Here is a 1,080,234-nt window from a genome sequence, read left to right as displayed (position 1 = left end):
GTGGATTTTTAAAATGGACATTGGTACTCTTCACGTCACGTCATGGGTGTGTCCTAAGCAATTCATATTCTACCTGAATATATAAGTGATTGCTTGATAGTAGACCATTCACACTCACAGAGGAGAATCTACATTTGCCTCTAGTCTCATGCCAAGGGACTACAGGTATTTTCTTTAATGCTGTTGTTCAGTTTTATTAATTACTAGTTAAAATAATCTGCTACATTATGACCATGGCAGGCCATTTTCCTCTGATAATATTTAAGTTACTGAGATTATACCTGTAAGGTCCATGTTAGGCCAGTTAAGAAAGAAAGCACCGAGAATAGAAGTTTAATTTTTTCAGATACTACATATAGGTTAATTCACTATTTCCTTAATGAGAAGCAATGTTTGAATTCTCTGAAGCCTCATAGTCTCTCCCAGGCAGAAGAGACTCATGGATCCCAAAGACAGTCAAAATGGTTCTCTTCCGGTTGGAATCTTCTTTCTAAAAATTATGAGAAAGATCTCATGGTGCTTATAACCCTCCATATTTGGTACTACGCATGTGCTTAGAACCCATGGCACATGATGTATGTGCCAAAATCAGTACACACATCATGATCATCTGATTGAGGGTACTCTATATTACTCAGAGCTGAGCTTGCCACTGGTGTTTGATAACTGTATTACAACTCACTTATCATTGCCATAGTCATCAACGTAATCATTTATCAGTTCAACATTCAGCTGAGAAGTTTTATTATCCCTCTTACAAAGAGTACCTTAAGTATTATCTTTGATTTGTCAGCCTCTATGAGATTTTCTGTGCATTTCTTTCCTTCACAATACCTAATACAAGGCCCTGTATAGAAATAAGGATTTGATCAATATTAGTAAAATAAGTAAAATTATTTTCATGCTCCTTCCACTGTGTACCTGAAACAATCATACCTTTACTATAACTCAAAATCCTATAATTTTTTCTTCATCTGTGCTTTACTGAAAACAGCAATAGACTCCGAATTAAAATAACTGAGCTGAAATAAGGAGTGAAGCAATGTCTCTTTCCAAGAGAATAGTTTCACTTAATAAATGTAGAGAAAATGAGGAAAATAGAAAATGACCATCACAACATCATAATAATAACGGCAGCAAGCAAGATCCACCACAAGAAGCTAAAATTAGTTAATGAGGGAAAGTTTAAGTATAAACAGCATCTTTTTATAGTCTCAAGTGTCACTTCTCAAAATATTTGGTAATAAGAAAGGGGAAAACAGCAAATTTACAGTGGGAAAATTCCAGCAGATGCCATCTTAACCAAGAGATCAGGGTTAATGTCACCAATAATATATATCAGCATAATATACTTGATACCACAGCCTGAGAAGGACACATCCCTGCTATGGTATCTTTCCCAATACCTTCAGTATAGTCCTGAGGAAAAAAAAAATAGAAAAACCAAAATAGAAGGACATTCTACAAAATAACTCATCAGTACTGTTCAAAAGTAAAAGAACAGGAAAAACTGTGAGGACCTGTTACATATGGCAGGAGACCTGACAACTAATAGCAATGTGGGACTCTGAATTGGATTCCAGGAATAAGGACATGTGCGAAAAAGAAAAATCAATGAAGTATGTGTAAAGTCCATACTTTAGTGAATAGTACTAAAGTTAGTTTCTTAGTTTTTGTCATTGTTCCATGGGCATATAAGATGTTAACATTAGGAAAAGGTTTTTTTTTTAGGATAAAATTATCTCAAAGTAAGAAGTTTAAAAGATAACTGGTCTGGGCTGGGCACAGTGGCTCACGGCTGTAATCCCAGCACTTTGTGAGGCCGAGGCAGGTGGATCACCTAAGTTCAGGAGTTTGAGACCAGCCTGACCAACGTGGTGAAATCCCATCTCTACTAAAAATACAAAAAATTAGCCGGGCATGGTGGCACATGCCTGTAATACCCGCTGTTCTGGAAGCTGAGGCAAGAGAATCCCTTGAATGGGAGGTGGAGATTGCAGGAAGCTGAGATCACTCCATTGCACTCCAGCCTGGACAACAAGAGTGAAACTCCATCTCAAAATAATAATAATAATGAAATAACTGAGTTGAAGTGCCAACACAGCCACCTACCAGTGGTATGTCCTTAGGTAAGTCACCTAAGCTCTCTGAACCTCATCTTTCATTATCTCTAAAATTAGAGGGATAGTACCAACATTTTGTTGATATGATATGAGGCCAAAATGAGATAAGGAACATGAGGGCACTTTGAAAACTACAAACTATTATAAAAATATCTTTATTACTTCTTATATCTTTGACCTGATTGTTTCATTCGACTAGGGTTACTAGATAAAATAAAGGACTCCAGTTAAATTTGAATTTCAGATAAACAAGTTTTTAGTATAAATACGTTCCATGTTATGGTTGAGATATACTTAAAATAATTTTTTTTTTGTTTAGATGTCCTATACTTTTATTTTGTAATGACTTCCAATACTCTGTCCCTTTCTTTAAGATGTCTTCTTCCCTCCTCCAGGCCCTCTTTGCATAATGCTGGCAGCTCTGGCACAATGATTTCATGAAAGTGCCATGGTGGTCCATGCTCCAGGAAAGCCGCACAAAGATCCATCTATCACAAGACTCTAGCAAAGTGAATTCATGGAGAGTACACAACAAACAGGAATTTTCCCTTTCTGACCCCTCTTACCATTGTGCAAAATTTATTTTAAATTTTTTAGGTTATTTTTATGTCTCACTCCCCACAAAAGCCCAATGATGAAAATACTGTGCAGACTTTTTAAGCTATGAGGAAAGAACAAAATCAGCAACAATCTGCAGGATGGTCCTGGTAGACTAAAGTATAAGCCCAGCTCTTGGGTCCTGTAGTGTGGTGTTGGGGAAAGAACAAAAGAGAAGAAGAAGAAGGATTTGAGCACAACATTTTTACATACACTAGCTAAGCCTATAGGGAATTATGCTTAACTTCACTTTCCTAGTAAGAAACTGAGTCTGAGAGAAGCCAACTTAGACTCTACCTTATGAAGACCATTGATTTCATACTTCTTTCTCTTCTATAACATATGGATCTCAAGGTTCCACCCAAAGGTCACCTCTTTTATGAGTTTTCCTCCTTTATTTTCCAAATCAAGTATGGTTTGTTTTTCTCTGAATCTCCACATTGCTTTAAAAAAACCTAAGACCTAATGTGCAAAAATCACAAGTATTCCTGTACACCAATAACAGACTTAAAGAGAGCTAAATCAAGAACGAACTGTCATTCACAATTGCTACAAAGAGAATAAAATCCCTAGGGATACACTAACAAAGGATGTAAAGGACCTCTTCAAGAACTACAAACCACTGCTCAATAAAATAAGAGAGAACACAAACAGATGGAGAAACATTCCATGCTCATGGTCAGGAAGAATCAATATCGTGAAAATGACCATACTGCCCAAAGTAATTTATAGATTCAACGCTATCCCCATCAAGCTAGCAATGACCTTCTTCACAGAACTGAAAAAAAAAAAAACACCTTAAACTTTATATGGGACCAAAAGAGAGCCCGCATAGCCAAGTCAATTCTAAGCAAAAAGAACAAAGCTGGAGGCATCACACTACCTGACTTCAAACTATACTACAAGACTACAGTAATCAAAACAGCATGGTACAGGTACCAAAACAGAGATATAGACCAATGGAACAGAACAGAGGCCTCAGAGGCAATGCCACATATCTACAACCATCTGTTCTTTGACAAACCTGGCAAAAACAAGCAATGCGGAAAGGATTCCCTGTTCAATAAATGGTGTTGAGAAAACTGGCTAGCAATGTGCAGAAAGCAGAAACTGGACCCCTTCCTGACATCTTACACTAAAATTAACTCCAGATGGATTAAAGACTTAAACATAAGACCTAACACCATAAAAACCTTAGAGGAAAACCTAGGCAATACCATTCAGGACATAGGCATAGGCAAGGACTTCATGACTAAAACACCAAAAGCAATGGAAACAAAAGCCAAAATAGACAAATGGGACTAATCAAACTCCACAGCTTCTGTGCAGCAAAAGAAACAGTCGTTAGAGTGAATCGGCAACCAACAGAATGGGAAAAAAATTCTGCAATCTACCCATCTGACAAAGGACTTATATCCAAAATCTACAAAGAACTAAAACAGATTTACAAGAAAAAAACAAACAAACCCATTCAAAAGTGGGCAAAGGATATGAACAGATACTTTACAAAAGAAGACATATATGAGGCCAACAAACATATGAAAAAATGCTCATCATCACTGGTCATCAGAGAAATGCAAATCAAAACTACATTGAGATACCATCTCATGCCAGTTGGAATGGTGATCATTAAAAAAAAATGGAGACAACAGATGCTGGAGAGGATATGGAGAAATATGAACAATTTTACACAGTTGGTGGGAGTGTAAATTAGTTCAACTATTGTGGAAGACAGTGTGGTGATTCCTCAAGGCCCTAGAAATAGAAATTCCATTTGACCCAACAATCCTATTACTGGGTATATATCCAAAGGATTTGGATATATACATTCCATTATAAGGACACATGCACACGTATGTTCATTGGAGCACCGTTTACAATAGCAAAGACTTGGAACCAACCCAAATGCCCACTGATGATAGACTGGACAGGGAAAATATGGCACATATACACCATGGAATACTACATAGCCATAAAAAACAATGAGTTCATATCCTTTGTAGGGCCATGGATGAACCTGGAAACCATCATTATCAACAAACTAACACAGGAACAGAGAATCAAGCACCTCATGTTCTCACTCAGAGGTGGATGTTGAACAATGAGAACATATGGACACAGAAAGGGGAGCATCACACACTGGGGTCTGTGGCAGCTGGAGGGACTAAGGGAGGGACAGTGGAGGGCAGGGAGTTGGGGAGGGATAACATGGGGAGAAATGCAAGATATAGGTGATGGGGATGGAGGCAGCAAACCACATTGCCATGTATGTACCTATGCAACAATCCTGCATGTCCTTTACATGTAACCCAGAACCTAAAATGCAATAAAATTTATATATATATATATATATATATATATATATATATATATATATATACCTAAGACCTTTATGTCAGAGTATAGCCACATGTATTCACATTGTATTACTGTCTCCCTTTTTTGGTTTTTGGTCTTAAGAACAAAGATCATGTCATGTTCATGTCAAGATACCCTATGATACTTTCAAAGCAAAGGTGACTTTCAAAACTGAAAGTTGAGAGACCCAAGTCCTTGCTCAGGTTGAGCACTAACTTGGCATGTAGGCTACGATATACACTGTGGCAGGTACCATTTTAATTTGTGTGTCAATAGTTTCCATTTGTTAACGTATGTCAGCACCTATATGATCTCTAAAATCCTTCCAGTCTGACATTCTGTCTCTTACGATCCCAGTTTTTGATGGAGCAGACACCTGCTTAGGTGGTTTTGTGGTACCAATGCTCTTCTGGCTACTGAAATCAAATTCCCATAGGTGTCATAATTTTCCTCTTTGGTTGTCACTCCTACAGTTCTTTGTACTCACATTGGAGGTGTATCCGAAATATCAGGGATTTTCTGTAGGGGATGATCCAGACTCTGAGGACTCCACAGAGTGACCAGTAATAGGCTTTCTGTGAGTCAATGGCATGAAATCGCTGGCTATCTTTTTACCCAGGACATCTTCAGAAACAATCCTGCCTCAAAGGGAAGATGCAGATTTGTAATTACTAACAGCTTAGAGCTTAGAGCTTAGAGGTCAGAAGCTCTAAGTTAATGTGTTGGTTTTACAGGATATTCTGCTGGATTTAAGTCTAGAAAGTGGATCCAAACCCTAGATCTGCCCTTTTATAGCAGAATAAACAGCTTTCTGCAATTCTGGTTGGCAATTATTTCACAATGAAATCATGTAAATAAGAGCTGTCTTTCTTTCCCTACAGGGTTTGGTAGGAATCAAATAAGATATGACAATAATTTATAGAATGCACAGCGAACACCAGGTACCAAGCTAAGCATTCCAAGTGTATCATTTAATCCTTCTGATGACCCCAGAAATTTGGAGGTCTGTTTTCCATTTGAACGATGAGTAGATTTAAGCTCAGCAAGCTTAAGCAAATTATACAAGGTCATAGAGCTAGGAAATAATGGAAATGGAATTCAGACACATTTTGCTACCCCCCAAAACCACACTCTAATCACATGAACCCATTTCCCATATAAAAATGCTTTAGAATCAGAAAGCATCATACACATGAAGGAATTCTCACTTAACCCTCACAACATGCCAGGGGATAATAAGGCAGGCATTTTTTCCTGATTTACAAATAACCAGTGGCCAGTCTTAGTGACATCCGGCTGATAAGTGGCAAAACTAGGAGTTAAGCCTATTTATTATCTTGTTCTCTGACCAGATTTATTCAACTAAGGAAAGAAGGATAACCTTGAAGTTCTTTCTGAAAGCAGAGTGGTATTTTTTTTTTTAATACTAGAAGAAGGTCATGCTACCTTATGAGAATATAGCTCTACCCTCCATGTATCTTCTGAGTCAAGTTGACTTATTTTATGTGGAACAAAGAGTTTTCCTGGTGTCAGCACATCATTGCCCAAAATGGACTTTTCTCTGTCTCATGCATCATCCCCCAAAACAAAATTGTCAGTAAAAGTCCCGCTTCCAGAATTTTTATTGTCAATAATGATGCTGTGAGCTCAGGAAAAGAGCCTAGCTCTCTTCCAGCATCAGCAGTGCTTATAGTGCTGGCAGGGAGAAAACCACTTTGTACTTTGTCAGGAAAGTTAACCTGATATGAGACAATAAAGATGGAGTGCCATCACTGTGATGCTCTTACAGAAGCATTTTTTCTGTTCATTAAAGACATTTTTTAAAATAAAACATTCTCTCTCCCTCTTTCCTTCTCTTCCTCTTTCTTTCTCTCTTTAATTCTTTTTTCTTTCTCTTTCATTTTTTCTGTTTCTTTCTTTCTTTTTTCAAAAAATAAAAATAAAAAATAAAAATAAAACAAAACATACAAAAAAAAAAAAGAAAAGAAAAGAAAACCCCACCCTGCAGCTCCATTTTCTGAATAGTCAATGGAATCTCTCAATGAGAAAAATAAGTCTGATACAAAAAGTTCTGCCAAGGAGGAAGATAATCTTTTCTGAGATCTGGGGCCCTTGAGCTGGCAGAATCTTAACATGGGACTTGAAGGTGATGCTTCATTTGTGCCTTATGATTAAAAAGACATATGAATAGAGAGACCAAAGAAGGATTAATCGGGGGAGGAGTTGTTTACATGAAAGCCATGGCTTTTTATTTCTTTGCCAATCTCCTACCTTTTTGGACCCCAAAAGGGGTGGGGTGGAGAGAAAGAAACATTAATCAACTATAAACAAACAACCCTGGAAGATCATAAGGTCTGACAGGCCCAGGGCTCAGTGAATAATAAGCACCTTCATTTATAAAGCACTTTTATAGTTCACCGTGTAATTTCTAGTAGATCATTTCTTTTGATCCTCAAAAACAATAAGGGATGTGATCTGGGATTAGTGTCCCCGTTTTACACCTGAGAATACTGAAACCAAGAGAAGAAAAGAAACTTGCCCAAGGTTATATATCTAGTTTGTAGAACAGCAAGGATTTGATTTGCTCTGACTCTATAATACAGGGTTTCCTTCCTATGCTACAGTATTATCTCAAAGTAAATGTTAAACACAGTAAGAAAACTTTTTGTCTGAGTAGGAACAGGCTTCTTTATGTAGTTGCCTAGCAATTAATTACATAAATCATCTAAAATTGGAAAACAAGATGTAAAAGCAAACACTCAGAGTGGACGGAGACCTAAAAGATTACCTACTAAACGGAAGGTAGATGAGATGAAAATAAATCACTTAGAATCTCATTGCAAGACCTAATATTACTTTGGTCAAAAGTTGATTAACTTTCAAGCTGATAAATTAAAAGTTAGCATTTATTTAACATAGGTTATTCTATACCAAGATAGGCCTAGACTCTACCATCATTTACCCGTTCAACAACTTCTTATCTTGCTCCATGCCAGTAGCAGACCTTCCCAAGCTGAATGTGAAAATATTTCAGTCTTTTGACTTTATGAAGGAAAAATAAAGATTACTATTTTTAGCACCAACTATGAAATAACAAATGTGCATTAAGATAGTTTCCTCATACATAAAATGGAGAGAATATTGCCTCCTGCTGCCAAGATTATTAGAGTATTAAATGACTTAATGAAGAAAATTCATATAAATATACATACACATGTGTATACACACACACACATACACACACACAAGTCCTTTGTTCTAAAAAAAAAAATCTCATAATATATATACATGAAACAAAAGAGAAAACCCTTCTCCTGAGGGGATGTGGCAGAAGAATAATCTAAACCCTCCTGTTAATCTGTGTCTTTCACCTTCCCCATTGCTCAGGGTTGTCACAGTGCAGCTAGAAAGCCATTGCTTTAAATCACCATACAGGAGAGACCTTTTGTCACCCCTTCTGAACTCTCATTGCACTTTACATATGCTTCTTTTCTAAGACACTGTGTTTTATTGTCACAAGGAATTTCTCTGCCTACCCCCTCCACTGGACTGAGCCTCCTTAAAGACAAGCACCATGTCTTATTCTGTGTACCTGCTCCAAGAGCCTTCCCAAAGCCATCTCTGGCACACTGGAACTCATTAATTAAAGTGCTCTGAATAAACATATGCATTAGTGAGTCAATCAATCATAAGTAACGTTACAAGGTAATATTCTTAAAATATTACCTGAGAAAGCTGAATAATCAGAACAAATGCAACAAGGTAAAGACAATACTCTGTGGCATGACTCTAGTGCATTTCAAATCCCGAACAATCATAGAGCAGAACCACCTCTCATTGGCAAATAGGTGAGATGCCAGCCTTGATGGGCCTGCCACTGCTGACTGCTCAGGGTCTGAGTGAGAGAGACTCAAGAGCACACTTCCCGGGCACATTTCCAGTCCCAGGGAGAATCGCTCCTGTCAAGTTTATCAGCCAAATCCTCCTGATTACCAGAGGTCAAGAGCACATGCAGCAAAGCATTTCTCTCCTCGCTTAGGCCAAGGAGAAACTTGATAGAGTGCCAGCAAGTACAATGAATGTTTTACCTTTTAAATGCTGAGGAGACAACATGTTCCTTTTAGCATTAATTGCTTCATTCAGAAGGAGCCATTTAAAATCCAAGTCTGGTCTTTTTCCTTGATGAGCAATTTCAGGCTGCCTACCAAAGCTTTTGTTTGTTGGGAGGAGAGAGGAAGAGAAAGCATTTTGTTAAGGCATTTTAATTTTCATATTTAATGAAACAGATTGGGTAGCAGGTTCCTTTGATTTTATTTTTCTGTTCCCTGAATACCTTCTTGTATATTACATATTCTGCCGGAGCTTCCTGCAAGAACTTTTCTACATTTCACAAGTTAAGGCTGTCAAATGTTACCCACTGAATCAAATATATTTCTTATGCCAATATTCAGTTATTATTATTGTAACAGACCAATCATAAATCTCAAAGCTGGAGAGAAAGGGAACATGTAGTGATGTTTCTCCATATTCTCTTGAGCACATAAAATTATATAACTCTCTAAAGCCCTCTTTTTATTGCTGCATCTAAAATGCTTTGTATTCTTTACAGGATAAATTCTTTAAAGGGGCTATTTCTCTTCAGTAAAGAAGAATTAATCAATCCACCAGAAATGTTATTTGTTTTAATTAATCAGCAGTGACGTAGAGAAAAACACCACTGGACTGAAGTCAGAAGGCAAACTCACTCATTTCAGGTATTATTTATTAGAATGTTTTCTCTTTCATTCTCCCTAATACAAGGAGGACAATGCTTTTGCCTGTTTTTAGAACAAAACTAGAATAGTGTCTGGCACATAATAAGAGCTCAATCAACACTTGTGTAATAAATGAGTAAGATAATCTAACTATTTGACTTACTTTCTCTGGGCCTCATTCATTTGTTAAAAAACCAAAAGGATTGATCATCTCTGCATTTCTTATCTCACAGAGTTCTTGTAGGAACAAGTGACATAAATGATGGCTTTGTGAAATGGACAACTTATGCACATAAATAAAGGAGCAGCATCATTAGTAGTAGCAGCAGGTCTAAGCCTAACCTTATGACCTTGGCCAAGACTTTTCAATTCTCTGGGCTTTTGTTTCTCAACAATAAAAGGACAGAGTTGGACTAGATGATCTCTAAGTTTCCTTCCAGCTCAAATTAACTAAGACCTTTAAACCAGTCAACAAAGACTCCTTTAATACCCAAGCTATGCAAAACACTCTTCTAGGAAAAGACGCCCAGGAAAAATTCGAGATTTCAAAGATAAATTAAAACCAATAACTTTTCTAAAATACTTTGTCCCGGTTATATTTTGAAATATAAAAGCAGGCCATTGGGGAAAAGCCCGGGGAGATGCAAAAACCAGATTTCACAAGAAAACTCATTTGGGGAAATCAAAAATTGAGTTAGCTTCTGGTATGCATCTTGTGGAGATCATTCTGACCTTCCAAACTGCTTGTGTAACAAACTTGGATTTCACATTTGGTGTTGGCTTTTACAATCTACCTAATGAGAAATATCTTTAAAAAGAATAAGAACATGCTGCCTAAAAACATTCAGAAAAGATGTCAGAGAGAAAGTGAAGGAAAGAAGGAATATAAATATACTATTGTGATTTAAACAAGCTACTTATATTTCATGTGAGTATACAGACAACTCAAAGCAATTCTAGGCAGCATGTGCACAATACATACACACACAAACACACACACAGCTAAGGGAACCAACCCATTAAGAAATATAAATGGTATATAAATACTAGATACTAAAGAAAATTAGACATATAGAAACACTGCTTGCCCTCAAAGGCATTTATAAAATACTCCTGCATAATATAAGGCTGAATATCTTTTCAACGTAACATGTCCAATTTAAAATCATACCTTTACTCCTCAAATCTGCTCTTCTTCATGAGACCTATTTGAAATAATTTCATCTCAATCCATCATATTTTCTACAGAAACCGAAAAGCACAAAAGCTTTTCTTGACTCCTGCTCTCCTGCTTCCTAAGTCCAGGGAGTTATCAAGCCTTATTGTCTCAAAGACCCCCTTCAAGTCCAAAAGAGAGCATGGGAAAACTTGCAGAAGCAAGAGTGCATTTATCAGGACAGATCAAGCTCTGCTTCAAGAACAAATAAATCCAGAAATATCAGCGGCTTAGCACAACTGACATTTACTTCTTGTTCAATTATAGCCTGATATAGATGGATTCTACTCAGTGGTTCTTCTAAGCTATGAGTCCAAGATTCAGGTTGCTTCTGCTTTTTAGCTACAAAATAGACAATCTTGTCTTCCCAATTCATTATAAAAAGAGAAGGAGGAGTACAGAATATGTGAGATGTTTTTAAGAGCCCAAGCTTCAAAGTAGTTTATACATCTTTTTGCTCACATTCCATTGGCCAAAATTCAGTCACATGAAATTCAGTCTTAACCTAACCTCGATGAGGCTGAGAAAAATTGTCTTCTGGAGTATCCAGGAAGAAGAAATGATGTGGGGAAAGAGGGCATTGTCTCTGCCGCAAGGGCTGTTACCTAAATTAGATTATTTGCCCTATTAAAGAGATTTTTCAGGCACTAAAATCTACAAACTCTCAGGTTTATCTACCTAACTGACAAAAGCCTTTCATAATTAAATTCTTTCTATAATTGTTTTGGTTTTATTCTCCAAGCAAATAAAAAATTATAGATCTGTATCTTTATGTTGCCTACCACATTCTGGGACAAAAGATGTTTGCTCAGTGTAGTACTGTGCAATCTAATAATTTACCTTTAGCTTTCCCACACATGTCCTTAATTTTAACTGAATAAAATGCTTTGTTATTTATCTAAGGTTTCCTATTTTCTGCATATTCCTCTGAAACTGCAGAGAAACTAACAAGACCTGGGCTCAGATGGGGTGTGTGACCATGAGGAGAGCTTAGAAGATTTTCAAAACACCAAAATTTCTTGACCCAGATCGAGGTTTACCAGGTTTGCCTTTCAGCTATAATTTAGACAAAATTTCCTGAGCCCTCTTAACAGTTTGGCTCTTCAGCCTTATTTAGCCAACCAACCCTTACTCATCTTTTAGGATTAATCCTAGTTATTACTTTTCTCTAGACAACCTTCCAGGCCTTTAAAGTCTGGTTGGATGTTCCTTTTATGTGAATTCAAAGTACACTGTACCACATGACTTTCTCATAGCACTCACCACACAGTATTATAAGCATTTTTTTTAATGTCAGTATTCTTCAATGAACGACTGACCCAAAGATTCACATCTTTTGGACTTTCTAGTATGAGAGCCTCTTTTTCCAGATTATACATCTTAGAACTGGGTGAGAATAAAATATATTATCATTAGATTAATTGAAACAAAGACATTTACCATAAATGCAGGTGGGGGTGATTGACTTGGGCATATTCTCAACTACTGTTCTTCAAAGAGCAATTTTCTTGCCTTTTTTTAACATCTAGAAATTTCTGTGGTGCCAACCCCAGACATCATGTAACTGTTTTCTTTCAACCAGCATATTAAAGCTCTAAAAACTCCCAACCCCATTTTGAGTCAGTTGAGCACTGGATTGCAAACAACACAGCCTCCGTACCCTAATTTTAAAATGCATTCTTAGCATAGTGGTCATTGTCACTGCCTCTGACAGATATTGATATTTGGGGTTTGTTTGTTATAACAGAATTACTTATTCTTGCTAATATAGACATTTTCTCAAAGTGAATCTTATAAAGTCATGAATTCTGTGTTTTGCAACTGTATTTATTTTCAATCAAATCTGGTTTGTCCACATATCTCAGCACTAGATTTTCACATTTTGAACACATTGTTACATTAGATTGATATTTTCATCAAGCCATGACTCTGTGTGTGTGTGTGTGTGTGTGTGTGTGTGTGTGTGTGTGTATTAGTATGTTTTAGAGCATAGTTAATAATGCCCTCTCGGGTATAACAGGTTACCACTTGTCTCTCAGACACTTGTCAACTTGCTCATGGAGTACTTTAGATGCCACTGCCATCCCCAGAACTTCCTTATCTGCTAATATGGCCTCCATTGTGTCTGCCATGGCTGGAGCCAGAGCAGCTCCAGTGGACAGACTCCATTACTGGAAGCTACTTGTATTAGTCCATTCTCACACCACTAATAAAGACATACCCAAGACTGGGTAATTTATAAAGGAAAGAGGTTTAATTGACTCACAGTTCAGCACGGCCATGGAGGCCTCAGGGAACATACAATCACGGCAGAAGGGGAAGCAAACATGTCCTTCTGTACATGGCGGCAGGAGAGAGAAGTGCTGAGCAAAGGGGGAAAAGCTCCCTATAAAACCATCGGATCTCATGAGAACTCATTTACTATCACAACAACAGCATAGGGGTAACTGCCCTCATGATTTAATTACCTCCCACTGAGTTCCTCCCATACATGTCGAGATTATTACACTTCGAGGTGAGGTTTGGGTGGTGACACAGGGCCAAACAATATCAATCTGCCCCAGCACTCCCAAATCTCACGTCCTCACATTTCAAAATACAATCATGCCCTTCCAACAGTCCTCCAAAGTCTTAGCTCCAAAGTCTAGCATTAATCCAAAAGTTCAAGTCCAAAGTCTCTTCTGAGACAAGGTAAGTCCCTTCCACCTATGAGCCTGTAAGATCAAAAGCAAGTTAGTTACTTCCTAGACACAATGAGGGTATAGGCATTGGGAAACTACACCCATTCTACATGGAAGAAATTGGCCAAAACAACGGGGCTAGAGGCTCCATGCATGTCTAAAAGCCCATAAGGGAGTCATTAAACTTTAAAGTTCCAAAATTATCTCCTTTTACTCCAGGTCTCGCATCTAGGTCATGGTGATGCGAGAGGTGGTCTTCCACAACATGGCCTTGGGCAACTCTGCCCCTGTGGCTTTGTGAAGTACAGCCCCCTCTACCAGCTGCTTTCATGGGCTGGCATTGAGTGCCTATGGCTTTTCCAGGCACACGGTGAAAGCTGTATGTGGATCTCCTATTCTCGGGTCTGCAGGATGATGGTCCTCTTCTCACAGCTCCACTAGGCAGTACCCCAGTGAGGACTCTGTGTGGGGGCTCTGACCCCACATTTTCCTTTCATACTACTGCATCAGAGGTTCTCCATGAGGACTCTGCTTCTGCACATCTAGGCATTTCCATATATCCTTTGAAATCTAGACAGAGATTTCCAAACCTCAATTCTTGACTTCTGTATACCCACAGGACCAACACCACATGGAAGCTGCCAAGGCTTGGGACTTGGGACTTGCACTCTCTGAAGCAATGGCCTGAGCTGTACATTGGCCCCTTTTAGCCACAGCTGGAGCTGAAGCAGCTGGGATACCAGGCACCATGTTTCAAGATTGCAGGGGGGCCCTGGGCCCAGCCTACACAATGATTTTTCCTTCTTAGGCCTCCAGGCCTGTGATGCGTGGGGCTGCTGTGAAGGTCTCTGACAAGCCCTGCATTTTCTTCATTGTCTTTGTGATTAACATTTGACTCCATGATACCTATGTAACTTTCTGCAGCCAACTTGAAATTCTCCCCAGAAAATGGGATTTTCTTTTTTATCACATTGTCAGACTGCAAATTTTCCAAACTTTTATACTCTGGGCTTCCTTTTGAATGGTCTGCCACTTAGAAATTTCTTCTGCCAGATGCCCTAAATCATCTCTCTCAAGTTCAAAGTTCCACAGATCTCTAGGGCAGAGGCAGAATGCAGCCAGTCTCTCTGCATAGCAAAAGTGACCTGTGCTCCAGTTCCCAACAAATTCCTTATCTCCATCTGAGACCATCTCGGCTTAAACTTCATATCATTATTAGCATGTTGGTCAGTGCCAATCAACAAGTCTCTAGAAAGTTCCAAACCATACCTCCCTGTCTTCTGAGCTCTCCAAGTCTCTAGGAAGTTACAAACCTTTGCACATCTTCCTGTCTTCTTCTGAGCCCTCCGAACTGTTCTAATCTCTGCCTGTTACCCAGTTCCAATGTCACTTTCACATTTTTGGGTATCTTTAAAGCATCACCCCACTAGCCAGTACCAATTTACTGTATAGTCTGTTCTCACACTGCTATGAAGACATACCTGAGACTGAGTAATTTATAAAGGAAAGAGGTTTAATTGACTCACAGTTCACATGGCTGGGAGGTCTCAGGAAACTTAGAAACATGGCAGAAGGCAGAAGCAAGCACCTTCTTCACATGGTGGCAGGATGGAGTTAGTACAAGCAGGGGAAATGCCAGATGCTTAAGAAACCACAGATCTCATAAGACTCTATCACTATCACAAGAACAGTATGTGAGAAACTGCTCCCATGATCTAATTACCTCCCACTGGATCCCTCCCATGACACAGGACTATGAAGATTATAATTAAAGATGAGATTTGGGTGAGGACACAGCCAAACCATATCACTGCTTGAACCCACAAAAGTGCGGTTTATTCTATCACTTTTATATTTGGTTGAAGTCCTAAACCACAGGGCATGAAACCCTGCTTCCCCAGGGACTGTCCCTTTTGAGGGGCCAGGTGATATAACTGGAAGTGTGAGAGAATAAACTCCCTATAATGAGAATTTTAACTACTGAGCAACAGGTGGTGGAAAGGCACTGGCAAAGAAATCTGTCTTCCCATGTCCTTCCAGTTATGTCCCACATCATTGAGCAACCACTCATGATTTGTTATGAACACTTGGCCAACTCAGTAATGTGCCACCTTATAGACGCTTACCTTCTTTTCTTCTTTACCCTGTTTTCCTCATTGCCCTCTTTTTCCTCATTCTCCTTGCCCTGAGATTACCTCCCAATAAAGTAATTGCAAGACACTTTGCTTCAGGTAGAGGAAGTGAGATCATTTAAACGAGAGAAAGAGACTTTCTTAAAGCAAAGATCTTGGAGGACAGGCAAGCTGGTATGACAAGTAAAGGGGATACAGCCAAGTCTAACTTCTCTTTGAGAAAGATTGTTTTAGTATTTTTTATTACTTGTATTTTTAATTGGGGTAAAATATATGTAATATAAAATGTACCATCTTTATCACTTTTAATTAAGTACATTCACATTGTTCTACAACCAATCTCCAAAACTCTTTTTATCTTGAAAACTAAAACTCTACACCCATTAAACAACTCCTCACTCATCGCCTTTCTGAGACCCCATCCACCACCATTCCCCTTTCTATTTCTATGAATATAACTACTTCAGGTACTTCATATAAGTAGAATCATATAGTATATGTCTTTTTGTGACTGGCTTATTTCACTTAGCATGTCACTAACGTTCATGCATGTCATAGCAAATGTCAGAATTCCTTTCCTTTTTAAGGCTGAATACTATTCTGTTGTACATGTGTGCTACATATTGTTGATGTGTCAGTGAACACTGAGTTGCTTCTACCTTTTGGCTATTTGTGAATAATGCTGCAATGAACATGGGTGTAAAATATTAGTAGATTAAAAGAAGTAACCTGCCCAAGAAGTCTCACGGAGAAAAAGAGAGATGATAAGATTTAGACCTTCTTATTTCTCTCTTTGGCCTTCATACTGAATGCAATTCCAAACAAGATAAAGAGTAACAGAATTTTGGCAGGTGGACCTTATGCTAACTGCTAATAATACCTAATAAAATTTAGAGACCATGTCTCCTTCCCTGTAACACTGTGGAACACAGTCTTGTTTTTTTGTAGTTTAAAGCCCAGGTCTACAATCCTGGCAGAAGACATTGTGTAAGGGCCATTAGACAACCACTAATTTTTAAAGGTCTGCATAATAAAGCACAACTCTACAAGACAAATCTGCACCTTTTTTGGACCAGTGAAAATCCAGCTACAAAAGCAAAACATAATAAGCCCTTGCCAATCAGTAAGGTCAAATACCCAAAAGAGCTTGGCCTATAAAATTATCAAAGTCTATACCTACTGCCCTAGCTACTGTGGAAGGCTCAACTTCTCCTAGATTTCAGCCTGCAAACATCAGCACTTGGGACTATTCCTTAAGGTTTTCAGTCCATGCACCAATATGTTGAAGTTTATGGTGGGAGATGATAAATAACACTCCTCTCTTCTCTCAAATTCTGATCCATTTGAGAAATCATTCCAGAATTGACAAAAATTTTAAAAACTGTTTTGCTACATAGAAAATGGCTTCTTCTTCCTTCTCAGTTTTTGTGCCCCACTCCCTGAATTGAACACGTTCACTCTGCCTTAAGGAAAGCTGCACAACACAACCACAAGCTGCTACCTGGCAGAGTACATGTGTGCCCTGGCATCAAGTCTCTTCAATAGGGGGTGAAATAAAACAAGGGTATGTGCCCTCTTCCCTTTACTTCTGTAAAAACAGAAAATCCTACTTTATATTCTAAAAGAGATACAATAGGAGCAGAGCTCTCTTTCTGTCTTCTTACAGACACAGCTATAGTTCACAGTCCTGTTGTAGTTGAGATTTTCTATGAGTCTTGCCATCCCTCAGGGCTTTAACTGACTAAGCCAGTTAACAATCTATTTAACCTTTAAATACTACTCATATATATAGCATTTCTATTATCCACCTTTCTGGACCAAGTGACAGGATTAAAATATTAGACAATGTCGAAATGGGATACTGGGCTCCATCTCAAAGACACAGGCCAAGCCTGCATCTAGTATTCGCATTGCTAGTCCTCATCATCCCTGTGGCTGGGAAAATTCTTATTTGGAAGGAATTTGGGGGTGTGGGGGGTGAACTCTTACCCTATATGTCATTCGTGAAATAAAACCAATGATCTCCTTTAATTCCAGCACTTTGGGAGGCCAAGGAGGGCAGATCACCTGAGGTCAGGAGTTCGAGACTAGCCTGGCCAACATGGTGAAACCCTTTCTCTACTAAACATAAAAAAATTAGCCAGGCATGGTGGCACATGCCTGTAATTCAGCCACTTAGGAAGCTAAGGCAGGAGAATTGCTTCAATCGAGGAGGCGAAGGTTACTGTGAGCCAAGATCGTATCACTGCACTCCAGTCTGGGTGACAAGAGAGAGACTCCCAACTCAAAATCAAAGAAAGCAACAACAATGACAACAACAAAACAAACCAATGATCTGAATGATCTAGACTTTGGTTATGGTTATTTAAAGAAGAGAGTTGAAATTAAAACACACATGCACTTAACTTTTTCTAACTATTGTCTTTGCCTTTGGCTTTCAAGAGCTAGAATTTATTTGGAACTTAACATTTGGAAATAGCACTATTTTTTCCCTCTGTATCATTCTTAACCAAGGGCAACAACTATGAAAACTTTTTTCTTTAACTGGGCACAGTGGCCCATGTCTGTAATCCTAACACTTTGGGAGCTGAGAAAAGAGGATTGCTTGAGGCCAGGAGTTCAAGACCAGCCAGGGCAACAAAGTGAAAGCCAGTCTCCACAAAAAGTAAAAATAAACTAAGTGACTCTGGTAGCACATGCCTATGGTCCTAGCTACTTGTAAGACCTAGGTGGGAGGATCTCAAGCCCAGGAGTTCAAAGCTGCAGTGGGCCAAGATAATGCCACTGCACTCCAGTCTGGGTAACAAACAATAAAATAAAATTTTAAAAGTCTGGGTCTCTAAAAATAAAAAAAATAAAAAAGAAAGAAAAAGTTATCTCTAGTGCCTGAATGATTGAGAAAGGGTGATGGAAAGCATAATAAAAATTCTTTTTAAATCTTCCAATTTAATACCTCTGAAAACTATGTTGTTGCATGTGGAAATAAGATCAGAAGCCTCTAGATAGTAAGATACTTAAACTTTTATAACAATTCTACATTATTTTTCAAATCAGAAAATAATACTCAAGTGTTTGTTAAAATATAGTGCTATCACTTGGCCAGTTCATGTAAAAAGAAAATTACCTAGATTTTTATAAAGCACTATTTTCTTGCCTATGAAATTGTTATAATATTAACAAATTATTTTGAAGATTTTAAGCATAAAAAGTACCCCAAACACACAGCATCTAGGTGCCTGGCACAACATCTGTGCCCAACATGTTGGTTTCCTTCCATTTAACATCAACAGAGACTGCTCTAGAGCAGGAGACACTGAAGCTGCATTCACTAGTTACCCTCAAAACACCCCACGGTAAAATTATCTTCATAGAAGTTTCCTCGTGTAATAAGGGGTTCTGGTACTTTAGTTGCCTGAATAGTAAAGTAAAATTTTTAATATAATTAAATATCTGGCTTTTCTTTTTATCATAAAAAAAAAATTGACTAAGAAACAATACCAATCAAATTCTCCAATAATATAGAAGAGAACACTTTTCAATGAATTTTACAAGGCTAGCATCACCTTGATGCCAACCATACCAAAAGATAAAATTATAGACCAATGTATCCCACAAACATCGATGCAAAAATTTTTACAAAGTACTAGCAAATAAAATCCAATAGCGTATAAAAAGCATAGCATATCATGCTAGGTAGATTTTGTCCCAAAAGTGTGAAGCCAGTTCAACATTCAAATATCACTTAGTGTAATTCATATCAACAGAATACAAAAGAAAAAAAAAACAAATGATCATTGCCACAGATACAGAGAAACCCTTTGACATAATCTAACATTCATTTATGATTTAAAAACTTCCAGAAAACTAGGAATAAAAGGGAATTTCCACAGCCATATGAAGGGCACCATCAAAAGAGTTAAGATAATATTAAATGATGAAAGACTGAATGCTTTCCCCCAAGACCAGAATCAAGGCAAAGATGTTCACACTATTTCTATTCAACATATACTAAAAGTCCAAGCCAGTGCAAAAAGGCAAGAAAAAGAAAAGAATACAGGTAGGAAAAGGAGAAATAAAATAGTCTTAATTCACAGGTAACATGATTGCCAAAAGAGAAAATCTCAAAAACATACTTTAGGAAGCTACTAGGACTAATAAGTGTATTTAGCAAAGGTGGAGGATACATGGGCAATCATATTTCTGTATACAAATGCTTTTCAACTTATGATGAAGTTACATCCTGAAATATCTATTATTTTTTTTAAAGCATCATAAGTTGAAAATTCATTTAATGCTGGCAACACAGCAGATGGTCCCTGAATAACAATGATTAGACAAGATTTTTTTACATTATGATGGTGTGAAAGCAATACACATTAAGTAGAAATTATAACCCTATCATGAATAAGAAGCTTCCCAACTTATGATGAAGCTAAATCTTGATAAACTCATCATAAAGTTGAAAATTTGTAAGTTGGACCATTATAAGTAGGGAATGAACACTTGAAAATTAAAATTTTAAAGCATTATTTACAATAGCGACAAAAAGCCTGAAGTATTTATGTGCAAATCTTACAAAATATCTCTAAGACCTTTATACTGAGAACTACAAAATACTGATAAAAGAAATCAAAGAAGACCTAAATAAAAGAAGATATATACTATGTTCATGGATCAGATGAACTCAAATTAATGACTCAACATCATTAATTTGTTAATGAGTCAAATTAATGACTCAAATTAATGACTCATTAATGACATCATTAATGAGTCAAATTAATGACTCAACATCATTAATTTGTTAATTTCCCCTAAATTAACCTACAGATGCAATGCAATTCCAGTAGGATTTTTTCTTAGAAATTGACAGGATGATACTAAAATTTACAAAGAAAGGCAAAGCAAAAAGAATAGCTGAAACATTTTTGAAAGCAAAACCAAAGTTGGAAGACTAACACTACTTAACTTCCAGACTTACTTAGAAGCTATAATAGTCAAATCAGTTGACATTAGAGAAAGGTTTTATATATCTATTATATAAATATTATATATATTATTTTATATATCTAACATATATATGTGTGTGTGTATATATATATGTGTGTGTATATATATATATATATATATATATATATATATATGTATATATATTAGAACACAATATAGTAGAACACAATGAAGACTCCGAAAGCAAATCTACACGTGGAAAACTGAGTTTCAATAAAGATGCAAAGGAAATTCAATAAAGGAAAGGTGGTCTTTTCAATAAATGTTTCTGGAACAATGAAAGCCCATTTACACAAAGCAAAACAAAACACCTAGTTACAGACTTTATACCTTATAAAAACTGAGATTGGATCACAAACCTAGAATTATAAAACTTCTGTGTAAAAATTAGAAAACTTCCAGAAGAAAAAGCAGAATTAAAAAAAAAAATTACCAAAAAAAATTTGTAACTGTGGAATAAGGAGAGAGTTCTTAGATAGGACATCAAAAGTCTAAGCCAAAAAAAATTTTTTTACATATTTTACCTAATCAAATATAAAAGCTTTTCCTCTTGAAATGATACAGATTGGAAGATAATACAAAGTACAGACTGGGAGAAAGCATTTCCAAATGATGTGTCTAATATGGACTTTTAACCAGAATAGAAAAGGAAGTCTAAAAATTAAACAATTAAAAACGAATTTAAAAGTGGGCAAGCACTTGAACAGAAAATATAAAAATGGCAAATCAGCCATGAACATTAAAGCCATGATGAGATACTGTCACACGCTTAGCATGACACATTTATTTAAACTGGCACTACAAAGTGGAGCAACTAGAACTCCTCATTCATTGGTGATGAGAATGTAAACTGTTAAGCCTCCATGGCAATTGATTTGGCAATACCTTTTAAGTCAAACATATACTACACAATGCAGCAATCCCACGTGTAGGTTTCTACCCAAGGGAAATGAAAACCTATATCCACACAAAATCCTGTATGCAAATGTTCACAGCAGCTTTATTTGCAACCACCAAAAGCTGGAAACAGCTGTGGTACATGCATACAATCAAATACTACTCAGGAATAAAAAGGAGCAAACTGCGGATACATACTACATAAATGAATTACAAATGCATTATTCAAAGGAGACTAGGACATAAAAGGCTTAATACTGTATCAGATTCAGTTTCTGACATTTTCACAAAAGGGGCAAAAACAGATCAATGGTTGCCAGGAGACGGGAATTAACTACAAAGGAGCACTGGAGAATTTGGGGAGTGAGAGTAATGTTCTGTATGTTGATTATGGTGGCTGTTAACAAGACTGGGTGTTTGCAAAAACCCATAGAATTGTGTACTAAAATGGAATGTATGTATATTTTACCTGAATTCAAGTGGGGTGGGGGGAAGAAAAATAGTTCTTGATTGTAAGCAAGTGTGCCTTTCAGTAAACACACTTAGATGTATTATACACATTCATTTTCTATAATTCATTGTAATATTTTTTCCTGAGTTTCTATTCTGTTGGATTGGCGGACAAACTTATCTTCGATTCTTCCTGTATCCCTGGGCCTCCAAAATTGATGCCATTAACTATGAAGTAGAAAGGTGGGAGCACAGGTTGCAAGAGATCAATAGTCATAGGTTCACACATGTTGCTGCATCTATCGTCCCCGGACATATGACCCATTATATCTGGTAACTCCAGGTAATTCCCAATGTTTCCATGTCACTCTTTCGAGGCTACTGTGCATCAATTTTGTCATTGCACTACATGCACTAGACAGTCATTTCTTCTTTAGGATCTTGCTGATGTTCCATCAGCACTGCTGTAAAGCAGAGGCAGAATCCTTCTTCCTCTGGATCACAGAGATCTTCATCCATTTCATTCATCCCTTCCTCCTCTCTTCCTTCCCTCTCTCTGCTCTGTCTCCCACACAGCCCAAAGGAAAAACTCTGCTCTCTCCACCACTTGTTTCTGACCAAAATACTTTGTCTTTACCCTTAAATGCCAACTTTTACCTTCTCCGCAAAACTCTCTAAGTTCCCCTAAGGGCTTAGGCTTCTTCATGACAAATGTCAGAAAGACAATGAGGCTATTTCTGAGTTCAGCCCTTTTCCTGCCTCCCCTGAGGCAATCAAGCACAGAGTTAACTACGGGAGTTCAGGGAGAGCAAAGCAGGATGGAAACACTGGTAGAAAAAACAGACTGGTGTCTTAAAATGCAGTTCCACCTCACCTGATTAAATAAAATTTAAAGGCGCTACCTTCATGGCACTCTCTTTTACAGGAAGATTGAAATACTTGAGCAAACTATCCTGTTTCATAAGGTACCTAAATGTTGGTTATTGATTTGATATTGTTGAAATTTTGTTATAAAATTATGCTATTATTCAGAAAACAGAAACAGAAGAATTTTTAGTGCATGGAATAATGTGTGAACTAAGTGAGAAAGAATGCGCATAAAAATCTTACTAAGAAAAGTTGTGGGTCTATCAGCATTCAGTACAGTTGTTCTGATGCAAAAAAAAAAAAAAAAAAAAAACACAGATTCGAAAAAATAAAATTTATGGAAGTGGTGCTGCCAAATGTTAAGTAAAAATTAATCAGGGAAAAAGAGTAATTAATTCACATACTACACATTCTCCTTTTTTCATTCTCCATCATGACAATTATGTACTTTTCAGAGGGACATCTGGAAACCTAAGTTCACTTAAAACATTTTCTTTCTATCAAGCAGCTAGCCAGGAATCTCCATGTTCTATAAGTTGCTGTCAGCTTGCCTCTGCTTCCAGCTCCAAATGAAGTCAGCCGGCCTCGCTTCCAGACAGTCTAAACAATCGCAGATTGGCTCCAATTGCAGAGCACACTCTCCAGATGTCCAGGATTCAAGGAAGCTTGGGCATACTGTTCAGATATAAATAAAGTCTCATATTTGCTGGTGGGTTAAAAGAACCATACCTAATTGGATAGGCAGCCAACCTGGTTTATCCCTGTGGGCATATAGTTAAAGTGAAGCAGTGGCCTCCCCATTTTACAAAGTACCCAAGTAGCAAATAGATGACTTTGGATGGCATATCCACAGGGGATTCAAAGATAGTTGGTTTAAATGGCCTATAAAATCTTTTGTTACCATATGACCTTATAATTCTATGAAATTTTTATTTTCAAGGAAGTGAGAAAAAATACTTCATTATAAGAAATTTCTCTTCTGTAGTGAGGCGAAGCCTGAATGATTCCATAGAGAGACAGAAATAAATGATACCATATTTAAGAACTCTATACCCTGAGAGATAAATCAGAGAGGCAGGGTACAATGTAAATAATGCTTTTAAAATTATATATCAATTTAGTAAAAAACTTAGTGATATACACATTTTTTTCATTTAAAGCAGGTTTGTGCTACTGTGACTGTAATAGGATCTTACAATTTTCTGGATGCAAGTGAATGAACAACAGATCCTATCAATTTGAAATAATATAAAAAAATTGATATGATTCAATATAAAAACAAAAAGGCTAAGGGGTGAAATTTCTGTGAGGGAATGATGCTGCACTGCTTTTTTTCCATATGTTATTGTAAAGGTGACAACTAGTACAATGAGGTAAATCAATAGGAAAAAAGACAATTTGTGTTAGACATGTATGAAGCCAAAGGTATTTTTGAAAGAATTTTTACTTTTTTAAGCCACTCTTTTGACAAAAACTAGTATTTTAATTTCTACTAATTTCTCTCACAAGAAAATACATAAACGTGTTCAGATGCAAAAACATTTTCTGTCTTTAAGCAAGATGTATTACATATAGGCTGTCTGAGGTCCCGAAGGCACCCCAAAAATGGGATTAAATGAGATCCCTTCTTCACATTCCCCTACATAATAGGTCACCTAAAGAAAACAAGCCATAAAAGTCAGGAGATTACAGGAGGCAAATGGGAAATCTCTCTACCTTCAGCTCAATTTTGCTGTGAACCTAAAACGGCTTTAAAAAGTAAAATTCTGTTTAAAAAGTCAGGGTACTGTATTTTAACTAGAACCTTCCAAAAGAACAAATACTATTTCTTCCAAGATTAAAAAAAATCACGTTACATGCACTTAAATTATCTTTTAAGAAACTCTAATTTTGTTTACTAAATTACTAACAGAGCACTAGTCTAAGAGTAAACATGTAGTCTCAGCTCTGACCGCAGCTTCACACGTCGCCTGGTATGTGAGTTTATGTTAGTTTTTTCATTTCTCTGGGCCGTAGGTTCATCAGATGGAAATTGGGACAATAGTAATTAGTCTTATCTACCTAAGACTACAGAAACATGAAAATTCTTTGAAAAACCCAAGGTCATATATAAATGTAAGCAAAGAAGAAGAAAAACAGTATGTCATAAGCATTTATTACATTTATTCCAAATGTAATAGTCAGTTATTCATTCATCCAATCATTCAGGAAATATTATGTGAACAACCAACACAATCCGGGTTCTCCACCAGGCACTGGGGATTCCACAGTAAACAAAGCAGATAGAATTACTTCCCGAAATTTACAGTGTAATGGAAAAGACAGGCACTAAATAATCATATCACTAAATATACCATTAAAATTTTTGTATTTGATGTAAGAAAAATTTAAAGGCGGGTTACAAAATTATAATGGTGATCCAGTTTAGATTAGGACTGGAGTGGGGGGCAGCCAGAAAACTTTTAAAAAAGATTTTCAGAGATTCGAAGCATGAAAAGCTGGCAGAGCAAAATTTGGAGGGATGGGGCTGCAGGCAGTATTCCTAGGATGGGGAAAGAGGAAAGCACAGTCAAAGGCCTTGAAGTGAGAACATTTGACATCCTCAAGGTAGTGGAAGGCCAGGGTAGCTGTTGCTGTTTTTTGTTCATATGGTCATCATGATGATCTCATACTGCTTTTGAGAATAGACCAAAACAATTGTGAATATTGACACACTAGTTTTTTGTTCTGTTTTGTTTTCTTATTGCATGATCTCTTTGTTTTTCAGTTTTTTTCTTTTTTTGTTAATTTTCAGTTCCCAGGTACACGTGCGGGATGTGCGGGTTTGTTACCTAGGTAAATGTGTGCCATGGTGGTTTGCTGCCTCTGTCAACCCATTACCTAGGTATTAAGCCCAGCATGCATTAGCTACTTTTCCTGATACTCTCCCTTCCCAACCCCAACATGCCCCAGCGGACACAGTTTTTACTTAGGCTGAATTTCCTATCTCCAAAACATGTTTCCAATTTAGAAAGTCTCCATATCCAAAGTAAGCTTCTAATCCCTATATACCTGGCAATTATTATGTCAGAAGGACATCTTTGACATCCTCTATTCTGTAGGCTTCAAAGGGAAATCAGCTTGCTAAAATTAAGAATTAGAAAAAGTAAACTGGTAGATCAGAATATATCCTAAGGAAAAGCAAAGACCCCAAGCCAGCAGTTGAAATTCCTAAGGTTGTTGGGGATAGGAAAGGGGAAATAAGGGAGATGTTATCTCGACCCCACATACCTACCACGGACGTACTCAAACTGTCGTAAGTAGGAGAGGAACTTAGACTCTCTCTAAGAGAGAGGCTGAGGCTGGTATCAGAGAGGCTCACTGCGGCGCGTTAGCAGGGGGAACAAAACGTGCCTCAATACATGAACAAGAACTAATAGTGGGAGAGGTTTAATATGGCAGGGTGAAGAAATAGGTATTCTTCTGGAAGTCAATAGTAAGCCATAAATTTCAGTACAGATTACACTCCCTCTGAGGGCCACACAGAGAAGATTCAGATGCTTTTTAGGACCAACATAATGAATAACCTTTAAAGTTTCTTCTAACACTGAGACATACCATTGAGAAAATTCTCCTTAACAGAAAGGTTTAGGATACTATTCTCAGAAAAAGTTAAGTTTCATCTCTCCAAGGTATTGATCAATTAGAAATTCTGATCAGAAGTGGGATGTCCTTAATAACACTAACATCAGAGAGTTATAGACAGCTTTATAAACTATAAATGGCTTCTACAAACTGTTGAGCCATGAAGACAAATTTTATTGGAAATCTTTAGCATTTTTCAGTATGCGTTTAGAAGAAACAGTTTGGTTAGAGAATTAGGGTAGAAGAATCCAAGTACCCCGCTCGTGCCAAAGTGTTTTGTATGAGGTCTTGAAAAAACTTGAATCATGATTCCTCAAAGCTGATTGGAATGGATCAGTAAAGTTACGGGGGCAGAGTAGACACTGAAGGTTGAGGAGTCATGCAGGTGAAGGTAACGGGGCAGAGGAAGGCATTTTAATATGAGACAAAGAGCAAGAGTGTCCAAAGAAAGGAGGAACATCCAAGAAAATGCACGAATTAATAGTTCGTGTGGGTATACGTTGCGTGAGCTAGTTTGGTTAAGAGGGAAGCTGGAGTTTAATTCATGAAGCAGTAGATATTGATCTAGCAGGGTTTCTTAACCTCTGGTTTCTGTTCATCTTCTGAACAAATAAATATAGTCTCTTACAGGTGCAAATCGGAGCTTTGTTCTGTTACACTACAGTTTCCTTTAAGGAATGTGCCAACTCAGACTGAGCCAAGTGAGAGTCCTGGGCTAATATTTATGTTGACTTAAGTATGATTAGAAGACAAGATGGGACACATAGTTTGATTAAAATTTATTGGGGTTGGGCATGGTGGCTCATGCTTGTAATCCTAACACTTTGGGAGGCTGAGGCAGGTGGATCATGAGGTCAGGACTTTGAGACCAGCCTGGCCAAGATGATGAAACCCCATCTCTACTAAAAATACAAAAATTGGCCAGTTGTGGTGGCGCACACCTGTAATCCCAGCTACTCGGGAGGCTGAGCCAGGAGAATCACTTGAATCTAGGAGGCAGAGGTTGCAGTGAGCCAAGATTGTGCCACTGCACTCTAGCCTGGGTGACAGAGCGAGACTCCATCTAATATATATATATATATATATATATATATATATATATATATATATAATTGGATAATCTTGCTGATCAAATTTTAAAAGAGAACCTGTTATAATAAATTCTCCCTTAATTTCCTTTTGCAATTCCATTCCTGATGACTGCTAGGCTATTTGGGTGGCATTTACTGAATATCTACTACCTGCCAAGCCCTGTAGTTAGTGCTTTATCATCAGTACAAGCCTGTGAGGTAGATGCTATTCTCATCTCACAGAAGGAGAGACTCAAAGAGGTTAACTTCTTTATTCATTTATTGAGTCAACAGACATCAACTAAGCACCTCCTAAGTGCTACTGTGGGTGGCACCTATTTCTTTGTCTGTGTAGCTCTCTTTTATTCTGGGAACAGTTCCTCTTTCCTTCTTGGGTCATCCTCTATCTTTAGTCTATCCATAAGTATCACTAACATCTCTATTTTCTCACCTAACCCCTCTCCCTTGACCACATCAGTGGTAAATGGACTTAGTATTTTGGAATATGGGACTAAGAGAAAGTCAGGATAAAGGCTCATCAATAACCAAAAACTATAAAATGAAAAACTCAGGAACTGTGGAGGGCCATGCTTTTTGCCAGCTAGAAGAAGTCCATGGTGAAAGGGAAAAATGAAGGTGACATGATGAGAAACAGCAGGGACATGAGACAGAGGCTGGATCCTGATGACAGCCATTACTCTGCATCATTGCTGTGTCTTTTCAAGAACTGGCTGTTCATCTCTGCCTTAGACCTCTGATTATATCCAAGTATCCTTCAAGCAATTGTTTCCATGTGAGCTTGGCTTTCGGGCTTGTTTTATGACTTACTTGTTTTTACTTCTAATAGTCTGTCACCATGTTAGACACATAAGCCAGAAGATTAAAACACACACACGGTCTCTATCTCATGTTATGTAAGAAATGTTTCATAAGGACACATGGAATGACTGTCAGTGGTGTAGGGTAGAACAAGATCCCCTAGGTTGTGCATCTGAATCATCCAACTATCCTTTTCCCTGGAAACTCCTCCTCTGTAAGAGCTTGATTCACTTTCTCCCTCAGGGCCTGGGCATCTCTGGCTAAGAATTTTGATACAGTGAGCACAGTAATGGATGAAAGGGGACTGCAAACATTTTCTGCAAAAGGTCAAATAGTAAATATTTTAGCTTTGGGGAATATATAGACTCTGTCACAACAGTTAAACTCTGCTCTTTTTATCCAAAATCACCCATAGAGCACACCAAATGAGCATGCTTGTGTTCCAATAAAACTTTATTTACAGAAACAGGTGGCAGGATGACTTTGGTCCCTGGGCTGCTGTTTGCTGCCCTGGCTCTGCGTATTTGGAGGCAAAGTAAAGATGAGAACCAGGATGTGGAATGTTAACTGATTGGCAGAAATGTGTACCAGGTGCTCTGGAATTACAGACAGACCACCAAAATAAACTACGGGCATCAGGAAAAATGTATTTCTGCAAAAGATGATGCCTGAGTTGAGACTTCAAGCTAAAGAGGAAGTTAGCCAGAGCAAGGAGGGATGAAGAGAAAAATCAGCATTTACAAGTGCAGTGAGCTTTGGGAGCCACTGGCATTTGAAGACCCACTAGGAGTTCCCCATGATTGGGCAAAATGCGTCAGAAAAAATGGCAAGAAATGTTAATACGATGAAGCAGAAAAGCAAGATAAAGTTTTTTTTAAAAAAAAAAAAAAAACTTAATAAATTAAGAGATTTGAACTATATCCTAAAACCTTTGGGGAGCCATGGAAGACTTTAAAGTAAACAGAATAAATATCACCTGATTCCTTTAAAAAACATTCTCTCTCTAAGCTATAAAAAGTAGGAGCAGGGATTCCAGGTAGGAAAACATGGTAATTACTCAGATGTAAAGGGATGAGGGCCTGAATTTAGGCGATAGAGTCAATTTACATACTAGAGCTTTCAAACAGAACTTAAAGACAGGTTACATGTAGGGCCAAGAAAAAAGAAAAAAAAACTATTCATAGGAAAACTGGATGGATAAGAGGAAAAGCCAGCAATTTTAAACACGTGAGGCACGACAAATGCAGCTTGGTACATGTGTGTGAGATGCCTTCGGGCCATTCAAGTAGAAATGTACATGGAGAATAAGAAGCTGGCTCTGAGCCAGGGGCGGTGGCTTACACCTGTAATTCCAGCAATTTGAAAGGCCAAGACAGGCGCATCATGAGGTCAAAAGATCAAGACCATCTGGGCCAGCAAGGTGAAACCCAGTCTCTACTAAAAATACAAAACTTAGCTGGGTGTGCTGGCATGTGCCTGTAGTCCCAGCTACTTGAGAGGCTGAAGCAGGAGAATGGCTTGAACCCAGGAGGCAGAGGTTGTGGTGAGCCAATACTCCAGCCTGGCAACAGAGCAAGACTCTGTCTCAGAAAAACAGAAAAGAAGAAGAAGGTGGGTCTGGAGGTAAGTCAGCTTTTTCTATACATTTGCTTACTACAGACAGCTCTAGAAGATAGATGCTGTCATTACTCTTATTACACAGATGAAACTTAGGCCAAAGAGAGGCTAGGGGGACTGTTTTCTGCAATAACACTAAAATTACAGAATTGGGTATTAGCTGAGTATAGGAGCACATGACCAGGACATTTGGAAAGAGTGTGTGGGATGAGAAGGATGACTGCAGTTGAAATCCCAAAACAAAGACTTTTAAGGGATAGAGAGATGAGGAACAGGGTGGTAATATCCCCTCTAGAGCTAGAATATTTGAGCCCAAAGCCCAACTCCGATGCTTATTAGTAGCTGTACAATTTAAACAAAAATTTTAAATACCTCTATTTCTTAGTTGTCTCATCTGCAAAAACAGACAAAAATAACACCGAACTCGTAGGGTTGTATACAGCAATTAAGAAGATTCATGTAAAAATCTGATCATGCAGCACAGTGAATACTGAGTACTCAGTAAATATTTGCTATTATTTTCATTATTAATTTAAAAAGAAAACAACAAAAAAAGTTAGACTGAAGAAGGTTGGGCAGACAGCTCAAGGACTCTAAAAGGTATCAGAGAACAGATGAAGGGGATGAGACATGCAGTGAGCAAGGCTTGTCGTTAGCAAATGAGATCCTGGAGTTTGTGAAAGTCAAGGAATTGAATGGTCCTGAATATTGACCATCCAGAACAATGGTAGGGCTTAAAGAAAGATGGAGAATTGCAAATTGTGTGTTTAAATATTCAACGAATGTGGTGAGAAATTAAGAGGTCCATGGTTGACAGAGTCCATGGTGGACAATGCGGAGTGAGTGTGAAATGTGGAGAACTTGGATGGTTTAACCAAATACCTTATTTTTTTTTTTAAGAGAAATGTTAAACTGCAGGAAGAATAACGTTTTGGAACAGTAATGTGTGACATAAGAAAAAGTTACATCGCTCCAAATTTAGGGTAAGACTTCCTATGTGTTAGAAGTCCATTAAGAGGACTTCTAACAAACGGTATCCCTAGGGAGACCAGGTTTCAATTAGGGCACAAGAGAGGGAAGGAAATATATTAAGAGACTGAAAGGATGAGGGTTCGCTGGCATAACAGGCGAACTTCAGGGGTATTATGCAAAGAGTTGGAAGGGGGAGGATGCGGGAGGGAAAGAGAAGAGAAATCAAAGCAGGACACAGATGCAGGTATGAGACAGAGGAGCTGTAATGACCGAAGGGCATAGCTGCCAAGGAGAGCTGGAATGTGAGGCCTGGCAGAGTGCATGGCCTTCAAATTTCCTAAAGAAACTTTGGAATAAAGTTGTTTTGATGCTAGAAAACCGTGGCATTTGCTCAGAGTTCCAAATAGTATGTTGTGAAAATATGATGCCTCCAAGCTAATATTTTTCTGGATATGCAAGGCAGGACTTTCTTTTACCAGAAACTCAGCTTGTGGTGGAAGCCACAGTGGTCCCACTGGCAGAGGAGAGGGCACAGATTTCTCTTGGTGGGGCCAACTGCTGTCTAAACTGGTCAAGGAGACTATCCAAGCTCTCATCACAAGGTTTATATTTCAAGCCTTAATCTAACAAAGCCAAGGTCTGTGCTTTCTGTACCGCCATACCTCTAAATAAAGCCGACTATCAATCACTACTCGCTACTTTTCAGGGTCATTACTGAGAGCAAATGAGTTACTATTTGCAAAAGTAATACATTTTGGGAGGGAAGACACACTGTACAAATATTACGTCACTACTGTTACCAAATAATTCATTATGTGACAGTTACAGACGTATACTAGAACTAAGACATGAAGTGTTAATGGAGGAAGGTGGAGAGAGAGCCAAGATCCACGAGAGATTTCGCAAGGATTCTTGGAGGAGGTGAGATTGGAGATGACCCTTGAATGACGTTTCATTTTCCCCAAGGATACCTTCCCTCCAGATCTCAGACATACCCTTTCTATCTCCATTTCAATGCAGCTGAGGCAACTGGGCCTTCGAGGGAGAATGAGGGACAACTGGAAAGGCCTCCTTGTGGCAACTGAAGCTGGGTGTGGGGCAGCAGGTGAGAGCCCACCTACCTCTCAGGCAGTCAGCTTCCCTTGGAAAAATCACTCCTCGCTGCTGCAGCCCAGCTCCTGGGGCCTGACCTCTTTTTCAAGCCTGCTTATCGAGCTTGAACTCCTCCAGCTGGATCTTGTTTTTTTTTATTTGGCTCCTTCTTTTCAGCTGTTTCTCTCTCAGGCCTCTCTTCCTGATTCTTGAAAGTGAATGTAGCCAAGCCTCATCCTCCCGCCCAGGACAAGGCATAGAGATTGTATTGAGACACGTTGGACCTACATGGGACAAAAGACAGGTAGGTGTCCATCACTGGACCTCTGATAGACGTCTCCTTTGGGAACCACTGAGCCTCCTCTAGGTACTTGGAATTCAGAAAAACAGGACTAGGTAACCCAACATGTATAAACAAGATGAAGAGAGATTTCAGCAGGCTGGAAAGGGACATTATCATTTTCCCCGGTAGTAACTGAAAAGCCATCTGGGTGTGGAGGTGGCAGCCCCAACCCCGAGCATCCATTGTTGACTTGCTTTCCATTTGAAGCAATTGAGCTATGGGGGCTCTAGGTCAGGCCCCACGTATTACATAGCTTTTATCCAGCTCTGAGGCCCAGCGTGTATAGAGCTAGAAATCCACCCCTACCACCACATAAACAACTCAAACACCGCAGAAAGTTTTCCCCAAATTCCCACGCCACAGATCTGGGGGTATGCCTCCACCTCCAGGAGGAAGTGGCTTCCTGGAAGGCTGAAGGAGATGAAAAATGCAAGACGAATTCTCCCTTGCCCGCTCTCACACCACTGCTTGGCCTGCCCGCCCCGCTTCCCACCCGCAACCCCTCCTATTCCCCAAGGGGTGCCATTTGGGAACCAAAATCCACTTTGTCAGCGCAAGAGCAACCCTGCCTTTTCTTGCTCCACACACCATGTGACACTGGAGAACCTCCAGGGCATATTTCATCTGGCATCAACAAGTAGAGGTCACCGTGACCCAAAACTTCCTGCGTTCTCAGTCAGGCCTGGCAACGCCTGCCAAAGCTAGCCATGGCGGGGGAGGGGGAGCGCCGCTTGTGGGGAGCTGACCAAGTGTGGTGTCGGCCGCGCTGCCTGCCAACAGACAGCAACGCTGGTTTTCCACTGCCGGCCATTCATGGGACTTGGACAGCTTTGCTCCTTGGGACCAAGTCAACAAGCTGGGACCAGAGGAGCTGTAGCTGCAGCCTGCAGGGTAAGGCCGCCTCTGTTTGCGTGCACACTAGGGGCAGCTGGGCTGGATGACCCCCAGGGATTCTGATTTTCCACCTGTTCTACCTGCCAGGCAGTGCCGTGTGACGAGGGTTCAGGACACTCAGGGATCGTCGTCGCATGGTTTTTCTTTTCTACACAGGAAAAAACAAATTGTTATAAGGCCAGAGACTTCATGTTGAGTTTTGCTCAGGGTCAAAGGCAATGATGGTGAAACCGCAAGGCTGGGAAATCATTTTAGAGTCAGTTTGCAGGGTCTACTTCCGTGCAAGAGTGGTAAAGTTTTAGGGCCGCAAAAGATCATAAACCATCCAAAGCGGCGGGGCTTCATCCAGTTTGGTAAAGAGACCTTTGAGTAATTTATGAGAATGACCCACTCCCTGTCCTGCGAAAAAAATACCTGTGAACACCCAGGATATTACTCACAATTCGGGGAGTTCAGGGACTTTCCCGGAAGCCCATCCCCTGACGTTCTTGTCTGCCCCCAGTACCCTCTGTTCCCCCCTCAGCCATCTCATTTTGCCGAAGGAAAAATGTGAGGCGCAGGGGGGGATGTTGACTCTCACAAGGATGGAAGCTGCATGTGGCCCTGCTGAACCCAGACCTCCTGATTCACAGCCTTCCTAGCAGATGACATCACGCTCTCCTACCACAGGACCCCCTTCCTTTCATCTTACTTTCTTTACTCTCAGCGTCCCTGTTTTCCTTCAGTGTTTTCCCTTCCTGTTCACTCCTCCTTGGTCCTCTTTCTTTAATCCTCATATTTTTTATCTTCAACCCTTGTTTCCTCTAGCACTTTCCTGCCCCAGCTCTCTTTTCTTCTTTCGTTATACCTCGTGCTTCCAGCACTTGATCAATTGGTCAATCTTAGCTCTGCGTCCCTCTGACTAGGTCACCGGCCCCTGCTGACTCAAAGGAGATAATGTCTAAACGGAAGGCAGAATGAGATTGCAGAAAGAACTGAAGTCAAACTAAAAAATCCTGCCTCTCCTCTTAAATCTTCAGTATAGATCTAGTACAGGTAGACCCTTTTTACTCTTAGTAAAGAAAGATGACTACATAAAGCGGGTGAAGCACAGAAACCAATTATTTCGGTCAGTAGTTCTCAAATTGTGATCCAGCAATCCCTAGGGATTTCTGAGATCCTTTCAGAGAAGAAACAAGGTCCGATTATTTTCAAAATAATACTAAGCTATTGTTTGCCACTTTTCCTGTGTTGCCATTTGCACTGATGTGCAAAATAACAACAGAAGGTAAAATTGCTGAGGCTTAGCATGTTTAAGGCAGTGACCCCACCTCAGACCATATTTTTCACAGCCATGAATCACAGTCAAAAGAAAAAGTAAGTTTCTCTTTAACTTGCCTTAAAGATGCAGCTTAAATTATTATTTATTTTATTAAATTTATAACCATGAGTACACATCCTTTTTCTATTCCATGACAAAATGAGAAATATGCATGAAGTGCTTCTTCTGTTTGCTGAAGTAAATAGTTGTCTCGAGAAAAAGTAGTTGCACAATTGAGATATAAACTAAGTCAACGGCTTTTTTCCTGGAACACATACTTCCTTGGAAGAATGATGGACAGACAAACTATAGGTATTTAAACCTCAGTATTTCACAGACATTTTTTCAGTAATGAACAAAGTGAAGCTGCCACTTCAAGAGCACAACCAATAATACCTTTTGCCAATCATAAAATTTAAGCTTTCAGTAAAAAAAAACTAGAAAGTTGGAAAAGGTGTATTCACCACCGTGAACTTAACAGCTCCCCAATACTTAAAACTTTTCTGATTTGATTAGTCTTGATGTTGAAATATGTGATAATTTGAGTTTTGGAATGAAATGTGCCAACATTTCGACCGGCAGAAGTCAGTGAACCAATATTTGCCAGACGACCAAATGCATGTTACAAAGCCATGCATGGAGAAAATACACATTTAAAATGCAAGATGCACTAGTAAATTTTAATGTAAGTGAATACAAAATGTTTATTCATATAGTTACAGATCCCAAAATGTAGTTAATATTAAAGAAACTCCCAATTCTTAAGTTTTAATGTAATAGCAAATGGAGAGAGAGAGAGAGAGAGAGAGAGAGAGAGAGAGAGAGAGAACTGTCTGTAATTATCTGAAGACACTGTTAAAATATTTCACTCTTTTTCCATGATATATCTGTATAAGGCAGAATTTTCTTCATCTGCTTCAACTAAACAACATATTATTGCAGACTGAATATAAAAGGAAATAAGAAAATCTCTGTCTTCAATTAAGCCAAACTTTAAAGAGATTTGCAAGAATGTAAAACAACACCACTTTTTCCTTTGGAAAATATGTGAATGAATGAATTTTTTACATTTTACACTTTTAATTTCAAATACAGTAAATATGAATAATTTAACTAACGTCAGCAAACGCTCTTTGGGGTCCTTCATCATTTTAAAGCACACAAAGGAGTCTTGGGGCCAAAATGCTTGAGCGCCACTACTGTAGCAGAACAGGTAAGAAGCAGGAAAAGATCCATCCATTGGTATCGGGCACTATGAGGAATCCAGCTGTCAGAGAGCTCACAACGTAACCGGAAGGTAAACATGCAGCTCTGTAATGGCTCTATGAGCACAGGCATGCCTCAGTGGAGGAGAGATGAAGTGCTCCGCTCAAGTGGAGAGAAGAGGGCTGAGAGAATTCTTCACAGAGAAGGTAACTCTCCAGAAGCCAGAATAGAAACTGGGGATTCAGGACACAGAATGAAAGAAGAGGCAGTGGTGCTGCTGCCTTCAAGCAGGGAAGGAGCCCCAGAACAGGAGGAGGCAGGTATACGAGTGGAGAGCAAGCATTCCATTGGATGCAACTGAGGTGTGGTATGCAGAGCCTGCTGGGAGAAGCCTCCTGTACCATTGATGTTTAAAAACTGTTTGCCAGATGAATGTGTACATGAAAACAACGATAGACTATGAATGGGGTTAGCAGTGTCTTATTGTTTCTACTCTCCACAGTATACATGAGAAAATGTTATGGATACGGCTGATATGGGTCAAGAGAAGTGAGATGATTCATACCAAGTGCAAGTCAGAGACAGAGCTGGGCCCTGACCAAACTCCCCTCTCCTGGCTCCAAAGTCTTATTTACCAGACATTTTTTTTTTTATAAAGTTAGGCCCTGGCTGAGATTCTTCTATCCCAACCTGAGAAGGGTACTAAAGAATGAATAAGGAAAGACAGACAAGCTGTGAGATTCATCTCTCAATGTATGTCTGAATGCCCACTCTCTGATAAGAGCAGTGGAGATTCTGAGATTAAAAGATGCTTTGCCCTCGGAGGCTGATGAACCATTCAGGGGAGAGAAACTCATCTGACCATGACTTAGAGAGTTCAGTGCTACCCTAACTACAGAGCACAGAGAGGAGCTTTGCCTGAAGCTGCTGAAGCTTTCCAGAGAGGATGGAGAAGACAGGAGTAATTCAAGAGATTTTTAAAGAATGGAGACTAACAAAACAACACTAATACATCAGCCCTGAGGCTCCTGAAGGGCAGGGACTCCGACTTGTTTTCCTATGGGTCCTGCACACCTAGCATCATGCATGTCACAGCAAAGACATCCCATAAATATCAGATAAGCTACTCGGGATGCAAGGGCAAAGAAGAGACATGCCACTGAGACACAATTTTGAATACGCCATGAATTATCTATGCTTTGGTCTATGACTCCCCACTCTCCCTTTGTTCATCCTTAGAAATCTTGCCAGTCTTCATTACCAGATCTGCCCCTAGCAGGCAGCCTCTCCTAGACTGGCAATCAGAAGGTTAAAAGATGTCCTGTTCCATTGCAGAGCCTTGCAGACACTCAGAACAAATAAAACAGCCACTGAACATCAAGTTTTTGTTTCACCTTCACACCACCTCTCTGACATCTCCCTCTCTCAGCAAGCAGGGGCCAGAAGAATTGCATTGGTAAGAGAGCCAGACTCTCTGTGAGGAAGTCTACAATCAATACACGTGACACAAGTCGTGTATTGTCACAATACACAAGACACAAGAGGCCCCGGAACTGAGAGCGCCTCTGCAAAACTGAAGCCAATCATTTCCGAAGGTGGTGCATCCTGCTCCTCCAGGATGGATGAGCCTGCTCCCTGCCTCGACCAGAGCAAGGAGAAAGGCTTCAGTGATGGATGACAGCAAGGGAATTGTCACCCTAAAGAAGGGGTGTTATGTAGTTCTCTCACCTCTGCCATCAACACTGACACACACAGATATTCAGCACTACCTATCATGTCTCAAATCGCCCCAATTTAAGAGACTTCCTCGTTCTGAGATTGGCTGCCAGTACACGTGGCAAGCAAGAGAAAATCAATTACACCTGGGTGAAGCTGAGTGCTATAATTCAAAGAACTGCGTTAGTCAGAACAAATGATGCAACTTTAAGATGCAAGCCGGAGTCTGGGAGGAGGCGGAGGGATTTCAGCAGGATAAATAGCAAGCTGAACTCCAAGCTCAAGGACGTGAAGCAGTTCTGACAACCAGGGACCTCTGATAGAGCCATTTAACAGGTATTCTCAGCATTTTGAATAGATACTTTTCGTTCAGAAACAAAGCTTTGAAAGTAGGCATGCAGGGGGCTGGCGGAATGAGGAAGAGAGGGAGAACACAGTGACGAGTGTTCGAGGAGAAAGAAAAATTGCACTGGAGATCATTTTGTGAGATCCAGAAGCAATGTTGGCGTCCCTCACAAAGTCTGCTCAGTACTCCACTGACTCAGGCTGAGTGAGGCCCCCTTTCCTCTCACTTCATACGCTGCCCTGTTACAGTACATATAATGTGTTGTAGTAAAACACATTATATGTACTCTGTTTCCAAAAACGTCTCTGTATAGGGCTCATCTGATTGTGCCTGAACCCAAGAATGTCATGGAAATATCTTTGTTCCCCAGGGTTCTAGCTTAAAGCAAGGCCCCACAGTAAGAACTCCATGTGTTCAAAGGCTGTATTTTCAGTGAGATTCAAGTTATAAACTGAAAAATGAACAATTCATTAAAAATATAGATAGATTCAAACCAGGCTGATGTCCCGAGGGCTGCTTTGACCATCCCTTTTCCATAAGGCTGTTTTCTTTATCAAGAAAAGCACTGCCTAATCCTAATTAAAGACAAGTAGAAAGGCCTGTAGAGGCGCGGTCAACTCTAAAGAAAGAGATTTTATAAGTACAAACCGTCAGGATCGTGTTTCCTTTGCAAAACAAATGCCTTTAAAACCGGTGGAAAACATTTTTAAGAGTGTGAGCTTCAAATTTCCCAGAACCTGAAATATTGAAAATTAGTGGCATAAACCCAAAATACCAATGGCTTCACCTGTCTTTCCATTGTCCATCCACATCCTCTGAGCAAAAACAAACAGCACTCAGATGAAAGATCACATTTAGCTGCAAATTCAAACCAGGTTCCAAGATTCAAATGGCTTCTTCTTTGGCTTCTAAATAAATATTGCTAATAAAATCCCTGTGAGCCCACAAAATAAGGGACCATTTTATTCAGCTCACAGAAACAATCCATACAACACAGAACAAGATGTCTCTCCAGTAAATTTATGAAAATCTGCCTCTTCAGAAGCCAAAATGAATATTCCTCCTGTTCTCCTGGGTCAGCTTTGTAAGGTCACCACAGTCAGGGCTGTGTCTGAATGTTGAAGGCTACTCAATTAATCTTTCCATGTGCAGAGATGTGAAAGCGTTTACGGAAGGTCTAAACAGAAACCTCAGCAAAATGCAGCTGAGTTCTGGATGCAAGGGCAAAGCAGAGACATGCCACTGACATGCCACTTCTCCTCTATCATGCAAGTTTTATCTCCATTAATTTTCTCCGTCTTCTTTTATATTGTCCCTTTATTCACCCTGCCTCCTTAAGTTTACTTTTATTTCTTCTCTCTTTTCTTCTTCTCTCTTGCTCTTTGTCTTCATTCTCTGTCCACTATACAGGGTTTGGGTTGGGGCTATCATATAATTGTGCTGGAATATTTGGGCTATTTCATCTAGACAAATATCTATATTTTAGCATTTTCCATTTAATAACAGAAGTGAAGAAGGAAAAGGAAAAATAATTAGAATAAATTGTGCTCATCAACTTTAGCAAATTAGACGATACTAAAAGCACAGAGAGGAGCCGTTGATATGGTTTAGATTTTTAAACATGTCTTTGACAAGATGCATTTGTTAAACAAGTTAATACGTGTATAGCACTTAGAACAGGACTTGCATGCAATAGGCACTCAAAAATGTTAATTTGGTTGTTATTTTGATCATCATTATTATCAGCTGTGCTGGTCAGCACTCTTCCTTACTTGTGATAAGCAGTTGGTGGCAGTGGTATTGCCCATAGACAAAAGCAGAGCCAGTTCTGAAGTTAGGCAGATGTAGAATCCTCACACTGCTCCCAGTGCGCTCTGAGCAGCATGCCGTCCTTCACCCACAGTCACAGGACTAGATGAGCAACAGGTAACTGACGACCAAGCGTTTTTAAAGGGAGGGGGGAAAATGAGGAAAATCAATATCAGAATCGAGAAACCATAGACCTAGGAAATACAAAACCGCAATCTCAAGGAGACAGAGTTAGTAGAAGATACAGAAAAAGAAAGAAAGAAAGAAATTTAGGATAAATAATGTGTATCTTCAGAGTGGTTTAAAAGGATATTAAATCCATGAAGACAGAGTAGGCAGGGCCTTGATGCTTAAAGGGTGGTCCACAGACCATCACCATCACCTGGGAGCTTGTTGAAAGCACAGAATCTCGGGCCTCATCCTGGAATGATTAAAACAATCTGCAGTTTAACAAGACCCACAGGTGATTTGTATGCACACTGCTATTAGAGAAACACTGAACTAGCAGCCTTGACATTTGAATTTTGATTATTGGGAAAAGAATCACTGATAAACTGCAAAACAGAAATAGATATTGCTGAAATGAAAAACAATGAGTCAAAACACCCAGTTGTATTAATCTTCTTTACTGCTAAATCTGAGCTCCTCTTGGCAAAACTCCATATCAGGAGAAAGTAAAGGAGGAAAATGTTTCTTAGAATCCTACATTTAGCATCTAAACTGCCATTCAAATAGGAGAGCAGAATAAGAATATATTGAGTGTTACAAAGATTCAGAAAAGTTACCACTCTTCATGCCCTCTAGGAAAAACTATATATCTATATACTCGAAAATATCTGAAAAAAATTGTGGGAAGCAAAAATAAATAAATAACACAGAAGATACAAGAGGCAGTGATGAGTACATGAATCAGAAAACAGATTAATAAATAATTCAGTTCGTAATCTCCAAATATTTATAACTAGGATCTTAGGTCATCTCAAAATGGAAGGTAACGGAGAGAAGGGGAAAAAAAAAAACTACTGAAGTTCTTACCTCATTTAGGGGAGGACAGAGCTATTAAATAACTCCGGATAATAATGGCAAAATGACTATCTGCCAGCTACGTGATTCTATTTATATGAAGCTCCAGAAAAGATAAATCTAATCCATAGTAGCAGAAAGCATATCAATGACTAACAGGGTGTCGGAAAGAGGTGGAGGCTGGGGAGGGTGTTGTATAGGAAATGACACAGGCTATTACTAAATGTCCTATATCTCAACTGTGGTGGTCATTAAGTGGTTGTATATATTTGTCATGATTCATCAACATATATACTTAAAATGGCTACATGATATTACATGTAAATGATACTTCAATAAAGTTGATTTCAAAAATCCATCTGTCACATATACAAAGGAACTACTAGAGCAACATGACTTAAATGCACCATTTACAAACCACTGGAAGAAGAAAGGAGCTGGGGAGAATCTTAACAAATACAGGTGTTTCCACACACAATGACAATTGTAACTAACATTTATTTCATACACACTTTTTCTCCGGCAAAGTTTTAAACATTTTGCATATAAATTTCCTCAATCCCTACAAAAAGTCAATGAATTGAGCATGATTATCATCATTCTTATTTAATTTATGAAGAAACTGAGGCACAGAAAGTGTATGTAATTTAAGCAAGGTCACACATCTACTATGGTAGAACTGGGTTTCCCAGCCAGAGCAAGTAACGTTTTTCTACACTGCTTCTTGTCATAAGTTAAAAACATAAAATAAAATGGATGAAACAATTGCAAAATGTCCTTAAAGCAGAAGACTTTGGAATAAATTTCCCTATTATAAGTCAGAGACAAAGATTTGTTAAAGAAAAGAATAAAGCTTAGCAATAAGTTATGTATAAAAGATATACCTAAACAGAAAGATCCAGAAAAGATAAAAATAAAAAGATTAAATTGATACATAGGGTAAATGTGAAAATAGCAGATATATTAATTTTAATATAAAAAGCAGAACTCAAGGGGAAAATTATTTTAAAATATCAGAGAATTATTTAAATTGATAAAAGATATAATTAAGAGAATAAAGCTGTCATTAACCTTCTATATACCTAAATAAAACAGATGCAAAATAACTAAATACAAACTGTAATAAAGCAAAAATAGTGAAATATTTTAACATATCTTTTCAATAACTGTCATCTTAAGTAAATCAAAAGCAAATACAGATGTGAATAATTTGACTATATATATTTTCCAAACACTTTTCCTATGAACATTGACCTATTAGCCTACTATGAAGCAAAAATTATATATAGATCAGAGATTCCAATCTTAAAGCTGTACAGTTAGAAATTAACAAGAAAGGTTATCCATCCTCTCCAAAAAAATGACAATCCGCCTGAAAATATTGAAACATTTTAAATAATAATTGTGGTCAAAATCCATTTAGAAATAAATGGCAATAATACTACATGTCAAAATTTGTGGGATGTAGTTATTGTAGCAAAGTAATATTGAGAAGAAGCCATATGTTCTTAAATGCATTTACTATCAAACAGGAAAAATATTGAATATAAACTCTGAACCCAATTTAAAATACAATGTAAAATAACAATGAAATAAATCAAATGGTTGTTGAAAAGTAATACATAGAAAATAAGTATTAATAAAATAATAAATTTTAGGAGTAATCAATAACCCCAATAGCTGCTTCATTGAAAAGACTAATTATATAGGTAAAATCCTGGAAACTTTTCATAAAGAAAAGAAAGACAAAATAAAAAATGTTATCATCAATTGCTATGGTTTGAAGCAGCTATAGGGTTTGGAGTGACTTCATTGGTAATTTAATCTAATAAGGTTTTTTTTTTAAAGTTTGATGTCCAAAAAAGAGAAATTACTCAGTTGTCACGGCAACTGACATTAATTTGACCTCCTAATTCAAGTGCAAGCCTTCTTTCACTACTTGAGACAATTCTCAGTCTTTTATTTCCCTCTTTCCCTCCTCTCATACATGGATCAGAAATACTCTCTGAATATAAATTGGATATAGAAAATGAGGTGAAAATACATAGAAGTAGATGATTTATTAATAGTTTAAGTACATTGGTAAGTAATTGAAATAAACTTAGTATATTTGGAAGTAACCCTGACATTTGAGGTCAAGGACAAGAATGATTATCATCTTTCTCTGTTAGTGCCAAAATAAGTACTGAGGTCCTTAAACCATGGCTCTAATTTATTGTAAGCACTAAAATGTTCCTATGAATGTCTAAAGAAGTCCACCATTTTTTTCAGTATATATTACCTGTCTTGATTTTTTTTTTTTTTACTTATTTTCTTAACCATTAGAGAAGTAAATTTTCTATAGCAGGAGAACTTCAGACATGATATACTAAAAAACCATAAAATGCATAGCTTAATTCTGATCTCTTTGGGCAGCTTAAATTTTGACCTTCCAGTGTCTGAAACGCAGAGCGAGGTGGAAAATAAAGAAGTTAGGACACAAATTTTATACAAGTAGATAGTAATCCTTCCTGAGTATTAAGACAGAAGATGTATGATTTAACATCATTGCTGTTTCATTCATTAATTCATTCCGCAAATATTTAGTTTGTACTATGTGCTAGAAGCAATGGTAAATATTATATAATGTAATATTTACAAGTGGTTACATGCTTTAAAATCTACTCTCTACTAGGTAAAATACAAGGAACAGAACACAAAATTTTTAGTAAGCAGGGGTTTCTATAAACCAAAGGAAGATGTAGTCAGCCCTAGTTTTCCTGCAGCAGAATTTGGTTTTACTACAGCAATCGCTGAAGTGAGTGCAAATCAGATATAGCCCCTCTCCAGAGTCTACTATTTAATGAGCAGAAAAGATACAAATACTATCAGAAGAAAGAAAGAGATTTCTGTAAGTAATAGGCATGAGAGTCATGTTCAGAAGAGGAGGGAAGACTGCTTTCAGCTGGAGAGATTTAAAAAATTCACTTTAAGTGATTAGAGCTGATCTCAGAGAAACAGGATTTGTGTAAGTCAAGATGAAGAAAGGTGTTTCAAGCGGATGAAACTATAGTTTGTTTCTGTTTATTTAAGATAGAGAAGGAAAGCCCAAGGCATAGCTGTGAAAGACTCTTTTCTCCATTTGAAAGTTACGTAAAATGATAAGATAACAAATATAATTTGGAATCAGATCATAGTGGACCTTGAATGCCAAGATGAAAGTGAAAATGCTAACATCTAAAAGCCCCTTTACTTCAACGAAAGGCAAGAGACAAATCACTTATTAAGTGATTGTGATGGTTAATATTGAGTGTGAACTTGATTGGATTCAAAGATGCAAAGTATTGTTGTTCGGTGTGTCTGTGAGGGTGTTACCAAAGGAGGCTAACATTCAAGTCAGTGGACTAGGAGAGGCAGCCCCACCCTCGATCTGAATGGGCACAATCTAATTAGGCACCAGAATGGCTAGGATAAAAGCAGGCAGAGGAAAACGGAAGGAATAGACTCTCTGAGGCTTCTGGCTTCCATCTTTCTTCATGGTGTGTGCTTGCTGCATGAAGACTCTTTTTTCTTTAACTTTTGGACTCTTGGACTTACAAGAGTGTACCAGTGGTTTGCCAGGGACTCTCAGGCCTTCGGCCACAGACTTAAGACTACACTGTCCACTTCCCTACTTTTGAGGATTTGGGACTCAGACAGGCTTCCTTGCTCCACAGCTTGCAGACAACCTGTTGTGGGACTTCACCTTTTGATCGTGTGAGTCAATACTCCTTAATAACTCCCTTTCATATATGCATATAGTAAGCAGGGGGTTACTCTAGAGAACCCTAATACGGTGATTGAATGCTTAATTTCATAATTTTATGACTCCTATTTTATTGAAAGCAAAATGAATAAAATACATCCGTATCATCAAGTATAGATGGATTTTAATCTTCAATTAATTTCCTAACGGTAACAATATTTGTACCTTTGAACTTTTCATTATGGATCAGGTCACTAATTCCTGAGAAGTGAAAGTGTTTCCACTATAAAGCTGCTGATGTCATCCTTAAACTGGAAGGAAGGTTGTAATCTCAGTATGCTTGCTTTTATTGATCTGCTGTATGTCAACCTTTCAAATGCTTCTTGATTAGGCTGATGAGTTAGTTATTAGCCCTTGTTGAAAGAGGACCATATATTAGGACTTTCCCAGGAGAAAATGAACCAGACCAACAACAACCATATCCTATTAGGGAAGAAAATATTAGACTAGCTGCAACATTCACCTACTGGAACTCCGTAGTAGACAAACACACACACACACACACACACACACACACACACACACACACACAGAATCCAAACATTAATGAAAACTTGTACTCACCACCAGCCATCTTTCCCTTTTGTTTTCAAATACTATGAGATATGAATTGCATGTCTACGAATTGTGGGGATAGCTTATAGCAGAATACTTCACTGACGGACTCTTACACACCTTCAGGCATTGAGTATCCTTTACCTCACCCCACCTATAGGACTGTAATGTATGCCCTACTTGATAACAGAGCCTGGTACTTGCTTTATTCTTTTGTTTCATTTATAGCGTCAAGTCTGTACTACTTTATGATTTATGTGAACTTGGATAAAATCACCCAATCTGTGTGTCCTCATTTGTTAAACAGCACAATCATAGTTTTCTTAGAGGACTGCTGTAAGGATTATATAAGAAAGTGTTTGCAACTGTTCTTGGTAAAGTATGTGCACATATTGTCTGTTACTGTAATTTAACATATTTTATCAAGCGTCTACTATTTCTGGGGCAAGAGAAATGACAATGATTGACTTCCTCTGGGTGTGCAAAGTCTCTCCTAAAACATTTAGGTAAGGTCAAGTGTCGTAACTGTTTGTAGCAACTGTGTAGACTTTGGAAGTGCCATCTTCTGCATAATCTCAGATAATGTCCTGTATTTAGATAACACAGAGAAGGAATAGGTTTACAAGACCAGCATCAGTTTAGGCCACGTCACAGTGGTCAGAGTGGCAGGTGGAGGAGAGATGGAGGTTCTGAGAGAAATGCATAGTGAGAGACAGAAAGCTGAGTGAATGAATAGCCGCCTCTAGAGGTTGATTCAGAATAAAAGAAGCTATATTTAGCCTAATTAAGCAAAGTTACTTTACTTAGTCTGAAATGTTTAAGTTTCACAGGTAGAAAAGATCCTTGGACTTTTTTGGTTTCTTGTCAGAGGAAAGGAAACATACAGAATGACAAGCTGAATGGAATTCTGAGTCAAGCCTTGAGTAATGAAACCGCTAAAGAACAGGGCATCTCGAAGGAGGTCTCCTTCTTTTTATGATAGAATATATGTTGAGAAGAAATCTTCTTAATTCAGTAAGACCTCTTGACAAGCTCATATGTGTTAGTATTTCTATTGGCCTGCTTTATAAAGTCACATTTTTATTTATAGGTAAATAGTGTCCATATTTAGAATATCTAATTTATAATAAAATGATAGTTGGCAACATTCACTGAGCACCTACTATGTCTTCAATGCATTGTGCATTTTGGTTTTTTTAACTTTTAAATTTTTATTTATTGACTGAGATGGAGTCTTGCTCTGTCTCCCAGGCTGCAGTGCAATGACATGATTTGGGTTCACTGCAACCTCTACCTCCCAGGTTCAAGCAATTCTCCTGCCTCAGCCTCCCAAGTAGCTGGGACTACAGGCACCCACCACCACCCTGGGCTAATTTTTTTTTGCATTTTTAGTAGAGATGGGGTTTCACCATGTTGGTCAGGCTGGTCTTGAACTCCTGACCCCAGATGATCTGCCCACCTTGGCTCATGCTGCGATTACAGGCATGAGCCACCATGCCCATCCTGTACATTTTGTTTTTAATAACCCTAACAGGAGGTGTTGCTATCCTCAGTGTTCCCATGAAGAAACCGAAGATCACAGAGGTAAAGAAAATTAACAGCCTGTGAATGACAAAAATAGGTTTTGAACCTGGACCTGACAAGCATCACAGGCAACATATAATATACTTATAATTCCATCTCTAGAATTTGGCAGTAGAAACTTGATACAGTCACTAGGAAAATATTTTGTTTGATTAACTGAGAACAGATTAATAAACTTCAGAGGTTAGTTCTGTTAGACCTAGGAGGAATCTTTGAGACCAAATCCGAAATCCTTATATCCCAGATGGGAAAACAGATCTAGAGAGGAAAGGATGACTGGCCCAGGCAACAAAGTAAGTCCATGACAAAGCTGGTATTAAAATTAAAGTCACCTAACCCTTGTTCCAGTTGTTCCTGGGGTCCCTTGGGCAGACCGCATGACAGGCCCACGGACTAGTCGATCAGACAGAATACACATGGGGCATCTTCCCTGACCCTCCATTTCCATCTCTGGGTTCTGCTCTGTCTTCTCTATTGCCCGCAAATCACCCAGGAGAAGCCTCACCACAGCTGCTCCACCCATTAGCAGACCAATGCCTAGGCCAGAGTCGTCAATGTTTCCAGGCCTCTGGCCCCACGGCCGTGCTGGCTTCCATGCAGCATCAAGGAGAAGCCCCTCCTCCCCAGCTCAGTGTCACCCTTGGTCACCTGGGCCCCAGTGGTTATGCTTGTGCCAAGAATCTCACAAAATATTTTTTAAACTGGTCTGCCAGCTTCCACACCCAGCCCCCGCCCACAGCCCCCACTAAATATAGCACTCAAACCCAGTCAATGGAAAAATAGGAGAAATGAGCCATGCCATCTTCTCCCTCTTTCTTGTCCTAATTTTTCCTAGACTCTGACCCCACCCAAACACCAGTTCTCTTCCGTCAGGTACAAAACAAAATCTCCTGTGCATGTGACTTAGCGCAGACACAGGTAAATATCTGCTGTGTATGCGTGTGCCTGTACGTTCATGAATGTGCTTGCGTAAATGTAGCAGGGATATTATTGGCAGTCAAATATTCTGCTATGCTTGGAATCAATTGCTGGCCTTTTAAAGTGTCAGTCACAGGTTAAGGCTGCATTTATAAATGTTCTAACCACTGGAATTTACCTCTCTGAGCTCAAGAAATTCAAGGTAAATTGTAAAGTTTGAAACAGAATCAGTCAAACCAAATTACAGTGAGCAGCAGGACACCTGAGAGCACCGGCTTCCATTGCTCAAGTATAAGATGTCACAGATCTTGACTGGGACTTGGCATCAGTTGCAAGGGACTCCATTAATAGGCATATATACAGATAAAGCCCAGAAGACTGCCCATAGCCTTCAGGAGTTAGGAGATAGGAATTACTAACTGTTGTCTTGCTTCAGACAAGATACATAACCCTTCATTTAAGTTTTTGACTTCCTAGATAAAGCATAGTAAAGAAAAACAGTCAAGAACACCTACATAGAGCCGAGCCCCATGCTCCACACTTCCATCTTTTCCTCTTGGTTAATTTTCCTAGGACCCATGTAAAGCCCAGAGAGGTTAATTGAATGATCTGTTCAAAATCGTGCAGCCAAGGGATGGCAAAGCCAGGCGAGGACCCAGATCTCCTCATTTCAAACAGCTGCCTTACTTCCAGGTCAGCTTTATACATGGAAGACACACACACACCCCCTTTATGTTTTCACCTTGTGTGTTCTTCTCTTATTACTAGCCACTGATAGTTTCCACCACAGCAAGATATACCTCAAATATACCTTGTCCCACCTCAGACAAGTCCGATGTCCACTATGCCAAAACCAGGTCGACGGCTTATTATCAAATAATCTCCAACTTTTTCTTAGTTTAACCTTGTCTAGAATCTCTTTTGATGACAAAACAGAGCTGAGCTAAATCTGGAGGAATCCCAGGCAAATTCCAACCTCCAAAGACAATTAAATAATACTGCAAAAAAAAAATTTTTTCATCAATAACGAAAGGAACCTAAAAAATATGCGACACCATAGATATACGACGACATGCTATAAATTGGGACACATAGTTTTAACAAGGAAAGAAATCATAGAAGAGGAGATATAGTAGGTGTATGTGTATATGTTTGGGTTATTTACTTATTTATTTAAGACGGGGTGTCTCTCTTTCATCAGGGTGGAGTGCAATGGTACGACCTCGGCTCACTGCAACTTCCGTCTCCCAGGTTCCAACAATTCTTCCTCAGGCTGCTAAACAGCTAGGACTATGAGCACATGCCACCACGCCCAGCTAATTGTATTTTTAGTAGAGATGGGGTTTGACCATGTTGGACAGGATGATCTTGATCTCCTGACTTCGTGATCCACCAGCCTTGACCCCCCAAAGGGATGGGATTGCAGACACGAGCCACCACGCCCAGCCGGTTTATTTTTTTAATAGAAAGAAGTATATCATTACATTTTAAGGAAAGTTAAGAATAGAGAGGTAATCTTTGTAACTTAATGATGCAAAGTGAACCTTGTAAGATGTTTTCTTGGTCTGTATTTTTATTAACTTTTCTGTATGATTTAATACTTGTAACCATACTTTTGTTCTTCTATTCTTTCATTCAAGTATACATTTTTAGATTGTTCATCTAACATACCTTGTCAATTGAACCGTATTTTCTTTACCTGCATGATATTGACTCCTTATCTTGCCCTGGCTTGCCTTTTCACTGTCTGTCTTGAAACTCTGCCCATCTCTTCTGCCTCTTTGACTGCTCCTTGGTTCCTTTCACTGGTGCCTCTTTCTCCTTCTGCCTCTTGCCTCTTCTAAGACATTATTACCCAGGTTTAGTCCTTAGCTCTCTCAACAATCCCCCTCCCCAGGCATTTCTTTCCTCACTCATTCTCATGACCTGCTGATGATCTTCAGAACTGCATCACCACGTCTATCTTTTCAAACGAGCTTCGGTGGTATATCTTCATTTTCCTTGATCTGTCCATCCATAGGTTGCTCTCATCGTCAGTCACCAACCCATTTCAGTAACAGTTGTTCTTCTAATTTTCCAGACTGAAAATAAATGGCATCATTTTTAACCAATTCTTTATCTTCGTCTTCTGGAATGTAAAATTTTGCTAAATATTTAAATCCTTTTATTCATCTCTATACCTTGATAGGACTCTGGCTTGTCACTTATCTCAGTAGCTTCCTTTGTGGCTTTCCTGCCTCTGGTCTCTTCTCACTCAAATCTACCCTGCATGCCCCTGCCAAAAATTCTTCCTTCAGCATCATGCATCATGCCTCTCCTCCACTAGCATACCAAATCATGGTCTAACCCAGTTTGCCTAGTTAATCCCAATGCTACTCAACAAGCACTTCCTAATCCACCTAGAACAGCCTTCCACACTACATCAGTATAACTTTTTGCTCTTTTAGATCCCATTTTCCCAAATGCCTCATTTTTGCCCCTACAAGCTTCAAAATTCAACCTATCCTTCCAGACTTGGCCATACTCCTCTTTCTTTAGAAACCTATGCTGGTCAACTGCCAGTTTGCCCTCAGATCCATCCTCTCCCTTCCCTTTGCCTCTCTGTATCGCTACTAGGGAACGAGGCTCCCTTGCCCCCTAGATTTTAGGTAGGTTTGGCTCCAGGAGAGCACGAACAAAGATTCAAGAAGAGAAAGACAAGCCAGTAAATGTAGCCCTCTATTATATATATGACTGGAATTGTGCGATAAAGTTCTCACTTATTCATTCATTCCGCAGATAACTAGCTACAGGATGTGCATGCAACCACATCAGGTGTTGGAATTTGGAGGGAGGGCACAAAAAACGATCAGGTACAAAGCATTCATTATCTTGATAAAAAGGCATTCCCACACAAATGAAGCATTAACATAAGGTAGTAATGCCAGATGAATGCCACAAAAAAAAAATATGCTTACTGTTCCATATTTAAACCTTTTGGCCTCATAGATGAAATCTTAAATATGTGGTTAGAGGACTGAGTTTATTTCCAGAAAGCCAATAAAGATGGAATGGTTTAGTTTTTCACTGTAGTAATTGCATGTTGTACTACTGGGATATATGGGGAGTGTAGCATGTCAATCAAAGCCAAGAGCAACAAAAATGTTTTCAAGACCAGGAATCCTCTTTAAATAATTAGGAGTGTGCATGTTTGTGTGTGAATGTTTAAAATACTTCTCATTTTAATTAGTAGTAGTATATGTTGATATTGCATGAACAATGAGATAATACCACAAAAATGAAAGAGTAAAATCATCAGGCTGGAGTGCAGTGGAAAATTAAAAAAAAAAAGAAAATCATTTATTCAGCATTTATTGTGAAACTATGCTGGGTGCTGATTAAAATAGGTATATATAAGTCATGGTCTCTATCCTTGAAGGGCTTCCAGTTTAGTGGGTGACCCAATCAAGTAAGCAAGTAATAACGGTGAAGCTTAATGATGGGACATAGTTTGGATATTTGTTCCTTCTAAGTTTCATGTTGAAATTTATTCCCCGATGTTGGAAGTGGGGCCTGGTGGGAGGTGTGGGGGTCATTCTTTATGGCGAGTATGTCAGCAAGCCATTCATGAGGGATGAATGGCTTGCTGACATACTCGCCATAAAGAATGAGTTCTCATTGCATTGGTTCCAGTGAGATCTAGCTATTAAAAAGAGCCTGGCACCTTCCTCCTCCCTCTCCCTTGCTCCCTTCCTTGCCATATGACATTGCTGCTCCCTTTCCTTTTTTGTCATAATTGGAAGCTTCCTGAGGCCCTCACCAGAAGCAGATGCCAGCACTATGCTTCCTATACCATCTGCAGAAACATGAGCCAAATAAACCTCTTTTCTATTTTTTTTTTTTTTTTTTTGACGGAGTTTCACTCTTGTTACCCAGGCTGGAGTGCAATGTCACGATCTCTGCTCACCGCAACCTCTGCCTCCTGGGTTCAAGCAATTCTCCTGCCTCAGCCTCCTGAGTAGCTGGGACTACAGGCATGCACCACCATGCCCAGCTAATTTTTGTGTTTTTAGTAGAGACAGGGTTTCACCATGTTGACCAGGATGGTCTCGATCTCTTGACCTCGTGATCCACCTGCCTTGTCCTCCCAAAGTGCTGGGATTATAGGTGTGAGCCACCACACTCAGCAAACCTCTTTTCTTTATAAATTATCCAGCCTAAGGTATTCCCTCAATAGCAGTGTAAACAGACTAAGACATGATGATAATTATGGTTACTTACCCACACCAAACACCACATTATTGCTTTACTTAAGTCATAACACAAAACCTTTTAGATAGACATTATTATTACATTATTATTGTACGAATCTAAATAAAGACATACTCAAAAACACTGGAAACTTGTTTAAGGTAGCACAGTTTAGTGTGTGGTGGAGCCAAGGTGTTTGAACCTAAAGTCTGTCTGAGTTCGGAGCCATGGGTTCCTAACTACATAATAAAGCATAATATATCTATTATTAAAAGATCATTTTTGTTCATAACCCTGAATTCATAACAACAGAAAAGAGCTTGTAGTACTTAATAGATAAAGGAGTTTAGACTGCAATCTAGCTATGGGTAAGAAATTTCAGCGGCAATTCCAGGTCTGCTTTCCTTCACTCATTCAGTAGGATATGTATAAGAAATACAGAATGCATCTTCAGAACACTTTAACTACAGAATCACATTTTTAATAAAAGAGTTTTGGCCAGCCACAGTGGCTTATGCCTGTAATCCCACCGCTTCGGGAGGCCAAGGTGGGTGAATCACCCGAGGTCAGGGGTTCAAGACCACCCTGGCCAACATGGTGAAACCCCATCTCTACTAAAAAGACAAAAGTTAGCCAGGCATGGTGGCATGTGCCTGTATTCACAGCTACTCAGGAGGCGGAGGCAGGAGAATTGCTTGAACCCAAGAGGCAGAGGTTACAGTGAGCCAAGATAGCACCATTACACTCCAGCTTGGATGACAAGAACAAAACTCCATCTCAGAAAAGGAAAGAAAAGGTTTTTCGGGAGAAACGTTAATGAGACCAAGAGAGCTCTTCAAAGCACAATAATTGGTAAATGGCTACATTACCATCTTTGTTTAGAAAAAGCATGGGCTTTATACTTCAGGTAAACTATATTAAATTTAAGCCACCATACATTGGGTTCTGTACAAATGCAAAGCTAACAGTGCGATTTCTCAATTTTCCAATTAAAATAAAATTTCTGTTAAGAAAGAAACTTATGGCATTTCAAAGCAGATTGATAAAAGTCTAACCTATGCTGAGTGCTTAAAAAGTGTGAAGTGTGGCCAGGCGCGGTGGCTCAAGCCTGTCATCCCAGCACTTTGGGAGGCCGAGGCGGGTGGATCACAAGGTCGAGAGATCGAGACCAACCTGGTCAACATGGTGAAACCCCGTCTCTACTAAAAATACAAAAAATTAGCTGGGCATGGTGGTGCGTGCCTATAATCCCAGCTACTCAGGAGGCTGAGGCAGGAGAATTGCCTGAACCCAGGAGGCGGAGGTTGCGGAGAGCCGAGATCGCGCCATTGCACTCCAGCCTGGGTAACAAGAGCGAAACTCCATCTCAAAAAAAAAAAAAAAAAAAAAAAGTGTGAAGTGTGAATATTTCCTATCAATCAATACAATCTATGACTGGGTTAAGAGACTGGAATATATCAATTTATCTGTAGTCACTTTTTAGCTGAGGGATAATTAACATACAGTAAAACACACAAATTGTTAAGTGTTGACTTCAGTGAGTTTTGACAATTTTGTACACCTGTATAATCATTCCCTCAACAAAATATTGAATATCTTTATCACCTCAGAAAGTTCCTTGAATCTTTTTCCAGTCAATCTTTTCTAAAAATGTAACAAACTTCCGATTTCTATCTCCATAGTTAGTTTTGCCTATTCTTGGATTTGAATGAATAGGACCAGAGAGTGTGTATGTTGTTGAATTTGGCTTCATTCAGTTAATCTGATGTTTTTGAGATCCATGTTGTTATATGTAAAAGTAGTTCATTATTTTTAATGGCTAAGTAATATTCCATTGAATTAATAATATACCATAAGCATTGCTGTTTAAGTCTTTTGTGGACTTATAGTTTCATATGTCTTGAGTAAATTCTTAGAAGTAGTACAACCGTGGAGTATATCTTAGATGAATTTTATAAAAACTGCAGATTGCAGAGCACTTTGCCATAGCCGTGCACCATTTTGCACTCAGTAGAGCAATGCCTGAAAGTTCCAGTTGCTCCATATCATCACTGGCATTTAATATTGTCAGTCTTGTTGATTTTAGCCATTTATAATTTACCTTATTGTGGTTTTGTTCTCAATAAGCACTTTCTCATGTGCTTATTGACTATTCATATACATATATACATGTATATATATTATTTTGTGAAGTGTTTGCCTACTTTTATGCATATAATGCTATAACTTCTTTTCAAATCTGACTCAATAAATGAAAATATTTAGCTATTCATTTGAGAGTTTGGGTATTCATCTGTCATTTCCAGTATAAACAGTGGTACATTTACTTAGGTGGTCCATTAGTATCTTCCTGGAAATTACTGGGCATGTTTTTTTAGTTACATTATCTTATCATTCCCAGTAATGATCTATGAATTTAAAAAGGGGGAAGGAGAGACCATTAAGCCCAGGGCTTAACAACAATGTTCCATATGGAACCGTTAAACTACTTACTAACCATCTGCTCATGGCGATGAGCCCATTCTGTTTTTATACAGAGTATTTTTTGTAAAAAAAAAAAAAGTCTCAGTGACGGATAATACACATATTTTTAAAATACGATATTCAATCAGCAACATACAGCTTGCTAAAAATGGCGAATATGAAAGGTGCTCTCACAGATCATTAGAACTGCAAGGGAACTTAGAGCTCATCTAAGGCAAACCACTTAATGTTTTAGAAGATAAAACTCAAGGCCAGAGACAACTAATTTCCAAGCCAGGAACAGAACTCTGGTAATTTTACTTACAGCCCAGTGTTCCTTTCCCCGTACCAATATGCATTTGAGAGAAAAAGGCTCTTTTTTACAGTCTAAATTAGAAAAGAAAGTCCAAACCTATTAGAGGTTTAGACAAAAAAAAAAAAAAATGCTTAATGGACAAACAAAAACCACCAGGAAGGCTGCTTGAAGCTACTAAAAATTATGAACTCTGAGGCCAAGAATACCTCACTATGAGTCCCTGCCCTTCCACACATTAGCTATGTGGCTTGAGACAAGTTATTTCTTCTGAATATGTTAATATGCTCACCTGAAATTTGGGGTTGAAGAAAATAAATATGCTGTTATATTCATAAACAGAAAAAGAGCATACATTGGGAAGGGGAGTTGTTGAAACAAGGTTTTTGTGTGGCACACAGGTTTGTGTGCCTTCAGAGAGAGAAACCGGAAGTGGCAGGCATAGAATAATTGAAGAAGTGTTTCATGCCAGACAGGTGAACATAACTAGGCTCACTGCTTGAAGGTAGAGATTTACTATGTATGGGATTCCCCTGTGCATAAAAGGGAGCAGAAAGTTAAAAGGCTTCAATTTTATCCCTGTAGATATGGTTTATAGGAAACTGTGGAATAAGGAAGTAAGACTATAAACATACAGCCTGCTGTGGAACTGACCGAGGCAACTCACTTTCTCTAAAATCACCATAAAGCTAAAGCCCCAGAATGCCATTACAAAATCAGACTCAGAACTGGGGATGGGGAGAGATAGTTTCAAGTACCTACAGAAATGCGAAATATTGACCAGGGAGAAAAAAGACAAAAATTATTTGGCTGACTGAAAATGGGCCCATCTAGCCAAATTCTAAAACTCATAATGAACTCTAGAGTGAAGAAAGACAACCAATGAGATAAAAAATCAGAGCATGAATTTGCTCCCTGTAAAACTGATATTAAGAGGTAGGCTGACAGACTTTAAAATAAGACTGTTAGGGGACTCAAGGTGAGAAATGAAGAAATAACATAAAATATTCAAAGATATTTTAAAAAGCATAATTAATGCAAGAATAGATGGATATAACAATAAGATCAATAACTAAACATAGCTGATCAATAAAAGAACATAGCTAAAGAAAGAACAGCACAGGGATAAAGAAATAAAAACATGTGATTAAGAACCATAGAGAATAAACTAAGATGCTCTAACCTACATCTAATACGAGTTCCAGAAAAAGTTTACAGACTTAAAAAAGAAAATAATTCATCAGAGTTAAAAACTCTCCAAGTGCCAATGTGAATTCATAAAGAAAACTCTACACCAAATCTATACAACAGCCCATCTTAACACATCTAAAAAACTTCAAGGACAAAGAGAAAGGACAAATTCTACAAATAACAACAGCTATTTGATGGCAGACTTCTTATCAGCACCAATAGTTTCCCAAAACTAACAAAGTAGTTCACAACGTGAATCAATAGTTTAATTAAACTATCATTCAAAAGTGAGGGTAAGGACACAGGAAATATAGAGTAATTTCCAAAATATGTTGATCACTATTAAAAGTAAAAATGTAAGGGAGACTATTGATGGCACACATGCTACTGTTTGAGTATAAACAGAAGCACACATATTACTTCTATGTGTATTTTGCATGAGAAGAAAAAAAATGTTATTTTTCCCAAAAGAAATATTGAAAGGATAAACCAAAAAATAACAAAATTGCTCAACTACTGGGGTGTGTAAAGAGTAAGGGAGGATGTGACACTTTTATGAGCACATTGTTTTTGTAATGTTTTGATGTATAGAACTATAGCAATGATCTGCATATTCAAAACAAAATTAAATCAACAAGCATGGGAAAGGAAACACCAAAACCAAGCATAAACAGAAAAAAATAATGAACAAAAGAGTGTTTTAAATAAATTTAACCACACTAAATGGAAAAAAAAGATAACTATTCAAGTTTTCTAAATTAGTTTTCTATTTTATATACCTTTCATCCAAAGGGGTGAAAAAAAAGGAACTACAAATAAATTTTGCACGCTTCTTAGTTGATTTGTGTTTATAGTGTCATAAGAATAATATTACTGAAAGAACTTTGTGTGTGTGTGTCAACAAGACCAAACAAAAGAGCAAATATACAGATATCCTTGGAAGCCAGAGTCCTTGGAAGGAAGAAATACACATACAGAATGGAAGGAGGCAAGGAAAAACCCTGTAAAGCTGAGATGCATTCAAAGAAACAAAATAAACTCATGATTCCATATAGGTTTCTATTTCCTAGGTCTGCCTATGAAAGATCTCAAAACAGTGCACTCCTATAGAAATGAACAGTTTCGAAATCACATTCCCACTAAACCAAACAGTACCCCTTGTGGAAATAGCTAATTCAGTAACTGGGGCAGGAAAAGCACAAGATCAGATCATCATCTTGTGGTGCCAAAGAGTAAAAGTGTCTTAAAAATTGGGAAGCATATGACAATACACAGAAGCATGTTTGAAGGGGCTTCCACTTTAATATCTGGGACAATCTGAGTATGAAAATTAATGAGAACTGATGTAGATCATAAACAGTTGAAAATAATAAAAACCCGTGAGTCTCTACCAATAAAAATTACATAGATAAATAAAGGAAGGATGGATGGATGGATGGATGGGTGGGTGGGAGGGTGGGTGGATGGATGGATGGACGGATAGATGGATGGATTGATATAGAAAGATAGACAAGAAATAACCAATGGATCTTGGGTAGAGGAAGGTAGTTTTATAAAAAAAAATACTTGTAAAATCTAAAAGCATAGCACTACAAATTACTTATAAATAAAAAAGAAAAAGTAGAGAAACTGAACACTTGCAACCAAGTGATCTAAATTAACATTACCAATGAAGGGCACACGGACATGTTGTGCCTCTTGGATGTGATGCCCTGTGAAAGATAATATATCACCTGTGGAGTACACTAACCATACAGGAACAACATACATTTTATCATGAGAAAACATGAACAAAATCCACCTTGAGGAACAATATTCAAAATAGCTGACCTTTATTTTTCAAAATTATTAATAATATAAAAAACAAAGAACAGCTGAATATGGTTCCTAATTAAAGGAAAGTAAAGAAACATGACACCTAAATGCAAGTCATGACCCCAGCTTGGATTATTAAACTGGGGCAGGAGATAACAGTTTTAAAGAATACTCTAGAAAAACTGACAGTTCTGGAATATGATTTGTAGATGAAATATTGTATGAATGCTAAATTTCTTCAAGACATTGATGAAAGAAGGGAAATCCTTAAGTGATGGGCCCATTTATTATGCCTCCTCCTCCATATATTTTAGAATCAAGTTCAGGGAGAATATAAAATGTTCCTTTTTTTTCCTCTTTCATCACTGTCCAGTCTGCCTTACAAAGCCCCAGTATGGCCAACATTTCACATTCCCTGATCGCTACTGCTCGAGTAACTGAGGCTTCGCTTTATTGTCCATGCGTATACCAAGAAGGGGAGAGATGATATTACACTGTCAGTCTACAGTCTTTGCAAACCCAGCTCTGCAGAGACTACTTTAAAGATATCTAGGCACTGATTTTATTTGTGGGAACCAAAGCTGCATTGAAGTGAACACACAAGCTAATTAGCAGATTTTGAACCTTAGAAACCTTCATTATATTATAATCTTACATCATCTTCGAAGCTCAAACCAAAATGTAACTCTGCTCATTAATTGTTTGCAATAACTGCATCATCTCTTCCTTTGAATACCCTTAGGCTAATGATATGCCCAAAGGTGTCAGGCAGAGGATGACTCATAATAGCAGTTTTTGCTGGAGCTATTACTCTGTATGCACACACATATGCCACTGTGAATGATTTTTCCAATACTTGTGTGCTTGCCTCTTTCAGTTGCATGTGTGAGTGTCTGTGTATGTAGAGATGCATACTGATGATTATAGGTATAAGTTCATGCCTCTGTGCAAGTGTGTGGACACCTCTGTGTGTGGATGAATACCTCTGCATTGCTATGCTACTCTGTGTGTGTGTGTGTGTGTGTGTGTGTGTGTGTGTGTAAAACTCATACACTGCTAAGTATAAAATGGATGAACAATGTATTTATAAGGATCTCTTTAATTGTGACATTAAACCAAACTAAAAGTTGTTTAAGCAAAAAGGAAATATATTGACTTTTTAATAGAAATATCTAGGATTCGCTTTAGATTCACGCATGGAAAAGGAAAAATTGGAACCACACATAGTGGTGATTGGTCCCAAACATATGTCAGTCCTGCTAAGCAGGAATAACAGGATTCCCTGCCCCAGTGCCCAGAGTCTGCTTTGAGCATATGGGCTGGGGATCTTCTTTGAGCCCTTTCCAAGGCATTCCTTTTTTAAAAAAATATTATTATTATTATTTTTGGCTTTTAGTCTCTTTGCTTCCAGGCAATTTCTGGGGCAAAAAGTAAAGCCAGACATTTTGTCAAGTCATTATATTTAAACCCAGAAACAAATCTGAGAATTTCTGTTTTCAATCAACAGGCCTTTCTTAATCCCCTTATCCCTCAGCTTTGTGGCCTCTGTCTTGGACAGTCAGGGGCCAATTTAAACAATGGCCACGCAGAGATTCACACTGCTTGCAAGCCCTAACTCAATCTCCTGCCATATTTAGGTAACTGCCTTTGTTCCTATTAACTTTAGATTGGTTGAAATATCTGTTTCAATAATATAAGACTCTGGAATACTTAGAGGCTCAGCTATCTTAGATTTCAAGCTGTAACCACAAAGGATTTTCTTAATAAAACTGTCTTATTATTCTCTTTCTCTCTCTTTTATACTATATGTTATTTTGATTTAAATTTTTATTGGAATCAATTAGATTCAAATGCAATTTGAGAAATAATACAAAATATCCTTAAGAAACTTTACATGGTTCCTCCAATGGTAACATTTTGTAGAACTATAGTGTAACACAATCAGGATATTGACATTGATACAAACTTGGAATTTAATCAAATATCCCCGGAAAAGGGTACTTATACTTATTTTTATGTGAGTTCATGTGTGTGTATTTAGTTCCATTCAATTTTACTACATGTATAGGTTCATATACTCATCACCACAGACAAGGTACTGAACAGTTCCATCATCCAAGGATTCCTTGTGTTGACCTTTTGTAATGATACTCATTCTCTTCTGCCTATACCTCTTTCATCACTACTCCCTAGCAACCACTTATTTCTCCTCCATTTCCAACATTTGGTCATTCATAAGTGTTATATAAATTAAATAACACAGTATATAACTTGAAATTATTTCTGTCAATTGAATTCACTGGAAATTCTTCCAAGTTGTGTGTATTTCTTATTATTTTCCCTTTTTTATTGTGGAGAAGTATTCCATGATATGTATATATGTGCCTCCATTGGTTTAACTACTTGCCTATTGAACCACATCTAAGCTATTTCTAGATTGGGGCTATTATGAAGAAAGCTGCTATGAACATGTGTATAGGTTTTGTGGGAATGTAAGTTTTTGTTTGTCTGTACTAAAAGCCCAAGACTGAAATTTCAGAGTCACACGGTATTTGCAAGGTTCTTTTTAAACACTTTTGTTTTGGATCATTATACCTTTAAATGCAATTGTAAAAAATAATATCGATAAATACCATGTACTTTTTATCCAGTTTCCCCCAAGAGTAAGATCTTAAACTATCTATAGTGCAATATTACAACCAGGATTGACACTGGTACGGTCAAGATACAGAACAGTTCCATCACCAAAACAATCTCTCATGTTTTCCTTTTTGCTATACTCACTGTCCTCTGGTCCACTCCTACTTTTACCCCGGTAACCATTAATCTGTTCTCTATTTCTGTAAGTATGTATTTTCAAGAAAGTTATTTCAATGGGATTATAAAATATAACTTCTGGGATTGGCTTTTTTCTTTCAGTCACCATAATTCTCCTGAGAGTTATCCAGGCTGTTGTACCCATGGAAAGTTAGACTTTTTCATTGCTGAGCAGTAATTCACGATATAGATGTAACAATTTGTTTAGCCATTCACCCACTGAGTGACATCTAATTGGTTCCAGTGTTTGCTATTATCAATAAAGTATATATAAATATTTATATACATGTTTTTGTGAAAAATATAGGTCTCCATTTCTCTGAATAAATGCCCATCTGGTAACCATCATTCTACTCTGTATCTTCATTAGTCCGGTTGTTTTTATGTCTCACTTTCACAAATGAGTGGAAACTGCAAAGTTTGTCTTTCTGTGCTTTACTTATTTCACTTAACATAATGTTCTCCAACAATCCATATTGTTGCCTTGTGTTTTTTTTTTTTAATGACTGAATAGTACTCTGTTGTGTATATGTACCATCTTTTTTTATCCATTTATCTGTTGATGGACACTTAGGTTGATTCCAAATCCTAGCTATTGCAAATAGTGCGTGTTGTAATTTTATATCTCACAATAGTGTTTTAATTTTATGTCTCACATAGTTGATAAATTCATTTATTAGCTATAGAATTGTTTTTCTTTAGATTCTTTGGGAATTTTTATTAAGTAATCATGTTATCTTCATAAAATTCTAGTTTTATTCCTTCCTTTTCAATCTGTGTGCCTTTTTTTCCCCTTACCTTATTGCACTGGCTACAGTATCAGTACTCTATTGAATAAGAGTAGTATCAGAGACATTCTTGCCTTGTTCTCAGTGTTGGGAGGAAAGCATTTAATCTTGGACCACTAAGTATGATATTAGCTATAGTTTTTTGTAGATGCTCATAGCAAGTCATAGTAATTTCTATTTATAACTTGCTAAATGTTTTTATCATGATAAATGTTTGATATTGTTAGTTTTCTGCATAAATTGATATCATCATTGCATTTTTCTTAGCTTTTTGACATGGTATATTACATTGATTAATTTTAGAATGTTAAATAACCTTTCTGTACCTGAAATAAATATGTTGGTCATGATTTATAATTGTTTAAAATATTGTTAGATAGGGATTGTTAAATTTTTGTTTAAAATGTTTATGTCAGCCGGGCGTGGTGGCTCAAGCCTGTAATCCCAGCACTTTGGGAGGCCGAGGCGGGTGGATCACGAGGTCGAGAGATCGAGACCATCCTGGTCAACATGGTGAAACCCCGTCTCTACTAAAAATACAAAAAATTAGCTGGGCATGGTGGCGCATGCCTGTAGTCCCAGCTACTCAGGAGGCTGAGGCAGGAGAATTGCTTGAACCCAGGAGGCGGAGGTTGCGGTGAGCCGAGATCGTGCCATTGCACTCCAGCCTGGGTAACAAGAGTGACACTCTGTCTCAAAAAAAATAAAAATAAAAAATAAAAATAAAATAAAATAAAATAAAATGTTTATGTCTAAAATCATGAGATATACAGATCTGTGGCTTCCTTTTCTATGTACTGTCTTTGTTTAGTGTTGGTATCAGAGTACTACGGGTCTCATAAAATAAGGCAAGAAGTGTTCCTCTCTATTCTCTGGATGAGATTGTGTAAAATTCATGTTAATGCTTCTTTAACTGTTTGGTATTATGCTTTAATAAAATCATTTTGGTCTCGAAATGTTTCTCTTTTACTTTTTTTTTTTTTTTTTTAAAGAGACAATCTAGCTCTGTTACCCAGAATCAAGTGTAGTGGCATAATTATAACTCACTGCAGCCTTGAGTTCCTGGACTTCAGTGAGCCTCCTGTCTCAGCCCCCTGACTAGCTGGAACTACACCTGTTCCACACACGGCTGTTCCACGCACAGCCACACACGGCTAATTTTTAAGCTCTTTATAGAGATGGAGTCTCACCTTTTCCAAGCTGGTCTCAAACTCCTGGTCTCAAGTAATTCTCCCACCTCAGCCTCTCTAAGCACTGGGATTACAGGTGTGAGCCGCAGTGCCCAACCTTGAGATTTCTTAATTATTAGTTTTTACATTATTAATCCAATTTTTTTGAGACGGAGTTTTGCTCTTGTTGCCCAGGCTGGAGTGCAATCGCGTGATCTCGGCTCACCGCAACCTCCTCCTCCTGGGTTCAGGCAATTCTCCTGCCTCAGCCTCCTGAGTAGCTGGGATTATAGGCACGCACCACTGTGCCCAGCTAATTTTTTGTATTTTTAGTAGAGACGGAGTTTCACCATGTTGACCAGGATGGTCTCGATCTCTTAACTTCGTGATCCAACTGCCTCGGCCTCCCAAAGTGCTGGGATGACAGGCTTGAGCCACCGCGCCCGGCCTATTAATCCAATTTTGTAATAATTTTAAGACAACTTAGATTACCTATTCCAACTTGGTTGAGTTTTTGTAGTATCTAAAATATCTTAGGAATTTTTTGTATTTTTTAGTGTTGAATTGATAACATAAAATTTTTCACAGTATTCTCTAATTAGCAATGCATGGCTGCAGTATCTGTCATAATATCCTCTATCTCATTCCTGATATTAGGGATGTCTTCTCACTTTTTATTTTTACTAACATTGTTAGAGATTGTTGATTTTATTGACTTTTTTAAGAATCAGGTTTTGCTTTCATTAACTTTGTCTATCATTACTCCTTCTAAATTTTATTGATTTCTGCTGTAATCTTTATTATTTTTTCTTCTGCTTGCTTTGGATGTATTTTGCTTTTTTTTTCTAATCATTTGGTATAGAAATTTAGATTATTGATTTGAATTTTTTTTTCTTCTGTACAGAAAAGAGTTATCCCAGTCAGCCTGAATTGCTCCGAGTTTGTAATTCTCAAGAAAGTCCAGTTTTGTGGTGAGTCCTTAAACAGTTATTGGGAGTAGAGATCTTGGAATGTTCTAACTGCTAGGAATGCTTTAAACCTTGGGACCTTGAACCATTTTGTGCCAGGCTTTCTAGATAGTTTGTACAAAGAATGAGATTATTGAACAACTCATTTCCTTATGATAATATATCCTTATGTAACCAACTCACAGTAAAAACTGTGAACTGACAGGCTTTGACAAGTCTCTGTAATTGGTAAAAGTTTACATGCACTTTCACAATTTATTATTGGAGGAATTAAGTGTATCCTATATGTATTAAGTGTATCTTCTAGTGACTCCACTAGAAGAATGTTCTTAGAAGCTTGTGCCTGATTTTCTCCAAACTTTACTCATACAAATTTTCCCTTCACTGATTTTCCTTGGGACCCTTCGCCGTAATAAACCACAATCATAAGTATAATAACTTCTAAGTCCAAAAAGTTCTCTAATGAAATCACCAAAACAGGAGTGGTCTTGGGGACCACCAAAACACTTTGTTTCTAGAGTAAGTTTTTACTGCTATAAATTTCCCTCTCAGGACTGCTTTAGATTCATCCCATATATTTTGACACATTATTGTTTTCATTTAATTTGATTTTGTGTATTTATTAATACACAAAATTGGAGATTTCCTTTTTGACTAATAAAGCATTTAGAAGTATGTTGCTTAATTCTCACATATTTTGAGAATTTCCTGTAGACTTTCTTTTATTGATTTCTAGTTTGATTCCACTGTAATCAGAGAAAACACACTGTATGATTTCAGTTCTCATAAATTTGTTGAGGTCTATGTTATGACCCAAAATACCACATATATAACTGAATGTTAGATGGACACTTGGAAAAAAAAGTTTATTCTGCTATTGGCAAAAAAGTTTATTCTGCTATTGTGTAGAGTTTTTACATATGTCATTTAGATACAATTGGTGGATAATTGTCTGGTTCATATGTTTTAAGTATTTTCTGATTTGCTGTCTAGGAGTTCTATCAGTTGCTAAAAGGAAATTTTAATTCAGAAATTTGAATTATAACTGTAGATTTATCTATTTCTTCTTGCAATTCTATAAGTTTTTGTTTTATGTATTTTAAGGATCTGTTGTTTGGTGTGTACATTTAAAATTACTACATCTTCCTAGTGAGTTGATCATTTTATTATTATGTAATATAACTTTTTCTCTAGTAATTTTCTTTGCTCTGAGGTCTACTTTATTAGATATTAATACACCACATCAGCATTTTTGCCTAACATTTGCGTAGTAAATTTTTCTATTCTTTTATTTTCAATCCACCCATAACGTTGAATTTAAAGTGAATTCCTTGTTCTCAGTATATCACTGGGTCTTTTTTTGTTCACTCAATCAATCTCTTTCTTCGATTAATGTATTCAGATCATTTGTATTTAAGATAATTTTTGATATGTTGGTACTGAAGCCTACCATTTTATTATTTGTTTTCCATGTCCTCTGTTCTCATTACTCTTATTCTTTTCTTGCATTCCTATGGGTTGTATTAATATTTCTTATGATTCCATTTTGATTTATTTATAGTGTTTTGGGGAGCATTTCTTTGCACAGCCTTTGTAGTTTTTTGTGGGGTGGGGTTATTACAACATATATATGTGGCTTATCATGTGGCTTATCTTATGGCTTATCACATTCTACTGGTATCAACATTTCAGATGTGAAAAACTCCCTTCAATTTAGGTTCATTTTCCTTCTCCACTTTTAAATATCATTATTTTTATTTCAATCATCAATTATGATTTATAAAACTGATGAAGGGAAAAATAGTCCATTGTATGTACTCTTATTTCTGCTTTTTTGTTCCTCCTTTCTTCCTAATAGTAAAAAAAAAAAATCATTTTCTTTTTTTTAAACTTTTATTTTAGGTCGAGGGATATATATTCAGGTTTGACATATAGGTAAACTCATGTCACCAGGATTTGTGGCACAGATTATTTCATCACCCAGGTATTAAGCCTACTACCCAATAGTTATTTTCTTTGCTCCTCCTCATCCTCAGTCCTCTATCCTCACGTAGTCCCCAGTATCTGTTGGTCCCTTCTTTATGGTCACAATTTCTCATCATTTAGCTCCTACTTATAAGTGAGAACACATAGTATTTGGCTTTCTGTTCCTGTATTAGTTTGCTAAGGATAATAGCCTCCAGCTCCATCCATGTTCTCGCAAAAGACGTGATCTTGCTCTCATATATGGCTGCACAGTATAACATGGTATATACTTACCACATTTTCTTTATCTAATCTATCATTGATGGGCATTTAAGTTGATTGCATGTGTTTGCTATTGTGAACAGTGCTGCAATGAGCATTATATGCATGTGTCTTTGTGACAGAATGATTTATATTTTGTAGGTGGATACCCAGTAATGGGATTACTGGGTCAAGTGGCAGTTCTGTTTTTAGTTCTTTGTGGAATTGCCACACTGCTTTCTATAATGACTGAACTAATTTACACTCCTACGACCAGTGTATAAGTGTTCCTGTTTCTCTACAACCTCACCAGCATCTGTTACTTTTTGACTTTTTATAAATAGCTATTCTGACTAGTATGAGATGGCATTTCACTGTGGTTTTGATTTGTACTTCTCTGATGATCAGTGATATTGAGCATTTTAAACATACTTGTTGGCCACATGTATGTCTTCTGTATGTCTTCTCTTGAAAAGTGTCATCTGTTTGTGTATTTGGCCCACTTTTTAATGAGATTGTTTGTTTTTTCCTTGTAAATTTGTTTAAGTTTCTTATAGCTGCTGGATATTAGACCTTTGTCAGATGCAATGCCTGCTAATATTTTCTCCCATTCTGCACATTGTCTGTTTACTCTGTTGATAGTTCCTTTTGCTGTACAGAACTTTTAGCTTACTTAGATCTCATTTGTTAATTTTTGGTTTTGTTGAAATTGCTTTTGGCATTTTTGTCATGAAATATTTTCTGTTTCTATGAGCAGAATGATTTTTGCATAAGTTGTCTGTGGGTGTTTTATAGTTCAGGGTTTTACATTTAAATATTTAATCTATCTTGAGTTGATTTTTGTATATGGTGTTAAGGAAAGGGTCCAGCTTTGGTCTTCTGCATATGGCTTAGCTAGTTCTCCAAGCACCATTTATTAAATAGGCATTCTTTTCCTCATTGCTTGTATTTTGTCAAAGATTAAATGGTGGTAAGTGTGTGGCCTTCTTTTGGGGCTTTCTATTCTCTTCCATTGGTCTGTGTGCAATTTTTTTGTACCAGTATAATGCTGTTTTGGTTACTACAGCCCTATAGTATAATTTGAAGTTGGGTAATATGATGCTTTCAGCCTTGTTCTTTTTGCTTAGGATTGCCTTGGCTACAGAGGCTCTTTTTATGTTCCACATGAATTTTAAAAAATAGTTGTTTCTAGTTCTGCGAAGAATGCCATGGGTTGTTTGAGAGTAGTGTTGAATCTGTAAATTGCTTTCGGAAGTATGGCCATTTTCCTGATACTGATTCTTCCTATCCATGAGCATAGGATATTTTTCCATCATTTGTGTCATCTCTAATTTCTTTAAGAAGAGTTTTATAATTCTCATTGTAGATATATTTTACCTGCCTGGTTAGCTGTATTCCTAGATGTCTTATTCGTTTTGTGGCAATTGTGAATGAGATTGCCATCCTGATTTGGCTCTCAGCTTGGCTGTAGTTGGTGTATAGGAATGTTAGTACATTTTGTACATTGATTTTATATCCTGAAGCCTTACTGAAATTGTTTATGAGCTTAAAGAGCTTTCGAACCAACACTATGGGGTTTTCTAGACACAGAATTATGTCTTCCACAAACAGGGATAGTTTTACTTCTCTTCCAATTTGAATGCCCTTTCCTTTTCTCTCTTGCCTGATTGCTCTGGCCAAGACTTCCAATACTATGTTGAAACTGGTGAGAGAGGGCATCCTTGTATAAGTTTTCAAAGAAAATGCTTCCAACTTTTCCCCATTTAGTATGATGTTGGCTGTGGCTTTGTCATAGATGGCTCTTATTATTTTGAGGTATGTTCTTTCAATACTAGTTTATTGAGAGTTTTTAACATGAAGGAATACTGACTTTAATTGAAAGCCTTTTCTGCATCTATGGAGACAATCATGCAGTTTTTGTCTTTATTATGTGATGAATCACATTTATTGAGTTGTATATGTTGAACCAACCTTACATTCTGGGGATGAAGCCTATTTGATCATGTTGGGTTAGCTTTTTGATGTGCTGCTGGATTCAATTGCAAGTATTTTGTTCAGGATTTTTGCATGAGTGTTTATCAAGAATTGGCCTGGAGTTTTCTTTTTGTGTTGTGTTTCTGCTGGGTTTTGGTATCAGGATGATGCTAGTCTAATAGAATGAGTTGGGGAAGAGTCTCTCCTCAAAATTTTGGAATAGTTTCAGGTGGAATCGTACCACTTCTTCTTTGTATATCTGACAGAATTCAGCTATGGATCCATCTTGTCCATGGCTTTTTTTTTTTTTTTTTTTTTTTTTTTTTTTTTTTTTTTTTTTGGTTGCTAGGCTATTTATTATGGATTAAATTTGAGAGCTCATGATTGGTCAGTTCAGAGAATCAATTTCTTCCTGGTTCAGTCTTGCAAGGCTGTATGTGTTCAGAAATTTATTTATCTCTTCTAACTTTTCTCTGTCTGTGGAGATGTTCATTGTAGTTTCTGATGCTTATTTCTACTTCTGTGGAGTCAGTGTTAATGTCCCATTTGTTTTTTCTCATTATGTTTTCATGGATCCTTTCTCTTTCCTTCTTTATTAGTCTAGCTAATGGCCTACTTGTTAACATCTTATTAATTTCTTCTCAAAACCAGTTCCTAAACATCTTGATCTTTTGAGTGATTTTTCATGTCTGAATTTCCTTCAGTTCAACTCTGATTGTGGTTATTTCTTGTCTCTGATAGCTTTGGGTTTGATTTGTTCTTGCTTCTCTAATCATTTCAGTTGTGGTGTTAGGTTACTAAGTTGAGATCTTTCTAATTTTTAATGTGAGCATTTAGTGGGGTTTCCCTCTTAACATTGCCTTAGTTGTGTCCCAGAGAATATGGTATATTTTACCTTTTTTCTCATTAGTTTCAAAAAAACTTCTTGATTTCTGCCTTAATTTCATTATTTACACAAAAGTCGTTCGGAATTGCGTTATGTCCATGTAGTTACATGGTTTTGAGCAACTTTTTTCAGTCTCATCTTTTATTGCTATTGTATTGTGATTCAAAAGTGTGTTTGGCATAATTTCAGTTCTTTTGAATTTACTGAGGATTGTTTCATGTCCAATTATCTCGTTGATTTTAGAGTATGTACCATACGGCAGTGAGGAGAATATATATTCTGTTGTTTTGGGGTGGGGTTTGTTAATTTTCTGCTTTGATGATCTAATATTGTCAGTGGAGTATTAAAGTTTTCCACCATTATTGTGTGGAATTCTAGGTCTTTTTGTAAGTGTCTAAGAACTTGCCTTATGAATCTGGATGCTCCTGTGGTCGGTGCATATATATTTAAAATTGTTAAGTATTCTTGCTGAATTGAAGCCTTTTATCTTTGCTGATTTAAAGTCTATTCTGTCTGAAATTAGGATTGCAATCCTTGCTTTTTATGGTTTTAATTTGCTTGGTATATTGTCCTTCATCCATTAATTTTAAGCCTATGGGTGTTATTACATGTGAGCTGAGTCTCCTGAAGACTGCTTACCATCGGATCTTGCTTTTTTATCTAGCTTCCCACTCTGTGCCTTTTAAGTGGAGCATTTAATCAATTATATTCAAGTTTAGTATTGACATGTGTAGATTTGATCCTGTAATTGCAGTCACTGGTTATTATGCTGGCTTGTTTGTGTGGTTGCTTTATAGTGTCACTGGTCTGTGTATTCAGATGTGTTTTTGTATTAGCTGGTAGCAGCCTTTCCTTTCTATATTTAATGCTCCTTTCATGATCTCTTGTAAGGTTGGTCTTATGGTAATGAATTCCCTCAACATATCCCTATCTGAAAAGGATCTTATTTATTCTTCTCTTAGGAAGCTTAGTTTGGCTGGATATTGAATTTCTGGTTGAAGATTTTTTTTTTCTTTAAGGATGTTGGATGTAGCCTCCAATCTCTTCTGGCTTGTAGGATTTCAGTGGAGAGATCCACTGTTAGCCTGATGGAATTCCCTTTGTAAGTGACCTGGCCTTTCTCTCTAGTTGCCTTTAATATTCTGTCTTTTATTTTGACCTTGACAATCTGATGATTATTTGTCTTGAGGATGATTTTCTTGTGTAGAATCTTGCAGGGGTGCTCTGTATTTCCAGAATTTGACTGTTGTCCTATCTAGCAAGGTTGGGGAAGTTTTCATGGATGATATTCTGTAATATGTTTTCCAAGTTGTTTACTTTCTCTTCATCCCTTTCAGAGATGGCAACAATTCGTAGATTTGACCTCTTTACATAGTCCCATATTTCACAGAGGTTTTATTCATTTCTTTTCATTCTTTTTTCTTTATTTTTGTCTGACTGTCTTATTTCCCTCTTCAAGTTCTGACATTTTTTCCTCAGCTTGGGATATTATTCTGTCAATACATGTGATAGCATTGTGAAATTCTCATAGTGTGTTTTTCAGCTTTGTCAGATCCACTAGATCCTTTTTATACCTGCTATTTTATTCGTCAGCTCTTGTATCATTTTATTTTGACTCTTAGTTTTCTTGAATTGTATTTTGCCATCTCCTGAATCTCGATAATCTGCGTTCCTGTTCTTATTCTGAATCGCGTTTCTGTCATTTCAGCCAGCTCATCCTGGTTAAGAACCCTTGTTGGAGATCTTATGCAATCATTTGGAATTTTATCATTTTCTTTCTGTTTGAAGAATATTCTTTAGCCAATATTTAAGTGTAAGTCTGTGAACAACAAATTATTCTAGTATTTTTTTCATCAGAGAATAACCTTATTTTCTACTTATTTCTGCAGACTAATTTCACTAGATAAAATATGTAGTTCACAGTTATTTCTCTTAGAACTTAAAAAAAGGCTGTGCCTCCTCCTTCTGACTTATATGGCTTCAGATGAGAGATCTATCGTCATTCAAGTTGGTGTTCCCCTAAAAGTAATATGTCATTTTTCTCTGTCGACTTTCAAGATTCTTCTTTGTTTTTTAGTTTTCAGAAGTTTAGTTATAATTTGTCTTGATGTGGATTTTGAGATAATCGTCCTGTTTGGTTTCACTCAGCTTTTTGAGTCTGGTAGGTTCATATTTTTTGCAAAATTTAGGAAGTTTTCAGTGATTACTTCCTCAAATAATATTTCAACCTCATTCTCTTTTTCATTTCTTCTGGAACTCTGATGATAGTAATATTTTCTCTCTTATTGTTCTATAGATTTCTCAAGCTTTGCTCCATTTTTTTTTTCACTAAGTCTACTGTTCCCTGTTGTTTACTGGGTGAATTCTATCAGTTTGTTCTCAAGTTCACTGAGTGTTCTCTGTAACTTCCATGCTATTATTGAGGTCATTCTGTAAATTATTGATTTCTGATATTCTATTTTTCAATTCTATAATTTCCATTTTGTTCTTTCTTTGGATTCTTATCACAACTCCTTGTCACAAGATTCTTCATGACCTGGTACTTCTCTTGCCTCATGTACAGATTCTGTGACTCTGATTTCAGATCCTAGCAATTTAAATTCCTTATATTTACCAAAGATGCTGAACCTGAAATACTGTGCTCACCCAACCCTCTTCGCCTACTAACTCCTCTGAATTTCTCCTCTTTCTAAAGCTGAAATCATCCTTTTCCTCAATGAAGTTGTGTTAAACTACTAGCTACTCTGCATACAACTTACTAAAATGTCCTAATTTGCCCTTATGTATTATTCTAAGACCACCACAACAATAATAGCTAACATATAAGAATATTACCTTTGGTTCCAGACTATCAAGGTTTGAATCCCAGCAATATAACTATTATTTATGTGATGTTAGGAAAATTACTTAACATCATTATGCCTCAATATTTTCATGTGTAAAACTGAAACAAAAATATTGGCTATCTCACAGGCTTTTTCTAGTATTTAATTGAGTTAATATATGTGAAGTATGTAGAACTGTGCCTGGCACACAGAAAGTGCTTGGAAAACACTAGTTATTCTGTCTGTCTTACTTAGAAACTTGGGACTACTTCATGTAACACTCAAAACAATCCTATGAATTGGATGTTATTATTTAAATTTTAGACATCAGGAAACTGAGGCTTGCAGAGGGTAAATAGCTTGCCCAAGACCACAGAGCTAGCAAGCAATAGAGCTAGAACTGCTACATCTCTGCTCTGGGACACCCAACTGACTTTTGGAGCCTCAGCGCTAGTGTTAATAGGGGCAGAATTAGATATGCTTACAGAAAGAACCCCATCTAAATGAGAATTCCTCAGAGTTTGCACTATCTTGCTTGCTGGTGTCTGTGCATGTGGGACTTTTTCAGTACTTCTAAATGTGCCTTATAGTTAATATATTTTGAGGTCCATTCCATCAATTCAGCCTGAGCAGCAAAAGCATAAATCAGTAAACTCTCCTTCAGCTCCAGGGATAAAGGTTGAGTGTGTATTCTAAATACAGCTGTTGAAAGTTAACCACATACTGGGCAAATCACCTCCACAGACAACCTACTGCTTTCCTGAGGAAGCATCAACTTTAAGAAACCAGCATTCAGGATTATTTTTCTTAAAACTATTTCATGATGCATAGTTTTTTGATTGCTAGATTCTTTGTTAGCAATCTTCTTTCTGGAGACTATATTAATCCTAACAGTGCCTTGACTTTCTGAATCCACTGATCCAATGGCTTGTAGATACACAGTTATAAATATAAAGAGGTAGGTACACAGTTATAAAGAATAATTGATCAGGTTTGGTGCCATATTATAGAAACCAACTAATGTTTTTACTTTCTGTCGATTACTCAACAGTGTGTCAATTGAGGCCAGACTCCAATGGTGGAGACTTTCTGTGTCCCAATGTTACACTCCTGAATGCAAAGGAAACAATCTATTGATAAACATGTCGGAGATGGCTTTAAGGAGAGCAAAACTTTGGGTGATGAAAAGATCCCAGGGTGCTAGGTTGACACTTCAGTTCTAACACACATACTTAAACTACTTGTCATCACTGGGACCTCACTGTTCCTAAGTGGGATGTGTGGTGGGGGATATAATTGATGATCTCCAAGGCCCCTTTCTTACTGACAGTCTGTGAGTACAAAACTCACTCTACAGGTAGTGGATGTCCCAGTCCAAATTGGCTTCAATTAACTCACTATGCAGAGGAAGATGGTGGAAGTACAGAAAAAATCCTGACATACACATACTGTCATGTTAATATTCAACATAATATATACACAACATAAAAATAATATATATACACACAATATAATATACATATATATATATATGTATATATATATACACACACACACACATACATACACACACAATATGTCTACTATTAGTGAGTCATTTTCTTCTGGTGTTTTATTCAATGTTTTTGTTTCAACATTAAGTTTGTTACATCTATTAACACTTTTCTCCTGGGACAGCAGTCAAAAACAGAAGAGTGTCTGAAGAATTTTTAGAAACTGATGGGGTTGTAGAAAAGAGGCCACAGAATGTGTAAAAGAAAAAAAAGAAAGAAAGAAAGAAATCAGGGCTCTGTAAGAAGCAAATCCTCTTGCACGTGCCTTCTTATTACCATCTCTGATGATTTTTCTTCCTTTTATTGCTTTGTGTCTAGACAAAATAAAATTGCAGAAGGTTTACAAAATGATTTTCAATCTAAAAATCTTCTCTTTCAAGTTACAGCCCGAAGGGAATATTTTCTACTTTGGTGATTTAGACCTGAAGAGATAGTCCACCAATGCAAACACGAGCAAGCACCTTATGGCTGAAGTATACATCAAGTGCTGGCAACACACAGTAATAAGCCCAGGGCCTCAAATGCCACTATGTATGAAACAATTTTGGATTCACTCACTGATTCCCAAGGAAGATTTTCTCACTCAGGCTGTGCTGTGTTCCCAGCAACTCCCCAATCCTAATGGGCCCTAGAGAGCTTAGAGAAAGCATGATAGATGTGGTGTCAAGCCATTAATTTAGCAATGCTTCAAGAGGGAAGCAAGAGTGATTAATTTTTACACTTCAAAAATTATCCCCAGGGGGAAGCGGGTTCAAGATGCAGCTGGAAGAGTACTGGATGTGCAGTGGGAGAAAAAAATCTTATAAACTTGGGGATGTATATTATCTTCAGTAGTCCCATAGTATTGAGGCTTTTCAAATCTCCAGCCATCATTTTGATTAGTAGCCTAAGATATTGTAGTCCCAAAGGAGTAGGTGTGAACGAGAGTAGAAACTGAAAACTCCACCCTGCTGCAGTATCATGGATTCAATCTGTTCATCTGTCTGCACTGAGATTTTTTTTTAACCACTCCAGTTAGCATTTTCTGAACTCCTACCATGTTCAAGTTCTAGGCACTTTCATGGGGAATCTAACATGATTCTTGACCTCAAGGAACCTGTAAACCAGCAGAGGAATTAGTACATGCATATAAATAATTATGATTCAGAGGAAAATAGTGTAATCATGGAAAGAGAGATTACTTCAACTGGTAGGGAAACTTGAAGTTATTTTCATTCATTTACTCAACACTTATTGAGGCCAATTTATTGGGTCTTGTACTCTGCCTGGAAGGAATCACACACAAATAAGGGACAGAGAAAGCGAACAGCAAAAATATCTCTGATAGGCTGGGCATAGTGGCTCACCCCTATAATCCTAATACTTTGGGAGTCAGAGGCAGGTGGATCACTTGAGGTCAGGAGTTCTAGACAAGCCTGGCCAACATGGCGAAACCCCATATCTATTAAAAATACAAAGATTAGCTGGGTGTGGTGGCATGTGCCTGTAATACCAGCTAATTGGGAGGCTGAGGCATGAGACTTGCTTGAATCTAGTAGGCGGAAGTTGCAGTGAGCCAAGATCATGCCATATACTCCACCCTGGGCAATGGAGCAAAACTCTGTCTCGGAAAAAAAATAAATAAAGAATACCTCTGACAATCCAGTAATGGAAGTAGGCATTAATTGCTCTTGGAGGAACCCTAGGGAGAAACAGTGGCAGTGGGGGAAGTCCTCATATAAGAAGTGACATTGAAGCAGAGTAAGAAAGAGCAAATGGAAAGGGAAGAAGGCCATTGTAGGCAGAAGAAACAGCATATGCAAAAGTATGAGGCTGGAAGGTAAGGGAAAAGCAGAGCAGTGAAAGGTTTTAGAGCCAGATCATAATGGGGTGGTACTCTACCCTCTATGCCTGTAAAGGAACTGTATGGGGCAATATCAAGACTCCACACATATTCCCTTGGATCTCATTGCCAATTTCATGAACAGTCACTTTGGGTGGAAGTTTACTCCTGACAACTAGCACCTGCCATCTCTTTGTTGGGAGGACTGTTCTCAAATGGCCACAACCCGTTTGCTGACACAGCCAGAGAATAAGAAGTACCTGATACTTTACATATTCCCATCCACACTCCTACCCTCTGTTCAGGAGATGGAGAGTTTCCTTTAGCAAATGACTCATGAATGAGGAATATAAATGTTCTAGCTCCCATGCACCTTGGTTGGGACAATTTCTGGGACTACCTACACTCTTCTTAAAACTTCCCAGTGAATCAGAGCCTGAGTGGCCCTTGGGGACATCTGACTGATAGCATACTCTGACTTGCCTCCTTTTCTGATGGTTCCACTTCCCTATTGCTCTACCAGTTATTCTTGGGAACACTTCCCTAAAATTCAATTCCACATGGATTCTTGCCTCAGAGTCTTCTTCTGAGGACCAAAACCTAAGCAAGAAACAGTAGAAGGTCTTTGGAAAGAAAAAGAAATAAGTGATAACACTAGAAGAAAGACAGCGATACTTTTAGACTGGGCATTAAGAGATCTCTTCTAACTACCCGGAGACCTTAGGAAAGGATATCTTATTTCTGGCCTAAGTGTTCATACACAAAACTTTTAATTTAGCCAAGAGAAACTCTGTCACTAAATACTAGGTAGCAGTTTATTCAAACAGATAGTTTAGTTAGAGAAAATTGTACACACATACCTGATTCTATTGCACTTCATTGCACTTTGCGGATGGTGCATTTTCTTTTACAATCTAAAGGTCTGTGGTAACTCTGCATCAAGCAAGTCTATTGACACCATCTTTCCACCAGCACATGCTTACTTCATGTCTCTGTGTAACATTTTTGTAATTCTCAAAATATTTTTAACTTTTTCATTATTATGTCATTAGTCTCCTCTATGTTATGGTTATATATAATCAGTGATTTTTGTTGTTTGTTTTAGAGACAGGGTTTCACTCTGTCACCCAGGCTGGAGTGCAGTCATGCAATCATAGCTCACCATAACCTCTACCCTGGGCTCAAGTGATCCTATCACCTCAGCCACCCCAGTATAGGAGTACAGATGGGTACCACCACACCTGTGGGTTTTTTTGTTGTTTTTTTTTCAAATGTGCAGACACTATTGTCTTGCTTTGCTACCCAGCCTGGTCTCAAACTCCTGGCCCTGAGGAGTTTGCCATTTAAATTTGCCATTTTGTATGGGCGTGGCTTGTGGTACCTCAAAACAATCACAATATTAACATCAAAGATCATTGATTACAGGCTAGATGCAGTCGCTTACGTTTGTAATCCCACCTCAGCCTTCCACAGTTGCTGGGATTACAAACATAAGCCACTGGGCCTGTCCTATAATCAGTGATCTTTGATGTTAATATTGTAATTATTTTGGGGTGCCACAAACCATACTCTTATGAAACGGCAAATTTAATTGACAAATGTGTATACTATGACTGTTCTACCAACTGGTCATCCTCCTCTCTCTCTGTCTCCTTAGGACTCTCTCCTCCTTGAAACATGACAATTTAGAAATTAGTCCAATAAATAATCCTACAATGACTTATAAGAGTTAACGTAAAAGGAAGTTTCACATGTCTCTCATTTTAAATCAAAAGCTACAAATGATTAAGCTTAGTGAGAAAGGCATGTTGAAAACCAAAAAAGGCTGAAAGCTGGGCGTCTTGCCCCAAACAGTTAGCCAATTTGTGAATGTAAAGGAAAAATTCTTGAAGGGAATTGAAAGTGCTACTTCAGTGAATACACAAATGTTAAGAAAGTTGGTGGGAGTGTAAATTAGTTCAAACACTGTGGAAGACACTGTGGCGATTCCTCAAGGATCTAGAAATAGAAATACCATTTGACCTAGCAATACCATTATTGGGTATATATCCAGAGAATTATAAATCATTCTATTATAAAGACACATGTACATGTATGGTTATTGCAGCACTGTTTACAATAGCAAAGACTTGGAACCAACACAAATGTCCATAAAAGATAGACTGGATAAGGAAAATGTGGCACCGTGAAATACTATGCAGCCATAAAAAAGATGAGCTCATTTCCTTGGCAGGAACATAGATGAAGCTGGAAACCATCATTCTCAGCAAACTGACACATGAACAGAAAAACCAAACGCCGCATGTTCTCACTCATAAGTGGGTGTTGAACAATAAGAACACATGGACACAAGGAGGGGAACATCACACACTGGGGCTTGTTGAGGGGTGGGGAAACTAGGGGAGGGATAGCAGGGGGTAGGGGGATTGGAGAGGGATAACATTAGGAGAAATACCTAATGTAAATGACGTGAGATGGATGCAGCAAACTGCCAAGGCGTGTCTATACCTAAGTAACAAACCTGCACGTTCTGCACATGTACCCCAAAACTTAAAGTATAATAAAAAATAATAATAATAAAAGAAAGCAAAACAGCCTATTGCAGATACAAAGTTTTAGTGATCTGTATAGAAGATCAAACTACAGCATTCCCTTAAACCAAAGCCTAATCCAGGGCAAGGCCCTAACTCTCTCTGTTACCAAAACGCCAGAGTTCAGTCTAGGTCCTGCTGCTCACCACACAGAAAGCCAATCACTGAAACAATGAGTATTGGCTTTAATTGGATACTGCAGCCAAGATGGGAGATCAGTCTCAAATCCATCCCCCTGGCAGACTAAAATTAGGGGTTTATATAGCAGAGAAGAAATGTAACCACATATGAGAAAACAGAAATCAGGGAGGAGCAAGGAGCAGGAGTTGGCCAACAGGAAGTGGATGGTCACTTAGGCAATCATGATGGGTGTGGGATCTGGCATCTCATTGTCCGAATGCAGTGATCTGGTAAGTTTCAATTTCTTGATACTATTTGGGAGGCCTAATGCTTGGTTTCCTGAGAAAGAAACTCAGAAAAGACAAATATAATTTTCTCAAGTTTCAAGACTGGGAGAGTCTTGTTGCCTTTGTACTTTAGTTGCCTTTGTACTTTAGTTTTGATTTTTGTCTTTGCTTTTTATCTTGAATTTTTGTTTGATAGGTTCTGTGTGATTTCTGTTTTAAAGAGGGTCTGTTTTGATGTATTTCCAGGATTTATTTGAAGATTTAGAGCTCCTGTTAGCAGTTCTTATAATTCTGGTTTGGTAATGGCAAATTCTCTCAGCATTTGTTTGTCTGAAAAAGACTGTATCTTTCCTTCATAAATGATGCTTAGTTTCACTGGATACAAAATTCTTGGTGGATAATTGTTTTGTTTGAGGAAGCTGAAGATAGGTCCCCAATCCTTGCTAGTTTGCAGGGTTTCTGCTGAGAAATCTGATGTTAATCTGATAAGTTTTCCTTTACAGGTTACCTGATGCTCTGTCTCAGAGCTCTTAAGATTATTTCTTTTGTCTTAACTTTGGATAATCTGATGACATTGTACCTAGGTAAAGAATTTTTGTGATGAATTTCCCAGGTGTTCTTTGTGCTTCTTGTATTTGGAGGTCTAGGTCTCTCGCAAGGCCAGGGAAGTTTTCTTAAATTATTCCCCCAAATATGTTTTCCAGGCTTTTAGAATTCTCTTCTTCTTCAGGTACACTGATTATTCTTGGGTTTGGTCATTTAACATAATCCCAGACTTCTTGGAGGCTTTGTTCATTTTTCTTATTCTTTTATTGTTGTGGTGGTCTTTGTTGGATTGGGTTAATTTGAAGACCTTGTCTTTGAGCTCTGAATTTCTTTCTTTTACTTGTACAATTCTATTGCTGAGACTTTCCAGAGCATTTTTGCATTTCTAAAAGTGTGTCCAAAGTTTCCTGAATCTTTCATTGTGTTTTCTCTAGCTGCTTATCTCCATTAATACTTCTCCCTTCACTTCTTGTATCATTCTTTGGATTTCCTTGCACTGGGTTTCACCTTTCTCTGGTCCCTCCCTGATTAGAGTAATAACTAACCTGAATTCTTTTTCATGTAAATCAGGGATTTCTTCTTGCTTTGGATCCATTGCTGATGAACTAGTGTAATTTTGGGGGTGTGTTGAAGAGCCTTGTTTTGTCACATTACCAAAGTTGGTTTTCTGGTTCCTTCTCATTTGGGTAGACTCTGTAAGAGGGAAGGTCTAAGGCCGAAGCCTGGTTGTTCAGATTCTTTTGTTCCACAGGGTGTTCTCTTGATGCAGTACTCTCCCTCTTTTTCTATGGATGTGGCTTCCTGTGAGATGAACTGCAGTGAATGTTGTCTCTCTTCTGGGTCGAGTCTACCAGGCTCCAGGCTGGTACGGGAGGTTGTCTGCACAGTCCTGTGATGTGAACCATCTATGGGTCTCTCAGTTGTGGATACCAGCACCTTTTCCAGTGGAGGTGGTAGAAGGTGCAATGGACCCCATAAGGGTCCTTAGCTTTGGTTGTTTAACATTCTGTTTTGTTACTGGTTGGCCCCAGGCCAGGAGGTGACACTTTCCAGAAAGCATCAACTGTAGTAGTATGGAGGGGGACTAGTGGTGGGCAGGACTCTAGAACTCCCAAGATTATATGCCATTTGTCTTCACCTACCAGGGTGGATAGGGAAGGACCATCAGGTGGGGGCAGGGCTAGGCATGTCCAAGCTCAGACTCTCCTTGGACATGTCTTCCTGTTGCTGTTGTGGGGGATGGAGGTGAGATGCCCAAGTCACTGGAGTTGCATATCTAGGAGGACTATGGCTGCCTCTGCTGAGTCATGAAGGTTGTTAGGAAGGTTGGGGAAGGCCAGGAGTCACAGATCTCACCCAATTCCCATGCAAACTGAAGAACCCATCTCATTCCCACCGTGCCCCCGCCCCGCCCCCCCCACACCCCAACCCCACAACCAACAGCCTTGAGTCTGTTTCCAGGCAGAAGGCAAGAAAGGCTTGAAAACTTGCCTGAGGCTATCCACCTCCCAGCTGAGAGAGAAAAGGGCTTTAGCTCTTCCCCTGCCTGTGAAGTCTGCACACCTGATTCACACCCTCCCCCTAGTTCTGTCCAGAAGCTTCTCGCCCTGTTCAAGTTGTTCAAGTTGTTACAAAGTTCAGCTAGAGAATTACTTCTCCCTGTGGAATTTTACTCTCTGCTCCTCTCAACATCCTCCCTGTGGATCCCTATGGCACCAGGCAGGAATGGGCTGCTCGGGGACCCAGCAAGCTCTCAGGGCCTTTCTACTGGTTCCTCTACCCCTCTATTTCACTTGGATCTCTAACTTGAGTCAGCTCCAGGTAAAGTTGGAAACTTCTCCTGCAAACAGATCTTCAGCTTCTCCAGTGGGGGTGTGTGTTTGGGAGAGGAAGGTCTCCATTTCCCTCTTCTGCAGTTGGGGCACTCACAGTATTTGGGGTGTCACCCAGGTCCTGCAAGAGCAGTCTGCTTCCTTCAGTGGGTCTGTGGGTCCTCTCTGGATTGCTGGTTTGTTCTTGCAGTAGAGCTGGAGCTAAAATTAACAACGCAAGCTTCTGCATGCTACTCTGTCTGGAGCTGCAATCCAGTCTTGCCTCCCGTCCACCATGATCCCCCTCATGTTGCCCAGATTTTCAAGGTGGGAAAAAACAGCCTTATATTGGAAAAAGATGCCAGCTAGGGCTTTCTAAGAGGAGGAGTCAATGACTGGTTTTAAAGCATCAAAGGACGGGCTGTTCTTTTAAGGGTTAATGCAGCTGGTGACTTTAGGTTTCAGTCCATATCCATTTACTTTTCTGAGAATTTTAGGATCCTTAAGAATTACACTAAATCTACTCAAACTGTGCTCTTTAAACAGAACAACAAAGCCTGAATGATAACACATATTTTTATAGCATGATTTAGCAAATATTTTAAACCTACTCTTAAGACCTACTGCTCAGAAAAATATATATATATATATATCTTTCGAAATATTACCGCTCATTGACAGTACACTTAGGCATCCAAGAGCCCTGATGGAGCTGCACAAGAAGTTCATATTGTCTTCATGCCTGTTAACATACATTCATTTTGCAGCCCATGGATCAAAGAATAATGTTGTCTTTCTAGTCTTACTATTTGAGAAATACATTTTGTAAGGCCATAGCTGCCATAAATAGTGGTTCTTCTGCTGGATCTGGGTAAAGTAAACTGAAAACCTCCTGGAAAGGATTCATTATTCTAGATGTCATTAAGAACATTCATGATTCATGGAAGGAAGTCAAAATACTAACATTAACAGGAGTTTGGAAGAAGTTAATTTCAGCACTCGTGGATAACTGAGGGGTTCCAGACTTCACTGGAGAAAGTGCCTGAAAATATGCTGCAATTGGCAAGATAACTGGAATGAGAAGTGGAGCCTGAAGATGTAACTGAATTGCATAATCTCATGATAAAATTTTAACAGATGAGGAGTTACTTCTTACAGATGAGCAAAGAAAGTTGTTGTTTTTTTTTTTAATGGAATCTACTCTTGGTAAAATGATGTGAACATTGTTGATATGACAACAAAAGATTAAAATATTACACAAACTTGGAAGATAAAGCAGCAGCAGAGTTTCAAATAATTGACTCCAATTTTAAGAATTCTGCTGTGGGTAAAGTGCTGTCAAGCAGCATCACATGCTAAAGAGAAATCTTTCATGAAAAGAAGAGTCAATTGATGTGGCAAACTTTATTGCCATCTTATTATAAGAAATTGCCACAGCCTTCCCAGCCTTCAGGAATCATCACCCTATTCAGTCATCAGCCATCAACACAGAGACAAGACCCTCCACCAGTGAAAAGATTACAACTCACTTAAGGCTCGGAAGATTGTTAACATTTTTTTTTTTAGCAATAAAGTATTTTAAATTAAGGTATGTACATTGGGTTTTTTTTAATATAATGCTATTGTACACTTAAGAGACTATAGTAAGAGTGTAAAAATAACTTTTACATGCACCAAGAAACCAAAAAATTATGTGATTCACTTTATTGTGATGCTGCTTTAGATAATAGGATGGAAGCAAACCAACAGTAGCTCCGAGCTGTGCCTGTTCGTATTTAAGATTATAACAAAATTGTTGTATATTTTTTCCTGATATATATGACACATCTTTTACTTGGGCAGCAGTTTTATACCATCCTTCTCCCCATCTACTTGGCCTTGACAGAAAGAGCTATACCTGCATTTTCAGGAAAAAGTAAAGCTGCATCAATTCCAGGATATTTCATTGCCTTAAACAAAGCTTTTCTGGTTCCAAAGCTCTTGCTCTTCCCCCTCTCCATTCAGCGAGGACTCATGTTTCTTGTGGTTCTTTAAATCAGTTTTTAGTGGTGGTCATCTGAATTGGTGCTAGGGGAAGGCAGTTGAAAGAGTTGACTAATAGTCGTAAAATAAAAATTGTCTTTCCTGGACAACTTCCACTACAGGAAAAGTATGATGCAAATATCTTTAATCTTAAAACTTTTTTAGAAAGAATCCAGTAAATCTTTTAGAGAAGCCTTAAAAACCCTGTTGTGATGTTTCTGTTATACAATCTTTTAATTTTTTCTAGTTTGTCAGATGAATCATCCTCCTTTCACTGTATTTCCCTGCTGGGTTTTGACTTAAAGAATTCTTTGCATGATTATTCCCTATATCTCAAGCCAGAAAAATTTTCCTAGGTGCTGCCCAAAGAAATAGCCATTAGCTCTGTCCCACATATTTAATCGCTGGATCTTTGCAACTGTCCTGAGAAGTAGATCTGATTAGCTGCCTTACTGAACTGTCTTTGTGATCTAAGTTCACACAGGCTGTGCTTACTTCAGTAACCAAGAGGAGCAGAGGGTTTACCAACAATCTCTGTCCACCAACAGAGATGTCCAGATTTCTGGACCCTGAAATTAAATCCTGCTGTCATTGACCTAAAAATTTGGTGTGCATACCAAGATTCAATTGGGTTTTTCCTTGATTTTTTTCCAACTTCCTGGTCCCAATGTCCGGTCTCATACTTAAAACCTTAGTAGTATGCTGAGCAGTTGCAGTTAAATCTCCAGGAGCTGTAGCCCTTAACTGAGGCCCTGCACTCAGGATCCTGCCCCTTCCCTTTGAATAACATCTGCTAAGTGGTTTTCCCTTATCTTTTGCACCCTCTTACTTATCCTTCCCTTTCTGGTGCCAGCCCCTACCTGACCTTGGTGTGTATATTGAACCCTTAGCTCCCCAAATGCCAAGCCTCTGCAGCAGGCAGACTTCCTCGGCCTCCAACCCAGTCAGTCCCTGGCTTGTCATCTCCACTGCAGGCATTGTTGCTATGATCTAAATATATCCGAGCCCAACACTGTTCCAGTTATAACATAAATAATTTCTTACTGTGTAAATCCACAATCTAAGAAAAATATATAATATTAGCAACAATGATAATGATGCCGGGCGCAGTGACTTACTCCTGTAATCAGGACTTTGGGAGCACTTTGGGAGGCTAAGGTGGGCAGATCACCTGAGGTCAGGAGTTCGAGACCAGCCTGACCAACATGGAGAAACCCCATCTCTACTAAAAACACAAAATTAGCCAGGAGTCGTGGCACATGCCTGTAATCCCAGCTACTCAGGAGGCTGAGGCAGGAGAATTGCTTGAACCCTTGAGGGAGAGGTTGCAATGAGCTGAGATCATGCCATTGCACTCCAGACTGGGCAACAAGAGTGAAACTCCATAAAAAAAAAATGATTAAAATAGCTACCATTTAGCAGATAGTTATTCTGTACCAGCTTCTATTCCATGCACTGTACAGATATTTTGCATGGTACAGATTAGGAAGCTAAAGTTTAGAGAGATCAAACAACCTGTTCTGATAACTGCTAATAATTGATAGCATCAAAATGAAGTCTGAACATCTAATTCCAAGTGCTGCCATCTTTTCCACTTACATTTATCCACAAAATGTGTTAAATTCTGATCTTATTATTTAGAAATATAGAAGTTGAGACTTGACCTTTACCATAATTGTTGAATAACAAAGAAGTCATTCACTTGTACAGATGAAGTAGAAAATTGGACCTGGACATTGATGAATATAGTGGATTTTTGCAATAGAGTGTTATGCAGTTAGCAATTAGATTGTACTAATGCTCCAAATAAGGTCATCATTTTGGGGCAGTCTTTTGGTGTTCTTCAGACTGAAATATCATGTTTGCCATTCCAGATGTTTATCTTAGTGTAATATTTTTTAAAATATATAAGCATTGATTAAAAATAGACCTTACCCCATGAAGCCCACAGTTAAATAAACTCTGTAAGGGTATATCTCAGTTTATGCTGGATACATTAGATCTTCTAAGGTAGCAGTTTGATTTGATGATTTTCCAAGAATATTAGTGAATACTCTGATGGCTGAAAAAGTTCATTTTCTTCACCCAGGATGAGCATTACACTGTCAAAAAACAAATCACACATTGAAATAAAATCTAATGTTATGGCACTTTCATATTATACTGTTATTGGTATAAATGAATTAATTCTACCCCTTTGTTCTGATCATATCATTCCCTTTCTCAAAAACAATCAGTGGCTATTCATTTTATATAAATGTCCAAAAATTCTGTCATTCAAGTTTCTCTTCAAGAAGACCACCGGCTACCTCTTTCAAATGTCTTCCCTTCCTCATGCATCCTCAGCCATTGCTCTTTGCTGTATAACATAATTCCCCTTCACCTTTGCTTATGCTCTTCTTAAGCTTAGTAACCTCTTTCAATTCTTTGCCATTCTAACATTTTAAAAACAGAACTGTCCTTCAAAGCTCAGTTCACATTTTTTTTTTTTTTTTGACAGTGTTTCGCTCTTGTCACCCAGGCTAGAGTGGTGCAATGGCACAATGTCAGCTCACTGCATCCTCTGCCTCCCTAGTAGCTGGGATTGCAGACGCTCACCATTACGCCTGGCTAATTTTTGTATGTCAGCAGAGTCGGGGTTTCGCCATGTTGGCCAGGCTGGTCTCAAACTCCTGACCTCAGGTGATCCAGCCACCCCGGCCTCCCAAAGTGCTGGGATTACAGGTGTGAGCCACCACACCCGACCATATTTTCTTCTTTTTCATGATGCTCCATCTAACCTCTCCAGCTCTGGAGTCCCTGTGATACTTATCTTGTCTCTTTCTGAGAATTTGCCTTGTATTTATTTACCTGCAGGCCTTCTCTCTCTCACTCTACTACTCTTTGAGGAGATGAACTAATTTCAGAGAGTAATACTTATATATCCATTTATTGATCAAGCATTTGCTGAATATCTACCTTGCACCTACTATTGTAAGAGACACAGACACCCAGCAAAACATTGATACTGGATCATTAGATGGAAAAATAAGACATGAAGAAAATGAAGCTATTTGTCTTAGTCCCACTACTAGGTGTTGCTCAAATGCTGTAGATGGCTCCCGTTATTCACAGACCTCATCATCTGGAGAAACCCAGCTTTCTTCTCTGGGAATAAAAGTCACTTCTCTTAATGACATCCTTGTGGAAATTTTTGGCTCCAACAAGCTTTGGATCACAACCCGACTACTAGTTTTAAAGAGTGATTCAACCACTAGCCCCAAGCAGAAATGCCAATGTCACCATGCCCTCCTTCAATTCAAAAGAGTGGGTGTCATAGAATTCCAGTGCCATTGCAGCACCTAAATTGAAGCGGTCAATGGCATGCTGTCAATATCTACAAGCCAGTCTCCGAAGGCAGCTGTCGCCCAAAAAATTGTAATGGAGTTAAGCAGACGATTGGCTTTTATGACAGTCTGCCTCTTAGCAAGTCAACAAATTGTTCTTCCATTGGGGTGAAAATATGAAAAATAAAGAGAACACTTAATGTCACAAAAGGTCAAATCCCATAAAGAGCCTGTATGATATGCCGTCCAACCTTGTCATTCTTGTGAATGGAAAAACTGAGGCTAAGAAAGAAAATTTCTTTCACAGGGTCACAGAGAAAGTCAGTGGAAGTGTTGAAAGCATCTCTGCGATCTGACACTCCTAATCCCAAGTCTCAGGGTCTTTGCAATGACCTTTAAACTGTACTCTTTAATCTGTATCTCGCTATGTTGTTTCCCCAAAGAAAAGATTTTATTTTTACTAAAACTCGGGCACCGTGAGGCCCTATGTTCAAGCCAGTAATGTGTGGTTTCGATTTACCTTTTGGTTTGGATTCAATCTATATAGTTTTCCCTCTATTTTTTGAAAGGTCCCATTTAATTGCGACCTTGTGAAACAAGGTGAGATTAGAAAGGCCTTATAGTTAGTAGATGTCATAGTGTTCTCCGTGGATTTACAAAATATTTGGAGAATAAACAATGGGTGAACAGTGTGGTCATTGTCTCTGGTTACAAACTGTGACAGGCACCAGGCCTACTCTAGCTCGTTTCAGCTGTCTCCTTATGCAGGCCTTTGAGATGAGACCAGGGTTTCCAGCTCTTCTGGTGAGCTACCATGCAGCCTCATACTTGAAGCTCTTTCTCCTTTTGGACTTCAGTTTCCTCATCCATAAAATAAGGTTCCTCCTAGCCTTAGCAGATTATGTGTTGTGATATGATGATTTATCTCAATGCCTAAAGATACTATTGTTTCTTTGTGTGGCATACTTTTCTTCAAGCATGATTAGTTCATTTTCACGGTGCATCATCAAGTAAGCCTCAGGCAGCTGAGATACAATATACAGAGGCAGTCAGAAGACCTGAGTCGGTGGGCCAACTCTGATCCCTGCTAGCCCAGTGATCCACACAACTTCTCCAAGACTCTCTTTGTCCATCTGAAGATACGTCTTCCTCCTTGCTCTTCATTCAGAAAGTACTTCTTGAAAATCCATAATGAACCGGGATTTTTGGCATGAGATTTTTGAGACATAACAGATACCCAAGTAATCTATAAATTATTAAACACCTTATAGGTAGAAAATGTTGTCAATATCTTATTCACCGCTGATACAAAGCTTATTATACACCTAGCAGATCTGGATGACTCAAAGAGGGATAAAACACAAGGTAAAACACTAGAAAAATAAAATTAACCAAAAGAAGTGAAATTGGAAAAGAAATTTATTCTTGATAGTTCAAAAAAGGACATTAAAGTTGTCATTATGGGTAAAAGTTTATCTTTCTTTGACTTTTTCACACTTATTTTATAATTTCATAATTTTTTTTAAATTTCTAAAGATGACATTATATCATTGTTTAATGCTTAGGGCTTCTTAAGCACTTAACCTTAAGAAGATAGGTCAATTCCCATCAATATGTGTTTACAGAGCTCCCCGCTGGTTCAGAAATAAGCCTCTAAAGTTAGCATTAACCATACAGAAGCATCCAAGGCTGGAGGTAGGGAAGTTGATTTTCATATCAGAATCCAAATTGTTAGGTGAGACTTGGGATTTGTGTCTAGTTGTATATTTTACATTCAGCATACTAAGGAAATAAACCGTTTTGCAGCAACAGAGACAGCTCAGTATGTGAATCCAAGGTCTTTTTGCATGGCAGTTTCAGAATCTGCTGGAGCTTTCCCCAACCCTTCACCTCCACTTGAAAGCAGATCTAAAAAGCAAGCTGGTCTCTCAAAAAGAAGTTACATTCTCTCCCGCCACCAGAGGGCCCCATCGCCAGGTAACATGGCAGAAAATTGCTGGCATCTGAGTAAAGGTCTAAGACTAGGAAACTTGCTTCTACCTCCCCACCTAGGGGATGAGAAGTGAAGCCACGAGTGCCCCGCCCAGGCCCCGTGTGACGTTTTGCTTTGCTGCCTAATTAGAAACAATAATATCTCCCACACATTGAGTACTTATTTAATCACAACAGTCCTGTGAAGTATGCAAGTAGGCGCTATTGTTATTCTCATTTTACAAATAAGAAAACTGAGGCTTGGAGTTGTTAAATAATCTGCCCAAAGCATACAATCAGAAAGGGAAAGACTCAAGATTTGAACTTGAGACTCTCTGATTTCAAAGTTCAAATTCTTAGTTGCAATAGCACATTTTTCCTGTTACTTGAATAATTCAAGCAGCTTTTAGTTTCTCATCTGGGGCCTAGAAGTGAGTTTAAGGTATGCAATGACCATGCTAAGTGAGAATCCAGCTTGTGAAATGATCCTGTTTCTAGGGGGAGGTGGGCTCCTTCCAACTTACCAAGAAGGAAGCAAAGAATTGGGAAGAATAAGGAAAGAAGAAGTAGAGGAGCCTAGTGACGTCCTCAATGGCTGTGGCTGGCCTGTGCTTCAAGAGTTCCCTGATTCTGTTTTCCTCCACCAGATCGATAGGTGTGATGTTATCCAGATAAAGCGCATAGGCACCCTGGTTCAAGTTGCAGCCACTCTCAGACTAAAATGGAAACAAGTCAAGGAAAGACCAGAAGACTGTAGAGAGGCAACCAGAGCTGAACAAACTCAAGGAGCCTCCTGGGAAATAAATCATTCTAAGGAATAGCTGCCAAACCCAGGCAGCGATGCCTGAAAAGTGCCTCTGAGCAAGAAAGGAAGAATAACACTGAGGACCACCATTTGACTCATCACGTGGCTCAGTCCCCAGGGACTTGTGCCCAAATCACAGGGAAAGAAAACCGGGATAGAATGTTTTACCCATTGTTTCTTTAAGACTTTGAGAGTAAGGGATCATACCACTGTGGGACCAGTGTAACAGACAATGGTACAAGGCTGGGAGAAAGGGATTCCTCCCATTGCAGAAGATATGAGCAGAAGTAGCACCAGTATCAGGGGTGATACCAGCTTAGCAGGGAAACACAGCAATGCTCTTAATGGTGGACAGAATGGCATTGTGCTCCCACTGAAAGATGCCAAGAGCCTTAGCCACAGCAGGATTCCAAGCAATGGCGTGAGGTGGTATTTTGAGAGCAAGAAAAGACAGAACCCTTGGTATAACTCTTTTGGCACCATCCGTGGGAAACACCACCAGCAGCAACAGTGATGAAAGTACCAGGGAAACAAACACTTTGGCAACCCAAACTGAAGAGGTTTATTTGTCCATCAGGTATACCTCTGGGAATACCTGAAAATAACTAGGGGGATGGTTAGAGAGGGGATAGAAATTCAATATTTTGCTGTTTTCTTAAATGTCTAAGGGGAAATAAAAGTGTATTTAATTTTCATTAAAATTAATTCACTTTCATTAAAATTCATTTCTTTCATCTACCACAAGGAGGCCATTCAAGAGAAGACAAGACTTATAAAAAATGTAATCCCCAACTTTGGAGTTTAGTGGAGGCGGGCTAGATCCAAGAATTATAACCTGGCCTTAGGGTGTCAGGGAGGTAGCTTTCCAGGGATAGCTCTATAGAAAGAGCTTACGTGACTCTCTTGAGGATGGAGTAATGTGTCTGAAAGTAATTGACCAATGGCCTGGCTCCAGTAGATTCTTGAGGTTAATACATTAGGAAATGCATGTTTGCAGGAAGAATTCCATAGCAGACTGGAGCTTAGTTAACTTTAGAGGCTACTTCTAGCTCTAACATTCTGTTGTTCTTTGAAAAGTCAAAAAAATTAGGATTGAGAAGAAGATATCAAAATGATCTCCGTTCCAAGGCGCCATCTGAATCAGGACAAGCTTCACCTGTTTTTCTGGCTTTCAGGAAATGATAGGAAAACAAGTTGACACTCTCTCCTAATTTGATCTTCAAAACTAGACTTCTGCTAAAATTGTTTTCAATAGCAATTTTCACTGTCATGTTCCTTTATGGAATTGCTTTCTTTTCACTACCCAGAAGGAAAGAGCTAAAGAAGTCTCTAAATTTCTGTTGGAGCCTCTAAGTGTCTGCACTCAGTGATGCCATGGATTTCTGTATTTTAGCTGTCACTGAAACCTAAATTGTATCATTTTCTTCTTTCAGCTAAACATTGCTCTCATCTCACAGTAACCTTATTTTTTTAAATGCTCCATTGAATTTCTAACACCTTTCATGTATTTAACTTCCCAGGGAATTTCACAACAGGGCCCTGAAAGTTTGGACAGTGCCAGATCAAGGGTGTATCTGAGCCTTGACAATACCCTAGGATTGGGGTGAAATGGAAATAACTTTTGCTTTCTTCTTACTGAAGATTCAGCAAAGAATATAATCCTACAGAGAGCCAGCTCTGGCTTCCCTGTGCTCCATTTCTTTCTGAATATTTCCAAAGAGCAACACCTCACTACCCAAACTGTAATGCTATTACACCTAGATAGCTATTCCTTGTATATGTCACACATGACCCTGCAGAAGTTCCCCTAGTGGAATTTCTGGGTCAAGGGGAATGAATACACACACACACACACACACACACACACACACACACACACACACACAGTCAACAGATTGCCCTCTGAATGGCTTGCCAGTTTCCACTTCCACAGCAGTGCATGAGAATTCATTCTCTCACATCTGTGCCAACAGAAATACCATCTGACTTTCTCATTTTTACCAATCTGATGGGTGTAAAATGACTGTCATTGTGGTTTTAATTTATAGCTCTCTGATTACTTAGGATGTTGGGGATCTTTTCATGAGCATGTAAGTAGTTTGGGTTTACCCTTCTATTCTTTTTTTTTCTTTTCTTTTTTTTTTGCCAATTTCTCTCTTTTCCTTGTTGATTTGCTGGAATTGCTTAATTATTCTGGATATTAATCCCTTGTCAGTTTTAAGTGTGGTAATTATCTTCCCCCAGTCTGTCTCCCATCTGTTGTCTTTATCTACAGTGTCCTTCAATGAACAGAAATTCCTAATTATGATGTATCAGATCCATTCATTTTTTTTTCCCATTACACTTTTAACTTTGGGAGGAGTATTCCAGAAATAATTCCCCACCCCAAAGTCACCGAGATGCTTTCCAATACTTTCTTACCAGTTTATCTTTACATTATCTTTATATTTTATATACTAATGTTTAATTCAAAATTTTATCAAATTTTACTTTTCTCTACTTATCAAGCCAGTTTTGCAAATACTATATGCTTTTTAAAAGTCTATCTTTCCTCCATTGATTTATTATATCTATTGATTGTATATGAGGACATCATACAATATATTCCAAACTGAAAAGTAAAAGAGGACATTATTTTTAATTTTACTAGGTCAGTAGGCATAAATACAGTAAAATTTTCACAGACAAATTATAATAGTCACCTTAATGTTATACCATATTACATATGGAACTGTTAATGGCCCTTTAAACTGTCCCATTGTTTTACTTGTCTGTTCATATGGCAGGCCATTTTTTTTCTTTTATAGTTACATAATAATGTAGAGTAGGGAACATGTTTCCTTTTGCTCTTCCAAAATTATCACTTACTTACAGATGTTTGTTTTTCAAAATATATTTTAGAGCTAATATTTCAAGTTTCTCTGCATAAATTTTGATTGGAATTCTATGTATTTTTATTTAATTTGGGACAATTTGACATATTTAAAATGTTAAGTTGCCCCATCCATGAACATAGTTTATCTCTGTATTCAGTCAGATCTTATATGCCTTTTGATAGACATGGTAATTTCTCCAAAACAATTTTTAGACTTCTTATTAGGTTAATATATTTATATCTTAAAGTTTTGCTGGTATATGACAAATGATGGATATATTTTACTGATTTTCTACTGTTAGAGAATACTGTTGATTGTTTTAATATGTCTTATCCAGAACTACTCTTACTATTTCTATACCAAATAGTGTAGAAGACTGTTAGTTTCCACAAATGATTAAATTATCTGAAACTCTTTCCTCTTCCAGTAGTGATATCTTATTGTAGTTCTTGTTTTGTTATATTGGTTATGTCCTCTAGTGCTAGGTTAACTAGCAGTGGTGACATGATGCTTTCTTGTCTAATATTAAATATACCTTAAGTTTCTTCTTTAAAAAATACTTGCTGAAAGTTTTCCACATATAGCCTTTAACTAATTAATGGGTTCTCATTTATGCCTGATTTTGTGAAAAGTTGTATTATAAACAGAAATTAAATTTTATTTAATAATTTTTCTACTTATATTGAACTAAGCATATGATTTGTTTCCTTAGTAAATTAATACAGTTACATTGATAGAGTTTCTAATATAAAATCCTCCTTGTGTTACTAAGGTAAATCATACATGATCATCATGATGTTTTGGCTTTTCTCAAAATTTTAGTGTGTGATTTAATGATTTTCTTAAAATTTTTACATATAAATTTATAAATATTTTTTTCTATAATTTTTATAGACAATATTTTTATCAAGTAAAAAAATTAGTGTTTCACAAGTATCAAAGAATGATTAAGGCACTTTGGCCTTTTCTATTATTCTATTGTCTAGGAAAGCTTGTATGAGGAAAGGATTGTTTTTAAAATGTTATTTTGTTTTGCATTTTTAGAAGTAATTTATAAACCGTTTGGGTTCGGGATTTTGATGGGGCAGGAGTAGGAGTAAGAATGTGAACTTTTTTGATATCAATTTCAGTTTCTCTTATAATTTGTAGAACTTGCAAATTTTTTATTTCCTCTTCTGCTGATTCTGGAATTTTTAAAAAATGATTCAGTTTCATCTAGGTTTATCAGTTTATAGGTCTCATTAATAGTATTTGCTGTCTTTATAATCTTCATTACACAAATAATTATATATCTTTGTATTACATCTAAATTGACATCACTCTTTTTATTCTATATTTTGCTAATTTTCAACTTTTTAAAATCAGTATTACCTGATACCTGTATATGTTACTCATCTTTCCAAAGATTTCAAACCTATTTGTCTGTTCTCATGCATAGAGTGTTATTTCTTAGTTCATAAATTTTATATTCTCATTATATTTTATTCTTCCTCTTTTGCCTGAGGTAGAATTATGCTGTTTCTCTTTTTATATTTTTACATATACAATTACAGCTTCTTTATCTCCCACAACTTAACTTCATGGGTATCCATTCTAACTTTTTCCACACATTTGGTAGGGGGTTTTAATTTTTATTTTAAGTTCATTGGGTACATGTGCAGGTTTCTTACATGTGTAAATAGCATGCCACTGATATTTAGTGTACAAATAATCCTATCACCCAAGTAGCGAGCATAGTACCCAGCATAGTGCTCAGCATGCCACTGAGATTTGGTGTACAAATGATCCTGTCACCCAACTAGTGAGCACAGTACTAGTTTTGTATTAGTAGTTTCTCAACCCTCACCCCATTCTACCCTCCCATCTCTAGTGGTCCCCAGTGTTTATTGTTCTCATCTTTGTGTCTGCGCGTACTCAGTATTTAGCTTCCGCTTATAAGTAAGAACATGCAGTATTTGTTTTTCTGTTCCTTCATTAATTCACTTATGATAATGACCATCCATGTTGCTGCAAAGGACAAGATTTTGTTCTTTTTCATGGATGCATAGTATTCCATGATGTTTATGTACCATGTTTTCTTTATCCAGTCCACTAGTGATGGACATCTAGATTGATTCTGTATCTTTGCTATTGTGAATAGTGCTTTGATGAACATACAAGTGCATTTATCTTTTCAGTAGAACAATTTATTTTCATCTGGGCATAGACACAGTAAGGGGATTGCTGGGTAAAATGGTAGTTCCATTTTAAGTTCTTTGAGAAATCGCAAAACTACTTTCCACACTAGATGTACTAATTTTACATTTCCACTAACAGTGTATAAGTGTTTCCTTTTCTCTGCAACTTCTCCAACATCTGTTATTTTTTGACTTTTTAATAATTAGCCATTCTGACTGGTTTGAATTGGCATCTCATTGTAGTTTTTTATTCACTCTAATGAATAGTGATGTTGAACTTTTTTATAGATTTATGTATGTCTGCTTTCGAGAAGTGTCTATTAATGTCTTTTGCCCATTTTTAATGGGATTATTTGGTTTTGACTTGTGAGATTGAGTTCCTTATAAATTCTAGATAGTAGACATATGTCAGGTACATACTTTGCCAGTATTTTATCCCATTCTGTATGTTGTCTGTTTACTCTATTGACAGTTTCTCTTGCTGTGCAGAAGCTCTTTAGTTTAATTCGGTCACATTTGTCAATTTTTGTTTTTGTTATCATTGCTTTTGGGGATTTAGTCGCAAATTATTTACCAAGGTGATGTGCAGAATGATATTTTCTAGGTTTGTGTCTAGGTTTCTATAGTTTGAGGTCTTACATTTAAGTCTTTAATCTATCTTGAGTTAATTTTTGTATATGGTGAAAGATAGGGGTTCAGTTTCAATCTTCTGCATATGACTAATCAGTTATCCTAGTACAATTTATTAAAGAGTCTTTTCCTCATTGCTTGTTAATGTTGACTTTGTCAAATATCATAAGGTTGTGGGTGTGTGGCTTTATTTCCGGGTTCTCAACCCTGTTCCATTGGTCTATGTGTCTGTTTTTATACCAGTATCATGCTGTTTGGTTACCAAAGCCTTCTAATATAGTTTGAGGTTGGGTAGTGTGATACTTCCAGCTTTGTTCTTTTTTCTTAGGATTGCTTTGTCTATTCAGGCTCTTTTTTGGTTCCACACAAATTTTAGAATGGTTTTTTTTTCTGATTCTGTACAAAATGACATTGGTAGTTTGATAGAAATAGCATTGAATCTATAAATGGCTTTGGGAAGTATAACCATTTTAACAAAATTGATTCTTATCATACATGGAATGTTTTTCCATTTGTGTCATCTCTGATTTCTTTCATCAGTGTTGTGTAATTGTTGTAGAGAGCTTTCACCTTAGCTTCTTCAGTGGAAACTGTATTTTATTGTTATTCTTATAGATGCATTTAAAACACCAGATTTCCTTCTAAATGCTCTTGTTTACATCTTTTATGTCCTTGCTTTTTCTTTTTGATGTTTAAACTAACAATTTTTAAGGATTCTCTAACTCAGCTATTGATTTGCCTTTATTTCACCACAGTTCTGTCATTATTGCTTTACGTATTTAAAACATAGCATGCATTGATACAGTGCTTATGTTGCCAATATATTGAATCTATGATTTTTGACAGTGATAACTTATCTCCATTTCTAGTGGAGCCAATTTTGTAATTGTTATTTTAATCTACTATCTGATCATATTTGTCTAACATCATTTTATGTCTCTATTCTTAATCTTTCTGCAAGCTTTTTTAAAATGCAGTTTGTGAAGATAACATAGGTGTGGATCTTGTTTTTAATACAATGTGAAAGGATCTGCTTTTGATTGGTGAGATAATTTATTTATATTTATTGTAATTCCTCCTTTGTTAGAAATTACTTCTACCACATTTTGTGTCTTCATTTACAAAACTTCTATTTGTCCCCTTTTTTCTTCTCAACTTTCATTAGATGGATCAAATTTCCTTCTAGTTGCTTAGAAGTTATGCATTGTATTTGTAATATCTTGAAGTTATTCTTAAGATATTAAGACACATAACTACACTTAAACCATCATTATTTAAAAAGTTAATATCTATTTCTTTTCCTCTAGCAGACAATGCTTCCATGTACTTTTTAGCTTTCTTAGTCCTCTGCAAGCCTTGTTGGTATCACTAATAATCTATGGCATAAATTGCTAAATGCATTTTTTCTTTTATTAAGAGGAGTAGGTCATGTGTAGTGGCTCATATCTATAATCCCAGCACTTTGGGAGGCTGAGGAGGGCAGATTGCTTGAGCTCAGGTGTTCAAGACCTACCCAGAAAACATGACAAAACCCTATCTTTACAAAAAATACAAAAATTAGCTGAGCATGGTGGCATGCACCTGTTGTCCCAGCTACTTAGGAGGCTGAAGTAGGAGGAGCCTTTGAGCCTGAAAGGCAGAAGTTGCAGTGAGCCAAGATCACACCAATGTACTCTGGCCTTGGAGGGGGACTGATGACTCTTTGCTTAGTTGGTCTCAATAGTCAGTCTCCCTTTTTTCTGTAGTAATAGAGAACCATTTCCCAGCCTCACTTACAGCATGGTATGTGATAAAAGTTCTGGTCAAAAATACGTGAGAAGTACTGTGTGTGATTTTTGAAACATTTCCTAAAGAGACATTATGTTTCTTTTCTTTTTCTTCCATCCAGCTGTATGAATCTTGGGTGTGGTTGTGGGACATTTGGACCACAGATGAAAGTTACACCTTTTAAGAGGGGAGATCAATAAGACACAAACAGCCAAAATTCTTGGCAACTGGTGGAGAATAACTCTCACACCATCCGAGGACCACCTACCAATTGATTCATATGTGAGAGAGAAATAATTTATCTAGTATATTACATATTAGTATATTCTTTTCTGTTGCTCCTGTAACAAACTGCCACAATATTAGTAGCTTAAAATAACTTGAATTTATTTTCATACAGTTTTGGAGGTCAGAAGTTCAAAATTCAAGGTGCAGGCAGGACTGCATTCTTTCCGGAGGCCCTAGGGAAGAATCTGTTTCCTTGCTTTTTCCACTGTGTAGAAGCCATCTGCATTCCTTAGGTCACAGGCTTGTCCTTGCATCACAGCAACCTCTCCTTCAGTCGTCACCTTTACTTTTCTGACCCTACGTCTCCTCCCTCTCTTATATAAAGACTCTTGTGATTACATTAGGCCCATTCAAATAGTTGATGGTAATTTCCTTGTCTTAAAATCTTTAACTCGATCACATCCGCAAAGCCTCTTTGGCTATGTAAAGTAACCTAGTTATGGGTTCCAGATATTAGGATGTGGACATACTTGGGGTAAGGGGGATTTTGTCTACCTACCACATTTTTTCTAAACAACTATTACTTTGGTTCAGTTTTATACCTGACTGGACCTAAATTCTAACTACTACACCTTATTTCCCAAACTCTATTAGTTTCTTCTTCTTATTGTTTATTTTTCTTCTTCTAATTGCTACTTTCCTTGTTGACACACCTTTTCCAAGAGTGCTTTAAAACAAGATCTTTGTTTAAAAGACACTTTTTAATATGTTACATGCACTCTTTGCTTTCCCACTTCCCAAATAAAGGTTGCCTGATATTTCCTCTCTTCATCTCAACCACTCCTCCACACAGTCAATCACCAACAGTATTATTAAATAACCTGTCCTATACATATTTGTATTTTGTGGACCTAAAACAGTGCTTGGAACACAATAGTCACTGAACAAAAAAGTTTGCTAAATGATGTATTGGCCTTTCTGTGACAGCCACAATAAAGAAAAAGCACACAATGTTAAGGAATACAAAGAGGAAGACACTAAAGAAAATATTAACCTACCACACAATCTTGCTTGTCTTGACTTCCAGAGATATTCATATCTCTATAAAATAGGCTTAATATAAATGTACGTATAAATATATGTAACAGTGCGCATACATATAGCATGTGTATTGGTACCGTAGATCTTATAAGGTAAATAGAATTGTCTTGTTCACTTTTCAACTCTACACAGTTTTTAGTGTCCCTTTTATTTTATTTATTTATTTATTTATTTATTTTAATACGGAGTCTTGCTTTGTCACCCAGGCTAAAATGCAGTGGTGCTGTCTTGGCTGACTGCAACCTCCACTCCCCAGGTTCAAGTGATTCTCCTGCTTCAGCCTCCCAAGCACCTGGATTATAGGCACCTGGATAATTATAGGCACCTGGATAATTATCCAGATTATAGACAACTGGATATATATATATATATATATATATATATATATATATATATATATATATATTGGATTTTTAGTGGAGACGGGGTTTCTCCATGTTGGCCAGACTGGTCTCAAACAGTTTGAGATCTCCTTACCTCAAGCAATCCACCCGCTTCAGCCTTCCAAAGTGCTGGGATTACAGGTATCAGCCACCATGCTTGGCCCCTTTTAATTTTTTATTGAATATTTTTCCAGGTAATAAGTAACAGGGCACAGACACTGAAGACAGATAGTCTGGGTTAAGGTGCTGGCTTTGTCTTTTACTGGCTATGTGATCTTGGAAAAATGACCCCTCATTTATATGTCTCAGTTTCCTCATCTGTAAAATGGGTTAGTAACTATAATGAAGGATAATTCATAGGATTGAAGGGTGAGTTAAATGAGTTAAGAAGCTTGATGTATGGTGATCTGCCATGACCCCTTCCTCATACTTACAGGACAGGTTGTATACTCTACTCCTCAGGGTAGGTGACTGGAGTAACACTTCAGCAACTCTTCTCATACTTCTAGGACATGTGGTACGCTCCATTCCCCAAGGTAGGAGATTAGAATAACACTTTTAGCAACTCTATTCACTTCTTCCCCTGTAGTATGATTGCCTGGATTTTATTTTTAGTAAACGTAATTGGTTGGAAGAATTGGAAAGCCAATTATCTAATGCGATTAATTAGAAAAAAGAAAGAAACTGATATTTTAATTCTTGATTTTAGAAGCTATTTAAAACTTATTGGAGAAAGGAGTATAGTATTGCTAGAAAAAATACAAGATGCCCATGTAAGCTTGAATTTAAATTTATCTGTGTGTTGTTTTTTACTTTCATTTATGTCTTTTGCTAATTCCAGCAAATCTACTCTGAAACCCCAATATTCATTTCACACAATTTCCTTATTCTGTGATGGAAAAATTGAAATAGATCATGAAATAAAATTGCCCACAACTAGAGAATGAAATTCAAGACTCAGACCCAGTTCTCGGACTCCCTTTCAAGTCACAAGAAGCACAAAAACCATCAGAAATGTTCAGGCAAAAGAGCACAGGAAAAGAGAAGAAACACCTGTTTTCTGCTCCCTGATTGCAGTTTATCTGTGTGTTGCTATAAAGAAATATCTGAGGCTGAGTAATTTATAAAGAAAAGAGGTTTAACTGGCTCACGGTTCTGCAGGCTGTACAGGAAGCATGATGCTGATGCTGATATCCACTTATAGTGAGGCCTCAGGAAGCTTCCAATCATGGCCAGAGGCAATGGGAGCCATCATATCACTTGATCAGAGCAAGAGCAAGAGAGAGACCTGTGGGAGGCGTCACACTAATAAACAACCAGATCTCATGGGAACCACTAGAGTGAGAACTCTCTCATCATCCAGCAGATGACACCAAGCCATTCACAGGGGGTCTGCCCCCATGTCTGAACACCTCCCACCAGGCTCCACCTCCTACACAGCAGGACAGTACATTTCAGCATGAGCTTTGGGTGGACAAACATCCAAACCATATCAGCCAATTACATAAAAATATCTTTCTTAAATTTAGAATCCAGCTTCTAAGCCATTTATAAAGCTTTATACTTCACTCCTTTTTGTTGTTGTTGCTGAAATCATTAACCCATTAATTAAGATTATGTGGGTCTGCTTGGGAAAAGCCTATTGAATTGCTTTTGTCTGTTCTATAATAAAAGACAGCACAGAGACAGGTTGACATTAATTACATTAAAGCCCTATTCATTGCTATTGATGTTAGTTCACATAGAATGTTTTATAACATCGACGTTCTATATTGTTTATTCCCTGCTCTTTTTATCAGAGGTAGCAACATCATAAAATGTTGCACCTCTGAATGAACCACATTTCCAGGTGCCTGCTTTTAGCTGTGGAAGTCACATCTCACACACTGATTTCTTTGTGCCCCTTCAACCACTTTAAATTTCAATAAAAAGGTATTATTTTCTCTGGCTCCCTTAGCTCAGGATAGCAGACATTATCATATTAACAATTTTAGAGTAGAAAAAAAAGGCTCAATTTTTATTGAACCTCTTTCCATACTGTTCACTTTGCCTAAAATAAATTCTCACATTCAACTCACTAAATGACTTTGTTTTTTCATTGAGAATACTTACTCAATTCCATCTTCAATAGGAAATAGAGCATGATTGGGGAATAGCAGTAAGTTAAATTAGCCTCCGTTGCTCCTTTATTCCAAGACGCTTGGTACTTTTATTAAAATGCTTATTATAATCCACTCTGTAGGCAAGCTATTTATACATTTGTCAGCCTTACCTGCTGGACAGCAGGGGCTAGGATGTACTCTAATGTGTACAGCAGTAATACATGACTACCATTTCACTGCTTACAGAGACAAATGACCATGCTAACTACCATTTATTGGCCTTACCATACAGAGTATGCAGTGCGCTCGACATCTTACCCCTAGTACATCACAGCAATGATACTGCAGTAATAAATATTAGCACATGCAATTAAAAACCTGATACTTGCAAGGGAAAGGGCAGGTAATGACAAACAGCTAGAAACTACTGAAAGAGGGATTAGAATCTAGATCTCTTTGCACACAAAGTTCTTTGTTTCCTTATCTGTTAGCTATAATGGGTGACAATCTCAGAAGTGACAGAACCACGATCCTAATTCTTTGTCTCCCACTTACTACCAAGAAACACAGGAGTAACACATGCTATATGAAGGGCAGCAAAAGTGATCCTGTCCCCCAGAGAAGACATAGATGTGACACATTTGTCATCTTCAATGGCTTATCTGGCCTTTCATTTGTTCTCTCTACCTTTGCAGAATGAGCAATGTAAGGAATGCCCAAGAGTCTCCCTCAAGTGCTCATGTTGGGTGGCAAATAGGGTACTGGAATGCAGTCAGGGAACTTGAAGCCTATTCCTGACAATATGGTTTACTGGAGTTAGGTCTTAATTTCCCCATCCGTGAAGTCATGGAGTACAATTATATAACCAAAGGCTCCTTCTAACTGCATCTTCCTGTAATTCACCAGAATATGAGTTTTCTGAGAAATCCCAGCACATGGCACACAGTCAGTTCTCAATAATAAAAACTTGATGAAATAATAAATAAATGAGGGAACAAAAAAATGGCCACTACATCACGGCCCAGGAATCAGTAATAAGGCTTTCCTTCACTTCAAGGCATAAGAGGGTGCATGCTCACTGTTCACAATGCTATTGCTTTTAAGCCTTCCAACACACTTCCATCTGGCCCTGATTTTCCATTTTTCCAATTTGGAACAACTTTTCCTATCCACTGGAATCACTTCCTTTCTTATGTTTACAAAACATATGATTTAGGGATTTTGCATAATTCATCTAAAACACAGACTAACCCAAACTGAGTCCAAATACCATCCACCAAGCCTCATTGACTACAGCATTGGCTACATAAAAACATAATTCTGTATGCCTTTGAAAACTTAGTGAAGACATTCAACCTAGCCATATTTTAATCACAATAATATTGCCCCTGTGGGCTTGTCTTGCATGCACTATGTGTGTATTTATATTTCCACAGACTTTGTGGTGTTTTGGTTCATTACAGTCTGGTTGTTCAAGTTGAATGCAGAAAAATGAGATTTTCAGCATCGTTCTGACTTTCTATTTACATACCTTACTTAGTCCAGATGTAAACTTTTAGAACAGCTGCATCTTTTAGAAGCAAAGGATTTATTGATTGCTTGTTGGCATTCTGAATACTGGTGGGGTATTTTGGTTTCTTTTGGCAGGGTCAGAAAGGGCAGAGTAAGGCATCTGAGTGAAAATCTAATTGTTTACAAAAGTAAGCCTGAGGTATAAATGTAGTAGAAACCACAGAAGTTATTGAATGAAAAACTCTAATTTCAAGCTGGGTCAAGGAAAGAAGAAAGTGTCGATTTGGACTATTTCTCTAGTGTTTTCCCACCTTCACTGCACAAGCAAACAGTTGCATAGCATTGCATGCAAGGTATTTTTCTAAGCACACTGCAGATAATACCTTGTCTAATACTCTTAACACATTCATCAGTACATATTACTTACAAAGTATCAAAAGCTCAGAAAAACAAAGACATTTTCTAAAGTTATGCATCTATATAAGTGGCACAAGTCCAGGTTTAAGCCCAGACAGCCCGGATGTGGAGCCAATGCTCTCAACAACCACACCGTGCTGCCTCCTACCTGGGCTCCTTGCTTCCTATCTTACTCCTTCATCTTTCAATCCATCCTTCACCAATATGACCTGTCTATAGCACAGCTTTGTTCCATGTTAATTCCTCAGCTCAAAACTCATTAGTGTCTCTTAGCTGTCCTCCCAAATCAAGTGATACATCCCCATCCTGCTTTTCCAAGACTCTACAATTTCACCTCAACATGTCTTTTCTACCTAATATTCTAAATCTCTTCCTCTACAAACCTTGTGCTCCAGCTAAGCTTAAACCCTACTTGCCATTCCCAGAACATGGTTTTGATTTTTCCATCTCAATGTTCAGCAGAGTGCCCCCTTTCCTCCAAATGACTGCAACACCTCTCCAGCAAGGATTCAGAACTAGGCTGAGGCTGACAGAATTGGGCTTCAGAACATGGATAAAAACAAACTTTGCTGAATTAAAGAAGTGTGTTGTAACTCAGTGCAAAGAAGCTAAGAATCATGGTAAAACAATACAGAATCTGACAGCAAAAACAGTCAGTATAGACAGGAACATAACTGACCCGATAGAGCTGAAAAACACACTACAAGAACATCACAATGGAATCACAAGTATTAAAGCAAGACAAACCAAGTAAAGAATCTTAGAGCTTAAAGACTGTCTTTCTGAAATAAAACAGGCAGACAAGAATAGGAAAAAAAATAAAAGAATGAAAAGGCATGAGCAAAATCTCCAAGAAATATGGGATTCTGAAAAGATATCAAAGGTACCTGAAAGAGATGGGGAGAATGAAACCAATTTGTAAAATATATTTCAGGGTATCATCCAGGAGAACTTCCCCAACCTAGTTAGACAGGCCAACGTTCAAATTCAGGAAATTCAGAGAGCCCTAGGGTATTAATTCATTTTCACACTACTATGGAGAACTACCTGAGACTGGGTAATCATGAAGAAAAGATATTTAATTGACTCACAGTTCTGCAGACTTAATAGGAAGCATGACTGGGAGGCCTCAAGAAACTTATAGTTATGGCAGAAGGGGTAGGGGAAGCAAGGAACATCTTCCCATGGCAGAGCAGGAGAATGAGTGAAAGGGGAAGTGCCACACACTTTCAAACAACCAGATCGCGTGAGAACTCACTCACTGTCACAAGAATAGCAAGAAGGAAATTCACCCCCATGGTTCAATTACCTCCCACCTGGTTTTTCCCCAAACACATGGGGATTACAATTTGAGATGAGATTTAGGTGGGGACACAGAGCAAAGTCATATCTTTCCATACTGGCCCCTCCCAAATCTCACATCCTTCTCACATTTCAAAACCAATCATGCCTTTCCAACAGTCCCCCAAAGTCTTAATTTGTTCCGGTATTAACTCGAAAGTCTACAATCCAAAGTCTCTCCTGAGACAAAATATATGCCTTCTGTCTAAGAGCCTGTAAAAGGAAAAACAGGCTCATAGACAAAAGGGACATATTTAGATACTTCCAAAATACAATGGAAGTACAGGCATTGGGTAAATACTCCCATTCAAAATGGAAGGAAATCGCCAAAATAAAGGGGCTACAGGCCCTATGCAAGTCTGAAACCCAGCAGGGCAGTCTTGAAATCTTAAAGTTCCAAAATAATCTCCTTTGACTCCATGTCTTACATCAAGAACACATTGGTGCCAGGGATGGGCTCCCAAGGACTTGAGCATCTTGACCCCTGTGGTTCTACAGTGTATAGACCCCTTGACTGCTTTTACAGGCTGTCATTGAGTGCTTGCAGCTTTACTAGGTGCATGGTACAAGCTGTTGTTGAATCTATCATTCTGGGGTCTGTAGGATGGTGGCCTTCTTCTCACAGCTCAACTAGGCAGTGCCCTAGTGAAGACTCTGTGTGGGAGCTCCAACCTCACATATTCCCTCTCTACTGCCCCTTTACAGGCTCTCCATGAGGACTCTGCAGTAGACTTCTACCTGGACATCCATTTGTTTCCATAAATCCTCTGAAATCTAAGTGGAGGTTCCTAAACCTCAACATTTACCCACAGGCCCAATACCACATGGAAACCACCAAGGCTTGTGGGGCTTGCACCCTCTGAAGCAATGGCCTGAGCTGTACCCTGGCCCCTTTTAGCCATGACTTGAGCTGGAGCAGCTGAAAAACAGGGCACTGTGTCCCAAGCCTGCAAAAGGCAGCAGGGCCCTGGGCCTAGCCTATAAAACCATGTTTTCCTCTTAGGCCTCCAGGACTGGGATGGGAGGGGCTGTCATGCAGGTCTGTAACATGCACTGGGGGTATTTTCCTCATTGTCTTGGCTATTAACATTTGGCTCCTTTTTACTTATGCAAATTTCTGCAGCCAGCTTTAATTTCTCCCCGTAAAATGTTGTTTTCTTCTCTACCATATGATCGGGCTGCAAATTTTCTAACATTTCATGCTCTACTTACCTTTTAAATAAAAGTTCCAATTTCAGACCATCTCTTTGTGAATGCATATAACTGTACAGAGTTACAAGCAGCCAGGCCACTTCTTGAATGCTTTGCTGCTTAAAAATTTCTTCTGCCAGTTATACTAAAGCACCTCTCTGAAGTTCAAAGTTTCACATATCCCTAGAGCTGGGACACAATGTCACCAGTCTTTTCCTAAAGCATAGCAAGAGTAGCATTTACTCCAGTTCCTAATAAGTTCTTCATCTCCACCTAAGAACGCCTCAGCCTGAACTTTCTTGTCCATATCACTATTAGCATTTTGTTCAAAACCATTCAAAAAAATCTCTAGGAAGTTCCAAACATTCCTACATCTTCCTGTCTTCTTCTGAGCCCTCTAAACTGTTCCAACCTCTGCTTGATAACCAGTTCTAAAGTTGCTTTCACATTTTCAGTTATCTTTGTAACAGTTCCCCACTCTCCTGGTACCAAATTTCTGTATTATTCCATTTTCTCACTGCTATACAGAACTACCTGAGACTGGGTAATTTAAAAAAAAAAAAATTAGTTGACTCAGTTGTGCAGGCTTAACAGGAAGCATGACTGAGAGTCCTCAGATAACCTACAGTCATGGTGGAAGGCAAATAGGAAACAAGGCATATCTTCCCATGGTGGAGCAAGAGAGAGAGAAAGCAAAGGGGGAAGTGCCACACACTTTCAAACAACCATATGTTGTGAGAACTCCCTCACTATCATGAGAACAGCAAGGGAGAAGTTTTCCCCCATGATTCAATCACCTCACATCAGGCCCCTCCCCTGAAATGTGGGAATTGCAATTCAAAATGACATTTAGGTCACTAGGACATAGGGATGCAGAGCCAAACCATGTCACATATTATGATACTCCATGAGAAGATTACCCCAAGACACATAATCATCAGATTCTCCAAGGTTGAAATGAAAGGAAAAACGTTAAGGGCAGTGAGAGAGAAAGGCCAACTCACCTACAATGGGAAGCCCAGCAGACTAACAGTAGACCTTTCAGTGGAAAGCCCACAAGCCAGAGGAGATAGGAGGCCAGTATTCAACTTTCTTAAAGGAAAGAAATTCCAACCCAGAATTTTATGTCTGGCCAAACTAAGCTTCGTAAGTGATGGAGAAGTAAGATCCTGTCCAGACAAGCAAATGCTGAGGGAATTTGTAACCACTAGACCTGCCTTACAAGAGCTCCTGAAGGAAGCACTAAATATGGAAAGGAAACACGGTTAGCAGCCATTACAAAAACACACTGAAGTACACAGATCAGGGACACTATGAAACACCCACATAAACAATTCTGCAAAATAACAAGCTAGCATCATGATGACATGATTAAATCCACACATAACAATACTAATCTTAAATGTCCAAAGTTTACATGTGCTCCCAATTGAAAGACAGAGTGGCAAGCTGGATAAAGAACCAACACTCATTGTGATGCTATCTTCTAGAGACCCACTTCACAGGTAATAACACCCCCAGGCTCAAAATTAAGGGATGGAGAAAAATCTACCACAAAACTGGAAAAATGTAAAAAGCAGAGGTTGCAATCTTAGTTTCTGACAAAACAGACTTTAAACCAACAAAAATCAAAAAAAGACAAAGAAGGGCAATGCACAAGGGTAAAGCATTCATATATATTTAGCATAGAGCTCACTATACTAAATATATATCCACCAAATACAGGAGTACCCAGATTCATAAAGCAAGTTCTTAGAAAACTTCAAAGAGATTTAGGATCCCACACAATAATAGTGGAATACTTTAACATCCTACTGACAATATTCGATCATCAAGACAGAAAATTAACAAGAATTTTCAGGACCTGAACTCAGCTCTGGATCAAGTGAGCCTGATAGATAGCAACAGAATTTTCACGCCAAAACAAGAAAGCCACATAGCACTTACTCTAAAATTGATCACATAATTGAAAGTAAAACACTCCTCAGCAAATACAAAAGAACTGAAATCATAACTAGCAGTTTCTTCGACCACAGCACAATCAAATTAGAACTCAAAATTTGAAATTTACTTAAAACCATACAACTACATGGAAAGTGAACAACGTGCTCCTGCACGAATTTTGGGTAAATAATGAGATTAAGGCAGAAATCAAGAAGGTTCTTTGAAACCAATGAGAACAAAGATGCAATGTACCAGAATCTCTGAGACTCAGCTAAAGCAGTGTTAAGAGGGAAATTTATATCACCAAATGCTCATATCCAAAAGCTAGAAAGATCTCAAGTTAACAACCTAATATCACTACTAAAAGAACTAAGAACCAAGAGCAAACAAATCCCAAAGCTAGCTAGCAGAAGACAAGAAATAACCAAGATTACAGTTTAACTAAAGGACCAAGAGATTTGGGGGGGAAAAAAAAAACCTTGAAAATATCAACAAATATAGGAGCTGGTTTTATCAAAAATTAATAAAATAGACCACTAGCTAGACTAACAAAGAAGAGAGAAGATTCAAATAAACACAATCAGAAATGATAAGGGGAATAGTACCACTGACCCTGCAGAAATACAAACAACTATCAGAGACTAGAGTAAACACCTCTATGCACATAAACTAGAAAATTCAGAAGAAATGGATAAATTCCTGGACACATACACCCTCCCAAGAATGAACCAGAGAGAAATTGAATACTGAATAGACCAATAATTAGTTCTGAAATTGAGGCAGTAATAAATAGACTACCAACCAAAAAAAGCCCAGGACCAGGAGGATTCACAGCTGAATTATACTAGATGTACAAAGAAGATCTGGTATCATTCCTACTGAAACTATTCTGAAAAATTGAAAACAAAATACTAGCAAAATCAAATCCAGCAGCACATCAAAAACTTATCCACCACGATCAAGTAGGCTTCATCCCCAGGATGCAAGATTGGTTCAGCATACACAAATCAATAAACATAGTTCATCACATAAACAGAGGATACCTCCTCCTCTTAAGTATTATTTACATTCACTAGGCCAATGTCCTGACCCTCAGACCAGTCAAATAAATTATCAATATTAATGGGAGCTAATGAGTTAATAGGGTTAAGTGTTCCACAATTCTTCCACAATATTAATAAACATTCTTGGATTTTGATCATGCCTTCAGATGCCCAGTGGCCTCTCTGGCTACCTACATACATGAAAACATATACTTAGCATGACAATTATTTTATTTAACTGATGGCTACTATCTCCATTTAAAGTAGAACCACTTAATCATTTTCTTATAGGAGCAGATTATAAATATTTCAAATTTTGCAGGCCATACAGTCTCTGTAACAACTATTCAATTCTGCCACAGAAAATATGTTCCAAAATGTGCCTGGCTGTATTCCAATAACACTTTATTTACAAAAACAAACAGCCGAGAAGCTAGTTTATTCACCCCTGACTTAGAACCTCTAAGGCGTGTAAAGAAATTACTACTTTTTTTTTTTTTTTTAACTGGGACTGTAATGATTGTGATGCCAGTGCTCTTTAGAATACAGTTCTTTCTCAAACCATATCAAGCTTTTCCCCACCACTCCACACACTGTTCCTTGCAGTCACAGGGTCTAAGTTCAAGTCTAGATTTTGCCTCGTAATTAGAACTCCATTATAGTTGCCAGAGTGTATTTGCCTCTCGGAGGAGAGCCACCCTTTCAGAGCAGAAACCATGGCTACTCCCCAAAAGCCCATATCCACAAATGTTTATAACTCTTCTGATATCCCAACCGGGGGGGTCTCTCCCTCTGGACACTTCTAGCTTCTCCTCTGTGCCTGTATTCCATCATTTATCATTTTTCACACTATTGTGTTATGTGTTCTATACAAACCCTTTCTCATCCTCTGGCCCTTTGATTAGAACATCCACCTGGGAGATGGGTAGAGCCAAGATGATCATTGTCCAGATATTAAGGTAAGGAAACTAAAGCTCAACCAATATTAAGAGACAAAATCTAGACTTGAACCCAGCCCCTAAGACTGCAAGAAGTGCATTTAGTGACGGGGAAGCTGCATGTGGATTGAGAAACAGCTACATTCAAATACGCTTGGTAGTTTTACCATCTTGATTTGTCCTTCAACCTCTTAGTAGTGTTATTGTCTGAACGATAAAAATATGTATGTCAGTAAACACTTTGAAGGGTGATTTTGAGAGTTGGGAATTATATAGTTAGTGGTCCTGGCATTAATATATGCTCACTAATAGCAGCTACCATTACTACCGCTATTGATACTGCTGTTGTTTCTGCTTATCCAGTATTCTTTTCATTTTGCATATACTTCCATTCTCTGTTACATGCTTCATCATGTTTGGCATAGTGCCTTTAATTTACAAGGGGTTCAATTACTGTTGAATAAATTTAATTAATTATTTTATTATATAGGCCTGTATTAAAAATCTTCTTCCACCATTAACCTTTTAAAAGTAATGAAAATATCCCCAAAGGTAGTAGAAAATTAGATGACTTCTTTCAAGAAAGACAGTATATAATGGGAATTTCCTTCTCAACTCAAAATGAATCTCCTTAACCACATGTACATGCCCAGAAACACTTTTGTTTATTTCCTTAAATAAAGGAACATAATCCCCAGCTAATTTCTCTTTTTTATGGAATTATCGACACTTAAAAGTCAACAAAATCAAAGCTGTGAGAAAAATTTTCTAAATTAGTATTCAATTTTGGCTATATCATCAATAATAATGAAACTTTGTCCTGATTTGAAAATTTTCTTGGAAGATACCTCAAAACTCTCCTGGGAAGCTCTAGATTGGGCCAGAAATTGAGACTCAGAACTTGATTTGGAGCTCATTCAATCTCCCCAATCATCTCTCATCTGTTCCACTAGAAAATCAGTAAATTGATTAATTCAGATTTACTAAGTCTCCACTTTGTATCACACTTTACTTGGCACTGAGGTGACACAAGAAGCAAAAAAACATTTTCTATAAGTTCAAGTAGTTTATGATCTGATGAGTAAGAACAGGACTGAACTTCTAAAACAGACCTTAAAATATGTTATGAGGCATTGGCTTAAAAGTGAGCAATATTCCCACCTTCTCACCCCTCCCAGCCTACTGCTACCCTTCCCAGCCTCTGTTAACCATCCTTCAACTCTCTATGTCCCTGAGTTCAATCATTTTGATTTTTAGATCCCATAAATGAGAACACGCCATGTTTGTCTTTCTGTGACTGGCGTTTTTCACTTAACACATAATGATTTCCAGTTCCATCCATGTTGTTGTTTATTTCACATTGCATGCCTGTATCAAAGCATCTCTTATACCCCATAAACAATACACCTGCTATGAACCCACAAAAACTTAAAAATAAAACTAAATTTTTAAAAAATGGGCAGTATGGGTGAGGATAGGCAGAGAAACCTTCTGAGTTTAATCAGATCTAGACTTATAGTGTTACATGTACTTACACTGAATACTAGAGGCTGAGTAGGCATTTGGGTCGGAGGGAGGGAGTAATTGCTAGAAAAAAAGAAAGAAGCTTTTCTAGCTTTCTCAAAAAGGAGGCCTGAGAGCAGGTTTGCAAAGGGTTCTGCTCCATGCAGCCATTCAGGGTTCTATGGTGTCTTTAACTCCCCTCTCACCTAAGTCTTCAGAGTCCTCTACATCCAGCCAGAGTGAGAGCTAAGAGAGAAAAGATCACATAAGGAAGATTTTATCCACATACAAAGTCATACTAGATAGAAAAGAGTGTGACTATTGGTGTGCCCTATGGGCTTTTGCCATAACTATCTATCATACAAAAAGGAGGAAATAAGAATATGCATTAATATTTCTAGTCATTTCAAAACTACACGCTAGAAACATAATCACAGTAGCAAGGGAACACCTAGTGACTAGGAACAGGGGCGTGAAACAGATTTTCAGTATATGTCTGTTAACACAGAATTTTTTTAACTTTCATTTTAGGTTCTGAGGTACATGTACAGGATTACTATATAGACAAATTGTGTGTCATGGGGATTTGGTGCACAGATAAACATTAAATTTTTGAACCACATAAATGTATTACCATTTTCAAAAAATAGCAACTATTAAAATAAAATTAATGAAAACCTGGTGCTCATATGCATCCAAACATTGTCTTTTTTTTTTTTTTTTTTTGGCTCTTCAGCAGCATCATTTTTCCTGTGGGCTTCACTTATAATGTTTATTTTCACCAAGTTTTACTCAGACAAAAATGCAAGCATATTTAATCAGGGGCAAGGTCCATATAGTAAGATTCATTCCTGGATTCTCAGCCTATAATATAATCCCCCACTACCCCCAAGAGAAGGAATGGCAAGAACTAACTATACAGCTGTGAGTATCAGAAGAAAATATTACAGCAAGGAAAACTTTGAGGAAGAACAGAATATAAATATTTGAAATGTGGTGCCCTCTGGCATAGATAAAGAGTTTTTAAAAGGGTAGCATTTGGGAAAGTAGAAGGATCAGGAATGACTTCTCCTACCAGTCTACAAAAGAGAACTGTAATGCCAACCAATCCAGGGATAAAACTAAATCTCTATTCATACCCAGTCACCAAAGATGAATCAGGAGAGAACATCATGCAAACTGACCTTTGAAGTCAATCAATATACGAGTCAGAGCTCTGCAAGTAGATTCTAGAGTGATTAGCTACCGCAGGTCTCCAAGAATTTTGAAGAACAGTCTCAAAGAAGAGAGATTAAACTTTTCCTGTGTGGTATCAGAGAACAGAACTGGAATTCTAGGTGAAAGTCCTAAAGTCACATTTTTGTCCCATATTAAGGGGATTTAATGGGACTGGAGATAGGATAGACTACTTTGCCGTTTTAAGGAGACAGTGACACAGAGCCATGGAGCTTACTGGGTGGAAGTGCTGTGGGAGCCTTTGGGGCTAGGTGGTCTCCAGTTCCATGTTAACCTCAAAGCCTTGTGGCTCAGTGTCTGGTACATGACACTGGCGCTGGCATTTTTTCTCATTCTCTCCCTCTCTGTGCGACTATTTGAACACTAGTGCATGGAGCATGGCTTACACCGAACAGTAAACAGCACACAAACACAATCATTGTCTCTGAAACGACAGCTTCAGGTGACTATGGGAAGTGAAAAATAATATTGTTACACCTTTAACACACCTAACAGGATAAGCCGGGTTCCTATTTTGGTCTTTGTTTAGAAGACTCCGAAGCCATTTTAAAACATTAAAAGCTAATATTTATTGAGTTCTTACTATAGATAATCTAGGTGTGGTTAAATGTTTTTCATGTATTAAATCATTCAAACCTCTTGAAGGAGGTGGCCATTGAGCATGTGCTTAAAAAATAAATAAGAAGGCTGGGTGCAGTGGCTCAGGCCTGTAATCCCAGTACTTTGGGAGGCCCAGGCAGGGGGATTGCCAGATTAGGAGATCAAGACCATCCTTGCCAACATTGTGAAATCCCGTCTCTACTAAAAATTAAAAAAAAGAAAAAAAGAAAAAGGCCAGGCATGCTGGCAGGCACCTGTAATCCCAGCTACTTGGGAGGCTGAAGCAGGAGAATCACTTGAACCTGGGAGGTGGAGAATGCGGTGAGCTGGAGATCACACCACTGCACTGCAGCCTGGAGACAGAGTGAGACTCTATCCCAAATAAATAAATAAATAAATACAATACAATACTGACAGATAGATATAGTGGGCAGATAGAAAATAATGCCCAAGTTCAAGTCCTGAATGAGGCCAGTGTTTGTTCAGAGCAAGCTCCTACTAATGTCTCAAGTCCTCTATTGTACTGGAGAATTCTGGTTCAATATTCATCAGATGAAGGGTCATGTCTGCACACACAAAAGACGTAAATTCATGAAATTCCTTGGGGCCATTTATCAACATGAAGCTCCAGAAAGAATGGAGTGAGCAGTTTTCCATTAAAGTTAAGGACTTTTGAGAGGCATTTGGGATGCTGCATATAAGGGTTCTTCCAACTTTGTGAAGTCATATGCCGTATGGAAACTGTCCAATGGCCAGAACAGGCAAGCCCTTCCTACCCAGTGTAACTCCAGAAACCGAAAAATTCACCCTGATTAAAACATCACCTTTCTATCTCTGCTCTCTGATGCCCATGGCATCATATTTTTGCCTCACAATTTAGACTCTAGATCTGTCAACAGCTAAAGTATAAGAAAATCCCTATGAAATTTACAGATACATCAGCTGTTTTCACAAGAATGGGCTGTAAAGGAAGAAATTAACAAGGAAAAAAACATAATGCTGGCCTCTGTGGAGGAGACAAAGGAGGAGGTTGGAAATGTAGAAAATAATTATCCCTGAATCAAGTATCTGTATCAGGGTGGCCTGGGTTCATGAGGCAGGGTGCTGCATATTTAAGGCTCTTCAATTTATACCCACTCATTTCATCATAATCAGAACCCTCTAGGCTGAGGAATGTTATGGAGCCAGCTCTAGAATTCAAAAGACCTAATTTTAAGCCAAGGGCTGTATTACCTAGTTGTGCTGTCCTGGACAACTTGGGCTCTTCCAGCTAAATTCCTCTTCCATAAAATGGACCTTTAAGCAGTTTGCCTGCCTTTCTCCAACAGTTACTGGGCAAGTTAAGTAATATATAGATTTCAAAACACTTTGATACGTAAAACAGCAACACATACATACAATGCATTGTTGTTGTTTCTGTATTTCCAATCCTCACACTCAGAGGGAGTCACAGAGCTCCTCTTGAGTCACGGAAGTCAAAGAAGTAAAACAGAACAAGCCAGCTCTTACATTCCTCTGAACAACCACACAGCATCTCCCTAATTGGTCTCACTACCTTTAACCTTACCTCCTATGATCCCTTCCACACAGTAGCCAAAACGATTTATATTTATTGATACATAATCATTGTAATGACCAAATGTGGATGATTAGGATACTCATCACCTCAAACACTTATCATTTCTGTGTGTTGGGGACATTCCAAATATTCTCTTGTAACTACTTTGAAATATACAATAAATTACTGTTAACTGTAGTCACCCTACTGTGCTGCTGAACAATAAACTAATTCCTTCAATCTAATTACATTTCAGTGCCCATTAACAAACCTCTCTTCATTTCCTCCCACACCCTCTCAGCCTCTGGTAACCGTCATTCCACCCGCTACTTCTGTAAGATCAACTTTTTTTTAGCTCCCACATGAGTGAGAATGTGTGATATTAGTCTTTATGTGCCTGGCTTATCACTTAACAAAATGAACTCCAGCTTCATCCATGTTGCTCCAAATGACAGGGTTTCATTCCTTTTAATGACTGAATAGTATTCCACTGTGTATGTGTACCAGGTTTTCAATCCATGTATCCACTGATAGGAAAAGATTAATATTTTTAATGTGATTCAGACTATTTCACTCTCTTCTTCAAAACCATCTACTGTCTTTACACAAATTCTTTACCATGACCCCCAAAACTCTAACATGCTCTTGTTCCTTTTCACCTTTCTAACATCAAATAATACCATGCTTTTTTCCTGTGTTCTAGCCATACTGGCCTTCTACATGTGTCTTAAACAAGTCCAGCTGTCTGCCATTTGAGGAACTTTGTAATTTTTACTCTTCCTTTTCCTAAACTTTCTCAGAACTGGCTTCTTCTCATATTTCTAGCTACAGCTCATATTTTGTTTTCTTACAAAGATCTTTCCTTAATACCCAATTTAAAATACATCCCATTATTTTTTATCCCATCACACCACTTGATTTTATAGACATGTAAATTATGTTACTTTCATATTTATGTTTGTTTGTTAATGGTCTGCTCCCATAAGAACGTAAGTTTTATGGCAGCCAGAACACTTTATTATTTTTTTAACCATCAAATTCCTAGCACCTAAAATCATGCCTGACCCTTAGCAAGAACTTCATACATTTTTTAATTGAACAAATGAATGAGTTAGTGAATGAACGAATAGATGTTAACTTTTTTATTTGCTGCCAAGGGTAAAGTTAAATTCGGACATGTAGAAAAAGGATCTATCTAAAGTAAAGCCAATTGGGGAAAAATCATGTCTCAAACTACAAACAGAAATCAGGGTCTTGGGGAGGAGCAAAGGGGAAGAAATACAGATTAGCAGCTGGGCACAGTGGCTCACACCTATAATCCCAGCACTTTGAGAGGCCAAGACCGGTGGATCACAAGGTCAAGAGATCGAGATCATCCTGGTCAACATGGCGAAACCCCGTCTCTACTAAAAATACAAAAATTAGCTGGGCATGGTGGTGCGTGCCTGTAGTCCCAGCTACTCAGGAGGCTGAGGCAGGAGAATTGCCTGAACCCAGGAGGCGGAGGTTGCGATGAGCTGAGATCGGCCATTGCACTCCAGCCTGGGTAACAAGAGTGAAACTCTGTCTCAAAAAAAAAAAAAAAAGAAAGAAAGAAAGAAATACAGATGAGCTACAAAGGAGAAAATTCCCCTTTTTACACTTGGTGATATAGACATAAAGATACATAGGAGACAGCTTCTGGATTGTAGTTGTTCAGATGTCCCTTCATGAAGATATTTCCAGGAACTGTAGAGATGATAAACTTTTTTCAGGAAACAGAGAGGTTGTTGCTATTCTTCGAGGCTGAAGCGTAGCTGTCTTAGACAGTGAGCTACTTGAGTCAGATCGAGGGTGACCAACTCATCTCAGTTTACCTGGAACTACCCTGGTTTTAAAGCTGAAATTCTCATGTTCCAGTAACCCCCTCAGCCTCTGAAAAACTGAAACAGTTGATCACTCTAGAAAAGCAAAACATTATACTGTACTTCATAAGAACATTTTCCCATAGCTTTCCTCAGAGTTCGATGTATTTAAAAATCCAAGGGAAGATTTTCTGAACTGTACAGAAAGTAAGAGAGTATTTAAAGGGGACCACCTGATACAGCCAGTGATTACAGTGAGAGTCCCAGGGGAAAAATGACACAGAAGGCAATAGAATGGGTGATTCTCAGCTTAGAAATGCTTCTACCTGTACCAAATCTTGAAAATGTTTGCCAAAGAAAGAAAATGCATAGAAGGAGGGAGAGAGAGAAAGGAAAACATAAATGATATTAATTTTAAAAGCATTTGGAACTGACACTGATGAACCTCAACTGCTTTGAGGTGTTTTTCCAGCAATGAAAATGGTTTATGCCAGTTTACCTACCTTTTAGCACCAGGTCCCTCCTGTGGTCAAGTTGCTCATAGCTAAGAGATACCTCATAGTTTAAGATTCCGTTTCAGTAGAAAACGTATTTGATTAATTTCAACATCTTTTCCAGATTAAATGTTAAAGTAAATAGAAATAGATGGAAATGCCATTTTGATTTCCGATTTTTTTTTGTATATGACATCTTCTCTCCTAGTAACTTGTAGAAAATGTCTCTTCGTCCACAGTATTCTTTGTCTTTGTTTTTTTACTTTTTATGATAGCCATAACATGCACAACTTCAACCTGTCAAGTCAAGTACTTTGGATATGGGATTTTTTTAAATCGTCGATTGGGTAATTTCTTCTTCACTGTTTACTCGGGTCTTTATTTCAGGAGCTCCTAATAGTTGACTCTTAAGAGTTTACGGTTTAGTCTTTCAATTTTTTCTTTATTCTATTAATTATCTATTTGTCCTGTTTATTTTAATTTCCTGGTTATTTCCTTAACTCTATATTCCAACTATTCTTCAGACCTTTTTGTGTAAATATGTAAATATTTTTTAAATATGTAAATATTTTTAATCTCCTGAAGCTCTTTTTTTATTCTCCACTTGTTTCTTGCTTGTTTGGGTTTTAAATATATGAAATATCATATTCTTATTTCCAGAATATTCTATATTTTTATATCTCTCTGAGGATATTGTTTATAATTTTAATTGGCTTCTTTCATTATGTCTACTTTAATTTTATTTGTTATTTTATTGTATTTATTTAGTTTGTTTCGTGAGAGGCTTTCCACAGATGCTTTTCTTTTTTCTTGGAATTATCTGTTTCCTTTGCCTTTTCTTTAACTTTGATAAGTTTTTCTTGTTGCTGTTGAACAGCTCTTTATATATTAAGGAAATTAGCTCTCTACTTTAGTGTGGTCATCATTTTCTTACCAATTAATCACTTGCCTTATTAAGATGTCTGCATAGAAATAATAACTGTTTGGTTATATGTAGTGATCATTTTATCTTGATGGTGTCAGCAATACTTAGACAAATCTTCCACAAAGGAAGATTGTATTTTATAAAATGCTGTAGGTTTTTCTAAAACTTCAATGGTTTCTCTCATTTTTCACATTGATATTATTAGCCCGTATAGAATTAATTTTGGTGTAAAAAGAAAAGATTCCCCTTCCTTTTTTTTCCCAAATAGCCACATGTATCAACATAATTTATTGGGAAATACACTGATTTAAAATGTCATTGGTGTCAGTTAGGGTTGTATTTGACCAGATATCTTACCAACCTTACCAAAATCATTAAACTAAAAAGATATTTTCCCACATTTAAGTGGAGATCCATACATTAAAAGTGCTGGACTATTTTTGCAGTGTCATTACTCTCTATAAACTTCTGTTTCTTATGTATCTTTACTCTTACAATTGCCTCATGTAATATAAAGGCTGCTCAACCCCTCACCTAAAATCAGTATATTCAGACAAGAAGGAAGGAGACAGTGGAAAAGGAGGAGAAAGACAAGGAGAAGCAGGTTGAAGGGGAGGATGTGGTGGTGGTGATAATAAGGAGGAATAGTCAATGCCTTTAACAGAAGAGGAGCTGTCCCTAAATCCCCAGTAGACAGCTATTTATGTCTTCTTTGGAAGACTGTATCTTATGGACATATTTGCTGCAAGAAAGGCTAGGAAATGAATTTCTAAAGCTAGACATATTGTATGTATGTATTTCTTTTACTAATGGGAACCTCATACAAGCTAGACAAGCTTTTCTGACAAGCTCGTATGAGGCTCCCGTTAGTAAAAGAAAAAGGGACAATGGATGCTGGATATATAACTAACAGTTGGGTACCAGTTGCTACATGCACTTGGTGGATGACCTACCGTATTTGGCCTTGTATTCAATAATAATGCAGAGTATTTTATAGACCTGTTAGAACATCTGGAAACCAGCTATATTTACTTAAAAATAAGAAAAATTAATAAAAAAGGCAACTATTGACTTCAGGAGAAACGAAGAACTGTATAAAAACTTAAGCAATCATAATTTATTATTTGTCTTAACAATAAACCTTGCTTTTAGAGTCATAATAATGTAAACAATGAAATCTTTCTGACTTCACACGATAAGAAAAAATATTTCAAACATGACCTTTAAAGTTACAATTTTTTTCACCCTTTACTCATCTCCTGAGCCCCAGGTTACAATGCTTCAAGAACCTCCCTGAGGAGACTAATAATGAGTAATATCACAGACACGCTGGGTTCAAGTGGATATCACATCAGTTAAGACAACTCTCCATCTTAACGCTTCTTTAAAATATCCCTAGCAAGTCGTTACTTGGCTTCTGCTTGAACACATCCACTGACAAGGAGCTCACTGTTCAGGAAAGTTCATTCAATTTCTAGACAGCTCATTTAATTTCTGCACAGCTCTAAACACTGCAAAATAATTCCCTATGATCAAGTTAAGGGACCTACTCCAACTTTAGTCATTCTTTTTGACTGCCTTAGGTCCTACAGAACATGAAATTCAGTTCTTCTTTTACAGGAGGAATAGATATCAGCTGTTTGAATACTATTGTCAAGCTGTGCACTCTGTCCTCTTCATGTTAAATTCTCAGGCCCTCAAAACATTTTTAAATGATATGGTTTTATATTCCGGTGACATTTTAGGTATGTGATCTGGAATACACGTCACATAGTTAATGTCCCTCTTAAAATGTGGCATCATAGCAGAACATGACTGCCAAAGAAAGAAAAATGAAAAACCACATTTCCAAATGTCATGTTATATTAGGAGATACCTTGTAATATGATTCAATTTCTTTTTAAATCCTTTTGGGACCTTTTTGGGAAAAGATAAGATTGTTGATCTTTAAAAAAAAAAAGTATGGAAAACTGAATTCCATCTTTGAAACCTTTACCAAACATGTTTCTATTCACTATCCACCATGGTAAAAAATAAAAATAAAAAGTGCCGAAGTCTAGGTATGAAGTAAGAGAAAATGGGGTCTGAGTAAGTCATGCCCTCTTTTAGGAATCAAAGAAAAATTGTAAACTAAGACTTTTTCAACAATCCTAAATATCTAATTACTTTAGGATAAAATTATTTTCCAATACTCTGTCCTAGTCACATGGAGATGTCCCAGTTTGCTGAATTCAAACAGCCAGAAGCTGTTTCTGATCTGCAGTCTTTTTCAGTATTTCCTTTTCTTCATATCTGCTCATTCCTCTTTATACTCATTTAGAGCACACTAATGGAAGTAGCCTGACACGTGGCTTTCCTTTTTGCCACTCTTTCTCAAGAAATGTGATTAAAGAACTTGGAGTGGGCTGTTTTATGCACAAATATTCAGACAGTCTCTTAGCAATAAATGGCTGTCGCTTCTATTATCTGTCTGGCTCTGAGTTCTATTATCTGTTGTGAATTGGTGCAGGGCTCTGTAAAACAGTTTTTAGGCAGCCTCATTACTCCCTTCCACACCTTCTGCTCCATCTGAGTGATACTGCTGTGATTGCTGCATAATGTTTGCCATTAGATGAGGCACATAAAAGAATCAAGCTATGACTAATTCACTCTATGGCTGTGTGCCCTGTGTCATGCTCATTAACACCCCTCAACTCTGTTATTAAAGAGAATCACACAACAGACCTCACCGGACTAACATTTATATATACACACTATATATTTGTATACTATATATATATACACACACACACATATATAGTGTGTATATATTTATATTATATATATACACACTATATATAGTGTGTATGCATTTACACACTATAGGCTGCCTTGGTTTTCCATTGAAACCCCATTCTTATCACAGACTTGTCCAGAGCACCCTTAGCTTCTACCCTAGGCCTATTCCATACTCTCACACACATAAATGCTTATGAGAATCTATTGATAAGAAAGGCCTTTAGCTTTTCTGGAAATGAGGGATTTGCCCTCTGAAGAAGCAGCCAATCTGATTTCAGCTGAGAAGTCATTCTGAGATGCTCCTAATGGAAGTTTAATGAAAAATAACAATAACAACTCCTTAAACTATTTGTTGAATATGTTTAAGTATACCCAGCCCTTTTGTAACCATTATTTCCCTTGAGGTTCACAGCAACCCAATGTGGTAAGCTGCATAAACAGTACTCTACTATTAGCTTCAATAGTAGATTTCTAACTCACAGGAGACATTATAGAAGACTAATAGCTCATCTACAATGCCGAGCAAAATGTAAAGGAATAGCATGATTTTTGTTAGGCTTTCTCAGGCATAGTAATCAAAGTAATAGCAAAAGCAGAAACAGAGAAAGAATGTTTTTCTAAGAACTAAGAACTAACTATTTGAATCATAAAATAATAAAAACTTCAGAATTTCAGGCTTTTTTTTTTCCTAACATTTTGAATATACTCTTCCTGATTTCTTTCTCAGGTAATCCTTAATTTCTATATTAAACTTTATTATTTCCGCATTGCTTAACATGACTGTTTTCCTGTTCCAGTTAGAACAGGAAATCTAGTTAGATACGGGTAGAAAGATTCTAGGCTGGTTGACTATTAAGTACTTTCAATGGTCAAAAATCAGGGTGAGGTTGATAGAGAATAAGAAAATGAGAGAAAGAGGAAGAGAATGAGAATGAAATCAATGAACTGATTGAATTCCCTTTAAATCATACAGCAAACCCCAGGGTTCTACATTACAGGACATAGTTCCCTATAAAATGTTTGAGTTATTTTATTTTTAATATAAAGATATAAGTGATACGACTGATGAAATGTGAATAATATCTGTAAGATTAAATAATATTGCATACAAGTTAATTTCTTGAGTATGATTGTACCCTGTGCAGAGGTGGCCTCTCCCAGCATGGGCCAGGCTGCACCCAGTTGCTGGCTCCAGGACTGTATGAGCTGCATTCCTCACTGCCCTAAGCCCTCCCTACCAGCAGGCAGATTTCCCTAGTAGCATCCCATAGGGAAATGTTCGTGCTTCCGATGCCCACCGAAATCAACCTGATCTGGCTAGACACGGAAGGACACTGTATTTCCTTACAGTGAAGAAAATGTTAGAGTACCTGCAGACACATTGGGAAGAAGAGGAGTGGCCGCAGGGTATCAATCTCTTGAGGAAACAGGCTGAAGACGACATTTCCCTGGATAGGGCTGTTCCTATCCCTGAAGCAGGAAGATATGCGGCATGGAAATGGAGCCGATGCTCTGCAACAGATGACCCAGGCTGTGGTAGGTAATGTGTGCTGGCAGATGTCCCTGGATGGAAAGACCACCATGTTCAAACAGCTGCAGGGCCACATGTGAAGGGCAGCATTCACAGCATGGCTCATGAACGCAGAGTTATTTGCGAATGTGTTTCCAGCAGTCAGGAAGTGGAGAGAGGCTGGAATGAAGGTGTGCATCTATTCCTCAGGGAGTGTAGAGGCACAGAAATTGTGATTCGGACAGTCTGCAAAGGGATCCTTGAGCTCATTGATGGTCACTCTGATACCAAGATTGGACACGAAGTCGAGAGTGAAAGTTACCAAAGGATTGCAGACAGCATCAGGTGCCCCACCAACAACATTTTGTTTCTGATAGATGTTACTTGAGAGGCCAGTACTGCTGAGGAAGCCAATATGCACATAGTAGCGGTGGTGAGACCTGGAAACACAGGATTAATGGATGATTAGAAGACTTACTACAGCTTTATCACATCCTTCAGCAAACTGTGCCTGCCCTCCTCAACCTAAAGAAGGGTTTCCCAGGAAGATCACACTATCTCACAGAGTTGTCCCTGTTGTGTCTAGTTGTATTCTAGTGGTAAAAGTAACTTACTTAGAAAACACACAGGTATACTCATATGTATGCCAGTACATATATGTGTGTGTATGCTCAAATTAACTTCCATAGGCACATAAATGAAAAAAAGAGACTCAGTTCAGTGAAAACAAAACTTACTTGAAGATGCTTATGGCTGGGCGTGGTGGCTCATGCCTGTAATCCCAGTTCTTTGGGAGGCAAAGGAAGGCAGATCACGAGGTCAGAAGATCGAGGCCATCCTGCCAACATGGCAAAAACCCGTCTGTACTAAAATACAAAAAAATTAGCCATATAATCCCAGCACTGTGGGAGGCCGAGGCGGGTGGATCACGAGGTCAAGAGATCGAGACCATCTTGGTCGGCAAGGTGAAACCCCGCTTCTACTAAAAATACAAAAATTAGCCGGGCATGAGTGGTGCACGCCTGTAGTCCCAGCTACTCGGGAGGCTGAGGCAGGAGAATTGCTTGAACCCAGGAGGCAGAGATTGCGGTGAGCCAAGATTGTGCCATTGCACTCCAGCCTGGGTAACAACAGCGAAACACCGTCTCAAAAAAAAAAAAAAAAAAAATTAGCCAGGTGTTGTGGCGCACACCTGTAATCCCAGCTACTCAGGAGGCTGAGGCAGGGGAATGGCTTAAACCCGGGAGGTGGAGGTTGCAGTTAGCTGAGATCGTGCCACGGCACTCCAGCCTGGCAACAAAGCAAGACTCTATCTCAAAAACTAAATAAATAAAATAAAGATGCTTATATGTAGAAATCATTTGAAATCATACTCTAAACCTATTGAGGGCAAAGTGTAGTTGATACAGGAAATTGCTAAAATACTTACCGTGTGTGATGTTTATAAAGTCGTATACCAAAAAGGAAAGCTACTTTGAGGAATTATTTGGAAGTTTTGTTATTTTCATAACAAAATACTTCAAAGACTTACTTCTACGAATACTTCTTTTACCCATTTAACTGTGATTTAGAAGATTATAGCAGCTGTATTTTATATATGCCTCCTTATATATCAAAGACAAGCGTTTTTGTTTCTGCTTTAAAAGAGAGCAAAATCGAAAGAAAATACACTTGAGTCTTGATCAATCAAGTGTCTTTTACTTAAGAAGAAACTTGCTAATCAGCATAGCACCCATAGCAAGCAGCTGCCTTTCCAGTGAAAAAGGAGTACTAATGTAACAGTTAAAAAAGAGATGTGGGCCGGGCGCGGTGGCTCAAGCCTGTAATCCCAGCACTTTGGGAGGCCGAGGCAGGTGGATCACGAGGTCGAGAGATCGAGACCATCCTGGTCAACATGGTGAAACCCCGTCTCTGCTAAAAATACAAAAAACTAGCTGGGCGTGGTGGCGTGTGCCTGTAATCCCAGCTACTCAGGAGGCTGAGGCAGGAGAATTGCCTGAACCCAGGAGGCGGAGGTTGTGGTGAGCCGAGATCGCGCCATCGCACTCCAGCCTGGGTAACAAGAGCGAAACTCCGTCTCAAAAAAAAAAAAAAAAAGAGAGAGAGAGAGAGATGTGGTTCCTAATGTTTAACAGAACGGTCCTAATCCTGCTGGTTGTTATCGTTACAGATTTTTTAGTTGCCTTTTTAACTACTTCTGAGCACAGTTTGAGAATATATGTTAATTGCTATTTACTTTTAAAATAGTTTTTACTGAAATCAGTCCATAAGATTATGACAAGTCCTAATTTGTAATATTTTCCTTCAGAATGGAGGTGAGAAATATAAATTTCATAACACCAGTATTTATCCTGATTTAATTCTAATAGGATGTCACATCAATTGCATGTTGTGATTAATAGAAGCATTTTCTTCTTCACAAAAAGAGAATCTTCTTGTTTCTCATTTTTGTTTTTGTTTTTGAGACAGAGTCTCGCTCTGTTACCCATGCTGGAATGCAGTGGTGCAATCTTGGCTCACTGCAACCTGTCTCCTGAGTTCAAGCGATTCTCTTGCCTCCGCTTCCCGAGTGGTTTTCATTATAGGCATATGCCACTATGCCCAGCTAATTTTTGTACTTTTAGTAAATGCAAGGTTTCAGCATGTTACACAGGCTGGTCTCAAACTCCTGACCTCAGGTAATCTGCCCACCTCAGCCTCCCAAAGTGCTGGGATAACCTCCATGAGCTGCTGCACCCAGCCTAATTTTGTTTTTAGAAGGTACACACTGAAGGTGTTAGAGTTTGCAACTTACTCTGAGAGGGTTCAATAAGATTAGCTAGAAATAAATAAATAAATAAATGAAAGAATGAATAAATATAAAGCAAAGATGCTAAAATGTTAACTATTTGGGGGCCAAAATGTTAACTATTTAACTATAAGGATAAAGTATATTCAGAAATTTCTTGTACTATTTTGTAACTCTTTAACATATTTTAAAATGAAATGTTAGAAGCATTTACTTCGAAGAATATGGAATCAATATTGTTCTTTTTTCTTATCCCTCCTGCTAAGCACAACTAAAACCCCTGAACACATACATGAAATAAACACCTTTTCTGAAAGGCAGAGAGAAGAAGGTAGATAATCTATGGACCTTAGGATACAAGAGACAACACAGTGGTGAGTTCTGTTTTCATCTCACGTAACTCAAACTTTGCAGTGCAGAAGATGGAAACACAGAAACACCAAATCAATAAATAAAGTCCCACCAAAGTCAGCTCTCTAGCCAAAGGGCCAGGAAAGGGGGAGACTAGCAAAACAGAAATACTTTTGACAATAAGCACCCCACTCTATCAAAACTTCCCAGAAAAAACTCATGCCTCTTTTCACCTACACCAGCAAAGGCCAAAGAGGAACCTCAGTTTCCACCCTCACCTGGCTGTAATGAGCCCCTTGCAGGAGGAGTGTCTGAGACAGCCAAGTTAGGAGCTGAATCTTTCATCACTATAGAGTCAGGACAAGTTCTCCCACCCACTCAATGTCAGTCAAAACCACAGGGAGAGCCTGGACTTCCACACCTACTAAGCAGAAATGAAACACTCTCTTACTGCCTTCTAGAGAATTATCAAAACGGGTCTACTACAGAGTTAGGACTTTCACCACTTCCCATGGTACTAAGACTGCCATCACCATCAGCACCATCCCATGTGGAAAGTAAAGGCCACATAGACATCAGTAACCTAGCACTCGCCTCTTCCAGCTAAGCAGGTATCAGCAGAGGCTCCCAGTAGGAAGCTGGAACTCCTGACTCTACTCAGCAGTGAGGAGGATCCTGCTCTACTATGTGTCAGTGGAGACCAAGTTGGTGACAAGATAGTGGCTTCCTCTTTCCCTACCAAAGGGATGTCAGAAAGAACAAGATAAAACAGAAGGTTATTAGTAAGATCCAGTTTTTCGTAACATAATGCCAAAAATGTCCAGATTTCAATTTAAAACATTCATGCCAAGTACCAGGAAGATCTTGAGCTGAAAGGAAAAAAAAAAAAAAAAAAGACAGTCAGTAGAGGCCAACACTAAGTTGAGAGCGACACAGAATTATCTAACAAATACTGTAAGGTAGCTACCATAAAAATGCTTCAATGAACAATTATTAGCACAATTGAAGCAAATGAAAAAAAAATACGGAAAATCCTAGCAAGGAAATATTTCTCAGCAAGAAATATAAAATATTATAAAGGCAAAATGGAAATATTAGAACTTAAAACTGTAATAGCTGAAATTTTAAAACTCAATGATGGGTTCAAGAGCAAGATGGAGGAGACATAATAATTAGTGAACTTCAAGAACAGTAGAAATTGCCTGATCTGAACAACAGAGAAAAAAAATAGACTAAGTAAAATATGAACAAAGTCTCGCTTCCTGTGGAAGTATAACAAGTTTTGTGTTATTGAAATGCCAGAATAAAAGGAGAAAAACTGTGGAGCTGAAAATGTACTTAATGAAATGATGAACTCAAATTCCCCAAATCTGGCCAAAAAAAATTCATAAATCTTCAGATCCGAAGGCTGAATGAATCACAAAGAGAAAATAATAAAGAAATTCATACCAAGACACATTATAGTCGAAGTTCTCAAAACTACAAAGAAAAAAATTTGAAAGTGACAAAGAAACAGCAAAACCATACCTATATAAGAAAAAAAAAATCAAGCAATAGTGGATTTCTCATCAGAAATCATTGAAGCCAGAAGAAAGTGACATAACATTTTTCCATGTGCTTTACAAAAAAAAAAAAAAAAAATTGTCAAGTCGTAATCCATTAGCCAGTGAAAGTATTATTCGGGAATGAAGGGAAATCAAGACATTTTCAGATGCAAAAAAATTAAGGTAATTTGTCAGCAGAAAACTTATCATAGCAGAATGACTAAGAAATTTCTCTAGACAGAAAAATGATTTTTTTAAAAGACTCTTGGAACATCAGAAAAAGGAAAGTAAATAGTAAGCAAAAATATAAACAAATAAAATAGATTTTCCTCTTCATCTTCAGTTTTCCTATGTTTGATGATTGAAGAAAAAATACAACACTGTCTAATGTGGAGTTAAGTGTATAGAGAGGAAATATTTAAGAATATTATGTCACAAATAAATGTAAAAGGAAGCAAAGTTTATACACTTCATTTGAACTGGTAAAATGATTATACAAGTTAAGAGTGATAAGCTATGTATATATAATGTAAAACCGAGAGCACCACCAAAGATGTTGTATAAAGAGATAACACCCCAAAGGGTAGGAAAAGGTTAAAATGAAATGCTAAACAATGTTCACATAACACAGAGAATGACAGAAAAAAAGAAAAAGAAAACAAAGAAACACAAAAAAATAGAATAAACCCAAACCATAAAATTAAAGGGAAAACTTAAGAGATCAATAGTTACATTAAACATACATAAACTAAATACATCAGTTCTTCTTTAAAAACAAAAACAGGTCAGGTAAGTTGGCTCACGCCTATAATCCCAGCACTTTGGGAGGCCAAGCGGGCAGATCACTTGTGGTCAAGAGTTCAAGACCAGCCTGGCTAACATGGAGAAACCATGTCTCTACTAAAAAATACAAGAAATTCGCCGGGCATGTTGGCGTGCACCTGTAATCCCAGCTACTCGGGAGGCTGAGGCAGGAGAATCGCTTGAAACCAGGAGGCGGAGTTTGCAGTGAGTCGAGATCACACCATTGCACTCCAGTCTGGGGGACAAGAGCGAGACCTTCATCTCAAAAACAAACGAAAACAAAACAGAGATTGACAGAATAAAGAAGAAAATGGAAGGAATCACTCTACCTGATATTAAGGCTCAATCAATACGGTGTGGTATTTGGTGAAGGAACACACACACAGATCAGTGGGACAGGTTAGGGAACCCAAAAACAGACGCATACACATATGCCTAATTGATTGTTGACAAAGGCTCAAAAACAATTCCATGGAAAAAAAGGTAGCCTTTTCAATAAATGGTGCTAGAATAATTGGACGTCTATAGACAAAAAGTGAACCGTGACACCATCCTCACACTTTACATAAAAATTAACTCAAAGTGAATCATGGATTCAAACGTAAACTACAAAGCTAAAAACATTTTATAATAAATATAGAAATTACACTGGCATATCTTGAGCTAAGCAAAGAATTCTTAAAATTGACACTAAAGGCATGATACATAAAAAGATACAAGTGATAAAGCAGATTTCATCACAATTACAAACTTTTGATCCACAAAAGGCCCCTTTTAAAGAGAGGATAAGATAAGCTTCAAACTGGGAAAACATAAGCAAAGTACATACATAACAAAGAACTGCTATTTGGGATATATAAAAATGCTCACAACTCAACAGCAGAAACAAACAAGCTCATGAAAAGAAGTCCATCATCATTTGCCATTAGAGAAATGCAAACTAACATAAATATGAGATACCAATATGCACTCAGTGGAATGGCTCAAATAAAAAAACAGTGACAACATCAAACGTTAGTGAGAATGCAAAGGATTTGAGTCATCCTTTACATTCGTCTGGGAATGTAAAGAAGTATAGCCATTCTGGAAAACAGGGTTTTTGTTTGTTTGTTTGTTTGTTAACTTAATTTGCAGCTACCCTATGACCCAGAAGCAATTGCACTCCTGGCCATTTATTCCGAAGAAATAAGGATTTGTGTCTGTACAAAAACATATACACGAAAGTTTATGGCACTCTATTGGTTTACTAGTGCTGCCATTAACAAAGTACTGCAGAGTAGCTTAAACAGCAGGTATTTAGTGTCTCACAGGTTTGGAGACTGGAATCCCAAAATCAAGTTATCAGCAGGGTTGATTTCTTCTGAGGGTTGTGAGACAGAATCTGCTCCATGCTGCTCGCCTCACTTTCGGAGGTTTCCTGGAAATTGGTGTCACTCTAATCTCTAACTTCATTTTCATACGGCAGTCTCTCTGTGTACATGGCCATCTCTAAATTTAATCTTTCCTAAGGACACCACTCAAATCGAATAACAGCCCAAACTAATGATTGTATTTTACTTTGATTACCTCTGCAAAGACCCCCACCTCAAAATAGGGTCACTTTCTGAGGTATTGGGTGCTAAGAATTCAACATTTTTGGAGAACAAGATTCATTTTATACCAAGCATCTTTGTAATATCTCGTAACTGGAAACAACCCAGACTTAAAATAGGTGAATGTTTAAACAAAAACTGGCATGTCCATATCATAGAATGTTACTCAGCAATAAAAAGAAAAATATATTGATAAATGGCTACTACCTGGATGACTTTCCAAAAAATTACACTGAGTGGAAAAAGCCAATCTCAAAAGGTTATATACTGCATGATTCCATTTATAGAGCTATTTTGAAATGACAAAATTATAAAAATAGAGAACAGATTGGTAGTTGCGAGCGGTTAAGGAGGGGATGAGATGAGAGGGATGAGAGTGTAGCTAAAAGGGCAATACAAGGGCTCTTTGTGGTAGTGAAATGTTCTGTATCTTCACGGCATCAAAGTTAATACTCTGGATGTAATACTGTACTGGAGTTTTGCAAGATGCTACCATGGGTAGATACTGAGTAAAGGGTATATGAGATCTCTCTGTATTGTTCCTTATACCTGTGTGTTTATTTAAAATTATCTCAAAATTAGGCGGGGCATGGTGGCTCATGCCTGTAATCCCAGCACTTTGGGAGGCTGAGGCAGGTGAATTAACTGTGGTCAGGAGATCAAGACCAGCCTGGCCAACATGGTAAAACCCCGTCTCTACTAAAAATGCAAAAAAATTAGCTGGCCATGGTGGCAGGTACCTGTAATCCTAGCTACTTGGGAGGTTGAGGCAGGAGAATTGCTTGAACACAGGAGGCGGAGGTTGCAGTGAGCCGAGATTGCACCACTGCACTTCAGCCTGGGTGACGGAGTAAGACTCCGTCTCAAAAAAATAAAAATTGAAAATAAAAATTTTTAACAAATAAAATGTTTTTTAAAGTTTTCACTATTTTTTCAAGATTCTAGTAGTCATATGTAACAAAAGTGAAAGTCTTGTAAAATATAGACTAATACATAGACAAACATTTAAAATATCATTCATAATCTAATGTAAAATATCATTCATAATCTACTGTCTCTTATAATTCAAAATGTCACTATATATGTAACCTAAATAAATCTGGGATGACCCTGCCCCATAAAGGTTAGATAACATTGAGTCAAACACATCCTCATTCTTACATCCTTTTCCATGTCCTGTTAAAATTGAAAAAAAGCCGGGCGCGGTGGCTCAAGCCTGTAATCCCAGCACTTTGGGAGGCCGAGGCGGGTGGATCACGAGGTCGAGAGATCGAGACCATCCTGGTCAACATGGTGAAACCCCGTCTCTACTAAAAGTGCAAAAAATTAGCTGGGCATGGTGGCGTGTGCCTGTAATCCCAGCTACTCAGGAGGCTGAGGCAGGAGAATTGCCTGACCCCAGGAGGCGGAGGTTGTGGTGAGCTGAGATCACGCCATTGCACTCCAGCCTGGGTAACAAGAGCGAAACTCCGTCTCAAAAAAAAAAAAAAAAAAAAAAAATTGAAAAAAAAAAAAAATCCTTCTCCAGATTTTTGTTTGTACTTGGAGGTAGGAGTAGAAAGTGATTATAGCTCATAGACATCTGCGTTTCTGGAAATGATGTTTGTTTAATCAGTTCCACTTATAGGTCATCTCCCAGGTCTGCTCATGTCATATCCAATACCACTGCATACTTGGTTTCCCCAAACTCACTCTCTTGAGATAGGGTCGTGCACAGTATGTTTTACTGATGATCAAAGGAAGGTGGCTGAGGAGAGTACTACATTACACCAGCAAAAATATGTTCAAATCAGAAATGAGACTTCTTCATTCTAGGAAGACTTGATTCTCTCACAACCAGATATTATCCCTGTACCCTTTTCCGTCAAGGTTGTCAGCCTTGTGCTATCTTCTAACTTCTCATGTTTTCCCATACTACCAAATCTCAGCTCACGGTTTATTCAAATAAGTTTAAGGCTGGATGGCTTAATAAATACAGTGGCTCATGCCTGTATTCCCTGCACTTTGGGAGGCCGAGGCAGCTGTATCACCTGTGGTCAGAAGTTTAAGACCAACCTGACCAGCACAGTGAATCCTCATTTCTGCTAGAAATACCAAAACTTAGCCAGACCTGGGTGGTGGACCCAGCTACTTAGGAGGCTGAGGCAGGAGAATCACTTCAGGCCAGGAGGCAGAGGTTGCAGTGAGCTGAGATCATGCCACTGCACTCCAGCCTGGGTAACAGAGTGAGACTCTGTCTCAAAAAAATAAAATAAAATAAAAAATTTAATCTTTTAATCTTTTAATCTTTTATTGCTGCTGGTAGCCCATGGTCTCTGAGAATCACTTTCCCACTATTCAGGTGTCAAGAATTTTTCTAAACCAAGATTGATTCTTCGTTAAGAGAAGTTATTGTGTCATTTATTAAGAAAATCCATTTAATTTTCTCTGACACACACTTGCTACAACAGAATATGCTCTCACTGGATACTGCTGGCCATGTGTCCAGGGACGTATCTAACGACAGAGATTATCATTATTTTAACCTTCAGTTTTCTAAATTATTTCTTATATTGGCATCTTTAATCACATTTGGGGAAACGAAGGCATCTCAACAATTATTACGTGCAAATAATAATAATAATATGTAAAGACATAGGTGAGAGTCTCTCCTCTTTCTTTCTTGTTAAGCCCCTGTGTTACCAGAGCAGTAATATGTTAAATCTCAAAAATTCCATCATGATGGGTGCTTGGGGGTGAATTGTATGTCCCTCCCTCCCCATTCCCTGACAATTTTTATGCTGAAGTCCTGAGTCCTATTACCTCAGAATGTGACTATCATTGGAGAGAAGGTATTTTTAAAAAGTAAACAAGTTAAGGTGACGTTGTTAGGGTGAGTCACCATCCATATGACTGGTGTCCTTGTAAGAAGAAATTAAGACACAGAAATACATAGAGGAAAGACCATGTGAAGACCCAGGAAGAAGGCGGCCATCTAAAAGCAAAGAAGAAAACAGGTCTCAGAAGAAGCCAGTCCTACTGACATCTTGCTCTTGTACTTTGAGCATCCACAATCATGAGTAAAGGAATTTCTGTTGTTGAAGCCACCCAGTCTGTGATACTTTGTTATGACTATCCTACCAAACTAATGCAATGAGTCTAGTCACTCATGACAATTTGTTTTACTTTGCATGTAACCCAGTTATCAGAAATACGATGTTAAGAGGAAATCTTTTAGGTCTTTAAAATGAAAGTATCTTCTGTTTTGTTTTAGTCATTATTCTATGAAGACATGTTGTTTAGAACTGCAGCGTCCAACTTGAAACCATGAAGAAAAGAGAAAGAAAATTCCAGGGGCATTGATCTTAACCATTGACACCGATGAGTTACTGATCTACCCCCAGAACTGCTAATCTCTGAACATCTCATCTGTAAGTTTTATTAATAAATCTCCATTTTCTGAGTTAGTTTTGACAGGTAGTCTTATTTGTAGTCGAAACATCAAAACCGTTAAACCTCCAAATACTGCATTAACTGTTTTCATATGAAATCAGTCCACTCTTTGTCTGAAATCTGGAAGATTCCTTGTCAGAGGTAATACTAGTATATCAATCACAAGATTGAATTTCATCACATCAGAAAAGTGGAGGGAAATGGACGGAGGTACACTGTGAAAATACTTCCTCTCTAGGTCTTGGCATATTAATTCTTCCACTCGAGAAATGTTTACTGAGCATCATTTATGTACCTGTGCTTGGCGTCATTTCCATTGAAAGGGAAATTGAATCTTGAGTCTGAATCCAGTTCAAAATTGTTTATTGTGTATATGGAGACTAAATATTTTAGCAAGACTCATTTGGCTGATGAGTAAATCCAAACGAGTGAGGTAAATCCTGGCCTGTTGCCTCTGGCTCCAAAAGCAGCCAGACACTGTCCTTTCCACTTTCTACTTCATGCCATGATAGAGAGGACTCTTATAATAAGAAAACCACTGGTCAGACGAGACCGTACCTGAAGAAACAGCATCAAATGGCAGGTCGGTTGGTAGCCACAGGGGGACTGCACACTGTGGGTCTCTGCTCCAGAAAGCAGCCCACCAGCATGGGCTGCCTGCCAGAGGGTAATCACGGCTTGTAAAAGCATGCTGGCGCCACCAGGGCACAAGGAACTGCCCCTCTCCCTTGAGCCTCATTGCACCAGAGGTGGGAGAACAGGGAGAACAGCTGCCACAATTGGTGGCAAGTTAAATTGTCTGTCTGAACCAAGCAATTCATAATTGGAGTGAGGAGGGACAAGTAAAATAAGCGTCGACTTTTGTGGGTTTTTTTAGGGGGTTGTTGTTTTTTTAAAAAAAAAAAAATTGTTTTTGCGATGAGAGCCAAGAAATCATTACTTTCCCTCCAGGTACCCAATAACTGAAAAGCCACTTTTGCGGCGCCAACGCTGCCATCTCGGTATTGTTGTTACCCCACTGAAGAGTGGGTAGGGACTGGCAGTTAGACAGACTGTGTTTTAATTGGCCTCTTCCTGGAAGGGAAAGAGCCAAATGTTTTCAGGATGCTTATTCGAGCCAGTTTCAGAGTAATAAAAGTGCATCTTTGATACGCAGAGAGTTTATGTTCTTCATAAAAATGCTAATTTCAATCTTTGCTGAGAGGAGTGGCAAGAATGCTTTCCCCCTTAGGCTTTTTAACACAAATACGGTTGTACTGTGTGGATGACCTTGTGCTTGTTAAAGAGGGCGAAGCTTACGACCTGTCTACAGCCTTTCAAATCCCACTCTAAGGATTTTACCATGGTGAATATGAGAGTATTCAAACTCTTTTCATGGAAAACTGGAAAGCAATGTATTTGTTTCTTTAAAAAAAAAAAAAAAATCTCTAATACAAATACACAGGGAGAGCTTACCATATTTTTTTCCTTCATTGAGTATGTTTTTCCAAGGTCAATTTGGAGGTTCTTCCTACTTGGCTGAGAAAAACTAAAGCCCCAGTAACTGCGTTTACAGCCCTCTCAGTGGCTTGGAAATCATCCCCACCTACAGATGCTACGAGAAGTTGCTGATGTTTTTCCAGGGCCCCAATGTTTGCTTCTCTCGCTACAGAGAGGGAAGACAGGGTGATGAGTGAGGTTTTATTTGTCCTATGGGATGACTCATTCAGCGAGAGTTTCTGACCCAGAATTCTAGTCTTTCTCTTCTCTGTTCATCCTTCCTCCCATCCCCTTGGATTTTTCAGTTTTGGGGCAGGTTTCCAGTCATCCTCTCCCATAATCCTCTCCCTCAATCTCAAAATACAACAAGACTTCCTTTAAAAAGTTAAACTTCCCACAATGGCATTCAATTTACTCTGGGAACTTGTTTAAAGGGCAGGGGTTTTGAAACATGATCAACAAAATAATCAGTTCTGGATTACATTTAATAGTATCCTTACAAACTGCGCCAAACCTTAAGAGGGAAAACAGCTACCTTCGATCTCTCTCACCGTGAATGGGACTCTGTGTCTCGATCTCTCTCACCGTGAATGGGACTCTGTGTCTCAAAACTTTTTATTGAATATTTCCCGAAAGGAAGTCTGTTTTTCCAATAGGGAGAGTGTGCAGTCTTTCTCAGAACTCAGACCCATCTTCAATCCAGCTGTGGCCAGGTGTGGCTCAGCAGCCTTCAGCAGCTCTCTGCTGCTGCACAGCTGACACTCTGCATTCTCAGGAATGCCAGTCTGGTTTTTTTTTAAAAGCGTCAGGTTAGAGGGCATTAAATATAAAGAAATCAAAACACAGTAGACTAACTGAATGGAACACCACCGATCAATTTTCATTAAAGCCATGGAAATGCAGGTGATCAAATACCAAAATTTACTTGCGTAATACCTGATTTTTAATAACCCTGTTATCTCTTCTAATTCACTATGACACATCCAAATTGCAGTTCTTTAAACCTTCTCTTCCCATCTGTAAATTGGATGAAGAAAAAAAGAAACAGAACAATACTACTTCTTTTATTCTTTTTTTTTTTAATTGCATTTTAGGTTTTGGGGTACATGTGATGAACATGCAAGATTGTTGCATAGGTACACACATGGCAGTGTGCTTTGCTTCCTTCTGTCCCCTCACCTGTATCTGTCATTTCTCCCCATACTATCTCTTCCCACCTCCCCACCCCCCGCCCCTCCCCCATTTCCCCCCAACGGATCCCAGTGTGTAGTGCTCCCCTCCCTGTGTCCATGTGTTCTCATTGTTCAACACCCGCCTATGAGCGAGAATATACGGTGTTTGATTTTCTGCTCTTGTGTCAGTTTGCTGAGAATAATGGTTTCCAGGTTCATCCATGTCCCTACAAGTTCCTAGCAAAAACTTCGTATTTCTTATGAAAATGCTGCTGCCAAACTTTATCATGCCCTGCACTTGTATTCCAGGTCACATAAAAAATGGTCGTAGGGAAACTATCTCTTCTGCATGTTTTAAATCTAGTACAATCCACTAATAACCAAGAAACCCAGTTAATAGATGCTTCTGTGGACTGTATCTTAAAGAAGATAGTTTCTACCCCCACGCAGGAGTGGCAACGGCCAGATGGGTCAGTCAAATCAAACTGTGTGTTAGGAAAAACAGGGGCCTTAAGGGCTTTCTACAAACACCAAGTTTAGGTCAAGGCTAGTGTCACAGAACAGATAAATTGGTATCAAATGCCAATTTGATACCATGAGGCTCTCCTGGAAGTATGAAGAGTGAACGGTTACCTAATGGATGCGGATGAAAGGATGGAGAAAAGGCTTGTGAGCATGTTATGAAAGGCTTCAGTGAAGAGTGGAGATGTCTTCCTTGAAGTGTTGGCATCTGCATTAATCAGGTTATCTCTTCAATTAACCCAGTGAAGAATGGCTGGGTGTAGTGAGGTAAAAAGAGTGCTGTGGGAAGAAGAAACCACATTAGCAAGAGCATGGAGACAATGAAGAGCATGGTGTGAAGGAGAACAAAAGATATGTGAGTGATGGATGAATAAATACGTGGTCTGAAATGAGTAGGTAACACTGAGGGGCATTGATGTCATTTGAGAAGAAAAATGACATAATCAGACAAATGAATAATATCGGAAGCCAGGTAAGCCTGTGACTTCTCTTGTTTTTCCTATGTGGTCAAATTTAACATGTTTCATTATTAATTTTTTGATGTGCATTTTACAGGTGCAAATTCTCTTTTTGTCTTATTCATGTCTGTATTTCCGGCACCTGTTAGATGTCTAGTATACAGGAAGCATCCACTCAACATGTATATTGAATAAATGAGCACGTGGATAAATAAATGGATAAAGCTTAAGGAAACCTAGGACAGTGACAGTGAGGACAGAAACAGATGTACCTGTGGAAGTCATCATGCAGCATCAAAATCAACATCATTTGGCAACTAATTAGATTTGGGGGTGGGGTGGGGCAAAGGTGACAGATTTAGGAATTACGCTGGTTCAAGTGAGCCTGGAAGGTTGCATTCACAAGAGCAAGCATGGGACTAGGTTCAGAAGGAGTTGAGGTTGGCTTTGGTTCTGTCGGGTTTAGGCTGTGATGGCAATCTTGTTTAAAAGGTTCAGGAAACGCAGGAATGCAGAACTGGGGCTCAAAAGTGAGGGTAAGGCTAAACAGAGAGGTTTGACTGCTCCCTCTAAAGAAGTGTCAGTTAAAGTGGTGGGCAAGGATGGACTTGTCCAGGAAGGGAGGGTAACGAAGGGAAGGCAAACGAAGATAGTGCCTCAGGGAGGAAGGCAAGATGAGCTAGAGTCTGAAGTTTGGGAACCAAGTCTTAATCTCCTGATCCAGTTATCTGATCTCTTATGCATTCAGCTGTCCCAGAAAACACCACAGATCCTTGTTCTGCCAAGGGAGATGACGCCTTTAAATGCATACTGCATTCCAGCCATTAACTGCAATCACCAAATCTTGCATCAACCACCAACAGTGGCTCAGAGATTGCCACTTGAGGCTGCACATTGCTAACTTATTTTCCCCTCTGATGCTATTTAGTTTCTGATGATGTTAATAAAATGAAAGGCTATTTTTTAACGAGCTGGGAGAGAATCCACTTACCTGAATTGTTCGTAAAAGGAATAAAACACGTCAAGACTATGCTTTGCGCCAATCCACCAATATAGGAACCTGCAGTTGCAAGAACCTTCTTATGTAAATATTTACAAGGAGAGTAAAAAAAGAAAGCGGTTTGGGTTTGCCACCAGATGGAATAATACAAGAACAAACTTGAACACAGTCAAAATGGGCTTCACCAACAACAGGAGTCCTCTCAGGAATCTACCATTGCCTGGAGGGTGAGACAGGAAGAATAGAAAGTTAAAAGGAAAAGCAGCTTCTGGCAAAGTTTCTCTTGGGACTTATTTCAGCTAATCTCTGAAAACTAGGTTTTCTTGTTTATTAAAATCTTCAAAAACAATTTATAATAAACTCCTTCATAGTATTTATGAATTAATTCATAATCCATTGCTTCGCTCTCTCTCTCTCGCTCTCTCTAACCAAGCTCTACTGTCATCTCCCAAAGATTTTCAAAGATGCTGCTTTGGTGCTCGTGGGTGGTTAGCAGGAGTGAAGCTTTCTCCAGGGTTATCTTCCCCAAGTCCCAGGCTGGCCCCTTCGCTTTTGACTTCTGAGGCAGAGGAGTCTGATCACGCTGCTGCACATGAACCTATTATGCATTCTCAGTTTTCATTTCTCCATCTGCCTTGAGTAGCCTAATTACAAAGAAAGGAGCAATAACAGATATATCAATTATATAATGTTTTTGCAACTGCTCTTTGCCCTCCCCTCCCCTCTCTCTGGGTCCCCTGTACAACCCTTTTCTGACTCAGAGCACATTGGAAGCAAACTTGGCTCACAATGCATTTTGCAAATAAACCGCAAAATAACATGATTGTAAAAATGTTAGCTGCAAAAGTAATAAATAAGGAACTAAATAAGTATGTAACCACAGAGCCTTGTCTGGCTCCTCGGCTCGCTGACCACAGCAGCTCTCTGTTGTCTGTCCTCACTAGGGGACAGAGTGAGGACACTAAGAAAATGGGAAGACACCCCATCCTTGCCCAGGGGGTCTCATAGGTGGAAGTGACACATAGATAGAGCATTCCATCATTGTGAGACAGAAAGTTCTATGTCAGAGCTCCCCAATCTAGAAAAGCAGTGTCAGAGAAGAGGAGACGCAGGCTGTTTGTCACCATGGTTTCAGGGTCACCTATTGTTTTCATGAGCGCCTGTTAGGGGTCTGGCTCTATGCCTGGATGCATATACATAGCATCTCAGATCGCTCTTAGCAACCCTTGGATGTGGGTATGATTAGTCCCAGTACACAGATGAAGAAACTGAAGCCCTTCAGAAACAAATAGCAGTTAGACCACAAGATTTCAGATGCTACAAAGTCTTCATACTGATTAGAGTGGGAAGAGGGAAGTGCAGCAGAAATATGCTGTGATTTCCCCCTTCCCCACCACCCTTTTCAACGCTGGCTGTTGAGATGTGCCCATTTTTCAAAGATTTGGGGATTAAAACTCCAAAGCCTAAATATCAGAGTTGCCAATTATTTTACATATATTTACTTTGAAATCATGCCAGACTAAAGACCCTCTTCACCAGAAGACTTCTGTGGCTGGGAAAATTCTCTCAAGGTGATGACCAGTGTAGTCCAGTCAAAACTGAAATGGGAAATTGAAAGCTCGGCTTGAAGCTGAATAATCCAGTGCAAAATTTTCAATTCAGGGGCAGTATACAGTAATTTTATGCCTCAGGACAGGGCTTAAATGTTAAGGATTAAAAAAGCATCGCTAATGTTGGATACATGCAGACACAGCAGCAAATGAGGCTCTGTGGTCAGGGCCCCTGCATCACACAACCATGGAGGACGCTAGTCACATTATCAGCTACGTGTAGTGTCGCTCCTCCAGGGTTATGCAACACGCGTGACCTGCAAAGCTCAGGACAGCCTTTCCTCAGGGAAGTACTGAAAACACAACCAAAACCAGGGAAAACACAGCCTCAAGTAAATTAACAAGCAATGGAGGGAGACAGGTCCACGTCACATGATAACTAGGGGGTAGAGGGGAGTTATCATTGTTCTGCAGGAACTGGGAATGGAACCGTTCCCCAGTTTATTCAGCATGCTTACATGCATTAATGCCTTTTGTTTTCACAACATCTCCATGAAAAAGGGTTATTATTCTTATTTACCACATGGGAAAACAAAGGCTCAGAGAAGGGAAGTAACTTTTCTAAAATGTCCAGCTCTTAGATTGGAAGCCAAGACTTTTGTCCAAGTAACCCCCGCTTCTGAGCTTCTCCCACTGCCACCTCATTGGCTTATTGGAAATGCGGAAGAAGGGGCACCAGCAGGACCTCCATGCACCAGACTCCGGAGGGGAGCTGCTGAAAGCCTCAATCAAGGAAGAAGCAAAAGAAATCTTAGGAGTGGAGGAGGCATAGACGTGATAAGAAGGAGTTTCAATGAGAGTGTATGACGTAAAGTGATCCACAGAACTTTGGAAGTTATTGAAAGTCAAACCAAATTATTCCTTCTCTGATGTGCAGCATTCCAAATGCTGAAGGTTTGTGGTTTTAATACAAACATTGTAACTTCATTGGGATGGAACTCTTTCTAAAATCGATTATGCATTTGTCTATCTTCTAAGATAAAGCATAAAGAAAATAATTTAGCCTTTCACAAGGGGTCCACACTGTCGCCTGTCACTTTCTTCACCGAAATATAAGATGACATTCTAGAGGACTCTCTAAATTTAAAGCACCACTGGACTCCACCACACTCAATCTGGATTGCTGCGATTTTTAAGTTGCTGAGAATTTGTGGCGGGGGTTCTGTTTATTTTGTTTTCTATCTCCTCTCTTCTTATCAAACCATCGACCTGTACTTGCCTTCCTTTTTAGTAGGCCTGCCCATTGTAACCCCTTGTTCCACATCGAATGTGTTGTTTTTGGTCTTGTGTACATCTATAGGCAGCCAAGTTTATTAGCAGTTTGTGTAAACTGAAACTATTCAAGCTCTGAGTGAGGAACTATAGTAATCAGCAGACGACGTAGACATTAGCACATGAAGCTTGAGTCCTACCTAGAGCTGTGCCTCCATCCCTTGCTCATTTTGCCAGATTAATTTGTGTTTTCTCAAGATCTAACTTAAATAAAAAGATCTAATTTAAATAAAACCTACTTCAGGAACCATTCAATGAATGCCCAGCCGAAGTTACCTCTCCTGCTTCTGAACTATCAAAACTACAAGATATGCCTGTCTCTGGGATCACCACTGCCTTCCCTGGGTTTATTGCCTGTGAGAATGCTCCTTCAATTACAATGAAAGTTTAAAGACAGAGTTTGCATTTTTTGTCTTGATACATGCCCCCTAACTGGGACTTTGTTTATTATAAAGATAGTAATGCTATCCCAAAGAGAATTTCATCCTATCAGAAGGGGCAAACAGGAAAATGAGAAAGAAGGAAAGTTGGTGGGAAAAAAAGTTAGGGAGGAAGGCAGGGTCAGAGAGGAGGAGAAAGGAAAGCTGGAAGACCTTTTCATTCCTTAACTTAGTCCATTTCCCCAAAGTAGCAGCAGCACAAAGTCAAGAACCATTCCCGGCATTTCCCAAGTCTCTCACTAGATTCTATCCAGTGACTGCCAACTAATGTATCCAACAGCCAGCAGAGTTAGGATAGAACATGGACACTGAGATGAGCCCACTCCTCTGGTGAGCTCATCTCGCTCTCCATGCTCAGTCCTAGCTCTGGTGGCAACCATGCCCACCAGAAAAGGCACCAAAGGGTGGAGGATCGGCTGCCTGGAGACTGGTGGGAGGAGGAAGCAACCTCAGCTGGCAAAAAACAATACACTCCTGTGGCTGCAGGCTCTGCCCTTTCCTGCCTCCTGGCAGCCTGGCTCCATAGCGCTGAGGTTGTCCTGGGCTGAACTCATCAGAGGCCCTCCCGCTTTCAGACAGGTATTCAAATGAATGAATGTTTTATTCTCAAAGACTTTGTTTAATAATATGGTCTCAGAACTTTCTCTGTTAGTCTCACTCTCATGCTCACCAATGCCAGTATAAGAAAACTTTAGGCCAGTTTGAAATGAACATCATCAATGCAATTAAACGTTGGTTGGACTCCCAATATATGCCCTGTGAATACCCCTGTTTTGGAACTTTCCACAATTTGCCTTCTTTTAGATTTCTTGTTGAATGCATTGATTCGTCTCACAAGACATGGACTGTGATTCACCACAGCATTGTTCCAGTGTGTGCATCATGGCATAGCCACAAAGAATATCTCCCCTTTTAGCTCTTAGGGCCTTGATTTATAAGGCTGCTATAGTGATACTGTAGTTACAGCCTTTTAAGCACCTACTTTCTCATATTCTGGCAACAGCATCACACTTTTCCTTTAGGGAACCCTCCACTCTCAATCCATGTAGTGAGGAACTGACCTTTCTCATGTAAGTTCCAGCAGTAGAATAGACCTAGACTTAACCAATCCGCGTATCTAACTTCAATAGCCACTGCGACTGAATTATAGATAGGCGCATGCCCATTTCAGTACATGGACAACTGATTCTTGGATTTTTGCCAGAATTACTTCGGGAAAAGCACTTTTGATTAAGATTATTAAATGGATATGAATCAAACCTGCAGCTGCTGAGAGGCACCCAGAGAAAGATATGCCCAAAAACTTAAAGGGATGTGAAAGACCTCTTCAAGGATAACCACAAACCACTGCTCAAGGAAATAAGAGAGGACACAAACAAATGGAAAAATATTCCATGCTCATGGATAGGAAGAATCAATATAATGAAAATGGCCATACTGCCCAAAGTAATCTATAGATTTAATGCTATTCCCATCAAGCTACCATTGATTTTCTTCACGAAATTAGAAAAAGCTATTTTAAATTTCATATGGAACCAAAAATGAGCCCATATAGTGACAATTCTAAGCAAAAAGAGCAAAGCTGGAGGCATCATGCTACTTGACTTCAAGCTATACTACAAGGCTGCAGTAACCAAATAACCAAAACAGCATGGTACTGATACCAAAACAGATATATAGACCAATGGAACAGAACAGAGGCCTCAAAAATAATACCACACCTCTACAAACGTCTGATCTTTGATGAACATGATAAAAACAAGCAATGGGGAAAAGATTCCCTATTTAATAAATGATGTTGGGAAAACTGGCTAGCCATAAGCAGAAAACTGAAACTGGGCCCTTTCCTTACAGCTTATACAAAAATCAACTTAAGATGGATTGAAGATTTAAATGTAAGACCTAAAACTATAAAAACCCTAGAAGAAAACCTAGGCAATACCATTCAGGACAGAGGCATAAGCAAAGACTTCATGACTAAAACACAAGAAGCAATTGCAGCAAAAGCCAAAATTGACAAATGGGATCTAACTAAAATAAAGAGCTTCTGCACAGCAAAAGAAACTATCATCAGAGTGAACAGGCAACCTACGGAATGGGAGAAAATTTTTGCAATCTATCCATCTGACAAAGGGCTAATATCCAGAATCTACAAGGAACTTAAAAAAATTTATAAGAAAAAAACAAACAGCCCCATCAAAAAGTGGGCAAGGGATATGAACAGACACTTTTCAAAAGAAGACATTTATGTGGCCAACAAACATATGAAGAAAAGCTCATCATCACTGGTCATTAGAGAAATGCAAATCAAAACCACAATGAGAAACCATCTCAGGCCAGTTAGAATGACAATCATTAAGAAGTCAGGAAACAACAGATGCTGGAGAGGATGTGGAGAAATAGGAATGCTTTTACACTGTTTGGTGGGAGTGTAAATTAGTTCAACCATTGTGGAAGACAGTGTGGCAGTGATTCCTCAAGGATCTAGAACCAAAAATATCATTTGACTTAGCAATTCCATTACTGTGTGTATACTGAAAGGATTATAAATCTAGCTATAAAAATGCATGCACATGTGTGTTTTTTACAACACTATTCACAATAGCAAAGACTTGGAACCAAGCCAAATGCCTATCAATGTTAGACTGGATAAAGAAATGTGGCATATATACACCATAGAATACCATGCAGCCCTAGAAAATAATGAGTTCATGTCCTTTGCAGGGACATGGATGAAGCTGGAAACTATCGTTCTCAACAAACTAACACAGGAACAGAAAACCAAACACCGCATGTTCACACTCAAAAGTGGGTGTTGAACAATGAGAACACACAAATACAGGGAGGGGAACATCACACACTGGGGCCTGTCAGGAGTAGGGGACAAAGGGAGAGATAGCATTAGGAGAAACACCTAATGTAGATGATGGATTGATGGGTATAGCAAACCACCATGGCACATGTTTACCTATGTAACAAACCTGCATATTCTGCATCTGTATCTCAGAACTTAAAGTATAAATAAATACATAATTTTAAAAATATCCAACGATGTGCTACATGCATACAAGATACCCAGATAACTAATAAAGACATTTACAGCGTCAAAGTAAAGGGATGGAAAAAAAGAAAAAAGAAGAAATCTACAGAGAAGAAGCATAGCTGAGAGAAGCATATCTGTTGAAATTATTCAGTTACGATCTCCAAATATGCTTTTCTGGTTAGCCTTCTTTATGTTGGATTTCTGTTAGTTGCAACCAAAAGAGTCCTTTTTAATATACAGAAATAAATGCAATATAAAATTACTATATTTATAATTTTTATAGTTTACAAAGTACCATCATATGAATTATTTCATTTAAACATCATAATTTTTAAAAGTGGCCATTAGCATGCTCCCTATTTAATACATGAGAAAATGGACGTTAATCAATTTACCTAAGCTATGGTAGCCAGTAGGTACCTGAGTCAGAGATCAAATATCTTACTCCTTTTCTGAATCTGGTGGCAGCCATTCTTATTTCAGGAATTTTACAGTCAAGTACAGGAGACGTGTTTAGCCCATGTATAAGGTTCAACAATGAAACAGTGAAATACACGTAATGAGGTAGCATTTGTTGGTCAGTAAAATTGATGGTCCCTTAGTGTGTTTGGAGGGGAGAGAATGCTGAGGCATGGTCAGCATTAGGAGAACATACAGGGGAGCAGGGATTGTACTGTTGGTGAATTTTCCCAGAGGATTTTAAGACATGTTGGGATATGAGATTTAGAAAGGCCTTTAAAATTTTCTACTCCAATCTCATCTTTTTACAAAAAAAAAAAAAAAAAAGAAAGAAAACAAGATTGGTAAGAAAAGGGGGGTTATTATTATTATTGATCATTCATTGATTATCTACTAAGTGTCAGGCTCTGTTTATGCACGTCATTGCCAATGCTTTCAACAACATTGCAATATAAGTATTTTTACCTCCACTTCAAAGCTTTCGAAAATGAAACTCAAAGTTTCTTGTACTCTGATTTCAACTCTCCTTTCTTTCCTTGTCTTTTAAGACATCTCTGAAGATCTCTTCGATAGAGACTTCTCTGTCCTCAGTTTACCATACTTCTCCCTCAACTCGAGTCCAAACTGCTATCAAAGCACAAAAGTGTATTCAATGTAGAGGTCTTTGTTCACACATCTATTGGCCCTCTACATGACTGTGAGTTCCTTGAAGTTAGATATGGTGTTTTATATGTCTTTGTTTACCTGGTGCCTAGCACAACACTGGAAGAGCAGGTGAGAAGAAAGAAAAAAAAAGAGAGAACTAAAAACAGAGGACCACAGGCTTAGACTTAGGGAAATGGCCAAAAATAAAAGATAGAGTAGGGAAAGGCTACGAAGTTCCTAGAGAAGGTCAGGATCAGGTGTAGGAGAATGTTAAATTTCAAGAGGTACTAGAGGTAAAGTTGTCAAAAATATGCAGTGCTACAAAGAGGTACAAGACAATGGGACAGAAGAAAAGGTCAGGTAGTGGATAACTATGCCGATTTTGCAATCTGCTGGTAATTTCTCAGAGGAAATTATCAGGGGCTTGAATTATTGGAAGAAACATTTTTCTCTGAAGGCAATCTGAAGGATCTATGAAGTTGAGCAATGGTGTAATTAAACTTCTATGTCTAGTTTGCCTAAATAACCTAGGTTGAAAGACCTTCAGGGCTCTGGTTTCCATGCTCCGAGCAAGAACTCATTGTATCAGCTTAGCTTTCACTGGGGAAAACCCAGCACAATGAAGGTAATGCACAGCTCAAATGCCAAAGAAAATAGGATTCAAAACCAAGGTACAGGCTGAGCTGAAAATGAGCTCCACGAAGCCTTAGCTAAACTCATAGGTGAGAGATTCTTAATGAATGACTGTAAGAAATCTAGCTATCTAGGAAGTACACTCCTAATCTGGCTGTTGCAGTCAGGGAAACAAACTAAGCTCTTCTGCAAAATGCCCTCCAATGCCTCTGTCAGAGACCCAGTGCCAGGGTGAATTAGCTTTTGGTTTGTTCCCAGGAAAAGGAAAGAACAGTGAGCCAAAAGACCAAGTTCTAACTTCAGCATCTCTGTTTACCAGATATGTGGTGGTTGGACAAGATACTTCCTCTCTCTGAACATCAATTACCTTATCTACAAAGTGGATAGTATAATAACACTTTCCCCCACAATGTTGGAGTGGAAATCTAGTAAGATAGTGGCCTAAAAATTTTTTTCTAATTCTTTGTTATGCCACTATTGTTCATTATCAATATAGCAGATGTGTTCTTGTTATTGGTAAAGACAGAATGTCAAAATAGGTCTTAAAGTCTGCAAACCCATCCGACGTAATTTTGTCCTCTTTCATTTTTTTCTGACCCTTAGAGTCCATTGATTCCAGTATAAGCATCTGCTGGGATAGAGACTTTATTTTGCATTCTTTCAGTATCTGTTGAATAACTGTTGTGTGCTAAGCAATGTTCTAAGCACTAGAAATATGAAGCGAGCAACAACAGTCACAAATGAAAATAATAAATGCCCAGCATTCCTTAAGCACTTTCTTTTTTATTATTATTATACTTTAAGTTCTGGGGTACATGTGCAGAATGTGCAGGTTTGTTACGTAGGTATACACCTACCATGGTGATTTCCTGCATCCATCATCCCATCATCTACATTGGATATTTCTCCTAATGCTATCCCTCCACTATCCCACCCACCCTCTGCTATCTCTCCCCAAGCTCCCCAGCCCCTGACAGGCCCCAATGTGTGATGTTCCCCTCCCTGTGTTCTCATTGTTCAATACCCACTTATGAGTGAGAACAAGCAGTGTTTGGTTTTCTGTTCTTGTGTCAGTTTGCTGAGAATGATGGTTTCCAGCTTTATCCACGTCCCGCAAAGGATGTGAAATCATCTTTTTATGGCTGCATAGTATTCCATGGTATATGTTGCCACATTTGCTTTATCCAGTGTATCATTGGTGGGCATTTGGGTTGGTTCCAGGTCTTTGCTATTGTGAACAGTGCCACAATAAAATACGCCTATAATAGAATGATTTATATTATGCATGTGTCTATAATAGAATGATTTATAATCCTTTGGGTATATACCCAGGAATGGGATTGCTGGATCAAATGATATTTCTGGTTCTAGATCCTAGAGGCATCACTGCCACACTATCTTCCACAATGGTTGAACTAATTTACAGTCTCACCAGCAGTGTAAAAGTGTTCCTATTTCTCCACGTTCTCTCTAGCATCTGTTGTTTCCTGATTCTTTAATGATTGCCATTCTAACTGGCATGAGATGGTATCTCACTGTGATTTTGATCTGCATTTCTCTAATGACCAGTGATGATGAGATTTTTTTATATGTTTGTTGGCTGCATAAATGTCTTCTTTTAAGAAGAGTCTGTTCATATCCTTCGCCCACTTTTTGATGGGATTGTTTCCGGATTTGACATGTACTATCTCATTTAATCTTTTTAACACAACTATAAGATAGGTATATTTATTATCTTCATATCACAGATGAGAAAACCAAGACTTGAAGAAGTTCAGTAATTTGCCCAAAGCCACAGTAGATAAGTGGAAAAGTCAGGAACTAGGACTGGCCCAGGTTGCCTGGCCCTAAATCCTGCACATTTCACCACTGTGCTATACTTCCCCAATAGTCATGGTCCCTACTCTCACGGAGCTCACAGAATAACTGAGGATGCATACAGGTCAGCAGCCAACTTCAGTAACCACCTCAAAGGGGAAGTTCTCGGAGGAGCAACGCTTCTCAGAGAAAAGAATTCTCTAAGTCTGTTGATCAGTACTTGGAAGCCAGGATCTGATGGACAAGGCAGCACTTCCCTCTAACCATATGCCTTGAATCTGAATATTTGCCTCTGAAATATCTACAGCCTTTTAGTTCTAACCATAATACAACCTCTTACATGTATGCATATGGGAGCAAGGCCAGGTAGGCAGTGACTTTTATGGTGATTGACACTTGGTAGGGGAAAAAAAGTACTATTACTGACTCTTGTGTGTCTCAGTAGTCAGGAAGGATAAGAAGGTTATGAATGGCTGGATTCTATGTAGGAGATTGAAAACTCACAAAGTCATTAATTCAAGACCTATTCTCTACTAAACTGTATCTAGAGTTGTTCATATAACCAAACATCCTTGAGCTTGATTTCTGTTCCTCCTGGGTACATCACATTTCCGACAATAACTGAGCTAAGTATTAGTATGTTTAGGTGACCCAGGTTGAAATATGAAATATTTGTTTATCAAACTCAAAATCTGAATATGTCATCTGACAACTATGAATAACTCTACAGTGACAAAAGAGCAGAGATCTGCTGCAGCCTGTAAAACCAAAACCCTGAGCACACGATGATCACCAGAAGGAGGGTGGGTGGGAAACGGCAGGGCCAGGCAAACTACAACTCGTATACGTATCTTGAGAACTCAAGGATATCAGGGCAAGCCATGGAACATCATAACTGTATAAATGGGAGCTACTGAAGTCTCTAGTCTATCAGACATTCAACAGCTTAAAATTCGTTCCTTTCCATGTCACTGGTGAATGCTTCATGTCCTCCCTCTCTAGGCTGCGGCACACACTCCTCCCTCTACTTGGAATGCCCCACTCTAACATTTTTCCCCTGGCAAACTCCTACCTCCTATTCTCTGTCAAGGACAAATGTTAACCTCTCTAAGAAATCTTCCCTGTCTCCAAGTACAGATAGTTGTTCCTCTGTGTTTCTTTAGCACTTTGTACAGACCTCTAGGGTTGCATTAAGTATGTTGCATTGCCATTTTACGGGTCTTTCTCCTTTCTACATTAGACCAAAATCATGCCTTCTACAGCCTCAGTATCTTACACAATGGCTAGCACATAGCAGACACTTAAATGTTTGATGAAAGAAAGGAAAGAGCTTTGCATTTCTTTTTCTCAAAAAAAGGAAAAGAAGGGAGGGAGAAAAAGAAATGGAAGGTGGAAGGGAGAGAAAGAAAGAGGGAAAGATAGGGGGCCGGGCGCGGTGGCTCACGTCTATAATCCCAGCACTTTGGGAGGACGAGGCGGGTGGATCACGAGGTCAAGAGATCGAGACCATCCTGGTCAACATGGTGAAACCCCGTCTCTACTAAAAATACAAAAATTAGCTGGGCATGGTGGCGCGTGCCTGTAATCCCGGCTGCTTGGGAGGCTGAGGCAGGAGAATTGCCTGAACCCAGGAGGCGGAGGTTGTGGTGAGCCGAGATCGCACCATTGCACTCCAGCCTGGGTAACAAGAGCAAAACTCTGTCTCAGAAAAAAAAAAAAGAAAAGAAAAAAGAAAAGAAAAAAAGATAGGAAAAGGGAAGAAAGAAAGGAAGGAAGCATGGAAGGAAGAGAGAAAGAAGGAGTACAAAAGGAGATGGAACAAGGAAGGAAAGGAGCTTTGTTTTCTCAAATATAATCCTATATGAAATAGTAATGATTTCTCCTACCTCTCCATATATATGGAGACTCCGTATTTATTTTGGTATCTCGATTAAGTGGTTTATTTGGATCTAATACAACATTTATTGACTCTTGGTTTTCTACTGATTCTGAAAAGACCTCTAGGAAGATTTAACAAAGTGTAGAAAAAATAAATAAGTGTACAGGTAATAAACTCGAGATTACACAAGCAAACATTATTTAATTACATTCCCATTAATATACTAACTCTGTAATGAATTTTTGAGCCATTTAATTATCAATTTGACAAGATAATCTAGGAGTAGTTAATGATTATACCAGTAAATTGTTAAAAAAAAAAAAGTCACTGACAATTATGAAGTCTCATAACAGACATCAAATTAACTTGCTGAAGTTGTCTGGTTAAATAGACAGCAGTTAATTATGAGGTATTTACACATGCCTCAAATTTTAATACAGCAGCCGTTTTAATAGTGTAACGTCAAAGGTGTTGTGTAAGGGAGCAATTTACCCATGGGGAATGCTCAAATTCCATACACTTGAACCACTAGACAAGCAAGAACATGGCCTTAGATGCTTTGCCTGGGTTTTCCCAATTTTCATCTTGGAACAGGAATATAGAGCTCCCTAAAAGAGGAAAATGACTGTCATACACAGTCAGCCTTGTGAGCCATTTGACTTGGGGATGTGGTCAGATTATAAAGGTTTGGGGTCACCTTTGCCCCCTTCAACGCACTAACTACAGGCTGGATCTGTGCAAGGTGTTGCATACAAACTGTCTCCTTTAATAATCAAAAAACATAAAATCCCACATCAATATTCAAGTTTTCCTTGAAAAGCTTAATAGGAGAGGGAGGAAGAATAATCATGTATATTAGGCCACAGAAATGTTATCTTAGCTTAGAATGGCAGCCAAAGGGTGTCGGCCACTCCAGTTGGAGCTAGACGGACGGCAGTGGTCTCATTGTTGAAGACATAAGCCCAGTCTAAGACCGTCTGCTTTTCAGGGATCCAGAGAAGCTATGTTTCAACTTTTCCACTACCCACACTCTGTGGCTCCAGGAGACCCCTGTCTGCCCTCGTGAATGGGCTAGGTTTCATTCAATGAGCAGTAGAGAAGAGAGATGACAAAACACCCTTATTCTGATCCTCACAGTTCCAGATTTGAAGTTCTTTCTTGAAACTGCCTTCTCCACTCCACACTTTACCATCATTTTTATATGTGACTTACCCTTTCCCATCAAATTGCAAATTTCTGGGGTCCTACTCCCCTCTCACAATGCTGAATGCAGTGGCTACTGACACAAATAAACATTCAAGAAAGTATTTCTGGAGTTGAGATAAATAAAACTGAATTGAATTGGAATGAATCAGATGGCAGTGGATTAAACTGAACTTAACTGAATGGAACCTTGTAAGAACGAAGAACAGATTGTAGAATTTATATTTTACTTTGGTTTCTTTTAGGCCAAAGTTGTTCCAGTGATAATAAGGCAGCATGGGGATGTGCATGGATTCTGTGGCCAGAATGGCTAGATTCAAACCTCAGCTCCACCACGTACCGCTTCTGTGATGTTGGGTAAGTTACTCAACATTCCTGTGCCTCCCTCAGTAAAGCAATGGCAATGATAGTACCTACCTCATAGAATTGCTATAAGAAGTCCATTCGATGAATTCATTGTTGTAAATCCCTTGGAATAATGTCTACTGTAGAAAACATACAATATAACTTTTTAAATAAAATAATTTTTTAAAAAAACCACTACTTTGAACTGCATTGCATTTTACATGTGGCAACTCACATTACATCTATATAAGAAGAATTATTTTAATTTATCCAATAAGAAAACTGAGGCTCATAAACACAAATGCAGAATAAGAACCCAAGCAGGACATACATTGTTGCAGAATGTAAGCCCAATTCTGTCTTACTGCTTTCAGTTCAGTAGGTATCTTTTCCTTACAATATCTCTGACCATTTTAATAGGGGGTGCTGGCTACAGTGTATGCTGTTGGTTACCTGACAGGCAAAAGTTATGTAAAGTCACGTTCTCCTCAGTATTTTTGGAATAGGCCTTCTCTTATCCACTGTTCACCAAAGCAAACGATTTTAGTCTGGATAAAGATGAAAGATCTGTGATATTGCATGATAGAAAAAGCCCCAGTAAGGAAGTTGAACAAAGTGAATTCCGGCCCTGGCCCAACCACTGGTTTCTGTGATACCACTAACTAACATGAATTGAGAGCTTACTCTGTGCCATCTATTGTATTTATATCATTTAAACTTCACTACAAAACTTAGGCATAGATGCTTTTATAATGCCATTTTTTCAGGTAAGAAAACTAAGGTATAGCAAAGACAAGTAACTTATTCAAGATCAAATTGCTTTTAAGTGGTATAATTCACCTTAATGATCTCAAAGGCAGTCCACCTATAATTGAGTGAGCTCTTGCCTAATCCTCACTCCTCTAGAGGGGGGATTCTGTGTGTTCAAGGCAACTTGAAGTCAAACCCCAGGTACCTCAAGGCCCCCCAGAATGCCAGTGTTGAAAAACTGGTGGATTATTGCATAATGTGGGGTTTTACAATCATTGAAAGAATAAAACAGAAAAGAAAAATTAGCAAAAAGTAAAAACCATAAATCTTTCCCAGCTCATCAATTTCATACCTTTATTTACTCTGTTGGTAATTATGAAGTTCATTCCATTTTTTATTTTTTTTGTTCACCTAATGTGCTATCATGAACAATTCTTCTTATTGATAACAATTATACTTTAGAAATAGGGAATTTGACTATGAAATTTCCAAGGTTCACTTCTAATTCCAAAAACAAAATCTGGGCTGTTCTAATATTTTTTTTTTGGCCTTTTTTTCTTCGTTTCAACACAGAGTCATTTTCATGACTACATAAGTAACCAGTAATAACTACCAAATGATATTTGGCCAATATATCACAATAAAATGATTACCTTGTTGCTAAATATTTAAGTTGCTTCTAGTGTATTTGCTATTACATGTAATGCTGCAATGAACATCTTTGTATGGTCATATTATTTCTATAACATGCATTCCCCAGAAGACGAGGCTACTTACATGGGTGTGTTCATGTTTATGGCCTTTACATTTTGAAAAAGCAAAGAGCAATATTGACAGTGTCCACATATGGCCCTACACTACTGAAATCTTAAGATCGCAAACATTGGCTCTAGTTCCAAATTTTGGGGGAATATTACTGATTTGCTAAAGTGAACAAACATTAATTTAATAGGGGGTTTGGAAGCTGCATTCTTGGTACCTAGTTCTGAGACAAAGCTTACTTACTGTCAAGGGGAAAAGGATCTGTGCAAAGTGCCTGCAAAAGGAGACTTATGGAAATAAAAAGAGACCTTACAGGAATTTTTAAAAGACCAAACCCTCAAGAGATTAGCACTCAGGAGATATTATGTAAACCAGTTTTCCTGGATCTCACTTTGATATCTGACTCTTAATACTAAACAAACACTTTCATCTATTACAGTTCAATGTCAGCTAATCAGAAATTTTGGCTAAAGCTGGGAATCATATAAATTCATATATTTTAACTTAAGACATTCATTTGCCAGTAGGTAGAGCCAAGGCCTTTCTTTAATCATGCGTTTTCCATTTCTGAAGCTCCATCTCATTTCTCTTGAATAAACCACTCACATCATGCACCCTCTATCAGTTCAAGTTTCAGGTATTTTTGTTTTTGTTTTCTATTCTTTCATTCTTTGTAGTGGACAAAAACCTTAGAAACTTGCAGAATTATTCTAGATTTTAATCTTTGTGTTATTCTTCCACAGTTGTCTCATCCACAAACTAATTTTAGATCATGTTTTCAGCAATTCTTCCCCCTTGAGCCTTCCAAAGCAATCAATTTAATTTTTATTGACACAGCCTCTTTATTTTCATACTTACATTTCAACTGTTTGCATAATGTTTCAATTATATAATTGCATTTACTAATACAAGTAGCATAAACGGGTTTGGGGGAAAAAATCAGCTGGTTCTTTGCTTGCATGCAATTCGATAATGGGAGAAGACAGGCATCAGGAACTAGAAAGCAGCCCACCATCCATGAGCACTTAGCATGCTATGAGCGTCTGTCAGAATGTCCAGAGGGAATGGAGAACTTATGTTCATTACGTGAGCATTACATCTACTGAACAATTAAGTGCTCCTCGTCATGAAAGAAAAGGAGAGAATAAGGACTAAATTCTGTGCCCTGAAAGTTGAATCAGCGTGTATCTGCTGTCTCTGTGTCACCAAGGGGCTGATTCCAGGTGGGAGACTCTGGAAGATGAAAGTACTGGATCTTGAACCCAGAGCACCAGCAAAAGGTCCTCAGTTCCATACCAAGCTTTACTCTAAAGTCGCTGGTGTCAGGGAAATAGTTATATTCACTTAGTCTAAGTTCCCTTGTTTAGAATTAAACAATTTGACTACAAAATTTCTAAGGTTCATTTTTAATTCCATAAATAAAATCTGGTTGTCATTGTTTTTGGCCTTTTCCCTTAGGTCCTGCACGGAGACAATGACCACTAGGGGTCAGACTTTTTACATGACTCCCCTTGAAAGAAGGAACCCAAGTCTTGAACTGGGAAAACACTAGAGAGGTCATCTATCCTAGTAAGTAATGCCTCATTTAAACTCATTCAACATGTGTGGCTATTATATTTTTAAAGATTTCTAAGAAATAGAGGTTTCACAATGCTCCCTTCCAAGGAAGTTTTTGATATCTAACCTATCCTTCACATGTAATTTCAAACTATCGCTTATTTGTGATGTCTTGGTGGAAACTATTAATCATTGACTGCTATCCTCTAAGTAAGAAATTTGTTTATTTGAGCAAGTATTAGTTCATGCCTCAGTTTCTCTAGCTGTAAAATAGGGGTCTAGGACTAGAATACCTTTTTCAATTAATAGTTCAACAAATAAGCCAGAATAATAAAGCTCCAACTTAAATAACTCAAAATCAAACTGCCAGTCAATGGCTGAGCCAGGATTAAAATTGAGTTTTACGTAACTCTAAAGTCCACATCCTTCTCACTAAGAACATTTCTTTCAGTCTTACCTAGTGCCCCTCCTGGCCTTTGGCTGCTTGAGAGAACCACTGGCCTTTCATTTAAAAAAAAAAAGAAAAAGAAAAAGGAAAAAGAAAGCAGGGCATGAAGAAAGAGGGACCTCTTAACTTGTAATGAGCAGTCACTGCTTTGGTTATCCAGACCACTGTGGTGATGGGCTGAAGTTAGTTCAAGATGTCACTGGCATCTCTCTGTGCAGGCTTTGACATGAAGTGGCAAAGTTCAGGCTTTGTAGAAGAAGCTGAAGGCAGTAAACTTTAAGCCAGGAGTAAAAAATCAAGTGTGTTCTGATGTGTTGGATCAAAACTTGGGAACCTCGTGTGCTTCATCCCACCCCTGATAACAGCTGCAAATGTTTGTTTTGTTTTTTTTTTTTTCCTCTAACATCTGGCCAGCCCATGTGTAAACAGAATGAAGAGTCAGCATGGGGAAAGAATCTGAATGCCCCATTTCTCAGCCTCTTAAGGATACAGTGAAATGAGACGGGCTCTGAGTTAGGAAACTTTTTGAAATTACATGGGGATTTAGGCAGCAACTTCCAATGGCACTATGGGATCTCTCTCCTATGCAAGAAAGGCAGTTAAACAAAGCTGGTGTTAGGTAGTGGTAAGAACAGTGGATGACTAAAATTGCAACTCCGACTCCCACAATAACTGACCAAGACTCTGGGAAAACTGTTCTTTCTGGGTCTTGTTTCACCATCTGAGTTATAAGATGGTGGAATATTCTCTAAGGTTTCATCCAGCTTTACTTTTCAAATTTTGGCATAATTCTAGTGTCTACCATATTGCTATGGTTATTCAATAGGTATATTCCTAATCACTGCCTCTTCGTCTAAATGACACCTCAAAGGTTATACCAACTCCCCCAAATTTCGTATGTAGTTTCACTTTGTCGCAATCCTAAACAAGTTAGGACTGACATGCTAAAGATAGAATTCAACCTATCAATTCAAAAGCTAATTATTTACTTGGGGTCTTCTTTTCATTCAAAATTATAAGCGGATTAAGTGCTGAGCATGATTTTTAATGTGAAATGTATCACTTTGATATTCAAATATACTTTTAAAAATTTCAATATCTTTTCATTTTCTAAAAAGTGGATCAGAGTAAAATTCTTGTGTGAAAATACTATTAGCTGTGATAAATGAAATACAAACTAAATATTGTATTATGAATTTACAAATAGACCTTGAAAGCTAAGTAAAGAATGTTAATTTAGCAGGCAATGAATGGAATATGAAGGTTTTTAACTGAAGGAGTAATTACAATCTGAGATTAGAAAGTGAGTTATTCCAAGAAATTATTCCTTGTAACCCAGCAATTAAGCAGAAAGAAAAATTCAAGAAATATTCAAAGAAAGCAGAACTCTTAGTTTTATGTCCATTTCACTGGACTACCTTTCCCCTCTTTAAATTCTATTTTTTTAACCACATGATGATCTTTTAAGAAAAGTTATCAAGGAAATGAAATAGAGGGAATGAAAAATAAAAACCAAGAGGATGCTGTGGGCTGGATCTGTCTTATTTGGAGCTTGTATTAAACAGACGTAGCTTTTCATCCTTTCGGATTTCCAGTTGGCCCCACTTCCAAGATGGCTGAGGATGTTGGCTCCTGTTCTATTCCAGCAGAGGGTGCTCTTGGAGCAGGATTGGGGATGGCGCTGGGAAATTCTGGGAGGACAATCTGAGCCTTAAGCACCAACCACTTGTTTTGGTGTGAATCCGAGTCCTTCTGGACTGACCTAAAAGAAAACTCATTGGTCCTTGCCTTGCAGAATTCTATTCATAGTCTAGTTAAACTCTGATGACAACCTCGCTTTCCAGCTCTACCTTCTCTGCTCACTATAGAGAAAAAAAGACTAAATGATCCCCAAGAAATAGAAAATAAGTTAAGACATGTGACATCTGGGCAGTTGCACAGAGGAGTTACTGCGGACTGAGAAATCAGGAAAAGATTACCCCAAACAGGTGTGTGAGAGAGACGTCAAATCTACTGAGCAAGAGCGTCTCTCCACTTCCTTCCACCTCGTTTTCCACAGGGGAATTCATCATTTAAATAAAAAAAAAAAAAAAAAAAAAAAAAAAAAGAGGTAGCAATATCATGGGCAGAGCCCAAATAATGACAAAAAATGAACTTTATACAATTGGCCCTTTGTATTCATGGGTTCCACATCCATGGATTCAACCAACTGTGGATGAAAAATATTTGGAAAAATTAATGGAAGATTGTATTTGTACTGAACATATAGAGCTTTTCTTGTCATTCTTCCCTAAATAGTACAATATAACAACTATTGACATAGCATTTACACTGCATTAGGTATTATGAGAACCTAGCAATGATTTAAAGTATACAGGAGGATGTGCGTAGATTATATGCAAATACTACACCATTTTATATGAGAGACTTGAGCATCCCTGGATTTTGGTATCCTCAGAAGATTCTGGAGCCAGTCCCTCAAGGATATCAAAGGATGACTATACTAGGAATGAATAGCTGAAATCCATAAAGGTTTTTGAGCTCAAGAATGATGTGAGCAAAGCTTAGCAACTCGGTTGCCTAGCAAAAGATTTATCCATTGCAACCCAGGGACTGAGCTCCAACTTGTAGAGAAAAAAAAAGCACCAAGGAGCAGTAGAGATCTGGGCTGTAGTCCTGGCTCCAAGACTTCTTGGCTCTGTGTCTTGGCCAGGTTCCTTGGGTGAGTCTCTTTAAGCCTCAGTTTCCCTGTCCATCAAGTATGGGAGCTGAACCACATAACCTGACAGATTCATTTCTTATTTTGTGTTTTGAGGCTGTGAGTTTCTAGCATACTAGAACAGTAATGTAATTTTTCCTTAGAGAATAAACGGAAGGTAGGTTGAAGGTAGCTGACCATTTATTATGTCATTCTTCAGTGAATAGACACGTCCTTGAGGAAAGAGAAGGGCTTGTCTCAGAGACTTCCAGTCACATCCTTCCCTCCCATCTACATATGCCCTCCAGCCATGAGCAGTGGGGGTGTGATGTAGGACTAATGGTGAGGGACAGGGTATCAATTTCTTAGCTGGTTCACGGAATCCAAGCTGGAACGTGGAGTTGGCTCAGACACTCAATGTAGACTAACTTTGGGACAAATAGAACGTGAGGACTAGAGGAAACTTAAGAGCTCAACTGCTCTTCCCTACCATTTAGTAGATGCTAAGATGTAGATCTCAAGGCCACACAGTAATTGGTAGAATAAACCTGGATTATGGTGTTCTTATAGGCTAACTGTAACTTCCACCATGTAACCTCCCCACTTACTCATCCCGATACCTCTACCAGAACTATTTAGATTTTCTTCTCCTGCTTATCACTCGATTTTTGCACGGCTTAGAGATAATCAGAATCTCTTTGATCCTTCTCACACAAAACTACACTTTATATATAGGAGCAGTAAGTCAGTAGTTTCATTGGAATCTGCTGTCTCCCATGATATTCTGAAATTTGGATCTTTTGCTTCAACTAACGTCTTAGGAGAGCTTCAGTCAGTTCACCGTTCCTAAGTAGATTTATTTCTTCATTTCATGCACTAACTTCAGACCAAGCGAACCTTTATTTATTTACTTACTTATTTACATAAACCTACCTGAAAAGATATTTGAGGAAGCTCATAATAAAAAGCACAAGTATTTCTTTTTTATTTTACTTTAAGTTCTGGGGTACATGTACAGGTCTTGCAGGATTGTTACATAGGTATACACATGTCAAGGTGGTTTGCTGCCTCCATCCCCCTGTCACCTACATTAGATATTTCTCCTAATGTTATCCCTCCCCAATCTCCCCACCCCCTGCTATCCCTCCACTAGCCCCCAACCCCCCAACAGACCGCAGTGTGTAGTGTTCCCCTCCCTGTGTCCACGTGTTCTCATTGTTCAACACCCACTTATGGGTGAGAACATGCAGTGTTTGGCTTTCTGTTCTTGTGTCAGTTTGCTGAGAATGGTGGTTTCCAGCTTCATTCATGTCCCTGCAAAGGACATGAACTTATCCTTTTCATGGCTGCGTAGTATTCCATGGTGTATATGTGCCACATTTTCTTTATCCAGTCTATCCTTGATGGGCATTTGGGTTGGTTCCATGTCTTTCCTATTGTAAACAGAAAAAGCACAAGTATTTTTAAGCCCAACTATAAAACAGGAGCACAAATGCAATTATACTAGAACCTAAGTAGACTATTTCAAACACACCCAAATTTTTAATGATATTTTATTTTTTACTATGTAAGTTCACTGATGAATTTTCCATCTGAAACTTTATGTAAAGCAACTTAACTGATGCTGTTTTTATAGCACCATTATAATAAAGGCTGTTCTATGTACCGATCCTACAGCAAACCTTGGTAAGCGTAAAAGGTGTACTATCAAGTTGTACTTCTAAGATATGGTTGTAGGGCCTCCAAGTCATGTAGTCCTCATGAGTATAAAGCTTCCTGGAAATCTCATATGAAGATACACAGAGATTTGAAGCATCTTAACAGCTGGTTAGCACAAACCCTTATAGAGTCTTTTTTTTTTTTAATTTTTCTTAGACAGAGTTTTGCTCTTGTCACTCAGGCTGGAGTGCAGTGGCACCACCTCAGCTCACTGCAACCTCCACCTCCTGGATTTAAGTGATTCTCCTGTCTCAAACTCCTACGTAGCTGGGATTACAGGTGCCTACCACCATGCCTGGCTAATTTTTGTATTTTTAGTAGAGAAAGGGTTTCACCATGCTGGCCAGGCTGGTCTCCAAATATTGACTTCAGGTGATCTGCCTGCCTCGGCCTCCCAAAGTGCTGGGATTACAGGCGTGAGCCACCGTGCCCAGCCAGTCTTTTTAAATATTAGCTCTCTTAGCTGAACTAGGAAGCAGACAGCAGACAGGTCTAGACAGAGGCTGCTGGCCTGGCCCTGAAGTGCAGATGTGCTGTGCTGTGGCTTAAAGAAAGATACCCAGGCAGTTCTTCAGACCTGCTAGAGATTGTGAGACTGGTCAGGCTTCCTCCCTGAAGAACAAGGGCTCTGGACTTGGCTTTATGTTTAATGAAGCAATTACCTCATTCCCACCTCTTCCCCCAGCCCAAACACACACACACACACACACACACACACACACACACACACACACACACACAGTTTCCTCATGGTCTTTACTATAAAATCACAGCCTATTAGAGCAATTTGCTGTTTAACCCATTTATTTTACAAGTGAGACACTGAAGCTCAGACAGAGGGGAGCTGCCCTTTGTTTACAAGGTGACAGACCCCAGCTCCAGTTTCTGCCCCTTGATCAAACAGGGTCGCACTGAAACACAGTGCAGATTGTGTCATGCTCCTGCTCAGGCACCTCCACTGGAGTCCAAACACCCTAGCAGAGCATCACATCCCTCCCCAGAATAGCCCTATCTGGGTTTCCATTCCAATCTCCATGTTCTTCTTCTTGATTGCTGGCAGGTGATCTCTTCATGTGTCCCTTGCTCCCACGTAAACAGACCCGACTCGTTCCCATCTCTGTCTAAAGGTGGATTCTCCTGCCAATTCCCAGTTTCTGAGAGGCTATTCTCAGTGAACTGGGGTGTCCGGAAATTAACCCAGCATCAGAAAATGCCCTTCACATACCCTCCATGTGTGTGCCTCTTCAGAGAGTCAAAAACACACTATGGCTTATTTTTATTTTTAATAATATTTTTGTGTGTAATTAGCAAGGAGTCTGAAAGCGTCAGCCCCCTCCTGTGCGGTAGGAATGGCAAAGACGCCCATTTCATAGGGGCGATGAGGGAAGCGAGGCCGAGTGCCGAGAAAGGGCACATGATTCATGTTTCAGCAAGCAATGAGTCAGAGGAGGAGATGGTGACCCAGGCTGCCTCATGCTGGAGCCTGAGTTCCATTCGCAGGGCTGGGCTTCTTGCCTCTGTTATTTCCAAATGCTTGATAATGTCTTTTAAAAGTCAACAAACGCTCACCCCAACAGGCTGACTTTTGGGTAGGTTTTTTTTTTTTCATTGTGATGAAAAAGGGCAAGAGACCTTGTCTTTTCTGACCTCTGAACAGAACCTAGAATGTTAACTACATTGTTAAAATAAAGAAGCTTCAAGCTTTCCAAGTAGTGACCTTCTCCTAAGGCAACTGTATAAACAGAGGCAATTCTGAAAAGTACGACCGTCAAAGAAGTTGGGCAAGGCCAAAAGCCCAGTTGAGGCTGGAAATGATACATCGTGCAGCTGTGTTCTTACCTTTCTCTAGGGTCTGATACCTATTTCCAATATCCAGTGGCTGTTTTCCTGTTTAGGGCTGAGAAGAAGGGGTAGGATGGGGTAAGTGACTTCTGTTTGGGTCAGAACATTTTGAAATCTTGGAAAGGTTTGTCAGAAAGAAAGAGGTCAGGTCATTCTGCAGTCCTTCCCCCAAGGAAGAGAAAAGGAACACACGGGAGCCTGCCTCCAGAAAGACAGTGAAGAGGGTAGGGCTGAGAGCCCCAGGGAACTGGGTATGAAAGATCCCTTAAATGCCCTTCAAGGTACTTTGCCACATTTACTGAGCCTCTACTAATGTACCGTGTACTTGGAAAGAGACCCTCAGTAAACGGATCTTATAATTTATCATCCAAACCAAAAAACTTCAAGATGAAAGAGGAATCTATTAATAATTGTACCCAGACGAAGTCATAAACTGGGGTGGCAAATCAGGATGTATTGAGGATTGAGGATTGAGATCAACAATGGAGTTCATGTCCACAGTCTCTATGGCACAAGAGGGATCTAAGACGCACAGAGATGGCATAACCCAAGGCTGACTGGACGTACTGAGACCCAAGGAAGAGTTGAAGGAGAAAGAAATGTCATCTAGATAGAGGAGCTGGCATCGAAGCTGGGTTTTGAGGGATGTGAAATATTTGAATGAGTGGCAAAGATAAGCCAAAGAGAGGCCACCAAATTCCGATGAGTTTTTAAAAAATTTTAAGAAGCCTCAGCCAAGGCTCAGGTGGCAAGAAAACAGGAGGCATCCATGGGGCACCGTGACCAGGCAGAGTCCATCTGATGTGGCTGCCTTGGAAAAAGTGGTAAGACCAAGGAGAAATGAGGCAGGAAGGCTGCTGATGCCAGGCTGCGCTTGGTTCTAATTTCCTAGACAGCACCAGGGGCGAGCTTTCCTCCTCTCATCAACGTGGCTACACAAATCTCCATTCTCCTCATCCTGCACTTTTGTTGAGACGGCTCAGACGCAGATCTCGTCGGCTGCGGCTAGTCTTACCAGGCTGACTGTCTTCCGTCCAACAAGGAAGGGAGTCTCATTTGAGGAACTGCACAGCCTCTTCTGGTTTCTGTACTGGGCACTTTCTCTCTCTAGCCACCAGAGAAGTGGGTTGGAACAGGGGGGAAGTGTCTGTTTGGCAACCTCACAGGGCTCGAAAACTTGAAGACGGTGGATTTTAGGGGTTATCCCCTTGAGAACATTCACACGTTTGCATCTTTCTGGTGAGACCATTTATCCTCCTATTTTCCAGGAGTACACACAAGGCCAGAGGCACTTTGGACCTCAGGACTTTCAGAGGAGTGAAAGACAAGGAGGTCAGGGAAAGACTTTCTCCTTTGGCCTCACTGTTTTGTGATGTGTGTCAGGAAGGTGTTATTACGGTGAACAATTAAGAAGTAGGGAATTTAAAAGCAGAGAAATGAGTGACTCACCCAAGGTCACATAGCAAGTGACAGAGCTGCAAGCGACTGGAATGCAAATCCCCTGGAGCCAAGCCATGTATTCATACACCTACCTCAAAGCCTGCTCTCAGAAAGAGGTGGAAGAGGGAAAGGAAGAAGAAAGAAAGAAGAAAGAGGAGGGGGAGGAATAAGAGGGAGAGAAGCAGAGGAGGAGAGAGATGGCAGAGCCCTTCCCTGTAGGTGAAGGATCTGGAACCTTCTCCTTTCACCTTCACTCACCCCCACTTCCTTAACTCGTCCTGGACCCAAGAAAATGGGTCCAAAGCCGTGCAGTGGGGAAGGGCTGCCGGGTAACTTCTTTACTGAGGCGCAAGCGTGGCCCTGCGGGGTTGCTGGGCCTTTCAAAGGCCACTTGTCCACTCGGATGCTGCGCAGGGACCGGCCCGGAGGGGCTGGGGCCCCGGCCAGGAGGAGAGGACGGGCCTGCCTTTGGTGCCTAGAAATCAAAGCGGCCAACCCCGGGCTTTTTCTTCGCCCTCACACTGAGGCACTTTTATTGGCGAGATGAAGGGAGGCAGAGCGGGCCTTACAGTCCTCGCTCCGCTTTTGGAGGTTAATGACCCAGTTAGCAGCTCTTGGCTGCGTTTCCGACATTTTGCAGACATCAAGCCCCGCGTCTCTGCCAAGTACATTCTGTTCCCTGGAGCTCATCCAGTGCATCTCAGATTACTATGTAATGCGACAAAGAGGGAGAGGTGGCTGGGAGGGGCGTCGGGGAGCGGGGCGGGGAGGGGAGAGGGCGGGGCGCGGAGGGGAGGGTGCCACCCTAAATATAGCTGCCCTCCTGGAATGCATCTTCCAAGGTGCTTATTTACTGCACAGGAGTGATCCCAAAGTGAGGGTACGACTGGGCCCGGTCCTGCAGGAATCCTGGGGCGCTGAGCGCGAAGCCCAGGACCAGGGCGAGGACAGAGAGTGGGGGCGGGGAGGAGACTGCGGGAGGCTCCTGGCCGGGAAGGGCGATGGAGGTGGAACGCGCGACGGGGCGTGGCTAGGAGGAGCCCCGCCCCCAGGGCACCACCCCGCCCCCCAGAGCCGCCGCTCCGCCCCCCAGGCCGCCGCCCCGCCCCCCAGGGCCGCCGCCCCGCCCCCAGGGCGCCGCCACCGCCCCCCCCAGGGCGCCGCCCCGCCCCCCAGGGCGCCGCCCCGCTCTGCGGCTCCAGCCGGAGCTGCATCCTGCGCACTAATTACAGATGTGAATGGAGAGCGGCGGCTTTTGAATGATCGCGTTGCTCGAGAGGCCGTTGGAAGCTCAGAAGCAGGTGCTACCGTGCTAGATACAAAGCCATCTATTTTAAAGCCCTCTGTCACTCACGCACGCACGGCCGCTGACAAATCCTCTGGCTCCCTCCTACCACCGCCCGGTGGCGGATTCCGGAACTGGCTCAAAAGGCCTTGAGCCGGAAGCCCCTTTCCTACCTCTTTGGCCTGCATCCTTAGGAAACTCCCGTGCGTGAGAAGATCCCCAGGCCTTTACAAGCTGTTGTTTCACAAACGGAGAAACTGAGGCAGGGAGAGGCGCTGGGTGTGCCCCAGAGCACGTGGTGCCTCAGTGCATAAATGTGGTAACGTTCCGGGCTCCTGACAGCCTCTGCACCTGCCTTACCAGGTTGGAACCTGAAGCAAGTCTCACTTTAACGCTGTTAATTCCCAGGCATGGATCTTTAGGAAATGAGCATCCTCCTCCTTTGCTGGTTCAGCACCTACTCCCTCCAATCCCCACTCCTCCCCTACCCCCCCACCCCCCACAGAAAACTTGCTAATGCTGGCTGATTCTCATTGTTAGGTTTACTAGTTCAGGCCTGGAAATAGGGTAACCTCAACAACTATGGCCATTTCAGTATGTGTGAGTCAACCTGATGTGCCTTCCGTCAGCAGAATCCTGTCACGAGGAACTACAGCGGGGGCAAAACCTAGACGTTTCTTCCCCATCAGAATCTTGCCTGCATCTAATGCTCATGGCCAAGAGTTTTAATGCACTTGATGACCTAATCCAGTCCATACAAGCACAGTAAAAAGTCTTATGCCCATTTTATGGAATCCCTGTAGAAATAGAGTCTTGGAGGGAGGAAGTGACTTGCTCACAGTCATCTGCTGATGAGTGGTCTACTTGGGAGCCAAAACCAAGTTCACCACCCTCGATGTGGGGCTATGTCCAGTATTCATGCTTTGGTCCCCAAGGGGGAGTAGAAATCCACTTAGTAATAGAGAGGGATAACTCTGCGGTCCCTCAGACATCTGGAGTGTCCTGAGTATCTCCACTCTGGCCATTGGCCTCTTCTCCCTGTGGGTCTTGGGCCACTGCCACGCTAATCCACAGTATTAAACTGGGCATGGAGAACTGTTGTCTTCTCTAGAAACCGAAATCTCCATGTCCAGTATCTACATCCAGCTTCCAATAACAAGGCCAATCCTACTCACCAAGTGGACCTAACTATGTCTCCTCACCTTTGCTAACTGATTTGGACTTAACTCTGCCTGTGTCTCTCTTGGCTATTCCTGTTAATTCAAGATCTCTACCAGGGCAGATGGATTAATAAGCAGCATCCAATAACATGCTGAAAAAAAGAAGGGAGAGGGAATAGGTGTGGAAGATAGGATATTTTAGTTGGTTATTATTTACCTCTTGGAAGCAAAGACTGTATCTTAGTGTTTTTAAGTTCTCCTTTTTCCCAACATACACGAGGTCCAGCCCAATGCACCGAGCATAGCAGACACCCAGAAGTGTTAAAGAATCATAAGACTTTTACATGGCTGTGGAAAATTGTATATACCTTAGTTGGTGATACTCGTGTTTCTCTGATAGCATAGATAGGTTGTTTAGAGCATGGACTTTGCACCTGCAACCCCATGTTTTACATGAACTAGGTATACAATACTGACAAATTACTTAAGCTTTCTAGGTTTCAGTTTTCTCATCTGTAAAATGGGCATAATTGTACCACAAAGAAGCAGTACTGAGCAGAAATGGCAGTGCTGAACCAGGAAAAAAGAAAAATGTTCATATGTGAATGATTGTTTCTACAATCGGGCCACTTAATTTGGAATCTAAATTCAGCTATGCGTCTGGCACTATGACTAGATTCAGTGCTCAGTAGTTCTCACACTGGGCTGTTCTTGGAATTAAGTTGGATAATATATATATGAACAGTCCTTGTAGAGTGATATAAGATTGTTCACATACTTTATTATCACTTTATTATTAACAAATAAAGTTGCCCAGGGTTACACAGCTAACGTACAGTAGAACTGGGATTTAAATCCAGATATGCTGCTGTCTCTATCCTACGTCTCTGGGCTCACATACATAACAGTAGTCATCATTACTGAGCACTAATTCAATAGTATCGTTGTGTGTTAACTGTGCCTGCTTCTATTTGAGATGCAGAATTAAATAATAGACATGGCTTTAGGTTGGAGATAAGTAGGTAAGGGCCTAGGACAGATACACAAGTAACTATGTAACACCAGTCAGAGGATGATGAGTGCTCTGATTAGCATAATAAACCAATGCCATGAGCATCAGGGAGGAACCAGCAGAGACCCTGAGGTGGTGAGAAGAGTTCAGGGTGGCTACAGTGATGGGAAAGGAGCATGAACAGACCCTGGAAGAAATTAGCAGCATTTGGACAAGTGAAGGTAGGGGTGAGGGAAGTTGCTGATGAAGGGATAAGCGAGAGCAAAGACCCAAAAGCAGGAAGAAAAAGGAAGGATTTAGAGAACAGCAAGCCTGCCAGCATTCAGAGAACATAGGGCCGGCAGAGAATGAGCAGGGACACACCAGGAGATGAGCAAGGAGGCCAGATATACCAGGGAGCCCGGGCGAGCTCAAGAGGGCCAGGTGACTCTGATGACATGGATGGCCGATGTGCCACAGTCTCAGGATGATGATGAGTGGAGAAATATTGCTCTGGGGCCAGATTTGAGATAGCAGAAGCTAGGGCAGATTCATAGCTCCTTTGTAGCACCTCCTAGATTTTGTAATTGTATATTTACTTGTGTTTCATCTTTTATGTTGGCCTATAAAGTCCATGAGAGATGGGAACAGGAGTCTTTCCTTTCTTATTTGCCCCAGGGCTTACCACAGTGAGATCCATAGTAGGAGCTCACTAAAGACTTGATGAGCAAGTGAATGCTTCTTCGATCCCAAGGCCAAGAGGACCACTAAAGTGATCCACACATGGTCAAAGGATTCTCCAAGATGGTTGTTCCTACCTCTAATTTCAGTAGACAGGTAGCCCGGGGTGGTGTCGGAGAGTTTAAAATTCACTGAGCAGGAGTGCAGGACCTTCCTTCATGATCCCTCAAATATATGTACTGTAGTTTTAGAAAATGAAACCATAAAGATCTGGGGAGAAAAGAAAGAAAAATGAAACCTTGAGTTGAAATAAAATCCATCCCGTAACTCTCTCTTAGTTATTTTAATTACCCGTCTTCTGGTTTTAGTCTTCCCTCTCTGAAAAAAAAGAAAAGAAGGACGAAAGGGAAGAAACAAAGAGAAGAAAAGAAACTTGCCCAAGAGAGCTATGAGTTTAGGCAACTGATTTTGTTGTCTTCTAGAGCCTTCTAGGGCCTGGATCCCTTCCCAGCTCAAGTTGGGAAACAGAAAAGAAATTCAATTGGTTTCAGTTGTTAAGGGTTTGGGACAAACCGCGGATGGAAGTCGTGCCAACTGTCCGTTCTTGGCCTTCTTTAAAATATCAGTGCCATTGCCTTTCTTCAATCCACTTGGAAAGGCAATTTGGTGCTATGTTTCGTGAACAGGGGCACAGAATTCCAGGGGTGGAACAAACAGAACCTAGAGGTTACCTAATTCAACCCCTTCCTGTGATAAAAGAGAAAACTGAGGAAAAAGAGAGAGGAAGTAACTTGTTGATGGCTGCCCATCATATAAGTGGTAGAGAATGAAAGAAAGGGATGAAGGCTTCTAATTTTAATGTTAGTGCTCTTTCCATACATGATGACATGATAACTTTTTTTTTTTTTTTTTTTTTTGAGACGAAGTTTTGCTCTTGTTGCCCAGGCTGGAGTGCAATGGCACTATCTCAGCTCACCACAACCTCCACCTCCTGGGTCAGGCAATTCTCCTGCCTTACCCTCCCGAGTAGCTGGGATTACAGGCTTGTGCCACTAAACCCAGCTAATTTTGTATTTTCAGTAGAGACAAGGTTTCACATGTTGGTCTCAAACTCCCGACCTCAGGTGATCCGCCTGCCTTGTCCTTTCAAAATGCTAGGATTACAAGCATGAGCCACTGTGCCCAGCCAGACAACTTCTTTAAGAGAGAACTCATATTTCTCTGAAGAGAGGGTTTTAGGGGAGCAGATCTGGATTTAAATCCCAGTTCTACTATACATTAGCTGTATCAACTTAGGCAAGAACCCAGATCTTCTGCAATAACAATAGTCATCATTACTGAGCGCTTATTTTGTGCCAGGCTTGAGACAGTTAGGAAACTGGCCTCAGGCTGTCTAAGTTGCAATTAGTAGAGCCAGTTTGAACCTAAGTCTGCCTTATTCTCAATCCCATAATAACTTTATAGTGGCATATTGCTTCTGTATGCCTCAGCATTCTCACCTGTGAAGTAGTTATTTTTAAGAAGAAACGAGATATGAAGTGCCTAGCACAGCACCTGACATACTGTAGTGCTTCATGAACATCAGCTACTATTATGCTGAAGAAAACCTTTTGAATGTATTCAGTGTTACACCTTAGATCTCACCATTTTGATTATATTACTCAAGAGTTTTGCCGATTATCAATCATCATCCTCACGCTCATCAGTCTCCACCATCCCTGTCTCAGCTTTCCGCTGATACGTCTTCTCACTGGGTTACATTCCAAACATGGAAGATGTAAGCAGGCAGGTAAGGCAGGATGGGCACTAGACCTGCTTGTTGGTGCTGGAATGCTGAGGCAGGCAGGTCAGGACTGACAAAAGCAGCTACAGTCGCTCACAGATCCAGCTGTAGGAGACTGGTGGGTTGAGCTAATTTGGGCCCAGATTAGGGATTTGGGGTGAGTAACGCCTAAGGTGGGCAGACCACAGCTTCTGGAAGGCCGATTCATAGAAGGAGGGTTCAAGTGACCATTTCTGGCAAAATAAAGACAGGACTTTAGCTAGGAGGAAATAAAACTGGGTAAGTAGCTCACCAGAAAAAGAACATAAAAATCCGGATTAAAGCAAAATCCACTTGGAAGGAATAGAGATTATAAAGGATGTAGGACCTCTAAACATGACAGATGAGTCTTCCCTCCTCTGACTATACAAAATAAAAAATACCATGAAATAGTCTCAGTCATAAATTGCTGTGGATACATTTGCTTAGAGTGAAAGTACAAAAACGTTCATGAGAATGATATTCACTAAAATCAGGAGAGTGGTTTCCTCTGTAGAGGGTGGGAGGGAAGGAAGGAGGAAGGAAAAGGAAATGAAAGGCGAAATCTTTAACTTTGTTACATTTAATTTCTTTTAAGAAAAAAGAGATTGAAGCAAATATGGCAAAATGTTAGCATCTGTGAATTCTGATGGTTAGTACAGGGCATCTGTTATATCTTTTCCGTATGGTTACATATTTAATAATTTAAAATAAAACTGTAAAGTCATAAATAGATTTAAAATCTAATGAATTTTATTAATACTAATATGTAGTAGTCATAGAAAATCTAGGGACTTTATGAATAATAACACAGAAAGATAATGAGTTTTAAATGTTCTCATGTTGGCTAACTGACCTGACACTTTTCAGGTACAACAATAGGCCTTACTCCAAGGAGAATTTATGTAGGATCTTTGTGGTAGGTTAGCATACTGACAGCCCATATATGTGTATTAAGAGAGGAATTTCTGAATTCTTCAAATCACACCATCTGACCGGTCATTCCAGAAATCCCCAACTGCTGCCCTCTAACCTGGTTACCCAGAAAGTCCCATTTAAAAATAAGAATTAGAATCTTGTACTCTTATATTAAAAAAAAAAAAAACCCTAAAAATGCTTTTGAACAATCAAAGCTAATATTACAACATCTACAAATTAAAATGTGTTGATGGAAAAGCAGGGATATAGAACTAAACAACACTATCAACCACTGAATCTAATTGACCTTTGTAGAACACTCTGCCCAAAAACAACAGAATACTCATTCCTTTACAGGGCACAGGAAACATTCACCAAGATAAACCATATGCTGGAACAGAAATTTACAGATATCTCCCATGAAGCAGAATCCTTCAGACCCTCACTCAAAAACAAGTCTCATTTTACATTAAATTGGAGGACTATTTGGAGTCTCTGTCCACCATGTGACAGAAAAGAGAGCAGAATGTTGCATGATAAGCAACATTCATCAATAATTGCTGGTTGCCAAGCCATCTGGGAGGAGGCCAAAGACCTACAAAATAAGATGGCTCATGCCTATAATCCCAGCACTTTGGGAGCCTGAGGTGGGTGGGTCACCTGAGGTCAGGAGTTCAAGAGCAGCCTAGCCAACATGATGAAACCCTGTCTCTAGTAAAAATACAAAAAATTAGTTGGGTGTGGTGGTTGCTGCCTGTAATCCCAGCTTCTTAGGAGGTTGAGGCAAGAGAATCCCTTGAATTCAGGAGGCAGAGGTTGCAGTGAGCCCAGATCGTGAGCCCCCAGATTGTAGGCTCACTGCACTTCCACCTGGGTGATAGAGTGAGACTACATCTAAAAATAAAAAAAAATTTTAAAAATGAGCTAATAAAATATAGGTCCAGGGGCTGAGAACATAGCAGTCTGGGACTATGTCGTTCAGGAGCAAACAATAACAAACCCAGAAAGTGCCTGGGAGAAGTCTTGTACCAGTTCACTTCGTGGTTTAGTAGAAAGACCATCAAGTCAGCTGACAATGATTTGGGCATGGCCCTGCTGCTAACCCACGAGAGGCTGTGGACCAGTCCCTTTCATTTCCCCTTTCTGGGGACTAGCTTCCTCTTAGGCCAAATGGAGTCACTAGAATCTAGTGACTTGATCTCCAAGATGATTTCCACTTTTACCTTTCTGTGTCTATTTTTGTGTTCCTTCTAATTCCTCTGGGTCTTCAAGGAAGGGATGAATAATTCTTGGCGGTCTTTGGGTTAGAAGGTAGGGTGTGGTCCGAGACCTGTGCAGGGTATATTTGCTTATATGGATTGGCTTATTACCCCCCACCCAAATCCTGGATATGCTCAGACATATCCCAAAAGGTTTTACAAGGACATATTTACAAACAGCTTCCAAACAGCAGCAAAATGGCAAAACAAGCCTTGCAAGAGAAATTCTGTATACCAGACAATTTAATTCTGAACAATGGACCACATGAGGGTGTATAAATAACTAATTATGCTGGACAACGTGAACAGCTTTTTTGGATGATTGCAAAATTGGGGAGGAAGGAAATGTGATGGGTATTTATATATTTGGGCTTCAGTCAAAGATTTCATATTCATTCTTAAGCAATTTGACTTACAAAATTAGCTCAGACTAGAACATGGTCAAACGACTTGAAACTGGAAGAAAGTCTCCTATCCCTGGGGGATGGTTTGTGCCAAGCATCCAAGGGAATGGAATGGAGTACTGGGTATGTGCTCCTGCAGTTTCTGCAGGATGCTCAGTGAGAGCTACCTTAGTCTTCACAACCACCTGCAGAAAAGGAGTAGAGTCTGTTTTGGAGTATTTGTAATAACTGTTCCAATATGAATCCAGTTTATCTTGTTATCACACAAGCACACACTCCTGAACGCACAGGACCACATCTTTCCTAGGTTCCTACTATTTCATCAGTACTATGCCATGCCTTGAAGATACAGAGACTGGATTTCTAGAAGATGCATGGGGACACTTGTTTCACCTCTACATCCGGTGCCTGCTACTATTTCTGGTGCTTACATACTAGATAGACAGAAATACTTGTTGAACCAATACGTTGTTGAATGAAGTAAGTAATAGACTATCCTTGTGAAAACAGAATCCTTGACCTAGTGGATGACATAAAACAACACAGTTCCCTTTAGTACAGAGGAGGTACCAATGTATGCCATCACCAAGGTACCAAGGGCTCTGTGATCACAGAGGTGCAAAAAAACAGTTAATTCTGACTTGGGGATTGCAAAGCCCTTTCCTTCTTGCTGCAGGGCCTTTACACAGCTATTTCCCCATCCTGCCTTCTGCCTAAGTCCTATTCATCTTTATATTGCTTCCAGAGAAGCCTTCCCCTACTCCACAGATGTAAATTAGTATTCCCTAACTCCTTGTTCTTGCATCATTTTATCTCATGACATTACGTTCCTTCTCTTCAAAATACATAGCACAACTTACTATTCATATCTATTTATGCGTTTATTTGTTTGGAACTACTCCTGCGATAGACCATGAGCAACAATGTCTGTCTTATTCATGGCTATCTCACCAGTACCTACGACGGTGCCTGATGCCTAGGAGTGCATAGTAAATATTTTTACGCTGTTTATTGAGTAAATGCATATTATTTACAAAGGAAGTAGAATTTGAGCAGGACCTTGAAAAAGACTTTGACAGAGATATGCAAGGAGAGAATTCAAGGAGGATGGAATGACCTAACCAGAAACAAAGAAGAGGAAAAGTACACAGAGGAGTAACTAAAATGGCCATGCATATATCAGTGTTTGCCAGAAGTGACAGGCTAAGAAGCAGCAGTGCGAATCACCCTGATTTTTGCAGAAGATAAATAAAACTACCAGAGCTGAGCCTTAGGCAAGTGGCTCAAGAAGTTCCATGAATAATCGATGATTGGGAAGAGAGACTGGAGAGAAGGATATTACTAGGAGGCTGCTAAAGTGATCCATCCAAAAGCCGATGGATCAGACAGGGCAGCTGCGGTAGGAATAAGAAGATCAAAGACTGCCGAATGGTTGAAGAGAATGTGTGCAGGAGAAAAGAGAAGGAGAATTCTGCAACAATCCTCAAGTTTCTACCCAGGAGGGTGGGTAAAGCAGGTAGAGCTAAGGGCAGAGATTGCAAACACAGCAAAAGTCAGAAGACTTTGGGATGGAAGTAAGAGAGATTTACACAGACATCTGTTGTTTGAGGTGTTGAAGAGCCACCAGCTGGTATTATCTGGTGGAAAAAAAGAGAGACCAGAACTTAGATGTGGGTTTAAGTGACCCCCGTCCAGAGTGGGCAGCTGGAGATGGTGAGGCAACTCAGAGTCCCAAGAATGCCCTGGGACCCATCTCCTTTACTTCTGTACAGTAACTCAGCTTGCGTCTCAAATAGTGGTCCCTGAAGAAGGCTCCTGGAATCCTCCAGGCTGCTAGGATCTATACTGGCTTTCTTTGCTGGACATTTGGTAGCAGAAGCATGTTCCACATATCATTGAATGGTCACAGATATAGGTGTTGCTCCTGCATACTGGAAAATCACCTCCTACTTTGAAGATCTTGATTCCGTCTTCTGCTGTGCCCTTCTAACTGGCACATGAAGCCTAGCTTCCCTTTCTCTTGACTCTCTCCTACTCCACATTAAAAATAACTCAAATCGGACTTCTCCCTGGCTGTGTTGAAGTTTGTGTCCCCATTAAGGAAATAATAAACCTGGGGAAACTATCCCACATAAAGCTAGAAAAAAGTTCTGCTGAAAGTAGAAACTTTAGCCTTGACTGATAGAAAAGTTATACCCCTGAATGTTTCTGCACTTAAGTAATGAGGAAGCCCAGCCAAGTACCAGACTGTGTGAAAGAATTTCCCCAGGTGAAGAGTACCACGGGATCAGTAGACCGTGCAACTGATGAAGAGATCATTGTTTTTCGCCAGTCATTCAGGATCTGGAATGGGAAGGCACGAGGCCAGTGTGATGTAGAAATACTCAACTCTCAAAGAGTTTTTCCTTGAAAGAGAAAAACAAAGGCAGGATGAGAACTCAACCAGCTGCTTCCTTCAGGAGACCTGCTGCAGCAGCACTGGCCCCTCACAAATATGCCAAGAAGGACGCTTTTAAATTACTACCAACAAGAACACAGGGTCAGAAGTTCCTAGAATTACTTCCCACTTGGATCAAAGGAGCGTAGAGGTACAGCAAGGCCTGATATCAGATGTGAAGTGACGTTTGAACGCTGACCCACACTCCGATCCCCTTGGAGAACATTACTCATGGAGGTGGAAGCAGATCCTGCCTTAATGGATAAAAATTGAGACAAGTCTTTTGTTCTTTTTAATTAATACCCCAAAGGGTTGATGGAGCTTAAGCCTTTCCATAGGAGCAAGGATATCACTGTAAGGCACACAGCCTAGTACAGGACCACGGCACTCTTCTCAGCATCTGAAGGATACCCATTATGTCCATCTAAATTTCAGAGTTATTTACTTTGCCTTTTATGTCGACATTCTTTTCTCTACCATGATAGTTAGTAAAATTGGATGCGAAAAGGCCCAAGTTCAAAATCCGATCTGCCACTTGCAGGCTTTCTGGGTTTCAATAGTCAGACCCAGGGATGATCCTTGCCTGAGCCATCTCAGGTTGTTATGAGGAGTAGAGAATACGTATATGTGGGAAAGGGCTTTGTGACTAACTATTCGGCCCTCCACATGTAAGCAGTTATATAATCATTCACTGACTAAACCTATCAGATGGATTTTCTTCAACTTCAATTGTTGCTTCATTTTCCCTTACGGTCATGAAGTACCGGCAAGAGGCTGTTACTAGTTTTCTTGTGCTGCTTTCTGTCTGTCTCAGTCTCGATCTTCAATGGAACTGACAATGAATCAAATCTGTGGGGCACCAGGCAACTCAGTACTCCAGTCTGTTAAAGCATTTTACGATGATTATATCAGTGCAGATAAAACAGGAAATGAAAGTCTATTTATTCCCATCATTAATATTCCATAAGGCATAGCCAAACTGATCAGAGTAAAATGGATCATCCAGCCTTGCCTACAACAGTCTCAATATAAGGGGGTTCGTAATGCCAGCTGGGAACTTGGGACCAGATCATCCTGGGTCTCAGTGGGCCACTTTCTGGCTGAGTGACCCCAACAAGGACAATTAATTTCTCATAATTTCCTTACAGATATATTTTGGTTAACAATAATAACCTATACAAATAGCATATTAAATTAAATGAGGAAATAATGATAAAAGTGTTATATAGCAAGTCCCCAAGCGCATTTGGGTTCCCTTCTTCCTTGCAGGTGCAGGGAAAAGAAATAATAATGATAGCTGGCCGGGCAAAGTAGCTCCCGCTTGTAATCCCAGCGCTTCGGGAGACCAAGGAGGGAGGATTGCTTAAGCACAGGAATTCGAGACCAGCCTGGGTTATATGGCAAAACACTCTCTCTACAAAAATACAAAAATTATCTGAGTATGGCAGCATGCGCCTGTAGTGAGGTGCAGGGGGAGAATAGCTTGAGTCTGGGAGGTCGAGGTAACAGTGAGCTATAACGGTGCACTGCACTCCAGCCTGGGCGACAGAGCAAGACTGTCTCAAAAAAATAAGAAGTAAATAATGACAGATAATACTTATATAGCATCTATGGTATAGCAGGCACTGTTCTGAGAGATCTACTTATTAATATATTGGCTCACCTAGTCTTTGCAGCTCTGAGATAGAATGCTGTTTTCATCTAACCATTATAGGTGGGTGAGCTACAGCTCAGTGAGATTATATACTTATCTGGGGTCACATAGCTCACAGGAACAGAACCAGGATTTAACTCAGGTGGTCTGACACAACAGTGTTGTGCTAACCTACCATGCTACAGTGCTGCCCATGATTGTGGATGTTAATCTACAGGGTCTTTTCAACTTTATATTCTGAGAGTGGAAATATAGGCTTTCCCCCTAATTAATATAGTATGTCTTCCTAGAAAATATTTATTCAAGTTAGATTTTTAATGTCACAAAATGCTTTTCTGTCATTTGTAGTGATTCAGCTTCTGATAAACTTGTGAACTAAATGTCATTTTTCTCCCTCCACCTAAACCACCTTTGGAAAGTTCACATACATCATACAGTTATTTATGATTTGAGGAAGAGCATCATATATGTAAACTAAAAAATGTTTATGAAAGTTAGAATTAATAATGATTGATTTGATTTCACTGATTAGTTAATTGAGGAAATGAACATGTAATTGGGTATTTACAACAGAAGGTCAAGAGTGGTTTCTGGGAGGACTCAGATCCATTGCATAAGCTTTTGCTCAGGTTTTTCTTCCTGAAAACCACCCAGCTGTGGAGCAGGAAAGGAAAGCACCATTTGTACATTTGCTTACGACTGACTCACTTTTCTTGAAAAAGCTGCACTCTGATCTCATCTACTCTGACATCTCCAAAGGCACTTTTGTCCACAGAATAAAACCAAACCTCAGCTGTGTCTCACGGGTCCTCCACCCTTGTCTGGCTCCAGACCACTTCTCCATTACTGTCTTCCACTAAGCTTCAGACTTTTGCTGCTCCTCTCAAAATCTCTAAGCTCTCCATTGCCCAAACAGGTCCTTCCCACTCTAATTCTGCCAAAGTTTTAGTAAGTTTTCAAGACTGTTTCAGGGGTGTCCAATCTTTTGGCTTCCCTGGGCCACATTAGAAGAAGAATAATTGCCTTGGGCCACATATAAAGTACACTAACACCAGCTGGGCACTCATGCCTATAATCCCAGCACTTTGGGAAGCCGAGGAGGGTGGGTCACGAGGTCAGGAGATCGAGACCATCCTGGTTAATATGGGGAAAACCCATCTCTACTAAAAATACAAAAACTTAGCTGGGCATGGTGGCACATGCCTATAGTCCCAGCTATTCGGGAGGCTGAGGCAGGAAAGTTGTTTGAACCCAGGAGGTGGAGGTTGCAGTGAGCTGAGATCGCGCCACTGTACTCCAGCCTGGGAGACAGAGCAAGACTCCATCAAATAAAAAATACACGAACACTAACAGTAGCTGATGAGCTTTAAAAAAATCACCAAAAAAATCTCATAATGTTTTAAGAAAGTTTATAAATTTGTCTTGAGCCACATTCAAAGCCATCCTGGGCTGCATGAGGACCATAGGCCATGGATTATCTTGGACTGTACCTTCTCTGCTTATATGTCCCAGATACCCTCAATTCAGAATTAACTTTATTTCTTGCATTTACCATGGAACAAAATAATACTTCTATTTTAGGACTAATCCCTCATCATCTTGCATTGAATTTTGTATGTGTATCTACTTGTTCCAACAGAGTGAGCCCCTAAATGGTAGGGTCAAGGTCACATTCATCTCTGAATGGTCCTTCATTAACATAGTTCCTGGCACGAGGAAGCTTTCAATAAATTTGGTTTACTTGAATTGAGCTTCTTATACAGCAGAGTCAAATTATTTTGCGACTACAGCTTGAGAGCAGACCCCCAAAGGCTAAAACGGACAATGAACTATTTTCAACTGACTGTAGGATAGTACGAGCCATCAATCTCTTAAAGCCGGAGGGAAATTCAGCTTTAAGCACTTGGAGATTTATTTAACTAAAGGAGTCATTCCACAAGAAAGCATGATTGTGATTTCTCTCATTATCCAAAATGAATACGATTATTATAATGATAAATTAGTGGCAGGAGGCACTGATTTTTAGAAAGGAAAATTAATAATGCACAGTGAATAAAATCTCATTTAGATGTTCTTTGCACATGCTGTCCAATAGTAATCATTCAATTTAAAGCACTTTATAGTTGGTACATCCATATATGATTTCATCTTCACATCAACACAGAGAAGCTAGTCTCATTGCCAACTTACAAATAAGAAAACGGATTCTGGACAGACAAGGAAACAAATAACTAGTAAGTCCTAGAGTTGGGTCTCAAATCCAGGACTCCTGACTCTATGCTGGGTTGTCTTCTCCCAGGCATTTCCAGTCCAGGAATCTCCCAAGGGTGAGTCCTGCAGACAGGCAGCTTCCTCTCTAGGGCCCGGGGCATCCTTGTCAGAGGCCTGTGTATGCATCTCTGCCACCCCAGCTACCCTTGGTTGACCCCACGTGAGGTTTCTCAGTGCTATCGAACCACTCACTTCATGGTCTTTCAGTGTACAGAGTCCTCTAGGCCTCCAATGACATTTCAGAAAATCACTTTCACTTTCTTAATCAAAGTCTGCTACCTTTAAGAAACAACCAGTGTCTGACTCTCTAGATCTTTTTCCTGTCATAATCGCCACACCCAACAGACTGCCTTACTTTTTCAAATATCTTCTTTCAAAATGAAATTAAGGCTATAGGCTGGGCGTGGTGGCTCATGCCCGTAATCCCAGCACTTCGGGAGGCCAAGGCGGGTGAACCACCTGAGGTCAGGAGTTTGACAGCAGCCCAATCAACATGAAGAAAGCCTGTCTCTACTAAAAATACAAACATTAGCTAGGCATGATAACACACACCTGCAATCCCAGCTACTTGAGAGGCTGAGGCAGGAGAATTGCTTGAACAGGGGAGGTGGAGGTTGCAGTGAGCAGAGATTGCACCATCGCACTCCAGCCTGGGTGACAGGATGAGACTCCATTTCAATAAATAACTAAATTAGTTAATTAAGGATATAACTGTACTTGGAGGAGAAAGTATTTTAACTGAGTTAAATCCTTTTCTATTTTAGTAAGGGATTAATTGACAATATAAGTTCCTCAGTGCCTAGAACAGGACTTAGGACATAGAAGATGCTCAATATGTATTTGCTGTTGAGTAAAGTAAATAGAACAAGAAATAATCATAATAATCATAATAATCATATTTATTATTAGTAACCATTAGTAAGAATATTAACAACCTCCACCGTGGACATAAAAAAACCTCTAGCAAGAATGGCTGACAGTCATTGCCTCTGAAGTGATGGGAAGGTCACGAACCCAAAAACCGTTGTTTTTTGTTATGTTCCTTCTGGAATATTTGATTGTGGGGGTGGAGTCAATCTAATCCAAGCTAAAGCCTTTGCTCAGTCATCCTACCTGAAAACAGTACCTTCCCCATCTAAAAACAGAAAACCACCCCTGGAGAGCACAAATGTGCTGTGTCTGTGCCTGTTTTAACTACATGTATGCATTACTTTCATAAAAATTCGAACATTAAATATGTTTTACATATTTGCATATTTATTTTATGTATTTTCATATTTATTTTACATACGGTTATGTTCCTTGCCTCTTATGGTCTCTCGGTTGCGTAAACAAAGGCACGAAAGCCTCTAGTCAGAGCCCTTTTCTTCTTTTCTCCTCCCTATATCCTAGAGCAACAAAGGCAAAAATGGAAGAAACAAACCAAGAATCACTTCCCTCCCACACACTCAACACTGTTTCTTTCAAAGTGGCTTCTAGTCCCTCTCTACCATGAACCTCTTCCTAAAGTATGCCATAGTTCCACACCACTGCTCATGTTCCCCTGCCCAAGCTGAGGCTGGGGCCTCCTGAACCCTGGACAGCACTGCCCAGGGCAGAGGGTGCAGGGACACTCCCTCCAGGCTGGCCTCCCGGGATATGCACACGTGACTTCTGAGTAGCTTCATCATGGATGCTGAATGCAGGTGATGAACCACACTGCAAAAGACAGGGCCGTAGCAAAAGTTCGATATCAATGTCTCAGTAGGAAATGAAAGAAGAGTGACAAAGAACAGTTGATACGAATAGGAAGTGTGTATTCTGGGCCTGTCTCTCTGCCACCAAGGGGTTGCAGGTTCCTGAACCAGCTGCAACCTGCTCCCCGGTGAAATGAAGACAACATCCTGGCTTACCAACCTTGCAGAATTGTTGTGAGGATCGGAAGAGATCCTCGGTGTGTAAAGGGTTTAGAAACTATAAGTTTTCCTACAATTTTGAAAGAATTTTGTTATCAGATGTTGAGGTGTAAAGAGGAGAAGGAACTGGTATTTTTCTCTCGACTGATACTTTGAGTCACAAAGCAGCTAACTCAGCAGCTTTGGGGCAGACCTAGGGGAAAACTTCTGGCCTCCTGCCTCTTGTCCCAGTTGTTAAAAACCAGCACATTTCTCAAGAATAGAATGCATCATATAGATGTGATCTTTAAAAGTAACCCGGGGGACTCCAGGCCTTCCCTGCAAAACCCAGAGGATGGTTGTGCTGACTCTGTGAAGCCTGTGCTCTCTTCTCAGGCTTAACCTTCAGAATGAAATTCAGAAAATCGGCACTGAGGTCTCCTGTTTCTGAGAAAGTTTCCTGGTGTTTAGCTACATCCTAACAGCCCTGTGAGGCAGGTGCTGCCATCTACCCGTTTTCAAAATGAGGCTCGAGGTTGAGAGAGATGGCGTGGGTTGCTCAAGCCTATACAGTTTCAAGGCCCAGAGCTCCTCTGTCTGAGCTCCTGGGACTTATGGTCACTGGTGTGGGGTCAGAAAATCAGTCTGTGAGTGTCAGAAGCAGAGCTCCAAGCTAGGCTGGGACAGAGGTGGGTAAATGTCTTCCCCTCCTGCCAAATACTTACACTCCAGGAAGGTTCTAGGGGCTTCCAGGAGAAACATCTCCAACCTGGTAACAATAGTGCTGTCAGTCTGGAGAGTGAGGTTGACAGGCTTAACCTTCTCAGTTCTGTGTCTGGCTTTTGCACTGCAGGGGCTCCTGCAGGGAACGGTCACAGCCAGAACAAATCTCCAGGATCTTTCCGTGTCAAAGGACCCTCTCTTGGGCAGCACTCCCACCTCAGTCTCACTCAGGCTCTGTGTGCACGCCCAAGCAGCTTCCCAGGCAGCCTGAGCCTCATCTGAGGGCAGTGTGGATCCCAGTGGGTGTTTGGGAACACGTATAATAGGCTCTGGTCAGGAAAGACTCAGGAGAACGGGCTGTCTTCCTGGAGGTGGAGCAGCTGCTACGAACTCTAAGGGTCTCAGGGGCCCTGGGATCTTTGTGTCAGATTTTTTTCTATCTGCCTCAGCCCTTGATATAAGTCCCAGTTCAACATTAAGAGATATGGGCTCTAGGGTACCCTTAAACCAGAAATGCTGCTGAATCTCTGAACCTGGAGCAAAGACTAGAATCCCACACGGAGCATATTCCTCCTTTTCCAGAGATAGGGGTAGATAGTCCCCCACCTAACCAGCAGCTCTGCCCCTACTCATCCCAGGAAATGCCACCATTCACAGCTACGCTTCAGGGACGCCCCTGGGCCCTCAAGCTCCCACTGTGGGTTTTGCTGGTCCTCATAGCTCACAGCCTCTCATGGCCTCTGACTGTGCTCTGGGGCTTCCTGGACTGGGGTCTAGAGGTTTAGGCTTTTTGGCTGCAGAAGCCTTAGGCCCATCGATCAGGTTGATTCTGGGCCAGGGCTGCAGGTTAAGTGCCCAAGCCTGGCCCCATCTTTTGGGAGAGCACTGTGGGTGGGTGGATGGGTGGAGGAGCTCCAAGAGGCCTAGGAGTCGGAGGGGTAGTCGGGGTTGTGGAGGAGGAGGGCACTGTGCAGCCTCCTTTCGTTCTATCCTCTTCCCGGGAGGAAGCAGATCTGCTTCCCTGGCCTCTCACAGCATGCTGGAGGGTTTAATTCTAGTACTCATAGGGCCTATATGTGCAGCCCATGGAAGGGCTTTCTGGGCTCAATATGGACTGGATCTGCCCTCTCCACACGGTGAAGGCTGCAGGGTTGGGGCAGAAAAAGGAAGAGCCGTGGAATGTCAAGCAACAGAATTAGACATTCCTTGGAAGGTTCTGGGCATCAGGCCTCAGAATGAGATATTCCTTAGAAGGTTCTGAGCACAAAGTTGGACTGGAGTTGATTTAGACAGAATTCGTGAATTTGTGGATCTTGAAGTATCCAAGGAGAGAGAAGAGATTGGAAATCCCTGTGACATGATTGGGCTTGGTTGGATGGCTGCAGTCTCTGCAAATAGGTCCACAAGTCTCTTGCTGTGAGCTCTCCTGGGTCAGGCAGAACAGGACATTGCTGAGCAGGACCCTGTCTAATTTTGTCAGGAAATCCAGGCGATGACAGGTGAAAGGAGTAGGTTGTGGGAGTGTGATTTAGAGTGGCTACACTGGCTAGATGACAGTCGGGTGGGAGAGGGGGCTTTGTTTTGAGACAGGGGTCTCACTCTGTCCCCCATGCTGGAATGCAGTGGTGCAATCATAGCTCACTGCAGCCTTGACCTCCCTCCCAGCCTCAAGCCATTCTCCCATCTCAGCCTCCTAAGTGGCTGAGACCACAGGCATGTGCCATCACACCAAGCTAATTTAAAAAAAAATGTTTTGTAGACACAGACTCTCCCTATGTTGCCCAGCCTGGTCTGGAACTCCTACACTCAAGCAATCCACCTGCCTCGGCCTCCCTAAGTGCTAGATGACAGCTGTGAGCCACCACACCTGGCCTGGCCCAGAACATTTTTAAGTCAGTCAACCCTTTCTACCTCCATATAGCCTCCCCAAAAGGCTACAGGAAGCCCAGGCTTGTGGACACATGCAGCTTGTCAGGAGAACCTAAGTCCAGGCAAAGGGAGAAGGCAACCCGGAGATGGTCTGTGTGAGGAAAGTCCTGGTAGGTCCTGGGTGGCCAGCAGAGCATGGTCAACATTGGTTGGAGGCAGGTGAGTAGAGATTCAAGCAGTGATTTAGAATGAGGTACACATCCTCATACCTAGACCAGGCTCAGGATAGGCCAGACCCTGGTAGGATGGGAAACAGGAGAAGAAATCAAGTATACGGGAGCAAGAAGGTAGGTGCCCTTCCAAGAGATGTTACAAAGGCAGGGCTCAGGAAAAGGAAGAATAGAATTGGGCTCAGGTTCCAAGTACAGGGAGAGGAGCCACAGCACCAGGGCCAAGGGGACGAGTGGCCAGGCTGGCTTGCTGCTCATTTCCTGGAGCTACTGACCCAGGGCTTCCTAAATCCCCACTGACCTTTTCCTTAATAAAAACAGCATTTACTGGCTACAGAACCCAGGGCAAGACTGTGCCTTCATGGGGTTGACATGGGATTTAATACAGGTTCTAGAAGGAAGCCTAGAAAGCCAAGAACATCCGTGATGAACCCCAACTCCTCCCTGATTTCCCCGCTTGACTTCTAATAAATCCCATCACCTTCCTGGATCTCAGTTACCCAGGTACAAGATAAGGATGCTGGACACTCCCCACCCCCAGAGATATCCAACCTGCTGTCTAAGAAGTCTGGAGAACTGAAGAGAGATCTCACAGTCCTCTACAGGGGTCCTATAGGAGGCAAGTTCAGAAAGCAAGACCAGAACCCCATACCCACAAAAATTGCCTGGAGTAGTTTTATTTTTAAGTTTAATATACTGGGTTTCAATATAAGATTTTATTTGGAAGCCACAACAAGTAAAGGAACAAAAGGCAAATGAAGCGGCAGAGGGGGGCGGGAGGGGAGAAAAGATTAGAAAAGAAAGGAAAGAAAGAAGAAAAGATGAATAGGAGTATCAGCTAGTTGATCTCCAAGCTCTGTTTCAGCCTTGGTGTTTTCTGAGTCACCATGATGCTCTCTTGCCCACATTTTCAAGAACCACTTCTGCCATCCTCTCAGGGAAAATCCATACATAAGCCCAGAAAAAGCCGCTGCCTTAGATCTCATTTCCCAGCTCTGAGGAGTGCTGGCTCGCAGAGAAGGAAACTAGGGGGGTTCTTGTGGGCTGAGTGGGAGGAGACCTCAGGACCCAAGCTGTAAATCAGGCTCAGAAGTTTGGATTTCCTGGAGTTTGACCTTCAGATGCCCCTCTTGACTCCAGAAGCCTTCACACTCACACCCAGGCTCAGGGAAGCATGCCCGACTCCCAGGCTACCCCTGGAAGCTGGGCCCACTCAGAGGAGGAGTTGTTTTGATTTTTCAGGAAAAACTGCTCCTAGCCAAACCTTCTCTCCCAAGAGCAACACAGGCTGGGATTTTCTACATGCTTGGAAGATGAAAGCTTTGTGAGGCCTTTTGCCATAGCCTGGTGAGTGAGACCTAGCGATAACATCCATACCTGCACCAGTATATATGGTTCCTAATCGCTGTATGTTTTTACTCTAAACACCTCCCAGCCTTGCCAAGCCTCTGAGCTTCCCAGCATAGTTTAAACGGTTTTGTGCTACCCTTCCCCACCCTGACTGTGCTGTGTCTCTCTCCATACCCAGCCCACAAGCCAGGAATTCTGAAAAAGCTTGGAGATGTGGCAAATCCAGAATGAACTGAGAATTTTCTTTGGGTGAACACGTGTGTGTAGACACACACACACACACACACACACACACACACACACACACACACCCCTTCTAGTGAGGGCAATACTACTTTCTCACACAACAGGAGAATTTGTTGAACCCCTTAAGACTGTAAGGTAGCTGAATGAGCACTGGCCTAGCAGTCAAGAGATGAATTCCTTTGACTCTCCCTCCATGTGGGCTCAGATAAGTCGATTACTCTTTCCAGATCTGTTTTTAATTCTGTAAAATGAGGGGTTCCTTCACGCAATCAAGTTCCATTTGCCATCTGCCTCCTTCACTGGTGACTTGGCGATCAAAGTCACAGATCAAGGAATGGCACAAAAGCCACATTGGACAAACTAACTCTAGGGATCAGTAGGGTATCAGATTTCAAGTCAATTTTGCCTCTGATGCAAATACCTAAAGAAAGAAATTAGACACATTCTCATCCCTCAAAAGCTCAGAGTGTAGTGTGGTAAATGCTCCAATAGCGATTACTCAGCTATTATGGGAACACAGAGAGGGTGGTCCTGGAGTGTTTCCCAGAAGAGGCGACATGGCTGAGTTTTAAAAGCTGAGCACCTCTTTGCCAGACGAATAAGGGAAGGAAGGCAGAAGGAAGAATATGGAGAGAGTTTGGTGGATTGGAGGAATTTCAAGTAATTCTCCAATGGCTAGACATTGTGGAATGGGAAAGGAAAAGAAGAGATTAGGTAAATCAGGTCTCCAGGGGTCTGTATATGTCAGGCTATGGGGTTTCAATTTTTTTTTTTTTCCTGAAGGCAATAGGAACACATTGCAATGCAAAGGAATAACATAATCACATTTGTATTTTAGAAATCTCAGTCTGGCTGTCTTGCAGGGCATGGTTTAGAGAGAGAAAAAAAAAAAAAGGCAGAGAGATTGCTCCAGAAACAAGAAGGAAGAGGTGATGGTGTCCCGAACCATGTCAGATACAGTGGGAATGAAAAGGAGGGAAGGGAAATCAAAGTGGATAGTAAAGACCATTCCTGAATGAGCATTTTCCATGTCTAACTTTCTAGGGCTCTATGGCTAAGGAAATGTCCCTGCACACATCTCACCTCCCATTTTCACCCACTCCTCCCACCTCCCACACGCCATGTAGCTGGGCTGGCCCCTTCCACTCCTCCGCTGCTCGAGTGAGGTTTAGATAATAGGCGTGGCAGCAGGCCCAGGCATCCCCGCCATCTTCCCCACCAGCCCGCTCTGCTGCTTGAGCAGTTGGCTGCAGCCATGAGTGTTAATTGGAGAGACATCTGAAGTGACCAGACTGGTTACGCCGCCGCCATGATAGACACACTCCATCTGCTCTAACCAGGCGTGTCTCAGCTCACACAGGAGGCCAGCCTGATTCCCTGTGCCCAAGACTTGTTAGAAGTTAGACTCAGAGAAGTTAGATTCATAGGCTTTTAAATGGAAAACTGCCTCAGAGAACACTAAGACCATGCCCTTGGGTTTGATGAAGGGAAGAATAAGACCCAGTCTTGCCCAGGGTTTGATGCAGAGCTCATGATCTGGTCTCTTGATCTGGTCCTCTGCCCTTTGTAGATGGATAAGATGTGAAGCTGGTGCAGCACTTCTAGTCATTTCTGTCCTACACAGATTCACTCAAACTGTCCATTAACCAGTGAATGACTTTGACTTGACTTGAGAATGGCATTTTGTGTTGATCTTATCAATTTCTTAGTAATTTTAAATTTAACTTGTTCTGTTATCTACCAGAAGGGACTTTAGAAATGGTCTAATGATTTTCTTGCTGGCATTTGTTTATTTTTTTTTTTTATTTTTAGTAGTAGTAATAGTAGCAGAGCCTTTTTCATATGCTAAAACTGAGGCTTAGAATGGTGAGCACTTGAGCATTCATGGCACAATGCGTAAGTGGGAAATCATGACTAGAAGAAAGCTCTCATGACTAATATGTATTCCACATTATCTCATTTGGTCTTCCTATAATCCCTACTGCTACTGGCTCCCCAGCTCCACCATTGGCAGAGACAAGAGAGAAGGAGGAGTTTGCTCAGAGTTCCATAATGAATAAGTAGCAGGTACATACCATTCTTGTTGCAACCAACAAAATGTTCCAGTAGACTCTTTTCATGTGACCTGATTTGGTATGGCATTTTCCAATTAGTAATGCACATTCAAATATATAGTTCCACATTCACTGTGAAAAAGATCGTGTATGCCCACTTTTCAGAAGAGATAGCAAAAAGAGTAGAGAATTGCCACACAGTCATTAAGTGGCAGGGCCAACACCCACCTTTCTCAGTGTTCAGCTGCCCACCAAGAATGCTGGATTCCTGGACGCTTTAGTAATTGCTCTTCCTGGGAGTGCCCAGGCTACTATTTTTTTGTAGAATGTGAAAAATCTGGAAGAGCCAAAGATAGAAATGCAGTAACTTGAATTGATACTCTTGCATTAATTGCTATTTACATGAACAGTTAGCCAAAATGTGTATAAGAAAAGAGGCAGGTTTGGGGAAGATAAGGGGTAAGTTCAGTTTAGGACGTCTGTTGAGTCTAATGTGCCTGTGGGACAAGCAGGTAGGGATGCAACCAATTAGAAGGAATTTCAGAATCATGGGGACCAATCTTCAGACGGACCTTAATTGAGAGAAATTTCTCTACTACTGCTTATGTTTACTTTATGATTCTCTGCCTACAGTATCTATTACTTTCTATTATCATTATTTTTATACTTAAGGCTCTCCTTCTCACCAAACTAGTAATTTCTTGAGAGCACAGATCCTGTTTGATTTATTTCTGTGAGCCCAGTAGGACCTTACATAATGCCTTATACACCATCAGTGTTCCATAAATTCAGGACTAATGGATAAAATTCCTTTGTGGACTTACTATTCCCATTCTCCCTCTTCTACCCTTTATTTATTTTTTAAGAGACAGGGTCTTGCTCTGTCACCCAGGCTGAAGTGCAGTGATGTGATCATAGATCATAGCTCACTGAACCCTCAAACTCCTGGGCTGAAGCAATCCTCCCATGTCAGCTTCCCAAGTAGCTGAGACTACAGGTGTGCACCACTACACCCAGTTAAGTTTTTAAAAAATGTTTGTAAGGACAAGGTCTCACCTAGGCTAGTCTCAAACTCCTGGCCCCAAGGGATCCTCCCACCTTGGTCTCCCAAAGCGTAGGGATCACAACCATGAGCCACCACACCCACACATTCAGGATCTTCCACCCTTTAAAAAATAGACTTTGTGTGACCTTCTAATGGGCAGGGGTTAGCTCTTAATTCCCAGAGTATCTACTTTGGATACCTTTCGAATTACCAAAACTCAATCATTGTTGAACTCAGTTGCATGACATGCAGCAGAGACTTACACTAATAAGGTCTGGGACAGAGGTATGTTAAATGACTATGCCATGAGAGCTTAGGGAGAGCTGAGCCCTGGCCCCAGGGTGGGAGAGGAGAATACACTCTAAATCGTGGAGAGAAGAGCATCTGGGCCCAAAGCAGGCAAATCATGGTTAACTGGATAGATAATGTGGGCTCAGGATTCAGGGAGAAAACCATTATAATAAATCAGTGGAGAGCCAGGCACATCCCAGCAATTTGGGAGGCCAAGGCGGGCAGACCACCAGAGGTCAGGAGATCGAGACCAACCTGGCAACATGGTGAAACCCTATCTCCACTAAAAATACAAAAATATAGCCAGGCATGGTGACGTGCACCTATAGTCCCAGCTACTGAGGAGGCTGAGGCACGAGAATCACTTGAACCCTGGAGGCAGAGATTGCAGTGAGCTGAGATCAGGCCATTGCACTGCAGCCTTGGTGACAGAGTGAGACTCTGTCTCAAATAAATAAAGAATAAAATTAAAATTAAAATTAAAAAAAAAAACAGTGGAAACACAAGAGGAAGTCTTGAGTCCTGGATGCTAGGCCTGGGTTGATTTCCAATTAGCTCTATGACCAGCTTTTTCCATGGCACCTTTTTCTCATCATTCAAATTTCAACTCAAATGTCACCTGCTCAGAGAGGCCTTCACTGACCACCCCAGGCATAAAAACAACCCCCACCACCCTATTTTGGATTTATTATAACACCAACAGAGTACATAAAGTTATTTGTGTGTTTGTTTATGTGCTTACTTTCTGCTTCCCCTCCTAGAATACAGACTTGTGGGTAGAAACTCTGGCTGTCTGGTTCTCATATCAGTAGCCCTGTAATTGGTGTTTGTCATCTTCTAGGCACTCGATATTTGTTGAGGCTAAGGAATAAGAAGAATTATAGCTAAGAAAGTTATGTATTTCCTAAGTACACAACATTTTATTCTGTATATCTCTTGCCTTGGAAAGTCTAAAATGAAATGTAAATTTAAGGCCCCATCACTATCATAACGGCTCTTCAATATGGAGCTAGCCGAATGGTTTCTCAAGTCTTTTTTAAAATTATTATCAATAACATCTCTTGTTTTTGTTGAAGACTATAATTTACAGTACATTTTCTAACTTGATTCTACAACCACCTATGGGGCTTGGTATTATTATCCTCATTTTACAGGTAAGAAAACTTGAAGCATAGAAGAGTAAAGTGTAGTGAAAGGGTCAGGCAGCTTAGACCTGGCCAAGGCAATACTCTACTCCAGGTCTTGTAATTCCAAGCCCTATACTTTTCCACTAGATTTCACTGTGTCTAAGCCATGAGTAGAGTAAATCTCTATCCTGTATGAGAAAGTGTTTGTAAAGAAAATTCTCTGGTGTGCACTTGCTAAGTCTTCCACGCTGGTATAAGCAGGTAGGTTCACTGGGTCATTTAATTCTTCTCCCTGCCAATACAAGATTAGTTCAACTATGTCGAAACACTGGGCTCTGAGACCTCTGGTCACAGAAGGATAGAATGTTATGTTAGAAAATAGGAGAGTACTTACATATCACCTACTGTAAGGCTCAGGAGAAGAACTAATTTCCCAGTTCTCCTGCCTCCATGTCATACCTTAGTGTCTCATGAAGAAACAGGAAAAATCAAAACTTGACTTTTTGCCTTAAAAAGGGTCAAGCCAGGTTTGTATTACCCACCTGCCACCTAACAGAGGAATCCTGAATTTGTCAGGTAAAAGGAATAAGAAGGGCCCCTTCTCCCAGAGAGAGGAAAAGAGTACAACCCTAGGTCTCTCAGAGCAAATTCAAAGCAAAGATGCTCTCAGTAGCCTAGGAAATTGGAGCCACCATCCCTTGAGGAGTGAATGTGACAGCCAGAGGGTGTCTGCCCTTGCCATGAGATGCGTCTACCTGAGTAACTGGGCTGGGAGACAGGCCAGGTCCTTGTCACCCTATACACTCAGCCGGAGTCTGAAGGGCACCCCTGGGCAAACCTGAGAGGCGCTCCAAGGGGTGGATCTGCTTAGAGCTCTAGATAGAGATAGCTTCCAGGGGATATAAGGTGCAAGACTTGATTTTCCTTAACTCTGAAAAATATAAGCTCATGTCCATCATTTTCTCGTCTGTAGAATGCAGCAGAACAGCCAAGAGAATTAAAAGTGATTTGATGGCCGGGTGTGGTGGCACAAGCCTGTAATCCTAGCCCTTTGGGAGACCGAGGTGGGTGAATCACCTGATGTCAGGAGTTCAAGACCAGCCTGACTAACATGGAGAAACCCGGTCTCTACTAAAAATACAAAATTCGCCAGGCGTCGTGGCGCATGCCTGTAATCCCAGCTACTCGGGAGGCTAAGGTGGGGGAATCGCTTGAACCTGGGAGGCAGAGGCTGCAGTGAGCTAAGATCATACCATTACACTCCAGCCTGGGCAACTCTGACTCAAAAAAAAAAAAAAAAAAAAAAGTGATTTCATGTGTGACAGACACTAGCAACAAACAAGATAAAAGTACAGTTTTTCAAGTGGAGAAACTGAAATTCAAACCCAGCTTTGCTACATGATCTGGGCTCTTCCCTTGTCTACACATGCCTTATTGCCCATTGCATTATTCCATTCTTGCAATGCTATAAAGAAATGCCCAAGGCTGGGTAATTTAAGGAAAAGGGGTTTCATTCGCCCATTGTCCTGCAGGCTGTACAGGAAGCATGGCGTCGGCATCTGCTCAGCTTCTGGGGAGGCCTCATGGAGTTCTACTCATTGCAGAAGGCGAAGAGGGAGCAGATGTCTCACATGGCAGGATGGGAGCAAGACAGAGAGGGTGGGTGGTGCCACACACTTTTGAACAACCAGATCGTGTGTGAACTCACTCATCACCAAGGGGATGGCACAAAGCCATTCATGAGGGATCCACCCCCATGTTCCAAACACCTCCCACCAGGCCTTACTGGGGATTTCATTTCAACATGAGCTTCACGGGGACATATATCCAAACTATATCATCCATCTCTTCACATAGAAATTTAAGGAGATGATCATTCCTCTCTTGCTTCTCTCTCCATCTTCCTTTCTTCTCCTGATTTACATATTGCTAAATGATGAAATTATACGGTACATAATTCCACAGCAACTCTGCAGCTCAAAAAAATGGGAATGGAGTAATTAGGCAGAAAGGATTCTCAATTAGGCAGTGGATTCCGTTTCTAAAGCAGTAAATGGAGACGAGATATTTTTTTAACTGTCTCTTGAATATATTGCCAGGAAGAGGTTGCTGCCTGGTAGAGCAGCAGCATAGCTCAGAACCGGAACCCTCTGCACGACCTTGAAGCAATGTTTGGCAACTAAGTTTTCTGCTCAGTTCTAGATGTCAGGGCTCAGAACACAATACCCCAAAGTATGTCATTGTGGTGTGCTGAATATTTTGAACTGAAGGAGACTGGAAGCAAGGTCTTTCTGACCTTCTTCCATATTCTTGTATGCAACCTTTTTTCTCCACATAAAGTGATTCATAGAAATCAGAATCCTTCTCATCCAGGATGGGTTACAGAAACTAAAACTCCTCTTCCCCAATACACACGTAAACCTAAAATGATCACACTCTGAGCTTCTCCGTTCTCTCTTAAAGACTGTCATGCATAAGGTACCCTGTGATGTACCAGAGAAAAGGACTGCCACACAGGTCAAGAAGAATCTGAATAGGTGCTGGGTTTCTCCCCCAAGTCTATTACCATCAGATCATGCCCTTTTGTTCAATCACATTTCTACACAGCTGTCTATTCTTCATTGAATCTTAGCATAAAAATAGTTTTCCCAGCCTGGCACAACGGCTCACGCCTGTAATCCCTACACTTCGGGAGGCTGAGGTGGGCAGATCATGCAGTCAGGTATTTGAGACCAGCAACATGGTGAAACTCCGTCTCTAATAAAAATACAAAAATTAGCTGGGCATGGTGGCACATGCCAGTAATCCCAGCTACTCGGGAGGCTGAAGCAGGAGAATTGCTTGACCCAGGAGGCAGCAGTTGCAGTGAGCTGAGATCATGCCATTGCACTCCAGCCTGCGTGAAAGAGCAAAACTCCATCTAAAATATGTGTGTGTGTGTGTGTGTGTGTGTGTGTGTGTGTGTGTGTGTGTCTGTCTGTCTGTCTTTAGGTCTTCATTTCTGAAGGTTCCCATGTCTCGTAAAAAAACTTTGATTAAATAAATTTGTTTTGTTTTTTCTCAACCTGTCTTTTATGATAGGAGTGACAGCTGTGACTCTCATGGAAGGGGAGGAAAAAGATAACACCTTTCTGACACTACATAGACCTTCAGATTTTGAACGTAACCTTACATTGTAGGACTGGCAAGGTGAATGGTCAAGACTACTTGCTTTAATCCTAGATGTCCTCTCTAGTTTTCTGTTTTAAGGTTAGCCCAGGTTGAACCTCCCTAATCCAAAAATCCAAAACAGAAATGCTCTGAAATCCAAAACTTTTGAGAGCTGATGTAATGCTACAAGTGAGAAATTCCACACCTGACCTCACGTGACAGGTCTCAGTCAAAATACAATCAAAACTTTGATTAATATATAATAATATATATTTATAATATATATCTGTAATATGTTATATATATTGTATATGCCTGAAGGTAATTTTTATATATAATATATATTTATAGCATATACAATATATATCATATATAATATATATGTTTTATATATATATATATTTTTGCTCTTCAAGCTCCTTGTTCAGCTTCTCATCAGTCACTGTTGGCTTCCTTGTTACCTGACAAATGTCAGAACAAATATTTATAGCATATGTTTGTATATATATTTATATATATATTATATATATTATAATTATATCTATATTTATATATAGATATATATTATAATTATATATATTTTTATATAGATTATATATATTATAATTATATATATTTATATATAGATTATATATATATTATAATTATATATATGCATATTACCTTCTTGCTATGTGTATAAGTTGTGTATAAAACATCACTGAATTTTGTGTTTAGACGTAAATCCTATACCCATGATGTCTCATTGCCTATATGCAAATATTTCAATATCCCAAGAAGCTTAAAATCTGAGATACTTTTGGTCCCAAGCATTTCAGATAAGAAATACTCAAGCTGTATTGATTTTTGACTGAACTCATTAAGAGTCCTGTGTTTTAGAAAGCCCTGTTTTAGAAAGGGCTTTTGATTGCTATATTAGACTTTCTATTCTGAAGATAGATAATCTTATAATCTTCTGAATAAGTTACCTTTCATCCATTTACTTTATTTTTTATTTATTTATGTTTTTATGCTATCTGCAAATATTTTCTCTCCCAGGAGAAATAGGTAGAAATTTTCCAGAGAAAGCTGCTCCTTTGTTTGAAAAACACATTTATCAGCATTTTTGTTATTATGCAAGGGTTGGGTCCAGGATCATTCTGAAAGGGTGAGCTAAATCAATGAAGACATACATTACTTTGCATAATAACACAGTGCTGTCTTCCTTAGGCAGAGAGTTCTAGAACATATGCATATGAAGAGACTCCTGCTTTCTCTTGAAGGTTGAAAGGATAAGGGCTTTGATGTAAGATTAGAGAAGGAATTCTGTTTAGAAAGAGTAGACTGAAAAAGAGGCCAAAAGACAGGGGAATCTCTTGAATCACTGATGTCTGATTTGCAGTTTTAAGGTGTTTCCTGTTCTGTGTCCCTTCCATCAACCAAATCTTAAATAATAACTGTTACACAACCGCTTTGTGTCACTGAAGCAAGATTGAACGGATCAGAGGTGGAGTTAGGATTCCATGATCCTCATAAAGAGGTGTGGAAAGGTGACATTTGTCACAACAGGTGTGAAGGAAGCTAAGGGTGACTGGTGAGAATGTGAAGGAGGAGCTTGGACAGTGAAATGTCAAAATTGGCAAGAAGAAGAGAGAATCTTTCCCTAAAATCCTCCAAAGTACTGAGTTTCTTGCAGTATGAAGGGATAGAGGCTTGATATTTAGTTTGCATGTAAAGGTGAAAGTGGCAATTTAGAAGACTGAGGACACAGGGCCAGGTGGCCAAGTAAAAAATCATCTGGCTCAGTTTCGATCCTGGTTAAAGTTCACAGAACCTGAAAGGTAATAAGTGCAGGGAACTTTCCAGACTTCTTTGTTCTGGGAAGCAGCAGAAAATGATGGAAGGTGCCTGGGCGTTCCAGGGCTGGTCCTGAATTCCTGACCTGTCACCTCTAAGCTGGGTGGCTTTGCAGAATTCCACCTTTCTGAGCCGTAGTTGGCTAGTGAACATTGAGGAATTCCAACCGCATAGGATAATAATAGGATGATGGGAGGTAATGGTTTAAACTGCCTAGCATACGAGGGAGTAGGGAGTAAATAAAAGATTCAGTTTCTTCTCTAAGAGGAGATATTCACGTTGTTCAAATCAAAGAAGAGTTGTCATGGGGGAAGTGGGCAGATTTGTTGAGCTGACTTCTGTGTGGTGTCAGAGGATGTAACTAGAATCAGTGGGTGGAAATCACAAGTCAATTATAGCTCGGCCAAAAAAAAAAAAATACAGAGCTGTTCAATTGTAGAGCTCAACAGGATGTAAGTTTCCTGTCACTGGAGATAATCAAGCTATGGCTCAGCACCTATTTGGAGGAGATGCTTTAGAGGGAATTTCAACTATCAGTAAAAGTTGAACAGTTTCAACTCTTAGGTCATTTCTAAAGCTAAAATTCCACAGTTCTGAGTGTGGTTACTTCCCTTTTGTAGAATGAGTGAAAAACAAACAGCTACTAGTCCTTTTGCAAAGGCTTGTCTTTGCCCAAAGAGAGTGAGCCCAGATGTACTAATTTTTAAGATCCTGACCTGCCTCTTTCAGCATTACTGCTATGTATTGCATTAACAGAAATAGCATTGCAATCTCTCCCTAGGCCATGTGTTCTAGGAGACTGTTAGAAAAATTTCTGGTGAAGTTTAGATTGAAGGCAAAGATTGGGCCTCATGGACCCCTGCATTTTTTCATGCAAAATAAAGTCTGAAAGGTCCCTGTAACTATTTACAATGGGGTACTGGCTTTGCCAATGTTGTTTGTTTGTTTTTGTTTTGTTTTGAGACAAGGTCTTGCTCTGTTGCCCAGGCTGGAGTGCAGAGGCACGATGACAGCTCACTGCAGCCTCGATCTCCCCGCTGCCTGATCCCCAGGCTCAAGTGATCTTCCTGCCTCAGCTTCCCTAGTAGCTGGGACTACAGGTGTACACCACTACATCTGGCTAATTTTTAAAAACTTGTTTTGTAGAGATGAGGTCTCACTGTGTTGGCCAGGCTGGTCTCAAACTCCTGGGCTCAAGTGATCCTTCCATCTCAGCCTTTCAACATGTTAAAATTAAATGGCTGCATAAGAAAGTTGACAATACACAGACACTTTTCAAAAGAAGACATACATGTGGCCAACAGTCATATAAAGAAAAGCTCGATATCACTGATCATCAGAGAAATGCAAATCAAAACCACAATGAGATACCATTTCACACCAGTTAGGATGGCTATTATTAAAAAGTCAGAAAACAGATGGCCGCAAGGTTGTGGGGGAAAAGGAACAAGCAGACACTGTTGGTGGGAGGGTAAATTATTTCAGCCATTGTGGAAGATAGTGTGGTGATTCCTTGAAGAACTGAACACAGAAATACCATCTGACCCAGCAATTCTATTACTGGGTATACACCAAAGGAATATAAATTATTCTATTATAAAGACACATGCACACATATGTTCATTGCAGCACTGTGCACAAAAGCAAGGACATGAAATCAACCTAAAAGCCTGTTAATGATAGACTGGATAAAGACAATGTGGTACCAATACACCACGGAACATTAGGCAGCCATAAAAAGAACAAAATTATGTCATTTGCAGGGACACAGAAGGAGCTGGAGGCCATATCTTTAGCCAACTAACACAGAAACAGCCACATACCACATGTTCTCACTTATAAGTGGGAGCTAAATTATGAGAACGCATGGACACATAGAGAGAAACAGCAACACACACTGGGGCCTTTTGGAGGGTGGAGGGTGGGAGGAGGGAGAGGACCAGAAAAAATAACGAATGGATACTAGGCTTAATACCTGGTTAATGAAATAATCTCTACAACAAACCCCCATGACACAAGTTTACCTATGTGACAAACCTGTACTTGTACCTCGGAACTTAAAATAAAAGTTAAAAACAAACAAACAAATGAAAAACACACAACGAAGTGTCAGAATTTCAAGGGTGAGCCACTGTGCCTGGCCACCGATGTTTGAATTTTGATTTTTCCCTGGAATATAAGACATTTCTTGGGATGTGAGCATCAATAAGGGGTCCACTACTCATTATTCCAAATTCTGCATGCTCTGAACTGGACTATGGCTTTGTCACAGGGCCGGTAAAATCTGCCAAATGTCTTTAATGGGTAAGCACCACAAAGCTAAATGAATTTGATGCCAGACTTATATTAGTGAAATAGAAAGTTTAACCAACACTTTGAGGTTGACACATCTTAATATTTGCAGGGAAAGAAGAGCTATGAGTTTCTTGGCAAAATTCGGTCAGATTGAAATCATTCTAAGCACATGACATGAGAAATATTGACAAGAATTCACGTGGATACTTACACAGCCATTATTCCATAATTCTGTCACCTAAAATGTTTTTAAATTGCATTTTAGGTTTTGGGGTACATGTGAAGAACATGCAAGATTGTTGCATAGGTACACACGTGGCAGCGTGATTTGCTGCCTTCCTCACCTAAAAATGTTTAATGATCCTATGTTATATAGTTGATTACATGACTCTCCCAGGAAGGGATCGTAGGATTCACATGTAAAAACCAAGAGTATCAGAGATCATCTAGGGTTTACACGAAAGAATCTAGTCCAACTGGTTTAGAGAAATTAACAATGGAACTTATTTTATAAAGCCTTATGTGAAGCAACCCTCTGTGTCACACAAGTAAATGTGGAGCTGCTTTGCTGCATGTGAGTGGAAGGCTAGACATTTGCCGTTGAGGAACCTGAGACAACCCAATATAGAAGTGACTCATTTAGGGTCATACAACGACAGGCTGAAACCGGGGGCTTTTCTTACTTAGCCAGGAAAACATGAAGAAGCTGACAAAAATGAAAAATAAGAGGAAATGCCTAATCCTCAGACTCTCTGGAAACACTGTGCTCTCCAACTCTGAGAATGAATGCATCATACAGCTCACAATTATGGCCCCAGCTCTGACAAAGGGCAAAAAAATGGAGCTTCAATTGTTAGCTTTGAAATGTTGACCTACTCAGACGGATAAAAACAGGACAAGGGAAGAACACTTTCCACAGGAAAGAAAGCAGCAAATTTCCATACTACAAATGACAATCAGCAAATATCCTAGCACCTTTTCTAACACTGGTAACAATGCCTTTCGTTTGCATCGGTCTATAGTTTTCAAAGAACTTCTACATACACTGTTTAGCGTAATCTTTACAGCTAGCCTCAATTTGCAGGAGAAGAAACTGAGGCTTGGCGGTGCTAGGTAATGTGGCCGTGCCCAGTTAGTTCTTGTTTGATAATTGTTTTGAGTGATATGTAGTAAACAGAAAGAAAGATGTTATAAATCTTTGTTTGTTTGTTTGTTTGTTTGTTTGTTTTGAGAAAAGGTCTCACTCTGTCACCCAGGCTATAGTGCAGTGGAGGGACCATGGCTTACTGCTGCCTCAAACTCCTGTGCTCAAGCCATCTTCCCGCCTCAGCGTCCCAAGTAGCTGGGACTGCAGGTACATGCCATCACACCCAGCTAATTTTCTTATTTTTTGTAGAGATGGGGTCATGCTGTGTTGCCCAGACTCGTCTTGAACTCTTGACCTCAAGTGACCCTCCTGCCCCAGACACTCAAAGTGTTAGGATTATAAGCATGAGCCACCATGTCTAACCTAGAAATCTTTCTACTCATATCTAGGGATATATCTGGACACATGGGATGAATAAACTTGAGTATAAACCATCCTAGTATATGAGAAATACTACCTTGACATGTTTAGTAAGATTTCTATCTTCCCTTCCATTTTTCACGTATTACTCAAAAACAGTTATCATGCCAAAACCACCACACAAATATATATAATAATGATATAATATATCTATATGGAGATGTATGTAAATATAAATTAATGTGAAAATATATATATATAAAAAAGTATGAAAATTTTGTGGTTCAGATAAGGTAAAAAGTTCTTTTTGTTCCAATTTTATTTTGGATTCAGAGAGTATTATGTGCAAGTTTGTTACACGGATATATTTTGTGATGCTGGGGCTTGGCTTACAGATGATTCCATCGCCCGGGTCATCAGCATAACACCCAATAGGTAGCCCATGGCCCCTCTCTCCCTACCCCTTCAGTAGCCCACAGTGCCGATTGTGCTCATCTTTATGTCCATGTGTACTCAATATTTAGCTCCTACTTATAAATGAGAATGTGTCGTATTTGGTTTTCTGTTTATGCATTAATTTGCTTAGATAATGGTTTACAACTGCCTTCACATTGCTACAGAGAACACGATTTCATTCTTTTTTATGGCTGTGTAGTATTCCATGGTATCTAGGAGTCACATTTTCTTGATCCAATCCACTGTTGATGGGCACCTAATGCAAATCAAGACCACAGTGAGCTACCATCTCACACCAGTCAGGACGGTAAATAGTTCTTAAATGAAAATAATGTCTTTTAGTTTCAAAGTAATAAACATGTTTATGGTATTTATGTGTCAGTATTAGAAATTTTTATAATATTCTATAACATTTGGTGACTATTACATGCTAAGTACTATACTAAAGGTTTTGTGAGTATTAATAATAATTACAACAACAAATCCCATGTTTTCTGTATACTAGTCGGTGTGGTCTGGATTGGTATCCCCATGCAAATCTCACGTTCAGTTGTCATCCCCAATTTTGGAGGTGGGGCCTGGTGGGAGGTGATTGGATTACGGGGGTGAATTTTTCATGAATGGTTAGTATCATCCCTTTGGTGCTGTTCTAATGATAGAGTTCTCATGAGATCTGGTTGTTTAAAAGTGTGTAGCACCTCCCCGCTCTTTCTCTTCCTCCTGTCCTGGCCATGTAAGACATAACTGCTTCCCCTTCACCTTCCTACTGTGATTGTAAGTTTCCAGAGGCTTCCTCAGAAGCAGAAGCCACTATGCTTCCTGCATAGCATGCAGAAGTTTCAGCCGGTTGAACCTCTTGTCTTTACAAATTACCCAGTCTCAGGAATGTCTTTACAGCAGTACAAGAACAGACTAATACACCAGTTTAGCCTGGTGGTAAATGTGGACGTATGATTTTAGTCCCTAAATAATCTTGTACGCCTACAATCCCCATAAAGTCCTTTAAAACTAGTTCTGAGAAGCCTGAGGAGGTGACTTACGTGTGTATCATTTGGAATATTTCATTTTGCTCTTACCAGTTCCTTCTGTTGACTCTGGCAGTGGACTGAGGCAAACTCTTCCATGCTACCATCACAAATTCTACTGCATATGAGCTGTTAATCAGGCAGACACCATTCATAGTAATACCCTCCAGGCATCAGAGCTAGTTTGTGCTGCCCCTCTCTGCATTTGGATAGTATGAGGTACTATGGATCCCACACTGGAGCTGCCTAGTGCTCCTAAATCTTTAATGAAACCTTGGTTACAGACTTTTTATATACATCCATTTTCCTGGCTTTGGCACGAGTTAAAGGCAGCAGGCAGTTCAGAAATCAATGAGTACAACACTCAGAATGAATGGACACGTTCTTTTTTCAACATGCCCCATTTTTGGTGGACCTTTATTTGAGGCCTTCACTCTTTCTTTTTCCTTATAAACCTTCCTTCCCTGCAGGTTTCTTGGTTACCACTGCAATAATCACCTGCTGACCTATCACCATAGATCTTCCAGTCCTCTTCAGACAGATTCCCCATCCTAGGATAAACTAAATCTAGCTTTGAATCAAGACTCCCACATGATAGATATCTACTTCTGTCTTTGGGGTGGCGGGGGAGGGAGAGAGGGAGGGAAGGAGGAAGGAGGAGGGGAGAGAGAGAGAGAGAGAAAGAGAGAGAGGGAGAGAGAGAGAGAAGAGAAGATAGAAGAGAGAATTCACAGGTAATAAAATACTAAACTCTTCCATAAAGGCAAGTGAAGAATACAGCAGGTCAAGGTTACTTTCTCTCTGATCTTGGAAAGTACAAGAAGTATGGGCTGCTCCATGTGCCTGGAACAGGTATTAGGCTGTATTTCATTCTCCCAAGTATGAATGCCACTGATATAGAATCTATTTCCATAATTCAAATGTTCAGGCCAAAGGCTAACGAGGCAGCCTTAGTCCTCACTGCACTCAGGTCTCTCAGAGGTGAGTCCTGAGGCTCCTCTTGCTTTCATTTGCAGAAGGACTCAGAGGTCCCTCACCAGACCTGCTGCCATCAGCCCAGAAGTGCTTGACAAATGTCTGCAGCATCCAGCTCAGAGATTTTGCTCTTAGAAAGTAATGCAGAAACTCCTTAAATGAAGAGAGCCAAGGAACTATAGATCACTTTGTATGTCCGTTTTGCAGAAGAAGACAATATTTCAGGGAAGCAGATGTTTCAAGTCTATACGGCTCCCACTTAGCCTGTGACCTACCGCTGCTGTGAATCTGGCTACTGCCCAGCTGTCAGCCTCCCAGACAGCATTGCTCTCCAATGTCCCTTTAGGAAGAGAAAACGTACACCACAGGAGACAGAAGCTGTTTCAGGCAAGGTTTTTGCTCTTCTCTGTCTCTGTGAACAAGGCAGTGCTGATAATGTGAACATGTTGAAGAGATACGAGAGAGAAGGGGCAGTATCTATGCATGCACAGGTGTGATGTGCAGACCTCTTGAAGCACTATCTTCCTAGTGACGCTTTCTTCTTGGTGCCTCTACAGGGAGTAGAAATGGTTGCTTAGGAATTCGTTACGTGGTTGCAGTAAAAAAAAAAAAAAAAAAAAAAAATCACTTTGTTTTAATGTGTTGTATGATGTTAAAGTTGAATTTCAATCTTGTCTCTAGCCACCCACAGGCCAAGTGACCTTGAACAATTCATTTAACCCCTCTAAGTTTCCTTTTTGTGTGTGTGGTTGAGAAAAATATATTTATTCTACAAATATACATGGAGGACCCACTGGGTACCAGTTTCTATTCTAGTTACCCAGGGTACAGAAAAGGATAAAAGAAGAAGAAAAACAAAACACAGTCCTCTCCATCAGCTATTTACTAGACTACTTAATTCTTAAAATTCTCTTCTCTCTTGGCTTATGTGACACCATTTTTTTTCTTTGTGATTAGATCCTGCCTTTCCCCTGCCGCAATTTTAATACACACAAGTACATGTTTATATTCACACACCCTCTCTCCCTTTCATGCCGCCTTCTATATTCTTGCTACACTGAACTATAAGAAATATATGTGTCTGGGCATGGTGGCTTACACCTGTAATCCCAGCATTTTGGGAGGCCGAGGTGGGTGGATGACCTGAGGTTGGGAGTTCGAGACCAGCCTGACCAACATGGAGAAACCCCATCTCTACTAAAAATACAAAATTAGCCTGGTGTGGTGGCACATGCCTGTAACCCAGCTACTTGGGAGGCTGAGGCAGGAGTATCGCTTAAACCAGGCATCCCCAAACTATGGCCTGTGGGCCGCATGCAGCCCCTGAGGCCATTTATCCGGCCCCCCCGCCGCACTTCAGGAAGGGGCACCTCTTTCATTGGTGGTCAGTGAGAGGAGCACAGTATGTGGTGGCCCTCCAACGGTCTGAGGGACAGTGAACTGGCCCCCTGTGTAAAAAGTTTGGGGACACCTGGCTTAAACCTTCAACAATGTATATGTTTAGGGTTCTTGAAATCTTTCTATTTATAATTACAAAAAAGCCATTTATTTCACCTTCATAGCACTATCACAAAGACAATTTTACCTTTATTTTTATTCTTAATTAGTGACTGTCTCACCTGCTTGACTAAAAACTCCATATGTGCAAATTTCATGTCTGCTTTTTCTCACCATTCCATCTGCAGAGCCTAGCACACTGCCCGATGTGGAGCAGGCACTTAATAGTTGCTAAATAAGTATATTAATACAAATGTGGTTTCAACTCCCCACTTCTCAAATATATTTGCCTAAGGGCTTACACAGTTCAAGTGTCTCATTTTACAGATGGGAAAGCTGAGTTCTAAAGGGGAAAAACATCCTCAAGTTCACACTATATATTAGATGCTGAGACAGAAGGAAGCACCAGGTTTTGTGACTTCAGGGAAAGAACGTGGGGATCTTTCCATTGTTCTTTTTTTTTTTTTTTCTGTTGAAAATGGGTAATAATTCAAATAAAACTAGAATACCTTAGGCATTACCAGTTTGTGACTTACCAGGAACAAATTTGAAGGCTTCTTTTTTATAAACTGAAATTTCGATCATGCAACCCCCAACTAGCTCAGTTTCCAGGAATTAGCTCCTGCAAAATGTCTCCCATCTATAGTTGGGAGATTCCCAAAAGGGGATTCACATGGCTACCCAAAGGTAAATGTCAGCTACAACCACAACTCATCTGCCCTGCTCTTTTGCTGCTACCTCTACTCCTCTTGTTCATAGCTGACTTCTACAGAATCAGTTGCAAAAATCTCACTGCCTCCACCCACCATTGTGGAAATGCCAGTTTGGGGTCAAGGTATTCCAATATTTCCAGTCTGCAAGACGCAAGACGGTCACTAATTTCCTGAAGAAGAAAGGAAATGTCTCCTTCCTCCCCCGTGCCTTGTGTCGTCTGTTCTTTGTGCTCAGTCTCATAAAGTTTTGTGCAATTCTGGCGGATTCTATCAGTCTCAAACACTTCTCTGCATAGGAGCCCCAAACAAGCCAGGACCAGTCAGGGACAGCTGTTGCCATTGGTACTCTGAGTCATCTTCCCTAGCACAAGCCACCAACCAAAGTCCAGGAAGATACACGGGCGGGGATGGGGCTAAGAGAATGAGAAGTTGTGCCTACACTATTTTAGTCTAAACCCAACCATCAAAACTGTTATTTTCATTAGTCACTGGGCTGAGGCAGTCAGACAGCAGAGCTGATGACAGTGCTCTGCCTTACAACAAAGCCAGTTTTACTGCACTCAAAGTATCCTAAGAAGAGCTACTTCTGTTACTCAAGGGACTCCTTTATATCATCTTGCGTCTCTTATTGAATCCAGCCCTTTATGTTTCTTGTGGAAGGCCCCTGAAATACATGTTTAACGTTTATAACACATCCTCCTACAGGCTAACTGAATTATTTTTATGCTGTGAACTTTATCGAGAGAAACACGTGGTATAATGGTTAATTTTATAATATGTGCCAACTTGACTGAGCCAAGGAGTACCCAGATAGCTGGTAAAACATTACTTCTGGGTGTGTCTGTAAGGGTGTGATGTTTTTTGAATGTGTTTTGAATGACAAATTCAGGTGTTGCCAATGTGATAATATTAAGAGGCATGGCCTCTAAGGAGGTGATTAGGTCATAAGGGCTCTAAGTACATGAATGGGACTGGGTGCTCTTATAAAACCGTTTGATGGAAGGAGTTCATTCCTTTTTCACCCTCTGCTTTCTGCCTTGTGAGGGCACAATAGTCTCCCCTCCAGAGGATGCTGGGTTCAAGGAAACACCTTAGAAGCAGAGAGCAGCCCTCGACAGATTGCAGCACCTTGATCCTGAACTTCACGGGCTCAAGAAATGTGAGAAATAGGTTTATTTATAAATTGCCTTGTCTGTGGAATTCTGCTGTAGCATCACACAAGGAACTAAGACGGGGTGTTTCTGGAAGAGACTAGTATTTGAATTAGCAGACTGAGTAAAGATCCGCCCTCCCCGATATGGTGGGTATCATCCATTCTGTTGAGGGTCTGAATAGGAAAATAAAATGGTGGCAGAAAGGAGTTCTCTCTCTCTTCTTGGACTGGGACGTCAGTCTTCTTCTGTCCTTGGACATCAAAATTCCTGATTGTAGGGCCTTTGGACTCAGGCTGAGTTATGTTGCTAGCTCTCCTGGTTCTCTAGCTTGCAGACAGCAGATGGTGGAACTTCTTAGCCTCCATAATCATGTAAGCCAATTCCCATCATATTTATGTATTATGTACATATAATACATAAATTGATTTATGTATTGGTTTTGTTTTTCTGAAGAAGCCTGTCTAATACACTTAGATAGAAGTTGTATAGCCAGTCTGAAGGATAGAAATGGAATGATGCCCTTCTCAGCCTCTTGTAGCAAGATCTTGATGGGAAACTAGAGATTCTCTGTCTTTTCTCTATTTCTTCATTTCTTCATTCATTAGGGTTTGGGCTAAGATCTGGAGCTACCAACAATGATTAAGACCTGGCCTGGGCCTTAAGATGCACACATAGTTCCGCTGAGTTAGACACATAAAAACAGAAACAGTGTAGCATCTATTATGATTTGTGCTGTAAATATGCCAGCAGAGTATCGAAGAGAGAAGTGGCTAGAATCCATATATCAGAAGAGCACCAAGTCCATTCCGTAAAGATCCAAAATAAAGAGAGAATTGCGGAAACAAGAAATTGGATAAAATATGAACAATAGGGGCCCAGTAACTGAGTACAAAAACAGCTAAACAGGACCAGACATTAGGCAAGATCAACAAATGATGTGTGTTTGGGTGGAAATAGAACTGATCTAGGAGAAAAGAAAGAGTATGTACAAGGGTCAGGGCATGTACAGCACAGGTGGGCTCCTGGGGAAAGTTGGACTGACACAGCCAGCAAACCAAGAGAGGTGGCTCGGACCCTCCATTTGAAGGCCCCTCTGTTGACTAGGATTTGGTGTGATACTGAAGTCAGGGGTTCAAGACCAGCCTGGCCAACATGGGGAAACCCCATGTCTACTAAAAATAAAAAATAAAAAAAAAATTAGCGGGGCGTGATGGTGTGTGTGCCTGTAATCCTAGCTATTTGGGAGGCTGACGCAGGATAATTGCTTGAACCCAGAAGGCGGAGGTTCTAATGAGCCAAGATGGTGCCATTGCACTCCAGCCTGGGTGACAAGAGCAAGACTCCCCCCAAAAAATAAAAAGATGGATGGGGAGAGAGGGGAAAGCAAGGTAGAGAACCAGGAGAGACAGTAACATAACTAGGTCTGAGCCCAAGGGCCCTAGAATCAGGAGTTCTAATGTCCAAGGACAGAAGACAGATGTCCCAGCCCCAGAAACGAGAGAGAACTCCCTTTTCCTCCACTTTTTTTTTTTTTTTTTCTGTATTCAGGCCCTCAACAGAACAGACGATGCCCAACCATACTGGGGAGAGCAGACCTTTACTCAGTCTGCTAATTCAAATACTAGTCTCTTACAGTTTTATGATGCCCTAATTATTATTATTCTTTTTACACCTTGAAGTTACTTTCTGAAGGTCATATTGAAGCTGCAAATAGGCTACAACCAGGTCCCCAAACTCCACAGATTCTCTCTGTTGTCTGAGGACTCCCAACACTGCAGATCGAGAAGACAAGGCAAAGGGAGTTGCAGTGCGAACTACGGATGTGGTGGGGAAGTGGAAACCAAGCCGACATTTGGTGTGTTGTAGCATTCCCAGCTCTGGTTTAACACAAGCGATGTGTTTTGCTCACAAACTGGCACTGAGAGCTCATTTACATTTAAATAAGAGGCTTGTTAATGCCAGCAGGAGGACGCTGTCAATGCCAAGCCTGGCTCAGGATTCCTGCCAAGGAGTTTCTAAGAGCATCGCTCTAGGAAACTCCCCCAGAAGAGAAGCAAGCATGCCTTCTCATTAAGACAACTCCACCACAGTGACATTTGCCTCAGAGCGGCAAGCCTTTGGCTGGGCTGAAAGCAAGTTGTTGAGTCTTGGAAAGTTGTATGTTGCCAAGACAGTCGTTTAGTTCAATTTGGCTCCACACACACTCAGAGACCACCTGGCACGTGTGAGATGCCCTGGTCGGGAGGATGGCTCATTCCTGCTGTCCAGCACCTCCCAGTCACATGAGGAGGACTGGGTGTTATGAAGAAGATCCTGCTACAACATAAATAGAGGGCCTACTCCATTGTCAGACCATTCAGTATTGGAAGATTCCTCCTAACATTAACGGGAAACATGTTTGTCTACAGCAGATATCATGTACTCAGATGCCTACAGATGCCAAGCAAGAAACATGGACGAGGGAAGTGGGCTGTTCATAAAAACCCTCAGAAGTGGCTGGGATTCTAGCAACCAGGAGTGAACCTCTCTAGTCTAAAGGGGCAAGCACTGCTCAGAAAGATCTGATCTTGGGTTTTATAAACATGGATCTTGTCCCACGTGGCTTAAAAATTAATGGGGAAGTCAGATCATTAGACATGAATTTCCACACAGTTTATAAGTTCTCTAACAGGGAAGTAAAAAGTGCTGTAGAAGCACTTGATAGTAGCACATAACCCAGAATTTAAGAGTCACGAAGGAATTAACATTTAAGTTCAACCTGAATGATAAGCAGAAGTTGCCTAAACAAAGATGGATGGGGTGGCCAGGCACAGTGGCTCATGCCTGTAATCCCAGCACTTGGGAGGCTGAGGAGAAAGTTTGAGGCCAGTCTGGCCAACATGGTGAAACCCCATCTCTACTAAAAATACGAAACAATTGGCCAGGCATGATGGTGTGTGCCTATAATCCCAGCTACTTGGGAGGCTGAGGCAGGATAATTACTTGAACACAGGAGCTGGAGGTTTCAGTGAGCCAAGATTGTGCCATTGTACTCCAGCCTGGGTGACAAGAGCAAGACTCTTAAGGAAAAAAAAAGATGGGTGGGAGAGAGGAAAAAGCAAGTGGAAAGGCTCTGAGGCAAGAGAGAGCAAAATATACTCAAGAACTTAGAGAAATGTCGGTGTCAGGAGTTTTAAATGCAAAATAGGGTAAGGGTGAAAACAGAAGCAAGAACTAGAGAGTGAAGCACTTCTCCAGCTACTGAAAGGGTTTGGACTTTAATGTAGCAGTCCTGAGATTAAGCAGAGGAGTGAAAGGATGAGGACTGGTGCTGGCCGAGTCTTCTTTTAAAGGTTCATATCCCAGTTCTGATAAAGGAAGTACCAAGATAGATAAAGAAGAGATCAGACTTGGAGTCAGAAGCCCTTGGGCTCTGGTTCTATCTATACCTCTCTGTGATCATGGGTGAATCTCAGTCACCTCTCCTGTAAAAAGGGAAGAATATGACCAGGTACCATGGCTCATCCCAGCACTTAGGGAGGCCAAGGTGGGCGAATCTCCTGAAGTCAGGAGGTCAAGACCAGCCTGGCCATCATGGTGAAACCCCATCTCTACTAAAAACACAAAATTAGCCAGACGTGGTGGTGCATGCCTGCAATCCCAGCTACTTGGGAGGCCAATGCAAGAGAATCGCTTGACTCTGGGAGGTGGAGGTTGCGGTGAGCTGAGATTGTGCCATTGCACTCCAGCCTGGGCAACAAGAGCGAAACTCTATCTCAAAAAAAGAAGAAAAAGAAGAAGAATATATACAAATATACCAATGTGGGTGAAATAATGGGGAAAAAGAGACCTGTCAACTGTCATACCGTGTTGATTATATGGTAAAATAGTAAACGGTTATTGAAACTTTCTTGTTAGTGTTTTTGACCATATGCATCTGAAGCCTTAAGAGCATGAATTTTCTTGTACCCAGCAATTCATTTATAATTAGCCTAAACAAAGTTAAGGATGTATGCACATATTCAACTACAATGGTGTTCAATGTAGTTTTGCTTATAAAAGCCCCCCAAAAGCGTAATTTCAGCATTTGCTGACTAGATATTTCTAAAGTCCTTTATTCTACTGAGGTCATTTTGGCCTTCAGTATTTAAGCAAGTTTGGATCAGCCAGTTTTCTCATGGAGGGAAAGAAAGCCTTCTGACCCGAGTGCCAATATCTCCAGCAGTTCTTGTTTTCCTGCTTGCCTCTGCCTCCAACTTCTGTTTAATTTTCTATTTCTGCTCCACCTTTTGCAGCTGTCCCTGCTGTCCCTTTTCGACAATGCATCACCCTGCATAATACAACCCACTTCAAATAGCCTCTACTCTTCCAGGTACCCGGGCTACAGCAAGGAGTAAAATCCACTTTTTCTGAAGGTTTATGCAGTGGAAGGGTCAGCATCCCAGCAGACAACTACCTTGCCTCCTCTCCCCACTTCTATGTGTCTTTCCAGTGCTTTCTTTTTAAAGGATTTCTTATTCCTGGCCTCTTCTTTGGCTATGCATCTCTAAGCTATTTGTCTTACTTTGTATTTTTCTTTTTCTTTGTCTTTTTTTTTAATTAAGACAGGGTTTCACCGTGTTGGTCAGGCTGGTTTTGAACTCCCAACTCAGGTGATCCACCCGCCTTGGATTCCAAAGTGCTTGGATTATAGGCGTGAGCCACCACGCCCGGCCTTTGTATTTTTCAAATTTATCTGGCACTCCTTTTTAATTCTACCCCATCCTAACTGAGATTCACAACCAGGATCTACTCAGTCCCTCACCCTGGCACAGAGGAGTCAACAGGTCTTGACTTAAGATTCTTCCCTCCCTTTCTTGTTACCACAATGATCTCTGTAAGTGGAAGGACATAGTGTAAGTATTTGTTTTCCTATTCATATGCAGTATGCTAACCTTCTCTCATTTTTGAAGGCAAAAGTGAGGCAATTTTTTTTTTCAATGGATGAGAGGTTTATACATTGTCCAGGCTGGCCTTGAACACCTGACCTTGACTCCTCATGTGCCAGGACAACCGGCCAGAGCCACCGCGGCTCCCAACACTATTTTTTTTAATGCTGTCACTACTCTTGGAAATAATCTCAATGTCCAAAAACTGAGAATTAAAGAAACCATGATACAACCATGCTATGGAGCACAGCAGAGCCACTAAGATGATATTATAGAATAGGTATCAACATATTCAGGATATGATTAAGGGAAAATCTTCAGGAGATACAGTTAAGTGAAAAATGAAAATATAAAATTATATATGTATATATATATAATAACGCCATTTTAAGATATATGTGTGTATACACATATATACACATACTATATGCATATATATATATGCAGGAAAAAAGGCCAGGAAAATGTTGTCACTGATTGTCTCTAAGACAATGGTTTTCCGTGAGAGTGATTTTGCTCCTAGGTGGCATTTGGCAATTTCTGTGACACTTTTGGTTGTTACAAATGTGAGGAGGTTGTGCTGATGGCATCTAGTGAGTAGGGGCTAGGGATACTGCTAAAGGTCCTATAATGCAAAGGATAGTCCTCACAGCGAAGGATGATCTAGCCCAAAATGTCCATAGTGTCAAGTTTGAAAAACCCCACTTTAGACAATAGGTTTATGAAAGACTTTCTTTTTGTTTCTATTTTCTATTTTTCTTCAATTAACATGTAGACCTTGTATAATTTTGTAAAAATTTATTTGTAATTGACAAACAAGAATTGTGTATATTTATGAGAAACGATGTGATGTTTTGGTCTATACATACAACATAAAAAGAATCAATCAAGTAATTAAAGGCACATTAAGTGAGCACTTCTGAGAAAGCTCTGGAGCAAATGCCCTTGCTTTTGCTGTGAAATAACTCATGCAAAAAGTATTTCGCACAGTGCCTGAGGTTTCCTTGCCACTACAGCTGCTTGCTCTAAACGCACTCCCTTACACTGGGGCCAAGGGACAGGGGACCCTGCACCCCAGGAGTAGCAGACGATTTTCTCACTGGATGGCCCAAGTCTTCAGGTAGTGTCGTCCTATGGAATACCCAGTGAGTTTGCTTGAACTAAAATTCACCTTGTCACATATGTGGTCCTTGGAGGCATCTTGCCAGAACCAAAAATGTAGAACAGGGGACTGGCTAATTGAGACAGGGTGTCCGTGCACGTCCAGAGTTCCAGTCTACTGCTACTCCATTTATGGAGCCATGTCTTGGAAATTCTATTCATTGGCTCAAAAAACCTGGGCAAGGGAATGTTTCCTGTGGTAATCAAAGTGTGTTTGCTTGGAAGTTTAATCACTTGAAGAAGTGGTTTATTGCTCGCACAGACTCCTCCGCTGTGAACATTAGACCTAATTAGTAGCTGAAATAGTGATGATTTAGCAAAGCTTCTGCATTTGATGGCTGTGGTTTCTGGGCCACCAGTTGCAGTTGAAAAGAAGGCAATCATCTCTGCCATGGAATGAATCCTTTTTCTTAAAATTCCCAGGGAGCCCAAAGGCCCTGTGGGGGCTGGCTTTTGCTTTGACCCTAAAACTGGTGGAAACTCAGCGTTATAGAAATGACTCACACCCTGGGAAAAGCGAATCCCACAGTTGAAAGGGGCTTTAATGGGTTTTCAGAGGGGTACTGTGTCTCCTTGTAAATGTTCTAGCTTCTAACAATGATGGGAGAAAAATCTTCCTGAGAGGGATAGCAGGCTTTCTCTGAATGTGGCACGGGACAGTCGATCTGTGGTGCCACCAGACTGCTTAGGAGAGAGGGGAAGCTGAGGGTGCTGACTGTTTAAAATAAAGCCTAATGTGGTAGCTAATAAGGACTGAGGCTAGGAGCTGGATGGGGCAGGGGTTGATAGGTTGTAGAAGGCCTGGAGAACATACTGGAACTCCATTCAGTCTGAAATGCCTGGATCAGACAATTCTGGTTATCCATCATTTGCCAAGGACGTGAGAGAAGGGACTTATCTGATCTTCCAAGGGCACCTTTAAACAATATCCTTTGTTTCCACTCTCAGAAGACATTCCCAGAGCTTAGGCTCTGTGCACTTCTCCATTTTCTCTCTGAGAAAAGTCATCACCAATCATGTCTCTAGTCATCTATTCCACACGGAACAAGGCTCTGAATCACTTTACTCGCTGCAAACACTGCTTGCTTCCCTAAAGGCGGGGCTAAAAAGAAGCGTCTACAGGGAGGCAGAAGAAACTGCTCATAGGCCAAAGGTGTGAGAGCTTGTTTTTGAAGTAACAGAACTCCAGAAGAAAGAGAATTTACAAAGTCTGAAGCGTTTGGCAGGGGATGTCATGGAGACGCTGCCGGTCTCAGGATGACAGGGAAAATGTTGTCTCCTCAATGAGCAATGCAGGCAAGGTCCCTTCCAGCTTGGATTTCAGTATCCTTTATTGCTTTTGCGAGCAAAACATAACAACAAAAACAACAGAAATCCAAAACCAAAAAAAGCCAGTGCAAAACTTAAGTGTACTCTTGGGAGTTTGGGGATTCTCACCCCTTCCATTTTTTTTTTTTTTTCTCCATCATAAGTGATTATGATGTGCAGGAAGTCATTCTGTCCAGACAGCAAAATACAATAACAGCCTGGAACGTTTCCCTTGCACTGAGTCAAAAAAAAAAAAAAAAAAAAAAAGTGCCAGAGGAAGTAATATTAGTCAGTATTTAGTCACACTTGAAAACAATGGGATAGTTTAGGTTGGCTTGACATCACACATTTTCATCTGGTTATGGTTAAGATGAAGCCCTCTCAGTTGACAAATTTTGTCTGGTGTTTGAAAAGATTTGAGTCCCCCGGACTCCTCCCTGCCCCATTACAATAAATAACAGAAAATAGTTCTTCACAGCCCTGGAGGAAAAAGATCTTGCGTACAAACTAACAGAGATTTAGGGAGGATAAACATGGAGTGGAAAATACCTCAGAGAAAATAAAGAGCAAGTCTGCGCTGGTCTGTCTTCATCTCCTCCTGGAGAAGTATAATTGCCTTGCTCCTGTTCTGCAGCGTAATTGCCTTGCTCCTGTTCTGCAGCCACACCTCTCAGGCTCCATTTTCTAGGAAGAGGGCTCTTAACCCTTACTGTCCCACCCAGAGGTACTCATTCCCTCATTCATGCAAGTCACTACTTGATATGCCTTTATTCAAGGCCTGTTTATACCTGGCACAATGCATGCAGGAGTAAGTAAAACACAATTTGCAGTTAGGACTTGTCTAGCTGGAATTTTGACCAGAAGAAAAGTGAATTTTAGTTTCGCCTAACGATCCTAGTATATGTGTGTTCCACGTTGTGTGGGCACACATATGAGAGGCAGACACCCTCCTGGAGGCCAGAGAAAGGAGATTTCATGGAGGGGGTAACACGAGGGCTGAGTGTTGGAGTGCGAGCATTGTCAGAGAAACAAAGGCAGACGCGTTAAAGTGGTGAGAACAGATCTTACTCAGTACGTGCTGGCAGTAGGGAGAAAGTTCAGCTCTGTTTCCAATTGTGTGGCGGTAACTGGGCGTTTTAGAAGGAGATGGGATGCTCCCCTCCCTGTGTCCAGGTGTTCTCATTGTTCAGCACTCATCTATGAGTGAGAACATGTGGTATTTGGTTTTCTGTTCTTGTGTCAGTTTGCTGTGAATGATGGTTTCCAGATTCATCCAAGTCCCTACAAAGGACATGAACTCATCACTTTTTATGGCTGCATAGTATTCCATGGTGTACATGTGCCACATTTTCCCTGTCCAGTCTATCATTGATGGGCATTTGGGTTGGTTCCAGGTCTTTGCTATTATAAACAGTGCTGCAGTGAACATATGTCGGGATCTGTTGAGGGGTGGGGGCCTAGTGGAGGGATGGTGGGGGGTGGAGAGGTTGGGGAGGCATAACATTAGGAGAAATGTCTGATGTAGGTGATGGGGGATAGAGGCAGCAAACCACCATGGCAAGTGTGTACCGATGCAACAATCCTGCAAGATCTGCACATGTACTCTAGAACTTAAAGTATATTTAAAAAGAGAGAGAGAGAGAGAGAGAAATGAGGACGAACAGAAACAGAAAAAAAATTTAAAAAGGAGTGAGCTCAAGCAGTCAGGGAAGCGAGCAATTACAAAAAGTAGGTTGGAGGGCAGGTCAGTGTAAATGTGATTAGACCAGCTGTGTCTGCTAGTTACAAGTCTATCCTCCCATGGAGATTTAGAGACCAAGGCCCTATCCTTCCTGATGACAACATTTCAAAGGAATGGCTTTGCTTTCAGGTCCTTGAGAAAGACACTCCTGGGTTGTAGGAGACACATATACATATATCTCAAAGTAACAGAGGATCAATTTACAACTGCAAGTTCTTAAAGCAAATTCTCTAAGAAAGAGGGAGACAGGGGCCTCTCCTCAGGTCTTGGCTAAAAGACACAGTAAACTTTTTTTTTACAACTATTAGCTTTTTCAGACAGCAACTCAAAGGTGGCCTAGGTCTTCACAGAGATGCAGCCTTGGGTTGCCAGAAGCCATGTTGGTGTTGGTCAAGTCTTTTACAGAAGAGGTTCAGGGTGGAGTCATTATATGCCAAGAGTTCTTTAATAGTTCTCAGACAGGGGCCGGGCGCGGTGGCTCACGCCTGTAATCCCAGCACTTTGGGAGGCCGAGGCGGGTGGATCACGAGGTCGAGAGATCGAGACCATCCTGGTCAACATGGTGAAACCCCGTCTCTACTAAAAATACAAAAAATTAGCTGAGCATGGTGGCGCGTGCCTGTAGTCCCAGCTTCTAGGGAGGCTGAGGCAGGAGAATTGCTTGAACCCAGGAGGCGGAGGTTGCGGTGAGCTGAGATCGCGCCATGGCACTCCAGCCTGGGTAACAAGAGCGAAACTCCTTCTCAAAAAAAAAAAAAAAAAAAAATAGTTCTCAGACAGGAAGGGGAAGAAGCAGTCTACCCAGGGATGTGAGTACAAAGGCAGAATCTGTTGGAGAAGGATACATACTTTAATGGCAGGTATGTTGGGGAGAAGTGGGAATAGATAAGATAACCTGAAGACTTCAAGATTGTGCTGAGGAATTTAGATCGTGTCCTGAGAGTGACGGAGAGACAATAAATGTTAGGATCGGGTGACAGAGGAGTCCAATTTGTGGCTCGGAAATGCCAGGCTGGTTGCAGTGGTAGATGGCTTATAGATGGTGGTGAGGGGGTAAGCACAGAAAGACTGAGACTGGGATATAAGTGAAGACTCTGGAAGGATTTCCTAGAGGAATAAAAGCCTGGACTAGGGCATTATGGACCAAGCCCAAGTGAGGGAGAGCCATATTAAGTGGAAGGAAAAGAGAAGATGTGGGAATGAGAAAGAGGGATCTAGGATAAAGCTGAGATTTGGGCCCTGGGTGACCCAATAGACATGCAGACTTTGTTGACTATCTCCTGTTTGCTTTTTTCTTCCTCCTGTTTACTGTGCTCATCCCCTTTACCAGAGAATTAAGAGGAAAGGAAGCTGTCCACCTAAATTTAGGAATCTTGCTTGTGGCACCTCATGAAGAATTCTCTATCATGATGTATGTTAGTTTTACATCATCCTGGGGAGATCATGAGAAGTTACTGACTTCCTAAGCAGACCTTCCAAGGCAGAAAGAGGCAAATGCTTTGCTTTAGACATGGATCTGCAGTAAAGTTGAAGAATAATCAATTTAATGATTCTTTGGATATATTGGATAATATATCTATTGGATAATAACTTATTTGGCATCCGTGATATATTAGGATATGCTAGATGCTTTTGGAGCATCTAAGTTAATAAGATAATTTCCTGCCCAGAGGAATCACGACAATCGTTTAGGTATGCAGACATGTGTGCAACTAAGGAATGATATTTTGCACAGTAATGGAAACCCAAATGAGGGAGTTATTATTTACAATAAAAAAAGCAGTAAAGATTTCATGACAGAAAGTCTGTATAAAAGATGCCAAAGGCAGAGAAGTGTGGAAAGAGATAGGAACAGTATCCTGTAATTATGTGGCCCACACAGAGCTCCACTCTCTAGTCCTTGTTTTCCATTTATCCATTTGTCCTCATCTACCTTTATCAAAGGAGTGGCTTCTAGGATGTTGTATTTAAAATGTTGAGAAGTATTCGGGCTTCTCTGTAGCCCTCTCTTGAGGCAGTCTTTTCTCCAGATATACTGGTCATTAAGAATATGTTGAGCACCTGGCCAGGCATGGTGGCTCATACCTGTAATCCCAGAACTTTGGGAGGCCTAAGCGGGTGGATCACTTGAGATCAGGAGTTCAAGACCAGCCTTGCCAATATGGTGAAACCCTCTCTCTACTAAAAACAGAAAAATCAGCTGGATGTGGTGGCACGTGCCTGTAATCCCAGCTACTTGGGATGCTGAGGCGGGAGAATTGCTTGAACCTGGGAGGCAGAGATTGCAGTGAGCTGAGACAGTGCCACTGCACTCCAGCCTGGGTGAGTGAGACTCTTGTCTCAAAAAAAAAAAAAAAAAAGAGAGACGAAAGAAAAAGAAAAAAAAAAAAAGAATATATTGAGCACTTGACTCTGTACTGGAGAGGAAAATGGAGGTGCAAGGGAACATTTCTTCCCCTTCTTTCTCTATAAACTATTATAAAATATATGATACACATATAACACATAATGTAAAATAATAAAATGAATGCCTATGAACCCATAATAACTAACAACTAACAAAATAGAATATTAATGAATATTTTATTCATTAACACAATGGAATACTAATAAAGACTACCGAAGGTCCCCAAATGTCTTTTACCAATCATGTCTCCTTCATTTTATACTACATTTCCAAAATATGTGTGTGCATATATCCTTAAACAACATAATTAGTTTACCTTGTTTTATAATTTCCTGCAAATGATATGATATCTTGTGTTTATTATTCTATGACTTTTTTCCACTCAATATCATGCTTCTGAAAATTGACCATATTGATTTATTCAATGATAGTGCATTAATTTTTACTGTTATACATTATTCTTTGGCAGGAATATACTACTATTTATTGATTGATTCTTCTTGGGTAGATATTTATTTTCATATTTTTGCCATTATGAACAGTGTAGCTCTGTACATCATCGTATATGCCTCTGAGGCAAATGGCCAAGAGCAGAATTGCCAGTCATAGGGATGGCACATTTTCATCTTTATTGATGAATAAAAAAATATTGATGAATGCTTTGCTTTGGACATGAATCTTAAGTGAGAAAGAACCAATTTAATTTCATTGGATAATAAATTATTTAGGTTCTGTGATATACCAGGATATCCTAGATACCTTGGGAACATCTATGTTAATAAGATAAAATCCTGGGAAGATTATTTTGTGATTTAGATCCCACCAATATTTGTATAAATACCCGTTGCTCCCATATCTCTCTAACATTTGGCATTATCAGACTTTTGGATTTTTGCTGATCTGGTTGGTATAAAAAATAGTAACTTACATTAGTTTTAATTTGTAATTCCCTAATAACTAACTTATTTATTCTTGCATATGTCAATTGCCCATATGGGATTCCTCTTCCATCAAATGCCTGCTCTTGTGCCGATTTTTCTACTGAAACTTCTTAGGAAGTTTAAAATATAACTTGGATAGTAATACTTTATCAATTTTATGTCTGGCAAATAGCTTTTCCTAGTTTAGAGCTACTATGAATCTTTTGATTTGCCAAATTTCTTATTTTTTATGGAAATTTAATTGTCCATTCTTTTAGTTATAGTTGTCATGGTTTGTATTTTGTTCAAGAAATTGTTCGCCAGCCAGGCATGGTGGCTCAAGCCTGTCATTCCAGCACTTTGGGAGGCTGAGGCAGGTGGATCACTTGAGGTCAGGAGGTCAAGACCAGCCTGACCAACATAGAAACCCCAAGACTAATAAAATTACAAAAATTAGCTGGGCATGATGGCATGCATCTGTAATCCCAGCTACTTGGGATGCTGAGGCAGGAGAATCGCTTGAACCCAGGAGGCAGAGTTCGCAGTGAGCCGAGATAATGCCACTGCACTCTAGCTGGGGTAGCAAGAGCAAAACTCCATCTCAAAAACAAACAAACAAACAAGAAAAGAAAATAAATCATTCATAAAAGTCATAAAGATATTTTAAAACATGAGTTAGATATTGGGTGTCATTTTTTACATGCGAAGTTATAATACCATGAATAGGCGATATTTTACTGGGATTATCCACTGTAATCTATTTCTACTTTTCTCCTTTTTTTTTTTTTTTGGTACAAATAATACACTCTTAAACTAACACAGCTTTATAGAAAGTCTTACCTGATTAAAAGATAATCCTTCATTTTTCTTAAAAAATATGTTGATTATTTTGCATTTGCTTTTTCTTGTAAATTTTAAAATTAGTTTGTCAGAGTCCATGAAAAGATCTGGTGAAGTTTAGAGTTTCACTAAATCTATGGATCAATTTAAGGGAAATTTACATTTTTTATGTTATAATTTTCCCATTTTGGAACATGTTTATCTTTCCAATTATTTCCATCTACTTTAATGACTTTCAGTGAAGTTTTAAGATTTTATGCATTAATACCATGCCCATTTAAAAAGATATTCTGAGGTACACTGTATTTTTTGCTATTAATGAATTTTTTCGTACATTAATCTTGTGTCTAGCAAACTTGATACACTTTTCATTTGTTTTGTTTGTTTGTTTGTTTGTTTGTTTTGAGATGGAGTCTCACTCTTGTTGCCCAGACTGGAGTGCAATGGCGTGACCTCGGCTCACTGCAACCTCTGTGTCCCAGGTTCAAGTGATTCTCCTGCCTCAGCCTCCAGAGTAGCTGGGATTACAGGTGTCTGCCACCATGCTCAGTAAATTTTTTATTTTTAGTAGAGACAAGGTTTTGCCATGTTGGCCAGGCTGCTCTCAAACACTTGACTTCAAGTATCTGCCCACCTCAGCCTCCCAATGTGCTGGGATTACAGGCATGAGTCACCACAGCCAGTGACATTTTTTAATGTGAATTCCTTACGTATTATTTTGAGTTGCTATATAGTTTGCTATATAGTTATATCATAGGTGGCGGTTTTGCTTCTTATAGTCTTTATATATATTTTATTCATGTTTTCGATATAGCTGAACTGACTAGAGACTTTAATACAAAATTGAATAGAAGTTGTCTATTAATAAAAGAAAGATAGTGGACATCTTTCTCTTATTTCAGACTTAAAATAATTACTTATTAACGTTTCACCATTTGGAGTGATTTTTGCATAGATGGCCTTTATCCAGTTAAGGAAGTCCTTTCCACTCTTGCTGTTTTTGTTTTTTTAGTCATAAATGCTTTATTTTATTACATTGTTTTTTAAAAAAAATCTATTAAATAATCATAAGACCTTTCATTTAAAAAAAAAATGTCTCACTCTCTCACCCAGGCTTTAGTGCAGTGGCACAATCTTGGCTCACTGCAAACTCCACCTCCAGGGTTCAATCAATTCCCCTTCTCTGGCCTCTTGAGTGGTTGGGATTACAGGCTACTGATACCACACCTGGCTAATTTTTGAATTTTTAGTAGAGATGAAATTTTATCATGGTGCCTAGGCTGGTCTTGAACTCCTGACTTCAAACAATCTACCTGCCTAGGTCTCCCAAAGTGCTGGGATTACAAGCATGGGTCACCATGGTCAGTCAATCATAAGGCCTGTTTTGTTCTGTGAATGTGCTTTGACTCACTGCAACCTCTGCTTTCAGGGTTCAGGAGATTCTCCTGCCCCAGCATGCTGAGTAGCTGGGATTACAGGCACCCGCCATCTTGCCCAGCTAATTTTTGTATTTTTAGTAGAGATGGGGGTTTCACCATGTTGGCCAGGCTGGTTTCAAACTCCTGACCTCAGGTGATTGCCTGTCTCAACCTCCCAAAGTGCTAGGATTACAGGTGTGAGCCACTTTGCCCGACCACATCAATAGACTACTCTTCTATTTTAGGATTACACCCAACTTACTTGAGGTTTGTTGTTTTCTTCATTACTGTGCTTGGTTTTCCAGTAGTTTATAAGTTTTTAATCAATATGTTCATTAATAAGATTGGTCACTTGCCTTATAGATTATGTTGGAGATTGTTCACTTTTTTTAACATTGTAATTCTAATTTGAATGACCAGTAGAATTCACATTTAGAATCAAGATACCAGGTAGTTTTTGATTAAGAAAATATTTTATCCACTGAAGTAGTGTATAAATAAAATGCACAAATCATAAATGTATTGCTCAATATGTTTTCAAACACTAACCACAATCATATAACCAGCATTCAGACCATGAAGTAGAATGTTACCAACCTAACCTAAAATGTTAACCCAAAAGCCATTCTCATACTCCCTTCAAGTAATTATTGGAAATAGTTTAAATGACTAATATGATTTAATTTTATCAGATTATTCACATTGTCTTTTTTTTTTTTTTTTTTTTTTTACTAATTTTTAAGGAGGAATATTTCTGTTTTATCTTACATTTTCAAATTAAGCATATGAAATTGCTCATGCTATTCTGTTATATTTCAAATATCTGCTGTATCTGTAGTTAAATATTATTTATGTCTTTTTCCTTGCTAAGCCTCACCAGAAATTTGTAATTTCCAATTTTTTCTAAGTGCCAAATTCTGACTGTATTTTGATATTCTATTACATTCTTGTTTTCTATACCATGTTTCCATTTTTTCATATTTTATTACACACTCCTTATATTTTGAATCTTATTCTGTTCTTTTACTAACATGAGTTGGATCAGCAGCTCATTAATTTTCACTTTATTTTTAATACGACCATTTAAGGACTTACATTTCCCTCTTTGAACCATTTGAGCTGACTCCTACAAGTTTTACTATGTAGAATTTTCATTACTGTTCAGTTCTTATGATTTCTATTTTGAAGTAAGCCATTTTAGGGATGTCTTAAAATTCTAAAATGTAAATTTTAAAAATTACCTATGGTTGTTAATTTGAGTTAAATGTTAACATGATGAAAATATTCAATCTGTATGAAAGATGCTTTGAATTTTGCAGACAATTGGCCTAGAAGGCCAGTTTTAGTAGATTGCTTATATATACACTTTACATACATATATTTACACACATATATACATACACGTGTGTATACATGTATATATATATATGTATATAAAGTTCCTGTTGCATCATTGATATTCCTTCTCAGTGTTCTTTCTTCTTGCAATATAGTTTTTAGAATTTCTTTTGATTAGGGTATGTGGGCATTAAGCATTCAGGTTTTTTGTTTTTTTTTTTTCATTTTAAATGTCTTTTTCCTAGAAATGTGAATTATAAATAGAACTCTTCATCCACTCTCTTCTGCATTATTCAAATCATTTATGTATAGCAATGCACAGAGAGTTAGGAGGCCAGGACTCAAGATCCAACTCTGTCATTAAAATATTTTATGATCTTGGGTAAATCCTTCCATATCTCTAAGAATTAGTATTTCTTCACAAAGTCAGAGTAAAATAATCTCTAAAGGCCCCTCTAGCTCTTACATTCTGAATAGGAATAAATGAATGTATAGTGTTAGAAAACAGAGCAGGGCCAGGCTCAGTGGCTCATGCCTGCCTGTAATCTCAGCACTTTGGGAGGCCGAGGTGGGCGGATCACAAGGTCAGATGATCAGACCATCCTGGTCAACATGGTGAAATCCTGTCTCTACTAAAAATACAAAAATTAGCTGGGCGTGGTGGCACGTGCCTGTAATCCCAGCTACTCAGGAGGCTGAGGCAGGAGAATAGCTTGAACCAGGGAGTTGGAGGTTGCAGTGAGCAGAGAATGTGCCACAGCCCTCCACTCCAGCCTGGTGATAGAGGAAGACTCCCTCTCAAAGAAAAACATAACAAAACAAAACAGAGAGCAGAAGCAGGGGGCTAGGGGGAGGGGGGGTGTAAAAACAGCGTCATTTGAGAAATACAGGAAGAAGGAAGGTAAGATTACCTCTTATGTGTCCTTCCTTGTAGAATAATAAAGGGAAGACAAGGTTACATCTTATATATTCTTTTTTTTACAACTTTCTGGTAAGAAATTACAAGTACCACAAGTCCCAGTGATATACCTACCATTTGTTCAAAGATTTACCTTGTGTATGGCAGTTTAAATTAGTGGTCATTAGTACAGAGTCTTCCCACCTGTAGTTCTCAGATGCCCCAGCAGTAGTAGGCTGAAATGTGATGTTGGAGAGAGAAGTGGAAGAGAAGAGACACTCTTTTCTGACTTTCATGGTATGAGTTTCATGTATGCTGTAGAAGTAATCACTCTTATTAAGGTTCAGTAGACTGGGTATCAGGAGTCTTGGTTCTCCTGCAGACCTGTTCCTTTTAAAAATGGGAAAAAAACTAGTCTTTGTGAATGAATACTGATCTTGGGTTATTAGCTTTATTTCTCACTCTTGGAATTTCCCTCTATAGAATGGGGGTAAAGTAATCACAAGGATATTGAAAATGGACTAACACTGAAAAGTCTTGAAAATGCTGTTACTTTTTCCTGTGTGTAGTTCGTCCTTTCCTTTCTCCATAGTTATTTGTATCCAAATCTATCAGCTCAACCGGACTATAAACTCATTGAAAGGAACTGTATGTCATTTTTATCTGTATGCTCAAGATGCCTAGTACAGACCAAATTCTCAATGTTTGAAAAGTATGGGTAATACAGATGGAATAAAAGCATGAAAAATTCAGCCACTTGTTTGTGATGAAAATGGAGAACCCCAACCCCACCCTAAGGGATTTATTTACTTGCTTCCAGATTTAAAAATCAAAAATTCCTTGCAAGACCAAGACACAGAGTGGTCAAATAATTTTAGAACACCTCTGACCTTAAGTTCTTCTGTGCTAACAGTGGAAGAGAGTGGGTGCTTTCATACTCTTGTGGCATCATATTTGCTATGAGAGATATTCTCTTTCTCAGAAGACCATATGGAAAGCAAATGATGTAAAAAATGAGTCACTCAGTAAAGGGGGTTAGAAGAAAAGGAAACAGAGATTATCCAACTCAAAAAGAATTCCACACATAGGCAAGTAAATGTAATAAGAAGTTTATTGGATTTCTAAATATAATAAAGTAGTTGCAATTCTTTTACAGAAAAAAGAAATATAATTTCCATATTTATTTTTATAGAGCATTGAAAAAACATAATTGATAGAGAAAACTGATAGAAGGTAAATAGAACACAGGTCCTAATATAGTTGGATAATGCACAAACACAAAAGAAAATACATAAATCCCTTGCTTATAACAGATTTTATTTTCTTATTTTCATAATGAACTACGTGTGCTATTTTGGATACATCAGTGATGGTTTGTAATGTAGTGGATAAATGCAATTTACTAAGAATATAAGAAAAAAGAGAAACCTGTATTTTAGGAAAACCATGGCTCTGTCAGTATCACACATATGAAAATAGACATATTCCCTATATGTTTTTGTGTGCCTTTCCCTAAGTCAGGGAATGTTATTCAGACTAGCAGCTGATCATGGTGGGGCTATGATTGTGCTTAGCAAGTAGGAAGTGCTGCCCTTAGTAGACACATTCAGCATAGAGAAAACCCCGCTTCTCACCCTCTCCCCCTTATCTATCCACTTGTAAACACCATTTAACCTTCACATAAGATTATCTTTCATGGTCATAATCATCAGATGGAAACTCAGAGCAAAGCCATGCTGTGTCTTTCCCAGTCCATTTGTTTCTAAGGAAAAAAAAAAAAATCTCTGTATCCCAACACAATTATGACACCACCCTGAAATTTTTGAACTCTTTTCTTGCACTAAAATCTGATTCTCTAAAAAAATTTAAAAATGACTAGTGTTGAAATTGGATAAGGTAAAAACAGAAAAGGAACATCAACAGGAAAAGTAGACATTTTTAGTGAAAAGTATCACTCTTTTGCCAAAGAGTCAACTAGATTCATACAATGATGATGACTGAGGCAGGGTGGTCACACTCTTGAAATTATGAAACACGGCTGTTTCAACCTCACCCATAGCTTATGTAAAGGGGCTCCTTATATGGAAAACAGAATGGCGGTTGACTGCAATGATGTGGAGTTCATCTTCCATAGTTTGTCCCCTTTTACTTCCATTTGGTAAAACTGGGTAAGGTAGGTGACCACTTTTTGACCAAGAGGACACCAAAAGCTTCCTTGGATAAAGGTTAAGTGGAGGTATCTTGCTTTCCCCAAACAGAGGCATATTCAAGTGAATATGGAGCCAACTGACTTAGAAGGAAAGGGAACGACTTGGCAAGTGTAATCTGCCAGCTGGTTGAGTCAGACGACACATTGAGAACGATCTTTTTTGGAATCATGTCCTCCCTTCAACCCTTCTCCTACAATCCTGCCCTGTCTACCTCGTCCTATTTACATGGACCCTCTCCTGTTGCCACCCTTAGGTAAGAATGCATCACTCTAGGCTAGGCTGCTGCTCCATCAACAGTATTGACAGTCCTGTCAGTGATCAAACTATGGAAACAAGAGCCATCAAATAACATACACTACTATTTTTAGGAGTCGAAGTAATGCTCTAAGGATCTGGCAAGGACATTTGGCCCCCCGAGCTTCCAATCCCCACTGCCAAGACTTTTCTTTACTTTTCTCTCATGGTAGCCTGAGAGACAAAAGGAGGAGAAACATGTCGACACTCTAACACTCTAAACCCACCAATGCTTAGTTTATAAAACACACATATACACACATCCTAATACAGACTATGGCACTATTAATTCTCTTAAACATTTTTTTTTTCCTGACTAAATGTTTCAGTGCCATAAAGCTTACATTCCCTTGAAGCAGAGTACAGGAAACCTCAGCAATATGCTACCATCCAGTAGGATATAAATATAAAGAAGCTGTATCAGCAAGGGATGCTCAGGGAATGTGTTTGCAGCCCATTTCACGGTAGCCGCTCAAGAGGGGATATTGGAAGTGAGTGACTTTCTTCCATTTGGCAAAGTTTCCTTATCTCAGCACCTACTCTTTCCGATGGTATGTTTTTGAAGGCTGCGCAGTACGACTCTGGGTACCGTGTGTACATACATATGTAAGGAATAACGTTTATGTTGCTCAGAATAGGCACTTTTTGAAGGCAGTAAATCTAAAAGTAAAGTTAATAGAGCCTATATTTAGTGCTCATCTTCTCACTTTGCTGATGTGTATGCTGAACAGAAGATCACAGATTTGAGTCAGTCTCGCAAAGAGGCCGGAGTCGGCAAATGGCTATATTCAGAACTGGGGAAGTCTTGCCAACTCAACTGTAGCTGTTAAAAAGGCAGACTTGGAGAAGGTGCAATCGTTTTTCTCAAAGGTGACGGCACAGAAGGAGAAAAGGCATGAAATAAAAGACTGTGTGCGTGGCTCAGGGAAAATTCCTATTCTCAGGCTCTGTATCTTCACGTCACATGTACTTCATGGCACGGATTTGCTACTTAGAAAGTCCATTCCCTTTCCTTTTTTGTATGTCTCATAATTGCACATATACCCTTACTTAGCTGTAGAGAAAGAGAAGCCCCAAATCTGTTAGAGTAATGATAAAGGTGTAGGTTAAAAGACAAAACCAAACCAAAGTGGTTTATCATGCAGAAAACATGCAAAAGCTCAATGCTACATCCGACTGTAAAGGTTTCGCATCTAAGTTTAAATTTTCACTTAAGGCACATTAAACCACATGATAATTTTATGCATGCCAAATAATCAGACAATCAAGTGTTATCTTTAATTCTATTTGCTCTTTGAGATGTTGCTTGAAAAAGAATGAGGGCATAATTCAGATTTTCAGAGGGGAAATATTCTGACTTTGCTTAAGAAAAAAATGGGTCTTGGATAATTTGCTCATCAGCTTTCCCAAAAGAGGAAAAGGGTAGTAAAAGGAAGAAAGTCTTTTAAAAATAATTTTGCTACTACTTTACTACAAAGTGTTGGTGACAAGATTTTGTTTCCAGGATCCCAAATGTTTTTCATCAAAGATACTTCTCAGTTCAGACTTCTCCATTATGCTAGAAGGATGGCGTGGTCTTATGCTAGTTTCAATTTGCTGCCTAGAGAGGGAGGTCTAAGGCACTTTAACTATTTTGGGCACTATAATCCTGATATGTTGATATATTTGACACACTTCTAAAAATTAAGCTGAAAGTATATAGGATTAGTAAAATGCAAACACTGCCCAAATATACCAACTCCCCTTTTGTATTTGAAAGTCAAAATATGATGCCATACCTATGGTTGGCATTTAAATTCTAAAAATCTCTTTCCCTCTCAAAGTTTATGTTTGAAAGAATGAAACGCATTGGGCAGATACATCATAACCTGCCCAAGCTACCCTCCAATTTCTGGTTTTTAATTGCCAAGTGAGCATTGCTGTCACCCAAAGAGAAAGAGAGATAAGAAGGAACTGACTTTTTTCCTTTATACTTAACATCTCCCAAGAAAGAATAAAAAAAGTAGAAATGTATCTAAGAAAAGCTAGCTCTTCCCATTTTGCATTTCTTAAACTAGTTTGGAAGCAGAGTTAAATAATTTGCGTGTGGGGAACGACATTCAGACTTCATATTTACTCTCTTGGAATGAAGGAAATAGTCAAGAAAGAGACGATTACTGTTATGCCTCAGGATGAAGCACAGCAGACACCATTCAAAGTGGTAACACAATACATCAATAATAATGACCAAGAATAGTTCTTTACCCTTTCCCCAACAGACAGAAATACAAAGAGGGAATCATGCATGAGAGATAAATACCTGTTTCCACCCCTACCTCAAATTGCTTTGGCATATTTTAAAAGATAAATGGATCCGCACAAAATTTAAATAGCTTTTTCTTCTCCTTTTCAGCTGCTACGAAAATGGGTCAGGTATGGGATTTATTAATTTCCTGGCCTGAAAACCCAAGTGCTTAAAAATAAGATTTATTTTTTGAAGGATCAGCTTTCTTGGAAGGTGTGTGTGTGTGTGTGTGTGTGTGTGTGTGTGTGTGTGTGTTCTGAAGACAATATAACTGTATTATCCCTAAATATGGGAGAATAGATTATGTAGAGTGAAATATGAATTTTTTATTAGTTTTTTCTTTATGTGAAGATAAATTAGATGATTTATAAAGGCATTTGAAAAGAATGTTTTTCTAAAAGGCTGCTTTTTCACATTTACCACCCCATTGTCTTTTATTCCCTCTAATCAGACAACACCGATTCCACCCAAGTGAGTCTCTACTTAGGCATACTAGATAATTTTGGGACGTGCTCAAATTGTGTTTCCTATTAATCCATTTCAGGGGTGGGAATACTCCATCTATTCGACAAGAATCATTTTCCACTCTATTGGCTATAATATTCATGAAGCCTCACAGGGAGGTGAGGCACCTTTCTAGTCTTTGAATGTGCCATCTCAACCAAGGCCACCATTCTCCCGGTCCCATTAATGGCTCCTTTATTCCTCAGGTGTGAGGACTAGGAAGGGTTGAGAAGCCATTTGCTGTTTAACTTGGCTCTCATTAGTCCCAGGGAATAATAAGCAGGTGGATGATGATACTGTCTTGATGGATGATAAACTCCAGGGAGGGAAATGCATAACACATTTACCAGGTATGATTAAAGGATTCTTAGATTTAATGCAGGAGATTTAATGAAGAAATTATAATTTTTCTCTTACTTCACACATTTTTGGGCATGGCAAACAACTAAAGGAGCAAAATGAGAGGAGGTTAAAAAGTGAAAAGCATACCTTAAAGGTATAGCTTCCTGAGGGATGCAGCTCAAGAGAAGGAACACTTGGTTGCTGAAATGCTACATTGAGCAACTTCTAGAGTATACACGGAGACTTTCTAGCAGATTTTCCGAAAACATGGTACCGAATTCCGTGTAATTATAATACATCACAAAATGGTAGCATCCTGGGAAGCAAAGTCTGTCAAATGGCAAAGGCCAAATCTCAGATGCCAACAGTTCTGTAACATTTGTTCACAGACATTTCCGGTCATGGATTGGTTGGATTGGAAATGCCTGTAGCGGCAACATGCACTTGGTGCGTTCTCAATAAATGTGAACTGAGAGAGAGACTAAAATGCATTGTTAACCTACAGCAGTTTCTGCCTCTGTGGAACATACATCATGGTCCATGGGAGAGAGGCTTCTTTTAGGAATCAGGTCAGCTCTGCATGCCAAGGAATTCTAAATTATATGGTCTCGGTTGATATTCTGAACCTGACAGTTAAGGCGAGGTTTTCAGTTAATGTAATGTAAACCAACTCTCTCTGGGGCAGTTTTCTGCCCATTGTTTGTTCTTATCAGTGGTCTTTTCCCACCAACTTCCTCACGGTGCTGATCAGACAGAATACCTAGCGGTTTCCCACAAGACGACACAAACGTGTGCAAGCTCTAAATGATCGCTAAGACCACAGCACACGTGTGGATTTGCCAGTTGGTCTCTGAATTTCCCTGGACAACTAGGGGCCTGCTAGTCTGTGAGAAGTCTATATTGCCTTCTAAGGTGGTCTCGGCCCTGAGTGTGGCTCCCTGCAGACAGCACTGGACTTGCAAAACCTGGGCATATCTCCAAATCTGCCACTTCCCAGCTATGTCATAGCTTTTGGCAAGTCACTTAATGATTTGAGCCTCAGCTTTCTCTTCTAGAATAGGGCTATTAATAACTGTCCTCCCTGGGCTATTTTCTGTGTGGAAGCAGTTTTTAAGCTCTCTTAGGAATTATTATTTTAGAGCTCAGAAAGCTACCTCCAGGTCCTGCCCAGGAGACCGATGGCAGTTTCTGCCTATAGGCCCCTCTCATTCAAAGCTGGGGTAGAAGAAGCCACAATCATGGTCTTCCCAAAGACAAAGGAATACTATTGAAACTAAATAGTCACCCAGAGCAATGAGGAAAGCGTTTGTACATTTCCACATAAAACTGTGGCATAATATAACCCCTTTCCTCAAGAATAATATCCTTTTCCACAGATGAACTAACGGAAAACAGTGAGTTTTCAACGGTACCACTATCTTTTGCTTTTGACTTTTTCCTTGTTAGAGCGGGGGATTATACACCAACATTTCCAGGCACTTTTAAGATCATTATCAACAAGTCAAATAAATGGGGTGTACTGTTCACGGGTTAGCTGCTGGGGAAGGCATGAAGCTACGTAACAACTGTCAGAACGATATGTCTTCTAAGTAGGAAAGTACAACCAGCAACAAAAACTCATAAACTCTAACGTCTGGCTCTCAGAACATCATTCAGACTAATTTCAGAGATGCTTGAAAATTTGTATGATCAGAGCTTTTTCTTTTTTTTTTTTTTTTTTTTGAGACGGAGTTTCACTCTTGTTACCCAGGCTGGAGTGCAATGGCGCAATCTCGGCTCACCGCAACCTCCACCTCCTGGGTTCAGGCAATTCTCCTGCCTCAGCCTCCTGAGTAGCTGGGATTACAGGCACGCGCCACCATGCTCAGCTAATTTTTTGTAGTTTTAGTAGAGACGGGGTTTCACCATGTTGACCAGGATGGTCTCGATCTCTTGACCTCATGATCCACCCGCCTCGGCATCCCAAAGTGCTGGGATTACAGGCTTGAGCCACCGCGCCCGGCCTGATCAGAGCTTTTTCAAAAAAGTAATGCATTGCTCAAAACAAAACAAATAGATATGGAAGGAAAAGGAGGGAAGAAGCAACATTGTATTGTGTACTACTGGTTAGTTTTGTGTGGCACCAAAGAGAACACAGGCCCCAAAGGCTGGCTCTGCTTTAAAGTCAGGGGTAGCTTGTAACAAACTGTGATGCAAGAAATGTAAGACCTCAAGGGGTAATGAGCTCCTCCACACAGGTGATGTTTAAGTAGAGTCGAGTCAGAATTAGCACTTAGCGATGAATCTGTACGGGAATTTTAACACCAAGTGGAACAGATGACTGGGAAGTCCTTTCTAATAATGAACTTAGACTCAATAGGAAAATAAAGATGTCCTGCTTGTTCTCTTGTGGAGGGTCAAAAGACAGGTACACTTGCTGCGAGAATAGAGGATGTCGCTGTGGCTCAGTAAGAATGCTCATTCTTTGTTACAGTAAAGTTCATGGAGGGCTGTTTCATACTGTGCATGTTGGATCATATTTTGGCAGATCATCTTCTCTTCCACTTATAAAAAGATGGAAAAGCAAGTAAGTACTTATTTAGGCGTCCTCTATGCCGTTTTATTCCCACTGAGCCTGCTTATCTGGAAGCCTTTTTTTTTTTTTTTTTTTTTTTTTTTTTCTAGTAAGAAATTTCCAGAAGCCATGATATTTTGGCCAATGCAGCAGGTCTTCTCTGAGTATAGCCCGTGTTTCTCCATTGCGTCTTAAATACTCTTTTCTCAACTTCCAAATTAAGTCAATGAATCAGCTCAAGATTTCTCGTCAAATTGTATTCCCTCCATAAAAGTCTTAGTAATGTTACTGGAATTACTCTTCCTGATGCCACATTCCTTCCCACTGAGTAAGTAGAGATTGAAGCTGTTTGATCTTATTACAGTTCGCCTGAATCAAAGTTACTTAGGTGCTGATTCTCTTACAGTGATTAGTAGGTAATTACTAAATTGAAGGGCTAAGGTTTAAGGATGTTGGAACGACAAAAAGAAAAGAAAAATGTGGACTCCTAAATGATTAGTGAAAGAATCTGCTCACTTGGTCTAATGTGCAACATCTCCAGGTACAAATATTTGAGTACAGAATGCATGAAGTGAATCTCAAAACCAGTAAATATTTATGTAGAAGCTGTATTCATATACTTATGTAGAAGCTGTAAAGTGTTCATATTTAGTATGAAAATATGGACCAAAAATGTCTTATTCTTAAGAAGACATGGATAAAAGGAAAGGGTTGAATGGATTATGAACTGACCCAGAAGTGGGAATCTCATGGATGGCATATGCATTAGCTTGCTTCCCATTTTCAGAATGAATTTGATTTTGGCAACATCCAAAATAGTACAGAACAAAAAGTAACAGAACTGTCTGTACACATGGGAGTTCTGTCCTTATGTAGCTTTTACACTTCTGGGTCTGAGGTTTCTTTGGAGAAATTCCCTTTGGGTGATTCCAATTTCATTTACTTTCAACCCTAAAGAAAGCCTTTCAGCTGAGCCTGACCCAAGTTGAACTGCCAAGTTTCACTGGGTACATTAAAAATTAGAAACTATGTTTTTGTCCAGTTTTTAAAGAAGCAGCAGACAGTGATGGGGCTTGACACTATGTCAGTACATGAAGAAAAGCTGAATGAGTTGGTGATACTGGACATGAGGCAAGGATTTGGACGTTAACACTTGTTTTGTGCAGCTATAGAGTTAGAACAGACTGATGTGAGCAATAATACATACTGGCCAGGAATAAGAAGATAAGGGATGGTAATTCGTCAGGAAACTATCAGAGAAGATTCGGATCTTTAAAAGGGCCACGATTCTAATTTATTTGGAAATAGCATTAGTGTTTGATGTCAACTGTAACTCTCTAAAGTGGTGCAGAACACAAATTGACATGGTGACACTTCTCATTCTTGGTAGGACATTCCATTTGGAGGGCTAAGAACTGAATTTAGATGCTACCTTCAGTGCCAAGTTGACTGAATTGTGGCTGTTTAATAAGGTTTTTATTTAAGGGCATTAGGTAAATACCCACCAGAGTTAAATGAATAAGTATTTCTCTGGCCCTTAAGTGCATGGATAGCTAGGAAAATTAACAATGCCACGTAACATGAAAGGCTTAATGCCATCATCTGAAAGTATTATAAAGGAATTAGCTGCAGTGTTTCCCCCTCTCTCTAGCATACATAGGTGTTTATAGAATATTAATTTTTATTTTGAACAGAGGCTAGAAGTAGAGATATTTATCAGTTAAATAACAACCAGAAGTTAATAGCAAAAATTTAGCACTTTTTTGTAACTTTGCGGGGAACCTGTCATCAGTTAAAAGAAAAAAATGCATCTTTTACCCAGCTCTCCACAAAATAGGAGAAATGCATGTTGTAAGTAAGAAAGAGTCCACAACTTTCTGCATGAGGGCCAGGAAAATAAAATAGAAAAGGGAATTAGTGTCCTTTTTTCTGGATTGAAGGGAAATTATGCCAGTAATCTGTGATCTAAGAAAAACTCTGGTGCTGTCCAACCTGCTAAAAAATATTTTAGTATCAACTATTACAATATAATATTAGTCTCATGGGCTAAGTGCTAATCTGTGCTAAAATTCTGAAAATGTAATAGTTATTCCTTTGCCATAAGGAAAATTATCAAGTTGCAATGGAGTAAAATAAAATGCCATCATTACAAATATAATTTTTTTGTCGTTAAATGGCTTTAGACTTAAAAAAAAAATCTTAACCTCATCTTTGAAAGATTTCTTTGCATACAGTTGAGAAAACCAGATCGGTCATAAATGAATTTGCCAAAAACCTATGACCTGAGTCCCTGATGAAAAGTCATTAAAATGAAATGGAAAGACTCTTATTATCTCATTTCACTTTACTAATAAATACAACCTAAAAACATGGCCTTATAAAGAAGATTTTTATGGATGCCACATACAATTTCTGTTAGCCTTCCCCTTATTAATATAATCATAATTACATAGGATCATAATGCATTAATTTAATTGATAAAAAATCCAAGTACAGCAACACTAATAGGTAGGAGGGAAAGACGGGAAGAAAGGGCGAGAGGAAAGTAGGAAAGAAAATCAGCAGGGGAGGAAGGAAGAGGGAGAGAGGGAGGGAGGCGGAAAGGAAGAGAGGCAGAATTCTCACCAAGTCAAGTAGGTCCCGTCAGGTAACTTTTTAAAGGTTTACAATAAAGCTATGCTATCCAAACAACAGCCTCACGAGAAAAGTTTCATTCTAGTTATCTGGCAACTAAATAACTTGACCTAAAATAGTCACGGTTGCACCATGTTAATGTCTCACTGAGAACCAGTGTTTGGACCACTATTAAACCAATAAAATGAAGACAGTTAAAAAAGACTTGAATGGGTGGTAAAAGTTCAAGCTGAAGTAAGTCTCTGTCTTCATTATGTGACTAGAGCTACTGTAAAATCAAATAAAAACCACTAACATCCAATATGTCACCTTCTGAAGTAAGAATGTTTTACTTATTTAAAGACCTATGAGATACTTCCAAGACAAGGAAAAAATAAATACTACTTAGAATATATTAAGATGAAAAGTTGGCGCTCTCTCTCTCTCTCTCTCTCTTTTTATTTTTAAGTTTCTTTGATAAGTAATATTTTTGAGATTTGGTGGTTACCATTTACATCATTGACACTTCAGTGGAACATTCATAGTAGTGTACATAGATTGTCTGAAAATAAGGCACAAGTGTATGTTGCTCTCTGTCTCCCATGAGAGTGCACCAAATGAGCGATCCCAAGAAATGGACTTCAGGCACATTTTGCAGAGGTATCTTTTTCAGTTTGCTGGTTTCCCACAGATGGCTAAAGCAGGGGTATGGAACATGCTGTCATATTTCATTCATAACACACATGTACTATAGCTCTAGGCAACAGATGGACAATCGCTTGTTTAAACTACAAATGTGAAATACTAAGGTAGAATAGCAATATTTCTAGAAATGTATATGAAAAAATAAAGCCTTTCCAAGCCAAGAAGAATGGTGAGAGGCTCTGAGGTTACATCAGTGTTTCCCTGATCTCCCTAGCAGCTGCCATAATTTCCCCAACACCCTTCAAAACTTGATAATGGAAGGATCAGGGGGCAGCCGACACAGATTTGACAAGAGAAACCCAAACCATATCAAATAGAAATAACACTGTTATTCCTGGCTGGTTCACATTAATAGGATTTTTACTAATTAAAGAAATGGCTGGAAGTTGTGTTTTCAGAGTCCTGTCTATGTTCCTTTAAATCTCTACGATAGCCCCATGGAAAACGCCCTCTCTTTCTTCCTCTGTACCCAAATATAAAATACTTGTTTAAATGTAGTTATTGTTTTATATCCTTGAAACCTCACCAGAAAGATCTCTGCAGGACCTTTCATAGAGAACGATTACAGTGTTGGTAAGTTCACCTTCTCAATGAGCACATAACCAATAAAGTAATTTTGATCAGAGAAGTTGCTCCCACAAAAATAACAATGTGTTAATGACAAGAAAAAGAACCCACATCTTTGAGCTGCAGAGATGCCAGCATCTAATGACCTGATGCCTTATGCTGGGACACATGACTTATTTTTGAGTCAATTTTTTTTTTTAAGCACATGCCACCACGTCTGGCTAATTTGTTTTTTATTTTATTTTATTTTTTGTAGAGACAGGGTCTCATTATGTTGCCCAGGTTGGCGTCGAACTCCTGGCCTCAGGCGATCCTTCTGTCTTGGCCTCCCAAAGTGCTGGGATTATAGGTGTGAGCCACTGCACACCTGGCCTTACTTTAAGCTTTAAAGGCAATTTTCTTTGCCACTGAGACTCCATGTTGAGTCAGTATGGTCTGAAGATCGAGAAATTTAAGAAATCTTATTTTGATATGTTTTGCAGAACCCATGATATAGTGGATTTTTTTCCTTTTCCATATTTCTCTTGTTATACAGAATTACCAAATATTTATATTCTTGAAACTTTTCTAAGCCAGTATATTTTTACAAACTCTCTATTATAGACTCTGTTTTTTTCTACTGTTTATGTATTTAAATCACAACAATTTTGACATTACATCAGCAGACAGTATGATTATAATCATTTAAGTAATACAATCTTTTTCTCTGTTGCAGGCAAAATTTCATGCAACTAAAATATTAAAGAGTGACTTGGCATTGTTTAAATGAAATGATTAATAGGAAAGACAAGAAAGTAATATAAATCATACATTTAAGAAATCCTAGAATAAAATGTGATAGGATACTCTCCTTATTATACCTAGTGAAAGGAAAAAAAAACCCCTAAATCTAAATATTTCTACATATGTATGAGTGCACATTCATTATTATGAAAGTATAAGTCTATATTAAAAAGAGATTTACTTAAAAAACCTTTGGTAAAGATACTCTGAGGTTATGTGATAAGAATGCCTAATAAAGATTGCAAGCAAGCAGTATTCTGCTGACAAAGCCACAGGGTCTGTGACGGCATTTTCTTACAGCTTGTTCTTTTGACATGTAAACATTCAGTTACACAAGCATTCAAATGTAATAAGCAACTAGAATGTTATTGCATTTTATAGTATAAATATTCAATACATTCTTCTTCTTTTGGCAAAATTAATAATAATATGACCACCTTAAGAGATAAAATCTATCCCTCAATAAATCAGACTCTTTGCTTTGTCCTAAAGAGAATTTCTCCTAAAGTATCACATAAAAATGTACTAAATCAATTTAAGCTGATTACATTATCAGCCCTATTGTCAGTCAGTGCTCCTTGAGGTTATCAGCATGGTCTGGCCTTCAATTTAGAAGACAGGAATTCAGAGACATGTTGACATTGCCTCTCAAAACGCACATGCTGCTCCTAAGTGAATCTCATCATATTTCACACTGTGAGAAATATATGATCAAAGATAAGAGAAGCAGGGTAAGAAAAGGACAGTGGTCAAAGGAAGCTCTTAAAAGCTGTAATTTTGGTGGTTCTAACACAAAACGGTTTCGTGACAAAAGCAAATGAGCCATACATTAAGGATGAGCTGTAGTGATCACTGGCTTAAGAATTTCTAGTCACAAAAAAAGAGTCACTTTTATGATCATTCCTATTCAAGTAAAATAAATTTAATTGGAATTCCTGAGGAATAGTTTGCAATTCAAAACATGTCTCCATAATTTTTTATTTCAGTTCTGATGTTAAAATTAAATTTTTTAAAAAAAATCACTAGAAATCTGAACATCACAATTATGAAAAAGATAACTGTGGAATAAGGGAAGGGTACATTGGAGGATGTAATTATATTTGCTATATTTGGTGTCTTAAACTAAGTGTTAGGTATATAGGAATTCATTATATTATTCTTTATACCTTTTTGTAGACTTAAAATACTCCATAATTTAAAAGTACATACTTGTGGGAGATTTAAAGAAAGGTTTAAGAAATTTCAATCCAAAATACTTAGTTTACAAAATGGCAATTTGCCATGACTAAGCTAGGTGTCTCTCCTTAAACGAAACATGTTCTAACTTACTAAGCATGGCTTGGCAGTTGGCAAGCAAGTGTTTCACCGGCTAATAAAAGTTTGAATAAAGATTCTAGGCGGAGATTCTGCATATTTTTAGCTCTTAAAGACCATTTTTTTTCAGTGATTGTCTTTGAAAGTGTGGTGTAAATGTCATATTGATATGAAAATGTCTCCTGCGATCTGTAATTTCAGTTGCAGAAGGATTATGAGAATAATGAAACTGTGGTTTCGCAATCTTTTCAAGCTTTCTACTCTTTTGAAAGTGAACTCAACAAAGCTGCCCAATTTGATTTTGTCTGCTCTGATTCGCAATCGTCAGGCAAAACAGACCTGGGCCTAAAAAAGAAAGAGAATTTGAACCGTGTTTTTGCACAGCTCTCATCCTCTAAAGTCAATTTAGATTGTTGTGTTGGATATTAGAACAAACATGACAACATTTCTAAGATGAAAAGTGGGACAGTATTGAAAATGTTATATTCTGGAAGAAATCAAGTTTGTATTACAATGTCCAGGTGGTGTGGAAAAGAAAAATCTTAAGGTAATACTGTGGGACAATAATGGTTTTTAAAACATAACCCCAAAATGCCTTTCCAGCATATCCCACCTGCAATTTCTTTAGAAAACTATTGAAGTTTAGTTGTCTGTCACCACATATTAGCTATGGGCCAATAAGTGTTTTCAAATGAGCCCTGATCACTGGTCACCGTAGATTCTGAATCCTGATGGTTGCAAATGAAATTTGGGCTTGTTCTAACTTATGTAATTTACAACTTAAATTCTTTACAGCCTCAAAAAAGAAAATTGTGCATTTCCCTCCCTAAAAACATGAGCAGTATAAAGCAACAGAAAACATACTCTTCAATACATGGGAAAAGAATGGCTGCTCTTCGTAGTCACAGGCAATATGGAAATGGTAGGATGGGGATTTCAAGGCTAAAAGCACCTGTGCATTGGCAGACTCACCCAGGAAAAACTATGTGACAGCAAATACCACACGAAAAAAGCCATTCAACCAGATGAAAAGTGAGACAAACATAGGGATTAAAAGTTACAGGAATGCAGAAGTGAATGGGATGGAGCATAATCTGTGCAAAAATGTGGAAGTCCTCGGGAACAAAGGCCCATCAAGATCCTACATGATTCAAAGTGAAATGTGTATTTGGTAACAACTTTAAAAAAAAAAAAATCTCATAATTTATGTGTTTCTAAGGAAAGGTTAATAGCAGATGAAAACCAGAAACTATCCTGTAGTTTGATGGCCTTTCCTCTGTTTTCGTATTTCTTATCTTTTTCTTGTGTTCATTCTTCTCAGTGCCAGCTGAACAGGTGACTGAATCTAAAGGTCAGTGCTCGCCTTGGCGGTCAACACCCTGATGCGGGCAGAGTTGCAGGTCTTGCAGAGGATGTGCCCATCCAAGGGGTAGCAGCCTTGGTTATCTCCTTCAGACAGGAGACCACCGCAATCCTGGAACAATAAAAACAGATGGAAACGATGTAAGTAAAAACGTTACGCGCACACGTGGAGAACAAAGGATTGAGCTTTCTATTCGAGGCTGCCGTCATGTGGCCACTAGCCTTCCTGCTTTACATTCCGCTAATCCCCTGTATCCTTTCTCCCACTATGTAACATAGTATATTTCGAATGTAATTGAATTAGAGATTGGCGATGTAAATATAAATGGCGTAAAATACTCCTCCTAAGGTCACTTCGTATGAAATACAGGTGTAAGAAGAGAAGAAGCCACGGATCTCAGCTCCCGTGTGGAAGTTTGCTGCCCCCACGCAAACAACAACAAGAGAGAATAAGAATGTCCCTAACCACCCATTCATTTTTACCCTTTACTGTTTGTTGAAGGATCGCTCAAAATGCCTGCACAGGTGCAAGCATGGAACGTTTTGACCATTTCTGGGCGAGAGCAAGGGTAGACTGATTTCTGTCAAGTGGGCAGGCTACCAGTGGCTTCTGTGTATTTACTTCAATTGTTGTAAGAAAACAAAATCCTGAAGTTAGTGGGGAGAAGTAGTTGGCTCTACTTTCTAAAGGAGATAGCATTGTGTAGAGCAATGACAGCTAGTGTGGAGGACAGGCCTCCTGAGCACCTCCCGTAGTTTTGCCACAGCCTGCCTCAATGCACACAGGCTGATTGCCATTCTGAGAATAACTTCTGCCTTTTCTACCTTACCAAGCTGTTGAGAGTATCAAAGAAGATAATGGATACGGATGTACTTAAAAAAAAGAAAAAGCAAAGAACTGTGTAACTGTGCAGGAATATGCTACTGTTGACAGCTCCACGTAGGGTCCATTCTGAAAAGTGTTATATAACAGTTAAATGCTGGCCTCTGTCTTCGGAGAAAGGAGAAGTTTCTTTGGAAAATAAGTACATGGTACTTCATCAAGAAGTGTGTGTTTGCTAACTTTAGTATGCACTCTCAAAGGCCACAACAGCTATGAAGCTCACCTCTGCTGTCTACCACGGTGGCAAGGAGGTCAATGGAGTTCATGTCTTCATTTGACATATAATGAAATTTAAGTTAACAGGGCATCCAGAACACAACAGCAGCAATGGTTATACTCTGCAGGAAGTCTGGCTTTACCAAAATGAATATGCAGATATACTGCAGCTTTCCAGGCATCTAGGAAACTGAGCAACTAGTAGTGCATACTAACCAGTAACTAAATCTCCATGACTCTGAACAAGAAGTTTTAACCAAAGCCTCCAAGCGAAAGTTAAAGATGCGATATAATAATAACACCATTTCTCACTAATTTAGCATTTTTGCAATTTACAATGCTCTTTCATATACAATTTCGTATTGCATTCTCACAGTCATATTTGGAGGAGTTAAGGATCTGAGTCTTTTTTTTTTTTTTTTTCCTGTGAGGAAACAGACGGAGGGAGGCAAATCGACTTATTCAATAGCACTTGCTTTCAATACTAGTGTCAGATCTAAAACCCAGGTCCGATGAGTTCAGGCAATAAGGGCTTTCTGAGATTAAGCAATGGCTACATCGATGTAAACCCAGCTTGAATGCGCCTTTCACTGCCTGCCACAGACTGGCAGGACGGGGGTGTCAACCGGACCTCACATCGGTAGCAGTGAACATGGAAGTCTCGATCCAGAGCCACAATACGGACGGTCTCCTCCTGCCCGGGAGCTGGCATGATAGGCTCCTTGCACACAGAACATCGTGGGGCAAATTTCCTGAAAACGGAGAGAGAGTTCTGGTTGGATACTGAGCACAGACACTGAGGAGGGACACAGAGGTAAAAGGAAAAGGTGGAAACTGAGTCAGGGTATCTGCTTCCTCATCTGTAAGGTGAGAGAGTTAGTCTCGGGGATGGCTGAGGTTCTTCCGTTAACAGACGGTAATTACTGTGATATCTGGTAAGGTGAGAGAGTGAGCATGTGAAGTGCTTAGGCGTGAAGAGCATCTAGCATCTCTTTGCTGCACGGTGTGGGGGTATGAAATTCACCTTTAGATAGATTCTGAAAGCAAACCCCGTGCTTGGGCTAGGCTGATTTGAGGAGAGAACAAAGTCCTGTCCAGCCCCTATTTGTTTCTGACTTTTGCTTCTAGACTTTTCTATGTGCTCCTCAGCGCCTCGAAAAATATCCTGAGGTTGCTATCTTTGCCGTGTTCCCACTTTTTAGAGCTTATTTCTTGTAAATTTGTCTTGACTTTTAGGAATTGACACAAGAAGACTCAGACACATAGCTTTTCAAAAGGGCAGAGGTTAGTGAGTTTGAATATACATTACACAAAACTGAAAATGGCCAAGTCCACATTTCCTACATTTTTTATTGTGTTAAACTTTTGCTTAAAAATAAAAAGTTAAGAGGTTATGGTAAATAAGTTTAATACTTATTACTTTCTTGTTATTTCTTAATATGATCAATGGTACCTAACTTTTTTTTTTTTTTTCTATGACAGATTAATTGGCTGAAAATATAGGCCATGTGTCTATCTGTATCTTCTGGAAACTGGAGGTGGTATTTGTGAAGGTATGAAATGATACTTGATTTGAAATAGACATGGATAAGAACTGAAGAGATTTAAAAAAGGAAAAGCAGACTATGCGACTCAGTTTTTTCATGGTAATGGTTTCAAGATAAATGCTGTTAAAAATTTATCTATTTGTAGTGAGACTTAAAAAGAAAGAATGATAGTAATCCAATACTTCGCAGAGCACCTTATGGTTGTCAAAGCAGTTTTACACACATTATACTCTATATGTACATATTAATTTTCCTGGTAGCACCCAAAAAGCATCTATATGGCTGCAATCTAAATAAATATAAATTAAGCAGCAGATCAATTGATTGCTATGAAAGAAAAATTAAAAGGATCCTGGTACCACTGCAGCAGCAATCAGAGTTGTTATAATTGGTATTTTATGAAAGAAGTTTATATTCAGTGGCAAAAAAATTTGCTCTGGACTACCAGATTATTTTGAAATCTGCGTCATCAGTGGTGAGGTAAGCCGGCTTCTGGGATCAACTGCAAAATCTCCCCTCCCCAAACTCTTTGAGGGCAGAAGTAGGTTTTCTTTATGAATGTATCCATAAGCCTTCGCCAATTTCCCCAAATAGAATTATTTACTCTTCTAAGATAAAAATTGTCACGAAATTTATTTATTTTGGTAGTGATTATTTGCATAGATTTATGCACTACTAAACTCTAAGCTTCCACAAGATAGGACTTTGCTCCATCTCTGAGTCTCCAGAAACGACGACCGTGGCTGGTGCAGAAATAGGAAAGTTGGGCTCACTCTACTGAAATGAATCTGCCATCTATCTTTATAAAAAAGATATTAGCCGGGCTTTATGTTCAATCTCAAGGTTCTTCCTCTTTAGGAAGACAAACTGTATTCTTGCCGAGTACTGATTCTTTCCTACCAATTGGCCTCATTTCCATGATGAGAAAAAGCAAAGCGAAGAAGCGGGAGGTGGTTCTCCTCATCCCCACACTGTTCCTCGGATAGCAGTTCGAGGACGGTTTGCAATCCCAGGTGTTCCATTTCAAGGCTTAGCTCACTGAGTGGACGATAATCATAAAAATAAATTTGATGACAACACTGTCGATGATTAAAGCTACCATTTATTGACTGCTTATTATATGCCAAGCCCTGTTAAGCGCTTTACACACTTGACATTATTTTCTCCTGACGGCAACATTATGAGGGAGTATTTTTATCATTTCTGCTCTACAGTCAACGGAGCCAAGGCTCAGAGACGGATGATCTTAGTCCTCTTGTATTCTGGCATGTTTCTGGCAATCAACAAATGGATGCTGATTAAATACATAAATGAATGAGGGTAATATTCCTGATAAGAAAGCACAGACAGGGGAATAAAGCCTCAACACACAGAAAGAGTCGGTTAAATAAATCTGCTTTCTGGGTTTCCTCACTGGGAATACAAGAATAAGAAAAGACTTCCAGTACAGACCTGAGAGGGAGTTCTATATATTTCTGCATTATTTCTATGAATTTATATATTATATATATATATATATATATTTATATATATATATATATATCTCCTATTATAAAAATGCAAAAATGATATGATGGTTATTGTAAGGTTTTACACACACACACACACACACGTACACACACATACATACATGTATATTTCTACACCAGACTGTGGTAAGTGCCATCTACAGCAGATGTAAAAATCTCTATAAAACACAGAGATTAAGATATAAATCCAAACATGAGGGGTACAGATCAGGGAAGTTTCCTTTGAGGAAATGGTAATGGAGTTGGGATTTTAAAGATAACGATTTAGGTGAAATGAGAAAATGTGTATGTGTGTGTTACGGTCAGGGAGAGAGACTTCTAGAAAACAGAGTAAGTAGTGGTTGCAGCAGTCATCTGAAATGACATCTGTGTAAGTTTGCATGTCCAGTAGGCTGAAGCACGTGAACCAACCGTGACTAAAGGTGGTTATGCAGAGGATGGTCCATTAACAAGTCCTCACAAACAGTATTCCAGAACCTTGTTACTCAAAGTGCAGGACATGACCACCTGGGAGCTTGACAGGAATGCAGAATCTTAGGCCCCACTCCAGATCTGAATTAGAACCGAAAATTTTACAAGATCCCTCTATGGATTATAGGCACATTAAAATTTGGGAAGCACTGTTTTAAAAGGCAGACTAAGGCTGGATGCAGTGGCTCATGTGTGTAATCCCAGCACTATGGGAGGCTGAGGTGGGTGGATCACCTGAGGTCAGGAGTTCAAGACCACCCTGGCCAACATGGTGAAACCCTGCCTCTACTAAAAATCCAAAAATTAGCCAGATGTGGTGGCAGGTGCCTGTAATCTCAGCTACTTAAGAGGCTGAGGGAAGAGAATCACTTGAATATGGAAGGAGGAGATTGCAGTGAGCTGAGATTGTGCCATTGCATTCCAGCCTGGGCCACAAGAGTGAGATTTCATCTCAGTCAATCAATCAATCAATCAATCAATCAATCAATCAAAGGCAGACTAAGCAAGTGAGATAAATCCCTTCTTATGGGTCTCCTGTATCTCAAGGTAATCCCCACTCCCAGGCTGCTCTAGTTACAGCAAAGCAAATCTCCCTGAACCTAGAGAACTCTTTCCTAACTCCATGCCCTGGCTTTTTGTCTGAGTTGTTCCCTCTGCCAGGAATCTCCTTGTTTCCCACTTAAAACACTCTTGAAATTCTCCTTCCACAAAGCCTATTCTGACCATAGAGCCAGGTGATCTGACTTTGACAGGGCAAGCACTTACCTGTGCCTGTCTCATGGAGTTCAACTTTTTCTCCCTGTCTGCACACTTTCTCTGCCCTCCTCCTGGCAAGCTGCTTGCTGACAGCGACTTCTCTCTATATATATCTGTGCAATTTCTCTCCTGTATCTCTCTCCTTCAGCATTTAATGCAGGAATTGGCACACAGAGGGTTCTTTATAAATGTGAGGTGAACCGAATTAAAATACATTTTCTAAAGGTTCACAGAAAGGGATCCATTCAAAAGGACCACAAACAAGGCCCCAGAAAACTGTCTGGAGCAGGAATATCCCTTTATCTGCCCTCTCCTTGGTCTTCCAGTGACCAATGCTGGACTTTTAGCTGCTTTGTATTCTAGTGATTTTAAGGCTCATAAATAAGAGTTCTGTAAAACAGTTTCTGACTTCCCTTTAGGAAATGGGGAAAGGATCAAATAACTTCTCTCACTACATACCTACCAATCATGAAGACAATATTACTATTACTTTTAATTTATGTTTGAACATGCATTGAACTAGTGGGTAAGGTTAGCAGGGTGTTTTAATTTTTTCCCCCTTTTAGATGCTCCAGTTGGCTTTATGGGAGCTTTCAGACTCACACACTTATGTCACCAGTCACCAGTCTTTAATTATGCTCCCTACCCCTCGACATGAAAGATAAATGGCATAGATATAAACTTACATTTGTCAAAATTGATTTCCTGTTTTAATTGAGGGGTGTAATATATCAGTCTTTTCCAGCAACAGAAACATGTGTGCTCTGATTATATCTATCAGTCTTTCTTGGATTAGGGTAAGTCTAAGAAAGGAGAGAAACAGTGATAACATACTCCCATTGATATCTTTTTCACTTCCCTTAAATAGATGCAGGGTTTTTGTTTTTTTTTAAATGTGTAATTACAAGCTAAAAGTATCAATAGGTAAAGTACAATTTATGCTGTGAGTGCCCTTTAAAAGTGAGTCTTTCCTTGTCTAATTCAGGTTGCAAATTTCTGCCTCTGGGATTTTTTAATTCATTCAACCTCATGTCTTTTGGTGAGGTTTTCATTTTCTTTGCTACTTGGAAAGTGGTCAGGAAAATCATTTTTAAAATGTGAGTCTCAGGTCTCCAAACTGCTTGTGGTAAGTGTTTCCTAGTTGTTGACAATCAACACAGTGGTGAAAATTAACCCACTTGGAGGCCATAGAATGGATACCCAACTTGGTAAGCAATACAAGCTCCATCTCTTTGATAGCCACAAAGGCTGTTTTCAAAGCCACTGCCCAGCAAACAAATACAGAAACCTGAGTCCACCATTTAAAGATCACATCTATAGGTTGAATACAGTCCTTAAAAATATAAAACAAATGTTGGCTGGGCACAGTGGCTCATATTTGTAATCCCAGCTCTTTGTGAGGCCGAGGCAGGTAGATCACTTGAGGTCAGGAGTTCGACACCAGCCTGGCCAACATGGCAAAACTTCATCTCTGCTAAAAATACAAAGATGAGCTGGGCGTGGTGGTACATGCCTGTAGTTCCCAGCTACTCGGGAGGCTGAGGTAGGAGAACTGCTTGAGCCCAGGAGGCAGAGGTTGCAGTGAGCTGAGATCATGCCACTACACTGCAGCCTGGGCAACAGAGTGAGACCTTGTCTAAAAGAGTGTGTGTGTGTGTGTGTGTGTGTGTGTAACAAATGTTATCAACCAATTAACTAACAAACTGGCCAAATAAAAATAAGCAAAATACAAAGCTGTATAATTTTCACAAAGAACCCAGCTGTCATACAGAAAAGAAGGACCTAGAAAGGTGAGAAATGAAGCAGCAGGGACATATCTTTTTGGGCCCATGAGTAACTGGCCTTGATCTTGAGGCATCATTTTTTAATCCTCCTGAAAAGAACATTTACATTCATTAACTTTATTAGAAATAACTTGAGAGAGAGAAGACTTGGTTGGAAGAAAAGGTTAGGGAAGGGCGTGAATATATTGACAATGGCATGAAACTGCCTCAGAATATGTGAGAAGCTTGTATTCATAACAGAAACTGAATGGTTCTCTGGGTTTTTCCCCCATAGCGTCTTATCACTAGAGTGGTAGGGATGTAGAGATTAGCTCTGAGAAAACTCTGGGTCCTCACAGCCGAGAGAGCTTCAGGAGAAGGTTTCATCTAATGACCAAATTGAAGAGCTCAAATAATTTGAGCAACGGCCAAATATTACACATTTTGTTCATATTTAGGCCAGGACCCTGTTTCTTTCTAATACATACACACTATGGCTGAGCCAACTTTTTCATGGAGTTACCCAGAGACACAATGGACAAGCTCTGAGGCAGCCTTGATCCAGAGGCCAGTCTGGATGACTGCATGAATTGTCTGATATTAATTCTGGCATTAGATGAGGAAATCAATAAGCTCTTTCAAAGGCCTCACTAAATCCTGAAATTCTATAGTTCTGAGAGAGAAGAGTGTATGCTCAGATGCCAGGCAGTAAGAACAGACTCTAAAAGGACAGGCAGGGTGGCAATGAGAGAGTAGGTTGCCTACTTGTGGAAGTCCTCAATGCAGTGAATGAGCCCGCCAGCATCCACAGTGAATGGGATCCCGTCCAAGCTGCGGTGGCACATCACGCAGGTAAAACAGTGAGGATGATAGGCCTTCCCGGTGGCTCGGAGGATCCGCTCCATGATGGGCTTGGAACACACATTGCACTGCTCCAGAGTATTCTGAGGAAGGAAACAAAAACAGCCTTAGACGGGGACAGAAGGGAGTCCATACTGCATGACAAGCAGCTTCACCAAACAGCTTGTCTCAGGTCCTTGTCACACTGCTCTACGGAAGGCATTTATCGCCATTTACGAATCACATCTACAGCTTTAAACCAGTCCTTAAAAGTACAATACAGATGTTAGCAACCAATTAACTAACAAACTGGCCAAAGAAGTGTAGTATAGAGAGAAAGAAACACAATTGGATGGGTCAAGGGGCTTTTCTAGTATCATTCAGGTAGTAGGTGGCAAGTCCAGAACTGAGAACATGTGTTTTCTGACTTCTATTCTTGTTCCTTTTCTCGTTTCCTACAGCAAGGGTGATGGCAAACTTCTCTGTGAAGTCCCATATAGTAAATGTTTCTGGCTTTGGTGTAACAACTAAATTCTGCTGTTATAGCTGAAAAGCTGCCATAGACAGCCTGCAAACACACGGGCATGACTGTGTTCCTGTAACATTTTCTTTACCAAAAACAGACAGTGGGCTGGATTTGACCCATCGGTATGGTTTGTTGACCTTTGAACTACACCACTCAGCTTCTCTATTTGAAGAATGCTTCACTATTACATCTAAAATTCATTTTCAAAGACACAGAGTGATCACTAAGGCCCCTATCTTTTTACAGAGTCGTCTGTCAGATGACTGGGACAGAGCAAGCTAGATGCAGAACCCAAATCAGAGCTCAGTGTAATAAATTAGGCTTCTGAGCACTTAAAGCCTTGATTCACACTCAGTCTCCAAGTTTAGAGTTCATAAACTCTTGAAAGAAAAGTTGAATGTACAAGGGAGCTGGCTTGCAAAAGTGAATTAAGAAACTCACTTATCTGGCCTTAAAAATTTGCTAAGCTTTAAAAATACATAGTGCCCCTTAAAAGAGGTATCACTTGGCTAGGCACGGTGGCTCATGCCTGTAATCCCAGCACTTTTGGGAGGCTGAGGCTGGTGGATCACAAGGTCAAGAGATCAAGATCAACCTGGTCAGCATGGTGAAACCCTGTGTGTACTAAAAACACAAAAATAAGCTGGGTGTGGTGGTGTGCGCCTGTAATCCCAGTTACTCAGAAAGCTGAGGCAGGGGAATCACTTGAATCCGGGAGGCAGAGGTTGCAGAGAGCTGAGCTCATGCCACTGCACTCCAGCATAATGACAGAGCAAGACTACATCTCAAAAAAAAAAAAAAAAAAAGACACACCACTTAGTGAGTTAGGTCTCAGAACGATCGGCTGTTATCTTTCCACCCTCCCCTTTAATCCCATGCTCTTACCAAACCACCACGTTTCAGTTGTAAAACGCTATATTCCAACTGAGATATCTGTACTAACTCATTGAGTTTACAATTTGGAATAAACCTGGGATACGGATCTTATTAGAAAGATGCAGAACTGAATGGGATGTGGAAATTCAGGAGTAACTGCTCTCTTACCATGAGGATATATAAATGGCTATGTAGCAAGAGCTTCTCTATGTAGGTAACTAGTGTCCTCATGTCTAACCTATAGCAATGACCTCTCATTTGGCTTCTTCGTTTGCATCTCTCTTCTCATAATACTCTCCTTGCCCCTGTCTCCAATGACTTCCAGTTTTCCTTTCAAACACAGATGCGACCAAGTACAAATACCTTTCTGGGTAACAAAATCTCAAAGGCTCCACAATCTGAAAAAAAGCTAATTCTTTACGTGGTATTCAACCCCCACCTTGCCTCTTCTAGGCTCAGCTTCTCATAACATCCCAGACTACTCACTCTTATACAAACCTATGTGAAACTCCCATACTTCTGTGCCTTGGATAATGCCTAGATGTATCGCAAATTGCCATTCTGACCTTTCAAGGTACAGGCCAGAAGACCATTCCACAGTGACGCCTTCCTCAGTGGTCCCACCTGGAATGAACAGCTTCTTCCTCTCCCATTCCTGAGCACTTTATTTACTTTGCTGACAATACTTCAAGTGTGCAGTTTATTTAAATTATTTGTGCACATGTCTATTTCCTCTACCAGATTTTCATTTTATTCAGGGAAGAGACTATGCCTTAAGAATGTACTTCTGTGTCCCATATTGCACCCAGTATACTGTCTGAAATAGAAATAAGCCTGAGACGAATGTGTGCAAAAACAATGAATGGAGGAATATTGTTTATATCCCACTCTGGCAGCACAGTGCTGGCCTGACTCCCTTAACTCTGGAATCCATCCCAAGATGAATTGGTAAATCCATCATCATCCTTCCCTCAGAGCTGCGGTTGCCTGAGGTTCTGAAATTGCGTAGTATGCCTCTGGTCACAGTCTAAACGCATGGAAACTATTAACCTATTTGTTTTTCCCATTTTGAAGTGGTGAAATTAAAATAGCAGAAGAGGACGGGATAAGAGTCTGGAGATGATGATGGTTTGAAGAATGAGGGCCTGTTTCTTTTCTACCCTGACAATCTGAGCTAATGTGGCTGGAAACTGTCTTCCCAGGACTTATGTTTTGCTCCTCTGTGGGTTTTTATCCTTTTTTTTTTTTTTTTTTCAAGTCATAATGGAGTTGAATAGAAACTGACCAGAAAATGTTTTTGTTTGCATTGAGGCTTGGCTGCAAGATTCAGCTCATTTACTCAAAACTAGCAGCAATATAGAAGGCTTGGTTTCTATGGAAAGACTCTGTGGTCTATAGAAGCTGTATTCAATGGACAGGTAATACAAACATTTCTGAAACAGACGGGAAACAAGTATAAAATGTGCTTAAAATCAGCCTGTTGCAAAATGTCCCCAGATTGGAAAATAATGTTTCCAAGAATGCAGTCGACGGTACCCCAGGCTAGCGAGTGATGCAGAAGGACACGATACGTTTCTCTAACCCACACCTTTTACTGCAGTCTTCCCCTTTTCAGTCTCCTGTGGGGCCCACTAGCAGCCTTTGAGAAAGGAAAGAAATTCACGATGTCAGGGAGGAGGGCGCTGGGAGTTTCCCTAGTCCAAGCTCTCATTCCACAGGTGAGCAGAGAGACTTTGAAAACAGATCTGTTGGACCTGAGTTGTGGGGAGCATGGGAGGCAGAGGTGGGACTGGTACCCCAGTTACCTGACTCCTATGAATTCAGAGAGTGAGCTAAGGAATTCATTATGCAGCCATGAAAAAGGAAAGTGGCTAGGTGAAGAATGTGAATTATCCTTCTGGCTTCGTCAAAATCTGCTGTATGACCTTGGGTAAATAATTTCTTCCTTCCATCTCAGTTTTCTCATTTGAAAAATGATGATTAATTCAAACTCTGTAATTTTATTAATCTGCGATAAATCAATATTAACAACAATAGGAAAAGGTACATGTTTACATTACTAAATCTATACAAAAACCACTGATAACCCCTTACCAGAGAAAGGGGCGCTCATTTGCTGGAAACCTGGACTAAATCATTACCTTTACTATGCACCTCCACTGATAATTCCAGAAACTGCTAATGGTAGAATTCTAAGGATCACAGAAGGATATTTTTGTGTTATAGATGATTATTTTAAAGCCAGACAAAAAGATGCACTCTTCATATAAATATTGGGTTCATCTGAACTAAGTTAACATGAAATAGCTGACAAATAAAATGGTTTTGTAGAAAAAGACAGTCTTCAAGCAAATAAATGAAAGAGGGATGTCTCTAAATATGTCTATTCAAATCATTTTTTTTTTTTTTTTTTTTGGTCTAGTAGGGTTGCCAGGTTTGTTAGCTGGGGATTTAAGAGGAAAGAGCACCTTCCAGCTTACGAACCTTCAACATCAGCACTGTGCTTTGTCACTGGACTCCTGATCCAGCTTTATAGCTGTCTCATGGACTCCTCCTCCCAGCAGCCACACTGAGCTTTCTGCCACATCTTTAATAAGCAACATTCTTTTACAAGCCCAGACTATCTTACACCCTACTTTGCCTAGAGAATGCCTACTCATTCTTCAAAGTGAAACTCGAATGTCACCTCTTGTGAAAAATCTTGCCTAAATCTTTTTCTGTTGTATTCCAAGCAAAATAAGGAACTTCTTCCACTCCCATAGGATTGTATTATGCGTCCCCTATGACATTGAACACAATGTACTTGATTTAGTGGCTTATGTCAACCTCTATGACTGAACTGCAATCGCTCTTCCCTCCTCCCATGAAGCCATGGTCTGAGGTTATGTTTCCTAGGAAACAGGTTCTGAAACAGATTTGCACACAGTGAGTTATGAAGAGGTGTCCTTGCAATCAACACCTGTGGGTAAGTATAGGAAGTCCTTAAACTTCTTAAACTTCCTATTGCTATTGTGGATACTCTATCTACAGTATCCACAATACTAAGCATCCTTGCCCAGAGACTACAAAGTCCAAGACACAAAGTAAATAATTGGTAACCAGCTGTGGAAGGCCTTTGGCCAAAGCTGAATGAAGAATCCAAATGTTAATCATTTTGCAGCAGGCACTGTTTGAGGATTCTTTTTTTTTTTTTTTTTTTACATAAAAAATGTTTTAGGCTACTCCAATGCAAGTATGCTTAAAGTGAGAAGCTGTAAGAGTAGCAGAAAAAAGCAATTTCTCTTGCTAAAAGTCGCAGCTTATCAACTTTTCTGAAATGTTGGCAACACAATTGTGATTAAAAACAACACACTCAGTGAAACTAAAAATTAAATCACAAATAAACTTTGTAAAGAAAACTCCCAAATGTAACTGTTTTAAAGTCAGGGAAACAATGGGGTAGTATTTTTTTCTATCCTTGGATATTTTATAAATAACTTGTAACTCACAGGCAGAAGAGCTAAAGAATCACCTGAATATAAATGAAGCATACAGGTAAAATAAACATGAACTACTAATGAGAAGATAGAGAAATAAGAATATTACTATTATTTACATATTACATAGATGTATGTAAGTGTTCAATTTTGAGTATTTAAAATCAAGATGTAGTCTTCATTTACATAAGTAATTGATGATTCAGAAGACTATAAAGTGATTACAGCCATTTAAAAATGTTAACATTTTTATTTTATGAAATTAAAATGTGATCTTACATGCATCTTTATCTTTTTAAGGTACCAAAACAATATTGTAAAACAGGAAAGACTCTTGGAAAGATAAGGAGTGACAGCTCGTGATCTAGATACAGTTTTGGTCTTGTTGAGATAAGGACAAAAAGAAAAAAGAGAGTTAGAAGACATTCAGTCTTCAAAAGTCTTTACAGATTACACTAGCCCAGGAATTTTCAACTCCTCACTTGGCCATTCACCCACAATCCTTTCTTCAGGGAAACAATTTATCAAAAAAAAAAAAAAAAAAAAAAGCACATACAAAGGAGCCCCAAATCACCTCAGGCTGAAGGGCATGAAGGATGGAACCCGCCGGGGATGCACACTGTACTATCTGAAAACCTTCATTCTAGTCCAACTGCTGGATTCAAAAATCTAAGGTATAGATAGGGAACACAGCTAGTGACAGATTGGGAGTTAGAATACAGGTCTCCTAATTCTCTGTCCAATGGAGACTCTCTCTGCTATATCACTGCTATTATACCAGTTCTATACATCAGCAGACACACTCTGTATTTCAAATAGAAAGAAGACATTCAGGCTTACTAAATGCAAGTCACATGCAAATAAATAGAGAAAACATATTAAGATCTTAAGACAGTTTTTCTGCTAAACTCCTACATGATAAGAGAGAAAACTCATTGCTAAATCCCAGGCATCTACAACAGTATGCTTGTATAAAATTAATGCTCCACAAATATCAGTTAGTTAATGAATTAATATATTCCAGGTAAGTACTTTATATAAGTTTTTGTTTTTCTATTTAACCATGCAAAACCATTCTCTAGTCTAGAGCTTCTCAAGTAGCAGGTTAACAAAAAATGTACTTCAGGTGGGTTCCAGGTGCTTCATAGTTGGGAGGGTTCAGGGGGACCAGAGGGGTCCAGAGTTCCTGAGTGGTTGCCTTGGGACAGGAGAGATCTCATCCAGTTAACTCCAGCATGCTGGATGAATGCCATCATTTTCTACACGAACTGTGATGTGAAAAAGGTTGGGAGGTACAGCTCAAGTGTGGGTAGGTATTCCCAACAGAATGGCAATGTGGCACAGTAAAAAAGGAGCCGGGCTATGACTCAGCCAATTTCTCTTGAAATGCCAGTGCCATGACTTGAACTTAAAATACACAACTTATTCTATACCTTGATTCTGGTAATCAAGAATGTTTTCCAAATGATGGCAGTACTTTTGGGTTTCCTTTGCAGGTGAAGATATCATTTTACCCTGGTAGTTCTAATGACCCTATACTACATAACCTTTCAACAGCTTCTGCCTTCCCGAGAGACATGCACTTTTCATTAACATTTCTCTTGCTCTTTCTAATGTCCTTTGCCTATATCTTAATCTAAGTCGATATTTGTATCTGCATGTAATGTGCGTTTTGAAACAGACTGAAAATAATAATTGCAAGCTTAATAGCATCCCACCCCTAGACTGTGATTTTTCAATTAGAATCAAAATTCTTCTTTTACAGATGAAACTTTTCCTGATAGATAGGAAAGGTTTAGAAACAATGTATTAGATAGCATCAAATCTCTAAACTGTATTTTCTTTTGATGTCATGACATACCCCTCAACCCCCGAAAATGACAGCTATGAAACACATACCTGAGAATTCAGTAAAAGAATTTCAACTTTTTTTTTTTTGTTAATCTTTTGGAGTATAACTTTTTGCCTCCAGTGCCTATATTGCCTCAGCTTTCTTACAAACCGCCTTGAAACAAACTTTTCATATGCATTTCTAAAGAGTAGAGCTGCCTTCTCACTTATTCTAATATTGCAGAAAGCCTAAAGAGTGGAAAAAATTGTTGAACACCCTGGCAGGTACAGGGGAAGAGATAGAAGACAGAGATGCCATCCCTGCCCTCAAAGGTTCCCATTGCAGTGAGACAGATGGACACAACTATTAGTATCTGCTTCTAGGCAAAGGGCATGACAAATTGCTATCAATGAGGCACGAGTAATGAAGGGAACACAGAGAAGAGAGCAATTACTTATGAATGGTGAGAGCAGGCAGTATGGTATCGTGGTGGTTCATGACTCTAAGACTCTTGCAGTTGGGATTTGATTTGGGACTTAAAAAAAAACTTACTTTAACCCACTTTGGAATTAATGTTGTGTTGCAACAAGAGTCTTCACTATCTAAGATTCTTTGAGAGGAGTCACAGATAAGCCTGCACGGAAACAAGTTCATTTCACAGGAAGAATATTGGAATAAAATCTGTGAATTGAGCAGTGAGAGTTGATGACTGTGTGTCAGACCTTCATTCCATGGGCATAATGAACAGATCACAGAAGACTAAGACTATCATGAGAGGGAAATAAAAGAATTGAGTTCCTTTCCTTCCAAGACAAGTGAAGGGGAGCTCAATATTGCCAGACATGAATATCCGTGTTTTAACTAGCCCAGAGAAAGCCTATGTGTTACTATTAATATAGAATTTAGAAAAACAATTTTTTTCTTATAAAATTTTCTGTTTGTATTTGAACGACACAAACTGGCTTTAAAATTAAGAAATATGCCCTAAAACCATAAGGAAAAAGCCAGAAGAAAGAACAAAAGGATCAGGGAAATTAGGCCATTCTGTTCAATTTTGCCATGAGCTATAAATCACATTCTTCGCAAAGTAAATTATGTCCTGTTTTTTATTCTTAAGCATTAGGGTTGGGACTGTGATCTGAGCTTGCAAGTAACTCAGAAAAGAAAATCTCAATTATAGAACATTTAGTTTATCTGTACCTTCGTGCCCGGGGAGGTAATATTTTACCTTAAAATGTGTAACCCATGTGGCATGCTAGGTCTTCCAAAACACTTCTCTTAAATGTCTTCTAATCCTTAAAAAATGTGGGGCAGGGGAAAGGGGAATGAGAGTTGATGATTGTGCGTCAGACCTTCACGCCATGGGCATAATGAACACATCAGACAAGACTAAGACCATCGTGAGAGGGAAAGAAAAGAATTGAGTTCCTTTCCTTCCAAGACAAGTAAATGACAGATTTTGCCTTTATAATATAAAGTTATGTGAAGACTTATTAACTCAGGAATCAAAGAAGGTCTGCCATATTACAGTAAGAGAATTAGTGAAACATTAGTAAAATGGTGACCCGGGTTCAAAAACCTAGGCAATTTTCTTGACCTTTCTGGCCTTTGGTTTCCTCATCTACTAAACATGACTGAAACGTCTACATTGCAGTGTTGTGAAGTTTAAATGAGTTCACATATTATGAAAGTGAGAACACAGTCCTGACTATAAAACAAATGTTAGTTTTATAAATTGTCTATACAAGGGAATTGAAGGGGCTAGGACATTTATTCAATTAACTTGTCATCCTTTAATCATTTAATGTAACCACCACATTGAGGCACCATTTTTCTACAATTCTTTTCCTTTCACCATTAATTCTTCTATATTTTATATCTGTCTTTTTTTTTTTTTTTGAGACAGCGTCTTACTCTCGTTGCCCGGGCTGGAGTGCAGTGGCACAATCTCGGCTTACTGCAACCTCCACCTCCCAGGTTCAAGTGATTCTCCTGCGTCAGCCTCCTGAGTAGCTGGAACCACAGGTACACATCACCATGCCAAGCTAATTTTTGTATTTTTAGTAGAGATGGGGTTTCACCATGTTGGTCAGACTGGTCTCAAACTCATGACCTCAGGCAATTCACCCATCTCCCCCTCCCAAAGTGCTGGGATTACAGGCGTGAGATACCACACCCGGCCATATTTGTCCTTTTAAAGAATGGATTATCTAAGGAAGTGTGTAATAATACTCTGGGATAATTGGATAATGTCATAATATAAAATGGGCTTCTAGATTGCTAAGCGACTTTCCCCTTGCTTTCCGGGAATTTTGTGAAAAAGCTCTTCTTCTATGTAAACCTTATTATACTGCAAATCCATACATTTCTTAATTTTTCATAAAAGTAATTTGTATTCCTTTACACGCCAAAAATAAAAGCTGATACTTTGACTTGGCACAGTCCTTAAAGTTTACTAAATGTACACAAAGAGGAGCCCATCTAATCTCCAGAGCAATCTGGAATAGGAGGTAGAATGGTAGAATTCTTTTCCCCATTACATGCCGCATAACTATATATGCAGCCAGGATTTGAACCTGTGTTTCCTAAAGTATAAAGAGAAAGGCTCATTATTCTACTTCACACTGTCCTCCAGTTAGCAAGTTTCTCAGATATCTTTCTACCTTATTCCATATAAAGGCACTTATACAGAATGCAGGTATTAATCTTTAGCATGCAGACTTCTATAGCTTTTCATTAATACATAGTTTGGTTGAGCTTGAAATATTCCTCAAATCATCTTGTCCAACTGTCTCACTTCATACACTAGGACACTGCATTCTGGGAAGTTGATTTGCCTATTGTGGTATATTTGACCAATGTGGTATACTATTTTGTGAAAAATCCCGGGATGCAGATGACATAGTTTCTACGCAGGGCTCTTCTCTCAACTCCAAACTAGGTCCTCTTTTGGAAGACCAACATTTCACTCTGGTTTTCTGGAACTTTTAACAATAAGAATACGAAAAAAAAAAAAAAAATAACATAATCACTCACACAGCCAATGAAAAATTGTTAAGCAGAGTAAATTACATTACTTGGGTTTTGTCACTGTCAAAACAAGATTGTTGCACACTGATATATACGGGGGCCCTCTGGCTAACAGCGCAGAGGAGATAATCCCATCCAAAGCCTCACATTATGAAACCTTAGGTCCACTTTCTTAATTTCTACTATCAGCAACCTATAAATAGAGTTTATTAACAGACACTCAGAACAGTTTCACTGAGGCAGTGAATTTCCAGAGTAGCTGGAATTTAACAGCACCTTGAACAAAATTCCATAAGGTACATAGGTGTCAATTTTCTCATCTATAGAATGAGATATTAAGTATTCTGCCTTACAAACCTTCCAGAATTGTGAGAATTAAACATGACAAGAAATGGGAGAAGCAGTCTTTAAGAATGTAAGTAGATATAAAGATATTGTTATAAAGCTCTTTTTTTTTTCTGGGGAGAATTACTGTTCCACAGAAGGCTCAACCCTCTAGGTTCAATAGCCTCTGACTAATCAACTAAGTCGATTTCTATCTTTCTTATTACTGGAGAGAAGCAGACAAGTATAAGATATACACACAAGTATCCATACTCCCTTGAATATCGAGTTTGGAAAAATACAGATTATATTGTTTTTGCTTTTGTGGTTTTGTTTTCAACAGATAATTTTTCTTGCCATGTATTTTATTTAATTTACATACCTGGAGCACCTATTAAGTGATGGAGAAGTTATATATCATGCATTTAGAGTGTGTACAGGGAAGTCTATGAGCCGACTAGAGGTCTCATAGAGTTCTCTGTCTACTTCATGGCAGTTATACCTGGCAGGGTCCATTTTCTTGACTTAATCTTAATCAAGACCCAACAAAGCCACTGGTACATGCGCCTGTGAAACACCATCTTGACAACCCTCAATGTTGATACCTTTTATTAAGAGTAGACATGAGGCCTTGATGATAGACCAAAAGATTTATTTGGGTCACAGAGCTAACTAACCCCAGCACTGCACTGGAGTTGCTGAAATAGATATTTACAGAGACTCTGTATGGGACTCTGTATGGGACAGAGACACTGGCAAGGACAAATAAACCAGAAGTCGAGGGCTGTATTCTAGTTTTCCCAGCGCCAGCCACCAGCAGTGAGTTTGTGCAAAGCATTTCTTTTCTTGACCAAATTTCTGTCAACCACAAAATAAGGGAATTAAGTTAATAGGCCCTTTGATCCCTTGAAATGGATTGATTCGAGGACTGAACAAAAGCTTCAACAGGGCATGGTTTTTTTGTCTTGTTCACGGCATCACCCTCAGTTTCCAGAACAATGCCTGAGCATAGAGAAGGAGCTCAGTAAATATTTTAGTAAGTAAATGAATGAACAATCATTTGGGGATATTCCAAAAATTCATCCAACAGCATCTACTTCAATAGACATACTCAAAATTTCCTCAGCATCCTTGGATGGCCCCTATCACTACACTATTTCAGCAGCCTCCTCTCCAAGGGCCAGACTCTGTCTATTTACGCTGTTATTTTCTTCATAGTCCTTATCACTATCTGATACCATATCATATATTTAATTGCTACCATGCTTCTACCATGCTTATTATTCATCTCCACACTAGTTTGTTCAAGATGCAACTGCATTTGCAGCCTCTGGAGCAGTGTTTAAAACGTAACAGACAATCAATAAGTATTGGCTGAACACAAAATTAAATAACATTAACTAACCTAGATTCATTAAATAATCCTGCAACTTTTGTGTTCTTTATTTCAGCAAGAGTATATTTCTTAAAAAAAAAAAAGTGCTACATATTTCGCTAGGAATATAAATAAATGATCTGAAGTTAATCACACAGCATAGAAATTAGGACAATGCTCTTTTTACTTACAGCATTTGTCTACCATGGGTAACTAACCCATCCAGGAGAATATCTAAAACCCGTGCTTAAGCAATGATATTTTCAGCTATGTGTATACACAGTAATGACTGCCTGCCTGCACATTTCTGATCAGAATTAAACCAATTTGAGTCATCTATTAGAATCAAGATCTGCAAGCAGAGACTAGAAATACTCCCAATACCATTCCATTCACATGTTGGTTCCCTTCAGAGTTGCCTGAAACTCAGCCCTGCCAAGATGTTTATTATCTACCTGGCTTTATGAATTACAATTACTTCCTAAATTATAGTAAGCCACACATCGTCTGAGCCAAACAACTAGGGTCACAGAAAGTCTTTCTTTGTACTCCTGGGGATGACAGAAAAGCTTCTTTGAACCAAACTTGATCCTCTTTCAAAATAAAGGGATAACTTTAAGCCTGTAACTCCTGGGAGTGGCAAAGAGAACAGCCAGAGGGCCATGAACTAACTTCAATTCTCTAGAGATCAGTTGAACAGATTTGGCAACCATTTGGCTTCTGTTGAGAACAAGGCCTTCTAATTATATTTCTGCCAATAGAAAAAAGGCAGCACCATGACTTAGGAAGGCTGTAAAGACATGCCAACATCATGGCTGTGACTGTGGGGTTTCCCTCCGAACAGAACACTGCTGATGTGTATGTCAAATACTCAGCTCTGGGACCCATTCATGTGAATGAAATCTCATGAGGAGCTCAAAAGGAAGCTGGTGATTTGCTTCCCTTAAACTGTATCTTGGCTGTAATATTTTCTGACACGAGAAATAAAATAATTCCATGTTTTGATTCCTCCCCCACCCGGCCAAAACTGATTTGTATTAACTAGGTATGAAAGGCACAGCCAGGGAGTACGGGGTTTTTCATTCTATAACTGCTTAAAGACAAAGGAGGCAGGAAATACAGATGTTTTCTCCTTGCTGTTGCAAAGGAGTGGTGGACTCACTCTTTCAGCGTCTCTGAAATGCAAATTTTCTTTCACAGTTTAGCAGTCTTTTTTGGATTTCAGCACAGTGAACTAACACTTTCCTGGATTCCAAGACCTCCAGAGAACCAGATGGATGACAGAAATCGGGAAGAAAGAACCCACACTGCTCGAAAAAGGTATGAATTTCTCACTCTGCATTTAGCCAAAAAGCACTGAAAATTAAAAGAGTGAAATCACTTTTGGTTTGTTCAAATGCATGCCATTCTAGAGTTGTTTGTGGTGAGTAAAAACAAAAAGGAAAAGGAAAAGAAAAAAATCTGAAGTGCTTCAATGGTTTGGAGTCTCTGTTCAGTGTAAGCTAGGAAGCAAACTTTAACAGAGATGATATGTTTACTATCAAAGGAAAGAAAGATTGTAGATGGAAGAGATTACTGAAGAGGATCATCTTATATGCCTGTGCTCTGAAGCCAGTGACTGCTCCCCAAAGCCAAACGTTTTAACTAGATGTTCGAGGCCCTTCCGGATACTGTCCTACGTCCCCTGCCCAGGCACTTATCCTATCGCGTCTCCCACAACTCAGACTTTTTCCTGTCAAGCCATGCTTTGAAACACTTTCTGCTCATTTTCTTTCATGCCTTTCCATCTACTGTTGCCCCTGCCTTGAACATTTCTTCTTAACAAGTTAAATACATCAAATTGTAAGGCCCAGGATGTGTGAAGGTTACCTCTCTTATTAATCACTCTCCTCTTCCATTCTTTCACAGCACCAGAACAGAGACCCCCAAGTATAGTGTTATCTGTTCATATGCTATAGCAGATTGCAATTTTCAAAGATGACTACACCAAAATGTATCCCATCTCACAACATGATACTAACAGTCCACCAGTAAGAGATAAGGTCTTGGGAGAACCTGTGTAACTGCCTGGCCAAGAGAATGTCATAGCAGTGATGCTGCATGATTCCTGATGCTCGTCATAAAATGCAATGTAGTTTCCTCCTGACGTACATACCTTTGGAGTCCTCAGTTGCTATCTTAGTTTGCTTTGTGTTGCTATAATACAATACCACTGACTGTGTCACTTACAAACAATATAAATTTATGTGGCTCTTGGTAACGGAGGGTGAGAAGTCCAAGATCATGGTGTCGGCATCTGGTGAGGGCCCTCATACTGTGTCATTCCATGGCAGAAGGCAGAAGGACAAGAGAGGGTGACAGCAAGAAAGCGAGAGGGAGTCAAACTGAGTTTATAACATCCTACTCTCTCAATAACTAACCCACTTCCAAAATGATGGCATTAATTCATTCATAAGGGCCGAGCCCTAATAACCTCATCGTCTCTTAGGAGACCCCACTTCTCAACATTGTTGCATTGGGAATTAAGTTTCCAACACATAAACTTTAAAAGACACATTCAAACTATAGCAGTTACCATGTAAGAAGCTAGGTTATCCTGGCTGGGCGTGATGGCTCATGTCTGTAATCCCAGTACTTTGAGAAGCAGAGGTGGGCAGATCACAAGTTCAAGAGATCAAGACCATCCCGGCAAACATGGTGAAACCCCGTCTCTACTAAACATACAAAAATTAGCTGGGCATGGTGGTGTGTGCCTGTAGTCCCAGCTACTTGGGAGGCTGAGGCAGAAGAGCTTGAGCCTGGGAAGTAGAGATTGCAGTGAGCTGAAAGGGCGCCACTGCACTCCTGCCTGGGTGACAGAGCAAGACTCTGTCTAAAAAAAAAAAAAAAAAAAAAAAAAAAAAAAAAAAAAAAAAAAAAAAGCGAAGTTAGGTTATCCCAAAGCTGGAGAGACCACATGCAGATAGAGTAGAGGGAGATACCTGAAGAGCCCAAGTTGCTTCAGACTAGCTATTCAAAGACTCTTGTTGCAGGCGTAGAAGAAGCAGCCTTTGAGAGACCACACCAGAAACCTTGTGAAAGACCCCAAGCCAAACTTGCCCACTTGAGATGCTATCGAACTTCCTTGTTTCTTTTCTTTTCTTTTTTTTCTTTTTCTTTTTCTTTTTTCTTTTTTTTTTTTTTTTTGAGACGCAGTCTCACTCTGTCACCCAGACTGGAGTGTAGTGGCGTGATTTCAGCTCACTACAACCTCTGCCTTCTGGGCTCAAGTGATTCTTGTGCTTCAGCCTCCTGAGCAGCTTGGACTATAAGCACGTGCCACCATGCCTGGCTAATTTTTGTATTTTTAATAGAGACAGGGTTTTGCCATGTTAGTTAGGCTGGTCTGGAACTCCAGCCTCAAATGATCTGCTCACCTCGGCCTCCCAGTGTGCTGGAATTACAGGCATAAGCCACCATGTCTGGCTTGAGATGCTATCAAATTACTGGCCCACCAAACTGTAAGAGAAAATAAATGATTGTTCTTTTCAGACATTAAGTTTTGTAGTACACAGGCATGGAGCTATAGTAATTGAAACACAGACACAGTTTATATATTTGATTATAAACTCTTCAAAGATTAGGATTTAAAACATTTTAAATTGATGTTCCTAACACTGACAATAGCACATGAAATACAGCAGGGATTGTTTGTTGAATAAATACTTGAATAAATGAATGAATATTAAATTTTGGACATGGCCATGTGAAATTAATGCAGTATAATTTCATGAAGCTAGTTAAGTTTATTAAAAATCCTTGGGCATATAAGCAATAATAATGCCCAAGCCACAGAGTACGGATGCAATATAGACTTTCCTCCTCCATACAGGGCAAAAATGTGGTTTCAAATTATGTAAGCTCTTGGTTATTCCTGCAAAAGCATAATACATTGGTGTAGGATTATTTGTATAAAATTCCTTTTCTTCAAAAGCATGTGGTATTATTCTTATCATCTCTAGATGTGACAAAAGCAGTAGCATTTTAATGACTGATTCTCAATCAATAAGGACAGACTATTTAATTGTACCAAGAAATTGTTAAAAAGCCAGAACTTTGCACAGAATCATCAAGTGATGTCAGAGGGAGGAGAACCTCAGGGGCTATTTTTCCCAATCAATCTGATCCATACGTTCCCTCTATAACATTCTCAGCCAGTCAGTGTTTTCCCAGCCCCTGAGGCTGCTTATATGATGTCCAGGGATAGCTCACTCTCTTGGAAGGTGTTCGTTCCACTGGTAGGTATTATTGTTAGAGCTTTCTTATTTTGACATAAATATCTTCTCTCCCGGTGGCCTACTTCTGTCCTCTCCAGACAAATCTATTGCCTTTTCTATTTAGCAGCCCTAAAGGGCATTAAAAACATTGCCTTGCCTAATTTACACTCCCACCAACAGTGTAAAAGCGTTCCTATTTCTCCACATCCTCTCGAGCATCTGTTGTCTCCAGATTTTTTAATGACTGCCATTCTAACTGGCATGACAGGGTATCTCAATGTGGTTTTGATTTGCATTTTTCTTTTCTTTTTTTTTCTTGAGGCGGAGTTTCGCTCGTTACCCAGGCTGGAGTGCAATGGCGCGATCTCGGCTCACCGCAACCTCCGCCTCCCGGGTTCAGGCAATTCTCCTGCCTCAGCCTCCTGAGTAGCTGGGATCACAGGCACGCACCACCATGCCCAGCTAATGTTTTGTATTTTTAGTAGAGACGGGGTTTCACCTTGTTGACCAGGGTGGTCTCGATCTCTTGACCTCGTGATCCACCCGCCTCGGCCTCCCAAAGTGCTGGGATTACAGGTTTGAGCCACCGCGCCCGGCCTTGATTTGCATTTTTCTAATGACCAGTGATGATGAGCATTTTTTCATGTTTATTGGTTGCATAAATGTCTTCTTTTGAAAGGTGTCTGTTCATATCCTTTGTCCACTTTTTGATGGGGTTGTTTTTTTTTTTTTTTTTTCTTTTTTTTTTTTTTTTTTCCTTCTTGTAAATCTGAAGTTCTTTAGCAAATGGGAATCACTGCATCCAGTATGGACATATAAAATGAATTTGTACATAATCAAAGTTTTCTTATAGGTTTCTTAATTAAAGATCACATCTTTAGGAGAATTAAAAATCTGTGGTATAGAAGAAAAACCATTATCCTAGGAGTTAGGAAATAGGATACTAGTCCTAGAAATGGCACCAATTTGCCGTGGTAGGCCTTGAAAATTGTTTCCATTCTCTTCCTTTCTTTCTTTAGAACCTCCAAATTGTAGCTAAGTACATGGCTGCCCAGAATAAATCTATTTCCCAGCCTTCCTTGCAGCTATGCAACTTTGTTCAGGCCAAAGGGATTAAGGTGGAATGATGTGTCCTCGGAGGGAAAGGGTCCCTCTGTCCTCAGTGCACTGGAATGGCACAGCCATCTGCCATCATTCCATGGAGGCCACATGCTGAGCATGGCAGAGGAACACAGCAGACAACTGGGCCCTGCTCACCATGCTGCTGCATTTTCCACCTCCTTCAGTGGGAGAGAAGTAAGCAGTCTTGTTCAATCATTATTACTTGCGGCCACACCCTGAACCTAATCTTACTAATACACTTTTTGATTTGAGTGAACTTATTCCCCTTCTCTGTGCCTCAGTTTTGACATCTGTGTATCAAAGGTGATGTAAATAGACTTTAGATGATGCCTAAAGTCTCTTTCAGGTCTCACATTTTCTAAGGCTGAAGGGCATGCCATAAGGAAAAGACGCCAATAAGAAAAATGTTTCAAACGACTTCCTTGCTCCAGCATCTTGACATGCTGCCCTGCTATTGCCTGGCCCATCGAAATCAGCAAGAGTCGACATCGATATCATTGGGATCTTCATCAAAGAGGGACCCATTCCATGCAGTTTGCCTGTTGAAACAGCTCTCAAGCAATTGCCTCTCATTGGAGCCGCAGCCAGTCCAGCCCCACATGGAGACTCATAAGATGAGGCTTGAGGCTTTTATAGTTTCCAAAAGTCTCAAGTTCAGAGCTTATTCTGACTGTATCACCCTACAATGTGTACATACATAACAATTAGCTAAGATAAAAAAAATTCAAATGACTCTTGTGACCGTATCCAGGGAATTTCATGAAATGGAGAATAATAGTTTATGATACATAATCATAAACATTTGTAACATATATGTTTTACACAGGGCCAGGAGTCTTACTTAAATTCAAGAACCAGGATGAGGAATGGGAGCAATATTTAAGGAGGTGCTTATTGTCAGGGCCCCGCAAGTGCCTGAGATGGGGAGTCTCCTTAATTTGGTTCCCACAGGAGCCTGGCTTCCTTTTTCTTAGTCCCAGTTCTGCTTCATGTGTTATATGTTACAGTCACTTTATTTTTTCCTAACAAAATTCTCCATAATGACTATCACTCATTTCAAATCTGCATTCTATTAAATAACATTACCCACTTACTTCACACTGGCTGAACTAAGAACTGTTTCTACTTTTCCATTGTGAAATATCATTTGCAGTTATAAGCCCACTCTAGGGATTTGAAATATCCTTATTTCTTGACTTACTTTACTGGTTTCAAGAACAGATATTTTTGCCTCGCAACCTGTTAAGAGTTCAAGATGAAGTATGAGAGTTAGGCAATAAAAGTTATTTTTACAACTGCTTGGATCATAACAACAATCTTACTTTAGCACAATACTTTCAGACCAGATTTCTGACCTATAAGTATTTTTCAACAGTCTAATCAGTATTTTCCAAAGTCTTAAACCACAAAAAAATGACACTGAATATACTGTCATCTTTCCAAAGCCTTTTCTTCTTTCTGGGTTTCTGACTACATGGGAATCCTACCCAGTTACCTAAAATTACAACCCGAGAATCTTCTTTGACTTCTCCATCTCTTTCATCCACGACACATCTAAATAATCAGCAAATCCATTCTTGCCCTCCTCGTCATTCCTCAAGGCTTCCACCTTAGTTTAGGCTTTCATCAGTCCCAACAGTACAAATGCAACATCATCACCAGTGATCTTTCTGACCCTGGGTTTGCTTTACTCCAGGAGTCTCACACTCAAATTCAAGAAGCAGAAAAGCAAATGTCAGACTGTATGCTCTAGCTGAAGGTGGAAGACACTTCTCAGCAACAGCTGTTTCTTGCCAGGCAGAAATTGTGAATGCTACTTCTTAATCGAAGCTGGAAATCCAGATTTTTATGGAAAATTTCCCAAATTTTAAATATTTGCAACTAGTTTACATTCAAATCATTTGACTATCAAACAAAATACATGTGCAGTTATCTGGCCTGAGGGTAGCCGTGTGTGACATCTGTCCTACTCCCCTTGATCACCTTTTCTATTCTGCCAGAGCATATTTCTAAAACAAAGGCAAGTTCATAACTCTTTCTAGAAACTATAAACAGATCCCTCTATGCTTGCAGGAGAAGTCCAACTCCTTGTCATGGTAAGGATGTTTACGACTCTGACTCATGCTCAGCCATTCCCCTATGGTACCCTACATTCTAGCCAGATCACTTCTCTACAGGTTTTTTGTTTGTTTGTTTGTTTGTTTGTTTGTTTGTTTTTGAGACATTGTCTTGCTCTGTCACCCAGGCTGGAGTGCAGTGGTATAATCTCGGCTCACTGCAACCTCTGCCTTCCGGGTTGAAGCAATTCTCCTGCCTCTGGCTCCCAAGTAGTTGGGCCTACAGGCGCATGCTACTACACCTGGCTAATTTTTGTATTTTTAGTAGAGACAAGGTTTTACTACATTGGCCAAGCTGGTCTTTAATTCCTGACCTCAGGAATTCCCACCTCTGCCTCCCAAAGTGCTGGGATTACTGGTGTAAGCCACTGTGCCTGGCTTCTATACATATCTTATACTTTCTCCTCCTTGCTCCCCCTTGGCACCTCTCTTCATAATATCCTTTTCACTTTTTCTTTTTTGAGACAGAATCTTGCTCCATCATCCAGGCTGGAGTGCAGTGATGGAACTCAGCTCACTGCAACCTCCACCTCCCGGGTTGAAGCAATTCTCCTGCCTCAGCCTCTTGAGTAGCTGGGACTATAGGCATCTGCCAGCATGTCCAGCTAATTTTTATACTTTTAGTAGAGACAGGGTGTCACTATGTTGGCCAGGCTGGTCTCGAACTCCTGACCTCAGGTAACCCGTCCGCCTCAGCTTCCCAAAGTGCTGGGATTACAGGTGTGAGTCACTGCACCTGGCCCCTACACATATCTTACACTTTCTCCCAACTGGCACCTCTCTTCATATTATCCTCACTTATATAGCAGACTGACCCACTCAAGTCTCCAGTCATTTGTGCTCTGTTCTCCAAAGCCTTCTCTAAATTAGTCCTTCTCAGGCAGAATTAATCAATTCTTTCTTTACCCATAAAACTTCTGCAGGTATACTCCTGTGGTATTCATCATACTTTGTTCTGGTTTTGTATACCCACTTGTCTCCACCATATTTTGAGTTCTAGATGGGACCAAGACTTCCTCATGTTTTGCATCCCCTACCTAGTACAGTGTCTGCACAAACAGTAGGTGTGCAATAAGTGTTCCTTGACTAATGACTGACCAAATAAAAGCACAAATGCAAAGAACTGATTTTGTTGAGATTAATAGTGTGAATCATTATCTGGTTTACGAGAGACTGAACATCATAGGAGAAAGCAAGCTTAGAAGGCAAAGAGAAAGTCTAGAAGTTTGGAGTAATGATTAGGGGTTTCCTTATCTGAACTAAGAAACTATAATAATCCCTTTGTAGTCATGTAGCATCTTTCTCAGCAAGCTTTTGGTCTAGGACAGATATGATCTCCTTCAGCTTGTTTGTGAATTAATTTGTCCCAAGGTCACAGAGTCATTCTCTGGCAGAAACAACAGACCTAAGAGCTCCCAATTCCCATGTCAGTGCTCTGAGTTCCAGTGCATACTTTCTCTATTAATAGTGTTCTCCTTGTCAAGGGTACATAGCATATATATCAGAGGAGATTTATGAAAGAAACTTGCCATGAGACCTGTTTAGATATGCTTCACACTCACTCACATTCAATCAAGGAGAACAAATCTCAGACAATCCAAACAGTGACCTGAAAAGAGACCTGTTCTACAGTTCTAGATAAATAATATGTCGCTTACAAGTAAAAATTCGCTTTACAGAGTGGATATTATTGTAACTCAGTAATCTTCCCTCCAGCCCACTGAACTTTTAATTTCTTCAAAGCTTTCTATTTAGCCCCCATTCCCCCTCCACCCATCTTTTAGTGGCAGGGGCATAAATGCTCTATAGATTCCAGCTCTGGGGCTGTCTGAACCTTGATCGCAGAATCTAAAGACACATCTCCCCACACATGGTAATTTATCTGCAATGCAGAACAGAGCATGGTCACTTAATAAGCATTCTGATTACGGCCTTCTAGATGCTTCTTTGGAAAATGGCATTCACCAGGGCTTTACAATATGATTTTCTGAATGCAATCACAATTTGGCAACAAATTTTGGAACTTACAGAATGAAGTGTGAACTGCATTTTCACACTCACAAGGCCTGAGACCTTTCACACTTCATTTTTTTAAGTTTTAAAGTTAGAGTTTAAAGCTCTGTGCCTCAGTAAAGATTAAAGGAACGAATTTTGATGTTCGAATGAGACGTAGCAGAAATGATAACTCCTCACGAAGGTGTAACGGCTTGGCACCTTCACTGGTTTATCCTTTATGTGCCACGAATGTCATACGTATTATCTAAAATCCTCAATACAACCTTGAAAAACTGACATTATTATTCCCAGATTACAGATAAAAAGACTAAGACTAAGAGATCTCAAGTGATTTGCCCAAGGTAGAGGCAATGTAGCCAGGCCAATATGAAAAATTTAGCGTTTCTAATTCCGTAAGTCCAAGCTCCTTCCACTTCACTATGTTGCAAAGAATAGATCCAAAGAGATGGACAATGAAAATGGTAGACACTTCTCACATTCATTTGTACTTAGAGATCGAATTTTGAATATTTTACTAATATAAGAATAAATACATGAACCTCTCAATTTGCTTGGAAGAACTACATTATTGACTTAACACAAGCTAAAAAAGTATGCTCCTTTACTGTTCATATCCCCCCAGTATTTTTTTCCTTACTAGAGACAGATACTGTTTTGTAAAGTGACGCGAAGTTTGTATTGAAAATGAAAAATTTATAGAAAGCATTTCCCAGAGGGAGAGAAATTATGTTTCAAAGGCCTTTTCTCTATGCATTGTGAAGAGGAGGGGAGGAAATATTTAAAAAATTGAGTTCTAAAGTAAAACAGACATTGCCACATGAATAATATTAACTCAGTACCGGCTGAAATACAGGCAGGCCAGCACTTTCACTGCTTCTGCCTAAATTCAGATCATACGACGTCTACTACAAATCAGAAAGAAAGAAAATAAGTCAACAGTTTAGAAGGTACTACCACAAATAATGCTTAAGCATGGGAGGGAGACAGAAAGAACAAATCTATAATGTAGTTTCGAAGTATGATAAAAAGCATAATAAAGCATACTATCCATAATCAAGCTTTGTAAATTAACACTATTCTAAGAACTTGAAAAATAGATGAAATCTTAAGACCCAACACTTTTTAGGGAAATCTTCTTGTAGTAAGCTCCTTAGACAATATTTCTTCTCCAGGCTCCGACTCTAGAAAAGCAAAGTGTAGAGTGTGAGAGAGAAAGAGGGACCAGAAATATTATCTCAGTAATCCAAAGCTTTGGATACTTCCTCACAGGAATGCAAAAGAGAGGGACTGCAGGAGCAACTGAAAAAGAGGAGGTACCCAGAGGTGGGATTTGTAAGGGACCACAGGAAGTCACAGACGAAAAAGGGATAATTCAGTCCAAACCAAATAGTTTTTTTGTTTGTTTGTTTTTGAGACAGAGTTTCACTCTTCTTGCCCAGGTTGCCCAGGCTGGGGTGCAATGGCATAATCTTGGCTCACCGCAAGCTCCGCTCCCAGGTTGAAGTGATTCTTCTACCTCAGCCAAGTAGCCGGGATTACAGGCATGTGCCACCACACCCAGCTAATGTTTTTTTTTTTTTTCTATTTTTAGTAGAGATGGAGTTTCACCACGTTGACCAGGCTGGTCTCGAACTCCCAACCTCGGATGATTCATCTGCCTCAGCCTCCCAAAGTGCTTGGATTACAGGCATGAGCCACTGTGCCCGGCCAAACCAAACATTTTACTGATGAAGAAACTAAGTCCTTGTGATGAAACGGCCAGTTACACTGCCAAGCTAGGGCAGAGCTGCGTTTGAACTCGAGTCTCCTAATTCTCAGGCTGGTGCTCTTTCCACCTCACTTGACATGAGTAGAAACGGTGGAGGAATACATGACTACTGTGAGAAGCAAATGTTCATTCCTAGTAGTCCAGGCTGGTGTCAGGGCCCCTCATGGCAAATGCCTTGAGGCCCCTGGAACTGAAAGAAGATGGATTTGAGCCAAAGATTCAGTTCATGTATTCCCATGCATTTCCCTTGTCTAAGATTAGGCTAAAAGAGAAAAAACGGGTAAACTAATTAAAGTATATTCATGGCAGACTAAACGACAAAAAGATAAAGACTGCCAATACAAGAACATGGATAAATCTCAAGAAACTGCACGTTAAATGAAAGAATCTAGATCCAAAAAATAAATATAATGTGATCCTTATCTGATTTAAAAGAATATATAGAAATAATTTGTGGTGATAGAGGTCAGAAAGTCACTGCCTCTGAGGGTGGCAGATGAAATCTGAATAGAAAGAGAAATAAGGGAACTTTCTTGGATAATACGTACAATTGCCAAATCTCCTAAAACTGACAACTCATGATCTGAGGATTTCATTGCATATAAATTCGGCCTCAATTAAAAATGAGAAAAATGCAAAAAAGGAAACAAATGATACTCAAAGCGATATTATGAATATATTGTTATATGAATATATAAAATAGAAATAAATATAAAATAAATAAAAATGGGAAAAACATTAATTCTATAGCTCATTTGACAAAGATGAATTTCCTTTGAATTGGGCAAAGATTTCTTGAGTAACACCCCATAAACACAGGCAACCAAAGAAAAAGTGGACAAATGGGATCACATCAAGTATTTCTCACAGGAAACAAAGTGAAGAGAGAAAGGGAGAAAATATTTACAAACTATTTGACAAGGGATTAATAACCAGCATCTATAAGAAGTTCAAAAAACTCTTTAGGAAAACATTTAAGAATCTGATGTCAAATTGGGCAAAAGATATGAATAGACATTTCTCAAAAGAAGATATATAAATGGCAAATAGGGATATGGAAAGGTGCTCAACATCATTGCTCATCAGAGATATGCAAAGTAAAACTACAATCAGATATCATCTTAACTCAGTTAAAATGGCTTTTATCCAAAAGACAGGTAATAACAAATGCTGTCTTCTGGATAAAACCAATGAGGATGTGGAGAAAAGGGAGCCTTTGTACACTGGTGGTGGGAATGTAAATTAGCATAACTACCGTGGAGAACAGTTTGGAGGTGACTCAAAAAACTAAAAATAGAGTTCCCATGTAATCCAGCAAACTCACTGCTAGGTATAAACACAAAAGAAAGGAAATGAGTAGATCCAAAGATATCTGCAACCCCATGTTGCAGCACCATCCACAACAGCCAGGATTTAGAAGCAACCTAAATGCCTAGCAACAGATGAATGGATAAAGAAAATGTGGCGCATATACACAATGGAGTAGTATTCAGCCAGGAAAAATAATGAGATCTTGTCACTTGCAGGATGGAACTGGATGTTAGTATGTTAAGTGAAATAAGCCTGGCACAGAAAGACAAACTTCGTATGTTCTCACTTATTTGTGGGAGCTAAAAGTGAAAACAATCAAATTCATGGAGATAGACAGTAGAATCATGATTACCAGAGGCTCGCAGTGGCAGTGGGAGGGCCAGGGGAGGGAAGTGGGGATAGTAGATGAACAAAAAATTAGAAAGAATAAATAAGATCTAGTATTTGGCAGCACAACACGGTGACTATAGTCATTAATAATTTAATTGTACATTTTAAAATAACTAAAACAGTATTGGATTACTTATGAAACAAAGGATAAATGCTTGAGGGGGTGGATATCCCACTTAACCTCATGTGATTATTATGCATTGCATGCCTGTATCAAAATATCTCATGTATACCACAAATATATCCACCTACTATGTACTCAAAAATTTTTTTAAATAATAAAAAAGGATGAATGTCCTAGCTAGGAAAAGGTTTAACTTTCTAAGAGTAAACAAATAATATTTTTGCTTTCTTTTTTTTTTTTTTTTTTTAATTTTAGAGATGAAGGCCTGCTGTGGGGGCTCACACCTCCCAACACTTTGGGAGGCTGAGACAGGAGTATGACCTGAGACTAGGAGTTTGAGACCAGCCTGGGCAACAAAGCAAGACTCTATCTCTACTAAAAATTTAAAAAGTTAGCCAGGCATGGTGGCATGTGCTTATAGTCTCACCTACTCACCCAGGAGCTTGAAGCTGTAGTGAGCTCTAATCATGCCACTGCACTCTAGCCTGGACAACAGGGCCAGACCCTGTCTGAAAACAATACAAAACAAAACAGCAAAAAAAAAAAAAAAAAAAAAAAAAAAAAAAAAAAAAGAAAAGAAAGAAAACAAACACAGAAAACAAACCAAACAAAACATTAGACATTATTAGAAAAGGTATGTCCATTTTTATGCCACTTGAAATAACTCCTATTCACAACTTAATCTTTTTTTTTAAATTTTTTTGTATTTTTTAATTTTTACAACTTAATCTTTTAAAATAATTAAAACTGCAGCTCTTTCAATCAGTTTCTTTCTTATTTTAATTATATTTTAAGTTCTGGGATATATGTGCAGAACATGCAGGTTTATTACATAGGTATACATGTACCATGGTGGTTTGCTGCACCCATCAACCCATCATCTATATTAATTATTTCTCCTAATGCTATCCCTCCCCTAGCACCCCACTCCCCAACAGGCCCTGGTGTGTGATATTCTCCTCCCTGTGTCCACGTATTCTCTTTGTTCAACTCCCACTTATGAGTGAAAACATGCAGGGTTTGGTTTTCTCTTTCTGTATTAATTTGCTGAGAATAATGGTTTCCAGCTTCATCCATGTCCCTGCAAAGACATGAACTCATCCTTTTCTAGTATTTCGTGGTGTATATGTGCCACATTTTCTTTATCCAGTCTATCACTGATGGGCATTTGGGTTGGTTCCAAGTCTTTGCTATTGTGAACAGTGCTGCAATAAATATACATGTGCATGTGAATTTTTAGTAGAATGATGTATAATCCTTTGGGTATATACCCAGTAATGAAATTGCTAGGTCAAATGGTATTTCTGACTCTAGATCTTTGAGGAATCACCACACTGTCTTTCACAACGGCTGAACTAATTTACCCTCCCATTAATAGTGTAAAAGCCTATCTATTTCTCCACATCCTCTCCAGCATCTGGTGTTTCCTGACTTTTTAATGATCACCATTCTAACTGGTGTGAGACGGTATCTCATTGTGGTTTTGATTTGCATTTCTCTAATGACCAGTGATGATAAGCTTTTTTTCATGTTTGGTAGCCACATAAATGTCTTCTTTTGAGAAGTGTCCTTTCATATTCTTCATCCACTTTTTGATGGGTTTGTTGTTTTTTTCTCTTGTAAATTTAAATTCCTTGTAAATTCTGGACGGAAGCCTTTTGTCAGGTAGATTGCAAAAATTTTCTCCCATTCTGTAGGTTACCTGATAGTTTCTTTTGCTGTGCAAAAGCTCTTTAGTTTAATTAGGTCCCATTTGTCAATTTTGGCTTTTGTTGCTGTTGCTTTTAGTGTTTTAGTCATGAAGTCTTTGCCCATGCCTATGTCCTGAATGGTATTGTGTAGGTTTTCTTCCAGGGTTTTTACGGTTTTAGGTCTTATATTTATGACAAACTCACAGCCAATATTACACTGAATGGGCCAAAGCTAGGAGGATTCCCTTTGAAAATTGGCATAAGACAAGGGTGCCCTCTCTCACCACTCCTATTCAACACAGTATTGGAAGTTCTGGCTAGGGCAATCAGGCAAGAAAAAGAAATAAAGAATATTCAAATAGGAAGATAGGAAGTCAAATTGTCTCTGTTTGCAGATGACATAATTGTATATTTAGAATACTCCATCATCTCAGCCCAAAATTTCCCTAAGTTGATAAGCAACTTCAGCCAAGTCCTAGGATACAAAATCAATGTGCAAAAATCACAAGCATTCCTATATACCAATAATAGACAAACAGCCACATCATGAGTGAACTTCCATTCACGATTGCTACAAAGAGAATAAAATATCTAGGAATACAACTTACTCGATTTCTCACATAGAAAAGTTTAAAGAACAATTTCAGAGGAGAAAGGAATATTTGAAGTCATCTGTTTTAAGCAAATAACTGGGTAGTTAAGAAAACAAATTCAGAAAGGGCAGGTGACCTTACTGGAAAAGGCAGGAGTAGAATTGTTAAGTTGACGGGATGTGCTCTTTTCACTGTACCACGCATATCCTTATGACATCCAGAGATGTCTTAAACCCAGTTCACCTTCAGACATCCACCTTCCTAAAGCACTATGTCCAAAAACACAAATCATAGAGATTGTTTTTCTAAGGGGTCTTCCATGTCGCTGATGAAAAGACTTCACAAGAACTCATGAACACATGCTATCAATAGGCTGGTCTTAATGACTGGCCTACAGTTAATGACAGCTGGTGGTCTCCTAATTCTCCTGCCATGGCTAGGGACAGTCTGATGACCCACATAGCACACAGCACCTCCTGCATTGGGACCCAGGAGGAAGGAAAGCGAGTTCCAAACAGAGCATCATTTTCCCAAGTGTTTTGGATGCCCGCCACATCAGATGCCTCTACCTTTAATGTACAACGAGCCCCAGCTTGCTCTGGAGGCCAAAGGGTGCCAGAAACAAGGCTGGAGGTGGAAAAGAATGTTGCTGGATTTCAGAACAGGCTGGAATACTAGTACTGTCACATGTAATTTCACATGGTGGGCAAGCCACTTCACTGGTAATTTCCTTATGTGTAAGATGAGAATAATAATGACCCTTTGATAGCTTGGGGCCAGGAGTTCAAAACCAGCGTGGGCAACATAGTGAGATCCCATCTATATAAAAGTAAAAAACAAAAATAGTCAGGTAAGGTCATGCCCACCTGTGGTCCCAGTTACTTGCGAGGCCAAGGTGGAAGGATCACTTGAGTCCAGGATGTTGGGGCTGCAGTGATCGATGATGTACCACTGCACTCCAGCCTGGGCAACAGGGCAAGATTCTGTCTAAATAAATAAGTAAAGTCCTTTTGTGGGGTTGAGAGAGCTAAACGATATGGTAGAAGCCAAAGTCCGGTCCTCTAGAGATGCACAAGATTCACCATTACAAAAGATGGTGCAAAGCCTTCCCTTATCCTTGGGAGTGTCAATATGGCTTCCTTTTGCCTTTTCAGTGTTTATTCTCCAAGTCTAAGAGGAAGATGTGCTTTTACATAGGTAAAACTAGCTTCCAGTCACCCCCAATTCTCTCTTGAATTCTCAGATACTGGTTTCAAAATTGAACAGGTATATAACAAAGATCTGAACATATTACTCCCTGACCTCATCAATAGCTGGAAAAAGAAAGAAATCCTGGGTTTCTTAGAATACGAAGGAAGAGGAAAAAGAAGACTGAAAACAACAACAACAAAACTATGTCTATCCCTGCACCTTAAAACTTTTCTGTTTACTCAAATTAAGCAACCCTTTTAGCAGATGTGTTAGTGCAGTCTTACAATGATTACATTTACGGCTAGTAATATGAGTGATGAGCTAAACGTTTGCTGAAGCCTTGGGGGCTCCAACTATAGAATAAACACCAGTTATCCTTGTTGACATCATAATGGAGCTGTGGGGTTTGAAACTAACTTGGAGTAACAACCGATCCTCACAGTAAGATTCCAGATATTTAGATAAGACTCTATTAAAACAGCAATAAAAATGTTTCCCTGTTTATATACCACATTGCAGGCATGTAGGACAGTTTTAGAGTTAAAAGCAGCTTTGTGTAACTCAAATGCCTTTCCCTACTTGTAGGCGCAGTCAGTGTTCTCTCTTTCCTAGAGAGTGTTAGGTAAAAGAAGAAATACTCTTTGGTGATTTCATCAGGTGGTAAGAAGCGTGGAAGATACCACTGCAAATACAACTTCTTTTTTTTAAATTAAAAAAAAAATTTTTAAAAATTTTCCTTTTGGGATACATGTGCAGAACATGCAGGTTTGTTACACAGGTGTACATGTGCCATGGTGGTTTACTGTACCCATCAACCCGTCATCCAGGTTTTAAGCCCCACATGCATTGGGTATTTGTCCTAATGTTCTCCCTCCCCTTGCCCCACACCCGGCGACATGCCGAGGTGTGTGATGGTGTGATGTTCCCCTCCCTGTGTCCTTGTGTTCTCATTGTTCAACTCCCACTTAGGAGTGAGAAGATGCAGTGTTTCGTTTTCTGTTCCTGTATTAGTTTGCTGAGGATAATGGCTTCCAGCTTCATCCACATCCCTGCAAAGGACATGAACTAATTCTTTTTTATGGCTGCATAGTATTCTATGGTGTATATGTGCCACAATTTCTTTATCCAGCCCTGACTTCAACTTCTATAGTCTTATAAGAAATTATGCTTCAACTTTTCAAATGAGGAATGAAAATCAGAGTATGAAATGGAGCTGTACCTATCATAAAGCTGTACATTCTCAGGGAGCAAAGTTCTTTCTAGAATATTTTGAGATAAAGGAGACAGTGTAGAACCAGAAGCGGGATAAGCCATGCCTTTTTATAAGATTCTGATTATGTCAAATGCTTAAGACCACTAAAGCCTTTGGGGAAACAACATGGGTTTAGGAGTTTCAAAAGGTGCATATGAATCCTCCCATCATTTAGAAGCTAACTTTTGTGACAAAGTCCCTTATCCTCCTAGAATCTTTTTTCATCTGTAAAATGTAGATCACAATATATCTGAAAAACAGTGACAGAGTAATAGAATGATAAAGTTAAAAAGAAACATTTATTGTAATAATAGAATGTTTAATAATACTAGCAATACTACAATGTTAAAATAATGAAGTACTTTTTAAGTCATGAAGTGCTAAACATACATTAGCCCGCATTTGAGGCTGTTATGAATTGGAAGCTACTGAGCAAACAAGACTAGGGATAGGAGCCCCTAGAGATAGACTTTTTAATAATACAAGCTTGCATATGTTGAGTTTTCATAGAGCAATCTATGGCCCAAAGTTGTTCCATGTTTTCTCACACTAGATAGAGAGATGAGGTTCTTAGGGCTCCTGAATTGCCTAAACTTAAAAAGAACATACTTTTAGGATTCAGACCCAGATCTTATAAAACCAAAGCAAGGGCTCTCTCATTTCATTAGCATTCTGCCTTCCTTTCTTGACTCCTGGGCAATGACTTCTTTATATTTCTTTTCTTTTCTGTTTTCCCTTTTTTTTTTTTTTTTTTTTTTTTTTTGAGACTGAGTCTCATTCTGTCACCCAGGTTGGAGTGCGGTGGTACAATCTTGGCTCACTGCAAACCTCCACCTTCTAGGTTCAAGCAGTTCTTGTGCCTCAGCCTCCCAAGTAGCTGGGATTATAGGAGCCCGCCACCACTCCCAGCTAATTTTTGTATTTTTAGTAGAGACGGGGTTTCACCATGTTGGCCAGGCTGGTCTTGAACGCCTGACATCAGGTGATCCACCCTCCTTGGCCTCCCAAAGTGCTGGGATAATAGGCGTGAGCCAGCCCGCCCAGCCCCTTTATATTTCTTAATGCATCCTTATTAAAGTAATGAGGATATTTAAAATAATCTCAAAGGTGGGAAAGATTCTGCAAAGCAGGGTTCTGGCTTAAAAAAAAACAAAGAATGGCTTTAATATTTAGTCACTGATCATTGAACTTGAAATAAGGGCAATTTCAAGATTTAAATGAAAAGATATAAGCATGGTTGGCAGAACAGACTGAATTTCTCAGTTACTGATGGGGATGGTGACTACTGTTCTCCCATCCTTTGACCAAACAAATACAATCCCAATTTAGTTGTGAACACAAAGGACAGACGTTGATCCTGATAGCAGGAATACCAAAACTAGAGATTAAGCAGGAAGCCAGATTTTTTTTTTCTTCCTCCTCCTCCTCCTCCTTCTCCTTCTCCTCCTTCTCCATCTCCTCCTCCTCCTCCTCCTCCTCCTCCTCCTCCTTCCTCCCTCCTTCCTCCTCCTCTTCTTCTTCTTCTTCTTATTAATTTTTTGTTTTATTTTGAGATGAAATCTCACTCTGTTGTCCAGGCTGGAGTGCGGTGGTGCGATCTTGGCTCACTGCAGTCTCTGCCTCCTGGGTTCAAGCGATTCTCCTGCCTCAGCCTCCCAAGTAGTTGGGACTACAGGTGCCCACTGGCTAATTTTTGTCTTTTTAGTAGAGACAGGGTTTCAACATATTGGCCAGGCCAGTCTTGAACTCCTGACCTTGTGATCTGCCCACCTCGGCCTCCCAAATGCTGGGAAACCCAGATTCCTTCTCAGGCTCTTCTTTATCCCTAGAACCAGCCAGTCTAGGAGCAGTCACAAAACGGAGTAATGCTACACTTTTATGAAAAAAAATTGTGAATATATACACAATATCTTGATGAAGCCACAATATTTTATAATTCATTCACAAACAATAAATGAGGCAAACATGTCAGCTTCCTCATGTGTAAATGATAAGGATTTAGGTAGGAGCTCTAAAAGCCCACGTAGTTCTGACAGTTTAGAATTTTATGCCACATGAACACAAAGTTAGTCAACCAAGCATGCCCCTAAAACCCAGGAACCAAGTCATAAACCCAATGTGATTTCTGGGAAGATATTGAAAATATTTACTCTGTAATTGGAAATATTTTAATTTCTATTTATTTGGACGCTACTGAAAATAACACAAATCATTTATAGAGTATTAAAAAGTGATAAGAAATACGTACCAATAAAATGTCTTATAAAGACCTGGGTGATGCATCTAATAGAATTAAGCAGCTCATGGAATCAAACTGAAAAATTCATCCATGCATTCATTCATGCATTGAAACTCTATTGTGTGCAAAGCATAATTAAAAGCCCTGCAGGGACAGAGTGAAGAATCTGACCATGGATGCCACTCTTGTCAGAAACAATAAGAGGGAACTCCATACAGGATTGGAAAGTTGACAAAGCCAAAAAGTCATGGAATGCCAAATGTTTATTATATAACGCTGGGCAAATATGACAGCCCTAAAACTGGTGTCAATTATTGTTATAGAAATATGAATACACAGGAATGTTTCATGTTTGTTCACCTCCAAGCCTACAGACTAAAGAGAATGATCTTTTATTTTACGCATAAAAGACAACATCAAAGAATTGAAGGCTCAAGATGTGGAAAAGAAATAACTCACACAAAGAGAAATAAAAAATGTGGGCTGGCAGCAGATACATTCTTCATTACTGTCTTCTTCTTTAAAGAAAATTAAAATAAACATTTCCTGCAGTTTTGAAAAACCAAACATGATCTTACAGTTCTGGTCAGAAACAACATATAAAATTTATCTGAAATAAAAGGCAAAATTGCCCGAAAGCATTTGTTCTAAATCCTAGCTGACAAGTGTTCACAAGATATATAATAAAGCCCTTGCTTCCTCATCAAAAATACAAAGAACTACCCAGGAACGAAATGCACATCTGAGACAATTAAAATGGTTTCCCTTCAAGTGAAACTATTGTGTTGTTACATATGAAGACTGGGTGGAAGGCTTGTCCTTGATTTAGGAATTGCTACTTTATTTATGGACAGCTTCCCTGTTAGGTAAGAACGGGCACAGCCCCCCTGCCCATTCATACTTCCATTGATAGCAAGGTAGAAGCTTGTCTCATCCCAGGGAGAGTCCTTTATTGTTGCCACTACTGATGACCACCGGGTGCTGCTCTGTGGCAGTCCTAACATGAGTCTTGCCCTATTTCCCACTTGCCTCGTAGCTTATTTTTATTTATTTATTTATTTATTTATTTATTTTGAGTCTCACTCTGTCGTCCAGGCTTGAATGCAGTGGCCTGATCTCGGCTTACTCTAACTCCGCCTCCTGGGTTCAAGCGATTCTCCTGCATCTGCCTCCCAAATAGCTAGGATTATAAGCACCTGCTACCATGCCCAGGTAATTATTATTATTATTTAATTAATTTTTTTTTTTGAGATGGAGTTTTGCTCTTGTTACCCAGACTGGAGTGCAATGGCACGGTCTCGGCTCACTGTAACCTCCACCTACTGGGTTCAGGCAATTCTCCTGCCTCAGCCTCCTGAGTAGCAGGGATTACAGGCATGCACCACCATGCCCAGCTAATTTTTTGTATTTTTAGTAAAGACGGGGTTTCACCATGTTGGCCAGGGTAGTCTAGAACTCCTAACCTCAAGTGATCCACCTGCCTGGGCTTCCCAAAATTCTGGGATTACAGGCATGAGCCACTGCACCTGGCCATAGCTTATTCCTTAGTAGTGTTAGGACCCTGTGAATAATTATTTTATCTAACACTGGATTAAATTTGTCTCCTTGTGGATTAATTGAAAGATGCAAATAATTGGCATACGGGTCTGTTATCGAATGAGAACAGGCAGTAAGGAAAATACACTGCTAAGTAGAAGTGAGTTCTGCCACAAGCTCTTCCCAGGACATTCGGAGGCAGTTCCTCTCTGAGGTCAGTTAGCTCATCTATAAAATGGGAAGGCTAAGATGAATTTTGTCATGCTTTATGAACTGTAAAATTAATTCATCTCCAAACCATGAGGACATAATTCATCTGTAAATTGACAGCTGCTGGCATGGATTTTTGCTGATTACCGAAATTCTCAAACATGGAGTCCCAGATGCTGTGGCAAGATCTAGGATTACAATATTTGGTCCATGAGAAATGGAATCTAAGAACATTAATTCATTTAGGAAATAAAGAGTTAAGGAATGTCAGCTTTCTGCAAGGCCTTGTGCTAGCATTGGGGTTGTATTGAACAAGACAAAAATGTTCTCTGTATTGCAGGAACTCACCCCCTGGTGGCGAAAACTGAGGATTGGAATGGATAAAGTTTCTGGTGGTGTGTTGCGGTTAGCTGGTGAAAAAGATCAAAGATGAGAAAGCAGATAACTTCCTTGGTTGGGGAGGCTGATGGCCCCACATCGGAATCACTGCAATAGTCACCTAATGCAACCTCAAAGAACCAGGCTTGGCCGGGCACGGTGGCTCATGCCTGTAATCCCAGCACTTTGGGGGGCGCCGAGGCAGGCGGATCATGAAGTCAGGAGTTCAAGATCAGTCTGGCCAAGATAGTGAAACCCCGCCTCTATAAAAAGAAAAAAAAGAACCAAGCTCAGGTCGTTCATACAAGCATTCAAATGAGCACTGGACCTCAGTCCCAGATTGAAAAATCAAAACCAAGATCAAACAAAACACACGAAAAAGTCCCAAAAAGAAACAAACAAAAAATCCTAAAAAGGTAAATAAGAAGTTTGATGAACACAAAGATACAAGCTGCAGCACCAATAAACAGCACATTTCTATATGTTCCCGCCACTTGATATCAAAGCAGCGTGCATTATCCTGCTGGCAAGAGAAAAGGGTGTGCACAGAGAAAGGTAAACATTCAGAGTAAAGATGAAAAAAACTTCATAGGACCAAGCATAAGAGGCTATAGAGGCAGCTGGCTGACTGAAAATTTCCTAATCCAAGTTTTTAAAAGAAAAGGTGTGCGGAGGATTTTGGTTTTAATAATGGGATCCTGGGCTTGTTCCCCCGGAAGGAGGCAAAATAAATGTAAAATAGGGATACTTTTAATAGTAATATGAACAGCATAATATAAACAGATATTTAAAACACTCCCTGAAAAATACATGTATGAAAACATATTTCTTTCTTCCAAATGAGGAGAATCAAAAAATATAAATAGTTTATGTGAAAAGAATTAACAGTCCTTGCTGGGACATCCTTAAATGGATAGAGAGTAAACATCCTCATAATTTCTCAGGCTCTTGGGGATTACTTTAATTCTCGGTGGTTCGTGGTTGTAGGAAAACTCTAAAGAAAATAAATGAATTTGGGGCTGACTGAGAGAGCGAAGTGGCTGGATTTGTAAGTGAAGACATTTTGCTGAGTGAAATCTTTCATCAGATATACTGCCAAGGCTCTAACAGCCCTTCAAGAAGAGAGAAGCATGTCCAAACCAGTTTTGCCTGCAGACAGAGGGATGCTAATTGCTTTACTCAGATTCTCCTAAACCTTCTTGCATGCAGAAGCATAAAAACAGCCAAGCTGTACACACCGTCTCTAGGATCCAGCACTCCACCTGCAGAAAGGAATTCAAGTTTCAACTCTGTCTCACTGCCACAGGTTTGCTTTGGTGCCTAATTAGCAACTAAGTTTGACGACAACATAACTGGCTCCAGGGGCTTCTCGTTTCTACCAAACAAAACAAAAAACAAATTCCTGAAGCAAGACCTGAAATGTACCACTGGGAATTCAGAATCAGTGACGCAATTCCAAACGGGGGCTGATCTCTTTTTTATCTCTGCATCAGCAGTTTCCCTGGAGATGCTGTCTCCCTCAGTGTGGACCAGCTTTGACAAATATTTACTGACAAATGACTATTATTTTAATAATAATCATCATTTGCAATCATTTGCTGACTTACAGCCAACAAACACTGTCATAGATGCTGCCTTACTTGATTGTCACAACTCTGTGAGGCAAGCCTGCAGAGCAGGGCTCATTAAGTTATTTAAGTGGGTGAAAGTTTGCACTGATACCAAGTGGTAAAGCTGGGAGCAAACAATCCAGTGTTATCGACTTGTCACATGCATTTCTCTCCATGAAGGAGGCAGACTTGCAACTGTTAGAATGGCACTGGGATGGTTCAGGACCAAGTGAACCAGGAAACCCCCTCCCCAGCCTACCTGGGAATCCCAAGCATGCCCTAGGCTCCCACGGAAGATTGCAGCTGAACTTGACAACATGCAAGCCTGTGTAATACAAAAATGTAATACATAGGCTGTGTAATACATAGGCTGCCCTATGAAATGGTAGCTCCTTGCCACTGAAGATGGTTAAGCAGAGCCCTGAAAACCACCTACTTGGAAAACCATAAAGGGGGCTCTTTTATTGGGTGGGAGGCTTTTCTAAATAGCACCTGTGTAGAAAACAGTAAAGGATATTATTGCATTAGGTTCCGATTGCTGGCTAACAGTCTCAGCAGCATAAAACAGCACATGTTTACTATCTCACAGTTTCTGAGGGCCCAGGAATGACTTAGCTGGGTCCTCACTCAGAGTCTCACAGGATGCAATCAAAGTGTCAGCAGAGAAGCCTTCTCATCTGGAGGGTTGACTGTGGAAGGGTCTGCTTCAAAGCTCATTCAGATTATTGGTGGAATTGATTTCTTTGTGTGTATGAGTCAGGGCCCTGGCTTTTTGTTGGCTGTCAGCAGGAAGCTGCCCTTAGCTCCTAAAGGTTGCTCACACTTCCTTGCCTCATGAGCTCTTTCCATATGGTCACTCATTTCCTCAAGCTGTCAAGGAGAATCTCTGTATCTGCTGGGATGCACTCGTGTATCGCAAAATACAATTATGGTACGTTATACCCCAACACCTTTGTCTTCTTCTATTGATTAGAAGCAAGTTACAGGTTTATGTGGACTCAAGGAGGGGTATTACACAAAGATGTAAACACCAGGAGGCGGGAATCATTGGAGGTCATCCTAGAGCCTGTCCTTCACAAGTATCTATGTAGAAAATTTAAGGTCCTATCCAACTTGCCCTTCCATTACCTTCCCACCTACTGGAGCCTCATTAAAATCTATAAGATACATATATAGCACATCTTTACGAGAGCCTCTGCTAATTGTTCTGAGGGAAGGAGGTGGTAATGCACACTCAGAAAATGGAGGGTTTAGCTCATATTTAGCCCGCAACAGTCATCTTTATGATACACATTAAGGTGCATGTAGCTCAACACATTATCATAATTAAAGAAGTTGCTGTGAATTTATCAGGGGGAAGAAAGCTTACTGAAAGTCAGATAACTTGGGTTCTCCTCCAGTTCTCCCATGGACTCACTGTCTGATCCTGGGCAAGTTATGTCTAAAATACTATAATTTTGAAATTAAGGTAAAGAAAAACCCAAGGATACTGAGAGATCTCCTTAACCTGGGTGTCCAGTCAATCTATGCAGGGTATAGGGAACACCGAAAAGAAAAAGGCTGGGTGGCCAGGCCCACAGGGTTATCTCCTTGCCCTCCAACCTCCCTGCTTTGAAAGCATGTCCTCTGTTATATGCTACAGAGGGGGAAGCACCCAGCTAGAGACCAAAAATGTCGCCTTAAATCGAGGCAAGTGGGACTGGGCTGAGACTTGGTTGGCTCAGACCTAAAAGGATCAGGGATCTCTAGCAGCTGTTGGGGCAGCTACTCCTAGGAGACTCCTCTCTCCGCTAACTGCTGAGACTGAACCCTTTGAGCTGCCCAGTGCTTCATTTTGCTCTCCAGATAAATGTCTGGAAATGACCATGTTGCACTCAGTCTTTGCACCCCTGCTGGCTTCACTCTTACAGTGGTGTCATCATATCTTTGGGGATGAACTGCCCAGCTCCTCCTCCTTCATCTTTGCCACTACCAATGATTTGGACCAGAATACATTAAAATATGGAACTCTTGCCTGGCACTATCTCCTGGTAGACCCTTGGACATTCTGGCAAACAAAGCAGAATGATAAGAGAAATCTTGGCATCCACCCACAGATTACCTTTATAATTCAGCCTACAGATCTTTGCTACAAATATTACCCAATTTAATAATCCAGAAGTCTATGGAGCATCTGTTATAAAATATAAACACTACAGGATTGAGATTTCACAAAAACGCTATGCAATTGCGATATTTCCAAGTCTCAAAGGACAGTTAATTTGTGAAGCAACAGTCAGCTCGACTCACCAACAATCCAGGGTAAGCACAGATGTGAATTTCTGCAGTGTCCAATAAACTCACCTCCTAATCCCGAGCTTCTTACTATATAACAGTAAAAACGGACATATCAGTTCTGAGCATCACTGAATTTTATAGGTAGATGTGGAGACCTCTTAGATTTTCTCAGTGTATAGAAAGTTGTCCCAAAACATAACCTTCTTCCCTATTTCCCTAGTGTGTGTGTTTGTTGGTGAGGTGTGGGAGAGTCTTTTTTTTTTTTTTTAAATAGTGCTTACTCTATTTTTCAACCTGTAATTTCCAATAATTAAAAATGAGTTTCTACATTCTATATTCTTTAAAATCAATATAAAACTTTGTTCATGCTTGAAAATTCTAAAGATCTTTTGTTTCTGTTTTGTTTGTATGGAAATTACATAAAATGTCCATTTCTATCTTTCACACAGGGAAGCCATTATCTATTATATTTTCATATACTTTATTCCATACCTGTTACATTTTTACATGATGATTTTGATTATTTATACTTTCTTTCTAAAGTTTCTTTATATCTTTTGTTTTTTAATTTTTTTATGAGACAGGATTTTGCCATGTTGTCCAGGCTGGACTCAAACTCCTGGACTCAAGCAATCCACCCACCTCAGTGTCTCAAAGTGCTAGGATTATAGGTGTTAGCCACCATGCCTAGCCAATATATCTTTTAATCTCCAACCACCCCAAATGTCCGGGAGGGCAAGAGTTACTTCGTTTTGCAGAAGTGAAAAAACTAAGGCTTCAAAGTACTATACAGGGTCACATGGTGAGTAAGTAGCCAAGCTGGGGTGAGGATTCAGGTCATCTAACTGCTAAGTGTGAACTTTTTCAAACCCAATACATATATTGCCCCAGATAATAGGATTTCGGGTATCAATACTGCCATTTTTAGCCACGTATACTTGGATTCTTTCATCTTCCCTCCTTGAGCTTCTGAATTCTTATTAGTAACATACAGCTGATAATACCTGAAGTTTGTACCTCACACAGTGGCTCTAAGTATCAAACAAACAAAAAAAAATGTATCAGATTCTACCCACAGAATCAGGTTTCTAAATCACCATATGATAGAAATAGTCATGTTTCCCTCTAAAGTTGCTGTTATTTTGTCTATACTATTTAAATAGGTAGGGAAATAAATGTATGAGGTCGTGTGCTGTGGGGTGAAAAACTGTCTTTTCAAAATCATGTGTCTAATATGTGTGTCTCATTATTATTCAGTATGTTCATCCTCTGTCATTGGGTCTTCAACTGGAAAGTGTTAAACATCTGTTTAAGAGTATTTTGACTAGGGGTATGGGGCATGCATAGAGGTTTTGGGTTTTGGGAGGTGACTGGGTGACTCCCACTGGATAGAAATGGTTAAGATAGTGTGTAAGTGGAATGAGACTATGGGAACTGGCCTTGTTGACTGTAGTAAATTGATCTACGAAAAGATTCCATGAATGGACCATGAAGGGACAAAGGGGTAGGCAGGTCATTGAGACAAGGATCATTAATTTGGTATTCCCATAAGAGGTTGGAAGGAACGGTGATCAAATGGCAAGGAGAGAAGGTGGAGGGCATGTAGCTCTTCTTTAGATGTGATACAAAAATGATGGGAATTAGAGAAGGGTTCTAAAAACTAATGTTAATATAAGATTATCGTGCTTAGAAAAAGAGTATCCCCTTTGTTTCTCGCTCAGTAACCAAGCATAAAATCTCCTACATGCTGGGCACAATGGAGGGTATAGAGATAAAGGAGAGGTGGTCCTGCCGACAAAAGATCGCAATCTTGTAGAAGAAAGAAATACCAACAAAAATACAGATACTTGGAGACGCATGGAATACTAGAGGCACCAAGTTAGATAATATTATATACATAACATATATATTCATGCTATATTACATACATAATACGTAAAACACAATATATTGTTTGAGTAACAAACCTGACAATCTCTTTATTTACAGGGGACAGACCCTGTGTAATGATGGCGTTATATGTGTCATCTCATTGAATCCCTGCAAAAACCCAAGGGATACCAGTTTCCCTAATGCCTCTTGAGAAGCAGAGGAGAAAACTGAAGCTCAGGGAGTTCTCTTAACCTGCCCAGGTCACGTGACTGTGAAGGACGCAGCTGGAGTTCTAATTCCAGCTCAGGCTACCTGACTCTGGAACTGAGACTCTTAGCTCTTTCTACCCCAGCACTCCCTCTTCCCTCCCAGCTTATTTCCCTCCCAGCACATACTTCCTTCCAATATTCTATATAACTTACCAATTATTTCGCTTATTGTATCCCCACTGGAATATAAACTCCACCAGGGTAAAAATTTCTGTTTTCTTTACTGCTGTATACTCAACAAATAAAATGGTGCCTTGGATCTAGTACGTGCTCAATAATACTTGTTGAGCAGACAAATGAATAAATGTTATACTTTATCCTACTGAGTTTGTCTCATTAGGGAAAAATGTGGTCAGATAGAAGTACTTAGAAGAGGGATGAGATGTATCATAAAAAAGGTAGAGGAAGGCAGGAGAATGGAAAAAGTTTTGTATATAAAGACGGAAAGGCAGGTGGTTGGGAAGCAGATGGGAGGAGCAGGGGTTGTTTGCCGGTCAGTGAAGAGGACGATGAGAGATTTACAGTCCACATTCCAACAGGCACTTGGCTCAGAACACACAGAAAGCTCTGAATTCACTCCTGTAACACTGTGACATAGCTGGAGAAAGGAATCTTGCCCCCACCCCTGCCCCCACTATTTGGCTCTGGCCCTCATCTCCTTCTACTGATGGGGCACAAGACTCCCAGTATTTTCTGCCTCTCTGTTCCTCTCCCTCTTGTGGAAATGTTGCCCCTTCAACCCCCACTTCTTTTTGTGCTGCCAATGACTTCGCCAGTTCGAACTCCACTCATTCAGTCTTTTAACAAGAATGAAATGAGTAAGATTTTTCTCCTTATCCAAGTTTATGATTCTGCTGTGTAGAATCACCATATGATGGATATAGTCATGTTTCCTCTAAAGTTGCTGTTATTTTGTCTGTACTATTTATATAGGCAGGGAAATAAATGTATGGGGTCATGTGCTGTGCGGTGGAAAACTGCCTTCTGAAAATCATGTGTCTAATATGTGTGTCTCGCTATTATTCTAGCCTTATTTCAAAAGAACATGCTGGGTTGGAGGCCAGATGAGATACAAATCCTAGGTCTATTAACTACGCACTATGTGATCTGGAATGGTCCTATCTAAATCTTAGATTCCGCATTTGAAAATCAAGATGATCTAAGCAAGGTGGCTGTGGCCGGATTTTTTTCATGTTCATGCCAGCTCTAATATTCCATTCCATTAATATGAAAATTGCTCAGATATCTTATATAATCAGTCTCTTTTTAAAAAGCACCCAGTCAAAGGAACTGCTTGCACCAGCATTCCACGTAAGTTTTCTGCCATTTATTCATTTACTTTTTCATTACGTATTCTCTTAACAACAAAGTGTGTGAGGAACTACCCTAAGCCTGATCAGGGAAGAGACAGAAGAAGATAAGATAGGACCTTATCATTATCATGAAGTTTAATATCAAGTAGTAGAGATACGGCATATTGAACTACGTAGCAACACAAGCTAGAAAGTGATTAAAGATGACATAGAGAGGAACAGAGATGGACTATTAGGGCAATTCGTTTTGAGGCAGAGGTTGAGTTGAGTCTTAAAGAACAGAGCACATGCTGCTGGTGCTGGGGCACGGGACTTGACGGAGGGATTTCCAAGCCAAGCAAACAAGGTAAACAGACAGTGATGAGAAATCCTATGACTAATGATAAAGGAGGATGAAAGGGGCTAGAGGAACCAATAGAGCAAGACCATGGAGGGCCTGGAGTACCAATCTAAGGTATCAAGATATCATCTGCTTGTTATTCTGCATTGCACATTCCTCTTGTATACAGTTTTCTGCCTATTAAAATATCTGTCTTCAAATGCACTGACCATGTAGTACTAATAATAGAATTTTCCAGATGAGACCTTCAGCTATTTACTGCTGAAAGCGAATGGGGCAGGAATCAGCACTGAGGATAACAGGATGTCTCCTATTAGTAAACCTGCAGAAACCACAGAGCATTCTCTTAGTCTCTCACTCCAAACAAACATACGTTGTATCCACCTGCAAATGGTAAAAAACTTCAGTGAGTAAGAAAGCATAGGCTTCTCTTTTAGGGGTAACCTGTCCACTGGAGAGTCCACAAGTGTTTGCAAGTATACCGTCTTCTCCAGTTCATCCTCTGCAGCTGCTCCTGAACCAAAATAAGTAACAGGCTGTCCCGTACGAGCTGTACTCTACATAGAGCGGCATATAAAGACCCATGGGAGGGCAGGGTGAAAGGCTGAGGGGGTGGAGGGAGAAAAGAAAGGCTAGGTGTGATTATGGCACCAGGTATCCTTGGTAACCAGAAAATCTCTTGTGCATTCTGCTTGAGTGTGGTGGCACATGGAGAAAGAAATGTGCCCCACTTCTGTCAACATCAACAGCATGGGGACAGGCCATCTCTGTGCCTCAGTCAAGGTGGGAGCAGAGATTGCCCTTAAGATTGCCATTAAATCTGAAGCACTGGTCAAAACAAACAAACAAACAAAAACCGTAAGCTGAAATGTGTGTGTGTGTGTGTGTGTGTGTGTGTGTGTGTGTGTGTGTGCGCGCGCGCGCGCATATGTGTCTTTCTCCTTGGCAAAGGCTTGCAAAAGAAGTAGTCAGTTAAGGCTGTGTGGAGCCTAGGCTGGGCAGGGAAGTTTTTGAGGTGCCCCTGGTATCTTCAAGAGCAGAGACAGACAAATTCCATCACTCTCTCACTCTCAGAACCCTGTGGCCCGCCAAATTGAGGGTAATAGCAATGTATTTTTCTTAGATTCACAGTTCAGATACATGTTTCCCGTCTCTGGACAGTATGAGTATGAGCCCCTTGAAGGGTTGAACCTTTTCTTAGCAGCATATACACCCAACTCTCGAGTGGACTAGTTAACCTCAGTGCTTTCAGATCCAGTTAACCTCAATGCTTTGGGGCCTTCACAGTACCTCCTTCTGAACTTCTGTGCTGTGAGAGCTTTCTTCATCACCATACACACACACACACACACACACACACATGCACACACACACATGCACACACACACACACACACACAGAGAGAGAGAGAGAGAGAGAGAGAGAGAGAGAGAGAGAGAAAGGCTAGGACTACTAACCCTATACAAAGACAAAGGCAGCATAGATGATCACTACTCTATCACTTTATCATAATGTCATTTAAAAATAATCGTCGATGATATTCACAATCAGTCCTAACTTTGACAAACAATTCTATATCTCAAAAAGAACCTTCAAAATCAGACATGCACATAGAATGTGTTGAAACCGAAACATAAGCAGAAAGGGCAAATGGTTTCTAGCCATTATGCAGCTGCTCTTGGTCACGTAAGATGAATTTCTGCTAATCCATTAAAGCAGCATGATTCTCAGATGTCCCTTCATTCATCATTCCCAGCACCAATATCCCACCCTACTTAAGGATTCTAAAGCTTGGTATGTCATCATCACCTTGGCCTTTGATGGCTAAATTTATGAAGGCGGCTGTGAGATTTCACTTCGGAACTCAGATGAAGCCAGATAAATGTGCCAAAGATGACGCTGGACATATGGTACTTAAAAACGATTCTGACGGCACTCAGAATAAGCAAGTCTGCTAATCCCACATCTGTGATGATGTAGCTAACATAGCATTCAGCACAAAATAACCACTCCCTCGCTCATCCCAGGTTCACAACTTTGTATACTGTTCAAGGAGAGTCAGATTTCTTTAAGAACTGCATTACTCCCAGCAGGTTACAGACCAACTCAAGAAGATACCATCTGCAAACAGCAATTCCCAGTGCCTCACAAGGAGCTGTCACTCTAAGTCAGTGCTAGTCAACAGAATTTTCTGCAATAATAGAATACTTTTTCGGCACTGTCTAATATGGTAGCCACTAGCCATAAGTGATTCTTGAGCATTTGAAATGTGGCTTGTATGACTAAGGAGGTAAATTTCGACCTTAATTCAAACCTAACTAGCTTAAATTTGAAGAAGGCACATGTGGCTAGTAGCTATCATATAGAACAGTCCAGAGCCAGATAATCGATGCTCACATCTTCATCCTATTACTACTGCATTCTACATTCAACTTCATTCTACTCTACCAGGAGTCATTTCCTTTAAATATCATGTCACCCAAATGAGTGAATGCGCTTTTCAGAAGACAATGCTAGGGCTACAGAGGATAAATTACCAGCTTAGAATCACACCCCAGTATACAGTAGAGCCAGAATTAAAATGTAACTCTCTTGGTTATTTTTCTAGCTCTCCTTCTACTTAAATACACATTTTTTAGATGAAAGTATGAGACAAATAGATTATTATAAGTAAAAGAATGGCTTCTAACTTTCTGTTTTCTCCTTAAAATTAATGACTTTGGTAGTGGAATATACTTAAGATCTAATGGTTCTGAGACTCAGTAACATTAACAACCAAAGTGAGCCACAGAGATGGGTAAGATAAACATAGGATGGAATATAAAAGTTTAAGACTAACAACAGAATTGGCAAGTTGAAGACATTAAGAACTCTATATGCGTTAAAACTTATTATTAATTTTATAGTATTTTTGGACTAATACAAATTATGCAACCCCCCAAACCTCCAATAGAATCTTTACCAACTGACCACTGTAATTCTAAATATTTCTTCTGTTATCTTCTTAATTTATTTAACTTTATTTATTCTTTGTCTTTCTATATCAAAGCAGTTATAGATTGTCATAAAATCCAAAAGTATTTTGAGTCACAGGAATGCAAAAAAGCCTTAGTAAAACAAAACATTTCCATTCGTTTTACTCTTTTTTTTTAAACTATCATTTACAAGATAGAAATTGTGTTTATTTCTGCTCCCCCCAAGTCTCTACCCAGTAAAAAGTGTTTCCAATCTGGGATGCCAACTTTCCATCGAAGTTCCATTTTATTTAATATCCCTGGGTGAACTCTCTTTAAAAGAAAGGTCTACACTGGAGTCTGAATGGACATAATGTTAAAACAGCAAGAGAGACCAAGCTGCAGCCATATGGATCCCTCAAGCTACATGGCATTAGGAAGAGAGCCTTCAAATGACAAAGGTCCAGCTGCAGCGAAGTAAGATGCTTCTTTCTGGTTACTAGGGGAAAGTTGTTTCCTGACCCTGAAAACATTTATTTTCACCTACCTCTTCCAGAAAGGCTGAGAAATTTTACGCTTTCTTGCCACATTACCTTGATTATTATACTGTCTCACTCCTTTCTAGCTCACAGATTGGCTGGAGTTCTAAATATGGCTCTTGGAAGGAAGTAATTGAATCATAAAATGTCCAAGTATCTCTACAGAAAAAGAAATGTCATCTAGCCCATGACGAGGCTTTTGCATACAAAAACCTGCCCTAATATCAGGTTTACAGTTTTCTGTATTAAAAAAGAACAAATAAACAACAGTAAAAAACTATAAAGGGGGGATTTACTTTGGAGGGATTTCACACTGACATAAGAAAGAATTTCCTGTACATATGGTCCCCAATTTTAGACACAATGCATTCCTGGAAATTGTATCATAAAGCAGATCACCAGAAGGGAAAGCTGTGATTGTGCCTGCTTCTTTCATTCAACAAACACCCACTGAATGCCCACTATGTCCCAGGCACAATGGCAAGCTCTGCCCTGTTCACATGGCCTAAAAAATGATCAGTGTATCTGAATGGGTGAGGCACCAAGAACAGAAATAAGTGTTTATGAGGATGTCACATGAGCATGGCATCACTGGGATAAAGACTGGGGGCCTCCAGGACACGCTTTCGACCACAGAGTGTGGAATGTAATCATATGCTCCCCCAAAGTGTGACAGAGATGTCTTATTTCTGCCTTATTTTCCAGGTATCTCATACATGTATGCCATGCCACACCGGTGACCCAAATCACAGTGGAATTTCAGTGCTTTCATCAATCTTCTGTCCTTTCCAACACTCTTGATCCATTTCTTCCTGAGTTTATCTCAGACCTTCCTGACACCTTAAGCCACTAAATCCAGGCTCACTTCTCCTAGCCCAAGTAGCTCAATTTTTTTTATATTTGACAAGAGATTTTTTTATATGCTACACCCTCCAAAATTGCTTCACTAAACTTCAAAGAGCCCTTGTCATCATTTAATGACCTGCCTGTTCTTCCTGTCTCAGAAGAGGAAGTGGAGCCGATCATTTCCAAGACAACTTAGTCTGCTAGTAGACACCCTTTCAATGCCAAAGTCCCATTGCTTCTAAAACCTGTAACAGTTTATTATTTCATTCTGACTCTTTAGGAAGAGCAGAAAATAGCCGTTCCTTCCTATTCTAGAGAAAAATAGGGAGCAAAGCCATCTTAGGGAGCAAAACCATCTGAGGGGGCTACCACATTCATTCTTATGGGCAAAATTCAGCCCACATAGAAATAAATCAAGAGATCATAATTTATTCCCAAGGAAAAAGTTGGATTAGTCATACAAAATTGGTTTAAGGATGTTGTATGCAACATTAATATGTAAGAATAGAAGAATGAGTAAATAATGGTTTAACTACAAGTGTTAATGTCATACAAATACTAAAAACCAGGTTCTCTGGGAGGCGGAGGTTGTAGTGACCCAAGATCATGCCACTGTATTCCAGCCTAGGAGCAGAGTGAGATTCTATTTCAAAAAGAAAGAAAAGAGAAAAGAAGAAAAGAAAAGGAAAGGTTTAGCCTGAAATTCCATTACTGAAAGTTCCTGGGGTTGGGTGAGGTGGGAGGCAGTATATTTCTTATACTGCAGTGTCAGTGAAATTATATCATCTTCTGCAAAATCGATAAAATCCTGGTAATTTATCTGGCCAAAACAAAACAGGTTCTCAGAAAACGTATCTGAGAATAAAATAGATTTGGAATAAAACACACAAATATGCACATTATAATATGTACCTGTATGCCATATATATAAGCATAACTATGTAAATTGTGTATAACACATAAATGAATGCACTTAGCACATAAGAATATGTTATTGTAATTTTATTTTAAAAGAAGAAGGAAAAAGCAAAAGAAAGATTAGCGGGTTAGCTACTTTTAAGTGTTAGTAGTTACTTATAGTAAATGACATGTTTACAGGTGATTTTGAAATTTATCCTTTCAGAAATGTGTTTCTGTAAAAATGAGGAACATCATAATAAAGAATATCTAAAACAACGAATCTTAGCATTGGAATGACCTGGGGAGCTTTAAAAAATACTGATGTCTGTGACCAAATCCAGATATTCTGATTTAAGTGACCTAGGGTGCTGCCTGGGTATCAGAGTTCCTAAAACTATCCAAATAATTCTAAATATTTAGCTACAATTGAAAACCACTGTTTTAAAAATGTGTTTCTTTTCAACTATGCCCATTATTTATTTTAAATTTACACATCCAAAATAATTGAACTTGTAATTAAAGGTTACATTCATTAGGATTGTTCTAACTGAAATCTGGAAAAAATAAAATCAAATCAGAGGCTACAGAGAGGAATGGAAGATAGAGCTGTACCAGAACCCTAAACGTGATGGTCACCTGTGCTATCTGGCAACCAGGACAAAAAAGAAAATATGAATTTTAGAAAAAGATAATTATTGTTAAAGAAGTTTAGAATTACTTCTAAAAGGAAGTCATCTCATACATGTAAAAGATTACATTGACATGATGGAAAACATTTATTAACAGTGTAATAGATAATACATAGACATTTTCTTGTACAAGTTTCTTATACCAACTTCTTATAAAAGCCAAGGTATAACGTCAAATGTTAATTTTGTGAAAACATTTCAGTGATGAACTCAGTGAAGTAGTCCGGATTTACCAGAGTAACACTATATTTATTTTCAATCAAAAGGATTATTTAAGAACAGTAAAAATGAAAATGTATTATCATTTTAATCTAACTTCCACTTATCTGAAACACAGAAGTGAATTTCTCAGTTAAGCACGTTGTGGTATGTAGATAGGACAGATTTAGGAAATTAAGTTGGGATATGTTAGAAACAGGCTATAGTGAGGAGAAGCAAACACACAGAATGTAGTAATTCACAACTGCAAATATGAAAGCAGGTTTCTGAAGACGAATATTGATATGTACTTTTCAGAAGAGTATTCCTCCTTTTATACCAATGATTGCACACAGATTCACACAGACACAAAAAGAGACACACATACTTAGTTTTTAGTGATAACTTCCAAAGTAAATGTGTAAATACTTGACTCAAACTAACTTGACATTTTCAGCCTGAGTCTCCTCACCTCTGTTCTTTACTCAATTGAACACACACACACACACACACACACACACACACACACACACACAGAGAGTTTGTGGCAAGGCAAAACGTATCAGGGAGTAGACTAAAGAAGTTCCAAAGGGGGGAAAGCTATTTTTTGACTTTTAGCACATAAGCAATAATTTATTGCTAACAGCAGTTAATGTAATGGTTTGAGAAATGTGATTACCACACTTCCTTGGGAGAATCTGCTAAAAACAAAACTAACCCTATTACACAACAGTGAAAATAAGTCCAGAATCTTGTGGACTATCCCCGTGTAGTTGAAGTCACCGACACTATGTAACTTTCTGAAATCTCTAGTCTGCTTCAAGTTAGAGTGCAAAGCTTCCCTTTCAGATAAGATGGAAAGAGATGTTAATATCTTTCTTTAGTTTTTAAAATGATGGCTGGCAGAGTTAGTGGCTTGACAAATAGGCTTGGGGATTCTCCTCCAGTACTAACAAGCCTTCCCGTGGACCACCAAAGGTGAGTTTGCCATTCAAAGACCCCTCATAATCTAGTCCTAAACTACCTTTCTACTTTCACGTCTTAGTTCCTTCACATTCCTGCCCCACTGCCTGAATCATCGCCACCCATGTGTTCATTTTTTTCTACCTCCAATCCTTGGATGAAGCTTACCATTCTTTTCCCTCATTCCCACTGAACACCATCTGTCAAAGATCATACTCAGTCTTCAAAGTCCAGGACCTACCTTCTCCACAAAGTATTCCCTAATTATGTAGTTAGAATAAAGTTCTTCCTCATTCAATTTTATGTTTCTATTACAATACCCTTCAACAAAGTCAATTTTCTTTTTTTTTTTTTGCAAGATACCTTTTTTCCTTCCTTTTATCAATGCCCACAGCGTGGGACCTTGTCATGTGAAACTTACAGCCTCTACAGTGAGGCATACAACAGGTATTCATGTTATTTTTTTGGAGGCTAAACCTTGCGTACACATGGACATAAAGATGGGAATAATAGACACTTGGGAATCCAAAAGGAAGAAGGGAAGGAGTGGGAGAAAGAGCTGAAAAACTTCCTAGTGGGTACTATGTCCACTATGTGGATGATGGAATTGATAGAAGCCCAAACTTCAGCATCACACAACTTATCCTTTTAACAAGCATGTACATGTACCTCCAAAATCGAAAATAGAAATTAAAACAAAAAGATAAAGCATTTAGAATTTTGAGACCTGACTAATCAAATAGTGTCATATAAGAGACAGCAAAAACCTCGTAAGTCACACACACACACACACACACACACACACACACACACACCGTGAGTTGCAACTCTTTAGAGAGAAAGGTAAACAAATCATTAAATTATCATCAACTGAATTCTCATGACAATTACCGGACAATTATCTTCACGATAAATTGCCTTCTCTTCCAACAGCCAAAGCTAAGTGGAAAACAGATCTGACCAGAAAAAGCCTGGGAAGGAAGCTGGTATATATTAACGTATTTGCAAGGAGTTGGGCACTTCATACATATAATCCAATATTAACAACTCTGCAAGGAGAAGACGCATTCCACTTTTTTATTTGAAGAAATTGAGCCTCGGAGAGGTTAAGCAATTTGCCCAAGGCTACACTGTTACGAAATAAAGCTGGGATTTAAATCTGGGGCAGTAGAACTACGAAGTCTAAACTCTTTCCATCCTACCAAGCTGCCTCTTGAATATAAATAGCTCAGAATTTAACTTAAGATTAATAGAAGAGCGATTCTCGAACTACTTTATAGTTTTGCAGGCCCTTAGAGTAACACCTGTCCGACTGACATGGCATCATGAGAGTCCAGAGTCTTGTGGACTATCCACGTGTAGTTGAAGTCACAGACACTGTAATCTTCTAAAATCTCTATTCTGAGAGATTCAACGTAGGGAATAGCTCAAGACAGGAAATCCAGTAGAAACTACTGTAATACTCAGAAGAGCTTGAACATCAATAAAATGAAGATACATACTACTATCAACTATTAAAGAGTTCTGACAGATTACACATACATGTTATTATTCACCAAAAGCATTATTAGCTGTACTGGAGGAAAAAAGGGGGGTTAATTAGAAGTTATGAAACGCGATTCAGCTCAGAAAACCATGAACTTGCTATGGTGTCTTGAGCAAGTCATTTTTCTTGCTGGGTTATCAATTGTGCCTGTTTGCTCAATACCGGGATTGATTATGTGACATGTACCCGTTACTTCTAACATTCTGTAAGCCTGAAGTTACTAACTTGTAGACCTACAGGATCTCACTAGCGGAGAGGAGAGATTCTGCTCATGCCTGCACTCTGAATGTATTTGATATGCCTTACATTATGATCCCTACAACTTTCCTAAAAGTATTTATAGCAGGTTGAGAAATTAAGAAAATAATCATGCAGAAGAAGAAAAACGTAAACTTTTTAACAGGTGTCTGGAGGTGGTTCCCTTGCTGCATTCCTTTGCAGTGAGCCCTGACATTTCCTCGCACTGTAGTATCTGTTTCTCCACCTCAGGTTAGGTTTTGAAATTTTAGTTTTGAGACAAACACAGGATCTGGTTTTCCATTTTTGTTCTGTATACAAAGTGAAGTTAAAACCACTTCAAATTCCAACAGGACTCCTCTCCATCCCACAGCCCACAAGAATTCTAACAGGGCTGAGTTTTGTCTGGTGGTAGGGAGTGGCAGTGGCAGAAAAAATACTCGTCAAATGGAAGAAGGTGTGATATGCTTCAGGAAAGAAAACTGCCAGGAGCAAGAAGGATAGAAAACATGGCATACTGATTGAAACAGATGCAGAAGAGACATCCAGTTTGTTATATCCATTTGTGTATCTCTATAATACAGAACGAAGTGTTTTAAGTCCTTTTGAAATTTGAAAACGGATCTTCCATCAATTCAGAGCTATACACTGGCTCAAACTAGTTCTTATTTAAAGAGGTCATCTGATAGGTCACTGCCCACTATACACTGGAGCCTATATCAAACTTTGATAAGGCTCTGCGAAAACAGGGCAAGTGCTATTAGGAGGCCTATAGAGGAAGAAATGTACCAGATTCTACTCCAACCTCACTGCTGTGATCACCAGTGCTCATAACACAGGGCATTTTTTATAAGTTATCATGAAGAAATGACAGGAAATAGACCCAACTGCCCTGATAATAACCGTGTTGGCTTCTGTACCTGTTCATTTTAAATTTATTTGAAGGTAGCCTTGTCTTTTCAAGGAGCAAAATTTTCCCGTCTTAATTATTTACAAATATTTGTTTCTATGCAACAATCAACAAGGCAAAGAAACTCTAGGGTCCTTCGTGCTTCACACTGTTACTCTTGAGGAATAAGAAAGATCAAAAATAGCTTTTCTTTACCAATGGAGAAGTTGTTGTCAACAATTTGGAAGGAATTCAGATTAACGCATTTTTTTTTGTATTCCTATTCAATGCTTAGCATTATGCTAAGTATTAAAGATTATATAAGTTTTTTTTTTAGGTAGACAACATTAGTTATTTCATACAACTTGGGTCTTGGTCTTGGGCTCCCAAATCCCTTCAAGTTCTGTTTATTCCTCAGCAAGTAAATAAAAATTTCAGTTTCTTTGGCACTGAATCTAAATAGCAGAGAATTTCAGAAAAGGAAGAAAGTAAATAAGAGAGATCTCAGGAAGGGTTTCATTAGGAGGATGCACTGACATAATTGTACTATATACAAAGGGAGGTATAAGCTCTGCCTAATTAAGAGGATAGAATTGGGAAAGCAAGTTAGAAAACTTTCCAGAAGATGAGAAGGAAGCATTTGACTTCAGGCTTAGATAGAGAAGAAAAGCAATGACCATGGTGAAGAAAAGTATCTCTAGAGCAGTTTGTAGCTTATCGGTTACAGTTTCTGATTTCATATCAATAATGTCATTTGAAAAAAAAAAGATCAAAAGTGGCCAGAAACTTTACTCAAGTAAAGGAAAAATTTTTACATTTCCCAAGCCTCATGTATAATCATTTTTTTTTGTCTTATGAAATTTACTTTCGGATTCTGTCTGAACAGAATCAAAGTGAAATAAGTGATTTGTTGATACAAAGACCCTCAGTAATGAAATCTGCTTCCCTGTGGCTTGCAGGAGAGCCTGCCTGCAGCCCACCATTGGCTTGAGGCAGAGAAAACAGCTAGTCTTCCCTCAACAGTTGCCAAGGGAACAGCCAGTGTTTTATGACATCATGGATGGATTAGAGGAAAATAGACTGACCCTATAACAACGCCACTGGAAGACCAGCTGCTTGGAAAATTATCCAATGTCTTCTTTTAAAACACACATACAACAGAAAATCTAAACCAACACATACAACCAGGAAAACATGTTTTTTCTCCCCCAACAAATCCATTGCGGAGTTCTTGCCTAAGCGTCAGAGTCAATTACTGCTGCTTCTTTTTCTTTTTTTCTAAAGGGAGTTAGAATCTACTATAATTTTGTCTCATTCAGAGATTCAATCTTAAGCCCAGGCTTACATTATTTTAACTAACATCAGCCAGAAAGGAAATGAGTCTAAGATGAATTGCTTTAAAACCAAACCTATACCTGGCTCTACAATTCCTGAACATCTTGGTTTTCTATACAGTATGTTCTTGGGAGTAGATATAAAATCCAGAAATTCTAATTATGCTTGTACTGTATTCGTGTGTTCATTGAAATGCCAGAAAAGTTATCCAGGTGGCCTAGACGCTGGCTTCAACATAAGAAGCTGGGGTTGGCTTTGGAATTAAATCCAAATAGCATAATAAAGATAGATTGCTTATCCACATGGCAAATACTGCAGTGAACGGTTAGGTGCACTAAATTCTGGTCATTTCCATTGGACAAGTATTTATTTAGTGCCTGGATCTTAACAGATGCCAATACATGTTGGCTAAACATAATAGTCACTAGTATTTATTAAGCTTTTATTGTGTGTAAGGCACTGAATTGACTGCTTGATGTGTTTTCTCATTTAATCATAAAATACCTGAAGGGAGGAGAACATATTATCATTGTCCCCATTTTACAGGTAAGAACATTCACTGAGTCTTGGAGTTGGGTAAAGTAACTTGTCCTGATCTCCGCAGCTCATGGGCAGAGATCTTTTGGGCTCTGCCTCTAATGACTTTGCTATATCGACTCTTAAGATTGAGAGACTATTGCAATGTCCAGCTTCCCGCAGTGGGTCACACATGAATCACATGCTGCCTTTGTTTTCTGACAGCTAACAGAATAGTCTGAATTAAAGTGCATGCATGTGTATGCAAGGGCAAGATGGAATGGAAAATACACACATCTACAAAGAATCTATTTAAGTCACTATGAGCCTGATACTACAAGAAAGAAGAGTTCGAGGAACAACAGGAATTTTTATCCCATTTGACTTAGAGAAAGTCATTTAATTTATGTGGACAAAATATATGGAATTCAAGAGAGGAGGCAGCTGGGTGGAATTTCAATTATCAGAAGTGAATAGAAAAGCTTAGTGCTGTAACCTATGGCTATTTCCATACGAAAGTGGACTATAATACTGTGAGAAAAGGGGGAAGGGAGATTTAACATTTATTCCTGGTATACTAATTATCTTCATCTCTACTTCTGAATTGAACCAGTGTCATATAAGGAGACTGGTGAAGAGAGGCTGTAAAATTTCTCCTAAGCTATGTCCTTATTGAGTTTTTTTGGTAATACATACTATCTTGGTGTATATTTTAGTGCAACCGTCTTGTCTACTAAGTGACAGAGGTAGACCAGTTAACCTCCTAACTAAAGGTCCTTTAGCATCTATTAAAATGCTATTGAGATGTGTGGGACAGAGGCTAAATAGATGTGTGTGTGTGTGTGTGTGTGTGTGTGTGTGTGTGTGTGTGTGTGTTTTATTTTGTTTTGTTTTTGTTTGTTTGTTTGTTTTTGAGATAGAGTCTCACTCTGTTGCCCAGGCTGGAGTGCAGTACATGGTATCTCATCACTGCAACCTTTGCCTCCCCAGTTCAAGTGATTCTCCTGCCTCAGCCTCCAGAGTAACTGGGATTACAGGCATGTGCCACCACACTTGACTAATTTTTTTTTTTTTGTATGTTTACTAGAGACAGGGTTTCATCATGCTGGCCAGACTAGTCTCAAACTTCTGACCTCAGGTGATTTGCCTCCTTTGGCCTCCCAAAGTGCTGAGGTTATAGGCATGAGACACTGCACACAGCTAATAGATGCGTTGTTAACAAAACTTCTCCAGAAGAAAAAGTTCCTTTAACTATGCTAGATTTGCTTAAGTGGATCCCCAAACTCACAATGGTAATAATCTTGTGAAGCCTGGCAGACCCAAGAGGGAGAGTACAGCTCTCTGTAGCGTTTAGGGTTATCTAGCCAATAAATGAGTAATGCAACTATAAGACAATCTAGAACTCCGTTTGACATAGTAGGCATTCAGTGATATGTAGAATGAATAAACACGAATACTGATTAAGAATTCATATTCTGGAGATAATACCTGGAATAAAATTTTATCACTACCCATAGCCTTTTAATTTATGATAACTTACTTTTATATTTCAATATCAATGAAACAAGAATAATGATACTGATTTAATAGATTACTAGTGATTAAATAAGATCATTTATGCAAAATACTCAGTACAAAAAAATGGCACAGAATAAAGCATATATCAAATGATATCACTAAAGAACCCAAAGGGACATGAATGATTGAAAAGTGGTTGTTATTGCAGTGAAATAGCTAAGGTATTTGCTAATCTCACTGGAGTATAATAGGTTCATGCATATATAAAAATACACATGGAATCTAATTTATATTATTCAAAGACATTTTTTCTAATTTAATTAAGAAATTCTATATGTGTCTGTGTAGCATGAGTCTATAAGTTGCAAATGCTATATTTGCTGGAATAACTGGCTCAAGGAATTAAGAAAACAATAGCAAACTTCACAGTGAGCGAGTGGTAGACTCAGAAGCTATATTTTGTTCATAATTACTGATCGATCCTTTCAATAGTTTGGGTCCATTCTCCTCCTCTTTCCCTGCCTTCATTGATGCTTTTTAAATAGAAAAGCTAAAGGATTAAAAAAGTGTATTTTTTTCCCCTAAATCAAACTGTACCAAGAATGTTGGATGTCTGGAGTAAAGTTACTTAGATATAATACACACACATATGCAGAAAGTGAGAGAGAGATAATGAATAGTTAGCTCCTTGTCATGGGGGGAAATCTCAAAAATCACCCAGGAATAAGGGGAAAATGTCATTCTGGGGTTAGTCCTTTGAATTATTTAATAATTATATCTACAAAGAGAACACTAGTTTACCCCATCAGTGAACATTTTGTAAGCTATTTATTTGGTTTTAAAAATATAATCTTTAAAACATCCTCAATATGCACAAGAAAAGGGGAAGATAAACACAGATGCTAAAGAAACAAACTGAATTGTGCTTTTTTCAGTTCTCCTAGTCATTTTTGCAAATTCCTTCAAACTATGCATTTAGATCTTTTTATGTTCTGATTACATTCATCATTAAAACATTGGGTAAAATCCATCACTGGTACCATTGTAGAATTGGAGGTTTATGCTAGCTGCAAGAAATACATTTTCAGAATTCTTTGGTTGCATGAAGAATTCAGTTTGCCCACTGGCTCTGCAAGCACCAAGAAAAGGAATTGGGAAGCATTGTAATGAAGAATTTTGTAGCCGAAACACACAGAGGAAAAACACAGTAACCAAAATTCTCCAGATTTTACTTTATTTTTTATTGCCTAGATTATCAAGTATATGAATTACATTTAATAATGAAGATAAAACATATTTACAGAATATCTATAAACGTACTCAACCTTGACCTAGGAACAGACCAGAAGGAATGCAAGGGAATGAGAATTCTTTCCACAAAGATTCTCTTAGTACCTTACAAAAACTTTGGAGAAATAAAAGAATGACTAAGACAATGTTCTAATTGTCTGTAATGCAAAGGACAAATGCTTGAAGGGAGATGGAAACCCATTCTCCATGATGTGATTATTATACACTGCATACCTGTATCAGAATATCTTATATACCCCATAAATACATACACCTACTATGTATGCACAATTTTTTTAAGGATTTAAAGAAAAACAAACAAAACAAAACAAAACAAAACAAAAAACCAATATTCCACTACTCAAACCTTTCAGTGTAGCTGAGAGATTTCATTAAGTACATTTACTAACAAAATTTTACCCCAGGCAAGTCCCTTCCCTTCCCTAAACCTCAGTTTCCTCATCTATGTGATGAGAAAGTTTTGGTCCCCAAGAGAGTTCTGGATCCCATGATCCATAAGGGTCTGTCCTTAATGAATGGTTCTAAGATTATTTCTTCCAGGGCAAAAGACCTGGAAATCTCCAGTAATTGCTATAAAAAAAAAAGCCACAGATTTCTTTCCTAATGTAATAACTAAGTACTATTACCCAGTTCTTAGGCACTATCTACACTGTTATGCTTAAAGCTTAATATCAAATGATGTCTTCTCCAATATGCTTTTATTGATTTCCCCAATCATACTTTTTCTCTTCCTACTCTTTGAGAGAGAGAGAGTGTGTGTGTGTGTGTGTGTGTGTGTGTGTTTGTATGTGTGTGTACAGCTTTCAAGACCCTTAAGGTTAGTAACTTTTCCTTCACCTTTCATTTCCTAAGTGCCCACTATATAACAGGTTCTCAGTTAATGCTTGGGATTTGAATATCCATAGCTCTATTATGCTACAGTCTAAATGACATCCTATGGTCACTTAAGATGGGTACACTTTTCTATGTGTTATACTTCACTGCAAATTTTTATATCAACAATTTACTAAAATCATTATATGCACATATATACACTATCCTATAACTCATATGTGTGTTATTGTATTCTCCTACAATTGATTCCATTCCTATATCTATACCCTAGAGAAATATTTTATATATGTACACCAAAAGACATGTGCTCAGAGAAGTATTCTTTGTTGTCATGAAGCCAAACAAAAATAATTCAAATGTCTACCAATAGAACAAAAAAGTTATGGTATTTTTCATTCAATCAAAATTATATAGAATTGAAAATAATAATGGCTTCTGTATAAGATGGAGAAAATTAAAAGAGCACTACTCCCACTCATACAGTAATTTAAAACAAGCCAGATAGCATGAAAATCTATAACTGGTTTTGAATCCATGGAGAGCTGAGGCTGCAGACCAACCAAGTACAGTAGTGTCCCTTCCTCCATGGAAGACACTTTCCAAGACTGCCAGTAAATACTGGAACTGTGGATACAACCTAACCCCTATACACATTATGTTTTTTCCCTATACATACACACTTATGATAAAGTTTAGTTTATAAATTAGACACACTAAAAGATTAATAGCGATAACTAATAATAAAATAGAACAATTACGGCAATGTCCTGTAATAAAAGTCACATGTATGTGGTCTCTCTCTCTCTCACTCGCTCTCTCCCTCAATATTTTATCGTACTGTAGTCACCTATTTTTGGACCGTGGTTGACCATGGTAACTGAGACTGCAGGAAGGAAAACCACTGATAAGTGGAAGTTGGAGAAACGACTGTAACCAGAAATCTAATGAAAGATAGATGCCTCTGAGGAGAGACAGGATGCGAACACTTGCTTACCTGAGGCAGATGCCTCTGAATGCCATATTATTGGTAAGAGAAAAAAAAATCACTACAGGTATTAACTAATTGCAAGAGAGTAGTTGTAGGTTAGCATAAAAACACAGAATCTTTGGACAGTAGAGATAGAAGGGGAATTAAATTTATCCTCAGATCTCAGCAGATGCTCACAAGAAAGACTTGAGGCAGAATAAGAGTACTGAGAGACCAATAGAACAGAACAGAGAACTCAGAAACTATACCACACGTCTACAACCATCTGATCTTCAACAAACCTGACAAAAACAAGCAATAGGGAAAGGATTCCCTGTTTAATAAATGATGCCGGAGAAACTGGTTAGCCATATGCAGAAAACGGAAACTGGACCCCTTCTTTACATATTATACAAAAATTAACTCAAGATGGATTAAATACTTAAATGTAAAACCCAAAACCATAAAAGCCCTAGATGAAAACCTGGGCAATACAACTCAGGACATAGACATGGGCAAAGACTTCATGATGAAAATGCCTAAAGCAATTGCAACAAAAGCTAAAATTGACAAATGGGGTCTAACTGAACTAAAGACCTTCTGCACAGAAACAAACGAACAAAAACTATAATCAGAGTGAACAGGCAACCTAAAGAATGGGTGAAAAATTTTTGCAATCTACCCATCTGACAGAGGTCAAATATCTGCTATCTACAAGAAACTTAAGCATATTTACAAGAAAAAACAAACAAACAAAAAACCTCATCAAAAAGTGGGCAAAGGATATGAACAGACATTTCTCAAAAGAAGACATTTATGTTGTCAACAAACATATGAAAAAAAGCTTAACATCACTGATCATTAGATAAATGCAAATCAAAACCATAATGAGATACCATCTCATGACAGTCCGAATGGTGATTATTAAAAGCTGAAGAAACAATACATGCTGGTGAAGCTGTGAAGAAACAGGAATGCTTTTACACTGTTGGTGGGAATGTAAATTAGTTCAACCATTGTGGAAGACAGTGTGGCAATTCCTCAAGGATCTAGAACCAGAAATACCATTTGATCCAATAATCTCATTACTAGATATATACCCAAAGGAACATAAATCATTCTACTATGAAAACACATGCACCCATATGTTTACTGCAGCACTATTTACAATATCAAAGACAAGAAACCAACCCAAATGTCCATAAATAATAGACTGGATTAAAAAAATGTGGTACATATACCCCATGGAATACTATGCAGCCATAAAAAGGAATCAGATTATGTCCTTTGCAGGGACATGGATGAAGCTGGAAGCCATTATCCTCAGTAAACTAACACAGGAACAGAAAACCAAATACCACATGTTCTCACTCATAAGTGGGAGTTGAACAATGAGAAACCATGGACACAGGGAGGGGAATATCACACACCTGAGCCTGTTGGGGCATGGAGTGGCATCAGGACAAACAGCTAATGCATGCATGGCTTAAAACCTAGACAACAGGTTGATAGGTACAGCAAACCACTATGGCACCCATATTCCTATTAACAAACCTCCACGTTCTGCACATGTACCCTGTAACTTAAAGTGAAATAGAATAAAATAAAAAACAAAAAAGAGCACTTATAAAGTATCTGCTGTGGTGCAGGCTTCCTGATGGGGACAGCAGCAGCTCTGGGAAAGGCTGAATGACCTGCCTATATACTTCTCCAAGATCATCTCTTCAGAATAAAGGTCTTCAGCCCTGGGAAAATAACAGTGAGTCCTGTGGCCCTTAGGGCACCATTGATGACTAATCATAGGTAATGAACAGTTACTTTAGTCCTGGAAAGAGGCAGGATCACTGAAAAACAGCCTGCTTCTGAGACCCACAGCCGCACTGCCTCTCTAAAACTGAGGCTAACAGGAGAAAATGTCTGCTTCATAAGCATCAAGTAAAAAGTAACAGCAGTCAAGTTCAACCACCATGGCTGAACTAATATACATTCCCACCAACAGTGTAAAATTTGAGAGACAGACAAAAAAGAGGTTGTCTCTGAGGTACAGACACAAAAAGATCTAAGCCTGAAGGTGGGGCAAATACTGAGAAAATCTCTTTGGAAAACCACTCCCTATCACGAAGAAAATGTATCATTAGTAATATTTGAAATTTGTGGTATACTTAGGGGAATCATAGCAACAACAACAACTGATTCAAATCAAGGCCAACTTCTGACAAGATGGACACAAACACCTCACCCTAAAGGCCTAACAAAAGAAAAAGCATGTTCATTTACAGGTGTAAAATATATTAGCCTGCCTTTATTATCCTATATGATATGTCTGGCTTTTAACAAAAACTTACAAGGTATGCAAAGAAGCAAATATAACAACACACTGTCAAGAGACAAAGCAATAAACAGAAATAGACTCAGAAGACAGATGCTGAGTTGATCAGAGAAGGAATTTAAAATAACTATTATTAATGTTGAAGGCTCTAGTGAAAAAAGAAGAAAATCTGCATAATCTTAAAGACCTAGAAACTCTCATATGAGACTATTCTCATTCTGACCTCTGAAAATAAAATGAAAATGTGAAAAATGAAAATCATAGTAACAGAGAAGAAAAATATTTTGAATAGGCTCATAAGTAGACTAAACTGGGGAAAGAATTAGTAAACTTAAAGACTGGTCAATAGCAATGATAGAAACAAAAAGAGTACAAAGTAACAGAACAGAGCCTCAAAGAACTATAGAGAAACATTAAGGCTGCATGTAGTTAGAACTCAAAAGGGAAAAGATAAAAGAATAAAGGCAACAAACCACCACCACCACACACAGACACACACACACACACACACACACACACACACACACACACACAGATATTGGTTATCCTCTAAAGAACAAACAACAAACTGAAGTTAGAAGAGCCAAGAAATGAAGGGACTGCCATACAGAATATATAGAAACACTAAAACTAAAACCAGAAAACTAAAACTAAAACCCCCAACAAACATAATTTCAAGCTGTTAGAAAATAGATAAAGGCTTGAGACTGTCAGAAAACAAAAATTTACACTATATTGAAAGCAAGAAAGAAATTGACAGCAGACTTCTTGTCAGAAACTATGCAAGTGAGAAAACAATGAAGTGACACCTTAAAGGTGATAAAAGGAAAAAGGCCAATACAATTCTCTACTTATTAAAACATTTTTCAAATGAAGGAGAATTAAAAACTGTTGTAGGAAAGAATTGAAGAAATATTGAAGGGAGCTCTTTGACCAGAAGGAATATGGTACCAGACATAAAGGTGGATTTATTTAAAAAAAAAAAAAAAAAAGTGCTGAAAAAGCAGAAATGAGTTAGCTTTTATGTAATTTTTAATTGCTTTAAAAGATAACAGTCTAAAGTGAAATTAGTGTCAATGTACTTATATTTATGGACTATAAATAAGTAAAATGAATGACAACAAGAACACAAAAAGATGGTAAGTAAATTGAGAGTAACAATTGTAAGGTCTTAAAACTACTCAGACAGTGATATAATACTACTTGAAGGTAGACTCCAGTTAATTAAAGATGCATATTCCAAATCAATGGGCAACACTATCATTAAAATCAAGAGTATAAACAATAACCAAGTAGTGTAAATAAGATGTAACTGTGAAAAACACTCAATTCAAAGAAAGGCAGGAAGAGAAAAATGTAACAGATGGAAAAGTAAAAAAAACTGATGGTGAATTTTAATCCAACTATATCAATAATCACATCAAATGTAAATAGTGTAAACACACAAACTAAAATACAGATGGTCAAACTGGATAAAAAATAAAGACTATATCTAAAAGGAAGCCACTTCAAATATAAAGATATTGATAGACTGAAAGCAAAAGGCTGAACAAATACTTCATTAACTAATAAAAGAAAGTTAAATTAATATCATCTAAACTTCAGAACAAAAATATTTTCAGAGTTAAAGAAGCCTATTATGTAATGAGAAAGGAATTGAATCTGGGGTTAAGATGATATAACAATCCTAATGTATGTGAACTTAACAGCAGATCTTCAAAATACATTAAAATAAAAACCATGCAACTGAAAGAAGAAACAGACAAATCTACAATTATGCTCAGGGTTTCAGTACCTCGCTAAGTAATTTACAAGAAAGGTAGACAGAAAATCAGTAAGAATAGAGAGAACTCATACAATGTTATTAGCCAACCTAACCTAATTGACAGCTATAGATCACTTCACCTAACAATAGCATAATACACATATTTTTGAAATGCATGGAGCATTATCCAAGATATACCATAATATACCATATTCTAGCACATGAAAATAACCTCAAAAAATTTAGATGAATTTGAGTTACACAAAACATGTTCACAGACCATAAGAAAATAAACTAAAAGTCAATAACAGAAAGGCATAAAAAATCAAAGTATTTAAAAATTAAATAATATATTTCTAAATAAACCACGAGTCAAAAGGAAATTAATGGAGAAATTAGAAAATATCTTGAATGAAAATGAACACACAATATATCAAAATCTGTAGAATGAAACTTAAGCAGTGCTTTTAAATTGAATGTTTATATTAGAAAAAATGAAAGATCTCAACTCAAAAACTGAATTTTTAACTTTGAAGAAATAGAAAGAGAAGAGCAAACTTAACCCAACCCAAGCAAAAGTAGTAAAATAATAAAGAGCAGAAGTCAATAAAATTGAGAGCAGAAAACCAACAGAGAAAATATCAGTGGAACCAAAAGTTAATTCTTTTGAGAAAAAAATCAGTAACATTGATAAACTCTATTCAGACTTAACCAAGAAGAAAACAAAAAGAAATAAGACACTAATTATAAACATCATGAATGAGAGAGGGAAACAATACCACAGTACTTACAGATATTAAAATGAGATTAAATGGACCAATTTTCTAAGAGATGCAAACTGTCAATTAACAAGAAAAAAATTTGTAGATTAAAGCCTTCTAACAAAGAAAATTCCAGGTCCACTGGCAAATTGTAGCATACATTTAAATAATAATACCAATTCCATACAAATTCTTCCAGAATATAAGAGAGGAAGGAACTCACCAATTCCTTTCATGAGGCCAGAACTTCACTGACACCAAATCTAGTCAAATGTATTACCAAAAAAGAAAATCAATCACAGTTCAGTATTCCTCATGACACAGATGCAAAAATCCTCAACAAACTACTGGCAAATTAAATCGAATAACACATAAAATGAGTAGTACAATATAACGAGTGAGGTTTACCTTGGGAATGCAAGGCTGATATAAAATTTAAAAATTAACCAGTGTTAGCTACCATATTATCCAGCTGTGGAAAAGAGTCTTATCACCATACCAACTTAGGTCTAAAGGCAACTGGCAAAATTCAACACACTTTCATGATTAAACCTCCCAGAAAATTAGGAATATAAGGAAACTTCCTCAGCTTAATAAAGAGCATCTACAATAACCTTACTTCTAACATTACACTTAATGGCAAAAGATTCAATGCTTTCTCTTCATATTGAGAATGACACAAAAATGTTCCTGTTCACCACTTCCATTTGACAACTAACTTGAAAGTCCTAGCCAGGGCAATTGGGCTAGAAACAGAAAAGGCATGACTTGAAAATAATGAAAGGAAACTGTCTCTACTCACAGAAAATGTAATTTAAATCTTTTAGAATTTTTACGTATTTGGAAGTACAAGTACAGATGTCTTACACGCATATATTGCGTAGTCGTAAAATCTGGGCTTTTAGTGCACCCATAATCTGAAGAGTGAATGCTGGACTGTATCCAATAAGTACTTTTTCAGCCCTCACCACCACCCCACGTTTATTCTACTCTATGTCCATATGTACCCATTGTTTAGCTCCCATTTATAAGTGACCACATGCAATATTTGGCTTTCTATTTCCAATTTACTTCATTTAGGATATTGACTCTTAGTTCTATCCATGTTGCTGCTGAAGATGTGATTCCATTCTTTTTTATGGCTGAATTGCATTCATACACACACGCACACACACACACACACACACACACACACACACACACACATTTGCACTACATAGAAAAGATAATTGTTTTTCATTAAACCTTCCAAATTTAAAAAAAAGCTACTAGAATAAATGATTTTAGCAAAGTCACAGCATACATGGGCAGTATACAAAAATCAATCTATCACTATACGGTAGCTTAATTTTTGCATCTGTGTCATAAGGGATACTAGACTGTGATTTTATTTTTTGGTAATACATTTGACTAGATTGGGTATCAGTGCAGTATTGACCTCATAAAAGGAATTGGTGAGTTCCTTCCTCTCTTATATTCTGGAAAAAATTGTATGGAATTGGTATTATTATTTAAATGTTTGGTACAATTTGATTATGGTACAAATTGCCACAAATACTTGAAATTACGTATTTTTAAATCATCGTCCCTATAAAGCACCCCAAAACATGGAATACTTCATTATAAACCTTAAAAAATAGGTACAAAATTTCTATGCTGAAAAATATAAAACAACAATTAAAGAAATTAACAATCTAAATAGATATATTATATTCATGAACTAGAAAACATAATTATTAAGATGTAATTTCTCCCTAGATTTATCTACATTCAACACAATTCTAATCAAAACCCTAGAAGGATTTTATAAAAACTGACAAATGAATTTTAAAATTTATATGCAAAAGTGAACTAACTAGGACAGCCAAACAATTCTGAAAAAGCAGAACGAACCATACTACCTGATTTCTAGATTTACTGCAAAATGATAATTGCTCACACAGCGTGTGAGCTGGAGATGGAAAGACATATATTAGTAGATTGATGGAACAGAATAGAGAATCCAGAAACGGACCCACCTATGCTTTATACGATCTACAACATGCATCTGATTTACAACTCATATAAGATTAATTAAATTACAACAAATGGTGCTGGAACAACTGGACATCCCCTATGGGGGAAAATACCTTTATTCACAATTTGATCACCTTATATAAAAATTAACTCAAAATGATCAAACACTTAAAAGTAAAATCTAAAATTTTTGAAGTTTCTAGAAGAAGATAAACGACGGCCATATCTAAAATGTTAGAAGAACCTCATATACATAACAGAACAAAAGAAAACTGCATAAATAGCATATGCCACAAGCCGGGCATGGTGGCTGATGCCTGTAATCTCAGCCAAGGTGGGCAGATTACATGAGGCCAGGAGTTCCAGACCAGCTTGGCCAACGTGGCGAAACCCTGTCTCTACTAAAAATTTCAAAAATAGCTGGCTATAGTGGTGCGTGCCTCCGGTGGCTGAGGCATAAGACTTGCTCAATCCCTGGAGGCAGAGGTTGCAATAAGCTGAGATTGTGCCGCTGCACTCTAGCCTGTCTCAGAGACAGAGATCCTGTCTCAAAAAAAAAAAAAAAAAGGCATATACAACAAAAGTAGTTAAAATTAATATGTGGTATATAAGTCAAGATAGTGATCACCTTTAGGAAAAAAGAAACGCATACAGTCAGGTTAGCATGAAGGAATCTTCTGAAGCAATTAACTGCTAATGTTCCTTCTCTTCTTAGGGTGGTGGCTACAAGAGTTTGTTTATTTTGGATAACTTACCCAAGTATACATTAATGACATATAAACTTATCCGTATGCAATATATATTTCAAAGCTATTATTTCTGTTTGAACGACATTCATTGGGTGTCATTTGAAAGTCTTTTGCCTTTTTCAGAGACTCAGTCTTTTATATACAAAGAAAGCTCAACCTGACTATCCTAATTCCTCACTTTGAGCTAAGTGGTAGCTTATTAAAAGTTTCTTAAACTGAATTTAGTTGGTTTAATATTATATACTCGGGACTGACAGAATAAATAATCTGCATTTCCATCGATTCCGTGAGTTATAATGAAGAGTTAAACCTCACATAATATAAATAATATGCTCTGTAAATGGATCTTAACTAACACAAATAAACATTCAAGAGAATGCCTTCAGATCGCTACTATGATCATTTAGAGTTATTTCTTTGTTATATTTCAGAGAGAATGAAAACATAAGAGTCAAAGTTACATTTTTGTTTTTTCAAATCTAAAACATAAAACTGGGAAAAAGGAAGATTTTCAGGGAAAAAAAACTAGAGATAAAATACTAACAAATATTAACACTGGTTTACATGACATGGAAATATGCTAAAATCAAAACTCATTTAATGACTGCAGTTACTGTTCAAACTAGCAATCCTACTTTTAACACCATGATGAAGGACAATAGATCCTTGGATAATTCCTCACAATTCTGTAAGATATGCCCTTCAAAAAAGATAAGAAAAGTCATTATCTACCCAACTCCATCCTAGTCAGGATATCAATGCATGCATTATTACTCTCATTAAAAGAGAGAAGAAAGAACTGAAGCTCTGAGCAGTTAAGATCTACCCAAGGTCATCAGCAAAAAATGGCAAAGAGGGTGAAAAGTATACTGTACTAAGAGTCAAGACAGCACTGATCTGGGTTCCACTCTGGTATTAACTAGCTGAGTGTCTGCAGAGATTCACTGTTTATAGAATTAAAAGCTTGGCCCAGTTCAGCTACTCTTAACTGTGGGCAGCAGATTCTTGCAGGGCCTTGAGTCAGGAGTCCTCAGATAAATGCATCATCTATGGACTAAAAAAAGTAACAAATGCTTAATAAATAAATAAGCTCAAGGCATATTGTTAATATGCCATCAGCACTATTTATAGACATATGTACCTCCAGTTTTCAATACATGTTGAAGCTATTATAAATAATACATACTACTGTTATAGAAGATAGAATTCATTACGGATTTCTGTCAGTATTGCATGTCTATCAACATATGTTAACTGTATAATTTATATTACATGGGTGTTGGTAATGAAATAATCTCTAAAGGCTCTTCCAATTTGAAAATGCCACATTATAGAGCCTAGGATAGATGACTTTATGACAGTATCCAGGGCTCTTCATTCCATAGCAATGTTTTTAGACGTTTAGCCCCAGGAGCGTTTGTTTAATCTCAAGCCAAAGCCCAACATGAAATGCAGGTAAAAATATGCCCACTCTATTCGAACAGTGTGTGTGTGTTCAGAGAAGAGGAAAGGGAGGTAAGGCCATGGAGAGTTCTGCCAGTCAGTCACCTTCTCTAAGAAACCCCCAGGGATCTGTGGAAGAGTTCCATCTTAGCCACTGACAAAGGGTTAAAACCCATATAATTTCCAATACACTAATAAGGAAAACATAAATAGCCAAGCCAAAGAGAAACAAAAACAAAACAAAACTGGATAAAGGACGTGACTGGGCAAGCAGTTACAAGCATAGGAAATGATGCTAAATCCGCCAAAAATCATAAAAATGCAAATAAAAACAATGAGATTCCATTTTTAGACAATCTTCTTGGCCAACATTTAAAAGATGAAACATGTTCAAGGTTAATGAGGATGGGGAATCAGACATTCCTACATACCATTAAAAAGAATAAACGGGTTCACTTTTTGGATAGCTATATCAGTAGGTATCAGAATGGACATATACATACACTTTTGACTTAACAAACCCATTTTTAAAATATATCCTGCAGAAAGTCTCAAAATTTCATGAACAATTGTACAAATATATTTTATTTTGATGGTGAAAGGAAAGAAACAATGTTCAATCCTTACAAGTAGAGAAATGACTAAGGGGGTTATGGTTCATGTATTTACAGAATTCTATGACATCGTTAAAAAATACTCAGACCCATATACATTATAATTTTTAGAACGATATCAAGCATACATTCTTAGGGAAAGCAAAGCAGCAAGATGCAGAACAATGCGTATACTACTGTGTGTGTATACATGTTCACATATATACGTTTATAATACACACGTTTTGGGAGGAGATACACAGACTGAGTGATTTCCTCTAGAGAGAGAAGCTGAAAACAGTTTCACTCTTTACTTCAGATATTTCTGCATAACTTAATTTTTTACTGGAGGAGGAATTACTTTTATAATTAAAAACCAAGAACACTGGACTGTATAGCAGGTTGCCTTTCTACACATAAGTTGCTGAAATGAAGACATTTAAACCTACATTAAACTTTACGTGCAAGACACTATTCTGAACCTCACTTAAGTACCTTTTTGTTTATAAAGGCTATAAAGTTAGGTAAGAGGCAAACTTTATGAGAAGGTAAGCACATGCACATTCTAAAGACAGAAAACATGACATGCTTCTGTGTTGGAAAGAAAAAGAAGTTTAACAATAAAAAAAAAGATTTAGTAACAATAAAAAGCTTCCTTAAAATAGCAAGTCCCTGTTAAAATAATAGGGTAAACAGGAGATAGAAATGGGAAGCTGTGAATGGCAAAGCCTAGACATTTGCAGTGATCCCTCTGTCGAGCTTCAACAATTTTTGCAAAAAAATACCTCTGAGGAAAAGTGGATCAGCACACCAGTGCATAAAAAGAGAGCTTTAAATTTTAAGTGGTTTTGTATCCATCGCGAATGTAAAGGTTAAACAGGTATTAAAAGAGCAATAATTCTTTCTGATTAAATTTTTATCCAAAGATAGAGTAAAATGTTCAAGATGAAGTGAAGACTTTATTATCAGTTACAGGAGAGGCTGTGAGAGCTAAACTCTGCCTGAGAGCTTTTATTTATTTTTTTAAGCTAAAGGTGACGCAAAATTGGAATCTTCTTGTGGAGGCAGACTGAATGAAAACCCGTTAAAAGGCAGTTGACTAATTCTGGATTATTTTTATTATTGAGAAGATTTGGCTCACACTAAAGAGGAAAGAAGCAAAAACAACAACACGCATGGAGCTGAACTGGCAATTAAATAATTATTCATCACAAATAGTTAATCACCCTTTTAAGTGAAGGGGGCGGAACCCAAACTGCAGCTGTATTTTAAGATACCGAGCAAGAAAATTCACCAGCAAGTGACAGAGTTCATCAAGTCTAAACATAAAATCTGAACAGAGGCTTCATAGACGGTGAAATGTCCCTTCTCGTAGGCATCGTTCTCTTACTCCTATTCAGCATCTTCCCAGCATGGGCTTCCCACATTTTTATAAGTGCTCCACAAAGTAACATATGGTTAAATTCATTCGGGACTCTCTAAAGTGTTCCTTGACACCAGAAACTACATTATCTACTTCTCTCTCCTCACTGAGCAGTACTGAAAGCCACTGGACCCCATAGGATAAGAGGGACATGAAAGAACTGGAGTCTGTCCAGGGCACAGCCACCAAGATGAACACAGTGAGAACTGAAAACCTGACCTGTGACGAAAGATAAAACGAACTTAGGATGTTGAGCCTGGAGAGACAGCAGCTTAGGCAAAAAACAAAAATTTATCTTTGAAGGTCAAGGAGGCATCTTTGAATGTCTCGGTAGGCCTTATTATGTTTCTAGAGTGCACTAGATTTGAGTTGCATTGTCTATCAAGTGGTAATTTGATACTGAGAAAGTATCAAGAAAGCAGTATCCAGAGTATAGGCCCTGCCTGACGGCCTGAGTTTAAGTTTGAGATCCCCCTATGTCTGTGCCAGCTTAAGCTGGTAAGTAAATCTAAGTTTCCATTTTCTCCCCTATTATACAGAATGGGTCAGAGTGCCCATTTCATAGGATGAAATAAGTATTCACTGACTCTTAAATTTGTCATTCCTACTTCTATTATATTTAACGGGTCATGCAAACCTTCAATACCAACCACTGACATATACATGTATGAAGGGTAGAAGATGCTCGTCCTGAGAACCTAACACGAGTCAGGCCCTACACCAGGAGCTGTCCTGTAAGTTTTCCTACTTATTCATTACCAAGAAGATATTTGCATTCTCCTGGTGAAAAATTTGGGAGGTTCAGTGTTGTAAAGAACCTTGTCCAAGTTATGTAAGTAAATATTTTCATCGTAGAGTTTGATCGGAGCTTAATGCAACCTCAAAGCATTTTTCCCCACTAGAAGGAGCTCTGAGAAACACAAATACAAAGATAAGTTGTAGCTCCCTCTCTCAAAAGCTGCTCTTATAAGGAATACAATACATACACATATAAATGCACAGGTATATAAATTACTTTGGGCAAAAAAGTGAGCAGAGCCGGGAGTGATTACTTCCATCTGGGGACACAAAGGGAATCTTCAGGAATTAGATGAAGTTGGAATTGGCCATGTAAGATTTAGACATGGAGATATGAGAAGGGCATTTCAATGCAGGGAACAGATACAGGAAAAGCGGAATCAGAAAAGGATGGGAGCTTTGGGGCAATGCACGGCAGGTCAGGATGGCTGGAGTATTTAATCTCATGCCAAATGAGATTAAATACTCTGGGTCAGACGCAAGGCTTTGATGTCTCCAACTATTCCGTATCTAGGAGTCTAGATTTTGATCTATGGGAACAAGCATTCGTCAGGCAGCATGGGCGGGATGGACTGGATTAAAGGCAAATGCCTTCCTACGACTTTAGTCATATCCCAATCCTCTTGTGTGGGATGTATTACTCCCGTCAACCTATGAAGGAACAGACTTAGGAAGAACACTTTTAACAGCTTCTAGGAAATCCATGACAAAAACAGACTTCACGCCCTGTTGACTTCTGTCCTCCTCGCTGTGTTGTTACCAAAGCCTACATTCACCAGCTGCGTACTGACTGTTGTGTTTGTATTTGGAAGGAGGATGGAGGAGGGAGAAGGAAGGACATGGAGGGAGGGAAGGAGGCAGGGAGGGCGGGAAGGAGGCAGGGAGGGCGGGAAGGAGGCAGGGAGGGCGGGAAGGAGGCAGGGAGGGCGGGAAGGAGGCAGGGAGGGAGGGAAGGAGGCAGGGAGGGCGGGAAGGAGGCAGGGAGGGAGGGAAGGAGGCAGGGAGGGAGGGAAGGAGGCAGGGAGGGCGGGAAGGAGGCAGGGAGGGCGGGAAGGAGGCAGGGAGGGAGGGAAGGAGGCAGGGAGGGAGGGAAGGAGGCAGGGAGGGCGGGAAGGAGGCAGGGAGGGCGGGAAGGAGGTAGGGAGGGAGGGAAGGAGGCAGGGAGGGCGGGAAGGAGGCAGGGAGGGAGGGAAGGAGGCAGGGAGGGCGGGAAGGAGGCAGGGAGGGAGGGAAGGAGGCAGGGAGGGAGAGAAGGAGGCAGGGAGGGCGGGAAGGAGGCAGGGAGGGAGGGAAGGAGGCAGGGAGGGCGGGAAGGAGGCAGGGAGGGCGGGAAGGAGGCAGGGAGGGAGGGAAGGAGGCAGGGAGGGAGGGAAGGAGGCAGGGAGGGAGGAGGAGGAGGCAGGGAGGGAGGGAAGGAGGCAGGGAGGGAGGAAGAGGAGGCAGGGAGGGAGGGAAGGAGGTAGGGAGGGAGGGAAGGAGGCAGGGAGGGAGGGAAGGAGGCAGGGAGGGAGGGAAGGAGGCAGGGAGGGAGGGAAGGAGGCAGGGAGGGAGGGAAGGAGGCAGGGAGGGAGGAGGAGGAGGCAGGGAGGGAGGGAAGGAGGCAGGGAGGGAGGGAAGGAGGCAGGGAGGGAGGGAAGGAGGCAGGGAGGGAGGAAGAGGAGGCAGGGAGGGAGGGAAGGAGGCAGGGAGGGAGGGAAGGAGGCAGGGAGGGAGGAGGAGGAGGCAGGGAGGGAGGGAAGGAGGCAGGGAGGGAGGGAAGGAGGCAGGGAGGGAGGAGGAGGAGGCAGGGAGGGAGGAGGAGGAGGAGGAGGAAAAGGAGGAGAGGAGGAGGAGGAGAAACAATGGAAGAGGAAGAGGAAGAAGAAGAGAGCCGAAGACAAGTCCCTCAAACAGCTATTGCATTCATTAGTAAGAAAATAAAAACAAATTTCTTGTCAGGGCAGAGTCTGTGGAGATGGAAGCCTTAAGCTCCAATTTTAAAGTTAGTGAAGTTTTAGAAGAGAAAGATAGGTCATTTCAAAGAGGAGAAAAGGGGATGAGGAGTAAGATACATGGTTCAATCAAAGGGATATTTTGAAGATTATGAAGAAGAGAGAGCTGCAATGGGGTCTGTGCAGAAAAGTGGAAAGTATCCTGGCCTAGGAATCGGAAGGCTATGATCTAGATCTGTTTCTCAAACTGATTATCAGAAAGTTATAGATAAGATGGAATTGGCTAGCAGAGGAATATGGTTCAAATCCAGTATGTCTTTCTACTAAATCATGTAGTAGAAAATGCAGACTGGGCTTCTGTTTGGAAGAGGAAATACCATTCACACTTCAGATCGTGTTGCTAACTAAACAAGGGTTCCTCGTGCTCATCTTACTTTCAGCTCTGGGAAACCAGGAGGAGAGCTGGAGAACTGTGGAATACACGGTGTGTGGCTAAAAACCGCAACACTTACGGAAACGTTTCCCCCAGTTACTTACTCACGATGTTGCTTCCATAGCTCCCCTATTGCCAAAGACCTTTCAGGAAAAGCCTGTAATGGATGAGTGGTGTAAAATAATAAAATGGCTAGGCTTTCCTGTACTTTTAGGAAAAAGGCCAAAATTCTTAGCAAGGCCTAAGTCCTTCACGGTTTATCTCTCGAAACTCATCCGGCATCGTGAGTCTCCCTCCGTCTCTGAGCTCTAACCACACTGGCCTTCTTTCAGTTCCTCAAATCAGCATGCTGCACTGTCTGGAGATGTCTAAACTCCTACTCACGCCTCATAGCTCAGTGAAGTATCACTTCCTCAGGAATGCCTGTCTTAATCTCTGTCTAGGTCCGGTTCCTGTGTTTTAATACTCTTAGGACAATACTCCTTTCTTTTAAAACACTCCATCCATCTCCCTTAACAGAATAGAAACTTCCTGAAAGCAGGTCACTTGTCTGCTTTTGCTCACCACGGAATCGCCAGTGCTTGTCATGTGACAGGCTGTCAACTGAGATTTGCCGAGTAACTGAATAAACATTTTCTTCTTTAAAGATAAGGTGCACCAGCAGTAAGAATCTGTGCTAGTCAATTATGCAAATCAGACCAATGGAGAAAGCACATACAGGAAGAAAATATATGTTATGGAAAATGACTTTTATATAGTCTGCTAATATATAAACACAAAATTTGATTTGGAAAATTACAGAAAGGATGCTGATCCACATTAACTGTTGATGATAATGATGATGATGAAAGTATGACAGAGACCAGCTAAATTTGAACCAAACCAATTCCTCTCCTTTTGGAAGTATACAGTGTGGCCACATTTCCAAGCATTCTTTGCTACTGTATGAAAGTGAGTAAGTCCCAGCCAATAGAATATTTGTAGAAGGAACACTAGTTTACATTTAGAATCTGGAAACCGTAACCCATCCCCACCACCATCCCAGAAGATCCTTAATGCTCTCCTTTAATTTTAATTCACAGAATCTGGCATAGGACCTCTAGGCTTTCAAGATTGGTGGAACCACTGGATGGAATAAGACAGAGTCTCTGAATCCTCAAGTGGAATGCACTGGCTAAACCCTCACGGGAGATTTTATCAGACAAAAATAAACTTGCATTGTGTTAAATCACTGAGATTTAAAAATTTGTTCGCTATAGTAGTTAGCATTACTTGTTCAAACCAATACATAGGTAAGATATTAAGAAAGTTACATTTTTTTTTTTTGGCCGGGCGTGGTGGCCACGCCTGTAATCCCAGCACTTTGGGACACCAAGGCGGGTGAATCACGAGGTCAGGAGTTTGAGACCAGCCTGGTCAACATGGTGAAACTCCATCTCTACTAAAAATACAAAAAAATTAGCTGGGCGTGGTGGCAGGCACCTGTAATTCCAGCTTTTTGGGAGGCTGAGACAAGAGAATCACTTGAACCTGTAAGATGGAGGTTGCAGCGAGCCGAGATTGCACCAGTGCACTCCAGCCTGGATGACAGTGTGAGACTCCATCGAAAGAAAGAAAGGAAAGAAAGAGAGAAAGAAGAAAGAAAGAAAGAAAGAAAAGAAAGAAAGAAAGAAAGAGAAAGAAAGAAAGAAAGAGAAAGAAAGAAAGAAAAGAAAGGAAAGAAAGAGGAGAAAGAAAATCACACGCATTTAAAAAAATTATCTTTCCTGATAACACTTTGGGTGAAAACATAAAGGTAGATTTAATTAATCAAATTTACTTCTAACATGGCTTGCTACCCAGTTCTACTCCTCCATGGTTTCTGTAGGCTTCCAGGGCTAAGCATAACCTTCAGGCCATTTTTTTTTTTGCTCCTATCCAATAAAGGAAAAAAACCTTTGCCATGGTGAGGTCATTGGCAGCCTCTGCCAAAGAACTTCCTTAGTGAAGTACACCAGGACCCCTGAGGTCACCCTTCTCAGCCTGTATTATTTGATATTGAATAACTTTTTTTTTTTTTTTTATGCTGAATCTCAAATCTCCTTGACGGCTTTTTTCAACTAATCATTTTTCTAACACAAGGAAATGGGTTTGAAAAAGATCACTTTTTTTCTATTTGCCCTTCTTAGCTCTCTAATATGAATCTAGCTAAATATAAATTGGGAGCAGACAGAGGTAGGAGAGTCACTTAAATTGCAGTTTCAGAATATGCCAGAAAATTTGAGAACGAAATACAAATTCCCTTTTTATGATGGGGATGCTTTGGGGACTGGCGAGTTCTCCTCCCTACAAATGAGCCATTAAAAGTCTGGCTTTTATGTAATATTTATTATTAGATGACTAGAACTAATAATAAACTGCCAGTGTCTGGGCCTCACTTTTAGAGATTCTGATTTTATTGTTCTGGGGCACAGATTTGGGCAACAGCATTGAAAAAGAAAATTCTCCTGGTGATTCTAATATGCAGCTAGATTTGAGAACCAGTGAGATGTACCTCTTTGTAACTATCAACTGTCAATACAAGTTATCCATGTATAAATATTGTACTGCAGGGAATAAAATGTAATATGCTTACAAAGAGACCTCTGCGAAACAGCTCCTAAAATCAGGCTAAACTCATTGCCAGAAGAAAAGCATCCTTTCTTGTCATGATTTCTGCCTTTTATTAGAGCATCCTAAGTTAGAGACATGAAGAGTCTCGGTGAGGCAGGCCTGGCTGGAGGTAAACTAAGTCAAGGATTCATGTCCTGCAAAGGAAACTACATATGCAATCACTTTATTTAAGGCATATCAGAAGCCCGGACTCCCTTACAAATATGGGACTACGAGCTCCACAAGGACAGAGACCAATGTAGTACCTGGTTCCCACCAACAATACTGACCCTAGCACCTAAGGCAGGCGTCCCCAAACTACGGCCTGTGGGCCACATGCGGCCCCCTGAGGCCATTTATCCGGCCCCCCACTGCACTTCAGGAAGGGGCACCTCTTTCATTGGTGGTCAGTGAGAGGAGCACAGTATGCGGCGGCCCTCCAACGGTCTGAGGGACAGTGAACTGGCCCCCTGTGTAAAAAGTTTGGGGACGCCTGACCTAAGGGCATGCCTTCTTGAACAATTCTTTCACTGACATTGAACCCAATTAGAGGGGAGGCTAGGAAAGCTGTCATGCACCCATACAGGGAGAGGACAGCTTCCAAGAAGGCCTGGATCCCCTTCTGCTAATTAATAAAGCACATATACTCCCATATGAATAGGCGTTACTTAAAAGGCAGGCTTCTGGCTTACTCTTGTGTCAGAACATCATTGAAATGATGGGTTAGATCCCTGATGAGGGTCTCAATTTCACTATCAGTATAATGAGAAAGTGGCCAGGCATGGTGGCTCACATTTGTAATCCCAGCACTTTGGGAGGCTGAAGTGGGCAGATCACCTGAGGTCAGGAGTTCAAGACCAGCCTGAGCAAGATGACAAAATTCCATCTCTACTAAAAATATAAAAATTAGCCGGGTGTGGCGGCAGGTGCCGGTAATCCCAGCTATTCATGAGGCTGAGGAGGAGACTCGCTTGAACTCAGGAGGCACAGGTTGCAGGAGCAGAGATTGTGCCACTGCACTGCAGGCTGGGTGACAAAGCAAGACTTTATCTCAAAAAAAAAAAAAAAAAAAAAAAAAAGGTAAATGAGAAAGGGAGGCTTAACTAATCTTTACAATCTCTTCCTTCTAGATTGATACATACAAAGTAACTTCCCTGGGTTCCTACTACTTAGGGTCTGCCAGCCCCTCTGACACCGACAGTCACCACAGCTGGGCTTCCTGTGATGTGAACCGGCGCCCCCCAGAGGGACTAGAGGCATACTCACTCGCAGTCCACAGCCCTGACTTCTTCTGCAGTCCTGAAGCGTCAAGATTCTCTTTTACTCTTCTTTATAAAAATCTTCCTTCATGCTAAAAAGTGAAGAGACTTTAAATCTAGCATCATCTCAACCTCATACTAACCATACAGCCAATACTTACTTAGATGCAGTGTCTCCTAGTATTCCAAAAGCCTTGTGATCAGGGTGGGTGATTGAACGGGGTAGCTCACTTTGATTTTACTTTCTTTTCTTCTGATTTCAATCACATTATAAGTGAGTAGGAAAAAAGAAAGAGTAAATTAATCTAATGTATTCTCACTTGTTTTTGTTATTTTTCCTTTGCCTCACAATCAACCAGGTTTGTTTACACCTAGAGAAAAAAACAATCTGTGGGCTTTTAGTTGGTTTCCACTGAACTACACTGTGTCAGAGAAGCTGGTCCTGCCAGCTGAACAGCAGCCCTTTGAGAGAAGAGGGAAGGGGCAGTTCTAAAATGCTGCCAGTGAAGATTTTACAGGAACCCTAAACAGAAAGGTAGGATTTGGGTTGTTGCTTCTCACCGGCAGCAAAGCTGGTATGGCCAGCACAGTCTGAGGAGGAGGCAGTGAACTTACATTAGGCAAGTCGGAGGAGCTAAGTATGGTGCTGCTCCCAAGAGCTGTAAATGTTGACTGTCACGGTCTGAATCCATCAGGAGCTGAAACTAGGAAGGATGAAAATGTTTCTCCAAGCGGGAACCATTCCAGGTGTCCTCTCCTTTCCCTGCTACACACAATCTTGAAGGTCATTAACTTGTTAATTCATATCCTGTCCTACAAACTCTGAGAAGAGGATATACATGGTGTTGGGGCTGAGAGAACAGAATCGGGAGGATGGCAGTGGGAAGGACGCCCTGCTTTAGCAGCAAAAACAGGGCACTTGGTTGGGTTCAGAAGACCTCAGGTTCTGTTTCGTGTTAGGCACTCACTCCCTAGAGCCCATCCATTCTGACACCAATAGAGGATCTACTATGTGTTAGGCACCAGGTAATGGCAGGGGATTTTATAGTGTCCTCAACACAACAGGGGGACAGAAACTTTCCCTATCCTCAAGGAATGGGATGCAGGCAAACAAAATCAAAAGCTATACTAAAAAAATTAACAGGTGCTATGAAGGAAACCATGCAGCAGGCTATGAGCAGTACATATGAGCAGGACAAGACAATCTTGTGAAGTCAGAGAGGGCTCCATGGAAGAAGTGAAACATCAGTGGAGATCTGAAGGATGGCAATGTACTAGCCAGGCAAAAGCCCAAGAAGAGTGTTCTAGGTACAGAAAGATCACACACAAAGGACTAAGGATAGACTAATCACAGTACAATGGAGAACCAATGGTATTTCCCTGTGTTTGGAGCATAGGGATTTAAAAAATGAGGCTAGAGAGATACAAGAGCATTTCATCTCAGTCAATTGCTACAATCTATTCATTCAGAACACACATCAGCAACACAAGGCCAGTGACACACGATCACATACACAAGAGATATAGAAAGCTAAACATGCAAAGCAGTTTAGCTTTCATATAAAGAACAAGTCTCTACAGCATTAGGAAGAGGGACCCACTGAAGGGTTTTAAATAGGGAAGCAATGGAATGAGGTTTGAATTCACAAACACCATTCACTCCTCCTTTAGGAAGCTATTTAGGAGTAAGAAATAACGGTAGAAATGCAGGCGGCAGAAGGGCTGGGCAGAACGCAGACTGAGTGTGCAGGGCTATGATGTGCAGACTGACCATGCTCCCCAGAGGCAATGGTTGTTCTCTAGAAGTCTTTCCACTCTGAGGCCTACATTTCGTGATTGTGGACGGACTGCAAGGTACAAGAAAAGTCAAAGGTAAGTCACCTGCTTGTCCATTATGTTTTGGGGCTGAGGGCAAGGCTTCCACCTAAGCAGGATTATTAATATTTTTTACTTTTGAAGTCACACAAATCTAAAGCATCTTAAGGGTTTTTTAAAAGACTTTTCTACTAGGGTCAATTAAGTTGGGCAAAGCAATGAAAAACACCATTGTTAACTGGAATAAAAAAAAGCTGAATTCTAAGCTGTATGCTAACATTTTCTTTTTTTTTTTTTTTTTTTGAAATGGAGTCTCACTCTGTTGCCCAGGCTGGAATGCAGTGGCATTATCTCGGCTCAATGCAACCTCTGCCTCCTGGGTTCAAGCGATACTCCTGCCTCAGCCTCCTGAGTAGCTGAGATTACAGGCGCACACCACCATGCTGAGCTAATTTTGTATTTTTAGTAGAGACAGAGTTTTTCCATGTTGGTCAGGCTGGTCTTGAACTCCCAACCTTGGGTGATTCACCTGCCTTGGCCTCTCAAAGTGCTGTGATTACAGGCATGAGCCACCGTGCCCAGCCTGTTTGCTAACTTTTAAAATAAACAACACATACACATTTATTTATTTATTTAGAAATTCAACTGGTGCAGAATGGTACAGAATGAAAAGTAAAACTCTTTTCCAGAGATAATCACTAGAAGATTGAGTGATATTTATTCAGGCCTGTATCAGATTGCTTATACATGCCTGTAAAAGCATGTACACACACACACATTCACATGTAAACACCCATGTTCAAAATTTTCCTTCAAACACAAATAAGATCCTCTATGTACAATTTTGCACTTTGGTTTTTCTTAAAAATGCTTTTTTGGGGGTGTATTTTATTAGGAAATACAGATTTGTTTTTCCAGTAGCCTCCATGTTATCATTGTATGTAGTTGCCGTATTTTATTTTACTAGTCCTTTTACTCTATCATAAAAATGTTGCAATGTGTATCCTGGAACAGAATATCTCTGTGACTTTATGCAAATATATCTACTGTCTGAAATTGAGTTGCAGGATAAAAAATACGTGCACACATAAAATTTTGCAAGATAGTGCTAAATTTTGTTTCTAAAAGGTTGTATTAATTTGTACTCAAATCATAAGCTCATCAGAGTACATTCTTTCCCATTTCTTTGCCAATATCAAGAACTTGTAAATGCTGGCTGGTCTGAGAGGGAAAAAAATGATATTTTAATATCTATTTCTTTAAATAAGTTGAATGTCATTTCATTGGTTCATTCATTATTTTTATTTCCTCTTCTATGAACTGCCTGTTGATAGTTTCACTCTTTTTATCTAATGAATAATTCATTCAAAACCAATTTTTATGAGATTTTAAAAAGATATAATCAATATTATTGGCATCAATGTTTATTATTCCTGTAAATATGAATAAGTCACTGAGGCTGTTTCCAACTTTGTGAGGATTAAATGAGCAAATGGGTGTAAAAGCACACGGAAAGCTATAGACACGTAATTCTTGTACTTGAATGTTTTGAATCATTGTACATGTATAATCTGGCCACACCGTGTGACTGAATGAGGTGAGTGCTTGCTGTCATAAAGTATAAGACCCTTTCCGGGAATCTGAGTAGCTCTTTTTGAATTAAATGTACAGGCTTAGTCAATTGTTCGAAGCCAGCCCCCTAGGCCCAGATTTCCTGATTTTCAATTCAGTGTACTTTCCACTAAATCAGACATTTTTAATAACTGTTTAACAATAACAACAAGGGTTCCAGAACATTACAATAAAGTGACTATCACACTTGTTTTAGTGAGTCACACTTGTTTTAGTGAGTCACACTTGTTTTTTTTTGGTTTCCCAGTGCATATAAACGTTATGTGCACACTATACAGTAGTGAGTGTATGTGTACACTATACAGTAGTCTATTAAGAGTGCAATAGCATTATGTTTAAAATAACATATATCTTGTTAATTAAAAAATACTCTACTGCTAGATAAAACCCAACAACAACAAAAGACTCACTATGGATGAGGCAACATATTCAGTAAAATAACAACTGAGGCTAGCACTCACAGACTGGGGAGGAAGAGCAAGAGCTACAGGGATGCAGGGATGGAGTCAGCAGGCACAAGAGCAGCCATAAAAACTAAGAAGGGGCCCCAAAGACTGATGGCGCAACACCTGTAGTCAGCATAAGTGAGACCTTGATTCATTCTGGTCTACGCTATGTGGGAAAGATGGAGAAAACCGAAAAAATCAAAAAAATGAAATGAGTGCTGACAAGATTCACAGGAAATGACTAAAAGGTTTAGAGCTGAGAGGCTGCACTGCAGGGTTGTAGGAACTGGAACCAGTTAGCCAGGACGTGATCATTTACCCCACTGTTACCCCTCTGATGCTTATACAAGGAGTTCTGTAGTCAGTGACGTCATCCTTGTTCAACTCAGTACGACCCCACCGTCAATAAACACTTCCTCGGTGCTTACTGTAGGATGTGATGAGAAACACGGTATCAACCCTCCACTGAGGGAAAATGTAGAGCTACTGAGGTATGTGACCATTAAATAAGTCATTTAAATCCAGTCTTCTAAATGCTATGATGGGAAAAGCAGAGGATGCTATTACCAGATGATGGGGAGGATAAGGTACAAGAATCACACATACTCTTGCAGGAAAAGTGATGTCTAAACGGAGGCGGGAAGGAGGAGAGTTTTGGGCTAGGTGATGGGGATGGAAAGCTATACATTTCACCAAGAGCAAGTGTTTACCCAGCCCCAGGCATAAGAGCCCATCTGTTTTGGGTGTGTGTTTAGGTATGTGCACACAAGTGGATGTGCATGTGTTTGCATACGGCTCTGGGCTCTTTACATGGTAGTGTGAGGAGTATGAACTTTCTCTTCAAAGTAATGAAAAGTCACTAAAAAACTGTGAAGGACTTGCTGCATAAATGAAAGAACGTACAAATGAAGCCAAAGTATTATGTCAGAAATTGGTTAAATGGAGAAGAGGGAAGACTGAAGGAAAAGTAAGGATCCAGGCCAGCTCCTGTGCCTTTGGTTGGACCAACGAGGTAATGCCGTTCATGGAAAAGGAACACATAGAGGAGCAGGTTTAAAAGGGAACACCCTGGGTTCTGTCTGAAAGTGTTGCATTTGTGGCCTATAAGCCTATCTATGAAGACTGCAGGCTAAAGTGATAGAAACATATCTGGAGCTTACGGAGAGATTACAGCTGCAGATTTTGGCCAGAGCATTCTCAGCACACAGATGATATTGGTACTCACGGAAGCAGGTGAAATAACTCAGGAGTACAGTTTGAGATGAGAAGAGAGATTAGAGCAGAACTCAAGAAAAATGGTGAATTGAAGAAATGAGGAGAGAAAGAACTCTACTAAAAAGAGTAGAAAGTTGTATACAGTCCTAAGAAGGAAACCCAAAGTGCATGGTGCTACAGAAGTCAAATGAAGCAAAGATAGTGTCAACATCTGTAAGTGCTGCAGGGGCTCAAGAATGGTAAGGACTGAAAAGCCTTCAGAGTATTAAACATCAAAGAGGTCAGTGGTGATGTTCAGAAGTGTGGTGTAAAGTACAGAGACGGGGACAGAGACTGAATTACAGGGAGCTGAACTGTGAGTAGAGCAGAGACAATAAAGCTTAGGGTGTGTGTGTGTGTGTGTGTGTGTGTGTGTGATCTAAAGTTATAAAAGGGTTTTTAATTTTTATTTTTAATTTAATTACTTTTTCAGTTAATATAGAAATTTTGTTTCAAATCTAAATATGCCTTCTTTATAAATCACATTTTCTAATAATTGTAAATACAAATGAAATTCAAAGAACTAATGTAGAGATCTATGTACCCTTTATTTAGCTTCCCCCAACAATAACACCTTGTAAAACTATGGAACAATGTGAAAGCCAGGATATGACACTGATACAGTCTATCAATTTTACTCGGATTTCACCACTTGTCTGTATACTATGTGTAAGTGAATCCAGGCATCTGTGTATTTGATTTATGTATAGATTCATGTATCTGCCATCATGGCAAAGATACAGAGCTGTTCCATCACCACAATAATTCCTTCGATTGTCCTTGTATAACCACAGCTACTCCACACCCCCAATTCCTAATCTCTGACTTTTTGCCTTCCATCCGTAATTCCTGACAAACACTAATCTGTTCTCCAATTATACAGTACTATTACAAGAATGTTATATATAGAATCATATAGTATGTAACCTTTGGGGGTTGGCCTTTCCCACTCAGTATAATTCTCTTGAGATTGACCCAAGTTGTTGCATGTATCAACAACATCTTCCTTTTTATTGCCAAGCAGTATTCCAGGGTAACAATGTATCTCAGTTTAACCATTCACCTGTTGAGAGATGTCTGGGTTGTTTCCAGATTGGGAATCTTACAAATATAGCTGCTATGAACAAATATTTGAGTAAACACAAGTCTCCATTTCCCTGCGATAAATGCCCAGGAGTATAACCTCTGGGTCACATGGTAGTTGCAGGATGTTTTAAGAGAAATTCCCAAAATTCTTCTAGAATGGTTGTTCCATCTTATATTCTCATCAGCAAAATATGATTGATGCAGTCTCTCCACATCCTTTTCTGCACTCTGCACTGATTAATTAATTAATTTTAAGTTTTTCAGATGGTGTCTCGCTCTGTTGCCGGGGCTGGAGTGCAGTGGCATGATCTTGGCTCACTGCAACTTCTGCCTCCCGGGTTCAAGCAGTTCTCAGCTTCCCAAGTGGCTGGCTCAGTCTGCCAAGTAGCTGGGGTTATAGGCACCTGCCACCATGCCCAGCTAATATTTTTGTATCTTAAGTAGAGACAGAGTTTCACCATGTTGGCCAAGATGGTTTTGAGCACCTGATCTCAGGTGATCCACCCACCTCAGCCTCCCAAAGTGCTAGGATTACAGGCATGAGCCACTGGGTCCAAGCTGCACTGATGTTTAATATCATTAGGCCTAAAAGAAATGCAAGCTGAACTATGATGAGATAACACTACACACCTATCAGAATGGCTAAGATAAAAAGTAGTAACAAACCATCATGTTACCTATTTGAGACATGTCAGTGCACTGATGGTTTCTAAAAGCTTGGGAGGATATGAGAGTGACTGAAGAGAAAACTGAGAAAGAAAACGAGCTCAGAGAAACTAGACAACTTAGGAGTCAGGGAGAGTACAAGACAGCAAAGGTAACTGAGAAGTAAGTAATAGAAAATCAGGAGGCTGGTCCTATGGAAACAGTGTGGAGATTCCTTAAATAATTAAAAGTAGAACTACCATTTGATCCAGCAATCCCACTACTGGGTATCTACCCAGAGGAAAAGAAGCCATTATAAGAAAAAGATACTGCACACGCATGTTTATAGCAGCACAATTTGCAATTGCAAAATTGCGGAACCAACCCAAATGTCCATCAATCAATGAGTGGATAAAGAAACTGGTATGTTTGTGCTTATATATATGAATTCATATATATATACGTATATGTATTTATATTAATATATGTATATATATTAATATGTGTATATATATGAATTTTTATATATGTATATATATGAATTTATATATGTATATATATGAATTTATGTAATACATAATATATGTATATATAAATTCATAAATATGTATATATATAAATTTATATATATGTATATATATACACACAAACATATACACACAAACATATATATTTATATATATTTATAATTATATATAAATGTTTGTGTGTATATATATGTTTGTGTATATATATAAAAATATATAAAAATATATATGTTTGTGTGTATATATGTTTGTGTGTAAATATACATATATTTATATATATTTAATATATAGTAAATATTAATAATATATTATTAATATATATATTTATATATAAACATATATAAATATGTTTATATATAAGTATATATATCAGTATATATATAAATATATAAAAATATATATAAATATATAAGTATATATAAATATATAAAAATATATATAAATATTATATATACACAAATATATATATAAATATTTATCCATATTTATATATATATTTGTGTATATATGTGGCTATATATATTTATATATGATGGAATACTATTCAGCCATAAAAAGGAATACATTAACAGCATTTGCATGAAACTGGAGACTACTATTCTAAGTGAGGTAACTCAGGAACGGAAAACCAAACATCGTATGTTCTCACTGATATGTGGGAGCTAAGCTATGAGGATGCAAAGGCATAAGAATGATATAATGGACTTTAGGGACTTGGAGGAAAACGTGGAGGGGAGTGAGGGTTCAAAGACCACAAATATAGTGCAGTGCACACTGCTTGGGTGATAGGTGCACCAAAACCGCACAAATCACCACTAAAGAACTTACTCATGTAACCAAACACCACCTGTACCCCCAATAACCTATGGACAAATTTAAAAAAATCAGGAGGGTGAGGTGCCAAGGAAGTTGGGAGGGACAGTTTTGTAAGAATGACTGATCACCCTTCCCTGAGATATCACGTTAGATGAACACTGATTAGACCCATGTTTTGGCAATATGAAAGTCCCTCATGTCCCCAGCTTGTGTAGTCTATGAAGGGATAGCGGTCCAGCAGTAGGCAGAATGCTTGGCAGGAAAATTGAGGCAGGATCTTTCTTTTTTTTTTTAAAAAAAAAAAAAAAAAACCTTTTATTTTAGATTTAGGAGTACATACGCAGGTTTGTTACACAGACTCACGCCATGGGGATTTGTTGCAGATTATTTTACCACCCAGATATTAAGCCCAGTACCCAATAGTTATCTTCATTCCTCTCCCCCTTCTCCCCCTCCATCCTCAAGTGCACTCTAGTGTTTGTTGTTTGTTTCATTATTTGTGCCCCTGCTTTCTCATCATTTAGCTCCCGCTTATAAATAAGAACAAGCAGCATTTGATTTCCTATTCCTGCATTAGTTTGCTAAGGATAATGGCCTCTAGCTCCATCCAATGTTCCTGCAAAATACATGATCTCATTCTTTTTTATCTCTGCTTAGTATTCCATCGTGTATATGTACCACATTTTCTTGATCGAATCTGTCACTGATGGGCATTTAGGTTGATTCCATGTCTTTGCTATTGTGAATAGGGCAGAGGTAACATTTCTAACATCCAACTTTCCAGAGTTTGGCTGTGAAGAAAGGGATAAAGCAACAGCTACAGGGAGCTGTGGAGCCAATGGAGGGAAAATGTGGGCCAAGATAGGGCACAAATGGATGCTGATGAGAAGAATCCTATTGGGTAGGATAAAGAATGGATGATCCATGGAGCCAAGGCATTCAGAAGACAGGGGGAAAAGGGATCGGAGGTATATGAAGACCACTTGGCATTTGATCATCTGATGGGCACTAAAGGACAGAAAAGAGGGGCACACATTTGATATGAGAAGCAGAAGGAGTTTATCCTGGCAGCTTTCATTTTCACTACGAAGAATGTGACCAGGGCATCCCTTGAGAAGGAAGGAGTAGGGATGGGAGATAGAAGTCACAGGACAGAATGTATGAAACACTTGAGAGCAGGTGTAAGAATGTAGGCTGTGGGTGGGCCCAAGGCCCAGGTCAAAGCTAGTCACAACTTATAATGATATGATCATGCCTGGCTATATGTTTTTTTCCAGCAACATTCAGCTGTTTCGGCAAGCAAAAGACAAGTGGCTGGGTTCGTATGGATCAGAATATTGCTAGGAGAGTTTAAGAGGAGACAGAAACAAGGAATTACATTCATGATCTATCTGACAGAGAAGGCATGGCATGATAGGTATCTTCAGGGTAAATCTCTGTAATCACAGTTAGCATTTATTAAACAATATTAGGAGGCAGATACAGTGTTAGGCACTTAAATCACATGAACTAATTTAATCTTCCTGTTAACTCAGCACGGTAAGTACTCCCTTTTCCTAATCTCCTTTTGTAGATGAAAACTTTTGCTTTAGAGAACTAAAGAACCTTGATCCCTATCACAATGTAGAAAGTAGCAGCGTCTGGGTTCAAATTGATATCTCTTTAATTCAAAGGTTTGAGTTCTGTACACAGCTTTTCAGCTTCTAGGTACATGATGACTGAGACAAGTGGCAAGGATGGTCCTGAAAGTGACGAGATACTGAGTTTTGATTTTTGGATTTGCTATTTCCTGATGTGAATTTGTGACTGCAGATGAAGCCAAATTCCCTTTAACTGAAAAAAGTATTAACTGGTATTACCACATTATTTCCATCCAAGGCAAATGAATAACTACAGGACTCTTTCAAGAAGACAGGATATACTCTGTGGGCCTTGGTACAAGCCCATCAGAAGATGTACAAAGATGTCCTTTTTCTGTGTTTCACCTGTGGTATGGCTTGGCTGTGCCCCCACCTAAATCACATCTTGAATTGTAGTTCCCGTAATCCCCACATGAAGTGGAAGGGACCCAGTGGGAGGTAACTGAATCATGGGGGTGATGGTTTTTTTTTTTTTTTTTTTTATAAGGGGCTTTTCCCTTTTAGCTCGTCTTTCATTCTCTCTCCTGTCGCCCTGTGAAGAGATGCCTTCTACTATGATTGTAAGTTTCCTGAATCCTTCCCAGCTATGTGGAACTGTGAGTCAATTAAACCTCCCTTCTTTATAAATTACCCAGTATCAGGTATTTCCTCACAGCAGTGTGAAAACGGACTAATAAACCTTCATGTCGGAAAGTCCAGTATAAGTCATTTTCTCCACTCCCAGTCTTTGACAGAAGTACTGCCCACAACATCTCTGAAGAGTGGGCAGTCTCTTTCCTTCTAGTGGCAAAATGCTAGAGATCTCTCATGTGTCCACCTTCCTTTTAACATAGTACATATTGCTAAAGGTTATGTCCCACATATGGCACTAGCCACTGTTCCAAACATAATTTTATTTGACATTCACAAAACCCCTCTAAGTACTACTGTAGCTATCTTACATAATGAATAAACTGGAAAGCCTCTTTATTACTCCCGGTGAGTTCTGCCCAGTGAATACACATAACACCAGTCTAACTGCCCTTTCACCCTTAGCTCCCAGGGCTGTCAGACTGAATCCAGTAGGCCGTTTTGGCACCAGATTTGTGCTCTAAGTATAACTTGAGAGGAGATTGCTCAATCTCCTTTGAAAGTGTGATCCATTGCCTAACAGCTGAAAGTGTCTCCTCTATTACCGGAATCAGCTACCCAGCACTGGGATTACTGGAAAGAGCTGCTGTGATGGGAACACTTGATCGCGTATGTAAATTTTCTGGAGCTTTCTGAAAGGAACAGTGGGTTGCATCTGATAAAGACATGGATCCAGAAACAGGGTAGTAAGAATGAGACTGGCAAGGTGGGATCCTGAGGTGAGCTATGTGGAGCGATGATTGTGAGGTTAGGCAGGTAGAAAGGAAAAGCTTTGTCACTAGAGGGGAGAAAAAAAGGAAAGGAAGTGGACTTTTACTAGCATTCCAGACTGAGTATAAACCCGGGAGCATTCCAGCAGGCTGGAGAACCTGGAGCCCTGAGCTCGAGTTCTTTCCCCGACTCCACAAATGGCTCTCCTTTGGGAATGTCACCCTTTTAACCAAAGCCTCATTTCTTCCAATTGTGGTTATGAATTTGGATGCAAAGTGTGCCTCCTCCATTACTGGAATCAGCTGCCCAGTGATGGGAAGCCTTCAAGGAATTCCATTTGCTGCTTCAATTCTGACCTCCCAGACATCATTACAGAATCATTTTGGATACTCAAGAGATTGCAATGTTCCAAAAAAATGCTGTTTTCAGAGCTCCTGGAAATACAAAGGTTTGATTTCAGTGTTACTGAGAGTCCTTCAATCTGATTAAACGATTATTTGCACATAGTTTGAAAGAAGGGAAAGTTTTGATTTCTGTACCTCATCAGAGGTCTCCCTTCTTTCAAATTATTTACAAATAAGTCCTATCCAGGCAGAAAACAAGAAATGGCAGGAAGCTGGCTGATGTATAGATGCTGTAGTGTAATGACCAAGTTTAGAGCCACGCAGCCTTACAATCCAGTCCTCCCACCAGCTCTGTATTCCTGGGCAACTCCCTTAAGCCTTCTGTGCCTTCATTTCCTCATTCTTTTTTTTTTTTTTTTTTTTTTTTTTTAATAATAAAGAAGGTATCTGTTCTTTAGGCTCAAATTTAGGTTGGAAATGGATGAAGGAATTAGAAGTTAGCCAAAACAGGAGAAGATTCAGATGGACTGGAGATTTTTCTTCAAATACTTAAAAGTGGAAGATGTATTAGCGGTCTTCTCTATGGATCAATGAATAGATGTTTTTAGGAAACAGCCTTCTGTCCAAAAAGTATCTTTTTAAACTTTAGATATTTTAATACAAGGAAAAGCTGTCTTGAGAGCTAGTACATTTCCCATTATTAGAATTACACTTATTTAAAAACATATATAACAGCTAATCCATTGCAAAATCATTTTGCAAACTCCACTGCAAAAAAAAAAAGTGTTTTTGAAAAATGAATAAGCACCCTTCCGTTTGTATCTTTTGTAAATTTTTCACACAGTTAGTTGGCACAAAATGAAAGCAGGCCCCCATATTCCAAGACCAACCCATAGAAAGGGAACCAAATGGCACATGTGACAAGTTTGAAGGGGCTCTGCATGTGCTATTCAGTAAGCCTCTGCCATCCTCGGATCTGTGTGTCAGCCCCACATTGATCCAGATCCCTTCCTGATTTTCTACTGTCAAATGTACTAAATGAAATAATCCATTGTCCATAACGTTCACGTTACAATCCAGTTTTACTCACCAAAGGAGTATGTCTGCGACACCCCTATCTCTCGAGCACATAATCATCAGGTAGTTTTCGGAAGGAGGGGTGGCAGATTACTCCAAACTGCATGAATTTCAATAAGTGCGCTAACATTGCTTAGTTTTTAAAGGGCATCTTTTTTTTTTTTCTTCTTTTTAAGTTGTCATTTGAATTCAAACTCTTTGGAAAACATGCATAATAATCTTAATGATCCCATTGACTAGTTTAGATTCAAATTGTGAAGCATCTGAAATACCATGCTGGCAGCACTTTCCATAAATTACTCTCAAATTCAATACATCTCTACACACACAAACACACACACACTTTTATAAGTGGCACACTCAAAAATCTTTAAATTACAGTTTCTCTTTGCTTGTCCCATTTATATTGTTATTTGGTGGATAAATTAGAGCTGTTGTGTCTGCTTACAAATTTCTCTATTATTTTTCTAAAAAATAATTTAGTGCCAGTCATAAATTTTTATATCTCCTCAGGGTGAATAGAACTTTGTTGAAGGGTTCCTGGCTTTGGTGTATGTGTTTGCTGTATGTGCACGTGGTTGGTTGGTAAATTAAGCCTGATTTTCTCATGTACCTTCCAATTCACTCTGTATGCTTGCATTTTTAGGACATTTCCTCATTGACCTCCTGATTTATTGTATACCTTGGCAATTTTAGAAAATGCTGCAAGACTGAACCAAAAAGATCCCTTATGCTAAAAAGACTGTTTACCTAGAATGAGATCCTATCTATAGCAGGATTGGATTAATTATACCTCCAGAATGTAATGATTAAAGGAAGGAAATATCTTGTAGACCTATGAGAGGAAAGATCCTATTTTCACTTTATTCCTAGTATTTTTGAGAATTAAAATTTGTTCACAAAGCTTGCCAGTAAAATTTCAGCAACCAGAAACTATATATAACTGAGTAGAGAAATATTCCATTTGTAATACAAAACCAAAATAAAACAACACAGAAAGCAGGCATCCTGCATCAGAATTCCAAGCTTGTGCAATTCACCAATTCAATCATAACTTCACTATGAGAAAAAATTTCTCCATCATTTTGAAAACATGGGTGTTCTTTGCTACTGAATCTTACCTGAATTTCATCTACTTCCAGTGGAAAACAGTTGGAATATTTGACTCCACTTGAAACATCAATGAAACAGTAAAAATAAGATACTTGGAAATAAGGGGAATTTCTGAGGCTGATTCAAAACTATTTTGATGCACTAACAGCTCTTATTTCAAGTTACAATTCACTGACTTCAGAAGAGGACAATCTACACAAGCACAACTCTATAAATTGCAAATCCTAGTTGAGTATTAGCTGGCTAAAATAGAATATAATTACTCTTTTGAGAAAATTAGTATTTAGAAACTATCTCACTAAAATAATATTTATTTTACTTAAGAATGATTTCTAAAAGGCTAACTCAAATGTATAAATAAAAACCTGTTATACCCAAGGCCAACAGAAAATCTCTCCAGTGTTCTGGATGTCAGAGAGAAAAAACCACCAGCATCGTCGTCAACAAATATTAACAGAATGCCATTGGAATGTGAGGTCTGTGCAAGCAGCCTCAGGGGATGCAGGGAGAGACAAAAGACATGACAAGATACTCATAATCTATGTGGGTAGACAGGACCCTGACATGCTTAGATAAACAGCAGCAAAATCAGCCCCTCGGTCTTCTGCTACCCTGTCCATCCAATCTCCAAAGACAGTTCATCGATCCATTACAGCACTTAGAATAATTCCCATTTATCTGTTTGGCTTTCTATCTCATTCAAGCAGTGAGTTTCCCAAATACTGATGATTCTCCCTTTTGCAATTTCATACCCCCAATGCCCACTACAATATTTGAAATACAGATGATGCTCAGTAAATATTTATTGGATGGATTTCAGTGGACTGAAGGCCATTTAGGCAGGCAACTTAGATGCAGAGGTTAAAAAAAAAAAAGTCCTAGATGCATAGTTAGAACATGGGTGTCATAGCCCTGTTTTAGTTTCTTGGCTATATAGGCTACCTTCTCTGGGCCTCAGTTTTCTCATATCTACTCTAGAAATAACACTTGCCTTGTAGGATTGTTGTGAACATCAAATGAAAAAACTATAAAAGCATTCTGGGTTCATGCATTTAAGTATAAGGTATTATTATGCTCAATGATTGGTACAGGTGGTAAATGCTAAAGGATGTATAATTAATATAGCTGGAAAACAGGTAGATAATTAAGTGAAGTTGCTTAATATCATCCAATGGTAACTCAGGGAATTGGGTCATTATTCCTTCCTGAAAATGTCTAATCATTGTCTTCCATGCGAATGTATCTCAAATATCAAATAACAAACTGATTGTTATATGATTTAGGAAATTCACATGGCTCTTTTTTAACCTAGAAAAACTACAGCCTTACTGGGCTTCAGTTGATTCATCTGCAAAAAGAAGAGCTTGGGTTGGAAAATCGTCAAAGTTATTTCCAGTTTAAAGGGCATGAGGATTAAAAGGGCATGAGGATTGACTTCCACTCAATTCCACCAGCCAAATGAACTCAAACTGCCCAGCAATACTTAGTACTTCTTTCATAGCTTCAAAACAAAGGAAATCTGGCCTTCGCATTGAATTCCATTAAGCTGCCATCAGAGGAAGACGATGAGTCTAAGACTATTTGATACTTTTGCCAAAAACAAACAAACAAACAAACAAACAAAAAAAAAACGCCTGTTATCCTGAAGATACATTTTACCTCTCCCTGCCTCGAATTTTCTGCAGAACAATACACATAGAATAAATGCTCAACAAATCCTTCCTGAACAAGAGGCTGATTTATTTTCCTTTGATCCTAGAAGTTATAATGGAATTCAACATAAAAATGTTTAGAGATCGGAACTGTTTTCATTCATTCTTTCCTCCTTATCCATTCCTACTCTACTTTCAAGGCTTTTCTCAAACGCTGCACCCTCTGGGAGGTCTTCCTAGATGCCGGTTCCTTCCTCTCCCCACCACAGGATGGAGCATGGCCTTTCCTCTGAGCCCTCACAACTGCCTGAATCTCTTACAGATAAGTTGGATTACTTTGCCTTGTGTTATATTTGTTCACGTATCTGACACTTCTCATTCACCTCAGGGCTCCATGAGAGCATGAACAAGTCTCACACCGTGCTGTATCCCCCACAGCACCGAGCACAGTCTTTTGCACACAGAAGGTGCTCATTCAGTGTCTCTTACAACTGACAAATAGTTCACTTTTCACTTAGAAATATTCAAGAGACATGCGTTTAAACACTCACTTTTCCCAAGGAAGTGGAGACTGTCGTCTCCTCCCTTTCCCAAATTCTCCTTTATAAGAGCTCAGAAACACCCTTGAGAATAATCTGACAGCACAATTTCACAAAAACAATCTTCTCTATTTTCTTTTACTTTGAACTTAATTAATGGTAATGCGTAACCTGCCACTTCTTAGTTACATCAGCAAGTTGGTGGAGTTTATCAATCTGTGCATGAGGAGTTAATTCCAGAAGAGATTTTGACAAAAAGCGCTTGATGGGAGAACACATCACTATTCCAGCAGCTTTGCAGGGGTAACCTGCAGACACTGCCCAGCCAGACTCAGGCCAGTTTGGCTTCCTGCCACTTCTGCCGATTTCCTAATGATCTAATAGGAATGTGTAATAACCCTCTAAAAAAACAAGCCTTCCTCTCTTTTTCTCTGGTCTTAAAAATGAGATGACATCCAGCAGGTTAAACGTATCCTTAAAGGAAAATGCACATGAACTGTACAATGTCTTAAACACGAATCGGGCCCTACTGAGTGTCTAGCAAAATTCTTTAAAGACAACACAGTGCTCAATAAACCTCTGTTAAATAACTAAGCATGTAGTTTCTATGTACCTAGAAATACAGAATATTCTGATTTGCATTCCATTAATCAGTGCCAATTATGCACTTACAGATCTATAGTCAAAAGGCCGAATTTATTGCTATGGACTAAATTGAGCCCCCTTCTAAATTTATATGTTGAAGCCTTAACTTCCAAAGTGATAGTATGCATAGATGGGGCCTTTGAGAAGTAATTAAGCTTAGATAAAGTCATAAGGATGGGGCCCTAATGACGATATTAGTGACCTTATAAGAAAAGACACTTAGAGGGCTTGCTCCCTCCCTACACATGCCATGTAAGGACACAGTGAGAAGGTGAACATCCACAAGGCAAGAAGACAGTCCTCACCAGAGCCTCACCATACTAGCACCCTGATCTCAGACTTCCAGTCTCAAAACTACGAGAAAAGAAACCTCTGTTATTTAAGCCACTCGGTCCATGTATTTTTGTTATGGTGGTCCAGGTGTCTAATACATTCACTTTTAAAAAAATGTACTAAATACTCCCCAAGATGAGAAGTATGGCTTGGATGCTATTTTTAGAAATGTGGGGTAAAATTTGGAGTTGGACAGGTGAAAAGAGAAAGCAAAGAACAGAAAAAAAAAACGAGCTTGCTCCTAGGGAGCTCATAGTCTATGTATTTGGGGGTAAGATTATCTACCAATATAAAGCAGAAATGGTACAAGGTTAAAACAAAGGCAAAAGATTAAACCAAGACATAGATGAACGTTCTGGAAATACAGTAGGTAGTGCTTGTCTTCAGTTGGAAGGGTATAGGTAACAGATGTAACTAAACTGGGCAGACCGGAGAGCTGTAACAATGAGACTTGCTGAATTCAAAAAGAAAAAAAAAAGTCCTATCTGATAATAGGACACCTGTTAGCGTAAATTTATTTAACAGCAAGGTAGGAGCTAAGATTCAGAGTCCGGGAGCTCAAGGCTCTGTTTTAATCCTACACCAACTCCTTGTTTTCCAAAGCTCTTGGTTTTCTAAGCCTTGATTTTGTTACCTTGTAAAAAGGAATAATGTTAGTCTCCACTTGTCTGTTGAGGGTGAAAAATGAATAAATAGGTGGCGTTGGGAGAAAATAAGATGCACCGTATGACACAGCGGGACAGGTCTCTTCCTCCGTGAAGACTTTCTTGTTGAATTCCCCCTTTCCCACAAAATGCTCCTATACCTCACTAGTTCATTCTTGAAGCCCCAACACATTTAGCGCTTTCCAATTTGTGGAGAAACTATGTGTACATGTGTTGTGCTAAATAAACAGGATTTATTTAGATTATTTGCTTAAACTAGTATAAAATTAGAGACATTCATTTTTAAAGGAACATATTTTAGAAGGTTCACTTTTATTTTACTAACACGTCTCATGAGCTTCATTAAGATAAATGGCGTCAAATATCTTTTAACATTATTAAAGAGTGCATACAGTAAAAATAACTTCTGTGCAAGATGTTTAATATCTTTTCCAAAACGATGGATATAATTAAAAAGTCATCACAGATGTGTGTTTGTGTTTTTTTTTTTTTTTTTTTTTTGAGATGGAGTTTCGCTCGTTTCCCAGGCTGGAGTGCAATGGCGCGATCTCGGCTCACCACAACCTCTGCCTCCCGGGCTCAGGCAATTCTCCTGACTCAGCCCCCTAAGTAGCTGGGATTACAGGCACGCGCCACCACGCCCAGCTAGTTTTTTGTATTTTTAGTAGAGACGGGGTTTCACCATGTTGACCAGGATGGTCTCGATCTCTCGACCTCGTGATCCACCCGCCTTGGCCTCCCAAAGTGCTGGGATTACAGGCTTGAGCCACCGCGCCCGGCTGTGTTTGTGATTTTTAAGGTTGCTTAAATAGTCCTCAGTGCAGCTATCCAATTGTGACATTCCAAGTAAGGCATTCCTCTCTCTTATCATCATATTTCCCTATACTATAAATGTAAGAGACTGAATTATATATATATATATATATTCTTTGAAGATCTACATAACCAGGCCCTTGTCATTGTGAAGTATTCAGAAAGAGCTCCTGTCTTGCCATGATGATGTGAGCCTTGGCTGGCATCCCCTTACTCTGCAGGGATGAGAACAAAAAAAGACCCATGGAGTAGACTTGATTTATTCATTTACTTATTTTAAGTAAGCCCTGGCGGTGGGAAGGAATTATTGTGCCCCATTCAAAGTCACTGGAATATCAGAGAACTTCCACTCAAACTCCTTGGCAATTTTCATGGGCGAGTCTATGTGTTTGACCTTGAGTGCGGTAGCTCTTATGATAATTCTACGGCTGGAAGCTGGACAGCTGGCTTCACTCTCACATCTTTCCCTTCAATCTTTGATATTTACATTTCAGCAATGACTCTGCTCATAGTCTCTCGGAGCCAAGCTCTCCTCCTTCCTTCTTATACATACACAGTCTCAGGTCCTAGGTACACCAAGAGGCAAGCAAAGTGTATGTGAGTCAAAGATTGTGAGGAGATACGGAGCTAGAGTGACACAGGTTCCCCTCCAAGTCCCGGTAACGATCAGTGCAGCAATAGGTTCACCTGTTATGACAAGCACTACAGAAAAGACAAAGATGAATTAAAGGTGACTTCCCCCCACTCACCGTCTTCAAGGGGTTCCTATCAGTAGAGGAGTATGTCAAGGATGCCAGTGACTTTATAATACTAATTGTGGTGAGGATAAATCCTAGGAGAGATACAGAAACGAATGCACGTTCAGGAAAAGTTACATCGGGTTGGTTACGTTCCAGGAAAGCAATTTAAGGCAGGTTGATAAAGCTTTTTAAAAGATGGAAATGGGAAAAATGCAGAAGGTAGTCAACCAAAGACATGGGCATAGACAGAGAAATCTCAGATATCCCTGTCCAGGAGAAGAGTCCTCCCCTTGGCCAGTGTTGTAAAAAGAATGTGTAGGAGAGCTGATGGGAGATAAGAATGGAAACGTACTTTGGGGCCAATTATTGCATGAGCTTGATGGGAAGCACAGACCCAGTGGATTTCAAATTTGACTGTGCATAAAAATTTAACCCCCAACCCCCTGCTGTCCCATAAGCCTTGCAAAAGATGCAAAATTCCTGTCTCCTTGTGCAGACATTCGAGGGAGGAGTCCAAAACTTGACTTTTTAAATGAGGAATTCACAGTGATTCCAAAGCAGGTGACCTCTGACACATTTTGAGAAAACCAAGCTTCTAGAGTCTCATGACTTGCCGTCTCTCAGTCTCCGTAAGTTCTCAAACCAAGCGGTGTGCGGGTAATATTCCAGAGCCTGAAATGCTGACTTACAGCTGTTCTTTGGTGATTCAAGTTAGGAAAAATTCTCCCTTGCAGATTTTTTATGTGTCTCTTTTGGGGCTAGGCCCTGGTACAGTTATTTACTACTCAAAGCCCCGATGCTGATTTTGGTTCAGCCCTGTCCTGTCCAAATCCTCATTTCACCCTATAACCAGGTGAGGTAAGAAACACCGCTCACATTCAAGTCCCTCTGCTTCCCATCCTTCCCTCCTTCCCTTCTTCCTTCCTTCCTTCTTTCCTCCCTCCCTTTCTCTCTCTGTCTCTCTCTCTCTCTGTCTCTCTCTCTCTCTTTCTCTCTTTCTTCCTTTCTTGAAACAGAGTCTTACTCTGTCGCTCAGGCTGTGGTGCAGTGGTGCAATCCAGCTCCTGGGTTCAAGCGATTCTCCTGTCTCAGCCACCTGAGTAGCTGGGACTACAGGTGTGCACCACCACACCCGGCTAATTTTTGTATGTTTAGTAGAGACAGGGTTTCACTGTGTTACCCAGGCTGGTCTCGAACTCCTGACCTCAAGTGATCTGCCCGCCCCAACCTCCCCAAGTGTTGGGATTACAGTCGTGAGTCTCGGCTCCCGGCCTCTTTTCCTTTTTAAATTTTTAAAAAATAAACTGACAAAAAATATTCCTTTATTAGTGAATGCTACAATATTATATAGTACAGATGAATGCAGATCCATCTGGGCAAAAATAAACTACAAAGAAGGGAAAGATGTAACACTCAACGCCTGCATGGGATGATCCTGGAGCTGACCACGCTAACGTTTTCAAACTGTTTTTCAAAGTCAGATGTGAGAACATATAACAAACTGGTTTGCTCTTATTGTTTATGTTTTCATTCTAATCGTGAGGAAACTGAAGCTAAAAGAACAGGGATGAAGGCAGAAAAGCAGCTGGTTGAGTGTGAACCAGATCTGACTTTAAATTCTATATTCTTTCTTCAAAATCAATTACTGCCTCATACCAATCCCAGTATGTGAAAGACTATCATACACCCAGAATCGTTGAACTTATTTTCAGGTTTATTTTTAAAATTAATTTAATGGCTTAATCACATAGACACACACTCTCTTCTCTGCCACAGCCCACTTTCTTCTGATTAGAATATAAGGTCACAAACATGTCTTTCTTCTGAGAATGCAGAGTAGTTTAGAAGACCCAACTAACATGGAGTCCATGCTAAAGCTGGGTGCTTATCGTTTCTTTATCCATTATGAATTATAAAGTAAATATGAAAGAAAATGAGGAATAGACTCCTTTCCTGTTTTCTCTCCATCCTTTTATCTCTCAAGTGGGAAGTTTACTGAATCACTGCCAAAAATTCACTCAGCCTAATGAAGTGTATAAGTAATGGGATTAAATAATCTTAAACCATTATTACAGTAGCCTGATGCTGACATTCATCCAAACTCTGGCAAACATTGAGTGGTGAGTTCATGCTTGATTTAAACAAACTAGGGCAGTGGGAAGGTTCTAGAATAAAGTTTCAGAAGGATTTAACCTGGAAATCTGAGACCCTTCATTCTGGTCAGGGTGGAAGCAAAAACTGTCCTATTTCTACACTCTCCAACCAAAATCTTACGAATTCCAACATTTTCTAGGGATGTCTCTCTGGACCTGTAGCCACAAATGTTTAAACCCTTCATGTCAGTCCCAAAGAAAGTAGTTCTTTGAAGGCATCAGGAGGACTCACCGTTTCTAGTCTTACCTCTGCTGTTAATAAATCGTATAACCTCAGGCAAAACAGTCAGCTTTCTTGGGATTCAGCTTTCTCAGCTACAAAATGGCATGATTGAATTCCTAAGGTTCCTGTTAGCCTTTAAAAAGCATTCTAATTCCATGACAACAGCAGTTAATATGGTTTGGAACAGGAACTGGGAAGAAAGCGTTATGCTCAGGGAGGCCTCCTGCTTTTCTGGGCAATTCACTTACAGGTCTGTGCCTCTCACTCCTTACCAAGTAAGGGCTGCCTTAGAACCTGCAAGGATGTGGTGAGGAGCAGCCAAGATTCGCAGAGGGCTGGGGGATATTTGGTTGAAAGGGCTGAATAAATACCATTAGCAAAGGAGAGTGTAGTAGCTATTCATCCCCCCACTAAAAACACTGTCGTATAATGAAGGGTGATAATGTGAATGTCTGTTAAAATGAGAGGAACTTTCTAAAGCATATTCAATCCAAAAAATAAAACAAAACAAAACACATTTTGTTCGTGAATTAATTATTCCTGCAAAACATTTTTAGCATTCCTCACTTAGATCATGTATGTTTTACAATTTTACCTAGACATTTTATATTTTTTAATTGCCTCTGTATGAGGACATGTTTCCATTATATTTTCTAAACCTAAAATTGCAACTTTTATTTTGTCAGCTTACTAAACTTACATTATTCCAATATTTAAAATTGTTCAGCTTTCCTAAAAGAATAATCACATCATTTGTAAATGACTCTGTATGTATATACAGTCTTAAAATGTTGAGTGGAAAAGTCTCCCACTAATACAAATACTCTAATGCCGTTTATTTAAAATTAAGAAACACTATGTGCTAACAACACTGTATGTTGTTTCAAGAAATGCATGGACATGATAAAAAAAATTTAGAATAGTAGCTACCTCTTTACAGGACTTTGTAGGAATATGATCATGGAATAGAACTCAAGGGATTTCTACTGAATTTTTAATGTTTTCTTTCTTAAACTGGGTAATAGGTACATGGACTTTTATCATTATGCTTTATGTCTTTATATATGTTAGAAATGTTGCATAATAAACTGAAATATGTAAATACTACTTAGAGCTTATTTTACATTATTGCCATTAGAAATATGTGATACAGTTTTTAAAATGCCCTTTTAATGAAAAGCATCTATGGAGATTACTAGTTTTTTTAAATTTTCATATATCAATATAACAAATTATGCTAAAAGATCCTAATTGTCCTAGCATTGAATATGTAATAACTGAAATGTTTTATTATGTGGTATACATTGGCTAATATTTCACCTAGGACTTCTGCATTTATGAAAGTTAGATGATCACAGAATTGTCTCGTAGGGGGTAACCTAAGTTAGGTATTATTACTGGGATCATGCTAGCTTTATAAAATGATTTGGTAAGCTTCTCGTCTTTTGCTAGGCTCTTAAAGTTGAAATAGCACAGAAATCATTTGTTCTTTGGAGATCTGGAAACTTTCGTTAGTGAAATTTTCTAGGTCTTTTGCAAGTATTAGCTTCACATTTCATCTGTGTTGATGAGTTTATTCAAGTTTCTTTCACCTGTATTTTAGACTTGAGTAGAACGTAGTCTCTCATATAAAATGTTAAATGCAGTAATTTATAAATGTCATCCATATCTATGCTGAGTATCTTTTCCATTCCTAACTTTCTGTAATTTTTGTTTCTTTCTTGGTTATCTTAACCAAATGTTTATTTTACTGCTCTTTTCAAAAAGCACACCCAGACCTAAACATTCCAATATCTTTCAATTTATCAATGTTTTATTTTAACGAATTTCTTTAAGGCTGCTTTTCTTGTCCTGTTCTAGTTTTTTAAGTTAATACATATGCACTGTTTCCTGTTGCAATTAACGAGACTAGTGTTACTTGGCATTCTACGTTGGCTGCATCCCATTCTCATTGCTCTGCAGTGTTAGCATCATCATTACTTTCTAAGATTCTTTAACCCAAAAGTGTGCTTATGTATTTATTCATTTCTTGTTTTCCTAGATGGCTACGTGTAACTCTGCCAGCCACAGTAGGAACTGTCTACAATTTCCTATTAGACTTTGATATGATAAATGTTTTTCTAAATCTTCCATGTAGTTTTAGACAGAAGATAAAAACCCTTTGTTTGCATAGATCAATGTACATTGATTAAATCAATGTTATCCATCATATTAACTCCTTTTTATGATTTGTCAAAGACTAAAAGCAATGTGTTAAAGTTTTATAAATAATATGGTTTCACCATTCTTATCTCTTACTTCATCAGTATATTTAAATTATACATTTCAATATAATGATATTTAATGAAGGAAAGCTCAGGGCAATTCTTCATTAGGAACTGTGACATTTATCAAAAAGTAATGTTCTTCAGACTACTTGATAGTTTTGTACTGAATTGTACTTTGCCTTCTATGATATTGTAGTTAGTAGATAATTAATATTATCTTATTTTGGTCTGAATTTACTATTACATCTTTGTCCCTTTATTTTTCAACCAGCAGTTTTATCACTTCATTGCTTTTCACCATTTTATTTTCTCTGCATTTCCTGCACATATTAGTTTGATTATTTGTCTGTTGGAATATTTCCTTGAGTCAATTTTCAGAATGTATATGTAGGTGACATACTTTTTTTTCAATGGTTCAAGAATAAGTAAAAGAGAACGTGTGGAAGGCAAAGTCTGATATAGTGTTACGCAACAAAAGCAAGGTATTAATTAGTACTTAAGGTATGATCTCATTGTGTCATTGTGTGTGTGTGTGTGTGTGTGTGTGTGTGTGTGTAACCACATATATAAAGATGTGTGGTTACATTTACATACACATTTGTATACCCACACGTAAATATAATAGAAGTTCATGATAAAATGTAAACTATTATATTTAGATGAGAGAATTACACACCTTTCTTCTCTATTGGCTAATTTTTCTCTAATAAGCATATACTAATGAAAAACTTAGGATTTTAGAAAAGAATTACCACCATAAGAAAGTTTATTCTGAGCTCAATATTTCGTTAACATATCTAGAAATAAAGCAAAAGACACATCCATAAAATTTAGGTTGGGTTAACTTTTTTTTTTTTTTTTTTGGAAACCTCGACATTATGAATAAATGCAAATGGAAAAAAATAATTAGGAAAAAGGTAACCTAGCAACAGCAAATATGATTTTGAGTTTTCTGTTAGATGTAGAGATAGCTCAAATTGGGAATCGGCGGGGGTGCAGGGTCAAATTCTAGCTCTGGCACTTACACTCTATGGAACTGAGCAGACTGACACTTTTGAAGATTCAGTTTCTTGCTGTAAATGAAGGCAAAAATAATTGTAACTATTTCCTAGGATCATTAGAGGGTAATATGATAAAAGAAAAGTACGTCATAAAGTTAAAGCACTGAACAAATGTCAATGTCAGTATCGGTCGTCATTATGAATATTTTTAACCATAATTTCTTTTTTAGCCTTTTAAGGCCTCAAATGCTCAAGAAAATACAAGGGCTTATAGCTTTTCATCAGTAGAAGTTCAGCATTTCAGATTCTGTAATACTGGAAAGCATGAGTCAGGTGGTTATCAATTAAAATTTGAGGGGAAATGGCTACAATTATAGCTGATCTTAAATCCACATAGTTGGGGCCTGTCAGGATCTTCATGTAGAAAGTTGAACATGGGCTGGGACTGGTGGCTCACTCCTGTAATCCCAGCGCTTTGGAAGGCTGACGTGAGTGGATTACTTGGGATCAGGAGTTTGAGACCAGCCTGGCCCACATGGTTAAACCCTATCTCTATGAAAAAATACAAAAATTAGCTGGACGTGGTGGTGAGCACCTGTAATCCCAGCTATTCAGGAGGCTAAGGCCGGAGAATCACTTTAACCTGGCAGGCGGAGGTTGCGGTGAGCTGAGATCACGCCATTGCAGTCCAGCCTGGGTAACGAGAGTGAAACTCCATCTCAAAAAAAGAAAAAGAAAGAAAGAAAGAAAGAAAAGATAAGAAAAAGAAGTTGAACATGAAGTCGCATGCTGCACATGGTGGTGCAAGCCCATAGTCCCAGGTACCTCAGAGGCTGAGGCAGGAAGATCATTTGAGCCCAGGAGTTTGAGTTCAGCCTGGGAAGCAACAGCAAAACCACATCTCAAAAAATCCAAACAAACAAACAAACAAACAAACAAACAAACAAACAAAATTAATTGCAGAATGTTAGCATGGGCCAAGCAACAAAGTACAAATTAGAAAAGCTGTTCATAGTCTTTGTCATTTACTTTGAAAACATGAGCGCTACATTTGTAAAATGAGACTAATAATCTCCCCATTATCTATTTCACAAGGCTCTACTAGGTATGACAGCATGCAATAACAGATGCTTGGTAGCATTATGAAATGTAAGGGGCTGTATGAATGGAAGAAATAAGTATTATTCCCAGCAGGTAACATGCTTAACCTTTCAAGAGAGTGCTTAACAAATTTTTCCCTTTCTCGAGCCACTTTTCTCCTTCCTGGGAGAGTTCTGGTGAAATGATGATGTAACATCAAGAATAAATTGTGTGTGTGTGTGTGTGTGTGTGTGTGTGTGTGTGTGTGTGTGTGTGTGTGTTGTGTGTGTGTGTTGTGTGAAAGAGAAAGACAGGAGGCACACACAAACACTCCTTGGAGATGAGAGAGCAGAGGTAGGCACTTAGGAAAAAAAAAGGTGGAAAGTTCATGTGGATTTTTCAGGTTTAGTCCAAACTCTTGCTTTCTTTTCCAAGGTTCATGTAAAGCACTGGCCATAAGTGCTTTTAAAACATTTTATTAAGAGAAATTCAGTATATAAAATAATAGCTTTTCCACAGTGGTACAAAAACTACCTCTTAATGTAGGCTGAAAACAATGTTTTAACTGTAGCCACGTGGTGACATAAGGGAGCAAAAGGCTGTTGGTGTGTTGGTCACTAATGTGCCAAGTTCAGGTACCTTAAAGTGTTTAGTCTTCTGTGGAGTTGGCCTCCTATTTTCAGAGGACCTTTAATCATTTGGATTTCAACTCTAGTAAAAACATCTGTACCACCTTCTGCTGTCTGAGAGTTAGGACCTGGATTCCATCCACTCTGAGTAAGAGCACTGGTTTAGCGGAGGATCCGTGGCTGCCACTTTGTAAACAGACTTTTGCTGAGAATTTCTGATGCACTTTGTCCTAGGCCCAGACTCCTTGGTAATGCTAGGGATAAAACAGCAATTCTTTTGCTAAAACTATACTTATGAATAAGGCTGTCTCATTATAGGCAGGAGGGTACTTAAGCAGGAGGTAGTGCTGCTGTCCTTCGTATTCCTACCAACTAAGAATCTTCTTAAGCAAAGCATGAACCTCTTCTTCTAATATGTGTCCTTATATTCCTTCCATGACATCTATTTATTTCAGTATTTCCATAGCAACCACAGCCAAGAAATTGCCCCAGATTTAGAGGATTTCTATATTGTATCACATTATACTAAAGAAAAAAAAATGATAAAAGTGCTATTAATCAGATTAAGCACTTATATTAGCAAACAATTTCATGTCTATAAAATATCACAACTGCTTATTCTTTATCTTTGAAGACAAGGAATAAATTAATATTTCCTTTTAGTAAATGAGAACACCAATACTCAGAAGCTAAATGACTTACCCAAGGTCATACCAGGAGAGTTAGAATTAGGATAAATACATTCTATTTATATCAGTTCCCAACGAAGTTTTAGTAATCTTTATTTTAATCTGTTTACATATTCAAATCTATAAGAATAAACAAAACTGGGCTTTCAAGAGACATATCATCAGAGAAGAAAAGCAACTCATTGATTTTGGTAATAATTACACAAACTTAAAATAATGAGGACAAGATGTGCTTATTATATGAATTCGGAAAATGTAAATAAACTTCTCCCATAGGGGACAGGTTGCAATTTAACATATGGTTTCATTATTGTTGATGGGTCTGTAAATTAGGAAAATATTTCTAAAGAAATCTAGCAAGGTAATGCAAAAGTCCTCCAGATTAAATTTGATTTGATAATATAAATCAAATAATTTATGCTAAGGATATGATTCAAAATAAAAAATAAAAATTTTATTCAACTATCTACAGGCATGTTATATATAATTCTAAAAGTCTGGAAAACACACAATACCTTTTGACTGGCAAATGGTTTTAAAATGAAGTGTGTTATGAACATTGGTATTAGGTTAATAAAAAATAGAAAATAAAATATGTAAAATGATTAAAGAGAATTACAATGCTTGACTGAATCAAACTAGTTTATTCATACCTACTTAAGCACAAAGGATTAAGAACAAACTCAATAAACCACAGGAAAATATTAAAAATCACTGAACCAAAGCTGAAGACATTATTGGTGAATTTTCTCTCAATATCATGTAAATATGTAATTTAAATAGGATTGTAAGTTGATCAACAACCTATTTAGGCAGAAGTAAATTTAATTTATACTAGACTGGTTTCGTTTCTGAACTCAGAGTATCAAATATGGTGGTCCTTATACAGTAAGCCACTGTCTTGAATATTCTCATTCCATTAATAATGAAAAAAAGAAAGACAGCCACACTGAGTGATGGCCAACAGCTAGGTTTGCTCTGGTTTATATAAAATACCTTTTAGACAACAGTTTTCTACAGTGTAACCAAAGGCAATTTTGCTGGATCACACAGAAAATGCTTCCTGTTCTAAGCCCTTTGGTTTCAAGAGAGACACACAGTTCGAGGATTCTCCTTACTGCAAACTCCATCTTCAAAGCAAATTTGTTTTATTTTATTTGCTCAGTTTCCTCAACCTCTTTACACTTCTAGCATGCAGCTTATTGGACTTACAAAGTTCAGAAGAAATTAAAGTTCTGATACATCCATCCGAGGGCTTGAGGGCTGTGCTGAACTCAAATCAATACTGAACAAGGGTCTTTGAGTAAAGCTTGACTGAAAATTCTCATAAGAATTAAATTACATTTTAGAGTCACCACAAATAGATTTCATTAAAGGAAAACTGTGATTAAATGTTCTTATGAGGAAAAGAAGTAAAAAAAAAAAAAAAAAAAAAAAAGGTTAGAATTTCCATTATTTGAATTTACTCAGCTCTTCCAAGTATGTGATTAAATATCTCCTAGATAGTTTTCCTTGTCATAAGCATAGTATAGTAACAGCAAACCAAAGAATAAAGGGCTGGCATCCTACAGAATCACAGAGATCCATCCTATGCCTGGAATGGAGATAGAAACTTGAGCCCACACACTATAGAAACCTATTATTTAGTCAGATTAGACATTCTCCAGTCTTATTACACACTCAGAAAGGCAAGCAAACATTTAAAAATGGGAGAGGAGTATGTCTGAAAGGTTATAATTTCTTTAAGGCCAGTGAATTTCATTGCACAGGTAAGGTTCCCACAGGCCCAGAAACTTTATATTAAAGTTAATCCCAGAATACCATTTATTCCACTACTTTTCCTGAAGAGGCCAAGTGTGCTTTACAATGATCATCTCATTTCTTCTTCATGAGCCTTTGGGGAAATTAACTGGCATCATCCCCATTATATAGATGAGGAAACTGATACTTAAGAGTAAATAACTTTCCCAAGGAGATGAAGCATTAAGTGATGGAACTAAATTCAAACTCATGTTCTTCCCACCCTATTACATTATTTCCCAATACTGTATGATTTCTAGCTAACAAAAGCTAAAGAAGGCTGCCACAGGAGCATCATTAAAATAGCAAAAATCAACAGCGGAGTCAAAAAGGGACAAAAAATAGACACAAGAGCTATAAAAAGAAACCACAACAGTTTGTTTTACTTCATGTAAAGATGCCACTGGGTGCCTCTACACACTCTGCCAACATCACTACCTTAGGGGTCATGGCAATAAATAACTTCAGACGCGGTCCCGACTCACTGTGAATGACACTCTATTTAGTCTGTTTAAAAGGCAAGAAATTATGTAATGCCTTTCTTTTTTCAACAAAGACTTTAAGCTTTTGTTTACTAGACTTACTCTTATGCATAATCTCTCCTTCCAGATCAACAGCATAATATTTTATTTTTATGTTTAGGAAAACTAAAACCCTGTAGCATCTGCAAAGAATATAAGACTGTGGAGTGTGAATAAATGAATGCAGCCTTGGTTCTGACACTAATGATAGGTCACATGAAGTCACTTTCCTCCTCTCGATGGCTTTGCATTCTCATTGCTAAAGAGAGTAATTACGCACATTATTTTAAGATTTTTTTTTCCCAGTTCTATCATTGTATGGCTTTATATGTGTTTAAGTCACCTTTTGAAAGAAAATGAAATAAAACTGAACCTAAGAGAGATAAAAACCCGTATTTAATCCTACAAAGCCTTAATCTTGATGAATTTTCAGATCTGTGCTACAGATCCCAAGGTTACAATGAGCTACAGCTGCCAAGTTATAGGAAAATACTAACCAGGCCAAAAAAATTCTTCAATAAATGTGAACTTTGCAAAGGAAAATATGACTCCCGATACCTTGCACTCAAGGTTTATTTTATGTTGAAATCCCGGGGCACTGAGGGCCAAACCATGACTGTTTTGTGGGTTTGCAAAACAAACAAACAAACAAACAATCACACTACTTTTCCCATCAATAAGTGTTAAACAAAGATTAAAATCATGCTGAAGAATAGCAAAGAGATTTACATTCAATGATAAAAGTTTCTATTCATCAAATTGCCCTATCAGAGGATAGTTTAATGGTAGATTCAGTAAGCAGCATTGCAAAACACTAAGGTAACATGACTGAGAATTTTTTAGTTACCCAGGTATATTATTAAGATAAAGTTTTGTGTTCTGTAATAAAAGAAAACAATGATAAGCTGATTCAGCATTACTGTTCATTTCTCTTTAAGGTGCTTTATAATAAACAGTTCCTCTGTTTGCATCACTAAAAACCTGCCCGGTAAGACGGGTAAGAAACATTTTGGTAGATAAAGGTGACTCAAAGAGGCCAGTATTCTGGAAGAGGAATGACAAGTCCAGAGATTCTGTAAAGATTCCCTGAAAATACTGGGACTTGAAATGCAGGGTAAGACCTTATAAGAGGTGTGACTCAGCTACTTGGGAAGTTTTCTGATGCTTCAAGGAAGAAAATTTTAGCTTGTATATACATGCTTAAAAGCCACAGGCTGATGATCTTCCAAATAGCAGTCCCACCCTAATACACCTTTCTGACCTTGTATGAATGGGGGATATGCAGAAAAAATTACAATGTGCCAGTTTTTACACACACACACACACACACACACACACACACACACACACACACACATTTTGAAGTCTAGGAAGAAGTAAAGATTTGATGGCTATATTCTATACGGAGTGACTGGCATTCAGCCACAGAAGACATCTTTGCAAAGTACTTGAGAAACAAAACTGGGACTTACAATGTAGCAGGGCTCGCAGTATGCTTTCTTCTCCACGGCATAGAACGGCTGCCCTCGGAGCTTGTTGTTGCAGACGATGCAGGTAAAACAATCCACGTGGAAGACCTGGTCCATGGCGGTGCATCCTGTACCTTCCCCAACGACGTTTTCTCCACAGCGAGCACAGCGGCCTGGAAAAAAAAAAAAAAAAAAAAAAAAAAAGGTTTGATAAGAACACGCTTAAGAACACTTTAGTCCTGCTAAAGCCGAAGTGGAGGAGAGAGCAGATTCATCACGTCAGCAGCAACAGAACCCCCAGTCCTGCCGTCATTAACACTAGCAAGATCACCGGCACAGGCACCCCAATCCTTTGCAAGATTGTCATGGTGGGGATTTTACATTCATAAGTTGAGGAGACTGTGTCTCCTAGCCTAAGTTCTTACAGAAAAGAACAGTAGAACCCGGTCTCTGGCTTTGAGGCCTGCGCTCTCACTCTAATCACACATGCAAGTATAAAAGGAACATGACTCAGGATGCTTGGAGTGGAAGGCACAGTCCAGAAAACAGTACAGAAAAGCCTTTCTTCTTGGAGATTCTACCCATCCAGTTAGAATATAAGATAATTGGGTCCAAACTCAAATCTTAGTTCCTTTCATAAAAGCCCTGTTTGTAAAACCTCTGCAGCCCGTCCTATGCGACAGCCAGATCACAAGGCAGTCCTTTAATTTCTAGATCGCTTTGATGGCTAAAAGGTTCTTTCTCCTACTGAGCCATAATGCTTCCTCATTCTAACTGCTTACCCCATTGATCTAGTTCTGTCTTCTGAGACCTCGTGAAACAAATCTCTCTCTTGGACTTGACACCCTTTAAGATATCAAAATTCAGTAAGCATTGCTTGCACGTCTGTTATTCCCTTGAACATCCCCACATCCTGCAACAGTTTCATATACTGTAGGGTTTCCAGTCTCTCAGGGCCACGGTTCTCATTGTTCATGCAATATTCTGCATAGCTCCAGCATTCTTAAATTGATTAATGTGGCATCTGGCCTACATATGGACATCAGGTTTCAGTTTTTAAAATTTGCAGTAAGCTTTAAATGATAACAATCAAATATTATTTCAAACAAATATTTATGTCAGTGAGAGGCATTATGCTGGTTGCCATCCATATCTCTATTTGGCTTCATCATGGGAATCTTGAGCCGGACACCATGTCTACATCTAGTTTCCCTTTTTAGACTTTGTTTTTGCTAAGTTCAAAAACGTCCTATCTAATAATTACAGAACACTGGGAATGTCAGCCAGAAGCTGTAGGCTTTGATAGGTAAGGCATAGCAAACACAGTGCTTCTCACATGTCAGACGTTTTTCTAGTGGCTTTAGATATATTAAATCATTTCATATTCACAACAATCTATATGCAGGTACTGTTATTATGCCTATTTACAGATGAGGAAACAGAGTCACAGAAATGGCTAACTAACCCCAGCCTGAGCAGTCTAGCTTCAGCATCCATGCTCTTAACTACAATGCTATATTGCCTATTCCCAGTTCTGTGTATCTGGATTGATACAGATCTGACGTTATGGAGCATTATGGAGACACTTCTCGCTGAAGACTGCTTTCAGCACTCCGTCGTATTGGATTGGCAGCCATTTCACACTCAAACATGAGAGGGTTAGATGTTTCAACCTGAGAGAAAAAAGGTAAATTTATGTCTAATTCTCTCCAGTTGTGGCCCTGAAAAGTATTTCTTTATATCATGTTGTGGGATTTGAATGTGTCTTTAAACATAACCCAAAGTATGCATCTTAGTTTTTTTTTTTTTTTTTTTTCCCCCTAAGGAATAAGAAATATAAAGGGCAGGTGCAGTGGCTCATGCCTGCAATCTCAGTACTTTGGGAGGCCGAGGTGGCAGATCACCTGAGATCAGGAGTTCAAGATCAGCCTGGTTAACATGGTGAAACCCTGTCTCTATGAAAAATACAAAAACTAGCTGAGCATGGTGGTGCCTGCCTGTAACTGACCCAGCTACTCGGGAGGATGAGGCAGGAGAATCGCTCGAAGCTGGGAGGCAGAGGTTGCGGCGAGCTGAGGTCGTGCCACTGCACTCCAGCCTGGGCAACAGAGCAATACTCGTCTCAAAAACAACAACAATAACGACAACATACCCCAAAAGTGCTGGAAAAAGAAGTATTAAAGTATTGGGAACTGAGCTGTCACTACTACAGTTGATATTATTATAAAGGCTTGATACTCCACTTGATACACCACTACAGTTGATATGATTAAAAGTCTTGATATTTGATGAAAAAATTGTGTATAGCATTTGTTTGTGGCAGGCTTTAAATGTGAACTTGTACCTGTTTTTATTATAAGATAAAAGATGGCTTTAACATTTTGGACCATCCTGCCAACAGTAACAAAGCTGTTTCATATGGCACTATTTTTGTAATTATTCTGAAGAAAAAAAATTAAAGAAAACCACACACACGAAACTGTGCTATGTTTGAAAATATGCTTAAATTCTATCAGCTTCATGCCACCCTTTGATAACATTTCATTACAAAAAACGAATTGGGGATTAGGAGTAAATGGATTGCCAATCCATACGATTATTAAAAGCATATTAGATTCCTGTGAAAGCTGTAATTTTATATTTCACATTTGTTAAATGTAGGCAGGCCAACAAAATTATTTTTCTATATTACTCTTTGCCTTTCTAGGTGTCAAGCAGATTCATGACATAGTGCACGAGGAGCCGTGAGGGATCTGTGGACCACACTTTATCCCTTCCAAAAGCAGTTCACATTAAATATTAAATGCTTGGTCATGGCAGTCTAGTAAGCAGCTAAAAGTAGCAATTTTGATTGAGACTATGATGCCCAAAGTGTAATATCTGGAATCCAAGAACCTGAGCCTACATGGCTTAGGAGAGTTTGATAGGTACCCATGCGGATCTGGGAGCAAACGTCAATCACTGATTTAGAGGGAACAGCCAGAGCAAAGCCTTAAAGGTCAGGCTGAAAAGATAAGCTTTGATATTGTCAATCTATTCAACCTCAAGTATCTACTCTGGCCCACAGCCATGTTCTGCGTCTGGGTGATAAACAAAAATGAATTAGACAATGTCAGTGCCTCTCACAGTCAAGACTACCTACATGCAATAGTCACATGGCAAAGCATGTAACACGCCTTAGAAGAAAGTGCTGTGGAATGTGGGAGGAAAAGCACATTCAGAGGGGCTCAGGAAAGGTTTTGTGGAGAAAGAAGTATTTGAGCCCAAACTTCAAGGATGGAATTTTGACAGGTAAAGGTGGAAGAGGGAAAAACATTCTAGTTTTCCCTCACAGAGAGAATGAATGACTATGGCTTGTACATCAAAACACTGCAGTGGCTGTTTGATGGCATCTCATGGTTTTGTCTTCCTAGCTATGAAAACAGATGGACGGTATTCCTAAGGAACAATCTTTTTTTTTTTTTTTCTGAGACGGAGTTTCACTCGTTACCCAGGCTGGAGTGCAATGGCGCGATCTCAGCTCACCGCAACCTCCGCCTCCTGGGTTCAGGCAATTCTCCTGCCTCAGCCTCCCTAGTAGCTGGGACTACAAGTGTGCGCCACCATGCCCAGCTAATTTTTGTATTTTTAGTAGAGACGGGGTTTCACCATATTGACTAGGATGGTCTCGATCTCTTGACCTTGTGATCCACCCGCCTCGGCCTCCCAAAGTGCTGGGATTACAGGCGTGAGCCGGAACAATCTTCTATTTGATGCTTTGGAGAATATTCCTCCAGAGTGGGATAGCCTAATATGCTGGATGCAAACACGGCCAGCTCTGCTGCCTCTCATTACTTTTTCTATTCCTGGGATACACTGGGGACACCAGCCTTGAGGGAAATCAGTCTGGCACCTTTGAATCACAAGTACAGAAAAAGAGCAAGGAATGAAAAATAAAAATAGTCCCTCACATCAGCAGAACAGAAAAGGTACCCGAATATTCCCTTTTCACATGAACAAACATTTACAAACTATGTCCTTTAGGGAAAGATTCAGAATGAAGAGAAAGTTAGTCAAGCATAGTATATCCTTGCCTCTAGAGGGACTTACACCACACATTATTAAAGGCACACCACGATCTTAACGCCCATCTTTTAGACAGGTGTCTCGGCACTTTTGAACAAGATAAGCCAGGAGAATAGTACCAAACATCGAGGCATCAGAGCGTGAAGGAAACACAGTTGAATATCTCAGACCCAGGGATGGTGTGAAGAGCTTGCTGACAATGCTGAGCACAGTCAATCAAAAGATGCAATGACAGAGGGCCGGCGGCCTACAGAGAACTTTGTCAGTGAATTAAGATTTCCAGAGGCCAGGCGCGGTGGCTCAAGCCTGTAATCCCAGCACTTTGGGAGGCTGAGGCAGATGGATCACGAGGTCAAGAGATCGAGACCATCCTGGTCAACATGGTGAAACCCCGTCTCTACTAAAAATACAAAAAATTAGCTGGGCGTGGTGGCGTGTGCCTGTAATCCCAGCTACTCAGGAGGCTGAGGCAGGAGAATTGCTTGAACCCAGGAGGAGGAGGTTGCGGTGAGCCGAGATCATGCCATTGCACCCCAGCCTGGGTTAACAAGAGCGAAACTCCGTCTCAAAAAAAAAAAAAGATTTCCAAACAAAACAAAAAAAGGGTGTTTATATGTTATTACTTATTTTCTACATCGCTTTGTACTGACTCTAGATTCAGCCATCAATTATTCTTATCCTCTACCTCCACTCTCCCATCTATAGCAACCTCAGCAATATCTCAGAAACGCCTGCTTTCCACCACACGCCTACCACCTAATCATGCTTCCTTTCAAGGGCTATTGCAATGGCTTCCTGATGGTTCTGATATCTCTGATTTACTTCCTCTTAACCACAGAAAGGCTTTACACAAGTCTTAATGATGGAGCTCATCTGAAAAGCGAGAAATTAAACAAGTCATTCTTAGGGATGGCATGGGTGAAGTGCGGCACTCCAGGCAAATCTACAGGTTGAACAAGGGAAGTAGAATGGTGTGATATGGGTTTTCAAGTTTTTTAAAATTAATTAGTTAACTTTTTGAGGGACAGGATCTCGCTCTGTTGCCCAGGCTGCAACGCAGTAGTACCATCATGGCTCACTACACCCTTGAACTCCTTGGCTCAAATGAGCCTCTTCCCTTAGCCCCCATCACCAGTAGCTGGAACTACAGGCACCTGCCACCATGTCCAGCAAATCTTTATTTATTTTTATTTATTTGGGGACAGAGTCTAGCTCTGTTGCCAGGCTGGAGTGCAGTAGCATGATCTCGGCTCACTGTAACCCCCCACGTTCCAGGTTCAAGCAATTATCCTGCCTCAGCCTCCCAAGTAGCTGGGATTACAGGCATGTGCCACCACGTCCTGCTAACTTTTGTATTTTTAGTAGAGATATGGTTTCACCATGTTGGCCAGGCTGGTCTTGAACTCCTGACCTCAGGTGATCTGCCCGCCTCAGCCTCCCAAATTGCTGGGATTACAAGCGTAAGCCACCACATCCAGCTATTAAAAATTTTTTTTCTGTAGAGACAGGGACTTGTTTTGCTTCCCAGGCTGGTCTCGAACTCCTGGGATCATGCAATTCTCCTACCTTGGCCTCCCAAGGTGCCAGGATCACAGGCATGAACCACTGCACCAGTGTCATATTTATTTTCTCTTTTAGTAATATGAATTTGTTTGTTTCATAATGGCAAAATAAACTTTTTATTTAAAAATGTTTTTCCTAGGCCAGGCGCAGTGGCTCAAGCCTGTAATCCCAGCACTTTGGGAGGCTGAGGCGGGTGGATCACGAGGTCAAGAGATCGAGACCATCCTGGTCAACATGGTGAAACTCCATCTCTACTAAAAATAGAAAAAATTAGCTGGGCATGGTGGCGCGTGCCTGTAATCCCAGCTACTCAGGAGGCTGAGGCAGGAGAATTGCCTGAACCCAGGAGGCGGAGGTTGCGGTGAGCTGAGATTGCAATGGCGCTCCAGCCTGGGTAACAAGAGCGAAACTCCGTCTCAAAAAAAAAAAAAGAAAAAAAATGTTTTTCCTGTGATCACTACACAATTGACAAAATAGGCCCCAGACCCTCTTTTGCAAGCACTGCTTATTTTGGGGGCAGAACCAAAGCTGTCCATAGCCATTTTGAAAGCTGACGTCATGGTGACTGTGTATGACATACTCCCAAACTTGCCCATCATTCAACATCAAATGTAAAGTAATAAAGATGTGGAGACATCAAGCTAGGTCACATTTGTCTTCATCTCTTTCTTGCTACTTGAATTATAATAGACATTTCAGGCACAAGCAAAATGAATATTGTACCTTTAAATATGATAATGAACTGAAGATTTATATGCCAATTGTATGATATATCAGCATTCCCATTAAGCACATTCCTCAATATATTCTGAATAAAGTCTTGTTCTAAAAGTTGAATCAATAAAATTATATAACGGTAGTGAAATCATGGCGACGTATTCCTAGAAACAAAACCTGCTCCAATTTATCCTACATATGGCCACTGAAGTTATTTTCCTGAAGCACAGTTTCCATTAAGCTGATTCAAAAATTATCTTCCACTGAAGGCACAAAAAGATAACAGAATGAGTTTGCATTCTTTATGTGATGGGCACATATGACGTTAACTGAAGGTTCTAGGTTGGTGGCATTTTCTTATCACCAGAGCTTTTATTTCATGGACTCTGGCATATCGAGGCATGTAATAATGGACAACTTGTTTCTTAAACTGCTTATATTCTAGGACAGTGACTCTTAGTCTTAACCCGTATATTGCAATCATCTGGGAATTCTAAAAAAAATACTATCCCTGGGTCCCAACTCCAAAGATTCTGAGTACATTGGTCTGGGAGTGGGATATTGCAAGAGAGAAACTGTTAAAACTCTCAGGTGATTCTATATTGAGTCAAGTCAGGCTCAGTGTTCCAGGGGATGCCTATTTCTGTCCTGCTTGTCAGAATAAAAGCTGACAAGTATCGTCCAAACATGTTTCATCCGCATGCAAAACAGTTTGGGGACAGACTGCTCAACCATGAGTTGGCTGAAAAAAAGAAATTCCTAAGGCATCACAATACATGTTGTTTTTCACCAACGAGAGTATTCTCCCTAATGCTGTCTTTATATTTTAGTTTGAAAAGTTTGTAGTGGCTTTCCATCCGTTGAAAATATACATGAGCAGAATCAGCTAAATTTTCTCATAAAATATTTTGGTAGCATTGAGCCAGAGAAAGCGGTTTACTTATATTAATTGGAAGCAGTCCGATAGAACAGGCTTCTTTTAGGTTGCTGATGAATTTATCATATGGCACTGCTGTAGCCTTAGACAATAAAGAATGCACAAAGAATGTCAGCTGCTAGCCACGTAAAGTAAGGTATCATTTATCACATTATATATCAAACTGAGTCCTCACTATTTTCTTGAGACTCTGTCTTTAAATAATGTAGCAATATCCAGTCTCCTATGATTACTGCCACTTAACTTTGTGAATACAAGAGTTTTTTTTTTTTTTTTTTTTTAAATCATATCTCAAAGCAGGACTGTAGGACACATGTAGTTCTGTTACTGTGCTTATGTATATCTGATTCTGTAGAGAGGTTTGCAGGTTCAACAAGTATGTGGATAGTGGGGAAAAAGTAGCTGTGATGTCTGCTCCCCTCTCTCTTGTTTTTCCCTCTATGCACACATACACACGCACACACACACACTCTCTCTCTCTCTCTCTCTCTCTCAAATACTCTCAACAAGAAAAGGATCAAAGACTGCCACTAGGATGAGTGGTAGACATAAAACACTTTCAGAGACAATCAAATTAAGAAACATTTTAACATCTTAGTCCAAAAAGAGAAATTAAGCTAAAGTAAAAAACCAAAACAAACAAACAAAACAACAACAACAAAAACACATGCGAAAAGCCAAAACCCCAAGGTTGTCAGGGAGAGGAGTTCAGGAATGAGTGGATAAAGGTCTGGACAGCAAACCAGATGAGATGAAGTCAAGGCTGTGATCTCCCTGTAAGGGGAAGTTGGTATAAAGTCTAACCACGATGTGATTCATTTATAGATAGTTATTTGCTTAGCTTAGACCTTCAGGTGAGATGGTAAGTTAGGAGGGGGAGTCCCACATAAGGTTGCAAAAGCGAGCATGTTTTACTGTTGTAAATATATGTATTGTGAAGGAGCCTAACAAAAAATAGAAAATTATTATGCATTTTTGTCTGTGCCAAGTACTGCCCCAAACACTTCACAATACATTCTTTCGTTTAGTTTTATCAATCAATTACTCTCCTTTTAAATAAGAAACCTGAGGTTTCATCACCTAACCAAAGTCTCAAAGATAGAAGGTAGTGGGGTTGAGATTGGTCTGACTTGTAAAGCCCATTTTCTCAATCAGCACATATTTCTCTGTCTATTATTCAATCACAGCTCTGACCTTATGGGTATTGTTTACGAGCAGAACCCATTAACACCTGCAGCTAAAGAGGAAGGGCCAGTCCAGTATCACTTCTCCACCCCCACAAGCCTCAGGGGATCTTAGTGAAAGTCATGATCTACCACAGGTGGGGAATCAGGACAGGTGATGATGTGTATCCTTCAACTTTAGTTTCCCACCAGGAATGAGGAATGTGAGTGTGAGAACCATTTCTGTAACAAGACCTGTGTGCTTCTGTGTTCCACAAAGAGCAGTTTGTCCTGGGGGTATTAGAATGCAGTGGTGGCTAGTGGTAAATGGCCCAGGAGCTACATTCTAGGAAACTGCAACTTCAATATTAGGTTGAGAGGGGCTGTGAGTTGGGCACCATATACCCGGTTTCCAACCTTCACGAAACTAATAACATCTACACACATAGTCATGACAGTAACTTTTGGTTAATAACTCCCCATCTCAGGAAAAGCAGCAAAAACAAAACAAAAATACCACCACCACCACCAACAAACAAAACAAAAATAACATTGCTTTGCAGTTTAGAGTATAATACATGGTATCTTTTGAACAAAGTTAGATATAACATCGTGTAAAGAAAATCAGATGTGCAATTCTTGCCTTTGTTGCTAGCTAGTGGCAGCCTAGTCACGTTTCCTAAATTTCCTTGTCTTCAAAACAAGCAGGTGAGTAGGTACACTCACTAGGTAAGTGGTCTTAGTTGAGTCACTTATCCAGCCATTCTGTGAATCCCTCAAAAAGGCATTTATTTAGTTTCTCTTCTATGCCAAGTACGGCGGTAACCTTTCCTAGGCTTCTCTAAAAAGGAGATGATCATAACTGCCTTAAATACTTGGCTATACAACTTGGAGAAGGTAACATCTAGAAGGTGTCCAGCATGAGACCAACTTCTTTCTCCTTCAAACTATAGGAGGTATAGTTCAACGTCAAAATAAAGAGCTCACAACAACTAGAACAGTAAGATGCATGCTTTGGACTGTTCTCTAAAGATGACAGTCAATGAGTGGAAAATAGAGGTTGCTATGTCTCCAAGGCAGTTAGTTAAGATTTACATTTGTTAATATTTTACTGATGGAATTCTGTGGTAAAAATTTCAATCCTAATCCTATAAAAATGTGTAGACCCTGGGGTGATGATAACAGTCAATATCTATTCAGCACTTTTTATGTGCCAGGTGTTTAATTGTATTATCTCATGTAATCATACCAACAACTCTATGATGTAGCTTCTATCTTTAGCTCCATAATAGTTGACGAAAAGGCAGCATTAAAGACATTATGTGCTTTGCCCACAACCACAGAGTTAAATATTGAAGCTGGAATTGGGGCTTAGGCAGTCTGACTTGAAATCTATCCACGTAACCAGTTTCCTAAACTGACTTATTATTTTAAAAGTCCAAAATTCCTAAAATTATCTTGCCAGGCAGGAAACTTGATTAAATGACAGAACATTCCTGACAGAAACAGCAGTATTTCTTTTGGCCAAAGCAAGATTTCTCTTGAAGTTAATTTTTACACATGGACATTTTCACATTCTCAGTCGTAATTTTTAATCTAGTCTTCTATATTTGGAATTCATTTCATCATTGATCTACTAACAGAAAAATCAATATTTACTAGTACAGTTAGAACCGCTATTGCAACAATTATTTTTGACTTATGATTTGAATCTGCTCCATGATCTCTCTCATGGGAATTTGTAATTCCCTTCGGTCCATTCAAAGGGCAAATTTGCCCTGGTACTTTTAGCTTTTATGGTAGGAAATATCCAAGTTTATGCTGATTATTTGAAAACAAACCTGACAATAAGGGAACCCAAAAGGGTGTTTCTAAAGCTACTGTATTTCAGCAGCCAGCAATAGAATAATCTTCCCCCTGTGAAGTCAACAAGCATCCCTTATATTTGTCTAGTGCTTTATCTTATTTATCAATGCATTTGATCCCTCAATAATCTTTGGAGGCAGTAAAGCAAGGGTTATAATCACTCTCATTTTAACAATAAAAATACTAAAACTTTGGCCGGGCATGGTGGCTCACGCCTATAATTCCAGCACTTTGGGAGGCTGAAGCGGGCGGATCACGAGGTCAAGAGATTGAGACCATCCTGGCCAACATGGTGAAACCTGGTCTCTACTAAAAAAAATACAAAAATTAGCTGGGCATGGTAGCTTGCGCCTGTAGTCCCAGCTACTTGGTAGGCCGAGGCAGGAGAATTGCTTGAACCTGGGAGGTGGAGGTTGCAGTGAGTCGAGATCACGCCACTGCACTCCAGCCTGGCACCTGGTGACACAGCAAGACTCTGTTTTAAAAAAAGAAACAAACAAACAAACTTAAAAAGGTTTAGTGGCCTATAAAACTGGTTCAGTGTGTGACTTAAGACTATGTAAACTTAGATCAGATTCAACAGAGTTCAGGCAGAAGAAGGCAGAAGAATACGTTCCTAATGAGGTGGAATCCATGAATATAACATGCAATCGTCATATTGATACCAAGGCACGAATGGGAGCCACAGTTTGCAGATAGAGAACTATGACTCATTTTGTAAAGAACATTAGGTTTTCTCTAGTGTCCCTCTTACTTTCCTGTTTCACAAAAGAAGAAAGCAGACAAAAAACAGTGTTCACATGGAACAGATTCTCTGGATAGTAAACCTGCCTTTTTTGTTTGTTTTTTGGGGTTTTTTTTTTGTTTGTTTGTTTGTTTTTTTCTTGAGATGGAGTCCTGCTCTATCGCCTAGGCTGGAGTGCAGTGTTTCGATCTCGGCTTGCTGAACCTCTCAGCCCTAGGTACCTCCAAGTATTACTGGCAGGATACATAAATATATATATACGTGTGTGTGTGTGTGTGTGTGTGTGTGTGTGTGTGTGTGTGTGTATACACACATACAAATAAAATGTAAGGATTTCCTCTAAGATATATTGCTGTAAAATAAATTTTCTTATTTTAATATTAATAAAAATCACCTGTACAATGGAGCAGAGGTACTCATATATATGGGGCTTCCATCCAGTGATGACATTCTAAAAAATTTCCACACAAAATCCACAAGGTGGAATGCAAGACGGATGTGAGTAGATTGATTTTTAAGATATGAGTGCCTCGCAAATACAGGCAATGCCATTTAGATTCTCATTGGAGTGGGCAGATGGGGCCACAAATCCTTGACTCCTGATGTTACCTTCGAGCTCACAGGGAGACCCAGAAGGCAGGACCTCAGGCCATTTCCATTCCTGTATCTCTGTAAAATTCTTATTGCCAAATTGTACTCTGCATCTGATTCCATCTCCAGCACCTGCATAGCAACACTGAGCTCTCTGAGCACTGAAGTGACGTCTAGGGAACAGTTATTAATACACATATGTGTGCACACAGTATGTGGAAATATGCAAGATTGAAAGTGATTAGTGTATTACTTTTAGGTAATACTTCCCACTGGGACTGTGCTCCTGGAAAAATTCCTCTCTCTTTACAGAAGCTTGCACAGTCATCTGCTATCACTTACCAGAATGTTTGGGATAAAAATGGTGTCAATTTTAAGGAAACACGCTTCTCAATTTTCTTTGTTAACATTTGAATAAAACATTAGAAGGTTCTTACTTTTCTCCTCTCCTTTTTCATTCAGAGAATAAGCCTCTTCACAATCTCACTTTGTGTGAGGGAGAAAATAGTCATCCTTTCTTGCTACCTCCAGATTAGCAGAATCACTGGGTTTTAAAGTAGAGAAGTTTAAATTCCATTATAATAAAATCCACCGGCTCTCCTTACTTCTCAGTTGCATGGCAAATGCTTTATAATAAGAACACAACAAGAAATCACATTTCTACCTGTCAGAGTTTACAGGCCTGTGAGATCATCAGAGCGAGCAGCAGAAAAAAGGCAGGGAAATTATCGTAGAAAGGATTTGGTTGGGAATGAAGGTACATTTTCTGGACCAATGAAAGTTTTAGGAAATGAAACACTGCCTGGGAAGCCATGTATCAGGCTGGCCAAATTTTCTTTCTGTGACCCCCATTTATAAAATAAATGCACTGAATCAAGTGATTTTCTAAGGACAATTCTAGTCTTCAGTTTTCATTATGAGATCAATTTTATAAGATAAACATGCAAACTAACTTTTGATTAAGGTTGAGGGTAAGGAGAATCTACTCTGTGGTGATTTCTGGGCAGCCCTTCAAGACCTCAAAGTTATTGGCACATTACAAAAGTTATAAAACAAATGAGAAAACCGGGCAAAGAGGTAATGCTATATTAATGCCAATGAAGTATTTCTGGGTGATTTCTCTTGTACTAATGTAGTTTCCATATTTAGATGATCATATTTAGTAAACACATTTAATTTTTACAAGATGACTAATATCCAAATCCCTAATAACTAGTGAGATAAGTCAAGAACTTTCCCTTACTAAGGCTTGTAAGGAGCTCCCAGAAACCATCTAAGTCCACAGAAACTGCATAAAAACAGGTAAGCTCAGTCACAGTTTCCAGCATCAACTCCTACATGATTTTATTTGAAGTTCTGTCTTGGGCAAGAGATACCACACAGGGAGAGTGCAAAGTTGAAAGTCTTCAGTAAAAATTTGGACTGTAAACACAGCTTGGCATTATCAGCATTCTGTTAAGTTCAAAGAAGAGATAGTTACAACAAATACAGCTTGCTTTATTTCTGAAACAAAACTGAATGTATCTGTGGCCATACTACTAATTAACCTGTAGATTGTTCCTTTCATCTATTCAGTGTGTTTTTCATCCCCCTGTTGCAACATGTTGGGGTTATTTTTCCCATATGGACTATATTCAAACAGTTTCCTTATAGGCATTAGAGAGAGAATGGTACAAATGATTAAGGGACCCGAGATGCTGACTGTATGGAAAGATTAAAGAAACCATATCTGTACACATTAGGAGGCTGACGGGTGACCAGGGAGTGCCATGATGATGGCCTATAAGCATGTGAAAGGTGTAAACACTGAGGGATAATTCAGCCTGGTGCAAGGGATACAACTGGGAGGGATGGTATATCTTAAAGAAAAGGGAAGATCATTATTCAAGAAAAAAACTTAAATGTGTTAGACGCTACCCATGGGATATGGGAAAATATAGGGGATAGGGGAACATGCAGGCTAGTTGAAAGAGCAATGGGATGAGAGTCAGAAGACAAAGGTCGGCTCTACCATGTGTAGAGCCCCATGAGGCCCACGGTGGTTCAATGCCGTTTCCAAGGTGCACATGGCTCCACCATGTATACCATGCCTCCCCTAGAACAAATGGACATCTATAATTACCACAGAAAATCAATGTAGACCATATAATTACCATGTACACCTTGGAAAGGGCATTTAGCCCCCAGGGGCCTTAGTTCCCTCTTTTGGAAATTAGAGTATGGACCCGAATTAGAGGCTTTCCAAGTATGCTCCAAAGAAAAATTACTGTAAGATTGAATATAATTAACTCAATTTAACATTTATAAAGCAATCATCGATCTGTAATATTTGTGATAGATAACGTGGGGCATAAACATTAAAATAAACAGATAGCAAGTGCTTGCTAGACATCAGGCACTGTATGTCAAACCAGGAATATAAAGATGAGTAAGATCTGACACCTGCCTTCCCTAGAACAAATGGACATCTATAATTACCACATAATTACCATGTATATCTTGGAAAGGCCATTGAACCACCACGGGCCTCAGTTCTCTCTTTTGAAAATTAGAGTATGAACCAGAATTAGAGGCTTTCAAAGCATGCTCCAAAGAACTCCATGATTCTGAAGATCCTGCTCTATTGATCCCCACCAACAGAGGAGGAAGAATGAATGGGGAGTGGTGATTGCCTGGAGCTATGTCGTCTGTTTCATATCTATCCCATCAGCTTCCTCAGAATAACTTCTGAGGAATTTATAAAGTTATAAAAGTTTGTGACTTAAAGTTTGAAAGAAGAATTAGGGATCAGCTATAAATCCATGCCTATTCAAAACACTCAACGAGGTGGAAGACTCAATAAGGTTACGTTTTCATAAAAGGTTTACTGAGTCATTACACATGGACCAACAGAGCCGACGGAGCAGTGAGACAGAAGTGCTGTTGCCCTCATGGAACCCACATTCTAAATGCCACTCTTAATATAGGATTGTCAAAAATTCGCAAATGAATAGAGGAATCACTTATGTAACTTCTGGTAAGATTGAACATAATTAACTCAATTTAACATTTACCAAGCACATATCAATCTTTATTACTTGTGATAGATAATGTAGGGTACAAACATTAAAATAAGCAGACATCAAGTGCTCACTAGGCAGCAGGCACTGTATGTCAAAGCAGGAATATAAAGATGAGTAAGACCTGACACCTGCCTTCTCTAGAACAAATGGACATCTATAATTACCATATAAAATAAATGAAAGCTATTAGAGAACCACACAGAAATACCATGATAGTCATATAAGAAAGCTATTAATTCTTTCTAGAGAATGGGCTCAAATTGAAGGAGGGATTATGATAAGAAAAAACGTTAGAAAAGAGAAAAGACTCAAGTTGTGAAGGATAGGGAGAACAGTTTTCCTGAGTAGAGAAGCAGGAAGCGGGAGGCATTCTAAGTGAAGGAAGAGGCAGAAACAAAGAAAGAGAGGAACGAAGTTGCGTGGAATGGTCAGAACCAAGAGGGTCGGTAGGGATGGGAGGGAAATCGGACTGGAGTCCTGGGCCCAAGGCAAACTAAAAATGACTGCCTGTGTGAGACGAGGAAATAGAAAATGTATTCTATAGGCAAGAAGATTTCAAGTGAAAAAGGGGATGACCATATACACATTTTAGCAAAATCTCTAGCTATAATGTAGAGAAAATACTGAAGAGGGGAAAGGAGGTTAGGAGGTCAGTTGTTCGACCATTGTAATATTTCAGGCAAGAACAGTGGAGGATGAAAATAATGTTTTTTTGACCTTTTCCTATGCCTGTCTTTCAGGTAGGCATGATCTTCTATCTGCACATTAAGACAAGGAGACTCAGAATAGTTAAATAGCTTGTCCAAGATGACACAGTGAATATAAGCAGAGCTAAAATTTGTAACTTAGTTCGCTTGATGTTAAAGAATGTGATCTCTTCATTACACTTGTTTGCAAAAGGGAGTATCAGCGGTTGGCAGTGCAGTTACGGGGAGGGGACAGATTCATAAGTTGTTTGAAAATACGTAGTGCAAGAGGACACACTGGATGCAAAGAAAGTGAAAGGTAAAAATCTGCTTCCGTATTCCCATTTTGGGTGATTTTGTGGATGACTCCAAAGATCAATATAACAAAGTTTAGATTTTCTATAGCTTCTAGTAAAACTGGGGGTGGTGGAAAAATTATTACTATGTGACTCTCATTGTGCATGTAAGTGTGTGGACATATGTCTTTGTGTACGTGTGTAAGTAAATAGCTGTGCATATATGTTTGTGAGTATGTATGACTGTACGGAAGTGTACGTTTGTGCCTATGGTTATGAGGAGCTTCAGCAGCTATAAGTAGAATATCAAAGTCACCAAAAAAGATTCTTGAGAGAGACAGTGTGATAAAGCAAGTTTGACATCATCCAATTTCTATTACAATGTGAACGCCCCTTGCAGCCTAAAACATCATCAAATTTTAAAGAGAGAGAAGACACATGCCAAACCCGACTGACCAGACCAGATTGCAAACAGCAATCTGAGGCTCAATAATGTAGGAATCAAAATTTAAATTAGGATGGGAAAACTGGCCTCTTACCACTTGCCTATTCATTGCATATCTTGTCTGTTCTAAATTTTCTCCTCTTTCGAGACATTCAAGTAGAGGGGTTGGGAGTTCCGTACGTGGGACACAAGCTTCACAGGAAGTTGAAGTACACTGCCTTTTTAAGGTTTCTTCTAGCTCTGAAATTCCATGACAAATCACTTCCACTTGTACACTTCATTGGTTGGTTAGTTGATTGATCATAGGAATACAGTTGAGACTCAGTGTGCCTGCCATTTAACAACAGACTCCCTGGATTATCCCTTGAATTTTATCTGTAACTCATTAGAGACTGGAGTTTATGGCTGGGCTGGTGTTCCTGGCTACTCTTCAACTCTTGAGTATATCTGCACACTTTGGTCCTTTTAGGCCTAAGGAGTCTCTTCCTCTGGGTGGAACACACAGAGACTCTCAATTTCATCTGTAACACAGAGACTGGAGCTTATATGGCTTGGCTAGTGTTCCTGGCTATTCTGTTACTCTTGAGTACGTCTGCACACTTTTGCCCTTTTAGGCCTAAGCTGTCCCTTCCTCTGGGTGGACACACCTAACCCCAGCACAATGTGAAGTGGAACCTGGTCTCAATTTCGTTTCAAATGTCCCCTCGGCCGTGTGTCTCCTGCTACACCTGCTAGTAGAGTCAGCTGCATTTGATCCCAAATCTGCTCCTACTATATGATCATGTCATTGTAATTATTGGAGTTAACCCATTATTATTCAAAGTAATAGAAATAAGATGTTTTAATTTCTTAAAATCTAAGTAGAATGCTTTGGAAAAGTTCTATGAAGACATTTCACTCAGGAAAAGAAGGGAAATGTTCTATTAGGTACGGTTAAGCAAACTTTATAGATTAGGATAAAAAATGCATGCAAATCAAAGCACTATGCATTCACACTGTTTCACTGTTCTATGCATTCACACTGTTTCAAGTTCTTGTTGTCCTTTAAGAAACCCAAACTGGACCTTGTAGAGGATCCATTATGACATTACTCACTATGACTTGCCACAAACACAAGGCTGACAGCCCTCGTTTAAATATGCCTTGCCCATATTTCAAACCGATTTGTGAAATATACTCTTTCTTTCTTTATTAAAACCAACTTGATTGAAGTATAATCTAAATGCAACAAGTAAAACCGTTTTAAGGGTACACTTTGACTAATTTCAATACATTTACAAGCCCGCGTAACTGCCACCATTATCAAGATCTGAAACATTTCCATCACTGCAAAAGGTTCCCACTTTGTCCGTCCCCATTGTAATCAATCCTTTCCCCATTCCAGCCTCAGAAAACCACTGATTGCTTTTTGTCAGTATGGATTCATTTTGTCTTTTCTAGGATTTTGTAACTATGTAGTTATAGGGTAGGGAGTCTTTTTCAGGGGTGGGGGCAGTTCTGGTTCCTTTTGTTCCGCGTCATGTTTTTAAGTTTTTTTCCATGTTGTTGTGCATATTAGACCATTTCTTTATTACTGATGAGTCATCATCTTTCATTGTATAAATATAGCATAATTTGTCCTTTCACCTGTTGGTGAACATTTGAGTAGTTTCCAGTTTTTGGCCATTATAAATAAAGTTGCTATGAACATTTGTGTACAAGCCTTTGTGTAAAAAAGAAAAGGTTTCATTTGACTTGGGTCAATATCAAGGAGGAGAACTGCTGGGTCATACATGTTGAACACGTTTTATTTTTAAGACACTACCAAACTGTTTTCCAAAGTGGCTGCACCATGCTATATCCTCAACCACAGGGTATGAGAATTTCAATTGCTCTGTCTTTCAGCTAATACTTGCTATTTTTAGTCTTAGCCACTCTCATCAATCTATAGAGGTACCTCACAGGGTCTTATTTTGTTTCTTTAATGCCTAAAGATATTGAGCATTTTTCATTTGTTTATTCATTATTTGTGTATTTTCTTAGTACCTGTTCAAATCTATTGCCTATTTTCAAATCTATTGTTTTTAAATTACATTCTTGATCTTCTTCTTGAGTTTTAATAATTATTTCTATATTCTGGATACAAGATCTTTGTCAGATACATATACTCTGCACATATTTTCTCCTTGTATGAAACTTGCTATTTCAATTTTTAATGTGTCTTTTAAACAAGTTTTAGAGTTTTTGTAAAATCCAATTTATCTTTTTTTTAAATTTTATTTTATGGTTTGTGGGGGTATTTTGTACACTTTTTAAGAAATATTTGCCTATCTAAGGTTGGAAGAATTATTTTCTTTTCTTGGAAAAGCTTTGTAGATTTAGCTTTTACTTTTTTTTTTTTTTTTTTTTTTGAGATGGAGTTTCGCTCTTGTTACCCATGCTGGAGTGCAATGGCGCGATCTCGGCTCACCGCAACCTCCGCCTCCCGGGTTCAGGCAATTCTCCTGCCTCAGCCTCCTGAATAGCTGGGATTACAGGCACGCGCCACCATGCCCAGCTAATTTTTTGTATTTTTAGTAGAGACGGGGTTTCACCATGTTGACCAGGATGGTCTCGATCCCTTGACCTCGTGATCCACCCGCCTCGGCCTCCCAAAGTGCTGGGATTACAGGCTTAAGCCACCGCACCTGGCCTTAGCTTTTACATTTAGGTGTTTGTTCCAGAATATGTGCAAGGCCTTTACAACAATAATGAAAAACACTGCTGAGAGAACTAAAAAAAACAATTGAAGCAAAGGGAGAAATATACCATGTTCATGCATTGAAAGACAATATTGTTAATGTGTCAGTTATCCCTAATTTAATTTACATGGACAACACAATCCTTTATTGGTATAAATTGATGAGCCAAATCTAAAATTTGTATGGAAATAAAATGTATATGAACGGAGAACAGTCCCAACTAATTTCGATAAAGAGGAACAAAGTTGGAGAACTTAGACTATATCAAGATTTTCTCTAAAACTATAGCAATCAAGATAGCAGAGTACTGGCACAAGGATAGACACAACGATAAAAGTTTTAAACCGAAATTACATAATGTCCCTTTCCCTTCCCCCCTCCAATTCAAAGGAAACCTTGATTGCCTCAGTGGGCCCAAATGTATCAAAGAAGGGTCTACTGTAATTTTTTTTCATAAATTTCATGGTTTTAGTTTAAATAACATGTTTGGGAAAATATTGTGCTTCCTTTACTCATTTTCTCACTGAAGATTTTAAAAACTAGTGTTTTAATTTCTTGTGAGAAGTGGGGGATGGTGCATACCAGTAAAACACACTGATAATTTTTTATTTATTTTCTCCTACCAAAAGGCATCTACAGATCTTATTAATATTTCTGCCTTAACTTTGCTTATTTGCTAAAAATAATAATTGTGCATGGTCATGGAAACTTAGAATAGGCAGAGGATCAGCAAAGAAATTTTACATTTTATCAGGAGATGAGAATGTGTGCCTGACCTTTGATGTTAAACAAACAAACAAAAAGAACCCATACTCTTTATTTTTCCTGGTATAAAATCATTTTGCAACTCATAAGAATAAAACTTAGGTGTTTCATTATGAAGTCACCTCTTATGGATCACTCCAGAAAGAGAGGAGTTTTACAACCTGCTGAGCACTTCAAATAAGTTTAACTGAACGATCACAAGCTGAAGACAAAAGGCTTCTAAATGGTCCTTACCCTATTAATACAGGTTTATTTTTCATTTCTTACCAGTTATTGTGCCTGAAATATTTAAAGTAGGTTATGAGGTTCTGAAGTATAAAGCACTTCTTATAAAAGAATGTTCTTCACTAATAAAGTTAATGTAATTTTTCTAATGCTGTGGAATAAAATATTCATAATGGATTAATGTGAAAGGATAGAGACACAATTAAATGTAATTTCTCTTTATTATAATTGATGTAGGATATTGGGCTTGGATAGGTATGCTGTATCAGAGCATAAAACATACTACTTTCTTGCAGTCCTGAAACGTAAGAGACAGTACATTTTAAAGTCTACAAGTAGATCCATTTACCATTTACTCATTGGTTGTATTATGAGAAAATTAAAGTTCAGAGCCCATTAGGCAATATGGTCCCTATTGCAAAAGCACCATTTAATAAACTAGGGAGCCGGAGTAATTGACTTGATGATGTCTGTGTTGACATCAACATTAGCTCTCATACTGACAACCTGGATTCCTTCTTGCCATACAGAGTCTGTCAGAACAGAAGGGGATAGAGTCTGGCCTTCCCTATACATGAATAACACTACAGGTGATTTCTGTGAATATTATTCTTGAGAAACAAAAGGCATATTATAAATAACACCTTCATATCAACAAACTCAGACAATGATGGCCAGTGAATGACAGTCACTGGTCATTTAAATTCACAAAATATGAGATTCAGTAGACCAAGGATGTAACTTTCAGAGATTATTATAAAATGGCACTATTGTCCATCAAATTGTGTCACTATCAAGCATGCACAAGGGCTCTTTCCAAACTCTGGCTTTTAGCAGTAGATAAAGATAGCATGACTGCAATTCAAAGACTGCAACTATAGACAATTGCAAATTCTGGTCTGTAGCAGGCTCACAGATAACACAGTTATGTCCATGCAGAGTTGGCTTATCAAGAATATTTTTGAAGTAACTAACTTCCTGGAAGAGAACTAATTCTTATGAGTTAGATTTCTAGATTTATTTTACAACCCATTCTAATTTTCCCCAGAATTTTATCTCCTAAGGAATTATACATTGATTCATCCCTTGAAATTAAAAGCCTTCCATTATAAAACTATAAAATACAGCCTGCCCAACGTGGTGGCAGGTGCCTATAATAACCCCAGCTACTTGGGAGGCTGAGGCAGGAGAACTGCTTCAACCTGGGAGGTGGAGGATGCAGTGAGTCAAGATCACACCACTGCACTCCAGCCTGGGCGATAAGAGTGAAACTAGATCTCCAAAAAACAAAACAAAACAAAACAAAAACCTATAAAATAAAATCCTTATACATCTTCTAAGAAGCAGCAAAGACTCTAGACTTCTGTTTTCTACCTGCCCCATGTTTTTCAACCTCTATGTCTTTGCCTATTTCTTCATTCTGGATACAACTCATTTCCACCAACCACAATCACACCTTATTATCCACAGCCCATTTCAGATGCTGCCTTCTCCAAGAAGGCAAACAAGATTTCAGTCCTTTCCTTCCTTCTTTCTTCCCTTGGTGAGTTCTTCCTTTTCTTTTTCTAATGAATATTGCAGTGTTTCCCTTCTGTGGATTGCCTGTTTAAAACTGGTCCATTAAAAAAAAAAAAAAATATATATATATATATATATATATATATATATATATATATATATATACACACACACACACACACACACACACACATACACTTTAAGTTCTGGGGTACCTCTGCAGATTGTGCAGGATTGTTACACAGTTATACACATGCTATGGTGGTTTGCTGCATCCATCACCCCCATCATCTACATTAGGTATTTCTCCTAATGTTATCTTTCCCCAATTCCTCCACCCCCTGCTATCCCTCCCCTAGTCCCTCTCCCCCACAACAGGCCCTGAGATGCAATGTTACCCTCCCTGTGTCCATGTGTTCTCACTGTTCAACAACCACTTATGAGTGAGAACATGCAGTATTTGGTTTTCTGTTCTTGTAAAACTTGGGTCCCTTTGTTACAGGGTTGTTTATAAAGCCTTTCTTTATACCCCCAAAGTATACACAACTTCTTCCTTCTTCAAATTATTACAGAGATTCTTTTCAGGCAATCATGTTTATTCATGTTGTGCTATAGGCATTTATCTAATTGCCTAATCTCACCTACAAGATCTTGAGGCATGTTTTCAGTAGAACCTATGATCATTTGGCTATATACTCCATATAGATTCCAAGTAATACCTGATATTAGAAAGACTTCAAATCAGTATATGCAAGGGCAAGCCATTATTTCCTAAAGTATTTTTTAAAGAACAATCAGATAGCAAATAGTCCTTCACAAGGAGTCTGATCTTTATGCCAGCTAATATTCTCATAGTAAGAGATGAAAATAGAAATTCCATTTGACCCAGCAATCCCATTACTGGGTATATATCCAAAGGGTTATAAATCATTCTATTATAAAGACACATGCACACGTATGTTCACTGAGGTACTGTTTACAATAGCAAAGACCTGGAACCAACCCAAATGCCCATCGATGATGACTGGACAAGGAAAATATGGCACATATACATTGTGGAATACTATGCAGCCATAAAAAATGATGAGTTTGTGTCCTTCGTAGGGACATGGATGAATCTGGAAACCATCATTCTCAGCAAACTGACACAAGAAAAGAAAATCAAACACTGCATGTTCTCACTCATAGGAGGGTGTTGAACAATAAGAACATGTGGACACAGGGAGGGGAGCATCACATACTTGGGTCTGTTGAGGGGAAATAGGGGAGGGACAGCGGGGGATAGGGAGGTTGGGAAGGCATAAGATGGGGAGAAATGCCAGATATGGGTGACGTGGGGATGGAAGCAGCAAACCACATTGCAATGTAGGTACCTATGCAACAATCTTGCATGTTCTGCACATGTGCCCCAGAAGTGCAAAAAAAAAAAAATATATATATATATATATATATATATATACACACACATACACATACACACATATATATGAAAGAGTTGAAAGGTGCATCACTAATTGGTTTATAGAAATTATGTCTTGCTGATGTCAAACAAAGAAATACAGTGAATATAACTTTCACAACAAAATCAAATATACATAGCACCAGGGATCCAATTAAATGTTCGAAGTTGAGTTAAAGGACATTTAGTTGCTGGCTGTAGCAACTAAGAGGCTTTTTACATTTGTGATTAAAAGCAGCCCACACTTTAACAAATGACTAAATTTGAAAATAGGGGTCCATTGCACATATATAAGCACAACCACAGTAAATTAAAGAGCTTTAAGTTTACCACTAGGGTACAGTAAGATTCTTCATATAGACTTCTAAATCATATTCCATTAAACAATTAGGAACAAGGTTTCTGAAGTTCTGTTGTCTGCCTTTAAAATTTGGCTCTGCTACTTACAGGTTTGTATAACCTATCTGGGTATAAACTACCTCATCTGTACATGGACAATTGTATCTGTTAAATTAGAGTTGCTGAGGAAATTATACAAGACAATGCATATAAAGAGCTTTGGCTGTACCTAGCATATCCATTATAAATACTGTGTTTATTGTTATTGTTATTGTCATGGAGTCTACAGATTCACAACATGACCAATCCTCATCATTTGAAAAAAAAAAAAAGAAAAAACCTCTGGGGACTCATTTGCTACAAAATTTTATTTTTCAATAATGACAGATCCAGAGATAGTGGATTAAGAAAACAATTGCATTCCAAGATCTCACTCAAATAAAAGCACACCAGTACCAAAAATAACAAGTAACAGAAAAAAAAAATGTAGGGAGGAAGAGAGAAAGAGGATGTATGTGGGAGAAAACAGTTACAACAACTAAGATATTTCAATATGTCTAGAATGCAGAAAGCATATGATAGCATGTTAAGTGAAATAAGCCATATCCTAAGCAGAATGGAACTGAGGAAGGAGGAGAAAGGAAAGGCTGTACTGTAGACCATTTAAACAGCACAGATTTTTCTCAACTCAGGGCATCCTGTGATGCTGATAATTATAGTCTAGATCACAGGGTTGGAAATGGTGGACTAAAGAATCTCCAGTTCCCTATGCAGGGGACACTGCCACATTCCCTAAGGCTCCTAAGTATTTCAAAAGTCCTTCACTGATACATTCAGTGGCAAACCATAGCCAAAGCCAGTCCAGCCCCAGCCTGGTGCTGAAGTGCCATCTGAGTCTAGAACTACTTAAGACCAAAAATAACACACTGAATATTTGCTTCCTCCATCTCACAGCTGTAGACAAGCGGGAAAGGGAGTTGGCATCGGCAGTTTCTTAGTTCTCTTCCAGAAAAGTAAAACAATAGCAACAACAAAAATGGGCGCTCAGTGGGGAGTAGTTCTAAAATTCATCCACAGGGAATTTCATCTGAACTACTAACCTGTCTACCAGGGTTGTTGACAGGCCCATGGGAACACAAGGAAGGGCTCTTTGACAAATTACTGGTTCACAAAGTCTTTGAACCAGAAGAGAGGGCCTTAGTAAGTCTCCTTCTTTCTTAGTGACAGAGCCAGGGTTAGTATCCACATAGCTCAACTCTCAATCCAAAGATCTCATCTCTACTCCACTCACAACTTTCTTCCCTTGTTCTTAGAAACATTCCTCTTTGGCAAATTAGTTCTATATATTTCTTCTTATTAAAAAAGTCTTTTATGCTTATAAAAATAACATACATTGTACTGAATTTGAAAATTAGGGAAAATTATGGGGAAAATACAACCACATATAATACAATTATTGGGAAATATTCTGTTTATATTTTAAGCTTTTGAAAAAAAGACTTTCTACCCATTTTTTTTATATAAATTTGGCAATCCTAAACATACAAATTTAATGTATTTGTTCCTTACAAAATAACATTTTTCCAAATCACTTAAGTTCTTTAAATACAGTGTTTTGGCAATATCTCATTATTCGGGATTGCTAATGTTTTATTTAGCAGATTCCCTTTCTATTTGTCATTATATGTTTTGCATTAGTGAATATTTTCATAAACAGATTTTGTTCAAATATGTATTTCTTTAGGATGATATATGTATATATTTATATAGAAACATGCATCTTTATATATCTGTCTATTTATCTATCAATCTATCCATCTGTGTATCTATTACTGATCAATCTATCCATCCACCCATCCATCTTGATTGAGAGACATGAGATGTTCTTGAGGAATATTGTCAAATAATTTTCTAAAAGTGTTGGGCCAATTTACATTCTTACCAGCAGCAAATGACAGTAGTTTCTTTTCCTAAATCTTTGCTAATTTCATACGCGAAAACTAGATTTCAGTTATTTTAATTTTCATCTTACACTAATGTGAATGAAATTTTTAAGTTAAATATCCATTTGTATCACTCTATCTAAGAATTATTTACATTCCTTGTCTTTCTCTATTGGCATATTAACATTTGCATGAAAATTTTCATAGGATATTAACCCTTTGCTTGCAATATTCATTGCAAATAAAATGTTTATTAATTGTCTATATCTACACACACTCTAAAAAATTTTTTAATTTATTATTTATTTTGGGATTGCTCTTTATGTTTTATTATAAAACACAAAGAAAAATCTTTTCTCAGGACCAGATCAGATCAATAATTATATTTCAGCCTTTTAAAAGTTACTAGTTTTTAAACATTAAATTTTCTGGTCTATCTGCATTGTGTGTATCATTTAAGTGAAGGTGCCATGTTTTTTGAAAGTGCTACTTTTTTGATGAGCCACAACCCTTATTTTTAAAACAGTTAAAACTTCTAGGAGAAGTTTGTTGTTAGTCCTGTCTAATTCTTCTAATTAATCCATTCTCCACATTATGTTCCTTCAATCCACCTTGTCTACACAGGTCTTTCATGAATCATAATCCTGTTCACTCTGCTGGGACAGCCCAATGGATCAGTTGGATCCTCCCATATTTAGTTTTGCTGCCTGGCCCCCTTGTCACTTGTTTAGACACACAACAATCACCACAGTGCTGGTTTGAAACTCCATTATGTCTGACAGATCATCACGAAAATATTTTGATGGTATTGCCCTTTCTCCCTAACTTTAAAATACCCTATTTCATTATATACAGTAAGAACTGGATCACAATAAAAATGAATTAGCCAGGTTAAGTCACAAAGTATTTTGTCTTTTGTAATTATAATAAAGCTATTGTTGATATAATTAGGAAAGCTCATCTGAAGGATTCATTAAGATATCTATTTGCCTGAAACACAGAACCACCTCTGAGAAACAAGGTACGAAAATTCAAGGTCAATGGGTCAGTAAATGATCTATTATACAGGCAGATCTGGCTTAACCGAAAGAATCAGGCTCAACAAGTGTGTTCTAGGTATAGATCAGTTGAGCTATGTGTTAAAAAGGAATTCTGCTTCGGATCAACAAAGACGTGAACTACTCAAATGTGAACCACATCTGTATATAATTTTCAAGGGTGAATGACTACCGGGTTCAAATGTAGATTATGGCATTCTGGAATTCAGGGTATGGGGTGACACTGAGTGGTTCCAATTTCAAGAAGGGCTCAATACCCTCAGCCAAGAATCTTGACCATATGCTCCCCAAACCTATCAGTGTTCCTCCTGGACTCTTTTCAAATTCAGCAAATGCATCCTTTCCATTGAAATCATTGGGATGGATGACAATCTTCACAGGTCATCTAATCCGTGCACCTGCCTTCAGGCAGGGCTGCTCCTAAAACCAGCCCAGACAGATGGTTCTTTGCTGTTCTCAAAATTCCCCAGGGAAGAAGGTTCCACAGGCTGCCACAATAATCCATTCCCATGTCTCCCAGTCACCCCTAGGACACTGAATCCTAAGCATTTAGTTAATAGCAGGTGGCAATGAGACAACTCTTTGTCTCTCCCTGAGGAATTGGATGTTGGCCAAATTAGCCATGGTGCAATTGCCAAAGTGTACAGGAACCCCAATGCTGTTCTGAGCTTCGCAAATATCAAGTTAAGTGGGGGTATTTAGTGTTCCCAGCTGACAAAATACCAAATTCAGCAATGAGCTAAACAAGTTTCATAATGCTCAGTCAGGAATGTACATGTCAATAATAAATTCAAGCCTTAAATTCTTTCAAATTAAAAAAAAAACTTATTGTTTAAAATAATTTGGAAATAAATTTCTAAATAATTCTTAAGTGAAGGACAACTGAATTATAAAATCTTTATGATAAGTTTTAAAAGATATCCAAACCCATGGGATGCAGATAAAGTCAAGGAGAGGCATTTCATAAATTTAAATGCTTTTTATTATAAACAAAAAAGAGAAAAAAATGAACATTCAGAGTTAGATACTAAAAAAATGAATAACTCAATAAACTTAAATCAAGGTAGCATATATAAATTAATAAGTCTAAACATTAAAAATAATGATTTAGAAAACAAACTCCATATACACACATACATACATACCCCTTAGGAAAGTTCCGCTAAGGAGAAAAAAGGGAAAATAGTCAAAGCCAAAAGAAGCTATGAATACAGACAACAAAGACTTAAAAAATTATAAGTGAGTAATATGCCTACATCATAGTAACACAGTTGACAATCTTGAAAAAATGAATGATTTTCTAGCAAACTATAAACAGCCACATGAATTCCAACAGAAGTAAAATAAAACAACAACAAAAACACTTCAGTAGCCTAATAATCACTGAAGAACCTGAAAAGGCTGTTAATACAAAAGTTTATTAACAACTGAATTTGCTAAGGTGTTTGGATATAAAAAAGCAAAGTCAAGAGTTTCCTTTAAACTAGTAATAATCATGTATAAATGACAACAAGCAAAAAGATTGCACGGTGGCAACAAAAATTGAATTATCTTGGAATAAAGTCATGATGAAAGGAAGTGAAACTAGAAATAATTGTTGAAGTGCATGAACCGATTCAAACAGAAAGAGTACCAAGTTAGAGAAGGGAAGCCTGATTTTTAAAAGCTGAGTTTAGTACAGATTTATGAGACAGCATGTAGACAAATTATTTTTCAAGGATATTACAGAATTCTTTAGTTTTCTACAGAGCCTTTTGTATTTTAACTAACGCACACCAGCATGTACATGTATGGTATATAAGAGTATACACACACACACACACAAACACACACACACACACACACAATTTTTGGTGAAGGAAAGTAGATTCCTCAGATAGGCTAGGAACTTTTGACTATACATATAGTCACTCTGCAGCAGAGAAATAAAGAAATGTTCCCTTTAGGCTGTGCTCATCCATAGTCACACATGAGACTTGGATTAAAATTTAAGACTACACAAGGTAACTAACCTCAAAGTAACAAAGTTCAAATGTAGGCATGCCTATGGTAGAAAGTGGGCAAGAACAGCCAGTTCCAATACATTTTCAGTGAGTTCGACTTCCACATGGGATTCTCCCACTTTGACACCCATTGCCAAAGTAGAACTGGGCCAACTTTTCTCTGTTGTCCAAGCAAGAGAAATTTGTCCAAGCAAAAGAAATTACCTCTAAGGTGAGATGGCAGAATCAATAGCCAAACAAAAAGAACTTTCCCAACTCTAATACTTTATAGTTTAAAGAGTATTTTCACTGATATTATTCAGCTTAATTTATACCCCAATACTGTAAAAAGATTCATTTTCATTTTAATTTAATGGAGAAATATGAATCAGTTATCTTATAAATTTCTGTCATTTCTCTCTTCATTAGGATATTCTTTCTTTCTCTCTTTTTCTTTTTTCCTTTCACTTCCTCCTTTTTTTTTTTTTTTTTTTTTTTTTGGATTCTTGTTCTGTCACTGAGGCTGGACTGCCGTGGCATGATCTTGGCTCACTGCAACCTATGTCTTGTGGGTTCAAGCGATTCTCCTGCCTCAGCCTCCCGAGTAGCTGGGATTACAGGCATGTGCCACCATGCCTGGCTAATTTTTGAATATTTAGTAGAGACGGCGTTTCACTGTGTTGGTCAGGCTGGTCTCGAACTCCTGACCTCAGGTGATCCACCTGCTTTGGGTTCCAAAGTGGTGGGATTACAGGCGTGAGCCACTGTGCCGGCCAGGGTATTATTTTTTGACCAATATTAGCTAATCTAATTGAAATTAACCTGACAATGTACAATGCACAGCAGTATATGGAAGAGGGAATTTAGGGATGTAACGTAAGTGTACCCTTAAGACTATCAAAACACACTCCCTCATTTCTCCTCCCACCTAGATGTTAGAAGAACTTGATTCATTTCATTTCTGAATTGTGTCTGACCTGATTCTCACTGTTTCAGATAAACATTTCTGCTTGGGAACCATACTTGTTCTCTAACTCAAGAAGAACCTATTGCTTTGACAAGCATGTCCTTTTCCATAGCGTCAGTCACAAGTTTCCTTAATTCCCTTCTGTGTGTTCCATGAAAGTTTCTACTGGAACTTCTGACCTAATTCTTCTCAGGAAACAAAACTGTTTCATAAGACTACGTAAGATTAGGATGGGATTGGGGGTGGACGGCTTTTCTTCCTGGCCTTTTTTTTTTTTTTTTAAACCCATATACTCCTTAACACATCTATTTTTCCCTCATCTTTCTTCACTCACTCCTCCCATTCATTTCTAACACCACTTCTCTATAAATAAAAAGAAGAAAAGGAAAGGAGATAGGTAAGTAGGAAAGAGAAAACAATGAAAAAGAAAGGAGGAGCCTAGATGCATTAAATAAAGGATTAGACAAAAATGGTCAATGTCAAGGACAATTATAGCTAGGCTTCTAATAACTTACCAGCTTAAATGCTACATCAAAAAGATCAAGCTTCCTTGAGAATCAGCAAACATGCCCCAGATACTCCAGGATCTTCATATGGTTGTTAAATCGGAACAATCTTTCCCACAGTGGATATATCAGCACCATAAAAAAAGCGGAGTGAAATCTCAAGCTTTCCTTCACTCCAAGATTAGAATCAATGTGAAAGGTAGGACCTCTTAAAAAACACACTGACTTAGGCCCCTAGCATGCATGTTCCCAGGACCAGCATTGCTATGTCTAGAAAACCACTGAGAATTTATCAGAAGGGCACTGTAGTGGGCAGCATAATGGTATCCCAAAGATGATCATGTCCTAATGCTTGAAACCTATGGATATGCTACTGTATGTAACAAAAGGGACTTTGCAGATAGGATTAAGTTAAGGGTTTTGAGATAGGAAGAGCATGTGAGGTTATTCAGAAAGTCATATCTAATCACATAGGACCTTACAAATTGGAGAACTTTTCCCAGCTGGGGCCAGACACAAACTGAGTATGAAACAATGGTCCGAGGTGCTATGCTACAGGCTTTGAGAATGGAAAAACGGGGCTACAAGTCAAGGAACGTGGCCAACCTTTAGAAGTCAGAAAAATCAAGGGAGATTCTCCCCTAGAACCTTCGGAGAGGAATGCAGCCTTGCTAACAGGTTGATTTTTGCCAGATGAGGCCCATTCTGAACATCTAACCTACAGAACTCTAAGATAACAGATGGGGTTGTTTTAAGCCCTACGTTTGTGGTAATTGATTATAGTAGCAAGCAGAAGACTAATACAGGTATCATAAACACTTATTGACACAACTTTTATAGTTGATAAAATTTCTCCTCATATCATATGAATCCAATTTGAGAAAGACAAAGGGAGGAAAGGGGTTAATGTATTCTTATGTCTTGCCCACACATCCCCTGCCCATCCCCCTTTAAAAGGTGATTTGAACAAAGGTTAAATATGATACATTCACTCATACGTCCTTACCAAATCCCTGGAATATTTTCCTATTAGTGTTTCTCCAGTTGCAAGTGAGTATCAAGACAACTCTAACCGTAGGACAATTCACGCAATTTGTAACTACCAAACACTTCGTAAATAAGTGGAACAAAAAGGAAATAAGGTTTCCAGAGTTAATGGGGAAAAGTTTTAGCCTAGGTACTGGCACTGGGTGGCTGTGGCTCACATTCCTGTTTCAATTTGGGCATCATTTTCTTCATTTAAAAATAAAAAAAGAAAAAGTCAGCATTAGATGACTGCCAAGGTGCTTTCCACAGTAAACACACACAACCTCTTAAGTAAGTATCAGGATCTTGAAATGCTTTCTCCTTAAAGGTGGCACCAGCACAAACAATGCATGTATGCACACACATACAAGGATTTTCTAAAGAGCTGCTATTTTTTTCAAAAGTTGAAAGTAATCTTTAAATCTACATGTGCATATATAGGTACTTTTAAAACATCATGGCGATTTTATAGTTGAAGATCGTGGATTATTCACATAATAGTACTCTTTTTTTGGAGACAGGTTCTTGCTCTGTTGCCCAGGCTGGAGTGCAGTGGCATGATCACAATTTACTGCAGCCACCAAAAATTCCTGAGCTTAAGTGATCCTCCTCCCACCTCCACCTCCAGATTATCTGGGACCACAGCGTGTGCCATCATGACCAACCATTCTTTTTTTTTTTTCACTTTTTGTACAGACAGGGTCTTACTATGTTGCCCAGGCTGGTCTTGAACTCTCAGGGCTTAAGCAATCCTTCCACCTTGGCCTACCAAAATGCTGGGATTATAAGCGTGAGCCACTGTGCCTGGCCACATAGCGTTCTTATGGTATTGCTGATGTGTGAAAATCTATATACATACAAAACACACCAAAAATATAGCTGGCTTGATTTGCATTTCTGCATACCTAGGCACTTCCTGTTATGAACTAAAGGAGAACAAAAGAGAGCTATATCATGTTTCTTATCCCATAAGTGCCTTAAATCTAGTCCCATAAATTTTCCAACCCCATTATTCCCTATTAAGTGGCTTCATAAGGTTATCCAAGTGGTATATAGCAGTAGAAATGGTTACCCCTTCATTTTTACATAAATCACTAAACGGATCTTACCCACCCTTTGACAATAGTCAACAATTTCCCATTTGGCACAGGTAACATCCAAAAGATCCTTTCTATGACATATCACACAAGATCTTTCATCACCGAACTCCAGATTCTCTATCGCTCCTTGTTCCACTACTTGTCTCTCAACTCAATGTGGCTTCGGCTACAGAGAAGTTGTTATGAAGTAACATCTTTCTGTTTCCAGTATATCATGCTTTCTTACCTCTATACTTGTGTACATGTTGTTTCTTCTGTATGTAACACCTTTCTTCTCTTTCTCTACTTGGAAACATTTTATTCCTTCTTGAAGACATCAGATATCGCCTCTTAATCTCCCTAGGGAGATTTTCCCTAGCGTCCCCCGACTTTCTCTCTCACATTCACAAGTACAGAGCTCCTTTATAACATTTATCAAATTTATAGGAAAAGGGATAATCATACATTTTTGATTCTCTAACCTCTAATGGTCTATGAACTACTTGGGGACAGAGAGCTCTAAATTTATTCCTATTACATTTTTTACACAAAGCATTTATACTAATTCTAATTCACCCCACCTAAGACAGAGATGGACATATCAGAGGCTCTGCATAAATATTTACGTAACAAACACACCAAATAGCCTTATAATGTACTGTGTCATTAGTAGACCTACCAACTCACTAGAGAAGAGAGATCACATGAAACTAGAAGATAATTCACCTGCTGGGTTTCACCATCTCTGCTATTTGTTCAGTTATCAAAGGAACAGAAATTGAAAACAGACACAAAAAAAGCTATACAACCCACAAATCTACTATTATGAAAATATGTGTTCCATATTGATGAGCTGTTTCTTAACTTGAACCAAGTGAATAGGTACAGATCTGCATAATATAATAAACTTTTTATCTTCTTGCCAACTGATTTTTTATAGGATCTCAGGCAAATTAATAACTCTCTTCTATTTGCCTTGTATTTCTCTAGAACCATCAAAACACACAGTGCATTCTACAAAGGCAGTTGTAAGGAATAAATAAGAAAATCACTTAACATTAAAAGTCAGAAGACTCAGGATTTTATGCAGATCTTATAAGTGACATCTGAAAAATCTTAAAAAATCATTGTCACTCCCTCATTCTGTTTTCATATTTGTGATATAAGACTGAACTAGATCAGTAATTCTCAAATTTTTTGTCATCTCAATACAAGTGGGGAGTATGGCACACTCCATCAGCTAAATTTTCTCAGATTAATATTATTTTCCCAGTGGATCTAGGATTATGTCGGCAGGTCAGAGACCCATTGTAAGTACAAGGTAGGTGTGTGTCAGTGTGTAGTTTCATACAGTGATAAAGCCCCCCCAGGTGACTCTAAGTCTTTAGGCTGAGAACCAAGAAACTCCTCAGGTTTCCTTCAGCCTTAACAATCTATGTTCTTATAATTCTATGAATGAGTACTAGGGATGGCACAGAAAGGACAGCAGTGTAATATGCACACTAGTTCCAGAATATAGTAGCTAGTTGAGAAAAGTATCCTCAGTAAAAACAGATATTTGCTGAGCAAACAGGAACAGAGACTTAGCTTACGACGATCTAGGCTCCTGATATCTGTGTAGCCTCAGACAAGGTACTGAACTGCCTAAGATTGATTTTCTCATCTGAAAAATCCAGATATGAATGCCTACGTGTTGTGAGGATTAAGTGTGACCAGCTATGTACAGTGTTCAGCATGCTGCCTGGCACGTGGCTGATGCTCCATAAGGGGCTGTCAACAATTATGAGGCCCATTTGTATTAGACATACATATATGAGTAAGTGTCCCTGTCTTTCAAGCTTAGGGTTCTATTTCTGGTGTCAAATTTTACATAACTCTTCCCTAGACTGGATTGTCTAGAACTTCTATGAATGAAATAAATACCAAAATTATTTTGTTTTATAATTATTCAGTGACCCAAGAAATATTTAATATTTCAACAACTTAATTGGAAATCGTCTTAAGTAAAACCCAGGAGATCTTACCTGTGGTCATCACCAGAAATTGGTCTCCAGTGTATGTTCAAATACACACAAGTTAAGTAGCCTGTATCATAACGTTTCAGTGCCCTCAGTACTGCTGAACATTAACTGTGTGTCAGTCACATTTGTAAGCAATTTACATGTATTGTTAACTGATTTAATCCTCCAAAACGTGCTATCACAGATACTATTATAAGCATCCTTACCTTGCAAATGAGCAAACTGTTGGAAAGAGAAGCAAAACTTGCTCAGGGTTACTGTGGTAATGTGGAAATTTAGACCCAAGCTGCCTTGGGCTTTTCTGGGATGGCGATAAGGGTAAAGTCTTTAGACATGCTGTTAGGACACCTGAATTTTAGACCTACACGTGTGTCCTTGTATAACTGACTTCCTTGCTTTGCTGGAGGTTTTTTTCTGCCTAAATTAAGAGATTTGGATTAAATCTAAGGTCCCATTCTGTGACTTTCTAATTCAAACTGTACAGCATTTTGAATGACAAGAATTTGTGTCTGAGAAAGCTCCCTTTTTTGATATTTACTTTTTTTAGCTGCTGTTTTCTTTTGTTTTTCCTGGCAAGTGTTATGTTGGCAACACAAACTATTATGCCTCCATCTATGTGCTTGTAAATGTTTATGTTGCTATTGCTGTTTATCTGCCTTGTTTAAGAGAAATAATAATTCATCAAACAAACAAAAAATGGAAAAGAAACAAAATCGGGCAGACCAGATTTCACCAACAATAGAGACCTCACATTTACAGCTATCACGCTATTGACCGTATTTCCACCCCACGACGACTGTGTCACTCACTACCCCTCTTCTCATGCTATGTATTTTTATTTACATGTTGTCATTCTCTCCTCACTGGAATGTAAGCCCCATAAAAAAGGCTTTTTATCTGCTGCTGCACCAATGCCTAGAACGGTGTGTACACCCAGAAAGCGCTCAAGAAGTGTTGATAAACAGAACTAAACTGTGTCCCAGCAGGGAGGATCTCTGTGGACTGATGGCACCACCATTACTGAACACCTTCACTTTCTCTCACATCACTTAGTGATATCATTACCCACCCAAGAAAAAAGCCCAGGAATGAGTCTCAACCCTTCCCTGTTACTCTCCCTTGAAACTCTTCTCTAAATGGTCACAACATGACTGTCTTGGTTCTGGCTCTTATTCCCCTTAGACTAGTACAAATGACACCCAGACTTATCTTTATCCCCACATCCTCTCCCATTGAATACCTCTCCCCACAACAGTACCTGGAATAATCTTTAACCAATATCTTGTGGTTCCCTTGTTGAAACTCTTCATGGATCTTTCACACTTTGAAGACAGTCTCTAGACTCTTTAGTAAGAAATGAGAAGCCTTCTTGATCTGGCCACTGATCATGTCGTCTCATTTCTCCTATATTTTTCTGCAGTCACACTGTACTTTTTTTTGTGTTGGTCCCTATACTTTTGTCCCTACTAAATTGTTTATCTGAAATGCCCTTGAATTCATTCATGGCTTCCTTGAAAAATTCCATTAATAATCCGTCTTTTTTTTTCTTCATGCCAAATTCCACTTGAACCTGAATATTCAGTCTGAATAGCACCTATGTCAGAAAACCCTTCCCCACTTTTCCATTCATGGTAAACCATTCTAACTTCTTTCCTCCCATATCATCAAACTCCAGTAATACATTGTATTGTAATTGAGCTATTTGTAAGCACTTCTGTCTATATTTTATAGTTTAATGTTTAAAGGAAATGCTTAGAACAATCGTTTGGCCTATCACGGGCCTTCAATAATTATTGAATAAATGAAGAAACAAAGAACATCATCAATTTCCTATCTAGAGATGCTTACCCTTCTTAGGGCATGTTTATAAATAAAATCAGATTCCAAGTCCTTAGCAACAACACAAAGCTTAGAATTTTCCTAGTGTTACCTATACACATTCTGTGGCCTGTCTAGAGTACCTCTTGACTTCGAAAGTGACTGCAAAGCTGAGGCTCTTCCTTTCGTAGATGTCTTCTTAGGTGATCTCCAAATTAAGTCCACCTTCAGTCTAATGCATCAGTGAGAATGCTGTTATTGTTACAGATACACTGCGAATGGCAAGTGGCTACACACACCTGGATTGTATTTTCTTGATCTGACATAGGAAAACCGGAAGCAAAAGTATCCCCATACCACCTGTGACCAGAGAGGCAGAACACGGCAGGTTCCAGGATAATCGGATACAGGGGTGGACTGCTCCAGGACTGCTCTCGAGGCACAATAAAACTTTTCTTTAGGATCAAGGTGTCACAGCAGCTTCCTAAAGTCACCACACATCCAAAATTAGGAGTGGGAACTAAGTCGAAGAATCAGTTCATCAGTGTCTGACTTCCTGAACCACTTTAACGAAATAAAATGGTAAAATTCACAGATACATTGACACTGCCAGTGACGACCTAAAATAGCATCAACTTCCGACTGAGTGAGCCAATTGCTGGCTATTGCACTGAACTCTTTGCCTGGTGACATGTCAACAGCGTGACGTTATTTTCAAAATCAGTCGCCTTTCCCTTCTCTCTTATTTCCACCTTGGCAACGAGATGGGGCCTGGTTTTTCTATGGATCACTAGAAGATGCCATAGGAATGGATTGTTAAAACTATTTACATGTATGAAAGAAAGCAGCACTGGATTGAGGCAAATTGTGGGGAGAAGGAAGTTTGTGGACATAGATATTACAAAAATCATAATGACTAGGTTTCAAGTCCAAGAAGGAATCGAGGAATAAAGATGTGTATCTCAAGTGTCATTAAAAAGAGTATTACAGTCATAAATTGTCTTATGTTACCTGGACGAAGCAGCCCATTTGGGCACTACTACCCATGCAGGAGGGCAAAGAAGTGAAGATGTCCCAGCAAACATCTGGTACAGGGCAAACAAAGAGGTGGTACACCTGTATTTCTAATTGCTACCTGATCAGTGGTGAGACCATCATTACTAAAAACATCCCCCAGGGAAAGCAGAGGGGAAAATGTGATAGGATTTGGCAGAGAAGCCATGGAAGGAGCACAGATCCTGTGGGTCTAGTCTTTTTCCAGGCCTTGGCTAGCTCACCTTCCGAAATCTGTAGTTACAGGCATGGTAGGTGCAGGGATTAAGAGCTGTGCTGTATGTTCAAACTGCAACTGTAATTACTAGATTCTGGAAAAATTATTTAACTTATCTTGGCTTCAGCTTCCTCACTGTAAAAGAACAATATCCACTGCCTAGAGTTATAGTCCAGATATAAGTAACGCATGTAGAACTCATACTAAGTAGTAAGTGCTACATAGTGTTATTTTAAGCTAAACCATTAGTGAGAATGGTTTAGGATCAAATCAGAATAGAGACCCTTTATTGTAAACAAAACTCTTGGTGGAGTGGCACAAAGAGATTTACAAAATCATCCGGCTCTATCTCCTCTCATTTTTCTTTTTGGGAAAGAGAAGATGAGTAAGATAAGGAAAATGTGCTCTCCCATCTTAGTAATATTACAGTAAAACAGAAAATATATAAACATACATATGAGGAAAATCAAGGTTATAAAAGTTATGAATCAAGTACAACAGTAATGGAAACTGGAAATAAATTCTGACTTATGAATTAGAGATTATTTCCTAGGCTGTGCTGTAGTACCTCTTTGCATAAAATCTTTTTTTTTTAAAGCTACATTCACAAGCTAAGTAGATTATGTATCTAAATTCTTGAATCCAATAGGACAAAGTACTTTTATTTAACCATTCACATCAATAAACATAAGTAAGTTATTTTCAGGGAAGCAGCAATTCCATCCTGTCCAGGTTTCTGCTGGTTTGCTGTACCCCTGCTCTTGACCATCTGACAAAATGACACTGGGATCAGATGTTCAATAGAGGGTCCAGTGTCTGATTGGCCTCTGTTCAACAGGGATCACAGGTACATTTCTGAATGGTTTGGGCAACAATGACTGAGGGGCCCCAAACTGTCTTGATTAGAATGCTTCAGCCAAGACAGAACTAGACAATTTTAACAGACTATAGACAAAGCAAAAATAACGAGGTTTCCGACTACCTGCAATTCTCAGCCTTGTAGGAACGTATTCTTTATTCTGTTGAAAAACACTCTATATGGATTATGCTGACACTGACAGTAAAGTTGTGAGGTGGCTGGTTTCCTTTACATTTTCTTCTTCACATCTCAGATGAGAAAGTGGGTTATGATTCATCCTGTTCAATTTGAGTCACAATTCGTTTTGTCTCTTTTCAATTAGTTCTTCTACATTCCACATTAAAAAGCAAGAGTAGTTTGCTCAGCAAACGAGAACATTGTGGTATATCTTGGTGTGTTGCTTTCTCACACACAATGACTAAAAAACACTTTTTATATTCTCTAATGATATTCCAATTACAACAGAACATCATAGGAAAATACCAAGTGTTAATTGAAATAGAGACAAACACTGATGTTAACAATTCAGAGGAATGATTACTGCACACTAATCATAAACGGCACAAATCAAGCCAGATGCTACACTAGGTGGAGATATTAACATCTCTTAAATTTTTGGTCTTCTGCTATGGTTTAGAAGATTTTTTCATGCAAACTTATTTAACTTGATTCCCACAATAAGCACATAAAATAGATAGGATAATTATCTCTTTAATAAGTTAAATAACTGAAATTCAGGAAGACTCTCAGTTTCTATAAAAGAGCTATCTAAACAAGAAAACTTACAGAATTTGGTTTTAACTTTTAACTTGATCTTGGATATGTTAGTTTTTCTGGCAAAATGACTCTATTCTTAAAGCTGCTAAAAGAATAGTTCTCAATAATGTATAACAAATATCACATGCCACTAATGTTATACAGAAAAGATGAGTTACACTTGGATTTCCTGATGCCAAATCTAGTGCTCACTTTATCAAGCCTTCTAACAAAAGATGAATTATTCATTTTTGTCACTGCTGTATCATCCACATTAAAGACCATTGCTCCATTGATGGTTACCCATATCAATATTACTTACATATGTCAATGACCATTAGTGAACACCATTACTGAGCCGGTATGCTAATTACCATGAGTGAACACCATTACTGAAAATCCTTAAACAGAGTGACCCTACTAGTCTACCCAACACTAGTGCATGATATTCTTCATCATATTCTACATCCTATTCCACTTTTATTACCTGGCACTGAAAGCTACTTTCAATGCAGTGATCGTCTCGTAAACCTCAGGAAATGGGTAACAGTAACATGCAGAGAATAAAATGATCTAGGAAATATAATTCTTGGGTTTGCTTACAATTCTTCTCCATAAGTCTGAGGTAAGAAGCACTGAAATTTTACGTAGGGCAGCTGCTTTTCTTACCCACCTACATTTTTTTTTTTAACAGTGTAGAAAGGACAAATTTATGACAAGTATTTGAGGCAAAGGAGTTAAGAGGCCAGAAGGATCACAATAGTTCATGTGTTCTAATCTCCTGATACGAGAGATGAGACCTATGGAAAAGAGACTGGCCCAAGATGTCACAGTGAGTCAGTGGGACAGCGTCAGGCCAGCAATGCCTCTGAGGGCTGGACACCTGGATTACACTACAACACTATCTCTCGCAAGAACATGATGACTCTACATGCAAAAAAAAAAAAAAAAAAAAAAAAGTATGCTTTCTAAACTTAATGGTAAGCTTGAGGATACCATTTCACCATGGTACCCTATCAATTTTTCTTCTCATTGAATGATATCCACATTTCTCAATATTTCAAACATTAGCTGGTGCATGAATGAACTTTGTTTTTTGTTTTGTTTCATTGAGGCAGACTGTTGCTCTGCCACTCAGGCTGGAGTGCAGTGGTGCAGTCATGGCTTACCGCAGCATGGACCTCCTGAGATCCTCCCACTTCAGCCTCCCGAGTAGCTGGAACCACAGATGTGTTCCACTATACCTAGCAATAATTTTTCTTTTTTTGAGGTCTCACCACATTGCCCGGGTTAGTTTCGAACTTTTGGACTCCAGCAATTCTCTGACCTCAGTCTCCCAAAGCGTTGGGATGACAGATATGATCTGTAATTCCAGCTGTATTTTTAAAATTTAAATATAGTAGTTAATGTCTTTTAGAGGAAAGAAGCAACTTAGTACTTTGACCCCCAGAATTAAATTATAGATGTCATTGATATGAAGACCAAGATGAATAAAAAGTTAATAGATTTAAATAAAAATATCAGGCAAATAATAATATGGATAATTTATGTATATAGTAAAAAAATCACAAAGATCCTCTCTGATGACTGAAGAATGGAAAGCTCTCAAGCGAGATGATTTCTAAATGCCTCTCTAACTTTGCCACGATCCTAAGGCTGACTAGGAAAGAAATGGGGAGTCAGAGGAGGTTAAACACCCATTTTCATTACTCCTCCCTGCTGTATCTTTTTAGCCTCTTTCAGCGAGTCACTGGTGTACACTGTTTCTGTTTGCTCTTGTTGAATTATAACAAATGATGCTCACGGCCAGAATGGAGTAGAGCCAGTTTCAAGGCTCATACAAGTTCAAAGTTTAATGGTCAAACCTTAGAACCAAGTAAGGACTGAGAGCAGAGCTGTACAGTACTGTCAGAAATCCGGAAGAATGAAATAAAACATGACTAACATCAGAGTCAGCCTTAGGAAGAGAACTGGGATAAGGTCATTAAATTGAAACTGTTTCTGTGATTTTTTTTTTTTATTGTGTTGGATATTGTTTGCTTTTTCTTTTTAAGTATTTAACCATTTTTGGTGGGAGCTCTAACCACCGACAGTACTTTGTCACTCATCTTCACACACCAGGAAGAGGTATGCCTGTATGTCTTCACGTGGACTATTTCAGCATTTTATATGGCACGGGTCAGTTAGTACAGTGGCAAAATCCTCTGAACCTGGATGGAAAAGAACAGATTTTCCACTACCAGTTGTGAAATCCGTTCTCTATCAAAGCCCTTGGCCCTAGAGGATTTAACAAATGCCTTCTGTCCTTGACCATTATATCATTTCCATTATCTCTCATAGTATACACTACAAGAGTGTATAGTATATAGTGTGTAGTAGGCACTCAATAAATATTTGTAGATGGATAAATCTGGACAATTAAAAGTACAACAGGGCCAGCTGCAGCGGCCCATGCCTCTAAACCTACCACTTTGGGAGGCCAAGATGGGCGGATCATGAGGTCCAGAGTTCAGGACCAGCTTGACTAATATGGTGAGATCCAATCTCTACTAAAAATACAAAAATTATTCGGGCATGGTGGTGTGCCCCTGCAGTCCCAGCTACTCGGGAAGCTGAAGCAGGAGAATCACTTGAACCTGGAAGGTGGAGGTTGCCGTGAGCTAAGATCACACCACTGCACTCCAGCCTGGGCGATGGAGGGAGATTTGACTCCAAAAAAAGAAAAAGTACAACAGATGCCTCTCAAGTACACCTCCACAAATGTTCAATCAGTCGCTTTGCTGACACTCAGTTAATTATGCCTTCTGACAATCCTAATGTCACTTCATAGTCTGGAAGGAGATGCTTATCTGGGTGTTTTAGAGAAAGTTGTGGGGAAAGTGCAAGTTGGGGGAACGATGGTGGTTTGAAAGGGAAGAGGAACTGAGTTCATGGCTGGGCTTGTGTGTTAATATCAGAAAATGCATAATTAGCACTTGTAGGTTCAGGCACCAGGACCAAACTGAGACTTTCTTTTTAGCACATACAATGTGAGCCCCACCAGTACTTTCTCTCCCAGAATTTCAAGTTTGTTTCCATGGTTAATAAGCAAAGGACATTCAATTATGGAGTAGAAAGCTCTCTTCTGTTTTTCTCTTCTTTCTTCTAATAAAGGGATTGTGATCCAACTGCAACTGAATGACTGGGTGTCTGCTGTTTGTATCAAGATGGTATGAAACACCAATCCTGGGTGATGGTTCACAGTTTTGAAGAGGCTTACTTTAAATTTTGCTATGGACAACTCAAATAAACATATGAAAAGAATGTTTCTTTCAATGTGATTCCCTGTCCATCCAACCAAATTAGATTAGAACAGAAGAAAACCGCTGTGGTACGAAATTGTCTTGTGAACCAAGGACTACAGATGAAACTCACAATTAGAGAAAATGTCATCCAGAACTTGAAAAACAGAATCTTAGCCAGGCACTCTCTTCATTGACCAGTTCAACCTTTAAATTTCACGAAGACACATGCAAAAGAGATCAACTCCAAAGGCTTTAATCCAATTTAAAGTTAAGTTTAACACATGTAGCAACCATGTCCTACTCTACTTTATATATTCTCCAGTGCCCTTAAGTGATTTTTAAAAAAAAGGAATGAAAAAGTCTGAGTTATACTCTGTGGCTCTGTCACTAACAAATTTGAGACCCTAAAAATCTCACTCATTTTTGGCTGGGCGCAGTGGCTCATGCCTGTAATCCCAGCACTTTGGGAGGCTGAGGCAGGCAGATCACCTGAGGTCAGGAGTTCGAGACCAGCATGGCCAACATGGTGCAACCCCATCTCTACCAAAAATACAAAAATTAGCCAGCATTGTCCTGTAATCCCAGCTACTGGAGAGGCTGAGACAGGAGAATCTCTTGAACCCAAGAGGCAGAGCTTTCAGTGAGCTCAGATCATGCATGGGCACTCCAGTCTGGGAGATAAGAGTCAGACTTTGTCTCAACAAAAACCAAAACCAAACAAAAAAACCTCACTCACTTTCATCATCTCTAAAAATGAAGAGGTTTTCCTAGTGTCCTAAGGTACCCTCCAGTTCTAACGTTTTATGATTCTATAAGGTGCTAAATAATTATATTTTAAATGAATGATTTCCTCCCTGAACTTTACCATGTCCTATTAAAGAAATGTGATTGTCTGCTCACAGTTTTCATTTGTTAGTTCATTAATTCATTAACATTTATTAAACATCTCCGATGTGCCAGGCATTATTCTAGGAATGACAGGACCACAACAGTGAACTAAACAAAAACTGCTGCCCTCACTAAGACTTACATTTCATGGAGAAAATAGATGGGAAATATTACAAGAAAATTGGATACAGACACTGAGATAAAAGATATTGGGAATCTCTTTTGTTCTTTTGTATAAGAAAACTTAGGTTCTTCTGTATTTAAAAATACATACACATAGTTCCTAAAAAGTTATTTATTTTATTCTTTTAAAAGGCAATGTGTTCTTATGTTTGATAAGGTAGATCCAAGGTATGAGATCACAAAAGTAGCAGGCCCAACCTCCGTTCTCACCTCTGTAAATAGCCCTGCCATTCCTCTTCAAGCCATCAGAGACTGTTCATTAATCAGAAAGAAGATTTTGACCACAGAATTCAAAACACACCGAGTTGCACAGCTTTGAATGAGTCATTTGGGATTCAGTTTTCTAGAAAATGAAGGGATTTCCCAGATAATTTCTAATATCACATTCTTCTTTACTCTAAGTCTGGGATTCCAAATCAATGCTTAAGAACACACTAGCCAAATTAATAAAAAATTAATGTAGGCTAAGATAGAACACATAAAATGCTCAGGATTATTATTTATTTAGTGCTGTAAACATATACTACTCTGAACAAACATTACCAGAAGTCACTACCACAGAAGAAAATATACCTAACATGTCTTATTAACTAGAAAACATTCAACTCCCACAGCTCAAAGACACCCTAAACAAAAAGTTGGAGAGAAATGAAACCAAGAAACCCATTTTTCCCCCAAAATCAATACCACCTTTTCTCTAAGCCACTTACTGTCTAATTTTTCTTCCATTGTGGTTTTGGGGTTTTTCATTAATTAGGTCATTTATCTGTGAAAACAAGATCCACTAAAGGCAGCTGCCCACCTGGCGTCATTTCCCAGTTTGTAATTGACAGGAGCACTTTGGAAACCATTTTCTTGTCACATAATAATACAAACAATGAAATACAAATGACTTTACACCTCTCGGCTGAGATCCTCCAAGCACTTTACAAAGCAATCACACGGTTCCTTATGCAGATTACAAAGCTAAAACATGGAGTATGTTAACTCATCTATCTTACGGCCCATGACCAATTCAGCACATGGTGTTAACAGCACAATGGGGTGAAAAGCAAAAAGAATTTAAAGTCAGTAGCCCTGTGCCCTGGTGCAATTCTGCTACTTACCTGCTCTATGACTTGTGATAGCAGTGAAGAGCCCTAGGGAGTGGAGAGTCCCTTAATCACTGAAATCTTTCATTTCTAAATATCCCAAATGGGAATAAACACACTGTCTATTTTGTAGGACTGCTGTCTTGCTCAAGTGATATAACAAGCAGAAAAGTGCTTTAAAAGGCATTATATAAATGTTAGTTGAAATCATATAATAATAATGATCATCTAGGGGTAGACCTAGAAGCTGGATACAAGATGCTAACTTTCAAACAAGTTGAGATGCCCAAGTCACAAAACATCAGAGTCTGACAGCATTTGCGAAATTGAATCTCATCATCCATCAGTTGCTTGAGTACCTATCAACATTTTCACCAACAAGGGATTATTAGATTCTGACCTAGAATTTCACAAAGACTTTCTTCCCTCTGTTAAAAAATATAATTTAATTATACTGAATGGGAACTGGCCAGACTCCTCTCACTTGCCTTTGTTGCTAATTTTCAAATCACAAATATTAAATCAAATTCCCTTTCCACATGACAGTCTTTCAGCAGCAATTGGAGCTCCAGGCTTTCCTTACTTCCTACCTTCAACTGCATCTCAAATCATGGTTTCTAGTTTCCTAAGCATCTTAGTCAAGTCCTCTGGACATGCTCCCTGATCAACTGGTCCCACTAGCACAGAAAGGAAATGGACCATCCTCCCCACTGTTTCGTTTGTTCTGTTTCTATTCATGAACATTCACTGACCCTCCATTTTCATTTTAATTGAGAAGATGCCTAGGCACCAAATACAATGAGCTGGCATTACCAATAAAGTGATCAATCATGCACTTTATTCCTGTTCATGCCTTTCTTCTCTCAAGGCTTAGCATATGCTAGGTCCCTGCTGCTTCATGCCTTCCACGTTTGTCTAGCTATCGTTTGAAAAATGAAAGCCTAGTTCCACTAAGACAAACTCCTAGTTTTCTGCCAAAATTCTCAATAACCCCAACTAACTCAGAGATGAACAAAAAGTTTTCTTAGATAAATGCGAAGTTCTGTGAAGAGAATTTACCTAGTGCTGCTCTGAAGGATTCTTCAAATAGTTCACTAAATAATTTTAAGGCTCACATCCCTGTTTTTTTTTTTAAAGAAGGAATAAGACAATACCATATAAACAATGTCAAGATAATTACAGCTCCATGCTTAAAATTGTACTGTCAGATATTTCCACTCCATCCCCAGATGCATTACAACAGCCATTTCGAGAGATACTGTCTTCCAACAGTGTTGTCTTCAGCCATAGGGGCTGCCAGAACATTATTATCTGGAGAGAATTATGCCACAGTCACTGATACACATGTATGAAAAGCTTCATATACAAACATGCTTTCTCTTACAAAATGAACGAAAGCACAAAACTTGGGGGTTCTGGGTGTATTACTTAAGGCTGTGGGTGTATCAACCAACACAAAAAAGTCTTAGACAATTTCAAAGAGATGTCTCAAGGTTCTCTGCAGACAAACTCAACGTTACTTTACTTTAGCTGCTGAAAACTGTTTGAAAAAGACAAACTTCAAAGCTGGCAACTAGCCCCATAGATACCCCAGTGTTCTGAGAATAATACCTTTCTCCCCTATTCATTTTAATGCTCTATTTAAAAATTTTCCATTTTCTATTATAAGTTCGGAATTTAAATTATAATAATTTATAGTTTAATTCTCAATGTAAAAATTTCCATTTTCTATTATAAGCTCTGAATTTACTCTAAATTATAATAATTTACAGTTACTTCATCACCCCTGGTTCTTTCTAAGCATCTATCACTGGAACGGAGAGCCTCCTTTAGTATCAACATATTTTTCTAGTTGTTCAGGAAAACAGCTTCCTCTAAAACGGAAGCACTTGAACCAAGGCTTCCTGTCAATGAGCTGGGCTAAACACCCACTGTCCGGTTGATTGAGTTGGGTAAGAATTTTCTCCTACCTCGAACTTTCTACCATTTCCTCCCTTCTCTCTACAGGGTAGTGTTCAGGCCCACTGAAATGACATCATTGTTAATGGAAAGACACACATCCATGGTAAGGAAATCTGTTGAGGCCAAAACTTAAGTCCAAGTAGACGGCAAATGCTCACAGTATAAAGACTCTATCTTCCCTGTAGAGATATAGACTCACCCAGCTGCTTTATCATGGTTCAACATCTGTGGCATCTACCTAATGCTGTAATGCAACAGTCACAAGTTTTAATGAACATGGGCAAAAGAAGGTATGGAAACATGAAAGCTATCACCTTTTCAGAATAAATTATAAAGAAAAAAAACCAGCTGAGACAGTTAAGGATTTCTGTTTGTTACATTTTATAAAAAACGTGAATTGAAAAAACAAGAACTGTGGCTATTGGTGATTTGCCTTCTCCCAAGGTGAAGAGAAGATCTACAGTCTGCAAACATGGCTGATAGGGAGGTATCGGGTAGATAGTCTTCCTAATGTATGTAGCTCAGCCAAGTCACAGCAGTTAATTCAGGATGTTAAGGATGGGTGAAACATACCAGTTACACTGAAGTTCAGACCATGAACATGTGATCTTGGGCAGAAGCAGTCTTTCCATCTCTCACTTAAGATCATAACTTCATAAGGAAAAGTTATGACATGAGAGAGAAACAGCCAATTCCTGACAATCGCAGGAACTGCATTTATATACCTTTCTGTAATGGTAATGTATCATAATAGACATGAGATCAAAAGAGGGAGGCCAAATTCTGAAATTATTAGCTATGTGACCTTAAACAACTCATTGAGCCTCTCTGACTCTCTATTTCCCCATCCGAAAAATGAAGACATCATCACCAGATCTGCTAGTCATGTTGTGCCTGCAACTTGGCTTTTTAAACATATGGAGCTCTAGGTAAATACCAGCTTTCGTTATCACTGCCAAAACTGTCCTCAACTCACCAGCAATAGGAGGTGTATGTTTGGTTAAAAAAAAAAATAAGAAAAAAAGATAAACAATAATGAGAAATTTCAGAGATCTACTGTAGTCATTAAAACAATAAAGTTGAGAAGGTACAGAAATGGCGCTCTCTCTACCCATCCTGGGAAGGATTCTTAAGATAATTCATTTGTGACAGGTTTCAGTACATTTTTACAGAGGAGAGAAGTCCTTGTAGTTGTTGTGGTTATAGCATCTCTAGCTGTTTTAACCCGAGGTGATTCTGCCTCCCCACAACATTTATTTCTATCTCTGTTTCTCTACATCTTTCTATCACTCATCCTTCTCTCTCTTTCTGTCATTCTATCACTATTTCAAAATAAATTGTAGACATCATCACATCTCACCCTATACTTCAACAAATAGCTAATAAAAATAAGATTTTCCTAATCACAATGCCATTAACATAATCATGAAATTAACATTGATGTATTATCTATCATTCATATTCAAATTTCTCTGTTTGCTACCAATCCGTTATAGCTTTTTTGTTTTTTTTTTAAAAAAAATCCAGAATTCAATCAAGACAGATGCCTTACATTTGAATGGCATGTCTCTTCAATTTCCTTTAATCTAGAACAGTGTTTGATAACCTTGACAATGTTGAAGAATTCAGGACAGGTGTCTTGAAGAATGTCCCATCATCTGGATTGTTTTACTTCCTAGTGGTTGGATAGAGCTGAAGTATTTTAGCAAGACTATTGCCTAGATGATGCTGCCGGCTGCTTACCTGCAGTCAGTTGGCCTAGGTTAGCCTGTCCTATTATTGGGGATGTTAAATTTCATTAGCTGGTGGAAGATGGCTTCCAGGAGACCTCCATTATAAAAGTTCCTTTCCTCCTTTGTACTTAAGTCATCTGTGAGGTGATCTTTGGTGCCTCTCCCAATACTTTTAGGCATACAATAATTATAATTAAATATAAATAAAACCATTAAGAGTGATGAGGGGCTCCGTAAAGAAACCATAGCTATAAAAACATATTCATCCATCATTCTACTTATGAAAAAAAAAAATAGTGGCTTGGAAGCAACGCAACATGACCACAAAGGAACTCTCTGTTGACATCATTTATTTACATTTTGTTAACTCACTCCCTAGTGCAGCTTGTAGTCAAGCAGGAGATCTATGACATGAAAGCACTTAATTACCTTCAGTAAGTCAGCTATGGTTTAAATGAAAATTCCAGCATTAAACAGGCAAAGCAGTAAAGAAAGAGTAGGTGATGGGGTTTTGCCAGGGCTGAGAGGATAGTACTACAAAAAAGAGAAGTTATTTAAGGAAAGTGCTTGACAATGCTGTTTTCAGTCTAGAATAGGCCAAAGGTAAAACTCCGATAGAGAGCAGAAGACTTTATCTGTCGCTTTTGGGTCAGGCCCTGCTGATGCAAACACACTACCATGTAATCTTTCTGTTCATCTTCAGCTGGACTTACTGACCCTCACACAGCAGCTCAGTCACACCTGACACAGTGCTGATATCTGCACTGAAATCCTTGACATCTGTGACTCTCGTCTTTCCTAGGAACCCATGAGCCCCATGAGGACAGATCCTCTGCATTTGGGTGTCCCTAACACCCAGCACAGTAACAGGAGCAGAGAAGGTGCTTGAGAAATGTTTAAAGCATGGAACAATAAAGGAGAGTTACATTCACAAGTCAAAGGACTCTTATTTCATCTTGCTGGTAAGAGGTAGAGCGGCCATTCAAATCAAGGCATCCTGCCTTTAGAGCCCACGTTTCTAACCACTGCTCATGGAGCCCTTTTCATGGCATATGATCTCAGTGTGCAAGGGCTCATTATAGACAATAAAGTTCTTAGCCTTTAGCCAAACACTGAAAGCCTTCGCTAGACTGGTCCTAACCTGCTACTTCAACCTTATTTCCCAATATTTGCTACTGCTCACGTAGACACTTCACTCCAATGTTCCCTGTTAGGTCAAAATTCCCCTCCTGAGTAATCACTTCACTTCTCTCCTGTCTTCTTACTCCCAAATCTCAATTAGCACAGTTTTAAAGACTTACTCAGAGGCGAACTACTCCATAAACACTTTTCCATTCTTCTATCTTGATTTTCTCTCTCCTGTTTCTGAATTCTCAACGAACACTTGGTGGACATTGCTTAAGTCTCTTGTCACTTTCTGTCTTGTGGTGATAATATAACATCACAATCCTCTAAACATACCCTATTAGACTATAAGGACCTCAAAGGTAAAACCCCCATCTGCGCCCACCACCATCTAGCAGAGCAGCCTGCATATTATCATAGGCATATATATATATTTTTGTTTTCTACATAACGTAAATTTTCTTTAAATAATCCTGGCCTCAACTTATATTTTGTTAATTCTGTGTACTTAGAAGGGAATGTTCATCTCTTATTTCCCATCTGTCCAAAGCTAATTTCCACCATAAACGCTCTTCTAAATAAATATATAGGCTGGCTAGCTTTCCTCATCTTTTACAGTGTGGTGTTTAAATGTACAAATCTGGATTCTAATTCAATTCTACAATATATTAGCTGTTGACATTAGGCAAATTCATATTTTTGTGCCTTAATTTCAAAATCTGGAAATGACAGTAGTATCTACTTCACAGGGTTACATTTTCCAGTAAGATTTGAAATGAGTTAATTCCTATAACATAAATAAAATACAGTGCTGCCATATAATAAGCACTCAAACGTTAGTCATTTTTTCCAGATACTCAAATGGTTAGTAATCCCCATTGGCAATGATTATTTACCAATTGGTGACGTACGTTCTATTGTTGCTAGGAACGTAAATTTAAATCAAGTGTTATTAATGGATTTTTAATAAGCATATCTTATTATCTTAAATAAACTACAAGCCCCAAGAGCATGGGAGAACTTTGAATATTGAGCATATTCTACATGCCAAGAACTTGGCTAAGGGCTTTCTATAAATATTTCATTCATTTCTCACAACAACAGTATAAGCTAGTTATTATTCCCATATTACAGATAAAACAAAACAAAAATGAAGATTTGGAGGGAATAATGCTTGTTCAAGTTTTCTAAGCTACTAAGTAGTAGAGCTTGGACAGTTCTTGAAGGCAAAAATAATAACTTATATCTGTTTCTCAGTGTTCAATATATTGAACAATTCATTCATGCAATCTCCATCTATGTTTAGTTTTCTTTGTGGCTATATATTTGGTTGCTATGATATTTGAAGCCTAAATACTTGGTAAGTCGGCTTTTCCTTTTTAATAGGGCCTAATACAGAGACCTGAGTTTTCACTTTTTAAAAATTTATCTTAGACTCCATTATAAATCCTCCTCACATGGCAACGACAAGAGCTTCATATACTTTTAGCATATTTTGATATAACTAGAGACTTCTGTGGATTTTTTATGTTTTGTTTTGTTTTACTCTTCTCCGTGCATTGTTGTTAATCTCCATCCATTTGTCTTTAGCTTTACTGTTACATGTCTTTGGATTATGATGTGTAAATATTGAACTTATTACTGTTGAAAGAAATGCTACAGAACATTTGCCTCAACCATGGATATACTGAGGTGGGAAATGGGGCTCAGGCAGATAGCTAAAATGTCAGTATTGCTTGGCCAGCAAGGGACAGAGAAGAGACTACAGATTTTTTTTTTTTTTTTCCCCCTGAGATGGAGTCTTGCTCTGTCACTCAGGCAGGAGTGCAGTGGCACAATTTCAGCTCACTGCAACCTCTGCCTCCCAGGTTTAAGCAATTCTACTGCCTCAGCCACCCGACTAACTGAGACCACAGTATCCACTACCACATCCGGCTAGTTTTTGTCTTCTTCGTAGAGACAGGGTTTCGCCATGTAGGCCAGGCTGCTCTTGAACCCCTGACATGAGATAATCCACCCACCTTGGCCTCCCAAAGTGCTGCGATTACAGGAGTAAGCTACCATGCCCAGCCACAACCAGATGTTTTATTCCCACTCTGTGCTCTTTTAACTAAGTTACGCTCCTACCAAATACAAATAAATGACAGGTTTTTCATATCTGAATACCTCCCACTCCACCTACTGTGTGATTTTGGACTGGTGTGGTCAGTTTACCTGTCATTACACATCCTACATATACAGGAGCAAAAAAGACATGAAAATAGAAACTATTTGAAGAAGCGAAAATCCTGTGCAATTTTCCCACCTCTTTGCCTTTACTAATACTGTTCTCCAAATGTCCTTTCTCTGTATGTCCTTAAAGCTGTGCTACTCAAAAAGGTGGCCCATGGATGGGTGTCTAAGAAATGCTTATCACTTTGGATGAGACAAGTTCGGGAAACAAAGAATAAGTATTTAGAAACTAGTATAACAATTTAAAAGAGTAATCAGTGAACGGTTGACTCTAATGATAAAATTTCATCTTCCATTTTATTTTACATCTTTTATTTCCCTAGTAATTAATTTTAACTGACTCTAGAAAAATACTGTTCTCCAAGAGACTGGTAGGAAAATGGTCTTCCACCACAGAAAATGTGAAAGGCACTGGTTTAAAGGGCTCAGATTTGAGTGCCATCAATTCTTCTACAAAGTATTCCTGATGCTCCTAATAAATAGAGCTTTTAAAACTTACAGCTGGGAGCGCCGGGTGCGGTGGCTCACGCCTGTAATCCCAGTACTTTGGGAGGCCGAGGCGGGTGGATCACGAGGTCAAGATATCGAGACCATCCTGGTCAACATGGTGAAACCCCGTCTCTACTAAAAATAAAAAAAATTAGCTGGGCATGGTGGCGCGTGCCTGTGATCCCAGCTACTCAGGAGGCCGAGGCAGGAGAATTGCCTGAACCCAGGAGGCGGAGGTAGCGGTGAGCCGAGATCGCGCCATTGCACTCCAGCCTGGGTAACAAGAGCGAAACTCCGACTCAAAACAACAACAACAACAACAACAAAACTTATAGCTGGGTGTCATGGTTCACGACTGTAATCCCAGCACTTTGGGAGATTGAGGCAGGTGGATCACCTGAGGTCAGTAGTTGGAGACCAGGCAGGCCAACATGGTGAAACCCTGTCTCTACTAAAAATACAAAAATTAGCTGGGCATGATGATGGGTGCCTGTAATCCCAGTTAGTTGGGATGCTGAGGCAGGAGAATTGCTTAAACCTGGGAGGCAGAGGTTTCAGTGAGCCGAGATCATGCCAGTACACTCCAGACCAGGTGATAGAGCAAGACTCTGTCTCAAAAAATAAAAATTTAAAAATTTAAAAAATAAAATATAACTTACAACAATTAACCTAAGCCTTCTCATAATTTTTATCACTTTCTTCCTACACTAGTAATTATTTGTATGCTTGTCTTATCTCTTCCTGAACAATTTTAACCTCACTGAGGACAGGTCATGTGTCCTCAGACCTCACAATTGGCATACAATCCATAAATTTGCATTCTATTCATGGACTGGAAGAATTAACCATTCAAAGTTATTCACAGATTTGAAGAGGGGAAGATTAAAAATACAAAGAAAACATCACTTCTTGAACTCAGATAGAAAAAAAGATTCAGAGTACAGTCTGGAAATTAGATATTAGACAATATCCAATTCCACGTTTTTTACATGAATCTTTAGACCAGTGAGAAATGGGAACATACACAGAAATCCTATTTCTGCCTAATGGGAAGCTAATAAATTGTTAAAAAAATAAGTGTTCTTATTTTTTATTTTTTTGAGACAGGGTCTCACTCTGTTGTCCAGGCTGGAGTGCAGCAGCACTATTATAGCTCGTTGCAGCCTTGACTTCCCAGGCTCAGGTGATCCTCTGGCCTCAGCCTTCTGAGTAGCTGGGATCACAGGCACATGCCACCACACTCAGCTAATTTTTGCATTTTTAGTGGAGACAGGGTTTTGCTATGTTGCCTAGGCTAGTAAAAAATAAGTCTTTTTTTTTTTTTTTTTTGAGACGGAGTTTCGCTCTTGTTACCCAGGCTGGAGTGCAATGGCGCGATCTCGGCTCACCACAACCTCCACCTCCTGGCTTCAAGCAATTTCCCTGCCTCAGCCTCCCGAGCTGGGATTACAGGCAGGTGCCACCACGCCCAGCTAATTTTTGTATTTTTAGTAGAGATGGGATTTCATCATGTTGACCAGGATGGTTTCGATCTCTTGATCCGCCCGCCTCGGCCTCCCAAAGTGCTGGGATTACAGGCGTGAGCCACCGCGCCCGGCCAAAAAATAAGTCTTAAAAAATAAAATTTGTACCTAAAGAAACTCTAAGGACCACTGAAATTTTAGTACAATCTAAGTAGACATCACATTTATGGCAGTCTTGCAGTGCAAATCCCGCAATTACTTAGCTGTGTGGGCCTCTATATCAACTCCCATGCATCTGTACTCAAATACTTTACCAGTAGAGTTGACAATACTTCCAATGACTAAGCAAGGAAATCGGAACAAGATATTTACTTTGGAAGTCAGCTCTAGACCCCACTCACCAAAGTATTCATCAGCAGGTGGATTTTCCATGTCATACAGCATCTTTTTGGTCAGGTGCTCAAGCTCATCCTCTGGGCGGAATGAAGGTGCAATAGGTGAAGGCCCCAGTGGCCCTGTATGTCCGCCCTGAAAGACAGAAAGCACACAGTCCTTTAACTGCAACCTAGGTCATCAACCAAGGCAGTCAGCCTGCACAGGCAGTGATTGCACTGGAGAGGAAAAAGCACTAGACGTGGCTGGCAGACAGGAGACCCGAGTTTGAGAATTAGTTTTATCACTTATTCAGTGGCTAACCTTGGACACATCTCTATTCACTTGGCTTATCTAGGTGAGTCATCTATCAGGCTTTAGAAATCCATGTTTACAATAGGAAGAATCTATTTGGTTCAACAATTACTAAGTGATCACTAGGTGCTGTTATATATTGATAAGAAAAGGAAATTGAGTCTTTCTTTCTTATTAATCTTACAGTCAAGTGGGAGAAACAGGCTCATTAATAATTAGAGAAAAACAGCTTTTCTGCAGAAAGAGCACAAGCAGGGCATAAGGTGAGACCTCTCGCTTAGCACTAGATGGACTTCCTGAAGAGACACAGCAGAGCAGGCTGGGCCTGACTCAGCTAAAAGGGAGAAAACACACAGGTAGAAGTTTCTCACACTCAGGTGAAAAAAGTCAAGTAGCATAAAGAGCTTCTGGAAGTTGTGTATTTCTGGACCACATATAAACTTTGAGATAGGAAATGAGATAAATCTTATCGGGTACAGGAGTCCAGAAAGTGAACCTTTTGGTGCTAGTTCTTTTGTTCTAGTTAAGGAAGTTGAGTAATTTCATTTTTCCAGCACTGCAAACAGCCAGATTTCAAAGAGTGATGATAAGTCAGTAGCATTGGCAATGGGTTGATGTTGAAATAGGGCGGTCAGAGCTAAGCTATGAGGATGCAAAGACATATAAAGCGACATGGTGAACTTTGGGGCCTGGGTACAGCCACGTTGGCCAGGGGGTGAGGGATGAAACTGGAGACAGTATAAACTACTTGGGTGATAGGTTCACTAAAATCTCAGAATTTACCGCTGTAAAATCCATCCCTGTAAGCAAAACCCGTATGTACCCCCAAAAATACTGACATAAAAGAATAATAATTAAAAAATGAATGGGTCGGTGAGTCAGAGGTATAGCAATGTAAGAGAATCAAATATCAATTGAGAGAGTACTTAAGATAATCAATGAAGAATAAAAAGCATGTAAAAAAAAGAATAAAGGCCAGATACTAGATTGAAAGTAGTTTTGTGCTATGTGATTAAAACGGAATTTATTACATTTTCCTTTGCCTATACATTTGACCATTTCTAATATCTCACCCCAACATTCTTAATAAAAGTGTTATAAAAACAGAAATGCTATTACTAAAATTTAGAACTGATAATCACATCCACCATGGGTAATAGACAGGGATGTGGGTTGGGAATGCTCTCGCCTTTATATTTATGCATTCTTAAAATAGATGGCCAAGAGGTTCTCAGAATGTTTACAAGAATAACTTCAACAAAACAGAAAGCTGCATATTCATTCTCCTATTATCTTCACTCTACCAAAGGAGTTCTTGGATGTGAAAATCCTGTAAAGTACAAATCCCTGAACACATGTTATCATTCCCAACATTTACTTCAGCAACTCCAAGATGGGTATTAATCATTTGTGTGACATCTAAAGCATTCGATGTCTTTTAAGAAAGTTGATTGATACATATTTGGCCTTTCCTCCAAAACAATTTTCATTTTTTTTTTCTTTTTGGTTTCCCAAAATGTAGATATTTGAAGTACTGACACACAGAAGGCTGAAAAGGTCAAAAATATCTTACGTTAGTCACTAACCTTAGCCTGAGATTTTACTGCATTGTTGAAACATTTGGATTAGAGATTAGAAAGTGATGAGTAAACTATGGCATATGCTCAGGTTACAGACAAAAAAAATTGAGTTGCTTGCCTGGATCTGAAGAACCATTATGCTAATCTCCTCTTTGTGATTCAGGGAAATTGAGACTCCCCCACACCAAAGATCAGGGAGGGCTAATTATGGTAAAGTCAGACAAGGGCTCATCTTTGACTGATTTACTTATTAGCAAACATTAAAGATTAAACTTAGGGCCTCTTCTGAACTGTACACCTTACCCGTCTTATGAGTTTGGTACAAGGGTTAGAGGAGCTACTGAATTAGTTAGTTATTCTTTTGTTTATTGTTTTGTTCACTCATTGTTCACTCATTCTTACAGGGTCTAGTTTGTGTACCTTCTGTAAGAACCTAGGAGGTTCTTATGGAACCTAATATAAAGATATTTTAGATGCAACGTTTGTTTTTGAGAATATTGCAGTCTAGTGGGGTTAAGAAACATGCACAAATAATTAATTATAAAAAGCACAGGTCAGGCGCAGTGCCTCACATTTGTAATCCCAGCACTTTGGGAGGCCAAGGCTGGTGGATCACTTGAGGCCAGAAGTTCGAGACCAGCCTGGTCAAAACTGTGAAAACCCCTCTCTACTGAAAATATATAAATTAGCTGGGTGTGATGGTGCACACCTGTAATCCCAGCAACTCAGGAGGCTGAAGCATGAAAATCGCTTGAGGCTGGGAGGTGGATTTTGAGCCAAGATTGTGCCACTGCATTGCAGCCTGGGTGACAGAGAGACTATCTCCAAAAAATATATATCTAATATCTATATATCGATATATAGATTTAGCATAGTATGTTGATAGGTGTCTGCATAAACATGAACACTGGATGAATGCTTGCCAGTATTGTTAAACTTTAAATTGCATGTATGCTGCTTGCTTCCAGGAAAATTGTGCAGAAGTACCCACACAAGTGAACAACATTAAATGACCAAGGCTGGTCACAGTAGCCATATTTGAGAGGAGGAGCAAGGACTAACAAGGTAAACTAACCAGCAAAAGAATCACCTAAACAGACAACGTTAGATCCTTACATTGTAAATCTATGTAACATGACTGCAAAGATGAACAAGAAATGTTTCACAAACAAAAAATCCAATTACAGAATAGGAAAGAGAAACTACTGCTTATTTACTGATCTATATAAAGACCAGGTGTCCAAATGTTAAAGGAGATTCTTTCTGGCAGGTGGAATCCTAGGGGGCTTTCACTTCCTACATTTGCATCTTTATTGTACAGCATGTAGTTATACTTTTGTAATCCATGAAATACACATTTTTTAAAACATGATGACTTCAAGTGATTAAGATATGCTGGATATGACTCACTATCCTGGAGCAGCCTTCCAACCCAGGCCAAGTGAAGGACTCTGAGAGAAGCAAAATTTCAGAGTTGAGAAGTAGTTTGGTATAAGTGGGAAAAACTGCAAGTTGTTCAGTATTTTGGGCTTGAGAGGTGGAAAAATGGGAAGAGTCAGTCATGCTTCCATGCCATGCTGACTTGTTTAGGGCTTTTCAGTGAGCCAGGGGCTCCAGGCCTTGGGTGAGAACATGGACAACTATGGACAACTCTCAAAACTAATGCGTTAAACTGTCTTTTGATAAAAAAACAAAAAATCCGTAATAAGGTACACAAAATTAACTTAGAATTTCAAGAAGTTCACAGACCACAGGGAATATATCTGCATATTCTCATTTAGGAACATCCAGACATTAGAAAACATGATAGGTACTTTTAGAAGAAGAATATTCTAATTAGATTTGGAACGTTTTCTCTAGAGTAGAGGGTGAATGGGAGAGCAGTGAGACTGAAATGAGATGGTGACTTTAGCATAACATATTGGTGGCCAGAGATAAAGGGATACATTATATGGCAGTTTCATTATGGCTAGAGACAGAGATTTGACTATGACCTCCGCTTGGCATCCTTAGGTGACCTTGTCAACCTTTTATAACTTTAGTTTCTCTTCTGTCAATGGACTTGCCAGTGGTACCTCACAGTCTCTGTAAGAATTAAAGTGGGATAACCCACATTTCACGACAAATAAGAGTTTTACTAGTTTCAGACAATTGTAACCAAGAGGATGTCTTTGAATCTCCCAACCCGCGCTGTGAGGGAGGCGATTATTACGGTTCAGGTAATGGAATTGATAATGAGGATGGGAAAGTGATCTATACCTTTTCTTTAGGCTTGCAATACGGGGAGATCTTGAGCCCAAAATATGGGGTCACCTGTCTCCTAGTGCCGTGCATTTCTTCCCCAACCAAACAATGCTTTTCATAAAGTGCTAGAAAAGTATAAAATGTTACCTCTAAAAATAATGGTGCTAGTTGTTTTGATTAAGCCAAACAACTATTAAAGAAAACCTCATAATTCCTGCCTTCACTCTTATGATGGACCCTCTGAGAACAGACAAAATTTACCGTTGTCTCAGCCTAATATCAGTTTCCCTTTCAATATAAACAAGGCAGCAAGAAAGCCGATTCTGTCCTTTATAAATCTAAGCCAGAAATTTAGATTCTACCCTTTGCACTTACATTTCAAGTATAAATCTAATTTCAAAGTACTTACCTTGTCAATATTTCACAGATTTTGAGAAAATTGTATCATTCTTTTTGTTCTCTGAATGCTCTATTTGCTTGCTATACTGTTTCTGAGGTAGCACTTGGAAAGGCTATTTTCTGTTAGAGAACACTCGTTTATCTAACGCTAATTATGGATTCCTGTTATTTCTTATGATGAACGATTCTGAGAGATCATTTCTTCCAGTATTTCTGAAATTTATTTGGCTAGAGCAGGCATCCCCAAACTACGGCCCGCGGGCCGCATGCGGCCCCCTGAGGCCATTTATCCGGCCCCCCGTCGCACTTCAGGCAGGGGCACCTCTTTCACTGGTGGTCAGTGAGAGGAGCACAGTATGTGGCGGCCCTCCAACGGTCTGAGGGACAGTGAACTGGCCCCCTGTGTAAAAAGTTTGGGGACACCTGGCTAGAGAATACCCTCCACCCCCACTCCACTGCTGTCACTAACCCAGTGCATAATATTTAACACCTGTGGAATACGTAATGGGGGAAACACAGGGTTCCTCAGTTAAGAGTTGTCTCTCACACCAAAGAAGACAGCTTAGGACTTTCAGTGTTCAAGCCTAGAAGCAGTACCCTAGTACTACTCTCACTGACCTCATCAGAGACGTACTCTAATCTCTCTTTCTCAGTAGTGTTTAGGGCTCAATATCTCCTGAGAAAAATCAACAACTGTATCCAACTTATTTGCTAATAAGCAATTTCTAGCATATTGTATGGGTAATGAAACACGACTGAGTATTCGTGATGGGAGGTGCTGAAAGAGGATGATTTGTGTTATTTTGTTTTGCATTTCTTGAAAAGTAGAAGTTGGAATTGTACCAGCAACATATTCACTGTGGCCTATTCTTCACGTTTGCTTGACCCTTTTCAAGATGCCTACTTTCAGAGATATGAAATCTCAAATGTCTATACAACAGCCCTGTATGACATGTAATCCTATTTCTAGATGAGAAAATGGAGACTTAAGAAGATAATTGAGCAACCTTGCAGAGGTACCACTGCTTAAAAATGGCAGAACATTGAAACTAGAGTGTGCTGAGTTGGGCATAATTCTACACTGCAATGTCTCTCAGGGTTCCAATATCATTATCTCTAAGCCTTTCTAGCTCTCTTACTCTGTAGCAGTTAGGATTTTAATCTGAGTCTATTATCCAAGCAAAGATTTCTTTTTTTCAGAGTGAAGGTTTGCTGCTAAATAGCAAAACAAAGACATTGTGAAGCAAATGGAAGCAAAACTTTTCTTTTTTAAAAAAACGGACATTGATACTTGTAAGTATCAATCTTGATCACTAATATGTTTGGTTCTGAAATACCAAAAGCTCTTACTAAAGACAAATTAACATTGCGCGATCCATAGGTGAGTTACTGAGCAACAGATATTAGAGAACTCCATCAAAATTGTCTTAACGTAAATTTCCTAAGGGATTGCCAAGTGCCAAGAACTATAATTATAAAGACAAATTATTCGGAGACCCTGTCTCTAATAACTCACAGTTTAGGAAGAAAGAGACATGAAAATAGGCAATTACAATACAGTCTAAGCTCTAAAACACAGGTATGAATTCAGTGCTCTGAGATGGAAGAAGGCTGCCAGAAAAAGATGACCTGTCAGTTTGATCTTGAAGAATACACTGAGAATCACTAGATGGAAAAAAAAAAAAAAAGAAGAAAAGGAAGAAAAAAAAAAAGATATTCCAGAAGGAACATGCATATCTAAAAAACTGTTAAGAAATTAGAGGAAAAACAGAACTAGGATGATAAAAGAGAAGTAGGATATGGTCAATACCAAGATTGTTTCAAGTAATGGGAAGTCATTTGTAGATTTAAAAACAGGAGCTGACTTTAAGTCATGCTTCTGAAATAAGTGTATTGGCAAACATCTTCTAATACCAAGGTCACTGACACTTTTTTTTTTTTAAATGCAGCCAGATATCATGGCTTTCTGAGCAATTTAGTGGCTAATATTGCTAAAAAAGGACTGATGTTTACTAAGCATGGCAGAGACTGCTACCTGCTCACCAAAATCCATTTCCTCCTCTTTCTGGGCACATTGCTAGACTACATTTCCCATGCTCCTTGCCATTAGATGTGGCCTTGTGAGGCACAGGAAGGACGGAGACTGGGCCCTGAATTACTACATGGAGATAAGCCACCCACTAGCCAGGGTGGCCTGCCTGATTGCAATGAAATATGCTCAAAGGTTAATGGTTGAAAGTCATGGGAAAGTGGATGTTTGTATTCTATTTCTATGTTTCTGTATTTTCCTTTCTTAAAATAAAGATTGTTTTTCAGCTGAAAATTATAACTGGTTCTTCTTTGCCATTGCTCTTTCCATGTGAGGGGCCCGGGTGATTGTCATTCGAGAGAATACTTTCCTATTACTGTGCCAGGCAAATAGAAAAAAAAAAGAAAAGAAAAGAAAGAAAAGAAAATACTTAATATGAAGCCAAATTTATAGCCAAACCTGGATCTAAATTCTTGGTAAACATTCTGAGTGGGACTGTGCAATAATGAAGACTTGTTTCTGAAACAAAATATACACATGAATAGGACCCTTGATAAACAAGGAAACTCCACTAGATTAATAACACACATAACAATATCTGTCATATTTGCATAACACTTCATGGTATTTGATTATATATTCTTACATAGAAACCCATAAATGCAGAAGATCTGACTATTCAGAATATCTTTAATCTTAGTTCTGCCTTTAACTTGTCCAGTGATTTTGCTCAAATCATTTCCATTTTCTGAGCCTCAGTTTCTTTATGTGTAACATGTTATTTTCAAAGATTCTTTGGATTCTACTCTGTCATTTTTTGGTGCCTGTAATATGCAGGACACATGTCATTACCAATCTTTAGAGTGAAATCACAGATATTCATATTTACAGATCCTTTGTAGTCTATAAAAATAGACACACTGAGTAAGTGGAAACCTCATTATGACAGAGATTTCCATTTATGAGAGGACTTAAGTCAGTTGTCAGCATCCTCTGAAACATCCAGAACTTAATTCAGCATTCTGAATCTGAGTAAGCAATGGGCAGGTCACAGGGTTTCTGCAGCCTACTGAACTTTCGCTATACTTGTGGCATGAAATCAAGAACACATAAAGGTTAATCACCATATCCTACCACTGCCCCTTTTCTGAGTGGAGAATTAAAAAATCCATCATCCTTTCTAAAGGATAAAGGAATCCTGGGAAACAGCCTGCACTCGGATGCAAATGGCTCCCAGGAAACCACCACTCCACCTGGCATCTTTGTTACTGCAATTTACCTGCTTTAACCTGTGTGCTGAGGATCCATTTTCCAAAATGGAGACTTACTCTCTGTCGCAATCTCAGACCCCTGAGCTCCTCTGGGGCTGACCTTAGCGTGGCCACTTTTCTTTCTTGAGTCCTTCCTGCTGTTGATTTCTTTGTTACATAGTGCTAGATAACTCAAATTTACTGCAAATCTGAACCTTACCAGAAAAGCACCACTCAGGCAGATAAAGCACTGGGAAAAGGCAGCCAAGATATTCAAAAAGATTACATGATAATGAATACTCTATCACTCTGGGTACCAGAGCTGCTCATTTTTCTTGTCCATTTGTAGTGATGTACAAGAGGTTCCTTCCCTCAGAGGGAAAAGAACTTCAATTATGTGTTCTTGAAAAAAAAGAAACATTGAAATTATCTTCTTTTCAAAAGGTAGAATTAGCCCCGTTTTAGAGCTGAAAGCCTGCCAGAAAAAATATATTTCTGATATTTTCGTTCTTGTTCCCCCCTCTATTTAGCTGTGTCAACTTTGCAGTTTGCAATTTCCTGTGGCTGCTTCTACTTTTTGACTCTCGCTGAATTATACTCTACTCCCAACATCTCACTGCTTAAACAGAAGGAGCACCCCTTCTGGCTGGGAGCAGATGATTTGCTGAATACCTCTTCTGTTTCAGGTTAAAAGTGATGGCCACAGAGAAGGAAAGAGGTGGAAGGTGGATACCTGCTTATCGTAATTAAAATCCTCTAAATAAGGGCTGGGCGTGGTGGCTCAAGCCTGTAATCCCAGCACTTTGGGAGGCAGAGGCGGGTGGATCACGAGGTCAAGAGATCGAGACCATCCTGGTCAACATGGTGAAACCCCGTCTCTACTAAAAATACAAAAAACTAGCTGGGCATGGTGGCGCATGCCTGTAATCCCAGCTACTCAGGAGGCTGAGGCAGGAGAATTGCCTGACCCCAGGAGGCGGAGGTTGCGGTGAGCCGAGATCGCACCATTGCACTCCAGCCTGGGTAACAAGAGCGAAACTCCGTCTCAAAAAAAAAAAAAAAAAAAAAAAAAAAAAATCCTCTAAATGAACATTCCTCACAGCTCCATGGGAGTAGAAAAGCATGCTCTTGGTTTTTCTATTCTTATGTTCCATTTCTTAAAAGAAAAGATTATATAACACGCATAGGAAGACTCAGAAATTTTGACTGTAAAAGTTTGATTCTTGCTTTGAAACTCATTCCAGTCCATCTTCAACTTTCAAAATCTTGATTTCCTTACAACACCTACTTCTTCATATTCCCTTTCTCATGCCATGCCTGGATGCCCCTAAAATGCCTTTTCTTAAACCAGATTTGGAGTCATAGCCAAGCACAGATGATTCTGAATTACAGGCAGGAGGAGTTGCTGGAAGAGCTATTTCAGCTGGGAAAAGGCCTGGGCATCCAGTCAGGGGCCCCTGGTCTCTGCACATAAGGGTTTTATGCTGACCTAGGCTGAGCTGGGGGAAAGTGACCTCTCTCCACACCCACCTCTTTACCTCTTTCCGTCTCCCTGTGTTAAGACAGCCCTAATAATGCCTGGACTTGGTGCATCTGCCTGGTAGGCCTGATGTCTAAGATACTACTTAAGTTCTCCAATGATTTCTTTTTCCATTGCTGATTTTCTCATTTGTAAACTGGAGGATAGTAACATCGGATTCATATGAAGAAGCTTTGTAAGATATGAAATATCAAATAAATGACAATTTATATAATTATCAGGAGGGACAACTTAGAAACCACTAACAAAGATGATTATCTTCTTGGAAGTAGAATGTTTTCAGAACGAGATCTCTCCAATAACTCTCCACTTTCCTATTTGCTGATAAAGGACTTCAGCACAGTGTTCCTGAATTTCACATTAATTGTTGCTTTAGCAAGGTACCTAAGTACTCTGAGTACTTTTTAGCTACAAATCTTGACATTCATGACACTTGGTGGATCTATGCCTTGCTGCCTCTTCAAGTGTTAACTTTTCTACGTTCTCACCTTTAACACCAAAAGACAAATAGTAAAATAAGGCTTATGTTTGGCTGTTTAGAGCAGAGCAGTATCCTTTAGGCTTCGGAAGACAAGGTACAACTACTGACATTATCCTGCCTGGTAGACGAGAAGTAAGAAACGCGAGTAGCAGAGTAGAAGCTCCAAATCCTCAGAATCAAGGAGAATCTAGGTCAAAGACCTCCTGCCAATCTTATTCACAGTTCTCATTTCAGTATTCCTTTTCTCTAAACCTCCAAGTGGGCCCTCCATAAAGGAGAAAGCGAGTTTTCTTGGTGGGGTGAGAGGATCTCTATTTGCTCTGTGTGAAGCTAAAAGAACCTATTTCCACAATGTTATGGCTAAACCATACATTCAGATTTTCCCATTAATTAGGCTTTATGCATGTTATACATTGGGGATTTGAGATAATAAAGGCAAGAGAATTCCAAGACATTATTTCTACTGGATGGCTTCACCTTGGCAAGACCCATGACATAAAAGTTTGATGAACAGAATGAAACATTATTCAAGGTTGCGTTTTCAAACTAAAACCGTGTTTTGGCCTTTGCTGTGCCTCTCATGCCTGGCAGTGACTCCAGGCACATGTTTCATCTTTATTTGGTTGCCTGGAAGAATGTAATGGGCTAGTTGCTCTAATGTTGGGGCAAAATAATTTTTTTTCATAATGCATAGCTTTCTATGCATTGTCCCATAGAAAAACTATTCTCAATTGGAAGCTACAGTTTTAATAAAGAACTATCAAAAAGACAGCACCGAGTTTCCATTACCACGGCTCCAGCCCTGACTAGTTCTAATTCACTGTCTCCTCAAATTGGGATTTTATTAATCTGTTATTTTAGATATTTGGATGGTCATAATTCTTGTCTTTATATTATAAAAAAAATGAGAAGATACTAAAATAGTACATCTGACAATTACAAATGTATAAAAGTATGTATGCAAAAGTGTCAGTATGTGTGTGCCTATGAAAGCATTATCAAACAGCTACTAGAAGGAAATATATCCAAATGTTAATAAGACTTATGTCAGGATAGTGATAGTATGAGTAATTTAAATTTTTCTCTTTATAATTTAAAAATTATCTAAAGAGAATATAATGTAAACAGATGGCTCTTAGAAAATAACAAGAAACATACTTTATAAAACATGGAGTTCCAGTCATTTCTTTAGCATTTTCAGGTATGAAGCTAAGAGAGACTGGAGAGCCCGAAGTGCAGACAAGTTGTTGATAAAAATAAGGCACCTAGATTTTCAGCATGATATGCACAAAACACTTTCCTACTGTACAAGCTGTTTCTATCTAGTGGGCTTGACAGATGCCTGAACGTGACACAAGACACTGAAATAACATGCAAAACAGTTTTCGGTTTTAATATGCAAATATGACACTTGGCACATCACTTTCCATGGCGAGGTAAATTTCTGTTTTTGAGTTTTTCGTGAGAAATGCAAACCAGCAAACAAATGGTTAACTCCCCATATTTCACCTAACACAAGGTGGTTTTCATTTGAGTCACAGTGGTTCTTGCCCAGCAATCCAAGGCACTTAGGATGCAAAGAAAGTACATGTGTTTTCTTCAATAAGAATGCCACCCTACGCAAGCGAGCCTACCTTCTGACAGACACACTGATAACACCAAATTTCTGGGTCTCAGCAGGCAGGCAAACAAATACCTTAGTGAAAATAACAAAAACTTATTGTATTTTTTTTTTTTTTTTGCTTGAACAGGGAAAATCAAATCAAAGTATCTCAGCATGGTGAGAAGATAAGCTTATAGCCAAAGAATAGGAAAAAGTCAACGATCCTTGTTTCTAGATTATATGAACAGTGTAGCAAACTATAGCCTCTGATGAATCTATATTAAATTATCCACAAATAATAGTAATTGATCAGGCATTAAGGAAGTCATTAAAATGAGTGAGATGTATCCAGTTCACGGAATTTATCATCCAGTCAGGAAATCAAGGCATATGAAGGATAAATAAAAGAACAAAGCAAAAAATTAAATGTTGATAGTAATCAGTATGGCTTAGATATATAGGTTCTAGGGTCTGCTTACTTGGGTTCAAATCCCACATCCACAACTTGCCAATTGTGTGCTTCAGTGCAGGATGCTTAATTTTACTACTAGTTACTTCAAATATAAAATGGGGTGAGATGGAGCCTCTCTCTATCGCCCAGGCTAGAGTGCAGTGGCATGATCTTGGCTCAGTGCAACTTTCACCTCCCGGGTTCAAGCAATTTCCAGCTACCTTTTGTATTCTTAGTAGGGATAGGGTTTCACCAGTTGGCCAGGGTGGTCTCAAACCCCTGACCTCAAGTGATCCGCCTGCTTAGCCTCCCAAAGTGCTGGGATTACAGGAATGTGCCACAGGTTAAATGAAATGGTCTAGCCTACACCAATTAAGAAACTAATATCATCCTTAAAGACATATTATGATATATAAGTATTATTCAAGTGTATCAATGGATGGTACAGATTGAGAGAGAGAGGGTACTGTGTGCTTAAGGAGCTTGAATTAGGACTTGAATGAGGAATAGAGTTCAGCGGAACTGAGGTGGCATTCTATTCTATTAATCATGGGATTAAAATTTCTTCACCTTTCTATGTGCTTTTACAGTCAAAAGATACTTGGGTGCAACACAGACACAGTAGATTATTTAATATTTTCCAATGCATGAAATCATTTCTTCTTTTTGTACAAACCAAGTTAATGGTTTGTTAAGTGACTTGGCTCAAATCATACCCATATTAAATGGGAGATCAGAGTTAGGCATGAGTCTTTTGATTCCAGCTTAGTGTTTTTCCACTAATTTACAGCCATCTCTATATATTCATTTAGAAATATGAAACTTACATGATCAATCATAAAGGGTAATCAAGACAGTCAACCTCACTGATTAAAGTATGATGCTAATTATACCAGAAGTTGGAGACCGATGTGGCCTTTTTTACTTTCAGATATATTGATTGTGGTATAATGGAGAAAGTGTGGGCTTTAGAGGCAGAACGAGCTGGTTCAAATGCCGAATTATACCTCCAATTTTGTATAACGTTTCACAAGTTTTTTTTTTTTTTAACTTAGCCTTAGCATCTTCACCTGTAAATGGGGTTGGGAAAGTAGGCAGAGGAGCGGGCTAGACACCTTCATCTGAGAGCCACTGTGAGTAAGACGACACATGGCATGTGCTAATATTTGACAGTAGTGCATGACTATTTGTATTACATGCTCACACACAGTCTGTCAAATATGAGCTATGGATGTCTTTCAAATGTGGCAGGAAGGTGGATGAGAGAATATGATGACTCAGTGGCATTCATCAGCACTGCGGCCGAGGGAAGAAAGATCATGCTCTGATAGTCAATCTAAAGACAGCAAGATTTCACATTTCCAATCGATCACTGACCATGATTCCAATAATAGTAGTCATATCGAAGGAATCTTTTATCCCTTTCCACAAACTCCGAAAAGTAGAAGTACATTAGTATTTATTTTATATATGTGTAATTTACGAGAGTGTAAATAGGGTATTCTGAGTGCTTAGTAGGTGCCAGGGTTCACAATATTTTATAGCACGTAACTTATTTAATCACCAGTGCAACCACAGTAGGTGGCTTCTATTCTGAGTACTCAAATAAGAAAGCTGGAGTATAAAGATTACTGTAATAATAAGTGGAGAACCTGGGATTTGAATCCAGTCATCAGTTCCAGAACGTGATGCTTCACCACAACAACACTGCCTCAGTCTCAACTCATCTGCCTTTTGTCAGTGAGATTTAACAACGCATCCACTTATTTGTAGTGGAATTTCACATACATTACAAAGACTTGAACGATCAGAAGAACCTTCCTTGGGGAAAAACATTATTATTTTTTAATGATATATTCTCTCTGTGCACAAAGATGGAAATCAAAATATTACAAGTACCCCCAACTAATTCTGGTGCAGGTGGTCTGAGTACAAGGCTTTGAAAGACCTGGTCATTTTTAATGTCTTCACTCATTCACTTGACTCACCTAAAGAAGTAAAACTGCTCGTCAAAAGATGAATTCCTTTATCAATCTGAGATGTAAGCTAGAGAATTAATGTTAAATCTTAAAATAGTAAAATAAAATAATAACTAATACTGTACCTAAAGGTGGGCAAAGGGAAAAACATGAAAATGATACGAATATTCTTTCACATTATAAGCCAAAGGACAGCGTCATTTTCCAGTGACCACAGGGAAAATTTTTCTGCTGGGTTTTTGCCTAACCATGAATAAAACGCTAAGAGAATATTCAATTCTGTAAGAACTTCGGCCCCTCTAAAATGTGGGAGGCAACTCTGGATTCCCTGACTTCTGTGAATTTCAGAAACAGAAAAGACACTGGAGATCGTTTAGTAGTATGTAAATCCCTTCATTTATAACAAGAAAACTGAGAGTCAAGGAGGGAAACTGAGTTATTCAAGGTCATCTAGAAAACAAGGAGTAAAATCAAAAAGAAAGCTCACGTCAGGAAAGCAGGTCTAATTCAATATTCGTTTAGTTCTCTCTGCGCCATTAAAGATTCAGTCAGAACAGTGACGCATTCTTGATGCTCTGTAAAGTATGCTCATTCTTGGCAAAAATTTTGGGAGCCCTAATCTACATTTATGCAGCATTCTGAGATCCCAAGATGGAAGTTGCTATAAAGTGAAAATCATTGCTGTTATTCTCGGCGAGTCAACACACTGGCAACAGCTGGTGTGAACAGATGTGGTCCACAGAGGATTCTGTCGGGCTGTGCTGGTGCCATCCCTGCCCAAGTTGCCTTTTCCTCGATGAACAAAGAGTGTTTCTCCTCAGTCTATGCAGCCTTATGGTCTTCTCTTTGATAGGGCTGAGTTCAAAGCCCGCATCAAGCTGGCCTCTATCTGGCCTTTCCCCTTTCATCTCAACCACTATTTCTCAAATAATATGTCTTTCAGAGAGAAGCATCTTTGTTAAATGGTGAAAGTTTTCATGATCCAGGGCTTTATTCAATGCCTGGTGGTTACAATAATATTTATAGAATCACTATGTATGCATTATCTCCTCCCACTTCGCAAATACTGTAATGAAATAAGCACTTCGGTTGCCCAGCTTCACAGATTAGGAAATGGAGACACCATGAAGTTAAATAACCTGCCAGGTTCTCAGAGCTGGTATGAGAAGGAGCCAGAATTTGTCCCCAACCACATTGGTTCTAGAAATGGCTTCCCAAGTTATAATCACTAAACATTAAGACCAAAAAGAACAGGATTCAAGGTGTCACTCTAATGAGAATAAATGAGTTTCATGTAATTACGTGCCATAAGTATACAAGGTGTTATTTTCATAATACCACCATGAGTATCATAAAATACTCTAAATGCTGCACATCTCCATCATTCTAAATATCCTGAGTAACAGGCAGAAAACAAGTTATTAGTGGCTTTATTCTTTTTTCTAATCAAGGCATCTAATGCAATGACTGACCCAGGTCATTCAACACTCAACTCTGCTGACAGTGCTGAACGTATGAATTCAGCCTCCACTGCTTCTTGCATAGAAAGCCTTTTGGAGAAGAACAAGTGACTCGATGTTACAGCACATCAAATATGTGAAGGATCACATTGTTTCTCTTGCAAGATGTGACCTAGCAAGCTTCTAACACAAAAACTACATATACCTGAAGAGATGATTGTAAATAACACATTGATTCAAAGTGCATTTGCTGAGTGCCTAGGAAGTGTGTAAGTCCTGACCTCTAGAAGATAGAGTAGAAAATATTAGACACACAGAAATGTCTATCAATCAAACAGTGTTAGAGGATCATGTCCTAACATATGAGCACAGAGAAAGAGGAGATGGTTGTAACTCAGAAGATGAAGGAATATTCTCAAGAAAAGGTAGCATTTGAACTAGGTCTTGGACAAAGGTGGGATTTGCACTCCAGGAGAAGTTCTGAAAAGGTACGCAAAGTTAGTCAAGCCAACAAGTTAGCATTTTTCCTTTCACGTAAATGCACATGTAAATGCCCTCCAACCTTTACATCCCCTTTCGTTCTTTTTTATTTGTTTCATTGTCTGTGCTGTGCATGAAGGTGTCAGCAATGTCACCAAGGCAAGGGAACCGTTTGCTGGTAAAGTCAACCCATGTATGAGGCTGCATGAAGGGAGCTGTGCACCCAGGACCCTGCCATAGCAGCCTCCATGGAGGCTGAAGAAAATGAGGATCAATGTGGCTGTGATTTTCTGATGCTAACAACTGAATGCTCAGAGGAAGGCCAGGGTGGAGAAATACAGGTGCCCTGGGGTTCGCTGCAAAAGCTATGCTGACGCTCGAGGGGCAAGCATCATGATGGAAGCCAAGGTGTTTTTTACAGGTTCTATAAAGCTATGAAAAGTGTTTTTTAATGTGCTGTCTTTACATAAGAGCTCAGCTGTGAGTTTCCAGGAGTACTTCCCATCCACTCCTTAAGTACCTACGTTTCAGTGGATACGAGGCACTATCACACAAAGCCAGCATAAAAGCCAGACTGAAAGAGCTTAATATGCTTTACTGTCTCTGTAACTTGAACCATGACGTTAGATAGTAACTAGGAGTAGACGGTGTCCTTTTCCAACAAGAAAATTATACAGAAAATAAAAATAGAGCAGCCTGGCTGCTAGAGTTCTATGTTCCTGTTTACCATAAACTTTCTGGGTGCTCTTTAGGTAATCATTTTATCTCTCTGGGCCCAGTGTCTTCAAGTGGACACATTCATCTTCAGCCTTCTAATGTGCATGTTTCTGGCAACAAATAAACCAAATAAGAGAAGTGGGACTACTCAAGTAATTTGTGAATGGCAATATGATTAAAGGGACATACAAATCATCATCATTTTCATTGTCATCATCTACCTTATTATTATTACAGCTAAACTTTGGGCCAGGCCTTACTCCAAATGCTTCAGATATATTTCATCCCCCCTGCATCTTGATTAGGTGGTTACTTTTATTGCCCTCATTCACTGCTAAGGAAATTAAAGCACAGATTTCTAAGTAGAGCAATCAAGGCATTGCAGCCAGGATTCCAGTGTGACTTTACAGTCCGTGGCCTTTGCAGTCAGCTACATGTAATATTACAAAAGTGGCATTATCAACACCTCTTTGCTATTCCTCCTCTGCTTTCAAACTTTTGGCTACGTCTTTATGTTGCACTCATAACGAAAAATGAAAAATGTTTAACCCAAATTATTTCTACTGAGCAGGCACAAGGTGGCAGATACTGCATTAGTCAGCACTTTGATGATAAAGGTAAGGATAAACTTAGAAATGCAAAATAATCATGACAGAGTAGCTTAAACTGACAGTAAGGTGGAGCTGATAGTGTTTCTCTCTAGAGACAAACAGGGATAGAAGTACCTTAAAGGAAGAAAGAAATGGTCTCAGATGACGATAAAAACAGTGATGAGAGATAACCCTTAATTACCTACTTAAAATGTATAGGGATGATACTAAATGAATGCTCTAAAAACTACAGATAATATTGTTACCCTCCTTCTACAAATAGAAGTCCATGAAAATCAAGGAGTTTACTAATATCTAACAGGTAGTACAGGTAGAGCAAGACTCAAGTCTATGTCTGTCTGGTTCTAGCAACTGTGTTTTTAACCATCAAACTACCCCGAAAAGAAGGTGAATAATGTGAGAAGAGAGAACAGCTCGACTATTCTCTCATTCTAGCAGGGTCTGACAACAGGGATTTTGGTAAGTATTTATAGAACCCATCTACATTTCACACGGCTATTTATCATCCTTTAAAATGTGTTATTGCTTGTGCTCAAAGGGAACACAGAAATTAGGCCAACCTCTCCCTTCCAACTTGTGGATTAAAGGAACACTGAATATTTTGAAACATTAGAAAAATTAGATGTAAAATTGCAAATACAGAAAAACTTATCTTTCAGAGCAGGCCCTTCAAAACATCATATATATATATATATATATATATATATTTTACTTCAACAGATACTTCTTGCTAGCATTACTATGGCATACTAAGAAGTTTATCGATTTAGAGTTATCAGGCTCTAACCTCCAAAAGAAAAGCCTAACCCCGAGCAAACAGCAATACAGACATGTCACGTAGTGTAACAAACAGGGGACACGGAAGCCAGAGGACTGGGATTTATGCCCCAAGTCTGCTGTATACTAGTCAAATAACCCAGCACACATCACATAATCTCTCTGCAGCTCGCCTTATTCTAGACTAGGTCAGTTCTATCTGTACTATACAAGGTAGCTATAAAGATGATATCCCTTGGGAGCATTATGCACATCTTTCAGAGTTTGTCAAATGTAAATATTGGCAATATCTTGAATAGAAGACATTGCTTATTATGGCACAGATTACCTTGTGATAAAGTCAGGGAAACAGATGCAGTGATTTCACAGGTCAGAGAAGGATATTAATCTTAAAAATCTCATTCTGGATTTTCTAAGGTCACTTAGTGAGCCAAATCAATCAATCAATCAATCAATCAATCAAATGAGTTCAGAATTCCTGACATACCATCATGTATTAATGGGACAAAAATTACTAGTTTCCGATACAACAGCAAACCTCAAAAAAACAGCTATATGGATTTGGCACAATAAGCTATATTGATTTGGGCAAGTCACTTCACTTCTGTGGATCTCAACTGTACTCACTCCTCTACGTACTTGTGATTCAATATATATGGTAAAGGGTATTAATTTCTACCATATGGACCTCAGAGAGACTATTAGGAACTGTGAAGTGAGATAATGAACTGCGAAAATTCTCTGAAAACCATGAAACGTCAAACAAACCTGGAGGACATTATGCTAAGTGAAATAAGCCAAGCACAGAAAGATAAATACTGCATGATCTCCCTCAAGTGTGGAATCTAAAAAAGTTGATCTCATACAAGTAGAGAGTAGAGTAGTGGTTAACACCTCCTCTCAGGCCCTGTGAGGAGGACTCCATCACTTGCAAATATAATTGATTACATTAAGCACAAGCAAATCAACTTTTCCTGCCAAGAAGATTTGCTGCTGTTGGTGAAATCACAGCATGTGGGCCAGAAAAGAAATTTCATCATTTTCCTGTGACTTTCGTTCTGACTTTTGCAGTATGCATGCCTCGGATTCAGAGTCCGAACCCAACTCTGGCCCTGAGGGTTCACAGCCTAGAGCCAGTGATTTGATCACTGACCGAGCTGAGGAAAGATTTGCTAACTACAACAGCTGGGTGCCACGCCGACCCCAGGTTGAAATCCTCCCAACATTGAGGCTGCCTAGACGGGGACCTCCAGCCAATCAGGCAGCAGAAGTGTTCTGAATGTCTACCATGTACCAGGCAAAGAGATAGAGAAGGAAATAGCACATACAGAGCTCCTGCTGTGTCAATCACATCTCATCCTTTTCTCGTTTACTCTTTCCCTGGTGAGGTAGGCACTATGAGGTCTGATTTACAGAGCAGTTAACTGATGTGAACAATAGAGGCGGGATTGTAATCCAGGATTAGCTCTCAAACTTAAGTTCTTTTTTCAGATGAACAAAAGTGCCTGCCCTCCAGGAGCTCACAATCTAGTGGGAAAGTTAGAAAGGCAACTCAATAGACTGTGAGCTCCTTGAGGGCAAGGACCATTTTTAATTTGTTCTTGTATCTTCAGCACCAAGCATGGTGTCTACCATGCCTAAGGCACTTAATAAGTGCTTGCTGAATAGATAAGCCATATTCAGATGTTGCCCTTCATAAAATACAAATCTTATTATATCACTCCTCTGGTCTTACAAACCTCTGCTAGCTCCTCTTTGTCAAACTCCTGAGTATACTTAGTTCTTGATGGGCCTGCCTTCATAGTCTCATCTTCTGTGATTTCCTTCCACATCCTCTGGGTACCACACTTCCATCTCCCAACTATTGTGGGGTATAGGTGGTGTTAACAGATGTTCATTGAATGGACAAACAAAGCCAAGAAGGGATCTATCTGCATAATATCAGAGGCCTTAATATAAATACAATGCATTATGATCATCAAGGGTAGATTTATCCAACTTAAGTTATCAGGAAGGTTTCACAGAAGACAGGACAATTGATTTGAGTCATATACTCTAAAATCTCAAAGGCTAGATGGCATTGCCTAGGGAAAATTCAATCGTCTTTTGCGATTAATTAGGCAAATGACATCATAACAGAACATTTTTCTTTAAATCAGAATATGAGCTATGCCAAATTCCATCATCTAAAGGATATGGGTTTAGGCCAAAAGCCCATCATATAGATTATTGTTTTTCTTCTTCCAAGTACTTTGGAAAAATTAAGTCTCATTTGGCATGCAGCATCTCTCAGCAAGGTCATGATTCTTCTGCAGTGGTGCCTGGGGCACCTAAGGTAAGAATTATTAAGTATTTTTTTTTTAAAAAAACAACAACAGCAACAACACTTCTGATACTCTTAAGAATAAGACAGCTGGCTAGCCAGGATGACATGGGAATCTCCAGAGCTTTGGTCAAGAAATCAGATCAATGAGTCAGTGAGAAAGGATCAGTGTATTAGTCCATTTTCACACTGCTATAAAGAACGCTGCTGAAACTGGGTAATTTCTAAAGAGGTTTAATTGACTCATAGTTCCCCAAGGCTGGGGAGGCCTCAGGAAACTTACAATCATAGCAGAAGGGGAAGCAGACACCTTCTTCGCAAGGGGGCAGGAGAGAGAGGAGTGAGCAATAGCAAGGAAAGCTGCCTTAAAAAGCTATCAGATCTCACGAGAACTCCCTCACTATCACAGGAACAGCATGGGGGCAGGGCCCCCATGATTCAATCACCTCCCTCCCTTGACATGTGGGGATCACAATTCAAGATGAGATTTGGGTGGGGACAAAGCCAAATCGTATCAGTCAGTAAGAAAGTGAGGGACACTCCCAAATTAGCACTGCCAGCCTTGATCCCAGCATTAGCACTGACTATGGAATACTAGAAGGGGGAGATAGGAAATCTGCCCTGATCTAGATCACTGGCATCACTGAGTTTGCTCATCTGCAAAATAAAGCAGCTGAAATGGAACTAGATAATCTCTATTACTTGGAAATTGGAAATGAGGGAGCATGGAGAGAAGAGGTAAGCTATAACCAGATATATTAATTTAAAGACTCACATAAAACTACAGCAAAGCTGTGACATCATGTCCTTTCAGACAGCCCGACATTGAAGCCCTCAATCAATACATATATTTCACCTGAGCACACATACACCAGGTGCCTTTGCTTTTCCCCCCAAGTAAAAGTCTCAAAGCCCCTGACTAATATCTATTTGAAAATTAGAAGCAGTTCTCACATACTTGATATCAAGGTCCTCGCTCCTTTGTGTGTGTGTGTGTGTGTGGCTGCTTGTGAATACCACACTGAGATAACAAATGCAGGAGAAGCTAGGCTTACGCTAGACACATACACTTGTTGAATGCTTGTTTTACGTTGATTCTTGCCATAGTCACCACAGAGCTTTCCATGGCCTTGACTTTCCATCCTCTATCTAAATCACAGATTCTTAGTCTTGGCTGCCCATCGGAATCGCTTGGGAAGCTTAAAGCCTAATAATGACTCTACCCACAAGAACGATTTATTCAGTATCTCTAGGAGTGAGCCCTGAGAAGAATATGGTTAGAAAACACCACAGATAATTCTGATGGGCAACTTAAGAAAAGAACTGTAAGTTAAACATAGCAAGTCGTGCCCTGGGTTAACTTCTCTTTTTCACTCTCTGGAATATCACTGGGGTATGGTCTATCCACCCAGCATTCATGATGCCAATTAAGTTTCTCCCCAGAAACAGCTAATAGGGTAAGAGTTGCAAGAGAAGCTGTAGGGACACATTGTAGTTGCAAGAGAAGCTGTAGGGTCACCTTAGTTTAAAGGAGTCCACATTTTGCTGTGTCCTCTCTATTGCCATTGCCTTTGGTAAAGTCCTGTGGCTACATAAAACAGAATCAGCCATGGGAAGTGCTATGCACTTTGGTAGAATTCATTCTCAATATTTAACAATATTATTAATAATATCAATGGCTACATTTATTGGGTAACACATTTTGTACAGAGCTCTGGGCTAAGTCTTTCACATGCAATAGTAATATTTAATAATCTGAAAATTTTCATGGAAAAGGTAGTTATTCCCATTACACAGAGGAGAAAATCTAGGATTAGTGAGGTGAGCAATGCATGACACCACTCTAGCCTGAGGCTGTCAAACTTCAAAGCCTGCCCTCCTGTACATTAGGCCAAGGCAGTGCCTTGACTACATCATTACATCATCACGATGGAGGAAGAATGAGGCTCTCAGTGTGTGGACATCCCCTTACAGGAAGAGAATAAATAATAAATCAGTAATAAATCAGAAATTATTTTCTTTAAGAAAAGTAGAGAAGCTTCTTCAAGGGAGCCAGGGAAGAATGTATACAACTCAGGATTCATGTAACGCTGAAGCAAACGGATTGAATTTGGGAAACTTCCTTCCTTAATGGAGAGATGAATAATTCCCAAGGAAATGGTCCACCTTGCTTAGCTGGGTTTATGCATTTGAGAGCGTTCTCTCAATACAGCAAGTTTAGCAGTTAGCTTTCTGACCTCAAATCAAGGGCTGCTATGGATGGAAGGCATTCTTGCCATGCTGGTCCTGGACCCAAACTGCCTAGTGGTCCCATTAAACAAATTAGCTAACGTATACAGACTCTTTGGCATGGGGCTCAAAGCCCCTCAGATTTTGGTACTAAATCTGTTTTCAATATTATCTTCTACTTATCCCAGACCAGACCACTTGCTCTTATCTCAGTACAATCACAGAGACCATTTTCCACACCTAGGCTATGGCTCATACTGTGCCCATGGCTATGAACACCAACAGCTAGTCATTCTCAAACATTCCCTGTAGGGACAATTCTACTAGTCTTCAGATCCTAGTCAGATATCTTGTTCATTAATTCGCTGGGCCTCACACAATCTCTTCCTTCTCTTGCTCCCTCAGAGCACAGGGTAGCTGCAGAGATGATATACTTCAGAGCCCACTGCCTTGCCCCACTACGATTGACGGTGTGACCTTGGGCAGATTCCGTACCTTCTCCGTGCCTCAGCTTCCTCAATGCAAAATGGAAATAATCACATTTCAACGGGCTGTTTTAACAATGACATTGGTTACGAAAGCATATGGAACAGTGCTTGACATATAAGTGCTTGGTAAATAAATAGATATCTAAGTCTTCGGAGGCAGCAATTACTGACTAGCCAGTAGTGTGGTTATATGCATTTAGCACCTAATCGGGGATCTTATAAAATATTTGTTTCATTAATTCTGCGAATTGAATATCAGCAAAATAGTCTTTGGTTAAGTTTTAGCATCATCACCCTCCCATTCTGTGCATGTTCCCAATAACACAGAGAATTAGTAAAAGGAAATTTTGTTTTCTTTTCAGTGTTGTATCATTTTAGTCTCATATTGACAAGCCTCGGGGAATAAAATATGTATTTATATAAAAATTTCTGGTAATGGCATATTGAAAAGGAATTAAATGAAACAACAGATTCTATGTGCTGAGGGCTCCCTTTCTAACACTAACACTGTGTGTGACAAATGTTTTGTCGTGAGACCTGGACAGCCCCTCTCCCAAGGGGTCTTATCTACGAGCTGTGAGGGACAAACCCGGCTCACCTCTGAATTCTGAGGTACAGAAAGATCTTTGGAAATGGAAGAACTTCATGGGCATTAGACTCACTGGCATAACTCCACAGACAAGGTGAACATAGGTGTTTCAGAATGTAAAACAGTGTACTTTCTTCTTTTTCTCTGCCAGCTTTTTATCCCCAAAAATGTTCCAGAGAGAATTTAGGAACTAAGAACTTGGAGAAAATTTTAGCGATTTTGTAGGTGAATGGTTCTCAACCTGTTGTATGTGGAACTTGGTGTGTCCGTGATAAAATGATCTAATGGAACTTCAGAGGTTGATTTCAAATTTTTAGAAGCCTAAAAATACGCAAATGTTTACTCGTGATTAGACTGTTTATTGGCTGAATCTCAATTTAGTGCAGTAAGAATGGTTATGTCACTTCTGATCAGCCAATGTGTATGTGTCTTGCAGGCTGGCTGCAGAATCTTCAGCTCAAAGAGTATAAATTCGAAAGATAACATGAGGTTCTCCTGTTCATTAAAGTTCTAGCCTGAGATTAAAATAACACCACTCAGGTTTCCTGACTTCCAGTCTAGTACTTCTTCAACTATACCATCGCTATCGAAGGGTCTTTGAAGGGATATTTTTGTGCCTACATGTAAACTGTATACATAATGTCTTTGAATCTGTAGAGTAAGATTACATGACCCTCCCACTGTGCACTTACAGTGGCTTTCTTACAGTAGGCTGTAAATGTGTAGGCAATTAGAAACACACAAACACAGACATATACTATGCTCCCCCGTCAACGCACAACTCTAATTTCCTAACTGATCGCTCATTTTCATAAACTTATTTTTAACAGATGACAAGGAGTCTTCCTTCATTTGGGGCCCTGTGTCAATTTAGGAAATAATCAGGGTATACAGTCAAATACCCAAGTGAACAAGGCCAATGGACACAACAACTCCTACAGACTATTTCCCTAAGAAACCAGGCAAAAGGCCGGCTTTTGACTAAATATAGAGCTAGCAGCCAATATGTGCAAATAGAAACTTCTCGTTGTGGACTGGTGGGAAACCCCAATAGGCCATCTCAGCAAACTATGTATAGGAGGTGAAATCAGTACTTCCTCAAAAGATAATTCCTGTAAAAGAAGCACATATGATTCTCCAGTGCATCTCCTAAGTCATTTATGAGAAAGGAAAGAGGGAAAAATGAGTCCTACTACCACTGAGAAGCCCGGGTCCATGGCCCACAGTCTGACTCACAGTCCAACAGAGAACTAGACTTGAGAATGCATATAGACACCTGTTTACCTCATTATGCTTGGTCTAAGTGCATTTAAAAATAGGCCTTGGAGAGTTCCTGGGCTACTCATTGCCATTGCCACAGAGTCGGTAACATAACATGAGACTTAGGATCACATTTGTAGTTTTGCACTGACTCATTCCTATCCATGGGGGCTTTAGATGAAAAACTAATGCTATCTTTCTCTCATGCTTTAATTTAGGATCCTACGTTACTGTATACCTTATTCTTCTTTGTGGTCATCCTGTTTTAAAATACAGGGAAAAAGAGAGGTGCTTGAGAACAGAAAGTCATAGCTGCCATGCTTCTATGTTGCTGCCAAGTATGAGATACACATGCCTAGTTTCCTGTGTGCATTAGGGCCTGAAGAGTTGCCCTTCTCTGTCTGATACGTACGTGCCAAATCTGTCTCCAATGATGGAGTGAAACTGCATGTGGTGTCTGGCTTCTGTTGGAGTAAAAAATGATACTTGTTTGGATTTCAAGATGATTATTGACATCCTTGGACATTTAGTACAACTTAGTAATTTGCATGGGTGTTTACTCCGTGTGCCAAAGTGAGCTGCAATTAGGGTGAATATCGGCTTTTTACGAAAACAAACCAGCCTCGTTCTACTCCTGAAATGCCTGCTCTCCAGCTTCCCTCAAACCCTATTCACTTGCCAAAGTAACCATAACAAACGGGGCTGCTCATTGCTTGGCCTTAGCCTGATCAAGCCACGGCCCTGATAGGCACCTGGGATGGTCAGGGCAGGGACAGCCTACGAAAAGGAATTCAGACTGGAAAAGTACAAGGTGAGAGCTGCATGGGGTGGATGTGTGTGCACTGACAGATATGCTAATAAACGCGAGAGATGGAAAGAAAGGCTCTTCCTTCTAAAAATCACACAATCTGTGTTACCATTAGATTGAAAAGTCAGTAATTTCTTGCATATGCATCATGAATTTAAAATTGGAAACAATTTTTCTTTGCGTGACATTTCTTGCTTTGCTATTAATATAACAAATTCCCAGAAGACAAAAAGGAGAGAATAAGGAAATAGAAAAACCTGAATTCAAATCTTGGCATGGCCAAAAACTAGCTATGCAAACCTGAGCAGGTCTCAAGGCCTTAGTTTTGCCATCTGCAGAAAAGGAGGACATAGTATGAAGATTGTATTCACTTCACAGGATTATGGTGAAGATCAAATGAGGCAATATTGTCATTCATTCTTCTAACAAACATAAATTAGGTTCTTCCTCCTTAAAAGGCGCTGTTCAAGGTGCTGGGGATACAATAGCGAACACAACAAACTCCCTGCACTCATAGAATTTGGATATGTGTGTGTGTGTGTGTGTGTGTGTGTGTGTGTGTGTGTGTGTGTGTGTGTGTGTGTTGAAGGTGCTGTATGTGTGAGAGACAAAAAATATACACACACTAAAAACATACATACATACTACATAACATGCACACATCAGAATAGTGATGAAAATAGATGTGAAGGAATTTTGTATATAGAAAAATGGCATAAAACTCAAAAATATTACGTAACATTTATTACACAAGGGTCCCAGACATCGACTTTCTAATTATAATATTTCTTTCTTCCTTCCTTTTCTCTCTCCTTCCTTTTTCCTCCCATAAATTTTAGGTAAGCGCATACTTTGAGAACTGCATTGGGGTTCAGTTTCTTAAGGAAATCTGATAAACCAGAAGCATATCCCATCTTCAGGGAGCATACTAATGGCGAAGAGGTAAGACATGGAAAATCTTTACCTTAGGTATCATGTGACAACAGCTATTGAACTCAGAGAAGGGGAGTTTAAATGCCATGAAAATTTTGGAGGGAAAGGCTCTTTCTGAGCTTTCTGGAGGTAATACAAAGAGGACTGGAGACATTGAGCCACTGACCCAGGCAGAGTGAGCAAAGCATTCTAACAAAGGCTTGCAGCATAGGGTAGCTCCTAGAGCACAAAAATGCACCTGGGAAAATAGAGCTGGAGGTCTGTCCACTGCCCCACAGCAGGGCTGCATGCTCACTTACGCTCCCAGCTCCATTTACTCTGTAACAGAAGGTCTTCATGAATGCAGGGAAACTCAGTGTTCCAGCCCTGAGGATGAAACACAAAACTTGTGTTTCATAATGAGACTTTCCCAAATTTCAAAGTTTTGGGTGACATTTCAGAAGCTCCTTTTTGCTATCAACAGCACAATGATCCTTTGAAAGGAAGTTTCTAAGCACAATGATAAGTAAAGTCATCTTTCTCTACGGGGTGTGCAGTTCCAGTTACTTCCTAAATACAGACTTCTAAGAAAGCTAAGGCCTTTCCTGTAAACTTAATCAAATTATTATTTTCACTTTTTGCTGTCTGAATGTATCCCTGTTATCTTCGGCTGCTGATTTGAGGGTAAGGTGGGGTAGTACAAAAATGTTCTCCCACTATTGCAGGCATCTGAAATATGAAGTTAGAGAAGTAAGTTACGCTTTTTGGCTTTATTTCAAATACCCTTCTTATTATGAAGAGTGTGAACTGGAAATAAAGATGTCTTCTTTCATATGAAAGATTGTGAGCATTCTTGCTTGATAGTCCAAATAAATGGATGAAAGCTGCCAACAGTATGTGGCTTCAAATCAGTTTGTTCTTAAAGTCACAGAGAACTGAGACAATCTGAAGTGATCCAATTTAGAAACACTCCTCTAATTGTTACAAATTAAGAACAAAATCCCAGCAGAGGGTTAAGTAAGAGCCTATGAAGTCATAGCCCATATATCCAGTTTTCTTGAAGGTTGGAAAGAAAAGAAAAAGATGAAGAAGGAAGAAGAAAAGAAGGGGGAGCAGCAGCTCTGTGTTTGTGAAATCGCAACTTTAAAAAATGAAACAATATTTTTTCCTCTGATGAATGCTGCTTTAGACCTCTACTGAATGTTTATTGACTACTATTCACCAATGATTTCAATGACAATTTTGCTGTTTCTTCCTCATACCAGAGGAGATTAAAATCAATGAACATAAGAAGGTGGTGGGAAAGACTGTGAAAGGCAGCACAGTGACAGCAGAGATGGCAGCTGACAGCCTGAGGGGACAGGAGGAAGACATTACTGAGTTTCAGCAGAGCATAACGATGGATGGTCATGGTGATGACCTTGAGTCATCAAAAGGTTTCAAATGCTTAGACTAGACACTTAAGAAAAAAGAAAAATATGCAATGTATTTTCATAAGATTTTTATCCCAAATCTTAAAAATTGTTTATTATTATTATTAATTTTGTCTCTGATGGAGGAAAGGTCAGATGTGAAGTACAAAGTGACTATCCCAAGCATCCATGTAACACATTTGTGTGCAAAGGCAAATTTACCAGTTCCTCATGGTGGTCAAATATTTTCAACAGCAAGTAAACACACACACACACACACACACACACACACACTCACACACACAAAGAGTATGCAAAGTTTTGGCAAACTAAGAACCATGAGAAAGACTAAAATGCTCATTTGCTTGACTATATTGTCCATAGGAGTGGCAAAAGGAATACCATAATTTTAATAATAAGTGAAAAGACAGAATCATATATGAAGTGGCTCTTATGATATTCCTGATAATAAAAACAAAAATCAGGTGAACTCTTCCATGAATGTTCACAATTTTCAACCACACATGTGCTATTATCTGCATTTGTTCTAATCACTTCATGAGGTGAGCCTTCAAATGATGCCCATTTTACAGTTGTGGAATCCAAGGTGCCCATGCAGTTAGTAGTTGGCCCACAGTCACAAGGCTTGTTGGGTGACTGGGGACCAGACCCACTGAGTTCCACATCCACATTCCTTCATCTGCCCAGCACTACCTCTTCCTAAGATGCAGGGACTCCTCTCCCAGTGCCTCTGAAGATACCCCAAAGCACATGTTGACATTTCTATTATGGGTTGCCTATTAAACGCCAGCATCTTCCCATGTTTTCTCATTCAGTTTGCTCAATCAACCTATAAAGCAGAGATTATTAACTGCCATTCTTTGAGCAAGGAGACAGTTCTTGGAAAGCTCAGTTTACCTAAATACATCTCCAGACTTATGATTTAACTTTACTCATTTGAGTCTGGCTTTCTTTCTGTGCATCTTTTCTATCTTCCCACAGACTGAGGATTTAAATTACTTAAATTTTCTTTTTCCCTATAAAGGCAAGATCTAGGTCTTATTCATATACGTATCCCTCACCATATCTAACACAGTGCATGGGCCATTGAGAGTGCCCCAAAATGTTCACAGCTGAATACATGTATGAATGTATGTATTACATATGTGTATGTGTGTGTGTGTGTGTGTGTGTGTGTGTGTGTGTGTGTATGCTGTATTCATTTAACGGAAAAATATAAAGGTTAGAATCATTAAGACTAGGATTTACTCTCTTTCCTGCCATTTGTGAACTGTGTGTCCTTAGGGAATTCCTTAAAACCTTCAAAGATTGTCTGCTCACTAGTAAGGCAGAAGTATATAACATAGTCTGGTACCGGGAAATAATCGATATTTTTCTGGCTTGGTCACAGTAGAATTGATTGCTCCATACTCTTGCTGGTGACCCATTCAGAAGTGTTTTAGGAATAGTTTAACAAAATATTTAACCTATACAAATAAATCTGAGCTGTTTAAAGCTACATTAAATGTAATGTTCCCCAAATATTTTCAACAGCAAATAATAATTTTGAACAGTCCAGGTAATGTTCCCCAAGAGAAGAAGAGATTGGTTTGTTACACTAACATTTAAGCATCCTCATCTGCTCGTTCATTCAGAATTGAGGAAATCATGTTGTAAGAAACAACATGATGGAAATTGAGTCTTTAAAGAGGGGCTTTGCTAACTTTGGAACAAAACAGAAACTATAAAGCAATGTGTTCAAAGTTACAAGAAAAGTATAAAGTCCTGCTTCTAGGAAATTTCTAAGACAGGTACTCATCTTCCAGTTGGCTGGGTGAATAAAGAAAAGCTAGAGAACATAGCTGAGGATTAGGTCATTTCCACGTAAGCCAGAAGCAAGATCACACTGGGACCATGTTTGGGCTACTCCAGGGCTACAGTTTAATTCAGAGTATCAGTGCCCTCTGTCATTTCCAAATTGTCAAGCTCCTGTCTTTGAGCAAATAATCCCAGGCAGTGACCCAGATCTAGGGCAGGTAGGAGAAACAGCACTGATGTAAGTGCCTTAAATACACTGCATCATTTAGATGACGATGGACAGTCCAGGTTCCTGTGGTACTTCCATAACATTCTTCAGGCTGAATAGTGGTCTGGCAAGATCAAGGCTAAATTTCAAAACTCCTTCTAATGTAAATTCAAACTTAATTTTACTGGCATGCAAATGACAGAGCAGCTCATGGAATGCTTCCCTCCCGCACTCCCATTTCCCAGCAGAAGTTCTGCCGTATCATCTCTAGGACAGCCACAGGAAGATTTAAAAACAGCTTGTAAAGAAGCCCACTTCACGTAATTCAACATGATTCAACAAGTATTTATCTACAACTTTCAATCTTATTCAACTTCCTTATAAAACAGAGTAAGAGAGCATCTCTCTTGAAGAGATACCAGAATCTGAGGAGTAGATTTATGAACTGCAAAAAGCCACACATAAATCAAATACTCAATAAAAGTACCCTTAATGATTTTGAGGATGGAGGTAACAAGTCACATTCACTTAGTAACTATTACATAGAAAACAAAAGGCAAAGAAAATGGTAAATTCTAAAAGTAACATTTATATTAGTGATCTATAAAACAATAAAAACTTAGCAGAGTAAAACAACATACATTTATTATCACACAGTTTCTCTGGGTCCTAAGTGCAGGTATGGTTTAGATGGGTCCTATGCCTCAGGGTCTCATTTCCTACAAGCAAAGTTAGGCTGGGGTTGCAGTCTCACCTGAGGATTGACTGGGGAAGGATCCGCTTTCAAGTTTGCATGGTCGTTGTCAACAGTCAGTTCCTTGCAGGCTGCTAAACTGATGGCTTTGGTTTCCTGTTAGCTACTAGCTCCCCTCACTCTTTACAATATGGCCCCCTTCAGGTGGCAGCTCACAACATGGCAGCCCATTTCTTTAAAGCCTAAAAAGGGTGAAAGATCCCTCACAGAACAAATGTTACAGATTTATGTAGCACAATCACACACAAGTCATCAAAGACTATCCGTCACCTAGGCTGTTTCTATTGGCTAGGAGTCAGCATAGGTCCTTCCAATACTCAGTGGGAGGGGATTACACAAAGGCATGAATACCACCAGGTGGAAATACTGGAGGGCACCCTAGAGTCTGTCCAATGTCATTTTCTGCCTTCTGTATAAGGATCTATGAGGCCACATTGGTCTTTAATGAAGGAGAGGGGCCTTCATTTTCTGAACAAGAAAGACCTTTAGACGTTGAAGAAGATTTTACCCTTTACCCTGCATGATTTGTTTAAAGCATAATGCAGCATTTTACCTCTTTCAGGTACAAAGACATATAACAAAGAACGAAGAAAACTCTTGTTAGTTTATTCTAATCCTTTCAAATATAACCTTTCAAATATAAACTTCAGAGTGGTTTTAATGCATCTCCAAAAAATTCAGGTTTTTTGGAGATGCATTAATCCCACTCTGAAGTTCAAATCTGTCCTCAACTTCAGTGCTAATGACCTGTCCTCTACCCATCTAAATCACCTAAGATGTGGAGATACAGAGTAGAGCAGGCGTCCCCAAACTACGGCCCGCGGGCCGCATGCGCCCCCCTGAGGCCATTTATCCGGTCCCCTGCCACACTTCAGGAAGGGGCACCTCTTTCATTGGTGGTCAATGAGAGGAGCACAGTATGTGGCGGCCCTCCAACGTTCTAAGGGACAGTGAACTGGCCCCCTGTGTAAAAAGCTTGGGGACACCTGGAGTAGATGATTGAAAACACTTAACTGAGAGCTAGTACCTGCTGGCTGCCCTCTATTTATGTCTATATAGCTTCCCCTGAATACAGTGTAGGTGTTTCAGCATTCTACTGTACCCCTCCACTATGTGCAAGGCAGGATTTTATCTAGATCATTACATGAATACACAAATTTAATCTTCGAAAATTTGGTTCCATCAGAATATGGTGGCGACTGCTACCTATTTTTTTTTTTTTAACATTTTCACTTTTCTAATGTTTTTCCCTTAAAAATATTATCTTTTTATCTATTACAGTCCAAAGCCAATTCTGATTTAGAGACTAGTTATCTTTCACTCCCAATATAGTAATCTTTCATTCATAGTATTCTTTCTCTTAAATCAAAAAGAGGACTCCAATCACCAAAACTTAAAACAGACTTCCAATGTAAGACAGAGGATTGCAGCAGTAGGGGCAGTAAAGTACAAGAAAACACTAAAAAATTGTGAACTCTGAATACGTCATTCCATATATAACAAGGTCAGGCTTCACCATTTCTGACAAGAAAGAACATACCTTTTCTGATGCATATTAAAATGGTTAATACATGCCTCTGTAATGCAAATGAACAATCAGAGCTCACTAAGAACCTTAGAATTATTAAATGTTGTAGTTGAAATAGAACTTATATTCATCCAGTTCAAACCCTGTAATTCCAGAAGGACAGTTGGGGCCTGAGTGGTTACACAACTTGTCTAAGGCTATAAAACAACCCAATGGTAGAAATAGAACTAGAACAATGATATACTGGCTTCTAAGCTTAGCACAGATTACTACCAACGCCCCTTGATGTGTTGACCTTCATGCCCAAACATAAATCATCCCGAGGGCATATACTTGAAGCAATATCTCTAATTTGCTAGGAGCCATTCACAGCCTTAGCCCCACCATTCTTTACTTCCTTCCTTTGTGTGTGTGCGTGGTTTGTTTGTTTGGTCTACTTGTTGAGCAGGTAAGGAAGCCAACTAATGAAAATAAAGATCTGACCAGCAATGGTGGCTCACGCCCATAATCCCAGCACTTTGGGAGGCTGAGGCAGGCGGATCACAAGGTCAGGAGATTGAGACCAGACTTGCCAACATGTTGAAACATGGTCTCTATTAAAAATACCAAAATTAGCTTGGCATGGTGGTGCGTGCCTGTAGTCTCAGCTACTTGTGAGGCTGACGCAGGAGAATCGCTTGAACTTGGGAGGTGAAGGCTGTAGTGAATTGAGATTGCGCCACTGCACTCCAGCCTGGCGACAAAGTGAGACACTGTCACAAAAAAAAAAGAAAGAAAGAAAGAAAAGAAAATGATCCAGGAGACCTTCCCAGTATACCCCAGCCCACACTGGCTTGACACACTGCCTCATTTCTACAAATGACTCTAATCAGTACCGCAAGTCTGAACAGTTGTTATGTAATTGTTCAATTCTTCCACCTTTTCATTTACCTTCCGCCAGGGCTGGTTCTCTTCTTTTATATTATACCAGTAACTAGGGCTAATGCTGTGTGGAGAAATTTCTTTAAACTATTTCTGAATTACTTCTATACCCTCATATTCACTATTATTCCACACAGCCCAGGATTAGAATGGCACCTAAAAGTAATATTGCCAAGGACTTACGCAACACAATAGTAATATTCACTCACACACTACTACTTGTTAAAGCAGCATGCATATCCTGTGATAATAAACTTTAAAGCAGTAAATATGTCACAGCCTCTGAAGGTTCCAACACTTGATCTCTGGATGGTCTTTCGATGAGGTGGAAAAAGCATAGACTTTGAGACTTCGAAGTCAGAGATGCCTAGGTTCAAAGCTTAGCTTTACCACCTACTCTCAGGCAAGGTATTTAATATCTCTGGACTTCAGATTCCGTATTGCAAAGTGAGATGGTAACTCTTATCTAGCAGGGTTATTATGAAGATTAAATGAGAAAATGTGAAAGAAAAAAGCCCAGCCCAATGTTTGTTGAAAAGTAGGTACTTACATATTAGTTTTCCTTTGTTACCTTTACTAAAAGCATGGGATTACATGAATTCAGCTAGAGTTTGGGTGCAGCAGTGCTAACAAAACCACCTGAGGTTTTCAAACTAAATTCTTTATGGGCTGGGTGCGGTGGCTCACACCTGTAACCCAGCACTTTGGTAGGCCAGGCGGATGGATCATGAGGTCAGGAGTTCAAGACCAGCCTGGACAAGATGATGAAACCACGTCTCTACTAAAAAATATAAAAATTAGGCAGGCATGCTGGCACATGCCTGTAATCCCATCTACTTTGGAGGCTGAGGCAGAGAATTGCTTGAACCCGGGAGGCAGAGGTTGCACTAAGCCGAGATCACGCCACTGCACTCCAGCCTGGATGACAGAGCGAGATTATGTCTCCAAAACCAAACAGACAAAAATGCTTATATAAGTTACACTGTGGTATGCTAAAAGGTTTAAAGCCATGACTATGACTCTATACCCAAGGCAGACTAGAGAAGGGGGGAAAGCTAAGCCATTCCTGTTATGAATGATAAGAGAAGAGAGAAAGAGGAATCAGGCATAAAATGGTAAAAATTTACTTTTAGTGTTCACAAAAGTAAAGTTGGGAAACATCGAGTTGAAGAGCAGGAGGAGGAACAATTATTAGGAAAGTCAAAGGCAGAAGCTTTTTGAGATATAAAGCTTCCAACTACATTATTTTTTTAAATTGCCTCCCTAGTATCCCAGAATGTATTGTGTGAAAATTTAACCAAGTATAACTAGTTCAGAATGTGGCCACTCAATAGGCAGAAGGGCTTTTAGGCAAATTCAGCAAGCCGAGGGCTCAACAGTATATTCCAGACAGGTGCTGTGTTTGTTATGACATGCCCAGCAACAGTAAGTGCCTATAATGGGTTCGGAATGTTCTTCCCTACACTACAAAGGAATGAGGTGCAAATGACCCAAGGGGTATATTTCATCAGTTATCTCCTGGAGAGATAGAATCTTACTCAATCTTCTTTGAAGAAAAAAACAAAAACGAAAAAAGTTATAGAGAGAGAGAGAGAGAAAGAGAGAGAGAGAGAGAGAGAGAGAGAGAGAGAGAGAGAGAGAGAGAGAGAGAGACACTCCACCTTTCCTTAAGGGATTGAGTGCTGGTACTGGTCATATTCCAATTTTTCCCTTTTCAGTTACTCCAATAAATCCAGCCTCTCCTCCCTCCAGTTTCACTGGGCGCTAAGTTTTCACATCAAGTACTCACAATGGGGAAGGAGGAACTTGGTCCGTTTTCTCTACGTCAGGACGGGTAGGAACAGCCACAGTATCCCAAATCAGAGCTTCAGGGAGAGGGATAATGGTCATGATCAACTGGCTAAATGAATTCTTTTGAGACAGAGTCTAGCTCTGTCGCCCAGGCTGAAGTGCAGTGGCATGATCTCAGCTCACTGCAACCTCTGCCACCCGGGTTCAAGCGATTCATTCTTCTGCCTCAGCCTCCTAAGTAGTGGGACTACAGGTGCCTGCCACCATGCCTGGCTAATTTTTGTATTTTTAATAGCGATGGGGTTTCACCATATTGGCCCCATTCACAGCATTCGCCTTTTAAAACATCCCCATAGTGTTTTAAAAGTCTCAGAGATACAAAAGCATGAGCCTAATTATTATTGGTGTTGGTACTAATTTAAATAGGGAAGTATTGAGAAGGTGCTACATTGATTCATTACAGAGGCCGTACACTGTCAAAGAGTTTTATAAATATTTACTAATTTATCCTAATATTGATGAGGATGAATACAACTTTCATCTTTCTTTGATACGATTCCAATTCCACAGCTGGTTTTTTTTGTTGTTGTTGTTGTTGTTATCATTTGTTTCCGTATATAGAGCCCTATGTCATTTAAGAGATGATGTAAATTGACCAAGTCAATAGGATCCTGAGTTAAAAAAACAAAACAAAACAAAAAACAATGAAAAACGACAGTACTTTTCGATTATGATCTACCTAGCTCACATTCAACTTCTCCTGACTATAAATAAGCTTTCTTTACTTGAACTTCACAGATTATTTAATTTGTATTTCTTCAAAGCATACTAAACAGTGATAAGAAAGTTATTTGTAAGTTTCTTTTTCTCTACTTAAACAGACAGACCATGTTGCATCCACATTCATGTCCTAAATGGGACTTAATATAGCTTGGGGATTCTCAATAAATGAATGCTGAATGGAAACAGAAAGAAAAAATTTTAAAAAAATTTTTCCTTGGATATGGAAGTCAAAAATTAAATTTTAGATAGTATATAAAGTGATTCATATATTATATTGACTCAGCTCCTCCAGTTCCTCTCCTCCCAGGGTTCAGACTTTTAAAAGAGAAAACATGCTGTTGTCTTGGCAGCAGCTCCAGGAGCAACTCTAAAAGGTGTTGTCAAAGCAGTGGAGAGAAGGGAACAAACTTATGGACAGAACAAGGGATTCCAGGGCAGTGAAAGGCACCAGTCTTCCAAGGCACAGCGAGAGGAAGGGCTCAGACAGCTGATTCCACTCCTGCCTGCAGGGCAGCCTACGTCCAGGGTTACGAAGCAAGCTGGTAGCAGCAAATAGAAACAAAATGGCCCTCTCTCTCCCACCGCCCACTCCATCTACATACACACACACTGAAAGTGAGGAAAGGGTAAAGATAAATGACATTTTTATTCGGGTCCTTTAACCCTTCCTATCTCTCCATCCAACAACAACACATTAATAAGAAAAAGTTACATAAATAAAACCAAATAAAACATGCGCCTACAAGATAATGAACCCAACAGGGTAAGCTCTGGAAAATGAATGGGGGTATGGGTGCACCTTCACTTTCTTTCATGAACATCTGCACTGGGTGATTAAAAAAAAATTTTTTTTTTATAACAAACATTTAAAGACAAAAAGCTCACTATAAATAGTATTTGGAAAACAAACTACCTTAGTATCAGGAAAGATTATTAACGTGAGTTTTGTCTTCCAGGAATGCAAATAGCTTCCTCATTTCTGCCCCTCCCAGTTCTTGCTTAAATTCTTACACAGTTCAGACTTGTTCAGTTTGATACCTCAAGTGTGAGCAAGAAAGCCTTTAAAATGCAAAAATGAAGATTAATGGAGAATTTTCAAGCACCTCTATTTTAACAATGATTGCTACACGTCTTTCTGCTCTTCTGTGGCAGCTTTACTAGCAACCACTGAATATTTATTTTCTTTATAATTAGATGTTCCACAAATGCCGTAAATGATGCAGAAAGAGCATGTGTAAAGCTCTCATTTATGGCTAAATGATTAGTCAATATTACATTCAAATGCGACTTCTGGTATTACAGCCATTCCGGGCCTAGAGTCTCCTGTGCTTCCACTGGGGGTGGGGACCTATTACAGTAATTTGTCTCAAACAGACTCAGTGTTTGCAGGAGAGAATGGGTAAACTGCTCTACCCCAGTTCCATTTCAAAATGCAAATAAACAACAGCAGAGAATTAAGTAGAAGCTTTAAAAAATAACATAGGCAACTACCCCTTGATTATCAGAATTCATGACTTTCTGGACAAAGTGGGCCATGGAGCAGACTCTTAACATTAACAAAACCTTGTCTCCTTTTATCAGGTCAAGCTGTAATGTTCCTGCTGATGAAGTCAGGGAAAGCGGGAGGGGAAGGCATTAATAAATGGGACATGTGATTTGATTTGCATAGATAAAAATGGCTGATTGGTTTCAATTTAAATAAATATTGAAATTTGATAAACTGAAGTAAATGCTGGCAACTCTGCCAAGACATCTAGATGTTAAATTTTCATAGCCTTTAACTTGATTGCAAAGGGATTCTTGTGAAGCTTTTAAAAGACAAAGGATAATATGCCAAAATAATTCATTCCTTATATATTTATTATTTGAAAGAGGCAAGGCTAGATCCTATGCGGATAGTTCATAGGAATTCAAACTGTTATTCTTTTCACATTTTTAGTATCTAAGGTCCAAGGTAGATATTAATAAGTGCCATAAAAGAGGCAGAGTCATTTTCAACTGCGTAGTACTTGATCGGAGGCTTCTGAAATTGGAAAGAGTTTAGGAGGTAGAGAGAACAATCCAGCAAAAGTTAAATTGCATAAACAGATATGTAGAGAAAGGACAACTTCTGTGGAAAATGTGGGGGAAACTGAAATTGCCCTATTGGTTAGAAATCTGTAACTGCCAGGAAGCAGCAACAGAGCCAAAGCCAGAAAGACAATGGAAGAAAATGATGGAAGTCTTAGGATGGTAACAAGGACACATTAATCATGGTCGTGTTCCAAATATAAAGCCTGTGGTCCAAAGATGGGACCATTTGGAATCCCTTGACTTGATTTTGTTCCCTTCACCCTTCCAACTTTTCAGTTTGGAGGCAAAGGAGGTTGTATCCAAAAATAAGTATAATCTTCAAATGTGCTTGTGGTCAAAGCCTTAGCACCAACCACATGAGTTTAATCCAACGGCAAAATTATACAGTGGAAAAGGAAGTAACGTGCGTGCCAATGTGGAGGTGAGTTTAGTTCAACATGAGGTCCCGGTCTCAAAAATGCTCTCATCTGAAAAGAGGTTCAAACCTCTGCTGCTGGCCTGAGATAGCCTTGAGTAACGGCGGAGGAGACAAGTAACAAACCTAAAAGGATGGAAAAACTATTGGCTTCAGTGAAAAAAAAAAAAAAAAGAAACCTGGGTTCACAGACTGACGTTTCTCAGTAAATAATATATGACATCTTTGTGACCCTTGGCAAAACCTTTCCTCACTCCTTTTCCCATCTGTAAACAAGGAATTTTGACTGGGAGATTTAAGGCTTGCCTTTTGAGTTTAACAGTGTAATTTTAAATGTGGCTTGCTCTGAGTAAATAAGACTCTCAATTACCAATCTCAGGGTGAAAATGAAATTAAAAAATGTCCTATTCAGTGTCATAGTCCTTTGTGTCTGTCCAGTCTCAAAAGGCTCCCCACTCACTTCCCTTCTCCATTTTCCTAAAACGGTATGTTCATGTGCTCCTTCTTTGCTAGTCTATACACAACTTTAAGATTTTGAGGAGCTCCTGCTTATCTTTGACAGGTGTCCTAAGATCTTACAAATAATGATTATTCAATAAATAAAAGTGGAATGAAAGAATAATTAAAATGCCCATTTTCAAGTACTATAGAAGGTTACATCCACCAAAAAGAATTTCCAGGAAAATCCTGGAGACAGTACGAACAATAAATAGCAAGGAAAATCACATACTACTGCTCCTGATATTTTTTACTTTGGGGTATTTCCCAGGAAATCTACAGAAAAAGAATAAGTAATTGTCCCATGGAAAAACAGCAAATCACTGAGTGATCTCGCACTTCTGTGCCAGATTGTAATTCCTAGCTAAAGGCTTCATCCGCAGATGCATGCATCAGAAAAGCCTGAGGATAGAACTCCCAATCTTGTCTCTTCTGCTCAAATACCTATTAAGAGGGAAGATTACATTTTGGCTGTTACAGTGCTGCTGGAAATTATGGAATTAGTGTCTTTTGGCACCAAAAAATTACTTGCATGGAAGCAATTATACAAACTGCACTTACAAGTCTTCCAAATCTTTAATACCTGAAAAGTTACACAGCTTCCAGAGAGCAGTTTAGAACTTAGTTATGGTGTCTGATATAAACACCTCCCAACACCCACTTTGCATATCATATGGCAAGTGTAAACTAAATGATTTCCTATTGTACATTGTTCATGTCCAGGCATAAAATTATAAGAGCTTCAATCTTCAGAGTCAAAAAAAAAAAAAAAAAAACTAATTTAACACATCATCTTTAAGAATAAATGAGGTTACAAATCTACATTTGGAAGAACAGAATCTAGTCCATATGTACCAGATACCATTTTTTTTTTTTTCAAACTTAAACTCCGGATTCCAAAATGTATACTCTCTCTATATACTGAGGTAACAGCTTGTCAGAGAAATGTGGCAAGTAACAGCAGGACTAGCACAGCAGATGGGTAGTATTTTTATACTGGCTTTTAAGTGATAATGTGAGTTTACATAGGGTCATCCTAAATATTGTTTAAGTGCATGGAATGACTCGAGTCACTGTCTAACCTTGAGTAGGCTGTTTTGCTTTCAGTTCTTATCTAAATTTCTAACCATCAAGGCTTCATCAAGAGAAATCTCTTTTATTTTGAAAAAAGAGCTGCAGAAATTTCTCAGAACCTCTCTTTTCAGATTCACATGTTTTACATTGCCATTAAAAACAATAGGGAAAAAAAAAAAAAAAAACTATAGAAACTCTCCTGGTTAACACAGTGGACTAGATTAGTCTAAGTCAACAGGTCACAAATGATATCTGTCCCAGGAGGAAAGAACAAAAACAAAAAAGATAAGCAACACTAGATGGTGAGGCTGAGAATCCTAAGTTCTAATTTCAGCTCTTCTACTAACTGGCTCCATTAGTTTCTAAGTCACAGTTTCCACATCTGTAAGATGTGCTTACCAATAATTATAGTAAGGAGTTGCTGGGGTGGGAGGTGTCAAAAGGGAATCTATGTAAAACTCCCACCAAAGCTTTCAGGGCTCACATCCTTCTTTCTTGTGCATGAGACTATTTGACTTGTTGATAAAATGAACACGTCTTGATGACCTCTAACTTCAGTTTCAAAAGACTGCATGGATTTTAAATGAATCCTGTGTAATCAGAGCAAAGTTTCTTTGTTCACAAATACGAATGTACATGAATCTCAAAATATTAAGAAAGTTATATCTTCTATCACTGTTTTCTGCACAGAGAAAAACAGTGATAAAAGTTATCAAATACACACTATTATACAGCCACTATATAGTGGCTATCTCTAAGTTAAGTTTTCCTCAATGGGGATGGGTAGGTGAAAGAGAGAAAAGCAGAGGTTTTAGGATTTCAGATGGTATTAGGTACTATTACCTTTGAAAATCTCCTCTTCCTCCCTTCAGTATAACACAACCAGAAATGTAAGCATCCAGAGGACAGGAACTTTTATGACTGTATTTACTGCTGACTCCCAGCGTGCAGACAAGTGATTGACACCTAGTCAGCATTCAAAAAATATTTGATGAATGGCTGTTGAATAAATGATGGTCCTATCCAAGCATTTCCCTTTCCCTCTTCCCTGTCGAAAAATACTTGTTATAAAAGAGATCTTTCGGGAATATTCTGTTTCCCAAAGAAGGACATACTGTGTTTAAAATTAAGCATCTTACCTATGTTTACATAGCCAGAGAATTCCTGAGGCCAGATCCTGCCCCACGCTTGTTTTTTATTCTTTCTACTAAGCCATACTGCCTTGATGAACCTTTTAAATCTAAAGGCATGGGTCTATGCCTTTGAACAAAGACAAGTCCAAATCTGTGTGAATCTTTCTGGCTCTCCAACTTTCACACTGTTAAGGATGACATAATAAATATAATACTGTAGGGCATCACTAGCTGGAATGAGATGAAGTCATAAGTTAGGAAATGGTGAAGACTGATTATCTTCTGAGGTGTCTTGACTACAAATAGAACCACACCATTGTGCTTGTTAAGTTGTAAAATGCAAGAGAAATATAAATAGTTTCTAACATTACAATTCTTAGTTTACAAGCACCTTGAGTCAGGACACGTTATCCATCTACTCATGAATGAATTGGCCAGTCTTTGATATTAATATCTGACAAAGTTAGCATTCTGAAATTGAATGACTGGATACATGAAAAGGAATGATGAAATGTCAAAGGGATAAATGTAAATGACTGCATTTCTGCTAAAACATTAATTGTAGAATTATAGGATGGATCAGATTCTGCCAGATAAGGCACAGGCTGAGATAAAATTACACACTAAATGCAACATTTTCCTAAAATGCAAAATTTATAGTTCCACACTTCTTTAACAAAATTGATTGATGTTACAGAGGAAAGAACAAGTTGGTCTCAAGACATGTGCTTTTAAAATTGAATTTAGGAATAAAAGAATAAGTCAGCTATGTTTAGAGGAAATTACAAATTTCTAATAAAATAACAGCTACTCAGACAAACACGTAGAAATTATGTTAAATAAAGTGACTTGTGGAAACCTTTCTTTCCTTTGTCCTAATACTCCAGTTTTAAGATTTTGTGAAAATTTTTTATTTTTTGGAAATTAATGATCTTTTGGGTGTTATGGAGTATTGAAGGCTTGTAGCCCATTCAACACAGAAAAGGAGCATATACTTTACACAAATATTTACCAACATTCAATCTAATTATAATGATAAGTCTAAAAGGGCATACGGCAGCAAAATTTGAACCTGAGTGGAGCAAGAGAAAAGATAAAACAACACACCATCCTCAGAAAACCCTTAATTACACTCCACCTTTGTGCACTACAAATCTAGGCAGTGGCTCTCCAAAGATGTGGGCACTGAAGGAATGCATCCCTCTAGGGGGCGCACTGCACTGGGTGCGTGGAGAAGATGCTACCAAAGTGTAAAGGCTGGAGACCAGGCAGGCTGAGGTCCTGCCGTGCACAGGGCATTCCCACACAGGGAGGAACTCTCCTGCTTTCAATGCCAGTAGCACCAGTAGAAACACACTGACTACACTCTTAAGTTACTCCCAGTTTTCTCCAATTTTAGTCCATGGTAGTATTTCTATATCTATCCCATGAAAAAACACTATTAAATCCAAAAAAAATCAGTACACAGAATATAAAACAGAAGCTATGGCCAATCTCAAAATTATTTAAATATTTTTGTTACACATGACTAGAAGATTGTGGCAATGGGTCCATGTGTTTCTTCTCTCTCTGTCTCTCTCTGTCTCTGTCTCTGTCTCTGTCTCTGTCTCTCTCTCTCTCTCTCTCTCTCACACACACACACACACACACACACACACACACACACACCCATCTTTCCCACAAATAGCTAAAGACAATACTCAGGAAAATGCTAAGGGTAGATAAAATTTTTTAAAACAGTTTCTATCAGGCCACTGAGTAAATCAAAGTGTTAGAATATACAAGACTTGAACTTTACAGTTGTTTTAATAAAACCAGAAGCCTTTTGGTATTCAAAGGAACAGATGAACTTGAACCGCCATGTGTAACTTTATTTATTCAAACAAGGGTTTGGGATACCTTCTAGGTCGTATACATTTAGCAGAATACCAAAATAAGTCAGTACAAAACACATCTTCAGAAAGCTTTATCTCTAAGATGGGTGTTAGACAAATCGATGGATCACTTTAATATGAAGGAAAGGACTAAAACTTTCATTAAAGGCATACAATAAACAGTAACAGGATTTCAGACAGAGGACAATCACTTTTAGCTCAAGGATCTGAAAAAGCTTAGAAGTGAGTTAGCACTTAAAACCCAAATGTTGCTCTACCCTCATTGCAGCCAATTATGACAAATGACAACATGTGGCTTGTTTAATGTGCATATCAAGTGACATTTAACACTATAAATTATACAACAGGAGCCCCCAATCCCTAAGCCGTGGACTAATAGTGGTCCTTGGACTGTTCCTAGCAGGTGAGTGGCAGGTGAGCCAGCATTTCAGCCTGAGCTTGGCCCCCTTTAAGATCAATGATGGTTTGTACCCCATTCAATTCTCACAGGGGTGCAAATCTTATTGTGAACTGCACATGTGAGGGACCTAGGTTGTGCATTCCTTATGAGAATCTAATGCCTGATAATCTGAAGTGCAACAGTTTCATACTGAAGCCATCCCCGACCCCCGGCCCTAGGATTCATGGAAAAACTGTTTTCTCGAAAAGTGGTCACTGGTGCCTAAAAGGGCAGAGAACGCAATGCTGTCTTACAAGGTCATTTTGCCCAATTACAGTCCTGAAAAAATCCTTACTACAGCTTTTCTCATTGGGTCAGAAAACAGTGTGTTCTGAAACTATGCATAATATATAACATGTGTATACCTACCGAATTTAATAGCCAATCTTCCTGTTGGAGTTTTAAGCAGCAATGTACTTGACACTCAATAGGACAAAATGGGGGTGGGGGTGGGGGTGGAGAGGAGAAAAGCAAATACTTGTTTGAAAGAATTTTGTCTTTAATTTATCAGGTACCAGGAGATTTGAAAGGCAAAAATAAACCCTCCCATGGAAACATTTCATTTACCTAACAGCTTGAAATCTCTGCTGTGGATAATCTTTTATGTGACACTCCCCCATCCCTTTCTTGAGTTTGTATATGCAATTAAGGGAAATACAAAGCCCTAAATGCCAGACACCACAAGGCCCTTTAATCAGATCCAAGATGTCTCACATGGAACCAGCACAAGGCATCCACACATGTGCAGGCTATGACACAGGCTCACATTCACACAGAGATGCCTTCCAATTATCTTAATCCCACTCCCACAGTTTATCATGGTTTCTTTCTCCCTGCTTGTCTCTTCTTTCCCTTTGGACTTTGTAGTGTCTTCTGTTCTCTTTGATGACAGTTTGTCAATTAGATACAGTCCCTTCAGTTCAGAAGTTCATGAAATTCAGATAACATACTATGCTTACAAGCTGACTGATTTTTATTACTGTAACATGTGTCACAGGTAGTGAAACAGGGAATTTGATCTTGTCTTTGCATTACTCAGACACCCAGAATAATACATTGCATCTGCTATTCGCTGGGGGCTTTATAATATTATTTACATTCTTAAAGATTTCTGGAAAGTCACATGCTTTTGAGAGATTCAGGAATGTGTACGTTGCACAAAGATAAATTAGATATAGGCAATATGCTGATTCATATATCTCTTAATAGCTTTAATTCTTGAGCCTGCTTTGTGAGGGGATGGAGTAGAAAAGGGGCAGGAGAGAGGAAGTAAGAAACTCCTCATGGAATTAAGCTTTGGGTATTTAACAAGATGTTGGGACTATTAATAGCTACCATAATGTCAACCTTTAAATTTAAACAGTAAGTAAAAGTCCAAAGCATTTTCCTCTATTTGTAATCTCATTGAACTGGTTTTTCTACTCTGCCTTTCTAAAGAATAAAAACAAACAGAAATGAAACAAATACTATCAGGCCTCAGTCACTCACAGAACCTCAAGAGCAGGAAAGATTTCCAAATGCATGCAATGAAAGAACTGAGATACAGCAAAGTCCATGCTATCTACGGTCCCTCTGACTCTCCCAGATCTTAATAACTGTTTGTGCCGGTTGAGCCCATTCAGATAGTTTCAAGCAGCCCAATGATGCTACATGACTCCAGGATAAGTAAGACTAGAAAGTTTATTTCAAGAAACATTGCTTAAATGCATATTACCTGCTGAGCACTTTGAGATTCTGTGAGATGCATCCTTTCCCCTTGGGGAGATTACACTTTAGGAAGAAATAAAAAAGCACTATGTCTGCATAACTGAGATAATTTTTTTTTTTTTTTTTTTTTTTTTTTTTTTTTTTTTTTGAGATGGAGTCTTGCTCTGTCGCCAGGCTGGAGTGCAGTGGTGCGATCTTGGCTCACTGCAACCTCCGCCTCCTGGGTTCAAGTGACTCTCCTGCCTCAGCCTCCTGAGTAGCTGGGACTACAGGCATGCACCGTCACACCCAGCTATTGTATTTTTAGTAGAGATGGGGTTTCACCATGTTGGCCAGTATGGTCTAGATCTCTTGACCTGTGATCCACCCGCCTCAGCCTCCCAAAGTGCTGAGATTACAGGCGAGAGCCACCGTACCCGGCTGAGAGAAATTGTTAAAATATTCTTATTGTTTCACATAAGGAAATAATTGAACCAACATTTCTCCCTTTGTTTCCTTTCTCTTCTCTTTCTGGTCACAGTAATAACAGATGTTGAAATGTTCACATGTTTGTGCAAGTGCACTGCCATAGTTGTCAAAAGCTCTACTTAAGAGTTCAAAAAAATTAAACACTAACTAAACATCAGAATATTGTTTTTATGCCCCCAAGTCTGCTGCCTATTAAATGAAAATGAAAGGAAAATGAGTTAGGAGTTCTCCAAGATATATCCGCTTCCCTCAAATTAGTCGTTTAAACCTATTTGAAGATATGCTATTGAGGAGGCAGGGTGCATGTCAAAAATGCATCTTTGTCAAAAGTTTATGAGAAGACAAGCCACAGAGTGGGAGAAAGTATTTGCAAAAAACATGTTTGAGAAAGGACTATTATTATCAAAAACATTCAAAGAACTCTCAAAATTTAGTAAGAAAAACATCCATTAAAAATGGGCAAAAGACCTGAACAGACACATCACCAAAGAATATACACGGATGGTAAACAAGCATATGAAAAGATGCTCAACATCACGTCACCAAGGAACCGAAAATTAAAACAATAATGATGTACCACTACAAGCCAACTATCATACGCTAAATCCAAAAGACTGACAATACTGATACCGACAATACAATTCTGGCCCCAATGTTGCAGCAACAGGAACACACGCTCATTGCAGGTGGGACTGCAAAATGGTACAGCTACTTTGGAAGACAGTTTGGCAGTTTTTTACAAAACTAAACATACTCTTACCATACGATCCAGCAATCACATTCCTTGGTATTTACCCAAATGAGTTGAAAATGTATGTCTACAAAGAAACCTGCACATGGATGTTTACAGCAACTTTACACATAATTGTCAAAACTTGGAAGCAACTAAGATGTCCTTCAGTAGGTGAATGGATAAACTGTGGACATCTGCATAATAGGATATTATCCAGCATTGAAAAGAAATGAGCTATCAAGCCATGCAAAGACATGGATGAACCTTAAATGTATATTATTCAGTAAAATGGCAACATGGAAAAGTTCCATGTAGGATTCCAACTATAAGACATTTTGAGAAGGCAAAACCATGAGGCCAGTAAAAATTTTGGGGGTCGCCAGGGGTTACAGGGAGAAAGTAATGAATAGGCAGAGCTAAAAATGTTTGGGGGCAGTGAAGGTATTCTGTATGATTCTATAATGGGAAATAAACATTACACATTCTCAAAGCCCAGAGAAGTTACAACACCAAGAGTGAATCCTAATGTAAACTATGGACTTTGGGTAATAAGGATGTGACAATGTAGGTTTATCACTTGCTACAAATGTGCCACTCTGGTTGGAGATGTTGACAGTGGGAAAGAATGTGCATTTGTGGGATTTGTGGAGATGGGGAGTACATAGGAACTTTCTTGTAATTTCTTCTCAGTTTTACTGTGAACTTAAAACTGCTCTTAAAAGTAAAAAGTCTATTTTAAACACACACACACACACACACAGACACAGATCTTTGGAAAACCATTTCACACTAAGAGATGACAAGAAGTCCTATGATGCTTACTATTGGAACCTAAAATAGTTGAAAGAGAAGTTTAAGACAGAAACGATGAATTTGACTCTTGGTTCTGATTTTAACTAGCTGTTTAAAACCCCTCTAAACATTAATTTCTACATATATTAAATGGGAAAAAATATCTACCTGAAAGGAGCTTTGTGATCATGAGAATAACATAATGAACACACAAATATTCCACATACTTTAAAGCTTGTACACATTATTGAACGTTTCTGCTTTTATATAGGTTGAAGCACCTTCTGCAAAGAATTCACTCCCCAAATCTTAGGTTTTCTGTTTGCACATGAAAACATTGAACAAATATCATGCTGTTGCAATCATTAAAGGTAAACAAAATTGGGGAAGGAATTTCAACCCTGGTGGCCTTAAGAACATGTTCACATATCAGGAGAACCAAGGCAAAAGCAAGGAGAGAATGTAAAACTAAAAAGCAAATCTATGAGAAATACGTGTAACAAATGTGTGTAAAACTAAAAAGCAAATGATAATATAAAACTAAAAACCAAAAATGTGAGCTGTGCTTTGTGCCTTCCCACTCACTTCATTCTCTCGTGCTTATGCTTTAAAAGACCTAATCCATGTAGTCCAGCATAAACTCACTCCTGTTACATGCCAAGTGAAAACCATTTGGGTAACAGACAAGGAATGAGGGAGAAATGGATTGGGAACAATAACAATTAAAGGCAGGGGCCATATAGATTGCAAAATTGTTTCCTATTTTCCAATGGAGTGTGTGTGTATGTGTGTGTGTGTGTGTGTGTGTGTGTGTGCGCGCGCGCTCACACGCGCGCGCACGCGCGCATGCGTGCATAGGATCTAACCCACAAGGAGAACCAAAAATATGAAATGAAAATGGAATAAACTAGTCAAATATTCATATGCACAATGGGTTCCGTGAGAGAAGGCTGATAGCAAGATCCCTTGCCAGGCTGTGAGATGGAGCAAGGATTTGTTGCAATTCGTGGGGAGTTAGGAGCAACACTCTGGCTAAACTTCTGTGCTGTAGTGGATCCCATCCCAAGCTACCAACTTGCCTGCTTGCCTGCCAGACTCTCATTTTTTATAAATCTAACTTGGAAAACAATTGAAGAAACATTTGTTGAATAAATATATTCCGAATTTATAGTAAAGGCCACCCTGGATTCCTTTGTTAGCAGCAAGTGAACTACACAGATAACTATGTTTACCAGCTTACTTGATGGTTACATAAAAGCAATTCCAAGGTTAAAATTAGCAATCCTATTTTACAGATCCAAAACTGAGGTTCTGAAAAAGGAGGGAACATGTAACAATTGCCTTGCTAGAAAGCAACTGAGTCTAGGTCTCCTGACTTTGATAATCATTTTCCAGCTACTGTATAACATTCTAATCACTTGTATTCAATGATCATTAGGTCCCAGGACAAAGAGAAATATATCATACATAAACAGTCATCTAATGCTGAAGAAAAATTATCCCTGATACCTAACAGGTTATTTTATACCATAAAGAATGCATCAAGGTGCACTATTATTTGTTAACACTTACTAAGCATCTAGACTATATTTGGAAACACAAAGTCGAGATGCAGGGGATGCTGCCAGCTCTGTGGTCACTAAGAGCACCTTGCGTTTTCTGAAAGACATTAAAAATCTTCAGATCGCTCCATCATTATTTCATTAAATCCATTCTTGCAGCTTTTAAGCCTAAGTGTTGCGTGGAAATGGGGCTCTGGAGGATCATCAAGTAACTCTTTTGGCTCAAACGCAAATATGATCAACCTAAAACAGCAAGCCAACAGGTCAGTAATGAAGCCAACAAAAGGACCAGACTGTCATACCTTCTGGAACACTGCAAGTTTCATTGGACTTGCAAATAATGTCCAGTGAAAGTCCCATTTCACAATTTTGGAGGGAGATGGGTGAATCCTCCCCAGAATAGGAAACTCTAAATATCAAACATTCATATGGATGGCATATCCATGTCTTTTGTGTTATTAATCCACAGATAATGTCTAAGATTTATGCATCCAAAGATAGAAATGCATTTCTTTTTTAGACATGAAGCTGTGCAAATGCCAGGAAGAAGCAGCCAAGAGTGTCTTCCATGAAGTAGGACTGGGAGAGTGGAGAGAGAGGAGAGGCACGAAAAGGATGTTTGTTTTAGGCTGATTAGTCTTACTAGTTTGTTAAGCCAGTCGCATGTTTTCGTTTAATTAAAAAATAACTTCAGAAATATGGAATCCTTCTTCAAATGTTTCAATTAACAGGAACACTGGTTACTCATTCATCGTCATTGACACTGTGTTGATTAATAAACAAACATGTCAAGTAACCCCAAAGCAGTCACAAAGTTCTAAGGTTAATAGGAATATTAAGAGAGCACATATCTGAGCTGTGCCATTATGTATTGTTATGTGTCACTTTTCAGTTTGCAGTGCCTACTCTCATAATGCTGTAAGAGAGGATTAATGCTATAAGAGTACTATGGGCATGCAACAGAAAAAAAAATATTATTTACAATGGAAGGATCTGTAAGGGTATTATAGAAATGGCATTTTTGAGCTTAGCCAACTTACGTATTTTTTAAAGGCATTTTCTACAGAGAAACAATTTTATTAAAAACAGAGAAATGAATGTAACGAGTTAGTGTGCTTGGGGACTAGCTCTTTGTTTGGGTTGGATAAGCTATGGCTATCATGAAGAAATATTGGGTAAAAATACTAGAAAGCCTAAGAAAAAAAGACCCATACATATCAGGCTCTGGAGTAGAGACCTAATCCCATAGTCATGGGAAGTTATTCAAAGATGAACTCATGAGTAGCAAACTGACAAAACCAAAACAAAAAAAGCATATCAAATATGCAGAAGCTACTGGTAATGCTCAATGTGTACCAGCCTGTGATCAATGATTTATAATGTCGAGGAAAGCCAAGTATAGCAAATAACATAAGAGCAAAAATTGTGAAGTTAAAAGTTATAATGACAGCCACACAATTCTTTGCCTTTTTATATTGTTTTTTATCCATATCAAAGTGAAACAACTATAGCAAATGTCTTGTGCCATCTACTTTTGGATATCTATCTATCTATCTATCTATCTATCTATCTATCTATCTATCGATCTAATCTATCTGCCTACCTACCTACCTTGACAGTTCTTGAAAACTTATACACCACTGCAGTATTACAGAGAATGGGCATGCTGGAGGGAAAAGAGACAAAAAATAATTGAATTCAGATATAGCCTCCTTAGACAACTTAAAACTCTGAAACAATTCAGCAATTAATAAAATACCTAAAGACTAGTGAAATGTTCCATGGAAATCGGCCAATGTGGACTCTATTTAAAAATCCCTGTGAGAAAGTAGGGATCAAATATTATCTTCAAAGGAGGTAACAGAATATCCTTTTCAAGAGCTACTGAATGACTGGTTAGCTAGAAGTGGTATCATGTAGTAGAAAGAACAAGTGATATTAGAAAGCCTGAATTCTCACTTCATAATTTACTAGTCATGTGATCGTGAGCGGGCCCCTTCTCTAATCCTGTTTCCTCATCTATTTCACAGAGCTATTGTACAGCCCCCAGTGGCATGCTGTACAATGCCAATCTTAGGTATTATTCACTATTATTTCCTCAAGCCAGGAGGCTTCATAGAACCTGCATTTCAAATGGAGGAAATGAGTGTGATTTGCTTACAATCACATATCCAGTCAGTGGGAAAGTCATGTTAAGAGCAAGATTCCCAAATCCCTCCAGATTCAACCACCAGAAAATGGGTCACCTGTCGGTAGTACAAGAAGGACACTGTCTGACGTGATTTGCTACAATTTGGCAAAAACAGAAGCTTAGCCACGAGGCCTTGGCAGGTGAGCAAAAAGGTTGTTGCTGGTTTTTTCCAACACTTTGTTTTTAAATGTAATTGTTTGTTTGCTTTTTTTGAGTCTACACAATCTGTTCTTTGATTTGGGATCTCAAACAGTTTGCGATTGCTTCCCGGCTTTGAAGATCAACTTAGAGAAATGAAACCAACTTGCTGTCACAGGCTGTGAGCTTTAAGGAAGCCAGTAACTGCAGGCAAAGCACGTGGAAGGAGGCACTCAGGTTTGTCTTTAGGACCCTTACTTTGAGGCTGGCAGCATAAAGGAATGCCTGGCACAGGCCTTCTTCCTAAAATCAAAGTGGTTTTTTTTTTTTTTTTTTTTTGAGACAAAGAGTTTTGCTCTTGTCACCTAGGCTGGAGTGCAATGTCATGATCTCAGCTCACTGAAAACTCTGCCTCCTGGGTTCAAGAGATTCTCCTGCCTCAGCCTCCTGAGTAGCTGGGATTACAGGCATGTGCCAACCACATCCAGCTAATTTTTCGGTATTATTAGTAGAGACAGGGTTTCATCATGTTGGCCAGGCTTGTCTTGAACTCCTGACCTCAGGTGATCCAGCCACCTTGGCCTCCCAAAATGCTGAGATTACAGGTGTGAGCCACCACACTGGGCCCAAAGTGTTTTTTAATATGAGATTTGCACCGCTCACTCTTTGTATAAGGATGCATTGAAGTCACTCATAAAAGCTACATATGATAGGTTATGAAAAGTTATGACTGAAAGTTCAAAACAATATCAGGATTATCTAATTGCATATAGAACAAGTCTCTCTATTCTCTAGTAGATTTCTAGTAGATATCTTCCTTGATCCTTGAGAATAAATCACTGAATTCTGAAATTTAAGAAACTTACGGTCAGAAATAACCTCTATGGTGATCTACTGAACCCAAGGATCTGCTTCAGTTGATGACTAAATCCCCACTGTAATGTTCCAGCCTCCTCAGAGGTGACAACCACACTATTTTCAAAAGAAAATAGTCATTGAGATAATCCATGCTTCTTCCATGCATCTTCTATCCAACATCATTATATTGTGATATTGATTAAGCAATCTCCCTAATTGTCTGCCAATTTTATCTTAATCATTCTCTAAAACCCACCTTATGCTTCGTGTCTTCCTTAAAGTGAACAAGATAATTCTACTTTTTTTCTGATGTCCTTTTTCTCATCTTGAACCTGATAGCACTTACTGATCAAACTATGGGCACTTTTCTCGGTGCTGCTAGAAACCTTCTCTTTTGAGTACTTTCTTATTTTCAAGTGGAAGAACAGGGGCCTATTTTAGACCCACATCAATGTTCAGGTGACTAGAACATGCAAACGGACCAGTTAAGGATAAAGAAAGAGAGAACATCATGCCCTTTATTGCAAAACAAAACATGAGCCTAAGAACTGTTCATTTTGCATTTTCTGTTCATAGCCGACTTCTCTATGATATATATGCATTTACCTGAGTAATATCTTGTGCCATTTTATTTTACATGCATATTACATATATGTTTGTTCCATATAAATTATTCAATGTCTGTAATTTTCCATTCTAAAGGACACTAGTTGAACTCCATCAAACTCCTGGACTACAATATTCTATTGGTCTTAATATGCTTAGGATGATTTCCTTCCTGCAGGGTATAACCACATTGAAGCTATCTTCCTAATTTCTGGCTCACTAAAAACATTGCGGTTGGAGTTGTCTGAAATTTATTTATGAAGGGATAACTGTGCTTGCAGATACAGAATCTGCGATCTTTACTTATAGAGGATGAGTCTGGGTAAGCTATCGCGGGCACACAGAAACTCAGAAGGATTGAGAAATATTGATGGACTTCATCATTTTGCTGAGTGCAGTGTACTTAAGCATGCACTTACCTGGAGAAAATTGTGGAAAATTGCTCCATTTTGTATTGTCATTGATTTGTGGCAATATATGGAGTACATGTGTGTGTGTGTGTGTACACACGCAACACAGAGAGAAGGAGTTAATCATCTGCATTTTAAGGGCTTTGTTGATTTTTACTCTAAAGTATGTAAGAATCTTGAAGTAAAATGTGGCTCAATTCATATAATGCACCATTATTTAAGGCATTCTAACACAGAGAGATTCAATTTCCAGAATGTTTTACCTCTCTGTCTTCTTATGTTATTTCCTCTATCAGGAATGTCCCCTTTCAATTTTCCTTCCCCTGAGGTCATTGATTGTCCAAGCACAGTTAACCATATCTAGTCAACACCATTTTCCTTCTGAACCTCCTCTTAATTCCTGAAGAACATCGTTTCTCTTGATGGCATTTAATATGTTTTGTTTTGCGTATTTGTGCAAATCCATTGGATTTATCTTTGTATAAACCGCAGTACTATAAACCACAGTACTCTTTCTAGCTCCACATAATGTTGAAGTCCTCAGGAAATCTTTATGACTAATATTTCCTAAATATAAAATAAGAGTCATGGGCATTTTATAAGGCACACAATAGAATCCCTTTATTAAGAATGAGCTCACGGGGAACAAGGGATGTTGGCATGACAAACCTTTACCCATTCTACCACCAAACAATGGCACTGGTGGAAAATCACTAACTGAGCTTTAGCTAACAAGCCTGAGGACAGATATGATAACACAACCAACCAAAGATTTGTCGGTTTTGCATCTAAGACTCAAAGAATATCCTATTCAATCTACTAATCAGAGATTCTAATTTCTTATTTATTAGACAAAGAAATAAAAAAATGTGAAGAAACAAAAACCAAGAGCGAAAATAAATTTACTTTGTAAACTTAGTAACTGAGGGCTGTATATGATGTTGATTGTTTACATTGGGGCAGGTTCGTTAGACATGCCTATAAAAAAAAAGACAGTGCGTTCAGTAAAAATATTTTTGCAGACTTTCAATTATCTTTCACCATCAGTCTCCTACTCCACACTGGACCACATATATGGATGACTTCAGTCCAAGAGTTTCTTCATAAACTTATCTCTCTAGAACTCAGGAATTCATTGTCTCATTAAAAAAACAGTGCTATAATTGTGTGTTAGGTTCACAGGCTAATCCAAAATTTCCACCAAACCTATAATTATGTTAACCATATTCTCTGAAGCCAAAATAGAAACATGGTATGACAAATTCAAGTAAAAAAGAAAAGTAATAACCAAAACTTACGCAGCAAGAAACTTTTCTAAGAGCTTTACATGGGCCCATTGAATCCTTACAACAGCTCAGTGAGGGAAGTCCTATGATGTCCCCTTTCATAGATGATGCTCAGGAAAATCAGGAGAGGTGCTCAACAACCAGAGCTTGTAACTGAAGCAGTAAGATCAGAATCGTCACAGTCTGATTCCAGAGCTCGTATCTTAACCTCTATGCTTTATTATTTTTTGCTAAAAGAACGTGCAGTGAAAGCTTCAACCTACTGTCTCAAGACCACTTTCGTTGAGGCAAGAATTGGCAGTGGAATCGGTCTCTGCTCCAGCTACCTGAGGAAAAAGACACACACTTCCAAAACCAGTGTTAGAGGTTCCATGGCCCAAGACAGAGAGCTGAGGGGTGAGGAGCTTAGCCATTTGGAGGTAGGGACCAGGAAAGAAGACTGAACACATAAATTTAGCAGTAGCATCTAGACAGTACACGGTAGGAGGAGTGAGCCTAAGGGATGGAGACATATGGTTACCAGCAATGTGAGTAATAGAACCTGGTGAATGGTGGGACTTGGGATGCCTCTTTTCTCAAATATCAGGGGATGTTTAATTATTATTTCTTAAAAGCTTTTATCAAGGCAGTTAAATGACTTGTTCAAGGTTTCACTGCTTATAAACAAGAAAACTTACCTGACCCTACTTCTGACTCTAAAACCACAGGACTGTCCCCTTAAATCAAACTTTCTGGTCTAAGTCTAAAGATATTCCCCAGAATTTCTAACTGATCTCAAATGCAAGAGAAAAGGGTCTTCTGCATGCTACAGAATCTTTTCTGTTTTGCATTCTACAGAATCTGTTCTATAGAATCCGTTTAACTTAACAGATTCTCCTCTCTCTGGCCAAAACTCCACCTGAGAAGGAGAAAGCCATATAAGTAAGAAACACAACCGGTGACGGAGGGTCTATAGGCTGGTATCAGAAACAAGGAAAGCAAAAGAGGAGAGAAATAGAGCAACCTCCAAGGAAAGCTGAAAGTAAGGGAGACCTCTGACAGCCTAATAAGAAGAGCCATCTGTATGTTAAGGAAAAGCATGTGAAGTCCAGATCACTAGTCCTTCCACTGGCAGCATGTGCAATAATGTCAGTTGCAAAAAGCATTTCTTGGCAATGTCTGGAAGAAGGCAGGTTGCTCCAGTGCAGAAAAATTCAAAGACCCTTTTCTCTTGCATTTCAGAACAATCGGAAATTCTGAGGAATATCTATAGACTTCGGCCAGAAAATTTGATTTAAGGCAACAGTCCCGTGGCTTTAGAGTCAGAAGTAGGGTCAGGTAAGTTTTACTGTTCATAAGCAGTGAAACCTTGAACAAGTTATTTACCTGTCTTGATGAAGCCTTTTAAGAAATAATAATAAAATGGAGATAATGATTACAACCAATCTCTGTTATAAAGACCAAAAAGATAGTGGATAAGACTTTAGAAAATGTGGTGTCATTATTACCACACATTACTTTGGCTTTGTCCCCACCCAAATACCATCTTGAATTTCCATGTGTTGTTGGAGGGACTTGGTGGGAGGTAATTGAATCGTGGAGGCAGGGCCGGGCCCGGTGGCTCAAGCCTGTAATCCCAGCACTTTGGGAGGCCGAGGCGGGTGGATCACGAGGTCAAGAGATCGAGACCATCCCGGTCAACATGGTGAAACCCCGTCTCTACTAAAAATACAAAAAAATAGCTGGGCATGGTGGTGCGTGCCTGTAATCCCAGCTACTCAGGAGGCTGAGGCAGGAGAATTGCCTGAACCCAGGAGGCAGAGGTTGCAGTGAGCCGAGATCGTGCCATTGCACTCCAGCCTGGGTAACAAGAGCGAAACTCTGTCTCAAAAAAAAAGAAAGAAAGGAGAAAAAAAAAAAAAAGAATCGTCGAGGCAGGCCTTTCCCGTGCTGTTCTATTCTATTCTTATAATGAATAAGTCTCATGAGATCCGATGGTTTTGCAAATGGGAGTTTTCCTGCACAAGCTCTCTTCTCTTGTCTGCTGCCATGTGAGACATGCTTTTCACCTTCTGCCATGACTGTGAAGCCTCCCCAGCCATGTGGAACTGTGAGTCCATTAAACCTCTTTCTTTTGCATACTACTCAGTCTCAGGTATGTCTTTATCAGCAGCGTGAAAACAGACTAATACACACACCAGATTATTTCAAGATAGACTTGAAGCTTCTAGAAATAAAACATTTGTTCCTACCCTTGTCCATCTATCATGAGTTCATGCTTTCATAGGCTACGTTTCTACCCTCTTATGGTATATTTCCCAAAATTCCAAAAATCCAGGCCATCTCTACTCTCCACCTCTTCTCTGTCCCATTATCTTATACAGCACGAGTTACACGGAGTATTTGCTGATTTGTATGCCCATCTCCACTAACAGACTTAGGGTTCCTGGAAGGCAGACTGCGTTATATACGTCTGAATATCCCAACATATGGCAGAAATTCCTGAAGCACACAATATCCTCAGAACAAACTGGTTGACGTTGAAAGGAAATTTGTCTATCATCTTAGCCTAGGATTAAAAAAAAAATTGCTTTAATTGTTCTACATTATTGACTGAGAGTTTCAAAACTGTTTGTTGAATAAATTTTAAAATACGATTACAAACACTATTTTTTTTTTCTTCTCCTTCAGGGTTAATTAGTTTTTATAGACTGACAAGCCTTTCCAATAAAGAGACAGTAAATATTGCAAAGTTTGTGGGCCATTTGGCTTCTCAAAACTAGTTAACACTACCATGTAGAGAAATCAGCTATAGACAACACAAGCAAATGGGCATGACTGAATTCCAATAAAACTTTATTTACAAACACAGTGGTGAAGTGAATTTTGCCTATGGATTATAGTTTGTTGGCCTTTATTTCGGATATATAATACAAGTCCCTTTTTTTCCCTATTTCCAAGTCACTCAGATAATGTGAAATCCTAATAATCAAATGCCATATTGCTCTGCCAACCAATTTTATATTGCAAGGAAAGGCTTCATATTTGTGAAAATCCTTGTGCAATCTGATTTTTAGTCTCTCATCTTCTGACAGCACTTGGTATAGGTTCATTAGAATGCAACCAGCAAGGACAGTAGATAGCAGACACAAACACAGCGAAGTAAGTGTCCGAAACCCTTGACTGTGATGGACACAAGCATAGGTCTAATCACCAAGAGAAGAGGTTTAGAAACAATGTCTCATGATATCAGAAGATAGTATGTCCCACTTTATGCCAGCACATCATTTGAAACAGAACAAATGCTCAGTAAATCATGGAATAAAGGACAAGCACAAGGGATTCTGGGCTCACAAAAAAAAAAAGTCATTTTCAGCATGGACTGCCTGAGTTTATGATGATATTGACATCAGCTTCGAGAAATTCTTTTTTTTTTTTTTCTTTAATTAATCTATGGGGTGATAACATTTTCTCAGCTGTTTTTGTCTCCATAATTAAATTAGATATTACAGCCTAATTGAATTCTGTAGTAAGGATTATAGAAAAATGCTTGTCATACAGAGGGCATAACAGTTTGTAAAATGAATGGATGGATGGATGCAAAGCACCAGACAGACTGTTTCAAGTGAGAAATCTATCCTAATCTGAAACACACCATTATGTAGAAACTCTAGACAGACAGATGGATAGATAGCTATAGGATATTAAACAATAATAGAGTCATAGAAACAGGACAAGGTAGAAGCTTAATCATTATTACCTACCACTGAGGTAGTAATACCATTGGGAGGAATTTAAATAAGCCTTCTATGTGCTTCCTTGCTACCTTGTTCATTATGACATTTAGCTTAGAAAGTTGGAATTAGTTATTTCCACATCTGTCTCCATTTCTTAATCATGAGACTCTAGAAGACAGGAATCATAGTTGACTCAGGAATTATAGTTGTTTCATCTCTTTCTCTCTGTCTCAGACCCCAATGCATTTCTTCTATGACTCACTGCAAGGCTTTATATAATAATAATATAAAAAAACCTTCACAGCTATTTGAAGAATAAAGGATTTGGGATGTCTGGCAAAGAAATGTTGGTATTTTGCTATCACTTTAGGACTACCAAGATGGTCTTTCTCTAGCTCAAAATTTCACCTGCAGTTATCACTTCCCACAGGGAAAGGGACTGATTTGCACTGCAGGATCTCTGAGTTTTATTGGGGTTAAATGCAGTCTCCTTTGGTGAGGCTGAGATGAGGACTAGTCTGCTTACAACTCCTGAAACTAAAGGTGCATTAAATCACAGTGATGTAGCTATCACCGCAAAGCATCCCTTCCCCTTTGTCCAAGGATACATTTTTCTTTTGCTTGAGTATTTACAATGTAACAATAATCTTAGTTAAGCATCATCCTTTACCTGTAAATGCTACTGTCAGAGCATGACACACTGGAAACTTAAAGCTATTTTAAATGTAGGGCTTTGAGAAAAAAAAAAAAACAAACTAATTAGCTTCTCACTATCAATTCTTTTTTGCATTTGAAATTGCCTTTGTTGGATTTACTTAAAATACGGAATATCCTTTGTGAAAATAGAACATTCCTGCTATTAAACCGAAAATGACAATGACGATAGCACTTTGACAAGATAACACAGTGATAAAAACATTTTGTAGCAAACACTTCATATGCCAGAATTAGAATCAAGCAAACACTCTTTTCCCTTTCTGAAGCATTACAGAAAAGAGGAAAAAACCTTTTTAGAGAGGAAGAAAAAATATTTTTTGACATGTGCATCTTAGCTTGGTTACAAGAGCTAAGAAACCAATACAACCTAGCAACATGCTGGCCCAAACTGGCCAACAATAAAATAGAAAGGGGAAAAAATAACCCTCCAGTGCCAGATCCATCTCAAGTGGAAATTTTCTTGGTGCCTGAGCACCAGAGCCATCATTAAACTCTGGAGAAACTCCCTAGCCTCAGGAATACTGGAAACAAATACCCAAATGAGGGTACTATTTATTTAAAATAAGGGTACCATACTGAATCACTGAAAGTGATTGAAGAAATATGAGGGCTGGGGAGAGCAAATGCAGGAATGAAGGACAGACCAACAGGACAAAAGGCAGAGATTTTAGTGCAATGGGCCAAAGGTGATGTCTGGATGTTTGGATAGGACCTGAGTACAGGCATACACATGAACAGCTCATGCTTCCCCGTCAGTCCTCCTTGATGAGTATTTATTTTCTGAAAAGAAAAACCTCATAAGCCAGTTACAAGCACTAACCAGGATCTAACTTCCCATCCTGATATGGCATTATGTAAACCTCTGCAAGCTCAATGGATTCCCAGGGGCCTAAGGTCTTCATCTATGGCAGGCATCCCCAAACTATGGCCCGCGGGCTGCATGCGGCCCCCTGAGGCCATTTATCCGGCCCCGGCCGCACTTCAGGAAGGGGCACCTCTTTCACTGGTGGTCAGTGAGAGGAGCACAGTATGTGGTGGCCCTCCAACGGTCTCAGGGACAGTGAACTGGCCCCCTGTGTAAAAAGTTTGGGGATGCCTGGTCTATGGAATGGGAAAAAGGCAATAAGGCACCATCCTTTGGGAGCCTTTGCTAGAGGTGAAAAGAACTCACTATCCCTTGCGTAGCCTGTAAAGACTAGAATCACACGATGGCTCATGTTTTTCTAAGTAATAAAGTTTAATCTAAAAACGACATCACGTGCTCAAATCAATGGAAGTGCTACTATAATGCATAACACCAACTTCTTATTGGAACATGAGGAAGGTTCCATTACAGTTTTCCTATTCATATAGTGCTCTATTGTCTGAAAAGCACTTTTTCATTGAGTCTCACGTTTGAACCTCACAACAAGCAGAGTGAAAAAGGTCTAATGATTATTCCAGATTTACAAATGAAAACACCGAGGCTTAGTAAGACCCAACGATTTAACTGCAGACCTATCACTGACCACAGGCCTTATGTGCTGACCACATCCTACAGCTTTTTTCATCCAGTGTTCCCTCACCTTTAATTATGAAAGGGGAACACTTTTTGAGAAAAATATGCTTCAGTAGCCAAGATAGAGTAGAGAAGGATCAGGTCAGGACAGCTGTGATATAGTAGGGAAATATATCACAGCTGTGATATATTTCCGGCTGTGATTGCTTTCTTGAAAGAATGTTTTTGAGGTAAGGTCAGGTGCTCAGATGCTCTCTCTTGAACCCATGCAGACAGGGTGGAGGTGATGCTTGTTCTGAGGTCTGCATAATAACCAGGACTAATGTGAATGCACTCACTATCTCACATACACACCTCCTTTATTTTCTGTCGAAGGTATGCAAAGAGGACCGTAGGGAATGGCAGAGAAGGGCTTCTTAACCTTGGAAAGGCATTAGTACCAGCTGTGTCCTGAGGTATAAACAAGCTAAGTCAAACAAAACCCAAGAGAGGGGAGGGCAAGAGAAAAGGAACAAGTGAATCAAGTCTTCTGTTTACAGTCCTTCCAGGTAAATATTTTTTTTAACTAATGAAAGATCCATTCATGAAGCCCTATCTCCCGATTAAGCGGCCCTTTCCATCAGGCACCCCGGCAGATGCTCTTTACAAGGATCAAGTCAGGTCCCCTGAGGCAGTGAGGCCTGTGTGATTGCTACATCCTAAAGTTGGCAATGTCCTGCTCAGAGTGGACCCAGGTTGGGACCGGATGATGGGAAATGTAACTGTGCTCACCTCCACTCTCTTCTGCAAGTGACCTTACACAGGGAAATCCAGAGTAGAAGTGAAAAGTTCAAAACAGGGGTCCCAACTGTTTAGAAGAAGGGTGAGTGGATGAAAAGAAGTAAATATTAGTTGAATATTTATTATGGGCCAAGAATTAGGCCAGGCATTGGTATGTCATCTAGCTTAATAAACAGCAGCTCTCTGCCTGGCACACATTCACAGTAAGGCTCAGGCAGGGGAAGCAACCTAGCTAGACACGAATGTCCAGGAAGTGGTAATGAGGTGCGCACTGAGGTTGCAACCATTCCAGACACTGTATTTGTTTGTTCCTTTTATAGCCTCCTGATGATTTGTTCGGTTTATGCATCTAAGCTTCAGCACCATGTGATAGAAACAGAGTGTGTGTTTTGCTCCTAGCTGAGACACTTCTTGGCTTTCTGCCAAATGGGAGCATCGGCGGAGGTGATTTCTAAGGAACATTTAAAATCTGGTAATGTTCCGATTCTGTGGCATATAGGTGCTTTTTGTACTTAAATGTAGCAAAACATCCGTGGTTTTGAGGTTGTACCCCACAAAATACCAGTTTGCTTTGGGTAACCCTATACGAATATCCTTACCTTTGTGGGCAACCTGACTGCTATGGGCCTCAGTTGCATTATTAGTATAACAGGTAACAAAAACTCTGCCTAAACTCATTCAAAAATTTTCAGGGAAAACCAAATGAGTTTATAGCACTTTCTATGCAAAGAACTATTTTACAGATAAAAATCAGCATTATTGTTCTTCCAAGGGTTAGCTTAGAGGGTTCCTGATCATTTACTTGTAGCCAGGACTACCTCAGTATACAGAACTTTGGGTATGGTTCTGCTTATCATATTTTGCTCCAGGTCACCAACTGAGGTTCTGACTGACCATCCTTGGTCATTCCCGTTGATAAATCCTGAAGGAAAAAGAAGAAAACATTGCTACTTGGACACTAGGGTGAATGAATGATACTATGAAAGTATCTGTCCCTAGCATGTTGTGATACATTTCTCTATCATTTCTTCCTTGATATAAGGAAGGAATACAACAACCTTGCTATAAGGAAAAAAATATTTTCCTTATACGACAACCTTGATATAAGGAAAAAATATTTTCTCCATTTTACTTGTGAGGATACATAATGTCAAAATCAGAAGAAATCTTGGACATTATTTCATTTTATCTCTTTGTTTTGATTTAGGAAAATTGACAGCCAAGTCTTGGAATATGTGGACAAAGCTTTAAAATATAAAGATAATTTCAGAATTATACTTCTACCTAATAATTACAAACTTTTTTTTCTGCAAATTTTGCTTAGATTCACATTCATTTGTCTGATATAAATTATTTAAGGAATCTTTTAGAAATTTATTTTCTGTCTTTGTTTTTCAAAAACTGGTATTTGTTAATCAGGGCATGGCAAACGTTAAAGTCCTCTCAGGGTAAAAGAAGTATAGAAAAATTTTCTTATAAATGTACCATCTCTTTACAAATATTTTTCTGTTACCAAGAAAATAAGGGCTCTGCAGGTTTATCTGAAACTTCTCCAGATTACAAAGGATGGCACTGGCAAAGTTGATATTAAAGAGAAGGGAACCAGGTTCCCATGCTGTAGGTATTACTGGGGATCTGTTTCCTAATGAAAAGTGACCTTGCACTCCATGGAGGGACCACACCTCAATAACAACATCTGAGTTTGAGCCTGACATTTCTTAACAGAGATGAGGACAGGACCCCGAATACAGATGCTTTCGATGGTTCTGAAAACCATGTTTATGAAAACTGCTTAAGCACTGAGGATGGGCACCCAAATGGAGAGAAGAGCGAAGAGAGTTTTGATTATCATCTTCAACATACCTAAAGAAAGCCTTTAAACCAGGGGGCTTTTCCTCTCTCCCTCCAACCCCTCCTTATTTCTTTCCTTCCATGAAGGAAAAAAAAAAAAAAAAAGTTCTAGAACTGAGAAGCAGGACAAGGGTTTAGAAACAATGGAAAAGAGCTTTCACTTATTCAAATATAAAAGGACTTGCTTTGGAAGGTAATAAGCATCACATCACTGGAAATAGTAATTATAATAATAATAAAAATAATAACTGAGTACCTACTATTTTCCAGAAGTGGCTTAGTATTTATTTCTCAGGTACTCTTTAGTATAATTCTGTATGAAGATGCCATTGTACCATTTTGCAAAGAAGAAAGAGGAAGTTTAGAGAGCTTCGATAACTCACTTAAGGTCACACATAGGTACTAGAAAACAGAGACAAAATTTGAGTCCAGCTTTGCCTGATTTCACAGTTTATACGAATTTCTTTCTTCCTGTTCCCTCTCTTGTCTGCACCCTGCACCAGGGTCACAGCTACCTTGTAACGGATACTTCCAACAAATACCAGGTTTGGAAGAACTGGTCACCCTTTTGTTGAGTTGTTAATAAAACTGTGTAGTAGTTGGACATCTCCTCTCAGCATAGATTTTTCTTCTCTGTTCTTTTCTGATAAAAAATTTTGGCTTCTACATTATAAAAACCCACTCTTTTGCAATGCTCAATCACACAATTCTATTTTAGAACTTCTTTTATAGCTTGGAATAAATAATAGATGAATTTCAGTTATAGGAAGAGAGAGAACCATTCTTAGATTACATATCAGCAATGTCGAAAATACATTTTTTGTTACACTAAGCAGCCTCCAAATTTGAGATTAATTCAGGGGTTCCTCTAATCTGAAAGAAACATCATTTCCTACATCAGTTTATTTTTATCTTCGCTCAGAATCACAGGTTCTCCTGAGGTCTACTAGGGTGTTCAGAATTCTTGGGTCAATATCTAGGCTTCTTCATAAGATGGAACCATTGCATCCTACCAAACATTTGTTTACTGCTTTCACTAGAATCCTTTACTTTAGCTAAAATGGATACTCATTGATCGTGAACTTATGCAGTACATTCCCAGGGCTACTGCCTCAGATCCTTTTGTTCTTTCAAACTGGAATGTTCCAAATTGTTCTTCTATCCGAATCCTCTCTACTGATGGAAGTCTAGCTCAGATCCCTTCTCCTCCAGGAATTTCTCTGGAACACAGAATAAGCGATCTGGCCTCTTCATCTCTTATTAAAATATGACAATCATGAGATGCTTACTGGTAGGTATGATCCAGTGTTTCTTTCCCAGGACTAAAACTGCTTTATTGTTAAATATTTCATGGATACTGGATGATGTTACTGATCATTGTTCACGAAAATTCCTCTGAAATTCCCAGTCAGGAGTAATTCTGTCTTCCTTTAAGTATCAAAGATTTTCTCTCTGTCTACCTTGGTACTATTTTCTACATTGTGCATAGTTATTTGCGTTACCACTAGGTTCTTCCTAATAGACTTCAGGTTGCTCAGGAAAACAACCTGATTGCTTTTTATACTCCCAAACAGAAATCCTAGCACACAGAAGCTATATAAATATGGGGCGTTTTAAAGTGATGGCTCAGAGGTGTCCCATGAGCTGCCAGAGTCACGTCTATACTCCTAGGTTGCTTATACTCTATTTAAAAATGCATTCAGAAAATTTTTGTTTTGTTTGAAGGAATCTACAACTACTTATATTTCATTTCTTGTAACAGTTTCAGAGAGCTTCACACATGTTCATTCTCAGGCTTTTATAATATATCTTCAGCAACACAACATTATCTCTCTTAAGTCATCCAGAGATGAGACAGTATTCCTATCTGATGAATCTTTAGGTACATTACTTATTTAATTGAATCTAAAAGCCTAAAAAAACTAAGAAGGGACACTCTTGGAGCTTAAAATGCACTGGTCTCAGCATGTTTTACTCATCTACAAATAGAAGAATAAAAATGCACCAAATTAAGTGAACTAAGTTCTCTTAATATTTGCTGCAACCTAGCTGTGTGGCCCTGGGTACAACTGCAATCTCTGAAACTTTGACTTTCTACTCTGTAAAATGTCTCGACTAGAATAATGAATATTTAACTTCTAGCTCTAAACATTCACAATTCCGAAAGGAACCTATGTAGTAATAATCAAAGTGTCCTGTCATTCATTCCTAGTCTCAAACTCGCTGCTTCTTACACCCAGGCTAGAGCAAAATACTTCAGTGGTCAGAAACTGTAAGTTCTTTTTAGCATTTGGCACTTTTATAACTGAAACTCAATTCTCAGGTTACTTTTATGGCATCCATCACCCATAAGCATGGCATTTTGTCCCAGCTGTTGATCTCTTTAAAGATGTCATCATGTCATATAATATGTCTCAGAGATAAAGGCAAAATACTCTAAATCTTTAACATTAAAAGGTTAATCTCCTAAAGGGAGACTTGACCAAATACTGTATGAGGCCATTTATTCCATTTCTTAGTCCGGCACTGTGTGTGGCTGCAGGAAAGTTGTTGACTACTAAACGTTAACCAAACATCCTATTTTTAGAAGAATATTTAGCTCCATCTTTATAGTGTCTGGACCTGTAACTACCCATTTCTCTAACATTATGCTGAGCCACATGAGAAAATTAATACAGTGATAATATTTCCAGGGCACACTGAGTCACTGTCCAATGTCTAAAATGGGAAATAAATAATTTATGAGGATTTCTTGGCTCAATAAGAAGAAAGGTTCTTGACTATTGGTTTTCTGAAATAAGCCTCGGGGTTTAACATTGGGGGAAATGCTCTATTTGCCCCAAAAGTGGGGATGCTAGTTTTTTTTTTTTTTTAATACCACTTCAGGCTTATGAATATGAAGTAAGCATGGGCAGATGTCAGTATCACCAATAATTATCAAGCTAACTGCTATAAAAGCAAGGATGCGGTTTGCTTCTGATGGTAATAGACCTACTTTGGAAAATGAAAGATCAGGTCCACTCCATCCAGTAACCAACCACGGGAGAGGCTGAGGATCAAAGACCTCCAGATGCAAATCCCAGGCCACACAGAAAGAAGGGAGTTTCTATCAGAACAGGCTGAATGGCACAGACATTGTGGGAGGCTGCCTCGTCCCAATGTGAATTAACAGAAGTGTTGTGTCTGTACTTAGTCCATCTGAAACCTTCCTTTGCTGCCAACTTTACCTCAAAAAGAAAAGAAAATAATAGTTATGCTACTGGATTCTGAGTCCTCCTCACAGTGCTGCCGTACAAAATAATTTTAATGGCAAGCCAAAGGGTCTTGCAAAACATACAATGATGCCCTAATAAAATGGGATAGTCACCCTGCTGCTCTGATTAGACCACTTCCATTCAATAGTTGTAACTACGGGCTTGTTTTTCCTCTGGTATTAGAGGCTTTATTACTGTGCCGAGCATAACATACCTCATTTTGTTTTCCTAGCTGTGCTTGGTTCTCTCACTGATGACTACAATTTGGTATTTATGAAATCACATAGAAATACTGTATAATCCTCCCTACTACCCCCTCCTAAATCATATAAAATTTTTCAGAGGACGATAGAAAGATGTATACTTCAATGCATGTGTCCTCTTCTCTAACCACTTCTGACATTCTTCCTCTCACTCCTGCTCTCTGGCTAGAGAACACACTGTACTTTGGAGATAATTGATTGTGGAATATGATGATGTTTATTCAAAAACAGGTCACACAGACTGCAGTTTGAGAGTCTTCCTTTATCCTCTTTACTTATTTTCATCCAAGGGAAATGCCTAATACTGTTTCCTGCAAATCAGAAATGTGGAGTCTTAATTACTTCTTTAGATTTAACCTGCTGAGATGAATCCACTGCAAATGTATTCTCCTCCCTTGTGATTGGTGAAATTTGGAATATTCATTTCAGATTCTCGTTTAGAATAAACTAGGATGAGGGTGAGTATGCACTCACATCATTTTAACACTGTGTTCTACTGTTTCTAAAATAATACATTATGGCATTTCACCTTATTTTTTGGAGAATAATAAAAATAGTAATTTCTGTATGGGAAGTTGTGATTACAATAATCAGTTGTGTTACTAATCACTGCCATGGTATAGGCATGTAGACAGACTGGTCTTCAGCCTGAAGTCAGAGCTTTTTCTCTGGCTTGTTTGCCAGTTACTGTCATTCTAATCCATTAATGCTTAAAAAAAAAAAAAAAAATTGTCCAAAAGAGATATATGGTAAGGCAATGAGTCTCTTGCTAGGGGAAGAGTATCTCATATAAATCACTTCTATTGTAAAAGAGATACCCATATTACACACGTTGCATTTTCATAAAGTAAGGTGACTTTTATGGGATATCATTAGAGATTTAGTTCTTAATCTGAATACCATCCTTCAACTTCGACTTCAAAGATCTAAGCGACACAGTGGGTAAAACAGGTAACTCTTAACACCAAGACCTTATTACTTGCAAGCAGCTTCTAAACATAGTCCTTTTTCCTGTAATCTGACATTGCTTTTTATCAGCCTGGTCGCTGGAATTTCTCCAACACTAAATTCAAATCAGAAATTAGAATTCACATCAATAAACATTTACGGAGGGCTTATCGTGCCATTTGGGAAGTGCTAAGTTAAGGAATAAACTCATTTTATTTAAACTCAACTAAAGAACACATCATTCTCCCACACTCCAGGAAACCCTTGGATTTCTCACTATATCAAATTCCAAAAACCAAAACTTCTAGATTCTGGTGCATTAGGAATGGTATCTGAGATGATATTTTGAGGCAATTTCCACACCTGACAACCCGGGGATTGGAGCCTCTTAGAGGCTCAGTAGCGTTGTGCATATTTCCCTTGCACACACACATTCAGTTCTCACATGGTTCAGAATGCCTTGCCTGAGCATGTCAAAATAATCTGACAAAGCCTGTTCTCACAATATTTGTGGAGAGACTAGAACCAAACGTACTGGTAACCTCTTGAGAACAAGCTGTCTAGTGAGATTTATGCTCCACAATTCAAATGAAAGGAACTTAAAAACATATCCAAACTCTCAGCATTTATGCAGATACAACGACAAGCTTTCTAAACTGTCCCCACTGACGCCCAAGAAGCACTATCACAAAACAGGACATTCCAAACAACCCAACATGTGACTTAGAGACTTCTGAAAGCCTAGAGACATCAGATATCTAAACTTTCTTCTAAACGTCTCTGAGATGAATATCAAACACAAAATACATATTTTAATAATATAATTTAAACATGGAGCTCATAAAGTTTGAAACTCAGAACAAGAATTACTTTATTCTAGTTGTAACTCTTCTGCCATGTCCCACATTAGGGAGATGGAGTGGTTGACAAGCACCAGATCTAGAAGGAAGGCTGTGCGATCTTTCTGGTCCTTATTCTCTCCTCTATGCCAGTGATCCCCAACCCTTTTGGCATCAGGGACCACTTTTGTGGAAGACAATTTTTTCCATGCGTCAGGGCAAGGGGATGGTTTCGGGTTGATTCAAGTACTTTACATTTATTGTGAATGTTATTTCTATTACTATCACATTGTAATATATAATGAAGTAATTATACAACTCACCATAATGAGGAATTGGTGGGAGCCCTGGGCTTGTTTTCCTAAAACTAGATGGTGTCACCTGGGGGTGATGGGAGACAGTGACAGATCATCGGGTATTAGATTCTCATAAGAAGCGTGCAAACTAGATCCCTTGCATGTGCAGTTCACAATAGGGTTCACGCTCCTGTGAGAATCTAGTGCTGCTGTGATCTGACAGGAGGTGAAGTTCAGGTGGTAATGTGAGTAATGGGGAATGGCTGTAAATATGGATGAAGCTTCGCCCACCTGCCCCCCACTCATCCCCTGCTCTGCAGCCTGGTTCCTAACAGGTCATGAACAGGTACGGGTCCATGGCCCAAGGGTTGGGGACGCCTGCTCTGTGCCTATAGGACCATGAGGAAATGATTCCAGGCCTCATCCTCTTCATCTATTTCTTCTGTCACTGAAACATTTGAGGGCAAGGGATTGTGTCTTCTCTACCTCCATTCCTACCACATAGTAAGTGATCAATCCATGTCTGTAGAACACATGAGAAAAATAATGGCTTTAAATCAGATGCTGTATAAACGCCCCTTCAATGCTAAAGTTTAGTTTGGCAGAGAAGATATCAGAGTGGTCATTTCAATTGCTGAGAAAATAAATGAAAAGGAAGAGAGCTCTGATTCTTAAAATATATCTTGTGTTGACAGATAGACTGATTGAAGTAGGCAGTGCAGTATTGCTCTAATCAAACTATGCAGTTTATCTGATAGTTACATGGCAGAGAGAGTAAACCATGTCAAAAACTAAGCAAAAAAAAAAAAAAGAGATCAGAAGGTTAAAAGCCTTCAGATTATTTCCATGAGCAAAGAGTAAAAAGGAAGAACTCTATAGTACATTACACAACATACTAAAGAAGCATCAGTCAAAGATGGACCTGTGACAACAGCTAGATGAATTATATGAATGATATATAGATGTACTTTTCAGTGACATCCCTGCCATTTTACTTGTAAATATTGTGACTGTATTACCTGCATTTGTCAAGAGTGATAGATTATTTTTGTTAGCATGCCCCTCCTCAACCCATCTGATTTTATTTTAATAAACTCATGCTATTAAAATTTATCTGGATAAAATCACAATGGGAAGATAATTAGGTGGGAGAAAATGTGTTTAAAATGAGAGTGTTCATTCACTGTAAACAGAGGACCACGGTCTGCTTAGTCTTTCTTGCTATTACTTTCAAGAATGTAGTTCACAGCCATTCTCACCAGAGAGGTATGTTAACACTGCTCACAGGAATGCTCTCTGCCACCAGTAAGCCTTACAATACGAGTTATGTAAGTGACTGGCTATCATTGCTTTTGCTTCTCAAATTGCAGCAAAAAGAGTGATAGAAGCCTTGACAAAATCAGCACAATAGCATTTACAGGGTCTGTGTAAAGAACTGTGGTTTAGCAGTGACGTGGGAGGTGACCGAGTTGGGTTCTGTTTAGACTGGTTGACGCCTGTGTACTAACAGAATATGTAGTGAATTTTACTACACAGTTCCCTGTTCTCCAGTGGCTCATAACCCAATATGATGGTGACAACATGTCTTATTCAAGATTGAAGTAATCAACAGATATATATGACTTGGAAGAATCATTCAAAGACTGAACACTCTAATATCCCTACTGGTTTTGTCACTAGGTCACACTGGGGGATGGCTGGCCAAAGACTTTCTTCGGATTGCATAAATAGGAGAGTATGTTAGACTTTTCCCCCTCTGGGCCAAGGGAAGTTCAGAAAGAGGGTCATGGTTCCATTTCTTCTATGACAGAGAGAGGAGTCACCGAAATAAACAAATGAGCAAAGAGGGGATGAGAAAAAAGACAATGAAAACAAACATGGGGTAGAGTTGAGGGCTAGCAAGAGAGAAATGGAGGAAGCCATAATGGGTGCTACAAAAAAACTACCAAATATCACTGAGGAATACGTTCCACTTGCCCTAGGCGTTATTATTAAAATGTAGAGTCTTTGTAAAACAGGTGATATAAGCCCTTTTCTGGTGAATTGGATAAAGCTTAATTCTTTCAGATGTTGTCACAGAAACTACTTAAGGGGCTCCAGAACAGAAATGTGATTGGATATTCTCAGCCCTGAGCTCCAAAAAAAAGGCAAGCATAAGACTCTGGAGAACATTCTCCAAAGGAACTGAGGCGGCCACAAAACCAGGGTTTCGTTTAGCACATTTGCTTTGCCATTACCCAGGCCAAGTAACCAAAAAAATTGTAACTGCTACAGATAGAGAATACGTGTGGTAGAAGTGCCACCATGTTCAGCACCAGCCTACTGGAAAGAGTTTTCATCTCCCCGTCTTCCCAGGCCCTATCCTAATGATCCTATAAGCAAGATCAAATGCTATTTTCTTAAAGGCTTTCCTAAACATTCAGCTGAAGGTCACCCTTAAATCACCAGGATAGCAGTAGATTTTATTTGTAACTACTTAGGTTACCCACTACTTTCTAGCCAGTGCTGTAGACATCAGCATATGTATCTTATCCCTTAACATGGGTCTGGAATATAGTATAAATGTTTGAGGAAAAGACAGAGGTAAGGAGAGAGGGAGGAAAAAAAGGAAAGGAGTAACTATTTCTGAGGAAATGTCCAGAGTAAAAGAAGTATTTCTAAATAAATATGCACTGATGAAGAAGGAAATGAAGCTCCGGGGGCTCCCTTGTACACTGGCCCTTACTAAGGTCTTGGGAGGGACTCAAGTTTTATGTTCTCTATGTTTCTTCCACTCTGTCTGTCCTCTGTGTATGTTCATGTAGGGAAATGGTGGAATCTCAAATGTCGGGGCCGGGCACAGTGGCTCACGCCTATAATCCTAACACTTTGGGAGGCCGAGGCAGGTGGATCACAAGGTCAAGAGATCGAGACCATCCTGGTCAACATGGTGAAACCCTGTCTCTACTGAAAATACAAAAAATTAGCTGGGCATGGTGGCGCGTGCCTGTAATCCCAGCTACTCAGGAGGCTGAGGCAGGAGAATTGCCTGAACCCAGGAGATGGAGGTTGCGGTGAGTCGAGATCGCTCCATTGCCCTCCAGCCTGGGTAACAAGAGCAAAATTCCTTCTCCAAAAAGAAAAAAAAGGATCTCAAATGTCATGTGACCTTTGAGATAGGTTGAGTCAGGGAGACATTTAGCTGAGTGTCATGGGATATATTTACATGATCTGCAGTAACGATGGTGTGTGGGTGTGTGCTTAACTCATTGCCTCCCATCATTGTGTATAAATGAGTTCCTGGAATGCTTCAATCTCCCAGGGTCCACTACTGTCCTAGCTCTGACACAGGTTTGTGGGGCCAGAAGTCATGTGACATTAATGTGTCCTACAACACCCAGCATGGAAATTTCACTGGTAGAGGATAGAAACAGGAGTGAAATGCACAGAGACAGAAGTTGAGTCTGCTGAAAATTCAACCAATACTCAGATGTGTCAAAGGCAGGTGGGGACTACTTGGTTTTCAATGATGCAAAAGGAGATACTCTCTCTTTAGGAAAGTGCTTAGTAATGCACTGAAAACAATTGTAAATGCACTACTGACTTGATTTTTCTTTTTGATGCTAATTGCACAAAATAGAACTCATCAGCTATGAACCTGCAGTAAGAGTAAAGGTGTTGTATTAGCTCGCAAATAAAAGAAACTTAATAGGAGTGTCCCCTAATTTGACAATTATCCTAAACTTCAAACAATAACACCAATAAAAGTTGTGCAAATTAAAGGCAGTTTGAAAGTTTCCAAATTTTTAAAATCTATAATAATAATAAATTTTTATCACTCAGGCTAGAAGAAAGATGAAATTTTTTTTCCAAGTATAAACATTGTTTTTCCTTCTTTATCAACTTTTATTTTTGTTTCAGGGGATACATGTGCAGGTTTGTTACATGGGTAAATTGTGCGTCCCAGGGGTTTGGTGTACAAACTATTTCATCACCCAGGTAGTGAACACAATACCCAATAGATAGTTTTTGATCTTCATCATCCTCCTAGCCGTCATACCTAGTAAGTCCTAGTGTCTAATGTTCCCCTTTTTGTGCCCATGTGTATTCAGTGTTTAGCTCCCACTTATAAGTGAGAACATGTGCTATTTGGTTTTCTGTTTGTGTTAGTTTGCTAAGAATAATGGCTTCCAGCTCCATCTAGGTCCCTGCATCTATCTTATTCCTTTTTATGGCTGCATAGTATTCCATGGTGCATAGGTACCACATTTCCTTTGCCCAGTCTATTGTTCATGGGCATTTAGGTTGACTCCCTGCCTTTGCTATTGTGAATACTGCTGCAATAAACATACAAGTGGATTTGGTTTTCCGTTAAAAGTCATGGCAGAAACCACAATTAATTTTGCACCAATCCAATAGAACAATTTATATTCCTTTAGGTATATACCCAGTAATGGGATTGCTAGGTCAAATGGGAGTTCTATTTTATGTTCTTTGAGAAATTTCTACACTGCTTTCCACAGTGATGAAACTAATTTACATTCCCAACAGCAGTGTACAAGCATTCCCTTTTCACCACAACCTTGCCAACATCTGTTAATTTTGACTTTTTAATAATAGTGATTCTGAGTGGTGTCAGAAGGGATCTCATTGTGTTTTTGTTTTGCATTTATCTAATGATTAGTGATAATGAGTATTTTTTCAGATGCTTGCTGGCTAATTGTACATCTTTTGAGAAATGTCTGTTCATGTCCTTTGCCCATTTTTAAATGGGGTTGTTTTTTGCTTGCTGATTTGAGTTGCATATAGATTCTCGATATCATACTTCTGTCAGATGTATAGTTTGCAAATATTTTCTCCGATTCTATAGGCTGTCTGTTTACTCTGTTGATGGTTTCTTTTGCTGTGCAGAAGCTCTTTAATTAGGTCTCACTTGTCAATTTTTGTTTTTGTTGCAATTGCTTTTGGAGAGAGACTTCCTAGGAAATTTTTGCCAAGGCCTATAATAGCATTTCTAGAACAGAATTTCCTAGGTTTTCTTCTAGGGTTTTTATAGATTTAGGTCTTACATTTAGGTATTTAATCCCTCCTGAGATGACAAATGTTGAAAATCAATGGTTGTAGGTGTGCAGCATGATTACTAGATTCTCTAACTTCTTTCATTGGTTTATGTCTCTCTTTTTGCAACAGTACCATGAAGCTTTGGTTACTGCAGCCTTACAGTTTAATTTGAAGTCAGGTAGTGTGATGACTCTGGCTTTGTTCCTTCTGCTTAGGATTGGTTTGCCTATTTGGGCTCTGTTTGGTTCCATATAAATTTTAGAATTTTTTTTTTTTTGTCTAATTCTGTTAAAGATAATATTAGTAGTTTGATAGGAAAACTACCGAATCCATAAATTGCTTTGGCCAGTATGACTGCCCAAAATTTTAACACTATTTTTTTCTATCCACAAACATGAAATGTTTTTCTATATCTTTGTTTCACCTCTGATTTTTTTCAGCTGTGTTTTATAATTCTCATTATAGAGATCTTTCCCCTCCCTGGCTAGCTATATTCCTACGTATTTTATTCTTTCTGTGACTACTGTGAATGGGATTGTGTTCCTGATTTGGGTTTCAGTTTGGACATTATTGGTGTACAAAAAGGCTACTGATTTTGGTGCACTGATTTTTCTATCTAGAACTTTGCTGCAGTTTATTAGATCAAGGAGTTTTATGCAGTCTATGGGGTGTTCTAGGTATACCATGACATCATCTGCAAACAGAAATACTTTGACTTTCTATTTGGAGCTCCAGATGAAATTTCCAGTACTATGCTGAATAAAAGTAGTGGGAGTGGTCATCCTTGTCACGTTCCAGTTCTCCAGGGGAGTGCTTCCAGCTTTGCCTGCTCAATAAGATGTAGGTTGACGATTTAACATAGATGGTTCTTATTATTTTGAAGTATGTTCCTTCAATTTCAAGTTTGTCGAGGGTTTTTAACATGCAGGGATGTTGAATTTTATCAAAAGCCTTTTCTGCTCTATTGAGATGACAATGTGATTTTTGTTCTTAGTTCTTTTATGTGATGAATCACATTTATTGATTTGTGTATGGTGAACCAACCTTGCAACCCAGGGGTAAAGCCTATTTGATAGAGGTGAATTAGCTCTTTGATGTGCTGCTGGATTCAATTAGCTAGTATTTTGTTGGAGATTTTTGTGTCTATGTTCATCAAGAATATTGGCCTGAAGTTTTCACTTTTGGTTGTTGTATCTCTGTCAGGGTTTGGAATCAGAATGATGCTGGCCTTACAGAAAGAGTGAGGGAGGAGTCCCTCCTCCTCAATTTTTGGGAACAATTTAGTACGATTGGTACCAGCAATTCTTTATACATCTGGTAGAATTCAGCTGGGAATCCATCTGGTCTATCCAGGGCTTTTACTGGTTGGAAGGTTTTTTATAACTGATTCAATTTTGGAACTCATTATTGGTCTATTCAGGATTTTAATGTCTTCCTGCTTCAATCTTGTGAGGTTTCATGTTTCCAGGAATTTATTCATTTCTTCTAGGTTTTCTAATGGCTGTCTGCAGTGCTGTTCATAATAGTCACTGAGGGTTTTTTGTGTTTCTGTGGGGTTGGTGGTAATGTCCCCTTTGTCATTTCTGTTTCTGTTTCTTTAGTTCTCTTTCTTTTGTCTTTATTAATCTAGCTATTCATCTACCAATCTTGTTTAATCTTTCAAAAAACTGACTTTTGGGTTTATTAATCTTCTGTATGATTTTCACATCAGAATTTCATTCAGTTCAGCTCTGATGTTGATTATTTCTTTTCTTCTCTAAGCTTCAGAATTGGTTTATTCTTGTTTTTCTAGTTCCTCTAGTTGTGATGTTAGGTTGTTGAGATTTTTCTAACTTCTAGATGTAGGTGCTTGTCTCTATATTCTTCTTAATACTGCTTTAGCTGTGTTCTCCAATAAGTTATAGCTTTGTTTTCACTAGCTTCAAAGAATGCTTTTTTATTTCTGCCTTAATTTCATTCTTTACTCAAGTCATTCAGGAACAAGTGATTTTGAGACATGATTGGTAAAATACATGATTCTGAGACATCTTGGTATTGATTTCTATTTTTATTGCATTACGGTCTGAAAGTGTGATTGGTATGATGTCAGTTATTTTGAATTTGTTGAGAATTGCTTTATGAATGGGTGTGTGGTCAATCTTAGAGTATGTGTCATGTGCAGATGAGAAGAATGTTTATTTTGTTGTTGTTGGGTGAAACATTCTGTACATGTCTTATAGGTCCATTTGGTCAAGTGTCAAGTTTACATCCCAAATATCTTTGTTGGTTTTCTGCTTCAGTGATCTGTCTAGCAATGTTAGGGGGGGTCTTCAAGTCTTTCACTCTTATTGTGTAATTATCTAAGTCCCTCCATGGCTCTCTAATAACTTGTTTTGTAATCTGGGTGCTCCATTGTTGGGTGCATACATACTTAGAGCTGATAAGTCTTATTGTTGAATCAAACCCTTTATCATTATGTAATGATACAATCATTGCTGGTTTACAGTCTGTTTTGTCTGAAATAAGAATAGCAACCACTGCTCTTTTTTGTTTTCCATTTGCTTGAGAGATCTTTCTCCATCCGTTTACTTTGAGCTTAAGGGTGTCATTGCATGTGAGATGGGACTCTGGAAGACAGCATGGAGTTGGGTCTTGTTTCTTCACCCAATCTGCCACTCTGTTTCTTATAAGTGAGGTTTTTAGCCCATATAAATTCAAGATTAATACCGCTATATAAGCATTTGATCTTGTCATCATGTTGTTACCTGGTTCTTATGTAGACTTGATTATGTGGTTGTTTTATAGTGTCAGTGGGCTCTGTACTTAAGTGTGTTCTTATGGTATTAGGTAATAGTTTTCATTTCCATTCCTATCATTCCCTTAAAGACCTGTTGTAAGGCAGTTCTAGAAGTAATGAACTCTCTTAGCATGAAATTTCTTTGTATTCTCTCTGTAGACAATATTATAAAATTAGGTTGTACAGTTAGGTAATCAAAGAACATGCTGCTACAAAACATAAAAAAAGTAATCAGGGATTTAATTCATAAGAATGCTATTTTTCAAGATTTTGGTGATTTCTGAAGTATTTCATTGCTTTTATTAATTTACAATGCATTGCATTTGCTTCTGTCATTTAAAATAAATATTCATTTGCCTACATAGTTGTTACAAGCTGAGTCAGGTTTCCCTTCAAATTAATACGTTGAAGTTCTAACCCCTATTCTCTCAGAATGTGACTGCATTTGGAGAAAGGGCCTTTAAAGAGATCATGAGGTTAAAATGAGTTCCACTATGGTGGACCTTATTCCAATACAACTGGTGTTGTCCTTACAAGAAGAGGGACTAGGACACAGACGAGCAGAGGAAAGACCATGTGAGGACACAGAGAGAAGGTGGCCTTCTATTGTCCAAGGAGAAAGCTCTTAGAAGAAAGCAACCTCAGTATCTTGATCTCAGACTTCTAGCCTCTGGAATTGTGAGGAAAAAAAAAACAATCTGTAGTTTATGTCATTCAGTTTATGGTACACCCTTCATATCTGCAGGGGATCAGTTCTAGGACTCCATGCAGGTGCCAAAATCTATGGATGCTCAAGTCCCGTATATATATGGTATGCTATTTGCATATAACCTACACATAGCCTCCTGTATAGTTGAAGTCATCTCTAGATTAATTATAATACCTATACAGTGTAAATGATATATAAATAGTTATACTGCATTTTGAAATTGGTAGTATTTTCTATTATTGTATTGTTGTTATTTTTTTACAAACACTTTCCATTTCCATTCTGAATGCAGAATACTTGAATATGAAGGGCTGATTGCATTCTGTTATAGCAGTCCTACCAAAATAATATAATAATGTTATGCATAAAGAGATTCTTCCCAAAGTGGTAAGCTTCAAAGCTTCAGGTCTACAAAAAGTGAATATATCTTAACACACACACACACACATACTTACAGATTAATCTTACTGTTCATTGTTAGTATTAACTAAAATATGTAAGGCCCATTCTGTTTTATTAGAAATCTCTACTTTCGGAATATACATTTTTACAAATGTTTTCCATTTAACAACCATTTACACTATAACTACCGAATGGTTAACAGGCTTTAATCATTTAATCACAACATTTATTTGGCTTCTGAAATATGTGCAACCTTATCATCTATGGAGTCACTGTCTGCAGACACTTCTTGGATGGAATACTAAATAATACCTAAATATCAGCCCAGGTCTTTTATTCAGTTTCCTGTTTAATGAATTTTGTATTTATCAGTCTAAGTGTTAAGCAACTGTAAAGGAGCATTCTGTAGGCAGCAAAGTTGGAAACTGTGATCTCAAGTCCTGCATATTTCATATTGTTGATTTTGTATACAAGTGACAAAGATTCAATGATCTATATAGCATGAAAAATTGAAAAACTCACTTGTGTCATCATCTGTAAAAGACAATAAGTATACATGCTCTGATCATCTCAATGAGTTCTTTTTTGAGGATCAAATTCACAATGGTTATGAAAATGTGTTCCATTAAAATGTTTACTGTTATTTTATGAAAGACAGTGATAAAGTACCTACCACTGTACACACAAAATTCTCTTAAATATTCCAATACCAGAGGTTTTATCAATTTTTAAGTCCTAATTATACTGTGAGGCCTTGAGTAGTCATTCTCTAGGACTCAGTTTTCTTATGAATGGGGAAGATGGCATCTTTGAAAAGCAGAGGCAACATACTTATTTCACCTCTGAAGGTCTAAATATCAATGAATTTCCCATCACTGAACAAATATTTGGGGGTAGTTATTATATTCTAGAAAATCACTGACAAAATTATGTTTTAATTTGTAGGACATTTTTATGAGTTTGTAATTAGTTAACCCTTAAAATAGAAATCCAGGCTTCTGTCTTTAATAGGAAATGCTAATACTAAGAATAAAGTGATATGGAAACCAAAGGCTTCCCTCACATGATAACATCCTGCTAAAGAAAAGGACCCTTTGTAAATATAAATGATGTGGTTAAAAAAAAAAGGAGGAGGGAGGGCGAGGGAAAGAAGGAAGGGAGGAAGGGAGGGAGGGAAAAAGGGAGGAAGATATTTGAAACCTTATCATCTCTATAGTTACTGTCTGCAGAGTCTTCTCAGAAAATTAAAGAAGAGAGAAAAGAAAGGAAGGAAGGGAGGGAGAGGGGAGATCTTTTCAAAAGAAGGATATTTCTACTTGACTCCCTATTAATAGTCTGGTACTAGAACTCATAGCACTGCCACAGAAGGCTGAACAGTCCTGGGCTTTTCACATGATCAGGTTCACACTTCCATGGTTCTCCCAAATAAGGCTTTCTACATGAAATTGGACTAGGCTCACTCACTTGGCATTTATCCTACAGGAATGCAACTCAATGTTCTACCCAAAGCTTTGAAGACTGACAGTTTTGGGATGTTTATTTAATCCTCTCTCAAGCCATGTTTGTTTCGAATAAATCGCAAAAGTGATTAGTAAATGGGACATTTTCATTTTGTTAGACTGCCTCTAAACTCCGTATACAAATGGGCTGGATTTTACAGGTTATTTTAACATTTCCTTTGTCTTACATCCTTTTCCTGATCAGCTCTTCAAGTGTGATATAATTTCTTTTCGTGCAAGTGTACAAAACAATGTTACTCCTGAACTTTGGTAAGCAGTTCACAAGTTTGGGTGAAAAGACATCAATTTTGAAAAACGAGTCACCTTCCGTTTTACTTTGTCTTTCCTTCTCATTAGACATATTGTACTGATACAGAACAATGGGGCTGAGTAGCTCTTTGGCTTGTCTTGCATCTAGCAGAACTCAGCAGTACTTTCCTCTTTGAGGTTCAATGTAATTGGCTAAAATTTCCTTTTCAACATTCTGCTTAATTCTACTCTATAGCCCACACCAATCACACCCCTTGCCCTGCCAGTTGATTCATACGTCCTCGGCCAGGGCAGGGTATCAGATGAAAAAGGAAGACATGACCTGAAGCTCTCTGTTAGAGAAACAACCCGGAGGATTTTCTGGCAGACAGCTGCCCAGTGGCCTCATGTGAAGGAGCATCCTCAGCAGTTTAACATATAGGAAGGAACTGCTCAAGATATAAAGACAGCTAGATTTCAGGCTTAAAGCTGAGCTGCTGCACAGCAGTGAGAATTTTTTTGAACATTATTTTTCAAGGAGGCAGTGTAGGAGAATAAGTATAAACTTGGGGCATAGAGTCTTCGACAAGTAACTTTTTCCCTTTCTCCGTTTCCCACTCAGTAAAGAATCAAGATGTTAATAGTATCTTAAGCCAGGTGCAGTGGCTCACCCCTGTTATCCCAGCACTTTGGGAGGCCAAGGCAGGTGGATCACCTGAGGTCGGGAGTTCAAGACGAGCCTATCCAACATGGTGAAACCCCGTCTCTACTAAAAGTACAAAAATTAGCCGGGTATGGTGGTGCCTGCCTGTAATCTCAGCTACTCGGGAGACCGAGGCAGGAGAATCATTTGAACCTTGAACCTGGGAGGCAGAGGCTGCAGTGAGCTGAGATTGGGCCACTATACTCCAGCCTGGGAGACAGAGTGAGACTCTCTCTCACTCAAAACAACGACAACAAAAACAAACAAACAAACAAACAAAACCAGTATCTTTATAGACTTTTTGAGACTATACGAACCAATGTACATGACGGCATCACACAGAGGAAATAATAACTAATTGGGTGCTTTTGAACATTTATACTTGAGAGCCACTTTTTAAGCACTTACGCAATTTTTGTTTTATATAATCTAGTCATCCATACATATCTAATCATGGGGAAATGTCTATTTCCTTAAAAAGTGGGATTTAGGTCTCTTAAAAAAAAAAAAAAACTTCAAAATGATTTGAAAAATCTATGAGTGGGTGCAGCCCAGCATCACCAATAATACATATCTGATTTTGAGGAAGAGCTAAGTTTTTGTTCATCATTGTATGTACTTTGGCATCTGAAAATATGTGTTAGGTATCTACTAAAATTAAAACTTTAAAAATGCAGTAATACAGTAACATTGGCAAGTATAACAAAAACCACATTTCCTCAACATATTTTATTCTAGAAATTACTATAAAACTAATATATGCTTGGCTGTAGTAATGCCATAAACAATGTGGCTAAATGACGTGTGTTACTAGAGAGAATTACGTTGTAAGCAGCTCACATGCTAAGTAAAATACCTTGAGATGCCCTAATATTAGTTCTGGAAAATAAGTCTATTGATGAACACAAACAGAATACAAAGTATTGGGTAGGTCATTTCAAGGCAGAGGGATAACTTGAAAAGAGTAGAAAGAGGAAATTAAAGAAATATCAAGCTGATGAGAAGAGAGCAGGATAAGGTGAGTGAGAATGGTTTGAACATAGAGTCTGCAATACAGATACCATTATCTGCCTTTTACTGGTTATATTGCCATGAGGGCAGTGGCTGGATGAGACCAGCAGAATCTCTAGCTGCTTAGAAGAATGCTCTTGTTAACCCAATTGTTTTCATCATAGAAATTGAAATAGAAAAAAAACCTTCATCTTTCACCTGTGCCCATGCCACCCTTGACTTTAACACATTCAGTTTTTAACTTCTCAAATGTCATTTAAAAAGTGGCATAGACCAGGTGTGGTGGCTCACGCCTGTAATCCCAGTACTCTGGGAGGTCAAGGCACTGAGATGGTGCCACTGTACCCCAGCCTGGCAACAGGGTGAGACTCCCTCTCAAAAAAAAAAAAAAAAGTTGGGTGTGGTGATGTGCTCTTGTAGAGCTAGCTCCTTGGAAGGCTGAGGTGAGAAGATAATTAAGATCAGGAGTTAGAGACTGCAGTGAGCTATGATCACACTACAGCAAAATCCAGCCTAGAATACAGAGCAAAACCCATCTTCAAACAAAACAAATATACCAGGCTCTTTCGATTATGCAGGCTTTATCAAAGTAGATGATACATGGAGTGGAAGGGAAACTCAGGTGGTAGGAGGTGCAGAAGGTAGAGAATGCAAAGCTTGGGGAAATCAAACATGAGGTGCGTGACTTCTATAGGAGAATTTTTCTCACATAGTAAAAGCCACTGCCACAACACGGCAGAGCTTTCTGGATAAACTGTTTACAGAGAAGACAATTCCATGATCCACATGTGCTCATTCATTTATAAATACATCTTCATTGAGGATTTCCCACTTGCCAGACACTGTTTGTTATACTGCAGTGAACAAAGTAGACAGAAATTCCTGTTCTGAAATTCTAGTTGAGAGGAACAAAGAACACAAGATTAAACAATATGATATTTTAGGTTGGGTGTGGTGGCTCATGCTTGTAATCCCAGCACTTTAGGAGGCCGAAGTGGGCTGGGAGTTCGAGACCAGCCTGACCAACATGGTGTAACCCTGTCTCTACAAAAAATATAAAAAATTAGCTGGGCGTGGTGACCCGTGCCTGTAATGCCAGCTACTTGGCAGGCTGAGGCAGGATCACTGCTTGAACCTGAGAGGCAGAAGTTGCATTGAGCTGCGATTGCACCATTGTACTCCAGCCTGAGCAACAAGAGCAAAACTCTGTCTCAAAAACAATAACAACAACAAAACAATATGATATCTTAGAAGATGATAAATATTATAGGGGAAAATGCAGCAGTGAAGGTGGATAGAGGTTTTGGGGCAAGGAAATATTTTAGATTGGGTGATCAGCAAGGTCTCCTGCAACTGAGCAACATTTGAACAAAGTCCTGTAAGAGGTGAGAACAAGCCATGTGGATATCTGGGGAACATGATTCCAAGCAGAAAGTACAGCAAAGCAGAGGCCCTGAAACAGGAGCACGCCTGAATGCAGTGTAGCTGGAGGAGAATGAAGGTGAAAGGGATAGAGGAAGTCAGAGAGTTCATGGGTAGCCAGGTTATTGTCTTTCCTCTGAGTTTTCTCACAGCATTTTTTCATTCCTTTACTATAACATGGGACTCATGTTTGAGTTAGACCTTGTAAGCACAGTCCCAGCCTTTTCTCAGTCTAAGAGGGGAACCCCAATTGGAGGTTTTGAGCAGGAAAGTAAAATAATATGACTTGCATGGGATCACTATGTACTGAGAACAGGCTAGAGAAGGACAAGACAGCAGCCGTCAAAGCAGTAGGAGGCAGAGAGTTAGGGCGGGGCCAGGGCGTGCGTGGTGGAGATGGGGACAGGTAATCAGGTATTACTCTTCGAAAGTAAAGATGAATTTGCTATGAGAGAGAAAGAGAAGTCCAGAATGATTTCAGGTTTTTGGCCTGAGCTCCTAGGAGAGTGGAATCACCATTACTGGAAAGACTACCATTTCCAGCTATGCTCTTCATCTTTTCTATCATTCAGATCCAGAGTATGCAGAAAGAGCAGGGTTGGGTGAGGGTGAAATCAGGAGGTAATGTTTCCATCACTGACCCACCATGATGAAGCAAGCTTTACATAACACTCTATGCTGCACAGAGACAAAAACATCTCAACCACAGCAAAAGAGACAAAAACTGCAATGATGTAGGATGGAAAACGAGCCTCAGTGACTGAATTGGAGTGCACAGCCAGGCGCGGTGGCTCATGCCTGTAATCCCAGCACGTTGGGAGACTGAGGCAGGTGGATCACTTGAGGTCAGGAGTTCGAGACCAGCCTGCCAACATGGTGAAATCCTGTCTCTACTAAAAATACAAAAATTAGCCAGGCATGGTGGCACATGCCTGTAGTGCAAGCTACTTGGAAGGCAGAGGCAGGAAAATTGCTTGAACCCAGGAGGCAGAGGTCACAGTAAGCCAAGACTGTACCACTGCACTCCAGCCTGGATCAAGAACAAGACCCTGTCTCAAAAAAGAAAAAAAAAAAAAAAAAAAGGAGTGCATCTAAATGAGCACTAATATATTGGTTATACACAATGGGATCTGAATGACAGAAAAGATGAAGAACATAGCTTGAAATGGTAGATTAGATTTTAAAAATGTGGTATGTCTACACTATGGAATAATGTGAAGTCACAAAAAATAATGAAATCATGCTCTTTGCAGCAACATAGATGGACCTAGAGGCCATAATCCTAAGCAAATTAATGCTGGAACAGAAAGCCAAACACCCCATGTTCTCACTTATAAGTGGGAGCTAAATACTGAGCACACATGGACATACACTTGAGAATAACAGACACTGCAGACTACCAGACAGGGAGGAAGAGAGAGGGCATGGGCTGAAAAATTACCTATTGAATACTATGCTCACTGCCTGGGTCCAATTACCCATGTAGCAATCCTATACATGTATCCCCTGTATCTAAAGTTTAAAAAAAAGAACATCTATAAAAGTACAGCTATTTAAGCCCACATAAACAACCGTTAATCATAGGAACCCTATGTGGTTCCATGTCAATTCAGTAAATGTTATTTCACTTGTTGATTGACTCCTTCATTTATTCATGAGTGCCTGATACATGCAATGTACTATGTTAGACATACAGAAACAAAACTGAAACAGACACAGTTTCCTGTTGAAGAACATGGATTTGTACTTGATAGACACATAATATGATTAAAATCAAATGGGGTGGGAGGATGCAGAGAAAATGAGGTCCAAAGTGGGTAGCCACATTAAAAAACATTTCAGCAGTTTCTCAAAATGTTGAACATTAAATTATCATGTGACTCAGCAATTCCACTGTTAGATGTATATCCCCCAAAACTGAAAACATGTCTATTCAAATATTGACAGAAGAATTATTTATGATAGCCAAAAGGTAGAAAAACCCAAAATGTCCATCAATTGATGAAAATATAAATATAATGTGATGCACCCATATAATGAAATATTGTTCAGCAATAAAAAGGAATACAGCACTCACATATACTATAACATGAATGGAATTTGAATATATTATACTAAGAATCCAATAACAAAAGACTATATGCTGTATCATTTCAAATGTCCAAAACTGTTAAACCCATAGATACAGATATTAAATTAGTAGTTACGTAGACTTGGAGGGTTTAGGGAAAAAGAAAAGTCACTGCTCACTGGTATGGGGTTTCTTCCTGGTGTAAAGAAATTGACTGTGATAATGATTGCACATATACTATACTTAAGAATATAATAAAATATACTGTGAATCTACTAAAAATAATTGTGTATTTAAAATGGGCAAACTATATTTTATGGAAATTGTCTTTAAAATGTTGTTATATAAAAATACTGCATGAGGTGCATATTGGAGTAAATAAATGAAAAAAATGCTATGAGGAAATTCAGAGGAAAGAAAAACTAACAATATGTGGGAATTGGAAGAATAGTCAAACCTCTCCAAGAAGTTAATATTAGAGATAAATCTTGAAGTTTAACTAGGAGTATACCAGGATGGAACAAAAAGGAGGGGCACAGAACGTATTCTTCACATAGCATGTTAATTTCTTATTTTGATATTCTGTTCTTCCTTCCCTGATTTCCACATACTGTCACGACAACTTTTAATTTAAGATTCAGGATTTGCTGGATGAGAAATAATATTAAATAGTTCAGGGATGTTCAAGAACTTTTGATAAGAATCTAAATTTTGTGAAGTTCTTCCCATATTTTTGACAAGCAGTCAACAATGTTTTTCTGTAAAGAGACATACAGAAAATGTTTTAATCTCTGCAGGCCATACAGTCTCTGTGGCATCTTCTCAGCTCTACTGTTGTAGTATGAGAGCAGCCATTGATAACATGGAAATGAAGCAAGTATGGCTGTATTTCAAGCAAGCATGAGCTATAAAATCAGGTGGCAAATGACATTTGGCCCATGGGCTGTTGTATGCTGGGTCCTGCTTCATATTCTCCGGGCTGTCTTCCTGAACTCCTCTCCAGTTCCCATTTTTCTGCCCCTGCAGAGACCACCAGCCTCAGTTGTATCCTAGTGGCCTACTTAACTAACATTTTGTGAGCTTTGGATGGGGTGGGTAACAGGATTAAAAGCATGGTTTACCGCCGGGCACAGTGGCTCACGTCTGTAATCCCAGAATTTTGTAAGGCCGAGGCGGGTGAATCACCTGAGGTCAGGAGTTTGAGAACACCTCAGCCAACATGGTGAAATCCTGTCTCTATCAAAAATCCAAAAATTAGTTGGGCATGGTGGTGAACACCTGTAGTCCCAGCTATTTGGGAGGCTGAGGCAGGAGAATAGCTTGAACCCGAGAGGCACAGATTGCAGTAAGCCCAGATCACACCATGGCACTCCAGCCTGGGTGACAACAGTGAAACTCCCTCTCAACAACAAAAAGAAAAAAAAAAAGAAAGCATGGTTTCCTCCAGTAAAAACTACTAATATCATCTACAGTAAATTTACTCAGATTTATGTTTAAATTGCATTATGAACCATGAAACATAACTTCGAACTGATAAATCCGTAAATAAAACAACTATCACACTTATACCTTATTCTTTTTTTACAATCATCCCTAAATATGAATTAAAAACAAAGACAATGTCATATTTTAAGAGGCATAAATATACCAAACACTTACAAAGGTTGAATAACAAGGGGCCTCTTACCTGGAATTCAGATTTAGGGTACACATAGTTTGAGCTCCTTAACTCTTAACAGCAATGTTGACTGACTCTTGAGTTTCAAATAATGTTAAATATATGTTATGTCCCAGAAATACTACTCGGAAGTTCTAGTCCCTAAACGGCTGCACCCAAGGATTATTTTATGTTTGGACAACTCTACATAAAATAGAGTTAGCATCTACGAACAGAGAAAGCTATGAATGGAGGCAAGTTCCACAGAGTGGAAAGAACTCTGAGCTGGCAGTGAGGTGACGTCAGTTCTCACCCTCCCTTAGGCACTCAGTGTTGGTAGGATACTCAAAAGTTGCCTCTGAAAGCGTTAGAGTTTTCCTTATATGAGAATGTTTGGTAAATTTTATAAGGGATTAAAAAATGTTAAACGTTATTATCTCATATTTTCAAAATTGTATTTTAGATAAGCAACCTTCTGAAATAAACAAACTGTACTATCTGAAGATGATTCTCTGATGACCAAAGATGAAACAGATCAAACCCCATATTATTTGTAAGAGTATTTCTAAAAGTTGAGGTTGCTGTATTCCAGAAAAGCAAACAACTAAAATAACAAGTAAATCTTTGTATGCAGGACAACAGCACTTTTGATACCATATCAGTAAAAATGTGTCTTTCACTATAAGACACTTCCTATCACTCAGTGAGCAAAACATTTCAAAGCCTTAATATTCACCAAAAATTATTTATCAATAATGGTTCAAATTTCTTTGGTGAAGAAGAGAATAACTATAGTCTCTTTTTGAAATTGGACAGTGTGAGTGTTTGTAGCTGGCCAAGAAAGAAATGAGATCCCCCAAAGGAATATACCAATATATCAATAAGCAAAATAACTGTGTTGCTTTGAACCGAAATAAAACAAAACAAAGGAAAACACTGATAAATAGAAGTTCTCTCATTCTGTAAACACGAAGAATTATATACTGCCAGAATCACCTGTTAAAATGATTTGCTGAACTTTCCAAAGGAATTAGCGACCTGGGGTATTTTATTATTATTATCATCAATTATTATTATACTTTAAGTTCTGGGGTACATGTGCAGATCTTGCAGGATTGTTACAAAAGTATACACATGCCACGGTGATTTGCTGCCTCCATCCCCCGTTACCTACATTAGGTATTTATCCTAAGGTCATCCGTCCTCAACCCTCCCACTCCCTGCTATTGCTCCCCAGGCCCCCACTCCACAGCGGACCCCAGTGTGTGATGTTCCCTTCCCTCTGTCCATGTGTTCTCATTGTTCAACACCCACTTATGAGTGAGAATATGCGGTGTTTGGTTTTCTGTTCTTCTGACAGTTTGCTGAGAATTATGGTTTCCAGATTCATCCATGTCCTTGCAAAGGACACGAACTCGTCCTTTTTTATGGCTGCATAGTATTCCGTGGTGTATATGTGCCACATTTGCTTTATCTAATCTATCCTTGATGGGCATTTGGGTTGGTTCCAAGTCTTCGCAATTGTAAACAGTGCTGCAATTAGCATACGTGTGCATGTATCTTTATAACAGAGTGAATTATAATTCTTTGACTATATACCCAGTATTGGGATTGCTGGGTCAAATGGTATTGCTATTTCTAGATCCTTGAGGAATCGCCACACTGTCTTCCACAATGGCTGCACTAATTTACACTCCCACCAACAGTATAAAAGCATTCCAATTTCTCCACATCCTCTCCAGCATCTGTTGTCTCCAGATTTTTTTAATGATCACCATTCTAACTGGCGTGAGATGGTATCTCAATGTGGTTTTGATTTGCATTTCTTTAATGACCAGTGATAATGAGCATTTTTTCATGTTTCCTGGCCACAAAAATGTCTTCTTTTGAAAAGTGCCTGTTCATATCCTTTGCCCACTTTTTAATGGAGTTGTTTGTTTATTGTAAATTTGTTTTAGTTCTTAGTAGATTCTGGCTATTAGCCCTTTGTCAGATGGATAGATTACAATAATTTTTTCTCATTCTGTTGGTTGCCAATTCACTCTGATGATTGTTCCCTTTGCTGCACAGAAGCTCTTAAGTTTAATTAGATCCAATTTGTCTATTTTGGCTTTTGTTGCCATTGCTTTTGGCGTGGAAAAAACCACATTAAACTTCATATAGAATCAAAAAAGAGCCCACATAGCCAAGACAATCCTAAGCAAAAAGAACAAAGCTGGAGGCATCATGCTACCTGACTTCGAACTATACTACAAGGCTGCAGTAATCAAAACAGCATGGTACTGGTACCAAAACAGAGATATAGACGAATGAAACAGAACAGAGGCCTCGGAAATAATGCCACACACCTAAAACCATCTGACCTTTGACAAACCTGGCAAAAACAAGCAATGGGGAAAGGATTCCCTGTTTAATAAATGGTGTTGGGAAAACTGGCTAACCATGTGCAGAAAGCTGAAACTGGACCCATTCCTTACAGTTTATACAAAAATTAACTCCAGATGGATTAAAGATTTAAACATAAGACCTAACACCATAAAAGCCCTAGAAGAAAACATAGGCAAAACTATTCGTGACATAGGCATAGGCAAGGATTTCATGACTAAAAGACCTAGTTTATTTTTAAACAACCGAATATATGAAAACAATTAGCTAAGAAAAAGAAATAAATAACATTCACAGACATTCTTAGTATACTAGCACATCCATTCTGACGATAACTTTTAAAATCAGTATAGAGAGATCATGGACTGAGTTAAAATTACAGAGAGCCTATCAACAAGTGTTTTCATGGGAGTAGCTGTGAGACAGAATAGGGAGAACACTAGAACAGGAGCCATTTTCTATTATTAAGTTGCCTTACAAAACTGATGATGGGGTTCTAAAGATAGGAAATACGACAATTCCGACAATAGTTATTATTACACCTTTAAAAGTTCATTTACTTGTGACCTCCCCTGTCTTGAACTATTGTTAACCAGTGTAGAGAAGAATTGTAGAATAGAAAGAAGAGTTACATTTTGTACTCACATGTGGTCATTTTACTAACTACATAACTCTGAAAGTCATTGTGATTCTTCAGACCTCGGTTATCTCATCTGTAAATGTAAGGGGTTAGGACCTAAAAGCCCTTATATGAGTGTTTCACACTTTGAAAATTGCTTCTATGTCTGATGGTTTAAGCAGGCTAGCCTACGGAAGTGGAGAGTAAAGATTTCTTATTTTTTCCAACTTATTTCCTCCAAAGTTGTATGATACTGTTTCTTTTCCAATCAGCAAGCAAATCTTTCAAACATAAAATGTTGATGAATAGACTTATCCAGAAAGGAAATAAACAATTGCATCAACGATTTGCAGATAAAATGATCAGGAAGAACTGCCTAAGAAGTCTTATTAAAGAAGCTAGTAGAACTATTACATTTAACAAACTGTAGGATACAAAATCAGTATACAAAAATCTATTGTTATTTCTATATGCTAATAACAAATGATTGTAAACAAATTTTAAAATACCATTTAAAAGAGCATCCGAAATTTGAAATGCTTAAGAATAAGGTTTCTTTTTCCTGAAATATTTTTCAAGAAAATTTTAATTATGTGGTTTCAGAATTTAACATAACCTCTACACTCATGGGGACGAGATTCTCCAACTTTCCTGGGAGACACAGCCCCAGCGCTTTCACACACTATGTAGCAAATACCTGTCCCTTTAACAGCTGAAGCTGACAAAGATGAGTTTTTACGATAAGTGGAGGCTAAAGTTGCCTGGTCACTTTAGACCTGAGAGTCCTGACTAGCTTCCAGGTCCTGGCTCTGGAACTTTCAAGCTGAGCCACCGTATCTAAATACTGGAGAAAAAGTGCATCCTGACTCACAGGGATATAACTAATGCACAAGACTAGAGGCCTGTGCACAACACAGCAAGATGTATCTAACATTAGCTTTTATAAATCAGCAAACAGAAGAGATTCTACCGTATCTGTAAGAGGATTTCCAGTGAGAAGAGCACGTTTCTGCCTTATGATGACTTATTTATAACAATATTTTGCAAGGAACTCAGCTCAGATGGTATACGAAAAACAGCATGGCCTACCGTAGCATGCAAATTCACTGCTCAGCATATTATGGGAACATAAATATAATCATGATCCCCTAAGCCTTGCAGGTTTTCATCCTGTCTCTTTCCTTTTTCTTCATTTCTTCCCCTTTCTTTTTCTTTCCTTCTCTCCTTCCTTCCTTCCTTCCTCCGTTTCCCCATCCTGTCTCACCTCTTTTTTACTATACTATATTCCGCTTTTATACTATCTTGATATAGGCAGACTAAAGCAGCTCATCTCAAATACTGGGGAGATTTATTTATTTCATCTTTTAAACTTTTTCCTTAACGGGTTAAATGCCAAAGTCCCCAGAATTACTCAATATAATAAGTATAATTGTTTTCAGACATGAGGGTAAGTTTTCCATCAGTGACTAAAGAAAGATTAAAAATAAATGAAAGCCAGTGGAAAGCTGAACAGTCCTCACTTGGCAATTATTCAGTCCTTGGAAATTTCCAAGCCTTTTGCAATCATTAATTAATTAGTAAAGACGATGTTCTACTTTACTAGGGTTTGAAGCGTGATATAAAGAGGTCTAGAGGTTTTCCTCAAACTGGAAGAGGAATGTCAACAAAAGAACTGGGTCAAGAAGTAGGAGCTCATTTCTCATGCCCGTAGTCACATAATTAAGCCAAACCTTATTGTCAATATAAGGACAATAAGGTCCTCTGTGCACAGGTGCAGTAGAATACAGTACTGTTTTGCTCAAAGGCCAACTGTGAAGAAAACCACCCCTTCATCAGCCAATGCCCTCACAGCGCACATACAATTTATCCATAGCTTCATCAGCCTTTTTCTCCTTTCCCAAAGCACAGACAGACAGATGGCTAAATATCAACCTCTAACCACTCTTAATAATCAGAGTGAAAGTACATGATTTGATTTTCATTTTAAAAATGCACAACCGAATATGATGTGAAAACACATGAAACTGTTGAAAAACAAATATATCAAAAAATTTTAAAATAACATAAAATCTGATATCCGGAATCTGTAAATCATCTAATAGATCATCTTGAATAACCACCTTGCTCAAATAAGAAGCGGAATAAAGTTCCATGTTTTCTGATGAGTGGTTCATAAAAATTCATTCCATCTCCCTGGGTCAGTTGGTGAGGATGAGCCAAATGTTAAGGATGTGGCTGGACTCAGCGTTTTAGATCCAGTTCTAGCAGTGGGGGCTGATTCTTTCTCCTACACCAACGGACGGATTCCAAACGCTTAAGAGGGGCTGGTCAGAGTTCCCAGTGACTTAATGAGAAAACAACACCTGAAGCTCAGTACTCTCCAGGTGAGACTCTTCAGTGCACATTGTTTTGCTTTCTCTCATATCTGACTCTTAACGCGGGATAATATAATCCTCAAGCAACACAGACCCCATCTCCTTCCTTCAGGAACATCACTAGCCATGCTTTTGGTCACGCTGCTTTGGGCAGGGCAAAATTGCCTATCTATTTGAACTTAAATGTCGGCAGCAATTGTTCTGACCTACAATTTTATTTTACTGTAATCTTCCCTAGGTGAATCTGTTGCAATTGTTAAAAACAGAAAGTGTGGCTAAGTTGAATAATCTGTTTCTCTGAACTGGTTGTTTTGAAAATAGACTCCCCTTGTCTGGGCCAGGAGGAAGTGATACAAACATACTGTGACATTAACAAAGAGCAAGGCTGTTCAGATTGGCTATTTTGGACAAATTTATTTTTAAAAGAAATAAAAAGCTGTAATAATATTTCTTTTCATAGAGAGACTTCAGAAACTGAGTAATGTTTAAAATCACTTAAAATTCTAACTTGGAATCTATCTATTGGAAAAGGATCATGGCTGGCCACTTCCATATAGTGGTCACGCATAAAGCTAATGGATTTCTTGAGCTGAATTTCTCCAGCTCTTCACAGTCCCCACTGTCAGGAAGGGCTCTATTCCCCTATAGAACCTGAAATTTACAAAGGACACCATTAATATGGCAGAAACTTTCATATAAGAAAAATACTTTAGTAAACACCCTCTAAGGAGATTTTTGATATAATGTTAAATATGTGAATAGCTCTGTCTTGAAATTGACCATCTTGTTAAAAACGTGGGAAGAATTTTAAAAATACAGTCCAAACTTCTACCCAATCCATCCCCCAAAACTACCATTCATCTTCTAGCTAATTGAGGGCTCTCAAATTTCTGATTTCGCACAGTTCTAACTGAAATGAAAGAAGGGCACTCTTCCAACCCAAATGGCTGGAAACTGGCCCAGTTCCTCTATTTTCACCCATTCCAAGTTGTTCTCATTGGTTCCTCTCGTCATAATGGTAGGAATCAACATCATGTTGGTTCCAGTACTAATGAAAAATCCAAGCTGTGGTGAGTGGACACATGCAGTATTATACCTTACCTATTCAGAAGAAGTAACAGAGAGTGTTAACGTAAAAGATGGACATACAGACAATTAAGTCAAATAAGATGTAACCATCACTCATAAGGAGTTTTTAAACATTGCTTAACAGTGCTAAAAGGTGAAGAATAAGATTCTTTCAGGAGGATCAGTAAAATGAATAGACAAGGGGTCACGAACAAGCCACATTATACTGCAGCCCCTTCTCAAAGGAGAAACTAGCCAAGGTGTTCGCAGTATCTTAGACCTGCTTGACCTCATCCATCTCCTGGGTCCTTGGCTGCCTGTTCTGCCTCAGCAATCACTGTGGCACCAACACTGCGGGAGTCATGACTGCCTTCAGAGCGCCACAGCCTGACAACAGATCACCTCCGTTTTGCCCTCCACGTGTCTCACCTATAGATCGCTAGCCTTGCTGAGGCTTGAGATGCTACACTGCTATTTAATGTCCAAGCAAATGTGGAAGTTTCTGCATAATAGATGGAAGCCTGAATTAATATGGGGAAGGATGTGAAAAATAAATTCTCCTGAGATGCTATGGTTTCTATGGCCTTTTGAAAGATGATTCTTCAAGACTGAGCAAGTAATTCCATTTGATACTAAACAGTGGCCATACTGGTAATTTACCAAATAGTCTCTCTCTCCTCTCTGGCTTCACTCACGCTTCCCTGGGATTGTATTTGTTAGTGAAGTAAAAGCAACACATACACGTTTGCCTTAGGCTTTGCTTTCTGGGGAAGGCAGACTGAGAGAGGCACAACCGTATTCTCCTCATTACGTTAATGAATTTCTTACCTTTGGCTGCAATGGCGGTGCACAGGGAGCTGAAACAGGATCTGTGATATAGGTCTTCTTGGGACCACTGGCTGGATACATCCCAGCAGGGTTCTGGTTCCCTGCTCCAGGAGGAGTGTACCCTGGCTCCCGTTTCCAAGTATTTGTGTGACCTTGTTGACCATAGGCAGGATCAGAGTCATTTCTGCCCCCATAGCCTGGCCCTGCTGCATAGTAGCCTTCATAATAGCGTCCCTGGTTGGGGGTGTACCCGTACCCAGGCTCAGGTTGAAGTCCTGGTGGTGGAATGTAGGCATAATCCATGCCTCCCCGTGTTGAAGAAGGTGGACACTGCCCAGAGACGGGAATTGGCTGAGTGTTATAGCCCTGGGGCCCTGAGCCATACATTTGTCCTGACGAAGGGGCAGCCATGTAATGAGGGCTGGGCTGGGCTGACTTCACCTGCACATTAAAGGTAGGCCTTGAAGAAGTGGAGGCCGTGGTGTAGGAGGCTGGGACTGGCTGAGGCTGGGGCTTGAGTGTTCCGATTGGAGCCACAGAGATGGGTCCAGCCTGGGGTGCAGGCTGTGGTTTCAATGTAGACTTTTTGGTTGCTGTTAGAGGGGGTTGGTTCGGGATGACCATTCTCTTGTGTCCTGTGACTGGGGTCGAAACTGGAGGAGAGGCTGTAGAACTACTGGAGCCCTGAGAAGAATAGGAAGAAAAAGGAAGAAAGAAAACAAAAATTACTGCCAAAGAACTCAATAAAAATATGCAAATAAAAAATTAGTAACTGCTAATTGTTATTTATGTATTACTATGCAGAATACAAATAAGGCATGATCTTGCCTTCAGAGATCACAGACTAACCTAAAAGTCAGTTATATATCTGTGCATTGCCAGTGAACAACAGAAAAGGAAAGGAAAAAAAAATCAATTTACAATAGCATAAAAAACTTAGAAAAAATTATCTGAGGAGAAAGATTATACACTGAAAACTATTAAACACTGGTGAAAGAAATTAGACAAGACACAAACAAATGGAAAAACATCTGTGTTAATGGATTGAAAGACTTGATATTGTTAAAATGTGTATCCTACCCAAAGTTATCTACCGATTCAATGAGATCCCTATCCAAATACCAAAATGACATTTAACATTCATAGAAAAAACAATTCTAAAATTCACATGGAACCACAAAAGGCCACAAAAAGCCACATTAATCTTGAAGCCAAGAACAAAGCCAGAGGCATTACAATCTCTGATTTCAAAATATATTACAAAGCTACAGTTATCAAAACAATGTACTGGCATAAAACAAGATATACAGCCCAACAGAACAGAACAGATGGTCCAGAAATACATCCATGCATATACAGTCAATGGATTTTTTTATTAGGGGGCAAAGAATGCATGACGGGTAAGAACAATTTATTCCATAAATGATGTTAGGGAAACTAGAGATACACATGCAAAAGAATGATACTGGATCCTAATCTGACATCATTAACTAAAAATGGGTTAAAGGCTTAAAGATGAGAAAGACCTGAAACTTCAACTTCTAAAAGAAGTAAATAGAGAAAAAAGTTTTGTGACATTGGTCATGAAGAATAGCGAGATAGAGCAATGTAACATGAATGTAACATTTTAACTTGAATAAAAGGGAAGTGGAGGGCCTGCTCTTAGAGAGAAGGCAGACACACAAGGGGTGCACCTTGTCCATTCTTATCTCATGGCCACAGCTAATTCTGATTGAAACTGTAGAAATCTATTCAGTCTAACCTATTATGCATAGCTTCTCTACCACATTGGGGGACAGGGAGAGACATATTACTCATCCTAGGATACCACCCTCCCCTCATTGACCTCACAGAGCTTTACATGTGAAGATGCTTAGAAAATGACCAAATCCTTTGCAAATATTCTTCAAATTTAAAAAAAAAGAAGAAAGAAAATGACTAATGGAAAAATACCACATAAAAAATGATTGCTACAGAGATTCAATTCTCAAAAAAAATAACATCTTTGCATATCTGTATTTATAGATGATTGTATAGATTTATATATAAATAAAAAACCATAAACAAGTAATCTGTATATGTAAATTTCTATACCTGCATTTTTATTTTCAAAATATGTGAATTTTGAACTATCTGTTTTTGGGGGTGGACTACAGCTGCAGCAGAGTAATTTTTTAAAATGTGCCTGATTTTCAAAATAAAAATGTTAAATCATAATAAAACTTCAAAAATTCCAGCAAAAACAAAAATGAAATGAAATGCCAAAAATAAGTACCTGGAAGCACCAAATAATCCGGTAAGTAGAAAACATTCACTATGTATTTAATTGAATATGTGGGCCAGAAGAATGTTGGCATAGTTTTCTTTAACCATAAAGAACATAAATAAATATGCTTTAAAATAATTCCTGTTCTTTACCCCTTCCACCTCCCATGATGTAAGGCACATAAAATTGCAAAGAAAAAGAAATGTGTGTCTGTGTGTGTGTGTGTGTGCGTGTACACACACACACACACACATATATTTATATATACCTAAATATGCTATTTTCAAGCATATAGTTATAATATGTAAAATATTCAGAAACATTCTCACACGTACACAACAGAATTCATAATAAAGTTGAGGAAAATCTTCTCATCTCCAAAGAGAACTCTAGTAGTGAGATATTTCCTGGAAGAAAGCAATAGCTCCTGAAATTGTGCCCTGATTGTTTAATTCAAAGACATTAGGATGTTTAAAGTGTGTGTGTGTGCGTGTGCGTGCGCGCGCGCGCGGTCTTCACCGAGAGAGAGAAAAAAAAACCTATGAAAAAAGTTACTTCTAAGGAGTCAGGTCTATATTAATTCTTTTTTGCTTGTGAATGTTATTGGTTTTCATTTCCAAAATATGTGAATTTTGAACTGTTTTCCTGGGACAGACTTTACAGCTGCAGCAGAGAGCATGCCTGTCATCAACCCAGTTGCTCAGTCACTGTCTCCATTTATAGTTGGGTTTGTAAAGTGTTCAAAATAGGAACTCTGGGTTTCTGCTGATCTTGAGTCATCAAAGAAAAGCAAAGCTTTATTCTGTCTTTCATTCAATGCCCATCTACGCTGACTTTTTTACGACTGGTATGAGTGACTAGAAAAATCTGACCTTAAACTTTTTCTAGGTTCAAAATGATTTTTCCATGTCTTCTGTAATAGAATGTTGGAAGTCTTAACTGAGTATTTTTTAGGAACGTCTTGAACATACATATTTTAACAAATTGCTTAATGAGGAAACTATGTTTTTATTTAGTACTATTGGGACCACCTTCAAGCAGAAAGGAAAAACCACTCCACCACAAAGACAAGAATATCCAGTCTGCTTAAATTACAAAAGTAAATGACAAGTTTATCCTTTGAAAGACTAATATATATATATACAAACCATACACACACACACACACACACACAACAAAACAAACAAACAAAAAAAGATACCACTTTATTCAAGAGCTTCTTGTAACTTAACAGGAAGCTAAATCTGGAATTACAAGATCCTAGGAAACTGTATTTGAGACAAATGATACGTGGGAAAGATAGCTGTAAGAGTCAGGACTCCAAGAAAAATGACAGCACACACCAACTAGGTCTTCTCAAGGATCTGATTTACACAGGTCCTATGTACATAGCCCCATGCAATTGCAGAGGGGTCATGAAGGACAGGGAAATAATATGGGGCTAGCAGAGGCAGAGCTGTCATCTCCTCTAGGCTCAGGACAAAGAGAATGCTGCAGAGGTGAAAATCGAGAAAGGGTCGGTGACTGTTGACAGGCAGCTGGGAACTTAACAATCAGCAAGTCAGAGAAATATATGTGGCACAAGAGTTTATCAGGGTCTCTCACCATAGTACTATGGTCTTCTTGAGTTTGACAGTTATGTGTTTTGCACCCTACCCATTAAATGATAGTTATTGTGACAGTTTATAAAAATATGCCCATTCATTTCCAAACTCCCCCATCAGAAGGTGGTTTCCTCTCTAGTTGAGAACCACTGGAAGTGAATGTTAGCCAAATGTCCCTGGGAATTTTTAAATCTTTATCTCTGGATCAACTGAGCTCACCAGAAAACTATCTATCTGCATCAAATGGGATTTTATATTATGACAAATAAAATGCTTCTTAAATCTTTTTGTGAAATTGTTACCAATGACAGTAGCCAACTTATTGCCCAAGAGCCAGCGAATAATGATTCCTTTTATTTGACAGCAGACCTTGGCTTTTCTCTCTTTATTTACTGTCTCCAGGATCATGCCCACAACTTGATATATCTTCTATATTATGAATACTTTAGAATTTCTATCTCCAGAATTCATCTGTATTCTGAATACTAAGCCCAAATCCTCAACTATCTATTTCATGTGTCTGCTTGAATGTCTCATATGCTTTTCAGACTCAATATATTAAAAAACAGATTTCATCATCTACCCTGATCTGTTTTTCATTTGGTTTTCTCATCCACCCAGTTGTTGCTCAAAGGAGAACACTGGGAATCACTTCTGAGACTCTGCCTCACTTCCCATTCAAGAACTAAATCCCGTTGATCCTACTCTCTAAACAGGGAATTCCATAACTCACAGACATGTCCACATTTTACCATTTCCACTACTATAATCCGATGCCAAGATACCACCATTTTTCATTATGAATTCTCCAAAAACATCCAAACTGGTCTCCCCGTGTCTACTACTGTTCTCCTTCAATGAGCCCTTCATTTGGTAGGCAGAGTGATTTATTGCAAACGCATATGTAATCATATTACTTCCATGCTCAAAAATCTTCAACAGGTTAGTGGAACGATGGACTCCAATCGACCTCTTCTACCTCTCTTTGAGATACACTGACCTTCTTTCATGTCCATTGTGCCAAGCTCTCTCACATCTCAGAAATGATACCTACACCAATGTGCTTCCCCATTGTCTTTAAACGATCTAGTTCAGGCGTCCCCAAACTTTTTACACAGGGGGCCAGTTCACTGTCCCTCAGACCGTTGGAAGGCCACCACATCCTGTGCTCCTCTCACTGACCGCCAATGAAAGAGGTGCCCCTTCCTGAAGTGCGGCGGGGGGCCGGATAAATGGCCTCAGGGAGCCGCATGCGACCCGTGGGCTGCAGCTTGGGGACGCCTGATTTCTAGTTGATTGCTAGGGATCTCTTACATCTCAAGCTGAATGTCAGAGTCCTCCGTGAAACTTTGCCTGAATCCTCCAGCACAGAGTGTTCTTACTTCTCCCTCCCTGTATGTATCATATGTGTATATGCCTGCTTCCATATGGGTAGAGATGGTCCTTTTTATTCACTCCTGCATCCTCAATATGCTTTATCATTATCATAGCACACAGTTGGTATTCAATACATATTTGATGAATGAATGAAGGTTAATCTCCCAAGAAAAATGAATTTCTTTGGTCAGATTATAACTAACCATGGAAAATATGAACTATCTTCTTATTGACTTGACGATAAAGAAAATCTGTAAAAATTTAATTCACGCTTAACTACAGTAATCTCATGAGTCCTCCCCCCGCAAATCATTTAATGATTATTTTTCCAAGAAGTCTTTGAGGTGCTTATTTTCATTTTTACGGCCATGTTGTATATGCAAGTTTCACTTGATGCTGCTGACTCAAATCCCCTCTGGAAATAGTTAAAGGACAATTTTTAAATAAACTTACTAAGAAAGGAAAGAGACGAATGCATTTAAAAATAGTATTTAACAACATGTACTAAAACGAAGTACGTTCTGAATTTACTGCCAAGTAAACATAATACCACAAATCCCAGAAATTCAATCCAAATTATTTATTCAATAAAAATTTATTGTTAAGTCTACTGTGTGACAGGCATTGAGCTGCTCACTAGATTCACAATAAGATTTTTAAAATCGTATTCATTGCACTCAGAAAGTTCTTAGTTATAAAATAAAATGTTTGGGGCAAAATTTAGTGTGATGAGTAAACACGATTTCTACTTAGAAAATTTTCTAATGTAACAGAAGGGGAAACTAGATAAAAGCTAAAGTCAACATTTAAACAGTGGCGCAAAATTGAAAATCTTTTTATTACATTTTGATTTAGCTACATGACATGGGAAACTGCTTAAGATTTAAATGTAAATATAAATTGTAAATGAAAAACATATAATGTGAAAACATTTATACAATACAATTGAGGCCACAGAAAATAATTTTCATATGGCCAAGGAATATGCAAAACATCAAAAGGGGGAGGTTTGACTTGCTAGAAGATTAAGATTATTAACATTTCCATTTCAATGATATTTTCATGACAATTATTTGAAGTTACTTGAAGAATATCTGAACTGCTTTTCACTTTCAATTATGTACTTTGTCTGGATAAATCTGTGGCAGAAAACACAAACTAAAATTCGTATTGGTAACCCCCAAAAATGTGTAATAATAGCAAACATTTGTATAGAACTTACCTGGTGCAACAAACTTGTGTTGAACAGTTTATATACGATCCTCACAACTAATCCTGAGACAGAAACTACTCCTTATTTTCCAGAAGAAAATATTGACAGAGAGATTAAGTAACTGCCCAAGGACACACCACTAGCAGATGGCAGATCCAGGATGCAAACCTAGGTTGTCTGGCTCCGTAGTTTGGGTTTTAAAAAACACCTACCTCTCTCAAGCAATGAAAGAGCAAAATATAACAGTTCACATGTCACACACAGATACACACACACACACACACACACACACACACAAACAAGACCTTCTCATTCTGTCTGTAGTTTTTCTATTTTTAAGAGATAAGTGATCAAAATGTAGACACAGGAAAATCTTTCTCTCTCCTAAAAGCAAAATTGAGTAAATTGGAGAATGAACAGAAAATAACAACGCCAGTATCTGAGAAGCAACGAAGTGATGTGAACTATGTAAAACTGGAGAATGTATTCTGTCAAAAGGCAGCTGCTAGCCCATGCCAGCTCACTGCTGACATGTGGAATATGAATCAAATATTTCTCTTCTGACTTTAAAGCTGTGTTCATCTGTTTTTGTCGTTGCTGTTGCTGTTTTGGCAAATGCAAGGAACAAAAGTGAAACAAATCATTTCTGCAGGCCACCTGTAGTGCATGAGGTACACCTTGCAATTCCCAGTATAAGTTATGGATACTGGCAAATAAAAATATCACTAGGAAGTGTGCAGTTGAAAGCCGTGCACTGGAACTTGGGAGGCCCAGAAAAAAAGGGCCAGCTTTGCCACTGTTTAGAGTTTAGTGACATTGGAAAAGTCACGTGACTTCTCTAGACTGATTCCTCATCTGAACAATAAAGGAGAGGAAAATGTTAAGTTATTCTTCACCTTCTTTTTAAATTTATTTTTAAAAGCAAACAGTCTTTCTCTTCAAATAAAAAATATTTGTATGTCACTCAGAAAAAAAAAATTCACTGGTTGAGGCACCTATAAAAGAAGATATTCTGACTTTCAAAAATCCAGTGATTCCAAGAGTACAGGTGCAATATTCAGAGTTTTATTGCCCAACAAGAGCTTGGGCTCATTATTAAGCGTTCATATCAGGTAGGCACTTAATAAATAATACCTGGATAAATCAATAGAATTGGTTTCTGAGTTTGTACAATGAGCAAAATGCAAACACAGCTAACCTAGTTCAGTTATGATGCAATGCCTAATTTGCTGCTGCTTTTGGCTTCATGCAAAAATAATGTCATCATTTTCTCCTAACCATGATTAGAGGAATAACTAAATTTTTGCTTTCTTGAGTCATCTCACTAATTATCTTCCGTAAATCAGGGTAAGTACCTCATTCAACCAGGCCACCTACACTATCCACTTCATAGATGACCCCATAAGTAGTTGGAAAACAACTTAACAGATTAAGAATGTCATATATATATATATGTTTCAAATATATACATATATAATATATATTTATATATAATACATATCATATAAAAATATATAAATCAATCTCAAATATATACATATATAATTAGTATATATAAATATATATGTATTATATATTAATATATTAATCTATATATATAAATATAAATACATAAATATATACATAATATGTACGTAAATACATGTATATATATTGTATACATATACTATATATACAATACATATACTATATATATTGTGCAGTCATTTATAGATAAGTATGTGTGTGTGTGTGTGTGTGTGTGTATATATATATATATATACACACACACAATATATACGTAAATAAATATATACATGCATATATGTATATATTTGAGATAGAGTCTTGCTCTGTCGTCCAGGCTGGAGTTCAGTGATGCTATCTCACTGCAACCTCTGCCTCCCGCGTTCAAGCAATTCTTGTGTCTCAACCTCCCAAGTAGCTGGGATTATAGGCACCCACCACCATGCCCAGTTAATTTGGTATTTTTAGTAGAGATGGAGTTTCACTGTATTGTCCAGGCTGGTCTCGAACTCCTGACCTCACTCCTGATCCATCTGTCTGGGCCTCCCAAAATGCTAGGATTACAGGCATGAGCAACCATGCCTGGCCATGAATGTGATATACAAACATAACACTGCACATTTAGTAAAGCACTTCTTAAATCTGGCTGCACAACGGAATCATTTAGGGTGTTTTAAATACAAGATATTGTAGATAAACCCACTCAAGAAAGTGAAATCTGGAAATTCAAAAGGATAGAGGCATGTGATTTCTCAGTTAAAACCAGAGTTCAAAACTACTTTTGAACACTGTTGCCAAAACTGAACAGGAAATCCCAGTTGGAGTTAGGAGCCATGAGTGACATAGTGGAATTACTCCAATTGCCTTAGAAGGAAAATTGATTATATATTTAGATTTACGGACTAACTTAATGTTTGTTTCTATAAAATTTTTATGGACAATCAGTGATGTAAATTGGTAAAATGTAACAAAAGCCCTAATTAAGTTTATACTTTTTAAACCCATAGTTTTATTTCTTGAAATTTAGTCTATGGAAATGACCTGAGAGCATCAGTGTTAGTTTCAAGAAAGTCCATGATAATAATGTATGTCATAAAACTAAAAGATTATGGGAAATTAAATAATCAATGCATGGGGATTGTTTACATATATTATGGTATATTCATATAATGGACTACTACACAGACATTAAAACAATGCCATAGAAAGATTTTAAGACCAGGCGCGGTAACTCACACATGTAATCCCAGCACTTTAGGAGGTCGAGGTGGGTGGACTGCCTGAGCTCAGGGGTTCAAGACCAGCCTGGGCATCATGGTGAAACCCTGTCTCTACTAAGATACAAAAAATTAGCTGGTTATGGCAGTGTGCACCTGTAGTCCCAGCTACTCAGGAGGCTGAGGCAGGAGAACCGCTTGAACCCAGGAGGCTGAGGTTGCAGTGAACCAAGAACCAAGATTGCACCACTGCATTCTAGCCTGGGCGACAGAGCAAGAGTCTGTCTCCAACAACAACAAAAATATTAAAATTAAAATATATCAATAATTTAGCAATTCAACTTTTCAACTTCTGGGTATATACCTAAAATAACTAAAAGCAGGGATGCAGCTAATTGTACAATCATGGTCATATCTTCATAGCAGTATTATTCACAATAGCCAAAGGAAGAAACAATTCAAGTGTTCACTGATGAATGAATGGATAAATAACTGTGGCGGATGTGTGTGTGTGTGTGTGTGTGTGTGTGTGTGTGTGTATGTGTGTGATATGTTATATGTATATATATACAGTACACACACACATACATATATATATATACATTATGTATTATATATTACATACACACACACACACACATATATATATATATATATATATATATATATATATATATATATATATTAGGGCATAGGAGTGATGCGCCTGTAATCCCAGCTACTTGGGAGGCTGAGGCATGAGAATTGCTTGAACGTAGGAGGCAGACATTACCGGGAGCCGAGATCATGCCACTGTACTCCAGCCTGGGCAACAGAGTAAGGCACTGCCTCAAAAAAAAACCAACTAAGAAAGCCAGTATTTTAAGAAGTGACCTCTCCCACCCTCAATACTTTCAAATGAGATAGAATGTCTTCGGTTTTGATCTTGACAGGTCTCCAAGGCTCTTGTTTATATAAACACCCATCCATGTATAATTAGTTCCTAGAATATATATGGGTATCATAAATACCCATACAGTACACTCAGTTCCTAGCATGCACATGCCCAGCCGGCACTGGATAAAATGCCATTGTGATGAAGGTTAATTCAATCTGAGTGTGTTCTATAATCTAGAAATGTAGTGAGAGAAGAGCCTATTTCCATAACAAGCGACCTCGTTTGCTGAAGCATCCCCTCAAGGGAACAGACACTTTTCTCCAATCAGGCCAGGGGTTTAGTGAAAAATACTGAGAGTTCAACCAATTAGCCAAGAAATAATAAAACTCAATCCCAGTGAGAATAGTACTCGTGCATTTTTATATGACTGGTAGCGTTGAAAATTGAAACAATTCTTTTGGTGGACAAACTTGTAATGAAGAGCTATTAAAATGCTCATAACTAATGTTACTTGTTTACATGAAAGAAAAAATCAGAGGATGGTTGAGAAAATCATGGAATATTGAGCTAATGGAATGGTATGCAGCTGGAAAGCCAAAAAACATTAATTTAAAACAACAGTTTATTTATTTTATTATTTATTTATTTTTGAGACGGAGTCTCACTCTGTCACCCAGGCTGGCGTGCAAAAGTGTGATCTCGGCTCACTGCATCCTCTGCCTCCTGGGTTCAAGCCATTCTCCTGCCTCAGCCTCCTGAGTAGCCGGGACTACAGGCACGTGCCACCACACCCGGCTAATTTATTGTATTTTTAGTATAGATGGGATTTCACCATGTTAGTCAGGATGGTCTGGATCTCCTGATCTCATGATCTGCCTGCCTTGACCTCCCAAACTGCTGGGATTATAGGTGTGAAACACTGCGCCTGGCCCAAAACAACAGTTTATAAAGAAAAGTAAAATAATTGTGCATATGTATATTGACAAAAACTACATAAATCAGGTATGTTTCAAGGTTAGTAGATATTATAAAGTTTTAGCAATGTGATTATATTATAAATGTGATCACAGTATTTTTTCTCCTCTTGGTAGAGTAAAGGTTAATTCTCTCTACCAGTTACCGTCACTTACTCGTGCCCTAGTCCAGTCCACTATGATTAGTGACCAAATTTACTGCAACAAATACATACACACACAGGTATATGTGTATTTTTAAAGAATTGGACTGCTTATTGTCCTCTGGTACATACTCTGTTCTACAATCAAAAAAAAAAAAAAAAAACAAAATATGATCATTGCCTTCCTGTATTAAAGTCCTCAAAAGTTCTCATTGCTCTTACCATGAAGTCCAAATTCTTCCCTGATAGAACCGTTTATCTTCTTAGCCTCCTTTCTGACTTTCCTCTACACAGTAGTCAACACTGCAGCTATCCTGTGGTTGCCCTGACTTGAACACTTTCCATTCTGCCTCCACCTCACACCTTCTAAATGGCTATTCATCCTTCAGATTTCAAATGAAACGATGCTTCCTTTAGGAAGCCAAATCGGATCCTCCTAAACTAGACAAGATGCACACCATTAAAGCCTATTTAATATATTGCATGGTCCTTATGATAATCCCTATGCATTGTTTTGCAATTACTATTTAGTGTTCACTTCCTCTCCAGACTCCACGTGAGTTGGGACTTGGGCTTTCTAGTTCAACATTCTATCCTCAAGATCTAGCAAAGAGATTTTCCATCGTTTTTTATTGAATAAATTAGTTTATTCAATTATGTATTATTGGCAAATTCCATACAAGAAAGAAGTGTTTAAACAGATAAAACAATAATGGCAATAGCTGGCTAACACAGTTGCTCACTCTTCCCATCTCCCATCAGTTTTTTGTGAATCATTCATCTAAGAAGGATTTAAGTATGACAGAGGGATCTGCAATTCAATCTAATTTTGAAAGTTCTGAGTTAGTTTATGCACTTTGGGTTTCTTAGCTGCAGGTAGCAAGACATTTGGTAAGCGTGGTTCACTAGTTTTTGGTAATAATCTACTACTGTAATAGAACCAACCATTCCTATCTATTACTGCTACTCAGAAGCCATGAAAAGAAAAGATATTAAAGTGGGTGGGATCTTATCTCTCCAGAGACTCTCAAGTCCTACAGGGGTTTCTTGCTGCTGAAATTTGTGCATCAGTGGTAGAAATTAAAATGTGACCACGTTGAGACAAGGGTTTGAAAAGAGCTATTTGAGGAATAATTTTTAACAAAGGATTTTTTTGAGAAGAAATAACTAATTTATTTGTGCATAATTAAAACATACAATATTCTTCACATAATTGTAGGGTATAAGAAATATGAAGGTCATAAATTTCTACATTTTCCCCAAGGAAACCTCAGGAAAGATTTGCCCAAAGTGATAAGGTCTTCAAAGAGTCAAGATTAGAGCTCTGTTTTCCAGAATCTAAAACCAGTGTTCGTACCATCACACCAGAATGACCAGACATAATAATAAGCCTACAAAAAAAGCAACAAACCCAGTTTTGTTCTTCAACAAAAGTGGATCTCAGTGTATACACACCAGGCAGCAGTGCATGGAAATCACAAATTAGGCTCAATAGGAACAAATTGGGTTGCTGTATTTTCATACAAGAGTTTCTAACATATTCGGGGAATTCAGTAAGAGAAGCCACCAGTGTGAGCAAGTGGCTATATTTGCTTCAATGGAAACAAACAGACCGTCGTTCACATATTTCTGAAGGAAATTTGGGTGACTGAAAGCAAAGCCAAAAAGGAATAGGTGGTGTGTTACAGTTCTCAGAGAATTCCATGAACAAAACTTGCTAAGACCTATCGAATATTTCAAATAAAATATTTAAAGGACATCATATTTAGACACATTAAGCTCATAACAAAGTCACTAGATGTTTCCTCAGTTTTTTTCTCTTTGCAGAAAACACGCTCAAAGATAATAATCACTGTATTATGATGATTTGACTGTGTACCAGTTACATTATATATTGCATAGGATATAAAATAGTTCCTCTTGTAACATATTTGTTCTCCAAAATGGAGTTGTCTGTCCACTTTTTGTAAATGGATAAAAGAAATGGATCACAAAAGGGTATAATTTCTAAGGGGAGAGCACTTTTGCCACAGAGTAGGAGGAAGGGTAGAAAATGTTTTCATAAAGAGTGACTATTAGGGACAAATAAGAGCTCCATTCACCAAACCTGTACACATCCCTTTATCCCTGTAAAACCAGCTATGAAAGCACATAATGACTAACTGCAGCAAAATTACTCACATTCTAACTTTGCATAATCGCTAAAATGGCTCTGGTTTTTTAACCCTCCCCCTTCAACAATTCTGCACTCTTAAAAATTTTTTTTTCAACCACAGCACAAATGGTTACAGCAAACGGGTGTACCAGGCACATCTGCTGTTTCAAAAAGAATTCACTCTCCTGTGCCAAATCCACGTCCATCGGAAGAAATAAAAATAAATTGCGAGCAGGTTCAGCAAATGCCCAGATAAATCCTGTAGTGACCACATGGGGTAGATTCATTTCTGGTAGTTGGTTTGTCCTGAAGAGGGTGAGGCAAAGGAGGGGTGATTTGGAAGCAAGGGACTCTCTCTCTCATGCCTGTCTTTGTCACTCAAGAACTGAATGCACAGTTAAGGTAGCTCCCTTCTCGATATTTTGTGCAACTATTTAAAAAAATAGGATTGTGTTTATATAATTCCATAGGTGAAGGGCAGTTAGCAACGTGTCTTGCAATATATCAACAGTCTCCTTTAGAAACAATGATAACGATGAGAACAACAACAGTCTTCGTTTGAATGGTCCCACAAATAATCCTTTGCTATGTTGTCTATTTATATTTCTAAAAGCTTTGCTGAAAGCACCTACCTGATATTTTAGATCATTCAGTGAGCACATATCCTAGAATTTGGGGTACTAAAAATTTATGTTTTCTCTTTTCTATATACTGTTAGCTGGGAATCTGAGGATGGCTTCTGAAGAGAGCACCATGATTTTGACCATGGTACAAGGTGACCAAGCTCCATGGCAGAGCAAGGGAATGGTGGCTAGCCCAAGATTGAGGTGTCAGCACAGCTGCTGAAATCCTCATCAACTGGGGGAAACAAATGAGTGATGGGGGTTCAATCATTTGAGGCTTATTTCTCCAGTAGAACTTCCTTTAAAAAAATAGGTATTAGTTTATTATTATTCTTTCCTTTTTAGAATAGCAAACATCAACAAATTCAAAGACAAATGCTTTTTGGGACACAATTTTAAATTAGGACAATAAGGACTGAAATTCCTGGGTTCAAACAAATTCACTTATGTTGTTTTTTGGGTTTTAATTTCCTCTTTATAAAATTAGGGGATTTGATTGAAATAATTCAAAGAATCTGGGTAGCTTAAGGTACCTAAGGGATGCCTTTGGGCTCAGATAAATTCTGATACCTAAGGTTCTTTGGAACAGCATATAAACAGAAAAATCCTTCTCATTCGAACATTATTTTCATACTTTATCTTTCTAAATCTCACGACCTGTATAGGTAATGGGATGCTTAATCTCCTTGTGCTATAATATTACCAGAAAATAACAGGATATAAATTCATACATATATCATGATTAATATTCTATATGTGAATAAGAAAAAAAATACTGAGTGGTAATTATGAGCATCAATACAGATATGTTTCTCTTTTTTTCTCCTTTCATTTTCTCTTATAAAGTGAGCGTGTATACTTAGATTTACAAAAAAGTAACTTTATTTACAGAGAAAAATAATTGTATCTCCAAATATGTTTTCCTTTCAGAGAACACATTGCATTTTCCCCAAATCACTAAAAACAAAGAAATATGATGTTTAGTTGGCTCAAAATTTATGACTTCAGATTTCTTTTTCCTTTTGAAAATATCAAGTGGGTACTTTCAACAAAGCTTTTAGAAATACAGACAAAATGGCAAATAATTATTTGTGAAACCATTCAAACTAAGCCTATTGTTCTTCTCATCATTATTGCTGCTTTTAAAGAAGACTTAAATGTAAGACCTAAAACCATAAAAACCCTAGAAGAAAACCTAGGCAATAACATTCAGGACATAGGCATAGGCAAGGACTTCATGACTAAAACACCGAAAGCAATGGCAACAAAAGCCAAAATAGACAAATTAGATCTAATTAAACTAAAGAGCTTCTTTCTGCACAGCAAAAGAAATTATCATTAGGGTGAACAGGCAACCTACAGAATGGGAAAAAATTTTTGTAGTTTACCCATCTGACAGAGGGCTAATATCCAGAATCCACAGAGAACCTAAACAGATTTACAGGAAAAAAGAAAACAACCCCATCAAAAAATGGGCAAAGATTATGAACAGACACTTCTCAAAAGGGGACATTTATGCTGCCAAGAAACACATGAAAAAAAGCTCATCATCACTAGTCCTTAGAGAAATGCAAATCAAAACCACACTGAGATACTATCTTATGCCAGTTAGAAGGGCAATCATTACAAATTCAGGAGACAACAGATGCTGGTAAGGCTGTGGAGAAACAGGAACGCTTTTGTTACACTGTTGGTGGAAAAACCGTTGTGGAAGAGTGTGGAGATTCCTCAAGGATCTAGAACTAGAAATATCATTTGACCCAGCAATCCCAATACTGGATATATACCCAAATAATTATAAATCATTCCATTATAAAGACACATGCACATGCATGTTTAACGCAGCACTGTTCACAATAGCAAAGACTTGGAACCAACCCAAATGCCTATCAATGATAAACTGGATAAAGAAAACGTGGCACATATACACCATGGACTACTATGCAGCCATAAAAAGGATGAGTTCAGGTCCTTTGCAGGAACATGGATAAAGCTGGAAACCATCATTCTCAGCAAACTAACACAAGAACAGGAAACTAAGCACCAGACGTTCTTACTCATAAGTGCAAGTCGAACAACGAAAACACACGGACACAGGGAGGGGAACATCATACACAGGGAACTGTTGGAGTGAAGGGGGGGCTAAGGGAGAGACAGCATTAGGAGAAACACCTAAAGTACATGATGCGGCGACGGATGTAGCCAACCACCATGGAACATGTCTACCTATGTAACAAAAATGCATATTCTGTACATGTACCCCAGAACTTAAAATACAATTAGAAAAAAAAGAAAAAAGAAGAAGTACTTGAAAAAAAGAAAGGAAAAATGCAATCTTTCGTACAGTCACTGAGCATCTACTGACCATTTCTAATTACCAGGAATTTTGCCAACTATTGGGTAAAAAGTTACCATTCTTGGCCTCAGTGAATTAAAGTGTAGACAAGGAAACGGGCAGAAAACCAGTAGAATTTTTTTCAGATTTCCAGAAGTCTTACAAACTCTACTTGGAACACAGTACTCCAGTGCAACCCATTCATTTTTCAAACAGAGAGCTGAGTTCTAGACAGCCAAAGAACACTGGCTTAAGAGCAGGAGAACCAGGGAACCAGGGTTCTTTTCATTCTACTCAGAACTGCTGAATGGCTTTAGGCATATTCTTGTCTGTGTGACTCAGTTCCTTCCCCTTCAATATAATGGCTAAAAATAATTCTGTATACTTTACATGGGCAGCTGAATTCAAACTTCTTCCCCTAGTCTGTTCTCCCTCTTGATATTCCATGTGTAAGTGCTATGACCTAGGTAATTCTTACACACTCTTAAGTTTGAGTAAGAGTGTTCTAAGCTATGTAACTTAGGAAAGGGGTCATGGTCTCATATTCCTATTTTCAGCCTTTCATAACACTTAGAACATGGCAGCACCAAGACTATCCCACAGTAGAGTTTCAAAACATCATAGAGCTCAATTTACCGTTTGATCTAGCAATCCCACTACTACCCAGAAGAAAAGAAATCATTATTCATCACTATTCGAAAAAGACACTTGCACATGTGTGTTTATAGCAGCACAACTCACAACAGCAAGATCGTGAAACCAACCCAAATACCCATCCATCAATGAGTGAATTAACAAACATATATATATGATGGAATATTACTCAGCCAAAAAAAAAAAAAAGGAATGAATTAACAGCATTTAGAATGACCTGGAGGAGATTAGAGACTATAATTCTAAGTGAAGTAACTCAGGAATGGAAAACCAAACATCTTATGTTCTCACGGATATGTGAGAGTTAACTATGAGGACACAAAGGTATAAGAATGATATAATGGACTTTAGGGACTTGGGGTCAAGAGTGGGAGGGGAGCAAGGAATAAAAGATAACAAATATGGTGCAGTGAATACTGCTCGGGTGATTGGTGCATCAGGATCTCACGAATCTCAGCTAAAGAATTTACTCATGTAACCAAATACCACCTGCACTCCTATAACTTATGGAAAAATAAAATTTAAAAAATAATCATAGAGCAATGAATGAATGAATATATTCAAGTGTGAAAGTATTACCCATTTTCTTAATTTTCTCATGTGTGTGTGTGTGTGTGTGTGTGTGTGCATGCGCACGTGCGTGCAAGAGCAAGTGTTAGCACCTCTATGGGATCTATGACATCGGAGCTGTAATCTATACAGTTATTCATTCTATTCCTAGACTTCTTCATTCAATACCCTAGAAGCAAATACATAAATAAATAAATCAGAAAAACATACACTTTTCCATGGACATCATTCATGGAATGGCAGGATACAGAATTAGTTAAGAAAATATTTTATTATCAATTTTATATTTACTCCTGTCTCTTTATGTTTTTAAATAACATTTAAATAAAATAATATTATTCAATGTGTCACAGAGTTCTGAGAAAGCTAGGCAAGCCCTCATGTAAGACACAGTTTAATCATTAAAACGATGATATGCCAGGCACAGTGCCTCATATCTGTAATCCCAGTACTTTGGGAGGCCAAGGTGGGCAGATCATTTGAGGTCAGGAGTTAGAGAACAGCCTGGCCAACATTGCGAAACCCGGTCTCTACTAAAAACACAAAAATTATCCGGGTATGGTGATGTGTGCCTGTAATCCCAACTACTCGGGAGGCTGAAAAGGGAGAATCTCCTGAACCTGGGGGGTGGAGGTTGCAGTGAGCCGAGATGGCACCTCTGCACTCCAGCCTGGGTGACACAGTGGGCCTCCATCTCAAAAACAAAAACAATGACACTCATTATAGAAAATACGACAAGTATTCACAAGGTTGATAAAGAAATACAAAACTCTTAATTCAAAACTTTAGTGATAACAACTGTTAAATTTTGGTAACTTTATCTTCATGGTTTGTATTTCTATATATACAGTATCTGTGTGTATGTGTGTGTGTGTGACTGCATGAATGTATAGGTTTTGTATAGGTGATGATGCTTAAAAGTGAATCCTCTTTATATGGGGTTTTATATCTTATTTTTTCATTTAACATTATATCAGAGATTATACATTTTAGAATTCTTCAAAAGAGTTGTTTATAGTGTGGTAACCCAGTAGTCATCTGCTTTAACAGATACATATGCTCCAATACAATAATTTCCTATTTATCATACATATTTAGTTGCAAAATCAAAACCGGAATAAAAAGCACTAAGATATTTTCACTGTCCTATATTATGCTATTCTATCAACACAAAGTAGTTTGTTTCTGATAAAAAAGATTTGAGGAGATGCAATAGTGTATCAAAATGCCAGGCGTGCACTTTTAACAAAATGTCAGCTCCCACCTACACACTTCTCATGTGTATCAGATAATCTTTCAATCAGCTATCCAATATACATGCAATTCAGACCCATGCTAAATACAGTTAAACCCTCTGATACTGAATTCCAAAAGCCTTGTTGTCTCAATACAATGAATATCAAAAAGCAGCCATTTATTGTCGTTGTGATTACCATTACTATTTGTATTATCCCATTCTTTCTGTCTCTGAATCAGGTAAGTTGTGAGAAAATCAGTTGTAGAATGACAGGATCAGGGCTGTGTTGAAAAAAAATATTAATCTGGCAGCCATGTGTTTATGAAGGGCATAAAGGAAGCCTGCCTGGAAGCTACTGCAATAATCCAGGCAAGAAATGATGAGCCCTAACAAGGAATAGAGTCTGAAGGAAAAAGAGTCCTGGAGCATTAACTACAGAACGAACACTTTCAGAAATTTTGTCCCAGGGTATCTTTTTCTAGCGTCTTTCACTTTGTACAATATTTCCTAATGTTAATATGTACAGAGCGAATGAGATCCACTGGCTGATGAATGAAAACAAGAGAATATACTCCAAGAGATCTGCATCAAGAAAGGTAGACTAGGGTGTCAGAGCAAAGGTAGAGAAACGCAGTAACAGAAAAAGGCGATGTTAGTGCCGAAGGCCTGCATTCTGCTAATCAAATTAGTTGACATTCTTCACATTTCATAGTCTCAATGCTTTACGAGAAAGGGTGACTTATTTCATTTGGGCGGTGGTCATGCATATGTCTTAAGGCAAGTGCTAGACAACTTTGTGGGAAAGCACAACATAGGTGTCCAAGTGACCTAAATTCTTCCTCAGATGGAAATTCCAAGAAATAATCTTGCCTCTGATTCTGAAAATAATCATCTGGCGGTGGAGACTCCTATGTGAACCCTCGGAGGGGAGAAAGAAATATCGAAGGGCAGCAAAACAGTGACAAAAATCCTCAAGCGCCACCGTATTCATTTCACAAACTTCTTAGATTGTCTAAATAGTCTAAGTAAAACTGGGGATTCAGGGTCACAAAGGACCATCCATTTACCTTTCTTAAATAAGGCACTAAACTGACTCAGTTTCCCAGTGGTGCTGAACCTCAGAATTGAAGGCCTTAGAGATCACAGGCTATTTAAATATAAAAATTCCAGAGAACTAGCAACACTGGAGCTGCATTCTTACATGCAGCCTGGGTTAAATCTGGGAAGCTGAAGAGCCCTCTTGATTATCACAGTCCTCACCACTCTCTAGTATTCTCCAGTCAGCGGTCAGTTGTCAGTTAACCATTTACCTTCTTGCTTGCACTATGGTCAGTCCTATAAGAAAGGGCAAAGTGAAATACTTCTTTTGCAACTACATCTTTTTTTTAGAGTCTCACTCTGTCGCCCAGGCTGGAGTGTAGTGGCACAATCTCAGCTCGCTGCAACCTCCACCTCCTAGGTTCAAGAGATTCTCCTGCCTTAGCCTCCCGAGTAGCTGGGATTAAAAGTATGTGCCAATATGCCCAGCTAATTTTTGTATTTTGAGTAAAGACGGGGTTTCACCATGTTGGCCAGGCTGGTCTCAAACTCATGACCTCAAGTGATCTGCCCACCTCAGCCTCCCAAAGTGTTGGGATTACAGGCATGTGCCATGGCACCTGGCCAATAACATGTCTTTTTTAAAAATGAAAGAGTATTTGTTTTAAGAGATCTTGAAGAAAGTGTAGATTATTCCTAGATATTGTCTACGTAAACAAAAAGCATCGATAAAAGAACACAGCATAGAATACGATTCTAAAAGAAATCATACATTTTATCTGCTTCAACTTTTTACGTTGCTCGCCTGGGTCTGCTACACTGCAGTTACCACCCAAGAATAAATGAGCTGCCAGTCAGCAGTGACGAACAAGAAAGGTTACTTAAGTATATGAAAGAGTGCTGTACAGTGCAATGTAAACAAAAATTAGACGTGAGGACCATGCTGTAACAAACTGCACTACAGAAACAGAGTGAAAGCAAAAACAAAACTCCGGTGAGACTATTGAGAACAGCAGCAAATCCTTCAACTTTTCAAAAGGAGCTACATAAGCTATACATTTCATGACTTCAGTTCAGAATTTGCTTTTTAAGTAAATCTATAGTGTTTTTTTTTAAATCTAGTAATAAAATATTCCCTGACAAAATCTGTGAAATTACCATGTTTTAGGATTTGTTTTTAAAATACGGCAAATTAGTAGCTTCAATATATAAAAATTAAACTACTGTGAGCCTCACAGGTTTTCAGTGGTAAAGAAAAAAATGCAACATAACTTTTATCATTGGATATAGGATTTTTAAACTTTATTTTAGGATACCATCTTTTTAAAGACATGCTGAAATTCCAGCTTTCAGACTAGAACTATTGGGCTTGAACCCATATGAACATGACAAAAAAGATCACACGGGCACTGAGAGCTTCATGTCTGTGTGCATAAACCATATGCTTATAAATATCTTATTTATCTAATTATCCATGATAGAGAACTGCCATTCATATGACAGAAGGTAACAGTTCTGCTTTCATTTTTCTTTAAATAAAGGAATTTGTCATTCTTTTGCAAAACTTGGGATCTAAATTAGGGAAGAAACTCAGTAAGAGGAACTCACGTGTTGCTTAAATGGACTAAATGTATTTCTTATTTTGGTTCCTTTTAATTTTCAGATCTTTGCCAATGCCCAGAAGTGATAGGCTTAATGCAAAAATAAGGAACCACATCATGCACACTCAAAAGTGTATCAAATTGTGTGGATAGATACATAGATAGATAGATAGATAGATAGATAGATAGATAGATAGATAGAGATAGAGATATAGATATAAAACCACCCCTCCCCTATCTATTATTAAGCACAGCAGCTCATCACAAGGCACTGAGTTCTTTGTAGTGGGGAGAAATTTATCACCAGAAGTCCTGGGACTCAAGAAGTTCACACATCAGCAAAAGAGGCAAAATAAACTTGTAAATACCTATAAAGTATAGTTGTGCATGCTAAGTGACACAGAGAAGTATATGAAAGTTTCAGATGAGCTCATGTCCAATCTGGCAAGTAGAGGGTGGCTCTCTGAGCCATATCTTCTGAGGTGGGTAGAGTCAGAACACATAGATGCCTGTGTGTTTGTGGGGACACATGCATCGGCTTCAGAGGAGAAGGGTGGATCCTGTTTCCAGCACATCATGTGAACAGAGACACAGACGAAAGGCTGAGGTGGGTACAGAGAACAAACAAATGTGGCAGAATTTAATAACAGCTAAGTACATGTAATGTACTAGTCCTGATTCAAAGGCTTTCCATATAACTGAAGAAGAGCCTATTATTATCCTCATTTTATAGATGATGAAACTGAGGTATGTGAATTTAACTTGGCCCAAGTTTCAGCATAAGCTAATGTTGGTACCTGAATCTACACGTTGTGGCTCCAAAGTTGTTCTGTTAGCCACCTCTACACTACATAAAGGAAAGCACCTGAAACAAGACTGCAAAATTAGACCAGGACAGACTGTGAAGGGTAATGTCTACCTTTAATTTTAGTTGACAACTAATGTAATCGAATTAAGGGACAAATATTAGGGCATAAGAAGGGCAGGGGAGAGACACAGTGATGAAAATAATACAGCAATTACTTTCTGAAGAGAGGGGACTCTTTTTTCATTAAGAGTAAGGACACACACACCTCTGATGTAAATTACTTCTGTTTAGCTGAGGGTGACATTTTCAGTCTTGAAAAAGGCAGCTTGCGAAATGTTGCTTTACTGAAGCCCTACTGTCAGAGCTGTATGCTCTATTCCATATCCACATAGGATCTCAGTTTAAAATATACTGTCATTTTAAAACATAAAAATTTGTCTACATGTGAAGTGTGAATTTAAAATTCTTCACAGGACAACTAGGGGAATTTAATTATCATGTGTAACACATTGTGAAAACTAAACATCAATGATGACCACACAGCCAGAGGCATGACCTTTCACTCATTAAGAAATCTCATAGCCCAATATACTGTACAGCTGGAATTATCATGTTTTGTACTGTTTGAAGTTTTTAAAAAGTAGGGGTGGGGGAACACAAAGGAAGTAGGTAAATTTTTCCCTACACCCCTTAAAGAGAGAGCTCATTGACAAATGAGAAACCTATTTTATTTTAAAGGAAGCAAAATGATACTAGACCCTACAAGATTCTCAACTTATTTAAGTCCTGAGTGCATTGCATCAGATAATTCTGACCCACAATCTCTTGATCTAAATTCCAAATTCGACAAATACAAATCATAAAACCACCGTACGAAAGGCTGTTTTAAAGTACACTGCCTTTTTATTAGCCTATTATATGAAATTACAGTAATTTCTTAATGAAGTTATGGAAACAGACCACATTATTAATTGTATGGCATATATAATATTTAATTAAAGATACATTATGCTGAGAGAATTTAACATCTGGCACTCTGGTATTGCAGACAATGGAGGTAAATTATTAAATTTAAATGTCGTAATAAGAACATGAAAATAAATAATAACTATAAATGTCCTCTTGTGCTCTAGTCTTCAGTAGAGTGTCAATTTTCTTTAAAACAACGCTTAAGGACGATTTTGTTAAAAACACCTACGTGGAAGGGAGAAACTCCCAGGTAACTGTCACGCTTTACAGTACTCAGCATTCTGCAGTTTCATTTGTCTTAAAAATATCTTTTCTCTAAGCATGCGTTAGTAAAATGGGCGCTGCCTGAGGACCCTCACACACAATTAATAATTACTAATTTTTGAAACAGACACTCTAATGACTTTTAGTAGTTTAACAGCAAGTTGCCTTACATGTACTTTCAAAAGTTTTCCAGATTCCTTTCTAATGTCAATTAAACATGGTCGACGGTGGACTAATGAGGCCTATTTAGCAGCAATTCATGATTTACTGCACTCGTACTCTTCCCTCCAGGGCTTTTTTCTCTCACTAGACCATAATCATATCTCATTACCATTGTTTCATTACTACGTTTTTTGGTTTAAATTTCGTTCCTGGCATTTACTTAAGAAAAGGACTCTTTCATATTATGGATAGAACCTTTTTCTCTTAAAAATGTCAAATCATAATGTATCCAACTTAAAAACACTGCACTCAACGTAAGACAGCCAATTTCAACAACAAAAATAAAAACAACTAAAAGTTTTTTTTCCTCTAAGTTATTCAGTTTTGCTATAAAAACTGAAACAAACCTCCACGAAGCCAATATATTAGTTAGCAATTTGACTTGTTCTACTCTAAAAGTAGAATGCAAAAGATCTTCACACCTCTTCCTACCCCAAAGAGACCCTCTCCAAAAAACCTGCCATCTTTTATTACGAGATGCAGCCGCAGACTCTATGCTATAGTACCTTAAAGATGAATGCGGAGCCTGTGAAAGACAGTGTTTTCTAAAAATGCTGATGTCCATATAGATTTATAACAGTACATAAGTATACGGGTATGTTTACACATGTGTTGGCAGAGATTTCAAACACATTCAGTAAAGACACAGAAATAATCTTGGAACTTCAGACATGAAACAAATACATTTACATGTTTTCTATTTTTTCCCTTATGAAATACCTGTATAAATATACAGTAATAGCAGGTTTTTCATTGTAAATGATTTAGACATTTCCAACTTCAGAATTTTAAAACCTGGATTTGTAGCCCAGGGGTGAAGGCAGTATGTATATCTAAGCTTTATCAAAGAAGAATGCTAATCCCCTGTGCTGGTGCCTTCAACTACCCAAAGGACCATTTCTGTTTGTCTCTTCCCCTTTTTTACTAGGGGGCAATGCTGCCAGAGCTGTGAAGAAATCTTTTCTACTCAACTCCCCATGAATCCATTCAGTTGCCAAGGAAATAGGCTTCAAAATAAGGAGAGGAAAAAGGTAAAAAAAAAAAAAAAAAAAAAAAAAAAAAAAAAAAAAAAAAGTAAAATAAATGGATATACCATATACCCCAACATACAGTGATGCATCTTAAGAGTAGAAAAATACAAAGGGAAGAGGGTTAAGACAGTGCATTTTAACAACCCATTGAATCTTGTTATAAAAACAAGGCACTGACATGCTAAAGTCAACAAGTTTAATCAGTTCTAACATGTTTTCCACCTTTTTGAGGACTCTGAATTCTCTAAATGAGTCACTGGTTCTCTGCAGAATTACATTAAAATTAGATTATGCCATGTGATTATTTGGCCGTTTAAGTTGTCTTCTGAAATATGAGTCCTGAGAGAAGATCAAACTTCACGAATACTTGCCAGTCCTCAGTGGAAATCCTGGAGTAGTATCTTAAATAAAACTAATAGCAAAACATTTCTAAACCCTTTAGGCAGTGATGTTTCATTTCAATTATACTAAAAAAAACTTTTATCCAAGTTTTTGAAAGTGTTATAAAAATGTTACGTGAATGGAATTTTTCAAGGAGGGAGAAATTTATATCACAGAGAGAACTCAGGCCATCTTCACCCATTTTACTGTTTTAAAAAAGGCTGGCAGAAGAAAAGAGATCTGGGGCTCCGAAGTAAGATGATGTGGAAAGTATTGAAAGGACCCAAATAAAGAAAATGAAAGAAAAAAAAAAAAGACAAACAAGGGAACAGGATGTAGAAATGAATAATTTAGATATACAGCATGAGGAATAAGCTATGCCAATAAGTAAAAAACCAAAATTTAAATAGAAAATGGCTTGTGTTTGTTGTAAGTCACGGCCAGATTCACATACACACACACAACACACACACACACAAAGACTAAAATTAAAAGAAACATTTAGACTTCTTTTTCTAATCTAAAATGGGAAAGAGGTGCTCACTTTTAAAGAAAAATTCCTCATTTATTCTTTCTCTTATCAGAGAACCTTCTTTGTCAGTTTTAACAGCAGATTAATCACTTTCGCAACCTACGGAAAAAGTTTTCTGGAAAGCATAACAGCCTACAAGTGTAAATGACTATTACTTTTCCTGCAGCTCAGCCGCCTACAAATTCTCTCTCATCCATGACTCAGCATGAGGTAAAAGGAGCTAATGAAAAGGGCCACATTTCCTTTTAAAAATTGTGAACTTTCTTTCAAAGTGCAGAACTAATTAAAAAAAAAAAAATCCCCCAAAAGCTTGACAGAAAAATGAAGCAGCTCTCCATGAATGTTTGTCAGATATACCTAGAAATTTTCTTCCAAGTAACGCTAAAAATAGGCTTGCTGTTTGACTCCCATCCAAGGCTAAACGCTGTACTTGATTGGGGATTTAGTACTTACACATATCTATAGTATATTTGTAGGATTCTGGCATGCGGGGGGAAGGGATAGAAATGTTGCTCCGCTGAAACCAAGAAATCAAGAGTAAAGATGAGAAACATAGAACTTTGTGGTCAAGAGAAGGGACTTGTCCTGGGGCTTTCCCTCCAAATTGATTTGTTTGTGTGAAGAAGCTCTCTAGAAGCAGTCAGCTTCCTAGGGAGCAATTACGGAGTTAAGAAAATTCTATTTTATGACACAGAAGGCAAGATGGGATCACTTGGTTGTATGTGCACTGGCGAGACGGTCACACTATAAACATTCATCGAATATTTACTGAGTGTCCGATCTTTGCTGGATGCTGTGCTACGTCCTCGGTAGCTGGGACTAGAAGTTTAACAAGATGGCTCCAGTCAATGGTCATTGTCCTCATGGAACTTAAAACTTCTCCCAAGAAGCAGTGAGTGAATGATCATTTGCAGGAGGGAAGGTGTGGGGATTAGGAAGGAAGTTCAAGGAGAAAGACATAGGAGAATACAGTAAGGGCATTTAAACTAAATTAGACTAGAGGCGTGTGCTGAAAATTTCGTAAGGGAAACGGCATCTATGTTGAGACAAGGCAATAAAGGACTGGGGGAGTGAACAATGTTCCAGGGTAAAAACAATACCATGTGACTCTCCAGTGGTGGCTCGATGTCACTGGGAATCAGAGAAAAGGCAGTGTGTGGGCTATCGCATGGTGCATAAGGGAGGCAGGAATGAGATACCTCACGTATTCTTCAAGTATGGTATATAACATTTGAAAAGAAAAGTCTGATTACTATGCCTATTTCACATGTGGAAAACGAACCAAAAAAGGTTATGCGTCCAAGATCACATTGCTATGTAAATGAGATTCAAACTCCTTTCTGTTTAACTTCAGAGCGTGTCTTCCTAATCACTGTCTTATACTACAGGCATAAGGAGATAACATATTAGACTGGAAAGTAATACAGCCAGAATGGCATTTTAGGAACGGCTTGGTGGCTAGATTGGAGTGGTGGTAGGGACACGGATACAAGGAAACCCATTAGGAGGATATCACCAATGGTCCATGAAAGATGAGGCTGACCTGCAATCACATACCAGCAGCAGAAATGGGGAAACGTAGAAAGATTTGTGAAATATTTAGGAGGTAAAATTAACAGTAAGGGAAAGACAGAGCTTAGAAATAATACCTCAACTTCTGGCTTAGGAAACTGGTTAGATGGTGATAGCACATACCAAAACAACATAGAAGAAATTCCTGGAAGAAGTGAATGAGTTTATTCTGAAAACACTGAGGCTGAGATTTCTGTAATACATCCAAACTCACCTGAGCAATATAAGCAGTCAGAAACATCTGAATCTGAAGAGCAGGAAAGTTTACTGAAATAAATTTATGTCATATTGCGGAACTGACAGTTGAGCAGCTGTAGTAGCTAAAGGCTCTCTTGACCAAATGTGGGAAGCAGAACAAGAGCAGGCCTCAGGAAAGACACCCCTCCCCAAACCCCGTGAAACAAAAACAGCATTCATGGTTGGGCACAGTGGCTCATGCCTGTAATCCCAGCATTTTGGAAGGCTGAGGTGGGAGGATCAGCTGAGGTCAGGAGTTCAAGACCTGCCTGGCCAACATGGTGAAACCCCATTATCTCTACTAAAAATACCAAAAAAAAAAAAAAAAAAAAAAAAAAAGAAAGAAAGAAAAAGAAAGAAAGGAAAGAAAAATTAGCTGGGCATGGTGGTGTGCACCTGTAGAGCCAGCTACTCAGGAGGCTGAAGCAAGAGAATTGCTTGGACTTGGAGGCAGAGGTTGCAGTGAGCTAAGACTGCGCCACTGCACTCCAGTCTGGGTGACAGAACGAGACTCCATCCCAAAAAATAAAAGAAAATTCAAGGAGAGGGAGACAAAGAGCCCCTAAGGAGACCCCTAAAGTGAAACGTTACAGAATGGTAGGAAAAAAATAACAGAGTGTGGTGTGCAATAACTCTGAAAAGTTGGCAAGAGGGCCCGACTGTACCATAGATTTACACAAGGGCAGGAACACAAAGGGAAAGTCTGATAAAAAGTGTACCGAAAGAAGGTGATGTGTTGGAAGAGAGAGTTGAAGCATTGAACCACAGACTGTAAGTTGGATGACAAAGGAAATATAAAAGACTGATGAGGAAAAAGAAAGGTAATAGAAGGTAAATATGCTGAAGAAAAGTAGAACAGGAGTTACCAGAACGAGAGAGTGCCGGAAGAATGGGGGGGTTGTGTTCAGAGGCTGGTTTTAGTTGTTATTCTTACAATTTAGGAAGTAAAATAGAACCAAGCAATGATAAGATCCAGGATGTAACCAGGGGCTGTAGAGGCTACCCCTGAATGGAGATGAGAGTCATGGGAGATGAGGGAGTCGGGCGCTGAGCCTCCCAACAGGACTAACAGCTTGGGTGGTGACAGGTGAGAGTTAGGTCACTTGTCCTGTGGTCAACGAGTAAAGTCCAGGACCAGGACAATCATGAACCGCAGCAATGTGGAGAAAAGAGTAGTTATTCAAATGTCTCTAACCTTCAAGCAGAATATGAACATAGTATCAAACTGCAGGTCAAGAATGCAAGAGAGACAATCAACTCTGCTCTTGCAAGTTAAAACTAATACAAAGGACTGTCTGGCCCACTGTGGTTCTGTAAGCTTACACAGGTCCAAGCGTGCCCAGGGTAAGATGCCAGTTTGTCCACTTTCACTGTTCCCTGGGCCTATCATTACTCCCAGTCACCATCTCCAGTGACAATGCTGGCTCTCTCATGGCTGAACCTTTTTGCTCTTCCTGGATTTTTTTGCCGTCAGGCATCCATTGCTTCTCTACCATAAATTTATCTTTTGTAGAAAAAGACTACCCTTCTCTTATGGTTCATTTGGTGTGTTAATTTTTACAGGTTAAACTCTCCCTTTATTTAATCAAACTCCAATCTAGATGTGGCTGGGAAGAAGGTATTTTGTATATGTGATTAAAGCCTCTAATCAGCTGATTTTTAAGTAATGAAAAGTATGTTAGATAATCTGGTTGGGCCTGATTCAATCAGTTGAAAGGTTTTGGGAGTAGAGCTGAGGATTCCTTAAAGATGAAGGAATTCTGGTTGTGGGCAGCAGCTTCATCTCATGCCACAGAGTTACAGCCGGCCCTTCCTAATTGCCTCATCTGTAGATGTTAGATGGCCTAACCAGCCCACAAAGTCATGCAAACTACTCCTTCACAATTAATCTCTTAATATATATCTTCTACTGGTTCTGTTTTTCTGGTGCTATTTTCTGTAGGCATCATCCATCACACAGGCTAATCTTTGACTTCTGGTGGGAAACAAAACATTGACAGGGCATGCTGATGCTGCTGCAAGACCAATATGTAGACCACTCTTGCTGCATAATGATTTGCACCCTAAATAAAACAACTATTGCTTCTGAAAAACCTGCCTTCCTAGTAGAAGCTGAGAATACTACCAATTCAGTTTCATAAAGGGCCTTTCATGACGATGGAAACTTTCTGAATCCTTTAGAAGGTGTCAGCCATCTCATAAGGAGAAGGAAAGAAGTACATAACGTACAAAGCTACCCCACATGTCTGTAATCCCAGCCCTTTGGGAGGCCAAGGCGGGTGGATCACAAGGTAAGAAGATCAAGATCATCCTGGCCAACATGGTTAAACCCTGTGTCTACTAAAAACACAAAAATTAACTGGGCGTGGTAGTGCGTGCCTGTAATCCCAGCTACTTGGGAGGCTGAGGCAGGAGAATTGCTTTGAACCTGGCTTTCGGAGTTTGCAGTGACTGTACCACTGTACTCCAGCCTGGGTGACAGAGAGAGAGAGAGACTCCATCTGAAAAAATATATATATTCTTACAGATAATGAGGTCATCAAAATCAGAAAGAGACTAGCAAAATAATATGATTATAGAGGCAGAGGTTCTAGATCTTACTAATTTTTTTAAATAAATTTTATCTGCCTATAATGATAATTAAATACAAAATGTTTTGAGGAAGTTTTTTTTTTTTTAATTGAGAACGATTCTATCGAGAAAAAATACTTAATTTCAAGAGTAATACACTCATGGAAAATATAACAAAATTATGTTATCTTTTCGTTAAAATAGGTCTTGGTACATTGTCAATTCAGATACTGCACGGTAGGTAGTACTAGGGTTTGCATAAGCCAGAGTTTAAACCTGAGATCTTAACACATTGGGGTTTTCATTTTACTTTGTATGTGTGTGTTATGTGTATTTAATTATTCAGTTAGAAACAGGATCTTCCTCTGTCACCCAGACTGGAGAGCAGTGGTATAATCATGGCTCACTGTAGCCTTGACCTCCTACCTCCTGGGCTCAAGCAATCCTCCCACCTCAGCCCACCCCCCACAACCCCACACCCCATCCCAGCAGCTGAGACAACAAGCCATCACATATGGCTAACCCTAGCTATTTTTAAAATTTTTTGTAGCGACAGAATCTCACAATGTTGCCTAGTCTGGTCTCAAACTCCTGGGCTCACAAGATCATACCACCTTAACATCCCAAAAAGCTTGCCTTACAGGTGTGAGCCACCATGCCCAGCCTCACTGGGGTTTTAAAAAATATAACAAGACCTAGAATTGTTAATAAAGTTAGATATTCAGTTGCTAGAAGTACTGTATTTAAAAATCAAATTTTAATGTGATTGCTTTTATTGCTTTTTAATTCCAGGGTAGTTTTGTCTGGTTAACACAGAAACATGATGGACATGTATGATCTTTCTGTTTTGAAGTAATTTCATCAATTACAGAATGTAAACACTTTAAGACCTTAATATGACACCCTTATTTTTCACAGGATTCCTGAAGTTCCAAAGAGGACATATTAGTTTTCCAGCGTCATAGAGACTGGGTGGAACCCGGTCTAGAATGATTTTCCTACCTTGCTCCCCATGTTCTTTCCACTATTCACTATTGAGTAAGAGAGTTTTAAAACACTTTCACATACACACCTCCATATTCCCTGCTTTCCCCACCCTTATAAAATCCCATGGGATGCTTCTGGCAGGATTCAGAGATGGTTTCGGCAACTCTAGCCACATTCCTGGAATCCATTTGCAAGTGCTGGTCAGCAGAGCCTGCTTCATTCCCTTTTTGGTATTGGTCAGTAAAGGTTAAGTGTATGTGAATTATCACAAGGTTATTTTTACCCTCCCACTACCCTCTTTTTTTGGTAAGTGATCAGTGACTACCAGGCACAGGAAATACATTTCACTGAATGATTTTCTAAAATCAAAACTCCATCTGGGCTGGAACTGAGACAGGATTAGGGAGGACCATTTATAACATTAAAACCAGCTACATTAAACCACTGAAAGATGCTTAGAGTGGGGAAAGGGTCTTCACCTTTGCCTGAAAATACTTCCAAGGCTGCATCCTGGCTCCTCTGCTAGCCAATGCGTTGTGTGAATAGCAGCACATGCAGCTGGCGATCTCATCGTGACTCAGTGCACCACAGGGAGAGAGGGTCAGATGGATGAGGAACTAACTCAGAATCGTAGAACCGAAGTCTCGGCTAGCAAATACTAAGTGTGGTCTCTTTAGTTGAACAGATAAAGTTCCAAGAAATAAAAAAGTGAGGGAACGAGCTGCTAAAGAGAGTTTCCTTTAAGTGACCGTAATATTTCCCCTTTAAAAATTAAAAGACACACAAGAAAAACCTGTCAAGTTCACTGTGGACTAAATCAATATGATAATAACTAAAGCTCGTAGCATAACATGGACTGATGAGGAAAATATCAGAGAAAGAAAATTAGTGTAAGTATAGCAGGAGTGGTCCTGGGGTGAGGAGTGAAATTTCTAACCACAGCCATCTGGAGAATGGAGAAAATAAAAGATATAAGCTCTAGCGATTAGGGACCCAAACTCCTGGCTGCTAGGAAGGAAGCCAATCAGGATTTTATGCACCTTAAAGGAAAAAAGGAAAGGAAGAGTAGGAAAGGGGAGAAAAGGTAAGGAAACAAAGGGAAGAAAGGGCAGAGGGGGGACGACAGCAGCCGCTCCACTTGAGAGGCGTTTCTTACAACCACCAGTCTTACATTCAAATGTTCTCTCATCAGGTTAGCAGGGAAGGAGGGTCACTCTGTATTGAAACTAATCGTAAAAACCACAGTTATATCTTTGTTTGGAGAGAGACTCAGGTACTGAGACAATGCTATATGGATACAAGGACAAGCCAGCTTCTTTCAAAAATCTCCTTTTCTACGATACTACATGTAAAATCTAGGTTTCACAGTTTCTTCTGTGAAAGAGTCTGGTTACTGACTTTCTAGAAAGAAGGAAGAAGGCAGGGAGGAGGGGAGCAGAGAGGGCGGGAGACGAAAGTGAGGGAAGGAAAAGAGGGGAGAAAGAAGAAGAGAGAGAGAGAAAGAAAGGGCCAGAGAGAGGAAGGGAAGGGAAGGGACGGAAAAGAGAGGGGAGGGGAGGGGAGGGGAGGGAGGAAGCAGGGAGGAAGGAAGGAAAAGAAAGGAGAGGAGGGAGACAGTAGAAGGAAGGGAAGGCAAAAAATGTAGTAACAGTTGTCAATTTGCCTTTGTAGATATTTACTACTAAAGGTTTTTTACTTGTAAAACATACTGTATACATACGTATATATACACATATATACTTACATAAATTGAAATATATATCATATATATGTTTATAAATAATTTATATTAATTATAACATATATGTAAAACAAAAGCAAATTAGACTCATTAGAGAAAATTTAAAGATAAGTAGAGAAGTATAGAAAGAAGCCTGTTCCCGAAATCCCAGAAATAACTGGTTAGTGTATATTGCCCTTTGGATTTCAAGAAATACACACATGTACTTACATACATGTATGAAAATGTATTCACAATTCAGATAACATACAGATTTATGAATTAGATTAGACATGGAAGTAACTAGGGTGTATTTCTTATTTCACATAAGAGAAACTTAGATTAGAATAATTTGTTACTGTCAGAGAAATAACAGAATTAGGATTTTTTAATCCAAGGCCCCACAACTATACATAAGGAATATGTATATAGATTTTCAGATTAAGTCTTACAAATCTAGAAAGTATGGGGCAGAAAAAGCCAGCGTTAGAGAGCTCAGTGATTTTAAGAATGACTATTGCCTTAACAGGGAATTATTACCACTCTGCCGTTTACAACATGCTTCTTACTCATTTCTACCCAAGTCCGTATTATTGCCAATGTTAAACTTCCATTTTACCCAAGGGGAAATGAGGCTTCTAGACAACCACACTGATTAAGGTCACCAACCCAGTAAATCACGGAGCCAGGACTTAGATGTCTGAAAACAAATTATTTTACAGGTGGAAAATCAACAAAGAATGTACAATGTTTTCTGAAAATGTATAATTCTCTTCATCATTCATCATTTTGAACTATGGCTTCTGAAAATCTGCTCACTGGTAATAGAGATAGTCATGGGAGTATTACCCACAAGGACATTGTAAGATGCAGCCTCTTCTCTTCACTGATTACTATCATTCTGGACAAAATATGCCTGTGATATATAGCAAGACTAAAATACTTCTCACATTAGAATTTCAGGAATTAAGATTCAGTGTTGCTAATCCTTGTTTTTTTTTTTTTGTTTTTTTTTTTTTTTTTTTCCTGCAATACAGAAGACAGGCCCTGAGACTCTGTGGTGACTTGGTGGTATAAAACAAAGAGCACTGGACTGTAAGTCAGGAATCCTGTACTCAAAATTCCTCATCACAAAATAGCCCTGCTAATGAGCAAGCCCTTCTCTTTGTCTTTACCTACTCTACAAAATGGAAAATGAAGCTGACAAAAGTCATAGAGGTACGAGGTCACGTGCCAGGCACCATGTGTGTTATGCAGAAGGAAGTAACTCAACATTCTACCAGCCTACCATTTACCATCTCAGAGAGTGAGCCCACAACACACTAGCTTATATAATGAATATCCTTTCCCACGACCTGGTGCCACTCGGCTCAACGGTGGCTATATTAATTCGATTGCTGAAATTCTGTGTACTTAAAGAAAATTCACCAATTGGTTTGAACCAAAGCAAATTCCTGCCCTATTAGAAGTCTGTGAAGACCAAAGAGTATCAAAAGACTCCAACCTTTCCTGAATCAAGTCTGGATTTAAACCAGTGGCCTGAAATGAAATAAGAATCACTAAAATAAAGAGCATTAGCCTCAGTAGTTAAGAGCAGGACTCTAAATTAGCAGACCCTTGTGTGCTTGCGGGGTAGAAAGGATTCAGATGACAGGCTTCTTCTTCAACAGTGCCTCTTTCCAAACACTTGCAAGCATCTCTAGTCACCACTGAAAGCTCAGGGTCCAAAAAGATCATCACATTTTATTCCCCAAATCCGGTCAATCAATCACATAGAGGCATTTTTTGTTTCGCTTGATAGAATAGATGAGAATGAGCCCATATGATCCTAAGAGGCAAGAACAAGTAGTGAGAACCCATTTCTCAGCATGCTTCAATCAAGAAGTCCACGTCATCAGCAGCGCTAATTTAATTTTAAAAAAGTGGTGGTGCTATAATTGGATTGCCATTCTAGCTAGTGGGTTTCCAGGGTAACCGTGTTCTCGCCACAGATAAAAATCTACCTAGTAGCACAAAGACTAAGGGTTTGGGAAGAGTAGGCATCAAATGAGAGGTCAAGAATTCAGCCTGAAGAGAGCTACATCAAAAGCATATTTAGTTAAGGTGGACCGGATCCAAAATCTGAGCCCTGCCACATGCTAGCTGTACCATTGCAGAAAAAAATATTTAACTTTTCTAGGCCTTGTTTCCTCATCTGTAAGATGAACATAATAATGATACCCATCTTGTAGGATTGTTTCAAGAATAAAACAGAGAAGTTAAACATTAATTGGTACATTTTAAATCCAGACGAAATGTAAAATAAATAAATAAGACTATGACAGATGTCCCTAAACCTAGACATTCAGAGACCTGGCAAAATAAAAACAAAAATTTAAAATAAGGTGTTTTTTTTTTTCTTTTTAATTTACCGCTTTGAAGAAAAAGCATCCTAAAAGCTTCTGAAAAGAGCACAAAATGGTTCTAGAGTGATGCTCATGTTATTACTGCCTCCCCGGACCTGACTTCTGGGAATATGCTGCCATGTCAGACGCAATTTGGAAAGTCTTAATTGAGGAGAGCCACAGCTTTTCAGGCCACAAATTAAGGATGGGGAAACCGTCCTTGCTTAGGGTGTAGCAGCTAACTGGAATGTTTCATAGCCATAAATACAGCATGCCTATTTACCATGATTCCCCTCAGGGAAAAGACTCATCTGCCACAAATGTAACAGTGATGAAAAAAGGGGAAATTCTGCCTCTGAATGAAAAAAAAAAAAAAAAAAAAAGACAGAAAAAAGTGAGCAGTTTAAAGAGGTCTTTAATACGTAAATTTTACAAGGGGGGTATCAATTTTATTGCCTTTATTACTATCAGAAATGGGATCTAAAGTTGAATAAGTATAAGCTTCAGCTGTAAAATCCATCATGTTACAATCCCCTCTTAACTGTCCCCCACCCCAACACACACACACACACACACACACACACACAGGAAATTAAGTTGGCAGAAGAGAAATGGAACAACTTACCCCTGTGCTCACACTGACAAAACAACTTTCAGGCAACAAGCAGCAAAGGAGTGAGAAACAGTTTGAGAGCAAGAACACGCACACACAAAAAAGTTTCTGTTGTCCTAAGATTAAATGCTGAGGCAGGAAGAGATACTATTCTTGAATCAAGTGAGAAAAGATGGTAAAGTGCGATATTAAAATGCAGCACACTGGAATAAGTTTGCCTCTATAAAAACTGTTATGTTCTGTATGTGATTTAAATTAATGCCTATATTTGTGGGAGATAAATTTAAAATGAAGATAAATGGTGCCAGCATATAGCGTGTTCGCTGGAGCAATAAATAAGGCAGTGAAAGGTATTTTACATTTCAGTCACATCTATGCAAACAGGGAGCTCAAAGCACTTGAGGAACATTTGTTAATTAAATGCTATAATAGATGTGTGAGTCACCCAGACGGTTATTATATGCGTTTTCCAAAAAGAGACAGGGGGGTTAAGTGACCCAGGGTCCTCTGGATGCCGCTGAGAGGAAGCCCAGGGTGCTGAAGGCGTGCTTGCTCTCTAGCTCAGCTGCTTCTCGGCCTGGTAGGAGAGGCTGGGAAGAAGCCTCTCTGTTTGCTGTCCCACTGAACAGAGCGCACAGGTTTCCATTTATTACCTACCTCAATGGCAGGCAAGATTAGAGCTGCAGGTAGGGAGAAAGGTAATGATTTTGGCACAATATTAACAACATATTTCTCCTTTTCCCCCTTACATTGCAAGAATGTCCTATGAATGATTAAATATCGTCATATCATTTATCTTCCACTTGCAAACTTGTCTAAACTATTGATTAGAGATGGCCTCTTTTCCAGTTGAAGCTCTTCACTTCTGCCCTCCACATGTCCTCTCTGGCCCTCCCCTGGTCACCGGTCTCCCGTTTTAGCAGCCTTACACCCTGCAACCCCAAGGAACACACTTGGTGCTCACAGCTCAGCTTGACGAGCAGCCAGATTCACTTGCAAAGTGAAAGCAAGAAAGACTGAGAATGTATTGACAATTGTGTATTGATCATTGATAATGGAGTAGACTGTGGCCACTCTACTGTTCTTTTACATGTTAGAAAACTCCCAAAACAGAAAGGTTAAATAAGTCAACGGAGGAAGTATCTGCTGAAATGTTGGGACAATGCCCGTCTGCTGAGCTACCACGTAGGAGAGTGGCCAGGAGAGGGCCCCTGGTTTCGGAAGATGAGGCGGCAAAAGAGCACAGCAGTTAAGTGTAGGTCATTTTAGGCTGATCCAGGTGAAATTTTAGGGAGGCTTGGGGATCAATCACCTAACCTCATCCCTTATTTTCAGAACAGAAGATCCTCAACTATATTTATGTCTTCCTTTTACAGTTTAAAAAATGCATTCCGATCCATTATAGTTTGAGACACACATCAATGTTGCACAAGCAAAATCCCTGCCCTGCCTCTTCTGTGCAGGTTGGTCTACCTTTGTGTACCTTGGGTTCTCATCTGTACAACGGAAATCGTGATGATACCCACTTAATGAAGACTAAAGGACTCTCCCCGTATAAAGCACTTACAACTGTGCCTGGTACTAGGAAGCACTCAATGATTGCTAACCATTTACTATTACAGAGTTATTGGCACTGTTCTCCACAGATTTCCAGCTCTGTACTCTGTGGCAACCTATGGCTAGAGAGAGTCATCTGAGTAGCTTTGGCTAAGGAGCCGTAAGAAGTGATATGTGTTACACCCAGGTCAGAGGGTGGAATTGCCAGTTTGAGACCCTCAGAGCTCTTTTACTCTGGCATGGAGGTCAGAAATGCTGGAGATGGCAAGCACTAGTCTGCAAAGAACTCCTTCTGACCTATGATGAACAGGTAGCATAAGTGAGAAATAAACCCTGTTTTCAGCACTGAGATTTGGAGAGTATTTGTTACTACAGCATTACCTGAACTATCCTTACTAATAATTCTTACTTGGATTTACAAAGTGCTTTCACTTCTATCACTCAAATTAATCCTCATAATGAAGAGAAAAGGGCTGAGGACACATATTTAGCAGACATGAATTTCAGCCCAATTTAATGCGATATTTGTTGAATGGACTTCAGCAAGTCATACTGATAGAGTTGCAAGTCAAATCCTGTAGACTTTTGGTAAATCCAAAATATTATTTCATTGCACTCTACTCACCTTAAAAATCCTTAGAACCCTTAACTCTAATAATGTATTTATCAATGTTAACCTCTATCCAAATCTTAATGAGGACTCTAACATTTATTGACTTCTTATTTCACTCCCCCATCAAATCGAAGATGCTACTGATTATAAAATATACCATTAGCTATTACAACACTGGAAACGAAGATTACTGCCATTTAAATTATAACATAGGGCTTTGTTGTTAGAATATCTATTACATATTTGTTGAAATAAATGGCTTAACATATTTATCCATAGCTTATATTGTATGTCACACCTCTAATATATAAAGAGAAAAATGTACGTGCAACAAGTGAAAGCATTCCAAAAATTTCTTTATGTCTAAATTTCAACCCTCTGAATTACTTCTCAAGTGAAAATCACTGAAGTTCTATGTTTTTCCTCATAAGACTGACCTCTGGGCCATCGAGAGTCTTAGTTTTACAAAAAGGGGTCCACTGTTGACGCCAGGATTGTCTTCCAAGTCACTGATCTCCACAGACAGCAGATTTTGATGTACATGTGCAGACAATGACAACCACACTATGATTACCATGGGACAGTAATTCGTCAGAAACGTTAAGCGTGTGAATGGGGCTTAGAATCGATGACGTGTGAGAGGAACAGTCCCTAACTGATGTCTCCACAACCGTATGAAGCAGGCACCGTATTACCACAGTCATTTGAAGTCAGGAATTGAGGCATGGAGAGATTAAGTGGCCTGTTGAATGTTGCCCAGCTGGTGAGCGGAGGATACAGTGTTCCATCTAAGGCATTTTGACATTTTTAGAGGAGCTACTCTCAGCAAAGATGCTGTATGACTTCTCACAGTAACAATCAGATTCACTTTTTATTATTTATTTGCTTACTTTTTGATGGTGGGAGCACAATACTTACAAACTGTAAGCAAAGTGCTCAAACACTTAAGTCTTATACAGCTCACATAATGGGCTGTTTATTTTGCTTAAAGCAAACCAAAAGGAAATTGACTGATGTTACTGCCAGCTCATTTTTGAAATAAGTAGACTTCAGGGGCTCTTTTTTTGGTGATCCTAGAAAGAGATATTGGAAATACTTGCACACAGTCCTATCTTTTGAAAATACTGGGATGTAAGTGCAGTGAACACAGAGATATAACATCTATACCTACTAGGACGTACACATGGTAGATCTTAAAACACACTTTTACTGCATTTAGTTTCATATTGGTGTCTATGTCTACACAGGAACATGAACGTGAGAAAGGGAAAGAAATCACCACTACTACACATGTGAGGGCTAAAGGTGTGCTTGATCCTTATGGGGCATGAAATAAGACTTAATCTTTGCCCCGAAGGAAAATCTCACTGAACAAGTATAACGATTAGTTTTTCTTTAGCAGTTCTTTATCTCTTCTCCTTTTTTAAGGACAGTTAGCACAACTGAACAATTACTTAGGAGGTACAATACAAAGCTTTGAGCATAGCTCTTTATACACTTATCAAATGAGTATAATTTCCTATAATTCTCCTTCCTGATTATATACAGTAGCTATTTCATTCTCTAAATAATATCTTAGACTTTTTTTTAGAAGTTGGTTAAATTGCTTAGGAGGAGAATATTAGGCTCAGTTTCTTTGAAGGGTAATATAGTGGGAGTGACTGTATAATTATCTCCATCGGGCTTTCACCCACCATACAATGTCGTCTACTAGATCTATTGCTTTCCTGTTGAGAACTCCAGTTAATCCTACTAGCTAGCACACAGGAGAATGAGGCAGGAGAATTTTATTTTTAACTAAGGACTGAGAGCATAAGAGAAATAAATACAAAGATTGATTAAATCTGGTGCATTTGCAATTTTTATTTTAAGCCATTTCAGATATCTGTGCGACCCAATAGGTACACTAATTCAGGCATTACAGTCATTTGTGTGGCCATGTCCTATCTGGTATCTCTGCCTCAGACCAATTGTCCTTTAAGCCACTCCACAGCTGGGCTATTTTATGCCTTGCAATTACTACTCTATTCTGGATGGGGAGTTTTATTTTATTTTAAATTGATGTCGATTTTATTCTCAAAATGCCAAGCATTCCAAATGCTTCATACATACTAAATTTTTAAAAAAAAACAATTCAATGGTTTCCAGCAGAGAGAATTTTAACATAAGCCCTTCACCAAAAGCATCAGGATTTCTAAAAGAATTGCTTTCTCCAGTGTTGCTTAATAGTTTGTCCACTGACCTTACCTGCAAGACACAACTCCAGGGAAGGGTCTCAGGCAGTCTTACCCAGATGCCTCTGACCAATGACCGCCACAAAGCCTGTCACGTTTAACCTTCCCTGCCTCAAGTTATGAATAGAGGACACTAATAGCTTGCAGAAGTTAGGAATGATAAGGCCAAACAATGTTATTTTCCCGAATCTGTGATTAAGGCTATCAGATTGCCACTACTCAAGAAAAAAAAAAATCTGTGTTAAACTAAAGTCACCATTCATTTACAAACTGATTCCCACTAAAGTAGATATGATGTTATCTAGGGTTGGGGTGAGAATGGGAAGCAAATGAGCATGGAATCTTTAAATGTTCTAAAATTACATTGAGGTTATAATTGCATGACTCTGTAAATAAATTACAAATCACTGAATTGCAAAAAAGCAAAATAGAAGCTTTTTGCTCAATATCCCTCTTCACTAACACAGTGACTGTTAGTGTTTTCAATTGTGCCTTTAGTGGTCCTTTCATGTATTTAGGATTTGGAGCCAGACAGCCATGGCTAAAACATCAGCTCTGCCATTTGGTACCTCCACGAGTTACATATACCATTCTGGGCCACAATTTCCTCTGCTGAAAAATGGGAGAAATGACAGGCTACCTCACTGGCTGACTAGGAAAAACAAGTGAATTGACATGTGGCAGTGATACAGTAACTTCTCAGTAAATGTTTAGTTATCAAGGCATATCCTCTAGTTAACTAGAATTTTTAATGTCAGAAATACTTGGCTACTGCTGCAAAGGGTTACTTTGACAGGGGAGCATTCTATACAGAATTTGTTGTAGATAGGCACTATCCTACACAATACAGATGGCATACCTCTGGTTTTCATTTACAATCCAGGGCCCCTCCAATTCAAGTTTATTCAAAGTGATCTTTCCAACGCATGCTTCTCATTCCTCCCTCGACAGCTTCAATGCTCCCGTCTTTCCCCAGACTCCTGCCCCTAGTGCCCTCAACTGCCTACAAGGACAAGGGGCACAATGTTACAAAGTAATTGCATTGCACCGAATCCAGTTGAAAGCTGCCCTCTGAACTCTCACCAATATTCTTTTGGCTGTCTTCTTTCTCTGTGCCACTTACTCCATTTTCCAGATACTTCAAATTCTTCCCTCAGCCAAAAACACCATCTTCCGCGCAATTTCCTTTCACAATTGGAATTGCTTCTGCCTAGACTCACTGTGGGAGGGCTTGAAAAACTCCTGAACATCCTTTGTGACCCAACTGAAATGTCACATACTGTAGCTGACCTCAACCTTCATTGTGACCTCATATTAAGATACATACACCTCCACTGAAGTGTAAGTTGCTCCTGTCCGCCCTTCAGGCCCTGCAGCAACTGTCTGCCCACACAGTCCCAAATGTTATCACAGTACTGCACTACTGTGTGCATTCTGTGTGATTCACCTCTGAGCCTCGGCATATTTTCTTTTCTCCTCCAGAAAAACTCTCCCTTTCTATTTTCGCCAAGCCACTAACCTAGCAAACTCCTACAGCTTTGTCAAACCTCTGTTCAGTGCAGATCGGATGCCTTCAGGGTGTTATGGCAGGAGAGCGACATGATCATAGGAAACCTTCTCAGACCTTGCAGGACTAGGTTTGCTTTGTCCCTGAACATGCTTCCAGAGTACCCTCTGCTGACCCTGAACACTGGTCTATAGCACCATACGGAAAACTGCCTGTCAATACACATTTTGTGATAGGCCCAGTGTTCTTCACCTATTGTCGATCTCCATAACCTGAGCACCTAAAAGTCTCTGGCACATGTCAGATGCTCAATATCTGTTGAGTGAATGCATTAATCATCTCCTTTAAAAACAGAGTCAGTGGACTGAAGGGTAAGTAAATTATATCTCAAAAGCTATGATTCAAAAATAAATCCGAGTTACCAGTCTATCTTTCTCATTGTAGTTTTACCTCTCAGTTGCTGGACAGAGGTCTTACATGATTGCATCCCTATCATGGAGCCTCATACCTACAAGTTGCTCAATACTGTTTATTGAAATTTTATAAAAATAAAATACTATGCCAGATTCTGAGCCACAGAAGCACTTCTTGTTATTATCATACTTTAAGTTCTGGGGTACAGGTGTGGCACATGGAGGTTTGTTACATAGGTATACACGTGCCATGGTGGTTGGCTGCATCCATCACCCTGTCATCTACATTAGGTATTTCTCTTAATGCTATCCCTCCTTTAGCTCCCCACCCCCAACAGGCGCTGATATATGATGTTCCTCTCTTTGTGTCCATGTGTTCTCATTGTTCGACTCCCACTTATAACTGAGAACATGCAGTGTTCGGTTTTCTGTTCTTATGCTAGTTTGCTGAGAAAAACAGTTTCCAGTTTCATACATGTCCCTGCAAATGACATGAACTCATCCTTTTTTATGGCTGCATAGTATTCCGTGGTGTTTATGTGCCACATTTTCTTTATCCAGTCTATCACTGATGGGCATTTGGGTTGGTCACTGAATTACTTTTTACAAATAACAAATTTATATGAAGCTCCTCAGGAGGTAAATTGATAGCAATATCACAAATCATGCAGCTAGAAAATTCACTGCTTTCAACAGCCACATTTCATAAATGAAAAATTGGGTCCAGTAAGTGAATTACTCAAGATCATCCAAATAGGATCACAAAGAATGTCTTCTCCCTAGTCAATATCATTAGTGATATCTAACTTAGGAAGACTGTTGTGATCATGGTAGCCAGATTTAGTGTTCTGAGTGTGGCCGGCACCAAATCACCAAATACAAGTGATGAAAGCTATAGCTGGAAATAAATAGATCACCAGTGGGTTTTTGAAAAACATGATAAGATTAAACAGGTGTTGATATGGATGAGAAGAGGAATAAATAAACTCTTGGTTTGATATGAGTCATTCTTTGATGAGCTATTTCAAGACTGAATTGATATTTCTAAACAGCTGATGTCAAGAGAGGCAATATCAAAGAGTCACAGAAGTGGAAAAAAAATCACTAATGATTTCTTTTTTGTTTGTTTCTTTGAGGTGGAATCTCACCCTGTCATTCAGGCTGGAGTGTAGTGGCATGACCACAGCTCAATATAGGCTTGAACTCCCATCCTAGTCTCTCAAGTAGCTGGGACTACAGACATGTACCACCACGCCCAACATTGTTCTTCACTTTTTGTAGAGATGGAATCTGGCCATGTTGTCCAGGGTGGTCTCAAACTCCCGGCCTCAAGCAATCCTCCCACCTTGGTCTCTCAAAATACTAGGATTAAAGGCATGAACTACTTTGCAGGGCCTACGATTGCTTTTTTGGAACAATTCCATAAAGTATAAAGAGATGCTACTTAAGGATTACTAGTATTGGAAATTTCCATTTGGGAGATTTTAGGCTTTATAGAACTCTCCAAATCTGACACCTAGGGGAGGGGATGTGACTCAACTAGATATTCCTGGCAGGATATGACATTGGGAAACTAACTAGGGGGAGATATCATTTGATATCAAATGATCTTCACTGTACTCATCTAATAAAGAGGATAAAACAATCCACATGTTCACGTCTCTCTCCAAAACGCAGAGATTTCTCAAAAGCAACTAAGAAATACGAGTTTAAAGGCTGTGGTAAAGAATACCAAAATCTAGGTCAGGCACGGTGGCTCACACCTGTAATCCGAGCACTTTGGGAGGTCAAGGCGGGCGGATCATGAGATCAGGAGATTGAGACCATCCTGGCTAATACAGTGAAATCCTGTCTCTACTAAAAATACAAAAGATTAGCTGGGCATGGTGGCATGCACCTGTAGTCCCAGCTCCTTGGGAGACTGAGGCAGGAGAATCGCTTGAACCTGAAAGGCAGAGGTTGCAGTGAGCCAAGATGGTGCCACTGCAGTCCAGCCTGGGTGACAAGAGCGAGACTCTCAAGAGAAAAAAAAAAAGAATACCAAAATCTTTTTTTTTGAGAGAAAGACGAATACCAAAATCTTCTGCTCCTAAGACAAAACTCAGCATCTTCTAACTGAAGCCTAAAATCATATCTATTTATCTATTCCTCTGGCTCATCCTTGGTCAACTCCAGTTCCTTAAAAGACCCAGGCTCATTTCTGCTTCAGGGCAAATGCACTGCTCTGTAAAAACAAGTTGTCAACTTGTATCACTTCAGATGTCAACTCCTCAGAAGTCTTGTATGACCTTCCTCATAGACATCACGCCAGACACTTCCATCTACACTTTTTGTCCTGTTTTACTATATTAACTTGTTTGTTGGGTTACTGTTGAGGTCTTTGCATCTCATTAACCCCTGCTCGTATGAAGGTCATTCAGAGAAAGAACTTCATTAGCCTGAGTTATTTCTTCATGGTTAGTACCCGTAATTGATACAATACAGTAGGACGCAGTGAGTACAAAAATGAAGAATAAATAATACAACCTTAGTTCATGACCTAGGTCTTTGAGTTGGCAGGTGTGTAATCTCTGATAAGTCTTCTAGGCTCTGTTTACTCAAAGACCAGGAATCATAAGCATGTCTGCTTCCCAGTACAGAAGCCAGTGAAATTAGGGACAGATGTTTTACATACCACAAATATGGTATTATTCAGGCAATGATGATAACAGCATCATTCCATAAGACCAATTGTACAACAGGCTTTGTTTTAGGCATTTAGGCACACTTTACACACGCCTTTGACTATAAACTACATTTTTTTTTTTTTTGACTAAGAAAGAACCAACTGGTGTTACTTAATATGTGCCACAATGGTTTCTTACCAGATCAATCATAGGATGTGTGTCATTCTTCAAGAAATTAAACTGTGAGATAGACACTTTATAGAATACAAGTAATAGAGTATAATACATTTAACAGTACTAATGAACCTATGAGATAGTTCCTATTACCATCCCCATTTTCGTGATGTGGAAGTTGAGGCACAGAGAGGTTAAGGAACTTGTTCAAGGTTACATAAAAGTTTTAATGACGAGAAAAGTTTAAGGGGGACTCATAAAGCTTTACAGCATCATCTCTCAGAAGCCCATACAATATTAAGAATTAGGTTTGCCTCCCTAACGGATACAATTGAACCAATAAATTTTCCTCACTGGAGGGTATCATGTACTGAGCTCTAAGAATTCTCATGGCAAAGTGTTATGAAAATAAAAGTAGAAAGATGGCAATTTTAAACACTTCAAGTTTTTATAATTTGTATCCTCTTTGCATTTATATAGCTCAGTTTGTATCAGATCAATTTGCACTCATTTGGATATTGCTTTTAAGTTTTCTTAATCCTTTCATTTATCTGTTTTCTATATGCATAAAGATACTGTAAGCTATTCTGAAAATGATAGTATATTTGTTTTTCGATCTCCTTTCTCCCGTTCTCTACCCTCTAAGCCTTGCTCTCAGCTTAGTGGGCATTAAATAAGTGTTGCCAACTAATTAAAAGCAAAATGGAGATCCAATTTGGCATCATATCCCAAAGACACAACTCAAGCATAGATTGTTAGCTTCTTGAATATGATTAGTGGTATTCTTGGTGTAATTTACATAGTGAGAGAACATGGCTTTTTGAACTAAGCAGAAACATCCAAGGATTTGGTATGAATGCTGGAGGGAGACATGGGAAGGGGATCAAAGCAACACATTCAGGGATAAGACTGTGATTTGACTAAGACTTGATCACTGAATAGAGTCCTTAGGCTGATTATAGTTCAGATATATATTTTTTTTAATCTGAGTTATTTGGTGAGCTAATTAGAACTAACTAACAAAGCTAACATGAAATACAATACAGAAAATATGACATAGCTCCTATCGATGTTCAGTTTCAAAATAATATTATTTTATGTATAAAATCATCTCTAAGCACAGAAAGGTGGTTTGTTGACTCTTGCTCCCACATATCAAAGTCAAGATATGACATTCCAGATCAACTGTAAAATTCTACCCTAGTTATTAGAAACAGCAATCAAAGTGTAAGCACTTTTACACTGTCTTGTAATTGTTCAAGGGAAGATTGAAAATAAACACAACTGTATAATTTTCAAGTTTTTCCTCGTCAAAGACACTGGTTAGTTGGGAAGTCACTGAGAATATACAGTTAAATCTTGTTCATCCATTTTCCTATCATATGAATATTCCTATTAACCACAATATGAAACCTTCCTTTCTCGCATGCAGGTTAAACTAAAAGCTGTTCCAAAATCCCTTTACCTCTAAGCCCTAAATGACAGAGTGTAATCTCCTACCCACACCCTCCCTTTACAGTAAATAAAGAAGACTTGGACATTCTGGCAAACACATTCGTCCACATCTACCAGAGTGAAAATCTGTGAGCAAAGAAACTTGTACACATTTTCCAGTAGTACATACATGTTTATAAAGACCTTGACACTTAGTCAAAGTCTCTCCAAAGTTATCAAATGTTGAATGTATTTCATTACTTTAATGTCAAATATGGTTTTATTCTATTTGGTATTTTAAGTTCCTTTGCGGTAACAAGGTATAATACACCAGACAAACGTATTTATGAAAAAACAAAAATCCCATTCAGTTTTAAAACTGCTAAAAATGTTAGCTTTGAATGGGCAAAAAGAGAATAAAGCTTCTTGAAAGTTATCAAAGTCTAATAGTGTCTCACAATTGCTTTCCAATGGGCTCATGACTGTGTTCGTTTTGATTATCAGAAGTTTATGTTATGGTTTTACAGATAAACAGTTTTAAAACCAGAATGAAAACTAAATACCAGTAGAACACTGATCTACAGACCAACTCAAGAGGCAGTCAGAAAGTGAAAGGAGTGGATTTCTCAGGTCCAGAACCTGTTTACTCGCAAACATCTGGGGTAAAGACCCAGCCTCAGATATTTGGTTTGCCTGGACTTTATAAATTTCTCCCTGTGATAAAGGAGTACATACAACGTTGTCTCTACCACACCAAGAGCTCTGTTTAACCTCAAAAAGTTGTTTGTTTTAATAACTACATTGCCGCAATTTTGTAACAGGCAATTCTGCACTCTGGCCATAGCTAATTGGATCACACATTGAATCAAAACCAGACTAGATACCCAGGAGCTGTGCTGGAGGAAGAATTCCTTCTCTATTTGTATTGGAGAAGAACCAGCTAAAATAATGGTCCTGTTGGTACAGGCTTTTCGGTATAAGGATACAGAGAATGAAAAGCTGGGAGCAGAGACGGAATGGAGCAAAAGCCAGAGAAACACAGAGTAGGATGAGGAAGCTGTGAGGCAGCAGGACTTCCTATAATGAACATCCTAGTGTTTAGAAGAAAACTACACAGAATCACTAACAGGAGTTGCAACAGAAAATAGAAGGAAAACGGAAGAAAGCTAAGTCCTTGTCCAACGAAGACCCACTGGACAAGAAAACACTGGAGGTTTATTTCTGAGGGATGACAACATCAGCTGCTGTTGCGTCCTCAATGATACTCCAAGTCTCCATGAGGCTTGGTTGTCTAGTTGCTGACATGGGTTTTTGGACTTCCTTCCTTCTCCCTGTATACTTACCATAAATTCGCATCATCTAAAGTCATCTGAGGTAACTTTAAGTACATCTTGGTTCCTGCAACCTGAAAGGACCTAACTAAAACAGACCCAAGAAACAATTTCTTTATTTTAAAAGAACTTAGACACACATAATTCTGGCTCATACTGGTGTATTATGGTTTAAAAAAAAAAGACTACGCCTATTAACGGAAGGAAAATAAATAAATAAAATGAAATAGAAGGATGGGGGAGAGAGTTTATTTTGTGTCTCTGTGCTTGCAAAGCACAACAACAAATTATCTGTGATTTGGGAATTATCTGTGACAATGTTCTTCTGCAATCTGTAATATCATAAAAACTATGCAGATTAGCTCTATTCTCTTACACACCTACATTTTCAGATTCTTGTCCCCTACTAATTACCCTCAATATGACCAGCTGGGAATGGTAGAAAGAAGCAGTATGGCCTGGAAGGTGGACCTGACTCTGGACCTTCCTATCATAGAATCAGTATAGAGAATTCAATTATATTTTTTAAAGCCTGATTATGCAAAACACTTGTTTCTTAACAAAAATAAAATAAAATAAAAGGTATTTTTTAGTGCATGTCTACATTTGCATTTTTAAATTATGGTAGATATTTTTATTGCGTTAAGTACCTTATTCTATCTCAGCAAAGAGTCGTGGCTGTTTTAAGTAAACAAGACTGTTACAAGAATACCCTACTCTTCTTCCATGGTGAATGCCTGGATTCAAACCACAGTGCCATGGAAAATAACTTCCCCAACATTTACTCTCTTGGCCACAAGTGTCTGTTTAGAGAAGTGTCTGGGTTGGTCTGAACAACACATCCCCAAGCAACTGAGTGGAAACCCAGGTCAATAACATGAGCTAATATGAGGATTCTAACATTTGGGATGGTGGCCCACACTGAATTTTGATAAATCTAAAAAAAAAAAAAAAAAAAAAAAAAGCAATTCCAATTCTGGATTCACATGTACACAACAATACATAAGCAAGGAAGCTCATCTTAACATTGTTTCATTGTTTATAATATAAAGAAAGCTGAAACCTACCAATGTCAAAGAGGTTAAGTGATGAACCCTTATACTAGGGAGCACGATACAGTTAAAAATAGTATGGCAAATCCTTTTTACTGAGAGGAAAAGACCCAGAAGAAAATAACTGAAAAAAAATAGATAGCATACCACATTTATATATATACACACATATATATATATGTATATATGTATGTATGTATGTAAATGTACACATAAATGTATTGATACATGCTTGGAAAGATACACACCAAAAAGACAATGGTGATTACTCTTTGGAAAAGGAGTTGGGGTGGCAGGGAGAAATAGAATGGGTACTGAGGGAGGGCCTTTACCTTCTACCCCATATACTTCTCACTGATGAAATCTGTTGTGATAAGAATTTATTTGTATATTGCAGGCATATATATGCTTCAGTAAAGTTAAGGAACAGGATGCTTACAGTGTGCTTCCATGTACTGCACACATGTTTGGCTGGTGAGCCAGCACAGAGACTTAGAGGAAATATTCCATTCAAAATCAACAGGACCAGGAGTGAGGCTCAGTTCTACCAAGTTAGAAGTAGGATTAGGCGTAACTCATTCAACTGTGTGTAATACTGGGATGATGGTTTCTGGCCAGGCAAACTTCTAGACTTGATGTGATAATGAACATAAAGCCACTCTGCAAACTGCTAGGCTCTCCGTAAATCTCAAGTACTACTATTATTACTGTTTATATTATTTGACTTCCCAAGTTTCCCTGGAGAGATATGGCTAAGTTTGTAATAATGAGTTATTTGTTTTTAGCTTCTCCATTTGAACAACCTGTTTCATCCTATCTCTTCTCACTAAGGTCTGAAATTAAAACAAACATCAAATGAGGCCGTAGGATTTTATTTTATCTGTCACATACTGCTGTCATTAAACACATTTGAAATGAGTGGGTTTAGTTCAAATAAAACTGCTTCTTTCCCAAACTCAACAAACATGAAGGGGAGAGAAAAGGAAGCTTGCACTTGAATCATTCAGAAGTGAATTACATTTCAAGGAGAAGATCCATCTGGCAGGCTGACACGGTAATAAGTTTTTACAATTATCAGGTCAGGCAGATTACAGATCCAGGCTGTCAATTCTTACACTGCAGTTTTATTTTGTTATTGGTAGCTCAAAAAAAAAAAAAAAAAACCTCTCCTAGCTATTCTATGTCAAAACAAAACAAAACAAAAAACTATCTTCTCTCCTTTCTAGGACTGACTTCAGTAGGTAGCAATTCAGTCCAATAAACAAGGATTTATTACTGAGCATCAACTATGGTGAAACTGTGGTTGGTGGAAGTTCAAGAATGAAAATATCAAAAGTCGTGTCCTAAAGGAAGTCATAGCCAGCAACAGAGATAAACTGTTTCAACTGAAAATGATCCTCATATGAATCAAAGATACTGATACACTTGATTTTCATCTTTTTTTACGGAGTTCCTTCTCAAATGTACAGATCTACTTAATCTTGGCAATTTATCTCTCTGCTGGCTGAGGTTAAAAAAGTGCAACAGGCAGCATAGGTCATCAGGAGACCCTGAAAAATGATGAGTGAGAGAGAGAGAGAGAGAGAGAGAGAGAGAGAGAGAGAGAAAGTGAGTGTGTGTGTGTGTGTGTGTGTGTGCGCGCGCGCGCGCGCGCGTTTGACTAAAAATAGAAGCCTCCAAATTCAGTCCACACTGCCCTCTTCTCAGCCTTAATGCTAACTGCTCACACATCTATGCACTGAAGATTCTCCATGAATCCCTGGGTTCTCATTAGAAAGCGCCTTTCAAACTGCTTTATCTTTACTCATAACAGTCTCCTTTTCTGGAATGTCTCCCTCCTCCAAATGCCCATTACGCTTTAATTATGTTTCACATAGTCAGTGCTCAATAAATATCTGTGTAATAAGTAAAGCATCCTATCCTTACATATAACAAGTATTTCCTTGCAAAATTTTTTAAAAAATGAAACAGAGTGATTTAACCTAATAAAGTAGGAAGTAGAACATGCTGGAGAATTTACCAAACAGGGTTGAAAAGAATCTTAGAAATGATCTAGTCCGATGCTTTACAAAACATGAACTAGATGTTCAAAGATGTGAACTGACTTGCCACATTCCAAATAATTGGTAGAAGAGGAGGTCTCAAATCTGTTCCTCTGACGTTTATACCAGTGCTTGTCCTACACCATGCTGTTTCCTTACATTTTTGAGAAATGACAGGGATGTGTACTTACAAGCTTGGTGGATTAGTCAGTATGGAATGGATTCCATTAAAGGAGAGAGGAGAAAAATCAAGGCTGCCATTAAAACTATGGCATTTTCTTCTGTAGTAACTACCTGTTGAGACAATGTCTCAGACAACACATACTCAAGTATCAAGTAGACCACTCTCAATGATCACAGTTTTTTGTTTTTAAATAAAAGTTCACTGACAAGCTTTGCAGAAGCCAATGACAATGGTGAATTTCCACAATGAAGTGAAATGTCCTTTGGGCTTAATAAGGAATTTAAAGTTACAAATATATTAGAAAATGTAGAGAATGTAGATCCTACAGGGTTGAGAAAATGTTTAAAAGTTCAATTTCATTCTCCGGCAAGAAAAACAGATTTTCCTAGGGACTAATGAGTGCACATTCTAACTTGGATTGGAAATCACATTTACATTCAGGCTGGGACCCAGGAATGGGAGAAGGATGCTGCTTGAAATCCAGGCTATGTAACACCTACTACGGGACTCCTGAGAACATCCTTTCATTTCTCATCCTGTTTCCTCATCTCTAAAATGTGGATAAGAATCCCCATCTTCAGGAGTTACTACCGAGACTTCAATACTAATGAATAAATGAAGATGCTTTGTAAACTCTCAGATATTAGGTAAATGCACTGACTTACCATTATCAAGAAGTAAGGACAGCCTTTGAAGAGATTCTAGATCAGTCAGGCTCAGAAACGTTACCTGATTACTATTTCAGGGGTAATGGTAAGAATATATAAACTATGAAGCCGGGCGCAGTGGCTCAAGCCTATAATCCCAGCACTTTGGGAGGCTGAGGCGGGTGGATCACAAGGTCAAGAGATCGAGACCATCCTGGTCAACACGGTGAAACCCCGTCTCTACTAAAAATACAAAAAGTCAGCTGGGCATGGTGGCGCGTGCCTGTAATCCCAGCTACTCAGGAGGCTGAGGCAGGAGAATTGCCTGAACCCAGGAGGCGGAGGTTGCGGTGAGCCGAGATCGTGCCATTGCACTCCAGCCTGGGTAACAAGAGCGAAACTCCGTCTCAAAAAAAAAAAAAAAATATATATATATATATATATATAAACTATGAATTCCAGGAAAACAAGAAAACACAGAAAAATGTGGGCTTCAATACTTGGCTATCCAGTGAATCAAAGCGTAAGTGCCTGGGCCTGAACAATCTGTTTATCTCTGGAGAGACCTAAGGTATAAGATTGTCATTTAAATGTGCAGACGGACATGACTTGGCATGGGTCAAAGTGGAGATTTATCTGAGAGTCAGGACTGGAAGCCAGGACTACTGGAACCCACTTCATGACTTTCTCCTGAACTCATTATGTGGGAGATATGAAACAACAGTAGCATGAGAAACAGATAAGGACACTGACATCGCAGTGCTGCTGAATGCTTGTTGAGTAGTGATCTGAGACCTCACTGCATTGGATGGCATCCCAAATGATGACTGCAAACCATTTTCCCCTCTTTATCAGTGCATAGATGACTGCTTGGTGGTAGCATAGTTCCAAGATAAACCAGTGAAGAAGCAGAGATGCTTCAGAGACCCTGAACCATCCACAGGAGGGGAAGTAAATCTGCCCCTATTACATGTCAGTCTCTGTGTTAGATGCTCCCTATACATTCTCTAATTATTCCAGCCATGTCAAAAAGTAAATATAACTACTCCTCTCTTACCAGGAAAGAGATTAGGATCTAGAGAAGTGAAATACCCTCCCAGCAGTCACAGAGCTGCTGAGTGGTGGAACCAGGATTGAGGCCTCAGATGCCACAGTGAGAACAGAAACTCTTTCCACTTTGCCAAGTAAATGGTCACATTCCAAGTGCCAGCCCACAGACAGAGGGGTCTGAGGTCCTGGAAGTAGGAGGTCAGGAAAGCTGCTATGTGAAAAGCTGGCATTCAAAGAAGAAAGTGGTTTGGGGAACAGTGTTACATTCACATTTTCTTAAGTGAGTTTATGTGAGGTAAGTGTTTTTATATTCTTGGATGAGAAATTGGAGGATTCTGGGTACCTTTTTAAAGTAAACATATTTCCCATTGTGGTACTGGCATAGTAAAAGAATAATAAAATGTGCATAAATATAAATATAACCAGAGAGGGTGAGGTGTTGAAGGACTTGGACAGAGGGGCTGATATCAGGCCTTGTCTTCCTTCCCTAAGTGAAATAATTGACCCTATGAATACGGCAATACAAGAGTGAGAAACAACATTCTTGTTTTCCTTTCTGGACAAAGACATACTGTAGTACCAGGCTTCATATAACTGGAGCTTTTACGGTACCATCATCGTTAACTCGTAAAAATCAAAATTGTATTACTCCCTTATCATAATATTCAAAGTCTTTCCTGCTTGGTACATATTTCACACATCATTTTACACTCCCATGAGATCCTGAACAGGTTACATTACATATATATCTGAGGGAATATTTAGGACCCAATTTTCACCATCGTTGTACAGCTTTATGCAATTCATATTTTCAAAAATGTGCGAATAATCTGGTGCCTGTTGTCATGATGGTAAGCCAGTTAAGAGTTGAAGGTTGAGTCATCTGTCATCACAAGGAATTACACCTGGAATTTCAGTCTAATGGGCTTGGCTGGAAGAGCCACTGACAATTAACTACGTCAGGTCCCTCATGTTACATCTGGGGAGACTAAGGCCTAGAGAGAGGCAAGGACATGTTCAAGTGTTCGAGGTCATACAGCTAGACAGGGCTAGAGGCAGTGCAGGCATTAGAACCAGGTATTTCATTACCTAATCTCTATAATACTTCCCTATCCTCCATTCGATACAAAAGATGTCAAGATCTTTATCAAAAACTCAGCCTTTCCCTCATGAATTCAAAACAGAGGAAAAGCACGGCTGCTTGGACAAAAGCTGAGACATACACGTTTCTTGGAAGGCAGAAACGAAATGGGTTAATAATCAGTTGTAACATCATTGCCCTTTAGATTCACCTTTGACCAATGGCAAATCTGTGGTTTTATTCTGCTTTTATTGAGGACAGCAAGTGGGAGGTAGAAATGGCAAATTAACTATGGTCTGTCGGTCCTGGTAACGCTATTTACTATTTTTTTTTTTTTTTAATGAACGTTAAAGGTTCGTTTTTTTTTTTTTTTTTTTTTACTCATTTGTTTTCATTTGTTCAGCAAACATCTGTTAAGTGCCTAACCCATGCCAAGTACCACAAGGTTAGATACAGTGGGAGTCCCAGAAATGGAAGCATATAGAAATACATGGCCTACAAATTAACAATCTTCCAGCCTAGTCAATGAAGCGGAATCTACACAGCTGACCATAACCATAACAGGGTCTAAATGTGACAGGTGTCAAAAGAAATGTGTACAGCAACTCAAATGGGGTGGGAGGCAGCTCCTCAAGTAAAAAATGAAGGGTGAGAGTGGCAGGCAGGTAGTCATGAACGGCACTGCAGGTAGACGGTACTAATTGAGAAAAGACCAAGAGCTGGAAAATTATAGAGGTCATTAAAGCGGTGTGAAAGAAGAGAGGATATGAGCTCAACAGAGTACAGCACAATGAGGTGGGAAGGTATGGTATGAAGGCATGGATTTTCATGCTGGTGTTTCTGTTATATCAGTTTAACCAGAATTAAGGAGTTTGTTTAAGAAAAACACTCCTGTTTCTGTAGAAGGACCAAAGAACTCAGAGACAGATAAAGAATGTACTGGTTGAGGTGGAGATAGTATTTTGTCGGAGTGCCTATGTGGAGTAAAGAAGAAGGTTAACAAACCCATATGCCTCTTTCTGCTCAAAAATACTGATAACACCCATTATTTTTTGCATGGGATGTTCTCTGTACCTCCTTGATGGTTTATAACATGAGGTACTGAAACTGGGCCCTCTCATCTCTTATGTCCTCTGATGTCTTGTTTATTACAAGCGCAGAAAAGAGAGCACCAGAACATTCACAGGCACATTCTGAGGATTAGATAATATCTTGAATAAATTAGAGCATTTGCAACAATAGAATTTACTTGTACAACTTCTAGTTTCCCTCATGTTCTTCTTCTCACCCTTACTCAGATAAATGTGTTAGCCAATGTACAGTGGTTGTGGCATGGACCTCCCCCCCACCCCCCCCCCACACACACACACAGAGAGAGAGAGAGAGAGAGAGAGAGAGAGAGAGAGAGAGAGAGAGAGAAGTGGGGGGCAGGTGAGAAGGATAAATATAGCTTCTTTATTAGAAACTTATTACTTCTGACGAAGTAAACCGAAGAGTTGAAAATATTACTTTTACCATCCAGACTAAAACTATGTGAGCAAGGCAAGAATCAGCTGTTGCCATTTATGAATTGGCACAGGAATTGCAACAGATATTTGCTCATGATATCTCATTCTGTCCATGGACACAGTTCCTAAAATAAACCACTCATTGCTGGTGGTGTTGCTTAATGTAGTCCTCCTAGCCCAGCGCTTGATTTAGATTCGCAAAACTGCTTTTCAAGAATCGAATAAACAGTTTTGCTTTATTTCAGGTTTGTAAATAGTTACCTTTATTCATGCATTTCAAACAAGGCAAAGAAAACAAATATCAGACTATCTTTTTTTTTTTTTTTTTTTTTTTTTTGCAGTGTATAGAGGCACTTCTGAAGATCTTAAAGGCACCACTATTTGAGCTTCTAGAAATATGAATGAGAAGAATTCAACAAAAGAGACCATTTTAGGGTCTAGGTTCCAGAACTAGAAAGGAACGACAGACTTCACAGAGGTATCCACCACAGGGCAAGAACACCAACCGCAAAGGTCAACTGTCCTGAACGATGGACCTCAAGATCACTTTAAAAGGTGAGAAATTTACAGAGGGTCATACCTGTGAAATAATTTACAGAGAAAAGGAACATAGATTCATAAGACACTAAGCATTATTTTAGGAAATTTAAGTCATTTATTCATTTATAGACAATTCCAGTAATTAAGAGTTTATCCTATCAGTTTTACGTTGAGTATCGGCATGACCTTGAAGGTGAAATATCAATCAATCACCAGGGCATTCAGAAACCTTTTTAATTTCAATCCTGAAGTGCCAAAATGCCAAAGCTTGCATAAGGTTCTGACATATGAACAAGCTATGGTTTCCCAGTGAGCTAACCATCTAGAGAACTATGTGGAAGTAATTATATCACAATGAGGTTAATTCACGTAATGATTGAAAAAAAAAGATTAAAAAAAAAAAATCAAACCAAAAAACAAAAAGGCAGAAAATACTGCAACCAAGAAGGACAACTCTAGAAAGAGTTGGCAAAATTTTCAGGGTAAGAAGAAAATATCAGTCAGGTGTAATTTTGTAGATGTTAGCGATCCTTTTATTTATTTACTATAATATATATATTTTTGACAGTCTTGCTCTGTTGCCCAGGCTAGAGTGCACTGGTATGATCTTGGCTGACTGTAACCTCCACCTCCCAGATTCAAGGGATTCCCCTGCCTCATCCTCCCAAGCAGCTGGGACTATAGGCGTGTGTCACCATGCCTGGTTGGTTTTTATATTTTTAGTAGAGATGGAGTTTCACTGTGTTAGCCAGGATGGTTTTGATCTTCTGACCTCATTATCCACCTGCACCAGCCTCCCAAAGTGCTGGGACTACAGGCATGAGCCACTGTGCCCGGCTGTGATCATTTTATTCTGAATCACTGGAGCTAACAATTATTGGCCATTTACTATGTGACAGATACTACAGTATATGTTTAATTCTTGCAATCTTCCCAATAAACGTATGAGACAACATAAATCATTTCTTTCCTTTCAAAAGAAAAAACTGAAGCACAGAGAAGGGTTAATTAAACTTTCCAAGCTCAAACAACTAGTAAATAGGAAACTAGGGTTTGACCCCAGACAGTGCAACTCCAGAGCCCGGGGATTTAACCATCATTTAGTGTGGCCTCTACATTGACAAAAAGTAAAGCAAGTGTGAGCAAACAGCGCAGAAGAGTGATGAGCATTGTTCTTATCAAGGCAACCCCCAACAAAGATCTAGATTCGGGGTCCAATTTTTAATCCTCATGGCATCTGATCCAATGGTGTGGATACCCTGATCACACACTCACTTTTGAAGCACATTTTCTGCTTCATTTCTGGACATCACTGCCCTTTGCTTCTCCTCCCACCTCAGTGTTTTTTGTTCCAGTCATTCTTCAATAGTTCCTCTATTTTCTCCATGACAGCAAAATATTCATGGCTTAATCCATTACCTTAGGTGATACGATCAAGACTCAGAGCTTTAAATGTGTATCTGCTGACACCTACATCTATATTAAGTCAAGAGCTTTCCCTGGAACCCCAGACTCAAGTTTACAGCTGTCTCCTCAACCAATACTTGAACCTCTAAAAGATAGCTCAAATACAACATATTCAAAACGAAATTCCTTATCGTCCTTTCTCCTTTCTCTTCTAAACAACAAAAAGAAAAACAAAACTACTCCTCTTCTGGTCTCCAGAAATCTCACTAAATGGTAAGTCCACTCTTCTCCCTGCTCAGGCTAAAAACCTAGAAGCCATTCTTGACTCTTGTTGTTCTTATATTCTACATCTGACCTGCTCACAAAGGTTGTTGAGACTACAACTGAAATAGATCCAGATTCTCTCTACTTCTTATCCCTTCTCCAACACTAACTATACCTACCAAGACCAACCATCATTTTGAGTTTGATTATCATTTCTAGTTTGTATTATGACTTCTGGTTTGGATTACCACCATAGTCTAAAGAGAGCTGCCAGAGTGATCCTCAACATAAGCCTGATTATGTGACTCCAAATGCCTTCCACATCACTTAAGGTAAGAGTAAGAGGTTCCATGAAGTTCTGTGTGATCATGAGGGCCCTGTTACCTCCTTAACCTTACTTTTCCTCACTCCCATTGGGATGGCTTGGCTTCCGCCACCCTTGGCTACTTCATTCTTTCTTAAAAATGCCAGTTGTTAGCCATGATCTTCTTCTCTCATGATCTTCTCAGAGTTTTCACGTTTGCGCTTCCCTCGGTCTATAATAAGCTTATCTCAAATATCTGCAGAGCTCATTTCCTCACCTCCTTGAGGTCTCTCCTCAATTATCACTTCATCTTAAGGCATTATTATTAATATTATTTTTGAGACAGAGTCTTTCTCTGTTGCCCAGACTGGGGTGCAGTGGCATGATCTCGGCCCACTGCAACCTCCACCTCCTGGGTTCAAGCGAGTCTCCTGCTTCAGCCTCTCCAGTAGTTGGGACTACAGGCATGTACCACATGCCCAGATGATTTTTTTTTTTTTTTTTTGTATTTTTAGTAGAGATGGGGTTTCACCATGTTAGTCAAGGTGGTCTCAATCTCCTGACCTTGTGATTCGCCCACCTCGGCCTCCCAAAGTGCTGGATTACAGGCATGAGCCACTGTGTTTCGTCCCTGTTAAGGCTTTTCTTAACCACTTTGTGGAGACTAGCAACTATCATTCCATTCAACCCAAAGTACTCTCACTTTTATCTTGCTTTATTTTTCTCTACAGAAACTAATATGTTTATTAAGCCTTCCCCAGAGTAATACAATTCTTTGAGAAAATACACATTGTTTTATTCATAGCTGTACTTTCACCCCCTATAAGACCGCTTGCCACCCAGTAAGTGTTCAATAAACATGTCATAATAACAAAATAAATGACTCATCTGGTTATTCTTATTGGAGTTCTAGAAATAAGATTCAACTTGAAGAATCCAATAGTATAAAAAGTAATGCAGCAGTGTAAGCACTTCTAAAAGTGGCTTGTTGATTTGGAATCAAAGTAAAATATTATATGTCACCATAGATTTGGATTGTGAGTCACAGACTATTAAACTTGGGAGGCAGCTGTGCTGGACTAGAAAGAGAGCAACTTAGAGTCAGGTGATGATAGCTGCAGGCTTGGCAGAGCGACTGATGTGCTGTAAACCTTCAGACAAACAGCTTCAACTCTATGGGTTCTCCTATTCCATCTAAATAAAACAACACATCACTGTAATTCTCTAGTGTTCCATAATTTGATATAAATTGAACTACAACTTGTTCAAAAATATTCTTTTTAGATTTGTTTACAGGATGTATTTCACTGTTGTCAGTTCTACTGGCAAGTTAGAAAATAAGTCACATTTAAAATTGTGTGGCTCTTCTGAAAAATTATGTCACATCAATAACACACAAAGTAGGGGATATAAGGTTTTTCCTCTCCATGCACTATAGTGGGTGGTAGATGTTATCAACTACAACACAGAAGAAACACGTTTTCAGGATGCTAAACTCTTCCAGAAAAACACTTAAAAAAAAAAAAGCATCAAATTCACACATGAAAAACAACTTGCAGTTTTCCTTCAAATGTATTTATTTCTGATTCTTGATACACAGTCTCACTGTGTATCACAATGCATAGGATGTGATACACTGTTTTCTCATAAGCAATAGAGATGACCTTTAAAAATGCAACCCCCTTTATCCCCCAGTCTGCAATCCCATGAAGATCAAAGCAGTTTGTTATACTGCATTAACATTTCTGTGATCAGATATAATGTGGGCACCTCAATTCTATCTGTGTCAAGATATTTTCACACAAGTGACTCACTCCGTAGAAGCTCAGGCACTGAACACCGTTCTGACACCATCTCCTTTGAGGTTGATTCCACTTTGCTGGTGTTACCAGCCAACATCCTGTTTAGCTGCTTTCCTCTGCAACACAACTATGTAATTGGAACTGACTGAATAATAAATCTCAATTTCCCTGTTTCATCAGGAGGATCTTCCAATTTACTAGGCTTCTTCTATTCACCAGTTCATCTTCTGCATTGCAAATCATTCTTGAACACAGACACAAGTTAACTGCCCGTTCCTAAGTTAAAAACACAATGTAGCAGGGAGAATTCTTTTATTAGATTTCCTAGAGCTGTTTTATAGGGATTTCAGAGAAAACTTCGTGTTGCTCCTAAGCTGTATATATAAAGAGGTCATCCACTTCCTCACATGGGTAATGTCAGCTCCGACACACATACACGAGCTCAATCTGCAGCCATTCCAAGGAACATAACGTATCTCTCTGTCCTAAGTAACCACCTCCCTGCTTCCAAGTTTCAGACTTCAAAATCTGAGTGTACCTATGATCAATGTAGATCTACCTGAACTTTTTACCCCAAAAGTTATAAATAGTGAATGACATTCCCTCAGGCTAAAAGGAAAATCAAGTAGGAGAAAAGGGTAGAAAAGCACATGATAAAAAATAAATTAGAAAATAATGATATGTACATGGCACTAATATGCGTCCCAAGTATACTGAATCAAAAAAAAAAAAAATGTCTTCATGTTCCCATGTTTAAAATGTGAAGGATGGTTGGGTACCATGAAGCTAACGACTTCAATAGTTTGACACTGTTATAGAATAAATATTCCTGTACTAAGAAGAACTGAATAGCTCTCCGTGGCCATCGGAATAACTTCAGAACTCTTTACATAAGCACAGAATACACTTCATGACTGGCTACTTCATCTCTTCTCACTTACAATCTCAGCCTCCATGCATTAATATTGTGAAATTATCTACATTCCTAAAAACAGACTGTGATAGACAGAATAACAGCCCTCACCCACCAAAGAGTGTACACAGTCTAATTCCTAGAACTTGTGAACACGTTACTTTACTTGATTACAAAGACTCTGCAGAGGTGATTAAGGTTAAAGATTTTGAGACAGGGAGATTAGCCTGAATTATCCAGGTGAGCCTAATCTAATCACACTCATTCTTAAAAGCGAAGAATCCTTCCCAACTGTGGTCAGAGAGATGCAACTATGAAAGAGTGGTCAGAGAAATGTAATGTCACTAGAAAGACAGAGTCCCAGAGTCGAGAAATATGGGCAGCCTCTAGAGAAGCTAGGAAAGGTAATAACTGTGATTCATCCCTAGAGCCTCTGGAAAAGAAGGAAGCTCTGCTGACACCTTCATCTTAGCCCAGTGAGTCCTGGACTAGAATTCTGGCCTACAGCACTGTAAGATAATATACTTGTGATGTTTTAGGACACCAAGTTCTTGGTATCTTGCTACAGCAATAATAGAAAACTAATCTGTAGACTAGGCCCAATCCTACTGTCCAGACTTTGCTCATGATATCTTAGGATGGGTAATGGTCCTTATAGCATTATCTACTTACTTCCAGATGATAGTTAAATCAGCAACACATGACTACCCTCCCAGCCACAAGACTCAAGAGACATTTCACTCCTCGACTTTATTCAGTGCTGGGTTGCCAGCCCCAGTACACGGTGCTATAGACCTACTGTAGAAATCACTTCGGGTCTACTATAAATATGTGATCAGTAAATAATTCTCAGGGAGAAGTTATGACACAGTAATTCAGGAAAGTATAAAACATTAGAGCTGGTCACAATTTTGGAGATTATCAACTAAAATCTCTCATTTGACAGAGGGGAAAAGTAAACCCAAAGATGAGAAGGTCCCACAGACACAAGGCGGTGTCTTTTCTGTTTGTTGTTGTTGTTGTTAATATTCAAACGTTTTTGCACAAAATCCTCTGTTTGACTTAGAAGGATCTCCAAGATGGCATCATATCATTCTAACTTGGATTTTTACCATTTCTCCCTTTTCATACCCTACTCTCAAGACAAAGCTAAGCTGCTCATGATTTCCTGAAATGGCTGATGCCAGCCATGTCTGCTCCTGAAGCATCACTCTAACCTGCATTACTGAATGCCCACAGTTGACCAATGGAAAATTGATCTTTACAGCAGAAAGTGACTCTTCAGTAGCCACCATCATCTTCCCCAACCCACAATACACACCAAGGCATACATCTCCATTGTCGTTTTATGGAGTAAACCTCCTACTCTGTAATATCTATTAGGGAAAATATGTTTTATTTTCCCTACTAAAATGTAAGTTCCCTAAAAGAAGGGTCGTATTTTACAGATGGATGACTGACATGGAACTTGTTCCATATAACTGTTGGACAAGAATCCAGAATATTAAAAAGAATTGAAAAAATATTAGATACTACAAAAGCAACTAGGTTTCTCATGAAGCTTATGATATTGTTTGGCTCTGTCCCCACCCAAATCTCATCTTGAATTGTACTGCCATAATTCCCACATGTTGAGGGAAGGACCGAACGGGAGATAATTTGAGTCATGGGGGCGGTATCCCGGATACTGTTCTCATGGTAATGAATAAGTCTCATGAGATCTGATGGTTTGATCAGGGGCTTCTGCTTTTGCACCATGCTCATCTTCTCTTACTATCACCATGTAAGAATTGCCTTCTGCCTCCCACCTTGATTCTGAGGCCCTCCAGCCATGTGGAACTCTAAGTCCAATTAAACATCCTTTTCTTCCCAGTCTCATGTATGTCTTTATCAGCTGTGTGAAAATGAAGTAATACAGCTCAATTTTTAAAAGACCAGCATTTGATCTCTCTCCATGAGTTCATAGTTTGGGCATTACTTTTGAATATAGAAATTTATATAATTCTTATGGAAAATATCTCATAAGCCAAACTCCTTCTCTAGATACAAGCTCCCTGAAGTTCATAAGGAGACTCTTTGCCAAAAAAAAAACACTGACACAAATGAATGTTTAAAAATGTAATATAACATATTTATATCATCTCATTTAAAAAGTAACCCTATGAATTATGCGGCAAAGATATCATAGAATACATTTTAGAAATAAGGGCTACAACCTTTTTACACCACAATCTGGGTGTCCTATCACTCCAGCCCAACAGCCTTTCCAGTCAACTAACCAGCAACCTAACCCAGTAAGTGCAGCCCACCAGCTAATTCCTGCTTTACTGAGATTTACCTAAAATAAATGTGTACTTAGGGCATGATCACTATGGTTAATATCCAAAAACTTGTTCGATTTTTCATGAAGTGCTGCCTTCTTAGATCTTGCATTATTTGTTTTCTTATTCTGCTATAGTTTGAATTATGCCTTTGAAATCTAATACAAATAGTTATTTCTAACAGAGGGGTTTTGTTCAATTAAAAAACTGTGGGGGATGTCCAATAGGGGGATTCTGTAAGATTGGCTTTGAAGTATCTTGGTCACATTAATACAAAAACAGCCTCCTCTTCGTCTTACCATTAAAGTACCATGTCAAAATACTGCATTATCTAAGACCTGTACAAAGAGAAATCCCCATGACTAGTGTGCAAATTGCTGGTGAAAATATAGCAACAAAGGTCACAAACTCTACTTTCTATGAAAGTAGAAATTGACTTTAGTACTAAAATGTTAATGCACACCAATCAAGGCCTTTTATAGACAGAAATTTCAGAATGGGGTATGAGAATAGATGTGATAAGCTGCAAACACTTATTGCTGTTTTAACCATTGTGATCAAGGGTGTCAGTTTAGCATAAGAATCTGCTACATGTATACCTATGCAACAATCTTGCATGTTCTTCACATGTACCCCAAAACCTAAAATGCAATTTAAAAAATAAAGTAATTTAAAAAAAAGCATATACATGACTTTTAATGAAAAGTTCCATTCTTATGTGAAGAGAGAAATGAGTGGCAGTGGAGGCCTCTGTGCTATTCAGTCCCAGGTAAACTGAGTTTGTATTTTTTGGGTTTAATCACTCCTTTATCTAACTAAGATTTCGTGATTTGGAGACAAAGAGATAAAGCATAATGCTACAGCCTTCGTGGTAAAGCCAGAACATGACCATAAAGCAGAATTAACAGGTAGTCAGATTCGGAACTAAGAAAGATCTATAAAATTATTCTTAGGCCAGGCGCGGTGGCTCACGCCTGTAATCCCAGCACTTTGGGAGGCCGAGGCGGGTGGATCATGAGGTCAAGAGATCGAGACCATCCTGGTCAACATGGTGAAATCCCATCTCTACAAAAAATACAAAAATTAGCTGGACATGGTGGCACACGCCTGTAGTCCCAGCTACTCGGGAGGCTGAGGCAGGAGAATTGCCTGAACCCAGGAGGCGGAAGTTGCAGTGAGCCGAGGTTGCGCCATTGCACTCCAGCCTGGGTGACAAGAGTGAAACTCCGTCTCAAAAAAAAAAAAAAAAAAAAAAAATATATATATATATATATATATATATATATATATATATATATTCTTTAAATTCACTATTTACAGGTCTCCGAACTATCAGTTAAGCTAACATCCTTTTATTCCTTCAGACAGTGGCTCAGGGGCACCAAACAAACAAACAAACAAAAACAGAGAAGTGGAAGCTGCACAGAGAGAGTGTGGCTCCATCAATTTATGTGTTTCTTAGACTAATTTTTAAATAACGTTGAGCTTTAATATACAGGTGGAGATGATGTATTCTAGCACAGCAATCCTAACTTAATATTTTCCAGGCCAAAATAAAAGATAATTCAAAATGAGTAAAATACAACAAAGCAATACAGACTTTCGTTAAACTATCCAAAAACATCCAGCTTACATGAGAAACTGCTTTTTTTTAAAATTAACAAATAATAATTATACCTATTCAGATGGTACACAGCGACTTTCTATACATGTAATGTATATTGATCAAATCAGGATAATTAGCATATTCCTCATCTCAAACATTTACCATTTATTTCTTTGTGTTGAAAACATTCAGTATCTGCCTCCTAGTTATTTGAAACTCCATCACTTATTATTGCTAACTATAGTTATCCGACCATGGTACAGAACACTAGAACCTATTCCTACTACCTAGACGTAATTTTGTTTCCTTGAGGACTGGACCCAAAAGACCTCCAAAGGATCCCTCTCACTTTGTAGTGTCAGAGGAAAGTTGAAACACGCAGCGTTTTATAAAGGATGTGCTATCACTATCATCTGTGGCCTCTCCCAGTTTCCGCCTTCCCTCTCTTCCTACTTTTTATATTCAAATCCAGTCCATCCTGATGCTTCTGGAAGAGACACAGTGGCCAATAATTTTTATGCTCACGGCACTCCTTTTCTGCCTTCTCTTTCCTCTTCTTCATCCCAAGGATTTCTAAATTTATTATCTCCATATTCAAAACATCCCCCCAAAATAAGGCAGGAAGTCTAATGAAATGCTTGAATTCAATGAACCAATGCATGCATAAAAAGACGGCAAGCACTTAAATCGCTGCATGGTGCTAACTCGCCCAGCTCAGCAGGTTAAACTCCCTCGATGCATGCAATATGATAGGTATCTTTAAAACATCTACCACAAGAGGTCATATTAGAGAGTGTAAACACTAAGGTTGATCTTCCTTTTGGGACCTGAGGTGGACTAAGCTGTGTGCATTCCTCCAGAATAGGAATCACCATGGAATGTTTTTAATCAGACCTTGAGGGGACAAGGAGTCCACTTCCCTAGTTTATGAATGGAAACCATGGCACAAGAGAAGTGAAGTCGTTTGCCTGCTAAAAATCAAAAAGTGAGTTAGAAGCAGAACTAGGATAAGCATTCACATGCTCTGTCTACCACACCATATTGCCTATATCATCTTCTTGGTCTTTTATTCTTTCTTTTACTTTCTCATGGGCTAGGCTTTGATCCACAAGAATTTATGCTAGGATCAGAAGGAGAATACTAGAGTAGATCCCACATTAACAATGGCTCTCTTCCCACTTCAGACAGTAAAATAAGCATTAGGACTTTTCCGAGTGCTCCAAGGTTAGACACAGGTAATAAGCACACTCCAACGGAGTGGTTTTTCACTATACCAGACATGAGGAAGCCTCAGGGCTGCTCCTGGAATGAGCAAGAAGATGCTCAGCCACACTCCAGAGTCCCGACTCCTTACTTCAGCCAGAACCACTTAAACTTAGCCATTTTATACATCACACTTCTTATTAAAGTTCATTTGAACACAGTTCCCACCTATGGGATAAAACCGATGTACTAAAAATGTACTGGGATTTTGCAAAAGAAGACAAGAATTTAAGGACAAGATTATTTTGCTTTATTTTTGCAAAAGTTAAGAGTGGTCATTTCACATTTCTGGGCCACAATTTCACTATATATCAGATGGATTAACATTTAATTCACAAAGGCCAAGTAATAAAAGAGACAGTGTAAGGCAAATGTGCTTTGTCGCAGTAGAGCACTTGCAAATCATGAATGTTACCATATGATCCCGTTAAAGACAGGCCCAGTAGCTTTATAAAACGAGGGATGCCAGATAAAAGAAGGCTGATCTTGGAGAGCCTAAGCGACTTATAGGTGGTGTGATTTTATCCTGAGGGGTTATGGGACTTTCCAGCCCTGACAGTTTTCAGATACTAGTTAATGGAGGTTTTGCACTGAGGGTAAATAGATAGAGGGATTATAGATGAATTTATATTGTGTATGTGTGTTGTTTGTTTCCTGAGATTCCTGTACTGAGTCATCACTGTGTATATAAGGCAGACAGGAAGACAGAAGGAGGGAATGCATTTGCAGCAACGTATCTACGTGCCTTCCTTTGCAGGCTTATCACTTGCCCTACATTTTCAAAGCTCCAACTGGGCTGAACATTTCCAGTTCCTGTAATATATATGCTTAAATGCTATCTCTGAAAAGCTTCCTCTGGCCTCTCCAGGAAAATATTGGAGCACCTTCCACTAGGCATCCATATAGCCTTGTTCATATATTCATTATCATATTTACCATATATCCCTGTCATTACGGGTTTACACATCTTTTTACTGCAGTTGAGGTCCCTTGTGCTATAAGAAAGGGTAAGAACAGGCCGGGCACGGTGGCTTCACGCCTGTAATCCCAGCACTTTGGGAGGCTGAGGCGGGTGGCTCATGAATTCAAGAGATTGAGACCATCCCGGTCAACATGGTGAAACCCCGTCTCTACTAAAAAAAAAAAACACAAAAAATTAGCTGGGCATGGTGGCGCGTGCCTGTAATCCCAGCTACTCAGGAGGCTGAGGCAGGAGAATTGCCTGAACCCAGGAGGCGGAGGTTGCGGTGAGCCGAGATCGCGCCATTGCACTCCAGCCTGGGTAACAAGAGCGAAACTCTTGTCTCAAAAAAAAAAAAAAAGAAAAGAAAAAAAAGAAAGAAAGAAAGGGTAAGAACTGTGTTCCCCTTGATTGTAATCTGCAGTGCCCTGCATTCAATAGGGGCTTAACAATTGTTGGTTTAATGAAGTTTATAAATAAATGAATAAATAAATTTTAATAACTTAAACAAACTAGCACAAAAGTGACTGTGGATTACAATTTGTAAGCTGGATGCTGACAAATATCCCAATATGGAAGAGTTAATTGATTGACTAGATCACCAGATGGAATACCAGATAGCTAAACTTTTGTGAAACAAGAAAAGATGCCCCTGAATTTCATTAGTCTTCAAATATTGGCCTCTATTTCTAATTTTTTAAAAAAAATATCGTTACTTACTCAGCTGCCTTCCCTAGATTCCCCAGACTCACATATGTCTTACTAAATTAAAGGCAGAACCATTAAGGCCAATACAAACTCTGTATGCAACCAGTGAAATGTTAAGTCGCTTCTTTTCTTGAGATCTAGAACTGGCCAAGGAGCACTTAGGGACAAGCTCAGACCCATCTCTTTCAAAGGTAATAATACTCCTGCATGTGTTTCTTCCCTATCCAGTCTCCTACCCAGTCCTTATCTACCCACTTTCTCTAACTGAGATACAGAGACGGGGATAGAAATGGTGATTAGTAACAGAATGGTGTATGTGTTATTTGAGATATAGAAATAGATAAAAACATAGAAACAATCTGGCAGAGGGGTAAAAAGTATGGGATCCAGAACTAGATTGCCTGGTTTCGAATCTGACCCCTGCTACTTATGAGCTGAGTCCGACTCCTTATTTGGACCTTACGCAAGTTGCTTACTATCTTCGTGCCCTGGTTTTCCCGTTTGTGAAAATGAGAAGGACCATGTGATCACAGGGTTGTTGTGAGAATTAAGTCAACTTTAATACAGAATATACATGTCTGACAGATATAAATCCTCAACAAGTGGAAACAAATACAACATAAACCATTAAAACATGATGTAGTAAAATGTAGTACAATGCAATAAAACATAATGGCAGGCTGTACTGACCATCAATGGCCACAACTGCGTCTCTTGCCCACAAACTTGTCTGGAGCCTTGATACAACCCCAACAAAAGGTGAAGCCTAATCTCCTGTTCTTCAGCCCATGCAGACCTCGAACAACAGCATACAGTGGAAAGGACACTATGGGTGACTTCTTCTAAAACTAAGTCATAACAATGCGGGCATTTCTACCTTTCTCTTTTGGGACATCTTGGAACTCATCCACTATGCTGTAAGAAAGCCCTACTAGCCTGTAGAGAAACTCACATTAAGAGAAACCAAGGTCCTGATGCAGGACTCTAGTTGTACTTCTAACGCCAACCTGCCAGCCGTGAGTAAAACATCTTGAAAGTGAATCTCTGCAACCACATCGAGCCACGGGGGCTCATTTCACAGAGCAGAGATGAGCTATTTTCATGGAGTACTATCAAAATTGCAGATATATGAGTAAAGCAGACATTACTAAGCTTTGAGATAGCTTACCAAGCGGAAATAAATGGCTGATACAGATGGAGATGGAGAAAAAATTGTTTTTATATGAACTAGTGCTTATCTCTGAGGTCAAAAGGGGGTGCTAGTTTTGCATCAACCTAAACATTAATAATTTAATAAAAGCCAACTTTATTTCTAAAGCTTTCATAGTTTATAAAGAAGAAAAACTAATGTGTTCATCAGACACACATAAATATACATGATAATGATAGCTTCATGTTATAAACTAGGTAACCATACATCAAGCTTCCTTTACTTCTCACTTGCTCAGAGTCAGACAACCCTTCATGTCTATCTTTTCACTCCAAATCCAGAGCTATGTTCATTATATCAAGCTGAACATCTGTAGTAAGTTAGGAGTTTGTGGACTTTGTTCCAACTCATGGGTCAGCCACAACTTCTGGCTGAGTAAGGCCCTCTATAAGCCTTGGACTCCTTGAGAAATTGCGGTGGTTAGATCAAAAAACCTCTAAAACCACATTCAGATATAACCTTCTCAAAGTCTGGAGTTCTTCCTACATCTGCTCCTTCCAGATTCTATTCTTCTCATGATACCCCACATGCCTCCTCTGCTTCCTGACTTGACAAATTCTACAAATCTTATATTTGCACTAAATCCCTGTGGACAGTAAATCTAACCACACTCTCTTTTGTGGTAGGCAGGTTTCTAAGATTGCCCCCAATATTCTTACCTCCTGGGCTTCACATCCCTGTGCAATACTCTCTTCCTTAGTGTGGGCTAATCCTAGTCACTTACTTCGAACAAACAGACTATGGTAAGTGTGACAGGATGTCACTTGCACATTTAGGTTTCAAATGATTACAACTTCCATCTTGTAATCAAACTCGACCTACTGCTTGCTCATCTTCCATGATTTGATACGGTGAGATGCCACATGGAGAGGCATCCATGACAAATAACTGAGAATAGTCCCTAGCCAACAACCATATATAAACTAAAGCACTTTATGCAACTGAATCATATAAAAAATGAAAAACCACCTAAGCATGGTAGCTAATCCTTCTCCCATTGAACATTCAGATACAAGTGCAGACTCTGAGTCAAATCCTTGATCGTAGCCTTGTGAGAGACCAAGAAGTTGATGGTCCAGCTAAGCCATACACAGATCCCTGTCTCACCAAGAACAAAAGGAAAATACATGTTTTCAGCTGCTTGGTTTTTAAGCAATTTGGTGCATGGCAAAAAGAACAAATACTTCTTACTATGCATTAATAGTGAGATCCTCTGAAAATCACTAAAGGAGAAACTCATTAAAAGTTTAAAAGCCTCTCCAACCCTCAAACGTCCCAAGCAGCCAACATATCTATCCCAGGGGATTAAAGGCTGGACATGGCCTCTTCTATTTCCAATCATACTAACAGAAACACAAGCCCTAAGAAACTGAGAGTCCCAGTGAAGACCAGTCACATCCTGAAGGAAAGGCATGCCAGAACTTCACTGCCTCAGGATGAATTGCAAACAGCAGTCAGACCCGAGGCAGGAAAAGGAAAATATCATACGAGAATAGAGCAGGACAAATGGGGATGCTTTGTTTAGACTTCTTCAACAAGGTGAAAGTCAACATCTGAAACTTCCTTATCACCCTAAGATCACAGACATTGAGAGTGGAAAGGAGGAGAAAGGACAAGATGTAGGTCTATGAACAAATGTACCTGAGGCTTCCGGGGAGAAACTGACTTACCTAACACAACCTGCCGGTTACACAACTGGGAAGAGAATCCAGAGCTCTTAGCTCAACTCAATTCCCTTTTCCTGTCAACCGTCAAAAACAAAAACAAAAAAGCACACATTTCATGCAAAATAGCAACGCACTTACTTCATTCTTAATATATGTGATGTGTTGGGTATGAGAAAAATTCATAAAATATGTTTATGTTTGTGACCACATCTCACATATATAAAAGTGTTTCGATGCGTAAGTGGCTCAATGTCAAGTTTCTTAATTGTTTGCTTTAAAAAGCAAGAGACTAGGAAAGAAAAAAATATCACACGGGGAAAATAAAAGGATTCTGTGCACAAGGCAAGTAGTTTATAATGTACTATTTCCTTCCTGCAAACAGGTTTAAAAAGTCAATATTTAACCTAGCTGAGCGAGAAAAGGATGTGCCTATCATAAAACAGCTGATGTACAACAAGATACTGCATGTGGTAACTGGGATGAGAATGAAAAATAATCTTTGTATAGCACTTCATAGTTAACAAAGCACTTTAATGTACAATGTGTCATTTACTTCTCACAAAATCATGTATGATAAGCAGAGGAGGTATTGATATCATGGGCAAAGAAAATGAGTTTCAGAGAGATAAAACAGTTGACATTTGTTTCTAGGCATGGAAGAACTGAATTCGGAATTCTAGGTTTCCAAATCTAATTGTTCTTTCAAGAATTGCAGATACAAGTATACTATAAATTTGTTGAGAGATTTTAAGTTTTCCCACCACAAAAAATAAGTATGTGAAGTAATGCATATTTTAATTAGTTTGATTTAGCAATTTCACAATGTAGACATATATCAAACATCACGTTCTACACCATAAATTGATACAATTTTTATTTGTTTTCTTTTTGTTTTTTTATGATGGAGTTTCGCTCTTGTCACAAAGGCTGGAGTGCAATGGCACAATCTCAGCTCACTGCAACCTTTGCCTCCTAGATTCAAGCGATTCTCCTGCCTCAGCCTCCCAAGTAGCTGGGATTACAGGTGCTTGACACTACACACAGCTAATTTTTGTATTTTTAGTAGAGATGGGGTTTCACCACATTGGTCAGGCTGGTCTTGAACTCCTGACCTCAGGTGAACCGCCCACCTCAGCCTCAAAAGTGCTAGGCTTACAGGCATATTTAATAATAATAAAAATATATCTTAAATTTTTAAAGAAAGAATAGCAGGTATAAATCTTTACTTTTTTTTTTTAAAGAGCATCCTCTAGATTCTGTCAATATACTATGTATGCAGGGAAAGATACTTCTCTAGGTTATGGTTTTTCCTCCCGTAGGAAAAAGACATAAAACCAGTATCCACTTTTGACACTAGAGTAAACCTTAAGGGTATGCAGCTATAGAAATGAGAGAACTGAGGAAGAGAGTGCTGCTTACAGACCTGTATCTGACAAGAAGCTTTAAAGTATGGTCCATATTCACAAAGTATGGTCCACACCAGAGCAACATTTGAGAACTTCTTAGAAATACAAATCATTGTTCCTCACTCCAGCCCTACTGAGTCAGAAACAGGGGGTGAGTCCAGCAATGGCATTTAACCAACCTTCCAAGGCAATCTGACGAATAATGATCTTAACCATTCCTTTCCATGCTTTAGTGTCTGGGTAGGTGAAGCATGACAAGAGTAATTTACATCAATAGGCCAATGATAGATTTAGTAAATTATGACAAATTCAAAATCTATGAGTCATGATTTTTGTATTTCAGTGAAGCTTGTTCACTTATCAGAGGGATTACCATGTTAACCACAGAAACATTCTAACAATCGACATGTCTTTCAGATGGCAGGACAAGGCCATTATAGCTCTAGCTCTGGCTTTTGGCTCTATGCATTAGAAACCAAAGGGGCTGGGCAAAGCACAAGAACAGAGAGATGTCCTCACATATCATGAGAATGATGCTCAGCTGAAATGAGGTAGATAATCTGTTTCAGAAACTTGGATGGGACATCATGGGCCAAATTTATAAATCAATCTTCTTATATAAAAGCAGTAACTCAGACAGTTTAAGAATAAGCACGCAGCTAACAATAAGATCTTCTAATGCATATGGTGCTAAATATGTCAAACACTGTTTTGAGTGCTTTATACATGGAAACTCATTTAGTCCTCATTACAATCCTGGAAGATAGATACTATAATTATCTTCATTATAGAGATAAAAGAACTGAGGCACAAAAAGTTTAAGTGACATCCCAGGCCATACATTTAGAGTCAAGAGAGTGTGGTCCCAAAATCCAAGATTTTAATTACCATAATATACTGCCTCTTGAATAATCTTAAACTCTGTAAGATTAGTTCCAAATTATCCTGAGCACAATGAATTTGGGTTCAAATTATCTTGAGTAATATGAACTTGGTCTTTCAATGTGTGAATACTTCCCTATGGTTGCATATAACAAATCCATATAATCGGGTTGTATATAATCAACTCCAACCGAATTTTAAAACAAAATCTATAGTGAAATAACAAATGCACAGAAAGAAATATCAATACAGTTGTTTATTTAACACAGGGTAAAAGTAATATCAACTCAAAGCTACAAGGGGCATGAGGGATCGTCTAATTCTACAAGTCCAATTTACAAACCAACTGAAACAAGCCCAGACTGAAAGAAACCCAGAGACTTCTCAGTGTTGACCAAAATTCTACCAATACCTATAGAGGCTGGGCCATGTTCCAAGGTCACTGGAGGTTCTTGTTAGTAACAACTCTAACAAATGAAACATCTATACCAGGTATCAGAGCAAATTGTGCAATGTCATGATTGAGACTGAGCAGTTTGCTTTAGGAACAGAAATAATCAGTTTAGGGGCCTGGAACAGAATGAAGGTCTTCTGTTCTTCCTTCCAAGTTTTATATGAGGAAACAGAAGACTCCAAGAATGAAAGTTCTTGGAGTTCTGTAACCAACAATGGAAGTACCATGAAATCCTAACATCATTCAAATCAGTTCCCATCTGTTGCCTGAATTCCTTTCCCGGCATTACTGCCAAAATTCATTTGATAATTATGTTGGTGGTAAGATCAACAGTAATAACTGTTTATTATGTATAAGATATTATATTTTCACATGAAATACACACTTATTATTCCATGTGGTCCTCATGTCAACTCTGAGATATGTTATTAATGCAGAACACTTGAGATTTAAAGAGTGTGAATAATTTACCTCATCAATACCACAGTGTCATTTCAAATGCCTCCAATGAAGGAAACCTTGCCCTCTTCCTAGGCAGCCTACATTGAACTTCAGCTGCCATTACTTTTAGAAAAATATTGACCTTAGGTTGCTGACTGTCTCCCTCAGTTCCTAGATATGGGTCTTCACTCTGCTTTCTCAAGCTACACAGGAGTCTGATTCTTCCTGCAAATACTCCCTATCCACAAACCAGCTTCTAAGATCATCCAGGTAGATTTCTCCCTTTTTCCTGTTCAGTCAGAATCCTCTATGTGCTTCTTTCTTACCATGTATACTTAAGTACTATAGTTGTTAGGTTGCATTTTTCTCCAATAGACTGTAAGCATATTCAGGGTGGAGGCCACTCCCAATGCCATCTGTGTATTCTAGGCAAATTATTCAATACAGAGCCTTTCAAAATAAATTTTTTAGTTAAGACATGATTCATATACCATAAAATATGCCCTTTAAAATGCGCAATTTAGCAATTCTTAGTATATTCAAAAATTGTGCAACAAATTCCAGGATACTTAAGAAATCCCGTACCCGTTAGTAGTCACTCTTTATTGTTCCCTCCCCCTGGACACTGGCAACCACTAAGCTTTCTGGGTGCATGGATTTGCCCATTAATACAAACAGAATCGCAAACTGTGGTCTCTTCTTTTACATAGCATAATGTTTCCCAGGTCTGTCTATATTGTAGCACGTTTCAAGGCTTCGTTCATTTTTATGGCTGAGTAATATTCAATTATATGGATATAGCACATTTTGCTTATCCATTCACCAATTGATAGATATTTAGGTTGTTCTCACTTTTTGGCTGTTATGAATAATGTTGCTATGAACATTTCTATGCTAGTCTTTGTATGGTCATATGTTTTAATTCCCTTGGATACATAAATAGGAATATAATTGCTTGGTCATGTGGTAACTATGACAAATTTTAAGAACTGACAGATTGACTCCAAAAGGGCTATGCCATTTTACAATCCACCAGCAATGTAAGATGTTTCCAATTTCTCTACCACATTGCCAACACATGTTGTCTCTTTTTATTTTAGCCACTTTAGTGAGTGTGAAGTAGTATCTCATTGCGGTTTTGACTTGCATTTCCTTTATCACTAACTACATCCAGCATCTTTTCCTAGGCATATTATTCACTTGCATATCCTTGGGAAAATGCCTATTCAGATGCTTTGTTTCTTACTTAATTGGGTTGCCTTTTTCTTATTGAGCTGTAAGAATCTTAATATATCCCAGATATAAGCCCTTTAACAGACATGATTTGCAAATTCCACGGACTGTTTGTTCATTTTCTTGATGGTGTCATTTGAAGCACAAAGTGTTGAACTTTCATAAAGTTCAACTCATCTATGTTTTCTTATACAAGTTTTATCCTTTACATTTGTGTATTATGATATCAGGTAGGGAGTCAAACTTTATTCTTTGTAGACATCTGGTTGTTCTAGCATCATTTGTTGAGGAATCTATTTTTTTCCCTGTTTCAGTGTCTCACACCCTGTTGAAAATCATTTGTCCATAAATATAATGGTTTATTTCTCGACTCTCAGTTCTATTCCATTGATCTTTACATATATCTTAGGCCAATTATCACACTGCTTGATTTCTGCCATTTGAGGGTAAGTTTTAAAACTCTGTCAAGATGATTTTGGCATTTCTGGGTCTCTTGAACATCCATATGAATTTTAAAGATGTTTGTCAATTCTTAAGTCAGCTTAGACTCCGACAGAGATTGCTTTGAATCTATTGATCAAATTGAGGAGTATGCTGCTTAACAATATTACATCTTGCAGTTAATCAAAAGAAGATGTCTTTCCATGGATTTAGGTCTTCTTTAGTATCTTTGAACAAATCAACAGAGACTTGTATTCAATTACTAATCCATGAATAAAGGAATACATGAGTGAATACGCCAAAAAAATAAATAAAATGGAGCATCTAGACGGCTCTTGGAAATACATACACAATGGCCACCTTCTTGAATTCCATCTCACTTCTCAACAAGCCATTATTAACTAGCCAGTTTTCAAGACACATTTCAGCTCTTTTTCACATAACTTTAAAATTCTATTGTTTCTTTATCTTTTGTCCATGTGATATGATTCAGTAGTGCTAGAAAGGCAATGGCCCTGAAAGATACATCTCTATCCACTCTTCCTTCAGAAGGCACTCAAGGAAGGTTGTGCTAGCACAAGCTGCAAACAGACCACCCTGATTTTCCTATTTTCCCTTCCTTCCTGGTTGGGAGATCTGATCCACAAGTGACTGTGGATCAACAAAGTTAAACATCATAATTTTTGGTACGCTAGACTAGATAACGGGAGAAAAAACTGTAAAATTGGTATTACATAGAATATTAAATCATTCAGAATGCTGTTTACAAAAATTGTTTCCTGGCTTTGACTGCCTTAGTAAGTATCAAGTTAACATAAGCTGGCCATTTGGGAAATAAAACATAACTCTGTGTTGGTTGGGTGGTGGAGACAGCCAAGAAGATTCCTTAATGCTAAGAAGCTTAGCACCTCTAGCAGTATCTAAGTAACATTTTCCAGCATTTTCATACAAGCAGTACAATATCAAGATAAAATTAGAAAGAGTTCAAGGCAATTCACAAATGATTTGCTTTATGGGATCATACATCTGACTATACATGCTTTGAGCTTTATTGTTTCTTCAACGTGTTTCTTAAAAGGAACAAGAAAATATTCTATCTTTTTAATCCATTTTAAATCTTCTATTTTATTTACACCAGCAGAATATGCTGCTTTAATGGACCTTTTATTTACCATCAATATAAGCAAAGAATCCATTTAAAATTCAATACTCTCTTTGTAAAATTGTCTGAAGTTTATATATATATATATATATATATATATATATATATATATTTTAAGACATTTACAGGCAAATATATGTGTATGGATACAAAGTTTATTTCCATTTAAAATCATGACTTAGATTTAGACAATTAGTTTTGAAATGCTTGACAGTTGGCATATGTTTATCACATTTCAAATACTGGGTCAAGAGTTAACAGAAATAAATTGGTAAAGGAAGGAGGAGGTGAATCTTAGAGGCTTCCTTTAATGAACCAGAGCTAGCTGGCAGTAAAAGCAAAAAAATTCATATAATAATTACACAGGTGTTTTTTGTTGATGTTGTTTTCTGAAAGAGGAAAACATATATCCATATATTAGCTAGGTAACTTCTTTCCTGTCACTGAATACAAGGAATATATATTATTGGTTTTTATTTAGGAAATAGTAACATAATGGTCCTCTGTTTCTTCAGTTCTGCAGAAAATACAGAAAAAGACTTGATATTTCTGTATGTTTTCTCAGTAGTAAGAGAATGGGTATACAGTAATACTGAACTATATCCCATGATAACATCATCTTCGTAACAAAGTACATTGTCATCAAGTGACATAAGGCAATACAGGAGTAAAGCTGAAAATTTTAGATGAATCAGTTACCGTTAGATTACCATCAGGTTGCTCCTATAAAAATAATCATTCACTTCAACCATATTTATTTTTCTTAATGCAAATACATGTTCCTTACCTAAAAAAACAGAAAGCAGCTATAACTCTGTCACTCACTAACTCTATATCTATTAGAGATTGGATTTTCTAGCATATTTCAAGAATGAAGATGTAAATATTTAATGACAATATTTATTTATTCAGCAAAAATAAATTTGTATGCCTCTCAAGTGCCAGAAGACAAATGATAACCTTCTCCTCTCAGGAACATCACATTCTGGTACTTATCACAATTATTTCTTTGTTATTCAAACTGAAGACATTTTATACTTTTCTACTGTTCCAATATGGTATACTCTGTGACATAAAAGTTCCAAAATTTTTACTTTACCTTGAAATAATTTGTGACTCAATCCCATGAAACATAATTCGATCCCCTCCTGCAGTCTGGAACTTCAACATGACATCATAACTTAGGTGCATATTTGGGTGTGAGCGCAGGGTCCAAAACAGAGAGACCAAAATACACAAATGGTTCTGTCAGCATTTATAAATGGAAACTATAACTGCTGGCTCAACAGCAAAATGTGCTCAATTTGTATATTTTATTTCAATAGTTTCAGCTTACACACTTATAGGAAAATACGTATGTTCAAATTATGCAACATAAACTAAAGTTTTGTCTTTATAATTAATATATCCACTAAAAGGCAGTGTATAACTTGACTGGTAATTTTTCCACAGTGCCAAAAGAACCCTAGCAGTTACATTACAATGTGATATTTTGCTTGGAGGGCAGACCAGTTACTCACCATGAAAAATTGTGATATGTAGGATGGGTTATTAACCACCTCCAACCTTCTGTCTAGAGATCATCCTTATTATCACTATACTCTAGCGTTTGGCTATAAAGTATATAAAGAAGTAGACATCAAAATGGACAAAACAATGACTCTAGATTATCTGAGATACAGCTTTTTCTCTTGAAACGCAACAATCCTACGTATTTGCCGTGGCTATATCTAGTCATCTTGAGTTAAAAAAAAAAAAAAATAGCTAGACTTGTGTTTTCTTGTTTATTTGCTTTTTAAATCAAAAAAGAAAAGAGAGGAACTACGGGGTTTCATACTAACACTACTACCAAAATAGATATTTAAACAGTGGGAGAGGAAGAAAGACATAGAAAAACCAGTCCTAACAAGAACACTCTTTAATTTTGCAAATGTGATGTGTGCTTCTGCATAGACATAGGGCTAATTATTTCCACTAAGACACTGTTGCAAAAGAGACAAACTCAACAGGCAGCTTTGTTTGTTTCTTTTTAAACCAATGCTGGATTGAGTGATTCAGTGTAATGTAACAGTTCATCTTGGAGCCAAGGACCCATCAAGGTCAAACAAACAAATTACAGTTAAAGGCTACCACAAGGACTATATAGCTAGAGAACCACAGAAGGCAACCCTCTCCCACTCAGGCTTTAGCTGAATGAACACTCCATGGCACTCAGCAGCTATCTGCTCAGCTGTCCTCCTCTATCCCTGCTAGGAGCTAAGATACATTCAGAGCCAACCCTTACACTGGGAAAAGTGAAATGAATATTTTTTGTGCAAAAGCTTTGTTGAGGTGCAATGCAAGGTAGATTTTTAGGCTAAGTTTCTACTCTGAAAACGTTACATTTTGATAGCACACAAAACAAAATGTATTTAAAGCTAACGTTGATTATGCTCATTACATATGACACAAACACATCATCTATAAATATGATGAGGTATAAGTGTTATTGAAATGCAATTATATATCATCTAAAAATTAATTGCCTGTCATAAAAGCCATGCCATGCAACTCTGAGTCAGCTAACCACTCCTCCACCCCACCTCATTGTTACTTAACTGTTGAAGTTTTCTGGCAGGTACAGACTAATTGAAAACAACCCAGATACTCTAAACAAAGCACGGCCACCGTGAAGAATAAGATCCCTTTCACTTTTAAAATGGTGTTTTGGACGTTCTATTTTACTGTGTTCCACTTAACATCTTATACAAGAGGTTTCTACAAGGTTTCAACTTTTACCATAGCTCTCAAAGGAAGCTATTATTAAGCAGACAATGCCAATATATGGACGAATCCATTTCTCAGCAAATCATGAAAAGCTCCTACATTTTTTCCAAGAGAATATGGGAGGAGGAAGATGCCACTATTCACACCTATTTTATTCTTTAACAGAATATTACCCAGTTCCTATCTAAGTCCCAAGCAGCCTTGCCAGGAACAGAAGTCTCTAGTCTGCAGGGACAGTGTGTGTCTCATCAAACAGTATCAGCAAGTTGTAGCTTACATCTCCCAGTAGCCTACATATTTGGGTTGCATGGAATAACATGAAATATTAAACATTTTAATTACTAATTAATCTCCCCTGCAGCTCCTCATGGCATTTGCAAGCTAGAACACAGAGTACAGAGAAGGGAAGATCCAGGGCACCACAAGACCCATCCTGATTACACTGCACCGAAGCCCTCAGACCACATGAATTCTTATAAAAAGCTCTAAGTACAACACACACATACCTGAAATAATTTCTCAGGTTGCCTCATACATTATTGCTCTATGAAAGGAACCCAGTGTGGGAGTGCTTAGATTGCAGTGAAAGACATATCCATATGACCACACAGCATTTTACTACTCAGTTTCCAAATACACTAAGAAGTTAGAATAATTTTTAAAGTGAGGAATTAAGTATGTCGTTTTTTAGAATGAACATCATTCAGAGAGGATCAGCTCCCAACCTTCAAAGTCCTGAAGCTTTAAAGCAAACTCTAGGCACAAACTAACAATCCCAAAATGAAATGAAACGGGAATGCGTGAGCTGTTGCTTTGAGCCATCTTATTTCTTGTAGCTTTAGAATAATATTCTGTCTTCTGAAAAGTGGGAATGGAATACAGTTGCCCTGTCCTGCTTTTTTTCCTTTTCTTTTTTTTTTTTTTTTTTTGCAATAGAGTCTTGCTCTGTTGCCCAAGCTGGAGTACAGTGCCGCAATCTCAGCTCACTGCAACCTCCGCCTCCTGTTCAAGCAATTCTCTGTTCAGCCTTCCAAGTAGCTGGGATTACAGGTGCCTGCCACCATGCCTAGCTAATTTTTGTATTTTTAGTAGAGACAGTGTTTTACCATGTTGGCCAGGCCGGTCTCAAACTCCCGACCTCATGTGATCCACCCACTTTGGCCTTCCAAAGTGCTGGGATTACAGGTGTGAGCCATGGCACCCAGCCTGCCCATTTTTGAACTACAAAAAGGAAGCACTTACTGGTAATGTGGACAGGTTCACACAAAGGGAGCTCCTTTCAGAGAGGGAACCTCATGGAATCCAGAAGCCAATGTTCCTCGTGTTGGGAAACTTGGACACGAGGCTATCAAACTATGCCCCAGCCTATTCTTATTTTAAAACTCTCTCCAATTTTTTTTTATATTAGTTGAAGAGGAAAACCTTACTTGTTTTCTGTATGCTATCATGGAACACTTCACTTCTTTTTATTTTATTATTATTTTTTTGAGATGGAGTCTTGTTCTGTTGCTAAGGCCAGAGCGCAGTGGCACAACTCTTGGCTCACTGCAACCTCCATCTCCCAGGTTCAAGCAATTCTCCTGCCTCAGCCTCCAGAGTAGCTGGGATTAGACCAACCCACAATGCCTGGCTAAGTTCTATATATATATCTCTAAGTTATATATATATATATATATATATATATATATATATATACACACACACACACACACACACACATATGTTTTATATATAAAGTTTCATATATATATACATATATATACACACACACATATATATATATATGTATATATATTTTATTTTTATTTTTTTAAGTAGAGCTGGGGTTTTGTTATGTTGGCCAGGCTGGTCTCCAACTCCTGACCTCAAGCAATCTGTCCACCTTGGCCTCCCAAAGTACTGGGATTATAGGCATAAGCCACCACGCCTAGCCAGAATACTTCACTTCTGACACCAAATGTACAGTTTTTTTCCAGACATCAGCCAATTCTCCGATATCAGATAGGTGGCTTACGACTCAATTTGGTTCTGACACGATCTACCTGGAGTTACCACACATCTCACAGGTTAAGGGTTCAGTCCCACAAGGCTGTTTCCACTTCATATGTCAATCACAAGCTGCGGTGGCACGATGGGCTGGAGGTGGTCACCGGTTAACCAGACTTCTGCCTGATTTTACTACAAATTGGGGTTTGCCATTATGCCCTTCCTGGGTTGGATAATATGCTAGAATTGCTCATGAAACTCAGGGAAATGTTTACTTACATTTACTAGTTTATTATAGAGGATATGATAAAGGATACAGATGGACAGGTAGATAATGAAGTATGCCGGGCGAGATCCAAAAGGGTCCTGGGTACAGAAGCTTCTGTCACTGTGGAGTTGGGGTATGCCACCCTCCTGGCATAAAGATTTGCTTACCAACCTGAAAGCTCTCTATACTTTGGGGGTTTTTTATAGAGACTCATTGTTGTTATTCTTGTACATTGAATCCCCTGCCCTTTGCCTGACACTTTAAACCAAGTGAACTTGAATACTGCCTGCTCTGTGCAGTCCCCCATAACACTGAAAGGTATAAGGTACAATGCTGGAATTCCTGTATTTTATCTCTAAATAATTTTGACACAGGGTGAATTACTTGATAATTTAAGTAGCATATTGAAGCCCTTCTTTTGTGTCCCTTTGGGTTACTTATGGGCTTATCTCTACTGTAAGATTAAAACTTACTCTAAAGGACAGACCTGTCGATACCAGCCTTTAAATCTCCAATGAGTGCTCCAGAGGAGGATTTCGTGAAATGTTAGGTGAATGAATCAATGAATCAATGGATATGTGGAATTAAGCCATATTTCTGAAATCAACATAGGGATTCATAAGTGAACAGAACTAAAGTCAGAAAATCTGGGAGTGGAAAAAATTCCCTTGAATAAAAGAAGGAAAATATCCCTCGAATAGAAGAAGGAAAATCACAGTACCTGACTTCAAACTATACGAAAATAGGCTTCAGTAAAATCTATTTTCGTATAGTTTGAAGTCAGGTACTGTGATGCTTCCAGCTTTGTTTTTTGTTGTTGTTGTTGTTAGTTTGTTTTTGCTTAGAATTACCTTCGCTATGCAGGCTGTTTTGTGGTTCCACATGAAATTTAAGGTGGTTTTTTCCAATTCTGTAAAAAAAGTCAATGGTAGCTTGATTGGGATAGCATTGAATCTATAGATTACTTTGGGCAGTATGGCCATTTTCACGATGTTGATTCCTCCTGACCATGAGCATGGAATGTTTTTCCATTTGTGTCCTCTCTTATTTCCTTGAGCAGTGGTTTGTATTTGTCCTTGAAGAGGTCCTTCACATCCCTTGTAAGTTGTATTCCTAGGTATTTAATTCTCGACTTCAAACTATACTATAAGGCTTCAGACACCAAGAAAGCAGGGCACTGGTATCAAAACAGATATATACACCAATGCAACAGAACAGAGGCCTCAGAAATGACACCACATGTCTACAACCATCTGATCTTTGACAAACCTGACAAAAACAAACAATGGGGAAAGGATCCTCTATTTAGTAAATACTGTTGGCAAACTGGCTAGCCACATCCAGAAAGCTGAAACTGGATTCCTTCCTTACACTTTATACAAAAATTAACTCAAGATAGATTAAAGACTTAAATGTAAGACCTGAAACCATAAAAACCCTAGAAGAAAACCTAGGCAATACCATTCAGGACATAGGCATGGGCAAAGACTTCATGACTAAAACACTAAAAGCAACGGCAACAAAAGCCAAAATTGACAAATGAGATCTAATTAAACTAAAGAGCTTCTGCACAGCAAAAGAAACCATCATCAGAGTGAACAGGCAACCTACAAAATGGGAGAAAATTTTTGAAGTCTACTCATCTGACGCTAATATTCAGAATCTACAAAGAATATAAACAAATTTACAGGAAAAAAAAACCATCAGAAAGTGGGCAAAGGATATAAACAGACATTTCTCAAAAAAAGACATTTATGCAGCCAACAAACATACGAAAAAAGCTCATCCTCATTGGTCATTAAAGAATTGCAAATTCAAACCATATTGAGATACCATCTTATGCCGGTCAGAATGGTAATCATTAAAAAGTCAGGAAACAACAGATGCTGGAGAGGATGTGGAGGAATAGGAACGCTTTTACACTGTTGGTGGGAGTGTAAATTAGTTCAACCATTGTGGAAGACAATGTGGTGATTCCTCAAGGATCCAGAACTAGAAATATCATTTGACCCAGCAATCCTATTACTGGGTATATACCCAAAGAATTATAATTCATTCTAGTATAAAGACACATGCACACATATGTTTACTGCAGCACTGTTCACAATAGCAAAGACTTGGAACCAACCCAAATGCCCATCAATGATACACTGGATGAAGAAAATGTGGCACATATACACCATGGAATACTGCGCAGCCATAAAAAAGGATGAGTTCATGTCCTTTGCAGGGACATGGATAAAGCTGGAAACCATTATTCTCAGCAAACTGACACAATAACAGAAAACCAAAGACTGCATGTTCTCACTCATAAGTGGGAGTTGAACAATGAGAACACATGGACAGAGGGAAGAGAACATCACACACCAGGGACTGTCAGGGGGTGGGGGTCTAGGGGAGGGATAGCATTAGGAGAAATACCTAATGTAGATGATGGGGTGATGGATGCAGTCAACCACCATGGCACATATACACCTATGTAAAAACCTGCATGCTCTGTACATGGACCTCAGAATTGAAAGTACAATTAAAAAAACATAAATAATCACTTAAAAAATCTATTTTCAAGAGCTCAGACATTTTTCAGGCTTGTTAGGAGAACAGAGCTCCCTAGAACCTCTCAGTATATAAACATTCCACATATATATCATTTTCACCTAGAACATGAGTCAAAGCAGCCTTACAAAAGCGATAGAGACATGGATTCAAAAAAAAGCATACAACACATACTTGACTAATGAGAAATCACAGACCTACTAGCCTACTTAGTAGTCAGGTAATTCTATAGGTTTTGAAATTTGCTTTGAACAAAAAATAGAAACATCAAAGTTGGGCATTAAAGGTCTACATTTCTAGGACTTTCCAAGTACCTTTTAATTATAACACAACACAGTCTACTACAGACATCATCTTCTCTTGGCACATATTTTAATATTTTAAGTGTGTGATTATTGTTCTCACAGCCTGTAATTACGTTAACCAATAAATATTAACACATCTAATTCAGTTCCACCAGAGGGAAGATAATTCAAAAGGATGAGATGGATCTCCCAATTAACTCTTGCTTTCTTAAATTACAGTAATAGAAAAAAATTAGAATGGATCATCCTTTAATTTCTGAATGAAACAGTCACATGGAAAGCATGTTTTACCATAATTCTGAACTTGTTCTACTTAACGGCTATTATAATTAAATTTTGTAACCTTCTCAATGTTTTTATTTTATGGAAAAGCCACACTCAAGGGACAGTGTCATTCAGATGACTGATGCCAGTTTTCATTGATGGTAAAAACATTACAAAAATTAAAACAAAACCCGACACCCCCAATCTGGTGTTTAGAACTTAAAATCAAGCAGAGGTCAAAATTCAAAGTCCGGTTGTGCTCAGCAGTGCTCAAGCATATGGCCAAGGAGAAATCATTAATCTTCTAGGTGAGTCTTAGTTTCCTCATCCCTGAAATAAGCACATCACGTACATCTCAGAATTGAGATATCTGTATCTCACTCAGGTGAGAATATATGTGAAAGTGCTTCAAAATCAGTGCTGTCCAAATACCAGTGATGATGAATTTGTGTGCTCAGAAAGATTGATCAAACAAAATGCAGCTGCTGAATAAACCTATTAAAATGCAATGGTTTTTTGAGAGGCATGTGTAGACACATCCTTAAAGAATGAAGGTTATATTAAACAAAAAAACTTCAAAGCATGATCTTCTCAGAATCTATCAGGTTATAAGAATTTAGGGGAGAAAAAAATATTTAAATGAAAACTCTAGGTTTTCTTGTTTTTGTTTTTGTTTTTAAAGGGGAGGGGGCAGGCATGGCGGCTCACTCCTGTAATCTCAGCACTTAGGGAGGCAGAGGCGGGTGGATCAAGAGGTCAGGAGATGAAGACCATCCAGCTAACATGGTGGAATCCCGTCTCTACTAAAAGTACAAAAAATTAGCTGGGTGTTGGTGTGTGCCAATAGTCCCAGCTACTCAGGTGGCTGAGGCAGGAGAATCACTTGCACTTGAAAGGCGGAGGTTGCAGTGAGCAGAGATCGCACCACTGCATGCCAGCCTGGGCAACAGAGAGAGAAGCATTTGGGCATAATGCCACTGAGTCCAGTGGCAAAGTCAGTGGCCTTTCTGTCTTCAGATATGAGATTTGGGGCATTTGCTTGGCTGGAATTAAAAAACTGCTGAACATTACACAACGGTCAGCAAGTATGAAATGCAGCTTGCTGGAGAACGTTTTTTCTGACCTGGGCTTATTCTCCTGCATCTTTCCACAGTTGGTCTTATTTCCTATCTTCCTTTTTCAGAATGAATTTTAGACTTCCCCTGATTGAGAACCTTCAAACAACCCCATTCTCTACAAAAGACATACTAAAATCATAATCTGGCATTTAAATGTGTCTACACGCTGTCTGTAGGAAACCTCCCAGACCTATATTCTACTACAAGCCTTCGGAGGCTTCATCTGCAGCCATATGGTTGCTTACAGATCTCTAAATGCAGCCTTGGAGCTTCCAGCCCTGTGGCTCAGGCTATTCTCCCCCGCTGTCTCCAACAATGCAATTCCACTCACCCCTCCAGATGCAAATGCAAGTCTTTTTTTTTTTTTTTTTTTTTTTTGAGACAGAGTTTCGCTCTTGTTGCCCAGGCTGGAGTGCAATGGCACGATCTCAGCTCACTGCAACCTCCGCCTCCTGGGTTTAGGCAATTCTCCTGCCTCAGCCTCCTGAGTAGCTGGGATTACAGGCACATGCCACCATGCCCAGCTAATTTTTTGTATTTTTAGTAGACACGGGGTTTCACCAGGATGGTCTCGATCTCTTGACCTCGTGATCCACCCGCCTCGGCCTCCCAAAGTGCTGGGATTACAGGCTTGAGCCACTGCGCCCAGCCGACGAAAATGCAAGTCTTTTGATAGGAATTATCAGATTCCGACCAACTCAAAAGAATATATCACTATCTTCTTTGTGCTCCTGCAGTATAGACCATAGCTTCACATATAACATTACAGGCTGTTAGAAGATGACAATGGAGTCCTACTTCTCTTTCTTTCAACTATCCACTTTTCTGCCTCATCAGTTCCCCCAAAAGACTGCAGTGACTGCTCTAGACAAGGAGCTCAGTACACATTTACAGGGACAAAGTACATTTTTACTACTTACAGTACAGAGCCAAGAGCAGGGACAGTGAAGGCAGAGCTAAGTAGTAGTATATTTTGACTTGAATCCCCACAACGCTGACAATTCCATTATATGTTTAGAAAAGATAAAGGGAATATACCTAAAGAAGTAAGCAGCTGGGTGTGGTGGCTCATACCTGTAATCCCAGATGGTGGGAGGCCGAGGCAGGTGGATGGCTTGATGTCAGGAGTTCAAGATAAGCCTGACCAACATGGTGAAACCCCATCTCTACTAAAATACAAAAATTAGCTGTGTGTGGTGGCGGGCCCCTGTCATCCAGCTACTCAGGAGGCTGAGGCAGGAGAATCGCTTGAACCTGCGAGGCGGAGGTTGCAGGGAGCAAAGATTGCTCCACTGTACTCCAACCTGAGCAACAGAGCGAGACTCCATCTCATTAAAAACGAAAAGAAGAAGAACCTAGAAATCCCATTACCGGGTATACATCCAAAAGATTATAAATCATTCTATTATAAGGACACATGCACACGAATGTTCATTGCAGCACTGTTTACAATAGCAAAGACTTGGAACCAACCCAAATGCCCATCGATGATAGACTGGTCAGGGAAAATGTGGCACATATACACCATGGAATACTATGCAGCCATAAAAAATGATGAGTTCATGTCCTTTGTAGGGACATGAACCTGGAAACCATCATTCTCAGCGAACTGACGCAAGAACAGAAAATCAAACACCACATGTTCTCACTCATAGGCGGGTGTTGATCAATGAGAACACATGGACAGACGGAGGGAGGCATCACACACTGGGGTCTGCAGGGGGGAACTAGAGGAGGGACAGCGGGGGGTGAGGAGTTGGGGAGGGATAACATGGGGAGAAATGCCAGATATAGGTGATGGGGAGGAAGGCAGCAAACCACACTGCCACGTGTGTACCTATGCAACAATCTTACATGTTCTTCACATGTACCCCAAAACCTAAAATGCAATAAATATGTATATTAAAAAAAAAAAGGAAGAAGAAGAAAGCCCTGCCACCTTAAGAGGAGTTCAGCAAAGAAAGAGGAGTGGTTTTTAATTCAAGAAAGGAACCATTGTAAATACAGAATCTGCCATTCAAGAATTGCAGTGAGGCTTAGAGGCTGCAGGCACTCTCACTTAGTCAAGCAAATGTGACAACAGTGATTGTCCAACATGTGCAACTAGAGTTCTGATGGCTGCCTTCTGAGGACTTGGAAGCCCTGAAACAGATTTGCCACAACCCTTTCAAGACTTTCGAGAGGCAGGGAATGATCACTAGCAGTGGAAGATCAGCTTCTGGAATGCAGACATTAGGTAAAGATGCAGAAAAATAGACAAGTTCCAAAACGGACCAAAGAAAAGAAAAAATAAAAAATCTAATAAGGCACCATTTGCACTTATAAAACACAGATTAATAGCTACCGTCAAATTTTGGTGAATTTCAGGAGAAACTGATATATTCAAACTGACTGGTGTTACCAGCATAAACTATTCACAAACTTTGGAAAGAAAAGTAAATAAACTGGTCACACTCATCAGTGTAGCAATCCCACTCCTAGAAATGTGAGGCCAGGAAACAGCTCCGAAGAAAATATACACAAATATGTCCCTTGCAACATAATTTATAACAATGACAAAAATATTGAAAACCATCTTAATGTTCAACGAAAGTAACTTCTTTGCAAAAGACATAGCCCTTCACCTTAACCCTGCCTAGCCAAGCTGAGTCACATTTGTGAAAACTATAACATCATATAACAAAATACCCATATAGACAAAGCTATGAAAAGATCAAGGCAATAGAAGAAGAGATTTACTTTTTTATACAATATTTTTGTGTAATGTTGCATTATTTTTAAAGAAAATATTCAAAAAGCCAATTTAAGAACTATCTGCCAGTTGACTAATACACATTGATATTACATAAAAAGACTGCTTAAGCCATTGACTCTAAGAAGATCAAGAAAGAATAAAAGGGCTGGGCACAGTGGCTCACCCCTATAATCCCAGCACTTTGGGAAGCCCAGGCAGGCAGATCATGAGGTCAGGAGTTCTAGGCCAGCCTGGCCAACATGGTGAAACCCCATCTCTACTAAAAAAAAAATAATAATCCGGTGGTGGTGGCATGCACCTGTAGTCCCAGCTACTCAGAAGGCTGAGGCAGGAGAATCTCTTGAACCCAGTGGGTGGAGGTTGCAGTGAGCTGAGATTGCACCACCGCACTCCAGACTGGGTAACAGAGCAAGACTCTGTTTCAAAAAAAGAAAAAAGTAAAAGAGCTCTCAGATGCAGCACATTCTTTCTGATAAGAGTAGAATATCTGGGACTGGCTGTGTGGAGACGGATGTGGTGAGCAGCACTAACCTGTGGAGGCCGAGGCTTGTAGGGCGAGCTACACTCAAGGTCAGCCAGGATGCTGGTCAAGGAGTCAATCTCAGCGTCCAGGCTGGAGCGCCTCTCCTCAAGTGTCTTACCTCCGGGATTTCCCTGCTGAAAGCAACACATACATGTTAATAAATGAAATTTCCATTGATATCATTGTAAGTTCAAATGTCTCAAGTTACAGTGTGGCTTTGTCCAAGGTTTTCTGTACCTCTTTTTTTTTTTTTTAATTAAACTTTCATAAAATCTCAGTGAGGTTGGCTGAGATAGAATTATCAGTATGACAGATATGGAAACAGAAAAATAAAAGATGATTTTTTTTTCAGATTGCATATTTAGAAGATTTTTTTTAAGTATACAAGTAAAGGAAAATAAATGTCTCTATTCCTGCACTTCAACAGCAGAACCAGCTGAAGAGAGCTCACAAGCTCTTGCTGTTTAGAAACCACTGCCTAGAATAATAACATTTATTGGAGCAGCAAGGAACAGAGAAAGGGGACTGACATTCCAGAAAGAGAAATTAGCACTTGAAGATATTGGAGCACGGAAGTGCTCAGAAGTCTGAGGTCCAGGGGGTATCAGGTACACATGTGCGCAAGCGTGGCAAGACCCAAGTGATGCATGTAAAACGTGAACTGGAAAGAGACCGCTTAGGGTTCTGCTGAGGGGCAGAGGAAGCATGTGGCAGGGAGCACAGACGACAACGTCAGGATCTCTGCATTTCGTATGTTAGAGCCCCATATAACCTGCAGTCAGAATCAGCAAGAGGAGAGTAAAGGACAGTAACATTGCCACAGGGTGTTTTCAGGAATTGTGACCAGGTTTGGGAAAAACAAGCAAAGCATCTGTCTAGAGTTAAAAGCAAGGACGTATAAAGTAAGATGACTCTAGTATTTGGAGGCAGGGTGAAGTAAAAAAATAATCTTTTAAAGTGACAATTTAATAATGATCATGTATGTGTATGGAGTAAGCTCTTAAAACTTCATCAAGCACTCCAGCCCACATGACAGAGACAAATAATAATAATAATAAAATAATATATCTATTTCACATTATCACATTGTCTAAAGCAGCCGCCTCACATTTTTTTCCTGCTAAATGTATTATTATGATCCCTCTATATCACGTCATCTTATCCCCTCTCTTTTAAATCTATTTTTTATAATATCTACCACCATGTATATTTTCCTGTTTATTTTCAGTCTCTCCCATAGAACATAAAAGCTTTGTGAGAAGCTTTGGCTGTTTTGTTCCTGTTTCCTCAGAATCTCGTTCAAGGCCTAGTCCATCTAAGTGTTCAGTAAGTATTTTTGAATAAATAAATCAATGAATAATAACAGACTGTGCCACAGGTTCAGCCAGTGACCTTCCTCATATCAATATATTTTGGGTAAACACAGTTAGAGGTAAAACAGTAGGCAGTGGATACTCTGGGATTTGATATAAAAAGGGAACGAAAGAGGTTCAGTGTGCATCTGTGTGTGCACACACACATGGGTGTACACATGCTCACACTGGTGTATACATGCTCACACTGGTAAGTATGCGTATATCATCAAGCTGGATGGCCCAGATTTGAAGTCCGGCCTTGTGAAATTGAGAGATTTTCTTCCACTCTCTTGTCACAACCAAAACTAGAAAAAGAGTGACATGACAGGTTGGTTGAAATTCAGACTTTTCTGATTCTGAATTTCCAGTGTGATTAAACTCTTAAATGCCAGCGGGTCTGTATACTGGAAACAGATGTTTCCAAGGTGCTAATCCCTGTATCAGAGATCTCACGTTTATCTCAAAGGGCAGTAATGTCTATGAAACATTTTGGTATAATTAAGAAAAACTCCATTTAACATTTAAACTTCCTGTGAACATTCCGGGTAATGGTTCCTGGTACAAGGAAAGGCAGGGCATTGTTGTTACAGAAGACAACTAAAAGCTGAGTAAAGTTGCTTCTCTTGTGTACAGATATAAAATATTATGGTAGACATTAATTTGGTAAGTGTATTTCCACATACTCATAGATCAGGCGTCCCCAAACTTTTTACACAGGGGCCAGTTCACTGTCCCTCAGACCGTTGGAGGGCCACCACATCCTGTGCTCCTCTCACTGACCACCAATGAAAGAGGTGCCCCTTCCTGAAGTGCGGTGGGGGGCCGGATAAATGGCTTCAGGAGGCCGCATGCGGCCCGCGGGCCGTAGTTTGGGGACACCTGTCATAGATAGTCCAATATATTGGAAGGGTGATAGATTGGTGTCTGTTTAAGTCTTTCCCTGGGCCATAATTTTCTCATCTATAAAATGAAGAGAATATCACATGTTCTACCTAAGCCAGGGTAATGTTACAAGATTCAGATAAGAAAATGGATGAGAAAATACTCTGCAAGTTGTAAAGTGCTATAATTATGATGATTTTCCTAAATAGCATTAATTATAGCAACCAGTAACTATAAGTTAATATGAATAATATAGCTATTGTTAATTATTCTTCTTCTTGAGGGAAGCATCATTCATTAAGTGTTCCCCCAGGGTATTAGCAGAGACAGGATTTAATCAGGTCTTCAACATCTGTACTTTACTGAATCAGAAAGTACATCAACTGCCTATGCCTGAAGTCACTGCAATATCTAACCACTGAGACTCAACAAGTCACAGAATTACCCTGAACTATACCAAGAAACAAGTATTTATGATATGCAACCAGTCTGTGCTTGTAAGACATCAGTTAGTTTCCAGGATCCTTATTTTCCCTACCCTCTAAGTTCAGACTGTTCCCTATTTTCAGTTTCTCATATTAGGCTGATGTAATTTATTACAACGCCCAGCCTAACACTGTGTGAGTTTCCATGAAAACTGGATAACGGGGCAGCATGGCAGGGGAAGACTGTGCAAATATTATAGTAGCTTTACTCCTACATTTCAATCCCATTATGAATCAGAATAGAGACTCTCAAGTCTCAATTTTATATCCCACGTCGAATAACTGATGTCCTGCCCAAGTCCCGCCATGAATCTCTAGATACTCATTTATCTTTAGATTTAGGGGCTCTTGCTACTCCCGAACCCTTATACCAGATACCAAGACCCAAAGTCCTATAACCAAGCAACAGAATCCTGTAGACTTACCAAGATGTCTTCTTCCTAATTAATTCCCTATCCCAGTAGTGGTGCCAGTTACCTGACTGATAAATGACCTTCCCAATGCCAGTAACCAGGAAGATTCTCCTGATGAATGCTTTTTCTAGTTACCACCACAAACTTTTATAAAGTAGTTACAAAGTAACAATCCCCACACTCTCCAACCATAACTAGAGAGATTTCAAAGATGACATCGTCTTAGTCTGTATTCTGTCAAGAAAAACAATGCCTGTGACAAAAGCTTGTATGTAAGCCATTCATTTTGGGAACCAATTCCGAGAAACAGCACTGAGAGATTAGAAAGAGTTCAGCAGAGAAGAAAGGAAATATGGTTTGGCTGTGTCCCCACCCGTATTTCATCTTGAATTGTGGCTCCCATAATCCCCATGTGTTGTGGGCGGGACCACGTGGGAGATAATTGAATCATGGGGCAGTTTCCCCCATACTGTTCTCATGGTACTGAATGAGCCTCATGAGATCAGATGGTTTTAAAAAGGGAAAGCCCCTTTGCTTGATTCTCATTCTCTCTTGCCTGCCGTCATGTAAGATGTGCCTTTTGCCTTCTGCCATGATTGCGAGGCCTCCCCAGCCACATGGAAGTGTGACTCCATTAAATCTTTTTTTCTTTATAAATTACCCAGTCTTGGGTATGTCTTTATGAGCCCCATGAGAATAGACTAATGCCGAAGGAAAGCCAATTCAAATACGTTATATTGAGCTGGCCAGCAACATGAGCAATTAGGGCTCCATCCTCCTGGAGCATGCTGAGGAGTCCTGTAAAATGTGCCTCAAGTTGTTCCATCTGAGGGGTTGGAGAGTGGACAAGTATCCTCAACCTCCATTTCTCCATTGGTTTAGGATTGCCTACTAGATGTTGAACTCCCTCCTATTTGTCCCAAGAAGTTACATGGACGCAGAGAAGGCCCAGCACAGAAAGTGAGTGAAAGGTGTTGCAGTTGAGGCCAAGGGCTACCAGGTCACACCTGTGCAGAGCTAACTGCTGTAGCAGCAGCTGGTACGTGCAGGTGGGAGGGAAAGAAACGAGCTGGGGCACCAAAGGTGTCTAGTGACAGTGTCCCTTTACCAAGGACCAAAAAATTCCCATGAATAAACCATTTGAACATATTATTTCTTATATGTATTTTTATCTGTTCTCTAAATACATGTGTGGTAAAAGCTCACCAAACTACAGTTGGGACTTATGATGACTTGAAAAATCATAGTTAAGTCCGAACAGCAGAATTATAGGACAATGATGCCCTCACTGTAAGTACATAAAGACAGTCCAAAAACACAAGAGCCAGAACCAAAATGTATAGCGTGTGAATGAAATAAACGTAGGCCATTATCAAGAGTCTGACTTTAAATGGGTCATATTTCAGCCCAACTATCGCTAAACCACTAACCACAGATGACAGATGAGGAGGACCAGCAAACAGTTATGAAAAAGCACTGATTTATATGTATTTACTTTTTCATTCTTTATATCCAAAGAAATTTAAACTCACAGAGACGTGATTCCTAGGAATCCCTACAAAATTCCTAAGAAATTTCCTACAAATTCCTAAGAATTCCTAAGAAATTCCTAAGAATTTCTGATTTCTTCAAAGCCACTATCAAACTGCAGAACTTTAACATAGAAACAGTATTATCTACTGTCACCCATACTCACATTTCACCAGTGGTTCCAGTAGTATCCTTTTATCTACTGTAAATTTCCATCCCAAATCCAAAGATCACATAATAAACTAATATGTCTTATTATTCTCTTTTAATTTAGAACAAGCTCCCAGTTGATTGTTGATTTTTATAAAGCTAACTTTTAAAACAATTCTGCGCCGGGCGCGGTGGCTCAAGCCTGTAATCCCAGCACTTTGGGAGGCCGAGGCGGGTGGATCACGAGGTCGAGTGATCGAGACCAACCTGGTCAACATGGTGAAACCCCGTCTCTACTAAAAAATACAAAAAATTAGCTGGGCATGGTGGTGCGTGCCTATAATCCCAGCTACTCAGGAGGCTGAGGCAGGAGAATTGCCTGAACCCAGGAGGCGGAGGTTGCGGTGAGCCGAGATCGCGCCATTGCACTCCAGCCTGGGTAACAAGAGCCAAACTCTGTCTCAAAAAAAAAACAATTCTGGCCAAGTGTCTTATAAAATGTCCACCAATCTGATTTTTCTTGATAATTGGTTCAGATTAAACAAGTTTGGCAGGAATATCACATGCCTGAGGCCACGTCCTTCCTGCTGCACCCCATCAGGAAGCTCCTGGTGTCAGTTTGGCCCATATTTGGATGATGCCAAGTTTGATGACTCGATTAACGTAGTGTCTACCAGATTTCACCATTGTAAGCATACCTGGATCATCTTTAAATTTAAAAATAATCTATGAGGTGATACTTTGGTGCACTGTGAGTATTATACTTCTCAAAAACCTTTCACCCACCCAGTGGTTTTAGCATCCACAGATGATCTCTGCCTGAACTAATTATGGCCTTAACGATTGTGAAATGGTGAGACCATTCATTATTAATGAATGAAAATAAACAGATCTTGCTTAATACATTAACAATTTATTTGTTCAGTATTCATTTCAGTTTCAAGGTAGGAAAGCAGCACTAACAGAAAAGTCTTGTGCTATGAAAAAGAATAGTTAAGGAGCTTAATGATCAAATAAAAACTGTTATATAGGAAAATCTTACCCAGGCTATTAAGGGAAACAAAAGACCAAGGGGAATGGTCTATTTAATTAAGAACCAGTCTCCACCCTAGGATGTTTATATACTGGAATTAGATCCAATGCCCAGCGTCACACTCAAAACATACGTGACCCTGAACTGATCTTCAACAACCCTCAGAATCTCTGAGATTCTGAAACAGACAGACAACCATACTAATACATCACAGAATGTGAATCTGAAAAGCCAGAATGTGTATGTGACTGCCCAATGGCAGACCTATAGAAAGTAACCAAATAATCCTTAGAGAAATCTATCTTAAATGTACTAAATCAATGTGTTTCAATTGTGCTTCACGGAGCTAAAGGCATGTCTTACCACTGATCCCGCATGGAAAACAAAGGGATTCCCAGACTCACCCAAGCTGGAGCTTCCTTTTGTGATTAATTAGAAAAAGGCAAGCTTTCTCTGATAACTTAGGAATATAAAACTACCTTAACTTAGTAAAACCTAAGAGGCTAATAACACAAAATATTACATTGTGTTTACAACAACTTTTATTTTCTTTTCAATGCTAGTTTCATTTAAGTTTAATAATGCAACAGGAACTTCACTCCACTTTTTTCTATTATGGTCAATAAAGTTTATACTCACTTATGTCTAATATCAGTGGGAAAAAAGATGGTGACAACTAAAGGAGTTTTGAGTGTTTTCTTTTTAAATAACAAAACACACTATCTTTGTTAGTCTATTTTGCATGGCTGTAATACAAAACCTGAAGCTGGGGAATTTATAAAGAAAAGAGGTTTATTTGGCTCATGGTTTCGCAGGCTGTACAGGAAGCACAGAGCTAGCATCGGCTTCTGGTGAGGACCTCAGGAAGCATTTACTCATGGAGGAAGGTAATGGAAGGCAGCATGTCACAAAGTGAGAGAGGGTGGAAGAGACAGGGGCGCCATGTTCTTTTAAACAATCAGCTCTTCTGTGAAATAACAAAGAACTCACTCTGTATGACCTGTACCATGGGGAGGGCACTGATAACAGTTTGGCTCTATGTCCCTACCCAAATGTCATCTTGAAATGTACTTCCATAATTCCCCGTGTTGTGGGAGAGACCCAATGGGAGATAATTTGGATCACAGGGAAGCTTCCCCCATACTGTTCTCCTGGTAGTGAATTAAGTTTCACAAGATCTGATGATTTTTATCAGGGGATTCTGCTTTTACATTGTCCTCATTTTCTCTTACTGCCACTATGTAAGAAGTGCCTTTCGCCTCCCACCGTGATTCTGAGGACTCCTCAGGATCGTGGAGCTCTAAGTCCAATTAAGCCTCTTTTCTTTCCAGTGTCAGATATGTCTTTATTAGTAGTGTAAAAAAAGACTTATACAGGCACCAAGCCATTCATGAGGGACCCAAACACCTCCCACTAGGCCACACCTCCAACACTGGGGATTAAATTTCAACATGAGATCTGGAGGGGAGAAATATCCAAACTGTTTCCATCTAGTTTCTCTTGAAAGTGTAACTGTTTTGTTGTAAGTTAGATCAAGATCAATCGTTTATCTATCATCTGTCTTTGATGAAATTGGAAACACAATCAATATGTATTTGTTTGTAATCACTGTAATTAAGTTATTTCCTCAAGGCATCCCTAATACAAAAGAATACTGGTGAAGGCTTTGGAGTCAGGCTGTAATTGCTGGATCTTCCACTTGCTGGCTTTGTGACCTTCAACAATTCACCTGAGCTCTCTAGGTTCCTCATGCAGTTGTAAAAATTAAATGGGTTCACACATGTCAAGTGATATTCACATAACAAGTACTCAATAAATGCTAGTTATTTGTTAATTTGACCACAGTCTCAAAATAAATGTTTCTGTTAATAGTCAATTGAGTATGTGACTTTTAAAAGTATTTTGATCAAAAGCAAAAATAAGTTACTAAGAGGCTTCAGTAGATGGGGCTTTTATGAATCTAGACATGTGTAATGGTGCCAGGAATTAACTATACAGAACACAATCCTAGATCAGTGTTTTTCAAACATTAGCCTATATGGAGCCACCTGGAGGACTTATTAAACCTTAGATTTCCAGGCTGCACCTGCCATAGTTCCTTATTCTGTATATCTTGGCTGAGGCCCAAGAACCTACCTTTCTAGTAAGTTCATAGGTGATAGTGATGGTGCAGGTCTGAGGATGTTCTCTGCATCCTCAGTGACAGTGGTGGTCTGAGTCATTCTCAAAGTGAGGCGTTCCCACTTTGAGAACAACTTTTCTAAGTGGATTTCTAACACAATGAATACTTAGCAGGGGGAGTAGGGGTGGGTACAGAGTGAATTTATATTTTTTTCCCTTAAAAACAACCTATATTATGTTGTATGGTTAATGATAGCATGAAAATATCAATAGACAGTTCAAATAATGGCTAAGAGGTATTGGGATTAAAATTAAAACAAAGACAGTAACATTTCTACTTAATATAATCTCCCATGCTATATAATAATATGAGCAGCCTCACCAAACTGATCCTGATAATGTTTAGTGGAGACAGGCAGTATTCAGTGGTGAGAAATGCAGCAAATACTATCTATCTTATCTAACATAAATGTCATTTTATGGAATTGGATACAAACTGTTGTAAGTTAGGGAAGAAATGAATTTGTTCCTATTGGGATGTGTATCCTCTTTCCCACTCATTCAGTTGAAGTATTCGTCTTTTCCCAAACCCTTCTTATCTATCTCCCCAAATGTACCCTCCCGAGGGGAGGGGGACTTACAAATAACCCACTAATTTGATAATTAGCCTAATTTTCCTCTTCGTCTAATTTTCCATGATAATAATGTTCACAGGATAACACTCATGACAGACTTGCATGGATGGCTTTTTTCCATGCCGCTCTAGAAAATAGTTTATGCTAAGTAGTATGCAGTATAAAAAAAGCCATGATACTCAACCTTGAGGAGATTATGCATATTTCACTGAAAAACACCACCTCGACCTTTACCTAGAGATACCAAATACACTGTGTTCTTTGATACTCTTTATAAAACTATGTGGAAGAGACAGAAATTTAAAAACAAAAACAACCCTCTTCTCTAAAAAGCTTCTTATCTAATGGTTAACAGAAATACAACTCAACTTTTCTAATGTACAAAACAAGGCCTAAACTCAAGTCTTATTAATATCTGAGAAGGACATCTTGTCCACATGTTAAGGGCAGTGGGAAAAGTTGTCTCAAAAGCTGTTTTGGGAGCAAACTCTAGAGGATTCATAAGAGGAAGTACATTTTCATAATGTGAAGTGGAATCCTGGCTTGACAACTGAGAACATAGCACCAAAAAAAAAAAAAAAAGAAATAAGGTATACAACAAAAGACTAGAGTTTTTCATGATACTAGTACACTTGAAGCACAAAAACGTTATATTAGGCCATTTTTGCATCACTATAAAACAACACCTGAGGTTGGGTAATTTATAAAGAAAAGAGGATTAACTGGCCCATGAATATGTAGGCTGTATGAGAAGCATGGTGTCAATACCTGGTCGGTTTCTGATGAGCATCCCAGGAAGCTCATAATCACGATGGAAGGTGACAGGGAGCTACCATGTCATATGTGAAAAGAGGAACAAGGCCTGGGGAGAGGCACCAAATTCTCTAAACAACCAGATCTCGCGTGAACCCGGAGGAAGAACTCACTCATCACCCGGGGGATGGCACTAACCCACCCTAAGAAATCCATCTTCATGATCGAATATCTCCCATTAGGCCTGACTTTCAACACTGGAGATCACATTTTGACATGATTTGGAGAGAAAAAAAAATATCCAAACCGTATCAAACGTCAAGATAGATAGAACATAAATGCTAGGCTTGATAAATGCTAGAATTACTTTTTCCTCACAATTCATATAATTTAATCCTTTTCAGTCCTAACACACTTACCCAGCATTAGCAATGTTTGATCCACCCAAAACTCCTTTACAGGAAATGGTCCTGCCCCCACCCTTTCGTGTCAATGGAGACATGTTTTGAAACATGTGACTCCATTTCGGAACACTGAGGCCCACAGAACCAAGGGTCCATAAATAGGCTGGTGAGCCTAACTTTTGGACAGAGGCAGGGAAATTAGATGGGCAAATAAATCTCCTTCTCTTATGAGTTTGGACTAAAAAACATGTAACAAAACTGCCAACAGCCATGGTGTCTCATGCCTATGATCCCAGCACTGTGGGAGGTTGAGGTGGGTGGATCACCTGTGGTCAGTGAAAACAGCCTGGCCAACATGGTGAAAACCCATCTCTACTAAAAATACAAAAATTTGCCGAGTGGTGGTGGTTAGTTCCTGTAATCCCAGATACTTGGGAGGCTGAGGCAGGAGAATTGCTTGAACCCAGGAGGGAGAGGTTGCAGTGAGCCAAGATTGCACCACTGCACTTGAGCCTAGGCAACAAGAAGAAACTTCATCTCAAAAAAAAATAAAAATAAAAATAAAAAACTGACACAGGGATGAGCTATGGCCAGGATCAACCAACAGGATGATGATGTACATGGTTAATTATTAACAATCCAAACACACAACAGGATAAAAACAATGAGCATGGAAACACTAGAGAAGCAGAGGAACGAAGAGTGAGGAGAGGAAAAAGAGGAAGGGAGTGAGAAAAAAATGCGAAGAAAAGAAAGATGCGAGAGTTCAACCACAGATCTGCCCTGACCCTGAGCTTTCTAGTATCAGATCTCATTGAGATGGAGCCTTAAGATAAATGTGATTATTCAGCAGTACTCCCAGGGGCCTCTGTTTCACACAGTCAGCCCTGCTTCAGCAGCCTGCACAAGACCAAGTCCAGCTGACACCATTAAGCAGTCTCTGACTTTCTGGAATTTAACTTTCACTTCTATGAAAATGAGGGTATGGACCTTCTAGGTCCTTTTCTGTTTTTTTTTTTAACCTCTAATACTCATAGATTTATAATGACATTTCACAACTTGCCTGTTGCTACGTTTGCTGTCCAAAAGCAATCAGACTAAATCCGTAAGAGTTAGGCTAACCCCGAGTTTAAGCCAACTCTTACTAGTAAGGGCAGGGTCACGGGTAAAGTGGTCTGTACTTGAGTCCACACAAGTAGCCTCATTGTTCACTGCTCTATTCAAATAAGAAAGCAAAACTAAATATGCAACAAAAACCCTTCACTTTTCACAATATTTACCTACTCATTGAATGATTTCTACTGAATTCCAGCCCTTATAAAATAAAAATAATACAAATAATATATTTTAAACTAATCTCCTACAATTAAAGGTCAATTTGCATAGATAATAATATTAAACAATGCCTATATTATGTTATCTAGTCACCAATAAAACAAGAACTATAAGAATAACCACAATAAGTTGAATTATTTGACAGTAAGATAGACACTTGGCACTCCCTTTTTAAGCAACAGAGTCTGCGGTAAAAACGAAATCAGACATAGAACCCCATTCTATGAAACATATACAGAGCCGCTTCATTCCCCATCTCCTCTAGTAATATTTCCTGAAGCAATTCTAAGATAGTTTAAAAACCACGGCTACAGGTTATCTAGGCAATCTGTGGCATCCTAGAAAGTCAGCTTACCAGTTAGTCCACGCACACAGTTTAGCTAAATGAAGCTGTCTTTTCTGAACTGTGTGTGTGTGCATATGAAAGAAATACATCTGTTTGAAATTTCTATATGGAAATACCTATAAAGATATCCATAGGATCATCTAGGAATCCTTTGCATAACAAAATAACATAAAATAATAAAATCAGTAGACAAGTAGTAGGGGAAAAAAGGTTTACTCTTACGTTAAAACTATCATATGTGGGGGGGGGGATGCACAAAAATTGTGTGGATGTATTAATCAAACAGAACATGTCAGGTAATTTTGCTATTGATTATGTTGTTTAAAACCTGATGGAAGGTATTTTTCTTATTTTTCATTTTGATAACACAGGTTTAATAAGCTCAGACGTGCTAAATTTCAAAAGCTACTTTCTCACTTTCCCCAAAATTCAAATACTTAGAAATGTGATGTTAACTTTATATATCGACTCATCATTCTCAAGTCTTCTTTTTCTCGAACTCTTTTTTGACCCCTTAAAATGTTATCAAAACTGGAAACCACAAAAAAGTATTCAATTCCCATGTCCCATATTCCATATCATGTAGTCAGAGGTATAAGCAAAGGACCAGGCCATGGAAATGTACAGAGGGGGGAAAATTCCTTCCCTCCTCCCCGCCACTTTCTCTCTCTCTCTTTCTCTCTCTCTCTCTGTTTCCAGGGTTTCACTCTTGTTGACCTGGCTAGAGTGCTATAATGCTCAATGGAACCTCGGCTCATTGCAACCTCCGCCACTCAGGTTCAAGGGATTCTACTGCCAAAGCCTGCTGAGTAGCTGGGATTACAGGAGCATGCCAATATGCCTGGCTAATTTTTGTATTTTTAGTAGAGACGGGGTTTCACCATGTTGGCCAGGCTGGTCTCAAACTCCTGACCTCAGGTGATCCACCTGCCTCAGCCTCCCAAAGTGCTGCTGGGATTACAGGCATGAGCCACTGTGCCCAGCTGAGAAATGTGTTTAAACATTTGTGGTTCTGATTCTATGCATTAAATACTATGGATGAGGATGTGCAGATGAAGGACGTTTGAGAAAATGCAAAAGAATCGATTATGGTTGATAAGCATAGAAAATGGAACCAAGGCTCATGAAATATTAGAACCAGAAGGAGGAATTTACATCGCTATTCTAACATTTTTATTTTAAGATAATACAATTCCCCCAAAAAAGGTAAGGTAGTCTGTCTAGTGAAGCGGCTGAAATAGGATTAAAACCTTAACACCTCCCACTGGGAAACATCTTTTCCAAAACTGTATCTCGTACATTTCAACTGATCTTCTTAAGAACACAAAAAATAGAAAATATCCTATGAGCCAGTGATATTACTAGGCAGCTATCCAGTCCACTGCACACAGCCTGGGACATAGTCACGGCTGGGAAAGCAAGGGAAAAAAATCATAGCTCCCTCTCTGCATTGTCATTATCACATGGAAGTGCCCAGGGTTAGGAAAGTGCTTTCATATATAAAATCTCATCAGGCTATTCCAGCAATCCTAGAAATTAGTAGATGATATTATTCCGGTTTTACAAAAGAGGATAGCCCAAGAATCCGAAAGAAAAAGAGAACTTTCTAGGGTTATTAGGGTAGTAAATGGAAGAACTGGAATTTGGAAATCAACATTTTGCTCCAAAGCTCTTGCACTTTGCATGACATTAGGTAGAAAATACAAAAGGGGAAATGCCTTCTAGCACCAAGCAGAGATTGTGTGGGCCTATTAGATGACCAAAAATGAGTTCATGGCTACAACAACTACAATTAAAAAGTCAAGCTCGAATATTCTTTTTGGCCATTGACTTCTCCATTTAGGATAGGTTTCATTCACTTTTCCATAAATATTTGTCAAATATGCAAGACATACTGACAAGAAGGTCAGGCAAGAAGGAGGGAGAGAGGGAGGGGGAGAAGGAGGAGAAGGAGGAGAAGGAAGTAGGGAGGGAGGGAGGGAAGGAAGGAAGGAAGGGAGGGAGGGAGGGAGGGAGGGAGGGAGGGAAGGAACAGAAAGAAGGGAAGGAAAGGAGGGAAAAAGGAGGGAGGAAGGAAAGAAGGAATGGGAAGAAAAACGGGGAAGGAGGGAAGGAGAACGGATCACTGGTTCTCTGTCAAGAGCTTATAGCTGCATTGAAGAAGCTAGTTTATTGACAAATATCCATATTGGAAGGCAGAATACATGTAGACAAGACACACAGATATTAGAGAAAAAGGCAAAATAAGAGAGAGGAAAGAGAGAAAGTAGCCAAATAAAGAAATCAGAGATTGCTATATGGTCACAGAATTGAGAAGACCTTAAATGGAGAGAAAGTATTTAACATATTTACAACATGAGCATAAAGATATAGAAGGAAGACTGCGATGTGCAAGTGTACTTGGCAAACACAAGTGTTCTTTAAGGTAAAAATAGAGTCAGAGGAGACTCAAAAGGTCAGCTGTGGTCAGATAACGCAGGTGTGCAAACCTAGGCATATAAGGAGCTTGGCGCTTACCCAAGGTGCTGATATCTAAAGGATAAACACATTCCCCATGACGAAGGAGAGAGTGGGCAGGGGTAATTGTATCTTGGGACTTAGTGTTGATGTGGGAACAAACACATGGTATGAATCACACATATTTCAGGCTGTGCACAGACAATTTATATTAAAACACTCCCAGCAGAAATTCCTATTTTTATGAAAAAGGTTGCCATTGATAAAAAGTGAGTGAGAGACCGTATCAGAAAGCTACTGATTTCACCTTAATCAGAAATGAATGTGATTCCACAGCACAGCAAACATGGGTGATTGGAGCACATATACATTTCTGCCTTAGACCCAGGGAATACAATACAACAGACTGCTAAGACAAGGCTGTTACTTCGCTAGGTGGAGGCTGAAGAAAGTCTAAAGGAGGCAAGAAGCTATGTCGTCTCAAGCTTCGCTATTCTTGTCTCAACTTAAAAATCCTTTCTCTATCCCAGAATTCTGCTCATGTCTCATTTCAGGCTTTCTTATGAAATGTTCCTTTTTTTCTTTATCTTTCCTTTTTTTGAGGCGGAGTCTCGTTCTGTCACCCAGGCTAGAGTGCAGCGCTCACTCTCAGCCCACTGCCACTTCCGCCTCCTGGGTTCAAGTGATTCTCCTGCCTCAGCCTCCCGAGTAGCTGGGACTACAGGTGCATGCCATCACACCCCACTAATTTTTCGTATTTTTAGTAGAGACGGCGTTGCGCCATGTTAGTCAGGATGATCTCCATCTCCTGTCCTTGGGATCCGCCCACCTTGCCTCTCAAAGTGCTGAGATGACAGGTGTGAGCCATCATGCCCAACTGAAATGTTCTTTTTTTCAAAGAATATCCAGAGTCAGATGGTAATCAAATATCTATTGTTGACTCAGTGACAGTTCAGTCCCTCATATTAAAGAAATGAGACCCCCCAAAAAATGAAAAGTTGAATTAGTCACTTCCAACTTTCCTTTCCGCCTCTCCCTTGTTGCAATGTGAATGTTCTTCCTTACCGGATAGGACCACTTAAGCCAGGTGTACAGGCTCAGCAGCACTCTCTCAGTGCCCAAAATAATCCCACCTGTTGTTCAAACTTAAAGTAAAATATGTGCCTAACCAGGTTAAGACAGACAGGAGTAAACCAGATGTGATGTCTGACCAAGTCATATACTCTTAGTTCTAGCGTTGTCTCATGAAATAGGAGAGTAATACTGCCAACCCGGCAAGGACATTTTGGAGACCAGGTGAAACAAGGTAGTAGAAATCGTGTGTCCATTAGAATGCTAAGCGTATTGTAAGTCTTCTGCACATGTTTGCTAGTGGTATGTTCTATTAAAAAAGAGGATTATGCCGGGCGCGGTGGCTCAAGCCTGTAATCCCAGCACTTTGGGAGGCCGAGGCGGGTGGATCATGAGGTCAAGAGATTGAGACCATCCTGGTCAACATGGTGAAACCCAGTCTCTACTAAAAATACAAAAAAAATTAGCTGGGCATGGTGGCGCACGCCTGTAGTCCCAGCTACTAGGGAGGCTGAGGCAGGAGAATTGCTTGAACACAGGAGGCGGAGGTTGCGGTGAGCCGAGATCGCGCCATTGCACTCCAGCCTGGGTAACAAGAACGAAACCCCGTCTCAAAAAAAAAAAAAAAAAAAAAAAAAAAGAGGATTATAAGATCATACTTGGTGTGTTACAGAAGACTTTGCAGCTATTAAACAAAAAGTCTTGGTCTCAGGTAAAGCTAGATTTTAGTGGACAAAGACACATCCTAAAATAAGAAAATACTGGAGTTTTGAAAGGAGACTAGCAACCTTTGACGACAGAAGCACCCTAGATATCAAAGAACATAAGATTTTCTTAAATCCACTCCTAGATTTACCAAATCTAAATCTTTGAACGCAGGGCCTAGTAATCTGCATTTAACAAACCCACCAGCCTAACCCAAATTCTTGTCCATGCTAAATTTGAAATCCACTGGCCTAGAATTTGGTTGCCTGTTGCTAATCCAAGTGCTAACAATAACTGGAACAATTTAATTAAAATCCCACAACTCTGAACAATTTAAGGAGAATTCTTTACTAACATATTCTAACCCAATTCCAGGGGACAAGGAAAATACTTTTCTCTCATTCGACAGTTTCTATGTTCTCACCCACAGTGCCAACAGAGCAAACATAATCTACTTCACTTCTCCTCATCTGCAGAAATGGCAAAGACAATTACCATCTCGAAGGAGTGCTGTGAGTTTCCATTTATAGCTGTTTATAAAGCCTTCTGAGTGTTCCAACAAATCAACTATAAGTTGGCATTATTCATAGCACCCTATTGGAGCTTAATACATATTCAATTAAAAAACAATGACAACAATACAACAATATCCACAAATTAGCATTAATTACAGCAATGCATTATTCTCACCCTACTGCTACAGTTTTATCTAGACAGAGCTGTTTATGTCTGGAGACTGTACAGTCAATCTCATTAACAAAGGGCAATATTTGCTCATCAGTATCAACATTTCGTCTCGTAACATTCACATCACACTTGCCTCAGAGACCTGATTTTTTTCAAAGGATATTTCTATTCAGCACATACTAGGACAGGAAGGATATGTACTTCCCTCGAAGAAAGTCAGAAGACTCCTGCAAAGCATTCTGGACTCTTCTCTTTCCCAGAAGCCCCTCTTTCCAAATTGCTTTTGATTCTTGTTCCCCTTCTCCATGGTAATGGCCATCACCTTGGCTAAGGCCCTCATCGGCACCAAGTCTGGACCCTTGAACTTGACCCCAAGACATTCTATCATTGCCATTTCTGATCACTTGAGTACCACTGTATTATAGCAATCCATCTAAATACAGACCAATCATTTTATTTACTAGCAGAAGGTTCTTTACTGTCCCCTAACGATATTGCCTTAGATTGGAAAAATTCCCCAAATGCCATCATAACTGCTAAAGAGAAATTATTTACTTGAATTGGGGAAGAAGCTATTAAAGCACTCAGGGAAACTTTTACCAAGGACAGAAACTAAAGCAGCAGGAAAAGCTTAAGCAAAAAGCTGCAATGCTATGTGTCTCTTTATCTACCTAGTTCAGGTTTCAGCCTTTTCCAGGGGGCAAGGATCTGGTAGTTGGCCAGGTTCCCCACAGAATCTGAAAGAACAGCAACATTCCCTTCCCTGCCTTCCCCATCCCCGGATCCGCCCCACGTGTCTCTGTGGCATCAGAGCATATCTTGCTATACAAGGTTGTGCTGACTTGGGTCTCCTGATCTGCATGAGCCTTTGACACGCATAGTTGAGGTTGAGGAATCTGTGCCTAGTGGGTTTGAGGTTTCATCAAGAGAAAAACGGGAAACTTATGTGATTTCACTGAGTAACTATTTTCACTACCAAAAAAAAAAAAATTCCCATATTTATTTTTTCCCCCTTTTGAAATGGCACTAAGGAAACACATGCCAGACTGCCATGAACAGAGGCTGTACTTTCCAAACAGTAGCAAGGACTAAAAATAGAAAAGCTTGATTTGCTCAAGATGTATATAACTTCCTCTCCCATTTCCTTTCCCCACCACCCTGAGTCAGTACACAGAAGCAGTGCATGTTGAACCCTTTGCATGCTTACAACAGTGTCAAAAGCATCAAAAGGGTGCTTTTGATAAGTATAGTACAGACTTCATAAGTCTTTTCCCAGAGAATTCCTATTGCCCATTCAAAGAAAGAATCAATCAATCAGGCCACAAATATCAACGACGGAGATATTCTATCTTCCTGCAATAAAATAAAGGTTATGGGTGATACAGAAACATGAGTTGTGATCCTGCCTTCAGGCAGCTGCTAAAAGAAATGAACAAGAATTTAATGGAAAGACGAGAGGCCTGGGAGTCCAGAAACCTCTAACAGTGGTTAGGGCCAGCTCGCCTACTAACTGGGTCACCTTGAACAGTTCACTTAAGAAATTTAGGCTCCAGTCTCCTCATCACAAGAAAGAGCAGGTGGGTTAGGATCATGTCAAATCTGGTGCTCTATGATTTGTGATTTTATGTAATTTCTAAAGTTCTCCCACATTATGATTCTGGCTTTATAAAATAAAGTTTGGTGGCAAGATTATTGTACAGGCAATGATTGCATTAGTCCACAAAAGGGCATACATTAAGTGGCAGAAAAATCAAACAGCATTAACAAATTTATTTATTAACTGACTCATAGTAGCCTTTACTCTGAACCAGAAATTGTTGGATACTCTACATTCATTATCTCAATTAATCCCCAAAATAACCTTCTAAGAAACTGCTATTAATATCCTCATTTTGCACGTAAAGATGGGAAATGCAGTGGTAAGCGACCTAGCAGGGCTTCTTAACCCTAAATCCTGGGCTCATGTCACCATATCACATGACTCAATCAAAAGACCCAGGAGGCAAAAAAGAGAGAGATTAAGATGATCCAGTTGTCAAGACACATACGAGTCAATAGTAAAGTTAGGCTTTTAAAAATGAGGATGCATCAGGTATCAAGAAAGACACAAGAAAAATTAGCTTGGCATATGAGGCTGACAATGAGAACATAAGCTTCAAAAGAGCCAGGACTGCACAGAAAGCACAGTGGGAAATTAGGTGTGCTATATAAGATGAGGTAAGCCATAGAGTTCTCTGAAAAATAAACCAAGAGGAGAAATTTGATGTGGCATACAATAAAAAGAAAGAGGAAGCATATAATATTTTTAACCACTAATTGGTTATAGATATGCAGTTGGAACGTAAAAAAGAGAATGAAGACAATGAGTAGGTTGAAACCCAGAATATATGAACTAGGACGACGGACGAGAAAATACAGAGATTGAAACAATCCTGTAAACCTTGGTGATAAATATACGAAGACAGCAAGATGCATCATCAATGAACACGGTTTAGTTGGCAAGTCTAGAAAATATAATGGCATCTCTAACAGAATGTAAGCCTTTGAGCAAGACGATGAGTAGACTTAGGGACACATCGAAAGTGAAAAGGCAGGTGTTATCTACAAAAAGATCTCATGGGTAAATGAAAGAAAACTTGTCAAAGAAAAACACAGTACCAAGTCATAAGCAGTTCAAGTAATGAGATAAAGACCCAAGGTGATCCTATTAGAGGTGTGACATCTACTGAAAGAAAACAGAAGGTCAAATGGAAAACTCTGAGTGGGCATGTAAATTTAGAGACAGGAAGAAAGGAGGAGGAGCTGGCAAAGAAGGCAGAAAAGGAATAGTTGCAGGCACACAGAGGAATCAAGGAAATTCTGTTCAGGAAAAATCAAAAGGAAGTTAAAGAGATTCGGAGAATATGGCAAGCAGGAAGCACCATAAATCTGTCTTTCAACACCCATTGCACTGGCACCATCTAAGAAGTTATTTTGGAAGTCAAGAGTCTATTAAAGGCATCTAATTTTTGGAGGGAAGCCTTTGATGGTAAATTGTGGGTAATTTGGGTAAATTTTTTATCTTAGCACAATAGCAGCTACCTCTACCCCACTTTTTAGATTCTTGGCAGGCATCTGTGCACATGTTCCTGAAGCAGCTTGCATATAGCTCACCTGATCCAAGCTGGGCAAAAAGGACCTGTCTTCCATATATAAACGATCTGTGCATAAATTGCTGCTTCTAATCACACACATAAAGAAAAAGGGGCAACTATCATTAGTGTTGCCGCTCCTACTCCAGCTGAAGGGTCCTACCTGGGACTCAAAAGGCCAGTACTTTTTTTTTTTTCCTTTCTTTATTTTTATTTTTTTTTCTTTTTCTCATTTCGGGAGACAGACATTGACAACCAGGGCATTTAAAAACAATAGAGGAAATTAGAAAGTCACTACACATAACTAGGGAAAGATACAGGCTCAGAAAATAATTAAGATCATAAGTTTACAAAAAAGCTAATACTTAGCACAGAGACAGGCAACAATAACCCCACAAAACAAAAACAACAGTAAACCTTGGGGAAGATAAATAGTCTGATTTCCAGAGTTACTATATTATTAGATTCAAATGTGCACTTTTCAACAACAACAAAAAATCAAAAGACATACAAAGAAACAGGATAGCCTGGTCTGTTCAAAACAAAAATATAAACCAACAGAAACTGTCTCTGAAAAAGACCTGATGGTGGATCTACCTGACAAAGACTTTAAAACTACTGTCTTAAAAGTGCTCAAAGAACTGAAGGAAGCAAGGAGAAAGTTAATAAAACAATGCATGAATAAAATGGGAATATCAAGTCAAAGAGAGAGATCCAAGATGGCTGATCACTAGCAGCTCGGGATTGTAGCTCCCAGTGAAAGCACAAAGAACGAGAGGACGCCACACCTTCACATGAATTCCTGTTGCTCACGCACCTGGAGATTCCCAGCGGAGGAGCCCCACGGGTCGCCAGCGCGACTCTTGTGACCGGCGAGGTGGTTTTGCCGGCGCCTCGGAGCGTCCATTCTTGGTGCAGAGTCAGAAAAGCAGCATCAACCTTAACGCCGCTGATTTAGTCGGTGCAGTGGGTTGTTCAGATTTCGGCGCTGAGAATCAATAATTTGGACGTCCACTCAGAAACCCAATTATAAAGACGGTAAATACAAAGACCACAGATGGATAAATTTACAATGAAGGGAAGAAAACAGCCAAAAAAGGCTGAGAATACCCGAGATCAGAATGCCTCTCCCTCAGCGGGGGATCACAGTTCCTCATCAGCAATGAAACAAGGCTTGATGGAGAACAAGTGTGTTCCAATTACAGAAGCAGGCTTCAAAATGTGGATAATAAGAAACTTCTGTGAATTAAAAGAACTTGTTCTAACCCAATCCAAAGAAACTAAGAACTTTGAAAAAAGGTTTGACGAAATGTTAACAAGAATACACAATTTAGAGAAGAAAATAAGTGAATTGATGGAGCTGAAAAACACAATATGAGAACTACGTGAAGTATACACAAGTTTTAACAGCCGAATTGATCAAGCAGAAGAAAGGATATCAGAGGTCGAAGATCAACTCAATGAAATAAAACAAGAAGACAAGATTAGAGGAACGAGCAAAGTCTCCAAGAAATACGGGACTGTGTGAAAAGACCTAATCTACGCTTGATAGGTGTACCTGAATGTGACGAAGAGAATGAATCCAAGCTGGAAAATACGCTTCAGGACATTATTCAGGAAAATTTTCCCAACCTAGTAAGGCAGGATAATATTCAACTCCAGGTAATACAGAGAACACCACGAAGATACTCCTCAAGAAGAGCAACTCCAAGGCACATAATCGTCAGATTCACCAGGGTTGAAATGAAGGAGAAAATACTAAGGGCAGCCAGAGAGAAAGGTCAGGTTACCCACAAAGGGAAGCCCATCAGACTCACAGCAGATCTCTCAGCAGAAACCCTACAAGCCAGAAGAGAGTGGGGGCCAATATTCAACATCCTTAAAGAAAAGAACTTTCAACCAAGAATTTCACATCCAGCCAAACTAAACTTCATAAGTGAAGGAAAAATAAAGTTTTTTGTGAACAAGCAAGCACTCAGAGATTTAATCACCATCAGGCCTGCTTTACAAGAGCTTCTGAAAGAACCACCACACATAGAAAGGAACAAACAGTATCAGCCTTTCTAAAAAATACCAGAAAGTAAAGAGCATCAATATAATGAACAATTTACATCAACTAATGGGCAAAATAGCCAGCTAATATTAAATGGCAGCATTAAACTCACATATATCATTATTAATTCTAAATTTAAATTGACTAAATCCCCCAATCCAAAGACAGACAGGAAATTTGGATAAAAACCTAAAACCCATCAGTATGCTGCATCCAGACCCATCTCACATTCAAGGATACACAAAGACTCAAAACAAGGGATGGAGAAAGATTTACCAACCAAACAGAGAGCTAAAATAAATAAATAAAAAGCAGAAGTTACAATTTTTGCCTCTGATAAAACAGTCGTTAAAGCAACAAAAATCAGAAGAAGCAAAGAAGGACATTATATAATGATAAAAGGATCAATGCAACAACAAGAAGAGCTAAAGATCCTAAATATGTACACACCCAATACAGGAATACCCAGACATACAAGACTAATAAAGAGACTTAGACTCCCACACAGTAATAGTGGGAGACTTCAACATTAATATTAGACAGATCAATGAGGCAGAAAATTAACAACGACATCCAGGACTTGAACTCAGATCTGGAACAAGTAAACGTAATTAACATTTATAGAACTCTCCACTTTAAATACACAAAATATACACTCTTATCAGTACCACATCAACCCAACTTAGAAGTTTAAACGAAATGTTGGTTGGCTCCTTGTTTGTTATTCTCTTCCCTCATTTTCTTTCATGTCTCCATTATTAAGGACAATTATAGGCATACGCATATTTAGACTGCATTCTAGCCCGGGTAATAAAGCAATACCCCCATTCTCTCTCCCTCTTCCTCTTTCTCTTTCTTCCTCTTCTTTATTCTTTTTCTTATTATTCTTTTTTTCTTTCTAAAAAAAATGAGAATATCAATACAGTAAAAGAAAAGAAAAGCAAAAAGCAATTGTAGAAATGAAAACTACAATAACTAAAATAAAAAATTCATTAGAGGAATGAAAAGGCAGATTGAGAAGGCAAAAGAAAGAATCAGAAAACTTGAAGAGAGGTCAAAGTAAATTAATAAGTCTAAGAATCAGAAAGAATAAAGATTGAAGACAGGTGAACCGAGCCTAGGAGACCTGTGGGACACAGTCAGTATACCAAAGTATGCCTCATGGGATTCCCAGAAGGATGAGACAGAGATAAAAGGCTGGGACAATACTTGAAGAAATAATGGCCAAAAAAATCCCCAAATTTCATCAAAGACAAGAGTATAAACATCCCAAAAGCTCAATGAAGTACAAGTAAGATGAACTCAAAGAGACAAACAGTGAGGCACCTTATAATTAAACTGTCAAAAGACAAAGACAATGAGAGAATTCTGAAAGTTGCCAGAGAGGTAACTCAACATATGCAAGGACTCCTCAATAAAATTATCCGGTTTTCTTCTCGGCAGCTTTAGATGCCAGAAAACAGTGGGCCAATAAATTCAAAGTGTTAAAAGAAAAAAAAATCAAACAAGAATCCTATATCTGGCAAAAATGTCTTTTAAAAGTGAGAAAGAAAAACAAAACTTTGCCAGGGGTTTAAAAAAAAAAAAGTGAGAAAGTTCTTTATTACCATTAGACCTGTCCTACAAGAAATACTAACAGGAGACCTGCAGGTTGAAGTGATATGATACTACACAGTAACTCAAAACCATACCAAGAAATACAGCTCTCAGCAGAGACAAGTAGGTAAACACTTATAAAAGCTAACCTCATCGCAATCATGATGAGTAACTTTGCTTTTTGTTTTCAACATGATTTAAGAAACTAATAATTTTTTGAATTATAAGTTTAAAATTTCATATTATTTGGTAATTTGATTAGTGACTCCCTTTGGCTTTCTACATAATTTAAGAAATGAGTGCATTAAATTATTAGCTTATATTGTTGTATATACAATGCATAAAGAAATAATTTAGTTACATCAACAACTGAAAAAGCAACAAAATTTTGTATGTTATCAAGCTGGTATGACTTCAAGTTAGAGTGTTACAACTTTAAGATATTAAATGTAACCCCTATTGTAACCACAAAGAAAATAGCTACAGAATATACACAAAAAGAAATCAAGTAGGAATTTAAATATTTTACTACAAAAAAAACAACAACTGAATATAGAAAAAACAATTATGTAGGAAATGAAGGACCAAAAAAGCTATAAAGGACATAAAAAGCAAATATAAATGGTTTTATAATCATAAATTTTATAATGATTTGACTTATTTTTGACCTTACAATGGTGTGAAAGTGATACACATTCATTAAACACTATACTTGAAGTATCCATTCTGTCTTTCACTTTCAGTGGAGAATACAATAAGTTACATAAGACAGTTAAAGCTTTATTATAAAATAACCTTTGTGTTAGATGATTTTGCCCACTGTCTGCTACTGCAAGTGTTCTGAGTATGTTTAAAGCGGGTTAGGGTATTATGAATAATGCTGCTATGAACACTGTTGTACAAATATCTGTTCCACTCCCTGCTTTTAATTATTTTGTGATTATATCCAGAAGTAGAATTTCTGGATCATATGATAGTTCTGTTTAATGTTTTGAGGGTCTGCAAAACTATTTTATACAGTGGCTGTATCATTTTACATTTCTATCAGCAACTCACAAAGGTTCCAATTTGTCCACATTCTCACTAACATTTGGTTATTTTCTGTTTTCCTGAAAACAGCCGTGTTGATGACTGTGAGGTGGTGTCTTCTTGTGGTTTTGATTTGTATTTCCCTGATGATTACCAGTGTTGAGCATCTTTGCATGTGCTTATCCCCATTTCTATATCTTCTTTGAAGAACTGTCTATTCAAGCCCTTTGTTCTTTATCGTGTGTTTGCTTGTTTGTGTGTTTGTTTTAAGATGGAGTTTCCCTCTGCTGCCCAGACTAGAGTGCAGTGGTGCAATCTCCACTCATTGCAACCTCTGCCTCCTGAGTTCAAGAGATTCTCCTGCCTCAGCCTCCTGAGTAGCTGGTACTAGAGGTGCCCACTACCACACCTTGCTAATTTTTGGATTTTTAGTAGGGACAGGGTTTCACCATGTTGACCAGGCTGGTCTTGAACTCCTGGTCTCAAGTGATCCACCCCCTCAGCCTCCCAAAGTGCTAGGATTATAGGCATGAGCCACCATGCACCCAGTCTTTGCCCTTTATTTTAATTGGGTTGTTAATTTTTTGTTGTTGAACTGTAGGAGTTTTTCAATTATTCTAGATACTAATCTGTTATCAGTAACACAATTTGTTAACAGTTTCTCCCATGATGTGGGTTGCCTTTTTACTCCATTGATAGTATCCTTTGATGTACCAGTTAGTTGAATGTTTTTCTCCTTTTTGGGGTTTTCTGAGATGAAATCTCATAGTGATCTGCTCACTTAGGCCTTCCAAAGTGCTGGGACTACAGGAGTGAGCTACCGCACACAGCCTGTTGAGTGTTTTAGTCATGAGAAGATGTTGAATTTTGTCCAATAATTTTTCTGCATCAATTGCATTGATAGTGTCATTTCTTTCTTTTATTCTTTTAATACATAGGATTTTTTTTCTCAATGCTGAGTTTTGATTACTCTTTTTTCTTTTCTTTTTTTAAATTATACTTTAAGTTCTAGGGCACATGTGCAGCTCATGCAGGATTGTTACATAGGCATACACGTGCCATGGTGGTTTGCTGCCTCCATCCCCCCATCACCTACATTAGGTATTTATTCTAATGTTATCCCTCCACAATCCCTCCATCCCTGCTATCCCTCCCCTAGCCCCACCCGACACTCTCCAACAGGCCCCAGTGTGTGATGTTCCCCTCCCTGTGTCCATGTGTTCTCATTATTCAACACCCACTTATGAGTGAGAACATGTAGTGTTTGGTTTTCTGTGCTTGTGTCAGCTTGCTGAGAATGATAATTCCCAGCTTCCTCCATGTCCCTGCAAAGGACATGAAATCATCCTTTTTTATGGCTGCAGAGTATTCCATGGTGTATATGTGCCACATTTTCTTCATTTATAACAGCCAAAAGGTAAAAACAACCAAAATGTCCATGGAATAATTTAGTAGATAAAGAAAATGTAGTACACACACATGATGGGCTATTATTCCACCTTAAAAAGGAATGAAGTCCTGACACATGCTGCAACATGGATAAACCTTTAATACCCTATGCTAGCGAAGTAAAGTAAGCCAGACACAAAACAGCAAATACAGTGTGATTCCATTTATGTGGAATAGTATAGTCAGATTCATAGGGACAGAGAACAGGAGTTACTGGGGCTGGGTAGAAGTAGAAACTGGGAGTTACTGTTTAATCACTACACTGTTTCAGTACAGGATTATTAAAACATTGAGGCTAGTTACTACTTAATGATTATACTGTTTCAGTACGGGATTATTAAAACACTGAGGCTAGTAGACACAAGAATTTGAAAGTACTTAATGCACTGACATGTACACTTTAAACCGTTGAAATGGCAAAAGAAAAATAATGAAGTAGGTTAGGCTAAACCATGATGTTTGGTATGTTAGGTATATTAAATGGTTTTACAGTTACAATAATTTCAACTTAACACATGTGTATTGGGACATAACCCCATCACAAGTTAAAGAGCATCTGTAGAAATATAAGATGTAATTCTCTGCTTATCAATAATTAATTTAAATGTAAATGAATTAAATTATCTGGTCAAAAGACAGATTGGCAGAATAAATTAAAACACATAATGTTGCCTACAGGAGACTCATTTTATATCCAAAGATACACAGAGTTTAAAAGTGAAAGGATAGAAAACATTATTTCATACAAACAGTAACCCACAAAAAGCAGAGTAGCAAAATATCACATAAAATAGAGTTTAAGTCAAAAAAAGGCTAAAAGATAAAAGAGATACAGAACATTATACTAATAAAAGGCTCAATACAGCAAGAATATATAACAATTGTAAATGTATATACATCTAATAAAAGGTCATCAAAATATAAAGCCAAAAATTAGTAGAATTGAAGAAAGAAATAGACAGTTACATAATAATTCATGTTCCAGGTTAGAACGTGAATAAGCCCATAAACTGTCAACAGATTTGAAAAAGTAGATGTCAAAAGAAGTATCGTCTCTGAGTACCATGGGATAAAGTTAGAAATCAATAGATGTTAAGTAAAACTGCAAAATTCACAAATTTGCAGTAATTAGAAAACGTAATCTTAAACAATGGATCCAAGAAGAAATCACAAGGGAAATGGAAAAATACCTGAAAATGAATGAACATGAAAGAAAACATAGGAAACATATAGGAAACAGTGAAAACAGTGCTAATAAGGCAATTTCTAGCTATATGCCATTAAATTTAAAGGTAAGAAATACGTCAGACCAACAACCTAAATCACAACAAATTGTGAAACTTAAAAAGAAAAAAAAAAAACTATACCCAAATCTATAAAAAGGAAAGAAATAATAAAGGTAAGAGTAGAGGATGAGGGTGGTAGCTCATGCCTATAATCCCAGCACTTTGGGAAGTCAAGGCAGGTGGATCACCTGAGGTCAAAAGTTCAAGACCAGCCTGACCAACATGGTGAAACCCCATCTCTACTAATAATACAAAAAAAAAAAAAAAAAAAAAAAAAGCCAGGTGTGGTGGCAGACACTTGTAATCCCAGCTACTTGGGAGGCTGCGGCAGGAGAATAGCTTGGACCTGAGAAGGTGGAGCTTGCAGTGAGCAAAGGTTATGCCATTGCACTCCAGCCTAGGCAACAGAGCAAAACGGTCTCAGAAAAAAATAAAAAATGGTAAGAGTAGAAATAAATAGAATGGAAATTAGAAAAATTATGGAGAAATACTGACAAAAACTCATTGTTCTTCAAAAAGATCAACAAAATTGACAAACCTTTAGCTAGATGAAGAAACACAGAGAGAGGGAAGACTCAAACTACAAAAGACAGAAATAAAAGTAGGGACATTACTAACAATTCTACAGAAATAAAAAGGATTTAAGAGAGTACTATGAGCAAATGTGTGGCAACAAACTGGATAACCCAGATGACACAGAAATTTCCCGAGAAACACAAAATGCACCAAGACTAAACCACAAATAAAAAATCTGAATATGCTATACATACTAAGAAGATTGAATCAATATCCAAAATCTCCTAAGAAAAAAATCTGGAACCAATAGCATCACTAGTAAAACATTTCTAGATGAATTAACAATCATCCTCAAATCTTTTCAAAAAATTTTTAAAAAGGAAACACTCCCAACTCATTCTATGACACCAAAGTCAGACAAAGATATTACAATGAAAACTATAGAACAATATCCCTAATAAATCCTGATGCAAATACCCTCAATTAAATATCACAAATAAAATTTCATAGCATATTAAAAGGTTTATATACCATGGCTAAGTGAGATTTATTATTATTATTATTTTTTTTTGAGATGGAGTCTTGCTCTGTCACCAGGTGCCAGGCTGGAGTACAGTGGTGCAATCTCAGCTCACTGCAACCTCCACCTCCCAGGTTCAAGCAATTCTCCTGCTTTGGCCTCCTAAGTAGCTGGGACTACAGGCATGCACCACCATGCCCATCTAATTGTTTATTTTAGTAGAGATGGGGTTTCACTATGTTGGCCAGGATGGTCTTGATCTCTTGACCTTGTGATCTGCCCGCCTCGGCCTTCCAAAGTGCTAGGATTATAGGTGTGAGCCACCAAGGCTGGCCAGTATTATTATAACGAATGGATACTCAGCAAACAAACTTAATTCAAGGTTATGTATTATATTAACAGAATCAAGAAAAATATATGTGATCTTCTCAATTGACACAGAAATGCATTTGACAAAATTCAATCTCCTTTCATAAAATAAATCAACAAACTGGGAATAGAAGAAAACTATCTCAACATAGCAAAAGCCATATATGGAAACCCACAGAGAAAATCACACTCAATGACAGAAGACTTAAAGCAGGGGTCCCCAAACTAAGGCCTGCGGGCCACATGCGGCCCCCTGAGGCCATTTATCTGGCCCCCCACCGCACTTCAGGAAGGTGCACCTCTTTCATTGGTGGTCAGTGAGAGGAGCACAGGATGTGGTGGCCCTCCAATGGTCTGAGGGACAGTGAACTGGCCCCCTGTGTAAAAAGTTTGGGGACGCCTGACTTAAAGCTTTTCCTCTAAGATTAGGAATACCAGCTTTGCCATATTAATTTAGCATAATACTTGAAGTCCTAATCAGATTAATCAGGCAAGAAAAAAAAAATAAAAGTGGTCAAAATTGAAAAGAAAGAATTAAATCATCTGTTTTTGTAGATGATATAATCTTATATTTTGAAACCTTAAAGACTGGACACAAAAACTATTAGAACTACTTAATGAATTTGGTAAAGTAGAGAATACGAAGTCATTGCACAAAACTCACTTACATTTGTATCAACAATAAGCAATTCAAAAAAGAAATTAAGAAAATCATTCCGTATACAACAGCATCAAAAATTAAAAGACAAAATACTTCGTGACTAAAGAGTTAAAAGCCTTGAACAATGAAGACTTAAATACATTTTGGGAAGAAATGAAAGAAGACATAAATAAATGGTAGACATCTCATGTTCATAGAATGCAAGACTTAATAATTAACTAAGATTTCAATATTAACCAATGTGATATCCAGACTTAATGCAGTCCTGATCACAAACCCAGTGATATTTTTTAAAGAAATAGAAAAAACCCACCCTAAAATTCATATGGAATATCAAATGGCCTAAAATAGGCAGAACAATCCTGAATAAAAAGGTACAGAAGTGGTGAATTGACACTTCCTGATTTCAAAAATTAATACAAGTCTAAAGTAAACAAAACAGTGAGGTATTGGCACAATGACACATAAGAGAGAGTCCAGAAATAAACCGTCACATATATGTTCAAATAACTGTCCGCGAGGGCACCAAGATCATTTAACAGGGGAAGGACAGCCTTTTCAACAAACGGTGCCAGGAAAATTTAATATCCACATACAAAAGAATAAGGTTGGACTCTTTCCTAATTATAAAAGTTAACTCGAAATGGATGTATGACCTAAAGGTAACACCTAAAATTGTAGATTAGAATAAAACTTATGCAGAAGCATCATGATATTGAATTTGGCAACAAATGTCTTAATTTTACACAAAAGACCCATATAACACAAGAGACAAATTGAAATTTCATAAAAACTTAAAATCAATATCAACAGAGTAAAAAGGCAATCTTCAGAATGCAGGAAAGTATTACCAAATCATATCTGATAAGGGATTAATATTCAGAATACATAGAGAACTTGTAAAACTCAAAAAGAAAAAAAAAATACCCAATTCAAAAATAAAGAACTTAAATAGACATTTCTCCAAAGAAGATATATATACAAATGACTAATATAGGCATGAATAGACGTCCACAATCACTAATCATTAGATAAATGCAAATCAAAACTACAATGAAATATCATTCTGCACCCATTAGGATGGCTATTTCCAAGAAAAAAAAGTTTTGGCAGAAATGTGGAGAAACTGGAACTTGAATGCTGTTGTGAGAAATGTAAACAGCACACCTGCTGTGGAAAATGGTATGAATGTTCCTCAAAATAGTAAAAATAGAATTACCCTGTTATCCGGCAATTTGCTTCTGGTTATATACTCAAAATAACTGAAAGCAGGGTCTGAAAGAGTTATTTGTACATCCAAACTCATAGCAGCATTATTCCTACAGTAGGTAAACTGGGAAAGGAACCCAAGTGTCTATTAACATGAAGGGATAAGCAAAACATGAAATATATATATACATATACATCTATGGCATGGATATGCTATAAAATGGATAAACTTTGAGGACATCAAGTAATAGAAGCCCGTTGCAAAAGGACAAGTACTATATGATTACAATTATACTGTGTACTTGTGAAGTTAAAATCATTAGAGACGAAGAGTAGAACAGTGGTTTCCAGGAGCTGCCTGAGCGTGGAATGGGGAGTTCTTGGTGAAGCTGTATAGAGGTCCAGTTTTGCAAGATTAAATGAGTTCTGAAGTTGGACACTGATGATAGTTACAAAACGATATGAATGTGCTTCATCATTTTGCTACTAAACAGTACATTAAATGGTGAAGATAGTCAACTTTATATTATGTTTATTTTACCACAATTTTACAAGCTGAGGGGAAAAAAGAACATAGGAGGTCCACGTCATCCAGAGTTGTGCCTGACTGGAAGACGTAGAAGCTGTCAGAAAGAAAACAGTCAGTGCGGAACCAGAAGAGGTGGTAAAGCCATATGAGAACCATTTCCCTAGTACTGAAATGAGTTAGTTCATGTTGGGACTGCTGCTTAAATCCCCATCACAGACAGAAACTCAGTGGGTGGGAAGGGAAGGAGAGAGGGTCTCATTTAATGAATCTGTAACTCTATGAAAATACTTCTTGCCCTGGCCCAAAACTGGTTTCTATCCCCACTGGGCAAGAAGAGAATTACTAAAGTGACACTGTGTGACTTTCAGTGAGTTAAAAGGAAATAAAAACAATCCTCGAGGCACATATCTACTTATAAAATGGCTTGACACAAAATGATAAAAACGATGAAGCCTGCTGAATGTGCACAGTGAAATACTCTTCCTGGTTGCTGTATTTTCTGTTCAATTGTTTGATCATCTCTTCATGAAATGCCTAACTCTAGGTGACCAGATTCTCTATGAAGTTCTGACACTGAACCTTGAATCAGTAAATCTCTGTTCAGGGAACAGTTTCTCATTCTCATTTCAATGTACACAATACCATCAAATGCACAATTTAAAAGTTAGGCAATTATTCATTGCTCTGAATATGGGGATGATATAATTTCTAATGGAAAGAATTAAAGCTCAAGGAGAATGAAAAAATCGTTAAAATTTTATTTTTTAAGATAAATCTTTCACTTGTTTAGAAATGCTATAAATGTCAAAAAGCCCAGAATCAAGGACGTATAGAATGATCATACTATCATACTACTTACACAGCTAAAGAAACTTGAGATTCAGCTCTAAGGCTTGATCCGCCCCAAATAACATCTTGATGTGTCATTTACAGTTCAGAGAAGAAATGGCTGTAGGATAGATTCACACTCCTTTAATACCAAAGAGAATGACAGAAACTATCAGGAAAGAAGGGAATTTATTCATATTTTAAGCCTCTCATAAACCAAATTCTTTATTTTAAAAAATAACAGAAAACATACTTCTTATAATACGAATGCTCTTGTTCTTATATCAATCCTATATTCATAAAAACATTTTTTCCCACTAGGAGAAATTTTACTTATTTTTTAAGAGTCAGAAAGATTGACTTTGATATCTTTACTACATTTTATTGACAAAATGCATATAAAACTAACTTTAAAAATGTGAAAACGATTTCATTTTACAGCTCTCTACATAGCTTCCTGTATTTTACACCATAGTGCTTTCTTCCAATATATACACATTTTTTAAAAATTTGAAGACGATATTACAATAGAGGATTCTACAACGGAACTCATGACAGCAAATAATGAAAATACTTGGAAAGGAAAGTGACAACTGGTGTTTTGTTTCCTTCACTAAAAATGAATATAAAGGGAGAAGAACAATACAGCAGCGATGGCAATGGAGAGAGAAATGGACTGGCATGTCTCAAAAAGACAGAGAGCTTGATCCCTGCCTGGGCCAGTTATGCCCATGGAAACCCGAAATGTCGCATAACCTCAAAGCCTCAGCACCTTCACAAGATGCTGAATCGTCCCTACCTTTCCCTTTGCAAAAGTTGTCTAAAGATTTAAGCGAGATAAAGTATATGAAAGCCTTTAAAAAGGCAACGTCTGCAGGGCCCACTGGCTCGCCTGTAATCTCAGCACTTTGGGAGGCCAAAGCAGGCAGATCACTTGAGGTTAGGAGTTCGAGACCTGCCTGGCCAACATGGTGAAACCCCGTCTCTACTAAAAAAAAAACACAAAAATTAGCTGGGCATGGTGGCACTTGACTGTAATCACAGCTACTCGGGAGGCTGAGGTAGGAGAATCCCTTGAACCCTGGAGGTGGATGGAGGTTGTAGTGAGTGGAGATCACACCATACACGTCGGCCTGTGTGACAGAGCAAGACTCCATCACAACATGTGTTCTGGAATTTACAGGAAACGAGGGTCTGGACAAGTCAAACCCACAAAACCTAATGATAAAATAATGTTAATAATAGCTTAACCCCTCAAGGATTGGTATAAACACCCCATGTTATAATACATTTTATCTAGTAAGAGTACAAAAATTCTTGACCTTTGAATGGATCCAGCAAAATTAGCTATGCACAGAAAACGTTTCTCAAATATTAGAGTTTCAAAGTACAATATTTAGAAATAAAATAAGAGTTAGTGCCCTAGGTTTTTGGTGCTGGCATCCTCTATCCCTTTTACTCCTTCTTTTAGAACAAGGTGTTTTTTTGCCCCTGTTGACTGGATTATGTAAATTAGAAAAGAACAAAAGGATTTGTGGGCCCAATAAGGCTTCCTTACCAAACCCATGGAAAAGAGGTAGATGATACAATCTATGAGGGGTGTGTCAGAGAATACGCCAGAGGTCAGGATGGAAGCTGTGCTAATCTTCCACTAAAAAATTGCAAAGTAAACTATCTTGGCAGTTCCTGGCTACTAAACATCAACATATATTACTGATAACCCTGGTTGATTTCTGAGGATTTAAGAGGATCTCGACATTCTCTCATTTGTAAAAAGTCCCTGAAATGCATTTTGTTATTGTCTACTTAAAAATAAGTCACTGCTTCCATGACACTTGTAAGATCTAAACAATGTTTCTTCAACTCTTGGAATCTCATTTTTATTTCATGAGTTAAATTATACTTCTGCTGTTATAATGTATTTTGTTAATTATAAATCACCATGAAATTATAAAGAAGTGATATTTTATTACCAAGGCATTGAATTTTAGAGCTGTAAGAGATCTACATGATTATTTAATTCAATCATTCATTTTACAGAGGAAGTTTGTGGGAGTATTTCTTTTGCTATATATATGTGTATGTGTGTATATATATGTGTATATATATATATATATGTGTGTGTGTGTGTGTATATATATATATATATATATGAGAAATCCTGAAGCTTATAATAGCAAGGGATGGGATCAATGGTGAACTCTAAGGAGGCATGGTACAAATCACATATCACTGACAACTGTGGAAAACCCATCACAGAGATCTCCTAGCCCAAAATATCACAACAGTAAAAATAATTTACTGAGCCTTAGGACATGTCAATTACATAAAATATTCTTTATGTGCATTATGTCTTTGAAACCTCACAACAATCACCCATTTTGCAGAGGATTTAAGTCAGCCACAGAAAGGTTAAGCAGCATACCACAGTGATGCAGCTGGTGAGCAGGAAGCCAGATGTGAACCCAGGAATCCTGGAATAGCACTTGCATTGTGAACCATCACATTATGTTGTCGCTGAAGCTTTCTTTGGCTTATACATGCTACCCGGGAGCGCTTTTCTGTGATAAACTTCTCACAGGCAGCAAAGTGAGCTTGAGATACATAGGAAAAGACACCAGGATCCGAGCACTTCAAGCTGCCACAACAAAAAAGATGAGGGGGTGGGGCAAGGGTCTTTAGAATGGATGTTAGAAAGTCAGGAATGGATGTAGTGAAAGTCAGTCAAAAGAGCAGCGAAATCATTTAATGAGTTTATGCTTTCAAACAAAAAGGACCCAGCCACAATTCCCAACACTGCTGGTGATACTTTGTCATCGAGAAGCAAAGTCGCCAATGAAAACACAATGAGGGAGGAAATTCAAAGGGCTGGAGAACTCAGCCAGAGACCAACACACACAGGGCTGGCACAGCTCCTGCAGCCCTCACTTGGCATACCTGTACAGCATGTAAAGTAGGGGCTTTGCTAGCTGGCTACGGACCACCAAAACATCAGCCTTGGGGACCCAGATAAACCTTGCTGGTCTGTTCTTGACCTGTGCATCTAAGAGCAATTCTTTTGCTGTCCTGCGTCCCCTAATTACACACAAGGGTGAAACTGGATGTATACACCCTACGGCCACCCTGCATTTAAAGAACTATATATTCCTGATTTAGATAAAAGATAAAGTTTCAAATGCAAGCTGTTTACCCTGAACAACAGATATCCAGAGCCACTCCTACCAAATATTCTCCCCAAATTCAGTTTAATAGAGCATTTATAAGTCAAATGCAGACTATCACCACAAAAATTAAAAATAAAAAAGGGAAGTAAGCAACAGAAATCCCTCCATGTAGTAGAACTATTGGAAAAAGAAAACTAATATGAAGAATAGAGAAGAAATCCAATTCCACAGAGTAGGAGTTCATAAAGAAGAAAAAGGAGAATGAAAGATTAAAATATGTTTTCAAAATATTATAAGAAAATCTTGGCTGGGAGCTGTGGCTCACACCTGTAATTCCAGCCCTTTGGGAGGCATCAAGGCAGGAAAATTGCTTGAGGCCAGGAGTTCAAGACCAGTCTGTGCAAAACAGCAAGCCCTTGTCTCTACAAAAACATTTAAAAATTAGCTGGGCATGGTGGTACACACCTTTAGTTCCAGCTACTTAGGAGGTTGAGGCAGGAGAATCACCTGAGCTCAAGAGTTCAAGGCTGCAGAAAGAAAAAAAAGAAAGAAAAGAAGAAAAGAAGAAAATTCCTTTCGGTTAAAGAAAACTTTACTCAAGTAGAAATAGCAGGGCAGGTAAAAAGTAAGCTGAATCCCACAAATAAAGCCTACTGACCAAACAAGAAAAATGTACTAAACTGGAAAAAGAATCAGTCTGGCATCAGATTTCTCCTCTGTAGCACTGATTACTAAATAATAGTGTGGAAGTCTTGGTACAATACTGAAGTAAGGCAAATTGACCTGAGATTTCTACTTATAGCCAAACTTTTACTCAAATATGAAGGTAATAATAATGCATATTCAGATATACAAATACTCAGGAAATATGTAATGCATGTAGCCTTCCCATAAAATTACTTGATTAAGTACTATGGCAGAAAAAAGAACAAAAAGAAAAGAATCAAGATGGGGAATATGAGAAAAAAAAATAGTAAATAGAAAAGAGTACAGCAAACAGGTAAAAGCTATAGTTTACTACTAATGTGGTTATAAAATTTAATGCAAGAAACAATTCTCAAGAGAGATTTGCTATAAAGTTCAAAATGTTACAACATATTTTCCAAATTATTTTAATAAAACTTGGAATGGAGCAGGAGGAGAAGAATGTTGAAGCTTCATTTGGTGTTATTTATTGGGAACAGGATGTATATAAAGATCATAATTTATTCTTCTTAGAGAAACAAATTTGAAAATATCTAGTCTACATCATTTGATTTGTTTATGTTACTTTTTTTTAGATGAAATTTTGCTCTTGTCACCTAAGCTGGAATGCAATGGCACAATCTTGGCTCACTGCAGCCTCCACCTCCTGGATTCAAGCTATTCTCCTGCCTCAGTCTCCCGAGTAGCTGGGATTACAGGCACACACACACATGAAGCAAATTTTTGTATTTTTAGTAACAACAGGGTTTCATCATATTGGCGAGGCTGGTCTTGAACTCCTAACCTCAGGTAATCTGCCTGCCTCAGCCTCCCAAAGTGTTGGGATTACAGGCATGAGCCACCACAACTAGCTGACATTACCTTTTTATAAATTGAAAAAGACACACTACTGTTTTGTAAGTTAAAAAAGCAATTAAGTACATTTTACCTTTGAGGAATCCACCAAGACTCTTGATGGGAGAGACAAAATGGGATAAAAACTTTCACTGACTCAAAAAGAACCAACTGCAGTTTCACTTAACTTTGGGCAAAGGAAATTTTCTGTAACATGCAAGTATAGTAAATTACTCCCTACAGAAACTCAGGAGCTAAGGCAAAGCTAATCTCATTGGTTTTTCCTACCTTCAACAGAACCACCAGCAATTTTCCCAAAAACTTTTTTTTGGGGTGGGGGGGAGGTCCAGCAGTTAACCAATCTTTCACTGCAGAGACTATAAATGTGACATAAATTATTTCAAGGTGTGGTGGCAGTGGTAATCAGGTATCACCGATACAGGTGAGCAGGTGTGTGTATGTATATGTACATATATTCCGTTATCAATCCCAGGGGAAAGGTTTACCTCTTTAAATAAGTTCTAAAAAAATAAAGAAAAACCATGATATTCCATGAAAAGTTTCCAAATGCTAAACGAAATATTGGAATACTCCCCTGGACTCCAGTTTAGCTACTGTCAAGGAAGTTTATACAAGTCCAGACAGCAAAAAATTTCCCTTTTCTTATCTGAATAACCAATCAGAGGATGATTCAGAGCAAAAACCAACCAGGAAAACTGTGACATTCCCTCCTACAAAGTCACATTGACCAGAGGGAGTGACTTGCCTAAGAGCCTACCCAACCTTAACAAACACACAATGACCTACATACGGGGACCATAAACGTATGGGATAATCTCAAAGCAAGCTGCTCCAGCTGCTCCTGCTGCTGCCGTCAGGATCACAAACAAGCTTCAGATCAACCGGGGCTTGCTGACCCAAAAGGAAGTAGGCAAAGGGCCAAGAAGAAATCAGCAACTCAATCACCAATTTGGTATGTTTTCATGGATCAAGATATCCTTGTATTCTCACCCTACAGAAAACAAGCATTTTAGAATACATTCAAGCTTTTGCTGACCATTTTGTTTTTGCCCTGGCAACATCGTCCACTACCTCTACTCTTCACCTCCATAGCCTGGATCTCTTTCGGTACCCAGACTCCTCCTCCCTCATCACACTAACCAAGAGCTGGAAGACAGACTTTTATGATAAGGTTGTCCAACCCATGTAGAGCCAGTCCAGCTACCTATTTTCTGTGAGTTCATGAGTGAACGTGGCCATACTGCGGGTTTGAGTTCTTTATGTCTAGATGCAAAATCCTGTTGTTCTATACCTGAGACCGTGAAGTCCTAGACGGAATCATAAGACAAAAATTCCAGTGTCAGTTTTGCTAAAACTTGAATTGACTTTCAAATTATCACTGTTAAATTAAACATGTAAAATGAGTAAGAAGAAAAATGAGGCCGTGTGCGGTGGCTCATGCCTGTAATCCCAGCAATTTGGGAGGTCCAGGCAGGCAAATCACCTGAGGTCAGGAGTTCAAGACCAGACTGGCCTATGTGGTGAAACCCCATCTCTACTAAAACTACAGAAATTAGCTGGGCTTGGTGGGGCACGCTTGTTATCGTCTCAGCTACTCAGGAGGCTGAGACAGGGAGGATGAGGCAAGAGAATTGCTTGAACCCAGGAGGCGGAGGCTAGGTGACAGAGCAAGACTCTATCTCAAAAACCAAAAACAAAAACAGAAAAGTGATTTTAAGCCACTATTCATCATACACATATAGGAGCTTTGAATTGTTTTCACAAGAATAAGACTATTTGCTCAAGAACCTTTGGAGGCTGACTTTAAAATAAACAATTTCAGAGGTTTCTGCTCTTTTCCACTAATTCTGGGCATAGCTCATGTCTGTGCTTACTCACTCCTTAGAAAAGTAACATCTTTCAGTAGCTTTACTCATCATCTCCTTGTTACGCACAGCACCTATCTCTCCTGGCCTGCCCATTGACTTTGCATCGTGTTTTCAAAGAGGAAAAAGAAAATCAATGTGAAGAAATCATAAAGTAACAAATTCCTTTTCAATAAACAAAGAGAAATTTTAACATTTGAAGTAATCGCCAATAGACAAAACCCCTCTGTTTTTTTTAACATAGAGGGACTGGAGTTACACTAGCAAGCCTGACCATTTCGCAGGACCGAACAGCAAAGGAGAGAGGAAGACCAGAGCTATGCAGATACTGGATAGTAGGCAAATAAAAGCAAGCCACAGGACTAGAAAACAAATACAGAAGCAGAATTAGAAGCTGACAACTGGAAGTCACCAAGAAAAGACAAGCAAAGATGACATAAAACAAGGAAGTTAAATATTGAGCCCCTGAACTCAGAGCCATCAGCTATCAACAAGTAAGTGCCCAGCGATCTGAAGGAAGTCTACCAGACAACACGGAATTGTTTGCATGGGGTTTCCTGCAAGTGTAATATGTTTTGTCTTAATTTATGTTAACAGCACCACTTGGCATCCAACGACAGATCTGGGGATATCTCCCTTATATTTAAAATAACAACAAGCCCCTCCAATACATTGTCAATGGTTTCAGAACAAAGAGAAAGTTCCACAGCTAGAAACACAAGCCCTATCACACTTACTTTGAGCTTTCCTCCTTCTGTGTTTTAATTCCTTTACTTCGTTGCTGAGAAATCCACTCCCCTATCTGAAAATTAAGGTCCCACCCAACCATCAAAGTTCAGTTTCATTTAAGTTGTTTCTATGAATCCTTCTTTCTCCAATCATAGTTAATTTACTTCCCTCACTCTCCATCGCTAACTTAGGACTTAGATTGTGCTTCTGATCAAAGTATGATGACTAAAGCATAATTTACCATAAAACGACTTAAATGTCTGTGTATATGCATCTGCCAAATGTGATTCTGAGTCCTGTATCTGATCCATCTCCTTATCCTGCAGCACTGCCTCACCTATCATAGTTACCCATAAACATTTTGTCACGTCCGAAAAAATTACAACATTCAAACAACAGAAAGGGACTTGCATGTATCAACTCTAATTTCCTTGAAAGCCTGAAATTATGAGACATGTACCTTCTTTGTAACTATACAAAGCAACGTTATATAATACCTGCCTATGGGCTGGCTGAAAAGAGGAAGATATTGCCAACTGGGGTGTCAGATGAGAATAAAACTGACTGTCCCAAGATTGAGACTCAGAGTATTAAACTATGATGCCAAGTTCTAAGGCTATAATCATTACCATATATGTCTACTTATAAGAAGTATTCAATTTGCATTGAATGAATGAACAACAAATGAATTAATAAAGTGACTGCTAACATGTCACTACAAACATCACAGGCATGGAGGTCATGTTAATTCTGACAGAGAAGCAAACCAAATCTCTCACTCGTTTTCTAAGATTCATCCTTCCACATGAAAATGAGAATTGTTAAACCAGAATCCTTAAGGCTAAATATTTGCCTTTTTTTGAAAAAATAAAGGCTTATAGCATCCATCAAAAACTCAGACAGCCAAGGAAAACTCAAGCATCACCTGGTCCTTCCAAATAAAAACATGTAACCCTCTGCACCGAATCTCAGAGCCTTGCCGTCTGAGAGAGAAGTAAAGCAAAGCCAAGTTCATGGGCCATCTGGGACAGCAGGAAGAAAGTCAAGGCCAGGAATCAAAACTTCAAATTCAGTAAGTTCTGTCAGAAACCAGAGGATCCAATATTCAGAATTTCTTAGGTCTCAGTTTCCCGATTTCCAAAAAAAAAGGGGGAAATTAATTTAGCAAGTTCTTGAAAAGACTGCAACTAGATACGTGGCACCAGAGTTGGACTAAATGATCTCCAAGGTCCCTTTTTGCTCTGAAAATCTTACAAATCTTATAATCACTCTTAGTAGACATTCTTTTGGCTCTGACCTGAAAATCTGGCTGGAAACACAAACAGTCTTCTACATAAAAACACACATTTACCAGCTATAATTTGGACTTGGCAATATGAGGTTTTACCATAGCTAAGAGGAAAATGTGCAAAATTTTCTCCAGTGATCATACCACTTTAGGCTCTATCATGGCTCATATCTCTAGGTGGCACACACATGACCAGAGCAGGGCCAAGCCGCTGTCACATCTAAGTCACCACTACACAACGGGAGGGCATGTCCATTTTCTTTTGAACTCATCAACAATCTTCCACATGAAGCGTCTCAAAAATAACAGGCCTCTCCCTACCAGATTTGTCCTTTTCCATTTGGCAAACTGTATTTTATTTTTTATCCTTCTCCCTTCTGTTTTACAGAGAACATAAGCCAACATGGCAACAGGCGTTTTGCTTATTTCCTTCCTCTTCAAAAACAAAGCCATGGCTTGAGTACGTCTAACAGAACGAGGTCCATATGAAAAAAAAATTCTTAATAATTTATTGAGAGCCCCGTGTTTGAATTTTTTAATGGAACCCACTGGAAAATCCTTGTTATTTTTCTTACGTATTAATAGTTCTTCTAATATAACATCAAAATATTTGTATAGCCCTTTCAGTTTAACATCTTCAAATCTGTCTGTATTTCACTTCATTGTAAGGGGAGTGTATATATACATACATATTTGCTTCATTTTTCATTAAGAAGAAACTGGGATTCAGCATGCCCTGCTCAAGATGATACAACTAGAATAAGCTGTGTAACTAGTTTTCAGTCACAAGTCTTCTGTCACTACTTCAAACAACATTTTCAGAACTAAAGATTTAAAATGCCACAAGATCGTTTCTACAAAAATGGAAGAGAAGAAACAGTCAGTGACTTGAAGAATTGTGCATATTAAACAATATGCAAAAAACCAACCTCAACAAAATAAGAGCAAAGGTATATTAAAGGCAACTCTAAGGATTTATCTTATTAAAAAATGACTAAAACTCAGAAAAATCAAGTATATTGTTTTTATTTGACAAAGGTTCTATCTGTTGCATAAAATAAATACAAACTGTATAGGACTCTCATTTATGACTGGCATCTGATAGTTGATTGTACTAATGTACACCAAAATAAAATGCAAGAAATTCATGGCATATATTTGCGATACATACATTTTGGAATAGCCTTAAAAGATCTAGACTCCAAATCGAATTGGAAATTACTGGTTACAACCGCAACTTACTAATTTCAAGTGATAGACAATATCAAAAGTGCTTTCTATTTCTTAACAACGACTCTATATGAAAATATACTCCCCAAGAAATCTCTATAGCTCATTCCTTCCTTGCCTTCTTCAAGTCCTTGTTTATGAGACACCTTGTCACTGCGGCCGTATTGATGAGGCCCACCTAGGTAAGCAAGACCCCTTCCCTGATTTCCCACTTACCCACTCTAAAGTACTTTGTAATGTATATGTCTTGTTTATTTCCACTAGTTCCGCTAACTTTTACGTTCCCTGAGGACAGAGTGGTGTCTTTTTTGCTATAACATTCCTAGTGCTTGAATAATGCCCACATAGGAACACAGAATATTTGTTGAGTGAATGAATCATTTCTTTGTTTATCTTCCTCAACCTCAAATTTAGGAGAAAGAAAGGCAGATCTAGAACAAACCATTTAAGCAGTTTTTCCCCAAGACTTTTTCTCTTTTATACTTCTTACTATAGTATATTTTAAACTTATACAAAGGTCTATGTTTAAAACACTGTCTGCCTATATCAAAATATCTCATGTATGCCATAAATACCATATACCTACTTGTACCTACAAAAATTAAAAAGAAAAAAATAATACTGTAAAACAAATGATAAAATTAATTAGTAATAATTCAGTATATTGTATGTTCCACAAATGATAATATTAGATATTTTTTAAAAGGTAGACTGAATAACAGAATCAACCTCCATGCACCCAACAGTTATCAAATCATAACCAACCTTATTTCACCCATGTTCTCACTCAGTAGTTTCCATTACTATTTTGAAAAAAGTTACCAGACACCATTCCATTTTATCTACAAATATTTCCAATGTTTCTCTAAAAGACAAAGAAGATTCATTTTTTCTTCAATATATCTATATATTTATACTAATATAGTCACCATCTAAAAATGTAATAATAATTCTATTACTTTATTAGCTTTTCTTCTTGACATGAAGGACTTCTTCAGTTTAAAAGGTGGCAGCTTTCTGCAGTTACCTATGATTGCAGTCTAAGAACCACTTGTAATGTCACATCTGATTCCAGCCCTGAGTTACTTCTCAATTGCCACTCTCTGGACCCCAATAGTTCTATATAATTGATATGTATAATGTGCACCCTTCAACTTACCCAGAAGAGAAAACTCTAAGGAGATTGATGTTGCTTTTGCTAGAAAAATATTGCTGACCAATAGGATCCACATGAAGCAACTGCAGCCTTAAAATGTCAGCCTTACTCATTTGAATGCAATGTTTGTAGATAGAGAAAATGGCAATAAAAAGACATGTCTGTATGTTCTCCAAATAACAAAGAAATGTAGACTTCTCAGATAGTATTCCTTAAAAAATGGCTTTGGGATTTAAAACAAAATTAGTAGGTAAAAGGATTTTGAGGGCTTCGGAGGGTAAGCCAGCAGAACTCTGGGAAGCTTGAGTCAGGCATGTTCCCTTAAAGTACCTTAGATCTTCGGAAGTTGTAAAGCTCTCAACAGGCTCTGGATAAATATTTATCCAGCATAGAAACAACCATGAAATTAACGAGCTTCCTAGGATGGCTTACAAGCATGACTGTAACTATAGCTCTTACCTGTACCTTGAAAGCCTCTTCATCAAGAGGCGGTGGAGGAGGAAAGTTTCCAGAGATAGATGGAAGGGCACTGGAATCATCTAGAGGTGGAGGTGGGGGTGGAAGAAAATCACCTACAAAAAAGAAGTACACACAGGAAGTTAATAAGGATACAATGTTATAGTACTCTTAAGATATATTTGCTGGCATTTTGCTTCTTTATAAATGGCTTTGACATATAACTTTTTGTGTGTTGTATAACAATTATTCCCCATCGTAGTTTAATTAGTAGCCTTAATTAGTAGTCTTAACTTTCAGAACAAAGAGGACCAGATTTGATATTTTAAAATGGCATAAAAGCTAATCCAAAGGAGTCAACATATTAAGCAAAGCAAGAATAAGCTTGGGTGGGGCGATAGGGTTACTTAACTTTATACACTTTGGTACTTGCCCTCACTACATTTTCAATAAAATTGAGGAGGGAAAAATATATATACAACTAAAGATAATACAAGATGCAATTTATGAAGATGCATGAATAACCCTCTGGAAATTAAGATAAAGTAGAAGGGCATGGAAGTCTCAGTGGATCATATAATTTTCCTGAAACATGATGTAAAGAACACATCCATCCTTGGCAGAAAGAACGGAGAACATAGGCATGGAGATCAGAAAGTTCCAGGCACAGAAAATAAAAAGCAAGTCATGACATAGCAAAAACATGGGACCCAGGAATGTAAAATAATGCCAGTGGGTTATAAAAATTAGGTATGTGATAAAATTAAGCTTTTTACGTGTGCTGCCCATCTAAAAAAGGATTTGAATTTTATCAGGCATGCAGCAGGGATCTACAACGGATTTCTGAGAACACTTGGTTACAATATGATTTACTAAAGACTAATTTAAAAGTCTGTGCAGGGCAGATTAGGAGAAATGAATAAGAAACATCCAACTCAGAAATCTATACATAAGCCAGGCAAGAGGTAATGAGACTTCGGGATACTGAGAAAAACCCTGAGAAAAAACATGAGTAGCACACTGCTGTTAAAGTTGTTGAGGGAGTGAATCTAATCTCTGTGATCTAAGTTATACACATATATCCAAGAGTTTATGGTTCCTGGTATGAAACCTTTTTAAATAGTCTGCCAAAAATTGTATTGGGGAAAAAGAAACTTCTACCTTTTAACCTTTTCTCTATTTGTTCTTTTCCTATTAATAATAATGTTTTTGATGTGTTGGAGAAGTGATCTTTTCTATTTACGGATGAGTAGCTTTTCCTTGCATTTCAGTTGCTCAACACTTAGTGGGGTAGAGCAGCAGTCTCCACCATTAAATGACTTGCTTTTGGATATTATCAAAACACCACAGTTTAGGCCTTCAGAAATAGAAGTCTAAGAGTGAAAGCAGGGGCACAGTATAATGATTGTGTGTACGTTTCTTTGTTCTGATACACCTTTAAAATGGTTCACTTGGCCTCTATTTGCCTTATAAATAACAGTCTTAGAATTGAAAGTGTAGCTAAGCCAAGAATTGTCAGGTCGAGCCCTAAGCCAAATTCAGACTACTAAGCAATCAAAAGCACTATCTCTAGAGTACTCTGCTTACCAGACTCTCTCTATGCCAGGCAGTATGCTAAGATTTTCAGACACTGCCACCAAATCGTACAACAATCCTCGATGCTGATGGTACTCAAACTTTAGAGTTCATCAATATCTCTGGAATGTCTTATTAAAATACAGATTTCCAGGTCCCAGATCCAGAGACTCGAATTCAGTATGTCTGGGGAGAAGTCCAATAATTTGCATTTCTAATAAGATCCTGGGTGACTGATGCGTTTGGGGCTGAGAGCACACTTTAATAACCACTGCATGCTATTAAAGGTTCAATAACTTACATCATAAAGAATTTCCTATTTTTCTTTTTCTCTGTGTGAACAAATCTGGGGAAGTAATGTGTCCGTATCTTTGCGGATTATAAATCTCATAAACCTGTATTCATTGTATTTAGTAGTATTGAAAATTGGTTAAGTATCTGAATCACCAAGGAAACACATTTAAAAATGCTGATGTCCAAATTCCAACTCACAGCAATTCAATCAGAATCTTGGGGATAGGAGACAGGGAGTGAGGAGGTCAGGCAGCAGTACTCCTATAAAACCTAGGTGATTCTAATGTGCAGACAGGATTGAGAAACTTTCATTTGGCCACAGACTGAATGAAAAAAATGTGTAATGCCTGTTAATTAAAAATAACTGTCAAGAATTCTTTACTGCCTTTAAAAGTCATAATGTATGAAAAGAATGCTCACAATGAGATCTTAGATGATGACACAAAAAAAGGTTTAGGTTGCTGATTACCAACTCAAATTCACAGCCTGATTTCCAGTTGCAAATGTTCTATCTAAAGCTATGCTGCATGAGTCCATACTCTCACGGCTACAAAGAACTGCCTGATTATGGGTAATTTATAAAGAAAAGAGGTTTAATCGACTCACAGTTCTGCCACCTTGACAGGAAGCGTAGCTAGAGGGCCTCAGGAAACTTACCATCACGGTGGAAGGTGAAAGGGAAGCAAACACGTCTTACATAGCAGCAGGAGAGAGAGCACAGGAAGCGGGGACTGCCATACACTTTTAAACCACGAGATCTTGTGAGAACCCACTATCACAAGAACAGCGCGGGGGAACCTCCCCATGATCCAATCACCTCCCACCAAATCCCTCCCTTGACACGTGGGGATTACGATTTGAGATGAAGTTGGGTGGGGACACAGAGCTAAACCAAGTCACTCTGTCTTCTTCATACCATGTTATAAAAGGATTCCTGGGCCCCCTTTCATACTTCATCAGTTTCGGTTACATCATGGGAAAATTTCAGAGCATCAGAGAGTATCAGAACTGAACAAAATCTCGGAGATCATATTATCAGACAGAGGCCCTGGGTGATTGTTGTGACTGGGTCTGAGACCACACTTTGAGAACCACAATGTGTTATTCCTGCTTTGGACCCACAAGATTAGAAAGGTTCAATAAACTACGTCATAAAGAAGCTACATGAACAGTCCAAATGTCCCAACAAATTAGTCTTAAAAAGTACAACTGTCTGTCCCTTCCAAATATATCCTTCTTTACTCTGTTTCTCTAACAGAACTTAGACATAGCTGGGCACAAGCTGACGAGTATCCTGGGAGGGTCAAAAGGAACAAAAAAGAAAAGTAGAATGTTTTGTTTTTTAAGAAACAGCTTGAAAAGATGGACTCTTTATTGAAAGCATGAAAAGGCAGATGATTAAAAGCCCTCGTGATAGGCGCATAATTATCGGCTTTATTTAGATCAATTATTAAGTCAGACCAAAGTTTTCAGTTCTTTACACTCAACCATCAAAGGGTCCTTAGAGAGGAGCTCATGTTTTCAGAAGACATAGAGAAATGGGCAAATGTCTTGAAAACAGATACAAATATGAGAAAAGGAGAAGAAATGGGTCCTTTGGAGAGAGGCATAAACTAACCGATATAGTTTCAATAAAAAAAATCCTAATAACTCTGACAAATCAGACTAAGAGTTTAAGAGAATTCTGACTTAGAACTCATCATTTTAGTAGACAAGTAAACAAGGGAACATGCCTCTAAGTTACTGTGAAAATCAGTTCAGCTTTAGAGAGAAGGCAGAATTCTCATGTTTAAGAAAAATGGGAAAACGAAAAGAACTATATTTATATGAGTGGAAGAAGGGGGAAGGAGATCTTTTTCATTCTAACAGATTTCTGAAAACGACGAAACAATGAAAGAGCATGGGGCTTTGATTCCTGTGTGGTGACCCTTCTTCAGAAAAGCCCCTGGATCAAATGAGCTGCAATACCTTCCGGCCAGCAGAGCTAAGCTGTAGACCTTCTTATTAGTGCATGCCCTGCCCTCTTCGCCTTGCCTCCCAGATTCTGTGACCTACGGGGAAATTGCAACGCACCTCCCAGATTCTGAGACTTATTGGCAAGCTTTAGGGAAAAAGAAAAAGAAAAAGAAAAAGAAAAAGAAAAAGCCATCGGCAATTGGCAGTAATATATCCAATCTAAATGGAAACGTTCAGTTTTAGAAATGGTAGAGTGGTTATGGACACGTGCTTTCAGACCTGGTCCTGCCATACTCCTCTACTGATCATCCAAATACTACCTACATACAAAATATATTTATGCCTCAATTTATTTTTTTAGACGCAGTTTTGCTCTTGTTACCCAGGCTGGAGTGCAATGGCGCGATCTCGGCTCACTGCAACCTCCGCCTCCTGGGTTCAGGCAATTCTCCTGCCTCAGCCTCCTGAGTAGCTGGGATTACAGGCATGCGCCACCATGCCCAGCTGATTTTTTGTATTTTTAGTAGAGACGGGGTTTCACCGTGTTGACCAGGACGGTCTCGATCTCTTGACCTCGTGATCCACCCGCCTCGGCCTCCCAAAGTGCTGGGATTACAGGCGTGAGCCACCGGGCCCAGCCTTATGCCTCAATTTTCATATAAAACGGTTTATTCAAAGTTACGTAGCTGGTGAAATATAGAGCAGGAAATGGATTCTCACTCTCTTGGAGAGACGCTGAGAAGTTATCTTACTTGATTTGCTCCACATGAAACCAAAGCATTCAGCTAATATTCAAAAGGTTTTTGCTGTGTGGCAGAGGTGGCACCCAGAAGCAGTTAAACGAGGAGTTGGACAAATCAAGGGTTCTATCTCTGATTCCCAAACACTACTTTCTGCCAATTTACTTCAGAAAACAGCCTGTTAGGCATATCGTTAACCCGAAAAGGAAGTGAGGAAAAACTCCTGAGGACTTAGCTATGCATATTTTCTCAGCCTCTCCCTTTTATTCACTCTGCGGCACTGAGAAGTAGGGATGGTTAGCTGGGACCAGCTGAGCCACCCCCACTGTGGTGACCCTAGCACTTGTGACAGTCAGATAGGAAAGGCAACCACCTAACGTGGAGTTTGCTTATTCCTTCATGAAACAAAGGCCCCCATCAGAGGGTGAAGACAGCAAAAATTTACCTGCAAAGTACATAAATTACTAGTTGAGGGTAGAAAAACACATGGGAACAATTCAATTCCGATCATCAAGAAAGTTTGGATTCATTTACTCTTGCAGAAAAAGAAAACAAAGAAAGCATCACTCTCTTCTTCATCTAAATACCCATATAGAGCCCACATACACATCCAGAGATTTAGATAGCAGCCCTTTTTCACCTCATATACAGTTCTATCATAGCATCCATAATACTTGATTGTATTTGTGTGTTACGATTACCCCCTCCTGGTTAGAACTGAAGCTTCTTGCAAGTAGAGTCCACTCATGATTTCTCTTTATATACCCATGGCTAGTTACAGGTTTGGGCCAGAACATCCTCAGTCACTGCAGGTCGAATGACTGAAAAACAAGAAGCCATTCAATTCCTAAATGGATGTTTTAAAAAATGATCTGGTGTCGGCCAGGTGCAATGGCTCATGCCTGTAATCCCAGCACTTTGGGAGGCCAAAGAAAGCAAATCACAAAGTCAGAAGTTCAAGACCACCCTGGCCAATATGATGGAACCCTGTGTCTATAAAAAATACAAAAATTAGTCAGGTATGGTGGAGCACACTTGTAATCCTAGCTACTGAGAAGGCTGAGGCAGGAGAATCTCCAGAACCTAGGTAGTGGGGGTTGCAGTGAGATGAGATTATACCACTGAACTCCAACCTGAGCCACAGAGCAAAACTCTGTCTCCAAAAAAAAAAAAAAGAACCTGGTGCCTTTGACTAGTACTTCTCAAATGTCAATGTTGCAATCGTCAGGGAATCTAGATAAAATGCAAACTCTGATTCAGGCCCACACTGGGGCCTGAGATTATGCATTTCCAACATGCTCTCGGGTGCTGCTGACATAGACTCACGGGCTGCACTGGCAGTGAAACGGTTCTAGCTTCCTCTAGCTGGAAGTTACTGCTTCTCCCACTTTGTTGAGGGGAGAATTTTTGGTTGTTGGAGGAAAATCTAAATATTAAGGTAATTTTAAAACCATGTAGATATTCCTCAAATTAATCGCATTTTAAATGACAAAGTCAAAAGAGATTGGGTTGGAATACATACACATACAACGTGAACAATTTTTAATCAAGGTGAGCAGAGTATAAGTCTCAAGTAAAGACAGTTACTTATTTCCACTAATAGTAACTGGTGGCTGGGCATGTGGCTCATGCCTGTAACCGCAGTACTTTGGGAGCCCATGGTGGGCAGATCATGAGGTCAGGAGTTCAAGACCAGCCTGGCTAACAGGGTGAAACCCCGTCTCTAATAAAAGTACAAAAATTAGCTGGGCGTGCTGGTGCATGCCTGTAATCCCAGCTAGTCAGGAGGCTAAGGCAGAAGAATTGCTTGAACCGTGAGGCAGAGGTTGCAGTGAGCAGAGATCAAGCCACTGCAATCCAGCCTGAGTATCTCAAAAAAAAAAAAAAAAAAAAAAAAAAAATTGAAGGGAAAATAGTACAAAATCTTAAGCTCAAAAACTTAAAACACAAACCTCGGCTCTACCCTTTACTTCAGGCAAGGCAATTTTATAATTGCAGACTCAGTTTTCCTCACCTATGAAATGAGATAGTCATCGCTACTTCAAGCTGTGAATCAAAGGAGCTAAAACAGTAACTCTGAAACTTTTTTGACCATAACCTAGAGTAAAAAAACGTATTTTATATAATGAGGTAATACTGTTATCTAGATATGTATATGTACATGTATACTAGAACAAAAGGGTTTCATGAAACCATACCTACTATATATATATATATATATATATATATATATATATATACACACACACATAAAACACACATTGAAATGTTCTATTTATTTAAAAAAAACATTGGTTGTGACCCACTAAATTGACTGTGACCCAGAAATAGGTCTCAATTTATGTTTTGAACATCACTGAGCTAAATTATAGGCAAGTGACTTGTACAATGTCTACATTATACATGACAATTATTTCTTTTCCCTTATGCACAAGAGGGCAACTCGATCTAAACTTCATCACTCAGAGGAGGAGACCAAGCTCCCTGAACAAGTTTCCTTAAAGAGAAAAATGATAGAGTAAAATAAAGGTAGCATCAGTGATGATCTCCACAAGGCAATGGAATTATCCCACAGGTATAATGTACACCTCAGAGACTACAGGCAATTTATTATGAAACTAAATAACTGAAGTCTTCACTTATAATTTCAACTGCAACTCCATGTTCAATTTGCATCAAAATACGTGTGCTACCACTAAAATTGCACCAGAAAACACCTTGAGTGAAATATTTTTAAATGAAGCATTCAAGGCTTAGGACAACATATGTATTATTATAGATTATCTTATTTAAACATAATATACATATGTATTATTTAAACATAATATACATATGTATTATTTAAACATAATATACATATGTATTATCATAGATTATCTTTTAAGTAGCATCCCAAAATATTGATAATGGCAAGTTGCCTCTATGAAGCTAAAATTTCCAACTGAGGAAAGAGAGTGGAAGGGAAATACTCTCCATTATACAAATTCTTAACCTGTCATTATTTTACCCACTTATAATTTTAAAATAACACATATACACAAAACAGAAATTTTCAGTTCCTGAAAATGTGTCATCTCCAAATGTTCAGTTGAGTAATGCTTTAAAAACCAACAGGAAATGCATTATGGCAAAAGCCAAGAGAAAAATTGAGGATACATCCCATTTAATGCATCACTTCTCAGGCTTCTCAACCTATTTGCAGTGCACTGGTTGGAACTACCAACATGAAAGCAATTGCACTCATTTGCTCAACATGCTATTTCTAATAGAGATGAAACCTTTCAAGCTCTTTTCCTGTCCCACTCTGCTCTTCTGTCTGCTAAGGAAGGGTTATTAATTTGACGATCGTGGCTACTACTGTAAAAGTCTCAGTTTTAGAAAGCAATGCCCAGGAAATACCCCTCTTAAATCTCCTTCCTGCTTCGGTCCTCTGAGCATCTGGCTCCCAGGACAGACCGCCTGGAATGTTGTCTAGAGTATTCTTCTTGACTCTGAAGCAAAGGATCCGAATGTCAAGCCAGGTCTTCAGGAGCTATAGCTAATTGAGTATGTTGACTTCCAAGATACAGTGGTGTGAGGAAGACATGGGATAAAAATCCTACTAATTCCTAGAGCCAAAGCCTCCATATATCTCAGTGGGGATCACAGACCTCTGTCTCAGAGGGAGAGCGAGCACTTATGGAGTTATTAATAAAGCAGCACCTGGATTCTCATTTTGCTCCCGTTTCTGCAGTGTGAAACTCCTTTGAGAACTTTCTGGGAGAAGTGATAATTATCAGGGCAAGGTTGGGCCATTCCATGTTCTCTGTCCTCACTGCCATCAAAATAGCACAATGTATGTCCCTTGAATGACATATCTTCCTCTGTAAATAAGAAGATATGTGACCTTGACTTTAACTTTAATTTTATCTAGTTATCATGCCAGATATCCTTCAACTTGAGGTTCTTACACATTAGAAAAATTAACTTTTCTATTTTTCTTCGATTTTTATTTTCTGCTATTTAACTGGAAAACAAATGATTAATTCTGATAATATTTAATTTTCTAACACATTAATTTAAAAAGAAGGACTAGGATTAAAAATATTGATACAACACGGAAGTGCTGATGGTATAGGTATAAACTTTTCTCAAGAAAATTTGTCAAGAGGAATCAAAAGCCTTAAAGATGCTTATAAACTTTAATTCAGCAATACTACTTTTAATAAATTATCCTACCAAAGAAGTCACTTAACGTGCAGAGAAGCATAAGAAATCTTCATCATGAAGCAATTTAATGCAAAAACTCAGAATGTTCATTAACATAGAACTGGTTGAAAAATAAATTTCAATCATACAATGGGAAATTGTGTGGTCACCAAAATGATGACATTGATCTACATGTAACATCTATTTATTCATCGAGTGCCATCTGAATATCATACATTATTCTAGACCCTGGACAAAATAAAACAAACAAATAGAACAAACGAAGTGGGCTCCTCTACCCACCCGCATAGAACTTATACTCTAACAGGAGAAGAAGGCTTAATTTGGTAAATAAAACATACTGAATATCAAATGGTGATAAGGAGTATAAAGAAATGTAGCACAAGGAAGAGGGTTGGGAAGGCTAGGGTCGTAGTGGGTGTTGCCATTTTAAAGAAAAAAATAATTGAAAATGGCCTCACCACGGTGATACTTGGACAAAGATTCACAATTAGTAAGGGAGTAAGTACTGGCGTATCTGGGAGAAGAACATAAAAAAATTGCTTCTCATATTTTATCATGTAAGAACCAAAGGAGGCTACTGAATAGTACTTTTAATATGGTCCCAATTTTACATAGGCCTGTATGTTAACAGAGGTTGTCTACAGCTCATGAGATGACAAGCACTGTTTTTAATTTTTTCTCCTTTTGGCTTAATTATTATACAATAAGTGAATTATAGGCACACATTTTTTAAAAAACCAAAAATAAGATACTTTAAAATGAATCGCAGAATCTACTCAAACCCAGAGTTTAATTTTAATGCATCATTATATGTACTCAAGCCAAAATTTAATGTCCCTGTCATCTTTCTAAATAACTTAGCTTGAAATGCTCTTTGAGATTCTCAAATTAAAAGCAAGAAGAATTATCTTTAAAGTAGATGACGTCTCCCTGATTTTAAATTGGACAGTTTCGTTCCATATTTAGCTAATATAGAATATATCTGAGACTTTGAGCCCTCTTTTACAGTCGCAAATAAGTGCCCTGTACAAATGTGAGACACCTCAGCGTATAACATGAGATACAAGCATTCTGTAATTCTCTATCATGCAGTGGTTTCCATTTGTTAGATAACAAATTCAATTTATCAGTAGAAAACATTAAATGGATTGCCAACACTATGAAATCAGGATGATAGTCTAGTTCTACAAATTGTCTAGAACCGACTAGCACTTTTGAATCCACCAAGTGTCATTTGTTACAAAAACATAGTAATTGCTACCCAAACAACAAACCACACCATATATTTTTGACTTCCAAAGATGAGCATTCAAAATAAATAGGGCAATGAGTTGAGCTTAATGCATCAATCTTCTATCAGCTACTGAGATATCTTTAGCTCCAATGAGAAAAAGCAAAATTACCTCCGTTCAAAAATGAAATAAAAATCTAAAACATTAGGTGATGGACAGAAAATGAGGCAACATCCCAGAAAAACAACAACAAAACGTCTTAATTTACCACTAAAAACAAAGAAGTGGACAAACAAATATCAGTGTGCTGACGGAATATTCCAAAAATATCCCTTTCCCTTAGGGTCGGGACATTACCCTGCGGTGACCATTGAGGCCAGAAGCTTACCATCCCTCCAAAGACAGTCATGGTGCCTGAGGAAGCCTCATTTCACAATAAAAACATTTTAAATAAGTCATTTCACTTATTTCGCCACTGCTGTCTTTGGCTATAGGGGGAACCATCCTCATCTTTAATGACAACACATTGTTCCTTCCTGCGGTAGCTCTATTACAACCAATATTCTGCTCTTTCTTAGCTTAACTGAGTAACTATTGATTTCCCTTACCAGACTAACAGCTCCTTGAGGGCAGACTCTCTGTTTTATAAGCCTCTACATAAAGCATAGAAAACACCTATGAGATACTCAGTAAATAGTAATATTATTGATATAAATTATTAGTGGTACAAAACTACATATATTAAATTGAATATAACTCTGATAGAATGAACACATGAACTTTTCCCATGGTCAGCTCTGCCACTTTTCAAATATTGACGTAAGGTCAACACTGTACTACAATACCGGTAGGTCATAGGTCCTCATGATACCCACAGCTGGACAGTCAATAACCTCTTTTAAAGCTGCCATTAGTTAAGTTATTTGTTTGTTTCCACATGATCTGACTGAGGGTATGTCTTCAAAGTACAGGAACTGAGTCCCCATCCTTAAGTCACCACCTGGTTATGAGGGCACCCTAGCCTCCAGAACTGTTGCAACCATCTGTACTGTATTGAACTACTGCAATAAAAGATCTGTTGATAAGTCTTAACAGTAGATATGTATCCCATATCGTATATATAGACTTTTAAATCTTCTTTTTAATTCAATAAAAGACGGGGATAAAGAAAGAGCAGAGACATGAGGGAACAGGAAAAATACGTCGTAGACAGAATTTCAAAACGCTTATGCTTGAGGTGTTAAAACACATCTGACTTTTAACCAGGGGCGTGTAGCGGAATCTCCTGGGGCATTTTCTTCCACGACGTACACCCCGACTTCACTCTAGAATTCTTAATTCATAATCTTTGGGGCTTGGACCCAAACAAGAACCTTGCAAAGCTTCTTCAATGATTCTGGTATATAGCGCAGGTTAAGAATCACTGACCTCCTGGAAAAACAAAGACTGAACAACCCCCTGAAATTAAAGATGAGTAAGGTGAAAAAACAATAAAATGCAAGATGTGATTCTGGATAGAATTCTAGACCAGAAAAGAGACATCACTAGCACAATCAATGAAATCTAAACAAGGTTTATGTATTTGCAGGAAGTACTATGTCAGTGTTTACCTTATTTTGGTAACTCTACCGTGGTTGTATAGGATGTCAATACTTGGGGAAACTGGATGATCACTAAACAAGTATCCTTTATACTATCTTCAATCTTTCTGCAGGGGTCTCAAATTATTTCAGAATGAAAAGTCAAAATGTATTTCTCCTATTTTAAGGAAAAAGTAAGTCATTGAACTAGTCGAATAACTTTTTTCACAGATGGATAAATTTTCCACCAGTGTGGTAGAGAGAAGTCAAAGAGTGTAGAACCACATGAAGCAACCCACTGTGACCCCAAATAGCCTAACTTCTAGCTAAGCACACACTTACCATAGCACATGGCAGAGTTAACGTGAGAAACTAAGACTTCTTGGGAATGATGAAAAAACCCACTGTACCCCTACAAATTCAACAAACTATGAAAAAGAGAATAGGTTCTTACTATGTAGGAGACTTGGAATAGATGAGCAGGCACATGTAAAATATCTCCAACAAAATCCAGGCTGAATGCAGCATGGCTAGGCTGGTAATCCTACCTCGACGATCAGCAGCAATGAAACCCCATCAAACTCTCTTTCCCCCAATGTTGGGGCCCATTCTCTTCCTTCAAGAGAATCCCCGAAGACAAGGATGGCTACATGAGGCCAGGGGCCTTCTGTGATTTCTCCTGTATTCATCTTTTATGCACAAATGACTTCAAATTCTTCTCACGGAGAAATTCTTGTTACTATTTATATAAAATGATGCCAACCATTACTCACTCTCCTTCAACCCTGACATTTATTTCATCAAGTCTGAAGCTTAGCAAATGCATAAATGCTTTAAAAATAATCAAATAGAGACACTCATTTCATTTCAAGGTGGTTGTTTTTTGGCATGTATTTTTTTTTCTCCAAAGGAATACTGGAGCTGACAGGTACTTGCTCTAAAAATTTACTTCACCACCTGCTAGCTGAAATATTGCTTTCATGGATTTATATTGTATTAAAAGGTCACTGGCTGTTTAAGTCTTAAACAGTTTTAATCATTCTAAAAGTCTCTTAACAGTAAGAAAAGGAAGCTCAGAACAAACAGCAGCAGGGACTCTAATTAAAAGGGCCAATTCATCTAATTTTATTTGGGGTTAATTATTCAGGATTCACTCTTTGATGTGTAAGGAATAGCAATTAGTAATTTTAGTGATTTGAGAATCATTGGAGGTGTAATCAGTTAAAATGAGTGAGTGTTTACAACACAAGATGGTGAATTAGTCTCTCTCAGCTGGAGAACAGGAACATTAGGCTCCAAGAGATCAAGGCTAAGGATTTGAGACCCTAGTAACAACAGTCACTTCGAAATAAAACACATGTCAACAGCCACCTAGCACTCTGTTTACTCTTAGCTGAAGCAAGGCACAGAAGCCTCATGAAACTGCCTTTATCCACATCTTGATTTTTTTGCTGCTGTCCCCAACCACTTCCCTGTGTCTGGCTCTTGCCACCATGATAACCATAAATTGCATTACGTTAAAAAAGCAATTCTAAATGAACACACTATAAGTAGCATAAGACCCAAAAGAATTGTGGTGCTCATTGATTTCACCTCTGAATTTCTGACTGCTGAATGAGCATCAGCAAATGAACCATAGCTCAGTGCCCAAATCTGAATTTAGATAGGATAGCCCACAGACCTGCAAACCTCCTCTACTGTGCTCTATTTTTCTAGTTACTTCTTCACAATTCTCCCAATCACAAAGGCTGCAAACACGTTTCCTTTTCGTCTTAACCACCCACTCTGAATACAAACAAGCTATATTAAATTACACCAAAATGTTCTAATTCATTTACTGTTCTGCATCTCCATTACCACCAAAATAACTAATGCATAGTTACCTCATATCTAGACTAAAGAAATAGCCTAAATAGTCAACATTCTTCCTAAGCTAGGTTTTTCCAATGTATTTGATACAACTGTTTCCAGGTTTACAATATCATGGCTCTCTTTGAACAGCCAAAGCAATCTTTAATAAAGGACCAAGCTGGAGGACACTCACTTCCTGATGATTTCCCAGCTTATCACAAAGCTACTGTAATCAAAACAGTGTGGTCCTGGCCTAAGGACAGACATGGAGACAAATGGAACAGAATATAGAGCCCAGAAGTAAACTCTCTAATACATGGCCAGTAGCTTTTATGGCAATTATGCTGAAGTTTTAAAGAACTGTGGTTTGAGAGCATTGCCAGCTTGGTAAAAACATCTGTTCTGGGTCTCCCATTTGACAATACCTCATTTTGAAAAGGAGGAATCATCTAATTGGATGGGCCTCTTATGAGGCAACAGAGAGAAACTTGACAGGCTTTGTCAAGTTTGACAACAAGTTAAACTTTGACAACACGCTCTGGAATATACTGGTGAGTATGAATCCTTTGAGATTACTACTGCGAACAGCAGCACTGGACATTTCATATTTCAGAATGCTGACTTTTGCTAAGCCACATACCCAGTAATATGCCAGAATGCTTCCTCTGGCTTCCAGGACACCAAGACTTTGCTCACACCTCTGTCTTCAATAAGCTTCTCCTCCCCACCATTTCTTCATATCTGAACCCAAGCTGTTCTTGGAGACCCATGCTGCCTGCCCAGCTTACCCTGCACTGCTGTCCTTTGCCACCAGACAAAAGCATCTTCAGCCCTCTGTAGTAACTTTAGAGCACTTATCAAGGTAGAGCTTATGGAATATTCATGAGACATCTACCTCACTAAACTGTTCCTTGAGAGTAGACATCATGTATGAGTTATCCTTCTATCCCAAAAGCAGCTCCTCTTCCAATGCCTCACAGAGTTGAGATGGAAAAGATCTGGGAAAATCTTTCCTGAGTGGGTATATGCAGGAATTTTTTTTAATACATGCAGGAATTTTTGACGACTACACCCATAAATCCTAGCACAATAAATTAGTCTTTAAAGGAAGATTGAGAAACTGAGTGGCACCAATTTCAAAATGTGTGTGTATGTGGTGTGTGTGTGTGTGTGTGTGTGTGTGTGAAAGAGAGAGAGACAGAAAGAGACAGAGAGAGAGAGAAGAAAAGAGAAATTGAAAGACTGAAAGAGAGGACTCAATTGAACATCACCATGGGGATGATCTCTGCAAAAGGAATACCCTTATCTCAATCAGTGCTACAGTTAGGTAACATACACATATTTAAAAACAAAATAGCCCTATGACATTAAAATGTGTAAGTTTTTTTGTCCAATTGGAACCATTCACTAGATGTATGTGAACTTAGGGAAATCATGAGACTTTTGAGTCTCGATATTTTTGTTTGTAAAATGAGAGCAGCAGCACCTCCCTTTTGTACTGTCAGGGTTATGTAAACCAAGGTATTTAAATTTAAAAACACAATACCCTGGTTTTTCTTCAGATTGTATAATCTTTTGCCTTGTACTAAATTTGAAAACAGCATTAAAACAATAATGACCTAAAAATACGTAAATTATTCTTTATGTTACTTACCCAGAAACACATTCTTCACAAGCATTTAGAAACTCAAATATAAAACAGAGTTAAGTATTTATTCAATAGATGCTTTACTGTTAACATAGCTCTTAGCACACCAGGATTCCAAAGAGTTAGGGCTAAAAGAAAGAGAGGGAGTGAGAGGAAAGCATAAGACCATAACTAAAACAAGAGCAAAACAAAGTCCTAGCAGCCAAATAAACAAATATTGTGTTCTCCCTGGAATGTTTAAAAATCTTGGAAAGGAACTGCATAAGGAGCCTTGAGGCAGTACTGACTTGGCACATCAAGCCCTTGTACAACTGATTAACCCGACATTTCCCTGGGTAGGGGAGTACTACTAGATCTTTTTTTTTGTCTTTAATGGACAAACTGTTCTCGAACAATTTGCAAGACATAAACAAGCTATTGTAACATACCAATCAAAGAGGGTAGTTTTGTCCTCAAAATCTGATGACAGAACCAATTCAAAACAACCACCACCACCACAACCAGGCAGTCAAACAAACATATCCCAATTCCTTCTGCCTAGTTCTGGAGGGGCTCTTCCTTACCCGCTTTGATGTATAAACACACAGTCCCACATCTGCAATGGTTAAGTCCCAGATCAATAGCAAAGTTTAAAAGACCTTCGAAATCTATTGGATGCTCTTCATCTAAGAACTTAATGCTTTTTGAATTAGAATACAGAGTTCAAAATATAAAGGGTTCTCTTGAAAAATCAACTTTTGTCTCTAATGAAGGACTCCATAAAAAAGTCAATCCTCGTGTTTCGGTCACTCTGCTTTCTTCACTTCCTCAGATCTGTAGGTCATGTGATAGAAGACAGTCCCAAATTGCAAAATTTGGTGACGTCTTCTGGGCAGAAGTTCAGGCACCTCGTTATTTTAGCAGACCAGGTCGGCCAGCCCAAAGACATAATTTAGCTGAGTGAGGAACCCGTTCCCTCCTCCTTCTTCATTTGGCCAGCTGCCTCAGAAGGTCTTTGAGTCTGTAAAGGATTTATTCCTCCCTTTTCTTCTCCCAGCAGTAGTTCCAATTCACTGAGTGTCAAGTTCAGTGAGCTCAGCCTTGGCATTCAAGGATCTCCTTACGTCTCATCCTAAAGAGCATTTGTCCCAGGTCCATTTGCCAAGGACATGGTGGCAATCCCCCTCCTAGCACTTGAGTCTGCCATATTATGCTTCTGATAAACAGACCAGTCCAGTCACTTGGGTTCCTTCTTCAAGCATTAGTGGCACTTCCTTGGCTTAACTGACACCAATGGTACAATTTTATAAACTCACAGAATAATCATATTACAATTAGACAGGAATTAGAACAGAATAAAGAGGTCCGCTAGTCTATAGGTTCGCAAGCAATAGCCAGATAGCCAAATCCAGACCACCTCCTGTTTTTGTAAATAAACATTTTTTTGAACACAGCCAAGGTCATTCATGTACTTATTGTCTGTGGCTATTTTTGCATTCCAGTGGCAGAAATGAGTCGTTGAGACAAATAACATATGGGCAGCAGAGACTAAAATATTTAGTTATCGGATTTACAGAAAAGTTGGCCAAACCTGATCTAGTCCATGGACTCACATTACAGATAAGAAAATTAAGATTTAGGAGGGTTAAACAGGAAGGAAATAAAATTGTCAAAGCAAAATACCCAGGGCAGAGACAGGCATATGGTGCATCCGTACTGAGTAAATACCAGCTCTAGGGTTTGACGGGACATTTCATATTCTTTTAATATGGAAATGGACTAAAAGGATTTTTTAAAGATAGCATTTTACCCTTGAGGAGTTCATTGCCTAAAAAGGATAACCAGCATATAAACAGAAAATTTTAACATGCTATTGTGTGTATTTGTTTTCTGCTGTTACTGCAACAAAGTACCATGAGCTTGATTGTTTAGACAAATAGAAATGTATTTATCTTACAGTTCTACAAATCAGAAGTCAGTCATGTGTATCAGTGAACTAGAACCAAGGCGGTGGCAGGGCTGCATTCCTTTCTGGAGTCTCTACAGAGAATCTTTGCCTTTTCCAGCTTCTCAAAGCTGCTCCTCATTCTTTGGCTTGTGGCCCCTTCCTCCATCTTCAAAACCAGCAAAGACAGGGTCAATTTTTCTCATATCACATCGTTCCAAAGACCTCCTCTGTCCTCTTCTTCCACTCCTAATCACGCTTGTGTTAGCTTTGGACGCATTCTTATATTCCAGGATAATCTCAACATCTTAGGTTAACGGTTAACAACTTTAGTTCCATCTGCATCATTAATTTCCCTGTGGCATGTACCCTAACATATTTGCATGTTCCAGAGATTAGGACATGGATGACTTCAAGTGTTGTTGTGGTGCCCACCACCAAGTGCCATAAGAAGGGAGGTCTACACATAGTGCTAGGCTCGGAGGAAGAGTATCAGTGCAAGGACGAGTAAAGACAAGAGCAAAAATTCTTGTATTCATGGTGCCTATTTTCCAGAGTTCCACATGATTTTCTTAGAATTTCTTTGTATTTCATCATATTTTTAAAAATTTAAACATATTAAGACATTTCTATTTTTTTATGTACTGTTCTATTCTTTTTGTAACTATAATCTTGCTACCACATTAAAAAAAAAAAAAAAAAAAAACTCTACTTGGTATTAGGTTGAGGAATTTCAGGAAATCTCAATCCTGACAATTTTAGGATTGCAGCTAAACCAGTTTTATATTGCCCTCATAGGATTGCTTTCCTTAGGTCCATTTTATGGAGAAGGAAACCATCCCTCAAAACGATCAAGGGTCTACCCAGAATCACACACACCAGAGCTAAAGCCTAGAGAAAATTATTTTACCTATTTGAACCTTATCAACAGAATGAAAAATGTTACTGCAGAGTTTTTGCAGTGATCTACATAGCAATTCCATAAAACCAGGGAGGGGGTGATAAAATCCATCACATTGAGAAAAATGAATGTTATGATTAGCAAACAGGTGGAACTTTACACAGTATATATATATATATATATATATATTCTGACATGATAGAAACTACTTTTTTCAAGTATATTTAGCTCTTCAGTTAAAAATATAACTGAGACTAAAAGACCTAAAAACATGAGCCTCTACTGTCATTATGATATAGAAAGAAAAATTACAAGTTTATTTAGGGGAAAAAATGAAGAGTTTCAAAGCACTATGTTAACAAAGCTACTATCAATAGGTATTTATAAACCCTGAGGCTTAAGGGTAAACATTAAATCAGAAATTACCTGGTCTGAGAATGAAAGGGTGCCAAATAACTGCAAGTATTCAAGTAGAGGCAAGAAGACCACTTACCATGAATATTATAAAGAAGATACAAGATATGCTAATCCAAGGAACCTGCTTAATAGCCCTTTCGACACTGATGGTATATGATTCCATGACTCAAAGTGCAAAGGCCAATTAATGGCAACAAGAGACGAAGGCTTTCTTTAATGGGTATAGCCAGAAAACTACTACTGATGCCATAAGATGACAGTTAGCCTAACTATAAGTAGGCACTTACCATGCATACTCCTTGAAAATAATTCCCCAGGCAAGATCAGAGAAAAGGCAACTGGTAACGTGGACAGTACCAATGAATAACCCTGACTCCTGATGACTCACTGCCATGTTGAAAATGAGGCTTTTAACATTCAGAAATTCCCATAAAGGTATATTCTACTGAACTATTGAGCCATGAGTTTCCATACAACAAACGAACAGTCACCAAGCAGTCTAAATGGAGGTACCTAGGATTTCGACCCTTGCAAATCTTGTCCCCTCCTCCTGACCTGCCAGGAGTCCCTAAACCTTCTTCATGGAAATAGCCCATTCTCTCTGACTTAATGGCTAGCTCAAGGTCTGGTAGAAAGGCTTGAAAACATATGAGAACTTTCTGACTTGGTCCTTGATAACTGAGATGCAAGTGAGAAAACAACATTTCTTAAATTAAGGTGTACCCATTTCCACACTTTACAATGAAAACCAGGTAAAATACCAAATTACCAAGACGGAAAATTCCCACCATAAAAAACAAGAGCTACCCAGAAGAGAAAAACAAGACACCCAGTCACAGGAGCTACAAGGCCTCCTATTAAGAATAAATATACACAATTCCCACGCAGAACTTTTTTCCTTCTGAATAGAGCTAAAGATGCAGGAAATAGTTTGATAAAGACATTCTATTACTTAGACAAAACTGAACTAGATTATCTGTTTGTTTATTAGATTGTGGCTTTAGACACATTGTTCTACACTAAGAGCTCTTGACATGAGCCGACACACACATTCTTTGGAATGAAGGCTTTTGTGAGAATATTTTATGGTACTTAAGCTCCTGAAAAAGACTTGTGAAAGCAGTCACACCAGAGGATTAAGCCCAGTGTTTGGGGCCACCACATCGGGAGGGTCCAATTCACTTCACACAGCCTTAACTAGGACATGGGAGCTTTCTTGGACATAACACCAGATAGTTCCGACTTACTCATTGCAGAATTTCTCATATTAACCCTCACCCACTCATCATAGTTACAAACCAGACACCAGATCCTGGGTGCCAATAGATGAAAATAAAAGAGAGTACTCCAGAAATGGAATTCAACAAGGTTTCATTTATATCTGTTGCTAAAGGGGGAAGTATACTCCCGATTTTATTTTTTATTTAAATTTCTGTCAGGGACATTCATAAAATAATAAGTTCCCAGAGCATATCACACCATGTCCTCTGAATTTCATGTCATCCTATTATTCTAATTTGATAAAAAGATCATGGTATACCATTCAGTTCCGGTTTGTTTTGTGTGTGTATACTTTTGGGTTTGGGCCTTCCCCCCTACGCCCGTAGTAAGGCTTTTTCAGCTTCAAGTTGGGTCCAAAATTAGATCGCTGTATAGAATTCAGAGTCTCATCTTAAGCTCCCCTAACATTTAAGGGACTCAGAATAAAGGTTCATCCCAAACCAACAGAGGTATAAATAAGAGACCACATGTTTATAAAAACATAACTTCTAACAATTCATTCAAATACCTGCAGGCTTTATTTCCCTGATATTTAAGGTGTTGGCGTTATAGAGTGCCTTATAATCCTCCCAGTTATAAAAGAGGCTGAATAAGTATTGATACATCCTTGTAGTCAATGATATATCTAAAATTATTTAATTTTCATTAATGTAGATTTAAATTCAACTTCAGATGGTCACATGGGGCTAGCAGTTACTGTATTATGCCTTGCAGATTTAGTCACACTGTATCAAATGGTTCACTTGACTCCCTGACACCTCCAAAAAACTTTTTGCCATAAAACCAAGAAATCTAACTTACGTGTTTTCTTCAAGATTTCAATAACAAATAACTTAAAACCTATTAAGCACTGTAGACTAAAAGATAGAAACATCAACACATACCTGCTTTTTCATTTATCTAAATAAAATTATAATCGCTTTGGGGAAGGAAATTATGTTTTATTTTCTTTCAAAACTTCAAATCCAATACTGTGTTGAGTCCACTGACAAATGAAGAACTGTGATGAGGGCACACTTCCATTTTTTTAGTATGAAGTGGCATAATGTAGAGTAAAAAGCAACACAGAAACCCCAGGTGCCAGTGCTGGCTCTGCCGTGAATGCCTCATGTGAATGTCATGGGGACCAACCACATAAAGCTTGCAAGGGTTTCTCAGGAGATCCTAGTACAGAACAGACAATGAACAAAAGCTGGCGAAATGGCTGTTCTCTATCTTGACAAAAGCTGGCGAAATGGCTGTTCTCTATCTTGACAAAAGCAAATTAACAAAAGAGCTGGATAGCTAGTATAATTTCTACTCAGGTCTTATCCTAGCATGACTAGCTATCACACTGCTCATGGTCTCTGTCACAGAGAAAAAAAATCTAAGAAAATTAAGTTTATTGATGTTATGCAGCATTGGACTCTTGCAAGTCCTCTTTCTTTTTGAAGATATTGCAAACATGGCTATGAAAATCTAAATGAAAATTGGAGTGGAAGTTATTGCACAGGATTAAGATGACATTAATGAGGAAAACCGGCATGCATATATAATTGCCAAATATACTGTAGTATTATGGGAGGCCTAGGTTAATCACTTGAGCATCAGCCTGAGGCCAGTAGTTGAAGACCAGCCTGGGCAACATAACAAGACCCCATCTCTGAACATTTTTCAAAAAAATTAGTCAGGCATGATGACACACACCTGTAGTCCTAGTTATTCTGGAGGCTGAGACAGGAGGATCACTTGAGCTCAAGAGTTCAAGGTTAGAGTGAGCTATGATTATGCCACTCACTCCTAGATGGGCAACAGAGTGAGATCCTATGTCTAACACACACACACACACACACACACACACACACACACACACACACACAGAGTAAAAGAGATATCACAAATTAATGAGTAAAGGAAAGATTATTTGTTTTTGTTGTTGTTGTTTTTGGAGACGGAATCTCGCTCTGTCGCCCAGACTGGAGTGCAGTGGCATAATCTCAGCTCACTGCAGGCTCTGCCTCCAGGTTCAAGCAATTCTGCTGCCTCAGGCTTTCAAGTAACTGGAATTACAGGCAGTTGCCACCACCGCTAGCTAATTTTGTATTTTTAATAAAGACAGGGTTTCACTATGTTGGCCAGGCTGGTCATAAACTCCTGATCTCAGGTGATCTGCCCGCCTCAGCCTCCCAACATGCTGGCATTACAGGTGTGAGCCACCACGCTCAGTTAGGAAAGATTACTTATTAAATGGAATTGAAAAAACAGGTAAATTATTTAAAAATCAATACAGATCCTCACCTTTGACCAAAATTAGTTCCACTTTGATTAAAACTTGAATAATTCAAAAAACAAATTGAAGCTAACTTACATATGCTTCTAAATTGGAATGAAATTAAAAATAAACACCCAAAAAAGTAACACACTCACACACTCACACACACACACACACACACGAAGGTCATATAAATTGGCTAAATTTACATGAGCCATTTGGTGTGTTATGAGGAAGGTAACACACATGTACGTGTATATATAATGCTCATATAAATTGACAAAATACGCTAATGCAATAATATACAATTGATTTAACATGTTTTTTAAAAAGGATAATGTGAGAGGCAGTAGAGTATCAGGCTGAAGAGTATCATATTTTGAGTAAACTCCGAATGTGATACTAATTAGCTTCACTTCCATGGGCATATTACTTTATTTCTCTGTTTCTCCATTTCCCCATGTTAGAAATGAGAAATAATAATAATAACATCTATATTAAAAGTTACTTTTAAAAAAAGAAGAGGTAATTCTTAAGGAGAATTCAGAACAGTGACTGCATGTACCAAATGTATAACTAGTTTGCAAATACATGAAAAAAGTGATGCCCTATTAATAATTCAAGAAAAGCCATTCTCATAAAATTAACACATTTTTAAAAAATCATAAACATATGGCCCAACAGGCACTATTATCTATTACTAATGCAAGCATAATCTGGTAAATTTTGGATTAAAATTTGGTAAATATAAAACTTTAAAACTTCATTGTACTATTTCATCTAATAATTCCACATATGGAAATCAATCTGAAATACTGTAAGAAATAAGAGTGAAGAAATGGATGTGGAGGAGATAGGAAACCTACAAGCCCAAAGATTTTAACAGAGAAAAACTGAAAACAGCCTAAACTTTCTAATGTTAAAATATCAAAATTTCCTTAAAACCACATTTAGATGCTGCCTATAATAAATTGTAAGACTAGGCATATATAAAAATCTGTGGGCAGTAAAAAGAGAGCTATTTAAACTTGAGTCAAAAAATGAAAACCGCCATCAAAAATACTTGATAAATACTGTATGGCTCCTTTTACATACGATACATAAAGAAGCAAAACTCATCGGTGCTGTGAGAAATCATAACATTCATTTTCTTGGGGAAATGAGGTAGTCTGGGTGACTAGTGGGGTTCTACTTCTTGATCTGGGTATTTTTTACACAAAGATGCATGATTTGGAAAAATTATTGAGCATATCACTTATGATATGTGCATTTTATACATATATTACATTTTATAAGATGTTAAAAGTTACTTGAAAAAACTATATCAATATATTCATTATTGAAAGGTGAGGACATAGCTTATATTTTCTTTGATCAAAAGTTCTATATTACCTTTGCATTTTATTTTTCAATAACTTACTTACGGGAAGTAAGATGTCTAGCCAGACAACAAACAAGTTTTTGGGTTGAAGGGGAAGGTCACCCAGTTAAACCACAAACTGACTCTTGTACATCTTGATATCCTTAAGAGTCACTAGGGCTAAGGCTCGAAAATCATCCAGCAGGAAGGAGCTCACTCTTTTCTAGTATAGCCTATTCTACTTTCAGATCACTTTGTCACAAACTCTTTTTCTATATCGAATGAAAATCTGCCTCTGTGTAAGTTCTGTATTCTGAAATAAGCCCAAGTTTATTACAGCTAATACTTCATTACAGATATTTCTGCCATTTCCCAAATCTAAGGAGGCGGCTCTTTGTATACCAAGCGTAGTAGATGTTTGTGTTTGACTAGATTATCTAGAAAAGGGAGTCTGGGGTAACAACTTAGGTGCTTCATTTGAATGAACACACCAGCAAAACAGAAGAGAGGAAAAAAGAAAAGTAAGACATATGAGGAGGGAGAGCACACAGAGACAGAAACATTACCAAGCTGTCCACAGCTTCCTGACAAGAGCACCTGAGTTTTGGTATCACAGCACATCTTCACAAATGCCTCATAAACCAGCATGTCTCACAATAGTTCATTAATAAGGGGAATGAGAAGAATTTATGTAGCAGTTTCTGATTCCCATCTTCTCCAGATGACAGTATCTCTTTCACAGTAGAGTAATCAAATGGAATACTAAGTCTACGAGTTTAGGTCTGGCTGGAGACAGTAAAATTAGGCATGAGGCTAACTCCACTCCATTAATAGACACACCCTGCTCTATATTACTAATTCATATCAAGTTTATCCGAGAAAGCTACCACTAATTATGCAATTTCACACACCTTGATCCTGTTAACTATGTTCCTAGTTTTCCACACTTTACCATGCGATTTCAAAATAAAAATCAAATGTGAAGAACATAGCCTATACATATACCTTCAGAAACTAAGAACATGGTTTCCTGAAATTATATCATGTTTTCAAAGTAATAAAGCAGAAGCTGGAGCTCTACTGCCCTGCCCAAGGAATAAAATCAATGCTGATAACGGCCACAAAAGATTAAAGAGAATTTTGTTCAAATGGTAACTGGCCCTGGAACCAGTCAAGTTTTCTGCAAGGGACAAAGCCTGATTTTCAAGTCCCAACCTCTCCAGGATGAAATATTTAATACTACAGTAAGTCATTTCAAGTCTTAAAAGGCCACAGCAGAGAGAATACTTATCTTGTTCAATCTCTTTGAATACGCTGGATGAAATAGAATCAAAAGTAGAGGTTCCATTCTCAAAGGCACACAGATAATTTGTGAGAAGACCTCTGCAATCGCCCTGATATCTGCACTCCAATTGCAGCAGGTTTATGTTTATGGATCAATTCAGACTCAAAAATAGGAAAGCTGACATGTCCAAGAAAGCTGATATTAGTACTGATGAGTAGAAAGATGTCTGTCAATCAATAAGGTTATTGATTTTTCAAAAAATTTTTATCATAAGGTGAACAAAACTATAGATAAAATTTTAACGTAATTGACTAATTTACACAGTGTGCAAGAAACGATTTCATCAAACTGCTGCTATGAAATTGTCAATCATGTTTTCAACAGTATTTCCTCAAAGGCAGACATTTCCAATTTCAAGCAAAAGATACATGAACATAAGAAACATGAGAAATTGACTAAGTCAACACATGAACATATAACCACAGCATTCTCCTGATCTCAGAACAAAAAACCCAACATGAATAATCAACATATATCGCTAAGAGGAAAATAAGTATTCCCTTAATCTAATTCTATTGAGAATAATAAGATATTGGGGTTCAGAAGTAGGTTTGGTGTTGAGTTTTGTCATTCCCAACTCTTTGAGTGTAAGTCCCCATGACAATGAATTCGAAGAATTTTCTTTTTTATAGTTTTCATTTTAAAAAGCAAAACCATACGTAGATAATTATTTTGGAAAGTAGGAGTACTAATAAACCAAGTTTCCTAGAAAAGTCAATACTAAAAAGGAAATAGGTACTTTGAACGATGGGAATCAGAAACTGCTATGTAAATTCTTCTCGCTCCCCCTATTAATGAACTATTGTGAGACATGCTGGTTTATGAGGCATTTGTGAAGATGTGCTGTGATACCAAGAACTCAGGTGCTCTTGTCAGGAAGCTGTGGACAGCTTGGTAATGTTTCTGTCTCTGTGTGCTCTCGCTCCTCATATGTCTTACTTTTCTTTTCTCTTCTCTTCTGTTTTGCTGGGTGTGTTCATTCAAATGAAGCATATAAGTTGTTACCCCAGACTCCCTTTTCTAGATAATCTAGTCAAACACAAACACCTACTACGCTTGGTATACAAAGAGCCCCCTCCTTAGATTTGGGGAATGGCAGAAATATCTGTAATGAAGTATTAGCTGTAGTAAACTTGGGCTTATTTCAGTAAGTCCACTTACAGTATTTTTAAAATTAAAATCACAACTTTTCTATAAATAGAATAGTAAGTGATATTCTAGCTAATTTAAGAACGCCAGTTATCTGGGCTTCAGTACAGAAAAATTACAAATGTAATCTAGTTTATCTGACTCATTAACTATAGTAGATCGGATCGACCTGGGGTCTCTCCAAACCATGGAAGCCACCTAGAGTTTAAACCCTTACCCAATAACATTCCCATGTCATGCCCCAAACCAATCCTACTTCCAGACAAAAAAAAAAAAGAAGAGAAAAGAAATTGGACACACACACACACACACACACACACACACACACACACACACACCCTGCATTCTTTAATCTCCTTTTCCATAAAATAGTAGCCATTCCTATACTCCTGAAAAAGCCACAAGATCAATAAGTATCTTGCAAAAGAGCTCTCCTAACATGTTATTTATGACTGAGAGATGTTTTAGACATACCTATTAAAGACTAAAATTTACAGAAGTGACTAAATTACATAATATCTGAGATTATCTTCAGAATAATCCAGGGTGAGGGAAAGGAATAGGTGTATAGGTGAAACAAGACTGGCCATCAGTCAATTATTGCTGAAGCTGGATCATAAATTACTGGGGCTACATTATAGTAATCTCCTCCCTTTGTGCATGTTTAGAAATTTCTATAATAAACTGTTTAAAAATTTAAAAGCATACATTTTTAAAATTACAATAGTAACCTCCACTACCCTAAAGCTAAGAAATATGATGCATCTCAATCGTGTTCACTTCCTTTATTGGTTAAAATACACTATGTTCATCTAGTTTCATAAAAATGTAGACAACTCTTCAAAATCAAGAAAAAGTCCATCTTCAAGTGAGTCTCTGCTAATATTTAATGTTTCATGTGGGTCGAAAGTGCCTTAAATCCCTGTTGAATCTTTTATGCATATACGCAATTTAGCCCATATCCAAGTTCTCCTTCAGTTATCTCTTCAGAAGCTGAAAAATGTGCCTAGTGGAGGCAAAACTAATAGTACCACTGCGGTTCATATTTGCTGCAAACTGTTGGCACTGGAAATCTAACTTCTGAATGCCTGGGGTAACTGTGCAAGTACAATATTTGAATGTGCCTAAGGAAATGAACTAAAAATATAATATCTGTTGCTCCATATATCAGCTCATAGTTTAGTACCAATGTATTGCACATTACTATCATTAATAATGCCATTACTATTTGCATAGCATCAATCCCATGACCTCAAAGGATAAGGAGAACATTACCCAGATTTTAACTCTTAAATCATACCCCTAAGGAGCGGAAGTGTTGGGAGAACTGATGCTTAAACAACGGGATTGCAAACATGGGAGCATTTCATGGCCTTAGACCAGTGAAAGTGAAGAGCTAGCACTCCACTCCTGGGAGGGAGATGCTTTCCAGACAAATTCTAATTTTAATGGATTTTCCTTTCTTTCAAAAGCAAGATGTACCTGGAATTAGATTGGAACCCAGATGTCCGAGTATTTCAATAAGGTTTTTTTTTTTCTTCTCCAGGAAATTCTGGAAAATTACATTATTTCACTGTACATCAAGACGGTGAGTTTACAAAGGGGAAGTTACACAGTAGGAAAAAATCTTAATGTCATGACACCCAACTCACACATTTCTGAAATGTCTCCTTTGCCAGATCTCCCCAGGACGGCACTGTCCAGGGTCAATGTGAAGACTTCGATGCATTCTAAGAAACTCTGCTCCATTTTTTAAGCAGGAACAAATTCTGGGGATGTTTTCACTACTCTGTCTATCACCCACGTGCATTCTTAAACTAAATTCTTTCTAATTATTTTCAAAGGATTATCTTCCAGATGTCAAATTCTGTGCTCTTTCATAAATTTCTGCTTTGGATACCAAATGATAGTCACGGAGTTTCTGAAGAGTTCATGTCACTATCAAAGCTACCTAACTTCTACAAGGAGTGACTCCAGCTCTGGCTAGTTACCTCCTACCCTTTCCTCAAAAGACTCAGGAACTAAGTGACTGCCACAGCCTCAATATAGCAATCTTAAAAGTAATTATAGACTATTATCCTGTCACTCCACGCATTTTTCTTCCTTGCACTCTTAGAGTTGAACTCCTTTTCTTATAAATCGACAGGCACTTCCTAATGCCTCGGCTCCATTTGTTTAGCTGGCTTATTTGCCCGAGGTACCCACACTCTTCTGAAACTCAGAAGCCTACGTTGACTCTGACATCAGTGGCAAAAAGAAATGCAATTCTTCTTGGAAATAGTTTCACCCTTTGAGGCATACCTACACTTACCAATCCTCACTTGACTCCCCCACCCACACCCCCATTCAGAATTAACTAACTGCCAGCCAAAAGGCATCTCCTCCACTAAGCCTCTGCTGATTTCTTTATCAAATGATTTGTTCATCACATTCTTACAGTAACACGACTGTGTCTCTTTTATAGCATTATTGCTATCTTACAATAACATCTACTTAACTGTAAGGTCCCTGTTGATGTCAACTGCTGTGTCCCCATAGCACTTTTTGAGACATTTTAAACCAGGACTAGAATAAAAACTGTACTTAGACCGAGATCTAAGAAGTACATATGCATGTACACACATGCACAGCTAAGAAGTATCCCCCCAATAATACTTATAAATAGAACAGGGTTTATAACATAGTGTTAATAAATGCCAAATGAGTCCAGCCCCATTGGCTCACACCTATAATCCTAGTGGTTGAGAAGGCGAAGGTAAAGAAACATTTGAGCCCAGTGACAACATAAACAATATAGCAAGACCCCATCTCTACAAAATAATAAAAACAATTAGGCAGATGTGGTAGGCACACCTATAGTCCCAGCTACTTGAGAAGCTGAGGCAAGAGGAGTGTTTAAGGCCAGGAGTTTGAGGCTGCAGTGAGCTATGATTGCACCACTGCACTCCTGCCTGACAGCAAGACCCTGTCTCTAAAAACTAAACTAAACAAAATAAATAAAAAATTTTCAAATGCCAAGTGAATGAATGAGCCATGGACAAAAATAGATTTACCTGTTTACAACCACATTTGACAATTAGAGTTCTCTTTGTTCCTTAAGTTACAAAAAAAAAAAAAAAATTCCCTCTGCATAATATGCTCTTTACAGGTTAAGTACTGAGAGCTGGTTTTAACATATCTAGAATAGGTCACATTCTTTTTTGCCCAAAAATATTCACCAAAATTGCCCTTCTTATTCTTCAATCAGTATATTATGATAAAGAGTTCATTTAAAAATCAAGTACCCATACCTACTGTTTTCAATCACAGTCTATGTTTCACAGAGAGCTAGTGATTGATAAAATAGCACTGACTCAAATGTCACACATGATATCAATTACTTTGCCAATCAAGGAAATTAAGGATATGACTACACTTCTTCTGAGTGTTCTTTATTCATTCCAAACATTAATTAAACCCTATTATCAGGGATGTGTAAAACCTAGACTTCAGCTTAAAAAAAAAAATCACATTCTCCGGGGTGTGTGCAGATTCTATTTTACATGAACCTTTCAGTAATCTTTTTCAGGAATAGAAGGCAGTAAATCTGGTCAGTACCTTCTTTTTTTTAATCCTTGTTGGTGTGTTTTAGGTTGGCACTTTGCTAGTCTCCAAATATTTAAATGTTACTATTAATAATAGTCTTGAGATTTCATCACGCTCTCAACTGAAAATTTGGCCTGTCAACTGTCCAGAAACCATGCAACTTGACAAAACGGCACCTACGTTTTCTATTAAACTATCTCTCACTCTAATTGGCCCTAGAACTATGCTTCTATTTTAGGTCAGATCTTGCAAAGACAAACATAAAAGCACATATTAACAATGTCTGTCGTCTTACTGGTATAACGGATACTTCAAATGCTCACTAAGCTAAATTGGTTTTCCAATAACATTACAAGGTGAACACCTTCTAGAACTTCAGACAAGCAGGTAGCTTGATATGGTTTATTCTAGTCATGGATCCGTGTCCCTACTCAAATCTCATCTTGAATTGCACTCTCATAATTTCCACCTGTTGTGGGAGGGACCCCGTGGGAGATAATTTGAATCATGGGGGCGGTTTCCCCCATACTGTTCTCATGGTAATGAATATATTTCACGAGATCTGATGGGTTTACAAGGGGTTTCTGCTTTTGCCTCTTCCTCACTTTTTCTTGCCGCCACCATGTAAGAAGTGCCTTTCACCTCCCGCCACGATTCTGAGGCCTCCCCAGCCATGTGGAACTGTAAGTCCAATTAAACCTCTTTTTTCCCCAGTCGCGGGTATGTCTTTATCAGTAGCATGAAAGTGGGCTAACACACAGCTCATCCTTGCATATAATGCATAAAACTGGAGTTGTTTTCCGATACCTCAAATTATAATTTTATATCTGAATTCTTCCCAAGCAGAAAAGATTTAGCATTCAGTTTATCTCAAATAGTAAATTTAAAGTCTACAACAGAAAAATCCTTTAAAATATCCAAATCCTAAAACCTGTAGACATGAGATATGTTGGTTTTCCATGGATGAAAGTTACTGAGGAATATCATAGACCACACCTCTCAAATGCCATCAACTGAGAAAGCCGGTAGCTTCGGGCTTATGTTGTTAGCTCCTGCTCACCTACAGCATTGCATAGCAGTTACAAGCACAGGCTGTGACATCACACTGCCTAAGCTACTGTCTTGGCTGTCACCTGCCAGCCGCATAACCCTGGACAACTTACATAATCTTCCCATGCCTCACTTCCTCGTATCTAAAGTGGGAATAGTAACTGTACTTGCCTTAGAGAAATTTTATGAAGTCAAATTAAATAAATGCAAAATACATAACAGTGCTTAGAACACGCTAAAGATACAAAAGCATTACACATTATTCAGGCACCCTGCCTTCAATCATACTACTTACGATAGAGATCTATGGAATGAGAAGAATATAATATGATAAAATGAGTATGGCATTTTAGGTTAAAATGTGAGTTAGAATCTCCACAGTTCTACATGCTATATTTGTGGCCCAGAGTTGTTTAAACAAAGTCCCATCTCCTTATCTGCAGAATGCGAAGAAGCGTAACAGAAGTACCCACAAAATGTAACAGAAACTCAGAGGAAATCAAAATAACTTTCAGCTAAAGATTCAGGGGAGGCTTAATAGAGAAGGTACTATTTTGATAAATACTATAGAACAAATTTGTGGAAATAGAAATATTTAAAGTGTATTCTAGACTGAGAGAACCATTCAAGCAAAGACACAGAGGAAGGAAAGCATGGTGTGTCTTCAGAGAATTAGCACATGGTCTAATCTGGCCAGCAAAGAGCTTGTAAAGGGAAGAAATTGGTGCTGAAGCGAGACAAGCAGATCCTGTCAGCAAGGGATCAGAGTTTCCTGGCTGGATTGGGACTTATTCCCACAGGCATTGTGATCACAAGATTGTTATCGTCCATGGATTGGATCAAGCCAGTATCATACAAAGAGCTGAGCAGTAGGTGAAGAGTGTTTAGGAACCCCAGGTCTACACTCCAGCCTGGGTGATCGGAGTGAGACCCTGTCTCAAACAAAAAAAGCCCCAGTCCTAGAGCTAAGGGCTTCCAGAGTCCATTAAGCATCTAGCCTGAAGACACGGAATCAATGGGGCCTGATACCATGGTTGGCAAAGATGGGGGGATTAGAATGAGTATGAATTCCGAAACCTAAGGAAGGAAGAAAGAGTCAAAGAGAAATGACATGGGCAGGAAGTATCACAAACATGCAGGAGAAAGAGCAAGAGATAAAGCCACAGAACCCAGGAGAGGTTGTTCCACCTAAGAAGAAATCTCAAACCAACAGCTACAATCTATGGACTGCAGGCTATTTCACACCGGTAAGAACCATGCTGATCTATAACCATGTGAACTGACAACTTACGAGGTGGGTCTGGAACTTAGAATAAAGAAAGAAACAGCAGCAGGGCTAAACCAATATTAAAAAGAAATACAAAAGATTTAACGAGGGAATACAATAAGACAAAACAGAGGTTCCTCACAGGATATAGAATAACTGCATCAAAACAAGACAAGAAGAAACCAGGTTGTAGTCTCAGTCCCACGATGTGAACTATTTGCTCTATAAGATATGGCTGCTTCATTCCTCAAAAATTAAGCAGAAGCGGGTAAACAAGTATCCCCTCCACACCAGTCATTCTTCTCTCAAGACTTCAAGGTTAGGGGGCAGAAGTGCAGAACGGAAAGCATTGAGTTCCATGGTCTGGAAGCCAGGAGTAGAGGAAATTGTCCTAGGACCTTTCTATTTGTCAATTTTCCTTTTCAATACATGCCACTTAAATGAGAAGAAGACTCTATCATCCCTCAACAACAACAGCAACAATAAAAAATTCTTAAGGCACTGTTAAGCATCTTAGTTGACAATATTGAAGGAGTAAACAATAGCCTGATTTGTCATGCAGCAAGTGAGGCATTTCTGGGGGAAAAGGAAGCAAGAGGAGGTAGGGGTCAGTTGGCCAGAAAACATGCTCAGAGCCCACATGCTCAGAGCCCACATGCTATGTTCAAAGACTATCTGCCCTTGAACAACACATAATATAATGCTCAGCTAGTGAAAGAGAAGGATATGGAGGGATATTCGCTGATAACAGTAAGGAACCCCAATTAATGTTAACAATACATTTCTTCTTGATGGGAAGACTAAAAAATGTTATACTTAGTTCTACTAGCCCCTCTTGAAGAGGGTGTCAGACAAACTGTAGCACCTTCAGAGAAAGGCAAACAGAAGGTTAAAAGAATCTGAAATCAGATTGTAAGTATGGCTGTTTCTCTTTGAAAAAAAAAAAAACAAACCAAGGGAGATGAGTGTGCAAGAGAGCGAGCCCCTTACCTATTTTTTCAGCCACATCTTCTACATCTCCTAGTGTTGTCTTGTTCACTGACTTATTCTAGACCACAGTAAGCACTCAATAAAAAATATGTTGAATAAATGAATAAAAGTCCTCCAAACAACTCTGGTTTCACTCTCCCTGGAAGATCTCACATTCCCTCCTGCTTCTGGATCCCTGCACACATTATTCTCTCTGTCTGAACATTCCTCTGACTATTTTACCTTATTCTCTAAATTTTCTGTCTTATAGCATCCCCAAAAGACACTTGCATCAAATAAGCATAAACAGATATTCTACGCCTATTATATACTAGAGTTCTTCTCCTTTCCCTTCGTAGCACTCATGATGGTTTATAATTAAATGTTTGCTTGAGTATTTTGATTAATGCCCATCCCCCAGACTAAAGGTTCCAAAGAAACCAAAGGCCATGTCTACTTTGTTCACAATTTTGTTCCCAATCACCTACAAAAGTTTCTACAATGTGGTTGTCACACAATAAATACTGAAAAACGTGAAGGAATGAAAGATCTTTAAGTAATATCGGTCAAATGGCCTTCCTTGGCAACACCATATTTTCAAGAGATTTTTTTTGTCCCACTCACAAACCCTGCTGAACAGCCAGTATGCCTCTCTATGACCACAGCCATACCATGATCTAAAGGCACAAGGACAAAGTAGCCAAGAGTCAGATGTACAGTCAGATTGCCTGATTTTAAATCTTGGCTCAGCTACTGACGCACCAGCTATGTGACCTTAGAAAAGTTGCTTTCTTTATGTCTCAGTTTTCTAATCTATAAAGCACATTAGATAACAGTCCCTGTCTCATGTAGTTTGTTGTGAGGATTATTATAGTTATTGTACTTAAAGAACTTGAAAGAGAACCTAACATATGGGATGTGGCTGATAAATGTTAAACATGATTATTGTGGAAATTAAAACAATAGTATATATTTCTAAAAGTTCATGCATTTATAAGGGCTATTCTGAGCCCATTAGGATTCTATGATGTGGAAGGGAAAGTGGAATAAGGAGAATGGATGAGGCAAAAAAAAAAAAAAAGAAGAAGAAGAAAAGAAAAGAAAGTCGATCCCAAACAAGAGAAAGCCTCTTCAAGGACTATTAATAAGAACTGACCATGTTTGGGGTCTTATATTTAACTCAGCCTAGTGGATCTGGTATACATAAAGGAGAATGAGCAGAAATATTCATGGAATCATGTGAATAGACGGGCAATAAAGTAAAAGCTTCAAAACTTCTCGTTCCAAGGACTTCAGAGCTATTGTGGTTGCTTCCAGTGTCTTTTCAATTTCCTAACACACAATAAACCAATCTTGACTAGTGTGTTACTTTCTAGTTTTTGCTATCTTAGTACAATATTTGACTAAGAAAGGCTCTCAAGTGGAAAAAAATTATCAGAGTTGCTCTGTGTTGCCACAGAAGGCAAAAGACTGAAGAATACAGTTCAAAAAGACACGTTTCTAATTCTAAACCAGGTAAATTCCAAGGTTTTTCAGAAAAGCATGTTTTAGGAACTCACTAGGATTTTTGTGAACATAAAAAGCCTCAGATATACTAAGAAATCGTGCAAAATGCATTTTTTTTTACAAGTGTTGGTTGGGAGAGGACCAGCATTTGCAGCATATATAGGCTCACGCGGTTCCTCTCATTGATAGCACATGCCACACAAATTTCAGTAGGTGAGAGGTGTCCACAGCTTCCTACTCAAGTCTGACTGAATGTCCCAGGCAAAACTGACAAAGATCATCTTTCTGATTGGTCTCCGTATTTAGGTCCTTGGTTGCTACAGTAAATGTTAGATTAACTTATCATACTTCAAAATCAATTAACATTTATTAAGTAGCTATCATGTGTTAGCTTTTGCACAATTAGTCTGAGGTAACCTTCCTAACAACTTAAAGAAATGAGAATATTATCTCCATTATCAAGACAGGGTGAAGGAAAACTTAAAAGGGAGTTTGTCCACGTTCCCAAACCTCATAAATGCAAAATCATAACTTGAACCCAGCACATCTGCCAACAAGTACAATTGTTTTAAGATGTAACAAAATAGTCCTAATAAACATCCCACATTTTGAATGGCAGAGACCTAAAGAACCAAATCTATGACCCTCTTTTTAGAATTCAATATAGACCCTGTTAAAAAAATTCTCTTTACATTTTGAGGTGACAGCTTACAAATTCAACCCACTGATAATGTTGAATAGTTTGAAAACAAAACAAAACAAACAGTATCTCATCTGGTCTCTTGTGTGGTTCAGGCTCAGAAATAAACTCTGCTCTCCAGTACCACAGTAGAGAATTTGACACAATCAAGTGAGAGTAAATGGTAGTAAATGAAATAGCAATAGTACTGACTGTAAACGAGGAGACACATGTTCATGTCCCTACTCTATGGCCATACTGCTATGGAAGGCTGGAGAGTTACTTTTTTTTTTTGCTTCCAACACGGAGTCTTGCTCAGGCTGGAGTGGAGTGGTATGATCTTGGCTCACTGCAACCTCTGCCTCTCGGATTTTAAGTGATTCTCCTGTCTCAGCCTCCAGAGTGGCTGGGATTACAGGTGCACACCTCCATGTCCAGCTAATTTTTGCATTTTTTAGTACAGAAAGGGTTTCACCATGTTGGCCAGGCTGGTCTTGAACTCCTGACCTCAGGTGATCCACCCACTTTGGCCTCCCATAGTGCTGAGATTACAGATGTGAGCCACCGTGCCCTGTTGACAGTCACTTTTGCTTTGGACCTTATATACTCCCTGTAAAATCTAATGATTCTCAACTCTGGTTTCACAAAATCATATGGGAAACTTCTATAAACCACTGATGTGCAGACCCACTGCAAAACAATGAAATCAGAGTCTCTGGATGCTGAAGCCCTGGCATTTGTATTTTATAAAAGCTTCCTCCAGGTAAAGCCAACGTTGATTGCATAGTAGATGATCTCTGAGGTTTTTCTCAAGGCTTTCTAAGGTTCTCTATCCAAAGGAATCAAAGACTTAGACCATGCAGGCCACAACTCACATGTCAGACTTTTTGAAGCCCATACACATCAAAAACCTCCTTCATAAGCCAACTGCTAAAGGAGAGACAACATCTCCTCTCTCTTTCGTCCTGCGGTCACCAGCAGCTGCTCTTGAGAAAGCAACTACAAAAATGAGAAAAACAGAAGTTCTACAATAAAATCCACATTTCTAGAAAGCTTAGAAAGGAGACTTAGAGCTAAAAAGGACACGGAGAAAAGGCAAAAGAAAGCCATGAAAACAATCACTTCCGATTATTCCCTGCACAAATGACTCCATTGCCATGTTGAAAACATAGACGTTAGAAACCAAAGGGTTTTTGAAGAAGGCAGGAGCTGAGGGGGACCTTGCAAAACAGCAAAGAGGGCAGTGCCCCAAAGAGAAGCTGACAAGCTTGGGAATGAGCAAACCATTTTAAGCAGTCTGTAAAAAATTAAGGAAGTCTGGAGAAATGAGTTTAGAGAGGTAGATTGCTACAAATAAATAAAAACAAAGAACACTTAAAACCTATAGAAGCTTTTTGACGGCATTGTAAATCCAGTCACTTCAGAAACTAAAGACAGAGAAGTTAAATGTCATCAGTAGCCAACAGGTTACAATGCCCCTTTTCAAAGAAGAGGCTGAGATATTCTATGGTCAATTTCATGATGTCTTGACCCTGATGGCTTGACTGGCACAGAGTCTGGAAAGTGGCAGAAAGTGACACATTTCAGAAAAACTGAAAGTCAAACACCACCTGCTACTTTCATTCATTCTTACAGGTTGTGTGAGACCAGAGTGACAAAATGAAGCTGGGCTCACATGCTTACTAAAAATGATGGACAACACTAGTGTGTTTACTAAAATGAGCTGTTTCTGGTCATTTAAGTGGTGTCCCACAAGCCGTAATCAACCAAGCATTGTGGACAAGACTCTCCTGAAATTATTATGCATAAAACACATGTGGCAAGACCGCTGTCTTCGAGCAGACTATGAGAAAGCTCTTACTGAAAAAGAAAAACAGTAGGTGCAAAAGTGGCAGAAAACTTCCCCTCCCTGTTAAATGGAACATGGAAGAAGCAAATAAAATAACTGATGCTAAGAAGAAAGACCTTTAAAATAATGAAACTGATAGGAAATCATTACACCTGTTCTATATTATGAAAAATGACCAGGAATTCTTTATCTCCTTACCCTGCTGCGTATGTTGGGGATGTGTCTCTGTGTGCTTGTGATTTTCACAACTTGAGTTATTATACTTTTATTTGTTTATCATCTATCAGGAGATCAAATACTTGGATTATTGCTTATTCATGTTCCTAAAACAACACCTGGCACATGATGGGTTCTCAAACATTGCTTAAATAAATGAATGAACAAATGAATGAATCAATATCTTTTAAAATTTTTTTATTATTCTTTACTTTTTTATTATACTTTAAGTTCTGGGATACATGTGCAGAACGTGTAGGGTTGTTACATTGGTATACATGTGCCATGGTAGTTTGCTGCACCCATCAACCCCTCATCTACATTAGGTATTTCTCCTAGTGCTATCCGTTCCCTAGCCTCCTACACCTTGACAGGCCCTGGTGTGTGATGTTCCCTTCCCTCTGTCCATGTGTTCTCATTATTCAGTTCCTACTTATGAGCGAGAACACACAGTGTTTGGTTTTCTGTTCCTGTGTTGGTTTACTGAGAATAATGGTTTCCAGCTTCATCCATGTCCCTGCAAAGGACATGAACTCATCTGTCTTTTTTATGGCTGCATAGTATTCTGTGGTATATATGTGCCACATTTGGTTTATCCAATCTATCATTGATGGGCATTTGGGTTAGTTTCAAGTCTTTGCTACCGTGAACAGTGCTGCAATAAACATACATGTGCATGAGTCTTTATAGTAAAATGATTTATAATCTTTTGGGTATATTCCCAGTAATGGGATTGCTGGGTCAAACGGTACTTCTGGTTGTATATCCTTGAAGAATTGCCACACTGTCTTCTACAATGGTTGAACTACTTTATACTCCCATTAACAGTGTAAAAGCATTCCTATTCCTCCATATCCTCTCCAGCTTCTGTTGTTTCCTGACTTTTTAATGATCACAATTCTAACTGGCATGAGCTGGTATCTCACTGTGATTTTGATTAGAATTTCTCTAATGACCAGTGATGATGAGCCTTTTTTCAAATGTTTGTTGGCCAAATAAATGTCTTCTTTTGAGCACTGTCCATATTCTTCACCCACTTTTTGATGGGTTTGTTTTTTGTTTTTTGTTTGTTCGGTTTTTTTGTTTGTTTGTTTGTTTGTTTGTTTGTTTGTTTTTTGAAATTTACTTAAGTTCCTTATAGATTTTGCATGGTAGCCCTTTGTCAGATGAATGGATTATAAAAATTTTTCCCATTCTGTAGGTTGCCTGTTCACTCTGATGATAGTTTCTTTTGCTGTGCAGAAGCTCTTTAGTTGAATTAGATCCCATTTGCCAATTTTGGCTTTTGTTCCCATTGCTTTTGGTGTTTAATCATGAAATCATTGCCCACGCCTATGTCCTAAATGGTATTACCTAGGTTTTCTTCTAGGGTCTTTTTTCATTTTCTATAATAAATGCATGCTTATATCTTTTCTTTTATAAGATCCTGAGAACAATCTAGTTTTATTTTCCTATTTAATATGCAATCAAAGATATGGGCATAACTTTTTGCTTTCAAGTTCAAGATTTAAAGGCACAGCTAAAGGTAAAAGACTTTCTGGTTCATACTTATAATTTCTCAAAATTTATGTTAATACCTCTTATTCTCTTAAAATATACATGCCATGATACAAACCCTTATAGACCTATATTATTTATATTATTAGAAAAAGAATACAGCTCAACCACATCAATGCTGTGCAGAACAAAAATACATCATCCTTGTAGTGTAAAGCATTGAAATTATTTAGTTATTCTCTTCCCAAGAAGTGAAAAATATCTGAATTCTAAAGAGAAAATTTCCAGGTTGGAACAGTTTAACGAAGAGAGGGAAAACACAGCTTCTGAGCAGGTTTGAGGCAGATTCAAAGACGTACTTGAAAATCATGCACTATATTTGCAAAGTGAAGCATCTCTATTAAAATTACATTCTTTATACACATGCTGACAAAATTAAGGGCACACCATCCTTTGCTGAATGAGAGTTTGTTAGAAGAGCTAGTGTGTGCCATTTCCTTTTGTTCCCTGGAGGAAAGCTATGACATGACAAATACTTTGTTAATGACTAATATTAAGCTTGCAAATTCAAAATTTTAAGTCACTGAGATTGATAAATTAAGATTCTGATGGCAACACAATTCTTTCCTGCCCAGCACATGGTATAACTATAACTGGAATACTTGTTTCCATCTTAAGGACTGGGGAAGATTGATACAACTCGAGATTCGGCATTGCTAACTAGGAACGTCAGCAAAAGAAATTCAGAAGCTGCTGGAGTCAAAGCCACAAGGAAAGGGACCCAAAAACTCATCCCACCATTTTCTCCTTAGCCAGAAAGTGAGATCATAACAGCCCTTCATGTTTGTTAAGCACATACAACTTACAACACGCTTCTACCTAAACAATATGTCATTTGAAGGAGAAATACGTGCAGGCCAATACTTTGCATCTCTATTTGGTAAATGGAGAAACTAACTGAGGTTCAACAGGATAAAATATCTCTCCCATGCCACAGGGCCTTCAATTGACGAAGTCACGCCTCAAAACCAAGCCAATATGTTTTCACTCTATAATCTGATATCAAACTTCAGCTATGCAGGCAAGAACTTGCTTCCGCCCTTTCATTTCACTCACATTATTTTCAATGGCAAGCAGGAATTGTCATTTTTCTTGTTGCAGATTGTGGTAAATAAACACTTAATAGACCCCAGTCTGAAAATAGTTACTCCTCCTTTTTGCAAGTATTATATGTACCTTTGTGTATAAGTGTTAGTAGTAAAAGCATAGAAGACAAAGTTCAAGTAATGAAAATTAAGTTGCAAGAGAAAAGATCACAACTTGTCCAAATGCCTCTATCCTGCCTTTCAAAACAATTTTTACATCTTAGAGTGCTTTTTATCATGTCCCAGTGGTTTTACAAATAGACACACAAAACCTTTTAATGTGTTCTTAAACAAAAAGACTCCTGGACTCGATCAGCACTCCTCTGGGTTGCGCAGACACCTGCTCTGCTTCTTCATAGAACCAGCTGACATTCTCAGGACAAAATACCTCAATCTGACATGTAACTGCAAAAACCTTAGGCCCAAGGAGTGACTGTAATTAAGGGCTTATATGAAAAATGTATAAGCAGAGCTTGACTCTTAAGTTTTGAAAATTCTTCACAGTGATGGTACGAACTAAACCCATGGCCACACCATAATCTAAACAGAAAAGCAGAAGAAAGGTACTTCAGGAAATACCATCATCACTCCTCACTTGACTTCATGCTACAGGTTATAGAAAGTATGTTGCTGCCTAGGCCACCAATCTGTCACATTACTATGTGAATAATGCCAGTGTTTGCAACAAGCTATCCACTATCTAAATATCAGGTATCAGTGACCAGAAAAGAGGAAGTCTGTAGCAACACTTCATTAAGTTGAATTCTAATACTACCTAAAAGGCTCCTTTTAGTACTGACATTCTGGATTTTAAAAGTTGTGTTAAATTCACTTACTCATTTTTTCGTTCATTCATTCAATAGTTATTGCTAAGCACCTATTGCCTGCCAGGCATTAGGTTAGACCCCTAAGATACAGTGTTGCCCCTGCAGAGTAGGTAGCTGAGTCTGGGAGGAAGTTATGTGTTCTTATTACACACATATGCAATTAGAAACTGTAATGAGTATTGCAGTGGAAAACTTTATGGGGATTTGAGAATACCCTTTCAACTCTGACATTGTACCTTCCAGGGACTAGTAATTAGAAAATAGAGGGAACTGTGAAATAAATAAGAAGAGGAATCCGAAGGCCTCTAAATGATGACAGCTGCACATCCACTACAGTTTTATTTTGATTTAAAACGTAAGCAACACAACAAAAGAATACGTAAACATTCAACTTTAACCAATCCCTGCTTGCAAATTATCTTCTAATACATTCTGATAAACACATATGTACACATACACACACAGCATGGTGAAAGATTACTGCTGTAAGACCTTGAAAATCTGAAATCAGTCCTTGATCTACAGCACAGTAGTTGTTGAGACAAAACTTCCCCATCTGTATAAAATGGAGTTCATCATCCCCACAGTGTCAACCACAAAGGGCTGATATGTAAAGAATTCAGTGATAGCATAGTATAAATACATTTTGAAAAGTGAACATTTTTTGTACACAAAAAGAAATCAAATATCTGATGTACATAGGCATACACACACAAACATATACACACACATATTAAGGGGGAGAGAGAGAGAGAGAGAGAGAGAGAGAGAGAGAGAGAGAGAGAAACACTGGATTTCTCATTATATTATGATTTTCTTTTTAATCACAGCAATTTTGAAGTCACTCTGTTGCCCTTCTTTATGCAAAGTTTCCTATGCCAGCAGAGGATGGGAGAAGGCAGTAAAGATATGTAAAGGTCATTCTGCCTGACTCCTCTATTCACACTCAGAATAAACAAAGGACTGGAATCAAACCCCAAAGGTCAAGATGCATCACTACGTGTTGATACTGATTAACATAACCTATGGTAAAACGGGTACCAGCAGTAAGTATCAGGAAAAATCCTGTGACTTTAATGTGACCATGAATTGACATCTAAGGGAAATAGCAGCATAATTTTTACTTAGTGTTTTGTCAGCAATCACACGAGATTCTGAGACGTTAATAACTGAAGCAGCATATTTACATCTGGTTTCCTAGATCTAAAAAGTTGATATGAAATCCTAGACTGCATGCCTCTTTTCTATCAATCATGGAAGACTACAAGAAAATTCTAGAAGGAAATGCTATTTTTTAATATGTAGCAGTAAGATCGTTTATTAATGATAACAGTCAGTAAATGCTAAGTGGTAGTCACTACTAAAAATAAAAAAATAAAAATAAAAAAACTTTAAATATAATACCTAACCTTGATAGCAACCTAGGAAGTAGAAACTGTTATTAATTTCTTTTTCACAACAGAGGACACTGAGACTCAGCAAAGTTCACTAACATTTCTAAGATCATAAACAGCATTTACCAAACATATTAAACAGCTGTCATTTATCTGGCACTATCTTAGGAGACTAGGAAGGCCGGGGAAGGGGAAGCATAGAAAAGAAGACATCTCTGATCCAGAGATGTGTCACACACTGGTTCTAACCAAAGAACTTGCAGAGGAGCTAGTGCATGAACAAAAATTCTGATGATCCAAGGTACAAAATTTTAAGTACCACAAGAAACGCACAGTTAAGTTCCATCTCTGTGTTTATGTGTATTTGTGAGGGTGGGGCACAGATGAGATGAATTCCAGACAAAATAAATTACAGAATTAAGTGGAATAATCTTATCCTGCACAACTTTAGGCATGTCAGTTGTCGATTGATTTCTTTAGGACAAGCCCACAGCCTACGTATTCTCTGAACTTGCTTTCCCTGTGGTTAACGTGGTGATACAGTGGACAGTAACCAGGACGGAAGGTTCCAAAGGGCAGCTACTGTATCTATACTACATCCTCAAGGCCTGTGATGGTGTGTACTACACATCAGTACTAAGACGTACGGAGTTACATGCTGAACAAGTTAAAGTATTCGTTACTTCATTAAACAGTGAGCAAAACAATGAATATAGAACCATAAAACTGGGTAGTTTATCATTTAAGATGTATAGACCCCACTGGAGTTCAGAAACTGTCCCAAAGTTTAACTTTACAACTCTAAGTACTGAAGGACCTTTGTTAGACAGCAAATGGGATTTCTCTTGACTGAGAGTACACCAGTTACATAACTGGTCAATTATCTAGAGACTACCAAGAAGCAAAACATGAACATTTGTTTTACTCCCCGCATGGCAGGAAGCACAGAGTGAAACACAAAAGCTGTGTTTTCTAGAACTTTTTTGAGAGCTGTAAAGTAACTCATTTGCAGAAGTCGTTGATTTTGTACATGGGACTGTTTGGTGAGATTGAGGAAGCGAGTGATGGTTGACTTCCTGGAGTGAGTCATGGCTGTAACCCCCTTTGACATTATTAATAGAATAGGGGGAAAATTTCCAGGAAACATCAATTACCACAACAACCAAAATAGAAAAGGTGGCCGGTGACGTAATCAGCAAACTTTAGGGGAGACTACTCCCCTTTCTTTATCAGAAAATGACAATAATAAATCAAACTAATACATTTTGAAACTAACGTACCAGCGTATTTTCAGTTTGCAGAGTTCTTAAATCCTACACTAAGATTTAGCTCTAGCAGAATCACCATACATACTCTATGCTAATTACAGTTGAGCCAACGTTTTGAAGACATGATTAGACCTCCAAGAAAGAGACATATGCATTCAATGATTCAGATATCCATTCATTCCTTGTTTTAAACTTTAAATTGATAGGTATTTAATAGGAACCTGCTATGTGCCAGATTCTTATTCTCTTAGAAACAAAGAACTAAATAAATGAGGTAACAACTATAATATGTGTCCTAACCTCTGCTCACCATCGTAATTCTCTTCCCCTGTTTTTTTTTAGGTTATAGCGACATTAAGGCTAAAAGATTAGTTCTGTTCTATAGCCTAAGGAAGTGTAAAAAACCTTAAGTCTGTCTAATAAGTCCAAAAACCTATGAGATTTTAGTCCTATTCTGCAGGTATGCCAGGTCTGGCTCCATAGTTTAATCACCTCATAAACAGGAAGAACAGTGTAGTCACTACATGTGCAAGTAGGCTCTGGGGCCAGGTTGCCTGGGTACTAACTACTTAATATGTAACCCAGAGCAAGTTATTTCACTGGTTGGGGCCTCAGTTTCCTCATCCAGAAAGTGGATATTAATAATAGCACTACGTCATAATACTATGAGGATTAAAAGAGTGTGTGTTTGTGTGTGTGTATGCTTGGAATAGTGTCTGGAACACGGTTAACACTTTAAAAGGTTTTCCTATGATCCTCATTATAATTACAGCAGTTACTCTAAGATTGAGCTTTTTTGTTAGTCACAGGAATATAATCCGTTCCCCAGTTACACAGCTATGACTGGACATGCATTCTAACCGACCTCTGTCTGTGCTCAGTTATGATCCATCACCATGCTTAACCATCCTAACCACAATGAAACGGCACAATCCAGCCCCAAAGGATATTGAGCCAAAGTGGATTTATCTCCATTGCCTATTTAAATTCTGTGGGTGTGGCTAAGAAAAATAGGCTGTCTATCCTATTCCTACCCACCTCATACAAATAAATATCTTCCAACTTAACTGGTTACAAATGACCTTTTGGTCCCCAAGTACTTGGGCATAACTATCACACTTACCGCAGAATGGAATTTAATTAAAGGGATGGCATAGTAAGTACCAATTCCTAGAAGCTAGCAATAATAGGCTCTCAATTTCTTCAACATGTCTACCTTCTCAAAAAGCTATACCCACGAAGACCTTTTATGTTCTCTAACATAAAAACACTAAAAGCAACACACATGACCAGTTATATGGCAATAGTTCAATAAATTATGGGATACCTACTTCAAGAACCATAATTCCATTGCTAAATATGATCTTGGGGAATTCTTAATCTGTAGCATTAAGGGAAAAAATGCAAAATTATATCTATTTTTAGTTACATATTGTGAAAACTATAGACATATATTGGCAAAGACTAAGAGTATAGAGAAAATGGAGTTGATGTGATAGAGAGATCAAATTGTAGGCTTATTTTTTAAACAAATCTGTTTTCTTGTTCTTATAGAGTCATTTATATACATATTTAAATGTATGGAATACCTTTAAATTTACCTACAGTCCACAAAGAACAAAAAACTCCAAGAAGGATTTATTTGATTGAAACATACTAGAAAACATCAAGTGCATATCAAATTATCCTAATAGCAGGAACTTCTCCTCTTGAAGGATACACAAGGCATTACTTAGCATATCATTCAAATGCACGTATTTTGGAACGGAAGCTCTAGCATCCTCCTAGATCCATTTAGGCCTGAATTCTACAGAAAAAGCACCCTACCTAAGTCTCATTTATCAGCAGCATCAAGTGTTATTTAGGAAAGTTGCTCACATCAAAGATCATCATCTTAATTTCTAATGATTACTATGGTAAGCAGCTGTATAAATGGCTAAATAAGACACGGTTCTTAATTCCAAGGAATTTACATCTCTGACTCACACTGTGGCCCTAGGCTCCAGGCTGAAAGATTGGCAGAATCTTTACTCTTTTCCTCTCTGATCCCCTGGATCATCCCTACTCCACCTGTGAAACATGTTGCTCTAAGCACCTCATGTCCTACCCCCCATCGGAGTCACATGTCTCCATTCAAGCTGGCCATGCCACCCTACACCCCAACCCCATTTTGTCTGCTCACCATCCCACTCGCCATCCTCCACCCCCAGCCAATCTATACCTACATAAATTTTAAAACCCATCTACTTGGTCGGGCACGGTGGCTCGTGCCTGTAATTCCAGCACTTTAGGAGTCCGAGGTGGGTGGATCACAAGGTCAGGAGTTCAAGACCAGCCTGGCCAATATGGTGAAACCCCACCTCTACTAAAAATACAAAAATTAGCTGGGCGTGGTGGCGGGCGACAATAGTCACAGCTACTCAGGAGGCTGAGGCAGGAGAATCACTTGAACTGGCAAGGCAGAGGTTGCAGGGAGCAAGATTGCACCACTGCACTCCAGCCTGGGCAACAGCGAGACTCCATCTTAAAAACAAATAAAATAAAATAAAATCAGGCCGGGTGTGGTGGCTCATGCCTGTAATCCCAGCACATTGGGAGGTTGAGGTGGGTGGATCATAAGGTCAGGAGTTCAAGACCAGCCTGCTCAATATGGTGAAACCCCCATCTCTACTAAAAATACAAAAATCAGCCGGGCATGGTGGCACATGCCTGTAGCCCCAGCTACTCGGGAGGCTGAGACAAAAGAATTGCTTGAACCCAGGAGGCAGAGGTTGCAGTGAGCTGAGATCGCAACACTGCATTCCAGGCTAGGCGACAGAGTAAGACTCTGTCTCAAAAAAATAAAATAAAATAAAATCTACTTTTGTCCATGTAGGCCTTAAAATATATATTCTTTTCCAAAATTCCTACTGCAGTTAAAGTCTGGGCTTAGTGTTATGCACTTAATTATTTTCTAATTGGTTTCCTATTTTTTAAATCTCACCTAAAGCACTTTTTAGCCTTTTGCATAGAAATGCCAGGACTTACATTTTTGTATTCCTTTTTTCCCAAGGCAATTAACAGTATGGAACAAATATTGGTCCTAAGTAAACATATGCTTACATAAACATTATTTATACAAAGAAAATATTAAAAATAAACAGGAGCTGTTTATGAAATGCAAACATGTTTCTCAAGTAATGCCTGCACAGTCCATTGAGATGATGAGACACAGAATCTAGGAAATGTAAAATCTGGGAATCAAAGATCTGGTTTTGGTGTTGAATTCCTAAGCACTAGTAGTAGCTCCATTTCTTTTAGCCTCAGTTTCTTCATTTAAAATAAAATGTACTAAAATAGATCATGTCAATTGTATATCAACCATGACCTTAAAATGATCTACCTTATCTCCCTTGGGCCAGAAGTCAGAAGCCTTGTTATTCCGGTATGGTACCACAACATTATAATCAGTAGTACTGGGTGATATTACCTCTAGGTACTTCATTTTAGTAATCTATAAAATGGAAAAAGTAACTCTTGCCATTTACATATCCAAGAGTTCTGAGGATCAAATAAAGTAGACTGCGTGTACCATGAATACAAAACACCATATCAATTTTTTTTTTCTGAGACGGAGTTTTTTGCTCTTGTTGCCCAGGCTGGAGTGCAATGGCATGATCTTGGCTCACCACAACCTCCACCTCCCTGGTTCAAGCAATTCTCCTGCCTCAGCCTCCCAAGTAGCTGGGACTGCAGGCATGCACCACCACACCTGGCTAATTTTGTATTTTTAGTAAAGATGGGCTGGTTTCAAACTCCCAACCATCTGCCTTGGCCTCCCAAAGTGCTGAGATTACAGACATGAGCCAACACACCCAGCAGATTGGCTCCTGTTATTGTTAATATTAGGTTTGGGACAGATGAAGAATGGGAGTTCAAATGAGGAAAATGTTGTTTTAGAAGCAATGCATGGCAAGGAAACAGGTCGAGAAATGCAAATGGAGAAAGCCAGATGCGAGTCTGTCTCTTTAGGACAGCAGGAAAGCTTTAGAGAACTGGAAAGTTGAGTGAGATGTACAGGTGCCTGGAGCGTCACGGAAAGGCACAACATGGAAGCAACATTGCAAACACGACATCCTCAGGTGAATTCTGGTTTATGCACTTATTTCCCTTAACTGATGTAATAAACAAACCTTAGTCTGATTCAGAAAGTGATGTCACAGAGATTATTTCCAATATCCCCTAAACAAGGGGTATTTCCATGGTTTATAAACTTCTAAAGGTAAAATCAAATTAAATAAATCCCTATATTGAGAAAAAAGAAAAAGAAACATGTTCAGGCATTATCTATCCTGAAAAGACAACAGATATTTCCTTACTTACTTTCCCCCTCCCCCAACAGAGAAAAAAAAATTACATAACACCATGTGTTTATATCAAGGGTCCTCAAACTTTTTATACAGGGGGCCAGTTCACTGTCCCTCAGACCGCTGGAGGGCCAGACTATGCAAGGTGTGACACCCTTCACAGCCAGCGCTGCTGCCTCCACTATCCAAGACAGCAGTATACAGTGTCACAGGCCCAGCACCGCCTCCAGTGCTGTATACAGGGATGGCGGTGATCAGCCTGTGACACTGTGTATACAGCATCCTGGACATCTGCAGCAGCGGTGGGCCTCTTCTGTGGGAAGCCCACTGCTGCATGTTTCCCCTAGTATAAGACACCTCCTAAAAATAAGACAGCCCCCGTCTTTTGGGGGTAAAATTAATATAAGACAGGGTCTTATAATAGGGGAAACATGGTGTGTAATAATGTTGGGGGAGACTTTCGGGCAAAGGGAGGTTATAGGGGCCATTATGTTGTTGTACATTTGGGGGAGTATGGGGGCCATCGTACTGTGTAGTAATGGTTATAGTGCTTTGCCTTTCTTCCTACTTCTGCTGTTATTTCACACTGCTTCCGGTGATGTGGGGAGCCGCAGCCGCAGACCGGACGTGCGTCATATGACGCGCTTCCGGAGCCATGACGCGTGCGTCCCACATCACTGGAAGTAGTACTGCACGTGAGCAACGCTGCGCTTTGCGGTGCCACCACATACAGTACTCCAGGAGCACAGGATACGGATGCATTCTGTGCTCCTCTCACTGACCACCAATGAAAGAGGTGCCCCCTCCTGAAGTGCAGCAGGGGCCAGATAAATGGCCTCAGGGGACCGCATGTGGCCTGCGGGCCGTAGTTTGGGGACCCCTGGATTAAAGTATCATTTTTCTGAGTTTTTATATTTAACTTCTACCCTACCTGTAGTGTTTAACAAATTATGTCTTTTCTTGGAATTATGTTTATATATGCACATGGTATCCTCCTATACCAACATGCAATATTTGAAGTTATGAACTAAGCTTCACTCTTCCATGTATGTCGGTTCCTAGCAAAGATCCTTAAAGAAAGTAGGAAGTCTATCGTATGCCTTTTACATAACTGAATCTTGGAAACAAAGAAATTAGACAAGATGGTTTCTGGAGTCCCATCCAGCTATAAATTCCAAGACGTTACAGCCAGAAGGAATTTATGATGTTATCTAATTCAATCCATCATTGACCCCAGGCTCAGAGTGAGAAACGGATGCAATCAAGAGCAACCAAGTCTCCCAAGTCCAGTCCAGTGCTTCTTGAACACAGGGTGGAGCTTTTCTAAACTGCTAATAATCCAAGGGGAATTGCCACAGGTTTATTCCCTTAAATTCCAAACCAGGACAGACTCTTAGGATACATCTTCTTGACAGATGACGAGAAAATATTTAGCTTAAATAGCCGTTACTCTGAACATAGCAGTGCTGGTCAAAGACTCTTCACCAAGATGGAACTTCCTGCTTGGCACCACTGTAGTAAAATTAAAATGTAAGGCAAGTGCTGATTCTAGATTGGTGTTTTCAAATGGAAGAAAGTAACTCATTAGGGTCATAAAATCAACTCGGTGGGGCTCCAAAAGAATTTTTGTAATGAAATTGAAAAGAAAACATTAGTGTGCATTGCATAAAAAACCTATATATGAAAATTTCACTTAACATAATAAATATTACAGGAACAATAAATATTACATTGACATGTACATACATACGCTCTTGTCAATGTAATATGTATTTCTCACTGCTACTTATTTCAGAAAAAAACAAAGTTTGAAAGTCATTAAAGTCTTTGGTGAGCTGTAGAACTGACTGCTGCACTATTAACAAGCAGGGAATTCAAAAACAGGTCTTAGACCACTAATCACAGCACCTATGACTTCTGAAGAGTGATCCGGGTCACAGCTGGAAACAATGAGAGACACAGGACCTTAGGATGTCACACTTCCCTCCACCCTCCACGCTTTCTCTCATGGCATGGATGTGGACTATCAAGCTCCTGCTTCAGGAGACAGGGTTTGTTTTCTCCTCACCCACTCTTTGCCTCTTTCTCTCTTTCTGAAATAAAATTTTTTTAAAAAAGAAAACACCAAGAGAAAGGAAGGCAAAGAAATCAAGGTTTCCATTTTTGTTTGCTTCTTTCTGCCTTTTTCCTTCCTTCTTTTCTTTCTCTCTCTCTCCTTCCTGTCTTTCCCTACTTTACTCTTTCCCTCTGGCCTCTCTTCTCCCTCCTCTCTCTCTCTCTCTCCTTCCTATTCTCTCCTCTCCCTCTTCTTTCTCCCCCTCCTTTTTTTCCCTCCTTCTTTCTTCTCTCTCTTTTCTCCTCTCTCTCTCCTTTCTCCTATCTCTCTCTCTTTCTCTCATGAGCTCTTTCAGCAGACTTTCAGAATATTTTTTCTTTCTACTTCTCTGGCTAGATGGCTGGGTTTGAGTAATTTTCTTTTTCCTGGGGTTGGTTGCTAAGAGACACTCTATTACTTCCCTTTCTCTTATGACCCGATTACTGTGATCAGCAAAGACGGCGTGCAGACAACACCCTGACATGGTTCATACAAGATCGCTGTGCCTGGTTACAAAATGACTGACTTTCTTAACCCTCTCACAACTGTCAGACCAAAATTTCCTAAGTCACTTTTCACACAGGGTCAAAGGATTTCCCCACCTTCCTTCGAAATGGTGGTTGTGATGAATCAACTGTATCCATCATTATAACGGCCAATAGTCAAACAGAAATACATTTCAGTAAAAGCTCCACATCACCTCCTTGTTCTTAATATATATTTCTTTTAATTTTAGAGGTAAATAAACAGACCAGAAAATGTTCTGAGTTAATCTCCAGCCTCAACAGGAATAGGGCTCTAAAGGAACCACTAAATGGCTTCTTAGCAAGAGTTCTCCAGCCCTGCTCCTTTTTCTGGTGTACACAGCCAAAGCAAAGGTCAACCCTTGTTCAACTTCTATCAGGCACAGCTCTTGGCAGAATACCTTCAAGGTCCTAGGCACTCAATAGATGTTTGCTAAATGAATAAATGAATTTCTGTTCACAGTGAGCTCTTCTTCCCATCCTCTGGGGCTCTTATCCAATCCTCCCATCCACACATTTCCAGAAAAGGAAAAAGAAAAGGTTACAAATTCCTTTTAAAGGTTCTAATGCCCTCAAAACAGACTAGGAATTTAAGCAACAGCAACAAAACTAAATGTAAAAAAGTAATAAAGATACTGGATCTTTATCTAGCATATCATCCCTGGGTGATATTATCCTCATGCGTCTTGGAAGAACCAGCAAGACATTCATTTCTTTATTCTATCCTCCTCTCCACCACAAGGATAACCTAGAAGAGCTATTTTTTGGAACCTTCTTCTTGTCCTAGGCCAAATTCACACATGATCACCTATAGCAAATACACAAAGACCTCTTGGAATCCTCCTGATTCATGGCTACATTTTTATCATTAAAATCTCATGCCTTCAGCTTAACGCTATGATTTCTATTAAAAATGAAGTCCTTCTGGCAAGGTTCTATTTTGACATACTTTTATCAAAGATTCAGATGACCTCTCTCCTTTTGATAGCTATCTCTGTATATATAGATATCTGTATCTCAATACATGCAGATTTAACAAATATTTTATATAGACTTCGGAAGTCAGCAAACGAAACACAGTAGAAAGAACATGAAGTTTGGATTTAGAGGTACTTGCTTTCAAATCAAAGATTCATTATTTATGAGTTGGGAGACCTTGGCCAACTTATTATCTCTCTGAGCCTTAATTTCATCACTTGAAAAATGGAAATATCAGTATCAAACTTCAAATAATATTATAAAGATGATATACCCGATATCTGGCATATAGTAGAAACAAATTACATGTTAGCTTCCTCATGAACTGCATGCACTTAAAAACACAAATGTGTATTTTGCTCAGGTGTAGAGAAAAAAATGTGTGAGGATATTAGCTTAGAATGAAAGAACACAGGTTGTGAGAGGAATATACTGAGGCTGTACAGACCGGGGCATCTACGGCCCATGTCGCAACCTAACCAAACTCACCCTATTCCATGAGAACAATTTGACCCCACGCACTTCAGGAGTAACCAATTTTATGCAATATCTGTAGTTGAATCATACTTTCGTACAATCTTAGAGCAGGAAGGAAGTGAAGAAACAGTATTGTTCAATTACATTGTTTTACAACTGTGGAAACTAACCCAGGATTGTTTGTTGATTTACAAAGGCCTCGAGCATGCAGGGAGTGTCCTTTCCGTTCCCTCTTGCCTCCAGTGAACTCTTGTCTTGTTCAGTGATTGCCATTTTGATTAACTGCCACCTACTTTTCAGTGTGGCTAAGGTAAAATCAGCTTGACTCTGACAGGAACTTTTTGGTGTCCCCTTTCATTTGACCATCCCTGTGTAACTCTGAGATGATATTCACAACAAAATCAAGCTTTAAGATACATGCTAGGTCTTAGCTGAAAATCATGGCTCTTTATACTCTGTCTGGTGCTCCTAGGGTTGGGTTTATTCTTGAAAGCAGCATGTTTGCAGAGGGTTTCACTCTTCCGTGGTGCCCAGCTTTTAACTACACGTCTTTCATCGTTCCATTCCCTCTGTGACTCTAACTCTGCCTTTCTCCGCTTCTGAAAAAAAATGCTCAACTAAGGCACTGGTCTATGACCAACAAGTTTCCTGGCCGCTGTTCCAGTGAATAAAAAATTCTTAGTAGTTCTCAAAATAGGCACAGTTTCTCAGATGTTTTTCAACCTTGGGCTGACTGTTTTCTAGGGTAAGAGGCAGTAATTCCAGATGACAACACTTTCACACAGGTTCATTTTTATCTGAACCACATAGACAAAAGTGCATGAGATAAGCTGCTTAGGAATACTATAAACTTACCATTAGCAAAATATGATACCTCAAAAATCCCTATATTTAAGAAAACTGTGGCTATAGCTCTCTTAAAAGAGTAAAATTATTTGACAACCAAGAAATCCAAAAGGAGAAAAAAAAAGTTAATTATGTACAATGATTCGATGAATGGAAAGAAAAATTCCGAAACAAATAAATTCTATATACAAAAAAAAAAAAAAAAAAAAAAAACCTCAATGTTGAGCTGGGTGGGGAAGACTTAACAGTATCAGTGATGGTGTAAAGCGTTTTCAACTTTAGTGAACTTGGCCTTACCAATGGGCTTTCAGTTATGTCTATGCCTTCTCAGGTTGCAGCAAAAGGATTTTCAGAAATTCTGAGAGAATCTTGCCAGTGCTGCTTCTCCAGATGTCTACGGATGTTCAATCATCTGCATCTATTACTCTAACTGCACATTATTTACATTCTAAACAAACACACTGTATAACAAATCACACAGGTAAGTAAAATAGTGCAATAATTGCTGCCACTTCATCACCTTAATTGTATAGGTTGAGTTTAAAGAGTTTTGTTCACTTTTCCAATTAACTGATACTCCCGCCACGGTACAACCAGATAGTGGTAGTGTGTAACTGTAATGCTCAAAAAACAAACCCTTGATATAGACAGAGAGAAGGAGGATAATATATTATTCTACTTTTAAAAAAATTAAAGAGCTGTAAGATAACTGAAACCCATATATGATACAAGCCAGGGAAAGATGTTTAAAAAAAAAATCACGCAGGTAATTCTGAATAATTTTCTTAATAATCTTAATGCTGCCTTTACTATTACTCATTCTGAACACTAGCTTTTCCAATTTATTTCCTCAAAAGTTAGACTTACTAAGTCTAAAGAACTCTATGCTCCTTTAGGTTTAGTAGGTCTAAATTTTGAGGAAATTATTATTTATTAAGCTATAGATAACCCCTATCTATCCCAATCAATCTGGTTAATCTAACCACAAGAAAGGTTTTTAATCCATCTTTGATCTTCCTACTGTCAGAGTTGCTGTATTCTTTTCTATTTATAATAAAGGAAACAGTGCTTTCAAAAATACACACTCGTTTAAAAGTCAACCATAATACTGCCACATATAACAGTCCTATAAGGAAGCCTGACATGCTGTAGAAAAAGGTGAATGTGCTTCCTGGCAACTGCACCTTGGTTTAGGAAAAGGAATTCTCTGAGATAACCTTGCCATTCCCTTTCTGCATGCAATAGCATTATGTTCAGTTCTTGGCGCTTACAAATGAGACTTGATTAAATAAATAAGTGATGCTGCAGTGGAACCATTCAGCTTACAGGAAAGAAGACGAGTCGGAGTGAAGGACACATTTCTATTATGAAAAGGTAGAAGGGCTCATATAAGCAAGGCGAATTGGTCTTGTTCTTTGCAATTTGTAAGGGCAGAACTAGGAACAACGGTAGGTTTCAGGAGCATCAGGTTTTACGTAAACATGAAGAAATACTTTCAATCTAAAGTAACATGGAAGATGCTGTGAACAAAATATAAGCTCACTTCCACCGTATAGTAAGGCCAAGGCAAACTTAAGGTTGCCTAAAAGGACCCACCTGCACCAGGGGCTGTTACTATCAAGCCTCATGTCCTTCTAGAGAATTTGAGAGTTAGTACTTTGGCTTTGTGATTGTTTTTCTTGGGATATAGAACAAGCTATCACTCATTAAATTTGTGCCTAGGCATTTTAAGGTGTATTCTCTCTGCAAAAGGAACTTACTTCCACCATCATTTCTAAAGCATTGTTACAGTTAAGGACATCCATTTTGCACATATAAATTTAACTGGGCCCTCTTAATAAATCTATTATTTATTCAATAACAGTAATTGAATGTTTCTTTTATGACTTAACCATATGTCACACACTGTCAATATAATAATGGAAAGCACAGAGTTCCAGCTCTCAGGTTAACAAGGTGACTCTAATGTTGCCTCACTAATGAAAGTACTTATTTTATGTGTTTTTCTGTTTGCTCTTAGTTGTTTCTTTGCCTGAGATTTATAACTCAAAAGTGAAGAAGAGAAAGGTCCCATCTGATGAGGACTGAGTCACAATTATGAAGACATAATCAGGTTGTTTTTGTTTTTTAGAAGGGCAGGTAGTTAAATTTTTAATTACCAATGAAACTCCATGGCTAGAAATTATAAATTTATAAGACTAAGAGATAATCTCACATTAGGAAGGCAGAATTGAAATAAATCTAATGTCTAAAAAAATCAGAACTGTCTTAAGATGGAAAGTGTTGTTCCAGTTTCCAGCACTAGAAACATTCCAGACAAGGCTGAAAAACGCCTTAACAGTGATCATATGAACTCAAGCATCAGTGAAAGATTGTCCTGCCTTAGTAGTTCCACAACTGGAGAGTGTTTAGAAAAAAATAAAAGATAGTGCCCATCCCAGAGCAATTACATTACAATATGTGAAAGTGAGAGCCAAGTATGGATACTTTTTGAAGTTCTGCAGGTAATTATTACTAGTATTAAGAGGAGAGAGAACCACCATAGAAATTTAAAGCCCCCTGCAATACGACACTGTCTGTATTCTAGAACGTCTGTAGATCGCAAGTCCCAAAGTAAATGAAAAACATGGAACTCAGGGTGAAGATGGCCAAATAAGAACAGCTCCAGTCTGCAGCTCCCAGTGGGATCAATGCAGAAGGTGGGAGATTTCTGCATTTCCAACTGAGCAATCTAGCTCATCTCACTGGGACTGGCTAGACAGTGGGTGCAGCCCAGGGAGGGTGAGCTGAAGGAGGGTAGGGGGCTGCCTTAGCTGGAAAGCACGAGGGGTCAGGGAACTCCCTCCCCTAGCCAAGGGAAGTCATAAGGGACTGTGCCATGAGGAACAGTGCACTCCAGTCTAAATACTACATATTTCCCATGTTCTTTGCAACCCACGGACCAGGAGATTCCCACCACTGCCTATGCCACCAGAGCCCTGGATTTCAAGCAAAAAACTGGGCAGCCTTTGGACAGACACTGACCTAGCTGCAGGAGGTTTTTCTTCATATCCCAGTGGCACCTGAAATGCCAGTGAGACAGAACCATTCACTCTCCTGGAAAGGGGGCCGAAGCCAGGGAGCCAAGTGGGCTGGCTCAGCAAATCCCACCCCCACAGAGCCCAGCAAGCTAAGATCCATTAGCTTGAAATTCTCACTGTCAGCACAGCAGTCTGAAGTCGACCTGCAACACTTGAGCTTGGTGGGTGGAGGGGCATCACCATTACTGAGGTTTGAGTAGGTAGTTTTCCCCTCACAGTGTAAACAAAGCCGCCAGGAAGTTTGAGCTGGGCAGAGCCCACCGCGGCTCTGCAAAACCACTGTAGTGAGACTGCCTCTCTAGATTCCTCCTCTTAGGGCAGAGCATCCATAAAAGAAAGGCAGCAGCCCCAGTAAGAGGCTAAAAGATAAAACTCCCATCTCTCTGAGATAGAACACCTAGGGGAAGTGGTGGCTGGGCATGAAGCTTCAGCAGACTTAAGCATTCCTACATGCCAGGTCTGAAGAGAGCAAAATCTGCCAGCACAGCGCTCTAGCTCTGCTAATGAACAGACTGCCTCCTCAAGTGGGTCCCTGATCCCTGTGCCTCCTGACTGGGATACACCTCCCAGCAGGGGTCAACGGACATCTCATACAGAAGAGCTCTGGCTGGCATCTGGTGGGTGCCCCTCTGGGACAAAGCTTCCAGAGAAAGGAACAGGCAGCAATCTTTATTGTTCTGCAGACTCCACTTGTGATAGCCAGGCAAACAGGGTCTGGAGTGGACCTCCAGCAAACTCCAGCAGACCTGCAACAGAGGGGCCTGACTGTTAGAAGGAAAAGTAACAAACAGAAAGAAATAACATCAATATCAACAAAAAGGACATCCACACAGAAACCCTATTCAAAGGTCACTAGCATCAAAGACCAAAGAAAGATAAGTCCACGAAGATGAGGAAAAAACAGTCCAAAAACTCTGAAAATTCCAGAAACCAGAATGTCTCTTCTCTTCCAAAGTATCACAACTCCTTGCCAGCAAGGGAACAAAACTGGACAAATAATGAGTTTGAAGAATTAACAGAAGTAGGCCTCAGAAGGTGGGTAATAACAAACTCCTCTGAGCTAAAGGATCATGTTCCAAACCAAAGCAAGGAAGCTAAGAAACTTGGAAAAAGGTTAGAGAAATTGCTAACGAGAATAAGCAGTTTAAAGAACATACATGACCCGATGGAGCTAAAAAACAGAGCATGAGAACTTTGTGAGGCATACACAAGTATCAATAGCTGAATCAATCAAGCAGAAGAAAGGATATCAGTGACTGAAGATCAACTTAATGAAATAAAGCGTGAAGTCAAGATTAGAGAAAAAAAGAATCAAAAGGAATGAACAAAGCCTCCCGGAAATACAAGACTATGTGAAAAGACCAAACCTACATGTGACTGATGTACCTGAAAGTGATGAGGCAAATGGAACCAAGTAGGAAAACACAATTCAGGATATTATCCAAGAGAACTTACCCTAACCTAGCAAGACAGGCCAACATTCAAATACAGGAAATACAGAGCGCACCACTAAGGTATTCCTTGAGAAGAGCAATACCCCAAGACACATAATCATCAGATTCAACAAAGTTGAAATGATGGAAAAAATGTTAAAGGCAGGCAGACAAAAAGGTCACGTTACCCACAAAGGAAAGCCCATCAGACTAATAGTGGAACTGTCTGCAGAAACCCTGCATGCCAGAAGAGAATGAGGACTAATATTCAACATTCTTAAAATAAAGAATTTTCAACCCAGAATTTCATATCCAGCCAAACTAAGCTTCATAAGCAAAGAAGAAATAAAATTCTTTACAGACAAGCAAATGCTGACAGATGTTTGTCACCACCAGGCCTGCCTTATAAGAGCTCCTGAAGGAAGCACTAAATATGAAAGGGAAAAACCAAACTGGTACCAGCCACTGCAAAAAAAATACCAAATTGTAAAGACCATCAACACTATGAAGAAGCTTCAACAAGTAATGGGCAAAACAACCAGCTAGCATCATAAGGATAGGAACAGATTGACACAAAACAATATTAACCTTAAACATAAAAGGCTAAATGCCCCAATTAAAAGACACAGACTGGCAAATTGGATAAAGAGTCAAGACCCATCAGTGTGCTGTATTCAGGAGACCCATCTCATGTGCAAAACAAAGATAGGCTCAAAATCAAGGGATCGGGGAATATTTATCAAGCAAACAGAAAGCAAAAGAAAAAAAAAGCAGGAGTTGCAATCCTAGTCTCTAATAAAACAGACTTTAAACAAACAAAGATCAAAAAAGACAAAGGGCATTATAAGCATAAAGGGATCGATCCATGCAACGAGAAAGAGTTAACTATCTTAAATATATATGCACCCAATACAGGAGCCCCCAGATTGTTAAAGCACATTCTTAGAGACCTACAAAGAAACTTAAACTCCCACACAATAATAGTAGGAGATTTTAACACCCCACTGTCAATATTAGAAAGATCAGTAAGAGAGAAAATTAGCAAGGATATTCAGGACATGAACTCAGCCCTGGACCAAGCAGACCTAATAGACATCTACAGAACTCTCCACTCCAAATCAATAGAATATACATTCTTCTTAGCCACACATAGCACTTACTCTAAAACTGACCACATAATTGTAAGTAAAACACCTGTCAGCAAATGCAAAAGAATGGAAATCATAACAGTCTCTCAGACAACAGTGCAATCAAATTAGATCTCAGGGTTAAGAAACTCACACAAAACTGTACAACTAACAGCAACCTGCTCCTGAATGACTACTGGGTAAATAATGAAATTAAGGCAGAAATACATTTTTTGAAACCAATGAGAACAAAGACACAACACACCAGAATCTCTGGGACCCAGTTACACAAGTGTTTACAGGAAAATTGATAGCACTAAATGCCCATATCAGAAAATAGGAAAGACCTAAAATTGACACTCTAACATCACAATTAAAAGAACTAGAGAAGCAAAAGAAAACAAATACAGAAGTTAGAAGAATACCAAAAAAAAAAAAAAAAAAAAAAAAAAAAAAAAAAAAAAATCAGAACAGAACTGAACAAGATAGATACGTGAAAATTCCTTAAAAAAAGAAAAAAAAACTCTTAAAAAAATCAGTAAATTCAGGAGCTGGTTTTTTGAAAAGATGAACAAAATAAAAAGACCATTAGTGAGAATAACAGAGAAGATAAGAGAGAAGAATCAAACAGGCACAACAAAACAGGATAAAGGGGGTATGACCACTGATCTCACAGAAATACAAACTACCATCAGAGAAGACTATGAACACGTCTACACAAATAAACTAGAAAATCTAGAAGAAATGGATAAATTCCTGGACAGGTACACCTCCCAAGACTAAACCAGGAAGAAGTCCAATCCCTGAATAGACCGATAATAAGTTCTGAAATTGAGGCAGTAATTAATAGCCTGTCAACCAAAGAAAGCCCAGGACCAAACAAATTCACAGCCAAATTCTACCAGAGGTACAAAGAGGACCTGGTACCATTCCTTCTGAAATGATTCCAAACAACAGAAAAAGAAGGACTCCTCCCTAACTCATTTTATGAGGCCAGCACCACCCTGATACCAAAACCTGGCAGAGATGCAACAGAAAAAGAAAATTTCAGGCCAATATCCCTGATGAACACCCATGCAAAAATTCTCAATAAAATACTGACAAATTGAATCCAGCAGCACCTCAAAAAGCTTATCCACCACAATCAACTTAGCTTCATCCCTGGGATGCAAGGCTGGTTCAACATATGCAAATCAATAAACATAATCCATCACATAGACAAAACCAATGAAAGAAACCACTAGAGTATCTCAATAGACGCAGAAAGGGCCTTCAATAAAATTCAACACCCCTTCATGCTAAAAACTCTCAATAAAGTAGGTATTGATGTAACATATTTCAAAATAATAAGAGCTATTTATGACAAATCCATAGCCAATATCACACTGAATGGGCACAAGCTAGAAGCATTCCCTTGGAAAACTAGAACAAGACAAGGATATCCTCCCTCACCACTCGTATTCAACATAGTATTGGAAGTTATGGCCTGGGCAATCAGACAAGAGAAAGAAATAAAGGGGATTCAAATAGGAAGAAAGTGAAGTCAAATTATCTCTGCAGATGATGACATGATGGTATATTTAGAAAACCCCATCATCTCAGCCCAAAATCTCCTTAAGCTGATAAGCAATTTCATCAAAGTCTCAGGAATCAAAATCAATGTGCAAAAATCACAAGCATTCTTAAACATCAGTAATAGACAAATAGAGAGCCAAATCGTGAGTTAACTCCCATTCAAAACTGCTAAAAAGAGAACAAAATGCCTAGGAATACAATTTACAAGAGATGTGAAGAACCTCTTCAAGGAAAACTACAAACCACTGCTCACAGAAATAAGAGAGGACACAAACAAATGGAAAAACATTCCATGCTCATGGATAGGAAGAGTCCATATCGTGAAAATGGCCACACCGCCCAAAGTAATTTATAGATTCAATGCTATCCCCATTAAGCTACCATTGACATTGACTTTCTTCACAGAATTAGAAAAAAACTACTTTAAATTTTATACAGAACCAAAAAGAGCCCATATACCCAAGACAATCCTAAGCAAGAAGAGCAAAGCTGGAGGCATCATGTTACCAGACTTCAAACTACACTACAAGGCTTCAGTAAACAAAACACCATGCTACTGGTACCAAAACAGATATATAGTCCAAGGGAACAGAACAGAGGCCTCATAAATAACATCACACACCTACAACCATCTGATCTTTGACAAACCTGACAAAAACAAGCAATGGGAAAAGGATTCCCTGTTCAATAAATATTGTTGAGAAAACTGACTAGCCATATGCAGAAAACTGAAACTGGACCACTTCCTTACACTTTATACAAAAATTAACTAAAGATGAATTAAAGACTTAAATGTAAGACCTAAAGCCATAAAAACCCTAGAAGAAAACTTAGGCAATACCATTCAGGACATAGGCATGGGCAAAGCTTTCATGACTAAAACACCAAAAGCAATGGCAACAAAAGCCAAAATTGGCAAATGGGATCTAATTCAACTAAAGCTTTTCTGCACAGCAAAAGAAACTATCATCAGAGTTAACAGACAACCTACAGAACAGGAGAAAATTTTTGCAATCTGACAAAGGGCTAATATCCAGAATCTGTAAGGAACATAAACAAATTTACAAGAAAAAAAAAAAAAAAAAAAAACATCAAAAACTGGGTGAAGGATATGAACAGATACTTCTCAAAGGAGACATGTATGCAGCCAACAAACATATGAAAAAAAAGCTCAATGTCACTGATCATTAGAGAAACGTAAATCAAAACCACATTGAGATACCATCTCATGCCAGTTAGAAAGGCGATCATTAAAAAATCAGAAAACAACAGATGCTGGAGAGGATGTGGGGAAATAGGAATGCTTTTACACTATTGGTGGGAGTGTAAATTAGTTCAACCATTGTAGAAGACAGTGTGGCGATTCCTCAGGGATCTATAACCAGAAATACCATTTAACCCAGCAATCCCATTACTGGGTATATACTCAAAGGGTTATAAATCATTCTACTACAAGGACACATGTGCATGTATGCTTTTTGCAGCACCGTTCACCACAGCAAAGTCTTGGAACCAACCCAAATGCCCATCAATTGTAGGCTGGAGAAAGAAAAGGTGACACATATACACCTTGGAATACTATGCAGCCATAAAAATGGATGAGTTCATGTCCTTTGCAGGGACATGGATGAATCCAGAAACCATCATTCTCAGCAAACTAAAGCAGGAACAGAAAACCAAACACCACATGTTCTCTCTCACTTATATGTAGGAATTGAACAATGAGAACACATGGACACAGAGTGGGGAACATCACACAGTGGGCCTGTTGGAAGGTGGGAGGCTGGAGGAGGGACAGCATTAGGAGAAATACCTAATGTAGGTGACGGGTTGATGGGTGCAGCAAACCACCATGGCATGTGTATATCTATGTAACAAACCTGCACGTTCTGCACATGTATCCCAGCAAAACGCCAAAAAAAAAGAAAAGAAAGAAAAATATGATAAAGAACATTAGCATAGCCTTTTCTATATTAGCAGGGCCACCTAGAAAAGCATATAAGTTAGAACACTGGCTATACTACAGTAGTTCAATTCAAAGATGTACACATGAGGGAGAAAGACCAGAACTGTCTAACTGGATAAAAACAGAGAAAGGGAGCACACTCATTTGAGATTCCAGAGATCGTTACACCATGTAGCTTTGCATGGAATAGCTATATTGCACAAGGTATGCATTTTAAGTTGTTAGGAGCTCCTGTTCTTTTTCTTTTTTTTTTTTTTATTCTTATTGTAAAAACCAGAAAACTCCCTAGTCACAATCTCATCTCTTCCATAATTGCATTTAGTTTAATGAGATGTTTGCAAAATTCACTGGGATTTTGGGAAGACTGGCAGGAGAGACAGGCTAGAAAAATTACTATATCAAAGAAAAAGCTGTGTCTTTGGGTATTGAATTCAGTTCTAGCAAAGACATAAAAGCAAAAGCAGGCATTTAAAATAAGCTCAAAGGCCCCCTACTGAATGGTGATGATTTCCAAGTACCGTATCTGCTAACATTAGAAAACAGACTATTTATAGTATTTAAGGTTGTTTTTGAAAACCGTGCTATTGAACCTTGATTTTCTGTTACTTAGCAATTACTGATGATTACTGACCAAGATATTCTATAACAAAAGGACCAGTGGTAATAATGTTGGCACAACCTGGGAAGGGAAAGGTCCGCCTCTACTCTTCAGAGAACCAGAGGAAGAGAAAGGTAAATGGGGAAGGGAAAGGTACATGCATTGGTCAAGGCCAGAGCAAAAGCTGGTACTAGCCCATGAGAAAAATGCAGAAGTTCTGATTCTCAGCATTTATTGTGAACCACCAGCCATTCTCACTTCCCCTGCCAACAGTGTTGACTTTGGCCAGTGAGGGAAGAACTAGTTTCACAAACGATTATCACAATAAGAAATAAGGGTGGGGTACTTAAAAGCCATAACTTTGGTGGACCGCTTTTTGACTATAAGGTCACTGCCAGGCTTTAAAAAGAAATGTATTTGTTCCTTCGACATTTTACTGGACATGTTTATAATGAAATCAAGCTGGCAATTATTGGTTGCATGGATGTGGCTGAATCAAGAAGCTTAAGAGGAGGGAGAGAGACCCAAATAATTATCTGTCAAAATATAAAAGCTGCGATAAGAGCTACCACAAATGAAACAGCAGAAAAATAAAAGGAGATTTCTGCAGTTATTAATCGCTATATTACCGTTATTCTCATTATATAACCCAGCAGCATATGCGGTTCCCTAAATGGTGTATTTTCGGAAGAGACACTGGCCAACTAGGTTAGGCGATGGCCTCCTTGAATCAAAACCTGTTGCTCCTCAAGGCTTGCATTCTGCCTTGATTAGACACAGTGGCAGGCTCCAGTTGAAGGAATGAGTCTTCCTTTTTGAAGGGAGGTAGGATCGAGTAATTGCCAGATGTTTGCAATTTTAGCTATAAAAAGATGGCTGCTTTCCATTCCTGAGTATGTTGGATCTTTTTTCTTTCTACCCAAGCTATTGTGGTTCACTAAAATAGGCCACTGCACTGATGAATCATCGTTCAAAACTGCAATAATGGAAGCAGAACAAATATGACATTTTAAATTCACATAAAAGAAAAATAAATAAAAATGTATGGGTAATAATTGTATGCTAAGCAACAGAAAGTATGTTGCAGTCTAAAGAACACAACTTGGTTCAAAAGAGTTATGCCTGAATCTACTCTGGACTACCTTCTACCGGTAAGGTCTGGGGCAAGCAACCTCACCACCCAACTTCCTTCTCTTCAACAGTAAAAAGGGGGTCAGGGTGTAACATCCATTCACCAGAAAGAACCCATGCCCCTGCCTTACAAATGCATGGCTCAGGCAAAATGTGCAAATATTTGTTGTGTGAATAAATTAAATATATACATATACAAATATATAAATGTGTTTAGAAACCATATATCATGATGAAATTGTGTACATGTTACACTTTCTACTGTAGTTATTATAATCCACCACCATCACATACTCAGTTTTCACTTCAAACACAACCTAGTAAATTTCGTAAGAGCAGAAAATTAAAACTGTTTTGTTTATTTAAGTAGCAACAATATAACTGGCTTGAGAGACTGGTGACCCCTAGACAGAGATGTTACCCTCCTTAATGTGTAAGTTAAGAATCTCTTTGAGGTTCTGATGGTGTTATGAACCTTTTCCTGAAAAAGACATATACATAGACTAAGTTTAAATACAATTTCAGGAGACTGGCTTCATCCCAAATATGAATCTCAAAGATAAATGGAACTCAAGATAAAATTCCTAATTAAATTAATTTTTCCTGAGATTATGTAGTTACTAATCCCTAAAAATCTCTCTGTAGCAACTGACATTTTGGAAAATTAATTTCTTTAATTAACAAAAATCACTACTTTCTTTCTGAAATGTTCACCTACATTTTAACTGTATTTATAGTTCAACAGTAAAAACATTACTTCTCGAAGAGATAACATAAATATGAATCTTTTTTTTTGTAACATTGAAAAAGTTCAAGTAAAGTAACTCTACTTCTAACAAAGGGGCAATAAAAATTCAAAAAAGGAATCATAACTCTACCAGGGACAAACATAAGCCAAGCCAATTCTAAAATCTCAATCGGCAAACACACACAAACAAAAATACAACTAAGCTTCTAAGATTATTTTTTAAATAGTCAGGATGAGCTATATGAGATTTTATGATTAAAAATCAGAATTTAAAAAAAAAACTATGGATATGACCTTCAGAGCTAATGTTCATATTTTCATTTCAATAATAAAATAGAAACAATGATTGCAGTTTCCACTGATTTTGCTGTTATTTTGTACCAAATGCTATGCCAATTCATGACTTCATTTAACTTTGAAAACAACTCTTAGAGATACAGATATCTCTGTTTTATTTATTTATTTGAGATGGAGTCTTACTCCATCATCCAGGCTGGAATGCAGTGGCTCATTGCAACCTCCGCCTCCTGTGTTCAAGTGATTCTCCTGCCTCGGCCTTCCAAGTAGCTGGGATTACAGGTGCGTGCCACCACACTCAGCTAATTTTTGTGTTTTTAGTAGAGACAGGGAGTCGGGGTTATGGAATAATGGCCAGGCTCATCTTGAACTGCTGACTCAGGTGATCCGCCCACCTTAGCCTTCCAAAGTACTGGGATTACAGGTGTGAGCCACTGTGCCTACTCCGTAAATGTCTTTATTTAAAATGGATAGAGCTTGGTTGCTACTTATGCTAGGGAATCCAAGTTCCCAGAATTAAGAGTTAAAGTAAAATCAAAACTTGAACCCAGACCTACCTGATGCCAGAGTCTACGTGCTTAATCACTGCCTCCGTGAGTCCTTCTTCTCGGTAGCCTTCCCTTACTACCTTGGCTCCAAGCAAACTCTTTCTTTTGATACAGTTAGCCACAGAGTCGCTTCACAAATAGAAGCTTTACAATAAAGCTTCATATTGTTAGTTAACTGGTCATTTCATATGTCGAGTTTCTAACGAAAATATAAACTGTTTAAGGGCGAAGATGTCTTTTTACTTTTTCTTGTCCCTTGTAGAGCTCTGTTAAATCACAATGGCACAAGATGGAACTGAATAGGCCACAATAAAAGAACTGAATTAAATGCAGAAGTCAAGATATAAAACAGTGAAATCTGTCTACCAGGGATCACATTGGGTGGGCATGCATGACACTTTACTGTCACCTTAAGTGGTGATATTTCTGAGTACACCTCATAGAACTTGGTGATATTTTTCCCAGGAGGTAATTTTTTACAGAGGATGCACTTAATAAAACCCAAGTCATTACAACACACATGAATAGATCAATAACAAAAATAATGACAAATTTAAATGCCATTGTTAAAGAATGGTTAAAAATAAAATAAAATGTCATTTAATTCCATTGTAATGTCAATAAAACTACCAGTGATATCTAAAAAGTTTAAGCAAGATGACATAATTCAACTGAATTAAGTAAAATTCCAAGTGATTATTCCAAAGGTCTTGTCGAATAATGTCTCAGGGAGACGTTATTCGAGAAACTTGGTAATAACTTCTTAAGACTACTTTGGCTGTTTTACATTTTTATCCGTCATAGACATCCATGCATAGGTGATTGATTCTAAGCAATTTTCACACATTATTTGAATGATCTAAATCTTCAAATCACTCTGCATAGTATAATTTGGGAAAATAATGATGAAAAAATTCTTTCATTTAATAAACATAATAACAGCATTAACATGAGATATAGTATACTGCTGAGGAACAGCTACAGACTTGGATTTAGGAGACAAGGGTTCAATTCCCAGCTTTGCAATATGCCAGCTATCTCATTTTGCATATATTATACTCCCTGCAAATTGGGGGCGATTATAACTGTTTTTTTACAGAGTAGCTAGAAAGATTAAGTAAGCAGTAAAGCAAAGTAAATTTCAGATGCAATGGAGGCTAATAAATCCACTACAATATTTTTCAAATCATTAAGATACCACTCTACCAGATACATTGTCTTAGTAATTGTAATAATAGATTATTACCAAATAGTGTTTATTGTACATTACCAATACTTAAGGGAAGATACTAAAATTTGGTCAAATGTGATTTCTACATTTATTAGCCTAACCATGACTCTCTGAATCACAGATTTTTCATTTTTCTTTAGGACCCATAATAATGTGGAAATTATAATAACATTATAGGATATTCTGATGATTAAACTAGATATTATGTGAGAAAGTGCTCTAAAATCTATTCACGTTCGTGCACAGTCATACAAACATATATTGAAAATTGTAAGTTGTAATGAACATTTCACAATAAAAATCTTCTTTCATTGCTCCCTGTTTTCTCAGGATTACCCCAACGTGTGAATAAGTAAGAAAGCAAAACAGAACAAAAATGATTAAGTTAGCTTACACCTCCATCCTTAGGGGTGTGTGTTTGATTAGGTAATTAAAAAAAAAAAAAGAAAAAGAAAAGCTGCCTTGAAATTGTTTCAGGAGATTTGAAGAAAACTGACCATAGTATCTGTATGCACAGGCACATTTTATTCTAAAATACAAGAGACAAGTACACAGAGATAGCAACAGTACTTCTGGCCAGCACCTCCAGGAGAGTACATCTTGCCTGTGGTATAAGATCATCATGTTCATATTTCTTGATCCTTCCTCTCTGTAGCTACCTAATTTCCTGGAGCTATTTCCCTAGAGGTAAATTTCAGAGCATGCTAGAACATTTGGGTCTACCCATAGTGAAGTCACTATGTTCACATTGCAAAGCTGTTCCCAGGAGTCCAGATGCACTGCCTGAGGACATCAGCAGAGAGCTGCCAAAATTACAGGGGTCACGATGGGCGCCATTCTCTGCTTTTGCACATGCTGTTCCCTTTACTTGGCGTGCCATGCTGTCCACCGCCCTTTTCTGCTTGGTAAACAACTCACTCATTCTCCAACACTCAGATCAGATGTCTCCTCCTCTGTGATGCTTTCCCCAGTTCCTCCTAGAGGACAACCTTCACATTATATGATGACACTAAATTTACATAATGCAACCTTGTTGGGCATGCGTTGTCTATTACATGTCTATCTCAACTAGTGGACTTACCTATGTGGTTTGAAGACAGCAACATACAGAACAACGTAAAGAACATATAATAAGGGAGAGTGCTGGAAGGGCAAAGTGCTAAAAGGCTCAGGGTGCCACATCCCAGTGACCTGTACTCCCCTGCCCCACGTGCTGTCCTCAGCCATCAGGTCTCTCTGAATGCAGTAACTTTAAGAAAGGACAATAAAAATACCATACTTACTTTTTTTTTTTTTTAAAGTTCTTTAGGTCAATCGTTATTCTAGGGTATGATTTCATTATATCGTATATTTGCCCAAAGGCTCAGGTGTCAGATTGATTTTTATAATGTCCATAATGAATCCATTTTTAGATAATGTACATAGGTCCACTGTGACCCAAAATTGGCTGAGATTTCATGCACTGCTACCTGAGGCAACACAATAGCAAGAACTCTGTAATGCAGAAGCTTGGCCATGGCTAGGGCATTCTAGAAGAATCCATTTTTGTTGTTTTAAATCTTCTGGTTTTGAATCCCAAATGAAATGACCTGGGACAACATATGCAACAGATGGGTGTCTATGATTAAAACACTGATGGAAAGGAATAGCAGCAGGTAGGATGCTCTAAGGGTCCGAATCTGTGCAACGTTCACATGATAAAGATGTTAAAGACTTCAAAAGCTATCATTATTAACTACAGGAGGAAGAGTACACTCTCAGGACATGGAGAAGGTTCAGAGGACATTAAGGCACTGGTTCCTGAATTAATAAATTAAATGGCTGTTTCTTAAACTTTGGTTGAGCATCAATCACAATTCCCTAGGGAGTTCTGTTTTATTTTTTCATTTTTTTTTAATGCAGATTCTTGGGCCCCATACCCAGAGATTTTGATTCTGTAGAATTGTGATGCGACCTAGGAACTACTTTAATTTCTTTTTTCTTTGGAAAAACATTCTCCAAGTATTTCTGATGACCGGGGCCAGGTTTAAACCATACATCATAGCAGTGATACATAGAGCACTGATCTTTCAAAGTACCCTGCAGGCAATTCAGATGGCATGTAAGACAGCACTTTAATGTATTTCTTAAGAATACATTAAGAAATCTATATGTATTTCTTTATTTTACCACAATTAAACCTTTTTAGAAATACAGAATCACAGAAAGTTGCAAAAATAGTGCTGAGTCCCATGTACACTACCCAGGTTCCCCTAACGGTAACTCTCATAAAGCTATAAAATATGACAAAACCAGCAAACTGACATTGTTACATTACTGTTAACTAGACCTTACTCAGTGTTTACCATTTTATAGCCTGCATTGATTTGCATGTGCATACAGTTGTGTGTAATTTTATCCCACGTATAGATTCACGTAACCGTCACTCCAACTGAGGTACAGAACTTTTCCTCCACCACAAAGACTCTTGCTGCTTGCTCTTAGTATGAATCACCAGTACTTGCCCCCACCTGACCTGCCATCTCTGTGCCCTAGCAATCACAAATATGTCCTTTATCTCTAGAGCTTTGTCTTAAAACAAAATCTTATAATATATGTAACCTTGAGAGTTTTTTCACTAAGCATGTCCAGGTTATTGCATATATCAATAATAATTCATTCTTTTTTACTGCCGAATGGTATTATCCCATTGTATGGCTGTACCAGACTTCACTGAAGCATTTGCCCATCAAAGGATATTTGGGTTGTTTCCAGTGTTTTGTCTTTATGATTAAAAAAAAAAAAAAAAAAAAAAAAAAAAGTTGCTGTGAACATCCATGTACCGACTTCTTTGTGCATGTAACATTTTGATTCTCTGGATTAAATGCCAAAGGGTGTTCCTGCTGAGTCATATGGTGAGTACGAGTTTACTTTTGTAAAATACCACCAAAGACCTTTCTAACGGTGGCTACAACATTGTGCACATTCCTGCCAGCACTGTGAGAGATCATTTCTCCACATCTTCAGCAGCATATGGTACAAATTTTTATGTTAGCTTTTCTAATACATGTGTGGTGATTTTTTTTGTGGCTCTCTCTATATTTTTATTCTCAAAAAAGCAATTAAATTCTCTTCAGATGTAAAATATGGAGTGACAATAGTTTTGTACATTTGTATAATTTTAAAATAAATGTGTATCTCGCCACACAAATCAGCATTATTGTTTTTGAACCATACAAAAATTAGGAGGAACCCATCACCTTATTAAGGAACTCATTTCAGTAATCAAGCAGACAAGTTACAAAATAAAGGAGATTTCTGTCAATAATACACAGACTTCTCCTTGTTCTAAAACATCTAATCCACTTTGTTTGGGTATATTAGTTCTATCGTTGTAATGTCTAAACATGTCCCCAGATGCGTCTATAGTAACCAGGGAAGGAATCCCCAGGATCAAGGCTTGGCTTCCCCACTTACTAATCTGCAATACTGAACAAGTCACCTGCCTCTCTGAGCCTCCGAAATGATGATAATCATGTTGCCCACATTCAAGAATTTTCACTGGTTACTCACAGCACTCCTGGGCAAAGAACCTGTACGTCCCTAAAACATATTAGTGAATATATTCTTGACTATTACCATCCAGGAAAGAAAGGGATTGTATTAGATAACTTTTAAGATTGGGCCTGGTTCTAGAATTTTAGAGTTTATATAGTGCTGAAGCATTGTGTTTCCTATCACTGTTATTAGAAGCTAATGATATTCATCAGTACTTATGGACACCATGTTAAATTACTATTATCTTTATATTAGCACATATTCATTAGTATAGACTGGGCATCCCACATCCAAAACACTTGAGACATTGAAATGTTTCAAATTTCAAGTTGTTTGGATTTTTGGAATATTTACGCATACCAGCTGAGCAACCCTAAACCACAATTCTGAAATCCAAAATGTTCCCATGAACATTTCCTCTGAGCATCATATTGGCACTCAGAAAGTTTCAGATTTTTTCACATTTAAAATTTCAGATTTTTGGATTAGGGTTACATAACCTAAATTAAAGTATTTTTTATAATTTTGAATAATTACTGATAATTGCATATAAGGTTACAAATGCATTTATTAAATAAATTTTATTTCATCATTGTATCAGTATTATTATTAATAATGTTATTTTTATTATAGCAAGAAAATGCATCCCAAGAGGGCAGGGACTAACTAGTCTCTCTTTTGCTCATTGCCATTACTTCAGCCCCTAGAAGAGTATCTGGCACAAAATCTGTTTTAAATAAATGACTGCTGAATAAATATATAATAGTAACTCCTTAGGGTTATAACGTATTTTACGGTTTAAAAACATTTTTACGTTTATCATCATATTTGGCTTTCAAAACAATCTTGTGAGATAGTATTACCAGCTAATATTTTATCAATTAAAGAGGCTACAGAATACAAAAGCACCATGGTCAAGGCCAAGTGGTGAAACTGAATCTTGAATGTAACTGCACTGACCATCAAGCCCGGGCTGCGTCTTGACAAGGCTGATGACTATTTGGTAAGACCTGATGCCACTCCAAGAATTACAAGTTATATTCTCTGCTGAAAGATGCAGTGTAAAGATCAAATTAATACAATTAATATTTGATCCTTTAATGAATAAACAGCTTGTTCCTTTGTCCCCCTGAGGACCTGAAAATTAAAACTCATGCACTGCACTGTGCAGTGATGGATGAGGCTCAAAATGCTTATGTCCATCCAAAAAAGGGGCACGGCAGGCAAACCTGAGCTTCATTACAGTTCTTGATGTTTCTGTAAATCTGTGGCTATCTTCATGGCATACCACACATACTTAAAACAAATGTCCACGATGTTACAACTGCAGTTTCTAATTGCAATTAACAGGACTGTCAGGATGATGAAAAGATGTTTCCCATTTGTAATCTCCAAAAGGATGTTTCCCATTTGGATCTCCAGAGTTACAGCAAGATTCTCTTTGCACAGGGAAAAGGATGATAGGACTCCAGAGACAGAAAAGCATACTGTGAGGACCATACCTTCCCAGCAAAAATAATGGGGAAGAATCAGTCTAAATTATTCCTTTAAATAGAACGCTATAAGTGGACATCCATTTCCCTCACGTATTAGTTATCTGCTAAGAAAACAAATGCGTCCTGCCTAACCAGGATACATGGCTTCACATCATTAATGGCTAATTCTCCACCAAGCATCAATAATCCAGGACTCATCAGTTCCTAGGAACCAAACTCCACACTTGCCTGGTTCCCATAAACCATGGTGGTGCAGCTGAATGAGCGCATTTAGGAAACCTGGGATCGAGATCAGTTCAGCACCAAACTCTTGGGTATATTAGCAATCATCTATAACTATTTCCCCTCCATGGAACAATACATTAATAACCTCAGGGTAGCAGAAAGCACAGAAAGATGTAAAAAATAATCCAGGCTTAAGTCCCCCATTTAATACAATTCACCTCACCTATCTTGATCTATCTTGACACGTCTATGTGAACCAATATGCACAAATCTGGTTTGTGAAAGAGGTCACCATTTTGAAATTAATTTCTTTTTTTTTCGTTATGGTGGTAAATACATACACCTAGGTATATAAATTTATCAAAACTCTTCCTGTGTACATTTTCCATGAATTTTGCCGAATATAAATTATATCTCAACTCTTAAAAATTTCATGTTGACCCTAATCAACTGTCACCTGAAGAGCTATATCTATTTTGTTAATGGGTGCCCTGGTCCCTATCCTAATTAACCTTCAAAGCTGGTTTTTTTAAAAAATTTACTTATTATACTTTAAGTTCTGGGTACTGAAATTAATTTCAAAAAAGAATCACGAAATAATAAACTAATGAAACTAAAGGAGACATCAGAATGTCTACCTATTTAAAAAGAAGCATTTAAAATTAGTAGGAGCCCTAAGTATGAGGATCTTCCTCTACTACTTTAATAGCTACATGATTCTTTAATAAGCTCTTACACTTCTATTACTTACAAATCATCAAAATGGCAAAAACATCTGTTCGACCCACCTCAGAGAGCTACAGTAAGAATTTTCTACTGAAATGAAAAGACAATGAACATGCAACTGCTAACTAAACTATACCAATAGAAAAAGATCCCACCGAAACGATCACACTGAATTGGCACCTTATGTAGACCCAAAGTCTGAATGTCCACAGTTCCCAAGATTTGTCTTTAACATATATATCAAAGGAAAATTTCTTCTCTTGTATATTCAGAAAAGGTAAAGGTTATTATATTTAGAGAGAAAAAGAGTGAGAACTGCCATGTAACACCAATTTGCTTTTTCAAAAATCTAACATAAAAATGTTTTTTAAAAAGAATTTCAGAAATTGAATTCTGGGCTACAAGACAACTCCAACTTTGCAAACTTGTGAACTTTATAAATCATTCCAAATGATTATCCATTTTAATGATAGATAAAAACTATTGGACTGGGCACGGTGGCTCAAGCCTGTAATCCCAGCACTTTGGGAGGCCGAGGTGGGTGGATCACGAGGTCGAGAGATCGAGACCATCCTGGTCAACATGGTGAAACCCCGTCTCTACTAAAAATACAAAAAATTAGCTGGGCATGGTGGCACGTGCCTGTAATCCCAGCTACTCAGGAGGCTGAGGCAGGAGAATTGCTTGAACCCAGGAGGCGGAGGTTGCGGTGAGCCGAGATCGCGCCATTGCACTCCAGCCTGGGTAACAAGAGCGAAACTCCGTCTCAAAAAAAACAAAAAACAAAAAACAACTATTTTCAAATTTCATTCAGCCAAATAAGCGAGACACACACACACACGCACACACACACACACACACACACACACACACACACAGAGAGAGAGAGAGAGAGAGAGAGAGAGAGAGAGAGAGAGGAAGCATGAGAGCACTACTGAGTTAAGTTGGTTCAAAAGTAATCACTGTTTTTGCCATTAAAGGCAATGGCAAAAACCACTATTATTTTTGTACCATCCTAATACTAATCCCCAGAGTGTAATAGTAAGATAATTTCAAAAACCATCTCAAAAAAAGTGCATTAGTACAGTAGAAAAGTTCATTTGCTTTGCTATTTACCAAAAACAGAAAAAGAAGTATACTTTGCTGGCATCAAACTCTAACACTGATTTTAATTGTTGTTATTGTTTCAGTTTTTCGAAATGGAGTGGTTGTTTTTTTTGTTTGTTTTTTTTTTTTTTTTGGAGCAGACTGAAAACCCAGATTATAGGCCAAACAACACTAAAGGCTAGTATTTTAAAGACCAGCAGAAAAATTTCATTATCTTATCTTGTTGTCATCAGTTAAACTGAATAGAAAGTGATAGGACAACATCATAAATACATACATACCAAAATAATTTCACAAAAAATTAAATACACACTTAACATTATAAAATCGTTAAGGACTGTGCTGCTATAAACACGTGCGCAGGTGTCTTTTTCATGTAGTGACTTCTTTTCCTTTTGGTAGATACCCAGTAGTGGGATTGCTGGATTGAATGGCATTTCTATTTTAGCTCTTTAAGGAATCTCCATATTGCTTTTCATAGCGGTTGTACTAGTTGACATTCCCACCAACAGCGTAAAATCCCAACAGTGTTCCCTTTTTACCACATCCATGCCAACATTTATTGTTTTTTAATTATGGCCGTTCTTGCACAAATAAGGTGGTATCACATTGCGGCTTTTAATTTGCATTTCCTGGATAGTGAGTTGAGCGTTTTTTCATGATTGTTGGCTGTAATCTTCTAAATACAAGTCAGCCAACAAATGGATAAAGAAAATGTGGTGTATATACACCATGGGATACTACTCAGCCATAAAACAGAATGAAATAATGGCATCTGCAGCAACTTGGATAGAATTGGAGACCATTATTCTAAAAGTAACTCAGGAATGGAAAACCAAATATTGTATGTTCTCACTTATAAGTGGGAGCTAAGCTATGAGGATTCAAAGGCATAAGAATGATATAGTGGACTTTGGAGACTCAGGGTGAAAAAGTGTGGGAAGGACATGAAGGATAAAAGACTATAGTGTACACTGCTCGGGTGACAGGCACACTGAAATCTCAGAAATCACCGCTACAGAGTGTTTCCTTGTAAGCAAAAACCACCTGTTGCCCAAAAGCTATTGAACTAAAAAAAAAAAAAAAATTCTCTAATAAGACAAAATTTAATTTAAAAATATATATGAGTTCATAACTACAAAGTATGGAACATAGAGAAAGCATGTGGAAATATAGGGGTATTCTAAGTTAGCTATGAAAATACAAGTTGTTACAAAATCAGTGAAAAGAATGAGAACAATGGAAGGAAAATAAAAGGACCCTGAGATCCAAAGAGATACTAAATGGGAAAAAAGCATGCCCCACACTTCAGTGTGCCAAAACCCTTTAGAAAATGGATATTAGCAGAATATCTTATAAAAGAAAATTATAAATATGGGCATCCCCAAAAGATAAGTTGTAGTGAAAAACATGTTAGTAGTTTTCCACTTTCACAGTCAGAAGAAAAACATGAGAAAGCAAACTCCAGAGATTACAGACGTCACACCAAGGTGAGACATATAATTGGCGACATCAACGTGGCAATGGTTAGATAACTCCTGGACTAAAAACCTCAAAGAGGGGGCACAGGAAGGAAAGGTAATTCAAAGACATAGGTCGAAGCTGCAGAACCATAGTGTCTAATACGTAGCTGAGAATGGAGAACATGGGTCTGGAGAGCAGGTTTATACTATCGCGCTTCATCAATTAATTCCGTTCTGCAAACACTATTGAGTTCCTAGTATGTGTCAGGTATCATGCTAGGGGCTGTTGAGGGAAAAGGCATGAGTCAGACAGCCCCTGACTCACACAGTTCAGAGTACACTACAGCAAACAGGTGCATATACAAGCTAATCTATTACAAAACATTGCCATAAGAATTGTATGTGATGCACGAAGGTATGGGGTAGTAAAGAACGGTTTGCCATTAGAATACAGTACAAGGTTTAGGTTAACTCTAGAGTTAGAAAAGCCTTGAGTGCCAACTCTGTTTGAGTGGGTTATGCTTCTCTGAACAAATAACTTACACTCTCTAGACTGCAGTTTTCACATTTACACCAGAACAAGATGGATTGTGTGACTTCTATTAGTTCTAACTTTCTGAATTCGTGGTTGAGCTTCTTGGAGGTCAACTTATTTTATTTTATTTATTTTATTTCATTTTTGAGACTCTGTCTCACTCTGTCTCCCAGGCTGCAATGGCTCAATCTCAGCTCACTGCAACCTCTGCCTCCCAGGTTCAAGCAATTCTCCTGCCTCAGCCTCCCAAGTAGCCAGGATTACAGCCACCTGCCACCATGCCCAGCTGATTTTTATATTTTTTAGTAGAGATGGGGTTTCACCATGTTGGCCAGGCTGGTCTCGAACTCCTGACCTCAGGTGATCCAACTGCCTCGGCCTCCCGTAGTGTTGGGATTACAGGTGTGAGCCACTAGGCCTGGCCTTGGAGGTCAACTTTTAAGCAATGAATTGAGACTGTAGAAGCAGGAAACTTGGGGGCAAGTATATGCTAAAAGCAAAAAACAGCATGAGCCAAGGCAATATGGAGCATAAGCTGGTATCAACAATGCATCCTGGAAATACAACCTGTGCTACCTACTATCTGGGGAATTTCACTAAGAACATAGAACATTCTAAATGAAAAAAAAAAAAAAAAGAAAAAGAAAAAGGATTGTTATAAACTTTTAAAATGTGTAAACATTTAAACACAATGGACAGAAGTTACAAAAATGTTCAGAGTAAAAAGAATGTACTGGTAACATTTAAATTAAATATAACGAGAAGCAAATCTTATTCTTCCAACAAATACGTGGATACATCTTTGTGTCATACAGCAGATGCAAAAATGTAGCTTCTATTTTAAAAAGTCTGAATGTCCATAAACCGTTCCCAAGATTTGTCTTTAACTTACATATTAAAGGAAAATTTCTTCTCTTGCATATTCAGAAAAGGTAAAGGTTATTATATTTAGAGAGAGGGGGAGAGAGGAAAAGAGTGAGAATTGGCAGAAATGCAAGAAAGAACCGAAATTTCAGAAAACAAAGGACTGAGTTATACCATATTCCAAACTGCTTTGGAGAAGCATTACTGAGCAGTGCGCTCACCCAGCCCGCCATCCGCCAGCCATCCAAATATATATGCATACATAAGAACACACAGACATACATTTGACCATATGCAACCATTCCTACTAAAAACACAGTAGCATAATATGAGCTATGAGGAACATAAGGACGAGTGAGAAACCATGTCTTGTTGCTTCAATGGGGAAGCAAAGCTTACATATATTCTTATAAGGGAAGCAGGGACGTATCACTGTAATATGGGGCTTGGTGCCACACATGCTGTGAATAGAAGGACAGGCAGCATCGCATGCTGGATACGGACAGCGGCCTCAGTTCAGAAACATACTCCTAACAAATCACAGAGAATGTCACCTCTTTTAAGCTTCCATTTCTTTATAAGAAAATAAAACAAACAAACCATTTTTAGGGCTACCTAAGAAGGCAATAAAATAATAATGAGAAAGCATTGAGCCTGGCATATACTACATGTTCAATACGGGACAGAATGCAAGCAGGGGCAGTAACAAATTTGGTGGTCACAGAATACCAAGCAGAAGTTTGGTAGTCATAGAATAAGCTGTGGAAACTCGGGGAAGGAAGTGATTACTTCTGATCTCGGCCACACCTAGACTTTTGGAGAAACTGATACGAATGGCATTTTGCCAGGTAACAGAAACGTATGCAGTGGCATGTTGAAAGTGAGGCCAAGGACTGTGCACTGCAGAGCATGTGAACAAATCACTTCGGTGTTCTAGAGAATAAGAAAGTGGGTGCACCACACAGAGTACAGGCAGGGCATGTCAAATTCAGAATAAAGCAGTCTAAAGGGAGGCCGTTATATGCTTCTTTTCTTCCTATCTCATATATGCCATTTCTTAGCCCACTTAATATAAGACCTGTCCTTGCCCTAATGCTCAGGCATATAACAACTCCCAGACCTACAAAGCTTTCCTCACACCTTTGCCTTCTACTCTGTAACTGGCCATGTCTCTCTTCTGTTCCTGTTAAAGGGAGGTCCACTGATGCTTTCCCCAAAAGTTAGGTGACAAAATAACAATGTCCCTAGTAAGCTGACAAAGGGAAACTTTGAAAACATAAATAAGGAAGCCAACGTACGGCTCCTCCTGTTCCTGTGAAGAGTGATTCTCTTCCAGATCCCATTCCCAAGCCCTGCAATCACTAAAGAAGGATGAGTCGAAGAAAACCAGTTCCACTAAGTGCCTGATGCATCGCAAAGATGCAGTCTCCTTCAAGGGTACTAAAACCTCATGGTGTCCTATAGAGATTAGTATAGTACAAAAGGCTTCATTTATTTTTCCAGAGCAGCTTTGTGCAGGTCTCCTTGTTGCACTTTCTGAGGAAAAGGATACCCGAAGACACACAGCTGCAGCCTAGCCATGTATGCGGAAGCCTGAGGCATCCTACCACCCAGCCGAGGTGTCCGGTCATGTCACACAAGCTAGACATCTGAACTAGGCTTCTGGCCTCAGACCCAAAACACCAATAAAGTGTTTACTGCGAGTGGGAGAGGACTGGGAAGAAAAGCGGAGGACTGGACTGTAACACAGAGTGTGAAACACTCACATGCAATATTGATAAAACAAACACTCATATCATCCAAGAAGCAACTGGCAACATCATGGAGAGGGTAAAATATTAATAATTTTTTAAATAGTGGGACAGAGACAGAAAACAAAGAAAGACGAGCTAAATCTCCTTTCACTGCCTCTTCTCTATTAGCTCCTAGAAGTCTAATATTCTTCAGTTTTTTAACTGTAAGTTAGTGTTTCTTGAATTTGAATGAGCTGCTGACATTCATTGGTATAAATATGTAACCTTTTCAACCAAACAGTATGGGACTATTTACACCGACCCTGAGGCTTCGTGTGTGAGTGTATACACACAAATACATAGAGAGTTGGAGCTCACACAGACCTTCAAACGCTACTTGATGTAAACTGAATGCATTGTTATTAAACCGCCTAAAACTAGGCGTTACTCAAATTTGTCTGTGAGCTTCGGCAAACGCAGATCTCACAGAACTCTCTAGACAACTTTATCCTTCAGCAGCCTAAGGGAAGAAAAACAGCCAGAGGAGATAAAACAATTCCATGCACTTCATTAGGTGTGCTTTGTGTAAGTTTCTGATTGGACTACTGCTTGGCAGCATTTGCAGACACTTGTCTAAGGGCAAGAGGGAGGGACCGTTGTCTGGTAGGCACAACCTTACAAGAGAATTTGCTGGAGGTGGAAGATAATGCAGCAGAAAGGCACTGAGCTGTGACTGAAGAGGTCAGATTTCTAGTTTGGGCTCTAACCCTATTTCACTATGTAACCATGGCCATATAGTCCAAAAAAGTATTTTTCCTAAAAGAAGGGGCTGGTCTAGGCCATTTCCAGGGGCTCCTTGACTTTTAGTAGCCTATAAACTATGATAACCACACTGTGAATTCACAAACTACCTTTTTCTGACACGACATGGTACTACAAATCACCTACATAACATTGAACTTTCCTACTCCAAGTATCCGCCTCTGAAATCCCAGCACTTACCCTCACTTCCAGGTTGCTTGTATGGGTTGTACTTAGGTTTTGGAGCAACTACGGGTGCAAACTTTTTGGGTGGCTGTTGTGTAGACACTGAAATGCTGGGGTTCCCAAAGGAATGGGTGGTCTCCATCCGTGCAGGCACATGGCCGAGGGGCTCACCAGTGCTTTTGGGTGGCAGCCAAGATGGGTGAGACATGGTTGGAATCTGTGATTAAAAAAAACAAACACTGTTTGCATAAAAGCATGAAAACAGAGAAAATATACCTCACTTCATTGCTATTTTACCTTAATCCATACTAAATGAATCTCGATAAAGCTCTCTGGAAAGAAGGAAGAAAGAAAATGGAAGTAGTAAAAATGAAGAGGCAGAGGAATCGCCAGCAGGAAGAGGAGGAGGAAGAGGAGGAAGAGGAGGAAAAGGAGAAAGAGAAAGAGGAGGAAGAAGGTGGGGGAGGAGGAGGAGGAGGAGGAGGAGGAAGAGAACACTCCCCCAAACTTGAATATCTCCCTTCCAATAGTGACCTATTTTAGTACCTAGCACTCTTGGGAAATAGATATGAACAAGAAATGCTTCGTAACTTGAAGGAGGTTCTAGAGTAGGAGGATGGAAAAGAGCTTCAATTTTATTAATAATCTATTAAAGTAATTATCTCACCAATTAAATGGTTCTACCTAAAGGAAGTGCTACGTTACCTAAGTGAGGTTAAAAACAAGTGTGGCAGAGATGCAGAAAAAGATAGGCTCACTTCTTGGTGGGGGCAGAATTAACAAGATTTTACTGATGAGGTGATATACAGACTGGGTTTGAGTGCTGAGTAGGCTTTGAGCCTGAAAAACATTAGCAAAATTATACAGGCAGAAAAGTTCACAGTACTTAGGTTTAGTGTTCTTGGAGGGGGAATAACGGAAAGCACCAAGCAAAAGAACTAAAAGCTGGATTGAAACCAAAGCACAGACAGCATAGTAGCCACACTTGAGTTTAAACTTATTCTTCAGGCATTAAGGAACCACCAAAAGTTCATTTTCGAAACACAGGCTTAACAGATACCTAGCAGGACACTTTTAAATGATCCATCCACAGGGGCAACTCTGGTCTCCACCAAGGAGCATGTGGAAAAGGGGAGGAGGGGCACACAGGTTGCCCCAATGTCTGGGACAGTTATTAGAATTTAGGGCCAGAGGATAGAATATTCAACACATGTCATGCAAAGGTCAGCCCTGAACAACAATGAAATGCCCATGAACATCTATGCTGACCTGATACCATACTGGATCCTCATGAAGAGCTTAGTTAAAGTAGGAGGGGAACAATCAGATCGGCCCAGCCCAGCCCAGCCCAGCCCAGCCCAGATGCTGTTCTGATCAGATTGCATATACTATTTGAAGAAAGGAAATGTCTCCTCTGTCAGCATAAGCCAATCACCTCTCCAGTCAGCCTGCCTGCTGGGGATGAGCCTCACAGGCTGCTGTTGAGGAGGGCTCTCCAAGCCTGATTGCAAGAGCTCTCCAGCACAGGGACACCCGGAAGGCACCCTGCACCAGCCCCCAGCCCCAAAGCCACCTACTAATTTATTAATTGATCTGAATTAATTAAGAGGGCTAACATGATTACCTCCAGATGTCTGTAAAGACAAAGAGCATTGGAACACAAAAAAATCAAAGGCCTCAGTACCTGGCATAGTCATAGAGAGAGACAGGGTGGAGGGGGGAGCTGGGAAATAGTGTGCCTGGATATTAACTTAATCAGTCCACACCACAGACAAGTGGCGTGACTTTGAAGAGCACTCCTCTAGAGCCTCAGATCATTTCACTCTCTCAGAGAACTCAGCCAAACAGAGTGGCTCACACCTCTAATCCCAGCACTTTGGAGGCCAAGGCTGAAGGATCACTTGAGGCCAGGAGTTCAAGACCAGCTTAGACAATAGATTGAGACTCTGTCTCTACAAAAAAAAATTTAAAAATTAGCTTGATGTGTGGTGCACACCTACTGTTCCAGCTATTCGGGAGGCTGAGGTTGAAGGATCACTTGAGTCTGGGAGACAGAGGCTGCAGTAAGCTGTGATTGCACCACTGCACTCCAGCCTGGGTGACAGAGGGAGACATTGCCTCAAAAAACAAACCAACCTCTGTCTTCCTTAGCTCTCAGAATTTTTATGGGAACCAATGAGATGATATTAAAGTACTTTGTAGAATACAAAGTGCTATGCAAAGTGAGAAAAAAAGGATGCCTCTATTCTTATAGAAAGTCAATGGCAATTTTGTGACTATCTTGCTTGGAAGAACAGCTTGATGTGTAGTTTTCTTAAAAGAAGAGGAGAACATTAATCAATGACAAAGACTCTAAACTGGGAACCAGGACACATGCTGTTGAAGCCAGTGATGATGGTACTGGCTTTTCACTCTGGTTACAGGATCTTTCTTTTCTTTTCCTTCACTTGTACCTTTTACATATTCATATGTATACACAAATACATACGTGTATACACACACACACACACACACACACACAAAGAGACACATATGCTTGCTAAACTGTGAGTTTCTTAAAAGGGCAAGTACCATATTTTACACATTTATTAACTACCATTAAGGACTAGCATAAAACCAATATAGAAAAACAAGATTTTACTGATGAGGTGATATACAGACTGGGTTTGAGTGCTGAGCAGGGTTTGAGCCTGAAAAACATGAATGTGTTTTACTCATGGGTCTTAAATTTAGCTGCACATTTGGAATAACTTGAGATGATTTTTTTTCTAAATACCAAAACCAAACCCATCTCACAGGGTTGAGAGATGCCAATTTTGGTTTTGCTTTTGCTTTTAATTGAGGTGTGGTCTTCTACTAAATTGGGATAAAAGTGATAAAAGTGACTGGTTTGCTTGCAGTATGACTAAAGTGAATGTAAGTGTGAAATAAAAGGGATCAAGTACAGGTTTGAAACTTTTAATGCACTGTGCCCATTTGTAGTATCAGTTTTAATTATAATTTTTAAATGGCTTAATACTGTCCTTGGAAGGTCTCTATAAATCTAAGGTTATTTTATAATGAAAGGTTTTAAAATTGGTTAATATAGGATGCAGCAGTTTCTTAAGCAAAGATGCACATTTTCGCAGCAATCTCAAGTTACTGACTTTACCATCTTGGCTTTTCAGCTATAACGTAAAGAAATAGGCAATTTCTGGGAGAGTATAAATAAAATTTAAGCATCATATGCAAGTCATTGGTTCCACAGTCATTTCAGTTATGCCCAGTGTCATCAATTACCTGGACACTTCCCTCCATGAAGAAGCACCTCCTCCTGCTCCTCCTGAGAGGCCCAGGTTCTGACTGATCATTTGTTTGCAGATGACCTTTTCAGCATCTTCTCTTACCATTCCTCTACGTGTCAGCAGTGATCCAGTGACACCATTTCCAGGATTTATAACAAACTTTCATGATTCTGAACCCTTGCTCATGCTGTGTTCACTACCAACAATGCCATTTCCCTCTCTTCACTTTCTACCAAGCCCTACATTTTTATATTGTCCCAGCTCAAATGTCTCTAACTCTGTGAATATTTCTCTAACTCTTCCAAAGAAGAGTAGCTTAATTCCTTTTTCTGGGCTCTTTAGTACTTTCTGCATACTTATTACAGTCCACAAGGAAGTCATTTAATTCACCTGCCTACTTGTTTCAACAAGCCAGAAACTCCAAGTAGTCTCACTATACTGGCATGATCCCTAGGCAAGAAGTCCTTACACAAATATCTTACACCGAAATGGGTGAATGAATGAATATTACTCTTTCTTAGTTACTCATATCTTTCTAGAATTGCTAAAGCAATTGCTAATACAATCACCTCTTTTTTCTTCCCTTAACTTGGTGATGTAATAGAGCATGCTGATAAGATTTCCAGATATTGAACCATCTTTGCGTTTGTGGAATAAATCCCATCTAGTCACAGCTGCAGTGCCCTCTTTAACAACCACTCAAACAATCATCTCTTTTTCCCTCCCTTAATTTGATGATGTAATAAAATATGTTGATAAAGTTCCAGATATTGAACCATCTTTGCATTCCTAGAATAAATTCTTTAGTACAGTTGTGTTTTGATATATTAACAAATAAACTATGCTATTTTGTTTATAATTTGTGTACATATAATCATAAGAAAGACCATTTTATTGCATTTTCTCTGCTTGTTTTACTTAATTAGGTTTTGATAGGAGGGTTTTCTCCAACCTCCTCTACTGTCTAGGTTATTTAATAACTACATTGGAATTATCTGATTTTTAAAGGTTTATAAAAATGAAGCATAAAGTCATCTAAATATATCTTCGTTTAACAGACATTAATCAGATTTCCAGTAATGTCTATGACAGTAGTACCAGTTTTCTATTATTCTGAGGTCATTTTGCATTACTTTTCTGCCAGAAATTCACCATTTTTTTCCTAGGTTTTATCTCTGCTATCTCTTAACCAAGCTACTACTTGTCTAAAAATGACTTCCAACTTTCTGTGCCTCAATTTAGATCATAAGCATACTTTCCATTAGTCCTTAAAGGCAAATCTTGCACTATATCCTACAGTTCAAGTTATATATCCTTATAATACCATTCCACAGCATGTACATACCGCTGTCATACATTGATCACATGGTACTCTGCCTGTCTCCTTGCCTGTATCCCAAACTAAGCTCTCAAATGCTTAAGAGTAGAAATACTTATCATTTATTATCCTAGGGCCTACACATGATAGGTACTCAATAAAAATGCCTGTTAATTTAATTAATGAACGAATTTATTTGCCTGGCACTGGAGCTATAGATGAATCAGATTCTTACTCTTTACTCAAAGAGCTCAAAGCCTATTTGAGGAAGAAATATTTATAAATGTGAAAAGAGAAAGAGAGCAACACAGAAAGCACATGAAAAATGTTGGGGGATGTCAGAAAAGCTAGCATAAGCTTGGCAGAGGTAGCCTTTAACCAGGACTTTGAAAGCTGAGTGAATAAAAGAAAACTGAGTAACAAGGGCAAAGATTAGAAATAATAATGTGAGCTCAGGTATGAAGCAAGACATTTCTGTAAGACAGGGATCAGACCAGTGGTACCAAAATGAGTGATTCAGGGAGAACAGTTAGGGGAAAGTTTTAAAAGATAACGTGAGTCCTGACTTTTAAAGGTCTTATATAAAGATAAGAAACTAGATATTTTATCCTTGAACAGGAAGATAAAAGTGAAAACTCTAGGTACTAAAAATTAAATCATGTAGGACGGATCCAAGGAAAATGATACATCCAATAGTGCAGACATAGATTCCCTGTGGCCCCAGTTCTAGTCTCAGCTATAGCAGTGTGACCTTTAACAATAGATGATACTCATTTGCAGAATGAATACCTATAAAGTCCCAGTCAGCTCTAATATTCTAGAGTGCCTTCTTTCTCTAAAATCTTACATACAGCCCTTCATTTTGATAAATAGGTTTGATGAAACTTCGCAAGTTTAATGAATGGATGAACTAGCACATATCATTGGGGTTTCCCAGCATCTCAGAGAGACCCATGTCAACACAAAGATAAGCAGTGGTGAGAACTGGGGATGCTGGACCAAGATTTACCCTGCTCTTACTTCTTCTGGTTCTAGATAGGTTTCACCCTAAGCTCATAATCATCATGAAAGCAAGAAGTGAAAGGGAAGATTTCCAGAGAGGCTCGGAAAATACACAAACACCATCAGCAGACAGGAAAGCAAGAACAATGGCCCTCCTCTAAGCAGATGCCTACTGCTGAAGGGAGCTGCCTCCTCAGTGTTGCTCTTTCAGAAACCATTCAATGCAAAGCATAAGAAGAACCTAAGAGGTTCCACTTATCAACTCCTCTGCTCCTCTTCTGTCTTTTCCCCAGCTGTCCTAAGAAGACGGGAGACTGACAATAAATAACAAGTGTTTATTGAAGGCTTATTTTATATCAAGCAGTTTTCAATGGCCACACAGTCATCCCGACTACCATATGAGCTAGTATTATCATTACCCACATCTAGCCAATCAAGAGAGTAAGACTGCAGGAGGTTGAATAACTTGCTCAACGATATACACCTAATAAATAGCAAAGTTGAAGGCTGGACACAGGTCTTTGTCTCCAAATCTCTAGTCTTCACTGCTGTACTACCTACCTATTTGGTGAAGAAAGGAAAACACCATAATCCAAAGGAAATCAGCACTTAGCAGTATTTTTTGCTTATTTCCATTCCAGCTCTTGAATTCTACTTGCCGTAATGTCTTCCCTTTTCTGTACCCTCAAACCTAATCGTAATAAGCCACAGGACCACAAAGTGATGAAGAAAATAGTCAACAGACCAAAAAAAAAAAAAAAAATCAAGGCACAACAGAACACAATTAACTACGAAAGGCTATATGATGACCAGGACCCAGCCCTTGTAGGTGGGAAAATTTAGGGCCATTGATAAACTGACAATGAATACTAACAAGGCTACTAAGCCTCTCTCAGGATACCATGTGAATGCTAAGTCACTATCATCCACAAAAACAGAACTAAGTAGGGTTTGGTCATATTTTCCTTTTTTTTTCCCCAAAGCGATATTCTACTCTCCTAAAAAAGATTTATATAGATCACCGAAAGTGCAAAACAAACAACTGTTACATCGTATAATCTAGCACCCAGTACAATAAGCTTAGAGTAGTGTTTATCAGAGCAGCCTGCACACTAGCCTCCTATGGGGATCTGTATGTATATAGTCTGATTCAGGAGCTGAGATTAACTGACTTAGAGCATTTCTATGAATCTTGAAATGACATTGTATTAGTCCCTACATCTTCGTGGCAGCTAACTCAAGGCCCAGCTCTTGTTCGGTGTGCACTGAATAAATGAATGGTATGAGGAAAGAGACACACATTAACACCACAGAATTGAGAGACCGTTTGACGTAAACATCAGAAGTAGCTGATGGCAGACTAACGCTTAGCATTCACGTCCCTTAGCAACATTTTCTTCATTTAAACAAGCAGTTACAATTTAAATAACACTCTCCTATAACTTCGGAGGTTTTTTTTTTAAAAACGTTCTCTTTATACAAAAGTCAGTACCTTCCTGGAATTTCAAAACTGCTTTCCTAATCATCCATTAAACTGGTACCATGTGGTTCTCCCTCTGGGCTACACCGTCTCCATTACTGCCCACACCTCAGTATCTAGTGGGAAGATGCCTGATCTTCACAACTCAGACCCAGCTTTCAGTCTTAGCTCTGCCATGAGCCTATTGTGTAACTTCTGCTATCTCTGAAATCTCGTGTCCTTCTCGAAAAATGTGGTGATAGAATTAGATGGTACAAATGACAACTCTGCTCACAAACTCTTATGAGTCTGCGAAAAATCTTGACTGTACAACTAGCCAACGCCAAGTAAAGCAGAGAGATTCGATATCATCTGTAATTCTCCTCTTTGCTCATCAGCGAGGAAGCAGCCCTCTTTTTATCTCTTTTTCTATCACCCGTTTCCCTGACTCTTCTATCCTCCCCATTGAAAGAGAGATTATTGGATTGATCTCAGACATCGACAAGGTATCAATCAAGATGTAAGATGCAAAAGTAAACAAGTATTTAGGCAAACCTTTTCCGAACGGTGTAAGTCCCTACCAGTGTAATTGCGAAGCAGATATGCTGTGGCATGTGGTGGAAGCGTGGGAAGACAGCGTTGAAGAATAAGGCAGGCTGAAAATTACACACAATTGTTAGTTGAACAGCAAATGTATTTACTCTTCCTCTGAATTATCAGGTCAGATACAGCCAGAAGGGCAAAGCAGGATCTACCATGGGCTGAAAATGTCAATGTATTCACTCAACTTCTTCTTACAGACAGCTTTGGCCCAGCACTGGCTAAGTGCCCCACTCTCTGCATGGACAGCTGGCATTGCTCAGAAGAGGTAACGAGAGAACAACGCTACAGAAATGCCAAACCTTTATATAGGCTATCTGAGAGACATTTGGAAAAACTGGAAAAGGCACTAGACTTAGATGCAGAGGACTTGGGTGTAGTTTCTATCTAGCTCAGTCACTAATTGGGTCTACGACTTTAGTTCCTAACCTCTTTGGACCTCAGGGACCCTTCCTATCTGTATCCTAAAGATTAGATATCCACTACCATTCCCTCTAACTCTCATGTTTCCATGATTCCCCTACAAGTCCATAAGTTCAAGGAGCTGAGGTTTCTTACAAAACTATGTTTTAACTCCTATGAGACAAGGGAATATAGAGTGAGGGAAGATAGGGTTGGAATCAACACATTCAATGCCCATCTGCCTTGCACACTAATGGTGCACTCCTTGTTCTTGGCAATGCTGCAGGTGACAAGAAAAACTCAGCTGCATTTCAGGATCCAAATGAACGACAAAGCAGCAAGAGAGAGAAGCGTCGGGTCTAGACGACAAGTAAACATTGTCTCAGATAAAGAAGTGAGACAAAGCTAGGTACAGTGGCTCACACCTATAATCCCAGCACTTCGGGAGGCAGAGGCGGGTGGATCAAAGGTCAGGAGGTCAAGACCAGCCTGGCCAATATGGCGAAACCCCGTTTTAACTAAAAATACAAAAATTTGCAGGGCACAGTGGCCTGCATCTATCGTCCCAGCTACTTGGGAGGCTGAAGCAGGAGAATGACTTCAATGCGGACGTTGCAGTGAGGCAAGATCATGCCACTACACTCCAGCCTGGGCGACAGGGCGAGACTCCGTCTCAAAAAAAAAAAAAAAAAGAAGTGAGACAGAACAGAACAGTGACATGAATGGCACTTGAAAAGGAAGCAATCAACCCTGACGGGGAAACAACAGCACTGAAAGATCAGGACTCTCAGGAGAGAACGGAACAAACACTGAGTAACTGGCCTTTTGTTTGCCACAGTTTCTGTCAGTCAAGGAAAATAACACACAAGGTTGACAATAGTCAGGACAGACTACTTAAGAGCCAGAAGGTCATGGAGATCCCCAGCTAGGAGAAATCTTAGGAACTAATTTACTTTTCTAATTTGAGTATTCGAAAACTGAGATTTAGAGAAGCTGGAGAGACTTATCCAATGTAATAGATCAGCTAGAACATAGCAGAGGCTGCATCTAAACCCAAATGTTCTGCCTCCAAAGAGCATCCGCAGTGGGAAAGTTCCATTAAACAATCTTATAACTCTATTGATCGCTAGAGAGTAACTAGATGGAGTAGGTAAAAGGCAATGGAATTGGGCACAGGAGTCAAAATTTCTCCGCCAAGAAAGTTCGCAACCACAACACTGAAAAGTAGCACAGAAGACACGGGGCCCCAACCTTGCATTCCGGGTCACATTTGATAGCAATTATTCCACGTGGCACAGTCACCAAGAAAATGTGAATTCTCTGTGGACCTCAGTTCCTGCGGATCTAAAATAATAAGCAACTAATGACGATCTTCACAATCTCTCCCCACAACATTTTATGTTCTATAACATTATGACTAATCTGTGGAGTGTGCTGTGCTTGCAACAATGGGCCTTTCAGCAGGTTTCTTCTAAGTCATTTATTCTAATAGACTGCTTTTCTGTACAAGGCCAAGAGAAAACAGGCAACAACAGCCTGCACCTCTTTGAGTTCAGTAAATCTACTTCTGGAAGTAAAAATCTGGATTTGTCGAGGTGACATGCTAAATACCTAATTCATAAAGATTCTGCCCCTCACCCACCTCTCTGAGTTCAGTAAATCTACTTCTGGAAGTGAAAATCTGGATTTGTCGAGGTGACATGCTAAATACCTAATTCATAAAGATTCTGCCCCTCACCCAGGGGGAAACAGTGGCAATAGGAAAAAATCACCAGTATATCTCTAATGAGACCTCGCAATCTCGTTAATGGTTATCGAGCATCTTCTATTTCTAAACCTACCAATAACTGGGTAAGTCTGCAAGTTAATTGCTGCTCACTTAGCTGTGTTTCCCTGACAGCTTGTTCAGACTTGTAGTAAAACACACGAACACTTCATTTTAGTTATCTGTTTTTAAGTCTGGCATGCCCATTAGTCAGGCGATGAAATTTTGCTGCCACTTGAGGATGTTCTAATTACTTTAATTTTTTAATGATTTTGTTTGTATTTTTCCATTATTGAAAATTCATTTTGATATCTCAATAAGATTTTAAAAGCAATTTTAGTTATACCTTGAAAAAGCAAAAATTCTTAATTTTTTCTTCAATGACTGGGTCTACTATTGACGAATGTTAAGACATATTGACATCTGACAGTATTGCTTACGGCTGTGAAGCAATGTTTATTCAGACCACATAATCTGCTAAGAGTAATCACAGCAACAAGCTGGAGAATCACCGATTATACAATACTTCAGCCTCTTGAACATCATATTATTCACAAAATTGTCAACTGTGCTGCTTGTAAACCATATCAGAACTACTATAAATTAGCTTAGAGTTTTGGAATTGGGTTTGGACATTATAATTTATTTATTTGCTGTTATTATTATCATTATTGCTATTTTGAGATAGGGTCTCACTCTGTGGCCTGAGCTGTAGTGCCTTGACACCATCATGACTCACTGTAGCCTGCAACTCCTGGACTAAATAAAGTAATTCTCCCACCTCAGCCTCTCCAAAGTAGCCAGGACTACAGGTGTGCCACCACATCTGCTATTTAAAAAAAATTTTTTGTGTGTAAAGACACGGTCTCACTATGTTGCCCAGGCTAGTCTCGAACTCCTGAGCTCAAGTGGTCCTCTCACCTTGGCCTCCCAAAGTGCTGAGATTATAGGCATGAGTAACCACACCTAGCCTATAATTTAAACTAATACTACTGAATTTGAATTTGTATGGTTATTGTAAATCAAACTTTCCAGTTTAATTGCTGATTCTCTAATTATATATCATCTTAAATATCTGTTAAGAAGTTCAGTTAGAAGCAGTGGCTCACACATGTAATCCAAGCACCTTGGGAGACCTGGATCACTTGAGGCCTGGAGTTCGAGATCAGCCTAGGCAATATAAAAAGCTGTGTCTCTGGAAAAAAAAAATTTTTTTAATTAAAAAAAAAAATTAGCTGGGCATGGTGGCTCATTCCTCTAATCCCAGCTATTTGAGAGGCTGAAGTGGAAGGATCACTTGAGACCAGGAGTTCAAGGTTACAGTGAGCCATGATCATGCCACTGGATTCCAACCTGGGCAACAGAATGAGATGCTGTCTCTAAATAAGTTTTTAAAGATCAATTTACTCTAAAGCAAAATATAAGGATATTGCTGAATTTTAAAATTTTAAAGCATAAATAATAGAAAAATAAAGTGTTACCAGGGATGTAAATTATCAACCTTCAAGGACCATCAGATAAAGTTTTAGAAAACAAAGAAATCCAACTTCACACATCATGTACTCTCAACCGTAATTTTTGTTTAACACCAATTCCAAGAGCCTAGAGAAATTATTTCTCAGTATTTGAAATAGTATGAAAAATAGGCAAGCTTCTCACTAGAATGTGTTATAAATTCAAATTACGTAAGAGAGGCTAGTTTTGCAATTTCACATTAAATAGCAAAACAATTGGAACCATTTTCAGCTAGGGACCTTTTTCTTAAGTCATTTTGGATGTTGTTCCACTTTTATTTCAAGATTTTGAAACAGAGACAAAATCTGGTTAACCATTAACCAATAGCAACAGAGTAAAAATGAACCAGGCTGTTTCAAATTAGTTTCAGAATCACATCAGAGGACATTTTCCCATTTAAGTTTCTCTTGATGAGAGAACTGTTGTAGTAGCTTCTGTATTTTTATCAATTATTGATCACTGTGTAAAAATATAAAACAAAATGCATGAAAAATGTACTTAGTTGCCTAATATTCTGGGGAAATAACACACACACACACACACACACACACACACACACACACACACACTCCTTAGACATTTTTAAGGAAGTAGCAAAGGACCCAACATTCACCAATACAAAAGTTTAACATCCTTGAAGTGTGAAATTGTTAATGAAGAAATTTCATCTAATGTGGTGCTCAAGATGTAGCTTAACCACCATCTGTGAGTTCACTTGTACATGTCCAATGACAAGCAGCTCATTATAAGACAGCCCCTTCCATGACAGAAAAGATATGACTTTTAGAAAGTTTTCTGCAGCTGAATCCTGTATGCCAGTAAGTACAACTGTGCTACCTGTGCCCTCTAGCACCACAAAACCTTTAATACATAGCAGCACTTTATATATTTCAGGTAATTTGCTTGTTTCCTACCCAGTTTTACATCTTTATGTGCTTCAATTTTAATCAGTCCGGTTCTTCCCTTTTTTAAAAGATAGCCCAACAACTTTATAACAAGGTATTAATATAAATTGTTATGTCCCAAACTAGTAGCTTTCAAACTTTTCCTTAGCAAAATAAATGGTTTCTTCGTGCCAAATCATAAACAAAATCCCAAGTATAAATAGACAAAGATTAATAAAACCATTACAGGGGCATTTAAATTGTCATACTTAGGCAGAACATACTTTAATTTGGGGGAAGAATAAAATGCATTTTTGCCCTCGGATCCCCAGCATGCTATGAGCCAGACTGAAAACCCACTGCTCTAAAATATTACAATACTGTGAGTGAAGAAAAAACAAAACTGGTATCTTCTTTATCTATATTTTCCTAGTGCTTAATATAGATTCTATCCCATGTGCAGAGCTCAGCAAATGATTATTACACAAAAGAGAAAGTGAACTGAAACATGAAAATACTAAGACTTAAGCTCTGGTTTTGAATCATCTTAATTCACATTTCAAAAACTATTCTTGAAGGCCCTTTATAATTAGGATGACCACACATCTCCAATTTATACCTGCCATTTCGGTGTAGTTATTAACACTGCCCCTTTGCAAAAGTGTCCCAGTTTTGATGATAACTCATATAGTCACTTATTTATAACACTGTGATAATGAGGTTTGGGTCATTTAGTTCAAGTGAATCCTGAATACAGTGAAGTCCTCTCCCGGAAGTTCCATATGGCTAAAGCCTTCCCATACTTTTGAGTTTATTACTGCAGTTGATAAGAGGGCACAGCAATTAGCAATGGGAAGTAGAGAGGCTTTGGGGGCTTCCCTGCTTTAAGAGCATGTGATCCTAAGAAGAAAAGAATGTACGAAAATGAATTTGCAGGAGAAAGGCAAGTTACAGCAGAAATCTAGCAGAAACTATTATCAATTAACCTATTCACTCAGCCTCTTTCTCCTGAAGCAAAAAATGTCACACACGAAAAAAGGCAGAGTAGTTACTTCAATTATATCTTTACCAACTGACCCCACTCCCAACAAAGATTATCAGTGATTTTATAATATCTACTTGGTTATAAGTACTAGAAGGACAATATGTTGCCTGATTGTTAATTTGGAGGAGGAAAAAAAACAACTGTCTAAAATATATCCAAATGTATTCACTAGGGTACAATGTAAAGGTGGAAGCAATTACTAACAATTATTTCACATTTCCAAATAGGGGTTACACAAGAGTTGTGGGAAAAAATCAGAAGAATTCAGTACAGGACCAACATTTTGGAATGTTTCAAGGTGTTTCTTTTATTGCCTATTAATTCCAAATGCAGTTGCCTTGTGTCTGGGTGGGTTCTGTTACTGCTGCGGCCTCCCATCTAGTCCAGCACCACCTCCTCCTTCAATCACAGTTGCCTTATAAATGCATCTTAACATCTGGCCAGGATGGTCCCTGTTGCTCATGACGCTTGTTTTGTGAATTTCTTTTACCTATTTTGCCTGTTTATTGTCAAGACAATTTAGAATTTTTTGGTTGAAATTCAAGAATATTTGATCTGTGAGTTGTAATAAGTACATGAAATGTAGGGGAAAACTACTTAACAATCTCTGTTTCCATTTAGGAATAAGTCTATTTAGTTTACCATACATAAACCATTTTTCACTTATTCCCATTGCAAAATTTGTATTTGGCTGGTGAGGAGGGAAGTGGGGTCCAAATTGTGCAGCAAGAGAGATACAGGATTGAAAGTTTGCCACGTTTTTAAAGACAGAACTTGCCCCAGTCACGGTAGGCATTGTTATGTTATAATATCGCATGTCTCCCTGTAGTACTTTCCAAGATATTTGAAACCAAAACAGTTTAGAATACTCTCCCAGCTCAGGGTCTTCCCTCCTTATGACATTTTTCTGATAAACAGGAATTCCCCCTTAGGGATTCCCTAAAGTAAAACTGCTGCATTCCATTCTGTTATATAATTAACTACACTGACAAGTAGAGATGTAATAGAATGTAATGGTAACTCTGGCTTCAACTTAATATCTGCTACACACAAAGCCTTATGGAAAACATGCCTGAAATGTGAAAACCATAACCCTTACTGTGATGGATATGGTGGACACTCAAACTTCCCGTATTGCAGAGACTGTCTTGCAGGTAAGATTTGATAGCAAAAGAAATTCTGCCAAAATATATGTCATTGGCTTGGGATTTGAAAGGCAAAAGTAAGATGGAAGGCATGTTTCTGCTGTCTGCCCTGTTTTCTGTTAGAAGAATGGTCTCACAGACATGGGATTTTTCAGCATCCACATTCTCATGTTGAGTCTTCAGCTTGGTGGCTGTCAAAAAGCAGCTGTGACAAAAAGAGTAAGTAGCTGGACTCCGTGTCTCCGGGTCCAGCTACCACCATTCTGACTATGGTTTTTGATCTCTTTTTCACAAGTTCAGTGATGTATTACTGAGCTCAGTAGTTAGTTCCATGGTGGCTTCACTATTTTCCTCTTTCTCCGTTGTAGAAAGTGGAGTAATTTTGTGCAGTTTTGTGATTCATTTCTGGGGACAGCCTCGATCCTGCTCCAATGCAGTCTTTCTAATTACTTCTCTGCAACACCCTGCATTAAGTACCTTCCACTTACTGCAGCCCTGTGTACAATAGCAAAGACCTGGAACCAACCCCAATGCTCATCAATGATAGACTGAACAAGGAAAATGTGGCACAGATACACCATGGAATACTATGCAGCCATAAAAAATGATAAGTTTGTGTCCTTTGTAGGGACTTGGATGAATCTGGAAACCATCATTCTCAGCAAACTGACACAAGAACAGAAAGCCAAACACTGTATGTTCTCACTCATATGTGGGTGTTGAACAATGAGGACATGTGGACTCAGGGAGAGGAGCATCACACACTGGAGGCAGTTGTGGGTTAGCGGCGAGACAGCAGGGGGGCGGGGGGTGGGGAGGGATAACATAGAGAGAAATTCCAGATGTAATATGCACCTAAAGTTAAATAAATTAATTAAAAAACTATATGTAAAGTGGTTTGTTTCCTCTAGTGAACCCTGACTGAAACTCCCTCAAAATCCTTACAATTTAGTTGCCGATGGACAATAATGACATTTTATCAAGAAGAGACAGGTTCAAATTCATCGTGCAAAATCCCAAGTGTCGATGCAAAGCACTTGGATCACCTCTTGAAGAGGTGTGCACAGAGCACACCCAGCGCCACCCCTGTCGGAGCCCCGAGTCCAGGGAGAAGAGTCCAGAAGTACTGAGTGACAGGGAGGAAGCCAGCAGAAAGACGCGCCTAGTCTAATAGCATGCTAGCGTCAGCTCTGTCACTAGCCAGCCATGTTTTCTAACCGAGGGGGCTAGATGAATAAAAGTCCCTTTCTCTCCAACATTCCACACCTCCACAGATGAGTCTGTGTACTCACGAGGGAATTTACTTGGATTTAAAGTCCTAACAAGATTTCCTAAATTTTCAGTTCCCTAAATCTGAAGGTCAGAACACAAAGGCCACATAACACACATGCCTGATATAGTTTAAAAGGGAACAGGAAGCCATGACCCCTAAATATTCTGTGGCAGCCCAGAACTAGAAAGCCTCGAGGAGAAAAATCCAAAATCGTGTTTGCCGTGCTTGTTAAGAATAGCCAAGAACAACCAAGATCTTCGGGGTCTCTCTGTTCTTGGAAAATTTCTGCCTCCGTGTCTGACAAGAAGGCAGAGTATTTACACATACTGGCTTCTCTTAAAGCACTCAGACCAATAGGTATAGTCAAAGAAATATTAGGCAAATGTAGTCATGTTTAGATCTCTCAAGAAAAGCCACTAATTTCCTTATGTCTCAGACGAGAAAATCTTTGAAACTCATAAACGAGAAGGACGTTTTGTAGACAGAAAGAAAAACAGCAAGACCTAGTAAAACGTCTAAACCCAGTTCTGGCACCTGCTCTAGAAGTGGCTGCAGGCCAGGCTTCCAGGCCTCACTGAGCCTTCATTTCCTCACCTGTAAAATGGAGACAACAATCCTGCCTGGCTTACCCCCTGGGAGTTTATGCTGATCAAGCGAAACACTAAATGTAAGAGCATTTTGTAAACAGCAGAATGATATGCAAATGAAGGAAGATTATTAATAAAGGAATTTCAAAGGAACGCTATAAATGGTACTTTTATGCCCAGGCAGCGAAAGAAAAAGTAAATATAGCAGTGATTTTACAATTTTATGATCTAGGGGAAGAAACGGTGAGCAGCATTGTGACAAACAATGGTGTCCAAAAGAGAAGAGAAACCAGCTCAGCTCTGTCATAACTGTCTCAGTTCCTGTACCACACACAACAATGGAAAGATTGCAGGGAGGGGCAGGAGCAGACCTGTGACTGGGGTACACCAAGGACACGGAGGTACACCTCCTAGCACAGGATGCTTCCACCTTCCGGAGAGCAACCATGATCATCTCACACCGCGGGTCCTCTGAGGATCTGAAAGTGGCTTCTGTGAGTGACCTCACCAGTTTCTCAGTTGTGTCTCCTGGAAGGAATATAACTGGACAGAGTGAGGTCAAACTCCAGGTTTGCTGAGCCGGATGAACAACAATGCAAAGGCAGGTGTCACCCACAGCTAGATTTCAAGACCCAAAGCGCATAGGCGGGCTCAGGCGGGATTCAGACAACAACTCACTCAGGTGTCTTTTTTTTGTTTGTTTTTATTTATTTATTTCTTGAGACGGAGTCCCATTCTGTTGCCCAGACTAGAATGCAGTGGCACAATCTTGGCTCCCTGCAACCTCCTCCTCCTGGGTTCAAGCAATTCTCCTGCCTCAGCCTCCTGAGTAGTCAGGATTATAGGTGACTGCCACCACACCTGGTTAATTTTCGTATTTTTAGTAGAGATGGGGTTTCGTCATGTGACCTCCGCTGATCCACCCACCTCAGCCTCCCAGATTGCTGGGATTACAGGTGTAAGCCACCATGCCCAGACTCAGATTACTAAGAGATCATGAAGGGAGACTAAGCAATAGGTCAAGCACAGCCAAAACTGCTCAGAACTCAGTGAGGCAAAGTGTCCTCCATCCTCAATCTACCAGCAAGCGGCCAGGTTAGCAGACAAGCAAGAGAGGAAGCAAAAGTCAAGCCCCAGGCCCGTGGGCACGAAGGCACACGAGGGATTCTAGTTCTGAAGCAAAACCATGACCTATTAGTCTCTAATGGGCTGGAGCTATCACAAAGCTCTCCAGGGCACTGGGACAAGTGAGAGATAAAATAAGTGAGATAAATTAACCCTAGCTTTAATTCACATAAAAAGAGACCTCAGTGGCATACAAATATACCAAACACAGACACCCCCCCCTTCAATAACAGGGAAATATAAATTAAAATAGATATGAAGTCCAGGCATGGTGGCTCACACCTGTAATCTCAGCACTTTGGGAGGCCGAGGCAGGTGGATCATGAGGTCAGACATTCGAGACCAGCCTGGCCAGCATGGTGAAACCTCATCTCTACTAAAAATACAAAAAACATAGTTGGGCATGGTGGTGCACACCTGTAATCCCAGCTACTCAGAAGGCTGAGGCAGGAGAATCACTTGAACCCAGGAGGTAGAGGTTGCAGTGAGCTGAGATCGTGCCACTGTACTCCAGCCTGGGTCACCAAAAAAAAAAAAAAAAGCCATGAAACACTTTTTCACACAGTTTGACAAAAAAAATTGAGAGATTCACAAAATTCAGTTCTCTATTTATTTATTTATGAGACATATTACATCTTGTCTATTGATGCTCTTATACTACAAAGAGTTGAGGACCTGTGACAGAGACCATCTGGCCCACAAAGCCTAAAATATTTACTATTTGGCCCTTTACAGAAAAAGTTTGAGGACCTCAGGTTTAAACTTAAAAAGTTACTGCTTTCAGTTACTACAGATACAACAAATTTCTTTTTCGTCTGAAGCCTTTTGCTAGTTTTATTTTTTTAACATTACCATTGATATATATCAGGGTTTATTGTTACATATGTATGATATAAGATTTTCATTAACTCTGATCAATTATCCCAATGCCATGAGAATAATCCTTCCTTTTTGGAATGTTTCGAGGTGGTTCTTTTTTGCCTATTAATTCCATGTGTAGTTGCCTTGTGTCTGGGTGGGTTCTGTTACTGCTGTGGCCTCCCATCTAGTCCAGCACCACCTCCTCCTTCAATCACAGTTGCCTCATAAATGTGCCTCAGCATCTAGCCAGGATGGTCTCTGTTACTCATGATGCTTGTTTTGCAAATTTCTTTTACCTATTTTGCCTATTTATCATCAAGACAATTTAGAATTGTTTGGTTAAAATTCAAGAATAATTGACCTGCGAGTTGTACTGTGATTGCATGAAACGTAGGGAAAAACAACTACTTAACAATCTTCTATGTTTCCATTTAGGAATAAGGCATATCTCTGTTTATTCAATAGTCCTCCATGTAACTCAAAAATGTTCTAGAACCTTTTACAAGACATGCACAATTCTCACTAAAATATTTCCTCTTTGATTTGCTGTGAATTGGATCCTAAAGATTGGAAAGTACTCATCTTAAAATGCAATAAAAAAAAAAAACTGGAAATGAGGCATGTGGAAACATACCTCACTCTATAAATAACCGGAGATATGCTAATACAAAAAAAAAAAAACATATTTAATGCTGGCATGATAGGGGAGATACTGACTCACTGAAACATTCCTACTGAAGCTAAAAAAAAAAAAAAAAAAAAAAAAAAAAAAAAAAAAAAAGCCTTTTCACAAAACAAGTCATCAATAGACGTGAATAACCATAAAAATATTAACCTCTGACCTGGGTACAGACATCATGTATAAGATTATGGAAGAACTAAGCTATATTTATGCATAAATGTTAATCACAGCAACATTTTAAAATAATGAAACAATTAAGATGTGGCATAATCAATGAAATATTAAAGTTACTAAAATTATAATCATTCAAGAACATGCAGTGATATGGAAAATGCTTAATGTATGATGTCAAGAGATAGGCAGCACGATGGGTAATTTATGCTAATAACTAAAGAGTAGAAAGGAGTACACAAGCATGATCATGACAGATTGTACTTGTATCTGGGTAGATTTATGGGTGACAATTTTACAGTCTACATGTTCTGAACTTGATCTAATGTTGCAACTTTACTTCTACAAGCTTAAGGAGAGGGGACAAATTCTTAAGTGCCTTCCAGATATAAGATTTGTAATTTCTTTGTTGTTAAAGGCAGGCAAAGGAGACTCAACAATAAAAAAAAGACATTTCTGAAGGCCCACAGAGCAAGTCGCAGGCAGAACTGGGATTAGAACCCAGGTCTCTAGACTTAAGATAGCAGATTCTTTTATACATAGCATTTTGTATCCTTATTTTTCTAAAGGCGAACCAACTCTGGGGTCACTATCATGTCTCTCTATGCTATAAATAAGCAGTTGAAACTAGTAATATTCAATTACTCTCTAAGACAACAACTGCTTCGAAAATCCTACAAAATGCTTTGATGCGTTGCTGTTTGAATTAAACTTCTCTTCTGAATATGGCTATTCAACAGAGTAGCGGGCAACAAAGTATGGCCTTCCTCACAATCAAATGCTCAGTTAAACATTCATTTAATATAAAGGTAAAACTGGTTTTGGATGTTTACTTTAGAACCTAAAAAGTCTCAACTTGCATTATTATCACTCTTGGGGAAAAATTCATACAACATTCAGAAGCTAGTAAGAAGTATTTCCTTGACTTTTCTCACTGCAGTCTGACAACCGAGTTGGGCAAAAGAGGTTTATATACCTGCATACACGATGGATAACCACAATTAGTTTCTAATATTCTGTAATGCCTAAAGACAATATAGGGAGCTCACGTCGATTTCAATGTAATGTGAATTTTGAGGGGTTGTAATTAGGTCCCAGTGGAGGTAATATTTAGAAAGGAACAAGGTAAAATAAATCATCTAATAAAAGAAAGTCAAGAATATATGGCTAACAAGGCAGAGAGATTATGCATGTGTGTGCACATGTGTGTGTGCGTGTGTGTGCACGTGCAAGCTATGATTTAAGTGCTGTCTATTGAAGGTACACTTTCCAGGAGACTGAGCAACCACTTCCAGCAATTGGTGAGATCATTTTCTATTTCCTGATATGCTGCAGAACTTTCTTCCTAATTCCTTGGGTTTTCTCAATGTTGAAATACACATCAATCATCTCTCATACCTTTTTTTGTTCACCTATTGAAAAAAGAATAAATCCTTCATTCCCTTGTGATATTATTCAAATCATGATAAAATTAAAATGGTGGGATTAGGAGTCAGAGTGAGGCAGAAGCCAGTTAAAATTTGAAATACAAAAGAATTATCTCCGCAGAGATAATTTTGAGGTTAAATGCATAAAGAAAGAAGAGTATATCAGAAACATCATGAGAGGCCCCACTCAGGTTAATCTTGTCTTCTCACATATTCCTAATGCATACTTTATTGGAAAGGTCTCAGCCTAGCTAGTGTTAGAATCTTCCTGTTAAAACATCTATATCTTCTACCAGATGCATAAACAGCTCCTTAGGACAGAAACTACACGTTTATCATCTTTTCCAGTCATAAAGCATCTTCAACGCCTGGTAAAGAGTTAAACACTTGCTTCTTTGTAGAGCGAAACAGTGAAGTCTGCAAAGATATGCAGTTAATTTTATTTTATTTTAGATGGCTTTCTATATACAAGTATGGAAACCTAAGTAGAGTCCTCATTCTCTTTATTTATTTGTTTGTGACATTTTTTTTTTTTTTTTTTTTTTGAGACGGAGTTTCGCTCTTGTTACCCAGGCTGGAGTGCAATGGCGCGATCTCGGCTCACCGCAACCTCCGCCTCCTGGGCTCAGGCAATTCTCCTGCCTCAGCCTCCTGAGTAGCTGGGATTACAGGCACGTGCCACCATGCCCAGCTAATTTTTTTGTATTTTTAGTAGAGACGGGGTTTCACCATGTTGACCAGGATGGTCTCGATCTCTCGACCTTGTGATCCACCCGCCTCGGCCTCCCAAAGTGCTGGGATTACAGGCTTGAGCCACCGCGCCCAGCTGTTTGTGACATTTTAATAGTGTCTGTACCTTACGTATGTTCAGAAAGCACAGCTAGTCTTTCCACCTTGTGGCCATACTTAGCCCAGTAAACCCTCAGGGTCCATCCACCATTCCCCTCTGAGCTCTGTCATTAGGAAGGAACATTGACCCCTCTCTTCCCCTCCACCCCTGCACACTTACTCAATCATCCAACAAGTCCTGTGTAAATACAAACAGAACTGAAATATCTGCCTTAAAAGAGATTTTGTAAAGGTTATAAGTATCTCTGGTCCAAGGTAAAAAGTGAAATGTTAAATAAAGAAGCTATAGCTAATGTACTATGGGAAGGTGGGGAGTTCATGGGAAAGAAATCAGCTCTCACTTGAGATGGACAGATGGAAAGAAGTCAGGGAGTTACACTTCAGCAAGGTCATAAAGGATATATAAAATAAGTAAGCAACTAGACCTCTAAAGAAAGCATGGGTAGGTGTATGTGGATATCCCAGGGAAAGGCAAAATCTTGGCAAGAAAGGCTGGATACTGGTCTGTATCCTTTGATTACTCCAGCACCATCTCATTTGACCCACAGGGTAAACATGGCGGAGGAGGGCAGCAAGATGTATGATGTAGGACATGCCTCTATCTCTCTGGCCCTTCAAATGCATCATGGAAAGGACCCTGGGACTTCTGAATTATTTTATTCTAAATGCCTAGACAACTGAAAATGGTTCGAATCCCTTAGTAAATACCTAGATCATCAAGGTTGTCTATCCACCAAGTGATATTGTGCCCATTATAAGCCATATATATACCATATATATGTCTATAAGCCCCCCCCCACACACACACACACATATATGGTGTGTACATATGTATGGAGATCTACACACACACACACACACACACACGCATGCACATACATATACTACCATAACTAAAAAGGTAAACAGACTTGAAAAAAATAAAAAATGTTTGGGACACATAGGTCAGGCAGAGAGTTAATAAATATTTTAGATTCCAAATAAAGAGAAAAGGCATAAACTCAATAAATCAAATGGGCAAGGGCACAAACTTATAGTTCATAAAACAACACATAAACTTAGTCAAAGGCACATAGAACAAAATATTTCTAATGGTCAGAGATTATGAGAATTAAAAAAATGGACTGCCATTTTGAACATGTTGGCTATTCTATTAGCAAGAACTAAACATAAAATAAACCGCAGTTACCGCTTTCCGAGGAGAGAAACCTGTAAAACAAATGTGGTCTGATAAATGAGAACATTTGCTGCTGCTGGTGTAAATGATTAACTCTCTTTGGAAATGACATGCTGGTAATTATTTCAAGAGCCAAAATGTAAATGCTATTTGACCCAAACATCCCACTCCTGAGATTCTGTCTTAAGTATAAATCTAGTGAAAATAAAAGAATAATAATATACAATGAATTCTAAAGTAAACTGGAATATGTAGCAACATTGAAATTTAAAAATGTTAAGTTAAACAAGTAAATTATTCTGTACATATTACAATTGAAACACTGTCAAAATATATTCACAGTTGAGCAAGGACTGGCTGAAAGGAAGGAGAAGTGAGGAGAGGTCCAGAAATTGAGAATCTAAACAGTGTTCTTATTCACTCTTTTTGAAATTCTTTTGAAAATTTACATAATTGTCATTTTAATATTAAGATTTTTATGTAATTGAAAGTATTGAAGAAACTGTAAAGACATCCATATATAGTATACATCTTTTAGATGAAATTTGTTCCTATCCGTGGCATACCATGCAGAGCAAGAAGAAAGCAGAGAAAATTGAGAACGATAATAACAACAACAAAAATCAATTAAAATTAATTATACATGTCCATAGTGTCTACATTCAGCACGATGAAAGAAACGTACTAAATTTTGCACTAATACACAGCAAAAAGAGTCTATGCCTGGTGTCATTCCTGATTATGTCTAGGAACAAATGTACCACAACAGGATAAGAAAGAGAAGCCAATTTGAGCTAGAATGAAATGGAATGGGAACCAAAAATAGAATCCTCATAAATTTTTAATATGTAACCAACGTCAGTAATTTCATCCTAAATTCTTAAAAATAAAATACAGGCAAAAATTTGAGGCTAAACACCAGTATGCCTTAGTGCAAAGCACTGACTAGGCATTTTTCATAAAGCACCCAGGTTGACTTGAACCAAATATAAGAGCAATCCTCTCTTGGCCTTAGTTTTCCATGAGGCAGTTGGATCCTATGTCCCTATGGGGCTTTAAGAGTCAGCAGACACACTAGGTTATCATTGCTGGGACAGAGTAAGAACATCAGGAGACATCCACCCTAGATGGTGGAAGGAGGTCACAGGTTACAGAAGATAAGATACAAGAGAGGGAACCAGGAGAGTCAAAGTGAGCTCTCTAAGGAGACATTAACATCCCACTAATTTCTAGGACAACAAAATTTTTCCAAAAAAAAAAAAAAATTCTGCAACAAAACAATAAGCAATGAGAAAAAGGTGAAGAAATGAAACCATAATTAGCCTGTACGTTTACACGTCAATAAACATAGCACTGTTTAGGCACGGAGGATGGTTAAAAAGCAATGTCCAAAGGAATTTAAAATCCAAAGGAGTTTAGAGCTGACCCAGAGAGTGGGAAAAAACAAACAAGCATCAAAATTACTACATGTAAATGTGAAAAAAAGTATTTGTTTTGTTTTAAAAGATTCTTTTTAAAGAGCTTTCACATCCATTATTCATAGTTAAAAAGTGAACACCAATTCTGTGAGATATGGCAGACATTATTATTAACCTCATTTTATTAACTTAGAATTTGATGCTGAAAAAAAATCAATGAATCACACAAGGAGCAAATAACAAAGCACAGATTCAATGCACAGATCTACTGATCTCTAGACCAATATGATTTCCACTGTACGGTGCCCTTTTCTTTCCAGCTTTAGTAAGTGCAGGAGACCTGGGCAAACACACAATTAAGTGACAAAAGTAGACTTACAGGAGTTCAGAGACCAATGTCTATGGCCTATATTAGGAATGATTAAAAGGGAGTATCTGGGCAAATGGGATATGAACTGGGTGCCAAACTGTAGAAAGAACGGAGAAAGCAGGGCTTTTTTTCTCTATCTTCAAATGTCGGCTGAGCATGGTGGCTTATGCCTGTAATCCCACCATTTGGGGAGGCTGAGACAGGAGGATCACTTGAGCTCAGGAATTGGAGACCAGCCTGAACAGCATAGCAAGACCCCTGTCTCTACAAAAAAAAAAAAAAATTTTTTAATAAAATAGCTGGATGTGTTCGATCATACCTATAGTCCCAGCTACTCTGGAGGCTGAGGTGAGATAATAGCTTGAGTGCAGAACCTGGGCAATAGAGCAAGACTCTGTTTCAAATATACACACACACACACACACACACACACACACACACACACACACATATATGCATACACACACACAGAGAGAGAGAGAGAGAGAGAGAGACAGACAGACAGACAGACAGACAGTTCCTTAGTCTTGATCATCCTTCTAAACTCCAGCTTTAACTATAAGGCAATTCGTTTGCAAAACTCTCCAAAGTGAAAACCTCAAACAACTCTCATCCTAACCCCTACCGATATAAAAGTGAAGCTTCCTTCAGTATTTCATATTTCAATGAATGACACCATCCAGGCCCCCACATCAGAAAGTGGGTGCCTACTCCTTTGTGCCAGCACAAAGCACTGATTTCAGGTAATTTGCTTCCCCCAATCTTGTTTCACGTGTGGCATTTCCATTGAGAACCTTCTAGGGTACAGAGATGTTGGCCACAGAGGAGCTGGACAGCCCATTTTAGTAACATGAAATCACGCCATTACCAATAACTCAACCTAATCCAATCATTTCAGTGAGGTAAATGCTCAGTAATGCTTGCTGAAAAAAAGAAAGGAAAGGGAGGAAGAAAGGAGAGCAGAGGAGGAAAGGGGAGAAGGGGAGAAGGAGAAAAGAGAAAAGATGAAAATCAATGGCAGAAGCGAAGGTCGAAAGGAGCATTTTTAATTAAATTTAGAAATTATGTGTTAAAGCCTCATCATCTGACTTTGGGCCTCTTTGCTTAGTGTCACATGCTAACAGATACATGTCTTTAATCAGAGGACCATCTTAGACACGTTTCATTTCTTTCTGGGCCTCTACGACCCATTTATTAAAGGAGAATCAATCCACTCCAGAGTCTATAAAAGGTAAACTACAGCAGGGCAAAGCGAGCATGGAGGTTGAAAACGCAGAAGAATGAAGACCATAGGCTCTCGGGTCAGAGTGCAGCGTGTGAGTCTACGTTCCGTCACCTACTAGCTCTGTGACCTTGGGCAAGTCAACTTAACCGCTGCATGATTCAGTTTCCTAATCCACGAAAATGAGCTGTAAAGACGCAATGAGACAACATAAGTACTGTACATGGCATAGTGTAAATACTCAATAAAAGTTCAATATTGTTGGTCGATAAATGATTCTTTGCCCTTATAGGATGCAATCCATCTGAGAATTTTATGGGAAGAAAAATAAACCTCCACACAATTGAAGACAAGTTTGCAAAACAATTTCAGGAGGTTCATGGACCCCTAAGCCTTCATTTAATAACCTTGGAACCACATAATCTCTAAAATCTTTCCTCTTGCAAAAGCCTGAGACATGAGTAGCTCAGAAAAAAAGCAATGAGGGATTTCTCTTGGCTACAAGAGATGCAAATGCAGGCCATCTACCCATGGGGTCCCTTTGTCTTCCATTTGATTGGCAGGAATCTGGCAAATAAACATAAAGGATGTACTCAAGGCCATGAGTCCAAAGGAAATAAAACGAGGATAGACTCGGTATCTCAAAGGACAGGTCAGAGTCCGGCAGAAGCAAACAAGTGACCCAGAATAGGGCCTGCTTTCTCATAATGTGACAAAAATATACATAGCAGGCTTTGCCACAAAAACGCTGCCTCATGCCAAGCGCCCAAAGAACATTTATAAGTATAATCTATCAAGTTTAATGTTCCACCATGCCTCTAGTAGTTTAAAAAATAATTATAACAGAAAGCGAATCATCCGTGCTTTTTCCACTTGCTCCGGCTAACAAACATAAAACGTTAAGAGGCAGTGGAATGGGACGGAAAAGTACGTGGGAGTCAGGTGTTCATGATTCACACCTGGTTCTTCACTACCAACCGGGGTGAACTTACAGCTTCAATAATTTTTCTCATTATAGGGAAGAAAAATACACCCATCCTGTCGTATCACTCCCCTCTCAAAAATGTCTGCGCCCCAGAAAAAGTCCAAGCATTCACAAACTCCGTGATCTGCTCCGAAGTTACGTTTCTAACTTCAATTCCTGTAACGCTCCCCATAGGCCCTACTCGGCAGACTTAATAGTCTACTTCCAACCTTTCCAACATAGACCATAGTTTCCTACAAAGGTTAACCTCTTAGCTCTCCCTAATGCATCATTTTGGGCTGAACTTGCTTCCATCCTCCTCCAGTCAGAAGCCTACCATCATGCTGCAACACAGATGACTCTTGAACACATTATGCTAACTGAAAGAAACAAAGTCACAAAAAAACACATATTGTATGATTCCATTTATACAAAATGTCCAAAATGCACAACTTCACAGATTATGAAGTCAATTCGTGGTTGCTTAGTACCGGATTCAAGAGGTTTGGAACAAACAAGAAGTGACCTCTATGTTTTTGTGGTTTTTTTTCGTTTTTGTTTTTGTTTGAGGTGATGGACATATTTTTAAATTGATTTTGGTGATGGCTGTGCAACTCTATGAATATACTAAAAACTATTACATTCTACTCTTTAGCTAATTAAATTATATCTTAATAAAGATAATTATTAAGGAAGAAAACTTGTCCATCCAACTAGTCTCTCTGAATGTCACATGAATTTATTATCCCCATCCTATCGGAGTTAAACGATTTCGAACAAGTTCCCTCAGAATGTCATTTGCATCTCTGGTTAACATAGTTCATTGTGGCTGGCAATCTAATTAATTTTGGTTAGTCCTGTGTCTGCCTCACCAACGAAACTATGAGTGCTTTCAAACGAAACCAAACTTGTGTCTTATGTTTCCATACCAAGATCTCTGCTAATCATTAGTTTCTTCTGAGCAAATTAGGAAATAAAAAATGAATCTCATCTTGGCCTGTCTAGTGGGGAGGGCAGGATTTCAGCCCCTCTTGCCCTTCTGCCCTCAAGCAACGCTCAACTTGAGCATCTGTAAGCAGTGTCCCGCCTACACCCTTCCCCTTCTCACCTCCAACAGTCCAATAAAGTAATTAACACATGGAAGGACTTAATAAACAAATAAATACACGTGGAAAGAAAATGGCAGTTCTGAAAACCATTTCTTACAAGACACTCCCAGATTCCAGCAGGAAGCTCGAGGCTTTGTATTTGGGATTTTTTTTTTTTAACCAGTTGTTTATTTTCATATTATTTATCAGTGACAATGAAGTGTTTTTTCTTACTCATTGGATTCAAGGATCCTTTGTGTACATATGAAATACAGTGAATTATTTTAACAAATCTAGGTAGTAAGGAACAACATACATTTTTCTTATATTAATTTGTAATTACTAAAAAGGGTCATGATACTACTAAAACGTACCATTTATAGAGGGGAACAAAAAAGAAGACACTGAGAGAAGTTTTGCTGTCAAGCCAATTTTTTTTGTTTTGTTTTGTTTTGTTTTTGTTTTTGTTTTTGTTTTGTTTTTGAGACAGAGTTTCGCTCTTGTTACCCAGGCTGGAGTGCAATGGCGCGATCTCGGCTCACCGCAACCTCCGCCTCCTGGGTTCAGGCAATTCTCCTGCCTCAGCCTCCCGAGTAGCTGGGATTATAGGCACGCGCCACCATGCCCAGCTAATTTTTTGTATTTTTAGTAGAGACGGGGTTTCACTATGTTGACCGGGATGGTCTCGATCTCTTGACCTCGTGATCCACCCGCCTCGGCCTCCCAAAGTGCTGAGATTACAGGCTTGAGCCACCGCGCCCGGCCTGTCAAGCCAATTTTTAAAAGGTTTTTTCCCCTTTCAACTTCTACAACACTTGGGTTGGGCACAGAAGACTTTCTACTTTACATGAGAGGTACCTATGTCCAAGACCACTCTCCCATGCCTATCATCCACAGGCTAACCCCACATCCTTGGGGAAACATACCTCTTCACACAAACTGGGCCAGAGTATAACCCTGTGTAACATTCCCACACTGGCCAGGCATGGTGGCTCACACCTGTAATCCCAGCACTTTAGGAGGCCAAGACGGGCAAATCACTTGAGGTCGGGAGTTCGAATCCAGCCTGGCCAACATGGCAACACCCCATCTCTACTAAAAAAATACAAAAAGAATTAGCCAGGTGTCATGGCGCATGCCTGTAATCCCAGCTACTAGGGAGGCTGAGGCAGGAGAATTGCTTGAAACCAGGAAGCAGAGGTTGTGGTGAGCTCAGATCATGCCACTGCACTCCAGCCTGGGTGACAGAGTGATATGTCTCAAATATATATTTCCACAATACTCAGCCTTTCCTCTGTGGCACCTATCACAACTGTAATTACATAATTATTTATAAAATTATTAATGTGATGTTTTTCTTCCCTAGACAAGAAACGCTGTAATGAAAAGGCTTGTTCCTCCCAGCTGCCCACAGTTCCAATGACTTGCCTGATACCTGGTCATGGTGGGCATCAAAGATTACTTGACTAAATTAACAAATCTCCCCTCTTCAGAGTATTCAGTTTTTGAAAGCAAGAACTGTGTCTAATTCATTTTAGTATCCCTTATTTTGTCTAGTTCAGTGTAGTTAAGATCTAATAATTCATATACAAATGAATGTAGATAATTCTTATATAAATGAATGAATTAATGACCCCCATAGTGGATCATTTAATGGGGATTGGACAGGCTATTCATAATAGGTTAACGGTAAAATAAGTACACTGCGTGGGTTAATAGTTACCAGTAACCCTCCAAGAAACCAGGTCCCAATGAGAGATCATGGAACAGCACCACACAGAGAAGGAAGGCAAAGTTAGAAATTGAAGATGTTTGTGGTATAAGATTTATGTCAGTTTTTTGGGGCTCCAAGAGTTAATTTTCTTCCAATTTCAATGGGTATGACTCTGTCTTGTATGCAAATGGTCTACAAATTTTGTATTGTATATAAGCAGAGCCCAAGAAAAGCAAGTCTTTAGAAAAATAAAATAAAACAATAGCAAAGCAAAACAAAGCTGAAACAGCCAGGAGACACTGGTAGATTCATGCAGGCGTGAGAAAAGTCAGGGTCCATCTGCCATGCAGAAAACGGAAGGGCCACAACCGGAAACATGTTTCCCCTGTAGAAAGACCTGTCCAGATTCATGCCACAGTGGCTTTCCCAGCCCCATGTGGGGCAACATGAAAAAATAAACACTCTGCCAAACACAAGTTCAGCAGATGCCAATCCAGGCTTCCTCGAGAGAGCCTCAGAGGATCTACAGAATGGACAGAAAACAAATCGCATAGACTGTGAGACACGAGCCTGCATCATATCTTGCACAAAACACTGGCAGTACACATTGCGGTACAGAAAAGCTGTAATCAAGATGCTGGAAATCTAATTGTGGAGTTAAGTGATAACGACAACCAAAAACCTAAAGAGCTCAGTGAGGATCGTGATGTCAATTCGATGAGGATGCTGACAACGTTAACACACCTGGAGTCGCTACAGAGTTACCCACATCTATCTCGCTGCCATCATTCCCGGGCCCAAGAGCAAGGCGTGAACTCCAACCCCACCGTCTGCAGGCTGTGCAGCCTTCAGGAACTGACACGAGCTCTCTGTAGTTGTGTGTGTCCTTAGCAACAGAATGAAAATAATGATTGTGCTCAGTCAAATGTGGGCTCTGAATAATAATCAGTGACTAGGCCTATGGAGCCAATGACTGCCTGGCAGAATCACAAATGACAGAAGAACCCTTCTATCCAACCTGAGTCTAAGTGATTCTTCTACAAAGAGTGAAGTTCAGGCCTAAGGAAGGGAAAGGATATGTCCAAGAACACAGACAGAGTAAATCGCCAGCTAATCAAGGTGAGCTGCCAGGCCTGCTGATTCACAGTGCCCAGCACTGGTCAGCATCAACACAGCAGAGTTGCTATCAGAATTAAGGGAGCTTATAGATGTAAGGTGCTCAAAACAGTACCTGACTTAAAAGCAGCAGTGTGCATTTGCTATCGTTACTGATAATAATAACGCCTTACATACATGTATGAGGTGCTTTGCAGTTTATAAAGCCTTTTCATATCTATTACCCCATTTAATCCTCACAACAACCCCAGGAGGTTGACAAGATAAGAATCACCACTCCTGAAGCTCAAATGAACACACTGGGCCACAGGTGGTTCCAAACGATTGTTTAATTTCCCCAGAATCTCACTTCTAGTTGGCAGAGAGGTGCAGCTTAGAACCCACATCTTCCATTACTAAGTTTAATGTACTTCCCTTCACATGATTCTTAATGGAGAATTTAAAAAACAAACCTTTCCTAGGATCCCTAACCTATCAAATTCTTCTACCTAAAGCAAGAAACTCAGAGGCATGAGAACTGTCTTTTGTTGCTACCATTAGGTTAAAACTAGCAGAAGAAAGATCTACCTTGGATCTGACCTTCCTTTTCTGTCTGTGGAGTGAGACAGTCCCCAGGTTTAGCCATGGGCAATGGAGAAAGAAGAAAGAAGCTGTCAATGGGGTGGGAGGAGAGAGAATCACATGATGATTTATAACCAGGCAACATCCCTCAGGTACTTGGAGATGAGCTAGTTTGTCTCATGGTGATAAATGTAAACACCACCTTGATGTAGTGAATCTGTCTGCCTGAAATAAGACAGAGAAATAAAATGTGGTACATAACCCTCTCTTTCACACACACCTCTTCCTTTAAGGTAAACCAGTTTTCAAAGTGAATAGTATTAAAGAATTGACCTGAGGTAGGTGAAGTTCTTTAGAAAAGAAGGCATTCAAGGTCCTATAGAGGGTCTTCTCACCTTGAGCATAAAGGGTCCCTAATCACGGCTCATCCATGTTCTCTCTCTCTCTCTCTCTCTCTCTTTCACGTGTGTGTGTGTGTGTTTGTAGTATAAGGGTTACAACAAAAAGAAACAGTTAACCCCTTTCTTTTTAACAGAGTGTACAAATAAAAGAGGCATTGAGCAGGTAACTGACAGGTAAGTAAGAGACATGGACTTTAGTTCTGATTTTGTCAGTAACTAATAAAAAGCCTTGGAAAGATTACTAAAGCCTTCTTGCGCTCTGTTTTCTCATCTGTGAAAGGTGGGCTTGGACAAGATCTCTAAGGACCCTTCCAGCTTAATGAAATGCTAATATCCTAAAGAAGTGGGGAGGGTGATGGGGGAAGCCATGATGGTCAAGCCAACTGTTTCTGAAAAGTTAAAAAAGAGTGTTGTTTCTTCCACAAGCCCTGGTTTTGAATGTAAAAAGTATGTCACAGTTTAAAATCACCCACATTTGTGCCTTTGATGGTGAAAAAGTGTACCACCAGAAGCCGACAAAGTTTTGCTTAAAAACAAGCTATTTTCAGGAACAACTCTCTGAGTTAAAGCGCTAATTCACAAAATTGGTTTGGCTGGTATAACACTGTCTTCTTTCTGCAATTATTAGGCTCTGAAAGGTTTTTATTTCCCCCTCCTAACAACATTTCATTTCAAAACTGTTTGATCCTTAAATAAACCTGTAATTTCTCCTGTGGAGAAGGGAGAGCAGATGGAGGTCTACAGTTCAGCCCAAATGACTTTCTATTTCACAGAAGATTATTACAAGTTGACAGATGTGAACCTTAAGAATCTTAACAATAAACTCAATCTATCCAAAGAATGTTCCACTGAACACAAGTCTGGGAAATCATCCACAAAATGGTTCCATTATAAAATAAATTGAACAAAGTGTGAATTTAACATAACAGATGAGAGAGTGGTGATTGTTTGCTTTTGCCTGTTGGACTTCTCAGAGTTAAACGTGTTGAGAATGCATGGAGAAGCTCCCCAAGGGGTAGAGATAACAGCAAGAGTCCCAGAGGGATTTGACTATTTATGAACCCAGTATTTCATGGAGCACATTTTTGGAAAGGCTGCCATGAATATGACAATTGACTACAACAAGAACGTAACTTTAGACTTGACAGGATACTTATTCCTGAACTTTAAGTTCTACAATCCAATTAGGAACTTGTACATTTAACTCTATTTTTATTGACACCCTATTTATATATTAAGTAGTATGCTAAACTCTATTTTTATCTATACCAGATGTATCTATTAATTAGTATGTTTAACTCTATCTTTATCTATATCAGATGTATTTGATAATAGATGTGACGACAGCCAAATAAAATCTTTGACAGTCAAAGTGATTTCTACTTCTTTTTTATTTTTTTGATTCTTTATTTTTATTTTTTGAGATGGAGTTTCGCTCTTGTTACCCAGGCTGGAGTGCAATGGCGCGATCTCGGCTCACCGCAACCTCCGCCTCCTGGGTTCAGGCAATTCTCTTGCCTCAGCCTCCTGAGTAGCTGGGATTACAGGCACGAGCCACCATGCCCAGCTAATTTTTTGTATTTTTTTAGTAGAGACGGGGTTTCACCATGTTGACCAGGATGGTCTCGATCTCTTGACCTCGTGATCCACCCGCCTCGGCCTCCCAAAGTGCTGGGATTACAGGCTTGAGCCACCGCGCCCAGCTGATTTCTACTTCTTGAGATATTCTTGGAATGTAGAAGAAGCCCCACTCCATAAGAACTGGGTTCTCCCTCTGCTACAAACATACCCTGTGATAACAGGCCATGATAAGGGGAACTTTCTCTCCTCTATTTCTTTTTTTTTTTTTTTTTCCTAACTATTCATAGGCTCAACTAAGAATCAATTTTCTACAATGCAGCAAAACAATGAGAAGACATGAGGCATAGTGCTAACAACGGAGTGAGAACTGATGCTGTCTCCACGTAACTGAAAGACTCTGCAGCACAGGTCAGTATGTGTCTCAGGGTCTCAGCTTTCTCAGACACGTGGGAGGTACACATATGCCATGCTTTCACGTCTCATGATTCTCTGATTTGGGCAGTGGCTCACTGTTATCTCTGAAGACAATTCCAAGGTGGAGTTATGCTAGCAAATGACAAAATAAGAGTTTCCAGCAGGCATTCCGTCTCAGAAACATCTAAACAAATAGCCACACATCAAAATACCTTGCCATACATTAAGGAATTCAGGTGAGGGAGTGCAACACCCGGGTGGAACACAGAACTAAGAAATGATGCATTGAGGAAGGCAGGAAGGACAGTTTAATATGACCTGCGCAACCCCCTGCACGCCGCTGAGATAACCTCCAGGTGAGAGAGAGTGCCCTTCACCATGGAGCCCAGCACTAGACTCCTCCCTAAAGCAAAATCAGCATCTCAAAGAGACACATACACTCCCATGATCACTGTTGCATTATTCACAATACCCAAGACATGGAATCGAACTAAATGTCCATCAGTTGAAGAGTAAATAAAGAAAATGTGGTGTATAACCAAAAGGAACATTATTCAGCCTTAACAAAAAAGGAAATCCTGTCATTGATGAGAAGATGAATGAATCTGGAGGAAATTTTGCTGAAGGAAATAAGCCAGACAGAGAATATACTGTGTGACCTCCTGAGATCGCAATCTGAGAAAGTCAAACACGTGAAAGCAGAGTAGAATGATGGTTACCAGGACCAGAGGAATCAGGACACCCTGGTTCTTGGTCAAAGGATACGAAGATTCAGTGATACAAAATGAATGATTCTGGAGATTTAATACACAGTGTGGTGGCTACAGTTAACACTGTATTGTCTACTTGAAATTTGCTAATGGAGTAAATCTTAAACGTTCTCACCACATACACGGAAAGGTAACCATGTGAGGCAATGCCTATGTTAATTAGCTTGATTATGGTAATTATTTCATAATGTAATGTACATCAAAATATGCTGTATACCTTAACAATATAAAACTTTTGTCAATTGTATCTTGATAAAACTGGAAACAGATTTTTAATAAAAACAAAATTAACAATAACATTCAACAGAGAAGAAAGAAAGAAAGAGAAAGAAAAGAAAAAAGAAAGAAAGAAAGAGAGGGAAAGAACATTACCAAGATGTTTTCAGCAATGGCAGCAAATTTGGAAGCAGTGTTCCCTGTGCCTGAATTCTGGTCTCAAAGAGACTGCTGCTCGAATAACTCCACCTACGGCAGGTACGTGTTCTAAGGTCTAGGCTAAAACTCCAGTCTCTTGATTCTACAATCATGACATGTAACATGGACAGCAACATGGACACTATGGTTCCTCATTAAGTCACTTGCTAAAAGTGACAATAAACTTAAAATCAGCTTGACATAGCAGAGAGCAGAGGCAGGACAGACGCAGTGTGGAAACGCATTCACCACACACCTCAGGGTTGCTGGTGGCATCCCCTCTTGTCATAATGACCTTCTACAGGAAAAGTCTTTAAATATACAGCTCTATTGCCAAGAATATAATGCATTCCAGGAAATACTCTCTTGCTGAACCTATCCAGATTTATTTTTAATGGCAGAGGACAAGAGTAGTTTTAATATTAGTTTCTAGGAAAAGAAAGAGATAAGGAGAGAAAAATGAGATTTAGAGATCACCACAAAAAAAAAAAAAAAAAAAAAAAAAAAAAAAGCCAGGTCAGCAGCACATGCCTGTAATCCCAGCACTTTGGGAGGCCGAGGCGGGTGAATCACAAGGTCAGGAGATCGAGACCACCCTGCCAGCATGGTGAAACCCCATCTGTACTAAAAATACAAAAATTAGCTGGGCATGGTGGCACATGTCTATAATCCCAGCTACTCGAGAAGCTGAGGCAGGAAAACTGCTTGAACCAGGGAGGCAGAGGTTGCAGTGAGCTGGGATAGTTCCATTGCGCTCCAGCCTGGCGACAGAGCAAGGCTCTGTCTCCAAAAAAAAGCCAAAGCACTTCTATTGCCCTTAAAACTCATCTGAGAGAGAGGGAAAAAAATAAAAAGGAAGACTCAATAGCCATTTCTTAGCCCTGTGACTCGTGCGCTAAAGAGAACTTTATGATTCCTCTATAGACATCCAACATTTGCTGCCTCTGTCATTCTTATTCTTCCTGCCTCTCACTCAAATAAAAGAAGAGAGCCCCCTTTGAAATACATTTATTAGAAATGACTCCAGGGCTTGCTCCTCTGTTTATTTTATATACGAGACACAGAGACTACAAAAGTCTCACTCACTTATCTACTGGTGCTGGAACTTGGGTCCCACCTACAGTAACAGGCCTCCAAATGATCTGAATGGTGGCCAGAGGGTGACAGGGATCAAACATGAAAAATAAAATAAAATGTGCAGCTCCAACACTCCACTCGGTCTGGGAGAAAGTGTTTCCCCTTTTCTGCCAGGTCAAATCCAAATTCTAACGAGCGTGCAGGTTCCAGATCAAATCCTTCCTCCTCCAGAAAGTCTTCATTTTCTCTCTACTTAACTCCAATACCAGCTAAAACTAACGTCTCTCTCCTCTAATGACTACAAATTCCTCAACTCTACCTCTGAGTGTTTTTGCACGTCTATCTCCAATAAAAGTTTTCTGCATTAATTGTCACCAGACCTATTCTCCCAAAGTGTAGACGCTGTATCTAGTTTAATTCAACAAATATGAAGATAAAATTTGCCTATAAAAATGAATTAAGGCAAGTATATAAACAAGTATCATACAAAAAAGACGCTAGTAAAGACAGTAAGACAGGGATAGATAAAAGATTCCAGGACAGAAGTTAAGCAAGTCTGTGTCAGATATGAAACAACGACCTACAAACACAATATATTGCCTGAAAAAAATGGAGATAGCTAACATTAACTGAGCATAAATAACAAGTCAGGCAGGGTCTGAAACATTTTTTGGTAATAACCCTTAATCCGCAAAGTAATCCTTGAGGTAGGCACTGTCATTACCTTCATTAGGTAGGAGGACGATGAGGTAAATGAACTGCAGAGAGTCCATGTAACTTGCCTAAGCAAATGGCACTGCTTTCAAACCTCGACCAAGACAGCCCAGCGAACGTGCTTGACCACCCTTCTGCAGAGGACTACCAACCTCCCGCCCAAAGGAACAAGGGCACGGTACTTTCTAGAGCTCAGCCGAAGTAGGGCATTTGCAAAAAACCAAAGATGTCAACGGCCCATGCACCTAGGAAAATGTAAGGGTAAACTCATGCTCCAGGGATCTGAGCTGCCTTTATGGAAATACGAAACTCCTAAAGTTTTAGAGGGAAAGACTGAAGCTACTAATCCGGCTGCAGCCTTTTCTAATTTACCTGACTTCCTCAAATTGGAACTTACTCTTTGCTGAGAGCAGTGAGGCTGAACGTTCAGTTGTACTGTATTTTTTTGTGAGAGACAGAAGTATGATTCTTACCTTGACTACTACCATTAGAAATGCGGAAGCTACCTTCATTGATGAATCCATGTGCATTTTCCTTCCAGAAAAGGTTAAAGGCCTTTTAGCAAAAAAAAAATACCAGGTGTGAAAACCAAACTTGAATGGTGAAAGATATCATCTTGTGGCCGGTCTTAATGGCACTTAATTCTCAGATGAGGGATTCTGTAGTAAACAACCACTTGATTCTGTGCACAACATTTTTAATTTCATGCCCTGCTAATCACACAGCTGTTAAATTTCCCTTCCCATCAGTTGTAAAAAATAATAATAATAAATAGATAATCATTGTAATAATAATTTAAAAAACAGTTGGGCCTCAAACAAAATTTAAGCCCTAATGAATTTTCCCATCTGGAATTAATAATGTAGTGGATGGTGAAATTGTCTGGATTTAGTTGATGTGAATTTATATTACAATGTTTTAAAGTATCAAAATGTAAGGCTCTGAACATCAAAAGCTTCTGGCATGCTGGCCGCAAAACGTGGTTTCCACTTCATCCTTAGACTAACCCGGCAGCTGATACTGTATTCCGACAGATTTTAACAACTTTTTTTCTTCCACTGTGCCCTTATCTCTTCTCAGCCACAACAGGCACTATGCACACAGAGGTGCAGACCAGACGTGGCATTGTGGACTTGATGATTCAGAGCCTGAAGAAGAGAAAACCCGCGTGTTCATATTGTAAACACGTCAATCTAATCAATACAGGGCAATAAAAAGAGGCTATCTTTAATGCTGCAAATAAAAATGAAAGCTAAGGAGTAAAAGACGGAGGGTGATGTAAAAGTATCAGGAACAAGAGAAAGAGGAAGTCCAAAGGAGCATGGCAGTGAGGGTGAGGCAACGGTGCAGGAGGGAGAGGCTAATGGCCAGGAAAGAAAATTCCAGAAGGAAAGCGGCAAAAGGATATCCAATAAAGACAAATGCACAAAAGGCAGTAAAATAAGCATAGTCAGATGGATCAGGGTCTCAGCACAGAATCTTCAAAGGAGATATTCTCATATTTCTACGTAGTCTCTTTTCCCATTACCTCAGCTATAAATACTTGAAGAAATGCCTAGCGTATTTAACATCCTGTCCCTTTATCTGGCATGTTTCTACCCTAAATTTCATTTGCGGACATCCTTTTAGTCTTCAAAAGGAACATTCAAATACCTCCTCCTTCAGGAAGCCCCTCCTTCATCCTCATGCCCACAGAAACCCTGGCTCGGGTTCCCACAGCCTGCTGTCTGCACCTCTCCTTTGTCACACTGTACATCTTGCTTGGTGCAAGAGCTAGTTATTCATGTGTTTATGTCCTCTACAGAATAGTGAACTCTGGGAGGAAAGGAAGTCCATTTAGCCATATTTTTATTCCTTGGTAGCAGACCTAGGTTTTGCAGACTAAGCACTTGAGGAATAGACATGTTTTCTTAATAATACCTAAAGAGGCCAGGCACAGTGGCTCATGCCTGTAAACCCAACACTTTGAAAGGCCAAGGTGGACAGATCACTTGAGGTCAGGAGTTTGAGACCAGCCTGGCCAACACAGTGAAACCCTGTCTCTACTGAAAATATAAAAATTAGCCTGGTGTGGTGGTGGGCGCCTATAATCCCAGCTACTCGGGAGGCCGAGGCAAGGGAATCGCTTGAACCCAGGAGGTGGGTTGAGGTTGCAGTGAGCTGAGACTGTGGCACTGCACTCCAGCCTGGGCAACACAGTCAGACTCCATCAAAAAAAGAAAGAGGGGAGGGGAGGAGAGGGGAGGAAAGGGAAGGGAAGGGAAGGGGAGGGGAGGGGAGAGGAGGGGAGGGAAGGGAAGGGGAGGGGAGGGGAGGGGAGGGGAGGGAAGGGGAGGGAAGGGGAGGGAAGGGGAGGGGAGGGGAGGGGAGAGGAGGGGAGGGAAGGGAAGGGGAGGGGAGGGGAGGGGAGAGGAGGGGAGGGAAGGGAAGGGAAGGGAAGGGGAGGGGAGGGGAGGGAAGGGAAAGGAAGGGGAGGGGAGGGGAGGGGAGGGGAGAGGAGGGGAGGGAAGGGAAGGGGAGGGGAGGGGAGGGGAGAGGAGAGGAGGGGAGGGAAGGGAAGGGAAGGGAAGGAGAGGGGAGGGGAGGGAAGGGAAGGGAAGGGGAGGGGAGGGGAGGAGAAGAAAAGAGAGAAAGAGAAGGAGGAAGGAAGGAAGGAAGCAAGGGAGGGGATGTATCCTTTTTAAGTATTTTTGTAATAATAAAAACATAATTTTAAAGATTTATAAATTTAATCATAATAACACCCTATGCCCCCTATAAATGGCAACCACTACTACTATTTCATGGCTCTTTTCAAGTACACGCGAGACGTTCAGAATATGAAAGTAATATTCAAAATGTTTATCACAGTTTATCTGAACAAAATTATAGTATAAATATAACATTATTCTTCAACCTAGCACACAACTATTGGTATGAAAATCATTTCCAGAAACCTGTAAGAGCTTTCCTAAAATCCCCGTATCCCATCAGCTCTACCCAGCATTCCATATTTCATTAAAAACAAAGAGCATTTCTTTCATGCCTCATCTTCAATGATAAAGCAAATGAGTTGACTGAACAGAAACAAAGAAAACATCAACAATAATTTCCTACTAGTACCACGGTATTTCCATAGCGCTTTATATACCTGCTGTCTCATTTGTTCTTTTTCATGAGCTTCTGCAGTACAGGGAAATGGAATAATCACTTTAGAGACAAGGAAACTCAAGTCCATAAGATGCGATTTGTCCAAGAACACGCAGCTAGTAAGAGGTAATGTCAAGATGTGATTCAGGATTCGAGGTTTTTCATCTAGATGTTTGTTCATTTACGCAAAGTTGTTTACCAGGCATAAGAAGTGGATGATGGAGACTCTAAGACTCACATAAATAAAAAGTTGTCTAATTCAGGCCGGTGTGGCGGCTCATGCCTATAATCCCAGCACTTTGGAAGGCTTCAGTGGGAGGATCACTTGGGCCCTGGAGTTCAAGATCAGCCTGGGCAACACGGCGAGATCCCATCTCCACAAAAAGGAAAAAAAAAAAAAGGTTATAGAATTCAGACAGGGCATCAGATGGATTTCATGAGAAGAAATAGAGAGGAGGGTGAGAGAAAGAAGGAAGGAAGGGAAGAAGTAAAGAAGGAGAGGAGAGAGAGGAGGAGGCAATGAAGAAAGGAAAAACTTTGGACTAAGATAGCCAGTTAAATATCCTGGAAAACAGAGGTCTTGAGCGATGCTTTAAAGAAGTCCTAATAAGCATAAGGCCACAGAATGAGTTTCAGCGTCATCTGGGATTGTAACACACATTCTCCCACGCTCTCTCAGGCTTACTAACTCATAACTTCCAAAGGTGGGATTCCTAACTCTGACGCAGGCTGGGTTTAAAAAGTGTTCCTTCAAAGTTAAGGTAGGACCTGGGCAAATAGCAAGAAGGTAACAGACATGTACAAGGAGGGGAGAAAAGTGACACCAAAAATAAGGAAGCCCAGAACCCAGAAAACTAGAACCCAGCAAAATACGTCAAGCAAAGGTCTAGAATAATGGGTTGAAAAGAGATCTTGTGAGGGACTGAGTCTACAAAGCTATCATAAAGTCCTATGTTATGGTGGAGATGGCTGGAACATGGGCAGGACAGTGCCACATAAGCACGTGAACTCTAGAGTAACCCAGATCAAGTTGTAGGTCTTCAGGGGAGAAGGACGTATCACCCTAAAGAACAAGGGTATACTCAGGCAATTTGAGACGAGAGTTACAGGGGGTTCAGAGGCTCTTCAGAGGAGAGCCTCATTTACAGCCTGGAGACAGGCGAGTTCAGCAGACAGTCAAACAGGGAGAGGAACAAGGGAAAAGCTCAAGTTGTAAAACAACATGATCTATTCAGTACCAGCAAGGCACTCTGGATTCACTGTCCTCATGTATAGATGAAGAGATGAATAATCCTGACTCCCTTGGGTAGCTGAAGGGATTAACTAAGGAAATTTGACATGAAAATTCTTTTTTTTTAATTGATTTTAGGTTTGGGGGTACATGTGAAGAACATGTAAGATTGTTGCATAGGTACACACACGGCAGTGTGGTTTGCTGTCTTCCTCCCCATCACCTATATCTGGCATTTCTACCCATGTTACCCCTTCCCAACTCCCCACCCCCGACTGTCCCTCCCTATTATCCCCCACAGACCCCAGTGTGTGATGCTCCCCTCCCTGTGTCCACGTGTTCTCATTGTTCAACACCCACCTAGGAGTGAGAACATGCGGTGTTTGATTTTCTGTTCTTGTGTCAGTTTGCTGAGAACGATGGTTTCCAGGTTCATCCATGTCCCTACAAAGGACACAAACTCATCCTTTTATACGGCTGCATAGTATTCCATGGTGTATATGTGTCACACTTTCCCTGTCCAGTCTATCATCGATGGGCATTTGGGTTGGTTCCAAGTCTTTGCTATTGTAAACAGTGACATGAAAATTCTAACAACCTGCCCAGCATGGAATAAACACTCTTTAAAAGAGTCCACTTACTGCCTCTCTTTCCCTTTTGGGTCAATGCAGGGTGAAAGAACAAAAAATATTGAGCCGTCTCTGCAGCTCATGGGTCAGCTGCTGATTTTAACCATGTTTTTTCCTAATACGTTCTCAGGGCAGCCAGCTAGAGTTCTTGTGGTTGGCAACTCTCACCAGTAGGCACATTCTATTTCAAGAGCTGAGACTCCTTCACTTCCTGCTTCTCACTTTTACTTGCTCAGAGGGACTGCTGCTCCTCGAGCTTGTTACCTCCGGTGCAGCTTGCTTTCTAGCTGACACATAACCCTTTCTACAGGCAAACGTGCCCTAACTTCTTTCATAAGGGGACTGCTGGCCGTCCTTACAATGGACCAAGTCTTACTCTGAGATGACCTGTGTTTAGCAGAAGCACGACTTGTTGGAAATTTTACACAAATTAGTCCAGCTGGTTGGCTGGAAGAGGTCTTCTAAACCGTGTCTTCTAAGGGATGTTAACAGTGGTTGCTCAAAGTAAAACAACAAAGCAGGTCTACAGTCAAAGAAAGCAAGATGATTGCCGTCCCAGAGGACTGCCTCAAAGACTGGGCATCTTAACGTACATTGTTAGCACCTGAGAGAGCACCAGAGGATGGCATGATCCAGACTGGTGTGGCCACTCTTCCTGGAGTGGTGCATCCTTGGACTCGTCTGCGTGGACAGTGCATCGAAACACACTAGGTTAAAGCAGGATCAAAGTAAAGCAGGGTTTTGCCCAAGGCTGACCTCCAGAGAGAGACTGTGAAGAGATGCTTCTGTGACGTTTTCACCTTCTCCCTCGGATCCCTTCCCAGGGACTCCCCTCCTTCCACCACAAGCGCGCTCCACTTCCCACTTCTCAGTGCACGCTATTTTGGAAAGAATCTGCTAAACTCAACAGCATTAGATTGGCACCGAACTTCTGTTGTTTATTCTGTTTACTTGGAAAGCATCTCCCTTTACTATAATTCTGCTCATTCAAAGCCAAGTCACTCCCCCTATAAAGCCTTCTTTGACCCCTCCCTTCACCTTGGTGAAAAAAGATGGTTCTTTTTTTCTTTTCGAACTTTCTCTGCAAGTTTCTACTTTAACGTATAGTTGTTTGTGTGTTATCTCGCCTTCACTAGTCGGTATACCCCTTCCCTAATACTTTCATCCCTAAACTCAGTCTCACAACATACAGGAAAGTAGAACAGGCAGTTATAACTATAATCACGGTGTGGAGACAATGTAGCTTTGTAGTTAAGAGAGAAGCTGCTGGAGCCAGGCTACCTGAGTTCGAATCCTGTCTTTAGCTATTATATTATTATTTATGTAACCTTGGGCAAGTTATGTAACATCTCTGGTTCACAATTTTTCATCTGTGGAATGGTGATGATAACAGTACCTGCCTCAGAGGCTGGTTGAAAGGAATGAGTGAGATAATGATCAGAATGCTACCTAAATCAACAGGCATTTAGTAGAAGTCCCAGAGAATCTAGAAGCGGCCATGTCAGAATTTTTCAGATTTACATCATTTCTTTCCTTCAATATGTTATCTTTCAAAATTGCTCATCCATTCATAATATTTATTGAGCTCATAAATAAGCCAGGTGTGACTCCAGGCAACTGCAAAACAAGACAGACAAGGCCCTGAATTCAAGATCCTTCCACACTCCAGTCAGGAGAAAAAGGAGGCAGAAGGAGTTTGATGCAAAAGTTAAATAAACAGAAAAGATAGCAAACATGCTGGTTTTTTTTTTTTTTTTTCTGTTTATTCTCATGTCATACCCTCCAGCCAAATGATTTATTATACTATTCTATTTTGGCCAAAACTACACTCAGAATGCTTTCTGTTTTATTTACAACTATATTTTTAGAGCTCAACATTTGTTTAGAATGCTTGCCTCGTCTCACCAATTTCTTGTGAACGAACAAGGAATCACTCCGGAGTTTTGTATAAATATCTTGTACGTGGATTTTGGATGACCCCTCCCCATCCCCGGGCCTAAATCTAGGTGCCTCCCCCAAGTGACTGACATGTAACTTAAAAAAAAAAAAAGAATATTCTTGACTCAGCAGGCAACTGCTGTTTCTGGGCTCACATAGTCTCTAAGAGATTTGTTACTAGAGGAGCATTTTATTGTGAGAAAGAGTTCCGCATCATTCATAAAACTATAGACTTAACCACTCTCTCCCTTCTGGATTTCAGCTATTGAAAGAGTTCAATCTAATCCCATAGTTTGATTCCTGAGGAGCTTTGGAAATGATGTTTCAGCATCTAGCGAAATAGCCAATCACCTTCTTTCCTGTCTTTGGAGAGGTTTTCTATCTATGAAAAATACTTTCTTCAATTTGATTTTTTTTATGTTCATACATCAAGGCTTTTTGTTAGCATCACTCACTCATGCCCCTTAAGCATTTTTGTCCTTCTTACAGTCTCTATCTTGGTTTGTAACTCACAACTTTTTATTTTCCTGCTCCACCATGTCTGCAGACACATAAAGATATGCCATGCAAAGAGAATCATGGTGGTGGCTGCATGTGTGTGGAGAAGACGGGAGAGACTTGAGGATGGAAAGCAGTAACAAAAAAAGTTCAAGTTGTGGGCATCCACCCTCCTCCCCAGAGTGGCTGAAACTCTTTGGCCTTAAGAAGTCAAATTTATACCCTTGACGAGAAGCCGTTGAAATTCCAGCCAAAGCTTTTAGACTTCCCTTTGTCTGTATTCACTCTAAATAATGGTATTTGTCCACCTGAAAATCTAGAAAGTTGGGAAGTGTATTAAAACTGAAACAATGCAAAGATTAAAATCAGAAACAAATGGGGTCTCATTTAATAGATCTTATGTCAAATGGAAGTATGGAGAATTCTTTTCCACCGAAACAATGTCCATAGTGGCCAGGTTAGCCAAGATCCATTGCCACAGTCGCCCACTGAATGCTTGTGGGACACAAGCCACTGACTCTAGATCGCCTAAGACAGTGATGCCAACAGGCAGGCAGGTTAACCAGCAGAACCTTTACTTAAGTGAAACAGTTTCTAAAACTCTAAATTTTAACAAACCAATAGCAGAACTGCTTGGTTTGAAGGGCCCAGAGTCCTCACTGCCCACCCCAAACTCCATCATTGGAGCTTCATTTCTACCCAGAACCCTTGAGCTTCTTAGAGCATGAGTTTAAAAATTCACTGATCTAATCTAATTTCACCCTTAAAAATTCTTCAGAAGATACTGAGGCACAGAGATTAAGCGTGATCCACAAACTAGTGAGTAGTATGGCCAAAAGTCCTCCCGAAAGAAACCATGTTGCCTTTTTCCAAATATGTAGTATTTATGTCCTAAGACTCTGCCCTTTTAGAAGGAAAAAGAAGTTGGGATAATCAACGTGCCGTGAAAAATTTAAAAATGTGTCCAAGTTCAATGAATGGGCACTAGCAAATGAGGACATCTAATATTTTGGGAATCTCAGCTTGGAAAAACTAAAAAAACTCCGTACTGTAAGAAAGTTTCAGTTGATGATTCTACAGTGAAAACAGCAAAATTACAGTAAAGAAAAAATTTTAGCTACTATCCATAAATGTGGCAGGCCCAAAATCAAACCACCCTAAAATAATGTAAAATCCATTCAGTTTTAAGTACAGCAAAACATAGCAGCCTTTGTGTGAGGTGTGGGAGACACGTAACTCAAATGTGCTCCTTGGGTTAGTAACTTAAGCTAGGAATTCACGAAAAAAGTGTGAGGAGCCTACAAGAGAGAGCGTTGAGCAAAAGACATTGTGAGACACATTGATAGAATAGTCATATGATTAACAAACTGTCACATCAAACTTTTCTACAACGTGGGAACACTTTGACACTTCATATTTTTAAGACTGACATTTTGATTCATTACTGTAAATAGCACTTTGGGTTAAATATTGTGACAAGGAACAGATCACATATATGTACATATATATGCACTCTATATATTACTTGTGTATATTTTTTCTAGCTCTGTAACATTTTATAATATATGAAACTTTTTCCTACATTGACAGTTTGAGCCAGTATGTAAACAGGCTATTTCACTCTTAAAGTACCCATTTCTATGACAAGCAGGCAGATGGACTTTCCTCATTTCTGAGTCTATAAAGCAGAGGAATTTCAAGAGTAATGGAATGACTTCTAAAGAGATTCTGAAAACTCCCGGCAAGTGATTTTACCAGGGCATTTTACCTTACTACACCTGAGTTCACAAACTCATTATGATGAACATACATAAAACATCTCTTCTGTCTTCAGGGTGTTCCCAATCTGCTAGAAGAAACAGACACACACATCCAAAATTCTACAGCAAAGCAGACAGGTTTGAATTGAGAAAGGTACAAAGTGATGCTTTTATTTCCTTTTTTTCTTTCTGTGTGTGTGTGTGTGTGTGTGTGTGTGTGTGTGTGTGTGTTCACTGATTAATGTTCCCAGGGACATTGTTCATCATAAACTGATTCAATTAAATTAAGCAAAATACGGGTATCAATGGAGCTAAAGAAATTTAGAAAGTTTACAAGACTGTTCACATTCTTAAGATGAACTTTCTTCTGAAAGAAAGTATAAAGATAGTGTGTGGTTTCCATCTAACTTCAAATAATATAATTTTCTAAAGTTTCATTTTACCTGAGACTGTAAAAGAAAAGATAAAATGTCCATTTCTCCCCACTAAAAGCCCAAGTGTCAATATCAACTTTTCCTTGATAATTCCAAAATTATTATATGCTTTGAAAATGTAGAAAACTTTATTTTTAAAGCCATAAAACCAACACACACAGACACACATACAAAGTACAGACATAGGCCAACATGCATCTTTGTCTTATGTATTCAACTTTCTCTCTGGACATTATGCCATTATTATTCAATTTCTCACCTCCTTAAAAGCCTAGGAAGGTACAAGAAAGAAACATGAAACCTACATTTAACAAGATGTTACATTCACTACAGATCAGCTTTGTCTCTATACTAAAATTTAAATCAAGTAATGGTGTTCTTCCGGAGAATATACACTAAAAAAAAGACTACTTGACATTTGCGGGGTTTTTTTTTTTTTTCTTTCAGAAAGAATGCACAATGTTATCAACAAAACTCATCTAAATCCTATAACAGGTTAAGTATGATGAATATCATCTAATGAATATGGCAAATATAGAGAAAAACCTACAGAATTTTAGTAGCAAACAAAATCTGGGTTTTGGATGTCACACTCAAAAATTTCTGCATCCTTCTTTTGAAACCAAAAAGAAACACACACACACACACACACACACACACACACACACACACAATGGTCTAGTTTTTTTCTTGGCTAAATTAGTCAATTCATTTAGGGCAGAGTGTCTTTTTCTTTATATTATATTATGTACCTAATTGTGATAAAAGTTAAAGGAGTCTTACAAACTAGTTCAAGGCTTATTTCAAATTAAGGAAATTAAAGAAGGCAGAAATGCAGTATTTTCCTTTAGGCTGAAAATAAAAAAGCTAAAGTGTTGACCAAAGTATACCACCGTTTAAACCTGAGACCCAGTAACTGTTTTCCCAAACTCTTCAGGAGGTAAATTACAATATAAAAAGACTGAGGACTCCTCAGGAAAGTCTGAACCACTGTCTATGAAATGAGGCCTCTTTGGTATGTAGTGGAGGAAATTAAAAGTAACGTTACAATATTTGGAAACAGAAGATTTAAATGCAAATCAAATCTCCCATCACTTGCTCCTAGAGGTAAATCTGAGCAGTCCCTTGACTTTTATCTCTTCATTGTAAAATGAGGATAAGAGTAGACACTGTATTGGGTTTATGAAAAATAATCACACATAAGAATTCTTAACAGAATCTAATTTGATGAGAACATTGCTCCACAGAATCATTAACTGCCAATTTTCACCAGCAATTAATAAACATTTTTTAGAGGTCGTTTGAATCCAACTAAGTTCAACTCAACAAAAAGTTACTGATGCTCACCCTGTGTTTAGATCTCTCTCAGGTGCCTGATTAAAAGGTAGGGCAAGAGTATAAAGTGGAAGGGAGGAAGGCCTATTTAAGTCACAATGTCTGCTCCCAAAGACCCTGTAATCTTGTGGCGGAGACCACATTTCACATATAAACTACTGGAAAAATACTTGATGTTACAAAGTACTCGAAATAAAAATAATAATAAAAAAAAAAGCCTAGTACTGACAATGAATCGCTCTTGTGGAAGTTTTAGGTGAGGTCTTACATGAGGTCAGCTTTTCTGAACACAACATTATTTTTTTTCCCCCGGTACCTTTAAGCACTCACTTCTCAAGGAACCTATCTGTGAAATCTGATAGAAAAGTTCTCCCCTAGAAAAGTTTCGGTGGATGGACATTGCTGAGTGGCACCTTGGCCATTTACTCTGGACATCTTACTCGCCCTGGCTTTCCCACGCCTGCCTCTGCACTGAGATAGTCTCTATTTCTTCACCTTCTCTGCCCACTCCTAGGCACGGCAGTCTCAGCCCATCCCTCCAAAGCGTTCAGGGCTGAAGAGGGCGCTCAGGCAGGGCTCAGCGCTGCACAGCTGGAACATCACAAAGCAGGGAAACAAGACCTGAGCTCCTATCCCAGCCTTCTCTCTCTGCACTCCGTGGCCTTGAGCAAGTCATCTCCGCACGATGCACCTCACTCTCCTCACACATCAAATAAGAGTACGGGATGTTCGCAAGCTCTTCTTGCTCCTGAACCTCCAATGTCTGTGCGGGATCTACAGTTTCCAACAATTTCCAAGTGGCAACTGGGGGCTCACCAGTCACACAGCTCCCGAAGAGGCACTGACGTGACCACATCAACAGTTTCTATTGTGGGGAAGGTCAGTGACTCCTTCAGAAAGTAGCTGATCTAAACAGAGCCCAAGGAGTGTCATGGCAGCACCGCTCACAAGTGCCAAAGGTGGGGAGGAGAGGCAGCCAATATGCGTGTGCAGCTGCCACATTTCAGAACAGCACTCAAACCTTGTTAATATCATCTTGCTTAATACCGAGTCCCATAGATCATAAGCTATTTTTACTGTGTATTTAACAGATTTGTGTGTCGTCTTCCCTGCCAGAATTTTCACAGTCCAGTACAGAAGACTCTGCCATCACCGAGCCTCAAGACCTGAGGCCACCCAAGGTTAACTGAGGAGAAGGAGGCAGGGGGAGCAGCAAAAGTAACAGAAGAAAAATGATGATGGGGGAGAAAATAATACACACTGAAGTCAAGGTGAGCCAGGGAAGAGGCAGGAGTAAGATGTAATAAGTGCAAGTAAAAGCCAATGCTACAGACTCTCAAGAATGAGGCACCCAAGTTGCAACTCTCCAAAGACTCAGATGGATGTGTGGAAAGGAAAGTAGAAGGGCTCAGTCTTCTGTTACACTCAGGCGACCACAGGTCCCCCAACGCCGATTTTGATCACAGCCTCTGCGTCTTTTCACAGTCTCTGCAATCCATATTTAGAAGAGTCATGCATGGTACTCTGCAGAGCCCTACACCCGTGTTCTAGGAGGAAAGCATCTATCCACTACAGAGTGCCTTTCAGAGCCTACAGGAAAGGGCTTCTGTTAAATGTACTGTCGAAACAATCTGACTCCCTCATGGAAGAACGGGAATTCTAGCTTTTGATGACTGACCAAGCTAAACGATGTGAAAACACCTGTCACGAGGCCTGTCACATAACAGACTTGCAATGAATGTCTACTTCTTTCCATCTGTTGAATACAGCAGCAGCAGCAGCATCTGTATCACCTTTATTCTTAGCGGTCTTCATAGAAAGAAGGACTCCAGACAAAGCCTCTTGAGTCCTAAGAAGAGACTCAGGTGCCAACCATGTCTCTAACGCCTGGTGAGATGTGGGCATGATTTGCAGACCTGCCACTAACTATGCAGATATATTTAAGTAAATCATTTATTCCCTGGGGTGGGGGAGCTGGACTAGATAGCTTTGAACTTCCTTTCCAGTTTGGAAAATTGTTAAGCCTCTAAGTCTCATATCCACCTCAGAAACAAGCAATAAGCAGAGAGAAAAACTGTGAAGAACATAGTCATGTGCTTCGCTGCAGAGCACTACGTCTAGGGCTCTGTACCAGGAGCCACAGGGAACTCAGAGAAGCAGAAAGTAATCCTTAAATTAAAAGCTCTTATAATATGTATGAGGGATGAGATGGGGTGGAAACACGGAAAGATGACAATACCAAAGGAAGTTTAATTATAAAACAAGGTCCATTGCTAAGACTGAATTCCAGAGCCAAGGAGCAGTCAGGGAAGACTTGTGTGGGAGAAGAGATAGGTGCTGGTTCCTCACACAGGAAAGCAAGGCCCACACAGGCAAAATGGTGGGGGGCACATTTTATAAGAGCTGGCCCTCTGTGGCAGAAGGGTGATCGATATCTGGGATAGTCAAATCCCTTATTTGTTTTATGTCTTAGATTACTTAACGGTCCTGTGTTTCATACACTAAAGACTAGAATAATAATGTCCACACCACCTATCTTCATCATAATGCTTGCTCTGTGGGTAGTCAGAAGAATATAAAATAAGGACAGGACACTGGGTCCCAGGCCTTGCTCCATGGCTGCTATTCAAGTTCCAGGGTTTTGCTAAGTGGATAAACTGGCTGTGGAATAAGAGACTGGAGAGTTTCAGCTGGAGTTCTTGAGGCTTCCGGTGAACGATCATGTTCAAAGCTCACATTTTGCAGATAGAGTCTAAGATTCACCAAAAGGAAGTGATTTTTCTCAACTACACATGTCTGTGATTGATGCCCAGTTCTTCGGACATGCCTGATACTTACCTGCTTCTGAGTCCTGCTGCAAGCTAGTTTTTGCCTGCCAGAGACTTAATCTTCAAATCCTTGTACTATCTTATCACAGTGTAATTAATAATCTTTCAAAGCCAATTTTTGTCCCTGGTTCTATAAGAAATCAACAACAAGAAAGTTTTCCGGCTAGGCACAGTGGCTCCTGCCTGTAATCCCAGCACTTTGGGAGGCTGAGGCGGGTGGATCACCTGAGGTCAGGAGTTCAAGACCAGTCTGACCAACATAGTGAAACCCTATCTCTACTAAAAATACAAAATTAGCTGGGTGTGGTAGCACATGCCTACAATCCCAGCTTCTAGGGAGGCTGAGGCAGAATTGCTTGAACCCAGGGGGTGGAAGTTGCAGTGAGCGAGATGGCTCCATTGCACTGCAGCCTGGGCAACAAGAGCAAAATTCTATCAAAGAAAGAAAGGGAGGGGAGGGGAGGGGAGGGGAGGGGTAGTTTTCCAAATTCTGTCTCTTTCAAAGTATAATTACTGAGCTTACACATCACACCAAGTCTTGATTGGCCCTGAATGAAATTCACCTCCACAGTCCTGCCAGCTCCCTCCTTCAATTTCTTAGCAAGCTACCTCCTTGTAGGTGTTGAGTAAATGATTTCTAGACCCGTTGGTCTGAGAACCACAGTTCATGGACACTCAGCCAAGAATCTTCTAAAACATGCCCTGTTGCCTCTGACAAGCCTAGAAGTGTGCAATCCCCAGAGCAGGCAAAATAGTTTCGGCCACCTCCAAATCCATCAAGCTTTTTACTAGACGAGCTGAATGTACAGCAAAGGAGAAGAGGCATAAAGGAAAGAAAAGGAAGAGCAAAGGGCGTGGACTACACATTGGATGAACAGCCATGCTTGTGAGCTTAGGAGCACTAGTATTATCATTCCAATTTTACAAGTAAGAAATCTGCAGTGCGGCGATTCAACAGCTGGCCAAGGGCCTCACTCACAGTCCCTGATGGAGCAAACAGGTCTCAGTTCTGCCGCCTTTCAGGCTACTGCCTTTACCACTGTGCTAAAAGGTTGTGTAGACAGAGTCTCAATGCCTGCCATCAGTGGGGCAGCCCATTCAATCTACTCCAGAGGATACGAAGATCTGGAAAGAAAGAGCCACAGAACCAGTCATGTCTGAGTACAGGTGTGGCAGAAAGACTGATGAGACAGCACTGTGTGACTCCAGGGGCAACCCAAGGTACCTATCGAATGGAAACTTTTAAAAATCCCTTTAAACACACAAGGACTCAGATGCCAGCACACATCGTGATGGCCCCAGCCAGACAGCAAAGACATATTTGGCACGATTGTAATTTGTCCATTCACCAATATGCTTCCCCAAAAGCACCCATATGCTTTCTTTTAGTGTCCAGATGCTTTTTCAGCAAGGAAACCAAAATATTTCATTAGTTTTGAGTAATTAATAATTACTTATTTCACAATAGTCACCCTCATTAAAAAACAAAAATAACTGATTAAGCTGCAGGATCCTGGCTTTCAACTCAGGCTTTTTAAATTAAAAAAAAAAAAAAATTCTTCCCCTCTAGGAATTGAGTAATAGAGTAAAGCAGCCAGTGTGGAAATATTCACAAAGCACTACAGGGAATGAAGAGTTATCACCCACAGCCCAGCATTCCTCTTGACTGAGACATCGTGGTTTAATGAAAAGAACATGGACTCTGGATCGGAAAGACTTAGAATCCAGTCCCAGTTTGACACCTTCTGAATAGTAGTTCTGAGGAAATGAAGAGTGTTAAAAAGACAAAGACTGTGGTTTCCTTCAATCCAGTCTTCCATTAATTCCCAGGGACTGACTTCACAAGATCCTCCCCCAGCTGGCCCCCACTATCTCAAGGCATAGTACAGCATGCCCCAAGAATGCTGGCAGCGTGCCAGTCATTGTCAGCATGCCACGGCAATAGCCTTGAAATAGGTCAAGGGCCTAGATGTGTGTTTCTCAAACACTAATGAGCACATGAACTAACTGGGGACCTTGTCAAAATAGAGACTCTGATTCAGAAGGTCTAGAGTATGATCCAAGATTTGCATTTCTAACAAGCTCCCAGGTAATGCTGATGCTTCTGGTCCTCAGACCAAACTTTGAGAAGCAAGAGGCTTAAAGCGTCAAGATGAAGTTAGGAAATAGAATCTTTAAAAGCAGAACATTTGTGCCTATCTCATTGGGCTGTGATGAGGATTATTAATCAGATGAGCGATAAAATTTCTGTATATTGAAGGGCAGACTGGTATTTCATTTACTCTCACAATATTCCTGTTAAAAGGGTATGGTTTCGGCCAGGCACAGGGCTCACACCTGTAATACCAGCACTTTGGGAGGCTGAGGCAGGTGGATCACCTCGGGTCAGGAGTTCAAGACCAGGCTGGCCAACATGGTAAACCTCCTCTCTACTAAAAATACACATACACACACACACACACACACACACACACACACACACACACACACACACACAAAATAGCCGGGTGTGGTGGCAGGCGCCTGTAATCCCAGACAGTGCAGAAGCTGAAGCAGGATTATCACTTGAATCCAGGAGGTGGAGATTGCAGTGAGCTAAGGTCACGCCATTGCACTCCAGACTGGGCAACAAGAGTGAGACTCCATCTCAAAAAACAAAAACAAAAACAAAAACAAAGGAAATAAAAATGGTATGGTTTCTATTTTATAGACAACAAACCTAAGACCCAAGTAAATCATGTACCTTATCCAAGGCCACACAACTAATCATGCAGACCTTCAAATACAGGGTTATCTGCCTGTCAAGACTATCAGTATGTGTATATGCCAAAGGAAAGGTTGGAAATACAAGTAGATCTACTGTAGATTCCCGGTAGAAAGCCCAGTTCTTGTTTTGCCATAGTTCTCAGGGAGCAGCGAACCTGCTGCATAAATTTTAGTAAGTCTTGCCCCTTCTAGACGCCCCTTCTGCATCTGCAAGGTAAAGGTATTGCCGCTGACAAGCTCCGAGGCCTCTTCCAGCACTGACACCCGCTTTCACTCTTCTGGCCCCTACACACACTCACAGTGGGTCATCAAACGCTAAGTTTTAGCTTCACACATGTGGCAGTCATTACGGCTTGGCAGGATCCAAATTCCAGCTGCTCACATCTGCATTTGTGCTGATCTGTGCACGGTCAGAAGTTATCTCTGTTAAAAGTCTCATGCTCAATATAACAGGGGAAGAAAACAACAAAGCAGATGCCCCAAAGCACCGGAATTCCACTGCAGTTGAAAACTCAGTATGCTCAGGGCACTATGACCCTAACCACTCTTTGTCTCTTGATCTCACTTGCCAAATAAAGATATTGAGAGCACTAACTTGACAGAAGTTTGAAGAACAAGAAAAACACAGAGATATGTATAATGTGTTTCATATGATTATCTAACATTTTTTAATTCTACCGTAAGAAGCCAGATAAACATGTAGTCAATGGATTATTACATACAGGGATTCACAATGTGTGATCTTGTCCCTCCCTGAACTCCCAGAGTACACATTTTCTGCATTCCTCTGGGGCCCCATCTACCATTTTCTACCAGAAATTTCCATGATTTATGAACTTATATCATTGCTCCTATTTGTTTTCCATGTTATCTCTGGAGGCATTCACATATTTTGGAGTGAATATGGATTTAAATCCAGACTTTGTATTTATTAGCTGTAAAACTTTGGGCAAAATTATTCAACCTCTCTGAGCACCTACAAATTGGAAAAACAATTTTCTATTTCATAGGATTATATATAATAATGTATTGAGATATCTAGCATTTAGCATATTCTGGATTAAAACTGCATTTGAGTGCATGAATGAATGAATGAAGTAGACTAAGAGTTTCAATATTAAAATATCACTTAATAGTTTGAGACACGTACACGCCAAGAGTCATACTACAAAATCAGCCTAACACTCAGAATACAATAAAAGGTGATCTATGGGGAAAATCCAACAGCAAAAGGAAATGTGTGTCACTCAAATGTCATCTCATACTTCCCATATAGAAAAAAACTGCTGCTTACTCATGGATGGCCTTCAGAGAGCATCTATAAACCTCCTAAACTTGTCGATAGCAGTTTCTGAAGTTCCACATTTTCCAACTATTTCAAAAATTCATCTGAGTTTCTGTAAATGCCATAATCCTCACGTCTGCCCCAAACACAGGCTCATGTGTATGCACATGTGCACACAAATATACGTACACATACACCAAGAACTACTGCTTTGTGCCAGGCACGATGGCTCACACCTGTAATCCCAGCACTTCGGCAGGCCAAGGCAGGTGGACTCCTAAGATCAGGAGTTCAAGACCAGCCTGACTAATTTGGTGAAAACCCGTCTCTACTATAAAAATAAAATAAAATAAAATAATGCAAAAACTAGCCAGGCATGGTGTTGTGCACTTGTAGTCCCAGCTACTTGGGAGGCTGAGACAGGAGAATTGCTTGAACTCGGGAGGTAGAGGTTGCAGTGAACTGAGATTGTGCCACTGCACTCCAGACTGGGAGACAGAGCAAGACTCAGTCTCAAAAATAAAAAAACTACTACTTTAGGTAGGTCCCTGGACAGAAAGGGGTGTCAAATAAAAAAGAAAAAGCAAATTTAATAAAACAAGGCTGAAAGCTGCAAAGACACTGTTTACAAAGTATGAGTAGTAGAACTTACAATGAGGACCATCTCAAATCAGAAAAATGGGCTCTGAATTCAAGACCTGGCTTGGCTGCAAATTCCCTGTGGGTCCTTGGGCAAATCTGAAACTCATGAAAATCGGAGTTGTGGTTCATGTGACATCGTCTATGCCACCCTCCTCTTCCCATGTCATAGATGGAGAAAGTGCAGCTCAGAAAAAAGGCATTCAGTAAACTCATAGCAAATTAATTAGAGCCAGGATTTGAACCTCAGACTTAGCAAACTGATTTCTACTCTTTGAACCTCTATACTATGAAGATCAAGGTAAGTGCTTAGGTCCAATGGTCTCTAAGTAATCTTCTATCAGATGGATAAGAATTACTACACTCTTCTCACTCTTCTCCAGACCTGGAAGTCCCCACGTACATATGAGTTTCATTTTGGCAATGATTATACTAGCTGTTTCCCAGTCCCAGCCCACTTCCACAAGAATAAGACAGAAGGGCCTGAAATAAGAGAGAAGGGTCTGAAAGAGTTAGAGATGCTGCTATTAATGCTGTGCAGCACAGCAACAGGGAACTGCAGGCCTTGAACTAGACTTCATTGCGTTGGCTAGGATTCTTCTGCCCTCTTGCTTATTAAATCCCTCATCCGTCTTCTCTTTTTAAATGTTCCCCTACTATGTGCAGTAAACAGACAGCAAGGAGCTCAATCTCAGATTCCTATAATTCACTGGTTCAGAAAAGGACAGGAGGCAGGTGGAGGAGAGTGATGATCTCAGCGTCAAATAAGCTCTTACAGGAAGAACTGCAAGGGAATCCACAGTCTTTTAATAAACATGAGAGCAGAAGCCAGCCGGAACCCTCTGTGCCACATCTTCAGGAAATTAATAAAGATACCTGGAGTCCATCTAAGTTTTAAGGACATCTCATGTCCCTGTGCTAAAAATGAAATTGGTTTTCCCTAGAAGATAATGGCCTTTTAAAAACTCGAAAGAGAAAGGACAGTTTATAAAAGAAGACTTCTCTACTTAAAGAAAGATACCCCAGCTACTCAGGAGGCTGAGGCAGGAGAATTGCCTGAACCCAGAGGCGGAGGTTGCGGTGAGCCGAGATCGCGCCATTGCACTCCAGCCTGGGTAACAAGAGCGAAACTCCGTCTCAAAAAAAAAAAAAAAAGAAAGAAAGAAAATACAACTAGGGAGTCAGACGAATTCTAGTCCAAAAATCAGTCAACAACACTTTAGGCAAATCAGATTCCCTCCCAGTCACCAGAATTTCCATCTCTGAAATGGAAGAATTTGATTAGATTACGTCATAAAGTCCCCTCTGGCTTTGACATTCTGATCTCCCTTTACAGATCCAATGATTTGCTCTGGAAAAATCAAATAATGAAAGAAGCATCCACTTCCTCCTAACAATCTCAATAAGGGGATGTTTACCAGATACTCTAATAAGACCCAGATCGGGGAACAATGTCACAGAATAAAGGCACATGGGGGAAGATGGCTTTTCTTCCCTAATGAGGAATTACAAGTTGCTGGGGTAAGGGACTACCAGTGTATAAATGCCCATTCTTACAGTATACAGAATGCAAGTCATTAACTGCATTTCTGGTATGTAAAAGAAGCAAAAGCTAAGGAGAAGAATAACTATATTCCCACAGTGGCTGTGTAGTAGAGTCACAGCACTGCCCTATGATTTTGGAAACATGGTACCAGGAGAGAAAAGGAATTGGCTGGAGAGTAAAAACCATATATAAGAGAACATTTAACCAGAAGTAATGCCCTAATCAACTGGTGCAACTTTGTTGTTAGATGCTGACATGGACCTCATAGAGGAAAGGTGACTTGCCCAGGTGACACAGCCAGTTGACATTACAGCTGGTATTTGAACAGGATTCTCAGGGCTTCTGGTGCACATAACATACAACATATTGCTTCGCTCCCAAAAACAATGTGATTCTATCCAGGTTACTACAGAAACAATTTCACTTGTAACTACTGCCTCTACCTCCACTTCAAAAAACAGTAACTGCTTAATTTTATTTAAGGCAGACTAGGACTGTTTCCACCAAATTATAATAAACAATTTACTCTGGCAATATAGACAAGCCCATGAGATTTAATTGGGTATTATTCATCCTTGCTAATGAATCACCCTGTGGAAAACAGGAATAATCAACCATCTACAAGATGCCAGAAGCCTGTTCTCCTTGAAGTACAGATTTTGCCTATTAAAGAACATTAGGTATCAGCTCTAAATAGTAAACAGGGTATACTGTTTCAGATTCCATGGAGTGCAACTTTAAATAGATTTGGTTTGGAAATGGGACAGAGAACACACCGCAGTCAGCGGATCAACGTTGAGAGCAGAGAAAAGCAATGATTACACTCATTAAGTGGGTACCTGTTGACACATTTACTGTCAAGTCTAATTATTTATTGAAACTGTTATTCTTTCTTCATTACTGCCACTGATACCAACTATTGCCACAAGATGATTTTAAATTTCTACAGCATGCCCTCAGAATCGTTATTTCTCCACCTCCCAAAGGTTACTTGATAGGTTTCCATCATTCCCTCTCCACCACCTCCACCTCTGAAATATAACAAAAAGAGAAAGAGAGAAAATTCACCTTTCTTGAGAGTAATCTTTTTTTTTTTTTTTTAAATCTTTCAGGGCTTGCTTAAAACTCCTCTTTATAGTTTCAAGATGGGTTTCAGTGGGGACAGAGTTAACTACTTTTCAAAGCTTATTCGATTAATATTTAACAATTAGCATCAGAGGGAAGGTAAGTGTGATAATTGCAGTTTCTAAATGAATAAGTTAGATCTCCGCCTCACAGAGCCGTCAAAAACTATGATAGTAGGTATCTACATTACATTCTTTCCTGATACATTTACCCATAAAAATAAAACATTAGGAAGAAGTTTTCGCAGGGTTATTTTGTGGAATAGAAAAGAAATAAAAGATGAGCAAGAGCCATCCTTATATATATATTTTTTTTTTGCTACTACATATTTTAAAAACAATGTTCTCTGTTCCTGTGTTGGCTTGCTGAAAATGATGGCTTCACAACAACTCTCACTCATAAGTAGGAGATGAACAATGAGAACACATGAACACAGAGAGGGGAACATCACACATAGGGGCTGGTCAGGGGCTTGGGGAACAAGGGGAGGAAGAGTATTAGGACAAATACCCAATGCCTGTGGGGCTTAAAACCTAGATGATGGGTTGACGAGTGCAGCAAACCACCAAGGCACATGTACACCTACGTAACAAACCTGCACATTCTGCACATGTATCACAGAACTTAAAGTAAAATTAAAAATTAATAAATTAAAAATAAATAAAAAGAAAACTTGCTGGGTAAACTAGCTTACACTCCACCTGAAAAAAAATTAATTAATCAATTAAATAAAAACAATTATCTTTTTTTTTGGTAAGAATGAGAAGAAAATCTAAATAACTTAAGTGGCTGCAGTATCGGACTTAATTATAGAAATTTCATATTCCATACATAATCTACCTTGTTTGCACATGTGTTCTTATTTTATATATATGATATTACCTTCAAAATTCATGGAAACCCAACACCTTAATTTCCTCTCAATTCTAAATTTTCTAAGTCCTACAAATACAGGGCAATACCAAACAACTTTATTTTCCTCAAAGGTCTATGTGACTAAAGTCATGGTTGCAGTTCAAGATCATGGGTATAATATACCAAGGGAATTAATAAAATACTCAGCAGAAAACATGTGTATAGTACTTTAAATAATGATGTTAAACCCTCTACAAAGTTACTATTCTATATATTGACTACCTCTTTTTGGCTGACTTCTGACACATTACATAAAACACAGTAGAGCTCATTAGGAGGTACAGATAACAGCAGGTTAACTACAGGAGAAACACTGTATCTGGCAAATTTTACAACTATGATGGTTCCTTTAAAAACTGTTTCTTTTGTTGGCCTCCATGTTCATGGCAAACTCAAGACGAATGTATTCTTCTACCAAAGACTGATGTCCTTCCCACTGGTCCCCCAGTAGAGTGGCATTCAGATACGATGGATCCAGGGCTTCGAAACTCAATTTCTGTGTTTTTAGGATTTTTTTTGTTGTTGTTGCAGCCTTGGATTCTATCTTTTTGAGATGATTTTGCTTGGCAACTAAGAGACAGTGACTGGCTCAACTAGAAACACTTGGCCCCTTCAGAGCCAGGTGACAATGGCAGCATAGTATAGTGAAAAACACACTCAATCAAGGGCAAGGACACTAGGTAAAGAGCACTCCTGCCACATACTAGTTGAGGATACAATAAAATAATGGGTAAGAGCATTCTACTCTATTGTATTTTATGGACACTTAAAATACACATTAAATCTGAATCTTCCGTGTGGCCCAGAATTTGGGTTTTGCTATTAAACCTTAAGGGCTGTGAATTAAAAGGGAAAATTTAAATTAAGAAGACAAAAATGTAGAGTGTTCAGCTCACTGTCTTGGCCATTTTTCAGTTCTGTTCCTCAAAATGTACCTTTTTGTAATTTCTTCTATTGGGAGTAAAATCAGCATTATCGGCCCAGATGCCTATTAGTGTTTCATAAACATGAAGACACCGCTCCTCTCTTACCTCAGATAGCTAGCTCCTGGAATGCACAGTGGACACAAGGTTCAGCCAACTGCAATGCTAGTATCTGCAAATGAAATAAGCGAAAATTACTTCCAGACAACGAGCCTATCTTTATTCATTAACAGTCATAACCTTTTATATCTACCTAGTGGTTTCTTGTTTTACAAAACATTTTCACATTCATTTCGCCCCGCAGGAACCCGATGAAGAAGCAGGAAGGGATGATTCTATTCACTTCATAGGTGAAGAAACAGAAGCTCAAAGAGGGGCAGAAAGGATGAGAAGGGAGCTAACAGCGTCCTCATGATTAACTTCGCAATTACCATGTAAAATGAATATTACTGTCCACATCTACAGATGTAGAAACCGAAGTTCAGAAAAGGTAAGTAATTGGCCCAAGACTATACGGTTTAGCATTTGGCAGGGCACAAACTTGGAGCTAAAGGCTCTGCCTGCTGGTCCAGTACTCCTTCCTTTCTACTTTAGTTTTTCCTACGTTATTGGGCTGAGAAAAGACAAGGATAAATAACAACTCATTGTCTTAATTCACAAGTCTTGGTGGAGAGAGAAAATAAAGTAAAACCAGCTACTTGATTGCAATGAGGAAACGGGAAAAGAACACAGGATTTAAAACCAGTCAGATTTCCTTCTACCAATGGCCTTAGGCAAGTTAAACTCCACGAAAGTCAATTTCTTTATATGTAAACGAAGATTATGATATATACTCCATAGCCAAAGCTGCCCTTAGTTAAACTTTTTAAATATGATTTCCCTCCATTATTCCATACTTATGGTGATAGATAGCAGTGATAACATTTCTTCCCATAAATCCATATTTATATGATCAAAACATAACATTATAAGCACATGAGGCAAGGGAATATCTCTGGCTGGAATATTTATTTGACTTATGTTTCCTAATTTTAAAACACTGCAATATTTATCTATGTCACTCTGATATGACCCCATCTAACAAGAGACAGCCCAAAAACTTTTATCTCAAAAGAAAAGGGATCAAGACTTTAAGATCAAATGTTCCCTTGACCCCCTAAAAGCAAAGCAGATACCGCTTTTGTTGAAAGATCTGCTGATGAATCACACATCATTTTCAACTTTGTGCCTATAATCATGCCTTAGGTTCAGAGAGTTGGAGTTTCCAACCAGACTCCAAAAACAAAGCAAATTTGTTTCAGTAGAAGGGATAGATTTGTTGAAAAGTATCAGACTTTTAGGAAGCTTTGATAAAATGCCTTCTTTTCATAAAGGGCTCAAATCAGGTTAAGAAAAGAACATGGATCCTGCAACTGTAACCCTGAACTTAAAATAAAGGTATACACACACACACACACACACACACACACACACACACACACACACACATTTTAAAAAAAGAGTATGCTTGATCAGATTCCCTGCAAGAAACTTGCCATCTGCCACCAAAATGAAAACATTAATCATCTTTTAACACCATGCTTTTATAGTTTGAAAAAATCACATGACCATTATGTCTCAAACCATCCCCTTCATAACTCCAATGAGATCTTATTACCCAAATTTTACAAACACAAAAACCAAACTTGAACATTCACATGGTTAACATGAAGCAGATAAAAATGTAACACTGTATCTTGATACCAAAATCAGTAAGCACACTTCTACTGCATGATGTAGCCTCCCAACTGGGGGTGTGCTACTTGAAGAGGATCACTAAATAACCTCAGGAAAGGGAAACTGAGCGCACAACACAGAACATTCGATTGTCAAAGCACTAAAGCACACTTAGTTCTAAGTTCTGCTTTACTAACAAGGGAAAGGAGAAAGAGTAGGCTTCACATCTGCGGTCTAACCAGAAGGTGACACATTACTAAGCTAGGGCAAAAGGAGTGTTCAATGCAGTGTTACCATGAACACTTTCTCAGATCTCACCAGGAAAAGTTTCAAGATGCAACATCTCTGGGCAAAGTGTTGAAGCACAGCCACGTAAGCAAGTCTGTACCAGTGAGTTTTTGTGACGAGTCTGATATGGTTTGGCTGTGTCCTCAGCAAAAATCACATCTTGAATTGTAATCACCATAACCCCCATGAGTCAAGGACGACACCAGATGGAAGCAATCCAATCATGGGGGTAGTTTCTCCCATGCTGTTCTCATGAAAGCGAGTGAGTCTCATGAGATCTGAAGGTTTTATAAGTGTCTTGCATTTCCCTGCTGGCACTCACTCTGTCCTGCCACCCTCTGAAGAAGGTGCTTGCTTCTCCTTTGCCTTTTGCCACAATTATAAGTCTCCTGAGGCCTCTGCAGCAATGTGGAACTGTGATTCAATTAAACCTCTTTCTTTATAAATTACGTGGTCTCGGGCAGTTCTTTATAGCAGCGTGAGAATAGACTGAGACAAACCCTTCACCAGTAGGTCTCATTTTAAGCAATAGGAAAGCTGAAGCCTTTCTAGCTAACAAGTTCACCAGCCCTCTTCACGTGGATTGACTGGCATGTGTCCTCAGCAGCTCCTGAGGATTTCATAATGCAATGGAGTTTTCCATCATTCCATACAGACATCTGGGACAACTGAAAAATCCCACTCTAGCCTTTTGGTCATGAAGCCAGTTCTCCTTGGCTACCTCTTGGTGTGTTTTACAACTAACTGCTGATGACATGCCTGCATCATTTGTCAAACCATTCATCTTCTCTTCCCCTCAAAAATATGCTCAACCTCAGAAGCAATTTTTCAGAAGCAACTGGATTTTGGGGGAAAACAGGATGGAATAAATGAAGATATCATAATAAAGAAAGAGAGAGAAGCAAGAAAAATGACAGGGAGCAGGGAAAAAGCAGAGGAAAATGGAAGGACACGGGAAATGAAAAAGTGCAGAGATCAGTTGCTAGGGGTTTTTCACAAACCATGGCATTCTTTGAATTTACCACCACATCCCACAACAAAAAGTAAGCATCCCTAAGATGATTATCTTAATATCATGAACAAAAATTACGAGAGGTATTAAACAAGTATAAAGCTAACACAAAATACTTAATATTTTGTAAGTGCGATAGGACAAATAAGCAATATGACAGTAGCTTATAAAAACTCCCACTAGGTTAATAAACTGGCCGCTCGTTAGCCATGTTGTCCCATATATTCATTCTGAGTAGGGAGCATCATATTGAAAAGAATAATGAAATGTGGATTGAGGAACTGGACTCTGATTTTCGTGCTGTAATATTCAAATCTTTTATTCGAAGTTGCATAAAATACACATTTTTGTGTTTCTCTTTTCACAGGTCTTGACTCTGGTAATCCTAAACCACTGTGAAAAGGCCAAGAATTATTTGGTCATTTTTATAAGTTTCTGTGGCAACAGAGGTAGTAGTAAGAGGCTATTTTATACTAACATTTGTTAAAATAAAACGTTTTAAACATGGAAGTCTGTCCCCAGAAGTGACTGAAATTTTAGATTAGGCCAAAGGAATTAGATGACAAATATGGACTGTACTCCATTCCCATCATCAAATACCACATTCAATTTTAAGGGCACTCTCACCTGCCACCCTAAGATACTTATCAAGAATACAAGAAACTCCATAGCTTATGATTTGGTTGTCTCATTAAAGTAATGTTTGCCAGGATTTAATTGCTTCCCTCTCTGATTTTAATTTCCTCACCTGTCAGCATCTATCAGCAGCACTGAAATCTTCTGACATCTGGTTGATTGTGTTGAAATTAATCAGATTTTTAAAAAGTAAATTGCTTTGGCCTAAAGGTAATGCTCATCTTCTTAATTTTGTATTTATATGGGCTCTATCAGTGGAATTTATAATCTAGAAATAAAATGAGAGACTTTAGGAATTCTAAGCAGAAATATAAAGAGCTTACAAATCTCTAGCACTGGACTTCTAAAGATTAGTACTTTAAGAGTGACACCAGCAGCAGGCCAACCAGCACACCCTAGCTCTCATCCCCTTCACAAAGATAGCCATTATAGAAAACAGAATAAGGTTCCTCAAAACATTAAAATCAGAAATATCATAAGATCCAGCAATCCTAAGACTGGGCATACATCAAAAAAAAAATCAATTTTTCAAAAAGATAGCTGCATTCCCACGTTTACTGCAGCACTATTTACAACAGCCAAGATAAGGAATTAACCTGTGTCCATCAACAGATAAATAGGTAAAGAAAATGTGGTATATATTTACAATGTACTACTATTCAGCCGTGAAAAAATGAATGAAATCCTGTCATTCACAGTATCATGAATAAGCTTGGAGGACATTATGTTAAGTGAAATAGCCAGGAACAGGAAGTTATATATCATATATCCTTTCTCATATGTGGAAGCTAAGGCAAAATTGATCATATACAGAGTAAAACAGTGATCCCCAGAGGTGGAAAAAAGTAGCAGGAGAGGGAGGAGAGCCAAAGGTTGGTTAGTGGATACAAAAATACAAAGGAGGAGTCAGTTCTAGTATTCTACAGCACTATAGAATGACTATAATTACCAATGCTTTATTATATATTTTCAAGTAGCTAGATGAGTGAATTCAGAATGTTCTCAACACAAATAATAAATGTTTGAAGCAATGAATATGCTAATTACCTTCATTTGATCATTACACATTGTATACATGTATCAAAATATCACACTGTACCCCGTACAATTACGTGTTAATTTAAAATAATAATAAAAGCAAAAAGACGTAAGTACTTTTTAAAAATTTAATCAACAAGTGCTCATTGAGCATACAGTGCTTGCAAGCAGGCGCTTTAGGGTAAAGAGGAAAAAAACATGAGGCTATCTCAGAAAGTTTGGGGAAATAGGTAAGAACTAACTAATTAACCAGAACTCACTTTAACAGAAGTCGCTGACAATCTGGTCACTCAAAAGCTTTGTTTAATGTGTTTAATTGTTACCATCTGTATGCATTGTGCTTTCACACAGATAAATAATTTTATTTTTCACTGCAACTCAGCAAGGAAAAATTGATACTGTTATTAGTAATAATAGCTATATTCTCATTTGACAAGTGACAAGACTAAGGTGTAGAATAGTAAAGAAACTCTCCTGGACATGTAGTTATAGGCAGACCTGGTCTTGTGATATAAATAAAATCAGACAACACAGTATGATCACTTTGCAATAGAGAAAAAGTCTTTCCAAATTCTCCAAACAGGGAGAATTTCTGTGCTGGTATCTATCAGATCAGACACAGTGCTTAAAATGCTCATTTAACGAAACCCACAAGCACTAAGCTTTTCTACAAGAAGTAAAGAAAATGATGGATAGAGAAACATTTTGCAGTATGTTCTACTATCATGAGATTATTTTTATGTATTACATTGTTATTCTCACTTGCAAAAACAGAAAAGTTCATGTAATAGTTACATCCCAAGAGTGAGCCTATAATGTCACCACACCTATCTTTATGTTATTCTGCTAATTCTGAAGCTTCCAAATTGAAAAGAAGGAAAAACATGGCTTGCATGCAACTGGTGTGGGACTGGGGGGGTGAAGGGTGGGAAACCAAAGAGACCACATGCAACCTAGAGGTTGATTCTCACAAGATGGCTTCATAATCACACATAACTACGCCCTAACATGAATCTTACCTTTCTAGTAGAATCTGAGGCCCTACTCAACATTTAGTGTTTCCCCGATTAGAAGGTTCTCGATGCAAAAAAGGTTTGATGAAGCAGCCTTTCTCAAAACTACCATAACGCCTAGTTTTATATCTGGATCATTAAAATTACCATACGACCCTTTTAGTCGATCATGTATCTTGAATAGAGGCCCTTCGTCTAAAACAGCTTCTTGAATCCTAACCCCAAGTCTATCTAGCATCTAGTCTTTAGTATGTACTCTAAAGAACATTCAATGAATGAATCAACGAGCAAATGAACCAAATGTTCTATCCAACTATTACAACACACACCTAGTTCGAGGCATGTCATATAAGACGGGATTCGTGTTTGAGAAATTGAAATTAATTGAACATTTAATTTTTTTAAATGTATCGTACAACTAAATGATTTTGAAGTTACTGAGTGATTAAGTGAAGCATTTAGTCAGGAGTTAAGTGACATGCAATGAGCCAGTCATCATTATCCTGTTGGCAGGATGAAGACATGTTTTTCACAGGAAGATTAAGAGGCTGAACACATGAGTAGAACTGTAGGCAGCAGCTGAGAAAATTCACGTAGAAGAAAACATATTTGTCAAGAAAATCATGTTAAATTCTGATATAAAATTTCAAAAGGAAATAAATCTAAATGTGATGGTAATTTTTATAAGAGTATACACATGATAAAATTTCAAGAGGGAAGGAAAGAGAGAAGGAAAGAAGGAGGGAAGAATTCTTGAAATGACTTTTAAAACCCGCCGGCGCGGTGGTTCAAGCCTGTAATCCCAGCACTTTGGGAGGCCGAGGTGGGTGGATCACAAGGTCAAGAGATCGAGACCATCCTGGTCAACATGGTGAAACCCCATCTCTACTAAAAATACAAAAAATTAGCTGGGCATGGTGGCGTGTGCCTGTAATCCAAGCTACTCAGGAGGCTGAGGCAGGAGAATTGCCTGAACCCAGGAGGCGGAGGTTGCGGTGAGCCGAGATCGCGCCATTGCACTCCAGCCTGGGTAACAAGAGCGAAACTCCACCTCAAAAAAAAAAAAAACAAAACAAAACAAAACAAAACAAAAAAACCAAGTGCACATGTGTAAGAAAGAAGGAATTGCTGCACAGATAAAAGACAAAACAACTGATCAAGCTAAAAGTAATGTATTTTAGTAACTAAGCTAGCATTTTATATCTTTAATCTTTAAAAATATTATTTGGAATTTAGTATTATATTAATTTTGCATCTTGGGAAACCGAGACTCAGAAAGATTAAGTAACCTAATCAAGTTCACACACCTAATAGCACTGGAATTCATATCTCAGCTTTTAGATCCACACACATATAGTTTATTCATATCACTCCAAGCACCATCAGAGAAAAAAAATGTGGCCTTGAGGGAGTCCCTTAGAATTGGAAGTCAGGACCAAAATCTAGAATGTGCTGTAGAAATGGGGAAAGCATCAAGAAGATGAGCATCCAAAGCCTTCTGTGGGATATAGGTAGCAAGAAAAGGTCTGAATAAGGAGAAGAGGCAGATGGAGGAATTAAAACTATCTTTAAGTGTCTAGGGACATTTCATGTGTAAGCAGTATTATACTTTTTCAAATTATGCAACGCTGGAAGTATGGGGGTTAAAATAATGGGCAGTCCAGTTTTAGTGTAGTACAAGGAAGAACAGTAAACATGAAGCTATCCAGCAGTAGAACAAATTGCCTCACAAAGAGTTGCAAGTGTTCAAGTGGAGGCTACATAGCCATCTGTCAGAGAAGACCTGTGACATCCTGGTGGTGGCAGGGAGTCTACATTAAAAGATGGACATTGCAATTCTGGGTTTTGGAGATTTCGCAGCCCAACAGTGGTATATACATAGGTAAAAATGTGAAGAACGCTCTCTAAAGAAGAGACCACTGAGCAAAACCTATTCGACACATCCATGAGGCTCCTATGATACACCAAGCATGAGACAGCTGTCTCAAGAAGCTGAGACAAGGAGACAGAAAACAGACATTTTGAAGAGGTCAATCAGCTACCACTAGGCAATTTGTGAGCCTAATATAAGTGGCTAGAAAAAAACACAGATAGAAGTCTAAGGAAGAAAGAATAGGAAGACAAAATGGTCTTCCAGTAAAAGTAAGAGCAAAACACATCAGCTTTGTGAGGGGAGAAAAAAGTAAGCCACCAAGGCCTATGATTCTTTTTACTTAATTAATTTATTTAGAGACAGGATCTCGCTCTGTCACCCACGCTGTAACGCAATAGCACGATCGTGGCTCACTGCAACCTCTGCCTCTCAGGCTCAAGCAATCTTCCCACCTCACCCTCTTGAGTAGCTGGGACTGTAGGTGTGGGCCACCATGTCCAGCTAATTTTTGTATTTTTTGTAGAGACAGGGTTTTACCACATTGCTGGGATTATAAGCATGAGGCACCATGCCCGGCCAGGCCTAGGACTGAGGAAGAGCTCATTCACAAGGACAACCTGAGGTCTAATCATACTTTGGGGTAGGAAAGAAAGACAAAGAAAAATCAGGAAAAAAGTTAATAAGGTTTGACTCAAAAAGCTCATAGGTAGGGGAGGGCAAATGAACAATGGATGAGAAGTAGGGAAAATGAGATCTCTCGCAAAAGAACATCCAATCCATTTCCAAACGAAAGAACAATGCATTTGACGGTTTGCAAGCCTCCTTCCACAGTTTATCAGATTTACTCATATATGTTCACATACAGCATTGCCTGGAAACCTCAGCTCCCCAAAAAGCTAGTCCATAATATAAGAGAGATATTAAAAATAACATGTAATATCTAAGTCCACTTCTATAGGCTTTTTCAGCGTTCTTCAATACAGTCTCACAGACTGACTACTGTGTAGTGAAGAAGCAAATCACATAAATTATCAACATAACCAAAAGCAAAATTGAAAGCAAGTTTTATTGAGCAACCTCTTTCCTCTAGGAAAGGGAAGGAGACAGCGAGGAAGAAAGAAAAGGATGGAAAGGGAGAGCTTTAACAGAGAAGAACTGGAGTGCAGAAGGTACAATTTCTCCAGTAAGATAAGTTATAGTGATATAAAGGATGATAATTGCTTGCACAATTTTCTTTCATGTGACTTTTAACTAGTTTAATTTAGGTAAAGAATGGCATGGGTCCTTCAACTCAAATTCACTGATTCTTCCTTCCCCACAAAGCTGGAATTCTATCATATTCAGAAAATGAACAGTCAACTGCTCCTTTAACTTCCCTTCCCCTGTGTCGGGAAGGAAATACAAGACATGTTTTGTTTAAAGAGGCAGGAGTGGTTACTATTGAAAAGCAAAGAGATAGTAGTGGTGAGTAAAGAGAAGGGAAAATATTCCAAAGGTTTAATATTTTTTAAAATGGAATTATTCCCAAGAAGTTCAACAATTATACAGGTTTTATATCCCTAACCCAAAAATCTGAAATTCAAAATGCTCCTAAATCCAAAAAAGTTTTTAAGCACAGACAGGGCACTGAAAGCTCAGTGGACCATTTTGGGTTTTGCATTTTCTGATCAGGGATGCTAATCAGTAAAGTTAGTGAAAACGTTTGAAAATCAGGAAACATCTGGTATCTAAAACACTTTTGATCCCAAGCATGTCAGATAAAAGATATATGAACTATATAAATTTGTCAACACCATCTTTGGCAAAGAAGTTTAAAATTCCTTGACTTACCCTGAAATTCCTGAAACTGTATTGATTCCTGAAATCCTTGCTCATATAAAAAAAAAGAAAAAAAGAGAAAGAAAAGAGAAATTCCTGAAAACTGGAACAGGAAATCAAAAAAAAAAAAAGAAAACAAAAAGAATTAAATAACAACTAGGTTCTCATCCCAGCTCCACGACTAACTTGTGCTGCCATCTTAGGCACATCTTTCCACCACCACTGTCCTCTCCTGTAATCTGATGGGACTGGACTCAACCAGTGGCTGTTAATATGTGATTAACACATGTGTAGGAGTCCCTCAAACCTTTCCAAGAGTCCACAAGTTCAAAACAATTTTCATAATCAAACTAAGTGTAACAAGCCATTTTCCAAATCAAAATGTAAAGACCATTGACACTATAAAGAAACTGCATCAAGTAAAGGGCAAATTAATCTTCTAGCATCATAATTACAGGATCAAATTCACACATAACAATATTAACCTTCAATGTAAATGGGTTACATGTCCCAATTAAAAGACACAGACTGGCAAATTGGATAAAGAGTCAAGAGCCATTGGTGTGCTGTATTCAGGAGACCCATCTCACATACAAAGACACACATAGGCTCAAAATAGGAAGATTTACCAAGCAAATGGAAAGCAAAAAAAAAAGCAAAGGTTGCAATCCTAGACTCTGATAAAACAGACTTTAAGCCAACAAATGTCAAAAAAGACAAAGGCATTGCATAATCGTAAATGGATCAATGCAAAAAGAAGAGCTATCTTAAATACACATGTACCCAATACAGGAACACCCAAATTCATAAAGCAAGTTCTTGGAGACCTACAAAGAGACTTAGACTCCCACACAATAATAGTGGGAGACTTTAACACCCCGCTGTCAGTATTAGAATGCTCAACAAGATAGAAAATTGACAAGGATACTCAAGACTTGAACTCAGTGCTGGACCAAGCACACCTAATAGACATCTACAGAACTCATCACCCCAAATCAACAAAATATACATTCTTCTCAACCCTATATAGCACTTATTCTAAAATGGACCACATAATTGGAAGTAAAACACTCCTCAGCAAATACAAAAGAATGGAAATCATAACAGTCTCTCAGACCACCATGCAATCAAATTAGAACTCAAAACTGCACAACTACATGGAAACTGAACAACCTGCTCCTGAATGACTGCTGGGTAAATAACTTAATTAAGGCAGAAATAAATAAGTTCTTTGAAATCAACGAAAACAAAGATAAAACATACCAGAATCCCTGGAACATAGCTAAAGCAGTTTTAGATGGAAATTTATAGCACTAAATGCCCACAGGAGAAAGCAGGAAAGAGCTAAAATCAACACCCTAACATCACAATTAAAAGAACTAGAGAAGCAAGAGCAAACAAATTCAAAAGCTAGCAAAAGGCAAGAAATAAATAAGATCAGAACAAAACTGAAGGAGACAGAGACACAAAAAAATCCTACAAAAAAAAAAATCAATGAATCCAGAAGCCGGTTTTTGGAAAAGATTACCAAAATAGACCACTAGCCAGACTAATAAGGAAAGAGAGAAGAATCAAATAGACACAATAAAACATGATAAAGGAGAGATCACCACTGATCCCACAGAAATATAAACTACCATCAGAGAATACTATAAACACCTTTATGCTAATAAAATAGAAAATCTAGAAGAAATGGATAAATTCCTGTACACATACACCCTCCCAAGACTAAATCAGGAAGAAGTAGAATCCCTGAATAGACCAATAATAAGTTCTGAAATTGAAGCAGTAATTGATAGCCTATCAACAAAAAAAAAGCCCAGGACCAGATGGATTCACAGCTGAATTCTACCAGAGGTACAAAGAGGAGCTGGTACCCTTCCTTCTGAAACTATTCCAAACAATACAAAAAAGGACTCCTCCCAAACTCATTTTTATGAGACCAGCATCATCCTGCTACCAAAACCTGGGAGAGGCACAACAACAACAACAACAACAACAACAACAACAACAACAGCAATTTCAGACCAATATCCCAGATGAACGTCAATGTGAAAATCCTTAATAAAATACTGGCAAACTGAATCCAGCAGCACATCAAAAAGCTGATCTACCACTATCAAGTTGGCTTCACCCCTGGGATGTAAGGCTGGTCCAACATACACAATCAATAAATGTAATCCATCACATAAACAGAACCTGACTGTAACCCATCACATAAACAGAACCAATGAGAAAAACCAAATGATTATCTCAGTAGATGCAGAGAAGGCCTTTGACAAAATTCAACACCCTTCCAGAAATACTAAATAAACTAGGTATTGATAGAAGATATCTCAAAATAATAAGAGCTATTTATGACAAACCCACAGCCAATATAATACTGAATAGGGAAAAGCTGGAAGCATTCCCTTTGAAAACCAGCATCACACAAGGATAGCCTCTCTCACCACTCCTATTCAACACAGTATTGGAAGTTCTGGCCAGGCCAATCAGGCAAGAGAAAGAAATAAACAGGACTCAGATAGGAAGAGAGGAAGTCAAATTATCTCTCTTTGCAGATGACATGATTGTATATTTAGAAAACTGTATTGTCTCAACCCAAAAACTCCTTAAGCTCATAAGCAACTTCAGCAACTTCTCAAGAAACTAAAGCAATGTGTAAAAATCACAACCATTCCTATACACCAATTACAGACAAATGGAGAGCAAAACCATTAATGAACTCCCATTTGCAACTGCTACAATGAGAATAAAATAGTAGAAATATAACTTACAAGGGATGTGAATGACCTCTTCAAGAAGAACAAAAAACCACTTCTCAAGGAAATAAGAGAGGACACAAACAAATGGAAAAACTGTCCGTGTTCATGGATGGGAAGAATCAATATCATGAAAATGGCCATACTGTCCTAAAGTAATTTATAGATTCAATTCTATTCCCATCAAGCTACCATTGACTTTCTTCACAGAATTAGAGAAAACTACTTTAAACTTCATACGGAACCAAAAAAGAGCCTGTATAGCCAAGATCATCTTAGGCATGAAGAACAAAGCTGGAAGCATAACGCTACCTGACTTCAAAGTATTCTGCAAGTCTACAGTTACAAAAACAGCATGGTACTGGTACCAAAACAGATATATAGACCAATGGAACAAAACAGAGGCCTCAGAAGTAATGCCACACATCTACAACCATCTGATCTTTGACAACCCTGAAAAAAAAAACAAGCAATGGGGAAAGAATTCCCTATTTAATAAATGGTATTGGTAAAACTGGCTAGCCATATGCAGAACACTGAAACTGGACTCCTTCCTTATACCTTATACAAAAATTAACTCAAGATGAATTAAAGACAAACATAAGGCCTAAAACCGTAAAAACCCTAGAAGAAAACCTAGGCAATACCATTCAGGACACCTCATGGGCAAAGACTTCATGACTAAAACACCAAAAGCAGTATCAACAAAAGCCAAAATTGACAAATGGGATCTAATAAAACTAAATAGTTTCTGCACAGCAAAACAAACTATCATCAGAGTGAGCAGGCAACCTACAGAAAGAAATAAAATTTTTGCAATCTATTCAGAATCTACAAGGAACTTAGGCAAATTTATAAGAAAAAAAACACCTATATTAAAGTCGGTAAAGGACATGAACAGACACTTCTCAAAAGAAGGCATTTATGCAGCCATCAAACATATGAAAAAACGTTCATCATCACTGGTCATTAGAAAAATGCAAATCAAAATCACAATGAGACACCATCTCACACAAGTTAGAATGACAATCATTAAAAAGTCAGGAAAAACAGATGCTAAGAGAGTATGAAGAAATAGGAACGCTTTTATACTGTTGGTGGGAGTATAAATTAGTTCAACCATTGTGGAAGACAGTGTGGCAATTCCTCAAGGATCTACAACCACATATACCATTTGACCCAGCAATCCCATTACTGGGTATATATCAGAAGGATTATAAATAATTCTACTGTAAAGACACATGCACATGTATGTTTACTGCAGCTCTATTCACAATAACAAAGACTTTGGACCAACCCAAATGCCCATCAATTTTAGACTGGATAAAGAAAATGTGGCACATATACACCTTGGAATAAATACTGTGCAGCCATAAAAAAGAATGAATTAATGTTCTTTACAGAGACATGGATGAAGCTGGAAACCATCATTCTCAGCAAACTAACACTGGAACAGAACACCAAACACCACATGTTCTCCCTCATAAGTAGGAGTTGTACAATGAGAACATATGGGCACAGGGAGGGGAACATCACATACCGGGGCCTGTCGAGGGGTTAGGAACGAGGGGAGGGATGGCATTAGGAGAAATATCTAATGTAGATGGTGGATTGATGGGTGCAGCAAACCACGATGGCACATGTATACCTATGTCACAAACCCACACATTCTGCACATGTATCCCAGAAGGTAAAGTATAATGAAAATAAATAAATAAGCCATTTTTACCACGTTGAAATTTACACTAATGGTACAAAAATAATCGTGGATAAAAAAAAACTGTTGAGTCTTAAGGTTAATCGAGGCAGTGGTTTCACCACAAGACACAATAAGAGGGACAATGAGGCAGTTTCACATAAGACTCTCTTTAATGCATTGAAAATCATCCATCTTATTAACTCCCAATCCTTGAGTACAGTCTGACTAGGTTTTACTAAAGAAACTACATCACATAAAATACTAGCATAATCAACATGTAGACCTATTTTCAATATTCTTGAGTACACATCTTTTCTACATTCTCTGTGACTTCTGAGAAGTACCCATAAAACACCTGCTGAAGACCAAACTAGGATGATTGTCTCTAAGAAATGCACTCTGTGTCACCGTTTAAAGTTGAGAGCTGCTAACTAACCACTTTTTTCATGGAACTTTTTTTTTTTTTTTACTTTTTTTTTGAGACGGAGTTTCGCTCTTTTTACCCAGGCTGGAGTGCAATGGCGCGATCTCGGCTCACCGCAACCTCCGCCTCCTGGGTTCAGGCAATTCTCCTGCCTCAGCCTCCTGAGTAGCTGGGATTACAGGCACACGCCACCATGCCCAGCTAATTTTTTGTATTTTTAGTAGAGACGGGGTTTCACCATGTTGACCAGGTTGGTCTCGATCTCTCGACCTCGTGATCCACCCGCCTCGGCCTCCCAAAGTGCTGGGATTATAGGCTTGAGCCACCGCGCCCGGCCTTTTTTCTTATTTTTAAGAAGGAGTCTCACACCGTCACCTAGGCTGTAGTGCAATGGTGTGATTTCAGCTCACTGCAACCTCCTTCTCCCGGGTTCAAGCAATTCTCCTGACTCAGCATATCAAGTAGCTGGGATTCCAGGTGCCTGCCACCATGCCCGGCTAACTTGTTGTATTTTTAGTAGAGACAGGGTTTCACTATGTTGGCCAGACTGTTCCCGAACTCCTGACTTCATGATGTGCCTGCCTCAGCCTCCCAAAGTGCTGGGATTACAAGCATCAGCCACCGCGACCAGCCAGAACATAATTTGTATTTGAAACAATGACTGATAAATTACATTTTTTTTTAAATGTAGGTTTGCCAGACATTTTCTCAAAAATAAAGCAAGAGAGCTTATCGTTTCAAGAAAAACAACGAATAGTATTTGCAGCCGATAATAAAATTCATGTTTTCAAGTAAAACTCAAAATTTTGAAAACCTTTCATCTAGTTCTGTGCACTTAACACCTTTCTAATATTTCAAATATTTTTGACGAAATGAGCAGTAATATTAATGAAGCTGACTTGTCATATTATAGAATAAAATGTATCAGCATTTGCAAGGACTGAATAACTCAATGAATTCATACTTTCTACATGATCAATGCATAAGTTTACAAAATCATAGGAGACTCAATCAAAGTAAAAATTCAACCTCAAGTTCATTAATATAATTTCAGATTCCACATTGAAAGTAGCCTATAAGAAACTACTAACTTGGTAACATCAAAACTGTCAAGTTTGGTATAATATCAAAGAAGAAAATCCACAATTACTTATTTTTTAATCCTTTCTTTTTCAATTAGATAGCGGTGAGAGGCTGGATTTTCTTCATAAGCATCAATCAAAACAATATTTCACAACAAATTAAATGCAGAATCCAGCTACCACTTTTCTCACTATTTTTTTTCACAAATATACTGATTTTTCTACAAATATTTTCATTAAAGTTCTAGTTTCATTTCTCACTTTTCTGAATATGGTAAATATCATTATACATAATGCACACAAATAAAAACTCATTTTTAAGAGTGTAAAGGAGTTCAGAGGTGAAACCATTGAACTAGATAGGACTTACGATCCCTCCCTGCCTAGCACTAATCTCCTTTGGTTCTAAAACATTAGGAAAGAAAAAGAGTAGATCACCCCTACCCTCAGTTGCTGCTACCTGTTTATCTTTATATAACTGTTACTTCCATGAGCCTCTGAAAATGCAGAAACATCTATATAACATCTCCATACAAGAGGCAATTTGTTGGTTAAAAAAAAAGATTCACTGTGTGCCTTCCATGGGACAGGCACTGGTTACTAGGGCACCTGGATCGGAATTCAGACTCCCCTACTACTTAAGTTATACTCTTCTTCAAAATACAGTAGCTTTCCAAACCTGTTTCTTTAACGTAAAATAAGAATACAATGGGAATTACTTCCTAAGATTATTGTGTAGATTCAATATAACGATCCATTAAGGAGCTTACTATACACAGTGCCCACCATATACTGAACACGCCATAAACCTTACAAACTGGTACTATAACTAAGAAGTCTCTTACCAAAAAAGACTGTTGGCCATGTTCATGAAAGAGATAATGATAGTCTAACCCTATGTTATTAGGGGCTCATAATCTATCCCAGTTGCAGACTCATTCAGTGAGATAAAAACAGAGAAGTGAAAGCATCCAGGAGTACTGGATTCTCACCTCAAGAGCAGAAGAAATCAGCCTTTGGCCAGGAATGAAATCAGCATTGTAATCATGACACAGCCACTACATAAATTCCTAAAGTTTCTGTGGTCAAGTGAGTTGATATCCAACATCGTTCTCAGCACTTTGTTGACAAAACAGAAGATGACAAGAAAATAAGAATTTAATATAAATCCTTAATTAAAGAGAAGAGTTTCATTTTTCCTTTATTTAGGCAAAAAGTCATGTTCATTGTGTCTCTGCATTTAAAATCCAGAAGAATTGAGATTGAGGAAAAATAAGAATGCTTATCAAACCGAGGTCAGATCCAAAGAAAAAAGGATGCCCTCATAATACTAAGAATAGAATACAAACAGGAGAGAGGGGAGGATCTCCATTATATATGCTTTTAAATTAGAAATATAATTCTGAAGAACAGACATGCACAAACCTACAAAATCTTTATAATTAGATAAAGAAATTAATCATTAAACTAATTATATTAGTAAGGACCAATTTCAATTTCAATAGGCAAAGCATCATGTCACCTTTATTTCACTATTATTCCATCAACTTCAAGTACAACTACTTTAACTGTCAGTACCTGACTACGCTGAGAAGACTCGTAACTATGGATGTAACAGAATAATGTAAGTTATACTTCCAGAATAATGTATAGAACCGATCATGCCCCCTTAACAGCACTTGGATCTTCAATCAGGAAATTCAATTTTAGCTGCAAAACTATGTTTTGGCAAAAGTGCAATTGAACTCAGTGTACTTGTCACATTTCTAAATATACTCCGGTCACCATGACAACAAGAGAGACTGATGGATTGCTTAAAAGAGTACGGTATATTTAATTGTCAGCATTTTAAACTGACTCAGAAAAATGCTGTGTGATAGGTCTACTCACCATGGTTACTGCTGGCTGAGTCCATAATAATAAAAGGTTCACATACGCACATCACCAACGTGCGCACAAAGAACGTATGTCGGAAGACCTGGTATTTCCAACCACATTAAATGCTAAAGTTAAGGCTTTAGAACGACTCATTATCACCAAGGTGCCCCTCAGGAACCTCTCTCTCCAAATGGTCAGATGAATCCCAGGATCTGTGTTTATACACAGGGCCACTAGAGCCAAACCTAAATCAGATTCTAACACCTGCTTCCTTCTCAGATTTAAGATAAGAAAAAGTCAAGGGTATCTTCTCCCGAGATGTATCTGGGAAAGAGAAAGAAAGAGACTCTGTGTTTTTTTCTTTTCATGTAGATCTATTCCCAGATGATACAATCTTCTGAGATCCGTGAAGTTCCTGAATAAATACTTCCTGGGGAAAATAATCCCTATGCCAGAGAATCTTCTACAGGTGGAGATACAGATGCAACAAACATGGACCCGGCTCTCAAGAAGCTGATACTTTAAAACAAGAGGAAGACAAAAGCATAAATGCATAATCAGTTAAATAGAAGGAAATAATCCCAATAAAATGATCTATTAAATTGTGTAATTTACTATACACAGTACCTACTATACAGCAAGCACTCACCAAATCTTCACCATTATTATTACTAAAAGATTCCTCACAAAACAGTTTGCAATGAACATAAAGAAAACAAAAGCATGCTAATCGTGCTTTTAGAGAACGATACATGCTGTGTAGATTATAGAGCAATATAGTGAGAGAAAAATGATGGGGAGTGGGGATGTGAGCTACTTTAGCTAAAGACTAGGGAAGATCTAGGTAAGGAGATAACATTTGAGCTAATGCTCCCAAGCCAGTTTTGCCCAGAATCAGAGAAAGATCACGTGGAGCAAAGCTTGTGTTATACACAGGGCTAAAGGAAGGTTAATATGTCTACGGATTACTGTGTAAAGTGATGAGTTGTATGAAGAAAGGAGAGAACAGAGAGCCACCTCACAGGGCTTTGCAGTCCATGAAAGGGTCTTTCAAACAATTCTACAGATGCTCCTTGATTTCTGTGGTGTTGGTTACATCCAGATAAACTCAATATAAAGTGGACAAATTGTAAGTCAAACCATCGTTAAGTCAGGAACCTTCTTCAGGTACCGCAGAAGCCACTGTATGGTTTAAGGGGAGGGGTGTAATATGATCCAACCAACAATTTTAGAAGATCTCTCCAGATGATGTAGAGAAAGGCCACAAGGGGGAAACCATAAAAGTAGAAGACAATTTCAGGGACTAGTGCCATAGTCAAGGCAATGGTTGGTAATCTGAATTCAGGTAAATCCAAAATAAGTAATGATGGCAATCAGAGTCAGGAAATATTCTGGAGGCAGAACACACACACGCTGGCCAAGCATGTACTCTGAGCAAGAGAGTTAAATGAGTTATAGAAAGGTCCTACAACACAGGAGTGAACGTGCCTCGTGCTTCAGAAGGCCTTGGTAGATCTTGAGATGACACATTTCAGGTGATGCTGCTGTTCTGTGAATGATACTTGGAGAACAAAGCCTCTAGGAGAGCCAGGAGACAGGAACAACAGTGGAGCAGGAGTACAAAAGATTGGCTTATGGTAATAATAGGTGGAATATAGAAAAGAAACATTCAAGAGATGTGGCAAAAAAAGAAACTGCCCAAGACTTGAGGGCAAATAATCTCTGAGTGGAAATAAAAAAGAAGACGGTGGAATTGCCTCTAAGCTTTCTCAAATGACATTGCTCATTATATCGATAGAAATACATAGTTTCTATCTATCTAGTGTGAATCAGTTTTCCAAATAACATTTATGTTTCCATGACCTATCCCTGTAAAATAAAGCTAGGTATATTAACGTGGTTATAGATAGTAAAAACAACAACAACTCCAATCATTTACTGAGAGTTTATTCTGTGTCAACCACACTGCAACATGTACTATCTTCAAATCTGACAGTAACTCTATTCTTACCTAAGAAAATGACACACTGATGATCAGAGTTATTATGTAGCTCACCTATAATCATTCCTGCTTCAGCTGGATTCAATATTAGGAAAAAACCCTAAAATGTATGACCTCCGCTTCCATTCTGCCTAACAAGCTGAATCCATAGGAGAATAAGATGCCCACTTGGGGCATTCATCCTCAAAGTCAGAGTTCCTGTTTAATCTGACTAAACTTCAAGACCACAATGGGTAAATCTTGATCCGTAGACTCTAGCAACATAGCAATAAGTACCCAAGGTCAGGTGCCCCATCCATAGAACCATGACTTATTTCATTTCCGCACAAGAAGAATGCAACTTAAACGTTTCATGGGCCATTCGCTGTTCTCATATTCAGTCTCCACATTCAAACTCTAGTGCTTTTCTACAGCCCTCTCTGTTTACCCTCTTGACTTCATTCTGCTATTGCTTTGCAAAGTTTTCACTGCAAAGAGGCCCTCATCTGTGAAGATGCATGGTGAACAGTAGTAGATATTGACAAGTAAGAAAGGTTAGCTTAGCTATTTCCCCAGCCCAGGAAGTGGGTAAGAAATGAGCCACAAGATCTTCCTTCTAGATACCCACACTGTGCTTTCCCAAGATGATTCACAGGTATGGCTCCACCAATTTGACAAAGGGGATTGTCTTCAGAAAGATGAAAGGATGTTTTTATGCCTGCTCTCTCTCTCTCTTTTCTTTATTTGTTCTTCTCTAGTAATAACGATTAATTGTGCCGTGCGGGCAGTACAGGGATGAGTCTACCGGGAAGCCAGCACAAATCCATCAAGTGCTTTTAGTCCAAGCTTTTTAGAAGCAATTGCTTACCACATTTTTCATGCTCTTTTTCTCACAGCTAGAATTAGAGTGGACTTTACCACACAATCACTCTAATGCCCTTTTCTCCCACCTCTAAAGTGAAGAGGGAAGATCACTATTGGTCCATCAGCAGCAAAACTGTAAGACATACATGAGAAAACCAATTCATTTAGTGTTTACAAAGACTTAAGTATTGGCTCCTGAGATAGGTATCCCACACACATTAACATATCACACCTCTGTGAAGCAGATATTGTCTGTGTTGAACAGATGAAGAAATTAATGCTCAGAGATGATAAGTTACTTGCATAGAGTGAGACAACGAGAAAACAGCAGAGCCAGGAAGTAAACACAGGTCTGACTGCAAGGCCAATACTCCTCCCACCGCTACAGCTGTCCAGCACACTTCCAAGAGCACCCACAACTTTTCATTCTCTTCTACAAGAGAATCAACACTGCAAATATTACTTAAAAATCAAGCTGTATGTAACCAAAGGGCCTCTTTTAAGAGGTCTTTTCTAGGAATAGTGAACAACGAAACCCTCATAGATTCTATAAGGGTTGCCTCTGACCAAGCAAACATGTTCCTGAGGAATCAGTCAGCGTCTCCTCCATGCCTAACCAGGAATCTTGGAGACTCTTGAATTTCCCAGCTCAGGGCTCTGAGAAAATGACATCACATAAAGCCTGCTCCCTCACCCAACACCAGGGCATGCAGTGAAGAAGGATGAATATGGGTAAGGGACACCGTAGAAGCCTGAGGCGCTGTTAGTCATGTGTTCACAGAGGCTCTGGTTCACAATGAAGCATAATAAAATAAAACCACCCAGTGAGAAGTATATATAGTCCAAGCATAAACTTGCCTTTTCATTATTATCCTCACATCCTCCATAGAGCAGACAAATGTTGGAAAGGATCAAGTCATAGGAAAAATAAGAATTATTCAATCCTTAGGCCCTTAGACACAATATCTGACCAACAGGTGGGGATTTGTACATATAAGCAGCATCCTTTTCTGTCTCCCTTTACCTAGAGAGCGGTGAAGTTAAACAATTTGAAAAGATTCCTATCATAAGCTGACCTGACAGGGATACCTGATGAGCATTGTAATTAAATAAGTAAGTACATAAATACTAGGATCAATGTGCTTCATTTTTGCTGGCTATCTTAAGAAAACAGGATGCCTTATAAAGGTATTTCACTCTTCCAACCATAAATACAAGGTAGCTGCACAATTTTTTCTCTATTTAAAGTTATTTTGGTTTTCAACAAATGCCAGTTAACCACCTTCTATGCTTTAGTGTGTGGTTTTGTGGGGAAAAGGATGGTAGAAAAAAACCCAATCCCTATTTTCAAAGAGCTCAAAGGCTGGTACCTAAGGCCAAGCACAAAATGCTGTGATTTTTTTTTTTAAGTCAGCAAGTTATGTTCTCAATTATGAAAATACCAAATGTCAGAGTCTTCTCCAGTCCAAGCAATAATATTAAATGAGCCAATTCTTCTGAATTAGACTTTTTAAAATGAAAATTATGGCTGTTGAAGCTTCTCCTTTTAATGCCAATATTATTAGAACTCAGGGGAGAACACAAGGTCAATTGACTCTGCTCCATGGTCTTCCCAAGCTCTAAGCCAGCACTATCCAACAGAATTATCACAGGAGCCACATACACCATTTGAAATTTTCTCATAGCCACATTTGAAAAGGATCATTGAAAAACTTATTTTACAAATGTATCCAAAATATTATTTTTTCAACATGTGGCACTAGCCACATTTCAAGTGCTGAATGGCCACATGTGGTTAGCGGCTGCCATATTGTACAGCACATCTCCGACCTTTCCTCAACCGTCAACTCCCAGTATGAGAACAGAGCAAAACATCTACTGGAGACAAGAAGCCAAGTTCTATCATATGGATTGAGATACTCCCACCGGCAGACCCAGCTCTCCCAATACTGCAAAGAGTTTCTCTCAACCTTATATCTCAAGATCAAGAGACTGCAGGACACGGTGATGGCAAACATCAGAGGGTGAAATGGCTCGATTTTATATGTAAGGATGAGGAAAATCAAAAAGGACCAAAGATTACTACCAAAAATATAACAGTTTAATCACACTAGCCACTGGGCTACCTTTTCTACTGACATCACACACAGGACTTGGGATTCTACCCTCAAACATTGTGTGGCTTGAAACAAGCTTTTGTTTTTTTCTAGGTCTAGTCACTAATACTTCCTCTTCCCAATCCCCTGTGCATCCTCTGAGAAGAGCACAGAGAAGGTAAACATTCAGTGAGTACGATGCATCAATGCATGAAGCTACTGAAAGAAAGAGATGACAGGCCGTTTTCCTTTCCATAACTTCCAGTCCTGGTCCACGGATAAGGAAAATTCTATGTCCATGTCAAATGAAAACGAATTCTTTTCTCCATCATTTTCCTGTCCTGAACAGTGAATGGCTGATATCCACTAAGCCATATTTGCAAGGGGAAGGATTAGTTGGAAGGATGGGTGAGTTCCATTTCTTACTCCTTCCCGCTTTCCCGAGTGCTTTCCTTCCTACTGGAGATGTGGTTTCTGAGGCAGGCCCCAATGCCTGTGTTGTTTACTGGATAAGCATACACAAAAGCAGCACTGTGGCTGAGCTCACCACTGAAGGGGTCCCAGAGCTGAGACTGGAGGGTAGACTCTAGCAAATCCCAACATGGCCTTCAGGTCCTAACTGAATTTTCTTTTCTGTTTTTGTTTGGCTTTGTTTTGTTTGTACTTTGGGCTCTGGGGTCCATGTCTACATCCTGCAGGATTGTTGCATAGGGACATACATGCCGTGGTTTGCCTTCTCCATCCGCCCCCCACCCCGCCCCCAGTCGCCTACATCAGGCATTTCTCCCAACTGTCTCTCCCCTCCCCTCCTCTCCACCCCTGACCACCTAGCCCAGTGAATATTGCTCCCTTCCCCGTGCCAAAGTGTTCTCATTGTTCAACACCCACCTGTGAGTGAGAACATGCAGTGCTTGGTTTTCTGTTCTTGTGTCAGTTTGCTGAGAATGATAGTTTCTAGATTCATCCATGTCTCTACAAAGGACATGAACTCATCATTTTTTTATGGCTGCATAGAGAGTTTCACTTTGTTGCCCAGGCTGGAGTGCAGTGGCATGGTCTCGGCTCATCGCAACTCTGCCTTCTGGGTTCAAGTAATTCTCATGCCTCAGCCTCCTGTGCAGCTGGGATTACAGGCACCCATCACGCTCAGCTGATTTTTCTTTTCTTTTCTTTTTTTTTTTTTTTTTTTTTTTTTGGATTTTAGTAGAGATGGATTTTCACTGTGCTGCCCAAGCTGGTCTTGAACTCCCGAGCTCAGGCAGTCTGCCCATCTGAGCCTTTCAAAGTGCTAGGATTACAGGTGTGAGCCACCGTGCCCAGACCCAAATTTTCTAATTGACCTTTGAGATCCATGTGATTTGAGAGTTTTGGCTTTCCATTATCATGAAGTTAATAGTGTGAGGACCAGTAAATAATTATTACCATTAATTTAAAAGGCACTGGAGTGTTTACAGTCCCAGACAACTGGTCTTCTATTAAAACATAAAATAAAACAAAAGTGGCCACCATCACAGTTAACATCACCAGTAATAACTCACATCAACATCATGTCCTCTGTGATATGAAGCAATGGGAAGCGTACTTCACCTCTGCGGTGGTCTTCCCAGAAACCTAAAACCCCAGTCTAATAGTGAAAGGATCAATTAGGCTCAAATTGTGAGACATTCATTCTACAAAACACCTGACCATTACACGAAAACAGTGTCAAAGTTCTAAAATCAGAGACAGGCTGAGAAACACCCACAGTCAGGAGGAGACAAAGAAGACAAGATGACTAAACGCACAGCAGTAGCCTAAACTAGATCCAGGAAAAAAACAAAAGGCATTCGTGGACAAATGGGAAAACTGCCAATAAAAGATATTATCATTTCATTGATCATGTTACATCAATGATAATTTCTTTGCTTAAATAAACGTTGGTCATATGAGATGTTAATATCAGAGAAAGTTGAGTGAAGGATACACAGGAACTCTTTGATTTAGGAAGCAGTTTAAGGTCTAGCTAGACCAACAGTATTGGGGGATGAACACCCTTAAACTGCTTCCAGCCGAATCAAAACTCTATCAGGAAAAGAGCTGACAACAATGAACTACAATACAAGATATTAAATAAAGTGTTGTCTTGGGTCTTACTGTTACAATAAACTAATCACATTCTAAATGCATTTAATTAGTTAAAAGGCTCAATGGGAGCAAGAAAGGTGAATTAAACAAGTATTTTTAAAGTCCAAAAATAAAACGAATGAATGTATAGGATGAGAAAGAACAACTGTGCCAAATAAGGAACTGATAATTGAAAAATCCACATTTTTGTTAATTGTCGAAAAATTTCATTTTATAATTTGTACAAGCATTATACAGACAATCCTCTTCCCAAACCACCGTTGGAGGTTTCAAAGGCTATACTGGCCCTGTTTTGCTGAAAGAAAGTCTGTCCCCATCTGTGTTCCTGAGAAAAAAAGACGCTTAGCCAACACATTCACAGAGGTTTGTGGAGATTCCGCATCTCGACTTTCTAACCCTTATCTCAAGTGTCTGTGAAACTATATAACCTAACCTGAGAAAAATCCTTTTCAAAGAATCACAATTTTTTGTAATTTTTTCCCCTCAAAAGTTATTCTTCCTCACAGTTTACTTGATTCACCAAACCAACCAAAGTCAAAATAATAATAAAAATTAAATTCCACCATCTTCTCCATATATAAGTAGATATGAATGTAAGTAGGTGGTTAGATAGATGGAAGGAAGGAATACAGGCAAGCTAAAATTATGTGAGCCAAGTTTACAAACTCAAATCTTCTACTAAGTAAAAAGGACTTTAGGAAACATTTTACTCAATTCCAAAACCCTCATCACTATCACAAAAATACCCACATATTCACTGAGTTTTATATTTTTGTGTTTTCTTTTTTTTTTTTTTTTTTTTTGGAAATTCTAGTTTTGGAAAAAGTGTTTTCTTTTCAATAAAGGTACTGAGTGTCATAGAAACCACGTCATGGAGCCCAACACTTTTCAGATGAGGAAACAGTGAACTGAAAAAAGAAATGGAATTGCCCAAGTTAGCTCTTTCTTATCAGAATCCCTCCTAAACATTTTTTTTCAGGTATTTGGGCCTAAAATTAAAAAGCAAGGCCCAAAATCATTTTTTAAGTGCTATGAGCCAAGTACTATGCTAAATTGCAGGATGCAAAGAAAAGCAAGAAAACGATCTTCCTGACCTAAGGAGCTTTAAAACCAGCTTCTACCCTCCCTGGAGGACATTTGGAGGCTTTTTGTGGAGAAGGTTCTTCCATGAGAATGCTGTTTTCCCTACAGCCTCGCTATTTGTGTCTGCCTGTCCTCCCACACTCCAGATACACAGGGTCCAGAGACAGTGCTGGCATTTTTCTACTTTCTTCTCTTGTCTCCATATCAGCACTCCACTACCACATGCCCCCACGCTAGCCCCCTATTCTTCTCCCACCTCTTACTTCTCCATTGAGACTTTCAGTTCCTGTGATTCCCTCTTTCCTCCCTGTGCACCATGCCCTCAGAGTGTCATTTTGTTCCCCCTTATTCGAGACAGCAGTTCAAGGTACAGCGTGTTTAACAGAGCATTTCAGGCGTTATTTGGGTCCTCTGTCTACCCTGACCCTGCCCCATATTGGATTGCTACAACAGTCTACCTTCCCAGCTCTCACAACCCTGCTTAGTTACACTATACTAAATATAACTTTAGCAGACTAAGGTAGCAATAACGGAAAAGTAACTTCAATACGAATCATCTTACTTCACAAAGTAGTTAAGAAAACATTTTTTTTTTATTTAGTGCCTCGTTTGATTACGAGGACCTTAATAAATGAGGCATAAAAGAATTGAAGGCTCATTTAACTGAAGGAGACACAAAGTCACGGAGATGGGAAGTCACCTTTAACAAGGCCATATCGGAAATTTTGGGCACTGCTCAAGCCTGAATCCACATCTTCTACCTGGCCCAATGTGGTTTCCATTCATTACACACGTGCCCACGGTTCTAGCATCCGCTGCATGAATAATAACACACCAGTAACGGAAAAGACAAACCTTTCATCTACACCTGAATTAGACCTGCATTTATGGTTGACTTAGGAAGGAAAAAAAAAAAAAAAACTTTAAAAAAAGTTCTCTAACTGATTCTGGTAGAAACGATTAGCAGAAATATCTTGCAAAGAACGTGGGTGTCCTGGAAGACTCATCGTCGTCATCATTATAATTTCTAATCATGCTGTGTGGGCAGGTGTCCGTGTAGCAGAAACACCATTGGCACCCAGATTAGCAGTTTCATCAGGAGACAAGAAACTAAGTCTGCAATTCTTAGACTTCAGAGCCTGAATCACAGCTTTCCCCTCAGGGATCAGCAAATACACAGTCTGTGCCTTAGCAAGGATTGTTGGGCCTGCCAAGGGAGGTAACCAGATATCAGGTCCATCTAAAAATGCACAGTGGAGCAAGGGACAGGAGGCTCCCTGGGAACCTGGAAATACCACTAGCTTCAGAGACAGAAAGGCGGAGTGTTTGTCACACATTATCGTTCTAATTCACTCAGCAACTTTGAATGAATCACTTGCCTTCTTTGCATTTTTGTTTTCATTCTCATCTGAAAATTTAGTTTTTTAACTAAAGCTACTGGTTTTTAAATGAAACATAGGAAGAGGTCAGAAGAAAACATGGCCAGCAGTAGGGGTTTAGGCTTCCCCAGCTCTGTACCTTTCCCTGCATTACATCAGATTCACCATTATCATTTCCATACTAGACTTGGGCTTCTGTGCAAAATTTATCCTAAAGTGTCCAAGGACACAAACGTGGACATCATGTGATCTCTGCCACTGCAACAGTTGTAGCATTCTAATTCTACTCAACTGCATTTTTTCTTGAGCTAATCTTATTCTTTTTCCTTTTTTTTTTTTTTTTTTTTTTTTTTTTTTGGTAAGAGTCTTGGTCAGTTACCCAGGCTGGAGTGAAGAGGCATGATCACAGCTCACTGTAATCTTGAACTTCTAGGCTCAAGTGATCCTCCTGCCTCAACCACCTGAGCAGCTGGTAATAGCTTGGACTAATCTTTTTGTTGTTTTGTTTTGTTTTTTTGAGACAGAGTTTCACTCTTGTCACCCAGGCTGGAGTGCAATGGCACGATCCCGGCTTACTGCAACCTTCATCTTCTGGGTTCAAGTGATTTTCCTGTCTCAGCCTCCCAAGTAGCTGGGATTACAGGTGCCTGTCACTGTGTCTGGCTAATATTTTTTGTATTTTTTAGTACAGACAGGGTTTCACCATGTTGGCCAGGCTGGTCTTAAACTGCTGACCTCAGGTGATCAGCCCACCTCAGCCTCCCAAAGTTCTGGGACTACAGGCATGAGCCATCACGCCCACCCGGGCTAATCTTTAGAAAGACACTTTTACCCAGGTATACTTGATTTGAGAAAAACTATGTAGACTTTTAAAATAAATCTATTAATATCATGCCCTAAAAAAGTAATTTGAAGCATGTCTAATATGTTCTTATTCCTACACATTAGTAGATACCTGGAGAGAATATCCAAATGAGGCAGAGACGAACTAGAGTGACAGGAATGAACCAGCCACAAATTCCATAATAATTCCCTGGAGATTTATCTATTCATATAAAAGTATTTCTTAAGCTCATTTGCAGATGCTCAAGAAATGTGTGACAGGCATACGGTAGACGCAAAATGAATAAACAGATAAAGTTCCTGTCCCTAAAAGGCTTACATTCTAATGGGTCTGGCATTTTAAGAACCTGTACATAGTCAAATAACTAAAAAATAACATTAAAAACATTATTTAACTAAACCGAAGGCATACAAATAAGCATTTCTTATAGGAAAATTTACATCTAATTTATATTAATAAGGAAATAAAAATGCGGGAATTAAGAGTCAAGTTCAAACAATGAGAAAAACAACAAAATAAACCTAGAAAAAGCAGAAGATAATACTGAAGATTTTAAAGAGAAAACAAAGAATTACAAAATGGTAAAGCCAATACATAAATACGGAAGTTTTTTTTTTAATAAATAATAAAGTAAACTCTGATAAACTAGCCAGAAACATGGATAAATGTAGCAGAAATCCATAAAACTTTAAATAATAATGTGAAATATAACCATAAATACAGATGAAATGAAAATAATCATGAGAAATTATTTAACACCATGCAAATGAATTTGCAATAGGTGACTTCCCTAAAAAACTATAATTTAACAAAGGTAATCACCAAATAGATATAAAAGCTAGTTCATCCAATTACTATAGAAGAAATGTAAAAATTTTTAAAGAGCAAACACCTCCATCATTCCAGAAAAGGCAACAAGTGAAGGTACTTTCACAAGGGAATTCTATCACATTTTAAAGGAATAACCCATGTAAATGTTATCAAACCATTTCATAATAAAGAAAAAAAGAAAAGCTTCCTTATTTATTTATAATGATTTACCCATAGCATTGATAAAAAACCTGACAATGGTGATACACACACACACACACACACACACACACACACACACAATTTTCAAATAATCTCACTTATGAAAATCGAAGTACAGATCATTAATACATTAACAATCTCTAGAGTCTAGCAACACCAAGAATATATAACAGAAAAACAGTGACCAAGCTGATAATTATTTTAGCAAGAATATGAACAGGATTTCATATTTGAAAATTTCATTCATATATTACAGCAAATTTACAGGACCAAAGAAAAAAATATAAGCTTTTTATAGAATATATGATTACTTTCATAGTTTCTTTAGAAAAAAAAAAAAGAAAGATAACCATTTAAAAAACAGTCTCAAAACAGCAACAATAACAGCAACACCCTCAATGTAAGTATGAACACTTTTCAACACAATACATTTCTCAAATCAAAAGCCAACATCACTAGTAACAGGGAACACTATAAGCATTCCCATTAAACTCAGGAACAAAAAAAGGACATTCCCTCACTGTTATTTAATATTTACTACTCTGGAGGCATCAAACAGTATAATTAGAAGAAAGTTCTAAATGTTGCAAAAACTGGAAAAAAGATAAATTATATTTATTGGCAGATGATATGCTTACTTAACTAGAAACTCAAAAAAATTATCTAAAACTCTTCAAATAATGAGAAAATTCAGTAAAGTGGCTGAGTAGAAAATCAAGACCCCAAACACAGATGCACATACACTCATAATTAAATAGAATAAAAAATAATTACATTAACTAGAGCAAGCAGAAAATATCCAGAAAAATTAGTTTATTTGAGACACGCATGGCCTACATTAAGAAAAATCTGAATACTCCCAGGAACCTCAAAGAAGTTTTCAATAAATGGAAAGGCATTAGTATTCCAAGAAAAAGAATCAATGCCTTTACAATGTATAGAATGTAATGCTAATGAATAAACATAGCAAACCCCATAAAAATACCAACAGAACTTGCTTTTTTCTTTCTTTTTTTTCTTTCTTTTTTGAGATGAAGTCTTGCTCTGTTGCACAGGCTGGAGTGCAGTGGCACGATCTTAGCTCACTGCAGCCTCCACCTCCCAGGTTCAAGCAATTCTCCTGCCTCAGCCTCCTGAGTAGCTGGACTACAGTTGCCTGCCACCAAACCCAGCTAATTTTTATATTTTTAGTAGATAATGGGGTTTCACCATGTTAGCCAGGCTGGTCTCAAACTCCTGACCCCAAGTGATCTGCCCACCTCAGCAACCCAAAGTGCTGGGATTACAGGCATGAGCCACCCAGCCAGAACATGATTTTTAGAACTAGACAAGTTCATTCTAAAGTTTAATGAAAAATAAACAAGCATTAAGAGCCAAAAATTTTCTGAACAAGAGAAATTAATGAGTGGGGTATCCCTATCAGATAATAAAACATATTATAAAGCTACAGAAGTTGAAAGCATAATGACACATGAAGTGACAGATGAATAAAAAAGAAAGTCCAAAAATAGATACAAATTCTTAAGTATTAAATATTTAAGTATTAAGAAATTTCATGTACAATAAAGGTGGCTTTTCAGTGTGAAAGAGATGGACTCCTCAATAAATAGTGTTTAGACATGCAGAGCAGGAAAAATATCAAAATAAAACCCCACATCACATTTTTTACAGAAATAAAATTTCCGTGGTTCCAAGATTTGAAAGAGAGAGCCGATGAAATAACTAGAAGAAAAATTATAAATTTCTTTTTAAATATCAAGAAGTGGGGAAGGCATTTCTAAGTGTCACACAAAACCAAAGAAACATTAAATCAGAAAAGGATTAACTATATAAAACTTTTTATTTTAATCTACAAGTTAAAAAAGAAATGCAAAATGGTAAAGCATTACAATTCCTATCACAGACTAAAGGTTAATTTTCCCAATGTAATAAATCAATAAGATAAAATTCAAGAATCCAATAAAGGAAGTGAAGGTCAGTTCAGACAAAGGAATTCCAAATGAGTACAGCCCATTTCAAATGGTGTTTAAAGTCGCTAATAACAGAAATGCAAGTGTGTATATAAATGCCATGTATATAAATGTATTTCTATACACTGGAATATAAATACATATGTGTGTGTGTGTGTTTCTGTGTGTGTGTGTATACACATACTTATTTATACCCAGTTTATTTCTAAAAAGATACATAAAGAACTGATACTTGTCTCTGGGCACGAGAATTAGAGAGATAAGATAAAGATGTGTCTGTCTTGGCATACTTTTGAATATTGTAATGTAGTCTGAATTATATTTTTGTGTTATTTTTCAAATTAATTTTTGGTTTCTTTAAAGAAATATTGGACAGGCCAGGCATGGTGGCTCATGCCTTATAATCCCAGGAATGTGGGAGGCCGAGGTGGGAGAATCATCTGAGGTCAGGAGTTTGAGACCAGCCTGGACATTATAATGAAATGCCTTCTCTACTAAAAATACAAAAATTAGCTGGGCGTGGCAGCAGGTGCCTGTAATCCCAGCTACTCAGGAGGCTGAGGCAGGAGAATCACTTGCACTCGGGAGGTAAAGGTTGCAGTGCAGCAAGATTGTGCCACTGCACTCAAGCCTAGGCAACAGAGCAAGACTCTGGGGGGCTAGGGGAGAAATAGCAGGGAGTAGGGGAATTGGGGAGGGATAACATTAGGAGAAATACCTCATATAGATGACGGGGGGGGGGGCGGGTCGTGGATGCAGCAAACCATCAAGGCACATGTATACCTCCCTAAGAAAACTGTGCGTTCTGCACATGTACCCCAGACCTTAATTAAAAAAATATATCGGACAATAGCACATTGAAGAGAACAATGAATTCAGGGCAGGGAAGCCAGACAGATAGCCTGCAGTGTTCCAAGTTTATCTTATCTTATCTTACCTTATCTTATCTATGTTATTTTATTTTATTTTATGTTTAGAGATTGGGTTTCACTCCATTAACCAAGTTGAAGTATAGTGGCACAATCATAGCTCACTGCAACCTTGAACTCTCAAGCCATGTTCCTGCCTCAGACTCCTGAGTAGCTAGGACAATAGGTGCACAACATCATGACCAGCTAATTGTTTTCTTTCATTTTTTGTAGAAATAGGGTCTCACTACGTTGCCCAGGCAGGGCTCAAACTCCCAACATCAAGAGATCCTTCCACCCTAGCCTCCCAAAGTGCTGGAATTTGACAAAAGACACACACACACACACACACACACACACAGAGAGAGAGAGAGAGAGAGAGAGAGAGAGAGAGAGAGAGAGAGAGCGAGCGCAAGCATATAAACTAATTAGAAAGAAAAAAACAAAAAACTGGGGCCACTGCACCCAGCCCCAATTCTGCAACTTAATATGCCATGTCAGAATAAGCATGAGAAAGATATCAGGATCTGAAGACTAATACCGCTGCTTAATACCGTTGACTTTTCGGAAGTTCTTTATTCTTTCAGCACCTCAGTTTTCACAGCCGTGAAACAGAAAGCTAAAACTTACACTTCAACAGGTTTCTGTGAAAATTACCTAAGTTATAATAAAGCATTTAGCCCGTGTTCTGTCAAGGAATATATATTCAGTCAATGTTGGCTCTCTTTACTATAGAAACTATTTTAAGTAATAGTAATAGCAATAAGAATAATATTCTGCTCAACCACACACATTCCACCCAACATCGACCCCTACCGCTCTGGCCTCGGCTTTCCTTCCTATTGCCATGACACCCTAACTGCCCAAGAAGCAAGAACTGAATAAAGAAACTCAAATTCCAAATGCCAGTCCAGAGAATGCATTTTTCAAAAATCCATTTCAACTCCCACATATCACAGTAGAGGTCATCTATAATTAGGTGGTGGCCAAAGTGATGAAAACTCAAATCTATTGACCCCCTTTTCATAAACTCTTCACCACAATTATTTCATGTGTCGGCAAAGAATGAGCATCTCTCCCTCAACTCCACTGGCTAGCTCTTTTTTAAGTTCGCCTTGTTTTGCTGCCTTCTCATGCCCAAGCACCTATGGGTCACTCATCAGTCAGGCATCCTTGGTTTGTGTTTCCTTGTGAACACGGGTCACCACAGGAGACACAGTCACCTGCCTCGTATCACTGCAGACATTAGAAGACAAAGCTATGTTTCTTGTAATATACCCAAAGGCCTACTTCATCAGTCTTCTAGAAGAAGAAAAAAAAAAAAAACAAAAACGAAAGAAAACTTTAATGAAAACTCACTCTATCCTGATAGAAACAAATATTTCTAGAATATTTGTTGAGAACACAAATATTGTTTGGAACCTTTCTCTAGAACACAATGACTTAAGGTGATGTTAAAGGTGATGCATCCTCACAGCCCTGGCTTTTGTTGGCAGTCATGGTGGTGCTGGAGGTGGTGGTGAGATTTTGGGTGTTTGTTTTGTTTAATTTATCTTTCTGTTTTTGGCCAGTGTGAAAGATTCTGCTATGGTTACTATCAATTCTCATTTAAAGAAATAAGGACAATGGTATTAATAATGAAACAAAAGTACTCCTTTTTACTCTCTGTGGTCTACAAGAAGTTTCGAATTTCACTCAGATCAGAACTCCATGTTTTACTGATGTGAAAGTATGTGGTTTTTGCGACAGCCAGGTTCTTCTAATATTCAACTTTGTTGTTTTTTACTTTCAACTTACAGTAAATGAATCCCAATTTTTCCCCTTCATCAAAATAAGCCCATTTTCAAAATAACCAAGCCACCTCATTTATGATACTTTTCATGAATATTATATAGGCATAAGGGTATTTAAACCTATTTTATTGAATTATACAGTCTCCACTATGAAGGAGATTGCTCAGTTTTTGTCTGTGGATGCCACAGGACACAACGATTCTGGAGAAGCACAGAAGAAAGCCAAGTCCTGCCTCTGCTTACCTCCCCTTTCCCCTAATGACCTCCCAACCTTTGTTTCTGGAAACATTTAAACAGAGAAATCAGGGATCATCAATCGGTCCACAACAAGAGAAGAACAATCACTGTCATCATGCTGTAGCCATCATCTTTAACCTTGGCTCTGGCGCTTCTTCTTGGAAATTCCTTCGTGTGTGCTCAATCCGTCTACGGAGCCTGCAAAGTAGGTGACGCAAAAATTACTCTCCTCCAATTGCTTGAACCCGGGAGGCAGAGGTTGCAGTGAGCCAAGATCACACCACTGCACTCCAGCCTGGTGACAGAGTGAGACTCCATCTCAAAAAAGAAAAAATTACTCTCCCCCACTGTATATTAGAAGGAACGCAGGTTCTGCATAGGCAAAATGGCTCACGCCTGTAATTCCAGCACTTTGAGAGGGCAAGGTGGGAGGATCACCTGAGGTCACGAGTTTGAGACCAGCCTGACCAACATGGTGAAACCGCAACTCTACTAAAAATACAAAAACTAGCCTGGCGTGGTCAATCGTGCCTGTAATCCCAGCTACTGGGGAAGCTGAGGCAGGAGAATAACTTGAACCTGGGAGGTGGAGGATGAGGGAGCAGGGATCGTGCCATTGTGCCACTGTACTCTAGCCTGGGCAACAGAGTGAGACTCCATCAGAAGAAGAAAGAAGAAGAAGAAAGAAGAAAAAGAAAAGAAGAAGGAGGAGGAGGAGGGGGGAAGAAGGAGGGGAGGAGGAGGAGGAGGAGGGGAGAAGGGGGAGGAGGAGGGGGAGGGGAAGGAGGAGGAGGAGGAGGAGGAGGAGGGGGGAGGAGGAGGAAGAGGGGGGAGGAGGAGGAGGAGGGGGGAGGGGAGGGGGAGGGGGAGGGGGAGGGGGACGGGGGAGGGGGAGGGGGAGGCTTAGAAAGGACAGCTGATTTGCCTTGGAGCCCCCAGCAATAAGTGGGAAGATCCACTCCTTGATCTAAGTTTTATCATTCTGTAACAAGGGCTCTATCTACTCTACTCTGCCTAAGGGGGACACTCTAGATTTTATTTGTCTGTTTTCCTCAGTACTTTGTACACCACTGGCTCTTGGTTGCTTCATCGTGACATTGTGATTCCACCAGCAAGGCTGACAGCCAGCACATACTTGATGGCAGCACTGTTAACACTGGAGTTGGTTTCAATTGTCAGTGCCGGGGCCATACCAGTTGTTAAATATTTTCACCATCACTAGGGTCCATGAATTTTCAGATGTGTCACAAGCAATTTACTATCAACAATTGTTTAAATCCTAAAGTTCCAAATCATTTTTGTCTAAAAACTAGCACTCTTTCAAAGTTATCCCTATGATATTGTCACTCACATTCCCATTTACTTGCTTAAGAAGCAGGCTGAGGCAGGAGAATTGCCTGAACCCAGAAGGCAGAGGTTGCGGTGACCCGAGATCGCGCCATTGCACTCCAGCCTGGGTAACAAGAGCGAAACTCCGTCTCAAAAAAAAAAAAAAAAAGCAGAGTTATAAACAGTTTTTCATTTATTCCACTTCACCACAGCCTGTCTTCCCTGTGATATGGGCATATCACAGCCCTTCGTGTGCTGTGATATGAATATTATCCATTAATACATCGTAAGAATCCTGGATAAATAAAGCTGAGAAACTACTTTTGTAAATGTTGGGGGCAGAGGGTCCAACAATTTGGCTTTCCTAGAAAGAGAAGAGAATATCTGAATTCCCTGCAGACTGGGAAAACCTCTACCATCAGTCCTAAATTCTGAAAGGGCCTGATATCGAAGCAACAAAACTTAGCCCTGCTCGTACTCCCTAGCTCTGTCACTAAAAAATTGTGTCCAAACAGAGGTAATACAGGTGTGTTACCTGTTCCTCAAATTACACACACACACACACACCCCAGAGCACAGAATGAATCCACTGTACTACTACAGGTGACCCAAAATGCCCCACAGTCCATTCAGTACATGTAGAAACAATTTATCCCAACAATGTTTAAGAGATAATCAGCAATATTCCATATGTTAATAAAGTCACATTGAACATCCCAGTTAAGAGCTCATCTCATAAGACTAAATGTATCACCTGTCTCCCTCACTACACTGTAACCTCCCTGTGGGGAAGAACCAACCATCTATTCAAGTAAACACTTACTGATCATTTATTATGTGCCAGGCACTGACCTAGAAGGTGGGGATATAAGAAATAACTTGAAAAGACTAAATCCCGGTGGTCATGGAGCTGACATCCCAGTGTGGTAAAAGCAGAAAATTCATCAACAGGTAAAGGTGCACATAATTTTCAGAGAGCAATAAATGCTCAAAAATAAACTAAAATAGAGTACAGGAGAGAGGTAGTGCCGGATGTGCGGACACAAATGTTATCTATGTTACCATTAGTTCTAACCATTGATTTGAGGCTTTCAAAAAAAACAGTCATGCCTGAGTCCCACCCCCAGATATTCTGATTTAATAAACTGGAGGTGGGCTTGGACAACGGTGTTTTTAAGGGTACTCCAATCATTCTAACACACCACCAGGACTGAGATCCACTGCTATGTATGATTTTAAAGGAGGACAGGCTTTGGTTTCAAACCTACCTGTCACATCCCATCTGTGTGACCACAGGAAAGATATTTCATTTCTCCAAGCCTCAATGCCCACATCTGTAAAATGGGATAATAAGAGTAATAGACACCTCTTTGTGAGAATTGAATGTTACATGCAAAGTATAGCAAGGTTTCTAGCACATGGAAAGGACTCAGTGTTTTCTATCATTTACTGTTATCGTTAACAGTTAAAAATATGCACAGAAGATGCAAGCTGAGGGCTGCAGGCCAAATCTGGTCCCTAGACGGGTTCTGTTTGCCATGTGCAGTGTGGACTTACAATGTGCTTTGTTGTTGTTTTGAGTCAAAGTTGACGCTACTGAGTAAGATCATAAGTTGCATTTTTCTTCTTCCATGAGGAAGTATCTCTCATAGTGCTTTAAAAATACTTGAATGAGCTGCCAACATTTTAAGAACCAAAGAGTTTACATAAAAACCTGGCAACGATGCATCTCCACGTGGCAATAATTAGCTAGCGCCAAGCGGCTGCCACCCCTTTCACAGAGGATGCGATCTTGAGCACCTTCCACTCCCCACCACACACTGCAGCTCTCTCCCCAAAACACATGCCCAGACCATGGCATTTCATCAGCACACCAATACTGTTACTTTCCTTACAATAAAGAGGAAAACAAAATATTTCCTGTACCCAGGACTCTAAAGTGGGAAGAGGTTAAGCGAGACAAAGGGCTTTGTGTTTCAAGAAAATGTGCCTGACTCTGGAGGAATACGGCCTACCATATCCTGGACACTGAAATGGGAGCTTTGCAGACATTAGCTCCATTCATTCCACTGTTCTGTGAAGTACTTTCCATGATCACCGTTTTCAGGCTGGATGCAGTGACTCAGGCAGGTAGATCATTTGAGGTCAGGAGTTCGAGACCAGCCTGATCAACATGGTGAAACCCCCATCTCAACTAAAAATACAAACAAAAAATTAGCCGGGTGTGGTGGTGCACACCTGTAATCCCAGCTACTCAGGAGGCTGAGGCAGGAGAGTTGCTTGAACTTGGGAGGCACAGGCTGCAGTGAGCCAAGATTGTGCCACTGCACTCCAGCGTAGGTGGCAGAGTGAGATTCCATCTCAAAAAAAAAAAAAAATTCAAGAATGAGGAGATAACCCTAAAGAGGATAAGCAACTGCCTTCAGTCACACACACAATAAATGAAAAGTCAGGTACAGAAACACAACTATCTGACTTCAAAATTGAAAATTCTTCCCCCATACTATGCCACCTTCACCAGGGGGAATATTTAGTCATTAAACTATTGAGCAGAACAACAGGTCAACGAGAAAATCCTTGGGAAAGAACACCATTAATTTAGAATAGTATATGCCTTTCTCTGGTCAATGTACTTTGGTTCATGACGCTGCTAACATCATCCATCCCAAATACTTTCAGCCTTCGAGAAACCTTCAAATCACACAATAAAACCTGCTCCTCTTTTCCTTTTATCTTACATAAAGGTCGTTCTCTTAGGTCTATAATCAAAAAGACTATAAAAAGAAAAAAAATAACTTTGTGCTTTTGTGTATCTTTGTGTCTGTGTGTGTTGTATTGAGAAAAATCAAAACCAATACATGAAATAGAAGACGAGAACCCAGTGAAACTCAGCTCAAATATTAACACTATGAGGAAGGCTCTCTGGACTCACCTTGTCAGAATTAACCTGCCTCCAGATTCTAATACAGGCTATTTGTACCTATCTTAGATTTCCATATCACATTATACTTATGGGTTATGTCACCATAACTATGTTTTATTTACTTTTTATGCCCCAATCCATGCTTGCTGCCAGTGTTAAGCTCAAGGGAAGGCACAGAGTTGGATGTTCAGCAAAATGGTTGTTGACTTGAGGGCTGCAAAATAGAGTGAAATCAAGGTAACGCTGACCTTTTTCTAACCATTTTTTAAAAAGTAAATTATATTTAGTATTTAGCTCCTACAGAGCTAGGCTTTGTGAGATGTAGAGATTAATTTTTTTAACTACTTTGACTTCAAAGAACTGATCATCCACTGGGAGAGGCAAAGCCACATATATAACCATAATGCAGGAGGAATAAAAATGAAGTCTCCTAAGAGATATAAACAAAAAAGTCCTGGCAATTGAGAGAAATGTGCAAGCTAGGAAATTTCTCAGCCTTTTGCTATCCTCTATAAGTGGTCAATTAAAATATTTCAGCCCAAATAAATAGGTAATTTATTTCCCTGATAATTTAATGACATTTCTTTTTTGAAGCAATTGACATTTAACTATCAGAAGAGCTGTTAAGAAAGGTCTCAGCCATAATAGGGAATTCAACTTTTTTTTTTTTTAAGGAAGCTTAAGAGAAATTATCTTTGTAGTTCAGCAATTCTGGAAGAGCCTGACTTTTCTGACAATGTAACTGCAAAGGAACTTGAGTCAAAACACATGAGAAAAGAAAAGATGCTCAAGATATTTCAAGTCTACAATTATTTGCTGAACACATGCTAAGTGCCAGGAAATATGTGAAGCTCTCCAGGGAAACAGAGCTCAGCCTTTATTTGGGATGGCAGTGGGTTAGTGGTTCAGGATAAGACATTAAGATATAACTTTATGATAAGCAGCATAGAAGAGCAAAAAGCTATGAGATTTAAAGAGGAGAGAAAATATATAAATTAAGAACTTTATTGATATATGTGGCATGGCACCATGAAAACTAAATTTAGTAACTTAGCGTTTGTATTGTACTCCTGGTTCTGCCAATAATTTGATGACAGAACTTGAGCAAGTCCATGCCTACCTTTGAGGCTTCAGATTTCCCCCCATCATTAAAAAAGAAGCTTAAACTATACAGCCCATCCAGCAATCTTCGTCTACAAGCAAATCTGGGCATTAAACTACACTCTGCATTGGAGGTACAGCAAGATAATGCAAATTTTCTCTTATGCCATTTAAATCTATTTGCCATCTTAGAGGTTTGCCAACTCAGAGATTTGAAAGCAACAAATCGAGTAGCTACCAAGTTTGCATTTTTATTACAATTTTTATGTCTACAATTTACTGACTGAATTACACGCTGTTCCATCACAAAGGCTGGAGTACTCCTACAATATCAACAGGGGACACAGGAAGGCAGACAGCTAAATAGGGTCGTCTTCCATCAGAGCTCTTCTTCCATTTTTGGCACAGAAGGAACAGGGTAATTACAGGTCCAGCAATTACTACCTGATACTAGTCAAGTATTGACTAAAAATACTTGACTAGTATCAATAGTACTAAAAATACTTGACTAGTACCAATCAATACTTGACTAGTATGAAGTAGTAATCGCTGGACCTGTAATTACCCCGTTTATTTCCCATTAGAAACGGTTTATTTCCCATTAGAAATGGTTCCAGTATATCTTTCCAAAGCCATAGGCCTTTTCAAGTATTTATTTTCTAAATTATTATTGGCCAACCCTACCTTACAAAATCAGAATCTCCAGGGAGGGTTCTGGGAACCTATTTTTAATAACAGGTGATTTTGAAGATCAAGCAAGTCAGGAAACTCCTCTTATAGAACATCTGATCTCATTATTTATCACAAGTGTCCTGCTTTTTATCCTGTTTGCACATTTCTCCTACTTGCAATGTGCTTCTCCTACCTCCACTAGTGGCATACACGTCCCTATTATTCAGGGTCCAGGTCAAATACCACCTGGTTCCATGACTCTCCATACTCTTTCTTCCAGGGAAGTACCTTTTACCTCCCACAGTCCTTTGTCCTTTCTTTAAGTATGGAAGAGATCAGAGAAGAAGTCTGAGTCATTCATTCATTTATAAGTTCATTCATTCAACAAATAGCTACTGGTCACCAATCCCATGCCAGGTACTACTCTAGGCACTGGAGACACGGCAATGAACAAAACAGACTTCTCTATTTTCGGGGACATTTTAGTACAGGTGCTGGCAAGCTGTGGCATGCAGACCAAATCCAGATCATCGCATGTTTTTGGAAATAAAAGTTCATGAGAATATATCCATACTCATTCATTTACGTACTGTTTATGGCAGAGTCTTGAGTGTTTCATATATTGTCTGAGAGGAGACTGAGAAGCTGCAACAGAGACTTTATGGACCACAAATCTAAGCTGTGTACCATCTGTCCCTTTGCAGAAGAAAATTGGCCGACCCTTGTTCTGGTATATTTTTCACACATAGCACAGTGTTGAGTACATAGTAGGCAGTTAATAAATGCTTAAAAATAAAACAGATCAAAAGAATAAAATCATATAAGTCCTATGATAGAGCCTCTTTCACACGCCTCCGTCTCCATTCTTAATTATGCCTAATTCCCACCCAGAATAGAATGTTGTTAGCAACCACAGTTTAGCATGATAAAAAGGGAGGGAGCAAGCTTTCAAACCTATGGAAAAGTTAAGAAGTAAATAAATGTGCTGTGATTTCAAAAGTCATTGCTATTTCAGGCTCGTTTGTGATCATAACAGCTGGCCTGGCAAAATATATTACAATAGCTGTCTTTTCTGGCTTTCTAGAGCTTGCAAAAGTTTGGAGAGAGTTACTGCATTTCACTGGTTTGTTTGCCTTCATAAGATGCATCTTGTGGAGGAGACCTTTGTGTCTTCTGGGTCAAGCTGACTAAGGAGACTCAGCTTCGGTTAAACAAAAACACACAAGAGCATGTGAGGAAAACCCCATTCTGTCAAATGCCAAAGTAAAGTTCACAAATTCCATCGTCTATCCGTATCCTAAGAGCTGTCTTCTTTATCACGTCCATATGAAAACCCTGCCTTCTCTCAAGAACTGAAAACTGTACCATTTGCAGGACTCTTTTCAGAAGCTGAGTTACCATAAAATTTAAAGCGGAAAACTCATATATATATGGCTAACGTTTTCTAAGTCTTCTGCAAGGTTTCATTGTGGTTTACTGCAAAGAGTAACAGTTCTAGATTGAAAAAAGTCTCTGTTCCACAAAAGCTGTGGCACTCAGTTATGTAAACTTAGGCAAATCATTTAGCCTCTCTGAGTCTCTGTTTCTTAGCTATAAATTGGGATAACAGAAATTACACTGAAGGGAGAATGGGAGAATTAAATGAGATAGTAAATGCAAAGCAGCTTTCTCATAATCAGGAGAGAAACGGCTTTCAGTAACGGTTAGTTGTTTTCCTTCCATTTTGCCCAATATCATGTACCACGCAGCTCCCCAAACCTTGAAAATACCTTCATTACACTGTCTCTAAACACCCTTAGAATGTTATAATATGTTTTGTTTTGTTTTGATAAATTGGGCTGGGTATGGTGGCTCAAACCTACTATAATCCCAGCACTTTGGAAAGCCAAGGCAGGCAGATCGCTTGAGCCCAGGAGTTCAACACCAGCCTGGGCAACATGGCAAAACCCTGTCTCTACAAAACGTGCAAAAAACTCAGCCAGGTATTGTGGCACAAACCTGTAGTCCAAGCTACTTCAGAGTAGCTACTGAGTGGCTACTGTGAGCCCAGGACGTTAAGGCTGCAGTAAATTATGATCATGCCACAGCACTCCAGCCTGGGTAACAGAGTGAGACTTTGTCTCAATAATAATAATAATAATAATAATAATCAATAAAATCAATAAAATCAATAAATTTGGAGAGCTAGCATTTGTATATCTTTGACTTTTCCTTAGTCTGCCTTCAAGAAAATTATTTTTAATTTATTGCATCTTTCTTAAAAGAGAACTACTCTGAAGCTATACAATGGCTCTTTATTCTACGTCCTGGCAACTGATTCTTAGAAAAATATTCATTGAAATAACATTCCCCAAAAGACATTATACTGAGGACATCCTGATGAGCGTCACAGAATGGGTAATCAGGTTAGTTCTGACCTTCCCTCCTGATTTTGAAGTGAAACAGAAATGGCTGAGCTCTGGTTACTTTCACTTTCTGGTCCCCGTAGCCTTTGGCTCCTGGGATCCTCAGTGTAAAACATAACAAAGAAACTTACAAGTTTTCATCAAAATCATCTCCATTAACTTTAATAGATAGGCAGGAGACAAGCCGGTGTAGATATGTATGGGCAAACAGATAAATACAAATGACAGATAAAAATGTAGAGATATACGTGAAACAGGGAGGTAAGAACAGCCAGAGATGGTTAGATGGATGACCGGATGGAGAGGCAGGAAGGTGGGTGACTGGATAGAGAAACAGATGTATGAAAAAACAAGCATGGACAAAAGGAAGGATGGAACTAGGGCAAATGTAGAAGATGCTGAGCAGATACATAGAAATACATAGAGACAAAGGAATAAATCCATAATAAAAAAATAAAAGGTCAATCTTAGGACTGAATTACTAGAGAATCTCCTCTTACAATCTACTACTCCTTCAATCTTCATTTAAGAAAATATTCAAAGGTCTCTCTTCATCATTATGTCATCATATCCAGAAATGTGTTAACTACAGCATTAAATATGTGCCCAAACACAGAAAATGAACCTTTTGGGCAAAACCAATCTATTGTATTCTTCTACAAAGAGAAAACAGAAAGTCTTCCAGAAGGCATAAAGCAACTTATCTAACGCAGAACATTCAGGAGACCAACCAATCTATTTTTTAGTATATCTGTAACTAGTGTTATGTTCATTAAGAGAACCTGAGCTAACATATTTTGTTGTGGCCTGAATTCTCTAAAAATTAATAACTCTACAGGTCTGACCTTTTTACTTTGGATGAGATAGTAACTAAAAGTACTGCTAAACTCCAACTTAATACACTGTAATTTATTTTTTTAAATGAAATACTTCAAATTCCTTTCCTGCAGAAGAAAAAAAAAAAAAGGCCAAATGTCCCTGACATGTTTTAAAGTAAGTTCCCTTCTTGGTAAGCAGCTAACATTTAATTATGGAAACAAGGGTCACAAAATCCCAATGCATGTGAATATATCAGATAATGCAACATCATGCAGTGATTACAATATACATTTTGAGAACGCTTCGTGTTCTATAAAGAAAACAGAATAAAACTATACATACACAAACACACATATACAGATACACACTTATGAAACATGTTTCTTAAAAAAAAAAAAAAACAGAGAACAGAGTAGCCACATGTTTAAATGACAACAATGATGCCTGCAGAAAGGACTTAAGGTTATTTTAATTTTCTTCGTACTTTTGTGCATTTAACTTTTTTAAAAGGGTCTATATAACCTTCGTAATTGAAAAAGAAATGTTTGTTCTATTTTAGGGATCATAAAAGTCCTTTGTTGAGATAACAAATGGGAAGGTACTTTTTCTGTTTACAGAGTACTTTCATATGTATGAACTCATCTAGTCCATTCGGCAGCTCAGAGAAATGGGTTTGATGATGATCCCCAGGAACAGCAGAGCCGTGAAGCTCATAACTGGAAATGTGACACAGGCAGACCAGACCCAAGGCTTCCTGTTGCCCTGTTACCTTCTTTACAATGTCCATTCATTTTTCTCAAGAAAGGAGTTTTATTTTGCTTTCTAAAAGGTTCCAAAACTGTTTTACTTCCCTCTCATCCCAAGGTTCAACATCCTACTTTTTTAAAAACGAGAACCAAAAACCAAAAAACACAGATCCCACCCTGAATGCCTCACCACACAGAGGGAGGGGGAGCCTATTCACGAACTTTAAAATTCACTCTTGCTATTTTCACAAATTCATACAGCCAACTATCGTAAAGGGACTAGTCCAACCTATTAAGGGGAGTCCAGGCACAATTTAAAAACAGACACAGTCTGACCTAGAAAGGGAATCAGAGACAACGATTCAAAAGCTGCTTAAGACGACATAATGCTGAGGGAGAATTATAGTCAGCACCGAAGAGGCAACACAGCTCAAATCTGCCTGGTCTTGGAATGACTCACCAGTATTGCTGTGATGCTTTCCTGTCCCATTGATCAGACAGGTTTTTCCATTAGAACTTACTGACGATGTGCTCCCCAGCAAGTTGGTAAGATCAATTCTGTAGTTTTAAAATAAGGAAGATATGACTGAAATGTTAGAACACGGTCTTCAGACAGTACACACGAAAAAGCCCAGGGAGAGTCCAGGGCTGCATGAAGGAAAACTGGCCTCCCAGCTCAGCCCATGAGCAACTTCACCCGTCTGTCTGCTGTGGGTTTTTTAATTATGACAAAATCTGCTGCCTTATTAAGGTGTGAGACAGATAAGCTAGATAGAGAGCACGTATAGGAAAAGTCTGGGCCTGCTTAGGGCCTGGGACAAGAAGAAAAGTTGAGTCTTCACGAAAAGGCTGAAGCCTACAGAATAAGACAGAGCCTCATGACTGGCCTCACCTTCAGTGGGGCTAAGCTGTCCCCAGCTCCTGCAAACTCCTAGAACAGAACCCACTGCACACTGGGCAGAATAAATACTCATTATGGGAATGGGCCTGGGGTAGAAAAGGAACAGATGGTTAGAGCACTGAGCTTGTGTTCCTTTACAGCATTGTCTAGCTTCCTCTCCAGCTGAGACCACACCCTTGCGGTGACCTTCTCACTCTTTTCATGCCCCGAGTGAATCTTTCTCATCCTCACACCAACGGATTAAATGTCTTTTCAGAAAGCTTTCACTTTATGCACTGCACGCCATAGGGGTAAACTGGTGTCAGTAAATTTTGAGAAGGGGTACTCAGGAGAAGCGCATGCCCTCTATGCCCTAGTCTACACCCAAACATTTAGGGATGTGAGCTGAATTCAGGTAAAACCTCCCTAAGTGAGTCTTATCCAGAAACTTGGGTGAGAGTGATCGCTGTATGGAACAATCAACAACAATGGTATCTAAGAGAAGTAAAGGTGAAATAAGCAATGGAGTAGCCAGGCAAGTGTCCTCAAGAGGATCAGTGGCCAGGAGCCTGTACTCATGGTGGACAAAGGAAGGGGAGCCAGAGAGTGACCAGGATGACAGTTGTGGCATCCACTGTGGACAGGGAAACAGAACGTTCTTCTCAAGAAAAGAGCAGTGTGTCCTGTCAAAGATCTCCAGAGAAGAGGATACTATTAGGAGTCTTAGAGAGGTAAGTTGGGAAATTTGGGCAGCATTTGGGTTTGGAGACACAGGTTTGCAAAGGATGCTCACCTCAGGGAGACGAATTAATCTGTATCATATATTCAGTTAATTAACTTGGAAAAATATGACAGTAAAAGTAGATGAGCACATCTGTAAATTACTTAAATGACTGTTGAAACTGATAGACTCTGAAGAAACCTCGCATTGGAAAAAAATTGTCATAGGTCCCCAATTCAAAGATGTATAAGCCATCATGGCTACTAAATTTCTATGAAATATGTCTTTGGCCAAAACGAAGTAGCGAGCTTTACAGAGTACCTCTACCTGATTCCTTTGAATGTCAAAATCAAGTCCAATTAAGTTGTCTCAACAATCTCCAGAAACATCCATATTGTTTCACTTCAATATGAAATGCTCAATATAAAATAAAGGATTGAGGTGGGTAACAAAACCTAGCCCCAGCGTCCTTTGATAATGCCCTTTGTATATGTTAGCAGTTTCTTCATATATAAAAGAGAAGTGGCGATAAAAGATTCCAATTAATGACCAAAGCAGCTGCTCAGCTTGAGTCACTGAACTACTGAGTCACATTTTTAAAACCTGATAGGCAATCCTTCGTTCTCTATAAGCAAAATATAGTCTCTCATTTGCACCATCAATCTATTCAATCTCTGATTTGCAAGAATCCTTTCTGCTTTATTCACAATTTCAAAAATAAGATTTAACGACTCAATTAGAGCCTCCCACCTATTGTACTATTATGGAATTTACGTCTTTACCCCTTGGATTTTTTTTACCCTGCGACATTCTCTAAAATATTGTCTGGGAGGGAAGGAAAGAGTCTGAGATTCACAAGCACCGTCCAGACTCTGGCCCTGAGGGGTGGTTGTTATTTCTGAAGTGGGAGCTGATTCTTGCACTATGGACCTTGGCAGCATTACACCAGATTTGTTGACTCAAGGCTGAGTTATCTAAGTATGCCCTTCAATTGGCGTTGCATAAGTAGATTAACCAGCCTGAATTACAGACTGAATGACATCATTCCTTGCTCAGGAAACTGCCCCGGTTTCTCACTTCCACAATGTGGTCCTGTCCTACCATTCCAGCCTCCCACTTTTTCCCCTAAAGGAACTATGCTGACATTTGGGAAGAGCAGGGGGCATGCAGCCTGGCAATGGCAGAACATCTCCTTTCTCCACTGCTTCTTCTCTTTTCTTGTTTGCCATCCTTCCGCTCCCTTGTTCTCAAGCGAGAAGGCAGAGGGTTACCCAATTCGGAGAAGAAACTGGCCACGTGCAGCCCAGCTGCTGCCTTCCAGTCTTTGGGAGTTACCCGATTGTTAGAGGCAGATACTCCCTGCTCTTTATCTTTGGGAGTTTTACGCACAGTGTACCCTAAACGGGAGTTATTGAGTCCAGGAGCTATCTGAGAGGAAGAGGGTAAATTTCATTCATGGGCGCGGCGTTAGAAAGCCCGGCGAGCTACCGTTCCGCAACGTGGACGTTATTGCCATCTGCCTGTCTGACTCCATTATTTTCAACTGGTTTCAAAATAGGCAGAAAAGAGTGAGAGACAGAACAGCAAACAGAGCTGGGAGAGGGCTTGGTGACTTAGGCAGAGGCTAAATTCAGTTTCAATTGGCCTCCTAAATTATTCTCTATTGTAACCACACTAAATGTACACTACCTGGTACCTGGGTACATCCCGGCCTCTACTTTTGCTCTCACTCTTCCATCAGCCTAGAACTACGTTCCCAAACCCTTACCTCTTCCCTGCCCTAACCTCCAACCTTCTCAGATGTGGCCAACCTCTGGGATTTCCCCATCCCCTGAACCCACACTTCTTCTCAAGCATTTTTGTCTAAATCACTCTGGAGTTACATAGACATGTTTAAGACAAATCTCTACAAGACTCTAAGCTCCTGAATGTCAAGGGCCGAGTCTTCAAATCCTCCTTCTCATCCTTCCCCCACTGGACCAAGTTAAACATTTACTGAAAACTTACTATGTGCCAGGCATGAAAGTAAGAGCATTATATTCACGATCATGTTTAACTTTTCCTAGGAAATAGGTACAGACATCAGTCTCTAGATAGAACAGGGTCTGTGCTCAAAGGGATTCATCATTCCAGGCATGCCTCGCTGCCTCTGGTGTAGGGAAGCTCATAGACTTGAGGCAGACTGGCAGATGTGGATGAAAGTGAGGCTCAGAGAGATTACGTGCATAGATTATGTGCATTTCAAAACTGACTGCTCCATCTTCACTGCCTAGACCTTCGTCTACACTGCCCCTGGGTATAAGGAAAAAACAATTCTCACTTACAAACAAAGGCTGGGCACGGGGCTGACATCTGTGATCCAAACACCTTGGGAGGCTGAGGATCACTTCAGCTTGGGAGTTCGACACCATACTGGGCAACATAGCAAGACCCCAGCTCTACAAAGAGTTTAAAAATTAGGTGAGCACAGTGGCACATGCCTGATGTTCCAGCTACTCAGGAGGCTGAGGCTGGAGGACTGCTCGGGCTGCCAAGGCAACAATGAGCTGTGATCGCACCACTGCACTCCAGCCTGGGCCACAGAGTGCAATCCTGTGTCTAAAACATAACAACAACAACAACAACAACAACAAAAGGAAGATGGGAAAAATCAAAGTCCAAATGCTCACTGTTCCACAAAGGGCCTAATTGCTCCATGTGAACAAGACTCCTCATCCCCAATTTTTGCTCTGAAGACAGAGGTCTGGATGACTGTGGTTTTGTCACCAGATGAATAACAAGCTCTGAGGACTGCTAGAATTACAAGGCCCAGACCAGATCCACTCACATATAGCTGGAAGCTTTCTAGTAACTCTAACCGTGCCTGGGGAATGAGCTGCTCAGAGAAGTGAGTCACTTACTGGAATCTGTGCTGCCTGCATTACTCAGCTGATATTAATACACCCACTTGTTCATTAAAGTTTAATTGGAGTTCATGTGAATTGGTTTCACCGGATACTTAATCAAAGAGAACTGTTTGTGTATGAACTATTCAAATACAAAGCTAGAAAGCACAACTCTCCTCCAGCCTCTAAACACATCCACTGGCTGCTCTTTCAATTCTGTTGACACAGTAAGTGAGTCAGAGAACGTGGGACAATGACCTTGAAGGAGGATGGGAAAAAGCCGCCTAGATTCAAACACGAAACAAGAGTAAATGAAAAATCCTTTGTGAGAGGCCAGCCACAGTTCTTTAACTCGTCAGCTACAGCCAGACACTGGCCAGGACTCGAAGGAGAACTCCTAAAAGGGAGGTTGTTCCCTCTAGTTTCTTTCTGGAGTTCATTATCAAAGCTGCAGGTCTCCTTTCTTCCCTGGGCACCTGTGTTCTAGCTGTACATCTTTATTTTTAAAACGGATGGATAAGAAAATTAACCATCATTCAACATAATCACACATTTCTCTTGTGCTGACAAGCAAACCATGAACACAATCCGTAACGCCTATTTATACAATCAGGACTGTCAGTACCCTGTTATTTCTTATCAGATACCTCACTAATCAACATTTCAGAAAGTATATACTTTTAAAGCTTCTGAGAAAAAAAAATTGTGCAAGAAGTTAGGTGGAAATATATTTGTATATGTTTGGTGGCTCTGGTTGTGTTATCAATTTTTCCTTAAGTGCGTTCATCATTGTTAAGTATGCACGACTTCTTTACCAAAAACGAATCAATGTGAGTTTCAAACCTGGCACTATGCACTAATCTGAATCCCTGAAGCAATCCTCAGAGACAGCAGATTAAAGGGAGATCCACTTTTTTTAAACAGGTTTATTGGGATATTGAAATATAATTTACATACAATTCACCCATTTAAAGTTTACAGTTCTGTTTTTAGTATATTCACAGCATTGTGCAACCATCACTACCATATAAAGGACATTTTCAGCATCCCAAAAAGAAACTCACACTTATTACCAATCACTCCCTATCCTCTACCCAACCCTGCTGGCAACCACTTTCTATCCTACAGAGTGTATTATAGATTTACCTATTGTGGGCTTTTCACATAAATGAAATCATATAATATGTGATCTTTTGTAACTGGCTTCTTATTTATTTAGGAGATGGAGTCTGACTCTGACGCCCAGGCTGGAGGGCAGATCTTGGCTCATTGCAACCTCCGCCCCTCAGGTTCAAGCCGTTCTCCTGCCTCAGCCTCCCGAGTAGCTGGGACTACAAGCACATGCCACCATGCCCCACTAATTTTTGTATTTTTAGTAGAGACGGGGTTTCACCATGTTGTCCTGGCTGGTCTGGAATTCTTCACCTCAAGTGATCCACCCACCTCAGCCTCCCAAAGTGCTGAGATTTCAGGCACGAGCCACCACACCCAGCCTTATAACTGGCTTCTTTCGCTTGCTGTAAGTTTTCAAGGTTCACCCATGTTGCAGTATAAATCGGTACTTTATTCTTTTCACTACTGAACAATATTCCATTTTATGACTATGCCACATTTTGCTTATTCATTCAGCCAATATCTACTTCTTAAAAATAAAATAACCTTTTATCTACCCAAATAATAGCAAATGATTTGATAGATATTATGAGTTTGACAGATATTTGCTCATCCCTTCAATGATCCATTCATAACTGTCCTATTACCCATGTTTAAAAGTGAAGTCCGCACTAGACAATTCTCAACGGTGGGATGAGGTGGCAGTACCTGGCAGCCTAAGGCATTCTACATGTAAAACTCATTGAGATGGTTCCTAAGTTTAATGTTTCAGTACACAAAGAGCTCTCGCTGGCATGATATAGCTAGATTGTGGGCTCCCTAAGTTAGGAGCCACAGTTACAGTGCCCCAGGAGGGCAGGCTTAGGATACACTAAAGGAACAACACTCAAACCATCTCTCCTTCAAGAAAAACCACATTTTCTGCTTCTTAAGATATTAAACCCAACCACTTAGTACTAAATACCTAAAATGTGCTGTGCACCACCATTATAATTAATAAGATATGAGACCATTCCTCCAGAGTTCAAGATCTAGCAGAACAGACACATAGAATAAATCAATGCCAGCTCAAATAAAATTAAGGGTATAAGAGAAACTCAGAGAAGGAAATCTTCCTTCCATTTGTTATGTCTCACTTGCAACGCTAGTGATTTCATTTCTAACCTTGTTCGTAGAGTTGGAGCCAATTATTACACAGGATAGACAATACATAGACTTCCATGAGGATAGATAATCTGTAGCTATGTGTGTCATGAAAAAGTACACATTGATCTTTAGTGGAGGCATAAATCACACCAATAAAATTACCAGATGACGCAGACCTCAAAAGAAACCATCAAAAATGGAAAGTCAAGGGGTCAAGGAGGTCATCTGTCAAAAGAGAAACACTTCTGCCTCCTTACCAAGCATGTTTTTCAAGACATTATCAGGAAGCTAGCATTTCACTGAGAAGTTGCTACCCAAGAAACCATGTAGTGTGAATTAAAAAAATAGATTTCTAAAACCTACGTCAGGTATACCATATTCTAGTACATGACCCTAATAATACAGCGCTGGGCTTATCGGGCACTGTGTGTCTAAGAGACTCGAAGGCATTTTCCAGATAATTCAATCCTTCCCATCTCCCAAGCAAGCACAGTACAGACCCTTAAGTCACTAGGAAACTCAAGAGAATATTCCATCCCTCTTGTTCGTTATTCTGAGGACAGGCCCAGTCTTCCAGATAAAGGCACTCTGCAATCAGAACTAGATGCCTGAGTCATGCTTCTGTTTTTCTGGACTGTAGAGATATTGACCTCCTTAGATCCAACTCATGAAACACAGTAGGTCTGCACACAGTCCAAAAACAATTGATATGCTGAATGAGAACATATTTCTCTTAAAATTTCTACCAGCATGAAACTCTCTGTAACATGCCCCTCCAGTTTGTACATCAATAGAAGTGCTCCTCTTTAAATTCATATAGCAAGTTTGCACATCCTGTTTCCAAATTACTTTATGCAAAAAAAGGAATTTTACCTTCACTTCTCTTGTTCATTAAAGCAAGATTCAGGAAATGCTTTGACATTTGATTTTTGAAAAACCCACGCTAGTTTAACGGAAGGTCCTAGAGATTCATTGCTGTTTAAACTTGAGGAGAAACAAGGTAACATCAAATCACAGCTAACTTTTTAACAGATCTTTTTAAAGAAAATAAAATTAATATGGGCATTTTTAAGCTATATTACAACTCTATATAACCAGATACTGCTTGATAAGAATGACTTCAGTACAATCAAATCAGGGTGGTGGAGCAGAAAGCACCCTAGAGTCAAGTGTGCTGGGTCTGCATCCAGCACTGCTTTAAGAATACTTATTTCACTTCTCTGCACCTCAGTTCCACTATTTCTAAAAGGGAAACAATGATAAAGCCTGCCTTGCTTACCTCATAGAGATGTCATAAAGCACACGTAAGAAAATGGGTACATAAGTGTTTTTCAAAGCCACAAGCCCCACATACAATGTAAGGCATCATCTTCATGTCCTTTCTTTGCTTCTTTTTTTGAGAAAGAGTCTTGCACTTTCACTCAGGCCAGAGTGCTGTGGCGCTATCCTAGCTCACTACAACCTCCGCCTCCTGGGTTCAAGCAATTCTCCTGCCTCAGCTTCCCAAGTAGCTGGGACTACAGGCGCCTGCCATCATGCGCAGCTGATTTTTTGTATTTTCAGTAGAGATGGGGTTTCACCATGTTAGCCAGGCTAGTCTCGAACTCCTGACCTCATGATTTGATCACCTCAGCCTCCCAAAGTGCTAGGGTTACAGGTATGAGCCACCGCTTTCGGCCAATGTTTTTTCCTATAAAGACATTCTTTAATGACATGAAAAACACTTTTGCCTTTCTGTTTATCTTTTCTTTTCTTTTCTTCTTTTTTTTTTTTTTTTGAGACGGAGTTTCGCTCTTGTTACCCAGGCTGGAGTGCAATGGCGCGATCTCGGCTCACGGCAACCTCCGCCTCCTGGGTTCAGGCAATTCTCCTGCCTCAGCCTCCTGAGTAGCTGGGATTACAGGCACGCGCCACCATGCCCAGCTAATTTTTTTGTATTTTTAGTAGAGACGGGGTTTCACCATGTTGACCAGGATGGTCTCGATCTCTTGACCTCGTGATCCACCCACCTCGGCCTCCCAAAGTGCTGGGATTACAGGCGTGAGCCACCGCGCCCGGCCTCCGTTTATATTTTCAATAGGCCAGAGAAACATTTCAAAATCAACACTACCAATCCCAGGAAGTTTCACGTCACACACACACACACACACACACACACACGCACGCACGCACGCTTTATAAGGATAATTGTTGTTTGGGACAACAAACCCAAGAAAGTCCAAGATTCTGAAGAATTGTTCATCTTAGAGCTCACTTCAGCAACACATCTTGAAAATTAAACAGCATTCAGCGTATTCTCACTCTTTGAAGGCAGGTAAAATACATTACAGTGTATTGCCTTTCAAAAAGTGGCATGCCAACATTCCCACACACCTCCTTCAGATGCTAGAGAAACAGTCCAAGGAAGAGGTGGCCCCATTATGTCAATGCTTTCTAGAGAAGAGGGAAACGGTAGACACCTCTGAGGACAGACCCAGGCATGCGCAGACTGAGGAAAGACAGAACTTGCCAGCAAGACACACAAAAAAAAACCAGCAACCCAGAGGCCCCCTTTGACCAGTGAATTGACCCTCAGTAGCCACATGGCAACTTTCCATCAGGGTAGCTTATCAAGGATGAGGAGGCATTCCACTCCGCACACACACTCTGTCATCTGAAGTTCACTCTTTCAGATAAATAAAGGTCAAGGTTAGAGAAGCCAAGAACTTTTCCAAGGTCATTAGTAGCTGTGTAAATACAGCTCCTACGTTCTAAGTTAAACCTGTTGACTCTCTTGGAGTGAACAGGCCAGGAACATCAACAGCCCTAAACTGTTCACCGTGTACCTGTCCTTCCTGGTTGCTCTAGTATAATGGAAGAGTAAACACTAACACTGAAGCAGAGCATGCCATGTGCCTTGCTCCACATGCTCTATGTATTCTAACTTGGTTAAACCTCACAAGAACCCTATGAAGTAAGCCCATTTTGCAGATAAAGAAAGTATGGCGCTAGAGATGAAGTTGTTTGTCCAAGGTCATATGATATTATGTGATAAGATGGATCAAAACCCAAGCAATGTGGTTTTGGCATCTGTCCCGAAACAGTACACAAAACTGCATGTTGGGCCGGGCATGGTGGCTCACGCCTGTAATTTCTGCACTTTGGGAGGCTGAGAGGGTCGGATCACTTGAAGTCAGGCGGATGAGGCATTCAGATCACTTGAAGTCAGGAGTTCAAGACCGGCCTGGCCAACATGGTGAAACCCCATCTCTACTAAAAATACAAAAAACTTAGTCAGGCATAGTGGCACGCACTTATATTCCCAACCACTCGGGAGGCGGAGGAAGGAGAATCACTTGAACCCAGGAGGCTAAGCTTGCAGTGAGCTAAGACAGCACCACTGCACTCTAGCCTGGATGACAGGGTGAGACTCTGTCTAAAAAAAAAGAAGAACAAACAAACAAAAAAAACTGCACGTTTATGAGCACTTCCACAACAGAGTGAACACCCACCATGAACTGGGTACCTTTGCAGACACTTGCATACATTTTGTAATTTACTCTCATAATGATATTGGGAGAGAGATTTTATCATCCTTCCTTCAAAGCAAGACACTGAAATCCTACGAGGTCATTAAATTGAGGGTGTTACAAACACTAAGAAGCCCAGTAGGATGTGAACACCTGTCTGGTTTCAAGTTCACTGTCCTCTGCAAACCTCCAGGTTGTGTATGAGTTCTGAGTTTCTCTCATCATCATTAGCACTATCTGTCTGCATATGTATCGACTCACTGATTTTTTGCCAAGTGGTACAGTAAAAGAACATGCGTTTGGGAAACAGGGAGACCACAGCAGCTTGACTGCTTACCGGCCCTATGACTTGGACAAGTTACTCAGTCCCAGTTTCCTCATCTAATGAATAACATTACTCACCACGATCTCAGATCATATTTCATATGGTTGTTATAAAAATTACGTGAGATGATGTATGTAAAATACAACAGTGAACAATACATAGTAAGTGCTCAATATTTAGTCAATGAATAATTGAGTGAATTTAAATTTAAATGACGTAACACCAGGCAAAGATCCCACTGGAGTTCCCATTCTAGAATACCCAGTCAAAACCAAGAACATTATTAACGTGTTATTAGTATCCTCTCTAATAATCTAAACATGCCTTGGGGCCCAGAACCACATCTGAGCTGGTCTGTAAACCACACAGCGGCCAGCGCAGAGCCTTGCATTTTAGACATGCTATGAGTCAATGATTATATGATCTTTGTTTGAATCTACCGAGAAAAAAAAAAACAAAACATCTAAAACGCTAAAATAACTTCTCTCAAAGCTTAGACGCTTCAGTTGTCCATTTTCACTCAAAACTTTATTCTCAATTTGAAAATTATTACCCATAATTGAAGCCTAAAACCCACTAAAAGGCATCAATTTAATGTTATTTATTTCTGATACATTTCCCAAGAAATAAGGAAGAAAAATGATTTCCCAATCTCCACATTTCAAAATCTTATCTCTGTCTTTCCTACAAAAACTTAAAACATCATTTATTTTGTTCTGGGTTCTTTGCAGATGGTAATCACAAGTGCTTTCCTGATTCAGTTGCTATCTGCGGTTGTGGCGGGGAGGGGGGTGGGGAGGAGCAGAAAGAATGACAGGAAGAGAGAGACACTGATTTTAAGAGGATATTTGGCATCAAGAGAGGTCTATGTGGCAGAAGTGCTTCAACAAGGACACCAAAAGAAAAACCAATGGAAGAGTACATCATTAAATTTTACGGGGAAAAAAAAAGTATGTACAGATGTGTGTGCATGCATGTGCACGTGTGTGTGTAGACAGGTGTATACACGCAGATGTGTGTGTCTATATGCATGTGTGTGTGCACATATACATACGGAAAAGGCCAAGGCTCCTGCCACAGGGCAGGGGCAACAGTGCCCACACCAGGAGCTCTGGACAATGAAGTGAAGGGTAGCAATGCTGAGACAGGACTGCAGGCTGCAAGACTTGTTTTCCCACCTCAGCTCTGCCACTCAACTGCCTCATCTGGAACAAGCCATTTCCACTTGGTTTTCTACGTCTACGAATGGAGACCTCATGGGACTGGTGTGAGGTCTGAGCAACAAACGAGATCGGAAAATGTTTTGGAAACGTCTGTACAAACATAAAGGGACATTGCTATCCGTTTGTTCCGATGCCAAGGAGAGCAACTTTTTGTCTGAGCCAATGTCGCTCACAGTGGAATCTATGCCCATCGCAGCCTGCTTTCGGCAAAGGAAGAGCGATGTGGACGATTTTCCAAAGAGGCAAATGCTTTCTAATTTCTCTATTATTTCCACAACAAAAAAGCCAACTCTTTCTCCCACTTTTGTTTTTCAAAATAAAAATAAATTATAACCCTAACTTGCTAATAAACGCGGGCTGGAGCTGTCCTTAAGTAAAAGCTTTTGATAACAAATTGCCTGCACTAAATGCTATTTTACTGCTGATTTTTTTATTGTTGCTTAAGCACAGCAATTATGCTAATAAGCCTGGGAGGATGGTACATCCAGCATTGAATCTGACAGATAAAATACTCAATAAAATGCTAATCTCACCTGAAAATTGGAATCAGACAGCCTTATTAGTATTTATGGATATGGCATCTTAAACATGTTTTTTCAGAGATGAATATATATGAAATCAATGTTGTCTCCTAATACAGCCTGCCATTTCTAGACCTCTATGTGCTTTAAATTCAAGGTGAGATTACTCTTTGCCTTTACTTGCTTCTTGCCAGAGACAGAAAGAACTTCTTGGCCATCAAGACTACATAAAGGCCGGGCGCGGTGGCTCAAGCCTGTAATCCCAGCACTTTGGGAGGCCGAGGTGGGAAGATCACTTGAGGTCAGGAGTTGGAGACCAGCCTGGCCAGCATAGTGAAACCCCATCTCTACTTTGGGATCACGAGGTCAAGAGATCGAGACCATCCCGGTCAACATGGTGAAACCCCGTCTCTATTAAAAATACAAAAAGTTAGCTGGGCATGGTGGCGCGTGCCTGTAATCCCAGCTACTCAGGAGGCTGAGGCAGGAGAATTGCCTGAACCCAGGAGGCAGAGGTTGCGGTGAGCCGAGATCGCGCCATTGCACTCCAGCCTGGGTAACAAGAGCGAAACTCCGTCTCAAAAAAAAAAAAAGACTACATAAAGAATCGAGCAATAAAATGATGTTTTTTTCCTTCCTCCACCTCCCTACCTCTCTACTCACCCCACCTCTCCCAGTCCCCTGAAGAAGGGAAGGTAAGAACTGTCTGTCTGAGCAGAGAAAGAAGGCAGATTTGACAGCAACAAGAACCATTTGTCAAACCATCTGGCTTCTCTCTTCACCTGACAGGAGGGAAGAGTGATGTGTCAGAAAGAGCAGGGAGTTGAGAATCCAAAGAGCTGGCTTCTAGTCTTGATTTTGCTACTTCCTCGATGTGTGACCTTGCCAGACCTCAGTTTCTTCAATAGAGACCTTCCGGAACCCAGCGATTATGTCTGCTCTATGAGAAGCCTACATGGGCTACATTAACAAAAGTAGCAAGGGAGTGCAAGCCTAGTGTCCAAGAGGACTTGAAATATTATAAGCCAAGGGAGATAGGAGGCCGGTGCAAAGTTGCAATTTTCAAATGTGTGCTTTAGCTGGGTGCTGTGGCTCACGCCTGCAATCCCAGCACTTTGGGAGGCCGAGGCGGGAAGATCACTTGAGGTCAGGAGTTGGAGACCAGCCTGGCCAGCATAGTGAAACCCCATCTCTACTAAAAATACAAAAATTAGCCAGGCATGGTGGTGGGTACCTGTAATCCCAGCTACTTAGGAGGCTGAGGCAGAAGAATCGCTTGAACCCAAGAGGCGGAGGTTGCAGTGAGCCAAGACCACGCCACTGCACTCCAGCCTGGGCAACAAGGGCAAAACTCCATCTCAATAAATCAATCAGACAATAAATAAACTTTGCTTTGACTTACAGGGTCCCCTCTTTCTAGTAATATGCATCCTCGATTTTGAAATATGTATCCCTGATGTATATGTGAAGTATATATCCTCCATATATGCTTGAAATGGTCCAGACTTCACTTGAGAGACCTCAGACAGAAAGCAAAAACAGAATGGCCCATTTACCAGCCATCTTCATAGAGTTAGCTGGTTTTCTTTTGTAGTATCAATACTTTACTTGGAGAGGAAGCAAAGAAGTGAGATGCCCACTTTAAATGTCAGAAACTAACAGCATCTGAATAATGCACTACTATTTACAAAAAAATAAGTTCTCTTTTTTAATTTCCACACTTAACCCCATAGAGCAGTAACAGAGAAAATGCTGTTCTCCAGAAGCTGCCATAAATTAGGAAATGGAGGATCAGAGAGGACTTTCTCATCCACATAGAAAAAGTGGGTTCTAGGGTCAGGACAAGCACTTTTACCTTCTGACTAATTTCCAGCACGCTGTCAAGCACACCACAACATCCTCCAGGTCAGAAGCACGTGGAGTCATTCAAACCCAAATATCCAAGGAGCAATTCCCTGCTCAACACAATGAGAGGAACGGAAGCCTCCACGCCCACAGCAGCACTTGTTCCAAAGAGACTTCTCCCACCCTCTCAAGACCTCAGAGAGTTTCCAGAAATGTATGTCTTCCTCTGGGAAAGTCCCAGGCATGGACAAGTCAGGCCCACACCCAATAATGGAATCTGACAGGTTGTGACAAGGACGGGCACAAATCGCAGAATCCAATTCATTCCAGGGCCCTTGGAAAGTCACTTCCCTCTATAAGCCCCTGTGTCTGCCTCTGTACAAGTGGCCTTTTTCAAGACCAAAGAGGTCCCTCAGCCACTAGCAGAAGGGAGAAAAAAGACAAAATGATCTCTAAAAATACAAGGATTTCAGTACAACTTACAAATGGTCTTCCCATTGCTTTCTTCGGCTAGTGTCCATGATGCAGGCAAAGCTGAGCTTACTACTATTCCCCTCTTTCAGATAAAAAAACCAAGACTCAGAAACTCAGAAATTCTCCCAGGACAAACAGCAAGCTAGGAAATCCTCAGATCAAACTGACACTTAACGCATAGCTGTTGGGGCTTGCAGGTGGGAGGCTGCTAGTGCTGATGCTTTGTACAAAGCAGAATATAAAAAAGGAGGCTGCGAACAGTGGCTCACACTTGTAATCCCAGCGCTTCGGGTGGTCGAGTCAGGCTGATCACTCGAGGTTAGGAATTCAAGGCCAGCCTGGGCTATAATATAGTGATACCCCCATCTCAACAAACAAAACTGTTTCTAATTAGCTGGCACGGTGGCACACACCTATAACTCCAGCTACTTAGATTGAGCCCAGGAGTTCAAGGCTGCAGTGAGATATGATCACACCACTGACAACACAGTGAGACCCTGTCTCAGGAAAAAAAAAAAAAAAAAAAAATGGGAGTTAGTAGATTCCACATTCAGTAACCACACTCTTCCAAGACACCCTGCCCTGCAAAAGGAGAAGACACAGGCATAACTGTAATGTGCACAACCCAATGGAATGAAACAATTTACCACTTCTTGCTAACGCTTCACATATACAGAAGCAGAATCCCGGTCCGTGTACCCCTTCATCTTTATTATCCTGTGACCAACACTGTGACCTGCAAAGCACTATCACAACAAGCAGAAGCCACTCCTTCAGAGGAAAAAGCTGAAGCATTAACTAACAAGCTGACTGACCTGCCCAATCACAGGGGTCCCTAAAAGCAGGGCCAGGACTCACAACCAGGGCCCCTGACCTCACATGCCCTGTTTGTTCTTTTTTTTTTTTTCCTTCACTCGCTTATGCCCCCTTCTGAATTGCCAGTGCTACCATTTTTCGGTAAACAACCAGAGCAGAAAGTCAGCTCTGAACTGAGATATCCCCCAACAGAGGAATGATTCGAGTCATACTTCGAGGAATAATTTCTGGGAAAGCAGAGGAGGTGATGCTATCAAACAGTGAAACCTAAAACTCCTACTCACTACCTGCCTGAGAGGGTAGGAAATGGGGCCGAGGCCCTTTCCCTACAGGCTCCCCCTGCCCGTTTTTGTTACTCACAGTCATTACTAAACTTAGCACGGTAATCAAATGAAAGCTGTTTCCCAGCTGCATGGCCTTGGGTAAGTCCCGTATCTCCTTGGTTCTCTTACCAATACACACTCATGCACACATGCACATCTGTGGGTACACACACACACACACACACACACACTCCAGACCATCCCTTCATTTCACCTAGCAGGATGTAGTTACAGAAAGCCTCTGTCTTTCTCGTCCTGCAAAACACCACCGCTACCTCCTAGGCATTCAGGAAGTGTCGCCAGATCCAGCATCTGAAGCTCTGACCTGAATCCTCCTCCTCTCCCTTGGGCCTCCTGGGTCCCATCCCACTTCATCTGCCAGCCTGTCCGGTGAGCCCTCTTCTCCAAGCCCACTTGCCATTGTCCTGGATTGGGCCTGCGCACCCCGACCTTGAATAAACACTAACTCGTCTCTCAGTCTCAGCCTTCCTTTCTAATCCCGTCTTTCTCTGAGTAAAATACGGCCAGCTCTTTAAGAGCTCCTCCTATGAAAGTCCTGGAAACATCCTCCACCAAACTGGCTGCACTTCTCTAGGCACAATACGGTTTATATCCTAAAATCAGCATCTCCACCAGGCGCGGTGGCTCACGCCTGTAGTCCAGCACTTTGGGAGGCCGAGGCGGGTGGATCACAAGGTCAAAAGATTGAGACCATCCTGGCCAACATAGTGAAACGCCATCTCTACTAATAATATAAAAATCAGCTGGGCGTGGTGGCCTACGCCTGTAGTCCCAGCTACTTGGGAGGCTGAAGAGGAGAATCACTCGAACCGGAGTAGTGGCGCTTGCAGTGAGCCAAGATCATGCCGCTGTACTCTAGCCTGTGATACAGCAAGACTCTGTCTCAAAAAAAAAAAAAAAAAAAAAAAAAAAAAAAAAAAATCCCGGGCATGGTAGCACGTGCCTGTAATCCCAGCTATTCAGGAGGCTAAGACAGAGGAATTGCTTGAACCCAGGATGCGGAGGTTGCTGAGAGAGATCGTGCCATTGCCCTCTCCAGCCTGGATGACAAAGCAAGACTCCATCGCAAAAAAAAAAAAAAAAAATCAGCATCTCCATACTGGGTCTACTCTCCCTGTGGCTTTGGTTTCTGAAGATAAACTTAGGTGCAGGAGAACATCAACAAGGGCCTCTGAGGGTGGCCACTTCAATAAGCGTATCTGCCACTCCAGAGAGGCTGGCTCTTTGGGGGTGCTGGTGAGTGTGGACCCTCAGGTCAGGGGCTGAGAAACACTACTATGTTAGGACATTATAGACATTCACTAATCTTAACAACTTAGCATGCAAGGTCTATTTAACCCCAAATGAAAAACCATTTCAACTGGGGCTCCAATGGGTTTCAAAACTCAGCCTCACTGAAGTTATGTAAATCATCCAAATTCAAGCAGCTATTGGAGCCCGGGTTTATAAGCAAATCTGCGTAACTTCATTGGGTTTCTCTATTGTTGAAGTGTCAGAAGCTCTACCGGATGCTTTAATCTATATAACTGACATAACAACCCTTCCTAATAACAACTAGTGTCTCCATTTTATGGATCTGAATACTGAGGCCCCACATCAAACATGTCTCTTGCAGATTCAGCATTGGAACCCAAGAGTCCTAGGCTGGCTCTTTTTCTCTTTCCTCAGTATCATGAATCCTCTCGCCACCAAATATACAGGAGTCTTATCTCAATGAGTCACTGGAAATGGCATTCAGCAGTACATACAGAATCTGAACGGTAAGTCAGAAAAGGTGTTTCGCAAGCAGCAATCTAGTTAAGATCTCAACAGTGCTGCTGGGAGGCGGGTTTATCGAGCACATCATGTGAGCAGTCTGACCCTGGACTGTTCCCAAAGGTCAGAGCCACAAGATGAAGCCAGACTTTCATTCAATTTCATAAATGCAGCAACTTGGCATGTCTGCTTTCCCCGTAACAGGGGCAATTGCAAAGTCTTCTTCAAGAAGATTAGTAATCAAAGTCAGAAATTCAGAGGTCATCATTTAAACTGCTGTCTCTTTTTTAGAAGCTAAGCTTTTCCAGTATGAGGAGGGCTGACACTCTAAGAAGCTGAGAGCTAAAGAAGAGACGGTACATTCTGACCTAACTTCACGAGGAATGCCACCAGCATCTTAAGCAAACCCCACCTCTCTCCCTGTGCCTCTAGAGAAACAGGATTAAGAAGGAGCCTGGGAAAAGCTGATAGCTGCTCATAAAATCTGTGCGCCTAAACCAAGTTCCCAAAGGCCCTTCTAGTTCACTGGGTTAACTGCATTTAACCTTCCAACCCCTCAGGCCTCCTCAGTAATTCAATTTAACAGTAACAGAGTGCCTATAAATGCCAGCTGCTCAGCTGGCCTCCAAAGGATCAGAGATATCTGCCCTCTGATCGGAATGCAGAAACACACACCACCTATCAAATACAAGGTGGTATATGAAAGTTATCTCTGAAAGTACAAACCGTGTGATGGGAAATGGAGGAGGGGAGAGACTGAGTCCAAATGTGAAGTCTGATGTTTCCGAGATGGTGGGATTTGAGCTAAGCGTGAAGGATTCGGCCTGGCAGAGGTAGCCGTGCAGGGTGGCCCTGCACGTGGGATGAAGAATGTGAACATAGGGTGGACAGGGTGGCATCAAGAGGAAGGCAGAAAGGTTGCCTGAAGTCATGAGGGTAAGGCCCTAAGCAAGGATATCACTTATGTCAGGAGCATTGAGAGGTCAAGCAAACACACAGCAAGTCTCAAGACAAATGCTCTGAGCTCACTGCTCTTAGGGGCACCCCAACAAAACAAAGCCTCCCTCTCCAGTAGCCCAAGGAGGTGAACATGTGTACACAAGCCAACCTCCTGTCACCCTGCATACCAGACAGAGAACTACACAAGACACGCATCACTCCTGCGCACCATGGCCTCTTGAAGCTGAGCGATGTTGTCACAACCTCCAGTATTAAATACAAAGCAACAGTGGTCCAAGAAAGTATATCAGCAGGAACCTGACAATTCAGAGCTGAGACCAGGTGGCCAAGACCTGCTTTTGCAAGGACCCACCATATTATGTAAATGCCTGGCCACTGAGCCCCATGCTAAGCTAAAGACAAGAGACTAAAAAATATAGGCCGGGCGTGGTGGCTCACACCTGTAATCCCAGCACTTTGGGAGGCTGAGGTGGGTGGATCACGAAGTCAAGAGATCGAGACCATCCCGGTCAAAATAGTGAAACCCCGTCTCTACTAAAAAAAAACACAAAAAACTAGCTGGGCATGGTGGCGCGTGCCTGTAATCCCAGCTACTCAGGAGGCTGAGGCAGGAGAATTGCCTGAACCCAGGAGGCGGAGGTTGCGGTGAGCCGAGATCGTGCCATTGCACTCCAGCCTGGGTAACAAGAGCAAAACTCCGTCTCAAAAAAAAAAAAAAAAATATATATATATATATATATAAAACAAAGGAAGTAAGAAAGGTAGGAAAGTATTGCCAAAGAAGAAGGGAGGGAGAAAAGGGCATGAATGGTAAGAAACAGAAGATACGGGAAGGGAAAACAAGGAGAGAGGACCGGAGGGGAAGGTCGAGGCAGAAAGACACAAAAAAAAGGAAGAAAGAAAATTCTCCCAAAGGCCCAGGTGAGGAGAAGAAGGGAAAACATTACAGTTATCTCTCTGCCTATGAGTACAAGAATGATCAGGGACAGTGGGGGGCGGGGAGCTAAGGAGGGATAGCATGGGGAGAAATGCCAGATATAGGTGATGGGGAGGAAGGCAGCAAATCACGCTGCCACGTGTGTACCTATGCAACAATCTTGCATGTTCTTCACATGTACCCCCAAACCTAAAATGCAATTTAAAAAAAAAAAAGAATGATTATTTGCAGGTAAAACATGTGACTGTAGTTCCGAATAATTATTTCAATATTTGTAGTCATGATCTTTTATGAAAGAATAATTTTAATTTTACACAAATAACTTTTGAGGTTTTTCAAGCAACAAATAAACATATGTTCACAGGTATATGAATGTGAGATAAAAAACTAGACTTAAGGCAAATTGCTGATGATGCTAACTTCTTGGAAGAAAGGAGAATGGGGGAGTGGAAAGAAGTTTGCCAAGTTGCAAAACGGTCACAGATTTTCCCCTTCCCTATGTCCTCACCTTGCAATGTGACTTCGGAGTTTCGTTTTGTTTTGTTTTGTTTTTTCTGTTTTGTTTTTGTTTTTGTTTTGTTTTTTTCATAGGGTCTCGCTCTGTTGCCAAGGCTGGAGTGCAGCGGCACAATCTCAGCTCACTACAATCTCTGCTTCCTGGGAATTCTCCTGCCTCAGCCTCCTAAGTAGCTGGGATTACAGGCATGAACCACCATGCCTGACTAATTTTTTTTTTTTTTTTTTTTTTTTTTTTTTTTTTTTTTTTTTAGTAGAGACGGGATTTCACCATGTTGGGCAGGCTGGTCTCAAACTCCTGACCTCAAGTGATCCATCCGCCTCAGCCTCCCAAAGTGCTGGTATTACAAGGGTGAGCCGCCGCTCCCGGCCTGACTTTAGAGCTTCTGCCACAAGAAATATACTCTTTCTCAACTCGCATCACTAAAAAGTAAGTGAGTATTTGTTTACGAACCTATATATTAATTCACTATGTCCTAATCTAGTTTACATGTCTCCATCTTATCCATACATATGTAAAAAAGTTTAAGTGCTTTACTAAATTCAAATGTCTTTCTGCAAATAGTAGTAAGAACTGCATTTATTAAATAATTCACATGTGTAAATTGTTTTAAGCTCTTCGCATGCACTATTTCATTTTGTCTTCAAAAACTCCTTTGTTACCTGTAATCCCAGCTACTCCGGAGCCTGAGGCGGGAGAATTGCTGGAGCCCAGGAGGTGGAGGTTGTAATGAGCAGAGATTGTGCCATTACACTCCAGCTGGGGCAACACAGAAAGACTCTCTCTCCAAAAAAAAAAAAAAAAAAAAAAAAAAAATTCCTCTGTCAGTTTTATCATTAGCCCCAGGATAACACTGACATGAAGAAGCAGCTGAGTCACAGAAATTAAACCACTTGCCTAAGGTCATTTGTCTTCAAAGCAGAGGACTCTGGATTTAAACCCAGACAATCTAACTCCAAAGGCCACATTCTCCCCACTATGTCTGTGTTATCATATGAATCCACCCACTGGTTAACCCAGATGGAAAGGGAATTGGTTAAGACCCTGTTCTAGCTCTTGGTGGACACTACTTCCTTTCAAAGACTCACAAATCACCTATCTATACAGGCCCGTCGACAACTGTACCAGGAATCACAACAAAATCAGCAGATTCTAGACTCTGGGTACCTGTTTTGTTTGGGTGCAGGCTGCGGGATAGGCATTGGACTTTTTTGATAATACTCATCTCCTCACTTTCTAGCATTTCTGCTGATTTCCAGTGTTCCTCAAAATTGCTGGCAGCCGTTCCCCATCAGAAGTTCTCTTCTGTATCCTGAGATGCAGTATGTGTGGTCCACGAACTTTGCAACTGTTTAAGGAAAGCAAATTGCTCTCTCACAACCTCCTCAATTGTCATGGGCATCAATTTCTTCCTAATGATGTCGATTCCACCCTTCATAGATGACCTCCTCCCCTTGATAGAGATGAATGACAGAGGTAGAAAGCAGCCATGTAGCTCTGCCTTCTCCTTTCATCTGGGCCATTACATCAGCCTCTTCAGGTTACAAAAATGCTAGACAACCCCACAAAAGGACTCCTGATTCCGGAGCCCATTCGAATCCCACTCATGTCTAGGAGGTCACTGAAAACGAAAGGCCATGATTGGCTGCCAATTACGTCACTGCTCTACAGGCCTGATTAAACTCTTAATTAATTGAATGCCACTTCACTTCTACACCTGACTCCACAGACAAATAAATAACCACAAAGAGAACAACACAGGGTAAAGGTAGTAATAAACTATAGCTTCTGGCTCAGGTAGGAAAGAAGCCATTTGCTGGAGTTACCTGTCATTAAAAACGATTTGGTCACCAGGTAGGGACACACAGTTCTCTATATTAAATTAGAGGAATGATTCAGAGGGGACCAGTTTCAGCTGACAAGAGCAATAAGAAAATCAATTTTAGGTTGCCAGGACAACTAGACTTCCTGCAAGAATAAATTTCATACAGCCCTAAAATCTGACAACTAAATGTTTCCTCACATTACATCACATCCCTAAAATGTGTGTTGAACCAGTGAGATAATCAAGCCTGCTAATTACTTTCTACAACACCCAGAAGATACAGAATTGATGGTCTTGGCTCCAGTTTGACTCTCCTCTAACAGCTCCACTCGCTACCTTACTTCCATAGGGAATGAGGATTGTGTGCCTCTTAAAATGAATCTGAAAGCGTATCATTGTCCGTTAGTCCTTGAATCCTAGAAAAAGGAGAGTGAGCACCTTCCCAATGCAAGTCCCCTAATGGTTTACATCTGGACCCACGTTCCCTATCATATAAGTCATTGGCTACCCAAGGGGTTCCACAGAAGGAGTCCAAAGTCACAGAATGATATTAATACAGTGGGGGACGTAAAGGGGCTTGAGAGGTTACCTCTGTTTTACAGAGGGCGAGTCTGAGGCATACGTAGGCAAAGCAGCTACTCCAGGGCAGTGAGGCTGGTCAGCAGCAGAGCCAGGACTGGAATCCAGCTCTTTGGATAATGGCTTCTATGCCATTTACTTAAATAGCAGTGGCCATTCCACAGCTCTGCCTTGGAGACTGTAGAAGCTGAAGTTAAGTCCACTTGATCTTCTACTAATCCACGGGAGGCAGTGACCCCAAATGGCCTCATCCCAGGAGGTCAGAGTCCTGAACCCAGACCCAAAAATATCTGATGAGATGAACATTCCCAATGCATTTACGTTCTCAGAAGGCTGAATATCAATATACCTCCAGGGGCTATTAAAAACAAGAACAGCTAATAAATCACCGGAAAGCACTTCGCAAATGTAAAGTAATACAAAAATGCTAAGCACTGATAATATGAGTGCCCGAGGCTGAGGCAGTTCCCTGGAGAGTGTGATGCTTTCAAGTGGGCTGGGCTGTGGTGTGTTATTACACAGCCTCCACCATCATCTACCAGAAGATGAAAAGTCCACGCCTCTCTCCAACCTCACTCTCCTTTTTTAGATTGATCCCAAGTTCTCGAGAATGCCCCTAGATCTTATTATAACACATTGTATTATAAAACAGCCATGGTTATATAGTCTTCTCTAAGGGTAGAGAAACACAGAGCGGAGATGTGAAACAGGCAGCTCTGTGCACATCCCCATACCACTGACAGGAAAGCAAATGTCAAGCTGTCCCTAGCTTGTGATAAACCAAGTAAACCATGAAAAACAAGGAATCCATTAGAAGGTGCGTATCAGCCAGTTCAGCCTTGAGAGTCAATTCAGAGTCAGAGAGGTCAGAAGGGTACATAGCATACACGGAAGGGCTCTGGTTGCAGGGACCATGGGAAGAAGAGGTGAGGACAGAGCACTCCTTCCAACCACCTACAGGGTTTTTGGCAGATGAGGACCTGCTCCAAGCCCCGTAAGCAGAAAGGGCCAGGAGACGAAACCAGGCATAAGGAGGGTAAAAATCAAATCAAAAGCTGTATCAGAGAGATTTAGTTTCCAAGTCTGACCCTGTCACTACAAGTTGCGCCACCTTGGGTAAGTTACACAAACCTTTCTAATCCATCCATACCTCATCCATCCAGTATGGATAACTAGTATCTACTGAATAGGCTGGCTTTGAGGATTAAATGAAATGAACTATGGAAGGCAATTTACCCAGTGCCTGGGATACAGTATGTGTGCAACAAATGCACATTACCATGCTGTCCACGCACGATCAAAAGAGAAGCTGGGGACTAAATGCCAGCACAATAAAAGAGGCATAAACAAAACCATGCAGTTAGAGGTCTAAATCATGGGAATGGAAAAGAAACAATTTTTCCTCCACAAGTTCTGCCTTATCTCTGCTAGAGTCATCACTGGGCCGGACGTGGTGGCTCATGCCTGTAATCCCAGCACTTTGGGGGGCCAAGGTGGGCAGATTATGAAGTCAGGAGTTCAAAACTGGCCTGGACAACATGGTGAAACCCCATCTCTACTAAAAATACAAAAATTAGCCAGGTGTGGTGATGAGCACCTGTACTCCCAGCTACTCAGGAGGCTGAGGCAGGAGAATCACTTGAACCTGGAAGGCGGAGGTTGCAGTGAGCCGAGATCATGCCGTTGCACTCCAGCCTGAGCAGCAGAGTGATACCCTAACTCAAAAAAACAAAAAAATATAAAGAGAGTCATCACTGGATCACTGACCCCATTCCCAAACAGCTAGTTTAGGGCAAATGACAATAGCCCAGGGATGGTCAGGCACCTCAAGCTTTAGCAGAAATCTGTGGGCAGCATGATCAATATGGAGGTCAAGTCTGCATTTGAGCCAGTGAGATCTAGGACTGAGTGTTACATGTATCTCCAAGAACCTTATCCCAAAACAAGGAATGAGTTTTCATCAGAGGGAAATGTGCCCCTGACCACCAGTTCATAAACACACTTTGACACACATAGATACAGTCCATATCTCATAGAGAGGTTAAGAAATTATTATTTATTATTAATTATTACTAAATAAGTTCTCTGATGTCAAACCCAGATAAAGAGACAGGAGACTTTCCGGAAAGGGAAAGAAACTAAAATTTACTGAGCAACTCCTCTGGGATAGAAGCACTTAAAAAATTAATAGAGAAGAGAGAATATAGGAAGATTCCTGAGAGATGTTCCTTTGAGTTGACAATATGCTGGGGTGCCCGGCAGCCAGGCTATGGCTTTTGGGGCCACCTCCATTTCTTTGGAGGAACCCTGACAATGCAGTGCTGCTGGATGGGCCCCTGTATTAAGCCATTCTTGCCCTGCTATAAAGAAATACATGAAACTAGGTAATTTACAAGAAAAAAGGTTAGCCAGGCGTGGTGGCTCATGCCTATAATCCCAGCATGCTGTGAGGTGGAGGCAGGCGGGTCCCTTGAGGTCAGGAGTTCAAGACCAGCCTGGCCAAGGTGGCAAAACCCCATCTCTACTAAAAATGCAAATATCAGCTGGGCATGGTGGTGCACGCCTATAATCCCAGCCACTTAGGAGCCTGAGACAGAAGAATCACTTGAAACCGGAAAACAGAGGTTGCAGTCAGCTAAGATCATGCCACTGCACTCCAGCCCGGGCAACAGAGTGAGACTCGGTCTCCAAAACAAAAATATGTTGAATTGGCTCACAGTTCTACAGGCTATAGAGGAATCATAGCAGCATCTCCTTCTGGGGAGGCTCAGGAAGCTCCCCATTGTGGCAGAGGCAAAGAGGGAGCAGACATGTCACATGACAACAGCAGGAGAGAAAGAGAGAGAGAAAGTGTGTGTGTTGGAGGGTGGGGCGTTCCACACACTTTTAAATGACCAGATTTCACAAGAACTCACTATCACAAAGAAAGAGAAAGCACCAAGTCATGAGGTATCTGCCCCTATGACTCAAACACCTCCCACCAGACTCCACTCCAGCACGGGGATTCGAATCCAACACGAGATTTGGACGGGGACAAATATCCAAATATATCAGCCCCAAAATGCCCCAGGGTCATGGACCACTCTTTCCTCCAGGTTCTGTGACTTACAACAAGAGCACCTTCCTGCCACACCATGTCTGAAGGTGAATCATGGAACTAGCTAACGAAGAAATATGACATTGGGATCCAGCCAGCAACAATCTTCACCTACTTCATCGCCACATGATGCAGCAAAGCAGACTCCAGAGAGAGACCCGGAAGAGACGGAGAAGCAAATATGGGTGTGTTGATAAGCAGAGTGAGGGAAGAAAGGGCGTGGAGTCAGGTTACATGGAGGAAAAAAATGGGAGACAAGAGAAAGAATAGAGGAAAAGACAGAATGAAAGAGCTGTTGTGTTTTTTGTTTGCTGTGTTTACTTGTTTAAAGCATACTTTGGCCAAATCATTTTTTAAACTCATACTTCTGTTCAACTTTCAAGTGGTAACTTCGGCAGACTTTGCTTTCTTCACTGACCAGCAGCACCTAAAATAGTTCCTGGAATACAGTAGACACTCAATAAATCCCGACTAAATAAATTATACCCAGTTAGAGGGGATCATCATTGCTGAGAAGAAAGAAGCATTTAAAGTTAGCCAGAAGAGCAAAACTCTGTTTATGCTTCTCTTGACTCTCTTTAATAAGGTGAGGAGCCAGGCACAATGGCGCACGCCCACAGTTCCAGCTACTCAGGAGGCTGAGATGGCAGAATTGCTTGAGTTCTAGGCTGAAGTGAGCTATGATCACACCACTGCACTCTGGCCTGGGCAACAGAGGGAGACCTCATTTGTTAATAAATACATTAAATAAGTGCACTCTGGCATGGGCAACAGAAGGGGACCTCATTCATTAAAAAGTAAATTAAATAAACAAACCAACCAACAAATAAATAAAGTGGGATAACACAGTTCATGGCTCCTGGTGGGGAGGCACCATTTATTCGCCAGATTTGAATTGGATTGACCCACACTCTAGGGCAAAGGAAATGAAGTCATCCTGTCAATGAGACCTTAAGGCGGAAAAGCCTCTCTGTGGAAACAGTCAGGGAATCAAGGAAAATGCACTCTGTACAGTTACGTTTTAATCTGAAGGTGATAACCCAAAGTCAGGAGGGTCCCTGGCCATTCCACTGTCACCTCTGGGAAAAGGTGTCAGTTTCCACCTCTTGAGATCACCATATGCTGTAGAACTGAAAGAGAGGTGACTGCGGACTCCTCTAGAGAAATCACAGCTGGAGGAGAGAACAGAATCTGGAACTAAATTGAAGCACTGAATTAGCCTTACCTAGAAAACTTTCTTGTCCATTTTCGTGGAGTTCCTTAAGTCAGACTCCTAACAATAATTGGGAGGGCTAATTCCTAGATAGTTCAGAAACTAACTTTTTCCCGTAATGGAAAACACCTGGTAACATGGAGGTGAAACTGCTTATTACGAAATGGTGACAGGAGACGGTCTGAACCAATCCACTCTCTAACCATAAGGTCTATCAGGAATTCCTGCAGCCTGCAAGGCTGGCATTTCTTTCTATGGCTGTGCCTAATCTTAAGAGGCTATTATTGTTTATTACACATGAAGCACTTTCTAGCTGCAGAGTGCTTTGGAATCGTTTTTTATTAGATACTCAGCGTTCTCAGGTCTCAACACAGCTAAAGTTCTAGTGAAGGATGGCAAACTCCATGATCTACCGATTCATCACACTTGACAGGTCCGTGCTCCCCCAACAATGGGGTGGACAAGCTGACAAAGGGACCAAGAGAGTGGTCAGAATGAGAAACCCAATTCAATCCCACTCTCATTTGCCAAAGCCACCTGGCACTGGGCTAGGGGCTTGAAGCTGTAGCAGAAAGAGGTACAAAAATAAATTTGACACAGCTTTTGACCTCAAGGAATTTATAGTCTGGGACTATCTGACAGGACTTTTATGGCCCTCTTTGTAGTTAAGAAAGCATAAACAGGTTTTAAATATCATGTGCAGAAACATATAGCACGTTCGTACATGACTCACAATTTGACCAATTATATAGATATAATCCAGTATCAAAAATGGAATAAAAAGGAAAGAAGATAGAATGAGCTTCTCCAATTTTTGATTTCCAGAGTTAAGTTAGGAAGTCTTAAATTAAATTAGGGAAAATTTTAGAATAAATGAATTAACTGATAAAGAGAAGAGAGAAAAGAAAGCCAACCCAAGAAACTTACTAAGAAAAAAGCAGACATTTAAGAGAAGGGTTTACTTTTCATAAAGCCATGTAAGAGTGGCACTGGAAAGTTACTATTGAAGGAAGTTACAAATAGTATCATATATACCTCTAAATATTGACATTTACAGCCTTTGGAGCAATCATCCTTTACTATAAGATACAAAATAGCCAAGTCAAAGTGGACTTATCACCTGGAAAAAGTATCGGAGAAGACACTGAACAATGAAAGGGGGTTAAGACTGAGAGAGGATTCTACATGAATTTTAAAGTATTTTCTAGTCCGTGGTTTATAATTTATGGTTCACTTCTACAGATCAGCACCTACGACAAAGCCTAGCACCATATTAGGTATTGATTATTAGTTCTTCATTGCCTTAAATAAGAGAAAGTAGACACGTACAAATGAACAGTAAGAAAGTAGAAATCTTCAATTCTGTTTTCCACCTTGGTGCACTAGTTGATAATTTAGCTGTGAAAGTAAACTGCCTGCCATATCACCCCATCAATGACCAAGACCAATTCACCAAATACTGTGGTTCACATGATTCATGACTAATTTCCCATCCTCTACCAATTTCCAGCTGTGGGTAGTGGGGGCAGTTATTGTGCGTCTGTATCTCAAAAGGCAGAAAACGTGACACAAGCATAAAAGCACTGAAAAAGCCTCTGCTATTCCACCTCTTTACCATGTGACAGTAGACAGCTCAGCATCTTCACTATATTTCAGCATCACTTTGCACATTAGCAAAATGAGGGTAGCATTCCTTAGCCTGCCACTCTCGTGAACCCATTAGAGGGTCTAAAAAGTTAATAGGTGTGAAAGGGGTTAGTCTACATAAAGCCCTTATAAGCCTATGTCACATATCATACTCCCCAAAGGATTAGTCATAGTCAATAAATTATTACTGTTTATATAATGGGTCTTTCCTGTGGTTTTCTCATAATAGCACCAGGCAGTTGTAACGATTAAAATTTATGCTTTTTACTGAAGCAGAAGATGCATTGTGCTTACTCTCCCTAAATCTTCTTGTAAACTATTTGCAGCGTCTATCACAGAACCCCAGCCTCCTGACTCATTCTTCTCAACACTGCTCCTGACCCAATGACTCTCCTGTGTCATCGTGTACAGCTTACTCTCTTTAAACACACACACCTACCTCTGCAGTAGCAAAAGGCTCACAGAGAGCTCCAAGTAAAGATGAATGTCACACATGGAAGCAAACGCTTCCCAAAAACTAGAACCATTAGGTAGAACCAGACTGGGAAAGGAGGTGAATGTTACACAAAAGAATTTGGTCCTAATATTAAGGTGAGCAGGCACCTGCAAAGAGGACTCTATTTTTGTTCTGTTTGCCTTTAAAGAAGATAATGTGAGTAGTCTTTGTGCAAGTTGATGAGCTCAGTGTCACTGGGCATACCAAGTACAAGCAATAGGAAACATAAAGAGACAATCGGGAAATATATCAAATTGATACTTTTAAGAGCTAAACGAGGGCTTCAAGGCCCACCCGTACTTCCTTTTGCCAGATGGAGAAATGAAGCCCTCAAATTGCAAAGCATCTTGACCAAGTCACAAAGCAAACTCGTGCCACAGCTGTCATCAGAACACCGATGTTTTTGCTTCCACTCTCTCTGGAGCCATCCCCCTGCACCATAAGAATTAATCCCCTCCTTCTCCTCCTTGCAGGACTTGCTGGCTGGTTACAGCAGCTTCCAGCAAAGGGCCCACAAGTAGCAAGGAAAAGCAGAGTACGGGTTTCTTTAGTGTTGCCCCGGTCCTTCATCCTCAGCATGAAGAAAAAGGACTCTTATGGGTGCCTCCTAAACCACTAGCCTTCTCAGAGCCAGCATTTGGGACATCAGCTGCCATCAAAGCATTAAAGCCCAGGCCAGGCACAGTGGCTCATGCCTGTAATCCCAGCACTCTGGGAATTGAGGTAGGTGGATCACAAGGTCAAGAGATCGAGACCATCCTGGCCAACATGGTGAAACCCTGTCACTACTAAAAATATAAAAATTAGCTGGGCGTGGTGGAGCACACCTGTAGTCTCAGCTACTTGGAAGGGTGAGGCAGAAGAATTGCTTGAGCCCAGGAGACAGAGGTTGCAATGAGCCGAGACTGAGCCACTGCACTCCAGCCTCATTGACAGAGCCAGACTTTGTCTCAAAAAAGAAAAAAAAAAAAAAAAATAGCATTAAAGCCCAATGCTGGAATATTTTGCTAAGACACAAAGGAAACTTCCTCCTTCCTTTATCTCAGCTGAGAAACTAACGTCATGCTTTCAGAAGAGAAAGGGAAGAGGTCAACTTTGGTTTGAACCCTCTCCCAAAGAAGTAGAAAATTCCAAACTTTTGCAACAAGACAATTTTAGTCTGTTGAAAACAGACCACAGAACCCATAAAGACCAATGGGAGCATTTAAAATCCTGCCTTATCTCAAAAGGAAGTGACCGTAGTCCACCTTAGGGCCAGAGTTAGACAATTCTATTTCTTCCTAACCTTCTTAACAACTGTGACAGCCAAGTGTCCCATGCAATTACTGACTGGGAAACTAACAGCTCAGTCCCACATCTCCAATTCCATATCTTGAGGCGCGAGGAAGCTGTGGGATCTGCCTTCTGCTGGTCCCACTTCTTCCACAGAAAAGGCTGAATGCATGAAAGAAGCAGACAACTATCCAGGTCATTAAAAGTCTGCATTTGCAAAGAGCACACCTGTCCCTGCAACTATGTGTCGAACAGACCTCCATTTCTTGCCCAACAGTAAGAGGGACAAGTGAACGAAGACCATGAAGACACAGGAAATGCGTTCTTCTCTACTCCAAGCAAGAAATAATCTATGCTTGGAAGATGAATAATGTGTCCAAAACATACTTAAGGCAATCACAAAGAAAAATTCAAGACCGGGATTTTTGGTTTTTTGCCTTTTTAAGTTCAAGCCACAGAAAGTATTTGGAAGAATTAGAAAATAACGTTCTGTGGGGAATTCCACAGGAACTGTGGAAACCTCAGGCAAAATTAGAACCAAAGAAAACAGAAATAGCAGAGATCTCAAAGACCATCAAATTCAACCCGGCTACTTTGCCATTGGGGGAAAAAAAAAAAAAGCCAAGGCGAGTTTTGCAGCTGGGTAGCAGTGGAGCTGGGCTGAGAACCCACATCTGCTGACTGCAAGAACAATTTCTTAGTGTTCATCCCATGCTAGAACTGAGTTAAACAATGGCTCCAAATTAAACTGACATGTGACCAAAAAGAAAAGGGAAAATAAATTGTTTCCTGTGGCAGATGTTTGGAACATTAGCTTCTTTCTCAAAACTTCACAGTTCATGTTCTGCATAAGATGGAAACCAGCAAGGGTCCTGTTTTGCCAGTTATGAATGCACATTTCTCAGGAATGCATTGCATGTCTGGCATTCTCCCTTCACTCCCGCTCCTGTTGCTCCTTTTGCCATATATGGCACTGAGCTCTGATGCCTGGGTCACAGAACTCAGGCCTGGGGTATGAATGTAATCTGGTTTCTGAGCTGTTTGTCTTTACTGGAAAACCGATGAATCCATCTAGGAAACATTTACTGAAATGCAAAAGACAGGAAGAACTGACTCAAACACTGGACTTGGAAAGATCGTTATTTAGCTTCTGTATATCTCTGGACATTCATCTGTAAACCGGACATAATAATTTCTACCTTATAGGGTTATTGAGAAGATGAAATTGGCCTGTAAAAAGTATGTCATAACATTTGAAATATATGTCAGCAGTTAATAGGTAGTACCTATTAATAGAATATTCATTCATTATTCCTGCCACAAGGAGAATGAATGATATGGCACAATGGTGTAAGTCAGCAAGCCTAAGGTTCAAATCCCATGATCCTTCTCTACCTAACAGTGAACTTGGGCACTAGCGTATAATCTCATTGAATCTTGTTAAATTACATTTAGCCTAAAGCTATCTCATCTTCTCTGTCCCAACAGGATGTGTAAACAGGGTGCAACCTACTCTTGTACCATTCACAGAGTTTCAGCCAATCAAAGAGAGCCAACTGTTCATATTCAAATAAGGAAAAGCACCAAGCGGTAACCAGTCCAGATGTTTCTGCACCTCACTTCCGTTCTATGTACGTCAGCTTCTGTGTTCTTCCACAAACATTCTTCAACCACATGGCTGTGCCAGTGTATCTGCTTTGGGGCCTGACCAATTCACAAGTTGTTATTTGCTTAATTAAACTGTGAAATTTGATTTGTCTGAGATTTTTGGGGTTGTTTTATGTTTGTTTGTTTGCTTGATTTGCAGTCTCCTTTGCCCCAGAGTTGTAGTGAGGCTCAAACGAGATCTTAGCTGGGAAAAGCTTTTTAGAAATTGCCTTGCAATGTGAAAATGTAAAGTGTGGTCACAAAGGTCAGAACCTTCTCTAAGGAATAGCAGAGAGTCATACCCAGAGTCACGTGCAGGTAGGTGCAGAATAAATGTAAGTGGAGAAGGGAGAGATGGTCCGTGCTCTACTTTCCTCTTACAATGCAAACTCAGCACTTAAAAAAAAAAAAAAAGTCCTTAAAAATAGTTTGAATGCCATTTATCCCTCTCATAAGTGTTTCTAGGACAGAGGCCGTAAGTCCCAGAGCCACAGCAATGGTGGCAGATCTACCACTCAGCTCAGTGTACGAACAAAGGGCTGGCCCTGGGTTGCCAGACATGCCAGCCCAGGCTTAGGTATGGAGGCCTGGGGAGCCCTGGGGGCTGATATCCCTCTTGAGAAGAATCATCTAAAGAGAGTAAGCTAAAAGGTTTTCATCAAAGCCACATCAGGAAACCAGCAAAGGTCAAGTGTCTTATTGGGCCCATCTTCCCGATCTATACAGTGCCCCTTTCTCAAGCTTGCAACATGTACAAAGAGGCAGAAAGCTGAAAGAAGTCAGACCGCAGGTCATCAGGGCTGCAGGGAGCCTGAGAGCACTTCCAAGAGAATGGTTTACAAAGTGGGTCCACAGAGGCACACAGTTCTTCCAGCCAATTAGACCTTCCACCTTTTAACACCACCACCACCACCATTTTACTGCCCTTGGGTTATTTTACACATTAGGATTCCACATTCTAGTCTGTGAGGGGTTTATAAAGAGTTTCCACAAAGAAAAAGCATCTGAAAACACTGAAACCCAAAGAACTTACTATTGTAGGTCACACAGCAGTCACTGCCTACACTAACAGAGATTCCTCAGAAAAGGGCCTCGGAATGAGGGGCTAGTAAGAAACTACCAGAAGAGGACAAGAGAGCTCCAGAGAGCATGTACTGCAGTAGGTGAGGTCAGCCCAGCCTCTCAAAGTCCCTAGAAGGACTTGAGTGGCAGGAAGTCAAGAATCATGGGAGTCACAGAAAACAAAATGTTCCAGGAACTATCCCCTTCACATCTCTCCGCCACACTCCCTCTGGGTCCTCACACCCAGGTGCACTGTTACTCAGGAAAGATCTTCCTGCTTGGAGGAGCGACTCAGAAGCAGAAAAGCAAGTCAGGCAAGAGGAGAGCACACGCTTTTCCTCTTCTTCTGACTCTTCTGAGGTTACTGGTCAAAATCCTTCATGAGCAACAATGGACTTCAGCTTCCCATTCCTCTATCTTTCTATCTGCCGAATAGGCACAGGCAGACCCACATCAGCTCTGGAAGAGTTTGGTGAAAGGGCAGGGAGTATTCTGTAATCTGCTCAGTAACGACAATAGAAAGAGCTAAATAAGTGAGTCAAGAAATATTTCTGGAAGAGCTATGCAACTGGAATGCTTGGAGAGCCACCCTCATGGCAATAACTCGATCTGTCCTCATTTTTCAGAGCAGGCATAAGCCCGGGTTTAAAAAAAGGACTCCTGGCTCCCAAGCAGCCAAATAAATAAATAAACACGTAGAAATCTCTCAGTGACGTATGGAAGCTATTAGTGAGAAAGTTATGTTCATAATAATAACTTGATTTCCTCTCTCTCTCTCTGCTCTCTCTCTCATTTCACATCTTCTCCCCATCCACTTTTGGTAGTGAGCAGTCTGCTATGTATCCAAGGGAAGCGACACCATCTCCTGCGCCGTGCGGCCGATCCATCTAAAAAACGTATCATCTGTCTGTGAGGCAGAAAGCCCAGTTGGAATAAGCAAGTTCTGTGCGTTCAACTAGAAAACACTTCTTGTTCTCGCTGTCAAAATAATTCTGTATTAAACTTCTGGGATATGTGACTAATGTGCTTGGAACCTTTGGAGTGACTGGTTTATTTATTTTAGGGAGGGGAGTACTGCTGCTGCTGCTGGTGGGGGTGGTGATATAGAAAGAGGAGGAGGAAGAGAAAGGGAGGGGGGTAAAGGATGGGAAGAACACACACACCGTCTGCTCAGAGATCTCACATCAGCTTCTAGGAGCCTGCATTGCCACACTTTGTTATCGGAAGCAAGGGAAGGAGCAGAACCAGGCAGGAACGGAGAAGTGGAGACATATAAACATAGGCAATGCACACTTCCCAGAGTTAAGGGTGCCTAAGAGTTCCTAAAAAGACTCTGATATTTATAAAGTAAGAGCAAAACACACACACACACACACACACACACACACACACACACACACACCCCAGAGTAATCCTATCACGGCCCTTTTACAAAGCCCATGACAGCTCCTTACTGCTTACCAAAAAAAAAAAAAAAAAAAAAGCCTCAAACATTACAGGAAGGCGCAGGAAGGAAAATTCTCTGATTGGATACAGATGTCTCACCTCCAGACTCAGCCTCCCACTCCCAATATCTGTGCATATTTTCACGTCTCTGCTATTCCCTCTGTTTTAGAGACTCATTTCTTTCTTATTTGTAAAGCCCTAGCCATCTAGCAAAGCCTAAAACAATATCCCTCCCCGGCCCCCACAGCAAAGCCCTCTCCAGTGGCACAATCAGAACACCTTGCCCTCTCACAGAGTTCATAACTCTACCATGATCACTCTGCAGCCTGTCTCCAGATGTTAACTGCGGGAAAACTTACTTACTTAGACCTGTAACCGGCCACCCTTCTTCCCTTCCCCAGACACCAGTCTCTGTGTAACGCCCACAGCATGATGAGCACACACACGAACATGAGCTCTTTCTTTGTAGACAGGGGTCCTCTTTTTACTATCTTGATTTCTTCAAAGCCACTGTGATGCCTCCATACAGAGGCCTTCGCTAAACGCATGGCCATGGCTGAAGCCTTCTGCCATCCACAGAAAAGCATCTTTGGCAATAAACTCAAGAAACATAAAACAAAACAAACAATAGCTGAAAAATCTGCAGAAGGAAAAGACCAGGAATTTAATTGGTGCTAAACCTCTAAAGTCCGTTCTTCAAAGCTGCCTTTATCTCTTCTCCAAACCCAGTGGTTTTGTTCAACTCTCCCCTCCTGCTTTGAGACAGAAAGTGGGTGGAAGTTTGGGGAACTAAATGAGGAAGGGTGACATGGCAGATGGCTGCCAATGGAAAACGGAGGAGGTGATCAGGTAGATCAATCTCAGACACATCGCTTTCATGACCTGGCAAATTACTGCAGGTTGAAATCATCTGCTTACTTCGTGTTTTGTTTTGCTCTTTTATTTTCTCCAGCTAGTTACTCACGATATTCAGATGTTATAAAAAGAAAAAGGAAGGAAGGAAAGAAAAGAAAGAGAGAGGGAAAAAAAAAAAGCGTCTTCGGGGGCGGAGAACAGGGGTAGAAGCGACCAGGACAAGGACGAGACAAAGAATGAGTTGGCCGGTGTGCTGCTGGTCAGCTCTGGCAGGCCTTCCCCTCTGAACTTTCTCTCCAGAGAGTTATTTGGCAAAGAAAGTTTCAGAAAACAATTTTCACTTTCTTTCTCCAAACCCCACCTCCCTCCCCCACCCCATTTTAAAAATCAGCTCCAACCTCCTAAAGAGGAAAAGGAAAACTGAGACCCAATTCATTTCACATTTTATACCACTTAAGGAAAAACATTTCTCAGAGCAAATGCTTTATGATTCAGAGAATAACCTATTCTCATCCCGTTTCCCTCAACTGCTACAGCTCTCCTTTCATTTCTGTCTTCTCCTGGCCTTTCTTCAGCTTGGAAGTGGTTATTTGCCCTCATACCTAGTCTCATACTTATTACCATGCAAAATCAATCTCTCTCTCTCTCTCTCTCTCTCTCTGTGTGTGTGTGTGTGTGTGTGTGTGTGTGTCTGCCTGTCTGTCTGTCTATGTGTGTGTCTGTCTATTTCTCTCTCTGTCTCTCACACAGACACACACACATCAAACTAATGTTTGTTTCTATTGTTCTTGCCTTCATTAGAAGGTTACAAATATCTGTAAAATGTAGCACATTCACCTACTCATTTTAAAGAAAACTTAATAAGCACCTACTACTCTATAATAAACACCCTATTCTCCACGTGCTTATTTTCTAGGAGGGGAGATCAAACATGTCCAGCACAAACTGCTCAGCAATGTCGAAGGTGATATGTACAAGACAGGCCTACATGACAGAGCTCACCTAGCTCTGGGAATTGTAGAAGGCTTTCTACATATTATACCTGCCATACAGTAGATCCTCCTTAAAAGTCTGTTAAGAGGATGGATGAAGAATAAAATGAATGAAAATTCATTTGAACATGGACTTCAGAGAATGCGTAAGATTTAGGTGGGCCAAAATAAGAAACCAACAGTTTAGGAGTGACAGCGACAGCCCCAGGGAGGCAGGAAAATGAGAGGACACTCCCAGCAATGACTGGAAGTCTTGTGCAAAAGAAAAACGCTATCAGACATGGGTTAGAAAGGTACTTACTAAATTAGCTAAGAAAAAAAACCTTCTACATAACGGATTATGAGCTAGTCACCGTTAAGCCCTTTCCAAATATTAACTTATTTGATTCTCATAACAACCCTATTCCTATTTCACAAATGAGGAAAGTGAGGAGCAGGGAGTTGCAGCAACCACCCGGGGAAAGGGTAGCTTGGTGCCGGAGCAGCCTGGCTGCAAGGTGTGGCTCCTAACAACTACCTGACTATCTCCACAGCCTATCAATGTCTGCAAGGACAGATCATAGAAAGCCTTAAATGCCAGATGGAGGAGTCCACACTCTCTTCCATATGGAAAAGGAAGCAACGGAAGGTTGTGAGAGAGAAAATAATAGGGCTGGATTTAGGGAGGATGAATAATTTGGCATTTGTGTTTAAGTCTGATTGGAGCTGGTGAATGGATTAGAGCCTAAGTGATGAATCAACCCCAACATCACCCGCTACCCTCTGCCCCATTACACCCTCACAAATCACTGTGTCACTGTTATGTACCCAGTCCAACAGGATATTCAGTAATTTTTCTGTGTACACTCCGACTCTGAAATTTGATTTTTATATTGGAATACTTTGTTCCCATCTGGTTTCCGGGCCGAGGATTCCATGGAGGGACGGCATGGTTGCAGCCAGCAGGGAATGGCCTCTCAGTCTAGCAGAAACGCTCCAAGCAGCAGCATTGTACATGTACCGAATAGTCACAAAAATAGCTCAGCTAAAGGACACAGAAAAAAAACTGCGCTCTTTAGAGCTGACGTGTTTTTCCTTTTCTCCCTCTGCCACTGCTTCTATGACCTAGTAAGGAGGCATCACTGTAGAATGGAAAAAGCACTGCACAAAAATTCAGGAGACCTGGGTTCGAGCACAGATTACCACTTCTTTTTTTAACATGATTTTGGACAAGTTCTACGTTTCAGTTTTCCTATCTGTAAAATGAGAGCCTGATTCTCAACTTGAGTGATTATTTCTCCGTGTGTGTGTGTGTGTGTGTGTGTGTGTGTGTGTGTCACACAGAGAGAGAGAGAGAGAGAAAAGAGAGAGGAGAGAGTCAGATAGAGAGAGTGAGAAAGAGAGGAGAGAGAGAGGAAGAAACGAAGGGGTGTCAAAAATATAAAAGTGCATTTGGGGTGAGATAAGATTATTTTAAATCTTGAATCCTTTAAAAATGTTATATAAAGTAGAGCTGAGAACGAGGTTATAGAGGGTAAGTTAAGATTTTCAAACTTGGGGTCTGATAGCAAAATGGACTTCTACAAATAAAATGTTACCATGGTTAGCTGTCAGGGGCTGGATTACAGGTGCAATGCTTTTCTTTTTCCTTTTACTTTCCTGCATATTCAAAACCCGTACATGAGTACATCCTATCTTCACTGTCAAAAAAAATACCCCACTATTTTCAATATCCATTTTATTATTAAGAATGTTAACAATACCCAAATCGTGCTTGGGAGGGAATCTCGGTAGAGTCCAGCAGCGCGTTGGCAATGGGACACGCAGGCTCTGCATTTTTGTGGAGGAAAGGCAGGCTGGGGACCGTCATCATCAACTCACTCCATGCTGCCTCAAACCCCTTCAGGGGATATATGCTGGCTTCAATGTGTCCTCTACCCACCAGCCTGAGGAGGGCAGAATCCCACGCATTCGTCAACCCCGGCACGTAGCACAGGCCTGCCACATCAATTTCTAACCTAAGAAACAACCTTTCTAAGAACCACTACAGTAGGAAAGGAAGATAATATTCAATTATATCTAATGACTGTGGTGCTTTTGCTTTTGATTTTTAGAGACTCGGTTGCACCCAGGCTGAAGTGTAACGGCACCATTATAGTTCACTGCAGCCTTGAACTCCTGAGTTCAAGTGATCCTCCCACCTCCTCAGCCTCCTGAGTGGGTGGGACTACAGATGTGTGCCATCACACCTGGCTAATGATTATTATTATTTTTTTTTTGAGACAGAGTCCCACTGTGTTGCCCAGGCTGGTCTCAAACCTTTGACCTCAAGCAATTTTCCCACCTTGGTCTCCCAAACTGCTGGAATTACAGGCGTGAGCCACCATGTCCGGTTGCAAGAACTGTTTTTTGGTTTTAGTGTTTTTTTAATTATGAAGCTATATATGATTTAAAATATAACAGTCAATTTTTAAAAAATTAGACTTTATGAGTCTGAGAGAAAATCTATAGCTGTTAAAAGATGACATACATTTGTATATATATTGACTTAAAATTTTTTCAAGCCATATTGCTGAGTGAAAAAGTAAATCATAGAGCCTGCAGTAATTTATCTAAGTTTTAAACACAGTCATTCACATAAAAAGGGTGCGTGTGTGTGTGTGTGTGTGTGCGTGTGTGTGTGTGTGTGTCTGTGTATAGAGAGAGAGATTCTAAAAGGCATTTTCCAAAACTTTAACAAGGATTATCACTACAGAATAGTCCCAGCTACTTAGAAGGCTGAGGTGGGAGGGTTGACTGGGCCCAGAAGGTCACAGCTATAGTAAGCCCTAATTGTGCCACTGCATTCCAGCCTGGATGACAAAGAAATACATTGTCTCAAAAACAAACAATCTAGTAAGATTATTATTTTCCTATTTGTACTTTTCTGCCTTGTTCACATTATCTTTAGTGCTCAGAAACTTTTTTTTTTTTTGAGACAGAATTTTGCTCTTGTTTCCCAAGCTGGAGTGCAATGGCGCAATCTTGGCTCACTGCAACGTCCGCCTCCCGGGTTCAAGCCAATTTTCCTGCCTCAGCCTCCCGAGTTGCTGGGATTATAGACACATGCCACCACACTCAGCTAATTTTTTGTATTTTAAGTAGAAAACGGGTTTCACCATGTTAGTCAGGCTGGTCTCGAACTCCTGACCTCAGGTGATCACCCACCTCGGCCTCCCAAAGTGCTGGGATTACAGGCGTGAGCCACTGCATCCAGCCTAGAAACATTTTTTAAACTAATAAAACTAGGCTGGTCACGGTGGCTCATTCCTGTAATCCCAACACTGTGGGAGGCCAAAGTGAAAAGGTCACCTGAGCCCAGGAGTTTGAGACCAGCCTGGGCAACATGGCAAAGCCCCATCTTTACTGAAAATACAAAACATGAGTTACATGTGCACCCGTAGTCCCAGCTACTCCGGAGGCTGAGGTAGGAGGACCACCTGAGTTCAGGAAGTCAAGGCTGCAGTGAGCCATGATCATGCTACCGTTCTTTAGCCCAGGCAATGCGAGTGAGACCCTGCTTCAAGAAAGAATAAAAATAAAACTATTTAAAACAAAAGAGAACAACGTAAAAATTTAAAACCAAGACAAATTAAAAATAAAAAAGCACCCACCAGCCTCATGCACTTGGCCAAACATGTTGTACAAACACAGATGTTTATAAATGCCTGCCTATACTTGGCATAAACATGATACACTGGGGGAAGAGGTCCCTCATTCTTTAAAATCACCTCTTCTTTCTTCCTAATTCATCTGAAATCCCTTACTATGTGGTGAAAACTACCGTGAGGATGGTAGGCACTAGGGTTACAGAGCAAGCCTCAGGGTATCATTCTACAGGGAGCAAAAGCCCTCAGGGTCTTTCATTGAAGACACTGCACCAGGAAGGGGTGGCAGTCCCAGTCGCCTCACTGCTCTTAGGGAGACCGGTCACCTAGCCCTGTCCCAGACCTACCCTATAACACTACTACCATACTCCAGAAACACTGTCTTTTTTATTTTTATTCTTTTGAGACAGAGTTTCCCAGTGGCCCAGGCTAGAGTGCAATGGTGCCACCTAGGCTCACAACAACCTCCACCTCCTGGGTTCAAGCGAATCTCCTGTCTCAGCCTCCCGAGTAGCTGGGACACAGGCGTGCACCACCAGGCCTGGCTTCTTTTTTTTTTTTTTTTTTTTTTTTTTGAATTTTTAGTAGAGATGGGGTTTCACCATGTTGGTCAGGTTGCTCTCAAACTCCTGACCTCAAACCATCTGCCCACCTCGTGCTGGGATTGCAGGCGTGAGCCACCGTGCCCGGCCCAGAAACACTGCCTTTTTAAACTTTGGTTCCTCTGATTTCATCTGGGGTGAGGCTGTTCTCAAACAGCTGTTGTTGAGTCATAGTCGCTTTAAAAAAAAGACAAGTAAGCATTGTGTAAACATAAGGTGCTTAATCACTGTGCAGCCTTGAGGTCCTTCTTGGGACTACAGCAATAGTGACAATTTCTATCTTGGTTTGGCTTCAGGGACAATGGTGATTCATAACAATAATAATAATAATAAACAGCCCACTTACTGGACATAGTGGTCTTGCCATCAGTCATTAAAAAAAACAAAGAGGCAAACTCCTTTCCCCAAGCTCCAAGCACAAGACACCCCACGTTATCGTTTTTGTTAAATAGGACAGGTTTTTATTAATAATAGATGGAAATGGCCGGGCACATTGTCTTACTCTGTAATCCCAGCACTTTGGGTGGCAGAAGTGAGCAGATCCACTTGAGGTCAAGAGTTCAAGACCAGCCTGGACAACATGGTGAAACAATGTCTCTACTAAAAATAGAAAAATCAGCCATGCTTGGTGGTGGTGCATGCCTGTAATCCCAGCTACTCGAGAGGCTGAGTCAGGAGAATCGCTTGAACCCGGGAGACAGAGGGTTTAGTGAGCCAAGGTCATGCCCCTGCCTGGGCGACAGAGAGAGACTCCGCCTCAAAAAAATAAAATAAATAAGAATAATAAATAGGTGGGAGTGATAGAGTTGATTTTTATTTTCTTCTTTAACCCTGTTTCCTGTTTATAGTTTCTGAATTTTCTATGAAAATACATAGCCTTTATATTAAAAAAAAATTGTCATTTAAAGACACGTAAACAACCGCCAGCATAAATAAGCCAGGCTCTCCTTTCACTGAGTTTAAACATGATCCTTCCTTACCAGCGAGCCTGCAGGGGATACTCTGTAACTAGGTCACCGGATTTTACTCCATCACAGTAGTCCTCTCCAAATGCACACCAAAGCTACCAACAGCTCAGGAGATTAACGTTAGACAACTGCAGAATTGAACAAAGTAACAAACACATTGGGGGAAATATAATTTAGGAAATGCCTACAATATTCTTGGCACAGCAGGAGATATCAAAATTAAGAAGAGGCTGCCCCACCCTGCAGAAGCTTATACCAGCAGAAGGAGAGAAATTATATACGTGCATAAATAAGAATAGCTTGAGGTACAATGTGATGAGTTCTACAAGTGTTCCTGCTCAATGCAGTGTGCAAGTTCTAGGAAAGGAAAGCTTATTTCTAGCTGCTGGAATGACAAACAGCTTCAGGACAGAGTTAATGTCTCAGCAGGATCGAGCAGATCCCAGGCCAAGTTAGAGTTAATCTGGCTGGAACCCGAGAATGGTAAAGAGTGGCCTTCATTAGAGGGAGAGAGACCGACGTCAGGTGTGGAGTGAAGACTGAATGCCATCCTGGGGAGTTTGGGAGGATTTCCACAAGAGTAAGGCAAATGCCTCTGGATACACTCTAGGAGCCATGGTGATTATCTCCATGGAAGCCATTCTTTTATACGTAACAGTAAATGAAATTGGTAAACACGAATCAAGGAGACCACAAATATTCAAGCTAGTATACACAGGTCATAGTATGTTCTGGAGGAAAATTATTAGATGTGATTGTGAATACCCCATAACTAGAATATACACCGCTTCAGTGTTGAAACTCTGGTGGAGGGAGGAGGAGAAGAGATCACAAGGGAAGACAGTGAAAGCCACAGCACTGTCTTTGCTCGCTCCAAATAATCCGTTCCAAAGTGGTCCATTCCCCTGCTCTGAATGTAGTGGCCACTAAATTCAGCATCTGTGTCCACTCCTGTAATACCCTCTCCACCGCCTAAGACATCTCAGAAAAATATACAAATGCTCTTGGTGAATAAATCCCACCCTTCGATGGAATGGTAACATCGTAAGATTGAGGGTTCAGAGAAGTCAGAAAAAAAGTTTATCGTACCAACAAAACAGTGAGAAGTGGGCTTTCTGCCCCCTAATGCCCTTCTCTAGAAGAATCTTAGAATCCCTGTAGTATTTCTTTTTTCACCGCTAATAGCCAGAGCCCCCAACCTGGTCCATTCAAATCAGGATCTCTGAAAGGTGAGGACTGGCATGGTTACAAATAAAAAGCATCACGACTCCTGTAATTCCAGCACTTTGGGAAGCCTAGGTAGGTAGATCCCTTGAGCCCAGGAGTTCGAGACCAGCCTGGGCAACATAGTGAAACCCTGTCTCTACAAAATATACAAATTAGCCGGGCATGGTGGCATGTCCCAGTGGTCCCAACTACTCGGAAGGCTGAGGTAGGAGGGTTGCTTGAGCCCAGAGGGTTGCAGCTACAAGTGAGCCATCATCGTGCAGCACTGGATTCCAGCCTAGGTGACAGAGGGAGACACTGTCTCGAAACAAAACAAAACCTCCGCAAGTAATTTTCATGGGCAGCCAGGGTTGAGAGCCACTGCTAGAAGTTTGACTAAAATGTTCAAAAGGAAGGGAAGTGAGAAGTCAAATAAATGGGAAGAACTGACTGTTCACTTCAAGCATCACAGCCATCCCTAATCACAAACCAGCTCCTTTTCAGGTCTCTTTCCCTGCTGGGGAGTCCAGGACAGGATGAGCTCTTTGTAGTGGGGATGTCTGCACCCCATGGGCCTGTCAGCAGATGCCACACTGAAGTGGCCTGTGCATCAGCACACAAATCAAGGACACCTTGTTAGCAAGGCTCAGCGCTGGTTTGGCTTATCACTGTAATGGTACAGGTGAAAGAGGCAGTGTGTGGAATTCAACTTCCAGCCTTTAACGCTGTGGCAGCGCAGGGTGGAAGGTGGATCTAGGCTTTGCAATTAGGCAAACCAACATTTGAATCCTGGCTCTGCCACTTTCTAAGCAAACTTAAGTAAGTCTTTTAATCTCTCCGAGCCCCAGTTCATTATTTGCAAAGTGGGAAAGAAAATATATGTCTTGCATGTTGTTTTTCTTCTAAGATTAGGAAGGATGTGTGTACACAGACGGGGTGCTCAAGAAAGAATAGCAAATACTACTATGATTACAGAGCAAAACAACAACTTGAAGTTGACTTCAAAATTGCATTCCATGACCAAACAATGAACTGAGAACAAAAGCGAGAAATATCTAAGGTGGACAACCAATTTCATACCTCATAAACCAGGAAGAAATATTATTCGCACTTCCCATGTCAACTACAAACTGGTCTGTTTAAACTACATGTCAATTTCTTTCCCTCAGTTGTGTCTTTCAGCAAATACAAACTAGCTTGGACTTCAACAGTCGTTATGTCTTGCCTTTTCTCTATTCAGTCTTAGTCAAATGACAGAACAGCAAAGCTGAAAGGTGGCCTCAGGAGGTAAGATGTCCGTCACCCTCACGGTGCGGGTAAGGGAGGACACCAAGGTTTGCCTAGGGCCACACAGCTCATCAGAGCGTGCCTGTCCTCAAGAAGTCATGAGCAGTCAGAAAAAAACTATCAACACAATGCTAATTAATGAACTTATCAACACTTCTTTTTATAAGGCAGGCCAAATGGAAATGAAAGTCTTATTATATGTGTGCCAGGGATGGTTTTAGAGCCAGAACTAATATCCAGGTCTATGGGATCTGGAGCACTGGGCAAAGAATCTGGAGATAGAGTCACAAGATCAAGATCAGGCTTCACCGTAACCTCATAACCTCAGACAACTACTGCCCATCACTTCCCTAGGCCACATATTCCCTCTCTCTAATGGTATCATACTCCCTAACTTCCTCAAGGATTACTGGGAAATTTGTGGATGGTAAGCATGGAAACAACCTTCAAACAAATTAATAGGAGATATATGTGAGAGGCTTATTCCAGGTTGACTTTGAAACACCCACACGTATGCATGTGTACCTCCCCGCACAAATGTATGAAGAGTCAGTGATAGAAGACTTGCACCCATTACCCATTTGGGCCAAGTGGCAAACGACTGAATATTAAAATCAACAGTAAGCCAAAGCTGAGGCTGAACTCTCTCATTACCATCATCTGAATTTTTGTGATGTAAGAATAGACATGAAATTTCTCTGTGTTAAAAATCATTTATCATGGATGTTGCTGTAAGTGATTTTGGAGGTTTTCCTGATCAGGAAATGTTGAGAGGACAATGTAGATAGTCTATTTTTAATTTATTTTCAGAAAATGTGAAAAAAATTCTTAAATAGGCTTTTTCTTAAAAGATTGATGGCCCTAAGTGTAACTAAATAACTAAAAGTTAAAAATAGTTCTTAATGACCATTCTGTTTAGTGTTATAAATGCATTCAACAAACAACCCTATAACAATTATAATTATTATAAAATCTAATTCCATAACAATACTTAGATTAAAATGTGTATTTTTATAAATGCTTGTTAGCTAAAGAAAAAATAGGCTGGTCAACCCAAAATTATCTAGCTAATAAACTCTAAAAACTAAGATTTAATAACCTCGATTAACTAATATTCATTAACTAAGATTTAATCTAATTTTTATATTAACTATCAATTAATATCCCTACTTGTTTGACTATTTGAAAGTTCTTAACTGTTTAACCCATACATCAATAGCTTCCACAGTCATCATTAAATATTGTAGCATCTTACTCTTAATATACTACACTTCTTTATATTTCAATTAGTTGGTGGAATCTCAGAGTATAAAGTAGTTTAAGAAGGTTTTTTATTCCACGTTATAAGTAAAATGTTCACCTGTATTTGGAGGTACATATCTGGATATTAACAACAGATGTGAAAAATATACTTACCCATTACTAACATTTTTACGCTGGTATGGCGTGACAGTAGCCAGTGTAATGTTCACATCATGCAATGATTACCCTGCACAATTTCAGAGTTGCCTACAATGTTAATGAGGTAGGCATTTGGCTACTTTACCCTTCCAAAGGCAAAGCAGAGGTCAAACTCAAAGAACAGCCTTTGGCCAAATATTAAAGCAAAAACCAAAGTCAGTGCATCCTTAAAGGTAAATGGGTTGCCTAATTCTAAGAAAGCATGTCTAGATTTTCAGTGTCGGCATGGAAACACAGTATGGGGCAGAAAACTAGAATTTTCATTACGTATGTATCAAAAGCCAGCTATGAATTAAACACTATACTGAAACATCTAGAAGAACTCACAGTCTAGCCCTGGAGGCAAATATGTATATAACTAACCATTGCAGTGTTCACAGAGTATGTGTGGGTGGTGGAGGAGGCCCGGAAAGGTTTCATAAGACCAAACTGAGGCTGCTCGCCCAGAATCTACAAACAAGATTCAAGAAAAGGTGATGCCTTGACATGATGTGCTATGTGTCAGGCACAGAGGAAAAGCACCAATTTCATAGGTATGCAGACCTGGTGTTGAGTTTCAACTCTGTGAATACTAGCTTTATGACCTGGGAGACTAACATAAAGTCTCTGAGCCTCTGTTTTCTCATCTGTGCAATGGAACCACTCCTATATTTTGAGTGGGTGTTGAAAAGATTGTATGAGATGTCTAGAGAAAGCATCTAGCATGTCTTCAGCAGATACGGCATTCTCAGTATCTTCTCTGCTACTTTTCCAAGATGAATCCACACAGTAGATAAGCTCAGCCAACTATAGTAGTACCCTGCCTCATGAAACGATTCACAACCTTGTGTTGAAGCAACCAAGATGCTTTCCATAGCTCCATCAAGGCATATCAAGAAGCTATGGCAGGAATAATACTTAAGTAAGCTACTCAAACATTTTATAACTTCCTTGCATGAGGTAGGAGTAAGTCAGGCTGTAGAATTTATCTGTATTTGTCCAGTACTACACAGAGAAAGGACATACCGTGGTGACTAGTATGTTGAGACAGACAAGGTCTCCAGGAATGTAAATACTTAGGTATCCGTTCCTGTCAAAAGTCCTGTTAGGATATCACATGGCTGGAGGTTCTCATAAGCTGCCCCAGCGATTTTGATCATTCAGTTACACATGCCACATCTTTCACCTGAGGAGAGGCACTGAAGGAATCCTACCCACTGTGTGTGGTAGGCAGGGGCTGTTGGTATCCCAAGGAGGAAGACGCCTGCAGAACACAGAATGTTCTCCTTCAGGTCCTTCAGAACCTTGGCTCTGATTCTTCTTTCACCACGCAAAGACTCTAACAATTCCGTTTCTGTAGCATCCAAGGCGAAGCAAAAACACAGGCAAGCCAATTAACCAAAAGCTCTTGCTCCCAGATGTGCATACAAGTGACATTAAGTTTATCATGGGCTACCATATACGACAATTCATACAAGCCTGTTTCCTCCGCATTCCACCACCAAAACCCTGATTTGCTGTTTTTAAAAGGGGTTGGTGAGTTCCAGGCCTAACCTGATGAGGACCACAAGCAGACTGTACTGACCACATGATGAAGTGAGGCCATCTTGGAACTGGTAGTCAGCTCCAAGTCACCACATGCAACACCTACTGCTGATAAAATCTTACTGTCATATAAGGACAGCTTTATCTGTTTTGGCTTTTACCCTCATTTGTAGTTTTGGAATACATCATTTGTAGAGTTTAACTTCTTAAGAATAGGTGGGCAGACCTCATTTTAGTTTAATGTGTAGTCATTCAAATTCATCAAGCACTTATTGAGTGCAAACCCCTGTGCACAGGTGGCTCTGAGCAAGAACCTGGAAGCAAAAAGGTGAATTAAGACACAGTCACTGACTCGAGTAGCACAACTTCACTTGCGAAACTTCCCAAATGCACTTCTCACCCCAGATGGCTATGGCCTATGAGCAGCGAAACATGGGCAGTTTGCAGGAGAGGACACAGAGTAATCACCATGCAGTGAGGAACCAGAGGAAACACAGTCACACCTGCTCACCAGAAAAATTATGAAGCCCCATTCGCAAAATTTATTTGAGGAAGAAGGGGTGTTACAGCTTTTACTGAGGAGGGAAAGCCCAGATAATTTCTAAACCCTCCTTTGGTTTTATACACCTTCTCTATTAAACACGTTAATTTTTTGACAAAAGAAATGGACCAGAGAGGATGACTTGTAAAAGGTAAAGAGTTCTGTGCTGAAGTCAAAAATATGTAGATTCTTATCAGGTTTCAGTCATTATCCACCTGGGACCTCATTTTCCTCTGACTCTGTTCCACTGTTCACCATCACTCTCCTTCACATCCAGTCATGGTGTAGGTTAAAAAGTAACTACCAGCCGGGCACAGTGGCTCACGTCTATAATCCCAGCACTTTGGGAGGCTGAGGCAGGTGGATCATGAGGTCAAGGGATCGAGACCATCCTGGTCAACATGGTGAAACCCGGGCTCTACTAAAAATACAAAAATCAGCTGGGCATGGCGGCGCATGCCTGTGGTCCCAGCTACTCGGGAGGCTGAGGCAGGAGAATTGCTTGAACCCAGGAGGCAGAGGTTGCAGTGAGCCAAGATTGCGCCATTGCTCTCCAGCCTGGGTAACAAGAGTGAAATGCCATCTCAAAAAAAGAAAAAGTAACTACCAGTTGCAAATCACAAGGGAAGTATGAGAAGATATTTTCATACTAAATGTTGTTACGATATCAGATAACTATTTGGAAAAAAGTAAAATTAGACCCATTTATTATGTTACACACAAACTGCAGATGAATTAGAGATCTAAATGGGAAAAAACGAAACTATGTGGGTACTGGAAGATAACATGCAGAAAACATGGGTGTTAAGAAATGCTCTCTAACTACAAACAAAGTTCAGAAGCAATAAAAGAAATGACTCTTAAATTTGTCTCTATAAGTATAAAAATTTTTATGACTGAAAAGAAAAAAAAAAGCCACTGTAATCAAAGTCAAAAAATAAACAAATTGGGAGAGATATGTGTAATATACTTCACAGATGAAAGGCTAATATATCTAATTTCCAAATACTTTTGTAATTGAGAAAACAAAGACCACAAATCCAATAGAAAAAAAAAAACAAAAAATGAGCTGGGCACAATGACTCACACCTGTAATCCCAGCACTTTGGGAGGCCAAGGCGAACAGACCAGTTGAGGTCAGGAGTTTGAGACCAGCCTGGCCAACATGGTAAAACCCCATCTCTACCAAAAATATAAAAAATTAGCTGGGTGCAATGGCACGCACCTATAATCCCAGCTACTTGGGAGGCTGAGGCAGGAGAATCACTTGAACCTGGGAGGCGGAGGTGGCAGTGAGCTGAGATCACACCACTTCACTCCAGCCTGGTGAAAGAGACTGTCTCAAAAAAAAAAAAAAAAGGTGGGAGGGAGGCAGAAGACATGAATAAGTAACTCACAAACAAAAGAACTCACAAAATGAATACATGCGGATGCTAAATACATAAAGATGCTCAACTTCACTCCTGATAGGACACATGCATATCAAAACTATACTGAGATACCATTTTCCATCCATCAAATGCACAATAATTCTTAAGCTTTACAGACATTCTGTAGCTGAGAATGCTCATGGGACATTCCCTCAGAGACAAATTTGGTAACAAAAACACCTCACAAAATCTTTACTCTTGACCCAGCATTCCTACTTCTAAGAATATATCTGAAGATATAGCTAATGATATGGAAATACATATGTATAACATTATTCATTGCAGAAAACTATCCAACTGTCCAAGCATAGGAAATTGGTTAAACAGGAGAGAGAGGAAAAAAAAAATGGAAAAAGGAAGAAAGGGAGGGAGAGAAGAAGGTAAGAAGAGAGAGAGGGCAAAAAAGAAATAAGAAAATACTTTTAAAAAATCAGAGTGCAAAAGAACATTTACAACATGCTATCTTTTGTGTAAGAAAGAAGAAGAAATATAAAAACATATAAATATCAGGATTAAAAAGAAATACCAGAAAGAACCAAGAAAACCTCCAAGAGATATAGGGAATAACAAGGTAGAAAAAATATCTGAGAAACTGGCACATTTTTTTGGTTCAGTTTTGGCTTCTGGAAGCATGTTAATGTTTTACATATTCAAAAAATAAAATTAAACCAACTAGGATGGGAAGGAGGGAAACTAAAACTGATAGCAAACTGAAGCAACTGAACCCAGCTGCATTTTAAATGAACATGATGACACTGGGATGTAGGGGAAAGAGACATGAAAAAAGACCTAGTCCAGGCGATCCCTGAAGAGCATTTGACAATATACCCCCAGTCCTGGGCAGGGTTAAGTTGAAGGAGGAGAACCTGTGAAAAAGAGTTGAAGGATAAGCAAATCTTCAACTCTTTTTCACAGATTTGTTTTTTTTTTTTTTTTTTTGAGACGGAGTTTCGCTCTTGTTACCCAGGCTGGAGTGCAATGGCACGATCTCGGCTCACCGCAACCTCCGCCTCCTGGGTTCAGGCAATTCTCCTGCCTCGGCCTCCTGAGTAGCTGGGATTACAGGCACGCTCCACCATGCCCAGCTAATTTTTTGTATTTTTAGTAGAGATGGGGTTTCACCATGTTGACCAGGATGGTCTCGATCTCTTGACCTCGTGATCCACCCGCCTTGGCCTCCCGAAGTGCTGGGATTACAGGCTTGAGCCACCGCACCCGGCCACAGATTTGTTTTGTGTAGTAAGTGGTATTAGCAATTTAATAGTAGTAGTATTTGTGTATACATATATGTATATACATCCATATATTTACAGATTTACAGATATACATATACATGTGGGTTTTATTTACATATACATAATTTTATTATAAAATTTCCTAGCTCCAGTCATTGAAAGAGACTATGAGTGAAGGCTCCAGAGTAGTAATGAGCGCACCTAGCACTCAGATACTGGTCTCGGACACCCTTCTCCACTTAAAAAGAGTGAGGACATAGTGAAGACACGGTTGACTTCATGGCTGGGACAGAGAATATACAGGTCCAAACTAGAACATCTTCTTATTCCATCCATTAGTCAAGTGCTAACAACAGCGATGATAATGGGTCATGTCTCAAGGACACAGGAGCCAAGTTGATGCAGCTCCCACTCATCAAATCCACCGGGATAATTTGAAAGCCAAAATAATTATATAGCAGGAATGCATTATGAAAGATTGAAACAGAAATCTTGAAGATGATAACCTAAAGGAGAAAGCAAGAGAGGGAGAGAGGGAGACATGGGGGGAAAGGGAGGGGATTCCGCATAAAGCAGAATGCAGAATGCTGAATGACGAATGTGAAGAGAGCGGCAAACATGGAATCTGAATTTTGCAGCCATCATACTAAATACTGGTTTAGGGGGAAAAAAATTAGGGCAATAGTTTGATAAGGAGTGAGAATAAAGTATCTCCCCATGGATAGCTTAATAATTGCAAAGGAAAGAAAACCTATGCTGTGGAGAAACCGGCCAATGCCTTGATCAGTTGCTCAAAATTAACACCCCCTCACGATGGATTGATGGACACGTAAGATTCCAGATCGGACACCTGAGAGGGACACATCATCTCTATACTATTCCTTCAGGGAATGCGTAACTGAATCCAAACATGAAGAAACAAGTGCCTCATACAAAATGAGGAGTATTGTGTTTGTACAGGGGGAGGACGCAATGTTCTACAAAGGTGTCAATGCCATCAAAGATAAAGGCTGTGGAACTGCTCCGAATCAAAGGAGACTAAAGAGGCTTGACGACAAAATGCACTATCTGACCTTAGGCTGGACTGCACCCCAAAGGGGAAAAAGGTGTTTTCTTTAAGGACAGAACTGGGCCATTTGACAAAGAAGTGCAGACAGTAAAGTACTGAATCAGTGTCAAATGTACAGAAGTTGATTATCATACTGCGAATATGATGAAACTATGTTTACTCTTTTTATTCTTGAGAAATACACACTGTACTTAGGGGTAGAGGCAATGATATATGTGACCTACTCTCTAATACTTCTGGGAAAAAAAGAGAGGAGTGGGGGAGCATGTGTGTGCGCGTGTGTGTGTGCGCGCGTGTGCGCGCGTGTGTGCTTGTGTGTGTAGAAAGAGACAGAAGAAGGGAGGGAGGAAGAAGAAAGATGATGAAGTCAATGGTATAAGATGTTAACAGCAGATGCATCTGGGTAAAAGTGTATGGTTATATTGGACTATGCTTATTTTGCAACTTGTTTTGTAAGTTTAAAATCATTTACGATAAAAAGTTAAGAAAAAAACATCAGAAAGAGGAGGGGGGAAATGTAGTAACTGAGAATTAGCTCTATTTTCAAACATAATTTTAAAATGATAAATTACCTTATTTCATATAAAATTTGTGTATGTATAGATTGCAGAGCTACACACAGAATTTTTTATATTTTCTTTTCTTCCTTCTTTTTTTTTTTTTTTCCAGTCTTCCTCTGTCACCCAGTCTGGAGTACAGTAGCAGGACCTCAGCTCACTGCAGCCTTGACATTCCAAGCCCAAGCGATCTTCAGACCTCACCCTCCTGAGCGGCTGAGACTACAGGCATGAGCCAGCATGCCAGCTAATTTTTAAATTTTTTGTAGAAGTAGGGTCTCGACTGTGTTACCCATTCAAACTCCTGAACTCTAGCTATCCTCACTCCTCAGCCTCCAAAGTTCTAGGATTACAGGTGTGAGTCACTGCACCTGGTTATTTTAATTTCATAATATGGAAACCAATTCTATAAAATTTATTCTTCTAAAACTCCTGAGGGTAGACAATACCTCACATGTCCAAGACCACAGTGGATATATAACTAGAGTTACAGTTACAAGTTTTGTAGGTCACTTCAAGCCTCTGAAATTCCAGTTCACTATGTTTGCAAACCGAATACTATTGCCCTTTTAGAAAGAGCAAGTTTAGAGTTGGAAGATGAGCTATATCTAACAACGTAATAGCTAGCATCCATTTTTAAAAATCGATTAGCAGTTTGGGATTAAAAATTACCAAACGAATTGGTGCAGGGGAGGGCAGGGAGCTTTTTTTCCTCATCAAAATATGGATTAGGTCACATGTGCTCCCTCCCACTACACACCTGAATTTCCCAGCAGAAGGAAAAATGAATGAATCAGGCCTTGAAGGCCTTCTTGGATACGTTTGAAGAGGAGAAAACAAAGATATGAAGGTTAGACATTATAAGGTCAAGAAACATCAACGGAATGAAACTTGATGTTGAAAATGAAAAGGGAAAAATATCTGGGAAGGCAGCAAAACCCACAGCCCTCTGCTTCCAAAGCAAGCTCTGCTGACTGTGTGTGTGTGTGTGTGTGTGTGTGTGTGTGTGTGTGTGTGTGTGTACACATATAACTAAAAGTTATACTGCAACTGAACACTAGGTATTGTTCCCTTCCAAAAAGCATTAAAATATAAAGGTCAGGCATTTTATTGCACAAGATTTTAAAAGACCTTGAACAATTAAAGCAATGAAATATATTCCTTGATCTTGTTTTTAAACGTTCTTAGAAGCACAAAAAGAAGGCAGGTCCCAATGCAAAAAACATTAACCCTTTCTCTCCCTTGGCCCACATTTACTTGAAGGCTTGTAAGCCTTTTCAAGACTTCTCATTACATTCAGGTTGCTTGGGTGACTTTTTTTGGTCATCCAGCAGTTTTCACTTGGGTGTCAGGGAAGTCATAGCACAAAAATGCAACCCACTAAGTAAGATGTCAAGCAAGATACCATGAGAGAAATTGCTAAGAAATCAAGACTAGAATAATGCTTCTAAAGTCTCAGGAGCTTTAACATATAACTGAGCTTGGGTCCCACCCACAGACACTGTGATTGAGATAAGCATTGCAGGGGCCAAGCATTTTTTTAAAGTTTCTCTGATGATTTTAGTATGTGGCCAAGTTTGCAAACCACTGGGTTAAAATATTTTAAACTCTTCAACATCCCCTAAGTCTTAGGAAAATCTTCAATCCCCTGATGCTTTACAGTGTCCTTAGATTGATGTTGATCACTTTGCCTTTTCCGTTTTTTTTTTTTTTTTTTTTTTTTTTTGAGATGGAATTTCTCCCTCTTGCCCAGGCTGGAGTGCAATGACACAATCTCAGCTAACTACAACCTCCATCTACCAGATTCAAGCGATTCTCCTGCCTCAGCCTCCCAAGTAGCTGAGATTACAGGTGCATGCCACCAGGCCCAGCTAATTTTTACATTTTTAGTAGAGATGGGGTTTCACCACATTGACCAGGCTGGTCTTGAACTCCTGACGTCAGGTGATCTGCCCACCTTGGCCTCCCAAAATGCTGTGATTACAGGTATGAGCCAACATGCCCAACATGATCACATCATTTCATTTCCCATCCTTGCTCAATTTCCACAAAAGTGAAACGGCAAAAATAACAAACCAATTTCACCAGTCTATGGAAAAAATTATTAATAAATGCTAAAGTCTTTGCATACATGAATATTAGTTTTGACAACTTCCTTCCACAGTGTATAAAACTATGCCTTAACTTTTCAAAGGGATCGCTCTTTTATCAACTGGTCTATAAACAGATGAAGGCTCTAAAAACAGCTTCACGGTTTTTTTTTTTTCCACTAAAGTACCTAGCAACTAAGACTGGGTATGAGTTGTACTACTCACAGAACCATTGATCTCAGGGTAAAAAGAATTCTTCGGAGGTCATCTAGACAGTCCCCTGCCTTCATACAGAAAAGAGCTCATGACCCCATTTCACAGATGGGCCAAGTGAGGCCCAGAAAATTAAAGTAATCTGAATTCAGTCACACTCAGGTCTCTACGCGAGCATGTCAAGTTTTTAAGTATTGGCTAAGTAGAGTTCTTTCTCTACTAAAAGTTCATCTGGGTGAACCAGAGTTCTCTCTCCAAGTCTTGGCTCACCAATCTCTAGCAAAGAAGGCTGGGGTCCCACAATCTCTGGTCTGAGGATGTAGAATGAAAGAAAAGCCTTAGATGTCAATAAATTATTAAGTTACTTAATGGATTAGTAACTTGGAACAAGATATTCCATGTGACTAAGCCTCTATTTCTCTATTTACAGAGTAGGAAGAATAATGTTGTGAGAATTAAGGAATCCAATTGATTCAGTTAAAGAACTATCTGGGTGTCTCGTCCATATCAGATGGTAGGAGAATGTGGGTGTGTTCAATGCTCCTGCCCTGTGGGGCACTCATGAGCTTTCACCCTGTTCCAGAGAAAATCTGCTGCTGAGCAGCAAATGTAGAAACTGGGCAGAATGTTTAAGATCTCATGCCCTATTTAGACTATTTAAATTCATAAGACATGGAAAGTCAGCAGAGATTTCAGATAAGAGAGATGAAATACAATTGTTCTATCATTTATGAAGAGGAAAGGATTCCCTGTAATTAAATATCAAAACACTGAGGTTGGGATATGAGAAGGGGCAGAGAGTGTTAATCATAAACAAATTAGTGAGATAAACTGCAGGGTATCTACTTCCTAAAGGCTTTAGAAAGTTATTGAGGCTGATAATTACAGAAATTCTATGGGTTATCATTACTACTTGAAGGGCAGACCAATCAAATAGACACTTAGAAATATCAGCCTGATCCCAATGCCCTCAGGTGCCAGAGACTGAATGTTAATGAAACAAACAAACAAACAAACAAAAACCACGATGTAGAGAGCATCTAGTTCAATAACCTCACTTTATAGATAAAATAATAGACAGAAATAGAGGAAACATGTCTAGGATGATAAAGCAATTAAAAAGCAGATAGGACATCCAAGGGATATTCTAAGGCATTTCTCCATTAGAAAATCCTCACATCGTTTCACACTATTTTATGGTATCAGTCAAAAAACAAAGTGAAAAACTTTGAAAATATATTTCAACAATTATAGTCAAGAAACAGAAATCTTTTGCTTTTCCTGAAAAAAGAAGAAGTGTTCACAGACAACGAAAAACAGTTAGGGTGGTCCAATATAGTCAACATTATGTTATTTTTTAAAAAAACAGGGCTGCACCGGGTGCAGTGTCTCACACCTATAATCCTAGCACTTTGGGGGGCCAAAGAGGGAGGATCACCTGAGTTCAGTAGTTCAAGACCAGCCTAGGCAACAGAGTGAGACCTCATGTCTTAAACAAATAAATAAATAAATAAAGCAGGACACATCCAAATGCAATGTTAATCTGAAAAAAAAAAGTGTGGGAGTAGAAAAGAAGGAAGCATGCTTCCTCTTTTATTAAGTTTACTTTGTGGTCTTTATTGCATAGGTGGCATTACCATATAAGGTGCCTTCTAAGAGAAGATGAAAAGGCAACAGGAAGGCAAAGGTGGTGGAATGAAGTTTAGGGCCGCAAACTTTTACTGAGAATGTTTTCTGCTAATGGCTCTAGGCCAGGATCTGTGAGGAATAGAATCATAAGAAAATACCATCCCTCACCACAAACCGTTTAAAAGCAAACAAATCTGTAATCCCAGCACTTTGGAAGGCCAATGTGGGCGGATCATGAGGTCAAGAGTTCAAGACCAGCATGACCAACATGATGAAACGCCATCTCCACTAAAAATACAAAAAGTAGTCGGGCATGGTGGTGGGCACCTGTAATCCCAGCTACTTGGGAGGCTGAGGCAGGAGAATCACTTGAACCCGGGAGGCGGAGGTTGTAGTGAGCTAAGATTGTGCCACTGCACTCCAGTCTGAGTGACAGAGCAAGACCCTGCCTCAAAAAAAAGAAAGAAAAAAAGAAAACAAGAATGATGCTAACAATTTACCCTAATCCAAGCCTTGAGTGATGAGTGCAAAGAAGTGGACAAAAATCACCACTAACCAGGGACCAAGAGTGAGACAGCAGGTAGTCACCCATTAGAGAAAAACGGTCAAAAAAAAAAAAAAATGAAGCGAAAAACTTTGAAAACATCTATCAGCCATTACAGTCAAGAAAGAAATCTTTTCCCTTTCCTGACAAAATAAGAAGCCCTCAAAGAATATATGGCCTGGTAAGGACATACAAAATCATTCATCCCTCACTGATTCACTCAATTCATTGAAAATCTACCATGTAACGGGCACCAACAGACACGCTGAGGCTTCAGAAATGAGCAGGACATGGCTGAGTTCACAGTTCAGGGCAGACCACAAACACACAATACTGAGCAAGCACCAGGCAGTGTGATGATGCCAAAGGAGATTTTGTGCTTTAAAAGAGTAGGTTACGCAGAGGAGAGAGAGGTAGGTTATCAGAGATGGCAGAGAAGAGGCACCTCTACAACAAACAATTACACTTTTGACTCTAATACAACAGAGAATGAATAAAGTGCCTAATAAAGGTAAGTGCCACACACAGTGATAAAGTCCCTAGGGAGTACTCTGAGCAAAGCCTTGGCCTTGAAGGAGAGGCAGAGTCTTCTAACTGCTTTGATGAATCACAGACCGAACAGTGATTCAGCTCTGCAAGAAACCTTAGAGACGGATATTCCAAGGTCTCATGGGGTTAGTACCAGAAGCAGAACCGGAACCCAGAACACAAGTTGAACCACTAGACTGATCCCTCTCCCTAAGCCCACTCTGCCTCTTCTGTGTCTGTGAATGAGCTTACCACTCCCGGCTATGCCAAACTGTACAGAACCATTTCAGCAAGAGGCCCGGGTGGCATTAAAGAAGCTCCCTCCTCAACAATGTTAACGCTTTGTTATTGTTGTCTTGAGGCAGCATGTTTGCTTTTCAATGTTCCCAAATTAAAAGCCATTCTCGGCCTTCCTACAATTGTATATGGGCCAGCCACAGTGGCTCACTTCTGTCATCCCAGCACTTTAGCAGGCCGAGGCAGGCGGATCTCTTGAGGCCAGGAGTTTGAGACCAGCCTGGACAGCCCCAACTGTACTGAAAATACAAAAATTAGCCAGGCGTGGTGATGGGCACCTGTAAGCTACTCAGGAGGCTGAGGCAGGAGAATCGCATGAAGCCGGGAGGCAGAAGTTGCCGCGAGCCGAGGCTGTGCCTCTGCACTTCAGCCTGTGTGAAAAGCAAGACTCTGTCTCCAAAAACAAAAATTTTAAAAATAAAATAATTAATTTTAAAAAACAGTTGTGGACCTGAACTCAGATTCGTGTCAGAGTGAACTTTCTAGTTAGTCTCCTCTTTCCACAGTGAAGAAATTATGCCTAGAAAGATTGAGGTTAGTCACCGTGTCCAATCACAGCACCTGAACTCAGAAGAGTCTAGCACATTTTGCTCAATGCCACCAGCTTGGTGGCCTATGCCCTCATTCTCACGGCCTGCATTTTTTTTTTTTTTTTTTTTGAGATGGAGTCTTGCTCTGTTACCAGGCTGGAGTGCAGTGGCACAATCTCAGCTCACTGCAACCTCCACCTCCAGGATTCATGCGATTATTCTGCCTCAGCCTCCCAAGTAGCTGGGACTACAGGTGCGCGTCATCATGCCCAGCTAATTTTTGTATTTTTAGTAGAGATGGGGTTTCACCATGTTGGCCAGGGTGGTCTCGAACTCCTGAACTCATGATCTGTCTGCCTCAGCCTCCCAAAGTGCCGGGATTACAGGCGTGAGTCACCACGCCCAACCCGACAGCCTGCACTTTATTTATAGACTGACAAGTGATAGACCTCAGGACAGCAAGAATCATGCCAAAAGGGTAACATCAATTAGCTTGTGTATTATAGAAACAGATCACAAGATATTAGAACGTAAAGAGAGAGAGAAAGAAACCCATTTATTTCACAGCTTTCCGTGCAAGCTTCTCAAAACCCCTTCCCAGTTCCGGCCTTCTGCAACACCACCCCAAGCCCCTGGAGGTTTGCTCCCTACTTCAACTGCCCCAGATCATGCTGTTTTCCTAGCAGTACCCTACAGCAAAGGTGGAAAAGAATTGCCAATTTCTTGTGAATCCTGAAGATTTCCTTTATGAGTCATGGGAAACTAAAATAACTTGAGGGGTAGGGGGAACTGCAGAAACGGTTTTAAATCAGTTCTCACTATTTTGTTCCACAGTGTGGTATAACTCCTAAAAACAGAAAAAAATGAAGTTTCTAGAGTTGATGCAAAAATAGGAGTTTTTGTTAAGGTTGTGTCAGTTGTCACTGTGGCATTTCTTATTAGTATTTTTCTTACTGTCATTTTTTTTTTTTGTTATATTAATTATAGTTTGATCACTGTAGGAGCTATTTTGAATCCATGGGACTTTCCTAACCAGATTGTTTTGGCATTTTAAAGTTACTCACATTCAGGGCCCAAACAATATGGCAAGGATCTTTTTTTCCTCTCCTTTTTATACTCAAATTCCAAACAAAGGAACCATCTGTTCTCTCTCTGAAAACATCAGCCCTTGTTTTCATTTTTCATTAATAATAATGCCTCAAACTTACATCATCTCTTTCTCCAACTTGCTTATTAAAGCATTTTGTAGACATTGCCTCATTCATCTTCAGTACCATCCCCGACAAACTAAGGAGAAAGGGGAAATGTTTGCTAATCTTCACTTAGATACGTGATTGTCAGATGTTTAACAAATTTTGCATGAATGATTGCATGTTAGCCTCAGAAGGGACCTTGGTGATCACCTGGCCCAGTTCTGGCTCTTGCATCTGTAAAATGAAGACCCAGAAAGGAGAAGTGATTGCACATTCTATTTGTGTACCTGACTCTCTCTACTCCTGACTGTAAGCAGGGCGGGCAAGAATGGTCTCTCTCACAGTTTTGTATCTCCGGTACCTGGTGTGTAAAAGTCATTTGTTGAACAAATGAAAATGCTTGCAAATAGTTACACAGGTGGCTGTGACAGAGCTGGGGTCATAGCTCTGCTCTCCTGCCTTCCCAATTCAATGTGCGGGGTTTCTTTCTTTCTTTTCTTTCTTTCGTCCTTCTTTCCTTCCTTCCTTCTTTCTCTTTCTTTCTTCCTCCCTTCCTCCCTTCCTTCTTTCTTTCCTTCTTCTTCTTATCTCTCTCTGTCTCTTTCTTTCTTTTTATACTACCATATAGACCTGAATGCAAGAAGAACCAAGCAGAGACACAACTAAAAAGGTAATGAGGATGGAGAGGATAAGAAGCAAACTTTTACCTATAAGTTAGAAATTTGTTGAACAAACCCAGTAGAAATCAAGTGCAGCCATTAGCCATGCTAAAACGCAACCCATGTTAAGGCTGAGTCTCTAAAATATCTGCATTCCTTACATGCGCCATGTATTTAAGGATTTGGTGGATTCCTTAAACATTACCCAACTGGGGAAAATAATCTGTCTTAATGACAAAGGACAGCATGCCTCCTTAACACCCAATAGCCCCCCAAAAAGCACATCATCTACCCTGCGATGTGGCCTCGTCCCTCACTGTAATTCAAGAGGACTTACAGCATCAGAATCATGAAATCTACCAGCCCGAAGTTTTCCAATGAGCAGAGGTCACTAGAATAAAGACCTTTTCTCCATATGCCTAGCTGGAAGTCAGAAGCTCATCTGGCACGTTTTTCTTATTTTCAGAATGCCCTACTCCCCATCATTACTCTTTGAAGTTACAGGGAAAAATAAATTGTTTCTAGAAAAACAAGTTAAATTTGGAATTCTATCATCTGAATTGCTTCTATAGCTGTAGTTCTAACAAAGTCAGTAACTCTCTGAAGATTCTTTAAAAACAGGTTGTCCATGTAGATGAGAAAGCTGTAGGTCTGGAGAAGGAAATCTTTTATTTTTAAGGAAAAGAAGCATAGAAAAGAAATCAGAGGGCCAAGGAGAACTCAAGTATATAATAATGTGGTCTCACATGAAGTACGTCAGTTACAGATATAAGCAGGAAACAGATTAGCTTGAAAATAAAAACACATCAATGTCAATGAACCTTCAAACAATTCAGATGACTTTTTTCCCTCCAAAGGGAAAGATGAATGGAGATCAGAAGGATGAGAAAAAGATGGAGAAGGGGAGACACTGAAATCCCTTACACAGTGTATCTCACGCAAACACAGCAGGCTTCCAAGGGTGTCTGGGGCTGCCCAGCACACAGTGGAGAGGCATTTATATCCAGTCATGCAGTATCAGCTGGAGAAACGTACAGCATGTACTTCAGGGCAAACAGCTGCAGAGAGGCCAGCGCAGATAACAGCAGGTTGAATTCATGCTATATCAGTAGTCGTATCCATAAACCACCTGCTGCTCTTGGAATACCAGGCTATCCCCATGACCATTTATCATTCTTGCAGCTGCTATATGGAACATTAGCCCTCTATTAACACTTCCCTGACAAAATCGTGTCCATTTCACACATAAGGACATTCTTGCTATCTCTAAAAACATCACTTTAGACTGTGTACACATACCCCGTAACATCCTAATATTTTACATTTAAAAATAAAAGAATCATATAGTTAAGGACAGATAAAAGATCCACAAAATGTTCCTTAACTGGCCTTGCTCTCCACACCTAACTTTTTCAGAGGATTACTTTAATACAGCCAACGGGGAGGTTCATTCACTAAGTGTGTTTCTAATCGCTACTCACATGTCTGCTCATGCTGCGGATGACAGAGCATCCCCGTGTTTGCAGCTCCTCTGCCCTTCCCATGCTCCTCCCACCAAAACCATGTCTGAGGGAAGAATCCCAAAGAAGGTAGATGTGTTATCCCACCTAGGCAGCCTCACCAGTTAACCAGTAAATACGATCGGATAGTTATGATTATGCTTTTTAAATAAAAGTTTCTACCCAAGTATGTTGCTGGTCTGATATTCTAACCACTCAGTTACAGTGGAATGGCTTTGAGTAAGGCTCTTAACCACTCTAGACACATCAATTTCCTTCACTACAAAATAAAGCAGTCAAATTCAGTACAAACTAGACTTCCTTCTAACTCAGAACTTCTCTGCCTATGAAGTTGCCAGTATCAATCAATCTGACCTCTCCCTCTCCATCTGTCCCTCTTTACCTCTCTCTCTCTCTGCCTCTGTCTCTCTTTCACACACACAAACAGACTTACCCAAAACTCCTGACTCTTATGCAGTTAACAACCTTGTTAGGCGAGCTGTAAGCAAGTCCCACCCACATTCCCCCTCACTACTTTTTGACCTAAAGTTTGATGCCAAAAGGATTTTCAGATCAGTTTATGAAAGGAAAATGAAACACACAGATACTATTTACACATAAACCCCACCTTGAGATGAGATCCTCTGAAGGGTCCAGCAGTCTCTCCGTCATCCCAGTTCACAGGGATGACCATCTGCCAGCTCCATGAACTAGGGGACAGCAATACCACCGATCTAGGTGCTGGAGTCCCATCTCTACTTCTTGCTCTCTGAGACCTTGAACAACTCATTTTACCTCTGGGCCTCAGTTTCTCTAACTGTAAAGTGAGGTGTTTGAGATAAAATAAATTGCAGATTATCTACCAATTTTGATATCCTATCCTAGAGCCCTGAATTTTCATGAGAACGGAAAGGAGACACCCATCCAAGCTGTCTTGACTGTACTGGTGTTGACATATAACCTCCCAGATAAATGAAAGTGATTTTTTGCATGAGTTCCGCAATCAATACTAACAGCGCACTAATAGGGCAAATACTTCTAATTTGTGTTTGTTTATTTGTTTATTTCCAAGCTAAGGAAGTTGCAGACACCACCTGCCAATGACTTTTGGAGACTCCATAATGCCTTTTCTTTCAGACAATGGGCCCCAAGTTCGGAAACTAAAAATATCAAAGGCAGAAACCACAAAATACAATTAAGGTGCCTGAAATATTGGTAAAATAAGAGAAAGGAATGCGACAGCCTTCTTTAAAATTTTTGTTAAAACCAAGAGTGACCGTAAGAAAAGGCAATATAAAGTAAAAATAAAATCGAGCACAGAAAAGACTGATTTGCCTGGGATTCCTTTCAGCCGTGTCATGGACATAAACAGCAAAGACCGTAATACTCATGTTTCTATTTGCTACCCTCAACTGACACGGTTGGCCATTTGTTTTGTTTTAAATAAAATGAGGAAGCAACAGCAGTATTAAATTCATCCGCAAAAAGCCCATATTTGCATGTGGAAAACAAGTAAGTGTGTGCCTGAATGGGTGATTAGGCATACGATTGCCCATCCGCACCCAGGGCCAAAGCAACCCTGCAGGTGTGCCTGCCGCAGGCGCAGAGAACCTGAGTGGAGATATCTCTGCCGTGGAGAAGCTACAGGTGGGAGGTAAACCCCACGGCAACTGGACTTGTTCTGAGCTGCCCACCACTACCGTCCTGCTCCTAATCCACTGCCCCATCTCTTAAAGCTGAAAAACAGAAATACGTCTTGTCATTCTTTTGCTAGATTTACATGGATTCTTTAAATCACAAAGGCAATTTATTATTTTTTTCTGAGCATCTTCAAGCTGTCCATATGAGACGGCAAACTTAATCAACAAATAGGTGTGCTCTGACTGTCCACTGACCAGCCATTCCCACGTCTCTCATATAAAGGCGGCCAGGCGCTGTGGCTCACGCCTGTAATCCCAGCTCTTAGGGAGGCAGAGGCAGGAGGACACCTTGAGCCCAGGAGTTTGAGACCTGCCTGGGCAATATAGCGAGACCCCTTTCTCCACAAAAAGGAAAAAAACAAAAAGACAAAAAAAAAATAATAAACATAACAAATAAAGGCATATCTTGTTTTATTGCACTTCACTGTATTGTAGTAGGCAGATAATGTGTTTTTGTTTTTGTTTTTGTTTTGTTTTTGTTTTTTTTTTTTTTACAAATCGAAGGCTTGTGGTGGCAACTCTGTATCAAGCAAGTCTTTAGGTACAATTTTTCCAACAGCATGTGCTCACTTCATGGCTCTTTGTCACCTTTTGGTAATTATCACAATACTTCAAACTTTTTCATTATTATTGTATGTAATATGGTGATCTGTGATTAGTGATCTTTGTCGATGTGACTATCATAATTATTTTGGGGTGTCACAAACCATGTCCATATGAGATGGCAAATCTAATCAATAAACAGGTGTGCTCTGACTGCTCCACCCACCAGCCATTCCCATGTCTCTCCTCCGGACTTCCCATCTCCCACGGTAATTCTGAAATTAGGCCAGTTCACAACCCTGCAAGGGTCTTGAAGTGTTCAAGTGAAAAGAAGCGTAGCACATCTCTCACTTTAAATCAAAAGCTAGAAATAGTTAAGCTTAGTGAGGAAGGCATGTCAAAGCCAAGATAGGCCAAAAGCTAGGCCTCTTGTGCCAAACAGCCAAGATGTGCATATAAAAAAAAAAAAAAAAAAAAAAAAATTTACAGTGCTATTCCAGTGAACACGGGAATGATAAGAAAGTAAAACAACCTTATAGCTGATACGAAGAAAGTTTGAGTGATCTGGATAGAAGATCAAACCAGCCACAAAATTCCCTTTAAGTCAAAGCCTAATCCAGACCAAGGCCCTAACTCTGTTTCATTCTATGAAGGCAAAGAGAAGTGAGGAGGCTACAAAAGAAAAATCTGAAGCTAGCAGCGATGTGTTCCTGAGGCTTACAAAAAAAAGATGTCTCCCTAACATAAAAGTACAAAAAGTGCCAGCAAGCACTGACGGAGAAGCTGCAGCAAGTCATCCAGATGATCTAGCTAAGATCACTGAGGAAGATACACACTAAACAACAGATTTTCACTGTAGATGAAACAGCCTTATATTGTAAGAAGATGCCATCTAGGACTTTCAGAGCTAGAAAAAAAAAAATCAATGCCTGGCTTCAAAGCTTCAAAGGATAGGCTAACTCTCTTGTTAGAGAGACTACTGTGCCTGGTGACTTGAAGTCAAAGCAAATGCCCATTTACCATTCTGAAAATCCTAGGGCCCGTAAGAATTATGCTTAATCTACTCTGCCTGTGCTCTATAAATGGAATGACAAAGCTTGCATGACAGCACATCTGTTTACAGCATGGTTTACAGAATATTTTAAGTCCACTGTAACCTACTGCTCAGAAAAGAGAGAGAAAAAAAAGATTTCCTTCAAAATATTTCTGCTCATACATGGCCACGCAAGGTCTCTGATGGAGATATACAAGGAGATTAATGTTTCCATGCCTGCTCACACAACATCCATCCTGAAGCCCACGAATCGGGGAGTCCTTTCAACTTTCAAGTCTGATTATTTAAAAAAATACATTTTGGCCAGGCACGGTGGCTCATGCCTGTAATCCCAGCACTTTGGGGGGCCGAGGAGGGCGGATCATGAGGTCAACAGAGACCATCCTGGCCAGCATGGTAAAACCCCGTCTCTACTAAAAATACAAAAAAATTAGCCGGGCGTGGTGGCACGCGCCTGTGGTACCAGCTACTCGGGAGGCTGAGGCAGAAGAATCGCTTGAACCCAGGAGGCGGAGGCTGCAGTGAGCCAAGATTGCGCCACTGCACTCCAGCCTGGCGACAGAGCAAGACTCCGTCTCAAAAAAAAATACATTTCATGCCGCAAACCACCTTGCCATGTAAGTACCTATTCAATAACCCTGCATGATCTGCACATCTACCATAGAATCTAAAGTACAATTAAAATATATATATATATGTATGTATGTGTGTGTATATATATAACACAACTTCAAAAACAAATACATTTCATATAGCTCTAGCTGCCATCGATAGTGATTCCTCAGATGAATGCGGACAAAGTAAATTGAAAGCTTTCTAAAAAGGATTCACCATTCTAGACACCATTCAGAACATGCATGATTCATAAGGGAAGGTCAAAATATCAACATTAACAGGAGATTGGAAGAAGTTTATTCCAATCCTCATGGGTGACTTTGAGTGGTTCAAGATCGGAGGAGGAAGTAACTGAAGAAGTGGTGGAAATAGGAAGAGAACTAGAAAATTAGAAGTGAACTGAACTGTGTTGCTATAAACTTTTGTTTCAACTTGAACGGATGAGAAGATGCTTCCTACAGATGAACAAGGCAAATGGTTTCCTGAGATGGAATGTACTCCTGATGAAGACTCTGCGAATATCGTTGAATGGCAACCAAGGATGTCAAATACTCCATAAACGTAATTGATAAAGCAGATCCAGGGTTTGAGAGGACTGACTCCAATTCTGCAAGAAGTTTTCTTGAAGGTAAAATGATATCTAGCAATATCACATGCTACAGAGAAATCCTTCTAGGAGTACGTGATACTGCTTGATAGCACTCTTTTTCTGCAGAGTCAATTGACGTGGCAAACTTTATTGTTGTCCCAGTTTCAGAAATTACCACAGCCACCCCAACTTTCACCAACCACCACCCTGATCAGTCAGTAGCCATTAGCATCATGGCAAGACCCTCCATCAGCAAAAGTAGGACTCACTGAAGGTTCAGATAATTGCTAGCATTTTTCAGTAATACATTCTTTAAATTAAGGTATGTACACTGTTTTTTAGACATAATGCTAGTGCACACTTCATAGACTACAGTATAGCATAAACATAATTTTTATATGCACTGGGAACCAAGAATTTCGTATGACTCGCTTCACTGCAATACGTTTTATTGTGGTGCTGGTCCGCATCTGAACCCAGAATGTCTCTGATGGATGCCTGTACGCGTTGTTGCAACTATTTAGCATGCATGACCACTTTTACATGGTTCACTCTAGCCACACTAACCTCCTCACGTTTGCGGCATGTCCCAAGCACGCTTCAGTTCAGGTTATTTGCATTTGCTTTCGGTCAGTCCTACACACTCTTCCCCAGTCCCTCCCACCCGTCCATCTCTGGCTTGCTACCTCGTTTCATTCAGGTCTCTGTTCACAGATACTCTTACCATCAAGACCTTCTCAAGCCAATTAATCTGCATCTGTGTCCTCCCTACTCTTCATGCCTTTAACCTCTTTTCTTAATACATTTAGGTTGGTGTAAATGTAATTGTGGGTTCTGCCATTAAAAGTAATGGTGGAAAGAGCAATTATTTTTGCACCAAACGAATAGATCACAGTGTAAATATTACATATTTACTTATTAATTTTTCTCTTTTTTTTTTTTACAGTTGTTCTAGTCCCAACACCTGGAATAGTGCCTAGCAAATAGTAGGTGCTCAGTAAACAGTTAAGTGAATGTGAGTCGCCATTATTACTGTTTGCAAACCATTATACTAGATGGCATGGGACCTCCTATAGAAAAAGACCAAATTTATGCTCTCAAGGAGCTTCTTTAATCTAGAGGAGAAGAAAGATTGTGAAAACTGGTTTATACAGCAGAGCAAAGTGGCATGAATGCTCTATTGAACATATAAACAAGGGTGGTACAAAAAAAAAAAAAGCAAATTATTGTCAATCGGAGATGGTGGTTGGAAGAGGCCTATAGAAGAGACTTCTCTGGAACTACCTTGAAAAGAAACATAGAAATCATCTTCAAAAATACATTAGCACAAAAAAATTCTAAGACATCCTCAGTTAGTCTCCTTTCCTTCATTAATAATGCTAAGTGGAGAAGAGATTGCCCAAGATAAGTCAGCACTTACATGTGCCAAGATTAGGGAGAAAGGAACAATCACTTTACTCCATTAAAGTCTTCATTTTAAAATGGAAATTATTTTACTGCACAAGAAAACATGTCTAAAAAAATTCTAGACTCTTAAGACAGGAAGGACCTTAAAAGTCATCAAGTGTAATGCTTTATTCCCTCCACAAAATATCTAAAATACAAAATACCTAATTGGGTCAGCCCCACCTAAACACCTGCAGTGATGGTGAACTTTGACCCCGAAAGGCACATCCCGTCTGTGGTGTGCTCTTAATATTGAAACAGTCTTTCTCATACCATCTTTCCATTTCTTCCAACCCACTGCTGCCAGAACTCTTTCAGAGGTCCCCAAAAGTGGGTGTGCATCTCTTCCATGGCAGCCTTACGAGACCGCCACCTGCTCTGCTCTCTCCTCCTCCCTCCCCTTTATTTCTTCTTCACACTAAGCATTTCCAGTCCCTTCTTCATGCCTCTAGGGTTCAAGTTTCCAACACTTTCAGCCATCCTAAAATGCCCTCTTCCTTTCCTTCCTTTATTCTTGTCCCACTGTTCAATCACCTGGTTGCCGAGCTAACCTACTGCTCAGGCAATTGGGATCTTTGCAGAAAGCTAAGCATTTTGTCTGAAGCTGGAAGAAGGGGAACAGGAGATCTAATGGATTCATGGGGTAACGCTGATCCAATTCAGACCCTGGTAGGATCACCTGCCTTTCTGACCTTGACCTTGAACTGTCATCTTTGACATAAATTTGAATAGTATGGACATTATAGCTCCTAGGAAGCAAAGAAGATGAAGAGGTGAAAGGTGACCCCGCTCAACCTCAAAGACACACAGAATTTGAGTAGTCTTGTGCTTTCAAGAAGTCACGGATCTTCTAGAACTTCTTATTCTAGCTTTTCATCTCCCACAGCCAGCCTACCTGGATCAATGTGAAACTAGAATATGTAGCTTTTAACTATCTCTATATCAAAGAATCAGCTTCTAAAACCTAATGGGCTGTGTGATCTTTAAGACACTTTACAAGTCAGTAAATCAAAGCATTCCAGAAGGTACAACAAAAAGAGTCATTTAAATCACCGAGTCCAAAAGCAGCCCAGATATCTCTTGTGTGCGTTCATTCTCCACTCCTTGCCCACAACCATGGCGATATTCCTAAGTGATCATTAACTCGGTCAGAATGCAGCCTCAGAGTGCTTCTCAACACAGCACCTCAAGGAACCACTACCAACACATCATTTGGCCATGAGAAATGAAATCCAAACCACTCGTTCCTCGGCTGAGCAAAACTTAACAACGAAGATGAACCAGGACTGCCCAGGTCTCATGATGAGGAGCAGACCTGGAACTATCAAAGCCTCTTTCTCCACACTCCTGAGTCACTTCTCCTTTAACTCTGGTAGTCTGTGAACAGCCCTTAGAGTAGGGGTGGGGGTTTGCTATTGCACTAAGTTCCATAGGAGATATAAATAAAGCATTTCTAACAAGGGGCAGGAGCAGCACAGGAGGCTTAGAGGAAGACAGGCATTTGAGCTGGCCACAGAAGGATGCTATTTGTAGGAACCGGTGGAGTATGCCTTTAGGAGAAGAAAAGTTAGGATTGGGGTGAGCATTCCAGCAGAAGAAACAGCATAAGCAGAGGAATGGTGAGGACTGTGGAGTGTTGAGCCAGGGTGAGTAGCAGCTACATACAGACGTCATGGAGGGTGGCAGCAGGGGCTGAGGAACAAAGAAAATGACAAGATTGAAAGAGTAACCAGAGACTTTGTGGAGTTGTAAATGCTGAGTTCTAAAAACTAACTTAAAGGCCTTTAGTGTCATAAATGGAAAAAGAAGATTTTAAAAGGAGTGGAAGCAAAAGGAAAGACTATATCCATTCTCAGTTGCAGTGAGCCGAGACTGCACCACTGCACTCCAGCCTGGGCAACAGAGTGAGACGCTGTCTCAAAAAGATTAACAAATATATATATATATATATATACACATATAATCTCCATTCTCAATGGGGGAAAAAAAGCCTTGCTATAAACTGTATTACAGGAATACTTTCATTATGTAAAAGCCTATTTTGTTTTCATGTCATTCTTAGATTACATCATAGAGTGGCTGCAGCCATCTCGTACCATATTATAAATAAATCACCAGCTTAATCATAGAATGAGCCAGAGCCCCAGATTTAAAAGGAAAATATTAGATCATTTTTAATAACTGATATAACTCAAGCCAGTTGCCATTGAACCAGGGTGAGGTGATCTCATCCTGCAGAAGTCCAGAAAGGACCCAAAGCAGGTCAGAGCTGAGCAGGTCCCAGAGACACTTCCATTTACAGATGAAGAGGTTGCTAATGGCGCCTGAGTAGAGTTCACCCTCTGGACTAGACAGTCTTGTCATTAAAATCAACACTTAACAGCTGGGCATGGTAGCTCATGCCTATAATAATCCCAGCGCTTTGGGAGGCCAAGACGGGTAGATCACGAGGTCAAGAGATCGAGACCATCCTGGCCAACATGGTGAAACCCTGTCTCTACTGAAAAAAAACAAAAATTAGCCGAGCATGGTGGAGCACGCCTGTAGTCCCAGCTACTTGGGAGGCTGAGGCAGGAGAATTTCTTGAACCCAGGAGGCGGAGATTGCACTGAGCCGAGAGATCGCGCCATTGCACTCCAGCCAGGCACCTGGTGACAGAGCAAGACTCTGTCTCAAAAAAAAAAAAAAAAAAAAAAAAAAAAATCAACACTTACTTTTAAGTAGTAATGCCCAACAGATCTTCCTCATGAAACACAGTATATAAAGATTTTGATGCCAGAGCCACTAATTATCCAAGTATCAGAAAATATGAGCACATTATGATGTTTGTACTTACGTCTTGGGAGTTATGCAAAATTAGAAATGCTGAGGCTATCAGTTATTCAGGAAACGTGAAGCTGGGGTGACCGAAACACAAATGCTGCAGGTCTGGGCCAAGCCAAGGTAAAGAGTAAAGAGAATATGATATAATGGCCTAACAAAGAAAAGAACTAAGGGTGGTCTCCAGCAAAGGGCTAAAGACTCCTAGGGGTGATCAGAAACTAACATTTAATGTGTACCCACTATGTGAGAAGTACCACACTCAACAGGCACTTCATAGATAACGTGCTGCTTTGAGAGCCCCAAAGACTCCATGAAGTAGGCACTATTCAACTCCATGGTTTGCAGAAGCGAAAACAGGTTAAAAAACTAAGTCAACTAGGTAGGATTCTGTGACTCATGTGATAGTCTTCCTACTCCAAATTGCTCTTTACCATGGTGTCCTTGTCCAATGAAAACTCTATTTCCTACCATGTACTTTTTTTTAGTTTTTGTTTTTGAAGATGGAGTTTTGCTCTTATGGCCCAGGCTGGAGTGCAGTGGCAAAATCTTGACCCACTGCAACCTCTGCCTTCTGGACTCAAGTGATTATCCTGCCTCGGCTTCCTGAATGGCTGGGATTACAGATGCCCACCACCACGCCTGGCTAATTTTTGTATTTTTAGTAGAGACGGGGTTTCACCATGTTGGCTAGGCTGGTCTCGAACTCCTGACCTCAGGTGATGCAACCGCCTTGGCCTCCCAAAGTGATGGAATGACAGGCATGAGCCACCACACCCAGCCTCTACTATGTACGTTTAATAAAAAAGAAATAATAGAGAGAAAACACTTTAAGAACAGGAAGAGTTGGACTGGGGTGGTGGCTCACGCCTAGAATTCCATCACTTTTGGAGGCCGGGGCAGGTGAATCGCTTGAGGTCAGGTGTTCAAAACCAGCCTGACCAACATGGTGAAGTCCCCTCTCTACTAAAAATACAAAGAAAAAATAGCCAGGTGTGGGTGTCGCTAATCCCAGCTACTCAGGAGGTGAAGGCGGGAGAATTGCTTGAACCTAGGAGGTGGAGGTTGCAGTGAGCCATCCCACTGCACTCCAGCCTGAGTGACAGAGCGAGACGCTGTCTCAAAAACAAAATAACAAGATGAATATTTTTTTAAAACATGCTGAGAGTTGAAGGGGACCATGGAGCAGGCACAGCAGGATTCACATTCTGGTCACCCACATTCTCAGTGACCAAAGCTGCAGTTTCCTCATTTGGACTGTAAAGTCACTAAGCTTGACCATAATTTTAAGGCTCTCCAATTTCCATCAATTTTTCTAGTTATGTGAAAATGGACCCTGAGGGAACCTGTCATCTTCTATAACATAAACTGCCAAGCTTGATTTTGAAAAGGACTCCTTTGGTAAGGGGAAGAGAAGGATGATCTGGGAAAGAAGCTCCCTGCCAGACAGAGGGTATTGGCTGAGGTTTTATGTCTGGTCTTGACAGTCTCAAAGTAATGTTGTATATCAGCTCTCTGGTCCTAATACAAATGTTATTCATAACTGCAGAGACACACTGTCTGAGCCAGGTAATATTGATTTATGCAACTTCTCAGGACACAGCATGGCCCACCAGGAGACGCAGATCCCTGAAATTTACCTAAAGGGACAAAATCAAAGCTCAAGACTCCAATTTTTGACCTATTTTTCCCAATCTGTTTCTGGGACACGAGAGAGGTTGAGAAAAGAAGAGAAAATATGGCTAAAAGTTGCATAGACTCATGATGCAGCCGAGACCGTGTGGAGTGGTGGAAGGCGGGGCATGGAGAGGAGCTGCGGATGGCTCGTCCCTTGACTACCTTGGGACTGTGGCCCTGCAAAGCCTGTCCCCTTTCCAAGTCTTGGTGCCTCATGCATAGAGCAAAGGGCTCAGGCAAGAACTTTTAAGCATTTCTACCAAAGCAGCTCTAACTGCTGAGGAGGGCAAAAATGTAGAGGTAAGGGAACACAGCATGAATTGAAATCTTGTGCTTTTCCTCTTAAAAGCCACGACAGTTTTACAGCCCATGCTATTATGTATCTATGCGCTTCTGTCCAGAGTTTCAAATGAAGTTTTCCCCCAAAAATGTCTCCAAGTAAAACTGATCCACAGAGTTGTGCTGGGTTTATTCAGTAGCTTAAGGCAACCCCCAGGATCACCTTAGCACACCCATGTAAACCCGGGGTATCTGTGGGAAACAGCCCCTAAGATGGCTCCATGTAACTCCACCACCTGGTATTCACACCCTTGTGTGATCCCTCCCCTTCGATGTGGCCTGGATTTGGTGACTCGCTTCTAGTAAAAAGAATGAGGCAGAGGGAACAGTGTGTCACCTCCAGGATTAACTTATAAAAAGACTGTGACTTGCCTCTCGGGGACTCTCTCTTGCTCACTCCCTTTGAGGGAAGACAGCTGCCACATGTGAGCTGTCCTGTGGAGAGTCCTACATCGCAAGAAACAAGTCCTCAGCCCAGTCATCTGTGGGAAACTAAATCCTGACAACCCTCATGTGATGAGCTTGGGAGCAAGTAGAACTTCCGGAGTTTGGCCTTCCGGTGAGACGGCAGGTCCAGCAACACCTGGCCTGCAATGTGGTAAGAGATTTTGTGGCACCCATCCAAGCTGTTCCCAAATTTCAGACCTAAGAAACTGTAAGATAATATTAATCAAGGCTTCTTTTTTTTTTTTTTTTTTTTGAGAGTCTCACTCTGTCGCCGAGGCTAGAGTACAATGGCACTATCTTGGCCTACTACAACCTCTGCCTTTTGGGTTCAAGTGATTCACCTGCCTCAGCCTGCTGAGTAGCTGGAATTATGCCACCATGCCTGGCTAATTTTTGTATTTTTAGTAGAGACGAGGTTTCATTATGTTGGCCAGGTTGGTCTCGAACTCCTGACCTCAAGCGATCTGCCTGCCTCGGCCTCCCAAACTGTAGAATTACAGGCATGAGCCACCATGCCCAGCCTAATCAATGCCTCTTGATTTACAGGGCTGAGTTGGAGGTAATTTATTATACGACAATAGATAACGAATATTGCATCAAAGTTTGAAATGCCCAGACCTGGATTATCTTAAACATCACCATTTTTCATGAAGCATAGGAAGTAGATCATAAGAAATTCAGTAACAGGAACTCTTTAAAGAAATCTTCATCCCCAAAATCGCAGCGATGTATTCCAGCTTGGTGACATACACACAGGCACGCTCACGCCATAGAGAGATGACCATGCATGTAATCACATTGCCCCACAAAGTCAACACAGTACCTTCTGCAGCAGCATGTTGGTGGGAAATGAGCTGGAGACTGAACTAGATGTGGGAGGTGAGACACTTCTTGCCTGTCCAGCTGTATTCTGGTATCAGCTATATCTGCCTTTACAACCTGTCCACCTCAGTGGTGCAAACTGTGGCCAAAGGCCCGACCTGCCAACCACCTGGGCTTGCATCATAAAGCTCCGTGGCTCACTGAGTTCCGTGGCTCACTGAGTTCCGTGGCTCACTTGTGTCATAAAACTCCACGACTCACTGAGATCAGCTTCAATACTCCCAGAAACCTCCCCCAAAGTTTCCCGTGATCTCCACTCTCCCAATCCTTCATCCATGCCCCATGAGATCAGAGACTATAATTTACCTCCCAATTTTCCAAGCACTGAGCCTAAGGTCTGAAACATATCTGATGGTTAATAATGCGTACCATAAAGAATATGTTTCTCATGTGTATTTCCTTCTTATGTATTTATCTTTTTCCCTGACTATAAGCTTCTCAAGGTCAGGGACTGATCCTAATTCATGTAGTTTCCTAAAGATCACGAGGTTCACTAACATCCAGACAAACACTGACATCAGCACGGCAAACACATACTCTATGAACCAGGGGTAAATACTTGGCCGCAATCTACAAAGGTCTTTCTATCCATTCACACTTCAGACTCTGTCTACCACACAGCAACCCAATGAGGAAGACCTGAGAATTCTGATCCCCTAAAGCCATGGCTAAGGTAAAGTATATCCACTGTGTCAGAAGCCAAGAAATAGAAGAATGTGGAATCAGGAGGAAGGAAGCAAAAGCGAGAAAGAGATACCACTCCTTTTGACTTTCATGGATAGGACACATAGCTCCTACAAGACATCCCTGGGTTACATGAAGAACCATAGAGTTTCGGGAGACTGGATAGGTCACCAGACCTGACAAATCCTCTTGTAAGTTTTGAAGCAAATAACGTAAAAGCAATAAAAGCTGGCTGAGCAAACGCTCACATGTGCCCAGAAAGCACCTGACTGAGTAGTGACAGACAGCCAAGACATTCACCTCTAACGGAAGTGACCGATGCTTTGCTTCCGGCGGAGACTAATACTGATACTTCTGAGGCCCAAAGAGGAAATATTAAAACCGAAAGCCCTTGGCTACGGTCGGCAATTGTAAACAGCTAGCAACAGAGGGAAATAATTTCCTTCCTGACTCCCACTGGGCTAGTCACGCCTGGAGCAGGTGTGATTATCTCATCTAACAAAGTAAGAAGCTAAATGGGCTAGACTGAAGCTTCTATGGGGTCTCTCAAGCACTGAGACTCCTAGGTTTCTGAATTTACCTCCCTCTACCTCCTGTCTCAGGCAAAAATGAATGTGAAAAATAATAATAACATCATTCTACTTCAACTTTAACCAGCATTATTAAGCAACATTGCAGGTCTTGCTGCAGGATTGAGGACAAGTTCGTGCCCATCCAACCCTCAGGAGGATGAGGTGCAAGGTTGGCAGGAAGGACATACACCAAGCATGGATAATGAATGTTCCGGATACAGTGTTGGGCACTGGATGTACGTTGCCTTTTTCTTTATATTCAAGATGAGTCTTTAAGGAAGAAAACAACTGTAATAACCTAACATAGAGGAAGTACACTTTATAGTTTACAAAGCAGGTTGGCATTAACAATGTGCTGGCTCTAAGCACACAGGAGAGGTAGGCAGGGCCATGATTATTATTTCTAATTCTCAGATCAAAGAAAATAAAGGTGAGAGGATGTTGTTCTTCTAGGGTTGCACATCACATACTTGTCAAGACTTCTGTTAGGCCACCCCACTGTACTCACTGCCTTGTTACGCAGTCACAAACTTCTTAGGTCATGTGGCCCCAGAAGTCGTTTTCTGTCCAGTCATTTGAGTTTTTTGCTTGTTTAGTTGTAGAGACAGGGTCTTGCCACATTGTCCAGGCTGGTCTCGAAATCCTGGCCTCCATCGATCTTCCTGCCATGGCCTCCCAAAGCCCTGGGCTTACGGATGTGAGACCCCACGCCCAGCCTGTCCAGTCATTCATTTCATTCTCAGAAAACCCGTAGTCTGGCCTCGTCTGTGCTACAATTCCTAAAACTCCCCAACGGAGCATCAGCCAACACCTGATAGAACACCCTTCAAGAAAGGGACCCTCACTACCTTCCCAAATTATTCTATCCATAAAAATGCACGTTGTACCTATCTCATGCCGGAGACCCCAGCAGACTCTGGAGACACACACATGAACAAGTGATGCAGGACTTCTCCTGCCCAGGTTTTATGTTCTCGAAGAGCGTAAGCACGTGTGCCCCAGAATCCTGTGGCAGAATCCACGGTCTCATTCCCGTAACAGTTCCCAGTCGGCCATCATTCCTGGTTCTCTTCAGCAACCTCGTGTAGAGAGTCCAGCTGGCTCATGCCTTTTCAGAAGGTGAGGCAGGAACTAAAGCCCAGCTCTCTAGAGGGGCTCTGACCGGAGGTTAAAGAGGTTTGCAGAAGGCCTATGGTTGCCCACAGAGCTTCCAGTCCTCTCTCCTTCCCCTAATAGCACCCAGATACAAGGGGCCACCTGTTCTCCACTGTGCATGTACTGTGAGATTTGGAAGGGACCGTGTCCAAATTCAGTTACAGGAGAATCCTGGCTCATATTAGCATAATCCCATTCTCTTGGCTTCAATGACTGGTTCAGAAATACACAGCCAAACCTATGATAACACAGCAAACCACGCTCTTTCCCCAGAATGGGAAGAGGGATGTCTACGAGTTTCAGCAAGCAGCCATCTCATGACCCATGACGTAAAACATTCCGAGGATGAATCTCAGGCATAAAAAAGGCAGAGCAAGACGCACTGCAGAGAAACAGAGCTGGAGTCCTGTTCAAACTGTGCCTGAGGCTCACATGACCTCTGGACTTGCCAGCTTCCAGGCGCTCTAGGTTTGCAGAAGCACCCACCCACTTCATTCTAGATGCCACACTCTACTGAACGCAGGCTAAGACAGACCACTTTGGCATTTTCGAAGCCACTCCCAACTGCTGGCTCAGAATTAGCTTATGAACAACAAAGACTCCTAGGTCTTTTCCAGTTCGCTCCTGTTAAAAAAAAAACTCTCCCATTCCGTCACTACACATTTGATTTTTTTAAACCCAAGTGCAAAGCTTCAAATTTGTCATCGTTTAATTATAAACACTGGAAAAATTCAAGATGTAGGGCAGGTAACAAAGAGTTTTCATTTGATACTTAAACTGTATGCTAAGGGGAAAATATTCATGACCACGTTTGAAATTTTAACAGACACTAGGGTTTATGCATCAAACCAGTGGTTCCCAGCCTTTCACATTATATACATCAATAGGCACATAGTCAGTTATACTTTTAAGACACACTGATTAAGACAGAGAGACAAAACACAACTATAAACTCAGTCACACTTTTAAATAAAGTTCGTTTTTGGTTTTTTTTTTCCATCACAACAGCATCTTCTGTGTTCTGAAAAACTACACCACAAATATGTGAAGCGTATTGTTTACACAGCACCATGCCATTGCTGGGGACATACATGAATTGGCCTCAGCACAGGGACCATCGATCCAGGATGCTAAGTGGAAGTTTCACCCAGAATTCGCTGGCTCATTTCCTCAGCTTTCATTACAGCCCAGGGCATTCCACACTGTTGATTCTTTCCACCACCCCCATTTTTTAGAACACAGTGTTTTACTCTACCCACTAAGTACAGAGGTGCTCCAAAACTCAAGGGAAAATTTACCTTACCTGGTCATGGTTCTCCTTCCTGAGCACATAACAGGATTTGCACACACATCCCAGTGAAGCTCTAGCAGGCCCTTTAAGACAAAGGCTCACACCCTTTGCCTAAGCATATTTAGCCTGCCCTGCCCCAAAGGGTTGTTACAAAAATAAAATGAGGCTGGACGCAGTGGCTCACACCTGTTAATCCCAGGACTTTGGGAGGCTGAGGTGGGTAGATCACCTGAGGTCAGGAGTTTGAGATCAGCCTGGCCAACATGGCAAAACCTCTCTCTACTGAAAATACAAAAATTAGCCAGGCATGGTGGTGTGTGCCTGTAGTCCTTGCTACTCGGGAGGCTGAGGCAGGAGAATCGCTTGAACCTGGGAGGCAGAGGTTGCAGTGAGTCAAGATTGTGCCACTGCACTCCAGCCTGGGCAGCAAAGCGAGACTCTGTCTCAAAAAAATAAATAAATAAGATAAAATGAGATCACAAAAGAAGAAGCGCCTTGCACAAGGGTAAAGAAGAGACACTCAATAACAATATTGTTGTCTTTCCTCATAAATGCCAAACACTATTCAGTGACATTTTCATTTTTGGTCTTACCATTTCATGAACACTTTCTTCCATGCCAAATGAGAAAGAAGGAAGCAATGCAATTACTGGCAACCTGAAATCATTACTCCAAATTTTCTTCCAGTTTCAATGCATGCCACCTTCCAAGAGCTGAGCTCGGCCTTTGCTTTGCCACACATTTTATTAGCACGATCATATATTGTCTATTGCCATAAAGACAACTCAAGAATGAAGGAAGGGCATTTCAGTTCTTCTCTCGTTCTTAATGCATCCCAGTTACTGAAGCCCGTACTTCAAGTGGAAAACACTGATGTTTAAAACTCAGGAAAACATGTACATTGATTTTAAAAGGCAAATGTATTACCTTTGTGTGTGGAACTCACCAATTGAGGAAAAATATCTTCCCTCTGATGAGCGTCCAGTAGAACAACGATAAAAGCAGAACAGAGGGAATCAGATGACCAGATTCTGTCTTCTGCTCTGCCTCTGAGCCTCAAAGTTCTCACCTATGAAAAACAGAAGAAGGGTGTTGCTTATGTATGTCTAGGGTCTTAACCAGCTTCAGAAATTCCCAGGTTTATAAAGTCTCTGACGAGGCTGTGGCTTACTTCTATACCTCCTAAACCCCTAGTCTGATCCTGGAACTCTTATTTCAGTTCTTTGTCTCAGAATGATGGGGATAAGATGCTGATGTCTCAGTGTTCATATGTCAGCTCTCCTAGCTCTCCTGGGAAAACGGCTTCGTCTTAATAATGGGGGTGAAAGAGATAAAGCAGATACTCACACTGTAGGGAAGAAAAAAATTAACAGATAAACCTATAGTATACCAAAATTAAAAAGGAAAGGAATCTGAGTTTGAAGAAAACTTTCTAACTATAGGACCTAGTGCCTTTTGAACTTTAGTTTCCTTGCCGGAAAAGTGAGAGTCAGTGAGCAGCACAGGGATGAACGGTCTTGACATTTCTTAGTACGTCATCCTTGATATCATTTGGCTATGTGTCCTCCCCAAATTTCATGTGGGGTTGTAACACCTGCTGTTGGAGGTGGGGCTTCTGGGAGGTGACTGGATTGTGGGGGGAGATTTCTCATTCATGGTTTAGTACCATTGCCTTGATGCTGTCCTGGTGATCAGGAATGCATTCTCATGAGATCTGGTGATTTAAAAGTGTGTGGCAGCTCCCCTGTCTACCTCCTCTCTTGCTCCCGCTTCCACCATATGACACACCTGCTCGCCCTTTGCCTTTGGCCATGAGTAAAAGCTCCCTGAGATCTCCCCAGAAGCCAAGGAGATGCCACTGCCATGCTTATACAGCCTGCAGAATCATGACCCAATTAAACCTCTCTTCTTTATAGACTGCCAAGCCTCAGATATTTCTTTACAGCAATGCTAGAATAGCCTAATACAGCCCTTATTCCAGGTTTTATTTCATTTTAAACTATTACTGTTTTGCTAACAATTACACAGTATGTATTCCAACAGACAAGCATTCCAAGGCACGGGCTGTTAGAAAACTTGCCTTTCACGTATGCAGGAGAAATCCACACACCAGAAAAACTACCACACCCATTTCATCGTTGTCATTGTAAACGTTACCTAACCAATCATACAATTGTTTTGTGCCTATTATCTCACTCCGTCTTCAAAGACCAATACGGGTTCAAAGTTGGGAGAGATTTTTTAAATGAGCCACCTTAACTTTTCCAACTGACAAGAGAAGCTGGTGGCCTGGGTAAGGAGGTGGCTGCTTCAGGTGCCCACTAGCACTGGCAGGCAGCCCAGGGCTTCCTCCGCTGGATCAACTGCCTGCCCGCTTTGACAAGGGACACCAAAACACTCTGGATACCAAAAAGCACTTGTGCTTCGTCACACGAGACACACCTAGAGCCAAACCAGGACTTACACGTGCAGGCTTCCAACACTTGCCTCAACACCCTCCGGGTAATCTCAGCAGCAGAAAGAAATCAAGTAGGCAAAATGGAGTATCATCAAGATCAGCTCAGAAAAGCAAGGAGTTTCCTGAGACCTAGTGGTCTTCAAGGACATTGGAATTCTCAAAGCCATTTCCACTGAAAGGAGAGAGGCGCATCATTTTAAACTTTAAACTGCTGAGAAATGGGTTGTGAGGAAATCAGCAGTATAACTGTGAACAGTGAAATTTCAAAAAAAAAAAAAAAAGGTTGCCCCTATCCTCACCCACAAGCTGCATGAAGCCAAAGCTTCTCCTTGCAGAGAGAGATACAAATCACAACAGTTTCTACAACAGCAGACGCATCTGACTTGCCAGATTTTTAAACTTCACTGAAAGGGAAGAGCTCGCCACCTTGGCCCTGAGGGAGTCTCACTCACTCACACTCTCCAGCTTCCCACCACGTACAAATGAAAGTGGTCTCCCTTTTCCATAGCCAATTCCTCTTTTAATAATTTTTTCTCCTTTTCCATAAAGAGAATAAGCAGTTTTGCTAAAGAACCGCTGTGAAATGATTGAAGTTCCCATGCAAACAAACCATTAGCAGAGTTCAAATGCAATTTAAATTACCAGTTGTTAAAGTGCTTCTCAATTTTGTGGTAAGTTTCCAAGGAGAATTACACGCTATATACTATTTAATTGGTTGTTTTCTATTTTTTAACATCCATTTATCCCCCACCCCATTATATTTCAGAAGTGTCTATAAAAGCTTTCCTTTAAAAAGTATACCTTGTTGAATAGATTAAATCTAAAAATTGAAAAGTATCAGAGAAACAGCTGCAGGATCACGTGTCTAAATTAGTGGTTTTGACACCATAAAACACGCAGAGTTTTTAAATCTTAGGAATCACCTCTTAGTGCCCTCACTCTTTACAGCTAAAGACACTCAATTCCCAAAAGGGAATGAAGGAGTTGGCCTGAAGTCCTTTTCCTGGTCAGCGACAGATTCAAGATGAGAAGCATTGCTCCAAACTCCCAGCACCCCACCACCTCTTCCACATGGTTGCCTGTAAATGGCAGAGGAAGATGATATGAAATAGCCAATAAACTTGATTTTCCACTTGTATTTTTTTTGAGGAAAATATAAAACCCTCTTCAAATATACTCCTGACCTCAAACATTGTGAGCAATGGCAAGTATCTCTCCAAAAGAGAAGAAAATAAGTAAAGGCTGATGAATGAGTATAGTCAAAAGAACTCAAAATCAAGAGACATTATGAGCAGATTCTTGGCAGGAAAAGTCAAGACACTCATCTAGATTCATTAAACAAGTTATGTGACATCAAGACTGCAGATTTTCACAGTTCTACTGGCCCTGAATTAGTGCTGCCCCCAGAGACAAAGAGGAAAAAAAAAAATCAACAATGTGAAAGGGAGTCTTCCCGTATCTGTAAAGAAAAAGGATTTCTAGAAGCCATCAGGAGTGCAGTTTGAAGTTCCAGGCTTTGATGTTGGACTTGTGTAAATGATTTTCACCTCTCAAAAGCTCAGGCTTCTCTGTCTGCAAAATAGGGTTAATACCATCTACCCATCAAGGTATATGTAACATTTCCTGGGATCTCACATTTAGCATGTATAGCAGCACAAAGCCTGCGTTCAATATACACTAATTCACATTCACCCCTTTCTAAGGCTTCTATAATTGCTCAAAGCCTGTAGTTCTGTGATTCTAATTTATATGGACTAAAACCGCGTCTTGTAAGCTATGCACATTCCCTGAGTCTGTTAGGATGGAGTCTTGCTCTGTCGCCAGGCCAGAGTGCAGCGGTGCGATCTCAGTTCACTGCAACCTCTGCCTCTCCAGTTCAAGAGATTCTTCTGCCTCAGCCTCCCAAACAGAGTAGCTGGGACTACAGGCGTGCACCACCACGCTCAGCTAATTTTTATATTTATAGCAGAGACGGGGTTTCACCGTGTTATCCAAGATGATTTCAATCTCTTGACCTCATGATCCACCCACCTTGACCTCCCAAAGTGCTGGGATTACAGGCGTGAGCCACTGCGTGCGGCCCTTGGAAATGCTCTTTTAAAATGGCCTCCAAATCCACATTTTGAAACACACACACTAATAAAATCTCAATTTCGTATCCAAGATGTTATTTAAACTTTCTATCAACCTATAAGAAAAATTTCCCAATTGAACACTGAGGAAACTGAGGAACAGGGAAGTTAGGCCCTCACCCAATATCTCCAGGCTAGTAAGTGGTAAAGCCAGGATTGAACACCAGTATTCAAAATCATGTTTCATGCCACAGGCTTTATTAATTTATAATTATAACTATAATATAGACCGTTCTTCTGCCAGAAGTGGAAATATACCTTTACAACTCCTGCTATTTTTCCATTTCAGGGAGCTTTGGGATAAAAGCAAGGCCTACATTTCAAACTATGTTTTTTAAAAGTTGATGTTAAAAGCAGGTAAATCTTTCCTGCATTCTGCCTTGCTGACATGTTCTTAAGTGAAATAAAAAGCTCCGAACCCTGGCACTGAGCAGACATCTACTGGTATGTGGGAAACAGATCTGAGCAAGGTTAACAATTAGCTGATATCAGACCAATTCAAAAACAGAATTCAAACGGCTAAGCTCATGATCAAACAAACCATGGGGAACCCCAGCCTCGGCTATGGAAAAACTTCTCTGGCACAACTGTTAACCGAATGTCACGTTCTCCATTCAGAGGTGTACCAAAGAGAGGTTTGCCAACACCTCCCATCTTTGATAAGGCAGTGCGTGGACCTAGCAGGTGTAGGTGTGGCGTTGGACACGCCTGGGGGTGTTGAAGAGCCTCAGCGCGGGGACACACTGGAACACATGAGACCGAATGAAAAGCGCCTAAAAGCGCGAATACATGCAATGTCCTTTCGAGTGTCTAAAAGTTCTCTGCAGATGACACGACTTCTAAACGAAGCCTGAACACCCAAGAGGATTTCTTGGACGAGGAGGAGGAAAATAGCCCCAGGGAACACGATGTGCAAAGGCCTTCAAGAGGATGAGTTCAGGGTTTTCTCAGAGAAAGTGATTAAGCTGCTGAGGCCTGTGGCAGGGGACGTGGAGGAATGTGGTGGGACTGCAGCCTGGAAAGGAATGCTGCAGCCAGAGCCTGAAGGACCTCGTATCTCACGTTCTAAAGCACTTGAATCTTCAGCCACAGGCGTTGCGTTTCGGGAAGTGACTCAATAGAAAGTTAAAATGGTAGGCCGATCCCTTTAAGAAATGAATCCCCTTCCGTGCTCAGTTTCCAAGCATAGCAACGGTAAGAGAGCTACCTATGAAGGGATCTTCTCCACGTGGCTCCACTCACAGAGAAGTTGGGGGGAAGATGGCTTTCAGAGTTGCTCCTAACTCATACCTTCAGTGACCATTTCCTCTAAGTCTGAAACGCTCACCAACAGAACAGACCCACTGGAAAGCCCAGGAAAGAAACAAGTCTCATGTTCCAAGCAGGACGACCCCTCCGCCTTTGGGGAACTGCCAGCCCCACCCAACTCCTTGAATCAGAAGAAGCTGGGCCAGAGACAGACTCCAACCAGCCTTTCTCCTGCCTCTTAAGAAGCTGGGCGCGGTGGCTCAAGCCCGTAATGCCAGCACTTTGGGAGGCCAAGGCGGGTGGCTCACAAGGTCAAGAGATCGAGACCATCCTGGTCAACATGGTAAAACCCCGTCTCTACTAAAAATACAAAAAAGTAGCTGGGCATGGTGGCACATGCCTGTAATCCAAGCTACTCAGGAGGCTGAGGCAGGAGAATTGCCTGAACCCAGGAGGAGGAGGTGGCGGTGAGCTGAGATCGCGCCATTGCACTCCAGCCTGGGTAACAAGAGCAAAACTCTCTCAAAAAAAAAAAAAAAAAAAAAGCCAAAGCCAGAGGCTTATCCCACTTGTACTCTGTATGCCTCAAGTTTCATATCAGAGTTCACAGAGTTCTCGGCCAGGCCTGAAACCTCATGACCCGGGCATGGGATTAGTAACGAGCCTGGGCTAACGTCACCACTTAGGTTGTATGGAATCCTCCTTTCCCTTAAAAGAGTCTTTGTAGCAGTACCCACACGTCAAGGCTTTCAAAGATGCAATCCCCTCCCTGCCCTAAAAGAGCTCCCAGTCTAGAAGGAGAGAGAAGACATCAAGTAAGAGAGGGCATGTGGCACAGAAGCACAGATAGCAATGCACATTTTCATAACACACAGTGACGTGAGGTGATGTCATAAAAGAAAATGTAATGACAGCAAGGGAAAGGAAAACTGTTGACAATTCCAGATTCACATGACCTCACTGGGGAAATCAGACCGTTTTTACACTACTCCTGCCAACGTGGCGGCTTTCATGGGGAGAACGTATTCTATCACGCCCATTTGGCAGATGAGAAAACGCAGGCGGAAGCAGGTTGACTGACAGTGAGAAGTGTCACAGCCAGGATGCAAATCCAGATCCCATACTCATTATCAGCATCCATTTGTACTCTATCGCCTCAAAGCTAACTGGCTGAGTTAGCAGAACAGAGAACACCGAGATCACTTCTAATGAATGGGACAGCAGGTGGTGTTCAAGGATTATTCCCTTCCCAAGGTGGCATCTGTGGAGAAGGTTACAGGAGGATTGGGAATTGTATGAATGAAGATTGGAGAGGTTATCCCAGGCTAAAGGAAAAGCATGTGCTAAGGCATGAGGGTGAGAAAGTGAGCGTATGTCTGGAGATTGGCAGAAAATGTGTCTAATTTAAAGATACGTGAGCAGGAGCATCAACGAAGTCCACAGTGGACCCATGTTGGTGTCCAGTCACGACAAGTACTGGACACCAGGGGCAGGAGTGTTTACTTAATACTTTTATGTACTAGAAAAATAATCAATGTTTCGCAGCAGAACCGTGGCACGGTTTCGGCTTTACCTGGGATTCCGTGCTCTATGCAAATAGCCTTTCAGCATCTGAGCCAGGGTAAGGAATGAAGGGCCCTTGAGTCCTTACAGGTCAATATACAGAAGGACATGGTTCCCTGGCTATGACTTTGGAGGTAAGAAAATCTACATCTAGGCCGGGCGCAGTGGCTCACATCTGTAATCCCAGCACTTTGGGAGGATGAGGCAGGCGGATCACAAGGTCAGGAGATCGAGACCATCCTGGCCAACATGGTGAAACCCCATCTCTAAAAAAAAAAAAAAAAAAAAAAAAAGAAGAAGAAGAAAATCTACATCTATTTCCTAGAGTCTGACCATCTTCTTCAGAGGCTCTGTGACTCATTAAATAAATTCCAGACCTAGGCTAGAGCACAGGTACCCTCAGTTGGTAAACACAACATGGAGAGTAGGATAGGAGTCAAAGAATAAAAAGAACTGTTCTTGACTCTTGGATTCTACACTTATTCACTATGGAATTTTGAGCAACTTACTTCCTTTTATCAAGGGTGCAGTTTCTTCATTCGTAAAATGGAAACGATAATATAACTATAGCTAGGTTCTTGTGAGAACAATCCATTTGTGAGATTAAATATGTGGACGTGTGATTCCTACACGTGGCTAACATGTTTAGAATAAATCTCCCCCTCCACCCTGCACCCCTGAAAGCCACCATCTTGAAAGAGTTGTATAAAAACTGCCCGATCTTCCTGGTAAAGTGATCTAAATCTGGATTTGTCAACAATTTTTTTTTCCCTCTGTTGAAAATTGAGCTGTATTCCCCAGGCAAGTCATTACATCTCTTTGTGCCAAATTGTTTTCATCTTTTAAATGACCCGGTAATCCCACTTTGGGCAATATACATAAGGGAATAATCCAAAAGGAAAAAAGAAGGCAATTTGTTCAAAGATGTTATTCATAGTGCTATTTCTGGCTCTTTATATATCCCCCTATTATAGCACTTATCTCACTGTGCTGTAATTATCCACTCCCTTTCCACACGCCTCCAAATTATCTTTGAATCAATCCCCAGCACCTAGCACAATGCCTGGCATACAGTAAGAACTCAATAAATGTTTATTGACTCAATGAATAGGTAACATAAAAGAAATTTTAGAAGAAACTCGAATAAAAGCAGTAACAAAACACTGTTTTTAAGAGATTACGCTAAATTTTTTTTAAACCTGGTAACTACGGACTGCAAGAGGGGTACATGAAGAAGCCTCAGAAATGAGTTTTAGGTGACGTAGTTTATGATCTCTGAGCACTTCTGGCTTTGGGCTAATTATGGTATAAGATTGCCATAGATACCCAGGAGAATGAGGTCACAAGCTAAGTTTCTTTGGCCTGGTGGCTGGAGAACAGGGCTTGGTCAGGAATTTTGGATTCTCTACCTGATTCAGCCCCCCACCTAACTTCTCAAAGGCCTGAAAAATGAAGTATTTGCAGGGAAGCCCAGCCTGTTAAAAGGAATTACAGGGAACTGCCAAAGGCCAGCAACTGTGAATTCAAATGTAAATGAAAAAAGAGGTCTGGTAGGTTCCCTTGAACCAGGGTCCTCAAGCCAAGGAGAGGCTTTCAAGCGCCAGCTCTTCTGGGCTCCCACTGGGCCTTCCAGACCCATGTCACATGAAGATTGAAGACTCTTTACCATGGAGTTTACAGGAGACAGAAATCTCTGCGCGAACAGACAACACATGATGAAAACACAGTATGTTAAACACAGCCCATAAAGTCAGCATCGCTCTGAACGTTCCTCATTCTTGGTGGGAAAGAATGTTTTACAAAAATACCCAGGGAGGACGAAGGAAGCTGCGCATTCTGGAGGGCTTATTTTGGGGCATTCCAACAGCTCTCAGCTGGGAAGTCAAAGGCAAGAAGCCTGCGTTCTCTGTGCGCTGGCCCAAAGCTCAGGGTTAGAAACCAAACGGGAGTGGGGTGAGAGACACAGACTCTTTGGTCTTGGAATGCCAGCTGCTTATCTGTGCAACCCCTTCCCCTCTGCCCCCACCCCCAGCACCTATTTCATTTCCCTCCAAGTCTCCCTGATTCCTGCCCATTTAGCTTGACATTTCTCTGAAGGAAATCACACCTGAGATCCTACAGAGGACCACTGCCAAGCATGCCCCGAACTGACCTGTTTCTCTCCTGCCCAACTCCTAGGCCCGAGTCAAAGTGACCACCACCTCTCACCTGAACTGCAGTAAAAGTCGCTGCCTAACCTTTTTGCTTATACTTCTGCCTCCCTTTTACTATTGGGTTCCCTCCTGAGCAGCCAGAAAGACGGCCGGAACCCATAACTCAGGTGGTTCCCATCACACCTGGACTCTCCACCACGCACGAGTCCCCGCTCTTTTCTCCTGCTTCTTCCCCTGCAGCCCACATCCTGCCAGCACATCAGGCCCCTTCTGTGCCTCAAACACAAACCCCTTCCCACTTCACGGCCTTGACCTCCGCACTGACCCTCTCCACTGCCTGCTTCTACAAGGCCGTCTCCTTGTCACTCAGATCTCAGCTTACACATGACCTCCCAGAGCCCTTCCCCGCTCACTCAGTCAGAACGTCCGTCTCGTGTGACTCCTCCCTTGGGTTACTTCTCACTCCCTCTTAATTTAAATGTTCCTTTATCTGCCTCTTCCACACACCTGTACCACAGTGTAAGCTCCAAGGGATCGTTGTTGCGTGTGTCTTATTCTTTGCTCTAAATCGAGTATTGGGATAAAGCCCAGAACAGTGCCAAGCACCTAAGTGGAAACTCAATACAGATTTAATAAAATTAGATGAATACATGCCACGGCTGGAAGAAGCCCGACAGAATGTATAAAAGGAAAGCAGCCCAACACTGTGGCTAACATCCTGGGCTTCGGAGTCAAGTACACATTGGTCACTAATGCCTTTACCCAAGAGCTACAGGGCTTCGGACAAGCTTTCTCAATTCTTTAGGGCTTAATTTTCTCAAAAGTAAAATGGGGATAATAGCAACTGCCTTGTCGGAGCGTTGGGAGAATTAGAGTCAGGATGTTTAGTGCAGAACTCAGCACAGCCTGAATGTTCACTGTGTTGATAACTAAATGTTATCAACAGCAACCTGCTCTTTCAGGTGAGAAAAGTGAGACTCAGAGGGAGCAGGGCATTGCCTAGGTAAACACTGCATTAAGAGCAGAGTCAGGCCGAGCACGGTGGCTCACATCTGTTAACCCCAGCACATTGGGAGGCCAAGGCGGGTGGATCACCTGAGGTCAGGGGTTCAAGACCAGCCTGGCTAACATAGTGAAACCCTGTCTTTACTAAAAACACAAAAATTAGTGGGGCATAGTGGTGGGCACGTGCAATCCAAAGCTACTTCGGAGGCTGAGGCTGGAGAATCGCTTGAACCAGAGAGGCAGAGGTTGCAGTCAGCCAAGATCATACCACTGCATCTTAGCCTGGGCAAGAGAATGAGATTCTGCCTCAGGAGAGATAGAGAGAGAGAGAGAGAGAGAGAGAGGAGAGAGAGAGAGAGAGAAGAAAGAGAGCAAGCAGAGTCAAGTCAGAAAATTACATGGCCAGTTTTGGTCCACTATTCCACAGATCTAATAATTACTCAAATATTAGATACCATGCCACCTATCTATATATTCTGCCTTGTTCTAGAAAAGATCTGAGGTACCCAACAAAAGATGCTAATAATTCATGATTCAAGTGAGAAAATGGGTAAGAAGAGGGGAAAATAAGGCAAAGGAAGGGGATAGAGGATACAAAAAGTAAAAGCTGGATGTCTCATACAATTTGCTAGAGGTGAACTTTAAATTTAGCCATAGGCTTCCCAGAGGCCACTGCAAAAGAAAGGAAGCATAGCTGTACACAGCCCTTTGGAACACTCGCTTTCTGAAATGCCACAGCAAGGTGTAAGGGGGTGTCGCCATCCAGGTGAGAATCACCCTCATTTGTCACACTCTTGCCAACCAGAATCCAGTATCCGGTTACTCCTGGTCATCTGCCACTCTTATGCAAAATTAGTCTCCACTACTGGTGACTTTGGGCCACTTAATTAATCCTTTGAAGTCTCTGGTTGCTGTTCTTCTGTAAAATCGGGTTTAAAAAAAGAGTACCTCAATGGATAGATAAAATGTGGTACATTCATTACCACAGGACTTATTCAGCCTTTAAAAGGAGAAATTCTGACCCATGCTGCAGAATGGATGAACGTGGATGAACCTTGAGGACATTATGCTGAGTGAAATAAGCCAGCCACAAAAAGACAAATACGGTACGATTCCCCTCAGATACGGTACCCTGAGTAGTCACATTCATAAGGAAGTAGGATGGAGGTTTCCAGAGGCTGGAGGACAGGAGAATGGGCAGCGGTTGGTTATAGGTACAAAGTTTCAGATTGCAAGATGAAAGAGGCCTGGAGACTGATTACACAACAATATGAATTTATTTAACACTGCTGAACTGTACTCTTTTTTTTCTTTTTTGTGACAGGGTCTCAATCTGTCACCCATGTTCAAGTGCAGTGGGGCGATCTTGGCTCACTGCAACCTCCACTCCCCGAGTTCAAGCAATCCTCCCACCCCAGCCTCCTGAGTAGCTGGGACCACAGGCGCACACCACCAGGCCCAACTAATTGTTGTATTTTTAGTAGAGGCGGGGTTTTGCCATGTTGGCCAAGCTGGTCCTGAATTCCTGGGCTCAAGTGATCTGCCCATCTCGGCCTTTCAAAGTGCTGGGATTATTGGCATAAGCCACCATGCCGAGCCTTGAACTGTACTCTTAAAAAAATCAAGATAGCAAATTTTATGTTATATGTATTACACCAAAGTTAAAAGTAAGATTTTACAGAATAGTTCCCACTCAAAGGCAGCTACAGTGCTGTGATAATTTACGTAAAGTGGTTAGTTCTGTGCTTGGCAACCATTAAGCAACCAATGCATGTCAGCCCTCCTTAAGAGTATTAGTATTCACGTTAGTAATATTAATTCTAACCTCTTAGTGTCCCTGTCCCTCAGCACCACAGAAAAACACTCCAGGCTTTCCTTCTTCAAGGCTCTCTCTTCCTATCTCATAAGCAAAGATTCCAGTCACCACCCAACCTCAGCTGGTCAGAGGACAAGATAGATATATGCAGGTTCCTGGGAGTCCTGTGCAAGGTCCCTCCTCCCCCTCGCCTCACAGCAGATTACAGAGTTGCTTCCCCTCCCTTCAAAACCGGCCAGAATAAACGTAGGTCTCAGAGTACTTCCTCTGCTTTATTACATCTGACACCTAATGTCACTGGTAACAAAACGCTTCCCCAAAACGTAGTTCTACCATCTTCCCTGAAATAGAAAAGGAGGCTATCAAGTTGATCCGAGGCCAGGCACATTGGCATATGCCTGTGATCCCAACACTTAGGGAGGTCAAGGCAGGCGGATCACCTGAGGTCAGGAGTTCAAGACCAGCCTAGCCAACATGGTGAAATCCATCTCTACTAAAGATACAAAAATTCGCTAGGCATGGTGGTGCGCGCCTGTAATTTCAGTTACTCGGGAGGCAGGCAGGAGAATTGCTTGAACCTGGGAGGTGGAGGTTGCATTGAGCCGAGATCATGGCACTGCACTCCAGCCTGGATGATAGAGTGAGACTTCATCAAAAAAAAAAAAAAAAAATTGATCTGAATTTGAGCTGACTACAAAGAGTTACTACTGATGGCTGCGAAATGTCTGAGGTGACGTAATAGTGTCTTCTGGATCTCTCTAGCCTGCTTTGGTAGGCTTAAAAAGTGTGTGTGTGTGTGTGTGTGTGTGTGAGTGTGTGTGTGTGTGTGTGCGCGCGTGCACGCGCACGCCATGTATTTAAAATCTAGTCAGAATCAAGACTCACATTTGAATGGGCATAATGGGCTTAAAAAGTATGTGTGTGTTTGAAATCTAGTCAGAATCAGGACTCACCTTTGAATGAGCATAATATTCTAGAGTTTCTACAGCTTCAAGAATAGTGGTAGAGGCTTGGATGGGAATCTCGGCTAACTTTCTCTCCAGGCCCAAGCATAATTTTCACTTTCCACAAATGGAAATAAAGGCCCACACTACTCATTCTGCCTTTTGGATAAGTGATCATCCCCTTTGGTGAAAGAGAAAGACACAGGCAGCAATGGAGAGCAGAAGGTTGCGTTCAGACAACATTCATATGACCCAAAGAAGGGAAAAGTAAGGAAAAATCAAAGAACAAAAAGAAAAGAGCTTTGTAGAAAACAACAAATCCAGGTATCTGAGCCCACATACCCTGATGGAAAGAGGTCTGAACTGCGAGAAGTGGGTTCTAGCCCTCCATTTCCCACCAGCTAGATGAGTTAAGTGGGTGGACAATTCTAACATCTCCCAGTCTCCTCATCTTGTAACAGAGGGGGCAGCTTCAGTCTAGTGGAAGGAGAATGAACTGAGAGAGAAGATCAAGGTTCCAATCCCACATAATGAGCTATGTGTCTTCAGGGCCTGGGTCTCTGCTGCCGTTATTTCACACTGTGAAATGAGACAGACGCACTGAATACTCTGCAGGACTCTTCCAACTCTGACAATTCATCTAGTCCACACAGCGTCCTGCACGCAAGGGATTCCAGACTGCGGATGGTGTGCAAATGCTACACACCAACATTCTGCATATTCTTAAGTCCAACCATAACCTTTCAAGCTAAAACTACCCCTCCCTACACGTCCACAGACAGCCCTTTCAGCGGCTTGTGTTTGCCCTAGTAAAAGACAACAACACTCCCAAATTGTCTTTGTACCCAATTCAAATTAGGCCTCAGATGAGAGGAAATATCGACTTTTTTTTTTTTTTAAATATACAAATGTAATTTTTCCTCAGGCCAATCTTGTCTTGAAATCTCATTGTAAAAGTACTCTCCTGGGAAAGCAGCTGTCCACACCCCCAAATTAAAGTGACCAGCACTCCCAGTAACGAGTCCCATCACCATGCAAGTGAGCCAGCCCACAGGCTGTAAGCCCCAGGTCTATGGGCAGAAATGCCACTCATCTGGCAGTAATGATGTACTCACGCAATGTCTGGCCCCCACTGGCAGCTGGCCCTCCACCAGCCCTCACTCCCTCTCGCAGGCCCTCAGTCCACTACAGGACCCAGCAAGGCGATGGTCTCGAAGCCTGAAGGGAACAGAACTGAGACATTCTGGCCTCAGCTTCCAGAACAAGGGGCAGAGGAATGAAGGGGGAAGGGTGGGGGCGGGGCGGGGGGGATGACTTTGTTTCTGGAAACAAGAATTCAAATCCTGCTTCTCCTAAACCCTGAGTCACCTCCCTCTCTTCCAATAGATCAGTGTGGTGGGTAAACATTTCCAAATATGGAGAAGCAGCTTGGAGGATGTCAGAAAAATCACCCTTCTCTCCTCTGGCACTTGAAGAACATGCCCCACTTAAGACAGAATTCCTTACTCGGGGTAAAGTATTAACCCCTAAAGAAGTGGATTCTCAACCCTTCCATACACTGTCCCATTGCAGGAAAAAAAACCTCCTCCAACCCAAGCAATGAAGTGACTGGTTTGAAAGGCTTTAAGCACATCTTAAGAATGAGACCATCCGGAATGCAACGACATTTATGAAATAAATCATTAATTTGGTAGGGGGGAGATATTTTGGGAGATGCACAAGAAAGGTTGCAGGAATTTAGTCTGAGGTTCTTCTGACGGCAGGTGAATCTTAAAACCACTCCTCCTGGCCAGGCACAATGGTTCACGCCTATAATCCCAGCACTTTGAGAGATCATTTGTGAGACCAGCCTGGCCAACATGGTGAAATCTCGTCTCTACTAAAAAATACAAAAATTAGCCAGGCATGGTGGTGGGCGCTTGTAATCCCAGCTACTTGGGAGGCTGAGGCAGGAGCATCATCTGAACCTGGAAGGCGGAGATTGCAGTGAGCCGTGACCACGCCATTGCACTCCAGCCTGGGCAACAACAGTAAAACTTGTCTCAAGAAAAACAAACAAACAAACAAACAAACAAAAAAAAAAACCCTGAGTCTCTTGCCCCCAAGCCCAAATCTCTTGGTCTAAGAGTCCTCCTGGGAACGTAGTTTGGCCTGAATGCTTCACAGGGGCAGACACTGTGCTGGAAGACTCAGAATAAAACCAGACTTTCAGGAGAACATTGTTGTCGGGAGAAAGGAGGGTAAACCGTACAGTTAAACGGGTAACATGGATTCCAACCCTAAGGTACTGTGATGATTAAGCTGGAGGCGTGAAGGCACTCAGGAATGAATCCGATCTAAAATGACTCCAGACTGAATTAAAGAATAAAGAGAGATGAGACGCTAAGGAAATGGAGATGTGGGGATGTAGGAGGTGCTCAGAGATGGGAATCCAAGTACCACCTCTCAGCTTCCCAGTGGTTCTATGTCTTAGTGATCTCGTTCTACTGTTGGTTGTAAAGGCTTTCTGGAGGTCAGATGAGTCCTTTTTCAAAATCATCACCCATTTCCTGCCTTTGGACTGGGCTGCTTGTTCTCACCCCCAGGAAGCCTTCACACTGATCAGGTCACGAAGGGACCCGAGCCCCAAGCCCAGATCAGTCAGTCATCAAGATTTCAGATGAGTCAGTTCTCCTCGTGTAATTGACATATTTTTCACTTACAAATTAGGCAGACATCCAGAAATTGTCCAATTAAGTGTTCTAAAAGCAGCTCCTACTTGGTCTATCCAAAAGGTCATTACACATTTATTTTGATTATTTGTTTTATACTTAGTAAGCATGCCATAAGCAAACATTTATTATTTATCAAACCTTTAATAAAGGAACACAAATGTAAGTTCCTATTAAAATACGTAAGGACGTAGAATCAGAGAGCCTTCCACTGCATGCCAGAACCAGAATTCAGGACAGAGATCTTGCCACCGCAACCCTCCTCGGGGGTGGGGGTTGAGGCTGAGATGTCAAAATAGGTCTGGAGAGCATAAAGGAGTGTTCTTCATTCTGCCAGGAGCTCAGAGTCCCTTCCTGCATCCCAAAAGGAGCATTTCAGCAAAGAAATGAGATTATTCCGTGGAAAAGAGCTGCTGGGCATGGCCTTAAGCTCTAAAAACCAAAGACCAAGTGGTGAGCCACAGAGATAAAGATGAAAACCAGAATGAAAGACTTTAACCTATCTTTCATCTTGCAGACATCTGGAGATCAGTTTCCACATCCACATAGAGAGCCCTCAGTTCCTTCCATATATGTGTACCACCTCTCGTCCTCCTGGCTCTGTGATCTCAAAATGAGAAGTGACCATAAAATGCCACTAAGCCCAGTGCCTGCCCCATTGGTATTCCTGAGGTCTCCAGTGAAGCAAAAATCATTGTTTCCTGCCGCTGCAAATTCTATCTTTCCAACAGAAAGTTCTTCCTTACATGGAACTAAAATCTGGCTCCCCGGCCTTCCATCTCTTCCTCGCTCCACGTTCTGCCTCTCAGGGCCATATTTCAACCTATGTGTGTCTCATTAGTTTGGATTTTTTGTAAGTAAATATGCACATTCGTTTCCTCAGTATCCATGGGGAATTGGTTTCAGGACCCCCGAGATACCAAAATCCAAAAATGCTCAAGGCCTTTCTATAAAATAATGCAGTATTGCCCGTATACTTTAAATCATCTCTAGGTTATTTATAACACCTAACAATGCAAATGCTATGTAAATACTTGTTATATTGTTTTGGGTTTTTATTTTTTTACTGTTGGATTTTATTATCGTTGTTTTTAAAAATATTTTCAAGCTGTGGTTGGTTGAATCCATGGATGCAAAAACCGTGGACACAGAGACTGTATATAGAAACGAAGCTATCCAAGACCTCAGCTGTCAGTCACTCTGGCTGTGCTGCTGACCACACCACACTGCTGACTTCTAATGCATTTTTTTTTGCCAACTTGAAATCCATTCTCTTTGGATTTTTCCAGTGTGTTACTGCTAAGCAGTTCATTCAGCATACATACTGCTGGCCTTGTGGACATCTGACTGGTGTTTAGTAGGGTATGTTTGTAGGGTATGTCTACGAAACATACCCTACTAAACACCAGTCAGATGGACTTGTCTACTTTATTGAGAAATGACAGAAGACAGACCTGCAAGTCCAGCTCTTGGTCTACCTCCACCCCACAGCCCGAGCCACACTCCCACCCTTTGTGGATGAAGCTCAGGAAGGCAGACCCCAGTCCAAGATCCCCACTCCTGTTCTCAGATCCTGCCAGACCTAAAACTGTCTCCAGGACACAAGGCTATCCCAAGTGACATTAAAAGAGAACTCTGTAGGAAAAGAGGGTCTTGTCGACACAACTCTCAGAATAACAAGGCAGCTGGCAAGCAGGGCAGCAGGGTCAAGTTGCTAATCATAGGGCTGGGAGCTTGTGATCCCTGCCAGCACCATTCTGAACCTGTGTCTTTTTAAAAAGGGAGAAAAAATATTATTTTCTTTCACAGTTCTGATGGCACTGTTTGCACTCAACATTTGTGTGGTAAAAACAATGATGCTTCCAATTATTGACATGTTTTACCATTTATTAAATGATTTCCCAGTCTCATTTAATCCCTTCTGACAACTATCCCAGGAGGTAGCATTATACCCAATTTAGTGACAGGAAAACTGAGGTTCAGAGAGGTTAAGTATATTCCCAAGGTCACACCAGCAATAAATATTAAAAGAAACGCTGGTTTAGGAGTTAGACTTCTTGAGACTTCAGTTCCAATTCTGCGCCATACCAACTGTTTTAACTCTGGTTAACTTTATTCTAAACCTCAGTTTCTACACCTGAAAATTGGAGATTAAAATAGCCACTCTGCTTATATCTCCGAGCAGTTATAAGGATCATAGGAGATAATGAGAGTGAAAGCCCTATGGAAAAGGGTAAGGCCTTAAAAAAGTGTAAGGGATTATTGCGTGATTACTTGCAAATGACTGTGCATTCCATTACAAATACAAAAAGCAGTGAGGTCATTCTTAAGACAAAGAAACATTAAGGCTCTGGGAATTAAAGGAAAATGATTTGATGTTCTATGGGGTTATGTCTATATGCTGCTCACTCTTGCAGTTCAAAGCTCAGCAGCAGCTGTCAGATTTTCAGCCTCCAAATCACATATGTCTACAGGATGGCTCAGGACAAAATCTCCCTTTTCAGCTAAAAGCAAACGCTGGGCCAAAAGGAGGTAATAGAGACGGACGTTTCAAAGACCCCCTGAGATTCTCAGTTCCGGAAACGTGACCTGCAATGTTTTCCTTGGAGGAGTCGTTAGGAACACAGGCTACAGTCTCTCTGAAACAAGCCCTTAGGGAAATAAACATACAGTAAGGAGCTATTTTCCTGAGAGCACTGAGGATGCTCCCAAGCATGAATTAATCAAGGGCACAAGGTATTTCAAGTTGCAGATACCAAAAAGCTAATAATCTCCAACCCACTAAAGCTCACAGAAGCTTACCCTAGAATTCTAGCATCCCTAGCAGTGGGCAGCAGGCTGAGCCAGCAGATGAGGCTCATTTACATACCAGGTCTTGCTGAAAATGACCTGGGGGCCGCAGAGGACCCAAGGAGCTCTGGGAACAAGCTGGTCTGGCATCCTTCAGGCCTTTCCCAACATGCTACTTGTCAGAATTACCTTCAATTCCAAGAGCCAAGTCATCCCTGTCATTTGCGGAGGGGCCGGATCTTCCCCAGAAATCCATTCCCAAGGCCCCACGAGCGCACAGCCCAGTGATGACTGCTTTTTGGTTTGCCTTTTATCATTTGCTTCCTGTGCTGAACATTTGAGAAAGGCACACGTAATTTACCGCACAGATGTGTGAGCATCTACTATGTCTGTGTGCTTGAATACCCGGGGATGCTACAGCTACAATGAAGAACTGTGAGATACAAACAACTTCAAGGAGCTCACAAATCCCGTTCAAGACAGAGACTGACTGCAATGGACAGACAAGGTATTGTAAATTCTGTGAGTTCTGTAGGATCCCTCCCGTGGGTTAGCCTTCTGGACTAGGAATTAAAAGTGGATGGGGCAGGAGGGCACAGATGAAGGAGCAGAGGGCATTCCAGGCAGAAAGAAAGATTTAAGCCAGATACAGTGTTGCAGCTACTCAGGAGGCCAAGGCAGGATTACGTGAGCCCAGGAGTTAAACACCAGCCTGGGAAACATAGTGAGATCCCATCTTTTAAAAAAGAAAAGAAAAAGAGAATAAAAGAGAAGAGAGAAAAGAAAAGATGTGAACCCCAGCAGTGACTGAAAAGGTAACGTCAAAGACCAGCAAGTTAAAGTCAAGCTTAGAAAATGTGGTCCGGGCATAGTAGCTCACACCTGTAATCCCAGCACTTTGGGAGGCCGAGTGGGTGGATCACTTGAGATCAGGAGTTCAAGACCAGCCTGACCAACATGGTGAAACCCGTCTCTACTAAAAATACAAAAATTAGATGGGCATGGTGGCACACGCCTGTAATCCCAGCTACCTGGGAGGCTGAAGCAGGAGAATCACTTGAACCCGGGAGGCAGAGATTGCAGTGAGCCAAGATCGCACCACTGCACTCCAGTATGGGTGACAGAGTGAGACTCCGTCACCAAAAAAATTTTTAAAAAAGATTATAATCTACTTAGGACCTGTGTTCTCTCAAGCAAACTATTTCATCTCTCTAAACTTCAGTTTCATCATCTGTAAAATGAAAAATAATATTGATATTGCTTATCTACCTTCTAAGGTTTTTATGAGAATTAACTAATAAACTAGTTGGCAGAATGCTACAACATTTCAATCATTCTATCCATAAATGTTTCTAAATCCTCACACGGAAAAGCAGGCAGTACTGAGTTTAGGACAAAAAAGCTGCTCAAGAAGAAGCAGGAACTCGGCCGGGCGCGGTGGCTCAAGCCTGTAATCCCAGCACTTTGGGAGGCCAAGGCGGGTGGATCACGAGGCCAAGAGATCGAGACCATCCTGGTCAACATGGAGAAACCCCGTCTCTACTAGAAATACAAAACATTAGCTGGGCATGGTGGCGCATGCCTGGAATCCCAGCTACTCAGCAGGCTGAGGCAGGAGAATTGCTTGAACCCAGGAGGCGGAGGTGGCGGTGAGCCGAGATCGCGCCATTGCACTCCAGCCTGGGTAACAAGAGCAAAACTCCATCTAAAAAAAAAAAAAAAAAAAGGCAGCAGCAGGAACTCGTTTCTTTCCCCCCTGGCACTTACCAACATGTTCAATTTGAATGAACAACATAAGAGCAAGCAAGAGTTACTGGAAGAAACACATTTTATGTCCCAAATTCTCTATAGCTCATCTTTGAAAATCGTATAGCTTATCTCTGAAATCTTTGAAACTCAGGACTATCTTACACTTCCAAGAGTGACAGCCACGACAGTGGAGGGTGGAGAAATGTGAGTTTGAGAAAATCACTGCTCCAGGCAGGTCACTGGCACCAGAAGAATTGTGAAACTTGGCATCCTGACTTCCACACCAACCAGCCAAGTGGTCAGAGAAAGCCCATCTGCTCTCTGAGCCTCAATTTCCTTGTCTGTGAAACAGGAACAAGAACAATCCCACCTTCCACTATGATGTTGTATGAACAAAGAAACCAGCAGGTGTAAACACAATTTGTATAGCGTAGAGCTATACAAAATATGGCCATTTTTATTATAAGCTCAAGTAAAAAATTTGAAGCACTACAAAAAATTACTTAGAATGTGCCCAAAACTTGAGAATCACCCCTTACTCCAAATGCAAGATTCCCTGTTGCCCACCTGAGTTACTGCCAAGATTCCCAGCACATCCCAAAGATGCAATTCTATTGAGATTTCCCAGTTGACCTCTCAGCAGTGCTCTAAACCACATAAACCACAGCATCCACCCACCCTCGGGCCAGCCTCGAGGTTTCCAGGGTGGGTCCCATCTATGCTTTTAGCCACACCTCCTTTTATATTGCTACAAGAACTCCTGGTCCCAGGCAAGAGCACATCCTCAATTCCACACGACTCAAAACTTGGCTCACGCTTTGCCCCTTATTGTGCTGTGCCTCCAAATCTGAGTACAGAATCTCTTTACTGCACAGTGGGGAAGTAAGCCCCTTGGGAGTGTTTTGTGATTGGGGTGTGATCAGTGGTGTCTTCGGTGGCCCACCCCTTCTCTAAAGATGGTCCCACCCAGTCCCAGTGCATAAACCTCCACAGTTCTTTGTAGCCAACAAAACTTTTCACACATTTCCTTTTTTTAAATGCTTAATATCAGATGTGTCCATGATGCCTATTTTGCAAATTTTATAGAAAGCGTTTGACCAAAGCCTGTGCATACCGCTCTCTTCCCTCAAAGTGGGTGTAATTTAAACCCCGCTATAAGGCCAGGCATGGTGGCTCAACCCTGTAATCCCAGCACTTTGGGAGGCTAAGGCAGGAGGATCACTTGAGCCCAGGAATTTGAGACCAGCCTGGGAAACAGAGCAAGATCTTGTCTCTATAAAAAAGAAAACAACATATATATATATATATATATATATATATATATATATATATACACATATATATATATATAAAATGTGTGTGTGTATAAAATGTGTATAAATATTTATATATATTTAAATATATTTATATTTTTATATATAAAGTATATATTACATAAGTATATATTTAAATATATATAAACTTTTGGAGAATACATGAAAAGGAGACAGTTTTATATTTACAGTATATTATATAATATAAACTATAATATATATGTAAATATATACTTATATATTTTTATATATTTAAATATATTAATATTTTTATTAAAAATAAAATACGTATAAATTTTTCTTTTTTACTTTTCCAGCAAATAAACCTGCAATTAAAGGTGCAGGAGGGCTGGCTCCACAGCCAGCTCACCACATGGCATTAGGCAAATCACTTTCCTTCTGTGAATCACAGTTTCTTCAGCAATAAAATGAGGGTTCTAGAGTCACCTTACACATCTACACACCCTTTTCCCTCCCAAGGAAGGACTTCAGAAATGAAACCTTCATGAGGAGCAAAACATCTCACATGTGTATAGCCAGTTCCATCCCTGAGCTTCCCCTCCCAACCTGGAAAGCCCATCCAGATAGAAGGAAAAGCAACCAACCTGAATATCAGAAAGCCAGCCGACCCTGCAGGCCAGCACAGAGAACTCACGGGGCTGCCATCCCCATGCAGACAAGCAAGCCACTCCCCGGGAACAACAGCCGTCATGGTCACCGCGGGAACCTTGTCAGCAAATTGCTGGTTTGAATGGCAAGTTTTTAAAAGCTCAAGATGCAAGAGCATTGATGCAGACGACACCGTCTGCTCCCTACACGCCTGACGGCCTGTGGGCCTCACACAGGAGTCCACGGAAGAATCTCCCTCTTTTTCCCATCTCTCTTCTGTGTCAGCACGTACTGCTTGGGTGTGGAGACAGTATCTGTGTGGCAAGCCACTGTGCCCTTTCCATGTATTCTCTAAAAGTCCAAATGCTGGCTGTCAGGGCGCTCCCAGAACCACAGGATCCTCACTAGTCTAACCCAGGTACTCACTAGTCGAACTCCTGTAAACTACAGTTTGAGGCATTCATTCATTCAAAAAGCGTTACTGACGTTTATGTGGTTGGTGCAAGGTGCCAAGACGAGGTTACGTTTCTGCTCTCAAGGACCTGTTCCGGTATCTTAAATGTCTTCCCAATGGCATCAGGAGAAGTCGAAACGCTTTATCTAATAGATCCAGTTTCTCTGTAACCTGCACTGAACCTTTTATTGCCACCGTAAACTTTCTCCCATTGCCACTCAACATACGTTCCTTGCTTTATTCAAACTTAACTCTTGGCTCACCTTGTCCCCTCTGCCTGACCTGCTACCCTTCTACCCCCAACATCGAATATCCACATCCTACCCATCCATCAAGCCCACTGGTAGTCTTCAACAGAAATAAGATGATCCTTTAGAGAAAGACAGTCATTTATCTGTGGTGTCTTCATGTATTAAAGGACATCTAGCTCCCCGGGCCCCAATCACTAAATGCCGATGGCATCATGACCTCCAGTCACTGAGACAGCAGAAAACACTCCATCATGATTGTATTTATTTTATTTTATGTTATTTAGATAGAGTCTCATTCTGTCACCCAGGCTGGACTGCAGTGATGCAATCTCACCTCACGGCAACCTCCACTTCTTGGGCTCAGGTAATTCCCCTGCCTCAGCCTACTGAGTAGCTGGGATTACAGGCATGCACCACCACTCCCAGCTAATTTTTGTATTTTTAGTAGAGATGGGGTTTCGCCATGTTGGTCAGGCTGATCTTAAACTCCTGACCTCAAGTGATCCTTCCACCTTGACCTCCCAAAGTGCTAGAATTACGAGCGTGAACCACCACGCCCAGCCTCTGTCACGTTTTCAAACGCCCCATAACAAGATGGTACTACCCCCAAAAGGAAATCTCTGGACCACAGACTACGTGAAACTCCCTGCTTCTCAGCCAGTCAGAATAATCTCTCCTCCCTGGATTTGCTGAGCCTGCTATTTAGGGCATTGATCAACATCTTCCTTGCCCTGGTTTTTTTTTTTAAGATAGATCCTTGCTGTTCTTGCCGAGGCTGAAGTGCAACGGTGTGATTTTGGCTCACTGCAACCTCCGCCTCCTGGGTTCAAGTAATTCTCCTGCCTCAGCCTCCCAAGTAGCTGGGATTACAGGAGCTCACCACCAAACCTGGCTATTTTTTATATTTTTAGTAGAGACAAGGTTTCACCATGTTGGCCAGGCTGGTCTCGAACTCCTAACCTCAGGTGATCTGCCCACCTCGGCCTCCCAAAGTGCGAGAATTACAGGCTTGAGCCACCGTGCCCAGCCCCTAGATCTGTTCTAACTGTGCACCTGCCTTATTCTCCTTCTGGTTCTCTCCTCACATTGCCAAATCCAGCTCAGGGACAGGTCCATAGTAAGTGTTTAATAAACGTTTGTGAACAAATTATGTAAACAAGTCAACTGTCTGAGGGCATGACTCCCAGGAGGAAATTAAACTGAACTGGAAAACTACAAATCAACCGCTGTCGTCAAATTTAAGAACTCAGCTCTGAAACTGAAAGTGGGCAACTGGCCTGTATTTTCGGCGTATTAATTATATTAAGTTTATATATTTTACATGAAGAAACATAAATACTAAGTATAATTTTATAGTGTAATTATATACAGTATTATAATTAATTATAAATATGAAGTATTTCAGAATAATAACTCCTGGGAATTTTCAGTGGATAAGTTGGGGGCAGATACATTCTCTCCATTAGCTCCATCAGAGCCCATTCCCACCAGCTAGAGTGCCTTTCTGCAACAAAGAAACAGACTTCAAAATTACATTCCCCATACTTCCTCAGAGCTAGTAAATTAGGTTCCCCCAGTACGACGTCCTTGTGTGAAATCTGGAAGGTGGAAGTGAAGCTGAAACTTCCTGCCACAATTTTTACTGACAGGCAACACCAGGAAATGACGAAGGGTAAAAGGACGTTCCATCTGCCAAGCCAGCGCCCCATCACTAACTATTAAGATGTTGAGAGAAGTTTCTGAGGCCTCAGCACTGGCTTCCTAATCCCATCGTCCTTATCCCTGTGTAAAATTCTTAAACTCAGTAGCTCCAGCTGTAGTCTGCAGCCCGCTGCACCAGTCTCTTCAACAATTTTCTTAGCGTCTCTTTCCTGTTAAATTGACACAGAATGTATTTCCTGAACTTTGTGAGATGCAGGAGGGCAAAAATAGATAAATTAACTGATCACTCGTTCTTCTATTTATTTATTTGGACAAGACCTATGTTTGTCTATACCTAAGACCTCTGTTTGTCTATACCTAAGAATTTCTCCCTTGCAGCAGTGAAGGAACAAAACAGATCTCCCTTTAGCGTAAGATACAAAATAGGGCCAGGCGTGGTGGCTCACGCCTGTAATCTCAGCACTTTAGGAGGCCGAAGTGGGTGAATCATCTGAGGTCTGGTGTTCAAGACCAGCCAAGCCAACATGGTGAAACTCATCTCTACTAAAAATATAAAAATTAGTTGGGCATGGTGGTGTGTGCCTATAGTCCCAGCTACTCAGGAGGCTGAAGCAGGAGAATGCCTTGGACCTGGAAGGCAGAGGTTGCAGTGAGCCGAGACTGCACCAGTGCACTGCAGTCTGGGCAACAGCAAAACGTCATTTCACTGGAGGGGAAAAAAAGAAAAAAAATCCACATAGACCTAGAACTCCAAGATTACATAAGCAGCAGATGTAATAAGCAAATCAGAGTTACATAAACTAGTTTATGGACAATATAAACTCTAATTCATATACACTGAAGCATGGTTATAGCGTAAGCCCTGATCCTCTCCTGAGGAATCCTGGCTTGACCTTTGTTTTCCCGATTGCCAGTGAATACTCAGCACCATACAGGTATGCCTGCTGCATACCTGGTAGTTCTACCTCTGTGCGGCTCCACAGAGATGTCTGTTCCTCCTTTTTAGCCAAAAGGAGCCTCCGTTGTAGTTTCCAAAAATGGCCCCAGCAAATTTTCCAGTCCCACATGCTCTTCCAGAACATTGCCACCCCACCAAGATGGAAAGTCTATTGCCTCTTCCCTTGAACTTGAGTTGGTGAGTGGTCCAACCAATAAATTACAGTGAGACGACACATGTCTACGGCTTCTTCCTGCACCTGCTGGTGCTTCCTCACTGTCTTTCTCCCTCTCTCCCTTCCTCTCTAGGCTCACCCTTTGGAACCAGCCACCATGCTATGAGGAAGTCCAGGCCACAGGTAAAGACCACATGTAGCTATTCTGGCTAACAGCCCTGGTGGCCAGTGAATGAGCAATGATACACCTCTAGCACCCAGCCTTCAAGTCTTCCAGCTGAGGTCCCAGGCATTGTGGAGCACAGAGGTGTCATTCCTGCTTTGCTCTGTCCAAGCTCCTGATCCAGAAAATCCATGGGCATACTAAATGATTGCTACATACCACTGAGTCTGGGGATCATTTGCTACACAGTAATAAACCGCTGGAACAAAGCCCAGCCCTTTCTTTTACCTGCACCTGCTGTCTGCTCCGACCACACGAATGTGCCTTTCTCATCTGGGGACCGACGTTTTTCACAGACACCACTTTCTCTAGGGGTATCAGTGGTGGGCAGAAGGGCAGGGGTGCCTTCTGTAACAATAATAGCACTGAGACACTGCACAGTCTGTGGGGAAAACAAATGAATAAACATAAACGTGGGACCCAACAGCCCCAGTCAGCTCTGTCTACCAAGTAAATGTGAGGAGGTGATGCTTCCTCTCGATTTCCTCATCTATAAGATGGGCCTGCTAATGCCTGACTGTTGAAGAAGTTTTGAGGATGAGATGAGAGGATGTGTGAGGAGGACCATCCAGTGCCTACAACGTCAGATACCAAAGTCTATCCACCGTACCCTTCAGCTGACCCGGGGCTTCCATCTGCAAGTGTGATTCAAGACTACAACGGCTATATTGCTCTCTTACCCAGCATCTAGCCCAGGGCCTCATACATAGCAGGTCGTTGGAAAACATTAAGCCTGTACTACAGACCAAGCAAAGGTTCTATCATTTCAAAACAATAAAGTATAGTGTTCAGGGGTGTGGTCCCTGGAGCCACTGGCCTGGGTTCAGCTCCGTCACTGGCTGGTGGCCTGGGGCAACTTACCTAAGCTCCTCGTGCATGTGTTTCTTTATTTATACACAGGGATGGCAATAACACCATCCTCATAGGTTTCTTGAGAGGATTAAGTGAAACCATACGAATAAAGCAGCTAGAACAGAGACCGGCACATGGCAATCGCTTGCTACGTGTCACCGAGTATGTAAATCTAGAAACAATCTTAGGACACAGGTATACAAACGAGGTTTTACAAATGAGGAAACTGAGACTCAAACTACGTAACCTGCACAAGGTCAAAGGTAGACGCGAGATCCAAATCCAGCTCCGTGGCCTTCCACCCAAGTCCAAAGCTCTTTGCACCTCAGCACCCTGCTTCCCGATATGCACGCCTAATGGAAAAATGTGTTTAACGAGAAGGGGAAAAAAACGCCCAGACATAACGGGGTTGCACCTTGGGAGCTTTCTGGGTATCACAGGATGATAAGGCCAATGTCATAAGCCCTGCCCTTCAGCACAGTCAGCTCCTGTGGGTAAAATTAGCTCAGCTCTGCTCCAGCGCTGCCTGGAGCCCCAAGGCAAAATTCACCCCAGGCACAGCACGACCTCAGCTGACCCTCACTCTTAAGTAGGGTCCCTCATGCACCTCATTAGGGCCTGAGATGACTCATTGTGTTCTGCCTTGTCTCCGGTGCTGAGGTCACCTCTATGCTATACAGAAAGGCGGCTGTGAAGGAGAAGTAAAGATGAAAATGCAGGCAACAATTCTGCATTCGCTTCCTCCACGGCAGCTCAGCAGCAAGGATCGGAGTGCCTGCCTGCCTGCCTGCCTGCCTGCCCGCCTGCCTGCCTGCCTGCCATGCCAGCTGTGTACTGGGGAACTAAAGCTCTGCCGAGTTACATAACCCAGCTCAGGAGCAAATGTCAGACACTAGCCCAAATGGACTCCTGAAATTATCGTCCTTATTCTACACCGGTGGTGATGATATTGAGCAGCGAATGGGCCTATTTGATATCCTTCAGTCCTACAGAACACAGCACAGTAACCATGACCACAGAGGTCTTCTCTATACTGTCCCACCTGGTACCACCAAAATTGAAAGCCAACCTGAAATGTCACTGTCCCTTGCACCCTGCATGTTCTCATTTCTACCTGGCTAGATGTTTTATCACAACTCCCACAATGTCTTCCCTCTACAATGTATTACTCGGCATTTCTTTGCTCAACACATAGCACGTGCACACCTATTGTGGACTTGAGGGTACAGAAATGAAAGGAATCACTCTTGCCTTCAAGGAAGTGCAGCCCAGTTCACAAATGGCCTGAAAGGAAGGAAGCAGAGACAACAGTGGTCAGAGGGGTGGTCCAAGAAGAGGTGGTATCGCAGCAGAATCTTTAAAGGACTGATAGGGTGGGCAGTGGTGTTTCAGATAAGAGAACAGCCTATGTGAGGTCACGGGGGCTACAGAGAATCCCAGGTCTATTCTCAGATCACAGGATCACCCCAGAGATTCGTGAGAACAGGACGGAAGGAGGCAGAGGTGAAATCACTTCCTGACTCTTTCCATTCCTGTCCCATAGTTCATGCAAAGGATTCATGAATTTGCCCTGAATGAGGGAAGCATGGAAGGATTTTTAAAACAGGGACATAGCATGAACAGATTTGCATTTTTGGAATATCACTCAGGAAGAAAAGAGAATAGGATGGATGTGGATAAGAATAGAAAAAGAAGGCCAGATGAGACTGCCGAAGCACTCCAGGAGAGAGATGCTGAGGGCCTGAATGAAGGAGAGGCGGCAAAGGTAGAGGGAGGAGGGAGGTGGGCAGGATGTGGCTCCGTGGTTGACTCAGTAGGGTTGAGGATAGTCAGAGGCAGGAGTGAGGGACACAGGAGTCATCCGGAATGAGTCCCAGTGTCCAGGATTGGGCGATATCACTCACCAAGGTAACGATGCCAAAAGACACGGTGAGCCTCATGCAACTTTAGGATTTCCAACTGGAGCGTCCAAAAGGCTCATACGAGTATGCGTCTGAAGTGCAGGAGTTCCAAACTGGAGATAAACACCTGGGAGTCATGAGACAAAGCTCTGCAATGCCTATATTTATGAGATGCGAGGGAGACCAAGAGCCTGCTGAGAAACTCTGAGGAGAGGCCGGGGAGGTAAAGAAATAACAAAACACGCAGAGAAAGTGGGAGTAGCTAACAGAAACGCACCGCCAAAGCCAAAACACAGCATCGCTAAACAGGAACGCATCTGGGCCCCCAAGCCCAGGACAGGAACAACTTCCATCAGACCAGAATGGGTTGAGAAGCCAAAAGAAGGTGAGGCAGTAGAAACAAATATAAAGGCAGAGGAGTAAAGAAGCGGGATGGCATGCTCTCAGAAAAGCATGTCCGTATAAATCTTACCTCCTCTACTAGACACGAGCTAGAATGGCACTGTCCAAAAGGAACGGGATGCAAGCCACATATGAAATTGTTAATTTCCTGCAGCCACATTTTTTTGAAAAGCAAGAAGTCATAGGAGAAATTCATTTTAATTTAACCCAATATGTCCAAAATATTATCATTTCGAGAAGTCATGACCATAATATAATCTACTAATAACATATCTTACATTACTTGTTGTACTAAGCCTTTGAAATCGGGTATGTTATACTTAACCACACATCTCATTTAGAACTAGTCACATTTTAAACGCTAAACTGCCATACGTCATTCTAATTTAACTTTGATGAATCAGGGCTCAGCATGGTAGCTGGCGTGCTATTATGGTTTTATTTTCTAATAATATGACAAAATGAATGGAAAAATGGATAGACGCATTGCCACTTCATTGAGAAATTCAGCAAACTATGGCTTCGTTCTCTTTATCAACTATATAGTACTTTAAGTTTCTAGTCTTGGGTTATATTAGTAGTGCAGCCTTGCTATAATTTAATATTAATAGCATTAAGTTTCACTCCTTCTAAATTTCCTCTGTTGCTTCAAAAGTCCCAAATTTTGTCAGCCTCTAACTTTCTGAGGTCAAAACAATTCTGCAAAACACTAGTCAGAGACTACCACTCACACAGATCTCAAGCCAGCCACTTTACTCCTCTGAATGAACCTCAGTGTTTTCTACCAGAAGATGAGGATACAGCTCTTAACTCTGCAAATCTCATAGGCTCATTGTAAAACTCACACGAAACAGTGAAAACACCAACAATCTATACAAAAGCAAGGCAGAACCCCCAGGTACCTCTCTATTATAAATGTGTGTCATATGAGCTTATAATATAAATTTCAACCATGTCTACGTGCAGACATACATACATAAAACTCCACTTGGCTATCTTAATATAAGTATTTGACCTCCAACATCATTATACTTTCCTTCTTCCCTCAAAAACTACAGAAGTTGTGGTCAACCTGATTTTTCTAGGAAAAAGAAACTAGGTTGTCTCTGAGTCATCGCACTGAGGTTTGTAGAACTAAATAAAGCTTGCCTACAAAGCAGAGATGTAAACAGGCTGGGCGGGATGGAGTGAGCCTGGGAGATGGTACGCTTGAGACTCAGTTGCCTCTCTAGAGAGGGGACCCAGAAAGTGTCCTGTATCCTGTATGGGACTGACACCACTTACAGCCTAAGAATGAAAATGTTTCTCCAGCCCTAACAACTTCTAAGAGCTGAGTGGTAATAATTACTTGGCTCCATTCGGCTTTCTGGTGATACACACCAGAATACATATCTGGGGGATCAGAAAGGGTGTAAAGCTGAAATGAGGACTTCTTATGGACACAATTACCAAGCAGAGAGGAAAAAATTAAGATGATCAACTGGAATCTTGTACTGTCTAAATTCACCATCAATGTACCTCATAAAAAATCTTCCTTCAATAGCTCATGGCTAACTAACCAGGAATGAGGGCCACTCACAAACAGAGAGTAGGGAGCTCACCTAACCATTCAGCAGCCTAATTTTGTCAGAGAAGAAACAGTAAGAACCAGAAGAGTACATCAAGGGCCAAAGATGGTGGATGGGGACTTGGCCATGTCAAACAACATGTCAGTGGCATAAGCCTTGTTCATCAGAATCCAAATCTCTTGCTGGTTCCCTTTATGTGACTCCCAATTTTTTAAGCCAAATTAAAAACTACCCATTGACTAATCCAGCCAGATAAAACTATTGATGCATAGGTTGTAGAGTGTAACTCCAGGAAAAATTTAAAAATAGATCAACTCAGCTGCAAATGCCATTTTACCCAAACTCTATCCTACTAGCAGAAAAAGAAAAAAAAAAAAAAAAAAAAAAAACCAGAGCATTCCACTTGCTATTTCTCAATCACACATTTTCCACAGCCAACAAAGTTCTTACGGCAAAGCAGTCATCAAAACTAATGTCCACCAGACCACACATGTGAACATGTCACCCTTCAGTGCCCGACCACACACAGCAGAAGTCAGATTTGCGCAAATTCATGTCCTGTAAGGAGCAGTGGAAAGCAAGGCCAGTTTATAAACTTTTGTTGTCATCATTTAACAAATATTTACACGACACTTGTATATGCCAGGCAATTTTCTACATACTTTGGAAATATTAATTCATTAAACCTTTCCAATAACCTTATATAGTAGCTACCATTATCATTCCCATTTTACAGATAAGAAAACTGAGATACAGACACAGTGCTAGAGAGCGGCAGAGCTGGGAACTGAATCTAGGCAACCTAGCTCAAGACCAGCCTGGCCAACATGGTGAAACCCCATCTCTTACTAAAAAATATAAAATTTAGCCAGGCATGGTGGCACATACCTGTAATCACAGCTACTTGGGAGGCTGAAGCAGGGAGAATTGCTTGAACCCCGGGAGGCAGAGGTTGGAGTGATAAGATTATACCACTGCACTCCAGCCTGGGCGACAGAGTGAGACTCCATCTCAAAAAAAAAAAAAAAAAAAAAATCAAAAGAATGACACCTACCACCTACGTTACAGTGTGTGTGGGAGGAGTAAAAAGAAATATTGGCCATTTCTCCACACAAGTTATGCACCCAATACACGCTCCTCTCTTTCAGTCTTTCACTCCCCACCCCCCAATAGCTCCTTCTCTCATCAATCACCCCTCTTCGTTTGCAGCACCTATAGCCAAAAATAAACCCTTCCCCACCTCTGAGTGTCGGCACCCCCCTCTTTCACAGACCCTTTCTAAGGCAGGTGTCTACAAAGAGGACCCTGGCAGAGCTCACAGCTGGAGCCAACCACGTTCTCATGTCTGCCAAGTTCTGACCTACTTCCCAGCCAGCCCGAAGCAGGTGATGCTGGTACTGATTCAGCAAGGTTTTTTTTGTTTTGTTTTGTTTTTTGTCTTTTCAAATCATCTTGGACTTGGGACAGAACCCAGAATTACAGAGTCATGGAACTCAGAACAGAAGGGTCTACAAAGTCCAGGCCATCAGATACAACTCGTGTCATTTTATAGATGCAGAATTTGTGTTCTAGAGAATGAGGTGTCTTAGGCAAAAATAAATCAGAATTCCAAATTCCTCATATATCGGAAACCATAGTATGGCCCCAGTTACATCCTAAGAAAGGACCCTGGCCTGCCTATCACTCTCCCTCATCTCAGAAATTGTTCCTTATGGGCCTAGTGTGGTTGCTCACACCTATAATCCCAGCACTTTGGGAGGTCAAGGTAGGAGGATCACTTGAGCCCAGGAGTTTGAGACCAGCCTGGGAAACATGATGAAACCCTGTCACTATTAAAAAATACAAAAATTAGCTAGATATGGTGGAACATGCTTGTAGTCCCAGCTACTTGGGAGGCTGAGGTGGGAAAATCACCTGAGCCCAAGGAGGCTGAGGCTTCATTAAGCCTCAATCATGTCAGTGCATTCCAGCCTGGGTGACAGAGTGGGACACTGTCTCAAAAAAAAAAAAAAAAAAAAAAAAAAAAAAAAAAAAAACACTGTTGGACCACATCCTCTCCAAGCTGTGAAATTTTGGATATATGTGTCTCATCATCACCTTCAAAACATTATCACCTACTAACCAAAATAGTTAGACTGTGAGTCACTAAGCTTAGGTCTTTTCCGTAGGGCAATTGGTATATATTCTTTTAGTGTATGATCAGTGTTCATCTATGAATTGTTAAGCTTTTCAAAGATAAGGATCCCATTTTTGTGTAATTGTGTGAAGCAAATTTCATTTGTAAACACCGTAGAGTTCACGTTGCTAGCCTGATGAGGTTTTATAGTAATACTGTGATACAGGTGACAAACAAGGACGCAGCGTCTTCGATACTTCAACTCTCATGCTTCCCATGACTATGGATTTCTTCCCAGCAGTCCATTCATTCTAACAACCTGCTATTCCTCAAATCCCTTCCTTATATACCCTGTGTAGAAGCAGTTGTAGATCTTGTAGAACATTCTCAATGGGGATTCCTCTTTGAGTTTTAAGAATGAATCTGATTTTTCCAAAAGTCACCAAGAAATAATTCCAGTGAACAAGAGCAATGACCCATTTGGAGATGATCATGCTGAATAACACATGGCCAAATAATTATTATACAAAGATTTTAGGTGATAAGAGCATCATGGTTCTAAGTCATGGAGTGTTGGCTGACCCCTGAGGACTCCTTTAAAGAGGGAGATACTCAGTGAATTACTAGCCAGTACCAACTTTGCAGTAAGTCACAATATTTATCTTCCAAAGGCTGCCAAGAAAAAGAAATGTGCTGAGTTAGAGGTGGTACTCCTCTCCCAATTACTACTGCTCCTTTCCAAAAGAACAGAAAAGGTTCTTAAGTAAGAAATGCCACGTGATCCCCACTAAAACCTAGCACAATTGGAGTCACTGGCATATGTCCTCAAACATGATGACACTGGCTTTTCAGTTTTCTTCCCCTACCAAGCATTCATATAAAATAATTTAATGAAAAGGCTTTATGCAGAAAATGTTCAAAAGAGTATTATTTATAAGAGCAAACAACTGGCAATAACTCCTGTTCAACAATTTGCAAATGGATAAATTTTTAAAAATAGTACATCCACTCGGTGGCATAGGAGAGTGGCTATTAAATATATAGGAATTATAAAATAAACTAGAATATCTATGAATATTCAGTAGAGAAAAAAGAAAGAGCAAACAAAATTGCCTAGTCTTTAAAAATTGGTGAATAATATTTTAATGACCTATCTGCTTTTGAATAATAATAATGATGAATAACAGTAATGACATTACTCAGGAGCTCCAGAAGGGTGCCTCCGTAAAAGCCTGGAAATATCTGAAACCATAATAAAAACACAGGGGTTTCAATAGAAGGAAGCAATTTGAAACTTGCTTGGGGGGAGAAGGGGGAAATTTCATACAAAATTATAGCTCAAACATGGAGAAACCAGTCTAAAATAAGAGAAAAAGCTGCTTGAACTTGAAGAAGACACACCGAACAGACTCCAAGCAGGCAAGAGAACAATAAGAAAGACAGAAGACATAAGAGATATGGTAGCAAATGTTTAATTTTTTTTTCTCTCAGCAAAAATAAAATACAGCCTAATATTCTAAGAAATAAGAAGAAATTTTAAGAAGAAGCTTATTATCTATTTACTATAGAAATAAATAAAATGCAGAATGACACTGAACAACTGCAAAAAAAATTAGAATGATCTATTAGATTTTGATGCTAAGGGAAAGTTCAGTCTCCTATAAGTGGCTTAAAGGTGGTGACCTCAGAACCCCAGAAAAGGAAATGAAACCACAGCACATGACTTAGCCCTGTATTGAGCAACATTTACCTAGAAATCATAATGTAAATATCATTTATTTTTTTTAGCTTTTGCAATCAAACCCCAGAGCACAGAAGACTTGGTTACATGTATCAAACTATTAATATATACATGTGCATATATGCATGTTTCCATTATAAACCCTACAGTTGCAAAAGGTAACCTAAAACATTATTGACAAGTAAATGTAGAGAGGAAAAGCAGAGGGAAATTCTAACATCTTCATCTTACAAAATAACGAGTGAAGCGAAACTGTCAAAAGCTGATACAGCAAGAGATTGAGATTTATGCATATTCTGTAAACATAAAGGAAAGCAAGAAGGAATAAAAGTAGAAATGTGACTGTCAAAACCTGGGAAGAGAACTGGGAAGGATTAATTGGATACTAATAAAGTCTAATAGGCATACCTAAAACGAATAACTCAAGAATGAGAGACGGAAGCATGTTATTTAGAAATAAGATAGTAAGCACCAAAAAAATTAAAAGCAAAAAACAGTTACAAGGGGTTGACTGTGGGTAATGGAACTGATCTGGGAAGAGACGGGACAGGAAATTGCTGTTTTATTATAAACACTTCCATAGTTTATTTTTACTATAAGCATGTATTACAGCATCTTTTAAATTTAAAAAAAAAAAAATCCTAGAAAAAAAAAATATTTCAAGCTAAAAAAGATCACCAACAGCAGGACTGAGAGGTCACAAAAGTCAAATGTGAAGCGGTTTTACTGGGAAAACCATTGCAAGACGTCACTCTTTTGCAGATCATCAAGTGCATAACAAGGTCCTCTTTTTAAGCCACGTAACCTTCTTTTAAGAACTTCTGTTTCCCCTTCTCTGCCCAAGCTCTTTAACTCTCTCCCAGCATCCTTCTATAAAATTGTCAACACTCTGTGCCCTTCAAGTCTCTTTGCTGGCTTCAAAATAAGAAGCAGTCCCTTACGAAAACTTGAAAATGTAAAGAATCCCTGAGGAAACCCCAAAATCAACAGACATCTCGGGCTGTGCAGCACGGTGGCCCAGAAGCACACCAAGGCCTGGGGGTTGGAGCTATATTTAGCAGCTCTGGGCAGACAACAGGCACTCCTGTTCCCTGGAAAGGAGGTAATTAAAGAAGGCAGATTGAGGCCTGAGGTGGTAAGTCTCAAGGAACTACGCCTCCGGGCACTCCCAACCTGCACCCTGAATAAGGAAAGAGGAACCCACGGGCCTGACACTCCTTTCCTACACCAGCTTTTCTTCTCTCAGGTTTCTAAAGCCAGGGGAATGCCAGTTGCCAGCCTGAGCACTTCTCTGTCTCATTTAAGACCCATTTATGGGCACCCACTCTGTGCCAGGCTTGGCGCTGAGTACTGCAGAGAGAAGAGATGAACCAGAACTTTGACCTCAGGGAGCTGACAGGTGAGATGGGTGTAAAGAGAACACACAGCGTTAGGTCAAAAATCATCCACACCGGGAGAGAAGGGACAGAAGCGAGGCTGCCGCGTGCTGGGATTCCTAGGGAGAGCATACGAGGAACCACGAAGAGGCTCGATCCGAACAAATGGAAATGATTGAAACGTGAAGAAAAAGCAGCTTTCTGAGGCCGGGCATGGTGGCTCACACCTGTAATCCCAGCACTTTGGGAGGCCAAGGTGGACAGATCACTTGGGGTCAGGGGTTCGAGACCAGCCTGGCCAACATGGGGAAACCCCATCTTTTTTTTTTAAAAAAAAAAAAAAAAAAAAAGGACCTTTCAGGAAGGTGGAAATTACACAAGCAAAGGCTTGTGTCAGCAAAGTGTGGGGTACATAGGAGGAAAAGAGAGTTATCCACTCTGGGTAAAACAAGGGCGGGTGAAGAAGATTAATGTCCATGACTCGCATTTATCAGACTCGATGGATATTCTCTCCTTCCCTACAACCGGGTCAGAATATTCCCCCCGGCTCCCCCATGTCACAGATGAAGAACCTGAAACTCAGGAAGGAGAAGCAACTCTGGCTGTAAATTAACAGAGGACAATTTCAAAACCAGGCCTCTTCGACTCTACAACTCAAGTCCTTTCCTCCTCTACCATCGAAAGAAGTATCAAAAGAAGGCCTCTCTGCAAACAGAGGTAGAAATATTCCAGAGACCATGCGCAAATATTTATCAGAGTTCACAGCAGCACTCTCACGGACGTCATTTTTAGGCATTTCCAAAGTTTCACACTGTACCTGTGACTGTGTTTAACAGCTCTCTCTCATTGTGTCCAAGACCCTGTCACCATCTCAGCATTGAGAGCCTTTGGAAACCTAGGTACTGACACTGTATTCACCTTTACCTGCACCAACCAGTCCCCCTTCCTGGAAGGCCCTGCCCAACCTCTCCTTCAGGCTAATTCTTAGTCATTATTAGCGGTCAGCTCAGCTTGCACCAGTCACAGAGGCCTCCATGTAAATGTTTATTGAATTATAGAATGTACCCATGTTCTTTTTCTACCATCCTGGGGGGGAAAAAAAAAAACAAAAAGTTTACCAGAGTCCTATTAACTTTAGAAAGAAGCCCAGGAGGCTCCCTCTTCAACTCCTTTTTATTCAATTATTATTCAAGGCTCACATTAGGGTCTGACCTGCTTTTCCCACCACACAGCTCAGGATGGTGACCAGATGCCACCCTCCTACAACCTAAGGGAATGCCATATAGCCTTCAAAGCCCAGTTCAAATCCAATATTTAAAAAACAAATTTCCTGGTTCATTGAACGCATCCCTCTTGTAAACTCCCCAGGCGCACACTCGTCTCTTTCCCCATACTTCCTGGCACTGGAGAGTTTACCTATCAGTGAGTGGATGGTCTCCCTCCCCTCCTGGGTGGGGAGCTCCTGGTGGGACAGTTCTCACATCTGGGGCCTATCCAGAGCCAAATGCAGGGCACGTGGCAGGCATGAGAAGGCACAGCAGCAGGACTCTCAGTGCCGGAAGCGGGCCGTGAAAAGTCAAATCCTTCAGAACCTCACCGATGCCTTATCCACAGACTTTTACCCCAAGTATATTTTACAATGACAGAATCCTGAAATTCTATGACAGAATCTTCCAAACAAATTCACGTCTTGGAAACCCTGATGAATTAGAATCCCAGAGGCATTGCGATGGCCAGTCACACCTTCCACTTGATAGTCTCCCACCAAGAGGTACCATGGTCCCTGCCTAAACACCTCCAGCAACTAGAAATCTTATACCAGTTGATACAGTCCACTCCATTTCTGACGTCCCCTGCCATGGGTCCTTACACACTCGTGCAGTCTCTCTCTCTGGGCTTTTTCGTTAAGTTCCTAGGAGCGGCAGGTTAGAAGAGTGGCACAGAACCAGCTCGGGAAGCAGTGTCGTACGACAATCCAGGTCACGGACTTTAAAATCAAGCAGAACTGGGTTCACATCCCAGCTTGCCACTTGCAGGAGGTCACAAAACCTCCCCAGTGCCCCCCTTCGCCCCACCCCTCCCATGGCTGTTATAGGATTAAGGGAAATGACATAGGCAAAGTGCCTGGCCCAGTGAGCACTAGGTAAATGGCAGCTCTCATGTTCGTTAGTTCTATTCTGGTTTCCCATTCCAGCTTACCACATAATCAGAGTGCTGATCCCACCCTTGGCCTCTACATGAGGTCTCTATGCCCTTCCATAGGATGTCTTTGCAAAGCCTCAGCTGACGTCTCATTCTCTTTGCCACTGGCTGGGCACAACTACAAGCTAGAGGTTGACCAGGGTTGCCATTTCAGTGTCTGACACAGAGGGGACAGCGGAAAATGACCGGAACAAAGCTTCTTTCGCTCCGGCCTCTAAGGGCTGTCCATGACTCTGCAAAGGTAAAAGAAGACCCCAGATGCCTCAGCAGGTGCCTGAGTCACTTACAGCAGTCGCCACTGATGCTCTTCAGTGCCTCGAGCCTCTTTAATCAGCCCCAAAAGCAGACACCAGGAAGGGAGGCAAAGGTGGAGAGGGAACAGAAAAGATACTGCAGGACTTAGCGTATGTTTTCTACACTCCCAGCTGCTCAGGGAGGCTCAGAGATCTGAGGATGAGAGTGCAACCTCTTCATGCAGTTCCACTTGCACCCCAACCCTGCAGGTCGGAAACAGCTCGGGTAAATATGAAGGGCGTCCTCAGGCGGACGGTACAAAATCTAGGTCCGGCCTTGCTATTGAACGTATGTGACCTTCGGATGCTCATTGACCTCCTTGGGCCTCACTTTTCTCAACTGCACAATAGGATACTGGCCTAGACCACTGGTTCTTAACCAGCAGTGTGCGATGGAAACACGGAGGGAATTTTCTCTAAGTACTCTTGGCCCGGTCTAGTTATCAGAGATTTTGATGCCAGACTGGAGTGAGGGCTGGGCATGTGTGTATATATACATATATATATATATGGATATATATATATAGGCTTATGTGTGTATATACATATATACACACACATATATACATATATATACATATATAGATACATATATAGGCTTGTGTGTGTATATATGTACATATGTGTATACATATATATGGATACTTATATAGGCTTGTGTGTGTATATATATACACACACATATATATGCATGTATATATATATGTACATATATACACACACATATACATGTACATATATATGTACATATATATTATACTTTTTCTTTTAATTCTTTAGCTGGTTAAAAAAAAAATCACTGGACTTAAAGATCCCTATGTTGCCTCCAGCCAACACCATCATGTCTCACCCTCGGAAGATGTGTGTAAAGAGCTGGACACAGAACTGGGCACACAGCAGGTGCGAATTAAACATTTGCTACCTTCACTACCACAACCACTCCCAGCCAAAAGCAATGGCAGCCATGTAGATCTCAATAGGCAAGATGGCATCTGGTGCTATAGGGGAAACAAATTGTGTCAGTCAATTAAGGAATACCCATGGTCTATTGACAGAAGATCCCACCAATGAAAAGAACGAGGTAGGGATGACAATAAATAAGGATGTGATGAATATAGCAGAGGTGAGCTCTAGAGTAATGCTTCTCAAACTTTCAGGAACATCTAAAGACACAGATTCTGGGGTGAGGCTGAGAGTCTCCATTGGTAACAAGTACTAAGTGATACCCATGCCGCTGGCCCAAGAAGAAAACCTGGAGTTGCAATCTAAATGTAGGCATTGTGAAAGGATAAACTTGCAGCCTAAGGCAATCTTTTCACACAGATTTGCTGAGCATCTATTAAGCACCACTCAGGAAATGTGCTGAAGCTGGAAAGACAAAGAGCAGCAAGACTGAAGAAAGAGACATCTCAGCAAATACTCGCAATAAAATGTGCCGGAAATTCTGTATCAGAGACCTGGCCAAAATGCTGTGGGCATCCCAGCAGAAAGCCAGTGATTACATCTGCATTGCCTAAAGCAGAAAACTTTGAGAAATGGTGATGAAGTGGAAGAGAACATTGTGGAAGAGAACAATTACAAAATAGTATGTACATGCCAGGTGCAGTGGCATGCACCTACAGTCCCAGCTACTTGGGAGGCTGAGGCAGGAGAACTAATTGAGCCCAGGATTTCCAAGGCTGCAGTGAGCTATGATCATGCCACTGTGCTACAGCCTGAGCAGCAGAGAGTGACCATGTCTCTAAAATGTAATCAGCTAATTTTTAAATTAATTAAATGAGTTTTTTTTAAATTGCTTTAAAAGTACGTACAGAATTATTCCACTTTGGAGGCTGGAAGCAGGGTGGCAAACTGGTATTCATACAGCTTAGTACGTAGAAATACTTTTTATAGCCGGGCGCAGTGGCTCAAGCCTGTAATCCCAGCACTTTGGGAGGCTGAGGCGGGTGGATCATGAGGTCGAGAGATCGAGCCCATCCTGGTCAATATGGTGAAATCCCGTCTCTACTAAAAAAATACAAAAAATTAGCTGGGCATGGTGGCACATGCCTGTAATCCCAGCTACTCAGGAGGCTGAGGCAGGAGAATTGCTTGAACCCAGGAGGCAGAGGATGCAGTGAGCCGAGATCGTGCCACTGCACTCCAGCCTGGGTAACAAGAGCGAAACTCCGTCTCAAAAAAAAAAAAAAAAAAAAGAAATATTTTTTATATAGTTAAAAGAATCCTGAAGCAGCAGCAGAAACAACAGGAGGAGGAGACAAGAAACCATGTATGGTCTGTGAAGCCTGAAATAGTTACTAACTAGTCCTTTACAGAAAATGGCAACCTGTAGAGTAGAAAGGTGGATACACAGATCTAATTATGTAGCAAATTTCACGCCAATTGTTGCAAATGATTGCAGGTGGTTTTTTATTTTCTTCTACTTTTTATATTTTTCTTTTCTTTGAGATGGAGTCTTGCTCTCTTGCCAGGCTGGAGTGCAGTGGTGTGATCTCAGCTCACTGCAACCTCTGCCTCCTGGGTTCAAGCAATTCTCCTGTCTCAGCCTCCCCAATAGCTGGATTTACAGGCATGTACCACCATGCCCAGGTAATTTTTGTATTATTAGTAGAGACAGGGTTTCACCCTATTTGGCCAGGTTGGTCTTGAACTCCTGACCTCATGATCTGCCTGCCTCAGTCTCCCAAAATGCTGGGATTACAGGTGTGAGCCCTTGTGCCCGGCCTATTTTCTTCTTTATGCTTTTCCATGTTTCTATCTTTCTTCAAAAACAACATGTTTGCTCTGAAACTAAGGGTGAAGAAGTTATTGTCCTTTGTGCAAGGTAGTTCACATTCTAATAATGTACCTTAGAAAATGAAATCATAGGTGCAGGTAAAGAATTTTGTAAGAAGGATGTTGACCACAGTGCTATTTATAATGATGAAAAATTAGAATTATGGTATATTCTTAAGATGAAATCATATACAGCCATTCAAAATCACATGCACAAACAATTCTTAATGCCATAAGAAACTGCTCATGTTCTATTGTTAGGTGAAGTGGCAAGATATGAAAATGTTTATATAGTAATATTTAGTCAGTAAAATGCAAATGCACATAAAATCACGAAAAGCACTACTAAAGAAAGAATATCAGAAACATAAACAATGCATGTATCTAAATAGTGATTTATGAGTGATGCTCATTTTCTTTATATGGTTCCATATTTCTGAAATGTGTTATTACGGGTAGGTCCTAGGCTTATAACAGAAACATACCACAGACAGTAAGTTCGGGTTTATTTTTGCCTTCAAGTCTTCTTGAGGGAATATAAGGAGGTTCAAGAGGGAGGAGACAGCTATGCTACACTTTGAGGGATAAGTGAACAGTCTCCAGACAGGAACACAGGGGAAGGGCCCTCAGGCCATCAGGGTAGCACATGCTGCAAGAGAGTGAGACCAGGGACACCCTCAGAGCAGCAACGTCTGCCTCTGGCTGTCCCCTGCCAGGCATGCTCATGGCTCTGTGACACACTCATAGAGCATGCCTGGCAGGGGATAGCCAGAGCAAACCCTGGAAACAGAGGCAAGGTCAGATGATAGCAGGGCAAGGCATGCACAGAGCGAGGGATTCTCCCCATGGGCTACAGGAGGGAGGGAGTGAGGAGGCAAGAGGCCAGCTGGGAAGCCGAAGGACAAATGCCTTCCCAGACGCCTTTAATAAAAGCAGAGTCAGGGAGCACAGAAGCCCGCACCAGGAAGGGCAGGGAGATAAAGCGTCTTACGCTCATTGCCACTTGCAAAATGGTTCTCCTTAGTTTTCTTCAAACAAGGCTGTGCATATATTGGTATCCGGAAACGAAACTTATTAGTAAACCATATCAATACATTCTTACTGGTTAAGCATCACTAAGGAGCCTTTCTGACCTCCTCCTAAAAGTGGAAAGAACCAATGATCCCCCATCTTGCTTCACAAGTCATTTCTGACCGGTCAAGCACAGATGCCACACAAAAGACAACAAGGCCTGAAGGGGCCATTGTCTGTGAAATGGACCCAAGGCAGGATGAGGCTGAGTGGAAGAGGAGGAGGAAGAAGAAAGGCTCACTTGTCGGGGGGGCAGGGGAGATGTTGCAAGCTAACTGCTGGCCTCACTGACCCAGGATGCCCGTTTCTCACAGCCAGAGGCCACAATTTTGGAGGAGACAAGAGACTGCAGAGAGGCTGTGCTGAAGCTCACTCCATGTCTGGATTCCTGGCAGGGTAAGAAATGGAGTTCTAGTAAACCAGAAGGAATGTGCCTGGCAGGAGACAGACCTCTCAAGAGGGCTTTAAATGGAAATTCGAAGCAAGCGAGGAACTCTAAGTGCAGCAAATGCACTGGGCAAACAAGTGTGTCGCAGATGTGGGCACCTCAGAAGGGGAGCAGCTCTGGAGTCACAGGGGAACCGAGGGAAAGAGCGTCAGGTGGCACTCCAAGCCCGTAGGTGGCAATGGGAATAAGGCAGGAAATGAACTGGAGAGCTGAAGGCAGGGGCCGAGGACGCGGCCGCAGAGCTGTGATGGAGGGCTGCTCATCAGAGGCACAGGCACAGGTCAGATAAAGAAGCTCCACTGTGAAGACAGGAGGCAACGCAAGGTCGCAGCTGAGGATTCCATGCATGTCTTCAAGGTGGCAAACTCAAAAGCCTTGCAGGGCAGCATGCTTCTATGGTAATAGGGAATGGGGGGCGGGATACGTAGACCCCACATCAATGCTTTGAAAACCTCTCTCTGTGTGTCTCTCTCCCTCCCAGTCTCTCGCGTTCTGTCTGTCTGTCTGTCTGTCTCTCTCTCTCTCTCTCTCTCTCTCTCTCTCTCTCTCTCTCTCTCTTTCTCCCTGGCCTAACATATCTGCATGTCTACAGAAGCACCAATCTGCAACAATGATGCACTCTCTCAACCACGCTGCTGCTAGGAACCTTCCTCCATATACACACAGATACCAGTATTACAATACTTCACCCTGTGCCCGAAGTTGGCTTTCATGTCTGTTTCCTCTGTGGATCACAACCTCCTAGACAGTCCAAACATGGCTGTATTCACCTCTAGTCCCCAGTCCCTGGAACAGCAGAAAATAAATATGGAATCAACAAGTGTCCCGACGGGCACGGTGCTTCACACCTGTAATCCCAGCACTTTGGGAGGCCAAGGTGGGTGGATCACGAGGTCAGGAGATCGAGACCATCCTGGCCAACATGGTGAAATCCTGTCTCTACTAAAAAAAAAAAAAAAACATTAGCTGGGTGTGGTGGTGCACACGTGTAGTCCCAGCTACTTGGGAAGCTGAGGCAGAAGAATTGCTTGAACCCAAAGGCGGAGATTGCAGTGAACCAAGATCGCGCCACTGCACTATAGCCTGAACGACAGTTCAGACTCCACCTCAAAAAAAAATAAAGCGGCAAGTTTCCTTGCTGCCACACAAATGGGCTGTGAAGCTCCTTTTGCAAAGCGCAGAACATCTGATAGATTCTCACAATGACTAAACAACAGTGTGACCTGAAGTTAAGAGAACCATAAAGGTAAATGATTGCCAGAAGTTTAATCCAAGCAAGGCAGAGCAATATGATGCAACTGGCAGAAGTCAAACATTGGGAGAAGGAGAACGTATTCTCTTGAGCTGTGATGTGAACAAACAGAGATGCGAAATCTTAGAAAAGCAAACAGTCAGCAACCAGCATGGTGCTTACAGTCGTCCCTGGGCAACAGGAAAAAAAAAAAAAAGGGATAAATGAAGACACGTGGGCAATCGCCCTAAGGGGGTCTCTGCATGAGGAGGCGAACTAGGACTTCCAGAGAGAAATGAGAAGCACAAGGAGCGGGCTGGGAAAGACGCTTCCCTGTGGGCACAAGGTGTCCTCCGCTGGGGCCAGACTTCCCAACATGCCTCGCTCTCCCCATCTGTGAAATTGGCTGAATCCCTGAAGTCTCTCCCAGCAACAGAGAACCTAGAAACTCTGGGAGCTCCATCACAGCCTTGAAACCCCGTCTAAGTGAGACTGTGGGAGCCTCACCCTTCTTACACCTGTAAACTGAGGGCGCTGCAGCGTCAGCGTCACCAAAGCTCCCGAGTACACCTTTGCCAACGTCTCTGTGGATAAGAAAGGAAAAGAGCATGCATGGAATTGGCCAGGGCTTAGCACCGTCTTAAACATGACACAACCGTGCACATAGTCACATCTTCCCAGCACTTCTCTAGTATCACAGGAAGTGCCTTCCTACAGACGAGCACTTTAATCCTCACTCTAGCCAGAATAGGTAACATCAGCGTAATCGCCATCATCACTCTCGTTTTATAGATGAGAGAGCTGAGGTTCATGTGAGACCTTATCTTCCTCTTCCCAAGGATCCCCCAACTCCTAGCCAGACCTCTCCCAGCTCCTAAATCCATCATGAAGGACGGAAGCAATCACATTCAGTACTTTTCTGATCTAGTCTCTTTGCCACTAAATAAAGGCAGAAATCAAGGTAGCAGGATCAATCCTGCATTCAAATCACTGTACTGTCTGCCATCTTCCTGTGCCGGTCCGGGGAGCAGAACTGAAAATGTGCCTCGAGGCCCCCAATCCAAAACAGATGCCATCACCCTGGCCAGATTCTCCCACCATGCTCCAAGATTGGCATCCATCTCCTTTCAACCAGCCCTCCTTCCCAGGCCTGGGTCTACTACCTTGCCATGAAAATGAGGACATCTCTACTGGACTGCAGGCAATCCCCTCCCTGGGCTGGCCCACCCATTCAACCATCACTGGACCACCCCCTAGATGAGCTACCCCTTCAGACACGGAGCCTCCTGCTGCCTAGCTCTTTCTACCAGGCCTCCTCCTCAGATCAATGCCACCACAGCCCAAATCTTGCCATCTCCCAAGCAGATTTCCACTTCTTCCCAATTTCTATCCTTTCTCTAGCTCACTACTGCTTTCCTGTTGCTTAGGCTACATCTACTTCAAATTACAGCTCAGAGAGGGCAGGCGACTTGTTCAAGACTACACAGCCATTCAGAGGCAAAGCTGGGGCTTGAACCCAGCTCTCCCAATTCTTAGGCTTGTGTTTTCCATTAAATCCCAGCTGTCTCTGTCACACTGCTCAAGAAGCCATTGGTGTCTGAGAGGGTGCAGACCACATCTTATTCTCTTTAGTAATGACTATAACAAGGTCTATCATTCATGGTGTGTACACTGAGGGCCAGGTACATGTTCAGTGAGTTCCTGCAGCCCTAGGAGGGGTGACTGTCTTTGTTTACAGATGACAAATGTTTTCAGACTACGGCACTGCTATACCACTAGTCTAAATACAGTTCTGAACACACAGCAGTGGTCAGTAAATGTGGGTTAACTGATTTTTTTTTTTAATTGGTTGAAGAGAGGCTAATGGAAAGCCCTGAAAAATAAGTTTGTGACCAGATCAGGCAAAGGGGGTAAGACCCAGCTATCATTCTGCAGTAGAACTAAAAATAATATTGTTCCAGAACAATCTCTCGTGGCAATGTGAAGCAGCCCATGAGTTAGGATGCCTGGTTTTGACTCTACCTGACCCGACAGACTGTGCGACTCTAGGCAAGTCTTTTCTATTTCCAGGTCTCGTTTCCCCATCTTTATTTTTATTTTTTATTTTTTGCAAAAGAAAGCAAGCAAGAAATCACAGAAGCTGAACTAGATCATAGGTTCTCTTCAACATTGGTAGCACCTGTGAGCTTCTAAGAAATGTAAATTCAGGGGTCCCACCCAATCTACAGCATCAGAATCTCAGGGACGGAGCCCAGCAAACTCTCCAGGATGACCCTAACATTCCTTCAAGTTTGAGAACCATTACACTAGATGATCTCTATGATCCTTCCAGTTCCATCACTCTGAGAACCTCATGCTTTCTCAATTCAACAGCATCAAACTCCTCCCAATTTTGCCATTCTGATTTTGAGCTGACGTGAACTTAGGGTCAGCCGGCTCTCTTATCTGGTCATGTCTGATGCTCCCTCCTGCGATTAATAGAAAAGGCCCCAAGAAACAGACAGTATACTCCACTGCACTTCTTTTTTCCATTTACCACCTCAGTGGTACACATTCTGTCACCAATGTTTTAAAAAAACCAACATATACGAAAAAGCCCTACTATAAGCTTTGGGGCATCCTGGTAGTATCTTTTTAAAAACTGGAAAGGGAGTTAAATTAATAAAAAAGAAAAGGGAGAAGAATCAAACAGATGCAAGAAAAAATGACAAAGGGGATATCACCACTGATTCCACAGAAATACAAACTACAATCAGAGATTACTACAAACAACTCTATGCAAATAAACCAATAAACCTGGAAGAAATTGATAAATTCCTAGACACTTGCACACTCCCAAGCCTAAACCAGGAACAAGTTGAAACCTTGAATAGACCAATAACAAGGGCTGAAGTTGAGGCAGCAATTAATAGCCTACCAACCAAAAAAAGTCCAGGTCCAGATGGGTTCACAGCTGAATTCTACAAGACATACAAAGAGGAGTTGGTACCATTCCTTCTGAAACTATTCCAAACAATCCAAAAAGAGGGAATCCTTCCCAAATCATTTTATGAGACCAACGTCATCCTGATATTAAAACCTGTCAGAGACTCAACAAAAAAAAAAAGAAAACTTCAGGCCAATATCCATGACGAACATAGACGCAAAAATCTTCAATAAAATACTGGCAAACTCATTGCAACAGCACATCAAAAAGCTTATCCATCACAATCAAGTAGGCTTCATTCCAGGGATGCAAGGCTGGTTCAACATACGCAATACTATAAACATAATCCACCACGTAAACAAAACCAAAGACAAAAACCACATGATCATCTCAGTAGACGCAGAGAAGGCCTTTGACAAAATTCAACAGTCCTTTATGCTAAAAACTCTCAATAAACTAGGTATCTAAGGAACATATCTCAATACAATAAAAGCTATTTACAACAAACTTACAGCCAATATCATACTGAACGGGCCAAAACTGGAAGCATTCCCTTTGAAATCCGGCACTAGACAAGAATGCCCTCTGTCACCACTCCTATTCAGTATAGTATTGGAAGTTCTAGCCAGAGCAATTAGGCAAGAAATAAAAATAAAAGGTATTCAATTAGGAGAAGAGGAAGTCAAATCGTCTCTATTTGCAGATGACATGATTGTATATATGGAAGCCCCTATCATCTCAGCCCAAAATCTCCTTAAACTGATAAGCAACTTCAGCAAAGTCTCAGGATACAAAATCAATGTGCAGAAATCACAAGCATTTCTATACACCCATAACAGACTAACAGAGAGCCAAATCATGAGCAAATTCCCATCCACAATTGCTATCAAGAGAATAAAACACCTAGGAATACAACTAACAAAGGATGTAAAGGACCTCTTCAAGGAGAACAAATCACTGCTCCAGGAAATAAGAGAGAACACAAACAGACGGAGAAACATTCCATGCTCATGGTTAGGAAGAATCAATATCATGAAACTGGCCATACTGCCCAAAGTAATTTACAGATTCAACACTGTCCCCATCAAGCTACCAATAACCTTCTTCACAGAACTGGAAAAAACCACCTTAAACTTCATATGGAACCAAAAGAGAGCTTGCATAACCAAGACAATCCTAAGCAAAAAGAACAAAGCTGGAGGCATAACGCTACCTGATTTCAAACTATACTACAAGGCTACAGTAATCAAAACAGCATGGTACAGGTACCAAAACAGACATATAGACCAATGGAGCAGAACAGAGGCCCCAGAGGCAATGCCACACATCTACAACTATCTGATCTTTGACAAACCAGACAAAACAAGCAATGGGGAAAGGATTCCCTATTTAATAAATGGTGTTGGGAAAATTGGCTAGCAGTGTGCAGAAAGCAGAAACTAGACCCCTTCCTGACACCTTACACTAAAATTAACTCCAGATGCAGTAAAGACTTAAACATAAAACCTAACACCATAAAAACCCTAGAAGAAAACCTAGGCAAAACCATTCAGGACATAGGCACAGGCAAGGACTTCATGACTAAAACACCAAAAGCATTGGCAACAAAAGCCAAAATAAACAAATGTGGCCTAATTAAACTCCAGAGCTTCTGCAAGCAAAAGAAACAATCATTAGAGTGAACAAGCAACCAACAGAATGGGGAAAAATTTTTGCAATCTACACATCTGACAAAGGGCTAATATCCAGGATCTACAAAAAAAAAAACTAAAACAGATTTACAAGAAAAAACAAACAAACAAGCCCATCCAAAAGTGGGTGAAGGATAGAACAGACACTTTTCAAAAGAAGACATATATGAGGCCAACAAACATATGAAAAAATGCTCATCATCACTGGTCATTAGAGAAATGCAAATTAAAACCACATTGAGATACCATCTCACACCAGTTAGCATGGTGATCATTAAAAAATCTGGAGACAACAGATGCTGGAGAGGATGTGGAGAAATAGGAACACTTTTACACTGTTGGTGGGAGTGTAAACTAGTTCAACCATTGTGGAAGACAGTGCCTCAAAGACCTAGAAATAGAAATTCCATTTGACCCAGCAATTCCATTACTGGGTATGTATACAAAAGATTATAAATCATTCTATTATAAAGACACATGCACACGTACGTTCATGGCGGCACTGTTTACAATAGCAAAGACCTGGAACCAACCAAATGCCCATCGACGATAGACTGGACAAGGAAAATGTGGCACATATACACCATGGAATACTATGCAGCCATAAAAAATGATGAGTCCATGTCCTTTGTAGGGACATGGATGAATCCAGAAACCATAATTCTCAGCAAACTGACACAAGAACAGAAAATCAAACCCTGAATGTTCTCACTCATAGGTGAGTGTCGGACAATGGGAACACGTGGATACAGAGAGGGGAGCATCACATACTGTGGTCTGTTGGGGGTGGCCAAGGGAGGGACAGTGGGGGGGGATGTCGGGGAGGGATAACATGGGGAGAAATGCAGATGTAGATGACGGGGGGATGGAAGCAGCAAACCACATTGCCATGTGTGTACCTATGCAAGAACCCGGCATGATCTGCACATGTACCCCAGAACCTAAAGCACAATTAAGACAAAAAAAAAAGTGAAAGGTCCAAAATAAGACAGACGTATTAATAACTACCAAGAGAAGGTAAGACGTATTTAGTGCCATGCCAGCAGTACAGACAAAGGGCCATGGGACAATAAGAGGAGGTGATTATTTCCCGCTGAGGGGGGATAGGCAGAAATCAAGGATTGCTTCATGGAAGAGGTGGCATTAATATGCTGGACCTGGAAGATCAATGGGATTTAAACAGGTAAAGATGGCAGGGGAGGGTAATCCAAACAGAAAAAGGGCTGCAAGAAAGACAAGAGTGGGGGAAAGCAATGAAGATGAGATTCCAAAAGTCAGTTGGCCTCATTCATTAAGATCATAAAAGACAAGATAAGCAAGATATACAGGGGATTTATGTCTCCACGGCTCAGCTCCTTCACCCAGCCTCCTGGCTGGAGATGTCCCTCCTCCCCCATCTCTCCAGGCTCCAGGGACAGGACTGTGCACCTGCTGCCTCACGCGCATGCTGTGCCTTCTCTGCCACCTCATGCCTGCGCTCCTCGGGTATCAATGCCTGCACAGGCTTCCTGCGCTTGCTACGCCATGTCTTTACACTACTGTTTTCTGTAATTTATAAAACACATACTGCCCACGAGTTTGTATTTTTAATTCCTGTAAGAAGTTTTGGGATCCAATTTGTGCGAAAGTCAGACTGTAACATAATGTAGTATTGTATGATAAAAGCCTCCAAGAATAAAAACAGACAGTATATCCTGCTTATCAGATCCTCAGACGCTGGTTCCATTCCTGAGTGTCACAGATTTCCTCATGAATAACTCTTCTTGGTTTCGCATCAGCTTGTCCCAGTCTTCTTGAAATAAGCTCTAGGGACAAAATTTCCTAATTTTCAAGACTACTTTTTTCAGACATTGCTTGAGAACCTACTATGTTCCAGGCTGTGCCAAAAGCGGGCACAATGGCTCACTTAACTTTCAGGAGGTAAAACTGTGGCATTTTGTGGGAGTTGAGTCCTGTGAGACCTTACTGATTGCTGAACCCACTTTACAATGAAAAATGAGGGGAAAGGTGGGGAAACCTGGATCCAAACCCAGATTTTGGGGAGTCCCCAGTGGCTGCTCATTCATTTATTCAACAACAGGAACTGGATCAAGAGATCTTGAAGACCCTTTTCTGACCTTCTCTGGGCTTCCAGCTTCTCCCGGCACGTTGCTTCACTTTTGGGGGTCTCAGTTTCTTCCCCTAAGAACAAGGACACTCCATGGCAATGATTTTTTGAGCCCTACTTCGCCAGAGTCCTTCTGCCCAGGCTGGAATGCAATGGCATAATCTCAGCTCACTGCAACTTCCACCTCCCAGGTTCAGATGATTTTCCTTCCTCAGCCTCCTGAGTAGCTGGAACTAAAGGTGTGACCCACCACACCCAGCTTATTTTTGTATTTGTTTGTTTAATAGAGACGGGGTTTCTGCATGTTAGTCAGGGTGGTCTCGAACTCCTGACCTCAGGTGATCCACCTGCCTCAGCCATTCAAAGTGCTGGGATTACAGGAGTGAGCCACCACGCTTGTTTGTAATAGGCTTTTCTGTAAGGAAACCTCCTCCCAATATTAAGAAATATGGGCCAGGTATGGTGGCTAACACCAGTAATCCCAGCACTTTGAAAGGCCGAGGCAGGAGGATGGCTTGAGCCCAATGGTTTGAAACCAGCCTGGGCAACATAGCGAGACCCTGTCTCTACAAAAAATACAAAAATTCAGCTGGGTGTGGTGGCATGCACCTGTAGTCCCAGCTACACAGGAGGCTGAGGTGGGAGGAATGCTTGAACCCAGAAGGTCAAAGCTGCAGTGAGTTGTGATCACGCCAGTGGGGGACCCCAGTCTGAGGGGACAGAGCAAGACCTTGTCTCAAAAAACTAAGTAAATAAATATTAAGGAAGATGAAAGTTTTACAACGGTTCTAAACTGAGTATCCTGGACTAGACCCTGGAACAGAAAGAGGAAGTTAATGGAAAAACTGGTGAAACTTAAATAGTCTGGAGTTAGTTCATAGTAATGTACTAACATCAGTTTCTTAGTTTTGACAAACGTTCCATAGTAATATAAGACATCAAAAATGAGGAGAAGTGGGTGAGTAGTATATGGAAATTTCCCATACAATTTTTACTTTTCTATAAACCTAAAATTACTCCAAAATTAAAAGTTTATTTAAAAAGACAACAATACAAAAAAAAAAAAAACAAACAAAAAACAATCACTAGATAATTTCTTTTTTTCTTTTAAAGACGGGGTTTCACCATGTTGGTCAGACTGGTCTTGAACTCCCGACCTCAGGTGATCCGCCCACCTTGGCCTCCAAAGTGCTTGGATTACAGGCGTGAGCCACCATCTAGATAATTTCTATTATCTTTCCCAAATTGCCATTTTGTGACTTAATAAGGGTAACACATAGTAACAGTGGCTAATATTTAATGGGCACTTATCACACGGCCAGGCCCTATCCTAAGGGCTTTATATGTATTAACTCATTTAATCCTCACAACCATGACATAAGCAATTTTCTTATTCTTATTTTACAGACGAGGCAACAGAGGCCTAAAAATACTGAGCAACAAGTTGAGGTATTTTTGGCAGGGCCAGAATGCAAATCCAGGCAGTGTATCTCCAGAGCTCTGGCTCTTAAGCACTACATATCTACAGCAGAGCTTTCAAAATGCTTCTAGAATTAGGCCTATCTAACTAGGAATAGCCAAATGACTAAAGGACTGAAAGGTGAGTAGTATGTTTAATACAAAGAAGCAGCAGCAAAAAGGACTCTCAAGGTGAATTCTCAGCTTTGAAAATCTCTACTGGAGCAGAACCAAACCTCACCGAAGTTACCAATGGCCTCTCCACACCAGAACGCTATCCCTGGCCATGTCGGAATGGTGCTCTGCCCTCCCTGGCATATCATCCCTGAAGAGTTGCACCACCAGCCCACATCACTGCCCTTTCGTTGGCCACTCGCTGGCTGTCTGCTGACATTTTCATCCCTGAAGTGTCAGTTTGGGTAAGGAGTGAAATGAAACATGCAGGCTGTCTTTTCAAGGTCTGCAAAATAAGCTTAAGCTTTCCACATGACTGGCTTTCCTAGATACTCAAGAATCCATGCTGAGAACCTAATAGTGCATTGCCCAATCCTAGAAAGCAAAAACCTCTCCAATGTATAACACACCTCACGGGCTACTGTTTCTACAAGGTGTCAAAAAGAAGGCACGTGGGTAAGCATCTCACCTCCACCATGGGATCCCTGAGGACAAGACTTGGCCTCACTCATCGAACAATACGATTCCATAAAGAAATGGTTCTAGGCTCTTGGAAAGATCTGTAACTGGCCAGGACCACCACCCATCAATCTGCCCCTCCATTGTAGCCATTTGTGGTGGCACGCGACTGTAGTCCCAGCTACTAGCGAGGTTGAGGCAGGAAAACTGCTTGAACCCGGGAGGCGGAGGTTGCAGTGGGCCGAGATCGCACCACTGCACTCCAGCCTGAGCAACTGAACAAAACTCCATCACAATAAAAAAAATAAATAGATAAATGAGTGATTCACACAACAGAGGCTCTGCCCCAATCAAAGCATGAGGATGAAAACGTCTCACAGACATGAATCAACGGTCACTTCTGCAGATGGACAGTCATTCAGCTGGAACCAAGTTCTGTGCCAAAACATTCATTGCCTCTTACCTCTCCAGATTCAGGCTACAATGAAAATTGGCCTACGCTATTTCAGTGTGTTAGGGAGTCTCCACCAAATCGGCCATGTCAGAATATCAGTTATTCTGTTCCCAGTGACTCTCTGGCAACCTTCCAGGCCTCTCTGCTTCTACTTTATCTCCCACAAGACCCAGCACTCCTCCACGAGGAAAGCCTGTCCGGATCACATACTCTCCACTCCAGCTAAAAGATTCTATGCCTAAAATCACTCAATTTAGGTGCACAACTTTCAGACAAAGTAGAATTCTGACCCTGTGTCATATTACTAGGGTGATGTCTGACTACCCCTTCTGGGCTGTGGGAGGCTGGCGGCCAGGGTCCGCGGTCCACAGCAGCTGTCCCCAAATGATAATTGCATCACTGAGCCCAAGAAATGCTCTGGAAAAAAAAAGGGAGTACGAGGATACGAGGGTTCTAGGATCGGATAACTTTGGGAAACAAACTTAGGAGGTCAGAATGTGCATTAGTTTATTAACACTCAGAAAAACCCCACGGTAAAGATATGCAATACTGAAATTTCCTTAATTTTGTTTAACTTGGACTTTTTCACACTTACTTGGCTACAGGACCTTTTTCTTAATAGAACAGCCTTAACACTTTGGGAAATACTGTCTTACAGAATCACAGCGTTCTAAAAGAGCTTCGGACTCCTACAGCAGTATTGTGCGGCTTTCACGCTGGACTGTGTCCTCCTTAGAAGCCGGGGCCTTGTCTGTATCAAGGTGTATCCGACACACTCAGCTAAGTGCCTTACACACTGCAAGCCTATAATATGTGTTACACGGATAAACTAAAGCCAATCCTGTCATTTCTAGGATGACAAAATAAAACCAAATATGTCAGAATGACCTCCTTCATAGCTTCCTTAGTGATTATAAGAAGCCTCACACAGAGAATGTGCTCAATAGCTTCTGAAAAATGAAATGTAATAGAATGGGATGGAAGAGAAGAGAAAAGATTGGAAAAGTTTCTCGGCTATACTATGAGCCAAAAGTTTCTATAACATGATAGAAGAAGAGACGCTGCCTCTTCTCCTCTTTCACCCGAGTTAAGTCTTAACCAGAAGGAAATGAAAATGATCAATCATAAAAGAAAAACTGCAGGAAAATCAAAGGCCCTTTGGGATGGGAGGTGGGGGAGAAGTGGTGTTTGCAAACTGATGGGGATAAACAAGACCTGTCTGTATCTAATTTAGACTTAATAAGATAGTTTGCTGAATGTTAATTAAATACTCAGTCGTTGTTACCAACTGTGGTGATTAACTTAATTTTGAATTAAATAAGCAATAAATGCTTAACTGAAGTTCTATTAAATTTTACCCAGCAAGTGAGAAATATGAGGCTCTTAATTGACTTCAAACAAGATAGTTATGGCAAGTTAGTTGAATTTTTATTAGCTAAAGATAACTGCCTTATTAAATCTAAATTGTCTATTTTATTTGATAAGGAAATACGTCATCAGTTCTTCTCATTTACCAAAAAATATGTCAAAAGATGTTCACAAATGGTCCAAACAGCTTGGGTTGGGATTCATTTTCTGACCCTATTTTAATATTAAGTTTATTCATTTAAGAATGAATTTAGACTTAAGTATTAGCAAGGTCTAGGAATGATTTATATTTCCACTGATCAAACCAGGTGACCATATTTTCTAAACCAAAAATCGGGACACTGATTTCTCAACGTAGACATAGTTTAGAGATGTTAACATCACAATACTGAAATTTCCAGGTCTCCACGGTTTAAAAGGCTACAGACACAAAACACTTAAAATCATTACTGTTCAAATAAATGGTTGGCTCTGCTACTGAACAAGCTATATTCTAAATAGTTAACTTCACTTTTCTAGGCCTCAGCTATCACACGTGTTAAATGAAGACGTTGGAAGTCACTGTCTTGATTCATTTATTTTTTTTCTTCATAGTATGTGCAGTGCTTAGAACAGTGCCTGGCACAGAGTAGGTGGCTCACTAAAGACTGACAGAATGAATGAATGCATAAATAAATAAATCTAAGAAAGTCAAAACACTAAAAATTTTTAGCCCTTTTATATCAAGCTTCTTCAGCCAGACTATTTTTAAATATTGTCATTTGACAATCCATATAAAAAGAAACACAAATACTAAACCATTACTTGGGGAATGCTTGTAGTAATTAAAGAAATTCAAATTAAAACAATAAGGTATTTCTTACATACTAATTTAGCCAAGACAAACCCAAGTTACAAAATTAAACGCTGGTTAGTGCACAGAGAAACAAGTAGATTCACACATTGTTAATGGCTGTGCAAGTCAGTAGTCTTTCTGGAGGCTGACTGGCAATTTATTTGAAAAGTAATAGGGCAGTTGGGACTTTTGTGCCTATAATTCTCCCCTGAAATAACTTAAAACTTATTTAGCCAGTCAGCAAATATTTATTTAAGGTCTACACAGGTCGTACTTAGAAGAAATAAAAGGAAAAAGACATTGGGGGCCTTATTAGCGAATGGGTTGACAGAGAATCCTACACACACACACACACACACACACACACACACACACACACACAGATAGCATTTTTCAGTGGCACTGCATGGCAGGCTGGGAGTGCAGTGCTGCAGTTTCAGCTCACTGCAACCTCACCCTCCCAGGTTCAAGTGATTCTACTGCCTCAGCCTCCCAAGTAGCTATAACCAAAGGCACGCACCACCATGCCCAGCTAATTTTTGTCTTTTTAGTACAGATGGAGTTGCCCTATGTTGACCGTGTTGGTCTCAAACTCCTGACCTCAGGTGATCTGCCCACCTCGGCCTCCCAAAGGACTGGGATTACAGGTGTGAGCCATCGTGCCCAGTCAACATGGCAGGCTTTGAGGCTTTACTACACTGACCATAGAATTCCTTCCACAATCATGTGAAAGATACTATTATACCCTTTTACAGATGAGGGATTGGAGGTTCAGAGAGGCTGAATAACCAGCACACAGTTATATGGCTAACAGGTAGCAGAGCTATAATTTAAATCCAAACCTCCTAGCTCTCCAAACTGCTCGTGTAGTTTCTACCACATCCCTGAGACATAACCACATAATGCAAGGGACAAAAACTGTAACCACTGTAAGGTAAAGATAATGTGCCAAGAGGGTACTCAATTAGATGGTGGTGTTCGCTTGTTTGTTAATTTAAGATATTCTTAAAATGCAAGTCATCATTTATTACTTCACATGTATTATTCATTCATAGGTTCATTCAATAAACATTTATTACATTATTTATCACATATCAGGATTTGCAGTAGATGCCGGGGATATGGATGTGAACAAAAGCTACAGCTTGGCTCAGAGATCTGCACAGGCAGGGAACAGGAAGCATTTGGTATTGCAATAATAGGAAACTTATTGAAGAAAACATAATAGAAAACACTGAAGTCCTGGTTCAATGTTTAACTTCCTTGGGCTCTGGGCAAATCATGTAACCTTTCCCAGGCTCAAGCTCCTGATAAAACTTGGACATGATAATAACCATCCACAGGACAACTGGTAGGATTGGCCTGTAATTTGTAGGAAAACACATGGTTATCCGTAAAGCCCTGTAAGAAATGGCAACAGGAAGATAAGTATTACGTTATGTGGATGGATTCCATTTTGATCAGGATCTTGCAAGCTGGCACAGCCTACCAACATATCACAGATGAGTGAGTGCTAACTTATTGGCAACAAAATGGTTGCCCCATCATTACTCTGAATGAACTACCTGCCACTTTCTTAGAGTTCAGTCATCCATTTTCAACTCTCTCTGCCTTTGTCTAAAATAATCCTGAGGAGCCAAATAGATAAAGCACTTCCAGGTAAGATTGTTGTAAGTCTCTTTTTCCAGGAATTAAATTTTTTAAAAAGAGCCTGTAATGCCAGCACTTTGGGACGCCAAGGCAGGCGGATTACCTGAGGTCAGGAGTTCGAGAGCAGCCTGGCCTACATGGTGAAACCCTGTCTCAAGAAGAAAACACACACACACACACACACACACACACACACACACACACACACACACACAGGTCTTAGAGACCTTGTAGAGGGGTTTTCAACCCATGTCTGAACCTCCATGGTAATACTCCAGTCAGCCACTGCTTGAATATCTCAAGCAATTAGAGATTCAGTAACTCCAGAAAGAGCCAATCTCATCTTATTCAGAATTAAGAAATGTCAAGGAATCCTTATAAGATAAAACAGGGTGAAGATCTTCCTTGACAAACAGTTCTCTCAACAGCCATATGTTATGTCACCCATCTAAGACACCGGGCAGGGGATGAGATCACCTTGGTGTTACACTGCCACCAGGGCTATGAATTTTGCACATGTCATTTCTTAGGGGCTGAGTCTCCTCTTACGCAAAATGAAGACTGGTGACTTCTATCTGTGAGTCATCTCTCATATCTACTGCCTCACCCAGTAGATATGAGATACAGGTTTGCTTTATCATTTGCCTGGGCTATTGCGGTAGCTCAGATGGCTCTGCTGCCTCTAGTACCCTTGCCTTCAATCCGTCTCACACACTACAGACGATCATCTTCTTAAAGCACAGATCCAGTCATCTCGCTGATCTACTTGATTCTCCATTCACAATGCCGTCTCAACTTCCCAGTACAGCAATCAAGGTTTCTCTCAGTGCAGACCCTCACCCATCTCCACAGCCTCTCTACCATGCAGTTCACCTTCACGACTCCGGTGTTTCCAGGCACCATGCACTTTTTCACCTCCACGTTTCTACCCATGTTATTTATCCCACTTAGATATCTTCTCCTCCTCCAGCCCACCAAACAAATTCTCACTTACCCTTCAATGCCCAATCAAATGGCAATCTCTTTAGCTGAGTTTCCTTAGGTCCCCAGAGTTAGTTACCATCCAATTAGAGCCATCAGACTTTATTTTTTTTTCTGACACACAGGGTCTCGCTCTGTAACCCCAGCTGTGGCACAATGGTGTGATCACAGCTCACTGCACCCTCAACTGCTGGAGCTCAAGGAATCCTCCTGCCTCGGTTTCCTGAGCAGCTAGGACTACAGGCATGCACTACCACAGTGGCTAATTTTTTTATTTTTATTTTTTTAGAGATGGGATCTTGCTATATTGTCCAGGATAGTCTTGAACTCCTGGCCTCAAGTGATCCTCCTACCTCGGCCTCCCAAAATTCTGGGATTACAATGTGAGCTACTGCGTCTACCCCCTTCAGATATTTTTTACGTATACCTCTACATACTGCTTTGATTATTTACATGACCTCCTGAAAGCAGAGACCACACTGCAATCATGCTTCCATCTTCAAAACCCAGGGTAACATATCACTCATTGTTTCACAGATGTACCTAATAATGGTATCAAACGAATACACAAATGTGTCAAATTTATGGAAAGAATGTTATATTTCGGGTCCTGTCCAGCTGTCACTACTGGGACCCTAAATATTCTGCAAGTAAAGCTATTAAACTGTGACCAAGAAGAGAGACTTCCAGAGTGGAAATGACCGGCTACTAGAACAATGACCTATCTTTCACCTCATTCTAAGAAAAGGTGTCACCTACCTGCCTGGCCACTGCAGAGTTTGCCTTTCCCATGAGTCAGGGCACACCCAGTCCTGTGGGTGGCAACTCTTTATTGCTCTTCCTGAAAATGATTAGTTTTCATACCAAACAAGACAGAAGCTCCAGGTGCCAACCAAGTTATTTTCTTCCTTAAACTAAACAAGAACCATCTTCAGTGGAAATTCACAGGAAGTACAAGTGTAGATGATTCTGCATAATAGAAATGAATTTCCACGGTGACCTCCTGGCATGGAGCTTAGTACAGCATTAGGCTTCCACAGTTACAGCTAAAGATCATTATCAAGATGGGCCACTGGATGGAAAATAATAGATTCAGGAACCCAGCTAAAGTACACACATGAACAGAGAACCAGTCTTATTTCTTAACTCTCAGGAGCCAGAGAAATTCAGCTGCCTGCTGCATCCTGGTCTAAGCCTTCCCGTCCTTGAACGTCTAACTGAAGTCCCAGCACTGCCAACAAGCTCCAGCGATTCACAAGTCCCCCAGTCCTTCACGTGTGCCTCTCCCATGGCACTCTCTTACAATATAGATATACATTAACATGTTTTTATCAACCCTCATAAACACTAAGTGCTTACAATCTTGACATACCCTTCAAACAGACTTAAATTCCACTTCTATAAATGTAGTTCATTCAGCAGACTTTTTTTTTTTTTTTTTTGAGATAGAGTCTCACTCTGTTGCCCAGGCTAGAGTGCAATGGTCCTATCTTGGCTCACTGCAACCTCTGCCTCCTGGGTTCATACAATTCTCCTGCCTTAGCCTCCTGAGTAGCTGGGATTGCAGGCACTGTCCACCATGCTCAGCTTTTTTTTTTTTTTTTTTTGGTATATTTAGTAGAAACGGAGTTTCACCATGTTGGCCAGTCTGGTCTTGAACTCCTGACCTCAAGTGATCTACCCACCTCAATCTCCCAAAGTGCTGACATTACAGATGTGAGCCACCATGCCTGGCCATTCAGCAGACATTTCTTGAGCACCTAGCACCTCCTTTAACAAAACAGTGCATGTTTATTGAGTCCTTGCCTTATGCCTCGCCTTATGCACATTATTTATACTACCTCATTCAATATTCACCTATAAGTAGGTGACCATATAATGTATCCTCCAAATCAGGACACCTATGAGAGTAAAATGCAACACTACAGATACCACTGAAGTCCTCTGCAAGTTGACAGCTGTGCTGCTGGGTGGTGGCCTGAGTAACTAAGGGACACTAACAATGGCTTTAGCAGGAAAGGTGCATGCCAGAGGCAGGTCAAAGCATCTTCCTTTAAGGTCAGTGACCTGGAACTGTCCTGATCCTCATGCTTACCTAGCCCATGAAAGGTTCGCACACAAGTTTCTGAAGAAGACCTGGCTTCACCTTCAACATTGGTTTTCTGTTTGAATTACAGGGGGATCTCCAGCTATGATGCAAAGCCACAACACAAGCAATTACAGCAGCAAAGGCAGACACTCCATGGGTACCAGATACAAACAGGGCAAACAAAACCCAAGAGAAGGTGGGATGGTGGCAGTGGAAGAAGAGGCATTGCACAGCCATCCACTGGTGACAAATCACCACTCTGCACAACCTGGAAATGCCCGTGACACTCATCCCACTTTTGGGGGCACACTATGCTAAACAGTAGTGACCTCATTAACAAGAGGTCTAAAAATGAATATGTGGGGAAACCAAATAGTGCCTTCGACCACCCAGGGGAGCTCCCTTATTAAACAGCACAGTGAGGTCTTGAACTAGGAGTTGTCTGGGTCTAAATCCCTTGAGCCTCACAAGCAGAGTAAGGTGTCAACGCTGTGTGCCAGATGCCATGCTGGGCATCCAGAATTGGCCACATGTACAGACTCTGCATTACCGTTGACAAAGTACCCCACGGAAATGCCCCAGATTCTCACGAATGCATTGTGATATATCACAGGATTTCCACTGAAAGGTAATTTAGGCTCAAGAATGTTCCAGAACTTGTTCAAGATCACAGGGTTTGTGGCGAGTCCAAAAACAGGTCTCTGTTTTCCCTACACAAAAATCACTGGTACTGCCAAAATGATCTAGTATGATGAAGCCCAGATCCTTGAACTCCCTGGTCCCAAATTTGACTTTTAGTCTTGCCTTCCAAAGCCTCAAACATACACAGCTAATGCTACTAATTTGTCCTAGTGAAACAGTAACTATTTCTCACCTGTGTAAAGGGCTTGCAGGGATGTTCACATCAACTACGCTCATTTGCAAAAGTTAGAAGCAAGACAGGCGTTTTGAAGAGGGGCGTTTGATTCTCACTCTGCCACTCGAGGCCCTGTACTCTGGTCAGGAAGGTTTTATCGTCCTTGAACTCTTGACCACTGTCTTCAAGATAAGACTCATCCAGCCAACTTTTTTCTCTTGGATTAAAATTGGGAACAAAGTAATAAAAACAAGCACAAAATGCATTTGCTACATTAAAATTGCGATGAAGGCTCTAAAATACTCACGGTTTCTGTGAGATACATTGTGATTGGACAGATTTAATAGGGAAGGTAAAGAAGAGAGGGTCTACCTAGCAAGGGATCTAAAACTATTGCCTAAAAACCTTTAGGCAAGCAAAAATAAGTAAATATTAATGGAGAACAGCAGAGAGCAGGGGCAGGGAGCTGTAACAAGCAAGGAACCTTGATGTTAGCACTGAGGCATAGCGTGGTTCTTGCAAACAAGCATCAACGGCAGCGATTCACGGCAGTAACATAAATAAATCCCCAGACCACACACACTCAAACGAAACCATCTTAATCCAATTGCTTTCACAGTATGAAGCACAAGTTTCAAGCCTAAGACACAATGATCTCCAAGTTACAACCTCTCCTAAAATTCTCCAAAGCAGAGAAGCTCCTGGAGGTAGGAGGAGGAATGCGGAAGGAATGTGTGAGGTATAGCAGAAATCGAGAATGAAAAACACCTGGAAACAGGGCTGGACTGGGAGCAAAGGCTGTGGCCCAACTCCACTTCAGCTAACAAGGGTGTGACGGAGCAACTCTGTCCCCTTTCTGGGGCCTCAGCTTCCTTATCTGTACAGGGGATCAGATTGCTCTGGCCAGGAAGGCCCCAGTCCATGCTTGCTGCTTCTCCTGTTGACTACTTTGGTACTTTGGTGTACAAAAAAAAAATTAAAAAATTAAAAAAAATAAAAATAAAAATAAAAAAATTCCAGCCAAGACCGATAAGCTGTCAAACAATTAGAAAGAAAAAAAGCAGGAATTAAGCTACCTGATATTAGTCTAGCAGCGAACAGCTTTGGGAATCCATTGTTCCCTCCCTACCCTGCTCACCTGCTGCACGCCCATTTCTCCTAGCCTGAAACATTTCAGCAGCCTTCTACGCTGGGTCTCTGCCTCTGGTCTGAATCTGCCCTTGCTCTGCCACCAGAGCTCTCTGAAATACAGATCCAACAAGGCCCTCGTTTGCTCAAAAAAAATAATAAAGGCCTTCCTGCTCTCTCCCACCTCTGCCATCATCCTTAGCTGGGTCCAGCGGCCCTTTACCAACTAACACTCCCTAGCCAGCCCCATCTCTCACAGTGATCTCCAAATACACATTTACACTCCTCAAACACTTTTAGGCCTCAGGCCTGTGCACATATACCAAGGTCCCTATGCGTAGAAAGCTCTTCCACTCCTGTCCACCATGTAAACTCCTATTCACTCCTCAAAACCCAACCCAATGTCTTCTTTTCCATAGGCATTTGCCCGTTCTTCTAGATGACTGGTCACTCCTTTCTCCGTGTTCTCATTAGCTCTTTGCTCATCACTTTATTAGGGCACTGGCATCTCCTCTTTCAGTTTCTTTCCTATGATAGAATGAGACTCTGGAAGGCAGAGCCTATCTCAGTTTCCTTTGTAACCAGTATCTAGCATTTCTGCCCAGCATACAGTAATCTCTTTGTACACAAATACTGAACTCAATACATGAAATTGAGTTGTATCTGATCACAGATATGTGTGGGTTGGAAGGGGTAAGGAGTCTGGAAATTGCTTCATGGCACAAGGCGGATTTTGATCTTGATCCTAGAATCACATGGGTTACAACAGGCAGAGACAGAGAGGGTGGAAACTCCAGGTAGAGAAAACAGCAGAAGAAAAGGCTTGGATTAAGGAAACAGAGGGCCTGGCATGGTGGTTTACTCCTGTAATCCCAGCACTTTGGGAGGCCAAGGTGCACAGATCAACTGAGGTCAGGAGTTCAAGACCAGCCTGGCCAACATGGTGAAACCCCATCTCTATAAAAATACAAAAATTAGCCAGATGTGGTGGTGGGCACCTGTAATCCGAGCTACTTGAGAGGCTGAGGCAGGAGAATCACTGGAAGCTGTGAGGCGGAGGTTACAGTGAGCTGAAATCGCGCCATTGCACTCCAGCCCGGGCAACAAGAAAAAATCTCAATCAGAGTAAAACTCCGTCTCAAAAGAAAAGAAAAGAAATCAGCAGAATGTTCAAGACCACCTGTCCGTGTGAGGGAAAATTGAAAGAGCAGTTACAACTGCAATTACCCTTAGCATAGTTAATATCATAACTCTCAACTCCACACTTCCAGTCCCCCAAGCTTCATTCTGCTGGCAGGCCTGCCCAGTGCCACCTGTGGCAGCAACAACAGGCTCAAGGTTCTGGGGCAGTAAAAACAGTCCCCCTCCCCTGTGATTGCTATCCTGTGGCTGCAGCGAGCTATTTCACTCCCTCTCGTCATCAAGCGAGTATTTCTGGAGTGCCTACCATGTGTCAGGCACTCTTCAGGGCACTGGGAATACAACTACCAACAGACAGACATCACTGTAATCCTCAAGCAGCTTATTTTAAAGTGGAGAAGAGGCAGGCAAGCAAATATGTAAGATGAAGTGGTGATGCATGCGTATTTGTGTCCATAAACATTGCTCATTCACTAAACAGCTCCTGAACATTCCGGGGTCTGTCTCCCGTCACCACACAATAATGAGACTATTAATGCCTTTATCCATGGATTGTCAAACTATAAAAGGCCTGCTTGACTCAGGTAGGTGGTAGGAAAGATTATAGGTGATCCCTCAGAGCCCTGAGCCAGGAAGCTTTCCTAGAGGACATAGAAGCTACAAGGTCTGGCACCGGAGAACACATAGCAGTGTTACAGGAGCCATAAGATTGAAGGCAAGGACTGACAGCAAGACTTCGTCACTGCTACTGTATTACCCCAACTGCCTCTCTTCAAGGATAATCACATCCTTATCACAAGGGACTGGGGAGGAGGGCTCTGTTGAGAGAGGTGGATGATTTGCTAGAACGGCTTAGTTCTTTCCAGTTTGGGAAGAGACGACACCCAAAGTAGCATCTTTTTTTTTTTTTTTTTTTTTTTTGAGACAGAGTTTCGCTCTTGTTGCCCAGGCTGGAGTGCAATGGTGCAATCTCGGCTCACCGCAACCTCTGCCTCCTGGGTTCAGGCAATTCTCCTGCCTCAGCCTCCTGAGTAGCTGGGATTACAGGCACATGCCACCACGCCCAGCTAATTTTTAGTATTTTTAGTAGAGACGGGGTTTCACCATGTTGACCAGGATGGTCTTGATCTCTTGACCTCGTGATCCACCCGCCTCGGCCTCCCAAAGTGCTGGGATTACAGGCTTGAGCCACCGCGCACGGCCCAAAGTAGCATCTTAAGGGAGAAAAAGGGGCTAGGACAGCACCAGTGTGTGACTGAGAAGCCTACTTCTCCATGTGAATCCCCAGTTGTGACCCCACTAGGGCCCCCTGAACATGGGCTGAATTAAATTCCAGGGAAGAACACAGACCAGCAATGTTGATTTGAACTTTTCATCCATGAAGGCATAGAAAAGAGTGGTGAAGAGGCTATAAATTCAGGCAGAAGTTTCAATGTCACCTGGTAGTTGTGTAATCTTATTTCTCCAAATTCATTTTCTCATCTGCAAACTAAGACTGATAATCATAAAACCTATTTTAATGAATCAGTATCATTACATAAATAGGTGGTAAGTATTCAAAAATGTTTTAAAATGATATTATTATTTTAAAAGAATGATAGGAAAGTAAACATTTTCTAGCCTCAACTCTGTGGTTTATCTACTTCCAAGCATTAATCCCATTCACCCTACAGCTGCCTATCTACCTACCAATCTCACTGATGGGACCAACGTTTAGAACGCACTGGCCTTACCGTTCACAACAGCAAAGACTTGGAACCAACCCAAATGTCCATCAATGATGGACTGAATAAAGAAAACGTGGCACATATACACCATGGAATACTAGGCAGCCATAAAAAGGATGAGTTTATGTCCTTTGCAGGGACATGAATCAAGCTGGAAACCATCATTCTCAGCAAACTGACACAAGAACAGAAAAACAGACACCATATGTTCTCACTCAAAAGTAAGAGTTAAATAATGAGAACACATGGTTACAGGGAGGGAAACACACACTGGGGCCTGTTGGGGGTCGGGGGGTTGGGGAGGGACAGCATTAGGAGAAATATCTAATGTAGATGAGGGGTTGATGGGTGCAGCAAACCACCATGGCACGCTATGTAACAAACCTGCACATTCTGCACATGTACCCCAGAATTTAAAGTATAACAATAAAATTTAAAAATAAAAACAAAAAAATAAAGAATGCACCTGCCTTTTCCTCCAAGCCTCCAGGCAACCTACAGCAGACTTCCACAACACACTTGAAATCTTTCCACCCTTCCCCTGGCCTTCATGCTCCGCCTCATATGCTTCCTCAAGCCAATAGATTTTCACCCAAATACTAGCTTCCTGCATGCAGAAACATGATTATCTCTTCTCCTTCCTCACCTCTACCAAGTTTCTTCAAGCCAAGCACAGCCCTCCAAAGCCATATTCCAGGAAAGTTCCACCCACCAACGAATATACTCAGCTTGGAGCCGCTAATTGCAGCCCAGGGTCAAAGTCCCAGATTCACTCAGACTAAAAGTGGTACTATGCCTCCTGCATTACCATCTAAATAATTACTCCCACAGAGATGACTCTAGAGCCCCTGCCCAGCCGTATTCTCCTGTGAATCTCTACAAAACCATTTAAAGGCCCCTATTGAGATTAATTTAAACCTTATTTACTAAAAAGTAAAAGTCCTCTTCTTTTTCCATTTTCCACTGTCCCCCTCATGGATAGCCATTCAAAACACAGCCTGGATAATAAAGCACCTTCTCCCTGCATCTGCATCTGCTACTATGTTGCTAAAAGGTCCCTCTCTCACCTGTCCTTCTTCCACTTGGACAACTCCTGCTCAATCCTAGAGGCTCAGCTCAGTCACCATCCTCTCTATGATGGCTTTCCTGAGGGTGAGATTTCTCAGTGACGAGCAGCCAAAACTCAGCCTGCACAAGCACTTAATACATCGACATGCCTCATTCCACCTTCCCTGCCGCCCCATACACACACACAGAGCACACACCTGTGTGCTCTTCAAAGGCAGGAACCATGTACCCTTCATCTTTGCACTCTCAGGGCCTAGCCAGTTTCTGCTTCACTGGAAGCAGGCTCCAACCCCTGGTTTTACCATGTTACCTGCCATTTTCTATTTCCGTCTTTTTTCTATGTAATGCAGCAAATCCCTGGGCTAAGGGGGCTACCCTGTTCTCACAATATACACTCTGCCCATATACAAAAATCCCATCATTCCAGCATCTAAAGGATAGTTCTAAAATCAAATCCGACCTAATTCTTGCCCCATTCCCAATTAACCCATGCCAGTTCCACATCAGGGCAAAGTCACATGTCATCACCAAGATGCAAAAGTTCTGGGCTGTCATTTTGAGCACATCTCTCATTAGCTATGTAACCTTGGGCAAGGGTTAAAATGAAGGTGGCAGCAGCACTAGAGCTAATTCTCAGGGGGCCTAGATTCAAATGGAATACCTGATTGGAAAGTGTTTTTATAAAGTGCAAAGCACTGTACAGTCATAAAAGACATGATTAACAATTTTATCAAATTGAAGTAATTGACTATAAGATGTGCCATTACCAACTTAGAATGAAAAAAAAAAAAAAAACACTGCACAACTATGGCACATTGTGATTATAAGACAACCACATTTCAGTGATATTAAAATGTGAAAAAAGTGTCTTTTAGAATTGATTGAATACAACTTGTCTCAATAAAATACAGGAACCTGCTATAATATTTTCATACTTGCCAATGATACACAATCAGTACTCAGTAACCTCTGTCAAGTAAATCAACAAGAACCGATTGATAATATTCTTTTTGGGGGGCCAGGGGAATGGAGTCTTGCTTTGTTGCCCAGGCTGGAGTGCAATGGCACAATGTCGGCTCACTGCAACCTCCTCCCCCCAGGTTCAAGTGATTCTCCTGCCTGAGCCTCCCAAGCAGCTGGTACTACTACAGGCACATGCCACACACCTGGCTAATTTTTGTATTTTTAGTAGAGATGGGGTTTTGCTATGTTGACAAGACTGGTCTCAAACTCCTGACCTCAGGTGATCCGCCTGCCTCAGCCCTCGAAAATGCTGAGATTATAGGCGTGAGCCATCGCACCCAGTCAGTAATATTCTTAGGCCAAATTATCACCTCTCTCATTGGAAGTGGGCAGCAGGAGGCTTCCCAATCCCAGTACCTCCCACTAAATCACATCCCAGCCTGCTCAAAACCATCAATGATGACTTTTAAGATATATCCAAACTCCTTGGCCTGGCATTTTTAAGGCCCGTTACAACCAAGTTGCCTCTCCTGTTCGTTGCTTCCTGGAACTGTCTTCACCAGAATGTGCCATTCCAAGAAAGATCCTACTCAAGTCCCAGCCATAACATTCAGCTCATCAGTTTGGCTTCTCCTCCCTCTGCCTACACTCCAAACCAACTCTAAGCCCATGCTGCTTACAGAGAGCCTGCCTCTGGGGGAATCGTCTGACCGTAAGGGCCCAGGCTTTTACCCCTACCATTCAGATTAGGAAAATCCCATCTGGAGCCTACATTCTAGACTATAAAGGCTTGAGTGTTGGGGTCCGGGGCTGCATTGCAGAAACTAAAAGCAAAAATACGAACTTACCTTTTTTTTTTTTTTTTTTTTTTTTGAGACTCAGTTCTCCCTCTGTCACCCAGGCTGGAGTGCAGTGGTATGATCTCGACTCACTGCAACCTCCGCCTCCCAGCTTCAGGCAATTCTCCTGCCTCAGACTCTCAAATAACTGGGACTACAAGTAACCATTACCAAGCCTGACTAATATTTTTCATTTTTAGTAGAGACCGGGTTTTGCCACGTTGCCCAGACTGGTTTCGAAGTCCTGAGCTCAGGCAATCCGCCTGCCTCAGCCTACCAAAGTGCTGGGATTACAGGCGTCAGCTACCGCAGTGAGCCCACATACTCTTTCCTTTAACTGCCCTTGGTTCTGGCAGGAACTATGCAAGCAGAAAAACTGGCGATGAGGTGGAGAAGGCCCTACTGGGTATCCTAGCCCCCGACTGTCCATCATTACTCACCATAGGCTCTAGGAGAAGCAACCACCTTTGCCTATTCTATGTATAAGTGTTTAAGTAGCAGGAGGAAGGAAGGAGCTAGACGTTTTCTAAAGGTGCCGATCCACACTTTCCCTTTCTTCCCTTTAGGCTTTCTTTTTTTCTTTCTTTTTTTTTTTTTTTTTTTTTTTTTTGAGATGGAGTTTCGCTCTTGTTACCCAGGCTGGAGTGTAATCGCGCGATCTCGGCTCACCGCAACCTCCGCCTCCTGGGTTCAAGCAATTCTCCTGCCTCAGTCTCCCGAGTAGCTGGGACTACAGGTGTGCGCCACCATGCCCAGCTAATTTTTGTATTTTCAGTAGAGACAGGGTTTCACCATGTTGACCAGGATGGTCTCGATCTCTTGACCTCGTGATTCACCCGCCTCGGCCTCCCAGAGTGCTTTCTTAAAATGCCAATATGCAGGGAAAGGCAAGTCATTAAGTCACTAACACCTAAGTGAGAATGAGTTTTACCGGAAAGGCAAGAATCGTAGAAAAACGGGAAGGAGTAGAAAGAGAAAGGAGACTGGAAACACAGTTAAGTGAGTTTGGTGCCAGTAAAAGCTCTCAGAGAAGACCCTGAGTTCTCACTGGTTGTTTTGTGTTGGGGGAGGGAAAACAGGATCCCTTCTACGGGAAGGGCAGCCAGAGAGATTTTTCGGTCCTCCTAAGTCTCTGAGGTTCCAGAGACTCTGCCCTGTCCAAGCACTCAGGCACAGTTCCACTGATTAGCTCAACTCATGTCACAACCTCCCCCACCCCCAACCTCTTGCCTCCAACTAAAGAACATGTATATTTTCATCTCCATTTCCCACACTAGTTCATCTTCTCTGGCCCACAGTCCCCTGTAAGAGGTGTCTTCCTCCAAGCCGCTGGCTGGCTTCAGGAAACTCCTCATCCTTCAAAAGCCCCATGAACTGCAGGACTTTCCAAAGGGCCGTCCCAGGGACCAGAAAATCAAACCCCTTCCCGGCAACTTCCTTTAACTTTGTCTATGCCTTTCCTCCAGCACTTAGCACTTTCCACCCTGGACCAGGTTTGACTCCTAGGTTGAGCTGAGAATTCCTTGAGGGCAACGTCCAACACACCCAGCTCAGTGCCTGCCACACACAGGGTGCCAGAGAAATGCTTCCAGAAAGCCAACTCAAGGCCGGAGCCAACTATGTGAATTACGGCTTGGCCTCTAGTAAATAACCTGGGGGCGACCCTCCTTCTCTCTGGGCCTCAGCTGCCCCAACTGTAAAATGGGAGGACTTGGTTGGCTGCGTCTAGGCCCTTTCCGCGGTGACAACTGCGATTCCGCGAAAGCTCTAAGCGGATGGGCGTGGCCCCGCCCCCTGGGCGCCCAGAAAAGTCCGGGAAGGGGGCGCGCAAGGCTCCAACCCCGCCTAGCCTGGGGTCGACGCTGTCCGAAAAACTCTGCGCCCCCCTCCCCCATGGCGTGCACCCCGTGATTGGGCCGCAGCCGACACTTCCGCACAGCGGGCCAGGCCAGAGCAGGGCGCGCGCCCCGCGCTCCAGCCACCCCGGAGGCGCTCGCGCCGGGGGAGGGCTGGGGGTTCCCGAGGCGCCCGAGGGCGGAGGGAGAGGAGAAGGAAGGATTTGCAACAATACCTCTGGGAGGAGGCAGCCGGGGCGGCAGCGGCGGCGGCGGCGGCGGCGGCGGCGGCGGCGGCGGCGGCGGCTGGAGGCGGAGGCAGAGGCAGAGGAGGAGGTGCCCGGGCACTCCCCCTCCCATTGTCCCCAGCCCCGGACAGGCTCGGCCCCGCGCCCCGCACCGGCCTCCTCCAGCGCGCCGCCCGCGCCCAGCGCCCCGCGCCCCGGGCCCCGCGCCGTGCAGCCAGCCCTTACCTTGCAGCGCCCGGCTCTCCCCTGGTCGCTAAAGCTACTTATCCCGGGAAAGCTCGCGCGGGACCCGGGAACGAACCCACAGACAAAAAGTGAAACTTCGGCAGGGCTGGAGCGGCTGCTGGTTGGTGCCTTTCCCCCTCCTTCCTCCCCACCGTCCCCACCCCCTCCCCTCGGTCTCCAGTGCGGTGCCCTGAACGCTGGAGGCTGACGTCAGGGGCCTGAATTCCTGACTTTGCCTGCACGCATTTGTCCATGTAAGGTATGGGAAGGCGTGTGCCCGCTGGGCCGCCGCGCAGAGCTCGCCTGGCGGGGGGAGGGGAAACCCGCAGCCGGCGGTGGCTTTGCCAAAAGGTGGGCGCACGGAGGGCATTGCATTTCCTGGGAGGAAGAGGAGGAGACGCGAGAATGCAGGGAGCTTGCAAAGGAGGAAGGGAAAGAGGGAGACGTGGAGACTTTGCCTCTGCTGGAGGAAGAGGAAGGAGACGTAGGAGGAAGCGGCCGCGTCCGGGGGCTCGAGGAGAAACGGGAAAACCTGCGGCTCCTATTAAGGCGTCAAATTAGGGCACCCAGCTTGAGTGGGAGAGATGCAGCCATGAAATCCCCTTCCAAGATTTTCCTCGTGAGCCCCGCCCTGGATTCAGAGCAAGACTCAAAACTTACAAGGTGTCAGAGCTGGCAAAGACCAACGTCCAGCGCGTCCGCTTGGCACGTGAGGACACTGAGACGCTCGGAAGAGAAATGGCTCGTGCAGGGTCGTCTCTCAACAGATGTCGGAGCGGGCCCAGGCGCTCTGCCTCCCACTCGGGTTCCCGCCTCCAGGAAGGGCCCTGGTTCCGTTTTGGCCCCGAAGCTTGAACCAGGTTAGATGTCCTGCAGCTGCGCGGACCACCCAGTGATTTATACTGCTCTTGGCCCAGAGCCAGTTCCTGGAAGGTCCTGGTTGACCGTGAGCCCTGAATATCAATGGCAATCAGTTGCTTCGGGGCAACTTCCTCCTCTGTCCTGTGCACAAATAAATGAATCCCTGAGTTTAAAGTTTACTTCTGAGCCCTGCCCAGAAAGCTTGCTCTATGCTTATAGCTTCAAAAAAATCTGCGAACTGGGTGAACTGGTTTGAATACAGACTTGCTTGTTATTGGAAGGTCTGAATTGGCTTTTTTTTCTCCTCTGGCATCTGTTAAGTGTGAACACCGGTGAGAACCACCACTTACTGTGTGAGGAGGTTATGATGTGCAGCTGCCATTGCCTGGAAAGCACTCCGTGCCCGAGACGCCCTTTCCTTGTACTTCTCTCCTATTAATACCTAAAATCATCCCTCACATTAGCATATCGTGAAAGCAGTTTCTCACTCGGTTATTGTATCCTCAGGTGAGTTAGATAGGACAAAGCGTAGTCCCGCTTTTACACTTCAGGCAGAAACTTAAGGAACGTTACTTGCCCGACACGAAATAACTGACTGCCCAAGCACCTGACTTCCCCTCCTCCCATCTAGGTCTCCTGACTAATCCCTTGATCTTTCCATACCTGGCCCTGACCTCTAGCAGGACCGAATTCCATTCATAACTGTTGAAAGTACACCGTGAGCTACCTATTCATAAAAACTCCAAAAAGTGGTTCTTCTGAGGATGGATTTAAGTGGGATTCTTTTGACCAGAAATGTGAAAACACATGTTACTGGATTTATTAAGCACCTTCCTTGTGCTTAATAAGTGTTTGAATTCAGACATTTCAGGAGTAAGACTACGTAACCTCCCTGTTCCTCTCAACTGTCTAATGTACACATACAAAAATATGAACATGGTGGGGCGTGGCGGCTCACACCTGTAATCCCAGCACTTTGGGAGGCGGAGGCAGGCAGATCACATGAGGTCAGGAGTTCAAGACCAGCCTGAGCAACATGGCCAAATACCGTCTCTACTAAAAATACAAAAATTAGCCGGAGGTTGAAGTGAGCCAAGACTGTGCCACTGCACTCCAGCCTGGGGGACGGAGTGAGACAATGTATCAAAAAAAAAAAAAACACAGTAGCAGAGGGACAAGATGGAGAGTAACCACCCATTTTACAGAATAATAAAATAGTTTTCTCTTTACAACTAACACAGTTTGAAATGGGAGATATGAACTCTTAGATTTTGTTCTGAGGTTTAAAAAGGATCAGATCCTATTACAGCACAGTTCACTCAAACATTTTAGCATACTCACATTCTGAGTACTATTTAGTATGAAAAGAATTTCAGTGTCACATGAAGTAAAAATGGATTATCCCAAAACTCGTGAAATATAACGAGACTTGACCAGCATTTCTTTTTTTTCTTCAGTAACCCACTTACAAAGAATAATAGGGTCCTAATGAGGACTAATGAGATTTAATAAGGTATAATTAAAGTTATTCATTTATTCCATCATATGCATTATAAGAGCACTGTGCTGGATCCAGAAGTGCTACTAATTACGTTGAAACTGTTGTATGGATGTGTTGCGGACGATCACTGTTTCTCCTGAAATGTATGTGAGTTGTTCAGGTGAGCCTGCTGAGCATGGTGTTAGCACGAGCATCACATAAAGTTAACTACGAAAGATAATTTTGACACATGAGGAACTCCCCAGGAGTGTAAGCACCAAAGTCATAATCTGGATGCTCAGTGAACCACATACAGTTGTTGTCATTAGTGCTAACCCCACCAAAAGCCTCATTCCCATTTCCTGTTCTGGTTTCTTTCATACTCTGACTTTTCTCAACCTCCTGTGACAACTTTTTATGTGCAGGGGCTTACAGAAAATGGGAAGGTTGTATAAATTTAGAGACTCAGGGTTAGAAAAATACTGTTTACCAATTCAGAGGCTGAAAGAAGCACAGAATTTCAGGTGGAGTTGGGAGGTCATTTGGTCCAAAGATAGCACACTGGTGGCCTAAAGACCACCAGCAGCGTTTTCAGGGGTTCAGTAATGGCACAAAAGACTTTTAGGCAAGCAGAGCTCGGGTCTTGCCTTTTGCCTGCATCCATTACAGTCCTGTACAAATGGCCTTTGTATAGCTCAAGCCAATCCTTTTTTTGGAGTGCCAGGCAATATTTTAAGGATTGTTCATATACAATTCAGTTAACTCTCACAAAACCCTTTCTGAGGTTGGCATTATTGTTTTTTTATTTATCCATGAAGAAACTAAAGCCCATGGAGGTTAAGTACTAGCTCTGTGTTAAGAGCTGAGTAAGCTCTTATTCAGCTGAGGGTAGGTAAGCTGAGATTCCACCCTGATCCCTGGCAACCTGGCACCTCACTCACCCTCATGGTCACACTGTTGAGTGACCGTCTGCCCTCAGTTTGAACACTCCAGCATAGGGAACTTATGATCTCCTATAGTTGACCAAGAGGATAAGTTCTAAGAGTCTATTAGAAAAATAAGAATAAGAGGGCCATGGGTGATAGAAGGTAAATGCCAATCTGCTGTCACCTCTGACAGCTTAAAAGCCATCAGGCCAAATGCCTCTAGTCAGGTTTGCACAGACCTTCATAATTTGGCACATACTTGTCCCTTCAGCCTCATTTCTTCCAGGCCTTCACGTGCCCTACCCTCCAGCCTCTTCCTAGTAGTTTTCCAAGCACATCTTCCCTCTCCATGTTTATCTCTGTTTGCACTGTTTGCCTTTTCACTTGGGAGTCTTCATCCTTCTCTTTCAGATAACTTCAAGTGATGGGGCCTGAATGCAAGCAGACCAACGGAAAGGAGGAGGAAAGTGAGAGGAGCCCAGCCATCTGGAAGTAGCAATCAAGACTAGCATGGGCAACGGGCACAGTGGCTCACGCCTATGATCCCAACACCTTGGGAGGCCGAGGTAGGCAGGTCACCTGAGGTTGGGAGTTTGAGACCAGCCTGGCCAACATGAGAAACCTTGTCTCTACTAAAAATACAAAAATTAGCTGGACGTGTTAGCACACGCCTATAATCCCTCTTACTCAAAAGGCTGGGGCACGAGAAGTGCTTGAACCCATGAGGCGGTGGTTGCAGTGAGTCGAGATCACACCACTTCACTCTAGCCTGGATTGACACTCTAGCTAGATTCTGTCTCAAAAAAAAAAAAAAAAAAAAGGAAAAAAAAGACTAGCATGGGGAGAGACACAAGAGAGAAATGTTTGTTTCTGGTTCTTACCCTTAATTACTGTGTAGCGTCTCAGCAAGTCACTTCCTCTGTATTCTCAGTTTCTTTATCCAATTAGTATCTTAAATTTGGTGATCTCCAGCACTCTCCCAATTTTTCAGTTTGATGTTGCATTCTACCCAGTGATCAAATTCATATTCCTGAAGCACGGTATGCTATGTCATACTGCAAATCTTGTAAAGGTTCCTGATATGGTTTGGTTGTGTCCCTACTCAAGTCTCATCTTGAATTGCAGTTCCCGTAATTCCCACATGTCATGCGAGGGACCAGATGGAGATCACTGAATCGTGGGGGTGATTTCCCCCCTGCTGTTCCTGCGATTGTGAGTTAGTTCTCATGAAATCTGCTGGTTTTATAAGGGTCTTTCCCCTTCACTGGGCACGCATTCTTCTGTCTCCAGCTGCCATGTGAAGAAGGACATGTTTGCTTTCCCTTCTGCCACGAGTGTAAGTTTCCTGAGGCCTCCCAGCAATGCTGAAGTGTGAGTCAATTAAACGTTTTTCTTTACAAATTTCCCAGTCTTGAGTATGTCTTTATTAGCTGTGTGTTAATGGATTGATAAAGTTTAATAATATCAACCAAATTAAGTTCATACCCTTAAGCTTCCCCTTCCTCATTTTTATGACCTAATCCTAATGGACTTTTCCAATTATAAGTTGTACCTCCAACACCCCCTCCTCCACCATACACATACACACACACCACTTTCTTTACTTCCTGCTTCTGGGCTTTTGCACGTTTAGTTTTCTCCTCTTGAACCTAAAAGACTTTCCAGGCCCATCTCCAAAAATGCGGATTCTACCTGTCCAGCTAGCCCCTTCTCATGGAATCCCTACCCCATTGCCCATTCCTTCCAAACTCCCCCCGTTAGTATGAAAATAATGTCTCTATTTTCCCAGAAAGATACCCATTTCATTATCCCAGTGCATTACAATTTGTCATCAATGTGTTTGATCTCCTCCATGCAAATATACAATCCTTTATAATAGTCTTCATGTCTTGTTCATTTCTCTTCCCCAACAGCTGAGGCAGTGCCTGGCATTTATAACCAATTGTTAGCCAGTAAAAGAGTAAATGAGTGAATCCTTCATCTACTATAGAAAATCAACACAATTGATGTCGTCTCTCTGGAAGATTGGTCATGTTTCTTTAGACCATGACTCTGAGCAGGCATCGGGAGGGGCGAAGAGAAGAGAGAGAACTAATATTGGTCATTTGTTACAATGTGCTCTGGGTGCCCTTTCTAGGCCTTCTAACATCTAGCATAAATAAATTGTATAAATGTTCAGATAATATAGTTCTGCTATTACAATAGTCATGAAATGAAAGCCATGGTTATTTTGCAACTTTATATAAACCAAATTTGAAAAGATACCTAAGGTCATCTTTTTTCAGAAAGAACTAAGCATAAATGACAGTTTAATTATTTTATGTATCCTGTTCTATGGTTGAACATAGGTCTCTTCTAAGATTATAGTACCAGTGTCATGCAAACCAGGCCTCTGGGTGACAATGACTCTAGCTTGGCCCAATGAGCATCAGCCTTTTGAAAAGAGATAAAAAACAATATGGTAAATAGTAGTGCAGGCTTGTAGTAAATGCAACACTAAAGATGATAAAGCAGTTTATAAGCCAGGCGCAGTGGCTCACACCTGTAATCCCAGCACTTTGGGAGACTGAGACGGGGGATCACTTGAGATCAGGAGGTTGAGACCAGCCTAGCCAATAAGGTGAAACCCTGTCTTTACTAGAATACAAAAATTAGCTGAGTGTGGTGGTGGGCATCTGTAATCCCAGCTACTTGGAAGGCTGAGGAAGGAGAATTGCTTCAACCCAGGGGGCAGAAGTGGCAGTGAGCTGAGATTGTGCCACTGCACTCCAGCCTGGGCAACAGAGTGAGATTCCCTCTCAGAAAAATAAATAAAGTAAAATAAAATAAAACATTATAAAAAGGTTTGCTTACTCTCTCTTCTTCACATCTTATTGTAGAATGAGGGAAGAAACTCAATGTAAAATGAAAAGAATATATTACCAGACTTCCTAAATGAATGTTTTCTCCCTTTATTAAATACTTGGTCTTTGGTGTCACAAGCTAATTTCTTCATTGGCTTACAGGAATCAAATAAATACGGACAAATGATAATTTGTATTTGTCATGGGTTTCTGCACAATTTTACCCAGCTTTTAGTAAGTGGCTGTAGTGTTATCACTGTTTGCATTTTGCCAAAACACAGGATCTGATTGCCTGAATGTATTTTCATGTATCCCAACTCAGCCACGTGTACCAATCTAACAGTTTTTGACCTCGAGTAAGTGCAGGACTTAGAAGAGATATGATTTTGCCTGGAAGCTTGTGAATCTTCAGAGACCAGGCAGAGCAGTCTCACAGTGAGGGCCAGTCTCTTGTAGCAGAGATGATGGTAGACAGGGCTTTAATCCTTTTGTGTTTCTACCAATGAAAAGTTTCAAAGAGGTTCAAACAACAAGACAGTTTATGCCATCTTTTTCGCTCGACAACAAGTTATCATGCACCTACTAGCCTTACTAAGCCTGGGAATACAGTATTGAGAAAAATATTAATAGGCTCAGTTCCTACCCTGCAATGCTAATTCCAAGGAGAGGGGTCTGTTGAGATAGCTTGGCTGAGACCTCCCAGTGGACCACTGGACGGGCTGGATGTGCTGCTGCCGCTGGAAGCCTCCTTTGATGATGATGGGGCAGGCAATGAGGAGCCTAGAGACACAACCGAGGGCCCATTGGGGAACACAAACATGGCGCATACATTTTTGTCTTCACACAATAACAGAAGCTACAGGATAATGTCCAAGGGTTTGATGTATGCAACAAGGCCTCAGGTGGTGGCTTCACCGGTTCCTTTAGAAAGCTGCATGGAGCTGAAGAAGGTCTGCTAGTTCTTGGTGAGCTTGGTGTGGGGGGTAGGCTTTAGGGTGTGCTTTGCCTCATTCATGGCTACAGTCCACAGTCTCACTGACTCCATGGGCATCACAGCAGATATTAGGTCAGTTTTAGATGACTAGAAAGAAGTCCACGACGTATATCTATATAAATCTCTTTCTCTATATATACATATATTCTATCTATATCTCTTCTATATATACATGTATAGATACACAATTTAATTGAGGTATAATTTACATTTCATAAAATTCATTCAGTTTAGGCAGACGCGGTTTTTAGCAAATTTATGGAATTGTATAACCATCACTACATTCTAATATTAGAGCAGTTCCATCACACCAGAATGAAACCTTGTACCCATTTGTAATCATTGCCTATTCTTATCTTCAGACCCAAATATTACTTCTGTACTTGGTGTCTCTGTAAGATTTGCTCTTTCTGGACATTTCATATAAATGGAATCATAGAATGTGTAAACTTTTGCATCTGATTTATTCCATTCACCATGTTTACAAGGTTCATTAATGTTGTAGCATAATGTATTAATACATTTTATGGCTAAATAGTATTCAGTTGTATTGATATACCATATTCTCTACTCATTCATCAGTTGCTGAACAATTGGCTTATTTCTGTTTGGGGGCTAAAATGAATGATGCTTCTGTGACTATTCCTGTACATATTTCTATGTGGACATATATTTTCTTTTTCTTTTTTTTTTTTTTTTTTGAGACGGAGTTTCGCTATTGTTACCCAGGCTGGAGTGCAATGGCGCGATCTCGGCTCACCGCACCCTCCGCTTCACGGGTTCAGGCAATTCTCCTGCCTCAGCCTCCTGAGTAGCTGGGATTACAGGCACGTGCCACCATGCCCAGCTAATTTTTAGTATTTTTAGTAGAGACGGGGTTTCACCATGTTGACCAGGATGGTCTCGATCTCTCGACCTCGTGATCCACCCGCCTCGGCCTCCCAAAGTGCTGGGATTACAGGCTTGAGCCACCGCGCCCGGCCGTGGACATATATTTTCATTTCTCTTGGTTACATGATAGTTTAAAGTCAGAGAAAAAGCATAGATGTAATTTTGTTAAGGATATGCTTTAAAGTTATAACAGTGGTTGTTTTTAAGTAGTAGAATTATTTCTTCTTTTTGCTTATCTAAATTTTCTAATTTCCTTACAATAAACATGTCACTTTTAAATTTTCCTGTGTATCTGTAATAAGACAGGCAAAACAGCTTTTCTAAGAAAAAAGCAAACACATATTTGGGAAGATGTGGTCTCTTTTTTTGACCTTGAATCTTCTCAGCAATCTATGCCAGATGGTTCGTGGTGGAATATTACTTTGAAATATTTAATGAGATCTTTACCCATATTCCTAGCCCTTGGCTCTTTATTCACCCAACTAGCTAAGATGGTCTGTGCTGGTGCATTCTCAGGGATGGAACAGACCTCAAATTGAAGGAGACTAGGCTTCTTTTACTTTGCAGAATAAACTTAATTTTAATTGCATATTCCCAATTACAGAACATTTTCACATTTTTGCTTCTTGCTTTTGAGTTTGTAGACTAAAATTAGCATACTTTTACAGGTTATCTAGTCTTTATTTGAGAATCAGCAAACTCAACATGGCTCAAATGTGAATTCACCTGGGCGCTGCTTTCTCCCCACTTCCCTGTCTCCATTGATGATACCCCAACCTCCTTTTGAGGAGGATGCTCACAGCTTGTGGTCATTCTAAACATCCCTCTCCTTCACTCATTCTAATCACTTGTCAAGGCTGGCTGATTCTATCTACAAAATTCAATGTGTGGGCGGGGAGAGAAGAGAGGCAACAATTTCTTTTATTTATTTATGAAACAGAGTCTTGCTCTGTTACGAAGGCTGGAGTGCAGTGGCACGATCTCACCTCACTGTAAGCTCCGCCTCCTGGGTTCAAGTGATCCTCCTACCTCAGCCTTTCAAGTAGCTAGGATTACAGGCATGTGCCATGCCTGGCTTATGTTTTTGTATTTTTAGTAGAGATGAGGTTTCATCATGTTGGCCAGGCTGGTCTCGAATTCCTGACCACAGTGATCCACCCGCCTTGGCCTCCGAAAGTGCTGGGATTAGAGGGGTGAACCACCAGGCCCAGCCTGAGAAGCAACAATTTAAATAGTGGTCCTCTGCATCAGGGTTCTTGTGAGTAGAGATGCAGGATCTGAACCTCCTGCCTACACAAGTTCTCACCATCTTTCTTTTTTTTTTTTTTTTTTTTTTGAGACGGAGTTTCACTCTTGTTACCCAGGCTGGAGTGCAATGGCGCGATCTCGGCTCACCGCAACCTCCGCCCCCCGGGTTCAGGCAATTCTCCTGCCTCAGCCTCCTGAGTAGCTGGGATTACGGGCACACGCCACCATGCCCAGCTAATTTTTTTATATTTTTAGTAGAGACGGGGTTTCACCATGTTGACCAGGACGGTCTTGATCTCCTGACCTCGTGATCCACCCGCCTCGGCCTCCCAAAGTGCTGGGGATTACAGGCTTGAGCCACCGCGCCCGGCCAGTTCTCACCATCTTTACCTGCTTTTCATGGGTGGCTCTCTTACCTTATTGATTTTACCATTTAAAGATACCCATTTTTAGCCTGGGGGTGGTGTCTCATGCCTGTAATCCCAGCATTTTGGGAGGCCAAGGTGGGCGGATCACTTGAGGTCCATCTCAGCCTCCCAAAGTTCTGGGAATGCAGGTGTGAGCCACCGCTCCCTGCATATGAGATTTTTTAAACCAAAAAGCTTCCAGTGTTTTCACCTTCCATTTGAACCTTACAAAGTCCCACTGAGGCACATGGCATTCCCTCATTTATCAGGCTAACTCACGGAGCACCATACTACCTTAATATCTCACCTCTCAATCCTGAGTCGCTCTAGTTCCAGATCACCCAGGTGGCTACGGCTTGAAAGCTGAGGCACTGAAAAGGCTCTCTCTGGCTAAAAGATCTAGCTTCCTTTCTGCAAAGTAGTTTATAAGCTTTCTCTTTGCCTATGACACATGGCATAATAGGCAGGAAAGAACTGAAACCCTTTAAGATTTCCTGAGCAGAAATACAAACAGCTTGAATGGTTTGGATGGCATTTATAAGTTCCAAGTAGGACTGGTCATATTTATTTAGGTTTCCCATGGAGATGCGGTTGAAATGAAGCATTCAATTGCATCAGTAAGCCCAGGGAAGATGCTCAGATTGAGAAGCAAGAGACTTGGGCTCTAGTCCTCACTCTAATAAACATCTGATCCTGCCCAAGTCATTTCTTCTCCCTGAGGCTTATTCCTTCCTTCCTTCCTTTATTCTACTACAGAATGAAGATCCTCATCCCTGTCCTACCTTCTTCTGTATCTTTACGGCATGGAGCAGATAAAACAATGAATGTAAAAGTACATTACAAACTGTAAACACTATGCAAATGTATGGAATTTCTGGTATTGGGGTTCAGGATTCCTGACACTGCTTTTCCTACCTCACTCAGTCTTTTCACCACTGCTTTCAAAGTGAACCCCTAGTGTTCTTTCATGGTCTACTTGACCCTTAATTTGTCAGCCTATTAAGAATGGATCTACTGGCCGGGCGCGGTGGCTCAAGCCTGTAATCCCAGCACTTTGGGAGGCCAAGGTGGGTGGATCACGAGGTCGAGAGATCGAGACCATCCTGGTCAACATGGTGAAACCCCGTCTCTACTAAAAATACAAAAAAAAAAAAAAAAAAAAAAAAATAGCTGGGCGTGGTGGCGCATGCCTGTAATCCCAGCTACTCAGGAGGCTGAGGCAGGAGAATTGCCTGAGCCCAGGAGGCGGAGGTTGCGGTGAGCCGAGATTGCGCCATTGCACTCCAGCCTGGGTAACAAGAGTGAAACTCCGTCTCAAAAAAAAAAAAAAAAAAAAATGGATCTACTAAGCCACAAAGTGACCTAAATTCAACATTTATTGAGCCTTGATTTCCCCAAGTAGAATATAGATAATTTTCCAGCACCAAGCTCTGAAATTGAGGATTACTGAACTAATGTCTAAATGCTCTTAGCGCTTTTCTTTTTCTTTTTTTTTTTTTTTTTTGTGAGCCACCACACCGGGCCAAATGCTTTTCTTTAAGGAAGAAAAATGGTTGCTGCTTTGGGACGATCTGCAATTAAATTCTTTAAAGCACAAGGCTTTGACATTTTATTCCTACCTCTGATTACATTAAAGGATTATGTTTGATCACTGTGGCAGATGTAAGAAGAAGAAACAGATTTAATTTGTTTATTTCCATGTTATAATGACTAATTATTACAGTTCAAAAAATTATCTAAATTTCCATGCATTCCACTTAATCAAAAGACAAACAGCATTCATTAGGATGAAGAATAAGAGAATTAAGAATCCTGGGAAGTTTATCCCTGTCACTAACTCACTGCTTGATATCTGACTATTAGATGATCATCTTTTGTACTCAGTTTGACCTTTGAGTGAATATAATGCAAGAAATTTCCCCTGACCCAGCATCTTCAGTCTTAAACTCTAAAAAGTAACTATTAATGATCTGGCAATGATGTGTTGCTAACTAAACAGGGTGCTGTATATCCATGTTGCCCTGGACAATCCCAAATCACGACTATTTTCTTAGGCTAATTATTAATAGCATTGCCTTTTACTCTCAGAAGTGGCCCAATTTGGGTGATTTTCATTACCTTATAGCACAGAACTTCTTCAAATAAACTTTCTTGAGTACCTGTTGATGCAGAAGCTCCTGAACATGATACTTACTTGATGAAATCATGGATTCTACTCTATGAGAAAAAAGAGGCTAATAAGTTGTACATACATACTTTACACAAAGGGTATAGTTATTGTATTCTAAAATGCGATGGGTGTGCAGAGAGGAGTGAATTATTTTTGTTCTTTTATTCTTTCACAATTATTTTAAGTACATACTATAAAACAGATACATAACTACATAGTAGGAACAACATAGAATAAGATGCAGCCAAGAAGGTATAACACTCTAGAACAGTTTATAAAGAAGTAAAAACAAATATAAACAAGTATGTATATATTAAGTGACTGTAGAGTGACATATGTTAAGGTAAGAATATGTCGGAGTGTTATGGAAGCAAGCCCATTGGAGGTACACACAGGTCTGGAGGAGCAGGAGGGCAGAGAAGATTTGCAGAAAGAAACAACAGGTAAAATGAGACCTGAACGAAGAGTAGGTGTTAGCTAGGTGAAGAAATGCAGGGCAATGAGGAGGGCTCTAGGCAAAGGATACAGCATATACAAAGACAGAATTGGATTTCGAGATCGTTGTAAAATAAGAGAATTAAAAATAGTTCATTATGGTTTGAGCATAGCATGGAGAGAATAAGGAAAAAATGAGCTTCTAAGGAAGGAGGCAACAGAACTGGCAAAATTTGCATCAAAGGAGGGAGGAGGTTGTTCAGAGAAAGGAACAGAGAAAGCACTAGGGTGTAGCAGAGAAGTAGGCAATCTATCCTGAATATGGACTCAACTCCTCGGAGGATTCTTGAGCAGGTGATGGGCTGCCTAGAGCTGTGCTCAGGATAGTCATTCTAAGCAGTGGGACTGACCTTGTGTGAGTTCAGTTCTTGCCTCTGGTCTCTCCTAGCCTGCCTTATCACCTGTGGGTCAACCCTTATGTAACTACATGTATGTAGGTTCTAATTTTTTTTTTTTTTTTTTTTTTTTTTTTTTTTTTTTTTTTTTTTGAGATGGAGTTTCACTCTTGTTACCCAGGCTGCAGTGCAATGGTGCGATCTCGGCTCACTGCAACCTCCGCCTCCTGGGTTCAGGCAATTCTCCTGCTTCAGCCTCCTGAGTAGCTGGGATTACAGGCACACGCCGCCATGCCCAGCTAATTTTTCGTATTTTTAGTAGAGATGGGGTTTCGCCCTGTTGACCAGGATAGTCTCAATCTCTTTAGGTTCTAATTTTATAACTCTTTATATATAGGCATGTATGTAACATCTAATTTGATAACTTTTCTAATTTTACAACTCTGGGCCTTTGAGCAAACTCTGAATCCAGCAGACTACTGGGTAGCTCTCCCTTTCACCATTAACCATTTGTTTCTACCTTTTCAGAGCTAGGAAATCTCAGCTCCAACCAACAGACATGCACAGAAAATTGAGCCAAAAATGGAGTATGACATCCAGCTTTCTGGGGATGGATTTGGCCGGGACCTAAGTAGATAGAGTGGAATCAATGGTCTACAGTATCAAAGTAGCAGAGTATAACTCATTTGAAGAAAAGTAAGCAGCAAATAAGACCACAGTGAGGCCTGTTTAAAATGCATTGATTGTGTCAGGCAGGATTCTCAGTTTTAAGACGTGAATTGGACTCTGACAGCGTAAGTAGGAAATCATTTACTAAAAAGTTGTTGAGTAGTTTCTAGAGTCCACTTTGAGATGAAAGAACAGGTTCAGAATCTCTCTACCAGAAATGAAACTATTTAGCCCAGTGGTGACACTCTTAAAGCAACTACTGATTATGGACATCACATGTTACCCCCAGCATCCCTAACACTGGGTGCTGCCTGTAAAACATGTTACCTCTGGAAACTGGAGGTGGCCAGTTCTGCTCTGCTTCCTTGAACCACGTGTGTTAGTCAATGTCTGGAACATAAACATCCGGCGGGCAGCACCTACTCTGTGCATCCTAATTACAAGGAAGACTTAGAAACTGAGTTACAGGCATTTTCAGTTTCTATATGGAAGGCAAGCTTTGCTCCATAAAATGGAATATCCTCCAAACGTGGAAAGGTGGGTGTGGAGGGAATACAGACGCTGAGTTGAGCAAATAATGACAAATATCCATTACACTTAAAGAACAAGGGAAAATAGAAGCTCATCCTGGAGCTATAAAGGGAGAACAACCTTCTAGAGAAGATTTGCTGGAGGAACCACAAGAAAATAATAAAGAATGTCTCGGCATTCTTGCTCTAAAAGCTCAAAGGCATTGCCTTTTGAAACAAAAACATGAATTATAGAAAGAAAGCTCAACATGAAAAGACAGCAGGCAACATTTGAGACTAAAGTGGGAAATGAATAAAATGAAAAAAAGTTTTTTAGAAAAATGAAAGTGCAATAGTAGAATTAACTTCCTCTTTGGGGAAAAGAAACAAAAGCAGAAATGACCTAAGAAAATCTAGCCTGTAATACAAAGGGTAAACTTGAGAATGCCTTCTAGCTTCTAGAGGACAACATAAAGAGATTAAATAGAAAGAGAGAATGATCTGCGTAAGACAGGTCAGAGATTCAACCTGAGAATGAATGAAAGCCCTTGGGAAGAAAGCAGGATGCTTGCTCAGAAATAGTGGTTGAGGGCGTAATTAAAGAGACTCTCCTGAGTGCCAGTTTTACATGAGGATGCAAGCCCAAAGGTCCACTGCATTTAATATACAATCAAAGACAAGCTATTCACACTTATACCCATCAGGAGTAAAGAAAAACAGCGACAATCCTAATTTAAGCATCCAAGCATCCAGACGGTGAAAAGCGTTTACCTAGAAAGGAATGAAAATTCCATTGGTCTCTGCTTTTTCAGCAATTATTATTACTATTATTACCATTACTATTATTATTATTATTTGAGACTGAGTCTCGCTCTGTCGTCCAGGCTGGAGTACAGTGGCATGATCTCGGCTCACTGCAACCTCTGCCTCCCAGGTTCAAGCAATTCTCCTGCCTCAGTCTCCCAAATAGCTGAAATTACAAGGTGTCTGCCATCACACCCAGCTAATTTTTGCATTTTTAGTAGAGATGGGGTTTCACCATGTTGGCCAGGATGACCTCAATCTCCTGACCTTGTGATCTGCCCACCTCAGCCTCCCAAAGTGCTGGGATTACAGGCCTGAGCCACCTTGCCCAGCTGCTTTTTCGGCAATGATAATTTGCCAACAGTAATTAAAGGGATATCTATATAGATTTGCAGAAGAAAGGCTGTGAGCAAGTTAATTTGTTTTGCTTGTGTGAAAGCAACAAAAAGACAGATTAGGTTTGAAAAAGGAAGTACACTAAGGCCTTGCTTCTCCTGGACCAGTAGCAAGAACATCCTCTAGAATCTTCTCAGAAAATACAAAATCTCAGGCTGGGTGTGGTAGTTCACACCTGGGTGTGGTAATCCCATCACTCTGGGAGGCCAACGTAGGCGGAACACCTGAGGCCAGGAGTTCGAGACCAGCCTGGCCAACCTGGCAGGCACCTGTAATCCTAGCTACTGGGGGTACTGAGGCAGGAGAAAGGCTTGAGCTGGGGAAGCAGAGGCTGCAGTGAGCTCAGATTGCACTCCAGCCTAGGGAACAAGAGTGTAATTCCATCCCCCACCACAAAAATAAAAAAAGAAAAGAAAAGAAAGAAAAAAAAAAAAAAGAAATTCAAAATTTCTAGCCGATCCTAGACCTACTGAATCAGGATCTACACTTTAACCAGATTTCCTGGTAATTCCCATGCATACTAAAGTCTGAGAAACACTGGGTTAAGGCATATTCTATGGGCCAAGAATGGAATCAGAATTAAGAACTTAAGAAATGGGGAAGTGAGTGATGGTGTGCATGACTGGCAAACCACTCTGACAATCAGAGACCCACCACCTCATCAGGAAGTGCTGAAGGAATACGCTTACCAACTAAGATCACCCATGATTGAACAAATCTATGTCTCTGCAAGACAGGAAGAGATTAGTGCCCTCCAACAGCAGCATCTGGCAAAAAGCTTCCTTTTTATCTCTTTCACTGAGGCTTTTTATCTGTAAGGAGACTAATCCAGTAATGGACATAAATTTCTCTTAAAGGACCTAACTCTCATGGAAAATTTAACATAGGTTTCAGAAACTCAAAGTATGATTAGAACATTTAAAAAAAAAAAAACTAGATATCCATGTCTGTGAAAAAAATACTGTAAAGAAATAGAGCAAGTTAAGTGATAAAAATTATTATTTTTTGAAATCTTTATATTTTTCCAATTTTATTGAACGAGTTGCCTATTATGGGTTATATAGATAAACTTATATTTTTTAAATGTTTTCTATCATGAAGAGACTACATAAGCAAGAAAGCAAATCATAAATAATCTCTATGGGCTATTATCCCTAAGTCAACCGTCCCAGCATTCTCTATCCCTGTTCCCCTTTCTGCAGTCTGTTCTGGTGGTGAACCTACCTCACACTTTGCCACCTCTGCATCTTTGATTGCTAGGAAATCCACCTCTTCTGGCCTACCGAAAATGTCTGTGATACTAATACTGTCCTTCAAAACTAGTTCAGGCAACACCTTCTCCCTGAAGACTCCCCTGATACTAGAACCATTATTTTTGTTTGTTTGTTTTGTTTTGTGTTTTGAGACGGATTCTTGCTCCGTTGCCCAGGGCTGGAGTGCAGTGGTATGATCTGGGCTCACTGCAACCTTCGGTCCCTCAAGTTCAAGCAATTCTCCTGCCTCAGCCTCCCAAGGAGCTGGGATTACAGGCACTGCCACCATGCGCAGCTAATTTTTGTATTTTTAGTAGAAACGGGGTTCACCATATTGGCCAGGCTGGCCTTGAACTCCTGACCTCAGGTGATCTACCCACCTAGGCCTCCCAAAGTGGTAGGATTACAGGCGTGAGCCACCGTGCCCAGCTGAACTATTGTTATTGTAACCCTCCTCCAATTTCTTATATGTCTCTTCAGGTATCTAATACTTCATATCTCATATTAGTAGTGGTTGGTAGTAAAGCGGTAACGTGTTTGCTGTATTGTGAGTTCTTCAAGGCCTTTTGGTGTTTTGAAATCACCTTGGTTATAGTAAGCATCAATAGGCAATTGGTAAGTGAACAATTAATGATTTGTCCTAAGGTTTGAGGCAGCTCCAAAAGAGAAAGAGAGTGGAAACATCATGCCCTTTCTTCTCTCTCCTTTTACCAGCTGTGTGGTATTTCTTTGCATTTGGTTAATATAGCAAGCAAGTTTAAATATCAGTAGCTTTCTAAGCTTGACAAATAGAACTCTCATGAAAATACTTGATGGTTTTTTTTAAAAAATAAAACACCAAAAGAACATGTTGTATCTCTATTTAAACCAACTTACAATCCTACCTTGGGCAACTTGCCTCTTCAGATCCAGAGGAACTGTTAGCTTTAAAATTAGAAAAAAATGAGTTTGGATTAAGTGCTCTCCAAGCCTCCTTCCAAATCTGGGCTTCTATAATTCTTAAATGATGATAAAACCAAATTTGGCTTTCAGGGACTTCAGTTGTTGGGTTTCAGATATCATAATGTCAGAGTACCATAACAATTAATAATGCATATTTACAGAGTGCCAAATCTGGTTCTTTCTTGGTTCTTCCATCATCCAATCTCTTAGAGTTTAAGTTTTTCTTTCTAGAACAACTTAAAGCCAAAGGCGTTCTCTCTGAACTGTTTGCCTTCTGCAGCCACAGCTGACCCCAGTTCACCTTTCTCCGAGCCGCCAGTGCATGGGCCCACATGACTCAGCAATCCCAGCTTCTGAAGGAGCCCATCGCCACAACAGTCAACAATTAAACTTTCTTGTACCCTAGTTCTAAGCTGGGCAAGTGCCACTTTATTCTCAATGTGTATCTCCATTTCCAATTAAATGACCGACTTTTAATACATTCAGTGGGAATTTTATTGATAACTCATTAGGTACATAGTTATACCTTGTAAACTGTGGATGTTATAGAACATATAATCTGCCAAAATACAAACAACTGGCATTTATTTTCAATTTAACTGTGTATGAATAATTTCCACATGCCTGTGGAATTCATACCAGTGATTGTTGTGTTGACTTTCAAATGTGTTAGAGTTAAGAAGCATCAACAGGCCAGGCGTGGTGGCTCACGCCTGTAATCTCAGCACTTTGGGAGGCTGAGGCAGGCAGATCACCTGAGATCAGGAGTTCAAGACCAGCCTGGCCAACATGGTGAAACCGAAAGAGAGAGAGAGAGAGAGAGAGAGAGAAAGAGAGAGAGAGAGAGAGAGAGAGGAAGGAGGAAGGAAAGAAAGAAAGAAAGAAGGAAAAAACAAAAAAGGAAAAAAAAGGAAGCATCAACAGAGGATTTCTCTTTACATCTTTGCTATGATCAACACGGTGCAGGGTCCAGTAATGAATCCTGCTGCATGCACAGATATGGGTAGAGGCCATTCTATGTTGTCCGTTCAGCCACAGGTGATCATTTTGTATATTTATATATTGTCTCATCTGCCCAAGTACAAATCAGGTTTCTCTTTCCCCATGAAGCCCTTCTAGATCCCCACCTCTCCAGACAGAAATATCTTTTCTCCTCTGAATGCCCATAGCAATTTTCCTATAACTCATTTATAGATTTTTCATTTTTATGTTTTTAAAATCTTTAGCTGGGTGCAGTGGGTCATGCCCGTAATCCCAGCGCTTTGGGAGGCCGAGGCTGAGGTTATGGTGAGCCAAAGTCATGCCACTGCACTCCAGCTTCGGCAACAAAAGCGAAACTCCATCTCAAAAAAATAAAAAATAAAAAAATTATTGCGTTTTTTCCTTCTGTTTATGTTTTATTTGTGTTTTAAACTTTTATTTTAAGTTCAGGGGTATATGTGCAGGTTTGATATTTAGGTCAATTCATGTGATAGGAGTTTGTTGTACAGATTATTTTGTCATCCAGGTACTAAGCCTAGTACCCACTATTTTTTCTGATCCTCTCCCTCCTCTCACCCTTCACCGTTAGTAGGCCCCAGTGTTTACTGTTCCCCTCTATGGGCCCATGTGTTCTTATCATTTAGCTCCTACTTATAAGTGAGAACATGTGTTATGTGATTTTCTGTTTTGTGTTAGTTTTCTAAGGATAATGGCCTCCAGCTCCATCCATGTAAGGACATGATCTCATTCTTTTTTATGGCTGCATAATATTCCATCATATATATGTACCACATTTTTTTATCCAGTCTGCCATTGATAAGCATTTAGGCTGATTCCATGTTTTATAACCTTCACTAGCCTATGAATATCTGCCCTAGACCAATTAAATCAGGTCCAAGGAATATCTGTAACAATGAAAAGCCTCATTGTTTATGAGGACATCTGTGAGAACCAGGGACATCTGCGCTAAGAGAAGGCACCATATACATAAGTCACATGTCCCTCTAAAGATTGTGGAATATAGTTTTTAAGAACCCAGGATCTGACATAACTGACTGCCTGGGTTCATGTCCCAGCTCTGCCACTTACAATTTAGACATTCAGGAAGTCACTTAACCAGTGGGTGAACTTCAAATGTGTACATGGGATAATAGTACCTGCCTCACAGGCTTGTCATGGGCTTAAACGAGTCAGCATGTATAAGCACTAGGGGTGCCTGGCACTTAGTGTGTACTGTGTGTCAGCTGTTACCATCTCCTATGGAGAGCTGCATTCAGGAGCTGCTTGATTGAATATAGAAAACGAGCTGAGGTGGCTGGATCATGAGGTCAGGAGTTCGAGACCAGCCTGGCCAACATGGTGAAACCCCTTCTCTACTAAAAATACAAAAAAGTAGCCAGGCATGGTGGTGCATGCCTGTAATCCCAGCTACTTGGAAGGCTGAGGAAGGAGAATTGCTTGAATCTGGGAGGCAGAGGTTGCAGTGAGCCTAGATCCTGATACTGCACTCTAGCCTGGGCAACAGAATGAGACTCTATCTCAAAAAAAAAGAAAAAAGAAAAAAGAAAAAAGAAAGAAAGAGAAAAAGAAAGAAAATGATATACACATATTTCTATTGCTATGAAGCACAACCACATGAATAATATACTTGTGTCACAAACTGCTCAGAAGATTTAGGGAAACAAGTTGATTCAGGTTAAGAAATCAGAGCTATCTATGGTCTTTACAAAACATCCATATTAGTATATGCATTGTCTCATGTTTTCCTGTTTTTATAAAAATGGGCCATTTTCCCTCTGAGGCAAACTTCATTCAGGCACCGTGTAATTGCCAGTAAGCAGCAAGGCCTGAGCATCTCTGATGACTTCACCGACCTGACCATGTCATAGCCTGGCTTCAGAATCCCCTAGCAAAAGCACTTTCATGGGTCATTTCCCAGTGACACATGAGAGACTGGAATCCTAAAAGAAGTCTCAGTTGAGTGAGGCCAAGTCAGTGCCTAGGGCACGTGAGTAAGCTGTGGGCAGGAGATGAAGCTTTACACTAGCAAAGATCAGTGAAGAGCTCAGATTTATTTTCTCTTTCTCTACAACTTGTAGATATTTTGATTCCCAAACTATTTTCTTCTTCTTCTTCTTCTTCTTCTTCTTCTTCTTCTTCTTCTTCTTCTTCTTCTTCTTCTTTTTCTTCTTCTTCTTCTTCTTCTTCTTCTTTCTCCTCCTCCTCCTCCTCCCTCCTCCTCCTCCTCCTCTTCTGCCTCCTCCTCCTCCTCCTCCTCCTCCTTCTCCTACTTCTCTTTCTCCTTCTCCTTTTCCTTCTCCTCCTTCTTCTTTTTCTTCTTCTTCTTCGACACAGAGTTTTCCTCTGTTGCCCAGGCTGAAGTGAAGTGGCAGCATCTCGGCTCACTGCAATCTCCACCTCCCGGGTTCAAGCGATGCTCCTGCCTCAGCTTCCTAAGTAGCTGGGATTACAGGCACCTACCACCACGCCTGGCCAATTTTTGTATTTTTAGTACAGACAGGATTTCACCATGTTGGCCAGGCTGGTCTCAAACTCCTGACCTCAGGTGATCCTCCCACCTCGGCCTCCCAAAGCACTGAGATTACCGGCGTGAGCCATCACACCTGGCCCAAACTATATTTTTCAAATGCTATACCTTCCTTAAATATCAAAGGGTAAGAATATTCAAATGTAATATCTTTAAGCCAAAACCGTTGTTGGTCAGGGCAGTAGTGTATTTTCAAAGATGGCCACAGTAATCTCACTGATTCTCGTGCACACACCTTTGCAATGTGACTTTGCTATTCCTCTCAAAAAAGGTGAAGTCTACTCATCTACCCTTAGAATCTGGGCCAGATTGCTTTCACCAATGGAAGACTATGTTCAGAAATGATGTTTTGAAACTTCTGAGCCCTAGGCCTCAAGAAACCTTGCTGCTACTGCTCTTAACTCCTCTTGCTGTGTATACATCTCAACTTCCATGTAAAAAAGCATAGGCTAGCCTGGTAGATGCTGGAGACACATGGCATTGCTGTCAATCAGTAGCAATCGGCTTCAAGCTAGCCTGCCAATCGACCATACCTGCATGGGGATCCCAGGGTGAGTTGGTCAGAATGACCACTCTGCTGAACCCAATCCAAATTACTGACCAAGACAATTGTACACTGCGAATGAAGCTTTTAGGTCACCGAATTTTGGATTGCTTTGTTACATAGCAAAGACTAACTAAGACAGAGTGCATGCTGTGGAAAGAAAACCCTACCCTTAAATTTAGCATAGGTATCTGGGCAGTTAACAAGCCTCCTGGCCTTTAAAATGTGGTCTGCAATAAAAGTGGCCATTATAAGAGTGTGGGCATAAGCGTACCATAGAGAAAAAATACATAATGGGTTCTTCCAAGAGTTGTCACGGCAGAAATACAGGCTTTTTGGCAAGATGAGGTCCCTACACACTCAGAATTTGTAACTGCTATGGTTGAGGTACCGTCGCTTTGTTTCCAACAAAAGGTGTGTTGAAATATGATCCCCAGCCTGGTGATCTTGGGAGGTGGGGCTTAGCAGGAGGAGTTTGGGTCATGGGGGAAGAATCCCCCATAAAGGGTTTGGTGCTGTTCTCCTGTGGCAGTGAGTGAGCGCTTGCTCTGGTAACACTGAATGAATTCTTGCAGGAATGGGTGAGTTCCCATGCGAGTGGGTTGTTACACAGCCAGGAGCCCCTTGGGTCTGGCCTCTTTGCATGTGTCTGCTTCCCCTTTGATCATTCATCATGTTTGGGCCCAGCACAAAAGTTCTCACCAGGAGCCAAGCAAATGCCAGCACAATGCGGTTTTTTTTTTGAGACAAAGTCTCGCTGTGTCACCCAGAGGGGAGTGCCGTGGCGTGATCACAGCTCACTGCAGCCTTGACTTCCCAGGCTCAAGCAATCTTCCTACCTCAGCCACTTAAGTAGCTGGCACTACATGCACGTGCCACCATGCCCAGCTAATTTTTATATTTTTTGTCAAGATGGGGTCTCCCTGTGTTGCTTGAACTCCTAGGCAATGCTCCCACCTTGGCCTCCCAAAGTGCCGGGATTATAGGCATGAACGACCATGCTTGGCCTAACGCAATGCTTTTTAAACTTTCCAGACTGCAGAACTGTGAGCTAAATAAACATTTTTTCTTTCTAAATTACCCATTTTCAGGTATTCTGTTATAGCAGTACAAAATAAGACAATAATGAATCTAATTTGTAAAATTAATCCTCATGGGCATTACATATAAAGTCCAGTTTATAGTTCACCAAATACTTTCAACCACAACTGACTCTAGAACAACAGATTTGAACTTCATGAGTCAACTCATACATGGATTTTTAAAAATAAAAATTGTAGCAAGTGCCTCTAACACTGCCCCTCCCACCTCTTGCACCTCTGCCACCTCTGCTGCCCCTGAGACAGGAAGACTGACCCTTCTTCTCCTTTTTCTGGGTCTACTCAAAATGAAGTTGACAAGGAAAAAGACCTTTATGATGATCTACTTCCACTTAATAAATAGTAAATATATTTTCTCTTTTTTATGATTTTCTTAATATTTTCTTTTTTTACCTTACCTTTTTTGTAAAATATAGTACGTAATAGATACAACACATAAAATATGTGTTGATTGACTGTGGTATTGGTAAGGGTTCTAGTAAATAGTAGTCAAATAGTAGTTAATTTGGGGGTATGTCATGTTACGTGTGAGCCATGCATGGTGGCTCATGCCTGTAATCCCAGCTCCTTGGGAGGTTAAGGTGAAGGACCGCTTGAGGCCAGGTGTTTGAGATAAGCCTGGGCAGCATAGCAAGACTCCCATCTCTAAAAAAAAAAAAAAAAAAAAAAAAAAAGCTATGCATGGATTTGCGACCACTTAGAGGGGGTTGATTCCCCTAACCCCTGCATTGTCCGAGGGCCAACTGTACAATACTTCTTCTTATTTGAAATAAAAAATTGTTAGAGTCACCCAACGCCACAAATTCAGGGGTTTTCAAACTTGGCATTACGGAATTAGAAGTGATCTTGAGGCTGTCAGCACAACCTTCCATGTTATCTATTTTTAATCCTGAAGATCCAATTAAGATTCCAGTTGAAAAATCATTCATTGGGAAATGACACATACCTGGCTCCAACTATTCATTTATAATCAGAAACCGAAATCAGTTAACGAACCCACTCCCCTTACTACACACACACAGTTCGGCTTCCCGGTGGGAAGAAAAGTTTTCCTGGCCGATCACAGTGGCTCAGGCCTGTAATCTCAGCACTTTGGGAGTCCGAGGTGGGTGGATCACCTGAGGTCAGGAGTTTGAGAGTAGCCTGGCAAACATGGTGAAACCTGGCCTCTACTTAAAAAAATACAAAAAATTAACTGGGCGTGGTGGCGGGCAATTGTAATACCAGCTTCTCAGGAGGCTGAGGCAGAAGAATTGCTTGAACCCAGGAGGCAGAGGTTGCAGTGAGCCAAGATCGCACCATTGCACTCCAGTCTGGGTGATAGAGCAAGACTCTGTCTCACAAAAAAGAAAAGAAAAAAGAAAAAAAAAAACATTTTACCACCATCTATAGCTCCATCGAATCTCTCTTTTCCACATATGAGAAATCTAGGCTCAGATACTTGCTTGAGATCACTCAGTCTGGGCAAAGCACTAACACAGGCCTACTGATTCTAAACGCAGATTTTTCACCGTTGCCAATGATGTTTGGGAACTTGTAACTCTGTTGAGTCAGAACTCAACCACAAGTAAAGTATATAGTATATATATAACTGCCTACTTGTTGCTGTAATCACCATACACCAAGATTCATGGTTAATTTTTAGAGGGAAATGGCCTGTGTTTTGATATTCTTGTATAAACACTTAATGCCCTACTATTGGAAAAGTAATGGCCCTCTTCCACCAGCAATACACAGAAAAAGAAACAACTTTATCCTTGTGACTCAAGAGGCATAGAAGTAGAATTAAAAGTTGGAAGTAGCAGGAGATATGTTGTAGCTTAAGTTTTAAAATGCCTTTTTTTAAAACCTAGTTTTTTAAAAAACAAAACAAAAACAAAAAACAAACCAGGCAGTTCCCGTCCCTAAAAGTGTCCAGAAAGAATGGTAAAAATGGAACCCCTGGGCTGGTTAAGAGACTGGATAATCTGAAATGTAAGAGTCTTGTAAAGGAGTCCATAAAAGCTCACATCCTTGTTCTCAAGTGAGTATTACTGCTTTTATTGACTCTCAAAAAAAAGGAGGTCCGTGGCAATTGTTTCCCCTAACATTGAAGGACCCTTTATTCAAGACTCTTGTAGAACATAAAAAACACTGGATACGCTCAGTTAGCCTGGCCCTTGAAATTCATCAGTCCTTCATATGTGCAAATATTTAAAAAAATATTTATGGTCTTCAGGAGTCTTGAATATCCTTGGCCAAGTGCCTTTCACATTGGGGAGACAGGCTTAATAAGAGGAATAAAATTCTCTTGGTCTTGCCTGTTTGAGCTGTTTCACACGTACCAGGGTAGGGAGAACTGAGGTAGGGAGGGGAAAGAAAAGGAAATTGGCCAGGCACGGTGGCTCACACCTGTAATCCCAGCACTTTGGGAGGCTGAGGCGGGTGGATCACGAGGTCAGGAGTTCGAGACCAGCCTGGACAATGCGGTGAAACCCCATGTCTACTGAAAAAATACAAAAATAAGCAGACACGGTGACGTTCAGCTGTAGTCCTAGCTAATCGGGAAGCTAAGGCAGGAGAATCACTTGAACCTGGGAGGTGGAGGTTGCAGTGAGCCAAGATTGCGCCACTGCACCCCAGCCTGGGCGACAGAGCAAGACTCTGTCTAAAAACAAAGCAAGGTAAAGGAAATGTACTTTCACTGATTTTTATTCATCCTTGAGTGTATACTAGTCACTGGCCTAGGTACTTGTGAAAGTTATTTCTCTAACCCTCAGGACAACCAGAGAGACAGCTAGTTTTATTCTCTCTATTTTGCAGACGGGTAAACCAAAGCTCTGACAAGTTAAGTTGTCCAAAGTTACATTGCTAAAAAGAGTTAGCTGACCCTAAAGCCCCCACGTACCTTTCTTTCTTTCTTTTTTTTTTCTTTTTTTTTTTTTTAAGTTGGAGTCTCACTCTGTCTCCCAGCCTGAAGTGCAATGGTGCAATCTCAGTTCACTGCAACCTCCACCTCCCAGGTTCAAGTGATTCTCCTGTCTCAGCCTCCCTAGTAGCTGGGACTAGAGGTACATGCCACCATGCCTGGCTAATTTTTGTATTTTTGGTAGAGATGGGTTTTCACCATGTGGGCCAGGCTGGTCTTGAACTCCTGACCTCAAGTGATCTGCCCACCTCCCAAAGTGCTGGTATTACAGGTGTGGGCCTGTACTTGGCCTAAGCCTCCACCTTTCACCCAGCAGCCTCAAAGAAAGGCTTTAATGAAAGCATCTCAATTTCTTTACTGGAATTCAAAAGAATGACGCATTAGTATTCTTTAGTCACTTAATCTGTGTCCTCCATGCAAACCCTCACCACCTCAAGAAAGCCCCTGTGAAAGAAACAGTGTTCTAATTCAGCAGAGAACTCACTGGGTTGACCAAACTCACTTCACTCTGATCTTCAGTTTGCCCACTTGTAAATAACAGGATTGGACTACTTGCTTTCTTAGGCCCTATTTCCAGCTCTAAAAATTTTCCATGGAGTCAAAGAAATTATTACCTGAGTAATGTGTGTTAAGGAATTTCTTGCAATAGCAGAGAATTCCTATCTCTGTGAATTTTATTTTTAACCTCTTTTCTTTTTTTCACGTGCGTACTTGGTATGAGAAGAAGGTGTTGGAACAGGGACCTTTATTTATTCCCAGGGTGTTTTTGGCATAAGCAGGAACTGCTGTGAGAGCTTCCCCACACATGAGCATCACAGACGCCTCTCACAGGGAGTGTGAGCACAGCCCCGCTCAGCCTTTGCTGAAAAGATAGCAGCCTGCCAGGTGGGGCTGGAGGTGACAGGGAATGTGAGAGGAGACAGCTGGGAAGAGCACAGTTAGCATCACAAGATGTCATTCTGGGGCAGACCCTGACTTAGAGTGTGAGGTCGGTCAACACACAGTCATTCCAGGCCTCTAGCTTCTCAGCTCTAAAAGGAAGCATTTGGGCTTACAGAGGGTTAAAGAAACTAATAAGGTGGCCCTTGTATGGTCAGATAACTTCATTTATTGATTAACAGACTTCAGTCCTTTGGACTCTCTCTTTTTTTTTTTTTTTTTTTTGAGACGGTGTTTCGCTCTTGTTACCCAGGCTGGAGTGCAATGGCGCGATCTCGGCTCACCGCAACCTCCGCCTCCTGGGTTCAGGCAGTTCTCCTGCCTCAGCCTCCTGAGTAGCTGGGACTACAGGCACGCGCCACCATGCCCAGCTAATTTTTGTATTTTTAGTAGAGACGGGGTTTCACCATGTTGACCAGGATGGTCTCGATCTCTTGACCTCGTGATCCACCCGCCTCGGCCTCCCAAAGTGCTGGGATTACAGGCGTGAGCCACCGCGCTGGGCCTTGGACTCTCTTTCTACCTCATATATAATCTTGGACTAGTCTTGTCTACCTTAGGGACTATGTGTCTGTAAATTAGCTACCCTGGGGATTAACTGATTCAGGATTCCAACCCCAGGAATGGAATACATCTTCCTCTTTATGCAGAAAGGTATTGCTTGACAATGTGCAAAGAACGAACTGGAAAGCATCTAAAATTGGACAAAAATGGCTATGGGGAGATTGGTCACTCACCACTGAGAATGGGGCTTGCTGCCTCTCACAAACAATCAGGTAACTCATTTAGATTTAAGAACGTAGTCTCAAGAAGACCGGAGACAGAGGCTGATCTCAGCCCTTCCCACGGGTGCTTAGTCTGAGTCTTCAGTGATTCACAGCCATCTGAGACGGCAGCTGGACAAATACCACTGGTCTCTAGCACTTAGAGAGCATTTTTATTAAACCTTTTGATTAGATTCTGGTCTATTCTCCTGCCAAGTCCAGGAATCCCTTCCAGAGCATTCCTGACAAATGGCTGTTCCTTCTTTATTTCAACTTTTCTGGCAACTGGGAATTTATTGCTTGTATACAGCAACTTGTTTCATTTTCAGACAGCAAGCAGCTAGAAAGTTATATCAAGATAGATGTCTCTCCATAACTGAGTAAATGATGTCTTTCAATCATTCACTTGGATTAAGCCTTCTAATGAAGGAATCATCATCATTTTTAGAACCAATCATGATTGTTGGCCACAAGCAACAGAAACAGACTCTGGTTATCTCACGTGAAAGTGGACATAATGATGTGTTGACTTACAATTTTTTTGAGTTTAAGGTGATACAAAAGTGATATACATTCAGTAGAAGGTGGTAGGATACTCCGGCCATGCTGGGCAGAGGCAGCCAGGCCCAGCTCCCAGTCAGCCATCCAATCACGAGGCTAAAAATACTGATACTCTACAGCGTGCGGTGTTGCCAAATGATTCTGCCCAGCTGTATGCTGCTGTCAGTGTAATCAGTGTGCTTAAGGTAGGCTAGACTATGCTAAGATATTCAGTGGGTTTGATGTATCAAATGCATTTTTTTTTTTTAAGATGGGGGTTTCACCATGATGGCCAGGCTGGTCTTGAACTCCTGACCCCAAGTGATCCACCCACCTCAGCCTCCCAAAGTGCTAGGATTACAGGCGTGAGCCACCACTCCCGGCCAAATGCATTTTTGACTACGACATTTTCAACTTAAGATGGTTTTACTGGGATGGAAACCCATTGTTAGTCAAGGAGCCTCTGTGTACTGAAGTAATTGATATTAGAACTGACTTGGGAGACTGAAAGCATGAGCTGGGGCAGGAGGCAGGATCAATAGTCAAAATCGTAGCTTGGGAACAGCCTGGTCCCTGTGTAAGTGCTCTGATCTGCTTTAACTGCAAATGTGTCCTTCATCTGCACCTCATTTTCTAAAGAATCAAAGTCCCAGGAGGAAGTGTGGGATTGGCCAACCTCAGGTCAAGTGGTTCAGATTTGGCAAACTTACAGGTCAGCCTGCCCTTCTTTTTCTAAAGGAGTAGCCATAGAGACTTTGCCAGTGAACTCTCTAAGTGCATACATAGATGGCGCACTGTTTCGTAACCTAAGAGTGCCTTGTGCAGCCTAAGAGTCCACTGCTTGTCTCCGGGACAGACACAGTTATTTTCCAGAAGACTGTTTCGGAAAGATGAAGAAATGAATTCTGCCATCAAATCCAGTTGTATCTTTCAGCTTGTTAATGCCACATAGAGCTTTATACTTCTATTACCTGCACTAAAACACACTGGTGTCACTTAATGAACTTTCTAATTGGCTTTTTAAAAGAGTAATGTAATCAGGCTCCTCATACGCAAAAATCTACAGACAGGCTGAAAGGAAAAATGTGAATCACAGTTTAAATACATGCCTTTCAACTGCTTTGTAAGACAAACAGATGTATTAATTAGCACATACTTTAGGGCATGTTATATACTTAAATGGAGGAAAGGGAACAGAATATCATCTCACCAGAGGCGATAAAGATTTGAGCTCTGACCCTAGAAACAAAATAGCATCTTGTTTTCGGAAATGCCTAGTTCTGAGAACAATGAGTCAGGGGCTTAGAGGAATGATCTCCGGATTTGTGTAACAAGAAGGCTCTTGTTCAAGTGGTATATAAGAACTAGACCACAGCCTTAGTAATGTGGGGGAAAGCCTTTTTACATAGATCCATATGGAGAAATTCATTAGTCATAGAGCTAAGACATTTTCAAAGGTCTTTAAGTAACAAAATTGTGCTAATGGCTAGGACTTAAGAATAATAAGATTTAGACTGAGGGTAGAGGTGGGTTCCTTGGTGTGCATTGCATCATGCTGTTATTGAAATAATTTTTTTTAAATGGCAGGGTCTCTACTCTGTAGGTGACGGCATTTGAAGGGATCACATGGACACAATTATGGTTTTAATGAAGCATGTTTTTTTATGATTAGTCATTTTTAATTGAAAGATCAAAAGAACACTATTCCTTAGAAGGAGGAAAATGTGATTCTTCCTTTCCTTGACTTTTTATGGCACTCATTCTTGGCCACCTTGGATCTTTATTTTTGTGTAGGTCTTGTCTTACTGGACTTCAAGATTGAGAAAAAGGACTCTGTCTCATTTCTTTCTCCTCCATCCCCCACATAATGATAGTGCACAGAGTATTCTCTGTACGCGTGTGCTGAATGAATTAATCATGAAAGTTAGTAACGAAGACATAGGGCTCCATCTAGTCCAGAAAGAATCTTCCCGTGTCACTTTAGACGAAACTTTGTGAACTTGGCAAGTAAATTGACCTCTCTGGGGCTTCCAAGTAAACGAAAGTGATGATGAAGTGTTAGTAAAATAGGGAATGGTAAATTGGTTTCAACTTACATGCCTACTCAGTCCATTTCTCTGGACTCTTAAGTCTGGAAGCTCTTTTTGGCCCGATTGCACGCTTCTGATAGGAGGAGGCATGCCCCTGACTGGTGGGAAAGAAACAGGCATTTGGAAGCCGCCTGTCTATGTCCTGCTTATCTGCAGGTTGTTGCATCTACATTGTTTTAGAGAATGAGGAAGGAAATGACTTGTGAACAACATTAACAGAATGCAAACATCGTGACAGCCTGACCTTTCATGTAGATATTTTCTTACCCTTTAGGCGATTTCTAAAAGAAAAGCCAAGTTTATCAAGTGCTCAGGTGAAACTGAGCAGAGTAGGGTGTGGTATACCCTGGATTTCCAAATGAAGGCTGATGGAACCTCAGGCTTTGACTGATAAGAACCACGTAAATGCTTGTTTTAGGTACGCCTTCCTGAGTCCCACCCTAAAATACAGGAATCAAAATCCTGAGACTAGGCTTCAGGAGGAATAGAGAAATTTCCAAGATGATTCTGACACGAAGCCAAAGTTGGAAAGCACTGTTTTTCATGGCTGAATCATAGCCCGAAAGTGTCTGAACAGGGTGAAACAAACAAATGTCAGAGACAAATGTAAATTCCTTAACGTTACAATAACAAGAACTGGGAAAACCTAGGCTGACAGCCCCATGTATAATACAGGTTCAATATCTGGTTATCTGTAAGCGCAGCATGAACCAACTCTGAGATATAGCTTACCAAAACAGCTACGGTGGTGTTAGGCTGAATGCACAGGAATGCAATGCTCACACACAAAAAGGGCTCCCTTTCCTACTCTCTATTTTCAGAAGACAGCTGGATTGTGTTCTTGATTTAATAGGGGGTAATTGTTATTTTTAGTAGCAGTATAGCGTAGCCGTAGCAGTAATGATAAGCTTTTATGCAGTACTTCATTATTCATAATCAACATGTTATCCACTCTAAATTAAAACTTCAATTTAGCTGGGTTGATGCAATCGAGCCCATTGGCAAACACACTACTTCAACCTACATCTTTTATCTCCCAAGTCTCGTGTCACATTTGGCAATGTGGAGCATTTACAGGCCAGGAGAGTGAGATAGCTGAAAACTATGCCATCAGAAAAAACCAGAGTTCCTTAACCAGAAGAAGACTTCATCAGGCCTTGCCTGTTGTCACCAAAGGCCTGGTGGGTTTCCACGGGGTAGGGAGGTCAGACTTGTCATAGGAGGCCTCAGAGGGCAGAACTTGACCAATCGTAGAAGTTACAGGGAGACAGACCTTGGCCTACACCTTGACCCAAAATATTTCTTAGTCATCAAAATCCCCTAAAGATGAAACATCGGCAGATTCTGGAAAACTGTTTGCTAGAAATGCATGGGGAAGAATTTGGGGTAGGTGACTTCAGAGTTCTTAGAAGTGGCCCTGAGTGGTAAAACCTGGGCTCATGCAATCTTCTGATGATTAGGGCTGCTGAAAAAGCAGGGCCGAAGGCAGGAGTTGTGGGATAGAACCGGCTCAGGCGTGGGAAGCTGTCACTCTGCACCCAGGTGGCTGAGAGCCGCACCCCTTTGCCCTGTGACCTGGACTGGAGAACCCCATACCTTAGCCTGAGCTAGCGCATTGGAGGCAGCCTGATATCCTGTATGCTTTGAGGAACCGCGGCCTGTCTCCTTTTACATGTGTTTCTTGAGCCTTGATTTGGTCATAGAACAACACATTTGTAGAACTTGGAGCCAACTCAAAGGTCACCTAGAGATCTTTTGGTCCAACCTGGCCACATTAAAAGACACGGAAACAGACAGTGAAATCTGTGACTTAAATCACAAACACCATTAAAAATTAGAGTCCAGGCGCAGTGGCTCACGTCTGTAATCCCAGCACTTTGGGAGGCTGAGACGGGCGGATCACTTGAGGCCAGGAGTTGGATACCAGCCTGGCCAATATGTTGAAACCCCATCGCTACTAAAAATACAAAAATTAGCCAGGTGTGGTGGCATATGCCTGTAATTCCAGCTACTTGTGGGAGGCTGAGGCATGAAAATTGCTTGAATCCAGGAGGCAGAGGTTGCAGTGAGCTGAGATTATGCTACTGCACTCCAGCCTGAGCAATAGAGCCAGAATCTCTACCAAAAAAAAAAAAAAAAAACCAAAAAACCAAAAAAACAGAGTAGGAAGAGAGACTCGGGCCACACCCCTTCTGGCCACACCCCTTCATTTTCCTGAGAAAAGGAGTGATTGACTAAGATCACTAAGTGAGATGCGGCGCGGCCCCTTGTCTCTCAGTGTGGTGTTCCTCCCAGTGACACATTTCATCTCTTTTCCACTGAGGATCTGTTCTTTCCAGAAAATCAGTTTCCTATTTGGTAATCTCTGGTATTTGTTACTACAAATGCTAGGCCTTGCAGAGATAAGAATTTCCTCACAAATGAGGCTGTTAGTCAGACTTAAGAGGGATTTCGCACCGGCTTTGGGTATAGACCTTCACAAAGAAAGTTGTGTTCTCAGATGGGCAAAAAAGCTGAAGTGTTTGCCATTTTTAGAAGGCAAAATTCCTCCTGAATCTCTTCTACTAGGGAAAACGCCCTCTCCTTTGGGATGCAGGGCGGCTGGAGCTGAGCTCACAGGGGGCCAAATCTGTCCCTCTCTGCCACAGCGCCGCCTTCTCTGTGAGCCTGGCCTCCGGAGGGTATGCAGCACTGCCGTGACCGCATGCAAAGAATCCTCCAAGCCCACAGGTGTTTGATAAGCTGCAACTCGCACTGCTAAACGAACACCATAAACATTATTCTGGGTAATTCTACCTGCTAATTCCTCCCCGAATTATTTTCACGTGTGTATTTGTGTGCTGGACCCCAGAGTCAGTATTATGGGTGGAAAATAGAATTTAACTTTATAGTAGTGAATGTTTTAATGAGGTGAGGGGATAAACAGTGTTTAGCAATTTTCCTCTCCTTCTTTCCTCCCTCCCACTTTTTCTCTCTCCTTTTCTTTTTTCTTGTCTTCCTTCTTTCCTCCTGAATTTTCCAACCCAGGGCTGCAAGTATTCATCAATTGAAGAATGAATGTCCACACTCCAAGAGTTTGTACATACAGCTTTAATGTAAGAATACCCTATTCTGCCCTTTTTTTTTTTTTTTTTTTTTTTGGCACATCTCAGAACTTTCTTTGTGAAGGTCTACACCCAAAGCCAGTGCAAAATCCCTCCTAAGTCTGACTAACACCCTTATTTGTTAGGAAATTCTTATCTCTGCAAGGTCTAGCATTTGTAGTAACAAATACCAGAGGTTACCAAATACTTGCCCTGTCTGTTTCAAAGTTCTTCTTTGTGATTGCTCACCGCTCTTTGAGAAATTTTCCTTTCTCTACTGGAATTTTCCATGGAGTACTCTACCCCAAAGGTGAATTTTTCTAGTGAGGAAATGTAATCTTAAAAAAAAAAAATCATGACTGTTTGCCATTTTTAGAAGGCAAAATTTTATCAAACCAGAAGACCCAATCCACCAATATTTAACTGCACCTGGGAAGTATTTCTCTGGGATAAAAATTAATTTCCCCAAATGTACTCGAGAAAAAATAAAAGACTTTGGAAACTAGTGTTGTCACCTGCTGAGAGACTGGAATGAGTGGAAAGAGCAGGGGTCACCTTGGGACAGAAGACCTGGGCTCACGTCCTGTTTCCAGTCCTTCTGACATATTCTACCAGGTCGGCCACTTATAAAGTGGCCTTGAGCAAGCGAGTTAGGTGGCCTTGAGCAAGTTAGTTGGTCTCATTGTACCTCTGGAACATGGGTACAACACTGCTATATACCTCATACGTTTGTTGTAATGAATAAATAATTTACTGTATCTAAAGCATGGTGAAAGAAGAGGTGAAATTTCCTGGATCTTCCCTGGTAATAGACGAACTGAAATCTGGTTCTGGAGGTTGGGTACAGGCCACGCCCACATCAGACAGCTGCAAAAGAGCAAAGGGCAGCAAGAAGCTGGGACTGGCCAGACCTGCTCACAGGAGGCTGAGAACAGCAGGTGACTGAAGGTGCATCAGAAAGCTGGGATTTGCAGTTCTCAAAGGAAGAAGCAGAAATCACAGTGGGAAGTAGAGGTTTGGGTCAAACATTGCTTTGGAAGTTAAACCCTCTAACAAATTACCAGGACTGGAAAGAGCTTCAGCCTGAAAGATAGGAGATCACAACCTTGTCTCAGCATGCCAGAAACTTGCTGTTTGACTGTGAACAGGTAACCTCCTCTTTCTAAGATTCAGTTTCCCTGTTGCTTAATAAAAGGAGAGGGATTGGATTGCTAGGTTTTCTCTTCTCGCTCTGATATTTAGTGATTTCTGATTTGTGAACATTTGTTTCAGTGCTTAACAAAAAGCAGAAAGAGTATTCTGGATTCTAATTTTAAAAAAAGAAAGAAAGGACATCCTTAGGATTTAATTGAACTGGTGAACTGTGCGTCATTTCTAGCAGTCCCTGGCAAGCATTTCATAACAGGGGCAGCTTGCTCATCCTTTCTGGAATATTTGTAGGAAAGGAGGTACAGATTATAAGCAGGAAGACACTTGAGATGTTGAATATCTTTGAATGTCTGATAAGAAAAGGGAAAATGGGACATGACATTTGCTGTTAATTTTATTCATTCAGTAAACATATGTCAAGTGCGTACTGTGAGCCTCTGCACCTGGACCATGTGAATTCCACCTGATTTGGGTCTTCGAGAAGTCACAGTCTAGTGTAGGAAAAAGACAAGAAATTTAAACATTCATTTAACAAGATGTAATGAAATGAGGGCTGGAGAAAGAAGAGATTAATCCCAACTCGAGGAACTAGGAAAGGCTTCATACAGGGCAACATGTGAACTGACCCTTAAAATATGAGTAAGGCTTTGACAAACAGGGAATGGGGAGAGGGGGCACTCCAGGCCAAGAGAGTGATGTAAATACAGGCTTGTAAGTGGGAAATTTGGGGTATTTTTAGAGCCAGAGGTAGCCCATGTCACAGGAACACAGAAGCCTGGGAAATCTCAAAGAAGCAACTAGAAGGGTAGAATTTGTTTCAAGTTTTAGTTACTTTAATGGTAATTGACCATCCTTATCATTTTTACTGGAGAATCTTCCCCAGTATTCATCTGAAGGACAAAGGATAATAAAGTAGGTGCTTGGGAAGATGATGTCAATATTTAATAATCCCGAGAAGCGTGATCTGCAGGTGGGGAGCATTGAGTTGTATAAAAGTAATGACATTCTTGAGAAACGGATTTTGGTTTTCATATTTTGACTTTTTATTAATAGTAAGAAATCTATTGTAAATCTCAGAGTGACAGACTGGGGATTCGGTGAGCACGGAGAGGAACATAGACAAGTCGTTTTGTGTCTTCCAGGCCTTTCTAGATGAGTGACTTGGGGTGGCTAAAGGGGGGTTTTAAAAATGGAGATTCTGGGCCAGGTGCGGTGGCTCATGCCCATAATCCCAGCACTTTGGGAGGCCGGTGGATCATGAGGTCAGGAGATTGAGAACAGCCTGGCCCATCTCTACTAAAAATACAAAAATTAGCTGGGCGTGGTGTTGGGCATCTGTAATCCCAGCTACTCTGGAGGCTGAGGCAGGAGAATTGACTGAACCCAGGAGGCGGAGGTTGCAGTGAGCCAAAGTCGCACCACTGCACTCCAGCCTGGGCAACAGAGCAAGGCTCCATCTCAAAAAAACAAACAAAAAAAAGATTCTGTAGGCACATATTTAAAGTTAATATGGCCTTGTTACAAACGGACTCTGTTACCTTAGCTCCAATCTTCTGACTGCTGGGTGTCCTAGCTTCTTCCTCCGAAAACGGTGGCAATACTACAGTGCCGAGTCACCCTGGGAGGCTGACGGTGGGGTGTGAGGCACACTGGAGCCGGCCTTGTGTTCGCTGCACCCTGCCCTCCTCATTCTCCAAGTAGTGACGCTACTATCTCTATTATAGGCTTATACAATTATTAAATAATTACTAAATTATTAGACATTAATATGTAATAAGGCTATAAGAAGACTCCAAGAATGTGAGTGATTATGTGTGATTATTTAAACACTTAGTCCCATTCGGAGCACTGAATAGACGTTCGCACAGAGTATATTCAATCCAAATACAATCAAGGCAGCCCAGTGAGGTGACTCATGCCTGTAATCCCAACGCTTTGGGAGGCCGAGGCAGGTAGATCACCTGAGCTCAGGAGGTCAAGACCAGCCTGGCCAACATGGTGAAACACTGTTTCTGTTAAAAATGCAATATTAGCTGGGTGTGGTGGTATGCACCTGTAATCCTAGATACTCCAGAGACTGAGGCAGGAACATTGCTTGAGCCTGGGAGTTGAAGGTTGCAGTGAGCCAAGATCGCGCCACTGCACTCCAGTCTGGGCAGCAGAGTGACTCCGTCTCAAAGCAAACATACAAATAAAAAAAATACAACCAAGGCACTAGCCAGCTCATATATATTTAGCACAAAATTTACCCGCAGGGCAACAATCAGAGAAATATAGGAAAGTGAATACTAATGGAAAGTTTGAAAGGAAGATAAGACTTTTCCTGAAGAATGTTTTAAGGGATGAAAAATATAAGTTACAAAAACTCCCTTCCCAGGTCTAGTTTAACACAAATCACTGAAATCTCACGGTTAGAAGATGCCTTGAAAATTGTCCTCTTCACACAGAGGCTGCTCATCCATGGCACAAGGCTTTCCAAGAGCCCCAGTCTCCCTTGGGACAGCTCACAGGTTTGACAGGTTCCTTCTGGGATGGAGCCACAGTCTGATTCCTTCAACTTTTGGAATCTTAGAAATTCAGAAATGGGGCCAAGCATGGTGACTCACACCTGTAATCCCAGCACTTTGGGAGGCTAAATCAGGCAGATTACCTGAGCTTAGGAGTTCAAGACCAGCCTGAGCAACATGGTGAAACCCTGACTCTACCAAACAAACAAACAAAAAATACAAAAATTAGCTGGCATAGTGGCTTGTGCCTGTAGTTCCAGCCACTCATGAGGCTGAGGCAGGAGGATCACTTGAGGCCAGTAGCTGAAGGTTGTAGTGAGCAGAGTTCGTACCACTGCACTGCAGCCTGGGTGACAGAGCAAGACTCTGTCTCAAAAATAAATAAAATAAAATAAAATCAGAAATGGCAAAGCCCTTGAAGTTTATCTAAGCCCACCCCATAGCGTACAGAAATACCTTTTATAACCCAGCTCATGGGGCTCAGGGTCTCCTGGCCTCCACTTCAATATTTTCCCTGATGAGGTCCTGAGCTCTCCAAGCGAAAGCCTTTGCTATTATTGAGCAGGTCTAGTTGCTAGAAAAGATGTACCTAGTTCTTTGCCATGGTTCCTGGTTCTTTGCCATTAACTGACTCTATGGCTTTAGGCCCAATTAACTTTGCAATCTTAACTTCAGAGAACAAGACTCATCTACCTTTGATTCGATCACTCTTCAGACACATGGAAACCCAGAATTATCTTTTTTCCAGTTAACTGTTCCCAGTTCCTGCAGGTGTTTCTCATTTTGCCCCTTTCCCTCTGGATCTCTGCTTTTTTTTTTTTTTTTTTTTTTGAGACGGAGTTTCGCTCTTGTTACCCAGGCTGGAGTGCAATGGCACGATCCCGCCTCACCACAACCTCCGCCTCCTAGGTTCAGGCAATTCTCCTGCCTCAGCCTCCTGAGTAGTTGGGATTACAGGCATGCGCCACCATGCCCAGCTAATTTTTTGTATTTTTAGTAGAGACGGGGTTTCACCTTGTTGACCAAGACGGTCTCGATCTCTTGACCTTGTGATCCATCCACCTCAGCCTCCCAAAGTGCTGGGATTACAGGCTTGAGCCACCGCGCCCAGCGGATCTCTGCTTTTAACCTCTGGCTCAAATGCGTCTTCCCCAGCATCTTCCTTCTCGAATCCTCCCATCCATAGAAACCTGAGTGGCATGCCACTTTTCCATCATACCATTCCTGAGCCCCCTTAGAAATGACTGCTCCTGGGCCGGGCGCGGTGGCTCAAGCCTGTAATCCCAGCACTTTGGGAGGCCGAGGCGGGTGGATCACGAGGTTGAGAGATCGAGACCATCCTGGTCAACATGGTGAAACCCTGTCTCTACTAAAAATACAAAAAAACTAGCTGGGCGTGGTGGCACGTGCCTATAATCGCAGCTACTCAGGAGGCTGAGGCAGGAGAATTGCCTGAGCCCAGGAGGCGGAGGTTGCGGTGAGCCGAGATCGCGCCATTGCACTCCAGCCTGGGTAACAAGAGCAAAACTCCGCCTCAAAAAAAAAAAAAAAAAAAAGGAAATGACTGCTCCTTCCTTTAGACTCTGGACATGCTCTACCATTTACCCTATCATTTTCTGCTTTGCTTACCTGTCTGTGGCCATATAGAGAAAGGAACATTCATACTTTCTTCTCATTGGCCTACGTTTTGGGGAGCGTTGAAGTTATTCACTTTCAACTTAAAGAGTATATACGTTCTGGCTGGGCACGGTGGCTCAATCCCAGCACTTGGGAGGCCACGGTGGGTGGATCACCTGAGGTCAAGAGTTCAAGACCAGCCTGGCCAACGTGGTGAAACCCCGTCTCTACTAAAACACAAAAATTAGACGAATGTGGTGGCAGGCACCTGTAATCCTAGCTACCTGGGAGGCTGAGGCAGGGAGAATTACTTGAACCCAGGAGGCAGAGGTTGCAGTGAGACAAGATCACACCACTGCACTCCAGTCTCGGTGACAGAGCATGACTCTATCTCTCTCTCTCTCTCTCTCTCAAAAACATATAAATGTACATATAAATATATATGTAAATATATATGAATATATAAATATATGCAAATATATATTAAAATATATAAAAATATATAAATGTATATATTTATGTATCAGCCTTGGCCAATTATTCTACCTAATATTTACATTCATGTTAGGGCTAATTTTTCTACCTAATATTTACATCCACGTTGGGGCTAATTATTCTACTTACTATTTACATCCACAGTGGGGTTATTCTGCTTACTATTTACATCCATGGTAGGGATATTGGAAAGGAGTATCACTCCTTGACTTACTGCTATAAGAAAGTTAGTGGACAGCCGATACTACCTGAGTGTTGATATGCTGTCTTGAGCACAGAAGACTTAAATCTCAGCAGGTGGGCAATCTTGGGTTGGCTGCTTAGCTGTCCTTGCCTCATTTTACTTCATCTCTAAGATAAAGATAATAATATCGTCAACATAGAGCTGTTTAGAGGTTCACATGAGGTATTTATGTGATGGTGCCTGGCTTGGAGGAGCTGCTTTATAACTGTTAGATTAAATGAGGTAGAATTAGAATTCAGTATGACCCCTTAAGTTAGGGAAGTTGATGTGAATGTGCAGGATTATGCTTAATTGAGAAAAAATGATGTATCTGACAGAAGAACAGTAAACAGCTATTATACAAGAAGCAGGATGACTGCTTATGCTCAAAATAAATATCAGTATACCATACAAATATCAGGTGGTATTACGTGGAGAATCCAAAATTATAAATTAGCGTAAGTTTAATATTATTCAGTAAGACATTATTATCAAAATTCCTAGGTCTTGTTTACTGCGTAGCCTTAGTGAGACCATGTATATTGGAGCCTAAGTCTTCTCAGGTACAAAATCTAGATGTTTGGAAAATAATCTCAAAGACTCCATTCAGGTTTAAAATTCTGACTCTAGCATTTTAACTCACTATAAAACAACAGCAACGACAAACACTGCATTTAGGAAGAAATGCACTGAGCGTTGGGAAATGCCATGGAAAATCTAATACTGGCCATCAGACGAAAGAAAGGTGATTACCACATGGGCGGGGGTGCGGAGGTGTTGAGTGGGCTGGCATGTGTATGAACAGACTTTTTCCATTCCCGCTGAAGACAGAGCCAAGGTAAATTGACTTAAATTGCGTAAGGGAGGCCTTTCTAACAATCTCAGGTATGTAACCCAGAAACAGTTGTCAAAGAGAACTTGGGAAATCAGATCTTGAAGAAAAATCAGAGCACGAGGTTTCAGCAGACGGCTTTGCCAAGGGCTTCCCAGCCCATCAGCTCTCCAGCACACTTCTGTGCTAGGCTGGCTGTCCCGTCAGGCGTCTTCCTCCTGGCTTTGTGCCTGGGCTGGTTCTAGTTTCCCTCACGTTCACTCTGACTCAGACGAAGTGAGATTGGGACAAGCGAAATCCCTAGTTGCTCACTGTTTTATTACTAGTAGTTAGATGACAATTTGCACAGTGGCAATGCGCATTAGAATGAGTTTTGTTAACTGTTCGTGGTAATTATTTTGAGGTACACTTGCTGTTGCCCCATTTTTAAGATGGAAATGCTAACACTGAGAGAGAGATGAGGGCAAAGTCAGAGACGGCACCAGAATGCATGAGCTCCCAGGCCTGAGGCGTGAATTTGGTCCTCTTATATCTATGTTACTGTAAGTACTATGAAGCCTTAGAAGGCCTTCATTTAAAAATATGAGAAATAGGGCATGAGGGTAAAGATGCAGGAAAACCAGTCATCTACACACCAGATAACATTACTATGCAGATTTCAGAGCTAGAAAGAGAATATAAAGAATCCAGCTGATGCTTTAAACATTTGGTATTATTAGAATCATTGTGACAAAGGTAAACATGGTTTTTGGCCTATACCAAGGTTTGTGACTGGGCTTCTTGGGGCCGTGCAGCTGTGAGCGTTATGTTTAATACATTCTTCCTTGCAAAGCCCATAATGGCTAAAGGAAGAAAAATACACAGGAGTGGTATTCAGAGGCCTGTTCCCATATTGGCAATGCCAGGAACTTGCTGTGGGATTTGGCTAAGTCCGTTTCTAGCTCTCGGCCTTCTCTTTGCTGAGGCAAGTGTGGAGGGGATTGTGGAGCTGGAGATATGGTCAGTTTACAGGTAGACAGTCTCTTTCTGCTCCTACAGCAGTGAATGCATCAGTGCACTGTAGACAGAGGACACGTGGCAGGTGCTGTGCAAAGTGGGTCTCAGCCTAGGGAGAATTGTGGGTGTCAGACCAGTCCAGTGTTATCAGATCACACCCAGCATCACCATGGCACAATAGCAGATACTCGGTAAATGCCTGCTATAGGAATGCCTTATTGAATTAGCTAGAATTAAGTTCAGCTGTGAGCAACTATGACCTGAAAAATCATGGTGTGGACAAGATAGAGATTGAGTTCTCCACCAGTGAGACCTAACAAAGAAGCCCTAATCCCCAGAATCTGTGAAAATATTATGTTACATGGCAAAGGGGAATTAAGGCTGAAGATGGAATAAAGGTTGTTAGTAAAATGACTTTAACCTAGGGAGGTTATCCTGCATTTTCTAGGTGGGACCCATGTAAACCCAAGTGTCCTTAAAAGTGAAAGAGAGAATCAGAAGAAAGACCGTGATGGCAGCATGAGAAAGATGGGGTCTATGTTGTTGGCTTTGAAGACAGAAGAAGAGGGTCATGATTTGAGAAATGTGGGCAGTTTTTAGAAGCTGGAAAAAATCAGGAAATGTATTTTCCCCTATAGTCTCCAGAAAGAAATACATTAATCTTAGCCCAGTAAGACCTGTGTCAGACTTCTGTACTGCAGAACTATAAGACACAAAAATAATAATTTTATTGTTTTAAGCCACTAACTTTTTGGTAATCTCTCAGAGAAACAATAAACATGTAATACAATGGCCAAAAAGACATCTGAGATAAGCAACCTGAGAAAGGTAGCTGCAGCCCCACAGACTGGAGACCCAGGCTCCTTACTTACTGCTTTGCTGTGTGATTTCTATTTGCAAGGACACCCCAAGGACAAAAATGGCTCCCAGAGCTCCAACCATCGCAATGACATCTGAGTAGATGAAATGATGAAGAGAAGAGAAGGTCTCTCCCTAGGAACAGTTTCTGAAAGTCACACACATATCTGCTGACTTCTCACCAGACAGGCCTTGGTCACATGCACCCACCCAAGTGCAGGAGAAGCCAGGAAATCCAGTCTTTACACTGACTCCGTTTGTGCCCAGCCAAAAATCAGTATAGTTAAGAAGAGAATGAACGCTGGGAGGGAAACAACGAACTCTGGCAGGTAATAACAGTCTTCCTTCCTCCTCCCTTTCTCTCTCCCTCTCAAACAAACTTTTCTTTTTCTTTCCTTTTTTTTTTTTTTTTTTTTTTTTTTGAGACAGAGTTTCACTCTTGTCGCCTAGGCTGGAGTGCAATGGCACAATCTTGGCTCACCACAACCTCCGCTTACTGGGTTCAAGCAATTCTCCTGTCTTAGCCACCCGAGTAGCTGGGATTACAGGTGCCTGCCACCACACCCGGCTAATTTTTGTATGTTTAGTAGAGATGGGGTTTAGTACAGGTGAGGTTGGCCAGGCTGGTCTTGAATTCCTGACCTCAGATGATCCACCCACCTCGGCCTCCCAAAAGTGCTGGGATTACAGGCGTGAGCCACCGCATCCGGCCCAAACAAAGATTTTTAAAGATCTGAGTTCTAGTCTCAAAGTCTGTTTTGGATGTACGATGAGAAAGCATGTAGACTCCCATTTACCTATCTGTGTGCCATTTACTTATCTTCCAACCCTTTCTCCTTGGCCTGATTCACATCACTGGTGCTCTTCTCCACCTGGCTGCCTGTGAGAGCTTATCACTCTCTTCCTTGATCACCACTGTCTTTATTCTGGCAGAAGCTTATGACCTGTCATCTGGATTCTTTCTGAAGCATTTGGCACTGTTGAGGTAGATGGAGTAGGTTTCATTATCCCTAATTTCTTCCAAATGAGGAACATGAAGCTTAGGGAGCCGGAATGACTTATCCCAGGGTCACAGCTGGTAAACGGTAGGGTAGCCATGTTGAAAGGTGCTTGGCTATGTGCTGGCTGTCTAATGTTACCAGAATCCTTCTCCACTGCTAACCAGACCTCTTGATGCGAAATTAATTTGTTGATTATAGTCTGGGAGAAGTTTTCTAACTTATCAAAAATCGTGGTAGTTTATGATCTACTACTACACGGTGCTACATGTAGAGGGAAGGGCGGGAGGAGAAGAGAGAAAACAGGAGAAAGGTGGGCTGTAAGGTGAACGTCCTCATTCGTAGTATCTGGGTAAATATGTCAGGATTTCCAAATGAGATTTCTCTATAAATCCAGCCTCTCTCCCACCTCCACTATCACCAAAGTGATATTTCTGTATTCCCAGGGTAGACACTTTGGAATTATCTTTTATTCTTTCCTCTCTCACCCATCCCTTGACACTGGCCCCTGCCATCTAGTCATTGCCAAATTCTCAGGATTCTAAATTAGCAAAAGCTCCTCTATCCATTTCCTTCTTGCCATCCCCACTGTCACTGATTGCTCTTCTGTTTCATATTTTGGTACCTGCCCAAAAGTCCCCCTTCCTTCTGTCTGTTCCTCCCTCCTTCCTTCCTGCAACACTGCTATTTTTTGAAACAAATATTTTTGAAATGTAGCTGATAAGTCCACTACCCAGAAAAGTTCAGTGGTTCTCTGTGACTTCACAAGAGTGCGTCCCCTGCCCTTTCCTGCCTTGCTGCCCTTGTTCACACTGTGCCCTTTAAATGGAATCCCCTTCTACTGCCATTCAATATCCAAATCATCCGCAACTTTCAACATTGAGCACAAATGGTTCCTTATCTGTAAAATCTTCTTTGGTATTTCCCTACCACACGTAAGCTGGAAACAATCCTCTTCCCCTTAGGCTCTCCAAAATCTTTTTTTTTTTTTTTTTTTTTTTTTTGGATGGCGGGGACAGAGTCTCACTCTTTCATCCAGGCTGTAGTGCTGTGGTGTGATCTTGACTCACTGTAACCTCCGCTTACGGGGTTCAAGTGATTCTTCTGCCTCAGCCTCCCAAGTAACTGGGACTACAGGTGCCATGCCTGACTGATTTTTGTATTTTTAGAAGAGATGGGGTTTTGTCATGTTGGCCAGGCTGGTCTCGAACTCCTGACCTCAGGTGATCCGCCCACCTTGGCTTCCCAGCATGCTGGGATTACAGGCGTGAGCCACGGCATCTGTTCCCAAATTTTATTTTTTTAATTGTAACTGTATATTTAGTTGCTTAATTATTTGGCTGTGGTCTACTTGCATCAAGACTTGTGTAAGTTCCATGAGGATATTGACCATGTCTTTTTCAGTTACAGTTGTATGACCAGGAAGTAGTGTCTGTGTTCCAATATAATTATAAGTTTTGTGTCCAAACAAAATCATTCTAAATAAGAAGATCATAAGGGGAGCTCAGAATATCTTGAAAACCCGCTAAAATGATTCCAATAGTAATGCTTTATTACCCCCACCTCTTTGGCCTGACCCTTGACAAGGGCTACGATATTCACTTTCTATCTTTTATTAGTTATTTGAATGTGAGCATCTCTCTGGAATCTAGACCAAACTCTTAAAGGACTGGACCTTACACAATTTGTCTACCCATCCCCCCACACTACTCACACCCCCCATCACTTTGACCACATCATGAATTCATGAAGTAAATGATAAATGTAGTCAATGCTATGGAAGATGACATCTTGTACATTTAAGAAATGTTGCCTTCCTTTGCTTAGAGCAGCTTGGCTTTGGAGTATTTAGACAGTTCAATCTCTTACCTCTGCCAGAGAGAGTCCTTTTGATAAAGAGAATGCTTGGCTATAGTTTTAAGAAGTTTCAAAGTAAGGGCCAAACATTTCAAAAGGCAAGCAGACAGGTTCTGCAGGTAGCATTCACTGACTAACTAGGATGCTTTCAACTGTTTGTGCTAAAATTGGTGCTAGGGGCTAATGTCCTGCTTGTCTTGCCTCATTAGAAAGTCTTACCCTTTCTAAGATATGTTTCAGGGAAAAAAAGAGAAATGAGTGGGGAGAAAAAAAGGCAGTGCTGGGTTGCCACTGGAGGGAACTGGATCTCCAGATGAAGCATGTAGTTGAAGACCGGACTGATCATTTCACCTTTCATCTCTTTATTGCTACGCCACACTCCCACGTCAAGCCTCAAGCTGCATTTCCTCTGAGGATCCTTCCAAAGAAAAGAGCTTGCCTTTTTTTTTTTTCACCACCCCTCAGCTTGCAAAGGCCTTTCTGATCTCTTTAGCTAGAATTAGCTGAGGAGGGCCATGACCTCTTTCTTTCCTGCCTCTCTGAGGAGGAGCAGAAAGTGGAGTAGGTGACGGGCAGGTGACCTACCTGATAGTGGGAGTGGGGGAGTGCTTTGCCCAAATTAGCATCACAGAGAGAATTCCGAGGCTTTCCTTCCCACCGGATTCTGGCATCGGTCTGGTGAGCAGTGGCCGTCTAAAGCTGAGGCTGTGGGGGTGCAGGACAGAGGAAGAAATAACATCCTAGTTAACTTCCCATTCTACACACAGAGAAAAGACGGGGAGGGGGCAACACTGTAGGAAGTGACAGCAAGGAGCGGATCATCCCAAATGATCCACACACAGAAACATCTACTGAAGCCATGGTCCAGAGCTGGATTGGGGTCTTAAAAAACTTGCTTGGGAAGAAGCATTTGTTACCTATTTTCCTCTAAGAGGATGAGTGAGAATTTACTTGGACAAAGCTTAACTGTAATCTCCGTGCTTCCTTCTGCTGAAAGAACACTTAGTTTGGGGTTGCTTGGCTATTGATGCATTGATCTCAACCTCATTTTTTTTTTCTTAGAGAATAACACTGAATTAAAAGGCAATTCAAAGCCTGCCAAGAGAAATCGTGATTATCTGATACAGGAGTCCTGGTCACACTATGAATTATTGGCCACTTTTGACCTTTCTCTGATAAGACATTGACAAAAAGAAAAGATATCTAGTTTAAAACTGGGACTTAAACTCTGGTCCGTAAAAAAGTGTAGACCGTGTTAGCTGAACAACAAATATTTGCCTTTCTTCATGAAGAGATGACAAGGGATGGGAGCAGGAGTTTCTACCTCTATATACCACAGTGCCCACCCTGGAGAAACAACTCCTACCAGCAGACACTGGACCAGGGAAAGGTATATGCACTCCACAGATACATGCCACCCCTCTAGGAAAGGTCATCACAGAGGAGCTCTAACAGAAACAAGGGACTATCAGAAAAACCTAGGAGGATTCTTTATCCCAAATCTGAAATGACTTCTCATCTGTAGACAAGGAAAGAGAAAAAACTCCAATATGAGCTCTTTAAAAAAGATGTTGGTCATCTAAAAGAAAGACTCCATCACATTGAAGATGCAGAGAGGACGCATATTTGGAAAAGACTAACTGGTGAACCTACAGTAGTCATTTCTGGTGTTCAGTCATCTTGCAAATATCTGTGAGTCCTGCACATGCACACGAATGTTCATTGCAGCACTGTTTACAATAGCAAAGACCTGAAACCAACCCAAATGCCCATCGACGATAGACTGGATAGGGAAAATGTGGTACATATACACCATGGAATATTATGCAGCCATCAAAAACGATGAGTTTGTGTCCTTTGTAGGGACATGGATGAACCTGGAAACCATCATTCTCAGCAAACTGACACAATAGCAGAAAATCAAACACCGCATGTTCTCACTCATAGGCGGGTATTGAACAATGAGAACACATGGACACAGGGAGGGGAGCACTACACACTGGGGTCCGTTGGGGGGAAATGGGGGAGGGACGGGGAGGTGGGGAGGTGGGAAGAGATAGCATGGGGAGAAATGACAGATACAGGTGAGGGGAAGGAAGGCAGCAAACCACACTATCACGTGTGTACCTATGCAACAATCTTGCATGTTCTTCACATGTACCCCCAAACCTAAAATGCAATAAAAATAAAATAAAATAAATAAATAAATAAATAAATAAATAATTTAAAAAATATATGTATCTTTGAGTCCTGGAGCCAGTGCCTGCAGAGAGGCAAATGAATTCATAAATTTCGAATGCAGGCTGCTTTCACTAGACAGGACCCTTGCCCTCTGAACATTTGTGCCCTGGTGCAATAGGCGCATATTCCTGGCAAACTCAAGGACTGAGGAAGTGAGCATTATTGAACTCACCAATGATCTCTTCTCAGTGCTTGTCAGAAACAAAATGTTCTTCTCACTTCATTTCATCTTGTCTAAGCCTCCTCTCTAAGGTTGCTTTCATGTGATATTAGTTATTTATACCTCAACATTAATTTTTATTATTGATCCTCTCCCAAAGGATTCACCCTCAAAGACTCATCATTCTTTTGGAGTGAAAGGATTCACCCTCAAAGACTCATCGTCCTTTTGGGGTGAAAGGATTTACCCTCAAAGACTCATCGTTCTTTTGGGGTGAAAGGATTTACCCTCAAAGACTCATCGTTCTTTTGGGGTGAAAGGATTTACCCTCAAAGATTCATCATTCTTTTGGGGTGAAAGTCTCCTCTTAAAGGGATTCTGGGCATCTGTCATTAAGAAACAGAGCTACTTGTGTTAATCTGGAAATTACACGACATGAGGTAGTTGCCTACTCATATAATATCACATAGAATAATGATCCTTTTTGTTCATGTAGTTTTACAATTGTTGTCCTCAGATTTTGGTGTATATCACCACCTCCCAGGGAGCTTGAATGTTTGAGTCCCACTATCTGGGTTTTAGTCAGTGTATCTGTGGTTGGCCTCCATAATCTATTTACCTTTAAAGCTATCTAGATATACCTGATCATTAGTCTGATACGGATGCACTGATCTACTGTTTTTTCCTTCTTTAACACACCTTAAGGGTATGCTAGCACCATATTATTCACAACTGTCAAAAAGCAGAAACAGGCTGGGTACGGTGGCTCATACCTGTAATCCCAGCACTTTGGGAGGCTGAGGCAGGTGGATCACCGAGCTCAGGAGTTCAAGACCAGCCTGGCCAATATGGTGAAACCCTGTCTATACTAAAACAACAAAAATTAGCCAGGCGTGGTGGCAGGCATCTGTAATCCCAGCTACTTGGGAGGCTGAGGCAGGAGAATCACTTGAACCTGAGAGGCAGAGGTTGTAGTGAGCTGAGACTGCACTATTGCACTCCAGCCTGGGCAGCAAGAGCGAATGCCATCTCAAAAAAAAAAAAAAAAAAGAGAAACAACCCAAATGTCTATCAGTGGATGAATGGATAAACAAACTGTAGCATGTATATGCAACGAAGTATTATTCAGCCATGAAAAGCAATGGAGTGTTGCTACACAATGCAACATGGATTCACCATGAAAAGATTATGCTAAGTGAAATAAGCCTGACACAAAAGATCATGTATTGCATGGTTCCATTTGTATGGTATACCTAGACCAGACAAGTAAATGCAATGAAATAGAAAGCAGACTGGTAGTTAACAGGGGCTGTGGGGAGGAGAGATGGGGTCTACATCTTAATGGGTCTGGGGTTTTCTTTTGGAGGCTTGAAAATGTTTGGACCTAGACAGAGGTGGTGGTTGTACAACTCTGTGAATGTACTAAATGCAACAAAGATGTTTACATTAATATAGTTAATTTTATGTTGTGTGAGTTTCACATCCACAATTTCATGTAGTCTTTATAAAACCCTTGGGAGGGTGATAAACACACACTCACATACATAAAAAAACAACACACACACTCCACCTTTCATTTGGGTGTCACTTTAAGGGAAGTCTGTGTTATCAAAACATGTAATGTTATTGTCAAGAACAGTGTGATTTTTTTTTCCTCACCAGTCCTTATCTTGATTTCAAAGTACAACTCTATAATAACCTGGAGTTGTTTTGTTTTGCTTTTGAGACAGTCTCACTCTGTTGCCCAGGCTGGAGTGCAGTGGTGTGATCTCAGCTCACTGCAACCTCCCTCTCTCAGGTTCAAACGATTCTCATGCCTCAGCATCCTGAGTAGCTGGGACCACAGGTGCCTACCACCATATCCAGCTAATTTTTGTACTTTCTTTCTTTCTTTTCTCTTTTTTTTTTTTTTTTTTTTTTTAACTGAAATGGTGTTTCACCATGTTGGCCAGCCAGTCTTCAACTTCTGACCTCAAGTGATCGGCCCGCCTCAGCCTCCCAAAGTGCTGGGATTACAGGCTCAAGCCACTATAGGAGGCTTTTTTTTTTTTTTTTTTTTTTTTTTTTTTAATTGCCAGAGCCGTGGCTTGGTAATGTGAAGCAAGTGGAATTGTTCCTAAGATGTATTTGTGTGAAATGACTGATGTGAGACGTGAATCCCTGAAGGTGTCATTCTGGTGTCTGAAGAAGGGTTCATGGAATGTGTGCACTCCTAACCCAGTATGAGCACCAAGAAAGTACTCAGAATTTAGGGGAAAAAAGATGAGATATTCTCATCCTGCTGCAAGAAAGAACTAAGTAATCCTTACAGAAAATCCTCTTTGAGAGAATCTACTGAAGGGAAATCCTTTTTTTTTTTTTTTTTGAGATGGAGTTTCGCTCTTGTTACCCAGGCTGGAGTGCAATGGCGCGATCTCGGCTCACCGCAACCTCCGCCTCCTGGGTTCAGGCAATTCTCCTGCCTCAGCCACCTGAGTAGCTGGGATTACAGGCACACGCCACCACGCCCAGCTAATTTTTTGTATTTTTAGTAGAGACGGGGTTTCACCATGTTGACCAGGATGGTCTCTATCTCTCGACCTCGTGATCCACCCGCCTCAGCCTCCCAAAGTGCTGGGATTACAGGCTGGAGCCACCACGCCTGGCGGGAAATCTTTCTTTTAGGATTATTTGAAATCCTTGTTTTAAGGTGTATTAGTATCCTATTGCTGCTGTGACAAACTACCACAAATTTTGTGGCTTAAAACAACAAATGTGGCCGGGCGTGGTGGCTCACATCTGTCATCCCAGCACTTTGGGAGGATGAGGAGGGTGGATCACCTGAGCTCAGGAGTTCAAGACCAGCCTGGCCAACATGGGGAAACCCTGTCTCTACTAAAAATACAAAATCAGGCAGACACGGTGGTGTGCGTCTGTAATCCCAGCTACTGAGGAGGCTGAGGCAGGAGAATCACTTGAACCTGAGAGGTGGAGGTTGCAATGAGCCGAGATTGTGGCATTACACTCCAGTCTGGGCAAAAAAAACTGAAACTCTGTCTCAAAGAAACAAACAAAAACATATTGTCTTATTGCCCAGGAGGCCAGGAGTCTAAATTGGGTAGGCAAGACTGTTCATTCAGGAGGCTGTAGGGGAGAATCTGCTTGGCTTAAGCTTCTAGAGGCTGCTCCCATTCCTTGGTTTCTGGCCCCTCATCACGCAGACCTCGGCTTCTACGGTCACATATTTTCTGATGCTGACCTTCTGCCTCCCTTCTTCTTAGTATAACCCTTATGATTACCCTGGGCCCAATCGAGGAGAGTCTCCCCACCTCAAGATCCTCCACTGAGTCACATCTGCAAAGCCTCTTTTGCTACGTAAGGTAACGTATGCACAGATTCAGGGAATGAGAACGTGGGCATCTACGGGCACTATTATTCCGCCTACCACGAAGCTTTGGAAACTGTAATCAGAAAGGTGACCATCTGTTTTCTTCCAAGCCTGTTCATCCTCTGAACACAGCTTCTGTGATGGTCACTGTGTAGTCTTAGCCACGAGCGCCAGAGACCTTAGCGTCATCTTCAAATTCATTCCCTCTGCCTTCCCAGTCTGTATTTAATTTTTAATCAAGTTCAAGGCCCTATTAATTGAAAAATAGGCTAGGCGCAGTGGCTTACACCTGTAATCTCGGCACTTTGGGAGGCCAAGGCGGGCGAATTACGAGGTCAAGAGATTGAGACCATCCTGGCCAACATGGTGAAACCCTGTCTCTACTAAAAAATACAATAATTAGCTGGGCTTGGTGGTGTATGCCTGTAGTCCCAGCTACTCAGGAGGCTGAGGCGGAAGAATCACGTCAACCTGGGAGACAAGATCACGCCACTGCACTCCAGCCTGGTGACAGAGCAAGACTCTGCCTAAAAAACAAAAACAAAAACAAAAACAAAAACAAAAACAAAAAAATTGAAAAATAAAAAAATAATAGTGAAAGATTTAATATTTTTTAAAAAATATAAAAGTGATAGAAAAGAGTTTCTTTTTTCTCCTAGTCCTTTTTCTCAAAGGTACATTTGTTACAGCTAGTCTGAAATTGGCTACAGATCACAGAGACTCCAAATAAAAGATGCTGGAACAGGATAGAAACATTTCTCTACTTAAAAATATTCAAGGAAAAATAGTCCAAAGTTGATGTGGTGATCTATCCTACAAATTGCTCAAGAACCAGTCTCGAGCACGGTGACTCATACCTGTAATCCCAGCATTTGGGGAGGCCACGATGATGGGTGGATCACAAGGTCAGGAGTTCAAGACCAGCCTGGCCAATATGGTGAAACCACCGTCTCTACTAAAAATACAAAAGTTAGCTGAGCATGGTGGTGGGTGCCTGTAATCCCAGCTACTCGGGAGGCTGAGGCAGGAGAATCACTTGAACCCGGGAGGCAGAGTTTGCAGTGAGCCGAGATTGCACCACTGCACTCCAGCCTGGTCAACAGAGCTAGACTCTGTCTAAAAAAAAAAAAAAAAAAAAAAAAAAGAACCAGTCTCCTGTCAGTCTTTTCTCTCTGCCTTCCCTGAAGTATGGACCTTACACTCATGATTCAGCATTCCAAACATCAGGATAACAGAACCGACAAAGGAGTACCCACATTATCTTTTAAGCAAGGCTATCAGGAGATGCTATACAACCTGTTTACATTCTAGTGGTCAAATTTTATCACATGGTCACCCATAGTTGTAAGAGATACATATGTATCATATTTGTTTAAAGTACGTATCTTGGGTGGGGGGAATGGCTCACACCTGAAATCCCAGCACTTTGGGAGGGGGGAGGTGTGCGGATCACCTGAGGTCAGGAGTTCTAAACCAGCCTGACCAACATGGTGAAACCCCATCTTTACAAAAATACACAAGTTAGCTGGACGTGATGGTGGCCACCTGGAATCCAAGCTACTCGAGAGGCTGAGGCAAGAGAATCGCTGGGACCCGTGAAGCGGGGGTTGCAGTGAGTCGAGATCACGCCATTGCATTCCAGCCTGGGCAAGAAGAGTGAAATTCTGTCTCAAATAGATAAATAAATAAAGTACATATCTTTATTTTATTTAAACACATGAGATCACCTTGCTATACTCTTTGCATTCTTGCTCAGACTACTTTGCACACACAGCCATTCTTATTTGTTTTTAGCAGTCACATGGCATTTCATTGCATGCATCAGCAGTCATTGAATTAATCGTTTGATGTTCAGCTGATCTTCTCCTCCACTTCTTTTCCCCACACTAGAATCAATCCTGCAGTGAATATCCCTGACCATCCCTCTAGTGTGCTTTGGGAATGGCACCTTTTCTGTTGTCCTTTATTTAAACCTGGGTTTCCCAGAAGTCAAACCTAAGGTGGAGGAATTATGTCATTTTATATTATTAGAGAATCCTGTCTCAGGCAATAGGAGTGAGCAAAACAGGAATGGAGGGAGAGCCAATATAAAAACGGTTATCGAGCCGATCGTTGTTAAATGATACTGATTACTCAATCAATGGAACTATACCTCTAAGCAGCCTTAAAACCACATCTAATGACCACCCATTAATAGAGGTAGGGGTGAGAAAAGAGAAGGTGCTTATCTCCTGACTTCTGTCTTCCAGTCATCAGAGGTCTACTCCACAGGGTGTTAAATCTTTTCTAGTTTGTGCATTCAGGTTTGGGAATGCTGACCCAGCCTTGCATCAATGTTAATAAGGAAAGCCTGGGGTCGGAGGTGAGTGGTGTGCAGTGTGAACAAGAGACTGCCAGTTTGTAACTATAAAGCTCATCATAATCCACATAGAGTTGCAAGAGGCCAAGGGGACCTGCCCTGGTACAAGGAGCTGACTGTATCAAATATCTATCATTCAACCCTGAAGATGAGTTCATTCTTATTATAATTGGTTCTGATACTACAATAGGGAATAATCTCTATGAGAACAAGATACCCTCACTTCTTTTCTATGAGGGAAAATAAAAGTTCAGTTAGAGTCTGCTTCAAGATGATCTTGAGGCCACGATCGAGATTGATTATGCTCTTAACCACTTTGTCTAGACATCCCTTCCTAGGCCAGCACTTCAGCTGCTCAGGTTTGCTTACCTGGTGGAGCGACCGTCTGCACATCTGCTTTTAACATCACACTGTGCCGCCACTCCTTACACTTCCTAGCCACATTCATGCTACCGCTACCTTAGTTCATCAGTTCAGGTCTGCTTCATTTCTTGACTGGCTTTCTATTAGTTTATTTATTTATTTAGAGACTGAGTCTAGCTTTGTTGTCTAGGCTGGAGTGCAGTGGCACGATCTTGGCTCATTGCAACCTCTGCCTCCTGTGTTCAAGCGATTCTTGTGCCTCAGCCTTCAGAGTAGCTGGGATTGCAGGCATGCAACACCACACCTGGCTAGTTTTTGTCTTTTTAGTAGAGATGGGGTTTCACTATATTTCCCAGGCTGGTCGCGAACTCCTGGCCTCATGTGATCCACCTGCCTCTGCCTCCCGAAGTGCTGGGATTACAGGTGTGAACCCAGAGAATTACAATAGCCTTTTAACGGATCCCCATCTTTCATTTTTTCATCTCTCCATTCCATACTCATGAGTTTCACCAGATGGAAATTTATAAAATGACGGCTTGGTTCCTGTGATACTCCACACAAAAATGGCCTCTTATTGGTTATGCTATGAAGTTCAAACTCTTTAGCCCCAAGTTCAAGGCCGTTGTTGATTATTTAACTGATTTCCCAGCACTAGCTCATCCTTCACTCTCCCTCTAATCTCATGTACTCTAATCCCAGATAACCACTCTAGATCTAGGCCTTCCTGTTGTTGTGACTTTTCTGACACATGCATGCATACCCAAACTCTGCTTATCTTCCAAAGCCAGCACAAAGAAGACACTAACCTACAGCTTGGGGATGGAGTCAGTAGGAAATAGGAGACAGGCAATCAGAACCATTGCAAGGTAAACAGGGAGGTGAGTCAATAGCCAGTTTAGAGACCCCTTGCCCTATCACTGAGTACCCTGTTTTCTCTAACACCCAACTCATAATGTTCTTTTATGATTTTTTATTTAACACCAATACTTGTTTTACAATTATATTTTACTTCTTGTTTTAGGTCAAAGACTTCAAAATCAGTAACAGACTTAACATGTTGAAAATTGATTTGTAGTGACTGAACAAAATAAAACAGATTTTTGTGAATTCTTTTATTGACATCAGGGAAATCACAATAACATGCTTTTATATGTAATTAGTTATGTCACCTAAACAACTTTAGCTCTGGTTTTTTAATAGACCAATTCGAAAGACGGACTTGAAAAGCTTTACATTTGTGTGCTGGGCAATAAGTTACATTTTCTAGAATTTTTCATGAGAGCGTATTAAACAAATATAGCAACAGTTATTTATAGGTTGACAGGCACTGTGTTGCAGCAAGTATATTTGCACGTGCTAGGTGCAGAGAATACAGTTACGAATGAGACACATGCTTTGCCACCAAGGGACTTAAATACTAATCAGGAAAATAGACAGGTGAGTAGGAAGTCAAGTAAAGGAGGATTCGTGCCGCTATGGAACTATCTTAGTGGGCGAGCAGGGGGAGAGGGATGTGTGATGGATAAGCGACTTTTTTTTTTTTTTTTTTTTTTGAGCTCTGTTGCCCAGGCTGGAGTGCAGTGGCATGATCTCGGCTCACTGCAACCTCTGCTTCCAGGTTCAAGTGATCCTCCTACCTCAGCCTCCCGAGTAACTGAGACTACAGGGGCGCACCACCACACCCAGCTAATTTCGTATTTTTAGTAGAGACAGGGTTTCATCAGATTGGCCAGGCTGGTCTCGAACTCCTGATCTTGTGATCCGCCTGCCTTGGCCTCCCAAAGTGCTGGGATTACAGGCGTGAGCCACCTCACACGGTGATAAGGAATTAGAAAAATATGGCACATGAGTTCAATCAGAGTAGATCTCTATGTCAAACATGCAGTCATCTGTTTCTTTAGTGATTACATAATCATTCACTGTTGTTCCTTCATTCAGGTGGCCTTTACCGGGAGCAGTAGCAGACACTCTTGGTTGATCTAATGCTTATTTCCAACCTTCTTATTCCTAATCACCTTCAAAACAGGGGCGTCCATTTGACCCAATTCTGGCCAATAAGATAAAAAAGTCAAACCGCTGCAGGGATGAATCCTCAGTAACATTTTAATTCCCTGACATGGATACCACTGTTATTCTTTCTTTATTTCTATTCACTGGATCATATGTATGATGACTCGAGCTTCTACAGACAGAATACAACCATGAGGAAAAAGTGCAGAGGAGATTTCCCTGAATAGAGTTGGAGCTAATGTATTGCACCTCTAAACTAGCACCAGCAATCATCTATCTCTGTATATGTCATGTGGGAAAAAAAATGAACTTCCATTTGTTCAAGCCACTGCAGTTCACTTTTGCTGTTACCTGCAACTGAAACTATTCCTAATACATTTGGGAGTCCGCTTTTGGCCACGACTTTTGTTTGGTGGTCTCTTAATAAAGTTGTCTATTGCAAACAACTTAAAAAGGAGGCTGGGCGCGGTGGCTCAAGCCTGTAATCCCAGCACTTTGGGAGGCCGAGGCGGGTGGATCACAAGGTCGAGAGATCGAGACCAACCTGGTCAACATGGTGAAACCCCGTCTCTACTAAAAATACAAAAAATTAGCTGGGCATGGTGGCGCGTGCCTGTAATCCCAGCTACTCAGGAGGCTGAGGCAGGAGAACTGCCTGAACCCAGGAGGCGGAGGTTGCGGTGAGCCAAGATTGCGCCATTGCACTCCAGCCTGGGTGACAAGAGCAAAACTCCGTCTCAAAAAAAAAAAAAAAAAAAAGAGAGCTCCATGACAAAGGAGCAGGTGACGATATCTCTTCAGTTATTCCTCTTCCCTCAGTGAATGAGGCACTGATTTATAACTGGGAGATTGGGATACAAGTTATTGGTGTCTGGCCCCCTGTCTCGGCACCATCGTATATTTCCTTAATGAAGTGTGAGACCAGGACTCCATAAATTCACATAGTAGCAGAAGCAGGCAGCAGTTCGTCAGTGGAGGTATTCAGGGAGCCCAGCAACACTCTGCGTATTAGAGAAGTTCACAGCCGGTTAAAAATAGGCTTGGAGAGAAGTCGCTTTTAGACCACAGCTCATTTTGAATTTCTCTGGAGCCCCATTCTGGGCCACAGTCTATTTCCTTTTTCCTTTCGTTCTAGTGAGAGTACTCGGGCAGTTCAGAGACAATAGATGCACGGTTATCTTTAGTTTGTTGTGCACAGAAAGCAGAACTATGAAAAAACAACCGTAACTTCTTGGGCACATGGAATGTCGCGGCTTTTTAATAAATGAAAGCACCAACTGACCCTTTACTAGGGGCCAGGCTCTGTGCTTTAAATCCTCAAAACAACCTTGTGAGAAAACTACTATGAATAACCTCATATCCCTGGTGAGGAGCATATGCTTCAGCACAAATAAGCAATGTACACTGCTACAGAGTAGCAGTATTGAAATTTGAGGCCGGGTCTGTCTGACTCCATTCAGAGCCTGTAGTCTTAGCCTCCATTCATGCCAAGTCACACATGGTTTTCTGTATCACTTGATTTGGATCCTCAGAGGAAACCTGTAAAATAGGCAGGGCAAGGAAATGATCCCAATTCACTAGGAGAAAACCTAGCACCAGAGAAGGGAAACAATTCTTTGAGGTTAACCAGTCCACATGCAATAGAACTGGGACTTGAACCCCATCTTCTAACTTGGAGTCTTGTGCTCTGCCAGGGCAAGCTGACTGCTGGAGCAGCTTAGTCATGAAAAAAAAAAAAAAAAAATACCCTGAAACTGTTGTTGATCGACTTCTGAGTTTCAGCAGCCAACCCTGTATCAAGAAACCAGCCAACCCAGGGCTATCCTGATTTATTTAGTGTCTTTTCGAGATCCGTTCTTACCTAGCACCTCTGTTGAATGAATGATATTTGGTACTTTCATTTAAAATTTCAAATATGGCTGGGTGCAGTGGCTCATGCCCGTAATCCCAGCACTTTGGGAGTCTGAGGCGGGCGGATCACCTGAGGTCAGGAGTTTGAGACCAGCCTGACCAACATGGAGAAACCTGTCTTTACTAAAAGTACAAAATTAGCTGGATGTGGTGGCGGGTGTCTGTAATCCCAGCTACTTGGGAGACTGAGGCAGGAAGAATCACTTGAATCGGGAGGTGGAGGTTGTGGTGAGCCGAGATCAAGCCATTGCACTCCAGCCTGTGCAACAAGAGAGAAACTCAGTTTCAGGGAAAAAAAAAATTCATTGTTTTCACTGTCAATTTAACAGTCCTTCAAATAACGGGCAGAAAGAGTGAGCTGAGGGGATCAACGTCTTTATGAGGGGCACCGCCAATTTAGCTGATAAAGTGAGTATAATGTCTCTTAGAACATTAAAATTATCCAGTGACAAGGAGGCCAACAATTAGCTTATAAGAGCTGAGTATAGGGACTGTACATGTGAATATTTTTTTAAACACCTGAGTTTTGAAAAATAAAAGCTGCCTGCCTACATTTTCAAGCACAGTGGTAATCAAAAGGGAGCTCTATGCAGGTAATAACACCTTGTATTTTAAATACTGCTTGTCTTTGAAGAGCTCAAAACACTCCATAATCATTTCCTTATTATAATTCTCAAAACTTCCTGGGTCAAAAAGTTACAAAGTTTATATCTTAACAGTCTGGCCTCGGTTTCTTCCTTGGGAATTTGAAGTGGAAGACCAGGCTGCTAAGAGCTCCGTCAGTACAAACACCTTTCCCGCCTTCTCCCCACTAAGCCCTCTCCCATCTCCAAGGCCCCTGCCTCTGCAATCCTGCTACCCTCCTTAGCCTCTTATTTTTTTCTACATCTAACAGGTTAATCTCATGATATAGAACCGTAGATTATTTTCATTAGGAGAGTTTCACACCACTGAGCTGGAGGCTGAACAACGGGAAAGGGGAGGGGCCCTTCAGTTAGAGCAGTTCCATTTTCATCTTTTATACATTGGGGATCAGCATAAGATTTTATTTTTAAGAAGGATTTTGATGTTTAAAAAATTGCAATCTAGTCATTCAGCCCAGTTCCCTCATTTTACTGATGGGAAAACTGAGGCCAGAACCAGGGAGTCACCTATTCAAGGTCTCGTCCCAGCTCCTGAGCGACCTGCCTGTCCTTGAACATTGATCCCTGGGTGCCAGTCCTGGGGGGCGGGGTCTTGGCAGGCCATCAGGTTGCTTGTCCTAAGATGTCACTTTCACAAAAAAATCCCAAATAAAGACTGGTAGCCACGGGCTCATATCTTGGGGGGCTTAAATGCACCTGGCCACAGAATCTTCCTCCCTTTTTAGAGTTAAAGGCACTCATTTTACCTGGGAACATTTGACTAGACCATGCAGAAAGAAACGAGTAGAATTAGTATGTGCCATTTTCACCTAGTCCGAAAATGATTCTCCACCTCAACTAGGTCATGAAGAAAAAAAGTGTAAGTACAAACATACACATATATTTATATAGCTATTGCCTTCCAATGAGCTCAAAGCATATACATATGCCATTAGTTTCTTCTGGGGGAAAGGAAGAGCAGCCATTGTCTGCCTCATTTTCTATGAGAAAACCAAGGCAGAGAATAAACTGATCTTTACGCAAATCATGGCCTGAATTGGTGGTACTGGTGTGGAAATGTCTAAGCTAAGCATTTGTGGTATCATATTGTGCTCCAAGAGTGAAGTCTGGGAAGTTGGCGACCCAAGCTCTAGCCCTGTGTCAGGCTGCACCCTTGAGCAAGAGTTTCATTCTCTGAGCTTCAGTTTCCCCATCTGGTAAATGAATACAGGAGGACCATTGATCATTTTTTCTCTGTGGCTCCTTTCTCTGTACTGGAAGTGACGTTTAAGGATTGAAAGGAGCAGGACTGTGCCTGGAGCAGCCCACCTGAATGGGGAGTGTCTGATCCTCACTCCCTTAACCCAGAGTATTCCAAACTTGGGGGAGTGTGCCATGAATGCGTTCACATAATCGTTTTGTTGGGGTCCTGGGCCCGACTACACGCCAAGAGGTGGGGCAGCTCCATCAAGCAAATCCAAGTCCCAGCTGCTATGTAATCCTGGGACTGAAATTGTGGATGGGGTGTGTTTATGTGGTTGTGGGTGTGGGGGGAGGGAAGAGTGTGCAGGAGCTTTCAGGTGGTGAGTAGTGTATTGTGGACCCAAGCTCTAAGTTCTGGAGATGCCAGCAGTGATTCTTCTGGTGTGGAGCTTGCCACCAGGTCTAAAGAAGGCAGGCTAGAAGCAAGGCGGGTGCTCCGTCAGGGCCCCACGGAGTACTCTGGACACTACCAGTAGTTTTAAGCGATTCTTGGCCTTACTTCTTTTTTATCTTCCGTAGAATGTCAGTTAACTCATTAAAAGTTATCCCTGATTTGACTCCACGGATAATACACAAATGGCCAACAAACACATCAAAAGACGCTCAACGTCATTAGCCACTAGAGAAATGCAAACCAAAACCACAATGTGATACCACTTCCCACTCACTAGAATGACCATAATGAAAAACAACATAAAATAACCCGGAAAATAGCAAGTGTTGGCAAGGAGGTAGAGAAAATAAAATCTCATAAATTGCTGGTGGAGGCCAGGCACGTTGGCTCAAGCCTATAATCCCAGCACTTTGGGAGGCTGAGGCGGGCAGATCACCTGAGGTCAAGAGTTCAAGACCAGCCTCACCAACATGGTGAAACCCGATCTCTACTAAAAAATACAAAAATAATACATATATGTATTGCTGGTGGGAATGTAAAATTTTCCGGCCACTCGGAAAACAGGTGGCTCGTTAAAAACAGTTAAACAGGTTAACCATATGACCCAGCAATTCCACTCCTATGTGTATATCCCAAAGAGCTGAAAATAGGGACTCTAGCAGTTACTTGGGCATCAATGTTAATGGCAGCATTATTCACAATAGCCAAAAGATGGAGAAAACCAGATGTCCATTAATGAATGAATAAATAAATTGTGATATATATCTACAATGGAATATTATTTCATCAAAAGAAAGAAAGAAGTACTGTATCTTCAGAATCACGTATTCGATTAGACTAGGATTGCGTATAAGTAAGAGAGAGGGAATACGTCCTCACCCTAATGATTGTGAGGTCAAGGCTAGTATACAAAATGAAGCCCCTGGACTGCAGCTTGCCTCCTTTTTTCACCACTCCTGATTGCTTCTGCATCGTAGTGACCTCACAGACATGCATGTGAGCTCCAGCTTCACTCCCAAGACCCATCACAAGCCAATCCCCACCCGTGCCCATCCCTACACCCTGCACACACCTGCCTGCCCCTCGGCCTAAGTATGCACACACGAAAATCATGTTTTGTCCTCTGCACGACAGACCTGGAGAAGCAGGACGCTAAGAGTGGATTCCAGGCCATGTGGTCAGGGAATTCTGGAATCCTGGGTTTGTAGAGGATGGTATGGAAGCTGAACGTGACTCTGGGTAGATATGTTCCCTGGGCCCTGTGGACTCCTCACCCAGCAGAGAAGGGGACACCTGGGAGAGAGATAGTCTGGGGCCTTTAACGTGCAAGTACCAGGTCAAGGGTTGCTAGAGGCTAAAAGGAAGACGAAAAGGAGCTATGACTTATTGAGCCAGGAATGACAGGATACTTCCTGTCTGCGGCTTGATCCTTATTCAGTCTGAGAAAGTATCATTTGCTCCATTTTACGCTTGTGGCATAGAAGTCAATTCTCCAGGGTCACCCAGTGAGTGTCAATGATTCTAAGGTCTGTGTTCTGGCCGGGTGTGGTGGCTCATGCCCGTAATCCCAGAACTTTGAGAGGCGGAGGTGGGAGGATCGCTTAAAGTCAGGAGGTTTGAGTCCAGCCTGAGAAAGATGGAGAAAGCTTGTCTTTACCAAAAATACAAAAACTTAGCTGGGTGTGGTGGCACACACCTATAGTCCCAACTACTTGGGAGGCTGAGGCAGGAGATTCTCTTGAACCCGGGCAGTAGAGGTTGGAGTGAGTCCAGATTGCACCACTGCACTCCAGCCTGGGCAACAGACCAAGACTCTGTCTCAAAAAAAAAAAAAAAAAAAAAAAAAAAAAAAAAAAAAGTACTTTTCTTTTTAGAGTGGTTCATAGGATGACTAAAGAAGGCATCAGAAAATTCTAAGACACTTCTGGACAGATGTGGTGTTATTTGCCGTCAGAAGTTAGTAATGCCACACGGCAAGCTTGGTGGGCTTTTGTTCTTGTGTTTGCTTGATAATGAGGGAGAGTCCTTTGCAGGCTGCCTCTACTGCTCTGCTCAGGGACCACCCAGAGCATGACGTACGGTGTTCCCAGCAGTTCACGTTGACAGTCCAACCATGAGTCACAGCACCATCACATCTGTCCGGGACCACACAGCCTTCTGTCTAAACACTTCCACTCAGCACAGCTGTGCAAAAGGCATGCTTGCGTTCTTTAGTAAACAAGGCAGGGTGGTTGCCTTGGTGTCCTTCCATCCCTTGCAGTCTCTTAGGTGATTATCTACATCACAGTCCAGAAGCAGAGAAGCTTCTGAGCAACACAATGAAATAAACTAAAACAGAATTTTCTTTGCTAATTTCTTTGCTACTTAAGATAAAAGTTTCTTATTCTGTTAAACAGTGTCTCAGTTTACTTGTTTGGAAAAGAGGTATGTAGGTGCTAGCTTCACATGTCAAAGTGTTTTAAATGTGTTATCATTTTTGCTTTTTAAATTACAAGAGCTGTTCAAATTTGGAAGAGTAGAATGAACTACCTGAGAGGCAGGGCGTTCCCCACAAATTGAGGATTTCTAAAGAGATTATGGGAGACTTGGCAGCAGTATATGGAAGATTTAAGAATTAGATGATCTTTTAAGTCCTTTTAGCCTCGTTACTAAATTACAAATATTGTTCATTTCAAAGGAAGATAAATTGTGTTAAGTACCATAAACAGCATAGATTGGGCCATTATAAAAGTATGGAGTAAAGAAGAGGTTAGTTCCAATGGGGAATTATAGGTGGCTTTATGGAAGGGATGACATTAGAATTTTGACTTTATTTTAGAAAACATGAGAAGCTAACATTTGGTTTGCTTGCTTTTTAAGCAAAGAAGTAATATACCATAATCATAAATGCTGTTTGCTGAGTATCTCTGGGTCCCTATCTTCTGGATATATGATAGGATTCTATTTCCTGGACACCCGTGAGTGGGGCCATGAACAAGTTCTGACCAAGGGACTATGAGCAGCAGTGACATCTTCCACTTCCAGGCAAACATTAATTATCACTGTGAGACCCCTCAGGAACTCTCCGTTCTCTCTTCTACATCCTCAGCAATGTTTCAGAGAGTGGTTAGTCCATCAGCCTGGGCCTTAGAGTAAGACAATAATGACATGGAGTTAAGTCACTGTAATGCTGGATTTGCCTGTTACTGCTGCATGAGCTAACCTATTCTGACTGGTACCAGGAGCAAGGCCAGTGTTAAGCTTCCTGTGATGTGCAAAACAGGTTTCCTTAGGAGAGAATAGAAACAGGAAGAACTGTTAGGACAGGGTGAGTAGTCCCAGCAAGAGGCAATGAGTACAGGAGGCAGGGAGGTGGCCAGGAAACTGGAGTGAAAGGGCAGGCGCAGTGGTTTTCAAAGGTAACTGAAAAAGGAGTCGGCAAGGGGCGTGGCAAACAATTCGATTGACATGCAGACACATTTCTGACAACTTTCAGAGTCCCACTCTGGTGCAAAAGGCATGATTGCCTAAAAATGTTACTGGGAACTCATTCTTGGTTGCCTGGACAGTTGCCTCTTTGGGATCAAAGACCTCTGCTTTTCCCAGCAGGAGGAGCTGCACCCAAATTCAGCTTCTGATGGGACCTGGCAGGAGGCGTTATCTACACAAGGGGGTCTCTTTCTGAACTCAGCTTCTGTGATTCCAAGGTTTGCAGGTGGCAGATACTCGGCTCTTTCCCATAACTCCTGCAAACATCTAAACACATTGGCATATGAAAGCCAGACAGCCTGGCACCCATACACTCCACTGTTCCTCCACACAAATATACTTCAATATGTGACCTTTAAAAAGGAAACATGCCCCCATGACACATTTAGCAGGATGTCTTGGCTTTCGTATGTCTCTCCCAGGAAAAGTAAGTCCATAGACCTTCTAGTGCTGACTTTTACTTTGTAAGTTTTTCTTTAAAATTCTGTTCTGGGCCGGGCACAGTGGCTCACGCCTGTAATTCCAGCACTTTGGGAGGCTGAGGCAGGCAGATCATGAGGTCAAGAGATCAAGATCATCCTGGCCAACATGATGAAACCCCGTCTCTACTAAAATACAATTAGCTGGGTGTGGTGGTACACGCCTGTAGTCCCAGCTACTTGGGAGGCTGAGGCAGGAGAATTGCTTGAACCCAGGAGGCAGAGATTGTGGTTTGCCGAGATAATGCCACTCCAGCCTGGTGCCAGGAGACAGAGAGAGACTCTGCCTTAAAAAAAAAAAAAAAAAAAATCTGTTCTGTACTCCATGCTGTGTCTTGAGCCCTGTTGCATGTTTGCATGTTGCATGACAGGTGTGACAACAAAAGGACTCATTGTGTGCAGTAACCATGGATTCGGATTTACTGTGCCACTTCCCTGACGATGGAGGTAAGATCAGGCATGCAGAGGGCCTGACGGATGTGCCTGGCCCATGGCTCTAAAAGGAAAGCTGAGGGCTGGGCTCAGTGGCTCACACCTGTAATCCCAGCACTTCGGGAGGCAGAGGTGAGCGGATCACCTGAGGTCAGGAGTTCAAGACCAGACTGGCCAACATGGTGCAACCCTGTCTCTACTACAAATACAAAAAATTTAGCTGGGCATGGTGACACGCACCTGTAGTCCCAGCTACTTGGGAGGCTGAGGCAGGAGAATCACTTGAACCCAGGAGGTGGTGGTTGCAATGAGCCAAGATCACACCACTGCACTCCAACCTGGGAGTCAGAGGAGGAAGAGGAGGAGAAGGAGGAGAAGGAGGAGGAGGATGAGGAGGAGGAGGGGGAAGAAGGCTGAGAACACCTAGAGTAAAACTCAATGCCTAAAGTGAAAACATAACCCTCCAGAACGGGTACTCAACCTCATAGAAATTATCTGATAGAGTTCAATAAATCAGCATTGTTTTTGAGAAGAGATTCGCCATTCTTACAAATGATCAGTCTGCACAAGTCCACTTTTAAACTCCAGCCATCGAGCATCTTGAGGAGTTCCCAAAGGAGTCAAAAACATGTACACCTTGGCAGTGACTTGGTTGCAGGTGTTCTTCAGGTGGCTCTTTAGGTTTCAGGGCGTGCTTGCTGGATAATGCTTCAATGGCAACTGAAGACCCAGCCCAGCTCTCTCATGACTCTTCCCCATAGTATAATTGAAGCATGGTATTTCTGTGTTAAAAATAGTCAAACATGTTCTAGTCATTTAATATAGAGGGTGGCATTTTTGAGTTTCTAACTGGCATATTAATAATTGAGAAAAAGAGACGAGAGTATTGACTGAGACTTTTGTAGAATTGCTCAAAGTAACTTCTGGGCATTTTCAAGGATCTTAAGAGGCTGATGACACTGGTTACTTGTAGCGTCTAATTTTACTACAAAGTGAAAGTCTTCCTTTGCCTTTCAGTTGAGGTGCCATTTGCACGCCTCTTACAGTTGTCAGTCTAAGAGGGTGGTTTGGAGCTCATGTCAGAATTCATGAGACAGAAAGAAGGAAGAAGAGACACTTTCCTGTGGTAAATGGAGAAGATCTGGAGAAGAGACGAGGAGGAAGAGGACGGGAGAGGATGTGTTTGTACATGTAAAAGAGAAATTGCTTGAGGGAACATTACCTCTGTGGTATGTAGTGAAAGAAAGGGGGAAAGGGAGGGTTATGATGACTGCAAGATCCCCTGATGGGGAAAGAGAATGTCATGTGGAAAGGGAACCTCCAGCACCAGCCGTGCTGGCTTCCACTGGGGAAGCCTCTGTGTGGGAACCTGCCGCAGGTCTGCGCATGGTGCTCTGATTCCACAGGCTCTTTGTAGCCACAGCAGCCCCATGGTGTAAGCAGCCAGAAATGGAGACATCCCCAGGTCTTGTCCTGACTTTTGCTTTAATTCACTCAGTGTAGGTGGTGAACTCTTCGGTCTGATGAGGGACAAGCTGCTTCCACCTGCTGTGTCCTGTGCCTATGTCACTCACCCCCTCTCAAGAGAGTGGTCTATGTCTCCAGGTAAGTGAGCTTCCTAATACTGACCCCAGGATTCCATGGACTTAGCTACACTGTCACCAGCAGGGCTGGACCAGCCAAGGCCTCTCACATGCCCAAGACTTTAGTTTGCTTATTTTACACTGGATCAAGGGCAACGGAGAACACATTCTCTGGGGGGCAGCCTGGCTCAGGCAAGAAGAAGAGAGGAAGAGGTTCACAGGCCATGGTCCCACTTCTAAGTGGTCCACTGGCGAAGTCACCCCAGTTTCCTGCACACAGGGAGGGTTGCAGAGAAACCAGGAAAATCCCACCTTTTTAGCTTCTTATACTGAAGGAATTATCAGAATAGACACATTTTGGGTAAGAGAAAATTCCCCAAGCAACAGATATACAGTAGGGAAGTTTTTTTCTATTCTATAATTGCCTTATCAATTTCTACTGGGATAATATTTCTCTAAACTGGATAAGAAATGAGAAGGAAATAGAACCAAAACACATATATAGTGATGTGAGCACCTCAATCTCAGGATGTTCTTTTTTTTTGAGAGAGAGTCTGTCTCTGTCGCCCAGGCTGGAGAACAGTGGCACGATCTTGATTCACTGCAACCTCTGCCTCCTGGGTTTAAACAATTCTCCTGCCTCAGCCTCTGGAGTAGCTGGGATTACAGGCACACACAACCACCACGCCTGGCTAATTTTTGTATTTTTAGTAGAGATGGGGTTTCACCATGTTGACCAGTCTGGTCTCAAACTCCTAGCCTCAAGTGAGCTGCCCACCTCGGCCTCCCCAAGTGCTGGGATTACAGATGTGAGCCACCAACCCCAGCCCTCAGCATGTTCTAATGGGAAAGAAATAACTAAATGATGATTAAAGTTTGCTCCAGTATATGTCCAGTTTCAGGTTGTTATAAAAAGATATAAATGTTATTTAATAATTTCATTGAAAATGTAATAGAATATCTCTGTTTGCATGGGCAGTTTTTTTTTTTTTTGCATGTATAAAACTGAGCAACAAAATTTCGCTAAACTGAAATAGATTGCAGCTGTGACATGATCAATAAAAGAAACTTAGCCACAAAGTGTCCTCAAGCAGTTAGAGCATAAACCTGAACCAATATTGTGTGTCGGTAGCAATTTGCTTTTATTTATTCATCAGTATCCCCTTCAACTAAATATAAGTGTGTGTGCAAAGAACAGTTACAGATATGGACAAGCAGTGGTTTCTCTAGAATTATTAAGAATCACTGGACTGTGCAATATCAGTGTTTCAAAATTTCTGATTTCTCCTGTGAGGTGCTTTTCATATTTTATTTTGATAACTGAATGCAAATGAGCCTCAGGGAACCCTTCTCACCTGTGTTCTTTGCATGCTGGTACAACTGAGTCTGTTTATTAAAAACTATTAACAAATACATAGCCCAGTTTAGAATTATACAAATCAACTACATTAGGGGAGTTGCCAAAAAAAAAAAAAAAAAAATTGAAGATAGCACCAAAACCATCTTTAATTGCAGCTCTGTTGATTTTAGCTTTCGGTAGTTATTATGATTGTCGGGATGTTTGAGCTAAGTTAACTAAGAATGGAAAGTTTGAGTTCAAGGCTCTACCTCTTATTAACTGTTTTTCTTTTCTTTTTTTCTTTTTTTTGAGACAAGGTCTCACTCTGTCACCCATGTTGGAGTGCAGTGGCACGATCTCAGCTCACTGCGACCTCCACATCCTGGGCTCAAGTGATCCTCCCATTTCAGCTCCCCCACCGAGTAGCTGGGATTACAGGTGTGTACCGCTACGCCTGGCTAAATTTTGGTATTTTGGGTAGAGATGGGATTTCGCCATATTGCTCAGGCTGCTCTCAAACTTTTGGGCTCAAGTGATCGGCTGACCTCAGCTTCCCAAAGAGCTGGGATTATAGGCATGAGCCACTGTGCCCCAGCTACCACTTCTTAACTCTTGAATCTGGAGAAGTCACCTTTCCTGTTGGCCTTGGTAAAACTGGAATGAATATCCTTTTCGTGTCTGTCTTACTGGCTTACTGAGAAGTTCAGATAACAGTATAATGTAGTAGCTCTTTGTGAAATTATCCAAACAGGAAAGAATGGACATGACTCTGTTTAGAAGAGCCCAGGAGAACAGGGAGACATTGCTTTTGTACTAGCAGGTGCACGGATATAATGAGCCCTTAAAAAAAAAGGAAAAATGACTTTCTTCACTGTTGTCATTTCAGTTATTCTCATCTTTGTAACAGCCACAGCCATAGTTAAGAGTCATCTCACTCCTCCTGTATTAGGTGCCTCATCATCTTGTGTATATTTAATTTGACAAGCACTGATTAAGCACTTACTTTGTACCATGTACTGTTGCAGGAGATACAAAGTCAAGTAAGAAATGTTCTCATAGCATACAAGTAGTTCTAATGAAAGGCAAAGTGTGGGGCTGGGGGCGATGGCTCACATCTGTGATCCCACTTTGGGAGGCCGAGGCAGGTGGATCACTTGAGGCCAGAAGTCTGAGACCAGCCTGGACAACATGGTGAAACATTGCATCTACTAAAAATATAAAAATTAGCTGGGCATGTTGATGCACACCTGTAATTCCATCTACTTGGGAAGCTGAAGCACAAGAATTCCTTGAACCAGGGAGGTGGAGTTTGCAGTGAGCCAAGATTGTGTCACTGCACTCCAGGGGGGGAGACAGAGCAAGACTCTATCTCTAAATAAATAAATAAAAATAAAGGCAGAAGTCTAATCGGTGGCATGGGCTCTCTGTTGAAGAGGGCTTAATTCCCATGGGGTGAGTTTGTGGGTGCTCTTAGTAAAGGTGAGATTCAAGCAGCTCTTTAAAGGAGCTGACACAAATGTCAGCTAGATATGTCCTGAATCAGTAAACAAAAGAATCACTTTTAGCATCATGGTTAGCTGAAGTAGGCCCTGATCAGTGAAATGGCTGCGGTCTTCTTCCCTCATCGGAACCTCTGGGGTTTAGCAGAGAGAAGCAACGCATCCTGGACACTCAGCAAATAACGTGGAGGCAATTAATGAGCAATGGAATATATTTGGGAGTTCGGCTGGATGGATCAGATACCAGAGTGAAGAGAGGGTGTTCACCTTGCTCCCAGACCTTGGCCAGGTCATTTGTCTTCTTCCCTCATCACGACACTGGACAGGCAAATCTGATCTGCCTTAGAGGCTTGTTAGCAGTTTGCTGCCTGGCAGGTCTCCGGCTCAAGTCTGATTGCCAAATAGCGAGAATAAAGCAACTTCCTGAAAGCATGCTGTGGACGATAATGACTGTCATATGAGATTTGAGGTTGGGGAGAGTGTCACAGGGGGCAGCCATCACTGTCCTGTACAGGAGGACTACACTAATATTAGAATTTTTTTTTAAAGAAAGCGATTAAGCAAAGATAATTGTCTACTGTGTCGAGGAAAACTTCCTAGGACACTTTTCTTTAAGAAGGTCAATTATTGGCCGGGCGCGGTGGCTCAAGCCTGTAATCCCAGCACTTTGGGAGGCCGAGGCGGGTGGATCACGAGGTCAAGAGATCGAGACCATCCTGGTCAACATGGTGGAACCCCGTCTCTACTAAAAATACAAAAAATTAGCTGGGCATGGTGGCGCGTGCCTGTAATCCCAGCTACTCAGGAGGCTGAGGCAGGAGAACTGCTTGAATCCAGGAGGCGGAGGTTGCGGTGAGCCGAGATTGTGCCATTGCACTCCAGCCTGGGTAACAAGAGCGAAACTCCGTCTCAAAAAAAAAAAAAGAAAAAAAAAAAAAAAGAAGGTCAATTATTTTCATAGATAGTTGCAATATTTGAGTTATCAGAGGGAAAAGATTGCTGATGTTTAATCTGTAGTTGTTAATAGCATGCTAATGAATTGAAATATATAAAGCTGATTGGTCCAAAGGCTTAGCGACGAAAGCTCACTATGGAATAACAGGCAGTGAAATGGTCAGCCCCTGAATTATTGGCATGTAATTGTCAAGTAGCCAATGCTTCCTGTTTTAATAGAGGCACTATCTTGAGAAGCAGGCAGAGGCTTGAGGTGCAATGATGGTGCTTTTGGAGGAGTCGCTGAAAGGTGCAGACGGTACTGTTGAGAGTGTCGCCCATGCCCACATCCTCACCCACCTGCAGGACTAATTTTGTCTTTGTTTTTGCTGCTAGTGGAGTCTTTCGGCTAAAAGTTTCCCTTGCATAAAGCGTGATGTTTTATAAGCATGGAAAGCATCTTTATATATATTTGTCTTAGCTGTACCCACTTTGCAAGACTCAGAGAAATGCTGTTTACCTCAGGTTATGGGAATTGAAGGTAATGGAGAAATTAGGAGTGGGTAAAGCTTTTTCTACAGCTTTACTAAGTTGGGCCTTGCGCCTTTGGGAACAGTTTGCTGCCTTTCTGAAAACAGTCACTCCCTCCCTCATGTGGAGGCCCCCTGCAGCTCTTGCAATCACTGGCACTCCAGAGCTTCAGTTGTTTCTACCCCTAGTACCTCCTCCAGAAGTGGCTGCTCCCCGCCTCACTCAGCTGTTCTCCTGTCTCAAGGGCTTTCCTGGCTGGTAGCTGCAGGTCACTGCTAAGTCTCTGAGTGTCTCAATTTCTGCACCACCCTGTCGTAACCACTTGTGTTGGTGCTCCCCTCAAGAGGGAAACGAGGCAAAGCAGAGGGTGTCTGTAGGCAGACCAGTTTCATGAGTGAGCAAACCATGCAACTGACCAGAGTCCGGGTATACTCCTGCTCTAAAAAGACTTCTCAGACTAGATACCTCCTCTGCTGGTTGGTACTGCAGTGTTACAACTCCACTAAGAACACGTTACATTGTAAAGTTTTTACCTTGTCGATTAGATACTTCCCCTGCTGGTTGCCACTGCAGTGTTACAACTCCACAAAGCACATGTTACATTGTAATGTTTTTACCTTGTCTATTTCAGAATAGGAAAAAATGTCTTATTCATTTCTGTGTCCTTGGCACCTACCACAATATTCAACATGTAAGAGGTGCTCGTTGAAAATCTGTGGAATGACAACAGAGGTCCGCAACTGATTGGTGGCAGTGGGTCTGGTCAAAAAGTCTCCCATCTCTCCATCTAGGGCTTGGACAACTGCATTTGAAAATAGGTTTTCAGGGCCCGGCGCAGTGGCTCATGCCTGTAATTCCAGCATTTAGGGAGATCGAGGTGGGCGGATCACCTGAGGTCAGGAGTTCAAGACCAGCCTGACCAACATGGTTCTCCATGGTTTCTACCCCGTCTCTACTAAAAACACAAAATTAGCCCGTCGTGGTGGCTCATGCCTGTAATCCTAGCTACTCGGGAGGCTGAGGCAGAATTGCTGGAACCCAGGAAGTGGAGGTGGAGGTGAGCTGAGATTGTGCCATTGCACTCCAGCCTGGGCAACAAGAGCGAAACTCTGTCTCAAAAGAGAAAGCATGGGTTTTCAAATGACAACTCTTATGGGGACCTTCTTTTCTGTCTCTCTAGAGGTGGATTTCTAAACAAATAAAATTGCATTTGCCACTCAATTCTTCCTTGAAAGTCAAATCGGGTTCAGGTTCAGAGCTGTGCATTTCTAGGGTAACAATTACTGCTACAGGGTGACGAGGGCTGGGCAAGACCAAACGAGGCTTAGTGTGAACTCCGCTGGGGGCATCACTGGTGCATAAGTTGCAAGAAACAGTACCTGGCAAACAAGAAAGCCCAAGGAAAAATCCAGTTCTGGATGGCTGGAAACGGAAGGGAGGCTATGGAATACAGAAAGCGGTCATTCTTCTCTCCCTCCAGATATCTTGATTTCTGCTTCAGTTCTGTTATTTGATAGTTATGTGATCCAGAGCAGGTCACTTAACTTTGATGAAACTCATCAATAAAATGAGATAATAATACCTTTATCGCCCACCTCATGGTGTCTTAATAGGATCAGATTTGAAAGCGCTTGCAAAAATGCTTTGTAAAGTTGTAAGATGTGATGCTTATAAAAAGATCTGTTATTACAAAATATACTTACCATACATGTGGCTTTCTATGAGACTCCTTTACTAAATTTTAACCAAATTTGAACTTTCCAGCTGAACTTTACTAAGTAGTGTAAAAATAGAGATTTTGGAAGTTATGAAAACCCAGAGGTGCCTTTATTGACCTGTAAATATCAGTTCTAGGATGGCCTTATTGTTGTCTCTGGGTAGGACAAAGTTATCAGCTTTGGTCCTTGCACGTTACAGAAGTTGTCTACTGCTTCCCCCCGCACCCCCCAACTCTACTTCAAATTCAAAACATGTTTTCTTATGACTTTTTATTTTATACAAAACATAAGGGATAGTGGAAGTCTTATCTGAAGGCTCATGAGAAAAACCAGACACTAATTCAAATAATTATAACCCAAGGTAGAATATAAGAGAAATTACAATGGCTTTTGACAGCTTGGAAGAGGAGCAATGATATATAACTAGGAAACTGAGGAGTGATTCATGAAGTCTAATCTCTGCGATTTTGGGACTCAATCTTTTGGATAAGGCACAAGCCCTCCCAAGTTCTCCAGAAACTTGTGGACCAGTGTCGAGAATGTTTCTTCAGCAATCTTTCTTTCTCGTAGCTTGGAAATAGCCCTGTCAGATTCTCAGTCTTTCCTCCTCTGTGAGGCCCAGAGCTCTGCACAGCTCATGTTTGAGATGATTGGCCTTCTAGAATCTTGTGGGGTAGCCCCTAGGGAAGCCTCTTAGATTCGGTTTTCTTATCTGCCAAATGGATGTAATAATATTTACTCCAAAGGAATGTAGCAACACGTAATTGATGTTTGTAAAACCTTCTGAGATCTACAGATGAAAGATCTTAGAGACAAACATGACATGATCATTACAGAAGACTTAATCCCTTCATTAGCCTTTAGAAGTTCTCTGTTTGCTCAATCTGTGCCTTCTTTGAGGGATCACTGTACCTCATTTCCAGATGCAAAAAAATTTTAAAGAAAGAGCCAAGTGGTCCTTGATTTTTCGGTCACCCTCTGGGGTGTTCTCTGTTCAACATTATCTTTAGACTGACACACTCTCCCTGTTTTTTGTTTTTGTTTTTGTTTTTTTCCATTTTGGAAGCAATGGCTTTGTCTTCCTCACACCTAGTCAATGCTCAGCGGGATCTCACTCAGGAGCCTTCTGTGAGTGAGCAGATGCTGACCCATTAGTAGTAAGTTTGCTGATTTCAAAGACTTATCAGTTCCTGCTCTTTGAGCTGCAGAGAAACTATCATGCTCATCTTGGATGTCAGTGACGGCTTTTTACTCTCTTGAAGAACTTATCTCCCCTTTCTGGAATATAATGGTTTTTATCTCTTCATATTCTAAAAATATGAATATTCTTGGTCTCCGTCTCCCTAGTGGGAAGAGTGAAACCCCATCACAGTTTGATCGTTTCCTTTGGCTTTATCATTGATTTTCCTTCTTTTCTATTCTTAGATTTTTCAACTATAAAATGGGATAATGATCATTAAACTAATTTTCTCAAAAGGTTGTCCTGAGTAGTTAATGAGAACATGTAAGTAAAAGCACTTTGCAAACTGTAAATGATGTATAGACACAGCTGTGAGGTCTGATCCATAATGCAGAAGTCAACGGATAGAGCCAATGCTCATAGACACAGATTTGGAGTGAGAGTAAAGTCATAAAGATCAGTGTCCTTGTTTCCGAGTTTGCTGAAATAATCTCATCTACAGAGTCTTTGCTGACCATCTGACGTCTGAACATCTGCAGTAATGTGGAACTCACTAGCTACTGACACAGTCTGTTTCATATCTGGAAGCATCTCACTGTGAAAAAATCCTTTCTTTGGCTGAGTTGACATCAGTCTCCCTGCAGCTTCCAGAACTGACTTGTAATTCTTATTCCTGATTCCACATCAAAAAGTTACGAAACCTCCCTTCCCTATAATGGTCCTTCAGATTTGCAAAATAAAGGATTATGTCCTTCCTGGGTTTTCTTATGACTCGCTAAAACTTACCAGTTTTTACATTTTTTTCTCATGGAACTTTGTTTCTAGGCTTTTCCTCATTCCAAAGGTAGGATCAGTGATTTGCCCAACAAATGGAGGAAGCAGAGGCTCCCAGATCACAGGAGAGCAGATAGGAATGGTTGGATTCCTATGTATTCAAAGGATGGAAAGAACATTTTTATCAAATAATGTCAGCCAGCTCCATACCCAGCATTGTCAGTGCCTTGCACGCAGTTGTAGCTAAATGAATAAATGTTATGAGTGACTAAATACAATGAGAGCTTTATTAACTATGAGGGGTATATATTTTTATTCCTCTGGAACACTAATTTTGGAGTGTCTTTCAATCATTTTTCAGCTACTATATCACTATGGAAGGACAAGATATATTTTAGTTTTTTCTTAAACACTGAGGTGTATTGAATTCCACTGAAGTTTTTCCTTTGAGTCTCAGACTTTAGGTGCACATGACAAAATGAGATATGAGGGAGGACAGGAAAGTGGGTGAGATGGGGTGTTATCTAAAATTTCTCCCGCTATTTGCTGCTATTTTCCCATACTCAGTCTTATGTTGACAAAGCTTTGGGCTCACAACAAAAATGAGGTTCCAAAATATTTAAAAAAAGCAGGTGGGGTATGTGTCACGGATCCAAGCAGGAGACACTGGATGTCAGTCAGTCCAATCCAGCACCTGATAATTGATCTCCTTTACAGCACCAGCTTCAGATTTGGTTAGTATTGACCGAGCGGCTACAGCGTACTAGGCACTCTGTAAGATGCTTTTACATAAAACCTTCCATTTTATCCTCCCTTCTCTGCACTGAGGAAGGTATTACCATCCCCCAGAGTCAAGAAAGAGAGATTTGACATCAGCAACACTGACCTGAAGCTAGTATTCTCCTGATCTTCAAGGAGATAAGTTTCATTCATTATATCAAGAAAACTCTATGAAGCCTTCAGCAATGATTCCCAAACTCTGTATTCTTTTAGGCCTGTGGAGTTACTGCAAGAGCTCCAGGAATCTGTATGTGTGCTCCAGACTGTCTAGAGACTGCAAAAAACAGGCATATTTTACTCAAATACACTTGTATTTCTCAAGTGTATTGTGAATACTGTTATGACACATCAAATACAATTTTTAAAACCATGTTACTAAAACCACAGTTTTTGTTACCATATATTTTATCAATTATCAGAATTTTTCATTAACATATTTTAGTTTTGAGCTGTTTTAGGTTTACAGAAAAATTGATCAGAGAGTATAGGGTTCTCGTACACTTCCTTGCCCTCTCTCTCTCTCCCCAGCCTTAGTATTAACTTGTTGTATTAATGTGGCATATTTGTTACAGTTGATGAGTCAATACTGATGTAGTGTTATTGACTAAAGTCTATAGTTTACATTACGGATTACTCTTTGTATTGTATATTCTACAGGTTTTGACAAATGTGCGATGACTATAGCATCCACCATTATAGACACAGAATAGTTTCACTGCCCTGAAAGTCCCCTGTGCTCCACCAATTTATCCCTCCCTCTCTTCCCCAAACCACTGATCTTTTTAGTAGTTTCATAATTTTTGCCTTTTCCAGAATGCAATATAGCTAGAATCATGCAGTATGTAGCATTTTCAGATTGGCTCTAAAAAAAAAAAAAAAAATCAGTGATACGCATTTAAGTTTCCTCTGTATTTTTTTCATGGATTGATAGCTCGTTTGTTATTGCTAAATCATATTCCACTGTATGGATATACTACAATATGTTTATCCATTCTCTTATTGAAGGACATCTTGGTTACTTCCAAGTTTCTTTTTGTTTGTTTTTGTTTTTAGATATGGGAGTCTCACCATTTTGGCCAGGCTGGTCTTGAACTCCTGACCCTCAGGTGATCTGCCCACCTCAGCCTCCCAAACTTCTGGGATTACAGGCATGAGCCACCGCACTTGGCCCCCAAGTTTTATTAATTATGAATAAGACTGCTATAAACATCCATATGCAGGTTTTCATATGGACATGAGTTTTCAACTCATTTGAGTAAATACTAAGGGGTGTGATTGCTGGATTGTATAGTAAGAGTATATTTAATTTTGACTGCCAAGCTGTCTTTCAAAGTGTCTATTTTATTTTGCATTCCCACTAACAAAGAATGAGAGTTACCATTGCTCCACATCCTCATCAGTGTTTGGTGTTGTCAGTATGTAGCGTTTTCTTTGTTCTAATAGGTGTGTACGAATATGTTGTAATTTGTAATCCCCCAATGATGTTTAATGTGCAGCATCTTGTAAATACATATTTTCCATCGGTATATCTTCTTTGGTGAGGTGAATGTTCAGATCTTTTGCCCATTTTTAAATTGTGTTATTTGTTTTCTTATTCTGGAGTTCTAACTGTTCTTTGTATATTTTGAATAACAGTCCTTTAACAAATATGTGTTTTGCGAATATTTTCTCCCAATCTGTGATTTGTCTCTTTATTCTTTTAACAGTGCCTTTCACAGAGTAGAGGTTTTTAGTTTTAATGAAGTCTAACTTAACAATTCTTTCTTTTATAGACTGCGTTTTTGGCATTGTTTCTAAGAAGTCATCATCAAACCCAACGTCATCAAGATTTTCTCTCATGTTATCTTCTGGGAGTTGTATAGTTTTGTGTTTTGCACTTAAGTCTGTGACCCATTTTGAAGTGATATTTTGTAAAAGGTGTAGGGTTTATGCCTCAATTTACTTTTCTGCATGCAGATGTTCAGTCATTCCAGCACCATTTGTTGAAATGACTATCCTTTCTGCACTGAATTGCCTCTGCTGTTTTGTCAAAGGTTGGTTGATTTTTTGTGTGTGGGTCTATTTCTGGGCTCTATACTTTGTTCCGTTGATTTTTTTTTTCCCCTATTCTTTTGCCAGTCCTACTCTGTGCTGATTACTACAACCTTATAGTAAGTCCTGCAGTTAGATAGGGTCAATCCTCCAAACTTGTTCTTTAAGCTTGTATTGGCCGCTCTGAGGCCTTTGCCTTTCCATGTAAACTTGAAAATCATTTTGTTTATATCCAAAAAGTAACTTGCTGCTATTTTAATTGGAATTGGGTCAAATTTATAGTTTCATTTGAGAACCGACATGTGACAATATTGAGTTTTCCTATCCATGTATATTTATTTAGCTCTTTAATTTCTTTCATCAGAGTTTTACATATTCCACATATAGATTATGTACATATTTTGTTTTGTTTATACCTAAGTGTTCCACTTATTTTGGTGCTAATGTACAAGGTTTTGTATCAGAATGTCTAAAGGATAAGTGGTATTAAGTGGTACCTCTATATTTCTTAGGTTAAAATGTGATCTGCTTAATCCAAAAGATGAGAAACTGCTGGCTGATACGATATTGGACATAAAGTAACTAATGGTAGGGCTCTGAGCTTCTGCTGCCAGAGGAGTCTCTCATGCTGTTTCTGTGGCAATGTCCTGGTACACTTAGAGAGAAATGCTGTTTGCAGCTCAGACTCTAAGAAGGAAACAACTTTTCCATCCCCAAGAGTTTAAAACATGTTTTTCTTGCCACATCCTCCATAGAGAGAAGGTGGGTAACAAAATGAAAGCCTGTGTAGAGAGTGCAGGGTAGAGGAATGGAGAAGAACAGTATTACTCAAGTATTCCTTTCCTCTAGCAGAGTAGATAAACCACAACGCTCTTAGGATAAAGACGAGAATTCTTACCATAGCCTACAAAGTAGGAATGGTCTCACCTTTATCAGTCTCTTAAACCACACGCTCACTTCCTCGTGGGTTTGGCCACATCGGCCTCCACACCCTCTTCTTTGCCACACTTTTTTCCAGAGCAGACTTGAATCTTCTGGTTTTCCCCCTCTTTAGCCAAAGCCTGCATTACTTCCTTGATGCCACCAAACCAGGCCTCCTAAAGCACTGTATACTTGTGAGCATTTATTGTAATGTGATTTTGCACTTAATTACACGATTAGCTGAGTACTAGACCATAAGGGAAGGCAGTACGTCTGTTTTTTTTTCCCTTACCGTTATGGTCTCAGTGTTATCCCTACTGAGTGAATCTGACTGATTAGATATCTTACAGAATTGTGAACTGTATATATTTCATATTTTAGAGAATGGAGACCAACCAATTGTCCTAAAGGATTCTTCTAGGAATTATGATACGTACAGATGCTTGTTATGGGTGGTTCTCCATCCAAACAATATAATCAATATAATCGACATTCTGGTTTCCAGTGAAAACCAGAAAAACTAAGTCAGCGGCTTTCCTCACAGATCTTTGTCTTCATGAGGCTTATGCCACTTTGGAAAAACATTAATTTTAAGAGCTTATTTGGCATTTATTTATTTATTTATGAGATGGAGTCTTGCTCTGTCTCCAGGCTGGAGTGCAGTGGAGCGATCCCGGCTCACTGCAACCTCTGCCTCCTGGGTTCAAGCGATTCTTCCACCTCAGCCTCACGAGTAGCTGAGACCACAGGCGTGCGCCACCACGCCCAGCTAATTTTTGTATTTTTAGTAGAGACAGGGTTTCACCATGTTGGCCAGGATGGTCTTGATGTCCTGACCTCGTGATCCACCCACCTCGGCTTCCCAAGTGCTGGGATTCTAGGAGTAAGCTACGGTGCCTAGCTGGCAAACATTTATTAAATGTCTAATACATGCTGTATTAAATGAGAACCACATATAGAGCCTCTCAGCCATGGTCTCCATCTTGGAAAATTGGAGTTAAGTGTGGGAGGGACACCTGTCAATTCCACATCAAACTGAAGGGTCAGGGGTGGAGTCATAGCAGAGGCTGTAAGCTGATGCTCTGGGGCCCTATTTGGTCTTCCTGGTTTTGTTTTTGGTTTTGTGTCTTCGGCTGTGCAGTCTTCCTGAAACTCTTTGACCTGGATGACTTAGGCCAGTCCCATACATTTTGTTCCTTCAGTCTTCCAGCAAGCCCTTCTGTCTCATACCTCGCTGGGTATTTCTTATGTTTCCACTGCCTGCTCGGCCCCAAAGTGCATCCAGTTGCTGACCTTTGGTTGGGGCCAATCCTTCTCTGGGGTCAGTGGCTGGCCAGGGAGAAACTGCTTTTCACATTCCTATTTTGTGCAAGGAACTGCGGGAGACACTTTCAATTGGATCATGCAGGATCCTGATGTCCAAGAACTTACAGTCCAGTCAAGGACACACACAAAAGTGGCCAGAACACTGTCTCAGAGTGTTTACCGAAGCAGCTGTGGGAAGTCACTGGAGCACATGCTTTGATCCCTGTGTTTGCAGCTCCTATTCCTGGCATGGTGGAGGGATGGGAGGACGCCATGCAAGCCCTTAGCTTGTCTTCATTTAGGGAAATTAACTGTGGCTCTGTGGCTGTGTGACCATGGGTAAGTTATTGCAACTTCAGCTCATTGCACTGTGGTTTCTATAACCATAAGTTGAAAGTGATATTAGAGGGCAACAGGGTTGTTGTGAGGTTTAAAGAAACAAAGCATATGAAAATGCTTGGCATAATATTCTGTATAGAAGAGATGACCAGGCTGCGTGCGGTGGCTCAAGCCTGTAATCCCAGCACTTTGGGAGGCCGAGGCAGGTGGATCACAAGGTCAAGAGATCGAGACCATCCTGGTCAACATGGTGAAACCCCGTCTCTACTAAAAATACTAAAAATTAGCTGGGCATGGTGGCACGTGCCTGTAATCCCAGCTACTCAGGAGGCTGAGGCAGGAGAATTGCCTGAACCCAGGAGGCGGAGGTTGCGGTGAGCTGAGATCGCACCATTGCACTCCAGCCTGGGTAACAAGAGCGAAACTCCATCTCAAAAAAAAAAAAAAAAAAAAAAAAAAATTAAAAAAAAGAAGAGATGACCAATTAATATGGAGTCCAATTCCTGCTTTGCGGGGAACTTCATAGGCCCTGTTGCAGAATATGTTTGGCAACTCTCGGGCCTACCTTTCATAGGAAGCCTCAGTAGGGGATCAGGCGAACCTCATCCCTGCCCAGCCATCAGCTGCACAGAACATTCTGTGCCGGCAGCAGGCCTGGCCATGTGACCTCTTCTCCTTCTTGGCTGTTCCCACTGGCAAGCTGTGAATAGCTAGAGACACCCTCTATAATGCTAAGACCTTTTCCCAAGGAGCCCAGCGGGAAAAATGTTCTGTGTCTTTGCAAAGCCTGACCCTCTTCTGGGGCCAGTTTTGCTGGAGATACAGAGAACCTAATTGTTTCATGTTCTTCACATCCCTCTGTTGGTGGCCACTTAAGCCCTCCTTTACCATAATGAATGAAATGCTTCAAAGAATCAGCATCCAACAATCTCAATGACCCCAGGAGCACCAAGACTTTCAGGTTGACAGATTCAGAGTGTGTCAAGGCAGGAAGACATCTTGAGCCTGTTCGTCCAACCCCCCTTCCCCAGCCACCTTATAGCTGAAGAAGTTGAGTGTCAAACAGACACAATCACAGGAAAACCTAGGTCTCTTGCCTTCCAGGCCTGGGCTTCTGCTGTGACACTATCCTGCTTTCCGTGTGTGGGAAGAAACATGGAGCGTGGATGTGTGCATGCGCATGGGGCCCCAGTAGTGCCGGTTGTCACAAGTGATAGATCAGACCCAGCCAAAAACAAAAGGGCACGTGGGTGCGGAAGTGGGAGGCAGCAGACTAGCTTGTATAACTGAGATGCCAGGAGGACACCTGGCTTTGGCCATGCTCTTGGGGTCTGGTTTTTCTCTCTCCATCTTTTAGCTTTTCTTCCTGTATGTTACCTCCATTCTAACATTCTCTTTTCTCTCAGGAAGACCTCCAGAGGTTTCCAGGGTGAATTCCTTTTAGGATAATGTGCAGTGGGGGAAGTAGGGACATTCTCTGTCCCAGCCTTCTTTGCAAAAACCCCGAGATTCACTCGGATTAGGCTTCTTGTATCACATGGCCTCTGGTGAGCGAATCCCCGGGGCTGGTGACTGTAGTGCACTAACTGATGTAGTCCTGAGCCATGCTCCCCCCCGGGGAGCAGGGGACGGGTCCCACTCAGACCTCATGGACTGAGCCTGAGATGCTACTAGAAAGGGGAAATGGGGCTTTATGGCCAAAAAGTGAAAAATATCCTCTGTACCCACCTGGGCTTCTGTGTGTGATAATTAATTTCATTGTGTATTAAGTTTATCAAATTCTCCATCTTCCCAAAGCAGGGAATGCTTTGCTCTCTAGCAAATACTATAGTGCAATTCTTACAGTAGAAAAGACTGGGGCATTCCCCTGGGTGAGGAGGAGGTCCTGGGATTTAGGAAACGTGCCATCCCACTGTTGATCAGCTAGCCTGGCTCTTGTTCTGCATGTGCTTCTATGAAATAAACAACGAGACAAGGAAATAAACAAAGACAAAATCAAGCAAACTAAAAAACCTCCAAGGTCTAATCTTTCAGATTGCTAAGAAGTTCTGATTCAACATATTCCAACATAAGATATAGGCCACTGTAGCTATATAAGGACATTGCTTGGTGCTTGAGAATATGTAACTCCCTCACTGAGCCACCGAACATCAATATATCATCTTCTATGTGTATATAATAATTATTATTATTTGAGATAGAGTATCTATCCCCAATCCCGGTTGCCAGGCTGGAGTCCAGTGGCACGATCTCAGCTCACTGCAACCTCTGCCTCCTGGGTTCACGCGATTCTCCTACCTCGGCCTCCTGAGTAGCTGGGATTACAGGTACCCACCACCACACCAGGATAATTATTGTATTTTTAATAGAGACAGGGTTTCACCATGTTGGCCAGGCTAGTCTCAAACTCCTGACCTCAAGTTATCCACCCGCCTTGGCCTCCCAAAGGGCTGGGATTAGAGGCATGAGCCACCGCACCCGGCCTCAGTATATCATCTTCTAAAAGTCAGGTAAGAGCTATTTGCATCATTTATTTCTTATTTATTTATTTATTTTTTTTTTTGAGACGGAGTTTCGCTCTTGTTACCCAGGCTGGAGTGCAATGGCACGATCTCGGCTCACCGCAACCTCCGCCTCCTGGGTTCAGGCAATTCTCCTGCCTCAGCCTCCTGAGTAGCTGGGATTACAGGCACGCACCACCATGCCCAGCTAATTTTTTGTATTTTTAGTAGAGACGGGGTTTCACCATGTTGACCAGGATGGTCTCGATCTCTTGACCTCGTGATCCACCTGCCTCGGCCTCCCAAAGTGCTGGGATTACAGGCTTGAGCCACCGCGCCCGGCTATTTGCATCATTTAAGAAGCACTTTCATGACAACCAAATACAGCGCAGTCTGGATGAAGGCAGAGTGCTGCCTGTCTTCATTCTACAGACAGGACAGTGAGGCTGGGAGAGTTGAGCAACTTGCCAGACACCACTCAGCTTATCAGTAGTAGATCTGAAAAGCCATCCAAGGCCCTTTGACCCCAGAGACCTTTATCTTTCCAAAATATTGTGGTCTCCCTGGAGATGTGTCAATACTTTTTATCATTTTCCATTTTAAAAGAAAACATCAGCCGGGCGTGGTGGCTCACATCTGTAATCCCAGCACTTTGGGAGGCCGAGGCCAGCAAATCATGTGGTCAGGAGTTTGAGACCAGCATGGCCAACATGGTGATCTACTAAAAATACAAAAAATTAGCTGGGTGTAGTGGCAGGTGCCTGTAATCCCAGCTACTCTGGAGGCTGACACAGGAGAATCGATTGAACCTGGGAGGCAAAGTTAGCAGTGAACCAAAATCGCACCACTGCACCCTAGCCTGGATGACAGAGTGAGACTCTGTCTCAGAAAAATAAAGGAAAACACCATATTCAAAATGCAAATTAACATTAACAATCCAAATTCTTTTTGCTATCAGACTGGCAAAAGGTTTAAAAGAATCCATGATACCAAGTTTTAGCTATATCATAAGAAAAGATTCTCTCATATGTTGCTGATGGGGCCGAAAAGATACAGTATCTTTGGAGTCAAATCTGGCAATTATCTTTTAGAATAAAAATATGTCATTTTGGCTGGGCGCAGTGGCTCATGTCTGTAATTCCAGCACTTTGGGAGGTTGAAGTGGACGGATGACCTGAGGTCAGGAATTTGAGACCAGCCTGACCAACAGAGTGAAACCCTGTCTCTATTAAAAATTCAAAATTAGCCAGCCATAGGGGTGGGCGCCTGTGGTCCCAGCTACTTGGGATGCTGAGGCAGGAGAATCACTTGAATCAGGGAGGTAGAGATTGTAGTGAGCCAAGATTGCACCACTGCACTTCAGCTTGGGCGACAAGAGCAAAACTCTGCCTCAAAAAAAAAATGTTAATCGCAGCTTTTTTTTTGTAATAAAGAAAAAAATGGAGACCACCTAAAATTCTGTTCACAAGTGAGTGTCCTAATTGTGGTATAGTGACAGGAGGGATGGGAGGCCCCACTCAGGAACTGCCAATATAGTTAGGTCTCTACTGTCATTTGTTAAATTTTTAAATTGTAGAACAATCTATACAGCAATAGGCCATTTGCATAACAAACTGCAATATTTCTATATGCACGTACATTAATTGCATAGAGTAATGATTTAAAATGATATGTCAGACTAATAATAGTGGAGGTGGGGGGGTGGAGAATGAGGAGAGGGTTTGGAGTTAGTGGGGAAAAGGGCAGAGATTGGGTCAAGTGTGGAGCAGACAAGAGGATGCTTGCTTCTAAGTATTTACAGTTTTTACAGTAAGAATGTATTCATATTCTATTGGTACAATCTAAAGTATTAAAATGTGAAATAACACCAGATCCTACTAAAACATACTAAGTCATTTCAATTAATAAACATTTTATTAATATCTGAGTTTAGATGAAAAAAGGCTGGCTTCTTTCAGAGTTTTCTGATTACAACAAGTACTTATCAAGAGCTGACTCAATACCAGGTAACCTTCAACGCTTTGAGGAATTTACAGATTTGTAGAATGTGAATGCTAGCAGTAAATTAGACACCACTGTTGTTCACCTACACAGGGACAGGCTGCTGAGGACCAGAGTCCACTTACCTTCCTAATCTTTTTTCCAGATGACCCGTTCGGGAGTGAGATCAGGGCCATGGACCTGGGATTCCATCACTCAAAGCCTTAGGTTTTGCCTGTCGTGTGGAGGGATAGTCTTAATGTTTCCTTCCTTGTTTTAAGAATCAAGTCAGCCAGTGATTATGAAATTACGAGGGAGCTGTCAAACATGATGAAAATGATAGAAGTTGATGTCATTTCTCCTACTTCCACTTGTCAGAGCCTCAAAGTGTTGAAGTGATTTGCACAAGGACACGCAGCTACAGGACAGCTTAAGCTCTGTTTTTGTGGTAGTCCTGGGGGCACTTTGCAGTATACCCATATCACATTGTGCACAAACTATGGATGGGTTGCCCCTACAAGGCAGAGTTCTGTGAAGTCAGAGGCCAGATGCTCGTCATCTTCTTATCCTACATGTCTAGTACCTAGAAGACCTTCAGGAACTGTGTATTATTTATAAAACCCTCTGGACTCAGCTTTCTCTTCTCTGAATAAGTAGTACAGGCTACATGGTTGATATCCTTTTTAGCTCTGAGGGTCTGTGATTTTTAAGATCTAAGTCTTCACTTCAACAACAATACTCATTATCTTTTTCGTTTTCTTTTCCTTTTTTTTTGAGATGGAGTCTCACTCTGTCAGCCAGGCTGGAGTGCAGTGGCGCAATACAGGCTCACTGCGACCTCCACCTCCCAGGTGCAAGTGATTCTCCTGCCTCAGCCTCCGAGTAGCTAGGACTACAGGCACATGCCACCATGCCTGGTAGCAGAGACAAAGTGTCACTGTGTTAGCCAGGATGATCTTTAGTCATCTACCATGCTCTCCGTCTCATACCTCGCCGGGTATTTCTTGTGTTTCAACTGCCTGCTTGGCCTCAAAGTGGATTCAGTTGCTGATCTCGTGACCCACCCACCTTGGCCTCCCAAAGTGTTAGGATTACAGGCGTGAGCCAGCACACCCGGCCCAATACTCATTATCTTTAACCAGATGATTGACTCCTCACAAATCCTCCAAAGCTTGGGAAATTCAGCTAGATGAGAAGCTGACAAATTGGCCAGTTTTTCAAGTGGAGGGAGTGAGGAAGTTTCTGTAAGAACCTTAACTGTGATGTCCTTGGCTAGTGTGGTCTTGGAAGTAATAACACCTTGTGCTCGTGCGGCCTCTTGCTTCTCATTAGCTCAAGGGTTTCCCAGACGTTATCTCATTATTTCTCACCATCTTCTTTGGAGAGCCGCTGAAGGCAGCTCTTGTTATCATACCCCGACACACCCTGCACCAACGGGTTAAATGATTTTCCCACAGCCTTCCAGTGAGAGTCAGGACCAGGACCCCGGGCGTCAGACTTTCAGCTTTTCAGTCTGCTCATTGCCCCATGAAGCTTTCAGGACCGATTCTTTGCCTGAAGGAGAAGGGAAATTCGCTACCCCTGTTATAGCAGTTTGAGACATTTGCTGGAGAACACTGGAAAAGGAGATTCCTCTTTCTTTCTTCAGTCGCATGCAGTGGATGATGTATCAACTGATTATAGAGAAAAATGTGAGCATGGGGTGGCTCATCCTATGGAGGAATCTGCCGATACATTAGACATTTATGGATGTCAGGACCAAGAATGTGGGGACATTGAAAGCCTGGTGCAGAGGTCTTAATTAACCTGGTGCATAGGCTCAGTGGGCGTTGTGCCTCAGTGATGCAACTCCAGAGACTTTCATTGGACCATCCAACTCACTCCTTGATTGTTTTATAAATGATAAAATTAATACTATAGAGGCAAAAACAAACAAACAAACAAAAACAAAAACAAAACAAAACAAAAAAAACCCACTGGCCTTGCATTTAAGAAATCTGGGCTTCATTCAAGCATTACATACTTTAGTCCCATGTGCTATTAGGAAAATTACTTAACCTGTCCATTCTTTGAATTCTCCATTCATAAAAATGGCTAATACCTGCCCCATCAGTTTGTTTTAAAGAACAAATAAGAGACTATCTAAGCCGTATGTTTACAGATATTTGGGTTACTTGATAGTGCCAGGCACACCCAAAGCTATAGCATTTCTGAGATATCAACTTCAGTATAGATTTTAAGGAAATTAACTTGATAATAAGATAAACATATTTTTATAAAATAGCATGCTAAAGGTGAATATCTTTTAAAAAGAAAACTTTTAAGTTTCACCTTGCTCAAAGGGCAGAGGAAGTGTGATTGAATTTCTGCCTCCAAATTCTACAGGGTAGAATTTCACTTTCCTCTTCTATGGGCTGCCATTAAGATTACTGGTTGGAGATGTGTGAGAAGTGTTTGACTAAATTGTCCATTCCTTAGATGTTTATAAATTACATTCTGACATCAATTTTGGTCATTTAGATGATATTAGCTCACATTCTTATGGCAATGACTGCACCCCACCCCCCCACCCCCACTTTTTTTTCCTTTTGAGACAGAGTCTTGCTCTGTCATCCAGGCTTGAGTGCAGTGGTGGTGATCTCGGCTCACTGCAACCTCTGCCTTCTGGGTTCAAGCGATTCTCCTGCTTCAACCTCCCAGTAGCTGAGATTACAGGCATGCACCACCACACCTGGCTAATTTTTGTATTTTTAATAGAGTCAGGGTTTCGCTGTGTTGGCCAAGCTGGTCTCAAACTCCTGATCTCAGGTGATCCACCATCCACCTTAGCCTCCCAAAGTGCTGGGATTACAGGCGTGAGCCACCATGCCCAGCCGACTTTTAAAAAAATACTATGTTCTCAGCTTTGATTTAAGTGTCAGTATAGGGATTGGTTATATGCAGAATGTTTCCCCATTGCCTGAAAGATCAATGTTGAAGATCTGGTCCTTTATGTGACTTCAGATCCCTCATGTAAGGATTCAGGTGATAAAACTCTTCCTTCCTCAGATCTTCTGCCCAGTAGAAGAAGGTCGTCTCCTCTGAAGATTGGATAATGATACTTTTGATCATATAATCAAAGCCAGGAAATTCGTCACTTTTCTTTATTTGCCATGGCAATCAGGAGGTTTGCTGCTATTTTATTCTTATATTTAGTAACAAGCGTATCTAAGGTTCCTGACATGATCACTTCCTTTCTTGCATACACTGGTAAATCTACATATTTAACCATCTGGTGCCTTTATTCTATGTCTTCTCCAGGTTTTTTGTTTGTTTATTTTAAGGAATAGATAAAGTGGCTGGGCGCAGTGGCTCATGCCTGTGGTCCCAGCAGTTTGGAAGGTCGAGGTGGCCGGATCAGGAGGTCAGTTCAATACCAGCCTGGTCAACATGGTGAAACCCCATCTCTACTAAAAATAAAAAAATTAGCTGGGTGTGGTGGCGGGCACCTATAATCTCAACTACTCGGGAGGCTGAGGCAGGAGAACTGCTTGAACCCAGGAGGTGAGGGTTGCAGTGATCCAAGGTTGTGCCACTGCACTCCAGCCTGGGTGATAGAGCAAGACTCTGTCCTGGGTAGCGGGGAAGAAGGAAACAGATAAGGGATCAATCATAAGGAAACTGTTTATTCTAAAGCAAGCCTAAGAGGTACTAAGACTCAAATATAAGTGTAAAATTAAATTCCTTCAGAGATGAGACCTGAGGCAAGCTTGTGAAAGAGCCTGGGTTTGCCTGTGGGGCCTTCAAGCAAACTTCTCAGTTAGACAGGTCCTTCTTAGGAAGACCATAACCACTTACCGGCTTCCTGTTCCTCCCTCTACCTCTGTTATGAGGATCTTTCCTAGCCTCTTATGTCAATCAGTGCCCCTGCTCAGCAGTTACAGGCCAGGTACAAGTATAAATGTAGGCTACTGGGCATACCCTTGCCCATTCCCAGTTCTGCTATACACCATTGGTGGCCTAGCACTGATGAGTGTAGGCACCTCCTAAAGACAAATGCTTCTCAGACATTTCCACCCAAGAGTTCCGATGACACGGATGGGCAAGATTTAGAAGTAGAGCATCAGTCACATTTCCTACCCCTGGACCACTCGCTAGCCCTAGGGGTGTGGATCCTGGGGCTGTAATCTGCTTTGGGGATGAGGAACCAAGGGAGAGGTGAGCCAGTACCTGGAAGCAAGCTTTCGGCCATTTGTACAGGCAATTTCAGGGGCGCAAGTACCCAGCTTTTGGTAGGAAGGTGGGGAGATAGGTTCCAGGAGCACACATTTATGTGGCCCCATAGACTCCTACCTGATGGGGAAGGCCAGAGCTGGGGTCCCTGAGGCATGGTGCCTACAGCAGAGATGGTGTTGCTCCATTCCACTGTTATCTGACAACTCTCATGCTTAGAAGGGCTACCTGTGCCATCTAAACTGACCCAATCTGTGTCCCCTTCAGTCGTGGGATCCTGGAATATTAAAGCTGGAAGCGATCATGGAGAGCAACTGTCTGACTCTTCATTTTAAAGACAGAAATATCAGTCAGGCGTGGTGGCTCACACCTATAATCCCAGTGCTTTGGGAAACCGAGGTGGGTGTATCACTTGAGGTCAGAAGTTCGAGACCAGCCTGGCCAACATGGTGAAACCCCGTCTCTACTAAAAATATAAAAATTAGCTGGGCATGGTGGCAAGCACCTGTAGTCTTAGCTATTCAGGAGGCTGAGGCAGGAGAATTGCTTGAATCTCAGAGGTGGAGGTTGCAGTGAGCCAAAATTTTGTCAGTGCACTCCAGCCTGGGTGACAGAGCAAGACTCTGCCTCGAGTAAATAAATATAAAAATAACTAAAGAAGGGAATATTGAGGACTAGAGGGGCAATTAACTTGTCCCTTAAGTTGTATTCTAAATAGCTGTACCAAATCCTCAAAGGATGGGGTTAGGGTAAGGAGAGAGAGACATATTTATAACGTGCTGCAATGGTGATAGCATGGTTAGATTCACTAAATTTAATGTATCTGTGCTTAAAAATTCCTTGAGGTTAGTGAGGAACAAGGTAGAAGAAATGAAAGTTAGGAGGAAAAAAATTTATACCCAACTTCCACCGTTAGAAAAAGTATGTTTCCCCTTGGATATATTGTATTCACTCAAATGTGCTATTGCACTGCAGGGATAAAAATTAATAGCTTTGTTTCCTGTGATCTCTTTATCAGTCAAAGTACAGGACTATGGCTCTCAGTTATTTTAATGGAAAAACTGAAGTTGTATTATCAGGTGATAAGGCCGTGTCAGGTGTTATTTTATTCTCTTATCTCCCTTGTTCAAGGTGAGGTGTTCAAGCCTTGATGGATGAGCAGGGCTACGATGACTGTGATGTTCCCTGAGCCTTGATCTAACTCCGCCTTTTAAGATAACTGTGGCAGGTGAGAGAGGCCTCCAGGGCCAGCTGATTCTGAGCACAGATACAAGGGAAGGCTTTGATGGTTGGGGTCCTTGTCCCAGGACAGATAGCTTGGGGACTTTGCAAAGTCAGTCACATAGCGCAGGCTGTTTGCACTGCAAAATCTTTCATGACTCCCCAGGAGAATTTATTCAGCAAGTACTAACTGTGATCTCTGATGTTCCTACTGTTGCATTTGATAGAGTGGGAAAGATGAGTTATGCCATTCCCTGTTTCCCTTGAGAAGCTCAAAGCTTGATCACATGGTAAGGAGACTTAGTCATATCCTTCTTCTTCTCCGGTCTTCCAGGACACGCTGTACCTATCCGTGCTATGGCTTTTGTTATAGTATGTGGTCACTGATTTGTCTGCACAAGTACTTTTGTCTCCTAATAGAAAGCATGCTCCTCTGAAGCAGAGACCACGTGTTAAATGTGGTCTTATGTCCATCCTCAGCACCACAGCTAAAACACAGCCAATGTTTATGCACTGAATTAATGTGTGAATAAATACATTGGTTGGTTTTTTTTTTTGTCAATATCTGTTCCTTATTTACTTCCATTATAACTCTACTTCTAATTAGGCCTGTTGCTAATATCAGAAGTTTGCTGTGTCAGGACAAAGGAACCTCCTGCCTCAGTTCCCGAGTTACTCACACAAAGGCCACTGATTTCTCATTGTTTGTCAGCCAGAAAAGCAGTTCAGGACTGGCTGTGGGGTGACAGACACCCCTTAGATGTTGCGAAGTGAGTGCTGGCCACCAGGGAGACAGGCTGGGCATAGGCTGGGCCCCGACTGCCCTGACTTCTGTTCCCTCTCGGATCCCATCACTGAGCCTCAGTTATTTCATCTGGGAAAGGGGGTTAAAAAAGAAAAAAAAAGGCTGGGCACGGTGGCTCAAGCCTGTAATCCCAGCACTTTGGGAGGCCGAGGCGGGTGGATCACGAGGTCAAGAGATCGAGACCATACTGGTCAACGATGTGAAACCCCGTCTCTACTAAAAATACAAAAAATTAGCTGGGCATTGTGGCACGTGCCTGTAATCCCAGCTACTCAGGAGGCTGAGGCAGGAGAATTGCCTGAACCTGGGAGGCAGAGGTTGCAGTGAGCCGAGATCGCGCCATTGCACTCCAGCCTGGGTAACAAGAGCGAAACTTTGTCTCAAAAAAAAAAAACCCCAAAAAAAACTTTCTTGCCTGCTTCACAAGGAAGGTTGTTAAGACAATCCCATGAAAATGGATGTGAATGGTAAAAACTGCACAGGAGAAACAGAAGATCATTAGGAAGGAATAATAATAAACAGAGGTGGCTCCCTCTTCACCCTGCCCTGGGATTCTTCATGTGCTTTGGGCAAAGGATTCTAACTCAGGTGTGCTTCTTGATATGTCAAATAATTATTTCTCTACTTATAGCATTACAGACACTCTGGAGGAGAGGCATGGTAAGCAGTGGGACCAGATCCCCAGACTGTCATCACATGACAGCATCCACATTTCACCTGGGGCCGAAAAGACTTACAGGCACCTCAGGGAAGAGTGCATTCCCAGTCAGGGCTTTCTTGTGGGGATTTGATGGTTATCACTCAAGGGCCAGCGGAAGTCCTATAGGCCTGCATGACTCAGCCTCAGGGGAGGTTCATCCTCAACCTAAAATCAGGGGACATGCAGAAGCAAGGTGAGTCACATGCAGCGATCCAGAGAAAAGGCAGCATCCGTCAAAATGGAGTTCCAGAATCCTCTCACTCCCGCTGGATAGAATTGAGATAGGCATGATGTCTCATTTAAGCTCCAGGGTCAGGGCCCTTACGCCTATGCTGGGAATGACTCTGCAGGAGTGATCTTGGACAAGTCTTTGACGTCCTCAGGTTTCCAGGCCCTTCTCTGTCAAATGGGCAGGCTGATTAATTCCCAAGGTTCCTGCTACTTTGACATTTTGTAGCTCTGTAATATCACATGACTGCTTTATGATGGCTGGATGCTCTGAGTGAATCGATAGACAGGTAGCCCTTGTCCTGTGATGCCCCTAATATATCTCTGGATGACTTGCACCCTGTCTCCTTCCACTTGAGGCCCCAGATCCATTTGCAGGGCCTGGGGAACCAGCAGCAGCTGTCCTGCTCCTCCAGGACCTGGCCCTGTTTTAGCATGGACCCCTGTTGGTTTTAAGCTGCTCCACACTGGGCCAGGAGGCAGAGTGTGGTTGTAGTGCAGTCCACCTACAGCTCATTTAAGCCATCAAGACCCAACTCCAGTGAATGCTCTTCTCTGAAGCCTTCTCCAATTCTCATCCAGAAGATTCTCTCTCTTCTGGACTCTCATGGAACATTTCCCCTAATGGCCCTTACCTCTTCCTATGTGATCTCACAATTAAAACCATGGCCTCCCGTTAATTTCCTTCATCTTTTGATGGAAGATGAAGAAAATGAGTTGAGTAACTTGCTGGACCATTTAAAATGCAAGCCTCAGGAGGCCTTCAAAGCAAGGGTCCAGCTGAGACACAGAAGCAATTAGGCCTTTGTGAAAGTCTTCGACCTTAGTTTCCTAGAAGGAGGACGTGGTACATTATAAAGCCACATAGGAAGACGATTGTGACGATTGTGGGGGCAGGCAGAGTGTTCTGTTTTCCCATAGATCCTGGGCATGGTACATATTAGGGGTTTAACAAATATGGATCCATGACCTGAAGAATTCAAGTTTGAACTGGATATGGATTTAGATTGTACAGATCTAACAAATACATTCCTATGAATGCCTCGGCACTTGGCTGGTGACCCTAAGCTCAAGGATCTGTTTAGGTAGTAATGTGGTGAAGGGGGGATTTGATATAATTATTTTGGTTGTAAGTTGTGCAAGACCAAGTGAAATTGACTTCAGGAAAAAAAAAAAAAAAGAGGAGGGGAGTAGTATTATTAAAGGCAGAGCAGCTTCTGGTTAGACAACCCAGGACTTACCCTTCACCTTAGCTTTCCCCCTGTCCTCTTTGCTTCATTCTGTGCCAGTTCTGTACTCAGGCCTGTCTCTCCTGCTTGCACTATGACTGACAACAACACCAGGGAAAAGAAAAAAATCATTTTACCTCTCACTTTTTTAGGAGTGCTAAGCTTATCTCTCCAAGGTCATTATTAATTAACAGTCCTTATAGCCAAAGGAGAATTCTCTGATTGGCTCTGGCCACATGTCCATCCCTGAAGCTGTCAGAGGTCAAGGGACTGGGAGAGGGGGCATTATCTAAAAACAAAGAGGATGCTGTCACCAAAAGAAACAGAATTAATGCTTGTGGCCAAACCAAGAGGGCGTATCTTAAAAATATCTTTTAGAGTTTCAAAAAGCCTAACAGAAACAGTCTACTTACTAATGTTAACGCTGTTCAAGTGAATGAGCATGTCAAGTTTCTTTGCCTTTGTCTGAAATTCTGTCAGCTCAACTAGGGAACACTGGATATCTTTTGTTGACCAGAAACTCTCTGCCTCATAAAACACAGAAAGAGAACTTAATTTTTTGGATACTCAATTTAACAGCATTTAATCATTATAATCTTAACTTCTAGGATGGTTTTCTTTGAAACACATATCATATCATACTATCATGTGGTAAATAGTTTCATCTGAGATTGGAAGGCCAGTGTCTATTCTCAGCCAGTGACAGCTGAATAAACTTGACTGTGTTTCCTCAGCCAAAGATTACTGACACTTCACTACATGATAGGCAGCTTTCGGCTAAGAAGCATTCTACTGTACTTTAAGAATTGCAGGCCGGGCGTGGTGGCTCAAGCCTGTAATCCCAGCACTTTGGGAGGCCGAGGCGGGTGGATCACGAGGTCAAGAGATCGAGACCATCCTGGTCAATATGGTGAAACCCAGTTTCTACTAAAAATACAAAAAAGTAGCTGGGCATGGTGGCGTGTGCCTGTAATCCGAGCTACTCAGGAGGCTGAGGCAGGAGAATTGCCTGAACCCAGGAGGCGGAGGTTGCGGTGAGCCGAGATCGCGCCATTGCACTCCAGCCTGCGTAACAAGAGAGAAACTCCGTCTCAAAAAAAAAAAAAAAAAAAAAGAATTGCAAGTCTTTGGCAATATGTGTGTTTTCTCCTTGTGGACCCTCCCTTTCTGCCATATATTTTGTGTTCTGGTCAGCAGCTTTATCCTCTACACCTGACCAAGGCTATGGAAGTATAGATTTTGAAGGAGATGAAGAAACATAGTTGAGTAACTTGCTGGACCTGAAAATGCAAGGCTCAGGGGGCCTTCAAACCAAGGGTCCAGAGTTGAGATGCAGATGCAATGAGGCATTTGTGAAAGTCTTGACCTTAGCGAGGGCCTGGTGAGCACGCTGGAGCCCATGAGGGAAGGTTGGCTAATTACATGTAGGAGAAGCCTTGGCCAGGGCAGACCATAGTTTTAGGGGATTGAAAAGAACCAGAAGATCCATTGTATCAGGGAGCCAAACACTGGGAAGGGGGCTCCTTCACCAGCCAAGCTGTAACAGTTGGGTCTCTAAATTTTTTTTGTTTTGTTTTGAGATGGAGTCTCACTGTGTTATCCAGGCTGGAGTGCAGTGGTGCAATCTGAGCTCACTGCAACCTCCATCTCCCTTGTTCAAGTGATTCTCTCGTCTCAGCCTCCTGGGTAGCTGGGGATTACAAGCGCGTGCCACCACGCCCAGCCAATTTTTTTTGTATTTTTAGTAGATATGAAGTTTCACCATGTTATTTAGCTAGGAGAGTCTCAATCTCCTGACCTCGTGATCTGCCTGCCTTGGCCTCCCAAAGTGTTGGGATTATAGGCGTGAGCCACCACACTCGGCCTGGGTCTCCAATTTTAACATTTACAAATGTTAAAGAGAAATTGTATAATTGCTTTATGTAATCATTAAAATATCTTAAGCAAGGGAGAAAATACACACACACACACACACACACACAACCAAAAACATTTCCTCTGCCTTGAGTTTCTAAACCTTAAGGAGCTCACTCTCTTTTTATGTTTTGTTTCTTCTGGGTAGTTCAATTTGATTAATCTGAAGCATCATCCTGTAGTGGGCTTGAGGCAATGGGTGTGATGGATTCTAGATACGAGAAACAAACAAGGGTCAAGGGAACCAGCACTCCTTGGACATCCCTCCTGGGAACAGATGATGGGTTGGGGAAGCACCATCTGAGGCTCTGCAGTTTTGTATGGGGCCTGGTGAAGAGGAGGGCGTGTCTTGGACAGCACCCTGTGGGTAGTGTACAGAGGGGGGAGCCGGCAGAAAGTTCCGAAACCCTTCCACACTTCACATTGAGCTCTGTGTGAAAGAGTCCCTGTATTTGAGTGTGAAAGGAAAATATCTTGGGTCCCCAAAATCACTAACCTAAAGAGAAATTTCGAGCTGGGAACTGCTAATGGCAAACTCGCATCCCATTCTATTCAAAGGCATCCCTCTGCCCGCTGTTGTACATACATATCAGATTGCCTCCTTTGGAAAGGCTAGTCAGAAACTCAAAAGAATGCAAGGTTTGTTTCTCACCTACTTGTGATCTGGAAGCCCCCTTCCGGTTTCAAAATGTCCAGTTTTGCTTCGTTTTCCCACCTTTCTGGCCAACCCAATGTTCATATTACATGTGTTGATTGATATCTCATGTCTCCCTAAAATATATAAAACCAAACTGTGCTCTGAGCCCCTTGGGCACCTGTGGTCAGCACCTCCTGCAGCTGTGGTATGGGTGCGTATCCTCAATCTCGGCAAAATAAACTTTCCAAATTAACTGAGCCCTGGCTGCATGTAGTGGCTCATGCCTGTAATCCCAGCACTTTGGGAGGTTGAGGCGGGTGGATCACTTGAGATCAGGAGTTCAAGACTAGCCTGGCCAATGTGGTGAAACCCCATCTCTACTAAAAACACAAAAATTAGCCAGGCGTGGTGGCAGGTGCCTGTAATCTCAGCTGCTCAGGTGGCTGAGGCAGGAGAACAACTTGAATCCAGGAGGCAGAGGCTGCAGTGAGCCAAGATTGTGACACTGTATTCCAGCCTGGGCAGCAGAGTGAGACTCCATCTTAAAAAATAAATAAAATAGGCTGGGCGCAGTGATTCATGCCTGTAATCCCAGCACTTTGGGAGGTCAAGGCGGGTGGGTCGCAAGGTCAAGAGATTGAGACCATCCTGGCCAACATGGTGGAACCCCATCTCTACTAAAAATACAAAAAAATTAGCCAGGCATTTGGCACACATCTATAGTCCCAGCTACTTGGGAGGCTGAGGAAGAAGAATTGCTTGAACCCGGGAGGTGGAGGTTGCAGTGAGCCGAGGCTGTGCCACTGTGCTCCAACCTGGTGACAGAGCAAGACTCCATCTCAAAAATTAAATAAATAGATAAAATAAATTAACTGAGATTTGTCTTAAATTTTGGGGCTTTACATGAGTTACATGCTTCTGTGAGCACATGACCTGTTTAGACTACCCAGGCAACCCAGAGGCAAGACAGGAATCCTGCCAGTTCCCAAGTCATATAATCTCCCTTGCCTGAATCAGGAAGAGCTCTTAGAGGCAATCCTGGTTCATCTTCCTCATTTCACACATGCAGAAATTGAGATCCAGAGAAAAGAGGAAGATTTACGTAGGCTGGCAAGGGCAAGGCTTTGGGCTAGTTGCACCACCATCTAGTTCCAGACCTGTGCCATTTGATGCTCTGGAAATGGGCCCAGAAATCTGGATTGTAGCAAGTACCCCATGGGGTGATTCCCAGACACCCCAAGTTTGAGGACAACTGGCCTAAGTTTCCAGAACTGATTCCTGGTTGACCCTGCAGAATGGCTTTGACTCCAGGTCAGTGCTCGCTCTGGTACCAGAGACCTGCAGGAACTGGGGCCTCTGGAGAATACAGATCCAGAAGGGAGAATCAGGGAGTGAGTTGTTTTTTTTTTTTTCCCCTGCAATTTGAGAGGCCTTGTTGCATTTTGTTCAGACTGGTTGTAAAGGAATTGGGCAAATAATTCTTGTTTGTCTGTCAAGCACCATGATGTTTAAATGTATCCGTGTCTTGAAACACTGTTACTCTCTGAACTCAAGCTGATCATTTGGTAGTTCAAAAAGCTAGCATAAACGACTTTCCTTTTTTGAGTTAATAGCCCCACTCTAGTCTCTAGCACTGTTAACAGTTTCACAGACTGGTATGCGTCCCTCTATGGCTTTCTCATCTCAGACAAATTTTAAGTTGATGAAAATCACAAGTGATCATCTCTGAATCCTAATTGTAGATATTAAAATGAGAAAAAAATAGTTCTTTTGGTTGTTTTAAAAATGATATAACTCTTTCCTGACAGTTAAAATAACATTTACCTCTTGTTGTAAGTTGGCCTGGGTTGTCTTATTATTTCATTATGTGCCAACTACTCTAAGTTCTAACATTTTAAAGCCGATTCCTTTGGCTTGTCCTAAAACCTCAATATCAGTAGAGATTACTTGCTAAAACTTAATTTTTTCAATGATTAAAAAGTAAACAAAGAGATCTAGTTATTTATGAAGATTAAACAAAAGGACACAATAGGTTTTCTCTTTAAAATCAGCTTGTATATGCTGGGATTCAGGACAGGGATCTCCTGCTACACCTGCTGTGTGAACTTGGATAAGGCATCAGTCTTCTCTGGGCCTCAGTTTCCCCCTCTATAGAACAAGAGAGAGGCATACAGGTGATTTTTGAAGACCTCTCTAGCTCTTAAAGTTATCAGGGTTAAGTATCAAGAGGTTATGAAACGTCTCATGGTGTGGGAGGGAACAAATATGTCATGATTTTGTTCCAGCTTAATCTGTTTCACATTTAGTATAGTCCAACCTGTGATAGGTGCTCTGTGGAACATACATGACTCACTTCCTGTCCTAAGTGGGTCTTCTCTGAGGTATGGAACAGATCCTTCCTTCAGATATGGAGCCAGCAGGGGGGGTCAATGGGCCTCTGGGCAAATTCTTCATGTTCTTTATCTGTGTCACCTTAAGTCTGCTAATTAGCATACACCTATGCCCAAGGGCATTTAAGGACAGTGCAGCTTAGAAACTGTAATGTTCCTGAAAAGTGTGCACATCAAGTTTTTATAAACTTGATCACATTTTAAATGTAGAAGAATAGTTGGCAACTGAAATGGAGATTAGGGTAAAATTATTTGTAAGATGACAAATGCCTTTTGTTAAGTAACACTGAAGGCTGAAAAGCCCAGTGTATCTACCACTTCCTTCAGGGAGTCTCCCTGGATGGCTGCTGGCTCCTAGCAACTTCATTCATCTCTTTCCCCTCTAAATTCTACTCTTGAGAGCTGAGCACATATCAGTAAATACAAAATAACGCTCTTAAAACCACAGGTTCGGTCAGGCTCGGTGGCTCACGCTGTAATCCCAGCACTTTGGGAGGCCGAGGCAGGTGGATCACGAGGTCAGGAAATCGAGATCATTCTGGCCAACATGGTGAAACCCCATCTGTACTAAAATACAAAAAATTAGCCAGGCATGGTGGTGCATGCCTGTAGTTCCAGCTACTCGGGAGGCCGAGTCAGGGGAATTGTTTGAACCTGGGAGGTGGAAATTGCAGTGAGCTGAGATCGTGCCAGTGCACTCCAGCCTGGTGACAGAGTAAGACTCCGTTAAAAACAAACAAACAAAAAACAAAGCAAAGCAAAGCAAAACGAAAACCAGGCTCCTAAAATGTTAAGGGCAGAAGGGAACTTTGAAACATCAAATCTCTTCACCCTATCTTTAACTTGATCATCCATTAATTCACTCATTCATTCATTCACTTAACAAATACTTAGTTAATGCCTAAATATTGTGTTAAATATTGTGCTAGGCATAACACATACAGCAAAATGAAGGCATAGAAGGCTCCTACCCTCACGGAATTTACATTTTCTCTCTGTGTGTGTGAAGGTAAACAGTATGTATGTGGTAGGGTGATGGAATGGGGAACTACTCATTGGGAATGGAGAGCTATTTTAGATAGGTGGGCAGAGGAGGTTTCTGTGAGGAGGCGACATTTAAACTGGCATCTGAAGAATGAGAAGGAGCCAACCAGGGCAACTGCTTAGGGTGGAGAGAAAGAGTAACTGGTGGAGACTGAGGGATGGGGAAGAGCTGGGAGAGCCTGGAGAACTTGAGAGGGGTAGAAAAGGGGTAGCGAGGTGCAGGTGCAAGACCGACAGAAAGGAGGGCAGGGATCATGTCAGGGTGCTTTGAGGCCATGGTGTGGAATTGGTTATTTTCTGCAGAGTTTAGTGGGAAGCCAATGGCCGGTGAAGAGCAGGGGAGTAAAATCTGATTTATATTCTTGAAAGATCCTTCTGGTTGCGTTTTGGAAAAGTGATAAGGAAATAAGAAAGGAAGCAGAAAAAAAAACCCCCAGTGCTCTAGGGGAGATTTAAAGGGACTATTTTAGACTAGGGCTGCTGCAGTAAGGTGCAGAGACAATAAATTTTGGGGATGGACTCACAAGACTTTTTTCTGGACTGGATAGAGGGTTGAGAAATAGGAAAAAATGAAAGATAATTCTCTATCTTTAAGCTCAAGAACTGGGGGAAGGGTTATTTATTAAGATGAAAAGATTGGGGAAATATAGCATAGCTTTGGGAGAAAAAACCATGAAACTTGTTTTGGATATAGTAAGTTTCATATTCTTATCAGGCCCTCGAATACAGATGTTGGATAGATCACTGATTCTTCTCAAAAGGCCTTCTGATTATTGCAAAGATTTTAGCTTTGTCTCCTGATCTAGATCAAAATTCTCCTAAAGATAGGCAAAGCTTATGTTTTATACTTCTTCTGCCTTCTTCATAGACTTCAGGGTGAGAGAAAAGTCACACATTGTTTATACTCCCATGTTCTGGATTAAAAAGGCTTGGTGTGTTGAGTCTGCTGTACCGGCTTGGAAGAGCTAATTGCTAAGATTTCAGAAATGCTGCAAGCCACTTGTAAAACCATCCTTGAATTTGGCTATGGTGGAGTACTTACACATAGAATTTGGCAAAGTATAAATTGGGGCTTTTTTTTTTTTTTTTTTTTTTTTGCTTTTTCTTAGTCAGCCAGGTTACCAGCAAATCAGTACAAGGCACAGAGCCACTAACCCAAATGCCCTTAGGAAAAAGGAAGATAACATTTATTGATGATTTGTCTACATTTCTCCCATTGAAATATCAAAGCACACTGGGCCTTAGCTAGGCTAAAATAAATACCTACATTGCATTAAGTTCAGAAACTTAAATTCCTCAATTGAGTACACACACACACACATACACAATTACAAAACATTCAGTTCCCCGCTTAAATCCTTCAACAGACTATTTTGAATTTGTATGATTGAAAAGCCATCAGTGATGTTTCCCCTGAATTCAAACAGTCCACCTCAAGATAAAGCCAAACGTTCCTGTCTAAATAAGAAAGGTATACTCTCTCTAAAAGAGTGAAGTTCTAAGATGTTAGTTGTCATTGACAAGATTCCAGCTCAGTGTTGCTACCTCTTAGGCTTTTTCAAGAAAAGCCAGAAATCTGGGTTTTAATGAGAAACTTCCCAGCTGTTAAACGTTGACTTAAAATTTTGAAAAAGCACCGTGAGCCAAACAAAACACTTGTATAGGCTTCACTGGGCCCAAGGGTCACTAGTTTGCAAGTCTATCTGAAGCTCTTGTGTATGGTTATCCATCTAAGGTAGGAGAGAGGGCCCCCTAGAATATGCCAGAAAAGGACTTCCCTGCCAACTTTGGCTTGTGGGAGCCACATGAAATTATTTTATTAAAAGATACGTGTCAGGTGACTTATGCTCCAGCACAGAAGGGTAAATACACAACAGCTGTGTTGACTTTTCCCGTTCGACTGCAGGCCTCTCTAGGGCAAGGGCCATTACTGCATCTTGGCGTCCCCCTAATACGTAGTATAAAAGATAGCTTGGTATGGAAGGAGACTCAAACACATCTTTTCAAATCTCTTGAAGAAATGGACACCCAAAGAGAAGTCACTTGCTCTTGGCCTCAATTAGTGCAGAGCTGGCACTAGAATCCATATCTCTAAATGATTGCTCGTAGGGATAGAAGGGGCCTGTGTTTCTCAGGGAATATTTGCTGAATTAATGAGCACAAGAAAGAATTATAGCAAAACCCATGAATGTATGAATGAGTGAATACAACCTGTCATGACCATTTGGTTTATGGAATACAGTTTTTAATAAGAATCATGTGAGTTGGGAGCTGATTCTGGTTCTTCCACTAACTGTCATACTGCTATATGTCCCTTCTTCTTACAGGTCCCTCACTTCCTTATCTATAAACATCTTGTCTCTGGTGGTGTGTTAAAAATCGCAAACTAATAGCAATAGCCAAAACTATGAAATTCTACATGATTTACATGGATTTTGTCAGTAAGGCTTATAGTAGTTCTATGAGCTGAACACGGTTTTTATTTTTATTTTCATTATTTATTTACTTATATCTTGAGACAGAGTCCTGGTCTACTGCCCAGGCTGGAGTGCACTGGTGTGATCTCAGCTCACTCTAATTTCCACTTCCCAGGTTCAAGCAATTCTCCTACCTCAGCCTTCTGAGTAGCTGGGACTACAGGCATGCACCACCACGCCTGGCCAATTTCTGTATTTTTAGTAGAGAAGCGGTTTCACCATCTTGTCCACAGTTTCACCATGTTGTCTAGGCTGCTTGAGCACTGTTTTTATACTGCCATGTCATACATAAAGAAATTGACGCACAATAATGCAACTAAATTGTTCAAGCTTATATAACAGGGCATGTGAATTGAATGCAGACATTCTGCTCTGGAATTACAATGACAAAGTGCTATAGAGAAATAAAAAGATGACATAAATATGTGATCACGGATGTGGTGTTTCTCTTGAAAAGAATGATGATCAAGGCCAGGTGAGGTGGCTCACGCCAAATGATATCCCAGCAATTTGGGATGCTGAGGTGGGCAGACCACCTGAGGTCAGGAGTTAGAGACCACCCTGGTCAACATGGTGAAACCCTGTCTCTGCTGAAGATATAAAAAACAAATTAGCTGGGCGCAGTGGTACGCGCCTATAATCTCAGTTACTTAGGAAGCTGAGGCAGGAAAATCACTTAAACTCGGGAGGTGGAGGCTGCAGTGATCCGAGATCTCAGCACTGCAGTCCAGCCTGGGCAACAGAGGGAGATTCTATCTCAACAACAACAACAACAACAACAACAACAACAACAACAACAACAACTGATTTATTACTGTATATCTTGGAAAGTTTCCTTCACCTGCAGGGACATTTGGACTCAGCGATATCAATTAATGTCATGGAGTTATTATTTTGCCTTGTTGTTTCAACTCCTTCGAGAAATACATAAAGCAGTAATCGCTGCACAAGTAATAAATTAAGAAATAAGTTGTCAGGTTTTGAGCAAATTTTCCGAGAGTTGTATTAATTTCTGAGGAGCCAGTCAATTAGGCAACTTGGTTAATGCCTTTAATTTAGCTCAACACTCCTGGTTTGCACTGGAAAGAGTGATAAGCCTTTCTGTCTCTTTTAGCTGGCACAGGTAGTTACTTGTGCTAATTATCAGGGAAAGGAACAGAAGGCAGAAAGAGGCACAAAATATCAAGAGGTAATGGTGGTGCTTCTCCTAGGCTGTGACTCCTATAACGTTAAGAGACGGAAAAGAACTTGATCAATCACCTATCTATCTACACTTACAGTTTGGATACTCACAGATTGCTAGAGCTGGAAGCATTTTAATATGTTGACTAATCCAGTTCTTTTATTTAACAGATAAGGAAACTGAGGCCAGACAGGGAAAATACCTCAGTCAAGATTGGGCTGCAAAGGAGTAACTGAACCAGAATTCAAACCGAAGGCTCTTTGCTCACTTTCTGAGTGATCATTCCTGCATGGCAAGCTCTTTTTCGTTTTACCGTGAGGACTCTGGTAAACATTTGCATTGTGGGAGCTTTGCCCATTAGGAAACGTCATTAACTTTAGTCTTCTCTGGAAGTTCAAGGAGAAGAAATAAGAAGTGGCTGTTGCGATGCCTTAGATTTAAATACCCTTCACTCTCATTTCTCCAAGTTAGGGGAAGGAAGAAATAGCCTGAGGTTCCTTAACATTAGAAAATCAAAAAGTAATCTGTCTTTGAAAGGGGGTATAGGGATATAGATTATGCTTACTTTCCAAGGTATATTTATGTTAGCTAATATTGAAAGATTGCTAAAGGGGGGTGGTTTGGGAATCTAAATCCTTCTTAAATCTCCGTTTTGATGAATATAACCTTGGACAAGACATTCTCTCTGAGTTTTAGTTTTCTCATTTGCAAATTTAGTTGATTCTTAAGACTTTGGCCAGCTTTAGGTTTCAAGATGTCAGCCTAGATAACAGAGAGAGGCTCTCTAAAAGAAAAAAAATGTTTATTCAGAAACAGGGCATTGCAATGGGAATACGGATGCCATAGTATTCTTGGCTATACAGATCATTAAAAAGGGCGGTGCCGGTCTAAAGATGAACAGGCAGTTACTGGGCAGATATCCTTGCAAAAATATTTTGTGTGTGTGTAAGATTGCGTTTATGCAAGATTGCAGTTTTTGCTGTCTTTTGTGATAGTTCTTGTTTTCAGGCACTGATGCATGAGAACCCTCTCTTCATGGCATTCCTTAATTCTATTTTCAGGGTCTCAACACAAGTGATTCCATTTTGAGTCTGGCAACTTTACCAAGGGGTCTGAAAAACACCTATACTTTGAGTATCATTGCCATGGAAGGAGAAGGAACTTTCCGGATGGAAGTTGGCCTTTGTAAAGCCAGGCTGTATTTGTGCATTAAGTGCTTCCCTTATTAACATGGTCCAATGGAACAAGCATGGGCCTACGAGTCTGGACATGACTGTGTTTGTTTGCTCCATGACCCTGGCAAGTCTTTGACTTTCTCCAGACCTATTTTTTCTTTTTTTTAACTCTGAGATGAAATTAATACCTGCCCATGTTTGCCTGTCAGGACTGTTGCAGAAGACAAAGGATATAGAAATACTTTATAATATGCAGACATATGAAGTTACATGCAACTTAATATAGAGGTGTTTTTAATGACTAAGAAAAATGTAAAAACAACATATAGAGCCAGTCAAAAGCTCAGTGTGGCCAAGAGAAACTGAACTTTCTTTTTCTCAAGGTCATTCCCCCCCCACCACCCCAAGTAATAGTCCAGATGGAAATGGGGCTTACTAAGATGTTCATAGTCCTAGTTTGCCTGGGACAGTCCTGTTTGCAATGGCCATCTTGGTATAATTTTTAATTATACAGATTTTCATTCTTAAAAGTGTCTCTATTTTGACAGTAAATTACACTGCTGCCCCTAAATTTAAATACCATTCTGTTTGACCTTTCATTTTGCATAATGGGAAACGGAGGCTCAGTGAAAAGAAACAACCTCCCAAATTCACTCAGCCTGCCCAGAACCTGCAAGTGGAAAATCTCTTCTCTTTGTACCTGAGAAGGAAGGGGAGGAGAATACAGGGTGATAGAATGATTCCCTTTGTTTGCTTTCCAGCTTCTTGAAGCACATCTAATAAGAATGTCCCAATCCCTCTTGATTTCTTGGAAAGTGATCAGCAGTAGTGTGACTGCCAGTGGCCATGACGGGGTTAGGGGTTGGATCAAACACTGCAGGAACCTGGAGAGGGGAGTTTTTTCTCTTCTGTACCCAGAACAGTGCAAAGGGAGGAACACTGCATATTATTAACAAGCTCTTATTTAGGCACAGTGCTTTTTGGTTGTTGTCATAATATACCTTCACATTCCTGATCCGAATTGATCTAATTCTTTGGAAATGAATGTGAAGGCATCATCAGTACCATTTTGTAGTGGAGAAAACTGAGGCCTATAAAGGCAGTTGACTTGCTTTAAGTTTCACAGTAAGTATTGGAGTTGGTACTAGAGCAAAATCTCCTATGTCCTTGCCCAGTATTACTTTTGCTTCTTTTTGCTTCCTGCACAGTCTGCCCTTAGGCATCTAAGACAGAAATCTCATTATAGTGAAGTATTTTTGGTATTCATGTAACTTAAGCCTTTTGGATGGAGCCCAAGGCAGAACCATCTTATATCCTGAATTTGGCTCCGTGGCAAATAATGTTAGAACATGGTTCATGATCAACTGTGGGCTTTGCTTTGCAAACATATCTCTGTGAAGCTTCCCTGTGTGGATGGAGGACAGGCTAATTTATCTTGGGATGGGAGATTTCTCTTTGAAACTGTTGCTGGGATCCTGGAGAACAGAGGGACAGTTTTATTATAGTACCTAACTGTGCTGTGCTTGCAATCCCTAACCTGATATTTTGCAGACTCTCCATCTCAGAAAGATTTGTTTTGGCAGAGACTGAAATTCTTTATTTGGAACTTGAGGTATCCCCGACTCAGAAGACTTCAGCTTGACAAGATGTGCAGTTGCATCCATCACCACTCTGCCTCAAGCAGGGCAACGTGCTGAACAGCAGCTTTGATGAGCAAGAATTGGGGATCTGGGTACGGTCTTGAGTTTGTGGTTAACACATGAGATGTCAGAAAAGTTGCTTGTCTTTAGGGGGCTCCGTTGGTTCAACTGTCATATGTTGAGACTGCATTAATCAGTATGCTTCAAACTTTTAAAGCCACCAGATCTCCCCCCGCCACCCCCCGAGAATGCTATGGGAACCTCGCATGAATAAATGATAAAAGCAGGACTCAGAACTTCTCCATGTAGCCACTGTGTGTCCTTAGGGTCTCTGTGGACTCTAGTGTGGCAACAATTAGATACATTCTCTGTAACCCCAACACTGGGATTCTAAAGATGAGTAATGGCTTAGTGATAGACGTTAACCCCTTGAGGAGTTGCAGTGAGCCTGGAATTCCGGATATAGAACTGGGTGGACAGGGAAAAGGGCTGTGACAGTGTAACAGACAGTAGAATTGGAGTGGAGGGCAGCAAGATAAAGGGGTAGATTTCCTGGGTCCACAGCACTTCACAGTTTACAAGTGTTCGCACTATAGTTGTCTCTTTTGAACTTATGCAACACCGTGTTCTCAGGCATTTATGCAGCGGTCTTTTGAGAAGCAGGATTATGTGTCGGGCCCCGTGGGAGAGCTCAGGGACGTATAGAGAAAGAGGAGAACTTGCGAGCCCGGAGGAGCTCATCATCCGACAGAGGAAACGGACAGGTGAAGGAACCCTTGCAACTGCAAAACATAAAAGCTCTAGTGCAAACGTTCATGTGGAGCAGCAAAGTGAAAGAAATAACTTGTTTTTCCCGGGGAGGGGAGGAAGGCATACTCACTGCGGGGCCTGGAGGATGAGTTACCTCGGCAGATAGACGGGGGCCATTCTAGGTCGAAAAAAACCCGGAAGCAGTGGAGGCCTGTGTGAGCAAGGTGCGTTTGGGAGGATCGGGAAGAGCTAAGGGAAACCTGGCGGTGAAGGTGTGGAAAGGCAGTGACACTGTGACGTTAACCTGCAGCTTAACTGGGAAGGGCTTTGAATGCAATGCAAAGAATTTGGTCCCCAGGGCCATCAGAGCCCCATCTTCCAGAGGCAGAAAGGACCTTCCTTTCGCACGGGGCCAGCCCCAACTGGGACTCTGGCGTTCCTTTCGCTACCCTGTGCTGCCTCCAGCAGGCCTGAACCGAGGCCGGCCCTGCGTGGGAGAGGCCTCTGGGCTGTTTATCCTGCTCCAGCGGGGCTGGCTCTGGCAGGGAGTGGAAGTAGGTGAGGTGGGGGCTGCGGAGGAGAGGAGGAGCCTGACAACAAGGGCTACATTCAAGGCCTGCACTGGAGCCGGCGAGGAGAATGGAAAGCTACAGTCTGTCGGAGCCATCCAGCCTTGGCAAAGCAGCTGGGGCCTTATAAGGAAATGTTGTTCTCTCTCAGCCAGTGGGGCTGGGACGGAGCCCTGTGCCCACAGGACAGAGCTGCCCTTGTGGTGGTAGCTGGGGGTGCCATCCGCCCCTCCGCTTTGAGCAGGAGCTGTCAATGGGCCACTTCTGCAGGCTCAGCATTCCCTCTCAGCCCCAGCGAGCGTGCGGCCCCCACCCCTGCACGCCCCCCCACTCCCCATTGCCTTGGGCTGATTGGAGGAAAAGAAAAACAAAACAAAACAAAACAAAACAAAGGCTTGGCAAAGTCCCAGGCCTCACTGCTGTTTGATGCCGAATTATTCGGAAAACAGGCTCAGGTCAGAGTCTCTCTTTTTTCCTGAAGAATGCAGGAATAAGGGGATGGCTCTTTGGCGTCCTTCCCTGCCCCACACCCTCATGTCTTTGCCTTGTGATCAGGAAACTCCCAGCACCCGCCGCGGCCCAGCGCAGAAGGGCAAGAAGCTGAGATGAGTGGGCAGGGGAAGCCTTGTGCTGCTGCCTCTTCCACCTCCCAGGGGCAGAGCAGGAGCCACCGGAACACTCTCAGGAGAAGGGGGACTCTCCTCCGACTCCTTACCTGTGCCAGGCAGGCCAGAGGGCCTGGGAGAGTGAGATGGGCACGGGGTATAAACACGGCCTGCCCAGAAAGCAACAGAAAGCATTCCTTAGGAAAGGACAGTAAGCATTAGTCAGCTCCTGGAAGGAGGGCTCTCCTGCAGGGAGTAGGGAGGGGTGATTTAAAGCCCTCATCCCTAGGGATCTTGCTGAACTCGAGATTGCCGGTAGGAGCAGAAAAGGTGCTTAGTGTGGCCTTTTGCTTTGGCTGTTCATAGACCCGGCGCATGAAACCCGGCAGCTGCAAGGAAGCAGGTTGGCCAGCGCAGCTCCTCACCTGAAGCGGAAATATCTGTACATCAAGCCCGACCGGTGCTCCCCGCCGTCACCCGGGACTCAGCCCTTAAAGTCAGTCCATCTCAAACGTACAGCTCAACCCAACCAAGAGAAGCAAGTCATGGAAAGCAGTAAGAAACTCCTGTTTCCAAGGAGTTTACCATCCAGAGCAAAGCTACAAGGAGCACATAGTGATCCAAAGGCAAAGAAGAAAGTTATGGCCGGGCGCCGTGGCTCACAACTGTAATCACAGCACTTTGAGAGGCCGAGGTGGGAGGATCACCTGAGGGCAGGAGTTTGAGACCAGCCTGGCCAACATGGTGAAACCCTGTCTCTACTAAAAATACAAAAATTAGGCAGGCGTCGTGGTGGGCACCTGTAGTCCCAGCTACTCAGGAGACTGAGGCAGGAGAATCACTTGAACCTGGGAGGCGGAGGTTGCAGTGAGCTGAGATCATGCCACTATACGCCAGCCTGAGGCGGGGACAGAGCAAGATTTTGCTGAAAGAAAGACAGAGCAAGACTCCATCTCAAAAAAAAAAAAAAAAAAAAAAAAAAAAAAAAAAAAAGAAAGAAGAAAGGAAGGAAGGGAAAGAAAGTAAGAAAGAGATAAAGAGAGAAAAGTTATGAGCCCTAAGAAAAACAGAGGAACGATGTCCAAGATGACAGTAAGGAGAAATTGCTCTTGACTAGGTGTCCACAGCAGTAGACAAGGAGGGCTCTTATAGAAAAGACGGAATTTAGGGTGAAGAAAAGCTAAGCGTTCAAAAGGTGATGTTTTGAGAGACTGGGAGGGAAGGGGCTTTTAGGGGGAAGAGCCAGCCTGAGCAAGACATGCTGGCAGGAAACTTGGGGCTCACTTGGTACCCATGGGGAGATGGGCAACTGGATTAGTGCAACAGGGGGAGGAGGGGGCTGTGGTTGGAGAATGGGTGAGCACCCCATTTGGGGGCACTAAATGCCAGAGAGAGGAGGAGATTCAAGTGATTGGCAGCTAGGAGCCACTGAAAGCTTTGCTTTTTTGTTTTGTTTTGTTTTGTTTTGTTTGAGACAAAACAACCTCTGCTTTCTGGATTCAAGTGATTCACCTGCCTCAACCTCCTTAGTAATTGGGATTGTAGGTGCATGTCACCACACCCAGCTAATTTTTGTATTTTTAGTAGAGATAGGGCTTTCACCATGTTGACCAGGCTGGTCTCGAACTCATGATCTGCCCACCTTGGCCTCCCAAAGAGCTGGAATTACTGGTGTGAACCACTGTGCCCAGCCACTGAAAGCTTTTAAGCATGAAAGAGATGTGACCGGTGCAGTGGTTCAGCAACTGTGATCTGCTGTCAGGTGCAGGAGGGAGAGGCATCCTTTTCCCTGTTGGGTGAAGTCAGGAAGGTGCCACTTCCTGAAGCAGAGCTTTGGTGATGTTGTAGCCCTTTCCTAGGCACTGGAGGCCTGGCTCTCCGGACAGCCACCGAAGTCTCAGGAGTTGAAGCACTGCTGCATCTTACAGGCTGGCTCTGTTTTGAACAACCAGTGACCCTTCCCTGGAAAGGGGTAGGACTGGCCACATTAGCTTAGTTCTCTTTTTACTTGGAGGCTTCGCTTGCACAAGTCACTGTATTCAGATATGGTTAGGAAACCTAAACTTCAGTCGTATTTTGGGACTTGGAGAACGGGCAGGGTTCCACAAAGCACCCAGGGTTGAAAGGCAAAAACACTTGGACCCCGTCTCATCTCAAAGAGTCTGTGCTTTGTAAGGCATTCACTATTCAGACACCTGTGCTTGCCTCACACCTGCCAATAACAGAGCAGTAGCCTCCTCCCTGGCTTTCCCCTCCATGGCTTCTTTCCCTTCCTTTTGGATGCCTGCCCCCATCATGGCATCATGATGCCTAGGGAGTATGAGGCTTTTGTAGAGTGCTTTGGGCTCTTGTTGGAAAGAGAGCAGGGATAGCTCTTTGCCTAAGAGAAAAACCCAGGGTGCTCTGGAGGATAGCAGTAAGGGTCCCTTTGTGTTCTGGATCTGGGTTCTGACCGGTCTGGCTGTCCCACTGCCCAGCATGACCAGTTCAGCAATAGGATTGTGAAGGAGTTGAACCTGATCCTCACACCTGGCCCCCTGCCTCTGGCCACAGGGGGCTGCAGCTGAGGAGCTGATGATGTGCATCTCGGTAGCAAATCCTGCTTCTCACCAAACTTTTCTTCCTTGACAATGCAGACGGCAGCCTCAGGGGCCACAGAGATACAGTTCTACTCCTGGAGGAACTGATTGCTCCCCTGTCCTTCCAATAGGTTGTGCTTATGGCTAATTTTTAATTTGTATTAGACAGCAATAAATTTATTTCTTCTTTTTTAGCATATTGTGATGAAATATTATCTTTTTTAAAAAATTTATTTTTAGACAGTCTCACTTTGCCACCCAGGCTGGAGTACAGTGGTGCTATCTCAGCTCACTGCAACCTCACCTTCTGGATTCAAGGGATCTCCTGCCTCAGCCTCTCAAGTAGCTGGAATTATACTCTTGCATCACCATGCCCAGCTGATTTTTGTATTTTTAGTTGAGACGGGGTTTCACCATGTTGGCCAGGCTGGTCTCGAACTTCTGACCTCACGTGATCCACCCACCTTGGTCTCCCAAAGTGTTGGGATTACAGGCATAAGGCACTGCGCCCAGCCAAGTGAGATATTATCTTAACTCTAAAGACTGAATGTCCTAATAGCTGACTTGTATCACGTCTGGCATTCTGCTTTGTGAAGCAAAAGTCTTCTCAAAACCCTTTGATTTTTACCACCCATATTGTCTGCTAGCTAGCTTAGTCTCCAACTCAGAGAAATGTCACTGGCAAATCTCTTTAGTTTTTTCATTTTAATTTTACCTAACCACTCATTATTCACCCCATTTATTTGATTTGGTAATGAGCAGTTTTAAAAAATCAGAAGGTATAAAGAGAATAAAAATGTTCCTCTGACCCTTTCCATGACTATCTAGATGACCTCCTTTTCAAAGCTGACCAGAATGCCATTTTCTTACGTATCCTTCTCCTCTGTGATGCTTTTATAGAAGTAATGATGAGGACTTTGCTTATCCAGTAGTTGGCTCATTCAAAAAGAAGCAAGCCTGTTCAAACAAAATTCTCCGGAGACAATTGGCCTCCCAGGTTTGCCTACACAGGGTGCTGAATCCTGATTCTAGGCACCAGATAGACCCCACCTGGTCTGAGTTTCTATAGCACAATCCAGGACATTCTTTAGCCTGACCCTCAATGAAAATTAGCTGAGGATGCCTGAACTCACTCTATGAAATGAGACCTAAATACCCTCTACTGCATAATCCTACAGAAAATGAATGAAACAGGGACTGCACTGCAAGTCCTGGTGCCAGTTACAAAGGATCTGGGGCAGGGATCTGGCATCCAGGTGGCTGGAGGAAGAGTCCTGGAGTTTTTAGCAGCCTCTTCTCTGGGTCGCATTTCTCTGGTTTTTCATGGTGTGATCTGGACTGAAATGCCCATCAGTTATTCTAGACCCTAACTTACTGATCACAGAGAATCTTCAGTCTGTGCTTGTTTACTCTGAAACTGGCAGCTCCGCTAATGCTGCAGCTGCTCACCAGACATGCCAGAGCACTGCCTTCCTTGCTCATGATGCCGGAGCTCTGTCTTGCTAACCAATTATCCTGGAGCACTCTCTTGCTCACTGGAGTGCTCCAGGGTATAACCAATTATGCTGGAGCAGCTCTCTGTTGCTCACTGATGATGCTGGAGCTCTATCTTGCTCACCCATAGTCCTGGAGCACTCTCTTGCTCATTGATGATACTGGAGCACTCTGTTGTTCACTGATCGTACTGAAGCTGCATTTTCTCAGTCAGTGAGGATCAGAATTTATCAGCCCTGGCAGCTCCAGTTCCCACATCCTGTTTGCTGGGAAGGGTTTTAAAACCTCTTAGATGAAAAGAGTCTCTTCCTGATTAGAGCCCAAACTGAAAATGGATCCTCCATTTGCAAGCACCACGACACTTTCATTGCAGCATTAGTAAATACCTCCCAACCAACAGCAGCCTGGCACATTATTGTTGAGCCACCTCTTGCCCGATAGCGTGTGAGTTTCACTTATAGAAGGTTCTACAAGGTAAGGGAGGTAGAAACAAGTCAGCACAAACAGAACTATAAATATCTTGATAGTGACAGATGTATTAAATCTAATTGGGTGAGGAAAACAGATAAACAGCTGGATAAGAACCTGGTTTGAACCGAGTGAAATACGAAGAGGATGGTATAAAAGATAATCTTAAAGAAAAAGCTACCTATAGGTCTTTTTTTCTTTTACGGTATTTTTTTTTTTAATTTTTCATAATCCCTTCTATTTTCTTGTCCATGTATAATGCACATTTTTACATAGCTGCAATCATGTCACAAATACTATTTAGGGTTCTGTGTTTTCACTTATTATTACATGAATTTGCTATATTGCTGCAGTCTTTCTTTTATGGCTGCAGAAGTGCCATTGTGGTGATTCACAACAAGTTTCTTGCCTTTTACCTATTGTTGAAATTTAATGTCTCCAGCTGCTCAGCATTATGGAAAATTCTGTAAAGAATATCTTAGGCTATTTAGCTTTGTGCTTTTGATGGTTTTCTTAGGATCAAAATCAAGGAGGGAATTGACTTTGTAAAGGGGCACGAAGAGCAACATTTCCTCTGGTGCGAAGCTAGCTGTGTTGGGCAGAGCTCTAAGACTCATACTGATCTTACTGGCATGTTGCTTTAAGCCAGTAACTAGCATGTCACCTGGCAACCAAGCAGAAGAGCAGAAGTCTACTAGGTCCTGAGGGAGGCCGTTACTGTACAAGTCCTTTGCTGGTGACAGCAGAAGGTACCCAGGGTTCATTCTAGGAGTCTGCCTTGTCTCCAGAGTTGATTCATTTGTGGTTGCCACATGAAGGCCTCTGGACCAACAACTGGGGGCAGAAGCAAAGCAGTGCCAAGATCCATGTTCTCGTACTGTGGCTGTAGGGATGAGGGCTGCGGAGGGTCAAAAGGTATAAGTCACTGTATTACCAATGTGAGGACACCATGGGCCTCATCGGTGGTTCTACCCATGGGTGCAGCCCTTGTGGCGGATGTCTAATTATGTGCAGCCCAGATGTCAGCGGAGGCCCTTGGAGATCCTATTAAACTTGACCCTAACCCCAATGCCAAGCCTTATGAGAGCCCTGAATCCATAGCATAGCTGCTCTGCGTGCACACAGCATATGTCATCATGCCTCCTTCGACCTTCATGCCCTTTTATCTAAGAGGCCTGTCTTGCTCTGTCTCGCATCCATTCCAGGAACAAAGCTCAGTTCCGTCTCCTGGTCTTCACAAAAACCTACTTGCATTCAGACTTTGGTGAGTTTAGCAACTTTACTGAAGAGCAGGGGTCACGAGGAGAGTCCTCATAGACAGGCTGCCTTGCTATCTTTTTATCCCCTGCCTTCTCTGGTCCTCAACCCCATTCTTCTGAACAACAGGCACCTGATCCCTGGCCTTCTTCAGTAGAGCTCCCCACACTTAAACCCCTTCTGTGCTCATCCAGGTATTTTACCCCAAGTAAATATATACGGCCCCCCCCTGAAGGAAATTCTGGTAGAGAATCTAGCTCACCATTTGCGGACAATAACCATATCTTTACAGGTGAGTGGTTAGTGAGGAGTCTTTGTTTTTGTTTTAAATGAAATAAGCTTTACATAAAAGGAGTTGTTTACCTGGAACTTTGGCAGATGTCGTACCATTCAGGACTCCCAGTAGCCCTGGCAGGTGACTCGTTGGACAGGCTATAGTCTGACTGTTTGTGTCTTCCCCAGATTCATGTGTTGAAACCTAAGCCCCAATGGGGTGGTGTTAGCAGGTGGGGCCTCAGGGAGGTGATCTGATCATGAGAGCAGGGTCCTCATGAGTGGAATTATTGGCCTTACAATAGAGCAATAGAGGCCCCAGAGAGCTGTCTCATCCTTTCCCAGCTCTTGAGGATACAAGGAGCAGTTGATAATCTGCAACTTGGAAAACCGGCCTCACCAGAACGTGCCCATACTGGCACCCCATCCTGGACTTCGATCTTCCATATCTGTGAGAAATAAATATATTTTGTCAATAAGCCACCTGTCTGTGACAGCTAATTATAGCAACCTGAGTGGACTAAAACAACAGGCATAGAGGTGCGGAGACTGTGGCCCAGAGAAGGGAAAGAACCTGATTGGGGTCACTCAGATGGTTATTGAAGAGCTGGAACCAGAGCCCAGATCACTGCTGGGTTCAGTGCATGGCCCTTCTCCACATCAGGCTGCCACGTGCTGCTCCTGTTGGTTCTAGGAGCTTCACCAAGCTCTAACCATGGCAAACATTCAATAAATGCCCATCTGGCCGGGCATGGTGGCTCATGCTTGCAATCCCAGCACTTTGGGAGGCTGAGGTGGGGTGGATCACGAGGTCAGGAGTTTGAGACCAGCATGGCCAACACAGTGAAACCCCATCTCTACTAAAAAGACAAAAATTAACCGGGTATGGTGGTGGGTGCCTTTAGTCCCAGCTAGTTGCAAGGCTGAGGCAAGAGCATCACATGAACCCAAGAGGCAGAGGTTGCAGTGAGTCAAGATCATGCCAGTACACTCCAGCCTGGGTGACACAGCTAGACTTTGTCTCAAAATAAATAAATAATGTCCAGTAGACATTACCAAGTCCTCACTCTGTGCCTCTTTTCAGAGTGCAGAGTGAAGAAAGCATGAATAAATTAAGAGACTTCTTGTTACCCCAGCACCCAACACTTAGTTAAAATCAGTTGTGATGGACAAAATATGTTATACCCACACAATGGAATATTAATCAGCCATGAAAAGCAATAAAAGAAATAGTGATACATGTTACAACATCATTGACCTTGAAAAAACATGTTAGGTGAAAGAAGCCAGACATAGAATGGCACATAAATCATATTCTGTGATTCCATTTGTATGAAATGTTTAGAATAGGCAAATCCATAGAGACAGAAAGCAGGCCAGTGATTGCCAGTCTTAGAATAAGATGGGGGTGGGGGTGGGGAACAGACTGCTTAATGGTATAAGGTTTCCTTTTGGGGTGATGAAAAATGTCTTGGAACTAGATAGAGGTGGTGGTTGCACAACATCACGAATATACTAAGTGTTACTAAATGGTACACTTTAGTAACATTTTAGGTTATGTGAATTTCACTTCAATTCAAAGCAAAGTGAAGCAAAGAAAAAACACCAACAAACCAACAAACCAGTGTGACTTCACTTCCCCTACCTTAAGCTTTTACCTCCTTGCATGGTTCCAGGTCCTGATGCTCCCTCACTGGACAGGGAATAAACATATGCAGACTCAGTTCTCAGTTCCGTCACTTACTAGCTATGTGGCCTTGAGAGTTGATGCCTTTCTCTGGACCTCAGCTTTCTAATCTGCAAGTTGGGCATATTGCCCAGAGTTTAACCCAAATTCCTTCTAGGTAGGCATTCTGAGATATTGGGAGTAAAAGGAGGGATGAGATCCAATGGGGGAGGAGAGGGGGAAGGACTCCGTTTCTTTTGAACCTTTCTCTTCTCAGACAGTGGACTATAGTGACTTTCCCATCCCCAGTCACACAGACAGCAGCTTCGGCTCTTGGCTTGGCTGGCACTGTTGGAGCTCCCACCATGCTTCACTGAGCAACGTAAGCCCCTAGGTAATCCTGTTAAGCCGCTGCGGCAGTGAGTCATTTCAGTACCACCTGAACACCTTCCTGTAGTGTCCCAGCAAGGAGAGGACCTCCAGCCAGATCATTATGACTTGATCTGCAAAAACATTTTAAACATAAGTTGGAGCTTTTAATTGTGTTGTGACTTGGAAATCCATCACGGCTGAATCAGTGTTCAGAAGAGCTCACAGGGTGCTCATTCATTCATTTATGACACATCTTCTGTGCCCAGGCATTGTGCTAAGCTTTAGGAAGACATAGATATAGCCACTGTCGTCAAGGAATTCACGGCCCTTGAGAAAGACAGTCTCATAAACAGAAGTAAAATGTAGCATTTACAAGGGTGGGGAAATAGAAGTATACATCAGGAAAATTAGCAGTTCGGTGGAAAACGAAGGGGTAGATTGAAGGATCAAGAGAGGTCTTTCCTGATGAAGTAATATGCTGAGTTTTCAAGAACAAATGGGGACTTCCATGTTTCAGTGGTGCTTCAGGGAGGATGATGGTTAGAGTAGTCTACCCTAGTGGGGAGAAGCATTTTTTATCACTGTTGATGTTTACAATTGCAGGTGCAAGAGGACAATAAAGGGATGGCTAAATTTCAGGCCATCTTATTGATTTGAAATTCCTAGAAATAATGTGTCTTCTTATTGACTATACTAGGATAGCTCCTCCTCCCACTGCTACCAAGTACACCGGATGTGGAAGGGCTTTCAAAACAGAAGGAGCAAAGTGTTTCAAAAGTTTTGAAGGCTGAAACCTCAGAGTGCGTTAATGAAGTGACAAGGAGGAGTTCAGTATAATGGTACATAAAATATTTGGAAAAAGTGAGCTGGATAAGAGCTGAAAATGAAGCTGGGTCCATTCTTTGAGGGCCTAAGATACTATGTTAAATTGAGTTTTATTCCAGAAGGCACTGGGGAACCATAGAGGGTGGTCAGCAAAAACATGATGTAATCAATTCTCTTGTTGATTTAGCACTTTGACAGCTGAGAATGGGTAGGATGGGTAGAGAATAAAAGAAGGAGCCTGGCCAGGAGGCCCTTTCAGCTATCTGGGAAGGAGATGATGAGGGTTATGCCAAAGCTGGGTCAGAGGATGGGAGAAAGAGGCTGAGCTCAAGGGATACATAGAGGTTAAACTCCAAGGGGCTGAGAGTCTGATTAGAGCTGGGGATGAGCAAAGAAATAGCTGAATAATAATTATTTCTATTACTCCTTGCAGATGTCCTGCAAATGTTGGAGTTGGAAGGGATGTTTGGGACCACTGCTCAACCGTCTTTGCAGCCCAGAGAAGTAAAAGGCACTGCCCAAGCCCAGGATTTGAAGGCAGAGTCAGGATGGGATCTGTTTTCCAAGTTCCCGGCCAGGGCTGTCTCTTCTCCTGTCCTGCTCTCCATTTGCTGGTGACCCTACCTTTGATGCTACCCCTGCTCCTCAGCAGAACACTGACTGGATAGAGAAGCCTTGAGTTCTCATTCTTAACACCACCCCAAAACAGTGACTTGAAGGAAGGCCCTCCCTTCTTTGAACTTCTGTCTTCTTATTTCTAAATGAAAGTCTTATAAAAGTGGAGCTTTTCCATTTTTTTCTTTCTCTTGCCTCTAATATGCTTTCTTTTTTTCTATTTCTTAATTTTGCCATAGTCCCTACCATTTCTTCTTGCCTTTCATTAGGCTCTGTTCACTCATTTCTGCCTGGATCTGAGCTCTGAGCTCTGGCCTAGATCCCCTCTGGAGACCCCGGCTGCCACTACAAGTCTGTCCTGCTTGTCTCTGAGCAGTGAGGCCATCCATAGCATGGGGGGATTGTCTTTCAGAGCTGCACATCCCTGAACTGGACCACCATCCTCTCTCTCAGAAAGCCTGTCTCTTTTTATGCAGGCACTCTGCCTGGATTCTCTGCATTGGAGAGCAAAGGAACTGAATGCTGGGCATTGCAGATTTAGATACTGTGTCTGCTGAGCTGCAGTGTGCTCTGGCCATGCTCTTTCACAAAGAAATGGCTTCAGGACCTGTGACCTGAGTTCCAGTGTGAGCCAGAGTCCTCAGGGTGACCGAATTTTCTTTGCCTGTGCTCTTGGGGCACACCAGCCTATAGGGTCAGGTGCCTTGGGGTCAGATCTCAAAGACAAAAGCTGTTAAGGTGAGCTTTCTCATCAAGCCCTCTCTCACTTTCCTCCCCCAGCCTTCTCAAGTGTCAAGAGATGAGAGAGACTCAGAATTGGGGAAGGAGGGATGGGGAGTTCTCAGAGGCCCTGGAGCACCCTTTCAGTCAATGCAGAATATCCTCTCCACCCAACTGCCCCCTTCGCCACCCAACACCCTGGCTTTCCTCTCCTGTATTCATGAACCCTTCATATGAACACTACACACTTCATGTTGACTGTGCAGGGCAGCTGTGTGGTCCTGTTTTAAACTTATCTTCCATGTAATGGTGAAAACTGCCTTTTCGTAACTCCCAATGATTGCTCCTCTCAGAACATACCAAATCCCTGCCTTGCGAGCTAGTCTTTTGAGTACATGAAAACAAATCATATATCTATCTCCCATTCGACTACTTTTCTGCCAATTAAACTCAACCAATTCGTATGTGGTATAGTTGCCATATTCTTAGGATGTGGTATCTCCCAAAGGGCAATGATTCTAGGTATGTTTTAACTAACTTCTATAGCAAGCAAACCACAAATGCCAGTGGCTTAACACAAAAGCAGTTTCTCTCTTATATAACAGTTCCTGGTCAGTGGGTGGTTTTCTTCCACAAAGTGATTCAGGGCCCCAGGGACCTGTTATCTTAAATCTCTGCTCTCCTTTAGGCACTGTCCTGTAGCCCTCTTGATGATCCTGTTAGCAGATGGAGGGACAGAGAGTGGAGGAAGCACCAAAAGCTCTGTCTAGAAGTGACATTTGATCTTCCACTCTGATTCCACTGGTGAGACCAGTACTATGGTGTCATCTTCCAGAAATATGGATTGGGAAATGTAGTCCCTAGCTAGTCTGGTCCTTCTTGGAGACAACTCTACACAGTGAGAGTGGAAGACGTTTGGAGGAAAGCAGGCCATCTCTGCCACACCAGGCACCTCTTCCACCTCCCACCTCTGAGCAGCCAGCATGGACAGCCTACTAGATGCTGGGTGGACCAGGATTGGGGATGGGTGTGTTGGGGGCACGGAGGGAGGGCAGATGCTTATTTCTTCCCGCTTGTTTCTAATTGGTAAATAGTATTTTCTTGAACTTCAGTTCTGCAAATATTACTTTTGAGATCTTTGCTATATCTGCATAACATCTGTATTCTAGTTGATGACAATATTCTTTTTACATTGACTCACTTTTTAATTTAGTTTCACCTAAAGGGTAATATCTGGGAAATAATAGTTCTGATATGATAGCTATATTTTCCACAATATGTTCTAAAATGAGTATGTAATTATTTTAATATAAATATTTGCAGATATACCACCCCAAACAAGATACCACCTGCGGCGTACACCGGACATTTTTGGAAATAGTGTGATTGAGCCTGTATAAATCCGTCAGAATCCGGTCCTTGCCTTTCTCTCTGGTCTTACCATATTTTGCCGCTTCCCTCTTGCCTATGCTTCTCCAAATTCATTGGCTTATTTGTTCTTCAAACCTGCAAGCTCAATCCTACTTCAGAGCCTTTGTACTGGCTGTTACTTGTGTGGGAAATACTTCCGGTACGTCTTCACACGTCTGGTTCTTTCTAGACATTCGTGACTTAGCTCAGCTGTCTCCTGCTCAGGAAACCACCCAGTGTGTACCAACTGTCTCACACCCCACTCCATCTCACCCTGCACCATCACCCTTGGTTTCAGTCCCTTTAAGCACTGTTCAAGATCTGGCATGGTGTGCTTATTTGTTGATTTATTTATTATCTCTGCAACCCCAGTAAAATATTAATTCCTTAAAAGCAGGGATCTTACCTATGTTGTTTACCTCCACTTTCCCAGCGCTTAGCACAGGGCCTGGCACATAATACATACTCCATAAATATTTGCTAAATGAATAAAAATGGGAAAAATGAACATAGACACATAGGTCACGAATCAAATGACAATTTAAAAAGTTTTGTGGGTTTTTTTTGAGACAGAGTTTTGCTTTTGTTGCCCAGGCTGGAGTGCAATGGCACGAACTCAGCTCACAGCAACCTCCGCCTCCTGGATTCTAGCGATTCTCCTGCCTCAACCTCCTGAGTAACTGGGATTACAGGCACACGCCACCACATCCAGCTAATTTTTGTATTTTTAGTAGAGATGGGGTTTCTCCATGTGGTCAGGCTCTGGTCTCGAACTTCCGACCTCAGGTTCTCCACCTGCCTCAGTCTCCCAGAGTGCTGGGATTATGGGCATGAGCCACTATACCTGGCCTCAAAATACAGTTTTTTTTTGTTTGTTTGTTTGCTTGTTTTGTTTTGTTTTGTTTTAAGCAGCTTTGGTATCCCTGATGTTCATCTGGTAAACAGCTGTAGAAAACACCCTGGAGATGAAGCCACATGAGACCTCCAATTTCATCCCTGACCCACAGGCATTTGGGCCTGCAGTGCACAGGCCATTTGACTTACTTGCCAGGCAGAAAGAGAAAAGCTGGACAAGATAGATTGTTGAGCCAGACCTGCCTTTAGAAGACAGACCCTGGCTTCTCTTATGGAAAAGTTGCAGGAGGCCAGGAGAGGAGGGGCCAAGGACCCAGTCATCCACGTGTGGGGCCACAAGTGGCCTCAGTGGTCCAGGGAGGGAACATGTGTCTTGAGGCTGTCAGCCTCCACCAAGGAGATTGGCTCCTGCTCCTCCTTCTTGAGTGGTGGGATAAAACCAAAGGATGCTGAGAAACCCAGAAGTGTCCAATCCATACGTTGGCATGGAAAATAGAAAGGGGATTAAAAGTCACTTCACTTATGGAAGTATAAAGAGGGCGAACATGCTTTTCCCTGCAACACAATAGGTCCACAAAAGACATCTAAGATGAGGGTAAAAACCAATATTACCCACTTCCTTTTTCTGCAGAAACACATTTGTCATGGATGCTGTGATGCAACTCCCCGAATGCCCTTTGGAACTGAAGAACTCATTTCTGCTACTCAGTAGTACTGACATCACAGCTGAATCTCTCCCCATGAACTGTCACACCCTGAGGGGAGCTGTCTTACCCATCCTAGGCACAGTTCCCATCCAATGACTAGCTGATGTGGGATGCAGGGACCTGACCCTCTGGCCTCAATCCCAATTTTGAAAAGCCACACCAGCTCCTGACCAACCACAGCACATTCAACCCCTCCTGCCACCCAGTCCTGCTTCCCTCACTCCATTGCATTCTCAATCAGCTCCCTGCTCACAAAGCTTCTCTCAGAGGCTGTTTCCCAGCGGACTCTAGGGTGACTTGTGTTGCCCCTAGTTGGCTGTATCCTCCACAATCAGTTGCCACGTGAGAACCAATTTCTCACCAAAGTTTGTTTCTTGTACTTGAAGTTGAGACAAAACACATCCAAATAAGTGTTGGTGAACCTGAAAGAATGGTGGGTCATTCCTTTAAAACTATTCAAGATAATGAAGGTTAAAACTACAGGAAGAGAATAAAAAGCCAAAGGGAAGTAACACATGTAAAACGGTTGACACTTCCCAGTCGGCTTCACACAAAGTTTTGGACCCTGTTTATGTGCTGGCCCATTTCTGTGGCTCCACTGCCTCTGGGCCTTCAGCTTACTCAAGGGAGTGCCTCGGTGGTTGCCACCTTTCTGGCATCTCCAACTACTGACAGCGTCCTCAGGCGTCCCCACCCCACTCAGGAAAGGGCTAGCCTGTGTCAAGGCCTCTGCCACACCTGCAGGATGGGAGCCTCACTGTCCCAGCTCCAGTGCCAGGACCGATCAGACAGGACCATGTCTCATTCTTCCACCAGATGATGACTCAGGTCTTGCTTCCCCTGGGCTGCTCAGAGGAGCAGGGGGATACCACAGAGATCCAGGAGAGTTAAGTCTCTAGGAGGTGAATCTTGCCCAGGGTGAGACAGGAGGCAGAAGGGAGCTGACTGTCACACTTTCACCTTCCTTTCAGGCCCTCCCTGCTTCAGCAATGGACTGTTCCATATTGCAGAGGTTCCATCTAGGACATTGTCTCACAAGAATGAGTCACTGGCCACATTCCCTGGGGGTGCTGTGGCCAGTGTGATTCTCATCTTCTTGTATTTTTCTCCCCTCCTTTCTGCCTCCCTTCCTTCACCCTTATTCCTGCTGCCTGGAATTATGCTCTCTCAGAAAGCAGCAGCATGTCAGCTTTGCTTCAGATTTTCCCCAGATAACCCAGGTGAAGCCACGGACATTAACTTATTCGATTGATTTTCACAAAAAGTCATTCCTTGGGGGATTAGAATTATTGCTGGTATACTTCAGTTGAATAGACTAGGGGTAAAATAAACCACCCAAGGCCAAAGTTGTATAGGAGGTGGTAGATCAGGGCTCAGTCTGCGTTCTGGCTCCAAATTTGCTGTTTTCCTCCCACTTGAATATAGATTTCCATCAAGAGTTATAAAAACAATGAACTGTATCTGCTCCTGTAAAGGCAGAATTTAGGGGTGGGGTGGGTGTGAGGGTGTGTAGCCATCACTAGAAAGGACATAGAAAAATCTCCCGAAGGAGGTGGATGAATAGAGATGATAGTCCCATGGGCTCTACTTCCTGTCTTTCTATCCTAAGCTTTCACTTTCAACAGGTTCAACATCAAACGTGTATTTTTGGGATTAGCGAGTGAAGAGAATACTGTTGCCATGTGTGTGAGTTTCCTAGGGTGGTTTAAAAGGACAGAGATGTACTTTTTCAAAGTTCTGGAGGCTACAGGTCCTGAATCAAGGTGTCGGCAGGACCATGCTCCCTCTGGAGGTTCCGGGGGGAATTCGTTCTCTGCCTCTTCGTGCTGCTGGGGGTCGTCGGCAATCTTTGACTTGCCAGCAGTATCACTCTTGGCTCAGTCTTCCCATTGCTATCCTCCTGTGCGTGCTTGCATTACCTTGCTTTGCCTTTATCTGATACGAACACTTGGAATGGCGCTTAGGGTCGTCACATTTAACCCAGGGAAATCACATCTCAAAATAGTTAATTTAATTACACCTGCAATGACCCCTTTTTTTCTAAAAAGGTAATATTGGTAAATTCTAGGGATTAGGACTTGTTACACTTAGGTGGTCACTATTCAGCTTGCTATGATATATAATAGGCTAATTTGCCTGAAGATCTAAGTATGTCCTTCACTAGGCTTAGAGACAGTCCTGCATGTTCCTCTACATTCCATTAGTTGTCTTGTGCAGGGGAGGAGTCTGGTGCAGGGGAGGAGTCCTCTGGGCTGTAGAGACGGCTGAAGCCAAGCTTTCTGCTTATCCAGTAGTGAGCTAACAGGGGCACTGAGCAGAATGTACCCTGCCCCACCCTCTCAGCCCTAGGTAGGAGGGTCTCTTAAGTTGCCTTGATGGTGCATGATTCCTGTACTGCCAGCGCCACAGAAGATCCCTGGGGTGTACTGCTTTTGTTTGAATTTTCAGCTGCTGTCAATCACCCTGAGCCAATATTTATATTTTGCAGAACTATCTCATGGCAAGTTTTAGAGGAAAGAATCTTTCTAATCACAAATATTTGCCTTACGTGACCCCGTCGCACTTTGGCCAGTAATGTTGAAAAACGAGTCATGTGCAGCCCTGAGGTCCCCTACAGTCATGTCTGTTTGAACAGTTCGCTGGCACTACTGTCTTTTCAGGCATCTTGTGGAGATTACCGAGGTGCTGCAGAAAAAAGAACAAACCGCGCCTGAGGGCCAGATGCCATGCAAAGAGTCTCAGCGAATGCCAGCTTCCTTCTTTTATTTATTCTTAGGCTGCTTCCTCTCCATTTTCCCCAGGGGCTACATCTAATTATATTAATTTGCATATTTTTTCCTCAAGTTCTCTACCAACTCCCAACCCTTTGGTTCCAGCAGTTAATATTACTTTTTATTTTTTATTCGTGATTGTTATTTTTTAGACAGAGACTTGATCAGCTGCCCAGGCTAGAGTGCCGGTGGCGTTATCTCAGCTCACTGCAACCACCGTCTCCCGGGGTCAAGCGATTCTCCCTTCTGAGCCTCCTGAGTAGCTGGGATTACAGGCTCCCACAATCATGCCAGACTAATTTTTGTATTTTAGTAGAGACGGGATTTCACCATGTTGGCCAGGCTGGTCTTGAACTCCTGACCTTAGGTGATCCACCCGCCTTGGCCTCCCAAAGTGCTGAGATTATAGGCACGAGCTACTGAGACTGGCAATATGACTTTTAATTTTTAGAAAATTGAGGCACTTGAGAAAATTCCCTTAATTTGGGCCTCCCTCACCCTCACTCTGTCACCTGCAAACCTACCTTCGTGCTCATCCTTGCTCCCTTATTTCAGTCTTAGAATCGTTTAAAGCCAAGTCTTGTGCTGGCATGGGGGTTTAGCCATTCTTATGTCCTCTAGGTCTTCATGCCATCAATAAGTCCCTTGCTCTCTCTTTTCCAGAGTGGCTCTATTAAAATATAATTAATGTATCATAAAAGTCACCCCTTTAAAGTGTAAAATAGTATTTTTAGTACATTAATGAAGTTTTTGAAATAATAATCACTACCTAATTCTAGAATATTTTCATCATCACAAAAAGAAACTCAGCACCCACTGGCAAATCTCTCTCCATTTTCACTTTCATCCCACCCCCAATCTCCAGCTTTAGGTAAACACTTAGCTACTTTTTGTCTCTAGGGTTTTTCCTTTTCTGAACATTACATATCACTGAACTTATACAATAAGCCATCTTTCCTAAGTGGTTTCTTTCACTTAACAAAATGTTTTCAAGGTTTATCCAGTTGTACTATGCATCAGTATATCATTTGTTTTCTGTATAAATAATATTCCACCACATTTTGCTTATTTATCAGTTCATTAACATTTAAGTTGTTTTCGCTTTTTAACTACTATGAATAACGATTCATGTACAAGTTTTTGTGTGGGCATATGTTTTCTGTTCTTTTTGGTATATACCTAGGAGTGGAACTGCCACGTCATATGGTAACAATACATTTAACGTTTTTAGGAGAGGTCAAACTTTTCCAAAATGTCTATACCATATTACATTCCCACCAGCAATGCATAAGGGCTCTAATTTTTCACCATCCTTACCAGCATCTGTTGTTATCTGTCTTTTTGATACGCACATCCTAGTGTTGTGAAATGGTATCCTATTGTGTTACTGATTTTCATTTTCCTAATGACTAATGATGTTGTCTTAGCCATTTTGTGCTGCTCTAACAGAATACCAGAGACTGAGTAATTTATAAAGAAAAGTTTTTCATAGCTCTGGAGACTGGGAAGTCCAAGACTGAACAAGGATGGCATCCAGAGAGGGCTTCTTGCTGTGTAGTAACACGAAAAAAGGCACCTCATGGGCAAGATAAAACAACAAAGGGGGCCAAACCATCCTTTATAAGGACCCACACTCTTGAAATAATGAATCACTTCTATGATAATAGCATTAATCCATGAGTGAGGACAATCTCTCCTGATCTAATTACTTCTTAAAGATCCCACCCCTCAACGTTATTGCACTGGGGATTAAGTTTCCAACACATCAACTTTGAGGGATGCATCCAAACCATAGCAGATATTGAACACATTTTCATGTGATTATTGGCTATTTGTATGTCTTTTTTAGAAAAATATCTATTCAGATGCTTTTTCACTTAAATATTGGGTTGTCTTTTTATTATTGAATTGTGTTATCTATATATATTCTGGATTCTAATCATTTAACATATATGATTTTAAAATATTTTCTCTCATTCTGAGGATTATCTTTTTCACTTTGTCTTTTCACTTTCACTGTTTTTGGTTTTACTTTATTATACTTTTAAGTGCAGGAGTTTTTAATCTTGATGAAGTCTAATTTATTTATTGTGATTGTCATTGCTTATGCTTTTGGAATCCTATCTAAGAAATCATTGTCTAATCCAGGAGCACAAACATGTACTTAGGTTTTCCTCTAAGACCTTTCTATCTTTCGCTTTTCCGTTTAGGTCTGTGATTCATTTTGAGTTAGTTTTTATATACAGTATAAATTAGTAGTTCAAATTTATTAATATTTTTTTACATGGGGATATCTGCTATCCCAGTACCAGTTGTTGTAAAGACTGTTTTTCCCTTATTATATGTTCCTGATACCTTTGCCAAAAATTAATTAAATGTGAAGATGAGGGCTTATTTCTAGATTATGAAATTTATTCCATTGATATATAAGTCTAGTGTATTTTAGTACATCCTGTCTTGATTACAGTGCCTTTGTAGTAAGTTTTGAAGTCAAGACATGTGAGTCCTCTAATATTTTTTAAGATTGTTTTACCTATTCTGGGTAATTTGCTTTCCTTATGAATTTCAAGTTCAACTGCCAATTTCTGCCAAAAAGCCAGCTGAGATTCTGAAGGGGATTGCATTGGATCTGTGTTGTCATTTTAATATTTTGTCTTTTGATCTATGAACATAGAATGTCTTTTCATTCGTTTAGATCTTTTAAAATTTCTTTTAATGATGTTCTGAAATTTTCATTGTGCAAGTCTTGGCTTAGTTTGTTAAATTTATTCTTAAAAATTTTAATCTTTTTGATGTAAATGAAATTATTTTCTTAATTTCATTTTAAATTTTTCATTGAGTATAGAAATATAATTTTTTTTTTCTTGAGACGGAGTTTCATTCTTGTTACCAAGGCTGGAGTGCAATGGCGTGATCTTGGCTCACTGCAATCTCCGCCTCCTGGGTTCAAGCAATTCTCCTGCCTCAGCCACCTGAGTAGCTGGGACTACAGGCGTGCACCACCATGCCCAGCTAATTGTTTTGTATTTTTAGTAGAGACAGGGTTTCACCGTGTTGACCAGGATGGTCTCGATCTCTTGACCTCGTGATCCACCCGTCTCGGCCTCCCAAAGTGCTGGGATTACAGGCATGAGCCACTGCGCCCGGCCAGAAATATAATTTTTGTATGATTTTGTATCCTGCTGCCTTGCTAAACTTATTAGTTCTAAAAAGTTTTTGTGGATTACTTAAGATTTTGTATATACAACATTATGTCATCTATGAATAGTTATACTTTTTTTTTCCAATATGAACTTTTAATTTATTTTTCTTACCTAATTTTTTTAGCTAAAACCTCTAGCACGGTATTGAATAGAAATGGTGAATGAGCATCCTTGTCTTGTTTCTCATTTTAGGGAGGAAATTTTTAGTCTAGATCATTAAGCATGATGTTAGCTAAGGATATTTATAGATGCCCTTTATCAGATTGAAGAAGTAATCTTTTATTTATGGTGCATTGAATATCTTATCATGACATGGTGTTAGATTTTGGCAAAGGTTTTTCTGTGTATATTGAAATGGTAATTTGTTTCTTTATTAATACAACTTTCTTTATTTTTCCTTTTTCTTTCTTTCTTTTTATTTTTTGAGACAGAGTCTTACTCTGTCACTCTGGGTGGAGTGCAGTGGTGCAATCTCACCTCAGTGCAAACTCTGCCTCCTAGGTTTAAGTGATTCTCCCGCCTCAGCCTCTTGAGTAGCTGGGATTACAGGTGCCTGACACCCCGCCAGGCCAATTTTTTGTATTTTTAGTAGAGATAGGGTTTCATCATGTTGGGCAGGCTTGTCTTGATCTCCTGATTGTGGGTGATCAGCCCGCCTTGATCTCCCAAAGTGCTGAGGTTACAGGTGTGAGCCACTGTGCCTGGCCAAATACAACTTTCATGTGTTGACCCAACCTTGCATTCCTGGGATTAATCTTACCTGGTCATGATACATAATTCTTTTTATATGTTGCTGGAGTCCCTCTCTTATATCTTTAATATTTTTCTGGATTGATTCCTTTCCTTTGGCTAATAAGCATGCTTACATTTCTCTCTCTCTTTCTTTCTTTCTTTCTTTCATACTTTCTTTTTTTTGAGACAGAGTCTTGCTCTGTCGCCAGGCTGCAGTGCACTGGTGCAGTCTCAGCTCACTGCAACCTCTGCCTCCTGGGTTCAAGCGATTCTTCTGCCTCAGCCTCCCTAGTAGCTGGGACCACAGGCATGTGCCAAAACACCAAAAATGGGTAATTTTTGTATTTTTAGTAGAAATGGGGTTTCACCATGTTGGTCAGGACGGTCTTGATGTCTTGATCTCATGATCTGCCTCCTTCGGCCTCCCAAAGTGCTGGAATTACAGGCATGAGCCACCCCGTGCCCAGTCAAATTTCTTTCATAGTAGTAGAGAAACAAACTTACTCTTGGGCTCAAGAAGCTTTTATCTCTTCTTCCCTTTTATTCAAACTTTGGAAACGATTGCCCTCTTTTTAGCTTAATACCAATTCATCACTTAACCATAATGAAAGTTGCTTTCATTGTGATATGAGGGACATTCCAACTGCCAAACTTCATGAACAATTTTCAGCCCTTACTTTATCAAACTTTCGTGGCATTCTACAGTTTATCACTTTCTTCTCTTTTGAAATATTCAGATACCTGGAGGTTTTTTTTTTTTTTTCTGGTATCATTTTATTATGGCTTCTTGTTCTTCT

At 40.0% G+C, this 1,080,234-nt stretch overlaps 1 protein-coding gene, 4 long non-coding RNA genes and 1 pseudogene across 20 annotated transcripts; 4 read left to right on the top strand and 2 right to left on the bottom strand.

The window, feature by feature from the left end:
- Window positions 1-33,402: 33,402 nt before the first annotated feature.
- On the top strand, window positions 33,403-151,985 carry LOC141585268 (uncharacterized). The gene is made up of 5 exons (XR_012518665.1): window positions 33,403-33,510; window positions 63,445-63,511; window positions 130,704-130,860; window positions 148,761-148,872; window positions 151,831-151,985. It is a non-coding gene; the product is annotated as an uncharacterized LOC141585268 (long non-coding RNA).
- On the top strand, window positions 120,383-120,900 carry LOC101046924 (enolase-phosphatase E1 pseudogene; annotated as a pseudogene).
- Window positions 151,986-156,254: 4,269 nt separating the features above from the next.
- LOC141585414 (uncharacterized) lies at window positions 156,255-160,736 on the bottom strand. The gene is made up of 3 exons (XR_012518863.1): window positions 160,335-160,736; window positions 158,634-158,691; window positions 156,255-156,508 (listed from the first exon to the last, which is right to left on the bottom strand). It is a non-coding gene; the product is annotated as an uncharacterized LOC141585414 (long non-coding RNA).
- Window positions 160,737-218,389: 57,653 nt separating this feature from the next.
- LPP (LIM domain containing preferred translocation partner in lipoma) lies at window positions 218,390-954,722 on the bottom strand. 15 transcript variants are annotated; one of them, XM_074404687.1, is made up of 12 exons: window positions 954,636-954,722; window positions 884,532-884,654; window positions 763,545-763,608; window positions 704,076-704,277; window positions 625,423-625,535; window positions 582,442-582,567; window positions 493,734-494,417; window positions 400,769-400,895; window positions 347,474-347,643; window positions 240,755-240,933; window positions 234,555-234,675; window positions 218,390-232,936 (listed from the first exon to the last, which is right to left on the bottom strand). In XM_074404687.1, the coding sequence occupies exons 4-12, from the start codon at window positions 704,266-704,268 to the stop codon at window positions 232,808-232,810; spliced, it is 1,842 nt and encodes a 613-aa protein (XP_074260788.1). In that variant the 5' UTR covers window positions 704,269-704,277; window positions 763,545-763,608; window positions 884,532-884,654; window positions 954,636-954,722; the 3' UTR covers window positions 218,390-232,807. The 15 variants fall into 15 exon arrangements, with proteins under 15 accessions (XP_074260788.1, XP_074260790.1, XP_074260785.1 ...); XM_074404689.1 differs by lacking the exon at window positions 954,636-954,722 and adding an exon at window positions 953,976-954,066 and having other exon boundaries at window positions 884,513-884,654; XM_074404684.1 differs by lacking the exon at window positions 954,636-954,722 and adding an exon at window positions 953,976-954,066.
- LOC141585413 (uncharacterized) lies at window positions 232,900-265,005 on the top strand. Of its 2 annotated transcripts, none has more exons than XR_012518861.1 (5): window positions 232,900-232,965; window positions 235,406-235,476; window positions 249,445-249,563; window positions 253,468-253,587; window positions 263,370-265,005. It is a non-coding gene; the product is annotated as an uncharacterized LOC141585413 (long non-coding RNA). The 2 variants fall into 2 exon arrangements; XR_012518862.1 differs by lacking the exon at window positions 263,370-265,005 and adding an exon at window positions 257,992-258,555.
- A 32,902-nt stretch (window positions 954,723-987,624) lies between the features above and the next one.
- Window positions 987,625-1,000,229, top strand: LOC141585267 (uncharacterized). Its single transcript, XR_012518664.1, has 3 exons — window positions 987,625-987,843; window positions 995,416-995,701; window positions 999,290-1,000,229. It is a non-coding gene; the product is annotated as an uncharacterized LOC141585267 (long non-coding RNA).
- The last annotated feature ends 80,005 nt before the right edge of the window (window positions 1,000,230-1,080,234 follow it).

The sequence above is a fragment of the Saimiri boliviensis genome, chromosome 8 (assembly GCF_048565385.1).
Source record: "Saimiri boliviensis isolate mSaiBol1 chromosome 8, mSaiBol1.pri, whole genome shotgun sequence".
Taxonomy (NCBI): domain Eukaryota; kingdom Metazoa; phylum Chordata; class Mammalia; order Primates; family Cebidae; genus Saimiri; species Saimiri boliviensis.
Note: the sequence above shows the minus strand (reverse complement) of the source record. Positions and strands in the feature narration are given on the sequence as shown.

Coding starts and splice junctions, on each gene's coding strand:
- LPP (XM_074404687.1), bottom strand. CDS start 704,268: ATGTCTCACCCATCTTGGCTGCCACCCAAAAGCACTGGTGAGCCCCTC. Junction 582,568..625,422: donor AAGAGGCTTTCAAGGTACAG/GTAAGAGCTATA, acceptor TGTTGCTTTCAG/CAGGGAAATCCCGGAGGTAA. Junction 494,418..582,441: donor ACAAGCCTCGGCCTCCACAG/GTTAGTGCTGCT, acceptor TATTCTTCTCAG/GGCTCCAGTAGTTCTACAGC.